The 1,153,433-nt window shown below is 41.4% G+C and overlaps 2 protein-coding genes, 1 long non-coding RNA gene and 3 other non-coding genes across 6 annotated transcripts; 3 read left to right on the top strand and 3 right to left on the bottom strand.

Moving 5' to 3' along the window:
• The first annotated feature begins 32,709 nt into the window (after positions 1 to 32,709).
• On the top strand, positions 32,710 to 32,784 carry Trnat-ugu (transfer RNA threonine (anticodon UGU)). The gene has a single exon. It is a non-coding gene; the product is annotated as a tRNA-Thr (tRNA).
• Positions 32,785 to 218,731: 185,947 nt separating this feature from the next.
• Positions 218,732 to 744,160, bottom strand: LOC126470462 (microtubule-associated protein futsch-like). The gene is made up of 47 exons (XM_050098320.1): positions 743,974 to 744,160; positions 692,428 to 692,631; positions 623,730 to 623,954; positions 598,909 to 598,986; positions 598,479 to 598,544; positions 589,189 to 589,278; positions 586,381 to 586,470; positions 585,674 to 585,763; positions 564,479 to 564,574; positions 559,965 to 560,060; positions 529,087 to 529,173; positions 519,535 to 519,627; positions 508,085 to 508,171; positions 506,880 to 506,972; positions 492,410 to 492,496; positions 474,425 to 474,505; positions 453,263 to 453,352; positions 444,949 to 445,035; positions 428,619 to 428,711; positions 416,309 to 416,401; positions 414,251 to 414,343; positions 409,661 to 409,753; positions 409,175 to 409,240; positions 399,727 to 399,813; positions 389,155 to 389,259; positions 385,858 to 385,932; positions 380,538 to 380,624; positions 366,326 to 366,388; positions 361,800 to 361,862; positions 356,523 to 356,585; positions 347,320 to 347,382; positions 345,564 to 345,626; positions 337,769 to 337,831; positions 333,068 to 333,130; positions 323,304 to 323,366; positions 321,549 to 321,611; positions 304,709 to 304,771; positions 296,869 to 296,931; positions 287,622 to 287,684; positions 281,734 to 281,793; positions 280,446 to 280,544; positions 278,781 to 278,849; positions 275,772 to 275,834; positions 274,598 to 274,657; positions 270,993 to 271,085; positions 257,606 to 257,643; positions 218,732 to 221,586 (listed from the first exon to the last, which is right to left on the bottom strand). The coding sequence occupies exons 1-47, from the start codon at positions 743,989 to 743,991 to the stop codon at positions 219,453 to 219,455; spliced, it is 5,922 nt and encodes a 1,973-aa protein (XP_049954277.1). The 5' UTR covers positions 743,992 to 744,160; the 3' UTR covers positions 218,732 to 219,452.
• Positions 744,161 to 897,766: 153,606 nt separating this feature from the next.
• Trnas-cga (transfer RNA serine (anticodon CGA)) lies at positions 897,767 to 897,841 on the bottom strand. Its single transcript has one exon. It is a non-coding gene; the product is annotated as a tRNA-Ser (tRNA).
• A 146-nt stretch (positions 897,842 to 897,987) lies between these two features.
• Trnas-cga (transfer RNA serine (anticodon CGA)) lies at positions 897,988 to 898,062 on the top strand. Its single transcript has one exon. It is a non-coding gene; the product is annotated as a tRNA-Ser (tRNA).
• Positions 898,063 to 903,878: 5,816 nt separating this feature from the next.
• Positions 903,879 to 1,004,630, top strand: LOC126471023 (speckle-type POZ protein-like). The gene is made up of 3 exons (XM_050099084.1): positions 903,879 to 903,940; positions 955,588 to 956,146; positions 1,004,138 to 1,004,630. The coding sequence occupies exons 2-3, from the start codon at positions 955,599 to 955,601 to the stop codon at positions 1,004,628 to 1,004,630; spliced, it is 1,041 nt and encodes a 346-aa protein (XP_049955041.1). The 5' UTR covers positions 903,879 to 903,940; positions 955,588 to 955,598.
• A 28,729-nt stretch (positions 1,004,631 to 1,033,359) lies between these two features.
• Positions 1,033,360 to 1,060,656, bottom strand: LOC126470463 (uncharacterized). The gene is made up of 3 exons (XR_007586212.1): positions 1,060,574 to 1,060,656; positions 1,033,559 to 1,033,789; positions 1,033,360 to 1,033,442 (listed from the first exon to the last, which is right to left on the bottom strand). It is a non-coding gene; the product is annotated as an uncharacterized LOC126470463 (long non-coding RNA).
• Positions 1,060,657 to 1,153,433: the final 92,777 nt, after the last annotated feature.

A 1,153,433-nucleotide genomic window follows, 5' to 3' on the forward strand; every position in this document is an offset into this window, starting at 1 on the left:
TATGCATTTCATGTGATGCACAGCAGTCTGAAGTGTTGGATGTGGTGGGGCAGCTATACCAGATGTTAGCCTGGGTGTGCAGCACAGGATTGCGCCCTTTGGCTGGACTACTTAAAATGGGTATTACACGACGATCCGCCGCGAACGGTACTGGTCTAGTGTGACAGCCATCTAGCGACAGAACTCGGGAAACTACGAAAATTAGCAGACACATTATCCGTGCGCCAGAATAGACGGCAACTCTAAACTGCCATCAATCCGCGCATGCGCACTAGGTAGCGATAACTCGCACATGGGCAGAGGGAGGTACCTAAGTGTTTTCTGCTGTTATTTACTTATTGTTTGGCGGCTAGTAGCTAATTTCAGTTTTCATGTTGGGGATTTTCCGCCTTTTTTTCAGTAAGTAGGTTTTCATAAATGCAGAAAAAAAACTTCCTTTTAGACTAGCTGTTTGCGATAGCATTTTTTCTTTTGATTACTTCGTATTACAGAAATTAAATGGAGCAAAGAGGCGTTAAGCGTCTTAATTCAGGCATACAGCGAGGAGATGTGTCTATTTGACCCGCTGCATCATAATACTGTACACTGGCAATCCTTTCTTTCTGAGTAATATGCGTATAACGTTACATGGTTATTTTCGATTTGTATCGTAATGCCTTAGCTTGCCAAAGTTCATATTTGATTTGATTGCATTTCTTGTTTTATTTAAACATGCCAGAAAAGAGATACTGACAGTGATGGCGAGAAAGTGCGTGCAGCAGTTTCACCCAGTGGAAGGACTGCAAAACCCTGAGTAGCACTTTGCACATTTCATTCCATTTTCCAAACTTGGAAAAATAACGCTAGTGCACCTTTAAGTATTTGTCCTTTAAAGTGTTGTAAATTTCAGTACATACACCCACAACAACTTTTGAAATGGTGGTCTGTACTATTCTGTGGCTAAAAGAATCCACAGTCGCCAGGAAACGTAGTCTTACAACCAGCGTGCAACATAATAGGACATGTACTGGTATTTTATCAATGATCTAGGTTGGTATGAATACAAAACATATAAATATATGATTTAATTCTTACTTTCGAGTAGGTGAGATAGCCTCCCTCGTGACTGTCACACTTGCTAATTCCATCATCTATCGCAGACAGCAGCCTCTCGAGAAACTCCACAACATCTAGCTATTCGTTTTCGTCGTTGTTTCGCCATAATCCGAAGATTAACTGGTACTGTCAGGGCAATAGCTCCAAAAACAAGTGGGTCCTCCAGGTGCAAAATGTAGATTTAGGTATACATGTACCTGTGTACCAAGTGGCTAATATAAAACTAACTGATGAGTCTGTAATTCAGAACAGTAGTAACCTACGTAATAGAATAACAGTTACTTAATAAACACTGATAAAAAACAATTTCTTATTAAACAGGAACCTTGATATCACATACATAATTTGAAAGAATAACGTTCCAATATGCCACATGGTCCGCCTTGTGTTTCGCGAGGTAGAACGAACGACTTTACAAGAGATCAGACGGTTCGGTTTCCGTTTCGCGCGTTGTTACCGACTACTGCGCATGTGCGGCAGATATATCCTGCGTGGACGGCATAGAGTAAATATCTCTGGAGTGAGCATTGCTTTCTGCGCATGTTCTCAACGTTAAACCAGGATTGCCATGGGTTTTCGGGACTTCGCTGTGCGTGTGTGTTTTCCTCAGAGTTTGAAGTTTATAATATCAAGAGTTTTTGTTGTGTTTTCACCGTTTGTTGATAGTGTAACAGAGATGGTGAATTACTGTTGTTGCTACGGATGCAAAGAAAAATATGTGAAAGGAAGGATAGTAACTTTTCATGGGTACTATGTTTAAACATTTCGAGACGCATTATAATTAAGGCTTGATTCTGTAGACCTATTTTTCTACGATTTTATGACTATATAAAAGATGTTACGGCTCATACAAAAGCTTACAAACAATCGCTTCCTCTTGTAAATTTGCTAATGGAACAGGAAAGAGAATGGTTAGTTGTTTCAGCAAATACTATCCTTCATTCATTTATCAGTTACTTGTCGATTATGTATATAGATTTGAAAGACGAGAGACAGATAAATTCAACAGAGTGGGAGTCTGTAATTGTCTTGGTATAATATGTGTGTCCAAACCTTTTTGTTTACTATAAAGTTACAGTAGGAGAACATGTTAAGTGTGTCTAGGACATGGAGGATGATTATGTGTGATTTATATTTTAGTATCCCGAAGGATGAACAACGAGTAAAGATGTGGCTCCAGAAAATAAGGAGCAATAATTTTGTCCCCACAAAATATTCCAAAGTATGTTCAAAACACTTTGAAAAGGAATGTTTAGAAAGAGAAAAATTTGGACGTGTGTGGCTGAAGGTAGATGCTATACCAACTATTTTTAATTTTCCACAGCACCTACTACCAATTTCTGCATTCAGCTTAAACACATTTTCTGCACAAATCAAATAAAAATAGTGTAGCTAATCAAAGTACAGATTCATCTTCTTTGGTGTATTTTGCCTTCAATTTATTTTCTTCACCATTTGATTAAGAAGCGTAAAATATTAGTAGCTAAACATGTCCCCAAACTCTTTCATTTGTGTCACTTTCCACTTCCCTTAATGGTGTTATATGGTTTGACTGTTACATGACCAACTGTGTTTGCTTTACAGTACATTTATTCTCCGATCGCCTTTTTTCCCCCTTCTTACTCAGTCTACTATTTATTTAATAAACTGGTAGCAAGTACGTAAAATGCGTTAAATAAACATTTCAAAGTGTCACCAGTAAGAAAAATTGTTCTGTAGGTCGCAAAAACGAGAAAATAAATAAGCAGAAATAGCAGAAAAAAGGACGAATTAGCAGGGATATAATCGCTAATGTGAGGCAAATTCGGTGTTTTTCGGACACTTGCGAAAGTACTAGCGTACTGTCAAGTCGTTTTGCAAGACTATCACTGCAAAAATGTACGTCAGACTCTGTAATACTATAAAGTGCCGTATCATACCGAAAACTACCAAAAATCGAGTGCATCTGAACTGTGACACCTATCGAAAAGAAGCAGAATGCAATATCACTTGCCCTTAAAAGTTACTTAGGTGGTTTATTCCCGGTATCAAATGGATACTGTTAAAATATCAACATATATAAATAATCCGCGACACGTACGAAAAGAATCCGTCTGTACTAGGGATGTAGTGACATTCAAAATATGCAGTGCTCTATACGGACAAATACACAACGTCCCGAGAACACGTGATCAGGCCGGCAATGTATGTTGACAAGACAAAATCTGTTCTGCGCATGTGAATGCTCACTCCAGAGATATTTACTATATGGTGGATGGTGTAACTGGTCTACATGAACCCGCTTGTAGTTACAGATATGCACTGTTGGGGCGCTGATGCATAGGTGTATGGTTTACTCGCATCGTGTTATAGGGGCTAACCACATAGTGGCTCTATGTGGCATGTCTGCAGGCGTACCACTCTCTGTAGCAATCTCACAAGCTACTGCAGATGTTCATGTAACTGAACTAAGACAATGAAGTAGATAAACTTCTATCCTAGAATAAAACACTGGCGTACATAACCATCCCACAATGTGGCAGTAACACAATAGTGAAGCGTTTAAATAGAAACAATGTGACTCAGATATTGATGAGTAGGTAATCATCTCACTGACCTTTAACAAAATCCCCTTATTTCCTTCTCTCTGACTAAATTACATGCTATAAAGCACTAAAGTGAGGTTAAGCACTTCTCATACCAAGAAGCAGTATTCCGTGCTGTGCTCTTCAATATGTCCACTGGGGTTATAAGAATACCTTAGTAAGTATATAGAAGCTAGAAAGCCGTTTCTCGATTTTTCAGTACGCTAGAATTACTATTGTTTAGGACCATTCATTCGATGAAGTGGTTTACTTGGATACTAACTATGTGTAAATTGATTACACAGACTCCAGCTCTATATACGATTAGTAGTAAGTGGAAATCTTGAATTCACTAGGCATATTTTTAATCCAGAACTTTTTTTACAAATTCTAAAAAGCTGTCCACACACACGCATATAAAATTCATGAAAAAGGTTGACATTAAAAACATGTATAGTGTTCTCACTGTACTTTCTTACTACAGTATATTGCATTGGAAATAATGGACACTTTGAGTGCACTAGAATTAAAAAATTAGAGAGGTTTTTTCATTCCTAATCACAATCTATACAGAATTAAATCAAATTTTAGTTAAAAATAATGGGGATTTTGAGCGCACTAGACATGATTTAAAGCAAAAAGTTTTGGTCATTAAATTCATTATCATTATTTTTAAGTTTCTTCATTTCTTTCTATCTTAGTTTAATATTCCCTCCTTCAAGAAATTGAAAATCCCAACCACTAATCAGTTTCAAATATCTGTCTAGCAAACTAATTTCAAATTCATTATTCAGTTCCAAAAATATGTTATCTCCATATCCAGTATTCAAATATTCACAACTGGCAATGTTGTATAAAAACTGCTTTTAGCTTGCTGATCTTTTTAAAAAAATTAGTATTGCTAGTGTTGCTGAGCTTCTTCAGTAAGTCCTCCATTTATAGAGAATAAATATGCATTAATAAAATTTAAAATCCATATGACACTGTATCACATTTTCTAAAATTATTCTTTTATCACACTAAAATGAGAGTTCTTTCTTAACTTGCTTGTTGATTAAGTCTTTAGTATTTATTTCGATAGTTAGTTGGTTGTATTTAGTTGTATCCTAATTATATCTTTTCTTTCACTTCATCCTCAATTAATGTTATCATAGATCCACCATTCAGCTTTTCAATATTCTTGCAGTTTAAAGTGAATTCCTTTCTTTTCAGCTCTGTATTTTTATCTTTTTCTCAAAATAATAATTTGTTGGTCCAGTCAAAGTCCAGTCTGTAATCCAGTTATTTTTTAATTCATCAGTCCATTCACCTAGCATACAGCCTATTTTCCACAGTTTTTTAACCATTATCAATATATACTATACTGTTTGTATCAAAATATGTAACAGCACTTTCTAGCTTATCTAACATATCACATAAATTGAGTCTTGCATTTGATGTAGTGAATGCTGCCATAAAAATATTTGAAGCTGTGCTTTTTTGCATATAATACTCTTTGAAACTGTAACTCATCTAAACCATATTGCCATTAATAAAATTTATATCTATATTATCTAACCAATCATCCAGTAGCATCTTATAAAATTTTTGTAAATCTGTAACATACTCAGCTTTATTCATACTTTGACATTGCCTAAATTTCCCCCATAATGAATTCATTTTCCTGAGTTTACTTTTATTCTCTTTAGATCTAAGTCAATACCTATTTTTTTTCTTTTACATATATTACATACATCTTTTCAGTTTCAGACTTATGAGGGCTAGTTTCTAATTTCATTTCCATAAAGTTCCTCATATAATTTTCAAAGAATATATTGCGTTTATTTCTAAAATTCCGCACTTCATACATATCTAAAATTTAACATCCTTTTTCTATAGCTTCATTTATTTTTTTTATTTCATCCGTTGTCCATGTTCCAACAAAACTTCTTTTGGTATCGTTATGATTATATTTCTTCACTCATTCTTCTGCATACCTCTAATCTTAAACCCTCCATTTTAGGAAACACACCAACATGTGACCACCTTACATTCGTTTTTACATTAAATGCATATATCCTGTATTCTCAATTCGTATAAAGAATGTATGCATATAAGATGTTTAAAGTAATTTATAAATGTCACTTGCATCTTAGCTATGACCCACTCAGTTTCGAATAGAAGTTTATAGTTTTCCTTAGTGGTAGCTATTTGCACCAGGTACCATTGTTCTATTTTTTTGGCCTCAATCCCTTTGATTTCCAGTTTTCTACACTAACTGCACTTAAAAGAGTGATTTCTTTAGTAGAGACCCACTTAACTCTATTCATTACATTGATTCTTTTTCTTAAGACCTGTGATATGGCATTATTAGTGGGAACAGTAACAGTTTTTTTAAGACCTATGGAATTGTGGAACAACAAGATGCACAATGCATCTGTTCATACAATATAACAAGTCTTTTCTAAACAGATACAAATATAAATGGAGGTTTACATATCTTTCATATGTCCCCCAATGTAGTAAACACCCTCAAATCCATCTTTTGTGCAAACACTCTGCTGTGTGGCCTTTTACAGTGACCATTTACATTAAAAGCAAATATCAAGTATTCCTCATTTGTATCCAGATGTTTTTCCATATGCTGTGTGTAAATGTATATGCAAAGTTTAATTAACTTTTGTCCAAGATTACTTGTTTTCTTATTCATTTGTTCCTACCAGGTGTGTGTTGGCTTCTATAGCATCTAACAGTGATTCAGATACCCCCAAGCATCCAGAGTATCAAACAGAGTGTCACTTCTTCATCTTCTTCCAAATGTCTACACACAGAAACTTCCGCCAACACTATGCTACATTAGAAAGGCACCCCTGATATGCATTAAGACAAATGGATTGAGGTGGACGTGGAATGGAGGTCGACTGTGCCTCATCGGGTGAACACCTTACTGCATTCATGTACAGCGTTATGCTATGCTGTGCAGAATGTACTGTACTACCCAGTCCAGGCACTGCATTCAGGTACAACAGTACTACATCATCCAGCTAATGTGGTGCACTGTAATGTCAGTGTAGCACATTGGGGTTTCAGTGAGATACTATACTGTTTGGCTAATGTACTTCACTACCCCTACGTAAGGATGCTACTCAGGAGGGTCAGTCTCCATCCCTGCCATGTTCATCTTGCGTGCTTCCTCTAAGACTATTTCCAGCTGTTCCATACATATTGGGTCTTTAGAGTATATAAGATTTGACAGCAGCAGTTGATGAGTATTCCGTGTTCTCAGTATACAAGAAAGTAAAAATAATGACATAATTCTTTAGTGGTCATGGAGCTAGATTTTGCACGAATTAATATGCATAAAGCTGCATTTAAGATAGCTAAAGTCAAAATTGTACCTCACTCTACCTCCATCATAATCCATGTATTTTAGCTCATATAAGGGGCGGTCTTGACAGCTACATTGCTTAAACAGGAGTTTCCCTGAGGGACATTCGGAAGGTGGAGGAAGAAGTGGTCTTGCAAACACTGGCTGTGTAGTGATGGCGATCTGAAAATTTAAATTGTGTCGCTGTACAAGATACTATGGAAAGTGCATAGAAATTGTAAATGCATAACTTTGTTAAAAAAGTAAGTGTCATTCTGTTTCTTTCAAAACTGAAGTCACTATTGTTTTTATAAGCAATGAAATCATAAGCATGATGGCAATGCATTGTAAACAATAAAGTGAGAGTAAATTATTCCCGATTCCTGTAAGACAGTCTTTGGTACAGGTTTCAAATGTATTGCATACCCTGTGAGACTCATCTCTGATCATAAAGTCCACACAGCACACCTTTTGTGATGACTGCATGATCTGGGACCGCTGCACCCAGTAGTTAATTGTTCTGTTTTGTAATAATTTATATTTAGACTTGAATTTTTTAAGTGTTAGCCATCTTTCTCGAAGTATCCACATTCGCTTATTCTCTTTTTATACTATCGTTAAGGCGATTACCTAATAATAAATAGTGTCGGAGTTTGCATTCAACTTAAAAATTTTAACACACGAATATAGTAATTCCAGAGTTTTTAGAAATTGACTAACTGCTTCCTAGCTTCTAGATGCATACCACAGTATTCTTAAAACTTCAGTGGACACATTGCAGAACACGGAACAGAATACTGCTTGTTAGTATGATAAATGCCTAGCCCCATTGTAGAAATATAGATTATAGCTTTATACCATGTTCTTTATCCAGGGAGACGCAAATTGGGGGATTTGTTATTTCATTAGTGAGATGGTTACCTAATCGTAAATGTACACTTCGCATTGTCTCTATATAAACATTTCGGTAGACTGTTACTACCACATTGTGTAGTAGGTTGGTAATATAGGCCAGTGTTTCATTCTAGGATTGGAATACTGGTTTATTTATTTCATTGTTTTATTTCAGTTACATGAACATCTATAGTAGCTTGTGAGACTGCTACATCGAGTGGTATGCCAGCAGACATGCCATGTGAGGTGCTATGTGTAGTCTATTCCTCTATCGACAGAAGTCACTAAGTAGTCAACCCAAAGAGTACAGTCCTGTGCTGGGCACATAGGCTAACATCAGGAGCAGCCGTTTGACCCCATCCAACATCTCTACCTGCTGCTTACCATAAACAAGTATGTTTATAGAGTTCTGATCACTTGCAAAAAAAATTCTTTTATATTTGTACCAGAGAAATCATTGTTATTTCCACTTCTAAATTTTCTATATTATTTGGTCAAAAATTGATCTTAGTCCTGCTGACACCTGAACCATCTTAGTATATTATTGTATGATTATAGTGACACCCATACTAAGGTCATGTCCAAAATCAACAGCTGGCCGACATTGCCTTTCTTTTTGCTTTGCACATTCTATAAAGTTGTCGAGTGGAATACAATGCTTGCTTGGGAGTGACATCTCACATTGAAAACTCGTTGTGCTGATACTATAATAAACATACACCTCTAAATTTCCTCCCCAATTAGGTGTGTAGAGTAACATTATGCATACAAAAAGATACATGCATGTTAATTGCCATAATACATGCATATGATTACAGATCCATGATGGCGGAATACAGTCATAGGTATATGACGATCAGTCAGCGAACTTGCTTACATTCAGGCAACTAAAAGAGTGTTGTATAGCTCTAGGATGCAGAATAGAATTAAATGCTTTCTGGAATAGCTGAGTGGGTTATCAAAGATGTGGAATGAGTTAGTAGAAAGTTTTCCAACTGAATAAGGAAAATTAATGCAAATATATAAAAGTCATGAGGAATGGAAAAGCAAATAAAGTTATTCTCCAGGAGGTGGGACGTATTGATTTAGATGCTTGTGTAAGAGGATTGTCACCTGATATATCACAGTGGGTACAGGCAAGAAACAGTGAAAGACCTGATTGCCGCCATCGTTTTAGCTATGGAGCTTGAGGTGACAGATGTAGTAACATGAGTTCAGGATAAAAGAGTTGTCTTTTCTGCTGATTCATGGTATTATAGGTTTGGACATTTGGGCCATACCCCAAGGCAGTCTCATAAATCACGATCTAAGAAGAGTGGTTTGCTAGCGTACCAGCAGCAGGATTGTGGGAATGTAAAACGAAATGAGCAGAGGTAGAATAACCAAGTTTTAAACACCGACAGAAATTTGAAATCCACCTGGGTCGATCCCTGTCGGTTCCAGTGATACAGAAACTTACTTAGATGCAGATTGTTACTTAGTAGGTGTTGTAAATGGTAATTAGATATAGGTACATATCTCAGAGGCATGTCTCGATCCCTTGTGTAAAAAGTAGTTGAACCTTCCACATTATAGGTTACATCGAGTAGGGAACAGTGATAAACCAACAGGTTCACCATTATTGAGTTCTCAGTTTGGGAGCAGAACGTTCCTGGACAATGTGTAAGTTGTGTCCTACATTGTAGAAGGGTATGGCGCAATCTTGCGTTTGGAGTTACCGTTTAATCATGATGATTAAATTGATCTTCTCTGGTGCACAGTACGACTCAGGTTGGTGGAACTTTCGTCAGTTACATACTATTGCAAAGATCACCTGTCATCAATTTAACTGCAAACTACACTCCTGGAAATGAAAAAAAAACACATTGACACCGGTGTGTCAGGCCCACCATACTTGCTCCGGACACTGCGAGAGGGCTGTACAAGCAATGATCACACGCACGGCACAGCGGACACACCAGGAACCGCGGTGTTGGCCGTCGAATGGCGCTAGCTGCGCAGCATTTGTGCACCGCCGCCGTCAGTGTCAGCCAGTTTGCCGTGGCATACGGAGCTCCATCGCAGTCTTTAACACTGGTAGCATGCCGCGACAGCGTGGACGTGAACCGTATGTGCAGTTGACAGACTTTGAGCGAGGGCGTATAGTGGGCATGCGGGAGGCCGGGTGGACGTACCGCCGAATTGCTCAACACGTGGGGCGTGAGGTCTCCACAGTACATCGATGTTGTCGCCAGTGGTCGGCGGAAGGTGCACGTGCCCGTCGACCTGGGACCGGACCGCAGCGACGCACGGATGCACGCCAAGACCATAGGATCCTACGCAGTGCCGTAGGGGACCGCACCGCCACTTCCCAGCAAATTAGGGACACTGTTCCTCCTGGGGTATCGGCGAGGACCATTCGCAACAGTCTCCATGAAGCTGGGCTACGGTCCCGCACACCGTTAGGCCGTCTTCCGCTCACGCCCCAACATCATGCAGCCCGCCTCCAGTGGTGTCGTGACAGGCGTGAATGGAGGGACGAATGGAGACGTGTCGTCTTCAGCGATGAGAGTCGCTTCTGCCTTGGTGCCAATGATGGTCGTATGCGTGTTTGGCGCCGTGCAGGTGAGCGCCACAATCAGGACTGCATACGACCGAGGCACACAGGGCCAACACCCGGCATCATGGTGTGGGGAGCGATCTCCTACACTGGCCGTACACCACTGGTGATCGTCGAGGGGACACTGAATAGTGCACGCTACATCCAAACCGTCATCGAACCCATCGTTCTACCATTCCTAGACCGGCAAGGGAACTTGCTGTTCCAACAGGACAATGCACGTCCGCATGTATCCCGTGCCACCCAACGTGCTCTAGAAGGTGTAAGTCAACTACCCTGGCCAGCAAGATCTCCGGATCTGTCCCCCATTGAGCATGTTTGGGACTGGATGAAGCGTCGTCTCACGCGGTCTGCACGTCCAGCACGAACGCTGGTCCAACTGAGGCGCCAGGTGGAAATGGCATGGCAAGCCGTTCCACAGGACTACATCCAGCATCTCTACGATCGTCTCCATGGGAGAATAGCAGCCTGCATTGCTGCGAAAGGTGGATATACACTGTACTAGTGCCGACATTGTGCATGCTCTGTTGCCTGTGTCTATGTGCCTGTGGTTCTGTCAGTGTGATCATGTGATGTATCTGACCCCAGGAATGTGTCAATAAAGTTTCCCCTTCCTGGGACAATGAATTCACGGTGTTCTTATTTCAATTTCCAGGAGTGTATATCACTAAGGCTTGAGTCACATGGTAAAGAGTCACAGTACACTGGTAAATTACTTTGTGCTAGCGAATGGACAGAACAATCTATTGCCATATTGTGTAGTAGTAATATTATAGAGGAACTGTTTATTGAATGGGTCATGACTTTTTAGTCATAGAAGTTGCGTACACTTTGGGGGTGTAGATAGTGGTTCCTGTTAGTGTGGATGGTATTGCCGCCGATGAAGTATGTCTGTTTAAGGACTTGTTACATGCTAATTTAGATGTGTTAGATGATTCTGATCTACACAGATCAAATATGCCCTATAGGGAGAGGCAAGCCGCCAGTACAGCAGCATTACATGCAAAAATCCAGCAAAGACGGTAGCAATGGAGAAGCTGTTGTTGTTGGAAATCGAGGACATGTTTAACGCTCATCTTCCGTAGGCAACGACATCCATAACACTACAAGGAATTCCAACTGGAGGAAAACCTCCCAGTATCGACAATCTTAGTGATCTTCAATCACTTACGACCGATTGTGGAAGAATTTATCAACCAGAAATCGAACCATAACATAATAAAGGAAGGTACTAATTCCTGGGGAACTGCTTTCGTCATTGTGCCAAAGACTTCATCAGGCAGAAAGAAGAAATATAGATTTTGTTGCGATTATTGCTTCTTAAATAGTAGAACAGTGACAGATGAATATCCCATGGCTAACATTAATGTAACTCTGTATAATTTAGAGCAGCGTAAGCACTTATCCACAATACACCTAAAGAGTGGTTACCTTCAGTCAGAAATAGTGTCGGCGAATCTAAATAATGTGCACGTTTGAGCCAACAGACACACACTAGCCGGCGTAAAGATTCATTAGATCCAATGCATCTGCATTGGATAACACACTAGGTCATTGGCTGGCTGGCCACTGTACTGTGCTGAGCGGGCTGCTTGGACGCCCCGCGACGCTGATTAAAGTGTCTCCGCGGACTGCTGGCGGTCTTGTTACATAAGCCAGCCGAGCGGTTCACGTGCCAGCAGTGTGTGCACTCGACGCTGGTGTAACTGCTATGGGCCCAGGTGGCACCTGGATGCATCTCGGCAGGGGCTGACCACCTCGGTGAGGTGCCCATCCTGCGATGGCGGACGATGGCTTGTGTCAAGGAGGAGCGACCTGCAGCCCCCTGGGCAGGAGTCATCTGAGCTGTTGGAGTTGACGTGGGATGGCCAGCTGCGTCATGGTACTAACAAGGGAACCTTCCCATCGCAACCCCCTCAGATTTAGTTATAAGTTGGAACAGTGGATAGGCCTAGAAAAATTGAACACAGATCAATCGAGAAAACAAGAAGAAGTTGTGTGGAACTAGGGAAAAACTAAGCAAAATACACAAACTGAGTAGTCCAGTGACTTCTACAGGCATCTCCATGTGGTGACCTCGTCTGGCACAGCCCCATCTTCCTGGTAGAATAGCGAGACTGAGAATAATTTCGTTACACAATGTCCAGTACTTGTAGTCAGCAGCGACGTGCACGTTATGCGTATGTGCCACTACCAGTCACGTATTCTAAAACTACACTTCCCTGTCAGTGTAGGAATATGCCTTGCCCTTGCTGCACAAATTTTTGCAGTACCACCAAGTTATCTACTTCAGGAGGCCTACCTGCCTCGCAATACTGCATCGGTCTCGTTGAATTATTACAATCACAACATTCCGCTCTCGCATACTGTCAGCCTACCGAGCTCAAAATCATTTCCATAGTACACTACATGTTCGTACAAAATATAACGAAACTGATAATCAAAACAACTGACAACCTGCCCCCAATCTTACTTTCTATGCTGCTTATTGCTACTTGCTTACGAGTCTGTTTGTTACACTTGTTTTAGCCTTCTGGCAATTCAACCTTCGCAGCCTTCTCTTAACCCGCAGTTGACACCTTCTCCCGCATTTACCTACAAGGTTACACTCTCCCTCTCTCATATAATCTAGGCATCTAGTCTACTATAATCTGGTCTAATGGTGGTTTATGGTAACAGTCAGTTCCTCGCCTCAGAAGAATAAAAGCTATGCACGGCAGAATTAGAGCCACTGTGGCAGTCGGTATTATGGCACTCAAAATCACTGTCACGTGTCGTTGTTCCTCTCTGAGCCACTCTACATGATGCATTAACTACTCGGCTGAAATGCGTCCTTCCTCTGGTAAGGAATCGACTCATTGAATGGATTAGCTCAGGTTCTGGAGTTTGATTTAGGAGTTTTATAGTCGGTGCTGGCAATAATTTTAAAGGTACAGCTAGCCAGTATAGCTATGGCTGTGAAACGCTCACTTGCTTGATTCCTGTAATCGTTGCTGGTAGATGGAAGCTTGGCCCTGTTATGTCGCATGTAGTCCCATTGACTAATAACCCACTGCCCTTAAGTTCAATCTGTCTGGCCTCAGTGAGATTCTCCTGCTCATACCAATTCGCCGATACTGCCATGTCATTATAAGTGAGGTAAATCATCCAGTGAAAAACTACATGCAGGAAATGTAGTCTGGGTTCAACTATATCCTTCGGATAACCTAGTCCCTCCTGTCTGGCTAAGATCAACTGTACTGCCCATATGCGCTGACTGGCTTGTATCACCCTGGTCGGACAACTTCACTGGGTGTGAGTGAATGGCGTAACACTTAAACTGCGAATGTCTTCCTGTTACCGGGAATAGAATTAGAATATACAATAATGCTTGGTCAGTTTTCACTTCTACTGGTGCTCTGTTGTACTAAGAGGAAAGGTTTTGTCTACTGAGTTCCATGATCAGGCGTAACTCAGGAGATAACTTTCTCTGTGCCTTTTGTAACCCAGACAAGTACTGTCCAGGCGACGGAACATTAACACTAACTTGTCAGAGCAACGCGTGATGTATGGCTTCTTGGAGGTTGCCTTCAGAACCGAAAGTACGTTGGGAAAAGGGGTCGTCATAACATCTCACAGAGAAAGAATAAATATTTAAACTGTGATGTTTATAAGATAACATGTGATGACTGACAAAAGAATTAAATTGGAGAAGCAGGCCGAACATTTAAAACTCGTTTTAATGAATATGTTTATATATTTGCGTATGTATAGGACTATAGTGAATAGGTTACTTCAGTGTGAAGATGTCTTTTATTGTTTTTATTGTATATGGGTGGGCCTGCTAGTGATGCTGCATTCTGAGGAGGGAGAAATTGTGATATTTGTCTCTGTCCTTAGGTTCTGATGCGTCAAGGGCAAGATTGGAAGGAACGCGAGACGTAGCAATATTGCATTTCGTCCCCTGGATTGAGAAAGAGGCTTTCCAGAACCAGAACCTGGAGGGAGGAGTACTGTTCTCGAGGGAAGAGGATGCGCTAGTTACCCGCGGTCAGTGGACGCTGAAGGTGGTTTTTAACGCATGGGAAATGCGGAATGAGATGAGAAGGTTGGAAGAAGTATTCGACTGACTTGGGCGAAGTGGCAAGGGAATGAGGGTACTGATGGAAGTATCAGAGGAATGTGATAAAGTACACAGATCCTAAGAGAACAAATGACACCGTGCAAGTATTAAAAATAATTGTCAGAGGGTAGTATGTTGGCAGAAGGGTGGCACGCTACACAGATAGCAAATTTGGTGAGCGAAGTGCTTAACAAAACGCGGATGATACGGACTGAGGGGTTGAGTATTATTCATTAAAATGAAGGCAAATTCGCAAAGTTTTAAATACGTTCGGTGATTCTGCACTGTCCTTTAAAATATATAAACAGAATAAATGTGTATGATACAAATGTGCTGTCAGTATGTTTGTAACATTTGCGTTTATCTTATTGTGTAACGCATCTTTACTATTGAAATTTTCTACATTAACGCAGTTATTGTTATGTCGTAACTAGACTCCTTTTCTACCCCCCCCCCCCTCCTTCTCCCCAACCACCCCCTTTCACACTACAGTAAGAGTCATCAGTGTATTTCCATCTTTTTGTTTTGTTTCCATTAAAATGAAGGCAAATTTCTTAAAGTCTCAGATTATGTTCAGCAATTTTGCACTGGCTTTTTAATTCTTTTGAAAAGTATACGTAAACAAGAACGAAAGTGTACGCTTAACAATGTACTCTAAGGATATCTATAAGACTTGTTTTTTATGTGTTGTTGTGGAGTGCGTCGTTTCTGTTGAAATGTACTGGACTAACGTGTCCTTTAATTGTGATTTTTATTATTTTTTATTTAATTACATAGGGGAAATAGTTTTACACTGTTTTAATGTACAAATCTATGAGTTATGCACACCAGTTCCTTGGTTTTTATGTAAGTTTCACAACGTTGACAAACTGCACTTTGCGCCGCAAGTTACATGTGATTTCATGATTTTTGTTGCCATTTCTACTATACATGAGACAAGTGTTCGTAACATCACACTTCATTAAAGCCATTATTGTTCTTGCCTTTTTGTTCCAACGTAGACCTGAAGATAAACTGCAGCTTAGATTGAAACTGGTTGTTAGCAAATAAAAAGTTGTGATGCAGATGGCATTTGTTTATTTACTGTAATAAATTGGTCACGGTTCCTAAGATATGACATCAATTATGAAATTTCTCAAAGTATTGGTTTTCATTTAGCCACATCACTGAACTCCACGATATGATACCCTCCTCGAGCTGATGACAACTCTGAAGCATGAAAATAAAGATACGTTTAATCAGTGAGATGAAACACAGCTTTTCTATCTGAGACTCCTGACCTCAGCAGTGGTATATGATTGTTGCAGACTATGTGATTATTGTAGAGGAGTTTCATCATTTTTAAACTTTGAGACCAAGGTGTGTGTCGAGTTGTATACAATAGAAACTTGATAGGAGCAATATGTAAGTCAGGTTAATGGAAAGATAATAATAACTTGTCATTCCTGTAAATATTGCAGCTTTAACACTAGAGTGTGTTTAACTGTGTGAGACTGGTGGCTACTCCCTACATATATCTTTCATTTAGCCAGTGCCCCTGGCAGACTTTGCGATGGCTCAGAGAAACACATCTTATCTGTTCCTGGGGTGCGAAGGGTGATTTAATTTGTCTATGCATGTGCACTGGTCACTCCTCCGCTGCCCACCCACATCTTCTCCCACTCCCCCAGCCTCGCAGTGCAGTTGGGAGGCGTGTGCGTCCTGTGGACTCCCGGAAGTTTGCTGCCTGGCATGTCCTGCATATCCTCGTAACATGAGGAAGACGGACGCAAGAGAGGTGGCAGCGCCAGCGTTAAATATTGCCTACATGGCCGGAGTCGCCACACTGTCAGCAGGCTTACTGTCGAATACACTACCACAGCTGGGTTCATACATTTTGTTTTGTTTAAATAAAGATGTCACATCGTCTCATTCCTTCTTCTTATACCTGGTGGAAGTGTATGACTGCGTAGATAAAATGTCTATGGTAATTCTTAAACACTGAGCCATGGGATATCAATTTAATTTAGCCATGCCTTTTTTTGACCTGCCATGTGTCTTTCATAACACAACACTGACATCAATTTTTTTTATTTCCCCCAGTTTTACATGTTTAGTCTAATTTCGGTGTCTCACTTACCTGGGCAGCCTGATAGTGACGTCATAGTGTGTTGGTGATATCAAGTGATAAATTGTAGCGATAAATACAGGATGACATAAATACAGAGACAGCTGTGTTTCGATAGTGGCACAAGTTTTTGGGCAAAAGTTATATTGTTTAAGATAAGGCTGCTATATTTCATTATAAATTACGGCAGTTACCAAATTGAGGTTATGAATTTTAATCATAAAGATAAGGGTGACTTGAATACAGCCGCAAATTGTAGTAGTAAACTACTTGGATCATAAATTCGATCCTAAATACACTCCTGGAAATTGAAATAAGAACACCGTGAACTCATTGTCCCAGGAAGGGGAAACTTTATTGACACATTCCTGGGGTCAGATACATCACATGATAACACTGACAGAACCACAGGCACATAGACACAGGCAACAGAGCATGCACAATGTCGGCACTAGTACAGTGTATATCCACCTTTCACAGCAATGCAGGCTGCTATTCTCCCATGGAGACGATCGTAGAGATGCTGGATGTAGTCCTGCGGAACGGCTTGCCATGCCATTTCCACCTGGCGCCTCAGTTGGAGCAGCGTTCGTGCTGGACGTGCAGACCGCGTGAGACGACGCTTCATCCAGTCCCAAACATGCTCAATGGGGGACAGATCCGGAGATCTTGCTGGCCAGGGTAGTTGACTTACACCTTCTAGAGCACGTTGGGTGGCACGGGATACATGCGGACGTGTATTGTCCTGTTGGAACAGCAAGTTCCCTTGCCGGTCTAGGAATGGTAGAGCGATGGGTTCGATGACGGTTTGGATGTACCCCTCGACGATCACCAGTGGTGTACGGCCAGTGTAGGAGATCGCTCCCCACACCATGATGCCGGGTGTTGGCCCTGTGTGCCTCGGTCGTATGCAGTCCTGATTGTGGCGCTCACCTGCACGGCGCCAAACACGCATACGACCATCATTGGCACCAAGGCAGAAGCGACTCTCATCGCTGAAGACGACACGTCTCCATTCGTCCCTCCATTCACGCCTGTCACGACACCACTGGAGGCGGGCTGCATGATGTTGGGGCGTGAGCGGAAGACGGCCTAACGGTGTGCGGGACCGTAGCCCAGCTTCATGGAGACTGTTGCGAATGGTCCTCGCCGATACCCCAGGAGGAACAGTGTCCCTAATTTGCTGGGAAGTGGCGGTGCGGTCCCCTACGGCACTGCGTAGGATCCTATGGTCTTGGCGTGCATCCGTGCGTCGCTGCGGTCCGGTCCCAGGTCGACGGGCACGTGCACCTTCCGCCGACCACTGGCGACAACATCGATGTACTGTGGAGACCTCACGCCCCACGTGTTGAGCAATTCGGCGGTACGTCCACCCGGCCTCCCGCATGCCCACTATACGCCCTGGCTCAAAGTCCGTCAACTGCACATACGGTTCACGTCCACGCTGTCGCGGCATGCTACCAGTGTTAAAGACTGCGATGGAGCTCCGTATGCCACGGCAAACTGGCTGACACTGACGGCGGCGGTGCACAAATGCTGCGCAGCTAGCGCCATTCGACGGCCAACACCGCGGTTCCTGGTGTGTCCGCTGTGCCGTGCGTGTGATCATTGTTTGTACAGCCCTCTCTCAGTGTCCGGAGCAAGTATGGTGGGTCTGACACACCGGTGTCAATGTGTTCTTTTTTCCAAATGGTTCAAATGGCTCTGAGCACTATGGGACTCAACTGCTGAGGTCATTAGTCCCCTAGAACTTAGAACTAGTTAAACCTAACTAACCTAAGGACATCACACACATCCATGCCCGAGGCAGGATTCGAACCTGCGACCGTAGCGGTCTCGCGGTTCCAGACTGCAGCGCCAGAACCGCGCGGCCACTTCGGCCGGCGTTCTTTTTTCCATTTCCAGGAGTGTATAAATTGTAAATCTGGCAAACATGCAGGCTGTGCTAGCTCTCTCAACTAACAGTACATTGCCCAATTCCCCACTTTTGAATTTCCTGCCACCTGTACCTTACTCGCTTGTCCTAGATACGGTGGGAGAGGGAGGGAGGGTTGGAGATCTGGCAACAATGCAGGCAGTACCAACTTGCCCCTTGTTCCCCTGCTTACGAGTACGCACAAAGAGAACCGTACATTTGCCAGAGAAGCACATTTTTTGTAAATCAGTGCTTGTGAAGTAGACTGGACATGTTAAGTTTTTTCTGCATACTCCAAATCAAGGGTCGGCTACAGCAGCTTAATCCCATTCATGATTTATGTTTTTTGACATTCGAAGGACACAGAGATGCCTCAGAAGAAGTAATTTTTCATGCTGCTTCGTAAAAAACCTTCATACGTTGTGTTATGGAGGTCTGTCAACCTGTTTTCAGACTCTGAAGTCAGATCCCTGTATTCATTGCGATGTCTGTCGTCAACTTGTGACGCGTTCTTTTTCCAGTCCATGATAAATGGACCTTCTGGCAGTCTCACGATTCATTCACTAACCAGCCTGCTGCCTTTTCCTTGTCTGACCTCGGCTTTCAAATATTACACTGACACCACCACTGTGAAATAATCACTTCAGATGCCGAGGGAAAGGACAGTAACACAATGCCAGCGTTGTGCAGCACTCTGTCTGTAGGAGGATTAAGGAGGAAGCGTGAGAGTAAGCTGCTTAGGGCGTCGTCTCAGTGCTGAGGACACCGGAGACGGAGATTGCCTACTGTCAGTGAGCGGAAATTGACATGTCGCGCTGACATAACATTAGCCGCCCATACCTGAACGTGGTGATGGTGATATGAAGCGATAAAACTCTCCCCCCTACTTACCCAAGTACAGAGCCTTCTGTGTATCATAGCAAGCCTAGATTTACTTCAGTTATTACAAAACAGTTTACTTTAATAAAACTATTTCACTTAACTTAGATACGTTCCATGTCCACTTGAACAACAATAAATATTTATTACTTTCGACGAGTACAATAATACTCTTTTTACTGACTAGTACTGAAGGACAGTCACACGTCAGTTTAATTTTATACTACTACAACCAATAGTTCTGACTAATAATACAAGTTCTGCCGGATCTGAGCTATGTTGACACTGCAGTCTTCATCGATGATCACTGAATGGGTAGAGTCGCGCTGTGCTCTGACTTAAGTATTCTTCCGGTAGTAGCGGTGTATGAAACCTCTAGAGGGCATATCTTCGCTGACGACTCTCGTTCGTACCTGCATCTGGCAGTGAGCGTCTTTAGTTTGTGGAGCCTCACCAACTATAACCTCAGACATTACTCTTTGAATGAAACCGCATCCCCCCCTCCCCGTCCGCAAACCTCATCATCATCACCGTGTAGTGCTGGTCACGTGATGATGCTGCGGGGAAGGCCTGAATGTGGACGTAGATGAAGAGACATGGACTGTAGCGACAGCCAGTGTCAGCTCCCTGTTCCCACGTTGCGAGTGACCGAGAACACCGGCTGAAATACGGGCTGCAGGGTGCACGTCCTCATCCAGGTACAAAGATGCTGTGGTCTACAGGACAGCAGGCGCAGTTCCAGGGGCGTCGTGACGGCTGTCCACTGGCAGCACCTCCATGTACATTGGCTCCAGTTGCAAGATCAGTGGGAGTAATGGTGTCTGTGATGGAACATCAATCTCCAGCGGCACCGCTCTAGACGACGCCGACGACGTCGGGCGGAGAGACGCAGATGACTGCTTTGCAGACCCCAGTGCCGTGTTTGTTCAAAATGTTCAAATGTGTGTGAAATCTTACGGAACTTAACTGCTAAGGTCATCAGTCCCTAAGCTTACACACCACTTAACCTAAATTATCCTAAGGACAAACACACACACCCATGCCCGAGGGAAGACTCGAACCTCCGCCGTGTTTGGTCTGTGGGCAAAAATTCTGCGGCAGAGTAGCTGACATAAGAGGGCCGCAGCTGGTTCTAGTCACGCCCGTGCAGCACATAGGGATCTTGAATAATGTAATACGAACAGCTTAATACTTTCATGATGACACCATGTTCCCAAATCTGTTTCTTTCCAAAAACTTTAAAGAAAACTTTATCCTATGGCTGAAACTTTGTCTGACCCTGGCGGAATTAACTTTTTCCATGACGGCCCCAGAAGATGCGACAGAGTATGATTATGTAACCATGTGATAACTGTGTCAATGACTTGCCACAGAGTAGCAAGAAGTGCTCGGAGGAATGAAAAATCTTCAAGGTTTGCTCCTATGTTTTGGAGGAACGGAATTCCTCCATGTGACAGTGGTACATTGGAACGAACTGTTCAGCTTCACTGTCAGGTTGGCGATGAAAAGGAGCAGCGTTACGTGGTATTACTGTTCTCGTCGCAAAACTGTTGAAAATCGGCTAACGTGAATTGTGGTCCTGAGACAAGGTTGTCAGGAAGACCTTCGAGACGAAAATTGGAGGACAAAACCGTCACAGTACTAGCAGAAGTGGTGGATGTCAAGGGGATTACAAAAGGAAATTCACGGTATGCGTCAACCACCAACAACCATGGAGTGTTCCAGAACAGACCCACGAAATCAAAGTGCATGTGTTGCCACGATCAGGACGGACGCGGCCACTGAAAAAGCATTGGGGCAGACAGGACTGATGCTCTGTACAGATATTACAATGAGAGGTCATTTGCAGAATCTGGCCGTCCACGTCCCGCTAAGTATAATGACACCAGGCTAGTTGTATTGCGTGAACGGTGCTCCTGCGACCTTGGATCAACAATGATAAAACTTCTCGCTGGATCGAATGAGGAATCACAAACCGTGAATCTTCACGGTCTATATACAGTAGCAGAACACCTGACTGCACCGATAGCGGGTTATGATGCGAAAATTCATCTTTCAAACTACATGGCCACCATAGCGCAAATACTAGAAAACTACCTGTAGAGCTTGGAAAGAAGCAGTTGTTCCAACAATATGCCGAAAATCGAGAGGAAAATTGTGAAGAATTTCAAAATCTTAAATATCGATTTGATAACACGATTCCTCAGACGAATCGAACTCTGGGTCGGTAGTGACCAGTAACTGAGACAACTAGTCAGCATTCGAATATTGTTCAGCGGGCCTGCACAAGAACCAGTATTAATAATTAGACAATAATAGAGCCCAGAGTTGCAATTTTTGTGCTGTCCGTGGTGATACAGTCGTGGAAGGATTGAACAAGGTCATTACAGGCCGGTTATCTGAAATCACACAGAACTTTCGACTGTGCCTGTTTTGCAAGTTGACTATAATTGCGCTTTTTTGAGAGTTTTGAGGCAAATTTGACTATCCGATGAGTCTGTTCCGTGGAAGAGCACACTCCAATCCCCTAAGAAGAACCGCGCGGGGTAGCCGCGCGGCCTGTGGGATCTTGCTTGTCAAGGTCCATGCGGCTCCCCCCGTCGGAGATTCGAGTCCTCCCTCGGGCATGAGTGTGTGTGTGTGTCGTCCTTAGCGTAAGTTAGTTTAAGTTAGATTAAATAGTGTGTAAGCTTAGGGACCGATGACCTCAGCAGTTTGGTCCCATAAGACCTTACCCCAAATTTCCAATTTTTTTTCCCTAAGAAGAGTCATCCACAGCTAACACCACAGGCTTAGTGGGATCAAAATGAATCAGATAACGACGACTTAACAATGTTTCCTTTAACTCCTGAAATGCGTCCTCACGTTCCTGGGACCACACAAATGAAACATCTTTCCAAAATGTTCAAATGGCTCTGAGCACTATGGGACTTAACATCTGAGGTCATCAGTCCCCTAGAATTTAGAACTTCTTAAACCTAACTAACCGAAGGACATCACGCACATCCATGCCCGAGGTAGGATTCGAACCTGCGACCGTAGCGGTCGCTCGATTCCAGACTGAAAACATCTTTCCAGCACAGCCAGTTTAGCAGAGCAGGAATTTACGCAACATTTGTAATTAACTTAACGCAATGTGTTGTCTACCCCATGTCACCCTGTAGCTCTTTAATGTTATGGGGCGTCAGCAAATCTTCAAATGCAGCCCATCAATAAGCAATATGAATACCCTGTGCGTTTATGACATGTCCCAAATGTCCAAGTTCTTCATGGAAGAAGGAGTACTTTTCATTGTTACGCTTTAAGCCCCCCTTGGCAAGTGTGTTAAACAAACATTCTGAATCTGCCAAATGTTCCGCAGGTGTATGAAGTGCGACAACAATATCATCCAGGCAGTCTGTATATGAAGGGACTTTTGCTGTTAACTTTTACAGGAAACGTTGAAAAATAGCAGGAGCTTCAGAACTTCCGAACGGTAGTCTTTGAAACTGGAACAGACCCAGGTGAGTATTGATCACAAAATATTACTTGGACTGCTCGTCCAGTGGTAATTGTTAGCATGTTTCACGTAAATCAGTCTTGGGAAAAAATCTGTACTGTCCCAGTTTGTCCAGTAATTCTCCGGTCATGGGAGATGAAATGAATCCGCAATTGTTTATAGGTTTACCATGGCCTAGAAACCAGAACACAGATGTAAACCTCCTGATGTCTTTTTAACTATGATTAATGGGGATCCCCACTAACTTATAGAAACCGTTTGTATTACCCCACCGTCTTTTCATCGTTACAGTTACTGAGGAATCCCCACACATATAGCATGGTGGACAGGGCTAGCACAATGTGATCATGGTTGCGAATTATCTTTAACAGTAATGTGCACCTCAAAATCTTGAGAACTTCCTAATCCTAGTTCAAAAATTTCACACTATTTATTGCCAAGTAAGAAGCTTTAGTGTGAGGCATTGAAACATGGTTTTGTAACTCTCTGTTCTGTATGCGCAGGTAGAACAAATCAAACAAGTCTAAGCCAAAAAAGTTTGCACTGTTTCTAGGACATAGAATATGAAATGGAACATACTTTGTAACGTCACGGAAAGTTGCTGGCCAGCTACACACGCAAAATAATGGTATTCAGTGTCCGTTATACGTAGATAAAGCAGAAGTAGCATGAGCAACCAATCATTTCAAAGGTGTCTTTATCGATTAGGGGAACATATGCACCTGTGTCTAACTGAAATTTAATTGCCTTTTGAACCACTCTTACTTCGACGAAAAGTTTGTATTCTGTCTGTGAACGACAGCAGAAGGTTTCGCGAAGCACAAAAGCGAACATTCATCGGTGCCGGCAGTGTTGGCAGTGCCGACACAACGTTTACTTTCCGAGAGCTGCGCTCGAGCCGTGCGGTTGACTGGCGCCTGCCCTGGCAGCATTGAAAACAGTTGTATGTATATTACCTTCTTTACCGCACCTGAAACACTTTGCATCACGACAAGAACAAGCTTTTCTGTCATGATTTGAAAAACACTGAGGATAAGACACCCTCTCCGTATTCTGAAGTACGTACATCTCGTGTAGCTTATGACTGAAAAGTTTTACCTTCAACTTTCCTTCCAGTCTCATCGCTGTTTTTATTCACATCGACATCAACTGTGTGCCTTGTGAATTATGAGAAAGTGAAATAGTCAGAGCCCTAAAATCACAGTACGTTGTGTCCCTAGAATTGGCTAAACTGTTTTCACATCCAGATCTGGCAATTTGGGGACAGCAGTGCATACAGTATGTGTGTGTCTAACATGTTTTGCTTCATCGCATCATGTAACACAAAATCATTATAACTTATTCCGAGAGAACACTTGTACTTGTAATGCGTTGTTAGCCCTTTGAGATCAGCAATCAATTGTTTTAACGACTGTTCAGGGTGCTTCTAAAGACGAAAATATTTAAATGTCATCGCAGCAACATGAATCTGTGCCTCGTAATTCTCGTCGATTTTTTGAACAAGTTCGTCATAATCAACATCTGCCGGACGAGAGTCGGGGAATAACTGTGAACACAGTCTGTAAATGTCGGCTCCGGCAGATGATTAAAAAAATGCTATGCGCGCCGTAAGTTTAAAATGCATAGTATGACGTTGGTTACCAGTTGAGCGTGGTGTTCAAGCCAATCCTCTTCTTTGCTATAGAACTGAAGAAACTTGGACGCGGCAACCGGATGTGGGCTGCTTGTTGCGGCAGTAAGGTCGTCATCTATTGTACAATGAGCAGCGGTCGTTCAATCTGCTGCGCCTGAAATTGAACAACTTCGTTTAGAGACAGTTCTCATTGTGGGTAAGACATGGTTATATACTTTGTGTTTAATAAAACACAATATTACGTTGGTCGCTGAGACTAGTCGAACACTTCGGACATCTACTAAGCAGGTGACGAAAGTCTACGCAACTGAACAATCGTGGGACCAGGATCATCATCGTTTTACATGGCGGAAAGGGAGTAACAATGCATGACAAAAACAGTCATCATCGCCGCCATTTCTGGGTATCGTAGGAAGCCTAGATTTACTAACAGGAGGAGGTCGAGCAGTTACTATTACACACACAAAATATTAGTTCATTTTGGCAAAACACTTAACCTCTAATATCATGTCTAATAGAATGTACATTATTACTGTCACCGAGTGTAACAATACTGTTTACACTGAATAGCACTGATGGACAGTCACGTATCAACTGAACTTTAAACATTGGTACACAGGTGCGATTAATAATACAAGCGCTGCCGGGTCTGACCAATGTTGACGTTGCAGTTCAAATGGCTCTAAGCACTATGGGACTCAACATCTGAGGTCATCAGTCCTCTAGAACTTAGAACTATTTAAACCTAACTAACCTAAGGACATCACACACATCCATGCCCGAGGCAGAATTCGAACCTGCGACCGTAGCGGTTGCGCGGTTCCAGACTGAAGCGCCTAGAACCGCTCGGCCACTACGGCCGGCCGACGTTGCAGTCTTCATCGACAGACACAGAGTGGAGGGAGCGGCGCTGCATCCTGACGTAAGTAGTCTTCCAGCAGTGGTGACGTATGGCACCTCTTGAGGGGGCGTGTTCACCGATGACTCTCATTCGTGGCTGCGTCTGGCAGCGACTGTCTTTAGCTTGTAGTGCTGTTGTGAGATACCAACTGTAAGCTGGGACCTCACTCTTGGATCGACACCACGCAGTCGTGTCTATGCCCATCCAAATCAATCCTGAGAATATACATGTATTGTTCATTTGTGATTGATACTACTAATAATAATAATGATAATGATAAATATAATAATAATAAATATAAATGATTCCATGTACACTTATGTTCAGAAAAAACAGAACACCTTGAACGACTAGAGATAGGACGTTCGTACACGCGGGACATGTACAAAAAATGGTTCAAATGGCTCTGAGCACTATGGGACTTCACATCTGAGGTCATCAGTCCCTTAGAGCTCAGAACTACTTAAACCTAACTAACCTAAGGACATCACACACATCCATGCCCGAGGCAGGATTCGAACCTGCGACCGTAGCGGTCGCGCGGTTCCAGACTGAAACGCCTTGAACCGCTCGGCCACAACGGCTGGCGGACATGTACACTACTATCTTCTGCAAAAATGATTAGCATTTCAGTCACCTCGGTTCAGCATGGACCTGTTGCCTATTACGCACTGCGTCCTCCATTGGCCTGATAACTTGTTCCATACGTCATGGCATCGAAGCGTACAAAACGCGAATGATGTCCTGTGGTATAGCCATCCATGCTGCATTCACCTGTTTCCAAAGTTCATCTTTGGTCGTTGGCATTGGATCACAGCGCTGCACCCGTCGCTTCAGCATATCTCACACATTTTTGATTGGCGATAAGTCTCGTGACCTGGCGGGCCAGTATAAAAGGCTAACATCCTGGTACATCAAGAAGGCGCGTGTTCGTGTAGCTACACGTTGTCGTGCATTGTCCTGCTGAAAACTAGCATCTGGGGTGTTGTGCAGAAAGCGTATGGCTAAGGGTCGCAGGATGTCATTCACGTAGGTCACACTGGTCACAGTGCTCTGGACACGCGCCAGCTGTGATTTGTGGTTCTATCCAACAGCACCCCCACCATAAGGTCTCGAGTTGGCACTGTGTGTCTTCTGCGAATGCAGTCACGAGAATACCACTCTCTCTGTCTGCGGCTAACCAAAATACGACAATCATTTTCAACCAAACATAACCTGGATTCGCCCGAAAACGTTATCGGATTCCGTTCCTGTTGCCAGTGACGTCGTTCCATACACCATTGCCCTCTACCATGTTTCTAATGTCAAGGGCAAGCTGAGAAGTGGACGACGCACACATAACCTATGCCGCAATAAACGGCGACGGACTGTCACCCTGATAGTGTACGATGTGTTCCTTTGTTCCACTGTTGCGCCAGAGCCGAGGAGAACTCAGATCTCTCCTGTGATGCTATTCAGATGAGGCGTCGATCTTCTGGGTGGTGCGACCTGACGCATCTCATCGTGTTCCACGGCCTTCCGCGAGCGATTCTGCACACACCCGTTGCATTGCCGGAAGACTTCGACCCACACGAGCAGCAATTTCCTGGGTGGATGCATCAATTCTCTCATGCCAATAATGTTCTTTGAATCTCACTGATTGGAACGGTTCACGCATACGTCTGCCAGGCATCCTGCACGCCTGCTCAAGTCACATTGATCCATTACCATTCTTATAGGGGCAACAAGAGTCCCAGGCACATTTTACCGGTAGGTGGTGTTGCGCCACAATATCAGTGTTGACCTTGAACCAGCGCGCCGATGTGGTTCAAATGCTAATCTTTTCTGCAGAAAATACTAATGCACATGTATTGTCAATATGAACATCCTATCTCTAGTCGCTCAAGGTGTTCTTTTTTTTCTGAATATGAGTCTATTCGTCACTTCTCAGTTCTGCTTACTAAATTTTTGGTACCCAGCGTGCAATGGCCGTTTGCGTATTAATCCCTCAATCGATTGAATTCAGTCACAACATGGCAAGGAGTTATGTTCTGAGGAAACTGGATAATTTTTATTTGGTCCGTCTCTGTCGCAATGACATAAAATTCAGCTGTAGTGGTTTCCAGTTTCGGGCCTACACGCCCATTCTCAAACCATAAACCTTGTTATTAACCGTAATTATTTAGTTATTCAGTTGCGGTTAATAGCAAAGTGTGTTGTATGAGAATGGACGTATCAGCCCGAAACCGATAACCACTACCACTGAATTTTATATCAATGCAACTGTGACGGACGAAATAAAAAAGTATCCAATTCCCGCAATAACGAACAGTTGCGGACCTACCATCCCGTGGCAGCATGTCTCCAATAAACAAGGAGCTATGTAATATGTCACCGTCGGCTGCTCCGGAGAAAAGGCCTCCAAATAAACCACATTCTGGACACCTGAGACTATCCAAAAACGTAGGCAGCTATAGTTTAAATGAAATGTTTTCTTTGCTCTGGACATTTTAAAAAATGACTTACAGCAGAGGGACATCATCGACTCCCAAACGCCTGGAGACACTTGAACAAAGCATAGCCATTCCCATTACACACATGCTGGTTTGTCGCTAGGCTGATAGCTTCTTGACATTTCAGAAATGAAGGCAAACACTTGAAGTAATTCCTAGATATGTTTAAGATAAAATTTGCGAAATAATCTGCTTCGGAGCCCCCAGCCAACCTGAGTTGTACCACAACAAGGAACCAGAATTGGGACAATGTGTGAATGTCCAATGGCACATGTCAGCTGCTCTCCTAGGTCGTTTCGACACACAAGATCAAGAATTATTGTCACCTTGTGTCTATCATTTATTGGGAGGGATTGCGCATTGGACCCACCAATGACAAAAACAATACATTAGGAAATTTAGTGTCCTGGAGGACAGAATGACTGAATTATGAAGAAACCTGCTGAACAGTGGCAACCACTAGACCAGTCAGACAGTCAGTAAGAATAGAGGGACAGTGATGGCTTGGACAGTCAGTGAGTAAAGATAATGATTTATAGATAAGAGAGAAGACTACTTTGAGATGCCTGAGAGGGAGTTGGGTTGGGTTGTTTCGGGAAGGAGACCAGACAGCCAGGTCGTCGGTCTCATCGGATTAAGGAAGGATGGGGAAGGAAGTCAGCCTTGCCCTTTCAAAGGAACCATCCCGGCATTTGCCTGGAGCGATTTAGGGAAATCACGGAAAACCTAAATCAGGATGGCCGGACGCGGGATTGAACCGTCGTCCTCCCGAATGCGAGTCCAGTGTCTAACCACTGCGCCACCTCGCTCGGTCTATCTTTGCCTTCTGGAGACATGTCACCCTTTCGTCGACTCAATTCTCAAGACTGCGTCAGATTTCTGCATTCTTTCCAGTGTTTATTATCGGTCACCTTGTGATAAACTAATTTTCTGTTCCATGCCAAATGGAGTTTCTAGGGAGTCGGTACTTCAATCCAGCTGCATTTACCTTGTCTGACCTTAGATTTCAAATATTACATTGCTAAGGCTTTTGAGAGATAATCACCGCAGACAACAGAAGCTGCGGGCGAGGGCAACAGCACTTTGTCGGCCGATGAATAGTACTCTAGCTGGAAAGGGGTTGGTTCGCTAAGGGCTGGGGCTGCCACAGCTGTAAACAAGGTGTCACGCATGCGACTAGAAGCGATCGACACCTCGTATCAACACTGCATAAGCTGCCCATGCCTGCAGGTGGTGAAATGAAGTGATTAACACCCCCAACTTGCTTACTACCTGAGTCGTGTCTATTGCCAGTCAAATAGACTATGAATTTATATTTGTATTGTTGATCTGTGAATACTAATCATAACAATAATAACAATCAACATGAATGGTTCCATATATTCATCAAATTTTAACTGACTACACCCATTTTTAGTTCATTAGCAGTTCAATTCCTGGATTTATTTACCACATTTTGGCTCCCACCATGAGGGCGACCTAACTAGATTCAATCACAATATTTTGGTGTCTAACACAGAGAAACACAATTAGCATAATCAACTCTATATCATGGCAATAGCGACATCAGCAATTCTCAATGCAGGTGATGACATGTGATTTGTGCTATGAAGCACTCTTAATCCTGTCATATGGAGCTTCTGATATAATTCTATAGAATTCTCTGCACTTTTTGTGAATCAAAGATCGACTGTGAGCACTTGATTTGTACGTACTGTAATTGTTTGCTTCAGCAGCGAGGCTGTTCTTTCATCGCAACATAAACTGTGGCGTAATAAAACTTGGCGGTGATGTAACATGACATACATTTTCTGCTACTGCATAAAATTGATTGAAATTATCTGTCTCTTTCCATATCCATTATTTTAGTTACATTTACTTTATCAGTTCCCTTATCTGTATTTATGTCCTTCTTATATGAGTGCACTGCTTATGAAAAGCTTCCAAAAGCAATCGAAGTATCACAGTCGATGTATAAGATTGAAATACCGCGATATAGGTAACCTGTGAAACAAATTTAACATTTTGATTTTTATGTCAACCTCATTTTGTTTTGTGTTCATTCTGACCTTTTAATAGCGATTTTCGTTTTCTTATGTTTTAGCCCTTCCGTTACCATGTCAACACGGTTCAACCTATAGATTATGAACGTTATTTTCATGCGAACAGAACTTACAATCTGTTGAGGTCTCCGAATTCTATTTCGATCCACTGAATCATATTGAAGATTAGTCTAGCGTGTCACTGGAATTGTACATAAGACACGTCGTAATTCTGATGGAGGGCGTGCTTAACCCCATTAGAATCACGTAGTAAACCACCATAATTACAAAAGCCACCACAGCTGAAGGTGGGTAGTTCTGTGCAGTTTTCAAGGAAATTAGGACAGTTACTACCAGAGTTGCGGGAGCCACAGTTTCAGAAGACACTCTGTGTTTTCACATCTAATAAACAGTATGATGGCAACTTTGGCGACGCTGTACTGAAGAGGAACAATGCGTTTTTATTTAATGGTGAATAATAATACGTAAACATCAGTCACAGCCTTCGTTTCATATTCAAATCTCCTCAAACAATGATGAAGTTGTGAACGTGCAACCTTGATCAAATCAACAACCAAGAGGTAAGTATATCCGCCGGTGTTATGAATTTGAGACTCTATTAACATAAATACGCCTTCCACGGCAAAATAGTAATATCAGGTGATGTGAAACTCACATCCTCTTGCATCGTCACCTGCCTAAGCTGTTGTTATTATTACGGATGTTGCTTAGATTATGGACTTTGTATCAGATTACCGCTACGTGACTGTATTACTTTTTGTATATCGTAACTGTAGAGTAAACGACTCAGCGTATAAAACATTGACGAAGAGATTCTTCAAACTCAACGTGACACTAATCTGGTTTTAGCAACGACCTTATTTAAGCAGTACTTGTGCTGCAACAAACCTTACAGCAAAAAAACGACGGCAACATTAGGTAGAGCTGCACCTTCAGCAGCAGCATCTCCTTCCCGACTGGTTCCTGCAGCAATCCATAAATTCGAGTGCGCTAAAAGAACAGGCGCTGTCTATGATTCCGCGTATTTTTTGATGAGGCCTAGAAAGGTTGACCGAGCGAGGTGGCACAATTGTTACCACACTGCACTCGCATTCTGGAGATCGCCCGTCCAAATGCTGGTCCGGCCATCACGGTTTAGGTTTCCCATGGTTTCCCGAAATCGCTTACGGTAATGCCGAGGTGGTTTCTTTGAAAGAGCACGGCCTATTTCCTTCCCCAGGCTTCCCTTAACCGATCTCGGTCTCTGTCTCTAATGACCTCGTTGTCGATAGGATATTTAATTCCAATATTCCTTCCTGTTTAGAAAGATTGGAACTAATATGTTCAGTGATTTCGGCGGTATTTTCAGTCTTTACACGTTTCAGATGCTAAACTTCAGAAGCTTCCTTCTTTTCGTAGTGAAATGAAACTAATGGTGCCTTGCTCGCTTGCTCAAACTAGTTCTTTTAGTGAATCCAGTAGACTTGACTTTTGAGGAAATGTGTCAGGTCTTGGACAGCTATTTCTGTAGCCTTACGTTTATCGTAATGTCCTGGCCAACAGTCCATAACAAATTCGCAAACGACAAGATCAGTTATATTTTCTGTAGGTTGTCAACCTCCACCGCTGTAGGCGCAAACTTGAATTCAGTTTGTTAAACGTGTCAAAACATTGTTCAGGATAGGTAACCTGCCATGTTGTCTCGCGTTGGACATGTAAAGCCCAAAATTGTCTGATCCAACCTTATAGGAAATGCTGCACTGTTGGCGTAATGTGGATCAGACACAAAGAGCGAGTGACTGCGTGTGAGATCGCTCTCTAAGTTTTCATATATTTTTTGGTTTCAGATACATATTTTAACGGTTTTTGTGATAATATTTACTATATAAGTGAAACGATAATTAAATGGACAGCCTAGCTGCAAACAGGCGTTGATGTTCTTCATTGGGGACATGTTGAAAATGTGTGCCCCGACCGGGACTCGAACCAGGGATCTCCTGCTTACATGGTAGACGCTCTATCCATCTGAGCCACCGTGGGCACAGAGGATAGGGCGACTGCAGGGACTTATCCCTTGCACGCTCCCCGTGAGGTCCACATTCCCAACATGTCCACACCACTACATTCGTACTACGCCAAATAGATGTTTGCCCATCATACTCATTACTCGTGGCAGATTAATCTACCAAGTGCCGTACGAGTTCGGGCATAGCGTGTGCGTTCGCACAAGAAGGTCAATGGCCGGGAAGCCATATTTAACTATATTTGACGGTAGTATCTGTTCCCGAAAGAACAGTTACCGTGGGTGACCATGCAGCTTTGCTAGAAATGAAATGATAATTAAATGGACAACCTAGTTGCAAAGCTGCGTGGTCACCCACGGTAACTGTTCTTTCGGAAACAGATACTACCGTCAAATATAGTTAAATATGGCTTCCCGGCCATTGACCTTCTTGTGCGAACGCACACGCTATGCCCGAACTCGTACGGGACTTGGTAGATTAATCTACCACGAGTAATGAGTATGATGGGCAAACAGCTATTTGGCATACTACGAATGTAGTGGTGTGGACATGTTGGGAATGTGGACCTCACGGGGAGCGTGCAAGGGATAAGTCCCTGCAGTCGCACTATCATCTGTGCCTACGGTGGCTCAGATGGATAGAGCATCTGCCATGTAAGCAGGAGATCCCGGGTTCGAGTCCCGGTCGGGGCACACATTTTCAACATGTCCCCAATGAAGAACATCAACGCCTGTTTGCAGCTAGGTTGTCCATTTAATTATCATTTCATTTCTAGCAAAGCTGCATGGTCACCCACGGTAACCGTTCTTTCTGGAACAGATACTACCGTCAAATATACTATATAAGTGACGTATTAGTGGTTTCTTCATTCACCTCTGCCTTTCTTGTGTTGTGACCTGATATTTGTGAGTGTTTCGTATCGAGCAACTTAACCTCTTGCCTGTGTTTGCATTCCGCGCTGACCAGTTGCAGCTGTAGCGGCGCATCGAAAGCTAAGTACTAATTAATTGTTTGTGTATAGTGGTTTATTTAGGAACTTTAGTAGTCTTCAACCGGTGTTCTTGGTGTTTTCTGGTGAAATAATTTCAGAAGAACCTTTTGGGAACTGTTTTCAGCTTCGTTACTGTGTCATTAGACGTTTGATTCTCTTTCTGTATTAGTCTTTTGTTATATTCACGTTTGTTGTTTATTAATACTGTTAATAATAGTAGTTACTTCCCTTGTAGAGTAAGTTTCTGATTATTGTAGTCTGGTTTTTAACATCTTCTTATTGTAGTAGCGGAACTTAGAAAAAGTAAAATTTTACCATGAGTGAGAAGTGTGGGCTTTGCCGTAGGTTCGTGAGTAGTGGATTGCGGTGTGAGACTTGTTCGAAGTATTTTCACTGGGGGGAATGCAGTGGGGAAGCCAGTGGGTATTCTGGTGAGATCGTCTCCTGGAACTGCAAGTTATGTAGCAAGAGTAAGTTGATAGAGGAGAGGAGCGTAACATATGTGCCCTTCAAGTGCAGTTGAAAAACGCACAGGAGGAGCTAGATAGGATGAGGAGGGAGAAAGGGGTTGGGGAATGGGAGCTGGCTGTTGGCAAGAGATCTGGTAGGAGAAGAAGATTTTCACATAGTTTTACTATTGGTGTTTACAATAGATATGACCAACTGTCAGAGTCTAGTGGAGAGGAATCTCTAGTAGCTGTAGATGTAGGAAGTATGCAGCAGACCTCAGTAGTTACTGTGCCTAGAACAGTTGCAAAATCGAAGAGGAAGAAGAAGGTTTTGCTGTTAGGTAGTTCTCATGGCAGAGGTGTAGGCCAGCAGTTGCAGGAAGTGCAGGGGAGTGAGTACCAGGTCACCAGCATTGTGAAGCCTAATGCAGGGTTGGCTCAGATGACTGTTAACATAGGGGGGTTATGTAGGGATTTTACTAAAGAGGATCAGGTAGTGATTGTGGGTGGGGCTGGTAATAGTATTGATAGGGATGGGGAGTATAACATAGATGGTGACCTGGAAAAGATAGCCACTCAGACTGGCAACACGAATGTGCATTTCGTGGAACTGTTTCAGCGCCACGATCGGCCTCATCTTAATACAGCCGTCAGGCGTAATAACATGAGACTTTGGGGTGCGCTGATGACAGAAAGCATGGGTCACATTTCAGTGGTGTCGGTGGAGTCTATCAGCAGGACGGGTTTCACTAGACATGGCCTGCACCTCAACAGGTATGGGAAGCGGAGGTTGGCAAAGCTTATAGGTGACAGCATAGCTGGGGTTGGTGGGATCACTCATGGGAAAATTCCTGCAGTAGTGGGTGTTAGAGCTGCACCTTTTTTAAATTGAAGTCAGCTGATAGGTATTTCTGCTTAAGGGAAGTCCCTCTAACAAGGGAATCACTTTTGACAAAGCTTAGGTATCCGAGTAATGAGGGAATTAGTATATTTCATCAAAATATACAAGGTATTAGAGATAAAGTTAGTGAACTGCTTATAGATGTTGACTCTGAAATTATTGGTATATCTGAACACTTCTTAACTAAGGAGATAATTCAGAGGCTTCCTTTACCAGGATACAGGTTGGCTGGCAGCTTTTCGAGGAGCTCTTTGCGGTGTGGGGGAGTAACCATGTATGTGAAAAACGGCATCCCATTTGAGTCAATTGATGTTTCAAAGTACTGCACTGAAAAGGTGTTTGAATGTTGTGCAGGTGTGGTTAAATTTAACGGAGCTAAACTTCTAACTGATGTTATTTATAGATCCCCAGACTCCGATTTCACAACATTTTTGCCAAAGCTAGAGGAGGTTCTTGGTTCACTTTATAGGAAATACAAAAAGTTAGTTATATGTGGTGACTTCAATATTAATTGTACAAGTGATTGTGCAAGGAAGAGGATGCTGGTAGACCTCTTTAATTCATATAATCTTATGCAAACCGTGTTCTTTCCAACGAGAGTGCAAGGGAACAGTAGAACAACCATAGACAACATTTTTGTTCATTCCTCATTACTAGAAGGGCATTCTGTTAGCAAAAAGGTGAATGGCCTTTCAGATCATGATGCACAAATTTTAACTTTAAAAGATTTTTGTGCTGCAGCATGTGTTAAATATGGTCATCAGCTCTTCAGGAAAGCTGATCCAGTTGCTGTAGAGACCTTTGTAAAGCTTATAAAGGAACAAGAGTGGCAAGATGTTTATAGCGCTGATACAGTAGACGATAAATATAATGCTTTTCTCAAGACTTTTCTCATGCTCTTTGAAAGTTGCTTTCCGTTAGAACGTTTAAAACAGGGTACTAGCACAAACAGGCAGCCTGAGTGGCTGACTAGAGGGATAAGAATATCTTGTAGAACAAAGTGGCAGTTATATCAAAACGTTAGAAACAGTCAAAATCTAAATGCAGCAGCCCATTACAAACAGTATTGTAAGGTGCTTGAAAATGTTATTAGGAAGGCAAAAAGTATGTGGTATGCAGATAGAATAGCTAAGTCTCAGGATAAAATTAAAACTATATGGTCAGTCGAAAAGGAAGTTGCTGGTCTGCAGAGACAGGTCGAGGATATAGAATCAGTGCGTAGTGGGAATGCCCGTGTTACTGATAAGTCGCATATATGTACAGTATTTAATAATCACTTTCTGAATATAGCAGGTGAACTAAATAGAAACCTAGTCCCAACAGGGAATCATATAGCGCTCTTAGAAAAAAGTGTTCCGAGACTGTTACCTGAAATGCTCCTCCATGATACTGACAAGAGGGAGATTGAGTTGATAATTAAATCACTAAAGACAAAGAACTCTCATGGATATGACGGGGTATCTAGCAGAATACTGAAGTATTGTTCTATGTATGTTAGCCCAGTTCTCAGCCATATCTCTAACTTTTCCTTTAGGAGTGGTCGGTTTCCTGACCGATTAAAGTACTCGATAGTGAAGCCACTTTATAAAAAGAGAGACATTGATAATGTTGACAATTTTAGACCTATTTCTATGCCATCGGTGTTTGCTAAAGTTATCGAGAAGGTTGTATATACAAGGTTACTGGAGCATTTAAATTCGCATAATTTGCTGTCAAATGTTCAGTTTGGTTTTAGAAATGGTTTCACAACTGAAAATGCTATATTCTGTTTTCTCTGTGAGGTTTTGGACGGATGAAATAAAAGGTTGCGAACGCTAGGTGTTTTCTTTGATTTAACGAAGGCTTTTGACTGTGTTGACCACAAAATATTACTGCAGAAGTTGGACCATTATGGAGTAAGGGGAGTAGCTTACAATTGTTTCGCCTCTTACTTTAAGAACAGAAAGCAGAGGGCAATTCTCCGCAATATTGAGAGTGGTAGTGATGTTCAGTCTCAATGGGGCACTGTTAAGTGGGCGTTCCCCCAGGGTCGGTGCTGGGGCCACTGCTGTTTCTTATTTATATAAATGATATGCCTTCTAGTATTACAGGTGATTCAAAAATATTTCTGTTTGCTGATGACACCTGCTTGATAGTGAAGGATCTTGTGTGTAATATTGAAACAATAACAAATAATGTAGTTCATGAAATAAGTTCGTGGCTTGTGGGAAATAATTTGATGCTAAATCACAGTAAGACTCAGTTTTTACAGTTTCTAACTCACAATTCAACAAGAACCGATATTTTGATCAGAGAGAATAGGCATATTATAAGCGAGACGGAACAGTTCAAGTTCCTAGGCGTTCGGATAGATAGTAAGCTGTTGTGGAAAGCCCATGTCCAGGATCTTGTTCAGAAGCTAAATGCTGCTTTATTTACCATTAGAACAGTATCTGAAATAAATGACACATCAACACGAAAAGTAGTCTACTTCGCATATTTTCATACGCTTATGTTGTATGGTATTATTTTTCGGGGTAATTCTTCTGATTCAAAAAGGGTATTTTTGGCTCAAAAACGGGCTGTTCGAGCTATATGTGGTGTAAGTTCGATAACCTCTTGTCGACCCCTATTCAAAAATCTGGGAATTCTGACATTGCCCTCACAGTATATATTTTCTTTAATGTCGTTTGTTGTTAGCAATATTAGCCTATTCCCAAGAGTTAGCAGCTTTCACTCAGTTAATACTAGGCACAAATCAAATCTGCATGTAGAATGCACTTCCTTGACTCTTGTGCAGAAAGGAGTGCAGTATTCTGCTGCATCCATTTTCAATAAGCTACCACAAGAACTCAAAAATCTTAGCAGTAGCCCAAACACTTTTAAGTCTAAACTGAAGAGTTTCCTCATGGCTCACTCCTTCTATTCTGTCGAGGAGCTCCTGGAAGAGCTAAAAAATTAAGTAAATTCCAGTGTTACGTTGTTGATTTTCTTCATTTAAACTTACGACTTGTCACCTGAATACGTTTTTTATATTTCATTTTATCTGTTTCTAATATCGTGTTATAATTTCATGTATTGACTCGTTCCATGACCATGGAGACTTCTCCTTAATTTGGTCCCACGGAACAATAAATAAATAAATAAAAGAATTGCAGGAGCAAGTGTCCGTATCACACGTACAAAACTTGTCCCAGAGATTGCCCTTTCCCTTTGGACGAATCCAAACAAACACTAAGTTAGCTACTTAGTATGATTTGTGTAGGGTAAAAAGGATAATCCACTCATTTGTTCTAGTTGTAAAATATGTTTTAGAAATGAGTAACGCGTGGTAGTTAAAGTGTCTCAGCAAGTTTTTTGCACATTGGCTTCAGCGTTGCAGTGAAAGTGGAAATACTTTTTTTTCATCCTAGGCACTCTAGCCTGGATCGTTAGATGTTTGTGAATATTTTAGAAACCCAAGCCACGTATCTGATGTTTGTTTAACCAAGCGACAGTGTGAAAGTTGAACTCCCGCAACCGAAGACAGTTTTAACACAATATGTTCCCGGCACAGAGTTGCTACGCAAAGTTTTCCTATCCGTTTGCGTCCAGGACAACGATATAAAATTTCGGATTGGTGTGTCTCCTTAGGCCCCTTAGATTAATTTATAGATATGCCAGCTAGTTTGAGCCACATCTTCATCATGCAAGGCACAATGACTTGTGTCTCTGAAGAAGTAAAAGCTTCGAGTGTAAGCGAAATTTACAGGGATATCTTAACAAGAAAGGTAGCAGACACGTCGGGCACTAGTCTGGTCTATTTAGTACAAGTGCAAAAAATCTTTGATTTAGATACTTGAATGGCGTTTGATTTCTCAATATAGAGTTCAGTAAATATAGTTTCTACCATTTCTTTCACGGAAATGAAGGATCTTTATCAAGAGTTTGCACAACTACTTGAACCCTTACTGGAATGCTCTGTTCTCAGATCAACAACAATCCTAAAGTTTTGTAAGGCTCGACTGGCTCCATTCATTTTCAAAGAATCACGTATTTTACAAATGGACATATTTCAAAGCACGGGAATTTTCGAAGCTGTTTCCAAATGCGAGTGAGCCACACCCATAACAGTCTCGAAGAAACCAAACTAATTGTTAAGAGTTTGAAAGGCATTAAGAATTATTATTATCGTAAAAGCAATTTTGCTCACGTACCCTACGCGTCGTCTGATTGTTTTTAAGCTAAATTAGCAGGTGGCAAATATGGATGACTACTTACTATGTTTCGTAGGTAAGACGTCGTTAAGAAGTGATGTAATTAATATGCCTTTCGGGTGCCGTCACTTTCGTTGGAATGTCAAGTGCTCCAGCAATGTTCTAAAATTTTTGAGAACACCTAACAACATATACCATACTATGCAAACTATCTCAGTGACGTTATACAGTATCACTAGAATAACTCCAGTATTTTATTTACTGTGCTTGATGAGACTTAACCCAAGAAAATGTAGTTAGAATATCTTATTTGTGTACTGAGGGCAACAGTTGTTTCACTACAGAGGTACATATGCTTTCAATTGAAGCGCTATCAGCTGCCAAAAGCTTAACGGATTTACAGGCCTTGTTACGCTGGGTAAATTACTATAATAAAGTCATTCCCAAGGCTGCACAAATTATGCATCCACCAAATAGCCTTCGCCGCAAAGAAGTGCACTTTCACTGGTCATCAGACTGTAAGCAGAATTCAGAACTCCTAAAATAATCCACGCCTCACACTACCTTCTGTGACGTTCACTCTAGATCAACTACGAGACACGTGAATGCGAATGATCTTTATAAATTCCAGTGGGCCGGAACTACAGTTTCAAGAGCAAGGAATTCTGCATTTCCAGCTTCATAATGTTCTCAATGCGGTAGTGGACTGCTTTCTTGTTATGGTTCTAATTTCGAAATTTACGAAACAGGACCTCATCTTAACGCGTCTAATTGCGTTACATTAAAAGCGAGTGGTCCAATTTTAGCACTAAGGAATCTGAATTACGGTCCCTTCTCCTCAGAAGCATTAATCGGCAGTTATACAAGGGGAACCAGAAACCACAACACCCCAGACCAACATCATTCCGTTGTTTCTCAAATCGTTCACCAAGATATTTTAGCACTCCTACATAGAAACCACTGAAAAGAATGCATATACACTCCTGGAAATGGAAAAAAGAACACATTGACACCGGTGTGTCAGACCCACCATACTTGCTCCGGACACTGCGAGAGGGCTGTACAAGCAATGATCACACGCACGGCACAGCGGACACACCAGGAACCGCGGTGTTGGCCGTCGAATGGCGCTAGCTGCGCAGCATTTGTGCACCGCCGCCCTCAGTGTCAGCCAGTTTGCCGTGGCATACGGAGCTCCAACGCAGTCTCTAACACTGGTAGCATGTCGCGACAGCGTGGACGTGAACCGTATGTGCAGTTGACGGACTTTGAGCGAGGGCGTATAGTGGGCATGCGGGAGGCCGGGTGGACGTACCGCCGAATTGCTCAACACGTGGGGCGTGAGGTCTCCACAGTACATCGATGTTGTCGCCAGTGGTCGGCGGAAGGTGCACGTGCCCGTCGACCTGGGACCGGACCGCAGCGACGCACGGATGCACGCCAAGACCGTAGGATCCTACGCAGTGCCGTAGGGGACCGCACCGCCACTTCCCAGCAAATTAGGGACACTGTTGCTCCTGGGGTATCGGCGAGGACCATTCGCAACCGTCTCCATGAAGCTGGGCTACGGTCCCGCACACCGTTAGGCCGTCTTCCGCTCACGCCCCAACATCGTGCAGCCCGCCTCCAGTGGTGTCGCGACAGGCGTGAATGGAGGGACGAATGGAGACGTGTCGTCTTCAGCGATGAGAGTCGCTTCTGCCTTGGTGCCAATGATGGTCGTATGCGTGTTTGGCGCCGTGCAGGTGAGCGCCACAATCAGGACTGCATACGGCCGAGGCACACAGGGCCAACACCCGGCATCATGGTGTGGGGAGCGATCTCCTACACTGGCCGTACACCACTGGTGATCGTCGAGGGGACACTGAATAGTGCACGGTACATCCAAACCGTCATCGAACCCATCGTTCTACCATTCCTAGAACGGCAAGGGAACTTGCTGTTCCAACAGGACAATGCACGTCCGCATGTATCCCGTGCCACCCAACGTGCTCTAGAAGGTGTAAGTCAACTACCCTGGCCAGCAAGATCTCCGGATCTGTCCCCCATTGAGCATGTTTGGGACTGGATGAAGTGTCGTCTCAAGCGGTCTGCACGTCCAGCACGAACGCTGGTCCAACTGAGGCGCCAGGTGGAAATGGCATGGCAAGCCGTTCCACAGGACTACATCCAGCATCTCTACGATCGTCTCCATGGGAGAATAGCAGCCTGCATTGCTGCGAAAGATGGATATACACTGTACTAGTGCCGACATTGTGCATGCTCTGTTGCCTGTGTCTATGTGCCTTTGGTTCTGTCAGTGTGATCATGTGATGTACCTGACCCCAGGAATGTGTCAATAAAGTTTCCCCTTCCTGGGACAATGAATTCACAGTGTTCTTATTTTAATTTCCAGGAGTGTATATCTACCTTATTGCTCCACAAGCTACTGTACAGTGCATGGTGGAGTGTACCGTATCATTTAGATAAAATAATCGTTCAAATTATATATGGAACACATAAGTAACTTACTAGCTACATCGTGCGGGTATTATCAGTGTTCTTTCGTATTCCATTCGTGTGGCGAGCAGGAGCACCCTGCCGTCGGATTGCCACAACGTGTACAGTGAATCGTCACTCACATAACTTTTTCCACAGTTCAGTTGTCCAATGATTACGCTCCTTACACCAAGCGAGGCGTCATTTGGCATTTACCGGCGTGATTGGCGGCTTATGAGCAGCCGCTCGACCATGAAATCCAAGTCTTCTCACCTCCCACCTAACTGTCATAGTAATTACAGTGGATCCTGATACAGTTTAGAATTCCTGTGTGATGGTCTGAATAGATGTCTGCGTATTGCACATTACGACACCTTCAACTGTCGGTGGACTCTTTCAGTCAACAGACGAGGTCGGCCTGTACGCTTTTGTGCTGTACGTGTACCTTCACGTTTCCACTTCACTATCACATCGGAAACAGTGGACCTAGGGATGTTTAGGAGTGTGGAAATCTCGGGTACAGAAGTATGACACAAATGACACCCATTACCTGACCACGTCCGAAGTCCATGAGTTCCGCGGAGCGCCCCATTCTGGTCTCTCACGATGTCTAATGACTACTGAGGTCGCTGATACGGAGTACCTGGCTGTAGGTGGCACCACAATGCACCTTATATGAAAAACGTATGTTTTTGGGGTTGCCCGGATACTTTTGATCACATAGTGTACCAAGAACCGACAGAACAGTCAGTCAGTATTCCCATTTACGTTCAGTATGGTCTATGCTGACCTTCTGCGATCCTACCAGGGCGTCTCTGAATTTGTTGTCATGCTCAGTTGATGAGAATTCCAAACTCTGTAATAAGATTATAGAATTAATCGCAGTAGCGCCTTATCCCTTAGAGATGCAGTGCTCTTTCCCAGAAGCATCCCATCACAAGTCTTCCATTCGCTTTTTCTTAACACTGGTTTCACGAGATAATCCTGTTTCATACAGCTTCAAAGTATTACCCCTAAATATTTATATTGTATGACGTACTCAACATGTTCACTATTAATCTCATAATCATATGCAATACTGTTCTTTCTCTTTGTCACAGCAGTGATCTTAAATTTATCCACATTTAAATAGAGCTACCACTCAATACACGAAGTGGAAGTTTTGTCCAAACCTTTCAAGAATTCCTTACCATCATCTAGCGACGATGCTTCCTGCACACTCCCGCATTGTCAGCGAACAATGTTAGAGTGCTGTTGATCCTATTTGATAAATCATTTATACACCGTAAACTGAAAACATTAGAGGTCCTGTTATTCTTACTTGGGGCACATCCGACGCTACTTTCGATTCTGTGGACTCGTCCATAAAATCGTACTGGATTCTATCAGTCAAAGATTCCTCCAACCAATCACATATTTTCGAAGGTACTTGTATTTCGGTTAGTAGCCGACGGCTTGGTAAAATGTCGGAAACCATACGGAAACCTAGGAAGACGCAATCTACCTGATCCTATAATGCACAGATTTTAGCGATATTACTCTACAATTCTGTGCATCCGACCTATCATCTGTTTTATAAGCAAGAGTGACTTGCGCTCTGTTTTAAACAGGCTGATTGTCCTTACTGCCGTTAAATTACGTGTTATTTCCCTAGTCGGTACCGGACAGGTTAAAGGTACCTTCTACTGATGCCGTATGCTCATGGTGTTTCCATGCTATTGACTTTTGACTATCTTTGAACGTCTGTAAGACCTATCTGGCTGCATGTTGTGGTCGGTGAAAACACCTAATTACTAATCTAACAAGGAAACCCTTGAGAGCGAGATCGCAAAGAGCCAATAACGTTTACGGCTTTCGACGCCCCACATATTGTGTATCACACAACCACGGTATTGGCTGCTAATAGCAACAGGGGACGGGACTAGAGGTATCCAATGGTGAGCCCAGCAGAGGCTACAATGCATATTTGAACTGTTTAGTCGACGAGTGACAACAGTGCCACAGCGCTAGTGGTGTTCATACAAAGTAGAGCAATGGCAAAGATAAACAAAACAGATTATATCTACAGTAACAGTTGACGAAATTGAACTTTCGTCAGAAAGGAACCCAAGGAAGTACACAGACTCAGAGAGAATGAAATATTAGCGTTTCTGCAAGGTGAGTCAGTGGAATGTGTGGTGTCATGTACGCTCGACTGTGCGGAAAATCTACATGAGGGGTACAATGACGACGACACGTGCTTAACAAATGAAAGCGATACTGAAATAGGTGTCGACCTATGTAATTCGTCATAATTGTCTGACAGAGAGCCACAAATTCCGTTTCCAGTCAAAGTTGATAAAGGAAAATCGTTGTCCAAGGAGCGGGTACTAAACTTAATTACGTGCACGGAAGATCATCCATAGCATAGTAAAAAACCATTTATGGACAGCTTCCGAATAGGCCCACAGCCATATGTCTGTGTAATTATATTCAATGGAGGATAAGGCGCACTTGTTACAAAATTGGTGTTTGCGCGTTTCAAGGATGCTCGATACAATTTACACGATGTGCATGATAGTGAACTATTACGTTATGCTCATCAAATTGTGCGGGACATGGAGTACAGCGACTTCAAGGGACGAAAGGGATGGTTGCATAAGATCAAACAGTGCTACAGAATTGGAAGGCGTAAGATGACGAAATTTCAAATAAAGTGTCAGCTTGACGATGCACAGCAAACTGCGGAATCGACCCGAAAATTTGTAGATGGTATAAAAAACTTATCCCATAGTTCAGTAAGGAATTTGTTTTCAACTCAGACCAGTCGAGATTTGAAGAGAAAATGTATATGAAAGGAACCCTGGAAATTAGAGTTACCAAGAGAACTGTATCAAGATCAACTAACATCGATGCCTTAACGCATTCGTATACAATTGTGCTGACTGTTAATCTGGGTGGCAGATTTTCTGGAAAGCTATTTATTGTGCTGCAAGAAGCGGAGCTGCTCTATCCCCTACGATTCTCTCTAATGTACATGATCTTGCAGGAGTAGTAGGAAATATTTACGTCACAGCAAGCAAGAGTGGGGAAAACGGGCGTAAGAGAAGTACAAGTATGGTATGAGCACTGCTTTTGGCCAATTGCTGATGAAAATAACTTGCTTTTGTTTGATTCCCGATCCGTCTATAAAAATCAGGCCCGTTTAGAGCAAACTATCTCTCTTGAAAAGTGTACAATATTGCAATTCGTCCCACCTGGAACCACTGGACAAATTCACCTTCTGGTTGTTTACTTTTTACGTGCCTATAAAACATATTATGGCACTATCTGCAGCAACACCTCAAAGTATAATAAGTTGCATGATAAGCTCCATGACACACCGTTTCGTACTCGATTACATGCCATCACACTCCATCAGTTCTCAACACCCCGTTGCACCAATGTGATTCTATATGCATTTTTTAAGAGTAGATACCTAGCTAAACACCCTGCACTGTTTGTAATTCCCAAGGAGTTCACCTTCAATCGTGACGGTACGAACCTTTCTGATTACTACGGTGCGCCATTTTTCACTTACTGTTCATGGTGCTAGTTAATGGTTTGTTTGAACATTTCTTGAATATGGACGATGTCCATTTTGTGAAGTCTAATACATACATCCCACTCAAGATTGATCTCTACACCTTCCAGACATTCATTTTCGGTCTCCCTCCTGTTGCGCACGGTGAGTCATTAGCAGGTAATATTTTTCCTCCCATATCTGTTGACACAATACTTTGCAGTTAGCCTTACTAAAGACTGATCTTGCGACATCGCACTCAGAGGGTTCCTTGTGAGACAGTTGTGCATGTCATACTTCGCTGACATCAGCATCAACATTTCCTTATATTCAAAATAATTCCAGGGATCATGACATCCTGCCACATTCTAAGGTGTGAGGTGTGGGAAGGAGGAGAGGAGAGAGGAGGGGAGGTGACGGGACGGCCCTGCCACCTTCCCAGCCACCCTGCACTTCTGCAAATTCTGCATGAAGCACCCCCCCCCCTCAATCCCAAGTGCCCCCAATATGTCCATTTAATCCTAGAGTGTGTGAAGAAAAAGTAAATGGATTGCAGCTATAGCTCCGATAATAAAAGTTACTACAAAATAGATTGTAAAAAATCGATTTAAAACTACAATATCTGTATCAAAACTTCCTCATACTCACTGAACTAAATCTATTCCTGGGTATGGAATTGCTAATAATAAATTTGTACAGTAAAACCCCAAGAGAAGTCACTCCCTTAAGCCGACCCCACTTTAAACCAACATATTTTTAAATAAACTTCCATAGGACCAATGCATCTTTATCCCCTTTAAGATGACCACCCCTTTTCCCAATCAACGGCCACCCTTTACTTATGCCCCGCCTTTAAGACGACCACAAACAACCGTAGAAGAGGAAATTAGAATACTGTATGACTGTAAGGTTTCTAGTCGACTATGTGACAGAATAAGCTCTAAAATTTCATTGTCATTTGTACTTCTAACAGAGAACAGTTCTGATTTTTCATCTCTAATGAACAGTCATGGCTACTTCAAATAAAAGAAAAACTTGTTGTTCTTCACAATTACAGCGAATTTCTGTTATTGGAGAGAGTGAAAAAGGAAAATCTCAGTGTCAGTCAGTGAGTGAGTTTAATGGTGGAAAAAGTCAAGTACAGTACGTAATTGCATACCGCGGCAGGTGTTAACGAATGGGAAGGAACGCCAACAAAAATTTAAAGAAAAGACGGTGACAACCATTTCAAGACGTTAATAATGCTGTTTTAGAGTGGTTTAATAGAGCACGTGTCAAAGGATTGACTATTAGTGGACTGATGCTACAAAAAAGCTCTTAAATTTGCTTCTAATCTTGTAATTCCTAATTTCAGGGCAAGCAACGGCTGGTTGAACCGATTTCGTGTTCATCGCCATATTGTTTCCCGAGCAGTCTGTGGGGAAAGCGCAGAAGTTAATCAAAATATGTGGCAGTCGAGACGTAGTGTAATTACAAGTTGCTAATGTGACAGTGACATTTACAGCATGGATGAAATTGGTCTATTTTTTATAGCTATTCCAGACAAAACACTAACTGTGAAAGATGAACAGCGCAAAGGCGGCATAATCACGAAACAAATATTAACGACCGGTCCTTGTGCTAACCTCTGTGGCGAAAAGGAAGAACCACTAGTGATACGTACAGAAATCATTCACTGTGCTTCAAAAATAATCACATTTTCTTGCTTAGAGTCTCCTGGCTTGCAAATAAAAATGCGTAACTAATATTTGGTATTTTTCGATGTTCGCCTGAGAACTTAGATTGAAAAATGCCACAAACGTAAAATGCTACTTTTCGTAGGTAATGGCCAATGTCATTGCAGCGAAAACTTATCAAATATGGAAGTAAAACTTTTTCGTGCCAGCACAATATCGTGTGTTCAGCCACTTGACCGAGGAATTAAATACCGAAAGAAACTTCTGTGTTCCATAGTTCGGAAAACTGACAACGTCACATCCGTGATTGGCCTAGCAAAGTTTGTGACAGTAGGTGATGCTGTCCACTGGATTAAAAGTGCGTCAAATGAGGTGAAAATTGAAACAATTAGAAAGTGCTTCATTCATTCTGGTTTTCAGTCTTCACGAAATGTGGGTTCTGGAGAAGAAGAAGGTGGTAATGAATCCATAAATATCCTGAATAATGTGTGTGATACTGCCAATACTGAATTGCACATTTCTGCAGTGATTAAGAAAACTGATTGCTTCAGTAGTGGTGATAATTGGGAAGATGTCGTTGCAGGAATGAACCCAGATCCTCAGCGTATTGACAATCAAAACAGTGATAGTTAAGATTAGTTAAGATGATGCTTTCCTTTAGACGCCGACACATTAGGCAATGCCTTACATAGTATTGCTAGACACAAGTCAGTTGCTTCTGAACTTTCCACCCAGAAATTACAGTGCTTACTATCCGAGATGGAAAAGGAATATGAGAATGAATTGTTAACAAATGTTTGAAGAAGTATGCACATATGTCAGTTTCCAGATATTTTAATATGTAAAAGTATTATTACAGTTATTAACACATCATAAAAGCTTGTTTTAGGTTGTAGCAGTTGTTGTGATGGTAAAACATATATATCTGATCCATAATAAATTCCCTATTTACATGTAAAGAAATATAAAAGAAAAATTTGGACGCTCCATTTGCATATATTATTTAAATAATTCAGCCAATATTTATGTTTCAACCAATTTGAGCTACTCTAGTAAATGCTGTTTTTATTTTGGGAGCAATGTATAGCTAAAACAATGTGGTTGTAATTTGAATTACTAAACACAGTCCTAATGATGATCGGAAATTTCAACAAAATATTCGTTGGTGCTGGTAAGTCAACTAGAGAGTAATGAATCATTGTAATTAAAAGGTGTCTTAATCATAAGGGCTTATTCATTGGTCCTAATTATCTTATTTATGGATATATCCTTGAGTAATGTTAGTAGTTATGACAACTGCTAGTAATGGTGGAAATGAAAATTATTATCATTACTTCAATAATGAATGTTGGATTGTTATGTAATTGTTCTTGTAGTATTGTTATTTCTTGATAGTTAATTGAATAATCAATATTTGTAGTTTTGGTAGTTTTCATGAATTCTGTAAGTATAATTATATCTAAGACAATTAATGTAGATATAATGGTAGTTCATATTGTGAAAGTAAAGTTTATAGTAATTGATTTTGATTTCATTTTACACAATTCTTTTAATATAAACAAATATAACTGAGATACTACCAAGAAATGCTGCAAGTAAAATGAATGATAATCAGTAACATACTATTATTTTTCCTGTTATTAAACCAATATGTGAGGTTTTCAGATTAATATAATTACTTAATTAAAAAGAATTAATATTTATTACATATGATAGTAACAAAATTATTATTATGTTCTTATTTTTAGATAATATTTATAAATGTAAATATATGATTTTTACAGTGGGAATGCAATGTTTTATTTAAGCTGTTTAAATGTTAGATAAATGTAAATATATGATTTTTACAGTGGGAATGCAATGTTTTATTTAAGCTGTTTAAATGTTAGAAATATTAACAGAATTTAACCACTAATGTAAAAAGTTCCTTAGTTGGAATGTAATAGTTCAGTAGTATTATGAACAGTAAGATGACTCCTTTTGCCTTCAGTTAATATACACTCATGTTCTTAAATTAAGGATAATTGCAGAATGTGGTGCCACACAATGTGCCACTACACAGATCTGTCGCTAATAGCATAGGCACATAGGGAACACACACGACACAGATCTATAAGTCCATGGTATTGGTGATAAATTGGGAAAACCGTCCCAAAAGACATGTGCTACAAAACGCCACTGTTTCCTGCACATGAACCCCGACATCAATATGGGATATGATCACCATGCACACATACATAGGCCTCACAATGGGCTGGCATACTCTGGATCAGGTGGTCGAGCAGCTGCTGGGGTATAGTCTCCCATTCTTGCGCCAGTGTCTGTCAGAGCTCCTGAAGTGTCCTAGGGGTTTGAAGATGTGCAATGACACATGGACCGAGAGCATCCCAGAAGTGCTCGAAGGCGTTTAGGTCTGGACAACAGGCAGGCCACTCCATTCGCCTGATATCTCCAGTTTCAGGGTACTTCTCCATGATGGCAGCTCGGTGGGGCCGTGCGTTACCATCCATCAGGAGGAAGGTGGGACCCACTGCACCCCTGAAAAGATGGTCATACTGGTGCAAAATTACGTCCTGATACACCTGACCAGTTACAGTTTCTCTGTCAAAGACATACAGGGGTGAACGTGCACCAATCATAATCTCACCCCACATCATCAAAGCACGACCTCCACACAGGTCCCTTTCAAGAACATTAAGGGGTTGGTATCTGGTTCCTGGTTCACACTAGATGAAAACCCAGCGAGAATCACTGTTCAGGCTAAACCTGGACTCGTCCATGAACATAACCTGGGACCACTGTTCCAATCACCATGGACTGTGTTTTTGACGCCAGGCTTTACGGGCTCTCCTGTAACCAGGGGTCGGTGGAATGCACCTTGCACGTCTCTGGGCGAATAAACCATCTCCGTTCACTCGTCTGTAGACTGTGTGTCTGTAGACAACTGTGCCAGTGGCTGCGATAAGGTCCCGAGCAAAGCTACCTGCAGTAATCCGTGCCGTCTGCGTGCACTGATGGTGAGATATCGGTCTTCTTGTGGTGTTGTACACTGTGGACGTCCCGTGCTGTAGAGCCTGGACACGTTTCCTGTCTGCTGGAATCGTTGCCACAATCTTGAGATCACACTTCGTGGCACACAGAGGGCCCGTGCTACTACCTGCTGTGTTTGACCAGACTCCAGTCGCCCTAGTATTCTACCCCTGATAACGTCATCAATATGTGCTCTCTAAGCCATTTTCAACACACAGTCACCATTAGCACTTCTGAAAACGTCTGCACACTTACTCGCTGCACCGTACTCTGACATGTACCAACGCGCCTCTGCGTATGTGGACTGCTGCCAGCACCACGGTGCGACGACCGCCGGTCAAATGCACCGCATGGGCATACCCCGAGGTCATTTAAACCCGCAAACTGCCCACCTGAGCGTTGTTTCACCATTTATCAGCATTATCCTTAATTTATGAGCAAGAGTGTAGATTAAAAGTATATTTGACCAAACTTCCAGTTCGAAACGGACTTCAATAATTCACTTCTTACCCTCTATAAAGTCAGCTGATTAATATCAATAACTTTCGAATGCAACTCAATTGTTATAGTGAACTACAACCCTTTATTCTGCTCATTGTAGGACTCCTTGATTTTATTCGTGATATTCCTCCTAGAAGTACTAAAATAGGGAATTCAGTTTACACTGTACAGATTATAAGATTTGATACTTTTATAATGATTACAGTTGGTAAAATTAATGAAATTTCTACATCAAAGATTAGGAAGATTAAGGCAATTAGTAAGAAATGAAGGGAAAAGGATGTTCATGGTGATATTTTTGGATTGCATCCACATTCGAATGTTGATCCATTTTCTTAATCATTAATTAAGTTTTTTAAGGAATTGTTGCAAGAATTATGACAATTATTGGAACAATAAGACTAATAAAAATTATTGTAGACAGAATGGGGATTGTTTCCATTAGTGATTCTATAACAATTCATTTTGGTAAAAATCCAAGGAAGGGTGGTAATCCAAAGGGATACAATTGATAAAAAAATTATGGATTTAATTCCTGTTATCATATTTCTTGCTGAGTAGATTTTCTTTATGAAATATAATTTATTTTCTTGTCCAATAGTACAATAATTATTACTAGTAATGAATACAGAACACAATAAAATTCTGATATTTTTTCTAACGATTAGTGATCTGATTATCACCCTAGGTTTCTAATAAATAAATATGCCAAAAGTTTTAGTCATGTTTGCTCTAAACCACTTATTGCTCCAATAATTCTTAGGGTAGTAATATTTAAAATAAATGTTCTTAATTGGATAAAATATGAAATGACTCGTGTTAGAGGAAATTTTGTCATCCTATTAGAGTTAAACCATGATTTCAACTTGATTCCCAAATAACTTCTGGAAAACAAAGTGAAATTGAGCTGCTCGCATCTTTAACAATCTTGATCTGACTTTTTTCAAACAACTTATTTGAATTCAGCCAGGTAATATTAACAGCGACCGCCGGCATTTCGGTGGGAGCGCACCCCGCCTTTTTCAAGGCAAACTGCAATGGACAGGCTATGTACAGGCAAATTTAAAACCTCGGTTCTTGGACTAATGCTGGAAAGATAACATACACACTGAACACTAGTGCCAACAAAGATGACCAAAGTCAGAGATCGATAGTGAGACTACGAACTAGCAGGTAAGGTAACACTGACTCTGTCCTTCTGGGTTTTGACAAGGGAGAGAGCAGCATTCCAAACAGAGTTTAAACAAAAACCTCCATTCCTGTTTACAAGTTGCGCGCTAATTTAATCTCGAGTGCATCCTTAATAACATTGTCCCGATAGCTGGACGTGCATGCCAATATCTCAGTGTTGTTGTATAACCTATGGTGACCAGTATCCAAGCAATGTTTGGCAATAGCAGATCAACTTGACTGCTGTAATCGTGTGTGCCGCTAATGCTCAGTACATCAGTTCTCCGCGGTCCTGATAGTTTGACCAATATATGCCATGCCACAGCTAAAGGAAATATACACCGTCCTTACGCAAACGAAGGTCATCCCTAACGGAACCCAAAAGCACTCTAATATTAGATGGAGGTCAGAAAACACATTTCACATCGTATTCCCGTAAAATACGACCGATCGTGTTGGAAGTGCTTCCTATGTAAGGCAAAAAGGCAGTAGACTTACGTGTCGACTCAGTATTATCATCAATTACCCGATGCACAGTTGGTCGATAACGCAACGCGCGTTCAATCTGTCTTTCACTATAACCATTTTGACGAAACTTAGCTTCAAGATAGGACAGCTCAGCCGGCAAAGTCTCAGTGTCGGAAATGACATGTACCCCGTGTACGAAGGTACAAAGTACGCCTTCACACTGAGGCGGATGGAGACAACTATTAGCCCGTAAATACAAGTCGGTGTGAGTACATTTCCTGTAAACATGTTCGTCCCAGTGATCCATCATCCTTCCCCGTAAGCAAAACGTCAAGAAAGGGAAGGCAACTATCCTCTTACACCTCCATCGTAAAATGAATGTACAGTTGATTGAGTTCAGATGTTCTATAAAGGCATTCAAATTCTCCCTACCACGAGGCCAAACAACAATGGTATCATCAACATATCTCAAGAAACAGGAGTGTTTCAAAGGCGACGACTCCAATGTACGTTCCTCAAAGTCTTCCATAAATAAATTTGCGATAGCAGGAGACAACGGACAACGCATCACAACTCCATCCGTCTGTTCGTAATACTAGTCACTGAATAAAAAGTAGATGGATGTCAACACATGCCAAACGACATTAGTTACTTCGGCACCAAACCTAACTTCAACTAACTGCAACGAATCAAATACAGAAACACGAGTGAAGAGAGAGAGCACATCAAAACTTACTGAAATATCAGTCATTCAACCGTAGTCGCTCCAAACGACGTAAGAAATCAGCTGAGTTCCTGATATGATGTTCACACCCACCAACCTGTGGACTCAACACAGAAGCAAGATGCTTGGCGACACGATATGTCGGCGCGCCGATATTACTCACTATAGTTAGGAAAGAAACCCCTTCCTTGTGTACCTACAGAAGGTCATATAACCTAGGGGAAACAGCACTATAGGTGTTAAGACTCTTGATAGTGTCCTGCGACAAACCACTTTTCTTCAGAAGAATGCTGGTCTTTCTCTCAACACTTTTTATGGAGTCAGCATCGATTCTGTGATACGCTGAGTCAGATAATAAACGTTGCAACTTTTGTACATAATCCTGTTTGTTTAAAACAACAGTGGCATTGCCCTTGTCCGCAGGTAAAATAACAATATCAGGATAACCTCTAAGAGGGACTGAGTCGATTGTACCTCACCTGCTAGTTCATAGTCTCACTATCGATATATCTGACATAGGTCATCTTTGGTGGCACTAGTGTTCAGTGTGTGTGTTATCTTTCTTGCATTAGGTCAAGAACTGAGGTTTTAAACTTGCCTGTAGATCGCCTGTCCGTTGCAGTTTGCCTTGAAAATGGCGGGGTGTGCTTCCACCAAAACCTTGGCGGTCGCTGTTAATATTACCTGGCTGAATTCCCGTAAGTTGTTAAAAAAATTGTATACGCCAAGAGAAACTCAGGTCTCACATTGATCTGTCAGTTACTGATGGAATGAATTCTCTTTGTTAATCTAATGGATCTCATATTTGAATCAATAGAATTAAAATTAATATTTTTATTTCTATCACTTCAACAATAAAAAATCTCATTTGTTATTATATTTTTATTTCTTGTTAATGGGAGAATTAATGACAGTAAGTTGGTCTCTAGCCCTATTACACTCCAAATCAGGAATTTGATGAGATGGACAGGATTATTGCTCTCATTGGGTTGACAGGGAAAGACGTTCTGCAGAGTTGCTAGTCATTAATAAGAAGAGAACTGACATCTCTATAAATGAGGTATGAACTCATCAGAATCGTTAGCTTACCTTTTTATATTACATTATGGCATATAGCACATGTTAGTTTTGATGCTAACAGTGGTAGTTTCATTCTATCTCATGTAACATTAATTAATTAATTTATTTATTTAACCTGATCAGGCCCTCTCTTACACTGGACCAGTGTTCCACACATGCAGCATTTCACACATCAGAGCTACATCATGACAATAGTTTAAATGAGAAAACTAGATTACTCTAGTGACAATATGAATAGAGAGTAATGACTAAGACCTAATAAAGTAAACGCTGGCAGTATTTTTGCAACAGGTGCTGTACATACAAATTATGATAAAAGCAATAAGAATAACAGTAAAAAAATCCAATAATAATGATAAAATGAGAAAAATTGGCAATATAAATGAAGATTTATGCAGATGTACATTAAGATCTTGATGTGTAAAGTAGATGTTTGCGAGTATAGCGAGTTTTGGGGAAGCGAGATTTAAGGAGGGGGAAAGAGGGAAGTAATGAGATGAAGTGCATTCATGTACAGAGGAAGGCATTACTGTTGCTTAAATAGATACGTCATTAACTGTTTTTCTGAAGCCAGACATGTTTTTAAGTTCTCTAACATAACGAGGGAGGTTATTCCTGCCGGCCGAAGTGGCCGTGCGGTTCTAGGCGCTGTAGCCTGGAGCCGCAGGACCGCTGCGGTCGCAGGTTCGAGTCCTGCCTCGGGCATGGATGTGTGTGATGTCCTTAGGTTAGTTAGGTTTAACTAGTTCTAAGTTCTAGGGGACTAATGACCTCAGCAGTTGAGTCCCATAGTGCTCAGAGCCATTTTGAGGTTATTCCAGAGTCGGGTTCCCGCTACTGTGAAGGACTTGGAGAAGGTGACCGAGCGATGCAGTGGAACAGAGAGGATTTTATTATGATGGGAACGTGTGTTTCTGTCATGTTGTTCCGACATAAACGTTAAGGACGAGGAGAGATATAAGGGACAGTGTACATTTATAAGGGAGTAGATGAGACAGAGTGTATGGAAATCTCTGCGTTTGTCTGCACGCAGCCAGGACAATTTTGCATATGCTGGTGAAATCTGATCAAAAAGTCGAACGTCACAGATATATCGGACGCAGGAATTCATGATAAGTTCGAGACGTCTCGAATTTTCCTGAGAGAGGCCTTGTAGGATAATATTGCTGTAGTCAATGATTGGGAGTATAAGCGTTTGTACTGATTTCTTTTTCAGATCGAAGGGGAAGAGTTTTTTATATTTTTGTAGGACAGGAAGGGATGCTGATGCTTTTTTGCACACTGCAGTTACGTGCTCTGTCCAATAGATTTTCATCTATTATTACTCCAAAACTCTTTGCTGAGGGAGAGAAGTTAATATTTGTTCCATTTAGGATAAGAGATGGTACGGATTCCCAATGTTTTGGACTAATGAGCTTAGAGTGACCAACAAGTACCGCTTGGGTTTTAGATGGGATTAGTTTTAATCCTATGTCCTGTGCCCATTTTAATCGTGCGTCGAGGTCAGTATTGAAATTTTCAATAGCTTTCTTAAGATTGCTTGGTTTCGCACTTAGACACAAGTGAAGGTCATCAGCATACATATCTTATTTTGCAATAGGTCAGAACCGATGACACATCATTGACATACAGAGAGAAGAGTATAGGTCCTAATACTGAGCCTTGGGGATCGCCTGACACTACCTGCCGCCATTGTGGTTTTATTTTCCCGGACAGGACGCGTTGCTGACGAGACGTCATATATGAGCGAAAACATTGCACTGCACTTGGTGAGAAATTTAGACCGCTAAATTTGGCTAGTAGGATGTCGAAGACGACAGTATCAAATGCTTTGCTGAAATCTAAGAAGCAAATGATAGTCGCTTCTTGCCTGTCCATGGCAAGTTTCAGGTCATCTGTCACCTTTATCAGTGCGGATGTTGTGCTTCGATGTTTACGGAAACCTGATTGGTATTCGTTGAAGGCAGATTGGGCGCTAGTCAGAGGGTGCTGTGGCGATGTCCTTTTTAGGCAGTGGCTTAATTTGTCCCAGTTTCCAGACCTCAGGGAAAACACTTGTGATTAATGAATCGTTGAAAATGTCTGTTATAGAGGGCAGTAGTTGATCAATAATAAGTTTTACCATGTGGATAGTGATGCCATCATGTCCAGTAGATGCTGATCTAATCCGCATTATGGCTTTCTTGACAGTATTGCAAGTGACGTGCTGTAGATAGAGTTTTTCTTTGCTACAGTCGTTCATCCCCATGAAGTAATCAATGATTTTCTCTTTTTTTGCGGTTCAATTATGGTTGTAGGTAATGTGAAGAATCGGTTTAGTTCTTCAGCTGGGACCATGGGATTTTCCGCAACTTTTATTTTGCCTAAACCGAGATTACAGAGATTTCTCCACGGGATAGCTTCTCTACATCTATTGTCAGCTAATGTACGGGCATGCCTGAGCTTAGCGTTTCTCACCGCAAGACTGAATAAGGTGCAAGTTTCGCAGGAGAACTTCTGTGAAGTTTGGACGGCAGGAGACGAGGTACTGGCGGAAGTAAAGTTGTGAGGACGGCTTGCGAGTCGTGCTTGGTTAGCTCATTCCCGCTTCGTGCGTCGGGCGACTAGGATGTGCTATTACTTCTGCGTCTACCGTAGCGCTGCGTGTTTTCCTCGTGTCCGTTTTAGTGTCGTGTTGGTTTCTGTGCGCGTCGCATCGCTGGTTGTCGGCTTGTGTTTGGTGTTCGTGCGGCCCTTCTGTCGCGGCGTCGTCTTGCGCCGTGATGTCCACCATGGTTCCCACGAAAATTCCGCGTACAGGTACTGTCAGCTTCACCTTCGACAAATCCACGCGTCACGTCCAGCCCGGTACTTTGGAGATACATGACTGGTTAGTCGATACAATTAAAGTCACTACTGATCAGGTGCATACTGCATATTTTGACAGCGAATTATACGTGTCTTTTGTTAAGTTTCTTGACCCGCTCCAGGTTGATAGGATACTTTCTCGTCACGGTTCTCAGGTACCCTTCACGCACAGTGATGGTTCCACTAGTATGGTTCTCTTGGCAAATACAGAAATGATACATACGAATGTCCGGGTGTTTAACCCTCCGCCTGAGGTAGACGACTGTTTTCTGAGGCCTGTTTTGCTTCCTTATGGGGAAATACGTCATATTCGAAAGGAACGCTGGTCTGCTCAGCACCGCTTACAGGTCTATAGTGGTATTCGGTCAGTGGAAATGATGGTCAAACACATCCATGCCTGAGGCAGGATTCGAACCTGCGACCGTAGCAGTCGCGCGGTTCCGGACTGAGCGCCTAGAACCGCTAGACCACCGCGGCCGGCCCCTTCGGACGTTTAATTACGAGCAGCAACCGGTAAAATTATTTCGTCCTCTCTGGATGCACAATATAGCCTATTTACAGGATACCTCTTTTGGTGTCGTCCTGGAGGACGTATGGGTTCGTTGTTCTCCTACTATGGACCGGTACATGTCTATTGTGGCATGGTGGACACTGCATGCTAAACCACAAATCCGTAGGGCTCTCATGCGTTTTGGAGCTGCGAAGATGGCAGACGATCGACGAACGCAAGAATTTTACTACTCACTCTTACGTCTACTGTACGATAGTGCTATGCATGCTCCCCTACGGGTTACTGATATACCACGCATCAAAGCCAAATTGCTGCAGCTCAAACGCATTCAAATGGAGGGACTGCGGACGAGGTCTCAACCACGTTCCGTTTCACAAGATGAATTGACGTCACTATACCATCTAGTCTGTTTACGGGCGCGCCGGACACGTGTGTGCCTTGCCTCCCTCACAACCGCTGACGGCCGCATGTTCACCTCTCACCGTGACATTGCCGACTTTATTTACACCTATTTTACTGATCTGTACGATACCCATGTCCCGGCTGAAAACTCTCTCGACAACTTTACATCCTTGCTGCACCACGTCGTCACTCCTCAATTAAATGACGCCTTTCTGCGTTCCTTTCACAAGGATGATATATATGATGTTGTTACATGATCTCAGTCCCACAGGTCGCCTGGATTAGACGGTATTCCTAAGGTGTTTTATGTTCAATTTTGGCCAGTCATTGGTGACACATTAACGTCAATGGTAAATGAAGTGATGCGGGGAGTCTCACTTCCTGCTCCTTTTCAGGAAGGTCAACTGGTCCTGCTCTCGAAATCCACAGGTCACCCCGCGATTGATTCCCTCCATCCTATTACTCTCCTTAACTTCAATTATAAAATTGTCACTCGAGCATTTAATATCCGTCTCCCTAAGCTCCTCGATACTATTATTGCCGAAAAAAAAGAAAAAAAACTGTGTGCCTGGACGCACGATACTGACTTCTGTTCTCGAATGTCGCGATATAATTTCGGTGGCGGCTGCCGCTAATATTCTAGGGGCTTTGCATTTTCTTGATTTCCAAAAAGCGTTTGATCGTGTCAGCCACGATTTTTTAACGAGAGTGCTCACCGCTGTCGGCTTTAATAATGATGCTCGACAGGTCTTAACTCACCTTTTTACCGGTATCAGTGTTTTGGTGATTGTGAACGCTCACCCTACCCCCCAGACATCGATCAGATAGGGTTTACCCCAGGGAAGCCCCTTATCCATGTCACTTTTTGTCTTGTTCTTAGAGCCCTTACTTCGCCTCCTCGCCATGCAGTTACTTGGCTGGACTATATTGGGGGAACTTTTTTCGGTCCGTGCATACGCCGATGACGCCATGGTTTTAGTACGACATGTCGAGGACATACCGAGGCTTTTCAGCTGATTTATTCAAAATATATATTCCTGAGACGAATTGTTTCAAAAGAATTAATTGTTTAAATTTTTATATTTTTTCTATTGGTTTATCACCTTATTCTTTTCGTTTGTTTTATTATTTAATATCTGGTGATATAACCTTTTATTCAGTGATAGCCTTTTATCTTGAGTGATTTTTCCAATTACTTGTATAACTGCTTTACTTGTTATTTCAAAATTCTAATTTGTTTCAGATTCTCATCTGGCTTACATTATTTCTGAGTTTCACTTTTTCTCACAATTTTTCTTTTGTGGTATTTGTTGTTCTGTATGATTTATACATTATCTTTCAACTGCATTTCTTAGACATTTGCCTTTAAAAATGGGTTGTTATTCATAAAAGTCGTTGGGGAGATTTATTAGGCTGTCTGTGTTTATACACTTTGTTTATTTATGTAACTGGTTATATCCAAAGATGATACGAGTCTGTTTTTAAGTTTTATATCTTAAATTTTATTTTTTGTTGTATTTATTTCAGTTGTATTATTTTTATGCTACTTAAATAGCCTTTAATTAGAGCATGACACTGTAATGTACTATGTAAACTGTATAAATGTGGGAATTGTTGATGAAATTTAACCACTAAAATAAAAAGTTAACAGCCTTTGTATCTCTTTGCATTTCCTTAACCTGAACGTAAGAGTTCAGTTATATTATTAACAGTAATACACCGATTTTTGGTTTCAGTTAATGTAGAATTAGGATTATATTAACCAAAGTGCCAAGTCGGAATGGACTTCAATAATTTTATTCCTATCCTATATTATGTTGATGGATTAATATCAATACTTTTTGAATGCAACTCAACTGTTATATTAAATTTCTTTCTTTCTTTCTTTCACTTTCGCCTTTTCTCGCAGTTTTTGGCAGGGTCGGCATGGTTATGATGGATTTTGCATGGTTAATGGAAAGGGGTGGCCAGATGCCCTTCCTGCCACCACCCCATACCCCCCAGGATGGAATCAGTATACCCCAGCTGTCTGTGTCTAGTATAAGTCAGGAAAGAGTGCGAACGTTTTCAAATATCTGTGAGTTGTGTAACTGATGCGGAACTTGGGGACCAGCCGTGTATTCACCAAGTGGGATGTGGAAAACCGCCTAAGAACCACATCCAGGCTGGCTGGCATACTGGACCTCGTCGTTAATCCGCCTGTCGGATTCGATCTGGAGCCGGCGCGCCTACCCGAGTCCAGGAAACAGCGCATTAGTGCTCTTGGCTACCCTGGTGCATCAACTGTTATATTAAATGACAACCCCTTATTCCGCTCATTGTCGGTATCCTTGACTTCATTCATGATATAGTCCTCCAGAAAGAGTAAAATGAGGAATATTGTTTGTACTGTTCACCTTATAATAACTGATTGTTTTATAAGGATTACAACCAGGAAAATCATTGAAATTTATACATAAAAGATTGAGAAGTTCATGGCAATCATTACAACCAGGAAAATTATTGAAATTTATACATAAAAGATTGAGAAGTTCATGGAAATCAGAAAGGCTTCAAGAGAAAAATGTATTTGTGGTGATCTTCTTCTTTTGAATCCACATTCAAATGGTAATATTTTTTCTGAGCCAGTAATTATTTTTTGAAAGGAATTTGTAACAATTATGATACTTATTGGAATAAAAAAGCTAATAAAATTATTGTAGACATGGCTACAACTGTTTTCCTTGATTGATAATCAAACTTTTTGATTGGAAATCAAGCTGTACTATTTATACTGAGAAAAGAATTATCTACTTCATCAATAACCTGAGATTAATAGGATCAATTAAGCTACATATACAAAATGTCAGTATCATACTGCAGCCTCAAATCTGAAGAGGTGTCTTTGTGTGAATTGATTCATTGCATTTTGAAGTAAAAATGCTGTCAAAAAAATTGTTTCAATAATGATGTGAAGTCCATGAAATGTTCTGGCAAACAAAAATGTTGATGTGATTGATGTGAATCGTTTGTCTACATCTTCTTCTTGAGTTATGTAAGTGTCAAATCCGACATCTAAAAAATCTGAGTGTTCATAGCTTCAACATCATTGTCATCCAATTGTTTCCTTGGTCACAGAGTAAATGTAGTTATCATAATGAAGGCCGTGCAATCAAATTATTTCAGTTGCTGGTTATGCTCTTCAAATGGTTTAAATTAAATATGCAGAAAGTATGTTTTGATTTGTATAAGCAATGAATAATACATAACTAAGCATAACCAGCAGTTACTGTAATTAATAATAATACAACTATATTATGGTTATGGAAGAATGATAATTGTTCAGTTAATGCTTAAGATCGGTTTTAAAGTAATACATTTGATCAAGCTGCCATTGACTATTTCTAACAAAAGATCAAATCCTTATTTGTAGAGCTTAAATCTATTCTAATAATATGCCATACTAGAATCTGGAAATTAATGATGCTTCAGAGTAACCATGGTCTACAGTTGGTTTATTTTGTAGTCAATCACTTTATTTACTTATGTTAGTGTCAAATATCATTCTTTATTTGTAATAATTCTTTTCCACATCATTACAACAAATTCAATAATACAAACAATTTAGATTGGTGCTCCAGTACTTGATTTATATGCATCTGGATAATCAGAATGTCAATGTGGTATCCCTGTTAATCCTAGAAAGTGTTGAGTGAAGAAAGCAAAGTTTACTCTCATAAATCTAATGGGGAACTTAATTTTTAATCATGTGTTATTTATAGGTAGTATTGTAAATGAAGTGTATCATTGGATAATACTTCCTATAATTTAAAATACTGCTTCCTGTAGATAATGCACTACGAAAGTGTGCTACAATACCACAACAAGTGCCATGTAGGAAAATATCAGGGCATGATATTGCTAATATTAATGTTATAAATTCACTACATTGTAAGTTTTAAAATGAATGCCAGACTTCATAACAACGATGGGTTAAACTTGAACTTCGTTCCATATGATGTTATCACTCATCTTAATAGCTTAATTCCTGTTGGTATTCCAGTACTTATTGTTTCTGGTGTGAAACATGATTGTGTATCAACATCCAGTCTAACTGCAAATATGTGATGTGCTCATACAATAAATTCTGTTAATATAATTCATAATATTGCATATATTTCATCTAGTCTACCAGTAATTCAATTTTTCCACTTGCTTGATATACAATGTGTCAAGTAATGCCTAATCTGTAAAACAGGATCACCACCGGCTGCAGGGCCAAAGACTGATGTATTTAAGTTGTGATCAGCTAATAAAATAGTAATAGCACATATTGGGACTAGACGTGTGAAAAGCAGAACAAGTGCTGTAGTAACAGCTGATCACACAAATAAAGGTGTCTAAGCTAAAGTCATTCTCTCTGATCGTATATTAATAGCTGTTGCAGTAGAATTTAGTACTCCTAGAATGGATCAAATAAGTACTAAGTGTAATGAGAAATTGGCCAGCTCTACTGAATCTCCAAACTGAGCAATAGGTCCTGCTAGTGGAGGGTTAACTGTTCAACTTGTACCAGCACCATTCTATAACACATTCTATGTAAGAAGGAGGGTCAATGATTGAGGTAATAATGAAAAATTTATATTGTTTATTCAGTGAAATTCTATATCTGGCTCTTTCATTATTAGTGGAAGAAGTCAGTTACAAAATAAATCAGTTATCACAGCTATTCTTCTTTCTTGGGTCCTTTGTCCCACTCCAATGAGAAGTCGGCCATGTTACTATTGATTTGGCAGTCGTAGTGGCTGAGGATGGCCAGATGTGCTTCCTGCCGCCAACCCAATCTCCCTGGGACGGAATGAGTGTACGGCAGCTGTCTGCATCTATTGAAGCCATGGAATAGTGCAAAGGTTTTCAAATGTTTGCAAGGCGTGTAACTGAGGTGCAACGTGGGGACCAGCCCAGTATTCACCTAGCAGGATGTGGAAAACCGCCTAAACACCACATCCACCGGGTGGATTCGACCCAGGGCCGGCGCGCCTTCCTGAGTCCAGGAAGCAGTGCATTAGCACTCTCAGATACCCTGGTGGGTAATTATCATAGCTATTGCTATCAAGGAAATCCTTATGAATATGTGAGCTGTCAATACAGATTTGATAATCTCCAATAATATAACTATAGTAGGTGTAAGATTAATTATACTCTTGTTAATTAATAATCTTCATCTACCTAAAAGGTCATAAAAATATTTGATAAATGAGAAGAACATGAACCATGGCCAACTACTAAGCAAAGTGAACCTATACATTCCATCCATCTGCCGTTATTAAACAACCAATAACTATTCTTGTGTGAGCAACAAAAAGAAAGCAACTGAATACTTCGACTAAACTTGATGAAAACAAATAAATCTAATGATAAACTGCATGATAAATGTAAAACTAAACAAAAATAATTGTAACTCAAATAAGTCATAACATGTATTACATAAAAAATACAATATCCACCTAACTTCATTAATAACAGCAAGAATTATTCTATCAGAAATAGGAGCATGTACAACAGCCTTTGGATGTCAAAGACGAATAAAAACTTTAGCATCTTCACCAAAAAAGCCATAGTTATAAAAAATATAAAAATAACATAGTAAGAACCAAAATCAAATATCAAAGTAAAAGAAAGTGTGTTAGCAAAATCATCAACCTTAAGAAAAACTAATCATAAAGGTAATCTAGTTATTATAATATAAAGGATAACTCCAACCCAAAATCAAACATAGGGTAGGAACCAATCTATCCTCAAAGAAAAAATAAAAACAAAGTAAACTTAGTCTAGCAAACAAGCAGTGGAGCAATATTATTAAAATTAAAACCACAAAAATAAAATAGAACGATAAGAAGATAAATCAACTGAATCTCTAGTAATAATTATTAAAAACAAGTTAAAAAACAATATGAAATGAAAAGAAAACTAATTAATAACAAAACAACAGCTTATTATATTTAAATCATTATAACAATCTATACAAACCATAAAATAAAACTCGACAGCAGTATCAAAGAATGAACCAAGTATTAACAATTAACTAGTAAATAAAGAGGGATAAAATAATTAAAATCAATACTTAGACTTAAAGAAAACCCAAGTGAATTAATGAAACAGTGTCCATGATAACGAATCAATGAAATTATAATAAATAGTTCTAAAGCCCCTTTGCAAAAAACAAAACTAACATGAAAAGAGTAATAATCATAGTAAAATTTAGTAAGAGAAATAATATTTAATAGAAAGCAAGAAAGAACAATGTATTCTAATATCAACAAAACCATTAATAAATGATTGTTATGAAGAAAAAAATAAACAATAGCAAAATTACAAATTAAGGAGTAAATCATTTATCCATTAGTTTTAGCAGTTTAAACAAATTGGCCTTATAAACCAGAAATAAATCTAGCTCCCACTTTTAAAACGCCCTAAAAGCAATGTTTTCATAAACTGATCATTGTAATATATGCATACAAGTACAATACTGTCATATGTAGTAAATATTAATTTTATTCAGTTAACTCATTAATACTATTTGGTATTCTGCAAAAGTGCATTAGTGGTTTATTGAAAGGAAATTTAATTGAAAGTTTTTGATTATGTTACTGTTCATTTTTATCATTTCTCTTTATTTATTTATCTTACAAGAATTTTATCAAATGAAATAGTTCAAAGAATATCAGTTGCTATAATCTTTACTTTATCAATATGAATTAAAATTATTCTTATATTTCCTTTTTATACATAATAAAATGTATAGCCTTCCATAAAAATTCAATATTCATTATTACAATAATGGTAACGATTTATTTATTTCTAACATTATCACCACTGGTCAAAATTATTTACATTATTCAAGTATCGATATCTAAAATAAGGTAACTGTACTAATGAATATCCTTTAAGAGTACGGAACCATGTCATTCATTTATTAGGAGTAGCTCATTAGTTGACTTATCAGCATCAACAAATATTTCATTTTGATAAAATTTAGGATCATTATTAGAATTATTTTTAGTAATTAAACTGTAACTACATTATTTTTAACTATACATTACACGTCAGATGCTGAAATGGGATTTAGAAGTGTAGTTTGTATTTGTCAATATGTAACTATTGGTTCAGTTATGTGCATATTATACGCAAATAGGGCAATTATATTTTTAATTTGCATTTACTTACGCATGGAATGGGGAATTTAGTGTGGATGTTATATGTATATACACACATGAATAACAGGAACCGTAATTCTACTTTTAGTCGCTGTAACTTCATTCACAGTATGCACTTTACCTTGAGATACAACATGTTCTTAAGAGAACAGTAATTACAAATTTATTTTCAGCAATTCCACATCTAGGAACAAATTTCGTTCAATGAATATAAAGAGATTTTGGTGTAGATGATGCAAATTCAAATCGATTTTTTACATTCCATTTCGTATTACCCTTTATTACTGCATCTGTAGGTGCAATCCATTAATGTTTTTGTGACCAGATAGGGTTTAATAGCACTCCAGGATTAAATGGTGAAATGAAAAGAATTCCATTCTACCTATCTCTTAAATTGATGGCCTCAGCTACATTCATATTAATTATATCATTATTAATTATGTTATGCTTAATTACTCTTTACCTACTTCTTAACTGACATCGACATAGGAAATGAATGAGTCAGATTAATTAAGGGATGCATATTAAGTAAGTTATTTACCTTAGGAAAAGCATATGTTTCGAAAACATACAGCTTCAAGTTTAACTCTTCCACTGACTTCTTATTGCTTAAAAAATGTCACTAAATAAGTGAAATGAATAAATTTTTAATACCAATAAATGAAATAAAAAATTAAAGATAAAGGTAAAAGAACTTTCAACCCAAATAAAGTAAGTTATCATAACGGAATTGTGGCAAAGTAAATCCCACACTAATAAATCCAAAATATGTAACAGCAAACCTAACAAAAAACACAAAAGAATAAAAATTACTGCCAAAACAGATTGAAGCTAATACTCTACTTTTAGATATATTTATAGTACACTCTGCCAAAAAAGTGAAAGAAAAATCACCAGCACCACACACAATATTAAATTCTGAAATTAATGCAGACTTTCCATCAGCAAAATCAAAAGGGGTACAGTGAGTGTCACTCACAAATGGAGCAAAGCAAGCTGAAGGTAAAGGAAAAGAAATAATAGTAAATCAGCAGGAAAGCTGATAATTAAAGAAATTAAATATATGAAAACTATCAGTTAAAGTAATTGAAGATAATAGAATCAACACTAATGTATAATCATGCAAAACAGTCTGAGCCACAGAAAGAAAGAAGTTTTATAAAGAATAATTTTTATTTGATGACCAACTAGCAACTATTATAATACACCTAATCTAGTACAACATAAAAAATTAAATACACTATAATAAACACAACACATATAACGTGAATAAGTAATTATTACCCAAGCAGCCAAAGAAATTATTAAATTCACAACTTGAGAAAAATAATAAGGCATATAGGTTTCATATCATAGGAATAAGTTGCTTCTTACAAGCTAATTTAATTGCCTCACTAAAAGATTTGACACTTTGAGTCAGTCCAAAAACCTTACTTTCTAATGAAATTAAAAATGGTACACTAATTAGAATGCAAATAATTAAATGCAATTATTCAAAACAAATATAATTGTAGAGTATATTTGTACAAAAAATATATATAAATAAATTCTAAATTCAACACATGAATCTCTGAATACACTAATATAATATTATTAATCAGTAATAAAAAGAATGTTTTATCCATATGCTCCTTTCATAGTTCAGGAACAGGATGCTTTCTGCTTGAAAAAAACGGAGTATAAGATTTTATTTCTTTTATCTTGTATGTTGAATCCATGTTTTTGGCTTCCAAATCCCTCGGGACAACTTTCTGTGGCAATATGTACTTTTGGCAATTTTTCAGGATTTCTCCTATTACTCGGAAACTTTTTATCCAATACTAAAATGTGAGAGCATTAAATTTTGCATCGAATGACCTACTTAAATTTCAAAATCGGTACAGCCGTTTGGCAGCAATCAGCTGTGAAATTTCGTTCATTTGTACTGAAGTGACTAAAAAGTCGGTTCCAGCGCCTGTAAGTCAAAATCAGCTACTGCAAATCAAAAATATCTAGTTATCAAAGTTGTAGATCATGATATTTTATTTTACAAAAGCATCTGGTTTTTCAATTTTAGGCACTATTAAGTTCTCATACACTAGAAAGGCAACATAATTCCATTTTTTTTTTTTTGTGAGTCAAATTTATTGAATGAAATGAAATTTACAGTGGAAAAATGGCTCTCTAATGAGCACATAAACTTTTTTCTATGTATACTTTTTTAATTTTCTTCATTCATATGAACTATTATTCATTTTTATCCATGCTTTAATTGGTAAGAGTGGCTTCCTAAAATGAAAACTGTGTACATAATAATGGGCAATATTTATTTTCATATGAATAATGTGAAAATTGGTACAAATAAACAAATAGAAGGGCATGGTAATACTAAGAAAATTTTAACCATCAGAGATTCATGTATTTTCAAATTTCATTTCCATCAAACTCGTTTGGGACACTATAACAGGTCCTGGTCCACTATTCGATCCTCAGAATTGATTGTGGCACCCTCACCAACTTCCTCATCCTCGTCGTGCTTAATTTCTGGGACGTTTTCACAAGATAAGCCATACCAGTGCTTGCACGTCAATTAATAGTTCAGATCTGTAACACTCACATACTGCTGTGCACCCTGTTTCGCATGTGCTGGATACCATCTACAGTGGCATGTGTAGTGCTGTATCTTTCGTCATCGTCACGGGAAACAAGCCTGATAAGTTTTTGTTCCAGCTCCACTGGCATTGATTAGTTTTCTTCCCCAGCCATGACTGCACTTGATGTTAGGATCGCAATGAGTACCACCTTGCTTCGTTCAGTGTTGACAGGCTGTACAAAAAGCTCGTACCTGAGCTCATCCAAAGTCACACAGTTGGAATTCCCATACAAGGCTAACATAGCTGTTCTGCTGCCTGTGGTATTACATCTTGGGAGGCGGAGGGTTTAACAAATTCAGAAGCTTGCACTTCAAGGTGTGGTTGTTGCTCCATAATGTTTGGTAACTTCTCTTCAGCCTGGCCAAAAGCAAGGGATGTGATATCACATTCTGTGACGGCATGGTTGAAAGGGCAAATACAGGATTACTGTTGTACTACACTGCTGCTGATTTCTCTCTTCCCGGTTTATGGAAGTAGAAGTTGTAGCTGTTTCCTCCACACGTTAGGAGAATATGCACATCAATGTCCATGCTCACGACTGTCACACTGCCACACTCGGGAAACACAATAGCACTTGAATATCTCCATCCTCAAATTTCCGCTTGAACATCAAAGTGAAACAGTTCTTGTTCGTCTCATTTGCAAAAAACGTCTCATGTATGACTGCAGAATTTGTATCTTTATCATACCTGATAAAGAACCGGGTGTCTTTAAACGCTGACGTCTTTCAGAGGAATTAGTTCCCCTTTGCAAAGCATCACTTGGGTAGCCATCGAATATATCTGTGATTTCGGATCTGTGTTGCTTTCTCAAATAGCTTTCATATTTCCCACAGATGCGTCTTTGATGTTCCAAACAACCTTATGGAGTGGATGATCACTGTACATAACAAAACTTTTTATTTTGGGTGTTTCATTCTGTTTGAGAGCTATGAATGCATCATAGAGATATGATTTTTTACGCTTTTTGAGACCATCTTCCATGAACTACGATATGAGGTATGGGGAACGTTCAGAGAAGAAATAGAAGTTCAAGTCTTTATCAGATTGCTTTATAACACACAGTCTGTGAAAAAATGTTAAGGGGTTTATGGTAGGAATCCTTTTCTTCCCTATCTTGAGAGCCATAGTTCAGGATGTGAGAGTGTTATAGCTTTGTGGTTCTGTTGAAATGAGACATTTTTAAACCTTTCCTTCAGTTCTGGTGCCCCCTTAATTCCTTTTACTAATGCCTCATGACAATTATTAATTCATCACCAATTACTCCACTGCTTACTGACATAAGCACATTACGTTTTGGAAAAAGTGAATGTTTCAACACCTAATCATTCAGTTTGTCAGTGGCTGCTGTACTTCTTTTCTTCGTGATGAGCTTAAATGCACATGTTGCTCACTTGTTTTTTATGATATATCACAGAATTTGAAAACTTTTTGGAAATTTGTGGTAAGTTCCTATGGAACTAAACTGCTGAGGTCATTGGTCCCTAGGCTTACACACTACTTAATCTAACTTAAACTAACTTACGCTAAGGACAACACACACACACATGCCAAGGGAGGACTCGAACCTCTGATGGGGACAGCTGCACAAACCGTGGCAAGACGCCTGCTCCGTGTGGCTCCACAGAATTCTTCACACTACTGCGCTCTCTGGCCGGCACACCGGACCTCAACACTAATCTGCTGAGCGGATTCGTGCCGAGGACCGGCACTTTATCCCACTGAGGAAGCAGCGCATTATACCGTGTGGCTAGCCGTGTGGGCTTAAATCAACCTAAATCGAAATAAATATATAAGTACTAAAATTTTGATAAATCCCGACACAAAAGGTACAACAAACTAAATTTACTTCAGTAAATTTCAATAAACATTTCATAAATCATATACATTACCAGGAAACTATAGTATAAAATAATCAGTTTTAGAAAATATACTAAGACAACATAATGCAATAAAATTATTTTATTTAATAATAAAATAGAAAAAAATTCCACATTCCACAATTAATAATGAAGACATCCTGATTTGCACAGAGAAATTTCAGTGTAAGTGAAATACGGTACTAATAAATTATATCTTGAGCCTCTTCCTAGATACACTTTCCTCTATGTATACTGTGTTACAGCTTACCTCATTTAAACTGAAGCTACCTTATCAAAAAAATTTATAGAATAATCAATAATGAGAGTGATGAGCAATGTGTACAGAGCCATATGATACATTTTGTAATTTTAAATGCGTTACGTAATTGAAAAAGAATGGTCATATAAGTCCATACAATTTCCTTAATATTATTCTATCTATGCCATAAGCATGGCACATAGAAAATCATTGTAGTGACACAAAAAATGGCAATGGAATTGTGTGCTACTTTTAATGCTACACTACTGGCCATTAAAATTGCTACACCAAGAAGAAATGCAAATGATAAACGGGTATTCATTGGACAAATATATTATACTAGAACTGACATATGATTACATTGTCACGCAATTTGGGTGCATAGATCCTGAGAAATCAGTATCCAGAACAACCACCTCTGGCCGTAATAACGGCCTTGATATGCTTTGGCATTGAGTCAAACAGAGCTTGGATGGCGTGAGCAGGTACAGCTGCCCATGCAGCTTCAACACGATACCACAGTTCATCAAGAGTAATGACTGGCGTATTGTGACGAGCCAGTTGCTCGGCCACCATTGACCAGACGTTTTCAATTGGTGAGAGGTATGGAGAATGTGCTGGCCAAGGCAGCTGTATCCAGAATGGCCCGTACAGGACCTGCAACATGCGGTCGTGCATTATCCTGCTGAAATGTAGGGTTTCGCAGGCATCGAATGAAGGGTAGAGCCACGGGTCCTAATACATCTGAAATGTAACGTCCACTGTTCAAAGTGCCGTCAGTGCGAACAAGAGGTGACCGAGAAGTGTAACCAATGGCACCCCATACCATCACGCCAGGTGATACGCCAGTATGGCGATGACGAATACACGCTTCCAATGTGCGTTCACCGCGATGTCGCCAAACACGGGTGCGACTATCATTATGCTGAAAACAGAATCTGGATTCAGCCGAAAAAATGACGTTTTGCCATTCGTGCACCCAGGTTCGTCGTTGAGTACACCATCGCAGACGCTCCTGTCTGTGATGCAGCGTCAAGGGTAACCGCAGCCGTAGTCTGCGAGCTGATAGTCCATGCTGCTGCAAACGTCGTCGAACTGTTCGTGCAGATGGTTGTTGTCTTGCAAAAGTCCCCATCTGTTGACTCAGGGATCGAGACGTGGCTGCACGATCCGTTACAAAAAAATGTTCAAATGTGTGTGAAATCTTATGGGATTTAGCTGCTACGGTCATCAGTCCCTAACCTTACACACTACTCAACCTAAATTATCCTAAGGATAATGACACACACCCATGCCCGAGGGAGGACTCGAACCTCCACCGGGACCAGCCGCACAGGCCGTCACTGCGCATAAGATGCTTGTCATCTCGACTGCTAGTGATACGAGGCCGTTGGGATCCATCACGGCATTCCGTATTACCCTCATGAACCCACCGGTTCCATATTCTACTAACAGTCATTCGATCTCGACCAACGCGAGCAGCAATGTTGCGATACGATAAACCGCAATCACAATAGGTCACAATCCGACCTCTGTCAAAGTCGGAAATGTGATGGTACGCATTTCTCCTCCTTACACGAGGCATGACAACAACGTTTCACCAGGCAACGCCGGTCAACTTCCGTTTGTGTATGACAAACCGGTTGGTAAGTTCCCTCATGTCAGCACGTTGTAGGTGTCGCCACCGGCGCCAACCTTGTGTGAATGCTCTGAAAAGCTAATCATTTGCATATCACAGCATCCTCTTCCCGTCGGTTAAATTTCGCGTCTGTAGTACGTCATCTTTGTGACGTAGCAAGTTTAATGGCCAGTAGTGTAATAACCAGCTGATACACTTGTGTACATAATTATGTATGGAAAAATAAAAACAATACGATGCACAATATAGAACACTTAGCGAAAAATGTTAAATCAAAACAAACAATGAAAGAAAAAATAGAAGTATTTTATCTTTCCCTTTTTTTTATTTTTAAAACTTTCAAATATTTTGGTTACTGTGTGAGAAACGTTAAGAAATAATATACAGGACAGTTACAACTATTTTGCGAAATATATGGAAAACTACACATTGGATTACAAAAAGGTAGGAATAATAGCTATTCATCTCGATGGGGGTCATTCAGTGATACGGAACTCGAACCTCTGCTCCACCTCCAGGGATTTGGAGGGGGATAGCTATGAAATATTCGATAGGAACCCTTAATTTTTATTGCGGATACGGCTTCTCCGGAAAAGATAAGTAATTTTTCAATGGAACAGTTTTTACCGTTGGGTGATAGATGGCGTCGTAATCGACACAAATCAAAACGGGTTACACTCATCTGTAACATGATGGTATCTCAGGAAATTACCTAAATGATCAGGATCACAGGAGGGTAGAAGGGTTGTATTCTTACATACCGTAATGCAAAACCAGTGTTTTGTTGCATCCTGACGTGATTGTCTACACCATAACACATTACGGTGTCCACATTGTTGGTGTAATTACCTTCACATATGGCGCCGAAATGGAAAGCGGTTGTAACAGGTCACTAGTCTGTTTATCAGTAGAGTAACAACTACATTTAGCGTTACCCATGAGCAACTATGTGGATGTAGTAGTAATAGTAGTATTCTGTTCCCTTGTACGTGGTTTTTTAATGTGAGTCCCCTTGCCTGCCACCATCGGGGTGCTTATTTTAGGTGAGTCTCCTTGCGTCTCACCATTGGGGTACTTGTCTTAGGTACATGTCCTTGCCTCACACACATCTTCATGTTTTATTGAAGCAAATTTCGAAATGGTGCCCGTTTACTGCAATACAAGCTGTAACCCTATTTCTGTAAGACAATCCTACGTCTCTAAGTTTGCACATGCATCGATCAGGATAATGTCGATTCATAACTTCACGAGATTCCACAAATAATGCGCTGGACAGCCATTGTGTTGAAACACATATCTACTCCTGTTTGAAGTGAGACGTCTTCCAGTAGTACTGACAAAGTATTATCTAAAATGTCGCCATACATTCGACCATTGACACTACCGTCTATAAAGTATGGGTCAAATATCCCGGCACCTAATACACTGCACCAGTAGCACTGAAGCTCGACTTCCCTTAACCAGTGGGTATTCTCCACTGCCCAGTGTGACTATGATTCCTAAACGCTGCTTCACCAGAGAAAAGTACCTGTGAATGAAAATCATCATTGCTTCAAGCGGCTTTGAAAGTCGCCCCTGTGTAGGGCTTGATGCAACGACATGTGATATGGGTTGTATTTGTGTTCACGAAGAGCACTTTGTCGTGAAATACCTGCACCTCGTGCGATTTACCGCGAACTAATGTGACGCAGCAGTTACAGCTAAAACATCCACTGCGGCGTTTTCGTTCGTCGCAGGCCGTGAGCAGATCCTTCGTGTGTGTTGAACACTTCCAATTGCAGTAAACGGTTGGATAATTCTGCGAAATGTCGTTACAGAAGGTGCATTCCTCTCAGAGAACAGGTTCCCATACCGTCGACGAGCGTCACCCACATGCCTATTTGAAGCAAAGTACGAATCATTGATATTTACCCTGACTGCAATGGTCAACATCGTTGCACACGTAGGAAGAGATGTTTGCTGCGCGAATGTCTGCAGTAAGGTGAACCGCGACCGCTTCGCCCCGCTGTTTCCTTGTCCGTTACTCGCGGTACGGCCACAGTCGTGCTCGACACAATGGAACTATATCCTTGCACCTAGACGTGTTGCACTTAACAGCGAGAGTTTGATCACGGACTGTGACGCATGTTCGTCGTCCGTGCATCACAGACGGTTATTTTAATGGTACAAAACGTATCTCAAACAATGATTAATATATCGAACATTCCCCTATCACTTTTCAACGGTATATAACCCTTTCTGATTTGTGTCGATTACAACGCCATCCTTCACGCAGCGATAAAACTGTTCCTTACCAAAGTTACTATTTTTTTCCCAGAGAATGCGAATCGGCAATAAGAAATGGGGTTTCCTTTTGAAGATTTCCAAGTTGTCTCCCTTCCTCCTCCTGGGAGTGGGGCAGGGGTGTCAAGTTTAGTGTCATTGGAAGTCCCCTTTCGAGACGAAAAACTTTTATTACAAGCTTTTTCTCATCCGGGTTGTAGAGCCCAGATATTTCCACAAACATATTAACCGCCCCACATTGTATAAAGGCAGGAATAATGTGCGTACGCAGTTGAATACATACTTGAATTTTGTTTGCATGCTTTTCAAGGTAGTGACTTATAAAAAACAATTGGAAGCACGTTACAATAGCACTGTCACGTAAATGCTCATGCAATGGTGTGTGATGTGTTTAACATTGTTTACTTGCTTAATGAAGTATTCGCCTTTATCCGATTAGTAAGACTTTATGGTTCACATTTCCGTTCAAGAACATAGGCGGGGATAGTTGTAGATGTCATGTGTATCTACATCATCCTCAGATCCATACAGCTCATTCCTGGAAAGCATGTTATTGGCACGGCCACTGCACTTGTTAGGACGAAAGGCACTAACGTCTGTGGCACTGACGACAATTTACATGCACTCATCGCCCGAATGTTGCCACTAGTTAGAACCTGAATTTCGTGATAAAGCTGCTACCCCTCGGGTTATCGTAGAACTTTCAGCTGACATGTTTTACATGTAATAACTCAGTTTCCTAACGAGGGTCACTTATCATTTTTAACAGCCGAGATCTTCATTCCATGTCTCATGTAAAGTAAAACATAGAATTTCATGAACACTACATTCACTTGCAATAGGCTCGTATTCAACTTTTCATAGCTCTCGTCTACCACTTTCACTGCAGGGAGAAAATGTCATTCTCTTGGCAGTGGGTACTCTGCACGTACAGTCTTAGACATAAAACCTGACCGCCAGCCGGCCGCCACAGAGACTAAGTCCCAGTCGTTCACTTAAGGTGGCCAATAAAACTGACCGACCCTGACAACTCTAAGTCCGGCCATCTGCAAAATCTGGCAACACTGTAAGATGGGGAAGTGTTAGGAGGAAGTGTTGTCTACTTCCGAGTAGATATGGATGGAGTGAGCACGCGGTCTTGCGGTAACCGTCGTGCATTCTAAACTTAGAGTCGCGTGTTCGCGTCCAACTGTTTTTTTTCTTTTTTTTTACCACATTTCGGTCTAAAGTTATGAGTCTGATTGAACATCGAAGACGATTCGCTTAACATTCTACCCACCCTCAATAACAAGTATTCCAGAAACAATTCCGCAGGACAGCTCGTGGCTGCGTCGCGATCATAACAGCTTACGCTCGAGCGTTTCCTCGCGCTGCAGCGGCTACCGGCCACCGGTCAGACGCCACCCGCCGCCTAAAATCCGGCGCCGCCCATGTGAAGGCGGCGCAACGCTGTCAGTGCATGTATCAATACCATTTTCGTATTTGAAGTTCTATTTATCATCTTGCAGTTAAGCATTGGATTTTGCATACTTGAAAATCGTGAACTACAATTAAGCATTGTAAAATTGAGTCGCAAGTGGAAAAAGGAGTAACATCTGCAACACAACATTTACTTTGCTATAACAGAGGGGTGAATGTAGAGGAGGCAACTAGAAAGATTTGAGTTGTGTGCGGAGTGAGTGCTTTTGGGAAAAATACGCCAGAAAAAGATATTCTTGTTTCAACGAGGGTCGTTCTGGCATGAATGATTTTCCACATTAAGAAAGTCTCGACTACTGATAAATGTGACAGATTACCATTTTACCATCATGCGACATTTGCATTCACCAGGCAAAGTTCAGAAGTCTGGTGTAGGAGTACTGCATGCTCTAATACGAAACAACAAAAATCAACGAAGTGACTATTACTGAACGTCATCAGGTCGCTCATTGAGCATTCCTATGCATTACTGTTACTGGTGACGTGTTATGATGCCTTTATCGTTAACTTCCTAAGAAGAAATGAAAGGCTGAGCCCCACCAAAAGACGTAGACTAGAGTAAAGTGTAGTGTGAACATAATATTTTACATTTGATAGCTCCATAGGTGTGTTTTGGACTACGAATTCTGCCCCAAGGGGTGTGTGAAACACAGCTGGAATTTGTTGTCAACAACTGAGACACCTTTCGGTCGCAGTGTAAGAAAGTCGAGCAACAAAACTACATCATCTGTGATACTGCATGATAGCTCACTCTGTTGATTTGAGAAACAAAACTATCCGGGAGATTGATAGGAAAATCGTCTATCAGACACTTGTATTGATAGGGAAGTCCTCTCTCAAGCACTTGTCCCTCTCGTCATATATTCGTAAAATTATACCTTTCCCGCTGTTGATCGATCAACCGTCAAGGCAATTATGTTCTAGACGAAAATACTTTTAAAACTACACTGGTTTAATGACACCGTTAGAACCAGTGAGTTTCTAAAGGCGTAGAATTTGAAAACAACTACTGCATAGTCAGATTGTTGTAGATATGGTGAAAGGAAATTCAGCTGATGATTAATTTCTCTTTGATGATTACTGTTCCGATTAGTAAATTAATGTAAAATGCAATTAAAATATTCGCTGTGCTAATACAAATTAAATTCAGCTTACTACAGAAACGTCACGATCGCAATCTATCTTATTAAAGCATTATGTGTCTGTAAGAGGATTGAGCCTATTTTAACACGAATTAGTAGAATATTACCGACTTTTAACTTCGAAAAGATCTGTATTTACTTCATTTCCTGTATCATTCGCAAGTATTATGAAAATGTGGCATTTCATAGATAAAACTATGTATTCACAACAACAAAAAATATGCCGGCAGAAAACAAAAGTGGTAAGTAGCAAGTCGAATTTTGATCGAGCGTTATCTTACGATTCCCATATTGAGTTTGTATCTGCCTGCTTGTAGCTCAGCTACAAAATAATTAAAAATCTAGCTTTTAGCGAGTCTAGAAAGGCGAACGAAAACAGTCGGCACCTGGTAGCCAAGCATGTTACCTGGGAACTGGTTTTTTCTAAAGTGGAAAGATATACTTTTGTAGTTGAATTGTTGGCAAATCTCAGTCAGACGTGTGCCGTTGACCTAAGCGTTTCAGTATGTTGAATTTGTACCAATGATTTTTCTACAGGTTTTTTCTGTTCCAAATAGAGAGCTGAAGTCTCCCATTAGTATTTTCACGTCATCTTGGTGAATTTTGCTAATAGTATTTTCTAGTGTGTTCCAGAATTTTTCGACAGTTTTGGTGTTTTTCTTATTTTCGATGTTGGTGGGGGCATGTGCATTGATGAGTGTATGTTTTTTACTGGGGCTCTGAATGAGCATAGTCATAAGTCGATTGTTGATGGGTGTGATTTCTTTGACAGAACCGATGATAGATCTGTTTTCGAGAAAAGCATTGCCGAAGATTGGTACGCCTTTCTCTACCTTTTGTTGTATTTTGCTCTTGAAGATGCAATGGTTTCCGTAATGCAAGGTTTCACTGTCAGTGAGTCGTGGTTCGTGAAGAGCAAGGATGAGAATTTTTTGTTGGTCGATTTCTTTTGTGAGATTATTTAGTTTTCGTGCTTGGATCAATGTACCGCTGTTTACTTCTCAAATGCATGTTTTTTGCTTGTAGGGAAATTTACCAGAGATCTTCGATATACTCTGCCGTGCTAACCTTGCCTCCCCAGAATCCGAAATTGCAACTGCCGCCTGTCGACAGTTTGCACAGTTCATGTTTGCTTGTGTTTCATTGGTTTGGCCTGGGTGATTCCACGACCGGACAGGACCAGAGGGTGTTGAAGCCTTTGGAAGCAAATATTTTCAGCCGAGCTCATTGAGCTAACAGACGGTGACCAGAGTAGCGGTGGTTTTCACTCAGACGTGCCTGGATTTTGAGTTCAACGAATTGAGTAGACCTTGAGGATTGTGTTAGTATTTAGTTCGCCCCAAGTATTTGATTTCCTCGGTACCACCCATATAGGGGAGGGTTTCCCCTATCGGCCCCACGGGATTATTATTATTGTCATTATGTCATCAGCAAATCCGATATGGTGCATCTTTCCACCACTGAAATAGATGTGCATTGTTCGACTCAGTATTTCCATCACATAAATATGGGTTATAATTACGTTACATTGCTGCTAGTAGACATATTCCTCACTTTTTCTTGGGCAGTTGCTACCTGTTACTCCATCATAGGAATTTATGTGCGCAGCATTGTTGCAATACAGACGTTCAAATTATCCAATTTCTGTAATTTCATTTCGATACCAAATCGTTCTAATCGGATTCAGCCAGTCAGGCTTAATGTGGATATCCGAATACGACTCTCATCATTTGATAGACTGGGTAAACCACGTTCTTAATCGGACGGTTGAATCTACATCACTTATTTATGACAGGGCCTGAATTCTTAAACACTGTCAAAAATAATAATACAATGTGCTTATTACTAATATTTTATTTAAATATAAATATATGAACGAACGAGATAACAGTTTATTTACAGGAGCACAGCCCCATCCATCATAGCAGAGTAGTGCGAGATTGGTTTCAGGGCCAAGAGAGGATAAAGCTGTTGCCGTTTGTTCCACGATCCCCGAAGATCAACCAGATAGAGGATATGTGGGCAGAGGTAACAAGGTCATTGCCATGTGGACCTACAAATGCAAGCGACCTTTGGACGAATATAGAAAACGTATGGTGGGAAGTAAACCATCACGCTACACTGTCGACGACTTAATGAAAACAATGCCCCTACGCCTTCGAGAAATCTTACGTAATGATCGTGGGTGGGTTGGTTACTAAAAGTATACTCGTCCACAGTACCCATGTAAAAATTATCTGATAGTCGGTCAAGCTTTGCTTTGTCGCAGCTCTTTAGATACAAGTTCATTTACTTTCAGTCTCCTCCTTACAATTCTTGCAATGCAAGGTAATTGAAAAATCTCATCCACTCGACGCCAACTGAGGAACTGACTCGTGCATGTGTTGTTCAACACACAGTAGTTGTCACCCTCACTGGAATCAATGACTGTTTGTGTGTGTGTTGAGTTTTCGTGTTCACGCACAATCTGAATCAATACTATTAACATTAGAGAGACAACCAACAATAAATATTGCATCAAATATGACTATAAAGTATTTTAATGCGATGGGAAGTTACAAACTGAATTTTTACCCAACCCACGACCTGCATATTTCGTTACGTTAAGTAAGATGTATTAACTCCATAGTATCGTTAGCAGAGACAGTGCTCTCTCTCTTGTTGTCGAGGCTCGCGACAAGTGCAGCGATTAGCAGTGCCCAATGCCGCCGCGATTTGTTTATGTTGGCTGAGCGTGGCCACTGCAGCAGACGCTTCGCCATAAACAGAAAGAAATCACCTTGGCTCTGACTGCAGTGAGCGGATATTACTGCCTGCGTGTTCTTATAGTAACCACTACTCACAGGTGCCATGGAGCAATTGCAACGGGTATCATGTCATTAGTCATCAGAATATTAACCAGTGATGAAATGTCCACTCTATTTGAATCCCAAGAAAATAGGAACCTTCTCACAAAGGAATGTGAAGTGATATCAAAATCTATCCAACATACAAAAATTAACTGCAGGGCTTTCATGTACGCAGTAGTAGCACACAAGGAAATATTATGTCTTGGAAGCGTATATTTCATTTCCTCTTCCCATATTAACGCCCTTGTTTTAATATGAAGTGAGAAAAAAACATGAAAAACTAAAGTTCCTGAGAAGTATATCAGTCATTTCCTCTTCTCAGATCATAACTTTTATTTTAGTATGAAGTAAAAAAACAAACAGTTTAAGTTTGTGAAGCATAATATGACACAAGATTCTTATCGCAGGCGCTATCGGAAACGCAAAAAGCAGGGAGCTGTCCATTCTTTTGTCCAACAGTCTGTCTCCTTTCATGCATTACTCCCGCTGGGAGATTCTTATTTAAGGACTAGTGGGCATCAAGTTCTTCATCAGAACAAGCCTTATGTTATTGTGCTAATTACGGTATGGAAAAAATGCAACAAAGACGATTTCCCCTAAAGCAGTGGGGATATTTGTAAAACTCTGTATTCAGCAATGAATGCCAGCGGCCATAACACTTGACAGAATCCATGCGATAGGCAACACAACTGTGCGTGCACTTCAGACTTCATTCAGTAAGACGTCAGGAGATGGATGGAAACGTCAAATTAACGTCGCTTTCCGAGTCGTAATCAATCCAGAATGAGGTGTTATTAAGGTAGTTGAGCGTTCTAGGAATTACACTTTTATAATTCCCATATGAGTATTCCGATAGCCAAAAGAACCCGTTAGTGTGAAACTATCGGGAACTGCATTAATATCAAACTGCAAGAACTTGAGACAATACGTGGACTCTTCTCTTCGCTGGGTGACCTATGACTGTTATTTAGGATTCTCTCCGTCCTAGGCGTAATGCAAATGGAAGTTCAGAGGCGCTTTCCGCTATTCTTGACAAACATCAGCAACTTGTAACAGTGAAAAGTGTGACGGAAAAATACATAACAAACATTCATTCAGAAATATAATCACAATTTAAGTTATTTTGCACTGGATGCATATGAGGTCTCTAAGGAAGCCTTATTTTTCCCACAAATGATAAAAATTTCGGAGCCGGAGGGGTTTTGCCAAATTAGAACAGTTCTGATTTTAGAACCAACGTAAAAGAATATTCCAGGAATAAAAAAAGTGAAAGAATAATATTCTGCTTCTAACCAAAAAAACTGTCCACCTCTCCGTAGCCCACATAAAGCAATAGATAAAAAAATTTGAAACCATTCCTTATATTTGTTATTCTTCTTTGGCGTAAAATGTTCTTCTGAAATATAAAACATGTACTCTTCTAAGTTCTGTTTGTTACGACGTAAAACACAAACTGTCCCAGAAGCCACGAATAACTGTTATTCTCTGCGGACGGGTAACATTTCCAGTCGGGTTGTAAAGCTTCAGTTATCGGTATATGACTTTCGGTGGTTCTGTTGATAGTGCTAATTTCTTCCTAGTCCGGCTCCAAATTCTGATTCTGTTTTCACATAAGAAGATTTGCTCTACGGTTTCTACAAGCCGACATTTGTCGCAGTATGGAGATGGTCTCAATTTGATTTTCCATAATCGTTCCGCTGAGTGTATGGTTTCGTTTACAACGTAGCACCATACGGCACTGACTCTAGTTGGTAGAATTTTATTGTTGATATTTTTCCAGACGTTCCTCCAGTTTTGTAGGTTAATTTACCGGTATTGGTTTGTGAAGACGATGTGTGGTAATATAATCATAGACGGTTCTTGTGTTGGTTTGTGCTGGTGAAAGTCTTATACAGCTCCAATCGCCATATTGCTTTGGGACGTAATCTAGGCTGGCATGCTACATTAACAGGAGCGTTCCTATCTCCAGGATCTATCAAGAGGAACAGAAGTTTCGTGATGCTTGTCTTAGTGGCATGTATTGGTTTAAAAGCACGTCTTTAATTACAAGTCCTCCATTTTGTCTCTGCAAAGTCGCCGTATGGAGGGATACTTTGAAGATATTTTGTTTCCACACATACCAAGAGGCTACAGCTAATATTTTATGCGCAGTGACCTGCAGTACCGGTAAGACTGCTGCGACATGATATATATTGCTAAGTATGTATGTATTTATAAAGTGAACTTTCTGCAGTCGGTCTAACAATCGCATGTCATGGTCCTTCAACAAGGTTCCGATGACATTAAATTTCCGCTCCCAATTGTTCGTGGCCATGCGCTTGGGATTCGCCTTTAACCTCAAGCCGAGTTGGAGTCTCTCCTGAGTTACATCTAACCAGTGCGCACCTGTTGCACTATTGTAAGAACCGAGATGCAGATTCATTTGGCTACAAGAATGCTTATGTTCCTCCAGCACGACGGGGCTCCTGCACATCCTAGTCGTCAGGTGACACATTATCCAAACCTAACATTTCCCGGAAGGTGGATCATTAGATATGACACTTTTCTTGGCCTTTAAGGTCCTCGGACCTTATCTCTTTGGATTTTTGCCTGCGTGGATGGTTAAAGGCGAAGTCTACAAATAAAAGGTAAACCCAAGAGCCGATTTGATCGTTCGGTTTATGAATAGTGCAGCCCTCATAAAAGAACGCAAAGACGACCTCAGTAAGGCTACACGTGATGTTATCAAGAGAAGTCAAATGTGCATTGAAGTTGGTTGGTGAATTTTTGAGAATCAACTTTGAATGTCCTCATTTGCCTTTGCTTTGAGTTTGTTAGCGTTACGTACTAACAGCTGTATCTCTGTACTCAATAAAAAGTGGACACATTTATACGGAATTTTTTGCGTCTGTACTACCACCTGCTAAAATATGTACTATTCCTCCTGAAACACCCTGTATATGGATATATGTGTGGTGTCTGTTCTTTCGGACATGTCCGAAAGAAAATGCTTCATGGAATTCTGCAACGACCTTCGATCTAGTTGCAGGGGCTGATACAGATTTCAGAGATGCTTGGCTGTCTGAATAAAAGTAGATGCTACGATTTTTGTAGGGTCTACTCTAATTTTCCTCCGTGCACATGCTGACAGAAAAAGAACGTGTAATACTGTGGCCATCATCCTTATAGAGATTCTAGGCAGTACACCAGACCTGGTACTTTCATCTGTTTTCGACCTGTCAGTAAACCACTATATTATGTCTCTTGCACGGTGTTGTGGTTCGTTTTTCCACTGCTCCCTGCTTCCAACTGTTACATGGCAAAGTTTATTGAAACAGCTAGAAGTTATTGTGTAGTTAGCTGGCATTTCCCCGGCCATCGCCTTACTGATTTTGGATTCCGTATATTCTAACTATATCCAGTATTTCCAGTTTTAGCCTTTATGTCCCTGCCACTGCCTCCATTTTAAGCCACAGGTGTAAGACGGGCATGTCTAGCATAATATCCATTGCAAGAGTGGATATCCTGCTAATTCCATCTGTTTGTGAAAGCAGGCCAGTCTCCGCACTTTGCCAGACTCCCTAGCAGCCACCTTCTGTTCGACTTTGTTCATATTATAGGCCAATAAATTATAATTGGTCTTTTTGCAGGGATGTATATCCAGTATCTACTGGGTTTAGACCCCAGTTTACCCTACAGCAGCTTCTAGTGCTTGTAAGATTATCTTTCGCAGTGGAAAATATTCTTTATGTGAGGTGTTCATAATAGTTTTCCATCCAGTGCTACATCTAGATACACTACAACCCTCTCTAAAGTTTCATCGAGAAACATAATTTTTCAGTATGTGTGCTGGACATGCTTCCCCATAAATAATACTACACCAGTTTTCGTGGGGCTCGTCTTTAAATACTTTTTCACAATGTCCAGTGCACATAGGTTTAACAGTACTAACAAATTTCCTAAGTCTTACTTTGAATAGATCGTCTACTTATTCTTTTCAAGAGTAGTCCCCGGCATTCAGCCCATCTATGTGTTCATTCACCACTAGGTTCTTCATCTCTAACCATTTACTCGAAGGTCGTATTACTCGACATGCAGGAAGAGACAGAGAGCATCCAGAAAGGGTAGTGCTTTTTCCACCTTCCCAACAAGTTGGTGAAGTGTTACTTCACATGATTTGCTTCGCAAGTATTATGAAAATGTGGCAGTTCATAGATAAAATTATGTATTCACAACAACAAAAAATATCTCGGCAGAAACAAAAACGTGGCATTATAAATTTAGCAGTACCTCAAGATTTTCGCTTTGTCACTAAGGGTTACTAAAAGAAACAAGACGAATTTTGCTAGAGCGTTGTCTTAAGATTCCCTCATTGAATTTGTATCTGCCTGCTTGTAGCTCTGCTACAAAAAATTAAAAATCTAGCTTTCGGCGATGCTCGAAAGGCGAACAGAGGCAGCATGCACCTGACAGGCAAGCACGTTACCTACGAGCTAGCGAATAGGCGCGGTGTCTTCTACTTACTTATTGACCCAGTAAGCGCTGTGGCAGATAAATCCCAACATAAGAGGAGACGGTAGTTGTATTTACCATGTGGAACGACTTTCGTGGACTCAGAAGGATTAACTGATATCCTTATGTCACGTCTCAAGCGAAAATCACTCACTATTAAATTGAAATGACACGATAACGTCAAGTGAATTTAGCAGGATAGTTCTGTGCCATCAAGGAAGTAGCTCGTCGGTCACAGAGTTGCCAAACATATTCTGCGCTGTTGTCAAGTTTCAGTTATACCGCCAGGAAGGATACCAGCTGAAGTGTTCTGTGAGTGACCTCAGAAGTGACTACAGCTTCGTTTCAAAGTTGCGGGTGGCAAGGGCCGCAAGATCCTCATCATATGTCAATGAGTCTTATTCGCATTTCGGTAACTAAGTTTAGGGGCTAGAGTAAAATTACTTGTAATACATCGATGCACTGAATGCAAACTAAATGTCATAAATTAATAACTGCGGCAATTATTTGTGTTTTACTGACTTAATCGGACAGAAACCTTGAAAGCGTATTCACCAGACGCGATTCACAGTTTTGGAACTTCTCCAGTGATTGAGTTGGCAATGTGTATTTGTTGTAGAATATTGTTATTGAGATCACTGTCATTGGCACATCCACCAAAAGACAGGCATGGCCTGGCTTATTGTTGTCAGCTTTCCTGACGGATATTCCGCCTTTGTTCGAAATGTGAAGACTTAGGGTGAATTCGAACATTCCATATGGCGAAAATTTGATGTTTCTATTCTTCCAGCTCTAACATTCAAATAACAGTTACAATAAGCGGCAGTAAAGCGCCTGTGAATCAACAGTTAATAATGCAATCATAATTAGTGGAATCTCACAAATTCCATCTGTCATCTGATAATTGTGAAAAACTACTTTTTTCATCTTCACAGCACCACAGTATGAATTGAACTCAAGGGTTTCATAGGCTACCTATACTTAATTTCGTTGTGATCGTTTTCAATGACAGCACGGGAGGAGCACTACCATCTGACTTGAAACATACTTTTCCAGCGGGATTTGAATCTTTAGCTACAGTTGCAGTAGCACGTCCAGTGAGGTATCAAGAATGTGAGCAATCACTCATTGCTATAGTATAGGCTAGGGCAGAGAGAAGCAGGTTTCCATCAAAGTAAACGACGAGAGACACTGTCGCTGTCACTTATTAAACAGGAATTGTTCAGAAAATTACAACTATATCTAGTGAAATGAGTAGGTTGATGCAGCTCCAGTCCGGCACTATCACTGAGTTGCCAAACATTTTCCGAATAGCATTTAAGATAAAAATTTGTATGTGTGTGTGTGTTCCGAAAGAACAGACACTACGAATCGAAATAGACAGCCTTGTTAATCAATTAAAGATTGAAGGATAGACGTCCAGGATTAAAACAGAACAACGGCGTCAGATGAAAATTTGTGCCTGATCAGGTTCGAACCCAGATTCGTAGTGTCTTTCCTTTCGGACATTCCCGAAAGAGCCACGCATGTTGTATGCGGCAAAGATGGGAATTCGCGTCTGACGAGGAGCGTGTGTAGATAGGTGCTGAAAAGAGGTTGGCTGCTGCGTCCCGACAGTGCCTACCGTCCGAGGTTCGAGTCCTCCCTCCGGCATGGGTGTGTGTGTTGTCCATAGCGGAAGTTAGTTTAAGTTAGATTAAGTAGTGTGTAAGCTTAGGGACCGATGACCTAAGCAGCTTGGTTTCAAAGTTCTTACAACGAATTTACAAAATTTTAAATCCAAAGTACTGCATCTCGGTTCTTACGATAGTGCAATAGGTGCGCACTGGTTAGCTGTAACTGAAGAGAGACTCCAACTCGGATTGTGGTTAAGAGCATAATAACTTAAATTGTGAATATATTTCTGAATGAATGTTTGTTATGTATTTTTCCGTCACCCTTTTCACTGTTATAAGTTATGTTCTAGAAGGAACGCACGCCATTGGAGGCGGCAATCTGTAATTTATTTTACCATAATTACTACTTCAATTTTTTCCACAATTTAAAGGTGTATATGGGTGCAAACATGGAATACATGGGAGTAATGCAGCTGCTCACTGACAGGTATCGGGGAGGCATTGACACCAGGCCTCGGATCTTCGACCCCTGCCCTCTTTGCCTCCGCCTACCTGGTGCTGAAAGTCTTCTCAAACTTTAAAAAAAATAATTGTGCAGTGATCAACATGTCTGTCTAGTAAGCAGGAGGTCCAGGGTCGATGCCCAGTCGGTCACAAATATTCATCTGCCGTCTTAGCTGTATTTCAACGCGCTGTAACAGTGTGGAAGTCGGTCCTTCGACATTTAAGATGCAATTGTTTCTAGAGGCAATAGAGGTGATTTGCGAACATTTGTCTTGCCATCAGAGTAACGGGACTTTAACGGCATCCAACCCTTAGTCATTGCTTTGTGCCGGCGCTAACCCATGTCACATATATGCGAATCGGATTAAAGTTCATATTTAGTCAAATAACGAATGGTGAGTAATAAGTATGCCGTCCGGTGTGACCTAGCTGTTCTAGGCGCTACAGACTGGAACCGCGCGTCCGGTACGGTCGCAGGTGCGAATCCTGTCTCGGGCATGGATGTGTCTGATGTCATTAGATTACTTCGGTTTAATTAGTTCTAAGTTCTAGTGGACTGATGACCTCAGAAGTTAAGTCCCATAGTGCTCAGAGCCATTTGAACCATTTATGAAGTATACGAGTATTTACGAATAGTAGAAGCAGGATTGCAGCGAACTGATCCCTTAACCAAGTGCAACATAGAGTCCTGTGTAATGAGTCATTCCAGCTGCATAGCTGAGGGTAATATTTGTTAAGCAGTTCATTGGAGAATTAATGTAATACCCGCACGATGATTTCTGTAGTCATACTGTATCATTAGCAGCCCGCGAATGGAGTACTATGTTCGTTAAATCGGATTACTCAAGGTGAGGCCAAATAAAGAGAAGCGACGACGCCACAACACTATCTTTACTTAAGTAGGTAGTCAGCGCTAAATTATGTGTGCCACCATTAATGTTACTGTAAGCAGTTTGACAGCATAACACCACCACAACTACTGACAACCTGAGCCATATCATCACGCAGTTGTAATTCGCAGTGATTACAAGTTGCTGATGTTTGTCAAGAATAGCGGAAAGCACCTCTGAAGTTCCATTTGCATTACGCCTAGGACGGAGAGAATCCTAAATAACAGTCATAGGTCACCCAGCGAAGAGTCCACGTATTGTCTCAAGTTCTTGTAGTTTGATATTAATGCAGTTCCCGATAGTTTCACACTAACGGGTTCTTTTGGCTATCGGAATACTCATATGGGAATTATAAAAGTGTAATTCCTAGAACGCTCAACTATCTTAATAACACCTCATTCTGGATTGATTACGACTCGGAAAGCGACGTTACTTTGACGTTTCCATCCATCTCCTGACGTCTTACTGAACGAATTCTGAAGTGCACGCACAGTTGTGTTGCCTATCGCATGGATTCTGTCAAGTGTTATGGCAGCTGGCAGTCATTGCTGAATACAGAGTTTTGCAAATATCCCCACTGCTTTAGGGGAAATCGTCTTTGTTGCATTTTTTCCATACCGTAATTAGCACAATAACATAAGGCTTGTTCTGATGAAGAACTTGATGCCCACAAGTCCTTAAATAAGAATCTCCCAGCGGGAGTAATGCATGAAAGGAGACAGACTGTTGGACAAAAGAATGGACAGCTCCCTGCTTTTTGCGTTTCCGATAGCGCCTACGATAAGAATCTTGTGTCATGTTATGCTTCACAAACTTAAACTGTTTGTTTTTTTACTTCATACTAAAATAAAAGTTATGATCTGAGAAGAGGAAATGACTGATATACTTCTCAGGAACTTTAGTTTTTCATGTTTTTTTCTCACTTCATACTAAAACAAGGGCGTTAATATGAGAAGAGGAAATGAAATATACGCTTCCAAGACGTAATATTTCCTTGTGTGCTACTACTGCATACATGAAAGCCCTGCAGTTAATTTTTGTATGTTGGATAAATTTTGATATCACCTCACATTCCTTTGTGAGAAGGTTCCTATTTTCTTGGGATTCAAATATAGTGGACATTTCATCACTGGTTAATACTCTGGTCACCGTCTGTTAGACGGTGACCAGAGTATTAACCAGTGATGATGCTCGGCTGAAAATATTTGCTTCCAAAGGCTTCAACATCCTCTGGTCCTGTCCGGTCCTGGAATCACCCAGGCCAAACCAATGAAACACAAGCAAACATGAACTGTGCAAACTGTCGACAGGCGGCAGTTGTAATTTCGGATTCTGGGGAGGCCAGGTTAACACGGCAGAGAATATCGAAGATCTCTGGTAAATTTCCCTACAAGCAAAAAACATGCATTTGAAAACTACACGCCGCGCGGGATTATCCGAGCGGTCGAGATCGCAGCAGTCATGAACAGTTCGGCTGGTCCCGGCGGAGGTTCGAGTCCTCTCTCGGGCATGGGTGTGTGTGTGTTTGTCCTTAGGATAATTTAAGTTAAGTAGTGTGTAAGCTTAGGGACTGATGACCTTTTTTTATAACAAAATATCAATACATTGATCCAAATAACGAAAACTAAATAATTTAAAATAATAAATCGACCGACAAAAAATTCTCACCATTGCTCTTCAAGAACCACGATTAACTGACAATGAAACCTTGCATTACGGAAACCATTGCATCTTCAAGAGCAAAATGCAACAAAAGGTAGCGAAAGGCGTACCAACCTTGGCCATGGCATTTCTCGAACACAGATCTATCATCAGGTCTGTCAAAAAAATCACAGCCATCAACAATCGACTTCTCATTCAGAGCCCCAGTAAAAAATATACACTCATCAATGCACATGCCCCCACCAACATCGAAAATAAGAAAAACACCAAAAATGTCGAAAAATTCTGGAACACACTCGAAAATACTATGAGCAAAAGTCACTAAGATGACGTGAAAATACTAAAGGGAGACTTCTACTCTCTATTTGGGACAGAAAAAACCTGTAGAAAAGTCATTGGTACAAATTCAACACACCGAAACGCTTAGACCAACGGCACACGTCTGACTGACTATTGCCAACAATTCAACCACAAAAGGATGTCTTCCCACTTTAGGAAAAAACCATTTCTCAGGTAACATGCTTGGCTACCAGGTGCAAGCTGCTGTCGTTCGCCTTTCTAGACCCGCTGAAAGTCAGACTTTTTATTCTTTTGCAGTAGAGCTACAAGCAGGCAGATACAAACTCAATAAGGGAATCGTAAGACAGCGCTCGAGCAAAATTCGTCTTGGTACTTTCAGTAACCCATACTGTCAGAGTGAAAACCTTACGGTACTGCCAAATTCATAATGCCACTTTTGTTTTCTGCCTACATATTTTTGTTATTGTGAACACATAATTTTATCTATGAAATGCCACATTTTCATAATACTTGCGAATGATACAGGAATGAAGTAAATACAGATCTTTTCGAAGTTAAAAGTCGGTAATATCCTAATAATTCGTGTTAAAATGGGGTCAATCGTCTTACAGACACTTAATGCTTCGCTACAGTATGGAACCGCGCGACCACTACGGATGCAGGTTCGAATCCTGCCTCGGGCATGTATGTGTGTGATGTCTTTAGTTAAGTCCCATAGTGCTCAGAGACCTTTGAACCATTTTTGAACTTAATGCTTTATTAAGATAGTCTGCCGTCGTGATGTTTCTGTAGTAAGCTGAATTTAATTTGTATTAGTAAAGTGAATATTTTATTTCCATTTTCCATTAGTTTACTAAACGCAACAGTAATCATCAAAGAGAAATTAATCAGCAGCTGAATTTTCTTTCACCATATCTACAACAATCTGACAATGCAATAGTTGTTTACAAATTCTACGCCCGTAGAAACCCACTTGTTTTAACGAAGCCATTAAACCATAGTAGCATTAAGAGTATTTTCGTCTAGAAATGAATTGCCTTGACGGTTGATCGACCAAGAGCGGGAAAGATAATATTTTGCGAATATATGACGAGAGGCACAAGTGCTTGAGAGAGGACTTCCCTATCAATACAAGTGTCTGAGAGACGATTTTCCTATCAATCTCCCGGATAGTTTTGTTTCTCAAATCAACAGAGTGAGTTATCATGCAGTAGCACAGGTGACGTAGTTTTGTTGCTCGATTTTCTTACACTGCGACCGAAAGGTGTCTCAGTTGTTGACAACAAATTCCAGCTGTAGTCCAAAACACACTTATGGAGCTATCAAATGTAAAATATTATGTTCACACTACACTTTACTCTAGTCTACGTCTTTTGGTTGGGCTCAGCCTTTAATTTCTTCTTAGGAAGTTAACGATAAAGGCATCATAACACGTCACCAGTAACAGTAATGCATAGGAATGCTCAATGAGCGACATGATGACGTTCAATAATAGTCACTCCGTTGATTTTTGTTGTTTCGAATTAGAGCATGCAGTACTCCTACACCAGACTTCTGAACTTTGCCTGGTGAATGCAAATGTCACATGATGGTAAAATGGTAATCTGTCACATTTATCAGTAGTCGAGACTTTCTTAATGTGGAAAATCTTTCATGCCAGAACGACCTTCGCTGAAACAAGAATATCTTTTTCTGGCGTATTTTTCCCAAAAGCACTCACTCCGCACACAACTCAAATCTTTCTAGCTGCCTCCTCTACATTCACCCCTCTGTTATAGCAAAGTAAATGTTGTGTTGCAGATGTTACTCCTTTTTCCACTTGCGACTCAGTTTTACATTGCTTAATTGTAGTTCACGATTTTCAAGTATGCAAAATCCAATGCTTAACTGCAAGATGATAAATAGAACTTCAAATACGAAAATGGTATTGATACATGCACTGACAGCGTGGCGCCGCCTTCACATGGGCGGCACCGCGAGGAAAGCGCGAGGAAACGCTCGAGCGTTAGCCGTGATGATCGCGATGCAGCCACGACCTGTCCTGCAGAGTTGTTTCTGGATTACTTGTTATCGTGGGTGGGTAGAATGTTAAGCGAATCGTCTTCGATGTTCAATCAGACTCATAACTTTAGACCGAAATGTGGTAAAAAAAAAGAAAAAAAAACAGTTGGACGCGAACACGCGACTCTAAGTTCAGAATCCACGACGGTTACCGCAAGACCACGGGCTCACTGCATCCATACCCACTCGGAAGTAGACAACACTTCCTCCTAACACTTCCCTATCTTACAGTGTTGCCAGATTGTGCAGATGGCCGGACTTATAGAGTTGTCAGGGGTGGTCAGTTTTATTGGCCACCTTAAGTGAACGACTCGACTTAGTCTCTGTGGCGGCCGGCCGGCGGTCAGTTTTTATGTCTAAGACTGTACATTGTTCTTTGGATCAGCTGATGGCGCATCAGTGATGCATGAACCTGAATCTTTATCTTCCCATCTACTGTTATCATCATTCTTTCGACAACTAGAATCAGCTGATGACACATCAATTATGCATGGACCTCAATCATTACCTTCCTATCTACTGTTATCACTGTTCTTTTACTACTACGGCAGTGATCACAGGTATTACTGAAGCTGCTTCTTCCTCTTCTGAAATTCCTGATTCCATTTTGATCAGGGAAATCCTCCCAATTTCTTTGACTGTCATAGCCATGTCTGCCTCTGTCCAAATCATGTTGCCCACGATCATAATTTCTGTTCCTCTGTGGTCTGGGTTCAGGATACGTTAATTGATTGTCTCCAGAATTAAGATTGTTCTTTTCATCACTGGCATACTATATGACTTGGAGTACACTGTGGATATCTTCAAGATCATCTTTGCAATGACGAGAAGGAATGATTTGTCATAAACGAGTGGCAAGTTTCATTATACAAATGCGAATTAACTCAGCAGGTCTGTATTGGGTGTTAAGAATTGATTTTTTAACAACACATTTTCAATGAAATGGGTATGATTTGTGAAATTCAACTGACTGAAATTTGTCATCAGAAGAATTCCATGTTTTACTCTATCTTGAACTGCTTCAGACCAGTGTGAAGACAAGAAAAAGTGACGACATTCGTTGTGCGACTCTTAATTATGAGCTAATGTAGGCATACACAGAATAGTTTCTCCTTCCAAGTAAACACACACAAATTCACTTTTGACAGACAGATCAAGTGGGAGGAAGTGAAAACTCAAACTGCTCTAACCAAGCATGAGGATGAATGCTGTCTGATGTGTTTCTAAACATTTGAAAATTACTCACTGATAAGAAAATATTCTAATCTAACCTAAGTATCCCTGTGAGGTTCAGGATCTGGCTCCTTTCCATGACCCAAGCGGACATCATCAGGCACATCACTGGCCATAGCAATGAAGTCCAGAAACTTTAACCTATCCTTGCTTCAATTTTAGACATCCGTTCTTGCAATTCTTGACCTAACGCTCTCCTTCTCCTACTAATTGCCACCTGACCTTTCTTAAATCTTAACAGTGGTGTCACTTCTTCCAAATCAGCAAAGTTTACTGGCACTGTCTCATTTGAAGTTTGTTTAGCGTTAACCACTAACTGGTCTATAGCACTATCTAGGTCATCATCGTTCTTAACAGCCTTTTTCATATCTTCCCAAATGTCTACAACATCTCTTTCTGACCTGATTTTTAATACTTCAGTACCTTTTTTAATACTTTGTAACACAGTAGAATGATTGAACACCTGTTCATGTATTTGATTAACGAACCTCTGAGTTGAGACAGCATCTAATCTCTCTGACATTTCTATCTTCTTTTTTACACACTCTCCCTTTAGAATATAGAAATCCCCTTGGAATGATTTATGTTTCTCATCCCTAAACTCTTTCAATTTAACCTGACTCCCCTCTAACAGTTTTGTTCTCCATAGAAGCGATCTTCTCATTCATTCAGTTAACCAATATGAAAATGGCAGGCAGTACAAACGGTAGAATTATCTGGTCAATATCAGAACTACTAATGGATTCTAGTAGTAACATCACCTCCAAATCACTAACATCCCCACTCATAGTAAAATTACTACTCTCCTCAGCCACAACAGCTGAATTAGAAGCCTCTGTACTCTCTACTTGACTATTTAGTATCACACTAATCACTAGGAAGCACCTTTTCATCACTATGAGTAGCAACAGCAGCCTACGCATCACTTGCGTCAAACTGCACTGCCAACTTATTACTTTTCACTTCTATCTAAACTCCTACCCAGCTTATTGTTCTACGTACCTCTCTGACTTGTAATAGACTTCTCCATTTTTAATGAATAGCAAAGGAACCATAAGAGTAATCCACTCACTCAGATTAACACACCAAGCCACAGAAATGCAATGGGCACAAGTCAAACAGCTGATAAAAAAATTATTCTTCACTGATCCATTAAATTCGGTATTTAGCATGTGCAGATAACCAACAGAAGACAATAATATTCAATCCTTCTCGTGAATAACCAACAGAATATTCAAAATTTAAAAAATGAACAAACACCACCATGCATGAAAAAATTTAAATTGTCGCTTCACAAAGGCTTAATATTCATGAAAACTGCGGTATCATCCAAAAATTGCGGTACCACACCGAAGTCAGCAATGCGCATCGACATCACAGACATTAGTGATGTCACTGCAATCTGCGGTTAGAAGTGGAAGGAGCCTCTGAAGACATGCCTTCTCTCTCAGCACTAGAGTGTCACAGCACAGAGGTCGATTTAGGTCCGAGCATGGACTTCCTCAGGACCAGTTCTCTACCTCTGATGAAGCAATCATCATTATCAAGTTAGAACACTAGTGCTATTCATGTCTCAGACGAAACTGTACTTTTATAAATGCTGTACTTCAAAAGAAAAGTTTCTAATTGTGTGCATCAAGTGATGTTTTACTGTTCAAACACAGTTGTAAATGTTCGACACACTCCTGTGGCAATGGACATTATAAAGTTAAGTACATATTTTTATAATTCTAATAAAGTGAACTAATGTTTCATATGTTGTAGTTCTGATCAGTCATCTCCCAGAGCAATCAAAGAACCCACAGTTCTGACCAGACAATTGTTGTTTCGTTATGTCATAACAAAAACCAATAGCCAGTTAGTGTTAGAAGCGTGAAATCTTTCAAACATGAAATCTTTCAAATCACAGCACACATTGTTCAATAGTGATTCAAGCCTGTTCAGATCACAAAAGTTTTCAAAGCTTAAAATCCGCTGTTTCTAAGTAAATGAATATTATAAAATCATTAAAATTGTTTATTGCAATTTATTTAGCGCCCTTAAGCAATATGACAGTGATTTTACACTCAACTATACACAAAGTCTCACTCAGCTTCACCATAGGGGGTGAAGGACTGAAATCTTTACTCTACAGCCTGTGTGCCAACCTCTCTCCAGAACTGATTTCCGCCACTGGACAGTTAAGCAAACTCGTTCCAAACTTTCCACTATAATGAGACTATTTGTTTCAGTAAGCCAAAAGAGCTCCAATAACGAATTCCCTTCGTTACTAATTGATAACGTGGCAAATCCAAATGTGTACTCTATTGTACAGACATAACTCCAATGAACCATTAATAACAACTCTGAATCCAAAATACCACAAAATAAAATACATTTAATGCCCATCAGAATTTCATACCTCAGGTAGAATAATGAAACTTGTACACACAATATTGGTACAGACAGTCAGTTCTGTACACTTCCTGGCGGGAAGTTCATATCTCCTGAACGCGGAATGAAAATCAAAGAGAATATCATTTTCACCGAATAATAAGCTATCATTGGTCCCATGTAATCTGAAAACATACCTCAGATATCTGCAGTAACATACAAAGAAAAAATTCTGAAGAAAAATCATTGTAGCTTGCCTGGTCTCGACCACACAGCAATACTACAATAAATTCTAAGAAAATACTCACCAAATCTTTGATTCAAAATATTTCGCTCCTCATAGTCATTCACAAATACTTTACAACTTTCTTGACCAATAGCAGACCACATAATAGCTATAAAAACTCCAATGCATATTCCAAACACAAATGTAACGATGAATTCACTTTACAGTATGACAAACAAAATTTCTAATTTCAATTTAAGCGCAAGAAAAGCAGAAAACGTTTCATTGCTCTCTCGTTAAGCACTTCCACACATCAGTAACAAATTTTCACCAGCATATGTTTAGAATATATTGAATAATAAGTGCATAAGTATTAAGCTCTGATCTCAATAAGCGTAGAAAGGCAGAGCAAAACACATAAATATAATTACTGTTTGCTCAAGCATGTTCTTGGAATTCAAAAGCATCTTCAACTGGCCCAGAGCCACTCATACAGAGTGATTTCAACATCAAAAATTTAAATACAGGCAAATCAAATGCAATATAGCACCCAGATCATTTTAAACGTCCAGACATTTAACTAAGGTTCTCTACTGTTATTTATAAATGATTTCACAGTATTCTTAACTCTGTCATCTGCAACATAAAGTAACAGGGCTTACAAACAGCTAAGTAGCGTACACAAGTAAGATACATCTCAGTGTGTAATAAGCAAATACAACACAATGAAATCAATGCTGTAAGAAATAATCACTCAGCTTCATGTAGAATGAAAACACATCAGACATTTTTTACGCAATCCTGACAGCATAGAATAATGTAGATTGTAGTTCACGCTGAGTACTGTTACCCACAGAAAAATGTACTGACAAGGAATGTATTTGGAAATGCTAGCCGTAATTCAATTATACGTATGTGATAAATATTAATTAATACCTTTCAGTCATATTAACTACACTCAGTACTTGAAATCAGTAGATAACGCAGTAGTAATATACACCATTACCGAACTCAAAGAACATAGGACAAAGGAGGAAATTTTATATCATTTCGATACCAAAGATAAGTCATTACTTGAACGCATGCACTCGAACTAGTGTCGACTCAGTCTCTACCGAGGTCGCCCCACCAAACCCCCACCTTCTCATAGAGCTGCAGTTCGTCCTGCATCTTGTAGACTTATTGACTTGTCTGATAAACTCCAGCTTACTGTCGCGATCTGTTGTTGCAAAACCAGAGGTCCGTCTGATGAGAGTAAACTTGCAACTTACTTGTCTGCCAGACCGCGTGAACATTAGCGTCGATGTTGTAAGAGATTTTAACAATAGACTAGGAACTTGTGCATGTACTAGCGGTTCCCACGCGTCAGTCTCTGGCCTTCTGCCTAAAGTGGTAAGTGGACCAGAGCGCTGGTAGTTGCAAGTGTGGTGTCCTCTATATATGATGGTTTGTGGTGTTTAAATAAAATTCTCTCTTCCTTACTCTTTTTCTCTATTTTGAAAGTCTTGTCACTCCTTTTAATCACCCTAAAGGGCCCTGTAAACAGTGGAGTGAGTGGAGGTGGCGTCATTCGTCAGCCACACACACTTAAATAAGTCCTTGAAAAAGAACATTTTCCTTTCTCCATGCTTCACAGGGTTTTACGGCATTGTAAGACGCATATGCGAACATAATTGGCGTCAGAATGCTGCCGAATCATCTTGCGGAAGCTGGGGAACAAGTGCGGCGGAAAAGAACTCTCCCGGTACTCGTAACCATTTACCATACCCGAGATGTGCGGCCAAACAAGCCAAATTCCTTTTATCGCTGTTGGCAATCCCCGTAGCACCAAAGGCAGTGCGTCTTATCGGACTTCAGCGCGACGTGTCAGTGACGCCCTTAAACAGCGATGCATATGTTCTACCATCCCCACTGCTTGCTGGATGATTGTACGTAGTGTGAAAATGTTTGCGTCAGATTCACTTCAAGAGCTCCTCAAACAGCTAACCCTCGCTCTGGCTGCCCCTGTCCATAGTAATTATCTGCAGAGTTCCCAACTTTGTGAACCAACAATTGGCTAGAGAACTGTATGTTAATGCAAAACAATGTCTGGGACAGATGGTGCTTCAGATCACCTGGTTAACCTATCAGTCATAGTAAGTAAGTATCGAAATCTGTGAGAGAATTGGATAGTATCCACAATGTCAATACTTATGTGCAGATACCTTCCTGAATGGGTAGGGAAGCAATCCACAGGCGTAAATACATGCCTGGAAACTTTTCAGCTTTGGCATCCCCTATAAGCATCATCTTACCCATGACCAGTTTTGCAGATGTTTTAATGCTGGGATGTGACAGAGTATGGTAAACGTTTAAAATCCAATGTGACCATTTTGTAGAAATGAACGAGCGTATTATGCTATCCAATGTGTCACACCAATACCCATTGATGTGTTCCCTGCTTCAGTAGGTGCACTAGCCACAACACAGTGGAATCTGAGTTAACTGTAACCTGTCAGAGGAAAGTATCTGTTTTTGTTCCGCCACCAAATCACCCAGTCAACTGCACTAAAGCTTGCACAGTTCCAACACAGAAAGTCTGTTACGACATTGTTTTCATCTACAACCCTGATGGATGTCAGTCGTAAACTGTGCAATGAACTCAGCGTGTTTGCACTGATGAGGCAAACTGAATTCTGTCACTTGTTGCAAGACCTGTAAAAACTTTGAAATGATGGCTTTCCAGTCAACACCTAAAATGTTTCACTGCCAAGTATTTCGCAAGTGATTTTAGGTTATACACTCCATTGTGGTATTCAGCCAAAAGATGTTTAGAAAAGAAGGCTAGTGGTTACAAGTTTGCAGAAACGAACTGTTGCAACACTATATCTTCAGCCGTCTCGCTCGCATCAAGCATGAATGCCAAAGCAGCACCAGCAACTGGGTGTGCTAGCATGGTAGCGTTCGCCAGTCCAATTTTTAGGTCACGAAATGCACCTTCAGCTTCTGTTGTCAAAGGAACCCTTCTGCTGCCAACCGTGTTTTTATCGATGAACAGTCTATTTTGAGGTTTCTGTACCTGTGTCGAATGTGGTAGATGTCTTATATATCAGTTCAACATTCCTAAAAATCTTTTAGGTCTTCTTACGTAGGGGGGGCAGGAGAACCTGCAGAATATTGCCCACATTTTCAGGAAGATGTGAGACACCTGCGTGAGATACTGTATGGTCTAAACACTACACTTCATCTTTGGCAAATACACACTTATCACAATTGATCACTATTCCAAAACTCTCTAGTCTTTCAAACAGCATCCACAAATACTTTATCTGCTGCTTCCCTGTCTCAGAAAATACCAATATATTACCCTGGTAGCAGAAAACGAAAGCAATCCCTTGCAGAACTTCGTGCATGAAGTGCTGTCATGTCTGAGCAATGTTCCTTTCGTCGAAAGGCATAGTATTATATTCAAATAGCCCGAATGGGTTTAGTGCTTATTTGTCTTTGCCATCGGTATTTGTGAGAATGTCTTTGTATAATCTATCATGTTAAAAATACATGCATCAGACACGGTATTCTTAAAATCAGCCACATTTGGAAGTGGATATCTTTCTGTAAAGGTATGTATGTTCAAGACTCTATAGTCCTCACACATTCTCCACAAGACATTATTTCTCCTAACAATTTGCAAATCTTGTGACTGTTCTCTCTGAATGCATTTTATTGAAATCTAACAATGTGGCGTGTAATTTATCCAATGGTAAACGCCAAGGTCTTACAGTGAGAGGTTGTCCAAGTATGGTCTGGATGTGATGTGTGGAATGATACCATTATCTCTCAGTCAGTACTGTGTCTGTGAGTACAGGAAAGTCTTGGAGCAGCTGTTGACAGAGGTCTTCGTCAGTATGCATCAACACATTGGTAGCTGGCACAGAGGTATCCATATAACTCAGATTGGGTAACTCAGCAGAGCAGTCCAAACACTGCAATAGTTTCATGACATTGTCCAACTCAGTCTGCATAGCAGCAGTTTTAGCTCTCTTTTGTAGCTCCCCTATAATCACATGAACCTTGACATGCTTCACTTCGATCTCACAGATGCCTTGTGCTGAATATCTCATAAGCTTCTCTCCACGTCGAAGTTTCGTTAACACTGAGCACAGTCTGTTTTGAGTTCATCCCGTGTTACATACGCATGTGTTTTTCTTCTTGTGATGAGTGTCGCAGCGAGTTATGTAAAACCAGCAGGGAAGTCGCCTTCCCGGAAATCTTCAAGCGATGCTTGTAGACAGCATCACACACTACACGACCCGATGCAGAAGAGAGGCATTTGATTAAACAGCAGTTGGTCAAGTCCGGCACTGTGGAAGAATGGTGAAGGACGTCTGCTTCACTAATTGTACCACTCACATCCACTATCAGAAATGTCCTCATGGGGCAGAAATCTCTATCCAGATCTGACAAAATCTTCTGTCCATATGTGGCAATTGCTAAATTATTCACTGCCATAAGTAAGGGAAGTGTTGAAGATGTACAGAATTCATATAGTCCCTTAGGATACACAATGGTTCCTGATCCTGTGTCTATAGGGTAATGGCCACTGTTCACACTGCCTTGTACAAAAAGCTGGCGAGAGCCGGTAGCCGCAGATACTATGATGTTTTTATAGCAAGTAAAGTGCTTCATCTCCCATTGATGAGCACGCATTCCCACTTCATACTCATAATTTTGATTTATCGCAGTAACGATAACGAATAACAAAAATAAACCTAGTCCATCATTGAGCGAAGATGTGAGACAATATGTTGCAAAAAGAAATATTTTTACAAGTAGATTTTTTGCACCGCAAAAAACTGATAGGGTACAGTGGAGTAAAATTAAGAACCCTGCCATGGCTAATGCAAGAAGTCGCATAAGCAGATAAGACCATCGCTGACCGAACATTATCAAATTGTGGGCTGCTTGCAGATACATCAGGAATCGACAATACCATTCTGGGCTATTATCACATCGCCGCCGGCCGCAGTGGCCGAGCGGTTCTAGGCGCTTCAGTCCGGAACCGCGCTGCTACTACGGTCGCAGGTTCGAATCCTGCCTCGGGCATGGATGTGTGTGATGTCCTTAGGTTAGGTAGATTTAAGTAGTTCTAAGTCTCGGGGACTGATGACCACAGATGTTAAGTCCCATAGTGCTTAGAGCCATTTCGAACCATATCGCCAGGCAGAGCCAAACGACCAGAGTTGAATTATCACCAACTCAGCATGAAGACAATGCAGGATTGATGGCCAACTCACATCACATCTGAGCCATGGATCTGTTGTGGCTTACATGATCAAAACCAATATTGTAGCAAAACAAGGGCACAACACCAGTCTTGAGGCAGGGACCTATGTTGGTCCACGAATCTATGAGTCCATGAATCTATAAGTCTACGACTCTGCTATGCTACGTGGCTCAACCAGTTACCCTCTTCGCACGCTGTCACTGTTGGTAGCTAGGGTTCTGCTGCTGGTGCCAAGTCAAGTGCTCTGGGCTTAGCGCGCTCCAGCCGGCATGCCACATATAGGCTTACTTAAGATGCTGCCTGCCTCCTACACTGAAGGTCTACAACTCAGCCTGGGACTGTGCAACTGTTCAATTTAGTTAGAGAGACAATCCTCTCTTACTAGTCGAACTGTGTGCGACGATATGGATTATGAATAGTGAATGGAGAACCTAGAACTTGTTGGTTCCTGAAAATAATTGTTCAATCAATAGCTCGTGAGCCCTAACGTGCAACTGCACAAAAAATTATAAATCAGAAAGTCACTGTTGATAAGGCCTCCGAACTATGTGGTTGGATTTTTAAATGTTGGCTATGCTGCAGTCTATTGACCAACCAACACATCTGTCACATTAGCCCTAAATAAATCCAGTCACAAATTTCAAATAAATGCAAGCAGAAATCTGTAGCGCAATTAACGTTCACTACTCGCTGTGTTTTAAATTTTAACAAAACTGTGTTTATTTCAATTTCAGCAACACTTAGCACAGTTAACAATCGTTCATCACTGAAATAATAATCGCCTGAGTGAGGGCTTAAATAAAACAGAATACTATATCATGTTCACACAAACTTCTGGGAAAATCACAGAAAATAATAACTGAAGTTCCTTTAGCATAAGTCTAAATTTAAAGTCCCACAACTACGAACAAACTAAATTCCGAGTGCAGATAACTCTCAAAAACAACCACAGTAAATTTTTAAAGTTCATACTAGATTACCTAACTCGAAATATCCAAAGTCCACACGTTAAAAATATTTTAGAGTATATGTTATCGATACATGCAAATATTACAAGACCAAAACTCAGTACTTAGAAATATTTTGACCTGCTCGATAGGCAGTCCACTACTGTACATACGTACAGTCTGTTCCAGATCTCATAACTATAAACTGAGTGTTAAATTACATAATAATAGATTCCATAATTTGGAATTTTTGGTGTGAATTTCTTATCTTACATAATTTACTTGAAGAGAAAAATATACATGGGATCTCAGGATGGGTGAGCATCCCCCTGGAACTACTAAACAAATAATTTAAAGAATAAAAAATATATTTCAAATCAATAAAATAAAATATAATATAAAAAGTGTATATAAAAAATTGGTCATTTCCTTTCTCATTTGCTTCATTATTTTTCTTAGGATCGAGTTGAATGCACTGAATGATTCAAAAGAAAGCAGAATCCTTTTGTAGGTTCTGTGTTTTTTTCTGTAGAAAGAATGACATAAATCGCGAAATTCTGAGGGAATCTGAGAGATTTTGTGATTTATGGAGATTTTTTTTTCGTGGAATGATCGTTGAATGATCTAGAACCTGCAAAAGGTTTCTACCTGCAATTCATCACACCAACTGGAAATTTTGTATAAGTCATCTTGATCCTCCTTATAGTCAGTCAACGGTGGCAGCTTCCCATGTACCTCAGTACCATAAGCAAATAACCGCAGATTGCTGCTCATTCTGTCCGACAGATCACTTGTGTATACAGAAAATAGCAGATGTTCTATCACACTTCCCTCGGGTACTCCTGACAATACCTTCGTCTTTGATGAACACTTCCAGCTGAGGATCACGTACTTGGTTCTCTTACCATCATCTCTTTAGATATTAAAAATTCTATGTAAATAAACCCCTTTCTGAAACCATTAACATTACTGAAGAGAATTTACTGTGGTCTAAAGTTATGAACACAGATTTTTAATAGAGGTGGAGCCCCTCCACGCCCACACCGGCATGATGGCCAACACAAAAGGTCTACTGCCATCTCTGCATTGGGGTTAGTATTCACTAAAGTGAGGTGTCGCAGGATGTGGGTACTGCGATGTTTGCGTACGTCTGGTTAGGATTAACCATTAATACGCGCTCATCTGGAGATAGATTGGTCGAAATCTGACGAAGGGTAGCGGTTTAAAGGGCAGAGGAAAAAAAGTGCCAAAGCAAGAGCCAAGGGAAAAAAACCTCTGCGAAAGTTAGGTCGGGCGGCTAGAGCAGTAGCGGTTGTCTTGCTGCCTGCGATAGGTTGTGCAAGGATAGGCTTTGTTAGTAGTGGGTATCATGCATGTCGATACCTTGACGTTGTGCGTTTGTGCTGCTCGGCGGCTGGCGCTGGGTGCTGGTACAGAGTCCTCGTTCAGCGTCCTGCCACCTGCAACAGTTAGGTTTGTTATCGGTCTTGTGTCCGATAGGTCATATACCGGAGGCACAGTGTGAGGGAGTGTTGGCAGATTGTTCGTGCGTCTGTGGGCGAGCTCGTCGGTGTTCCTGCTGTGGCCTGTTGGTCGGCTCTAATAGCAGCTGGTAGTTACCAGTCAGTGTTGCTGATATGCAGGGGCTTACCGGTGTTTGTCACTGTTTGCGTATGTTAGTTCACCATAGGTGGTTATGCCCTAGCTAGCAGTGTCTTTGGCCGCTTGTGTTTCCACCTGTGGTTGTCACAGATTAAAGAGATGAGCTTATATACTTGATGCAAAATAGCGTCAGTTTCAATTATTTTTCATTTAATGATGAAATATATTATCAAAGATGTGACTTATCAATGGTAAATTCTTTGACCAGTACTGTGACTGACATTTTTGTAAATTTTATTGAATCACAATTTTTTAAAATCAATCAGCAGATTGCAAATGAAATTCTCTACTGCAAAAGGTATGTGAATGGCTCAATAATTTCATATAATGGGCCCAAAGAAGAATTAGATGCTGAGACTAACATTTTCAGCAGTATTCATACAAAATTAGTCTTTATGGTTAAAGATGAGAATAATATAATTATAAATTTTCTCGATTTGACAGCCTCTGATTGCAGTGGTAAACAGTGTTTCAAAATTTAGAGAAAGCCAACTGCATCTGGTGTGATCATAAATGTATCATCCTACTAAGTTTAAAAAAGCATTTTTTCGACCAGCAATTCACAGAATGCTGAAATTGCCCTCGAGCCTATTTGTATCCAGAGACAGGTATTTTATAGCAAATTGGCACACTCAGTCATTTTGACGCTGATATAGTTGATACTTTATTTCATAAATTGCAACAGTCCAATAGCACACCTGTAGCTAGTAGCAGAAAAAGTTCTAAAATGATTTATACCGGAATTATTTATGACAGAATAAACAGATTACTTAAAAACATTGAAGTGGCCACTGCATTCTCTACTAACAGGCTACTACAAAGTAAAATGAGAAACATGACTGTCGAGACAATAATAGGTATGCTATTTAAATTTAAGTGCGTATAAAACATCGTGCCAGGGATGTGATAAGCAGTATATTCGCCAGAACGGAAGAAACTTTGCTTTGCGGTTTAAGTAATATGCAGTAGGTACCTCTTGCAACAACATCAGGTACCTCTTGCAACATATCACTGTTCAGTCAACATTTGATGCCGATTAAGCGTTCAGAAGGTTCCATTGACACTAACTTGATTATTCTTCATAACACTCTTATGGGATTACTACTTAATATCCTTAGGAGATGGAAATTTGTGCACATTTTAAAGGTGTTGAATGAACAGCTTGACTTTAGAGAAAGATATTTCTTTGACCTTTTTGACGATTTATTGTAAGAGAACTGCAGCCTTCTCTTCATGTATAATAAGAAATCAAGAGCTCCATTCAGTATCACTTACCATTCGTTCCAACAATCCTAGTTAAGAAGATTATGGTTGTATCTATTATGATACCATAGTTACATCCATTATATCCATGGATGACCACTCAGATTCTCTCTCCTTCAACCAAGCATTTTAGGATTTTAATGTAAATACTACATTATTTGACAAACTCTTTTCTACAGCAGTTATTCACTCTCTTACTCATGTAACTGACGCATATTTTACATATACCAAATACGCTATTTTATTTGCACGATTTTCTGTCGCCAGTTAGTGGGGTGAAGAATTTATTTTTTTTGGAGTACTTTACTCTCACCTTATTTAACACAGAATTTATTTATAAGGTTAATGCGCTATTGTATGTGGGAAATATTTCGTTAGTTTTGAATAGTAAATAGAGATTCTGAAACCAGTATTTGCCCGATTATATAGCTAGGTTCTTTGACAGTATTCTAGAAACGATGCTAGTGATCACATCAAAGGCTTGACTGACCACTGGAGGCCGAATTGTGGCAGTCAGTATCTTTGCTACTATCGTCTACCGAAGCTGAAACAGGACGATCGACTTCCAAGTCATCAGACAGCGGCTGTATCCTCAGCGTTCCGTCCTTCACCATGGTGTGTATTGTGAGCCTCGCTGGAATGTGACAATCGATACCGACAAGCTATTACTATACTAACCAAGTACAGCCAACTCTGCTACGCCTACTTTCGGCATGATCATCAAATGCCCATATACACACAAAAACGACCAAATCATGTCTATTATTTAGTTTCTTTACTTTAAATTAATTATGATAGGATTTGCTGTGAACATTTATTTATGTCGTACTTGTATATATTTATATATCTATTTTTCTTGTAAATTCGACAACACCATTCAGTATAGCATCCGTCATATAAGAAGTACATGATTGGTTTTCAATGATGTAATGCTGCATTCAGTGGGTGGATCTTACAGTATACATCCCTTTCACTGCTGTGGTCGTCTCTACACATCCTGCTACGCCGTTCCTCAGCTGTTGTGGACGTATGTACGCGCACCCCTTGGATTTTCCTACAGTGCTATATACGTCTGAATGTGTCCTGAGCCGCCGACCTCTAATTGCACCGGACGAGTTGCTTTCACATCTTGTCAAATAAAAAGGTTTCGACTATTTATCACAAAACGTATGTGCCTCACTGCGCCCTATCATTTGCAGAAAACCTCGTTTCAGATATCTTGAATCTTTTTGAGATATAACGATTTTTATGAGCGCGTGATTGGAGATGCGCAAGAACGTGAGCGGGTGCGTCGCGCGCGACCGTCCCACTGATATAAAACCCAATAACTCGAGAACGAAATGAGACAGCCTTCTGCTCGCAATTTTAAATAAAATTTCGATATCTTGTTTACATTTCATTCCTGCGATGTATGAGGTCAAATCAATCATACGCAAAGTTTACCCAGTCCGTTTTTATCTCTGCGAAGTCTTTAAAATTTCGTATCATGTTTTAGTTAATTTGATGCAACAAACGGATAACGAAATAGAATTCAATTCCTTATCAAGTGAATATATCGGACTGTAAGATGTGCGAAAATCAAATATTTTCACCTAATAGTCCTCGAAAAATCGAATGATAAGTATTTCATATCGGCCAAAACGCCGTCTCTCAGCAGTGGCACCCACATTTGCCTAGAAGTACAGTCATAACATAAGCACCCTAAGCACGGAAAGCAAAGAGCTCGTCTGTAGCAACGAAAGGGATATTCTCGAGTAACGCTGTCTTATTCAGCAGTTGACGTCATTGTTCTTTCGGATATTCATCTGTCCGCCGTCACCAGCCTCCATCACGGGTATAAAATCGTACATTGTTATCATTGTAGCTTTTATTTTAGATGCTTTTTAGCCATATTATCAGCTTTTTATGCAGAAATCCCTCTGAATACGTTCTATTGCAGTGCATAGGCCTGAAGATGGTCTAAGGTATAGAACGGAACTGGTTGCCAACCTAAATAAACTTCTGTTACGATCGAGACTGTTTTACTGAATTTTAACATTTTATACCATTCGATGTTTACGCTACATTGATAGAAAGCTTTCCAAAATTTTCTGTTACTTCAGATGTTTTCGATCCACCCGCATATTTGGGAACCTATTCTGTAGGCGAGTACCGTCGTTAACAGTCTGCGGTGGGGCACAGCGTCACACGCTTTTCGGAAATCAAGGAGTATGGAATCTGCCTGTTACCCTTCATCCATAGTTTGCAGTATCTCATTTGAGAAAAGGGGAAGCTGAGTATCGCATGAACGATGCTTTCCAAAACAGTGCTGGTTCATCGATAGAAACTTTTCCGTCTCAAGGGAATTATATGAGAACTGAGAATATGTTCATGAACTATACAGCAAACCGATGTCAAGGATATTGGTCCCTAATTTTGCGGATCTGTTCTTTTGCCCTCCTTATATACAGGAGTGACCAGCGCTTTCTTCGGTTCGCTTGGGACTTTGCGCTGGGAGAGAGATTCACGATAAATGCAACCTCAGTAAGGAACCAATGTCATAAAGTGCTCTTTGTGAAAGCGAGTTGAGATTCCACCCGGGCCTGGAGACTTATTTGTTTTCAACTCATTTAGTCGTTTACCCACGCCAGCGATGGCTATTACTATGTTCATACGGAAGTCTTTGCGACCGTCAAGCGACGGTATGCTTGTACGGTTCTCCTGCCTGAAAGATTTCTTAAAAGCGAAATTGAAACTTCGGCTTTCCTTCTACTATCTTCGACAGGGTGAAAAGTATTTAGACCGACAAACTCTGGGAGGTTGTAGGGGACATCAAAACAAATATTTTTTCCTAATGTCATTTTCTCCTATGAGGAGTATTTAAACCGGTAGAGGAAGATTTCTCTGGCGACAAATTAATTAAACCAACACACACGTTTCCATTTTTTATGACCAAGAGACAACACATTAACACAACCCAATTTCAATTACAGTAGGTTTTCAAAAATGCCTTCATTTTCACGTAAACAAAGGTTACACCGTCGGATCATGTTCTGCCTGACACTGGCAAAAACCCCAGGAGTATCCTGAATTGTTCCTACTGCTGCTGCTACTATCCGGACAACCAGATCCTCTTCTGATGCAACAGGAGTTGCGTAAACAAGGTTTCGCATCTCTCCCCACACAAGAAAAGTCCAGACGGAGATATCTGGGGATTGAGCAGGCCATGATACAGGATCACCTCTGCCAATCCACGTTTCCGGGAGCCGTCGGTCCAGGAATCGACGCACACGACGGCTGAAATGTGCCGGCGCCCCGTCATGTTGGCACCACATGCGTTGTCTTGTAGGGAACGGGACGTCTTCCAGCAGTTCTGGCAACGCTCTGGCGACAAAATTGTAATAGTGCCGCGCATTTAATGGCCTAGGTAGCAGTTACGGCCCAATTAAACAGACCGCAACAACACCGAACCACACATTAACGAAGAACCGCACTTGATGAGTGCTAGTAACTGTGGCATGTGGGTTATCCTCACTCCAAACATGCGAATTGTGCATGTTGAAGACTCCATCACGCCCGAACGTTGCTCCATCGGTAAACAACACAGAGGATGGAAATGTAGGATGAATTTCACACTGTTCCAGGTACCACTACGAAAACTGTGCTCTGGGTGGATAATCAACGGGTTCCAGGTTGTGGACACGCTGTAAGTGAAATGGACGTAACAATTGCTCTCGAAGTACTGTTCTTACATTCGTCTGATTCGTCCCCATGTTACGTACAATTGCGCCAGTGCTGATTGAAGGATCCCGCTCCATATGCTGCAAGACAGCTTCTTCAAATTGCAGCGTTCTTACCGTGCGACGGCGTCCCTGTCCAGGTAATCTGCTAAATGACCCGGTCTCACGCAGACGTTGGTACACATCAGCAAAGGTCGTATGATGCGGGATACGGTGATTAGGATATTATTGTTGATAAACTCACTGTGCAGCTCGTCCGTTGTGGTGCGCTACGTAGTACGCACCAACCATATCAGTGAACTCACTCCAGGTGTATCGCTCCATTAGTAAACAGGGACAATGCACTACTACAAATGAAGAGCGTAATACGGCGCCTAACAACTGAAGAGCGTAATACGGCCTCCACCGGTTTAAATAATCCTCATAGGAAAAAATGAAACTAGGGAAAAATGTTTGTTTTGATGGTCCCTACAACCTCCCAGAATTTGTCGGTTTAAATACTTTTCACCCTGTCTTACAACACTAGACAGGCCGACGAGTGACTGGATAGGAGCTATAGACCCGTTTAGTGATTTTATGTAGGACCTGAATTTTCTCCTGTCCTCTCCATGAACTTTTGCTAAGGTATGACGGTGGTAGCTGTTGTATACTAGGGGCATAGAATGTTTCACTGACGCACGATCTCTGCTAACCCTTTGCCTGTCTCGTTTGCGCGTTCTCTTTTTTTGAAGCGAAAGTGCAACTGCCTTAACTTTCTCACCGTTTTCCGAATTTCGTCTTTAAAGCACGGTCGGTCTTTCCGTTATTAATCCATCTAGAACTTTATCTATTCAAACGACATCCTAAAACCAGATCTCCTTCATTCATTGGTTTAGCTGTTATAGCCTCACAAGAGAGTCGAGTTACCACTGACCAAATGTTCCAATGAGTACGTCTGTATTGTGATGAGTTGCGCCACAACGTCAAGACTTAAGTACCTCGGTTTCTGGTCCTGTCGTGATTCTGAATTTGCTTTGTGTAATCTAGAGCTCCAGGGGCTAGACAAAAATGTGGAAGCACCGCGGGAAACGAGTTCTTGAACATAAATGCAGATGCTAACCAAGCCTGCACGTTGCGCTGTTATGTTAAACCATGAACAGCACCTGTGCAATCTCCCTAATACGTTGCAAGTGTCAGTCGTGGTCAGAACAGTATTCTGTGTAGTGCTTTAAGTTAGAGCTAAGAGAATTCGAACGTGGGCCAATTGTTGGTGCTCGTCTGGTGGGTGCTTTCATAACCAAGGGAGCTGCAGGTTTTGGTGTATCAAAACGTATCCTATCGAAGATTTATACCGCGTACAGGGGAAGTGGAAAAACATCATCGACTAAGTCACAACGCGGACGGAAGTGTGTTTTAAATGATCGTGACAGATTGTCATTGAAGAGGATTATGGTGAAAAATAAGAGGACGAGAGCTGCAAAAGTCACTGCAGAACTAAATGTCGCATTCGCGAACACTGCCAGCAAACATAAAAAATTTAGTTACAAATAAAGATCAGTTTAAAAGGTGCCTGAAAGACTTACTAGTGGCCAACTCCTTCTACATCTACATCTACATACATACTCCGCAATCCACCATACGGTGCGTGGCGGAGGGTACCTCGTACCACAACTAGCATCTTCTCTCCCTGTTCCACTCCCAAACAGAACGAGGGAAAAATGACTGCCTATATGCCTCTGTACGAGCCCTTATCTCCCTTATCTTATCTTTGTGGTCTTTCCGCGAAATATAAGTTGGCGGCAATAAAATTGTACTGCAGTCAGCCTGCCGGCCGATGTGGCCGTGCGGTTCTAGACGCTTCAGTCTGGAACCGCGTGACCGCTACGGTCGCAGGCTCGAATTCTGCTTCGGGCATGGATGTGTGTGATGTCCTTAGGTTAGTTAGGTTTAAGTAGTTCTAAGTTTTAGGGGACTGATGACCTCAGATGTTAAGTCCCATAGTGCTCAGAGCCATTTGCAGTCAGCCTCAAATGCTGGTTCTCTAAATTTCCTCAGTAGCGATTCACGAAAAGAACGCCTCCTTTCCTCTAGAGCCTCCTACCCCAGTTCCTGAAGCATTTCCGTAACACTCGCGTGATGGTCAAACCTACCAGTAACAAATCTAGCAGCCCGCCTATGAATTGCTTCTATGTCCTCCATCAATCCGACCTGATAGGGATCCCAAACGCTCGAGCAGTACTCAAGAATAGGTCGCATCAGCGTTCTATAAGCGCTCTCCTTTACAGATGAACCACATCTTCCCAAAATTCTACCAATGAACCGAAGACGAGCATCCGCCTTCCCCACAACTGCCATTACATGCTTGTCCCACTTCTTATCGTTCTGCAATGTTATGCCCAAATATTTAATCGACGTAACTGTGTCAAGCGCTACACTGTTAATGGAGTATTCAAACATTACAGGATTCTTTTTCCTATTCATCTGCATTAATTTACATTTATCTATATTTAGAGTTAGCTGCCATTCTTTACACCAATCACAAATCCTGTCCAAGTCATCTTGTATCCTCCCACAGTCACTCAATGACGACACCTTCCCGTACACCACAGCATCATCAGCAAACAGCCGCACATTGCTATCCACCCTATCCAAAAGATCATTTGTGTAGACAGAAAACAACAGCGGGCCTACCACACTTCCCTGGGGCACTCCAGATGATACCCTCACCTCCGATGAACACTCACCATCGAGGACAACGTACTGGGTTCTATTACTTAAGAAGTAATATTCCATTGACGAATTTTATAATAGAAACAAATGATGTATTGTATATATGCATACTATTAGTATTGTCATTTCAGCTTAAAAAAATTGACATGTTCCACATCTACGATGATCTCCTCACCACGGATCTATGGAACGAAAACTAATCTAATCTAATCTGTCTAATCTGTCAGCACCAGTGAGACCTCTCAGTCCCTGCAACTGTTTAGTGTAACTTATTTTCTAGTTCACGCATACACTGTCCTATCCCTCGTGCTTGCTATTGCTCCCAGAGTTAGGCTAAAAGAGGCAAAATAGGTTGGCAGGGTCCGGCCTGTCTCCGATGACGACTCACAAAATCTCCCTCACCTACACCTTTAGAATTCCTATACGTAAGACCCTCCATAATCTGTTTTAAAACAGAATTTAGCGTATTCTTTCTCCTTATTATTTCAGGACAAATGAACTCGGTTTTACCACAACTCACATATCTAAAGCTAAATTAACTCCTTTAATGTGATCGCGTGTATTGTTATGAGCTTCTTATTCATTAACTGGAATACTACGTTTGGTCCACGAGTCCTGACAAAATGAAAATGTCCTCTCTATGGGCTTGTTAACTTCTTTGACGGCCTCTTCTCACATTTTCATCGTGTAATAATACCTCGTCTCCTGCGATGAACTACGTGGAGTTTTGAGTACGACGGTTAATATGTTGGAAATGCAGGAGGACGGCGTAGGTTATCTTCAATCAGAAAGGTTCCCAAGAATTAGTAATAAAATGATATTTATCAAGCATGAAAAATACTCAACTTAAATGATTCTTCTTGTGGAATGAGCAGCAAAATTAAACGTTTGAAATTATTACAAGCCCTCTAAAATATTCACGTCCCGTCACTGTGCCTCTGAATGATGCCTACGTAGAGTCCACAGCTGGTCTACGATGCCTACGGAGCCTAGGTCTCAGAGACGACGGACAAACACTGCGCTTTGTAGACTCCGCGGTAATTGGAGACTGTACACGACTCGGCGCCCTGAAGAGAACTTTCCGCCGTAGCTCAGTGCTTCGGTATTTAACGAGGAGGCATCGACCGATCGCTACACACACACACGTGACGCTCATGGGTTGGCGGCTGCGTCCCTGGCAGACCTCGGGTGTTTCGAGCACGGCTTATCGATTGTGTTTCCGTACTCTCTGGAATCGTGAGTACCGTCAACACGTAATATTTCCTGTCTTCTCCTTACATCCATTATTAAAACACCTTGTCATTTAATGCATCTGGCGCATCCATTCCTTTAGTTCCGTTACGTAACTATCATAGTTGTATTTGGCTAGATCCCAGTGGGGCATCCCGGGAGTGTTGCATATTCTCCCGAAAAATACTCGAATGGTGTGAACGTAGTTGATGAATACGGTATGGCGTTATATATAAAAATGACAAAATGCATCCATTTACCTCAGTTTTCCTTCTTCTTTAACACATAATGACATAGCCATTCTGTTAGAGTTCGATGGGTTGTTTCGACTGCTCCATTCGTTTGCGAATGGTATGCACAAGACTGAATCTTCTCAGTCTTCAGTAAACGGCAAACCCTGTTTAGGATGTCACTTGGGAAGGTTGTTTCTTGGTCACTCACTAATATTGATGGCATTTCGCAATTGGAAATTATTCTCTATACTAAAATTAGCGCTATTGTGTCAGCAACCGGTTGTGCTATACGCTCTGCTACAACGAATTTCGTGAGGGCAAGCTGAAACGTTAGGATGTATCTGTTCCTTTTCTTTGTTATTTGGTGCAGTCTGACTACGTCGATGTCACAACGAGAGAATAACTGGTTACATATTTTGGTCAGCACTAACTTCACCTTCACCTTCTTCTGCGTAATCTTGTTCTTCCGACAACTCTACGAACTTCGAATGTACTCTTCTATGTCTTACTTCATACCTCTCCATGATCCATACCTTTTAAAACGGTCATATGTACGACTGATTCCTCGGTGTCCATCTGTTGGCGAATCATGAAACTGCTTCAGAACAGCTTCTTTCTCCATTTCATTAATGACTGGTTGCTGTTCGTCTTGTCCTTCCTCTTCGGTCTCTTCCGTATTCTTAATGGCATCAGATGGGTCCTCTGCTATGCGTGACAGTCCATGTTCTACTGTATTTTGTGGTCCCTTTTTGTGTATTATTAGGTTTGTGCATAAGTTCATACCGTTTTTGTTTTGAAAGTTGGTATTCCTTTGCTATTGGTTTATTTACAGATTTTCATTTTTTATTTGTAGTTGAGTGTTGCTATTTCCGTTTACATATTGTCATTTTGTCACTTACAGATATTGAGTTGAGATGTGGACGCTAGAAAATGGAGTGGTAAATGGAGAAATCGGAATGCTTATCACATATCCTTCTGTTTGAGTTCAGTACAGTGGTGCCAGCAGCGGAGGCAGCCAGAAACATTTGCCCCGTGTATGGGAATAATTCCACTGGACAGAGCACGGCAAGAAAATGTTTTGCTCGTTTGAAGGAGGATCATTTTGACATCAGTGACTCTCTACGTTCAGGAAGACATTCGCGGTTTGATGTAGATCGTTTAAACGCATTAATTCACAATGATCCAAGTCACTGTACTTGGTAACTGGCAGCTATGATGAACTGTGATCATTTTACCATCTTGCGACATTTGCATGCAATGGGGAAGGTTCAAAAATCGGGTGCTCGGCACCGCGTGCGCTACGCTAAACTCACAAAAATCAACCAGTGACCATATGTGCATCTCTACTTGCCTGTCATTAATTGGATCGTGAACAACACCGACCAGTCCTATCCTGCATCGTTACTACTGACGAGAAATGGTGTCTTTATGCTAACATAATGAAAAGAAAGGAATGGATGAGTCCAAACAAAGCAGCATCTCCCCGTACGAAAACCTGCTCGCATCCACAAAAGATAATGCTATACATCTAATGGAACAGCGACGGTTTGGTATGTTACGAATTGCTTCCTCGAGGTGTAACCATCACTTCCGACATTAATTGTCAGCAACTCAGACGTCTTGTAGACGCAGTCCAAGAACAATGACCAGGAAGACTGTGTGAAGTGATTCTACTCCACGACAACGCCCGCCGCGTTCTGCTAGACTGACAAAAAACAATATACAGGAGTTGGGTTTGGAAGTCATTCCGCACCCATCTCATTCACCTAATCTTGCGCCCTCAGATTTTCACCTTGTGTGCTCTTTATCAAACAGCCTTCAAGGAACTTCCTTTCCTGATGAAAATACACTCTGAGCCTGTCTCAACGAGTTCTTCGCCTCAAAACCAAATGATTTCTGAAGTCACGGAATCGGATATTAACCCCAGCGTTAGCCGACTGTTGTAAATAGTAATCGAGAATATATTATTGATGACCACTGTCTCTGTTGTGCGTATCTGTTGTGCTTAACGCTATGTACTTATGCACTAATCCAATACAATACAATAATTAGACATTTAAAATTCTGTAACCTACAAAATAAAACTCCGTTTATTTGGAAAGTAAAGCAAAATATTTTCTGAAGGTGGAAGAGATTTTGTTTTTCTTGTTGGTTGAAATTGACCACAGTTCCATTGATTGAGGATGTGATACACATTTAAAACCACAAGTAACTGGATAATACAGGGTGTCCGAAAAGTCTTTCCCTGATTACATAAATTGATAACTCAGGCTAGAAGTAAGATTCAAATATGAAACTAGTGTCTAATTGTTTACAAACTATCAAAGTTTTTTCCACACATCAGTAAACTTCCACATGAGCACCCTTGGTAGCACGTAGCACAGCTAGGCGATATTCAGTTTCCGTCCGCACATTATCCAACATCACTGGAGGGATCGATTCAACGACTGTGGTTATCAGTTGCCGCAGAGTTTCAAGATCTGGGACACGTGTTCGGTAGACCTCGTCCTTGACATAACCCCATAAAAAGAAGTGTAATGGAGTTATGTCAGGAGAGCGTGGAGGCCAAGCCGTTGGCCCATCACCACCAATCCATCGCCGAGGAAAGGCCATATCGAGACAGGCACGGACGTCCAAAACCCAATGCGGCTGTGCACCGTCTTGCTGAAACAAGACATCGGGGTGATACTGAAGCAGCTGAGGAACAGCATGCAGTTGCAACGTGTCCAGATACACTGCAGATGTGATGGTAGCCTCAGCGAAGAGGAATGGTCCGATAATTCGATCGTGCAATAGCGCGCACCAAACATTCACCTTTGGACTGCCTCTGGTGCACTCTTTGACCTCGCCAGGGAGTTGTCAACCGCAAATGCGCACATTATGACGATTCACCACTCCACTGACAAAAAAGGTCGCTTCGTTGGAAAAGGCAATCCGTCTGAGATAACCATCATCGTCCTCAATACGTGATAGCATTTCGACCGCAAAGTCATATCGACGTGTACTGTCATTGGGCAACAAGGCCTGAACGATTTGCACTTTGTATGCACGAAACAATAAATGTTTGTGTAAAATGTCATGGAGAGAGCTTTTTGGCATTTGTAATTTACGTGAGGCCCTGCGCACCGATTTCTTCGGACTTCGCAGAAAAGACTGCCTTACAGCTTCCACCCTGTCTGCTGAGGTTCTTGGTCGACCAGACCTCGGAACGTCAGCAACCGATCCTGTGTTCTTGAACTTCTCATACCAGGCTTTAATGCTCTTGACATCAGGTGGATTCCTTCCAAATGTTGCCTGGAAGTGTCTCTGCACTGTGGTTGGTGATCGTGTCTCATGGTACCACAGGACACACTGTGCCTTCTCCTGATTGGTTAACATGGCTTCTTGGGCACTGCACCTCATCCACTACTTACGTACTGCGAACCTAACACAGGAAGAAAACTCTGATAGTTGTAAACAATTCGACACAAGTTTCATATTTGTATCTTACTTCTAGCCTGAGTTATCAATTTATGTAATCAGGGAAAGTCTTTTCGGACACCTGTATTAGGTATGGTCTGTCTAGTCATTTTGGTAGAATCTAAGTTGGGCACATCTTAACCAATATGAAAGCAATATGGCTTCAAATTATACACTCCTGGAAATGGAAAAAAGAACACATTGACACCGGTGTGTCAGACCCACCATATTTGCTCCGGACACTGCGAGAGGGCTGTACAAGCAATGATCACACGCACGGCACAGCGGACACACCTGGAACCGCGGTGTTGGCCGTCGAATGGCGCTAGCTGCGCAGCATTTGTGCACCGCCGCCGTCAGTGTCAGCCAGTTTGCCGTGGCATACGGAGCTCCATCGCAGTCTTTAACACTGGTAGCATGCCGCGACAGCGTGGACGTGAACCGGATGTGCAGTTGACGGACTTTGAGCGAGGGCGTATAGTGGGCGTGCGGGAGGCCGGGTGGACGTACCGCCGAATTGCTCAACACGTGGGGCGTGAGGTCTCCACAGTACATCGATGTTGTCGCCAGTGGTCGGCGGAAGGTGCACGTGCCCGTCGACCTGGGACCGGACCGCAGCAACGCACGGATGCACGCCAAGACCGTAGGATCCTACGCAGTGCCGTAGGGGACCGCACCGCCACTTCCCAGCAAATTAGGGACACTGTTGCTCCTGGGGTATCGGCGAGGACCATTCGCAACCGTCTCCATGAAGCTGGGCTACGGTCCCACACACCGTTAGGCCGTCTTCCACCCACGCCCCAACATCGTGCAGCCCGCCTCCAGTGGTGTCGCGACAGGCGTGAATGGAGGGACGAATGGAGACGTGTCGTCTTCAGCGATGAGAGTCGCTTCTGCCTTGGTGCCAATGATGGTCGTACGCGTGTTTGGCGCCGTGCAGGTGAGCGCCACAATCAGGACTGCATACGACCGAGGCACACAGGGCCAACACCCGGCATCATGGTGTGGGGAGCGATCTCCTACACTGGCCGTACACCACTGGTGATCGTCGAGGGGACACTGATTAGTGCACGGTACATCCAAACTGTCATCGAACCCATCGTTCTACCATTCCTAGACCGGCAAGGGAACTTGCTGTTCCAACAGGACAATGCACGTCCGCATGTATCCCATGCCACCCAACGTGCTCTAGAAGGTGTAAGTCAACTACCCTGGCCAGCAAGATCTCCAGATCTGTCCCCCATTGAGCATGTTTGGGACTGGATGAAGCGTCGTCTCACGCGGTCTGCACATCCAGCACGAACGCTGGTCCAACTGAGGCGCCAGGTGGAAATGGCACGGCAAGCCGTTCCACAGGACTACATCCAGCATCTCTACGATCGTCTCCATGGGAGAATAGCAGCCTGCATTGCTGCGAAAGGTGGATATACACTGTACTAGTGCCGACATTGTGCATGCTCTGTTGCCTGTGTCTATGTGCCTGCGGTTCTGTCAGTGTGATCATGTGATATATCTGACCCCCGGAATGTGTCAATAAAGTTTCCCCTTCCTGGGACAATGAATTCACGGTGTTCTTATTTCAATTTCCAGGAGTGTATAAAATATTTCAAAACATCCAATAAGGAAGGTAGGTGTTTTTTGCGGATAATTAGTAGTTACTCAAGAGTTTTCCTCATTTCAACACATTTTTTAGAAGATAAATCCACTAGAATAGGAGAGTGTTGTACATTGGAGCACATTTCAGACATCCAAGTGTAGCTAGTCCTGTAATAAATGTTTAATATATTTCTATAAACTCTATGACAAAAAAAGATGCACCGTGAAGGAATTCTCCGAATGGGATGAAAATCGGTAGGTGATATGTACATGTACAGAAAAAAAGTTTATAATTTCGGAAAAATTAAATACTTTATTCATGAGCTATACATATTTAGCAAGTGAATAACGCATTGGTCCGCCTCTGCCCGTTATACAAGCTATTAATCGGTTTCGCATTGATTGAGAGAGTTGCTGGATGTCCTCCTGAGGGATATTGTGCCAAATAATGTCACATAGCCGCCTTAGATCGTAAAAATCCCGAGCTGATTGGAGGACGCTGCCCATAATGCACCGAAAGTTCTCAGCTGCAGAGAGATTTGGCGACCTAGCTGACCAAGGTAGGATTTGGCAAGCATGAAGACAAGAAATAGAAACTCTCGCCGTATGCGGAAGGGCATTACATTGCTTAATGGGAAGCCCAGGGTGGCTTTCCATGAAGGGCAACAAAACAGGGAGCAGAATATCGTCGATGAACCGCTGTGCTGTAAGGGTACACGGTTAATAACCAAAGGTGTCCTGATATGAAGCCTGATAGCACCCAAAACCACCATTCCTGGTTATCGAGCCGCATTGCGGGTGACACTCAGGCTGGTATACCACCACTATCCGGGGCATCTCCAGAAACGTCTTAGCAGGTCATTAGGGCTCAGTTCGAAGCAGGTCTCATCACTGAAGACAGTTCCTCTCCAGTCAATGAGATTCCAAGGCGAAGAGGTCGCTGGAAACGCCCGAGACAGCGGCGGGATACCAGCCTGACAACCAGGACTGATGATCTGAGGTGACATTTCGTTTCGTAGCAGGACCCCTTTCGTTGTCATCCGTGGTACCCTTACAGCACAGCGGTATGTCAACAATATCTTGTGCCCCATTTTGTTGCCCTTCAAGGCAAAACCATCCTGGGCTTACATTTCAGTAAGATAATGACCACCCACACAAGGCGAAATTTTCTACCGCTTGTCTTTGTGCTTGCCAAACCAAAACTTAAAAAGCAAGGTCGCCAGATCTCTGCCAAATTGAGAATGTTTGGAGCATTACGAGCAAGGACCTCCAAACAAATGGGGATTTTCACGATCTAAGTCTCCAGTTGGTCAGAATATGGCTAATATCCCTCAGGAGGACATCCAACAACGCTGTCAATCGATGCCATGCCGAATTATTGGTTGCATACGGCTCAGAGGTGGACCAGTGTGTTATTGACTTGCTCAATTTCCGAAGCTCTTTCTCTTCAATAAATCATCCATTTTTTTTAATTGTAATCATTTGTTTATGTATACGTGAACATCACATCTACCGATTTCCGGCCCATTCAGATAATTCCTTCGTGCTGTGTTGTTTTTTGTTTGTCTTACAAGGGTATTTTCTTAGTCCATTTTTAAAAGATGGTATTCACTTTTTATATGTTCGGTCTTTTCTGAAATTATGAAACTTACTACAAAAAGTAACATTTTTCCAAATGTTAGGAAGTGTTCCAACGTAGGACGTGGTCATATATCAAGGAACAAACATTCTGTTGAAATCGAAAAGCATTCCAACCGAAGAAAAGAATTTTAGAGTTTAACATCCTGTCAACAATAAGACTGGTAGAGACGGAGCACAAGCACGGGTTAGAGAAGGATGGGCAAGGAAATCGGCCCTGCCCTTTTGAATGTAACAATACCTGCATTTGTCTTCAGTGATTTCTGAACATCACAGAAAATTTAAATCTGGATGGTTGGACGAAACGTCATCGCTCCAACTGTGAGTCAAGTGTACTAACCACTGCGCTACCCGTCTCCATTCCAGTCGAGAAAATGTGTTCATCTCTGTATTTAACGTTATACCTGTTAATATTTTTACTTTACTACATACCAATAGCCACTAAGTGACATCAAATTCAAAATATAGCTGTTATAAAAATCCGGTTACAAGTTAAATCAGTTTTGAAAATACATAGGTGCTACTGAAAACTAACACAAATTTTACATCTACATCTACATTTATACTCCGCAAGCCAACCAACGGTGTGTGGCGGAGGGCACTTTACGTGCCACTGTCATTACCTCCCTTTCCTGTTCCAGTCGCGTATGGTTCGCGGGAAGAACGACTGTCTGAAAGCCTCCGTGCGCGCTCTAATCTCTCTAATTTTACATTCGTGATCTCCTCGGGAGGTATAAGTAGGGGGAAGCAATATATTCGATACCTCATCCAGAAACGCACCCTCTCGAAACCTGGCGAGCAATCTACACCGCGATGCAGAGCGCCTCTCTTGCAGAGTCTGCCACTTGAGTTTATTAAACGTCTCCGTAACGCTATCACGGTTACCAAATAACCCTGTGACGAAACGCGCCGCTCTTCTTTGGATCTTCTCTATCTCCTCCCTCAAACCGATCTGGTACGGATCCCACACTGATGAGCAATACTCAAGTATAGGTCAAATGAGTGTTTTGTAAGCCACCTCCTTTGTTGATGGACTACATTTTCTAAGCACTCTCCCAATGAATCTCAACCTGGTACCCGCCTTACCAACAATTAATTTTATATGATCATTCCACTTCAAATCATTCCGCACGCATACTTCCAGATATTTTACGGAAGTAACTGCTACCACTGTTTGTTCCGCTATCATATAATCATACAATAAAGGATCCTTCTTTCTATGTATTCGCAATACATTACATTTGTCTATGTTAAGGGACAGTTGCCACTCCCTGCACCAAGTGCCTATCCGCTGCAGATCTTCCTGCATTTCGCTACAATTTTCTAATGCTGCAACTTCTCTGTATACTACAGCATCATCCGCGAAAAGCCGCATGGAACTTCCGACACTATCTACTAGGTCATTTATATATATTGTGAAAAGCAATGGTCCCATAACACTCCCCTGTGGCACGCCAGAGGTTACTTTAACGTCTGTAGACGTCTCTCCATTGATAACAACATGCTGTGTTCTGTTTGCTAAAAGCTCTTCAATCCAGCCACACAGCTGGTCTGATATTCCGTAGGCTCTTACTTTGTTTATCAGGCGACAGTGCGGAACTGTATCGAACGCCTTCCGGAAGTCAAGAAAAATAGCATCTACCTGGGAGCCTGTATCTAATATTTTCTGGGTCTCATGAACAAATAAAGCGAGTTGGGTCTCACACGATCGCTGTTTCCGGAATCCATGTTGATTCCTACATAGTAGATTCTGGGTTTCCAGAAATGACATGATACGCGAGCAAAAAACATGGTCTAAAATTCTACAACAGATCGATGTCAGAGATATAGGTCTATAGTTTTGCGCATCTGCTCGACGACCCTTCTTGAAGACTGGGACTACCTGTGCTCTTTTCCAATCATTTGGAACCCTCCGTTCCTCTACAGACTTGCGGTACACGGCTGTTAGAAGGGGGGCAAGTTCTTTCGCGTACTCTGCGTACAATCGAATTGGTATCCCGTCAGGTCCGGTGGACTTTCCTCTATTGAGTGATTCCAGTTGCTTTTCTATTCCTTGGACACTTATTTCGATGTCAGCCATTTTTTCGTTTGTGCGAGGATTTAGAGAAGGAACTGCAGTGCGGTCTTCCTCTGTGAAACAGCTTTGGAAAAAGGTGTTTAATATTTCAGCTTTACGCGTGTCATCCTCTGTTTCAATGCCATCATCATCCCGGAGTGTCTGGATATGCTGTTTCGAGCCACTACCTGATTTAACGTAAGACCAGAACTTCCTAGGATTTTCTGTCAAGTCGGTACATAGAATTTTACTTTCGAATTCACTGAACGCTTCACGCATAGCCCTCCTTATGCTAACTTTGACATCGTTTAGCTTCTGTTTGTCTGAGAGGTTTTGGCTACGTTTAAACATAGAGTGAAGCTCTCTTTGCTTTCGCAGTAGTTTCCTAACTTTGTTGTTGTACCACGGTGGGTTTTTTCCGTCCCTCACAGTTTTACTCGGCACGTACCTGTCTAAAACGCATTTTACGATTGCCTTGAACTTTTTCCATAAACACTCAACATTGTCAGTGACGGAACAGAAATTTTCGTTTTGATCTGTTAGGTAGTCTGAAATCTGCCTTCTATTACTCTTGCTAAACAGATAAACCTTCCTCCCTTTTTTTATATTCCTATTAACTTCCATATTCAGGGATGCTGCAACGGCCTTATGATCACTGACTCCCTGTTCTGCACTTAAAGAGTCGAAAAGTTCGGGTCTGTTTGTTATCAGTAGGTCCAAGATGTTATCTCCACGAGTTGGTTCTCTGTTTAATTGCTCGAGGTAATTTTCGGATAGTGCACTCAGTATAATGTCACTCGATGCTCTGTCCCTACCACCCGTCCTAAACATCTGAGTGTCCCAGTCTATATCTGGTAAATTGAAATCTCCACCTAAGACTATAACATGCCGAGAAAATTTATGTGAAATGTATTCCAAATTTTCTCTCAGTTGTTCTGCCACTAATGCTGCTGAGTCGGGAGGTCGGTAAAAGGAGCCAATTATTAACCTAGCTCGGTTGTTGAGTGTAACCTCAACCTCCACCCATAATAATTCATAGGAACTATCCACTTCTACTTCACTACAGGATAAACTACTACTAACAGCGACAAACACTCCACCACCGGTTGCATGCAATCTATCCTTTCTAAACACCGTCTGTACCTTTGTAAAAATTTCGGCAGAATTTATCTCTGGGTTAAGCCAGCTTTCTGTACCTATAACGATTTCAGCTTCGGTGCTTTCTATCAGCGCTTGAAGTTCTGGTACTTTACCAACGCAGCTTCGACAGTTGACAATTACAATACCGATTGCTGCTTGGTCCCCGCATGTCCTGACTTTGCCCCGCACCCTTTGAGGCTGTTGCCCTTTCTGTACTTGCCCAAGGCCATCTAACCTAAAAAACCGCCCAGCCCACGCCACACAACCCCTGCTACCCGTGTAGCCGCTTGTTGCGTGTAGTGGACTCCTGACCTATCCAGCGGAACCCGAAACCCCACCACCCTATGGCGCAAGTCGAGGAATCTGCAGCCCACACGGTCGCAGAACCGCCTCAGCCTCTGATTCAGACCCTCCACTCGGCTCTGTACCAAAGGTCCGCAGTCAGTCCTATCGACGATGCTGCAGATGGTGAGCTCTGCTTTCATCCCGCTAGCGAGACTGGCAGTCTTCACCAAATCAGATAGCCGCCGGAAGCCAGAGAGGATTTCCTCCGATCCATAGCGACACACATCATTGGTGCCGACATGAGCGACCACCTGCAGATGGGTGCACCCTGTACCCTTCATGGCATCCGGAAGGACCCTTTCCACATCTGGAATGACTCCCCCCGGCATGCACACGGAGTGCACATTGGTTTTCTTCCCCTTTCTTGCTGCCATTTCCCTGAGGGGCCCCATTACGCGCCTGACGTTGGAGCTCCCAACTACCAGTAAGCCCACCCTCTGCGACCGCCCGGATCTTGCAGACTGAGGGGCAACCTCTGGAACAGGACAAGCAGCCATGTCAGGCCGAAGATCAGTATCAGCCTGAGACAGAGCCTGAAACCGGTTCGTCAGACAAACTGGAGAGGTCTTCCGTTCAGCCCTCCGGAATGTCTTTCGCCCTCTGCCACACCTTGAGACGACCTCCCACTCTACCACAGGTGAGGGATCAGCCTCAATGCGGGCAGTATCCCGGGCAACCACAGTCGTAGTCCAATCGGGGGATGCGTGGGACGAGCTGGCCGTCCCCGACAAACCCCCATCCGGACCCCCACAGTGATGCCTATTGGCAACAGCCTCAAGCTGTGTGACTGAAGCCAACACTGCCTGAAGCTGGGAGCGAAGGGATGCCAACTCAGCCTGCATCCGAACACAGCAGTTGCAGTCCCTATCCATGCTAAAAACTGTTTTGCAAAGAACGTCTGAACTAATCTACAGAGAGCGCAAACAAATCGACAAAATTTAAACGGTTATTAAAATACAAGATTGCCTAGTAAATGCAGTAATGCTGCTACTTGCGCACTGCTGACACTGCTCGACGGCGGAAGGAGACTACGCGAATTTACACTATTCAGGTACTAAAACGCGATGCTACAACTCTCAAATACTATAATACGCCCGAAATTTATGAATTAAACAATGCAAGTACCAAAAACACTATTCAGGTACTAAAACGCGATGCTACAACTCTCATTTATGAATTAAACAATGCAAGTACCAAAAACACGCAAAGAAATTAAGAATTAAACTATGTAACAAATGAGTGAGCTAGGAGTATACGACTTGCTGCTGCAGCTGCTTATCCAACGGCGGCAGGGAGCACACTCATTGGAGAGGCAGGTAAGGTTGATAAGACATTACGAAAATCATCTTTTTTACAAATATGACACACATATGACTCCATTCATTCTTGCTAATGCTAGCACAAAGTTCGTGACACCATTTGGGCACTTTAAGGAACGAATACACTGCTCTTCATTCTTTACTTCACAGCGTGACTGATTAAAAAAAGCACGCTATTCATTAGCACTGTCCTCATCATCATTTGAGACCACTGGCACAATTTAATCTTCAGAGGAATAAGGAAGCACGACTTGTCTTTAGGCTGATTTCTCAGATTTATTTGGAATGTTGAAGTCGTTCTTTCACGCTGCATTTTTGTTGAGATCCTCTTTGCCATCAGTGATTATGTATTTTGTTTTTGAGGACTATCAATGACAGTTCATGTTTTGTTAGCTTTTCATCCAAAGTTATTAGCTTTCCTAGCCATTGCTTTACGATAAGATTGAGTTTCCTCTGATGTTATGAGTTTATCTCCTGTTATGGGTTTCTGACTGCTTAACCTGGGTTTTTCAATTGAGTTGCCACCTCCCATCTCAGTAGGAGCAGGGACGAAGTGTTAAGGTGCGGGGCCGAAATTATATTACTAATTTTGCTTCAGATAATTAATTACTTAAATTCTACCTTCGCTTTTAAAATCCAAAAATCTTGTTTTAACTTTCACTGCGTGATAAATGCATGCTATGTAGTCCATATTGTTGTGATGACATCGTGCTACAAGAAATAACAGTTTAACAGTGAGATGATTATCCACATGAAGCCAAGTTCAAACCACAAATTTTACACACTAACTATAGCTCAAGAAAATATTTCAGAACTGACGTCAGTTTCATAGAGCTTATTACCTAAGCTATTTGTGTTAGTTTTCAATAGCACCTATGTATTTTCAAAACTGATTTAACTTGTAACTGGATTTTTATAACAGCTATATTTTGAATTTGATGTCACTTAGTGGCTATTGGTATGTAGTAAAGTAAAAATATTAACAGGTATAACGTTAAATACAGAAATGAACACATTTTCTCGACTGGAATGGAGACGGGTAGCGCAGTGGTTAGTACACTTGACTCACAGTTGGGGCGATGACGTTTCGTCCAACCATCCACATTTAAATTTTCTGTGATGTTCAGAAATCACTGAAGACAAATGCAGGTATGGTTACATTCAAAGGGCAGGGCCGATACCCTTGCCCATCCTTCTCTAATCCGTGCTTGTGCTCCATCTCTACCAGTCTTATTGTTGACAGGATGTTAAACTCTAAAATTCTTTTCTTCGGTTGGAATGCTTTTAAATTTCAACAGAATGTTTGTTCCTTGATATATGACCACGTCCTACGTTGGAGCATTTCCTAACATTTGGAAAAATGTTACTTTTTGTAGTAAGTTTCATAATTTCAGAAAAGACCGAACATATAAAAAGTGAATACCATCTTTTAAAAATGGACTAAGAAAATACCCTTGTAAGACAAACAAAAAACAACACAGCATGAAGGAATTATCTGAATGGGTCGGAAATCGGTAGATGTGATGTTCATGTATACATAAACAAATGATTACAATTTAAAACAAAATTGGATGATCTATTGAAGAGAAAGAGCTTCAGAAATTGAGCAAGTCAATAGCACACTGGTCCACCTCTGGGCCTTATGCAACCAATAACTCGGCTTGGCATCGATTGACAGCGTTGTTGGATGTCCTCCTTAGGGATATTAGCCATATTCTGACCAACCGGAGACTTAGATCGTGAAAATCCCCATTTGTTTGGAGGTCCATGCTCGTAATGCTCCAAACATTCTCAGTTTGGCAGAGCTCTGGCGACCTTGCTCTCCAAGGTTTGGTTTGACAAGCACAAAGACAAGCGGTAGAAAATCTCGCCTTGTGTGGGTGGTTATCATCTTACTGAAATGTAAGCCCAGGATGGTTTGCCATGAAGGGCAACAAAATGGGGCACAAGATATTATCGATATACCACAGTGCTGTAAGGGTACCACGGATGACAACGAAAGGGGTCCTGCTGCGAAACGAAATGTCAACTCAGATCATCGGTCCTGGTTGTCAGGCTGGTATCCCGCCGCTGTCTCGGACGTTTCCAGAGACCTCTTCGCCCTGGAATCTCATTGACTGGAGAGGAACTGTCTTCAGTGATGAGACCTGCTTCGAACCTTCAGAAAATATTTTGCTTTACTTTATAAATAAACGGAGTTTTATTTTGTAGGTTACAGAATTTTAAATGTCTAATGGTTGTAGTACTGCTATGTTGTCATGCGCTGAAAATATATTTCTTACATTGTAATATTGACAGCGTTGCATTCTGTGTGACTAATAGGTCAGAAACTGCAACGATCTAACATTATAGCCTGTTTTAAGTGCAATACTGTGTAGCCTTAGGAGTGTATGTGTTTATGTTCTCTCTTACCAATGTCTTTTGGCACTGATCCCAGACAGTAGAACAATACTTTAGAATTGATAGCGTAGTTTATTTACGTAAAATGCTTCGAACTCCGTCCATCTGAAGCTGGATTATGCCTAAAATCCACCCGTTTCTTGTTCTTCTTAACTGTCTGCTATTATATCACAATACTTTCATATCTCCTACTATGCACCGCTAAGGGCTGCTAACGTCCTCGACATGCACGCATCTGGAGAAATCCTTGTGCACCTGGATGGGTACGGAACAGCAGTTATGGACTCGGTACACTCCATTCATTCACTAGACGCGGAATGTAGCGGTCTACTTCTGGTCAGCTGCAGATTAAGTCGGTGACAGTGCTGTAGGGCGGGCTGGTCTACGACAGTGTGAGAAGATCTTTCAATCTCTAACATTTATCCTAAGGATTCGAGAATGCCCTGTGACTCCCATCTGCATACAGAAAGATCATAAATTACCTGCTATGCTCGAAGTGCTAGAAATATGTAGATTGCTGTCTGGTATACTTTGATGCATACGTTCGAGAATTAACAATGAATGGACGTACTGCACAGTCATCTATCAACATTCGCAATGGTAGTCCCAAAGAAGAGGAGGGGCGGTTTAGCGATGATACAGAATCTGGGAAGCATGCTGTCGCATCGCTGGTCGATGCTGAAATTACTCTAAAATTTCTTAAACTGTCTGCACTATCAACTGTGATGCTTATTATTGCAGCACATCGATGGTGTCTTTTCCATCCCATCCGTTCACTGGAACGTTGTTGATTACCACATAATGACTGTCTGAGATCGCTTGTTTGAGAGGGAGAAAGAGTCTTTCTGGAGGGGCAACATCTTCTGGGGATGGCTGGCATAGACACAGAGATTGCGTACATGACTACAACATGAGGAATCAGTCGAAATGGAACAGAGAGCCATCAGCTATTCCGTCACTGTGAAATATGAGTTTAAATGTAGAGGCTGTCAATCACCTTCGGACAGCAGTTTGGAAACGTTCCACAGTACCTCAAAAATCTTCCAGTTTTAGTATTTTGTGATTGTCTTTTATATAAAATCATCCAGTGTGTGTGTGTGTGTGTGTGTCTGTGTGTGTGAGAGAGGGAGAGAGAGAGAGAGAGAGAGAGAGAGAGAGAGAGAGAGAGAGAGAGAGTCTGCACGTGTGTTGTGGTAGCAGCAGTCAACAACATGATTTACACCATGCAACATCTAGTTTTCTGCGAGAGGAAATGGATCAGAACGTGTTAATGTCAGTTTAGAACCTGACACAAATCTCGAAGTCGTGGCGGAAAAAACAAAATATATGGCAGTATACAAAGCGGGTAACAGCAGAAATAAACAGTATTTCAAGCAAAGACACAGGGACCCTCTCTTGTAACTTATAGTCTGTGGGATACGGTCATCCTTCTACAGGCCTTGCAATATATCAATACCTGTGTGTTTGATAGGATCGCTGCATATTCTCGATGCCGGTAAGTATTCGGTATTTGCTTTGGAAATATCGAAAGAGAGAGGTGCGGTGAAAATCTTATTGGATTCTCTGTCGGATAAAGTTAGTGGAACTATTATAGTTCGTAATTTTTCTCTGCTGAATGGTACAGAATAGCGATGATAAAATATTGGGGTGATAAATGTGAATGGGCCCTGAGAGATGTGGATGTGCTTCGGACTGCAGTACCTATATGATGTTGAATCTTCCTAATTATCCTGATAAGAAATACTACCACAACTGTTGGTACTGTCTTTTATACTACCTCGTGTTCCAGGAACAGGCTTCGTTTGGCGCTAACCTTACACACTGTACATGGTTGGCGGAGCTACAATAGTGTGCTCCCTTTTCCAAAAAATAGTCAAAACACGGTCCTCTTACATTAACTCAGGTCACTCTGTTTTACACAGGTTGCAGAATGCGATAGATGTAGCTCTCTCTGACGTCTGCTCAGTTCCGACTTACATTGGAACGATGGCAAATCTGCAGAGATGGCAGGGCAGAGTCTGAGAAGCTGTTATAAGATGCATAGGGACTATTTAAAACCACACTGGAATTTTACTGTAACAGACAGGTTCGAAAAAGGTGAATCATTTAGAGATATGAGAGTGCCACGAATATAATTCACTTGGGGCTGTAATCATTAAATTCTCAATCAACCATCACCTATAACCCAGTGGATACATTGCAGAACCTCTGATCTGGCATTGAGACAAAATGCGCTACAAATACTGGAGAAATATCTAGCAGGCACGTGAGGGAGTTGCAAATACCGATTTCATGGAACGTTCCTTAGCCGAATCACTTCCTAAATTTGGTGTTTTTATGATGAGCTTACACCGTCGTCGTTTTTACATAAACATCTGCACAGACAAGATAAGTTCCTAGTTACTCAGTAGTTTACAGCACAATCCAGCTAGCTAAATTTTCGAGTTTCTAGAGATATAATTTCCAGTCTATATCTTTGGAATTATACTGTGCAAGTTTATAGCGGTATGCAAGCGATATTGCTATGTGTTTGATATCCTGAAGTATCGCGAAAATGGTATGATATTCTGGCAAACCATGTAAAAATATATATGTTCTTGTAATCCCAGAGTCTAGCGATGGGTGAAGAAAGCAAGCAAGCAAGTAGGTCGGTGCCAAGACAGTGAGCCTTCGTGCTGAGGGCAACCGACCAAGCCTTTGTGCAACCGTTCGGTGAGTGGCCTCTGTCTGCTGAGGGCGCACTGGTCATGCATCGAGCCAGTGTATATGTGAGGGCAGATGACTTGTGACCATTCGCTGCAGTGAATAACCTACTGGGCTGCAGGAGATGTCAAATGCTGCAAGGAGTATTTACAAAGTGGCTCTGAGCACTATGGGACTTAACTTCTGAGGTCATCAGCCCCCCAGAACTTAGAACTAGTTAAACCTAACTAACCTAAGGACATCACACACACCCATGCCCGAGGCAGGATTCGAACCTGCGACCGTAGCGGTCGCGCGGTTCCAGACTGTAGCGCCTAGAACCGATCGGCCACCTCGGCCGGCGGAGTATTTACAGTACATGTGCTTATGCTATCTGTCTTTGTGGTATATGTACTAGTGTCTGGCGGTCGATAGCTATATGCAGGATGCGGAAGTGACGATTTTGTATGGCGCAGGATACGAGTTGTGTGTTTACTACAGCTACATTGTTGTGATGACATAGCCGGATTGAAGGTTGGTTTCACGCTGAAATATTCAATCTTTCATCGTCAGTGGCAGAGCAGTGTAATTGAGGAAGTGTCTCACCGTATTTCATGATTTGTAGATCACTTTTGCAGGGTTTAACTGTCGGTGCGATAAGGCGATCTGTACAAAATAGTTTTCTTTCTGAAAGTCTCATCTGCAGAGAAAAACGGCGGACAGTGCTCCCTCACTGACAGCATCAGTGACTTGGTGGGTAAATTCAGTAAGAGCTAATCAGAGTGCCCCATTCAATCACAACACATCCATGTGATGGGGCATGGGAGCCTCTACAGACTGCTTCGAACAAGATGGGGGCAAGGTATCTACAGAAAGTTCTGGGAGTAACATGATGTCTTCTTTGTTCAAGTGTTCAAAGACAAGTTGAAGGAGACCAGCCATCTCTAGCAGGATGCTGTCTCTCATCATCCACTGTGGCATTCGGACACTCCAGATCAACAGCTGTAGGACACCGAAAATTCCAGCCATTTCTGTTTCCATAATTGGTCTTATTTTCCGATTTGTGCTTAGACGGTGATCCCTTTCCAAACAATAAAAATGTTTTTATGATTATCGGTGTTTTCGCAAACATGATGAAGGCTTTTAGCGGTGAGAATGTTTACCGCTTCTGAGACATATGTTGAAATCAGGACGTTACAACTTCTGGGAAGGGTAACACATGATGGATGGGGTGTCTCGTTAAGACCATCAGGAAGAATTCAGTCGGTGTTATTCTGGGCTATTTTCGTAAACAGGTCCTGTTAGAACAAGAATTTCCATACAGACAAGCTGAGAGATGACTAAAACTCCTACAAAAACAAAAGTGACGGTTAACTATTTCTGTGACACTTTAAGATTTGTGTGAGGGGCTGATATGTAATGGATAGGCTGTACCATTAGGATTGCTGGGAAGAATGCCTCCTTTGTTATTCTGGGATATTTTCATAAAAACTTTCTGAATGCAATCCAACAGATTTCTATAGCGCATCCAGAGGAAGACTGGCTGTTATTTACATAGACATGTGACGTCAGTATAACACTAACAATCTTTTAGCATTGCCTGCAAGGTTGAACCGCTGTGCAAACAACTCGTTGGACCCATATGTACAAAGACTATGCGTCAGCCACAGTGGCTAGCTAAACACGTGTTTTGACAGGAATTTCTGAGGTGTCAAGTATGAAAGGGATGCCGGCACCTCATGCTTGTGAGGCATGAATGGACATCTGCGTGTTCCTCAGCCGCAGACAGCCGCATTGTCACTCTGCGGGGCAGGCCACACCAGCGTGTGCATGCCGGCCAGCGTTCACGTGTTGGACCTCTGTAGGGAGCAGTTCACTGGTAAGTTGTGGTCGAATTTCTTAATGACAGTTCGGAAGCTTTTTATGTGCAATGATTGTTTGTGCACTGCATTATTTTCGGCTGTTTAAGCGTTGTGAGCGTGTTTGCAGAGCTTTATACATGCATTAACGGTATGATATTCTGGCAAACCATGTGAAAATACATATGTTCTTGTAATCCCAGATTCTAGCGATGGGTGAAAAAAGCAAGCAAGCAAGTAGGTCAGTGCCAAAAACAGTGAGCCTTTGTGCTGAGTTGTCTGCGTATCTGTACATCAGTGTACTGAATTATTTCGGTAATTTACGAGTAGTGTGCACGTAGTTCCAGTTTACCACAGGAAATAAGTAACGTACACACCTTCTTCTCCAGCAGCTGGACATAGACTGAGTCCTTTTCCCACCATTTCTCCCCAAACTGTCATCTTGGATTATGCCACAGGAGGGACGTCAGTGCCCTCTGATGGCAGTACTGTGTTCTAGGTCAGTTGGACTCAAGACCTCATGGTGAACACACTGGATGGAGCTACTGCCTATGACACCTCAAACTGTTTAAATGAACACTGCATGCAAAATAAAGACTTATGTCCATCCTGTCCAGCAGTCCAGTACAGGCTGAGTTCTTTTCCCACTAATTCCGTGGAAGAGGTGGTGGTCAGATGACTTATGTTAGTGGAGATAGCCCAAATGACCTTTTTCCCAACAAAATTTTCTCTTGATTTTCTTAGTTTTGTGGAGCTATTCCAAGTGACCTTTTTCCCACCAAAATTTGAACTTCCTGCCATGATGTCATAGCGATGTTGCCTCATCTATCGCCACTATCTTGAATAAATTTGAATAAATTTGGCAACAATGCAGAGTGGGGTGACACAGGCCTTGCCCTACTACTCTAGTCATATAACCCATGACAAGAAGCTTGCACTGGTGGGGTGGCATTAGCCCACGTGCTAACGGTTAGTACCGCTATATGATGCAGTTTTCCGCTGAGTGCAGATAGCCTCATCTCGTAATTTCCTTATGCACGCCGGCCGGTGTGGCCGTGCGGTTCTAGGCGCTTCAGTCTGGAACCACGTGGCCTTCTACGGTCGCAGGTTCGAATCCTGCCTCGGGCATGGATGTGTGTGATGTCCTTAGGTTAGTTAGGTTTAAGTAGTTCTAAGTCTAGGGGACTGATGACCTCAGATGTTAAGTCCCATAGTGCTCAGAGCCATTTGAACCATTTGAACCTTACGCACATGTTTTTCTGACCCACATGTCACCATACTGCGGCCACTAGCCTGTGGCTGCTAATGCGGTACTTCATGGCTGCTTTCTCACCACTTCCTATTACTTTTGCTTAAAGACTGGGTAGCAACACTACACTGCCCCCCTCCACAAAGAAGACCCTTCTTTTGGGTCTTGCTTTGGCCCAGTTCTCTATTTAAATTACCTACACCCTTAATTTGTGTAATACGTGTAGACTGTTGAAGTTAAAATCTTCAGGGTTGTTAGGCCGCAGCGTATTTCCTCTGAAATAATCGACATTTCGACCCCTCTGCTGGGATCTTTTTAAGGATCTTCTGGTGTCCAATACTGCTAGCAATATTGGAAATCCCAGAAGAAGAAGAGCCCAGCGGAGGGATCAAAATGTCGATTACATTGGAGGAAATATTATGTGGCCTAACAACCTAGAAGATTTTAACTTTAGTGACAACAGCCATGAAAGCCTGCAGACCTGCATATATACTCCTACATTGGCTATTGCTGAATACTATACAGGGTGACTTTTTCCAGCATGTACAAACTCTACGGGTTGATTGATGAGAGGATATGGAACAAAAACGTCTAATGAACTTACAAAAAAATGGTTCAAATGGCTCTGAGCTCTATGGGACTCAATATCTATGGTCATCAGTCCCCTAGAACTTAGAACTACTTAAACCTAACTAACCTAAGGACATGACACACGTCCATGCCAGAGGCAGGATTCGAACCTGCGACCGTAGTGGTCACGCGGTTCCAGACTGAAACGCCTAGAACCGCACGGCCACACCGGCCGGCTAATGAACTTACACATGGAAATACATGGTTTCCATGCTAGAGACCATTATTCGACCATATATTGTTACAGAGACTTCAGTCCAATACGCACTGTACCACGCAGCCCCAGTTACAGTATGTGTTGAAAAAGGTTTCCATGTGCCTCAACATATGCATGTACGGGCCGTAGCATGTTCAGTCTCGTCGTACACATCGGCTAGGCCGCATCCAAACAGTGGGAAAGGCAACAGCAGGCGCTGCTCCAGTGTCCCCACATCTGGAATTGTCTCTGCATACTCCCATAACCAGAAATCCCATGGGTTGAGATCCAGTGGTTGCCTGGCGAATAAACCGGTGACAAAACTATTCCTGATGTGGAAAGTCTGTCACTAGTAAGCCTTGCACACGCTATAAGCGATAAGGGTAGTAACAGTTGCGATGGGGAATGTTCCACATGGTCCTCTTGGCTTACCCTGTACTGGCAGGTCAACTGCCTGGTACTGACATGGCGATCGCTGTCAACAGTGTTAATCGCATTTTCCTCCAACACTGGTGTTCAAACATTTTGGATGCATCCTTCATGATTTCCTGCTTCCTGAAACGACCGTGTCGCCATGCATACTCTAACTGTGGTTGCATGTTACTAGGCATATTACATTGCAGTCTCTCTAACAAAGTACGATTGAATAAGTGGTCTCTAGCATGGAAAACAGGCGTTTCCAGATAGAAGTTCATCAGACTTTTTTGTTCCAAATCCTCTCATCGATCAACCCCAAGAGTTTGTACACTGTGGAAAAACTCACCATGTACAACTACTACTTCAATCCTCAACTTCATAAATCCATTTTTCGTCCCTCGCTAAGGAAATCCAGGCCACAGGTACGTGAATTACACCTGAATAAAATTTCTGCATGGCTCGTCATTTCAGGCACATAAAATCTAGACAGAGAAAAATCGTTCCTTATGACACTAGGGACTGTCACAGATCACGAGCATCTGTTGTCTACCACCCTGATACTGTTCCACATGCTGCTGCAACTGCTCCGCAGTGATCCGCCCCTCCTGGGCGACTACCATCTGGCTTAGTGAATGGTCCAGGTTTAGTTCACAGGTGTCGTTTAAAATGGTTAGGTTTTTTTGGATAGTATGTCTAGAGGTCTGTCTGCCCAGCGCAGCTGTGGCTGTGTTACATTCAACAGAGTATCCCCCATCATTGTTGCTCATAAATGAAACATAGGCCATGTAACATCACGCATAGTGCCATTGATCAACAGTCCACTGCCTAATAATTCCGTATGTCTTGCTCCCATGAGCTTGCCTTGCCCTTGGCAACTAGCTACCACTATTATGCCATCACATACTGACGGCGCCCAATGTAAACCTGTTCTCTGAAAATACGGCTTTGGTTACATCACCATTTTTGGCAAGGATAAACTGCTTTACCCCTGCATAATGCATGTGCTTCCACCCATCGTGTCCTGATGAGTTAGGAACATAGTGGCCATCCTTCTCAGACATTGCAGAAGCTCACCCTCAGTCAACATCACTTGCCAATTCCCATTTTATGCCGTTAGTAATACCCTCTCCTCTCTCATTTGCACATATCTCCCAATTGCCACAGGCTTCACTGGACAGGTGTACACCATGCAACATTTAAACAACGCATGCGTATTCGATACTGGGCTTCTCAATGATAGATACAACCATGCATTACCTATTATCAAACCCATAGTTGTTCCACAGTAGTAGAATGGCAAGTTCATGCTACTCAGCTCTGCTACCAACTGTAATTCCAGTGGCAATTCTCCCTGCATCTTTATCCATATACCAACCTGAGGACAGGGACCATTATCACCTCCCCTTACGTCAGAAGCCTGCTGTATCCCAATAGCACATGTTATTGCACTAAGGATAATTTCTACCTTAACGTAGCATATAACCTTATCCAAAATAACTTCTATAATCTATACGGTACATCAAAAGGAAAATACCCAATAACAAAAAAAAAAACAATGAATGTATACAGAGACTGAGGTATATGCACCACCTCTTCCCATTGCTTATCTTTCCGCTTCTTCTTTCTTGCCTCATTAATCGATTTCATTAATGCCTCACATGGAACTGCTTCTGTCATACCCTTGAAGGGTTGTTGATGCCGATATGCGCAGTCGTTGACCTCGTTGGTCACTGTAGCCTCATATTTGCTGATGATGTGGTTTCAATTACTTGGTATGGGCTTTGGTACCATGTTACAAACTTTATCCTTTCCCCCTTTGGAGTATATGGACTGCACAACATCATCCATTGGCGTATTTGCTGAGGTAACGTTGCCATTCGCTTTACTGTCTTTTCTTGCTTCTCTAATGCCCTAGTATTTTGCTTGCGGTACCTTCTTCCATGCTTCCCCCACTGCTCTCGCAAATTCTCAGACCAACTCTCCATTCCTGCATCTTCCCAACTGTCCAGTGAACTCATTCTGTCCTTCTGTTAGCCTAAGAATGAAATGGACTAGTTCTTAACCTCTTTATTTTTAACAGCCGGCACAAGTCCTTCATTAGGTCTGACATAAAGTTCGTCCCTTGGTCCTTAAGTATTGTCTCCGGCACCCCAAACATCAATACTTACCTATTAACTAGCGTTTACGTAACTGTACCTGTTGGTCCAGCTCTGGCACAACCTCGATGTAATGAGAAAAATGGTCTCTTATGGTCAGTACAAATCGATTACCTGCTGGTGTTTGGCTGAATGGTCCTAAAACATGCACACCAATGAAACTAAATAGATCCGTTGCTTTTTACAATCTCTGCAATAATACCTGCTTCCGATTCAAATCTGCATGCTGACCACATTCTACACAATTTTGGATGTGCTGATCGACATCATTCTTCCTTCCTTGTCAGTGCTCCTCACTGTCTGCCATTCAGCAAGCTCCTGACCCAGTGCTTGTACTACTGCTGTTTTCCTACTTAACCTGACTGCATTTCCGTGCTTCTTCCCTTGTTTGTGGAGTACTTCATAGTCATATTCACTGGGGTTTAATGCCCGTCTCATCAGTCGACTGGGTGAGTCCTTCAGACCTTGCAACCAGTTCAAAACAGCATGGCCCATCACATCCTTAAACTTATTTCTGCACTGGTAACACTGGAAGCATATTACTCCGTACACCAATCTAAGCACGTCTCTCTCTATTGTAAAACAATTATTCTTCACACCATTCAAATGTCTTGATGCAAAGGCAATAGGACGTTCTTGACCATCGACCTCGTGGCTCAAAATGCAGCCTAGAGCATGGTTCGATGCATCACACGACAATGTAAACTCCTTCCAAAGGTCCAGAAATATAAACACTGGACTCGATGTTAACACCGTCTTTAATTCAACAAATGATCCCTGACATTCCTCTGACCACACAAACTGAACACCCTTCTTCAACAACTGCATAGATAGTCATGCAATATCTGCAAACCTGTTCACGAACTTTCTACAGTAATTTGTGAGGTCCACAAAACACTGTAACTCCTAGGTTGTTCCTAGTACCAGAAATCTTTCAGTGCTTGGACTAATCCAGGATCAACTCATACGCCGTCCTTACTAATTACGTGGCCGAAGTAGTTGATTTCCTGTAGGGGAAAGTGTGATTTTTCAGTATTTAGTGTTAAATGAGCTGCCCATAACCTCTTGAACACATCTCTCAGTTGTTGTGTGTACTCCTGCGTATCTCTCGAAAAGACGATCATGTCACTGAGATACACGAGACACTGACATGGTTTCAATCCTTTTAGTATTCCATCTAATAAACGTTGAAATGTTGCTGGTGCTTGTTTTGAACCAAGCGGCATTCTTCTGTACTGACACTGTCCCCTAGGCGATGAAAACATGATTTTCACTCTATCCTCCAGAGCCACTTCTAACTGATGGTATCCCCTCTTCAAGTCCATTGTCGAGAAGTACCAGCATTGTCCAATATTATCAATTGTTTCTGTGATGTTCGAAACTTAGTAGGCATCTGTCATAGTTTTACTACTTACAACAAAGTTGATATTTCTTCGAACTGTTCATAGACTTGTTCGCTACAATTCCTGCCCTCCAGGGGCTACTTCTTTCTTCTATCATATCATCATCCCATGCTGATTAATAAATTCTTCGAAAATTTGTTGCAGAGATAATAGTATTCATTGTGGTAGTCTGTATGGTCTCTGATACACTAGTGCTTTATTCCCTGTCAGTATCCTGTGATGTGTTACTGGAGCATATGGTAACGGCCCTTGCGCGAAAACAGAAAAAAACAAAAAAAACAGATCTTCAAATTCTAGCAACTGTTCCTCTATGTGTGTCCTTTCTGACCCCTTCAAATGCCTTAATTTTTCACAAAATGCTGTCCTAGCGTTCACAAAATGCAGTCCTACCCGCACCCTGTGCCCTATTACAGCGTACACCACCTGTGCGGTAATCTTCCTCATACAGAATCTCCAATATACCCAATAATGTTGCCTTCAACAACTTAACCTCCTTGACTCCAAAATTATACACATTCATGGGTCCTACCTTGCTTCTTGCACGTGTGCCATACTACCTCTCACCAAACAAGATGCTGCATCCAATACCTCAGTATCCACTATATACAACATATTACTTGCTAATTTAGGCTCCACATTCACTCGTAACGACTTTTCAGTGCCACTCGAAACACAGTCATGAGAATTAAACCATAATGTACGGTGTCTGATACGCTAATGCTTCATTGTTCGCGGTTTAACTGGATTGTCCTGTACCCTAGATGCGCCACGTGAAACATCAAACGGTCGCAGGTTCGAGTCCTGCCTCCATCATGGATGTGTGTGATGTCCTTAGGTTGGTTAGGTTTAAGTAGTTCTAAGTCTAGGGGACTGATGACCTCAGATGTTAAGTCCCATAGTACTTAGAGCCATTTTTTTGAAACATCAACACTAACAACAGCTTTGTCAGCAGTGGCATGAAGTGAATGCAAGAAGTCTAACTCTAGGATAATGCTGTAGCCCATGCTTGCATGAGATGATCGGCCCTTATGGTCGTGTATCACTAACGCTACTCGACACAACATGTAATAAGGGGGGTTCCAACGTCTCCTACTTACTAACTCTATTAAGGCCCTTACACCTGTTGACACATAAATGTTATCATACTCCAATGCTAATCTAACAACTGCATGGAGCTAATCAGGGATCCCAGTGCGTACCTTCCTAGACTTCTGTGGTGCTAAACTTCTTAGGAAAGCATCAAGCACACACTGGTCAGCTTTCTGTAGCAACACTCTATTTACGTCCTCACTCTTTGTTAACTAATAAATATGTACATTAATCTATTCGCAAAGGCTCCTACTGCTTCATTATGCCGTTTGAAAAACACTCAACTGCTCACGGAAAAATCATGCACACTTCTGCTTCCTACGTCATTGTTCTAATCCTCGTCTGAGCTGATCAAAAGTCTCTGCCTGGCACAGTGCCTCTGTACACCATACAAAGGACTCAGCTTCTCCTGTTAACGTAATATTGCTATCTGTCATTGCTTAGCTAAGCAATTTTGATGCTCTAGTGATTGAGCTATTCGAGTTTTCTGATATTTCTTAACGCAGATGTTGTTGTGAGATGATCCTTGAAATCATTGGTTAGCGGGTATAGTTGGGCAGTAATGAAGAAGGTCTATGCAAGACCTATACATGCTCTCAGTGTTATTGTAAGTGATTATGTATGAACAATTCTGATAACCTGAAATAAAAGGAACATGGCCATTATTGAGGATTCCATACATTAGACGCCAGTGCAGCAAGCACTATAGTTGTTCGAGGTGTGAGAAAGAAAATTGTTGCCTCAAAGGATGAAGAAACCCAATATTTCATGAAGACTTTCATGAGATTTGGATTTTTTATGCACCTGTAAATAAAGTTATATTAATGAGATTTTATTTCCAGATGGATGCAACTTTGTAATGGATTTATTGAAGGACATGAGATGAAATGTGAAATATACCACCACCAGCTAAGTGAATTAACAATTATGGAGATGGAAATATGACAGATTAATATGGGCATCCAGTTACCATCCTGCCACAGAAAGATTCTATGTTAAGGAAACAAATTGAGGTTTGGAAAGTAAAGTGAGTGTAACCTAATTGATACCATTTCTGAGGACATGTTTTGTGGGTGATTATAGTTCACTATTTGGCTACTGTCAGTAATTCAGTGAATGAGGTAGGTTTATACGGTAATAGGAAATGAAGATAACCTTAAGTGATGTGTTTTGAATCTTTTTCAATGACAGAAGTAAGAGTTAAATTAGAAATTGGGGTGTCCAGTATGTACGACCATGCTGTGTGTGTGTGTGTGTGTGTGTGTGAAGATACTGTACAAAACAGTTTCTGTGGATGGAGTGAAATAGTAAAGGGACAGTGAGGAAAGACCATCCTTAGACATTAAATTTAAACATGTAAGTACAGCCTAAGTACATGTTAGAATGGTTAGTGAAATACGGTATATATTTTTATGTCTGTGACGATAAAGCCGATAACACACTTATTGATGTGCCAGTGATAGTGATGAACAACACTTTATTAAGTCAGTAAACATGGAATATGAGTAATAGGAAAATGAAGAGTTACTGCTTGATGACAAGAACGAGATAAAGAGGCACTTCTAGACAACGAGAAACAAGATTACTTTGCATCCACTAGTAAGAAGGTTTAGTTAGAATCTAGGTTTGATAACTGAAGTAGAACTGTCTCACAGTGCTCATCAGTGCGCGTCCAGAAGTCAGTGTTTGGTAGTGAGCACATGTGGACCTGGTGATGGCCAAATGGATTGAAGCATGTAGGGCAGGCAGTGCCTAGCAAGGCCACTGCTGGGGGTTGAGAGGTGGCTGTGTAGTAATGGCATAGCAACTCGTGGAGCGCACTGTAGCTGAAGTTTTTCCAAACTGCCAATGGCGGTGCTGCTGGTTTGGCTACTGATGGAGATGGCTGGTGCTGGAGCTTGCAGAAAGACTGGCTGGCTGTTGGCTGAGCAGCTGGTTAAGTACATGCCTAGTGAAACCATAGACAAACAGTTTCTGTGCAGTACATGGCCAGCATAGGAAACAGGCAAGTGATTGAGGCGCTGCCTGGAGTGATACTGGCTCTGCAGTGTTATGCAGTGCTTTCCATAAGTTTGTCAGTAAATATGGTTCAAATGGCTCTGAGCACTATGGGACTTAATTGCTGAGGTCATCAGTCCCCTAGAACTTAGAACTACTTAAAGCTAACTAACCTAAGGACATCACACACATCCATGCACGAGGCAGGATTCGAACCTGCGACCATAGCGGTCGCGCGGTTCCAGACTGTAGCGCCTAGAACCGCTAGGCCACTCCGGCTGGCCTCAGTATATATGCTTATGTTTACTACCCACAGATATGAAGTATCGCGTTTGTTTTCCCATGATAGAGTAATGGCAAGACAGTCACTGGAAGGCTGAATGTAGTGCAGTGCAACCAAATCATCCAGGGTACTGCATCAGAGGTACTGCACCCCTCCCCCATTCAATGACAGATGGTGAAGACATCTCGAGAGAGTGACGCTCTGAGGGTGAGGGCATGAACCAAAGAGGAGACACACGATGGTGCACTGTAAGGCAGAAGCCAATGCATCGGTGAGTCATATGAAGGGTCAATGTATAGTGAGGCCAAGGAGGTGTTGGTAGGTATCAGCATCCTGAAGGCCAATGATGGAAGTAAGGGTGCTAAAGGACTCACCAGTAAAATGTGGTGAGGGTGTGGCAGCACCAAGGTTGATGTTGTGGTGAGTGCAGCCATCAGGCAGCAGACAGGATGTGAAGCCGCTGTGTGTGTGGCCTTGAAGATAATGGCACCTCCACGTCATAGACCACTGATGGGAGCAACTGCCAGTGAGAGCTCCAAGAAAGGGGGATGGGAGAGTGACCAGTGTGTGCCTGGAATGTAAAGTAAAGAAGAGGGTTGGATTGTTTGGGGGAGGAGACCAGACAGTGAGGTCATCGGTCTCATCAGATCAGGGAAGGACGGGGAAGGAAGTCAGACGTGGACTTTCAAAGGAACCATTCCGGTTGTTGCCTGGGACGATTTAGGAACATCACGGAAAACCTAAATCAGGATGGCCCGACTAGGGATTGAACCGTCGTCCTCCCGAATGCAAGTCCAGTGTGATAGCCGCTGCGCCACCTCGCTCCGTAAGAAAAGATGAATGTGAGTGCATGCAGAAGGCTGAAGAACTGGGAAATAGTTCAGGAATGCCAGTGATCGAGGACAAACCAGAGAAACAGAGGGGGCATATGGTGGAGTGCATGCTTGATCCTACATATTGGCGTGTGGAGAGGTGCGGCGATGTACGTTGTAACGTGAAGAAGAGCGTTCATATGCATTGTGGTGTCTATAAGGGAGTTGGCATGCATTGTATCACACAGAAGGCTGATAGTGTATGTTGGAGCGCACACATTAAAAACAAGGGAAAGGAAAATAGCTGTTCAGTATTGTACAGGAAAAGAGCAAGGAGAGTCACAAAAGACGACAACCAGCAAAGGAGTGATGGTGGTCATGGGAGTTAACAATAGGACATCAATGCCAATGGGCTGTGGACCGTTGAACGATGAAGCCAGAGTCAGAAGGGTGAGCAGCGAGAACAGGAGGCGCCAGAGGAGCTGCCAGCGCGGAAACAGGTGGCGCCCAGTGAGCTGTAGGAGAGTCAGCAGCATTCGTGGTGCACGAGTTGGTGGGACCCACAGTGCATGAGCTTGTGGGGCCTGAGGCACAGGGAGGACAAGAGGCGTGCATGCGTGTGTGTACCTGTGTTTGTGCGTACATGAGTGAGTGTTTGTGTGTGTGTGTGTGTGTGTGTGTGTGTGTGTGTGTGTGTGTGTGTGTGTGTGCACCCAAAAGCGATGTTATTGGTGCCAATACAAATATTAAAAGTAACGAGAGAGTGAAAGGGAAGTACACTCCCACCTCACTTGGATTGACACATAAAATCACTTTAGCTCAACAATCATCACATCATAAGACAATCGAGAAAGGGTGAAAGGTGCTAAACTTGGGATTAAAAGATAACGAAAACGACAGAGGGGAACACCACAGGGAAATTTGACTGACTGACCACTTACAAAAAATGGGTGAACCAGTCTCCCTGTTAATACATTAGGAAATTAAAATTTTAGGCAACAAGCTGAACAATTCACAAAACGTTAAAACTCTAACCACATCCATTTGAATGCACTTAAAACAAAGGGCAGATTTGTTGACATATCTTTCACTGCCCTCTGGTCTGAAAATAAAATACAACCTAGTACACGACACATTAGAGGGTTCTCTCATCAGAGAAGGAAGCCATGTGTCATAGGGCCATGGCTTACGCAAAGATGAGTAAGGAGGACTCTTCATCCCGTCTGCATGAGTGGAAGGAAGTATGCCATGGTGTTGTGTATTTTACTAGAAGCAGCTTATCGTCTCTCACTTCCAACCACTCTTCTTCCCATCAATGTATGACTCTTTACCGCAACAGTGAGGCGATAGCATGCAGATCAGTGACACACTGAACAAACTGAGCATAACGACACACCTCCTTGGCTGCTCCATCCATCCTTTCATCCCCCACAATACCTGCGTGCCCTGTCACCCTGTAGAAATATACCTCCTTTCCCAGCCTTTGTAAGTGGAGAAGGTCATCCTGGATATCGTAGACTACTTTCTCGGCTGGATACGTGAGTTGCAGAGACTGAAGGGCACTCATGGAGTCAGAACATACAAGGAATTCAGCTGGCACAGCACATCTCATATACTCTAGCACCCTCAAGACCGCAGACAACTCAGCATCGAAGTCTGGAGGCAACCGAACCTTGAGGATACGATCAGGGAAAACAACAGAGCAGCAAATGGAATCCACCTGTTAAGACCCATCTGTGAATACAGCTAGATATTTATGGTGCTTATTTAAAATCTCAGAAAATATTGTACTAAAAACATATTTAGGAATGCAGTCTCTCCTCTGCTGCACTAACTCTATCATCATTCTGGACCTTTGCAGTAATTAGGGTGCCAGTCGGTTAAAACCCCGGATTTGAGTATCTATGTGTCCTACACCAACGGACTCCAGCACACAATTCACGCAGATCCCAAATGGCCTTGTTGACTAGCGGTTGGTAAAGAGGCACGCTGCAGCTGGAGAACCAGTGGTATGGTATGCTGACGAGGTGGGAATTGCGAGGAACTTACACTCCTGACACACGTTGAGGAGTTGGCATTGGATGGCAAGTGGTGAGTCACCAGCCTCAGCACAGAGACTGGGTATGGGGCTGCTCCTACAAGCGCCCATGGCCAGCCTAATCCCCTTACGGTGTATAACATCAATGATCCTTAGATAAGAAAGCCTCGCTGAGCCATACACTGTGCACCCATAGTCAAGCTGCCATCACACAAATGCCCTATAAAACTGGAGCAGATGTACCCTGTCTGTTTCCCAGGACCCGTGGCTAAGACGCTTCAAGACGTTCAGTGCCTTCAGGGCGCTTGTCTTCACGTCCTTTATGTGTGGTAACCACGACAGTCTGGAGTCAAAAATGGTGCCCAGAAATCTCATAAAGTCTTTAAAAGAGAGAATGGGGTCCCACATACGCAATTCAGGTAAACTGAAAAGACGATGACAATGATTAAAATGAACAAACACACACTTCTCTGCAGAAAATGTAAAACCAGTCTTCGCAGCCCACTCCTCCAACGTTTTCAATGTAAACTGCAACTGACGAGTCACTGCTTCAATATTGGAGGAAGAGCATGTAACCTCCCCCTCACTTATCGACCTTAATGACAGTGAAAAATGAAACCGCATGTACCTAATGGGAATTTTGGAAAAGCAATCGTCACCGAAGTTAACCTGTCGGTAAAGAGGGAGGAAAGGGTCACATCTAAATGAAAGGAAAAATGCAAGTGAAACTGGTGGAAATTAATTTTGAAATAGGGATAAAGTTAATAAAGAAAGTAAATGTGCGGCCGTTACGTTAACAATCAACTAGCGGTAATTAGATATTTGAGATTTGGGGGAAATTACGGTCGCCAGTCCTATGGACAATTACTATAATAACTGAAAAGGAAAGGTTATTACACATATAATTAGCACTAGAAGCGTGGCAACTGAAGGTTGACACGTGTAGTGTGAAAACTGAAAGTTTGTCAGAAGTAATAAATTTCGCTACACTTGATTTAGCAAAAGAATTAATGAAACCGGAAAATCGAAAGTTAATTTAGTGACTGAAGTTAATAGTGAGCTTTCTTTCTGAAGCACATCGAAATACAGTTAGTCTTGGACTACCTCAACAATCATTTCTAAAGCTACTTGAATCTACACAATTTAGAAAGAAGAGATTTAACTTTGAACTTGAATTAAACGATTCTGAACAATTAACAATAGTAAAATTTAGTACGTACCAAGCTGAGCTGCAGTCACAGGTAAGCTAAAATACGGTAATAAAACTCGCACTCTTAATTTGTGCTTGTGTAATCTAACTATTGTAGCCAGCTATGAATACTTAAATTGAACTTTGAAATTAAAGCAGTGAAATGGAATTATGCTCGCGTTTGAATTTCAACGACACTCGGGTTCATTTCGGAAAAGGAAGGGACCCTGCTTGGCAATGCAATTGGGACAATGAGCAACAAAGGTTCATGCTAAGTTGCTGTAATTTTGCGAGGCAAATGGAACAATTTGAAAAGCTGAGGTCTGCCATACAGTTCTGAAACTTTACGTGCTTTTAGTCTTCCTTGTTGGTTGATTGAAGGTTTGAAGCCGTCGATCGAGGAGGTGGCGACAGTCACTCATTGTCGGCCGTCACTGTTGCAGAAGCTGGATGTTGGCGCGCCTTCTTCTCGACACGGTCACCAGGCGAAACGGGCTCTTGGTGTGCGCCAGCTAATGCTTCCCGTCCGCGACACCATGTCAGAAACTATCATCGCGAGTCGAGCGCAATTACATGCTGCCAAACACCGAAAGCGCGGCAACTCGCGGGAGCGTCACACAACACACCTGCTCCACTCGCTACTCCAGCCAGACTTCTACTGCTCTGCCCGCGCTCCACGCGGCAGAGTTAACACTACCAAAGATCCTACACACTTTGATTCTTCACACGACCTATCGATGTAATCGTTCGATAGCAGTTTTCCCTAGGCAAGACCCAGCGTAAAAATACAAATAATATTTACGGAACAAACCAATTATACATCGACATAAAAGCATAAATATATATATACAAATAGTAAAACAATTACAATATGTAAAGACACAGAAATGTCATATATTCAGGTAACAAAAATAAGGAAAACAAATTATAGTACAATAGATGGAAATAGGAGGATATGCATTTCCGGCGTTACACGTGCCCCACATTGTCTGAGGATGTTCGTGTAACGTAAACAGACTCAGAAAATGTCCAAAAAAAAAAGAAACAGCGGAAATGCATATGCTCAAAACATCAACAAAATTATCATTTGCCTAATTAACCATAAACTAATTTTTTAGACGATAATAATTGAGTGGAGACACTCCTAATGTTATTCCACTCTGTCATCTTGATCAAAATAAAACAGGTTGACAACATATTAAAATTCATAGAAAATATAGAAAATGGTTTAGCTATTCTAAAAATCTAAATTCCTAGCAGTATCAAGAAATGGAATACTATTTACAAAATTAATCAGATTACATGGTCATAGAAAACAGGTATATCAAAATACGCAAATTAATAATTAATTACATAGAATACGTATTTTATATAAACTTTTCAAAATTAATATTCTCGTCATGAGTGTGCACTTAACGCTAAACAAGAAAATAATATACAGCAGATCGACAAAAACATAAATATTGACAACAGAATTCTTTCATATCAGCTGTCCGGGAAGAAAAACAACTCCGCCTTCCGTACTCGGAAGTACAAAGAATGCCGACAGCGGCACAAGAGCCGACAGCGGCACAAGAGCCGACAGCGGTTCCGCCCCGCCAGTATTGTTGCGCCCGCCTGTGCGGCACGCTTGATCTCTCTCGCCCTTGTAACGGCATTTCCAGAACGTCCGTTTCACTGAATTCTTTCGGTAAAACTCACTCCCGAGTAATCTCAAGGAGTCCATAAACACTATCACAGTGGATAACTCAACACTGTCCATCATCACACGCATGTACTAGCCTGAAACTTAAAACAGCGTCTAAGTACATCGGCAATGACTAGTAAATCACACATTTATGGAATCTTACAGCTATTTACAAAATCATATTTACATTCCTTAATCTACTGTGACTCAGCTGAAAACTTAAACTAGCAGCTTGGATTTTTCAGTTGATTAGATCATGATTAAATTGATTAAAATTAAATTGATTAATCAAAATTAATTACTTATTAATTACAACTTCTTTAATGACCTTGGTCAGTCAAAAGCATGGCAATCTAGCAAATCGTTAAATCTTACACTCTATTTTACATACTGTATAAATTACCCATTGTGTGGTATTAATCGATCCTAGGTTGGTACAATTTCAAGTCTACAATGTTCCGTATACCTAATAGTTTTCCAGGGCTTGGATACTCTAAGCAATAAGCATTTGTGTGAGATATACCAATGACTTTATATGGTCCATTATAAACAAACTTAAATTTAGAGATTTCATTGTCTATCTCGCTCGATTTCTCATGAGCTTTTACAAGTACTAAGTCTCCGATTGCAAACTTAGCAAAACGCGCTTTAGCGTCATGACGACGTGTACGAGCATCGGCTTTTAGCTTCATTACTTCTCGCAAACGATCTTTTTTCACACCAATACTAATGTTAATCCGTGGAGGGAATTTGATTATCTCTTCCACTAAACTTTTACTTCTGTCATCCAACAGGATTTCCTCTGGAGAAAATCCCGTCGATTCATGTCTCAAGGTGTTCATAATTCTCTTAAATTCTGCTTCATATTTGCCCCATGCCCTATGGTTGTGATGGCAATAGGTACGGGAAAGTCGGCCTCGTCTTTGTTCGTGTGTTACGTTTGACACACCGTCTACAATACTTTCCAATTCACTTTCTACATTATTGTCAATGCCGAGATTCCTCACATTACAGTAGTTCAAATTCATACCTACCTCAATACCATCCGGCCAGTTAACAATATGTATAGGCTGGTATTGCCTATGCACACCGTCTCCTACCTCGTCAAAACTAACTACCATTGTTTTATCTTATGACGTACATGTCAAAGTTTTGCTTTCGCAATTAATCACTGCAAGGTACTTTAATAGCCAATCTAACCCGATAATTACTTCCGTAGTTAAGTCTGGCACGACGACAAACTCTTGTTCGTATCGTGCCCCACATATCTCGAAGTTGACAAAAATCTGTTTTGTGACCGGTTTACTGGCCTTCCCAGTAGCACCGATAATTTTCACTCCTGTTACTGGCATAACTACGATGCCGGGTCTGTCTTTCAGTAACTCAAATATTTTCCCATATACAACACTCAATTCTGCACCGGTGTCAATCAACACGTTTAGTTGTAGGTCGTGCATATTAACAGACACTACTACCCGTCTACACTTGTCCTCGACTGTTTCTTTATTTTCCCACAGTAAATCCTCGTCTATATCCAGGTCATTCCAGAAAAAATCATCCGGCTTTGATCCCAAATCCGGCTTATCTGGCGGCTTTTTCAGCCTCTGTTCACATACAGTTTTAATTTCAACACGTTTGTCCTGAGGCTTTGTCTGTAGCTTCGCCTCCAATACCGAAACCTTTTCCTGTAACTCGTCAACTAGCGAGTGTTGCTTTGCTATCAATTCACTAATTGTCACCTTCGTTGATTCCTCTTTAGCCAGATTGATCTCATCTGCCAATCTACCTGGAGAAATGTGCCCAGTAGTATCTGCAATTACTTCCTCTAGATCTGCGCAAACCACACTGTTATCGTCTGACCGTATAACGTCAGCTCTAACCTAATACACACTGTAATCTACGTGGTTTTCTACCAATCGTGTCCGGCTATCACTAAAATTTTCGCAATCTTTCTCCTTAATACTTTCGCAATGTTTAAACTGGAGGTTTGCGTCGGATGGATCGGCTACTTCTACCACTGAAACTTTCGGTAAGGTCTGCCGGTTAGGGCCAGAACTTTCCGTTACTACTTCAACATCCAACTCTTGCGGGACGAAACACGATCAATCTTGCTCGTGCTCCCCATTAACATCAACTATTTCTAGTAAAGCCTGCCGGTTAGGGCCAGAACTTTCTATCATTTCACAAACACTATCTTCCTGCGGGACGAGACGCGGAAAATCCTGCACGCGCTCCCCATAAACACTTCTCCCATACAGGCCCCTATAATCTCTTAGTTCGTCGTATAAGCGACCGAACTGCCTTAACCAGACCTCATCCCTCTCTGCATCCCCTCGCTCGATGACGGACGTTTTATCCGACATCTGATCTTCTTTCAACACTTGCGAATCATTCTTAAACTCAATCTCCAGTTCCACTGTGGGTGTTACAGCTGCCACTTTATAATCGATTTCTGGAACACTGCTTAAATTGTTCTCACTGACAGTGAATGTATTTTCTACTGCCGTGTCTACAGCTGATCTACTACTTGTGGGCGCACTCCTTTCTCCTAACACTGGCACACTCTCCCGCCGTTGATTATTCCATACGGAATTTTCATAACGACGACACCTGGGTTTTCTCCTATTATTGGGCCGCCAAAATTTCTCCACGCCCGGTCGGCCCCTCACCGGCGCGGCTAAGGTTTCCCTGTCTCGTCCCAGCGGATACGGTCCCCGGATGCTGCTGAGGCGGCTGATCACACCCTCTGGCGTTATTACTATTCTGTGAAGCCCGTATCACGTTAGTATGATACTGGTTTCCGTCATTCCTGTTATTATTTGCATTGTAACGATTGTTATTACGATCCGAACCATTATTGTTATTGCTGCCATGGTTGCGGTATGCATTATTCCCATAGTTATCGTTGTTGTGGTAGCTGTGGTACCCGTTGTTGTTACCACGGCCTCTATCACTGTCGCGATTATTGCGCCAATTGTCCTCGTCCTCCACTCTTCCCAGGAAATCATTGATTGTCCTGTGATTGCTTCCTACATAGCGTTTTGTATCATCTGGAAGCTTCCTGTAGAGTTCCCAGACTATTTCGGATTCCGTGCGGCGATCACGCAAATATTCCAACTTGCGGATCCAGCCCTCACAAAACTCCTTCATCGAACCGCGCGAATTCGCATCGAAAGGCCTCGATACGACAAATTCGCGCCAGACACTTTGCTGTTTTTGCTCTGACCAGTATTCAGCCAGAAACAAACTTTTAAATTCGTCAAAAGTCAGGTCCGTAATGTTGAGGTTTAAGCCCCAACGCTTGGCATCACCAGCCAACACATCAATAATCGCATTAATTTTTCTATCATTAGTCCATGATCTGGGTAAAACTCTTTCACAATTCTTAATGAAATCCGTCGCGTGTATACCGCCTTTTTTCAAGGGGTCGAACCGCTCCTCTTTCGTCAACAATTCCGAACTATGTGCATAGATTGGCACATAGCTCTGTTTTTCGTCAAGTTTCTTTTCTAATTCCGACACTCTCGTAATTACTTGGCAAGTGGTTGTCGCAAGCGTTTCTACTTCCCTTTTTTTCTCTTCGCAGGTATTAGCCTGCTTCGTCACTTTGGTATCTACTTCGGATACTAAAGCCTTTAAAGTTTCCACCTTCTTTTGATCCTCTTTTTTCACTAATTGAATTTGTTCCGTCACCTTATTCTCGATGATCGGAGCAACTGATTTTCCTACACTTTTCTCGATTCTGCTAATTTCGGAATAAAAACGAGTATTTATGCTCGCAATTTCCGCCTGAACGCCTATCATTTCCTGTTTAAGATTACCGATTTCGCTATTAATCACAACAATATCTTCTTTGATTTTATCAACTTTTGTGTTAACAACTCCAACATTGTTGTTAACAACATTAATAGCTTTTTGTGACTGTCTAGCTTTCGTTCAATTTTTTTAGACTGAGCTTCTTGCTTGGCCGATTGACTCTTGATTTCGTTAATCAAAACATTCAATAAATCAGTTAAATTCCCGGAAACTACCGGTTTTACTTCCGTAGCGGCTTCCTCTTTAATTGTCCCCCCGTATTCGTCATCAAGGGATTCGCATTTGATTTTCACTTCCGACTCCGAAACATTTTCTAAAGTGTGGAATACCATTTCTGCTCTTTGTTGCGTTTCGGCGGTCGCGTCTTTCATGCTAGCCGCCTGTCCCTGAACAATGGGTACCGCGGTGCGCGTTCCCCACTGTTCGACCGATTGTTCCTTATCCAAGCCTACCAAATTTTGGTAATTGTTGCCTTCACTCATTTTAATAATTTTCAATATAAATGCCAAATCTCAAATCTAATTAGGATTCCTCACACTAATATTCTCGCTGACGTATCGACCATTTCGTAACCAGTAATTTGTTACGAGATTTGTACAATGCAAAATTCGTGTCCAGAACAACCTCAAATTTGAAGATTGTCCTGTCACCAGGTCGCCACGTGTAACCTCCCCCTCACTTATCGACCTTAATGACAGTGAAAAATGAAACCGCATGTACCTAATGGGAATTTTGGAAAAGCAATCGTCACCGAAGTTAACCTGTCGGTAAAGAGGGAGGAAAGGGTCACATCTAAATGAAAAGAAAAATGCAGGTGAAACTGGTGGAAATTAATTTTGAAATAGGGATAAAGTTAATAAAGAAAGTAAATGTGCGGCCGTTACGTTAACAATCAACTAGCGGTAATTAGATATTTGAGATTTGGGGGAAATTACGGTCGCCAGTCCTATGGACAATTACTATAATAACTGAAAAGGAAAGGTTATTACACATATAATTAGCACTAGAAGCGTGGCAACTGAAGGTTGACACGTGTAGTGTGAAAACTGAAAGTTTGTCAGAAGTAATAAATTTCGCTACACTTGATTTAGCAAAAGAATTAATGAAACCGGAAAATCGAAAGTTAATTTAGTGACTGAAGTTAATAGTGAGCTTTCTTTCTGAAGCACATCGAAATACAGTTAGTCTTGGACTACCTCAACAATCATTTCTAAAGCTACTTGAATCTACGCAATTTAGAAAGAAGAGATTTAACTTTGAACTTGAATTAAACGATTCTGAACAATTAACAATAGTAAAATTTAGTACGTACCGAGCTGAGCTGCAGTCACAGGTAAGCTAAAATACGGTAACAAAACTCGCACTCTTAATTTGTGCTTGTATAATCTAACTATTGTAGCCAGCTATGGATACTTAAATTGAACTTTGAAATTAAAGCAGTGAAATGGAATTATGCTCGCGTTTGAATTTCAACGACACTCGGGTTCATTTCGGAAAAGGAAGGGACCCTGCTTGGCAATGCAATTGGGACAATGAGCAACAAAGGTTCATGCTAAGTTGCTGTAATTTTGCGAGGCAAATGGAACAATTTGAAAAGCTGAGGTCTGCCATACAGTTCTGAAACTTTACGTGCTTTTAGTCTTCCTTGTTGGTTGATTGAAGGTTTGAAGCCGTCGATCGAGGAGGTGGCGACAGTCACTCATTGTCGGCCGTCACTGTTGCGGAAGCTGGATGTTGGCGCGCCTTCTTCTCGACATGGTCACCAGGCGAAACGGGCTCTTGGTGTGCGCCAGCTAATGCTTCCCGTCCGCGACACCATGTCAGAAACTATCATCGCGAGTCGAGCGCAATTACATGCTGCCAAACCCCGAAAGCGCGGCAACTCGCGGGAGCGTCACACAACACACCTGCTCCACTCGCTACTCCAGCCAGACTTCTACTGCTCTGCCCGCGCTCCACGCGGCAGAGTTAACACTACCAAAGATCCTACACACTTTGATTCTTCACACGACCTATCGATGTAATCGTTCGATAGCAGTTTTCCCTAGGCAAGACCCAGCGTAAAAATACAAATAATATTTACGAAACAAACCAATTATACATCGACATAAATGCATAAATATATATATATACAAATAGTAAAACAATTACAATATGTAAAGACACAGAAATGTCATATATTCAGGTAACAAAAATAAGGAAAACAAATTATAGTACAATAGATGGAAATAGGAGGATATGCATTTCCGGCGTTACAAGCAGAAGACCGTAAAAACACCCACAAATAAGGAGCATTGCACATGTCTCTGTACTGTAGACATTATACTTTTGACAGCTATGTCAAAGAGGATGACACTTTAAACACTGCCCTGGGGAACAGAATTCTTCTGCACAAAACTATCTGACAGCATGTCACCGGCTCTATGCATCAATGGCGTCTTGAGAGGAAGGACCAAACGAAGATGGAGAGGTGTCGATGAAAGCCACACTGGTATAGATGACGGAGAACATTGTCTCCACGTAGCGTCAAGCGCATTACTGGCCACAAGAGATCCCTCTAGACAATGCTTTTTATGCAGGAACGCCTGCTGGATTTTTGCCTCTAGCAGGGTCAGGCTATTGGCAGTTGACCGACACGTGAACCCATGCTGCGATCGGCTAAGGAGCTGCATGGTCTCTGATAGCCAGACGACATGAGGGTTGACTGTGTACTCTAGGGTCTTTCCACAACTCTCTATGGCGATCCTCTGATAGCTACTGGGACACATTCAGTCCTTACTGCTTTGAGGAGAGGTATCAAAACTTCCTCTCACATGTCGGGAAATCGACCTGTCAGCCATATCGAACTGAAGCATCGTAAGAGGATTTCCTTTGATACTGTTGGCAAGTGCTGCAGCATGCTATACCAGATTTGATCGTGACTGGGCGCCATATCACAAGCAGCAGACGACACTGATAGCTTCTCATACTATTGTGGAACGAGTGGAAAGGTCGACTGAGTCCAGGAACGCTTGCCATGACCTTTTTTTACTCTCCTCGATGATGTGGTGAGCTCTGGCCCTCGTTAGTCCAAAGGATGTGAGGTTTTCCGCCATTCAGCAGCACTTAAACTGTTGTGGGACCACACTGCTGACCTGGATTACTGAACGGCACTCTTCAGTCAACAAAGTGTAGGTTGCCTCCAACGATGACTGGAGAAGTTTAGGTTGGAGACGACAGCGGAACGGTGGGTCACTTGTGTGATGTGGTCTGCCCCTCTTGGATGCTGTTGCGGCGTTCAAACACAGCCAGCTGGCTGAACGTCGTCCAGTTGGCTCTGCTGATCATCATCATAACTGTGTGTTTTCTTGGGCAGTTGCTTCAAGTAGGTGACTCTGGAGTGGGACTTGGTAACTAGGACGAAGGTCGTCAGTGTCTTCCAACTGAACAGCATACACAAGGGCTGGAGAGTAAAAAGAGTGGTCGATGGATGAGGATGATCGCAGTAGCAGCACAGAAATGGGTGGGAGAACCTATGTTGGGGATGCACAGCTTATGAGACATCATGAGGTTCTCCAAAATCCTACCCCTAGCGAAAGTATAGGTCGAGCCCCACAAGACATGATGGGCATTGAAGTCCCCCAGTAGTAGAAATGGTCAAGGGAGTTGTTCTACAACATCTGTGAGAGCCTCAGGGTCTATCGCAACTTGTGGAGTAATTACAGCAAGCAAACAGCGATCTCCTGGCACACGTGAGTTTCAACTGCAACCACTGGTAGGTCTGTAGCCAGGGAGAGAGCAGAAGAGTGGGGAGTGTTATTGACAAACACAGGGACCCCTTCATTGACCCTCTCCTCAGTGGAGTCATCATGGTGATGGAAGGTACTGCCTCAGAGTAGAAGCACACGGGGCCTGCTTTTGTTCTTCCACATGTGTCCTAAACCCACTGATGTTCCACTGTAGTAAGAGCGCCATTAATCACTGGGGTTGTACTTTTACCCGTCTTTCCACCTGGAGCCCGCCTTGGATGGAGCTCAGTCTTATGGCGGAATGAGTGCCCCAGGTCGACATCAAGCTCCATCGGCTCTGAAGATGAATCGAGAGCGACGTCAGGCAGAGTGACATCGAGAGAGACATCATAGAGAGTGAGATCTACATCTTAAGACCGTGTTTTCCCCGTCTCTGTCAGTGGTTGACGTGTGACTTCAGAGCTATAATCACGGCAGTGGTAGTGACAGCACAGATTGAATCATTGGAGTGGTATCGAGCTCCAAAACGTCAGCAACCACGGCCTTTTACGATGTTCTAGGGGGAGGTATGGGCATCAAAACAATTGTAGCTGCACAAATGCATTGACAAACACTAATACAGACGGTAGCCACATCTGTTCGTATAGCAATATTGGCTTTCTGAACAGGCTTTTTAAGAACTGACGCAAAGGTGGTAGTGAACATGTAAGGCAACAGGGCCTTATACATCTTTTTAACTGCACTGTAATAAATGTTCTTCGTTGTTTTAAGCTCTTGTAACTTCCATTCATCAAGATATACACTGCAGTCCGTACTCCGGACAGGATGACACCCAGAGCAATTCAGATACACAAAACGAGATGAACAAATGGCTCTTGGTGGGTGACCTTACCACATTTACCATAAATAGCTTCTCCCTTACATCCTTAAGTGGTGTGCCCAGAACGCTGCCATTTAAAACAGCGCATTGATTTGGGGACATAAGGCTGCACTTTTAAATGAACGAAACTGACTTTAACAATCTCTGTGAGTTCTGTGCCATTTAATGTAAGGATAATGAAGATAGATTGTTGTATCCTACCTAGTTTCCAAAGATGGAGTGTCTGGGAAACCTGCTTCTCAGATCGCTAGACAACAATTCAAGCAAGTCATATTAATGAGTTTTATTAAAGAAAATAAATGACAATACTTAACTACATCTACATCTACATTTATATTCTGCAAGCCACCCAACGGTGTGTGGCGGATGGCACTTTACGTGCCACTGTCATTACCTCCCTTTCCTGTTCCAGTCACGTATGGTTCGCGGGAAGAACGACTGCCGGAAAGCCTCCATGCGCGCCCTAATCTCTCTAATTTTACACTCGTGATCTCCTCGGGAGGTATAAGTAGGGGGAAGCAATATATTCGGTACCTCATCCAGAAACGCACCCTCTCGAAACTTGGACAGCAAGCTACACCGCGGTGCAGAGCGCCTCTCTTGCAAAGTCTGCCACTTGAGTTTGCTAAACATCTCCGTAACTCTATCACGCTTACCAAATAACCCTGTGACGAAACGCGCCGGTCTTCTTTGGATCTTCTCTATCTCCTCTGTCAACACCGACCTGGTATGGATCCCACACTGATGACCAATACTGAAGTATAGGTCGAACGAGCGTTTTGTAAGCCACCTCCTTTGTTGATGGACTACATTTTCTAAGGACTCTCCCAATGAATCTCAACCTGGCACCCGCCTTACCAACAATTAATTTTATATGATCATTCCACTTCAAATCGTTCTGTACGCATACTCCCAGATATTTTACAGAAGTAACTGCTACCAGTGTTTGTTCCGCTATCATATAATCATACAATAAAGAATCCTTCTTTCTATGTATTCGCAATACATTGCATTTGTCTATGTTAAGGGTCGGTTGCCACTCCCTGCACCGAGTGCCTATCGGCTGCAGATCTTCCTGCATTTCGCTGGAATTTTCTAATGCTGCATCTTCTCTGTATGCTACAGCATCATCCGCGAAAAGCCGCACTGAACTTCCGACACTATCTACTAGGTCATTTATATATATTGTGAAAAGCAATGGTCCCGTAACACTCCCCTGTGGCACGACAGAGGTTGCTTTAACGTCTGTAGACGTCACTCCATTGAGAACAACAAGCTGTGTTCTGTTTGCTAAAAACTCTTCAATCCAGCCACACAGCTGGTCCGATATTCCATAGGCTCTTACTTTGTTTATCAGGCGACAGTGCAAAACTGTATCGAACGCCTTCCGAAAGTAAAGGAAAATGGCATCTACCTGGGAGCCTGTATCTAATATTTTCTGAGTTTCATGAGTCTCACACGATCGCTGTTTCCGGAATCCATGTTGATTCGTACCGCGTAGATTCTGGGTTTCCAGAAATGACCTGATACGCAAGCAAAAAATATGTTCTAAAATTCTACAACAGATCGATGTCAGAGATATAGGCCTATAGTTTTGCGCATCTGCTCGACGACCCTTCTTGAAAACTGGAACTACCTGTGCTCTTTTCCAATCATTTGGAACCTTCCGTTCCTCTAGAGACTTGCGGTACACGGCTGTTAGAAGGGGGGCAAGTTCTTTCGCGTACTCTGTGTAGAATCGAATTGATATCCCGTCAGGTCCAGTGGACTTTCCTCTATTGAGTGATTTCAGTTGCTTTTCTATTCCTTGGACACTTATTTCGATGTCAGCCATTTTTTTCGTTCGTGCGAGGATTTAGAGAAGGAACTGCAGTACGGTCTTCCTCTGTGAAACAGCTTTGGAAAAAGGTGTTTAGTATTTCAGCTTTACGCGTGTTATCCTCTGTTTCAATGCCATCATCATCCCGGAGTGTCTGGATATGCTGTTTCGAGCCACTTACTGATTTAACGTAAGACCAGAACTTCCTAGGATTTTCTGTCTAGTCGGTACACAGAATTTTACTTTCGAATTCACTGAACGCTTCACGCATAGCCCTCCTTACGCTAACTTTGACATCGCTTAGCTTCTGTTTGTCTCAGAGGTTTTGGCTGCGTTTAAATTTGCAGTGAAGCTCTCTTTGCTTTCGCAGTAGTTTCCTAACTTTGTTGTTGAACCACAGTGGGTTTTTCCCGTCCCTCACAGTTTTACTTGGCACGTACCTGTCTAAAACGCATTTTACGATTGCCTTGAACTTTTCCCATAAACGCTCAACATTGTCAGTGCCGGAACAGAAATTTTCGTTTTGATCTATTAGGTAATCTGAAATCTGCCTCCTATTACTCTTACAAAGCAGATAAAACTTCTCCCTTTTTTATATTCCTATTTACTTCCATATTCATGGATGCTGCAACGGACTTATGATCACTGATTCCCTGTTCTGCGCTTACAGCGTCGAAAAGTGCGGCTAAAAAATCGTGCGACTGACAAGGGATCGAACCCGAGACCTTTGTATTTGTAGTCTTCCACTTTAAAACTTTTTTTTAATCTCATTTTGTTCGTTTTCGTTCGTTTCATCTGCTCGTTGCGGACGTCGCAAGACACCCGTTTCAGTTCGTCGTTGATCTCTTAACTCAGTTTTTTTTTTTTTTTTTTTATTTCAGAGGGTAGCTAACCCTCTGACCGAACACGCTGAGTTACCATGCTGGCTGCCACTTTGCCACCATGTAGGCGGTAAATACATAAATGAATACATACATGTCTCGCAAGCAAAGGGCAACATGCAATATAATCAATGTCTTTCAGTATAACGATTCCAATACAAGTGAAGTAATACAATCGATGCTTCTATCCAGGTCACAGACCTCGATGCTTGTGTAGAACTGGGCTGTGGCCAGACAGCGCACTGCTTATGTCCTCTTTGTGTAGAGAGCGCTGTCATCGCATTGTCATCCTGGAGAGGGGTCAGTCAGTGTGCAATTGGCTGACATCTCTTCACCGCCCTCTCTTCTCTTTCATTCCCGTCTGCCATACTGTGGCTTGACTTTATGCTGGAATTTTTCTCACCCCAAAAGCGATGGAGTGCCATCATATATGGAACTCGATAATGGCGGGGGAAGCGGGATTGTGGATTCTCTGAGGAACTGGAAGCTATTGCTGTAGGGGACGTCAGGCTTCCAGTCTTACCCCGCCATCCGGCCTTCGCTCTGGCAGAAATGTCCCCTGGAAAACTACCAGAAGGGTACGCGTCCTCCTCCTGAGGCCCATAGCAAGATACAGAAGGCGTGGAGAGGCGAAGGCTCTGACTCCATGAGGTCGTCCCGCGGCAGCACCTGTGGCCACGCTGTCCTCAGGATAAGTGAATCTGGGGGAAGAGACACTAAGGATCGCTGTGCACGTGATAGTGGCGAATTTGATTGTGATGTCGGCGCTGCAATCTCTCGGGGCCTGAAATGAGATACATGCATGCACCAAGTCGACGAAGGATCTCGCCTCGCGCCTACCGTCTGCTGCTGCTAAAAACTCTGAAAAACGCAATATTATGCAATGCAAAGCGATACTTGCAGCCTTCCTTCAGCGCTGGATGTTGCGACAGGGCGGTAAATGATAAGAACTGCGGTTGAAGGAGTGTTCACATGAATGTGTATATACAAATGTTGATTAAAAATGTTATTGCAAATTTTGACTCTCACGTAAGTCTCAGGGGATGATTTCCACACTTGGTGCATTAGTACACTTCCACACCCGCGCATTGTTATAGTTTTTGAATTAATTATTCACTCAGACATAAGTACAGTTTATGCTAGGGAACAAGAATTAGGCGATTATTATACCAAAATCAGTTTTTTACGACACAGTTCAATCACTATTTATTGGCATTGTTCTTTTCTTTCACACAATGAAATTAGCACTGGTGAGACGGTTTACAGTTTTACTTTAATAATAGTTTGACTCCGAGCCCCCAATAGCAGTAATGTAGGCTGCTATAAACTAAAATTACTCAATCAATTCGAACAGAACCACAAGTCCCACTGTCCTTTTTGTTCTAACAGTTTTGGCGCGAAAACACAGTTCGCCTCATGTTCACTTACGACGATGTATACCTCGTAAATCGTACTCACACAAATAATCGTAGCACTTCCAGTTCACCAAATATATGCTTGCACACTTGCACTCTTAAACAATACTCTTTGTCGAAATAAATTGGCGCGAAAAAGAATTCTCAAACGACCACATGGGCCACCCTCAAGTGGGGCTTGCTCGCCACCCACCCTCCAAAACGACTGCCCAACAACTGACCTCTGACCAAGATGGCCGCTCGCTTATATAGGCTCGGACGTCAATCCCCTGGTTATGCAAGTACCAATCTCACCAGTTAAGGTTACAAATTTTGATACATACATCCCTCGACAGAAATAAGTTCACCATCGGAACCGCGCTCAGAAGTTCATCTTATTTACTATGTTACATAAATTTCTAGGATTATTCTATCGCCCGTAAATCAAGTTTTAGTTTTTGCAATATTTCGCCACTTAGCGCATATTTGTTTGTTGACATCTGTGCTGCAAAGTTTTAACATAGAACTGGATATAGCACCGTTTTTAGGCGTAATCTATAGTGATCTACACATTGCACTGCTCAAAATCTTCATATCTATATTAATTAATTAAGTATGAGCGATAAATGTTAATAATAATTTGCAAACAATGAAAATTATTGCAAGCTAAGTGTATAGTATAACTTAACTAGTTTAAAATACGTGTGATGCCACCCAAAATATTATATAGTGCCGTTCTTTTCGTCATGAATTTTCTATTGAATTTTATAAACAATTTCCCCTCAAACTTTGTTTATTGCTCTTTACAGGCTTCATTATTTATGAATCTTAACATATGACTACGGAACTCGATCCGCTATGACGAAACGTTTTTAATGAGTGCTCGCTCATCCCTGTAAGTTGTTATTTACTATTTTTATTAATCTTTCAGTATTCGTAATATTAACCGATTTTGAGGTTACTATAACTTTTGCGTCTCGTGACTTGAAATAAAGACCGATCTTTCAGAAGTGCATATTTTTGACGACAATCCACTGCCGCGCATCGCTCTTCAGCGTAAGTTACATAGTTTTCGCGTAATGCGCGAAAAACCTAACAATGCCCCAAGCTGCAGGCCATGTGGCCACCCGGTAGCGGAGACCGTTGCAAATCTCGCGCGGGCGCGCCACGCGCTTCCGCGGATCGCGCACCACGTCGCGCTCACTCTCCACAAAGTAATCCGTGCATACTAGAAAAATTCATCTAATAACGGGGGTTTGTACCGTCACAATGCTGAGGAAGTAGGAGCAGGTGGAACAGTGTACGAAGGCGGCGACCGTGAAGCAATTCCGCCAGCGATGGTCCATCTTGTGGATGCGAATGATAGGGGCGAGAACACACTTTTTGAGATGCTTCATCTAGTGCTATCTAGAGATATGCGTCGCTCAAGTCAATTTTTGAAAAGTAACGACCAGCGCCTAATTTGCCCATGAGATCCTCTGGGCATGGCAATGGATAAGTATCAATCATAATTCAGGCATAACTGTAGACTTAAAGTCAACACAGAGTGAAATGCGACAAGATAGTTTGGGGAGCAAAACCAGTATACTTGCCCATTGACTACCTTGTGTGATGTCCTTAGGTTAGTTAGGTTTAATTAGTTCTAAGTTCTAGGCGATTGATGCCCTCAGAAGTTAAGTCGCATAGTGCTCAGAGCCATTTTTGACTAGCTTGTATGGGCGCAATAGCTCCGCTATCTTGCAATTCTGAAAGTTCAGCAGCGACTTTGTCCCATAATGCAACGGGAACAGTTCTGACCCAGCAAAATTTCGTCTGAGCATTGTCTTTCACAATAATATGATATGTTTATCAGCCGACACAACACCTGAATCGTACTGATAGAGTATTTGCACTATATGCTGCAATGATGGATCGGACTGTTTCAAACTCTGTTCTCTTAGTCTGACATCATCTACATTGTACACGATCGCAACACACAACATACCATCTGAACATAAAGCACCACAAGCACATCTGAATTTGCATTTCCTCGTCATACCCAGCAAATCTGTTACCTACTTGTGATAAGTTTGTTCTGAGCTCTTCTAATAGTTAACGAATCTACAACCTGATCACAAGAAAGTTCATTCAGAGTGTCGTTAGGGAACAACTTCCGTATGAGGTGAAACATTGCTCTGCCTACAGTGCACAAAAAGAAATGGCCTTTCACAGTACGTGGTACATTGTGAGCAATTATGTGGGCTTCAAACAGTTGCAAACACTCAAGCCATTCCTCTCGTTTTTCCTTACTGAAACATCCGCATTACTTGAGTTGCATCTATTGCTTGCAGCTGTGGCGCCTGAGCAGGGGGTGGGAGATGTGGGTTGCTCATTGTGAGAGAAACAAGTGCAATAAAGGGACAAAGCAAGCAATAAAAATAAGTACACAAACTATGAAAATTTCTTCAACGCCCACCTGAAAACGCTGATTAGCAAAAAGTACTATAAGAAACACTATTAAAGCAAGCAAACACACACCTTCAACGAAAAAAAAAGACAAAGTATAATTAAGGCGCCAGCAAAACACAATGTCCAACGAAAAATCAAAAATTTGTAGCAGCCAGCTGCGTTATTCCTCTTTTAACTCATCGTCAATGTTGTATCCTGCCTAGTTTCCAAAGATGGGGTGTCTAGGAAACCTGCTTCTTGGATCGCTAGACAACAATTCAAGAAAATCGTGTTAATAAGTTTTACTACAGAAAATAAATGAGAATACTTAACTTTGAGAAATACAAAGATGTGTCGCAAGCAAAGGGCAATATGCAATATAATCAATGTCTTTCAATATAACGATTCCAATACAAGTGAAGTTATACAGTGGGTGCTTCTATCCAGGTCACGGGTTTTGATGCTTTTGTAGAACTGGGCTTCAGGCAGGCGGCGCGGCTCTTATGTCCTCTTCGTGTAGATGGTGCTGCCGTTGCATTGTCGTCCTGGAGAAGGATCGGTCAGCGTGCAATTGACTGACGTCTCTTTACAACCCTCTGTCCTCTTTCGTTCCTGCCTGGCGTGCCGGCACTTGACTTTACGCCGGAACACAGATTTTGCTAGATTCCTAGCCACCCTTTTCATGATATTCTGCACATCAGCAGTGCTTTCTTGAGCCCACTCAACTGTTAGTTCTTCTTTGGGAATGTCCAGCAGATCCCTGCACGTAACAACGCCTTTTATGTAGTTTAACGTCGTGTGTAGCTCATTTGCAATAGTATATTCAGCACGTCTTCTCATGTTCTACAGATTTGTCGCTTATTAGGAACTAGAGGTTTCGACCAACAGCATCCCAAGCCGCAACCGCTTGACAAGATTTTAATGTACTCACTATTCCTTCTCAACGCTTTTCAGTGTAAAAAGGTGGAACTTTCTCCATGCTTCCCTTCCTCTCCAGGTGGTAGTCTAATTAAAGAATTGCCATGTTGCTAATGGTTTCATATTAATTTGGAATAAGGCATCGAATCCGAAATGAAAGTGTTACCGAGAAGACGCCAGGTGCTGTCATACCTTAATCGTTATTGGGTGGTTTATTTCGTGCAGTAACGATCGGCAGAAATGAAAAATGGAAAAAATAATACGGAAAGTAGCTAGTGAAATTTTCGTCCGAAATGATGAATTAATTTTGGCGCTGTTTGGAAACTACTGTAAATGAACGGTCGCCAGCTCACTTAGTGTGAGCGAAATCAATTAAAACTCTTGACTTTGTGATTAAATTACGTTACTATTGTAACATGTTGGCAGGCGAGGACAGTAACACAGGCACTGACTTGCGCTCATAATCCAAACACAATGATCACCCAGAAAAATTTCAATCACGGACAAGAGCAAACTTGCAACTGCTTCATGAAATTAATTACTAGTTCTCCACACTACCAGTTACGTAACAACTGAACTGCGTTTCTCGCTGTAACGCTAACTCCTATTAAACTGTTTTGTAGAAGGTAAACTTTTCGAAAAGAATAATTTTAGTATTTAAATTGGCTGTTCTAAAATAATAACTGCTTTTTAAACTGATTACGGAGCTCGCTACTTTGACTGATTGTTACGTATGTTACTTCTCATACAAAAATGTCTGAACATGAATTGTTAAATATATTGCTTTGTCATATTACTTGTCAATAATCAGCACTTAATTAGCAACTCCAAAAAAAACAAACTTTTGTTACTTAAATTACTTCCCACAGAAAATTATCTGAACATGAAATATTGTTAACTATACTGCTTTGTCAAATTATTTGTGAATAATCAGCACTTAATTAGCAAGTCCAAAAAAACTAACTTTTTGGTTCAATTTCATTTAAACTATTAATCAGTTCGATAAAATTCACTCTTCTTATCACTTACTTTCACTTCATTAATGGTTAGTTATGGATACAGAAAGGATACTATCAAGTACCTGTTACTGAGGATTACACACCGTAACACACGTAAGTTGCTAAGGTATTTGTTATTCAACGATTTGCAAATAACACTGGCAAGTCTTTTACAATTCTAAATGATAAACTGGTCGGGTCTTACTTCATGGCGATGTGGTCGGTGCGGCGAGGTCCATTATACCACGACAATGTACAGCCACAGGCACTTCACCACAATTAACTCTGGGCCTCCAGCGCTCTTCTTAGACACTGGTTAATCTCGATGCCTTTGCGCTGTGTCCAATTACTTCTCCACATTATGCCTGACGATGCCGTTATTGGGATCTTGCAGTGAAACAAGTCTTGTGTCTTCTCGCAGCAGAATTCCTCCTTTTCGTCCGACCCGCTTACTCGTTGCTAACCGACTCTCGTTACCATCTGACAAACACTGCCCGACGGCGCCGCGCTCCTGCGCCCAGCCACAGTACGACAATAACAATAACCACTTTGGTTTAAAAACGGCTCTGAGCACTATGGGACTTAAATCTGAGGTCGTCAGTCCCCTAGACTTAGAACTACTTAAATCTAACTAACCTAAGGACATCACACACATCCATGCTGGAGGCAGGATTCGATAGAACATGTGCACATCACACTAATATACACAACATTTTCATATACTTCATTAAATGTACACTGTTAATAAAGCAGGAAAAAATTTGTATGTGGGCAATGTGTTGTTGTGTCACACCCTTTCCCGTTTTAACTATCAAAAACAAATTCTGGCTTGCAGTATGTATTCTGTTACTACGCAGGGTGCTGATTTTCACTGAAGGCATTGAAATATCTCGAAACCTACACATCTGATCAAAAAAAGTTATAAGTCCAGTTTGTCTGTCTCAGAGAGGGAAATCAACGATACCACACTCGACCTGCTACCCCACGTCCTGCGTAGATGGCAGGTGGCTACTTTGAAATCTTCAGTGGGAACCCTCGTTTTTTATTGCTGATCTACATACGTTTTGTCTGAAGCATTTTGTTAGTTTCGCTACAGATAGCGCTGTAATCGGAGCAATAGAAATGGGTACATGATCCTAATTTACGACATGCTGCTCAATGGTCCCTAAATATCCAAAGGCACATGAGAACCCACCTCCATGCTTCAAAGGTATGACAGGCCAGTGTTTCATAGCTTCTAATTGGAAGCCCCATTCGCAACATTGTATTCCTCTAACATATCGAACAGAGGACTACTCGACACTCCACTGTGTCCGTGTAGCGAACTCCGACGTATCATAACAAGCAGTACATGGTGTCCGGCACTCACGTCATGCAAACGTAAAACAGATAGTAGCTCTAAACGCTAGAGTACGAGTGCAATGTTTATTGCCTGCATTTGGAGAACAGACATGCAAGTGGACGATGAATGTTGTAACCACAGAAGAAAAAATTGAAATGATCCTAATTTATGGAGAATATAGGAGAAGTTTTGAGGCTACTGTTGCCACGTATGCCGAGCGTTTTCCAGAGAAAACTCATTCTCGTTCGTTCTTTTGCAAGTCTGTGAACGCCTTTATGTCTGATGGCAGCGTAGAGACCTGCAAAAGGAAACGAAGCAAACGTGTTACAGGACAATCTAATGAAATAGCTTTACTACCGGCAGTGCACCACAACTCACAAATAAGTGCCCAGGAATTACACAGCGTTTCTGGTATGTTTGTAGGTAGTATTGTCACAATGCTGCATCGTCATAAGTATCGTCCATACCACATGTAAATGAATCAAGAACTTCATGGAGCCGACTTCCATAACTGGGTAGAGTTTTGTGAATGGGCATTCCAACAAATAGAAACGACCCCCACCTTCTTTGACAAGGTACTATTTCCCGATGGGTCTACATTCTCAAACAATCGAAGCATTAACCGGCATAATATGCATTACTGGAGTGTAGACAATCCCCAGTGGTTATGGCAAGTTGACGGTCAGTGTCCTTCGTCGGTTAACGTGTGGTGCGGCACCATGGGGAACCAACTCACTGGTCCGTATTTAGTCGATGGCACGTTGAATGGACGCAAATATCGAATATTTTTGGAACAGGAACTACCAAAACTACTGCAGAATGTTGCCCTGGACGTTCGACAACGTATGTAATTTCAGCATGACGGCTTCCCAGCGCATTATGCAACTGAAGCACGGGAGGTATTAGACTATGTTTACACTGGTCGGTGGATCGGCAGAAGTGACTCTATTAATTGGTTTGCTAGGTCGCCGGACGTCTTTCTGTGGGGATATTTAAATGATAAGGTGTACCAGCAAGTGCCAACAAACCATGAAGAGGTGGTCGGCTGCATTAGAAACGCCTGTGCTGACATTCCCGCAGATATGCTTCTGTCCTGTGTACCGTCATTTGAAAAGCAGATTACTGAGTGCACTGAAGTTGTCAGTACTACGTTTGAATATTTACTCTAATTGGAAAAGCCACAGCCACAGTGGTGCGTTGAGGAGCCCGTGTTCGAAATGTCGAAGGAATACAACGTAGTGAATGGTGTTTCCAAATAGAAATTATGAAATACTGGCCTGTCCTACTCTCGCAGCATAGAGGTGGGGATCCCACGTGCCATTGGATATTCAAGGGCCATTGAGGAGCACGTCGTAAACTACGACTGTGTACCCATTTCTATTCCTCCGATTACAGCATCTTCTGCGGCGAAACGAAGAAAATGCAATCGACAAAATGTACACAAATTTTTCCGTAGAATCTTAATCCGCAACAAAAAATGGAGGTTTCCACTGAAGATTTCAAAGTTGTCACACCCCCCTCCCCCCCTAACCCATGCACAGGGCAGGGTGAGGGGTCGAGCGTGGTTTCATTGGATGTCTCCCTCCGAGACAAACAAATTGGAATTGTAACTTTTTTTGATATGATATGTAGTTTTCGAGATATTTCAATGCCTTCATTTACAATTAACACCCTGTATACTAAACTAATCTGAACAAATCTACAGTTGGGAGAACTCGCAGTGTGAGGCCGCTTGAGAGTTTGGGTGTGAGTTCGTATAAGCTGCCCATCCATTCCACTGGGAGGAGGAGAAGAAAATTTCGAAGGGTCCCATCTCGGTCCCACAAGCAGCTAGAGAAAATAGGGACCACTCAGACAGACGGCACTTACCTGAGTAAGCCTCATACAACCGAGGTGCGGGAGTTTCCCCAGAGGTCGTCCACTAACGATTGTTCTAACTCAAAAGCAATGAAGCTTATCAGCACACAGAATACCTTGATATCAAAGGATTTTTAAAGAGATTTTTACTGACCTCGTGACGTGAGCAGTTAAGCTAAGATCCTCATTCCCTGTGACACACAAGATTCCACCGCTGCACAACTCAGTAGTCACTCAGGCATGCCCAGAGATTATCGCGACAGAGGACTGGCGGCACTTACTCCACTCCAGCTCAGGAACTCCAGAGCCGCCAAGCCCATAACCAGCAAATGCTGATCCCCTGAGGAAACAGGAATAGGCGCATGGACTGGTGTTATGCAGGGTGGTAGCACGGAGGCTGGAGTGGACAGGCCAGTAACGTGCAGACTGGTGGCATGCACGCCAGCGGGATGTGGGCTAGTGGCATACCAGCAAACACTGGGCTTACCAGCAACGAGAGCACCAGTGGCGCGCAAGTCAGAGCCTGAGGTACTGCAGCAGGAGGCCGAACGGAACCAGGGCATGGGTGTGGAGCAGTCTGTCTGCATAATGTCTGCTGCACCTCCCGTTGAGAGACCCATAGTAGTTTTCAGCTGCAAAAGAACTGGGTCCATAATAGTCACGATAATGAAATAAACGTCTAGGAAAGAAGTGTTACACATGTTCACACATGTAAACCCATTCCTGGTTGCAGCTTTTATATCTCTCCCCACAAAGGAGATAACACATTTACTTATGTGCCACCGATAGTGATGAACAACACTTTATGAAGTCAGTAAACGAGGACCAAGAGTAATAAGAAAGTAAAGGGTTACTGCTAGATGACAAGATCGAAATATAGAGTCACATCTAGACAATGAGACAATGAGTTACTTTGTATCCACCAGTATGAAATTTCAGTCAGAGTGTAGGTTCAATCACTGAAGGAGAATTGACTCACAGCATTCATAATTGACAAGTCCATGAGATAGTGTATTTCTCACTGACCTCAATAGAAATAACAGTCCATTTTTGGAAAATCATAGCAAAAAACAGACAACAATACTTAAGATAATAATCAGATTATTTAGCTGCCTGCAGTAGTATTTGGCAGTCTATGTTTCCAAACACTTAGCCACATATTTACATAGAAAATACTCAAAAGAATTTCAATTTTTTGCACATTGCACATCAGTGATGTATGGTATTCCATGATAAACATACACTCTCTTGCCCCAGTTAGGCAAGTCCTTATTGCTGGCCGCATTGTTTTCAAGGCAGTCCTTTCTCATTTTCTTTGTCGTTGTTTGTCTGCCCCGTAACAGCTTCGGCAGTCCATATACTCATACTGCAATACTTCATTATCGCAGTCTTTCTACATCTCATAGTCAGGAACATATATACAGGTATATAGTACATTTCATTTTGTTATATTTAATCTGAAACTTACAGACAGGCATTAGAAATTTGGTAACAGAAAAAAAATTCTTTACAAAATGACAACACTTGGTAATAACTGTGAAAACAAAATCATATACACTCCTGGAAATGGAAAAAAGAACACATTGACACCGGTGTGTCAGACCCACCATACTTGCTCCGGACACTGCGAGAGGGCTGTACAAGCAATGATCACACGCACGGCACAGCGGACACACCAGGAACCGCGGTGTTGGCCGTCGAATGGCGCTAGCTGCGCAGCATTTGTGCACCGCCGCCGTCAGTGTCAGCCAGTTTGCCGTGGCATACGGAGCTCCATCGCAGTCTTTAACACTGGTAGCATGCCGCGACAGCGTGGACGTGAACCGTATGTGCAGTTGACGGACTTTGAGCGAGGGCGTATAGTGGGCATGCGGGAGGCCGGGCGGACGTACCGCCGAATTGCTCAACACGGGGGCGTGAGGTCTCCACAGTACATCGATGTTGTCGCCAGTGGTCGGCGGAAGGTGCACGTGCCCGTCGACCTGGGACCGGACCGCAGCGACGCACGGATGCACGCCAAGACCGTAGGATCCTACGCAGTGCCGTAGGGGACCGCACCGCCACTTCCTAGCAAATTAGGGACACTGTTGCTCCTGGGGTATCGGCGAGGACCATTCGCAACCGTCTCCATGAAGCTGGGCTACGGTCCCGCACACCTTTAGGCCATCTTCCGCTCACGCCCCAACATCGTGCAGCCCGCCTCCAGTGGTGTCGCGACAGGCGTGAATGGAGGGACGAATGGAGACGTGTCGTCTTCAGCGATGAGAGTGCCAATGATGGTCGTATGCGTGTTTGGCGCCGTGCAGGTGAGCGCCACAATCAGGACTGCATACGACCGAGGCACACAGAGCCAACACCCGGCATCATGGTGTGGGGAGCGATCTCCTACACTGGCCGTACACCACTGGTGATCGTCGAGGGGACACTGAATAGTGCACGGTACATCCAAACCGTCATCGAACCCATCGTTCTACCATTCCTAGACCGGCAAGGGAACTTGCTGTTCCAACAGGACAATGCACGTCCGCATGTATCCCGTGCCACCCAACGTGCTCTAGAAGGTGTAAGTCACCTACCCTGGCCAGCAAGATCTCCGGATCTGTCCCCCATCGAGCATGTTTGGGACTGGATGAAGCGTCGTCTCACGTGGTCTGCACGTCCAGCACGAACGCTGGTCCAACTGAGGCGCCAGGTGGAAATGGCATGGCAAGCCGTTCCACAGGACTACATCCAGCATCTCTACGATCGTCTCCATCGGAGAATAGCAGCCTGCATTGCTGCGAAAGGTGGATATACACTGTACTAGTGCCGACATTGTGCATGCTCTGTTGCCTGTGTCTATGTGCCTGTGGTTCTGTCAGTGTGATCATGTGATGTATCTGACCCCAGGAATGTGTCAATAAAGTTTCCCCTTCCTGGGACAATGAATTCACGGTGTTCTTATTTCAATTTCCGGGAGTGTACATTAAGGTGTATACATAGAGATCATTTTCACTGTCTCTTATTGTTCGTTTCTGTGGACATACAGCTTTAGATCTACAATATTGCGAACCCCTAGTAGATTTTTGGTTTTGGGGTACATGAGATAATATGCATTGGTGTGCAGAGTTCCTTGCACTTCAAAAATATATTTGAATTTAGAAAATTTCATGGTTTATTTTGCTGGATTTTTCATGAGTTTTTACTAAAATAAAATCACCAATTTTGAATTTAGCCATTTTGAGGCTCTTATCGTGCCTTTTAGCTCTGGCTTCCGCTTTTCCTTTGATTCTTCTCCTAGCCAAATCTTTTTTTTCTTTCAGATCAAGATCTATAATGGGTGGAAATTGCAAAGTTTCTTCAATTACACTTTTACTTTTACAGTTTAATAGGTTTTCTTCAGGTGTAAAACCTGTAGTTTCACGAAAAAGGGTATTCATTATGTTTTCAAAATATGTAACAAACCTGCCCCAAGCCTTGTGATTGTGGTGGCAGTAAATTGTTACTTACTGAACGATCACCTACATCTGGTGGCTTCTTTGGTCTCCTGGTTTCTACATCTTTCACTATCCCATTCAACTCTTCCAATTGTATTGTATCATCAGGTGGCTCTTTCAGTTTTGACAGTTCAAAGTCTTTAACTACTGTAATCAATTTCTGCACCAGCATCATGCATCATATTATCTGGAGGCTCTTTTTTTTCGGTTCAGTTTCTACTGCCGGGTTTTGTTTTGAAAGAAACTTCATTGGGTCTTTCATATTCATTTTCAGTAAAGTATTGTTCCTTTTCCTCTATTTCTATGTATTCTTCCTCAGAACTATCACTGGGTTCTTCCTCAGTATCTGAGTCAATCATGAATCCAACCTTGAGACAACGAGCTAAATCATCAGTTGACGTTTCATTATTTTCAGTTTTTCGATCATTTTCTTTAAATGCTTCACTTGATCTACTGTTTCAGGCACTTCTTCAACATCACTTTGAATTATTTCGGCTTTTATTTCGTACTTGTTGTGATCATTATGCACTTCAGTGATTCTCATGTTACAGTCGGACTCAACCTCATTTTCTCTACCACTGACAATTGTATGTGCAGGATTTTTGTTAGTCATAACCTTATTCATATGTTAGAGAATTTCATCCTCCACCCTATTTCAGTTTATAATGGCCATTTTATCATATTCTGCACTACTTTCCTTAATAACGGCAGCTCACGTACCTTGCGCGGCACCTTCATTTCTTCCTCTAACTTCTACCACATTCGCTGCACGCACACCCTGCATGGCAAATCCTATTTTCCTCTCTTTTCTATTTATTGATACTGTCTCTACTTCTACGCCTCCTCTCTTTATTACATCATCCTGCTCTTTTTCGCTCCTTGACAATTCCTTCCTGCACAACATTTCTCTCTTATTGCCTCCACTAGTTAATATGTCCAAACTACGATTTGCTTCGGAGACCTTTACTACTGAAATTTGTTCACTGAAGTCTTCGATTCCATCATCTCTTTTCACCACAGCTATCTTGTTCTCACAGTGGCCAGCAGAACGCTCCACAAGGTTCATCGCACGCTGTGGCTTATTTCGCAAGTGCCTGCCTGCCTTGGTGCCCGATTGTGACTCGCATGCAACACCTGTCGCCCCGCGTGCACCAACTAGTGACACAATCCTGCTATTAGCTCATTGTGTGCATTCATATTTATTATTTCCGTATGATTTCTCTCGTTTGGGCATGAAGTCATTGTCCGCGTGAATCTGGCCCATAATACATGCTGGCCCTAGTTTACTGCATCGTCCCTATTTTGAAAATTTTGCTGCGTAAATGCCCTACCGCGAACTGAACTGTTACCGCATTCTCCACCTCCGCTTCGCTGTATCATGTTTACGCGATATTGATCATTCTCTGTTTGTTCGTTTTGGTCATGGTTTTCCCTTAATCGGTTATTATTGATTGGACGATAGTCACGGTTTCCTCTCCAGTGATCTTTGTCCTCTACTCTCTCCAAGAATTATGAGAAGCTTATGTGGTTGCTTCCCACATATCTTTTCGTATCCTCTGGAAGCTTCTTCCATAATTCCCACACTATTTCGGATTCTGTTCACCTAGATCTTGAATGAGTCAATTTTCTGTACCATATTTCACTGAATTCTTTCATGGAATTCCTGCCCCTAGTATCGTACAGTCTGGCCATAATAAATTCTCTCCACAAATAGTCGTGCTTCTGCTCTGACCAGTATTCCTCAATAAATTTTTGCTTAAATTCCTCAAATGACATCTGGTCTGTTTCTAGATTTAATCCCCACCTTTTTGCGTCACCTGCTAAAGCACTGATCATCACATTAATTTTCTCCTGATCTGTCAAGTAATCAGGGAAATTTCTTTCGCAATTTTTCAGAAAGTCTAGAGGATGCCATCCATTATGTCTTTTTGCAGGGTCGAAACGTTCTTTGCCCTCTAATAATTTGCTATAAATCATCCTTTCGGTAATATGATTAGGTCTTTCTCTTATCTTTCTTTCAAGGTCACACATTTTGCCTTGAATCTCAGAAGTGTTTGTTCGCACTTCTGTCGCAGTTTGTTACTTGTTTACAGAACTCTCTTTCGGATTCTGTCACCGATTGTCTCATTTGAGCAATTTCGGTGTTGCATTTAGTTATTAGACTGAATACTTTTTCGTCAACTTTAGTTATTACTATAGCTTCTACCTTGTCTTGAATTTTCATCATCTTGGTGTCAAATCGATTAATAATTTCATCAATTTGCCATTGCATTGTGGCAACATTTCGATTGATAATATTTATCTCACTTTTTAAATCGCTAATGGCATTGCTCACTATCCCTAATCTTGAATATATTCATCATTTTGTTTCCTGATCTTGATCCTTTGTATTTCAATTTTCTGACCTTGTGTTTTTATTTGTTTGTTAATATCTCTACTCGGCACTCTCATTTGTTGACCCTGTGCTGCAATCTGTGCATTAATATTGCTACTGTGTACTGCAAGTTGTGCAGACAACATCTTTAATAAGTCATTCATGCTCATTGGTTTTTCGCTCTCCTGTCCTAATGCATTCTCATTCACTTTACTTTTGACTTTCGATTAATTCAACATATCCATCGATTTGTTGATATACCCATTGTCTTTGATTGCGTCCTCTTTCCTGTCTTGTTCCATTTGCGATAAGTTCATTATTTGATTCCGTTCATTTACGTTTGTATGATATTCCATGTAAGCCTGCTGCCATCTCATGGCGTCATCTGTGGTTGCACCTGTCGAACTACTGCCACCTAATGCATTCTGTACTTTCCCGTCCCGCTCGTCTTGTTCTACTTTTGCTTTTGTATCCATCTTTTATATTCTGTTACTGTTTTATTTCTTTATTTTTCAACTCTGGGAAACTCTCTACAAACTATTTCACCTTATATGTTACAAGCTCGTGCCGCTGGACGTTTACTACACGTTCTAGTGTTGTTTTTCGCTCAATATTTACGTTTTACACTATCTCTGAGAGCAAAACTGAATAACGTCCTGGACGCTGCGCCAAGTACAACGCTACCACGGAATTTTAAATGTGCCAAATATGACCTTAACATACAGCAAGCGTTACCCTCTGGGAGGAATTTTGAAAAGTTTGACCATGCATTAACCTAAGGGACAGAGGGAATTTAACGTGAATTTCCTAAGGGTGGCAATTAGTAGAAAGCAGGAAGACTATAATTTAGAAAATAATGAAAGTAGAGAAAATTTACCTAAATGAAACAGAAAAAACGATCGCCAGTCTAATTAGGCATAATAATGTGCAAACATTATTGTCAGTGGGTTTATATATACTCTTGCAAAAGGAGATTTCATTAATTCTTTCTTAGTAAAATGCAATGAACACCTATAACGACCACGCGAACTACACAGTGGGTAGCAGTAATTATCAACAGTACAGGTTAGCAATCACAGAAATGTAAAAGAGACTTTCTCCCTGTTAACTACAATCATCACCTCAACAATTAACTAATTCAGCACAGAAAATGTTCTCAAAAAACAACACGATACTAGGTGGCACCTGACAAGAGTTCAAGTTTAACTAACATACATATACACATCACAAATGCAATAATATGACACTGAAATAACACATTTCATATTCATACCACAGTGGGAATGTTTCAGATTCATTTGCAAAACCCAGATTCAAATTTACTTTCCCCTGCTAGTAAAGATTAAGTGGAGGCCCTTAAACTGTCCCTTTCTTTATAAGTAACTATGCTCACATTTCAGAGACACTTTGCATCGCATAAATGCTGAACTGCAACTCCACTTAAGATTATTTAGCTCTCAATGGTTTAAAACAATTTACGCTAGCAGTATTCTGATTAAGCTTTGGAAATAAATTGAAGTTCAAGTTAAGTTTCAAATAGGATCAAATTTAAGTGCGTCATAACACCTCTAGTGAAGCAAGTGATCAAACTAACCACATTTAAGTTCATTAGTAATAAAGTTTGACACTTTCAAATTAAAGCAATTCATAGCAAATTAAAACTTTTCATCAGTTAAATATCATGTCTATCTCTTTTTATCTGTGAAACAAATGATTACCTTGCAACTTATATATGCTTTAAAACTGAATTTACGCACATTTAAATGGAGACAAATTAGCATTTCTTCATAATTAGGATACTCGGTGTTTAGTACTAACAGGATAGGACTCTACTTGGTATCATGAAGAGGGAGCTTAAAAGTTTAAACACATGTTTTGCAACACTGATTATTATTGCAAAAGCACAGACAAGCACACTAGTTCACACTGACATATATACAGGTATCTGTTTTCCAAAGTAGTTGAAGCAGTTGCGCAATAGTGGTGGCAAGCACCTGGTGCCTATCAGGTCTTCTTTTGGCGGTTTTAAGCACTATTTAATTCTTCTTGGCGGCGATTTCATCATCTTTAGAGCTTTTCCAAATATGAGAGCACCCTTTTTACAGCTGGAACCACATCTGATGCCATTCCATTGTAGATTTGGTTACAGATCGCCTCACTTGTCACCTGCGGTGTTGACTATGCGACTGCTGGCTACTGGCTGCATAACGTGCTCTATCTCTTGCCGCTCAGAATGACCGCCATTTCCGCATTTTCTTGCGCACCAAGCCCCTTCCGTGGTGGAGGGGGTTCTCTACATCTTTTCTTTACATAAAAAACCACTCCCTAAGTATGAACCAGTTATTTACATTCAGTTTTGTTTTCATAAACAGACATATTAAATAAAGTTTCATTATTTAAGCACACTGGTAAGCTAAACAAAAATATATCACAAGTTTTCCTTTCCCTCCAACAATTCAAAGATCTTAACTCATACAGAATAAACACTTCATAATAAATTTACACTGTACAAATTACTCACAATCGATAGTGGTGTTACAGGTAGTGAGAGTGGTTGTACCTGACGACAACGGAGTGGATTGAAGGACGTAAGGTAGGTGGTATCCAGCAAGGCCGCATTCGGCCGGTGAGAGGTAGCTGTGTGTTGATGGTGTAGTGGCTCATGGAGAATACTGGAGGTGAAATCCTTCCAGGCTCCCAATGAACAGCTGCTGGTTTGGCTGCTCGTGGAGGCGGTAGGTGTTGGAGCTTGCAGAATGACTGGCAGGCTGTCAGCAAGGCAGCTGGTTGTGTACACGCCCAGAAAAAGCATAAACAAACAGTTTCCAGGTGGCATGTGGCCGCCTGGAGTGATACTGGTACTGTGGTGTTCAGCAATGCTTTCCGTAAGTTGGTTGGTAAATATGATTATGTTTTATACCCACAGATGTGAGGTCTCGTGTTTGTTTTCCGTGGCCAAGTTATGGCGAGAGAGTCACTCGAAGGCTGAATGTGGTGTGGTACAGCCCAGTTATACAGGTGTGCCCCAACAAGATACTGCATACATAAATTTTTATTATGTGTGCAGTGTTGGAAGATGAATCTGATGTGTGTCAGAAAAGTTACATGAGTAATAGGAAGTGATACCAGCCAATGACTTGATGTCAACTGATGACAAATTCCAACACATCCTCAGACGACCGACCAGAAAAGGGAGAAATGAGGTTAGCAACAGCCAGATCCACTTCTAGAGCCTGTGAGTTTAGCAGTCTTATCTACTCATTTTTCTCCACTAGTTTGTTATCTAAAAGTAATTTATTTGCGCTTAATTGAACTATCAGATGCACTAATGACGATCTAGCCTCCTCTCTTGTGACACTTTGTGTCTCTTATTTTGCCAGTGCCTCACCGTTACTCTCTGTCATGACTCAGAATTAATAATCTAAAAACAACACATGAATAATAATCCAATAACAACACAGCTAGAACACTCTGTGGCTACCTTTGCTACCAACCCACTTCTTTTGCTTAATCATGAGCTAGCTGGACTCTATATTGTCTAGCCATGTGCTCAGAATGATTACACATAGAACGAAGAATTGGTATAGACTCAGCACAAGGGACAGAGTGCCAAATCAAATAACTACTTGTGTGCAATGCACAGGTTCTAACCATTCACCTCTAGAATTACCCTTAAACTGTGAGCAGTCCACTGGTTTTTAACCCTACTATTATCATGCCCCCTAATCTCCAACCCCATGATTTTCACCACAAAAGAACAAAAATAGTCTCACTCACTACAAACGACGATATTGTAGGCTGTGGATCAGAAGTTGGACTGTTGACTGGGGTGACATTGGTTCCCCAGACACCACTCTGAAGGGTTCAGTTGCACTTGGTGTGGTGAGTGGTGTTGGTAAGGGGTCAGAATGCCTAGTGCAAACTCTGCTGACAGTAAAGAATGCTTTATTCAATGGGTACATGCTTTGTCATAGCTCAACAACGCAAAACACATCTCACTCTCAGGAACCTGGCTGGTGCTGATGTACAGGCAGAAGCTTACACCCTGGTGAGATGATGCTGTGGAGGCACCCTCCATTGCTAACAGAAGGCCCAAAAGTGGCTGACAGCATCTGTAGGCTACAGCCATTATACCAGCAACGCACTATTTCTTCACCAGTGATGGCATCTGGAGCAGCCCCTTGGCCCATCACACGTTTACCACAATGGCTCATGGAGACTGTCCACAAGAGTCTAGCTGCTGCCTTCTGACAGGAGTTGGAGGATGGCTGGTGCTGAGACACTAACTCTCATGGGGAATTCTGTGCTGGTGGCAGCAGCTGTGGATGGAAAGTTGGCAGTGCTGGTTGGTTGGTTGGTTTAAAAGAGGGGGGAGGGACCAAACTGCTAGTTCATTGGTCCCTTGTTCTGATTAAAACAATTCCGCAAGGATGGGAGTAAAGTAATCTAGAAATACAAAACACAGCTGGAAGAAAGGAGAAAACCACAAGAATGACAGAAGGGCAACAAACACTAAAATGGACAAAATCGGACAAGAACACCACAGAGAGACGCAAGAAACATGTAGAAGAGATCAAAACAAGAGAGCAGATTACCATGGCTGACTGACCATGAGAATAAAACGGAGAAGCCAGCCACTCTGCAACGCATTAAAACCTCCACCCTAAAAGCACTAAGGTGGAGGACACAGAGGGACAAAGGACATGCACTAAAACTTAGATCAAATGATAAAACCCACCCTCACGAATAAAACGAAAAAACTAAAGCTGCTGTTGAGGCATTGTCATCCAACACCGAAGGTAGGGTGCTGTGAAAGTTAAAAGTATGCAGCAGGGTGGCTAAAAGTGGGCAGTCCAGCAAGAGGTGGACTACTGTCATTTGTGAGCCACAGCGATACCGAGGTGGGTCCTTGTGACAGAGGAGGTAACCATGCATTAGCCAAATACGGCCTATTCAGAGCCGGCAGAGGACAACTGATTCGCTGTGAGAGGACTGCACAGAAGACTTCCACACAATCGTAGCCTCCTTAATGACATGCAGCTTGTTGTGCGTACTGTTATGCCATTCCATCTCCCAAAACTGAAAAACCCTATGGCATAAGACAGAACGCAGCTCAGTGTTGGAGATGCCCATCTCCAGAAGCAGTTTCCACGTAGCCTGTTTGGCCAGCCTCTCGGCAAGTTCGTTGCCTGGGATTCCAAAGCGTCCTGGGGTCCTCACGAACACCACTAAATGATGGGACCGTTCCAGGACATAGATGGACTCCTGAATGGACGCTACCAAAGGATGGTGAGGGTAGAACTGGTCGATATCTTGTAGTTAGAAGGAAGGTCAGCGTTCGCCGTAATTTTGATGGTTTATTGCTGTCAATAAACCATCAAAATTACGGCCTTCCTTCTAATTTCACATATATGGTCGTTGTGCACAAAGCATTCTATGGAGTCGCAAATCGATAGCTTGTAGGCTGCTCAAGGAGTCAGTACACAGGAGAAATGGCTCCCTGTAGGTGCCACTCAACAACACTACTGCTGGAGTAGCAGTACGAAATGAAGAAGTCATCTGCATGCAGAGAAGGTGAGACTGACGGTTCTAAAGCTGCTGCTAGACCATTAATGGCCACTAAAAATAGAGAGACACTCAATTCGGTGCCCTGCAGAACGCCATTCTCCTGAATATGGGGGGAACTATGGGAGGTACCGACTTGGACACGGAAAGTACTGTGCGGCAGCAAGTTTTCGATAAAAAATGGGAGCGGGCCCAGAGACCCCACTCATACAATGTGGTAAGGATATGATGTTGCCAGGTCGAGTCGTATGCTTTCCCTAAGTCAAAAAAGAAGGCAATCAGATGTTGGCATCTGGAAAAGGCTGTTCAGATGGCAGACTCGAGGGACACAATATTATCAGTGGTAGAGCGACCCTGGCGGAAGCCGCCCTTACATGGATCCAGTAGGCCATGTGACTCCAGGACCCAACCCAACTGCCGACACACTACATGTTCCAACAGCTTACAAAGAAAGTTAGTGAGGCTGATGGGATGGTAACTATCCACATCAAGCGGGTTTTGACTGGGTTTGAGCACTGGAATGATGGTGTTCTCACAGCATTGCGATAGAAAGTCGCCATCACACCAAATCTGGTTGAAGATGATGAGGAGATGTCTCTTGTAGTCAGATGAGAGATGTTTAATCATCTGACTGTGGATCCGATCCAGTCCAGGAGCTATGTCGGGGCAATGTGCAGGGGAGCTGAGGAGCTCCCACTCTGTAAATGGGGCGATATAGGGTTCACTATGGCGTGTAGTGAATGAGAGGACTTTCTCTTCCAGCCGCCGTTTGAGAGTGCGAAAGGCTGGGGGGTAATTCTCCGACACAGAGGCTCGAGCATAGTGTTCAGCAAAGTGCTCGGCTATGTTAATACTAGGAACACCTGCTGGAGTCTGGTACCCAAAAAGACGTCTAATCTTCGTCCAGAATTGGGAAGGCGACGTATGGTACCCAATGGTTGACACGTACCTCACCCAACACTCCTTGTTCCGTCGTTTTATAAGCTGGCGAACGCGGGCACAGAACCACTTAAAGGCTATTAGGTGCTCGAGGGAAGGGTGCCGCTTATGTCGCTGAAGAGATCTCTGACGCTCTTTAATTGCCCCACCGACTTCCGGCGACCACCAAGGTACTGTCTTTCGCCAGGGGCAACCTAAAGAACGAGGGATCGCTCTTTTCTGCTGCAGAAACGATCGTTGTAGTGACCTGCTCAACGACAAAATCGATGGAACCATGTGGGGGAGATTAAGCAGTGACAGCAGAGGTGAAGGGTTCCCAGCTGGCCTTGTTTAAAGCCCATCTGAGTAGGTGTCCATGGGCAAGACGCCGGGAGAGTGACTGGAAGATGGGAACTGGTCACTACCACACAGGTTGTCATGTGCTCTCCAATGGACAGGTGGGAGAAGGCCAGGACTGCAAATCGAGAGATCAATGGCCGAATATGTGCCATGTGCCACACTGAAATGTTTGAGGGCACCTCAGCCAGTAAGCATGGCGCCACCCCACAAGGAGCTATGCACATTTAAATCTCCAAAAAGTAGGAAAGGTGCAGCCAATATGTTCAGGAATACTACACCATCTGGAGGAAGATATACATTGCAAACAGCTATTTCCTGCATCGTCCTTATCCTGACAGCCACAGCTTCAAGAGGGGTTTGAAGGGGCAAATGTTCACTACATACTGAGTCCAGGACATAGATGCAAACTCCACCTGACACTCTATTATAGTCACTATGGTTCCTGTAACATCCCCTACAGCCACAGACGGCAGGGGTCTGCATTGCCAGGAACCAGGTTTCCTGGAGGGAAAAAGTGGTGGAAAAAATCACCACAATTCTGCTGGAGGATTACGTGATAGTGATACTGGGAAGGCATGAAACGCTCAATGACGCAGTCTACGCCTCAGTGTCACCTGCTGCCACCAGATGAGTACCCGTGCAATCGACATCCATTGTATCTGAATGCCAGCGAGATCTAGGTGATCAGTGGATGCCAGAATCTCCACCTCATCCTCAGACATAAAGCTTGTAGGTAGTGGTAGTGTGGGTGCGACTGCAGTGCCTTGGTTCTATGGGGTGTTTTTCTTTTTAGGTTTCTCTCACTGCACCTTAGGTTTGTCCAACTGGGAGGTCTTCACTGATTTAGTCTAAGGGACTGAGGAGGACTGTGAAGCCCTACCACCAGCTACCTGTGGTTGCTTCAGCCACTGGCAGGTGTCAGCCTTGCCACTGGTAGTAACCTGGGGAGGGAGGGAACCAAGGGATCCCTTCCTGGCGAGAGGATCTGAAGAAGACTTACGATACTCCATCTGAGAAGTGGGGACTTAAGTCCCCAATGGTTGGGGGGGGGGGGGTGGGGTGGGATGTTGCTCTTGAAGAAGGTGAAACGTCCCCTTAGAAAAATTATACATGACTGTGCTTACACTGACAAACAATATTTTTAGAGCATCTACATCTATGCCACAACTGTTTTACTGTACAACAATGAAAAACTACAACTACAAAGGAAATTCTCTCTATAATTAACAATAAACAATAGTTACACTAATTACACAAACTACAAGAGAAAATCAGAAGATTCCAGTGAGGTATCCTCCGCTAAGCGTCGATATATGAAACGTCCCCTTAGAAAAATTAATGAATGACTGTGCTGATAGACCTCTTACATTATTTGATTTTCAAACAGCTGAGTAGAACTGGACGTACTCAGACATTTCGCTCTTTACCTGTTCTGATCAACACTAAACTGACACACAATATTTTTAGCGCAACACAATCTGACTTTCAATAATCCCTACAAAAGAATGGCCCTGACTAACATTAAACTATACCTTTCACAAATCACTTACCTCACAAAAATCTTCGTTACTCGAACTACTGCAATACAGTGAGCGCCACTACTGCCAGCTAAATAAAAGATTCTAACTACTGAAGGCACTAACTACTGATAGGCATAGTTAGCAAACGAAAGATTTTGATAGAGAACAAACAATGTATTTACCTTAATAGTGTTCAAAAGTCATAATATCATGACATCCATTCTTACAAATGTACTGTTTCTAATGGACACACGTCCAGATCAGCCGCTCTCAAAATTCCGCCATTTCTCTCCTCACATCCACCACTGCTGGCGGCTCACCTCCAACTGCGCAATGCTATGCGCTATTAACAGCCAACTGTCCAACACTACAATAGCAAATTCCAACAATGCCACACAGCCACAGACTGCACACAGCACAGCCAGTGATTTTCATACAGAGCGCTAGGTGGCGGTGGCGTTACCAATATAAGAACCTAAACAGCCTACTTACATAGCCCCACAAAAAAATTTACAAACTGTTTTGGGCACTGGCCAATATATATTTGTTAAAATTTTTCATAATCATAATTACAATAACAAAGAAATCAAATGCACACACTTATTGATGCAATGTTGGTCAAAAGCTAAAATTTTCTCACAGTCCATAAAGACAGTCCTGATCGTTCATCACAGTAAAATAGCAGTGTTTTTCTCAAAGTCTGAGCAGTAAAAGAAAATGCACACGGAAGTAGTGGATTTCCATGCAGTATTGAAGAAGTAGTGTTGTCCTTCCAACAGAAAGACAGTGCTGACTCTTGACATGCAGACAGGTAATGGGCCACAACAGAGCAAACCAACAGCAGAGTCAGTCGAAGTTTTGAAGAATATTGGTAGGTAGGTCATCACAGAGCAGATCCACTGTAGTCCTGGTAGAGATTATGGTATTGGTGGGACACCAGAGGTGCAGACCCACTGCAGTCCTTGTAGAAATAATGGTATTGGTAGGCCATCAAAGATGCAGACCCACTGTAGTCCCTGTAGAGACGGCCAGCAGCCATCTGTTGCGACTGTGCAGGTGCACAATCACGGAGAATGTAGCAAGTCCATAAACCACCACTTGTGCACGCACAAAGTTTTTGGAATTGTCCTTAGAACCAGCAATGCTGTTAATCGGTCCCTTGCTGAATTATTAACAAACGTGCAAACACTAACAGTCCCTACTTCTCACATATTGTCCATATACTATGACCAACAGAAGCGTGTGCAATGAAATGTAACTTACAAGTTACTTAATTTGATGGACTGGTGTCAATTACAATTTTATAACATAAGAATACAATAACAAAGGTACAAAATACATCATTAAAGAACATAACAGTACAGATAACAATTGTAGTAACACAGGCTTTACAAAAGAATAGAAATAAACATATACATCAGTGTTACAAGAATTATGATATAAGTAAATACATAAAAGATCAGAATAGCTTTTGAAACATCAACTTCACACATGAGCATTAAAACAGAACAGAATAAATAATGTCTAAACATCTTTACAAAGTAAATAACATATTATTAGAAAAATTCTACAATATAACTCTTATCAGATAGACACATAAAAACAAGAAGAACACAAATACACAAGGGTACACAAAAGGAAAGGACAGGGTTTGCTTTACTGCAGTATTTTGCAAACAAAATTTTTTTTCTTGGAGATCTCCCTTCGTTCATCATTATTCCCAAAAAGTCCTATCTAAGCCTGCTTTCTGTATTCTATTCATCCTCTTTTAAAATAAATGTTTCTCATTGTACAATACTCATTTTTGCCAAAATCTTTTTCATATAACTTCTCAAGGCATTCTTTCCCTATTCTTCATACTTAGTTTCTTATATAGTCTACTCCCTCTTAAGCTAACTTAAATCTACTGAGCTCAGATATATACACTAAGGGACGAGGCAATGCAGCAGCACAAAACAATTAACACAAACAGCAATGACAAAAAATGCAAATTGGCAAAGCAAGCAGCAAATAATATAAATTAGCAAAGCAAATGCAACATTATCACTAATATGAGCCAACGTGCAACAAAGAGAAAAATAAATCAGTAATAAAACTGGCTTAATACAATGTAAAATTCAGTAGAACTGTACCTCACAAACAATAGCAGCAAATGCTATAACTTATACCTAAACATGACAAGCTCAAGCAGAAAAAATATTACAGTAAAAATGGCCATGTTTAATACCTGTGTCACATCTTAACACTAGAGTGATGCATCACAATAACTTACTCTAGCAAAAAAATTACCAAGTAGTTGAAAAGAAAATTATGTATGCAGTTACTGTTATTAATCCCTTCTTATTGTTCTTTCCATTCCAAGTGCTCCTTTTTCGAAGAATGTTGGTCATAAAATTATTATTTAATAGATCTGTTGGCAGAAAGTGATCACATTAGCAAATGCACTTAATTTTATTTTATAAAACCAATGCTGCAACACAGCTGGAAACCAGATATTAAACAAAATGAGCAATCTCTCAACTAGAAAGACAATAGATGTAAAATGTTTCTCATCATTTCATTAGGCATTTTAGTAAATATCATAAATTAAGAGCTCCACAGTATAATCATATGTTTTCAAGTTTGAGCGTGTCGTATTTGCAATGCTTTCTACAAAGAAATGTCAATAGCGAGGATAATGGCCTCCTTTTTTCTCCACCTGTGCCTCTGAAAGGCACACACTAATGGCTTTTTTCCAGGCGACTGTCATGCAGCTGGGTGCCCACGACGCATTATGTGAAGGTCACTTAACTTTCTTACCGAAATATTTATGACACCAGTTTGCACTACAGTGACAGTCTCATATAAAAAATTTCACAGGTCGAGAATTTGCGTTGCAAATGTGTAGAAACAAAATCCTATGAATATAACAGTGTTCAAAAAATTTTCGCCTGCGTTGTGATACATTCACGCATTTACACACATTTCATAACTCTTAAAGTACAATTCTTGGTTTCCAACATCCTTTTTCACAAACCAGAGTCCATAACCACTACTCATTATTCCTTACCTTATTACACATATACATATTCGTTGACACTTCTTCAATATTTCATTATAATAAATACATATCACAATAAACATTCCTCAACAGCATAATACACATCGTCGCCGTAATAATAACATCATAACACCTCAGTCAAATCTGAAAAATGTCGTAGCTTTCTGCAATAATTTCAAAACCTAAAAAAAATTCTCTGCTCATTTCAATAGTGTCATCTACATCAAACGTACTTTAGTAATCATGATCCCATACCAAATACATCATTCAAAGCTCTGATAGTATCACAATGGTTCCGAAAAATATATGAACAGTTCACAAAGTACAGGCAAAATACAATTTCGTAAGTGTGAAGTTATCCAACGGTGTAATTACATAAACATCTGTCACTGATGTTGTGAAAAAATTTTTTGTCTTTCTCAGTTAAATGATCAGACAGCTGTGTAATTTATATGTTAGAGAAATATGGTACCGATGTGTAAAATTGTATAAGCAAATACCATATTTGCTAGGGCTCCTTGTGCTTGCCAGACACATGGTACACAAAGTAGGTGGATACCCCCCTGAGGATTAATGTAATTATACCATCAAGTGTTACAAATTACAGCAATGGAATGAAATGTATCATGGAAAACCTTTGTATCTTTGTAATTCAAAAATCTTTAAAAACAAATGTTTTAAGTACAAAATTAATCACTCAAATTTGTGTAATGTAGTGCTAAACTGTGCATCTTGTTGTGAGATAATCTCTGTCATTACTTAACGGTAAAAAATGTGCCAAGTGTCGTTATTATCGTCGTCCGTAAGTAAAGTTCTGTGGAAGTCAATGTACTTACCTCGTAATAAACAGAAGCGAAATGCTATGGGTATAGATATCGTAGTTATTATGTACAGTACCATGATCAAGAAAGTACTACCCTGTAACGTATTGCTGTGTTACAAAAAAGGCTGTCTCATTGTAGCTATACCACCAAAGTTACTACTAAAACATGTTTTACTTTCCAGAAGAATTCATAAGAACTGTGCAGATATAAAACAGATACACCACAAAAGCAACAATGTAAATTGTGTCACACATTAGTAGCGTCGTGATATAATCGTGTAGCTATCAAAGAAACCAAATGCTAAGTCATCTTTAATCCCACAGAAAGTACTTCAAATAAAGAATGTCTTTTTAACTAAACCAAAATGTTGCATGAAAATCTCATTAGCAGTGCCGATATATGTTCTAAGTATGTAAGCCTTATAGTCGTTACGTAATCGTGCAACTAACAAGCAAGAATGTACACACACAGTAACACTGTGTCCTCTGTTCACTATAACAATGCATTTGTAATTACTTGTCTAAATAAGTTCCCTAGGTTCTTGACTGGATAGTTAACTTTAGAACATAGTTACATGTTAACAGTTTCTAAGTGTGACAAAGAGGACTAGTAACGCGAAGTGAAAAATTTTATAGCAAAGACTAAGTTAAAAAATCAGATTATCCTTCAATAAACGGTTTTACAAGTGAAATGTGGTGTAAACCTTTACTCTTCCTACTATGCAGAGCTCCAGCTTCAACGGAATTATCATGTGGTATATGGTACATCGGTAAAGAATGCTCAAATTTTTCTCAAGGTTAGCGTCTATGTTATTTTTCTCTGAGCCAGCCGGCGCACGTGGCTGCCTGCGGTGCGAGCCATTGTCTGTCTCTTTATTGGCATCGTTGTTGGGATTTGGAGATCTACAAATTCACCTTGCCGAGACGGCCCAGCCCTGTTTGAATCCCGCCAGTTCTGATGAAATTCAGGTCTGTCGTTATGATTATATCGTTTGTCGTCATGTCGGTAGATTCCACAGTTTTTTTCTTGTCGGTCATGAGGTGGAGAATTTCTCCCTGAATCGTAACTGCGCGCTGAAATGTTGCGTCTGAAGTTATTCTGTATCCCTTGATAATAACTGTTTTGGTTCCCATATTGTCTGTTTCCTTGGTAATCTCTGTCATATTCATTATAACGGAAATCCGATCTTTCTCTGTAACTATTATTCTGCCAACGGTTGTCATACAGGTGGTGTCTGTTTTGGTCACGACTTACGTTGTAAGAACAGCCTTGTCGTGTCCAGTTATTATTTCTTTCATCATGGAATTGTGACGGATGTGATCTGTAATTGTTGTGCTCCTGTTTTCGCGTTCCACGATTGTCAGTGTCAGTTTCCAATTCTTGTAATAGTCCCTGAAAAGCTTCAATGTCGTCTTTGCAACGTCCTGCCAAAATAATATGTCGTAAATGTTCAGGCAATTTGATTAAGCAAATGCGGATGAGTTCTGAGGGGCTGTAAGGGTTTGACAGGCACTGATTCTTGTGCAATATGTCCTCAAAATATTTCACAAGACTGGAAAATTCAGATTATTCGAAATGTTTCATCATTATGATGCTATGTTTTACTCGGTCTTGTGTGGCTTGAGACCAATATGCTGAGAGAAAGGCATGGTAAAATTCTCCTTCACTGTGGCAATCGTGAAATGACCGATCGCATTCTTACAGCTGGTTCATTCTCTAAATAGCCACACATAAATTCTAATCTGTGCTCTAATGACCAGCTGGGAGGAAAACAATGAGGGAACTGATGAAGCCACGCTTGTGGATGAATGTCGTTGCCAGAATTCTTGAATGTTTTGAATTTGCGTGTAGTAATGAACAGCTTACAGTCAAAATCATCGTGTCGGCTAGTCGCATGTCGGTCATTGTTACGTTGTGTCGGCGGTTCCATCACAAAATTCGGTGCACCTTGCCAATTTCTTTCATAATTTCCGAAATGCCCTGTGTTATTATTTTGCGGCTTTTCCGTATTTCTAAGTCCCTCTTCCCATGTCGGAGCGCGAGTGTCCTCTGAAATATGTAATTTTTGTATTACTTGTGCCAACTGATCTTGTACTTCCCGGATTTCTCTTTTGTGTTGCGTATTAATTTGATTCAGATTTTGTTTGAATTTCTTAATTTGTTCATACTCTTCTGTGTCAGTGATGGCTACAGGCCTTGTGTCATTCAGATCATCATCTACCTTTGTAGATAAGTTAGTGAACTGATCCGAAAGTTCGGCTACTTTTTCCGATAGTGTACTTATTTCCTCAGTGTGTTTTTCTGAACCTAGTTTCAGAGTGTCCATTTGTGTTGAAATCGTATCTACTGTGTCCTTTACGTTTTCCTGAGTTTTTGCAAGTTGCGTAACCGAATCGGTAGATGCAACTGAGTCAATTTTAGCTTGCAAGGTCTCATGATTTTCATGAACAATAGTTTGCAATTCTTTTATGGCTGCTTCGTGATTCTGTAATGTATTTTCATGCCGCGAAAAAATAGGTTGAAAATGCTCACAAATTTGTGTTTTTACGTCATTACAGACTTTTTGACATTTCGATTCGATTTTATGTAACTCAGTAGTTAAATTTTCACGTGTTTGTTCAAGTGTGGTGTCTAATTATTGAAGATTCTGTTCCTTTGCGCCTAACTGTTGCTGTGTTTGTCTCTGGTGTTGTTCCATTGTGTCTAACTTTTGAAGATTTTGTTCCATTGTGTCTAACTTTTGAAGATTTTGTTCCATTGTGTCTAACTTTCGCAGATTTTGTTCCATTGTGTCAAGCTGTTGCTGTGTTTGTCTCTGATTTCGTTTCATTTTTTGCATTAATTGTAATAATAATGTATTACTGTCCGGAATCTATTCCTCTATGCTTTTCGGCAGTGCATTTGAACCGGCAATATTTGCATTTTGAAAAGCAGAAAACGTGTCTTGACTTATTTGAGAAAATGGCGAGGACCCAAAACCTGAATCTACAGTATTTACGAGATTGTGTACTGTCATTTCGGATTCCTGAGGCGAGCTGTTGCTGACCGATCGATCGATAATGCTTCCCTGTTCACTAATTGTTTCACTGTCTACACCATTATTTGCAACCCCCCTCCATTCCGCTATGCACAATTACCAAATTACTACTTTGAACATTAGTTAATTCATTACACGGTGGCACTAACACACTGCTTTCCTCTTCACTGTCATTTCTCAGTTTACTTTGGAGCCTAGTATTACGTTTTTCACACGCCATTATTGTTACAAAATTTCACACGATAACACAGAAAAGCACAATTTGAAGAGCAAAATAAGAAAACACATTAACATAGCATTGAAAATCATATCTCGTTAATTGCAAGCGCAGCTGCGAAATACTTGGTGCAAATCTACATCTATGCCACAACTGTTTTACTGTACAACAATGAAAAACTACAACTACAAAGGAAATTCTCTCTATAATTAACAATAAACAATAGTTACACTAATTACACAAACTACAAGAGAAAATCAGAAGATTCCAGTGAGGTATCCTCCGCTAAGCGTCGATATATGAAACGTCCCCTTAGAAAAATTAATGAATGACTGTGCTGATAGACCTCTTACATTATTTGATTTTCAAACAGCTGAGTAGAACTGGACGTACTCAGACATTTCGCTCTTTACCTGTTCTGATCAACACTAAACTGACACACAATATTTTTAGCGCAACACAATCTGACTTTCAATAATCCCTACAAAAGAATGGCCCTGACTAACATTAAACTATACCTTTCACAAATCACTTACCTCACAAAAATCTTCGTTACTCGAACTACTGCAATACAGTGAGCGCCACTACTGCCAGCTAAATAAAAGATTCTAACTACTGAAGGCACTAACTACTGATAGGCATAGTTAGCAAACGAAAGATTTTGATAGAGAACAAACAATGTATTTACCTTAATAGTGTTCAAAAGTCATAATATCATGACATCCATTCTTACAAATGTACTGTTTCTAATGGACACACGTCCAGATCAGCCGCTCTCAAAATTCCGCCATTTCTCTCCTCACATCCACCACTGCTGGCGGCTCACCTCCAACTGCGCAATGCTATGCGCTGTTAACAGCCAACTGCCCAACACTACAATAGCAAATTCCAACAATGCCACACAGCCACAGACTGCACACAGCACAGCCAGTGATTTTCATACAGAGCGCTAGGTGGCGGTGGCGTTACCAATATCAGAACCTAAACAGCCTGCTTACAAAGGTTGTTCAGGAGCACCTGCCACCCACTATCAAGGAGGCAGGTGGAGTCTGTACGTGGAGGAATGGAAGATGGTAGAACTGTTGTCATAGCAGAGGCGTAGGTTGTCATCATATGCAGAGGATGCAGCTGTAATATTTTTTCTTAGCCTCAGGGTAGGTCAGTCGGTTCAGGGTCTTGTACTCCATTATTTTTCTTTCCTTCTGGAGAATCCTGCAGTCTGGCGAGCAAGGCATATGGTGCTCTCGGCAGTTGACACAGATGGGAGGCGGGCCACAGGGAGTATTGGGATGTGAAGGATGTAAGCAATCCCGACAGGTGAAGCTGGAAGTACAGTTGGAAGACATATGGCTGAACTTCCAGCACTTAAAGCACTGCATCGGGGAAGGGATGTAGGGCTTTACGTCACAGCGGTAGACCATCACCTTGACCTTCCTGGGTAATGTGTCACCATCAAAGGCCAAGATGAAGGCACCGGTGGCAGCCTGATTATCCCTCAGACCCCAGTGGACGCGCTCACGAAATGGACAACTCATTGGTCTAAATTGACGTGCAGCTCATAGTCAGACTGCAAAAGAAGGTCCCCGTGAAATATGATACCCTGGACCAGATTTAAGCTCTTATGGGGCGTAATGGAAACAGAAACATCCCCCAGCTTGTCACAGGCGAGTAGTGCCCGTGACTGGGCAGAGGACGTTGTTTTGATCAAATTCAACCCTGACTGTATTTTGGACAAGCCCTCCACCTCCCCAAACTTGTCCTTTAAATGCTCCACAAAAAAACTGAGGTTTCATTGACAAGAAAGATGCCGCATCAACTCTCATTCATACGAGGCACCGGGGTGAATAAGCTTCGTTCCCATCCTTAGCTTGGCGTTCTCCCATAGTGTGGCCAGGGGGAGGGGACGATTTGGGGTCGTATTTCTTAGCCCTGAAGTTAGACCTTGCCCGCTTAGAGACTGCTGGTGTTTGACCACCAGCAAGAGATGACGTACTACACTTAATGGCATGTCATCCACCCTGATGCCACCCACTCTGACCAGGGGCCCTCCCCACAGGTGCCACCCAGCTGCAGCAAAGGCCACCTAGCAGGATGGCCAGTGCCGGGAGTCCCGATGAGCCATGGTGATGGGCATCTACTCCTTGGCATACGTGGGGAGTTAACAGCGCAGGCATCAACAGAGCGATCCCTGTGTGGTCAGGGGGTTACAACCAATAGGGTTTATGGCAGCCCCACCACAACGGACTGGTTACCGTGCTGGTATCAGGTGCAAACGAACTAAGATACCCATTACCGTCGACAGCGCAGAAAGCGATACTGCACAGAGGATGGAGGAAAACGCACCCAGGAAGGTGACCTCGCCCAACAGCTGGAGAATCAGCGGAGGTGCATATCCACATCGATGAAAGATGCGAGAGGTCTCAGCACATGAAGGACACTATGCACCATATAAGGTGTCCTTCCCCAACTTGCTCACTCTTCGGGAAAATTTTGGGAAATGGAGGTCAAACCCTACAGGGGACCATCACATAAAAGCCAAAACGTGTGAGACTGCATTTAGTCGCCTCTTACAACAGGCAGGAATACCTTGGGCCTATTCTAACCCCTGGGCCCACAGGGGGGATTGGCAGTGCTGTAGCTTTTAACTCCCTTGAGGAACACAGTGCTGGGAGCGACAGGTGCAGTCTGCTGTTGAACCCATGGCTGCTGCTGGTGATGCCCAGTCTTACTGCTATCCAGTGCAGCCTTGGTCTCATGGTGGTGCTGTTGGACTCCTGCAAAATAAAGTGCATCTGCCTGAAGGAAGATTTACATATTTGAGGACTGTGTTTAAAGAAAATAGGTACTCTGTGGACCAGATTCGTCAGGTTATGGAGTTTGGACCATCCCTGGAGGTGCATGAAGAAGAGTATAGATCAGTGGCCTTTATTCCCTATGCTAGGGGCATATCCTTTAAGACTGGAAGGACTATAAGGAGTTTTAAGATTAGGTGTGTTCTGTCCACCTTCCAAGATTAAAGCACTACTCGGCTCTGTCAGTAATGATTTGGGACTTAGGAAGCCTGGAGTATACAAAATTCCATGTCAGTGTAGCGCAGCTCCCAGCAGTCTGAAAAACTGGCAGTAGAGGAACATTGTTTAAACGAAGGACATGGAATGAAATTTGGCGAGACTTTGATAGTTGGACTGTACATGAAAAGAATTGCTACACCATAGTACACAAAGTAACTGAATGAAATACGAAATGAGATGAACAGAAACGACACTTCTATTCAAAAAAATTATTACATCGATGTCACTGTCATTTATGATGGTTCCCTGGAGAATAAAAAAGGCAGGTCATGGTTTTTACGACGTTGACTGCCAAGAGACTGCTAGTGGCGCAGCAGAGCCGCCTGGTATGGCCGCCAGTGGCCACAAGGCAGTCAATGCGTTGTAGGGTGGGTGATCACCATGCTCTGCAACATGCTCCCATGATGACCATAAGTTTGGTAAGGAATTCTTTTGGTATGGTGTTCCAATCTTCCGCCAGCAGAATTGACAACTGTTGGATGGTCATTGGCGCATGTGAATGTGCTGCAGTACATCTTCTTAGCACATAGCATACATGCTCGACTGGATTTATGTCAGCAGAACAGGCAGGCTAGCCCATTCGTCAAATGTACAAGAGCTCCTCCACCTGAGCAGTTGGATACAGTCGAGCATTGTCATCCATACAAATGAAGTCAAGCCTCAATGCACTCCAGAAAAGATGCATAAGGGAAAGGAGTACAGTGTCACAATAACGCTGACCATGAGTGTACGATATTCTAAGATCTGGAGCTCAGCACGCATGTGGAACATTGTGCCTCTCCATACCATAACATGTGACCCATCAAAATGATTACATTCGACACTGTTCCTGGGTGCAGTGTGTGTTCCCACCTCGCGCCATATATGGGTACTAATACACCAAGGAATACTATTTAACATGACCGTTTTGGTGGTCCGGTATTAGACCATGGGGAGGCATAAAGTTGTATAGATGTACCGACCTCCAGGTATTTGAATATAGTATGCTCATCAGTCAACGTTATTGTGACACTGCAATCCTTTCCCAAGTCCATCTTTTCAGGGATGCATTCAGTCCTGACTTAATTTTTATGGATGGCAATGCATGACTTCATTGAACTGCACATGTGGAAGAGCTCATGTAATGAGACAATATTTGGCGAATGGAATGACCTGTCTGTTCTGCTGATCTAAATCCCATCGTTCTTTATCCATGTGTACCAAAGACCATCCAGCAGCAGTCAACCATTTTGTTGAAGGATTGGATTGCCCTAACACAAGAACTCCTTAATAACCTTGTCGTTCACATGGTAGCACATTACATAATTTGCATTGTGACCCAGGGTGATCACACATGCTATGTAAAACCATGTCCCGCCATTTGTAATATTAAGTGAACAATCATTAATTGCAGTGCCTTCAGGGTAATCATTGTCTTTGAATAAAAGTGTAATTTCAGTTTGTTTGACTGTGTATTTCTTTCAATTATTTTCCGTACTAAACTGTAGCAGTTCCTTCTATGTATGGTAGAAATTTCATTTATCTATGTTTCTTAGCACTGGCGCATCACAGGAAAGTTGCTTTTGTCCTGAAGTGTGGCACACCAATGTGTATATACAGAGCAAAGCAAAACTCCATCAACAAACTTCCGAAGGTTGTTCATGGATACCTTCAGAGTATTTTAATGTGAAAGACCCATGATCTCTGGTGGCTCGTTACATAGTTATTGCATTTCATTTGGTCGACAAGGGATGGTCACGGTGGTCCTGTTCCATGCCCAACTCAGCTCCCAGATATGAAATTTTTCCAGGCCATGTGAGTCTTGAGCGTGTAAGACAGTAGACGGTGCATTACTGCGCACACTACCACAACCATGGTGGTCGACATTTTCAACAATATCTGTAAGGTAAAAGTTCTGCATTTGTTACATGCTGTGTTGTACACTGATAGAACAGACTGAGCACACTGCAATGAAAGTACGTGTTTCGACTGAGCATTGTTGCAGTACTCTGTGTTGTAAGTTGTGCGTTTTTGTTGCTGCAAATTACGCGCTTCTTCACGGCTTTGAAGATATATTACCAGTCATAAGTTTCCGATCACCCACAGTAAAGGCTATATATACTTTATTTCAATGCACCAACACATCATACAAATTTAATAGACCAACAAAATAAAAATTCCTGTGTCTATCATTAAGTACAATGCAACATGTGTTAGATTTTATTCTCTTTGAAGTAGCCACCTTTTACCCAAAGAAGAGCTGCAAAAACTCTTGGCATTCTGGAGATAACATATGTAGGGTTTTTGGAGATATTGCATTCCAATATACAGTGGTGGCTGGTGTGCAAGAGCACAAGTGCACAAGGGCATTCTAACTTTGGGCATCTTGCAGATTTATTGGTTATGTTTCTTTGAATGGTATTAAACAGGTAACATAGACGCTGCAACCTGAAAAATATGGCACTTAACTCTACCTCGTAACTGCTCTTCTAGTCTCTGTGAAACTTGGCAACATGAGCGTACCTTCAGTTGCGCACATTTTAAGGAGCTTTTGCACATGCACAACTGGCGTGACGTAATTGCCTTATGGGCCAAATACACTCCTGAAAATTGAAATAAGAACACCGTGAATTCATTGTCCCAGGAAGGGGAAACTTTATTGACACATTCCTGGGGTCAGATACATCACATGATCACACTGACAGAACCACAGGCACATAGACACAGGCAACAGAGCATGCACAATGTCGGCACTAGTACAGTGTATATCCACCTTTCGCAGCAATGCAGGCTGCTATTCTCCGATGGACACGATCGTAGAGATGCTGGATGTAGTCCTGTGGAACGGCTTGCCATGCCATTTCCACCTGGCGCCTCAGTTGGACCAGCGTTCGTGCTGGACGTGCAGACCGCGTGAGACGACGCTTCATCCAGTCCGAAACATGCTCAATGGGGGACAGATCCGGAGATCTTGCTGGCCAGGGTAGTTGACTTACACCTTCTAGAGCACGTTGGGTGGCACGGGATACATGCGGGCGTGCATTGTCCTGTTGGAACAGCAAGTTCCCTTGCCGGTCTAGGAATGGTAGAACGATGGGTTCGATGACGGTTTGGATGTACCGTGCACTATTCAGTGTCCCCTCGACGATCACCAGTGGTGTACGGCCAGTGTAGGAGATCGCTCCCCACACCATGATGCCGGGTGTTGGCCCTGTGTGCCTCGGTCGTATGCAGTCCTGATTGTGGCGCTCACCTGCACGGCGCCAAACACGCATACGACCATCATTGGCACCAAGGCAGAAGCGACTCTCATCGCTGAAGGCGACACGTCTCCATTCGTCCCTCCATTCACGCCTGTCGCGACACCACTGGAGGCGGGCTACACGATGTTGGGGCGTGAGCGGAAGACGGCCTAACGGTGTGCGGGACCGTAGCCCAGCTTCATGGAGACGGTTGCGAATGGTCCTCGCCGATACCCCAGGAGCAACAGTGTCCCTAATTTGCTGGGAAGTGGCGGTGCGGTCCCCTACGGCACTGCGTAGGATCCTACGGTCTTGGCGTGCATCCGTGCGTCGCTGCGGTCCGGTCCCAGGTCGACGGGCACGTGCACCTTCCGCCGACCACTGGCGACAACATCGATGTACTGTGGAGACCTCACGTCCCACGTGTTGAGCAATTCGGCGGTACGTCCACCCGGCCTCCCGCATGCCCACTATACGCCCTCGCTCAAAGTCCGTCAACTGCACATACGGTTCACGTCCACGCTGTCGCGGCATGCTACCAGTGTTAAAGACTGCGATGGAGCTCCGTATGCCACGGCAAACTGGCTGACACTGACGGCGGCGGTGCACAAATGCTGCGCAGCTAGCGCCATTCGACGGCCAACACCGCGGTTCCTGGTGTGTCCGCTGTGCCGTGCGTGTGATCATTGCTTGTACAGCCCTCTCGCAGTGTCCGGAGCAAGTATGGTGGGTCTGACACACCGGTGTCAATGTGTTCTTTTTTCCATTTCCAGGAGTGTATATATGGATTTGATAAACAGCATGCGCGGTTCACACTGTGCACGGAAAGCCCTTGCCACTCAACTAGAAGTTTATGTCAGTGCCACCAGATGGTAGCACACCACGGCAGACTTTCATCCCTTTTCGCTCGGCATAAATCGTGCTAGATTATAGCGCACATCGTAGTTGTTCTAATTCACTCACTACGTACTATAGTCAAATTAAACCGGACGTCAGTATATCTTAAAGCTGTACTGGCAGTAAACCTATTTTGTGGGTTTTTCAATGAGTTAATAGCATATTCAGTTATGTATTTTACAGTTATCCATTTGAGGTGCAGCGAAACATAACGGCCTAAAGCACATCACCATCAATTGTGAGACTGTAGCATTTACTCATGCTTCTGAAATATGCTGATCTTATGGTGAGTCAGGCTTATTTGTGTTGTAGGCCCACTTTGTATATATGAAAATTCGCGAACAGCTGTATCACCGGTTTCTCTGATATTTACTTAAATGTGGGATCGACGACAGTGTGCTTTGGGCCCTTGTGGATCTCAGTGCCTATTCTAGTCAAGTCACCATGTTGGTAGACATTACTACTTGAGCTTAATCATTTCCACAAACTTCACTTTGTGTTTGGAGTTGGTTGTTTACTATGCGGGAATCGACTTTAGTGTGCAGTGTAAACGTGAACTGTGCTGAATCTGTTTTAAATACTAACCGAAAAGTAAAACTGTGAGGAGTGATCGTGAGTCGTGCTTGGGTAGCTCAGTTGTTAGAGCACTTGCCCGAAAAAGGCAAAGGTTCCGAGTTCGAGTCTCAGTCTGGCGTACAGCTTTAATCTGCCAGGAAGTTTCATATCAGAGCACACTCCACTGCAGAGTGCAAATCAAATTCTGGAATAAGAAAAGTAAATTACCACGAAAAGTTAGCCGCAAACGAACTAGGGCCTCCGAGAACAGATCCATTGGCTGAGATAGTGACGAAATCAAAAAGATTGACTACAAGCGAACATTTAAAAAGGAATGTTCAGTCAGCACAAGCTGTTGTGTGGGTGCAGCTTAAGAATATCTGATTTTTAGCCCAGTAGTAAATTCGTGAACTAATATATCTGTTAGGAATCTTGCACATTCGTCTGAAAAAATGGAAAACCATGAAAACTTCCACTTACACAAAAATGCGATATGGAGAGTTGCGAAAGCCTACACTTTTTTCGTTATTGTCCTAAACTGTATTAAATCATGTACAAAAAACAACAAAATTTTAAAAAAATATTTCTTTTGTCATATAAGTTACGCATCTTGTTACTATTATTATTGTTACTGTTCTTGTTATTATTATTGGCAGTGGCTATATTTGTATAAACTTCTTGATAAGCATAACTGTTATACAGCAGATGCTATTAATTTCACATACTCATATTTATCTGAATCTAAAAATTTGTGAACACCCAGAATGTATACTCACGAGCCGCCACTGCCAATAATCATTCCAGAGATCTTCAGCATTAGATAACCTCAGTTTTCTGGCCTCTCTGTAAAGTCCATCCCATAAGACTTCATTGCGATTTCAATGTGATGTCTGACTTGGCCAAATTATGCTCTTCAGCTCCCCACGTTTCTATTTCCTATTGACGTACCCTATGCACGATTTAGCAGCATGTCAGGGATCATTGCCCTGCTCCAGAACAAATTCATGACCAGTAAGTCTCTTGCCAGGTGGTACAGCATTGTTCTTAAGTATCCTCTGATACCCTTCCTTCCTTAATATTCCATTAACTCTCACTAGATAACCTACTTTATAGCTTGTAAAACATACCCACACCATGACTGACCCTCCACCATGCTTCACCATTGGTGTCACCCACTAACTCTTAATATGTTCTCCATGAAACCAACGAACAAACGTTCTCTGATAGCCTCCAAATACTTCAAACTTTCATTTGCCTGTGAACAATGCGTTGGACCATAGCTCCAGTTATGTTTCTGTACCCACTGTAATCTTTTCACTTATTTTGTTCATGACTAAAGGTTTTCTGGCTACTCTGCACAACTTTGACACCTTTTTCTCGAAGACGGCGATGCACTGTTGAGATGGATATTGGAACTGCAGGTGGAAAACGCCACAGAAAATCCTTTTGTTAACAGTTAATTGGGCTAAACTGTTTGGATCCTATTAGTGTTTAAATTTCCAACATAGGAGGTTTTGTGATGGACATAGTTCTTAAGCCAATTCGTAATTGCGTAAAATACCAGCTTTTCATGATCATTAAACAAATTTGGTATGAGGTGAAATTCTCAGAAATGGCTAATTCTGCACACAAACCATGTGAATTAGCTGACAACTGGTGATGGTTGGTAAAAGGCAGTTAAAGACACGCGCTTATGAAACATTCGCGCAATGTATGAGGTAAGGTCATTAGAGAAGGGCAAGAAAATAGTTTTCTCGTTTTAAGGAGGATCAGTTTGACATTGGTGACTCTCCACGTTCAGGAAGACCTTATGGGTCATTCCACCATTGTGTGACATTTGAGTTAATGGAGTAAGTTAAAAAAATCGGGTGTATGGGTATCGTATGCTCTAAGCCAAAATAACAAAAATCAACAGGTGGTCACATGTGCATCTCTGCTTGCTTGTCATCAGTTTGCTCATGAACAACACCAACCCTTCCTACACTGCACCATGAAATGAAATTGTTGGCATTTATTGGTCGGGATATCCCCTTCGGGGTTCGGCTGTCATATTGCAAGTCTTATTTTTAGTTGACGCCACTTCGGCGACTTGCATGTCGATGATGATGAAAATGATGATGAAGGACAAACAACACCCAGTTCCCTGCCTGGAATCGAACCCAGACCCCCTTGTGTGGTAGGCGGTAGCGCTACCCCTGTGCTACGGAGGCGGACGCTGTACCAGCGACAAGAAATGTTGTCTTCATGGAAACATAAGGAAAACAAAGGAATGTCTGAGCCCAAACAAAGCTGCAACTCCCTATACAAAGACCTGTGCACATCCAAAAAGATAATGTTAAGCATCTAGTGGAACAACAGCGACAGTGTGGTGGAATATGACTTGCTTCTCCAATGTATAACAATCACTGCTGACATTTACTGTGAACAACTGAGTCTTCTTGCATATGAAATCAAATAACACCGACCAGGACGACAGGGCGCAGTTGAAAACATTATACAGGAGTTTGGGTTGATCTTACATCCTCAGGTTTTCCACTTTTACTCTTTCTATCGAACAAAGGTGGGAATTTAAGGAGATTGTGGGAATTTAAGGAGATGGGACCTGGATAAACTGAAAGAATCAGAGGTTGTAGAGAGTTTCAGGGAGAGCATTAGGGAACGATTGACAAGAAATACAGTAGAAGAAGAATGGGTAGATTTGAGAGATGAAATAGTGAAGGCAATAGAGGATCAAGTAGATAAAAAGACGAGGGCTAGCAGAAATCCTTGGGTAACAGAAGAAATACTGGATTTAATTAATGAAAGGAGAAAATATAAAAATGTAGTAAATGAAGCAGGCAAAAAGGAATACAAACGTCTCAAAAATAAGATCGACAGGATGTGCATAATGGCTAAGCAGTGATGGCTAGAGGACAAATGTAAGGATGTAGAGGCATATATCACTAGGGGTAAGATAATACTGCCTCACAGCAAAATTAAAGACACCTTTGGAAAAAAGAGAGCCAGTTGTATGATGAATATCAAGAGCTCAGATGGAAACCCACTTGTAAGCAAAGAAGGGAAAGTAGAAAGTTGGAAGGAGTATACAGAGGGCCTACACAAGGACAACATTATGGAAATGGAAGAGGATGTAGATGTAGATGAAATGGGGATATGATACTGCGTGAAGGGTGTGACAAAGCACTGAAAGACTTAAGTCGAAACAAGGCCCCAGGAGTAGACAACATTCCATTAGAACTACTGATAGCCTTGGGAGAGTCAGCCCTGACAAAAATCTTCCATCTGTTGAGCAAGATGTATCAGACAGGCGAAATACCCTCAGACTTCAAGAAGAAAATCATAATTCCAATCCCAAAGAAAGCAGGTGATGACAGATGTGAAAATTATCGGATTATCAGTTTAATAAGTCACGGCTGCAAAATACTAACACGAATTCTTTACAGACGAATGGAAAAACTGGTAGAAGGTGACCTTGGGGAAGGTCAGTTTAGAGTGCATAGAAATATTGGAACACGTGAGGCTATACTGACCCTACGACTTATTTTAGAAGATAGATTAAGAAAAGGCAAACCTCAGTTTCTAGCATTTGTAGACTTAGAGCAAGCTTTTGACAATGTTAGCTGGAATATTCTCTTTCAAATTCTGAAGGTGGCAGGGAAGGACTATTTACAATTTGTACAGAAACCAGATGGCAGTTATAAGAGTTTAAGGGCATGAAAGGGAAGCAGTGGTTGGGAAGGGAGTGAGACAGGGTCGTGGCCTATCCCCCATGTTATTCAATCTCTAGGGGAGCCTGGCCTAAAATGAAATGCTAGGATAGAATGACACACCACTTGTTTCTCGAATACCATGATACTCAGCTTTAAATCTAGTGTAGTGCGCAAGTAATAAGTTGGTTGTAGTGGTACTGTGTTAATGGCGTGCGCCTCTTGCGTTTATTTTCCGTGCTAGAGCTCAAAGTCATAATCAACAGTTGCTGATCTAATATCGGTAAGCCACATAATGCTCTAAACATGTGCTTTATTATATTGTTGTCAAAAATGTAAATTAAGGTCACGGAACCGTGTTCTTTTGTTTTGTTTTTTTTTTTTTACTACAAAGTTTTGTTGATGGACATAAGCTGGTTATGCGTCTGTTGTTCCGAGTACAAAATGGCTGTCCAGGGTAAAACGTTACTCCAGTTACTTGGGTATAATGAAACAGTGGGTCATTTACCCTGGCAGATAAATCGTATATTTTGAATGTTTATTGGTGTGTTTACGTATTAAAATTAATTATAATACTAAAAACAACAAAACGGTGTTAATAAGATAATGAAATTATATATCATATGTATGTGCATATGTGTGTGAAATCTTATGGGACTTAATTGCTAATGTCATCAGTCCCTAAGCTTACACACTACTTAACCTAAATTATCCTAAGGACAGACACACACACCCATGTCTGAGGGAGGACTCGAACCTCCGCCGGGACCAGCCGCACAGTCCATGACTGCAGCGCCCTAGAGCGCTCGGCTAATACCGGGCGGCAAAATTATACTGTATATCGTAAATGTTTTATATACAGAAATATTTATGGGCGTAGGCTATAACTGCTGGTTGATAGTAATTGATGTAATATAATAATATCATATGCCTAACTTTTTAAGTATGCTGTCTATGTAGGATCATAAAATATCTTTCTTTAGTAACAAACATTGATGAAGAGCGCGAAGAGACTGGCAATGGAGAAGTTACAGTGGAGAATATAGTTGAGCCAACACATTCAGAAGAACATCGTATCCAGAATGACCCGACTTCAAAAGTGCGTAATACTCAGCTTCTTTTCAACCCAAATGGTTGGGAGATACATGAGAGAGACAGATCGTCAGTCATGGAACGAAGACTCAATGAAACAAGCTATTCAACCTATTGAAAGAGAAGATATCGGATGGCTAAAAGCTTCAAAGACATTTGGTCTTCCGAAAGCTACGTTACGTCGAAGAGTTATGGGAAAAAATAAACATATCACTGGAGCAGACAAAGGCTTGGGAAGATTCATCCCTACATTTTCTAAGAGACTTGGACCATTGCTAGTCGATCACATAAAAGATTTAGAATCCTGAATGTTTGGTTTTAGATGTAACGATATACGAAAATTAGCTTTCCAGTTAGCATAGCAAAGTAGAGTACCTCAGAGATTCATCAAAAAAAGATGAAATGGCAAGCTGGGATTGGCTTAGGGGATTTCGAAAGAGAAATCCAGACTGGGAATGGAGAAGTTACAGTGGAGAATATAGTTGAGCCAACACATTCAGAAGAACAACGTATCCAGAGTGACACGACTTCAAAAGAAGACGTTACACTTCCATACGGTTCTAATGAAAATGGTGAGAATAGTCCAGATCTAAGGGGAACATACTGTTCCGAGACCCAACATATCCGAGTTTACCACAGGATATACTACCAGTCCCATCAGCTTCTGGATCTTATGTTCGAAGCAAAAGAAAACGGGATGGTTCTCAAATTTTAACCAGTAGTCCATATCTATTGAACTTACAAGCAAAGGTTGCGGGAAAGTGTTGTGAACATAGTTCCGCGTAGTCAGCGCGTACACAACTTTCCCACTAGAGCGCGCCCCACTAAGCACAACAGCGCAGGCGCAGCGCTTGTCCGTCTCTCCACTACGAGATGGTGCTGCCATGGAGACGGACCAAATTCTGCTTCCGCCGATCCGTGTATTGATATGTAACACAGCCAGTGAGATTGCTGCTAACGTAGAACCTTTTCTCCTAGCAGATCACACTCGTGCAGTGATACATGAATGCGTGACATATTATAATGAGTGTACAGACCTCCAATTAGTCAGTCTGCATTTGTCTGCACCAGTCCGTACCAGTCTGCATTTGTCTGTACCAGTCTGTACGAGTTCTACATTTGTCTGTACCAGTCTATAGTCAAGTTTCAGTCTGCGCCTAATAAGATTACCATATTCCTGTACATAGCCATGAAGATAAATTTTACCCCCAGTAACTAGGGTAAAATGAAACACTGAAGTAATTTTGCAATCCTAATTTTCTGAAAAAAAATATTTTCTTTTTATAAAATATCTTGTGTACTAAAACATACGTTTGTTAGTTATCTTCATGTTTGCAACTTTGTACAAACAAATATCAATAAATATCGAGTATAGAGGCAGTTTTGCTTAGGGTGTGTTATTTTAGGCCAGGTTCCCCTATATTGAGCAAGCAGTAAAAGAAAGAAAAGAAAAACGCGGAGTATGAATTAAAATCCATGGAGAAGAAGTAAAAACTTTGAGGTTTGCCGATGACATTGTAGTTCAGTCAGAGACAGAAAAGGAGCTGGAAGAGCAGTTGAATGGAAAGGTCAGTGTCTTGAACACCAACAAAAGCAAAACGAGGATAATGGAATGTGGTCGAATTAAATTGGGTGATGCTGAAGGAATTAGATTAAGGAATGAGACACTTAAAGTAGAAAATGAGTTTTGCTATTTGGGGAGCAAAATAACAGATGACGGTCGAAGTAGAGAGGATATGAATTGTAGACTGGCAAAGCCAAGAAAAGCGCTTCTGAAGACGAGAAAAGTGTTTACATCAAGGAGGCCCTATAGATTTATGTGTTAGGAAGTCTTTTCTGAAAGTATTTCTACGGAGTATAGCCATGTATGGAAGTGAAACGTGAACGATAAATAGTTTACACAAGAAGAGAATAGAAGCATTTGGAATGTCGTGCTACAGAAGAATGTTGAATATTAGATGGCTAGATCACATAACTAATGAGGAGGTACTGAATATAATTGGGGAGAAGAGAAATGTGTGGTACAGCTTGACTAGAAGAAGGGATCGGTTGGTAGGACATGTTCTGAGGCATCAAGGGATCACCAATTTGGTATTGGGGGGCACCATGGAGGGTAGAAATTGTAGAGGGAGACCAAGAGATGAATACACTAAGCAGATGAAGAACCTTGCACAGGATAGAGTAGCATGGAGAGCTGCATCAAACCAGTCTCTGGACTGCGGACCACAACAACAACAACATCGAACAAATTTAAAGGGACTCCCTTTTTCGAATGAAAATGGACTCCAAACATGGCTCGGCGTGTTCTTCGCCTCAAAACCACGCCATTTCTGCTGTCGCCGAATCGAAAATGTTACCACAGCATCGGCAGACGGTTGTAAATAGTGAAGGAAAATACGTCATTGATGGCTAAAGTCTCTGTTATGTCTATTTGATGTGTTTATTATTATTTATTGTGGAAAAACACTACGAACTTACGCACCAGTCATGTATTGGTTCTAAGATGCTGTCTTGATGACCTTTTACGTTAATGCACTTGTGCTCTGATAAACGCTTCACAAAAATTTTTACTTTATTTGAAGCCTGTGATTTCTCTGCCCTCTGTACACTGTTTTTCAATCTGATTTGTTTTTGTTATGAGTATTAAGTATTGCTTAGTCATTTGCTAACTTTTTTGCAGCAAGCACCACTTCCTGTATTTGCATCTTTGACAGAAGTTTAACCCCAGCTTCTGTTTAACGATATGCTTGAAAAATCTCGAATTTTGAGCTTCAAAAGAGCTCTTCTATAAGCGCGTAGTCTGATTGACATATCCATTGCAGTTATGTCTTTTATTAATTGACAGTAATTACGAGAGGATCCAATATCTTTTACATGTACAACACCGTGTTCACTATCAATATTTATAACAATACGATCATTTATTGATACTGTGGTATTTGTTACACTTGTTGTATATGTGATTAAAGAGAGATCCTTATATTAGCACTGAGTGTTTTGTACACAGAAAGAATGATTTTTCTTAAATACCGATGATTCTATGTTTTTTTTTTTTTTTTTGTAAGGTGATGTCTGAGTTTCAATCCTGTTCGCTTACACTCACAGTGTAAACCAGAGCTGATTGATTGACTGATTTCTTTATTAGTCCATTAACAATTTACATTGTGTGGATTTCGTCTGCAAAATCATATACAATACAATATACCTACAATTTGTACACATAAAATTAATATTTACACACATTTTTAAAGTATCTTACATTAGCTTTATATCCTTGTGTACATGGAAGAACCCTGGAGATACTAAAAGGTATCAGATAGATTATATAATGGTAAGACACAGATTTAGGAACCAGGTTTTAAATTGTAAGACATTTCCAGGGGCAGATGTAGACTCTGACCACAATCTATTGGTTATGAACTGTAGATTAAAACTAAAGAAACTGCAATAAAGTGGGAATTTAAGGAGATGGAACCTGGATAAACTGAAAGAACCAGAGGTTGTACAGAGTTTCAGGGAGAGCATAAGGGAACGATTGACAAGAACAGGGGAAAGAAATACAGTAGAAGAAGAATGAGTAGCTTTGAGGCATGAAGTGGTGAAGGCAGCAGAGGATCAAATAGGTAAAAAGACCAGGGCTAGTAGAAACCCTTGGGTAACAGAAGAAATATTGAATTTAATTGATGAAAGGAGAAAATATAAAAATGCAGTAAATGAAGCAGGCAAAAAGGAATACAAACGTCTCAAAAATGATATCGATAGGAAGTGCAAAATGGCTAAGCAGGCATGGCTAGAGGACAAATGTAAGGATGTAGAGGCTTATCTCAATAGGGGTAAGATAGATACTGCCTACAGGAAAATTAAAGAGACCTTTGGAGAAAGAAGTACCACTTGCATGAATATAAAGAGCTTTGATGGAAACCCAGTTCTAAACAAAGAAGGGAAAGTAGGAAGGTGGAAGGAGTATATAGAGAGTCTTATACAAGGGCGATGAACATGAGGACAATATTATGGAAATGGAAGAGGATGTAGATGAAGATGAAATGGGAGATATGCTACTGCGTGAAGAGTTTGACAAAGCACTGAAAGACCTGAGTCGAAACAAGGCCCCAGGAGTAGACATCATTCCATTAGAACTACTGACAGCCTTGGGAGAGCCAGTCCTGACAAAACTCTACCATCTGGTGAGCAAGATGTATCAGACAGGCGAAATACCCTCAGACTTCAAGAAGAATATAATAATTCCAGTCCCAAAGAAATCAGGTATTTACAGATGTGAAAATTACCGAACTATCAGTTTAATAAGTCATAGCTGCAAAATACCAACGCGAATCCTTTACAGACGAATGGAAAAACTGATAGAAGCCGACCTCGGGGAAGATCAGTTTGGATTCCGTAGAAATGTTGGAACACGTGAGGCAATACTGACCCTATGACTTATCTTAGAAGAAAGATTAAGGAAAGACAAACCTACGTTTCTAGCTTTTGTAGACTTAGAGAAAGCTTTTGCAAATGTTGATTGGAATACTCTCTTTCAAATTCTGAAGGTGGCAGGGGTAAAATACAGGGAGCGAAAGGCTATTTACAATTTGTACAGAAAGCAGATGGAAGTCATACGAGTCGAGGGGTATGAAAGGGAAGCAGTGGTTGGGAAGGGAGTGAGACAGGGTTGTAGCCTATCCCCCATGTTATTCAATCTGTATATGGAGCAAGCAATAAAGGAAACAAAAGAAAACTTCAGAGTAGGTACTAAAATCCATGGAGAAGAAATAAAAACTTTGAGGTTCGCAGGTGACATTGTAATTCTGTCAGAGACAGCAAAGGACTTGGGAGAGCAGTTGAACGGAATGGACAGTGTCTTGAAGGAAGGGTATAAGATTAACATCAACAAAAGCAAAACGAGGATAATGGAATGTAGTCGAATTAATTCGGATGATGCTGAGGGAATTAGATTGGGAAATGAGACACTTAAAGCAGTAAAGGAGTTTTGCTATTTGGGGAGCAAAATAACGGATGATGGTCGAAGTAGAGAGGATATAAAATGTAGACTGGCAATGGCAAGGAAAGCATTTCTGAAGAAAAAAAATTTGTTAACATCGAGTATAGATTTAAATGTCAGGAAGTCGTTTCTGAAAGTATTTGCATTGAGTGTCGCCATATACGGAAGTGAAACGTGGACGATAAATAGTTTAGACAAGAAGAGAATAGAAGCTTTCGAAATGCGGTGCTACAGAAGAATGCTGAAGATTAGATGGATAGATCACATAACTAATCAGGAGGTATTGAATAGAATTGGGGAGAAGAGGAGCTTGTGGTACAACTTGACTACAAGAAGGGATCAGTTGGTAGACATGTTCTGAGGCATCAAGGGATCACCAATTTAGTATTAAAGGGCAGCGTGGAGGGTAAAAATCGTAGAGGGAGACCAAGAGATGAATACACTAAGCAGATTCAGAAGGATGTACGCTGCAGTAGGTACTGGGAGATGAAGAAGCTTGCACAGGATAGAGTAGCATGGAGAGCTGCATCAAACCAGTCTCGGGACTGAAGAACACAACAACAACAATTGTCTTATAGTACTGTACAATTCTGGATTTGATATTATAATTATTTCCTCATGTATTACAATGCAGGTTACTTTAATTACACTAAATGTTTTAATTCAGATAGTCTGTTACTCCGTAATAACTTTTATTTAATAAATTTTTTTAGTTTTGTTTTGAACTGTCCAATTGTGTCAATATCTTTTATATTTTTGGGTAATTTATTAAATAATTTAGTGGCATTGTACAATAATGTCTGCTGAGTTTTAACTTTATTTTTCCTCTTTACATGCAGATTGTACTGGTTTCTAGTTTCTTAGCTGTGTACTAAAGAATTTTTTACACAGCAGTCAATTTTTTTTTTACATACATAACACTTCAAAAAATGTATTTACAGGGGACAGTTAGGATATCCAACTTTTGGAAATGTTCAAGGTAGTGAGCCCCACTGCCGCTCTTGGTTATTATACGAATTGCTCTTTTCTGTAATTTGACAACTATTTGAATATTTTTACTGTTGGCTTCCGAAAATATTATTTCATAGGTAATAACAGAGTGGATATAAGAAAAATATACAGATCTGACACATGTAGTATCACACACTGCAGTCAGAATTCTAAGAGCATAGCATGCTGCAGCGATTCTGTTACTGAGTATTTTAATATGTTCTTCCCACTTTAACTGTCTGTCAACATGCAAAACAAGAAATTTTGTGTAGTCTACACATTCTATAGTTTCATCGTCTAACTTAAAGTTGTTATAGTGTTTTTTTTTTTTTTTGCAGACATAGAAGTTAACAGCATTTTTTAAATTTAGAGTTAGTTTATTATTGGATGCTCACTCATGTACACCATTTAGTGTTTGTTCAGCTTTTCCTTTCAGTGCATCTGGTGATTTGTCACTGATTAGAACATTTGAGTCATCTGCAAACAATATTGTTTGTCCATGCTTGATGCTCTGTGGGAAGTCATTTATGTAAATGAGGAATAGTATTGGGCCAGGGACACTGCCCTGCGGGACAACTATATTTACATAATTTGGATCTGAAGTATACTTTACAATATAGTTTGAGCAACTTGAAATACGTGAGATTTCAGTTATCTGTCTTCTATTTTTTGATATGACTGTAACCACTTTTTTCACAAGTCCCCTTATTCCCAGTTCATCTAACTTATTTAACAATATGTTGTGGTCAACTGTATCAAACGCTATAGTTAGATCAAGAAATACACCTGTTGTGTAGTTCCCTTTATCTAATGCTTCTAGAATGTGTTTTGTGAGGTGTACTGTTGCTGATTCTGTGCTTTTCCCTGATCGAAATCCAAACTGGTCAACAGACAGTAAGTTGTATTTATTTAAATAATTCATTAGCCTATCTTTCATAAAAGTTTCTAATATTTTTGCAAAGCATGAGAGTAGAGAAATTGGCCTATAATTTTCAATTTTTCCTGCATCACCTTTTTTGAAGAGAGCTAGTAATTTAGCACATTTTAAATAGTCTGGAAAGTAGCCCTGCTTGAAAGATTGATTTCTCTCAACCAAAGGTGGATGCCGGCTCTTGATACAGTCCTTAATTATAAAAATGGGGACTTCATTCAGATCAGCTGAGTTTTTGTTTTTCAGTTTGCTGACTGCTTTGTAGACTTCTTCCTGTGTTGTAGGGAATAACACCATTGAGTGTGATACACCATTATTTGGCTTTTCGATCTGAGGGGCTGTTAGACAATTTTCCTTTAGTTTTATTCCTATGCTACTAAAATAATCATTTATATAGTTTGCTAAATATATTGGGTCTTTTATTAGAGTCCCTTCCTCTTTGATTTTTGAGTCTGACAGATTCATTTTCCTGGTACCCGTTTCCTGCTTTACAATCATCCATACTGCCTTATTTTTGTTTTCAGCAGAGGGAACCAGTTTGCAGAGAACCAGTTTGGAGTTATGAGCTCTCTTTGCTGCAAGCAATATTTTCCTATATCTTTTATAAAGGAGTGAGACAGCAGGATTAGTTTGGCTGTGTTTAATGGAGCTCAGGTGCTTTACTGTTTCAGACGATTTTTTGTTGCCTTTTGTGACCCACTTGTTTTTTCCTGCTGTTGATAATGGACATAACACTTTAGGAAATGTTTGTTCAAAATTTAATTTAAACAATGTCATGAAATTTTTGAATTTTTCATTTGCATCTACCTCTATACTGAGTCCCATGTTTGTCCTGCTGTTTGGCAAACTCATATCTATTTTGTTTAGAAAAAATTCGTCTGTAACTATGTGTTTTCTTTGATTCCTCTGGAGCCACTTTTATATTAATGATTTGACGTGAGTGATCAGATAATCCTAGCTCTGCTACCACCACCTCACAGTTTTCTTTGCCTAAATCTGTTAATACCTGATCAACAGCTGTCTTTGAGTATTTTGTTATTCTTGTTGCACTGTTAACCATTGGAACTAGAATGAAACTTTGAGCAAGAGTTAGTAATGAGTCCCATGTAGTATCAGGATTCAGTTTATCTACATGTAGGTCTCCACATATGAGAATGTGGTTCTTTGGAGTGGATATCTTGTCAAGAACATGATTAAGTTTGGAGAAAAAGATGTCGAAGTCTCCACTAGGAGATCTGTATATATATAAGATAATCAAATTCCTACACCTGTATTGGTCCCTGATTTCAACTGTTGCCAGTTCAAAATGTTGCTTTTCACTGATTACACATAAATCGCTTCTGGTCTTACACTGATAATTTTGTTTTACATAAATACAACACCCTCCACACTTCATAGAAGTCCTACCGTATGCACACAGTAAATTATAAGACTGAAAGACTAATTGGTTAATTTCAGCCTCATTGCACCAACGCTCAGTGAGACAAACAACTGAGCACTCTGTAGACTCCAGCTCCACTTCTAGCTGTTGGGTCTTATTTGCTAGGGAACATATATTTTGGTTAACAGCTGTTAAGTAATTTTTGCTAACACTATTTGCGTTCCCACTTCTTTTCGTTTTAATGTCGTTCTGTGTTGGTTCAACTGCTTCCTTATTACGATTAGGGGAGAGTGGGGGAAATACACGCACCTAAGGAAACATCGATGTGAACCATTCGTTACGTCATTAAAACCTACGAAAATAAGTACATACCATACACTGGACATTTCTCCACTTATTCCAATCGTCTGTAAATTGTTATATACAGTACCTTAATTTTGAACATTAAAATAAAAAAAAGTGCAAATGCGTGGTATTCCCCACACCTGAGGGTAATGACACGCAAAGTACTGGTAATAACACGTAAAACAAACAGACCATAAAAATGTACAATAATTGCTATTTTTATTTGCTTATTAGTTACTACAAATAGTAAACAGTATATTTAAGAACGAAATAATGTAATTCTACAAACATCTCTTATAATTTTCGTTTTTTACATTTTTATTGATGTGAAGAAAGTTCATTTTCTCATACAGCAAAGATCGCACTTGTAAACTTTTGGAGTGTTCCAGCCACTACATTCTTCATGACTCCATCTGCTACAATAAATACATCGGTACCATAGTTCTCCATCTTTCCCAAACTCTCCACAAACTAAACAGACATCTTCTGAAACCGCCAATGGATCAATATCATCCATGTCATCATCATCACAAATGTTCTGCAAGTCAAGATTTAGGTCATCCTCGCTGCTACTTTCACTTTCTTGGTGGTGTTTCTTCTTATACAATGTCTGTTTCTTCTTTGAGACTTTTTTAAGTTGCAGATTTCTGCACTTATCTGCTTTATCCTTAAGATTTCTTTTTTTGTTTCCTTCAGCTTTCTTTTTCATGGCTTCTTTTCGTTTCTTTATTGATAACTCCGTTAGCAGTTTATTCTTCTCTGGAGTTGCTGTAAGGATAACTGACTTTCCCTTCGGCTTTCCCTTGGCTTGTTTCGTCTTAGGAAGAACTTGTTTTTGTTTTGGAACAGGAGATATGTCAAATACACTAACGTGCTTGACACATGCACTTTTAGTTGATGTTGTTGTGACCTCTTCTAGGCCTACTAGAAGTGGAACATCTTCTGCTGAAGATCCAGGAATCTGTTCTTGACTCCTTTTGGGGATATGCGGCTCGTTTGTAGATGCAATCACTTCATTTCCATTTGTTGCATTCAGAACATCTTCATCTTCAAGGACAATATCTCTGAAGATCTCACATTGTTGTAAGTCGTCATGCTGAAATTTGTTTGGATTGAAAAGGCAAATCCCACATGCCTTAAACCCTGACTGCCCTTTGTCCATGGTAGCGACCTTAATATATGCCTTATTAAAAAGTTCTGCTAACTCATATGGTGTAATTTTTTGATACACCTGTGACTTCATATACATGTCACATTCACGATTGAAGGCTGATTTCACAGAGGAAAAGAATGTTGCATCTAGTGGTTGAAGCTTGTGAGAAGTGTGTGGAGGTATGGTTACCATGACAATAGAATGTTTTTTACAAAATTCAAAAATATAAAGTGAAATGTGGCTGCTGTGATTATCTAAAATCAGCAGCACAAGGTCACCAATAGTTGATTTTACATTGTTCTGAAAATGTTGGATCCATTCGAAAAATAATGACTCATTGGACCAGCCATTGACGGAACAACCATATATTGCTCTAACTGGTCCACCTTTACTTAAGAGATTTGACATCCTCTTCCTGGGGAAGATAAACATAGGGGGGATGTAGGTACCAGCGGCACTGAAACAACATATCACAGTCACGTTTTTCCCCCTTTCCCAAGACGTGCCCCCACCTATTTGTTTAACACTATTAGGAGCCAAAATTCTGTCAGGCTTTTGTACAGTATTTATGCCCGTTTCATCGACGTTGAACACTCGCCCCTCTTTAAATTTACATTTTTCAAAGACACGTTCTAAATTTTTAAAATATGCATTAACCTCTTCTTCATTAAATGCCTGTATTCTGTTAATGCTAGTTGCTTCAGGTTTTCTCATGCTAATACTTGGGTTTCTTTTTAAAAATAGATCTAGCCAATCCTTTCCAGGTAACCTAGATGACTTATCAAAATTGTTCGCAATGTTGTTAGCCTCTGCATACTCAAATGCAATCTTTCGCAGCTGGATGCATGTAATGCCATAGAACAGCTTGGCCATTGTAATAATATGATCCCTAATCTCAATTTCCTGTTCTGTCGAAAATGTTGAGTTTCTTCCAAGTTTTGGACTCTCGGTATTTTTAACCTTCATTCTCGTTCGCAGTGTAGCTTGATGAATCCCGAAAGCTCTTGATACTTCTCTTATTTTTCTTCCAGATTTGATGGCGTCAAGAGTCTTACAAAGTTCCTCTTGCGTCCATTTTACTTTCTGGGTTTTTCTTTTATAATATCTACCCATCTGAAATTTAAAAAAAAACCTCGTTAGTATTGAAAATATAACCTGGAAGTGGGAATACCACGCACTTCAACAGCTGTGTGGCATTACCCCACCGTAAGTTCGATGACTAACCTAAGCATAACTCGGCACCTAATTCAAATAGCGGGACAAATATAAGATATAATTAAAGGTTTCATCTAGGGTTAGTAGTTGATACGCAAGAATTACATTAAAGCAACTTATAGTAGCACTTACCTTGCAAAATACAGCTGACCAAAATTACATCAGACACACCGAAAATAAACAATACTTCACTGCTCCAACAATGGCACTGGAAAATGGCTGGCGTAAGCTGCATAGTAGTTGTTACTCCAGCCGGCAGGGTGTAGCACCAACTGGGAACAGCTTGTGATATTCAAACTGCATAAATCAGCCTGCGTGGGAGTACCCACATGCGTGTAATTCCCCCACCTTCCCCTACACTCGCGTTTTCCGTTTGCATATGGTATTCTTGGCTAGTGACCCCCTTCAGACTGTATTAGTTTCCCTTATTTTTTATAATTTTACGTGAGTCCAGGAGCATTTTGCTGAAAGTCACTGCACCTAGTCTGTTTAGGTGCAGGCCATCCCTATCAAGACATTTGTCGTCGAGAAATTTATTTTGGTCAACAAATACAACACCAAGTTCGTCGCACTGTTCCCTGATGCCAGTGTATATTTTGTTTATATACGTGTTACTCACCGATCTTCTTTGTGGAATTCCGTTGATAACAATTCTGGAGCTTGTAAACAAACCTTTGGCTGACCGAATTACTTTACGAATATCATTTATGATTTCTTCTTGTCTGCTGCTTCTAATAGAGTTGGTCCCTACGTGAATTATCACGCCTTTAAAATTTGTGTTGAAATCATTGCTGTTTTGGTTGGATTCCTAATGTTGTTGAAATGTTTCACACTCTGCTGTGGTCGGATTCCAGGGCGAACATCGACTTTACAGTTCGGAACCACTAAATTTTTTTTTACATGGAATCTCCAATAACAAAGAAATCACTTTTGTCGATCTGTTTTGCTGAATTGCTTTCACATTTATCATTTTTCTTATACGTCACCGTTTTCCAGTTATATTTGATTACAGATTTACCGCATGATTCGTTTTCCGCCACTGTTTTCACTGGGATTTGCACATGCGAGTTTACACAGATTTGTTTACTTCTCAGTAACGGAATTTCCACGCGGGAGTTTACGGAATTACCACATGTTTCGCTTCCCGCCACTGTTTTTGCCGGAATATGCACATGTTAGTTTTCACGGTTTTGTTTTTTGCTCGGTAACGGAGTTTGCACACAAAGAGACCTCACATTTGTTTGTTTTGTTCTGTAATGGGTTTCCACATACGCAGCTTGCCGATTTTCTTTTTAGCTTTGCGTTTTCTTCTTTCAGAGACTGAATCTCTTTTTGAGGGTTCCGATATCACTTTATAGCACTTTAATTATTTCGTCTTTCGACTTTATGGTACTTAACAAGTTCTGATGTTTCCCACTACAAACGGTCAGTGCATGTCCACGGAACTCCGTCACTTATGAATTTTAGGTTCACTTTTGCGCACCTCTCATGGAGCCAAAAATTGCACTTTACGCACAAGACTCCTTTTATCACATGTTTTCTGCATTTCTTACGTGTAGAGACAGACGTGTCGTTACACTTTTCATTCGGCGCCATCTTGACTCCAGTGACAAACGTTCAGAGGTTGTTCAGTGATACTTTCTGAGTATCTTGATATAAGAGACAAATGGATTTGCTCGTTACAGAGAGATAATGTACTTATGATTTATTTGGTTTGTTGCCTGAATCATCCTTGTTTCTGTGAAAATACAGTCACGTCTAAAGTTTTTGATCAATTATGACAACTATGGAATTACAGTTAAAACAGAGATTTCATTTTGAATATTCTATCATATCCCTGTTCTGATGATTATATATATATATATATATACGTGTAAAGACTATGTGCTTTCTGTTGTGTATTTGACTGTTGTTCGCAAAGAAGGGTGCTGATGAGTATTCACAACACAGACCAGCTTTTACCTAAGACGGTTCCATTCAAACACGGCTCACTCATTCAGCTGTCTGTGAAGCAATCAGTTCACGTTAGTGTACAGTACACAGTGTGCATGTAGCAGTTTGTGTACCTGGTCAAGTTCATAGCATATTACCTCCTAATGAGACATAAGTGGGAGATTGGAATTAAAAAACATGTTCTAATTGTAGCTCGGTATCAGGAAGGCTATTCTAGCAGGAAGTCTATTCTAGTAAGATAATAGCAACAAAAGCTGGCATAGCCCAATCTTATTGCAGAGTTTCTTTCAACAACATGCTACATATGTTGTGAATTTGATTGTATTTTGGTTTGGATATGTGGAACACAAAGCATTTCCTTCAGTATATTTTCCAGTTCCCTAATTCTACCTATTTTCTTTTTCTCCAAATGTTTAGCTAATGTCTGCATATGGTTAACATATGATGCCCATGAGCATGCACACTTGAAGCCATAGTTTCTACCAGATAATAATGGCTGTTTTACAAGAATGTAAATACTACAAAATGTGCAAGTTGAAGTCTATTACAGATGGATGATCATTGCAAAAATGTCAAAATAACATTCAAGTGGACCTTGTCTAAATTGTGTTGTCGAGACATACAGTCTGAACTCTGTTTTCCGTAAGTACTCAGATATTGCTAATGTATATCCAATAGTTAATCTTTTGTAAATTTCAGAGATGTTTTTCCAGAACTAGTGGCAAGAATTTATGCTTGAAGCAATGCTTTTACCCAATGAGTGACTTAATTTTTAGAAGTATGGAAGCAATGCTTTTACCCAATGAGTGACTTAATTTTTAGAAGTATGCTGTCTAGAAGAAACATTACTTTTCAATTGGCACCTCAGTATGACTGTATCAACCATGATTTTCTGTTCCTTCCTGAATTTTGTATGATCTAGGAAACACCATAGATTTGTCTTCTCCTTTTCACGTGCAAACTGATGTCTTTGTGGACTTATTTTTGTAGTGGTTATTCTAAGTTTATTTCACAATCATAAAATTTTTAGTCACTAACACTTCACTATTATTTTTAATGAAACTGTTGTTGCAACTAGCATGAATTAGTTCCATGCGTTTTATTGGACAGAGGAAACTCTGCCAACATTGCAGTCATTTTATTTTCTATAAAACAGTTTTTCTATTGTTATTATTGGCTGTTTTCTTTTGTTTAATGTCTTCAATGGGTAAACTTGGACGAAAATGTGGAATGGTTCCAAACTTTTAAAGACCATCTTTCTCTTGGAAAATCAACTTGTTTATCACAGAGGATAAACAAGACTGCTTCTGTTATAAGCTACTCTGTGAAATGTGAACCGCTCTCAAAACTGTTAACCATCAGGTTTGTAACTTTCTCAGGAATTGCTCACACACATTTTTAAAAAATTCTGATTTAATTTTTGGAGGTTTAAGGAAATGTTTACTTTTACTTTCATTGCAGCCAGACCTGCTCAACTTTTTCATCATAGCCTTTAATTTCAGGGTTTACAAACAACACCATTTTTAAAAAATTACAAAATAAGCACAATCAATTTTAACAGTCACCATCCAATAAAGCAGTATCAGACCAACCTAAATCTCAGATGACCGTGCTGTTAGTTGTCTGCATAATGCAATCTGTCCTGTGCTGTTTGTGTTAACACATGAAAGAACATCCTCAATTCTACTATCTTTATGCTAGTCTCTCTGTGACCTAAAATTTATATCACCATTGTGAAAAAGTAAATACAATGTGCATAACAGAAGTTACATCATATATTTTAATTTGGAAAATCTGCAATTTACCTAGATGCTTCCTTGTCTATTGGTTTCTCATAATTAGTAAGGGGAGGTGGTCAAATCCAAAAAAATACGATTTTTTTGCTATCAAAGTGATGAGAAAATTCCTCTTTAATGCAAACTTTGAATTATTGTTCTATTCGCCCTAGAAGTGGAGTTATTACCATTTTCTCCCACGCCTGCGGAGGAAATTGGTGGGGCCACTGAATGCATCTGACACCCCCTCGTGATTTCTTGGCAAACTACTTGGCATTTTCTCGTCCTGAAGTTGTATATTTCCTTATGTTACCCAGACAGCGAGTCTGCAGAGGTTGGCTACATTGTTTTCTGTGACAAATGAAGCGCTAGGGGCATCGAACATCATCTCTTTGTTATTGATTGTTCTGAATTATTTCAATGTTGCGCTGGTTGTTAGTAATATTATCCTTCTTGTGTAAAGCGTTCTTCTGGTTGTGATGCCATTTTTGGTAATCGTGTATATAAGAAGAGGAAGAATGTAGTGAAAAGAAAATTAACACTAATACCCAGTTGTGATGATGTACTTATGGAAATAATGCGTTCTTCTGCTAATCAACACATGGATGGCCATAGGCCTGAGACATCTTCTAGCAAGAAGTTGACTGGTGGAAGTGACAGATTTTGTGAATATATGAGTGACATGATAATATTAATGAAGTACTGAATATCGGACTGTTATTTTCTGTGCTGAAAGAGTGTTCTGTGAAAAATCTGTTCAAGTGTAGGAGTACGACTAGAGATAACAAAGAACTTTGGTTTAGCTTGTGAGATGAAGATAATCTGTACATGTTGTAAGTATGAAGTGACTTTGTACAATGCCAGTCTCTTTGGAGAAAATGGGCAATCTAAGGGTTTGATGTGAATGTTTGACTTGTACATGGTCTTCGATCCATTGGAAAAGGATCTGCTGCTGGTAAACTTTTTTGTGGCATTATGAAGTTGCCATCGCCTCCAAGCAACTTTGGTTACTACTGTGAACTGGTAGGATCCTCTATTGAAGATGTGGCTTTAAAACCCATGAAGGAAGCAGTGAAGGAATCGATAGGGACTTTGTAGTCGCATCAGATGTTTGCTGGCAAAAGAGGGTTCTTAACTTCCTGAATGGGGTCATAACTGCTAGTTGTCGTGATAGTGCAAAAGTGATAAGAGCAATATTGTCAAAACATTGAAAGTTCATAAATAAAATCAAAGGAGAGCACAGTGGTACCTGTGAGGCAAATTTTAGTGGATCAAGTGGAGCTATGGAAGTGGAAGGAGTGAAACAAATTTCTGAACGTTCAGTTCCCAGATACAATGTTAGGAACAAATACTACCCTGGGGATGGTGACTCCAAAGGTTTCAATACTATACAGGAACTGAAACCATACGGAAATGAATTTGTAGTTCAGAAGTTGGAATGCACTGAGCATGTTCAAAACTTGATGGGTGCACAGCTTCAAAGGCTCAAGCAAACTTTGTGTTCAAGTAAGCTCAGTGACGGAAAGTCAATACAAGGGAGAGGCAGGTGTACTGATGAAATGATTGAACGTCTACAGAGATACTATGGGTATGCAGTAAGGTAAAATACTAGTAATGCTAGTGACATGCAAAAAGCGGTGTGGGCATTGTTCTTCGTAGTGCCTCTTACAATGAATGCCCTCAACACAGTCTGCATCCAAAAAATTCTTGGTGCAAATATATTGCCAAAAAGGACTTGGTTTTCCAGCAGATGTGATAAAGGCAATAAAACAAGTTTTTCATGACTTAACACAGCCGGAATTGTTACACAAATGTGTACACGGAAAAACGCAAAATCCTAATGAGAGTGATAACAATTTAATTTGGACAATGATTCCTAAAAGGTTGTTTGTAAGCATAAAAACATTGCACTTTGTAATTTATGATGCAATAGCAACCTACAATTGAGAGAACTGTGTGAAGTGTGAAGTACTGAAGGCATTAGGATTTCCAGCTGGGTTAAACACTGTATGAGCACTAAGAAATATTCACAGAGAGAGGATAAGAGGAGCAGAAAGAAGAGGAAGGGATATGAAATATAATGGAACAACAGGCCAGAAAAGAAGAGCAAAAAGGAAGCTTTTGGAGGATGAAGAAAAAGACCCTGATAATCCATCCTATAGTGCAGGAACGTATTAAGAAACTTTGACAGCCATTTCTTGTAAATTAGAATTTTCTCAAAATTCACTCAAACTAGAGAGATGAAATTTCTAGACAGCACTCCTTGTGGTCAAATTTATATTGTAACACAGCCATTTGGCAATATGTTGAGTAGTTTTGTTTCAATTTGATTAAATAAAGCAATTTTTTTGTAAAAAAAATGTTGGGTCAATAGTGAAAAAAATTACTGAAAGCAAACTAGAAAAGATACTCCACATCAGAACTGCAATACTAAGCCACTCTATGCATTGAAAAAAGTTCAAATTTTTCTATTTGGTAGATTATTCATAAATGTTCCTCAAACTTAGCAATTTTTACATGGGCAGCATAGGCACCTCTTAAAGTGTGCTTAAAGATCTACACTTGAGTCTGTCCTTTTTCATTACATCCAAGTACACAATGTGTAAAAATATACAAATAAAGATTTATCATTGGTCAGTCTTCAACTAGTAATTGTCTCGTGACTGTGTGCAAGAGAGTAACACCCAGCTTTCCCAAATTGGTTTTCAAATTGTTGTAAAACGCCAATGGTATTTACAAGGAGAAACTTATCAGTCTGACTGTCTTTTGCTCAAAATATGACCAGTATGAAAATTGTGCATCTTCTAATTGGATATTATAATTTAACCTGATTTTTATGAAACTGGCATTGTATCAACACAAATTTGCTATTGTGGTTGAATGCCCATATATAGGTAAAAGAAAATAGAGCCACTTTGTAATTTCATAAGTGAATGGTTATCTATGACCAAAAATTGTCTTCATACATAATAGGTGTTGTACAACGTTTTGCAATAATAAACAAAATAAAATTTTAAAATGTCTTGAACATTCATTGCCAGTAGAAAAACCAACCTGGCTCATCAATCTTATTATGTAGGTATAATGTATATACTTACTGAGGCAGTAAGCTTTCTAAAACTTTTAATCAAACAAATAAAATTATTAATTAAGAACCATAAAAAGTGATGATCATCAGGGTATTTTTCTAGACTGGAGCAAGGAAGATACAATAAAAACAGCCCACAAAAATCAGAAAACACTCTGAAAAGCTAAACGGAAACTGCCAAAAGAAGACAGTCATTTCTTTCAACTTCAAGTTATCTGAATTGTCCTGAAGAGATGAAAGGAATTACAGTGTGACAGCAAATTGTGTAATAAGCAATTTGAGATTCAGAGAAGGAAAATATATTGCAATATGTACTTGACAGTAACAAAAAATCTTAGATGATGACTTACCGTATACGCAAAGGATAATCTTTTGGGACTGCTAAAGCGCTGAAATGATGCCCGTTAACTAGATATAACTGTATATTTCATCACACAATAGTATCAACAGGCTGACAGCTTGCATTCATTATCTGCTAACATTCTGGCTATCTGGATTCATGGTCAGAAGATAGTGACAACCTACTCAAAATTTATTGTTGCATCAGTTTCGGTACAAGAATAATCCTAGTAACACTAAATCTTTTGTGGGAGTCATTCAGCTTTTGATAATTTTGTCAGGTTAAAAATCAGGAAACCCAGCACAGGTGTCAATCTGCTACAGACTTCAATTATAGTTCTATGTGCTGTACATGGAACACAGGGAGTCCAACAGGCTTTTCTATGGGATCTGCAGCTATACCTCAAATTAATGTATCCTCCATAAATTGGATTTACTCTGAGACGTTTCTAAGAAAACATAATTTGATGTTTAGATTCTAATCATGTCAATGTAGCTGAGAGTACTTGATGGAGGAAATATTTTTCATGTGTCTTGGCTCTGTAACAAGTGGTGTGTGTATGTTTTATATAACAGATTAACACTTTTCCCCCCTCTTATAGACAACAGTCATTTTATGAGTGAATCATACCAACAGTGTTGGCAGTAATTTTTCTATGAATTGTTGTCATACCATGCGCAACTGAGTACATGATACATATGCACATATATGCACTCACTACTGTCATGCATAAAATCTACATTTATCAGTGTTGCAAAATATTATGCTTACCAAGCTTTGGCCTTGTGTAGCACAATTTTCGAAAGGACACTATCTACCCCACATTTCTTTCTTGTTCTTGAAAGCATGTTCATAAATCGGCAACTAGTTTAATTGTGAAAAAGCATTAGGAATGCAAAGAAACCTACGACCAGTTGATGAATGAGAAAGGTGAAAGATTCATAACAGTCAAATGATCTGTTGCAGCGAAGTTTAAATATAAATAGCGGAAAGAAGGGAGCGAGCATGTATACAATGATACAATTCTGCTGTGTCTAGTTTCCTGAAGCAGTTAGTAACAACTAATAAAGTGTATTGTGGTAACATAAGAAATGAAAATACAATGAGGAGACAAAACTCATGGGATACCTTCTAATATAATGCTGGACCTCCTTTCGCCCAGCGTAGTGCAGAAACTCAACATGGTATGGACTCTGCAGCTCATTGGCAGTCCCATGCCGATATTTTAAGCCATGCTGACTTTAATAGCCATCCATAATTGCACAAGGGTTTGCCAGTGCAGCATTTTGTGCACTATCTGATCTTTTAATTATGTCTCATTAATATTTGATGGGATACATATCAGGCGATCCGAGTGGACAAATCATTTATTTAAACTGTCCATAATGTTCTTAACATCAATGATTAACAATTATGGCTCAGTGAAATGGTGCACTGTCATCTACAAAAATTCCATCATTGTTTGGGAACATGACACCCACAAATAAGTCACAAATTAAAGCACACTTGACAGCACTACTCAGTACCCCACAGTGACAGCCTAGATATCTTCAGAATGTACTCTGAACCTTACTTTCCTTCTAATCTCATACACATATTCTGACACAAACTATAAATCGATGTCAAACTTAATAATGTGACTATTTGTATGAGATAGTGCTATTTTCTAGACAAAAAATGTCACATATACTAATTAGTATTTCTGTGAATGGAAAATAATAGATAATAAACATACAGAATTTTGAATGTACCAAGATAACTGTAACACAGTGAAACAACATCTGATGTAAAAACAAACATATTATGTAGAGTGAAACATTTCAGGTGCAGCATTTCATTTTCTTACAATACAGAAAATAGTATGCAACAATAGTTACAGTGTTTGCTAAACTGATAAGAAAATGCTCCAAAGTGTCATAAAAGATAAAATATTTCCAACATAAAAAAACTGTTAGTAGACATAAAGACTCAAAGTGAGATGAAACTACTGCCATTATCCACCGTTTTTCCTCTGAAAAAGCAGTTACAAATATTTTTAGACTTATTAAATAACACTGAAAACACACATTCGCTCACATGGATATAGACCAGTAACCACCACAACACAGCGTGATACACAGCCCCCCAAATACCAAATCCATGGCAGAATGAAAATATCGCCAATAAATACTCTATTTTATAATCTGACTCATTAAACCTCAGTTCCCTGCATATAAAATACAAAAGATAAATTGAGACATAAAATTTATTTTCATACATTATACAAATTTTTGGATTTAAATACATAATTGTGACAAAATAGTTTGAGACATTACATTATCTTTACAAATATGTATTATCTTTTTAACATGCTGAAAAATATCACCATGTGGTACCTGTGATAAATATATAATATATTAGCACAACAGAAATACATCTCACAACATTAATCCAAATTTATGTATCACCAGAATAATGCCAATATCTTTTAAATATTGTAGCAATATCCAGCCAATATCTTTCAGATACTGTAATCCTATCATACATACTAGGTTATGCACATTCAAGAATAACTTTCAACAGCCTTATACAAAATTTGCATTTCTGAGGGCTGATGGATGCATCTTGTACTGAAAGCCAATGAGTCCGAATCTGCAGCACAGGTCATTTTATGCCATCTCATAATACTAAGTTTAAACATACATCATACACTTTACACAGTGAAGTTCTCCCCAGTACTGAAAGCCAATGAGTCCGAACCTGTAGCACGGGTCATTTTATGCCATCTCATAATACTAAGTTTAAACATACATCATACACTTTACACAGTGAAGTTCTCCCCAGTATGTACACTTAGATATGTTTTTATTATCTCTCTACAACCCGTAATTATGTGTGACAAAATTTGTATCATTGTATCTAAATGCATCTTATGCTAAACATACAGAAGACAGCACCATGTGCACACATTACATTGTATTATGTACTCTTAAATGTCGCCTCATACTGCTGGACTGGTTAAAAGTTTTTTCACATACTTCACATTTGTATGGTTTTTCTCCAGTATGTACATACATGTGTATCTTCAAATTACCTGATCCAATAAAAGATTTCCCACAAACATTACACTTGTAACGTCGTACTCCTGTATGGATAGCAAGGTGTTGTTTCAGAAGACAATATCGATAGAAGTATTTACAACAAAAGGTACATTTATATCGCCTGCCTTCACTTGGGGCAATGCATGAATGCTTTTTCAGCGTAGTGGACTTGCTAAAAGATTTAAAACAAATGTCACACCTGTAGCATCTTTCCTTTGCATGTGTATATGTATGCTGCTTCAAATTGCCAAGAAGACCAAAAGTTTTACCACAAATTTCACACTTGTGTGGCTTTTCTCCTGTATGTACAACTTTATGTTTTTGCAATGAGCCTGATTGCTTGAAACACTTTCCACAAATGCAGCACTTATGAGGTCTCTCTCCTGTATGGATACGCCCATGCCTCTTCAAATGTTCTTTCTGCTTAAACTGTCTATTGCAAACATTACACGTATACGGATATTCTCCTGAATGTGACATCAAATGTCTCTTCAAATTGCCCATCACACCAAATGATTTACCACAGATATTGCAGATGCAGTTTTTTTCTCCAGTATGCGTACGTCGGTGTGTTAAAAGGTTACTTGACTTCTTAAAGGGTTTATCACATAAATCACAAAGATACATTTTCACCTTCCGTCCACTCCTAACTGACCATTTGTATGTGACACGTATATTCTTAAATTTGGAATTTGATGACTGTGCAGCACTAATAGATACGGCCAACTCCTGTTGTGACACATTATGAATCTGAGGCAAAAACCTTTTCTTGTCAGAAAGGTCAAGGTCAACAACACCGTCTCTCTGTTCTACAGCTGTGCACTGTTCCTTTCTGCTCATGTGCATTTCCAAGTGAAATTCTGTATTGAAAACCTTGCCACACTGTTTACAGTTGTATGAAGGGGCATATGTAGTATCTATATGAGTAAATTCATGTTTCGTAAGACTATCTTTTGATAACAAGACTTTTGGACATGAACTACATTTGAATTCAGAATGAGTAGTTCCTCCTGTAGTTCTGTCAGACTTATCTGAGCAATCACTCGTTTTCTTTTCTTGTGTCCTCCTTTGTATTCCATTAAGGTACTGTATGGAATCATCTATTCTGCTACAAAGTTTCAAAAAATGTTTTTTCAGTCTTGATGCCGTACTAAACGTTCCACCACACACACTGCAGATGTATGAGTACATTTCTTCGCCATCAACATGATCATAGACATCTTTTGATAATAACTCTTTATTGTTGGTGTTGGGAGCATGTTTAACTTGTGCCACTTCTTCCTTGACCACTTCATTCTCCTGCAAGTTCCTGTGCTCATGATGTGTATCTTCTTGCAACTGATTATCGCTATTCCATGATTCTTCACGATATGACTTCTTACAACCATACTTATAGTGTCTTCTCAAGCTAAAAGCTGCACTTAAAATCTTGCCACACAATTTACAAATATGTGAAGGTGCCTGTACACCATCCATATGAGTAAATACATGTCTTATGAGACAATATTTTGATGGAAAAACTTTTTCACAAGAACTGCAAGTAAATTCACCATCTGCACTTTCATTTTTTGCCAAGAAACTATTAATATCAGTTTTACAGTTCCCTTCTTGAGTCTTATGACTAAAATGACAGGGCTCTTTGTGCAATATTCTAGAACAACTCTTTTCATTGTGTCTCTGCAATTCAACATCTGAATTAAAAACTATCCCACAAAATTTACAAATGTGTACAGGAGCATCCAAACCAGTATGGGTAAATACATGTTTGATAAGACTGTATTTTGATAAGAAAACACCTGAGCAGGAATTGCAATTATAATTACAAGCAGAATCTCCTACTTTTTCACAGTCGTCTTGGTTGGAATCTTCTGTGATATTTTCAAGGCTCCCTGACCTGTTACGGTGACCTTGATTTGCATTTCCTGGAATATGATATCTGTAGTCTTCTGACAGTGTCACAATACAGCTGTCAACCTGCAGTTGATCTTTTTTTGCCATATTCCTAGAGAAAAAAAAACCATAAAATAAAAATACAGACACTGCTATCTTAAACCTAAGAGAACACAGTATACAGGTTTATAAAATTTGTAAATCGCAAGCATATTTTCTGGAAGGCACAGGGATGCTAAACTACTGGTGTTCAATTTATATTGGAAAACCTGTGATTTATGACTCACACTTTTTAGCTCTGTTGGAAGTTTATTGACAAAATAACCTGGAAGAGTGCACATCATTCTGTATAATGGTAAGTAACTGTTATCAAAACGCCTGTTATTCTAAACACAAATGTCACCATGGAATATATGTACTGGGATGGCAAAGTTAGACTTCCAAGATACCTGTAGACTGAGCTGCACAAACTTCAAGTACAGAAAAAAACTTACATAAATCGGGAGCAAATCTGATAAAATTAAACAAATATATCATTTCCATTTATAATATGAATATAATAGAGGGAAACATTCCACGTGGGAAAAATATATATAAAAAACAAAGATGCTGTAACTTACCAAATGAGAAAGCGCTGGTATGTTGATAGACACAATAACAGTCGAGGCGGAAGTATAGAGGCAAAGATGTTTTTGAATGACAGGTGAGGTATGAGGGGCGGCAACTTGAAATTAGAGGAGGTTGAGGCCTGGTGGGTGACGGGAAGAGAGAATATATTGAAGGGCAAGTTCCCATCTCCGGAGTTCTGATAGGTTGGTGTCAGTGGGAAGTATCCAGATAACCCGGACGGTGTAACACTGTGCCCAGATGTGCTGGCCGTGTGCCAAGGCATGTTTAGCCACAGGGTGATCCTCATTACCAACAAACACTGTCTGCCCGTGTCCATTCATGAGAATGTACAGTTTGTTGCTGGTCATTCCCTCATAGAAGGCTTCACAGTGTAGGCATGTCAGTTGGTAAATCACGTGGGTGCTTTCACACGTGGCTCTGCCTTGATTGTATACACCTTCCAGGTTACAGGACTGGAGGAGTAGGTGGTCATGGGAGGGTGTATGGGACAGGTTTTACATCAGGAGCCAGAGGGTAGGGAAGGTGGTTTGGGGATTTCATAGAGATGAACGAAGAGGTTACGAAGGTTAGGTGGATGGCAGAAGGGCACTCTTGGTGGAGTGGGGAGGATTTCATGAAGGATGGATCTCATTTCAGAGCAAGATTTGAGGAAGTCGTATCCCTGCTGGAGAGCCACATTCAGAGTCTGATCCAGTCCCGGAAAGTATCCTGTCACAAGTGGGGCACTTTTGGGGTTCTTCTGTGGGAGGTTCTGGGTTTGAGGGAATGAGGAAGTGGCTCTAGCTATTTGCTTCTGTACCAGGTCAGGAGGGTAGTTGCGGGATGCGAAAGCTGTTTTCAGGTTATTGGTGTAATGGTTCAGGGATTCAGGATTGGAGCAGATTCGTTTGCTACAAAGACCTAAGCTGTAGGGAAGGGACCGTTCGATATGGAATGGGTGGCAGCTGTCATAATGGAGGTACTGTTGCTCGTTAGTGGGTGTTATGTGGACGGATGTGTGAAGCTGGCCACTGGACAGATGGAGGTCAATGTTGAGGAAAGTGGCATAGGATTTGGAGTAGGACCAGGTGAATGTGATGGAACCAAAGGAGTTGAGGTTGGAGAGGAAATTCTGGAGTTCTTCTTCACTGTGAGTCCAGATCATGAAGATGTCATCAATAAATCTGTACCAAACTTTGGGTTGGCAGACTTGGGTAACCAAGAAGGCTTCCTCTAAGCGACCCATAAATAGGTTGGCGTACAAGCTGACCATCCTGGTACCCATGGCTGTTCCCTTTAATTGTTGGTATGTCTGGCCTTCAAAAGTGAAGAAGTTGTGGGTTAGGATGAAGCTGGCTAAGGTAATGAGGAAAGAGGTTTTAGGCAGGGTAACAGGTGATCGGCGTGAAAGGAAGTGCTCCATCGCAGTGAGGCCCTAGATGTGCAGGATGTTTGTGTATAAGGAAGTGGCATCAACGGTTACAAGGATGGTTTCCGGGGGTAACAGACTGGGTAAGGATTCCAGGTGTTCGAGAAAGTGGTTGGTGTCTTTGATGAAGGATGTGTGTCTATCAACATACCAGCGCTTCCTTGTTTGGTAAGCTACAGCATGTTTGATTTCCATTTATCAGCTGTATTATCCCATTTGCCCACATTTCTTTCAATACAGTAAACTGTGCCTGATTATACCCAAAATCCTGGACTAGTGTGAGCATAATTCGCAATCTGATGGTTCCACACAAACTGAATTATGTATATAGATGATGATGCTGATGATAACAACAACAATAATAATCATAATTTAGTGTGGTTCAAGTGCAAGTCTTTCTAAGTGACGTCAGTACCCCTATCCTACCCCAATTATCCAACCAGGGATATGGGATCTACAGTTTAATGTGTAATATGAACCATGTTTTGTTTCTGGTGACTCATCACACTGTTGAGAGCTGAAGGTTAAGTTAAAACAAAGGCTGAAAAATCTGTGGTCCGACCAAGATTTGATCCTGCAACTTCTCAGTTTCGAGATAAACACTTTACCACAAGACCACCAGGCTTGGCAGATTAAAGTGTTTACACCACGAAGGGACCTTAAGCACTTTACCACTAGACCACCTGGCCTGGCAGGTTCAACTGCTTACTCCACCAAGGGACCTTCATTCCTGACATAAATATCAACTTGACAGCTATACTCCTTCCTGAGAAAAAGGGGTCTTAACAGATTCATGAGAAAAGTGGGTTTAACAGATGGACAGGCAGACAACACAGTGATCCTATAAGGGTTCCAGTTTTACTGGCTGAGTTATAGAACCCTAAAATGAATGAAAAATAATAATTATATTATGGTTTCTTAAACAATTTTTTTTTACACTATACTTCTCACATATGTAAGTTAAGTATGCTCACACATGCTGTATAAACATAAAATTTCCATTTTAAAGTATGACACATGAACAGGAGTGGCAGTTTATTATAGGAGTACAGTGAGTGCTTGATGAGCACTTGATGTGTTCCTTCCCTTCCAGTTTTTAATATTTTTATAACTGTTTATATTCATTAGCAATTTTACATTTTTGTTTTTTTTTTAGATTTAGTTCAGATGATGATTCATTGAAGTCAAAACCTGTTAACTGTAATACAACCATCAAATATAATAATGGCATTTGGGAATGAAGTGTCTTTCAAATACATTTGTGCTCCAGTTTGACAATTTCAAATTTAAACAAATTTTATTTTCCACACATTATCCTCTTCTTATGCCAGATTGGATACTGAGATGTGTTAATACTCTCAGCTGTACTCAAAACCACCAGTAGCATGGCAATTGTCTACATTATCTCTCTATCCCTTTTTATAGGGTCATTTTAATAATGAGCATTTCAGTCTATATGTAAACCACCCATAAGTCAAATATATGTAGCACAGGTCACAGTAGCCAACCAATGCATGATGAACTGATCTTAATTAAGTCTACTTGATACTACATCACATCCATGTAATGTATCCCTTTTCAGCGGTTTGATAATTGCTTCAGTTTTCTCCTTGCTTGTTTCCTGCAGCTGCATGTAGCATAATTGGCTTTGTGTACTAACTTTTAGAAGTTCTGCACACTTGCCTACATTCTGAACAACTCTTCTGGATCACTAATAGTATCCTTCCCCACAGAATAGATGTGATACCTTGAACATCCACATTTTGTCCTAATACTTCTTTAACTGACCATATTGCTTTAATTTTGTTTCAATAGCTGCTTATTCTCCTGATGTGATGCGTTGTTTCAGCCTATGTAATGACTTTCTTCAGCACTTTGCAGTATTACGTGTAGGGACATTCTGTAACTTGCCTATGAGTGACGACATTATTATACAACTTCAGTTTCCTCCTAATTCCATCAGTTACCCAAATGAATTGCTTTCGAGTATACTTTGAATCTGCATAAGAATATGTGCACTATTTCTTTCCTATATTTCATATTTCTGTCTGAAAGATAGTAACACCACTGCCATCCCAACAGCTACCAGAGCAGCTGATGGGAGCTTGTGGAACCATTTTGAGCTTTTGTAGTGGACAGCCTTACCATACCTACTGCAAGTTAGGTCTTTGCACTACACGATAGTGGTCCCAAGATCAACTGCTATATAGCCATGAAACAAGCACATGGAATTTGGAAAATATGAGCTACTTCTTGATACCATGAAACAAGCACATGGAATTTGGAAAATATGAGCTACTTCTTGATGGATCCACACTGCTGATGACTTTATACACACATGCAGCACTGGCAAATTAAATATAAACATAAAAACCCCTGTTCTCTAATGCACATCATTAACAGGACTTCTCTTACATATGCGTTACATACTTCAGTTAATGCTCTATACAAGAATTTAATGACAATCTATAATAAATACCTCCCCATTAGGTCATTAACACTTTAAAAAATAGTGTGTTTGCCTTTCAGTTTGTTGTGGCTTCAACTAAATTTGTCTTCCCAGCAGTCACTTTTTTCCACCCGAGTTCTGACTGTAAATCAGAAAAGGGTCTTTACTTAAGGTTGGTTAGTTGATTTGGGGAAAGGGACCAAACAGTGAGGTCATCCATCCCATTTGATTAGGGATGGATGGGGAAGGAAGTTGGTCATGTTGTTTCAAAGAAACCATCCTGGCATTTGCCTAATCGATTTAGGGAAATCACAGAAAATGTAAATCAGGATGGCTGGAAGTGTGTTTCAACTGTCATCCTTCTGAAAGCAAGTCCAGTGTCCTAATCAACGCACCACCTCGCTCAGTGGTCTGTACTTAGGACGATATCTGTGGATGACCACATACACAAGGTCAGCATAAAAGTCAGCAATTCTTTGATTATCATCGTCTATAAACTTGCTTTCAACAATCACTTGAATCAAATACTTTATTCTCTGCATCTTCTCTCCTGAAATCTACCTAGGAGATTTTAACAAGCAGCATGAACAAAAAATGTTGAATAGTGAACGAGGACAGGGATGGCCTAGTACACTGGGGTGAAGAAAGTAATCTTAATTTAGCTTTTGATGCAAATGATGGTAACATCTTTCAATTGAAATCTTGGAGAACTGAAAGCAAGCCTCATCTTTATTTTGTCACAACAAATGAAAACAACCTATCTTTGCAGCCTTCCCTTGAGCATTGCCTAATTTTCCTCATTCTCCACATTGGCAAGAAGTACTAGGAGAGGGAATTACTGTTCTTATAATAATATCATGCTTCACACCACACAGAATTTCTGAAAAGCTAACTAGCTTCTCTAGGTAGTTTGATTTGACAGGCAGCTTGATAGGATTCCTACAAATTAACAGAACAACAGTACAAACTGGGGTGATATGAGCACAATGAGGAACTCTTATAACCAATTCTTCAAAGGTTAAGGTATGGAGGTTGAAGATCAAATTCTATATATCCATGAAATAAGCAAATGGTTAGACATAATGTAACAACTGAACTTCTCCAGAACAAGTAGGAAAGCAAGATGTCTGCTATGCTGGCTGTGAGAAAGCAATCTGTTTACATGAAAAACTAACCACGTATCAGCAACCTGCAAAACAAAGCTGCAAATCACATCACAGAAACTTACATGGCTGTAGGAGTCTGAGTTCTTACCACCACATAAAATGATGATGTAAAAGGCTATGATCATTTGCTGATAACCTGCCTTGATGACAAACTTTTTGAAGTGATGAAATTACTGCCACCCTGAAAAAAATGAAAGGCTACTAGTTTCAATGGTACTCACTGAGTGTTCCTGTTTCACTGCTGTAAATATCCAATTAGGAGGCTCTCACGATTTATCACCAATTCAAGGGGGTGGGTTGTTTGGGGGGAAGAGACCAAACAGTGAGGTCACTGGTCTCATCAGATTAGGCAAGGACGGGGAAGAAAGTTGGCCATGCCCTTTCAGAGGAACCACCCCGGCATTTGCCTGGAGCGATTTAGGGAAATCACGGAAAACCTAAATCAGGATGGCCGGACGTGGGATTGAACCGTCATCCTCCCGAATGCGAGTCCAGTGTGCTAATCACTGTGTATCACCAACACAATGCAATCAGGTAATAAACTTTAATTTATCAGGAAAGCATCAATAGTCACCATGCTTACATCAGATAAATCAAATATGCCACAGTTGCCACACGAATACCCTCCTCTGTATATATACAAGTGTCTTGAGAGGGTAATTTTTAGTCATATGAGCTGTCTCATACTGTCACATAAAACTGAGGATCAAATACCAGTTATGGCAACAGAGTCAACAACAAGAACTCACACTTCCCTCTGAATCATGTTTATTAAGCACACACAATGTACCGATGGAGCTGAACTGCCCATCTCACCAAATTGTGCTCCTATTCATACATACTTATGAAGTTTCACAGCATTCTATATTCCATAAATAAGTCACAAAACTTCCCAAGTCTTAAATGATAAATTATTGCAGTAGACATGAGTAGAACTGGTTCCCCACATATTACAATCCTGTGACTTATAATTGTTACTCCATGATGGACTACATCTTCCTGGATCAATCTAGCCTGTCGGCTTTCATGTGGCAGGGATGATGGAACCCCAAATACTGGCTGTGTTTTAACATCCTCACGGCCAGTGTGATGTTCAAATGGAGTTACTTCCATCAAGCCATCATAATTTTTTGTCAAATATTCATGTTCTTGTATTGGAAACACCTATTATCAATATGTAGATCAAGACTATGAAAGGATTTCATGCAAAGGGCGTGATTGACAACTGCACTGTTGTCTCCTCGATGTAGGATAACTATCCGTGGCTTTCTGGTACTGTCTGATGAGTAACATAGCATTCAGTAGAATCCAAAGAAGCATTTTAATCATTTTTCTAGTACACCAACATTTCACACAGAAGTAACAGTCAATATTATTCCCCTGAGTTTAGCTTACAGGTCTGTGTTTGTACATAAAAGGTCTTTATGCATGCCACCTGTTTTGTTTCTTCACCTTAGGTGAAGAGCTGTTTGATGTAAACATCCTCAGCATCAACAGGTTGAAACAGAAACAATGTATCCACTGTTGTTTCACCTTCTGAAACATACAGTGTCATTCTTTGCTGTGTTGTATATTAATGGCATGACAGGCAGTAACATATTCCAGTCTCTTTGTTCAGTATCAACATACATTAAGAGGTTATCCGCTAATGTCTTACTAAAATGTTCTGTGAGGCCATTCATCTGTGGCTGGTAAGCAGTGCGTGAACAATGTTGCATAAGCATCTAGTTACTTCAAATAACAGTTTGATAGAAACTCTTTACGAACAATGTTGCATAAGCATCTAGTTACTTCAAATAACAGTTTGATAGAAACTCTTTACCACAATCAGAAATTATCACACATGATGTAGCATCTTAAAAAAAAAAAAATTATTTCTTCAGTATTTCCTGGTGCTTTGGCAGTCAGAATAGCAAGTAAAGTAGTATGTTTCATACTACCCTTAATTTATTCACATCTGTTGACTTGGGAAGCCTACGCAAGAGGTCAATTCTGATTCAGTGAAATGTAGGACCTGCAGGAGGAATTGATGCCTAATGAGCTTAGGGTAACTGAAGCACACCTCAGTTGTCAGAATTCCCTATGATGGCTTACATACTGCACGACAGATTATACCTGCTTCTGATCCTATAACAGTCTTCACAGATCCCCAATGGCATGATGTATGATGGTTCAGATGGCTCTGAGCACTATGCGACTTAACTTCTGAGGTCATCAGTCACCTAGAACTTAGAACTAATTACACCTAACTAACCTAAGGACATCACACACATCCATGCCCGAGGCAGGATTCGAACCTGCGACCGTAGTGGTCGCTCGGCTCCAGACTGTAGTGCCTAGAACCGCACGGCCACTCCGGCCGGCGCATGATGTCAGAAGATCATGAAAGTACTTCTGGGCTGTATGGCTGTGGTCCATGGAACTTTTCTATCTCTGACGTTTTGTCCAAAGCTACTTTTATTTTTTATTTTTATTTACACGTCAAGTTCCTTAGGACCAAATTGAGGAGCAAATCTCCAAGGTCATGGAACGTGTCAGTACATGAACTTACAACATAAAAGTAATAACACATAAAAATAAACGTTCATGAACCTGAAAAAAGTCTATCCATAAGTTTAAGTAAACGCTATCAGCATTACAAAAGAATCAGCTTAACTTTTCAAGGAACTCCCCGACAGAATAGAAGGAGTGACCCATGACGAAACTCTTCAGTTTCGATTTGAAAGCGCGTAGATTACTGCTAAGATTTTTGAATTCGAGTGGCAGCTTATTGAAAATGGATGCAGCAGTATACTGCACACCTTTTTGCACTGGAGTTAAGGGAGTCCGATCCAAATGGAGGTTTGATTTCTGCCAAGTATTAACCGAGTCAAAGCTGCTTATTCTTGGGAATAAACTAATATTGGTAACAAGAAACGACAATAAGGAATATACATATTGAGAGGCCAATGTCAAAATACCCAGACTAATGTACAAAGGTCGACAAGAGGTTCGTGAACTCACACCACTTATTGTCTGAACCGCCTGTTTCTGAGCCAAAAATGTCCTTTTAGAATGGGAAGAGTTACCCCAAAACATAATACCATACGACATAAGTGAATGAAAATAAACAAAGTAGACTAATTTGTGTGTCGAAGTATCACTCACTTTTGATACCGTTCGAATAATAAAAATGGCAGTATTAAGTCTTTGAACAAGATCCTGAATGTCGGCTTTCCATGACAGCTTACTATCTATCTGAACACCTAGAAATTTGAACTGTTCAGTTTCAGTAATCATATGCCCGTTCTGTGAGATTAAAACATCAGGTTTCGTTGAATTGTTTGTTAGAAACTGTAAAAACTGAGTCTTACTGTGATTTAACATTAGTTTATTTTCTACAAGCCATGAACTGAGGTCATGTACTGCACTACTTGAAACAGAGTCAATGTTGCACAAAACATCCTTTACTACCAAGCTAGTGGCATCAGCAAATATTTCACAGTTACCCATAATACTAGAGGGCATATCATTTATATAAATAAGGAACAGGAGCAGCCCCAACACTGATCCCTGGGGCACCCTCCACTTGACAGTCCCCCACTCAGATCCCACGTCACAGCCGTTATCAACATTGTGAATAATGACCTTTTTCTGCCTGTTGCTAAAGTAAGAGGTGAACCAATTGTGAGCTACTCCCCTTATTCCGTAATGGTCCAACTTCTGGAGCAACATTGTGAGATCAACACAGTCAAATGCCTTAGTTAAATCAAAGAATACGCCAAGTGTTCCAAACTTTTTGTTTAGCCCATCCAGTACCTCACAGAGAAAAGAGAATATAGCATTTTCAGTTGTTAAACGACTTCTAAAGCCGAACTGTACATTTGATAGCAAATCGTGTGATATAAAGTGATCAATTAACCTTACATACACAGCCTTTTTGATAACTTTTGCAAACACTGATGGCGTAGAAATAGGTCTAAAATTATCTACATTATCCCTTTCTCCCTTTTTATAAAGCGGCTTTACTGCTGGGTACTTTAATTGCTCAGGAAACTGACCATTCCTAAAGGAAAAATTACAAATATGGCTAAATACATGGCTAACATGTGCAGCACAGTACTTTAATATTCAGCTAGACACTCCATCATAACCATGAGAGTCCTTAGTCTTCAGTGGTTTAATTATTGACTCAATCTCCCTCTTGTCTGTATCACAGAGGAGTATTTCAGATATCAATCTTGGAAAGGCATTTGCTAAGAAATTTATATGATTTCCTGTAGAAACCAAAATTTTTATTTAATTCACCAGCAATGCTCAGAAAATTTTTGTTAAATACTGTACATATATCTGATTTATCAGTAACAGAAATATTATTACTGCAAACTGACTTTATATCATCAACCTTGTGCTGCTGACCAGACATTTCCTTCACAACTGACCACATGGCTTTAATTTTATCCTGTGATTTAGCTATTCTATTTGCATACCACAAACTCTTTGCCTTGCTAATAACATTTTTAAGCACTTTACAATATTGTTTGTAATGGGCTACTGTAGCTTGATTGTGACTACTTCTAACATTGTGATATAATTCCCACTTTGTTCTACAAGATATCCTTATCCCACTAGACAGCCAACCGGGCTGTCCATTACTGCTATTACCCCATTTAGAATGTTGTAATGGAAAGCAACTCTCAAAGAGCATGAGAAATGTGTTATGGAAAGCATTGTATTTATCATCTATATTATCGGCACTATAAACATCTTGCCACTCTTGTTCCTTGACAAGTTTAAAAAAACTCTCTATTGCTGTTGGATTAACTTTCCTACATAGTTCGTAATTAAATATGACATTGGTTTGAGTACAAAAGCCTTTTAGTGTTAAAATTTGTGCATCAAGGTCTGAAAGGCCATTCACCCTTTTACTAACAGAATGCCCATCTAGTAATGAAGAATGAATAAAAATATTGTCTACTGTTCCCCTGCACCCTTGTTGGAAAAAACACAGTATGCATCAGATCATATGAATTTAGGAGATCTACCAATATCCTTTTTCTTGCACAATCATATACAAAATTAATATTGAAGTCACCACATATAACTACTTTCTGGTACTTCCTACAAAGTGAATCAAGAATCCTCTCTAGCTTAAGCAAAAATGCTCTGAAGTCGGAGTTAGGGGACCTATAAACAACAACAATTACAAGTTTAGTTTCACTAAATTCAACTAATGCTGCACAACTTTCAAATATCTGTTCAGTGCAGTGTCGTGATACATCTATGGACTCAAATAAAATACTGTTTTCTACGTACAGAGCCACTCCCCCACCCCGCAAGGAATTCCTTAAGAAACAGCCAGCTAATCTGTAGCCTGGTAAAGGAAGCCTCTGAATTATCAAATTATTTAGGTGGTGCTGTGATATACCAATAATTTCAGAGTTAACATCTATTAGCATGTCATTAACTTTATCTCTAATACCTCTTATATTTTGACGAAATATGCTAGTTCCTTCTCTACTTGGAAACATTACATTTTCTGAAGCTGAGCCCTTAGTTAGAGGGACTTCCTTTAAGCAGGTATATCTATCAGCTGACTTCAATCTAAAAAAGGTGCAGCTCTAACACCAACTACTACAGCAATTTTTCCATGAGTGACACCACTGCCACCACCACCACCACCACCACCACCACCACCACCCACTACACTGTCACCTATAAGCTTAACCAGCCTCCCCTTCCCATACCTATTGAGGTGCAGGCCATGCCTAGTGAAACCCCATCTACTGATGGACCCAACTGGCACCACTGAGATGTGATCCATGCCCTCCGCCATCAGTGCCCTCCCCTACATTGGACATCTTCGGAGGTGCCCCTTTTGTGCTGAGTCTTGCCGACTGACGAGTCGGACGTTGAAGAACAGCCTAACCTAAATACCGTCGAAAGTGGGCATGGTCTGGATTTCACATGATAGCAGAAATAAACCTTGTCATGGATAAAATATAGCTATTGACCATAGTACGTCAAAAATAACAACTTCTCATCGATTCTGTAGCACCACTGTCCATATATTGCTGAGTTTCATAGCTTCTTCTTTCCTGTTAAAATTATCCCCATGTTTATATATTCCAATGGCTTCTCTATATAGCCATGGATAATAGTTTGACATAATACATAAAACTTCTGTTTCCGAAAATTTCACTATGTGATCACCTGATTGACGAGCATGTTACGCTACAATTCACTTGTCTGTTTTCCCTAATCAGTAAAGACTTTTATGTTCCTACAACCATATATTCACACTTCTCTTTGTAGTTCCAATGTAGACCCTACCACGTGTACACGGAATCTTGTATACGTCACTTGCAGACAGAGGGGGTCGTCTATCCTTAACAGAATGAAGTGCTTGGCCTATTTTCTTAGTTGGTCTGAAAATCTGTCGAACATTATGTTTCCTTAAAATCTTGCCGATTTGATCAGTTACTTTTTTGATGAAGGGTAGAGAAACTGTGTTCTTTCACCACTGTGTCCTATCGTTGTCCTTAGGCCTCCTGTTATTTGGTAACAAAACTCTATTTATTTCCTTACTAGAGTACCTATTCTTGTCAAAAGCCTGCTTTCGATGTTTTAACTCGACGTCCAGGTATTCCAGCGCACTAATCCTTTTCGCTCTGTCCACTAGACTTTTAATTACACCTCTTTTCTGTTGTGGATGATGATTGGAATCCTTATGAAGGTATCTGTTGGTATATATAACTTTCTGAAAGACTATGTTTCAAGCTGCCATCAGTTTGTCTTATAATGAAGACATCCAAGAAGGATACTGCATTGTCTTCCTCCATTCCCATGGTAAACTTCACTCCCCAACAAACCTTTCTTCTCCTCCTCAAGCTACACCTAAAAAAGTACCAGTTGAGGAGATAATTGTGAACGTAGAAGCAGGGATACGAACCCTCCCCAAGGAAACTGCAAATGCAATTCGAATTGAAACCACCAGGGTCTTAATGAGTGAAGCTATACGTCCCAGACTTTATGGCCTACCTAAAGTTCATAAGATTAACCTTCCTCTGAGACCAATTGTCAGTGCTATTAATTACCCAATGTCCCAAATAGCAAGATATCTGGCATCTTGTTTACAACCGCATATTCGCCGAACTGATTCTTATGTAAAAAGACTCATGTCATTTCATTGAGAAACTGAAGGTACTAACTTTGGCTCCTGAGGATATTCTTGTCAGTTTTGACACAGTGTCTTTATTTACGATGATTCTGCTTAACGAAGTTATGGTTTACATAGCAGATGCTTTCCCAGCAGATTTGACTGCTCTTTTCAGACACTGCTTCACCTCTAGTTAGTTCCAGTGCGAGGATGAGTTTTATGAAAAGGTTGATGGTGTGGCCATGGGTAACCCATTGGGTCCTAAGATCGCCAATTTTTACATGGAAAAATTTGAACAATTAGCTCTGCAAAAAGTAAAGAAGAAACCACGTCAATGGTATAGATACATTTGTAGTTTGGTCACATGGCACAAAAGCTTTAGAGGAATTCTTTTGTTATTTAAATAGTTTAAATCCTAAAATCTTGTTTACCATGGAAATGGAGAACGACAATGCAATATCCTTCTTGGATGTCTTCGTTATAAGACAGACTGATGGTAGCTTGAAACATAAAGTCTTTTGGTAGGTTACACATACCGATAGATACTTGCATAAGGATTCCAATCATTATCCACAAAAGAGAAGAGGTGTAATTAAAAGTCTAGGGGACAGAGCTAAAATGATTTGTGTGCCGGAATATCTAGATGTTGAGTTAAAACATCTAAAGCAGGCTTTTGACAAGAATGGGTGCTCTAGTAAGGAAATAAATAGAGTTTTGCAATCGAATAACAGGAAGCCTAAGGACAACGATAGGACACAGTGACGGAAGAACACAGTTTCTCTACCCTTCATCAAAAAAGTAACGTATCAAATCGGCAAGATTTTAAGGAAACACAACATTCAACTGATTTTCAGACCAACTAAGAAAATAGGCCAAGCACTTCATTCTGTTAAGGATAAATGTCCCCCTCTGTCTGCAAGTGGTGGATACAAGATTCCGTGTACATGTGGTAGGTCTACATTGGAACTACAAAGAGAAGTGTGAATACATGCTTGAAGGAACATAAAAGTCTTTGCTGACTAGGGAAAACAGACAAGTCAGTTGTGGCATAACATGCTCTTCAGTCAGGTGATCACGTAGTGAAATATTCGGAAACTGAAGTTTTATGTATTATGTCAAACTATTATCCACAGCTATATAGAGAAGCCGTTGGAATATATAAACATGGGGATAATTTTAACAGAAAAGAAGCAGCTATGAAACTCAGCAATATATCGACTGTGGCACTACAGAATCAATGAGAAGTTTTTACCTTTGACATACTATGGTCGATAGTTATATTTTATCCTTGAGAAGGTTTATCTCTGTTATCATGTGAAATCTAGACCACGCCCACTTTCCACAGTATTTAGGCTGTTCTTCGATGTCTGACTCATCAGTTGGCAAGACTAAGCACAACCAGGAGCACCTCCATAGATGTCCAACATAGCTTTGGACGAAACATCAGGGATAGAAGAGTTCCATGGCACGGCCATACAACCCGGAAGAGTTCTCGGCAGCTGAAACATCCGGTAGTGAAAGCCTTCATTGTATGATCATAAAAATACTTCTATACAGCTATTTGTAAATCAGCAGGGATGACAAGCAGCAATTTTGATCCCCTTGGGTCATACTTTCTTTTATACAAATTTCCGTATATTAGTCTGAATTATTCTTTGGCAGTTTCTGCCTTCTGTAAGGCCTCTATCATCGCCCAGTAATGCTGGATCTTCCTTTTGTTCAGCTGTGGCATATCACTAGCATTGCACTGCTCTTCCCATGGATTCCATGACAGGCAGTTGGCAACCATTTTTGTACACTGCCCAGAAAGTTCTGATACTGATTTTATTCCTGGCGTAAGGCAATGTCAGTGTAGTAACTACTATGGCAATCTGAAGTAACAACTGTAAACAACAGATGCGCATTTGATCAGTCAATTGTCAGCAGGCAGTGTTAAGCCAGTATTACATGTCACACCTAACGTGTACAAGTCAGATGCAGATGGCCTGCCACCTAACAGCAGAACTGGTGCAGCTATGATTTTAGCTGATGGTTTATCCATCAATGAGAAATGAGAACCTTTCTATTCTGCCATGGATCCGCACATATACAGTAGAGAAAGTGTAAACACGCATGTACAGAACACAGCATTTCAAGTGGGCTTTCTGCTTGTTACTGTTTCCACCTGTGGTCAGCAGATAAAATATACATGATCTCTTGAGGACTCTTTCTTGCAATTGCACAAGACACTTTACACGTTTTTCAATGAATAATTTTTTTTATAAATACAGTAATAAAATCAACAAAAATTCCCATTTTTTGTATTGCCACTGAGAAAAGTTGTAAATCTAATGACAGCTTCTTACTGTGATATGGAAAGGAACAAACAACATTTAAGCATGCTTACAGAGACACACAGCAATGAAAGGTGTCTATATGATCCTCTAGATACACTATACCACAATGAGGTGTGTCTACAAATGTTAAATTCTGAGTTTATACGTTTTACATAAATGAACACACAATTTTACTTTTTATATGAGCATGTAACACCTACATTAGTGAAAGTAACACATGTTTGATTTGACTGCAGCTTTTGCATTATTACAGCGAGCAAGGATGGATAGTGTTGGGAGAATAGTCACAAGAGTAAGAGCAGTTGTGACACCTATGACCAGTGAGGACAGCAAAAGCCGTTTTGCATCTTTGCGGATGTACTATTGAGCTGAAAAAAATAAGAGAGACTGAAACAAGTGGCACAGGCATCATAAAAATGCATAAAATGACAGTGAAGTGGTTCCCTTACATGGCTTTCTTAACACACCATGTCACTCCTAAAAAATCCCTCAAGAACATCCACCTCCCGTGGATCTTTCAGCCTCGGCTCCTTCATTAACAGAATGTATTTGTCCGTGCCTTCATCCCATCTTCCGAGTCAGCATCGAACTTAGTTGTTTCTTGGCATTACATCATCATTCTGTCCTGCTCTTAACAACTACAGTGGCTACTGTCACAACAAGTGCTGCAGAGGTAATCATTTGTTAGTATCAGCACGGCATGAAACTAACACTGTAGTCCATAATTCTGTATAATTATAACGTAATTTCATGACAGCTGCACAATTAATAAATACAAACCCAGACCTCTCAGAAATTTTAATATGAGTGAAAAGCAGCTTTACAAAAAGATCAGTTTTTCCACTTAATGTCATAAACAAGACTGCAGTTCAAAATATGTACCCTTGGGGCGCTTGTACAGACTTGTACAAGTTAGTAGTATTGTGTAATAGGGAAAATAAAAATTTGGCATTTCCAGGCTTGTACACTTGGGGTGCTGGTCAAGACATGTATATGACATGTGTACCATGTAATAGGGGCTTTATGTAGTGGACATGTGGCTGTAGTGTGTGAACACTGTTGTGTCACAAATTGCAATGGAGCAACATCTCTAAATCAAGTGTTCAAGACACACTGCAGAATGAATGGAAAATGAGAGAAGCATGTGCAGAATTTGCACTGCACACCTTGACTCCCAAACAAAAATGATGACGTGTGGATATCTGGTGTGACTTGATTGAAATGAAAATACAAACTGTGGTGTCACCGCCAGACACCACACTTGCTAGGTGGTAGCCTTTTAAATCGGCCGCGGTCCGCTAGTATACGACGGACCCGCGTGTCGCCACTGTCAGTGGTAGCAGACCAAGCGCCACCACACGGCAGGTCTAGAGAGACTTACTAGCACTTGCCCAGTTGTACAGCCGACTTTGCTAGGAAAGGTTCACTGAGAATTACGCTCTCATTTGCCGAGACGATAGTTAGCATAGCCTTCAGCTAAGTCAATTGCTACGACCTAGCAAGGCGCCAATTATCCTTTGCTATGTATCTAATGACGCATATACTGTATCAACAAGACCAATGTTCACCAATTGTGGATTAAAGTTAAGTATTCCAGCAGCTACGTACTTTTCTTTATAGCATTCATTACGTATCCTGTTTCAGACCTCAAGCCAGCCTGCGTGAGTTTAAGCGCGTGCCTTTCGGTTACCCGTCACTGTGGATTGGCTGTCTTGCCAGTCCACAACATTATTGGCGACGACGATTTAATGGTTGTATTGCTCTAATTTCCTTGTCATGGCTTCACCACAATCTCCAGATGTACTGTCCGAATTTTATCACTTGCAGAATCAGCAGACGCAGGCCTTATTGGATGCCCTTGGACAGCTCGTCCAGAGTCAACGTGCGATGCAAAACAATGCGGCAGCTGCCGCTCAACTGCTACCGCACCCACAACATGCAGTTGCACCACCGTTTCGACACTTCGATGCGGCGATGGAGACCTGGACAGAGTGGTCACGCCAATTTGGATTTCATCTCGCCGCCTACAGAATTCAAGGTGATGAGCGGCAGCCTCATTTATTGGCGTGTGTAGGGGTGCAAACGTACCATGTGATAGTGAAATTATTTCCCCGACGCGACGTAGCAACTCTGTCCTACGACGAAATTTTGTCTGCTTTAGATGCCTATTTCAAGGAATCAGTTAATGTAGTTGCAAAAAGGTATACGTTCTTTCGTACAAAATGTACAGCCGGTTAAACTAATCGGGAGTGGGTTGCAACTTTGCAAGGCCTTACCCTTATTCCGATACTATGGTGCATGATGCAATTGCATAGAACGTTTCTGATGTTCGTATACGGGAGCAAATTTTGAAACTAGTCAATCCCTCCATTCAACAAGTGATAGACATATTGGATAGGCAAGACACGCTTGACTTTGCTCAGGAATCATTTGAAACTTCGCCAGCTGTGTGTCACATTAACCGGCCCGCCGGGCGAGCTGCACGGAACTGTAAACAGCCCTCGCGCTCGTCCGCGCAGCTGCCACCAAGCTCTCAACCACGTGTCCCGCAGCAACAAGCAAATGTGGTGCTAAAATCATGCCCGCGGTGTGCTACTAGACATTCGCGTGAGAATTGCCCGTCACGCCAAGCTATTTGCTTTTTCTGCAATAAAAAAGGACATGTTCAGAGTGTTTGCCAGAAAAAGCTCAGATCGGACACTCACAACCATTCCAGGCCCTTTGCTTCACGCCAGAATCGGAATTGAACCAAGAATACTCAGGCTCGTGAACCTTCACCCATGGACATTCATGTGGTTAATTCCACTCCGCCCAGTGCCACTCTCTCTAAAAGTGACTGTGTTCGTCCCACAAAAAGTGTGCGTCGACGTCGCTGGAAATCACGTCACTTGGCAAGTGATTCTGTACCAGTGTCTGTTAAAATTGCACGAGACAGTCGCTGTTGTCGTCAGCAGGACAATAAACTTTTTGTAGATTTGGACTTTAATGGCAAGGTCATACCATTCCAGCTCGATACCGGAGCTGCGGTTTTTCCCTGATCAATAAAGACATGTACAAACAACTGGGCACACCTCCGTTGCGTGCCGCAAATGTTAAGCTAACTACATATTCAGGACAGCATATCCCTGTGTTAGGACAGTGCAGCCTTCTTGCAACATGCAAGGGACAAACAAAACTTGTGTCTTTTTACGTCCTTTGTTCTTCTTCTGCTGTGAACTTGTTTGGTTTAGATTTATTTCAGTTGTTTAACTTGTCTATAGTCATTCAGGTCCTATCAGTGAACCAGACTGTGCCTTCAGACAGTGTTTCTCGTCTGTGTGAAGAATTTGCAGACATTTTTGCACCGGGCCTTGGTTGCGCTAAGAACTATAAACCACATTTGGAACTGAAAGTAAACGCGCAACCAAAATTTTTCAGAGCGCGCAATGTTCCCCATGCATTGGGTGATGAGGTAGCAAGAACATTACACGATTTGGAATCACAAGGTGTGATAGAACGTGTGCAGGCTTCTCTCTGGGCATCACCCTTAGTAATTTTGCCAAAACCTTCCGGAAAATTGAGACTTTGTGTGGACTTCAAGGCAACAGTGAATCCACAACTAGTGATTGCAACTTATCCTTTACCCCGCCCTGAAGATCTTTTTGACAAACTGTGCCCGGGTAAATATTTTTCGAAGTTGGACCTGGCAGATGCGTACTTGCAAATACCAGTGGACGACGAATCTCAGCGCGTCTTGGTGGTTAACACGCATCTTGGTTTGTATCGATTCAAAAGACTGCCATTCGGGTGTACATCCGCCCCCGCATTGTTTCAGCAGTATCTACAAACTGTTTGTGCGTCGGTCCCTACTGCAGCAAACTATCTGGACGATATTGTGATCTGCGGAAAGACAGAAGAGGAATATTTAGCCAACCTCCGAACATTATTTCAGGTCTTGCGACAAAATGGTCTTCGCTTGCGGAAGGACAAATGTGTGTTTTTTGCTCGTGACTTACCATATTTGGGACATGTAATCAATGCACAAGGCATCCATCCTAGTCCAGAGCACCTCCGTGCCATACAAGACTTGCCTTCGCCGCAGAATTTGAAGCAGCTACAGAGTGTGCTGGGAAAAATTAATTATTATAATAAATATATCCCGCATGCCTCTTCCATTTCAGCTCCGCTTCATCGCTTATGCCGTAAAGGTGTTCCGTTCGTCTGGACGACGGAATGCGAACGCGCCTTTCGCCAGTTGAAATCGGCGTTGCTTTCTAATACTTGCCTTACGCCATTCGATCCCCAGAAACCCCTTTTGTTGATGGTAGATGCATCGGATTTTGGGATCGGAGCTGTGCTTGCGCACAAAGATGGCTCGCATGATCGCCCTATTGCCTTTGCGTCCAAATTGCACTCGTCAGCGCAAAGGAATTATTCACATATAGAGAAAGAAGCTTTGGCTCTCGTCTTTGGTGTTACTAAGTTTCATGATTTCTTGTATGGTCGTCACTTTACCATCATCACAGACCACAAACCTTTGACATCGCTTTTTCATCTAAACAAGCCTGTACCTCCACGTACAGTGCAGAAATTCATTCGCTGGTCTATTTTCCTCTCGCAGTACCGCTACGATATCTTGTATCGGTCCACTGCTAAGCACGGAAACGCCGATGCGTTGTCCCGTTTGCCTGTTGCTGAGGATAGAGCATTCGATTCTTCCGAACTTGCTTGCATGTTCATTGATGCGGAATTGATTTTCGTCGTGTAGCTACAGCCACAGCTGCTGACCCTGTCCTTGCTACCGTTTTGCATTTTGTTGCTCCGCAATGGCCCTTGTCAAAGTCATGGATCGAGGATCCGTTGCTTCGCCGATTTTTTGCTCACAAGGAGAGACTTTTTGTTCGACGTGGTGTTTTGTTGTTGCGTTCTGATAATGATCAGTCTCGGGTCGTGGTCCCACGTTCGTTGCGGTCCTCTGTTTTACAGCTTCTCCACCAAGGACATTGGGGTATAATGCGAACGAAACAACTTGCTCGTCAGCACTGTACTTGGTTCGGAATCGATGCTGCGATTACGAATATGTGCTCTTCTTGCATGGCGTGTGCCGAACAACAATCCGCACCGCCACGGAAATTCTTTGCATGGCCGAAAGCCACTTCCCCTTGGCAACGCTTGCACATCGATTTTGCTGGTCCATTCTGGAATGCTCGATGGTTGGTTGTGGTCGATTCTTTCAGTAATTTTCCTTTTGTTGTCCGGATGTCTGCCACGACGTCATCTGCCACCATCCAAGCGTTATCTGCTATCTTTTGTATTGCAGGTCTTCCACAGACTATTGTTTCCGACAATGGCCCACAATTCATGTCCCCAGACTTTCAGTCATTCTGCAAGGCCAATGGTATTCAACATCTGACATCCGTGCCGTTTTCGCCTCAGTCAAACGGTGCCGCCGAACGACTGGTCCGGACTTTCAAGTCACAGATGTTGAAGCTGAAAGAGTCGCATTCTCGGGAGGATGCGTTATTGCTCTTTTTTCCTTCGTATCGCTCTCAGCCCCAAGATGGTCGCTCGCTGGCTGAGTTGCTCCATGGTCGTCCTCATCGAACCTTGATGCATCAGGTTCCTGTGCAGCAGCAGACGCCTGCTTTTGCTCCAGGCGACGTTGTCTACTATCGCAACTATCGCGGTTCACAGCGTTGGCTCGCAGGGCGCATTCTTCGCTGCCTCGGCCGCGCTATGTACCTGGTTTTGGGGGCCTCTGGTGAGGTGCGTCGGTATCTCAATCAGCTGCGCCTCTGTCGTCGTACGGGTTCTGCCGCTCCCTGTCTGCTTTCAGCGACGGTGCCGTCCGGTCAGCACCCTGGGGACCCATCTACTGGCTTGCCTCATCCCCAGGTGTTACCGACGCTGCCTTCCATTTTGCCCCATGGCGACGCAACGCTGCTGCCTGTTATCCCGCCGGCGCCGCCCGCAGAGGACGCGTCGCTGCTGCCGCCGGGCGCCTGCCTGGGTCACGCGCCGCCGATCGCTTCCCGTGACCAGCTGTCCGCTGACATGGAACTCTTGCCCGCTCCGGACCAGATGTCGTCTTCACCAGTCGGGTGCTCCGACTCGATGGAGGTCGACCCGTCGGCCCCTCCTGACTATCTACGGGCGCATACACCGCATGTTGGCGTGCACCCTGGACTAGGTTTTCAGGCGTTTCCTAGCTCCCCTTGGACCGAATCACAGGGTGCGGGTGGCACAGCCTCGGCTGTTGTTAGGCTCCCCACCTCGTCACATACGCCAACATGGGGTCCTCTCCACGGCGGGCGGAAGCCTTATACCACAACCGTCCGCCGATTTGCGGGGGAGGAATGTGGTGTCACCGCCAGACACCACACTTGCTAGGTGGTAGCCTTTTAAATCAGCTGCGGTCCGCTAGTATACGACGGACCCGTGTGTCGCCACTGTCAGTGATAGCAGACCGAGCGCCACCACACGGCAGGTCTAGAGAGACTTACTAGCACTCACCCAGTTGTACAGCCGACTTTGCTAGGAAAGGTTCACTGAGAATTACGCTCTCATTCGCCGAGACGATAGTTAGCATAGCCTTCAGCTAAGTCAATTGCTACGACCTAGCAAGGCGCCAATTATCCTTTGCTATGTATCTAATGACGCATATACTGTATCAACAAGACCAATGTTCACCAATTGTGGATTAAAGTTAAGTATTCCAGCAGCTACGTACTTTTCTTTATAGCATTCATTACGTATCCTGTTTCAGACCTCACGCCAGCCTGCGTGAGTTTAAGCGCGTGCCTTTCGGTTACCCGTCACTGTGGATTGGCTGTCTTGCCAGTCCACAACACAAACAACTCATGTCTAGAAAAAATCATCACGAGTGAGAAGACTTGATGTTATCAAGATGAACCTACTACAAAATGACAGTCTGGAAATTCACATGAAGATTCACATGAAGGTTCAACAGTTTGATGACATAACCGATGTTCAAGCTAATGTGACACGAGTTGGACAAAATGTCAAAGAAGGACTTTTCTGACAGTTTCGTATGGTAGTGCTAATGTTCTGTGCATTGTTCTCAAGTGGGGGGAGGCTACATAGAATACTGTAAGTCTTAAAATTATCATCTTAACGTTTCTACATTTTTTATTAATCCTGACCTGAAACTTTTTGGTCTGGTGGGGTATACTACTGGGGCGACATACTACAGTAGCTTCAACGCCCATTTTGCAAATGTACCAGATAGATGCTTCATGCTTGTCAATCTGCATAAATAATGGCAGTCAGGCACAACAGGAAATGATCTATCATATCAACTTACTGATTGCCTAAGAAACTGCAAGACACACTTTCTTACTCATAAAGTGGTTCTCATAGTTAGGAACATACTGTGGAGATGCAAGGCATGACACTTTCTGCACCTTCCTGGTTTTTCATTAGACCTGGGCCTATCTTTTAATCACGAGCATCAGAGTGTAGTTACATCCCTGTATTCTTGTCAAAAAGTGCCATGAGTGGAAAAGATGTCAGTGTCTCCTTCAAGATATGGGAAGATCTTCTTGTTGGTCTTAGAAAATTTTGTGTCTTTGTAGTGGTCATGCCATCCAACTGAAATCCTTTGAGAAGCATCTGTAGCACAATACTTCCTAAGGAAACCTCGCACTTCATAAATTTGCAGAGTACTTAAAAATCTGTCATGCCTCTTACATTTTCTGGATCCAGACACACTCAATTCCAATCAACTATATTCCAGTTACAATTACTTTGTGGCTGATAGCCAGTCGAGCAGTAGAGGCCAGCCACCAGCCAATCACTGTTCTTTGTCAAATGACACTTTCTCCCTGGATTGCATGTGTTGCAGGTTACGTGCAGCACTTGTAAAGCAAGAATGGCTGCATACCAGCAATATTTTCTGCCCCGCCCCTCTCTCCCTGCCACTGCCAAATACCCATCACAAAGTAGTAATTTTAATCATTGTACAGGAACTCCAAGACTTTTACATGCTGGCCATTTGTCTCAAATTGCTCTATCACATATAAACTTCAGAACATTAGTCAAATGGCTTACATGTGGTTCAAATATCTTCCAAGAAAATGATAATGTCATCACGATGGGAAAGAAACATTGTATATTTATGAAGCCAAAGCAGGTTGTCTATCATATGCCCAAAGGTGGCTTTGTACATTGTACATTCAAAACAGTATAACACTGATCTCTCAGAGGCCATCCATTATTATGAAAGCACCCTTTTCCCAGTTAGTCTCACCATCCTCAATCTGTCAGTCTGCAGTGGAAAAATACTTCACTCCTTTCAAACAGTTCATGCCATCAGTTCAAAGCAATGGTAAAAAATCCTTTATGGTTATTTTGTTCAGCCACTTGCAATCAACACAAATGCCATACACCATCTTTCTTCTTCACGAGGACCCTAGCGGATGACCAAGGACTCTCGATGACTGACTGATGATGACCTGAAGCTTCTTCTCAATTTCCTTTTGAATATCCATTGCTCAGCTGCAAAAACCACATAAAAGCATTGACCAAGGGGGGGATGAGCCCTAGTGTTGGTATGGTTTTCACACTGGGTTGGCTAGTCTGCCTTGTCTCCTCTCCAGATTTGAATGCATTGAAAAATTTATGCAGAATGGCCAATATTCACTGAAGTCAACACAGGACTTATTGGAGGCTGGATGTAGATTCCTCTGATGGGTAGCCCATGATTTGTCAGTGTGATATGATTCTCCATTGATGGCAGTGACCTGACCTCCTGGGAATGGTTTGGCTTTACCTATCCACATACACGCAAGGATGAGTTGTGACTATTCATGGCAACTGGTGACCCACAGCTCTCCTTGTCTACTTGTGATGGTTATCATCATCTTTAGCACACAGATCTGTTTTGTGAGCATGAAGACCTTTTTTTTTCACTCCACTAAAAATCCACAGGTTAGCTGAGCTTCCATGTTGTTGATTAGAACTCACTGATGAAGATTTGATAAGTGTATCTTCGATAGTTGACAGTCATTGAGAGCAGACATTCTTGTGTGAACTTCTTTGACTAGCATCATCAATTCAGATCTCTGATCTTGCATTTCATGACTGCTTGTGATACCTGCAAGAAGTTCTATCCTAAGGTAATACTGTGGCTGCATTTTCATAAAACAACAAATTTGAAGAGTTGTTTTGTGTTACAGATACCCACTGTCACAACACAGGTTCTGCCAGCTGGACATATTTTCCATTTGCAACCATCTGCACAATGGCCTTTGAATATCCAGATATAATACACTGGCAGAAAAATAATTGCAACACCATGGATGAAAAAAAGTTGGTAGGTGTGTTTCTACATCTGAAAAATTATGTCCACTCCTATTTCAAGCCCATCACATTACAGTGGCACCAGTAGTGCCACTATGAGAATGCTAACCAGGTTTGCTTTAAATTCACGTTGTGACAGTCATCATGAGCATTACTTAACTTTGAGATTGGATGTGGTGAGTTGTTTGTCAAGAATGCCTTTAAGGTAATAAAGGCACCATTATCAGCACCTCACAAGATTGAATTAGACCATGTGGTAGAGCTCCGAGAAGCTGGATGTTCATTCTGTGATATTACAGAAAGTGTTGGCAGGAATGTAGCCACTGCACATGACTGCTGGCAGCAATCGCCACAAGACTGTACAGTTGCAAGATCAGTCTCTGGCTGGCCATGTGGCACTACTGACAGAAAAGATCATTGTGTTTGGCATATGGCTCTGGTGCATCATACAGCAATTGCAGCAGCAATCTGAGCACCAGTTGGCACCACAGTAACATAACAAACTGTTCCAAACTGGATACCTGAAGGACAGCTCCAGGCCTGATGCCGTGTAACGTGCATTCCACTGACTGCCATTTGCGATTTCAGCTGTATGAAGTGAGAGCTCATTGGAGAGTAGGGTGGAGGTCTGTTGTGTTTTCTGACGAAAGCTAGTGTTGCCTCAGTGCCACTGATGCCTTGTGTTGGTTAGGAGGAAGCCAGCAGAACACCTGCAACCAACCTGTCTGCGCGCTACACACACTGGACCTACAACTAGAGTTATGGTCTGAGGTGTCATTTCGTATCACAGCACGTGCACCCCTTTCATTAATGAACTGCATCCTAAAGAATGTTTTCCAACAGGATAATGCTCACCCACATACCACTCTTGTATCCCATACATAGTTTTGGCATGTTGTCTTGGCTTGCTTCATCACCAGACCTGTCTCCAGCTGAGCACATATGGGACACCATCAGACAACTCTTGCATCCTTTTTTTTTTATGAACTACATTTTAACCATCAGCTGTTTATTTGTCCCATTAGCCATCAACCAGTTTTAGTTATTAAGCATCATCCACGATATAGGGTACAACAGATTGGTTAAAAGCATTGCACATTTTTTTAAAGCTGAACAACATTGAAATTATCCAGTGAAAATGTACAAGCACCGCACATAATCTGTCTTAGAATACTGACAGTCATATCTCATGTCAAATAGACAGATATCTTATTTTCCTTGTGACATCTGTCTATTTGACATGAGATGTGACTGTCAGTATCCTAAGACAAATTATGTCAGGTGTTTGAACAATTTCATTGGATAATTTTGATATTGTTCAGCTTCAGAGGAATATGGGATGCTTTTAACTAAATCCTGGACATTGGTTAATAACCGGAACCAGTAGATGACTAATGGGACAAATAAACAACTGATGATTAAAATGCATTTTTAAAAATACTTTACAGCTGTTGAACCTCACCTTATGGAAACATTACAACTACAGCTTCATTCACAAACAGTATTAACTGTCTCTGTACAAACTGACCATCTGTAACAGGCAAGAACTCTATCCCACAAACTGATATCTGACACCTGCACAACATGATGCGTGCTTGTATTCAACATTCTGGCTGTGACACAGGTTACTAATGTACCAGCATTTCTCATTTGCACAGGCTTATCTCATTATTACATTAGCCTATGCTCTGGCAATGTTAGTCACGTAAATACTGGGCGGTTATAATTCATCTTTCTCTATTTAACATGTTATAACACAGAAAATATTACAGTACGAGTACAAAACTTGGTAGCATTAATGTCCAGAGTATGGGGCATACGACTTCCATGCATCACAGCGCCACTGTCCTGCTCCAACTATGACCACCAGGTGCCGTGATTCACAGTCTCATACACTTGACCAGTCATGGTGCACTTGTTGACGTGTCAACATGTGCTTGGACAAAAGCAGCAGGGCATTATTGGTGAAGCTCTATTATCAAAACAAAAGTAATGGCTGCAGCTGCACTTCAAGAATATCACCAACTGAAAGGATTATGGAAGGGTACTTTTTCTCTACCTGCTGTGGGGAGCATGATGATGAAATTCGAATAAACTGGAGAACTGAGCGTCATGCCAGGAAGAGGCCGATGACCGGTTGCACCACAGGTGGTTGATGAAATCACTGTTGCTATGGCAGACAATGCTGCACGCAATTCCTGATCATCAGGCAGTGTGCATGCTCTGTCATGACAGTTGAACAACCCACGGTCACTGTATGGAAGGTGCTTTGAACCATTCTCACATGGTAGCCATATCGTACAGCAGTTTGCACCACAGGATGCACAACGATTGCCAGGATTGAAATCGACAAGGGCTGGTTCTGGACAATCCTATGGGCAGACGAAGCTCATTTTTCTCTGCAGGTGAGGTGAACACACAGAATTGCTGAATGTGTAGATCTTCACTTCCAGTCATTGTACATGTAGTTCCTTTGTATGGTGAGTGTGTCACCGTGTCGTGTAGCTCCATGGCTACATTAATCATTCGTCCACTCTTTTTTGAATAGGTTAGTGCTCCAGGACCTGCTGTGTAGTGTGACTGGCCAGCATTACTGCGATATGCTTCGCCAGCATGTCATACCCGTCCTATAGGAGAGAGATGCATCGCACTTGACTGTTTTCATGAAAGATGAGGCATCACCGCACATTGCTCACGAAGTTCACGTGCTTCTCTGAAACACATCTGGTAAAACTTAATTATCAGCCGATCATTTCGAAATGCTTGGCCAGGACGAACACCTGATCTTACTCCCTGTAATTTCATGCTGATCTGAAGCGCAGCATATCAAGAGAGGTAGCCAGCATACCCATGTACATGCTTTGTTCTGCTATGCAGAATGCAATCCTGCACTTTTAGACTCTTCTGGACACTAATGGGTGCCATACTGAGCCCTTTTTGTAGCAGTAATGGTACCGGTATGTATCGTATGATGTACCATAGCAGCACACTGAAAGTGTTTCAATTGAACTTATTCTCCATTGTTTTTTTTCCTCACATCCTTGACATTAACGCTACCAAGTTTGGCACTGATATGGTAATTAGTTTCCGTGTTGTAATGTGTTAAATAGGGAAAGTTTAATTATAGCCACCTGGTATGTTACCTAGACAAACGGATTCCGAAATTTCATTGCTCTACATTTATTATATTCTGGTGTTGCGATTTTTTTTCTGTCAGTATATTGTAAAGGATGAGCCAGTCAGTAGAAAAATTTTAATTTATTTTATTAGTTCCCAGTAGTAACTTCATTTTTCCATTACAGCCAAGCCTTGGCCGGCAGCGTCGGCTGCCACGCTGCAGTGCGCGCCCTGTGCATGTTTACTGGCACAGCCACAGCCCGTGTGGAGCAAATGTGGTGGCCAGTGGGCACATTCCATGCGCAAAGTGCACGGCATCTTGCCGGAAAGAATTAAATGTAGCGACAAAGTTGCTACGGAAACGGATCCCACTTCTGCCACCAGTTGTACACGATGGGCAGATGGGAAGGCAGTGGGCGTGATTAATTCATCAGGATAACATTTAGACAAAGGTCATTTATTGGCAAAAGCATGATAAAAAGGGGTCACATAGCCAGGCCTAGGGAGGTGAGGGTGAGCCAGAAGGTAAAGTATGGCGAAGGTTGGTATCTGCGAAAACTAAGTCCACAGTCCCGCAGCACCGGGAGAAGCGGAAGATGTTCACTGCTACAGGGTGCGCGTCCGACTTACAGGAGAGCAAGAAAACAAGAGTGTGGGCCCAGCAATGAGCGGCCGGGTATATTCGATGCACCGTGCGGCTTCCTCCGCCCTGATTGGTTGGGATCGAGAAAACCGTGCGGACGGCATGGAACTTTCCAGAGCGCTGCCTGCTAAGCAATGCCTGGGGCAGCATTACCTCGTCAGCACACAAGGGAGGCATAGGATCAAGGTGCCCTTCCTTGTTGCTGACTTCCTGTTGCTAGACCGTGGGACGAAAGAATCTGCAGGCAGCCAATATTGCCAGCCATGACTTTGCCGTAATGGAAAAATGAAGTTACTTCTGGGAGCTAATGAAAGAAATTAAAATTTTACTACAAACTGGCTCATCCTTTACAATATTATTCAGCTGGTGACAAGAAGCATTATACGTCACAGAAAATAATGCCTCAGAACTGATTAAAACCTGAACATATTTGTCATCAAAACCACTGCTGTTCTGTACTATTCAAGTAAAAGTAGATGTTGGCACAAAAGTAGACATTTGTGACACACACAATTTCATTCACCTGTTGTCTTTATCAGTAAGTTCAAATTCCTTTAGCTATTTTGTTGGATCCTGGTTAGCTTCAGCTGAAAATACAGCATTAGCATCATTACACATTACACTCATTGAAACAAACAAATGTGGCTTAAAACCCAAAAATTGTTCCACACTCATGCACTTGAATTGACCACAACATCTCATATGTGTTAAAACAACAGAGAAAAAGTACAAGTAACTATACACGAGTTTAAAACACAATTAAAATGAGAAAGGAGCTAAAAGAAAGGTGCAGGCAAATGTCACTGGCTGACCACTTACAAAAAGCGTGGGTGAGCTAGTAATTCCGTTAACATATGAAAACCATCTCCCTAAAATCTTGGGAAAGATGTTGGAAACTTAACAAAACTTTAAAACTCAAACCACATTCGTTTGAACATTACTTAACATACTGGACCGATCCATCAGAAAATCTGTGATGGTGTACTGGTTGGGAAATGAAATACAGTCCAATAAAATGTGGTGCACAGTGATCTGTATGCCACAAACACCACAAAGTGGTGGGTCCTCCCGCCGTAGCAAGAGGCCAGGCATGATAGTGCTGTGCCCTATGTGAAGACGAGTAAGGAGGACCTTATCACATTGACATGCCTGGAAGGAGGTACTCCATGGCTGCATTGCGGCTTTTCTAGATGGAGCTTATTGTCTGCCACTCCCAGCCACTCGTCTTCCCACTGCCGCTTGACTTAGTACCTCAACAATGAGGTGATAGCCTGCAGTGGGATGGTACACTGAAATAACTGAGGATCACAACACAGTTTCCTGGCTGCTACATCCACCCTTTCATTCCCCACGATATCCATGTGCCCAGGTACACAGTAAAAAGACACCTCCTTTTCCACTCATTACAGTTGAAGGCAGGCATTCTGGATTACTTTATCTGCTGGGTACAAACATTGGAGACAGTGAAGGGCACTCAGAGAATCAGAACAGACAAGAAATTTAGCACTGGAAGAACATCTCATCTGCTCCAGTGCCATCACATATAATTCTGTGTCAAAGAGAATAAATGCTTGAAGCAGTTGGAGCTTGAGGACTTCATCTGGGAAAACGACAGAGCAACAAACAGAGTCCCCCTCTTTGGAAACATCCACGAAGACAGCTACATAGTTGGGATGCTCAGTTAAAATGTCAGAAAATATAGCATTAAAAACAGGAGGAGGAGTGCAATCTCTCCTATACTGCACTAAATCTAAAATCACCCAAGGCCTCTCCAGTAACCAGGGTGGCAGACTTTTAAAACCCTGGATTTGGGGTTTACTCACTCCACATCAAGTGACTCCAGCACATGCTGCGCGCAGATCCCAAACAGCATTGTGGCTCATGGACGGTTGGAGAAAAGGCATTCCACAAGTGGACGAACAACAGTATGGTATGCGGGTGACGCCGGAGGTGTGAGGAACTTACATGCCTTATGCACCATGACGAGCTGGTGGTTCGCACGCCTCACCACAGAGACTAGGTATGAGGCTGGTCCTATAAGCATGCATGGCAAGCCAAATCCCCTCATGGTGGACAGCATCAATGATATTCAAATAAGAAGGTCTTGCCGATCCATATACCGTGCATGTGACTGTAGGCTTTCCCGGTGTGAACTATTGATGAAGGTTTCTCGGGTATCCAGCTGGGTGGTAGCATTGATATATCGCGATGCAATGCTACCACCGGGCTGGAGACCTGAGAAACCTTCATCAACAGTTTATACTGGGAAAGCCCACAGTCACATATATGACACCTCTACGAGGAGGAAATAGTCTGCAGCTTCAAACGGCTGTAGAAAGAACGCTCCAGAAAAGCAAAACTTTTCAGTACACTGGCTTTCCTACAACACTGTCGTGACACTATGCCAGAAGATGGGTAGTATGACACTTCCCGAAACGTCACGATATATCAATGGCTGGAGACGCGAGAAACCTTCATCAACCATATATCATGCACCCGTAGTCTAGTCATGAAAGCATGAAAGTGCTATAAAATTGGAGAAGAAATGGCCTGTCCTCTCCCCAAGACCTGTGGCTTTGGCACTTTATGATGTTCATGTGCCTTGAGGGTTCTGGCTTTCAGGTCTCTCAGGTGTGTCAACAACAACAACAACAACAACAACCTGGAATAAAAAATAAGGCCCAGAAACCTCACTGAGTTTCTAAAATGTAGGACTGAGTTTCCTTATATGCAACTCAGGTAAATTAACAAGACAATGAGAACAATTAAAATGAACACACACACACACACACACACACACACACACACACACACACACACACACACACACACTTATCTGCAGAAAACTGAAAACCCATCTTTGCAGCCAACCCCTCTAACCTCCGCAATTTAAGTTGCACCTGACAGCTTGCTGTTGCAACATTGGTGAAGGAAGAGAAAACAGCAAAATCATCCACAAATAAGGAGCGCTGTACACCGATCATTGCTGTGAAAGTGATACTGTCAACGCCTATGGCAAAGAGGGTAACACTTAAAAACACTGTCCCGAGGAACACCATTCTCCTGCTCAAAATGATCTGACAGCGTGTCACCGACTAAGGTTCTAAAACACTGCTGAGACAAGAAAGACTGTATGAAGACGGGGAGGTAGCCACAAAAGCCCCACTGACAGAGTTGTGCGAGAACACGGTGTCTCCAAATAGTATTGTACACCTTACTGATATCGAAGAATACACCAATACAGTGATGTTTACATAGGAAAGCCTGCTGAAGAGCCACCTTGAGCAAGGTCAGATGGTCAACAGTCGACAAAAATCTCCAGAATCCACACTGAGAAGCGCTAAGGAGTTGTCTGGTCTCTAACAATGAGACCAGATGACAGTTAACCGTTCGCTCCAGGGTCTTTCCTAATCAGCTCGTAAAGGCAATACTCCGATAACTACTGAGACATGTGCAGTCCTTTCCTTGTTCGTGGAGAGGTACCAAATTTGCCTCTCTCCATGAGTTGGGTAATTGACCTGACTGCTGTATTAAATTAAAACATTTGAGGAGGATTTTGATTGATACTGCTGGCAAATGTCGAAGCATGAAGTACTGGATTTGATTGTGACCAGGTACGGTATCACGAGTCTCAGACAGTGACTACTCCAGCTCCCGCACGGAGAAAGGGCAGTTGTAAGACTCAGAATCAGGGGATCTGAAAACCAAATTGCCCCTCTCTACAGTCACATTGTACCGGTGAAATACTGGATCTCAGTTGGCCCTGGCAGTAGTTGTCGTCAATTGCTCCGCCAGTGTCTGAAAGATGGCTCCAGGTGTTGTTTGGAGACACCCCTTTTTCAGCACTGCTGCTGTCAGTAAATGACTGTGTTTATCAAAAATCCTCTGGATGGCTTCCCATACTTTTTTAGAACATGTGGAACGATTGAGAGTCCAGGAACGCTTGCCATGATCTTTTCTTGCTATCCTTAATTACATGTTGAGCCTTGGCTCTGGTGCCTCTAAAGGCTATGAGTGTGTCAGCTGTCAGACAGCATTTAGAATGTCTGAGCCACACGCCTGTCCTGGATTGTTGAATGGCACTCATCTGTCCACCAAGGTACAGGTCATCTCCTAAGACCAACTGAGGACTTTGGAATCAATAGGTCAGTGGCGAGATGGATCACTTGTGTGATGTGGTCCACCCATTCCCGGACACTGTTGCAGTGTTCAAACAAAGCCAGCTGGCTGAACAGCATCCAGTTAGCCTTACTGACCATCCATTTTTGTGGCTTCTCTTCAGGAAATGCTCCATCCAATATGTGAAAGCCGAGTGGGAGATGGGTCACTAGAATGGTCAGCAATGAGCACCCATTGAACAGAGTCTGCAAGAGCTTGAGAGCAGAAAGAGAAGTCGATGGCTAAGAATGACCCAGTAGCAGTACAGAAATGAGTGTGAGTATCCATGTTGAGAGTGCGCAGCTCATGAGATGTCATGAGGCTCTCCAAAACCTGACCCCAAGGGCAAGTATAGATTGAGTCCCACAAGACATGATGGGCACTGAAGTCTCCCAAGAGGAGAAATGGTCATGGGAGTTGTTCCACAAGACCTACGAGAATCTCCGAGTCTAATGGATCTTGTGGAGGGAGATACAGGGAGCACACAGTGATCCTCCAAGAGCAGACGAGTGATTCACATTATTGACAAACACAGGAACACCTCTCTTGGCTCTGTCCCCAGTTAGGTCATCCTTGCAGTGAAAGGTATAGCCTTGTAGCATAGGAGTGTCAGTGGCTTTAAAAATATGTTTCTTGTATACACAGTCACATGGGGCGTTACTGCACTAGCAGTTTCAGTTCTTCCACATGTGCCCTGAAGCGATTAATGTTCCATTGTAATGTTGGAGCCTCTATCATGTGAGCTGAGCTTTCACCCAGTCTTTTTGCTGAGCACACGAGCCTGTAATGGGCGTGGGGCGAAACGATTACCCCAGTCAGACAACATCCATTACTTCTACCAAAGAGTCAAGGGAGACATCAAACAGTATGAAATTGACATAATCAGACTGCTTACTTCCCAACTCCATCGGTAGCTCAGATGGTAGAGCACTTGCCCGCGAAAGGCAAAGGTCCCGAGTTCGAGTCTCAGTCGGGCACACAGTTTTAATCTGCCAGGAAGTTTCAGACAATCTACCTGGTTTAGCAAAAATGTGACTCACCCAAGGAGCCGACATATTTCCAGTGATCGACAGTTGAATCCCAATGGTTCTGGGCCCACTGCAATCATTATTGAAATGTTGCAGGGTCAACATGTGAACACGTGGGGATGGTCTGCTGCACAACTACATTTTCAACAATGTATGATGAACGGTGTGCTCTGAAAAACTTGGGCTTGCACCACCATTGTGCACTTTTGGCAGGGGTGCCACAGACCACAATCTATCCTACTTTACAGAGCATTAAGTTCCAAAGCCCATATTCTGTGAAGAGTTGTGGACGTCCAACCATTCAGCATCTAGTAGTAGTTTTACTGTCCTCCTACCTCTTTCCATAGATGCTCATAACAGTAGCACCTGAACATTCCACCAGCTTTGCCATTTTTGAGATACCGGTTCATAGACACTGTGTAATAATAATCTGCCCTTTGTCAAAGTTTCTTATCTCAATGGATTTCCTCATTTGCAGCCCATACCTTCACTAGGTGAACCCTCGTCTGTATCTGCTCTGCTTACATACTTTTCCTACTGCTTCAGGTACCGTGGCACAACTAGGAAGCATCCAACTTCACGATGGGCAGTGGTCATAATGTTTTGGCTTTATTAGTGTATATTTTACATAGTTTAGTAAAACATCAGCCATAAAATTGGCGTGATCATTCATTTTGCCACACACACAGCTAGTGCGATACTCTTCTTTCCATCCAATGTTAATATTATTTTATTGGCAATATTTGAAGAAATGGGATGTTTGCTATAAGAGTCAAGAAAAAGCAGTGAATCAGCTATTGATCTTAACAAAAACTTAAACAACAAGAGTTGGGGGCCATGAACTCTGCTACTACTAATCACAGGTCTACTATTTTATTACTACAGTAAGACAGCTGGTAAAATATAATTCATCATCTTGATGAATCAGGTTAAACTGCAGCTGAGAACCTTTTATATCAGTGTGTTTTAGGACACAAAAATATTTTGTACCTCTCCACACTTCTGCGTGTATACAAATCCATCATTTGAGAATATGGTTACAATCAAGCTGCCATCAAACAAAGCTTTGAAACTATTTAACAGCTTAAAATACGCACGTTAAAAACGTTTTGCATCATCCAGTCCCCAGAACTCCTGAAGATATAGGTTGACTATGGATATTGTATCATAGACACAGTCTCTTTGACTGTTCAGAGATGTCACTAAACCCACCCAAAGATGTGAACAACCATGCATGAGCAGTGCCTATTAGATGGTGGGGTCCAACAGCCGATCAGTTCCAGTCATTCCACCAGAAAGGAGGTACACGGCTCATGTCTGTAGTTCAATCATGCCTAGATGGTCAGTACCACGGTTTGATCATGTCCGCATTGTTACTTTGTGCCTGGAAGGGCTCTCAATGAGGGAAGTGTCCAGGTGTCTCGGAGTGAACCAAATTGATGTTGTTGAGACACAGAGAGAGAGAGAGAGAGAGAGAGAGAGAGAGAGAGAGAGAGAGAGAGAGGAACTGTCGATGACATGCCTTGCTCAGACAGACAGACAGACAGACAGACAGACAGCAACTGTCGATGACATGCCTCGCTCAGGCCGCCCAAGGGCTACTACTGCAATGGATGACTGCTACCTATGGATTATGGCTTGGAGGAACGCTGACAGCAACACCACCATGTTGAATAATGATTTTCGTGCAACCACAGGACATCATGTTATGACTCAAACTGTGCGCAATAGGCTGCATAATGTGCAACTTCACTCCTGACATCCATGGCAAGGTCCATTTTTGCAACCATGACACCATGCAGCACGGTACAGATGAGCCCAACAACATGCCAAATGGACCGCCCAGGATTGCCATCACGTTCTTTTCACTGATGAGCATTGTGTATGCCTTCAACCAGACAATCGTTGGAGACGTGTTTAGAGGCAACCCGGTCAGGCTGAGTGCCTTACACACACTGTCCAGCAAGTGCAGCAAAGGTGGAGGTTACCTGCTGTTTTGGGGTGGCATTATGTGCGACCGATATACACCACTGTTGGTCATTGAAGGGCCATAATGGCTGTACAATACATGAATGCCATCCTCCGACGAATAATGCAACCGTATTGGCAGCACATTTTCGAGGCATTCATCTTCATAGGTGACAATTCGCGTCCCCATTGTGCACATCTTGTGAACGACTTCCTTCAGGACAACGACATTGCTCGACTAGAGTGGCCAGCATGTTCTACAGACATGAACCCTATTGAACATGCCTGGGATAGATTGAAAAGGGCTGTTTATGGATGACAAGACCCACCAACCGCACAGGGATCTACGCCGAATCGCTGTTGAGGAGTAGGACAATCTGGACCAACAGTGCCTTGATGAACTTGTGGACAGTATACCACGACGAATACAGGCATGCATCAATGCAAGAGGACTTGCTACTGGGTATTAGAGGTAGTGGTGTGTACAGCAATCTGGACCACCACCTCTGAAGGTCTCGCTGTATGGTGGTACAACATGCATTGTGTGGTTTTCATGAGGAATAAAAAGGACAGAAATGATGTTTATACTCCAATTTTCTGTACAGATTCCCGAACCGAGGTGATGCAAAACTTTTTTTGATCTGTGTAGAAATATTATTTCACTTTCCAAGCACATTATTCCACACAAAGATAGATTATTGTCTATTGAGTATAAGTCGAATGCATTCTGTAGAAACCACCACTGGTCACATACACTGACTTCTTTGGAAAAAGGAATGAAAATCCTTACCTTATGTTACTTGACTTTCTGTCCCTCACGTGAGATTCCTGGAACAATATGTGAAAGTCTATTTTTTCAGCCTGTAGTAAATGTGCAACACACATCTAATATTATAGCACTACTAATTCAGTTTTACATCTTAAAATAATACGAATGAGATACTTATTTATAAAATATGGCTCACTTTAGAGCATTGGCTAACTCCTGCTGTTATTCATAGACACATGAAAATGTTGAATTTACTTTTGGTCAAATTAGAATATTATTTTTTCAAATGGTTAGCTGTCTAAAGTTAAAAAAAATTCATCCTTCCTGTTACTAGTGTATCTTACGTATTCTACCTGGTAACACTCAATAGGTTGGCATAGGATGATGCCATTTACTTACCCATTGCTGTACCATAGATTAGTTTGTAGGTAAGGAGAAGTAATTGTTGTTGAGGATGTAGTTTAACTTGGTGACCATCCATTTTAGTTTGTTTGTATTTTTTGTGATATGTCCATGTATTTTTACACTTTTTATTATTGACTATGGGCTGCTGTTATATTCATCTGTACCAATACAGAAATGTTTCCCTACCTCTAGTGAGAAAGCAATCCTACCTAATGTTCCTGCATTGTTACCTGGGTCATGAAATCCTCCCAAATGGCCTCACCATCAAATTATCCATCTCTGGCTGCAACGTGTCTTTCCACAATGAATTCTACCTGTTTAAATTCTGTCTGTCCATAGCCCTCATCAACTTAGCCTTACAAAACCATATACATCAGGTTCAAACCACCTTGATCTACAGTCTCTCCACCATATGAAACCCTTGGCTGCCAACAATTAGAGCAGCATGCACAATGCCACCTCAAAAAAAAAAAAAAAGAGTTCAATGTATTCACCTCACACTCCCACCTTTGACTACCACTATCCATCACCACCAGAGCCTGCCTCAAACTTCCTCTGAATCCCTACATATCCGCCAAACGCTGCCTTGAAGACATATGACATTTACCACAGCTGCAAAAATTCACTCGCTCCACCCTACAGATCCCAGAGTCTAAACAGACCTGCAACACAGTCATGAACTTGTTGTCCACAATCCTCAATCCCAAAGAAGTATCAATCAGTTCAAAGACCCCACATTTTGCCCCACTTCCAAATTAAATTACACTGGACTTGTTAAAGACCTCGTCCCCTTTACCCAGTCCCTATAGGCAAACATTTTTTTACCATTAATCCTACCAATCAGATCAAAACCAATTCTGAATCCCACCCTACTCAATTTACTCCTCCATCTGATTCTGATACCCCACCATCCCCAAATAATCCCCTGTTCACTTTCCAGAATTCCCTAACCTTGAACCTTGCATCACCATCATTCCCCACATCCATCAACATGAAAACCAATCTCACATCCACAGACAGAACTACAATCCACCACCTAAAAACTGATACTCACCTTACTACATTACCTGCCAAGCAAGGCCATTATGATTATGAATTGCAGGAACTACCTGGTGGAGGGAATCTGCCAGCTGTCAGGCACGTCCATCTACAAGCCCTGCCACAGTGAACCCATTCCAGAAATCCAGCAGGATCTACAGTTCTTCCTCAAATCTCTAGGTACATCACAGAACATCTCCCCTGAGTCTATCTACCAACTCACCCCTCCACTCGCCGCACTCCTACCTTCAACATGCTTCCTAAAGCACTTAAGTCCAACCACCCAGGACATCTCCTCGTGTCTGGTTAAACCCCCCCCCCAAAAAAAAAGAGAATCTTTGCCCTTGTGGACCAACACTTTTAGCATATTATCTGTAACTTTCTCGCATACATAAAAGAATCCCACCAGTACCTCTACTGACTCTCCACAGTTCTTGTTCCTTTACCTACCGGCACCCTGCTTGTCCCTGTCAGTGCCACTCCCCTCCATATTAATATGCCCAATGCCCATGGCCTTCTCGCTACTGAACGCTACCTTTCCCAATGCCTGACTGATCTCCTTCCTGGTCACCATGACCAACTATATCCTCACCCAAAATTACCTCTCCATAAAACATATCAACCATAAACAAATCCAAAATTCAGCACTGGGTGCCCACATTACACCATCCTATGCCAACCTGTTTATGGGCTATCTCGAAGAATCCTACCTAACCACCGTGAATCCAAAACCTTTAACACCTGGTTCAGATTCATTGATGACATCTTCATGATCAGAGTAGAGGGTGTATATTCCTCCAGATCCTCAAAACCTTCTCCCCCATTCACTTTACCGGGTCCTTCTCAGCCAAACAAGCCACCTTCCTCATTGTCAAACTCCACCTAATGGATGGCTCCGCCAGTACCCCCCCCCCACACACACACCAAACCTACCAACCACCAACATCTCCAATTTGAAAGCTGCCACCCATTTGACACAGAAAAGACCATTCCATATACAATAGCCACCCATGGTTATACCATCTGTAGTGATGAGCAGTCTAAATATTCTGAGGATCTCACTAAGGCCTTCAAAGACTGAAATTACTCTCCCCACCTTGTCTAGAAATAGATCCCCATGTCTTCTCCCTCCAGTTACCTACCATCCTGCACATACTCACTGCCCAGCCAAAACGGAGCATCCCTCCCATGACTCAGTACCACCCATGACTGGAGCAACTGAATCATCTTTTCTGCCAGAGTTTCAGCTACCTCTCATTGTGGTCTGATATGTCCTTGCCATCCATCCCACAGTGAAAGTCTGCCACACAACCAACCTACCCAATATCTACATCTACATCTCTACTCCGCAAGCCACCTGACGGTGTGTGGCGGAGGGTGCCTTGAGTACCTCTATCGGCTCTCCCTCCTATTCCAGTCTCGTATTGTTTGTAGAAAGAAAGATTGTCAGTATGTCTCTGTGTGGGCTCTAATCTCTCTGATTTTATCCTCATGGTCTCTTTACTATTCTGCCCCTGCTCCCAACCCCTTGCTCCATGATTCATATCCCTGCAATAGACCTACATGCAAGGCCCGACCTGTACACCTTCCCAGTACCACCGACTCCAATCCTGTCACAGAAATCTATTACCCCATCATAGGCACGGCTACCAGTGAAAGTAGACATGTGATCTACTAACTTAGCTGCAACCACCGTACTATATTCTATGAGGGCACTAATGAGCTGCCTGCATGAATGGCCACTGATAAACTGTGCCCAAGAGACAGCTGGACTACTCAGTTGTTGAGCATGCCACCCAACACGATGTGTCAGCTTTTCTGAACTGTGCAGGTGGGAACTCTCCATGCAACATATTCTTGGTTCCCATAGCCCCCTGGCTTCAATCTCTACCAGTGCTGGTCCTCCACTTGCCTATCTCCTTCCTTGCTCTCACTCCTACCCTACAAATACCTTCTCCCTTGCCAGCACACCTGCACAGTCCATTCTCTCCTCTACATCTCTCCACTCCGATTTGCCCTCCCCCTTACCAAGACAAACTCCGATGTTGTACCTAACAGCCCACTACGCTGTCCCCATCACAACCTTGCATGCTCCCACTGGAAGCACTAACACTGTCCCTCACCCCAACTCTGTTAGCCTTTCCCCTCCCATCACTACATCTCAATGGCCATGAACTATCCTCCCCTGCAAGTCTGTCACTTAGCATATGGAGTTACCACATCAGCTGTCACTCAATTAAAAGTCACACACAAACACAGTGAGACACTTCACAAGTGCTACAGTGCTACTCACGTAATGTGGATCAATGTTCAAAGCAGCTGCTGTCGGGTATGGTGGCAACATGAGAAACTCCTTCCACACACTGATTTTAAGTAACAAAACTGTGACTGATGACGTGTTTTGTAGTGCCGAATTTACACTCACGTCTCAACCTAACCATTGCCTCCTGATGTGCAATGTATTCCAGAAAACAGTGGTCAACAACCTGTTGGGAAACTATTATTGATGCTTATTTTGCTCATTGCAATTGTTTAAACCAGACTTCCATGAGCAAACAAGAGGCAGAAAAATTTCAGTTTCAGTACTAAAAGTGAACTGTAACTTCTCACTTTCATTTGTTACCTGAAACTATACAAGCTGACATGATACCAACCAATGAGCAATCCTGGTTGGCACTTGGTTACAGGGTATAGGCAGCACAAGCAGATTACAAACAAAACAGGAATGATAGGAAGAAAAATAAGCGCAAAGAAAAAATAAGAGCAAATAAAAAAGTCAATCCAATGATGAAATTGATGCAACAAAAGGTTAAAAATAAAAATAAAAGGATTATATCATCTAACGAGATACAAACCCACAACCTTCAGCATGCAGAGTTGCAACTTCACTATTGCACTATGGCACCACAGACCAATCTCTGTGATGATTATATGTGTGAAAGGATCCAGTAGTGTTTGACTAATGCTGTGTACGAAATGTGCATATTTAGTTACTATCATTTTGTGTGTGTTATTTTTGGGGTGGTTATCATGTCTGACACAATGTGAAATTAAGAGGCCAGACTCAGGACCCTGGATCCATATGTATCAAGAATCAAAGCCTGACAAGGAATTAGGAGTGAACTGATCATTTGTTGCGGCAATAGCGAACAGTTCAGGTGAGGTGATGAGTGTTCTGAATGGAGCAAGACAGCTCCAATACATGAAGCATGAACTATTAAGTATGTTTAATCAGACTATAGTCTGTAACTACTTTAGGAGTGAAGGAGGTCATCCAACGAAGAGCAAACACATTGAGACGTCAAGAGGAACACATGAAAAGAAGAAAGAAAACTTGCTAGCTTTCAGAGTAATCCTTACATGTGTGTGTGTGTGTGTGTGTGTGTGTGTGTGTGTGTGTGTGTGTGTGTGTGTGTGTGTGTGTGTCAGCTCAGCTAGACCCAAAATGCCAGTGCTGCAGTTCAGCAAGTGACTAGGGGTGGGCTGAGGGTTGTGTTGGGTGGAGTGGTAGAGGGAGAGAGAGAGACAGGGGACAGGAAGAGGGGTTGATGTGGGTTGCTAGACACTCAGCAGCAGGCAGCCAGTTTGCTGGCTAGAAATGTAGGATGGAGGGTTGGCAGGTGCATAGGCTAGGCATGAGATGCACCAATGTTGGAGCTGGTAGGGAGCAGCACATGCAGAAAGTGATTTGGGGGCATGAGTTTGGATATGCTGATGGATGAAGGGGAACAGATTGGGGCCAGGACAATGGAGGGAAAGGTGTGTTGCAAGGAAGCTCCCATCTGTGTTGTTTGGAGAATCTGATGCTGGAGGGAAGGATCCACATAGCTCTGGTTGTGAAGCAGCCATTGAAATTAAGCATGTTATGCTCAGCTGCATGTTGTGGCACCAGGTGCTCAGCTTTAATCTTGTCAACAGTTTGGTGCTTGTCATTCATCCTGCTTGACAGCTAATTGGTAGTTATGCCTACATAAAAAGCTGTGCAGAGCTGATGAGGTAGGATAAGCCTGTGACAATACTGGAGTGCTGGGTGGGTGGATTGGGCAGCTCTTGCATCTAGGTATTCAACAGGGATAGGAACCTTGTGGCAAGAGGTTGGACATTATTGTGGCATAGGTATGATGTTATGTAGGTTGGGTGGCTGATGGAACATCACTTTAGGAGCAGTGAGAAGGATCTTGGGTAGGATGTCCTTTATTTCAGGGCATGATAGAAAATCTAAGTCCTGTTCAAATAACTTACGAGTTTGCTGCCGGGTGACGTCGTCAAACACTGACGATATTTCGACAGGAGCACACCCTGCCATTCTCAAGGCACAAATGCAAGGAAGAAGAAATGTGCAAGCAAATTTAATACCTCAGTTCACAGAGGAGAAACAAGGAAGACAACACACACAGAACAAGTGTCAACACAAACAAAGATAACCGACATCAGAAATATCGATAGTTACTATTAATCAACAGGTGAGGTAGCACTAATTCTGTCCCTTTGTTTTTTGATGAGAGACAGAGCCGGATTCCAAGCAGCATTTAAACAAAATCCACTATCTCTGTTAATAAGGTTGCTTGATAATCTGATTTCAACAGCTTCCTTAATAACACTATCCCAACAGCTGGACGTGCAAGCCAGAATCTCCGTGTTGTTGTATTCCATAGCATGACCGGTGTCAAGGCAATGTTCTGCAATAGCGGATTTGCTCGGCTGTTGTAAGTGTGTGTGACGATTATGTTCAATACGTCAGTCTTCCACAGTCCTGATTGTCTGACCAATATATGACATGCCACAACTGCAAGGAATACGATAGACCCCAGCCTTACGCAAACCAAGATCATCTTTTACAGATGCCAACAGGGCCTTAATCTTAGAAGGTGGTCAAAAAACACATTTCACATCATATTTCTGCAAAATACGGCCAATCCTGTTGGAATTGCTTCCTGCGTATGGCAAAAAGGCCATAGACTTAGGTGCCACTTCGTTGCTATCGTCACTCACCCATTGCACAGAAGGCTGATGGCGCAATGCGCGTTTGATCTGCCTCTCACTATAACCGTTCTGATGAAAGGTGCCTTCGAGATGTGATAGCTCAGCTGCCAAACTTTCAGGGTCTGAGATAACATGGGCCCTGTGAACCAAGGTGTGAAGTACTCCTTGTGTGTGTGTGTGTGTGTGTGTGTGAGAGAGAGAGAGGACTGGCATAGTCTGATAGCTAATAATATCTAGCTGTCTTTTTTCATTGTGCCCCGCTGCCAATCAACATCTCCTCTACATGGTAAGTAGCACTCTATCCCTTTCATATTGTTGTTATTCAATCCCAGATGGTTACACTAAAAATGCTAGAATGCCATTAGATAATATGCAAGACAATGGGAATAATTTACTCAATATGTAATGCATCTCATGATGTCTTATGACTACTTAGGTCGCTGATATGGAGTACTTGGCAGTAGGTGGTAGCACAATGCACCTAACATGCAAAACGTGATGCCTGTCACATGGGTCTTGAGGCCATCTTCAGTTCGTGTGGGCAACTGGTGGTAGTGATGATGATTACTGGTCTTGCTTGCAGATGCAAGCAGAGCTTCCTATTTGCGGTATCATACCCCGAGTTGATTGGGGTGATTTTGTTTGGGGCCTTCTGAAGGATCTCATGAAGATCCTCCAGTGATTCTGTAATGGTTGTGGCTGTAGATTTCTGGATCTACATTTAGAGGTGGAGAACAGTATGATTCCCCCGATTAGGTCAGGAGTGCACTACACAGAGGAAGCAGCAACTTGGGGGGTTGCAGAGCACTTGTGGAGTGAGCACAAGGGTTTTTTAGATTAGTCAATAGTTTGAGGCCCTCTGATGAATGCATACCACATGATATGCAGATAGTGAAATCAGATCACGTACAAAGTAAAGACACTTCGTATGTCACAATTTTAAAAGCAATTGCTGATGCATCATAACAAAGGCCACGAATTCACCATCCTTCAGGACAACTGTCATGCTCAAATTATACTTGGGATAGAGAGATGGATGAAATGCAAAGTGGAATACTCCCACATATTTAATGAGGGCGGAACGTATATTGAAAGAATGGGTTATATGCCACAAGACAGGGAGTGTTCATTGTACTTCACAAAAATGTTGTCTATTGAGATCTAAATCGAGTCTGACTGCAAAGTTATGAAGATGCAAGTAACTAGCTTAGGTGAACTAAAATCTTTATATATTTTTCAGCCACCTAATTCAGCTGTAATAGTCGAAAAATGATTCAAAGGAAGCCTATGCTATGTCACCCGGAAGTACCCCAATCATCCAATATTAGCTGAATGTGGCTTTAACCTAACAAGTATAGATTGGGATGTCTATGGATTCAATGCAGGTGGTATGGACAGGCAGTCTTGTGACACAGTTCTGAAAACATTCTCCAAAACTGTCTCAAATAGCTAGTTCTAAAATCCAGACGAAAGGGAAATATTTTATACCTTGTAAATACAAACAGGCAGTGGTGTGCATTCAGGGAAGCAACTGAAGCACTGCTTCGGTAACAATAACTGTAACAATATATTATATTCTTATAATCATACATTTATTCCAATGTATCTACATAAAACCCTTACAGTTCCTTGAAACACATAGAACTAATACAATTGTTACACTACATTATTGACAGAGCATTGTGAGCTGAGACAAAGCAATGCCCATGTAGCTTAGATGTGCAGTGAGAGAGTTTCGTGTGCAGCTCTGTTGGTCGTGCATAGTGTGCACTTTTCTGTCACAACTGGAGCCAGTTTCAGGCTATGAGAGACTCATGGATGCACCTCTATTGGCTCATGGGCCATGTACATGTTTTTCAGCCACAAGCATGTTAGCTTGCATGGGCATATAATACAGGGTAATGGAGTGTATCAATAATAGTATAGTATTGCAATGCTCAGTTTATGAGTTTGCCGAATCTGTATGAAAGACTGTCAAGGTGTCTGGTAGTAACTAGTAATAATATAGAAATATGTCTGTGTGTACTACAAAAGAGCTCTTGTCTAAACCATTTTGTGCAAATTCTTTCTCAAAAAAGAAGGAGATAGTTAAAAATGGGCAGTCAACATCAGAACTACCGAACTTGGTTCAAAATACTAATAAATGAACTAGACATTTTCAATGTAATATTTATACCAAATGTTACTGGTTAACTAGTAGCAGTGATCCAAATGTCGTATTTAGCTGGTATTGTCCATTGTTTGGTCTGTTAAACATCTAGAATCATCTGTAGCTATTGCTGCTTTCAGGGAAAGAAGAACAGAAACTACATTTGCTGACCAGCTAAAAAATGAAATATCTCTACACAATTAAAAGCAAGGCAAACAGGGATATCCTTAAAAGGAAATTAATGCAGAGTTTTTCTGAGAAAAAAAGAGTTGGCCTTCTGACATGATGGAACAACAATTTCTATTAACCAGGGAAATTATGTGGAATTGCTGAAGTAAACTGCAGAGTACAATCCTCATTTGGAAGAGCATGTAGAAACCTCTGCTATGTTTAAAGGAATTTCTAATCAAATTTAAAACAATCCAATATAAGCTGTAGGTTAGATCGTTTTATCAGCTATAAAGTGGGAAATTGTGGATGTTCCTTTTGTTGCCATCACTGTTTACAAAACCTCAGATGTGTCTAATAAAGCACAGTTTTCTACTGTCATGTATTATCACATGAAGGAGAGATAAAGGAAAGATTCTTGGTGTTCTGTAATATACGTAATACTCATGTTCTAAACCTTGTTTTGTCTCAAAGCACCAGACAAATACTAAAGTCTTAAATATTTTTTTAATTTGCTTGATGTACTTGCAGTTTTTCCCCCAAGATCTTGTAAATGTATTAAATTTTTGGATGATTTTTCTGTGTTGTCTTCCACATGTCTGTCCACTGCAATGTAATTCCACATAAAGATTGATGAATGCTGAGTACAGAAGCAGAACTTTACATTGTAGTGGGTTTAGTGCCATGCTAGAACCTCAAGAAATTGATTCAGCTATTTTACCACCAATTAAGGTATTTTTGCCATTTTTAGACAATTTCAAATTTGTTTTTTTCTCTAGAATACATCCAACAGAATATTTATCTTCAATGGCATGCTTTATAATGTCCTGCAGAACCAGGCAAGTGATGTTTTGTACTGTGAAAATAAAATCCAAGAAACCCGCCACTCCATAGTCATTCTACTTGATGACTGTGAACAAGTTTTGCAAGGAACTATGTCTCAAGTAGAACATTCAAAAGGGAAAAATATCAACTATAAATGAATCTCTTACAAAGTGTTTGATAACACTAATACCCACTTTTGTTTAAGATTTGAAGGTTTTTAAATTTATTGTTGCTTTAAAACTGTGGACAATACTTTAACCAGTTCCCTGAAAGCAGCTTATAACGCCCTTAGGTGCATATGGAAAGTTCTTTGGGCCATTCAGTAGAAAAATAAGCTGACTGTAGAGTACAGTACTGAAGAGTTTAGAAATACAACCATGAGTGAACCTGCAAAACTACTGAGCACTAATTCAATGCCAAACAAAACTTTTCAGCAATTTAATATGTTACTTTAACTATGGTATACAATTCCAGTGAGTGTGTATTCAGTAAAAAAGTTGTTCTCAGCTGTGAAGAGGATCAATGGCTACTCTGTAACTTCAACTGGAGAAGAGAGACATTCCCAACTTTCAGTTGAAGCTCACCTACTACGAGAACTCAAAAAGAAGAAACATTTCTTTGAGGAAGTAGTTACCAAATTTGCTTCCTATGAGAGAAGAATGGACTTTCGATCCTAATGATCTTGCAGAGATGGTCTACCAAAGCATTAAGGTAGAGATTAAAGCCAGGAGCTAGTTATTTTCAACAAAAATTTTGCTTGTAGCAGTATAAATTGATACTGGATATAATTACTTCAATACCTATTCTATCAATTTAAACTCTTACCAATTACAATTTCAATCTTTAATATTTATTCATTAATTTAAAATATTACCAGTTGTGAGTGTTATCAAGATGAGCTGGCCACTTTATTTAGAATAGTTTACTTAAAATACCAAAATAAATAAATTATTAATAATATAAATATAATTCACATAATAATAATATAATTAAAAATATAATATTTTGTGCTTCAGCTATTTGAACGATCACCACATGCCACTGCAAACAAGCCTGACCTAATCAACTGTCAGTAAGGAGATAGAGATTAGTGATCACGATATCATACAGATGACTTACGAAACTTAATGCACTACGAAGGCCAGGAGACTTTTTATGTTTGAAACAGAAGCCATTCAGTTGTTAGCATGCTGCTTAGGCAATAAATGAACATTACTCAGTTCCAATATTATGATCAAAATTTAAACTGATTGTAAATTGCGTTCTGGGAACGTGTACTGAGTAAGTGGATTAAGGATGAAGAATACCCACCATGATTTAATAACAAAATTTGGAAAATCTGAGACAATAGAGACTGCTGCATTCATGGTTCAAGAAAGAATGCAGAACTATTGACAGGCAAATGTTAGTAGAGATTTTTCTGTGTCTTCAAAAAGATTCACACATGAAGCATACAACTTCCAACACCATACATTAGAGAAAGGCATGGCTAGGACTTTAGAAAATTCTGATCCTGCATAAGATTGATCAGCAAATTGATGGTTTGTTTCAGTCACTCCTTGACCACTCTGACATAGCAATAGAAGACAGCAAAAGGAGAGCTGAAGTTTTAAATCTTGTGTTTTCTTTAAAAAAAAAATTATCCACAGAGGGTGGTTCTACAGACATACCATCATTTGACTGTTACACAAACTCCTGTATGGAGGACATATAGTGTGTTTAAAATTGACTTTTGACGTTTGGCTCACTGGAGGGGACATGATGCCATCCCCCACTTAACACCAACAGCATCCCCCACATAACACCAACGGTGAGCTGGTTTTCCCTACTATGCTGCCAGCAGTTTCGTTACTAACATGCCCCTGTTGCCACGCTGTGGATAAACAGTACCCTGTGGTGTCATGTGTTAGATGCATCTACATATATTGGCTCTTTTTGTAAAATGGTATTTTCTGACACTGAAGTGCTCTGCAGTCATCAGGTATAGTGACCAAGTGTTTTGTGTTGGCCTGGCAATAAGAGTGCAACACATCTGAACATGAGCTTTACAATGAAAGTGGTAGACCAAGAACAAATTCACCACTGTGAAAATAATGTTCTGCTGCAAAATATTCTTCTGAATTCGATAATAGCAATTGACAACATGCCATACCACTGTGTTGTGTTCAGTAAAGCTACAACAATGCAGCGGAGGAAAGCGGATATTTTGCTCTAGGTGCAAAGAAATGTTCCACAGGATAAAGTTGAACCTAGCATGTATAAGGTGAAGTTAATGGACTTGTAGTGCTGTTAGAGCCAGAAACTTCATGCTATCAGGTCGACAAACTGACTGATACTAAGGGACATAGTTTTATCCGGCTTCCTCCGTATCATGCTCATTTAAATCCAAATGAGAATATATGGGCCTATGTGAGAAGTAATATGGCAAAAAACAACAAGAAGCTTATGCTCAATGAGACTGAAACAGCCAGTCACAGCACAGGACATAGAACGACATGCAAATGTCTTCCTAGTGGTAAAAGCCAAGAGTGAGAATGTTTATGTGAATATTACTGCACTGCACTGCATTAAAGATCACTAAGAAACACATCATTTTTGGTAACAATGGGACAGTGGGAAGGAGATGGCAGTATTGAAGGCAAAACTGTATGCAAGATATGCAGGATGAAAACGGAGGGAGTGACAGGGGCAAAACTGATTAGACAGCAAAGAGATGAAAAACTGAAGATTTACAAACTGGTTGGATGAGTGAAGAAGTTCAGAAAAGAACAACATGGGAGGAAGATGAAGATAGAGAAACAGCAAGGAGAAAGAGGAAGGAGGGGGTCGTGTGACCTTGGGATGGGGTTTCATATGCAGCATCCTGAGAATATCTTCATCTGTTTGATTACTGCATGCAAGAAAGTAAGCATATCTTCCAATCTCAACACTATCATGGAAAACCCAACACTTTTAATCTCACCCCTACAGTGTGTAAGAATGATGACAGTGTCCTTTGTCGCAGAAAAAAGCTTTCTCCACATAGGAGAAGGGGTGGAGATTCTGGAATCATTCAATAAATCTGCAGATACTGATGTTTGTTTCAAAATAAGGTGCAGAAAAAGTGTACAATGTTCCCATAATCAGTATACACAGAACTTATAGAATTAGTGCAGTAAATAACAACACTTGATACAATTTCTATCACAGGTATTTATGCAACCCAAAATAATGTTCATTGTGTCAGTGTGCAGTTTAAGCATGAAGACAAGAAAATATTAAAAGTACTTTTCTCTCATTTCATGCTAATGTACATCTATTTGCTACATAACAATCACCAACTGTGCCTATTTTTCGATCCCATTTTACAGAAATCTCATAACATGTACAATAAAGGATGAATAAGTCATGAAATTCAAATGTATACAGGTACCCTTGCATATACAAGCAACATGTCCTTAAACTGTCTGCACTACAAACTGTAGCCTACACTTGTCCACCTACAACTGCAGTTTCTTGTTTCCTCTGTATAGTAGCACACATTTATTTCAAAGTTCTCGATACACATTTATTTCACAGGTATATACTAATACAATTTACAGTTTAGTTAATAGAATTACTGTTTTAATAAAAGCACCTCAGTCACTTCATACATTTATTTTTAATCCAACAACCAGTTCCAGGATCTCGCCCGATTCTCAAGTGGTAGTCTGTCAAATGGCATCAGTTAAGCAAATATGATACCATATGACACACAACCACCTGAAACTTAGATCATCCTGAAATCAGTTCTGATGTTAATAGCATTATGTCAGATGCTGGATTACTTTGAAATTATTACAGTAGTTTTATGGTACTCACAATTCCTTTATAGTAATCACTCACTTCAGTTTTTCTCAGCTTTACTACAAGGATTCTATTTGGGTTCCAGCTTTCAGGAACACAGCAAGAGAGCTGAAATGAAGCAAGCTAACTAAGACATTCGTAAGAGTAAAACTGTAGTGTCTTATTCGTAATCATATTTTATGGCACAGAATGAAGAATTTGAATTCATATCACATAAAAGATGGTATTGCTATTTACCTCAAAGAATCTGGGTGAACTTTGCAACACACAATCAGGTTGACAACACAATCTGAACTGCAAACATTTTACCTAGGGACTTACAAGAGGATAATTTATAACAGTAATTCAGCTGAGGACCCATACCCTAGCACAAGTGCCATAGTGCTCATCATGGCTGCATATCTTGCCCACCACCAAAGAACACTGTCTGAGCATGATGAGGGGGAAGAGGGGAAAACCTGGAAATGCACTGTATTTAGATGGCACTGCAATAGCACTGCATATGACTTTGTTTCGTATTTCATATTTCTCAACAGCATAGATCACAAACAAAAACTTTTCAGTATTATTTAATTATTTTTGGTGTGCCGAAGACAATATAATTTTTATCTTGTATAAACTGTCAGACAGAAACAAAATTTCAGAGATTTTTGCAATCAGGTTGTCATATAATTGTCACTTATTTAGTTTCAAAATCAAAAAAGGTCTTTCACACACATATTGATTGAAACATTGTAGTACTCTTCTATCCTCATGATGGATACTTGGAAACCCTACCCAAGGAAAACAATGTATACATTGTGGGCAGTTTTAATGTAAAAGGATTTGGCTTTCAAACAAGAACTACATTGTAGATAAATCAGTTACATCAGCACCTGAACAGGGGCATTTTCAACTACAACAGCACACAGTCTTGAAAAACAGTTCAAAACCAGCTGTAAGCTTGGCAGTGTCCTTAAAACATTTAGACAACTATCTCTGCAATTCTTTCAAGGTCACTATGAATTCTTTGAATCTCATATTTCAAGTGAGCTTAAGGAACTGGAGTGTGTGTGTGTGTGTGTGTGTGTGTGTGTGTGTGTGTGTGTGTGTGTGTGTGTGTGTCAGAATTTCTTCATTCTACATTTTTTTTTAATTGCAACCCCATAAAATAAGAAATAAGTTATTTTTTACCTTGCAATGTCTGACTGTGGACAATGTGCAGTCAAGTTTACTTAAAATGTGAAATCTGAAATACATTCCAGATGTTCTAATTTTTCTTCCTGTTCTCTCTTTTCCTTCATAAATTCAACAAAAGCAGGTTTTAAATCAAAAAAATTGTTCCAGGCATGCCCCTTAACATAACCAACCTACTTTTCAGTAATACATTAAGTCTTTGGTCAGTTCCATCATAAACTGTTGCAACTGACAGTGGAATAATGTGTGCAACTTTGGAAAAGTTACTATTTGTAGTAACAATTTCTTCAGGTGTTCCATGCATATAATTTAGCACAACATGCCTATTGATATACAGAACACTGAATTCCATTTGTTGAATGCTGTAATTTTTTGCTCTTTGAATGACAATTAAATCTTTAAATTCTTCCTGCATGGCACTGTAATGTCATTTCATAGCAAGTCTGCAGTACCCAGCAATTATTTGCAAGCCAACCCTCTGCCTACATGTGATCTGCACATTTGGCTCACATGTAGTTTGGTACGCCACAGCCTGCCCTGTTGTAAGCAAACCCTAGCAAGCACTGCTTACATGAAAAAAATAGTTGAACAATAAATACATAGTACAGACCACTTGCATTGAAGGAAGAGGCTATTCACATCACAGAGTCAACTGATGTGGCTTTGTTAACACACAGTGGAGTAATACTGTTACAAGTTTACAATTTCCCTGATAACCCAAAAATTTAAAGAAAGGAATTCCGTGTTTCTCAAGTTACATAGTAAACACTTTCCAGGAATGGTCTTCATTCTATCTGCAACAAAACATCCCTAGTGCAGAGGTACTAACTTTTAGCTGTACCAAATGTTCAGATTAAACAATGGAATGTAACAATATTGTTAATGAATGTTCAAATTATTATTTTTAACACATTAAATATGACACATCAATTTCACAAGGTAGATAAATTTTCACAATTAAAAAACAGTCCTTGTTCAGTGGATCAACAGGAATATTTGGGGCTGTTATCACACTCATTGCACTTAATAATAATACTTTGTTTATATGACGTTGGCATATACAAACAAAAAGTGAGCTGTTACTACTCCATATTCCTCAGTAAAACAAGCTGTGAAACAATAATCCAGCAGTTAAATCTCAAAAGTCTATTTCAGACACTAGAAAGATAAAATATTTGTACACTAAATTGGCAAAACTTAGATACTGGCTACTACTTGCACATAGAACTGATAATTTAGCAAATCTTCATATCTGCTGGTAAATGCTTTGCTCTAAGGATCAGATTGAAATTGACATAATAACCTAAACTTTTATACAAAAATTTCCTACACAGTCTTTCTGTTAATGATATTTACAAGTCACTTATCACCCATAGTCATGTTGCTGTAGAGTCTAGCCACACTGGTAGATAAACTGTATCTTTCACTACAGTATATTTTGCTGAAGCTCTATGACAATAAACAATGAATTCAGTTATAAAAAAATTGAGTAAGCACATTACAACACAAAACAAACAATTTACAGTTCTATGCAACTGTATAACATTTACTCCTTTGGATTATAAGGATTTAATCAGTCACTCATGTGTAAGTACAAGCCACATTTTTAAAGTAAATGGCATTTTAAAATAAAATAAAAAACAAAAACAATATTATAACAACTATAACAACTTTATTTTCATAAGAAAACCCAGCCAATGATCAACTTTCTGTCATAAGTTCCTCTTATTTTAAGGTTCTTACAGTACCGTTACTTCTGAAACCAATCCTCATGGAAATCTGCCGCTTGTGTACACCTTCCGATACTGTAGACTTTTTTTTCACTATTTCATACAGAAAAGTTTTTGAAATCTGATGTAAGGTGTGAGAAATGATGAAATTCTATAGTGTCTGTATTCTCAAATTTGTTTATTGACATTCTGCACCAGGCCACCAGTTCTGAACAATGGTCGCCCATTTTGTTTCTCATTGTCTTTTTTCTAACCATTCCAGCACTAATAGCATTTTCTATATACATTTCATTAATCTGCCAATGAATTTCGGCAACTATCGTATCTCCTGCATTTAAGAAACAAATAACAGTGTGCACTTCACAATTGCAGACATTTTTAATCAGCTCAGCCATTTGAAACACTCATAAATAAATGATCATTGTGGCATTTGTGAATAGCCAACAGCTAAAGGTACTTTGCAAGGATGTGCTGTACGGCAACCACAGAGTGCAAGGGGCCATATTTGAAAATGGTACTTTAAAAATGCACTTCATATATTCTTTTCAAACTCACTGAAGATGTAATTCTGATTCACTCACTGTTCAGTTCAATATGAAATACAAGTTTCTCAGCAATAAGTACTGACATTTAATGAAGATTTTATGTCACAAAAATTACAACTACTAATCTATACCAGATCTAGAGAATCAGTATCATAATGAGGATACTTACAACACTACCTTGTCTTGAAACTACAGGTCCTTTCAGTTTTTGCATAGAAAGTCCAGATTCCTGTAATTAAACAAAAATCGGTTTTCAAATAAGAAATAGCAAATGTCCAAATATAAACTATGGTGTCTTGCATGTTAATGACAGTCTGCTATACAGAGTGGCAAGTAATTCAATGCAAAAATCGAGATGCTGAAAGTGATACAAAATATAATGTTTCCATCAACTGAAGTTGATGTACAGAATAATATCACTAATTCCACTTACAGGTTATACAATGTACTTCAACAATTATGCTACAAAAAGCTTCACTCATATAGATAAAAAAATTTAGCAGGGCTTAATCAGTTAACAACACAATTCTGCATAACTAAACAAAACTATTAGCATAATGCTCCTAGTAGTATTTAGATTGATCATTCAGAATTATGTAAACACATTATATGCAACTCACATTAGGTTATGGAAAAAATCCACACATTTCTCTTTTTAATTCTACATGAAATACGAAGGTTATGACATTTATTAAACATTTGTTGCCACTGAAATTGCACCAAGTCTTCAAATATATTATACATACAATGCAAATGGGACTTTTGCAGGAGATGTTGGAGCATAACCATGCAATCGCAAACTAATTCATGGGCTGCTGCACTGGGAGGGGGAAAAAAGCCCTGTCTTTTTCTCACATGGCAGGCAGCACACTGGAATAAAAATTGCATTCACAACGCTTACAACACTACGATGGTGTGCTGTATTGTTTAGTACTTAAGGCTGGCAATGGGCACAAACATTCCACACTGGCCCAAAGTCTTTCAACTTACACTGATCCCTTCATTTCTGGAAAAGGGTCAAATTATGCTGTGTATATAGTAAGCTGAAAGGATTACTTGTAGCACATTCAATCCATTTCAAACACCAGTCCCGCACAGTACTTGAGAAATTTTCTCTGTAAGGAGTTAATTATTTGTATACTCTCTCCCAAACTTTTCATGCTTTATTATTATTTTGTTTACAAATTTTCTGATCTGTAGTCTATAAACTATGTACTGACCCATTCCGTGACAATGTAGCTTTGGATCACATAGTCCCATGAAACCTGATAAATAAATGAAATAAAAATAAAATGCCAACTATTTTACATCAGAGCTCTTTAAGTAGTAATGGCAATACTTACAACATTGTTATCATCTTTTGTAACTACAGAGCTTCTCAGTTTTCCTGTTTGAAGACTCGATTCCTGTAATTAAGTAAATGAGGTGGTTTATTCAGATAAGAAATTACAAATTAATACAGATAAACTATGTTGAATTGCATGGCAGTGACAAAAATTGCTACATACAGTGGCAAATATTAAATCACGAAAGAGGAATACAGGAAATCTAGTAATACTGGCTGGTTGTAATTACACTTGCTCTATTTATCACATTATAACACAGAAATTAATTGCCGTAAGAGTACCAAACTTCGTAACATTAATGTCAAGGACATGAGGAAAGGAAATAATGCAGAATCAATTCAATTGAAACATTTTTAATGTGCCGCAATGGTACATCATACCATTACATACTGGTACCATTACTGATACAAAAAGGGCTCAATATGGCGCCCATCAGTGTCTAGAAGAGTCTGAAAGTGAGGATTGCATTCTGCACAGCAGAACAAAGCATGTACATGGGTATGAAGGCTACCTGTCTTGACATACTGCACTTCAGGTCAATGGATGTATGAATGTTGCCCTAGTAAACCCTGTCATTCAGGTAGCTACACAACCAGAAATAACCAGCAGTGGGACCAGATGATCGTGTAGGCCAAGCATTTAGAAACAATTGGCTGACAATTCAATCATTTTAAAATGTGTTTCAGAGAAGCAGGTGAACTTCACGAGCGTTGTGCAGTGGGGTCCCATTTTGCATGAAAACTGTCGAGTCCAATGTGTCTCTCTCCTATAGGGCGGGTATTACATGCTGGCGAAGAATATAGCAGTAATGCTAGCCAGTCACACTGTATGTCTTTGGACCATGAGCACCAACCTGTTCAAAAAAGAATGGGCCAATGATGAACGTAGCTGGGAAGCCACACCATAGGGTGACACGTTCACCATACAGAGGAACTTCATACAAAGTGATTGGAGGTGAAGATGCCCACACTCAGCAATTCTGTGAGCTCAACTCACCCATCAGGGAAATATGAGCTTTGTCTGTCCATAGGATTGACCAGGGCCACCTTCATTAACTTCAATCCTTGTGAGAAAGTGGAGGGCGATGTCAACACATTGTAGTGCGTCCTGTGGTGCAAGCTGCTGTACAATATGGATCTTGTACAGATACCATTTGAGAATGGCTCAAAGCACCTTCCATACAGTCGACTACATGATGTTCAACTGCCATGACACAGCATGCACACTGCCTGATGATCAGGAAATGCATGCAGTATTGTCTGCCATAGCAACAGCTATTACATCAACCAACTGTGGTGCAACTGGTCTTCGGCTTCTTCCGAGAGCGACGCCCAGTTCTCAAGTTGATTCAGATTTCTTCATCATGCTCCCCACAGAAGGTGGAGAAATAGGACCCTTCTGTAATTCTTTCAGCCACTGATATTCTCAAAGTGCAGCTGCAGGATTACTTTTCTTTTGATAATAGAGCTTCACCAATAATACCCTGCTCCTTTTGTCCCAGCTCAAGTTGACACGTCAACAAGTGCACTGCAACTGGTCAGGTGTGTGAGATTGTGAATCACGATGACTGCTCACGGCACCTGGTGGTCATAGTTGGAACTAGATGGTGGCACTGCGATGCAGGGAAATCATGCACTCCATACTCTGGACATTAATGCTACCAAGTCTGGTACTTGTACGGTAATGTGTTAGATAGGGAAAGTTTAATTATAACCACCTGGTACATTAGGTACCCATTAACTGAATATTACACACTACAATTGTAGTTCTTCCATACAAATAAAACTTTGCATTTCAATGTCTACACCAAAGAAAAATTCTCTCATACAGATAAGAAATTAATATGGAGTAATAATATGTTGCTATGAAGCTTCCTTAATGTACTAACTACTCGAAAGGATTTTTAGCATTCTGTCAGATGCTGTTGTTGAATCCACAGTATTTCAACAATGAAGGTGCTCATGATATTCAGATGCAACTGTGGGGAACTGTAATGATGAGTTAATTTTCATGCTAGCTAGCCAGAAAAGTGCACGGACCATGAGGTGGTAAGGGGCTTTAATGTCATCACAGGAGATGCTGACTTCCACAGGCCTTGCTGGAGAAATGAGCAACAAATACCACACTGTGTGATATGGGAATGCCACACTGCACAGTGCAGGAAGCCTGGCTGCTAATGTATGAACTTGGGCAACTTTAAGAACAGTCTGCCCAAGATGGCTTAGAGTCCTCATCAGTACATTCTTGCTGTATTCACTTCTCTAGCCCACACAATGTTGCACTTCTAAATACAGTTGTGATTAACATAAACACAATGCTAGGAGAGATCAGCCAAAGAATCTGTTGTTTCTGGCTGCTGTCTAGATAAGCTTCACGGAATTAACTATGGAGAGGCCAAGATTCTCACATCTGCCTCGACCTACTGGAACACTGTCATCATAAAATGGCCAAAATATGTGTTCCAAATAATGTAATGAAAAAAAAAAAAACAGAGGATTTCAGCTCATCAAAGTGTGGGAATCAACAGTGGCAACACTAAGACATTGTTGCCTGCATAGAAACAAATCTACAAAGAACACACGGATGAGACTCCAACCCACATCACCTAGGTCAAGCAGCAGCAACTTCCTTGAGCACATATACTGGGCTCCCTGGTCTGTTGCTAGGCTTCCTGCATTGCACTATTGTTAAAATAGCCTGAAAATTTCATTAATTTGTGACACTTAATTCCTGTACTGTGGCAATTTAAATAAAATGTTAAGTTCCTATACCAGTAAGCTGTTTAAACTACCACCAGTAGGATAAGTTCATTCACAGAGACTAACATATTAAAGGGTTAACTCATCACAAGTAAATTGATTTTTTTCAATTTTAAAATTCTACAAAATATGTACTACATGTTCTACATATAAAGAATTTAGTACAAAAGTGTATTATTTACCAGTGAAATTGTGAACAGTGTTCTGTACTGTATCAGACCATTAAATCTACAATGACAGTACTTACGACAACAACTGTGTTATCTTCCTTTGCAGCTGGAGGGCTGTCATCTATTCTTGACTGAAGACCACATTCCTGTAATTACAAAAAATTAATCCACACCAAAGAATGGAAATGATTACAGAGTATCTGTGGTTTACTGTTCTCCCAGAACGTCCGTAACATGTGGCAGGAAGTATTAGAATGTAAATGGAGATTGTGAAAGTGGTATTTTACATCAGCTGAATATCAATTTACATTTATGTACTGTATTATATTATTGATAGTTTCACAGACAGTTGTTCCAACTCTGCCTCATGGGGCATGGGTACCCCCAACTTGCCCAGTGGATAGGTGCATACTGTTGGCTGCCCACCACATGACCTTTGTGCTCCACATTTGCACCTTCTCTCACTGATACAGGTGTAATTAAATAATCTAAATATGACACTTCCAGTGAGGGATCTACAGATGAATTCATGCATGAGCTGTAACTTTTTTAAAGACAGCCTGGTAGAGTAAACTGGACTTTTGTCAAATGTCTGTCTTCACTACAGTTACCTCCAGATACATGTTTCCTGGTTTATTGAGAAAACATTGTGTAGCTTGGTCATAGTACTGAGACATGTATTCAGGACCTGTGTAGCCTAGAAAATAAATGAAAATCATTTACCATTCCATTTTTTATTTGAACCTTGCATTGCATACCTGGAAATGCAAGTGATTGATTTACAAAACTGCTCTCTGCTCAAGAACATGTACTACATTATGGAACCATGACACACATGTAGAAGTTACCTAAGCTACAAATAAATACAGATGACATCAAGTTTATGAACAATGTTTTCTTCATTAATAGCTTTTTCTGTCACGAAAGTGCCAAAAAAAGAGAAAGGTCCCAGATTCATAATCCACCATGGATTAGCATTTTGCAACTTATGGAAACGTTGGGTTTAGCAAAAGATTTTATCACTTTCATATAAAGAGGAACATAGTGTTCTACAAACAAAATAATATGTTAGTATTTTTTATTTAGGTTCAATTTTTCTATTGGCTTGATTCTCTTACTACCACATTTCCTTAGTTGTGGTTAATTCACTATTCTCCTATTAAAATTACTTTGTGATTTAGGTTTCAGCAAGACGGGTGGTAGTGGCCAGCCATCACATGTCCACTCTTCTACCTCTTTTGTACGTATGTGCAGTGTGAGCCATATGCTGGCAATGCTACTCCCTGCCCCCACTATAATCTGTACAGTAATTTTAATTGGAGTATACCCACTAATACTGGGCACAAAGTGTTGACTCCCTGACCAAAGGTTTCTCATTCCCAGACAGTCCCTGCATGAGAAGTTCCATGTGGAACAACTTGGATTTTACCATACACATCTTTGTTCAAGCTAGAAAAAACTTTTTTCACATAGATAAAAATCTCATACTAATTAAATACTTTAAAATATAACTCAGACAATGTAATTGTTCTACACAAATGCATTTAACAACTTACCAATATGTTACATTTGATATCTTCTCTGGTCACTTATATTTACAACAATACCATTTAGTCAGCTCAACAAATTTAGTCTAGACTGATTCACTTTTTAATTCTATACAACATGAAATGCAAGGCTTGGTGGTATCAAGTTTGGACAGTTAATTAACATCAGTTGACATCAAAACTATAACCGCTTACCTGTATATCTACTAAATCAATATTGACTGTACTTACAACATTGTTATCTTCAGCTGAAACTGGAGAACTTATCTGATTTCCTACGCAGATATCTGCATCCTGAAATTAAACAAGAAGAGGACACTGCTCACAACAAGGAATATAGTATAATGGTTGGTAGCGACAAAACGTCACAGCAGATCTGCAATATACAATAAAAGGATTTCAAAGTAAACTGAGGATGTGATATGTAATTACACACATATATTACAGACTACACTCCAGTGCTTGCTCCATCACTAACTTCTTATACAGAAAATTTTTTATATTGATTAAGCACCAGACAATATAATTCAGTGCTGTAGACTTAAAAAGTTCTAAAATGTTACTCCTAATGAAATCATTAACCAATCATATTTTCAAAAATACTCTTTATTTAACTCACTACAAATACTGTCCCTGTCCATATCTTTTACTTAATTTCACAGAATAAGGAGAACAACTTTCTGACACGAACTGCCACCAGAACTATTAAATCCAGAATGGAATCACTTACTACACTGTTATGTTACACTGAAACTGAACAACTTCTCAGTTTCCCCACTTTGAAGTTATGCTAAAGTAATTAAACAAAGAAACAATCTTCTAGACAACAAATTAAAACAGAACACAGCTACATTATGATGTATTATAATTATGTATGTATTATAATTATTAAAAATATTATTTGGTCTATGGAGTACCATGGCACATGTTACAATCACCTCAAACTGTAAGCACAGGGACCTTAATACACATGAATCAACACTTATAATAAATTAAAAGGGGAAGTTGATGCAGATGAATTTAGGTCCATTTAAAACAAAGCTATATGAGGCACAGAAACTGAAATGTTATTACTCAGTGGATGAATTTATGCCAGACAAACTGGAAATTTGAGCTGGATACAACACGGTACATAAACTAAAAAAATTTCATTTTAATGTTATTATTCTTTTTTGTATTATTATTGAGAAAATCATTGCCCATGCTGCAAATTTTTTACAAATGAACTGCAACATTATACTGTACTATCAGTAATCCAATATGAATTATACAAAAAACTTAAAATGTTCATGCCAGCAAAAATGCCTCTTCTAAAAGAAACCATAAAAGGATTAACTAACAATTTGCAGCAGTTACTATGTACAAAGCATGTACCACTTGTTTTACCAAACTAAGCTGCAGCAATCTAAGAAGACTTCCTGTCCCTGAAGAAACAGTCAGCCAACAGTTTCAGAGCTACTAAATCAGCTGTGACAATACTTACATTATTAGCTCTGTCTGGAGGTAAAGGGCTGCCCAATACTCTTGTCTGAGGAACTGACACCTATAATTAGAGAAGTAAAGAGGGTATTTAAACCAAGTAGTAAGGAAAGTAAATACTTCATTCAATAGTGCAGAAAAGGGAAATTCTGAGGTATTCAACTGCCAAAGTAATTGTATAAAACAAAAGAAAATGGATAAAATTACAGAGACATAAACAGATTGGCCAAATAGTTAAATACCTAAGGTATTATTTTCTAAAATAATTTTCTCTATCATCAGTAACAGGAATTACATCTCATGAAGGGATGTATCGGCAAACCTTAACTTATCTTTCTACCTACTGTACATAATCCACATGTGATGGTGAGATGTTCGCATCACTCTTTTACATACATTGCTTACATTGATGATAGAAAATACAAGGTAAAATTATTGTGCTAGCACAATAGCTTCAGAAACAAAATTTAACCCATTGAGATCCCAAAAGATCTCTCTTCTCTCATCTCAGTACATGATCATACCATGCAAATTTACAAGTACGAACTATAAACATGAGAACTATAAGGTGCTTGACAGGTCAATGCCTAGTATATTTAAAAATTAGCTAATTACATCTTCACTAGAAACATGACACAAACTTGCTTAGAAAAAGACAAAGACATAGGTAACTAAGATAACTCTGAAATTTGATTCTAGTACTTTCTACTTAATTACGTAAAATTCATTTTTAAGAGCATCTTTTTATTTGCTTTGCTGCATTTAATATTTTATGATTTAACTCTTACAACAAATTTATCTTACACATCTCTTGAATATCTTAATGAAACCATGGAGATTTGCTCTTAGCTGTATGAACACTTCCTGATCACAAGCCACATCATTTGAATTTTGTTGTTGAGCTCTCAATCTTTTAAATAAGGCATGTGCTTCAAGGCTTATCAGTAACTCAGCTCAGTGCCTTACATTAAGAAACTCAGGGGCTGCATGTGAACGGTTAATATTTTAACAGTTAAAAGGAGGTGCAGTTTGGTGTGTCCTGGAGAAGAATACAGCATTAACTTTTATTCTTTACACATATGTAAATGACCATCAAGGTCTAGCAGTGGTGACTATGATTATTACTCAAATCATTGTAGGTCTTGGTGCAACTGAGGCCACTGCTTAAGTCATGAATAAACAGCAGCAGTAATGGAAGCAGAAGAATTTAAGTTTCAGGATTCACCTCATTATATAAATGACCTTGTGTAGGAGGGTGGAAGAGTAGCTAGAGGTTCAGGGTACCCTCTTGACCTTCGAGTGGAAAGCTGCCCGTAAACAAGGAGGAATTGGCAAAACATCAATGGCATTAGGATGTAGGTGGCAATGGACAGCACTGCATTAGACACTGCATTATCCACAAGACATGTGGCCTGTAATCAAAAATCTGATGATGATCTCTCCACTGATAAAAAACACTGAATTAGTATCCAGTTACAAGGCTACTAAATGCATGGTTACTATAAATGATCCATTCCTTTTCAAAGTTACATTTTTTCGAAGCATTACATGTACAAATATGACTGACGTGATGCGTAAATAGAACTGTAAACTCACTGAGTTTGCATTGCACCCACCAGCTGGCATTAGGAATGCAGTGCCTTGACAAAATGGCATTAAAGCAAAAATAGAGTTTTGCCTTCAAGTTGAAGTTCAGTGGTGAAGCAACCTTCCATTTATCTGGTAAAATGATTGCTGATTACAAAAATTTCATCTCACAACAAGACAGAGCACCCTTTCATTAAAGCATTGATATTCATTGCTAGGTAAACAACAAACTTCCAGAGTGATGGACTTGGCAAAATGGTGAAGATGATGTGGCTCTGTTCCTCGCCTACCACCCTCCAGGTTGCTTGACCTAATGCCTTGTAAATTTTTCCTAAAGGGGCTCATTAAAGACTGTGTTTAGGTACTCACACTGCCAAGAACACTGGAACAGCTCAGAGAATCCATCACCACTGCTGTGATGGTCATTGTCACCACTGCTGTGATGATCACTGTCAAGGTACTGCTACATACCGGTAAACCTGACTATTGCTTGGACGTGTGTCATGTGACCAAACAGGTACTTCAAAATGCATCCTTGTGTTTGTATCTGTTTTTGTCAATCACTGTGATGCCATACTCCTGAAGCCTCGGCGTCCATCTAGCCAGACAACCCAACTGATTCATGATGATAGTCATCTAAATATGAGAATCTTGATTCATCACCAGCATGAGTAATTTGCAAATAAATAAAGCTGCACTAGATCATGGCCCAAAAAATTTCAGGGCATTTTTTCGGTTGGAGAGGAGATCATCTCAGACTTGGAGGAGAGTACTCTGGATGCATAAGCTATAACCTTTTCAGCAACTACCTGACGATGTAGTAGAGATTCACCTAACCCATAACTGTTGGTGTTGTTGTGACGTTCTGGATCAGCATTCTTGTCATAAAAATGACTGAAGATGACGTTCATGCATCCTTAAAGACAAGGAAAGATCTTCTTGCGACCCATTCTAGGAAAATTTAGGATCTCCCTGCAGCAGTTCATGCAATCGGCATGCATTGTTCCAGAAGTCCTTTCTGAATCACTGGTAGGATCAGCACATCCTGAAGGAACTTCTCACAGTACAGTCATGTTGAGAAGGTGGAAAATCTGTGCTTGCTTTTATTTTCTTTGGATCAGGATAGACTCCATTGCCATTAACTAAATGACTCAAGAATTTTTCACATTCAGGGGGAGGCGTTCAGTATGAACATTCTTCTGCATAGTTCTCAGGTGGCTCACATGTTCTTGAAATGTCTTCCAGCGAACAAAAACATGTTGTCCATATAAGGTGCCGAAGAAAGTTGTCCATCATATGTTCAAGTGGGGCTAAGGGATTACACAGACCTAAATGCATAACTTTGAACTCATACAGACCATCAGGAATTATGAGAGCAAACTTTCTTCAATCGGCCTTGTCAGCCTCACTTTTCCAACAGCCTGTCCATATGTCCTAGTAAAAAAAAAAAAAAGGAACCTTTGCTTCTTTTGAGCAATCTAGGCTGCTGTCAACAGCTGGAATGGATAGCTATTATTCTTCTTGGCACAGTTCAATGGTTACTACACAATGCAGGAACACCATGAGCTAGGTATATTTTTCACTATTCACATGGGAGAGAACCAAGGACTCTCTGAAGGTTTAGCGATAAAATGTTGCAGTACCTTCGCAATTCCAGCTGCATTATTCATCATTCAGGCAGCAACACACTATATGACTGCTGGCTAATTGAAGGATGAGTCTCAGTCTTAAAATGGTGTTTTACCATAATGTCTGTCTGTATACCACTCTGGATTTGAAAGCATTCGAAAACTAACACAAAATGATTATCCCTCTCTGACACTGTTCTTTCCTCAGGAGAGATCCCATAGGTAATTCGACGGTAGCTTCCTCCCCTGCATTGTCCAGAGTGGTAGAACAGTATGACTCTTTTTGTCAACAACACTCAGCTGTCCACCTGGGACACCTTCAGCTGCTCCTGTTAGGGATGAGTTGTGGCAGCTCATCACAGTTAGTGAGACTAAGTTCTCGTTGAACACCTGCAGTACTTATGATCGTCACCATCATGTAGATTCCTTTTTTGGACCTGAGTACCTTTTTGCAATTGGCTAAGGCTTCACAGTAAAAGTGAGTATCTAGCCTGGTGACTGGAACTCTTGTTGTTGATCATTGTGGGATAAAAATGCTTCAACAACACACACCCACATCAATGTTTATTATGTACTTGTTGGAATAGCTTCATGATGCCTGCAAGAAGTACCATCCAAGAATGATATTATGACTACATTCTGTTGACACAACAAATGTGAAGGACTGTGTTCCGTCAGTGATAGTTATTCTTGCAAAACATGTTTCTCTTAGCTGGGCATATTTCCCATTTACAAGTATCAACACAATTGCATTCATATCACAGAATACAACTTCTTCAGCTGGCAATGAGAAGCACTCAACATTACAGAGAAACAAACCTCTGAGTTGCCTAGCTCCTAGATAGGTTGGCCATCGATGATGACTTCCATCACATTTCCTGACATCTTAGTGACTGTTATCCATGGTGGGTTCCCTCTTATGGTGGATTCACCTCCACAGATGCTCGTTTCAATTAGTTTTCCTGATTTCAGTGACTAGGTGAGTGTCTGGTACCACTCTACCACAATGGGGAGTGGCTAAGGAATGTTGCGGAACCATCTCACCCAATATATTTGTCCCACTGTTCACTATCATCACCTACAGTTTAATTATGTGAATAGGTTGGGTTGTCATGTGATGGTTATGGCTTAAGTTTAAGTTGGCCAAGTGAATTCTTACTGACATGTTTGACTGGTGGCACAAATTGGTACTAGAAATTGATAAACGTCTGCTTTAAAATACTCTACATTGGCCTCACATGGGGTCAGGGTACATGGCTGCTACCTCTTTTGTACTTAGTTTCACAGTTCTGGTTGTCATAAAATGCTGAATCCACTCTCTCACTACCGAGTATACATGAGAGGCAAGATCGTGGGGGTCTTCCACAGCTGCAACAGTTACCACATTCGCGAGTCAAGACATAACTCATTCGTCTGACTTTTTTTCTCTGCATTCCCTCAATTCTCTAGCACCACTTCATGAATTATTCTGTTGTTATCACATACTTTATCACAAGAACAGCACACTTTCTGCAAAGTGTGAGGTTTTGTCAGCTTCTTTTATATTCAGATTTACAATGTGGCACAAGGCCATAATATTCTGTATGTAAGACTGTTGTTTCTGCACACCAGTGTCACCAGCTTTGCAATTGTTCTCCCACTAGGCAGAGGTGATGGTAATTGCCACCAACTGTTTTCTTCAGTTTGGCATGGCTTTTATCCCAACTATCATATTCCTCCTCATTCTTCTTGGGACACAGGTGGGCTGAGCCACCCAACTATAGTACACATTTGTCAAGCTCATCGTGTCATCCTACATGCTGTATTTGCAGACTTAGTGAGCCCCTTCAACCATTTAGACATGCCCTGACCAGAAATCCAGAAAACATTGTTGGATGCCTGACTTCCTGTTCTTTTGGAATCGATTGGTTTCCTGAATATATAGACCATGGGAATGATGTACTGCGACATCTCCGCCAAACAATGTCACACTGCCCAAATACAAAAGTTGCATCTTCAGTAAAATGTAACACCTAGCACTGGCAGCATTTTTATTGTATACTTCAATGTACAGAAAGAACAGAAGTGAACGTTTTCATAGAAACTTCAAATATTCCACAATATGCAAACATTACTAACTTAAGAAATTTCAAGAACCTTCCAGAAATGATAAATAATGAATGAGGATTAACTACTGGCGATCAGTTTGAATTGACAACTCAGAGCATGCAAACCAGTGCTCCTAACCTCTACACAACACCACATGCCGTATAACTTGAAGCACAATAAAGAGTTGATATTTTAAATGTTTGACGAAAGTGTCACAGCGACTGATACTGAATTAACTTCTATTCTTGATATTCATATAAATGAACACCATGGTCTAGGATTGACGTCTATGAATACTGCTGAAAATTTCCTGGGTCTTACGTTTGATACAAGTCACTGCTTAAATTATGTATCAAAAATCAGCAGCAAATGCTGCTGAAGAACTCCAGTGTAAGAGTCACCATTATTCTGTGAACAACCTTGTTTAGAAAGGACGGTACGGTGGATGTATGTTCAGGATACCCCTTTCCACTTTGTGTCGCAAAGTGCCACATCAGTGGCATGTGCAGAATGTATATGTAATGCAGATGTAGAAATAACAATTAGTTAACAGTTTCTGAACTACTGAATTGACAATTGCATTACTTACAGCACTACTGTCTTCATTTGAAAGTTGAGGGCTATCCGGTAGTCTTGTCACAAGAACTGACTCCTGTAATCAGAGTAGTAGAGGGGGTATTTCAGACAAGTAGTGAAGGAAGTACTCACAATACTGCATAAAAGTAACAATTTTGAGATAATAAATTACCTTTTCAGGTAAGAGTAATACATAATTAAAACAAAACAAAAAAGGTTAAAATTACAGAAAGATAAATAGATGGGCCAAAGATAAGACCCACGGCTGTTATTTTCTGCATCAACTTTCTCTGTCATCGGCAGCAACACTTGTCCCCCCCGAAGGGAAGTACTCGACAGCCTTAACAATCTTTCTAACTACTGAACATAATCCACATGTGATGGTGAGATGTTCACACCACTCATGCACATAAAATTGCTTATGTTCACGACAGAAATATGAAAGATAAAAACACTGTAATGGCACAATAACTTCAGAGACAAACTTCAAGCCACTAGGATCCCTAAAGGTTCTCTCTTCTTTCATCTCAATATATGAGTGTAATGTGTAAATTTACAAGCATAAACTATATTCACAGTACACTAAGGTGCCTGACATGTCATTGCCTAGTGTATTTAAAAACTGGCTACAGGCAATTGAAGGAAGGCAGGCCTGTATTTAACATCCTATCAATAACATTTTCATTAGAAACACAGCACAAACATGCTTACAAAAATACAAGGATGAAAATAACTAAGATATCTTTGAAATTTGCTTCTACCACTTTCAACTTAATTATGTAAAATTCATTTTTAAGAACTCTTTCTTTTATTTGCATTGCTGCATTAATAATTTATTATTTAACTCTAAACCTGGTAGCAGTAAATACACAAAAATTTTTTTATCTTACACATCATTTGAATTTTTTAAAATAAACTCTCAAGATTTCCTGCCTGAAGCATTCTCTCGGCTGTACAAACAAAGGCTGCTAATGATTACACTGCCACTTTCAAGCCAGAGGTGACATAACACTATTTACCTAACTTCATACAAATAATGTGCAGACTGCGTTCTGCAGGATTTGTTGGTTAGTAGTGTTGGTGTCATAGCTTGCTGTTAGGCACTGGCACTGGAATGTCAACAGGGTTGAAACATAATCATCAGTGTGCTTTACAGTTGCAGACAGTCAACATGGGTCTGCACAATGTCAACAGGTATTACTCAAAAGCCGTTCTACCGAAACAGTGGCGATACTGCTGCTGCTGTTTATGAGAATTGATCCAGTGAAGGAATACGGAGATGTTTGCTTTCCACAATGGGGTTCAAGAACACAATTCAAAAGCTCGAATTAACCGGTGATTTGGGAGTTACTACTGCGAGAAGCTGATGGACAATTGCATCACAAATTGTTCAAGAAGTTAGTGTTGAAATCACTGAGAATGCTGGATGAAATGTTCAATCTTCAAGCAGTGCACAATTAGTGTCATGACAGCTGCATATTCCATGGTCTACCATTTGAAAAGTGCTGCAGACAACTGTGAAATCAATTTATGTAGGTACCTGGCTACAGGAGCAAGATATTTATACAGAAGCATCATTGTTTGGAAAATATGCTGTATAATTTTATTTACTCCACCCATTTCAGTTCTTTCAATCATCATCAACTGGATGAAAAAATTATAACGTCTGTTGGTTTAGATATGTATATTTCTCATAGAACACACTTACATACACCGTATGTAGCATTGGTAAAACAGAAAATGCAACATAATCAGATTCTGACAAACTCTTAAAAACTTATAGAAACTACATATGTAATCCTGATAGTTAACAGTCAGGAATGCATGTGGAATTTATATAAGTGTAGTGTAAGTGTATAATTTATATAAGTGTAGGTCTTTTTGTGGCCTTATTTTCACTGTCAGCCCAGTGACCCATGAAGACTTCCCACCTCCTGCAGCTATGGGCCATATTCCTTTCACGTTTCACATACACGATCCAATTCTGGCCCACCTCCCAGCATGCCAACGCCAATGCCTTGTCTCTGCTCCCCTCTGGCCAGGATTCGGCATTCGATTCGTTGGACCTCCTAATTATTCAGGTTGACGACGATATACAGGATGTGTTAACTGCATTCCCAGTCACAGCCCAGTCACAGCTGATATGGTGGCCGCAGCGACGACCGCAGATCCGCTCCTCCAACTGGTGCACTGCTATGTTCACCGCGGCTGTCCGATGCTTACTCCGCCTCGTGCCCAGGCTGACCTCCGATTCTTCTTCTCCATCTGCCATGAACTTGTGGCCATCAACTGGGTGCTTCTCCATGTGGAAAATAACGCCACTCCATGAGTCATCGTACCAACTTCCCTGCGGTCCTGGACTACCCACGTCTTACATCAAGGTCACTGGGGTATTGCCCAGACAAAAACGCTCACATGTCGTCATGTCTTCTGAGCAGACATGACAGCAGACGTGGAGCACATGGTTCGGGGTTGTCAGCAGTGTACCCAGGCACATCCCACCCGCGCGGATCCCTCCAGTCCTGGCCGACTGCTTCCCTTGCATGGGAAAGCATCCATGTGGATTTTGCGGGACCCTTTCTTGGCGCTTAGTGGTTTCTCATCGCAGATGCCTACTCCAACTTCCCTTTCATTATCCGCCGCTCCACTAACACCACAGAGAATACTATCATGGCCCTGTCAAAAATATTTTCCACTGAAAGCCTTTCCGTCACCTTGGTATCAGACAACGGCCCGCAATTTCACAGTCACGAGTATGCCAAATTCTGTCACGATAATGGTATCCACCATGTCTTTACCCCTCCTTTCCATCCTCAATCCGATGGAGAGGCAGAGCGCCTTGTTCGCACTTTTAAAACTCAAATGAAGAAGTACCTACAGGGCGACGCCGGTGGGTGACAAGAGTCCAGCCGAACTGCTCCATGGTCGCCAGCCTGAGACCCGACTACATCTCCTCCTGCCACAGGTTGGACCTCGCACCCTGCCAGGTGCTTCACGGTATGCCTCCAGCTCCAAGGTGTGGGCTTGCGGTTTTGGACCCCGGACCAGCTGGCTTCTGGGGGTCATTATTTGGCCCCATGGTTGACAACTGTTCGGCATATGCCTAGCTGACAAGGTGGTCTTGCGGCACCGCAACCAAATGTGTCCTTGTTTCCTCAAGCAGCCGCATCCCCAAACACGGGCTCCTGTCTCTCTCCCATTGCCGGTCCCTTCCTTGGGGCCTATGTTGATGCCCTCTCCTCAGTTGGTGGATGATCGTCCCAGAGATAGCCAGCAGGCACCGGCTGCTAGCCCCGGGCCACCGCAGACTCTCCACCCGGGACAGCTCCAGGACCTTCCCCTGAACCTACTTCCTGGCACCTCTTCGGCGCCGCCTCGGTTTGACGACGCGGACGTCCCCATGCTGCTTGCCCAGCCCGTCGCCACCTCACAACCACCACCGCTGTGGCATTCCAGCCACCTCGCGTGGAAGGAGGCGCCCTTCTCTCCGGCAGCCAGGTTCCACCGCCTCCTTCAGGAGGGCTTAGCTGCAGATCAGCCTACGGCACAGGGATATACTGATACTCTTTCCCCTGCGGTCACCTGTGCCGCATCAGCTTTTCCAAGGGGGCAGGGGTGTTACAGCGGAGCAAAGGTAGCCCCTGAGGGCCGGCAACCCATATTACACCACAGAGGATGACATTGTCTATGTCCAAGGCATACCAAAAGCACCATGGTAAACACGGGCTATTTACATACAAGATAATGGAAACAGACATTACGAGCACTACTTCCTGCAGGGGGTGCTCGAGTTACCGCCTGCAGGAAGTATCACTACGCCAAAACCTGGAGACAGCTATTTAGGGGCTAGAACCAGCACCAAAGTTCAGTTCACTCCGGATGCCGACCTCGTGTACTTCAACTGTGGAATATTATGTCTTCGTCTCTGAATTGGACTATTACTAGAGTGTGTGTGTTTACCACAAACCTTTGTGGAAAACTAGAAGTGAACTTACGTTTGCCTCAATTAGGAGACTTTTACTGGCATCCTTATTGACACCTTTTGTTGGTTGTTCAGTTATCAACCTTGTGGACTTACATCAACAAAAGTTGTGTTTGTGAAAAATACCGAATTGCCAGTCACAACAAAAGGCACTCAGCATCCTTATGTTTGCATCTGATTCTGTACACCACTGGGACACCATATTCCTGAAGCCTCAGCATACATACAGCCAGTCAACATGGCTGATTCATCATGCTCGTCTTCTAGAAAAGAGAATCTTGGTTCATCACCGGCATGAGTAATTTGCAAATAAATAAAAATGCACTTGTTCACTGCCCCAACAATTTCAGGGCAATGTTTTGGTTTGAGAGTACTTCATCTGACACTTGGAGGAGAGTACTCTGGAAGCATAAGCTATCTCCATTTCAGCACCTACCTGTAGATGTAGTAGAAATTCACCTAACCCCTAACTGTTAGTGTGGGTATGAAGTTGTGGATCAGCATTCTTGTCAAAAAGTGCTATGACTGAAGATGACATTCATGCCTCCTTAGGGACAGGAAAGATCTCATTGTGCCTCATTCTAGGAAAATTTAGCATCTCCCAACAGCAGTTCATGCAATGGGCATACCTTGTTCCAGAAGTCCTTTCCAAATCACTGGTAGGATCACCACATTCTGAAGGAACTTCTCACACCACAGTCATGCTGAGAAGATGGAAAATCTGTGCTTGCTTTTATTTTCTTTGGAACAGGATGGGCTCCATTGCCATTAAATAAATGGCCCAATATTATTATTATTTTTTAGGTAACAAACAGGAAATCTTTCAGATTCATGGAGGACTTCAGTGTGAACACACTTAAGCACAGTTCTCTGGATGTTCTTCAAATGTCTTCCAAAAATGACAATATCATCCAGACAGCACAAATATGTTGTCCGTATAAGGTTTTGAAGAAGGTACTCCATTATATATTCAAACATGGCTGGTGCATTATATAGTGCAAACTGCATAACTTTGAACCCATTGAGACTGTCAGGAGTTTGATGGAAATCTTTCTCAAGTCAGCCTGACCAACCTCCATTTCCCAATAGCCTGACTATATGTCCTTAGTGAAGAAACAGTTTGCTCCTTACTAGAAAACTGGATTCCCATCAACAACTGGCAAATGGAGAAATACACTATGTGATCAAAAGTATCCGGACACCCCCAAAAACATATGTGTTCATATTACGTGCATTGTGCTGCCACCTACTGCCAGGTACTCCATATCAGTAACCTCAGTAGTCGTTAGACATCATGAGAGAGCAGAGTGGCGCACTCCGCAGAATTCATGGACTTCGAACATGGTAGGGTGATTGAGTGTCACTTGTGCGATACATCTGTACACGAGATTTCCACACTCCTAAACATCCCTAGGTCCACTGTTTCTGATGGGATAGTGAAGCGGAAACGTGAAGGGACATGTACAACACAAAAATGTACAAGCCAAACCTCACCATTGGGCTGACAGAGATCGCCGACAGTTGAAGAGGGTCGAGTACTATGACAGTTAGGCGGGAGGTGAGAAAACATGGATTTCATGGTAGAGCAGCTGCTCATAAGCCACACATGATGCCGGTAAATGCCAAACATTGCCTCGTTTGGTGTAAGGAGCGTAAACATTGGATGATTTAAGAGTGGAATAACATTGTGTGAAGTGACAAATTGCACAATGTGGTGATCCGATGGTAGCGTGTGGGTTTGGCGAATGCCCAGTGAACATCACCTGCCAATGTGTGTAGTGTCAACATTAAAATCGGAGGTGGTGGTGTTATGGTGTGGTCATGTTTCTTATGGAGGGGGCTTGCATCCCTTGTTGTTTCTCATGGCACTATCACAGCACAGGCCTACATTGGTCTTTTAAGTACCTTCTTGCTTCCCACTGTTGAAGAGCAATTCAGGGATGGCGATTGCAACTTTCAGCATGATCGATCACCAATTCATAATACACAACCTGTGGCAGAGTGGTTACACGACAATAACATGCCTGTAATGGATTGGCCTGCACACAGTCTGACCTGAATCCTATAAAACACCTTTGGGATGTTTTGGAATGCCAACTTCATGCCAGGCCTCACTGACCGACATCGATACCTCTCCTCAGTGCAGTACTCTGTGAAGAATGGGTTGCCATTCTCCAAGAAACCTTCCAGCACCTGACAGAACGTACGCCTCGAGTGGAAGCTGTAATCAAGGCTAAGGGTGGGCCAACACCTAATTGAATTCCACAATTACCAATGGAGGGCACCAGGAACTTGTAAGTCATTTTCAGCCAGGTGTTCAGATACTTTTGATCACATAGTGTGTATTTCTTGTTTATATAGTTCAGTTCTTAGTTGTCAATTCACAAATGTCATACACCATGTGTGTTTCTCACTATAACCATAGGAGAGAACCAAGGACACACTGAGTGTGTAATGATGACATCTTGCACCACTTTCTCCACTCCACCTGGGTTATTCATCATTCATCCGGCAACAATCTATATGAGTGCTGGCTAATTGAAGGATGATCCGCAGTGGATTCAACACTACACAGAAACACTCCTCTGAATTGGCTAGCTCATAGACAGGCTGGCCGTCGATGAAGATGGCAATGAGATTTTGTGATATCTTAGTGACTGTCATCTGTGGAGGATCTTTATCTGTGGCAGATTCACTTCCATAGATAGGCGATTCACATACTTTTTTTCAAATTCAGTGGCTAGGAGAGTGGCTGGTACCTCTGACGAAGACAGGACATGGCAACACCATTTTGGAGAACAACTTCACACAGGGTATGACAATGGCCTTCATCCCATAGTGGACTATAATCACCTACAACCTGCTGGCATGAAGAGAACTGTTGTAATGGTTGACATCTGATGGTGTAACAATTGCCAAACACTTGCCTTCTTCCCCTGCAACAGTATACACTGTGTCCAGGCAGACTACAGTGGATAAAAATGTCTTGTTTCCTCTGCTCTCCAAATGTCTGTTGCTCAGCGGTGCGTTATCCTTGGCAGAAGGAATGGTTGCACCTGCTTTGGTCAGGTGCTGGGTTGTCATGTGATGCCTCCAGTATTAGTTCAAGTTGACAAAATCAATTCATGCTGACACGTTTCACTGGTGCCAGAGACTGGTGCTGAAGACTGATAAACTACTTCTTTAACACACTGTGTGTGTGTGTGTGTGTGTGTGTGTGTGTGTGTGTGTGTGTGTGTGTGTGCGCGCGCGCGCATTTGAAGCGGTTCAACAATGCAGTCATCAGCACCCATATGCTGACTATGTGAGCCAATGGGGCTTCTCCCTTGTGCTCTTGTTCACATGAACACACACAATTTCTCTGAACGGGGCAATGGAGCAAGTGAGGCAAGGCAGACCATTACAAACAATGACATCTGATCTGGACAGCCACTAGATGAAAGTCCAGAAAAGAAGATTGGTGGGTCATAACAACAGTAACGGCAGGAGCCAGTCATTCTCAAACATAATGAAAGCGGTTACCTATGGGCTGAGGTAGAAGTGAAGACAAAACACAAAATCGTAATACACATGACACGTTCAACTCATTATCACCTAAATTTGAGGACAGGTATGTTACATTTTACATAATGTATCACTTGCTGGAATGCGGTCAGTGTACATGGCCACTGCCTCTTGTGTTCTTAGTCTGACATTCTGGCTGTCATGATATGTTTAATCTCTTCTTGGTCGACCTGTCATATAAGACAGGCAAGATCGTATTGGTCTTCCACAACCACAATGGGTACCACATTCAGGATTCACATCATGTCTCATTCCTCTGACTCTTTTCTATTGCCTTCCCTCAATTCTCTGGTGCCACTTAATGAATTATTCTGCTGTTGTGACATCATTTACCACAAGAGCTGAACACATTTCATAAAGTATGTATTTTGTAAGCTCTCTTGTATTCCGGTTTAAGAAGTGGCATTAGGGTCAAACCTCCACTAGGCAAATCTGCTAGTAATTTCGACCAAATGTTTTCTTCAATTCAGCATGGAATTTATCCCAGCTATGAAGCTTCTCTTTGTTGTTCTCAGAACACTGGTGGGCTGATCACTCAAGTAAAAGTACACATTTGCCCAACTTATTGTGTCATCCCACATGTAGTACTTGCTAACTTGGTGAGCCCCTTCAAACAATTTGTCAGGCACAGACCGAAAGTTGCAGGAAACATTGATGGATGCCCGACTTCCAGCTGTTTTGGAATCCATTGGTTTCCTGAATATACAGACCATGGGAATTATGTATTGCTTATATTCCAGTAATGTACATGTTTTGAAGTACTCAACATCTCCACCACACAGTGCCATATCATAACCACAATTAAGTCCAAATCAAAAAGTTTCATCGTCAGTGACATACGACACCTAACACTAAAATAATTTTAATTGTAGACAACAATGTACAGAGAGAACAGAACTGAACTCTTCGATAAAAAATTTCAAATATCCCACAACATGCAAAGATTACAAACTTAATAAATGTCAAGTACCTTCCAGATATGATAAATAATAAAATAAGCATTAACTATTGGTGGTCAGTCTGAACACAAAACCCAGAGTATGCAAGACAGTGCCACTAACCTCTGCACAACATTCCATGCTGTATAGCTTGAAGTAAAATAATGAGTTAATATTTTAAAAGTTAGAAGAAAGGGTCACACAGAAAAATACTGAATTAACTTCTATTCTTGATATTCAAATAAATGATCACCATGGACTAGGGGTGGCACCCATGACTACTGCTGAAATTGACCTGGGTCTTATGTTTAATCCAAGCCGCTGCTTAAATTATGAATTAAAATCTACAGCAATGGCACCTGAAGTGCTCCAGTGTAAGGGCCACCATCATTAGCATTATAAGGAAGGACAGATATCCATTTGCACTTTGTGTCAGAGAGTGCCGTATCATTGACATTTGAGTATGTACATACATAGATATGTATTCAAGCATGTTCAAATGGTTCAAATGGCTCTGAGCACTATGAGACTCAACTGCTGAGGTCATTAGTCCCCTAGAACTTAGAACTAGTTAAACCTAACTAACCTAAGGACATCACAAACATCCATGCCCGAGGCAGGATTCGAACCTGCGACCGTAGCGGTCTTGCGGTTCCAGACTGCAGCGCCTTAACCGCACGGCCACTTCGGCCGGCATTCAAGCATGTAATGCAGATGCAGAAATAACTATCAGTTAACAGTATCTGAACTACTGATTCGACAATTGCAATACTTACAGCACTACTGTCTTCCTTTGAAGGTTGAGGGCTATCCGGTACTCTTGTCTCAAGAACTGACTCCTGTAATCAGAGTAATTACCTTTTCTGGTAAGTGTTATACATAATTAAAACAAAACAAAAAATGTTAAAATTATAGACACATAAATAGCCTGGCCAAATAGTTAAAACCTACAGGTGTTATTCTCTGAAACAACTTTCTCTACCATCAGTAGCAAGAATTATGTCCCCTGAAGGGAAGTACTCGACAGCCTTAACAATCTTTCTAACTACTGAACATAATCCACATATGGTGGTGAGATGTTCACACCACTCATGCACATAAAATTGCTTATGTTCACGACAGAAATATGAAAGATAAAATCACTATAATGGCACAATTACTCCACAGACAAACTTTAAGCCACTCGGATACCTAAAGGTTCTCTCTTCTTTCATCTCAATATATGAGCGTAATGTGTAAATTTACAAGTATAAACTATATTCACAGTACACTAAGGTGCCTGACATGTCATTGCCTAGTGTATTTAAAAATTGGCTACAGACAATTGAAGGAAGGAAGGCCTGTATTTAATATCCTATCAATAACATCTTCATCAGAAACACAGGACTAACACGGTAACAAAAACACAAAGACCTAAATAACAAAATTTGTGTCTAGTACTTTCTACCCAATTATGTAAAATTCATTTTAAGAAATCTTTCTTTTAATTGCCTAGTTGCATTAATATTGTATTATTTAACTCTAAACTTGGTAGTAGTAAATTTTCACAAAAAAATTAATCTTACACATCACTTGAATTTTTTAAATAAACTCCCAAGATTTCCTGCCTGAAGCATTCTCTTGACTGTACAAACACAAGGTGCTAATAACTACACTTTAAATTTCAAACCAGTGTAGACATAACACTGTTTACCATATGGGTACCCAACTTTATAAGACTGATGTGCCGACTGTGTGCTGCAGGATTTGCATGGTTAGTAGTGTTGGTGTCATAACTTGCTGTTAGGCACTGGCACTGGAATGTCAACAGGGTTGGAACATAATCATCAGTGTGCTTTATAGTTGCAGTCAGTCAACATGGTTCTGAACAATGCCAGCAGGGCTTTCTCAGAAGCCATTCTACCAAAACAGTGGCTATACTGCTGCTGCTGTTCATGTGTATTGATCCAGTGAAGGAATACAGAGATGTTTGCTTTCCACACTGGAGTTCAAGAACATGAATCAAAAGCTAGAATTAATTGGTGATTTGGGAGTTACTCCTCAGAGAAGCTGATGGACAACTGCACCACAAATCGTTCAAGGAGTTAGTGTTGAAATCACTGAAAATGCTGGATGAATTGTGCAGTCTTCAAGCACTGCAGAAGCTGTGTCATGACAGCTGAAGATTCCATGGTCTACCATTTGAAAAGTGCTGCAGACAATTGGAAAATCAATTTATGTTGGTAACTGGCTATAGCAGGAAAATATTTCACAGAAGCATGTTTATCTGGAAAATATGCTGTATAATTTTATTTATTCCATCAATTTCAGTTGTGTCAAGCATCATCAACTGTATGAAAAAATTATATGATCTGTTGGTTTAGAAATGTATATTTCTCATAGAACACACTTACATATATCACATGTATCAAAGCAGAAAATGCTACACAATGAGATTGAGACAAAATCTTAAAAACTTATAGAAACTATATATGTAATCCTAATAGTTAATAGTCAGGAATGCATGTGTAATTTATATAAGCTTTTTACAAGTGTGTCAACATCTGATTATAATGCATTTTAAATTAGCCAATGCTACAGTTAGTATGTGAGTTAGTATGTGGGTATGAAAGTGTCTTCTATGAGAAATACACTTTTCTAAACCAACAGATATAATCATTTTCTCCTCCTGTTGATCTTGGGTGAACAACCATAAGTGGCTCAATAAATATAATTTATACACCTCAATGGCAAACAATACACTTTTCTATAAACTGTGAAACAGAATCTCTAGTAGAGTTCCAGGCTGTCTGTGGATGCAGATGGTTGTCATCAGTGAGCAGTGTTTCTAACGTGAAACGTTAATATGGAACGCAATTAATGAATGTTATTTTCTCATGTGGGAATTAAAATGTGTTTCAACGGTTTGCTCATTATTTGTTTCCTGCATGTCCTTAATTATAACCACCCTGAGAACATCCATCACGACAAACCATTTTCATTTGAACTTATTCTACTGACTTCCAATCTTTTAAATAAGACATGTTCTTCTAGGCTTTTCCTTTATTCCCCTCATTGCCATACATTAATAAATTCAGCAGTGGCACATTGTCAATTCGTAACCACAATTAAGTTGAAATATGATTGCAGCATTGTCAATGAAGAACATCACTTTGCACTGTAAGCAAGTTTATTACGGACACCCATGTACAGATAGGATAGAAATAAAATCATCAATCAGAAATGCTGCTATTTACAAAACTGTTGAATATTTCAGAATATGCAAACATAAGAAATGTTGGGAACTAGAATTAATAAATAGTAAATTCAAGTAATTGCTGGTGGTCAGGTTCAGCCTCGCAGTCAACCAGAGGCCAGCCAGTGATGTTAACTGCTACACCTTGTTGTATGCTGCAGAGCTGTAGAATCACTCAGGAATGAGAGAAACAGGAAGTGTCGGGAAGCAAACGCAAAATGGCTGAACAAAAAATATGAAGAAATCGATAAAAAAATGATCATCAGAAGGACTGTCTCAGCATATATAAAAGTCAAAACAAGCTCCACTGAAATTAAAAGGAAGGGTGGCAACATTAAGAGTGCAATGGGAATTCCACTGTTGAATACAGAGGGAAGAGGAGACAGGTCGGAAGAGTACACAGAATGCCTCTATGAGGGGGAGGAGTTGTCTGATGACATGAGAGAACAAGAAATTGAAGTCAATATGGAAGAGGCAAGGGATCCAGTATTAGTGTTAGAATTCTTAAGACCTTTGGAAGACTTGATATCAAATAAATCACAAGGGAAAGATAACATTCCATCAGAATCTGTAAAATCATTGGGGGAAATGGCAACAAAATTGCTATTCAACCTGCTGCGTCGAATCTACGATCCTGGTGACATACCATCAGTCTCATGGAAAAATTATCACCCACACGTTTCCATTTCAAGGGCAGATTCGTGTGATATCTGTTGGACAATCAGAGTAACAATTCATGCATGCAAGTTGCTGTCAAGAATAACATACAGAAGAATGGAAAAGAAAACTGAGGATCTATTACATGACAATTAATTTGTGGTATTAGGAAAGGCAAAGACAAACTGAGGGCAGTCCTGACTCACTTGATAATCAAAGCAAGATTCAACAAAAATCAAAGCGCATTCACTGGATTTGTCAACACAGAAAAAGTGTGCAGCAGAGTAAAATGATTTAAGATGTTTGAAATTCTGAGAAAAATAGGAGCAAGCTATAGGGAAAGAATGGTAATACACAGTATGTATGAGAACCAAGAGGGAAGAATAAGACTGGATACCAAGAGCAAACTGCTTGGATTAAAAAGAGAGTAAGGTTGAGATGTAACCTTTCATCTCTACCAATCAGTTCGTACACCAAGTAAGCAATGACAAATATACACAACTGGTACAAGATTGTGTATAAGATTCAGGGTGAAATGATATCAGCGATAAGATTTGCTGATGAATTACAGGATCTGTTGAATAGAATAAACATTCCAATACGTACTCAACATGGACTTAGAGTAAACCAAAGAGGAGCAAAAGTAGTGGGAAGTTGCAATATGAGAATAAAAAGCTTGTTAACATCAAAACTGGTGATCACTATGTTAAGGAATTCTCCTACCTCGGAAGGAAAATAACACGTCAGAAGAAGCAAGGAGGACCTAACAAGCGGACTAGCAGAGACAAAGAGGGTATTCCTGGTCAAAAGAAGTATACCTGTATCGCACATTGATCTTAATTTGAGGAAGAAATTTCTGAGAATGTATATTCGGAGCATATTTTTATATAGTAGTGAATTATAGACTGAGCGAAAGCTAGAACACAAGAGAATCAAAGTGTCTGGGATGTATTTTTACAGAACTTGAAAATTTGGTCGACTGATACGGTAAGGAATGAGAAGGTGCTCCACAGAATTGATCAAGAATGGAACATATCGAAAACACTAACAAGAAGAAGGGACAGGATGGTAGGACATGAGTTATCACATCGGCCAATAACTTTCATGGTACTAGAGGGAGCTGTAGAGGGTAAATACTGCACTGGAAGATGGAGATTGAGACACATTCAATGTAAGGTACAAGTGCTATTCTGAGATGAAGAAATAGCCACAGAAAAGGAATTCATAGCATGCTGCATCAAAACCAGATCACCACTTTAATAAAAATCCTTGAAATGCACTCAGCATCCTCATGTTTGTATCTGTATTTGTACACCACTGTGACGCCATACTCCTGAAGCCTCAGCATCCATCTAGCCAGTCAACCCTACTGATTCATCATGTTAGTCATCTAGAAAAGAGAATCTTGATTGATCACCAGCACAAGTAATTCGCAAATAAGTAAAGCTGCACTTATTCATAGCCCAAACAATTTCAGGTCACTCTTTTGGTTGAAGAGTGGTTCATCTCAGTCTTGTAGGAGCGAACTCTGGATGCATAAGCTATCACCTTTTCAGCACCTACCTGTAGATGTAGTAGAAATTCACCTAACCCATAATGTTAGTGTTGGTGTGAAGTTCTGGATCTGCATTCTTGTCAAAAAGCGCTATGACTGAAGATGACGTTCATGCCTCCTTAAGGATGGAATGGATAGCTGTATTTCTTCTTGATATAGTTCAATGGTTAGTACACAATGCAGGAACACCATGTGCCAGGTGTATTTTTCACTACTCACATGGGAGAGAACCAAGGACTCTCTGAAGGTTTAGTGATAAAATGTTGCAGTACCTTCTCCATTCCAGCTGCGTTATCTGTCATTCAACTGGCGACACACTATATGACTGCTGGATAAGTGAAGGACGAGTCCCAGTCTTAAAATGGTGTTTTACCATTAGCACATTATGCCTGTCTGTTTTCCACTCCGGAATTGAAAGCACTCGAAAACTAACACAAAACTATTATCACTCGCTGACACTGTTCTTTCCTCATGCCAGATCCCATAGGTAATTCGACGGTAGCTTCCTCCCCTGCATTGTCCAGAGTGGTAGAACAGCATGACTCTTTTTGTCAACAACACTCAGCTGTCCACCTGGGACACCTTCAGATGCTCCTGTTAGGGATGAGTTGTGGCAGCTCATCACAGTTAGTGAGACTAAGTTCTCGTTGAACACCTGCAGTACTTATGATCATCACCATCATGTAGATTCCTTTTTTGGACCTGAGTACCTTTTTGCAATTGGCTAAGGCTTCACAGTAAAAGTGAGTATCTAGTCTGGTGACTGGAACTCTTGTTGTTGATCATTGTGGGATAAAAATGCTTCAACAACACACACCCACATCAATGTTTATTATGTACTTGTTGGAATAGCTTCATGATGCCTGCAAGAAGTACCATCCAAGAATGATATTATGACTACATTCTGTTGACACAACAAACGTGAAGGACTGTGTTCCGTCAGTGATAGTTATTCTTGCAAAACATGTTTCTCTTAGCTGGGCATATTTCCCATTTACAAGTATCAACGCAATTGCATTCATATCACAGAATACAACTTCTTCAGCTGGCAATGAGAAGCATTCAACATTACAGAGAAACAAACCTCTGAGTTGCGTAGCTCCTAGATAGGTTGGTCATCGATGATGACTTCCATCACATTTCCTGACATCTTAGTGACTGTTATCCATAGAGGGTTCCCTCTTATGGTGGATTCACCTCCACAGATGCTCGTTTCAATTAGTTTTCCTGAATTCAGTGACTAGGTGAGTGGCTGGTACCACTCTACAACAACTGGGAGTGGCTATGGAATGTTGGGGAACAATCTCACCCAAGATATGATAATGGGCTTCGTCCCACTGTTCACTATAATCATCTACGGCTTAATGATGTGAATAGAACTGTTGTGATGGTTGATAGTTGGTGGTGTAATAGTTGTTGAATATGTATTTTTCTCTCTCAAGAAGCATACCACGTGTACAGTGCGGAAACAATGGAAACAAACTGTCTTGTATCGTCTGTTCTCCAAATGTCAGTTCTTTTGCAGGACATCATACTTAGCTAAGGAGATGATTGTACTTGCTATTGTCGGGTGCTGGGTTGTCATGTCATGACTATGACTTAAGTTTAAGTTGGCCGAGTCAATTCTTACTGACATGTTTGAGTGGTGGCACAGATTGGTACTAAAAATTGATAAACTTCTGTTTTAAAATACTCTACATCGGCCTCACATGGGGACAGGGTATATGGCTGCTACCTCTTGTGTACTTAGTTTCACAGTTCTGGCTGTCATAAAATGCTGAATCCACTCTCACTACCGAGTATATATGAGAGGCAAGATCGTGGGGGTCTTCCACAGCTGCAACAGTTACCACATTCGCGAGTCAAGACATAATTGATTTGTCTGACTCTTTTTCTCTGCATTCCCTCAATTCTCTAACACCACTTCATAAATTCTTCTGTTGGTATCACATCCTTTATCACAAGAACAGCACACCTTCTGCGAAGTGTGTGGTTTTGTCAGCTTCTTTTATATTCATATTTACAATGTAGCAAAGGGCCATAATTTTCTGTATGTAAGACTGTCGTTTTTGCATGCCAGTGCCACCTGCTTTGCAATTGTTCTCCCACTAGGTAGAGTTGCTGGTAATTGTCACCAACTGTTTTCTTCAGTTTGGCATGGCCTTTATCCCAACTACCACACTCCTCTTCATTCTTCTTGGGACTCTGAACTCAAGTAGAAGTACACATTTGCCAAGCTCATGGTGTCATCCCACTTGTTGTATTTGCAGATTTAGTGAGCCCCTTCAACTATTTAGTCATGACCTAACTAGAAATCCAGAAAACATTGTTGGATGCCTGACTTCCTGTTCTTTTGGAATCGATTGGTTTCCTGAATATATAGACCATGGGTATGATGTACTGCTTACATCCTGGTGATGTACATATTTTGAAGTAATCGACATCTCCACCAAACAATGTCACACTGCCCAAATTCAAAAGTTGCATCTTCAGTAAAATGTAACACCTAACACTGACAGCATTTATATTGTATACTCCAATGTGCAGAGAGAACAGAAGTGAACTCTTTCATAGAAACACCAAATATTCCACAATATGCAAACATTACAAACATAAGAAATTTCAAGAACCTTCCAGAAATGATAAATAATAAATGAGGATTAACTATCGGCGATCAATTTGAATTGACAACTCAGAGCATGCAAACCAGTGCTCCTAACCTCTACACAACACCACATGCCATATAGCTTGAAGCAAAATGAACAGTTAATCTTTTAAATGTTAGAAGAAAGTGTCACAGCGACTGATACTGAATTACCTTCTATTCTTGATATTCATATAAATGATCACCATGGCTAGGATTGACGTCTATGAATACTGCTGAAAATTTCCTGGGTCTTACGTTTGATACAAGCCACTGCTTAAATTATGTATCAAAAACCAGCAGCAAAAGCTGCTGAAGAACTCCAGTGTAAGGGTCACCATTATTCTGTGAACAACCTTGTCAGAAAGGACGGTACTGTAGGTGTATGTTCAGGATCCCCCTTGCCACTTTGTGTCACAAAGTGCCACATCAGTGGCGTCTGGAGAATGTATATGTAATGCAGATATAGAAATGACAATTAGTTAACAGTTTCTGAACTACTGAATTGGCAGTTGTATTACTTACAGCATTACTGTCTTCCTTTGAAGGTTGAGGGCTATCCGGTAGTCTTGTCACAGGAACTGACTCCTGTAATTGGAGAAGTAGATGGGATATTTCAGACAAGTAGTGAGGGAAGTACTCACAATACTGCATAAAAGCAACAATTTTGGGATAATCAATTACCTTTCCAGGTAAGAGTAATACATAATTAAAACAAAACAAACGAATGTTAAAATTAGAGAAAGAAAAATAGATGGGCCAAAGTTAAGACCCACAGCTGTTATTTTCTGCAACAACTTTCTCTATCATCAGTAGCAAGACTTGTCCCCCCGAAGGGAAGTACACGACAGCCTTAACAATCTTTCTAACTACTGAACATAATCCAAATGTGATGCTGAGTGTTCACACCACTCATTCACATTAAATTGCTTATGTTCATGACAGAAATATGAAAGACAAAATCATTGTAATGGCACAAAAACTTCAGAGACAAACTAAGATTCCTAAAGCCTCTCTGTACTCTCATCTCAATATATATGTGTAACATGCAAATCTACAAGTACAAGTTATATTCACAGTACACTAAGGTGCTTGACATGTAATTGCCCAGAATATTTAAAATTGGCTACTGGCAACTGAAGGAAGGAAGGTCTGTACTTAATATCCTATTAATAACATCTTCATCAGAGACAGAGGACAAACACGCTAACAAAAACACAAAGACCTAAATAACAAAATATCTTTTAAATTTGTGTCTAGTACTTTCTATCCAATTACGTAAAATTCATTTTAAGAACTCTTTCTTTTAATTTCCTAGTTGCATTAATATTTTATTATTTAACTCTAAACTTGGTAGCAGTAAATTCTCACAAAAAATTAATCTTACACATCACTTGAATTTTTTAAATAAACTCTCAAGATTTCCTGCCTGAAGCATTCTCATGACTGTACAAACACTGGGTGCTAATAATTACACTTTCACTTACAAGCCAGAGTAGACATAACACTATTTACCATATGGGTGCCCAACTTTATAAGAACGATGTGCCGACTGTGTGCTGCAGGATTTGCACGGTTAGTAGTGCAGGTGTCATAACTTGCTGTTAGGCACTGGCACTGGAATGTCAACAGGGTTGAAACATAATCATCAGTGTGCTTTATAGTTGCAGTCAGTCATCATGGGTCTGAACAATGTCAGGAAGGCTTTCTCAGAAGCGACTCTACGAAAACAGTGGCAATACTGCTGCTGCTGTTCATGAGTATTGATCCATTGAAGGAATACGGAGATATTTGCTTTTCATGAACATAATTCAAAAGCTCGAATTAATTGGTGATTTGGGAGTTACTCCTGGGAGAAGCTGATGGCCAATTACACCACAAATTGTTGAAGATGTTAGTGTTGAAATCACTGAGAATGCTGGATGAATTGTGGAGTCTCCAAGCAGTGCATAAGCTGTGTCATGACAACTGAAGATTCCATGGCCTACAATTTGAAAGGTGCTGTAGACAATTGTGAAATTAGTTTATGTAGGTAACTGGCTACAATAGCACAATATTTATACAGAAGCATGTTTATTTGGAAAAAAATGCTATATATATATATATATATATATATATATATATATATATATATATATATATATATATATATAAAAAACAAAGATGAGGTGACTTACCGAACAAAAGCGCTGGCAGGTCGATAGACACACAAACAAACAAACAAACACAAACATACACACAAAACTCAAGCTTTCGCAACAAACTGTTGCCTCATCAGAAAAGAGGGAAGGAGAGGGGAAGACGAAAGGAAGTGGGTTTTAAGGGAGAGGGTAAGGAGTCATTCCAATCCCGGGAGCGGAAAGACTTACCTTAGGGGGAAAAAAGGACAGGTACACACTCGCACACACGCACATATCCATCCACACATACAGACACAAGCAGACATATTTAAAGACAAAGAGTTTGGGCAGAGATGTCAGTCGAGGCAGAAGTGTAGAGGCAAAGAAGTTGTTGAAAGACAGGTGAGGTATGAGTGGCGGCAACTTGAAATTAGCGGAGATTGAGGCCTGGCAGATGACGAGAAGAGAGGATATACTGAAGGGCAAGTTCCCATCTCCGGAGTTCGGATAGGTTGGTGTTGGTGGGAAGTATCCAGATAACCCGGACAGTGTAACACTGTGCCAAGATGTGCTGGCTGTGCACCAAGGCATGTTTAGCCACAGGGTGATCCTCATTACCAACAAACACTGTCTGCCTGTGTCCATTCATGCGAATGGACAGTTTGTTGCTGGTCATTCCCACATAGAATGCATCACAGTGTAGGCAGGTCAGTTGGTAAATCACGTGGGTGCTTTCACACGTGGCTCTGCCTTTGATTGTGTACAGCTTCCGGGTTACAGGACTGGAGTAGGTGGTGGTGGGAGGGTGCATGGGACAGGTTTTCCATCGGGGGCGGTTACAAGGATAGGAGCCAGAGGGTAGGGAAGGTGGTTTGGGGATTTCATAGGGATGAACTAACAGGTTACGAAGGTTAGGTGGACGGCGGAAAGACACTCTTGGCGGAGTGGGGAGGATTTCATGAAGGATGGATCTCATTTCAGGGCAGGATTTGAGGAAGTCGTATCCCTGCTGGAGAGCCACATTCAGAGTCTGGTCCAGTCCCGGAAAGTATCCTGTCACAAGTGGGGCACTTTTGTGGTTCTTCTGTGGGGGATTCTGGGTTTGAGGGGACGAGGAAGTGGCTCTGGTTATTTGCTTCTGTACCAGGTCGGGAGGGTAGTTGCGGGATGCGAAAGCTGTTTTCAGGTTGTTGGTGTAATGATTCAGGGATTCCGGACTGGAGCAGATTCATTTGCCACGAAGACTTAGGCTGTAGGGAAGGGACCGTTTGATGTGGAATGGGTGGCAGCTGTCATAATGGAGGTACTGCTGCTTGTTGGTGGGTTTGATGTGGACGGACGTGTGAAGTTGGCCATTGGACAGGTGGAGGTCAACGTCAAGGAAAGTGGCATGGGATTTGGAGTAGGACCAGGTGAATCTGATGGAACCAAAGGAGTTGAGGTTGGAGAGGAAATTCTGGAGTTCTTCTTCACTGTGAGTCCAGATCATGAAGATGTCATCAATAAATCTGTACCAAACTTTGGGTTGGCAGACTTGGGTAACCAAGAAGGCTTCCTCTAAGCGACCCATGAATAGGTTGGCGTACGAGGGGGCCATCCTGGTACCCATGGCTGTTCCCTTTAATTGTTGGTATGTCTGGTCTTCAAAAGTGAAGAAGTTGTGGGTCAGGATGAAGCTGGCTAAGGTAATGAGGAAAGAGGTTTTAGGTAGGGTGGCAGGTGATCGGCGTGAAAGGAAATGCTCCATCGCAGCGAGGCCCTGGACGTGTGGAATATTTGTGTATAAGGATGTGGCATCAATGGTTACAAGGATGGTTTCCGGGGGTAACAGATTGGGTAAGGATTCCAGGCATTCAAGGAAGTGGTTGGTGTCCTTGATGAAGGATGGGAGACTGCATGTAATGGGTTGAAGGTGTTGATCTACGTAGGCAGAGATACGTTCTGTGGGGGCTTGGTAACCAGCTACAATGGGGTGGCCGGGATGATTGGGTTTGTGGATTTTAGGAAGAAGGTAGAAGGTAGGGGTGCGGGGTGTCGGTGGGGTCAGGAGGTTGATGGAGTCAGGTGAAAGGTTTTGCAGGGGGCCTAAGGTTCTGAGGATTCCTTGAAGCTCTGCCTGGACATCGGGAATGGGGTTACCTTGGCAAACTTTGTATGTGGTGTTGTCTGAAAGCTGACGCAGTCCCTCAGCCACATACTCCCGACGATCAAGTACCACGGTCGTGGAACCCTTGTCCACCGGAAGAATGACGATGGATCGGTCAGCCTTCAGATCACGGATAGCCTGGGCTTCAGCAGTGGTGATGTTGGGTGTAGGATTAAGGTTTTTTAAGAAGGATTGAGATGCAAGGCTGGAGGTCAGAAATTCCTGGAAGGTTTGGAGAGGGTGATTTTGAGGAAGAGCAGGTGGGTCCCGCTGTGACGGAGGACGGAACTGTTCCAGGCAGGGTTCAATTTGGATGGTGTCTTGAGGAGTCGGATCATTAGGAGTAGGATTAGGATCATTTTTCTTCGTGGCAAAGTGATACTTCCAGCAGAGAGTACGAGTGTAGGACAGTAAATCTTTGACGAGGGCTGTTTGGTTGAATCTGGGAGTGGGGCTGAAGGTGAGGCCTTTGGATAGGACAGAGGTTTCGGATTGGGAGAGAGGTTTGGAGGAAAGGTTAACTACCGAATTAGCGTGTTGTGGTTCCAGATTGTGTTGATCGGAATTTTGAGGTTTTGGAGGGAGTGGAGCTGGAAGTGGGAGATTGAGTAGATGGGAGAGACTGGGTTTGTGTGCAATGAGAGGAGGTTGAGGTTTGCTGGAAAGGTTGTGAAGGGTGAGTGAGTTGCCTTTCCGGAGGTGAGAAACCAGGAGATTGGATAGTTTTTTTAGGTGGAGGGTGACATGCTGTTCTAATTTACGGTTGGCCTGTAGGATAATGCTCTGAACAGCCGGTGTGGATGTGGGAGAGGAAAGATTAAGGACTTTTATTAAGGATAATCCACAAACCCAATCATCCCAGCCGCCCCATTGTAGCTGGTTACCAAGCCCCCACAGAACGTATAAAGAGAACAAGGTGACATAATGTCAGTGATAAGATTTGCTGATGAATTACAGGATCTGTTGAATAGACTAAACAGTCCAATGAGTACTGACTATGGAGTGAGAGTAAACCAAACAAAGACCAAAGTAATGAGAAGCTGCAGATAAGAGAATACAATGCAAAACTGATAATCACTATGTTAAGGAGTTCTCATACCTCAGAAGGAAAATGACACATGATGGGCAAAGCAAGGAGGACCTAACAAGCAGACCGGGACAGACAAAGAGGGTATTCCTGGCCAAAAGATGTATACTAGTATCACACACTGCCCTAAATTTGAGAAAGAAATTTCTGAGAATGCACATTCGGAGCACAGCTATGTACGATAGTGTCTCACGGACTGTGTAAAAGCCGGAACAGAAGATAATCGAAGTGTTTGAAATGTGGTTTTATAGAAGAATGTAAAAAACTTGGTTGGCTAATAAGGTAAAAAATCAGGAGGTTCTCCACAGAACAGTTGAAGAATGTAATGTATGGAGAACACTAACAAGAAGAATATGTAGGACAATAGGACATGAGTTACAAGATTAGGCAATAACTTTCATGGTACTAGAGGGAGCTGCAGAAGGAAAAACAGCAGCGGAAGATAGAGATTTAGAAACATTCAACAAATAACTGAGGGTATAAGGTGTAAGTGCTATTCTGAGGTGAAGAGATCACCACAGGAAAGGAATTCATATCATGCTCCATCAAAAAAGTCTGACGTCTGATCACCACTCAAAAAAGAAGTCCTTTAAAGGCACTCAGCATCCTTGTGTTTGTATGTGGTTTTGTACACCACTGTGACACCATACTCCTGAAGCGTCAGCATACATACAGCCAGTCAACCTGACTGATTCATCATGCTCGTCATCTAGAAAAGAGAATCTTGGTTCATCATCAGCATGAGTAATTTGTAAACAAATGAAGCTGCACTTGTTCATGGCCCCAACAATTTCAGGGCACTCTTTTGACTTAAGAGTAGTTCATCTCAGACTTGGAGGAGAAACCCTGGAAGTGTAAGCTATCACCTATTCGGCACCTCCCTGAACATGTACTAGAAATTTACCTAACCCATCAATGCTAGTGTTGGTGTGAAGTTCTGGATCAGTATTCCTGTCATAAAAAGCTATGGCTGAAGGTGACGTTCATGCCTCCTTAAGGAAAAGTCAAGATTTTCTTGCACCACATTCTAGGAAAATTTGGCATCTCCCTGCAGCAGTTCATGAATTGGACATGTGTGGGTAGGTTAAGCACATCCTAAAGGAACTTCTCACACCACAGTTGTGCCAAGAAGGTGGAAAAACTTGTGCCTGGTTTTATTTTCCATGGATCAGGTTGACTCCATTGCCATTAACTAAATGCTCCAACGTTTTTTTTTTTCTTTTCTTTTCTTCCTTTTGTTCATTTCTTATTTTTTTCTGACCATTAGGAAGTCTCAGAAAGAGGGAGGCCTTCAATGTGAATACACTTTAGCACAATTTTCAGGTGGCTCGGATGTTCTTCAAATGTCTTCCAAAAATGACTGTATCATTCAGACAGCACAAATATGTTGTCCATATAACTTGTTGAAGAAGGTTCTCCATAATACAGGGTGGTCCATTGATAGTGACCGGGCCAAATATCTCACGAAATAAGCATCAAATGAAAACACTACAAAGAACACAACTTGTCTAACTTGAAGGGGGAAACAAGATGGCGCTATGGTTGGCCCGCTAGATGGCGCTGCCATAGGTCATACGGATATCAGCTGCATTTCTTAAAATAGGAACCCCCCCCCCCTTTTTTTATTACATATTCATGTAGTATGTGAAGATAAATGAATGTTTTAGTTGGACTACTTTTTTTGCTTTGTGATAGATGGTGCTGTAATAGTCACAAAGATATGGCTCACAATTTTACACGAACAGTTGGTAACAGGTAGGTTTTTTTAATTAAAATACAGAATGTAGGTACGTTTCAACATTTTATTTAGGTTGTTTCAATGTGATACATGCACCTTTGTGAACTTATTATTTCTGAGAACGCATGTGGTCACAGCGTGATTACCTGTAAATACTACATTAATGCAATAAATGCTCAAATGATGTCCGTCAACCTCAATCCATTTGGCAACACGTGTAATGACATTCCTCTCAACAGCAAGTAGTTTGCCTTCTGTAGTGTTCGCAAATGCATTGACAATGCGCTGATGCATGTTGTCAGGCGTTGTTGGTGGATCACGACAGCAAATATCCTTCAACGTTCCCCACAGAAACAAATCCTGGGACGTCAGATCTGGTGAACATGCAGGTCATGGTATGGTGCTTCAACGACCAATCCACCTGTCTTGAAATATGCTATTCAATACTGCTTCAATGGCACGCGAGCTATGTGCTGGACATCCACCATGTTGGAAGTACATCGCCATTCTGTCGTGCAGTGAAACATCTTGTAGTAACATCGGTAGAACATTACATAGGAAATCAGCATACATTGCACCAATTAGATTGCCATCGATAAAATGGAGGCCAATTATCCTTCCTCCCATAATGCCGCACCATACATTGACTGGCCAAGGTCACTGATGTTCCACTTGTCGCGGCCATTGTGAATTTTCTGTTCCCCAATAGCGCACATTATGTCGGTTTACATTACCACTGTTGGTGAATGATGCTTCATCACTAAATAGAACACGTGCAAAAAATCTGTCTATGTCCCGCAATTTCTCTTGTGCCCAGTGGCAGAACTGTACACAATGTTCAGTCTTCGTCATGAAATTCCTGGTGCATAGAAATATGGTATGGGTGCAATCGATGTTGATGTAGCATTCTCAACGACGACATTTTTGAGATTCCCGATTCTCGCGCAATTTGTCTGCTACTGATGTGCGGATTAGCCGCGACAGCAGCTGAAACACCTACTTCAGCATCATCACTTGTTGCAGGTCATGGTTGATGTTTCACAAGTGCCTGAACACTTCCTGTTCCCTTAAATAACGTAACTATTCAGCAAACGGTCTGGACACTTGGATGATGTCATCCAGGATACCAAATAACGTACATAGCACATGCCTGTTGGCCATTTCGATCACAATAGCCATACATCAACACAATATCGAACTTTTCCACAATTGGTAAGCAGTCCATTTTAACACGGGTAATGTATCAAGAAGCAAATAGCGTCCGTACTGGCGGAATGTTACGTGATACCATGTACTTATACGTTTGTGACTATTACAGCGCCATCTATCACAAAGCAAAAAAAGTGGTCTAACTAAAACATTCACATTTCTTTATGCACTACACAAACATGTAATAAAAAATGGGGGTTCCTTTTTAGAAAAACGCAGTTGATATCCGTTTGACCTATGGCAGCCCCATCTAGCGGGCCAACCATAGCGCCATGTGGTTACCCCCTTCAAACTGGACAAGTTTCGGTCATTGTAGTTTTATCATTTGATGCTTATTTCGTGAGATATTTGGCATAGTCACTATCAATAGACCACCCTGTATATTCTAATTTGGCTGGTGCATTATATAGTCCAAAAGGCATAACTTTGAACTCATAGAAATTGTCAGGAGTTTTGATGGAAATCTTTCTCATGTCAGCCTGATCAAATTCAGTTTTCCAATAGCCTGTCTATATGTCATTAGTTCAGAAATACTTTGCTCCTTTCGAGCAATCTGGATTGTCATCAACAACTGACAATGGAGAAATACACTATGTGATCAAAAGCATCCAGCCACCACCAAAAGTACTTCCACGTACTCCATATCAGTACCCTCAGTAGTCATTAGACATTGTGGGAAAGCAGAATGGGGCGCTCCACAGAACTCATGGACTTTGAATGTGGTAGGGTGATTGGGTGTTACTTGTGTCATATGTCTGTACTCGAAATTTCCACACTCCTAAACATCCCTAGGCCCACTGTTTCCGATGAGATAGTGAAGTGGAAACGTGAAGGGACATGTACAGCACAAAAATGTAGAGGCGGACCTCATCTACTGACTGACAGGGACTGCAGACAGTTGGAGAGAGTCGAGTACTATAATAGTTAGGCAGATGAGAAAACTTGGATTTCGTGACCGAGCGGCTGCTCATAAGCCACACACGATGTCGGTAAATACCAGACAACTTCTTGCTTGGTGTAAGGAGCATAAACATTTGATGATTGAATAGTGAAATATTATTGAGTGGAGTGACAAATTACGGTACACAATGTGCAGGGGACTTGCATCCCTTGTTGTTTTTCATGGCACAGTCACAGCACAGGCCTACATTGATGTTTTAAAGCACCTTCTGCATTCCCTCTGTTGAAGAGCAATTCGGTGATGGAGATTGCATCTTTCAACACGACTAAGCGCCTACTCATAACGCACAACCTGTGGCACAGTGGTTACAAGACAATAACATACCTGTAATGTATTGGCCTGCACAGAGTCCTAACCTGAATCCTATAGAACACCTTTGGGATGTTTTGGAACACCGACTTTGTGCCAGGCTTCACCGAGCAACATTAATACCTCTCCTCAGTGCAGCACACTTTGAAGAATGGGTTGCGATTTCCCACGAAACCTTCCATCACATGTTTGAACGTATGCCTATGGTGGAAGCTGTCATCAAGGCTAGGGGTGGGCTAACACCATATTGAATTCCAGCATTATCGATGGAGTGTGCCAGAAACTTTTAACTCATTTTCAGCTAGGTGTTCAAATACTTCTGATCACATAGTGTGTATTTCTTGTTTATATAGTCCAGTTCTCAACAGTCAATGCACAAATATCATATGCCATGTGTGTTTCTCACTAGGACCATAGCAACCATAGCAGAGAACCAACGACACACTGAGCGTTTAATGATGACATCTTGCACCACTTTCTCCACTCCACCTGGGCTATTCATCATTCATCTGTTGTTTTGGGGAACGAGACCAGACAGCGAGGTCATCGGTCGCATCAGATTAGGGAAGGATGGGGAAGGAAGTTGGCCGTGCCCTTTCAAAGGAACCATCCCGGCTTTTGCCTGGAGCGATTTAGGGAAATCACGGAAAACCTAAATCAGGATGGCCGGACGCGGGATTGAACCGTCGTCCTCCTGAATGCGAGTCCAGTGTCTAACCACTGAGTCATTCATCTGTTAACCATCTATATGAGTGCTGGCTACCTGAAGAATGATCTCCAGTGCATTCAACATTACACAGAAACAAACCTCTGAATTGGCTAGCTCCTAGACAGGCTGGCCGTCGATGAAGATTTCAATGAGATTTTGTGATATATTAGTGACTGTCATCCATGGAGGATCTTTATCTGTGGTGGATTCACCTCCATAGATAGTCGATTCACATAGTTTTTTTCAAATTCAGTGGCTAGGAGAGTGGCTGGTACCTCTGACAAAGACAGGACATGGCAACACCATTTTGGAGAACAACTTCACACAGGGTATGACAATGGCCTTCATCCCATAGTGGACTATAACTATCTACAACCTGCTGGCATGAAAAGAACTGTTGTGATGGTTGACATCTGGTGGTGTAACAATTGCCAAACACTTGCCTTCTTCCCCTGCAACAGTATACACTGTGTCCAGGTGGACTACAGTGGATACAAAATGCCTACTTTCCCCTGCTCTCCAAATGTCTGTTGCTCAGCGGTGCATTCTCCTTGGCAGGAGGAATGGTTGAACCTGCTTTGGTGAGGTGCTGGGTTGTCATGTGATGGCTACAGTATTAGTTCAAGTTGACCAAATCAATTCATGCCGACAAGTTTCACTGGTGGCCGAGACTGGTGCTGAAGACTGATATACTACTTCTTTAACACACCGTGTGTGTGTGTGTGTGTGTGTGTGTGTGTGTGTGTGTGTGTGTGTGTGTGTGCTCGCACAAAAATGGTTCAAATGACTCTGAGCACTATGCGACTTAACTTCTGAGGTCATCAGTCACCTAGAACTTAGAACTAATTAAACCTAACTAACCTAAGGACATCACACACACCCATGCCCGAGGCAGGATTCGAACCTGCGACCGTAGCGGTCACGCGGTTCCAGACTGAAGCGCCTTCAACCGCACGGCCACACCGGCCGGCTGTGCTCGCACATTTGAAGTGGTTCAACAATGTAGTCATCAGCACCCATACGCTGACTATGTGAGAGCAATGGGGCTTCTCCCTTGTGCTCTTGTTTACATCAACACACACGACTCCTCTGTATGGGGCAATGGAGCAAGTGAGGCAAGGCACACCATTACTAACAATGACATCTGATATGGACAGCCACTAAGAGGCAAGTCCAGAAAAGAAGATCGGTGGATTATAAAAGCAGTAATGGGAGGAGCCACACATTCTCTAACAGGGTGTATACATGGACAAGGAAATAAATTCCCAGATTTTTCCCGGAATTCCTGATTAAAAATACACTTTCTCCCGGGTGACAGTATATTTTCCCTTATCAATCCTTTGAATGGTTATGGTTTTATACACGGGCGTACAGTTTCACAGCACTTTAGAAAACGAAACTCAGGGAAAAAGACATGTTTTAGAAATATTTTTGATGTGCAGCAACATGTTCGCTGTGTATTTTCGTATTACGAAAGTATACATTGGAATTCCATCAGACTCCGCATGTTACTTTCCGAATCATTGAGATCAAGATTTCGATGCGCTTTTGTAAGCCGTTCGTAGCTTACGTCACGTGATCTCGCCAGCCGATGACAGCAAATATTCAGAGCATAGGACACTTGATGTAGTCAGCCAACAGCAACATCACTATTAAGTAGCACAAACACACAAACAGGGAAAGTTAATAGTTTGAATTAATCTACATAGTGTTGCTACAAGAAAAGCAATGCTTTAACATATAATAATATTGGTCTGCAAGGTCAATACGCTGCAAGAGAAGCTAAGCTTTCGCATATACTGTTGATCTTTTTTGTGCATGTTACACTTTAAGATACATCACACAAATGTGCCAGTAAAATTTTTAATAATGACATAAATGTCTAAACTTCAGGGTTCGAAATTCTTCTAAATGGCTCATCATCAAAGAGTTGATTTTTAAATGAGAGTCAAATGCTCTGTGATTTAATAAATTCATGGCACATGCTTGCACATAGTTCAACTTACATAAAAGGATATTTACTTTGAAAGTAATGCTTTTCAAACCACTATTCACAATATTTTCCCGCGACCTGTTAGAAATAGGTTTGTTTCAGCAGTTGCCAGGGAGCGCAGATAACAGGCGACACCGCGCTTGGGTAGCTATCATGACGTAGGAAGCCCGTATGTACTTATGTGTAAAACATTGAAAGATCATACATTATGTCATAAAAGAAACAAGATATCAGAGAATACTGCAAGAGCATCCGAATTTCGTGCACATTTAAAGTGCATACTTAAAGTGCACATTCATATGCCCAAATTCCCAATGAAGTAGACCTCAACCTGATATTAAGCTTTTCAGTGTGGTTTTCGGGATGTAAATTTTCTTGGAGCACAAGTACTGTATTATATCATGTTTGGTTCTTCATTTTGGCATAATGCCATATGTGCTAGAAAATGAAAACGTGCACTTGAAATGCAGCGAACAATTGAAACTAGCCAGTACTGTGACATTAAACATTTTATTTCAAATACATTGACTGCCTCTGCAGAAAAGGTTAACAAAAGTCGAGTTTTTTTAGCAAACAGACAAAAATACCTTCATTGTTCCGCAAGGCGATTAGACTGTCAGAAAGGTGGAAATGAAATCAAATCTAAAACTAACGACATAAAATGGTTCAAATGGCTCTGAGCACTATTGGACTTAACATCTGTGGTCATCAGTCCCCTAGAACTTAGAACTACTTAAACCTAACTAACCTAAGGACATCACACACATCCATGCTCGAGGCAGGATTCGAACCTGCGACTGTAGCGGTCACGCGGTTCCAGACTGAAGCGCCTATAACCGCACGGCCACACTGGCCAGCAACTAATGACATATTTTAGCCTTCCGTAATTATGTGAATGTGTTTTAATTCACTTGATAGCTCCTGACCACATATATCTGTTTTGTTTTCATTTGACGTGAGAGTAAACGAAGGGGAAACAGCATAATCATTAAATGTAAACACGGGTTACGTGGAGTCTACCCATTATAACTCAGACTGCTCTGCGCATCAGCAACGGATCTACGATATTTGCGAACCGGGTTAACACTAAAAAAAATCGAATTTTCAAAATATATTCATTTTGAAGCGTACATCTTTCGGAAAAGTCTGAAACATAAAACATATGTATTCGAGGAAATGTAAGACATATTAGTTGGTCTTAAGTATGCCAAAGTGCAGTGCCACGCCTCTTCATAAAGCATTTTTCTACCGCACATCCAAACTATATTTAGGAGAGTGGAATTTGAAATGTCCTGTGGTGCCTCTCCTGCTCCCAGTCGGCCGGTTTGACAGCCAGCCCCTCTTTAAAAAAAAATCTCGAAACTGATAACGGATGGGATTATTTGTAATCGAGAGAACAAGAACTCTTCAGAAAACCTGAACTCTTTATTGCCTATTAGTTAATAACTTGCTGTTTTGTGTGACATAAAATTAAATATAGGATATATAAAACCAATACTGACAAGAGATAAGCAAGAAATTACACATTTCTTCAAACCTTTTTTTCCTCTCTAATCTTGCTGCAACTTTTCATGGCATGCTTTCCTTTCTGTGAAAGTATCTATTACGTCGTCGCCGGCTAATTTGGCCGAGCGGTTCTACGCACTTCAATCTGGAACTGCGCGACCGCTATGGTCGCAGGTTCGAATCCTGCCTCGGGCATGAATGTGTGTGATGTCCTTAGGTTAGTTAGGTTTAAGTAGCTCTAAGTTCGAGGGGACTGATGACCTCAGATGTTAAGTCCCATAGTGCTCAGAGTCATTTGAACCAATTTTTTATTATGTCATCAAAGTTCATCAAACGTTTTGCTACATGAAAAATCGAAGTGTCATTATCTAACACTGAAATAGCCTTAATACAAACAATACCCAAGACTGGTGTGGTTTCTCGATCTCATTACATCTATTTTGTCACTGTCTGTAGATAAAACAAAATAGGCCTTTTGTAACACACCAAATAAATGAGACTGTTTTGGCACAAATGGCCATTCACGAAGTATCAATATCAAATGCCTATTAGGCCTCCTACAAGCAAAAAGCTTTATGTTACGAAATAGTTTCACATTTCATTCATACGCACCAGCTTCTCAAGCATGAGATCGAAAAGTAGTGTTACGAAATTTTTATATAAATTTGGAATCGTCTTATTCTTCCATAATTTGTGTGATGTCCCCTTTTCTTCTCCGTCCTCATTCTAACAAACAATCTGTCATCACCAATTCTGTAGCTATTCCTGCCATTGTCAAAATTTGTTCTCCAATTAACTTAACTAACCCTGCCAGAATCACAGGTTTAGTTATCCCACGATTATTTTCCAGTTAGGCATTATTACGTGTTCGAACAACACGTTTTCCGCGTTACTTCCAGAATAGAACTTAAGCGGCTGCTAGCCAGGGACTGTACAACTGGTCCTTACTGGTGTAGCGATCTGGCCAAAACTTTTCTGTCAAAATTTCATTTTCTTGGATCCACCGAGAAGATAATATGTAATCTTTCTCACCTGTTATTCCTGTCAGTCGTTTATTTCCATTCTGGTAGTCTGAATCTATGGATTTCGCTAGTAATTATAAACAATGCTGATCATTCGCAAGCCCAATCAACCACATAATCAGACAGTGATTGGCATTCATCCGCTCGGCTTTCCTCCCTCACCTCGTATAGCCCCGTCCCCTTTTCTCTGCGGAAAGTTTTTTTCTATATGCGACAAGGATTCTCCTGACAGAGACATCACGTACACTATGCATGGATTCAAAAGTCAACTTATGATTCATTCAGAAATCAAAATGTGTTCAAAAATGTTCAAAAACCAACAGGGAAGCATTTCAAAATCTTATGAATAATCGATAGACAAACGTGCGCTGGATGCTAGGCGCTTTGTGAAACAAGGTTTCTTCCTCAAGAATATGAATTTGGCAATCGCTTTTCCCGGTAGCATCTAGCTGCTTGCTGCGACTGCTTGCACAGCCACATTCCTGTAGCCAGCAGCGGGAGAATCTACTACTTAAACGTGACTCAACTGCTCATGTCCATGAGCCCGCTCATAACTGCTAAAACAAATCAAAGGTAAACAGTCGCTCATTTTAAGCAACTTCTCATTACAAAGCACTGCATATCTTCCTGAAGTCTTTGACACATTTTCAATTGGCAGACGCTTGCATAAACACTGTGTGTCGTCGTTGTATATGTGCACATTTCCTTTGCAATTTAAGTTATTTTCGTTTTTTTCTCTCGTTTACATTTTGTTGTTGAAGTATTATTCTGCAGTAATGGGATACAGTAATATCCTTTGTTAGAGTATCGGTTCTTACCAGTCAAAATTACAAAAAATTAACTGAAAACTAAAACAATGAAAAATTCCCAGAATTCTGAAAATATCCCGGGATTTTTTCCGGTTTTCTCCCGGATGACAAAATTCCCGGGTTTTTCCCGGATCTCCCGGTTGTCCCGGGTCGTATACACCCTGTCTAACATACTGAAAATGATGACCTAAGAGCTGATGTAGATGTGAAGGCAAAACACAAAATCATAAAACACGTGACACATTCAACTCGTATCACCTAAATTTGAGGACAGGTCTGTCACATTTTACATAATCTACCACTTGCTGGCATGTGGTCAGTGTACATGGCCATTACCTCTTGTGTTCTTAGTCTGACATTCTGGCTATCATGATATGTTTAATCTCATATTGCACTACCTGTCATATAAGACAGGCAAGATCATAGTGGTCTTCCACAACTACAACGGGTACAACATTTGGGAGTCAAATCAGATCTCATTCCTCTGACTCTTTTCTCTTCTCTTCCCTCAATTCTCTGGCGCCACTTCATGAATTTTTCTGCTGTTGTGACATCCTTTACCACAAGAGCTGAACATATTTCATAAAGTATGGGTTTTATAAGTTCTCTTGTATTCCGCTTTAAGAAGTGGCATTAGGGTCAAACTTCCACTAGGCAAATCTGCTAGTGATTTTCACCACGTTTTCTTCAGTTCAGCATGAAATTTATCCCAGCTATCAAGCTTCTCTTCGTTTTTTCCCATGACACTGGTGGTCTGAGAACTCAAGTAAAAGTACACATTTGCCAAGCTCATCATGTCATCCCACATGTTGTATTTGCTAACTTGGTTAACCCCTTCAAACAATTTGTCAGGCACTGACCAGAAGTTCCAGGAAACATTGATGGATACCCGACTTCTAGCTCTTTTGGAATCCATTGGTTTCCTGAATATACAGACCATGGGAATTATGTACTGCTTATATTCCAGTAATGTACATGTTTTGAAGTACTCAATATCTCCACCAAACAATGCCATATCATAACCACAATCAAGTCCAAATCAAATAGTTTCATTGTCAGTGAAATACTACACCTAACACTAAAATAATTTTTATTGTAGACACCAATGTACAGAGAGAATAGAACTGAACTCTTCGATAGAAACATCAAATATTCCACAATACGCAAACACTACAAACTTAATAAATGTCAAGTACCTTCCAGAAATGATATATAATAAATAAGCATTATCTATTGGTGGTCAGTCTGAACACAAAACCTAGAGTATGTAAGGCAGTGCCACTAACCTCCGCACAACATTCCATGCTGTATAGCTTGAAGCAAAATAATGAGTTAATATTTTAAAAGTTAGAACCATGTGTCACAGTGACAAATACTGAATTAGCTTCTATTCTTGATATTCAAATAAATGATCACCATCGACTAGGGGTGGCACCCATGACTACTGCTGAAAATGTCCTGGGTCTTACGTTTGATTCAAGTCACTGCTTAAATTATGAATGAAAATCTACAGCAAAGGCACCTGAAGAGATCCAGTGTAAGGGTCACCATCATTCTGTCAAAATCCTCATAAGAAAGGATGGTACAGTGGATTGAGTTTCAAGATACCCATTTGCCACTTTGTGTCGGAAAGTGGCACATCAGTGATGTGTGGAGTATGTACATTCGTATATGTATGCAAGCACATAATGCAGATGTAGAAATAACTATCAGTCAACAGTTTCTGAAATACTGATTTGGCAATTGCAATACTTACAGCACTACTGTCTTCCTTTGAAGTTTGAGGGCTATCTGTTACTCTTGTCTCAAGAACTGACTCCTGTAATCAGAGCAATTACCTTTTCAGGTAAGTGTTATACATAATTAAAACAAAACAAAAAATGTTAAAATTATACAAAGACAAATAGCCTGGTCAAATACTTAAAACCTACGAGTGTTATTTTCTGCAACAACTTTCTCAACCATCGGTAGCACGAATTATGTACCCTGAAGGGAGGTACTCTACAGTCTTAACAATCTCTCTAACTACTGAACATAATCCACATATGATGGTGAGATGTTCACATCACTCTTTCACATAAATTGCTTATGTTCATGACAGAAAAATAAAAGATAAAATCACTGTAATGGCAAAATAACATCAGAGACAAACTTCAAGCCTCTAGGATACCTAAGTACACTAAGGTGTTTCACAATGTCATTGCCTAGTATACATAAACATTGGCTACAGGCAATTGAAGGAAGGAAGTCCTGTATTTAATATTCGATCAATAACATCATCAGAAACACAGCACAAACACACAGCACAGCACAAACACAAAGTTGAACACATTTCATAAAGTATGTGTTTCGTAAGCTGTCTTGTATTTCGATTTAAGAAGAGGCATTAGGGCAAACTTCCACTAGGCAAATCTGCAAGTCATTGTCACCAAAAGTTTTCTTCAGTTCAGCATGGAATTTATCCCAGCTATCAAGCTTCTCTTCGTTTTTCTCACAACACTGGTGGGCTGAGAACTCAAGTAAAAGTACACATTTGCCTAGCTTATCGTGTCATCCCACATGTTGTATTTGCTAACTTGGTGAGCTCCTTCAACCATTTTGTCAGGCACTGACCAGAACTCCCGGGAAACATTGACAGATTCCCAATTTCAAACTCTTTTCGAATCCATTGGTTTCCTGAATATACAGAATGTGGGAATTATGTACTGCTTGTATTCCAGTAATATACATGTTTTGAAGTCCTCAACATCTCCACCAAACAGTGCCACATCATAACCACAATCAAGTCCAAATCAAAATGTTTCATCGTCAGTGACATACAACATCTAGCACTCAAATAATTTTTATTGTAGACACCATTGTACAGAGAGAATAGAACTGAACTTTTCAATAGAAACTTCAAATACTCCACAATATGCAAACATTACAAACTTAAGAAATTTCAAGTACCTTCCAGAAATGATAAATAATAAAATAAGCATTAACTATTGGTGGTCAGTCTGAACATAAAACCCAGAGTACACAAGCCAGTGCCACTAACTTCTCCACAACATTCCATGCTGTATAGCTTGAAGCAAAATAATGAGTTAATATTTCAAAAGTTAGAAGAAAGTGTCACATAGACAAATACTGAATTAACTTCTACTCTTGATATTCAAATAAATGATCACCATCGGATAGGGGTGGCACCCATGAATAGTGCAGAAAATGACCTGGGTCTTACGTTTGATTCAAGCCACTGCTTAAATTATGAATTAAAATCTACAGCAATGGCACCTGAAGAGCTCCAGTGTAGGGGTCACCATCATTCTGTCAAAAGCGTTATAAGAAAGGACAGTACAGCGGATGGAGTTTCAAGATATCCATTTGCATTTTGCGTCGGAAAGTGCCACATCAGTGACATGTGGAATATGTACATACGTAGATGTGTATTCAAGCATGTAATGCAGATGGAGAAATAACTATCAGTTAACAGTATCTGAACTACTGATTCGACAATTGCAATACTTACAGCACTACTGTCTTCCTTTGAAGGTTGAGGGCTATCCGGTAATCTTGTCTCAAGAACTGGCTCCTGTAATCAGAGCAATAGCATTTTCAGGTAAGTGTTATACATAATTAAAACAAAACAAATAATGTTAAAAAATATAGAGAGATAAATAGCCTGGCCAAATAGTTAAAACCTACGAGTGTTACTTTCTGCAACAACTTTCTCTAGCATTGGTAGCAAGAATTATGTCCCCCGAAGAGAAGTACTTGACAGCCTTAACAATTTTTCTAACTACTGAAATAATCCACATATGGTGGTGAGATGTTCACACCAATCTTTCACATAAATTGCTTATGTTCATGACAGAAAAACAAAAGATAAAATCATTGTAATGGCACAATAACTTCAGAGAAAAACTTCAAAGCCACTCGGATACCTAAAGGTTCACCCTTCTTTCATCTCAATATATGAGCGTAATGTGCAAATTTACAAGTATAAACTATATTCACAGTACACTAAGGTGTTTCACAATGTCATTGCCTAGTATATTTAAAAATTGGCTACAGGCAATTGAAGGAAGGAAGGCCTGTATTTAATATCCTATCAATAACATCTTCATCAGAAACACAGCACAAACACACTTACACAAAGGCAAAGACATAAATAATGAAGATATCTCTGAAATTTGTTCTTAGTACTTTCTACCGAATTATGTAAAATTCATTTTTAAGAACTCTTTCTTTTATTTGCCATGCTGCCTTAATATTCTATTATTTAACTCTGAACATGGTAACAAAAAATTCTCACAACAATTTTTATCTTACACATCATTTTAATTCTTTAAATAATTCTCAAGATTTCCTTCCTGAAGCATTCTCTTGGCTGCACAAACAAAGGCTGCTAATAATTACACTTTAGATTTGAAGCCAATGTAGGCATAACACTGTTTACCGTATGGGTGACCAACTTTATGAGAATGATGTGCAGACTGTGTGCTGCAGGATTTGCACGGTTAGTAGTGTTGGTGTCATAACTTGCTGTTAGGCACTGGTACTGGAATGTCAATAGGGTTGAAACATCAGCATCAGTGTCCATTACAGTTGCAAAAGGTCAATATGGGTCTGCACAATGTCAGCAGGTCTTTCTCAAAAGCCATTCTACCAAAACACTGGCAATACTGCTGCTGCTGTTCATGAATATTGATCCATTGAAGGAATACGGAGATGTTCACTTTCCACACTGGGGTTCAAGAATATGAATCAAAAGCTAGAATTAACTGCTGATTTGGGAGTTACTCCTGGGAGAAGCTGATGGACAATTGCACCACAAATCGTGCAAAAAGTTAGTGTTGAAATCACTGAGAATGCTGGATGAATTGTGCAGTCTTCAAGCAGTGCACAACCTGTGTCATGACAGCTGAACATTCCATGGTCTACCATTTGAAAAGTGCTGTAGACAATTGGAAAATCAATTTATGTTGGTAACTGGCTAGAGCAGAAAGTTATTTTATAGAAGCATGTTTATTTGGAAAATATGCTGTATAATTTTATTTACTCCACCCATTTCAGTTCTTTCAACCATCATCAATTGGATGAAAAAATTATAACATCTGCTGGTTTAGAAACACAGATTTCTCATAGAAGACACTTTCACATACCATATGTAGCATTAGCAAAACAGAAAATGCAACACAATACAAGTCTGACAAACTCTTACAAAAAATTATAGGAAGTACATATGTCATCCTGATAGTAAATAGTCAGGAGTGCATGTTTAATTTATATAAGTTTTTTACAAGTGTGTCAAAATCTGATTATGATGCATTTTAAATTTGCCAATGCTACAGTTGGTGTTTGAAAGTGTCTTCTATGAGAAATACGCTTTTCTAAACCAACACATTTAATCATGTTCTCCTCCAGTTGATGATGGTTGAAACAACCAAATGTGGCTGAGGAAATATAATTCATACACCTCATTGGCAAACAATACACTTTTCTATAAGCTGTGGAACAGTATCTCTAGCGCAGTTCCAGGCTGTCTGTGGATGCAGATGGTTGTCCACAGTGAGCAGTGTTTCTAACCTGAAATGTAAATATGGTACGCAATTAATGAATGTTATTTTCTCATGTGGGAATTATAATTTGTTTCTTTCTGCAGTTTATTCATTACTTGTTTTCTATATGTCCTTAATTACAACCACCCAGAAATCCACCACAACAAACCAACATCATTTGAACTTTTTCTACTGACTTCCAGACTTTTAAATGAGGCATGTTCTTCTAGGCTTTTCCTTTATTCCCCTCATTGCCATACATTAATAAATTCAGCAGTGGCACATTGTCAATTCGTAACCACAATTAAGTTGAAATATGTTTGCAGCATTGTCAATGAAGAACATCACTTTGCACTGTAAGCAAGTTTATTACGGACACCCATGTACGGATAGGATAGAAATAAAAATCATTGATCAGAAATGCTGCTATTTACAAAACTGTTGAAAATTTCAGAATATGCAAACATAAGAAATTTTGGGAACTAGAATTAATAAATAGTAAATTCAAGTAATTGCTGGTGGTCAGGTTCAGCCTCGCAATCCACCAGATGCCAGCAAGTGATGTTAACTGCTTCACCACGTTGTATGCTGCAGAGCTCTGGAATCACTCAGGAATGAGAGAAATAGGAAGTGCCAGGAAGCAAACGCAAAATGGCTGCACAAAAAATATGGAGAAATCCATAAAGAAATGATCATCATAAGGACTGTCACAGCATATATAAAAGTCAAAACAAGCTCCACTGAAATTAAAAGGCAGGGTGGCAACATTAAGAGTGCATTGGGAATTCCACTGTTGAATACAGAGGAGAGAGGACATACGTGGAAAGAGAACACAGAATGCTCTATGAGGGGGAGGAGTTATGTGATGACATGACAGAACAAGAAATTGAAGTCAATATGGAAGAGATAAGGGATCCAGTATTAGTGTTAGAATTAGAAGACCTTAGGAAGACTTGAGATCAAATAAATCAGAAGGGAAAGATAACATTCCATCAGAATTTCTAAAATCATTGGGTGAAGTGGCAACAAAATTGCTTATCATCCTGGTGTGTAGAGTCTATGATCCTGGTTGCATACCATCAGCCTTTTGGGAAAATTATCACCTACACATATCCATTTCCCAAGACACCAAGGGCAGATTTGTGTGGGATCTATTGGACAATCAGAGTAACAAGAGTAATATACAGAAGAATGGAAAAGATAACTGAGGATCTATTACATGACAATCAGTTCAGCTTTAGGAAAGGGAAAGGTAAAATGGGGGCAGCCCTGACATGCTTGACAATCAAAGCAATATCAAAGAAAAATCAAAGCACATTCATTGGATCTGCCAACAAAGAAAAAGTGTTAAGACACTGTAAAATGGTGTAAGATGTTCCAAATTCTGAGAAAAATAGACAATTGTGAAATCAATTTATCCATCCACCACAACTAACCATTTTCATTTAAACTAGGAGCAAGTTATAGGAAAAGATGGGTAATACACAATCTGTGTAAGAACCAAGAGGGAACAATAAAACTGGAAACAAAGAAAGCAGTGCTCAGATTAAAACGAGTGTAAGATTGAGACATAATGTTTCACATCTACTGATCAGTATATACATCAAATAAACAGAGACAAGAAGGGTGGGGGGGTGGGGGGTGGGGGGTGGGGGGGGAGAGAACAAGGTGACATAATGTCAGTGATAAGATTTGCTGATGAATTACAGGATCTGTTGAATAGACTAAACAGTCCAATGAGTACTGACTATGGAGTGAGAGTAAACCAAACAAAGACCAAAGTAATGAGAAGCTGCAGATAAGAGAATACAATGCAAAACTGATAATCACTATGTTAAGGAGTTCTCATACCTCAGAAGGAAAATGACACATGATGGGCAAAGCAAGGAGGACCTAACAAGCAGACCGGGACAGACAAAGAGGGTATTCCTGGCCAAAAGATGTATACTAGTATCACACACTGCCCTAAATTTGAGAAAGAAATTTCTGAGAATGCACATTCGGAGCACAGCTATGTACGATAGTGTCTCACGGACTGTGTAAAAGCCAGAACAGAAGATAATCGGAGTGTCTGAAATGTGGTTTTACAGAAGAATGTAAAAAATTTGGTGGGCTAATAAGGTTAAAAATCAGGAGGTTCTCAACAGAACAGTTGAAGAATGTAATGTATGGAGAACACTAACAAGAAGAATATGTAGGACAATAGGACATGAGTTATGAGATTAAGCGATAACTTTCATGGTACTAGAGGGAGCTGCAGAAGGTAAAAGCAGCAGCGGAAGATAGAGATTGAGAAGCATTTAAAAAATAACTAAGGCTCTAAGGTGCAAGTGCTATTCTGAGATGAAGAGATCGCCACAGGAAACGAATTTATAGCATGCTCCATTAAACCAGTCTGACATCTGATCACCACTTTAAAAAAATCTTTGAAAGGCACACAGCATCCTTGTGTTTGTATGTGGTTTTGTACACCACTATGACACCATACTCCTGAAGCCTCAGCATACAAACAACCAGTCAATCTGACTGATTCATTATGCTCATCATCTAGAAAAGAGAATCTTGGTTCATTACTGGCATGACTAATTTGCAAATAAATAAAGATACTCTTGTTCATGACCCCCACAATTCCTGGGCACTCTTTTGGTTTGAGAGTAGTCATCTCAGACTTGGAGGAGAATTCTCTGGAAGCATAAGCTATCACCTATTCGGCACCTTCCTCAACATGTACTATAAAAGCTATGATGGTAGGTGAAGTTCATGCTTCCTTAAGGACAAGTCAAGATTTTCTTGCACCACACTCTAGAAAAATTTGTCATCTCCCTGCAGCAGTTCTTGCAATGGACATGGGTGGGTAGGGTAAGCACATCCTGAAGGAACTTCTCACATCACAGTTGTGCCAAGAAGGTGGAAAAACTTGTGCCTGCTTTTATTTTCTTTGGATCATGATGACTCCATTGCCATTAACTAAGTGGACAAATTTTTTTTTCTTTTCCTTTTTTTCAGGCGAACGATAGGAAGTCTTTCAGATTCGGGGAGGCTTTCAGTGTGTATACACTTTAGCACAGTTCTCAGGTGGCTCGGATGTTCTTCAAATGTCTTCCAAAAATGACAGTATCATCCAGACAGCACAAATATGTTGCCCAAATAAGGTGTTGAAGAATGATGTCCATTATATATTCAAATGTGGTTGGTGCATTATATTGTCCAAAAGGCATAATTTTGAACTGATAAAAACTGTCAGGAGTTTTGATGGAAATCTTTCTCATGTCAACCTGATCAACCTCAGTTTTCCAATAGCCTGTCTATATGTCGTTAACTCAGAAATACTTTGCTCCTTTTGAGCAATCTGGATGGTCATCAACAACTGGCAATGGAGAAATACACTATGTGATCAAAAGTATCTAGACACCACCAAAAACATACGTGTTTCATATTAAGTGCATTGTCCTGCCACCTACTGCCAGATATTCCATATCAGCAACCTCAGTAGTAATTAGACATTGTGACGGAGCAGAATGGGGCACTCCATGGAACTCACGGACTTCAAACGTGGTAGGGTGATTGGGTGTCACTTGTGTCATACGTCTGTACTCGAGATTTCCACACTCCTAAACATCCCTAGGTCCACTGTTTCCGATGTGATAGTGAAGTGGAAACATGTAGGAACATGTACAGCACAAAAATGTAGAGGCCGAACTCATCTGTTGACTGACAGGGATCGCAGACAGTTGAAGAGAGTCGAGTACTATGACACTTAGGCGGGAGGTGAGAAAACTTCGATTTTGTGGTTGTGCGCCTGGTCATAAGCCACACATAATATCCGTAAATGCCAGACAACTCCTCGCTTGGTGTAAGGAGCATAAACATTTGATGATTGAATAGTGAAATATTATTGAGTGGAGTGACAAATTACGGTACACAATGTGCAGGGGACTTGCATCCCTTGTTGTTTTTCATGGCACTATCACGGCACAGGCCTACATTGATGTTTTAAAGCACCTTCTGCATTCCCTCTGTTGAAGAGCAATTCGGTGATGGAGATTGCATCTTGCAACACGACTGAGTGCCTATTCATAATGCACAACCTGTGGCACAGTGGTTACAAGACAATAACATACCTGTAATGTACCGGCCTGCACAAAGTCCTGACCTGAATCCTATAGAACACCTTTGGGATGTTTCGGGACACCGACTTTGTGCCAGGACTCACCAAGCAACATTAATACCTGTCCTCAATGCAGCACACTTTGAAGAATTGGTTGCCATTTCCCACGAAACCTTCCGGCACATGACTGAACATATGCCTAGGGTGGAAGCTGTCATGAAGGCTAGGAGTGGACCAACACCATATTAAATTCCAGCATTATTGATGAAGTGTGCCAGAAACTTGTGACTCATTTTCAGCCAGGTGTTCAGATACTTCTGATCACACAGTGTGTATTTCTTGTTAATACAGTTCAGTTCTCAGTAGTCAATGCACAAATGTCATATGCCATGTGTGTTTCTCACTATGACCATAGCAACCATAGCAGAGAACCAAGGACACACTGAGCGTTTAATGATGACACTTTTGTACCACTTTCTCCATTCCACCTGTGTTATTCATCATTCATCTGGCAACAATTTATATGATTGCTGGCTAATTGAAGGATGATCCACAGTGCAATCAACAATACACAGAAACAAACCTCTGAATTGGCTAGCTCATAGAGAGGCTGGTCGTCGATGAAGATGTCAATGAGATTTTGTGATATCATACTGACTGTCATCCATGGAGGATCTTTATCTGTGGTGGATTCACCTCCATAGATGGTTGATTCACTTAGTTTTTCAAATTCAGTGGCTAGGAGACTGGCTGGTACCTCTGACAAAGATAGGACATGGCAACACCATTTTGGAGAACAACTTCACACAGGGTATGACAATGGCGTTCATTCCATAGTTGACTGTAATCATTTACAGCTTGCTGGCATGAAGAGAAATGTTGTGATGGTTGACATCTGGTGGTGTAACAATTGCCAAACACTTGCCTTCTTCCCCTGCAACAGTATACACTGTGTCCAGGTGGACTACAGTGGATACAAACTGCCTTGTTTCTCCTGCTCTCCAAATGTCTGTTTCTCAGCGGTGCATTATCCTTGGCAGGAGTAACGGTTGAACCTGCTTTGGTCAGGTGCTGGGTTGTCATGTGATGGCTATAGTATTAGTTCAAGTTGACCAAATCAATTCATGCTGACAAATTTCACTGGTGGCGAGACTGGTGCTGAAGACTGAGAAACTTATTCTTTAACACACTGTGTGTGTGTGTGTGTGTGTGTGTGTGTGTGTGTGTGTGTGTGTGTGTGTGTGTGCGCGTGCGTGCGTGGGTGAGTTTGTGTGTGTGTGTGTGTGTGTGTGTGTGTGTGTGTGTGTGTGTGTGGATTTGGAGCGGTTCAACGATGCTGTCATCAGCACCCATATGCTGACTATGTGAGACCAAAGGAGCTTCTCCCTTGTCCTCTTGTTTACATCAACACACAGGACTCCTCTGAATGGGGCAATGGAGCAAGTGAGGCAAGGCAGTCCATTACTAACAATGACATCTGATATGGGCAGCCACTAAGAGGCAAGTCGAGAAAAGAAGATCGGTGGATTATAAAACGAGTAATGGGAGGAGCCAGACAGTCTCTAACATACTGAAAGCGGTGACCTAAGAGCTGAGGTAGAGTGAAGACAAAACACAAAATCGTAAAACACATGCCTCATTCAACTCATTATCACCTAAATTTGAGGACAGGTCTGTCACATTTTACATCATCTACCACTTGCTGGCATGTGGTCAGTGTACATGGCCATTACCTCTTGTGTTCTTAGTCTGACATTCTGGCTATCATGATATGTTTAATCTCTTCTTGCACTACCTGTCATATAAGACAGGCAAGATCGTAGTGGTCTTCCACAACTACAACGGGTACCACATTCGGGAGTCAAATCATCTCTCATTCCTCTGACTCTTTTCTCTTCTCTTCCCTCAATTCTCTGGCGCCACTTCATGAATTTTTCTGCTGTTGTTACATCCTTTACCTCAAGAGCTGAACACATTTCATAAAGTATGTGTTTGGTAAGCTCTCTTGTATTCTGATTTAACAATTGGCATTACGGTCAAACTTCCACTAGGCAAATCTGCTAGTGATTTTCACCAAATGTTTTCTTCAATTCAGCATGGAACTTATCCCAGCTATCAAGCTTCTCTTCATTGTTCTTGATGTGTTGGCAAATGTGCCAACACCTTGTAGATAGAGGAGGCCGAAATCTAATGCAGACGGGCGTGAATTCTGGAACAGGATAAGTAGTGAATTCTCATAAGAAAAGTATGCAGCTCCTCGAATACTAATCTTTTATTCTTTGATGTGAATACAGCATTCATGATGAGACATTTCATACGATAACTATGCAACTATGTAAGGCTAACGGCGCCTTGCTAGGTCGTAGCCATGGACTTAGCTGAAGGCTATTCTAACAGTCTCTCAGCAAATGAGAGAAAGGCTTCGTCAGTGTAGTCGCTAGCAAAGTCATCGTACAACTGGGGCGAGTGCTATATCGTATCTCGAGACCTGCCTTGTGGTGGCGCTCGGTCTGTGATCACACAGTGGCGACACGCGGGTCCGACATGTACTAAATGGACCGCGGCCAATTTAAGCTACCACCTAGCAAGTGTGGTGTCTGGCGGTGACACCACAGTTCTCAGAAAACTGGTGGGCTGATCACTCAAGTAAAAGTACACATTTGTCCAACTTATTGTGTAATCCCACATGTAGTACTTCCTAACTTGGTGAGCCCCTTCAAACAATTTGTCAGGCACAGACCGAAAGTTCCAGGAAACATTGATGGATGCCCAACTTCCAGGTTTTTTGGAATCCATTGGTTTCCTGAATATACAGACGTGGGAATTATGTACTGCTTATATTCCAGTAATATACATGTTTTGAGGTACTCAACATCTCCACCAAACAATGCCACATCATAACCACAATCAAGTCCTTATCAAAAAATTTCATCGTCAGTGACAAACAACACGTAACACTAAAATAATTTTTATTGTGGACGCCAATGTACAGAGAGAACAGAACTGACCTCTCCGATAGAAACTTCAAATATTCCAATCATTACAAACTTAAGAAATGTCAAGTACCTTCCAGAAATGATAAATAATAAATAAGCATTACCTATTGGTGGTCAGTCTGAACACACAACCCAGAGTATGTAAGTCAGTGCCACTAACCTCCGCACAACATTCCATGCTGTTGCTTGAAGCAAAATAATGAGTTAATATTTTAAAAGTTAGAACCATGTGTCACAGTGACAAATAATGAATTAACTTCTATTCTTGATATTCAAATAATGATCACCATCGACTAGGGGTGGCACCCATGACTACTGCTGAAAATGACCTGGGTCTTACGTTTGATTCAAGCCACTGCTTAAATTATGAATTAAAATCTACAGCAATGGCACCTGAAGAGCTCCAGTGTAGGGGTCACCATCATTCTGTCAAAAGCGTTATAAGAAAGGACAGTACAGCGGATGGAGTTTCAAGATATCCATTTGCATTTTTTGTCGGAAAGTGCCACATCAGTGACATGTGGAGTATGTACATACATAGATATGTATTCAAGCATGTAATTCAGATGAAGAAATAACTATCAGTTAACAGTATCTGAACTACCGATTCGACAATTGCAATACTTACAGCACTACTGTCTTCCTTTGAAGGTTGAGGGCTATCCGGTAATCTTGTCTCAAGAACTGGCTCCTGTAATCAGAGCAATTGCCTTTTCAGGTAAGTGTTATACTTAATTAAAACAAAACAAATAATGTTAAAAAATATAGAGAGATAAATAGCCTGGCCAAATAGTTAAAACCTATGAGTGTTACTTTCTGCAACAACTTTCTCTAGCATCGGTAGCAAGAATTATGTCCCCCGAAGAGAAGTACTCAACAGCCTTAACAATTTTTCTAACTACTGAAATAATCCACATATGGTGGTGAGATGTTCACACCACTCTTTCACATAAATTGCTTAAGTTCATGACAGAAAAATAAAAGATAAAATCACTGTAATGGCACAATAACTTCAGAGAAAAACTTAAAGCCACTCGGATACCTAAAGGTTCGCCCTTCTTTCATCTCAATATATGAGCGTAATGTGCAAATTTACAAGTTCAAACTATATTCACAGTACACTAAGGTGTTTCACAATGTCATTGCCTAGTATATTTAAAAATTGGCTACAGGCAATTGAAGGAAAGAAGGCCTGTATTTAATATCCCATCAATAACATCTTCATCAGAAACACAGCACAAACACACTTACAAAAAGGCAAAGACATAAATAATGAAGATATCTCTGAAATTTGTTCTTAGTACTTTCTACCGAATTATGTAAAATTCATTTTTAAGAACTCTTTCTTTTATTTGCCATGCTGCCTTAATATTTTATTATTTAACTCTAAACTTGGTACCTGAAAATTCTCATATAACTTTTTATTTTACACATCACATCAATTTTCTAAATAAACTCTCAAGATTTCTGGCCTGAAGCATTCTCTTGGCTGTACAAACAAAGGCTGCTAATAATTACACTTCATATTTGAAGCCAGTGCAGACATAACACTCTTTACCATATGGGTAACCAAATTTATAAGAATGATGTGCAGACTGTGTGCTGCCGGATTTGGCTGGTTACTAAATAAAGATGCCCTTGTTCATGGCAGCAACAAATTCAGGGCAGTCCTTTGGTTTGAGATTAGTTCATCTCTGACTTGGAGGAGAATACTCTGGAAGCATAAGCTGTCACCCATTCGGCACCTTTCTAATCAGGTACTAGAAATTTACCTAACCCATCAATGCTAGTGTTGGTGTGAAGTTCTGGATATTCCTGTCAGAAAAAGCTATGACTGAAGGTGACGTTCATGCCTCCTTAAGGACACGAAAAGATCTTCTTGCACCTCATTCTAGGAAAATTCTGCATCTCCCTACAGCAGTTCACGCAATGGACATCCCTTGTTGCAGAAGTCCTTTCTGAATCACTGGTAGGGTCAGCACATCCTGAAGGAACTTCTCCCGCTACAGTCATGTCGAGAAGTTGGAAAATCTGTGCTTGCATTTATTTTCTGTGGATCAGGATGGACTTCAATGCCATTAACTAAATGCCTCAACATTTTAACAGATTCAGGGGAAGACGTTCAGTATGAACATACTTCACCACAGTTCTCAGGTGGCTCACATGTTCTTGAAATGTCTTCCAGAGAGCAAAATCATATTGTACATATAAGGTGTTGAAACAAGTTGTCCATCATATGTTCAATTGTGGCTAGAGGATTATACAGACCAAAATACACAACTCTGAACTCATACAGACCATCCGGAATTATGAGGGCAATCTTTCTCCAATCAGCCTTGACAGCCTCAGATTCCCAATAGCCTGTCTATATGTGATAGTTAAGAAAAACTTTGCTACTTTTCAGCAATCTAGGCTGTCATCAATGGCTGGAATGGACAGCTGTATTTCTTCTTGATATAGTTAAATGGTTAGTACACAATCCAGAAACACCACGTGCCATGTGTATTTTTCACTATTCACATGGGAGAGAACCAAGGACTCTCTGAAGGTTTAGTGATAAAAAGTTGCAGTAACTTCTCCACTCCAGCTGCGTTATCTGTCATTCAACTGGCGATACACTATATGACTGCTGGCTAAGTGAAGGACGAGTCCCAGTCTTAAAATGGTGTTTTACCATTAGCACATAATGTCTGTCTGTTTTCCACTCCGGAATTGAAAGCACTCGAAAACTAACACAAAACTATTATCACTTGCTGACACGGTTCTTTCCTCAGGCCAGATCCCATAGGTAATTCGACAGTAGCTTCCTCCCCTGCATTGTCCAGAGTCGTAGAACAGCATGACTCTTTTCATCAATGGCACTCGGCTACCCACCTGGGACAGCTTTGGCTGCTCTTGTTATGGATGAGTTGTGACAGCTTATCACAGTTAGTGAGACTAAGTTCTCATTGAACACCTGCAGTACTTATGATCATCACTATCATGTAGATTCCTTTTATGGGCCTGAGTACCTTTTTGCAATTGGCTAAAGCTTCACAGTAAAAGTGAGTATCTAGCCTGGTGACTGGAACTCTTGTTGTTGATCATTGTGGGATAAAAATGCTTCAACAACACACATCCACAGCAATGTTTATTATGTACTTGCTGGAATGGCTTCGTCATGCCTGCAAGAAGTACCATCCAAGAATGATATTATGACTACATTCTGTTGACACAACAAATGTGAAGGACTGTGTTCCGATAGTGATAGTTATTCTTGCAAATCATGTTTCTCTTGGCTGAGCATATTTCCCATTTACAAGTATAAACACAATTGTAATCATATCACAAAATACAACTTCTTTAGCTGGCAATGAGAAGCATTCAACATTACAGAGAAACAAACCTCTGAGTTGCCTAGCTCCTAGACAGGTTGGCTGTCAATGATGACTTCCATCACATTTCCTGACATCTTAATGACTGTCACACATGGAGGGTTCTCTCTTATGGTGGATTCCCCTCCACAGATGCTCGTTTCAATTAGTTTTCCTGAATTCAGGGACTAGGTGAGTGGGTGGTTCCACTCTACGACAATGGGGAGTGGCTATGGAATGTTGGGGAACAATCTCAGCCAAGATATGATAATGGGATTTGTCCCACTGTTCACTATAATCACCTACAGCTTAATGACATGAATAGAACTGTTGTGATGGTTGATAGCTGGTGGTGTAATAGATGTTGAATACATCTTTAGGAGATGGTTGTACTTGCTTTGGGCAGGTGTTGGGTTGTCATGTGATGGTTATGGCTTAAGTTTAAGTTGGCCAAGTGAATTTTTACTGACATGTTTGACTGGTGGCACAGATTGGTGCTAAAAATTGATAAACTTCTGCTTTAAAATACTCTACATCGGCCTCACATGGGGTCAGGGTACATGGCTGCTCCCTCTTGTGTACTTAGTTTCACAGTTCTGGCTGTCATAAAATGCTGAATCCACTCTCTCACTACCGAGTATATGTGAGAGGCAAGATCATGGGGTCTTCCACAGATGCAACAGTTACCACATTTGCGAGTCAAGACATAACTCATTCGTCTGACTCTTTTCTCTGCATTCCCTCATTTCTCTAACACCACTTCATAAACTCTTCTGTTGTTATCACATCCTTTACCGCACGAACAGCACACCTTCTGCAAAGTGTGAGGTTTTGTCAGCTTCTTTTATATTCAGATTTACAATGTGGCATAGGGCCATAATATTCTGTAACACTGTCCTTTCTGCATGCCAGTGCCACCTGCTTTGCAATTGTTCTCCCACTACGTAGAGTTGCTGGTAATTGTCACCAACTGTTTTCTTTGGTTTGGCACGGCCTTTATCCCAACTATCACACTCCTCTTCATTCTTCTTGGGACTCTGGTGGACTGAGAACTCAAATAAAAGTACACATTTGCCAAGCTCATCGTGTCATCCTACATGTTGTATTTGCAGACTTAGTCATGCCCTGACCAGAAATCCAGAAAACATTGTTGGCTGCCTGACTTCCTGTCCTTTTTGAATTAATTGGTTTCCTGAATATATAGACCATGGGAATAATGTACTGGTTACATTCTGGTGATGCACATATTTTGAAGTAATCAACATCTCCACCAAACAATTTCACACTGCCCAAATTCAAAAGTTGCATCTTCTTAGCACTGACAGCATTTTTATTGTATACTCCAATGTACAGAGAGAACAGAAGTGAACTCTTTCATAGAAACACCAAATATTCCACAACATGCAAACATTACAAACATAAGAAATTTCAAGAACCTTCCAGAAATGATAAATAATAAATGAGGATTAACTATCGGCGATCAATTTGAATTGACAACTCAGAGCATGCAAACCAGTGCTCCTAACCTCTACACAACACCACATGCCATAGAGCTTGAAGCAAAATAAACAGTTAACCTTTTAAATGTTAGAAGAAAGTGTCACAGCGACTGATACTGAATTAACTTCTATTCTTGATATTCATATAAATGATCACCATGGTCTAGGATTGACGTCTATGAATACCGCAGAAAATTTCCTGGGTCTTACGTCTGATACAAGCCACTGCTTAAATTATGTATCAAAAACCAGCAGCAAAAGCTGCTGAAGAAATCCAGTGTAAGGGTCACCATTATCCTGTGAACAACCTTGTCAGAAAGGACGGTATTGTGGATGTATGTTCAGGATACCCCTTTTCACTTTGTGTTGGAAAGTGCCACATCAGTGGCATGTGGAGATTGTATATGTAATGCAGATGTAGAAATAACAATTAGTTAACAGTTTCTGAACTACTGAATTGGCAATTGCATTACTTACAGCACTACTGTCTTCATTTGAAGGTTGAGGCCTATCCGGTAGTCTTGTTACAAGAACTGGCTCCTGTAATCAGAGTAGTAGAGGGGGTATTTCAGACAAGTAGTGAAGGAAGTACTCACAATACTGCATAAAAGCAACAATTTTGAGATAATAAATTACCTTTTCAGGTAAGAGTAATACATAATTAAAACAAAACAAACAAAGGTTAAAACTACAGAAAGATAAATAGATGGGCCAAAGTTAAGACCCACAGATCTTATTTTCTGCAACAACTTTCTCTATCATCGGTAGCAAAACTTGTCCCCCGAAGGGAAGTACTCAACAGTCTTAACAATCTTTCTAACTACTGAACATAATCCACATGTGATGCTGAGTGTTCACACCACTCACTCACATTAAATTATTTATGTTCACAAAATAAAAATGAAAGATAAAATCATTGTAATGGCACAAAAACTTCAGAGACTAGCTTCAAGCTACAAAGATTCGGACAGGCTCTCTGTTCTCTCATCTCAATATACACTTTACCACAGTTCTCAGGTGGCTTGGATGTTCTTCAATTGTCTTCCAAAAATGACAGTATCATCCAGACAGCACAAATATGTTGTCCATATAGGGTAATGAAGAAGGTTGTCCATTATATATTCAAATGTGGCTGCTGCATTATTAAGTCCAAAAGGAATAACTTTGAACTCATAGAAACTGTCAGGAGTTTTGATGGAAATCTTTCTCAAGACAGCCTGAACAACCTCAGTTTTCCAATAGCCTGTCTACATGTCCTTAGTTCAGAAATACTTTGCTCCTTTCGAGCAATCTGGATTGCCATCAACAACCAGCAATCGAAATTTACACTATGTGATCAAAAGTATCTAGACACCACCAAAAACATACGTGTTACATGTAAAGAGCATTGTGCTGCCGCCTACTGCCAGGTACTCCACATCAGTGACCTCAGTAGTCATTAAACATCATGAGAGAGCAGAGTGGGGCACTCCATGGAACTCATGGACTCCAAATATGGTAGGGTGATTGGGTGTCACTTGTGTCATATGTCTGTACTTGAGATTTCCACACTCCTAAATATCCCCAGGTCCACTGTTTCCGATGTGATAGTGAAGTGGAAACATGTAGGAACATGTACAGCACAAAAATGTAGAGGTTGAACTCATGTGTTGACTGACAGGGACCGCAGACAGCTGAAGAGGGTCGAGTACTATGACACTTAGGCGGGAGATGAGAAAACTTCGATTTTGTGGTTGAGCGCCTGCTCATAAGCCACACATAACGTCCGTAAATACCAGACAACTCCCCGCTTGGTGTAAGGAGCATAAACATTTGATGATTGAATAGTGAAATATTACAGAGTGGAGTGACAAATTACGATACACAATGTGGCTATCCGATGGTAGAGTGTGGGTATGGCGAATGCCACTGTGTGTGGCGCCAAGAGTAAAACTCTGAGGTGGTGGTATTATGGTGTGGATGTGTTTTTTATGGAGGGGGCTTGCATCCCTTGTTGTTTTTCATGGCACGGTCACAGCACAGGCCTACATTGATGTTTTGAAGCACCTTCTGCATTCCCTCTGTTGAAGGGCAATTCGGGGATGGAGATTGCATCTTTCAACACGACTAAGCGCCTACTCATAATGCACAACCTGTGGCACAGTGGTTACTGTTGTGGCGTAACAAGCTTGCTACGCCACACTGGGAAGGGAGCCGAAAGAAAGGCACGCGTACACACACGCCGACTGGCGTCAAGTCTGGAACAGGATAACTATTGAATGGTAGCAAGAAAAGTACGTAGCTGCTTTATACTTGACTTTTATTCTTTAACGAATACAGCATTCTTCGTGAGACATTTATACGATAACTCTCAAACTAGGTAAGGCTAATGGCGCCTTGCTAGGTCGTAGCCATGGACTTAGCAGAAGGCTATTCTAACTGTCTCTTGGCAAATGAGAGGAAGGCTTCATCCGTATTGTCGCTAGCAATGTTGTCGTACAACTGGGCGAGTGCTCTATCGTATATCGAGACCTGCCTTGTGGTGGCACTAGGTCTGCGATCACACAGTGGCGACACGCGGGTCCGACATGTACTAAATGGACCGCGGCCGATTTAAGCTACCACCTAGCAAGTGTGGTGTCTGGCGGTGACGCCACAGTTACAAGACAATAACATACCTGTAATGTATTGGCCTGCACAGAGTCCTAATCTGAATCCTATAGAACACCTTTGGGATGTTTTGGAACACCGACTTTGTGCCAGGCTTCACCGAGCAACATTAATACCTCTCCTCAGTGCAGCACACTTTGAAGAATGGGTTGCGATTTCCCATGAAACCTTCCATCACATGTTTGAACATATGCCTATGGTGGAAGCTGTCATCAAGGCTAGGGGTGGGCTAACACCATATTGAATTCCAGCATTATCGATGGAGTGTGCCAGAAACTTTTGACTCATTTTCAGCCAGGTGTTCAGATACTTCTGATCACATAGTGTGTATTTCTTGTTTATATAGTTCAGTTCTCAACAGTCAATGCACAAATATCATATGCCATGTGTGTTTCTCACTAGGACCATAGCAACCATAGCAGAGAACCAAGGACACACTGAGCGTTTAATGATGACATCTTGCACCACTTTCTCCACTCCACTTGGGTTATTCATCATTCATCCGTTGTTTTGGGGAACGAGACCAGACAGCGAGGTCATCGGTCTCATCAGATTAGGGAAGGATGGGAAGGAAGTCGGCCGTGCCCTTTCAAAGGAACCATCCCGGCTTTTGCCTGGAGCGATTTAGGGAAATCACGGAAAACCTAAATCAGGATGGCCGGACGCGGGATTGAACCGTCGTCCTCCCGAATGCGAGTCCAGTGTCTGACCACTGAGCCATTCATCTGTTAACCATCTATAGGAGTGCTGGCTAATTGAAGGATGATCTCCAGTGCATTCAACATTACACAGAAACAAACCTCTGAATTGGCTAGCTCCTAGACAGGCTGGCCGTCGATGAAGATTTCAATGAGATTTTGTGATATATTAGTGACTGTCATCCATGGAGGATCTTTATCTGTGGTGGATTCACCTCCATAGATAGTCGTTTCACATAGTTTTTTTCAAATTCAGTGGCTAGGAGAGTGGCTGGTACCTCTGACAAAGACAGGACATGGCAACACCATTTTGGAGAACAACTTCACACAGGGTATGACAATGGCCTTCATCCCATAGTGGACTATAACTATCTACAACCTGCTGGCATGAAAAGAACTGTTGTGATGGTTGACATCTGGTGGTGTAACAATTGCCAAACACTTGCCTTCTTCCCCTGCAACAGTATACACTGTGTCCAGGTGGACTACAGTGGATACAAAATGCCTACTTTCCCCTGCTCTCCAAACGTCTGTTGCTCAGCGGTGCATTATCCTTGGCAGGAGGAATGGTTGAACCTGCTTTGGTGAGGTGCTGGGTTGTCATGTGATGGCTACAGTATTAGTTCAAGTTGACCAAATCAATTCATGCCGACAAGTTTCACTGGTGGCCGAGACTGGTGCTGAAGACTGATATACTACTTCTTTAACACACCGTGTGCGTGTGTGTGTGTGTGTGTGTGTGTGTGTGTGTGTGTGTGTGTGTGTGTGTGTGTGTGTGTGTGCGCTCGCACAAAAATGGTTCAAATGACTCTGAGCACTATGCGACTTAACTTCTGAGGTCATTAGTCGCCTAGAACTTAGAACTAATTAAACCTAACTAACCTAAGGACATCACACACACCCATGCCCGAGGCAGGATTCGAACCTGCGACCGTAGCGGTCACGCGGTTCCAGACTGAAGCGCCTTCAACCGCACGGCCACACCGGCCGGCTGTGCTCGCACATTTGAAGTGGTTCAACAATGTAGTCATCAGCACCCATACGCTGACTATGTGAGAGCAATGGGGCTTCTCCCTTATGCTCTTGTTTACATCAACACACACGACTCCTCTGTATGGGGCAATGGAGCAAGTGAGGCAAGGCACACCATTACTAACAATGACATCTGATATGGACAGCCACTAAGAGGCAAGTCCAGAAAAGAAGATCGGTGGATTATAAAAGCAGTAATGGGAGGAGCCACACATTCTCTAACAGGGTGTATACATGGACAAGGGAAAAAAAAAAAAAAATTCCCAGATTTTCCCCGGAATTCCTGGTTAAAAATACACTTTCTCCCGGGAGACAGTATATTTTCCCTTATCAATCCTTTGAATGGCTATGGTTTTATACACGGGCGTACAATTTCACAGCACTTTAGAAAACGAAACTCAGGGAAAAAGACACGTTTTAGAAATATTTTTGATGTGCAGCAACATATACGCTGCGTATTTTCCTATTACGAAAGTATACATTGGAATTCCATCAGACTCCGCATGTTGCTTTCCAAATCATTGAGATCAAGATTTCGATGCACTTTTGTAAGCCGTTCGTAGCTTATGTCACATGATCTCGCCAGCCGATGACAGCAGATATTCAGAGCATAGGACACTTGATGTAGTCAGCCAACAGCAACATCACTATTAAGTAGCACAAACACACGAACAGGGAAAGTTAATAGTTTGAATTAATCTACATAGTGTTGCTACAAGAAAAGCAATGATTTAACATATAATAATATTGGTCTGTAAGGTCAATAAGCTGCAAGAGAGCTAAGCTTTCGCATATACTGTTGATCTTTTTTGCGCATGTTACACTTTAAGATACATCACACAAATGTGCCAGTAAAATTTTTAATAATGACATAAATGTCTAAACTTCAGGGTTCGAAATTCTTCTAAATGGCTCATCATCAAAGAGTTGATTTTGAAATGAGAGTCAAATGGTCTGTGATTTAATAAATTCATGGCACATCCTTGCACATAGTTCAACTTACATAAAAGGATATTTACTTTGATAGTAACATTCTAACAAACAATCTGTCATCACCAATTCTGTAGCTATTCCTGCCATTGTCAAAATTTGTTCTCCAATTAACTTAACTAACCCTGCCAGAATCACAGGTTTAGTTATCCCACGATTATTTTCCAGTTAGGCATTATTACGTGTTCGAACAACATGTTTTCCGCGTTACTTCCAGAGTAGAACTTAAGCGGCTGCTAACCAGAGACTGTACAACTGGTCCTTACTAGTGTAGCGATCTGGCCAAAACTTTTCTGTCAAAATTTCATTTTCTTGGATACACCGAGAAGATAATATGTAATTTTTCTCACCTGTTATTCCTGTCAGTCGTTTATTTCCATTCTGGTAGTCTGAATCTATGGATTTCGCTAGTAATTATAAACAATGCTGATCATTCGCAAGCCCAATCAACCACATAATCAGACAGTGATTGGCATTCATCCGTTCGGCTTTACTCCCTCAGCTCGTATAGCCCCGTCCCCTTTTCTCTGCGGAAAGTTAATTTCTATATGCGACAAGGATTCTCCTGACAGAGACATCATGTACACTATGAATGGATTCAAAAGTCAACTTATGATTCATTCAGAAATCAAAATGTGTTCAAAAATGTTCAAAAACCAACAGGGAAGCGTTTCAAAATCATATGAATAATCGATAGACAAACGTGCGCTGGATGCTAGGCACTTTGTAAAACAAGGTTTTTTCCCCAAGAATATGAATTTGGCAATCGCTTTTCCCGGTAGCATCTAGCTGCTTGCTGCGACTGCTTGCACAGCCACATTCCTGTAGCCAGCAGCGGGAGAATCTACTACTTAAACGTGACTCAACTGCTCATGTCCATGAGCCCGCTCATAACTGCTAAAACAAATCAAAGGTAAACAGTTGCTCATTTTAAGCAACTTCTCGTTACAAAGCACTGCATATCTTCCTGAAGCCTTTGACACATTTTCAATTGGCAGACGATTGCATAAACACTGTGTGTCGTCGTTGTATATGTGCACATTTCCTTTGCAATTTAAGTTATTTTCGTTTTTTTCTCTCGTTTACATTTTGTTGTTGAAGTATTATTCTGCAGTAATGGGATACAGTAATATCCTTTGTTAGAGTATCGGTTCTTACCAGTCAAAATTACAAAAAATTAACTGAAAACTAAAACAATGAAAAATTCCCAGAATTCTGAAAATATCCCGGGATTTTTTCCGGTTTTCTCCCGGATGACAAAATTCCCGGGTTTTTCCCGGATCTCCCGGTTGTCCCGGGTCGTATACACCCTGTCTAACATACTGAAAATGATGACCTAAGAGCTGATGTAGATGTGAAGGCAAAACACAAAATCATAAAACACGTGACACATTCAACTCTTATCACCTAAACTTGAGGACAGGTCTGTCACATTTTACATAATCTACCACTTGCTGGCATGTGGTCAGTGTACATGGCCATTACCTCTTGTGTTCTTAGTCTGACATTCTGGCTATCATGATATGTTTAATCTCATATTGCACTACCTGTCATATAAGACAGGCAAGATCATAGTGGTCTTCCACAACTACAACGGGTACAACATTTGGGAGTCAAATCAGATCTCATTCCTCCGACTCTTTTCTCTTCTCTTCCCTCAATTCTCTGGCGCCACTTCATGAATTTTTCTGCTGTTGTGACATCCCTTACCACAAGAGCTGAACATACTTCATAAAGTATGGGTTTTATAAGTTCTCTTGTATTCTGCTTTAAGAAGTGGCATTAGGGTCAAACTTCCACTAGGCAAATCTGCTAGTGATTTTCACCACGTTTTCTTCAGTTCAGCATGAAATTTATCCCAGCTATCAAGCTTCTCTTCGTTTTTTCCCATGACACTGGTGGTCTGAGAACTCAAGTAAAAGTACACATTTGCCAACCTCATCATGTCATCCCACATGTTGTATTGTAACTTGGTTAACCCCTTCAAACAATTTGTCAGGCACTGACCAGAAGTTCCAGGAAACATTGATGGATACCCGACTTCCAGCTCTTTTGGAATCCATTGGTTTCCTGAATATACAGACCATGGGAATTATGTACTGCTTATATTCCAGTAATGTACATGTTTTGAAGTACTCAACATCTTCACCAAACAATGACATATCACAACCACAATCAAGTCCAAATCGAAAAGTTTCATTGTCAGTGAAATACTACACCTAACACTAAAATAATTTTTATTGTAGACACCAATGTACAGAGAGAATAGAACTGAACTCTTCGATAGAAACATCAAATATTCCACAATACGCAAACACTACAAACTTAATAAATGTCAAGTACCTTCCAGAAATGATATATAATAAATAAGCATTATCTATTGGTGGTCAGTCTGAACACAAAACCTAGAGTATGTAAGGCAGTGCCACTAACCTCCGCACAACATTCCATGCTGTATAGCTTGAAGCAAAATAATGAGTTAATATTTTAAAAGTTAGAACCATGTGTCACAGTGACAAATACTGAATTAACTTCCATTCTTGATATTCAAATAAATGATCACCATCGACTAGGGGTGGCACCCATGACTACTGCTGAAAATGTCCTGGGTCTTACGTTTGATTCAAGTCACTGGTTAAATTATGAATTAAAATCTACAGCAATGGTAACTGAAGAGCTCCAGTGTAAGGGTCACCATCATTCTGACAAAAGCCTCATAAGAAGGGACAGTACAGTGGATGGAGTTTCAAGATACCCATTTGCCACTTTGTGTCGGAAAGTGGCACATCAGTGATATGTGGAGTACGTACATACGTATATGTATGCAAGCACGTAATGCAGATGTAGAAATAACTATCAGTCAACAGTTTCTGAAATACTGATTTGGCAATTGCAATACTTACAGAACTACTGTCTGCCTTTGAAGTTTGAGGGCTATCCGGTACTCTTGTCTCAAGAACTGACTCCTGTAATCAGAGCAATTACCTTTTCAGGTAAGTGTTATACATAATTAAAACAAAACAAAAAATGTTAAAATTATACAAAGACAAATAGCCTGGTCAAATACTTAAAACCTACGAGTGTTATTTTCTGCAACAACTTTCTCAACCATCGGTAGCACGAAATTATGTACCCTGAAGGGAGGTACTCTACAGTCTTAACAATCTCTCTAACTACTGAACATAATCCACATATGATGGTGAGATGTTCACATCACTCTTTCACATAAATTGCTTATGTTCATGACAGAAAAATAAAAGATAAAATCACTGTAATGGCAAAATAACATCAGAGACAAACTTCAAGCCTCTAGGATACCTAAGTACACTAAGGTGTTTCACAATGTCATTGCCTAGTATACATAAACATTGGCTACAGGCAATTGAAGGAAGGAAGTCCTGTATTTAACATCCGATCAATAACATCATCAGAAACACAGCACAAACACACAGCACAGCACAAACACAAAGTTGAACACATTTCATAAAGTATGTGTTTCGTAAGCTGTCTTGTATTTCGATTTAAGAAGAGGCATTAGGGCAAACTTCCACTAGGCAAATCTGCAAGTCATTGTCACCAAAAGTTTTCTTCAGTTCAGCATGGAATTTATCCCAGCTATCAAGCTTCTCTTCGTTTTTCTCACAACACTGGTGGGCTGAGAACTCAAGTAAAAGTACACATTTGCCTAGCTTATCGTGTCATCCCACATGTTGTATTTGCTAACTTGGTGAGCTCCTTCAACCATTTTGTCAGGCACTGACCAGAACTCCCGGGAAACATTGACAGATTCCCAATTTCAAACTCTTTTCGAATCCATTGGTTTCCTGAATATACAGAATGTGGGAATTATGTACTGCTTGTATTCCAGTAATATACATGTTTTGAAGTCCTCAACATCTCCACCAAACAGTGCCACATCATAACCACAATCAAGTCCAAATCAAAAAGTTTCATCGTCAGTGACATACAACATCTAGCACTCAAATAATTTTTATTGTAGACACCATTGTACAGAGAGAATAGAACTGAACTTTTCAATAGAAACTTCAAATACTCCACAATATGCAAACATTACAAACTTAAGAAATTTTAAGTACCTTCCAGAAATGATAAATAATAAAATAAGCATTAACTATTGGTGGTCAGTCTGAACACAAAACCCAGAGTACACAAGCCAGTGCCACTAACTTCTCCACAACATTCCATGTTGTATAGCTTGAAGCAAAATAATGAGTTAATATTTCAAAAGTTAGAAGAAAGTGTCACAGTGACAAATACTGAATTAACTTCTACTCTTGATATTCAAATAAATGATCACCATCGACTAGGGTTGGCACCCATGAATAGTGCTGAAAATGACCTGGGTCTTACGCTTGATTCAAGCCACTGCTTAAATTATGAATTAAAATCTACAGCAATGGCACCTGAAGAGCTCCAGTGTAGGGGTCACCATCATTCTGTCAAAAGCGTTATAAGAAAGGACAGTACAGCGGATGGAGTTTCAAGATATCCATTTGCATTTTGTTGCGGAAAGTGCCACATCAGTGACATGTGGAATATGTACATATGTAGATGTGTATTCAAGCATGTAATGCAGATGGAGAAATAACTATCAGTTAACAGTATCTGAACTACTGATTCGACAATTGCAATACTTACAGCACTACTGTCTTCCTTTGAAGGTTGAGCGCTATCCGGTAATCTTGTCTCAAGAACTGGCTCCTGTAATCAGAGCAATAGCATTTTCAGGTAAGTGTTATACATAATTAAAACAAAACAAATAATGTTAAAAAATATAGAGAGATAAATAGCCTGGCCAAATAGTTAAAACCTACGAGTGTTACTTTCTGCAACAACTTTCTCTAGCATCGGTAGCAAGAATTATGTCCCCCGAAGAGAAGTACTTGACAGCCTTAACAATTTTTCTAACTACTGAAATAATCCACATATGGTGGTGAGATGTTCACACCAATCTTTCACATAAATTGCTTATGTTCATGACAGAAAAACAAAAGATAAAATCATTGTAATGGCACAATAACTTCAGAGAAAAACTTCAAAGCCACTCGGATACCTAAAGGTTCGCCCTTCTTTCATCTCAATATATGAGCATAATGTGCAAATTTACAAGTTCAAACTATATTCACAGTACACTAAGGTGTTTCACAATGTCATTGCCTAGTATATTTAAAAACTGGCTACAGGCAATTGAAGGAAGGAAGACCTGTATTTAATATCCTATCAATAACATCTTCATCAGAAACACAGCACAAACACACTTACACAAAGGCAAAGACATAAATAATGAAGATATCTCTGAAATTTGTTCTTAGTACTTTCTACCGAATTATGTAAAATTCATTTTTAAGAACTCTTTCTTTTATTTGCCATGCTGCCTTAATATTCTATTATTTAACTCTGAACATGGTAACAAAAAATTCTCACAACAATTTTTATCTTACACATCATTTTAATTCTTTAAATAATTCTCAAGATTTCCTTCCTGAAGCATTCTCTTGGCTGCACAAACAAAGGCTGCTAATAATTACACTTTAGATTTGAAGCCAATGTAGGCATAACACTGTTTACCGTATGGGTGACCAACTTTATGCGAATGATGTGCAGACTGTGTGCTGCAGGATTTGCACGGTTAGTAGTGTTGGTGTCATAACTTGCTGTTAGGCACTGGTACTGGAATGTCAATAGGGTTGAAACATCAGCATCAGTGTCCATTACAGTTGCAAAAGGTCAATATGGGTCTGCACAATGTCAGCAGGTCTTTCTCAAAAGCCATTCTACCAAAACACTGGCAATACTGCTGCTGCTGTTCATGAATATTGATCCATTGAAGGAATACGGAGATGTTCACTTTCCACACTGGGGTTCAAGAATATGAATCAAAAGCTAGAATTAACTGCTGATTTGGGAGTTACTCCTGGGAGAAGCTGATGGACAATTGCACCACAAATCGTGCAAAAAGTTAGTGTTGAAATCACTGAGAATGCTGGATGAATTGTGCAGTCTTCAAGCAGTGCACAACCTGTGTCATGACAGCTGAACATTCCATGGTCTACCATTTGAAAAGTGCTGTAGACAATTGGAAAATCAATTTATGTTGGTAACTGGCTAGAGCAGAAAGTTATTTTATAGAAGCATGTTTATTTGGAAAATATGCTGTATAATTTTATTTACTCCACCCATTTCAGTTCTTTCAACCATCATCAATTGGATGAAAAAATTATAACATCTGCTGGTTTAGAAACACAGATTTCTCATAGAAGACACTTTCACATACCATATGTAGCATTAGCAAAACAGAAAATGCAACACAATACAAGTCTGACAAACTCTTACAAAAAATTATAGGAAGTACATATGTCATCCTGATAGTAAATAGTCAGGAGTGCATGTTTAATTTATATAAGTTTTTTACAAGTGTGTCAAAATCTGATTATGATGCATTTTAAATTTGCCAATGCTACAGTTGGTGTTTGAAAGTGTCTTCTATGAGAAATACGCTTTTCTAAACCAACACATTTAATCATGTTCTCCTCCAGTTGATGATGGTTGAAACAACCAAATGTGGCTGAGGAAATATAATTCATACACCTCATTGGCAAACAATACACTTTTCTATAAGCTGTGGAACAGTATCTCTAGCGCAGTTCCAGGCTGTCTGTGGATGCAGATGGTTGTCCACAGTGAGCAGTGTTTCTAACCTGAAATGTAAATATGGTACGCAATTAATGAATGTTATTTTCTCATGTGGGAATTATAATTTGTTTCTTTCTGCAGTTTATTCATTACTTGTTTTCTGTATGTCCTTAATTACAACCACCCAGAAATCCACCACAACAAACCAACATCATTTGAACTTTTTCTACTGACTTCCAGACTTTTAAATGAGGCATGTTCTTCTAGGCTTTTCCTTTATTCCCCTCATTGCCATACATTAATAAATTCAGCAGTGGCACATTGTCAATTCGTAACCACAATTAAGTTGAAATATGTTTGCAGCATTGTCAATGAAGAACATCACTTTGCACTGTAAGCAAGTTTATTACGGACACCCATGTACGGATAGGATAGAAATAAAAATCATTGATCAGAAATGCTGCTATTTACAAAACTGTTGAAAATTTCAGAATATGCAAACATAAGAAATTTTGGGAACTAGAATTAATAAATAGTAAATTCAAGTAATTGCTGGTGGTCAGGTTCAGCCTCGCAATCCACCAGATGCCAGCAAGTGATGTTAACTGCTTCACCACGTTGTATGCTGCAGAGCTCTGGAATCACTCAGGAATGAGAGAAATAGGAAGTGCCAGGAAGCAAACGCAAAATGGCTGCACAAAAAATATGGAGAAATCCATAAAGAAATGATCATCATAAGGACTGTCACAGCATATATAAAAGTCAAAACAAGCTCCACTGAAATTAAAAGGCAGGGTGGCAACATTAAGAGTGCATTGGGAATTCCACTGTTGAATACAGAGGAGAGTGGACATACGTGGAAAGAGAACACAGAATGCTCTATGAGGGGGAGGAGTTATGTGATGACATGACAGAACAAGAAATTGAAGTCAATATGGAAGAGATAAGGGATCCAGTATTAGTGTTAGAATTAGAAGACCTTAGGAAGACTTGAGATCAAATAAATCAGAAGGGAAAGATAACATTCCATCAGAATTTCTAAAATCATTGGGTGAAGTGGCAACAAAATTGCTTATCATCCTGGTGTGTAGAGTCTATGATCCTGGTTGCATACCATCAGCCTTTTGGGAAAATTATCACCTACACATATCCATTTCCCAAGACACCAAGGGCAGATTTGTGTGGGATCTATTGGACAATCAGAGTAACAAGAGTAATATACAGAAGAATGGAAAAGATAACTGAGGATCTATTACATGACAATCAGTTCAGCTTTAGGAAAGGGAAAGGTAAAATGGGGGCAGCCCTGACATGCTTGACAATCAAAGCAATATCAAAGAAAAATCAAAGCACATTCATTGGATCTGCCAACAAAGAAAAAGTGTTAAGACACTGTAAAATGGTGTAAGATGTTCCAAATTCTGAGAAAAATAGACAATTGTGAAATCAATTTATCCATCCACCACGACTAACCATTTTCATTTAAACTACAAGTAAGTTATAGGAAAAGATGGGTAATACACAATTTGTGTAAGAACCAAGAGGGAACAATAAAACTGGAAACAAAGAAAGCAGTGCTCAGATTAAAATGAGTGTAAGATTGAGACATAATGTTTCACATCTACTGATCAGTATATACATCAAATAAACAGAGACAAGAAGGGTGGAGGGGTGGAGGGGGGGGGGGGAGGGGGAAGAGAACAAGGTGACATAATATCAGTGATAAGATTTGCTGATGAATTACAGGATCTGTTGAATAGACTAAACAGTCCAATGAGTACTGACTATGGAGTGAGAGTAAACCAAACAAAGACCAAAGTAATGAGAAGCTGCAGATAAGAGAATACAATGCAAAACTGATAATCACTATGTTAAGGAGTTCTCATACCTCAGAAGGAAAATGACACATGATGGGCAAAGCAAGGAGGACCTAACAAGCAGACCGGGACAGACAAAGAGGGTATTCCTGGCCAAAAGATGTATACTAGTATCACACACTGCCCTAAATTTGAGAAAGAAATTTCTGAGAATGCACATTCGGAGCACAGCTATGTACGATAGTGTCTCACGGACTGTGTAAAAGCCAGAACAGAAGATAATCGGAGTGTCTGAAATGTGGTTTTACAGAAGAATGTAAAAAATTTGGTGGGCTAATAAGGTTAAAAATCAGGAGGTTCTCAACAGAACAGTTGAAGAATGTAATGTATGGAGAACACTAACAAGAAGAATATGTAGGACAATAGGACATGAGTTATGAGATTAAGCGATAACTTTCATGGTACTAGAGGGAGCTGCAGAAGGTAAAAGCAGCAGCGGAAGATAGAGATTGAGAAACATTTAAAAAATAACTAAGGCTCTAAGGTGCAAGTGCTATTCTGAGATGAAGAGATCGCCACAGGAAACGAATTTATAGCATGCTCCATTAAACCAGTCTGACACCTGATCACCACTTTAAAAAAATCTTTGAAAGGCACACAGCATCCTTGTGTTTGTATGTGGTTTTGTACACCACTGTGACACCATACTCCTGAAGCCTCAGCATACAAACAACCAGTCAATCTGACTGATTCATTATGCTCATCATCTAGGAAAGAGAATCTTGGTTCATTACTGGCATGACTAATTTGCAAATAAATAAAGATACTCTTGTTCATGACCCCCACAATTCCTGGGCACTCTTTTGGTTTGAGAGTAGTCATCTCAGACTTGGAGGAGAATTCTCTGGAAGCATAAGCTATCACCTATTCGGCACCTTCCTCAACGTGTACTATAAAAGCTATGATGGTAGGTGAAGTTCATGCTTCCTTAAGGACAAGTCAAGATTTTCTTGCACCACACTCTAGAAAAATTTGTCATCTCCCTGCAGCAGTTCTTGCAATGGACATGGGTGGGTAGGGTAAGCACATCCTGAAGGAACTTCTCACATCACAGTTGCGCCAAGAAGGTGGAAAAACTTGTGCCTGCTTTTATTTTCTTTGGATCATGATGACTCCATTGCCATTAACTAACTGGACAATTTTTTTTTCTTTTCCTTTTTTTCAGGCGAACGATAGGAAGTCTTTCAGATTCGGGGAGGCTTTCAGTGTGTATACACTTTAGCACAGTTCTCAGGTGGCTCGGATGTTCTTCAAATGTCTTCCAAAAATGACAGTATCATCCAGACAGCACAAATATGTTGCCCATATAAGGTGTTGAAGAATCATGTCCATTATATATTCAAATGTGGTTGGTGCATTATATTGTCCAAAAGGCATAATTTTGAACTGATAAAAACTGTCAGGAGTTTTGATGGAAATCTTTCTCATGTCAACCTGATCAACCTCAGTTTTCCAATAGCCTGTCTATATGTCGTTAACTCAGAAATACTTTGCTCCTTTTGAGCAATCTGGATGGTCATCAACAACTGGCAATGGAGAAATACACTATGTGATCAAAAGTATCTAGACACCACCAAAAACATACGTGTTTCATATTAAGTGCATTGTCCTGCCACCTACTGCCAGATATTCCATATCAGCAACCTCAGTAGTAATTAGACATTGTGACGGAGCAGAATGGGGCACTCCATGGAACTCACGGACTTCAAACGTGGTAGGGTGATTGGGTGTCACTTGTGTCATACGTCTGTACTCGAGATTTCCACACTCCTAAACATCCCTAGGTCCACTGTTTCCGATGTGATAGTGAAGTGGAAACATGTAGGAACATGTACAGCACAAAAATGTAGAGGCCGAACTCATCTGTTGACTGACAGGGATCGCAGACAGTTGAAGAGAGTCGAGTACTATGACACTTAGGCGGGAGGGGAGAAAACTTCGATTTTGTTGTTGAGCGCCTGCTCATAAGCCACACGTAATATCCGTAAATGCCAGACAACTCCTCGCTTGGTGTAAGGAGCGTAAACATTTGATGACTGAATAGTGAAATATTACTGAGTGGAGTGACAAATTACGGTACACAATGTGGAGGGGACTTGCATCCCTTGATGTTTTAAAGCACCTTCTGGATTCCCACTGTTGAAGAGCAATTCGGGGATGGAGTTTGCATCTTTCAACACGATTGAGCACCTATTCATAATGCACAACCTGTGGCACAGTGGTTACAAGACAATACCATACCTGTAATGTACTGGCCTGCACAAAGTCCTGACCTGAATCCTATAGAACACCTTTGGGATGTTTCGGGACACCGACTTTGTGCCAGGACTCACCGAGCAACATTAATACCAGTCCTCAATGCAGCACACTTTGAAGAATTGGTTGCCATTTCCCACGAAACCTTCCGGCACATGACTGAACATATGCCTAGGATGGAAGCTGTCATGAAGGCTAGGAGTGGACCAACACCATATTAAATTACAGCATTATCGATGAAGTGTGCCAGAAACTTGTGACTCATTTTCAGCCAGGTGTTCAGATACTTCTATCACATAGTGTGTATTTCTTGTTAATATAGTTCAGTTCCCAGTAGTCAATGCACAAATGTCATATGCCATGTGTATTTCTCACTATGACCATAGCAACCATAGCAGAGAACCAAGGACACACTGAGCGTTTAATGATGACATTTTGCACCACTTTCTCCATTCCACCTGTGTTATTCATCATTCATCTGGCAACAATTTATATGATTGCTGGCTAATTGAAGGATGATCCACAGTGCAATCAACAATACACAGAAACAAACCTCTGAATTGGCTAACTCATAGAGAGGCTGGTCGTCGATGAAGATGTCAATGAGATTTTGTGATATCATACTGACTGTCATCCATGGAGGATCTTTATCTGTGGTGGATTCACCTCCATAGATGGTCGATTCACTTAGTTTTTCAAATTCAGTGGCTAGGAGAGTGGCTGGTACCTCTGACAAAGACAGGACAAGGCAACACCATTTTGGAGAACAACTACACAACGGTATGACAATGGCGTTCATTCCATAGTTGACTATAATCATTTACAGCTTGCTGGTATGAAGAGAAATGTTGTGATGGTTGACATCTGGTGGTGTAACAATTGCCAAACACTTGCCTTCTTCCCCTGCAATCCACTGTGTCCAGGTGGACTACAGTGGATACAAACTGCCTTGTTTCTCCTGCTCTCCAAATGTCTGTTTCTCAGCGGTGCATTATCCTTGGCAGGAGTAACGGTTGAACCTGCTTTGGTCAGGTGCTGGGTTGTCATGTGATGGCTATAGTATTAGTTCAAGTTGACCAAATCAATTCATGCTGACAAATTTCACTGGTGGCGAGACTGGTGCTGAAGACTGATATACTACTTCTTTAACACACTGTGTGTGTGTGTGTGTGTGTGTGTGTGTGTGTGTGTGTGTGTGTGTGCGTGTGTGTGTGCGCGCGCGCGTGCGTACGTGCGCATTTGAAGTGGTTCAACGATGTAGTCATCAGCACCCATACGCTGACTATGTGAGACCAATGGGGCTTCACCTTGTGCTCTTGTTTACAAAACACACATGACTCCTCTGAATGGTACAATGGAGCAAGTGAGGCAAGGTAGATCATTACAAACAATGACATCTGATCTGGACAGCCACTAAGAGGCAAGTCCCGAAAAGAAGATCGGCGGATCATAAAAAGAGTAACGGGCGGAGACAGTCGATCGCTAACATACTAAGTGCGGTGACCTAAGACCTGAGGTAGAAGTGGAGACAAAACACAAAATCCTAAAACACGTGACACATTCAACTCATTATCACCTAAATTTGTGCACAGGTCTGTCACATTTTACACAATCTATCACTTGCTGGCATGTGGTCAGTGTACATGGCCATTACCTCTTGTGTTCTTAGTCTGACATTCTGGCTATCATAATATGTTTAATCTCATATTGCACTACCTGTCATATAAGACAGGCAAGATTGTGGTGGTCTTCCACAACTACAACTGGTACCACATTTGGGAGTCAAATCATATCTCATTACTCTGACTCTATTCTCTACTCCTCCCTCAATTCTCTGGAGCCACATCATGAATTTTTCTGCTGTTGTGACATCCTTTACCTCAAGAGCTGAACATGTTTCATAAAGTATGTGTTTTGTAAGCTGTCTTGTATTTCGATTTAAGAAGTGGCATTAGGGTCAAACTTCCACTAGGCAAATCTGAAGTCATTGTCACCAAAAGTTTTCTTCACTTCAGCATGGAATTTATCCCAGCTATCCATCTTCTCTTCATTTTTCTCACAACACTGGTGGGCTGAGAACTCAAGTAAAAGTACACATCTGCCTAGCTTATCGTGTCATCCCACATGTTGTATTTGCTAACTTGGTGAGTTCCTTCAACCATTTTGTCAGGCACTGCCCAGAACTCCCAGGAAACATTGACGGATGTCCGACTTCCAGCTCTTTTGGAATCCATTGGTTTCCTGAATATACAGAATGTGGGAATTATGTACTGCTTATACTCCAGTAATATACATGTTTTGAATTACTCAACATCTCCACCAAACAGTGCCATATCATAACCACAATCAAGTCCAAATCAAAAAGTTTCCTCGTCAGTGACATAAAACATCTAGCACTAAAATAATTTTCATTGTAGACACCATTGTACAGAGAGAACAGAACTGAACTCTTCGATAGAAACTTCAAATATTCCATAATATGCAAACATTACAAACTTAAGAAGTGTCAAGTACCTTCCAGAAATGATAAATAATAAAATAAGCATTAACTATTGGTGGTCAGTCTGAACACAAAACCCAGAGTATGCAAGCCAGTGCCACTAACCTCTGCACAACATTCCATGCTGTATAGTTTGAAGCAAAATAATGAGTTAATATTTTAAAAGTTAGAACCATGTGTCACAGTGACAAATACTGAATTAACTTCTATTCTTGATATTCAAATAAATGATCACCATCGACTAGGGGTGGCACCCATGACTACCGCTGAAAATGTCCTGGGTCTTACGTTTGATTCAAGTCACTGCTTAAATTATGAATTAAAATCTACAGCAATGGCACCTGAAGAGCTCCAGTGCAAGGGTCACCATCATTCTGTCAAAAGCCTCATAAGAAGGGACGGTACAGTGGATGGAGTTTCAAGACATCCATTTGCGACTTTGTGTCGGAAAGTGGCACATCAGTGATATGTGGAGTACGTACATACGTATATGTATTCAAGCATGTAATTCAGATGCAGAAAAAACTATCAGTTAAAAGTTTCTGAAGTACTGATTTAGGAATGGCAATACTTACAGAACTACTGTCTTCCTTTGAAGGTTGAGAGCTATCCGGTACTCTTGTCTCAAGAACTGGCTCCTGTAATCAGAGCAATTACCTTTTCAGGTAAGTGTTATACATAATTAAAACAAAACAAAAAATGTTACAATTATAGAGAGATAAATAGCCAGGTCAAATACTTAAAACCTACGAGTGTTATTTTCTGCAACAACTTTCTCTACCATCGGTAGCAGGAATTGGGTACCCTGAAGGGAGGTAGTCAACAGCCTTAACAATCTTTCCAACTACTGAACTTAATCCACATATGATGGTGAGACGTTCGCACCACCCTTTCACATAAATTGCTTATGTTCATGACAGAAAAATAAAATATGAAATCACTGTAATGGCACAATAACTTTAGAGACAAACTTAAAGCCACTAGGATACCTAAAGGTTCTCCCTTCTTTCATCTCAATATATGAGAATAATGTGCAAATTTACAAGTATAAACTATATTCACAGTACACTAAGGTGCTTGACATGTCATTGCCTAGTGTATTTAAAAATTGGCTACAGGCAATTGAAGGAAGGAAGGCCTGTATTTAATATCCTACCAATAACATCTTCATTAGAAACACAGCACAAACTAACTAAAAAAACAAGAGATAAATAACGAACATATCTCTGATATTTGTTCCTAGTACTTTCTAACAAATTATGTAACATTCATTTTTAAGAACTCTTTCTTTTATTTGCCATGCTGCATTAATATTTTATTATTTAACTCTAACCTTGGTAGCAGAAAATTCTCACAATTTTTTTTTTATTTTTACACATCACTTGAATTTTCTAAATAAACTCTCAAGATTTCTGGCCTGAAGCACTCTCTTGGCTGTACAAACAAAGGCTGCTAATAATTACAATTTATATTTGAAGCATTGTAGACATAACACTGTTTACAATATGGGTGACCAACTTTATGAGAATGATGTGCAGATTGTGTGCTGCAGGATTTGTGTGGTTAGTAGTGTTGGTGTCATAACTTGCTGTCATCAGTGTCCATTACAGTTGCAGACAGTCAACATGGGTCTACACAATGTCAGCAGGGATTTCTCAAAAGCCATTCTACCAAAACAGTGGCAATACTGCTGATGCTCTTCATGAGTATTGATCCATTGAAGGAATACAGAGATGTTTGCTTTCCACACTGGGGTATAAGAACATAAATCAAAAGCTCAAATTAACTGGTGATTTGGGAGTTACTCCTGGGAGAAGCTGATGGACAATTGCACCACAAATCGTGCAAAAAGTTAGTGTTGAAATCACTGAGAATGCTGGATGAATTGTGCAGTCTTCAAGCAGTGCACAACCTGTGTCATGACAGCTGAACATTCCATGGTCTACCATTTGAAAAGTGCTGTAGACAATTGGAAAATCAATTTATGTTGGTAACTGGCTAGAGCAGAAAGTTATTTTATAGAAGCATGTTTATTTGGAAAATATGCTGTATAATTTTATTTACTCCATCAATTTCAGTTGTGTCAACCATCATCAACTGGATGAAAAAATTATATCATCTGTTGGTTTAGAAATTTATATTTCTCATAGAACACACTTAGATATATCACATGTAGCTTCGGCAAAACAGAAAATGCTACACAATGAGATTGTGACAAACTCTTAAAAACTTATAGAAACTACATATGTAATTCTGATAGTTAATAGTCAGGAATCATGTGTAATTGTATAAGCTTTTTACAAGTGTGTCAAAATCTGGTTATGATGCATTTTAAATTAGCCAATGCTACAGTTAGTATGTGAGTAGTATGTGTATGTGAGTATGAAAGTGTCTTCTATGAGAAATACACTTTTCTAAACCAACAGATATAATCATTTTCTCCCCCAGTTGATGATTGGTGAACAACGATAAGTGGCTGAATAAATATAATTTATACACCTCAATGGCAAACAATACACTTTTCTATAAACTGTGAAACAGAATCTCTAGTAGAGTTCCAGGCTGTCTGTGGATGCAGATGGTTGTCCACAGTGAGCAGTGTTTCTAAAGTGAAATGTAAATACGGAATGCAATTAATGAATGTTATTTTCTCATGTGGGAATTAAAATGTGTTTCAACGGTTTGCTCATTATTTGTCTTCTGCATGTCCTTAATTATAACCACCCTGAGAACATCCATCATGACAAACCATTTTCATTTGAACTTATTCTACTGACTTTCAATCTTTTAAATGAGGCATGTTGTTCTAGGTTTTTCTTTAACTTCTCTCATTGCCACACATTAATAAATTCAGCAGTGGCATATTGTCACATTGTAACGACAATCAAGTTGAAATGTGATTGCAGCATTGTCAATGAAGAACAGCATTTTGCACTGTATACCAGTTTATTACAGACACCCATGTACAGATAGGATGGAACTAAAATTATTGATTAGAAATGCTGCTATTTACAAAAATGTTGAATATTTCAGAATATGCAAACATAAGAAATTTGAAGAACTATAAGTAAGAAATACTAAATTCAAGTAATTGCTGGTGGTCAGGTTCTGCCTGGCAATGCACCGGATGCCAACCAGTAATGTTAACTGCTACACCATGTTGTATGCTACAGAGCTCTGTAATCACTCAGGAATGAGAGAAACAGGAAGTTCCAGGAAGCAAATGCAAAATGACTGCACAAAAAATATGAAGAAATCCATAAAGAAATGATCATCATAAGGACTGTCTCAGCATATATAAAAGTCAAAACAAGCTCCACTGAAATTAAAAGGAAGATGGCAACATTAAGAGTGCAATGGAATTCCACTGTTGAATACAGACGAGAGTGGACATACGTGGAAAGAGTACACAGAATGGCTCTATGAAGGGGAGGAATTGTCTCATGAGATGAGAGAACAAGAAATTGAAGTCAATATAAAGGACATAAGGGATCCAGTATTAGTGTTAGAATTTGAAAGACTTGAAATCAAATAAATCACAAGAGAAAGATAACATTCCCCCAATGAATTCTAAAATCATTGGGGGAAATCGGAACAATACTGCTATTCAACCTGTTGTGTAGAATCAATGATCCTGGTGACATACCATCAGCCTTTTGGAAAAAAATGTCATGTACACATTTCAAAAGTTACCAAGGGCTAATATGTGTGAGATGTACTGGACAATCAGATTAACAATTCAATCATGCAAGTTGCTGTTACGGATTACATACAGAAGAATGGAAAAGAAAACTGAGGATCTATTACATGACAATCAATTTGTGGCATTAGGAAAGGGAAAGGCAAACCGAGGGCAGTCCTGACACACTTGATTATCAAAGCAAGATCAAATAAAAACCAAAGCACATTCACTGGAATTGTCAACACTAAAAAACTGTTCAACAACGTAAAATGATGTAAGATCTTCCAATTTCTGATAAAAATAGGAGCAAGCTATAGGCAAACAAGGGTAATACACAGTATGCACAAGAATCAAGAGAAAAAAGTAAGACTAGAAACCAAGAGCAAAGTGCTCAGGTTAAAAAGAGTGTAAAGTTGAGACGTAATCTTTCATCTCGGCTGATCAGTTCATACACCAAATAAACGACGACAGATATAAAAAAATGGTACAAGAGTGCATTTAAGATTCAGGGTGAAATGATATCAGCGATAAGATTTGCTGATGAATTACAGGATCAGTTGAAAAGAACAAACAGTCCAATGAGTACTGAATATGGACTGAGAGTACACCAAAGCAGGACAAAAGTAATGAGAAGTTGCAGATATGAGAATACAAAGCAGGTTAACATCAAAAATGGTGATCCTTATGTTAAGGAATTCTCCTACCTTGGAAGGACATGACCGATGGACCAAAGAGGACCTAACAAGCTGACTAGCACAGACAAAGAGGGTATTCTTGGTCACAAGAAGTATACCAGCATCACACATGGATCTTAATTTGAGGAGGAAATTTCTGAGAATGTATGTTCGCAGTACAGCTTTGTATAGTAGTGAATTATAGACTGTGCAAAAGATGGAACAGAAGGGAATCAAAGTGTTTCAGATGTGGTTTTACAGAAGAGTGTTGAAAATTTGGTCAGTTGATAAAGTACAGAATGAGGAGGTGCTCCACAGAATCGTTGAAGAATGGAAGGCATGGAAAACACTAACAAGAAGAAGGAACAGAATGGTAGGACATTAGTTATCACATCTGCCAATAACTTTCATGGTACTAGAGGGAGCTGTAGAGTGTAAAAACTGCAGCAGAAGATGGAGATTGAGACACATTCAATGTAAGGTGCAAGTGCTATTCTGAGATGAAGAGATAGCCACAGAAAAGGAATTCATAGCATGCTGCATTAAACCAGTCTGATATCTGATCACCACTTTAAAAAAATCCTTGACATGAACTCAGCATCCTTGTGTTTGTATCTGGTTTTTGTACACCATTGTGACGCCATACCACTGAAGCCTCAGGATTGATCTAGCCAGTCAACCTGACTGAATCATCATGCTAGTCATCTAGAAAACAGAATCTTGATTCATCACCAGCATGAGTAACTTGCAAATAAATAAAGCTGCACTAGTTTATGACCCAAATAATTTCAGGGCACTCTTCTGGTTGGAGGGTAGTTCATCTCAGACTTGGCGTATAGTACTCTGGACGCATACGCTATCGCCTTCTCAGCACCTAACTGTAGATGTAGAGCAAATTCACCTAACCCATAACTGTTTGTGTTGGTGTTAAGTTCTGGATCAGCATTCTTGTCATAAAACGCTATGACTGAAGATGATGTTCATGCCTCCTTAAGGACAAGGAAAGAACTTTTGCGCCTCATTCTAGGAAAATTTAGCATCTTCCTGCAGCAATTCATGCAATGGACATACCTTGTTCCAGAAGTCCTTTCTGAATCTCTGGTAGGATCAGCACATCCTGAAAGAACTTCTCACACCACAGTCTTGCTGAGAAGGTGGAAAATCTGTGCTTGCTTTTATTTTCTTTGGAACAGGATGGACTCCATTGCCATTAACCATATGTCTCAAGATTTTTTTCAGATTCATAGGGAGACCTAAGTATGAACACACTTTAGCGCAGTTCTCAGGTGGCTTACATGTTCTTCAAATGTCTCAAAGAGCAAAAACATGTTGTCAATGTAAGGTGTCGAAGGATGGAGGTTCAGGATACCCCTTTCCACTTTGTGTTGGAAAGTGCCACATCAGTGGCATGTGGAGTATCTACAAGTAATGCAGATGTAGAAATAACTATCAGTTAACAGTTTCTGAACTACTGAATTGGCAATTGCATTACTTACACCACTACCATCTTCCTTTGAAGGTTGAGGGCTATCCGGTAGTCTTGTCACAAGAACTGACTCCTGTAATCAGAGAAGTAGAGGGGGTATTTCAGGCAAGTAGTGAGGGAAGTACACACAATAATTCATAAAAGCGACAATTTTGAGATATTCAATTACCTTTTCAAGTAAGTGTTACACGTAACTATAATGAAACAAAAATGTTAAAAATACAGAGAGATAAATAGCCTGGCCAAATAGTTAAAACCTAGAGGTGTTATTTTCTGCAACAACTTTCTCTATCATCAGTAGCAAGAATTATGTCCCCTGAAAAGAAGTACTCCACAGCCTTAACAATCTTTCTAACTACTGAACATATTCCACATGTGATGGTGAGATGTACACAACACTCTTTTCCATAAATTGCTTATGTTCATGACAGAAAAATCAAAGATAAAATGATTGTAATGGCACAATAACTTCAGAGACAAACTTCAAGCCACTAGGATACTTAAAGGCTCTCTCTTCTCTCTTGATATATAAGCCTAACATGCAAATTTACAAGTACACACTATATTCACAGTACACTAAGGTGCTTGACATGTCATTGCCTAGTAGATTCAAAAATTTGCTACTGGCAATTGAAAGAAGGAAGGTCTGTATTTAATATCCTATCAATAACATTTTCATCAGAAACACAGCACAAACACGCTTACAAAAAGACAAAGACATAAATAACTAAGATATCTCTGAAGTTTGCTTCTACCATTTTCTACCCAACTACGTAAAACTCATTTTTAAAAACTCTTTCCTTTATTTGCCATGCTGCATTAATATTTCATTATTTAACTCTAAACTTGGTAGCAGTAAATTATCTTACACATCTCATGGATGACTGAAGATGAGTAGGATAAGCACATCCTGAAGAAACTTCTCACACCACAGTTGTGCGAAAAAGGTGGAAAAACTTGTGCCTGCCTTTATTTTCTTTGGATCAGGATTACTCCTTGCCATTAAGTAAATGGCCCAATATCTTTTTATTTTTTTCTAGGCGACCAATAGAAAGTCTTTCAGATTCAGGGAGGCCTAGGCCTTCATTGTGAACACACTTTAGCACACTTCTCAGGTGGCTTGGATGTTCTTCAAATGTCTTTCAAAACTGACAATATCATCCAGAGAGCAAAAATATTATGTCCATATAGGGTGTTGAAGAAGGTTGTCCATTATATATTCAAATGTGGCTGGTGCATTACGTGGTGGAAATTGCATAACTTTGAACTCATAGAGACAGTTGGGGGTTTTGATGGAAACCTTACTCATGTCAGCCTGAACAACCTCAGTTCTCCAATAGCCTGTCTATGTGTCCTTAGTTGAGAAATAAATTGCTCCTTTCAAGCCATCTGGATTGTCATCAACAACTGGCAATGGAGAAATACACTATGTCATCAGAAGTATCCGGACACCCCCAAAAACATACGTGTTTCATATTAGATATGTTGTGGTGCCACCCACTGCCAGGTACTCTGCCAGGTACTCCACATCAGTAGTCATTAGACATCGTGAGAGAGCAGAATGGGGCACTCCACAGAACTCACGGACTTTGAACATGGTAGGGTGATTGGGTGTCACTTGTGTCATACGTCTGCACATGAGACGTCCATACTCCTAAACATCCTGTTGCCAATGTGATAGTGAAATGGAAACGTGGAGGGGCATGTATAGCACAAAAAAGTAGAGGCTGACCTCATCTGTTGACTGACAGGAACCGCAGACACTTGAAGAATGTTGAGTACTATGTCAGTTAGGTGGGAGGTGAGAAGACGTGGATTTCGTCGTCAAGTGGCTGCTCGTAAGGCACATATGATGACGCTAAATGCCAAACAACTTCTCGCTTGGTGTAAGGAGCATAAACATTGGATGATTGAACAGTGGAATAACATTGAGTGGAGTGGTAAATCATGGTACACAATGTGGTGATCCACTGGTAGCGTGTGGGTATGACGAATGCTAGGTGAATATGACCTGCCAGTGTGTGTAGTGCCAACAGTAATATTCAGAGGTGGTGGTGTTACAGTGTGGTCTTGTTTTTTATGGAGCGGACTTGCTTTCCTTGTTGATTTGTGTGGCACTATCACAGCACAGGCCTACATTGATGTTTTAAGCATCTTCTTGCTTTCCACTGTTGAAAATCAATTTGGGAATGGTGATTGCATCTTTCAGCACAATCGAGCACCTGTCCATAATGCACAACCTGTGGCATAGTGGTTACAAGACAATAACATCCCTGTAATGGATTGGTCTGCACAGAGTTCGACCTGAATCCTATACAACACCTTTGGGATCTTTTGGAACACCGACTTCGTGCCAGGCCACACCGACCAACATTGATACCTCTCCTCAGTACAGCACTCCATAAAGAATGGGTTTCCATTTCCCACGAAACCTTCCAGCATCTGACTGAACATACGTCTAGGGTGGAAGCTGTCATCTATCCTAGGGGTGGGCGAACACCAAATTGAATTCCAGCATTATCGATGGAGTGCACCAGAAACTTGTAAGTCATTTACAGCCAGGTGTTCAGATACTTCTGTACACACTGTGTCCAGGTGGACTACAGTGGATACAGAATGCCTTGTTTCCCCTGCTCTTCAAATGTCTGTTGTTCTGTGGTGCGTTATCCGTGGCAGAAGGAATGATTGCACCTGCTTTGGTCAAGTGTTCGGTTGTCGTGATGGCTACAGTATTAGTTCATGTTGACCAAATCAATTCATGCTGACATGTTTCACTGATGGCAGAGACTGGTGCTGAAGACTGATAACCTACTTCTTTAACACACTGTGTGTGTGTGTGTGTGTGTGTGTGTGTGTGTGTGTGTGTGTGTGTGTATTTGAAGTGGTTCAACGATGCAGTCATCAGCACCATACGCTGACTGTGAAGCCAATGGGGTTTCTCCCTTGAGCTCTTGTTTACATGAATACACACGACTCCTCTGAATGGGACAATTTAGCAAGTGAGCCAAGGCAGACCATTACAAACAATGACATCTGATCTGGACAGCCATTAAGAGGCAAGTCCAGAAAAGAAGATCGGCGTATCATAAAAACAGCAGCAGGAGGAGCCAGTCATTCTGTAACATACTAAAAGTGGTGACCTATGAGCTGAAGTACAAGTGAAGACAAAACACAAAAACGTAAAACACGTGCCACATTCAACTCATTATCACCTAAATTTGAGGACAGGTATGTCACATATTACATAATCTATCACTTGCTGGAATGCAGTAAGTGTACATGGCCATTGCCTCTTATGTTCTTAGTCTGACATTCTGGCTGTCATGATATGTTGTGACATCCTTTACCACAAGAGCTGAACAAATTTCATAAAGTATGTGTTTTATCAGTTCTCTTGTATTCAGATTTAAGAAGTGGCATAAGGGTCAAACTTCCACTAGGTAAATCTGCTATTGATTTTCACCAAATGTTTTCTTCAGTTCAGCATGGAATTTATCCCAGCTATCAAGCTTCTCTTCATTGTTCTCAGAACACTGGTGGGCTGAGTGCTCAAATAAAAGTACACATTTGCCAAACTTATTGTGTCATCCCACATGTTATATTTGCTAACTTGGTGAGCCCCTTCAACCATTCTGTCAGGCACTGATCAGAACTTCCAGGAAACATTGATGGATGCCCGACTTCCAGCTCTTTTGGAATCCATTGGTTTCCTGAATAGACAGACTATGGGAATTATGTAATGCTTATATTCCAGTGATGTTCATGTTTTATAGTACTCAACATCTCCACCAAACAATGTCACATCATAACCACAATCAAGTACAAATCAAAAAATTTCATTGTCAGTGACATACAACACCTAACACTAAAATAATTTTTATTGTAGACACCACTGTACACGGAAAATAGAACTGAACTCGTCGATACAAACTTCAAATTTTCCACAGTGTGCAAACGTTATCAACTTAAGAAATGTCAAGTACCTTCCAGAAATGATAATTAATAAATAAGGATTAACTACTGGTGGTCAGTCTGAACAGACAACCCAGAGCATGCAAACCAGTGCTACTAACCCATACACAACACTGCATGCCGTACAGCTTGCAGGACAATAAAGAGTTAATATTCTAAGTGTTAGAAGAAAGTGTCACAGTGACTGATACTGAATTAACTTCTGTTCTTGATATGCATATAAATGATAACCATGGTGTAGGATTGATGTCCATGACTACTGCTGAAAATTTCCTGGGTCTTACATTTGATTCAAGCCACTGCTTAAATTATGAATTAAAATCTACAGCAATGGCACCTGAAGAGCTCCAGTGTAAGGGTCATCATCATCCTGTCAAAAGCCTCATCACATAGGACGGTGCAGTGGATGGAGGTTCAGGATACCCATTTGCACTTTGTGTCAGGAAGTGCCACATTAGTGACATGTGGAGTATGTACATATGTACATAAGCATGTAACGCAGATGTAGGAATAACTATCAGTTAACAGTTTCTGAACTACTGACTCGGCAACTGCAATACTTACAGCACTATAGTCTTCCTTTGAAGGTTGAGGACTATCCAGTACTCTTGTCTGTAGAACTGAATCCTGTAATTAGAGAAGTACAGAGAGTATTTCAGGCACGTAGTGAGGGAAGTATACACAACAATGCACAAAAGTGAAATTCTGAGATTTTCAATTATCTTTCCATCATTGTAATGGCACCAGTGCTAGCACAATAACTTCAGAAACAAACTTCAAGTCACTGGGTTTCCGAAAGGATCTCTCTTCTCTCATCTCAATATATGTGTGTTATGTGCAAGTTTACAAAGTACAAACTATATTCACAGAACTGTAAGGTGCTCAAAATGTCATTGCCTAATATATTTAAAAATTGACTGCTGACAACTGAACGAAGGAAGGTCTGTATTTAATATCCTATCAATAACATCTTCATTACAAACTCAGCATAAACTTGCTAACAAAAAGACACAGACAGATAACTAGGATATCTCTGAAATGAGCTTCTAGTAATTTCTACCCAATTATGTAAAATTCATTTTTAAGAACTCTTTCTTTTATTTGCCTTAATGCATTAATATTTTGTTATTTAACTCTGAACTTGCTGTTAGTAAATTTTCACAAAAAAATTTATATTACACATCACTTGAATTTTTTAAATGAACTCTTAAGATTTCCTGCCTGATACATTCTCTGACCTGCACAAATGAAGGGTTTTTATAATTATACTTTCACTTTTGAGCCAATGTAGACAGTCACGAATGTGTGTGTAATTTATCTAAGTTTTTTAAGAGTTAGTAAGAATCTGATTATGCTGCATTTTACATTTTCCAATGCTACATGTGGTATATGAAAGCATCTTCTATGAGAAATATGTTTTCTTCCTCCAGTTGATGATGGTTGAAACAACCAAAAGTGGCTGAATAAATATAATTTATACACCTGACTGGGAAATGAAAATGCTTTTCTATAAATTGTGAAATAGTACCTCTAGTGCAGTTCCAGACTGTTGAAGCAGATGATTGTAAATATGGTATGCAATTAATGAATGGTATCCTCTCATGTGAGAATTAAAATGTGTGTTCCTTTCAATGATCTATTCATTATTTGTCTTCTGCAGGTCCTTAATTACAACCAGCCTTTACTTCCATCACAACAAACCATTATCATTTGAATTTTTTCTACTGGCTTCCGATCCTTTAAATAAGGTACGTTCTTCAAGGGTCTTCAATCATTCTGCTCAGTGCCTTACATTAAGAAACTCGGTGGTGACATTATTGGTGCATCGAAACCACAATCAAGTCAAAATGCAAAAGCAATGTAGTCAGTGATGAACAACACTCTGCACTGAAAGCATGTTTATTATGTACACCAATGTAGAGATGGAATGGAGCTAAGTCTTTGACAGAAAGTGTTGCTATATACAAAAACATTGCATATTTCAGAATATGCAAACATAAGAAATTCTGAAAACTAGAAATGATAAATACTAAATTCAAATAATGGCTGGTGGTCAGGTTTGGTCTGCCAACTCACACCATACCAGCCAGTGATGCTAACTGCTACACAATGTTGTATGTTACAGAGCTCTGTCATTGCTCCCTCTCCTGGAGAAACGGTGACCCTTTGTTTCAGAAGTTCTCACTGGAGATGGCTACATCACACAGTATCTAGATCTTGCCACTGGGCCTCTGTGTGGCAGCATTGGTGGACCCTCTCTCTGTCTCGTTGTGTTGTTACTTCCTCTTCACTACGATAAACATAGGCAGTTGCTACTACCATCAAAGCCTCATGATCATCAAGTGGACCTGAAGTTTTCTTGAGTAAGAAGCCTCCAACCATCAAACTGTGCCTCAAGGTTATAGTCGGGCCTCATACAAAGGTCATAAACAAAGTCTCTGTGTGTTTGTCTGCATGATAAAGGGTATTAACCCTCGCCTTCATCTGTTATGTCTGACAAACTGTACCTTACTTGCCTGTCCTTGGCATTACAGCAATGTTAGTCCTTTTCCTCACCTTCCAGGGCCTGTATGCAAGGTAAGTACCTATCTTGCTTCTTTGCTGCAGTTGATGAGGCACATCATGTAGTTATCCTGAGGACTGTCGAGCTGAAATGAGGACAGTGTATCCTTCACCAATTGTCATTTCAGCCTGACGATTGTGGAGCAAAAGAATTGTGGAAAGCACGTAGTTACTTGCTTCTCTAGGTTACATGTCAATGTCATGATGGACAGTACTGTATCCAACCTCTCTATTCAGTATCAATGCACATCAAGAACATATTTACCAACATCTTATTACGGCATTCTCTGTGGCCACTTGTGGGTGATAGACAGTTGTCACTGTGTGGAAGACACCACAATACGAAATTATCTCTGAGACTAGTCACAATTGGAAAACTTTTCCACGATCAGAAAGCATAACATGGGATGCTCTGCTCTTCAAAATGATGTCTTTTATGACAAACCTTTCAGTTTCTGGAAATTTGGTAGTTGGCAGAGCTTTGGTTGCTGCATAGTGAGTGAGGTATTCACTGCAGATTATTATCCACCAATTCCCATTTTCTACTTTGGGAACTACTGCAAGGAGCTGAGTTCAGTTTGGTGGAATGACACTGTTGCAAGTGGAGTTGGTACCAGATGACCCAAAAGTAACTGCAAAATGTGCTTCCCAAATCGTCATTTGTTACAGTGGCTCACATTGTGTCTAACAGAATAATAGGAACCTGGCCAGTGACACATCTGATTCTTTCTACAGTCATGACAAATCCAGAGTTACCAGATGTTGGAGTTCCTCTTGCACTATGAAGCATTTATTAACTGCAATTCTCCTTTGATCACTTCCTTCTACTTCAAGGCTTCTATGGTTTTCTTGATTATCCCTCTGTTCACAAGCAATGTCATTTACTGCAAGCAATGACTGAGACTTCACCCACACTGCTGTGTTACAACAAAAAGTATTCCTTCTATTGATAGATGTATGGTCTCGTGGTAGCATCTCTGACTAGTAATCAGAACATCAATGGCCCAGGTTCGAAGCTAGCCAATACTTAAATGTTGAATAAAAATTATCTGAAATGACGTTTGAAGACTTCCAGCATAAGAAATCTCCCTCATTCTGTTAATGGTTTTGTCAAATAGGGCAGAGGGGCAGAGAAGTCCTGGGCACCCTCTTGCTCTTGGAGTGGGAAACTGTTCTTAAAAGGTAGAGGAATCAGAATTGATCAATGGTGCAAGGGTGCATAAGGCAACAGAAACCACTGCATTAAAGACACATAAGGTGTATCCACAGGACATGAAACCTCTAATACAAAAGTGTCTTGATTATCTCTCCAATGGAAAAAGATTCTCGAATTAGTTCCCCATTCAGATCTCTGTGAAAGGACTGCCAAAATGGAGGTGGCCATTAGAAGAAGCAGAATAACGAATTAAAGGGGAACATTCTATAATTTGGAGCATGGGATGTCAAGAAGTCTCAGTGTGATAAAAGGGAAACATGTAGTCTCAATCTATATATAGTGTGGTTTTGTGAAGCAACATGTAAAGAAGATAATGATTTCTGGTCAGACAAACACAGGGTCACATCAACAGTAGGAAAAAATGGTATAATGCGAATAGGATTTGTTATGAGCACGAAAATAGGGCAGACAATGAATTACTGGGAACATTCAGTGATAGGGTACTTATCATCATAACTAATACCAAACCAACACCAACAACAATAGTCAAGACATACACGCCGACATCACAAGCAGAAGATGAAGAGAAGTATTCAAGATACTGAACAGGTAATTCAGTATGTAAACGGAGATGAAAATCTAATAACCATAAGGGAGTGGAGTGCTATTCTGGGGGAAAGAGTAGAAGAAAGAGTTATGGCAGAATATGGGCTCGGTAGTGAGAATGAGGGAGACTATTGAGTTTTGCAATAAAAGTTAACTAGTAATTGTGAATACTCTGCTCAAAAATCACAAGGGAGGTTGTATACTTGGGAAACACCAAGAGAGACAGGAAGATTAAAGCTGGGTTACATCATGTTCAGAAGAGATCCTGAAATTAGATACTGAATTATACAGCATATCCAGGAGCAGATATAGATTTAGATTATAATTTAGTACGGGACTGATTTAACTTCTGTTCTCAATATTCATGTAAATGATCGCCATGGTCTAGGGGTGGTGTCACTGACCACTGCTCACAATTTCCTGGGTCTTGCATTTGATTACAGACCACTGCTTAAATTATGCATTAAAAATCTGCAGCAATGGCAGCAGATGAACTCCAGTGCAAGGGTCACCATCATTCTGTCAACAGCCTTGTCAGAAAGGATGGTACAGTGGTTGGAGGTTCAGGAGACTCTTTTGCACTTAAGTGTAGGAAAGTTCCACAAAAGGAGGAGTTATCAGCAAAACATCGATGGTATTAGGGTACAGGTGGCAATGGAAACCATTACATACAAGATATAAAATGTGTGTCCACAGGATGTGTGGCCTGTAATTAAAAGTGTCTTGATGATCTCTCCACAGGTAAAAGATATTCAATTAGTTCCCCATTCAGAACTACAGTAGGATACTACCAAGGGGGAGATAAGCACGAGAGTAAGATTGAATACACAATGGAATGGCAACATTCTACAAGTTAGAGCACTGTATGCCAAGAGATCTCAATGTGATAGGGAAGCTACAAAATCTGAGAAGGAAACACTATGGTTAACTCTATATATAATGGGGATCAGTGAAATGGAAAAAAGATAAGATGTATGGTCAGCCTAAAACAGGGTAACATCACCAGCAACAGAAAATGGTAGAACAAAGAATAGGATTTGTTACTAATGGGGCAGTTGGACAGGCAGTGATTTACTGTGAATAGTTCAAAAACAGTGTTTCTCTCAACCAAATCAACAGTAAACCTACACCAACAGTATACAGAGTCAGCAATATGAGAGAAGACAAAAACCTATAGAGTTCTGCAATACCTTTCAGCTAGTAATAGTGGATATACTGATAAAAAATCACATGAGGAGGAGGTATACTTGGGAAAAGCCTCAAGTTACAAAAAGATACCAGCTTGATTAAATCATGGTAAGAGAGAGATTTCATAATCAGATATTGGCCTGTAAGGCATGGCCAGAAGCACATATAGACACACACCACAATTTAGTGTTGACGGAGGGTAGGTTGAAATTTAAGGGACTCATCAGGAAGAAACAATGTGTAAAGAAGTGGCCTGTATCAGTGCTGGAATGATTCCCCATTATCTCTGCTCTGCTTATACTGGGATAGGCAAGAACCTGTGCAGAGCTCTCGCTCATGTGTAGATCTCTCTTGCCTGACTGCACACTTCCCCCACCACCACACCATGCTGTGTGAGTGGGAAGAGGGGGAAATTGTTAATGAAATGAAAGTGCAGTGGTGCAAGGAACATTGAATTGCTTATATGCAGTTTCGTTGCACATTTAATATTTCACAACAACACAGATCACAAACAATACCAGTTTTCACTACTACTTGCTGCAGACATAATAAAATTAATATCTATAAAAAAACTATCAGTACACAGACAGACAGATACAGACAATTTTGCAGATTTTCATCAAACAGATTGCCACATATTTGCTACTTAATTAGGTTCATCATTGAAATAAAATTGATATCACATTTGCAATCTCATTATGGAAATTTGGAAACACCTTCCAATTTGAAATTTTATCACGATATGACTGAATATTTGTGTAGATTATTTCAGACAGTACTTCACTATAGATAGAAAAGTCTGAGGTTACTATTAATATTGCCCAGAAGATCACTAATACACAACATGAACAGCAATGGTCTCAACACATTTCCTTGAGGCAAACCCTAAGTTAGCTCTACGCCGATGACTCTCCATCCAAGATAACTTGCTGCATCCTCTCTACTAAAAATTTCTCAATCAAGTCACAAATTTTACATGATACCCCATCTGATTGAACTTTCAATTATAAGTGTAGATGTGGGACTGAGCCAAATGCTTTCTGAAAAATCCAAAAATACTGCATCTATTTGACTACCTCGATCCAAAACGTTCGGTATGTCACGTGTAATACAAGTAGTTACTCTTTTCTTTACTGCCGAAGGACAAATACTGATGTCATAATGCAGAAGTCATGTCAACTAAAGTGGGAGACACTCAAGCATATGCCCCATATGATTAACATAACTTCTGTCCCTTAAAAAAGGCCTCAAAGGATCAATGTTTCCTGTCAGATGAGGATGTGCAGCATGCAGTTATGGAATTCTTCACGCAGCAGGACACGGTGTTTTACCAAGCAGATATCTTCAAACTGATCTCTTGGTGGCATATGCCTCAATGCTCACGGCTATTTTGCCGGATTGGCGTACCAATTCTGGACTGTACAGCCTTCCAACGGAAACGTGTTGATCAACTCTTATATTTGCATGATGACGGGGGTTCCGAATTATCTGCCTGATGTCTTGTCATGCCCACCACTAACAAAACTAATTTTTCCATTTGTTTGTTGCATGACAAAAGTCTCCACTGATCAGTACTCTATGATTGGGGAACTTATGCACAAGTGAATTGAGGTTCTCTCTAAAGTTTTCAGTTACATCAAGAGTTGAGTCTGGTGGTTGATAGGAGCTCTTGACACAGAACAGAGTAGGTTTTTCCAAGACAGGTGACGCGAGTCCCAATAGTTCAGTTTCAGTGAAAGACAGCAGCTCGAACTTGCTAGTTAGGGGGATCAGTATCACACTACAAGTCCTCCCTGGTCTCAGTCTACTTGTAGAGGATGCCTAGAAGTAAAACAAACACATTACTCCCAGTCATCAGGTGGATGAGCCATGTCAAATCCCACACTTTCTGCAGAAAAGACAGGAGTCACAGGTAAGTACAGTACTTGAGGTACCACAGGTAACTCTGGTACATGACTCTGGGGAGCTCTCCCAGCACAAAAATTCAACAAACCATAAATAAGTTGGTTCTCACCTTGCATGGTCTTACTAAGGGCATTCAACTGTGCAGTCAATTCCACCAAAAATGTGAAGTCTGCAATCAATTCTGGATTTTCTAATTTAGGTTCCTGCTTTCACTTTTCCTTCAGAAATTCAACAATAGCATGCCTTTAATAGAAAAATTGAAGACATTGGTACAACAAACAGATATGTCCACTTTTGGCCAAAATGAAATTTTACTAACATTGCATAGTTTGAAAATTGCTCTATTGAATGGTGCATGAATGAGACCTGTTCATGGGACCATTTCAGAAGAACATAAGGTATGGACTTGTCGATGGTTGGTGTTTGGGATAAGAACGAGACATGTCCAGGGCTTGCTTTGTCATTGCAGCAAACAGTAGTCACATATTGGTATGTGAAATACATCCAAGAAATTCACTGTGATAGATGTTACATAAGATCAATTTTTAGACTTATTGTTCCACCCAAGAAATCTGTTTGCAGCTAACATTATGAGTGCTGATAATGAGAAGTTTACTGTTTTAAAGTACAGGTTCTTTGAGTACTTCACTGCATACAACCATGTAGTTTATTGTCATGCACCATTATCACAACTTATTTATCATGACTTCATCACTCAAAAAGCCTCAACTTCAGTCAGATTTCCCAGTAAAAAACTTTATTAAGTGCCTCTGCCAATTAAATATGAGAAATATAAGGATTACATTTTGAGGTCTCATGTATTCTGCTGGATATCAGTGTCGTTCTTGCACAATACTTCAACAACCTGACACGAAATCTTCATCACCTGCTAGCTGAGATTGTTCACTGAGTGGAACAGGTCCAATACTTGCATCTATGCTCTTGCCCCTCCATCAAAGGTTCCAGGCTTTCTGTCCTGCTAGCAGTATTCTTAGGAATTTCCTCTTTGGTCTGGAACACCTGTCTGTGGGCTGGAATTCCGTTTTTGATCCACTGCAGTTTCAGGTTTTCTCTCTGCTGTGTGCTCCTGCTATAAACTTTCTTAGGTGTTTCCTCTTCGGTTCAGTATGCCAGGGCAAGCACTGGTGTTTTGCCTTCAGTCCCATGCACCTGTCTGTGCATTGGCATTCCATTTTCAGTCCGGTGCAGTTCTAGGTGTTCCCTTCATGGTTTCCTCCCATTAGGAGCACCCTGTGACATTCCATCTATGGTTCAGTGCACCTGATGCTCTATGTGGGGTTCGTTTCCCATGTCCACACCCTCAGTTCTGCTTTTTGTAGAGTTCTACTGCTGCTCCCATCGTGTTTTCAGCAACTCCAGTGCAGGATCCCAGGCTCTGCTGAGTCGGTACCCAGTGTCCCGATTCATGTGGTTGTCCATCACCATCACTCTCTTATAACCTTGCCCCACCATCTGGGGGTCTGTGTCAGAACCCTTGTTTCAGTATAGTTCATATTAGGATTGAGTTCCAGGCAGTGCCTGGCAATGGCTGATTTAGGTGCCTATCTTAGTCGAATGTGTCACTGATGTTCTTTGTATATAATGTCCATGGTCTTAGTTGTTTAGCCAATGTATGACATACCACATTTGCATGGTGCATTATAAATTTTTGGTTTTTGTAGTCCCAGGTCATCTTGCACATTTCCAAGTAGCCCTCTTATTGTGGTAGCTGGACAGAACACACATGGTATTGTGCTTGCTGAGAATCCTGCTGGGGCACAAATAGATCCCGCATAGGACAGGTGGGCCAGCCTTTGTCTCATCTTGCTCTTCTTCTAGATTGTGTGGCAGAGTGGCTGGTTGAAGGGCCTTCCGAATATGTTTGGTCATGTCTCCATTCTTGCGTAACACTGATCATAGATGCTCTATTTCTACTTGAAAACTATCTGGGCCTGACAAGGTGTATGCCCTGTGGACCAATGTCTTCAGAATCTCGTTTTTCTGCACTGGGTCATGAGTGCTGCTGGCTCACAGGTATAAATAACTGTGCGTTGGTTTTCAATACACAATGCGGCCAAATGAGCGACACTCTCTCCTTTTGACATGTGCATCCAGGAACAGCAACTTGCCACCCTTTTCCAGTTCTATGATGAACTTAAGTTTGTATCTAGCCATCTCTAATGCCTCCTCTTCAAATCTCTCCCTAAACATATTGGCAACCACTGTAGACAGAGTGCTGTCCACAGCTACACCCTCTGTTTGTTCGTAATATTGGCTCCCATACAGAAAATAAATTGAGGTCAGTATATGCCTGAAAAGGTAAAACAGAGGTCCAAAGATGTCATGAAGCTCACTAAAAAGTATGTGGCAGCCTCAGACATGGATTTTTATAATAAGGTGGTCTGTGACAGAATTGTTACAGATGCTACACACACCACAATGAACTTATTAACCCCCCACACCTTTGACATTTATCAGAGTACCCTTTTTTTATTCTCAGCTTTCTCTTCTCATTCAGTAAACTGTAAATTGCTTACAGTTGTCTCTTTAGTTACATTTTTTTGACATATTCAAAAAAATTAAGTTGTTTGATACATGAGTGAGACATGCCCATCTTTTTAATTTGATAAATGTCATAAAAATGTTGTTGCACCAATGCTTTCAATTGTTCCGGGCATGCTCTTCGACTTAACCAACATAATAATACGAAGGCTGCCCAGAAAGTAACAGACATTTTCAAACATAAAGTTAACAGTATGAAATAAACAAATTTTATTATATAAATTTTAAAGGTAAACTTTTACACTGTTTTTCTGCATGATTGCCATTCAAATTGAGGCACTTGTCATACCACAGCACATATTTTTCAATAACATCTCTGTAGAAATCTGCTGCCTGCAATTGCAACCTCTCATTCATACTGGCTTGCAGTTCGGAGTCAGTATCAAAGCTTCGTGTAGCGAGCCATGTCTTCACTGCTGAGAAGAGGTGATACTCGCTCGGCACCAAATCCAGGCTGTATGGTGGATGATCACAAATCTCCTGTCCAAAACTCTGTAGGACCTCTCAGGTACAATTGGACTGGCCCTATGTGGATGTGCATTGTCAAGAGAAAATAAAACTTTTGTGCTAAGTTTTCCCTGAAATGTGTTTTGTATTGCCCGCATTAACTCTGTCAGTCTTAGACAATACCTCTATGAGTTAACTGTTGTGCCAAATTCAAGGAAATCAACAAGAATCACTCCCTTTGAGTCCCAAAACAGAGTATCCATGAGCTGTCTTGCTGACAGTATTTGCAAATACTTCCTTGGTTTCTCGGAAAAATTTGTGGGTCCCCATTCCACTGACTGTCTTTTTGTTTCACAAATGGCATGCTTCACCCAAGTCTCAACCCAATTACCATACAATCGATAACTTTGTTAGAACTTTTCTCGTAATCTGCACAGGAAATCTGTGATGTAGCCAGTCTCTGTATTTTTGTCATCTTTCGTTGGGATAATGAGAACCCACCTAGCACAAAATTTGTGGTTATCAAGCTTCTTCATCACAGTTTCATGCATCAAACTCCATGAAATTGGGGGAAAATATTGTGGAAGTTCCATAATCATGAAACGACAATTTTCACAAATTTTATCATTGCTTTTCATCAGCAGTTTGTCAGTCACAAAGCTAGGCCTACCACTGCGGTCCTGATCGTGAAAATTGGTACAGCAATTTTTAAAATCAGTGCACCATTGCCTCACTAGGCTTTCACTCATTATTCCTTTCCCATGCACATCATAGAAATCATGATAAATTTCAGTTGGTTTGCAGTTTTTTGCCAACAAAATCCTAATCACATAACACACCTCACAAATGGTGAGATTTTCTATTGCAATGCACATTTTAACAAGCCACAGAAAACAAAGTGGCAGAGTAACAGGCAACATGCTACCACTGCTGCAATAGACTAAAAGTCTGTTACTTTCCAGATAGCCCTCATACACAATGCCTCAGTGCTTTTTGCTCAGTTCGATCAAACACTATTGGAACTGATGATGTAATAATGCACATGACACAAGAAAATCTACTACCGTACCACCAATATCAACATGAGCTCCATGCTTTCTAATTTATCACAAAGTGTTCATTGTAATTTTTTGCTCTTCCATCATCAACTAATCCTTTGTGCACGCTGCTGCAATACCATTCCATAGTATATTTCCAGTACTGTAGATTATGTGAGTTCCTAATAGAGATTGAGAATTCTGAATCTTCTTTTCGAAGACTCTGATTCCCATTTATTTTTAAAAACTTGTGGCAGCAGATCACTAGACAGCCTCTTTTTTTAGCAACAGCCACTGGATCTTTGATCTCCCTAAACACCATGAGAAAATAGCTAGGGATAAACCGTGATACCACTATGAGTCTGCCAAAATGAAGAAAGTGGTGTTAAATTAAAAATGCTGCACTAAATGCCAGAAGAAGCAGTGTCATATCGCACAGCTAAATTATTTGTCATGCTGTACCAAGTAGTTCCAAGAAAGGCAGAGCATAGCCAAGATGAACCTAATGAAGCGGAGGAATACTGAGTAGTGGCAGACAAACTGAGCCCCAGACCACACATGCGATGTTCTGCATGCCGTGGTGAACTCTGACTCATATACTTACCTTACCCCATATGTGCCCACAATACCACCAGGAGGTATTCCGTCTCATGGTGTGCAGTCATCATAATGCTTGGATCATCATTGTGTCACTCAGGAATGTAATCAATATAAGGTGCACGAACAATTTGAAGAATTCTAACAAGTGGTAGTCCATGAATAAATGCAGAGGAGAGAATGGACAGGTGAAAAGAGAACACTGAAGTTCTCTGCAAGAGGGAGGAACTATAGGCTAATGTGATCGAAGAAGAAATGGGAGTTGACTTGGAAAGCCAGTATTGGAGCCACAGTTGGACAGAGCTTTGGAAAACTTGAGATCAAAAAGGTAGAATGTATAGATAACATCCTTTCACTGATTTTAAAATCACTACGGGAAATGATAACCAAACAACTATTAAGGTTAGTGTGTGGTATATATGAGAATTGAGACCTTCACAAAAATACCATACACACAAATGTGAAGACAGTGAGGGTGGAACTGTGTGAGAACTATTCCACAATCAGCTTAGCAAATTGTTCACTCAGGATGCTGAAAAGAATAATACACAGAAGAATGGAAGTTCCCCATTGTGAAACACAAAAACACCAGTGAGGCTGTTCTTATATTGTGCTTGATAATGGAAGCAGGACATAAGAAAACCAAGTTACTTTCATAGGATATGTTTAGCTAGAAAAAGTGTTTGTCAATGTAAAATGGTGCACAGGATTTGAAATTATCAGAAAAACAGGTGTAAGTTGTAGATAAAGACAAGTAGTATACAATATGTACAGGAGCCAAGACGGAACAGTATGGATGAAAGGTCGAGAATAAAGTGCAGATTAAAAAGCATGTAACACAGGGATGCAGTCGGTCACTCCCACTGCGTTCTCAGAGTCTTTGGACATTGAGCAGAAGCAAAGATGTAGGACTGACGCCTGTAGGGATGTGGGAGCAGCTGTTTCAAATGTGGCCCCAGCCGCTTGCACCATGTGAAGTTACTTGGTCCCATGTGCCTTCTGTGTGTGCGCCACTTTGGCACTATGGAAGGTTCAGATGCTCCATTAAATCTATATAAAGCAGAACACCATGCCAGTACCGGCAGTCTGTGATTTCAACTCCTGATGATGGAGTAGACAGATGTCAAAAGCTTGATTGTTTTATTCAAAATGACACAGCTTCTAAACCCAGAAGGTTTTATTGTTCATCCCGACTGTTCAATCTATACATTTAAAAAATAATAATGGAAATAAAAGAAAGGTCTAACTGTGAGACTAAAATTCAGGGTGAAAGGATGTCAATGACAAATTTCCTGATGAAATTGCTATTGTCAGTGAAACTAGGGAAGACTTACAGGGCCTGCTGAATAGAATAAGTGCTCATAAGGCTCTTCGCATTATGAGCACTTATTATTTATTGAGACTAAAGTGAAGAAATATGAAATTAATGAGGAGCAGCAGAATCAAGATTGAGATAAACTGAACATTAAAACTGAGGTCCACAAAGCAAAAAAATATAAATAAATAAATAAATAAATAAAGGAATTCTGCTACCTTCGAGGCAAAATAGCATATGAGGTATGAATGCAGAATATACGAAGCAGACCAACACACTCAAGAAGGCCTTCATTGAAGCAAAAATTGGCCACAGACAGAACACTTGATGCCACCATCATCACAATAAAAATAGCATCATTAGAAAGTGTTAGTGTGAGAGACTTCCATTTTCCTGGATAGGTAAGGAAACATGTACAGTACTGGGTGCAATACAGATCCGAAAATTCAACAATATATATAAATAATTCATGTATGTCAGTGATGTCTCCTCTCTTACATATTAATGGATAGTACATGAAATGGGTGTGCTTTCAGATCTATATATCACATCTATCTATTCACTATTATATAAAGACAAGTCGCATTTTAAAGTTGTTACCAAACATCTCAAAAAGTTTTTGACCAATTTACTTTAAATTTTTTCATTATACTCTAATAACTGTTTGGACGGATACAAGCTACACAATTTACAATATGTATGGTATATAAGTATGTGTATACTATATAAATGGGAAAGGTTGTCCACAGCTCATGATCTAGTGGCTAGCGCTGATGCCTCTGGATCATGGGGTCCCAGGTTCGATTCCCGGCCGGGTTGGGGATTTTTCTGCACTCGGGGACCTAGTGTTTGTGTTGTCCTCATAATTTCATCAACATTCGTGAAAGTGGCAAGACTGAAATGTGTACAGATTGGGAATTTGTATGGGTGCTCATCACCATCATCATCATCATCATCTGGGAAAAGTTCTTAGCAAATACCTTGAAAAATACTTCACCGATTTACTTCAAATTGTACTGGGAAGTAGTTTAGGATGTATATTGATTTACCATACATATTTATCAATTACGAAGCATGGCCGGGTTTGCTCGTGATGTAATAAAATTCAACTGTTTATTAACAAACCAGAGCAAGTCATTAAATGATTAAGTGCATGAATTTCTGTATTTCAGGGACTTCTGTGTGCTTGGTGTGGATGGGAAAGACAACAGTCTGAAGGTAATATAAACAGCGATACTAATGATTGTGTATGAGTCTTTAACATAAATCTTACATTTAAATGTTTTTTACTTAAATGAGATAGGCTAATGAATCTAGTATAAGCTATCCAAGTTAAGACGCAAATAGTCAAATGCGAGCCCTTTCTATATAAAACAGCATTTAAGTTATAACAATACTCACAATGTATTCATCTGAAATTACAGTTTCTTGGAGATCTCTCTCAATGTTAGCATCTGGGTTCCGTATTTCTGGTGGACAATCAGTTTCCTGGAACAAAGTAACACAAACTTGCATCTGAGAAATATATATGAATATAAAATGTGTGTAAATTTACAGAGTTGTCTACAACATTCTCGCCAACAGAGTATCCACAACAAAGAGGTACATATGCCAAGTATTGACATCATCAATGCAACAGGGTGTTTCTGTCACAAGGCTAATATGCAATTTAACATGCAAGTATTGAAAATATATGACAAACATCTGGTCAGTACCATCTCAATATCGACCCATACTCTTGAAAAAACATTCCCATCAAGTGTAGTAGATGTACATTACAAATTCATATTTTGATTTTAAATAACATAAGTTTCTCTTTTAAAGATGTTACGTTTCTGATGTGACAGTTTAAAAATTTATATCACATAAAACTTCAATACACAGACTAGATGCCAATGTAAGTGGACACAGATTAAAAACAAATTTGGTATGTTTATCACTGCATTACGACAGTATTATTGGAAAGACAGACTGCTACTCACCATATAGAGGAGGTGTTGACTTGCAGACAGGCACAACAAGAAGACAGCTATACACATAAACTTTCAGCCAAAAGGCCTCCTCCTGAAGTGTAATACACACACATTCACATGAGCACAACTCACACACACATAAAGCTGGAGACAGTGATCATGTGTGTCTGAGAAGTCTTTCTGTTGTGCCTGTCTGCGACTCAGTGTCTACCCTTTTAATAATACTGTCATTATTCCATCCTGGACTTTTTATTGTTTGATTATTACTGTATTATTCCTGAGGGCCTGTGCCAGTGGTTGATCCTCAGATTTTCTGTTGCACGTAACATGACTTCTGGCTCTTGGAACACTTAGTAAGTGCAAAAAATTACAAATCACACTGCACTTTAGTTTCTACATTAAATCATTGGTGGGTCCATCCCATATGGAAGACGCAGTTTACAAGGTGGAAAAAAAAATGTTTATGATGACATTTTCTTCTCAAGCCAGTTTACCTCATTTATGAATAACTAAAAATAACTGATGTTTCAGTTTTCAAAAGTCTGAAACTAAAGTTTTAGTACAGGAGACAGCACAATAAATGTGTAATAACAAAGATGGGGTGGTTTTTATTAATCATTAACAGTATCAACAGTGCCACACTGGAAGAAACTGGGTTTCTAAAATTCCAGGATAAGAGAAAAGTCATTATACAAGATCTGCAACTTCATTTTAGCACAATGTAGTCTGCCTATCAGGCACTCTCTCTTTTTCCTGCCCTGGAAATAAGGTGAATTACACTATCTACTACACCTTAGTGTACAACATTCTGTCTCCTACATATGTGGTTATTACATGTTGCTCTGTTAGATTACTTTCCATTATATTGTATTTCACAAGTTATATTTACTCTTAGTTCGGTGCAGTCTACACAAAAACATTTGTTAAAAGTATGTGAATTTTCTGTAGCTAAACAAAAGTATAACTAACAGGAAAGTTGCACACCCACTTGTTAAGTACACTGTACTTTACCATAGCTCTGATTTTTACAGTTGCCTCAATCCATCTGAATTTGATCTACAACACCAGATCATCTAAATCACGAATTGGTATCGCCCTTTTCCCATAATCAACTTTATGTGTATCTTCACTGACTATTGTTCTCTGCATATTCTTATGTCTCTCTTCAGCTCTTAAGTTTTACTATTTTTTCATTCTGTCATCATTTTATTTTCCCATTTTAGCAGTGCCATTTTTATCTATTAGTCCACTTAATTTTAACTATAATATAAATGGATCAGAAAAAGTTTTGCACCGCTTGCAAATCTGCAACTACACGTTGCTTGGAGCTAAAAGAATAAGTTTTATAACATAAACATCGTTACTGTAAAATAAAAACGAAACAATAACGAAATCAAAGACAGTTTGCACAGAAGTGTACATTTTTGCACATATGTGATGTCAAAATCCACTGCTGGGTAACATTCAACAGAGTACTGTGTCAACCCTTGCACTGTAACGTGCTTGGATCTTCCTTAGCATGTGACACACAAGGTGGTCAAGACAACGCCACACAAGCAATGTTGCACTTTTCAACAGTAAGCTTTCTTAGGTCGTCCAGTGTGTGAGGGGAGTTTCTGCAATGTCATACTTCAAGTTTCCAACAGGTCCTTAGTATGCTCAGTATGGACCACGACATCAGATACCATAGGCAATGCCATTTAGTTCATTGTCTCCTGAAGAATAGTGTTGACGATGTGTGCACATTGCACTTGTGCATTACTGACTTGAAAGATGAACCCATCACAAAAATTGTGATTGTACAGCCCAAATTACCCTCAACAGTAATAATAGGCTTGTAACATTTCTACATGACATTTGCTTAAAACACAGCAGACCCACCTCCTTTTTGAACATATGGGCCTCCATGCTTGAGATATGTATTGGTATTTATACTCCAATAAAAAATTACTTTGTGACTGACAGATTGCAATGGTGGGGGCACCCAGACACACTTCATAAGGTGTTGCACATATCTACAAAACAGACAACACAGAGAGAGTGTAGCACTCAAGAAAGAACTACGACTGGACGGTGGCTGACCGCTACCACTCAACTCACTGATATCTCAATCACAAAGTAATTTTAATCAGAGTGTAGACATCTCTATGAATGTATAGGATGATCTTGAGCCATCAGATCAACTCAACTTGTCCATAGCAAGAACCCAGCACCATTGATTCAGCTTCCATTGCAGGTGTTCCCTTGCCCAATTTCTTCACACACCAAGCTGCTGGAGGTTTTGTACTGTTGTTCATAATCAGTGCATACACGCAAAATTTATTAAGTGGAGGCGGTTGCATACTGTCTAGGTAGAAATACCCCTCTCTGATCCCTGCAAGAAGGCAGCACACAGTTTGTACCATCATCCTCAAGATATTTATGACCCATAATTTGCAGGGAGTGACCATTAATTTGTGTCACTGAACATGGGCAACCACTACAAGGCAGTGTTAATGTTCTGTGTCTCACAATAGCAGCTGAACATTCAAAATGCCAATTTGGTGAGCAACTTCCCTTGCTGGCAATCCTAGACTAAGCTTGAAATTGCCCTTCAAGAACTTTCAGTGTACCATTCTAAAACTCCGAAGTGGAGAGACAGTGTGCTTGACCAAACAGCAATGAGAAAGCAGGTTTACTTCTATCTGCAACACACAGGTGGCTGTATGCAGCAATTTTCGAATATAAACTACGAGGGTCCTATTAAAATTTTAGAAGTTTACTTTTCCACTTCATTTTTTATGTTTTTAGCTTCATGTGTCCTCCGTGCACTATCCTAGTGTCATACTAAACTTCCAAGTTAACAGCACTCTTGTATATTCTTGCTATTCCTTTCTACCTCTTTCTCAGTTTTCTGCTGTGCTTGCCACTTCCACTTCCTTCCTTCTGCAAACATTTCTTCACTTAGTCTTTTCTGTTCTGCTGCTCCATTGGTACACTCATCCCAGTTGTTATCTGATGGAAATTCTTCCTATTGAAAAGTTAGACTGAATACACTTATGGTGAGGGATTATTGGCAACAGAAACAGACTGAATCTTCAGGATATCTTACCACACTTTGCTGTAACAGGATATGTATTATGGAGTGGGTTAATGTACCTTCACAGAACTATGATGGTTATTCAAGTCCAGTGCACTCTTACAACCCTTAGTGTGTAAAAAGAGAACTACAGCTTCTGTCTACAAGTGCATTCAGATGCTGTCTTCTGATCTAAAGAACAGAGAATCTGAGTTCTTAATACGATGCTAACTAAATTGATTCACCTACAATCTGTATTTTAAAAAGAAAGGTTATTCTGAAAGTATGATTTGGTTATCTCATGTTGAAATATACCCAAAATAACTTACCAACGTGGAGGATAACAACTTCAAAATAGTATCACATTCCCCTCGTGAGCTCCCTTTCTTTCAAAAGGGAGATAATTTAATTTGAAGAGTATAGTAAAACAAATTTACATTATAAATATCTCCTGTCACAGACAGTTAGTCAAAAATCTACTGAAGCGACAGTTCCGCTCTACATAGCTACATAGTGGCAGTCATTCATTTCTGCCATTACAAAAGGTAGTAAATCTCCTCTTGTTATCTCAAAGGCACACTCACATTTCACACACCAGTGTATAGTGCAAGTTTCCAAGTTGTATCACTGGATATAAGAATTGAATATCATAAAAAATCTCACTATCAGTTAATTTTTTGACGTATAAAACAGCAACTACAGTTGACTTTGAAATTGGAACAAGTCAGTTCTTCATATCTTGAAGAGTAATGGTTAGAAGTGAAAAAAATGCCTTGTCTTTTGTGTATCCTTACAAATAAAAATAATTTGAAAAGTCACAAATTAATGAACATAGTATTTCATCCATCTATAGTAATTCATTATCCAGGAATATTGTTAACAAATTAATATTGGGCATCCAAGTTGGAAAAATAAGCAGTTTTGATATGATTGTTACAGAAATGAATATTCAGCCAAAGCATTTTCTGCAAGCCTTTTCTTGCTTACTGTCCAGTTGAAGACCAACTCCCAACAATTTTAACATCGTGGAGACCAATGAAATAAAGTGTTGAATCACTGGTTTTTTAATCAACTATCTTTCTTCACAATGCTAAATCCAGAATTCTAATCCTTTTCTAGGTTGTCTGAATGCAATGTTTTAATGCCTGAAACCTGAACAGTTCAAATGTGGACAAATTTTTAAAAACATCTGCTAAGGGAAAGGTCACTGCTTGCCATAGAGTGATATTTTTTATGTGAAATAATGTACTGTATATTCAGCATTTTCAGTTGATTTCTGGTGTGTGATGATGTACACTCATTTCCCACATGTGTATACAATTATTACCCTCAACTTTCTTTATGCCTGACACACAGCAACTATTTGTTGACCCAACAATGGACATCACACTGCACATGAACAATATATCTATAATTCCAAAGTAAGAAAAATGCCTAAACATGCTGAATGATTAAAATAAGTATGGTTGTATGCCGATTACCATAATTTTTAGGCATGCATTTTTAACTTTTAACCTACTTTAAAGTAATGAAGTGTATGAACCCTTTCTCTGTTTAGAAGAGTGTTAAAAAATAAAAAATAAGTTTTAAGATCAGTTATTTCTTTGGTTTCCATTCATTGGCCCATCGTCTTTGAAACTAAAAAATAAGTAAAACACACTAAATTGAGATTTATGCTAAAGACACATACCCAGTCATCGGTAACCTCATTAATATCTGCTTCAGACTCTTGTCTTTCCCATCCAAACCAAGAATATGAATGTCCCTGAAAGACAGAATGTCATGCAATTAATCATTTAATAACCTGGTGTGGTATGCACTCAAAACAGTCAAATTTTATTGGCTACTTGACTACATTGTTAATTTCTATAGACTGTGGTGTGATCTTGTACATAGCAAGAAGATACTATATTCTCTTGGTCTAACATAACATGAAGGCTGTAGGAGGCATCAATTGTATGACTTGGAGATCATTTGTGGATCTGAAGCAAATGAGAATAATTGTTCTTTTTAAGCAAATTGTCACACATTGTGAATTTGTTTATGAAAAAAACTGGAAACAGGTCAAATAAAACATCTGAGTAATACAGTAGATTTCCCACTAAAAATTGGCAGCATAAATCATGGCGATAAAATGATGCTTAGATAAATTTGCGTGCATAGGAATTATGGAATAAAAAGAAAACTTTGCAAAGAAGAAGCAGGATATGGTAAACCAATTAGTTAACACCACAATTAGCAAGGAAAAGTTATTTTCTCTATTTATTTGCATCCGTATTATCATACAAGTGATTAAGTAATTGGATACAGATGCAGTGCCACAAGTTATGACTAGGATAACATGGAAGTAAAGCTTTGTTTCCTCATAGCATGGTGCCATTGTCTGTTGGCCAATACAGATGATTTACTCAACATGTTAATATTGTACATGCAGAAAGTAACAGAGGAAAACTTGAACGCCAATAAAGGCTCACAGCAAATTGTGGCTGAAATTCTGAGACAAGACAAATATCTTGCGTTGAGAGGAATGAGGTGGTGTTATACTAATGGCTGAGGATACTTGAATGAGAGTGAGCAGTCAGCATGACCTGGCATCTGACATACCATTGTGGATACATTTATGGAAGAGGATTTAAATTTTTTATCTGTGATCATTTCTCTGGGAGTTCGCATTTCATGGGTATAATGGAAGATTTTATGTGACTAAAATGCTGGAAGATATGCAAAAGGGTGATTATAATTGACAGGTTATTATAATTATAAGGTCAATAGAATCACATCATCACTACTACATTTACAAGATTACTCTGACAGTGAAAAGTTTTTCGATGATAGAGTCTGAACTGAGAGTCTTGAATTTCACACCAGAATTCAAACAGAAGAGCATGGTGTGTGAACATCTTAAGTCACCTGTAAAGAGATTCCACCATATGCCATCCATTAGGATGCTGTTTTTACAGTATTTTGGGACTTATGAGGACCTTCCTCACTCAATTACACACCAAAACCTGTTACCACCAATGCTTCACACTCACATTTCTGTAACTTCTCACTAAGAAACAGTTAAGCATAATTCTCAAAGTAGTTGCAGTTTTTCGTTTTGACACTGTCTAGTCTCACTTGGCAAATAGAACTGTAGTCATTTGGGAAGGATCCAGAGGAAATACCACATAATTCAGATCTTGACACTTCTGATTACGTGTTCAGTCCACTGAAATTCATGGGTGGCCAGACATTCTCCTCTGAAATCAGGTATGTGGTAGTTGTTCTATGACCAAACCACCAGATTCAATACTGGAATCTCTAAACTGCTGATGCAATGCAATAAAGGCTTCAACTGCTGTGCAACTGAGTGGAAAAACTAAAAGTTGTTCTTGGATGGCCTGGAGGCTATACACAAAGTTATAGTTAATACTATCATTTTTCTATAGCTAGTGTGGAGGCTGATACTTCTAGCATTGGTCACTGTAGAGTTACACAGTTTCGTGAACACTTCAAAAAATTTGTATCAATTCAGACATAATATGCAAACTCTTTGCAGGCATTGATTGACATGTATTGACATGTATTTTTAGGTTTGCAGATACCAATTTCAATTTGGCCAATACTTTTGGAGAGTAAGGGTATTGTCATTTTATGCAGCATGAAAAAGAGTAGATATAAATTGAATCCATGATAAGTTCAATCAGATCTCTTCATAAGTGGACTCTGCTTTTGCAGTGATTCCTAACATGCACCAGCTTTGAGAACACAAATGATAATCAACAATTCTTCCCCTATCACTGCACAGAAAATGCTCTAATTTCCATTTCTTTCTTCTTATGTTGAGCAGTATATTATAAGAATACATTACAAAAACATACTTTCAGTATATAATCTCATCAGACAGCAGAACACTGAGTTGTTGACAGCCCAATAGACAAGACTGAAAACTGTGCATCATACAACTTTTACTCCTAAATTGTTTACATTCTACTATACCTTTCCATTACCATATTTTCAGTAAATGACTTTTATAATATACCAAAACTAAAATTTTATTGCACCTGTGAAAAGACAAGCTGACCCACTTTCAATCTTGCTAAAAATCTCATTCTGTGTTACATCTTGCCCAATACATACTTTCATAGTGTAAATCCCAGGGAGTTCCATTGTTTACTGAAACACAATGCTATGATGATTATATAATTGTGGGTGTCACAGTACAGAATGCAAATACGTGAACTACAGGTAATGCCCATATGATCTGTTGTACCATAAAGAGTTACTGTTGAAAAATAAGTGGAATCTTGTAAAGTTAACAATTAGAATGTGAATAGTACTGCTTCGAAATGCACTTGTGGTCAGTTCAAATCCTTCATGTCGGACAGCATAGACAGATATCCAAATGAATGACACACCAAATGATACACTGGCGAAACACACTGAATGTCTATTTTTCTCCTAGCACCTCGGTTGCGGCACTGGTCATCACACCTGTGGACCAAAGGTTCTAAATACAATCCTCCATTTGATGATCTCAAACACTGCTAAACTATGGCTACCTAAATACAATCTTCAGTAATGGAAGTAAAGATGTTAAAAACTTCCAATGTGCATGACTTAGCTCACCTTAACCTTTCTCTTCACACACAACAATCAACAACCACACTCCAGAAGCTAGTATCTCCCCCTAGCCATCTCTCCCATATCCCCCCCCCCCTCCTGCCCCCCCCCCTTCTCTCTCTCTCTCTCTCTCTCTCTCTCTCTCTCTCTCTCTCTCTCTCTCTCTCTCTCACACACACACACACACACACACACACACACACACACACACTATTTTTACAGTTTCTGGCTCTACTATCTGAATTGCAGGATAACAGTTACTAAAGAGCTTATTGAAAAAATGGGTTTTATTCTATAAGGAAGATTCCATGGTTATTAACTGGTGAAACATATAATAAGGTAATTTGTGCTACCTTAATTAATAAACAGTGGAAATACTTACAAGGTTGTCTTCAGCTTCATGAGACAAGTGAGACAAGGAAGCTTCTTCAGGGCTTGTGTTAATATCTCTTTTAAAACTGGAAATTTCTGTTGTGTAATCAGAAGTCTGAAATAAAGACATAACACAGTTCTCTATGTACACAGCTATATACTGTAGTCTTCCAAAATTACACTGAAGAGCCAAAGAAACTGATACACCTGCCTAATATAGTGTAGGGCTCCTGCAAGCATGCAGAAGAGCCGCAACATGACGGGGCATGGACTCAACTAATGTCTGATGTAGTGCTGGAGGAAATTGACACCATGAATCCTGCAGGGCTGTCCATAAACCTGTAAGAGTACAAGCGGGTGGAGGTCTCTTCTGAACAGTATGTTGCAAGGCATCCCAGATATGCTCAATAATGTCTATGTCTGGGGAGTTTGATGGCCAGCGGAAGTGTTCAAATTCAGAAGAATGTTCTTGGAGCCACTCTTTAGCGATTCTGGACATGTGGGATGTCACACTGTCCTGCTGGAATTGCTCAAGTCCATGAGAACGCACAATGGACACGAATGGATGCAGGTGATCAGGCAGTTTGCTTACGTACATTTCACCTGTCTGAGTCATATCTACTCTTATCAGGGGTCCCATATCACTCCAACTGCACACACCCCACACCATTATAGAGCCTCCTTCATCTTGAACAGTCCCCTGCTGACATGCAGGGTCCATGGATTCATGAGGTTGTCTCCATACCTTTACACGTCCATCTGCTCAATACAATTTGAAACATGACTTGTCCGACCAGGCAACATGTTTCTAGTCATCACCAGTCCAACGTCTGTGTAGACTAGCCCAGGCAAGGTATTAAGCTTTGTGTCATGCTGTCATCAAGGGTACACGAATGGGCTTCGGCTCCAAAAGCCCATATCAATGACGTTTTGTTGAATAGTTCACAAATGTTGATGGCCCAGCACTGACAGCTGCAGCAATTTTCAGAAGGGCTGCACTTCTATCACACTGAATGATTCTCTTCAGTTGTCATTGGTTCCAGTCTTTCAGGATCTTTTTCCAGCTGCAGCAATGTGAGAGATTTGATGATTTACCGGATTCCTGACATTCACACAGTACACTCGTGAAATGGTCTTACTGGAAATCCGTTACCTTGGAGATGCTGTGTCCCATTGCATGTGCACCGGCTATAACACCAGGTTTAAACTCACTTAAATGTTGATAACCTGCCATTGTAGCAGCAGTAACCAATCTAACAGCTGCGCCAGACACTTGTTGTCTTATATAGGCATTACTGACTGTAACGCCACATTCTGCCTGTTCACATATCTCTGTATTTGAATGCGCATGTCTATACCAGTTTCTCTTGCACTTCAGTGTATATGCATCACACTCAATACACAAGGATTAGTATTACAACATGAGACATAACTCATACTATCTTCAGTTTGATTTCCAGATTCCTTTTGTTGGACAATTAGAAACTCAGTGGCCCACTTGAACACTGAAATACTGAGTTTCACATTACTTAGGATGAAATTCTGAACAGGAAGTGTACTACATCCATATCCACACCTGCATCTGCACCTAAATTTATATACATTCTCCACAAGCCACACACAGTGCATGGCAGGATGTACCTGCTACCAACATACCTTTCCCCTTCCTTTCCTGTTCCACTCTCAAATGAAATGGAGGAAAAAATGACTGTTTATATGCCTCCATATGAGCCCTAATGTTACTTATCTTGTCTTCACGGTTCTTAGAAAAGTACCCTACCAGTGGACATTGTGATGGAGGCAGAAGACCTGGTGTGGGCAGCACAGCAGAACTGTGCAAATATCTACCATATAGGTTGCACGCGACACATAGTATGGGCGTATCCATTGACAGAAGTGTTTACCAGTGAGTGGCAGTAAGCCGGGTGGGAAAGTGCTTACACTGATTTCAACCACCACACATCTCGCCTTGCACTTCATGTCGAGGATTGTTGTAGACTGTTCAGTCATCACTCGCATGCTGAGTTTATAACTGTACATGCGTACACATGGTTTTGGCCAGTCTGCTTCCCATAGATTGACTCACATGGAGAGTTTTCATTTTCTCTTACAGGGTTCTGTTCCCCAGTTATAATTGAGCCACCATCAGCCCATGAAGTACCTGTGTCATCAGTCTAGTGTAGCAGCATTGTCACACACATGCAGAAACTAAACACACAATGTATATTGATAGCTACAGATATGATCTGCAGTCAGCTGCAAATGTCTGTTACCTAAATTTTCTCAATAGTGTTTTGCAAAAACAACATCATCTTCCCTCAAGGAATTCCCATTTGAGTACACAAAACATCTCAGTAATACTTGTATGTTGATCAAATCTACCAGTAACAAATCTAGTAGCAACCTCTGAATTGCTTCAATTTCTTCCTTTAAACTGAACTGGAGGGGATTTCAAACACTCAAGCAGTACTGAATAATGGGTCACATTAATGTTCCATATGCTGTCTTCTTTGTAGATGGGCTACACATTCCTAATATTCTCTCAATAAACCAAAGCCAACCATTTGCCTTCCCTATAACTGACCTCACATGCTAGCTCCATCTTGTATTGCTTCGCAACATTACACCTAGACGTAACTGTCAAGCAGCACACTACTGACGTTCTATCTGAAAATTACAAGTTTATTCTTCCTACTCACCTGCATAAACATACTTTTTTCTACAATTAGAATATGGTGGCATTCATTAGATCAAATAGAAATTATATCTAAGTCATCCCATAGCCTCCTACAGTCACTCAACAACGGTACACTACGGCATCTTCAGCAAACAGATTACAGATTGCTGTTCACGCAATTTATGTACACAGAGAACATGAGTAGTCCAGTCGTACTGCCCTAGGACACCCCTAACAATGTCTTTGTCTCTGATGAACACTCGTCACCCAGGACAACTTACTTGATTTTATTATTTGAAGGGACTTCAAGCTACTCACATATTTGGGAACCTATTCCAGATGCTCAGACATTAATTAAAGTCTGCTGTGAGGCACTATGACAAACGATTTCTGGAACTCCAGAAATATGGAATGTACCCGTTACCCTTCATCCATGGTTTGCAGTGTGTTATGTGATAAAGTGTCAATTTGAAATTTGCAAGAGCGATGGTCTCTCAATCGCTGCTGATCTGTGGACATAAGTTTTTCTGCCGCATGGAAATTTATTATATTCAGACTTAGAAAAAGATCAAGAATTCTGGAGTAAACTGATGTTAAGGATATTGGTATGTAATTTTATAAGATCATTCTTTTGACCTTATATACAGGAGTCACCCCCACTTTTTCCAGTTGCTTGGGACTTTGTGCTAGACAAGAGATTTGCAATATATCCAAGCTAGGTAAGGAGCTAACTCTTTAGAGCACACACTGTAAAAATGCACTGGAATTCCATCTGGACCTGTCGACCTACTTGTTTTCAAATCTTTCAGTTGGTTCTCACTGCTGGGGATGACTATTACTATGGTCTCCGTACCGAGGTCTGTGTGATGGTCAAATGATGATATGACTGTACATCCTTCTGCATGAATTTCTACTAATTTTTGCCTGTTGGCATTTCTGTGGTTTTTCTTGAACCAAAAGTACCAAAATTTCTGCTTCCTTGATTTTTCCAAATTTTGTTATTAAACTATGGTGGGTCTTTTCAGTCCTTAATCCACATACTCAGCACATACTTCTCCAGAGCATGATCTGCAATGAGTAAAAACATTGGCCCTAATTTGTCTACATCCATCATACTGGAACTAAATTGTGTCCATGCATTGTCTATGTATGATCCTAACAACTGCTTATCTGCTCTTTCTAGCATAAATACTCTCCTAGCCTTCTTGATGCAGTTATTAAGTTTAGCAGCCATAGTCACAATGATGACATCAAGTTAACTAATCCCTGTCTCTATACTGACAATGTTGATAAGATCAGACCTGTTCATAGTTATAAGGGATAAAATATTTCCATTGCATGTGAGTTGTCACATTAGCTGTTGCAGACAATTTTTGGAAAAGCTGTGTTCAGAACTGTGTAGCCATTTCCTGCATGTAGTGGACTCCTGACCTGTTTAACGGAACCTTGAAATCCAGAACCCTATGGCACAAGTCGAAGAATCTGCAACTTATACAGTTGCAGAACCGTCTGAGCCTTTGATTAAGATCCTCCCCTCAGCTCTGTACTGAAGGACCACAGTTGATTCTACAGTTTATTCTGTCAACAATAATACAGACTGTCTCAAGGAAGGAAGTTTTAAGTGAATTTTCATCTGCTTTTTTAAATAGATATATTTTGCATTTATTTTTGGTAGGTTTGACCGTTCAGTTTAGCTACAACTACCTTGCAGTCACTAATCCCTGTATCTGTCAAGATGCTCCTTATTTGGTTGGGATTATTTGTTGCAAAGAGGTCAAGTATGTTTTTGCAACCATTTATGCTTTGAGCTGAGTTACTAAACATGGTTTTCCAAAATTCCTTCACAAGATGAAGTAAATATCTCAGAATTTGAACCAAGAACAACTGCCAACATTAATAACTTAAAAGTATATATCCTTGGTGTAGTGAACCAGGTTAAAACACTTGAGAAAGGCAAGGCTTCATGTCCAGATTGTACAACACTCTGATTTCTTTCAGAGTATGCTGATACAACAGCTCTGTACTTAGCAATCATATACAACCACTCACTCATAGACAGATCTGTACTCCACCACTGGAAAGTTGCACAAGTGAAACTAACACCAAGAAAGGAAAAAGGAGTAATCCGTTGAATTACAGATCCATATCACTAATGTGGATTAGCAGTAGGATTTTTGAATACATACTGTGCTCGAGCATTATGAGTCACCTCAAAGAAAACGACTTATTGACAAATAGCCAACAAGGCTTCAGAAAATATCAATCTTGTGAAAGACAACTAGCTCTTTATTCTCACAAAGTAATGTGTGCTATTGACAGCGGATGTCAAATTGATTCCACATTTTCAGATTTCCAGAAAGTTTTTGACACCCTTCCTCACAAGCAACTTGTAATTAAATTGTGTGTCTATGAAGTATAATCTCAGTTGTGTGACTGGACTTGGGATTTCCTGTCAGAAAGGCCGAAGTTCATAATAACTGACAGAGAGTCATCAAGTAAAACAGTAGTAATATCTGGTATTCCCCAAGGAAACGTTATAGGCTCTCTATTGTTCCTGATCTACATAAAGGATTTAGAATACGATTCGAGAAGATGTCTTAATTTGTTTGCAGATGATGCTGTCATTTACCGCCAAGTAATGTCGTCAGATGATCAAAACAAATTGCAAAATGATTTAGAGTCTACTGGTATGGTGCAAAAATTGGAAATTGATTCTAAATCATGAAATATGTGAAGTCATCCACATGAGAACTAAAAAGAATCTGTTAAACTTCTGTTACATGATAAATCCCACAAATCTAGACAGTAAAACCTCAACTAAATACTTACGGATTACTATTACAAATAATTTAAACTGGAATGATCAGACAGATGCTGTTGTGGGGGAAAGCAAACCAAAGACTGATTTATTGGATGAACACCTACTTCTGGAGAATTGCTGTGCAGTGTGGGATCCACATCAGATGGGATTGATTGAGGACATCAAAAAAATTCAAAGAATGCAGCTCATTTTTTACCATCACAAAACAGGGGAAAGAAAGACATGGCTAAGACACACAAATTGGGGTGGCTGTCATTAAAACAAAGACGCTTTTCGCTGTGGCAGTACCTTCTTGCGAAAGTTCAAACACCAACTTTCTCGTCAGAGGGTGAAAATATTTTGTTGGCACCAACCTACATAGTGAGAAATGGTCGTCACAATAAAATAAGAGAAACTGGAGGTCACAGAGAAATATTTAAATGTTCGTTTTTTCAGCATACTGTTTGAGGGTGGAACAGCAGAGAAGTTTCTTACAGATGGTTCAATGAACACTCTGTCACACAATTGTGAATTGCAGGGTAATCATGTAGATGTAGATGTTTTATGAGTTTTTAATATGATATAATATGACCTTTTGTTTCCTCTTTAAGCAATTTCATCTTTTCAGTCACTTGAGAGCCACCTCTTCTCCCTTTCGTCTCTGCATCTTCTTCCATAATCATCTTAGCATCATACTCAACTTTGGACCTTACTACGCTTAAAATTCCAAGAAATGTTTTTTATACACCCTCAAAGGTCCCTATTGTATCTGAACAGTGTAGATGGTGCTCTATAAACAGTTTCTTTTTCAATTTTCTGAAGAATGTGTGTGGATCGTGGCTACTTGAATAGTCTGTTGAATGCATTGTCTTGCAAAGTCCAAACCTTATAGTGAAACACTCCAATGTCATTCCTAGCAATTTCCTTAGTTTTACACAAGTGGGTAGTTTTATGATTACAATATACTTTCCACCCTTTGTTTCTTTTAGTCAGTTTTTCTATTTTCCATTTGGTTTTTATTTCATCCTTATTTGTTGATACCTCTTTTTTGACTCTTCTCCTTTTCTATTTCTTCTACAATATCAGCAAAATCTTCACTTTCAAACATATTTCAACAAACTCATAATTACCATAAGCTGAATGCTCTTTATAACAAGATGTTCGTACTAGAAGAGAAATAACAGCATTATTACAGTGCTGACAATGTGACAGGTGTCCAACAATAAACACAAGTTTGCCAACCACAACTGAATATATCACAAAGCTATCCATTTTTGGGAATTTTCTGAGAATTTTCTTCAGAACTTAAATCGCAGGTTTTCTAATTAATGCTGTGTTGCCCTACATTTAGTATAGCAAAACAGCTGATTTTTGGCACAGAAAATAAATAGCCATGAGATGGAAACAAAATTTCATTTCAGATCATTAAAAGTAGCAGGTTTTGGAAAAAAACCTTGAACTTTTGAGAGTAGTTTAAATAACCATATAGTAAGAACTGATGACAAATGTTCTCACCATTGAATTCACAAGGTGAAAATGCACAGAGTAACATTTATAACCAAGAAATGACCATTCCCAAAAGCAGCAGATTTTGGAAGCAAACTACTTTAACAATGTTAATGGTAGCATGTTTTTCTGTTGAAACATATTTCGTGGATCTGCAGCTTCACATGAGACAACACTGCTATAAGTTGAAAGTTAATTTTTTATTCAAGAAAATTGTACATTCCAAGTCCTACATAATTACCAACAAAGAGTTCATGAAGTATGTTAAAGAACCAGTAAGTGATGATACACATTACCATTAACATAGGGCCTTGAGGCATGAAATTTTTTTAGAACTGTCATTCCTGTAAAAAAGAATTAATCATCCACAGAGGGTTTCAAGAGCCCAGCAATGATATTTTGCTCATCCACGCCTTTCCTATGCTTTCTACAACACAAGGCCTATGTAGATGTGCCAAACAGCATAATACTATCACCACCGTCCTATGTATGTTCAATGGTACATTTGTCAAGACACTCTCCCAGAAGACAATATAGTGTGAAAGTATAATTCACATGCAGTATTGGGTGATTTAGGAGACTAGGCAACTTGTTCCAATTATTTCATGATGCAGTTGCTATGTTTCTGTGGCTACTGCAATTGTACATGATAATCTTGTGCAACAAACGTGGTCAATATACAGTTTTTCTGTTGTGATGCCTTATTTATATTAATGAAAAATTAAAACAGCATGTAAAAATAACTGTTACTCCACAGTTGTACTACACAGTCATTTTTTACTTTAGACATTTATTCAGTCCACTTCACGGCACAGACAAGTCTCTAACACAGACATTCTTGGAATATTCACAGATCTTTCAGTATCCCATCATTTACGTGTATTTGTCCATTTCTAACAGCACTGTACATGCTGGGCTGACACCTTACGGTCACCATTCTTACAGATGTGTACCATGGGTAGATGCAGCCCTGGCCTGCTAGTAACATTACCCCATGGGATCGCGCGTAAACAGCAGACATCAACACAACTCATTGAGCTGTTTTCAAGTAAGCCTCACACAGTCTCCATGGCATTGGGTGGCACAACCCTCACCGATATGTGGTGCACAGATCAGAGTACGCAGCACTGCAGTTGTGGGCACCACTTTCCTAAATGAAATCACCTGCTGACTAAACGCCACTGAAGTATCCATCTGCTGGTGGCTGCTTGGGCCAGTACATGCTCCATGTTCTATACTGGCCGTATCTACAGCCCATCCAGTGAAGTCACCTTTGCCATTGCCATGAGCACCTGCTGTCTGACACTCGCTGCACTTCCATCAGTTGACGAAGTGCAACACATCACAGGACTTCCATTGGCAGCCCTCGAGTGCAACGTGTCACTGGACTTCCATCAGGCACTTTCAGGTGCCACGCTGCACTGGACTTGGGTCTCAGCTGCCCTCAAGCTCAAGGCTGTGGGGCCTTTTGTCTCCATTTCCATGAGCCCCCTATCTGCTTGTCAGCGACTACGCTTTCACGGGTCACGCCATTGAGAGTTTGGATTGACTTTTCAGTTTGTAATCAAGTAGTGTGGACACCACATCCCTTGAAACTGTGCACTGAGTTCTGTTTCACAGTTAATAAACAAACTGTTGTGACAGCTATCTGTATATTTCAGAAGTGTCACCTGTAGCAATGCTCAATTTCAGACACTAAAAATGGATGCTAATGACAAAAGCACTGGAACATCAGAAGTGAGGTGATTTTTTCTTCATACTCATTCTCAGTCACCAGGCCATGATGACAGATTTCTTTGCATTTTTAGCACCTGTAATGCATCTTTGTCTGCCTCCATAGTTTACTGGTCAGCTTAGATGGTTGCCATGCAGAGGGCCTGGGTTCGATTCCCAGTACTGCTACAGTTTTTTCCTTGGTGAGAGGACTGGTAAGTGGGACACTCAGCCTTGTGATATCAAGTGAGGACTTACTTGACTAATTAGTAGTGGTTACACAATATGGAAAGTCTGAAAAATAGCCGGGAGAGTAGTGTGCTAACCACATCCCCATCTAAACTGCATCCGCATGATGCCACAAGGCAGAGGATGACACGGCAGCTGATAGACATCCCTGGAACTCATGACCTGAATGAGGATTGGCTCCGAGCACTACGGGACTTAACTTCTGAGGTCATCAGTCCCCTAGAACTTAGAACTACTTAACCTAACTAACCTAAGGACATCACACACATCCACGCCCAAGGCAGGATTCGAACCTGCGACCGTAGCGGTCGCGCAGCTCCAGACTGTAGCTCCTAGAACTGCTCGGCCATCCCGGCCGGCCCTGAATGAGGAGCTTGTAATGTATCTTTGATACCACATCATGTAACCTTCATGTATCCTGTAAGTACTTAATTCTATGGAACAGAGATGGTGACAGTATTCCACTTTATCAGTGCACATATGGGTAGGGTGAGGAAACCTGTGACATAGTAGGTAGATCTGTCTTATTTAATGTATGGAACCAACTGAAATTCTACACCTGGATGGACAAATATGGGTTTGAACCTCACTGCTCCCCAATGTGTTAATTACTTAACCAATGATTATTACAAAAGTTTGCAATTATAAAAAAGAAAACTTGTTTCAGCCTCAAGATGGTTGTACTGTCATACAACCCTTGATCTTGAATCACTTCATTTGAGAAACAGGATCAAAACACAGATTTAATAATTCTGCTTCTGCTATGGCATTCAGTAGCAGTTAATTTGGTACTGGAAGGAACAGTGGAGATAAAAAATTGTAAATGAAGACAAAAACCTAAAAATAAAAAAAGAGATTGTATGGGACATTGGGAGTAATAGTTGCATATAGGTGAAAGATATAATGAGATGGGGTACAACAGAATCAGAAACAGAAGACGCTTCCCTAGATTCTAGTCTTGTGTGTGGTGTTATGCTGACTGCACTTATTTCATCTTTTATATCTATTTCACTTGAATTCATATCGATTTTTTTAGAGCCTCTGATACTTTGATGTCTTCTCCTTTGCTCTACTCCTTCCTTTATATAACAAATAACATTGTGAAACAAATTTCTATTAGCATGTGCTCTTCTCACAGATTCTGAATATTTCCACCCATTGATGTACAGCATTTTTCAGAGTAAACTAGTAATATACTTGGTTAGATGTCCTATTTAAGACATAATCAAAGAAACTGAATATAACTTATAAATCTCGCTGAACATGCATTACAGTGTAACACAGTGATAGTGATTACTTGAAAGTAAGCTACGAACTGGTATTTAAATATTTTTACACAGGAAAGAAATAATATGCAACATATAGCAGCTAAGTTTAAATACATAGTTCAATGGACTAACACATTACTGGCTCATCTTTAAGATTTAGCTAATTTCTGAGTGATGGATAGTTCAACAACAACAATGCTACATAAAGGGGTCACAGCTCCTATTAAACAAAACCATTCCTGTTATTAGGATTGTTACTTGAAACAACAAAGAAATTGAAAATCAAAGTAAACACAACTTTCAGCAATGCAGCCATGTAACTAACCTCAAAATAAATACATCAATAAATATTATACTAAAAATACTAACCAAGTCATGTTCCTCAGTATCAATACTATCTTCTTCCTTCTCTTCGACTGCAGATATTTCACAATGCTGTACAGGAGATGCATGCCCCTGAAATGCGGAACTTCCTGCAATATCTGACAATGCATTGTTAACTTCTACGCACAGTGCCACTTTTCCTGGCTGTAGAAATACCACATCCCGCACAATAAGAAATTGTTTTAGTTCAAATGGCTCTGAGCACTATGGGACTTAACATCTGTGGTCATCAGTCCCCTAGAACTTAGAACTACTTAAACCCATTGAAACTAAGGACACCACACACATCCATGCCCGAGGCAGGATTCGAACCTGCAACCGTAGCGGTCACGCGGTTCCAGACTGAAGCGCCTAGAACCGCACGGCCACACCGGCTGGCTTTGTTTTAGTAACTGAAATATGTGCTAGTGTACATAGCACCCACAAACAATAAAGTGGAAGGTTTACAAGTTTAAAGATTATTAGAGTGTGCACTATATTAAAAAAAAACACGAAAATTATTTTTTGAGTGGAGAGTTTCATACATTGGAAGTAGCCTTCATCATGAAACAATATTATTTGCGGATGATGCTATTCTACATATTTGTGAACACTATAATAACATTCTTCAGAAGTTCAGGTACAATAATTTTGCTGCCATAACAACCCAAATCAGTTCCTCATACCATAATTATTGATTCCATATCCACTGATAAACTTTTTAAAAATCAGAGAAAGCAGATGGAAATAAGTTATTATTGTTATAGTCGTATTTCCTCCAAAAAACACATGAAGTCAGTCTGCCATTTATCAATGCAATAAGTTCAGATTAAAACCTAGTGCAGAATATTTGCAGTGCACTTTTTATATACCATTGACCTGCAATGGAGCCTCAATACAGCCAATACATGACAAGGAGATATGCACAGAAATCTGTAGCATATTTTTACACACAATGATGAAATAATAATCAAGAAACTTTTCTTCACACAGTTTTAAGTACGGAACTACAGTTGAGACGGCATAAGAAGATCCCCGACAGCTAGCAGTGCTGTTGTCAGCTTCCAACTGTGACTCGCAAACAGCTGGAGTTAGCCTCCTATAGAGCTGCAACAACACTGAGGCATTACCAAAGAGATGTTTACATAATTGAATTATGTGATTGGTTGAGGTGGGAAACCACCACACCCAGGCCTTTCCAACTGTCACGGATCTTCTTAATCTGCCTTGACTACAGCTAACTTCATCAAATTTCACTGCTGCTGAACAAATTATATGAAAACATAAGGGTGAAACCTATTTATGAGAACAGCCCGAATATTAGTTTGAAGACCTCAGTACTTTATTAGGCATAGTCCCCTCAAATTCTTTCAACCTTTGAACAGAATTATCCAGACAGTGTTGAGGGGCATACAGTTTAACATCTGACAATTTACATTTTTCACATATGATACTCACTGACAGAGGTGACAGGAGCAATAACTGAGAGAAAAAAGTTCTTGGACCAACTATGGACCTTTGTATGTGTCTGACACTTACCCACTGATACACACTGTCGTATGTCATACGCAATATTAACTCAGAAACAGCAGTACAGCACTATTTAATAAGCTGGAAATTTATATAGTGAGACAGTGTAGTGAACCTAATATTTCATGTCTTTTGTTGTTAACAAAATACACTTGTTTGCAAGGAACAGCTGTTTACATAAAGACAAAGCTCAGTAGCTGCGGAGTATATTAAAGTGTTTCATTCAGAAAAGTAGACATTATTCTTAAGCATACATTTTCAGTTTCCAGGAGAACTGAAAACAGTCAGTAGTAATCGACATATTTTGAAGTTTAGTTTCACAGCTTTTTCCTTAACAAACTCCTACTCTGCAAAGATATCCAAGATTCATAAAACTGTAATTAGGATCACCATGGCTCAGTGATTAAATGGTTTAGGTGTCAGGCTACAAATATAAAGTTCTGAGGTTCAAACTCCAGTGAATCTCACAATGTTTTTATGTCATTTTTCAGTTATTTCACCTCTGGAAATGATTTGTATACACAGAATAGTAAAGAGCTTCACAGTTCAAACCCCACATTAAACTGCAGCTCCCCATATCATTGATTGGGTAAGGAAGAATGCAAGGATATACCACCTCCAATACAAACATGCCTAGTAAATTACTGTGCAGTTTAAACCAAGCATCGGGTTGATGACACATTTAACTTTCTTTAATAGGCTTAGTCACTTGGGGTTTAGGTAAAACTATTCTTAAAATGATGTCTCATGACAGGGAGGCCAATCCATCGTGATGTGAAAGAGGGAAGGAAATTTAGGATTTAACATCCTATTGAAAAATGAGGTCATTAGATAACGAGTATGAGCTCCAGTTGGGGAAAATTGGGTTGGAAATCGGCCGTGCCATTTTCGAAGGAACCATCCCTGCCTTAAGTGATTTAGGGAATCTACGAAACACCTCAATCTGAATGTGTACAGATACACTGTTCTCATTTTTAAATTTATTTAATCATTATTAAATTTATTTATTCTTCACTTAGTTTAATGATGTGTTTTATGACTGAGTGTGTATGATGCACTGGTATCCCAAAATAACATACAAAATAAAACGAAAGGACTGTCAATGCCACATATCAGATAAAAACTAGATTTTAGTGCAATGTGTAATTTATAAACTATATCTAACTTTCACATTCAACAGTTATTAATTAGTGGAAATAGGTGGTCATCTGTATAAATTTTCTCTGTTGAATAACCAGGTTCGATTCCGGCCGAGTTGGGGGTTTTCTCTGCCCGGGGACTGGGCGTTTGTGTTGTCCTCATCATTTCATCATCATCCTCATCATTCATGACAGTGACTACATTGGACTGTGAAAAAAAATTGGACTATGAAAAAATTGGGACTTTGTACAGGCACTGATGAGCGCGCAATTACGTGCCCCACAAACCTAACATCATCATCATCTGTTGAATAATATTCTACATTAATCAATTACCAGCAGCTGCATGGCAAAATATCCAGTAAATCTAAAACTGAAATTTTATTTCCTACTGAAGACACATTTTTGATATATATGGATCCTTGTCTATACTGACAAAATCCAGCAATAGGATGACTGCTACAACAGCTGGCTACTGCTCTTAATTTCATGAGGATAACATCAGGCAAGAACAGATATCTCTCCCACATAGATAGCTGGCTTGGTGTTGTATTGGATTAGAATTATGTATAGGATGCTTTTTAAAGTTTGTAAATTATCACTGCACAGAGTTTGGGCATCTCTACCTCTATGACTGGGCTCACTAACCAACTGGAAACCGCACAGATTGAACAAAATACTATGAACAACCACTTAACATGGTACAGGTCACTTATGATATCAAAAATAGGCTGAATGCTCAGCGATACAGCTAAGTATACATGCTAAATGATGGTTGTACAATTCCTCACAAAGAAACACTTTAATATCCTTGAGATGCTGCATGATAGTACTGATCCCTTAATGGTTTTTCCAGCGCAGATCACTTGCTGGGAAACTGCCTGGGCCACTGAATGAAAACAAACAGTTTCACAGGTACTTTTCCTTTCAATGCGGCCATAGGAACCACAGTAAGCACTGCACAACACACTTTTTGCCCTCTGCATGAAGATAGGTGATTATTGACAACTGTCATATGCTGAATTCATATTTCATTTTCAGTTTTTCTCCATCATGTACAGTTTCCTCTGGATATTGATTTCTTTTCTCTGTTATAGAAATATTCTTTAATTTAATTGGAATAAGTTTCAATTCACATGCAACTCAGTACCTTTCTTCTCTATTTTATTCTTATCTCTGTGTCTGTCCATCTTGTGTTAGCTATCATAAAAGGAGTCACAATTTTGCCTTGTGCTACCACACGGTGAGTTTTCATGCAGTTTTGACAAAAGAGTATTGGTGCTGTATTGTAATGGCAGTCACTATTGTATCGCATTTTGTGCATATGTCAAGAGTAAGATATATGAGTATATTCTGTCAGAAACTTCTGGACAAAATATCTAGATATGTGTAAATAACCTCAATATGTTTGTTACACATGTGGGGAATATAGAGTGAAGAGCCAAAGGTATAACTTACTCATGCAGTTAAGAAGGTGTACTACAGTAAAAACTCATTTTTATGTTGCCGCATTTTACATTTTCCTCTTTTTTTATATTAATTTTTGTCGGTGCCAACAGAAGTCCTATTCTCTCAATAAAATGCTTTCCCATCATTAATGATTCCATGTTACATTTCCCACATTTTAAGTTTCCTTTGACATCTCTCTGTTCCACTCGCAGATCACGCGAGGGAAAAATGACTGTCTGAATACCTCAGTACAATCACTAATTTCCCTATTTCCCTTATCTTTGAATGGTGATCATTGCACAATTTGAAAGTTGGTGGTAATAATATATGCTTTACATCCTCAGTGAAAATCGGATTTTGGAATTTAGTGAGCAGCCCCTTACGTTTAGCATGTTGTATGTGTCCCACTTCAAACTTTCTATGAGATTTGTAATGTTCTCGAGATGGCTAAATGTACCAGTCACAAATCTTGCTGCTCTTCTTTGGACCTTCTCAATCTCTTGAATCAGACCCAACTGGTAAGGGTCCCATACAGACGAGCAATACTGCTTGGAGCAAAGCAGAAAATGCAGACTATACACAAAGTTATTGATCATGTAATGTAGTGTGGTAAAAAAGATTTTCATTGTCAGCGTGTTGAGTCAAGGCTGCCAGTGTCACAGGTTAGCAATGTTTGGAAGGGTGGGAAAGTGTGCTAAGTCACTGCCTTAATGACACTCACGACTTGATGATAGTGACTCTAGTAGGAACTTTTCTTCTGCTCCATGTGTTGCATTACAAGAGCTTCAATTTAATTTCACAATCCTTTACACACATAAACACTGCTTTTGAAGATGGCTGTCTCTATAATAGGCTTTCACAAACTGTCGTTACCTCTGCATGAAATATGCTAATCTGTACTATGCTGGCAGTCTTAGGTTGGTATGACTTGATGTCAGACGTACACATTCCTCCTCAAGATACCCCATAACATGACGACAGTGTCTGTCCATTTTCTCACCCACGACATACCCGAGCCAAGTGACCTCCTTGTTGGCAATAAGCTGTAGATTTCCTGCCAACTGTTCTCCATTTATGAAAACTGCCAACTTTAGTGTTTTACACAATACTGTGTTTCAAGTTTTATTTACTTCATTTTACAATGATTATCAACAATACGTCTCACATTAGAACACGAATATCATTTTAATTTACACCATTGGACACAATTGGAATGAAGAGGGAAACCCAAAACCCACGTACGTGTGTGTGTGTGTGTGTGTGTGTGTGTGTGTGTGTGTGTGTGTGTGTGTGTGTCAGCACTTGACCACTGCTTTTGTGACTGATGCTTTGTATAGTGTGGAGAGACAAGCAGAGCTAACTGCTGTTATAAGGAAACAAAAACAACTTCTTCAGATATTTTAAATAGACAAAATTTAAATTGTTTTAATTTAATATTTTGAATGACATAAAGAGAATGACAGTACGAGCAATTTACTCATTTTCATTTGTTGTATTTCCATGCTTCCCTGTACTTTATACTTTCCTACATTTTACTGTTTTTTGGGTCAGTCCACCAAAAAGTGTTAAAATAGGGTTTTGGCTGCACAGTTGGGGACCAAGGTAAGGCCTCTCCTCCTTATCTTTGTTGTGGCACATGTGCAAGCAACTTGTGTTAGTCGTTGCAGGGTTCTTGAACATCAGTGTCATTTATGGTAACAAAACATGCTGCAAACAGAAGACAATGACTGCTACTTTTGCTTGACCAAGGTGAAAGTGTAAACTGCAAAATCAAAACTATATACAAACCTGCCCTCAGCCATGAAGACAGTTCCTCATGATGCTTCTCCATCTCCTATGCCACCAAGTGATTGGACCATTGATGAACAAAGTATAGAGATGTTATCCGATAGCAGTGGGAACAAAACAGCAGCAGCAACCAGTGTAACACATGTTGTTCCAGATCAAGAGTATTTGCCACCACAATCAACATCACCACATCACATTATACCGGGAGAACTTAATGAACTCTGTTGGGACTTGACTCTGTCATAGGCACAACCTGAGTTACTGACTTCGTGACTACAAGGATGGAATTTGCTCATTCAGAGAGTTAAAGTGACTTCATATAGTAGGTGTCAGAATGTGTTTGAAACAACCTTTTCCTTTTCCTCCAATGGGTTTTTGTACAGCAGTGACATCAGCCATTTGTTTGGAACACTGTGTCACATTCACAACCCTAAAGAATGGAGACACTTTACTGATTCCTCAAGATCAAATTTAAAGGCAGTCCTCCTCCATAATAGTAAGAAATATCTCTCAGTTCCAGTCCGATACTCGATTAACATGAAAGAGACTTATGAAACTTTGCGAGTTTTACTCAGTTACTTATACTATGATATGTATAACTGGAAATTGTGTGCAGATCTGAAAGTAACAGGATTATCAACTGGTATGCAACCAGGTTATATGAAGTACTGTTGCTTTCTGTGCGAGTGGAGCAGCCACAGCAACAAAGAACATTACTTATGTAAAGAGCAGGCTAAGTGAAACGTCTACATTCCGGGTAAAAGGAGTATGTCATATAAATCGTTAGTAAACTCTGAAGATGTATATCTCCTACATCTGTATATTAAAATGTGGTTAACACAGACATTTGCGATGACGCTGGACAGAGAAGGGGAAGCTTTTGCAAATATGGGAAGAAAGATTCCCCACTAAAAGCAATGAAAAGATTAAAGAGGGAGTATTTTTTAGCCACCAAGTACGACAGCTTATGCGAGATACAGATTTTGCCAACTCATTAAGTGAGACTGAAAAAGGTACACGGAATGCCTTCAAGTCAGTGCGTATGCAATTTATTGGAAACCACAAATCTGATGACTATAAAGAGATTGTGAATAACATGATCACCTGTTTCCAACATATGAAGTGCCATACGGCACCAAAATTACATTTGCTTGATTTTCATCTGGACTTTGTCCACCTCAAACTTTGGGGGATATAAGCGATGAACATGGGGAATGCCTTCAACAAGACATTGCAGTAATGGAAAAGTGGTTTGTACGGTGGTGGAACTGCAGCATGTTAGCAGATTATTGTCATTCCTTATTTGCCATAACCACAAAAAGAGAAAAACCATAATTTTATTCAAAGGGAAGACCACAAGTTAAAATGACTTTAACAGTGAAACCACAATATGACCACTGTACAGTATCCATTATTCACCAGAGTGGGTTGAAGATATTTTCCCTTGCATTTTCATTACATCAAGATTCTACGATAAGAAACAGCGTAAAAGTAGACTTCGGACAACAAATTATAGTTTTTTTTTTCTTTAAATAGCACTTCTGCAATGAAAGTTTTATTTATACAGGGTTTGTTACACTGCTTTCATATACGCAGTATTCTTTTAACTTACATCAGGGTCAGGAGAAAGTTTCTCAGAAAGTATCTTGTTATAGCTTATAGGTAACAATTTTCTGTAACTAGAGAAATGACTATCTCAAGTAAACAATGCAAAAGTAGTGTTTTCAGTAATTTAATGTGAAAGCATCATTTTTTTGTAAAATGTAAACAGATTTGTCAGTTTTACCATTCCCATGTAAACATGTCATAAATATGTGGGCATAAGTTTAATAATCTTGATAACTGAAAGGTATTTTAATAGTCTGATTGGATCCTGATTTTGTCTTCAATGTTGATTTTCTAGTACAACCTAAAAATGACTTAACTTCCCACACAAATAAATGATGGCTTACATGTGACATCAGTCAAAATTAACCCATTTCCAATTAACTCCACTACAGTAACAGTTTTAAATGCTATGTCACATTTTCTGCCGCTTTTGCATGAACCAGAAATAATGTATTTTCAAGAGATCTCTAGTGTGCTGTATCAATTAAAATGTATTTTTTCGTAATACGCAAGAAAAACCACATTGGCATTTGAACCTATTTCTACACTGTAGAAAATTCAAGCCTCTAACAACAAATGTTTCTATCTGTTAGCACAGCATGGCTCATAATGCAAAAGGCATATGGAACATATTAAGTAATGACTAATGACGTAATAAAACTAAAAATCAGTGTATATATACCATATGTGATCAAAGTATCTGGACACCACCACAAACATACATTTTTCATATTAGGTGCATTGTGTTGCCACCTACTGCCAAGTAGTCCATATCAGCGACCTCAGTAGTCATTAGATATTGTGAGAAAGCAGAATGGGGCACTCCGTGGAACTCATGGACTTCGAATGTGGTCAGGTGATTGGGTGTCACTTTTGTCATAAATCTTTGTGAAAGATTTCCACACTCCTGAACAACCCTAGGTCCACTGTTTCCAATGTGATAGTGAAGTGTAAACATGAAGGGACATGTACAGCAAAAAAACATATAGGCCGACCTCGTCTGTTGACTGACAGAAACCGCTGACCGTTGAAGAGATTCGTAATGTGTAACAGGCAGGCATTTATCCAGACCATCACACAGGAATTCCAAACTGCATCAAGATCCACTGCAAGTACTATGACAGTTAGGTGGGAAGTGAGAAAACTTGGATTTCATGGTCGAGCGGCTGCTCATAAGCCACAGATCACACTGGTAAATTCCAAATGACGGCTTGCATGGTGTGAGGAGCGTAAACCTTGGACAATTGAACTGTGGAAAAATGTTGCGTGGAGTGATGAATCATGGTACACAACGTGGCAATCTGATGGCAGGGTGTGGGTATGGCGAATGCTCTGCGAACATAATCTGCCAGTGTGTGTAGTGCCAACAGTAAAATTCAGAGGTGGTAGGGTTATGGTGATGTCGTGTCGTGGGATTGCACCCCTTGTTTTTTTGCATGCCACTATCACAGCACAGGCCTACATTGATGTTTTAAGCATGTTCTTGTTTCCCACTGTTGAAGAGCAATTCGAGGATGGCGATTGCATCTTTCAACATGATCGAGCAACTGTTCATGATGCACAGCCTGTGGCACAGTGGTTACACAACATAAAGTCCGTGTAATGGGCTGGCATGCACAGAGTCATTACCTGATTCCTATAGAACACCTCTGGGATGTTTTGGAACAACGACTTCGTGCCAAGCCTCACTGACTGACATTTATACCTCTCCTCAGTGCAGCACTCCATGGAGAATGGGTTGCCATTCCCCATGAAACTTTCCAGCACCTGATTGAACATATGTCTGTGAGAGTGGAAGCTGTCATCAAGGCTGAGGGTGGGCCAACAGCATACTGCATTCCAGCATTACCAATGGAGGGTGCCAGGGACTTGTAAGTCATTTTCAGCCAGGTGTTCGGATACTTTTGATCACATAGTGTATATATATCTTGAATTCTTACCGAGTCATCTGGATCTACTGTGTAGTCTACTATTGTTTCTTCTTTCACAAAGGAAGTCTCAGATTCCTGAAATGGGGTATATCAATTAGTCTTCAACATTGTTTTATGTTTAGTGGTGTTAACCTTAGAATAAAGGATCATTGTTCAGATTACAGATTTGTTATGATTTTGAACTACTATGATGTCTATTAGAGCTACCTATAACCTGTAAACAGAGCACTGTTTCAAAACCATTCTTCACAGCAAAATATGAATTAAACTCCCCTCCCCTTTTTCAAAAGGTTTACAGGTGTTAAGTAAAGTAACTACTACACCACTAAGCTTCAAATGATTGTATAATGATTGAACATTTCATTGTTTCAGCTTATTTCCATAAAAACCTTAGTATAATATGTTATTTTAACAACAGATCTCACACCTCCACATTTTTGCACAATGTAAGAGAACAGCAACTGCTTTCACAATCCAAACATAAAATATACTTACATCGTCCTTCACACTGTCTAGAGCAGCAGTTACCCCTTGGTTTCCTTCAGTATCAGTATCCGAAGCACTAACTACAGCTGGACAATCACTGTTCTGAAACCAAGAAATACTTATTTTCATGAAATATACTAAAAGCATAATAGCAATTTGTGGGGTACTGTAAAGCCTCATTTAGCACACTTCCACATGTAATGACAAGGATTAAAATCTTACTGATTTGCTAGCACTTCACTTTATACTACAACAGAGCATGTTCCACATGTATCAACATTCTTAGTGTAATATGACCACTCCACACTTTTCTTTGGATTTTAAGTGACATATTACTTGAATCGATTTTCATAATAAAGTTGAACAACTACTTTTTCTTCTACTTCCTCATCTCTTCTTTACTTTCCATTTTACGCTGTGTATTACAAGCTACGATTCCCATATTTTCCTCAGTCTTCCCGGATCTCATTTTCCTTTTGGTTCCTATTTCTTTATTTTTACAGGCAATTTTTCATTATCCATTGTTTGTAGATGTTCCATTCAACTTCTATTTTCTTCTGACTCTTCTTCTACAGTGCATACATTTAGTTCATTTCTGATTATATCATCATTCTTTTTGGGGTTCTATACTTAAATCTGGAAAAGCAGAATCCTTATAGGATCACTTTGTGCAGATGACACTACCTTTACAATACCAAGAAGGACTTAGACAAATTAAAATCACAAAGTGAAGAACAATTACGAGCATTTAATGACTGGTTTGAAATCAATGAGTGAAGAATCAAACCTGACAAAACAATAAGTATTCTATTCAGTCTATGTAATATAGAAAGAGATACTAAATCAGCAGAGCTCCTTGGTATTCACCTTGGTTCAAGATTAACTTGGGAGACACATTCAAATTTTATATACACAAAAACAGCAAGGGTCATTTTTGTATTGGGTAAACTTAAAACTTATGTTAGTGATAATATTACACTTACTTCATATCGTGCATTCTTCCACTGTTTATTATACATGAAAGAAAAAGGTACCCTCAGAAAATAAATTCACCTACATGAGGTATGACAAAGAAAACATACACCTGCAACTAGACATCACATGGGATGTGTATGCGAACAAGGAACAAAAAAATTTCCCGGATTTCTCAGTTAAAAATACTCTTTTTCCCAGGTGAAAACACACATTTTCCCCAGGTGAAAACACACATTTTCCCCAGGTGAAAATACACTTTCTTTGTGTTAAGTGACAGCATACTTTCCCTCAGACATGTGAAACTTATATATCCTTTAAAAGGTAAAGGTTTTATACACAAGTGTAGAACTTTCCACATTTTAGGAACTGAAACCCAGTAAAAAAAAAAAAAAAAATAATGCATTTTGGCGAGATCTTTGATGTGCAGCAACATGTACACTGCATATTTTCACATTACAAAAGTATAAATACAAATTTCATCAAACTCAGTGGGCTAGTTTTCGAAACACTGAAATTGAGATTGTGATGCACTTCTGTCAGCCAATCATAGCTTATGTCACCTTATCCCACCAGCAAATGACAGCAGATATTCAGAGCATATGGCACATTATGTTGTCAGCTAATACCAACATCACTATTAAGTAGTGTGAACACACAAATAGGAAAAGTTCATGGCTTAAATCAATATACATACAGTACAGGGAAAAAAGCTAAGCTTTCACATATAATACTGTTTTTTTTCATGTCTTATCCTTTACCTTTACAATGTATTAAACACAAATGTGCCAGTAAAATTTTAAATGATGACATAAATGTCTGGTCTTTTAGGCTGAAATATTTTTTAAGTGACTGGTCCTCAAAGTGTCAAGTTTTGAATGAAAGTCAAATGCTCTGTCATTTAAGAAATTCATCGCACAATCTTACATGTAACATAATTCATCTTGGCTAAAAGAAAATTTGTTTTGAAAGTAACACTTCTCAGATCACCACTCACAATATTTTCCCCACAACCTGTTAGAAATAGGTTGGTTTGAGCAGTTGCCAAAGAGCACCAGATGACAGGCATTGCTGCATATGCACAGCTAAAATTACGCAGGCAGCCTGTGTTTTGTGCTTGTTCTGCTCATACACCTTTCGCCGATTTCTGTTTGGAATTCCATGTCTATCACATCACCACGTGCAGCAGTGGGGCATGATGTTCGAAGAGGAAATACAGAATATTGCACTAAGGACAATTGTTTTATCACATCCTATCCAAATAAGGAATGCAAAATTACAAAGCAGTTCTTGGAACTAGACTCAACAATTCAAAGTACCCTAATATTTTGCTATATGGTAACTTTAACATAGTTTTTTATCCATAGTGTTTTTAATCAAATTTATGTGCACACATACTTGCAAAATGCTAGAAAGAAGGAATGCAAATTTCTTGCAAAAATAAAATACATAAATAACAACAGTTGTTTCTATACACTGGAACTAAGAACAACGAGCTTTTCATGACCTTTTCAAACTGTATAAAAATTAACTAGGTTACCTGTAAAGCCAAGAAACTATAAATTGGCAGAACTAGGTTACTTGTGAAGCCAAGAAACTGTACAATTGGCAGTTTATACTCTACTCCAGGAGTAAATATAAAGCCTTGTGAGGAGTTATGATGATACAACATGGTGTGCTCCCAGTCTATAATTTATTGAAGAATGGCAAGCATTCTGTAAATTTAAGATGTAAACAACACAAATTAAGAAATAACGAGCCTAGAGGAGGTACCAAGCAAGTTTTGAAACATGTCTTGTGATCAAAAACCATTGTGTTTCACGGAAGGCAGATATGTCAAATACTACTAAGGTTTTTTTCAGTGTGGTTTTCCAGTAGCCAATTTTCTTGGCATACCAGTAATCTAGTGTCTCATTTTGGTACTTTATTATGGCATAATGCTTTACAAGCAAGAAGATGAAAATACGTACTTGAAATTCAGCGAACAGTTGAAGTTAGCTAATAGTGTGGAATGAAACACTTCACTTCAAACAAATTTACTGCCTCCGTGGAAAAGATTAATAAAAGCCAAATTTCTCTAGCAAACTGACAAAAATAACTTCATTGCTCTGCAAGCAATTAATGTTTGATTGCCAGAAATGTGGAAATAAGATGAAACCATAAAACTGGAACTAATACCATATTTTAGCCTTCTGTAATTATGTGAATGTATTTTAATTCATTTGATAGCTCCCATCCACAGAAATCCATTTACTTTCATCTGGCATGAGAGTTGTAAACAAAGAGAGAACAGCAAAATCATAAAATCTAAACACAGGTTACGTGAAGACGACTCCCCACTGCAACTGATTGCTCCATGAATGCGAGAATCTGGAAGTTCGGGTGCACCAGAAAAAATTTTCCGGGTAGCATCCGGCTGCTTGCAGCTACTGCTTACGCATTTAACAGCCACACTTCAAGTAGCAAGAAGCAGGAGGCAGCCCTACTCATACACAACTTCAACTCAGCGCGGGAGCATGAACCCGATGGCAACTGCTCAAATAAACCTAATTCAAACAGTTGTGACGCCACGTTCATTGAAAGCAGTTTGTTGTTACAAAGTATTGCATAGTCTTCGTCCCAAAGCTTTTGACACATTTTGCTGTCAGCAGATGCTTGTGTGTGCACTGTTTTGTTGTTGTAAATGGCACATTTTCTTTGCAATTTAAGTTTTATATTGATGTTTTCTCCTGTTTATGTTTTTTTGCTGCAGTATTATTCTGCAGTAGCACACTAAATTAAAATTCTTTGTTACAGTATCAATTCTTATCAGTCAAAATTACAAAAAAATGTAACTCAAAACTAAAACAATGAAAAATTCCTGGAATTCTAAAAAATTGCTGGATTTTTTCCCTATTTTCTTCTGGATGAAAAACTTCCCGGGTCTTTCCTGGATTTCCCAATTGTCCTGGAGTGTATACACCCTGACCGGAAGAGAATTAACATCTACCAGTATTTGGCAGTTAAGTTTTTTGATTCATTAACTTTACAGGCATATGATGTGTTACACTGTCTGCTTTTAAAAATATTACAAAGAAATGGCTAAAAGAAAGCTTTTTATACTCTTGAAGATTTTATACCTGCTGTAAAGATCATCTTATCTACTGACACTTGTTTGTGAGAATCTGACAATCCTGTAGACCTGAATTGCAAATATTTTAACCAAACATGGTGCAGGTCACATTCTTTGTATAAAGTCTCCATGTATTTCCTACATATTTGTTTTTATGTACTGTAACTAATGTATTTCTGTATGTCAAAATCAAGAACATTGTAAAATGTTTAAAGATGTAATAAAACGATTTTATTTTATTTGATTGGACTCGATTTGTTATCCGTCTGTCTGTCTGTCTGTCCATCCAACTGTTAAGACCTCTTTTCCTCAGGAACAGGTAAAGGTATCAAGTTCAAATTTATGAAACATACCAAGGGCTATAGTCTCCTGGTAGTGTGAAAACTTTAAACTTCTGAGTCAAAGCAATCAACAGATACAGCCATTTATGTCAACATACATCTCATACCTGTATTTTTTGTATACTGTAGTAGAAAAGAAACTGCTTTACCAATCCAGACATGAAATATACTTACTTCATCCTTCACAATGTCTACATCATCAGATATCTCTTGGTTTCCTTCAGTAACATTATTTGAAGCACTAACTGTGGTTGGACAACCAGATATCTGAAACAAAAAAATAATGATTTGCATGAAATGCACTGAAAAAAAAAGACAATTTGTGATGTAATGTTCAGTTACATTTAATGCACTTCTATGTACAATGACACAGATTAAAATCTTAATACACATAAATCACTGCTAGCATTCTCTTAATAATACAATGGAGCACGTACATGTTTCAACATTCTTAGTGGTATATGACCACTGCATACTTTTCTTTGGACTTAATGTGACACACACTTCTTGAATGTCTATTTATTATAAAATTGAACTACTACAACATTTTCTTCTACTTCCTCTTCTCTTCTTCACTTCCCATTTTAGGTTATCACAAATAGGTATGGTTCTCATCTTTTCCTCAGTTTCCCAGGGTCTTGTTTTCATTCTGGTTCATATTTCTTTATTTTTACTGGTAATGCTTCATTATTCATTCTTTGTAGATGTTCCATTCACCTTCACCTATTTTCTTCTAACTCCTCTTTTAAATTCCATATGTTTAGTTAATTTCTGATAAAACCATATCTTTTTTTTTTTCCTGTGCCATAGGCGGTAAAAGTGGAACCCTTGTGAGAGCACATCACTTTGTTTTCTCTCACTGTCCATACAACTGTTTAAGACCCCTTATTCACACAAACAGGTAAAAGTCTCAATTTCAAATTATGTCACGTACAAAAATGTATGGTCCATTGGTGCTGTGACAATTTTAAGTTTCTAAGTCAATGTAATCAAAAGAAATAGCCATATATGTCAAGATACGAGGTCTGTTCAAAAAATTCCAGAACTTAATCCACAAAATTTTTCTTCACTTACTTTGTATTTATTGTGCATGGTCTGCTTTGAAATACTCTCCTCCACAATTGATACACCACTTCCACCTCCAGAAGCAGTCTTGGTACACCTCTTGCTGGTTTGGGTGAAGTGCAGTCTGCAAATTTTCCTTTATCTTGTCTGTAGTTGCAAATCTTTGTCCTTTAAATAGGGTTTTCAAATTTGGAAATGTAAAAGTCCACAGGGGCAAGGTATGGAGAGTACGGAGGATGAGGCAGCACAATGATTTCATTTTTTGTGCAATAGTCACTCATGACTCATGAGCTGTGGGATGTACTTTGCGCCAACACAATGCATTCCAAGATGCTGTGTCAGGATTTCATGACATGTTCCAACCGAAATGTTACATTCTGCAATCTCTCGGACAGTCAATCTTCAATTGGCTTTGTCCGCAGCTCGTGGTCATGCGGTAGCGTTCTCGCTTCCCGCGCCTGGGTTCCAGGGTTCGATTCCCGGCGGGGTCAGGGATTTTCTCTGCCTCGTGATGACTGGGTGGTGTGTGATGTCCTTAGGTTAGTTAGGTTTAAGTAGTTCTAAGTTCTAGGGGACTGATGACCATAGATGTTAAGTCCCATAGTGCTCAGAGCCATTTGAATCAATTTTTTTTTTTTTTTTTTCAATTGGCTTGCACAAATTTGTTGACATTCCTGACATGAGCATCATCTGTAGACATTGAAGAGTGTCCTGAATAAGAGTCTTTTTAACTTCCATCCAGCAAATTGTAAACCATGTGAACCTTTCATAATACCGAATATGACTTGAGCACTCATCTCTTTAGGCTTCCTGCATCATCTGGTGTGTCTCTGTAAAGGTTTTCTAGAGTTTCAAGCAAAAGTTAATGCACTTCTGTACCTCAGTTAGTAAAAACAGAACCCTTATAGAATCACTTCATTGTCTGTCTACCCATCTGCCCATCCGTCTGCTACCACCCATTCTTCTCAGGAACAGGTAAAGGTATCAAGTTCAAATTTATGTCAAACACGTGAATAATCCCTTGGTGGTGTGAAAAATATAAGCTTGTAACTCATTACAATCAAACGATATGGCCATTTACGTCAACATATATCTGACACATGTATGTTCTTGCATATTGTAATATAAAAACAACCGCTTTTCCAATTTAACATAAAATATACTTACTTGCTCCTGCACACTGTCGATAGCAGCATTCACCCGCTGGTTTCCTTCAGTATCATTGTTTGAAACAATAACAGCAGTTGGACAACCAGAGCTCTGAAACAAAAGAGCACCGATTTTCCTGAAATCCACCGAGAAACTGAAGACGATTTGTGAAGTATTACATAGCCACATCTAACACATGTCTACATATATTACAAGGATTAGAATTATAATTCATACTAATCACTGTGAGCCATCCTCTTTATAATACAATAGAGTATGTTCCACTTGTATCAATACTCTTATTGTTGTACAATCACTCCACGCTTTCCTTGGACCTTATGTGACACATGCTTCTTGAATTTATTTTTATTATAAACTTCGGTCCATATCAAGTATTTGTCCAGCCCACCCTTCTCAACTGCATATTATAATAAAATGCATTTAGCATGCAGCAACCGAATCCAAACACCTCAACGTACATTAAGAGGTTCTTAATATTGTAGTTACCCTGCTAAGTAACAAACTAAAATACTTAGAGAGACAGTAATATTTTTACATTTCAATTGAGGTTGGTGAATATGGTCATGAGTAAAGTGAAGTTTGCCACTTACCTCAGGGACAGAATAGTAAGTAGAGTGTCCATTGTGAGTTAGAAGTCGTAAGAAGGGGAATTAGCTATTATTTGTCTTCTGGTGCTGACAACTCATGTGCCTGTGTGCCTCGTACCGATCAGCTGCTATGGTATAAATTTCAAACAGGAGCAACATGGATTTGTGAAGGTTCATTGTAGTGACGGTCATCTTCAAATTAAGTACATATTTGTAGCAATGAATATGAAATTAATTTAAGACTGTTAAAGCACAATGCAATGCATAGAAGAAAAATGATATTCTAAACATCTAGTAAACATCTGTGATTGTGTTCCATAGTGCATAATGCATTTAAATCGTCTATGGGTTGCATCTTTGATTAGTAATCGAATCGACCTCGGTCCCAGGTTCCAAAACTGCCACAGCTTAACTTTTGATTATTAATCAGCGCTGGCCGCTGAAGACTTCTGGCAAAAGAACTCACCCTTATTCTGCCAACAGCTTTGTAAAAAAGGACAGATGAGTGGACAGAGGGTCAGGGCCTCTCTTGTCCCTGGGGTGGGAAACTGCCCCTAAAGGTAGAAGAATCACTAATGATCAACGACATGAGGATACTGAAGGCAATGTAAACCACTGCATTAAATCCACATAACATGTATCCACAGGGCTTTTAGCCTGTAGATGAAAAAGTCTCATGATGATATCGCCATTGGCAAAAGATTCCACAATTATCCCCCATTCAGATCTTGAAGTGGAGACCGCCAAAGGGGGAGGTGATCACGAGAAAAAGACTGAATGAGCAATGAAATGATAACATTGTGCAAGTCAGGGCATGGAATGTCAGAAGCTTGACTGTGGCAGGGAAGTTAGAAAATCTGAAAAGGGAAATGCAAAGGCTCAATCTAGATATACACTTATGCTCATAAATTAAGAATAATTGCAGAATGTGGTGCCACACAACGTGTCACTACACAAAACTGGCGCTAATAGCATAGGCACATAGGGAACACACACGACACAGATATGTAAGTCCATGGTATTGGTGATAAGATGAGAAAATCATCCCAAAACACACGTGCTACAAAACGCCACTGTGTCCTGCGCACGTACCCCGACATCAATAGGGGATATGATCACCGTGCACATGTACACAGGCCGCACAATGGGTTGGCATACTCTGGATCATATGGTCGAGCAGCTGCTGGGGTATAACCTCGCATTCTTGCACCAGTACTTGTCAGAGCTCCTGAAGTGTCGTAGGGGTTTGAAGATGTGCAGCGATAAGTTGACTGAGAGCATCCCAGACGTGCTTGATGGGGGTCTGGAGAACAGGCAGGCCACTCCATTCGCCTGATATCTTATGTCTCAAGGTACTCCACGATGGCAGCTCAGTGGGGCCGTGCGTTATCATCTATCAGGAAGAAGGTGGGACCCACTGCACCCCTGAAAAGGCAGACATACTGGTGCAAAATGACGTCCCGATACACCTGACCTGTTACACTTCCTCTGTCAAAGACATGCAAGGATGTACGTGCACCAATCATAATCCCACCCCACACCATCAAACCACGACCTCCATACAGGTGCCTTTCAAGGACATTAAGGGGTTGGTATCTGGTTCCTGGTTCACGCCAGATGAAAACTTGGCGAGGATAACTGTTCAGACTACACCTGGACTCGTCTGTGAACATAACCTGGGAGCACTATTCCAATGACCATGTACTGCGTTCTTGACACCATGCTTTACGGTCTCTCCTGTGACCAGGGGTCAGTGGAATACCCTGCAGGTCTCTGGGCGAATAAACCATGTCTGTTCAGTAGTCTGTAGACTGTTTCTGGAGAGAACTGTTCCAGTGGCTGCGGTAAGGTCCCGAGCAAGGCTACTTGCAGCACTCCGTGGCCATCTGCGGGTACTGATGATGAAATTTCGGTCTTCTTGTGGTGTTGTACACTGTGGACGTCCCGTACTGTAGTGCCTGCACACGTTTCCTGTCTGCTGGAATGGTTGCCATAATCTTGAGATCACACTTTGCGACACACAGAGGGCCCTTGCTATGACCTGCTGTGTTTGACCAGCCTCCAGTCGCCCTAGTATTCTACCCCTCATAATGTCATCAATATGTGTTCTTTGAACCATTTTCAATACACAGTCACCATTAGCACGTCTGAAAATGTCTGCGCACTTACTCGCTGCACTGTACTCTGACATGCACCAACACACCTCTGTGTATGTGGACTGCTGCCAGAGCCACCGTGCGACGACCGCAGGTCAAATGCACTGCATAGTCATACCCCAAGGTGATTTAAACCCGCAAACCACCCACCAGAGTATTGTTTCACCATGTACCAGCATTATCCTTAATTTATGAGCGTGAGTGTAGTAGGGATGACTAAAGTGAAATGGGAGAAAGACAACGATTTCTTGTCCGATGAGTAAAGGTAACATCAACTGCAGCAGAAATTGGTATAATGGTAGTAGTATTCATTATGAATAGGGAAGTAGGGCAGAGAGTGTGTTACTGTGAACAGTTCAGTGATAGGGCTGTTCTTATCAGAATTGACAGCAAACCAACACTGACAATGATAGTTCCAGCATACATGCTGACATCGCAAGCTGAAGATGAAGAGATAAAGTATATGAGGATATTGAATGGGTAACATAGTATGTAAGGGGAGATGAAAATCTAATAGTCTGGAGGACCGGAATGCAGTTGTGGGGGAAGGAGAAGGGGAAAAGATTACAGGAGAATATAGGCTTGGGACAAAGAATGAGACAGGAGAAAGACTAATTGAGTCGTGTAGTAAATTTCAGGTACTAACAGCGAATACTCTGTTCCAGAATAACAAGAGGAGTAGGTATACTCGGAAAAGGTAGGGTGATACGGGAAGATTTCAAGTAGATTACATCATAGTCATACAGAGATTCCAAAATCAGAAACTAGATTGTAAGGTGTGCCTCGGAGCAGATACAGACTCAGATCACAATGTAGTAGTGATTAGGGTGAAGTTTAAGACCTTGGTCAGGAAGAATCAATAAGCAAAGAAGTGGGATGGAGAAGTACTAAGGAATGACAAGATATGCTTGAAGTTCTATGAGGCAATAAGCAATAAGGAATAGCGTAGTAGGCAGTACAGTTGAAGAGGAATGGACATCTCCAAAAAGGGCAGTCACAGAAGTTGGAAAGAAAAACATATGCACAAAGAAGGTAACTGTGAAGAAACAATGGGTAACAGAAGAAATACTGTAGTTGATCGATGAAAGGAGGAAGTACAAATATGTACAGGGAAATTCTGGGATACGGAAACACAGCTCACTGAGGAATGAAATAAATAGGAAGTGCAGGGAAGCTAACATGAAATGGCAGCATGAAAAATGTTAAGAAATAGAAAAAGATGTGATTGTCGGAAGGAATGACTCAGTATATAGGAAAGTCAAAACAACCTTTGGCAAAATTAAAAGAAAGGGTGGTAAAATTAGGAGTGCAATGGGAATCTCACTCTTAAATGGTTGGTTGGTTTAAAAGAGGGGGAGGGACCACACTGTTAGGTCATCCATCCCTCGTTCTGATTAGACTCGCCAGAGCAAGAGCTGATGGGCTCCAGAGCACGAGAAATGGCTGCCAGTTCAGTAGTGAAAACACTGCAGCCATCTGGCAAAGAGTGCTGTTCAATATGTCCTCCACGAACATAAGCGAAGCCAATGTGACCATCAGCCCTCTTGCCATTGGTGCAAAGCACTTCACTCCATGGTCTTGGCACATGTTAAGAATCAAGAGGAGAGCCACAGGGTTAACCGAGTCCTTAGGACCATGGGGAAAGGTCCAAGCAAAGCTTCAGCCTAGGTATACATCATGGAGTTGTACGTGAATGGACCTCGAGTATAGGTGGACAGAAGAGATCGGACGTGAACCTCTATCATATGCCCTGAACTGGGCCTCCGTTGCGCGAGATGAACCGTCGTGGGTGGGAAAAGGAGACGGTAATTCGGATGCTCAGGAGAACTACAAATATGTGCAACGTAACTGGTGAGAGCAGTTGTGCAAGCCTCACCTTCAATCGAGGGACTCCGGCCTCCACCAGCACACTGGTCACTGGAGATATGCTAAAAGCTCCCATTGCCAGTCAAATGCCACAGTGGTGCACAGGGGAGACTAAATTCAATGCTGAGGGTGCTGCCGAAACATAAACTAGACTTCCATAGTCAAGGCAGGATTGAACAAGGGCTCTGTAGAACTGTAGCAGCGTAGAGCAATCTGCACCCCAGTTGGTGTTGCTCAGGCAGCGGAGGGCATTAAGGTGCTGCCAGCACTTCTCCTTCAGCTGAATAAGATGAGGAAGCAACATCAATCGGGCTTCGAAAACCAGTCCTAAGAATTGATATGTCTCCACTACAGTGAGTGGATCATCATTAAGGTAAAGTTCTGGTTCCAGATGAATGGTGCAATGCCAAGAGAAGAGCATGAAACACGACTTCGTGCCCGGAAACTGGAAGACGTGGGCTACAGCCCATGACTGTGCCTTGTGGATGGCTCCCTGTAGGCACCGCTCAGCAACACCAGTACTGGTGTAGCAGTACGAAATGCAGAAGTCGCCTGCATACAGAGAAGGTGAGACGGACGCCCCAACAGCTGCTGCTAGACCATTAATGACCACTAAAAATAGAGATACACTCAATACAGAGCCCTGCGGGACCCCATCATTCTCCTGTATATGGGGGAACTATGGGAGGCACCAACTTGGACACAGAAAGTACAGAGCGATAGGAAATTTTGGATAAAAATTGGGAATGGGCCCCAGATATCCCACTCATATAATGTAGAAAGGATATGATGTCAACAGCTCGTGTCGTAAGCTTTTCATAAATCAAAAAAGACGGCAACCAGATGTTGGCATTTGCAAAAGACTGTCCGGATGGCAGACTCGAGGGACAGAAGATCATCAGTGGTAGAGCAACCCTGGCGGAGGCCACCCTGACATGGAGGCAGTAGACCATGTGACTACAGGACCCAACCCAACCGCTGACACACCATATGTTTCAGTAGCTTACAAAGAAAGTTGGTGAGACTGATGGGCCGGTAGCTATCCACATCAAGCAGGTTTTTACCGGGTTTGAGCACCAGAATGATGATGCTCTCTCACCATTGCAATGGAAGACGCCATCACACCAGATCTGGTTGAAGATAACAAGGAGATGTCGCTTGTATTCAGACGAGAGATGTTTGATCATCTGACTGTGGATTCAACCTGGCCCAGGAGCTGTGTCAAGGCACTGTGCAAGGACGCTGAGGAGCTCCCACTCTGTAAATGGAGCATTACAGCATTCACTGTGACATTCAGTGAACAAGAGAGCTTTCCTTTCCATCTGCTGTTTGAGGGTGCAAAATGCTGGGGGTAATTCTCTGACGCAGAGGCTTGAGCATAGTGATCAGCAAAGTGCTCGGCAATTGCGTTTGTGTTGGTAGATAACACACCGCTGATGTTAGTGCCCGTGACACCTTTCAGGGTCTGATACCCACAAACATATCTTATCTTTGTCCAGACTTGGGAAGGAGACATATGGCACCCAATTGTCGAGACGGACCTCTCCCAACATTCCTGTTTCTGTCTTTTTAGAAGCTGGCAGATGCGGGCACAGAGCTGTCAAAAAGCTATTAGGTACTCTACGGAAGGGTGCCGCATATGTTGCTGTAGAGCACGCTGATGCTCTTTAATGACCTCAGCAATTTCCAGCTACTACCAAGGAACTGGATTTTGCCGGGGCACCCTAAAAAACAAAGGATCATATTTTCCGCCACAGAAATGATCGTTCTAGTGACCCACTCAACTACCACATCGATGGTACCATGTGGGGGGAGATTCAAACGGTGACAGCAGAGGTGAAAGCTTCCCAGTCTGCCTTGCTTAAAGCCCATCTTGGTAGACATCCAGGAGAATGGCGCTGGGGGAGTGGCAGGAAGATGGGGAAGTGGTCACTACCAAACAAGTCATCATGGGCTCTCCAGTGGATAGATGGGAGAAGACCTGGGCTGCCAATTGATAAATCAATGGCCGAGTAAGTACCACGACCACGAGCAACACTGAAATGTGTGTTTGTGTGTGTGTGTGTGTGTGTGGGGGGGGGGGGGGGGGGGGGTATTTAAGAGGCAGAGGTCGAGTTTAGACGGGAAAGTTTTGACATCTCTACCTCGGCCAATAAGCACGGTGGCACCCCACAAGGGGTTATGGGCATTAAAATCTCTCAAAAGTAGGAAAGGTTTAGGGAGTTGATGAATCAGTGCAGTCAACATGTTCAGGGGTACTGCACCATCTGGAGGAAGGTATACGTTGCAGACAGTTATTTCCTGCATCGTCCTTATCCTAACAGCCACAGCTTCAAGAGGGGTTTGAAGGGGCACAAGTTCACTGCATACTGAGTTCAGGACATTGACACAAACTCCATCTGACACACTATTATAGTCGTTACGGTTCTATTAATGTCCCCAATAGCCACGGAGGGCAAAGGTCCGCATTGCCAGGAACCAGGTTTCCTGAAGAGCAATGCAGAAAGCAGGTGTAAATCTTAACAGCTGCCATAGCTCAGCCAGGTTGTGGAAAAAACCGAAGCAGTTCCACTGGAGGATGACATTATCGTGAGGCTGGGAAGGCACAAAGCAGGCAGGAGGCAGGTTATGTCTCAGAGCCACCTGCTGTCACCATCTGAGTATTTGTATCCATTCCTATTGTGGATGAGGCATCACTGAGATGCAGGTCCTCAGGGGACACTAATATCTCCACCTCATCCTCAGGTGCAAAAGTGGTAGGGAGTGGTGGTGTTGGGGCCACTGGAGGGTCCTTTTTCTTAGCTGACTTCTTTGTTTGCTTGCTCACTCGCTTCTCTTTAGGGGTTTGCTGGGAGGACTTCTCCGAAGTAGCTTCAGGCATGGAGGAAGACAATGAAGCTCCTTGTCCAGCAGCATTTGACTCCTTTAGTCACTAGCGAGCGTCCGCTGTGGCATTAACAGAGAGCTTCGGAGGGTGGGTCTCAAAGGACCCCTTCCACACGAGAGGAGCCGGAGGAGGCTGTTGCTTCTTTGGCTGATGGGAGGGGACCGATGTCCCCTGTGTTTTGTGGAGGGGAGAGGGGGGCTTGCTCAAGAAGGAGCAATGGAAGGAGATTTTCCCCATACACCAAGTGGGCGGATGTATTATGGAGGTCTGGAGGGCCCACTGTTCGGGGCACAGAGTGTGGCACAACTGGTACTTGTGACAGCGATGGTACTGTAGCTGCAGCATATGTGGACATCAACCAAATGGGGTGTTATCTTTCAAATTTATGTTTAGCCTCTTGGTAAGTCAACCAGTCCAGGGTCTTGTACTCCATGATGTTCCGTTCCTTTTGCAATACTGTGCAGTCTGATGAGCAGGGGGAGTGCTGCTCTCCACAGTTGATACAAGGGGGAGGAGGTGCACATTGAGTATTTGGATGAAGTGGACGCCTGCAGTCTCGACATGGGGTGCTGGAAGTGCAGTGGAAAGACATGTGCCTGAATTCCCAGCACTTAAAGCACCGCATAGGGGGAGGGAAGTATGGTTTAACATCACAGCGATAAACCACCACCTTCACCTTTTCAGGCATTGATCACCCTCACAGGCAAAGATGAAGGCACCAGTAGCAACCCTGTTGTCTTTGGGTCCCCTGTAAATGCACTGGATGAAATGAACACCCTGCCATTCTAGATTGGCGTGGAGCTCATCGTCAGACTGCAAGAGGAAGATGCGATGGAAAATAATCCCCTGGACCATGTTCAGGCTTTTATGGGGACTGATGGAAACAGGAATATCACCCAGCCAGTCACAAGCAAGTAATGCCTGGGATTGGGCCGGGGATGCTGTCTGAATCAAGACTGCACTGCTTCTCATCTTGAATAGCACTGTCACTTCCCCAAACTTATCCTCAAGATGTTCAACAAATAACTGAGGATTCGTAGGTAGAAAGGAGAAGCAGAAGGGATAGATAACATTCCATCAGAATTTCTAAAATCATTGGAGGAAGCGACAACAAAACATCTATTCATGTTTGTGTGTAGAATATATGGGTCTGGCGACATACCCTATGACTTTCAGAAAAATATCATCCACACAATTCCAAAGACTGCAAGAGTTGGCAAGTGTGAGAATTATCACACAATCAGCTTAACAGCTCATGCATCCTAGGTGCTGACAAGGATAATATACAGAAGAATGGTGCATTACATGACCATCAGTTTGGCTATAGGAAAGGTAAAGGCACCAGAGAGGCAATTCTGGCGTTGTGGCTGATAATGGAAGCACAACTTAAGAAAAATGAAGACACATTCACAGGATCTGTCGACCTGAAAAACGTGTTCGACAACGTAAAATGGTGCAATATGTTGGAAATTCTGAGAAAAATAGGGATAAGCTATAGGGGAGATGGGTAATATACAATATGTATAAGAGCCATGGGGGAATAACAAGAAAGGACAACCAAGAACTAAGTGCTAGGATTAAAAAGGGTGTAAGACAGGGACGTAGTTTTTCACCAATCTACACATCAAAGAAGCAATGATGGAAATAAAAGAAAGGTTGAGGACTAGGATTGAAATTCTAGGTGAAAGGATATCAATGATATGATTTGCTGAAGACATTGCTATCCTGAGTGAAAGTGAAAAGGAATTACATGATCTGCTGAATGGAATGAACAATCTACTAAGAAGTAGCAGAAATGAGAACAGCGAGAAACTTAACATTAGGATTGATGGTCATGAAGTTGATGAAGTTAAGGAATTCTGCAACCTAGGCAGCAAAATAACCAGTCACAGATGAAGCAAGGAGGACATCAAAAGCAGACTAGTACTGGCACAAAGGATATTCCTGGCCAAGAAAAGTCTACTACTATCAAACACAGGCCATAATTTGAGGAAGAAATTTCTGAGCACTGCATTGTACAGTTGTGAAACATGGACCATGGGAAAACCAGAACAGAAGAGAATTGAAATATTTGAGATGTAGTGCTACAGACGAATGTTGAAAATTAGATGGATTGATAAGGTAAAAAATGAGAAGGTTCTTTGCAGTATCGGAGAGGAAAGAAGCATGTGGAAAACACTGACAAGAAGAAGCAACAGGATGATAGGATATCTGTTAACACATCAGAGAATGACTTCCATGGTACTAAAGGAAGCTGTAGAGGAAGACAGAGAGTCAAATACATCCAGCAAATAATTGAGGACATAGGTTGCAAGTGCTACTCTGAGATGAAGAGGTTGGCACGGAGAGGAATTCATGGCATGCCGCATCAAACCAGTCAGAAAACTGATGACTCAAAAATGTTGAATTACTACTTCTTTGTCTTCTACTTCCACATCTCTTCTCTACTTTCCATTTTAGGCTATGTACTACAAGCTATGGTTCCCATTTCTTCCTCAGTCTTCCAGGGTCTCATTTTCCTTCTTGATCACATTTCTTTATTTTTACTGGTAATTTTTCATTAGCCATTGTTTGTTGATGTTCCAGTCAACTTCTTCTATTTTCTTCTGACTTCTTTTACAGTGCATATGTTTAGTTCATAACCCTTTTTAGGGTTCAGTTCCTCAATCAGCAAAAGCAAATTTCATACAGGGTGCGTACGCGGACGAGGAATGAACTTTTCTGGATTTTCCCAGATTTTCCAGTTAAAAATACACTTTTCCCCAGGTGAAAATACAAATTTTCACTGGTAAAAATACATTTCTTCATGTTACGTGACAGTATACTTTCCCTCAGAACTGTAAAACTTTTCAATCCTGTGAATCGTAAAGATATTATACGCCAGTATAGAACATCCTGGCACTCTAGGACAAGAAACCCAGCAAAAAAAATAATGCATTTTGGAAAGATATTTGATGCATAGCAACATGTATGTTGCGTATTTTTGTATTACGAAAGTATACATACGAATTTCACCAAACACAGCATATTAGTTTGCGAAGCACTGAAATCGAGATTGCGATACAGTTCTGTCAGACATGTTATCTCACCAGCAAATGACAGAGCATAGCAAATGTGATTTAGTAATAGTCAATACCAACATCATTGTTCAGTAGTGTGAACATAGACAGGAAAAGTTCATGATGGTTTTTAAATTTTTTTTTTTTTTTGCTTGTGTTATCCTTGTGGTGAGTTATTATGGTAAAACATGGTGTGCTACTAGTCTATGATTTATTCAAAAATGGTGTTCTGCAGATTTAAGATGCAAACAACACAAATTAAGAAATAACATCAAGCCCAGGCGAGGTACCAGAGAAGTCTTGAAACATGTCTTCTGATTTAAAAACAGTGTTTCACGGAAAGAAGATATGTAAAATTCTGCAAAGCTTTTCAGTGTGGTTTTTGGGAAGCCAGTTTTCTTGGGGAGTGCCACTACTGTATAATCTAATACTTGGTTCTTTATTATGGCATAATGCCACACGTGCCTGAAGATGAAAATGTGCACTTAAAATTCAGTGAACAGTTGAAATTAGGTAATAGTGTATAATGGAACACTTCATTTCCAATAAACTGATTGCCTTTGTGAAAAATATTAATAAAAGCCAAATTTCTTTAGTAAACTTACAAAAATAACTTCACTGTTCTGCAAAGCAATTAATGCTTGATTACCAAAAAAATGGAAATAAAAAAAGAATCACAAAACTGAAACTAATAACATATTTAAGTCTTCTGTAATTATGTGAATGTATTTTAATTCATTTGGTAGCTCCCAGCCACAGATATCCATTTTATTTTCATTTGATGTGAGAGCTGAACATGAAGAGAGAACAGCAAACCCACAAAACACAAACTACGGCCACATGGAGACTACTCCACACCGTAATGACTGCTCTGTGCATGAGTGAACCTGGCGGCTTGAGCACATCAGTAAATTTTTTCTGAGCAGCATCTGGCTACCTGCTGTTACTGCTCATACAGCTAATAGCCACACTCCAAGTAACAAGAATTGGAAGAAGGTGCAGCTCATATGCAACTACAGCTCAGCAGATGCATATGAGGCAGTGGGCAACTGCTCAAGTGAACCTAATTTAAACAGTTGTCACACCATGCTCAGTGAAAGCAGTTTGCTGTTATGAAGTATTGCATAGTCTTTACCCTAAAGTCTTTGACACATTTTGCTGTTGGTGGATGCTTGTTTGCACACTGTGTTTTGTTGTTGTAAAAGGCACATTTTCTTTGCAAAAGTTTTATATTGGTGTTTTTCTCTCCTTTATGTTTTAATCCCGCATGATTATTCTGCAGTAGTGGGCTAAATTAAAATTCTTTGTTACAGTATCAGTTGTTACCTCTCAAAATTACAAAAATTTAACTCAAAACTAAAACAATGAAAAATTGTCAGAATTCTAAAAAATTCATGGGTTTCCCCGCTTTTCTCCTAGATGAAACAATTCCAGGTTTTTTCCCAGATTTCCCACTTGTTTTGGGGCGTATACACCCTGTTATAGGTCCACTTTGATGTATGTCTTCCTATCTGTGTGTCCGCCAGACTGTTAGGACCCCTTCTTCTCAGGAACAGGTAAAGGTATCAAGTTTAAATTTACATCACACACTAAGGTGAATAATCCCTTAGTTGTGTGAAAAATTTACACTTTCAAGACAATGCAATCAAACGATATGGCCATTTACGTCAACCTACTGTCGTACCTGTATGTTTTTGCATATTGTAATATAACAGCAACTGCTTTTCCAATCCAAACATAAAATATATTTACCTGCCCCTGCACATTGTCGAGAGCAGCAGTTACCCACTGATCTCCTTCAGTAACACTGCTTGAAGCACTAACTACAGCTGGACAACCAGATTTCTGAAACAAAGCAATACTGAGTTTTATGAAATTCATCAAGCACCTGAAGATAATTTGTGAAGAATTGTATAGTCATATTTATCATGTATCCACACATAATGACAAGGATTTAAATCTTAATGCACATCAACCACTGCTGCCACTTCAGTTTATACACTGATAAGCCAAAACATTATGACCACTGGAACTTCCTGGCAGATTAAAACTTGTGCCAGGCTGAGACTCAAACTCAGGACCTTTGCCTTTTGCGGGCAAGTGCTCTACCAACTGAGCTACCCAAGCACAATTCACGACCCACCTTCACAGCTCCAGCTCCGCCAGTACCTTGTCTCCTACCTTCCAAACTTCAGAGAAGCACTCCTGTGAAACTTGAGTGAATCATGCTTGGTTAGCTCAGATGGTAGAGTACTTGCTCACAAAAGGCAAAGATCTCGAGTTCGAGTCTCTGTCCAGCACACAGTTTTAATCTGTCAGGAAGTTTCATATCAGCGCACACTCCAATGCAGAGTGAAAATTTTACTCTCTAAACATCCCCCAGGCTGTGGCAAAGCTGTATCTCCACAATATCCTTTATTCCAGGAGTGCTTGTCCTACAAGTTTTGCAAGAGAGGTTCTGTGAAGTTTGGAAGGTAGAAGATGAAGTACTGGTGGAATTGGAGCTGTGAGGATGGGCTGTCAGTCATTCTTGGGTAGCTCAGTTGGTAAAGCACTTGCCTGTGAAAGGCAAAGGTCCTGAGTTCGAGTCTCAGTCCAGAACACAGTTTAAACCTGCCAGAAAGTTTCATATCAGTGCACACTACGCAGCAGAGTGAAAATTTCATTCTGAATTATGACCAATGTCCACAGCAATGTTGGATGCCACCTGGTGGTGTCATTGGCACGCAATGCAGTAGCAAAATATTGGGGGGGGGGGGGGGGGGGGAGGTTGGGAGAAGAGACCAAACAGCGAGGTCACTGGTCTCTGGTCTCATCAGATTACGGAAGGACAGGGAAGGAAGTCGGCCGCACCCTTTGAAAGGAACCATCCCGGAATTTGCCTGGTGCGATTTATGGAAATCACAGAAAACCTAAATAGATGGGGTATCACGTCAGCGAAGATATGGGCTCCAAATAGGAAAATCCATTGAGAGAAGCAGCTTTGACAAAGAGTAGATAATTATTACACAGAGCCTGTGAGTGAGTATCTCAAATTTTCATGTGCAAATGTCGTGACCATCTATGGCAAGAGGTAGAATGACACAAACTACCACTAGGCACTATACGGTTCAACATCCGTGACTCTTCACAGAACATAGAGTCTGGAGGCTTCCCTGCTCTGTAAAGTAGGATATATGGTGACCTGTGACATCTCTGCCAAAAGAGCACAATGCTATTGCACACACAAGTGTTTCAGAGCAAACCATTCATCATACATTGTTCAACATGGAGCTCTGCAACAGACCACACCTATGTGTTCACATGCTGAACAAAAGACATCGTCAATTATGATTGCAGTTGGCACGGGACCATTGGGAATACCCTGTCAATCAATGAAAATGTGTTGGCTTTTACAGTGACTCACATTTTTGCTACTCCAGGTCCATGGCCATCTCCACAAAGACCATCACCAAGATGAACAGCAGCTCAAAAAGTGCAGCATGACACAGACACAGGCTGGTGGGAGCAGTATTATGCTGTGGGAGACATTCTCTTATGCCAGTATGGGACGGTGGGAGCAGTATTATGCTGTGGGAGACATTCTCTTATGCCAGTATGGGACCTGTGTTAGTAATCAAAGCCATGCTGTCAGCTGCAACTACCTGCAGACCTTCATGCTTGATGTCTTCCCCCACAGTGATGTCATCTTTCAGCAGTATAACTGTCCATCTCTGGGAGCCATAATTCTACTACAGTGGTTTGAGGAGCATTAAAGTGAACTCATGTTGATGTCTTGGGGACCAAATTTGCCTGATGGAAATCTTATGGAACTGATCTGGGTCGTTATCAGGCTGCACCAATGCGTACACAAATCAGTGGCCTCTTACATATGCGAATTACATGACCTTTGCCTACACATCTGGTGCAACATACCTCCATGAACCTACCAACAAACTGTCAGATCCCTTATATGCAGAATCAGTGACATATTTCATTCCAAAGAAGAACAAAGAAGCTACTGAGTACATGGTTGTAATCTTTTGGATCATCACTGTAATAGAATAGAGCATGTTCCACATGTATCAAGGAGACACACCCTGTCCACTGCCCAAGACCTGTGGCTAAGGCACTTGATGATGTTCAGTACCTTCAGGATTCTGGCTTTCCAGTCTCACAGGTGTTGTAACCACGATAACCGGGAGTAAAAAATTAAGCACAGAAACCGCACTGTGTCTCTAAAATGTAGGATAGTCTCCCTCATATTCAAGGCAGGCAAATTAAAAAGACAACAAGAACAATTAAAATGAACTCACACACATTTATCAGCAAAAAACTGGATACCCATCTTTGCAGACCACTCCTCTAGCCTCCGCACTCTCAGTGGAGGAGGAACAGAAAACAGCAAAATTGTCTACAAATAAAGGGCACTGTACAGGACTCCTCACCATAGATGTGATGCTGTTGATGGCTATGGCAAAGAGGGTAACACTTAAAACACTGCCGTGAGGAACACCATTCTCCTGCTCAAATTGATCAGACAGCGTGTCACCAACTCGTGTCCTAAAAAAACGCTGAGACAGGAAAGACCATTTGAAGATGTGGATGTGACCACGAAAGCCCCATTGATGAAGTTGTGGGAGAATACAGTGTCTCCAAGTAGTATCGCATGCCTTACTGATATCGAAGAATATGCCGACACAGTAATGCTTACGGAGGAAAGCATGCTGAATAGCCGCCTCTAGGAGGGTCAGATTGTCGATAGTGGACTGAAATCTTTGGAATCCACACTGAGAGAGGCTAAGGAGTTGCCTGGTCTCTAACAACCCGACCAGACAATGGTTAACCATTTGCTCCAGGCTCTTCCCTACGCAGCTCGTTAAGGCGATACTCTGGTAACTACTGGGTCACGTGCAGTCCTCTTCTGGTTTGAGGAGATGGATCAAAATTGCCTCCCTCCATGAGTTGGGGAAGGTTGATTGGTTTAAAAGAGGGGGTGGGGCGAGCGTGGGGGGGTGGGGGGGAGGAGGGGGACGACGGGACCAAATTGCGAGGTTATTTGTCCCTTGTTCCCAGTAAAATAAATACACAAGGGAAAGAAGAAAATAAATGAGATGTAAAGCGCCATAACATGAGAAAGGAAGAGCCAGAAGAATGACAAAGGACAACCAACACTACTATGGACAAAACTGGAAAAGAAAACCACAGAGAGAAGCAAGAAACAGAAGAAACAGGTAGAAGAGATAAGAACAAGAGAGCAGATAACCGTGGCTGGCCAACTACGAGAATAAAAAGGAAAAGCCAGCCACTCTGTGACACACTGAAACATCTAGCCTAAGAGCATTAGAGGCGAGAACACAAAGGGAAAAAGGACATGCACTAAACTTATATAGAATGATAAAACCCACCGTCATGTATAAAATTTAAAACTAAAGTAGCCGATGACGCATCGTCAGCTAAAATTAATATCAAAGAGTCCGGTAAATGAAGAGTCTGTCGCAGGGCAACCAAAGAAGGACAGCTCACCAAGATATGGGCCACTGTCAGCCAGGTGTCACACCAACAATGAGGTGCATTATCACGGCACAGGAGGTAGCCATGTGTCCCCCCAAGTGTGGCCAATGCGGAGCTGACAGAGAACCACAGAGTCCCTAGGAGAAGCCCATGTGGAGGTCTTCCACACATTTGTAGTCTCCTTAATGGCACACAGTTTGCTTGCAAACTGCGGTTATGCCATTCTATCTCCCGAAGACGCAAAACCCTGCGACATAGTACTGAACGCAGGTCAGTTGCAGAGAAACCAATCTCCCTAAGCGGTTTCCGCATAGCCTGTTTGATCAGCCTGTCGGCAAGTTCATTGCCTGGGATTCCAACATTACCTGGGGTCCAGACGAACACCACTGAATGACGTTCCAGGGCAGAGACGGACTCTAGGATCGCCACTACAAAAGGATGACTCCTGTCGCTAGGCGAACGCCAGAGTGGTGCACTGGGTTGAGTAAACATAACGCTGAGGGCACTGCCGGACATAAACCAGACTCCCATAGTTAAGGCGGGATTGAACAAGGGCTCTGTAGAGCAGCAGCAGCGTAGAGCGATCTGCACCCCAGTTGGTGTTGCTCAGGCAGTGGAGGGCACTGAGGTGCTGCCAGCACTTTCGCTTAAGCTGACAAAGGTGAGGAAGCCAAGTCAATCGGGAATCGAAAACCAGACCTAAGAATCGATATGTCTCCACTGCAGTGAGTGCAACATCATTAGGTTAAAATTCTGGTTCTGGATGAACGGTACAACGCCGACAGAAGTGCACAACACTCGACTTTGCAGCCAAAAATTGGAAAACGTGGGCTAGGGCCCATGACTGCGCCTTATGGATGGCTCCCTGTAGGTGCCACTCAGCAACACCAGTACTGGTGTAGCAGTACAAAATGCAGAAGTCATCTGCATACAGAGAAGGTGAGACAGGCGGCCCGACAGCTGCTGCTAGACTGTTAATGGCCACTAAAAATAGAAATACACTCAATACAGAACCCTGCGGGACCCAATTGTCCTGGATATGGGGGGAACTAAGGGAGGCACCAACTTGGACACAGAAAGTATGGAGCAACAGGAAATTTGGCAAGGATATGATGTCTTCATGTCGTGTCATACGCTTTCCATAAATCAAAAAAGACTGCAACGAGGTGTGGCGTCTGGAAAAGACTGTCCAGATGGCAGACTCAAGGGACAGAAGATCATCAGTGGTAGAGCAACCCTGGCGGAAGCCACCCTGACATGGAGCCAGTAGACCATGTGACTACAGGACCCAACCCAACCGCCAACACACCATATGTTCCAGTAGCTTACAAAGAAAGTTGGTGAAACTGATGGGCCGGTAGCTATCCGCATCAAGCAGGTTTTTACCGGGTTTGAGCACCGGAATGATGGTGCTCTCTCACCATTGCAATGGAAGACGCCATCGCACCAGATCTGGTTGAAGATAACAAGGAGATGTCGCTTGCAGTCAGATGAGAGATGTTTAATCATCTGACTGTGGATTCGATCAGGCCCAGGAGCTGTGTCACGGCAATGTGAAAGGAGGGCACTGAGGAGCTCCCACTCTGTAAATGGGGCATTATAGGATTCACTGTGGCGTGTAGTGAATGAGAGGACTTTCCCCTTCAGCCGCCATTTGAGAATGTGAAAGGCTGGGGGGGGTAATTCTCCGATGCAGAGGCTTGAGCGTAGTGCTCAGCAAAAAGTGCTCAGCAAAGTGCTCGGTAATTGCATTTGCATCAGTAGATAACGCACAATTTATGCTAACATCGATAACACCTGTTGGGGTCTGGTACCTGAAAACATGTTTGATCTTTGCCTAGGCTTGGGAAAGTGACATATGGCACCAAATGGTCGAGACGTCTCTCTCCCAACACTACTGCTTCCATCATTTGATAAGTTGGCGAATGCGGGCACTGAGCTGTTTAAAGGATATCAAGTGCTCCAGGGAAGGGTGCTGCTTATGCCACTGTAGAGCTGGTCGACACTCCTTAAATGCTTCAACAACTTACGGCAACCACCATGGGACTGCCTTTCGCCAGGGGCACCCTAAAGAGCAAGGGATCACATTTTCTGCTGCAGAAATGATTTTTGTAGTCACGTGCTCAACCATAACATCAATGTTACCGTGTGGGGGAGATTGAATGGTGACAGCAGAGGTGAAAGTTTCCCAGTCTGCCTTGCTTACAGCCCATCTTGGTAGACGTCCGGGGGAATGGCGCCGGGACAGTGAGAGGAAGATGGGGAAGTGGTCACTACCACACAGGTTATCATGTACTCTCCAGTGTGGGCGCTAAAGACTACACTGTTGAGCGCCCATAACACTATATCCATCCATCCATCCTACTCTCCACTGGATAGATGGGAAAGTCCTGGGCTGCAAATTGATAAATCAATGGTCGAGTAACTACCATGAGCCACACTGAAATGTGTGGCAGCCCCAGTATTTAAGAGGCAGAGGTCAAACTGAGGCAGGAAAGTTTCGACATCTCTGCCTCGGCCAGTAAGCACGCTAACACCCCACAAGGGGTTACAGGCATTAAAATCTCCCAAAAGTAGGAAAGGTTTAGGGAGTTGATCAATCAGTGCAGCGAATACATTCAGGGGTACTGCACCACCTGGAGGAAGATATACATTGCAGACAGGAAGCATCATCCTTATTCTGACAGCCACAGATTCACTAAAGACTGAGTTTGGACACAAACGCAAACTCCACCTCATACTCGATTATAGTCGCTACGGTTCCTGTAATATCCCTTAAAGCCGTGGAGGGCAGGGGTCCACATTGCCCGGAACCAGGTTTCCTGGAGGTAAATGCAGAATGCAGGTGTATAGCTTAACAGTTGGCGTAGCTCAGACAGGTGGTGGAAAAAACCACCGCAATTCCACTGGAGGACAACGTCATCATGAGACTGGGAAGGCATGAACATTCAATGAGGCACTTTACACCTCAGGGTCACCTGCTACCACCGACTTATTGCCTGAGCAGTCTATATCCATTGTGGGTGAGTGTCTGGCGAGATCTATGACCTCAGCGGATGCCAGAACCTCCACCTCATCCTCAGATGCAGAGCTTGTAGGTAGCGGTGATGTAGGTGCCACCACAATTCCCTTGGGCTTGGGAATCTTTTTGGATCTCTCTCGCTGTTCCTTGGATTTCCCTGGCTGGGAGGACTTCACTCTCTGGGACTGAAGATGAGCATGAAGCCCTAGGGCCAGCTGCTTTTGGGCTCTTCAACCACTGGTGGGTGTCATCTTTCCCACTAGCAGAAACATGGGAAGGGAGTGACCATAGGGACCCCATCCTAGAGAGATGAGCAGAAGAAGTTGTACGCTTCTCCGGCTTAGAAGTGGGGATGGATGTCACCAATGGTGATTGGGGGGGTGGGGGGGTGGGGGTGGGGGGGAGTGTTGCTCCTGAAGTAGGTGGTGCAGGAGCAACAGGGAGGCAAGTGCCCCCACCATCAAGGGGGCAGGTGCAGTCTTCTGGCTCTGAGAGGTGACTGGGGCTGGCGGAGCTGATGGGACTAGAACTGTTGTAGCGGTGGTGTCTTGTACTCCATAATTTTCCTTTCTTTCTGGAGAAAACTGCAGTCTGGCGAGCAAGGTGAATGGTGCTCTCCGCAGTTGACACAGGTGGGAGGCGGGGCACATGGAATATTGGGATATGATGAGCGTCCACAATCTCGACATGTGATGCTGAGGGTACAGTGGGAAGACATATGGCCGAACTTCCAGCATTTGAAGCACCGTATTGGGGGAGGGATATAGGGCTTTACATCACAGCGCTAGGCCATCACCTCGACCTTCTTGGGTAATGTATCACCCTTGAAGGCCAAGATGAAGGCACCGGTGGCAACCTGATTATTCCTCGGACCCTGGCGGACATGCTGAATGAAATGAACACCTCGCCGCTCTAAATTGGCACGCAGCTCATTGTCAGATTGCAAGAGAAGGTCCCTGTGAAATATGATACACTGGACCATATTTAAGCTCTTATGGGGCATGATGGTTACAAAAACATCCCGCAGCTTGTCACAAGCGATTAACGCCCGTGACTGGGCAGAGGATGCTGTTTTGATCAAGACTGAGCCAGATCTCAATTTGGAGAATCCCTCCACCTCCCCAAACTTGCCCTGTAAGTGCTCAACAAAAAACTGAGGCTTCATCATCATGAAAGATTCCCCATCACCTCCCAAACATACAAGCTACTGGGACGAACAAGAGCTGCTGCCATCCTTAGCCTGATATTCCTCCCATGGTGTGGCCAGGGAGGGGCACGATTTGGGGTTGTACTTCTGTGTGTTGAATTGAGCCTGTGAATGCTTAGAAACTGCTGGTGTTTGACCACCAGCAAGAGATGATGTACTACACTTCATCGTATGTCATCCATCCTGATGCCACCCACTCCAACCAGGGGCTCTCTCCACGGGCACCACCCAGCCACAGCAAAGGCCACCAGGCAGGATGGCCATTGCCGGGAGTCCTGATTGCCCCATGGGGATGGGCATCTACCGCTTGGTATATGTGGGGAGTTAAAGGCACAGGCATCAGTAGAGCAATCCCTGTGTGGTCAGGAGGCTACAACAAACAGGTTACATGGCAGCCCCACCACAATGGACTGGTTACTTTGCTGGATATCAGGTGCAAACAAGTCCATTACCACCGTCAGTGCAAAAAACAATACTGCACAGTGGATGGAGGGTGACCAAGCCTGACAGCTGGAAAATGAGCAGAAGTGCAGATCCACATCGATGTAGGATGTGAAAGGCCACAGCGCACGATGGACACAATGCACCTTGTAAGGTGGCCTTCCCCTATTGGCTCGCTCTCCGGGAAAATTTTGAAATATGGACGTCAAACCCCACAGGGGACCATAACATGAAGTCCAAAACATGAGGCACTCCTTTTAGTCCCCTCTTACGACAGGCAGTAATACCTTGGGCCTATTCTAACGCCAGAACCCGCAGGGGGGAGTTGGGGAAGTTGCCTGCCTGCCTGCCATATTAGATTCAAACATTTGAGGAGAGTTTCCTTTGATGCCACTGGCAAATGTCGAAGCATGTAGTACCCAATTTGGTCATGACCGGGTACAGTGTCATGAATCTCAGTCAGTGGCGATTCGACTCTCAGATGGAGAAATGGGAGCTGTAGGCCTCAGAACTGTTGTACCTGGTCCAACTTTTCACTCTCTACAGTGACAAAATACCTGATCCTGGCTTGCATTGGCAGTAGTTCGTGCAAAATGTTTGGCCAATGTCTGGGTGTTGTTTGGAGGCACTCATGTTTCAGCACTGCTAATATTGGTAAACAACTGCATTTACCGGAAATCCTCCGATGGCTTCCCATACTTCTATAGATGAAGTGGAATGATTGATAGAGTCCAGGAACGCTTCCCATGACCTTTTTTTACTCTCCCTAATGATGTGTTGAGCCTTGGCCCTCGTGACTCGAAAGGTCCTAAGGTTTCTGCTTTCGGTCGGCATTTAAAATGTCGAAGAGCTGCATGCCTTTCCCAGATCACAGAATGGCACTCATCTGTCCACCAAGCTACTGATTGCCTTTTCCGGATCATGGAATGGCACTCATCTGTCCACCAAGTTACCGGTTTCCTCTTAAGATTACCTGAGGACTGTGGGATGGAGAGCCAGCGGCACGATGGATCACTTGTGTCATGCGATCCATCCATCCTTGGGTGCTGTTGCAGTGTTCGAACACAGAGGGAAGTGGTCACTAGAAGGAAGGTCATCAATGTCCTCCCACTGAACAGTCAGGAAGCACGGGAGAACAGAAAGAGAGGTCAATGACTGAGAATGACCCAGTAGCACTAGAGAAATGTGTGTGTGTGTACATATGTTGAGGATGCATAGCTTGTGAGACATGATGAGGCCCTCCAAAAACGCAACCCCAAGGGCAAACATTGGTCCAGCCTCACAGGACATGATGGGCATTGAAGTCTCCCAGGGAGGAGGAGTGGTCGCAGGAGTTGTGCGATAAGATCCGTGAGAGCCTCAGAGTCTAGTGCATCTTGTGGAGGTAAATACAGTGAGCAAACGGTGATCCTTTGACACATGAATTCGAACTGCACCTGCTTGTAGGTCAGTAGCCAAGGGGAGAGCAGAGGAGTGGTGCGCATTAGTGACAAACACTGCAACATCTCCCTTGGCCGTTTCCCCCTATATGTCATCACTGCGGTACAGCATATATCCCTGTAGCACAGGGACATCTATATCTTTAAAATGAGTACGTACCTGTGTTACAAGTTTCAGTTCCTCCACACGAATCCTGAACCCATTCATGTTCCACTGTAGTGTGGAAGCCATGTCATTAATGCAGTTTTAATTTACCCCTATCTTTGCACCAGGGACGTGAAGCACTTTAAGAGAGAGGGGGAGTGGAGGGGCTGACTGGATCCAAGGCATCCAACTCCATGATATCCTTCTAATCAGTCAGATGGGAAAGGATGATGTCTGACAGCACTTGGGACAGTTTTTGACTCAAAAATCGTGAGCCTTTCCCTGCACCCTGTCCCTTCGAGAGCACTGAGAGGCACACTGTTTTCTTGTGTCTTCTGGGTGCTTGATGTGGAACTGTTGTTGGTCTTTCCTGGTGCAGCTACCTGGATTTCTTTGTCCTTACTCTTTTTCCCTTGACATGTACATGTGCAAGTACTGGTGCCTGTGGTGGATACAGGCACACTACGCGTCATCTGTGTCAAAGTGTGCGCCTTGGGAATAGGTTTCTGCATCATTGTAGAATATGAAGTGACAAAGATAGGGGGTTTTGTCGCTTTATATTGTTTTTTGGCTTCAGCATAGGGGATCCACTTGGTCACTTCTATCTCGTGTATTTTGCATTCTTCAGCAAAAACAGGGCAGTCTCAGCTCAAGACTGGGTGGTTCCCAGAGCAGTTGATGCAGATCGCCCGAGATACGCAGTCAGTCAGTCCCAGCATCATGAGTGACTTTTCCGCAGTTCCCGCATATCGTTTCACCTCCACAACTCATGGCTGTATGGCTGAAATGCTGGCATTAATAGCACTGCATACGGTTTGGAATGTAAGGCTAAACATTAAGTTGAAGGAACACTGCCACAAGATGTTCAGGCAGCGTTGGAGAATTGAATGTGATAACAAAAGTGGCAGTCTTTTCAGTAGCTGTATTATCCCTGCGTATTTTATTGCCCCACATCGACCACTCCCTGGGATGCCCATTCTTGCTTCAGTTCTGCTATGTCCATGTCCATGATATCTCAAGCATGCAAAAACGCCCTTACTGGAGTTGATAGATGTATGCATCTCAACAGTGAAATCATAGTCACCCAGTTTCTGCGATTTCTTAAGAAGGTCTACCTGCTTTGACCTGTTAGTTTTGACCAACAATGAGCCATTATGCAATTGTTTTATAGATTTTAATGTTCCTGCAAGGCCTTCCAAACCTTTATGGATATAAAAGGGGGCAGTTTCTAAAATGTTCCCCGCTTCCTCTTTATCACCAAAAACACATTATTATTCATGACTCCTTGAGTCCTGTTACTGCAGTCCAAAGTATTCTTATTATCAGGAGAACTAACCACTCTCATTCTTTTGGATGAAGGGTGTGAATACTCCCAGGCAGTACACCCTACCTGCTGGGAGGAGAAGAAGATGATTTTGAGGGTTCCATCTCTCTGTAGTAATAGTAGTAGTAGTAGTAGTAGTAGTAGTAGTACTGACAAGTATTAGTTAATTATTAGATATAATATCTAAAGCGTCATTTTTAAAATAATGCAAATTATTTGGCTCTTTTTCTGATTCACTAAGTAGTGAAAATTATTGCCGTTATATTAAATTAAAACTGGGATAGAAATTAAGCTAATATATAACCAGTAGCAGCATTTTGGTGACTATACCAGATATTCTGATTGATACAGACCCGCCCCGGACATCCACTTTTTTTATCCACTCAGCAAGTAAACACGTAGTATCACTTAACTTCTAATGCTCGTTTTTAGGTGATGGCAATAAATACACCGAGGAGTCAAGGTAATATGACCACCCACTTAATAGCGCATTGATCAACCTCTGAATGCAATTCAGCAGTGATTCTGCATGCCTTAGATTCAACAAGTACTTGATAGGTTTCCAGAGGTTTATGGCACCAGATGCCTACACACAGGTCACACACATCCAATGATTTATGGGTGCTTGATTTGTGGGTGTGGAGCTGGTGCCTGATAGCATCCCAGCTGGGTTTCATCGGCTTCAGATATGCCGAATTTGACGGCCAAGACATCAATGTGAGGTCACTATCATGCTCCTCAAACCATTGCAGCACGGTTTTGGCCTTTTGACATGAACAGTTATCCTGCTGGAAGATGCCATAACTGTTGAGGAAGATGTCAAGCATAAAGAGTTCCAGGTGGTCCTTAATAATGTTCATGTAGTCCACAACTGTCATGGTGCCTTTGATTACTACCACAAGCCCCATGGGAGCCCAGGTGAATGTCCCTCATAACATAACATTGCTCCCATCGGCCCTCGTCCATGGCGAGCTGTGTGTTTCGAGCAGCCATTCGCCAGGATGACAGCATATCTGGCCATGACCATCAATCTGGTTCAACAATAAATGGTATTCATCTGACCAGGCAACATAATTTCATTGATCCATGGTCCAATTTCAATGATCCAGTGCCCATTGTAATCATACCTGACAATGTTGTTGGGTCAACAGGGTTGGCTGGTTGGGGCAGGGGCCAAACTGCTGGGTCAGCAGTCCCAGCCAACATGGGAACATCTAGGGGTCCTCTGCTGCAGAACACCATCTTCCACACTTTTTGCTCAACTGTGTGCTCCAAAACACTTGTCCCTGTGACAGCAATGTACTCTGCCATCAGATCTGCCACAGATCACCCCCTACCCTGCTTCAAAAAGAGGGCAAGCTCCCAATCCCTACATTGATGAGGTATAGATGTCCAACTTCATGTCATCTGTCATGGTTTCAGCATTCTTCAACCACTTTCCATAGATGCTCAGGACAGTAGCATACAAACAGCCATCCAGCTTTGGCATTTCCAAGATCCTCAATCCCAGGCACTAGGCCACAACAACCTGGCTATTTCCAAAGTCACTTAAGTCAGCGAATTTCCGTATTTGTGTCACTATTGTCACTAGAATGATTCCCCATTCATATTAGCTCCACTCACATACTTCTCTTATCACATCACATGCCCTCAGCACCACCAGGCAGCATACAACCTAGCGGTTGGCAGTGGTCATAATGTTTTGGCTCATCAGTATATTTAGCTTATATTCTTCATCAAATGATTTACTGTATGTATGTCACTGATGCCCAATTTGTTTCTATTTTAATCTGAGATAACATTTCATCAGTTAAATGAAATAAAATGAGAGGCTCATTCAGTCTTTTTTTATATATGATAGAAAAAGGTCAGAGTAATAATACTCCACAACCAGACAGGTAGAATATTTTTTTCCCCCCTCATTACACAGATGACTTTCTAGCTGTGCGGCTGTTGTCATTGTGGTTAGTGTTTTTTTCAAGTATGTTGACACTGTTACAAGATGATTAAATTCAAAAGAGTAACAGTGAAATTTAACTATACCTATACACAATTTATCTCATCTGTACACTTACATTCATGATCATATCATGTTATGCATGTTCCGACTGTATAACCAAAATTGATATTTGACACACAGTACATACATCACGAAGACTATTTGATTTCCATTATCCTTACTAGTGCAAATATATAATTAAATGATTACAAACACCCTAGCTAGATTCAGATCTAATTTTTTATACTGAAGCATAAAAGCACATAAATAGCCTCAAATCACCTGAGGATGTGTTCCATTAGAACACTGTATTATTCTGTGATACCTCAGAGTGAGCCTAGTTCAGTTCTCGAGTAGAAGAAACAGTTCTCAAACACAAAGCACAAAACAGCAGCTTGAAAAAATGTCATGTAGAAGATGAGAGGTAGCGTTTAAGCAGCACTGCTAAAAACTCTTCAGATATCTTCAGTAGCACTATGATATTCTGTTATTGAATATGCATATCTGGTGTGATACAGATCCACTTACAAGTGAATGCTGCTGTTAAAGAAACCTGCCGCATCATCATAGGCTGCTTATGACTAACTTAAACACAGAAACTGTACAGCCTTGCCAGCATTTGACAAGGAATAGCTGCAATGCTTAACATAAAGATCCCACCCTCTGTTAAGTACCAGCCATCATGCTCATGACCAAAATCAACAAAAAGTTCCCTCAGAAAAGCAAAGACCCAGCAAAACAAAATGGATCACACCAAGCGAATAACTTCCCTCTTTTTTGCATACAACAGAGGGTAACCTGTAAGATTCCTAAAAAAAAACTGCAATCAGTAGTTGTGAGCTGCCCAAATTATCTGCAGAAGCAAGACTTTCTGGTGGAGTCTGTTGTGTCTAGACAAGACAGCCTAGACACAATGAGAGGAAGCCGAAAGGCACGCGCTAAGCTAAAGCAGGATGGCGTGAGGTCTGAAACAGGATACGTAATGAATGCTATAAAGAAAAGTACGTAGCTTCTGGAATACTTAACTTTAATCCATCCTTTTGGTACATCTGGAGATTCTGGCGATACAAGTGAGACTCTTTAGATACATGCAATGTTACTAATGGCGCCTTGCAAGGTCGTAGCCATTGACTTAGCTGAAGGCTATTCTAACTATCTGCTCTGCAAATGAGCGAGGCTTCGTCATTGTGCATCGCTAGCTACGTCGTCCGTACAACTGGAGCGAGTGCTAGTCCGTATCTCGAGACCTGCCTTGTGGTGGCGCTCGGTCTGCGATCACACAGTGGCGACACGCGGGTCCGACATGTACTAATGGACCGCGGCCAATTTAAAACTACCACCTAGCAAGTGTGGTGTCTGGCGGTGACACCACAGAGTCAATGATGCATGTATTAAAATAATAATAAACAACACTAATCTAGTCCTACGTAGTCATCGAAGCCAGATTCAAGAAATTAGCAGAACACCCAAAGTGCATACTCTATAAAGCAGCTGACGAAACAACTGAGCATATCTTGAGCTGCTGCAAACTAATCCCTCAGAATGATTACCAGCAGACACACACTGCTGGGGCACAAATGATTCACTGGAACTTATAGCAGAGTTATCATCTGCTGGTGGCAAGAAACTTACGGTACCCTACGCCGAAAAAAGTTGTCAAAAATAAACATACCAGATTACCTCTGAACTTGTCACTTCAGACAGATTGAATGCTGGAACACAATACACCAGACATCACAACTGGATAGAAAAACAAAGTTTGGATCATTGACATTGACATCCTAAATGACAGCATAATCAATCAGAAACAACTTGAAAAACTGCCAGATATGAGGATTTGAAAATTGAGCTTCAGTGATTCTGGCATAAACCCATGAAAGTGGTCCCAGTGGTTGTTGGCACACTGGTAATAGTCCCAAATGATCTAATTAGTATCAATAAAATATCCACCTAAAAACTACAAAATACCACTTTACAGAGATTTCCACAAATTATTTGGAGATTCATCATGTACTGCTAGATGTTTGGAAAGAGTCCCACTAGTGGTCAAATATGATGTCTAGCACAGTGATCTCATTTTTCGTGTTTACAGCTGTAAAAATAGCAGCAGTAGCAGTAGCAGTAGCAGTAGTAGTAGGTAGTACTAGTTCTCGTAGTAGCAGCAGCAGGAGCAGGAGCAGTATATAGGAATCTCACTGCATAGATGATAAGCTACATTCCCTACAATTTTGGAGGGTTATTACCAGATTGACAATACAATATATGAAAAATTAATAATGACGCTATATTTTCCACTATCAAGTGGATGTTTGCATAGTCTACATCATCACACAATATGTATATGGCTTTGTTAATATTTTCAGTCATTATTCCTCAGTCACTGTATCAGTTATGTTTATCATGTAGATAATAACATAACCCGCTCTTGCAAATGAATGTTTATTTTGTTCTTAACCAAACATATTTCACCTATTCCTACTCAGCATCATCCAGTAGCTTACATTTTTCTGTACTTTCTGGTGTACACTGATTCTTCTGCAGGTAGTAAATGCACAAAGCACATACAGAAGGAACAACGAATACATAAAAGGAGCAGAAAAATGAAAACTACTGATGACACCTCGTATGAACAGGTGAAACATGTTTGCCCCAAAACAAAACAAACATTTATTTGCAGAAGGATGGACTTTTCCTTGTCTACATGAACAATATAATGTTTATAGCTTGTTGTTCATATGTTTCTCTTTTGTTTTGTGGTTTTTGGGACTTGCCTTGCATATTTCATGCTGATGTATTTCAGTATAATCATACTACATAATGAAATAATTTGGAAGATAAAGAAATTTTTGGTATAACTAATGAAAAAAAATCGTACATGTTCACTTTATTGCTTCACTCTTAAAAATTGTTGTTAAGTGCAAATGATACTGCACATTATACACATAACTGAATAACACAGAACATCAAGTAAGCCGACATTCAAGATGTAAACATCAAACCTTATATACCTACCGAATTGTCTGTAATTGCTTTCAAATAGCCTGCATTCTTTTGCTTATCATCAGTGGTGTGGGATGCAGCCAAGACACACATAGGACACTGAAACATAGAATTTCAAATAATGGTTCAGAAATTTATCCCATCAATTTATAAGTACCAAGCTAACTTTCTGAAATCTTTGCTGAATTGTCACTTACATCAATTAACTTTTAATTTAAACCATTATCTATAACAGTGTATCAAACACAATGCATAGCAAATCTGGTTATAGCCAAACTTGAAGCACCATACTAATACTAAACATTTTTGTATCAAACAAATATTAACACAAAAATTAGATCTAAGAAAAGTAAATCATCTCAGACAAGTACGAGGTAGCAGCAGGAGAGTAGTTTGCTAAGCAAAGTAATGAAATAAAGTACACACAAATCATTCCATGTGTGTCTGACTTTTTATTGTAGAAGTGGAAGACTGATCATGATTGATCAAGTGATGTAAAAAAAAGGAAGGTAAAGAATAATAGTAACTAAGAAGACATGGTTGCAGGATACAGACCTACAATTTACAATGTGTGAAGCGAAGAAGAAGAAGAAGAAGAAGAAGAAGAAGAAGAAAATGTGAGCCTCTTCAGTATAACACATAAGAATGTGGGGTCAACGGAGGCATTCGATCCCAACCGTCAGCTTTGACCCGTGATGTAAGGGTGTTGTGTTGCGTTGTGTGACGTCATGATGGCGTAGAGTTTAGTTTATGAGTGTGTTGTGTTTGTAGATGTCGTCTTGTTGCGGTTGGTGGTGTCCTCTGGTGGTTATTGGGTTCATTTGAGTGTCGGTGTTTGAAGTGCGCATTTATCGGTCACGACTGTTATAGGAGAGTAGAAATTAGATTCAATGAGTTAGGAATTAAGTTTTTGTTGTGTTTATGTTATTGCGGTGTCACCTGATGTTATTGGTTTGCTGTTTGTCGCGCAGTAAGTCGTTTAATTCAATTTGTTGCCTCTTTTGTTAGGTATGGATATGACTTCTAAGTTTAATAGTGTGTGTCTGCGGGGTGAAATGGGGGACGACATGTTGTCTGTCATTAAGTTTCCGCAAATTTTTGGGCTTGTGATGGAGATAGTGAAATGCAGTGTATACAAGCAGAATATGCAAGCTGGGGGTTAGTGTGTAGCACCAGAACTTTTTAATCCGAAGTAGTATTTCTTTTTTCTGTTTTCCCCCATATGTTATGATGTTCGGTAGGGTTTTTATGTGTTGTTGGGTCAGTGTTATTTACTGCACGTGTTGGTGGCTGATTTATGTATCTTTTTTTTTTTTGGTATCGTCAGTTGTATTTCAGCTGCATAGGTCATAGGAAGTGACCAATTGCAATTTGTCGTCGTAGCTATGTGTGTTTTGGTATCGTGAGTTGCCGTTGACCTATATAAGTCAAGGGAAGTGTCCGATTCCAATGTCTTGTCGTAACTGTGTTTGTTTTGGTATCATGAGTTGCTGTTGACCTATTTAGGTCAAGGGAAGTGCCCGATTACAATGTGTCGTTGTAGCTATGTGTGTTTTGGTATCGTGAGCTGCTGTTGATCTATATGGGTCAAGGCAAGTGTCCGATTCCAATTTTTGTTGTTTTAGGTGTTGGTTTTGTGGTATCGATAGTTACGGAGTGATTATAATTGTTTTAGTAGTTGGTTTTTATTTTGTGGTATCGACAATTGCGGTTGAGCTATGTAGGTGAAGGGAAGTGACCGATTCCTGTCGATATTGCTAGTGTAGCAGAACTTGGGAATTTTGTGGTGTTTTTAAGTTGTCGTTTTCTGTGGTTTGGGATTGTGCTGTGTGTGTGTGTGTGTATGTGTTTACATTTAGTTTGTCCCCACCCAAAAACCTCCAATTTCCTGAGCTGGTCCCATTAGTTTGATTATATTTTTGGAGAGAGATATGTATGTGTGTTGGTTTTACATGTATTTTCGTGTTTGTTGTCATTTATGTAATGAAACCATATTGGAAATTTTGAGAATGGTCGTTTACGCCATAATGGTGACGTCATGGGTCAAAGCAGAAAGGGTAGAATCGGATGATTCTGTATTCCCAGAAAGTGAATGCGCAAGATCAATGTCTAAAATTGGAATCTATATGAGGACACATTTCTGTCCACTGAATGTAAGAGGCAACAGCAGCAACAGGTGGGGAGATATGCAGGTCTATGCACATTCTTTTTGTGTGTGTGTTTGTGTGTGTGTGTGTCGGGCGAGAGGGGGGGGAGGGGGGGGAGGTGTGTGTTATTAGCTCTCTGCAGCAGCTAGCAACTTTCTTTTTCTATATGCCTCTATTATGGGAGTTGTAATCTATCTTCGCCTGATATTTATAATCCACTGTGAATTTTCCACTGAATTACTGAGTAAAAATTAATATTTGTCTCGATTATTACAGTAATTCAACTGAATGAAAGGATTCATACATACTACAGAATTTGGACAGCTATCAAACTTCAAATCTGAAACATGTTGAAGTAAGACAGAACCATCTGTAAGGTACAAAAATATGAAACTGTTATACTCCTACATAAAACACTCTGTAATCATTTCTATTTACTATATTTTTTAAACAAACTTTGAAGAAAATTCTGAAAGTAATGATAATTGACATAATAACCGACAATTCCAATAATTACAAAACATGACAACAGGAATAACGTATAGACCACCACAGAAAAAAATACTTCTGTAATGAAGATATGTGCTCAGAATTGTATAGAAAGTGTTTTTTATATGAGGAATTTAGCAATTACAGGACACAGGTTTGTATTATATCTTGCACAAATGACTGTCACTGATAAAATAAACACCAATTTTAACTTCTAGCATATTTCAGAAAACTGATATTAAAGTTTTCTCTGTTGCACACGCCCTAATTACTATAGCCAGTTTGGTGAGCTTGTCCAATGGACACATCACACTCAGAAAATATAAATTCACATTCAAGTCTATTTTTGATTTTGGAAAACTTTATTACCAATGTAAAATAAATATATATTTTACAAATAGCCAACATTTCCATAATATAAATGGCTTTATTCATTTGATGTGGAAGTACTGGCTATGCAGCTTGCATCATTCATTAGATGATGACAATAATAATAATAATAATAATAATAATAATAATAATAATGACAGATATGAAGAAAGTAAATTGGAAAAAGAAAACACTACATGGCAAGCACCCGTATCATCTAACACAGCCACACATCGATCAAGACACATCCAACACATGGCTAAGAAAAGGCAATATATACAGTGAGACGGAAGGATTCATGATTGCAATACAGGATCAAACAATAAACACCAGATATTACAGTAAGCATAATATTAAAGATCCCAATTCCACAACAGATAAATGCAGACTTTGCAAACAACAAATAGAAACAGTAGATCACATCACAAGCGGGTGTACAATACTAGCAAATACAGAATACTCCAGAAGACATGACAATGTAGCAAAATTAATACATCAACAGCTTGCCTTACAACATAAACTTATAAAACAACACTGTATTTGCTAGTATTGTACACCCGCTTGTGATGTGCTTGCCATGTAGTGTTTTCTTTTTCCAATTTACTTTCTTCGTATCTGTCATTATTATTTCTCAGACGTTAAGTCTGGTTATTAAAGATCCCAATACCACAACACATAAATGCAGACTTTGCAAACAACAAATAGAAACAGTAGATCACATCACAAGCGGATGTACAATACTAGCAAATACAGAATACCCCAGAAGACATGACAATGTAGCAAAAATAATACATCAACAGCTTGCCTTACAACATAAACTTATAAAACAACACGTTCCCACATACAAGTATGCACCACAAAATGTACTGGAGAATGATGAATACAAATTATACTGGAACAGAACCATTATAACAGATAAAACAACACCACATAACAAACCTGACATCATACTCACCAATAAAAAGAAGAAATTAACACAACTAATCGAAATATCCATACCCAATACAAAAAACAGGAGAAAAAATTGAAAAATACATCCAACTGGCTGAGGAAGTAAAGGACATGTGGCATCAGGATAAAGTTGACATTATACCAATTATACTATCAACTACAGGAGTCATACCACACAATATCCACCAGTACATCAATGCAATACAGCTACATCCAAACTTATATATACAACTACAGAAATCCATAATTATTAATACATGTTCAATTACCCAAAAGTTCCTAAATGCAATATAATATAATGACAATAATAATAATAATAATAATAATAATAATCGACAGAAGAATGAAAGGAACAAGAATAAAGCAGTACTGGGAAGGCAAAAAATGAAAAGAATACGATCTTACAAATCAGCTACATTGTCCCAATCTGGCCAAATTCTTACAACAAGAACAACAACAACAACAATAATAATAATACTGACAACAATAATTTCATGCAGTTCAATGTCCTAGTGCAAATCTTTCAACTTGATGCCCCTTCAGCGACTCACATGTCCGTAACCTAACATAGTAATTCCCTGGGGAATGTGGAATTTGAAGCGTGTTGCTCCTGGTGAATCTTCTTGAAGGATAAGCTAAAGGCGGACTGAAATATTTCCATGGTCCCATTACCTCCCAGTTTTTAGTTGCGCTTTACAACTAGACCAATTAGCCTGACAATTATTTGCTGCACTGAGCAGATTTTCAGGCAAAATTAAGGGGTATACCTGAATCTGTAAATTAATCACAACATCTCCCACCACTCAGCCACCTCGCTAACTCATCAATCGGATCTGGGCAATACAGACAACAGCTGTGTCGTGTTTCTGTAAAACTACTGACTTCTGAGATGAAATCTATGTTCTCAGTGCATTTGAGTACAACTCCATGCAAGCTCGTGACCTGGAACTGCTGTCTCCTCTTATTTGACAGTGTAACAGTACCATTAGTAAGGTATAAAATAGATCCATGTAAAAACAAAAAGCAAATCTTGACTTAAAAGTAAGAGAGGAGAAATGAGTCAAGAGAGTGATGTATTTTACTAGTAAAAACAGTACCAAGCAAATAATACATGTGGTAAATGAAAGACTTGGGCTTGAATGTTCTCACACTCAACTATTATTTCAGTGTTAAAATAACTGCATCTCCAGAACTCTTATACAAATGATTTTCTTTATTTCCAGGAACTAATAACTGTGCAGATTATAAAAGCATAAATGTGGTATAGCACAAAAGATTACAAAACAACTGAAAGGGCATCATTCTCCTCATAATGCAACTTCCAAAGCATATACAAGATGTGGACGGGTAACTGTCACTGAAAATAGATGCAGTCTATCTGTCGCTACTCCAGTGCCATCTGGTGGTTGATCACAACATCTCTACTGTTTACATCATCAGACTCTCAGTCTTCATCCAGCTACTATATAAACATGAGAATGTATAGTTGGTCCAACATGCATGTCATTTTATGTAACGTTTTCTTTATACCTGACATGCCAATATACCATGGTTTCCATGTTTTTGAAATGTCTTTTTATGATGCGATGTAGTATAATGTGCACATGGTCGAGATTCATTGAAATGTATGGCATAAGGTATGTTATATTATACATCCTTGTTACGTAAGAATGTATCACACCCCATTATATATGAACCTATTGTCCTTACAATTTTGAGCTATGCTTTACATGTCCAAGCCAATGGCCTTGCTTCAGTGGTAACACTAGTTCCTGTCAGATAACCGAAGTTAAAAACTGTTGGGCTAGGCTATCACTTGGATGGGTGAACATCTGGTCTGCAGAGTGCTGTTGGCAAGTGGAGTACTGCAGCCCTTGTCAGGCAAACTGAGGAGCTACTTGATTGAGAAGTAGTAACTTCAGTCTCGTAAACTGACATACGGCTGGGAGAGCGGTGTGCTGACCACATGCCTCTCCATATCCTCATCCAGTGATGCCTGTGGGCTGAGGATGTCATGCCAGCTGATCAGTACCACTGGGCCTTCATAACTTGTTTGGGTGGAGTTTAGGTGGTGTTTTCCCCCTCCCACACCTACAGATGGAAACTTAGTTTGTTGAAACCTGCACTCTAAATAAATGCTGTAAAATACTGACCTTGGCTGTGTGGAGGTCTTTACTTCTATTTTCATATTAAGCTAGATCACCCCCATAATTGAAGAATAAAATACTTGTCATTTACTAAAAGACAAATAATCTCAGTTAAGGTATTAAAAAGGAACCTCTATATTACCAAAAGCATTTCCGGTTATTTTTACTCTTCTATTTCCTTTGCTCTCCATTTAGCTTCTGTCTTTAATTGCCATAAATACAATGACCACCTTGATATATGACTTCACTGCTCATTTGTACAAGTTTATTTCTGATACATTAATTAAACATTATTTTCAAATCTGCTCTTTTAAGTTATCCCATTTGCTGTTGAAGTAGCCCACACTATAAGCAATGAGTATATCACCAAGTAAACAAACGTGGTTGAGGTGTCTACCATTAAACTGTTTTCTTTCTCCATTTTCATAATTTAGGAATCTGAAGACTACTTCTAGGGGTGTTATGAATAGTTTTGGTGATATTGAATCTCCATGACTGACTCCAATTACAATTCTGAATTTCCCTCTACTGTAATGAAACTTTCACATATATATCCTCAAGTATACTAACACTGTTTGCATTAGTACCTTCTTGTTCATCCAGGTACATTAGTAGAGATTAGTACAGAATTTAAGTCAAAAATTTTCTCAGAATCTATTAATCCCATGCAAAGTGCTAATTAATACTGATTACATCTATAGCTCCATCCCTGACTTGCTAACCAACCACTGTGCTACATCCACATTTTAAACTGGCTTGTTCTTTTGCCTGATTGAAGTATAGTGTTTTTTATATGTGGCTGGATATATACTTGGTGAATACCATGTACATTATGGAAAGGAAATTGATAGGACTTTTATGTATTTTCTGTCTTCTTTCTTGTGAGGCTGAACAATTACAGAATTTTTCAGGTTTTATGGAAATCCGGCTTTTCCAGGCACTCAGTAAATTGTTTTGTAGGTTTCTTTTGTATTCTTTTCCTTGGGAATTATTTATTTCTACCAAACCACCACCATTTGTTGGTTCCTTTCTTCATACCTCAAATGGCTTTATACATATCATCTGGAATCACTTTCAGAATAGTGCTGTTTCAATTATTAACTACTTGTGTTTGGGGCTCATCTCTTGAACTATACAAACATTTTAAGAAGTCCTGGACTGCTTATACAAACGGTTTTCTGTTGTTAGTTTCTGTGCCATCATAACTGATGGACTGTGGTGTCTAGCAAACACAAGATTCTGTTTTACCTTCTTCATACTCATGGTTTTCAATTATTTCTCTCATTACATTTTCTGTGTGTAGATGCGTTGTTCTATCTGATAATTTCTTTTTTTTTTCTTTTTTAGGTCTATCTGACCTACATCATTTGCTGTTTCCTTAAGTACCTTTGTTTATTTAGTATACAGCCCTTTTGTCTATGTCTGTAAAATTTTCTTTTTGGAACATACTGAACCAGTTACTTAATGTAATATGATATGCCTCACTATTCTTAAATGATATCACATATTTTACACTTATGAATTTATGGCTCATGGGTTTCTTTCTTTCCAGCTTTTTTTCAAGTTTTACTCTTGGTCTTATCAGTCTATGATCATCTTAAAATTTTAGAGAGATTTAAAGCATTCATATCCTGTAAAATTTACTCACTGTTTGATCAGATTTAGTCACTTTCATTTTTTAATTTTATTTAGTCTACGCCAAGACCATTTGCTATTGCTTTACAAAAGACAATTTTAAGAACAATCATGTTGTTTCAACAAATGTCTCTCTCTCTCTCTCTCTCTCTCTCTCTCTCTCTCTCTCTCACACTATAAAAAAAATAAAAAATAAAATAAAATAAAAACACCACCTCATACAGGCCTTCAGTTTCTGCATCAGAATGTGAGAACATTGGTGCAAGCTTGAATGATAAAATGAAATACCTTTTGTTTATTTTCAAAACAAGTTTTGTCATTATGTGCATGATTTCTCCAATACTGTTAATTTTTTTAAGCACTAAGTTTCCTACCAGCTCTGTCCCTCTGTAATGGAAATATGTCCTGATTTTAATTCTATTTGGTCTTCATTTGTTTTAGCCACAATTACAACAGGCTACACAAGATCTCATCAACCCTGAATTCATTACACAATAAACGTTTCACAATGTAAGAAAACTTCACTTTCAATAAAACACTAGATGCAGTACTGCTTCATTTCTGCATGTCACTACCAATAATACTTACAACATATTCAATGTTTGCTCCATCAGATTTTTCAGTGTCTACAATATTGTTGTGTTTAGCAGCATTCGTGCCAGGTGGAATATTGGAGACCTGAAACAAACACAACATTGATAATCATATTACTACTTCTCAACAAATGTTATTATGATCACTCTTCTCCATGGAAATTGTTGATAAATTGCATCTCAATTTTCTAAATTCTTCAGAATTGTATGCCGTGGCTGTGTGTGTGTGTTATGTTTATGTCAAGTCTTATCTCTCTCTCTCTCTCTCTCTCTCTCTCTCTCTTTCCCCTCCAGTGTCACAATGGGCACTACTGCACTTGACTTTCACCCTCTGTACAGTCTGAATTGGCAAGAACCTGCACTTTTATTTGCTGAGGCTCCATGTTGTTCCCTAAATGACATTATTCTTATGCATTTTCCCTCTTCTATGACATTGAAGACAGCATAGTGAATGGCCTCTCAGGCATATGGCACTATTCTATGCCAAATTATTTATGGGCCATCTAGAGGAATCCTTCCTAGCCACCTAGAATGCCAAACCCCCAACTGGTTCAGGTTCATTGATGACAGTCCGAGGTGGAGATTTCAATTTACCAGATATAGACTGGGACACTCAGATATTTAGGACAGGCGGTAGGGGCAGAGCATCGAGTGACATTATACTGAGTGCACTATCCGAAAATTACCTCGAGCAATTAAACAGAGAACTGACTCGTGGAGATAACATCTTGGACCTACTGATAACAAACAGACCCGAACTTCTCAACTCTGTAAGCACAGAACAGGGAATCAGTGATCATAAGGTTGTTGCAGCATCCCTGAATATGGAAGTAAATAGGAATATAAAAAAAGGGAGGAAGGTTTATCTGTTTAGCAGGAGTAATAGGAGGCAGATTTCAGACTACCTAACAGATCAAAACGAAATTTTCTGTTCCGACAATGTTGAGTGTTTATGGAAAAAATTCAAGGCAATCATAAAATTCTTTTTAGACAGGTACGTGCCGGTAAAACTGTGAGAGACGGGAAAAACCCACCGTGGTTCAACAACAAAGTTAGGAAACTACTGCGAAAGCAAAGAGAGCTCCACTGCAAATTTAAACACTGCCAAAACGTCTCAGACAAACAGAAGCTAAACAATGTCAAAATTAGCGCAAGGAGGGCTATGCATGAAGCGTTCAGTGATTTCAAAAGTAAAATTCTATGTACTGACTTGACAGCAAATCCTAGGAAGTTCTGGTCTTATGTTAAATCAGTAAGACACTCTGGGATGATAATGGCATTGAACCAGAGGATGACACATGTAAAGCTGAAATACTAAACACCTTTTTCCAAAGCTGTTTCACAGAGTAAGACCCCACTGCAGTTCCTTCTCCAAATCGTCGCACGAACAAAAAAATGGCTGACATCGAAATAAGTGTCCAAGGAATAGAAAAGCAACTGGAATCACTCAACAGAGGAAAGTCCACTGGACCTGATGGGATACCAATTCGATTCTACACAGAATACGCGAAAGAACTTGCCCCCCTTCTAACAGCCGTGTACTGCAAGTCTCTAAAGGAACGGAAGGTTCCAAATGATTGGAAAAGAGCACAGGTAGTCCCTGTTTTCAAAAAGGGTCGTCGAGCAGATGCACAAAACTATAGGCCTATATCTCTGACATCGATCTGTTGTAGAATTTTAGAACATGTTTTTTGCTTGCTTATCACTTCATTTCTGGAAACCCAGAATCTACACTGTAGGAATCAACGTGGATTCCGGAAACAGCGATCGTGTGAGACCCAGCTCGCTTTATTTGTTCATGAGACGCAGAAAATATTAGATACAGGCTCCCAGGTAGATGCCATTTTCCTTGACTTCTGGAAGGCGTTCACAGGTCCACACTGTCGCCTGATAAACAAAGTAAGGACCTACAGAATATCAGACCAGCTGTGTGGCTGGATTGAAGAGTTTTTAGCAAACAGAACACAGCATGTTGTTCTCAATGGAGAGACGTCTACAGACGTTAAAGTAACCTCTGGCGTGCCACAGGGGAGTGTTGTGGGACCACTGCTTTTCACAATATATATAAATGACCCAGCAGATAGTGTCGGAAGTTCCATGTGGCTTTTCGCGGATAATGCTGTAGTATACATAGAAGTTGCAGCATTAGAAAACTGCAGTGAAATGCAGGAAGATCTGCAGCAGATAGGCAATTAGTGCAGGGAGTGGCAACTGACCCTTAACATAGACAAATGTAATGTATTGAGAATACATAGAAAGAAGGATCCTTTATTGTATGATTATACGATAGCAGAACAAACACTGGTAGCAGTTACTTCTGTAAAATATCTGGGAGTATGCGTACAGAATGATTTGAAATGGAATGATCATATAAAATTAACTGTTGGTAAGGTGGGTGCCAGGTTGAGATTCATTGGGAGAGTCCTTAGAAAATGTAGTCCATCAACAAATGAGGTGGCTTACAAAACACTCGTTCGACCTATACTTGAGTATTGCTCATCAGTGTGGGATTTGTACCAGGTCAGGTTGACAGAGGAGATAGAGAAGATCCAAACAAGAGTGGTGCGTTTCATCACAGGGTTATTTGGTAAGCTGGATAGCGTTACAGAGATGTTTAACAAACTCAAGTGGCAGACTCTGCAAGAGAGGCGCTCTGCATTGCGGTGTAGCTTGCTGTCCAGGTATCGAGAGGGTGCGTTTCTGGATGAGGTATCGAATATATTGCTTCCCCCTACTTATACCTCCCGAGGAGATCACGAATGTAAAATTAGAGAGATTCGAGCATGCACGGAGGCTTTCCGGCAGTCATTCTTCCCGCAAACCATACGCGATTGGAACAGGAAAGGGAGGTAATGACAGTGGCACGTAAAGTGCCCTCCGCCACACACTGTTGGGTGGCTTGCGGGAGTATAAATTAGATGTAGATCTGCAATGAGGGTGAGGACATCCTATCTACATTCCTCCTAAACCTCAGCACCTTCCCCCATTTGCTTAATCTGGTCCTCCTGAACCCAATGAGTGTACTATTGACAGGAAAAGCTAGTGTGAATGCTTTTTTCTATTGTGAGATCAGCTAACTTTCATTGGTGCCCTAAAATGAAAAATATCCTTCTCACTATTCTCATCATCCTCCCACAGTGGTATTTTGCCACCCACCCAACCTACGCAATCTCCTTACCTTGTCCGTCCTGCTCTCAAACACTTGCCATGTGACTCATATCCTTGTAACAGATCTAGATGCAAGACCTGTTCCAAAGATTTCCTCCCATTAGCACATACTCTAGACCTGTCAGAGGTATCTGCTAGCTCATCAAAGGCGGGGCCACATATGAAAGTAGCCGTGTGATATACTAACTTGCCTACTACCACTGTACGGCATTCTATGTGAGCACACCCATTAACAAGCTGTCTGTTCATACAAATAGTCACTATGAAACTGTGGCCAACTGACAGCTGAACCACCTAGTTGTTGAGCTCGCCACCCAATACACAATGTGCTGGAGTTGAACTATTGCTACACAGCCTGTGCCATGTGGATTCTTTCCACCAATACCAGCTTTTCTGAAATGCACAAGTAGGAAGTCTCCCTGCAACATACCATTCGTTCCTGTTAACCCCCATGGCCTCAACTTGCACTAATGCCTGTCTGTCAACTGCCTCTAGTTCCCTCCCTGCTTCTACCCAAGCCTTAAACATGCCTTACATTCCATTAGCACAACTGCAAAATTCTTTCCCCTTCTCTACTACTCTCCTCTCCTCTTTGACACCCCCCCTCTCCAGCGCCCAGCACAAATACTGCACCTATCTAGTGATGATGATGATTATTTTGGCTGAGGAGCACTCAACATCATGGTCATCAGTGCCCTGACGAAAAGTCAGCATGCTAATCTCATGGGTATGGACAAAGGCTGTCTCCACATGTGGTGCAGTTTATAATGTATTAAAATCTGCCACCTTTCCCCACCAATTCAGGGATGAGCCCTGACAGTTCACAAAATTTCACCACCCTTGTAACACTAGAATCGGTATCTGCAAGAATGGTGGACAGGTCTACATCGAAACTGAGGGCTGCCCTAATATCAGTATATAGGACACACGTAGCGACAATATGCTGAACTGAAAACAGCACGCCACAAACTTCACAGAGTGGTAAATCCTCCTGCTGCAGGACGAAGCTTTGCGTTAAAGGTCTATGCCCGATGCACAGTCTGGTAAGTAGAACCTGCTTCCAATGGCGAGGCTGACAGGAAGTCGGCCAAGCCTTTGTGATCGATTTGAGCAACCATTCAGTCTCCCATTGACACATGATGCATCTGTCAGAAAATGAGATGACGGCATGCAACAGGAAGGGGCATCGCTGGACAGCATCATCCCAACGTGCTTCCTTGGTGACTTTGTTGGCCATGTCGTTGTCCTGTATCCCAAGAGTCGCTGTAAGGAGTCATGGATGAGCTGAATCAGTGGGTATACTGGATACTTTTGGTGAAATGCTTGCAATGTACTAAGAGAGTTGGAACAGATAAGAAACCTTGTATGGTGATTTCTGTGAACCCTCTCCAGTGCCATCAGAATGCCATATAATTTCACATTACAATTTGTAAATTGTTCCGAAAGATAGCATTTTTAAAATGTATCAGGGAAAACAGCAGAATGACAGAGCATTCTCTTACTGGGATCCATCTGCATACACAATGATAAAACTGTGGTACGTACTTAAAATGGATGAAAACAAAGTTCCAAAAATGTGATCGGGAGTACAAGTTTTCTCGTACTGTGCCACACTTAAAATCACTTTGGGCCTCTGATGACACCAAAGAGGCAATGTGTACCATTCCTGGCTGTGTATTTTGATGCCTGAGAGATCCAGATATTTGAGACAGTCTGTATCATGTATCCCAAATGGCTTGGTCGCTTGGGGCAAATCCTGAACAGCCGTTCAGAGGTGGGTTGAAACACTGAACTAAAAGTCAATGACTGTGGCGACGCTGAGAATTTCAGCACCTGTCAAGCCAAAAGCATATGTCACCGAATCCAGAGTGGTGGTTCACCAGCCTCTGCACACAGACTCAAAACTGGGCTGGTCCGAAAGGTTCCAGTCGATATCCGAATGCCCTCATGGTGGACAGCACCCAACACCTTGAGATAGGAAGGATGGGCCGATCTGTAGACCACGCTGCCATAATCTAAATGTGACCGAACAAATGCCTTATTAAACTGCAGGAGGTGGGACCTGTCAGCTCCCTATGTTCTTCTGCTAAGGCATTTCAAAATATTCGATGACTGGAAGCCCACTGTTCACAGGTCTTTCAGATGTGGGAGCCAAGTTAATTTCGAGTCAAATAATTAACCCAAAAAGTGCACAGCGTCTTGAAAATGTAAAATATTGTGCCCCACTGTGAGAACTGGTTGGTTAAAAATTCGCCGAGTACGATTAAAATTGACACATGTGGTCTTCTTGGGTGAGAATCGAAAACCATTTCCTGGCCCAGTTTCCAGTCTCCTAATGGTCAGCTGTAGCTGCCCCGTTGTCGTTACATGATCAGAGGAAGAGTAGAAGGTTGCAAAGCTGTCCCCAAACAAAGAACATTTGACAGGGCTCCTGACTGCGGAGGAAATGCCATTGATGGTGATGGCAAACAATGTGAGACTGAGGACACGGCTCTGGGGGACACCATTCTCCTTAACATTGTAGTGAGACAAGGCATCGCCAATGCGATATCGAAAACACTCTGTCCTTGAGAAAGGATTGGATAAGAAGCAACAGGTGTCCACATAGTCCCCGTTAATGAATTTGGCGAAGGATGTTGTACCGCCAAGTAGTGTCATACGCTTCATTTGAGGTCAAAAACCACACAAACCAAATGGTTTCAGCATAAGGAGAACTCCTGTATTGTCGCCTCCAGTTGAAGTTATCAAGGATGGAACGGTAGTGCCTGAAACTGTACTGAGAACGGCTCAGGTGACCTAAGGATTCGAGCAGCCAGACGAGGCAGTAATTGACCATGCATTCAAGAGTCTTACCCATACAACTAGTAAGGACTACACCCTGGTGACTTTTAGGGGTGCTACAGTCCCTGCCTAGTTTCCAGAACGGAATTAATATTGCCTCCTTCCAAGTTGTAGGGTACTGTTAATCAAACCAGATTGGATTGAAACAAAAGAGGAGCTATCCTTTCACTTCAGGGCACAGATGACTAAGCATGGCACAATGGATCTCATCAGGCCCTGGAGTAGTGTCCCTGGCTGTGCAGACAAAGCTGATTCCAGTTTCCACATGGAGAATGGAAGGTTGTAGACGTCCTCATTATGCAAGAAGAAATTGAGCTTCCTCATCTCTGCAGTCCTGCAGAACACCTGAAAAGCAGAAGCTTGTCTGGATGACATAGTAACAGTAAAGAAGTGTTCATTTAAAACCTGAGCTATGTCTTTTGGTATGTCCACCAAGACCCCATTACTTGACAAGGCCCTAATTGGACATGTACTACCCTTGCCTTAAATCCATCTAATTGATTCCCATACTTGTGCAGTGGAAGTGGACCAATTAATGGAAGTTGAAAATTCTCTCCAGGAAGCCCTCTTACAGTCTTTTATCACTCATCTCACATGTGCTCTCGCAGATCTGAAGGCATAAAGATTTTCTGTAGTTAGACAGTGTTTGGAATTCTGCAGAGCTGTTCATCTGGCCCTGACTGCAAATCGACAGCCATCATTCCACCAATATACAGGCCATTGTCTGTGGTGGTTACTAGACTGGGGGATGGACTCTGTGGCAGCCTGTTGGATCCCACAAGTGATACGGGCCACTGTATCCTGTGCACAATTCTTTTGTTCCCAAATAGCCTGTTGACTGTACTGCAACCAATTTGCCCATTGTATCTTCCATCTGTGTGGCCTCCTGTCAGCCACTGTCCTAATTGGCAGACGGATCCACTCTGGGAAGTGGTCACTAGAATGTAGATCTTGAGCCATTTCCAACTGAACTGAGTCTGTAATAGCTGGGGAACAAAAACAAAGGCCAATGGCTGAAAAAGGCCCTGTAGCTGTGGAAACATATCTGACCCATGTTCAGCAGGCAGATATTCTCAGAATGGCTTAGTCACTCGATCAGACATCCCCTGAGCCCCACAGCACAATGTGTGGGCTGAAGTCCCCCACAAGGAGGAATGGGCATGGGAGTGCCCGGAAGAGTTCTGCCAGTACATCTGCATCCAAAACATCATTAGGTGGAAGGTACAAAGAACACACTGTGATATTAAAGGGTGCAAGAACTTTCACGACAATTGCTTGCAATGTTGTGGTAAGAGGGACAGGACAGGAGTAGCATCTGTCATCAATGAAAACAGCCACTCCACCTGTAGCCCTGTCTCCAGGAGTATTGTCCTTTCTGTATGCATGGTAGCCCCGTAATGCAGATGTGTCACCAACTTTAAGATGTGTTTCTTGTAAGCAGATGCAGAATGGTTTCTCCTGGACCAAGAGCTGCGGTTCTTCCAAATGTGAGCAATATCTGTTCAAATTCCACTGCAACACAGAAGTCCCTGTGAAAGCCATTGTTTGGCAATGGTTGTTATTTTCTTGCTCCCTTGGAGGCAGTGATGTACCACGGAGGTCAGGAGGAATGTTAGTTGGTTCCTTAATCTCTGGTGCCTCTGATTGGAAGTCCATATCCTCAAGAGCATAGTCCCCATCACAAAGGGAAAGAGCTCACTGATCTGAAGGCTTAACTACCGCTTTCCATTGGTAAAATTTCCCATTTAATGTGAAGTAATTATGTACCAATATTAGTTGCAGTGGCCTCTGATGTTTCTGAAACTGATAAATTTTTATGCTTTACTTAGTTGTTAAAGATTATTTCTATTGCTTCTTCAATTCGTATATTTGTAAATAGGTTAGTTACATTAAAAGAAGCAAAAAGATTAAAATTGTTCTTCCTTGTTTGTCCAACTAGTTTTTCATAGGCTTTTTTTTTTTTCCTCCCCACATGCTTCTGCACTCAATTCACGAAATATGAAACCTAACATCTAACTTTCTTATAATAGGAAAATGCATTTCACCTCACTGAAGAGCAAATGTAAATTATGTATTAGACGATTTACATCTGAAGATAAACCCACATTGTCAGAAATGCATCATGTAATTTAATAAAACATTAACAAGTTGTGACTGAAGGTATTTGTATTCAAACTTCCTGTGTAAAATGTATTCAGTTCTGCACATATACAGTACATATACAGTATAACACACGGCGTGGAAATAATAACTACGGTGGAAATGTCAAAATTGTAAGTGTCTATGTAGATGAGAATTTAAACTGGAAAAAACACATTTTGGAACTCCTGAAACAAATTAGTATGGCTATATCTGCATTTAGAATCATTGTAAATCTAGGGACGAGACAAATTAGTAAGCTGACATATTTTACATATTGTCAGTAAATAATGTCAAACAGGATAATGTTCAGGTACCTCAACTTTAAGCAAGAAAGTATTCATTGCCCAAAAATGTGCTGTAAGAATATATGTGGTGCTCAATCACAGTCATAGTACCTCAACTTTAAGCAAGAAAGTATTCATTGCCCAAAAATGTGCTGTAAGAATATATGTGGTGCTCAATCACAGTCATAATGTAGACATATTTTTAAGGAGTTACGCATTTTGACTACTGTGTCACAGTATATTCATCCCCTTGTGATGTTTTTAGTAAATAATCCACTGCAGTTCAAAAGAAACAATGATGTACATAATTATAATATAAGAACAATATGACATTAATTATGCCATATTACAGTTGTCTTTATCACAAAAAGAGTGTGCACAATGCTTCCACCAAACGTTTTGATTACTTACTCACTAACATAAAATGTCTGACAGACAGAAAAGTAAAATATGGGACAAACTGAAGAGGTTTCTCCTTGACAACTCCTTTTATTCCATAGAAGAATTTATAGTTACACACACACACACACACACACACACACACACACACACACACTCCTCACATGAAACTGACACAGCAAAATGTAAATTATTACTCAATAATAAACAATCAATCACTAAAAAAGTGTAAAAGGTGATGTGTACAAATTATTAACTCTCAACAGTGCAACAAAAGAGAAAAATCGGCATGTACCTTATTTACATGTGAATGTGTAATGTGAATCTAAAAGTCCGATTCCAAAACATTATTATTAATTGTACAAATTATTTATGAAACATGAAACTAACTAACTGTGTGCTTATTAATAAAACCTGACATTTCTCATAGGCCTATCTATCATGTTAGTCAGAAATTTTTGGGAAAATATTTGTCAAGTATGATTAAAAATTTTTGTAACAAGTGCTTACATGGCCTGGATATGTCTCCATAAAGTTCTCCTAGAATAAATGGAACATAGTGGAGTTGTGTACGAGTATATCACTTCGGAATAAGATTAACTGTTGCACTTATTACGTTCCAGCTTCAAGATGTTTGGGGACCTCATAGCAGCTGCCCACCTGAGATACAGTTTTGCACAACCTAATGATCAGAGCAACAAAATTTTGCATGTTGCAAAGTTACCTATACATGACAGCTATCCATGTATATATCAATGGTTCTGTTAAGTAGTAGTTCACCACAAAGAAAACCTTAAGGTTCTTCTAAAACTGTATTAGTAGCTAAAACTTTTTTATGATTGCTGGAAAGCTATTGAAAATGTCTCTCTTGAACAGACAATTTTTAGACCAAAGTATATGACTTTAATTCTTTATGAAGATTGTTCTTATTTCTGGTATTATTCTGAGAACTAAGCTGGTGTTTCAAAAAGGGATATAATCCTTACAACAAATCTCATTAAGGAACAAATGTGTTAAGAATCAGTAGTTAGTATTTACAATTCTTTGAACACATTTTTTTCAAAACTTTCTTGAATTTACACCACAGTTAATTCATATTATACTCTTTAGAGTGGAAAAACATTAGTTTGGCATCACAAATTATGCCATTTTTATGTCAAATATGTCTGACAAGACTCACATTTCAAAGAAGTATTTATTTAGGTGTTTCAGTAGCTCTTAAGTAGGCTCCTATTAAAAAAAAAAAATTCTATCAAGGTTTCGCTTGTTTAGCCCCAACAATTTTGGGCTGTTAGATCCTAATTTTATTTGCGTATGTTAAGTTGAAACAATTTGGAAGCTCTGAATTGCATTTAGTGAATTAGATTGCTGTGAATTAGCTATGAACCTTTGTTAATGAGCATGTAAATTTCAGTAACTGATCTTTCTAAAACTAAATTTAATTTATTACTTGGATGAACACTGATGAAGAAATGATTCTTTCCAATTGACACAATTTGTTCACTGTTTTCTCATCACTTTGGAGAATTTGCTGTCACACTACACTATTCTAATTCACTTGAGAGGAATTTGTGATTCAACAACATAAATGTCTTTTGACAGATTACATATTATAGCTGCAACCAGTAACTTATTGTAAAATTAGTTAATTACAATGTCACTGGACATGTAAATAGCCTTCTGAGTATCCAAATACTCCAGAAATCTAAAGTGTGACTTCAACAATATATTATTTGTAGACAGATAGTATAGAAACAGCTTTTCAAAATTTATTGAGAATGTTGGCAAAAGTTATAGTGGACATCAGTTTGATCCCTTTCTTAACTAGTGGCTTAAGTTCAGCATGTGTTAGCTAATCAGAAAACTTTCACTGTTAAACCATAAAGTAAATAAAGAATTTAAGATTTTATGAAACTCTTAACAACGCTCCTTTGTTAATTTTGGTGCATACAAATATAAAAAATGCAGCCAAATTTTTGGTTACTGGTATTGCACATCATCTGGAGAACCCCAGTTTGGAAAGATAATGTGTGTAAGAAAGTGTTTGCACAATAAAAAGGTGCATAAATGCAATGGTGCGCCAGCAAACTTGATTCTCCAATTGTGAGTGGCAGAATGGTCTGTATAGGATACATCACATGTAATGCAGTGTTGTACTCAGCCATTGGACCTAATATCTTAGAACAAAGAAAGGCACAAATCTGTCTGCTAGCTTAAGTTCAAAAGTTGATATAATTCAAAAACTTTTAAAGTGGCAGTTGTAGGTAGTGGATGCTTTCAGCTGTGATTGCATGAAATATCACTAGAGATCAGGCCTGAACTACCTCGTTTACAATATTCTGCAAACCTCAGCAGCAATAGCCCAGTAGCCACTCTCTTAATCATTCTTTTATTTTCTTACTTTGCAGTGAATGAAAAGACTAATCCTGGTCTATTACGGATTGATTATGACTCTCACAACACCAGAAGGGATTTGTGATTCCTGTGAACATGAGTCAGTCTTGCTTTCGCAGAAACATAGAACACAGATGCAGGGTTCTTTCCTGTGAAACGAAGGCAGGGCTTGTTTCCCTGCACTGCCCCTCTCCCCTCTGGTGGTGAAAATTCTCAATTGTTTACACTTGCGGTCATCAGCAAATATTTAGTGTCAAAGCTCTGCACTACAGAGACTGCAAAACAAAACAGTGTATTTCAACCATACCAAAATTCTTCCCCTAACATGTGAGTAAACAAGTAAGTTATTTTCGGTGTACTTCTATGCTAAGTGCCTTCTCAGTTCTACCTACAGCATTGTCAAGTATACATATCACAGCCTTGAAACCCTACAAAAGCTCAGAGTTAATATTCTGCAGATTTTATAATTATCTCACTTGACAGAAAAAGAAAAAGTAGTATTGCGGAGATACATTCAGTTCACTGGTGGGGAAAATGCTACTGCTTCTCAACAGAACGAGCACTTGTTGAAAGCTTGAATACAACAAAAGAAGAAAAACAAATGCCACTACAGAAAAAAAACTGCAGAAGTTTTTGCAAAAAGCAAATGCTCCAGTCGAAAAGTTCCCCGAATGCCATCCTCCGCCCCACCCCCCTCTTACCCCCCATCAGTTTTGAAGCACTAAGTCTTTGTCTTCACGCACATAGCTTGACAATCTTTTAAATCTGTTTATATAATCATTCACAAACAAACAAAATTAGATGTGAATTTTTCCAAAAATAGATGCAAATTTCACCAAAAACAGATGCTATATTTTCTCATCTCTACCCATGGTGCACTACACAAACATGTTATAACTTACTAAGTGGCATATCCCTCTATACTGGCATGACTGTTACTATGATACTATAACATAACTACTACATATGATTTATGTTGTGCTTGCACATACTGATGATGACACTATAAAATGGTCCTGTAAACTGAAAATAACTGGATATGTTTGAAAAGAGAAATAAAGAAGTGTTTTAGTATCAAATGTGATTTGCTTTAGCAGCAGCAGTAGCAGCAGCAGCAGCAGCAGCAGCATACTCCTATTAAAATTACTTTGTGATTGACAGATGGCAGCGGTGATGAGCAGAGTTGCCTGCTCATACACAACATGCCACATGCTGATTTGATTGATAGTTGTGCATGCATCAAAAAAGAAACAAGTCGCATACTAACTTACTGACAGTTGCTAACATCATTGTAGGTAGTGGGGAAGTTAGTGGTGGGGCACTGCTTCTGTAGGTACAGCAATGTATTAACTTGCCATTAAAGACAAATAACAGCAATAAGATAAGTATTCAGTCACACACATCACAAATTAAGAAATTATCTAACTAAGCGAAGAACAATGTGAGGGGTGAACACAAATGAATTTTCGTTTACACACTATTCCACTAACAGATGCATGCCAGTTACGACTGAATAACTAACACCTTCTGTTAGTTGCCAGAACTGCAGTCAGAATTTGACGAAATAATAAGTTGGCCTATGTTACTTTCACTACACATTCATTTTCCCATGCATGCACTAAAAAAGGAACAACTCGCATACTAACTTACAGACAGTTGCGACCATCATTGAAGGCAGTGGGGAAGTTAGTGGTGGGGCACTTCCTTCGTGTGTGTTACAACATTATGATAATATGATGGTGATCGGTTTATAGTAACCTTTGTCAATGGTTCCACTTCTGTCTGTGTACATTTTTTTGTTGTTCTTTGCCATGTAGCCCTTGAGTCCATATGAATATAATGTAATTAAAGTGGCAGTGATTGATGGCAGTATGAGGACCGTAGAGCCATATGTTTTGCCAATTCATCTATAGCGTATTGATGTAAGGGGCTTTATTATGAGCCACAAGATCCAGTTCTTCAGTCTTGGTATAGTCATCTGCTATGGGAATGTTTTGTCGTTATACCCAATTGACAATGTCTTGTTTTCTGGAAGTTACTGTAGGTGCCTTATCAATAACATTACAATGATAACTAATCCTGAAGGTTTGCTCAAGTTCTTGATGGTTCTTTGATATCAACAACACCTACAGAACAATTCAATTCACAGATTTGAGTTATGTATGCCTGTGCAGGGATAAAGGTTCATTGCAATCTAATACATCGATCAACAACCAAACTCAAAGGATACTGATTTCAAACTCAAAGGATACTGATTTATATAAATTCTCAGCTTTTTACATGTATGGATGTAGAAATAAAATAACAAAACAGTTTATTACACTAACTAAAATGAGAGCTATTAATTTTATCAATGCATTACTATGGGAACAGATTTTTTTTAAAGACAAGTAAAGCAAGCTTAAAGAAAGATTGAATGTGTCCTTGGTATTATCAAAATTTCCATTTACAGACCAGCACTTTGCTTTTACACTAATGAGCCAAACATACAATTTTGTTTCATTTAATCTTGTTGCAGTACAGTATAACTGTAATGCCAACTTAGATCGTAGGTGTGACTGATGTGATAAATTGCACATTAAACAGTAACACGAAATGAAACACGAGATTGGCATAGTGTATGGGAACAACTGTGACTGTGGCAAATGGTGGTGAACTGTGAGTATATAAATTATATTTACTCCACAATGTAGTGAGATATGGCTGTCCTCCCACCCTTAAAACAATTTTGGTATGATGGCAGCATTTCATGTTTAGTATCATATGGCAAAGTTCACTGAACATAAATCAGTCAGATTTTTCACTGCAAGTTCTTCAAATTAAGCACTGTATGTTTCTTAATTTCAAACCATCATAATAACTTTGACCACTAAAGGCAAGCTATGATGTTACATCATAAAATGTGACAGAAAGAAAGAACTCTTTTAACCAAACAGTTAATTTATTATCATGTAATAAAAATTGACCATCTGAAATTATTCTTTCCTTATTTTTGTACACTAACTAAAATATTTACCAAAGACTAACTTTAGTAGCAAATATAGTTTTGCCTTATTTGCACAAAAATATTTTTACAGTGGTGTAATGTGAAAATCAGTACATATACGGAGCTCCTTCCCCTTCCCTCCTGCCTCTGTGGCTGGCCATTGCTGCTCCCTCCCATACCCTGTAGACACATCCACATCACCTTGAAAGACTTGTAACAACAGAGCAGGCAACACAGTGAGCACATAGAGCCCGAGAAACAGCTACAATTGGTTGATGACTGGTCCCTACAACTCAACTCACTAAAACGTCAACCACAAAGTAATTTTAATTGAACTATAGTAGTAGTAGTAGTAGTAGTAGTAGTAGTATTCGTCCATAGATCACTTTTACAAAGATATTGAAATGTCACGGTATTACAATTTAATCCTTAGCTACTATGGATGTTAACAGGAACACACTTACTATGGAGGGGTCTCTCAGGCTGTCTTTTTATTTTCGGGACTTCCTGTTGTTTGTTATACTTCTTGGAGACAGACTTAACGGGAATTTCAATTTTTTAAACAATACAGAATTTCAAAAACTTTGAAAACTACAACAGAGCTATGTTTGCAGATGATTTATATTTTATATATTACTAAACTAATTGTTGTGACTCGCCGATCTTTCAAAGTGCTCTTACATGGCTGACAGCCCCGCACGCTACTTCATCTTCTGCGGCCTTCCACCTCACGGCCGCGGGTGCCTTCGCTTGGCCGGTTCACCGCCGATGACCTTGTATGGGTACGGGGATATGGCAGGCGGCCAAAATGAAGTCCTGGTCACATCTTACGACACCGTGGCCGACACCTGTACGAAATCCCTACAGACACGGGTGTTGCAGGGCGTCATTCGGACCAGCTTCGGCCTCGGTGCTGGCAATGCCTGTTCCGAATGCCGCTACACCACCTTCAGCTCTACCTGACACTCGGGATCTTGGCATCTCTCATTACTCACAACACAGCGCTCTCACCATCATCTCAGTGCCAGCACAAGAACGGATGCCACCAGGAGATGTGCCCATGCAGGAACCAGATGACCATCATCTGTCGGAGCAACTCTACTCGCCTCCTTCTCCTACGGACGCCGACACATCACCCATGTCTCCTGTTATAGCAACCGGACTTGCCACAATGGGCAGATTGGTGCATGGGGCCCCAGCAGATTTGACCTCTACGTCTCCTGTCATCTCGACCCGTTATCATCAGGGACACCTCCGTCCATACGGGAAGCCGCCTCCTCGCGACTTTACAGCCAGTCAAACAACACCTATGGACGTTAGCCATCTACAGGCCACCTCCATCAAGACCAGTGCAAAAAATTCAAATGGGGGAAAAGTGTTGTGACTCGCCGATCTTTCAAAGTGCCGCCACGCAGTTACGCGCTTCCTCTACATGCGGCGCTGGCTGCCAGCCATGCAGCAGCCGCGCCACCTAAGTGGCCAGCCAGCCAGCGGCCGGCCGGCCAGCCAGCCAACCAGCCAGCCAGCCAGCCAGCGGCCAGCCGGCCGGCCAGCCAGCCAGCCAGCCAGCGGCCAGCCGGCCGGCCAGCCAGCCAGCCAGCCAGCCAGCCAGCCAGCCGGCCAGCCAGCCAGCCAGCCAGCCAGCAGCCAGCCAGCCAGCCAGCCAGCAGCCAGCCAGCCAGCCAGCCAGCCAGCCAGCGGCCAGCCAGCGGCCAGCCAGCCAGCCAGCGGCCAGCCAGCCAGCCAGCCAGCCAGCCAGCCAGCCAGCCAGCGGCCAGCCAGCCAGCGGCCAGCCAGCCAGCCAGCCAGGCAGCCAGCAGCCGCTACACTTGGACTCAGTGCTGATTTGACTGTTACCGTGTACACATTTTCGGGACTTCATGTTGTTTGTTATACTTCTTGGAGACAGACTTAAAGGAAATTTCAATTTTTTAAACAATACAGAATTTCAAAAACTTTGAAAACTACAACAGAGCTAAGTTTGCAGATTATTTATATTTTATATATTACTCAACTAATTGTTGTGACTCACTGATCTTTCAAAGTGCTGCCGCGCAGTTACGCGAGTCTTCTACATGCGGAGCTGTCTGCCAGCCATGCAGCAGCCGTGCCACCTAAGCGGCTGGCCAGCCAGCGGCCGCTAGACTTGGACTCAGTGCTGATTTGACTGTTACCGTGTACACGTCTTACTTTGTCTACTTGCTCTGTGACTTACATGTGTTGTGTTGTTTTTGAAATATGTGTGTTCAATTTGACGTTATAACACTAATGGCACTTAGTTAAATCTCTACTCACTCACAGATTATCGTCAGGGAGATAGAGCATTACATATTCACAACATAACTGTATGGAAAAACATATATCACTAATGACAAATTTTATTTGGAATCAGCTTTGTGTTTACTTCTCCTCACTTCAGCCTTAGAGCAATTATCCACCCCATAATTCTATCGAAGGCGAAATTTTGCCAAATTTTTATTTTAAAAATCAAGAAGGTAGTATTACTTATTGTATTCTTCTGAAGCCCTGAATAAAATTTTAATTGTATTCAGTGTGCATGTATTTCATGCAGACCCTCCAACAATTCTTCAACAAAATCAAACCACTACACTGTCAACATGGGTATCTTGTTTTCCACTTCAAACAAGGACAACAAATGGCTGATGCTTTTTGTTTTTGAAAAAAACTGTTTCTGTGTTTGAGGCTCATATCCCAAAACAGCAAGTTTTCTCCAAGACTTTTTGGAATCTGTTGCAGACCAGGCAGCTGCAAGACAATATTGAATCACCTTGTTCTTACATTAGGTAGCAGCTTCCATTTTATCCATCAAAAACATCTTTCTATTCTTACCAAAGAAGTATTCTTCTCCATCATCATCACCTGTGCTGTGACATATTTATTACTTCCAGTTTCCTCTTCCAAATTAGTATTGTGATCAAGAAACATTCAAAATCAGGGTCATTGTCACTGTCATCAAAGTCTTCATCTGAGAACTCACTGAGGCTTTCTTGAACACTTACATCAGTCTCACATAGTAAACGTAGCATAGAAGGCCTAGCTTTCCTTACCATGGAGAAACAGTAACATTCAACAAAAACATTATACACAAACACTATGGTACATCTGTGAGACTTCTCAAGGCCCAAAAAATAACAAACAAATTGCAACAACAATGGCAGATTTCTGGCTCACGTAACTTGCCATCCAATAGCAAGGTACACAGAAGAATCTACTTCATTTCACAGGGGTGTATGAAATATCACAAGACAAAAAGCTGTAGTGGTCTGAGAAACCATCCATAGTAGTTAAAGATTAAACATAACAAAAACTACAACATTCATATACACAGGCATTTACATGCTTACAGGTCTTGTAGACAGGAACGGGACAGATAGTCAGCTATGGCCTTATGGCAGCAACGATCATGGCATTTGCCTAAAGTAATGTAGGGAAACCATGGAAAATCTAAATCAGAAAGACCAGATGAAGACTCGACACACTATCCTGTCAAACACATGGCTAATCTGTTTAGAACAGTGTTACCTCATTCAGTTTGTCCCTAGTGTACAATACTGTTTTGCGAAGAAGTTATTAAACAATTTCATTTTATTTATTCTGTAAGAAAAAGAGGGTTTCTTCAAAGTGTAATCTTATTTACACACAGATTATATCCAATTCCATTAAGTGTTTAATATTTCTGTTCACATAAAAAACATTATCACAATTTTTATCATTTTGCAATATAATTCCTAGATCATTTGTAACACAGGTAACTTCTTCACTCACTGAAAAGTTCTTCCCAACAGGCCAATTCTTGAGGTAAGAAAACAGACACAACTCGTGCGGTGAAACCAGTCCAATGTACCTTCATAGACTGCACTTCAACTATGGAAATAGACACTAAATCCAAGTAACTAATCGCGATGATATAACCTAAACCACAAAAAGCAGCCACCATTACTTTCTCCATACAAAACACAACAGCTTTTGCTTTTATTCAGTGCAGTTTCATCTTTGCTGATACACTGTTTTGTCTACAATTTTATGTTTCTGGAGTAATGGTTGATGCATGTTTTATCTACTGCCAGAGTCCTTCAGATTATGTTTCAACTTCTGTAAACATCATTTAGAAACATTTTTCCTCCAACTGCTTTTGTCTGAAGTCAATGTACACTCAGTTTCTTCATATGCAAAACTTAATTCAGAATACTACGTAACAATTCGTACAAGGCTCCTACCATCTTAACAGCCTCACGAACATTAATTGTTGAGATCTCCTTTCATGATAAAATCACTTTTTTCCAAAATATTTTGTCATTAGAAACCTCAATTGGGCATTTGAAATATGTGATATCATCATTGTTCCTATGACTGCATTTTAATCTGTTTATACAGTAATGTTTCAACTTACATAGTGGTGGTGCAGAGTTCACTCAACTGACATCCAAACCACATTACACTTTTTTTATATACAGAAAATTGTTTCATAAATGAGAGATACCCATTTTTCTTCAATTCTAACAATAAAAGTTTGAGACTAATCACCAAAGATATGCACTAACAAACAATTGTGCATTGTATCTGGTTCAAACCTTGAACAAAATCTTTAAAAGCATATTGTAGTACAACAGTAAAGGTAATGAACAAAATTTCCCATTTTTATGCAGAAATTTATGACTTGTGCAGTTAACCTTACAGTGGAAACCATTAGTTCTGAGGAAAACATATACACTCCTGGAAATGGAAAAAAGAACACATTGACACCGGTGTGTCAGACCCACCATACTTGCTCCGGACACTGCGAGAGGGCTGTACAAGCAATGATCACACGCACGGCACAGCGGACACACCAGGAACCGCGGTGTTGGCCGTCGAATGGCGCTAGCTGCGCAGCATTTGTGCACCGCCGCCGTCAGTGTCAGCCAGTTTGCCGTGGCATACGGAGCTCCATCGCAGTCTTTAACACTGGTAGCATGCCGCGACAGCGTGGACGTGAACCGTATGTGCAGTTGACGGACTTTGAGCGAGGGCGTATAGTGGGCATGCGGGAGGCCGGGTGGACGTACCGCCGAATTGCTCAACACGTGGGGCGTGAGGTCTCCACAGTACATCGATGTTGTCGCCAGTGGTCGGCGGAAGGTGCACGTGCCCGTCGACCTGGGACCGGACCGCAGCGACGCACGGATGCACGCCAAGACCGTAGGATCCTACGCAGTGCCGTAGGGGACCACACCGCCACTTCCCAGCAAATTAGGGACACTGTTGCTCCTAGGGTATCGGCGAGGACCATTCGCAACCGTCTCCATGAAGCTGGGCTACGGTCCCGCACACCGTTAGGCCGTCTTCCGCTCACGCCCCAACATCGTGCAGCCCGCCTCCAGTGGTGTCGCGACAGGCGTGAATGGAGGAACGAATGGAGACGTGTCGTCTTCAGCGATGAGAGTCGCTTCTGCCTTGGTGCCAATGATGGTCGTATGCGTGTTTGGCGCCGTGCAGGTGAGCGCCACAATCAGGACTGCATACGACCGAGGCACACAGGGCCAACACCCGGCATCATGGTGTGGGGAGCGATCTCCTACACTGGCCGTACACCACTGGTGATCGTCGAGGGGACACTGAATAGTGCACGGTACATCCAAACCGTCGTCGAACCCATCGTTCTACCATTCCTAGACCGGCAAGGGAACTTGCTGTTCCAACAGGACAATGCACGTCCGCATGTATCCCGTGCCACCCAACGTGCTCTAGAAGGTGTAAGTCAACTACACTGGCCAGCAAGATCTCCGGCTCTGTCCCCCATTGAGCATGTTTGGGACTGGATGAAGCGTCGTCTCACGCGGTCTGCACGTCCAGCACGAACGCTGGTCCAACTGAGGCACCAGGTGGAAATGGCATGGCAAGCCATTCCACAGGACTACATCCAGCATCTCTACGATCGTCTCCATGGGAGAATAGCCTCCTGCATTGCTGCGAAAGGTGGATATACACTGTACTAGTGCCGACATTGTGCATGCTCTGTTGCCTGTGTCTATGTGCCTGTGGTTCTGTCAGTGTGATCATGTGATGTATCTGACCTCAGGAATGTGTCAATAAAGTTTCCCCTTCCTGGGACAATGAATTCACGGTGTTCTTATTTCAATTTCCAGGAGTGTACTTCAGCTTAAATAGTTGCAATGCCATCAAATTTCGCATTATCACACAACACTACATGAAAATTCATAGAATATTTGCATAGAAATTATGGTACACCACTTTCTGGGTAGCAACAACATGGTGAATCTTTCACATCTAGAACTGTAGGTGATTTCACTATCAATCTCTTCAACTTTATATGCTTACTCCAGTCATAAGTCTGGGTTCTGTTTGTCTTTCACATCTCACAGCTGTTCCTGTTCTCACATCAGGAGATATTTAACCTCCCTGCTGAAATTTCCACCTCCTTTCAATGCTAATGCCTATTTACCAACTTCCACTTCCACTTTTATCTTGTCACCAATTATTCAATTATCTTTCAGTGTTTCACAATTTTTTATTTATTTATTTATTTTTTTTATTCTAGAATATCATTTCTAGTTAGACTTCGCCAACTGCTGTTACTTTTAACTAAACCACAACCACCATTAAGGCCATGACATATATTACTGAACAGGCATTACAACCTATGCAATAATCATAAACAAGTAACAAAAAAAAAAGGTTCAAATGGCTCTGAGCACAATGGGACTTAACTTCTAAGGTCATCAGTCCCCTAGAACTTAGAACTACTTAAACCTAACTAACCTAAGGACATCACACAAATCCATGCCCGAGGCAGGATTCGAACCTGCGACTGTAGTGGTCGCGCGGTTCCAGACTGAAGCGCCTTTAACCGCTTGGCCACCCCGGCCGGCAAACAAGTAACATGTGATGCAAAATCAGTGATTATCAAGCTTCAAATACTTACCGAGACACCTGTATCCACATTAAAGCTCCTTTCTTCCTCTTGTTGACCAGGTTCCCCACACTGTAATGCATTCATCGATTCCTATAATATGAAATACCACGTAGTTCATTACATTTTTATTAAATTTAACAGAACAGTCATTGAGCAACAACATTTCAAGAAAACTACAGTTAAGAGTTATTTTCATTACAGCCAACATATTTGTCACGAGATAACAGCAACTGCATTGACATTTTAAAAAGTTCTCATTTATTCCTCAGTCTCAGTTGCACATTTTATCTATCTGGATCACCTTTATATCTAAAACAAACTAAAACTAAATATGAACCTATTACTTTACAATATGTCGAAAAGAATACATAAATGTATAATTTACCTATTTAGTAACATAAGGAAGCTGTCACGTCTAAGCCAGAAACTCATACCACAGTACTGTTTTTTTAACTGCAGTCAGGAGTTTTAAATTGGTATGTGGTGGATGTAGGGGTGAGGGGAGGGTGAAATGGGAAAAATGGAGTGAGGGTGAACGAGAGAAGGTGAAGGAAGCAGAGAGGGGGAGTGGTAGAAACATCATGAGTTTAGCAAGAGAGGATCTTAACTTATAATTACAAAAAGTTTAATCATGCAAAAAAACTCATTAAAATACTTAAAGTGTAGAACAATGTATGTGTGAACTGTAAAAGGCATAAAATAGTAAAATTATGAAATGCAGTGATGGGGACATAAGGCAGGGAGGGGGAAGAGAGTGCTAGACATGATATCAGTTTAACAAAAGAGTGTCTTACACTAAAATTGTAAAACGTAAATAATGTACAAAAATTTCCATTACAGTATCAAAAGTGTAGACCAATGGATGCAAAAAACTGTAAAGGGCATACAATAGTAAATTATAAAAGAGGAAATAATGTTACTAAAACTGAATTAGTGTCTTTTACAATATTAAAAGCATGAAACACTGGTATAAAACCATGAGGGTCTTATATTAAAAGTATAGAACAATGAAAGAACAAACAGTATAATTATAAAAGCAGAATTATGTAAAGTACCCCTCCCCTCCCCCATCTTCTCTCACCTCTCTCAATTCCCCTCACTACATTTTATAGTTTCACAATTTTACGCATTTTACAGTTTACACAACAACTGTTCTACACTTTACTTATTTCACTGAGAATTTTTATACAGTTATAATTTTTGTAATCTCAGCATAAGACCCTCTCTTGTTCAACTTGTGACACCTCTACCATTCCCCCTCTCTGCTTCCTTCCCCTCTCCCAATCACCCTCACTCCATTTTTCCCCTCCCCCTTCTATTCCCCCTTTCCTCGCTCTCCTCTCCCCCACCTCCAGCAGGTACAAAGTTAAAACATTGAGAGCAGCAGCAAAATAAAGTATTGTGATTTGAGATTCTGACACAGACATGACAGCTTGCATATGCAACTAGACAGGTAAGTTCTACATTTATGTACTATTCTTTTCAACTCATTGTAAAATAATAGACAGTTCATATTTTGTTTTACTTTGAATTAGATCTTAAGAAGATCCAGATACGTTGAAATGCGTCATGCATTTAAAAATGTGTGACTGAGAATGAAGAATAAATGAGAATTATTTTGAACAGTTAAGAGTGCTTGAAAAAATAGTAGCAATCAGAATAAGCTTATAGTATGATCTGTTAGAACTGCTTGACCATGAAACTCTCACAAACATCCTGTAATTCAAAGACGGCCTATGTATACTGGACAGCACAAAGAAGGGTGGTGGGAATTCGTAGTCAGCGTCAAAGTTCAGGCAAGCACTGATGCAAATCACATCTGTACTCTTGACCTATTTCAGAAGGCACAAAAGTTTTCTGCAAATAAAATGTACTGTTGGTGGGAACAGATGCATTACATAAATCCTTAACATGGAATTTCCTGCTGGCCTCATTGTAGCTGAAGGGTCAACTTGTGGGCTTTCTATGGAAGGATACAGAGGTTCTTATAAAGCTTCCAAGACTAGCAGTTTTTTTCTTGTTCTGAGAGACATACTATTTGGAAAACATCCCTTTATTACAATAATGTGTAGTTAATTTTCCACAACAGATGTAAAAGTTTCTGCGTTGTAAATCAGTGTGGATCACTTGTTGTGGCAAGTGCAATCAAATTGGAAGAAACATTTGCTGTTAGCCCACCAATACGGGATATCTTTGACATAAAGAATAATAATAATGATAATATTAATGATAATATTAATAATAATAATAAATTAATTTCATCACAGACTAGCAGTAGGCTGAAATTATCAAAAGCTGGTTATTCAGTCTAGACAACACCACCAGCACAAATACTGAGGTTTCTGCATGATTATATCACCGAATTCTGTTAAAGGGAGGCTTCACATGATGATCCACTGATTTCAATGATGATAACTTTCTTCTGAACTGTAGAAGTTAAATGACATACCCAGTCCCATACTGCACAGCCACATGACTATTGCTAGACGACATTTGGATATATCGGTATTTGGGGTCGAAAAGGACACCAATTGGCCTATATACTTGTACTGAACTTTCATTTACAGTGGTAAACACTGATTCATCTGAAAATATTAAATTACACCACTTACAATACAGTACAGTAGAGTTGTTGATCATCATCATGGAGACCACTCAAAAGTAACCCTTGCAGAAGTGTGCAGGTCACTAGGACTCAGTTTTAAAAGAAATAGGTAACCATAAATTCGAAATTTCCTGGCAGATTAAAACTGTGTGCTGGACCAAGACCCAAATTTGGGATCTTTGCCTTTCACAGGCAAATGCTCATCGACTGAGATACCCAAGTACAACTCACAATCCATTCCCACAGTTTAACTTCCACCAGTACCTCATCTTCTACCATCCAGCTTCACAGAAGCTCTCCTGCAAAACATCATTTCATTCTGGAATTGTCCCCCAGGCTGTGGCTAAGCATGTCTCTGCAATATCCTTTTTTCCAGATGTGTTAGTCTTGCTAGTTTTGCAGGGCAACTTCTGTGAAGCTTGGAAGCTAGGAGACAATGTGCTGGTGGAACTAAAGCCATGAGAATGGCTAGTGATTCATGCTTGGATAGCTCAGTTGGCTGGACACTTGCCCACGAAAGGCAAAGGTCCTGAGTTCTAGTCTCAGACTAGCACACAGTTTTAATTTGCCAGGAAGTTTCACATCAGTACACACTCTGCTGCAGAATGAAAATTTCATTCTGGAATCATAAGTTTTGTGAGAAATGTGTTTATGTCAAACCATTTAATCCTTTTTGCAAAGCACAGTGTTACTTTTGAAGGTTTGTGAATGTATCATTTGTCAGTGTAAGATAACTAAAGCAACTGTTTTAATAATGCACCTGTAGTTTTGAATTGCAATTTTTTTCCAAATACAATGGCTGCACCTGCACAGTGACAGTTCAGTTACTGAGGACAGTACAGTCAGTTCCTGGTTGTTGAAGTGTTAATAAGGCAGTACTTGTAGCAAGGTTTGTAATTATCAATACCTGAAATTGAAATAATTTGAAAAATGGAAGTGAAGTTTGTTTAAATTTGTGGATGCGTCCACTTCACCTGAAGAAAATAAATGTAAAGTTATATACAAAAGCTCTCAGGCTATTAATTTACATTGAAGAATCCAGGACCTCTTTATTTAACATCAAAATTAAGTATTCACATTGTCTTATAATTACTAGTGTCTTATCAAATACTGATCTCAGTGGTACATACTGGGTTCATATTTTAAAGTAAGTAAATTGAAAAGTGAAAAATGTTCTTGCGACAAATAAAAACTTTCTACTTAGAGAATTGGGTAGTAATGTTAGAACACAATGTGACCATTTCAAACCAATTAAGAATTTAAGTAACCACACACTCATAAAATGCAGGGTAAAGATAAGTACAAATCTGAAAAAGAAACAGACTCCTCATGCAAGAAGTCAGATATGCAAATTGTGGGAATTTATCTAAGACTATGCACGTATACCAGATAAAATTTAGCAACAAGTTCAATAGCTTTTTTAACAAATGAGGACATTTTTGAACACAGGCACTCACAGAAATAACAAAAGATGGTACACATTAAAAAGAAAGCAAAGAATATAAAACGCTCAAATGGAATGCCACAGCAACTGAAAACGTGAGAAAATGATAACAGGAATATGATGGAATATGCTGAATTAAACCAAACTATTTGGAAATGCCTTCACAAGGATATGAATAGAAACAATGAAAATTTGCTATGAGTAACAACTGGAAGGTACGGAAGTAAGGAGGAAACAAAACAGAAACTTAATTTGGTGCATTCAACAATTGAAAAAAAGTATCAGATAAGGAGATATCCTATCACTGTAACTATTCTGAGGAGTCCCAGAAAAAACTCTCAGGTTGTTAAAATGAGAAAAAGATGAAGTAACAAATCATACTGGAACATACATGAAACATACCCATTTTTCAGGTCAAATTGCACTGTTAGATAAGGTACGACCAAGATGACACCCTGATGAAAGATGAGTAGATGGCATTAAGCATGTGTGGGAATTACATGGATACGCATAGCTGGCATCCCTAATGAATGAGTCGGTCCAGAGGAACCAAAGAGATAAGAGTGGCAGAAGTAATGGTTTTTATATACCTGTAGGAACTGAATCAGTTGACACTGTAATTATAAAACACTGTCATTTATGGCAACTGCCTATTAGGCATTCACAGGCACATTCCCACTGCTGCATCCTCCCACCACACTGGTAATCTTTGATTACAAATTGCCACGTTCTCCAGTATATCTCATGAAAAACATCGAAGTACCAGCAGATCTGGCCTTCACTTAGTAACAAATGAGCCCAATGAGAGGACCTTCTAGAACATACTAACCCTTTGCAAATGATTGATTGATGGACCACTTCAGTTGTTTATCTGCAGTATCTACATGAATTCATGCCCATGTCCTGCGGGGACATCTATGCACGTGCACTTTAAGTTCAGCAAAGATAATGTACTATTTACTCAACTATGTTGTACATTACAGAATTTCTTCAAAATAGTTAACACCACTTTCAATACAGGTGTAACATCTTTGCAGAAAATACTGGTGCACTCTACAAAGTGCACCAGGCATTGCACAAATCCCACCACACAATACAAGTATCTTAGCGAGAAGTGTTTCTTTGTCAAGAACTGGTGTTACATGCACAAGGCTCTGATATGCTCTTAACAAGAAAAAAGCTAGCAGTGTCACATCGGTGGAGTGATGTGCCCATGCAATTTATTGTCCTCATTGTTTCTGACATTCCAGAGCTTTCGCTGATCCTAGATTACTTCCAAGATAATAAGTTCCTATTCCAAAGTTGTTCTATTTAGACTTCTCTATCAGTTGCTTTATTTATGCACAATCTTTGAAATATACCAACAGACTTGCAGTGATGGGTTCCATCCTAGTTTAATGATAGTATATTTGCAGAGAGCCAATTGGTAATTCTCTACACAATCTTAGTTACATTCTAAAGGGCTGACATTTCTCTTACATTTGATTATAAAAGTTGCATTGTCATCAAAGAGAACTAATTCAACTTCTAGGATATTTTGTGGCAGATTGTTTATACATAACATGAAAAAGATGCTGTTTCATTACATACACTCCCGCCCCCTTTCTAAATGTGGCCGTCAGCATTCTTTTAGTTAGACAGAACTAAAACCAGTTGCCTACAAGATGTCTGCTGCCACAATATTTGGGATTATTTAGGAAATACTGTGAACTGTACAAGAAAATGCTTTTCACAGATCACAGAAATTATCCGCTGGCATGATTTCATCACTTAAACTTTGTAGTATAAGTTGATTTTTGAATCGAAAAATGGAATTTTTGTAGAGTGATCCTTTTAAACCCCAAATTGATACTAAGTTTCATTTTATGATTGGTGTTTTATTGCTCTTGCATACATAACACAGAGGATTGAGTAACTGAGACTTATCTGCATATGTATGGTACTGCTTTCGCACATATTCTATTGACGTATCCCTTGAATTATCCACATAAATCTTATGAGCTACATTCGGAAAATATTTATCAAATATGTTGGTAACCTGACTGCTAACACTTATTATTTCATCATTCTCTTTAATAACCCAGTCCTTACTTTCCTTAACTGATTTTCAGGTTTCTCTATTATCTTTTGTCTACACATTGTTAATTTTATTGGCTGATTTGTTAATTTTAGACATTACAGTTTCTTATTGTTTAATCACTTTGCTTTAGTCAGGACAGTATTTGTTGTAATATGAAAAAGGGTCATACTTCAGCACTTAAGGTGCAGTGAAATGGCGTGATTTTGGACAGTTTTTAGGTTATTCTCACGATAACATGCATAGGTTATGTTAGATTCCATTTTATGTTAGAGAAGTTGTGAGGTGTATGTATAATCAATACAATATCCTACAAACAGAAAGTCTATGTGTAGCTATATTTGCCTGAGATAGACGAGGTGTCACCCCATGGATTGGGATGATACTGGGCCCAAGTTTTTTAAACATATATCCATAGTTACAAAGTATTTGGAGAGGGGATTTGGACATAAATTGATTATTTTATTAAATTAAATTCTACATTCTTCCTACTTGATTTTAGTTACTTTTCACACATTTTAAGGATGTCCATCATTACAAACAAGTAATAAAGACTGAGATGATATATTAAAGATCAGTTCTAAGTTTCTAACAAATTAAAGTGCATATTTTTACAGTTCTAACTTTAAATAATAAAAACAAATACAATATAAAGAAATTCTAGTAAAAAATCCAAATCAATTTTCTTACTCAACATTCAAAGTTAAGTGGCAAACACTTCAAACATTGACTATAACATTACAATGGCCTACGAGTCTAAAGCACAACTGCTCTAAAAATAAACATCCCTCTCTTCTGAACTGGTATAGGAAGTACTCACGAAACTTGTTCTTTTTGTATTGCGTCTTTAGTAGGGACTTTAGGAAACATAAATAAGTGTCTAGTGTTGTTGTGTGGGTACAAGAATTTCACACATACTTCCCTTGCACCAATATTTGTGGCTACACTTTTCTATATGATAATTTGCCACACTGAATATAATGAACAGCTTTATCTAAAAGTTGCAGGTCATAATTACACTGTACTTTAGCACCTTTCTTGTTGTTATACATTCTCAGCATTGTCCGAAATCACCCACACACAGTACTCAGTTTTGTAAAATCTGTCATTATTTTATAACTTTACATGAATATCTTGACAAACTTGTACAGCAGTTGTCTCAATGCCATAGGCTACTGACTTCATTGATAACTGTAGTTATAATACTTTTCCACTGGTCGCAACAATAAAAAGTTTCTACTTGATAATACTGTGTGAACTTTCAACAGTGAGCATGTTTTCATCAGATATTTACCCAGGTAAACATTCAACCCAAAATAAAAGTCACAGAATCTGGGAAGTACAATCTTGCATTTAAAATAATAGGTATGTAGCATTAAAACTGGCAGAACTTCATTGCTGAGTGGCAGGAAAGAACAAATAAACCATACTGTCCAAAATCACCCCGCTTGTTGGTACATGATTTCATGTAATTTCCTTTTCCTTCTGCAATATATTGTTAACTTTTGAAACCTATGATTTTTTTTTATGTTTCACTAGGGCCGCACTTTATTTGTTTCTTGAGAGAGCAGCTGTTAAAACACACACACACACACACACACACACACACACACACACACACAAAATTTCTAACACACATCTATCACACTACTATAAACAACACTCCTGTCAGCTCTGCGTAACAGTGTGTTGAAATGTTTTGGTGTCTTTGTTGATCACTCTGTTTTCAATGATACCTTTCTATTATATCAGCACTCTCTATCACTGATTGAGTGTTCAGCTACAAATCTGCTGTCTATCAGTGTTCAAATTTCCTGTGCAATTTTGGTGGGAAAATCAACCGCAGAACTCCTATCATCTGTGTCAAATAATCTTCCAAATTATTTCCTTCATCCGGAACTTTCAGAAAATTAATATTAAAATCTGCACAGATTAATATTTACTTTCTTTTGTATACTAGGTATACAAAACAACAACAAACTAGGTAATATAATAGTGACTCCATTTTTTCTAGAAATATCCAAGAAGTTACCAATGGAGATATAAGCACTGTAATAACTATAAACAAGTTTTCCAACAGCACCAAACAGCACAAGGACATAGAAGTATAACACATAGATTTTAATTAAAGGGGCTTTACTCCAAAACCCTCAAGAGATCTTAGGAGAATAATTAACTTCTACAAAAACTGAATCTCTAACACAGCTTATTTAAGTCAGTGCATGTGTTCTTTCTCCAAAGTGAGAGAGAACAAGCTAATTTATTTCTGTCCTATCAAAATTATCATTCAGTGACTAATGGTGTTGTTATACACTGTGATGGCATGGTGCAACACTCTTGCGTATCACAACACATACTGAACTTAGAACAATGGTACACCCAAAAGCTGTCATCTTGAATAAGGTTTGCCACCAGCAGCAAGCCACCCAGAAGTACACATCTGAGCACTGTATTGTTCAACACCTTTCTGCACATTACAAAGAACTGATCCATTTTTTCATCAGTAAATCTTTCATCAGTCCTCCTGTTTGCCTTGCAGCTAAAGAGAGATAAATCCTCTGCATCTGCTCATGTCCCACAATATAGGTTTCTTCAAGCTGGGAGTGTCAATGCATATATACAGTCTGACTGCAAACCAAAAGTCATAAGTACACTGGAACCTAATGAAGAAAGACAGGCACAATTTATGTGCATCAGAATAAGTTATCTGGGCCACAAAAGCTTAAATTGTATAGCTTACAAGACACCAAACATTAGCACACCAACATCCTTCCAGTCAGAATCACATTCAATTTAGTGCCAAGATGACCATATCATTGGAATAGGAGACATGAGTATATACTTGTTGAGACACACTTCACTATAAACCTAAGACGAATATTTTTGCAACAACATGAGCTCCCTTCTAATAAAATCTATTCACTACACCGCAAACAGTGACATTCTTATATATGTTACCAGACAGACAAACCTTGACTAATCAAGAGAGATCAGTCAGATCTCAGCTCCATGAATCTCATAAAGGAAGGCCCCATACACAGTCAAACAATTTAGCTCATATTTGGCAGGTCAGTGGTGTACAATCTAAAATTAAATACTCTTAAGATATTTTGGCTCAATACTTATCCATTTTTGAGAAAATTACCCCAATAGTTCATGACATGCAATCAACTGGAAAGCAACGGGATCATTAGATAATCGAAAAATTTGATCATTTTTACTCTCACATATGGGTGCTCACAAAAACATATTTTCCTATAAACCGAAGAATGAAACTTATTCCACTGCATCTATGCAACCATAAGGTAAATTCTATCCAATGAAAGCACCGCTGGCACTGTGATCAAGGCGTTTAGCTGGAAAGCAAACAACCTCTGTTCAATTCCTAGATGCATTCTGCATTTTCTGCATCAAAATTGGTATGAATAGCAGGGTTAAGAAGGTAAGTAACCCAATACAAAATAATAACAAGATACACACAAAAATTTCTGAAAAGATTTCAATTAGCAAAGAATTAAAATTTTAAGCCTCACTGTATGAAGTACATTCCAAGTAGGACTGCAACGAAGATGAGCATTCAGTGCACGTTATTGTGTAAGGTAGGAAAATAAATCCTTGTCGCAGCTGGTAGTATAAATACACAGAGGTAACAAAAGTCATGAAACAGCAATATGCATAAATACAGAGGGTAGTAGTATTGCTTACACAATGTATAAAAGGGCAGTGCATTGGCGGAGCTGTCATTTTTACTCAGGTGATTCATGTGAAAAGTTTTCCGATGTGATTATGGCTGCAAAACAGGACTTAACAGGCTTTGAATGTGGAATGGTAGTTTGAGTGAAGACGCATGTGAAATTCCACTTCAGAAATCATTAAAAAGAGTACGCTGAGAATACCAAATTTCAGGCATTACCTCTCCCCACGGACAATGCAGTGATCGACAACCTTCACTTAACAACTGAGAACAGTGACATTTGTGAAGAGTTGTCAGTGCTAACAAACAACCAACACTGCATGAAATAACCACAGAAATCAATGTGGGACATACAACGAACATATCCGTTAGGACAATGTGGCAAAATTTGGCGTTAATGGGCTATGGCAGCAAATGATCAATGCAAGAGCCTTTGCCAACAGGCCAACATCAACCGCAGAACCTCTCCTGGGCTTGTGACCTTAAAGATTGGACCCCAGATGAATGGAAAACTGTGGCCTCGTCAATTAAGTAGGGTTCAAGAAAGGCACAGACCCCACAAAGTCATGAACACAAGTTGTCAACAAGGCACTGTGCCAGCTGGTGGTGGCTACGTAATGGTGTGGGCTGTTTTTACATGGAATGGACTGGGTACTCTGGTCTACCTGAACCAATCACTAACTGAAAATGGTTATGTTTGGCTACTTGGAGACCATTTGCAGCTATTCATGGGCTTCATGTTACCAAAAAGCAATGGAATTTTTATGGATGACAGTGTGCCATGTCACCGGGTCACAACTGTTCACGACTGGTTTGAAGACCATTCTGAACAATTCAAGAGAATGATTTGGCCACCCAGATCACAAGATATGAACCCCATCAAACATTTATGGGACACAATCAAGAGATCAGCTCATGCACAAGATTCAGCACTGGCAACACTTTCTGAATTATGGATGGTTATAGAGGCAGCATGGCTCAATATTTGTGCAAGGGACTTCCAACAACGTGTTGAGATCATTCCACATCGAGTTGCTCCACTACACCAGGCAAAAGGAGGTCCAACATGTTATTAGGAGATATCCCATGACTTTTGTCACCTCACTGTAGAATATCACAGCAAAATACTCCATTACAGTATCTTGAATAATGTTACCTAATATTTTCCTGTGCTTAGACCCATATTACGCTGTCTAAATCATTTGATCAATGATTTTTGTAAGCAATTTTGTCAAATTGCTTTGATCCAACGACTTAACTGGAGCGTTATTTAACGTAATATTGGCAGCAAGTGCTTTGCTTACAAAGAAAGAGAAGGATAAACAACTGTGAGTGAAACCATGGATAGTGAGAGGAGAAGCTTGAAGTGTTCACCAGAATTTGCTTCTTGAGCTACAGTGCAATGACATAAAGAGCTACGAAAATTATTTAAGAACAGATGAACAAATATTTCAATTTGTCCTTATGAAAGTAGCCCCTCATATTTGCAAACAAGATACTCATTTAAGAAACGCAATATCTACTAAAGATCGTCTCACGGTTATTTTAGAATTTGTAGCAAGATCCTCCATCGAAACAGGCCTTGAAGGCCCAATGGTAGTGACTGACTGCATGTTATCCTCATTCCATAGTTGTCATTGGATGCGGATATGGAGGGGCATGTAATCAGCACACTGCCTCCCAGCTGTTGTTAATTTTCATGACTGGAGCCACTACTTCTCAGTCAAGTAGCTCCTCAATCAGTCTCACAAGGGCTGAGAGCACCCCGCTTGCAAATAGCGCTTGGCAGCCCTGGACAGTCACCCATCCAACTACTAGCTGAGCCCAACAACACTTAACTTTGATGATCTGATGGAAACTGATGTTACCACTCCGGCAAAGCTGTTGGCAGTTTATAGCAAGAGGTGAAAGCTATTCTAGCTTGCAATACGGTACTATAGCAAAGCCACAGACAATTTATAGTGAGAGGTGAAAGCTATTCTAGCTTGTAATAATATAGTACTCACATCCCACAGTGTACCATTTCAATTATTATTCCAGAAACACGTGAACCAACAAATAAATCAACTGAGGAGGAATTTATGAAGATTAGGTTATGTTATTTAGAATATCAAATTAATACATGTATTCCACTTATGTACAGTTTATTGACAACACTTTCATTTCCATTTCACCATAGACATCTTAAGTCTATTTTTTTTCTTCATTACATTGTCCAAAGTGTAGCCACTTCGATTACTGGTGATCACTGCAGCTATTTCTTTACGACTGTCTAACCATTTATTGAAATTTTCATAGACAATGTGTCTGGTGTTATGAAGAATGTTACATTCTTATACCTGGAAATTATGAATGTGGTGAAAATGAAATGATCATATGGCATTTATTGGCCAGGATATCCCCTTCGGGGTGCAGCCGCAAAACATGGTAAAACAATATATTCACAATGCCAAAATCAGGTACACTCATTCCATTGTAAGTAGTGATACAAATTCTGTGATTCTGTAGTAGAATATCATTAGCTTGGATGTTGAAAAGACAAAATCAGAAACTATTTTTCTTATCTAAGCTGATGAACAGAATGAATTTTTTCAGTACCAGCCAGCCCCCAAGCTCCCAAGAACTATCGTCTGTTAGACACCCTCCCTGGCCCCCTTTCAGACACTGAATAACCTAAAACACATAACAATAAACACAAGAATAAAATAATGAGAAATAATTAGAATCTCTTCTAAAGTGAAAGGCAATGATTGTATCACCACTACCATGATTATAGATAACTTAGTAGCAGTCTTGGCAGAAATACAGGGTTTCCACTCCAACCCCCCTGATTTCAAAGACCCAGGAAAAAACCACAGTAGATACAAAAATGAAAAATGCACCACATTGTAGAGTATCTCAAAGAACTTATTTATTTATCATCAATACACCTCTACATGTGAACCATTTATAGCATTAAGAACATTGAGTCTATTTTAAATTTCTTGCCAAGTTGTTTGTAGCATTTCCTCTGTTATTGTTGCAATCGCATTAGTGATACAATGTCGCAACGTAAGAATATGGTCCACTTTGGTGGCATACACGTGGTCCTTCACGAATCCCCACATGAAGAAATCAAGTGGCATAATGTCAGGTGAATGTGGTGGCCAGGCAATGGGTCCTTCACGTCCGATCCAACGATTTGGAATTTCCTATCCGAGAAGTTGCATACAGCCATTGACCAATGTGGTGGAGTTCCATCTTGTTGAAAAATGATGTTGGGTTGCAAGTCTTGTATCTGAGGGTACACAAACTGCTCCAACATGTCCAGATACACTGACCCATTCACCGTTTGTTCTGCAACGAAGAACAGTCCAACAATCCTGTCATGTATTAGCCCGCACCAGACATGTAATCTAGGGCTATCACAAACACGTTCAATGACAATGTGCGGATTTTGCGAACCCCAAATCCAAACATTATACCTATTAACCCTTCCAGATAGATGAAAGATTGCCTCATCTGAGAATAAACATCTTTCCATATCAATACACTGCAGCATATCTGCAGCAAATTGTTGTCAACGTGGTTTGTTGTACGGCATCAGATGTTGCAGAATTAGCAATTTGTAAGCACACGTATGAAGATGCTGGTGAACTATGTGATGCAATGTTGATCAATGCATATCCAGTTGCCTAGGTGCTTGACGAACTGACTTACATGAGCTTCTTAGAAACGTCTGTCTGATGTCCTCCACTGTTTCTTCAGAAACGCTGTAATGTGCACCACCAGAATGTTTCAGAACACTTCCTGTTGCCAGAAACTTCCTTTACCATTCCTTAATTGTTTTCACATCAGATGAATCACATTCATACACACAACAATAATTTCTTTGCATATTAATCGGTGATTTTGTTTCTGAAAACCACACTACTGTTTGCGCGTGCTGCTGTGGAGTCACCATTTTCACTTCATGCGACCATGCTGCACTCTGGCAACGGTACTTGGCACTTCTGATGCGGGAATATAAATTATTCGAGATGCTGTAAAATGTGGTGCATATTTCGTTGTCGTATCTACTGTGGTTTTTCTCTCCTGGGTCCTTGAAATCAGGGAGGTTTGAGTGGGACACCCTGTATTTACCTTTTTTTTTTCCTCATGAATGGGATGTATTCCAATCAACAGATAAGAAGTAGAATCTGAAATGATCCTTTAGAATTTCCACTAGTGGCCATCACAACGGAGGCAGCCAGGCTGGGATGGATAGCACAGTGGGAGAGTGCAAAAACATACCATAGAGGGTGCAAGCAACATGTAGTATAGGCAGACCCACTGGTGGAGGTGTTCATCTGCGGGTGGCAGTAGCTGCCGTGGAGTCGATATTTTTCTCACATTGACTTGCATGATGCCTACCTGCAGTGTCATTGGACACTGTTTCTCAGACTTTCCTGGTCCTCAACACCCTCCTTCAGGCCTTACCATTTAATCATTTGCCTTTTGGAATCTTGATTGTGCCTGGAATTTATCAACGGTATTTGGAGCAATTGATTCAGGACATTCCACGTAGCATCAGTTACCTTCATAAATCTGGGTACTGGATCCTACACAAGAGGAGCACTTAAGAAACCTGCAGTTGGTTTTCCAGTGCCTCCTGGAGAATGGTTTTCATTGCAAACTGGGAAATTGCAGTGTTTTCTCACCAAGGCTTCATTTTTTTTTGGGACATGTGCTTAGCAAAGATAGTCTTGTTGCTACAGACAACTAAATCAAAGCCACTGTCAACCTGCCAGCATTGTCTACTTTCCCCTACATAGCCGAGCTGTCCAAGTCGTCAACAGCCACTGTTTGCACGTTGTCAGTTATTTTTGCCACTGAAGAATCTCCAGGGACCCTTATGTCTGATAACAGTAGGCAATTTGTATCACAGGAATTAGTCGACTTTTGTATTTGCAAAGGTATCCGGCATCTGACTACTGCCCTATATCACCTAGCTTCTAACTCGGAGGCGGAGCACTTCGTGCATACATTTAAGACCCAAATGAAGTAGTCTGTGACTGCCTCTTCCTGTGACAATGCGGTGTCAAGTTGTCTGGCTACATACCTGGCAACACCGGTCAACGAGTGCAGTCTGGCAGAACGTTTCCGGAGGTGCCAGCCGCAGGGTCTCCTGGATTTGCTGCACCCAGAGTCGCATGCCATGGACCACCATGGACCACTGCATTTTCCTTCCAGGGTTGCTGTTTAGGCCCAGTCCTCCAGCCAGCGGCAGGAGCGGCTGTCGGGTGGTGTTGCGGGCCACAAAGGTCAGCAGTGGTTTGTGGTGGATGTCAGCAGGGAGCAGCTGACCTGGCCAGCTAATCAGCTGCACCCGCACCCTGTTGGGACATCACCACCGTGGTCTTCTGGTCAGGCAGCTGGCAGGGTTGGTCACGACGTGGTTCCGGGTGAGGGCTCCCACTTGCAGTGGCGTGCTTCCCCGTTGCCTTCCCCTCCATGCCCTCCGCTGTCCTCCCGTCACCTGCAACCACGGCCCCCAGTGAATCTCACACCTACGCCTGCCAATGTGGAGCCCATGGATTTTGATCAGCCTTACTCCTCGCCCCTCACCTCACCCCCCCAACCCCCCCCCCTCTGCCCCCCACCCACCGATGGAAGCTAGGCCGCCTCCACTGCTGCTGCTGGTCAACCACTACTGCCTCAGTCTCTGGGCCCTTCTGCCCTTCCAGTGGAGCCAGTTGCGATACCATTGTCTATTTCAGAGGTCGGTCAGCTGGCGAGTTCTCCAGGGGCCTCTCTGGTTCTTCGCCGGAGTTGGGGCCCAAGTCTGGTCATTTTCAGCCCTACATGGTCTTTTCAGGATGGAGGGAGTTAGTATTCCCACCAGTAGACACCATGAATGACATAAATGAGCTGACATGGATAGCACAGTAGGATAATGCAAAATCCTGCCACAGAAAGTAGTAGGGGCAGACCTGTTGGTGAGGTGTTTACCAGCAGGCAGCAGTAGCCCAGGCGGGCCACTGCCTATCTGGAGTTCAACCACCACAGACATCATCTAGCACTTTGTGCCGTGTAATTTTGCTGAGTGCTTAGCTTAGCTATTAGCCGTCCACACCAGCTGCATGTTGAGTCATTCCTGTGTCCATCTCTACATGGGTTCAGACTCTCTGCTTCCTGTAGACTGACTCAATAGCATGTTCATTTTTCTCTCACAGGGTTTTGTTCCCCAGGTATTATCAAGCCACTGTTAGTCTGTGAAATATCTGTGCTGATCATGAAGCGTAGCGACATTGTCACACCTGTGCAGATAGTTAAGTTCCTAAGAACAAAACCTCGCAATCATTTTCCATTAAGAACCAATTACTACCTTACCTACTGTTTCCAAAGCCCTGAACCATACTGTCCACAATAAATCAACTGAATATTTACACAAATTCACTTATATGGCATACCTGGCCTGTTTACTTAGACACCACAGCACAAACCCTGCCCTAATTAAGATAACTGATCACCTGTAATATACAATGACAACCATGAGGCCACAATATTGGCACTACTAGACTTCAGCAAAACTAAGGTCTCATATTAAATGTGACAAAGTCACAAGTAATTTTAGTATCCCCATCAGAAATTAAGAAGTTCTTGATTTTGCAAAATATTGTCTCCTATTCTTCTCAATGGTATCCCAATACCAAATCAGAAAATGGTGAAAAACTTTGGTGTAACTTTTGATGAGCACTTCAACTAGCAGAGGATACTGTCACCACATGCAAAAAGACTCCCACATGCTCTATACCCTCCACAAGTTTTCGCACATATTCCCACAGGATGTGAAACAAACACATGCAACCACTTGTTCTGCAGAACCTCTATATTGTGATTTAATCCAACATTGTACTACTAGTTGAAACTACAGTAGATTACTGCTAACAATGAGTGCCTTTGTGCATTAAATGTGCAATATCTGTCAATTTACCATGTCAGTGCCTCATACATCCACTTAGGATGGTTGCCATCAGACAAGTTACGTGATTACCATATGCTATATCCCATTCATCATCTTCCTGCTGCACATGCACCTCAGTATCTCATATCAGAGGTCAAGTATCTCACAATAATCACAACAGGTGTCACATATCAAGTATCCAAGCTGTGTGCAACCATAAAATACAAACATTACCTGACTCCTTTCTGTAGCTGTTGTTCACTTCTGGAATAAGCTACTCTGCACTGTGTTAAATGCCCACAGCCATTTCCTCTCTGTCAAACTGTAGTGCAAAAGCTTCTATCTTCCCCCACTTACAAGTCTTTGTCTTTCCTCTTCTCAATCAGTCATGCCACTTTCTTCCATCCTCTCTTCATTTCAAGTGTTCTACCATGTTTCAGTTTCTCCCTCTCCCACCCCTTTCCTTATGCTCATTGCTCAGAGTGAAATCAGTTCAAATCTGCCTGCTTGTAATTTGTCTTTGCTGTTACACTTTTCATGAATGAAATGTTTCTGCTACTTAAATAGTAGTTATTTTTAATTGTCAGGTTTTCTATTAAATGTAAAGATTCTTATATGACCCAGCATTTTATTTCTGTGGAGTTTACCAAACTGTACGCATAAGATTTTTCTTTTAAAGGACAAACATGTTAGCAGAAAAATGAATTTCTCACTTCAGTAATCTTTCACAAGAACCTAACAACAATGATCAAAAAAGAATGACAGTATGTGAGTCTAAAATTGTTACTTTTTGCTCAAAATATTGTCAAGCACATCAGATATTCCATTTTCAGGTATTAATTACTTCCTTGAAGTCCAGAGAAAAATGGAAGTAATGTCAAATTAACTAAAATTTTAGTGGGTGTTCTTTTGTATCATAATATCTGATTATTTTGGTGTTTGAACTATTCAATATTATGACACGGCAGCTAATACAGAATGAGTTTAATACAACTGACAAAGAAAAGTGTTATGAATCTGATAACTTTGTAATAAGGACCTTCCATAAACTTTTGCTAATAGTAACATAGGGTCTATATTTTATTCATGTGAATAAATGTTCAGCTACCTGGGAAAAATAATTTTGTCTGATGTGAAAATTAGCCCTCCCTCCCTTGAAAGTTAACAGAAAGATAAATAAATCTAGATGTCAATAATTGCAATTAGCATATTATTCACATTGTAACATGTTCATTTGACATATACTTACCGCAACTTTTACGCCCACACTAAAATGACCTGCCTCCTCTTGCAGAACTGCACTTTTTTGATATTTTACTACAGGAGAGGTGGACACCTGAAACAATTCGTAATTACACTTTATTACAGGTGAAAGCAAAACACTAGAAGCTACTTTCCATAACTGGTAATGGAAGACTTTCTTGGTTTTTCAGGCCTAAGAAACTGGGCGTATCCTGTTATTAACACATACACTTCTTTACTAAAAATATTGTTTCCTATAATGAAGTTGTCCTCAAGCATCTCATATTGTATGTTTTTAGGTCAAAATAAGTATATGCTGTGGTAATGTTAGTAAAAATTTCCTTTACTTTACGTCTATGGTCACAAAATTTTTTGTCAACAGATTACCAGTTTCAGTCTATAATGACCATCTTCAAATCTGGAGCAAAATATGGGAAACATAAATACATATGCATCTGTGCACGTTAAGTATGAAGAGGCATACCTGTTTTATGAAAACAATGTCCTAATGTCCTGCAGCCATAGTGGCATCGTCAAATGTTAAATGCAACATCAGCACCAGCATCATCAAATATATATAAATAACAGCACATGCATGAGTCATGTTGTCAGCAGCACTACTGTTCAAAACAAACTGTCATACAGTAGCCACAAGATATTTGTGTTGTAAGTTCACCAGATGTAACTACTGTAGGCATACACAAGTCTTCAATGATTAATTGAACAGCGTAAGATAATACAGGGGGTATATAATCGATAAAATCTGTAATGGGCTTGTAAGGTATAAGAGGCATTACAGTAATAAAAAGCGATGAAATAGAATACGACGAAAGTTAGATTGTTAAATTGAGGGAAAGTTAAGAGACAGTAATTGACATATGCTCAAGTGCCAATATTCTCGATAATGACACAAGTAATAAACAGCTTTCATAGCGCACAGAGTAATATACAGGGTGTTTCAAAAATGACCGGTATATTTGAAACGGCAATAAAAACTAAACGAGCAGCGATAGAAATACACCGTTTGTTGCAATATGCTTGGGACAACAGTACATTTTCAGGCGGACAAACTTTCGAAATTACAGTAGTTACAATTTTCAACAACAGATGGCGCTGCAAGTGATGTGAAAGATATAGAAGACAACGCAGTCTGTGGGTGCGCCATTCTGTACGTCGTCTTTCTGCTGTAAGCGTGTGCTGTTCACAACGTGCAAGTGTGCTGTAGACAACATGGTTTATTCCTTAGAACAGAGGATTTTTCTGGTGTTGGAATTCCACCGCCTAGAACACAGTGTTGTTGCAACAAGACGAAGTTTTCAACGGAGGTGTAATGTAATCAAAGGACCGAAAAGCGATACAATAAAGGATCTGTTTGAAAAATTTCAACGGACTGGGAACGTGACGGATGAATGTGCTGGAAAGGTAGGGCGACCGCGTACGGCAACCACAGAGGGCAACGCGCAGCTAGTGCAGCAGGTGATCCAACAGCGGCCTCGGGTTTCCGTTTGCCGTGTTGCAGCTGCGGTCCAAATGACGCCAATGTCCATGTATCGTCTCATGCGCCAGAGTTTACACCTCTATCCATACAAAATTCAAATGCAGCAACCCCTCAGCGCCGCTACCATTGCTGCACGAGAGACATTAGCTAACGATATAGTGCACAGGATTGATGACGGCAATATGCATGTGGGCAGCATTTGGTTTACTGATGAAGCTTATTTTTACCTGGACGGCTTCGTCAGTAAACAGAACTGGCGCATATGGGGAACCGAAAAGCCCCATGTTGCAGTCCCATCGTCCCTGCATCCTCAAAAAGCCATTTCTTCCAAAGGAATCATTGGCCCATTTTTCAGATCCGAAACGATTACTGCATCACGCTATCTGGACATTCTTCGTGAATTTGTGGCGGTACAAACTGCCTTAGACGACACTGCGAACACCTCGTGGTTTATGCAAGATGGTGCCCAGCCACATCACATGGCCGACGTCTTTAATTTCCTGAATGAATATTTCGATGATTGTGTGATTGCTTTGGGCTATCCGAAACATACAGGAGGCGGTGTGGATTGGCCTCCCTATTCGTCAGACATGAACCCCTGTGACTTCTTTCTGTGGGGACACTTGAAAGACCAGGTGTACCGCCAGAATCCAGAAACAATTGAACAGCTGAAGCAGTGCATCTCATCTGCATGTGAAGCCATTCCGCCAGACACGTTGTCAAAGGTTTCGGGTAATTTCATTCAGAGACTATGCCATATTATTGCTACGCATGGTGGATATGTGGAAAATATCGTACTATAGAGTTTCCCAGACCGCAGCGCCATCTGTTGTTGAAAATTGTAACTACTGTAATTTCGAAAGTTTGTCTGCCTGAAAATGTACTGTTGTCCCAAGCATATTGCAACAAACGGTGTATTTCTATTACTGCTCGTTTAGTTTTTATTGCCGTTTCAAATATACCGGTCATTTTTGAAACACCCTGTAAGAATTATAAAACAAATAGCTAAAGAAAGCCACAATTAAAGAAAACATACTGCTGCGCAGAATTACGCATAAGAGAGAAGTGGTTAGAAGAACGTGACCGTCAGAGGACCCCTCCTACCCTGTGGCACGCTGTTGCAAGAAAAGAATGATAAAACTGCATACCAGTGCTAGAGTTATGCATACAATGTACGAAAATGAAGTAAATATGTAAGGCACTCTATACAATTTGACAGTTTCGCCCAGTAAATATGTAAGGCACTCTATACAATTTGATAGTTTCACCCAGTATAGAGTGCCTTACATATTTACTTCGTTTTTGTATGTTGTACCCATAACTCTAGTATTTTCTTGTTCCCGCTCTGTTCATTTAATATACTGCATTAACTAGATAATGTTGTTCATGCACTGGTATGGAATTTTATCATTCTTTCCTTGCAGTGGCATGCCGCAGGGTACAAGGGGCCTTCTGGCACTCACGTTCCTCTAAACACTTCTTGTCTATGTGTAATTCTAGCGTTAGCACTAACAGAGGGCGCCGATTATGTCAACAGTATGTTTTCTTTCATTGTGACCGAGCAAGGTGGCGCAGTGGTTATCACACTGGACTCGCATTCGGGAGGACGACGGTTCAATCCCGTGTCCAGCCATCCTGATTTAGGTTTTCCGTGATTTCCCTAAATCGCTCCAGGCAAATGCCTGGATGGTTCCTGTGAAAGGGCACGGCCGACTTCCTTTCCCGTCCTTCCCTAACCCGATGAGACCGATGACCTCGCAGTTTCATCTCTTCCCCCAAAACAACCCAACCCAACCCTTTCATTGTGGCTTCTTTAGCTATTTGTTTTATAGTTTTTATATTACTCTGTGCACTATGAAAGCTGTTTATTACTTATGTCATTATCTAGAATATTGGCACTTGAGCATATGTCGATTACTGTCTCTTAACTTTTCCTCAATTTAACAATCTAACTTTCATTGTGTTCTATTTCATCGCTTTTTATTACTGTAATGCCTCTTATACCTTACAAGCCCATATACAAAGAACTTTCATGAACTATTTTCAAATCCAAATTGACAGGATATTTGTAAAAAACAAGCAAACAATTCGTGCCATGCAGATGTTCATGTGGTTTCAAGATCTTTCCCTCTCTACTGGTCTACAACCGCCAACATCAAATTTCTTAACTCTCTCTGTTTCGCCAAGAAACATTTAAGTGCTCTTTTGTTATTCTTTCCTTATACTTGAAGTGTAGGTTGCAAAGGGGGTTATCAGTGTTATCACAGTAACTTAAAACATGTAACAATGGTAAATTTAGGATAAATATAATACGTGTAAGAGGACAGATCACTATAAACCAAAGAGAGGAAGCTGTGTGTAGCCAAGAGGCATCTAAAAAAAAGCAGGAAATGATTAGTTTTTAGACAAAGTTCATCATAACATATAACAATAGTATATTACCACTGCACAAATAAACTGAGGAAAGTTGAATGGCTCCAAAGGAGAGTTATTCCTGAGGTAACAGCATAAGTAACATGACTATTTCCTTGTATACAGATCAATAAACATATTCACAAATTTTATGTAGGTAATGTCATGGGTGTCCGCAGCTCGTGCTCTCATGGTAGTGTTCTCGCTTCCCAAGCACAGGGTCCTGTGTTCAATTCCCGGCGGGTCAGGGATTTTGACCTGCCCCGAGATGACTGGGTGTTGTTGTGTCGTCTTCCTCATCATCACTCATCCCCATTATGGTTGGAGGAACGCAACGGCAAACCACTTCCATTAGGACCTTGGCTAGTACAGCGGTGCAGGTCTCCCGCATCGTTCCCCTACGCTTTGTCAAGAAGGATGGACTTCATCATCAATGTCATGGGTACAGAGAAAGGATTCCATTTTTAACTGTACAATTATGACCTGGACAACCTATTTGTATTGCTCAGAGATTGCCAAGAACTGTGCTCAAGTGTGGTGCTCATGCACGCGTGTGAATCTCTCTCAGACAAGTCTATAAGTCCCCCCTCTCTACCACACAACACTGTCTGGATGAGATTGGACGCTGGGGAGGGGAGGTGTAAACTGCAAAAGTGCAGCATTTGGCTTTGTTTCATATATCATAATTCTCAACAATGAAGATCACAAACAAAATGCATTTTTTGTGTTATTTAACTATTTTTGGCACACTGAAGTCATAACAAAATTTATATCTGGCCCAAACGTAATCGGGGCTTATGTAGTTTCATAACTGGAGAAAGCTTTTCCAGCACATATTTAATCATCACTTTTACAACCTTATTATGAAGATGTGGAAACTCTTCCTGAGGAAAACAACATACAATTCCTGGACAGTTTTAAAATAAAAGAATCTGCCTTTCAAACATGAATTACATTACATATCGACCAGGTCCATTTTGCAGATGCAACACGGGTGCTTTTTACTGAAATGGCAAATGGCCTTGAACACAGCTCAAAACCACATTTAAGATTGGCAGTGTCCTCGAATGTTTAGAAAGCTATTCCTGAAAGTCTTTCAACACCACAATGGACTGTCCAAATTTCGTGTTTCCTTTAATGCCAGTGAGCTTAGGGACATCGTGGTGTTCCTTATCAGAAGTTGTCCCTTGCGCAATGCAATATTCTTTTTAAATGCACCCATTTTTGCCATAAAATCAGAAATAACTTGCTTCTCACCCTGTAATGTCTTACTGAGGACAGTTTTATCTAAAATGCAAGTTCTGCAATCCATTCCACATCTTCTAATTTTCATTCTTGCTTTCATTTTTCCTTCATAAATTCAACAATAGTGGCTGTTAAGTCAAAAACTCATTCCACACATGTCCTTTGACTTAACCAACATACTTTGCTGTAATATATAACATCTCCATACTTTCGTTCAGTTCTGTCAAAGACTGTTGCGACTGACAAAGCAATAATGCATATGCCTTCAGAAAATTTACAATTCACACCATCAATTCTATCATGTGTTCCATGCCTGCATCTTTAACACAAAAAGAACAATGAACACTGTACAAATCTTCAGTTGATCATAAAAAATTTAAGTCTTTCATCGTCAACTACATCTTTAAATTATCTTTGCATGGTGTTGTAATGCCCCTTCATAGCAATTCTGCACTACCCACTGATTACAAGGCTACATAATAGATACTGAGAGATGATATCATCCTCCTCTGAGATTCCCATTCATTTTTGTAGGATTGTGATAGTGCCTCTTTTTGCGCAGTCATTGGACCTGTGACCTTCCTCTATACTGCAAACAAATACTGAAGGATAAACAGCACATATACTATGATTCTGTTTAACTGAAGAAATTCATGCTGACCAAAACAAGCCGCAAATGCTGGAAGAAAGTGTCTCATCCCATTGATAAATTAAATGTCACGGTATACCAAGAACGATGGTGCAAAGTAGACATACCAAGTAGTGCCGAGACCACATGTGGGCAGCACATTGTGCATATGTGAAGTTTTTAAGTTTTGCACTCCATGGCCAACCCTGGTCTACCTTAAGGTGCAGCACACTAGCTTGAAAGATGGGGATGTGACCCAGGCCCAGACCGAATCTACGTGTGAGATTAAGGACCACTGGTCTGGTACACTAGCTAGCCTGAGTACGGTTTTAGGCATTTTCCACACTTATTTAGGGAAATGCTGGAGTTGTCCACAACATCTGCCTAAAAAAGGACATCTAAATAGCTACAATGCAATGATACAGTGAACAAAATTTATATGATTCAAAGGCAGATGACGCACAGGCCTTCCTTCCTTGGATTAACTGATGACTGATATAACAGGATGAGGATCCGGCCACAAATTTATAGAAACTCTATGGCAATTCATTTCAGGCTATTATTAGGCATGTAAAATATAGTACTTTGAGAGAAGAACTGGAGCTATTACAAATTATTTAAAAATGCAGTCAATGAAATTTTATTAACTACATTAAATTGGTGCAGTTAATTTGTCATTTTTGTTTTCTTGTTTACACATCACCACAACAGCATGGCAAAATCTATCGTTTCTCAATTCAACATCCCTTTTTCTCAACACATACTAATCAAACTGGGATGAATATGGTATTGTTAGAAAGGTTTTTGAACCAACTTCTGACACTTCATATTAATTTTTAACTAAAACTTACCGTTTCATGACTATTTTAAGATAAAAGGGACTTTTAACTATCATACGCAAAAGGGGCATCATGGCTGACCAGCTGAATACCTGTATTATACGAAGTTAATTTATTAGTGATGAATAAGAGACTCCCTTTCTATATAATCTTATTACAAGTACCATTTTATTTGTTTTAAAGTACTTATTAACTGGATAATATGTTACAGCATTGGCATAGGTAATAACCATGACCACTTGTGGTAGTTCATTATCTCTGCCTGTCATACAAGTTGACTTTTCCGAACAAATGTACTTTCTGAAACAATAAACATATCTGTCATTGTTGACTTGAATAATGATTTACGTATTGTTACTATGGCCTAACGTGCTTACACAAAGTAAGAAGTGCATTAAAATCTTAAAGTACAGTTATATGTTATTGTGGCATTAGTGATATACCATGTAAGAAGTCAATAGTACATTCTAACCTATACATTCTACATTTATTTACTTCTGACAATTTTATATTAGTATTTGTCATTAAACTTCTCTTCAATAACGAGTAAACATTAATATTATGATCAAAATTTACAAATTACAAGCAGTAATTCATGGAACTGTGTGTACAATGACGTATCATAAATTCGTGGTTATTATTTCACATCATTTGATTCATTGTTAAATATGTTTTCTCTTCAGTCCCACAACTACCCTTATGCCAACAAATGCACTTATTCCAAATACTATCATTATTTAAAACAATCAAAGTGTGAAAATTTCACATGTTCTCTTGGTTTTTCCTATTGAGAAGTGACATGTAGAAGGTGATTCAGCAATGCTGTTCATTTGAAATATTTAGGGTATGACTTAAGGTATCACAATTATGTTACAACTCTGATGAATTTCAGGAACTCCTCGTTAAATGACATACAGTCTCTTGATGTTGCCCTATATGAGAAACGTATTAGTATCTATGTTGTTTGTACAAATGGAACTATAGTAAACATTTGTTGCTAGTATCACAGACCTCAAAATGGCAAATTCATCCAAGTTTCATTCCGTGGAACCTTTAACTCGTTTAAGATTTCTCTGTACTGAATATCAGACTGATTGCTATCTTATGCTAAAGTTCATGATTCCATGTCCAAATAAGGAAATACGATACTATGCATACTGAGGAAGGGAGAGTGTTGCACCATTATGAAACAGGTATAAAAGGGTACCAAGAAGATGTGGCTTTTTATTCTGCCTGTTTATTTCACATTATCAAACACTGGTTACATTCTGCATGGCAGACTCTTTTTTACACACTTAGATAATTAAATATCTCTGGCGACTTTAATTATATTGGCATTGGACCATTATCTATGGCATGTTCCTGAGTGTAAAGTTTGATCTCCTAAAGCTAATGACATCTTCAGAAGCTATAAAGATATGGCTATTGATTTTTTAAACTCAAACATGTTGAACAAGCTGAAATCTTTAAACATAGCCTGCAATGGTATGGTCATGGATTCACTCAACCACTGCTACAGATCACGGACTTGCATTAGCGCGTTTTATAGAGCTTGTACTGTGGAAGAAATGGTGCTGTTTGCTTTATTTAGCACTAAGGTCTACAATTACTTTTCTGTTTAAGCTGTTTTTCTGTTTTGAGTTTCTATTGTGTCTCTTTAGATCCTAGCACAGTAATGACTGGAACTCGAGAGACCTACAGTACCAGGAATTGAATTTGGTGATTTCCTAATCTCAGTGCATAGTCTGCTGCTGGTGATTTAACAGTGTTACCAAGACAATAAATCCTCTTATGTTCTTTAAGCTAGGCATTGGTGCTTATGTTCACATGTGCAACTGACGAATGTGCAAGAACTTTTGCACACTTCTGCCGTGACACGCAGTGATCATGGGTTCTTCATAGTATTCAAATATCCATGTCCTTTACTTGTCAGTTTAATCACAGTGTCAATACCATGTCTTCGTAGCAGTGTGCTGATGTAATCTGTGCTCTCTCTCTCTTTCTTTCTTTTAATGACAGAATCTCCAAACCTTTTAGTGTGTGTTATCCTATTTATCTCTTGTAATCAAAGCATTCATTTCTTCTGAAAGTATTTCTTAAATGACTGAACTCCTTCTCCAAGTATCGAGGTCACAGATTTATTTAGCCCATTCCACCTATGTCTTTCTTACTCCATTTCTCCTTTGAGATGGTGATTGGAATTTTTTTGACGGTATTTCCACATGAGTGGACTTCCTAAAGATCGTTTGCCCCTAAGTTCCGTAAGATTTTCTAAGTACTTGCATATATAACAATGAAATTTGATGTTCTTATTCTATTTCTAATGGCTCTGAGCACTATGGGACTCAACTGCTGTCGTCATCAGTCCCCTAGAACTTAGAACTACTTAAACCTAACTAACCTAAGGACAACACACACATCCATGCCCGAGGCAGGATTCGAACCTACGACCGTAGCAGTCGCACGGTTCCGGACTGCGCGCCTAGAACCGCGAGACCACCGCGGCCGGCCTTATTCTATTTCTATTGTGAACTTTACATCAGAATTATTATTACTCAGGAAATTCAGAAATTTCAAGAGTTTGTTTGCTCTGCAATAACATATATTGAAGATGTCACCAACATACTAAAACCAAGAAGTAGATTTCTTCTTGTCCATCTGAAGGGTTGCTTCTTCTAATTTTTCGATACACTACAAATGCACTGAATGGGACCACATGACCACAATATCAGTTTGCTCCTATAATTTGTTGTCACACTGAAAGTAAGCTGATGCAAGACAATGTTTAAAGGGATTTGTCATATTCTTCATAAAAATATGTTCCATCTGCAACTTCACCTCAATCAACTATACAACATCAAAACTGGCCAAGCTACCTCTTGGACTCACTGAGAGAAATTTTATTTTTTTCAATAAAGCAATCAGAATATTTAATATACGACACTTTTTCATATAAATGGCTGTAGGTGAGTTGCCACGTGTTTTGCAATTCCACTGGGTGGGCAATCAATACTGCTAACAATCATAATGGAGTGCCTGGTTTTTCCAATTTTGGTAAACCACTGTCAAGGTGGCAACATTTCTAATGTGATGAGACACTTCTTGTCAATGGGAGAAATTGGAGATCCTTTAATTTATTTGTCCACTACCCTTAGTACAAAACTGGTGGTATCTCAACTAAGCTTTCTAAATCTCCTTGGTTCTAATATGTTCCACATTTTGCTTCTGAAGTCTTCTTCCCTCAATATTATAGTAGCATTGCCCTGATGAGCTGGATGAATAAGCATGACTTTATCAGACTTCAAATCTCAGAGATTATTCTCACCTTTTATTAAGTCACATTTACAAGGTTTGCCCCTAAACAACATACTGTCTGATTCCCAGTACATTTCATCTTCAGTTGGTTTAGGTAAATGACTGATTCCAGCTTGAGTGTTAGGAAGAATATCGTCTGCTCGTATTCTGGACAGAGCAACCACATAGGGTGAGTATGGCTATTTCATTCTTAGAAATTCATGGACAGATACCTTCACAATAAATACCATGAGCATCCCAAGCAGGAAAGGGGCTCGCTACTCACAGGTACCTAGGAAGCTGTTGCCCAACTCTTTCTATGGGTGCTGAATATAATGTGAAGACATTGCCAGTTGGTGTATACATCCACCCAATTTGACTCCAATGGACTTTTTTCTCTCGGATATGACCACAGTTGAAAATCAGTACACAAGTTGCAAAGACCTAAGAGCATCTATAACATGGCACTGTTTCAGAATACACAATGACATTTAAGGAATGTCTTCAGCCTGTGCAAATGTCCCTACATTAGAGTCTGTAAATATGTATTGGAGTTGGTGGTGGGCACTGCAAACACTTGATGACATGAATGGAAATGTTTCTTACCACTTTCTCAGTTAAATCCTTTTTATTGTTAGTGACGTAATTTTACATTGTAACTGTGTAGAGCAAAAAGATCACTTAACGATCTTTATAGCTCAATTTCCTGTTTCTCAAATCTATTCTGCTTGTGAGATTCACCATTCTTCCAAGGCTTTGGTAGGAACAATACCAGAACTGATACCATACTTCACTGGTGAACTGTGTTGTGGCTTGGCAAGACAGCCAACCCACTACGCGGAAGCCGAAAGGCACGCGTTTAAGCTCACGCAGGCTGGCGTGAGGTCTGGAGCAGGACAAGGTAATTAATATAGCCAATAACGTACGTAGCTGCTGGAATACTTAACTTTAATCCATAATTGGTGAACATCGCTCTTGACGGTACATGTTTTACAGCATCAATAGTAACTGCTAATGGCGCCTTGCTAGGTCATAGCAAATGATGTAGCTGAAGGCTATCGTCTCGGCAAATGAGAGCGTAATTTGTCAGTGAACCATCGCTAGCAAAGTCGGCTGTACAACTGGGGCGAGTGCTAGGAAGTGTCTCTAGACCTGCCGTGTGGCGGCGCTCGGTCTGCAATCACTGATAGTGGCGACACGTGGGTCCGATGTATACTAACGGACCGCGGCCGATTTATAGGCTACCACCTAGCAAGTGTGGTGTCTGGCAGTGACACCACAAACTGTCCCAACAGGCTACATCCTTTGTATTCCACAGTTTTAATTTAAATTCTTATCAACTATTTCAAATCAATAACTAGACCTCCAGTTGCATGAAAATGAACCGTCCCACTAGCCAAATGTGGCTGTTTAGAAACATAATACAAACTTCCACTATAGACAGCAATTGGCTTGATATGTATGTTTTTGGATAGGGTCTGCCTTTAGCAAAACACATTTTTGTTTTTTAACCCAAACATGTTTCACTGCAGCTGCAGCATCTTCAGTGGGCTTTCATTTTCCATCTGTTAAAGATAAAGAGTGTTCTTTGCTGTTTGTATACATGTAGCTATTAGTTTTTAGATCGTAATTACAGATAACTGAAAAAACACACAAATTATGAATTCATACCTTTTTACCACATGGTGTGGTTTTTCTAATGTGTTGTGTTTCTACAGTGACCATTTCTTTGCACAGTTTGTCATCTGAAACCACTTATACCTTAAAGTAGACAAACTGTTTAAGCCAAAATTACGATTTGAAAACTTGTTATTTATATGTCTGAAATTAATTAATTCTATGTGAAACAGTTACAGTGACAGTGACAGGGACAGTGACAACTCAATATATAGTGTTCAACAGTGATGAAGATGATTAAAAGGAAAATGTAAGTAAAACATTATGTAAATAGACACACACATAGAATGAAATAAACACAACACATTAGAAAAACCACATCATGTGGTAAAAAGGTATGAATTCGTAATTTATGTGGTTTTTTTTTCTTTCAAATATCTGTAATTACTATCTAAAAACTAATAGCTACATGTAGACAAACAGCAAAGAACACTCTTTATCTTTAACAGATGGAAAATGAAAGCCCACTGCAACTACAGTGAAATATGTTTGGGTTAAAAAACAAAAATGTGTTTTGCTAAAGGTGAACCCTATCCAAAATGTACATATTGCTAAAGCAAACACGGAAAAAAGAGCTTCAACCCCAAGATGATTCATTGGCTTGATGTTGGAAAATACATACATCTTGAGTTCTAAATGTTACAATTTCTCCACAATTACTGATCAGATTTCTTAGAGCAAAATATGGTTGAATTCGTCTCTTTGAATTCTACAACACAAGCTGCAGAAATTACTACAGTTCCATTTAGATAAGTGAAATTGGCACCAATGTCTTAAAACAATTCTGACAGACAGAACTAGGTAGACAGCATCACCCTGTATATTGTAAAAAGTATACATCTTTACTGACCACTTGAAACCATGAAGTCATTTCAGTTTAGTTGAATTATTTATGTGTTCACTCACAGTGCCAGCCAGTATTACATTGATAGTGCTCCAAAAAGCTAAACACAGATGCCATTGCTTAGGTTTCCAGCATTGCATGATGGAGGTGGACATTGCTTACCCCTTCCCCTGTCCTTGTGGTAATCTGAGTGCAGGGCAGAGCTAATTTCTCCACTCCCCATATCAAACACAATATCACAATTCACAGTTGCTGCAAAATCCACCAGCCAAATTAAGTCTCCATATGTTTCTTTGGGTAAAATACTGTTTCAGTACACCTGTATTCATAACTTACAATGTTTATAACTGACCAAACAATAAGGTTCCTAGAGATACAATCACACTCATTTATTTATTCAACTATCACTCAACATGTAGCTATGGTACAACATTTTTTTACCCACAAGTTAAATGACACTCCATGCCTGCGTGTCTTCGAATCCTATGCCTTAAGGTAATAACATGTAAAATATCAATGTAACTTCTTCTTTATTTCAAAATATACATAATGTATCATTCTTGAAAGCTATGGAATCCACGCAGATCATAAAAATGGATGTACATGTATGTATGTATATGTATGTATGTTCCACATTTCCTCCTAAACCACAGGATCGATTTCCACCATAGTACACATATCATTTACCATCTGGAAAGAGTCACTGTGAGTCTAAGAACCATGTACTTATCAAAAGGGTGGGGGTGAAAAAGCAGCTTAGCTCATGATGTGAGAATACCCTACATTTATTTATCCAGTATTTGAGAATGAGAGCACTCAGAAACTTGCAACAGACGTTACACGTAATTTCAGACCTTTACAAAACTTTTTCTCACTGCCCCATGTAGAATCATAAAAGGAGAAAAGTTAGTAACTTACTACATTTTCACTGTTCATGCAGTAAAAAAAGTGCCACATGAAGCACGACATTTTAATTTATTACTCCTTTACTACTAACTGTATTTGTGACACATTGTGCAGACAGTATTCACAAATATCACTGAATGTACAAGAAAAATTACATCATTCTGAGACACTTAGTTAAGGATATCGATGTCATAAACACTGAATGTGTGAAAAACAACTGCATCATGCAAGACATTTAAATTTATTGCTTCATTGCTACTAACTCTACTCACAACACTTTTTGTAGATGGTATTCAAATCTGTTACTGAATGTAACTACAAAAATATATCACTGTACAACACACAGTTCAGGAGATAACGTGTTAAAACACTGATACCAAAGAAAAAACTGCCTTATCATGTCTGATGGTCTAATTTAGTACTTCTTTACTGTTAACTCAATTCTTGAAGCATTTCACAGATAGTATCCACATACGTCAGTGAATGTACCTAGGCAAATACGTCATTTTACAATGAACAGTTCAGCAGTTACGACATCAGAAACACTGAGATGCATGAGAAACTGCCGCATCATGCATGTTTTTTAATTTATTACTTCCATTCACAACACATTTTGCAGACAGTAGGCACATATATAACTGGATGTACTTGCAAAATTATATGACTATACAACACATGGTTCAGGAGATATGAGTCATAAACATTACGGTGCGTGGAAATAAAACTGCAAGGTGAAATTTGTTACACATACAGATGAAATACATGTACAAACATGCATTAAATATGGGTAAATATACTGGATGTGTGTATGCAATCAAAGCCATGGACAAAAAGCTCATCCAAAACCCATGGATGATTTCAATCAAATTTGGTACACATATTAGTTACCATCTGGAAAGAAATACTGTACAGGTAAGAGCCACCATCCCCCTATTGGGTTGAGTGTGATAATGTAGAGAGAGAAGGGAGGATGAGAAGATGGACAGACAGTGGAGGGGAAAGAGGGGAGAGGCACAGATAAGAGGAGATGGACGGACACAGGAGGGAGGACGAAATGACCTAATAGATGACTGGAATAAATAAATACATGGGAAAATTTAATGTTTCTTGTGCATGAAAAATGTGAATACTTACATGTTTTTTCCTTTCGTATATAACTTGCACCTCGTCCAAATCTCCTTCAGTAGCACTATTGCGAATATCATCAGGTGTTGGGTTACGGGGGTGCTGAAAGAATAAAACAAAGTTATGCACAAAACATTTAAAAAGCATGATGAACTGCAGGCTGATTCCTCAAAAGTGCTTTGTTGGTCATATGGAATGTAAGTGAGTGCACAGAGGAGAGGGAGAAGGCGTTACGCACATGATTGAATGGGCAAGAGTGTCTATAGTACAAGTATTTAATGCAGTGTTGAATTCCTGATCAACTATTACTGTTCAGAAAGAGGAAGTAAAATACAGAACCAAAAGAGTCTGCCAAAAGTCTAATTACTGTCATGACATCTACTTCAGGATTATAAATGTGCAGATTAACCAATAAATATTTTATATCAACTGAAGCACCAAGTTGTTGGGTTATGTGGTAGTACTTGAATACAAACTAAATTAATATATGCTCAGTCACTAGACTTTTTACTCTTTTAAGATAGTTGCAACTCTTTTTGCAGCTAAGGATCATGTTTGTTCCAACATTAATAATTTGAATAATGATCAAAATTAATAATTTTCTCATTCTTCTGTGACACCTAACGTGCTTACATGAGGTAAGAAGTAATCGACAGCAGCAAATACAGAATGACCTCAATCTCAAAAGTCTATATGGTTTTAACGTCAAACTGATTGAACGCTTTTGATTCTTTACCCTACAACAATGTAATAATTATGTTTTTACATGCTCATAATGTAACTCTGTTGTGTTTAGGAAGCTACTAACTTTTACTCAGCACAGAATATCGTGAAGTTGGAAGCTCTGTGATAACTATTACACAATGGTGTTGGACTAGGAGTCTGCCAGTACATTTTTTCTACAGAAAGGCTGGTGACATAATACTAAGTGAGGAAACGTGTCAGGAATCTGATAACTATGTAATAAAGACCCTTCATAAACTTTTACTAGTAGTACCACAGTGTCTACATTTTATTCACATGAATAAATATTCAGCTACCCAGGAAAAATAATTTTTTATCTGACGTGAAAATTACTTTGTTATTTTTATTTTGAGTGATGACAGAAATACATATAAATCTAAATGTCAACAATTGTAGAATGAGAGTGAAACATCTGATAAGCAATCAGCATCTTATTCACATTGTAATACGTTCATCTGACACATACTTACCGCAACTTTTATGTCCACACTAAAATGACTTGCCTCCTCTGGCTGAACTGCACTTTTTTGATATTTTACAACAGGAGATGTGGACATCTGAAACGAAACCCATGTAGTTTTTTCATAATTACACCATATGACAGGTGAAAGCAATACTTTCCATAATTGTTAAGGGAGAATTTTCTTGGTTTTTGAGGCATAGGAAATGGAGTGCATCCTGCTATTCATACATACTTCTACACAAAAAATATTGTTTCCTATAATGAGGTTGTCCTCAAGCATCTCATACTGTATGTTTTTAGGTCAAAACAAGTATAGGCTGTGGTAATGTTAGTTTTCTCTAGTCCTTACACTATTTACACTTTGTTTTGGAGACTGTTATGTAATTTACATTACTGTAAACCAGTGAGCATGCACCAATATCACAAACCAAACTGCTGATTACCTATTATTTTGTATCACATTCACCATGTTATACAATGCTGTAATTGCCAACCCAGAAATTAGGATAGATCATTGTCTTATTCAACAGTATACTATGAAATATTGCCTTGAATTGTAGTGCAATAATCTGTAATGCTTCCATAAGTTGTGTAAGACATGATACCCATACCTAACACCACAAAATTATGCAGAAAGACCTCAGATGTGACTATAAGAAGTACTTAGAAACACAATTAAAAAAAAACTTACACATAATGACAATACAATACTTGATACAGAACGTTATCACTTTGTCTGATACCAGCTCTTCTTCAAAACATCAAAGCAAAAATCTAGTGCTTAGACAACAAATGTTTATAGTGTTCCAGAAAATGTTGAGCATATGTTTCCTACATGCATTTTTCATTTTGTAGCAGAGTGTAAACTGTTACAAAGTGTCTTGATGAAGGTAATAGAAGAATGACTTTTGGGTCTGGCTGGGTCAGAAAAAGGCATATGGTTTCAAGTGCTGGTAAAGCTTATGTTTTTAATCTGTCAATACATTTCATGAGTCCATACTCATGCACACAAACAAAAACAAAAAAAATAGATTGAGTGCTAAAAAATACTGTGATCATATCTATAAAATGGGCACCAATCAAATACTTCTAGATCATGAAGCAGAAGTGGATAATACGAGTACTTAGAAACTTGGAATTTGACACAACAGAGAAACAAATCATAAAATAATTGCTGTACAGCATATGTTAGGTTCCTGTTATCCACCTGTTTTAAATATATGCTATTATTTCTGGTGGTTACCTTCACCAGTCCTCCTCCAATTTCTATTGTAACATTACCACTCTTTGAGAAACATTTCACTAAATCTTTCCCTTTTGTACCCTCCTTTTACATTCCGTGGCTGTTCTACTGTTTTATTTTCTTTGGCTTATTCTCCAATATGGTTATCCTTTCCTTTTACTTAAAAACTGTCCACTTTTGTCCATTCACAATTACAGATTCTGATTATCTTTCCCCTACCTTGAACTTACGCATTCTGCCCTTTTCCAGTTCTTACCATTCATGTTTTCCAACCTCATTTGTTGCTACCATTTCATCAAAGTTTCCTTCTTGTCTTGTTTCATGAGTTCTCTCAGATCTAAAATTCCTGATGCAGTTCATATCTAATTATTAAATAATTTCAGTTTCATCAAACCTCTTCACTCTTCTGAGAAACAAAGGAGGTTCTCAATATTACATCCATACAGAACAGCATTTTGAGGGCTGTGCCACCATGCATTTTGATGGTTCACACTATCAACTTCAGGTGGAGAACTGTTTAGTTACGTTGCTGGTGTTAGTGGAAAGACATCCGTGCTCTTCACTAACACCAGCTATGTAACTTTACAACTGTCCACCTAAAAATGGTGGTGGTGGTGGTGGTGGTAGCCATCAAAATGAAAAAAGAATATTTTATAACCGATATGATTAATATATTCTTTATTCTTTTTCGTACTGGCAATTATTCTTCAAACCAACACAATAATCTCTTTTCAAAGAAACACGATAGTTTAATAAGTAATTACAGCTCTGAATGTTACCCTGCATAAACAATTACAAGGGGCACAACACTTTGTTGTTTTACAAAATTTGTACAAAGTTAGTAATGTTTAATCATATGCACATTGCAACACTCCACCATCTCCATTTGCACATTTGTCAATTCATCTGCTAAGGACTGAATTTCTACTTTGGCTGTGATACTATCAGTGATGAAGTCACTTCACCAAACAAATCCAGGTGATTTAAATCTAGAGGCCTTCAATACCAGAGAAATTTCACTTAACCACCTCATCCATTGATAAAACAACACACCTGATGCAGGTAGTTTTAGGTCCTTAAGCTGGTGACGATGTACTGTCATGTTGTAACCCCATGAAAGATCTGACAGTATACAAAAATTTAAAACATGGCCCTTAGTCTGTCATTATCTAGAATGGTAATTTACTACTTAAACCAAAAGCTGTTCTCCTGCCAGGACACATAATACACCAGTAAAAATACGTTTTACTGAAATCAGTAGGTCACTACCATCACACCCAAGTGGTCCTAGCACTGAAGCAAGAGTCTTGTCAGTTAATGAAGTAGGCTAATATGTAGATGGGTAATAACAATATCATTACAGCCCCAAAAGTCAATCTAATGCTCTCATGACCGATTTAAGCTAGAAATTTCAGTTATGGAAACTGTAGTTCTATGGATGCTGCAGTCACAGTCTACATCTACATCTACATTTATACTCCGCAAGCCACCCAACGGTGTGTGGCAGAGGGCACTTTACGTGCCACTGTCATTACCTCCCTTTCCTGTTCCAGTCGCGTATGGTTCGCGGGAAGAACGACTGTCTGAAAGCCTCCATGCGCGCTCTAATCTCTCTAATTTTACATTTGTGATCTCCTCAGGAGGTATAAGTAGGGGGAAGTAATATATTCAATACCTCATCCAGAAACGCACCCTCTCGAAACCTGGCGAGCAATCTACACCGCGATGCAGAGCACCTCTCTTGCAGAGTCTGCCACTTGAGTTTATTAAACATCTCTGTAACGCTATCACGGTTACCAAATAACCCTGTGATGAAACGCGCCGCTGTTCTTTGGATCTTCTCTATCTCCTCCGTCAAACCGATCTGGTACGGATCCCACACTGATGAGCAATACTCAAGTATAGGTCGAACGAGTGTTTTGTAAGCCACCTCCTTTGTTGATGGACTACATTTTCTAAGCACTCTCCCAATGAATCTCAACCTGGTACCCGCCTTACCAACAATTAATTTTATATGATCATTCCACTTCAAATCGTTCCGCACGCATACTCCCAGATATTTTACAGAAGTAACAGCTACCAGTGTTTGTTCCGCTATCATATAATCATACAATAAAGGATCCTTCTTTCTATGTATTCGCAATACATTACATTTGTCTATGTTAAGGGACAGTTGCCACTCCCTGCACCAAGTGCCTATCCGCTGCAGATCTTCCTGCATTTCGCTACAATTTTCTAATGCTGCAACTTCTCTGTATACTACAGCATCATCCGCGAAAAGCCGCATGGAACTTCCGACACTATCTACTAGGTCATTTATATATATTGTGAAAAGCAATGGTCCCATAACACTCCCCTGTGGCACGCCAGAGGTTACTTTAACGTCTGTAGACGTCTCTCCATTGATAACAACATGCTGTGTTCTGTTTGCTAAAAACTCTTCAATCCAGCCACACAGCTGGTCTGATATTCCATAGGCTCTTACTTTGTTTATCAGGCGACAGTGCGGAACTGTATCGAACGCCTTCCGGAAGTCAAGAAAAATATCATCTACCTGGGAGCCTGTATCTAATATTTTCTGGGTCTCATGAACAAATAAAGCGAGTTGGGTCTCACACGATCGCTGTTTCCGGAATCCATGTTGATTCCTACATAGTAGATTCTGGGTTTCCAAAAACGACATGATACTTGAGCAAAAAACATGTTCTAAAATTCTACAACAGATCGACGTCAGAGATATAGGTCTATAGTTTTGCGCATCTGCTCGACGACCCTTCTTGAAGACTGGGACTACCTGTGCTCTTTTCCAATCATTTGGAACCCTCCGTTCCTCTACAGACTTGCGGTACATGGCTGTTAGAAGGGGGGCAAGTTCTTTCGTGTACTCTGTGTAGAATCGAATTGGTATCCTGTCAGGTCCAGTGGACTTTCCTCTATTGAGTGATTCCAGTTGCTTTTCTATTCCTTGGACACTTATTTCAATGTCAGCCATTTTTTCGTTTGTGCGAGGATTTAGAGAAGGAACTGCAGTGCGGTCTTCCTCTGTGAAACAGCTTTGGAAAGAGGTATTTAGTATTTCAGCTTTATGCGTGTCATCCTCTGTTTCAATGCCATCATCATCCCGGAGTGTCTGGATATGCTGTTTCGAGCCACTTACTGATTTAACGTACGACCAGAACTTCCTAGGATTTTCTGTCAAGTCGGTACATAGAATTTTACTTTCGAATTCACTGAACGCTTCACGCATAGCCCTCCTTACGCTAACTTTGACATCGTTTAGCTTCTGATTGTCTGAGAGGTTTTGGCTGCGTTTAAACTTGGAGTGAAGCTCTCTTTGCTTTCGCAGTAGTTTCCTAACTTTGTTGTTGTACCATGGTGGGTTTTTCCCGTCCCTCACAGTTTTACTCGGCACGTACCTGTCTAAAACACATTTTACGATTGCCTTGAACTTTTTCCATAAACACTCAACATTGTCAGTGTCGGAACAGAAATTTTTGTTTTGATCTGTTAGGTAGTCTGAAATCTGCCTTCTATTACTCTTGCTAAATAGATAAACCTTCCTCCCTTTTTTTATATTCCTATTAACTTCCATATTCAGGGATGCTGCAACGGCCTTATGATCACTGATTCCCTGTTCTGCACATACAGAGTCGAAAAGTTCGGGTCTCTTTGTTATCAGTAGGTCCAAGATGTTATCTCCACGAGTCGGTTCTCTGTTTAATTGCTCGAGGTAATTTTCGGATAGTGCACTCAGTATAATGTCACTCGATGCTCTGTCCCTACCACCCGTCCTAAACATCTGAGTGTCCCAGTCTATATCTGGTAAATTGAAATCTCCACCTAAGACTATGTGGGACCAAATACAACTTATGTAAAATTATAGGAACTATGTTCAGCTTATCATTCCCAAGAAAATCAAAAACGAAGATAGTGGTTTAATGCCATGTAGACGATGAGGCCATTGGACAGAGCGTAAGCCAGGACTGGAAATGAAATTGGCTGTGTCCCCTTCAAAGGAATAATCACCCTAGCCTTAGCCTTCAGCAATTTAGAAATATCACAAGAAACCTAAATCTGGATAACTGGATGGGGATTTCAACTGCCATCTTCCAGAATATGAGTACAGTGTCTTACTACTGTACCATCTCAGTCACATACACTCTGAAGTTTTGCCATTTAAAAATTTCAATGGTTCAAGTTCTTTCACAGGTCTAGCTTTGGGGTATTTCATATTTGTCAGTCAAGTCAGTCTCTCGTTAACCACACAACCTGTGAATCATATTCATAAACGCTAACATTAAAAAGATCTAAATCATGTACAATAAAAACACAACAGGTATGATTAAAATTTATGCTCAGTGTTTTATCACTGCAAACTTTAAAATAAGTATTCGCTGCCCATTTCTCCAAGTTCTTGATAGCCAGCCAAGGCTGATGAGATGTGGCTGCAAAACTGGATTAAAGGTAAAAATAGAGAATTCATCCACAAACAAAGAAAACTCAACAGGGCCCTTTACTGTGGGTGAGATAGAATTAGTAGGAACAACACAAAAATAAACACTTTCCTTAAAGGCACCATTCTTCTGACTATGTATTTAAAACAGCATCAATCAATTTCAAAAGAACCACAGTAAAAAGAACACACACTCACAGAATCCACAGCTTAGTGAGCTAATACATGATACAGCAAATGCAATACCATTTGCCTTCTCTAGATTAGAGAATACATCTACACGGTGTAACGTATGTAGAAAATAAGTGTAGAAACATTTCCAGTTGTCTACGGTGGTTTTGTGTAGAATACATCTACACGGTGTAGCATACCTGTTCAGAATTTATACAGGCTGAGTGTTGAACATCCACTAAACATCCTTTCCTACACAACAGCTAACAGAAGTACTGTAACATCAACTCTGAGAGCTTCAGGAGTCTTCCCCGATTCAGAAGTCAATCAGGATAGCTTTCTCAATGAGTCAGAATACTGTCCTGTTGCTTGAAAGGTTCCAGAGGATTCAGTTGCAACAGCATGTGACAGTGAACATTGTTAAAACCAGGAACTGCATTCTCCACTACATACATTATTACGAAGTATAACGGCTTTCTCTTTTGCACAGTTTCCTGGCAGCATTGAAATTTTGGTCTTGTCTAATACTAGATGTCATAATGTCAAAATACTCTGCCACTGTCTGGCTCAAACAGATGCTTACAACTCATTTTTTCTGTGCACCATTTAAATATGCAACAGGAAAGAGGGAAATGTTAGTGGTACATGAACAACACTTCATCACACACTGTAAAGTGGCCTGTGGATTAGTTGTAGATATTGATGTTAATGTAGTGGACTGGTGATACAGAACAGCACCCACCTCCGAAAGTAAGACCTAGTAAACTACGATGCACATGTTTCACTTCCACGCAAAAAGGTCATATATATACTATACTGCGTTGCAAAAGAAGGAATGTGCTAACAAACTGAACAGGACAGGGGAAGCAGCACAGCACAACATTGTGGAGCCTTCAAAACTTGGAATGGCCAGTGGTATCATGCAGATGTTGGAGTGGTACTGAAAAGTTTCCCCCTCTCCTGGTCTACAAATACCTAAAAATCAGACTTTTTTCTCTCTCTACTTCACCAAGGAAACATTTAATCATTCTTATGTTACCCTTAGCATTTAAATAAAGTGTAAGGTGGCAAAGGGTGTTATCACAATAACTAAAAACAATATGTAACAATTGTAAGTCTAGAATAAATACAATATGTGTAAGAGGATAGATTATTGTTGACCACAGGAGGCCGCATGCAGCCAACAGACATTTAAAATGTGGCAGAAAATGATAAGCTTCACTTTCAGACGAAGTTCATCTTAACATACAACAAAAGCATATTTCCTCGGAGGCTATAAAGACCTCATTAGTCACTTTTCAAACTAAAACAAGCTGATCAGGCTGTAATATTTAAATAGGACATGGAATGATATGGCTGTGATGTCATTCAACCAATGCCACAGATCATGGAGCTGCAGTAGTGTGTGTATGGATCTTGTACTGTAGAAGAGTTGGTGCTGTTTACTTTAGTTTGGAGTATATCTACATCTACATCTATGTAGGTACTCTGCAAGCCACTGTACAGTGCATGGCAGAGGGTACCCTGTACCACTATGAATCATTTCCTTTCCGGTTCCACTCACAAACAGAGCACGGGAGAAGCGAGTGTCTATATGCCTCCATATGAGTTCTAATTTCTCGTACCTTATCTTTGTTGTCCATATGCACAATGTATCGGCCACAGTAGAATCGTTCTGCAGTCGGCTTCAAATGCTGGATCTCTAAATTTTCTCAGTAGTGTTTCTCAACAAGAAGGTTACCTTCCCTCTAGGGATTCTTATTTGAGTTTCTGAAGCATCTCTGTAACACTTGTGTGTTGTTCGATCCTACCGGTAACAAATCTAGCAGCCCGCCTCTGAACTGCTTCGATGTCTTCCTTCAATCCAACACGGTACGGACGCCAAATACCCAAGTAGTACTCAAGAATAGGTCACACCAGAGGCCTATATGCGGTCTCCTTTACAGATGAATCACCCTTTCCTAAAATTCTCCCAACAAACCAAAGTCGGCCATTCATCTTCGCTACCACAGTTGTCACATGCTCGTTACATCTCATATCGCTTTGTAACATTATGCCCAGATATTTAAATGACTTGAATGTGTCAAGAGGGACACTAGAAATAATGTATCTGAACATAACAGGTTTGATCTTCCTATTCATCTGCATTAACTTACATTTTTCCACATTTAGGGATACCTGCCATTCATCACAGCAACTGGAAATTTTGTCTAAGTCTTCTCGTATCTTCCAACAGTCACTCAACTTTGACACCTTACTGTACACCATGGCATCATCAGCAGAAAACCACAGATTGCTGCCCACCAGGTCTGCCACATCATTTATGTATATACATATGTAAATGGATAACAACAGCAGTTCTATCACACTTCCTTGGGGCACTCCTGATGAATACCCTTGTATCTGACGAACACTCGCCATTGAGGAAAACATAATGGGTTCTATTATTTAAGAAGTCTTCGAGCCACTCACATATCTGTGAACTTATTCCATATGCTCATACCTTCGTTAACAGCCTGCAAAGGGACACCACATCAAATGTTTTCAACAAATCTAGAAATATGGAATCTACCTATTGCCCTTCATCCATTGTTCATAGTATATCATGTGAGAAAAGGGCAAGCTGAGTTTTGCAAGAGCGATGTTTTCTGAAACCATGCCGATTTGTGGACATAAGCTTCTCAGTCTCAAAAAAATTTATTATATTCAAATTGAGAATATGTTCTAGGATTGTGCGAGGTCTGCAGCTTGTCTAATTTTAGTACTAGTACTTTTCTGTTAAAGATGTTTTTGTGTTTGAATTTCTATTGCCTCTCTTTACATTCTAGCATAGTAATGACTGGAACTTGAGAGACCTACAGTACGAGGAATAGAATTTGGTGATTCAGGAATAGAATTTCGTGATTCTCTAGTCTCAGTGTGTGATCTGCTACTGCTAATTTAACAGTGTTGCCAAGACAACAATTTCTCACATTTCTTAAGCCAGGCATTGATGAAAAAATTTCTCACATTTCTTAAGCCAGGCATTGATGCTTCTTTTAAATGTTCCCATGTGTGCTTAACCACATGTACAAGAAATTTTGTACACTCCTGCAGTGGCAAGTGGTGTTCAAATATCCATGCACTTTTCATGTCGGTCTAATCACAATGTCAATATAGCACTATACTGACGTGATCTGTGCTGTATTTATGAATGGGAGTGCAACTTCTCCTTGCTCTCTCTCTCTCTCTCTCTCTCTCTCTCTCTCTCTCTCTCACTCACTCACTCACTCACTCGCTCGCTCGCTCACTCACTCCACCACCTTTTCTTTTTTACAATAGAATCTCCAAAACTTTTAGCATGTGGTACTGACTGTTGTTAATGTGTTTCTTAAATGATTGATCTCGTCCTGCTCCAAGTATTGACACGTACAGATTTATTTAGCCCATACCACCTATGTCTTAATTACTTCATTTTTCTTTTGGGATGGTGATTGGAATTTCTATGAAGTGGACTTTTAGATTGTCTGCCCTTAAGCTCCAAAAGTTTTTCAAAGTACCTGAACACCCAAAAATGAAATCTGACATTCTTATTCTCTTTCTATTGTGAACTTTACATTAGACTTAATACTATTCAGAAAATATAGAAATTCCAAGAGTTGTTTCCTCCACAAGACCATATAATGAAAGTGTCATCAACATACCAAAACCAACAACTGGGTTTCTTCTTGGCTATCCAAAGAGGGCTAATTCTTCCAATTTTACCATACAGAAATTTGCAACAAATGCACTGAGTGGATCCTCATGGCCATAATATCAATTTTCTTCTATAATTTGTCCTCACACTGAAAGTAAGTTGATGTGAGACAATATGTAAGGTGATTTGTCATATTCTTCATGAAAATACATTCCGTGTGTGACTTTACTTCATTCAGAACTACCACGGTAAACAGTGATACAACATCAAAAGTGGCCAAACTACCACTTGGACTCAATGTGAAGAATTTTAATTTTCTGATAAAGCAATTATAATCCTTAATATTAGAGACGGTTTTTGTATAAATTGCTGTAGGTGAGTTGTCAAATGTTTGGCAATTCCACAGGTTGAGTAATCAGTTGTACGAACAACAGGTCTTCATGAAATGCCCCAGTTGTGAAATTTTGGCAAATCACACAGTCTCAGTGGCAATGTTTTTCATTTGATGATGCACAGATTTAAAACACTACATTAATGTAACACATGCAAGATATCAAAGGAATTCCTTCAGCCTGACCAGATGCCCCTGCATCAGTGACTGTACATATGTAATTGAGTTGATGGTGGACACTGCAGACACTTGATGATACGAATGGAATTTTATGGAAATGTTTCTTATCACTTTCCCAGTAAATTACTTTTTGCTGTTGATGATGTAAATTTACACTGTAACTGCACAAATCCATTCAACTTGAGAATTTCACCATCCTTTCAAGACTTTGGCAATAACAGTACTTGAACTGATACCATACTTCACTGGTGAAAGCTACGCCCTCTGTCTTCCATCTGGTGCGTCAGCCCATTCACATGTAGCAAAAAATGATTTGTATCAGTTTTAATTTAAACTCTTCTCAACTATTCCAGATTCATAATCTGACTTCCAGTTGCATCAAACTGAACTGTTCCACAAGTCAGATGTGGCAGTTTAGGATGATATTACAAACTTCCGATTTCGACAGCAACTGGTTTGATACTGGAAATCTTACACTTTGAGTTCTAAATATTATAATTTGTCTGCAATTACTTATTGGATTTCTTAGAGTTAAACATTGTAGAATTCATCTCTAAGAGATCTATGACATAAGGTGTAAAAATTATTGTAGAACCATTTGGACAAGTGAAATTGGCACCAATGTCTTAAAGAAGTTCTGACAGACTCTGCTGAGTCTAGATAGATAGTATCACCCTGTATATTGTAGAAAAGTATATACCTTTACTGACCATCTGAAAACCATGAAGTCATTTCTGTTTACTTGAATTATTTGTGTGTTCATTCACTCTGCAGGCCAGTATTACATTGACAGTGCTCAAAAAAGCCAAACACAGATACCACTGCTGAGGTTTCCAATGTTGCATGAAGGAAGGGACCATTGCTTAGCTCCTCCCCTGTCCATCCTCTGGTGACCCGAGCGCAGGGCAGAGCTAATTTCTCCACTCCCCATATCAAGCACAATATTGTAATCCTCAGTCACAGCAAAATCCACTACCTAACTGGATGAGCAATGTTCCTCTAGTGACTGACTAGAGCTCCATATTATCTTTCTTGACACTATTACTTCAGTCCAACTGTATTCGTGACCTAAAGTGTTCGTAACTAACCAAATCACGAAGTCCCCAGAGATAAATTCACACACATTTATCATTTCCACCCCCAAAAAATTACACTCTATGCCTGTCTTTCATGTCTGTGTGTCTTAAAATTCTATGCCTTAAGGTAATAATATTGTAAGAAATCAGTGAAACCTGTTCTTTATTCCAAAATCTACATAAGTTATCAGTCTTGAAAACTATGAAATTTGTACTAAAATTGTTGCAATTTCATGTTACTTATACATTAAAAATGTGAATACTTACATGCTTTTTTCTTTCATATATAACTTCAAGCTCATCTGAATCTTCTTCAGTGCCACCATTGCGGATATCATCAGGTGTTGGGTTACTGGGGTGCTGAAAGAATAAAACATTACATTATACACAAAAAATTAACAAAGTATGGCGAGTTGTGGGCTGATTCTTCACAAGTGTTTACTCAGTCATATGGAACTTAAGAGCGTGCACACAGGAGAGGGAGATGGTGTTACAGTCATGTTTGAATAGGCAAGAGTGCCTAAAATACTAGGACATAATGAATTGTGGAATTCATGACCAATAATTACAGTTCAGAAACAGGAAGCAAAATACAGAATCAAGAGAGTCTATCAAAAGCCCAGTTACTGCTGTGACATCAACTTCAGGATTATAAATATGCAGGTTAATAAATAAATAGTTTACATCAATTGAAGTATCAAGTTGTTGGGTTATTTGGTAGTACTTGAATACAAAATGAATTAATATATGCTGAGTAATCGGACTTTCTACTCTTTTAAGACAGTTACAACTTCTATTGCACTAAAGGATCACGTCTGTTCCTGTATATAATAAATGGTTCAAATGCCTCTGAACACTATGGGACTTAACATCTGAGGTCATCAGTCCCCTAGATTTAGAACTACTTAAACCTAACTAACCTAAGGACATCACACACACACATGTCCGAAGCAGGATTCAAACCTGCGACCGTAGCAGTAGCGCGGTTCCGGACTAAAGCGCCTAGAACTGCTTGGCCACAATGGCCAGCTCCTGTATATAATAACCAACATTAACAATGTGAAAGATGATCGATATTAATAATATTGTTAATTTTTGCTGGATTTTTTGTTGTACTAGTCATTTCGCATTCAGAAGCATAACTGCATATATTTATGGGAAGTCTGGTTAGCCAATATTTTCTAAAAATTCGCAATGGGTCTAGTTTTGTAGTAAACAAATTTTGCCATTTTTCTAAGTACACAAAACAAATGTAAGTTAAAGCCTGTAAACCAAATATACATAGGGGTGAGGAAAATAATGTTAAAATCATGCTATCAGAAAATTTGGTTTTCCTGACTAGTCACTGCAGAAGTCTATTGTGTGTGTCAACTGTTTGTAGTCATTACATTTTTGCACATAATTTAGTATTGTACACTATATTTTAGTCTCTCAAGTGCAAACAGCCCTAACATCAACAAAATGGAGTAGTCAACAGTGGCTGATACACAGCCTATTTCTAGTGTATTCTTCTGCTGCATTTCTTAGAAAACACTGTCACATTAACAAACCAATGGGAAAATTACCAAGGGTTATTATGACAATCAAATTTCAAGGTCAGGCAGAATCAGTTACGAGAAATTGATTTCCTATGAAATCAGTGACAGCAAAGGACTTGGAAGAGCAGTTGAATGGAATGGACAGTGTCTTGAAAGGAGGATATAAGATGAACATCAACAAAAGCAAAACAAGGATAATGGAATGTAGTCTAATTAAGTCGGGTGATGCTGAGGGAATTAGATTAGGAAATGAGGCACTTAAAGTAGTAAAGGAGTTTTGCTATTTGGGGAGCAAAATAACTGATGATGGTCGAAGTAGAGAGGATATAAAATGTAGGCTGGCAATGGCAAGGAAAGCGTTTCTGAAGAAGAGAAATTTGTTAACATCCAGTATTGATTTAAGTGTCAGGAAGTCATTTCTGAAAGTATTCGTATGGAGTGTAGCCATGTATGGAAGTGAAACATGGACGATAAATAGTTTGGACAAGAAGAGAATAGAAGCTTTCGAAATGTGGTGCTACAGAAGAATGCTGAAGATTAGATGGGTAGATCACATAACTAATGAGGAAGTATTGAATAGGATTGGGGAGAAGAGAAGTTTGTGGCACAACTTGACCAGAAGAAGGGATCGGTTGGTAGGACATGTTCTGAGGCATCAAGGGATCACCAATTTAGTATTGGAGGGCAGCGTGGAGGGTAAAAATCGTAGAGGGAGACCAAGAGATGAATACACTAAGCAGATTCAGAAGGATGTAGGTTGCAGTAGGTACTGGGAGATAAAAAAGCTTGCACAGGATAGAGTAGCATGGAGAGCTGCATCAAACCAGTCTCAGGACTGAAGACCACAACAACAACAACAACATGAAATGTAACATGAACCAACAAGATAAAATACATGTGAGAGCTATTTCCAAAAGCTCCTTTCCATCTTTCTTACAAAATCTACACACTCTAATGCCGAGCTTTATGGCGTACATGCCTCATAAACGGGAAGTATGCTCTACAGTAAAACGAAAGGTAAATAGTAAATGTTTCAACACATTGTATATATCAGCTCTTGAACAAACAATACTACGTTCCTACCAATTCAAGGGAGTATCCAGCGCAAGTTAGGGGATTGCAGCTGCACCCTCCGTGGATTTTCTTTTTATCTTTCACAAGGGTACCTTTTGTTGCTTCCATCTGGAAATCATCCCTTACTATCACTTTACCACTTGCAAAAGTTAACCAGCATCATCCTTCTTAGTTTCAATGCTTAAAAGTTTAAGTAGTAATCTGAATTTCAATTATTTGTGACATTCTTGTATTATTTTTTCCAACATACAGTTTAACAATAATGGTGAGAGTTGGCAGCCCTATGTCAGGCAAGACGTGTGAGTTTTTGCAATATCATAAAGATAAGTTATTTGGGTTTCAATAAAAGTTAGTTTAGTACATATTACTCATTAAATACACTACAGCTCATTAATCTCAATACACCCAACAAATGACATCTAGATCCCTGTAGATAAGGTCTAAGGAAGAAAAGCAATAGTAAAACAGTTGTACACATGTCACGATTTTTGTTCGTGGCCATTGAGATACGACAGATACAATAGTATCCAATAAACAATGTAGTGTACATAAGTGTTATGTACCTATCTGATATGTTTGTTTACCTACTTGCCAACAGACGTCGCATTTGGTGCACCTGTGTTGTTCCCTGCAGTGATGTGATGTCCGCAGTGAACAGCAAGCACTGCTACGATACATAACATGTGGTTCCTCCACGTCAGTTCCTTCCCAACATTGACGTGTGCACATCGCTAGTATGGCTCCACAAGTGGAGATATCCACAGAAAAACATGCTGCAATTGTAGCACTTAGCCAAGCAGGTTTATCTATTCGCCAAATTGTGAAACATTGTAGTGTGTCTATAAGGGGAGGGTAATACGCCCTTCACCGCCAAAAGACAACAGATAGCAATAAGGACATAACACAACCAGAACGACCTCATAAAGCAACTAAGTGTGATGATAAATATATCAGAATTACCAGTAAGAGCAACAGATTCAAAACAGTGCCACAAATTTGTGCATAATTGGTAGAAATGAACATGGCAACAATATCTGTTGCAACAGTAAAAAGGAGATTGATGGAAGCCAGCTTGAAAAGATGTGTCACAGCAAGTAAAACCCTTCTAAGGCCCATAAATAAACAGAAGAGACTTGAAAGGGCTAGACAACATCGTAATTGGACACCGGAAGAGTGGACAAAGGTGTTATTCACCAATGAATCAAAGTTTGAGAGTTTTGGAACCAGAAGGAGAATATTTGTTCGCCAACTTGTATCAAAAAGGGTAGCCAGCAGTGTATTCCACCTACAGTTAAACACGGTGGAGGTTCTAGTGTGGTTTGCGGATGTTTTGCCAGAGATAGAGTTGGTGATAGTGTGAAAATAGAAGGCTGTATGGATCAGATGCAGTACCACTGCATACTTCAGTATCATGCAATACGAAGTGGACTGCACGTAATAGGGAAAGGGTTCACCTTACAACAGGATGATGACCCAAAACATTGGTCGGCATACTGTACGAAATACAAAGCATTAAAGGAAAAACAGAAAGTACTGAATGATATGGTAGGGCTGTCCTAAAGCCCCGATTGTAATCCCATTGAAATGGTCTTGGATGAAGTGGACAGACATATCAGGAAAGTTAATATATCCAGCAATGAACATCTCTGGAATATTGTTAAGGATGTGTGGAATCATATAGATTCACAATACCTACAAAAACTGATTGACCGCATGCTCTGAGTTTGTGAGGCAGTCATTAAATCCAAAGAATGATACTTTGATGAAAGTAAAATATAATGACTGAGATTGTGTTATATATGTGGAAGTTAATATAATTATATTTTGCGAGAAAAAACGTTCGATTTGAGTTGTAAATCTGAAATACCAGGGTGTATTGAAATTAATGAGCGGTATTGTATGTATATTAGTGTGGGTTTTTAGCTTCCTATTAAAAGCATCAATTTTCTCTCTGTTTTATTCCAGAAAATGTGAAAATATCTTTAGGTTGGAGTCATATTTTTGTTTATGTTTTGGTGCAATTAACTTAGAGAATCTCATTTCATTGTTCTTTTTTTCTTTCCAGCAATTTGAGTAGAGCATAACAATCCATTACTAAGTTCATATCTCCAGAAATTTGTGTAAATGTTAAGTTGTTTGATTTAGAAACATATGCACTAGTAGAATGAGATTTCCACTCTGCAGCAGAATGTGCGCTGATATGAAACTTCCTGGCAGATTAAAACTGTGTGCTGGACCGAGACTCGAACTAGGGACCTTTGCCTTTCACGGGCCAGTGCTCTACCAACTGAGCTACCCAAGCATGACTCACGCCCCGTCCTCACAGCTTTACTTCTGCCAGTATCTCATCTCCTACCTAGTCTCCTGCACTAGTAGTTTGTTTACATAACACTCTACTGTGATGAAGTTAATTAACAGATACTGAAGTTAAGTACTGAGTTCTTGTTGTAGGCAGAAATAATTAACTTTTTATGTTATATCATACATCTGAAGTACAAAACTGTGGGCCTAATATTTGCGGCTCGCAAATAATGAAACTTATTGTAGCTTAAAGTGTGTTCAGTGAATTAATTATACTTTTAAGTATGTAATCTGTGCTGCAATATGTGATAAATGTGTATGTTGCCTGAGGATAGTCATCATCACACAAAGCATGAATCTTGCGGTTACATGTGTCAGGCAGGTACCTTTTTTAGGTTAAAATCAGGATTCAGGCATCCTGTTTTGAAAGAAGTCAGAACAACAGAAGAGCTCCGCAAATGCTTATTAATACACAGAAAAGTAAAGTTAGCCCATTTCATCAAAATGTTACAGGGCTGAGAAGTAAGATAGAAGAGCTTCTTGTCTGTTTGGAAAACTGAGAGAGCTCTGACAAGATAGATATCCTGTGCTTATGTGAGCACCACATAATAACAGGATGAGATAAGTTACACAGAAAAGATTACAACTAGCAGCTTACTCAGGCAGAATTAATATGGGAAAATGAAGATTTATTGCATAAATTAAGACAGAACACAAGTTCAAAAACTTTAAGAACCATAGATTTTATACCCATCAGCACTCAGATGTATGTACTTGGGAATTAATACTGAAAAATAGTTAACTTTTAATTTTAGCTGTATATTATTCCCCAACAATGAGATTTTGAACTGTTTATAAGGAATTTGGTTTCCTTACTAGGCTATCTGTAAGACACCAACAAGCGGTTAATAGTCTGTGGTGGCTTCAATGTAGATTTCCTAAGTATTTTGATAGAAAAAATTATCTGGAAACTTTATTTTGATCTCAGTAATTAACTTTGCAACAAGGATGGATAAAGACGGTAGGGCATTAGCTAATAATGTTTTCTTTAGTGAAGCTCAAAGCAAAACAATACCTATTTACCCAGTAACAACAGCTCTTTATGATCACTATGCACAGCTACTTAGGATAAATAACTTAGTGTCTTACAGTATGGATACTCCTTAGTGAAAATCAGTTTGAATAATTGGACACCAGGACAAATGTTTTTCAAATTAATTTACAAGAGATGACTTGGGATGATATTTATAGTGAAATGAATGCAAACACTTTAAATTTAATCTATTGCATGAGACATTCATATCATTATTTGAAACCAACTTTCTGCATAAACTAATAGAAAGGAAATTAAACAGCCATGTAAATAACCAGGGATCATTAGAGGGATTAAAGTATTTTGTGAAAGGGAAAGGGAAATGTATCTAGTGGCAAGAACAAGCAGAGACCCTGCAGTAGTTGCACACTACAAAAAATTACTTGGAATTACTAAGAAAGGTTATCAGAAGGTCAAGTAACATGCACATTATGTCAGTAATCATCAATTTCAACAACAGATTTAAGGCTATAGTGGATGTAGTGAAATGAGGGATGGGACAACTTGCCACAGGACAAGATAACATCACTATTGAACTGAATGGAAGGGCTATAAATGGTAAGTCACAAACAGCAAATATCTTTAATAATTATTTCCTAAATACAGTAGAAAGTAGAGGACCAAACAGTTCAAAGAAAAAAATCACAGCAGTATGTTAAAAAAGCAACTGTCATTAAATTCAATCATATGAATATATCACCAACTTTTCCTTTTGAAATTAGGAAAATTACATATTCTCTCAAAAATAAAAGCTAACTGGTTTTGATTGTGCTTCCAATAGAGTACTGAAGCTTTGTTCTCATACAGTAAGCCCACTCTGATCTGAAATATGTAATGTATCACCAACTCAAGGAATTTTTCCAGAGTTACTGAAATATGCCATTGTGAGGTGTAGGAGAGAGATGTCAATAACTACTGACCCATTTCACTGCTGACATCATTTTCCAAATTTTCTGAGAAGACTATGTATTCTAGAATAGTATCTCACCTTAGCAGCAAATAATATCATCACCATATTAGAGTTTGGATTTCAAAGAGCTCTACTGGGAATACCACTTACATGTTCACTCACCTAATTTTACAGTTATTAAATAGTAAAATAGTGCCAGTTGTTATTTTCTATGGCCTTTCCGAGGCACTTGCTGTGTGAATCGAAGTATTCCCATAGAGAAATTTAAGTTTCATGAGCTTGATGGTATAGCCAACCAATAGAAAATATCACATCCAACCAAAAGAATGCAGAAAACTGTACCTAGTAATACAACCAATGTAGTCTGTGGACATTATTCTGACTGGGGATAGATGACATATGGGGTTCACCAAGGCTCAATCTTAGATCCACTATTGTCCCTCATCTATGTAAACAAACTTCCACCTACCACACAACGAGCAGAATTAGTTCTCTTTGAAGATGACACTAGTACTGCAATCTATCAAAGCATACATACAGAAACAGAAGAAATGGCAAATAATGTTCTAAAAATATCATTGACTGGTTTTCTGCAAATAGTCTCACTCTCAATTTTATAAAGACACAACATACTCAGTATAACACATGATGAGAAAATAATACATAAGGTGGAAACTTCAAACTGGAAAAAAGTACATTTTGGAACTCCTAAAACAACTCAGTTCACCCGCATTGGCACTGCAAATCCTGACAAATCGGTACACTGACATATTTTGCAAATTTTCATTCAGTAATGTCACATGGACTACTGTTTTAGAGTATCTCATCTTTAGAAAAGGAAGTCTTCACAGGTCATAAATGTGCTGCAAGAATAATGTGTGATGCTCACCCATGAGCATCTTGCAAACATCTGTTTAAGGAGTTGGGCATCCTGACAATAGTGTACATAACGGCAACACCAGAAGGAAAATTGACATTGATTATTCCACATTAAGGTTGTCTTTAGAAAGAAAAAAAAAAGAGTGCACACTGCTGCAACTAAAATTTTTGATCACTTAGCCAGTGATATAAAATGAAACTACTAGCAAAAACTCTAAGAGATTACAACCAACCATGACTGCTTGTGTATGTTACATCTGCAATATCTGTCAATTTACCACGTCAGTGATTCATACACCCACTTAGGATTGTTGCCACTAGACAAGTTACATGGTTACCACATGCTATGTCTAGTTCTTCACCTCGCTGTACACGCACCTCAGTATCTCACATCAGAGATCAGGTATTTCATGACAACCACAACATAAGGCCTCACGTGCCATATTTATCCAATTATAAAATGAAGTTTTTTCCTAAATTTGTCATTGAAAAAATACAGGATCATCTTATATTTGGAGAAGAAACTATTTATGGTGATGCTAATACTTTTATGTTATTTGATGGAGTATCAAGGAATTGTCTTACAGTCACGTGCAGATATATTTTGAAGAATTCAGAAGGGCAAGTGAGACTCACATTCGAGAAAACTCAAGTTTTCCCAATACACTGGAACACTCTATACAGCACCAACATTGCTTGAATGATGTGTGACATACGAGAGAAACTACCAATTGGTCTGTTTAAAATTTGACGGTTTTGTGAAACACATTGTCAGAAACAGCACTAAATTGTATCATCTTAAAAATCTTGTTGTATTTGAACAGCTCTGCAATGAAACTGCTCACCCTTGTATGGATACTGTTTACAAACATTAATGCTGCTTTGTAAATGAAGGTAACATTCAAAAGCGGAAGTGATGTTCTTTTAAAAAAAATGTTAGTTGATTCTGAACCCAGATCAATATTTTAGTTGATTATGAGAGACTGTAATGATTTACTAAATGGGTTACAAATGAGAAATTCAGTCACTGTTCACGTATTACAATACTGGGTACAAACATTACCAGATTTTAGTCAGCTTTAGAACATGATAATGACATTCCGATGAAACAAAAAGGAAAATTAATCCCGAATGAAGTCTTTAATAAACAAAATAAATCATATTAAACTGACTGTAACTGTTATTGCAAAAATAAATTACAGCGGCAAGGTCCGTTGCAGAGACAGTACCAAAAGACATCAGCAGATCACAAGAAGAGTAAAAGTTTGAGACTTGGACTGAATTGTGATTGTGATCTTTTATTTATGTATTAGTTCCTGTTGTTACATATGATTTGCACCCTATATAATATTGCTGTTTGTGTTTCACAGTTGCTCAAGCACAGCACCATGGAAGGCTTGGATGGATAACAGTGGTATCAGCTTGGCTGAGAACTAGATGAATATGGGGAGGGGGGTAGTAAGCAGGCAGAAAATTATGTCATGTTGCCAACCAAAGGAATCTGTACCACATACTTTGGCTTTTTAGGAAAGTCTGCCATGTTTAAACTGCAGTTTCCCTGAAGTGACCATCCATACAACACCTATTGCAGTCAGACAAAGCATAGGTTGACAGAACTCTTCTGTGATGCATCCAAATATCTTTTTCGTATTTCAGTTGACTCACCACCACTTGATTTCCACCAATTAGGGTCACTTCAGGAATTGATCAAAGAATAGTGACTCCAAGACAATTATTGTGTGGCACAGCGTGTGTGTAACTAGCTGCATACATCTTTTTTTATAATTTTTACAAAAGAGAATACAAGACACTTTCCATTTGATTGCACAAATGCCTAAAAAAATGGAGCTATTATTTTCCAAAATATTATTTTCTTTTGTTTCATTCTTTAATCTTACATCTTAATAAACAAAATCCAATGAAGATCCATCTACATTTGAAATACCTTGCACACAGCAATTAATGAGCTGGTATGCTAATTAACATTATATATCACATGGAAATTTGACACATCAAGCACTTACCCTTTCCTCTACATCCCCATTAAAACCATCTTTTTTCTCTTGCTTCATAGTACACTTTTCATGTCCAACGGAAATGCTGACAGAGACCTGAAACATAAAAATTATAAATTGAATTTTATCAACAGCTGCTATCCTGAAAGCAAACCTACACTTCTGAGATCACTGACAAAGCTTGCACAATTACTCAAGTTGTATTGGAAATATACCTAATAAAATATAATTAACAGAAGAGTCACTTCAGAGGTCACAGAAGCTATCAGGACACAACTCAGAACAATTCTGAAATAGCTGCCTATGTGAACCAACATAGTAGCTGATGATGATGATGATGATGATGATGATGATGATGATGATGATGTCTGTCTCTGTAACTATTTAAGACTTCACTAGCATTTAAAAAGGGAATTTAAGTAAAAGGACATGTATAAATTAATATCAGTACCAGCATGACACTAAATGGAAGTAATAAAATAAATTTATGTCTAATATTCTCTAGATTATATATATTTAACTGATTGTACTGTACTGTGTCTTTTAATTAGGTATTGATATTTAGATTATCTTAGTGTGATTCTGATAATGGTGTTTATTTTGTAAGTAGAATAGAAGTATGGTACTTCAGTGATAATAACTGTCAATTTACAATGCAAACAATTATTCCAAATGTACACTGACTCACGTTGTTACTTAACAACATTTTATACATTTCACGAACAATCTGATAATTTTGCAAAAATTTTAACATTTAAATCAGGATTGGTTGAGATATGACTTAGTTTTGATGAAGATGCTTTGGGACATTTTTATTTTGATTTTGCATTGAGAAGTATAATTTTGTGTATTATAATAGTTTTGTTTGATTGAAAGTCGAGGAAATGATCTTTTTTACCCATTGTTGTGCTACATGGTTTCATCAGATTCAGTATAATTCACAGACAAAAAAAAGGGTGGGAGTGGAGCAGGGTGATGAAAATTCTGCCAGTCCCCACTCCCTCTCACACACACGTACACATGCACACACAAATGAATATGAATTTATTTATAATTTTCATACTGCATAACTGTTTAGTTAAGAATTATTACCATATTGGCTGTTCTCTGGTGAAACTAATTTTACATATATGGTATATAATTCCCAAATGAAATTCCTCTGAAAAGAAATGTGATACTGGAAACATGAACCAAGTTGACATTCAACCTATTTTATTTCATGATGCTGATGTGATTTTATTTTAAAAGATTTGCTGATATATTTTACTGTACTGTGTATGCAGATATGGTGACAAGATCCAGATACACAAGTTGCACTTTTATCCATTCTACAGAGAGAACTCTGCATCTGTAATTGTTATGCCCATACCTACTATGGTGGTGTTGCATTCTTATTAGGAGCAGAGCTACATGCCATCCTTTTGACACTTCTATGTGTATCATAACATGCCTTAAGCATACAATGTAATTCCAGAATGAGATTTTCACTCTGCAGCGGAGTGGGCGCTGATATGAAACTTCCTGGCAGATTAAAACTGTGTGCCTGACCGAGACTCGAACTCGGGACCTTTGCCTTTCGCGGGCAAGTGCTCTACCATCTGAGCTACCGAAGCACGACTCACGCCCGGTACTCACAGCTTTACTTCTGCCCGCGAAAGGCAAAGGTCCCGAGTTCGAGTCTCGGTCGGGTACACAGTTTTAATCTGCCAGGAAGTTTCATACAATGTAATTTTTTGTGATGTCTTTTAATAATGCCAAAATGGACAAAATTACAGTATAATCCCCCCACCCCCTTTTAAATCCCCAGAATGAATATTTTTAGATTGTTAAGATATTTCTTATCAGCTCCTTCCCATTTTCTGCTTACAGTGTTAATTTGCAACTGCTTTCGTGTTATCTTAATTACTCGCCATTCACATCTGATGATACAATGATAATGGGGGGGGGGGGGGGGGGGGGGGGGAAACAACGAAGTATTTGAAACTTCCTGGCACATTAAAACTGTGTGCTAGACTGAGACTCGAACAAAGAACCTTTGCCTTTTGTAGGCAAATGCTCTACTGACTACTACCCAAGCATGACCAACATCCCGTTCTCAGAGCTATACTTCTGGCAGTACCTCACCTCCTACCTCCTCACTGTTGGAAGTAAAGCTGTGAGGATAGGTCATGACTCATGCTTGGGTAGCTCAGTCAGTAGAGCTCTTGCCTGCGGAAGGCAGAGGTCCCGAGTTCAAGTCTCAGTCTGGCAAACAGTTTCAATCTGCCAGGAAGTTTCATATTGGCGCACACAACACTGCAGAGTGAAAATTTAATTCTTGAAACATCCTCCAGGCTGTGACTAAGCCATGCCTCCACAATATCCTTTCTTCCAGGAGTGATGGTCCTGAAAAATTTCACAGGAGAGCTTCTGTTTAAGTTTGGAAGGGAGGAGACGAGGTATTGTCCGAAGTAAAACTGCAAGGACAGGTCATGAATTGTGATTGGGTAGCTCAGTCAGTGAAGCACTCACTAGCAAAAGGCAAAAGTGCCCGAGTTCGAGTCTCAGTCTGGCATGCATTCTTAACTTGCCAGGAAGTTTCATATCAGCACACACACACACACCACTGCAGAGTGAAAATTTCATTCTAGAATGATGTACTTGTAACTGTCATAAAATGATGGTAGCAAGGCACTGGCTACCAAGTAGTGTTTACAAGAATTACACAGTTAACTTTCTTGAGCTCTGGACTCAGTAGTTCTGAAGCAGCAGAGGCCATTAAAAGTCAGAACAATTCATGCCACTAGTGCTTTGTCTCCTAATACTGCTAACCCAACAATAGCTATATTGTGTGTAGTGTTCTTCATAGTTACATCATTGAATGAATTTGGACTGAACATCAGCGTTAGTTCAAATGAATGCAAACTGTCACAGATGTGGTATCTATTATGAAAAATGTAAGCACTATATGGGAATTGCTGGTATAATGTTCTGCAGAAAAATCCAATAACTTTGATTTGTAGTTGCAGGGAGACATTATCAAGTGGTGTATGATGTATTTTTCTTTTCCAGAAAATGTAGTGATTTCTGAGATTGTGATTAGGTTGAGACCTAACAGCACAGCTTAAATAGCTGAGACAAACACACAGCACAAATATTTAAATATCATCATAACTGTCATACACTTTTGGCATTTTTATCAGAATATAACCCGATTTACATGCGCTGGCTGTGTTGGGACCTGATAGCATAGCTAAAATTTAACTGCACATTCCACTCTGAATCATAGCCTACAGAGATACTCATGAGCTTCGAAAAGTAATTACACATTTCGTCCCACATTAAGGCCTTTATGCAATGAGTGTGGCACATTGTCAGAAGATAGTACACTTTTCAGTGTCCTGCTGTCACAACTCTGCCATGATACGGATAACAGGTGCAGCACAGTGTATGAGTGACATGATGTGGAAACTGGAAAAGTACTCCAGGGCTGAAGTACATAGGACAGTGTATTTCATGTGGGGGGGGGGGGGGGGGGGAATCAAAATTCGCAATGAAATTCTGGCAGTATGCGGATCAAATACAATGTCATGTCCAATCATAGTGAAATGGCACCAACAATTTGACTGAGGCCATACAGATGTGGGTGATGCCAATTCACCAGTCCACATCTTGCAACATTTGTTTTCCATCTTTCTGGCAAGCTAAAAGAACATTTGGGGAAAGAGATTTTTCAATGATAAGGATATTCACACATCAGTTCTTGAATGGTTTCATGACTAAGGAGCAGATTTCTATCATTAAAGTACTGAACTACCGATAGAAAGTTTCGTCTGTTGTTCACAGAGACTTGGTGACTATGTCGAAAAACAGAGTTGTGTATCCGTGTCGCTTTGAAGCGCTGAAGTTACTTGGCCTGGCGTGCTAATTTTTCATTTACTTTGGAGTCCCTTCATATATTTCATTACTCCACCACATATCAACAAACGTTGTGATGACATTAACGGAATGCAATAGGTCTGCCAGTTTGTGTAATCACTAAATATCACCTGTTGACACCTGCTATAATGTATCTGGCATACTTTCTTTAAAAAATCATTTTTGGTGTTTGATGTAGCAAGTATTGTATTTTTAAGTTAGATACATTTGTCTACTTGTCTACAGTTTGGTGTCATCTGTATAATATATTTTTATGAACAAATAAACCAGACAGAAAAAAATCCCCTTAAGCAATTGAAACAAACTATAATTCTAAATTTTTCATAACTTAGTATGAACTACCGATGTGTTCACGCAATGTAAAACTTATCTAAGACCAAATGTTCCAAATTAACTTGCTATGAGTCAAGTTCGAGGTTGTTAACTGTGGAGTGCATGAGGCGAGTGATGTCAGCAGCAAAGGTAGCCTCGTGTTCTATCTGGCAAAGTACACACTTGTCATTTTGGAGCATGTGGCTTGATGATGTTGAGTGTGCAATTGTCACAGAGGTTTCTGACATTTTTGACATGTTCATTATTGTATGATCTGCAAGTAAATGTGATTAGCATGTCTCTAGAAAGGTAATGCTTCACCCTGGCACCATAAAGTGATGTTTCTGTTAATTCTGCCCTCGCTTAACTGGAGTGAGTGGACTGTATTAGTTCACTCTAATGTACTGTAACTTATTGTTTGATGAACTGGCCATTAATAATGAGGTTATGCCACAGTGAATGAAGTTTTCATTGTATGTGAATGGGTACAATCAAGCAGAATCAGTTATTGTTCAAACTGACATTCTTAATATGCTTTTGTGTCTTGTGTCTAATACTGAAGTTTCAGATAAACCTTTGAGTAGTGGTTAATTTTAATGTTAACGATATATTTACATCATTTTGATGTAAACTATATATTTATATTATGATTTTACAGCTAAAATTATGTTGCAACCAGTCTGCATGACCAGTGGAACCTGGTGGATGTTTAACAGCAGCCAGATTTGAGCAACATCGTCTGCGATTCAAACTTGGAATCATCAAAGTTCTTCATCCAAACAAAAGCTACCTTTCTTAAATGTTTGAGTTTTAAAAGATTGTGTTATGTAACGGTCAGCACCATAATTCATTGGTTGCTACCAGTAAGCTATATTTTAAAAATGCTCTGATTTTTAAGCTCTGTTTCTTAAAGTTTGTGAAACTACTTTTAAATTCCTAAGTGCTTTGTTAGAACTATTTTGGATTTGTTAATGCCTTTAATCTTGTCTCTCTTTACTAGAAATTTTGTAACATCACTCAAGCTAAATTTCGAGAACAAAATGTGTTTTGCAGATAAGCTCAAAAAGCAATAGTCAAGTTGTAATAATCTGTTAGACATTACAAAGGTGGTTGTTTAAATAAATGTAACAATTATTGCAATTTGTAACTCAATCAATCACTCCCAGCCTTCCATCCAACTGTCCAGTACCACTACACTACACATATAGAGATCAAAATGTGCAGTTTAATTGTTTGTGAGCGTAAATTCCATTGAGTAAGTGTCACAACTTCGTATCACGTCTACAACGAGATGGATCGAGTACACGTAAACAGATGTGTATCAGTCTTCTTTATGTTTACAAGTTCAAGAATTAAAAAACAATTATTTTCTTCCAAATGATAATAAACTGTTTCTTGTTATTCACATTACTCACAACAATTCTGGCTTAAGGAGATAGGTAACAATGAGATCACTGTACGTTCTCTGAAAATCTTTAGAGATCCTGTTCTGGCACTTCTCAAACCCCGATGAATCTTCTTTTGTTAAGAGATGCGGGGACGGAGGCAACGTTCACCTACAGCAGCCTGAAGGTGACTTGCACCTTTCACAGAAAAAATAAATGACCTTAACACTCCTGAATTTGGTAAAGCTTGTTTGAGGAACATTCCATAGATACAAATGTGGTGCATTAATGAGAGCCATTTTGCCAATTTTTGGAGTTTCCACACCTGTGCTGTTTTCTTCTTCTTCTTCTTCTTCTTCTTCTTCTTCCTCCTCCTCCTCCTCCCTCCTGCTGCTGCTCCTACTATCATACTAATATGTCTCTCTTCATCTCTTACTCCCATCAACACCTGTATATTTTATTCTTGTCATATCATATTCACCAACATTTTCTGTCAAATAACACAATAATGAAACATCCTGGATGGAATACGAACAATGGAATGAGTAAATGCAAGCATTTACCGTAAGACTAAGGTATTGAGCAATAGACATGCACAGCAACCAGAAGTTTACAGTTGTAGCTTTTCACATTTGAGACACGCAGTGAGTATGTCCATGTGCTCTGAAGGGGTCCATAAGCTGAAAATGCTACAACAATCAACTTTTTGTTGACATGACAATCCACTAGTCAGCACTTCAACAACATGGGGAATGATTCTCTTCACTCATTCCATTCTGACTTCTATAATCAGGTAAGCTGAGTCAATCATGTGGCAGGCAAAGGAAGCACCACAAATGGAGGTTCCTCTTCCTTCACTAATAGTTAAACTGTTAGTTCAACATGTAACTGAGATCCAGTCAATGCCTGCACAGCCACAAAGATGACTAAAGATCATGACCACACTATTAGGCATCAAAACATTGTCATTTACATTGCAACATCATATGAAATAAATTGGAATCAGGACATTCGACAGCAGTTCTGTTAGTAATAAAAAGTAAAATGTGTTTGTTATAAATACATGCTGCCTATGCATAGAGTCTAGTAGTTTCACCCTCAATATTCCTTTTATAATTATTACTTGATATTTTGCTAGAAACACATCACAAGTAATTATAAAAGGAAATGACTTAACATATTAATCTTCACTAAATTCAAAAACTGCTGAGACACATGAAAGTAGTTAGTGAGACAGGCTATTGCTTGTGTATTATAGTGGTATACACAATTTCCAGAGGGGCATTATTTTTATTCAAGTCTCAGTAATACTCACAATGAAAATATCAATATTATGAAAGGTACAAAAGGAGAAATCTTTCAGAAAGTTATTAATGCAAGTACCTTCAGCACCTTACTGACAAGCTTATCTAGACACATGGACCAGTGGATTCCCAATTCAGAGCTGCAGTTTCAGGGGCTTAATGATGTAAAAAATGAGAAACAAAGGCAGAAAAAGAGGAGGAGTAAAGTATGTGTAAATAAATAAATTAAAGCGAAGGGTTGTGTGATTTTACTTAGTGTGGGGTTACACAGAAGCTTACAGACCATTGCCATAATTATTAGGATATAATCTTACTTCATCTGCTGTGCCAAGTGTGTTTGGCCTTTATGACAACCACTATTTAATCTGAAATCTAATATTTGTACATATATCTTTCCAAAATTCAATTGTTATTATGTGTCGGGACACTGTTTAATATTTAAATGTGGCTAATATGAGTTTTATAATGCAACAATGAATAGCCTAAATGCTAGCAATATAATTTTGGTCAAAAATGGTTTTATAACAGTTGTTAATCACAACGGGGAAATGGATAATTATTGTTTTATGTTATGCCCTAGAAAACAGTAAACATAAAAATAACAATATTTCTGGAAATTACAGACTATTATTTCTTTTTCAGTCTTTGGTAAAGGAGGAAATATTAAGGTATAATGTGTGGAGCTGTAACATTTTCAGGGCAAAACTTTGGGTGGTCAAAGGGAGATTAATGTCATTTCTTTTAAAATTATAGATATATTTCATTTAAGACTTTAGTGTATACTGACAAAACTTCCACTTGTTATGCTGCACAGATTGCTTTAAAGAATATCATCAGACTGACAAAACAGATCTCTCTTACATACAATGTCCTCACACGTGGGAATGCATCTTTCACTCAGCTGTTTCCTTTTTCACAACTTTCCACAGAAATAGAATGTATTTCCCATGTTGGTCAATTAAATACACATATCACTCACAAAAAGATGTATACCAAGAAGTCTCCAAATTGAGGGTTTTGCTAGCTCATACTTGCTTCAGTGTGCCAAGCACAGGAATGATATGCCCAAGTTCAAATGCTCACAGCAAGCCTGCTGCGACCAAATGGGACACTGCGGGGTGGGATGAGGCAGCCTGGTCTGGTACCCTAGTTACTAAGTGCTTTAACTGTAGTAGCTCTATGTCTGTAACCCAGTGTCACTTCTGATATTCCTAGCACCTGGCGGAGCTATTACTCGGATCAATTTATTTATACCGTACATATACATCCCCACATGGTAGTGTCTAAAGGTGACATAATTGTGTTCTATAAGAGGAAACAAGGTGGTTGTGGACAACAGAATTTTGGAAGCAGTTACAAGTTTCACAGAAAAATGAAGCAACTATCAGCTTTTGGAATGATGGTTGAACTTGAGCTGAAACATCCCCTTCCTGCTGTTTACAATGTGCTTTGTTTTATTAATTCAAATTTACATGCTACATTCTGTCAGTACTGGTATTAATGTTACCACTTGAGAAATTAAAAATACATCTCAAGAAAAGTATTTTAAAAACTCCTCAATTAAACATCATTTCAGCAACGTGATTGTTAATAAACTTTCCATGTTTTTTTTTTGTTCTCGGTCTACATATCTGCCATACACGAGAAGGAATTCACATTTATGACCTCAGAACTACTGGACATCACATTTGGCCACATTTCAGTGTCGCGTGGCCCTATTGTAGGATGATGCAAAATGTTGGGGGCATCCAAACTGTGAACTGACACCTACAAACTGCTGACATCAAACATGATATCCTACACCTGATACTAATGTAAGTGGGCATAGCTCTCTGGCACACACTGCTATACCATTTTCAGTGACAGCATCTTTCAATGAAGTTGGTATTGCTTCAAAATTACATGATGGTGGGTTCTGTAGACATGTGCCTTCAGATGAGTCATAATGGAACTGAAAGAGATGACAGTACATGTTGTGACAGTGCCACGACATTTAACAGTGCCGCCACGACAGTATGCGCAAACGGCGATAGAGGCGCTCCGCAACTCGGCTGAGCGCGGGAGTGCCACCTAGCTACGAACGGTGCCGGCCGCATTTTACAGCATGGCAGTCGAATGAGAGATACTGAGTTGTTACCATGTAACCAGCTACTGTTTCTAAGTGAGTGTGTTTGAATATCCACGCAATTATTGGTGATTAAAGGTTATAACACTTTTTGGCGACAAGGATGGGATATTTTCACTGCGTTGTGGATTTGTGTGTTCGTGATGGGGCAGACACGGAACAGCTTATGCAAGCGCTCATTGAACAACAAACACAGCTGACGGCTGCTATTCAGGCGTTGTTGACGTCGCTTACTCATCGTCTGTCTTCCTCTTCTCCGCCTCCATTCCCTCCTTACGATGAGGCCGCTGAAGACTGGGAGGATTATGAGAAGCGTTTGCGGCAACACTTCTTGGCTTTCGGCGTTGTCAACGCTCCTATGTGTAAGTCGTTATTTCTATCTTGGATTTCCCCACGGATCTATCAGCTGCTATCTCAGTTAGCCCCTCTGCAGGAACCTGCATCCCTATCCTTCCACGAAATGTGTGACTTATTGTCTAACTATTACTGCAAAAACACCCACGTCGTTGCCGCACGCGTGGCGTTCTACCGGTGTTGTAAAAGCCCCATCAATCTTACCGGACCTGGGCGGCGGAACTACACGGTCTGAGTAGGAAATGTCAGTTTGTCACGGACACTCATCATGAGTCTTATGCTGATTCAATGGTTAGGGATGCTATTCTACGGCTTGCTCCTGATAAAGAAGTTAGGCAACGTGCCCTACAACTGCCAAACCCGTCATTCTTGGAAGTTCTAAGCATCGCTCAATCCTTTGAGGTGTCTCACGCTGCTGGTGCACAAATAGACGCGTGGTGTGATGTAGGCGCTGTACAGTCAACTTTCGACACGGACAATTTGCCTGTTTCACAGGAGAACGAAGATGTGGCGGCGGTTCACTCGCGTAAACAACGTCGTGTTGAGCCGCAACGCTCGCAGCAAAAACAGCAACCACAGAAGCAGGTTCGTTCCACACTTCCTTCTTGTCCACGTTGTTTCGTACAGCATGACAGGGCCGCATGTCCAAAACGTTGGGCCACGTGTAATTCATGTAGGAAAAAAGGCCACATTGCTTGTGTGTGTCAGTCCCCTAAAGTTCTTGTCGACGAGGGCGAGGCATTGGTAATGGATGTTAACTGTGTGCTTTCTCAAACAAATAAGTTGTTTGTTACTGTTCGTGTTCTGGATAAAGACATTCGCATGCAAGTGGACACTGGCTCTGCAGTAACTCACATTAATTCTCGCACGTATTTGGAGTTGGGCTCCCCTCCCTTGTCTCCAGTTACGCGAAATCTGAGAACTTATAATAAACAGAAAATTCCTATCATTGGCCAGTTTGATGCTTCCACTGCCTACAAGTCTGTTGCTAGGCCCCTCACGTTTTATGTGGTGGATCATGCGGGCACTGAAAACCTGTTCGGTTATGATGCTTTCCAATTGTTCGGGTTCTCCATTGATGATGATGTGCACCTCATATCTGAGGATATTCCATATCAACAGCTGGATGGATTGTGTTCTGAATTTTCGTCCGTGTTCTCTGCTGGTCTGGGTCGTGCCAAGGATTTTGAAGCTTAAACCTACAGCTCGCCCTAAGTTTTTCCGGGCACGCCCTATTCCAGTGGCGTTACGTGCACCTGTCAAGGCTGAGATAGACAGGTTAACAGCTTCAGGGATTCTCCTTCCTGTTACCTCCAGCGAATGGGCATCGCCAATCGTGGTGGTTTCTAAACCAAACGGGAGTCTGTGATTGTGTGGTGATTTTAAAGCCACCGTCAACGCTCAGAGCCTCATTGACACTTATCCTCTTCCCCGTCCTGCGGAGTTATTTACCAAGCTCACTGGGGGCCAGTTCTTTTCCAAACTTGACTTATCGGAGGCGTACCATCAGTTGCCGTTGGATGCTTCTTCCAAGGAATTTCTCATCATCAACACTCCTTTTGTATCAGTACCAGCGGTTACCATTTGGCATCGCTAGCGCGCCGGCCATTTTTCAGCGGTTTTTGGAACAGCTCACGGCTTCCGTTCCCGGCTGCATAAACTATCTGAATGACATTGTTGTCACGGGGGCCTCCACTGAGGAGCACCTTCGCAATTTGCGTTCACTGTTTCGGGTTTTGCATTCGGCTGGGTTGAAGTGCAGTCTGGACAAGTCACAGTTCTTCCAACCCTCCATTGTGTATCTTGGTTTCCACTTGTCCCGTGAGGGTATACATCCTCTACGTCAGCACGTTGTGGCCATTAATGCTCTACCCCAGCCGTCTACAGTCAAAGAACTTCAGGCGTTTCTAGGCAAGATTGCTTATTATCACAAATTCATTCCATCCGTGGCGGCGGTAGCTCATCCTCTGCATCAGCTGTTACGCAAAAATGTCCCTTTCTGTTGGTCCGACGAGTGTGAGCAGGCTTTTGTCTGCCTGAAGGCTCATTTGCAGTCGGCGCCTTGTCTTGCCACATTCCGTCCGGGTCAGCACTTGGTTCTGGCGACTGGCGCGTCACAGTATGGCCTAGGGGCTGTTCTCACCCATCGGTATGAGGATGGGTCGGAACGACCCATCGCCTATGCTTCCAAGACCCTCAACGATGCGCAACGGCGATACTCTCGAATTGAAAAGGAGGCGCTCGCTATCATTTATGCTCTAAAAAAGTTCAGCTTTTTTTTGTATGGTTCTAAGTTTCACCTCATCACCGACCACAATCCGCTGGTCTCTCTGTTCAGCCCATCAGCGTCGCTTCCGGATAAGGCAGCTCACCGCCTGCAACATTGGGCCTTATACTTGTCTCGTTTTCACTATGAGATTCACTATCGCCCCACGGCCCAGCACGCCAACGCTGACGCATTGTCGCGATTGCCGATGGGCCCCGACCCAGTTTTCGATCCCGATGAACTACTCTGTTTCCACATTGATGAGGAAGAACGTCATGCGGTCGAGGTTTTTCCACTTACAGGTTCACAGGTCGCGTCGGCTACTGCGCGAGACCCGGTCCTGCGTCAGGTGATCGGTTTTGTTCGACGGGGTTGGCCGGACAGGACCAAGGGCCGGGCATCGGATCCCTTTCGCAACTACCATGCCTTGCGCCTTCGTCTGTCTGTTCGTGATGGTGTTGTTCTTCTGGCCACGGATGGCGCATCTCCACAGGTCGTGGTGCCAGCCTCGCTCCGCGAAGATGTTCTCAAACTGTTGCATGAAGGCCATTGGGGGATTTCTCGGACTAAGTCCCTGGCCCGCAGGCACGTTTATTGGCCTGGTATTGATTTGGACATTGCCCACATGGTTGCTGCGTGTGGTCAGTGTGCTCAACAACTGGCTGCACCTCGTTCAATGCCCTCTCCGTGATCTGATCCGGCGCAGCCATGGGAATGGGTGCACGCTGACTTTGCCGGCCCCTTCCTCGGTACTTATTGGCTACTGTTGATTGACGCCTTCTCGAAGTTTCCATTTGTTGTTCGATGTCCGTCGCCCACCACTGCGGCGACGACGCTGGCTTTGTCCAAAATCTTTGCGCTAGAAGGTCTTCCATCCATGATCGTCACGGACAATGGCCCTCAGTTCTCTTCGCAGGCCTTCCGTGATTTTTGTACTGGACAAGGGATTCATCATGTTACAGCACCGCCCTTCCATCTGCAATCGAATGGGGAGGTCGAGCACCTTGTCCGCACTTTCAAAAGCCAGATGAAAAAATTCCTTAGTGATTTTTCCACAGATGACGCTCTGCTGCAATTTCTGAGTTCTTATGGCTTCACGCCTCTGGGTGATCACAGCCCTGCTGAACTCTTGCATGGCCGCCAACCGCGCACCCTACTGCACCTGCTTCACCCTGTGAGGCCTTGTGCTGTGTCCCCTAGTGCGGGAAAATACTCGGTGGGTGCCGACGTGTGGGCACGAGGGTATGGATCTCGCCCTAAATGGATTCCAGGGGTGGTCAAGGCTCTTTGCGGCCGCCGGCTTTGTGAAATACGTACGGACAATGGCATGGTTGTTCGCCATTACGACCAGATGCGCCCACGAGTGGTGGCCACGCTGGTGCCACCGCCCCTTCCTTCGCCTCCACCAGGCCGAGAATCCAGTCCTGTCGCTGCTGCCGATCTACCGTACGTGTTGATGCAGCCGACGTTGCTACCGCTTCCGAGTACGCCGGAACCGGCCCCAGTCGCGACGCCACCTTCTCCGGGACCCATCTCGCTGGAGCACACCCCCAGGTCCACGACACCTATGGATGCTGCTCTGGAGTTTTCACCCATCATCTCGTCCAGGAGGCACGTTCCATGCACGAGCTTCCGTCCTGGACATTTTCAACCATACTCTCGTGTCTCTCCGCGGGATCTTCTTGGGGCCTCACAAGAGGCCATGGATGTCTCCGCACTGTCCATGTCTCCAAGGAAGTGAGTGTTTTTTTTTTTTTTTTTTTTTTTTCAAGGTGGGAAAAGTGTTGTGACAGTGCCACGACATTTAACAGTGCCGCCACGACAGTACGCGCAAACAGCGATAGAGGCGCTCCGCAACTCGGCTGAGCGCGGGAGCGCCACCTAGCTACGAACGGCGCTGGCCGCATGTCACGGCACAGCAGTCGAATGAGAGATACTGAGTTGTTATCATGTAACCAGCTATTGTTTCTAAGTGAGTGTGTTTGAATATCCACGCAAGTATTGGTGATTAAAGGTTATAACAGTACAACACCTGTGCTGCTAAAGTGCACATAGCCAAGCTAACTTCCATCCTGTGTAACAGGAAACACTGCTATGACCATCATATTTTGTACTCAAGACATATTCTTTGGAATCTAGCTTCACTCTCACATATAAGCTCAAATTAATGCACCATGATTCCGTAGCAAGTGGCCGAGCAGCAATCAGATAGGTAGAATACTGAGTCCTTCACGCATGGGCCACCTCAGTTGTTGCTTGTTCCCCCATGGGCTCTGCTGCTGAGGCACCTCCTAGTGTATCCAACACAATGGATCCACCCTCACAGCAAGGTGAGTGGTGGGTGGTAATGCATTACCATCACTTGAGGCACAGGACCAATGTGGGAACTGGCCATCTGGCCTCGTCCATTCACCCTGTGAGTGGACATGTGGCCATTGCTTCAGCAGACTCTGAGCAGGCAAACATGGGTAGCAGTTTACTAGTTGTCAGGTGCTCCAACATTAGGTGCATTATGGAACCCTTCAGACCAACGCATTCAGGGATGGACTGTCTGCCAGAGAGCCTCATCATATAAGATGTGGAGGTGGCCCTGCAAGTTGTGGCTCATATCAGCACCAAAAACGTCTGTCACATGGATTCTGATGCCATCCTCATTTCATTCAGGCAGCTGACTGAGATGGTGAAGGCTGCTGGCATCGCACATGGAGTGCAAGCAGATGTCACAGTTTGCTGCACTGTTCTCAGAGTTGATTGGGGACCTTTGGTTTGTTTAGAGTCAAGTGGGGGGTCTCAACCAAAGATTTGATCAACTCTGTGATGGTCTCGGTTGCAGATTTTTAGACCTGTGTTATTGGGTGGGGACTTGTGGGGATTCCCATGATAGGTCTGGGATTCATTGCACAATGGAAGCAGCTACTTGGATAGTAGAGCACTTGTGGAATGCACATGATGTTTTTAAGCTAGGCTCATGCTCCAAATAGGAAGTATTAAGTATCAATGTCCTTATGGTTTGTTGAGAATAATTATTTTTGCAGAAAGATGGCTGAAGTTATAGGTGATGAACACTCGCCAGTCAATATGCAAGAGGGAAGTCAGACTGTACTCAAAGTAAAAACACTTTGACTGTCAAAATTTTAGCAGTAAACTGTTGAAGTATTTGTAACAAAGACCCAAAGTGTACTGCCCTCCAGGAAAGTTCTTGCACTCAATTTATTCTTGGGAGCAAGAGCTAGCTGATACCCAAAGTGGAAAGCCCTGAGATGTTTAACAAGTCATGAAATGTACATCATAAAGACAGATTAAACACCTTATGGGAGGAGTTTTTTTTTTTTTTTTTTTTTTTTTTTAGGGCGCAAAACTGCTATGGCCATTAGCGCCCGGTCTGTGACTCAGGAAATGGTAAAAAACGAAAATGGAAAGCAGCAGCAATGGGAACGAAACTCAAAAAATTGGAGAAACTAAAAGGAGAAGAAAAGCTTAAAAATCCACTACAGAAAGGGGTTGGTTGTCCCCAAAAAGAGCTTCAAATGACTGACGTCATTTCACTGGCACTAATAAACTCAAGAACGCGATCGGCCAAGCGCGTGTCATCTGCTAAAATGGAAGATATATCAGGCGACAGCTGTAGACGGGCGCGTAATGGAGTAAAAGTGGGGCCCTCAATTAAAAGGGGTCGTACCGTCCACAGCTGAGAGCAGTGGGGACAGAGTGGGGGAGGATCGCCGCTTAAAAGATGTCGATGGCTAAAAAGACAGTGCCCTATCCGGAGACTAGTTAAAATTACCTCCTCCCGATGACGCGTTTGGGCGGAAGAGGTCCAAGCACAGGGAAGAGCTTTCACATCCCGCAATTTATTATGGAGAAGTGTCGACCAATGTGCGTACCATAAAAGAACAACACGACGACATAAAACGCTCCATAGATCGGCGAAGGGAATCGATCGAATAGCTGGCCGAAGATGAGAGACTGCAGCCTTGGCCGCTATATCGGCCGCCTCATTGCCACAGATACCAACGTGTCCTGGGAGCCGTAGGAACGCCACAGAGATGCCCCCCAAATGGAGCAAGTGCAGGCAGTCCTGAATCTGGTGGACCAGAGGGTGGACAGGGTAGAGAGCTTGGAGACTGAGGAGAGAGCTGAGAGAATCTGAACAGATAACATACTGTATCCGCTGATGGCGGCGGATGCATTGGACAGCCTGGAGAACAGCATAAAGCTCTGCAGTATAAACCAAACACTGGTCGGGAAGCCGAAATCGATTGGGGGTGTCGCCAACAATATAGGCAATCCCTACACCTAACGATGTTTTCGAGCCATCAGTGTAAATAAATGTGGCTTCCTTCATTTGTGCACATAGAGCAGCAAATGCCCGACGATAAACAAGTGAAGGGGTACCATCCTTGGGAAATTGACAAAGGTCACAGAGCAGGCAGATCCGAGGACAGAGCCAAGGCAGTGCTGTACCCCAAGTTGTCAAGAAGGTTTTAGGAAAGCGGAAGGAAAGAGAATGGAGCAGTTGACGGAAGTGGACTCCCGGTGGTAGTAGGGAGGAAGGGCGGCCTGCATACCCTACATCCAAGGAGGCGTCGAAAAAAATGTCATGGGCCGGATTAGCAGGCATGGAAGACAGATGGCTAGCATAACGACTCAGAAGGAAAGCTCACCGACTGGACAGCGGAGGTTCAGCAGTCTCAGCATAAAGGCTTTCCACAGGGCTGGTGTAAAAAGCTCCAGACACTAAACGTAATCCACGGTGGTGGATAGAGTCAAGACGCCGAAGAATAGACGGCCGAGCAGAGGAGTAAACTATGCTTCCATAGTCCAATTTCGAGCGCACTAAGGTGCGATAGAGGCGGAGAAGGACCACTCAGTCCGCTCCCCAGGAGGTACCATTCAGGACACTGAGGGTGTTGAGGGATCGCAGACAGCGAGCTGAAAGATAGGAAACATGGGAGGACCAGCAAAGTTTTCTGTCAAACATAAGACCCAAGAATTTAGCGACGTCCGAAAACGGAAGGTTGACAGGTCCTAGATGTAAGGAGGGTGGAAGAAACTCCTTACGTCGCCAAAAATTAACACAAACGGTCTTACTGGGAGAAAAACAGAAGCCGGTTTCGATGCTCCAAGAGTGGAGGCGATCAAGACATCCTTGAAGACGTCGTTCAAGAAGGCTAGTCTGTTGAGAGCTGTAGTAGATCGCAAAATCGTCCACAAAGAGGGAGCCCGAGACATCAGGAAGGAGACAATCCATAATCGGATTTATGGCAATGGCAAACAATACAACACTCAGCACGGAGCCCTAGAGTACCCCGTTTTCTTGGGAGAAAGTACGGGAGAGAGTGGTGTTCACCCGCACTCTAAATGTGCGCTCTGCCATAAATTCGTGAAGAAAAAGGGGCAGCTGACCGCGAAAGCCCCAAGAGAACAGTGTGCGGAGGATGCCTGTCCTCCAACAGGTATCATATGCTCTCTCCAGATCAAAAAATATTGCTACTGTTTGGCGTTTCCAGAGAAAATTGTTCATGATATAAGTGGAGAGAGCAACAAGATGGTCAACTGCAGAACGATGCTTTCGGAAACCACATTGGGCAGGTGTTAAAAGACTGCGGGACTCCAGCCACCAAGCTAAACGGCAATTCACCATATGCTCCAAAGCCTTACATACACTACTTATGAGAGAAATGGGGCGATAGCTAGAGGGGAGATGTTTGTCCTTTCCAGGTTTCGGAACAGGAACGACGATAGCTTCCCGCCATCGTCTGGGAAAAGTATTGTCGGTCCAAATTCGATTATAAAGGCGAAGGAGGTAAAGCAGACTAAGGTATGATAAATGCAGCAACATTTGGATGTGGATCCCATCTGGTCCTGGGGCGGAGGAGCGAGAAGAAGAGAGTGCATGTTGGAGTTCCCGCATGGAGAAAACAGTATTGTAGCTTTCACGATTTTGAGAGGAGAAAGCAAGAGGTCGCATTTCCGCTGCAGGTTTCTTCAGGAGAAACGCTGGCAGGTAATTTGAAGAGCTCAAAATCTCAGCAAAGTGTTGACCCAATGAGTTAGAAATTGTGACGGGGCCCACTAATGTATCACGCGCGACAGTGAGCCCAGCGACCGGGGAGAAACTAGGCGCGCCTCAGAACCGGCGAATCCGACTCCAAACTTCCGAGGAGGGAGTGAAGATGTTAAATGAGCTAGTAAAGAATTTCCAGCTTTCCTTCTTGCTATCGCAGATGATGCAACGGCATCGCACTCGGAACTGCTTATAGCGGATACAGTTGTCCAAAGTAGGATGGTGGCGGAAAACGCGAAGAGCATGTCGCCGCTCACGTATTGCGTCACGGCATGCCGCGTTCTACCAAGGAACTGGAGGGCGCCGGGGCAATGCGGAAGTGTGTGGTATTGAACGTTCCGCAGCTGTAAGAATAACGTCTGTAATATGTGTGACCTCATCGTCGACGCTAGGAAAGTGACGGTCATCGAATGTCGCTAGAGACGAAAAAAGTGTCCAATCGGCGTGGCCAAACTTCCAGCGTCGTGGGCACATATATGGCTGTTGAGGCTGCAGTCTAAGGACACATGGAAAGTGGTCACTCAAGTGTGTATCATCAAGGGCCAACCATTCGAAGCGCCGAGCTAGCGGAACAGTACCGACCGAAAGGTCCAAATAAGAGAAATTTGTTGTGGAGGCAGACAAAAATGTAGTGTCCCCGGTGTTGAGGCAAACTAGATCCGCTTGGTGGAAGACGTCTAGCAATAGTGAGCCATGCGGACAAGGATGTGGAGATCCCCAAAGTGGGTGGTGGGCATTGAAGTCCCCAACCAGCAAGACAAGCTGACCAAGAAGATGAAGGAGATCAGCTCGTGCCATTGGTGTGGACAATGGAATGTATACAGTACAAAGAGAAAAGGTATATCCAGAAAGGGAAAGACGGACAGCGACAGCTTGGAAGGAAGTGTTTAAGGGGATTGGGTGATAATGGAGAGTATCATGCAGAAGAATCATGAGTCCTCCATGTGCTGGAGTGCCTTCAACAGAGGGGAGATCAAATCGGACAGACTGAAAATGGGGGAGAACAAAGCGGTCAAGGGGACCCAGCTTTGTTTCCCGAAGACAGAAGATGACCGGCGAGTAGGATAGTAAGAGGATCGACAATTCATCCTGATTGGCTCGAAGGCCGCGGATATTCCAGTGGATAATGGACATAGGGTGAACAGAAAATGGAGGAATGTGACCAAGGTTGCCGTCAACTCAGCGACTGCTCAGAGCTTGCGACCGACAGCATGGAATGGCATTCAGCCGAAGGCAGAAGATCCTGATCCATAGGTTGTTCAGGAGCAGCTCCTGCCACCAGCGATCGGCCGGTTGATCGGCTGCCAGCAGTGCGCCTCGGCAACACAGAAGACGGCCGAGGGCGATTACCGCCAGGTGGTGCTGTAGATGAGACACGCCTTGGCGGAGAAGGAGAGGAACTGGGTTTCTTACTAGCCTTCTTGGAAACATGATGTTTAGATGAAGGAGGAACCGATGGTTGGGAAGTTGGGGTACATAAAAAATCTTCACGAGTATGCTCTTTTTTTCGAAGTCTTGGTGTCTGACTTTTGGGCTCGAGATTTAGCAGAACCCGATGAAGGGTGAGCCATAGAGTGGGCAGGCGAAAGTGGGGAGGTTGAACGGGCGATCTTTGCGCTGGCCGATCTGACGACCGTGGCACTAAAGGTAAGGTCACAAGTCTGTGTGGCAGCCTCCTTTGTTGGCCGAGGAGAGGCAAGGACAGTGCTGTATTTTCCTGTCTGAGGCACAGTGGGCTGTCGACTGGTGATTAATTTTCGAGCAGCAAAGGTCGACACCTTTTCCTTCATTCTGATTTCCTGAATGAGCTTTTCGTCTTAAAAAATGGGGCAATCTCGAGAGGAAGCAACGTGGTCACCCATACAGTTGATGCAACGAGGGGATGGAGGTGGACAAGCACCTTCATGGGCATCCTTGCCACACATAACACATTTGGCCGGATTGGAACAGGACTGGCTGGTGTGATTGAACCGCTGACACCGATAGCAACGCAAAGGGTTTGGGATGTAAGGGCGAATGGAAATTATCTCATAGCCTGCTTTGATTTTCGATGGGAGTTGAACTTTGTCAAATGTCAAGAAGACAGTACGGGTTGGAATGATGTTCGTGTCAACCCTTTTCATGACTATGAACTGCCGTTACGCCCTGGTCAGACAGGTAGTGTTGAATTTCCTCGTCGGACAATCTGTTGAGAGAGCATGTATAAACGACCCCACGTGACGAATTTAAAGCACGGTGTGGTTCCACCCGGACAGGGAAGGTGTGTAGCAGTGAAGTACGCAGCAATTTTTGTGCCTGGAGGGCACTGACTGTTTCTAACAACAAGGTGCCATTTCGTAATCTGGAACAAGACTTTACAGGACCTGCAATTGCGTCAACACCTTTCTGAATAATGAAAGGGTTGACCGTGGAGAAGTCGTGACCTTCGTCAGACCGAGAAACAACAAGGAACTGTGGCAACAATGGAAGGACTGTCTGTGGCTGAGACTCATTGAACTTACGCTTGTGAGCTGACATAGTAGAAGATGAGGAAACCATTGCGAAAGTATCCCCCATGATTACCGGCGTCTCCGATGGCATGTTCCTTCCTTGTGGGGGCCCTCTCTGAGGGCACTCCCGCCTTAGGTGATTGTTCACACCTCAGGTCACACCTCCCGACAAACGGATGGAGGGACCAATCAGCACTTTCGGAAGGTATCAGTTCAGGTAATCACCCCTCCCTGGGCCTGGCCGTTACCAGGGGGTACGTACGTGTCCTACCTGTCTACCCGGGGCAGGGAATTACGTGTCACCCCGTCACCAGCTACGCATGGAAATGCGTGGGTCAGCCTTCAGACACGCACAGGGAGGAAAAAAGAGAAAGGGAAAGGAAAGAAGAGATCTCTCAAACGCCTCAGTGGAGAAAAGGGCAAAGAGAAGAGGTAAGGAAAGGAGAAGGACAAAGGAAGGACGAATACTTGCAAGCGGAGAAAGCAAAGAATTTGTTACAGTTTCGAGCGTCCGTCTCCGGACGTAGGCACAAAACATACTCCCAGAGGGGGAGAAAGGGAAGGAAAGAGGCGGAGATGTGGGGAGGGGGGCGAAGAGGGGGGATGGGGAAGGATGCGGAAAGGGAAGGTATGCAGCCCGGAAAGGAAGGAAGGCCACATTAGCTCGGGGTCCCGTGCTCGCTACGCACATATCCACAAAAGAGTTGTGGACCCCCTGGGGGGCAGGGGAGGAGTGTTTGTTGGATTTGAAAAAGCTATTTTCTCTATTGAGGTTGAATTGGAATGTGACTGTGGAGTTATTTGGTTATGTATACTAGATGTAGATGAAATCAAGTTAATTACTGGGTGTTTTTACTGGCCACTCAATTCTTACCCAGATCATGCAATGCTATCTGACAGACTGTTGTGCAAAGTACTTTTGAACACATCTTCTGAAAACTGTCTTGAGCAGCTAGTTCAGCAGCCCACACGCAATGGGAATATCTTAGATCCTGTAGCTACAAATATGCCTGACCTTATTGACACCACTGTGAAAATGGGTTAGAGATCATGATGTCATTATAGCAACTATGGTTATGAAAGTTAATACATCAGTCAAGAAGGCTAGGAGAGTGTTTCTGCTAGAAAGGGTAGATAAGCAGCCTTACCATGCCACTTAGGCAGTCAATTGACATCAGTTAGTTCCAGTATGCTAGATGTAGAGGAATTATGGTCAAAGTTTAAGCAGACTGTACATCATGGTCTGGAGAGTTGTGTGTCTATAGTAGGGTGCAGGTAAGACAGCGGCTGAATGAAGTGTTCTGCACAGAGACAGAGATAGAGATAGAGAGAGCGAGAGAGAGCGAGAGAGAGAGAGAATGCTTGCAACATTGCCAGTTTACACTGCCAGCGCTGCACTGTCCGACATTAGCTGAGTGGTAAGCAGTCACATGTCTAGCAATGTTGTTATTCATAAGAATCTCACCATTCCAATGGATATGTTATGTACCTATACTTTAAGTTCACATTTCAGTCATACTTTCTGAGCAGATTTGCTTGCTGTTTTCATAGATTCCAATCTCTTTTTCATCTACTCAATGTATTTTTGTTCTTATACATGATTCTTCTTATTGAGACAAAATAATGACAGTGGTGACGCTTCCTAAGTGAAGAAGCACTCTCTTCAACATGCAGCCGAGACAATTAGAAATGTTTTACAAGGTATCTTCAAATGTTTCATTTATACTGCCATGAACATGCAGTTCCTGCACACATTAACATATATAGCAAGCAACATCGTAGCCACGTAAATGAACAGTATACTACTGATTTTGTAGAAAATGCAATTGTCAGCCACTATTTCGGAACGACCGCAAACGGCAAGAAAACAGCCATGTACTGGAATTATTTTAACTGTGGGAGTGAAAATAGTGTGATCAAGTGAAAACAACAGCAATGAGAATGAATTTCAATAGCAGCTTGATGCTATATAAATTAAAAATTTTAGCAAAGTATACCTGGACCAGCCAAGACAGGCAGTCCTGTAACTACATATGTGGATGCAAGAAAAGCCCCATTGATCAGTGTGTAATAAGGCTAAAATATTGCTGAGTGAAAATATAAACAACGTACTGTGTGTTACTCAACAGTGACATAAATGTAGCACATTTTGAAATAATGCAAACTGTTGATCATAAACTTGTGATTTATATATTCAGGTCAACCTAATGAACTACTCATCTAACTAATCTTGTACTTTCACAGTTTGTCAAATCGTTTCAAGATAAAAAAAAAAAGAAGACTGATTTTTTTTTTGAAATGTCAGAAATTATTTTCAGGTACTTAGAATACCTACTAACAATCACTATTTCCCTCTACACAAATAAAATATAAAACTGCGTAATCATTGTTTCAAAGATGCATTCTCAGCTACTAATAACTAATAACAGAGATCCAACTGCCACACAGAAAAGGTGGTGATGAGTTAAGTACTTACCAACTACAAGCCAATTAATCAACATCACCTTCTTCGCAGTCAGACTGCGATGAATCTGACTCATGGAGGTTTATTATGAAAGGCTCAATAATGCAGTCCCCACTGATTTCTTGTTGATAGTCCTCAGCCTGTAATTTTTCTGCATGCTTTACACAGTCCAACCATGCAGAAATCATGATGTTCTCAATTATTGCATACATAGGACTCTCAATATCTGCAGTTTTAAAGGTACTGTTCCTTTCTGTGATGTAAGCTTTCAACTGCACCCACACCATCTCGATGGGATTGTAATGGTAGTGGTACAGTGGTACTCTAATTACTTGGTGCCCATATTGTTTAGCAATCTTGTCTATCTCATAGGTATGGTAAGCTTGCTTATTTGCATTGAAAAGCAGCATCAGTTCTGCTCTGGTTCGTGATATATCATGAGGGATGTTATTACCTGATAACCAAATGACAACATCTGACTTCATGGTATTGGTACTAGGGACTTTGTCGAGTTGTGTTGAGTGGACACTGGCATTGTCCGTCACAATAACTGAATTTGGACAGAGATATGGCCATAATTGTTTTGTAAACCATTGTCTGAATACACTGTACATCATATTGCTTACTTTCAGGAATAAATCATGTGTCCACTGACCCTGCATGTACACTAATAAGCTGACTACTCTTACCTATTTGAACTTTAAGACCACCAAACCCATTGCTCATTTTCCAGCACATTGATCTTGTGTGGTTTTGGTTCACATACATTTTGTCTATATAACAAATGCGAGATGTCCCACTGTCTCGAATCTCCTGCATTCTTCTTAAAAATACAGTCCTTGCAGCTACAATATCATTCTTCTCCATAGAGAATTTTCTCCCATTGTTCACCTTATGATATTCAAAGCCTATTTCCTTTAATATCCGTGGCATTGTCCATCAACTGTCATTAAAATCCAATTTGTCTTTCATTCAGGAAACTAAATTGTCTGCAGTCAGGTATTCGCCTTTTGAATACATATCAAATATTGTCCGAAGTAAAATATTACTAGAAGAACTGTCCACATCACCTACTTCCCTGGCGATTTAAAAGATGCTGACTCATTGGCTTTGATAGATGCATTCATTTCACTGGAGATACAATGCACAGTTCACAGTCCCACACAGCATGCCTCAGCTGTTTTCACCCGGCTGCCGGCAACACTAGAGTGACAACCCTGTGGTGATGAGTTGTCTGCTTTGGCTTCACTTTCGAAGAAGTTGTACAATCAGAATACTATAGCTCTTACTTGCTTGTGTAGTGCTTGCCTCTTTCCTGATCCATCAGCCATAATTAACACTTTGCAGACAATATAATCATCCACACATGTACACTGGAGAAGAAATCACCACTACACATTTAAAGCACACACAACAACGCATAAAACAGACTGAAGAGGGGGAATGACGCTACTGTTTGGGGTGTCACATAGTACACTGACCCTTGCTACTGCGCATCACACCATCACCTGCTGTCTTAGCTCCACACAGCTATAGTAGGTGGATTAAGGATGGAAAAGACCCACCATGGTTTAGTAACGAAATTCAGAAAATGCTGAGGAAGCAGAGGCTGTTGCACTCTCAGTTCAAAAGAGAATGCACAAATGCCAATGAGCAAAGGTTAGTAGAGATTTGTGTGTCTGTGAAAAGATCTATGCACAAAGTATACAACAACTACCACCATCACATCTTAGCAGAAGATCTGGCAGACAACTATTATGTAAAATCACTAAGCAGATCTAAGGCTTCCATCCAGTCCCTTGTTGGCTAGTCTGGTATGGCAGGTGAAGATAACAACATAAAAGCCGAAGTTTTAAATTTCACGTTCAAAAAATTGTTCACACAGGAGAATCACATGAACATACCATCATTTGACTATCGAACAGACTCCTATATGGACGACGTAGTACTAAGCATCCCTGGCATAGAGAAGCAACTGAAAGATTTGAATGCAAATAGTCACCACATCCAGATGGAACACCAATTCAGTTTTACAAAGAGTGCTCTACAGCACAGGCCCCTTACCTAGCTTGCATTTACGGTAAATCTTTCACCCGGTGCAAAGTCCCAAGCGACTGAAAAAGTGTAAGTAACACATGTATATAAGGAGGGTGAAAGAACAGACCCACAAAATTACAGACCAATACCACTAACATTGGGTAGCTGTAGAATCCTTGAACACATTCTCAGTTTGACTATAATAAATTTTCTTGAGACCAAGAATCTTACACACACGAATCAGCACGCTATTAGAAAGCATCATTCATGCAAAACTCAACTTCCCCTTTTCTCACATGATTCTACTGCAAACTATGGATGAAGAGCAACAGGCAGATTCCATATTTCTAGATTTCCGGCAATCATTTGACAAAGGTAATAGCATATGGAATAGCATTAGAGACAAGGATATCATCAGGAAAAAGGATATCATCAGGAAAACCACAGGAAAATGTGATAGGACTGCTGTAGTTCTCTATGTACATAAACAATTTCGTGGACAAGGTGGGGGGCATTCTGCATTTGTTTGTTGATGATGGTATGGTGTATGGTAACATGTTGAAGTTGAGTGACTGTAGGATGATACAGAGTGACTTAAGACAAAATTTCTAGTTGGTGTCATGAATGGTAACTAGCTCTAAATGTAGCATTAGCAGTGTCCTGCTTGACACAGTCACGTCATTTAAATATCTGGGCGTAACATTGCACAGTGATATGAAATGGAACAAGCACGTGAGGACAGCGCTAGGGAAGGCAAATGGTCAACTTCAGTTTACTGGAAGAATTTTAGGAAAGTGTGGTTCATCTGTAAAGAAGATCACATACAGGCTGCTGGTGCGACCTATTCTTGAGTACTGCTCAAGTGTTCAGGACCTGTACCAGGTTGGATTAGAGAAAAACATCAAAGCAACTCAGAGGCACACTGCTAGATTTGTTATCGGTAGGGAATTCCTGGAGGGAAGGAGATGTTCTTTTCAAGAAACACTACTGAGAAAATTTAGAGAACCAGCATTTGAATCTGACTGCTGAACAATCTTACTGGCACCAACATAAATTGCACATTAGAACCACGAAGATAAGATATGAGAAATCAGGTCTTATATGAAGGCATATAGGCAGTCGTTTCTCCCTTGCAGAACAGAAAAGGTAATGACTAGTAGCGGTACAGGGTACCCTCAGCCATGTGCTGTACGGTGGCTTGTGGAGTATCTATGTGCATGTAGATGTGGATGCCTGAACAACCACGAGTGAAGGCAAATGCAGTTGTAGTTGTTCCCTACACACAAAACGCCAGCTGCAGATCTCTAATGTATACACCACTTCTGTAAAGTGATAGAGAAATGAGTCTTACAGTTCTCATCTGTCTGACTTAGAAAGTTTACAGCAGTTCTCTAGTGTCACCAAAGTTTGTCAATGAAAAATCGAAATTTCGTTATCTAATACTAAAAAAGCTGTTAATACAAATAATACCCAAAACTGGTGTGGTTTCTCGATCTGATTATGTCTATTTTGTCATTGTATGCTAGATAAAACAAAATAGGCCTTCCTAATATTGCAGCAATTCTGTAACACACACCAAATAAGTGAGACTGTTTTGGCACAAATGATCATTTTTATAACACGACAGAATATAATTCACAAAGTACCAATATCAAATGCCTATTATGCATACTAGAAGCAAAAAGCTTTATGTTAGGAAACATTTTCACATTTCATTCATACACACCAGTTTCTCAAGCATGAGATCACAAAGTAGTATTACGTAATTTTTATATAAATTTGGAATCGTCTTATTCTTCCATAATTTGTGTGATGTCCCTGTTTCTTCTGCTTCCTCATTCTAACAATCTTGTCATCACCAATTCTGTAGCTATTCCTGCCATTGTCAAAATTTGTTCACCGATTAACTTCACTGACCCGGCCAGAATCACAGGTTTAGTTACCCCGCGATTAATATGCAGTTAGGCTTTGTTACATATTCGTACAAAACTTTTCTGCGTTACTTCCAAAATAGAACTTAAGTGGCTGCTAACCGGGGACTGTACAACTAGTCCTTAGTAGTGTCGCGATCTGGCCAAAAATTTTCTGTCCAAATTTAATTTTCTTGGATACGACAAGAAGATAATACGTAATATTTCTCACTTGTTATTCCTATAGTCGTTTATTTCCATTCTGGTAGACTCAATCTATGGATTTCGCTAGTAATTATAACAATGCTGATCATTTGGAAACCCAATCAACCACATAATACAACAGCGATTGGCATTCATCCGTTCAGCTTTACTCCGCTCAGCTCGAATAGCCCCATCCCCTTTTATCTGTGGAAAGTTTATTTCTAGATGTGACGAGGATTCTCCTGACAGAGACAACACGTACGCTATGCACGCATTCAAAAATCAACTTATGATTCATTCAGAAACGAACTTAAAACGAGTTCAAAAATGTTCAAAAACCAACAAGGATGCATTTCAAGATCATATAAATGATCGATAGATCAATATGCGCTGGATGCTAGGCACTTTGAGAAACAAGTTTTTTTTCCTCGAGAATTTGAATTTGGTGCCCCCCTTTTCCCGGTAGCATCTAGCTGCTTGCTGCAACTGCTTGCATAGCCAACAGCCACATTCCTGTAGCCAGAAGGGGGAGAATCTACTACTCAAATGCAACTCAACAGCGCATGTGCATGAACCCGCTCGTAACTGCTAACACAAATCAAATGTAAACAGTCGTGACTTCGTGCTCATCGGAGGGAATTTGTTGTTATGAAGTATTGCATAGTCTTCCTAAAGCCTTTGAAACATTTGCTGTTGGCAGACGCTTGCATGAGGACTACGTGTCGTCGTCGTATATAGCGCACTTCCTTTACAATTTAAGTTATTTTCCTTTTTTTCCTCTCATTTATGTTTTACTGTTGAAGTATTATTCTGCAGTAGCAGGATACAGTAATATCCTTTGTTAGAGTAATGGTTCTTACCAGGCAAAATTACAAAAATTTAACTGAAAACTAAAACAATGAAAAATTCCCGGAATTCTAAAAAATTCCCGGGTTTTTCCCGGTTTTTACCCAGATGAAAAAATTCCCAGGTTTTTCCCGGATCTCCCGGTTGTCCCGGGTCATATACACCCTGTATGTGGCAACATAAATACTTCCATAACAAGACTGTGGCAACATAGTGTACATTTACAGTTAAATGCAAGGGCTTTCATTTGAGAATACCACTGATGGCTTCCTGAATGAGAATGCATGAAAAGTGTCTAGTTGAAGGTCTACAAAATGTCTATCTCATCTCAGAATTAGAGAGGTGTCAACATTGTGAATTATTCCACACATTCTGTTTACTGACAAATCAATATTTATTCACAACGAAACCAACACGTCACATCCCTCAAACACGACAAGTGACTGTAAGACTAGTTGTTTCATTTTTAATGTATGGTGAAATATTACTGACAATCAGTTCACAAGTCCAGTGGTTGTCAACAATCATCATAAGGGAGTGAGATCTCAGCAATTCCTTCAGAAATTAAACTTTGGGACATTCCAATGGAATTTGCTATCTCAGTCTGTGAATTGTTAGCTCATTTCCCGTGAATGATTTAACTAGTCACAGATGCATCATACTGTTGAGACAACAACTTTAATCATTGAAATTACCACAAGTACTACATAATTGATGCTCCTGTGATTAGAAATATAATCATGATTCTAATCAATAGCTATACAGCAAACCCACACTAGGAAGCAGCTAAACTGGCAGCCGGGAGGGGAATATCAGTTCTCCCACCTTTAGTCCAACTTGGTCAGTTGCACTCAAGTGCACACTGTCGCCAAAATGTCACTTCTGCCATAGCTGTGACCCAGGTAATACATAAGAAGCAACAGTTATCAGAGAGACACCTATTGTTGACAGGGTTTATGTGGCAACACACAACTTCATTCACATTGCAGCAGGCACAGCTTTACAACTTTGTTGCTAACCACAATCTGCTTGTGTGTTCACTGTGTAAACATGATGTACATCTGCAAAGAGAGCTGTGACTTTCATCACGTGCTGCTGCTGTTCTTCTTTGCAAATTAAGATAACTCAATTACAAGACATATTGGGTCAAACAGAAGTAAGCATATAAAATGTATAAAAATTTATTTGCAACCTTAAAGATAATCCTAGAGGAAATGAAGTCTTACTGGACTACAGACTGCAACTGCCATGTTGTTATTTCTCTTCCCTGAAGTTATACACTGTTTCCTCTCTGCTCCCTTTCCCATCATCTCCCACTTTTGTTGTCCCTCCTTAAACTTTATCAATATGAGGCAGAACACTTGCCGGACAAACAGTATTCTACTTGTCCTGTCTCATATGCCAATGTTACTTGTAAGAAGCAAGACTCCAATTTTTTTTCCCACAAAGATTAAAACCAACATACAGAGATAATGAATGCTTAAATGGTCATGTAGTTAAAACAGAAATAGTTACATAATTTAGATGAGTAGTTACAGTTCATTCTGCTACAATATACCTTATTACCCGTACAAGAATATATTACTAAACAGGAATATAGCTGTAGTTGCTATTTCAATATAGTACTTCAAACATTTGCTTGGTGCATAGTTTCACTGCCATTATACAATGTTTAAAAGAAGTCACTGTCTATTTCTGGCCACATACAGGGTGACAATTATTGAACTATATGACAAAAAGCTAAGTTACTTGCAAACTATGGCATGCACACACTTTTTTCAACATGTAAATATCATTACAGATACTTGGATTTAGATTATGACATGTTCAACGTGCCTGCCATCATTGGCAATGATGTGGTGCTGACGAATAGCGAAACTCTGCATGATCCACTGTAGTGCCGGAACATCGATGCTGTCGATGACTTCCTGAATTGTTATTTTCAGCTGCAATGGTTTTGGAATTATTGCTGTGCACCTTGTCCTCAATATAGCCACACAAAAAGGAGTCACATGTGTTCAGATCCAGAGAATATGGCGTCCAATCGAGGCCTATGCCAGTGGCCTCTGGTACCCCAGAGCCAGAATGCAGTTCCCAAAGTGATCCTCCAGGACATCAAAAACTCTCCTGCTTCGATGGGGTTGAGCTCTGTGTTACATGAACCACAACTTGTTGAAATCAGGGTCACTTTGGATAATGGGGAATAAATCATCTTCCAAAACCTTCACAAACCGTTCAGCAGTCACCGTGCCATCAAGGACTATCGCACACTGCTAACTACACAGTCACCCGTTGAAGGGGATTCTCAGTCCCCCAAATGTGCCAATTTTGCTTATTGATGAATCCATTCAAATGCAAATGGAAATGGCTGACTCCAAGAAGGCGCAAGCGCATGTGCCCCATGCCCAACAAAGCAGTTGGGACATCCTAACACAAACTGTTCAGAAGTTATGATCATTTTATTTCATATAGCTCAATAATTGTCACCCTGTAAGTCTTTATTGCAATATGCTTTATGCTATCCATTGATTTCTGTAATTGTGTCATTTTCAAATGAGTGCCTTGTAATTCGTTGTGGTTACATGTCAGACAGCATTGTTCAGCAGATAGTTTTCTGGTTTGGCTAGACAAGCATGGGCATTTGGGACAAAGGCTTCTGACATCTAATGACTGTGGTGTATGGTGAGAACACAAGAGGGAGAATCATATGGAAAATGTGGAAAGGGTACGGTCTATACTCACATGTCCCTGCATTAGTTTCAGGTTTCTATAGCATAATTTGTATGTACAATTGAGCCGAACTGCCTTTTCCTCTTTCTGTGTGTGTAAATGCCAGTATCTTTTGCCCAGAGCCTCAATTATTTTAAACAGTATATAATTATCTAGAAAGCAATGTATGATACTTGTCTGACAAATTTAATAAAATACTTCCTAGTACACACACACACACACACACACACACACACACACACACACACACACACACACAAATTCCTACACAGATGCAATACAAAAACTATAATGATTTAGGTACAGAAATTAGGACATATATACATCAGTAATTTGCTTTTTTTGTGCAGAATTACTGAATGGAACAAGACAGGGAACAAGTATTCTTATCAAGTTCCCTCCACCACACACTCCATGGCAGCTTTCTTAGTACATAAGGAATCAGCCAAGTATACATAAACAATTAGAGTACTCACCTCAACATTAACTTTATCAGTGGCCATAACTGCTTTAATATTTCCTTTTGTATCAATGTCAGCAGCAGCATCAATGTTTACTGGGCAATCAGAGTCCTAAAATAATACAGAGTGTCTTATAAACAACATACCAAAATGTAAATACTGCAATGGAAAGTCCTTAATGGAATATAAATATGAAAGGAATCAAGGTAACAGCTCACCATATAGTTGAGGCACTGAGTGGTCAATGGAGGCATAAACACAATTGAGACATCTTTCCCAGTCTCCCTCTTCCTCCATTCCATCTCCTCCCCTCAATCTAATCGTACACATCAATGCACACTGAGCCCAATTCCCTCTGCCTGTGGCCAGAAGGAGCTCATTGGTACTATATTCTAATCACTTGTGCCTGCTACCTCTGCTTCCCAGCCAGCATAAACCCTTCCCCCAACCCTCCCTCTCATCTCCTCCATCTCCTCATTGCCCATACTATCCAACACAACCCCACATCTCAGTCGAGATATAGACCAGTCACAATGTAGTCAGTCAAGTCAATGTAGCCATGCAGAGGTGTATGAATAGGACGACAACTCATTCAAAAGCTAGAAATATTCCCAGTCTCGCTTAAGTGCCTATCAATGATTCAATGCCTCAATTATATGGTGAGTTGTTTTACGTATAGCTTACATGATTTATATCAAAATGGAAAACGTACTATTACAATAAATGTAGCCATCTTAAATCATCTTCACATGGACAACTGAAAGCAATTAAGGAAAAAGAAACAACCAAATGTACAAATCAGGTACATCAACAAAACAGAATAGATTTACATTACAATTATTAAAAGTTTTCTTCACATTCACATACAAATTGCAACAAAAATTTGGGGCCACATTTACTGAAAAGCTTGAAGCATGTTGTCATATTCTGAGGGGGCAACACAGTAAAAGTGTAATTACTGCTGATGTCCCTGTAGGCTGGAAACTTGTGTACTCACAAGTGCTAACAGTATGATTTTCATATGAAGCCACTGTGGGCTATAACTACTATCTGCTTCTGTTGTTCGTTTCTATAATCTCATCTGTGTCCTTTCATCTCTATATGATAATGTTGTCAAAGAAAATAGATACACCAAACATAAAATTAAAAGCAAACAGGTAACTGATTTTAATTATAAATAGGTGGAATTTCTCAAGGTGAGCTGTACTTGTAACTTCATTAGTACTGGCACTGTAGTTCTGAGAATAAAAGTATTAAACTGCAGCATTAAACAGGTAAGCAGAGGCAACTGAGCAGATGGATTGCAAGAATGGCTGGGGATGGGGAATGGAGGTTTGGACAGCACAGAACACATATTCAAAACAGGACCCAAAGAAAAATGCCAATATGTTCTTAACTATAATGCCCTGCATCTTTTAAAATATGCAGCAGTAAGAACATATACCAATTTATCATGATTATTTATCCATTCAACAAGCACAAGCAGAGTGGAATCAGAAGCTGAGAATGAAGTACTAAGTTAGTTCATTGCCTCACTACTTAGTGAAGCAATTTGCATGTGATAAATCTAAATTTATCTCGCTCACCACTTCTAAAAAAAAAATCATGATATACAGGCCTATGTAAGATGAACAAGTGGTACAAAACATGCAAACCACCTGTACATTGGAAAGCTGTGTAGGACTAGTTAGAAAACAGTTTTTCCATTTTCTCTGTCACTGAAATGAACCTACTTGTCTCGTAAACAGCTGATGAGATTTGTCTGACATTTTCTTTCCTGCCAATAATAAGAAAAGTTTTTCAATGAAGTCAATGTCCACAAGAGCCAAACAGCATTCTCCTAGGCTCTGTAACTTTACACACAAAATATAGATGTAACTCACATCTATTTATGTTTTATTTATCAGACAGATATTTAACTAATATGCAGCAGAAATTACCAATAAAACTGTGGACAATTTGCAACTAACAGTAATTGAATGAACCATATAATAATGACTCAAAAATAACCAGATGAGGAAACCGTGTTTATGAATACAATACTTCAAAATTACCTTCAGGGAAACACAAATTATGAACTGCATACACTAGGGGTGTCTGTCCCTCACCAACTATTTTACACACAGCAAAGACACTAGGTGTATATGAGCTCAATGAATGTTCATGATATCAGTTACTTTGGTAGCACATTTCTTTGTTCACTGAAAAACAGAAGTTCTCCTCTTTTGCAAATGGTATTGCTTTGTGTTGATGATTTGTAAATATTCACTCAAAATAGGTTTCAGTGACACACTGCAATAAAATGCCACTGGAATGCAAAACATAACTCTACAAACAGAATAGGAGCAGGACTGAACCAATGGCCACCCACTACCAGCAGTATGCCATCATTTGGAACTTATGGAGTCTTTTGACAGAATACTCTCTTCAATTCTTCCTTAATAAAGAGTGTTCTCAAATTGAGATCTAAAATATCCATTAGAAAACTGGAGCAATGATCTATCAGCTCTTCAAGCACATCTGCTGGGGCACTTCACTATTTTCAGTGATTTATTACCCTTAGTTTTATTTTACTCAAGTGCAAGAAGCACAATATCTTACTTTCAAAACCAATAGTAACTGTGGAAATAATAATTTGATAAAATTTAGAATAGCATCCCCCATACACAGTTTCAATAGGTAAAAAATGAGGAACTGTTTATAAAAATGATTAAAAATAATTTTCTTTGTAGATAACTTACTGCCATTTTTTCTACCCTTTCTTTAGGGCTTTGCACAGCCATGAAGATGACTACACACCATGACCACACTATTAGACAGCAAAGCACTGTCATTTACATTGTGAGATATTATGAAATAAATTGGAATCAGGACATTGCCAGCAATTCTGTTAACAATAAACAGGAACACACCACTTATGTGTACACACTAGCAGTTTCACCACCAATATTACTTTCACATTTAATATGTGACATTCTGCTGGAGATACATGAAAAGTCATTATACAAAGGAACAACTTTGTGCTGTAACAACTTATCAAATTAGTCTTCACTAAATTCATAAACAAGCTGCTCAGATGTAGGAAAGAAAATAGTGAGACAGACTGACTTGTGTATTATAGTTGTGTTCTCAGAGGGGCAGCATTTTCATTCAGGTCTCAGTAATAAAATGAAAATGTCAGTATTACAAAAGGTACAAAAGAAAAAAATCTATCAGTGAGTTATTAACCCCAGGAATACCAACGAATTTCTCGTAATGCGCATTACCAAGTGCGGGTACTTCATGCCCATCCTTAAAATAAAAACAAAAATAAACGTTATTTGTTCCTGACTTGCATCAACATCATACTTTTTAACACACAATGATATGTAAGTGAGAGTAAAGCAGCTGGATATATCTTTTAGCCCACTCTTAGAAATAACAACATGCTTTCACTAATGTGTACTACCAACGGGAGGGTACTTTTTCATTCCCATTTGTGAAAAAAATTTCTGAAATGCAAATTTTGTTAACTGTTGTTGACTTTTACTCTCAACATACTATTTAAATAGATACTGATGTGTCAGTAAGGCCCAGAGCCTGAAAGTACTGAATGTGACATTCATTGGGTAAGTGACATCTGCTCCTGCAACTTAAATTTTCGGGTTCAGTTTAACAGAAAAATTTGAAACATTTGTGGAATCTAGAAGAACAAATCATTAAAAACAATAATATTTTTTTAAAAATTTTAAAATATGAAGTAACTGACTAGACTGCAATGTTTTCAAAAGCTGAGCACCAATTGACTAGCAAGTCGCAATGTACTCAAAGAACACACAAGCACACACTGTAAGCAAACATAACAACATCGTACCTAGCCTCTAAGTAGGCTGAATGGCACGAATAAGTGTCAGTGTCAAAACTTTTCAACATACAGTATCTTGTTAATGATGCACGCTAGAATACTGCAACAAACACCACTGACATTTTAATTTACCCTATTTTTGATCTGTTACTGTTAATAGGCATTTTTACATTTAAAAAACTGTATGTATGCAAAAGAAATACACTTTCTAAACATTATCTGTTTATTGGCTAACAAAGAAGTAACTGACTACCAATCCAGTATGTGAAAACCACACATCAATGGCATTTTCCATTTCCACAACGTTTACAGTGCAAGTTTTAGGTGACTCACCATGTATAATTATCTAGTAGGCAATGTATAATACAGAGAGACAGACAGACAGACAGACAGGTACGACTGCATGTGAAGTGAACAGAGATCTTTACTGGGGTGATGTGCACAAGTGAGTGCGCTCTTGCTCTGCTTCCCCCCCCCCCCCCCCTCCCCTCCACACACACACACACACACACACACACACACACCAGTAACTAACTTTCTTTTTTGTCTTGTGCAGAATTGCTAAATGGAACAACATGGGGAACACGTTTTCTTCGTCTCAAGTTACCTCCTGAACACATTCCATGTCAGCTTTATTAGTACATAGAAAATCTGCAGAGGATACATCAACAATTAGAACACTTACCCCATCATTAACTTGATCAGTGGCCACAACTGCATCAATATTTTCTTTTATATCAATGTCAGCAGCAGGATCAGTGTTTTCTGGGCAACCAGCATCCTAAAAGGACACACGGTATTTTACAAACAACACATGAAAAGACAAATATAGTAATGGAAAGTCCTTGGTGGAACATAGATAATGAAAGAAATGAATGTAACAGCTCACCATGTAGCTGAAACACTGAGTAGTCAATGAGGGTACAAACAAGATTGAGACCTTCTCCCCAAAGTCTTCCTCCCGACTCACACTTGCACATTAATGTACACTGAAGTACAATTCAACCCTGCCTGTGGTGAGAAGAAGGTCACTGGTGCTATGTTCCAATTCCCTGTGCCTGCCACGTCTGCCGTCCAGCTGTCTGCAACCCTTCCTCCAGCCCTCCCTCCCATTCATCACCTCCTTTACCCACTCACCCATTCTATCAAACACAAGCCATTGTCTTAGTCGAGCTACAGTGTAGTCACAATGTAGTTAGGTATACCATTGTAGTCGTGCAGGTGTATGTGCATAAGTAAATGTGTATGTGTATGTGTGTGTGTGTGTGTGTGTGTGTGTGTGTGTGTGTGTGTGTGTGTGTGTGTGTGTGTGTGTAGCTTGGAAAAATGACTACTCCCAATATGCTCAGTCTCATTTATGTGCTTATCAAGGTGAACTGTTATATTTATTCCTTACATAATTTATAGCAAAATAGAAAATGTACTAATACAATAACTGCAGCCATTTTAAATCATCCTCGCATTGACAACTGTACAAATTAGATTCGTCGCCAAAAGACAATTCAACATTTACATTACAAACAATTATTAAAAAAATTTCTTCACATTTATTGATCTCATTCATTAAGCCTAAAAAAATCATAAGAACAAGTTGATACAAAACATGTGAACCACATTGTACACTGGAAAGCTATACAGAATTAGTTAGAAAACAGTTTTTCCATATTCTCTGTCCCTGAAATGAACATACATGTCTTGTGAACAGTATTTCAGTCCTGATGCATTCAATACACTTTAATATGGTAATTTTTTGCATAAAGCAGAATGTGCCTAACACAGAAATGGAATAAAGTTTAAAGATTTAATTAATAATTCATTGTATAATGTGCAAAAGAGCTTACACATTAATACTGCATTACAGTATACATTAGTTATTCATGACTCTTCAAATACACTACTTTTAACACAGAGACTATACAGCCCTAAAATGTTTTTAAGTGGCACAAAAACAAGAAAAGAGGTTTGGCATAGAGTGGCACTAAAGGTGTGGACATCAAACTGCCCCACTCCGTGTAACAACGAACAACTTATGCATGGTGTCGGTACATCAAATGAAGTGGTTTGTTTGTGAGCATTCTGTTTGTGGGCATTTCTCATTTTCCATTATTACTGATGTGCAACAATGGACACTAGAGCGTTGTTCTGCACCTACAAACAACCTGTCGCAATCTGCACGGTGAATAGTTTTTTTCCTTTTTTTCCGTTAAACAATAGTTTTACCCTGCAAGGTCAAGCATTCCAAAGAAATACACTAACTTCATTATTTTCTGCCAGTTTCAGTTGACTAATAGCACTTCAAGTGATAAAATGTTGTCGAGCAAAAAGTATGTGTTGCTAACACACATCACGAAAAGGTTCAGGTAATCGAGGTGAGTGAAAATGACAAACTCCCTGCATGTGAAATAATGTTGTGTTTCAAATGAGGTAAAACACAAATTTATGATGCTTTAAGAAACAAGGATAAGATACAGGATGAATGGATGAAAGGGAATGGACAAATGAAAAAAGGTGAAGAAGACAGGAAATGAAGAAAATTCATAAGTGCTCAAGCAAAAAACTTACCTCTGTGTGGACCCATGTTGCAGACTGAGGCTCTGAAAGTCACTAGATGACTGGACAGATTCAAAGCTAGGCATAACATACGGAATGAAGTGTGTGATGAAGCTAAGAATCTGTAGGAAAGTGTAGCAACAGAATGGAAAACAATAATGTACAACCTAATGGCAAATTATGACCCAAAAGACCTTTTCAATGCCAATGAAACGGTACTGTTATTGTGTACTGCCTTCAAAATCTCTAGCAATTCAAGGTGAGAAGTGCACCAGTGGAAAAATTTCTAAGGAAAGACTCACTGTACTGCTGTGTGGAACATGTTAGGTAATATGGACAAGCCACTGCTGACTGGAAAAGTAGCAAAACCACATTGTTTCAAAAAATAGACATCAGTAAGTTTCCAGTCACATGGTGAAGCAATAAAAAGGTGTGGATGGTGAGTGGTTATGGAAGAATTGCTGGGCTCTCAAAATGCCAAAACAAAAAAAGGAAATTGCGAAGTTCTCCTATTCCTAGACAATGCAACTTGCCACCTAAAAGTCAAATTATCAAACATGAAAGTGGCTTGGTTCCCACAAGTTGCAACCAGCCTCATGCAATCCATCGACCAGGGAGTTATTTAGACATTCAAGTCGCATGATAGGCAATTACTGAAGCAGTCTCTTATTCTTGGTGTCGAAGAAGCAGAAAGTGCATTTTCTCTTGCCTCGTCAGTTTTTGTCCTGGATTGGCTTGGCAGTAAGGGAAATAAAGCCTGAAACTGTTACCAAGTGAGTCAACAAAGCGGGTTTTGGAGGTCAAGAACAAGACACTTCTGTGGCCATTCAAGCTCAAGAAAATGCAACACAGCAACTGCTGAATTAAAATACAAAACATTTCATATAGTGCAGATGACTACATTCAAAGTTACTACTTTTTGTGAACTCATTCCATTTTTACTTCAGCAACAAATTTAACAGAAATCCACAATACAGAAGATGACCAGAAAGGAACAAAGGAGGAAGAGGAGAAGAAAAATGATGGCCCTAGAAAAATTAATAAGTATGAAGGAGCATAGACAATGTTCTGCCATTAGCAGCACACACAAATTCTCCCAAGTTGTTAGAACTATCGTATAGTGCAAAATATTGCATAGAAAAAAAAAAAAGTTTTTTTCAGGAAATTCAAGCAGGTTTCCCACCTTGATATGTGATGAAAAAAGTGGAATGAAAAGCAAATAAACACAGGAATAATACGTGAACACATACAACAATAAATGAAATTAAAGTTAGAGTAAAAACACAAATATACTGTGTTATTTACCAATTAGTGTAATCGTGTAGTATTCTATTGTACAATATACAGTAAATAAACACCTACTATGCAGTAGTGAAGGTACATAAATTTGTGCACAATTATAAATTTGTATTTTTATGTATGATATCTGATAAATTTTATGTAACCTAGTGAGTTCTGTGTAATTTGGAAACTTTTCCAACTTGGAAAATTATTTTAGTCCCATGTGATTTCATTTTGATCAAGTTTTACTGTACAGTGGTAATTCACCACCTTATCTGCTCAATAGCTGATGACAGCAACATAAAAAACATCTTATATTCTTCCTTGTTTCCAGGAGGGAATGACTACTGCCTTTTTCCTAAAATAAAAATACTGTTCATCAGAATAATATTCATTAAAAAATAAGGCTTAAAAACTGAGGTGGCATACCATTGTGTACTCTATCTGACCAATGACCATACTATCTTCCATATGATATACTTTATGTAATCAAGCTCCTAACATGTAAAAGGGGAGATACTTCTTGGTCGAGTCAATGTTTAGACTTTATGAAAGATGTGAATGCTAGACTCTAGATGAGGTACTGTTCTCAAAACAGTGTTCCATTCCATCCTTTGCCCTGTTCCACAGCGCCAATTCTCAATAAGATAGTTCAATCCTTTTGATTCATCCACACACTTATGTAGCTGGTACGGAATTGTTTAATGAAATAAGGAAGTCTCTCCAAGCCATCACTCACCTTTCGTGTCGATAGAAGAGGAACGTACATAATTAAATACAGATCTGAGATGTAAGTACATACAACTTTTCTACCGCAATGAGTTCTGTCAAATTTGACAGATAACAGATAAAACCGCTATCAGTCATATGGGTGCTTAGTGGTGTTATATGGGAAGTACTGGTTCACAGATAATATTGTCCTGAATTAAATCTCAAATTCAAGCAATGGAAAAACCTGGAATGAAATAAAAACAATATAAAACGGATGGATTGCTATTTACCACATACAGCAGGCACTGAGTCGCAAACATGCACAACAAAAAAGACTGCTAGTTGTTATTCGCCTACCGAACTGAGAATCCTTCACCAAACTAACTAAAGCATAACTCACACAGACACAGACACTCCAGGTGCTAATGCCCAACTGCACCTGAGATGAACAGGCACTGGGGTGCCTAGTGGGGATACAGAGGAATTGTGGGGTAGGTTGCTAGGTAATGGGAAAAGGGAGAGTGGGCACAGGGGAGAGAAGTAGAGAAGGGGAAGGGGGACTCTGCAAGCACACTGGGAATATATAGAATGAAGAAAAATTCATGCATTCTGACTTCACAGTGCGAGTCTTCACATACTAGCCATACAAAAGTGCTGGTCTCAAAATTTCATAGTGTGCATATTTCCGGCAGAAAATGAACATTAAAGACTAGCAGTTTGGCAACACAGTGATCACACATATGGTAACTACTTCTGTCCGCATGCAGGAGCAGCGATGTGCAGTTGGTATAGTGGATAGTGTTTATGGCTAGCATGCAGAAGGTCGAGGGTTCAATTCTTGGTCAAAGCTTATTTGTTTTTATTTGATAAATGTAGTGGTGGTGGTGGTGGTGGTGGTGGTTAGTGTTTAACGTCCCGTCGACAACGAGGTCATTAGAGACGGAGCGCAAGCTCGGGGTAGGGAAGGATTGGGAAGGAAATCGGCCGTGCCCTTTCAAAGGAACCATCCCAGCATTTGCCTGAAACGATTTAGGGAAATCACGGAAAACCTAAATCAGGATGGCCGGAGACGGGATTGAACCGTCGTCCTCCCGAATGCGAGTCCAGTGTGCTACCACTGCGCCACCTCGCTCGGTCGATAAATGTAGTCTATATGTCTTAATCACCAAACAGTGATTACAGTGGGTCACCTATGAAACATTTACACTTACTTACTACAAACACAGAAATGGAAGTACAATTGTTTTGTTGGTCAGTTTTTGAATAAGCCTATTGCAGGTCAATGATGTGAACTTTTTCACACCACTACATCTACTAGATTCCAAACCTATTTTCTGTTTACCCTTCCCCAATGGTCCCATCAATTAGAACCACTATTATTCTTGCCACATTCAGGTCCATAACATTTCATTAGGGCGTTATGTCACCAGTAGAGCTAGCAATGTGCTATGAATATAATTTCCAAACTCTGTTACTATTTGTATGAATTATCATCATGGAACCTTAAGCATTGAGTCTGATAGGCACATCCTGTTTAGTAAGTATCTCCACATACTACTACTACTACTACTACTACTACTACTACTATTATTGTTATTAAACATCACATTCATTACCAGTAGGGAAACAGTATAATTCTAAAATGAACATTTCACATTTAGCAGTGTCAGGATCAATCATGCAGAACAAAAGCTGTAAGAGAGGTGATGTGCATTAGATGGAACAGCCTGCTGCAACCAATGAAGTGTTAATACTGTGTGTGTTGTTCACCAGGCAGGGACTAGCTGCTAGAATAGTGATGTGCCCATAACAGACCCTTGTATATTTGTAATCATATCATATTTTCTTCTTGTATTATTCTAAAACAGTGCGTCAGACATACACAAATGATGAATACATGGGTAGCTTCTGGTCCTTGGTGCAGCTGATAAATGGGCTCGTGTTTTCACTCGTGAATATGCTGCAAGATATCCTGGTTGATATCATCCAGATAAAAATGTGTTACAATGTCTGCAGCTATGACTTCAAGAGGCATGTTCCCATCTGCCACCATCGTGGGACAGAGGTCATCCATCGACTCACTATACTCCAGCTACTGAAGAACCTATTCTGGAGGTCATAAACAAAAAACACCAGCGAAGTACAGGTAATGTAGCAAGGCAGCTACGTGTCTTGCAATGCATGGTTGTTAACGTGTTGCACGAGCAAGGGCAACACCCCTATCATTATTCTATAACGCAACATGATCATTCTACAGACGGCGGTCTGCAGATGCAATTCTGTGAATGGTTCCAACAATGACAGGAAGCCAATAACGTATTCATACACACCGTAACTTGGTTGGATGAAGCAGCGTTCATTTGTGAAGTTGTCCTCAATATGCACAATGCCCACCATTGGTGTGATGTTAACCCGCACATCTCCCACAACCATGGATATCAAGTTCACTTTGGCACCAACGTCTGAGCCAGAATACTAGGAGACAGGAGTTTGGGTCCCTACTCGTTGCCTGACCAGTTGACTGCACAAACGTATTATGAATTCCTCTCAAACTATTTGTCTGATGCACTGGGAGATGTTTCACTTCATGTTCGGCAGAGGTTATGGTTTCAATATGATGGTGCACAACACACTTTGGAATTAATGCGCAACAGTATTTAGCCAGAACTTTTCCAGGGAAACGTCTCAGACAGGGAGGTCCAGTTTTATGGCCTCTACATTCACCTGACCTAAATCTCCTGGATTTCTTCCAATGGGGAAATAGGAAGGAGCACACGTATTCTACTCTGCCGACAAGTGTGGATGGTTGGTTGGTTTTTTTGGGGAAGAGACCAAACAGCAAGGTCATCGGTCTCATCGGATTAGGGAAGGACAGGGAAGGAAGTTGGCCGTGCCCTTTCAGAGGAACCATCCCGGCATTTGCCTGGAGCGATTTAGGGAAATCACGGAAAACCTAAATCAGGATGGCCGGACGTGGGATTGAACCGTCGTCCTCCCAAATCCGAGTCCAGTGTGCTAACCACTGCGCCACCTTGCTCAGTGACAAGTGTGGAAGAACAGATAGTGTGTATTCACATTGTATCTATGGGATGTAGCAAAAATGGTTCAATTGGCTCTTGAGCACTATGGGACTCAACTTTTGAGGTCATTAGTCCCCTAGAACTTAGAACTAGTTAAACCTAACTAACCTAAGGACATCACACACATCCATGCCTGAGGCAGGATTCGAACCTGCGACCGTAGCGGTCTCGCGGTTCCAGACTGCAGCGCCTAGAACCGCACGACCACTTCGGCCAGCTGGGATGTAGCCATATTGCTCAGAGTCCATAGCTGCATGATCCAGTGGGTTGTGCAATGTTTGGACACGCAGAGGGGTAGTTTTGAGCAAATGTTCTGGAGTAATTCATTTTTAAGAAACAGAGTTCATTGTGCAAAAACTTGCTGTAAGACTATTATGTTGTGCTCACCCACGATCAACTTGTAGACGTGTTTAAGGCGTTGGGCATCCTGAGGTCAAAATATTATTTTGTAAATATCTTGCATTCATTAATACGAAAATTATCATTGTTATTGGTTGCTAATGTGTTGCATCTGAGTGGACGTACTGCATGTACTATAAATGACTAGTAGATGTTGAGTTATTTAACTGTGCAATCATCTTAGCATCTCACAACTGATACTATTTTTGAAGTTATTCTGTCATATTTCTGACTTGTCTGACCACATTTTTGTTTTGTTCACTGTCACAGAAAACTGTATTAGGTAAATGTCGGATACACATGGGTTTAGGAAACAACGTATGCTACAATATTATATGATACAATCAAACTGGAATAAAAATTTGTTTTTACACCTGCATTCACTTTGAACCCACAACCTCAAGCACGCTAATGCAACATGCTATCCACTGCAACAACTGCACAGCTCCTATATCCTGATACAGGCAGTTACCATATGAGATTACAGCATTGCCAGATTGCCTATCTTTAAGGTCCATTTATTGCCAGAAATATGCACAAGTTGAAATTTTGTGACAGACATTTTTGGTTTGCTAGTATGTGAGGAACCACACTGCGAAGTCCAAGTGCGCGAATTTTTCTTCATCCTGTAGATGGCATGTGTAGGGCTGGACTGGGAGCAAGGAAAGGGATAGGCAGGTGGATGGCTGCAACTAGTAAAGGTTACACTAAAGAAGATTATGTGAATGAAGTATACATTGCAGGGAGAGTTCTCACTTGTGCAGTTCAGAAAATCTGGCATCCCTACACTTTCCCATCCCCCACCACCTCTGTATCCCAACTACCCAACCCAGCACAGATCGCCTCAGACCAAGTTGCAGTTGGTCCTTAGCACTCAGAGATGACAATGGCCATGAGCGTACTAGTTGTGCTTGTGTGAACATGTGTGAGTTCTGTTTTGTCTACGATTGACAAATGACGTAATAAAATAGCTGAAGATTATCTGGTCATCTTTCGAGAACTGTGCCTATCTGCCATTCAATGCCTCCTCCATGTGCAGTACATACAGATACTCGTGTAGATGCAGTGTTCCTCAACTTCTAGAAGGTGTTCAACACAGTTATGCACTGCCACCTAATGAACAAAATAGAAGCATATAGAATATCAAACCAACTGTGTGATTTAACTGAAGAGTTTCTAGCAAACAAAAACACAGCATGTCATTCTACATAGAAGGAAGTCTTCAATCATGAAAGTAATTTGGAGCATGCCCCACAGGAGTGTTACAGGACCATTATTTTTCACTATAAATGAACCAGTAGATAACATTGGAAGTTCCATGAGGGTTTACGCGGATGGTGTTTTGATAGAGACAACTTGAAAGGCCAGAAAACTATAGCAAAATGCAGGAAGTTAGTTAGTTAGTTCACTAGTTTCATGGTTCATAAACCATTTTAGACAATTAATTGTAGTGAAGTGGAGCAATCATTTTACATTCACATCATGAATTAATTTGTCAATATGGTTGAATATAGAGATGTGAGTTAGTAATTCCTACCCACCACCTTTTATACATTACAGCAATAGAAATTCTTCTATGGAATAGAAGGAGTTGTCAAGAAGAAACTTTCTCAGTTTGTTATCAAATTTTACATTTTATGTCACTGGATAAGTATTCAAAAATTTTTGTTGCAGTATTGTGTACCCCTCCTTGTAGTAAAGACAACCTTAATGGAGAGTAATGTATGTCGTTTTTCTTTCTGGTATTGTAATTATGTATCTCGTTGCTCTTTTTGAGCTGTAGTGGATTATTTACAGCAAACTTCATGAGGGAATAAATATACTGTGAAGCAGTAGTCAAAATGCCCAATGCCTTAAACACATGTCTACAAGTTGATCGTGGGTGAGCACTACATAATAGTCTTACAGCAAGTTTTTGCACAATGAAGTCTGTTTCTTAAAAATGAATTACTCTATAACATTATTCCATACGACACTCCTGAATGAAAATAAGCAAAATACGTCAACTTACTGATTTGTCTCTTCTATATTATGAAAAGGATGGATTGCTACTCAACATATAATGGAAATGTTGATTCACAGACGGGCACAACAGAAAGACTGCTAAACAAGTAATTTATCAGCCAAAAAGTCTCCTGAATTAAACACACACACACACACACACACACACACACACACACACACACACACACACAGAGAGAGAGAGAGAGAGAGAGAGAGAGAGAGATTCATGCGAATGCAACTTGTGCACACATGACCACTGTCCCTGGCTGCTGTGGCCAGATGGTGAGCAACAGCACATGACGGGTGAAGCAAACTGAGTGGTGGGGGTAAGGTGGTGGTTTCAAAGGGGAGGGATAGCAGGGCAGGGCTGGAGGACAGTAATGTGCTGCTTGTGAGAGCATACAGGGACAAGGTGGAGAGAGGGTACGGCAGGTAGTCGCAGTCAGGATGCTACAATGGAGGGTGGGGGTGGGGGTGGGGGTGGAGGAGGGGGGGGGGGTGGGGGATGGTGGTAGGAGCAGAAAAGAAGAGAAGCAGAAAGACTGTGGCGTGTTGGTGGAATACAAGGCTGTGCAGCTCTGTAATACTGGAATCGGGACAGGGAAGGGGATAGGTACGTAAAGGTCAATGACTACCGAAGGTTGAGGCCAGGAGGTTATGGGAACAAGGGTATACTGCAGGAAGAGTTCCCACCTGCACTATTCAGAAAAGTTGGTGTTGGTAGGAAGGATTAAGATGGCACAGGCTGTGAAGCAGGAACTGAAATGAAGAACATCATGTTGGGCAGCATGCTCAGCAACTGGATGGTCTAACTGTTTCTTGGCCACAGTTTGTTGGTGGCCATTCATGCCAACAGACAGCTTGTTGGTTGTCATGCTCATGTAGAAAGCAGCACAGTGTTCACAGTTTAGCTTGTAGATCACATGACTGATTTCACAGGTTGTCCTGACTCTGATGGGATAGGTGATGCTTGTGACCAGAATGGAGTAGGTGGTGGTGGGAGGATGTATGAGACATGTCTTGCATCTGCAATGCTTAATTTTTCTTAATATTTGAAGGAGAAGTTGGTGTTACATTCATATGATTGAATTTTATGACTGATTCTTTTTCAACATACTGCAGTGTTTTCTCTTTAGAACTGTTTGTCCCTATACTTTCTACCATATTTAAGAAATAATTATTAAGTATATTTGCTATCTGTGACTCGTCATTTATAGCCCTTCCATTCATTTCAATAGTGTTGTTACCCTGTTCTGTGGCAGGCTGTCCTGTCTCTCATTTCACTACTCTCCACATAGCCTTAATTCTGTTGCCTGAATTACTGATTTCTGTCATAATGTGTATGTTAATTTCTTTTTTAATAACCTTTCTTAGTAAATTTGAGTAGTTTTAGTAGTGTGCAACTACTGCAGGATCTGTACTTGGTCATGCCAACAGATAAATTTCCTTTTTCCTTTCACAAGATACTTTAATCCCTCTACTGATCCATGGTTTTTATATGGCTGTTTAATTTCCTTTCAAATAATGATATGAATTTATCATGGAAAAGATTGCATTTAATGTTAGCATTTGGTTCATTACAAATTCAATCCCAGGTTATCTCTTATAAAGTATGCTTAAAAACCTATGTCCTGGAGTCATTAATTATTCTAACTGATTTCCACTTAAAAGTTTCCATACTGTAGGGCACTATTTTATTTATCCTAACTAACTGTGCATCATGTTCAAAGAGAGCATTTTTTACTGGGTAAACAGTTATTTTCTTGCCTTGAGCTTCATCAAAGAAAATAATATCAATTAGGATCCAAATTTCTTTATCCACCCACGTTGGAAACTTAATCACTGAGCTCAAATTGTAGGATTCCAAATCATTTTTTCTATCAGAATCCTTTATAAAATCTACATTGGAGTCACCACAGACTATTAACTGTTGCTGCTGTCTGACAGATAGCCTAGTACGGAATCCAGATGCCTCATAAACATTTCAAAATTTCCAAGTGGAGACCTATACACAATTACAATTAAAAGTGATATTTTTTAGTATTAATTCCCAACCACATACACCTGTGTACTGATCAGTAGAAAATTTAAGTTTCACAATGTTTTTGAACTTGTGTTCCATCTTGATTTATGTCATAAATCTTCGTTTTCCCATATTAGTTCTGCATGAGTAAGCTGCTAGTTGTAGTCTTTCCTACGCAACTTATCTAATCCTGTCGTTATGTAGTGCTCAGATAGGCACAGGATATCTATAATTTCAGAGCTCTCTCAATTTTCCAAACAGACAAGAAGCTCTTTTACCTTATTACTCAGTTCCCTCTAAAATATGGATGAAATAAGCTAACCTTACTTTTCTGTGCATTCTTAAGCATTTTGTGAGGCTCTTCTGTTATTCTGACTTCTTTCAAAATAGGGTGCCTGAATCCTGATCCTAATATAAAAAGGTTACCCCTCTGACACCAGTAATCACAAAGACCTTACTTTGTGTGGCCTCCCATATATTATCTGCCTCTTGTACATTACCTGCAAGAAGCTCAACCAAACTATCTTTCCCTCTTCTATTGAGGTGTAGGTCATGTCTAGTGTATCTCCATCTCTCAGCTGTAGCAACAGGCACTGAACTCATATGAGATTTCATTTTAGTCAGCATCTGCCTGGCTGACTCAGTGTTCTCACAGTCCTCAGCAGTATTAACCCAGGACTGGTCATGGTGCTGCAGGACCACCACAAAACACATTTGTGTGTGCAGTTGCTATTCCTTTTTCACCCAGGCCACCCCTAGTCCTGTAATTACTGTCCTTAGGCAGGCTTACCCTGCTCCACCTGCACAGGATCGACATTTGGTGTAGGGAGTGGCAACTGACTCTCAACACAAACAAATATAACATATTACAAATACTCAGACAGAGACCCTTTTACTGTATGATGCAGAACAATCGCTATAAGGAGTTACTTCCATAAAATATTTAGAAGTACGTGTATGGAGTGATTTGAAGTGAAACACCTACATAGAATTAACTGCGGGTACGGCAAATGCCAAAAAGATTCATTAGAAGAATCCTCAGAAAATGTAGTCCATCAGCAATGGAAGTAGCTTACAAAACATTTGTTCAATTAATATTTGAATACTGCTTGTCAGTCTGGGATCCACACTAGATACGATTGACAGAGGCAATAGACAAGGTCCAAAGAAGAGCTGCATATTTCATTACAGGTCTATTTTGTAATCACAAAAGCATCACAGATATGCTCAGTCAACTCCAGTGGCAGATGCTGCATGAGAGGCATTCTGCATCACTGTTTGGTCTACTGTTAAAATTCTAAGAATGTACGTTCCTAGAAGAGTCAACCAATATATTGCTTCCTCCTTTTTTTATCTCTCGTAAGAAGCCTGTGAAGATAAAATTAAAGATTCAAGTCCATGCAGAGGCTTATCAGAACCTGTTCTTCTTGTTAACCACACGCAATTGGAACAGGAAAATGGGGAAGTGACAATGGCACACCAAGTGCTGAAGCAATGAATTAGGTTCCCTTCTACGCTCCTGAGGGGCATACATGCTAATTAAAAAAGATAACAATAAATAATGGGGTGTCCTGGAAGAGGCACAGCAGCTGGTTCAGGGATGTTACTCCAAAAAGCAAACAGCTAGGGTAAAATTTAATGAGGTGCTACTTATGAATCAAGGGAGGTCCTCGCTCATGGTGGAATCTTTGAACAGGGTGGCTACGAATGGTTTCCAGTACTTTGTACTGCGCCACTGGGCAGTGCGGGAACACCCACTTCAGTGGCACACTTAGCAGTAAAGGGACGCCAAAACGGCTGGGGTTGGAATGGTAATAAACCCAAATGGTACTCCTGGTGCACTCTACACTTCACCACACTGCACATGGTATTCCAGGTGCGAATAATGGAGAGGGGGGGGGGGGGGGGGTCACCAGTCACCAGACGCCTGGCATCAGGCTATCAGGCTATGTACAGTCAAGGGTATCCCCTCAAGGAGGGAAAGCAGCTCAGGAAGGTGGAGCTGAAGACATGGTAGCAGTCCTCTTGTTAATCAAACCACAACAAAATAATGGCACTGGATGCAATTGTAAAATCCTGCAGTCCACACATACTCCAGAGAAGTGTGGCAGGCAACAATGAGAGCCACTTGACGTTGCGCAGGACGGGCTGCCAGGAGCACAGCCGGGAGGTGTTGCTTCATCGAAGCAGAAGAAGAGACTTCTCAGGCAATGGTTCAGCATGCAAGGTGTCTGGAAAGTGTGGTAAACTAAGATCTACCTCCAGCGGAAGTGACCAGCAAGGGTTCTGGGGAGATGCGGTGGTATTTCATCCAGCACAAACTACGCTGATCACTAGTTTTCAGTCAACACAACCCGTCGGCTGCTGCTAAAGTTGGAGGCGAATAGAAGGAGTCACCACAGCACCTTCCACCACATCATAAGGTAGTTTGCAGAGCATGGATGTAGAGGTGGGAAAGTGTAGACATTCAGCTCTAAATTGGTTAGTATTTTCCAATAACAAATTTTTGTTCCTGAAGCAATGACAAAATTTGGAAATATCAGATACATTGATGTGTGACCTGAGGTTTTCCCGGTGAACAAAAATCTTGAAAATTTCTCAGGTATTCAGCCGGGTAGCATCGTCCAAAAGGCGCAATATTTCGGCAAGCCGACTTCTTGCCATCTACAGGAATTCTTGGTGTCTGATTGATCTCTGATGGATGTCGATTTAATATAATCTCCACCCCTCCCCCGCAGCATCCGTCTTGGCACTTCCAAGTGGTCCGCGGCCGGTGGTGGGGGAAGAATGGCGGTGGGTGGTGGGGGAAGCATGGCGCCCCACGACACATCATCGGCCGCAGTCCTTCCACGGCTACGGCCGCTTGCGGAATTCTGCCATCCTGGTGACAATGCTTCTTCTTCTTCTTCTTCCTCTTCTTCTTCTGGTGTCCTGACAGGAGCGGATTTCTGTGTAGACTGTGGTCGTGTTTTAATCATACTCAAAGCTGGATCTCAGGCTTTGCTTAAATGGAAACCACTGTCTTTATTTTTATTAGTTTGTCATGCAGCTGGATCTCCACTGCCTCTTTGAGGAGACAATCCCAGAAGGTGTTCGATTGCTGTAACACCCATCGTAGTTCATGTCATGTCCATGTGAGATGCAGTGCTCTCCGACGGCGGACTTGCGTCAGCTGTGCATTGTCTGTGTGGTGTTTATGTTCACTACATCTTTCCTGTATCGTCCGTATGGTCTGGCCTATATACATTTTCCCGCGCTGGCAAGGGATGCTGTAAACTCCCAGTTTCCGGAGTCCTAAGTCGTCCTTGACTGATAATAATAAGGTTTTCATTTTGGATGGAGGGCGAAACATGCATTTGACATTATATTTTCTGAGTATTCTGCTGATCTTTGCCGATGTGTTCCCCACATATGGTACGATTGCTGTTGCAACCGGCTTGTCTTTGTCCTCAGAAGGCTGCGGTCTCTGCTTCTTCGGTCTTAAGGGGCATTTTATCTGCTGGTTGTTGTAACTGTTCATGCATAACACCGCCTGCAATTGCTGCAATTCAGCTGCTAGGCTGTCACAGTCCGAGATTTAGCGTGCTCTGTGCACCAGTGTGCTTAGAACACCCTCTCGTTGTGAAGGAGCATGACAACTGGAGGCATGCAGGTACAAATCTGTATGTGTCGGCTTACGATAGACGCTGTCGTCCTAGTATGCCATCTGGTCTTCGCTTGACGAGCATATCCAGAAATGAAAGCTGGTTGTTTTCTTCTATCTCCATTGTGAACTTGATATTCTGGTGCAGTGAGTTCAGATGCTGCAAAAAGTCTTGGAGGCATTGTCCGTGCAGCCAGATTGTGAATGTATCATCTACATATCAAAAAAAGTACAAGGGTACCTCTAAGAGACTACCTAAGAATCGTAGGAGAAAAATTCGGCCCATCAGTAACGAAATTTTTCAAATTCGTACTTATGTCAACATACTTTCTGTATGATGGGAACTACTACGAACAAACAGATGAAGTAGCGATGGGCTGTCCGCTATCAACAGTAGTGGCCAATATGTTTATGGAGGCTTTTGAAGATGAAGCTCTTGAGTCAGCAGCCTACAAGCCCTCTTACTTTTTTTTTATATGTAGACAATACATTCGTAGTCTGGCCGCACGGACAACAATGCCTCCAAGACTTTCTGCAGCATCTGAACTCACTGCACCAGAATATCAAGTTCACAATGGAGGTAGAAGAAAACAACCAGCTTTCATTTCTGGATGATTAAAACACGACAGTCTACATGGAAATCCGCTCCTGTCATGACACCTGAAGAAGAAAATGGAGGAGAAGAACAAGAAGTAGTAGAAGAAGAAGAAGAAGAAGAAGAAGAAGAAGAAGAAGCATTGTCACCAGGATGGTAGAGTTCCGCAAGCGGCCATAGCCGCGGAAGGACTGCGGCCCATGAATTGTTGTGGGGCGCCGCGCTTCCCCCAACACCCAGGACCGCCCTTCCCCCACCACTGGCCATGGACTGCTTTGAGGTGCCCAGACGGAGGCTGCGGGAGAGGGGTGGCGATTATATAAAGTCGGCATCCATCAGAGATCAATCAGACACCAAGAACGCCTGAAGATGGAAAGAAGTCGGCTTGCCGAAATATCGCGCCTTTTGGATGACGCTACCCAGCTGAATACCCGAGAAATTTTCAAGATCAGGTACATTGCCCACTATGAACAAAAGTGTCTGTATCATTGGTTCTAAAATGTTAGTATAAAAGAATGTGACAATATTATGACGTGGATAGTTGCTGCTCACCATATAGCAGAGATGTTGAGTCGCAGAGAGGCACAACAAAAGGACTGTCAGAAAGTGAGCTTTCAGCCACAAGGCCATCATCAGAAATAGAAAACACACACACACACACACACACACACACACACACACACACACACACACACACACACACACACACAAAAACCAAAGTCTCTAGCTGCTGAGGCCTGGCCTCCAGCAGCCAGAAACTGTCGTCGTGTCTGTGTCTCTGTGTGTGTGTGTGTGTGTGTGTGTGTGTGTGTGTTTCCATCAAAGACCTTGTTGGTCGAAAGCTCACTTATGATATATGGTAAGTAGCATCTATCCTTTTCACAATATTGTCACATTCTATCCTGGATTTTACATTGTTAGGATAAAAGAAATAATTAAATATTTCCCTGAGACATTTAAGTCTCTTCATTATCTACGATAATGATTGAAGCAGAAGAAATGAATTAAGTTCGAGTCCCGGGCATAGCACAAATTTTAATTCATTTCTTCTGCTTCAGTTATTATAAAAGAAATGTTATATTCACAGAACACCTACATTCAGGTGCACACTGGATAGTAGTCTCCTTCAAGTGGTGTAATTCTCAATACTGTTGAGGTGAAAACATAAAAATAAGCAACAGTATTCCTTGATTTCCGAACCCAAAGTTTCTTCAGGGAAAGAGCTTTTTTTTCAAATGAATGTGACATAATTATGATGTGTCCATGCTAAATTGAAAATGATGAAAGTCATGTATCGACTTTCGTGAACATATGATATGCAAAATTGTGGTAGTCATTCTAGCAGATGAATTAAAGGAGCAGCTCATTATACCTTCAATTGGTGTGTTCATTGCAATTTGTTTCTTTGCAAGTGAGAACCTGTCAGCTTTATGAAAAGAATCTGACATTATGATTTGTGAATGGTAAATTAGTGTTTACAGTTCCTAAGTCCTTGTTGTTCAGTTGGTTAAGTGCTGTCACACTGTGGCGTGCAGAGTTCATGTTCAACTGAATTAGTTAGTTCTAAGATCATAAGAAGAGGAGAAGATACTGTAATCCCTCAAAGCAGTAATATACAATATTGGATTTTGTACATATATGTGAGAAGTGCTGAAAGAGTTTTGCAAGTTTTCCAACATGTGCACACTGAAGCACCACTTTTTTTCAATCATTGTGTGGCCAGTACCTGTAAAGGAATTAAATTGTGCCAAAATTGTGTGTACAAATTTCATAACAAACACATTGCAGGACATTTCCAGTAAAACTCAATTACTGTGTAATAGAGCTTCAGATTAGAGTGTTTAACCTTAAAAAAAATTGAAAACTCAAATCAAAATGGAAATTAATTCTACATTTGAAAAGCAGAGTGCTCCAAAAATATCAATGAAAATGTCTACAAAAGAGAATTATTGCCAAACACTCTAGTGTCAAATTTTAGAATAGTGTTAAAATGTATGGGAGCCTTACCAAATATTACAGAACATATACAAAGAAGAATGGCACAAATGATCACAGGTCTGTTGGAGTTGTGGAAGAATGTCGCCAAAATAGTGAAACATGTGGATTGGTGGAGTGGTAGACACTTGAAGCCTATTCATTAAGTTTCAAGAATCAATATTAAGTGAAGAATATAGAGATATTCTTCAGTCCTCTATGTATAACTTTGCAGATACCACAAAAACAAGATTGGACTAATTACAGCGTGCACAAAGGTGTTTAAACAATCATTTACCCGCACTCTATATGTGACTGAAATGGGAAGAAACATTATTTCATGGTAAATCTGCCATGCATTTCACAATGATTTGCAGAATAACAATGTACATGTAAAGAACATTGTGTTAAATGGAAACTGCTGTCACTGGAGTGGTGCTGTTACCTCCAGAATGTCCTTGCCTTCCTGATCCAGTCTTTAAATTAATTTATTGAGTTTAATGTGAACTTCTTACCACAGTGCAACTTGGCAACATTTTTCTCTTAAAGGAGAAAAAACTCACGACTCACACTAGGTTCAAGCATAGAATCTCTCCCACCATATAAAAGCACTTAACCGACTAAGCCACAATGACATATAACAACTGTTAACACTAATTTACAATTCAAAAAACTGTACTGTTAGGTCCTTATTGCTATGAACGTACTAACTGGAGATATAGTGAGCTAACTTTTGAAAGTATTTTTATGGAGGTAAAACAGTGATCTCAACAAAACGTTTTAAAATTAAAATAGTCATGACTGCAACAAAACATTTATTAAAAATGGCAACTGCATGCCTCCATGATACATGCTCTGTTCACCACCAACAGCTGCCATCATTGTGTATATGGCCTGAAGACGGTCACTACTTGACCAAAACAGGTCGGCATTTTTAATACATGTACTCCCATGATCAAGTCAATTTTAATTTTAAAATATAATGAGTTGTTCATTTAATTCATCTATTAGAATGGCTATTGCAGTTCAGTGTCTTGAATAATCACAAAAGTTGACAGATGGCTTATGTCGTCATGTCATCGTGTTAGCCTGAATCAATGTGAGGTGAGGGTTACTCATGTTAGACAGGAGAGTGGGGTTTTGATGAACTACCAGTCCCCCTTCCTTAATCTAACCCCTATAAATCAATTCTTCTTCCCTCACAGAATGAGGAACCTGTGATTCTGCATACTGTTCCATATTCTGATGTTTCTACATACGGTACTGAGAACAGCATCTCACGAAACTATACTTTTAGAATGGGAAGAGTTACCCCAAAATATAATATACGACATAAGCAAATGAAAATAAGCAAAGTAGACAGGTCAAACCATCACTCACTTCAGATACCATTCGAATAGTAAAAATTGCAGCGATTAAGTCTCTGAACAAGACTCTGAACGTGGGCTTTCCACGACAGTTTACTACCTATCTGAACACCTAGAAATTTGAACTGTTCGGTTTCATTAATTATAGGCCCATTCTGTGAAATTAAAACATCACGTTTTGTTGAATTGTGTGTTCGACACTGTAAAAACTGAGTCTTATTGAGATTTAGCGTTAGTTAATTTTCTACAAGCCATGAACTTAGGTCATGAACTGCACTATTTGAAACTGAGCCAATGTCAATGCTTTTCATAAATGCCAAATTATCTTACTGCTCAATGTTTTCATATAGACATGGAAGAAAAGAGATTAGTGTTTAATGCATCTATGACTTCAAGGTCATTTAACATCAGAGTTTATCACATCTGGCCAAAGCTGCATAAAATGAACTGATATCTGGCTGCTAATGGGAAGACTCTGGCATTCACCTAAGATGATTTCGAGCAATGAAAGCTGGGTAAGTATGACTGTAAATAGTTCAAATATTGCTAGTCCCAAATAAGAATCTAATGCCTTAACCAGTGTGTCATTTGGCTTAAAATATATGAGAGATTTATTTAAGTGGTAAGAACCACCAAGCTTCCCCCTGGAGTGAGGGTGATATAGGAGGTGAATACAGAGAGAAAGGGAGAGGAGAAGCTGGACAGCTAGAGGGGAAGGAGGAGAAGGCCAGAGGGAGGGGGAGCAGAGAGGGGGAGGAAGGAGATGGACAGAGAGGGGGGAAGGAGATGGACAGAGAGGGGGGAAGGAGATGGACAGAGAGGGGGGAAGGAGATGGATGGGGGGGGGGGGGAGAGGCAGACAGAGAGAGTGATTGGGGGGGGGGGGAGAGTGATAACGTGGACAGAGAGAGGGGAGGAGCAGATGGACAGAGAGAGGGGAGGAGCAGATGGACAGAGAGAGGGGGAAGAGGAGATGGAGACAGAGAGGTGGAGGAAGAAGAAGAGGAGGAGGAGGAGGAGGAGGAGATGGACATGGAGAGGTGGGACAAGAAGATGTATGCAATATATGTGACATATGCACGCATGAGCAAAGCCACAGGTATGAAATTAGTAATTCATAATTATCAACTCAGTTGTTGGATACACGATGATATGGAATGCCAGGATCATGCAAAAACCTTGTCAAACTGGTGCTTTCTCAGTTGGCTTCACACAATCTGTGAATCTGAGATTTGATGGTGTTTAGTCGTCTGAGGATGTTGACATTAAAATCCTCAACACACAGCAACAGTGTAAGTTACTTCCAAAAATGGGACATAAAAACCTCAGCAAACTTTGTCAACTCAAGCAGTGGCCTCGGTATGAACCAAAAATAGTTTAAGAAAGACTGTGATAGACTAATTAACAGTGACATAATTTTTCTGAACAAAAATTTAAAATCAGTGCTAGCTGCTCATTCCATCAATCACTGTACCATCAGTCACAACTGAGAAGTAGCTTTTTGAAAGCTAATCACAAACAATGAAAACCGAAGGGAGAATTTTACTGTCGATGAACTATAATCACACTAGAAACAGAGGGCCAAGGGTTAGCTTTTTACTGTTCAGTGTGTGTATTCTTGTCTTGATAACTGAAAAATCATTATGAAAGTTTGGATCTTATGAAGATGCAAACATGTCACTGCAAGCTAGATTTGTGGAGCTACCAAAGCATATCAATCTTCCAAGTACATTCATAGCTCTCCTCAACATTGTAAAATATATTTAAAAGTTACCCATGCAGAAATGTCTGTCATATTGTTACCTCAAGCAGTCACAATTATAATAGTAGATCAATACCTCTTACAGGTCAGTAGTATCCTGGAATCTAGGACTGAAATGTCCAACATCAAATGTATGTTTGTGCATCACCATGTACATGTCATGTACAGTATTGATTCAGAGGACAATAAATAAAAAAAATTTTTTTTAATCACAAACCAGTTGGCCACACTTTTCTGATGCAGCTTCTAAGTGCAACACCATGATGTGCTGAGTAAAAGATTATTTCCACAACATTATTTCTGTTCTGAAACACACGGTAGTGCATTTGGATATTTAGCACAATTTCACTCACTAACAATAAGCAGAGTTCAGCTCCCACATGGAAAAAGGGCAGTTGAACTCTTCAGTAAGGTTGGAATTAAAGCCTCAAGGATCTCTCTTCAAGTGTGATCTGCTTAAAGAATGTAAGATCGATAAATTCAATACTCACATCATCTCTGACGTCATCTGACGTTATAGCTTCTTCTAGGTTGTCTTCGATATTACCACTAGTGACATCAGTGATTACTGGACCATTGCCCTGAAACAACAAAATGCTAGCTTTCAGACAATACAAAACATTTTTTGTCAGCTAGTAATACTGTATTGTAGAATCTTGCCAAATCACTAACTCCACATACCAGGGCCTGACAGAACCTTTCCTTTAATAATATATTTTCAAACACACACACACACACACACACACACACACACACACACACATTAAGCACACTCTCTTCCAATATGAAAAGAAGGAATGAATATTAATGTTCAGTAGTCAAAGCCAAATGTATTAGACACTGGCTTCAAATAAGACAGATTAATGTGAGGTTTAAAGTTTCCACAGTTTATAGATTATTCTGTGAAATTTCAGGCTAATACTAGACATGTAGCAGTTCCCCTAAAATTTCACAGGACAAGAAAGACTGCATTAATAAAAGCAATAAGGATTTTTTCCCATGACTTTCAACATCCTGCAAAATGCTGTAATACATTCGGCTTTTAGAACAATTTTTGCAGGTCTATACATTGCAGACTCTACTTCTCACAGAAAGAAAAATCAGTTTCACTCTTCATCAGGACTGAAATGAGACACTCAAGTACCTCTCTTGAAGCATGAACTGTTTAAAGGATAGTAGATTCAGATTTGAAACTTACATCATCTTCAAGGTGATTTGGGATGAGAGTTTCCTCCAGGTTGTTTTCAATAATAGCACTAGCAGCATCAAGTGCTACTGGAACAGTGGCCTGAAACATTCAAAATGCCAACTTTCCAACAAACTGCTATATTTTGGAAACAGGCTATAAGTACTGTAATGGATTCAAATTCTATGGTTGACCGAAACTTTCTTTCAATATTTACTTTAATACATCAACAAGAATCACAGTAAATTCAGTTACTACAAAAACAAACACACAAAATTAAATTCACTCTCTTCCAATAAGGAAAGAAGGAAGGAATTTTAACATTAGACATTCAGATGTCAAAGCCAAATTCATTACACACTGGCTACAAATAAGACAGATCGATGCAAGATTTTAAAATATTGACAGCTTATACATTATTCCACGAAATTTCATTAATTGAAAATAACTTTCCAGATAAGTTAATCAGAAAGGGTACTAAACAGCCATATAAAAAACAATGGATCACTAGAGGGATTAAAGTGTGTTGTGAAATGTACCTTTTGGCAAGAACAAGTAGGGATCCTGCAGCAGTTGTACTCTATGAAAACTACTCAAAATTACTAAGAAAGATAATTAAATAATCAAAAAACTTGCACATAATGTCAGAAATCAGTTCTTCGGACAACAGACTTAAGCCTATATTGAATGTAGTGAAATGAGAGACAGGACAACCAGCCACAGAACATGACATCACTACTGAACTGAATAGAAGGGCTATAAATGATGAGTCATGGGTAGCAAATGCATTTAATAATCATTTCTTAAATATAGTAGAAAATATAAGAACAAAAAGTTCAAAAGCAATATCCCAGCAGTATGTTGAAAAAGCAACTTCCATAAAATTCGATCATAAACTTTTAGTTTTGAAACTAAGAAAATTATACATTCTCTCAAAAATAAAAGTTCATCTGCTTTTGATGATGTTTCCAATAGAGCACTAAAAATTTGTTCCATGTAATAAGCCCAGTCTTGTCTGAAATATGTAACGCATCACTAACTCAGGACATTTTTACAGAGAGACTGAAATATGTGTAGTTAAATCCGTCTTCAAGAAAAGTGATAAGAGATATGTCAGTAACTACAAACCCGTTTCACTGTTGACAACATTCCAAATTTTTGAGAAGATGAAGCATTCTAGAATAGTATCTCACCTTAGCAACAATAGTATGCTTCAGAAGGGTTGCTCTACTGAGAATGCCATTTATACATTCACTCACCAAATTTTACACACATGAAATAATAAAATACCACTGATTGGTAATTTCTGCAACCTCTCTAAGGCATTTGGTTGCAGGAGTCAGAGAATTCTCCCAGATAAATTGACTTTTATGGGACTGAGGTTATACCCAATCAATGGATAATGTCATATCTTACCAAAAGAATGTAGAACGTTGTACTTAGTTAGTCGAGCAATATATTCCAGGGACTTAATTCTGACTGGGAAGAAATCACGTATGGGGCTCCCCAAAGTACTGTTCCTCATATGTGTACATGATCTTCCATTCAGTATACAACAAGCAGAATTAGTTCTTTTTGCGGATGACACTAGTATTGTAATCAATCCAAGCATACATATGGAAACAGAAGAAACGGTGAACAAAGTTTTTAGAACTGTCATTGACGGCCTCAACCCCAATTTTAGAAAGACAAAACACATTCACTTCTGCACATCTAGAGGTACTATACCAATGATAAGTGTAACACATGGTGAAGAAATAATAAACTGGGTAAACAACTCCTAAAACAATTTAGTTCAGCCACACTTGCACATACAATCATTGCAAATCTTGGGGATAGACAAATCAGTAAGATGACATATTTTGCTCATTTTCATTCAGTAATGTCATATGGAATAATGTTGTGGGATAACTCATCTTCAAGAAACAGTCTTCATTGTGCAAAACCTTGCTGTAAGAATATTATCTGGTATTCACCCATGATCATCTTGTCGGCACCTGTTTAAGGAGTTGGGCATTCTGACTACTGCTTCACAGTATATTTATTCCATCAAGAAGTTTGTTGTAAATAATCCACTACAGTTCAAAAGGAATAATGAGGTCCATAATTAAAATACCAGAAAGAAAAACGACATTCATTACTCCATCTTAAGGTGGTCTTTAGCACAAAAAGGGATGCACAATGTTGCAACAAAATGTTTTCATCACTTACCCAGTGATATAAAATATTTGACAGACAGCAAAATAAAATTTTGTAACAAACTGAATAAGTTTCTCCTTGACAACTTCTATTCCATAGAAGAATTTCTATTACTGTAATGTGAAAAAGGTGGTGGGTAGGAATTATTAACTGATATCTGAATAGCTTTTTTCCACTAGAAATAGAGAGAGAGAGAGAGAGAGAGAGAGAGAGAGAGAGAATGGAAAAAACCTTAGAAATGTTCAAAATTTAACCATACGTACAAATTAATTTGCGATGTAAATATCAATAGACTCATTCCACATCATTGACAATCTAGTGTGCAAAATGATCCACTGAAAATCTGACTAACTAACTCAGGCTAATACTGACACCTGGCAGTTCCCCCGAAATTTCACAGAACAAGAAAAACGGAATTAAGGGAAGCAATAAGGATGTCTACCACCTCATCTCTACGTACTGCATTGGGGTTTTAGAAGCAGTTCTGTAAGCCTACCCATTGAAGAGTAGTTCTCATAGAGAGTCAGTTCCACTCTTTATCATGATTGAAATCAGACACTCAAGTACCTTTCATGAAATATTAACTGTTTAAATGATAATAGACGTAAATATGAAACTTACATCATCTTCAGGGTGATTTGGGGTGAGAGTTTTATCCTGGTTAATTTCAGTAATAGCATTAATGACATCAACAGCAACTGGAACAGTGCCCTGAAACAATCAACATGGCAGCTTTGCAGCAAACCACAATATTTTGGAAACAAACTATAAACACTATAACGTAGATTCAATTTCCATGACTGATAGAAACTTCGTTTCAATACTTACTTTAATACATCAACAAGATTCACATTAAATTCAACTGCACACACACACACATACACACACACACACACACACACACACACACACACACACACACACACACACACACACAAATAGATATAAGAATTTATTTCACATTATTGTCTAAACTCTGCACTGTACTTGAATTTTTAGGAGCGGTTAAATGACACCAGAAGTGCAGAATTCAGTTCCCAGATGGAGACAGGGTTCAAAATGGCTCTAAGCACTCTGGGACTTATCATATGAGGTCATCAGTCCCCTAGACTTGGAACTACTTAAACCTAACTAACCTAAGGACATCACACACATCCATGCCCGAGGCAGGATTTGAACCTGAGACCGTAGCAGCAGTGCGGTTCTGGACTGAAGTGCCTAGAACTGCTTGGCCACAGCGGCCGGCTTGGAGACAGGGAAGTTGCACTTTCGAATTGAAATCTCTCTCTTCACCAACTGCCTTGCTTCATAAATGCTCTGTGGAATCTGATATTTTCTAATCCTTTTCACAGCATTACTTGATTTGAAACCTATGGAAATATGTGTTTCACAGGATACATCTGTAGTTGGTACACCTTAAGAGTAGCTTATATAATTGCAGAAATATGTACTGATTATTGGATGATAGATTCATAAACATAGTATTCCCATCATCCCCAAGTTGATTTGGGATAACAGTTGCTTCCCAGTTCCCTGCAGTTTTGTCTTTAGTTACATCAGCTATCTCAAGCCCACAGCCCTGAAACAGCCAAATACTAGCTTTTTGACATATCATAATATTTAAGAAAAACAAAAAACTGTCATCGATGGCTGGGTTTACCAACACTAAACCCACACCACAGTCGGATGAGTTTGCTATAGTGTTATACTTTTTGTAATTTCTTGTTACTTGGCAGAAAAGCAATATCCAACCTTGAGAACGTTTTAAGGAGTAGACAACAATAATCCATATAGTAATGGCTATTGTCTCTCCAGTGTGATGTATGGATGTAAGAACTGGACCATAAGAAAGACTGAATGGTGTGTAATAGACTTCTTTTGATTGTAGTGTTGGAGGAAACTCTTCAGAGTTCCATGGACCACAAAGAAAACGAATAGGTCAGTACTGCAACAAATAAAACCAGACTGTTCCTCGAAAGGTCTGATACTGAAATTAAAACTGACATATTACAGGTATATCATGATAAGGCATGATTCACTGGAAAACACCTGAGTGCTAGGGAAGATTGAAGGAACAACAAGAAAATGGTAGCAAAGAATGAGATGGATTGATGGAATCACAGAAGTAATGGGTTCCAACCTGGAAAGTCTGCAGAAAGTAGTGCATGATAGAAGAAATTGGCATGCTTTAGTTCATATGTTCACAGAGAGGCTATCACCTAAACAACTAGTGTGTGTGTGTGTGTGTGTGTGTGTGTGTGTGTGTGTGTGTGAGTGTGTGTGACAGAGAGAGAGAGAGATACTAGATGGCACACACAGTTCAGTAGCGGAATGTTACAGGTTTAACACACTGTTGGAAACACACTTTAAGAAGGCACCAATAGTAACTGAGACATAGGAGAATTTCCTATATGTCCAAAATCGAGACTCTTCATTGTCCACCTAGCAGTCTTGATCTGATGCCTTCTTATAAAAGGGCAGTCAAATGAAATTGAGACAAGGGGGAAAAAAGTACGTGGATGTGTAACGGCTTTCCAATGAAACTATTGCAGCATAGTCGAAACAACATTGACAACATGTGGGCAGGGATTACTCTGCAACAGAGTGTTGCTGTCCATCAATATTCTTGGGCCCTTGAACTTGGTGCACTACATTCCTGCAAAGTGTCCATGAACTGCTGTGCATTCAATGAAGGATGCCATCAAGTCCAAATGTCCAGGAATGTTGATGGACGCCATCATTCTGTTGCAAGACAATGTCTGCCCCATGTTGCTAAGGTTGTTTTGACTACACTGCAGCAGTTTGACTGGGAAATCTTTGAAGGCCTGAAGAAAGACATTTGTGGCCGCCTATTGGCTTCAGATGAAGAGGTGCACACCTGGGTACAATCACGGTTTCATAGGCAACAGTTACCATTTTTCCAGAAAGGCACTGATTGCCTTATGTCACAATGGGATAAATGCATTAACAGTTATGGTGATTACTGTCTGACAAAAATTTGAAGCACCCAGAAGACCCAGATGTCAACATAACTTCGTACACATACACAACCAGCAGGTATGAAAATGATTCTAGTTGTAATTCTCTGTGACAGGTAGAACAATCACTGGAGCACATAAAGAATGTTAATGTATCATTTAAACAATGCAAACTCCAGGCTGGAATAACAACAATACAAGGAATAGGATAGATTACTACTCACAGTAAAGATGACCCGTTGAGTTGCAGACAGGCACTATGAAAAAACATACCTATGCAGCTATCGGCCAAAGCCTTCCTCAGCAAAAAAAAAAAACAAAAAACATACACACAATCAAGCACACCTGATGCACATTTGGCCACCACCATTGACAGCTCTGATCAGAATTCCAGTAAGAGTTGCCAGTGGTGGTGGCCGAGTGTGTGTGAGGTGTGTGTGCTTGCGTAAATGTGTGTATGTTTTCTTTGCTGAGTAAGGTTTTGGCTGATAGCTACATGTGTAGCAGTCTTTTCATTGTGCCTGTCCACAACTTAACAGGTCATCTTTACGGTAAGTAGCACTCTATCCTACTCCTTATATTCATGCTTAGTTTATTTACTAAAACTTACTAGTCTTATAGTATACAACAGCAAAAACAGCATCAGATGTCGAATGACCAGTGAGGAGATGGAGATGCCATGTACTCAAGTGAGACAGTTTAGCAGCACCTGACAATCTGAAAGAGGCTTCGTGGTGCGTGCGCGTGCGTGCATGTGTGTGTGGGGGGGCGGGGGGGGGGGGGGGGGGGCGCACTCAATGTCGAGGTTATCAGCACCCTAACACACATTAAAAGAAACGAATGTGGACAAAATTTGTAAAATGGTAGTATATAAGTAAAGAAAGCTGGAAACGACGAAAAATGCTGCATAAGAAAATAAAACATAAGTAAAATGAGAAAGGAGTGTCAAGGACGCCACAGAAAATTGTCACTGGCTGGCCACCTATGTAAAATACGGGTGAGCCAGTCACCCTGTGAACAAATTAAGACCCTCTCCCTAAGATCTTGGTAAAAACATTGGACAAGTCACAGAACTTTAAAACTTTAACCACATTTGTTTGATTATTTCCTAAAAGAGATGGCAGATCCACAGGCAAGTCAGCCATGGGACGCTGGTCAGAAAATAAAACACAACCCAATAAAACATGATCTGGATGCCACAAGCACCACACATTGGAGGGTCCTCTCCACAGAGCAAAGAACCATGTGTGAAAGGCCTATGAACTATATTAAGACGAGTGAGGAGAATCTCATCCCGTCTACGTGACTGGAAGTAGTACACCACACACACGTTGTGGGCTCAACTAAACAGGGCTTATTGCCAGTAATTTCCAGCCACTCATCCTCCCAGATGTAAGACTCTTGAGCTCAACAGTGAGGTGAGTGCGTGCAGGGGGATGGCACACTGAAATAGTTGTGAATCAAGACACGCCTCCTTGGCTGCGAGATCTTTCTTTTTGTTCCCAGCAATGCCCATGTACCCTAGAACCCAGTAGAAAGCCACCTCCTTCCCCAGTTGTTGTAGTTGAAGGAGGGCATCCTGGATCATGTGGAGTATATTAGTTGCTGGGTACAAATGTTGCAACGAGTGAAAGCACTTAGTGAATCTGAACAGGCAAGAAATTTAGGACGGGAAGAGGGTCTCATCTGCTCCAGTGCCCGCAAGATCGCAGAAATTGTTGCATCAAAGGCAGTAAACGTCTGAGGCAGTCGGACATTGAGGACACAATCCAAAAAAACAACAAAGCAACCAATAGAATACCCCTGTTTCGACCCACCCATAGGAACAGCTACATAGTCGTGCTGCTCAGATAAAATGGTAGAAAATGTTGCATTAAAAATGGAAGCAGGGGTCCAATCTCTCTTGTACCCCACCAAATCTAAAAATCACTCTGGGCCTCTCCAGTAACCAGGGTGGCAGGTGGTTAAAACCCTGGATTTGGACCATACAGGGATTCCAGCACACATTGCACATGAATCCCAAATGGCATCATGGCTCAGGGACGGTGGGAAAAAAGACGGTCCAAAGGTGGATGACCAACAATAACAGTGAACGGGTGAAGTTGGAGCTGCAAGAAACTTCCACACCTGGTGCACCAGGAGGAGCTGCCGCCAGATGGTAAGTGGTAGTTCCCTGGCCTCAACACAGAGGCTGGGTATGGGACTGGTCCAATAAGCATCCGTGGCCAGTCAAATCCCCACATGGTGGACAGCATCAACAATCTGCAAATACGAGGGCCTCACTGACCCATACACCGTGCACCTGTAGTCCAGCCATGAAGGCACAATATTCCGATAAAACTGGAGGAGACATGCCCTGTCGCCTCCCCCAAGACCTGCAGCTAAGGCACTTGAGAATGTTCAGTGCCTTCAGGGTTCTGGCTTTCAAGTCTCGCAGATGTGGGCAACCATGACAATCTGGAGTCAAAAATGCAGCCCATAAATCACACTGTGTCTCTAAAATGTAGGATAGTGTCCCCCCTATTCAAGGCAGGCACATTAAAAAGATGATGAGAATGATTAAAATGAACACACACACACACACACACACACATATACACACACACACACACACACACACACACACACACACACACACACACACACACTTACCAGCAGAAAACTGAAAACCTGTCTTTGCAGCACACTGCAAGTTGCAGCCGATGGCTCGCTGTTGCAACACTGGAGGAGGAACAGAAAACAGCAAAATTGTCCACATATAAGGAGCACTGTACAAGACTCCTTACTGTAGATGTGATACAGTTGATGGCTATAGAAAAGAGGGTAACACTTAAAAAACACTGCCCTGAGGGACACCATTCTCCTGCTCAAATCGATCAGACGGCGTGTCACCAACTCAGGTCCTAAAAAACTGCTGAAACAGGAAAGACAAAATTAAAATGGAGAGGTGGCAACCAAAGGTCCATTGATGCAGTTGTATGGGAATACAGTGTCTCCAAGTAGTATCGCATGGCATGCCTTACTGACATCAAAGAATATGCCAATACAGTGATGCTGACCGAGGAAAGCCTGCTGAATAGCCACCTCTAAGAGGGTCTGGTTGTCGACGGTGGACTGAAATTTTTGGAATCCACACCAAGAGCAGCTAAGGAGTTACCTGGTCTCTAACGGCCAGACCACATGACAGTTAACCATCTTTCCCAGGGTCTTTCCTACACAGCTCATTGAGGCGATACTCCGGTAACTACTGGGTCATGTGCAGTCCTTTTCTGGTTTGAGGAGAGGGATTAGAATTGCCTCCCTCCACGAGTTGTGGAATACGACTGTCTGCCATATTAGATTGAAACATTCAAGGACGACTTCCTTTGATGCCGCCGGCGAATGTCGAAGCATGCAGTACCAGATGTGGTCATGACTGGGTGCAGTGTTGGAAGTCGGAAGTCAGTGCCGATTCAAGCTCCCATGAGGGGAGTTGTAGACCTCAGAACTGTTGGATCTGAAGTTCAACTTTTCCCTCTCGACAGTCGCACAGTAGTGATGAAACGCTGGATCCTGGCTTGCACTGGCAGTAGTTTGTGCAAAATGCTCGGCCAGCGTCTGAGCAATGTCTCTAGGTGTTGTTTGGAGGCAATCTTAGTGCAGCACTGCAGCTATCAGTAAATGGCTGTGTTTACCAGAAATCATCTGGATGGCTTCCCATACTTTGGAGGAACAACTGGAATGATTTATGGAGTTCAGGAACTCATGCCATGACCACTTTTTGCTCTCTCTAATGACGCGGCGAGCCCTGGCTCTCGCGAGTCGAAATGGTGTGAGATTGTCTGCTGTCAGGCGGCATTTAAACTGTCGAAGCACCACACGCCTGTCCCGGATGGCTAAATGGCACTCTTCTGTCCACCAAGGGACAGGTCGCATCTGAAGGGGGCCGAAAAACTTTGGTATGGATACATCAGCAACATGATGGAACACGTGTGATGTGATCCACCCATTCCTGGATGCTGTCATGGTGTTCAAACACAGCCAACTGGCCAAACGGTGTCCAGTTAGCCCTGCCAATTATCCATATTGGTGGCTTCTGTTCCTACAACACACCTTCAAGTAGCTGAAGGCAGATTAGGAAGTGGTCGCTGGAATGAAGGTTGTCAATGACCTCCCAGTGAACAGAGTCGGCGAAGGCTGGAGGGAAGAGAGGTAGAAAATGGTTCTAAGCACTATTGGACTTAACACCTGAGATCATCAGTGCCCTAGAACTTAGAACTACTTAAACCTAACTAACCTAAGGATCTCTCACACATCCATGCCCGAGGCAGGATTTGAACCTGCGACCGTAGCAGTCGCGCAGTTCTGGACTGAAGCGCCTAGAAATACTTGGCCACCGCGGCTGGCAGAAGAGAGGTAGGTCAATGGCTGAGAATGACCCAGAAGCAGCACAAAAATGAGTTGGAGTACTAGTATTTAGGATGCACAGCTCTCGAGATGTCAGGAGGCTTTCCAAAACTCGACCCCGACAGCAAGTAGATGTTGAGCCCCACAGGGCATGATGGGCATTGAAGTCTCCCAGGAAGAGAAATGGTCGGGAGAGCTCAGTGATAAGATCCGCAAGAGCCTCAGAGTCTACTGCATCCTGTGGAGGTAAATAAGGAGAACAAACTTTAAGCCTCTAACGTGCAGAAATTTCAGCTGCAACTGCTTGCAGGTTGGTATACAGAGGAAGGGCAGAGGAGTGGTGCCCATTATTGACAAAATTGACAAACACGGTAACCCCTCCTTTGCCTCTGCCCCCGTCAGGACATCCTTGTGATATAGCGATAGCCCCATAGTGCAGGGGCATCAGATGCTTTGAAATGTGTTTCCTGTAAACACAAGCACAGAGGGCATTGCTGCATTAGGAGTTTCAGTTCCTCAATGAGCATCCTGAATCCTTTCATGTTTGTATAATAGGAGCCATCTATTTGGGCGGGGGTGGGGGGTGGGGGTGCCTGGGGTAGTACTTTCATCCTGACTTTCTGATGGGGAGGTGAGCCCACAATGGGTGGAAGCTCAGTTTTGGAGCAAGATGGTTGCCCCTATCCGACATCAAGCTCCATAGCCTCTAAAGAAGACTCAAGAGAGACGTCAGAGAGGTCATTCTCAAGAACGTCAGGCTGTTTTCTGCCCAGTTCAACCGGTGTTGGACTTTTTGCCTTGGATTTTTTTCCCCTGCCTGGACTTTGCAGCCACTACTGCAGTTGTGGGTGTGGCAGCATTGTACAGCATATCAGATGGAACCTTTGGATGGGTAGGGAGCGCCACAATGTCAGCAACCACAGCTTTTTCTGAAGTTCTTTGGGGAGGGACAGGCTTAGAAACGACCGCAGTAGCAGAAGTGCATGGACACACACAGGTACTAGTGCTGACATTAGCAGCCTCCGTTTTTGTAGCAGCACTAGCTTTCCGGCATTGGCTGTTTAACAACTGAAGTGAAGGAGGTAGCAAAACACGGGTGCAGCATGGCTTTCCATAAGTTTTTTGCCTCCCATAGGGGATGAGCTTCATAGTTTTAAGCTCCTGTATCTTCCATTCTTCCAGATACACACTGCACTCCTGACACCAGACAGGGTGAGGTCCAGAGCAATTCACAAACTTCAATGGAGACTAACAATGGACACCTTCCTGACCGCACTTGCCACAAGTAACTTCTCCATGACACCCAAGAGTATTATGCCCAAAGCACTGTCATTTGAATCACTGCATTGGGTTATGTACATAAGGCCGCACACTTAAGCGAAGGAAACCTGCCTTAATATGCTCAGCGAGTTTCATGCTACTGAACGTCAGGATAAAGGAGTCAGACTTAACAAGAACCCCATCCACCCTCTTCATGATATTTTGCATGTCAACTATTACTTCTGGAGCCCACTCATCTTTCAGTTCCTCTTTGGGAATATCCCTGCATGTCACAACACCTTTGCTATCACTCAAGGTGGTGTGCAGCTCAGTTTCGATGGCATATTCCCCAACGGATTGCACATTCTGCAGATTCTTAGCTTAATAGGAAACCAGCAGTTTCCACCTGCAGCGTCCCATTACGCAATCGCTTAGCAGATTTTCAACTTTCAGCAAAGCCCTCTAGCCCTTTTTGAATATAGGAAGGTGAAACTTTCTCAAAGCTGCCCTCTTTCCTTTTAACAATTAAAAACAAATTCTGACTGCCAGCATGTGTTCTGTTACTAGACATGATACCCTTAGATTTCGCTCCTGAGTCAGGACGACTGGCTACACGAGCCCTCTTGTCAGACTGGGTGTTGGTAGCTACCAGTGGCCCACCCTATATATGATAATCATTTCAAGGCACCATAAGCATCTACATCTCCCTGTAGACTTTTAAACAACCAGCTCAAGTAAGAATTTATTAAAGTATTTCACTGTGTCGTTTTAGAGAATGCCCAAGAGCACACAACTAGAAAGGAAGTACATTTATGACATGTAACAATAAGTTTTTGTAAAGTATCTATTTCTGACACTTTTTCAAAATATTCAGAGTAGCCCTTCATATATACTTTCCTTGTAAATGTAGTTTTAACAAAGACTACTATGGTATCAGCATCTGTCATGACTCATGAACATAATCTTCCAATAATCAGATGTGCATCACCTTATATTGCTAAATAGATTAATCATTAGTAGTGTGCAAAACAATATAGATGAAAAATACTGTTTACAACAAAGTATCATACATTCCAAAACTGAACTTACACCTTTATTTTATTTCATGTCCTTTCAAAGATATTGACTTACATCTTGACGCTGATGTGAAGAGTTATCTACAATGTCTAAGTAATTTGAGATGAAGGACCGGTTTAAACTGTATTAAATTCAGAGGAGAAATAAGACCGTTGTACATGCTAGCTGTGTGTTTAAAGTTCAGTGTTGTATGACTAGAACAATACTCACATTATGTTCAGTTTGTTCATGGTTTATAGCATTTTCCCCCATAACTTCAACATTGACACCAGATCTCTGAAATAAAGAAATATTCACAAATGAACACAAAGTAACAGCACTGTAGATATCCATTAACCTAAGAGTGCTCTGGACACAGGTACAATCATTACAAAAAGAGGATGGGGGAAGGAAAATGCCATAACCTTGTCAAAGGTACACCCTGTTAGCATCAGTGTGATTTGTAAGTAGTCAGGAAGCACTGTTAATGTTCACTGCAATATTACAGAGCATTTTCATAAGTAAAGGTCTAACTATAATAAAAATTATGACTGTGTAACATATGGTTCATCAGGTATTAAATTCAAAGGAGAAACAAGATTATTGTACAATTTAGCTGTTTGTTTAAAGTTTAATGCTGTGTGGCTAGATCAGTACTCACATTATCTTCTGTTTGTGTGTCGTTTGTAACATTTCTTTTGGTTTCTTCATCATTAGTACCAAAAGTACAACCAGATCTCTGAAATAAATAAATAAATATTCACAAATTAACACAAAGTAGCAGCACTGTAAATATCCACTCACCTAAAAGTACTCTGGATAGGTACAATTGTTAGAACAAGAACTCTCACAACTGCAAAAGAGCATTTGCACAGAAGAGAAAACCTCAATGGAATTGTGCAGACACCCAAGCTGTCACATGACACCCATGTCACTGGCTCTTTCACCACAAACATATTACTACACTTCAACTAAAATTACTTTGTGACTGACAGACTGCAGTCATGGGTCTGCGTTGCCTGCTTACAGCCAGCCATCCCTGGTGAAGCTCTGCACATGCCAATAAAATCAGCAACACAGCAAACATGCTGCACTCGAGAAGGAATTACGATGGGCTTGTCACTGCACTATACCACTCAACTCACTGAAACGTCAATCAGAAAGTTATTTTAATCAAAGTATATACCATATAATGGAAAATAATAAAGAACCTGTTCTGCTCTTACAAAATACAGACCTCTTAGTGGACCAAAAGGTCACTATGTAGTGAAGAGTGGTGCATAATGACATCATTTAGCACAGAGAGATCATGGAACATGATAAAATAACAGGGAACGTTAAGCTTTCAAGCATGTGTAATAGCATGTGCTGTCCTTTGCCTGACTGTGCCTTCTGCATGAAGTATGACAATGCCATCACCATTTTTAGAGTAAAGCTTTTGTCTCTACTGATCAATTTCATGGGGCAAAAAATAGACTGTAGTGTGGTAAATTTTGTCAGCAATAACTTGAAGAAACTGTCATTTTTGTATTGTACAGTCGAAGTTCTTATGAACATTTCCTTCATATTTTTTTGCAAATGAAATTGTGGGAGATGACACACAAGGACTGGGTTCACTGACTAGGTTCTGTGGCAATAAATGCAAACTATAAATCAAGAAACATGCATCTTTATTTTGACCCTATGTGTATTAATCTGATAAAATTAATTTGACATCATGCTGTATACAATATAAACTGAAACAGCATGCCTCAGTTAATTTAAGCCCATTAACTTAGCTGATGAGTCATAACTTGATTTCTTGACAAGGAAATAATATTCTTTGAAGAGATTTTGGGATTGCAGTCAGTCAGCGTAAACTTTATTCCACAATACTGGTTATCATCACACAAACAAAACTATATTTGCTTTCGACCTGTCATAAGGACTAGCCTAGGTAATAGATCATGCTGTCACCACAGACTTCATTGATAAATAGAACAAAATAACATTGAACAAACACTGAAATGAATATTCCCAGTGTTATGTTCTACCACCAGAAACACATCTGCGTGACATCATGTGTCCTGAGCTGTGACTGGCTGACAAGTAAACCAAGTGGGTATGGTGTGATTTGTGTGTTTGTGGGGCCATAGTATACTTTTGAACTACAAAAACATGCAGTATAACTGATGCACAACATTAAAGATCTCCCAAACTGTATTGTTCTTGGTATGATTTGTTTCACAAAAATATTGGGAAATGTGATGTTGACTGTTAAAACATTTACTGTATTGGAACAAATACTTCAGAAAGAGATGGAGGGAATGCTGAAATGCATTGGGTTGCACCTGCAAATTACACTAACAACTCTTATGGAAACAGATTCATGTATTAAGTCTGTGTTCACAGTTCTAGGTTCTTGCTTCAACAAAGGGCTCTTCAACAATGAGCTCTATTAATGCTGCTATGTCAAACAGATATGCATACCTAGAAAGGTAGGGCTCAGCCATGTAAAGACATTCTGGTGGATACACATCCCTTATAATTTAGTGGAAAAGCAAATTTCCATGCCAGCAGGATATGTGGATATTGTCCAATGTCAGTACTGTGCTGAAGGCAGTTTGTCTCTGAAGTTCAAATTTTTACTTTGGACAGCTGCTTTCACACTATAGTGAAGTATTGACAGTTTAAAGGCACAAAGTCTCGAAAGAGAACTTTGAAGTTATGACAGTGCTTTGTTTCGAAAACTTTCAACAGTGTATGATTACCAACATTTTTAACTGATTAGATTTAGTGATTTTAATACAAATTGCTTCATTTTTAATAACATAAATAAACGTGATGTGATGTCAATAAATATAATGTAACTGGTAGGTTTGTTTTAATTTTCAATGTAACATTGAAAAGAAATAAGGCAAAAATAGGAACATACAGTACTTCCAAAATTAGCCATCACAAACTTATACCAAAATTGGCAACATAAAGCAAGAATAGGCAGAAAATAACACAAAAATTGACCAAAAATAACTCTGAAATAGGCAAAAAATAAAAGCAAACTGGAGGGATATAACACATAAACTGGAAATAAAATATTTTTTTTCTGTTCCTATTAATGTCTCATCACTAAGAAGCTCAGTAGTAAAAGCTTCTAGTAGACAATGACAGGGAAGAAAATTAGGCACAATCATTTGCTAGAAACCATACAACATATACTTGAAAAATTAAGAGAAAGGCACTATAGAACGTACATCTGAATAGCTGGAGGAAAATAAGAACCCCATCAAATGTGAGTCAGCTGCCTTAAACAATGTGGCAAATTGCTTGACATGAGTATTAAAGATTAGTAGCAGCTACCTCCCAGCGAATTTTAAGATACTGGTAACTCTGAATATAATTCAACCAAAGAATCTACAGCTTAATTAGTAGGGCACTGCATCTGCGTGGCAAAACTGCATGAGCAACACTCACTGCCCATCATTCACTTCATACATGTAAGCTCATACTCAGTAGTATCCTCAGTTGGTATCATACAGCTTCATTTGGTATCATGCAGCACTCACTCACTGAATGTGGAGTCAACAGGTGCATAGCCTTGAAAGCTGCTGAGGAAACATAGACACTATACAGCTTTGTCACAATGTAGTGACACTAACTGGCCTGGCAAGCATGCTTTATGCCTGAGATTCATCAGTTATTATCACAGCAAATGAGTATGATTGCGTATAATGAAACATAAAGTGAGAATTCAATATTGAATGTTTAGGAAGGTCATCAATTTAGCTGTGTAACTACAAATTTTCATGAATGAAAGCTGATGAAATAACGCTCACACTCAGTCTCCAGCCATAATCGCTCTACTGTTGAGAAATATTTTGAAGAGAACAAACTGAAAGATTTACATTGACAAGCATGACAAATAATTGTAATTGTCTGGTTTGTTCAAAATTAGCAAAAAATAATTTCAATCCAGCTACACTGGAGGCTCTCATGAGTAAATCAAGCACATTAATTAATAAGACTAATTACAGTTGATAGCATTAACTGCAATGACCAGAGAGAGGAAGGATGCACAAGGTGTAGTGATAAGCAGAGATGATCCTTATTCGAATATATTTCTAACTAGGTCATTATTCAAATATGTAGATAATTCAAACAAATTTATTTATGAATAAATTATTTGTAATTTAAATAATTAATAATGTAAGCCACTGTATTTTCTTTGTTTACTTTGGGTACTGAATTCTAGGACTAGTGTTTGTTCCCTTGGCTCACTGCAGCTTCTATTTGATAAATAGCTTATTAATGGTTTGTACAGAAATGTACCTCTGTGGCTCAGTGGGTGAAATTCAAGGTTTTGTGTTTGATCCTCTATAGGTTGCCCTAATTTCTCCATTACTTATCACTTCTTTCACCTTAAACAATGACAAAAATGTCAAGCCAAGTTGCATGCACCACGTTTTGGAGTAGATGCTGAAATGTAGGTCTCTCTCTCTCTAACTAGCTGTATAAGTCAGTTCAGAGGTGTGAGGAAATCAAGGGCACACCATCATGCCCAGTGTACCACTGCAGTGTTCAATCCAACCTTTGGGTTGAGCATGGCTCTACGTGATTTACAACACAGCAAATGAAACTTAATATTACTTATAGGCGGACAGTTTCAGCAGTTACACTACCGACATAGACGCATTCGATTGTGTCTCTATCTTCCAGTTCCCCCCTCCCCCTGTTAACATGCACAAGTACTCTACATAAGTAGCTAAAGAATGCAATCAACAAAATCTCTTAACTTCGAATACTTTACTTAGAGTGCTAACACATCTAATATGGGTGCATCCTTGATATACAAGGGCATGTTGAAAAGTAATTCCTCCAAATTTTTTTGTGAAAACTCTTAAAGCTTTTTAAATAAAACATATGTTATTAACTTTCTATATCTTTATTCTTCATGTCTACATATTCACAGCCCTCTGCTGCTAGAAGGCACTAAACTTTAGGATGTAACAAGGTGGTGTGTAACAGAACTATGTTGATGTGCAAGAAACAGTGTGCTATAATTGAGTTTCGATTTCAAAGACTTCGTCAACACACAGAGCACCCTCTCCTTCAGCATCACAATGCCACGCCACACATGAGCTCTGTGACATCTGCAACTCCAACACCTTGAGTTCACTGCCATCCACCTTCCCAATTTAGTCCCACCCAATTTTCATCTGTTTCCAAAACTTAAAGAACACCTTCAAGAGCTTCACTTTGATCATGATGAAGTGGTGCAAGCAGAGGTGAGGTTATGGCTCTGACAACAATTTCAAATATTCAACACTGACCATATCAACAAATTAAGAAGAGGGGAGGTCATGAACCCGTTAACAAAATCAGACATTCCACAGTGACGGTATCAACAACCTGGTCTTTCCTTCAGAGAAATGTGTTTGTCATCAAACTAACTAAAGGAAGAAATATGTAGACATGAAGTATAAAGTTGCAGAATGTTAATAAAGTGTGTTTTATTTTAAAAACTTAAGGAGTTTTTACACAAAAAATGTGAAAGCATTCCATTTCAGCACGTCCTCATAATTATGCAATCTGTTGATGTTTGTAGTGCTAAAAAATGAGTGAACCCTGCAAGAACTCGCTGGCTGCTAACGACTAATATCAATAGACTTATAATCTAAACTCTACTAAAATGTTCATGGAATGCTGATGAACATCCAAAGTCATTTGAAAAAGTTTTGGGATTAACTTTAAGTATGCTTTCCAGTAGATGATGGAATAGTTTTTCAATGCAACGTGCATCTATGCAGATTCATAATATTGCAGCACACTTGCACCTTTTTCTTTTTAAGTGTCAAGAGACAATTGGAAGACTTTTTCCATATATCTATACCAACTGTAAATATTGCAGCAATGTCTTACCCACACTATATATGCAAATAGAGCACCAGCATTGCTGTCCAAGACCTAGGGAGGCTCCCAACAAAATACAGACACACAATAGCCAAAGAAATGGTGAAGAAACTGGGTCACGGGTTTCAAATGATGTTCTGTCATAAAATGATGATTTTATTTTGAACGTGACTTGAGAGGTGAAGGTAACGTCGAATCAGAATGAATAATTTGCAGAAAACTGCAGCAGAGTTGATGATTTCTCAAGTTTTGTTGAAGACAACTGTGATTTGAAAGTCTTGTATCATTACCCATGATTTCAGGATTTATAATGCACCGATATTCTCTTTACATGTACAGAACATATTTTGTTTAGTGTGTCACAGAGGCAACTATTTGAAAATCAAAAAAGATTTCTGATGAGATGTTTGTAAAAATGAGGTTTTTTGAAAACTAAATTTAAAAGCGATAAAAAATAAAAGTGTATGATAAATGACAAAGAATTGGAGTAATAAATGTAATTGGATTTCAAGAATATCTATTACTCATAACATTTTTTTTTATTCACAGATAAGTAATAAATACTTTTATCAGTGTAAATTAATAATATTTCAAATAAATATCTTTATTTGTTAGTCACAAATAATAAATAAATGTGCCCAACTCTGGATGGAAGCAAAGTGCATCACACATGAGCACACTACAAATTCACACCCTATGTGCAAGTGAATGTGAGAGCATGATATCCGCATAGCTGTGCACAAGCACATGACATACACCCTGCCACAACCAAGTGCTCATTCACTTATGTTATAAGGTGAGGAAACATTGGTCTTCTTCAGCAACTTCTGCCAATGTTAGAAAAATGTATTTGTGCTCTTTTCCTTGCACACCGAATCCATATACTGATCACCCAGATGGCCACGTTTGCAGGCCTCTATTAATTAGTGTATGAAATTATCACAAAGTCATTATTAATTACTTTAAATTTGAATTGCCATGTGGAACCATCCAAGCCAAGGCAATTTGGTCATGGTACCAGTCACACACACAAATTATTTAATTTCTGGCACAAAAAAGAAATTAATTTATAAAATAAATGAAAAGAATGTTTCTTTTGTATGCTGTTCTGCAGCCACAAGAAATTGTATGAAATGCATACAAACGTAGTACTAATCCACCAGAGGCCCTTTTATGCATTATATTTACTGTTACTAGTTTTCAGCGATGGCAAATTCTCAAGCAGTGTGTGCGCACCCCCCCCCCCCCCCCACACACACACACACACACACACACACACACACACACACACACACACACACTCTCTCTCTCTCTCTCTCTCTCTCTCTCTCTCTCTCTCTCTCTGGAAAGCCACAGATACTGGTGCGCCTGCCTAATATTGTGTGGGGCCCTGCAAGGACACAGAAATGCCGCAACATGATGCAGCATGGACTCGACTAATGTCTGAAGTAGCACTGAAGGGAATTGACACCATGAATCCTGCAGGGCTGTCCGTAAATCTGCAAAGAGTATGAGGGGCTGGAGGTCTCTTATGAACAATATGTTGCAAGGCATCCCAGATATGGTCAATAAAGTTCAAGTATGGGGACTTTGTTGGCCAGCGGAAAAGCTTAAACTCAAGAGAGTGTTCCTGGAGCCACTCTGTAGCAATTCTGGATGTGTGGGGCGTCACACTGTCCTGCGCAATACACAATGGACATGAATGGATGCAGGTGATCAGACAGGATGCTTAAGTACATGTCACCTGTCAGGATCCTATCTAGACATATCAGAATCCTATCTAGACGTATCAGGGGTCCCATATCACTCGAACTGCTCACGCCCCACACTATTACAGAGCCTCCACCAACTTGAACAGTCCCCTGATTGGCATGCAGGATCCATGGATTCCTGAGGTTGTCTCCATACCTGTACACGCCCATCCACTAAATACAATTTGGAACGAGACTTGACCGAACAGGCAACATGTTTCCTGCCATCAACAGTCCAATGTCGGTGTTGATGGGCCCAGGTGATGCATAAAGCTTTGTGTCGTGCAGTCATCATGGGTACAGAAGTGGACATCTGGCTCTGAAAGCCCATATCGACGATGTTTCGTTGAATGGTTCGCACGCTGACACCTGTTGATGGCCTAGCAGTGAAATCTGCAGCAATTTGTGGAAGGGTTGCACTTCTGTCCCATTGAATGATTCTCTTCAGTTGTAGCTGGTCCTGTTCTTGCAGGATATTTTTCCGGGTGTAGCAATGTCGGAGATTTAACATTTTACCAGATTCCTGGTATTCACGGTAAACTCGTGAAATGGCCTTATGGGAAATTCCACACTTTGTCGCTATCTCAGAGATGCTGTGCCCCACCGCTTGTGTGCTGACTAAAGTATCACGTTCAAACTCACTTAAATCTTGATAACCTGCCATTGTAGCAGCAGTAACAGATATAATTACTGCATCAGACACTTGTCTTATATAGGCGTTGCTGACAGCAGCACCATATTCTACCTATTTACATACCCCTGTATTTGAACATGCACGCCTATACCAATTTCTTTGGCACATAAGCGTATATATAGTTTTTTTTAACTTGTAACATCTCAAATGTAATTTTTCAAATATGATGCACTTTTGTTTTGTCATATTTCATGCATTGTTTTTAAATCATTGATTTATGTGTATGAAATATGGTTTGCTATTACATTTACATTTTTGATTAAAACTAATTTATATCATATTCGAAATTTAGGATTGTCTTTTGTTCTGACTTATGTGACACCCATAAGTACTTTGTTGAAGTTCTCAATAAATTTCTTATTTCTGAGATCTGTTTGTTCATTTAAGACATTATTTGAATTTTTTGGCAAATGTGCAAAGCTTTCTATTTCGTGATAGATGCTCACATAGCTCCCTTTTTCAGCTACATGAAGAATGAGAGGATTAGTAATTGTGTCTATTTCTGTGTGTGTCCATCTTCTAGAAGATGCATACTACATGTGGAAACATTGATTTTGCTTTTGTTTATATGCTCTTTGTACCTTGTAGTCAATTCTAGACCTATTTCTCTGACACAGAACATGTCACAGTCAATGCATTTCATTTTTTATATGCTGAATGATCGTTTTTTTTAACTTTGTCTGTTCAGTGTATTACTTCCATTCTTAGTTTACTCTCCATGCAGAAATTAATTTTAACATTATTATTATGAAATGTGTTACTAATTTTTGATAAATGTTCCCCATATATGGTAGTGTAATGAATTTTATTTTCTTCTTTCTACTTTCAAAAATGTTACTTCCTGATATTAATTTCACATTTGGCCCTAATTTTCTTTCCATATACACTCCTGGAAATTGAAATAAGAACACCGTGAATTCATTGTCCCAGGAAGGGGAAACTTTATTGACACATTCCTGGGGTCAGATACATCACATGATCACACTGACAGAATCACAGGCACATAGACACAGGCAACAGAGCATGCACAATGTCGGCACTAGTACAGTGTATATCCACCTTTCACAGCAATGCAGGCTGCTATTCTCCCATGGAGACGATCGTAGAGATGCTGGATGTAGTCCTGTGGAACGGCTTGCCATGCCATTTCCACCTGGCGCCTCAGTTGGACCAGCGTTCGTGCTGGACGTGCAGACCGCGTGAGACGACGCTTCATCCAGTCCCAAACATGCTCAATGGGGGACAGATCCGGAGATCTTGCTGGCCAGGGTAGTTGACTTACACCTTCTAGAGCATGTTGAGTGGCACGGGATACATGCGGACGTGCATTGTCCTGTTGGAACAGCAAGTTCCCTTGGCGGTCTAGGAATGGTAGAACGATGGGTTCGATGACGGTTTGGATGTACCGTGCACTATTCAGTGTCCCCTCAACGATCACCAGTGGTGTACGGCCAGTGTAGGAGATCGCTCCCCACACCATGATGCCGGGTGTTGGCCCTGTGTGCCTCGGTCGTATGCAGTCCTGATTGTGGCGCTCACCTGCACGGCGCCAAACACGCATACGACCATCATTGGCACCAAGGCAGAAGCGACTCTCATCGCTGAAGACGACACGTCTCCATTCGTCCCTCCATTCACGCCTTTCGCGACACCACTGGAGGCGGGCTGCACGATGTTGGGGCGTGAGCGGAAGACGGCCTAACGGTGTGCGGGACCGTAGCCCAGCTTCATGGAGACGGTTGCGAATGGTCCTCACCGATACCCCAGGAGCAACAGTGTCCCTAATTTGCTGGGAAGTGGCGGTGCGGTCCCCTACGGCACTGCGTAGGATCCTAGGGTCTTGGCGTGCATCCGTGCGTCGCTGCGGTCCGGTCCCAGGTCGACGGGCACGTGCACCTTCCGCCGACCACTGGCGACAACATCGATGTACTGTGGAGACCTCACGTCCCACGTGTTGAGCAATTCGGCGGTACGTCCACCCGGCCTCCCGCATGCCCACTATACGCCCTCGCTCAAAGTCCGTCAACTGCACATACGGTTCACGTCCACGCTGTCGCGGCATGCTACCAGTGTTAAAGACTGCGATGGAGCTCCGTATGCCACGGCAAACTGGCTGACACTGACGGCGGCGGTGCACAAATGCTGCGCAGCTAGCGCCATTCGACGGCCAACACCACGGTTCCTGGTGTGTCCGCTGTGCCGTGCGTGTGATCATTGCTTGTACAGCCCTCTCGCAGTGTCCGGAGCAAGTATGGTGGGTCTGACACACCGGTGTCAATGTGTTCTTTTTTCCATTTCCAGGAGTGTATTTTATCAACTGTAGTCACATTGTAGCCATTATTTGCAATACAGTTTTAATTGTATTTAATTCTGTCTTCAAATTTTCTCTAATCAAGCAATCTATCATAGTGTGAAAATCTGCTGTTTTACATTTTAGTGGGTGAACTGATGAGTTACATATTATACAGTCACCTGAGGTTGGGTTCTGAAATATGCCAAACTTATGGACACTATTTATTATCAGCTATTTTTATACATACGAATTTTTTTATCTGGTGGTAAATTTGAGGCTGCTGTGCATTTTGCTCATTTTTTTTATGAAATTCATTTTTGTCACTATTTCAATTAAACAGAAAAAGTGTAACAAGAACATAATGTCAGTAATAAGTGACTTGATCTCCCCACTGAATTTTTTTCTCAAAAAATTTTATTTTATAAGTGATCTAAGAAAATATTTGCCAGTGTCACTGCAATATTATATTACAGCAACTACTACCATGGCAAAATGTGTTTAAAAAAAGTTAATAATAGCAGCTGAGGAAAAAAAGTAGTGAAAAATACAAATATAAAGACTTTTTGAGCAAATTGCTTTACTTAGCATATATGAAATTAGGAAAAATTTACTTCATACTCATTTTGATTTAATAGTGAATACACTGTCCAAATATGCATATAGAGAAACTGATGTGGTCAGGCAAAAACACGTCAGGAAGCTTACTGCTCTGACTGACAAAATAAATAAATCCAAGAGAAAGACAAACCAAGTCAAATGTTAAGTTTTATGAAAGACTGGCCAATAATATTCACAAAAATTTTGACAGTAATGATTTAGAATAAGTGCATAAAGGACTAAGCTGCAATATAATTCCTACATATAATGATAATATTAAACCCATAATTGCCCATTGCAAAGTCAGATTAGATACAGCAAAATTTCCACTAATGAAACAGAACCACATAATCACGAAATATGCAGGTTGAATTAATAAGCAAGTACAGAAAAATAAAACTTTTAAAATAATAATAACAATAATAATAATAATAATAATAATAAGGAAAACAAAGACAGAGGATGAGACGGTCAGATCAAGTTAATCAACACCTCATGTTCTGTTATTACCAAGCAACAAACCTAGGAACCAACACAACTGGATTCCGATCACAAGTATACACAACATTTATTACCAGATACCCAGAATTAAAATTTTTAACAGAACAACGACTAGCTGATCAGATCCGTGTAATAATCAAAAATAACAGGATACCCCAGTCAGAATTAGAAAACATCAAACAACAAGTACAACAGATACTGGAACAAAATAATGTGCAATCAGAAGAAGAAGAAGAAGAAGAAGAAGAAAATACAGTAATGGACTCAAACATCCCAGAGCAAACAAACAAAGAACATCACGCATCAATTAAACAATCAGAGGAAAACGAAATCTTAAGACAGCCACCAGAACAAGCACAAATAGAACACGAAGTGACACACATGTTAGATATAGAAGAAAAATTTCAGCTGACATATATAGAATACAAAGACACAAATACAGACATTAGACCATTCTTGCATAGACTGCCAAATAACCCACAAGTCGAAACAACAAAAAAACTATCAACACAATCATACACAACAAAATAAATGAAAACACAACTATGGAAGAGTTACAACTACTGGTTTATATAGGAGCACTCACTACACTAAATATACACACTAGGCAGAGGTCAGAACCAACCAAGACACAGAAGAACCCCACAAAACCAGCATGGCAACACAGACTACAGATCAGAATAGAAAAACTGAGAAAAGACATCAGACAGCAAACACAATTTATAAGAAATGAAATGTCAGAAGAAAAAGGAAAAGGTTAGGTAATATCTCACAACAAGAAGCGATAGAGCAATTAGATGAAAAGAAGCAGAAATTACAAGCATTGCCCAAAAGACTTAGAAGATAAAAAAAAGTGAAAATAGAAGGAAACAAAACCAAACATTCAACACAAACCAAAAGAGATTTTACCAGACAATAGATAACACACACTAAAATAGACAATCCACCAAACATAACAAACATGGAACACTTCTGGAGCAACATATGGTCAAACCCGGTACAACATAACAGGCATGCACGGTGGATACAAGCAGAAAGCAACACATACAAGATGATACCACAAATGCCTGAAGTGATAATTTTGCAACATGAAGTCACCCAAGCAATTAATTCTACTCACAATTGTAAAGCCCCTGGAAAAGATAAAATAGCAAATTTCTGGGTAAAGAAGTTCACCTCAACTCATTCACATCTAACTAAATTATTTAACAGTTACATTGCAGACCCATACACATTCCCTGATACACTTACACATGGAATAACTTATCTGAAACCTAAAGATCGAGCAGACACAGCAAACCCAGCAAAATATCGCCCCATAACATGCCTACCAACAATATACAAAATATTAATTTCAGTCATCACACAGAAATTAATGACACATACAACACAGAACAAAATTATAAATGAAGAACAAAAAGGCTGTTGCAAAGGAGCACGAAGGTGTAAAGAGCAACTGATAACACTGGTCAACACTCATTTTCTTGCCAAGGATATTTGAGTGGCTTTAGGATGGGTTAGTGGTGCTGAGGACGAATATAGCAACCATTTATGCAGTTTGGCTCTAGTTTTTGAGATAATGCATGATTTATTCAAAAAATTTGAAAAAATTGCTAATACTGAACTCGAGCGCTACAAACTACAATGAAGAAAGAAAATAATCTTTATAAATAGCTTCTATGAAAACCTGATAGGCATTTGTCCACGTATAAAACATAATTGAAAAGTTTCTCTATAAGTATATCATTTTCCGTCCATGACGAACCGCTTCCTGCACGCTTTCCTTTTATAGGTCTCTTCAGAACAGTCACGTTGCAGATTCCAGCAATAATCTGCCATCATATGCCTGTCCCATCTTCCTTTATATCTTTCCTCTATTCCTTTCATATCTTGATGGAACCGCTCTCCTTGTTCCTCACTGAAATCACCTAGATTACGAGGAAATCGATCCAAGTGGCTGTGAAGGAAGTGCAATTTTATGCTCATGTTAGCTCCTAAGTTTTGAAAGTTAGTGAGCATGTTTTTGACCAGTTCCTCGTAATTGGGAGCTTTATGATTGCCCAAAAAACATTTTACAACAGCGACAAAACTGTTCCAGGCCGATGCTTCAGTGACAGTCATGACACTTGTAAAATTGGTATCGTTGATGAGCCTGCGAATTTGAGGACCATCAAATATTCCTGCCTTAAGTTTTTCACTACTGAGTCCAGGGAACGTATTGCAGATGTATGTGAAGCAATTACCATTTCTGTCTAAAGCTTTGGTGAATTGCTTCATTAGTCCTAAGTTAATATGTAATGGTGGAAGAACAATCTTGTCCCTACTAACCAGAGGTTCATTAATGATGTTTGCTTCACCAACAGCCATATGTTCCCTTGGAGGCCATGTTTTCTGCTTCCAATGTTCGTGCTTTGCCCTACTATCCCACATGCAGATAAAACATGGGTGCTTTGTGTATCCACTTTGTTGTCCAAGCAAGAAGTTCACCATTTTCAAATCAACACAAATCAACCACTGGTGCTGCATATACTGAATTTTCTGCAGAACCATCTTGATGTTAGCATATGCTTCACAAAGTTTTGTTGAGTGGGCAATTGGAATAGATGCGTAACGATTGCCATTGTGTAGGAGAACACATTTTAAACTTCTAGTGGAACTGTCTATGAAGAGACGCCAGTCCTCTGGTCTATATTCCGGCAGCCCCAATTCAAGTAAAAGTCCAGGTATATTGCTGCAATACACTATAACCTCTTCTTGGTTGAAGTATGGAAGAAGGTTTTCTTCTCTCATCCGGTAAGCTGTTATTTTAACACTTGGATGAAGACAGTTCTTTTCCTTAAGCCTGGATGCTAAGAGTTCTGATGCTTGCTTTGAAAGATTGAGTTCTCGTATCAAGTCACTGAGCTCCTTCTGGTCGAACTGCTGCGGTTGTGTCTCACGTCCTTCGTATTCCGAACCACTACTTGTACATTCCTCGCCGTGCACATCGTCATCTGATGATGTTAGCGTGGGTAATGTTGTGAAGGTTGGTACAGGAAAATCGTTGCTGTGCACCACCGGTCTTCTTGCTGACTCCAAATTGGGATATTCCCACTTTCGTTTTTTGAACCTATTAAAACCTTTCACATTAACAATGCAAAAATAGCAATCATCTGTATGATTCTTCTGCTCTCGCCATACCATAGGCACTCCGAAGTTTAAGCTTTTCCTTTTTCGTTTTGTCCACTGCCGTAAGCACTCCACACAGCATTTACAAACTTTATGGGGTGCCCACACCTTGTCTTGATCTCCAAATTTAATTCCGAAATATGCCAAATACGCTTCCTTCCTGTTCTTTTGAAGAACGTATTCACCACAAATGTAGCAGAACTCATCTGGATGGTTCACGCAAAGATGGCGTGAAGAACTCATGTTTTCCTAAAACAAAATTGCACAAATACTACATATTATGCAGAACTTTCTTGTATTTGCATGTCAATCACATCCAACAAACATCATTAATTGTTTTGTGTGAAATGAATACTCACCTCTTATTTGCTACGTCACGATGAAAAGGTTCTATCTCCTTGAAGCTGCACTGCACATGTGTGTGACTTTCGACCATCGCCATTTTTCTTGTTTACACTGAACGCTACCTATCGGCTGTTGCGGGGATTACCTCGGCCAACAAATGAATGTCGAGTACCGCCGAATTCAAATCTGCACAACCCTCAATATCTTCAAGACACGCACCGCACAACAGGACTGAACACATGCTGACAGTGTGATGTTTGCATGATGTAATCCTCAACCACACAGATGCACTCCCTGAGCACAATTGTTTAATAAAGATAGTAGAATATCACTAATTAAAAAACAGGTAGCAAATACATTACACCATATATGGACCCTGCAGTCGATATTATCCACATGAAACTCTCATTTCCACAAATAACCTATATCTCAAAAACCAGAGCCAATTTGGAAAAAGTACAAATATACTCAGAATGAGTATCATAACAATATCCCATTTTCGTTCAAACTTCCCTGGCAACGAAAAAAAAATTTTATTTTGTAGAGCTGTGTAATAGATGCAGAGGTGACATATCAAACTAAAACTAAACAAAGGTTGCTACACTACGCATACATTGTTTACCAAAAAGCTTTTGATAGTGTACCCCACTCATGGTTACTACAAATATTGGAAATATACAAAGTAGATCCTAAATTGATACACTTCCTAAACATAGTAATGAAAAATTGGAAAACCACACTTAATATCCAAACAAATTCAATTAATATCACATCACAGCCAATACAGATTAAGCGTGGAATACACCAAGGAGACTCACTAAGCCCTTTCTGGTTCTGTCTTGCTCTGAACCCACTATCCAACATGCTAAATAATACAAATTATGGATACAATATTACTGGAACATACCCACACAAAATCACACATTTGCTATACATGGATGATCTAAAACTACTGGCAGCAACAAATCAACAACTCAACCAATTACTAAAGATAACAGAAGTATTCAGCAATGATATAAATATGGCTTTTGGAACAGACAAATGTAAGAAAAATAGCATAGTCAAGGGAAAACACACTAAACAAGAAGATTACATATTGGATAACCACAGCGACTGCATAGAAGCGATGGAAAAAACAGATGCCTATAAATATCTAGGATACAGACAAAAAATAGGAATAGATAACACAAATATTAAAGAAGAACTAAAAGAAAAATATAGACAAAGACTAACAAAAATACTGAAAACAGAATTGACAGCAAGAAACAAGACAAAAGCTATAAATACTTATGCTATACCAATATTGACCTACTCATTTGGAGTAGTGAAATGGAGTAACACAGACCTAGAAGCACTCAATTACACTTACACGATCACAATGCCACAAATATAGAATACATCACATACATTCAGCAACAGAAAGATTCACATTAAGCAGAAAGGAAGGAGGAAGGGGATTTATCAACATAAAAAACCTACAATATGGACAGGTAGACAATTTAAGAAAATTCTTTCTAGAACGAGCAGAAACTAGCAAAATACACAAAGCAATCACTCATATAAATACATCGGCTACACCACTGCAACTTCATAACCACTTCTGCAACCCTTTAGATCACATAACATCAACAGATACGAAGAAAGTAAATTGGAAAAAGAAAATACTACATGGCAAGTACCCGTATCATCTAACACAGCCACACATCGATCAAGACACATCCAACACATGACTAAGAAAAGGCAATATATACAGTGAGACAGAAGGAGTCATGTTTGCAATACAGGATCAAACAATAAACACCAGATATTACAGCAAGCATATTATTAAAGATCCCAATACCACAACAGATAAATGCGTACTTTGCAAACAACAAATAGAAACAGTAGATCACATCACAAGCGGATGTACAATATTAGCAAATACAGAATACCCCAGAAGACATGACAATGTAGCAAAAATAATACATCAACAGCTTGCCTTACAACATAAACTTATAAAACAACACGTTCCCACATACAAGTATGCACCACAAAATGTACTGGAGAATGATGAATACAAATTATACTGGAACAGAACCATTATAACAGATAAAACAACACCACATAACAAACCTGACATCATACTCACCAATAAAAAGAAGAAATTAACACAACTAATTGAAATATCCATACCCAATACAACAAATATACAAAAGAAAACAGGAGAAAAAATTGAAAAATACATCCAACTGGCTGAGGCATCAGGATAAAGTTGACATTATACCAATTATACTACCAACTACAGGAGTCATACCACACAATATCCACCAGTACATCAATGCAATACAGCTACATCCAAACTTATATATACAACTACAGAAATCCGTAATTATTGATACATGTTCAATAACCCGAAAGTTCCTAAATGCAATATAACATATACCGTACAGTTAAAAGGAAGTGACGTTTGATCAAGGTCCGCGTCACTTTCCATTTTTAACCAGACTTAACATCTGAGTTAGTAAAGAAATGATAATAATAATAATAATGAAATGAAATTACTAACTTAGAAATGCACAATCAATAAATTACAATAACATAATGCAGTAGCAACAAAAGCAATACAACTGTAGTTATGTATAAAGATGACTCCATTTTTTTTAAGAAGAAAAGAATTTTTCAGAGTAAATGACACTGTGAGATTGCACAAAAAACCGACAAACAAATTTCAGAGAATTATTAAACAAGCAGTTAGAAAATGTGATTTTTTTTACTTCCTAGTAAGGAAATGAGCAGTTTCGTAGTTATGAACCCAGAAGTACCGAAACTGAGAGCACAATTGAAAATACATCAAAATGGTATTCCTATTATACCTTAGTAAATTACATAAATAGCCCAGCATTCTTAGTTACTAAAAGAAGAACTAAATGAATTGCTTAAACAATACTATACACATACCAAAAAATATACAATTAAAATTATATTGGATGTAACCAATCAGATTACAGACACAAAAATACCAGTAGTAACTCATACCGTCACCCACTAGCATATAAAACAGTGTATTTTCACGATATGATAGATCACACGATTAGAGGTCCCCTTGCTGAAGAATATATGAAGACAGAATTAGATCGAATTAAAGCTGAAGTAGCAAATGATGGCTACAATCTGACTATAATTGATAAAACACAGAAAGAAAATTATGGCCAAATGTAGAAAGAAACATTAGCAAACAACATTCACATTAGTAGAAAGAAAGAAGACATAAAAATTCATTTCACTACGATACATGGGAAATATTTCTCAAAAATAAGTAACACATCTTGAAATACTAAAGTAAAAATCAGCTTCTGGAGAGAACATAAACTAGAAATGAAGATACAAGGTACAAAGAACATATAAACAAAAGCCAAAACAATCACTACACATTTAATTTTCATCTTTGAGAAAACAGACACACCACAGTACCCACACATAAGCTCAAATCTTTTCATTTCTCATACAGCAGAAAAAGGAAGCTACATGAGCATCTTAGAGGATGTAGAAATCTATACACATGTGGCAAAAATCTGAATAACATCTTAAATGAACAAACAGAACCCAGATATTAAAAAAGAAAGAAAGAAAGGTATTGAGAGCTTCGACAAAATTCTTATCAGTGACAGATAGTTCAGTACAAAAGAACAATTCTAAATTTTACATATGATATAAATCAATTTTCATCAGTGACATAAATTTAATAACAAACTATATCTGAACACATAAATAAAAAATACATCCATGTACAAATATGACAAAATAACAATATATTTGAAAAAAATTAAGATCTTATGGAGGAAAAGGTGTGTGTGTGTGTGCGTGCATGCGCGGGCGCGCGCCCACACACACACACACACACACACACACACAGAACCAATCTTCTCTCTCTCTCTCTCTCTCTCTCTCTCTCTCTCTCTCTCTCTCCAATTTAATGTCAGATACTGTCCTCACACCTCATAACAGTTGTGCTTTGCAGCCTGAGTACCTATCGAACAAAAGTAAGGTTCTTGACAAAATATGTAAAACATGTTTGCTTTGCATACCTCATTAGTTCTCAGCTTAGATTTTATGAACAGGAAGTGTATATTTGTGGTCAAGCATTGTTCCAGGGCAAGTTACAATGAAAATAATATTTAAAAAATTGGCATGAGTCACCAAGATTTTAAGACATGTTCAGACCAAATACTAATTACATTATAAAATAATTGAAATATGTTTGATATTCCGAATTCTCAATGCTGAACACCTAACAATTACACTGTAGTCACATTAATGTGACCACCTGTCAGGAGCCCGAATAACCACCTTTTGCAGCATGGACCACAATGAGACATGCAAGAAGTGAGAGAACGAGACTCTGGAAGGTACTGACAGGGGCATGGAGCCATGCCAACTCCAGTGACATGGCCAGCTATGCTAGGCTTCTCAGCTGAGGATCCATGGCACATATAGCCCAAGCAAGGTGGTCCCACATATTCTCAATTGGGTTTAAACCTAGGGTGTTTGGTGACCTCTAAAGTATGGCAAACTCATCCTGATGATCTTCAAATCAAGCATGTACACTGTGAGGTAGGTGACATGTTGAATTGCCCTGCTGCTAGATGCCATCATGCCGAGGAAAAACAAACTGCATGCTGGGTGGACACGGGCCCTAAGAATAGATGCATACTTGTACTGAGCCACTGTCCCTCCATAATGACAAAATCACTCAGGGAATGCCACGAAAACATTCTCCGGAATGTGATGCCCCCTCCTCTGACCTGGATCCCTCTGACAACTGTTGCATGGTGTTTGCTTTGAGATGTTTCATGCCATACATGCCAACAGCCATCTGTCCAATGGAGCATAAATGTGATTTATCTGAAAAGGTCACCTGTTGCCACTCAGTGGACATCCAATTGCTGTACTGGTGTGCAAATTGCAGCCTTAGTTGGCAATGAACAGTAGTCATCAAGAGTGCATGAACCAGGCGCCTGCTGTGGAGTTCCAAACACAGTAGCGTTCATTGAATGGTCATTAGAAGAGACACTGTTGGTAGCCGTTTGGTTCATCTGAGCAGTTAGCTGCTCATCAGTTGCACATCTATTCACACATACACATCTCCATTGTTGCTGTTCACCCCTGTCCTCTACGGCCCGTGATGCACCACAGTTGGCTTGGTGGCAGTTTTGCACAGTACCATTTTGCTATGCACAGCATACTTTAACCATGTCAGCAAACAAACAGTTTACGAACTTAAGCATTTCAAAAAGCTTCCACCCATGGCTCGAAAGCCGAAAATCATGCCCTTTTGGAATTCAGATAAATCACTCCATGTATGCATTACAGCAGTGTCTGTATTGTTTCCCACATCCCTCGACTTCTAGTGTTGCCACCTGTCGTGAGTGAGTTGTTATTGCACATTGACGGCAGACATAGATGGTGGTCACATTAAAGTGGCAGGACTGTGTACGCAAATAACGCCACTTATCGAAAAAAAATATATTGCTGTATTGTTGTGATGAAACAAATTTATTGAATATATTATGGTCTATTGCATATTATGGTACATTCTAAACACATTCAAGTCCAATATGTCTGAAAACAAACACATTTTAACTTTATTTCTGGAAGACATGTTGACACTACAATAATGAGGTGGGAGAGGGGAAGGTACAAGAAAGGTACAGGTGACTGAAGGTTTGAGATGAGTCATGATGCAAACTAAGGTGGAAACTAACTAAAGTCTAGCTTGAATATTGGCTGAACAGACAACTTTTACTCTATCAATAGCATTTTTGCACTTTTAGTTTCAACTGAAGTGCTTCTGTATCTTAAGAGCTCATCTTGTAACCTCTAGCTTGCAATGGTTTGCTTACAAGATTTGTCTGAAAATTCCCCTACTCCTTTTCCAGATTAACATCATTCTGCACTAACTTTATAGATATTTACACCTATTTTTCTAGGATTCATTTGTAACAACATATGAGCAACATAAATTCTCAAGAGTTCACTGTTCACACCAGTTTACTACTCTTTATTTTAATTCTGGCAAACTGGAATCTAACTGAACTACAGTATGTTGCAGTTTCCTCATTTATTACAATATGTGTTCCATGTGGAAGTCTACCAGTATTTCTATCTTAGATTAGAATAACAAAGTGATGGATGGCTAGCTGTTTACAAAAGGGCAAACCATAGCAACCTTCAACCACAGAACAAAATTGGTCGCACCTACTCTTTCGTTCACCATTAGCATATCGCTCTGCTTGTGACAAAGTCTCTAATGTAACTGTTGCAATTCATTTAGTCATATGGTTTGTTTTTTTGAGTTGATTTCTTTATAATATGCAAAATAAAGCCTGCAGCTAAAAGTGAATGTGAACAGAAAAAAGGTTAAGGTTCTTGTGATCCTGCAATGGTAATAGCAAATATACAAAGGAATTCAGTGCTGAACTACACAGCTGTTGCTGCTGTGCCCACATCACACATGTGAACTGAACTAACAAATCTAACTGACAGTCACTTTGTTATTCTGGTCAAGTTAGAACTTGCTTTTCCTTGCTTCAGTGGTTCACAGGCATCTTGTTAGATAATGTGAGAGCTCAACAATATTTTAATGAGACAGCTGCTCATCATATGAGCTAAGCTGGAGGAGGAAATCTCACATCTTTTCAAGTATATGCTTACCTCGATTTTGTTGCTATGGGTATCCCCCTGTGTCTCCCATAGTAGCTAAACTTTTTATGGAAGACTGAGAACAAAGCACTAAGTCAGTAGTTTTGAAAACCTAAACATTTCTGGAGGTATGTGGATGACACCTTTGTGGTATGGCCACACGGGACAGCAACATTCCCTTCATTTCCTTAACACCTGAACTCCTTCCAGCTGAGCATTTGCTTCACAATGGTAGAGGAGAAAAATTGAGAGTTCTCATTTTTAGATGTCTTGGCCAACAGAAAAAAGGTGATTCCTTGGGCCACTATGTGTTCTGTAAACCAAATCACACTGACCTATAACTACAAGTTGCCACCACCCATCACAACATAGTAGTGTATTACGGACACTAGTTCACAGGGATCTCTGATCCAGAGAGCCAATCAGCAGAGTTTAGCCATCTTCACTCTGTTTGTGCACAATGGATACTTTGATAAGCAGATCTGAAATGTGTGTCAACCAGAATACACTAAGCTTCAAGAACAGCCAGAAGAAACAGAACTGCACAAGCACAGTTTCTCTACTTTATGTTGGTGCCATGTGCTTTAAAACTGTCAAGCTATTCAAGAAACATCAAACTAAGTGTGTCTTCTGCCTTCCAAAGCAAGTGCAAATGATGTTGGGTTCTGCTACAGACAACCTATGTCTAAGGCGACCAGAAACACATAAAATATGCAAGTGTGCGATACCGTATAATTGCCAGGCGTGTTGCACTGTTAAAGATAGATGTGATGAACAAAAATGTTACACCAGATTAGGTCAACCATAAGAGCTTACTGTTGCTGAACACTGCCTGGACACAGGACATAGCAAGAACTACAGAAATACAGAGATCCTTTCATCCATCTCCATCTATTGGAACTCCATCATCCAAGAAACAGTGGAGATACATACAGTTAACAACCTGATCAACAGAGGCACATGATTAAAAGTTAGCAAGGCATGCAAACTAGCACCGGCAGTACTAAGGCATTGTCACCCACAGTCGAACAAATTCAATGTGTCAACACTTACTGGGAAATCAAAGTCAGGAAACTTAAACTGGGGGCCAACACTCTGCCTGTGCACATGCTGAGCTGCATTCTGCAGCTGCGCTTTGCCCGCGTCATACGTGCAATGATAGTGGCGTGTTTCTCTAGCGGGGGCTCCTGATGTTGACGTTCTTTATGATTCGTCTACAATGACATTATAGCCCCACCCTTTGGTGACTGTGCTTTTCTGGCAACCCAGCATAAAAGTAAGTGCCTGAGGATGATGGGCAGCTGCCTTGTTAAAATATTATGCAGTTTTCACAACATTATCTGATGTGACACTTGTGAACCCCTGAAGCAGTTATTGTCGGGAAAGTGTCAAAAAGCATGGTCACTCGCCTCCTTGACAGCACTCACACCGTGATCTATTTTGTACTTTCACATAAGACACTGAAATAGGACATTTCCCAACCATTACTTAAATCTGTCACCACAAACACTGCTGAAACCCAAAACAGTTTGATACATCCACCAAATAGTTCACAGGGTAACAATCGAAGTGTTTGTCTATTGAGAAACTGAATTTAAACTCTCTCCATACTGAACTTCAATTAGATTAGTTAATAATCATCTACTGTGTTAGAGTAGCATTGATGCAGGACTTTACATCAGTGCCACACCTTCTCTGGATACCAAACCTAAGTATATTTTGATTTCATTTCAACAAATGACATTATATATATACTAAGATGGTATCTGTTCTTTCGGACATGTCTGAAAGAACAGATACCATCTTCGTATATATATAGTTAAGGCTCACTGGCCACTTGACCATTTTCTTCTTCCGTGCCCGAACTCTTACGGGAATCAGCAATGCACCGTGAGTAATGAGTATAATGGGTGGGGGCACTATGAATGTAGTTGAGAATTTGGGTTTCGCGGGAGGCGTGCCAGAGATAAATCCCTGCAGTCACACTATCCTCTGTGTCCTCGGTGGCTCAGATGGATAGAGCGTCTGCCATGTAAGCAGGAGATCCCGGGTTCGAGTCCTAGTCGGGGCACACATTTTCACCTACCCCGTTGGCATATGTCAACGCCTGTAAGCAGCTAAGGGTGTTCATTTCATTGTAAATGACATTATTATTTCTCATGTGTTGCTTAAGGAGTTTGTTTTAGAGATACTGCCCTGTGAAGAGATTGTAGGTAATGTGCAGGAAGCCCACTTCCATTTAGCTACAGATGTGTGTGGCAGTGGAGATTCCTTCCTGCTACATTTGTTGGGCACCCACCTTTGGTGAACACAATCATGGCTATTATAAAAGCAATAATTTACTCATCTACTTTCATCTGCATATTCTATTAAAAGTACTTCTCCAATTGTGTTCACAAACTACATGTTGAACACAGCTTATTTTGAGTCTTTCCTTTGACGCCAGTTTCATCAATTACATTCTTAAGTCTTTCACTAATGAATTTCAAATCTGTGACATTCTCCTACAGCTGATTCAGTTTTAATCTACTTCTTACTTGTATGTCTGAAAGAAGAGAAATTACTATTGACAGTTCTACAAAACTATTTCGAAATAAATTACTTCAGTGGGAATATCATGGCATCAGTAGTATTAGGTATCGATATACAACCTATTAGGGACATAAAAATTTGTGCAGACTGGGACTCAAATCTAGATTTCCCACTTACCACGAATGGTTGCCTTAACCATTTTGGCTATCCACACATGCCTCTCGGACCGATCCAAACTTCCACATATCACTACATCCTTGCACAGCAGTCCCCTACATTTATTACTTAATGCTTGCAGCATTACACTGGATTCCCACACTAGTGAGAATGAGAATCTGAGAAATCATGACCAAATGATGTTATCTTTTCGCCCAACTTGGTGTGTAATACTTACTTGTATGATGGAAAGAGACTGACATTACTAGCGATAAACGACTGTATCAAATTAGTTCGAAATAAATTCGCTGAGTGTGAATGCCTTGGCTCAGCCTTATTAGGTATAGATGTACTACCAACTAGTGACACATGAAAATTTCTCGAACCCAAATTTCCCATTTATCACAAGCAGCTGCATTAACCACTTTGGCTATCCATGCACACCTCCTGGACTCATTCTTACTGGTGCAGGAATAAAGAGTAATGCTGTGAGCATCAAATTACGAATGTAGGGGACTAGAATACAATGATATAGGAATATGGAAGTTTGAGCTGGTCCAGGAGGCACGTACGGATAGTCAAAGTGGTTAATGTGACTGATTGTGAAGAGAGAAATCTGAGTTCAAGTCCGGATCAGGCACAAATTTTCACATGTCACTAATAGATAGTATGTCTATATGTAATAACAGCCAATACCAAATTATTCACATTCAGTGTACTTATTTTGGTTTAATCTACATGTTTTTCAAGCCAGTTGGTATTCCTATGAAGAAAACTGAGTTGTCACGTAAGTTACAGGCAAAACAGCAGAATCACAACTACAAACTGAGTTTGTGTTATTTGGTAATTACATTCAAAACATTTAAGCTGCAGTACAGTACCTTCATTTGCATTTCTGCCAATATTTGGACTATCTCTTGTTCCACACTTAAGAGAGAATGTAGTGTTCGTCTCTTCGGAGGACACTCTTCGGGCTCCTCTATTGTGTCCGAAAGCACTGGTGCAGGTGTTGAACAGGCAGTTTCTGACTGTCCAGCTGGCAAATCACCCTTAACAAGGTTGCATTCTGGTTCTTTCTGCAGACGGGAGGAAGGTGCCACAGACCGCTGCACACACAAAAACATGTTTGTGTATTTCCTCTCCACTGATAATACCATAGAAGAAATTCATTCAGGATTTTTTAGTAAAATGGGTGGAAATTGACACCTAATCAGCAAATTTCAACAATTATTACAATATTGGGATCAACATGTACAGATATAGGAAGTAACACTTTTCTTACACCAAATTTCAATCAGGATACATTAAAAAAATTATGAATGTCAAAAACACCAGTACAGACTAATCCATAGAAACATAGGGTCAGAGACATGCATGCACACAAGCAAGTGCTACAAGAAAGTGCCAACAGGGATAGACTTACAACTTTATTTCACAGGTCTAATTATCAAAGTGAAACTGATTTTATTGACATTAATTATGCAAAACAATATGATTTTAAGTCTATTATGTAACCCCAAAAGCAATTTTTTTTCAATTTGGTTTAAATAATATGTTCACTACAACATAAAGAGAGCTGAATGGGTATTTCAATTATAAAAAGAGTTGAAGGAAGCAACATGGACTTTGTGAAGTGTGATTATGTAAACCATAAACAATCTAAATCATAAACTTGAATGTGAGGCCTGACAACACAACATACCAATAATGTCATACTACAGATAACATCAGAAAAACTGAAACACACAAAACTTAAGCTTCTCCCGGGGTCTCAAATGTTCAAATAAATTATGACATCCTCAACAACCACCGATGTTCAACAGGTGACAGATGTGCACTGTGTTGCATATGCGCTACAACTTTCCCTCAAAAAGAAACCTTCTGATTGCCGCTTATAATATCCCCACCAGGAAAGAATGTGGAGAGTGGATCTGAGGCACTATAAGTTAGCATCTGTCCAATGCCACCTGAGGCACAATCACAGGGTCACATGGTCCGAGCTGATAGCAGCATGGAGCTAAGCAAACGACTGTGGGCCCGTCTACTGTAGTATGCTGCAGTGAGCTCAGTTAAATCTCACCAAGCTGATATTCAGATTTCAACCCTCCTTTGAACACAGAGTTTTTAGCTTACATTCGAAGTTTTCATACAGTGCTCCGCTCAAGACAACCTTGGGTTTGTTCATGCATTACACAATGGTGAAAGGAATGCACACTTTAGTGGCAACAAATTCTTACCCTATCTTGTTTACGGCAACGTTCATGGAACTTTGGCAGTAACAGATGTCACTGCAGCAGCTACAAGAGCAACAGTTTGCAGCTCAGGTGCAACAGGCTGCTCTTCTCCTGCTCGTGTCTCAGCAGCAACAAATACATCAGTCAGTGGTCGTGGCTATGCTCCTATAGCCATTCACTGCATTTGACCAGTTGTCAAAGAGCTGAGAAGTCTACCATCATCATTTTGAACTTAACTGCTTTGCTTATAACATTTCTGGTGGGGAGCATAGTTCTTTGCCTTTGTCTTCTAATAGTTGTTTATAAGAAGAGGTGCAAAAAATTAAACCTCTCTCAGATGCCAGTGAATTGTCTTTCAGTGATCTCTGTGCCCTGTTAACTGAATACTACAGTCAGCTGATACACCTTGCTCCAGCAAGGCTCCAGCTTAATCAGCATCATAAACAACACGGGCAGGCATGTACAGCATCAGCTGCTGGCTTGCAGGGACTCACAAGGAAGTGCAGTTTCATGTGCCACAACTGTAAGGTTTTCTTTGTGGAATCATTGATTCCATGTGTGACTGTGCACCTTACTCCTGACAGGCAGGTCACTACAAAAGCTTTAGCTAAACATGATCCTAGTTTTGGTGACGTACTTCAAATTGCAAAATCTTTCAAGGTTGCTTTGAAAGCTCAGCAGGTTCTTACAAATGATACTCAAGTTACTTAGGTTGTTAGTCACTGCTGCAAGCACTGGTCACTCAGCAGGTCAGAAACACCCTCCCTCCTTGGGGTTGTGAGATGTCACGCACATCAAAGAATCTGCAGTCCTGTCTGGAATGTGGCAGCAAGCACAACAGAATCCGATGCCTGCATCATGTAGAAAACTGCTGGGCCTGCGGCAAATGGGTCACCTGGCCATTATCTGTCAATGAGTGGCATACAGCCACATGCTCAAGAGCAACATGAGGACTACGCTGCAATACACAGTCATGGATGGAGAACTATAGGATTTCCTTGCTGCCATGAAAACTCATTTTGGCTTTGATGTCATTCAGCCAGTCCATAGAGTTCCAGCTACACATCTTGTTGAACAAGAACACACGCCGCCAGCTTCACCTTGGTGCAACATACACAATATCATGTCCTGTCTTACTGCCACAGGTGCATTCCTCTCCTTCCGGAACTGTCACTGGCAGCTAAGTATAAAAATGTTGAATGCATACAAACCTTCCTAGTCATATGCTCCCGTACTGATATTAACATTAATGGCTTAGACAGTTTTAGCAGTTTTGGGTCCACAATAGAAGTCCAAGTCAATTTAGTGACAACCACAGCTCCTTTCTCTGATCCTGATGCCCTGTGCACGTCATATACGGAGCTTTATGAACCAATGTTTGGTATGTATGTGTAACTTCAAGAGTCACATTTATTTGATGCCTCTGGAAGTACCTAAATTTTGTCGAGCTCACCTGCTTCCACTTGCAGCTCATGAGACTGTTCAGGCAGAACTCGTGTGGCTTCAGGACCACGATATTATGTCCTCAGTTTTCACAAGTCAATGGACAATGCCTATGGTGATCATTAAACATTGAATGGGTTGTTAAGTACTAGTGGTTGTTTGAAGTCCACAGTTTACTTACAGTCTAACATTGATCTATACCTACTGCCTTATCCTGAGGATTAGTTATCTAAACTAGCTGTGGGCCACTAGTTTACAAAAATTCATTTTTTAGGATATACTCCTCCAACTGCCACTTGATGAGAATTCAGAGCAATTACTAGTATTAAATATACTGTTCAGCTCATGCAGGTATAATTGCTAGGCACTTGAGATTTCAAGTGCACTTACCATTTTCCAAAAGTAGTTTCAACAGAGGATTCAACTTTTAAAGTATCCAATAAAGTGCATGGGTGGCATCCAAACTGGGGTGGCCTTAGAGGGACCCTTTGCCCTTCTATTCATGCATGTGTCAATGTCATACCCCCATGCCCATGAATATGCATCAGGAGGGCATGAAACAGGAGGACTGAAAATGCATGAACACCATTTGCTACCTCATATCACATACCAGTTTTGTCAAATGGTTTTGAACGATCCCTAGTGGTTCTGCCCTGTAGGCCAGAACACAAACAAGCTGCACTACACTCCAAAGGGATGTAATCATGTTCAGTGTGGTTGCATGCCCATTATGTCCTTACAGAAGGGTAGATTCGTCCAGAGGGGTGTCAGCAGTGTCAAAGATTAAGAACATCATCCTGTAGGAAATCACACAGTAAATGTTCCGGCTTAATGTCAAGAACGTTAGAGCAGAGAGGGCAGTGAGACAACTTCAGCCAATAGTACGCTTAGTATGCTGACCGACCCCTCGCTAAGATGACGACGAGACAGTAGCGCCATCTACACGGAGGGGACATAAGCGCCTCACTGCCTGGCCACAGCCCAGTGGAACACTAGCCGTTCTACGAGATCTACGGCAGCGACTTATGTTACGAGTTGCGTATACTGAAGAGATTTCTAATTTGTCTGTTGCCCATTGAGTGCAACACTTCTCAATTTCAAAAAGTTAAGTACTGCAATCATTTCCTTTTGTAATAAATTTTGTTAATACGATTTGCTTGAACTGTCTATCGATCCGAGAAAGCAGGTTTCCCAGGCACCCTAAATTAGACGTGTGGACAGGACACAACAGTGAACTGTTGTTTTCGAACATGGAATGTGTGGGAATCAACACTCCAAAAGGAATGGTGGTTTCATTGACATACTTCATGGCACTGCCTGAGGCCTTTTCATGTTGATTCCGAGTAGTGATATACCTCAGATGTTATCCACAGACACCCATAAGAAAACCACGTGATTTTAAATCTGGGCATCGCAGTTCTGACCTCCATTGCAAAGGAAGGGGTGACGTGTACATAAGAAGGGGTATAACTACCTTCCCATCATGTACGATGTTGACAGTGATATTGGGCAGAATTGTAGCAAAATTTGGTGCCAATGTGATATCGTTAACACACATTACACATCACATGAACTTCTGAGCTCTTACCCTTTTTGCATATGTCAACACCTTGCTGTTTGAAGCATCACTGAGCCTGAGGGTGAAGTTGCAGGTGCCACGCTTTTTCACTATCAAAGAGAAAGGTTGTAGACACCTTCAGGCCAAATTTCAAACTTCTGCATTGTAATGGGACAGTAAGACGGAGTTTCGAAAATGTGACCCTTTAATTGGGTAGCGAAGTATATTTCGATGACATTATCGCTATAGGGGCAATGAGTGCAGAGCTTCGCAAGTATCTTGCCAGCCTGTTTTGAAAAGCACCTGGAAAATGGACTCTGCTGCCAACTGGAAAAGAGCTGTTTCTTTGTCCTCAGCATGAATTACCTGAGGCACATTCTTTGTCATAGAGATGTCACAGTAATGTGTGACCACGTCAGATTGTTCAGAGTGCCCACTTGCCTTCACCTCCAAAATGTTAAACACTGTACAGCTCAATTATCCCCAGACTGAGGAGGAGGCTTCAGTGATCATTTATGGTGTCAAGAAGTTTCATGTGTATTTGTAAGCCTGCAAACTTCACTTGCTGACTGATCGCATACCCTCCATTTCCTTGTTCAGGAATCAGTCTAAGTTCCCAAATAAGATGGCACAGAGTCTGCTGCAGGGCTTTGTTTTTAAGCAGTTAACTTTACGAAATCCATTTTCGTCCTGCCACCCAACATACAAATGCAGATGCCCTGTCCTGCCTCCCTCTTTGCCCCAACACAGAACTGATTTGCCAGAATACTGTTTATTTTGCACTGGTACAACAGCTGCAAACAAAATTGGATGAATTGCCACTGATGGCGTGTAATATCGCCTTGGCAGCATTCCGCAATCCAGTCCCATGCGAGGTTTTGTTGGCGATCCAGAAGGGGTGGTGGAGCATATTTACCACCAGACTGACTCAGTTTTTTGGAATTATTTCACATTGCATTTCGAGTTCAATAGCACACATGGCGTTTTAACACTGGCCATGGAGGACTTACACTTCAGAGTCATAATTCTACTCTTGCCCCAGCCCTGCATCCTCAAGCCCTTTCATGCATTACACTGGGGATGAGGCGCATGAAGGCACTGACCAGGTAGCAAGTTTATTGGCCCAGCATCAATGCCAACACTGAATGTGCATGCTGGTTCTGCTGTGCCTGCTCTCTCAATCAAGCATCCCCAGCTCAGTATTTTTCACCATGGCCCCACCCTGCCCACCCTTGGGTCAGGATTGACATCAAGGGGCCATTCCTGGGCACTATCTACATGCTGGTGGTGGATGCCTTCATCAACTTTCTGTTTGTCACAGGCATGCCGTTGTTAACTACACCTTTTACCATGCTTGCCCTTGGAGGGCTTTTGCCACTGAGGGGTACCCTGCAGCCTGGTATCAGACAATGCGTCCCAATTTACATCCACTCAGTTCGTGATGACATTTTGCCCCAACAGCACTGAACATCTGACCACCACCCATTTCCACAGTGCCTTCAGCCCAGAGGCTGATGTATGGTCCACACCCTCACAATGCATAGGGTGTTACAAAAGGGTACAGCCAAACTTTCAGGAAACATTCCTCATACACAAATGAAGAAAACATGTTCTACATCTACATCTACATTTATACTCTGCAAGCCACCCAACAGGGTGTGGCGGAGGGCACTTTACGTGCCACTGTCATTACCTCCCTTTCCTGTTCCAGTCGCGTATGGTTCGCAGGAAGAACGACTGTCTGAAAGCCTCCGTGAGCGCTCTAATCTCTCTAATTTTACATTCGTGATCTCCTCGGGACGTATAAGTAGGGGGAAGCAATATATTCGATACCTCATCCAGAAACGCACCCTCTCGAAACCTGGCGAGCAATCTACACCGCAATGCAGAGCGCCTCTCTTGCACAGTCTGCCACTTGAGTTTATTAAACATCTCCGTAATGCTATCACGGTTACCAAATAACCCTGTGACGAAACGCGCCACTCTTCTTTGGATCTTCTCTTTCCCCTCCGTCAAACCGATCTGGTACGGATCCCACACTGATGAGCAATACTCAAGTATAGGTCGAACGAGTGTTTTGTAAGCCATCTCCTTTGTTGATGGACTACATTTTCTAAGCACTCTCCCAATGAATCTCAACCTGGTACCCGCCTTACCAAAAATTAATTTTATATGGTCATTCCACTTCCAATCGTTCCGCACGCATACTCCCAGATATTTTACAGAAGTAACTGCTACCAGTGTTTGTTCCGCTATCATATAATCATACAATAAAGGATCCTTCTTTCTATGTATTCGCAATACATTACATTTGTCTATGTTAAGGGTCAGTTGCCACTCCCTGCACCAAGTGCCTATCCGCTGCAGATCTTCCTGCATTTCGCTACAATTTTCTAATGCTGCAACTTCTCTGTATAATACAGCATCATCCGCGAAAAGCCGCATGGAACTTCTGACACTATCTACTAGGTCATTTATATATATTGTGAAAAGCAATGGTCCCATAACACTCCCCTGTGGCATGCCAGAGGTTACTTTAACGTCTGTAGACGTCTCTCCATTGATAACAACATGCTGTGTTCTGTTTGCTAAAAACTCTTCAATCCAGCCACACAGCTGGTCTGATATTCCGTAGGCTCTTACTTTGTTTATCAGGCGACAGTGCGGAACTGTATCGAACGCCTTCCGGAAGTCAAGAAAAATAGCATCTACCTGGGAGCCTGAATCTAAAATTTTCTGGGTCTCATGAACAAATAAAGCGCGTTGGGTCTCACACGATCGCTGTTTCCGGAATCCATGTTGATTCCTACAGAGTAGATTCTGGGTTTCCAAAAACGACATGATACTCAAGCAAAAAACATGTTCTAAAATTCTACAACAGATCGACGTCAGAGATATAGGTCTATAGTTTTGCGCATCCGCTCGACGACCCCTCTTGAGGACTGGGACCACCTGTGCTCTTTTCCAATCATTTGGAACCCTCTGTTCCTCTAGAGACTTGCGGTACACGGCTGTTAGAAGGGGGGCAAGTACTTTCGCGTACTCTGTGTAGAATTGAATTGGTATCCCGTCAGGTCCAGTGGACTTTCCTCTATTGAGTGATTCCAGTTGCTTTTCTATTCCTTGGACACTTATTTCGATGTCAGCCATTTTTTCGTTTGTGCGAGGATTTAGGGAAGGAACTGCAGTGTGGTCTTCCTCTGTGAAACAGCTTTGGCAAAAGGTGTTTAGTATTTCAGCTTTACGCGTGTCATCATCTGTTTCAATGCCATCATCATCCCGGAGTGTCTGGATATGCTGTTTCGAGCCACTTACTGATTTAACGTAAGACAAGAACTTCCTAGGATTTTCTGTGAAGTCGGTACATAGAATTTTACTTTCGAATTCAATGAACGCTTCACGCATAGCCCTCCTTACGCTAACTTTGACATCGTTTAGCTTCTGTTTGTCTGAGAGATTTTGGCTGCATTTAAACTTGGAGTGAAGCTCTCTTTGTTTTCGCAGTAGTTTCCTAAGTTTGTTGTTGTACCACGGTGGGTTTTTCCCGTCCCTCACAGTTTTACTCGGCACGTACCTGTCTAAAACACATTTTACGATTGCCTTGAACTTTTTCCATAAACACTCAACATTGTCAGTGTTGGAACAGAAATTTTCGTTTTGATCTGTTACGTAGTCTGAAATCTGCCTTCTATTACTCTTGCTAAACAGATAAACCTTCCTCCCTTTTTTTATATTCCTATTAACTTCCATATTCAGGGATGCTGCAACGGCCTTATGATCACTGATTCCCTGTTCTGCACTTAAAGAGTCGAAAAGTTCGGGTCTGTTTGTTATCAGTAGATTCAAGATGTTATCTCCACGAGTCGGTTCTCTGTTTAATTGCTCGAGGTAATTTTCGGATAGTGCACTCAGTATAATGTCACTCGATGCTCTGTCCCTACCACCCGTCCTAAACATCTGAGTGTCCCAGTCTATATCTGGTAAATTGAAATCTCCACCTAAGACTATAACATGCTGAGAAAATTTATGTGAAATGTACTCCAAATTTTCTCTCAGTTGTTCTGCCACTAATGCTGCCGAGTCGGGAGGTCGGTAAAAGGAGCCAATTATTAACCTAGCTCAGTTGTTGAGTGTAACCTCCACCCATAATAATTCACAGGAACTATCCACTTCTACTTCACTACAGGATAAACTACTACTAACAGCGACAAACACTCCACCACCGGTTGCATGCAATCTATCCTTTCTAAACACCGTCTGTACCCTTGTAAAAATTTCGGCAGAATTTATCTGTGGCTTAAGCCAGCTTTCTGTACCTATAACGATTTCAGCTTCGGTGCTTTCTATCAGCGCTTGAAGTTCTGGTACTTTACCAACGCAGCTTCGACAGTTGACAATTACAATACCGATTGCTGCTTGGTCCCCGCGTGTCCTGACTTTGCCCCGCACCCGTTGAGGCTGTTGCCCTTTCTGTACTTGCCCAAGGCCATCTAACCTAAAAAACTGCCCAGCCCAAGCCACACAACCCCTGCTACCCGTGTAGCCGCTTGTTGCGTGTAGTGGACTCCTGACCTATCCAGCGGAACCCGAAACCCCACCACCCTATGGCGCAAGTCGAGGAATCTGCAGCCCACACGGTCGCAGAACCGTCTCAGCCTCTGATTCAGACCCTCCACTCGACTCTGTACCAAAGGTCCGCAGTCAGTCCTGTCAACGATGCTGCAGATGGTGAGCTCTGCTTTCATCCCGCTAGCGAGACTGGCAGTCTTCACCAAATCAGATAGCCGCCGGAAGCCAGAGAGGATTTCCTCCGATCCATAGCGACACACATCATTGGTGCCGACATGAGCGACCACCTGCAGATGGGTGCACCCTGTACCCTTCATGGCATCCGGAAGGACCCTTTCCACATCTGGAATGACTCCCACCGGTATGCACACGGAGTGCACATTGGTTTTCTTCCCCTCTCTTGCTGCCATTTCCCTAAGGGGCCCCATTACGCACCTGACGTTGGAGCTCCCAACTACCAGTAAGCCCACCCTCTGCGACCGCCCGGTAGAAACGCTTAATTTCCATGTTAGAGCTCATTTTAGTTTCGTCAGTATGTACTGTACTTCCTCGATTCACCGCCAGTTGGCCCAATTGAGGGAAGGTAATGTTGACTTCGGTGCTTGTGTTGACATGTGACTCATTGCTCTACAGTACTAGCATCAAGCACATCAGTATGTAGCCTCAACAGGTTAGTGTTCATCACGAACGTGGTTTTGCAGTCAGTGCAATGTTTACAAATGCGGAGTTGGCAGATGCCCATTTGATGTATGGATTACCACGGGGCAATAGCCGTGGCGCGGTACGTTTGTATCGAGACAGATTTCCAGAACGAAGGTGTCCCTGACAGGAAGACGTTCGAAGCAATTGATCGGCATCTTAGGGAGCACGGAACATTTCAGACCATGACTCGCTACTGGGGAAGACCTAGAATGACGAGGGCACCTGCAATGGACGAGGCAATTCTTCGTGCAGTTGACGATAACCCTAATGTCAGCGTCAGAGAAGTTGCTGCTGTACAAGGTAACGTTGACCACGTCACTGTATGGAGAGTGCTACGGAAGAACCAGTTGTTTCCGTACCATGTACAGCGTGTGCAGGCACTATCAGCAGCTGATTGGCCTCCACGGGTACACTTCTGCAAATGGTTCATCCAACAATGTGTCAATCCTCATTTCAGCGCAAATGTTCTCTTTACGGATGAAGCTTCATTCCAACGTGATCAAATTGTAAATTTTCACAATCAACATTTGTGGGCTGACGAGAATCCGCACGCAATTGTGCAATCATGTCATCAACACAGATTTTCTGTGAACGTTTGGGCAGGCATTGTTGGTGATGTCTTAACTGGGCCCCATATTCTTCCACCTACGCTCAATGGAGCACGTTATCATGATTTCATACGGGATACTCTACCTGTGCTGCTAGAACATGTGCCTTTACAAGTACGACACAACATGTGGTTCATGCACGATGGAGCTCCTGCACATTTCAGTCGAAGTGTTTGTACACTTCTCAACAACAGATTTGGTGACCGATGGATTGGTAGAGGCGGACCAATTCCCTGGCCTCCACACTCTCCTGACCTCAACCCTCTTGACTTTCATTTATGGGGGCCTTTTGAAAGCTCTCGTCTACGTCACCCCGGTACCAAATGTAGAGACTCTTCGTGCTCGTATTGTGGACGGCTGTGATAAAATACGTCATTCTCCAGTGCTGCATCAGCGCATCAGGGATTCCATGCAATGGAGGGTGGATGCATGTATCCTCGCTAACGGAGGAAATTTTGAACATTTCCTATAACAAAGTGTTTGAAGTCATGCTGCTTCGGATCACATTCCAGTTTCATTAAATGCTTTTGAACAGTCCTAATGGTTCCGTCCTGTACACCAAAGCAAAAATTGTGGTCTCGCTACACTCCAAAAGAGGTATGCACAGTCGACCGGTGTTCAGGGTCAACTGAAGGAGTCATCATGGCCCAAATGGCTAGTCAGTTGTTTGACATAGTTGTCAGCCACATTTGCCTGACCCGTCACTGCAAAAAGCTCCAGTGACGACTGCAGTCACTACTGGTGCCTCTCGTTGTCTTTGCCTGTGACCCACAGATCACACACCGGGGTCGCCTCCAGCCAGGTCTTTCTCCCTCTTGTGACTTCTGCCCCCATGCCACCATGGTGAGGGGTGATTGTTTGGGAATCTATGGAGCCAGAACTATTCTCTCTATCCCAACTGTCCCTCACCCAGGTGGCCCTAGGGCAGCGCCCTTCCATACGCTCGACCCACCTCCACTACCCCCAGTCCTTAGCCAGGCTTCCTGATGGGGTTGACCCTGAGTTGATGGTCCTCCTCCTGATGGCAGGAAGTTCTGCTGCTCTACCCACTGACACTGGCCAACCTGATAGTAGCACAGAGCTAAGTGAGCAGCTGCAGGTTCGTCTAGTATAGTAGGCTTCATGAGCTCAGTTAAATCTCATCTAGCTGCTATTTAGATTTCAACCCTGCTTTGGACAATGACTTTCTCACACGAGTTATTGATGTTGATACAATGCTCCACTCACGACACCTTGGCTTCATTCATGGATTCCACATTTAAGCCAGGTGCAGACACTTTAGAAATATTGTGTTCTATTGATGCTGCAGCCCTAAAAATGAACTAGGTCTCTAAAACCGTATCAATTCAAATGTCTAGGAGAGGAAGTGATCCAAATTCCTGAAACATATCTAAGAAATCAAAATTCTGAAAATGGACAAAATTATATGAGAATTAAAGCTCTATTTACAGTGTCAGAAAAAAAGCCAAAATCAATTATCAGTTATGAGTGCAAGATTGTCAATAACCTATAACGCTTCAGACTGAAAGCATGTTTATTGATCAAATGGTTTAAATGGCTCTGAGCTAACATCTGAGGTCATCAGTCCCCTAGAACTTAGAACTACTTAAACCTAACTAACCTAAGGACATCACACACATCCATGCCCAAGGCAGGATTCAAATCTGCGACCGTAGCAGTCGCGCAGTTCCAGACTGAAGCGCCTAGAACCGCTCGGCCACACGGGACGGCCTATTGATCAAATACATAAGTACATATAGAGCTGAGTTTCCTACCTCAGCAGAGCATGCTCCCACTCACACGTACGTACAATGCTCACACAAATTCCAATATTGCATTAATAAGTCCCAGAACCCCCTACAAATCTTTGATGATGAATGACAAAAAATTTCAGAAGGCAGAACTGAAACAGTGACCCTCATGTCACCAGCTACCATAAACAACTGCCGAAGGTGGACTGTATCTTCCTGAATCTGGGTCCTAAGGGCTTTCATATGGCAGCAGTGGTGGATTCCTACATTCTGGTTGTGTTGTCACATCATCATGGTCACTGTGACATGTGAACAGAATTACTTCTGCCAAGGCATCGCAATCGTCATGCAGATCTTAATGTTCCTTGTATTGGAAACTCCCATCATTGACCTGCTGTTGCAGGGCAGGACAGATCTTCATGGGAAAGACCATGATAACATCTCTAGTAATTTTGCCTTCTCAAAGTTCGATCAACATTCTCAACTTTGTAGGTGATGAGTGACAAATGACACAGCATTTGGTAAGGACCAAAGTAGCATTATTAATTTTTCTGATTCTGATATTTCACACTGCTATAAACTTTCATATTAAGTCACCTGGGTTGTTGCTTACAGGTCGGTGTTCGGAATTACAATGTTAATGGTCAAGATCCAAATGCATCCCAGTTGTTTCAAATTTATTGGGATACTTGACGTTTGGCTGACTGGAGGGGGACGTGACGCCGTCACACAGGTAATATCAATGCTGAGCTGGCATTCCCTGCCCCGCTGCCTGCGGTTCGGCTGATAAAGTGCCTCTGTGTGGCTCACCATGAAACCACGTGGTGTCACACATTACATGAAGCAACATTCGTCAGCACTCAGAGTCGTATTTTCTAGGGTTTAAGTGTTCCATAGTTGGTAGGTATTGTGAACAAGCATTTTATGTTGGTGTTGCATTAATAACAACAGTGCAATACATCTGAATACGAGATTTGCAATAAAAGTGCTGTCCAAGAACGCTTCTACTGGCTGGTGAGATAACGTTCTGCTGCAAAAAAAAACCTTGGAAGTCGACAATAGTAATGGGCAAAACGCCTTACCACTGTGTTGTGATGCATAAAGCTTCAACAGTGTAGTGGAGGAAAATGGATAATTTGCTCTGGGTACAAAGAAATGTTCCATGAGATAAAGCTGAACCTACCATGTACAAAGCTGTGTTAATGGAACTTTTAGTGCTGTACAAACCACAACTTCACGCTTCCAGGTCGACGAACTGGGTACTGGTAAAGGGCATAGCTCAATCGTGCTTCCTCCGTATCATGCTCGTTTGAATGTGACTGAGAACATGTGGACCTAGGTGAAAAGTAATGATGCAATAAACAGCAGCAAGTTAACGCTCAGTGATTTTGAAATATTGAGAAAAGAAGCCACTGCGAACGCTATACGACAGGACTGGTCTTGAGTTGTCAGCCATACTGAGAAGGTAGCTGAGGAGACATTTGTTCATGAAGGACTGTGACGAGTTTTGAGGGATGCGTAACTTCTCTTGTTGCCATGTTAGCAGAGTTTAGAAATATTCATCTCACTAACATTATAATGGATATGAAATTGCAACAGAATGCTGAAATAGTGTATTATTAAACTAGCAAGTCAGGACAATACTTTATGAAACAACCCATTCTCGGTAGGAAAATAAATGCGTAACTTCACTTATATTGTTACAAAACCCACAGCAGTTCTCGTTTCATTAGCTATCGATGGACATAAATAATTACATTACTTCATTGAAAAAAATCTGTAGTCGCTTGAATCTCGCGGTAGATATGGAAGTTTCGCAAAGTAATCATATGGCAAAACACTCTAGTCTTTGCGCGCTACCTTTTGCCAAAATCTTTTTTCGATATCTCAAACCAGGTGTGAGATACGAGAAGTTTATGAATATTTCACTCTAGTTTTTTCACTGACGCACGAGTTAGTGACTGAAGGCTTTACACACATTCCATTATTTCGAGATTAGGAACAGACGAAGTTCAAGGAATAATTCAATATATTATCTACATTTAATACGCGGCAGCATGTAGCATAACACGCACCAAACACAAATTCACAGCGACCCGTATTTTTCACTGCAAACTAAGAATTTCTTGCAGTAGTTTACCTACTATTGAAATATCACAATAACAATGACCATTAATGAAATGATAAGCGGCTCATCATGAAGCTGACTAATTAAACTATAAGCTGCGCTAGAATGAGAGTTTATTACCGATTAGTTTCTTTAAAATCGTTTGAGAAAGATAGCAGATCGGCCGTTTTGCTGATCACGCAGTCAAGCGAGCCTGTCCGGTCCACTTGCTGACGCGCCCAGCCACTACGCATCCCTCCCCTCGCTCCGTACTGAACTGTCAAAAGTCGGAACTTATTTTAAACACACTATAGTGATCAGCCTGTTTGAGGTAACCATACTGAGCACTGTCAGGTTCAAATGGACACACACTATCCATTGTTATACAGTCCCTCAATCATGGGTCAGGAAAAACTGTGAAATCTGTAGCGTCTTAATTTGCTTTGTTGTGCCCAAATTCCACAACAGGCAATTTTGTATTGTGTATCTGCTCTACATAAATGGTTTATCTGAGGACATTTTAATAAATGAAGGAAGGAAGATTGGTCTTAATGTGCCATCGACACAGAGATCGTTGGAGATGGAGCAAAAGCTCGGACTGTGTCAAGGATGAGGAAGAAAACTGGCTGCGCTCCTTCATAGCAACAATTCCAGCATTTGCCTGAAGCAATTTAGGAAAATCATGGAACACCTATATCTGGGTGGCCGGACGCAGATTTGAACTGTCATCATTCCAATTTTGAGTCCAGCGTGCATTTTAATAAATGATGTGGCAGGTCATTTGTTTTTGGTAGTAGGCAGTTGTCATCCTTGCACAATGTTGCATCACGAAATTACTTCTGACATCTGTCTTGATTAAAATACCTTTCCATGATAAGAGGCCATTCAATATGGTGTTTCATGCTTCAAAATTTTGTATTTGACAAAAAATCTGATGACTTCTAGAGCTTCAGCAGTTGGTACAGCTTTAATGATAGTGTAGTGGGTGTCAGAGCATACTGGTTGTAGAACTGAGTCTGAAGACTGGTTTGATGCAGCTTTCCATGCTAGTCTGTCTTATTCAAGCCCCCTTCATCTCTGCATAACTATGACAACCTATACCCATTTGAACCTGCTTACTGTAGTCATCCTTTGGCCTCCCTCTACAATTTTTACCCCTGCACTTCACTCCATTAGCAAACTGACAATTCCTTGATGTCTCAGGATGTGTCCATCAGACAATCCCTTCTCTTAGTCAAGTTGTCCCATACATTCTGTTTTTCCTCAGTTTGATTCCATACCTCCTCATTAGTTAATCTGTCCACCTCAACTTCAGTATTGTCATGTAGCACCATATCTCAAAAGTCTCTATTCTCTTCTTCTTTCCACTGTTTATGATCCACATTTCACTTCCCCACAAGGCTACTCTCCATACTGACATCTTTAAAAAAGACTTCCTAACTTTTAAATCTATACTTGATGTTAACAAATTTCTCTTTTTCAGAAATGTTTCCTTGCTACTGCCAGTCTGCATTTTATTTCCTGTCTATTTTATTGATCAAATAGCAAACCTAATCTACTACTATTAGTTTTTTTACTTCCTAATCTAATTCCCTCAGCACTGCCCGATTTAATTTGATACATTGCATTACCCTTGCTATACTTTTGTTGATGTTCATCCTAAACCTATTTTAATGACACTATCAATTACACTCAGCTGTTGTTCCAAGTCCTTTGCTGTCTCTGAGAGAGATACAGCCTCATAAGAAAACCTTCAAAGTTTTACTACTTCTACTTGAACTTTAACTCCTTTTCCAAATTTCTTCTTGGTTTCCTTCACTCTTTGCTCAATGTAAAACTCGAATACCAACAGGGATAGGCTACAACCTTGTCTCACAATCCCACTGCTTCACTTTCATTTACTTCAACTCTTACAACTGCAATCTGATTTCTGTATGAGTTGTAATTAATTTTTCATTCACTGTACCCTCAGAGTTTCAAAGAGAGTATCCCAGTCAAAACTTTCTCAATATCTGTAAATGATATAAATGTAGGTTTGCCTTTCTTTAACCTATCTTCTGAGACTGGTCGTGGGGTTAAATGGTTCAAATGGCTCTGAGCACTATGGGACTCAACTGCTGGGTCATTAGTCCCCTAGAACTTAGAACCAGTTAAACCTAACTAACCTAAGGACATCACACACACCCATGCCAGAGGCAGGATTCGAACCTGTGACCGTAGCGGTCTCGCGGTTCCAGACTGCAGCGCCAGAACCGCGCGGCCACTTCGGCCGGCGGTCGTGGGGTTAGTATTGCCTCATGTGTTCCTACATTTCTCTGAAGGCCAAACTGATGTTCCCCATGGTCGGCTTCTACCAGTTTTCCCTTCTCCTATGAATAATTCGTGTCAGTGTTTTGCAACCATGGCTAACTAAACAGATAATTCAGTAATATTCTCACCTTCGAGCGCCAGAGTTCTTCGGAAATTGAATGATTGCATTCTTCTTTAAGTCTGAGGGTACTTCCCCCGTCATATATAGCTTGCAAACCAGATGGAATAGCTCTGTCATGGCTGGGTCTCCCAAGAATCTTTATAATTCTGAGGGAATGTCGCCTACTGCATTGGCCTTGTTTCGAGCTAGATTTTTGGTGCTTTGGTACATTCTTCTTGTAATATCCTATCTCCCATCTCATCTTCATCTACAGGGTGACAGAAAAATGGGAACATTTCCACAATACAATAAAACTAAAACTGATGAAGGATAGAAACTGCATTCATAGTAACTGAGACATTAACGGCATTTATCACTTTTTACAAATTACGTCCTTTAGATGGCGTCCTCCTGTGCCAATACATTCGTGAAATCTGCTGTTGAGATTCCTCACTGATCGCTTAAACATCTCAGCTGGGATACTGTGAATTGCATCCCAAATTCTCTGTTTTAACTCATCCAGTGTTCTTGGTCAAGTCGTGTAGACTTTGTGAGGTAGCCCCATAAGAAAAAATCACAAAACGAATAAATCTGGCCATCTAGGGGGCCATGGAACGTTACCGAATCGTGAGAACACACGATGGTCAAACAATTCTCGCATATATGCCATTGATTGCCGTGCAGTGTGTGATGTCGCTCCATCCTGTTGAAACCAGGCATCTTGAATGTTTAGAAAGAGGTTCAATGCAGGTGTAATGAAAGTTCGTAACATCTCCACGTAATGATCAACATTGATAGTTATTGTGTTTCCCTGTTCATTTGCGAAAAAATACACTCCGATAATCCCATGTGATGAAACACCACACCATACTGTCACTTTACTAGCATGTAAAGGGCGTTCATGAACGTCATTAGGATTTGTGTTTGCCCAGTAATGGTAGTTCTGTTTATTCACATAACATGTGAGATGAAAATGTGCCTCATCTGACATCCACAACTTGTTTAGAAATTCATCGTCATTGTTTATTTTTGTTATCATTTGTTGAGAGAATCCTAATCGTAACCGGTAATCGTTGTCCTTCAATTGTTGTACCATCTGTAGTCTGTGCGGATGAAATTTTAAATCAAGATGAAGAATCCTGCGAACACTCTCCCAGGACATTCCCACCACTGCTCCTCGCTTACGAATTGAATGCCGCGTGCTCCGTAAAACAGGCTTGCGTGCAACATCAGTGTTCGCTTGATCGTCCTGTTGGTTTCTTCTTGAGGGCAGATCCAGTCTCTTCAAAGTTATTAATCCAACATTGCATTGCGTGTTTCCACGGAATGGCATCATGAAGTTCAAATGGTTCAAATGGCTCTGAGCACTATGGGACTCAACATCTGAGGTCATCAGTTCCCTAGAACTTAGAACTAATTAAACCTAACTAACCTAAGGACATCACACACATCCATGCCCAAGGCAGAATTCGAACCTGTGACCGTAGAGGTCGCGCGGTTCCACAATGAAGCGTCTAGAACCGCTCGGCTACCCTAGCCGGCAGTATCATGAAATCCTAAATTATAAAAACGCCGAAACTCCCTCTGCGCCACTACCAAACTGTCATTGTTTTATAAAAACATTTTTATGGCTAACGCATGCTGTTGTCCATTCCACTGATCCATGATTACTGAAATGGCGGACTCTTTACTCGCTAACTGTCACTGTCACTGTCACGAACCCGCAGTGCTGCCACCTGCCAATGGCTGCCACTACTCATTTCAAACTCAAACATTCCCATTATTCTGTCACCCTGTACTTCCTCTTGCTTTCTATAATAGTGTACTGCCAGCCATTTATTCCTATTTGTCGACTTGGAAAACCTCCCCAAGAGGTCAATGATAGGTAATGGAGCAACTGCATGAGGAACTGGTACCAGATGTCCTAGGAATAATTGATGCACGTGCTTCCATCACTGGTATTACCTATTGTGGCTTACATAATCTACGAAAGATGGGCAAAAACTTGGCCAGTGATACCTGCATCAGATCCTATCAAGGGTCTTCTCTAATCCCAGATGACCTGATGTTAGTGCTCTGTGAAAATCATTCAATACAGTGAGCCACATATGGACTTGAATGATGAGAAGCCATTTTCTTCCTCTTAGGTTGTAATTACTTTTATACGATGTTTCATACATTAGTCTGAATTCTTCGTAACAGCTTCTTCAGCCGCGTGGGATTAGCCGAGTGGTCTAAGGCGGCTGGTCCCGGCGGTGGTTCGAGTCCTCCCTCGGGCATGGGTGGGTGTGTTTGTCCTCAGGATAATTTAGGTTAAGTAGGGACTGATGACCTTAGCAGTTAAGTCTCGTAAGATTTCACACACATTTGAACATTTGATTTGAACAGCTTCTTCCTTCTCCAAGGCGTCTACTTCTACTGGTCTTCAGTAATGCTGGATTTCCTGTTTCTTTGGCGGAAATTTTCGTTAGTGCAGGGATGACATGTATTACAAGTACTGCAATATTCCTTCAATGGATTAGGTGAAAGGCAGTCAATATCTCTCTGCTTACATCAAGTTTTGTACACTAATGTGACAATCCTGAAGCTTCAGTGTCAATCGCTCTGAAGGATCTGTAAGGCTTCTCAGCCACTGTAAAGAACGGTAGTCACGAAAGTTAAATTGGTTGGTCGATTTGGGGGAGGGGACAAAACAACGAGGTAATCAGTTAGGGAAGGATGGGTAAGGAAGAAGTTGGCCGTGCCCTTTTAAAGGCAACTTCCCAGCATTTGCCTGAAGTGATTTAGGGAAATAACAGAAAGCCTAAGTCACAATTGCCAGATGCTAGTTTGAACCATTGTCCTCCCAAATGCGAGTCCAGCGTGCTAACCAGTGCGCGACCTCGCTCAGTCGAAAGTTAAGTCTGCTGTACAATTAGGATTAGGACTTACTGACTGTTCAAATAACTGCAGCACACTTTTTCTCAGTCACAGAGTAACTATTCTTGGACTTGGAGAGTACTCTGGAGGTGTAAGCTATCACTCTTTCGCCAACTTCCTAGATTTGCAGTAGAATTCCATCCATCCGATCAATCAGTGCATAGTTCTATCTCAGCAGTCTTGTTACAAAGTGCCATAACTGAAGGTGATGTCTCGCTCCAAAAAAAATTGGCATTTCTCTGCAACCATTTACATTACGAACATGCTGAATAGTTGGAACATCTGTTGCACCCTTAATTTTCTTGAATCAAAAGAGACTTCATTTTTGTTTACTATGTGCCCAGTATTTCTTTACTGATGAAGAGTCACTTTCTTCGACACAGATGAAGATCTGTATCTTGGACACACTTCAGAACAATTGTAAAGTGGTTTAAATGGTCCTCAAATGCCTTCACGAAAACAAGACGTTAACCTGATAACAAAAATGGATGGTCCATTTAATATATTAAAACAGACTACCCACGATATATTCATAGGTGGCTGAAGCATTGCACGGTCCAAATAGCATAATTTAGAACTCTGAGTCTATTAGGTGTTAAGATAGCAGTCGTTTCCTGGTCAGCCTTAATGACTTTGGCCTGCCAATAGAAAGTTTGCACAGCCCTAGTGGAGGAATATTTCATTCCCTGCAGAAAGCCCAAGCTTTCATAAATTTGTGGGGATACTTATTTTCTGGTGATTTTATTCAACCACTTAAAATGCACACTCATGGTGGCAAAGGGGAGGTCCAAGGACTTTAGTTAGTTAGTTAGTTACATACATCACTTGAACGATTCTTCTCATACAACTACACTTAACAATTAGATATTTTTAGCTACCAGTTTTTAAACATAAATGCATCCAAGGAATAGGAGTTGTCCACGAGGAATGATTTACATTAGATTTAAAATCTGCTTTGCTAACTGTCAGACATTTTATGTTATTTGCTACATAATCAAAGATTTTTGTTGCTGCAAATTGAAGTCCTTCCTGAGCCAGTAATGGCTTTAATGCTGCTAACAAATTAAATAATGCCCAGTCAATCCAGGAATTGTTGGCATCTGGATAGTAAATTTCCCTGGTGTATACTTGTTACTGGTAGTGCTGCGTGACTCTCCATCTATGGCACCGAGCTGACCTTCTTGAACTGGTTCAGCTTTCTCTACATCTCTTTGGGATGAGCTGCAGCAGTTCATGGCAACTGGAACCCAGAGCTCACTTTTGTCTACTTGTAATGTTTATGATCATTGCTGACATATACAGTTCTGAGCCTCAGTACCTTTTTGCATTCAACACAAGATTCACAGTTTAAATGACAATCCAGAAAGTTGACTAGAACTCGTCTCCTTGATGATAGTGGGATACATATGAGGAGCACTCACTAAGGAATGCAATACATTTTTTCCTGAAAGCAGGTTGGTTTTATTCAGGATTCCAACACCACCATATTATTCCCCACTATTTTGGCAACAAAAACCTACTTTTAGCACAATCTCTGTTTGGTGCGATTGCCTTACGCCACTTTAGTGCGAGGGCCTCTATACCCGCATGTTACCACTCTACGGGTTAATGTCAGAGCCAATGTCAGAGCCAATGTCTTGCTGTATCAACAAACTCCCCAGCATCTACGTACTGCTTCCTGTAAAGTGCATCCTTCACTAGGCCAAAGAGATGGAAGTCAGTAGGCGTAAGATTCGTGCTGCAGCGTGGATGAGGAAGAACAGTCTAATGAAGTTCTGCGAGCTCTTCTCAGTTGCGTAGTCTTGTGTGACACTTTGTGTTGTCATGGAGAAGGAAAAGTTCATCCACATTTTTGTGGTGATTGACATGCTGAAGTCATTTCTTCAATTTCCTGACACGAGCACACTACACTTCAAAGCTGATCGTTGCATCATGAGGGAGGACATCTAACATGGTAACCCCTTCAGAGTCTCAGACAGCCATTGCCATGACTTTACTGCCTGAGTGTGAGGCTTTGAACATTTTCTTCAGATGAGAGGTGGTGTGGCGCCACTCCATGGCTTGCCGTTTTGTTTTCAGTTCGAAGTGATGAACCCATATTTCATCGCCTGTGACAATGTTTGACAAAAAATTTTCGCGATTAGCTTTGTAATATGCAAGCAAGTCTGCACAGATTGTGCAGATTTGTCTCTATGATCCTCTGTTAGGCCGTGAGAAACCCAGTGGGCACACAACGTTGAGTGCCCATACTGGTAGACGAGTGTGCCAGCAGTATCAACAGGGGTATCCAGTTGAGAAGCAAGGTATTTTACTACGATCCATCAATGACATCAAGTAATAGTGTCCACATGTTCCAACACTGCAGGTGTCACAACTGTGGGCATGCGGGAGATTGGACAGGACTGTATAACCTGTTTGCGATGACTGCATACGTCTACCCTAATGACTCGCCATGCTTTTATTCACTGTCAGCTCTTTGTAGACATTCTGCAAGCACCTATGAATGTCTGTAATGCTCTGGTTATCTGCCATGAGAAACTCAATGACAGCTCTCTACTTGGAAAACACCTGCATTACTGGTGGCACTTTGAAGACTGTGTATAATGCCGCCACCAATCAGAACTTCATGAAACTATAGGGGCTGATGCGCCAATATTTCATGATGTCCTGCAACAAATTTTGATTTTTCAACCGAAATTGGCCGAGAAAAAAATGTGTTGTATTAATTCTTGAATGCCCCTAATATATCTTCAATGTAGGCAACTGCAGAAAGCAATGGTTGTTGTGTGAACTTGTCGGAATAATTTTGTGTGTCAGAAGGTCCCACCTTCCATATGACTGCTTCTGATGCCTGCAAGAAATATTATCCGAAGATAACACTATGGCTGCATTCTGGTAAAATGACAAATTCTAATGGCTGTGTTATGTCATTGACACTTAAGATCACAAAACAGGCTCCTATTACGTGGGATTATTTTCAATTTGGAACCTTCTGCATGATGACCTTTGAATCTCAGAAGATAGTATTCTTCAGCTGGAAAAATACAAACATCAGACATTACAAGAAATGACATCTCAGAGTGAACTAGTGCATGGACAGTTAGTTGTAATCTCAGTGCGATATCCCAACATCCTGGCTACTGTCACCCATGGAGGATTTTCACGTGGCAACCTGACTCGCATAGACAGTTTTCCTGATTTCTGCAAGCGGGTGGGTTGTGAAACAACTGCAACACATTTAAAAACTATGTCAACCACATAATGGTGGTGTGCTTTGTCCTGTAGGTTTGCTACAGTCGCCTGCAATTGCCTAGTGAGCGTAGAATTAACCTATTGCTTGGTGTCATGCTCCATATTTGTCACGCAACACTATTCTTTCTTTACAGTAGCAAAAATTTTCCCAGGGCACCCACAATGGAAACATATCTGCACGATAGTATACTCCATTCTCTTAAACTTCTGTCTTCCTGTGCAGCAGTTAAATTGGTAAGGAAACTGTTGGCATTTATCTAATCAAGAACCCAGCATGAATTCTGACAGCTGTGGCATAAGTCCACATTTCTGATCCATTCCTCAATGTTGGTCTTCCCTGTAGATATTGGTGCCAATTGCCAATGAGCCCCTTCTTGAATTAATGATTCTCCCTGTTCCCAGCTGCATTCCACATCCAACACTGCTGCTTCTGGTCATCAGGGTTCAATATTAACAAATATCATAAAACACTGTATTTTCTCTTTATTTCCCTTATTAGCAATTTGCGGCTTTCATACGCCTTCCATGGCTGGCGTCAGAATAACATTCAGAAGTCTATTAAACATTCTGCAGTGTAATCCATTCTGGTGTACTGTCTCAATGTGATGCCACCATTTAATGAAGTCCTCTGTTGTGTTGACACCCTTCAAAAGAAGTGACCAATACTCACCCTCTGCCACCTTCTTTGTTGGGTGTGAGACTTTTTCAGGTTCAAGCATATTCGGGTCCACTGACACAGCACCTAAACATTTTGTGTACATGACTGTTTCATTTCCCCTAGTATTAGGCCCTGTTATTCAGTTGTTATTCAGCTATACAGAAATGCCACTTGTTGTCACAAAACTTTTTTTTAATTTCCACCTGACTTTTGTCCAATTTCTGGAGTTTTCTTTGTTATTCTCAAATGATTGGTGGTCTGTGCTGTTCATGTATAAGCAGGTATTGAACAGACTCATCCTGTCATTTCAACTGCTGTACTTAGTGATATGGTTGAATCCTTTACGCATTTTGATGTATACTGACCAACATCTCCCAAGAATGCTGCTAGATCCCTGATGTCCATCTGACTCACTGATGCTTTCATATCCACTGGTAGCAGATCATACCCTGGAGCTATGCTTATCTCTATGACCACCACACCATGTCACAAAGAATCCAGCATCTACTACCAGATAACAGAGCAGAATTGCCCATATGAATTAGAACCTCATAGTAAAAGCACACTTACTGAGCATACATGAAAGTACATGCAAAGCTGAGCCCCTGCTTCAATGGAGAGTGGGACGGAAAGATAGGAGGAAGGAAGATTAGTCTTTACAGTCATGTAAGTTATTAGAGATGGAGTACAAATTTGGACTGCGAAAGGATGGGGAAGGATATCACGCATGTCCATCCAAATGAGTTATCCCAGCACATCTATATCAATTTAGAGATATCACAAAAAACCTTAATCTGAATGGTCAAGTGTGGATTTCAATCAGGATCCTACCAAGCATGAATATGATACCCTACAACTCCCCCTTACCCAATGCAGCAGAGAGTGCTCCAACTTATATGTACATAGACTGCTCTATCAATTTCTAATATCTCATAAACAAGCAAGTGCCAGAACTTTCCAAAAATTAAAGATGATGAATGATAAATAACTTCAAAAGGCAGGAATCAAATAATCAAATTAGAGACCTGCACATTGACAGCCAACAACTATAACAAACAGATTACAGTGGGTGACTCCACACATCCACATCAGGGGGGTAACAAATTGTTTTACAGCCTCCAATGTGCAGGCTGCCCTGCATGACGCATTTTCTGTAGGAGCAGTATTGGCCTGCTTTATCAACCTACTGTACAAGAGCTATATACATGCAGATAACCATAGCTAAGTAGAGTTGGGGGCAGGGGGGAGGGGGAGATGGACAGCGAGAGAGAGATAGAGAGAGAGAGAGAGAGAGAGAGAGAGCAAGGGGAGCGAGGTGAGTGGGGAGCAAGGGGGAGTGAAGGAGGAGGTATGGGAGGGGGGAGAGAGGCGGGCCAGAGGGGGGAGAGAGGCGGACGACCAGAGCAGGGGAGAGGCGGGCCAGAGGGGCGAGAGAGGCGGACCACAGGGGGGAGAGAGGCGGACCAGAGGGGGGAGAGAGGCGGACCACAGGGGGGAGAGAGGCGGACCAGAGGGGGGAGAGAGGCGGACCAGAGGGGGGAGAGAGGCGGACCAGAGGGGGGAGAGAGGCGGACCAGAGGGGGGAGAGGGAGGACAGAGGGGGAACACAGGGGAAGAGGGAGGAGAGGCGGACCAGAGGGGGGAGAGGGAGGACAGAGTAGGAACACAGGGGAAGAGGGAGGAGAGGTGGACCAGAGGGGGAGGCAGGGGGAGGGGGTAGAGGGGGACCAGAGGAGGAGAGGTGGACCAGAGGGGGAGGCAGGGGGAGGGGGTAGAGGGGGACCAGAGGAGGGAGAGGGGCACCAGAGGAGGGAGAGGGGGACCAGAGGAGGGAGAGGGGGACCAGAGGAGGGAGAGGGGGACCAGAGGAGGGAGAGGGGGACCAGAGGAGGGAGAGGGGGACCAGAGGAGGGAGAGGGGGACCAGAGGAGGGAGAGGGGGACCAGAGGAGGGAGAGGGGGACCAGAGGAGGGAGAGGGGGACCAGAGGAGGGAGAGGGGGACCAGAGGAGGGAGAGGGGGACCAGAGGAGGGAGAGGGGGACCAGAGGAGGGAGAGGGTGACCAGAGGAGGGAGAGGGTGACCAGAGGAGGGAGAGGGTGACCAGAGGAGGCAGAGAGGGAGGGAGGACCAGGGGGAAGGAGGAGAGGGGGCCAGAGGTGGGAGAGGGGGAGAGGAGACCCACGGAGAGGGGGAGGGAGGAGAGGGGGACCAGAGGTGGGAGAGGTGGAGAGGAGAACATGGAGGAGAGGAGGAAGGAGAGGGGGACCAGAGGTGGGAGAGGGGGAGGGGGACCAGGGGGAGGGGGAGGGAGGAGAGGGGGACCAGAGGTGGGTGAGGTGGAGAGGGGATCAGGGGGGAGAGGAGGAAGGAGAGGGGGACCAGGAGGGAGAGAAGAGATGGGGACCAGATGGGGGAGAGAGGAGGACCAGAGGGGGGAGAGAGGAGGACCAGAGGGGGGAGAGAGGAGGACCAGAGGGGGGGGAGAGGAGGACCAGAGGGGGGGGAGAGGGGGGGGAGAGGGGGGAGAGAGGGGGACCAGAGGGGGGAGAGAGGGGGGAGAGAGGGGGGAGAGAGGGGGACCAGAGGGGGGAGAGAGGGGGGAGAGAGGGGGACCAGAGGGGGGAGAGAGGGGGGAGAGAGGGGGACCAGAGGGGGGGAGAGGGGGGAGAGAGGGGGACCAGAGGGGGGAGAGAGGGGGACCAGAGGGGGGAGAGAGGGGGACCAGAGGGGGGAGAGAGGGGGACCAGAGGGGGGAGAGAGGGGGACCAGAGGGGGGAGAGAGGGGGACCAGAGGGGGGAGAGAGGGGGACCAGAGGGGGGAGAGAAGGGGGACCAGAAGGGGACCAGAAGGGGACCAGAGGGGGACCAGAGGGGGACCAGAGGGGGGAGAGAGGGGGACCAGGGGGGACCAGAGGGGTAGAGGGGGCCAGAATGGGACCAGACGGGTGGCCAAAATAGGACCAGAGGGGGGAGAGGGTGGCCAAAATAGGACCAGAGGGGGGAGAGGGGGGCCAAAATAGGACCAGAGGGGGGAGAGGGGGGCCAAAATAGGTCCAGAGGGGGGAGAGGGGGCCAAAATAGGATCAGAGGGGGGAGAGGGGGGAAAGGGGGGCCAGAATGGGACCAGAGGTGGGAGAGGGGGGCCAGAATGGGACCAGAGGTGGGAGAGTGGGGGACCAGAATGGGACCAGAGGTGGGAGAGGGGGGCCAGAATGGGACCAGAGGTGGGAGAGGGGGGCCAGAATGGGACCAGAGGTGGGAGAGGGGGGCCAGAATGGGACCAGAGGTGGGAGAGGGGGGCCAGAATGTGACCAGAGGTGGGAGAGGGGGGCCAGAATGGGACCAGAGGGGAGAGGGGGCAGATTGGGCCAGAGGGGGTAGAGGGGGCCTGAGTTGGAAGAGAGGCAGGGAGAGCAGGAGGGAGGGAGTTTCAGGGATTGGGGAGGGGCAAGAGCGTGAGAGAGGGGAGGGAAGGGAGTTGAGGGAAGGGAGGGAGGGGAGGGAAGGGAGTTGAGGGAAGGGAGGGAGGGGAGAGAAGGGAGAGAGGGGAGGCAGGAGAGAGGGGAGGGGAGGAAGGGGAAGGAGGAGAGAGATGGGAGTGGAGGGAGGGGACTGTGGGAGGGCAGTGGAGGGGAGGGAGTGGAGGGATAGGCGGAGAGGGGAGGGAGGGGAGAGAGGGGGAGGGAGGGGAGAGAGGGGGATGGAGGGGAGAGGGGGGATAGAGGAGAGCGGGTAGGGGGAAGGGGGAGAGGGGGACAGAGGGAGAGCGGGTAGGCGGAAGGGGGAGAGGGGGACAGAGGGAGAGTTGGTTGGGGGAAGGGGTTGAGGGGGACAGAGGGAGAGTGGGTAGGGGGAAGGGGGAGAGGGGAACAGAGGGAGAGTAGGTAGGGGGAGAGGGGGACAGGGGAGGGGCAAGAGTGGGAGAGAGGGAGGGAGGGGAGAGAGGGGAGGCAGGGGCGAGAGAGGGAGGTACGGGAGAGAGAGGGAGGCAGGGGAGAGAGAGGGAGTCAGGGGAGAGAGGGGAGGAAAGGGAGAGGGGAGGGATGGGAGGGTGGGGAGGGAGGGGAGAGGTGTGAGTGGGGATGGAAGGCAGAGGGGAGATAGGGGAGAGGGGAGGGAGGGGAGGGAGGGGAGGGAGGGTAGAGTGGGGATGGAAGGGAGAGTGGGGAGGAATGGGAGAGAGGGGAGGGAGGGCAGGGAGGGGAGAGAGGGGAGGGATGCGAGAGGTGAGGGCAGGGAGTGATGGGAGAGAGGCGAGGGCATGGAGAGAGGGGAGGGAGGGGAGAGACGAGGGAAGGGGGAGGGGGTGAGTGTGATGGAGAGGGAGGGAGGGAGGGGGGAGAGGGAGGGAGGGGGAGAAGGGGGGAGGGAAGAGAGTGTGAGGGAGGTGGAGTGAGGGGAGATGGGGAGGGGGACAGAGGGGGAGGGAGGGGAGAGGAGCGGGGGAGGGAGGGGTTTGGGGGGGTTTGGGGGAAGGGGTTCAGAGAGGGGAATTGGGGGGAAGCACATGCAGGGGATGGGTTAGGGGGAGGGGATGAGAGGGAGAAGACGGGGAAGAGAGGGGGAGGGGAAGAGGGGGAGGGGAAGAGGGGGAGGGAAAGATAGGGGGTGGGAAAGAGAGGGGGTGGGAAAGAGAGGGGAGAGGGAAGGGAAGGGCGGAGGGGAAGGAGAGGGCGGAGGGGAAGGAGAGGGCGGAGGGAAAGAGAGGGGGAGGGGACGAGAGGGGGAGGGGACGAGAGGGCGGAGGGGACGAGAGGGCGGAGGGGACGAGAGGTCGGAGGGGACGAGAGGTCGGAGGGGACGAGAGGGCGGAGGGGACGAGAGGGCGGAGGGGACGAGAGGGCGGAGGGGACGAGAGGGCGGAGGGGACGAGAGGGCGGAGGGGACGAGAGGGCGGAGGGGACGAGAGGGCGGAGGGGACGAGAGGGCGGAGGGGACGAGTGGGCGGAGGGGACGAGTGGGCGGAGGGGACGAGTGGGCGGAGGGGACGAGTGGGCGGAGGGGACGAGTGGGCGGAGGGGACGAGTGGGCGGAGGGGACGAGTGGGCGGAGGGAAAGAGAGGGGGAGGGAAAGAGAGGGGGAGGGAAAGAGAGGGGGAGGGAAAGAGAGGGGGAGGGAAAGAGAGGGCGGAGGGGACGAGAGGGCGGAGGGGACGAGAGGGCGGAGGGGACGAGAGGGCGGAGGGGACGAGAGGGCGGAGGGGACGAGAGGGCGGAGGGGACGAGAGGGCGGAGGGGACGAGAGGGCGGAGGGGACGAGAGGGCGGAGGGGACGAGAGGGCGGAGGGGACGAGAGGGCGGAGGGGACGAGAGGGCGGAGGGGACGAGAGGGCGGAGGGGACGAGAGGGCGGAGGGGACGAGAGGGCGGAGGGGACGAGAGGGCGGAGGGGACGAGAGGGCGGAGGGGACGAGAGGGCGGAGGGGACGAGAGGGCGGAGGGGACGAGAGGGCGGAGGGGACGAGAGGGCGGAGGGGACGAGAGGGCGGAGGGGACGAGAGGGCGGAGGGGACGAGAGGGCGGAGGGGACGAGAGGGCGGAGGGGACGAGAGGGCGGAGGGGACGAGAGGGCGGAGGGGACGAGAGGGCGGAGGGGACGAGAGGGCGGAGGGGACGAGAGGGCGGAGGGGACGAGAGGGCGGAGGGGACGAGAGGGCGGAGGGGACGAGAGGGCGGAGGGGACGAGAGGGCGGAGGGGACGAGAGGGCGGAGGGGACGAGAGGGCGGAGGGGACGAGAGGGCGGAGGGGACGAGAGGGCGGAGGGGACGAGAGGGCGGAGGGGACGAGAGGGCGGAGGGGACGAGAGGGGGAGGGAAAGAGAGGGGGAGGGAAAGAGAGGGGGAGGGAAAGAGAGGGGGAGGGAAAGAGAGGGGGAGGGAAAGAGAGGGGGAGGGAAAGAGAGGGGGAGGGAAAGAGAGGGGGAGGGAAAGAGAGGGGGAGGGAAAGAGAGGGGGAGGGAAAGAGAGGGGGAGGGAAAGAGAGGGGGAGGGAAAGAGAGGGGGAGGGAAAGAGAGGGGGAGGGAAAGAGAGGGGGAGGGAAAGAGAGGGGGAGGGAAAGAGAGGGGGAGGGAAAGAGAGGGGGAGGGAAAGAGAGGGGGAGGGAAAGAGAGGGGGAGGGAAAGAGAGGGGGAGGGAAAGAGAGGGGGAGGGAAAGAGAGGGGGAGGGAAAGAGAGGGGGAGGGAAAGAGAGGGGGAGGGAAAGAGAGGGGGAGGGAAAGAGAGGGGGAGGGAAAGAGAGGGGGAGGGAAAGAGAGGGGGAGGGAAAGAGAGGGGGAGGGAAAGAGAGGGGGAGGGAAAGAGAGGGGGAGGGAAAGAGAGGGGGAGGGAAAGAGAGGGGGAGGGAAAGAGAGGGGGAGGGAAAGAGAGGGGGAGGGAAAGAGAGGGGGAGGGAAAGAGAGGGGGAGGGAAAGAGGGTGAGAGTAGAGTTGGGTTGATGAAGTGGGGGAAGGGAGGGAGCATGACGTGGAGAGAGGAAAGAGGGAGGAGATAAACAGAGGTAAGAAAGGGTGATAGGTAGAGGTAAAAAAAAGACAGGAAATGAACAGCGAGGGGGGAAGGAGGAATGTCGTGCGGGTAGCACTGGCATACCTCACAGGGGTTACACCTAGGGACAGGTACGGCTGAGCAGAGAGAGGGATGTGGGGACAACATAAGGAGGGGAAGGAAAAGATATACACCGAGGGGGGTGATGCAGAAGGAAGGTAGAAAGGATACAGGGGAAGTGGGCAGGTGGAAAAGCAGGAGGCGATGAGGATATGGGCAGAGGGAGGGGTAGCAGGATATGGATAGAACAAGGGGGGAACAAGCTATGGTCAGAGAGGTGCAGAGGACATGGACAAAGGGAGGGCGAGGGCGAGGGCGAGGGGGAGAGGAGGAGAGAAGGGGGGGAATAGGAGATGGACCAAGACATGTGTGCATTATAGGTGGCAAACACATATGTAGATAAAGAACTTCTCCCAATCCCTGGGCCAAAGTGGGCTAAATCTGACAAAGTACTTGCCTCTAACATTTACAGCATTTTTAAGCCCTGTTATATACACTGCCCTGCAAGACAGGTGTGCTGTGTGAAAATAGTATTGATCTGTGTTACTGAACTGCTCTGCAGTGTAGCCTACACATCAGACCACTTACAGGCACCTGAACATGCAACATTCCATATGCACATCCCCCCCCTTCCCCCCCAGCATACACCCATCCATTTCCATCCTTCCACTGACAACAGAGTGTCGTTTCCATAGAGATGGCCATTAGTACATCACAGTAAGTGCACTGCATATGTAGCAATAAAACTTCCAAAGTGTGCTCCATGTCGTGAGGTCACTCAGCTCTTAACGCAAGTATGTACCACTGCGTTTATCCAATGTGAAATGCCTACATGTTTCCATCTCCATTACCACATTCATTCATAACGTATCCAGTAAGGATGACATCGTACACTGTGTGACGTGGCTGAACAGCATTGACACTTCCTGGCACTGGACCTGAACACACTTCACAACTCCTCTACTAGAATTTACATGACATAAAATGGTGCAACATGGCAAGACAACAGCACACCCCAAAGCTTAAGTGTGCCCCAGTGCCAGAGGCCAAAAAAAGTTGCGTGTGCAGGATCGTCCTGAAGACATGATATGCAATGTACAGATGTGACTTACTACAGCAACATGTAGAGCATTTGAGTATGCCAATGACTGTGCTATGAGGTTTGAATGGCTAATACAGTATGACTCCCACTCATGAGGACATGGGACTCCACTACAGCATGAGACATGCCTTGAAAACACACGACATTATCAGGCAGAGGCACATTCACTTCTCTGCATACTGGCCTATCATTAGACACCTCAGGAGACACACACAGAGATACAAATTGTTTGTGTGGTTTCCCGGTTAAACAACCGCACCTCCGTCCACCACCAGACGAATCAGATACACTGACACAAAGTGACATGGTGCAGTCAAGACTTTTCTTAAACCACATTTGAAAATATAATGCAGTGTTCCAGATGACATCATTTGATACACCACCACCATTTATGCACACTGTCATGTGCACCAGGTTGAAGATCCTGGGGCAGGTATATCACAAGGTGGGGTCCATATTGCCCCCTGAACATAATGCACACAAATACATACAACCATATTTCCTAGGTAATGTCCTCAAGACAGGCAGACAATGCGAATGCAACCCCAGCACACATCATATTATCCTGATTGCATTACAAACAATGTATGCTGAAGGATGAGTAGAAATTAGTTGTACAGTCTCACAGATGACCACCAGTAGAGCATGAATGCCATCCAGCCCAGTTGTCTGAGGTTTCAGTGGTCAGAGATGGAGGACAGAAGGGGGAAGAGAAGATCAACAGAAAGAGGAGGGGGGGGGGGGGGAGAGGAGACGGGTTGGGAAGTAGAATGATATGGATAGACAGGGAGGCAACAAGGTGATGGGCAGAGAGATGGGTGGAGAAGAGGGACCAAGAAGTAGAATGATATGGATAGACAGGGAGGCAACAAGGTGATGGGCAGAGAGATGGGTGGAGAAGAGGGACCAAGAGATATCTATTTTATACATTCAGGTGACAAAAGTCACAGACTACCTAATATCATTTCAGACATCTTTTTGCATGGTGTAGTGCAGCAATTCGATATGGCATAGACTCACCAAGTCATTGGAAGACCCCTGCAGAAATATTGAACCATTCTACTCTACAGCTGTCCATTGAAAAGGTGTTGATTCTACAGGATGTTGTGCACGAACCAATCTCTCAATAATGTCCCATGAAAGTTCGATGGGCATCATCATTTAAGGTGATGTCGGTGGCCAAATGATTCGCATGAATTAACCAGAATGATCAAACCAATTGTGAGCAGTTCTGGCACAGTGACATGGAGCATTGTCATTTATTCAAATTGTATCACCAAATTTCATCCACTGTCCTAACAAATAAGTTCGTAGTACGTCATACATTGATTTCTGCAGTTATTTCATGCAGTATTCTTGTCTGTTTGCACTGATCACTCTACACAAACAATGCTGCTCCTGGTCATTAAGTGAAGGCCATCAGCCAATGTGTTGTCTGTGGTGAGATGTGATACCTGAAATTTGGTGTTCTCAGCACACTCTTGACATTGTGAATCTAGGGATATTGAATTCCCTAATGATTTCTGAAATGGAGTGTCTATTGGATCCAACTCCAACTTCCATTCGGTGTTAAAAGTCTGTTAATTCCCATAGTACATATACACTCCTCCCAGGCCCCTGGACCAAATTGGGCACAGAAACTCCTGGCCCCAAGAGGACCAAGGCAGGAAGGTTTATAATGCTCCAGCTCTAATATGTATGGAGATACAGACATGTGACTTCTTTAAGCCCCTACCATATAGACTGCTCTGCACAATGTGTGTGTTGTGTGGGAACAGTATTGACCTGCATTATGAAACTGCTCTGAAGGGCAGCCTACACATCATCAGGCCCCTTATGGGTAATCAGTTAGGCAATCCACCACATGTGGATGAATTGCCTGCCTCCCCCCCCCCCCCCCCCCCCCCCCCACATACGTCCATCTTAATATGTATACAATGTATATATAAGAACTGCTCCCTGGGCCCTGGACCGATATGCTCCAAATTTAGAACACAAACTGCTTGACCTGAGAGGACCAACATACAGGGCGTTACAATGCTCTACCTCTGATAGTTACGGAGATACATGTTACATGATGATTCAAGGCCCTGTCATACAGGGTACTGCTACATGACTTGCCTTATTGACATACTTTGCAGGACAGCATACAGATCATGGGCAAGAAATGGTTTTCCAGCCCTTGATGTGTAGGCTGCAAAACACAACAGGCATGTTGTGTTGGAGCAGTAGAGGCCTTCTTTGCATGGCAGGCAACATGTCATGGGTTTCCAAGCCTTTGGTGTATATGCTTTGCTGCTCAAGACATGTGGGAGCAGTACTGGCCAGCTTTATCAACCTCTTCTGCAGGGACTCCAGGTGCATATGGACAGGGGAGGGAGGAGGGAGGGGAGGTGGAAGGGGAGGGGGACAGGGGAGAGGGAGGGGGAGTGAGGGGGAGGGAGGGAGAGGAGAGGAGCAGGTGGACAAAGAGATGTGCACATTACATGCAGGAACCGGCCGAAGTGGCCGTGCAGTTAAAGGCGCTGCAGTCTGGAACCGCAAGACCGCTACGGTCGCAGGTCCGAATCCTGCCTCGGGCATGGATGTTTGTGATGTCCTTAGGTTAGTTAGGTTTAACTAGTTCTAAGTTCTAGGGGACTAATGACCTCAGCAGGTGAGTCCCATAGTGCTCAGAGCCATTTGAGCCATTACATGCAGGGAAAAGGATAAGTTCGGAAATCCCCATTACAAACTTTTATGACTTGTAGAGGCGAACAGGATCTCAAATCAGGAAATGTTCCACTTCCAGCTACAATGATTTCAATTCAGATGTTTAATACATCCACGTTTGCTGAGCGAAAGAAAAAAAGTCTCAGAGCTGCTTGTCCTGGTATGCAATAGGATAGACATGATGACATGTACTCCATCAAATGGTCACCTGATGCCCTTAACATCTGTTGTAATGCATCAGTACTGTGCTATAAGTGCAGCAGCAGCACCACCACCACTCCGTGTTCAGTCCACAAGTGGCTCATCGGGACCATCCGCAGCTAAGGATGCGGATATGAGGAGCATGTGGTCAGCACCCCGCTCTCCTGGTCATTACGATGGGTTTCTTTGACTGGAGCCGCTACTATTCAGTCAAGTAGCTCCTCAACTGGCATCATGAGGCTGACTGCACCCCAAAAAATTGCAACAGCACATGGTGGCCCAGATGGTCACCCACCCAAGTGCCGACCATGCCCGACAGTGCTTAAATGGACCAGAGCCTGCCTATCTAACCCATGTAGTTTAGGCAAGTGTTTGACCCGTGTCTGAAAAAAACTATTTGATGCAGGACCTTAATATTTTTTACTGTATGTCACATGATGCTTACAGAGTCAACTACACTAAAATCTACTTCATCCATTTTATACTTTTTTAAAATTTATTAACAAAAAATATTACGTTTTTCCTGCAGAAAATATTTTTTGTGAACTTCCTAATGGGGGAATATTAATAAATGTAGTACCAGAGACGGCTTTTTATGTTATGCAGAGTCTCTGAAAATTTCATTCATTTATCTATGAGAGTTTCTGATATAATCGGGCGTATGTACTGAAAATTTTAGTTTGCAGGATATTGACTTAGAGAAAAAACTTTTGAAATTTGTTACTTAAGAGTTAATTAAAACTGTCCTGCTGAATATGATGGCCGTTCTTGGGCCTCTAGCAGGTCTTCCAGCTTCTTTTTCACCTTCCTAGATGTTTGTCTTGCTTTCTTGGCCATATTAGATGCAGACCTGTCTGATATGGCTATACTCATTTTATCACAATGTTGCAGCCCAGTGATCATATTTTCACCAGGATTAATTCCCAGTTTTTTCATTACACAACACTTTGCAATATTACCACAATTGAATGCAATAACAGCATCGTGAATTCCTAGTTTCATTGTAAGCATGCCTACAAATACAGTTTTAGGAAGGTGGTTCCAAATTATGCTGTTGAAACATTCATTTGGGTTCTGTGTCTGCCCATGCAGACATTTCCTTAGAAGGTCAGGATGAGCCAAGTCTCTGAAAATAGGTTTAATTGCTGTAATAACAGCAGCAGGAAGAGACTGCTGGTGAGAATAAGATTTTCCTGTTGCCTGAGCCCTATTGTATTTGCATCACGAATTTTCTCCTGATGAACACAATCCATGACATGGCTTATCATCAGTAGAGGACTTACGGATGAATATGGTCCGAACATCTCTCTTAATTGCCTCCAGATTTTCTTTATTTCTCCTAAATGCCTGCCTATAGTATACCTGCAAGTTTTCTATTTCAGTTTTAGTTAACTGACCCTGTCCGGTCAACAATTTTCCATTTTCTAAATTTATTCCTCTCATATCAACAGTGTTTTCTCAGTCTTGTTCCCAAACGTTTTTGAACATGGCCTTCACATTCTATTATACTAATAATGGCATCTCCATATTGCTTAGAGTTTACCACATTGTTGCATACCTTACTGTCACCATCGCCCAAAGATTTGGTGTACCATACATCTCTTGTTTCTACGGATCAATGAAATATTTGTTGTACTCCATGAACTTCCATGCCACCACTTGTTCCTCTAAAATTAGCCACACAGTTGTGTTCTTCATATTCATTGACTTTACAACATTTGCAATATTTAGACATTATCTCCACATCTAACACTTTACCGGTGTCTACACTTGTAGCAGTCACTTCTCCATTCAGAGAAGTATATCCTCATTTCTGCCAACTTCCATCAAGTGTAACTGCAATATCCCAACATCCATCATTTTCTTCCACTGCTTCCCTAGCAGCCAGTTTCATGCTTTCCTCATTGACCTCATACAGCTTTCTCTAATATTGCAGTCAGTTTTTCAAATTTATACGGTGGTTGATGTAAGTTCATCACTGAACAAAATGTTCTCCCTGCAACCGTGCTCTAGCCAATGGATCATAAGGCATAAACTAATCTAGTATTGATTTCATACGGGTAACGTGCATCTGGTTTTGAATAACTCATAAATGAAATCACAGCTTAGCATTTAGTGCAAATTAAATCCAAAGCAATTGCTAGGCCTTTTCTCCCACTGGCACTCTCACAAATTTTCACTCTCTGTGACTCACCACACTGTCTACATTGTACAAATTTAGAAATTACATCTGATAATATTCTTTAATTTATAATAATGTTACTGTACCCCTTGTCACTTACAGAAAATTCATTGTAAACCTCTTGAAATGGTGAGAGCACTTGTTAAAGAATTACAATCAGAAACATCGTTTCCAGGCGACATAACCTCTTGCACAGAAATCTATCTAAACTTGTTTCCTCTAAACTGTCGTTTCTTGAAAATGCCTTTACATTTCATCATCTTCAATAAACAAAACAAAACACACGTAAACAAGCACTGAAAACTTAAGTATAAAAACTACTCGCATGTTGTTTACAAACAGCAGAAACAAAAGAATACCGACAGTTGCATTCCAAGGATAGCCAACACACTTGGGAGTAAAAAAAATACCTGCCGTGCAATGTAGGAGATATAAAGATCTAAAATATATTCAGAAAAGTGGGTGACAGAAAAGTGGGCGTGGCACATAAACACACGTGGTAGGAAATCACTCTTTAAATGATCAAAAAAATTTTTTTTCAGCAAAATCCTTTTCAGAGTACTTAAATAAAACCTTTATCGAAATATGATGAAAACCGAAAACCGATTTTTTTTTACCTGAACCAGGATGTGGTTGCCTTAACTTCGGTGATGTGACGGAAACTGGTGTATCCACTGTGGAAAGGCTTTTGTCTGTGCTATAAGTACAGTATGCTCGATTTCTTTTGTTTTGGAATAAGGTACAAACACAATGTGCGTAAGTGAGAAATGTAAGTTTCATCACATTTCCTTTTGAACCGTTGCCTAAAAATTGTAGAGTGTCATGCCTAATTCAATTCCAGAAGCAGAAATGGATGAGTTGCACATCTGAATTGAAACCATCATAGAACAGAAACAGTATGTTTTGGAACTTGGGTTCCTATTTAAAATATTGTGTACTCACTCCCTTCTACAAGTTTGTAACGGAAATTTACAAACACACTGCATAAAGCTGAGCATCTGTATGTATGTATGTTAATATGTATAAGAACTCCTCCCAGGCTCCTGGACTGAAGTGGACCAAATTTGGTACATGAAATCCTTGCCCTGAGAGGACCAACATAAAGGATTTGTAATGTTATAGCTCTAAAACTCACAGAGATAAAAATTTGTGTTTTTTTAAGACCCTGCCAAATAGGCTGCCTGCACGACAGGTATCTTGTGTGGGAACAGTACCGATCTGCTTTGTTGGGCAGCCTACACGTCAGGGGTAAGACAGTTTTTCCACTCCAAACGTGTAGGTTGCCCAGCACAACACGCTTTAACAGCCTGCTTTGCATGGCAGCTTACACATCATGGGAAAAAATAGGTTTTCCAGCCCTTCGCATATAGGTTGTACTGCACAAGAGGCGTGTTGTGTGAATAGTACCAGGCTGATTCATCAACAACCTCTGCAGGGGCTACACGTGTGGATGAGCATGCCAGGGGAAGGCTGAGATGGACACAGGAGGGAATGAATGCAGAGAAGGGAAAGGAGGAGATATAAAGACAGAGAGGAGATGGAGTAGAGAGGGAGACAGGATAGAGGTCAAGATGGACAGAAAGAGGGTAGGGATACAATGAACAGACAGAGAGAGAGAGAGAGAGAGAGAGAGAGAGAGAGAGAGAGAGAGAGAGAGGGAGGGAGGGAGGGAGGGAGGGAGGGAGGAGGGGGAGGGGGAGGGGGAAGAGAGGGAGAGAGAGGGGGGAGGCGGGAGAGAGAGGGAGAGAGAGGGGGGAGGCGGGAGAGAGAGGGAGAGAGAGGGGGAGGCGGGAGAGAGAGGGAGAGAGAGGGGGAGGCGGGAGAGAGAGGGGGGAGGCGGGAGAGAGAGGGGGGAGGGGGGAGAGAGAGAGAGCAGACGCACCAAGAGATGTGTGGTGAAGCAGTGAGGAAACAAATATTGAGTGTATGTCTGAGATCTCCCAAACCCCTGCAGCAATTTCAACCAAATTTCACACAGAATGAGCAGCCCTCATGAGTATCAGCACTGTTGGGTTTATAGCCTCCTAGCTCCAATAGGAGATGATATGATGATAATAACACATTTTTTCCCAGCTCCAGTTGTACACTCTACCTGGCATGACAAGCATGTTGGTTGGAAACAGTATCAGCCTGCTTTCTTGACCTGTTTTGCATGGTGGCCTGTACATCAACAGCAAATGATTTTCAAAGCTTTCTTGCACGACAGGCCAGTTGTGGGAGTACTATCGGCCCACTTTATTCAACTGTATTGCAGGGGCTACATGGGCTGGTGAGGATGGCTAGGGTCAGGTTGAAATGAACAAATGAGTGGATGGAGAGTGTGGAGGAGGACGAAATCAACAGAGAGAGGGAAGGAAGGGTAGATGCATTAGGCAGATGTAAGGTGTAAGTGGATACAGGACAAGTGGAAAAGGATTGTGGCACCAAACATAATTGTCTCAACCCAGTAACATTACTAAACCTATCAGTTCTTACAACTTGGGTCTGGTTACAGCTGAAGCTTTTGTCACATACTGTTTGAAGAATCTACATCTACTACATCTACATCTATACTCCGCGAGCCACCTTACGGTGTGTGGCGGAGGGTACTTATTGTACCACTATCTGATCCCCCCTTCCCTGTTCCATTCACGAATTGTGCGTGGGAAGAACGACTGCTTGTAAGTCTCCGTATTTGCTCTAATTTCTCGGATCTTTTCGTTGCGATCATTACGCGAGATATATGTGGGCGGTAGTAATATGTTGCCCATCTCTTCCCGGAATGTGCTCTCTCGTAATTTCGATAATAAACCTCTCCGTATTGCGTAACGCCTTTCTTGAAGTGTCCGCCACTGGAGCTTGTTCAGCATCTCCGTAACGCTCTCGCGCTGACTAAATGTCCCCATGACGAATCGCGCTGCTTTTCGCTGGATCATGTCTATCTCTTCTATTAATCCAACCTGGTAAGGGTCCCATACTGATGAGCAATACTCAAGAATCGGACGAACAAGCGTTTTGTAAGCTACTTCTTTCGTCGATGAGTCACATTTTCTTAGAATTCTTCCTATGAATCTCAACCTGGCGCCTGCTTTTCCCACTATTTGTTTTATGTGATCATTCCACTTCAGATCGCTCCGGATAGTAACTCCTAAGTATTTTACGGTCGTTAGCGCTTCCAATGATTTACCACCTATGGCATAATCGTACTGGAATGGATTTCTGCCCCTATGTATGCGCATTATATTACATTTATCTACGTTTAGGGAAAGCTGCCAGCTGTCGCACCATGCATTAATCCTCTGCAGGTCCTCCTGGAGTACGTACGAGTCTTCTGATGTTGCTACTTTCTTGTAGACAACCGTGTCATCTGCAAATAGCCTCACGGAGCTACCGATGTTGTCAACTAAGTCATTTATGTATATTGTAAACAATAAAGGTCCTATCACGCTTCCCTGCGGTACTCCCGAAATTACCTCTACATCTGCAGATTTTGAACCGTTAAGAATGACATGTTGTGTTCTTTCTTCTAGGAAATCCTGAATCCAATCACAAACCTAGTCCGATATTCTGTAAGCTCGTATTTTTTTCACTAAACGTAAGTGCGGAACCGTATCAAATGCCTTCCTGAAGTCCAGGAATACGGCATCAATCTGCTCGCCAGTGTCTACGGCACTGTGAATTTCTTGGGCAAATAGGGCGAGCTGAGTTTCACATGATCTCTGTTTGCGGAATCCATGTTGGTTATGATGAAGGAGATTTGTATTATCTAAGAACGTCATAATACGAGAACACAAAACATGTTCCATTATTCTACAACAGATTGACGTAAGCGAAATAGGCCTATAATTATTCGCATCTGATTTATGACCCTTCTTGAAAATGGGAACGACCTGCGCTTTCTTCCAGTCGCTAGGTGCTTTACGTTCTTCCAGCGATCTACGATAAATTGCTGATAGAAAGGGGGCAAGTTCTTTAGCATAATCACTGTAGAATCTTAAGGGTATCTCGTCTGGTCCGGATGCTTTTCCGCTACTAAGTGATAGCAGTTGTTTTTCAATTCCGGTATCGTTTATTTCAATATTTTCCATTTTGGCGTCCGTGCGACGGCTGAAGTCAGGGACCGTGTTACGATTTTCCGCAGTGAAACAGTTTCGGAACACTGAATTCAGTATTTCTGCCTTTCTTCGGTCGTCCTCTGTTTCGGTGCCATCGTGGTCAACGAGTGACTGAATAGGGGATTTAGATCCGCTTACCGATTTTACATATGACCAAAACTTTTTAGGGTTCTTGTTTAGATTGTTTGCCAATGTTTTATGTTCGAATTCGTTGAATGCTTCTCTCATTGCTCTCTTTACACTCTTTTTCGCTTCGTTCAGCTTTTCCTTATCAGCTATGATTCAACTACTCTTAAACCTATGATGAAGCTTTCTTTGTTTCCGTAGTACCTTTCGTACATGATTGTTATACCACGGTGGATCTTTCCCCTCGCTTTGGACCTTAGTCGGTACGAACTTATCTAAGGCGTACTGGACGATGTTTCTGAATTTTTTCCATTTTTGTTCCACATCCTCTTCCTCAGAAATGAACGTTTGATGGTGGTCACTCAGATATTCTGCGATTTGTGCCCTATCACTCTTGTTAAGCAAATATATTTTCCTTCCTTTCTTGGCATTTCTTATTACACTTGTAGTCATTGATGCAACCACTGACTTATGATCACTGATACCCTCTTCTACATTCACGGAGTCGAAAAGTTCGGGTCTATTTGTTGCTATGAGGTCTAAAACGTTAGCTTCACGAGTTGGTTCTCTAACTATCTGCTCGAAGTAATTCTCGGACAAGGCAGTCAGGATAATGTCACAAGAGTCTCTGTCCCTGGCTCCAGTTCTGATTGTGTGACTATCCCATTCTATACCTGGTAGATTGAAGTCTCCCCCTATTACAATAGTATGATCACGAAACTTCTTCACGACGTTCTGCAGGTTCTCTCTGAGGCGCTCAACTACTACGGTTGCTGATGCAGGTGGTCTATAGAAGCATCCGACTATCATATCTGAACCACCTTTGATACTTAACTTAACCCAGATTATTTCACATTCGCATTCGCTAATAACTTCACTGGATATTATTGAATTCTTTACTGCTATAAATACTCCTCCACCATTGGCGTTTATCCTATCCTTGCGGTATATATTCCATTCTGTGTCTAGGATTTTGTTACTGTTCACTTCCGGTTTTAACCAACTTTCCGTTCCTAATACTATATGCGCACTATTTCCTTCAATAAGAGATACTAATTCAGGAACCTTGCCCTGGATACTCCTGCAGTTTACCAATATTACGTTAACTTTTCCTGTTTTTGGTCTCTGAGGACGGACGTTCTTTATCAACGATGATAATGTCCTCTCTGGTAAGCCGTCAGGTATTTTATCGTTTCGCCCAAGGGGGGGTCCCTCTAACCTAAAAAACCCCCGTGTGCACGCCACACGTACTCTGCTACCCTAGTAGCTGCTTCCAGTGTGTAGTGCACGCCTGACCTGTCTAGGGGGGCCCTACAGTTCTCCACCCAATAACGGAGGTCGATGAATTTGCAACCATTATAGTCGCAGAGTCGTCTGAGCCTCTGGTTTAGACCCTCCACACGGCTCCAAACCAGAGGACCGCGATCGACTCTGGGCACTATGCTGCAGATATTAAGCTCAGCTTGCACTCCGCGTGCGATGCTGGTTGTCTTCACCAAATCAGCCAGCCGCCGGAAGGAACCAAGGATGGCCTCAGAACCCAAGTGGCAGGCGTCATTCGTTCCGACGTGCTACTATCTGCAGCCGGTCACACCCAGTGCGTTCAATAGCTGCCGGAAGGGCCTCCTCCACATTACGGACGAGACCCCCCGGCAAGCACACCAAGTGCACACTGGCATTCTTCCCCGACCTACCCGCTATTTTCCTGAGGGGCTCCATAACCCGCCTAACGTTGGAGCTCATAACTAATAGGCCCGCCCTCTGTGACTGTCGGGACCTTGCCGGAGAATCGGCCACTGGCCCAACAGGCGAGGCATCCTGTGGTGGCTCGGAAACGATGTCATCACCACTAGGAAGCACCCCGTACCTGTTGGAAAGGGGTAAGGCAGCTGCCACGCGGCCAGATCCCACCTTCGCCTTTCGGCCAGGCAGGCGTGAGCCCACCACTGTCCGCCATTCACCCTGGAGTGATGGCTGACCGGTAAGATGCTCACTGCCGGAAGACGCAGCGACATCAGGGGTTCCATGTGATTCCAAGGCCACCGAAGTAGGCATAGGTCTCACCACAGTTGCCCCAACGCCACTACGAGCCGACGCCTGCGCCTCGAGCTCGATGAGCCTAACAGACAAAGCCTCCACCTGCCCCCGAAGAGTGGCCAATTCTCCTTGCGGCCGCTCACAACAACCACAGTCCCTACACATGACTATGTTTACCCTACTCTATACGGTGACAAATTCCCAAGATAATCTTCTGATGAGCTACTCTGATAATCAAGAAACACTCACTGAAATACGAGACGCGAAAACTACGCTAGGTTTTCCCAGAAAAACTATTTAAAAGCTAAGCGCAGCAAATAAGTACAAAAACGCTTTATACAAACAGTACTCGCTGCTGCTGGTGCTCTCGCTCTGGCTGTCACAAGACAACTGCTGATTCAAGTGACTAGTGGCTAACGGCCGCGAAACAAACAAAAGATGGTTTTAGGGCGCTTTCTGTTCTAAACGATCAAGAAAACACTAAGAAATCTAACACGAAAACTACGTAAAGTTTTATCAAGAACTGTTAGTTACTATGCAGAGCAGATAAACACAAATAGAATCCCTTCCTTAGTGGAAGGTCGTAAACAAAATGCAAAATAAACGCTTTATACAAACAGTACTCACTGCTGCTGGTGCTCTCGCTCTGGCTGTCACAACTCCCTTTCTCTCTGAGGTTTCTCCTTTGTCTCCTTTTGTGAACACTACTGTAAGTATTCACTAAGTCAGGAAATGTCCTCACCAGATACTTCCCATATCCCCAATTCCTTTCCATCGACTGTCGTATACTACAGATTGGGTCCTCTATTTATCTATCATGTCAAATGCCATACTGCTCCTCTGCTAACTGACCTTCCTCTTTTTCCCCTCAATCTTCTTTCCAGTATCCACTCCATAATTTTTGCTACTTGTGATATGATTGTGACCCCTTGACAGCCGGTTGGTGTGGCAGAGCGGTTCTAGGCACTTCAGTCTGGAACCGCGCGGATGCTGCGGTTGCAGGTTCGAATCCTGCCTTGGGCATGGATGTGTGTGATGTCCTTAGGTTAGTTAGGTTTAAGTAGTTCTAAGTTCTAGGGGACTGATGACCTCAGATGTTAAGTCCCAGAGTGCTAAGAGCCATTTGACCCCTTGACAGTTTTCACACACTTTTCTGTCTCCCTTCTCAAACATTGGAATTATTACCTTTCCCCATTTTCATGCATGCATTTTGGAGTAGATCTGCTTCTTAGCAATCTATATAACAATTGTGGCCCAGTAGGTCCCATTGCTTTTATCATCTTTGCACCTGCTTTATCTATCTCAAGTGCCTTTCCTGTTTTCATTCTTCTAAGTGCTACTTCTACTTCTAACACAAAACATTTTTCTGTTCTTCCAGGTCAGTGTCCCCATGCTGTATCTCTATTCCATTTTCAATGCTGTTCCTCGTATTTAGTAGTTTGTCAAAGTACTCTTTCCATTTTTACCTTATCTCGTATCGTTATGAAAAGTATACAAAGTTAATGAATATTTATGAAACTAGTTCAGCTCAGTTTCAATTCCAGAATGAATTGGTAGCATGTATGAAAGTTTTATTATTATTACTATTATTCAAAGGAAGACTTCAGTGGAAACAGTATATACCAAAAAAATGATCTTCCTCTGATATAAAATCAACTGTTCTGTGCAAATCATAATCAGGTTACATGTGGAACTTTTTATTTTACGTTGGCAAAAGTATGGCATACTTGGATAAGTATAAGGAATACCGTATGTCTACCAAAAATGTTTAACATCTAATCAATTCTCTATCATCATCAGACAGATGTTATTGTGTAATAAATGACAATTTTTACACATCACATGAACTAGCTGATTATTGGGTACAATGCAGAATAGGCATCTGTGCAATTCTTTGAACAAACGGAAAGGATCTACTGACCGTGTTTGCAGATACAAAATCTAAAAAGGTAAAAACCAGTGCTTTACAAAGAGGAAAATCATGGTTGTAACATGACAAGACAAAAAAATGCACTTTCAGCCCCATACACTCACCACCATTGCATATAACCAAATAAAAAAAAGTGACAAAATTAATAATTTAACCTCAGTTGAAATATGACTATATCGATACAATGGGTAGCATATTATGAAATTTTTTATTATGAAATCATAAGGAAACATCAAAAGAAGTATCACACCAAAGTATTTCTGCATCTTATTGATCATTCTCTACTCAATGCATTTATTTTACTCCAAAAAATCCAAATAACAAAGAAAACCTTTTTGGAATTTAGAATGGATGCAATGAAGTGATTTTCAAAAAACATGCATGAGCATTACTTAGACATGTACAAGGAGATACAAATACAACAAGACTGACAAAATGGTTCAAATGGCTCTGAGCACTATGGGACTTAACAGCTGAGGTCATCAGTCCCCTAGAACTTAGAACTACTTAAACCTAACTAACCTAAGGACATCACACACATCCATGCCCGAGGCACAAGACTGACAGAAAGGCACTGTGCATCCCATATACATCTGAATGCAGCAAATAACAAATCTTGTAGGTGTGCTGTATGCTATTTCAGAAGAAATGCTGATGAAAAAAATGCAGAAAGAAACAAGAACTTGGAATGAAGATTGCAATGTGGCCTTATGTATGCAACATTTCTTCATGATACACACCACTCAGAAAATGTATCAATAACACTCTCCTGTGTTTATAACATTTGAATGTGATTTGTGAGCTTCGCACATTATGTACATTGAATGTCAATTACAACTCACTTTCAAATTCAGTTTTTGGTATTCTTGTTACATTCATTTACGTTCATTTAAGACAATCTTTATAACTCTTCTCATTATTGAATAAAACTGGTCCACAGTTTTATATGAAAAAGAATTGAAAAATCACCTGTAGTTGGAAGGTTAAATTTGCACTTTGCATACTTTCAATGAGGTTGATAAGATGTATTTATGCACACCATGTGTATGTTGGTAACCACGTATGTGGAAACATGTGGCATACAGATATTTACATCAGCAAAGTTCGAGACAACACTCCCAGGTGTATTTGTTCAAGAAATGGCAGCATGAGAAGAATAGTGGAAGAGAACTGTATGCTAATTTCAGAAAGGAAGAGGAAAAAGTGACTAGAAAGGGAGGAGGAAGTACTTTTACATGTACTGTTGGGAGATAACATGTGACTTGCAAAACTACATGTTGTGGAGAAATACATTGTGTGTATTACCATAAGTAATAATATATAACAGAATGGTTGCAAATCTTCCCACTGATAATGTGTGACAGATTGCTTCAGAACCCTCCACTGATCATTTCTACAAGAATTGTGTCTTTGTGCTGTGCAGGTGTCACCTTCACCAACATTCTCAGATCCTGCCACATAGAAATATTTCAGGTCCACAAAACTTGTAATTTATGGCATCATTTAAAGTGTAACTGGCACATTTGTTTGATGTATCTTAAAGGGTAATACACATTTAAAAAAAATACCAAGCTTCAAGGTTAAATTATAATATTTATTGTAGTTTTGTGATGGATTACAAATCTTTGGCTTTTGTACAAAAAAATAGAAGCATTCTGGTGCAAAAGAGGTATGTTGCAATCAGGGCAATACCAGCTTGCTTCTTTCCTACTTATTTTGCCAGTTAATTGTCTCATCTTCTTGAAACCAATCTTGGAAACCCATGTTGGCTACTGCTTTGCCAGGAGATAAATCTGTAAAAAAACAATGTTAAGATAAACAAGACAGAATTAAATTGTATTTACAGAAGAAGTATCTGTAGCAACAATATTAGCGATGAAAAATTGAAGCAGATTCCAGCTTACCTGAATACGAACCTTCTTCAGACAATTCCTAGTCAGAAATTCTCCGTCCTCATCCGGAATCACCAAATTCTTCCTCTACAGCAGGCTGTTCCAATGCTGGTTCACTGAGCATGGGCACCCATGTGTGCCTCTCAATTTGCCCTCAGGCAGGCACAAGTTTGGTACGCAACCCATCAGGCAGTCCTTTGACACCACACAATCACATTGTGTGCTCCACTGGGTGCACACCTGACTAATGGCATCACAGGATTTATTAATACTTCACACTTAGTGGTGAACATAGCTATAGTGATGATGTCTCTAAACATCCTGTTGCCCTTCTCCCTTAGTTGGGAAGAACAGTTCTTATTTATTGTAAAGGATGGGTTGCCTCAGTGTGCCATTAGATGCTTAGTACAATATGCTGCATCACTACATGTCCCTTCACGCCGGGCAGTTTGTCAAGGTTGACAGAGCTGCAAGAAAGCAACCTGTTGCCACACTGAAAGGGCAAAGTACAACAGGTAATTTTGAGTCAGCAAAACATCATAACATAGACTTTCTGCATGTTCTTCACGTGTGTCAGTTTCAATTTTTACATACATTTTATGCAATTGATTTTAGACAGCTGATGAGGAGCAGCATTCTGATAATGCACCTATGTTGCATTAAGAGCAAGGTACAAAGTTGCACACATTTTTGCAAGGAGTGGCATATTTTCAATGGAGCCTCTGTTCAAATCCTGTTTGTTAGCTGTCACAGAGTGCTTAACACCAGGAGAGGTAAGAAAATTTGAAGGAGTTTGCCTCTCCAAACAAACAGTTTCTTGTTGGATTCGAGATATGGATGTAGAGGATTGAAGGAGAAAGGTCAGACTTTCATTGCTTATTCATTAGCACTCAATGAAACCACCAACTAACAGACTATGCACAGCCTGCAACATTTTTGCAGGGTGCTGACTATGAAGTACAGGTTTTGAGAAACTATTAGATGTTATGCCTACAGATTACACAACCATAGATCATGAAATATTCAATGTAGTGTGTGAATTCACTTAAAACACATTTGCTGTGGGACAGGCTCTGTTCTGTGGCAACAGATGGAGCTCCGCACATGGTTGCAAGTCAGAATGGATTTGTCTCGTATGGAAAAAAAAAAAAAAGAAAAAAAAAAAGAAAGACCAAATTTGGGAAAGACTTATCAAGTACACACTGTTTTATCCACTAGGAAGCCCTATGCACAGAAAGTGTGCAATATAGCGAAGTCATGAAGGTCATTATACAATGTGTGAATTTTGTAAGGCACCATGGTATCAGTCACTACCAGCTCCAAGAAGTTTTAAAAGACTCCGCAGCAGCATAATGATGATAGGCAATGAAAACCTCGTAACTCCATTTTGTTAAATTTTACAGGAGAAGCAAAAATAGCTTCTTAAAAAATACATAAAGTAATACAGATAGTGTTGTTACATTTGTAATTATATAATACAAGCCTAGTTATTGACAGTTTGGAGAAATCCATGCACTTCCAAATCTGTCTTTGATAATGCAGTCACTGGCTATTGGAATTATGAAGTTTTCATTGCCTACCATTGATATGGTGATGTACTCTATCATTGTGTAGTACAATGGCTTAGAGGAAGCAAGGTTTTTTTTTTGTTTTTTTGCTTTTTGGGAGGAAATCACCATATTTATGGAAATGAAAGGAGAAAGACAGCCAGCACTCGGTAATGACAAATGGGTTGCAGACAGTCTTTCTTACTGATATCACAGGACACTTAATTCACTTAAATTGTCATTTCAAGGAAATTATATGCTTATTCCTAGCCTGTATGACAAAATTCGTGCATTCATGGACAAACTATGTCTGTCTGAAAGGCAGCTCATGAAAGCCTTATGTTTTGCATCACTACCATTACCTCCAGACTCATGTTTTGCAGTTTATCAACAAAATATTGTGCTACTCTGACAATCATACTAAACCAGGTTTAGAGACCTATGTAACCTGAAAAATGAATTCAAAGTGATCAGCAAGCCATTTTCTGCTGCACCTGACACTGTGCCTTCAGAGATGCAGTTATAACTCATTAATTTGCAAAACTGCACTGTCCTCAAGAAGAGATATTACAGTACAACCAATTTGTTAAGATGGTACCCTAATGCTCATGCAGAAGAGTTTCCACAGCTACACACAAATGCAGCTAACATTATTTCTATGTTTGGCTCTATGTATTGTTGTGAACAGCTGTTTTCCGTTATGAAGAGAATAAAAACTGCAGAAAGGTCCCAGCTCCATAAACCAACACTGAAAAGCAGTCTGCGTCTTGCCACAGCAAGGGACCTCACTCCAATTTTTTCGATTCTTGTAATAAAAAAGAAATGTCTTGTTTCACAAATGTAATAGAATTTTACTATTTTTCACTCGGGCTGAATTTCTCTGTTTACAGATCCTGTTACAATGCATTACTTAGTCATACTCTCCAAATAACCAGTTCTATTATGTACCCATTTTCCCATCCCTGTAAGTGTGCAGCAGACTTCCTTGCTGCACGCATGTGCAGTTTCTGCATCAGGCACGTGCACTGGAGCAACCTGCTCCAGAGCTTTCAAAGTTTCTTGCCCACTCAAGAAATGTGAACATTCGTAGCAGAATTACAACACCTAGCAATGCTTAATGACTATACAAGGGAATCTCACAATTCATGCACACAACAGCTCAGTCAGTTGTGACAGCAGCTCCTACATTCACTACGATTCTTTTGAAATACATTTAGAAACCGACAACAGAAGGTAGCACCTGGCAATGGACAGGTAGTGAAATGTCTGTACATTGTTCTCATATGGCACCAGTTTTCAAGCAACAGATTGATTGTGCAGTGCGAACATCATAGCCCAATATATACTTGGGCAAGGTATTTTGAATACTGTGTTGTGGCTCAAGTTGTGCTCAGGCTTGGTCATGAAAGTGTTAGGCAGGTGAAATGGAATCTCGACTCTGGTGGTGTTTTTCGAATTATATTTAATCACTGATAATATTGTTTTATTTCACTCTATTTTGTGTGTGACTAATGTAAGTGTCTGATAATGAGAGTCTATGAGTAGTGGAGGTATTCTCTCTGTGTGATATTGTTGTGTCAGTTCATGAAGTACTGGAATGGTGGCATCACCAACATCACTGCTAAGTCATCAAGTGCAAGTAAATGGTTCACTGGAATAACAAGATGGCAGCTCATGTGACATCATGAGTTAACAAGTGCTCCACAACATGGCCCTGCAGTGCTACCAGTTCTTGATAGACTGTGATATGAACTGACAACTCAGCAGTGTGCAAAAGGCACTGCTGAACTACTCACACATGATGCTCTGCAATATGAGCTGCCAATCCAAGTGAGTGTGGAATGTTCTGGTCCGGTCCGTTTGTGATACAACACAACAGAGTGCCACTACATGTGGCCCTGGAGTCTGTGTGCTTGTAACCACAACCACATGGACTAAACACCACTATGGCACCTCATTTATGAAGCAAGTGCCAGTTAGTATCTTAACAAAGCAGAACATCCATGAGTAAAGGGAAAGATTAAAATAAAATAGTGTGATGTAAACTGTGTTCACATACAGTTCCTATTTTTTTTTTATTTATATAGAAACTTTTTTTAACACATGCGAACTGTGTGCCACAAACTTATCTTTGCCCATTCTGCATTTTCTCATTTCTCATACTAATAATCTTAACATTTACTTGAATGGGTTTAAAAATTATTGCACCTTATGTGTACACTCAATACATTTGATAATTTCCCCAAGTGCCTGACATTCTGATAATGTTATGGACTTGCATCACATTAGTCTTGCCACGTGGCTATATAATTATTTGATCTGTTGCTCATAATGGCAATATTTAATGATTAGTGTCAGTAGACACACTTCATATCATGATGAGTTTCTTTAGGAATACAGACCACACTTGAGAAGCATTTTCTTCTCTTTTACGAAAAGTCATTTGAAAAATTGGTTGACAAAACAATTTTGATGTCACATTAGTAGATATTCCTGAACCACATCAAACGAGTAACAATATTTCTTGAGATTATAAGTACGTAATTATATTTGCTGTTGTAGACATAAGTTTAGTTCTTCTTAGGAACCTGTGTAATGTGACTGACAGATGTTTACATCCATTTTGTTTCCTGTATTTTCTATGTGGTAACCAAGTTCTAAAAATTTTGTTTGTTTTCTTCACTTGCATTTCTTCCCTTAAACATCACATTCTGTCACTTGTATTACTTTTGCATTTGTTTCCTGAAGCTGTATTCTTATGTACTTTTGAACATAGACATAATGAGTGTTATTTTTATAGCTCATAATCTGGATACACCCAAAAAATGTCTGCAAGACTGTAACCGAGCAATGTGGATGAAGGAATGAAGGAAGTGTGGATGACATTAATCCCGAAAATTTAAACTGATTTTCACATATCCAATCGAGAGCTCGTTTGTGAAAAGCTTCTGGAATTCTGCAGAAAGTTTTGTAACTTTTTTAGACACTGTTGTAATGGGAGATGAGCCACAGGTTTTCAAATACGGTCCTGAGAAAAATAGAAAGCTGAATGGCATATCTCACTGCCACCATACCATAAAAAGGCATTCCTGAGCAGATCAAATGTGAAGGAAATGCTCATTGTCTTTCTCAGTGCTAATAGTATCATCATTCACCACGAGTTTCAACCTGCTGAACAAACCGTCAATGCTGCGTTTTATGTGGAACTGCTCAAAGATAAAAAACTGACCACGTATCACTCATTCTTGGAAACACCACCAAGACAATGCATACAGCCACACCACCTTCTTAGCAAAATATTATCTGGTCACAAACTGTGATGTTACATGACTCCTAATACAGCCCCCACCTTGCTCCAGTGAACATTTGTGTTTCCCCTGCTCAAGACACTCTTGAAAATACACCATTTTGAGACAGTGAACAACGTGAAATCTGATGTTATGTGCACACTACAGTATTATGTGCACGCTACAAGGCATTCCATCCCATGATTTCAAGGATGCCTACAAAGCATGGAGACTGTATTGACACAGGAGGCTCCTATTTTAAAAAATTCTGGTTCATTTTACAGTTATGATTCGTAACATGCAGATGTGATTAGATACCTAAGTTTTGATGTAACTGGGATGAAACTGCACCCACTTTGACATTATTTTCCATTTAATTACTCATTCCATGTTAGTTTTATATACCTAAAATTTCTATATGAAGAAATTCAGTGTTGTGGCACATAGGACTTTTCATCTATGTGTAGCACAAGCTGGTTTTTGTACACGAGCAAGTGGAATAATAAACAATAGTTTTTGTGATTCATCATTACTTGATGTCAATTATACAATGTCCATATTATAATATGCTACTGAAGGAATACATATGAGCTACTGAAGGAATACATATGATTGGCTGATTGGGAAAACAGATTTGGCGAGGAGTAATATAGCACTGTCGCTAAAACCTTTGTGGCAGTGTTACAAAGTCTTGTAGATCTCCATCAATAAAGGTACATATTCATTCATGGACAGTTATAAATCTTTCAAATTTTTTTTTTATTTCGCACCTCTCAGCTTCATTTGGTGCATGATTTTTTCCATGTAATTCTTTGTTTCATTTGTACAATTTAGACTCAAATTTTACAAAACTTAACAGACTTTGCACTTGCCCACATCTGAGCTTCTTCCCATCCTTCATTTAACTAAAAATTCACAGACTTTTCTTTATGACAGAAAACTACTGCAGTTCATGATTTTTGTATCAGGCTGTTTCATAGCACAATTATCATGCTTCAACAGAATTTTTCTGAATAATCAGCATTATTTCTAACATTTCCACAATTTCTAGTGAAATGTCAAGAACATTCACATGCTTGAAATGTTCTCAGTCACAGCACTGGATCATTTAGTCTAATTTCCACAAGGCAGTTGCTCATCGTCTTCAGGTGTCACTGTGGCAAGCTGTTGTGGCACAACTATTTATTCAGTGGTCCACTAGGAAAGTGCAGGCATCCACGAGGCAGGGCTATATCATCATTACAGAGGACACTGTCATCCAGAAGTCATGCAATTCATGTAAATAACAGGCCGCTGATTTGTGTATGGGTTATGGTGCCCGATAGTGCCCCAGTTGGTTCCATAGGATTTATATCAGGGGAATTTGGTTGCTGAGACATCAACATGAGTCCACCATAAAGCTCCCCAAACCACTGTAGCATGCTTCTGGCTAGAAGACATGGACGATTATACTGTTGAATGATGACATCACTGTCGGGAAATACATCAAGCGTGGAGGGATGCAGGTGGTTTGCAGCTATCAGCATGTCTTCAATTACTACCATGCGAGAATTTTCCCATAGTATAACACCGCTCCCACCAGCCAGCGTCCATGGTGCTGCAAGTTTCAGGCTGCCATTCACTTGGACGATGGTGTTTTTGGAGATGACAATTGACCTACTATAGCAAAACTCTGATTCACCCAAAGAGCTGACACGTCTCCATTGATCAACAGTCAAATCCCGATGGTCCCATGCCTGCTGCAATCATAATTGATGACGTCGTTGGGTCATCATGTGAGCACATAGTAGTGGTCTGCTGTTGAGCTCCATGTCCAACAAAGTGTGATGAACGGTGTGGTCCAAACCACTTGTGCGTGCACCAGCATTGTGCTCTTTTGGCACAGGTGTCACAGATAATCATATTCTGTGAAGTGTCATGGACGTCCAACCAGTGATAGTTTCATTGTCCTCCTACCTCTTTCCATAGGTGCTCACAACAGTAGTATGTGAACATTTTACCAACTTCACTGTTTGTGGGATACTTGCTCAGTCTGTGTAGAAATAACCTTCTATTTGTCAAAGTCAGTCATCTCAATAGATTTCCCCATTTGCAGCCCACACCTTCACTACAGTGATCTCCTGTCCATGTCTGCTTCGCTTACGTAGTTCTCTTAGCATGTCACATGTCCACAATGCCACTAGGTGGCTTCCAACATCGAGGTGGGCAGAGGTCATAATGTTTTAGCTTATCAGTCTATCTCCTACACTGTATAGTTCCAAAGCACTTGTCCCTGATAGCATCCTGGTTGAAGTCAGTCTCAGGACAATGCCTAACATTTAAACTTCTCTGTGTGCAATATATAACTGGTGCTTGTGGGTTGGTAAATTTTTCCGTGAGAAAGTGGCAGAAGTTGTGAACATTTAGAAACACTCTAGCAAGGGCACTGTGAATCCAAAATCTTATCATCCAATATGATTCCTGGACGTTGGCCCTGTATTTTCGGATGTCAATATGAAACCATTGCTCACCATCCAGCAGCCCACTGCTGCCATGCAGGGATCAGTAGTCTATGTAGATCCAGCAGGCTTGATGCAGAAGAAAGAGGTAAATATGCAATTCATAATTTAACATACTGGAGTGCCAAAACAATATTTCAAATCACCCCTTTGAAGTTCAAATATCTTCTACTAAAATACAACAGGGTGTATACGTGGACAAGAAAAAAAAAATCCTGGATTTCACTGGATTTCCCAATTACAATTGCCTGGTGAAACGTCATCGTGGTGCCTGGTGTAAGGAGGAGAAATGCGTACCATCACGTTTCCGACTTTGATAAAAGTCGGATTGTAGCCAATCACAATTGCGGTTTATCATATCGCAACATTACTGCTTGCATTGGTCGAGATCCAATGACTGTTAGCAGAATATGGAATCAGTGGCTTCAGGAGGGTAATACGGAACACTGTGCTGGATCCCACCAGCCTCGTATCACGAGCAGTCGAGATGACAGGCATCTTATCCGCATGGTCGTAATGGATCGTGTAGCCACGTCCCAATCCCTGAGTCAACAGGTGGGGACGTTTGCAAGACAGCAACCATCTGCACAAACAGTTCGATGATGTTTGCAGCATCATGGACTATCAGCTCTGAGACCATGGCTGCTGTTACCCTTGACGCTGCATCACAGACAGGAGCACCTGCGATGGTGTACTCGACAAACCTGGATGCACAATGGCAAAACGTCATTTTTTCGGATGAATCCAGGTTCTGTTTACAGCATCATGATGGTCACATCCGTGTTTGGTGACATCGCGGTGAACGCACATTGGAAGTGTGTACTCGTCATCGCCATACTGTCGTATCACCCGGCGTGATGGTATGGGGTGCCATTCGTTACACGTCTCTGTCACCCGTTGTTCACATTGATGGCACTTTGAACAGTGGATGTTGCATTTCAGATGTGTTACACCCCTTGGCTCTACCCTTCATTCGATCCCTGCGAAACCCTACATTTCAGCAGGATAATGCACGACAACATGTTGCAGGTCCTGAGTGGTACTTTCTGGATACAGAAAATGTTCGACTGCTGCCCTGGCCAGCACATTCGCCAGATTTCTCACCAATTGAAAACGTCTGGTCAATGGCGGCCGAGCAACTGGCTCGTCACAATATGCCAGTCACTACTCTTGATGAACTGTGGTATCATGTTGAAGCTGCATGGGCAGCTGTACCTGTACACACCATCCAAGCTCTGTTTGACTCAACGCCCAGGCGTATGAAGGCCGTTATTACAGCCAGAGGTGGTTGTTCTGGGTACTGATTTCTCAGGATCTATGCACCCAAATTGCGCAAAAATGTAATCACATGTCAGTTCTAGTATAATATATTTGTCCAATGAATATCCGTTTATCATCTGCATTTCTTCTTGGTGTAGCAATTTTAATGGCCAGTAGTGTACTATTTCTTTGAACACTGACTGTCAATATCTCAAAGTTTCAGTGAAACACTTTGTTTTCGAATAATTTCCTTTGACAGTAATGAAGTCTCACTACCATTTGTAAATATAGATATCTCTAGAAATTTTGTAATATGAAGGATTAGCAAGGCACCAAGTAATTGATACTGGCTGCCTTAATTCTTGTCTTGACAGCCTGAGACTGGCTCTTATGCTTTACAGGAGGCTACTGAAACTGGAATTTGTTCAACTTTTTCTGGCATTCTGTCCATAATGTGTTTATTTTTACATTAACTAGTGAATGAACACAGTTATTTGTACATAGGTACATAGAACTTCAGTTTAAGAGAAGCCTAAAGGATTTATTAGTGGTCAAATCCTTCCACTCTATTGATGAATTTCTCAGTAGAACCAACTCGTGTGTGTGTGTGTGTGTGTGTGTGTGTGTGTGTGTGTGTGTGTGTGTGTGTGTGTGAGTAGTAGTAGTAGTAGTAACAATAATAATAATAATAATAATAATAATAATAAAAAGGATGATCATTCCACTTGGGACCTGTTTAAGGTGCATTACCTATTTTGTTTTAGTTGTAAATATTTGTCATGTACTATGGCTTTGTTGCTCTTGAACAGTCTCTCTCACAACAGCATACTGACTAAAAATTCACAGCTCCATTCCTTATACATCTGACAAATTACATTCTCACTCACGACTACTTCCCCTGTAATGGGAGGATATATAAACAAAACCTAGTAATGATTATACGTATCCACACGGCACCCTCCTATGCCAACCAGTTTATAGGCCTATAAAGGTGTTCCAAGTCATGCCAACATTACAACCCTATGGCTGGTTCTGGTTCACTGATGGTATCACCATGATCTGGACCCAGAGCTAAGAAACACTATCCTCATTAACAGACAGCCTAGGTCAATATGCAGCATTCATGGACATTAAACTAGTTGGTTGGTTTGTGTGGGTGGAAGGGACCAGACTACAAAGGCCATTGGTCCCTTATTCCACGACCATGAAACGCCCACAAAGAAGAAAAACAAGCAACAGAGACAACAAGGGATGACACAGAACAAGAAAGACCTACACAAAGACCAGAAAAGAGGAATCAAAAAAACACGCGGAGTGTAACAGTGGTTGGCCGACAGTGGAAACAAAAAAGGAAAAGCCAACCACCAAGAGACACACTAAAAACCCCGACCTAAAACCGTAGACCAAAGGCCAGACTCAACACAAAAAGAGAGAGAAACCCTCAAATTGAGTGATACATGCTCCCTGCGCGAATAAAACCCAAAACAAAGCCTGCCATTGCAGTGTCAGCCCTTAAAAGTGCAGGGAGCATAACAGGAAGCGCAAACATCTGCCTGAGTGCAGTTAAAAGCGGACAGTCCAAAAAAATGTGGACCACTATCAACACTGAACCACAGCAACAGAGAGATGGGTCCTCGCAGCGCAATAAATAACCATGCGTCAGCCAGGTGTGGTCAATGCGATGCCGGCAGAGAACAGCAGAATCCTTGCAAAAGGCCTGCAAGGAGGAGCACCACACACCGGTAGTCCCCTTGATGACCCGAAGTTTGTTGGGTAAGGCATGGTGTGCCATTCATCACTCCTGGTACCAAGGACCTTTTGCCAATCTCCAGGGCTGGTGCATCACAGCCCGTTTGGCCAGTGTATCAACTCATTCATTACTCGGGATGCAGACATGACCTGGGGTCCACACAAAGACCGCGGAGCGGCTGCAGCGTGCAAGAGTATGGACGGACTCCTGGATAGCCATCACCAGACGAGAATGAGGAAAACACTGGTCGATAGCTGTTCAGGGGGGGGGGGGGGGGGGGGGGGGGGGGCACTTCAGATGACAAAGGACTCACCTGAGCAGGAGCAGATATTCTCTATGGCGCGAGAGATGGCTACCTGCTCTGCAGTGAATAGACTGCAACCAGCCAGCAATTAGCATTGTTCAGAATTATCCCCAAGAGCAATAGCATAACCAACTTGACCAGCAACTATCGAACCTTTGGTGTAGACCACGTCAGAGCCGTGAAACGTGGTAAGGATGGAAAGAAAGTGGCGGTGGAAGGTCTCAGGAGGGACTGAGTCCTTCGGGCCCTGTGCCAAATCCAGCCGAAGGTATGGGCGGGGCACACAGCATGGGGGTATACTTATATTGGCCCAGAAAAGAGGTGGAAGAGGGAAAAACTCAAGCCCCGAGAGAACAGCCCGGACACGAACTGCGACTGTAGAGCCTGACCGGGGCCGCCTTCTGGAAGATGGACGACCAAGTTGGGGATTAGGAGACTATAATTTGGATGCCCGGGCAAGCTACAAACATATGCACCATAAGCAGCCAGTAGTCATTGGCAAAGGATCCACAATGGAGGGACATCAGCCTCCACAAGTATGCTGTTTACAGGGCTTATGCGGGAAGCTCCAGTTGCGAGTCGGATCCCGCAGTGAAGTACGGGGTCAAGCAGCCGCAAAACGGAAAGCAACGCCAAACCGTAAGGCAGGCTCCCATAATCGAGATGGGACTGAATCAACACCTGATACAGTTGTAGAGGGGTAGACCAATCGGCACCCCAGCTGGTGTGACTCAAGCAATGAAGAGTGTTAAGATGGCACCAGTACATGCTTTTAAGGTGCCGAATATGAGGAAACCAAGTCAACCGGCTATCAAAAATCAGTCCCAAAAACCAATGTGTCTCCACCACAGCAAGAGATTCGCTGTCAAAATAAAGCCATGGCTCAGGGTGAACAGTGTGATGCCAGCAGAAATGCACGACGCAAGTCTTGGTGGCCAAAAACTGGAAGCTGAATGATACGGTCGAAGACTGCGCCTCGCGGATAGCGCTCTGCAGCTGCCGTTCAGCAACCGCAGCACCAATGGAGCTATAGTACAGGCAAAAGTCATCAGCATACAAAGAAGCCAATACGGACATTCCCACAGCTGCAGCGAACCCATTGAGAGCAACTAAAAAGAGGCACACACTTAAGACAGACCCTTGCGGGACCCCATTCTCCTGAACTCGGGAGTAACTATGGAAGAGACAAACGTGCACGTGGAAGGAACAAAGTGACAAAAAATTTTGAATAAAAATTGGGAGCGGGTCCCTAAGACCCCATGCATGAAGCGTGGTGAGGATGTGATGTCACCATGTTGTATCATATGCCTTCCGCACGTCAAAAAAGATGGCAACCAGATGCAGTCGGCAGGCAAATGCTGAACGGATGGCAAACACCAGGCAGACCAGATTATCTATGGCAGAGTGGCCCTTACGGAACCCACCCTGGGACGGAGCCAGAAGGCGCTGAGGCTCAAGTAGCCAACTCAATCTCCGGCTCATCATTCGTTCGAGCAACTTGCACGGAACGTTATTGAGGCTAATGGGGCAGTAGCTGTCCACCTCCAGTGGGCTCTTGCCAGGTTTCAACACAGGGATGACAATGCTTTCCTGCCATTGTGATGGGAACTCACCATCAACCCAGATACAGTTGAAAAGTTCTAGGAGGCACTGCTGGCAGTTCACCGAGAGGTGTTTGAGCATCTGATAGTGGATGCGATCTGGCCTGGGAGCCGTATCAGGGCAAGCGGCTAGGGCACTTTGGAATTCCCACTCACTGAATGGAGCATTGTACGATTCAGGATGGCGGGTATGGAATGAAAGGCTCAACGTTCCAACCACTCTTTCAGGGAGTGAAAGGCCAGCGGGTAATTCGTAGAAGTGGAATTCTGAGCATAATACTCCACTAAGAGTTCCCAATTATGTCAGAGCCAGTACAGACTGCTCCATACATGGGAAGCCCAGGGATGTTGACGGGGGTCTGAAATCCATAGAGCCACCTAATCTTGTTCCAAAAGAGCAATGGAGACGTACAGAGGCCAATGGTGGAGACATACCTTTACCAGCACTCCTGCTTACATCAGCTAGTAAGGCATGGGGCTTGGGCACGGAGCCACTTAAATTCAGTTAGGTGGTCCAGTGATGGGCACTGCTTATGACGTTGGAGGGCCTGCCTGCAATCGCAAATCACCTCAGTGATCTCTGGTGACCACCAAGGCACAGTCCTCCACCGAGGGGGCCCAGAAAAACAGGGAATTGCAGATTCCGCTGCAGACACAATTCTGGTGGTGACCGTGTGAACCACCACATCAATGGCATCATGAGAAAGAGGCTCAATAGTTGCAATGGAGGCGAACGGGTCCCAGTCAACCTTATTCAAAGCCCATGTCAGGAGGCGCCCAGGTGAGTGAAGCTAGGGCAGTGACAGAAAGATTGGAAAGTGGTCACTACGGGATAAGTAGTCATGCACACTCCATTGGACAAACGGTAGAAGGCCAGGCTTGCAGATCTAAAGGTCAATGGCTGAGTATGTGCCATGCATCACACTGAAATGTGCAGAGGCACCATCATTTAAAAGAGAAAGGTCGAGCTGTGCCAACAGTTGCTCAGTGACAATGCCTCGGCCTGTTGCCACCAATCCACCCCACAAATGGTTATGGGCATTGAAGTCGCCCAGCAACAGAAAAGGTGGCAGCAGTTGGGCTATCAGCGTGGGCCAATACATGGTGTGGGACATCACTGTCTGGTGGAAGACTGATAGTGCAGATGGTAACAGCCTGTGACATCCACACCCTAACAGCGACAGCCCCTAAAGGCATGTGGAGAGGTACACGCTCGCTGTAAAGAGAGTTAAGGATGTAGACGCAGACTCCACCACTCTCATAAGCTGCCCGATTCTCAAAATAATCCCGATAGCCATGGAGGGCGGGGGTTTGTAACGACAGAAACCAAGTTTCCTGGAGAGCAATGCAAATGAAAGGGTGAAGGCTGATAAGTTGTCGGAGCTCAGCAAGGTGGTGGCAAAAATTGCTGCAATTCAACTGGAGAATGACATTGTTCACAGCCAAAAAAGGCGTGAAGGGACCGAGGAGACAGATTATGCCACAGACGTAGAGCTTGTAGGTAGCAGTGGTGTTGGCGCCACCGCAATTTCCTTGTTCTTAGAGGTCTTCAGTTTCGATTTCTCGTGCTGTTCCTTGGGTTGCTCTAGTGGGGAGGGCTTCTTTGATTCAGTCTCCTGGACTGAAGAGGAGCGTGAAGTCCTACGACCAGCTACCTGAGGCTTCTTCAGCCACTGGTGTGTCTGCTTTGCCGCTGATAGGAACCTGGGAAGGGAGTGACCCAAAGGACGCCTAACTAGCATGAGAAGCCAAAGAAGACTTACACTTCTCCGGCTTGGAAGTGGGGACTGATGTCCTCGATGGTTGACGGGTGCTGCTCTCGAGGTAGGTGGTGCGGGAGCAACACGGAGGGAAGTGCCCCCCACCATCAAGGGGGCAGGTGTGGTCTTACGACTCTGAAAGATGACTATGATCGGTGCAACAGATGGGGCTGTAACAGTAGTGATAGCAGCGGCATACGATGATGTCATGCCCATGGGACGGAGCCTTCCAAATTTCCTTTTAGCCTCAGTGTAGGTCAGTCGGTCCAGGGTCTTGTATTCCATTATTTTCCTTTCCTTCTGTAGAATGCTACAGTCCAGCAAGCAAGGGGAATGGTGCTCTCCACAGTTGACACAGATGGGAGGCGGGGAACATGGAGTATTGGGATGGGATGGACGACCACAATCTTGACATATGAGGCTGGAAGCACAGCGGGAAGACATATGGCCAAACTTCCAACACTTAAAGCACCGCATCGGGAGAGGGATTTATGGCTTGACATCACAGCAGTAGAGCATCACCTTCACCTTCTCGTGTAATGTGTCACCCTCAAAGGCCAAGATGAAGGCACCGGTGGCAAACTGATTATCCCTCGGACCCTGGTGGACCCGCCGGACAAAATGGACACCTCGTCGCTCTAAGTTGGCGCGCACCTCGTCATCGGACTGTAAAAGAAGATCCCTGTGGAAGATAGTCCCCTGGACCATATTTAAGCTTTTATGGGGTGTGATAGTAACAGAAGCATTCCCCAGCTTGTTACAAGCGAGTAATGCCCATGACTGGGCAGAGGATTCTGTTTTTATCAAGACTGACCCGGACCACATTTTAGACAAGCCCTCCACCTCCCCAAACTTGTCCTCTAAATGCTCTACAAAGATCTGAGGCTTCATGGACACAAAGTAATCTCCATCAGCTCTCATACATGCTAGGTATTGGGACGAATAAGCTTCGCTGCCATTCTTAGCCTTTAGTTCCTCCCAAGGGGTGGCCAGGGATGGAAACGATTTGGGTTCATATGTGTTTGCATTAAATTGAGCCCTGGAATGCTTAGAGACTGCTGGCGGCTGGCCACCAGCAAGAGATGTGCCACGCTTCATTGCTTGTCATCTGCCCTGATGCCACCCACTCCGACCAAGAGCCCTCCCCACAGGCGCCACCCTGCCGCAGCAAGGGCCACCTGGCAGGATGACCATTGCTGGGAGTCCCAATGCCCCAGGGAGATAGGCAACTACTCCTTGGCATACGTGGGGAGTTAATGGTGCAGGCATCAGCAGAGCAATCCCTGTGTTGTCAGAGGGCTACAATCAACGGGGTACATGGGGGGCCCACAACGAACTGGCTACTGTGCTGGGTATCAGGTGCAAAGAAGTCCATGGTCGGCGGCAGTGCAGAAAGCGACACAGCATAGTGGATGGTGGAAACTGGGCCCAGTAATGTATCCTAGCCCAAGAGATGGAGAGTGAGCGGGACTGCAATGTGACAATGAGAGAGCAGGCGAAAGATCTCAATGCACGATGGACACGATGCACCATGTAATGCGCCCTTCCCCAATTGTCTAGCTCTTCGGAAAAAACTTGGAAGTATGGAGGTCGAACCCTACAGGGGACCATCACATAAAGGCCGAAATGTGTGAAACTTCTTTTAGTCGCCACTTACGACACGCAGGAATACCAGACATTAAAAGTCCTCCACTCCAATGCCTCCATGAAGGTCAATATAAATGAAGCCCACTAAACATCAACAGTACTTTCACTCTGATAGCTGCCATCCACTGTACACTACAAATTCTTTGCAATGCAGTCTAGGCACCACTCAACAGCCTATCTGTAGCGACACACAATGCCTGGCCAGTATGCTGGTCTTTCTGAGGCCTTCACAGACAACTCTCCCAAAACATATTAACACATGCAACCAATCCTATGACCACCCTGGTAAACTAGTTGCAAAGGAGCACTTCCTCTCCCCCTCCACATTACCCAGCATCAGCATCAAATGGAACAATTTAACGAAACTGTTCACCAGGGCTTCATGTCAGGAAATGAGGAATATCTTACCCACAACCATTCCCACCCCTAAAAATGGCATTCTTCTGCCTATTAAATCTATGAAATACTCTGGTAGATCTTAATGCCACTGCCATTCTCAAAACCTCGCCAAATGGGTCATACATCTGTGAAAGAATCATGTGCAAGACCTGCTCTGTCCACCCAGCACATACCATGCCATTCCTGCCACAGACATACACTACGCTATCAGAGGAAGAGTGATATGAAAAGCAGTCATGTCATATGCCATCTCCACAGTGACCTTTGCACAGCCTTTTACATGAGCATGGTCACCAACCAGCTGTTTCACAAAAAGTTCCATCTGGGTATGCCCTCTCCTCCCTCCTGTCCCTCCCCCCCCCCCCCCCCTTCCTCATATCAGTTTTCTGAGCTACACAGATGGGAACTGTCCTTGAAACACATCCTCAAATAGTCATTCCTCCTGGCCTCAATCTCTGCTAGCCCCCGCACATGCACGCACCTCCACCCTCACCCCCATTAACCTCACTTCACTCATATTGATATATGCTACCCAATAGAGTGAACTTTCATTTATTTATTGCCAGAATAGTATCAAGTGCACGTATTCATCTTCAACAGTATCTGCCTTACGAAAGACAATAGCTTTCGAAACACATTTATCTACAGTGTTTCAAATGAATCATGTGACTGCTATTTTTTCATATAATTTAACTTCTGATACATAAACTCATTTATTAACATGTGCCAAAGATGTTTGTCAATAACACACATAGTCAGCATATAAATTTGGAGTTTGTTTATTTGTCAGTGGCAACATGCTTTCCATCCAGAAATCATTCACTTCGTTAACTAACAGATTATGCAATTTAACTAAATTACATTATCTGTGTTAATGGAATGTCTAAGCAAAAGAATGTCTCCACATTGAAGGTTTGAAGAACAATGCTGAAGTTTTTTGGAAGCTTTTTTTCCCCAAGGTTCATCTATTCAATCAAAATAATGTCTGTATGTCTCATCGTACGTGTGACGATTTCTATTTCTTCTTTCTTAGCAGATTGTAGTATTGACAGGCATTTTCTTATGCCACTGGCTGTGTATTTTTGTTCTCTTAGGTGTGAGCTAAATGCAGATAGCTAGTTGAACAAGAGTATCTGGACAAATAGAAGGAAGATTGGGTTTAATGTCCCATTGACATCGAGGTCATTAGAGACAGAACACAAACTCTGATTATGTCAAGGATGGGGAATGAAATCAGCCATACCCTTTCAAAGGAACCGTCCCAGTATTTGCCTGGAACAATTTACAGAAATAATGGAAAACTTACATTGGGAGGGCTGGATAGGATTTAAACCATCATACAAATACGAGTCCAGGGTGCTAACTGCTGTGCCACCTTGCTCTGTTAAGAGAGGTGGACCAATCAGTATGAATGATGGTGGGGAATATTGTGTTGTCTGTGGAGAAGTAGAAACAGTAGAACATATCGGCCAGCACGCCTAAGTGACTTCCAACATGGACTAGTCATTGGATGTCACCTGTGTTTAAAAAAAAAAAAAAATCCATCAGTAACATTTCAACCATTCTAAAGCTGCACAAGTTGACTGTTGGTGATACGATTGTGAAGTGAGAATGTTGAGGATCAACTACAACTAAACCAAGACCAGACCAATCTCATGTACTGGTAGATAGAAACCATTCAGCTTTGCACGGAGTGGCTGTAAACAATCACATGAAATCAGTAGACGGACTCACTCATGACTAACGAAGTGCTAGCAGCAGTCCAGCCAGCACAATGACTGTGTGTAGGGAGTTAAAGAGGATGGCACACGATAGTCGAGGAGAGTGATTTCAAATAATGAATCACATTACACCTAATGGTAGTCCGATGAAAGGGTTTGGGTTTGGTGAATGCCTGGAAAACATTACCTGCCACCACATGTAGTGCTAACAGTGAAGTACGGAGGAGGAGGAGGAGGAGGAGGAGATGATTGGTGTGGATGCACAACTGCAACATCTTTAGCATTCATATTAAATACAATGTGGATAAGGGACACAAAATTATTTACGCTTTGTGCTCCAGCTACTCATAAAAATTGTGAGTACTGATGATCAGACCATTATGTCATTTTTTAAAATGCTACAGGCATAGTTGTGTTTAACACATCTGACAGGGTAATACACACTAAAAGATGCCAAATTTAAATGTTTATTTTTCTTATTAGTTTAGCTCTTTGACATAATAAAAATTTAACAATAATTGTGACAGAAAGTACAATCATCCTTCCAAAAAGCAGTGAGAGGTTAGTTCTTTATTTTGCACACAACTGGATTTTGCCTGAAGTAGTCTGAAGCATTCTGCCATACACAGAGGTACATTACAATCACGGCAATACGAGCTTGTTTTTTTTCCTGTTTATTTTGCCATAAAACTGTCTCATCTTCTCCAAAAAATCTTGGAAACCCATGCTGGATGCTGCTTTGTCTTGAAAATCCTCCGTAAAAAAAAAGAAAAAAGAAAAAGATTAAGACAAATAAAATACAATTGAAATCCATTTACGGCAGCAGTATATGTAGCAACAATATTAGTGATGAAAAATTGTAGCAAACTGCAGCTTACATGAATATGAATCTTCTTCAGGCTGATCCCATCTTGATGTTTCTCCCTCTGATGCAAAATCATTGAATTCTTCCTCTTGAGCTTCCAAAACTTCTTGCTCACTCAAATGTGACATATTTGTAGACAAACTATAGCAAACTGCAAAAACTAATAAGTAAATACATGAAATTCACAATGATGCGGGCACGCAATGGCTATCAGTTGTGATAGCAGCTCTTAGAATCACTACTTCCTCTTTCAAATAAATTACAGAAATTGACAACAGAAGGCAGCACCTGTCACAGGACAAATAGCAACACATCTGTAGATTACTCAGATATGAAAGCAGTCCAGGTTTCAAATGATAGGTGGCTCCTGCATCATGAAAACTGGAGCACGAGATATGTGTGGTGTCACCGCCAGACACCACACTTGCTAGGTGGTAGCTTAAATCGGCCGCGGTCCATTTAGTACATGTCGGACCCGCGTGTCGCCACTGTGTGATCGCAGACCGAGCGCCACCACAAGGCAGGTCTCGAGATACGGACGAGCACTCGCCCCAGTTGTACAGACGACATTGCTAGCGACTACACGGACGAAGCATCGCTCATTAGCCGAGCAGATAGTTAGCATGCATTGCTCATTAGCCGAGCAGACAGTTAGAATAGCCTTCAGCTAAGTCCATGGCTACGACCTAGCAAGGCGCCATTTGTAACATTGCATGTACCTCAAGATAGAGTCTCACTTGTATCACCAAGAACGTTGTAAACCAAAGGACTATATAAAAAGTTAAGTGTTCTAGTAGCTACATACTTTTCTTTATAACATTAATAAGTATCCTGTTTCAGACCTCTATCAAGCCTACTTATGTTTACGCGTGCCTTTCGGCTACTTCAGTGTGGCGTAGCTGTCTTGTTACGCCACAACAATATGCTCCTTTGTTGTGGCTCAAGTTACGCTTGGGCTTGGTCACCGAAGTGTTATACACCAGAAATATCTAGAAACAGGTGCTCAAAGAGATTAGAGAGGATGTCGCTGACACAACAGCAAAATTAGCATGGTGAGAGGAAGGAACCTTCAAAAACCCCATTCATATAAATTCCTGAGGATGAAATTTAAAACTTCTATTACAGGCCTTCTCTGCATCAAAAAATATACCCAGGAGGTGATAACAGCACCAGAGAGCCTGTTGCATGGGTGCCTCCAGGAGAGCAATGTTATCAAAGGTAGAGTGATACTTCCTCAACCCACAAAGAGAGTGACTCAGGACCTGCCTGGATTCTAAGATCATCAACTTCAAGGCCTTGTACACCCAGCTAATGAGGGCAACACTACAATAACTAACAAGGTATGTGTGATTCTTCGCGGGTTTTAAAAGTTGTATTCAAACTGCTTCTCGCCACAAGTTGGGAAAATGAACTGACGCCCAACTGACGTTAAAAAGGAGGATTTCTAGGTTTTGCCCTGTTTGCTGCTCTGACATACTTTGGACCAAGAATTGCAGGATGAGCTGGGATTCCAAAACCACTCACCAGTGATGCAAATGCCTGTAACAGGAAAATGGGATGCCAAAGTCATGAAGCCTGGACTATGGAACAATGGAAGAATGTCATTTGATTGGATGAGTCTTCTTTTATACTGTTTCCAACTCCTGGATGAGTTTAGGTGCCAAGAGTGAAACACTGAGGATTTGGTGATTATTTGGGCAGCCATATAATGGTATTCCATGGGCTCCATGGTTACTCTGCAAGGTCACATTACAGCCAAGAATTAAGTGACCATCCTGGCTGATATCATCTGTCCCACGGTACAGTGATTGTTACCCAATGGTAACGCTGTGTTCCTAGACAACAGGGACTATGTTCACATTACCCGCATTGTCCGGAACTGGTTTTGTAAGCACTAGGATGAATCGTCCCAGCCACCAGTACCAGATTTTAATATTATTGAGGATTTGTGGTCTACTTTGGAAAAAAGGAGAAGGGTGCATGATCGCTAGACAACTGTACCATCATTACCTGAAACATACACTATTTTGCAGAAAGAATGGTATAAGGTACATCATACAGGAGTTGAATTTATCAATTCAGAGACAACGGAATGCTCTTTTGCATGCTAACAGTTTTCCTACACCTTATTAGGTACAGTAATGTATTGCATTTGTGGTGTTCACATTTTTTTTCATCACCCCTGTATGTACAAGTGAAAATATCAAGGCACTGGAAGTACTATTTGTGCAAAACATCAGAAATAACTGCCTCAGAGATAGAAGCATATGAGTGCACACATCTGCAGGCCAGAGAGCAGATGAAGACACACCACCATCCTACTACGTACATTTTCAGCAAGAGGTGCCTCCTCCACGCACAAGTAACTCCTCACCTGTCTCATGCTTTGAGAGGACAGTAATGGAATGAATAATTTCTTATAGCTAAGTAGAAATGAAATCCTGTAACAGTAATGTGGGATTATCCTAGTTGTTCTTATACCACTCCTAATGTCAGTAATACTTTCTTTCTCTGGTTTTGTTAGTAGTATGTATGTGATAGTTCATGAAATGACTAACTTCATACTGATTGCTGATGGCAATAGTATATCTGATTCTTACAGAAACATTTTATCTGTAAATATGTTCATGACCTATACATCTGTACATCACGTACACATCCGATTTCAGTACAGTTTGTTACAAGATTGATATCACTCATTTAAATCTATCATTCTTCACTTTTCAATAAACATTTTACTTTTCACCAAAAACTTAATACTCTGAAACCTATTTGTATATAAAATTTGTGTGTTCCAGAAAGTTTCAATATTAAGACATCATTCTTTCCGAAACTCAGTGCCTCAGTTTAGTGGCCCTGATTTTTCTCTTTCAAAAAATGTATAATTTCACTAAAATAACCTGTTAGTTTATTAAATATTTCACTTTCTACAGACTTTTTGGCAAACTTTGGGAATCCACATGCACATTAAAACTGCTCTCCCATAAGACTGTACCGATGATTTTGCTATTTGCTGGTTATACATGTCTTAATTAAATGAACATACTTCTCTACCACATCTTTGTCCCTTTTAACCGACCAGTCTTTTATGTTAATATCTAAAATGGAATAATTCAGAATTTTACCAATTTGTAATTGCTATAATATGCATGTCTATAAGTAGGTGTACCACGCAAAGCCTCAGTCAGTCTGCGGCTGGTGTTCATTAATATAATCACTAAATCAGTCCATCAGTATTTGGTAGCTATGTGTGTATTTTAGAAACTGCAAGTTAACTTTGCTGCATTGAATTTTACACACTGAAAAACTCAAGACAGCAAAGTTAACATGTATCTTGTAAAATATATTCACCCTGTCAATTGTTGTCTTAAAAAAGTTCAAAATGTACAATTACTATGTGACAGTCCCGTAAAGTTCCTATTGAGTCTCCAACATGCACAGATATTTTGTTCCTTATTGCTGTATGTGAAAAGAATGAGTTTGTTTAACTTAATGAGTATGCAAAAATATAATTTACAAAGCTGATCACTGAATTACACTGTGTGTTAATAAATGTGAAGAGAAATAAAAACCAAACTCCACATTATTGTGTATATCTTTTAATAACAGTTTATCATAGTCATCAACAACAGGATGATGATTAAAGCATAAATTCCAAGAGATTTATGAAACAGAGGCATAGGGGGCAGGACAGCGAGTTACAATCCATAAGAGTAAAAGTGAAATGGCTAAAAACATAATGTACACCAATAAGATTGACAATAATAAAACAAGGTGAGGGTATCAAGCCAGTTAGTGGGTGGGTGCACTTGAGTGAAAGCATTTGATTTTCTACATTCAGGATGAGCAGACAGCAGTAAATATGTACAAGCCTTCTATTCATTAGATTATTAATCCAAAAAATGTACCTTTCTTTTTCTTGTCCTGTTTGCCACAGATGACCCTTTAACTGTTGGAGAAGATGGGGAGGATTTCACTTTCTTCTGACGAGAGCTAGACTCCTTCAATGTATCCTGAGATGGTGAAACCTCTTTCTCCTTGACAGGCAGGTCAAATCTAACTCTGCGAGGCCTTAAGGTTTTCCGCGGCAGTGTTTTAGGTGTCACCGATTCCTGCATAGGTAAGTATATGAACAGATCAGATACATGTTAAGCTTGAAAACAAGCTCACATTCAAGAACATCATAACAAAAAGCAAAAGAACTTTAACACCCATGTTATAATGAAAAATACACGCATGCATTAGCTGAATCAGACGCAACATGTTGCCCACTCAATCCACCTACTATGGGATGAATCCCTATAAATTCTATGGCAAATTTGTCCAAAACTGTAGGTACAGGCACTCAACAATGGGACTATCAGCATCTGTAGCAAAATAATTGAAGATAAATGTGGTTTAAATGTCTAAAATACTAAAACAGGAGTACACAAAAAGTCTGCAACACTGACAGAGAGGTGTGTGACTGCCTAATTAATAACAAAAAAAGGATAAGCCATCCCTGTAATGACATTAAAAATGGACAAAATAGTTCATGGATGAACAGACAAGCATCAGTGTCCAATGAACACCGCATTTCAGCAAAGCATACTGATGAACTGGATGCCAAGGAGCTGGCGCTGACCTTGTAACTCCTATGCCTCCTGCTCCTCCCTCCTACCTGGTGTTCTGTACGAGGTCCACACCCAAGTGAGGGCATGCATCCAGTATCTCTTTCACACTCTTCCTGCCACCAAGTCGTTCTGTCTAAGATCTGCACACAGAGACGCACGCAGGTGGCATCCCTGCTGTTGCTCTGCCCAGCTCCGAAATCATTTCATCATAGGATATCTCCTCCGTCTTCTTAATCAAACTCAGTGTGGGTTTCCAGGTCTTATTAAGGATCACGACTGATCAGCGGCTCACTTTCTCAAATCTCAATTGATTTTTAACTACACAGTCCCAGAAGACATCTGTTTCAGAACGTTAGTACAGTCATAATACATTTCATGTAATTCTGATAGGCAATGTTCCGTGACTGTCAAATTTATAGGCTGCTGAAGTCTGGTGTGTCATTGGTTTTCTTGACAATGATCTATGACAGTATGCACCATTTGGCTTATATAAGTTATGGCACATTGAAAGGGAGGTTTGATAAACAATAGATTTCTGTAGTTAGAGGTCGTCCTTTATGCTAACAAGCAAAGTCTGTATTTTAATGAGAGGTGGAAGACAGTTTCCACTTTATATTTCCAAATAATTTGTCCAATCTTCCCTACTACTGCACCACAAAATTGATTAATTGCAATATGCGAATCCTCCTAAGGTTCCTTTTATGTTTCCACTTGTTTTGAAATTAGTGCAGGATGCAGAGCTCTCTCAATTTGTCACTCTGTTTATCTCTTTTTCTGCAATACCATCCTCAGAAGTTTTTGGTTCAGACTCCCATTGTCAGGGAACATGAAAGTCACATGTACCTATGTTTTGAGCATACCACTCCTCCGTGCCTCGTAGTGGCAGCTGTGCAAATATAAATTTAGGTCACTGTTCATCTTCTTATGGTACACGCTGTAGCTCACATACTATGGTTCTGACACCAACTAACTTCTGGTGCTGTCTAATTACAGTATCTATTGATATTCAAGTAAGGGAGTCACTGATCAATCATGATAGTGATACCATCCTTAGTAAGGCCAAGGAACCTGTAAAGAGTCTGATTGAGAAGAGGAAAGAGAACTCACATAACAAACTGAATTCAGGAGCAGGCAAAGCAGCAGCAGCAGAGATGCCACCAGCATGTGTCCCAGTTTGCGAATCTTGGATGGTACGGCCTGGCTCTGGGAGGAGTGTGAGGACAAGATGCTCGAGGCACACCCGCACTTGGATGTGGGCCTCATACAGAATGCCAGGCAGGAGGGAGAAGAGGAGATATAAGACTGGTGCTAATTCCAAAGGCTTTCAATTCATCAGCACACCTGATGATGGCAAAGTGGTCATTTGTTGAAATATTGTACCCACTGGACACTGACATCCCACTGTTCAATATGAAGCACTTTGCCATGAATTACACGGGACAAAGTTGAAGAGACACACATTAAAAACCCTCAAATATTTTAGAAAACAAGTCAGACATGGCACAGAATCTTAAAAATTGTACCTCATTCATCTCATTATCAGCTATAGAGGGTACACTGGGTAACTAAGCTTCTGTCCTCTTGTCAGAATACAAAATATTGTCAGAATGCAAAATGTAGTCACAATAAATGTGACTTGATCTGAACACTGATCAGCCAGAACATTAAGACTACCTACCTAAAAGACGGTATGCCCACCTTTGGCACGAATAATAGCGGCGACACATCATGACATGTAAGCAGTGAGACCTTGGTAGGTCACAGGAGGGAGCTGGCCCTACATCTGCACACCCAACTCACCTAATTCCCATAAATTCCGGGGAGGGGAACAGTGAGCTCTGATGTCATGTTCAATCACATCCCCGATGTGTTTATCAGGTTCAGATCTGGACAGTTGGGGGCCCCGCACATCAATTGGAACTCGTCATTGTGTTCCTCAAATCACTCCATCACACTCCAGGCCTTCTGACAAGGAGCATTATCTCACTGAAAAATGCCACTTAAATCGGGAAACACGATCATCGTGAAAAGGTGTACAAGGTCTGCAGTGTATGATACTCCTTAGCCATCATGGTGCCTTGCACCAGCCCTACTGGACCCATAGGTGCCCACCTGAATGTTCCCCAGAGCAGAATGGAGCCGCTGCCAGCTTGTCTCTGTCCCACAGTACAGGTGTCAAGGAGCTGTTCCCCTTATGAGTGACAGATTCATGCCCTTCCACCAGCATGAGGAAGAAAGTATCAGGACTCGTCATACCATGCAACGCTCTGCCACTACGTCAATGTCCAGTGCCAATGGTCACAGGCCCATTTCTGTCTTAGTTGTCCACGTCATAGTGTTAATATTGGCACATGCATGTGTCATCGGCTACGGAGGCCCATTGTTAGGAGTGTTCAAAGAACTGAGTGTTCAGACACCTTTGTACTCTGCCCAGCATTAAAGTCTGATGTTAGTTCCACCAGTTCACTGCCTCTGTGCCATCACAATCTGCACTTGGTCAAATTCTGATAGATCATGCACCTCCCCCATTCTACACATGGAAAGTACACTCACTAATACTACATGCACCATGCGTGTGTCTGACTAGCAGTCATTCCTCACCATGTGATGATGTTATTGTCTGGATGGGTTTATATTGATAGCAGGTTAGTGGTCATAATGTTCTGGCTGATCAGCATATGCCACAAACACCACACATTGGATAGTCTTCTCACTGTGCCATACAACTGTGTCTAACTTGTAGGGGGCCATGCTGAAAAGTTATGTCTCTGATTTTTTCTGTGAAAACTCTTAAACCTTTTTAAATAAAACAAACTTTATTAACATTCTACATCTTTATTCTTTACGTCTACATATTTATTTCTCAACATAGGCACTATGGTGATGAACGCATTTCTCTGAATGAGTGAGAAGTTTGTTGATACAATCATTGTTGACTTTGACAGAGCCACAACCTCACTTCTGCTTGCATCACTCCATCACTATCAAAGTGAATGCCTCGAACATGTTCTTTAAGTTTTGCAAGCAGACTAAAATCGGATGGGTCCAAAGTGGGACTTTATGGAGGATGACTGATTACAGTGAATCCAAGAAGTCTGACTATCATGGTGCTCACATGTGGTCTAGCATTGTCATGCTGAAGGAGAGGTTGCTCCATGTGTGGAAGAACTCTTGGAATTCAAAACTCAATTACAGCACACCATTTCTCATGCACCGACATAGTTACATGATGCACCAAGAGTTTTCACATAAAAAATTCGGAGCAATTATGTTCTGCATGCTATTATGGAGGAGTGAGAAGAGCACCACCTCATTTGTATTGTTAGAAGGAGGTATACCACAGCAGAGTAGTTGATTTAGCAACAGCAACTTATTGCCCATCACCTGTAGCCACTTTTCTTTACACTGAGTCATGACCTTACAGCTCAAGAGCTAAAATGTAGCATATAAGGAGATAGCATATTGATCCACACGATTTAAGGTACTCGCCTACTTGGTTGTCACGTCCTCCTTGCATTAAATTCCCATGGGCACTGGTACCCAGCAGAATGAGACATACTTCTCCATCCTTTGTAGGTGGAGGGGTGGGGGGGAGGGGATCCTGGGTACTTTATCTATTAGGAACAGGCTAGGTAGAGGTTGAAGTGCAGTTGCAGTCAGAGTACAAATGGCAATTAGCAGTCTAAATACGTATCTGCACCAGTGCCCTCAAAATCATGTGCATCATACACAGTTAATTCCTTAAACATGCAGGCATTGAGGACGAGATCAGGAAAATCCACAGAGGAACCAACAGAGGCCCATCTGTAATTGCAGCTAAGTGGTAGTTGTGCTCATTTAAATTTTCACAAAACACTGTATTAAAAATACATGCAGGAGTGCATTCCCTCCTTCACCTCACAACATCTGAAATTATTCTACAGCCAGGGTGGAAGTTGGCTCCAACCCTTGGTTTGGGTTGGTACTTACTTGCTCAACAACTGGTATCTCTAGCTCATATTTTACAAAGTGATGCAAATAACCTCATTGCTTATGGACAATTTCATTCAGGATATTTATTCCACAGTACAATAACCAACAGATCGGTATGGGGCGAATTTGGTTTAACATGGATCAGTCCTAGCAGGTGGTTATAACTAAAGTGCAGCTACTCACAGAAGTCGCATGTGGGGGCTGCAATTATCGTATGGCAGTTAAAACTAGGTACATATTCTAATTTGTTAATGTGGCATTGATTTATGCTGAAAAAAAAAACCTTACAATTTTGGCCACCAGCTGCAAATTCAGTGCTGTGGATGCAAGAAAGACATATAGAAATGTTTCCATTCATACAGATTATGAACAGGAAGTAGGTAAAAAGATAAAACAAGTGAAAAAGCATAATGTTGGATTTATTATTAACCACTGTTTACAAAATTTGTTCGATATGAGGACTGAAGATGTTGACAAGATGCTGCACCCATAAATTGATGTGAGCAACAGTTTCTGTTCCAATGGAATCTGAGCACTGTGTCCCTGTATACTGGCCTTCAGATCAGATGGAGACTAAAGGAGTCCCTGGTAAACACATTCTTTTAGATATCTCCAGAGCCAAAAGTCACATGGATTCAGGTCAGGCAATCTTATACACTACGCATCCGGAAAACCTCTCGAGATAATATGTACGTGGTAGGTTGTATTAAGCAGATCTTCCATTGGACAAGCGATACAAGATGTTGCCCCATCTTGGATGAAAACAGTGGTTTCCACACAGCTGCACTCTTCCACACGAGGAATCACATACTGTACAAGGTAGTCTCAATAATGTGCAGATGTCACAGTACATTTGACAGACTCTCTGTGTAAGTTCTCTTCAAAGGACACATTGAGAATAAAGGTGCCTATGAATCAACTCTACACAGTTTCACATGGTGAGTGCAATGCCTCTCTGTGCACAACAATTTAAGGGGACATTGTATGACCTATGCAGCCAATGTTATATTATCAAACATTGTGACCCATTATCTTAAATTTTTTTTCAGATGCCAGCTTTCCATAATTACTGAAAGCACTTTTGTAGATGAACAGAACTAGACTTATTGCAAAAATCATGTGGTGACATGTGTTAGGATTTTTCTCTCAAACATGCAACTTTTTGGCAGAATTCTGTAAATAAATGAATATAAAAATTAAACACCATGGTATACTTTTTGTGTTGAATCTCATACTCGGCATACTGTGGAAACCTCATGTGTCTACGATCAGTACTTTTCCAGAAAATGGTCATTTATGGCAAAAAATGTAGTTCTGAGATAGTGAGGTTTGAAGTTCTTTTTATTACAAATTCTCATATAGACTTACATTTCTAAGGCTTTTAAGCACTAGAATTGTCCTGGCTCATTTTCTGAGGCCTCTTCAGTGTCACAATTGCCCGGTTTTGCCTTCTTTTCTTTCTTGCTTCTTTCGTCATTTGCTAAGTAGCACACACTGCTTCACATACACAAAGCTCACCCAGTTCCCTTGGTCCCTTAGCTATGTTCTGTCCAAACCTCATCCCTAACTTCTCCAGAACCTTCAGTCTTACATAGTTCCCATCTTTCCTAGTTCCCACAGTTAAAAGTTATTACAGCATCAGACACTGCTAACTTTTAGAGTCATGAGGCCAACAACAACCTTTTCAGGCACACAGCATCACACATTATTGAAGGACTCATTCACATTCTGGGTCTTCCCATACAAACATTTCTTTCGTAGCTCTAGATTTGTCAAATACTTGAAAATAGGTTTAAATGCCTCCATACAGGCGAAGGAAGAGGCCTTTGTTTATACCCAGTGTTTGGTGGAGGTGGACACAACACATGACATGGCTTTTCATCAGTTAATATACAATGAAAGACAGTGCTTTACACAGCTCTTTTCATGTTCTCTAAATTATCACAGTTTTCTCTAATGGCCTTCCCATAATATTCCTGTGATTCATCAATTACCTTTTCCATTAGTTTTCCACCACATTTTACTGTCTTCCGATCGTACAGTTTTGTGTCACCCAGTTTGGTTTCTAGGTGACACAGGCATGTTTCCATTTTCTTCTTGATATGTCCAGCACATTCATGTTTTTGTAGAACAGCATCATACAGCTTACTGTTCTGTACTGTAATGAATGTCTTGCTGTCTCAATGACCTAAGTAACTCACATATACAACACTTCTCACCTTCTGCAAATATTGGAAAATGTTGACTGCCCCTCTTACCTCCATTCCTCCACTTCTGCCATCATAATTGTTTTATACATTGCTAGGGTCGACTGAAGCGTCCGATCCCACCCGTCGGCTTTGACCCGTGACGTAAGGCTGCTGTGGTGTGTGACGTCACGATGGCGCGGAATTTAGTTTGTGAGAGTGGCATGTTTGTAGGTATCGTTTTGATGTGATCGGTGGTGCTCTCTGGTGGTGTGTTAGGTGATGTTTTTGGTTTAGTTTGCGAGTGTGGCGTCGTGTGTGAATTTTGGTAAATTGTTTTTTTTTATGTCTTTTGTAGGTATGGATATGACTGACAGGGTCAACAGTTTTCGGTTGTCGGCTGTGATGGCGACAGTGCATTGTCTCTAGTAAAATTTCTTCAACTATTCGGATTTTTGGATGAAGTCGTGAAGTGTTCAGTATGTCGTGAAGAAATGAGGCTTACTTAAAGCTCCAGCGTCTCGGACCAGGGACGGCTGTATGTGGAGATGTCGTAAGGATAACAGGACAAGGGAAGTGTTCGATCCCAATGTGTGGCTGTGAATGTTGGTATTGGTATCGAGAGATGTTTTTACGCTATATAGGTCAAGGGAAGTGTTAGGTCCTAATTTATGGGATCAGGAGCTGCTGTTGAGCTATATAGGTCAAGGGAAGTGTCCGATTCCAGATGATATTGTGTTTAGTGGTGGGGAGTTTTGTGACGTCGGTTCTTTTCGTCGTTTTGTGTGGTTTTGTATGGGGGTGGGTTTCTAAATTTGTTTATATTTAGTTTGTCCCCACCCAAAAATTCCCTATTTCCCGCGCTTGTCCCGTTAGTGTCATTAGGCTTTTTCTGGAACGTGTGTGTGTTTGTTTTTCGATGTATTTTCATCCTCATAATGTGTACATAACGACTTTATATGCGCCATATTGGAATTGTGGTTTCGGTCGTTTCCGCCATATTTGTGACGCCATGGGTCAAAGCAGACGGGCGGGATCAGACGCTTCCGTATTTCCCATTGCTACATATGAAAGGTTCTGTTTTTATAGTTCACTGTACAACCTTGGAAGTTCTTACTGAGAACTTCAAAATCCAAAACTCTGCCAGTGTCAATACTGATTATAGTTGTAATACCATTTTTAGAACTAAACCCATGCTTCTGTCAGGATCCATCTAAAGCAATGTTGATGTCTGAGTCACCTTCATTCTGTTCCACAGCTTCTGATGTAGCAGCAACAACTGACTCTTCAGCCACAAAATTTACACAGGTCCTGGTAGCTTTACATATTTACTATATCTAGGAGGAGGTTTCAGCAAATTCAACAAAGGGCAGAGAACATTACCAGCCTTTGCACCTTTGGCAACACATCTAAGGCCCTAGAACAGTCTCACATTAGTCTCATACAATCCATTGCCTGAAATGCTTTTCCAGCTTTGCACTTTTGACATTTAATAATTAATTTACACACACCATCCACCCTGGCTTCAATATCTTCATAAAGTTTATCTTCACCATGAAAGAAAACAAGAAATCAAAGAAATCAAGTTATGAGAAAGAACTTGAGCAAGGATCTGCAATTCAATAATGATGTTGTCCATAAAATAATCACTTTTACCATTGTCAAGCATTTCTAATGTTACTTTTCTTTTGGGTGCATTAGGTGGTGTGATCAATTCAAAAACTTCTTCTTCACTGTTAGCACATGTGTTTTCTAATACTTCAGATCTCACATATCTGTTACCCACAAATTTGCATTTCTTAAACATACTTTTACACGGTCATTTTATTTAGATATGAAAGAGCAATATAAGCAAGTGTACTACAGATACTGCTGGCTATCACACTACTTTCAGTCAAAAACTTGTGCCAGAAACAAAGGACTGGTTTGTTTATTCTTAATGCCAATGTAATAGTAGACACGAAACAAGCCAATTCACAGGCTTCTAGATTGTGCAGTTCCCAAGATATGACTGTTCAATGGTGGCAGTGTATGCAAAGTCGTGAAAATTGTAAGTCACATGTCAACTTTCAAAATACTATTCAAATACTTTAAAATTGTATGTTTTTTATGAATGATATATCAAAATGTTCAGAAAGCCCAAAGTACATCATGGAATAGAAAACAGAGCATGTCAAATTTCACTGAATTTGACATACAGTGTCCCCTTAAAGTACCCCAAATTCAGCAGTTCTGTGTACTCACTGATCCCTGTAATGAAAAATGTGCCTTGGTCTTCTACAGAATATTGCCCAGCCACATGTCATGATCTTCAGTATGTGCCAGAAACCAAAGTGCAAATTCAGAACATTGCTGCAGATCATGAGGTTTCAATTGCTGCATCATCTGAATCTTGTACAGGTACCAGTGTAACACAGACCACAAAACGTTATTGTGTTGACCACAGGATTCTCATGATGCTGCATGAACATCAGCAGTACCCAGGTCACATGCTGCATGGTCAGTTACAGCAACAACAACTTCAATAACTTCCAGTGGGATAGGATGCCTTATTCTTCCAGGTGCCGCACCAAGTTCACCTGTGTTTTAGCGTTTCTTCATCACCTTCTTTAAACCATTTGGTGGCAACAGACCTCTCCTCAAACCTTTCAATCTGCGATGCTCTGTCAATGCAGGACTGCAATGGCTGCCGTTCACATAAAACAGTTTCACTGAGAGTGCACTGTCTCATATCTTAATAGTCATACTGTTCACTCATGTTATGGCTTATCAAATGAGAGTGTGGGTGTCATACCTTAATACAAACACTGTACAATGCCTGATTTGCACCTGGTGGCCAAAATTCGACCTAATTTTTTTCTAGTGTAAATCGGTTCCAAATTAACACATTAGCATATCCACCAGGTTTCACTAATATAGTTAATACCTGCACTTGTTCCAAATTTTGCAGTCCATACTGGACCTCCATCAGTAGCTGCACTTTAATAACGAGTATAACCACCCAGCATGTGCCTCACACATCATGAGAAGTTGCCACCAGATGGAAAGTAGCAGCTCCCAACACTCAGCAGAGAGATTGGATAACAGCCTTATAAAGCCTTCAATCTGTGGTTATCACACTGTAAGATGTTCACTGTCCTCATGTCCTTAATGTGGGACATTATAGCAATTTTGAATCAAATATGAGTACAAGAGCCATGCCGAATCCTGAAAGATAGAGCGATATCCCTCATTTGTAGGTCACATCAAATTGCAAATATGATGAAAAAGGATAAAAATTAACACACACAGTTATCTGTAGAAAATTAAAGACCTGTCTCCACACCTGCTACTCCAATCTCTTGACAATGAATTGCCATTGAGGGGTTGGAAGAAGTAAAAAACTACAAGAATGTTCACAGGTAAATAACATGGTAAATACAGAACAACTTTACACACTTCCTTGAGGTACACAATTCTACTGCTGAAAATTGAAAGAAAAATTTCACCAACTTGGTGTCTAAAAAGTCATTGCGATAATGAAGGACCGAATACATACAGACAGATGCGTACTAAAGCTCCATTGCTGAGTCTGCCCTAGAATGCTGTCTTTCCATGTAGGGTTGTTCATCTTAACTACGTTAAAAAAAATTTCTACAATTCTATCTGTGTTTGAAAGCCTATCATACAGCCATCTCCAGCTAGGTCTGGTTGTTGACTGCCAATCAAAACCTTCCGAGCATCAACAGAGTGGCTACAGAGCTGCCTATCCTCTAGTGACCAACCTACGTGACAGGTGACCATTTGTTCCATGGTCGTTCCTACATAGCTCAACAATGTGACACATTTGTAATCACTGAGACACAGTTAACCCTTTATAGATTTGAGGAGAGCTACCAGAATTGTCTCTCTTTATGAGCAGGGAAATATCCTGCCTGGAATACTGAATTGGGATTCTATTTATGCCATACAATTTTGAATGCCACTGACTAAGCTACCTAAGTACAACTCACGACTCACCCTCACTGTCTCCACAGTATCCTTTCTTCCAAGAGTGCTAATGCCACAAAGTATGCAAGAGAACTTCTACATCTACATCTACATTTACATTCATACTCCGCAAGCCACCCAATGGTGTGTGGCGGGGGAGCAATTTACATGCCACTGCCATTACCTCCCTTTTCTGTTCCAGTCGCGTATGGTTCGCGGGAAGAACGGCAGTTGGAAAGCCTCTGTGTGCGCTCGAATCTCTCTAATTTTACACTCGTGATCTCCTTGGGAGGTATAAGTAGGGGGAAGCAATATATTCGATACCTCATCCAGAAAAGCACCCTCTCGAAACCTGGACAGAAAGCTACACCGCGATGCAGAGCGCCTCTCTTGCAGAGTCTGCCACTTGAGTTTGCCAAACATCTCCGTAACGCTATCACGCTTACCAAATAACCCTGTGATAAACGCGGCGCTCTTCTTTGGATCTCCTCTATCTCCTCCGTCAACCTGCTCTGGTACGGATCCCACACTGATGAGCAATACTCAAGTATAGGTCGAATGAGTGTTTTGTAAGCCACCTCTTTTGTTGATGGGCTACATTTTCTAAGGACTCTCCCAATGAATCTCAACCTGGTACCCGCCTTACCAACAATTAATTTTATATGATCATTCCACATCAAATCGTTCTGCACACATACTCCCAGATATTTTACAGAAGTAACTGCTACCAGTGTTTGTTCCACTATCATATAATCATACAATAAAGGATCCTTCTTTCTATGTATTCGCAATACATTACATTTGTCTATGTTAAGGTTCAGTTGCCACTCCCTGCACCAAGTGCCTATCCGCTGCAGATCTTCCTGCATTTCGCTACAATTTTCTAATGCCGCAACTTCTCTGTATACTACAGCATCATCCGCGAAAAGCCGCATGGAACTTCCAACACTATTTACTAGGTCATTTATATATATTGTGAAAAGCAATGGTCCCATAACACTCCCCTGTGGCACGCCAGAGGTTACTTTAATGTCTGTAGACGTCTCTCCATTGAGAACAAAATGCTGTGTTCTGTTTGTTAAAAACTCTTCAATCCAGCCACACAGCTGGTCTGATATTTCATAGGCTCTTACTTTGTTTATCAGGCGACAGTGCGGAACTGTATCGAACGCTTTCCGGAAGTCAAGGAAAATAGCATCTACCTGGGAGCCTGTATCTAATATTTTCTGGGTCTCATGAACAAATAAAGCGAGTTGGGTCTCACACGATCGCTGTTTCCAGAATCCATGTTGATTCCTACAGAGTAGATTCTGGGTTTCCAGAAATGACGTGATATGCGAGCAAAAAACATGTTCTAAAATTCTACAACAGATCGACGTCAGAGATATAGGTCTATAGTTTTTGCGCATCTGCTCGACAACCCTTCTTGAAGACTGGGACTACCTGTGCTCTTTTCCAATCATTTGGAACCTTCCGTACCTCTAGAGACTTGCGGTACACGGCTGTTAGAATGGGGCAAGTTCTTTCGCGTACTCTGTGTAGAATCGAATTGGTATCCCGTCGGGTCCAGTGGACTTTCCTCTGTTGAGTGATTCCAGTTGCTTTTCTATTCCTTGGACACTCATTTCGATGTCAGCCACTTTTTCTTTTGTGCGAGGATTTAGAGAAGGAACTGCAGTGCGGTCTTCCTCTGTGAAACAACTTTGAAAAAAGGTGTTTAGTATTTCAGCTTTACGTGTGTCATCCTCTGTTTCAATGCCATCATCATACCAGAGTGTCTGGACATGCTGTTTCGAGCCACTTACTGATTTAACATAAGACCAGAACTTCCTAGGATTTTCTGTCAAATCGGTACATAGACTTTCGAATTCACTGAACGCTTCACGCATAGCCCTCCTTACGCTAACTTTGACATCGTTTAGCTCCTGTTTGTCTGAGAGGTTTTGGCTGTATTTAAACTTGCAGTGAAGCTCTCTTTGCTTTCGCAGTAGTTTCCAAACTTTGTTGTTGAACCACAGTGGGTTTTTCCCATCCCTCACAGTTTTACTCGGCATGTACCTGTCTAAAACGCATTTTACGACTGCCTTGAACTTTTTCCATAAATACTGAAAATTGTCAGTGTCGGAACAGAAATTTTCATTTTGATCTGTTAGGTAGTCTGAAATCTGCCTTTTGTTACTCTTGCTAAACAGATAAACCTTCCTCCCTTTTTTTCATATTCCTATTAACTTCCATATGCAGGGATGCTGCAACGGCCTTATGATCACCGATTCCCTGCTCTGTGCTTACAGAGTGGAAAAGTTTGGGTCTGTTTGTTATCAGTAGGTCCAAGATGTTATCTCCACGAGTCGGTTCTCTGTTTAATTGCTCGAGGTAATTTTCGGATAGTGCACTCAGTATAATGTCACTCGATGCCCTGTCCCTACCAGCCGTCCTAAACATCTGAGTGCCCCAGTCTATATCTGGTAAATTGAAATCTCCACCACATGCTGAGAAAATTTATGTGAAATGTATTCCAAATTTTCTCTCAGTTGTTCTGCCACTAATGCTGCTGAGTCGGGAGGTCGGTAAAAGGAGCCAATTATTAACCTAGCTCGGTTGTTGAGTGTAACCTCCAACCATAATAATTCACAGGAACTATCCACTTCTACTTCACTACAGGATAAACTACTACTAACAGCGACAAACACGCCACCACTGGTTGCATGCAATCTATCCTTTCTAAACACCGTACCTACAATGATTTCAGCTTCGGTGCTTTTTATCAGCGCTTGATGTTTCGGTACTTTACCAATGCAGCTTTGACAGTTTACAATTACAATACCGATTGCTGCTTGGTCCCCGCATGTCCTTACTTTGCCCCGCACCCGTTGAGGCTGTTGCCCTTTCTGTACTTGCCCGAGGCCATCTAACCTAAAAAACCGCCCAGTCCACACAACCCCTGCACAACTTCTGTGAAGTTTGGAAGGAACAAGATGAGGCATGATGGAATTAGAGCTGTGAAGGTGGGCCATGAGTCGTGCTTGGCCAGCTCAGTTGGTAAATAAGTTGTCTGTATAACAAAACTGTGATCTAGTATTCTGATCCTTCATCACTGTGCAAAAGTTGGTCTACATCTCTAGCACAATAACTACCAGACAACAAAAATTTCTCTCTCTTTACTCACTTCCTTAGCTTCTTACTTTTCAATTCCTTGCTGAAAGTTGGTTGAGTTAGCCATGGCCCGCCTACATCTAAATCTACTTGAGGCTCATCTATTTCTAACTGAAGTAACACATCAAACTTATTTTTCACGTTCCTTACAAAGCAGGCAGATGAAGTTCTACACCTGTTCTTTCTATTATCTGTTGTCACTTTCCACATTCTTAACCTGTCTACATATTTTGTAGTCTTACATAATTCAGCCTAAAGGGCAGCAATTTTCCCCTTCTGTTCTCCAATCTTCCCATCTCTTTTTTGGTCAAACCTTTACTGCAATTTTTATTTATGTGAAATTCAATTTATGTACATACTTTCAGACGGAGATGTACACCATGTAACTGTAGTGTAGATTCTAAACACGCGCATCTAGCAATGATTAAGTTTGTCATTAACATACATAATTTGCAGGCACTGAAAAATTCATAAATAATAGTACAAGAACAAAACATGGAAATCACTATTCAGACCTTAACATTAATCTTGTAAGAAATGAAGGAATTATGCAGCAAGAATCAACGATTGATTCCCCGGTGAATTAATAGATTCTAAGAGATAATGAAAATAATTTAAAAATGATATGCAACTATTCCTCCTGGCTAACTTTTCATATTCTACTGAGAAATTATGCTCAATATTGCTAAGAAACAGAAAGACAAATATAAATAGCTAGAATGAAAAAGTATTAGTTCAACTGATGTGTCCCGCAGTATAATGAGCTATTGTGTAAATTACCACATGAGGGAAGAAAACATACAACATGAATGGACAAAGATTTGTAGCCTACTAGTTCCTCGTAAGAGTACATTGTCTGAGCCACTGTGTACTTAGCAAACTGATAAACCAAACTAGATGCAGAGAGTCATCTAGGCCAGTAATTAATAATCTAAAAGGACTGTATCTGCCTTGTTTGTAGGTACCTAGTATAGCTATGGAATACAAGTCTCTAAATGATGCAAGAGCTGAAAAGACTAAAGAATCTACAGCCAAAACATTAATATTCTGTGTCATGAAACTGTACAGAAGCTTAGTTTATAAGCACACAGAAAAACAAGAGTACCAGTGTATCACATAGCAGTTATCCTACAGAACATTAGTCATATTTTAAATGTATATATTCAAACTGAATGACTTGAAAATGACACTGAAACAGCTCTTAAATGACTGGAATTAGTTAAAGCAATACTCAAAATGATAAGCTGGTGAGGTCATTGACATAGCTGAAATGTTAGCACTGAGGAACAACCAGTCACCCTACCTATAAGAAAACATTAGCAAATTAAAATTCAACCAACACACAGGACCTTCTTGAAAATAGTTATAGTGGTCAAATATTTTTACAAGCTTACTTTACATTTAATTCAACATCCTAATAAGTATACTGAATGACTAGTTATTGTTTTTGTGATTAAGGGCACCTGATTTAGTTACCAACTGAATGCAGATGGCACAAAAGCTTTAGAGAATAATATACATATAAATAATAACTTTCTTCCTCATTTTAACTTGTTATAAGACAACTACACTTAATCTCACTTAATGTTTGAGTTGCCAAAATGATTATTATATACAATTTCCCACAATATTTGTAACAAAAATACATATAATGTTATAATAATATTCCCCATTGTGATTTGCCTCTAGGCTTTCTGACTAAATGAGTTTGAATGTGTTGTGATATATGCTGATGAGATGAAAGATCACATAATTCCATGTGGGCATTGAGCTGAAGTCCAACAGCATCACAGATGTGTTCAATCAGGCTCAGCTAAGGCGAATTTCGCAGCCAAGACATCAACATTAATTTCCTACCATGCCCCTCAAACCACTGTAGCATGAATTTGGGTTTGTGACACAAACAGTTAGCCTGCTGGAAGATACTATCACCATTGGGAAAGATATCACATATGAAGGGATTACTCCACAAAGTATTTGTCCAACCGTGGCGCACAGACTAAATACGCACAGTCATACAAATATAGCTGTGAAATGAATAAAACTATATCCTTACATTGGTTGATTTCTACACTTGGAAATAAAACGCTCTTTATGGTTCATATGTTGCTTAATTTGTGACCAAATACACGCTATGTAAAATCACACCGCAATGGGTGCCAAACAAGTATTCATCTAGTAAGTAATATCTGTGGTATTGGGCCACACTGACACACTCCCCTCTCGCATTCGTTATGCAGTTGTGTTCCACCCAGCACAGTTAATAGTTGTCTCTCCGGTCTGAAAGCCGTTGAGTAATATTTATGTAATATGGGTCGAAAACATTGTGAAACTACAAAGGAAGAGAGAGAAATTTGAGTCAGGTTCTTTCGACAAGGAAAATTTTCAAGAAATCAGAGAGACCGTCAGTAGACCTACCAGTACAGTGAAGAGTATTATATACATGTTTAATCAGAGCAGAAAGTACGAAAACAAATCACGACGTGGTTATCCTGCAGTTCTATCCTAGACGGAGAAATGACAGCTACTTCGAGAAGTCATCAAAAATCCGAAACTGAGCACTCCACACCTTGCTACTACTTTTCATTTGTGTACAGGAAAGTCCGTTTCAGCACAGACTGTCAGAAATATGCTTCATGAAGCTGAGTATGGAGGCTGAACAGCCTATAGAAAACCGTACGTCAGTAAAATCAACAGAAGAAAGTGACGCATTTGCAAGGGAACATAAATCAGATGGGTTTGATTTCTGGAAGAAAGTTTTATTTACTAACAAGAGTCAACTTGAGCTGTTTAAGTCTAAAAAGCGCAAATGGTGTGGAGAAAAAAGAATTGTGAACTTTAAGAGAAATATAACATTCTCAGGAGGTTCAGCACTTGTGTGAGGGTGAATGAGTGCAAATGGTGTGGGGGATTTGTGTTTTACTGATGGCATTATGGACCACAAGGTCTACATAAATATCCTAAAAACGCATCTATCCTGTAGTGTGAATCATATAGATCTCAGTTGGGATTATATTTTCACACAAGATAATGATCCAAAACATACTGTTCTAGATACAAAGCCGTGGTTGTTGTATAACACACCTCACTGGGTGCAGACACCACCACAATCCCCTGACATTAAGCCTTTCGGGAATTTGTGGCATTTACTCAACGAAGACATCAGGAATCGTCACATGTCCAGTAGAAATTATGTACAGACCATTCTACAAGAGGAATGGCATAAAATTACAGTGCAAACAACAGAATCTCTGGTGAAATACATGCCAAGAAGAATGCAAGTGTTTATAACGAGGAAAGGAGGCCCTACTAAATATTAACAACAACATTCTATGTTTAAAGTGTGATTTTCGGTACTGTAGACGAATACTTGTTTTGCGTCTTACATTGGCTATCTGTACTTCTGAATGCTTAACCATGTTCATTTACATAGCAAACTGTATTTCTTTATTGTATTCTCATTTTCACTCATCAATAAAGACATCCTTGTCCCTGCTTTATTTCAATCCGCCAGTTTTCCACCCTTAAACATACAATCATGTATTAAACTAATACTTTGTGGAGTAACTGTAGTCCTCCACTGGCACAGTGTCTTTGATTACTAGCACAGGTCCTACAGAAGCCTAGGCGAATATTCCCCATAGCATACTACAGTCCCTATCGACTTGAAAATGTGGTGCGATGAATGATTCACCTGGATGATGGTGTATCGAGGCAAAGCCATTGCCCTGGCATAACAAGAAAGAAGATTCTGCTGACATGTTTCTATTGATTCAGATTACAATGATCCCATGCTGAATGCAATCATAATTAAGGATATCATTAGGTCAACACAGAAACATATAGGGGTCTGCTGCAGCAGAGCCCCATGATCAACAATGCACGTTGAATGTTCTGCTCTGAAACCATTTTATCTGTACCTACATTGCATGCTGTTATCACATCTGCCACAGATTGCTACATATACTGCTGGATAGAGTGGGTAAGCTTCCGATATCCACATTCTGCAATTAGGTGTGGATGCACAGCACCTTGTCACCTACTTGTGGTTTCACTGTCATTCAGCAACTTTCCATAAATTTTCAAAATGGCAGACCAGCACCACTATGTCTGAGAGACTCACTGCCTAGTTGTTTACATTAGTGGATTTCGCCCACTTGGGGGCTCATATTGTCACTAGAATGGTTCCCATTCTTATCTGTTTTGCTTATACACTGATGAGTAGACCTCGGATTTTTGGTAAAAACCTATTTTGTTTCTCATTAAAATAAAGGCAATAAAAGTTGTATATACATGAATTACGCAAATTTATGACCGAAAACACTAGTTTTATAGCACCTAAAAATACCTAATTGCAGATTACTACCTGATTGTACCTCAATTTTAAAAATCCAATTGATACAATTTTTTATGACTAACATTCTCTCATGGTCTTCCCAGCTAAGAATTACGCAAATATTTTATCGAAAATTGTAATTTTATCATATCTAAAATACCTAATTTCATGTTAGAACCTGACTATATCTAATTTTTAAAAATCCAGCCAAATTAAATTTGCATGACTAAAACTATGTTTCAGGTCTTCCCAACTACTTAAAAATCAGTAACTGAATGATAACTGGTTTGTTTGCATATCTGAACACCAATCGTGAGTCAGACGATGACAGCTTAAGCCAGGCTGTTCCAGCCCGCCCTGCTCAGTAGAGCGTTGTCACTCGCTGTGAACCGTCAAATGGGCCAGCAGGGCACTGAGGAGCCTTTTGATCTGTCTCCGGCATCTTCCTTCCTTGTCAGAACAACCAGTTTAAAACACCAGCACTGTCTTCATTTGGTCGAATGTGGTGAAATATTGTCGCAGAAGCAGCTAAGTAGCACAGTCATCGTGGTGTAGTGATTATGATACTAGACTGTTGCATGGAGGGTCACGAGTTCAAAACTCACCTGAACTGTAAAATTTTAATTTCTAATTCGGTTTGAGTACATTCTAGATGTATCCACAAATGTCAAGAATCATTGCACTGGAATGTTCTGTAACAGAATATATAACGTATGTGTTCTGGCCAGAGGCAGCTCAGTCCGAGCTCTTGTATGTGCAAGTGCTGAATAAACCTTCATTAAGTGAAGTTAGTGTTCATCATTCATCTAATTACACCTTCTTCTACATGACATTATTCTGGTGAAGGCGCTGGGTATTGGAACTTGTGATAGCACACATTATTGACGACACAGTGGCTTCCATCAGGCCACGACAGATCCGCCGTTTACGTGGCGAGAAACCAGAGTTCGAGCCATTTTCAAAAGATCACAATCTGTCAGAGACAGAAGAAGAAGAGGACGTTATGATGACAGTAACTGTGTGCCACCACATGAGACATCTTTCTGGGTTCTCTGGTGACAATGGCCAAGATCCAAATATATGGGCATATAGCCAAATTTAACAAATGGGATGACACCGTGTGTTTCACCAATGTACTCGTATTTTTCTACTTGGAGGGCACTGCCAAGCAATGGTATGAGAACAATGAGGAGATCACAAGCTGGGAAGTATTCCAGGTGGAACTGTGCAAGTATTTCGGTGAGACACAATGACAGAAGTGCAAGGCTGAAGACAAATTAAAGTACAAGGCACAGTGTCCAGGATAAACTTACATTCAAGACATCTTGGAGCTGTGTAAAATAGTGGATCCTAGACTGAAGGAGGAAGATAAGGTTGCACATCTCATGAGGGGTGTTGCTGAGGACATGTATCAAGCCCTACTCCTGAAGGAGGTTTCGACAGCAGACAACTTCATAAAATGGTGCCAGTATATCGAGACAATGCATCAAAAAAGAATTACACGCAAGAAGTTTCAACGGCTTCCAAACATCATATGTCTGTGATGGAGGAAGCAACTGATTTCACAAGTGTTCTTCATCAGATAGTGAGAGAGGAAGTTCAGAAGGCACTTGGATTGCACGGTGAGCAAAAAACAGAGATTCTTCAAGAGGTCATAAGGGAGGAAGTGGAACAGATATTGAACCCAATCTTTCGTCCTTCATTTCTCTTCAAAACGGTGAAAAAGTCGAAACCCAGGTGAAGTTAAATTCCTACAATGCCACATCAGGAACCTGTTTGGGCACCAAGGAAGACTGACATCTGGAGGACCCAGGATAATCAACTAGGATGTTTCCACTGCGGACGACCGGGACATGTGGTGCACTATTGTCGAGAAAGGCGGTGGACATTTGATGACGCCCACACCAGAAGACCAATCTTAGCTGATGCCACCTCCAGGACGACGAAAATGAACAAGAAAATGCGGGTGCAAAACGACGTAGGTCACCATCGCCGCAAGCTAGCCGCTGGCGAAGATTCTCCCCAACATGCCAATCAAGGTTTCCATCGCCGTTTGAAAGATCCAGCCAATCATCACCTAGCCACCGCAACCTGGAAAACTAAAGGGTGCGACCTTCCTTACAGGTGAGGCCGCCGAAGAGAAAAATCCTCCGCTGTCAATCACTACCAAAATGATAGGAAACTACATCGATATCCTCATGGATGGCCGACCAGCCCAAGCTCTTGTGGACTCTGGAGCATCATATTCAGTCATTTCGGAGACGTACCGTTGCCAATTGCAGAAAACTGTATTTGTCGCCAACAAAACATCTCTGCTGAAGGTGGCTAATGGGAAATATGTAAAACCTACAGCAAGATATGTCATTCATGCGGGTATAAGTGGCCATACACAGCCCTTAGAATTCATCATCTTACAAGAGTGTAGTCATGACGTCATTCTTGGATGGGATTTTTTGAAAGCTTCTCAAGCAATTACAGATTGTGGTCACTCGAAGATTATGGTAGACGAGATGAGATACTGTGGACAGGAAGATGCGCATCCGAGTGTGTGAAGATTGTGTGTGTTGGATGAAGTGATCATTCCTGCAGTCAGCGCTAGAAAGGTAATTGTCATGTGTCATGCCATGCATCAACCCATGGATCTTGTAATGGGATGCAGAGAAGCATACCACTGAAGAATAACTTGGTCATTAGGTGAATTGTGGATAGTTAACTGTCACGAAGAACCGCAGATCCTTCCAAGATGCATGTGCATAGCAAACACTGAGCCGTTAATTGCAGAACATCTGAACGTCACAGGAACTTCCCATGCCGAGTCTGTGGGCGAAATTGGTGCTACCACTATGAGACAAGATCTTCTAGCTTGACTATCACCAGATCTCACTAAGGAACAACAGAAGAAGCTACCTGCCATTCTTCAAGAGTTCTCTGAATGCTTCAATCCACAGGTGAAGAGCGTATTAGACAAATCAATGGTGAAGCAAGGGATTAGCACTGGAGACTATCAACCAATAAGCCAGAGAGCATACCGTGTGTCAGCAACGGAGCGTCGAATAATTCACGATGAGGTAGAGTAAATGATGAAGAATGACATCATTCAACCTTCACAGAGCTCATGGTCATCACCAGTGGTCATTGTCAGGACGAAGGATGGCAGTTGGTGCTTTTGTGTTGATTACAGGAAGCTTAATAAGATAACTAAAAAGGAAGGTTACCCCCTGCCACGAATTGACAATACACTAGATTGTCTGAGCGGGGCTAAGTTTTTCTCAACCAGGGACATGTACTCGGCACACTGGCAAATCAAAGTAGATGATGCTGATCGTGAGAAAACTGCATTCATCACCCCTGAGGGTCTGTATGAGTTTAAGGTAATGCCGTTTGGTTTGTGTAATTTACCAGCAACTTTTGAACGGATGATAGATAATCTTCTAAGTCACTTGAAGTGGATGATGTGTCTTTGTTATTTAGATGACATTATAGTGTTCTCAGAGACATTTGATGAACATATAAAAAGACTGAGGGCCATTCTCAAGTGTCTCCAACAAGGCAGACTGAAACTTCATCCATGAAAGTCTCTCTTTGGAGCAAAAGAAATCAAAATACTTGGACACCTTGTGTCACACGAAGGTGTGTGGCCAGACGCAGAAAAGGTGAGATCTATAGCGGAATTTCCTATTCCTAAAAGTAGAGATGTGAGAAGCTTCCTCGGATTATGTTCTTATTACCGTCGTTTTACCAAAGACTTTTCTATCAAAGTAAAAGCCAATGCTAAATTTATCTGGTGTGGTGCTCAACAAGATTCTTTCAATGTGCTGTGAAAAGCTGTGATGACTGACCCTGTACTTGGTCTGTATGATGAGAGAGCACCTACAGAACTACACACAGATGCCAGTGGGTACGGGATCAGTGCTGTTCTGGTGCAAATTTCAGATGGAAAAGAGAAGGTTATAGCCTATGCTTCTAAGACACTTACAAAAGTTGAGAGAAACTACTCAACTACACAAAGAGAAGGTCTTGCTGTGATCAGGGTCATTTACAAATTTCGACAGTATCTCTATGGAAGGCCATTCACAGTTGTTACAGACCATCATTCACTTTGTTGGTTGACAGGTCTTAAGGATCCAACAGCACAACTCACCAGGTGGGCACTATGTCTTCAAGAGTATGACATTACCATAGTGTACGAAAGTGGAAGAAAACACCAAGATGCCGACTGTCACTCAAGAAACCCTGTGCAAGACCATCAAGACTTTGATGAAGATAGTGACTGGATGGCTGCACTCCAGGATCTCTCTGCCGAGCAGAAGAAGGATGCCAAGATATCTCACATTATGCTTGCCTTAAATCAGAGGCTGTGAAAGGACAATTTAAGGTAGTTAATGGATTACTTTGCAAGAAAAACTCTAACCCATTTGGAAAGAGGTGGCTACCAGTGATTCCTAAACACATGTGCTTAGATGTTCTACAGAAATTCCATGACACACATGAGGCTTGACATTTAGGATTTCATAAGACATACGATAGAATCTGAAAGAGATTTTTTTGGCCAGGTTTATTTAGGGGTATCCGTCACTATGTGCCGCACTGACGAGAGTGCCAGAAGAGAGAGGCAGTTCCTCAGAAACCACCTGGCCGACTAATACCAATCCCACCAGCCGAAACACCTTTCCAGCATCTTGGGATTGACCTCCTCGGACGAGTTCCAATGTCTGCTAGTGGCAATAGATGGATTATTGTTTCCACTTATTATCTGACACGCTATGCCATGAAAACAGCCGAAGCATTCGAGGTAGCCAAATTCATCATGTAAGAAATTGTATTAAAACACGGTGCCCCACGGTTGTTAATTACAGATTGAGGGACAGATTTTCAATCGAATCTTGTGACAGAGATAAACTGCTGGTGCAACATTACTCATCACATGATGACTGCCTACCATCCGTAAACTAATGCACTTACTGAACGCCTTAGTAACACCTTGGTCGACATGCTATCAATGTTCGTCCATGTTGAGCAGAACAACTGGGATGAAGTGCTACCTTTCACGACATTTCCCTACAACACCACCAAACAAGACACCACAGGATTTACGCAATTTCTCCTGGTGCATGGGTGTGAGGCGATTACGACGATGAACACTGTGTTTCCATTACATCCTGATAACGTGGACGATGACTAAATCAGCCAGGAAGCTCAGCAGTTAGCTTGAATAAGCATGCTGCAGGCTCAAGAAAACGATCGCTGAAGGTATGACATGAGCCACTGCCCTGTCCTCTACCAGCCTGGTGACCTGATCTGGATCTTCACTCCTGTTCGGAAGGTTGGTCTCTCTGAGAAGCTCCTCAGGCGCTACTTTGGACCTTATAAGGTTCTAAAACAGTTGACTGATGTTACTTTTTAAGTTGAAGATTTCGACCCTGACACGAGATGAGGAAAGATCAGAGATACGGTCCACGTCCTTCGAATGAAGCCCTATAAGGATCCTGCAACCCAAGGCAAATTCAAAGCTCCAGCGAAAGGCAACAAGCGGAAAGGTGATGAAGAGCGTGGCAGCAAAGGAGGTTCTAAGAAGATCCCTGCCAGGGCGAACATTAGTCACCAGGTGTGGGAGTATGCAGGACCAATGAATCATTCCTGGACTAGGAGGACATAACACAGAGATGCTGTTCTCTTAAGGAGGGAGCAATGTCACAGAAGAAGATGAGTAGCACAGTCACCGTAGTTTAGTGGTTATGACACTAGAGTGTTGCATGGAGGGTCATGAGTCCAAAACTCACCTGAACTGTAAAATTTTAATTTCTATATTCGGTTCGAGTACCTTCTAGAAGTATCCACAAATGTAAAGAATCATTGTACTGGAATGTTCTGTAACTGTATATATTCCGTATGTGTTCTGGCCTCAGGCAGTTCGCTCCACACTCTTGTATGTGTAAGTGCTGAATAAACCTTCATTAGGTGAAGTTGGTGTTCGTCATTCATCTAATTACACCTTCTTCTACATGACATTATTTCACAGCACCAGTATATTTGTAGAAAGTCAAGCACGTCGACAGTAACCAGCTTCAAATCACCTATGATTCATCAGTGGTTACAAGAATTTACCGATTTCTCTACAGACAAAAGAGAGTTCTTCGCTGCAATGTGTGCAACAAAGATATAAATAAAATGTTAACCTTTTATCTGCTACACCCACTCAGGGAACAGTGATGCCACTGTTTTTCCTGAGTTAACTTAGACCAGACACATGCAAATGCAAAAATATTGTTTCTAAACCCTTAATGTGGTTTAATTTTGCTAAGGAGATCTCTTACGTAAATTCTTCCAGAAAGTATTTCTCATTTGTTTTTGTTTTTAGGCACGTTCTGAACCGAGGTCGCATTTAATCAGCATGCTGCAGAGATTAAACACCAGGCAAAATTAAAAAATAAATCAAATTTGAAACAAACATTTGTAGCTAAACCAAACGTAACAAACAAAAACTAATTTCACTGTGACCTGTGTCGAGCCATTGTTGCAGCAAACGTACCATTCAATGCAGTTGAAAATAGCCAATTCAAAAGTCTTCTAGAGAAATACTGTCACCACAGCATTCCATCAGAATCCACACTGAGAAAGAACTATTTAAATACTTTATACGAAAATACATTGAGCAGGATAAGGGAATACATAGGTGATCCATACATTTGGATCTCTGCCGATGGGACAACTAACAGACGAGGTTGATATGTGGCTAATCTGATTGTTGGAAAGTTGGACCCTGACACTCGCTCTGAACCTCATCTGATACGCAGCAAGGAGCTAAAAATACTAACCAGGAAACAATTGCTCACTTTGTTAATAAAGCCCTCAAATTACTTTTCCCCAATGGTATAGATGAAAATAAAGTAATTGTAATCTACACTGATGCAGCCATATACATGATTCCTGCTGTTAAATTGTTGAAAGTATTTTACCCAGCCTCGCTCCATATCACATGTCTTGTCCATGCCACGAATCGTGTAGCTGAGATGATAGTCTCAAATTTCCACATGTAAATAAGCTAGTTTCAACCATCAAAAAGGTTTTTATTAAAGCACCTACAAAAATCCAGTTTTTTCGAGAGGAACTTCCCACTCCACCAGAACCCATACTTACTCTCTGCAGAACATGGTTAGAGGCCCTGAAATATTACAGAGAGCATTTAGATGACAATAAGAATGTTGTTCCTAAATTACATGAGGAGACAGTGAGCATTACTTCATCTAAAGATCTTCAAAAGGACCCAACAATTTCCAAAGACATTGCATACATAAAATCTCATTATGTATTTTTGGTCCCTATTATTAAAGCTCTAGAGTGTTCAGGGAAACTAATCTACATGCAACTGCCACTGATAGAAGAGGTGACAGAAAAAGTCAACTTGGTCCCAGGTTCTATTGGTATGAAAGTTAGTGAGAAACTAAAGAGTGCTTAAAAAAAAACACCCAGGACTGAACCCCCTCTGTATAGTGGCTTAGATCGTATCAGGTAAATCGACAGAACACAAGTGTACGGTCCCATTGCGCCTAATACCATCATTTAAATATGCTCCGGTGACAACTGTTGGCATGGAAAGCTCATTCTCAGCATATAAGATGCTATTAACAGACAACAGATGCAGTTTCTCAACGGAAAATCTGGAGAAAGTGTTAGTTATTTAGTGTGACTGTAATTATGGGCATGGACGATAATATCATGTGGGTTTTGTCAATCTATTTATCTTTCTGGACAATAAAATGTCAGATTTTGGTCACCTATTTTTGTAAGTGATAGAACCTATTTTAGTTACCTAATTTAAGATTTTTAGAACTTAAAAGTCCAACGTCAACCAATAAGCCAAAACATTACGAGCACTGCCCACCATTGGTTGGTTATTTGGTTGGTTTAAAAGAGGGGTGGAGGGACCAAACTGCTAGGTCATCGGTCCCTTGTTCCAATTAAAATAATTTCACAAGGGTGGGAGTAAAATAACAGACATACACAACACAGCTGGAAGAAAGGAGAAAACCACAAGAATGAGATAAGGGCAACAAACACTAAAATGGACAAAATCAGACAAGAAAACCACAGAGAGACATAAGAAACATGTAGAAGAGATCAAAACAAGAGAGCAGATTACCATGGCTGGGTGACCATGAGAATAAAAAGGAGAGGCCAGCCACTCTGCAACACATTAAAACCTCCACCCTAAAAGCACTAGGATGGAGGACACAGAGGGACAAAGGACGTGCGCTAAAACTTAGGTCAAATGATAAAACCCACCCTCACAAATAATAGGTAAAACTAAAGCTGCTGTTGAGGCAATGTCACCCGACACCAAAGGTAGGGTGCTGGGAAAGTTACAAGTCTGCCACAGAGCGGTTAACAGTGGACAATTCAACAAGAGGTGGACAACCGTCATTTGTGAGCCACAGCGACACCGAGGTGAGTCCTCGCAACAGAGGAAGTAACCATGCATTAGCCACGTGACTGAATGCAGGTCAATTTTGGAGATGCCTGTCTACAGAAGCAGTTTCCGTGTTGTCTGTTTGGCCAGCCTGTCAGCAAGTTCGTTGCCTGGGATTCCGACGTGTCCTGGGGTCTACACAAACACCACTGAACGACGGGACCACTCCAGGGCACAGATGGACTCCTGAATGTATGCTACCAAAGGATGGCGAGGGTAGCACTGGTCGATAGCTTGTCGGCTGCTCAAGGAGTCAATACACAGGAGAAATGACTCGCCAGGGCATGAGCAGATGTGCTCAAGAGCATGAGATATGGCCGCCAGCTCTGCAGTGAGAACACTGCAGCCATCTGCAAAGGAGTGCGGTTCAATATGTCCTCCACAAACATACACAAAGCCTACATGACTATCAGCCATCAAGCCGTAGGTGTAAACCACTTCATGGCCCAGGTACATGTCAAGAATCGAGAGGAAGTGATAGTATAGAGTCGCAGGGTTAATAGAGTTCTTAGGGCCATGCAAGATCCAGAAGAATCTGCGGCCTACATGTATACCATGGGGGGGGGAGTACGTGGATGGACCTTGAGGAGAGGTCTTAACGGGAAGTACTCTAGTTCAGACAGAAGGGGCCGGACATGAACCGCAAATGTAAGCCCTGACCTTGGCCGTGGATGCGCGAGATGAACCGCTGTGGTTGGGAAATGGAACGGTAATTCGGATGCGCAGGAGAACTACAAACGTGTAAAACGTAAACTGGTGAGCAGTTGTATAACACCTAACCTTCAATGGAGGGACTCCGGCCTCCACCAGGACACTGGTCACTGGACTCGTTCTAAAAGCTCCTGTCGCTAGGCGAACGCCACAGTGGTGCACTGGGTCGAGTAAACACAATGCCGAGGGCGCTGCCGAACCGTAAACCAGGCTGCCATAGTCTAGGCAGGATTGAACAAGGGCTCTGTAGAGCTGGGGCAGCGTAGAGTGATCTCCACCACAGTTGGTGTTGCTCAGGCAGCGGAGGGTATTGAGGTGCTGCCAGCACTTCCGCTTAAGCTGACGAAAGTGACATAGCCAATTCAATCGGGCATTGAAAACCAGTCCTAAGAATCCATATGTCTCCACTACAGTGAGTGGATCATCATTAAAGTAAAGTTCTGGTTCTGGATGAATGGTGCGGTGCTGATAGAAATGCATGACACATGACTTCGCGGCTGAAAATTGGAAGGCATGGGCTAGAGCCGATGACTCCACCTTGTGAACAGCTCCCTGTAGGCACCGCTCAGTAACACCAGTACTGGAGGAACAGTACGAAATGCAGATGTCATCCACATACAGAGAAGGTGAGACCAACAGCCCTACACCTGCTGCTAGACTGTTAATAGCCACTAAAGATAGAGAGCCACTCAATACAGAGCCCTGCAGAACACCATTCTCCTGAATACAGGGGGAACTATGGGAGGCACCGACTTGGACACCGAAAGTACAGAGTGACAGGAAGTTTTGGGTAAGAAATGGGAGCGGGCCTCGGAGACCCCACCCACACAATGTGGCAAGGATATGATGTCGCCAGGTCATGTCGTATGCTTTACCTGAGTCAAAAAAGATGGCAACCAGATGTTGGCGTCTGAAAAGGCCGTTCAGATGGCAGACTCGAGGGATACAAGATTATCTGTGGTAGAGCGATCCTGGCAGAAGCCACCCTGACATGGAGCCAGTAGGCCACGTGAGTCCAGCACCCAAACAACCGTTGACACGCCATACATTCCAGCAGCTTACAAAGAAAGTTGGTGAGGCTGATGAGATGATAGCTATCCACATCAAGCGGGTTTTGACCAGGTTTGGGCACCGAAATGATGGTGCTCTCCCGCCACTGTGATGGAAAGACACCATCGCACCAGATCTGAATGAAGATGATGAGGAGACGTCGCTTGTAGTCAGACAAGAGATGTTTAATCATCTGACTGTGAATCTGATCCGGCCCAGGAGCTGTGTCAGGGCAATTTGCAAGGGCGCTGAGGAGCTCCCACTCTGTAAATGGGGCATTATAGGGTTCACTGTGGCATGTAGTGAATGAGAGGACTTTCCTTTCCATCCACCGTTCGAGGGTGCGAAAGGGTGGGGGCAGTTCTCTGATGCAGAGGCTCAAGCATAGTGCTCATCAAAGTGCTCGGCAATCGCATTCGCGTCCGCATATAACATGTAATTGGTGTTAATGGCAGGAACACCTGTTGGGGTCTGGTACCCAAAAAGACGTCTGATCTTCATCCAGACTTGGGAAGGTGACGTATGGCACCCGATGGTCGACACTTACCTTTCCCGACACTCCTGTTTAAATCGTTTTATAAGCTGGCCAATGCAGGCATGGAGCTGCTTAAAGGTTATTAGGTGCTCTGGGGAATGGTGCCACTTATGTCGCTGTAGAGCCTCCAACGCTCTTTAATTGCCTCAGCCACTTCCGGCAACCACCAAGGGACTGTCTTTCACTGGGGACACCCTAAAGAACGAGGGATCGTGGTTTCTGCCGCTGAAATGATCATTGTAGTGACCTGCTCAACGACAACATCTATGGCACCATGTGGGGGAGATTCAGCAGTGACAGCAGAGGTGAAGGCTTCCCTTTCCGCCTTGTTTATAGCACATCTGGGTAGGTGCCTTTGGGCTTGATGCTGGGGAGTGACAGGAAGATGGGGAAGTAGTCACTACCACACAGGTCATCACGTGCTCTCCAGTGAATAGATGGGATAAGGCCAAGGCTGCAAGCCGAGAGATCAACGGCCGAATATGTGTTATGTGCTACAGTGAAATGTGTGGGAGCATCTGTATTTAACGGCCAGAGGTCGAGTTGTGATAGTAAATTTTAAACCACCCTACCTCGGCCAATAAGCATCGCACCACCCCACAAGGTGTTTTGCACGTTAAAATCTCCCAAAAGTAGGAAAGATTTGAGGAGTTGATCACTCAGTGCAGCCAATATGTTCAGGGGTACTGAACAATCTAGAGGAAGATATACACTGCACACAGTTATTTCCTGTATTGTCCTTATCCTGACAGCCACAGCTTCAAGAGGGGTTTGAAGGGGCATAGGTTCACTACATACTGAGTTCAGGACATAGACACAAACCCCACCTGACACACTATTATAGTCACTATGGTTCCTGTAACATACCTTATAGCTGCACAGGGCAGGAGTCCACATTGCCGGGAACCAGGTTTCCTGGAGGGCAATGCAGAAAGCAGGTGTAACGCTTAACAGTTGTCATAGCTCAGCCAGGTGGTGGAAGAAACTGCCGCAATTCCACTGGAGGATTACGTGACTGTGAGGCTGGGAAGGCATGAAACACTCAATGAGGCAGACTACGACTCAGGGCCACCTGCTGCCACCAGATGAGTACCTGTGCGATCGACATCCATTGTGTCGGAGGTCCTAGCGAGATCTAGGTCCTCAGCAGATCTCAGAATCTCCACCTCATCCTCAGACACAGAGTTTGTAGGTAGTGGTGGTGTGGGTGCCACCACAGTGCCTTGGGTGGAGGTCTTTTTCTTTTTAGGTTTCTCTCGGTGCTCCTTACGTGTGTCCAGCTTGGAGGGCTTCACTGATTCAGTCTCAGCAACTGAGGAGGACTGTGAAGCCCTACGACCAGCTACCTGTGGTTGCTTCAGCCACTGGCGGGTGTCAGCTTTGCCACTGGTAGGAACCTGGGAAGGGAGTGACCCAAGGGATCCCTTCCTGGCGAGAGAAGCCAAAGACGACTTACGCTTCACTACCTGAGAAGTGGGGATTGTTGACGTCCCCAATGGCTGGGGGGGGGGGGGGGGGGGGGGGTGTTGCTCCTGAAGTAGATTGTGCAGGAGCAACAGGGAGGGAAGTGCCCCCCACCATCAAGGGGAGCAGACGTAGTCTACGGCTCTGAGAGCCAACTGTATATGGCGGAACAGAAGATGGTAGAACTGTTGTCATAGCGGCAGTGTAGGTTGACTTCATATGCACAGTACGTAGCCTCTCGTATTTTCTCTTAGCCCCAGTGTAGGTCAGTTGGTCCAGGGTCTTGTCTTCCATTATTTTTCTTTCTTTCTGGAGAATCCAGCAGTCTGGCGAGCAAGGCGAATGATGCTCTCTGCAGTTGACACAGATGGGAGGCGGGGCACAGGAAGTTTGGAATGCGAAGGATGTTCACAATCTTGACAGGTGACCCTGGAAGTAAGGTAGGAAGACATATGGCCAAACTTCCAGCACTTAAAGCACTGCATCGGGGTGTAACACCAGAGCTCTATGGCTCTATTAATTTACTTGGCCTTTTTGTGTTTTATTTAACATTCTGTAGGTAAACTGTTGTAAATACTGTTTGTTATATTGATAACACAAAAGTGTTCACTTTTTCCTTTGTAAAAACTTCGATATGGTTCGATTCTATGCAATGTAATGTACCTATCATTTAAATTCTTTGTCTGGAGACAAAACTTGTCGTATATAACTGGAATTCCTGTAAATAATTTTTTGTAGAATTGTCAATATGTGCAAACAACATGTTTTGTTCAAAAAATCTTGTAGCTATGCTGTATTTGCTGATCCTCACTTAGGGTTCTTAGTTCTTTATATGTATAAAAGGTGTTGTGATTCCCCATGGGAACGGAATCGTGCAGCACGCGAAAAATGTGGTTGGCGTTAATGAAAAGGTGAACCAAGAGTTAGTCGGGGACAAGCTACCAAACTGCCAACAGCTTATGTAAAAGTCATGTATTGCGCTGGTGCTGAGAGAGACTTTTCGTGCCATTTTCCAATGTGCCAAAGCCTCAAATGGATGGATAAAGAGCTGGCTTTATTCTAGAAATGATACTAATCTGAGGATCGTCGCTACCAAGAAATGATAGAGCTCAACATTACCTACTGCAAATCCATCTGCCAAGACGTACTCACCACCACATTGCGCAATCACTGTAACGTAATGGAGGAATTGTAGATATGCAAAGTGAAGGATCAGCTCATTGGATGTTTTAGTGTGCTCAAATATAAGGTAACTAATACCTGAATTTATGTACCTACCTTGATTTTTTCATTATCACAACAACGCTTAGGTTCCTCTCCACTTTAACTATGATTATCGAGTGTCCATGTAGTGAAAAATGAAAGTCATAAAGTAAAACAGTTAGTAAATTAATTTTATTTGAAATTTGGTAAAAAGGAATATTTAAATTTGCTGTGGAATTTGGTAAAGTTGAGGGAGGCAGTAAGTGTAGTTTTGTGAGAGCTTCCCAGTATTTAAGATAAATCAATTTAAAGTTTTGTGGACTTTTAAAATCACTTGCTTAATGATTGATTTTAAAGTTAAAGACTGTGATGATAATGAAAAGGCAATAGGCCATTTTGAGGTAAGTTGCAAATTAAATGTAATCAAAGATTGGTTTGAAATGCTTTCCCTAGTAAATAAATTTGTTGTGCAGCTTGTTGAAACAGAACCAAAGGTGAGTCAATGTTCATAAAAATGTACCAGTTTGCTTTACTTCAGTAGTCAAGATTAAGGGCCACCCCTCACTGAAAGTTGCTCAAATGCACACAGTTACTTGATTATAGAAAGTTCTAACTACTCTTGATATTTACGTTGAGTTCTGTACTCCTTGTGTTCTAAAAAGTGTAATATCAGTTTACAAGCACCCACTTTGTTTTATCCTCACTAAAGGTAAAGTTGCCAGGAATGTCATTGTCCATGAGAACAGTTACTTCTTTGCCTTTGAAGAATAGTGTGAATCTTATTGCATGTGAATATTATTTAAATTTGTACTGTGCAGAAAATATCTGATGAAGGAAGACTAGGCCCATGCCCAATTTCCAGTTTAACAATGATTTGCATGTGTAGTGTTGATGGAGTTTTTCAGTTTGGCAAAGCATTTAATATTGATGAAAATAACAGTGTCTTTTGTGATTGTGAAAACGTGAACATCTTGCTGCTACTACCTTTACCCACTGAAACGTTTGTTGTGGCTTGTGACTGGGCCCATTGCACTTTCGTAAGAGAAAAGTATAGGCCGTGTCTTTATACTAAAACTGCTTACTTTTTCTTGAATAGAAACATTATTCATTCTTATGCCTAATTAGGCTGGCGCCCCTTCCCCCCCCCCCCCCCCCCCCCCTCCATTCAAGTATTTGGACAGTTAGGATAGATAAAATATTGTTTGTTACTTGTTAAACCTTTATGTAAGTCAGACTTTCACGTCCGATAAGCCACCTCGTTTAGGTACAATAAGGTCAAAACAACAAAATTCCTTTCAGAGAGTAACACTGCTCTGCTTCTTCATACTGTAATTGCTTTAATAAAAATAATTTCACTATACGAACTGCCTCCAGCTTTGAGGTTATAGTATAACAGTAGTGGGCGGTAGTGTTATAGAGGGAGGGATACATGGCTTTACGTCACAGTTGTAGACCATCATCTTGACCTTCTCGGGTAATGTGTCACTCTCGAAGGCTGAGGTGAAGGCAATGGTGGAGGTGGCAACCTGATTATCCCTTGGGCCCCGGTGGACGCACCAGATGAAATGGACACCTTGCCGCTCTAAATCGGCGCGCAGCTCATTGTCAGACTGCAAAAGAAGGTCCCTGTGAAATATGATATCCTGGACCATATTTAAGCTCTCATGGGGCATGAAGGAAACAGAAACATCCCCAGATTGTCATAGGCGAGTAGTGCCCATAACTGGGCAAAGAATGCTGTTTTGATTAAGACTGACCCTGACCACATTTTGGACAAGCCCTCCACCTACACAAACTTGTCCTATAAATGCTCCACAAAAAACTGATGTTTCATTGACTAGAAAGATTCCCCATCAACACTCGTACATGCGAGGTACCAGCAAGACATGATGCACTACCCTTTATGGTGTGTCATTTACCCTGATGCCACCCACTCTGACCAGGGGCCATCCCCACGGGCACCACCCAGCCGCAGCGAAGGCCACCTGGCAGGATGGCCATTGCCAGGAGTCCCGAAGCCAGGGTGACGGGCATCTACTCCTTGGCATTGTGGGGAGTTAACGGCGCAGGCATCAGCAGAGCAATCCCAGTGTGGTCAAGGGCTACAGCCAACAGGGTATGTGGCCCAAATGAGCTAGTGCAGAAAGCGGTGCTGCACAGAGGATGGAGGAAAACGCACCCAGGAGGGTGACCTCACCCAACAGCTGGAGAATGAGCGGAAGTGCAGATCCACGTCAACGAAGGTTGCGAGAGGTCTCAGCACATGATAGACACTATGCACCATGTAAGGCACCCTTCCCCAATTGGCTTGCTCTTCAGGAAAATTTTGAGAAATGGTGGTCAAACCCTGCAGGGAACCATCACATGAAGGCCAAAACATGTGAGACTCCTTTTAGTCACCTCTTACAACAGGCAGGAATACCTCGGACCTATGCTAACAATCGGACCCGCAGAGGGATGCTGCCCACCGTGACGTTGAATGCTGCCTGGTGGCTGGTTTGGAGTGAAAGAGACTAAAATCCTTCCGTTAAGGGGCAAACCAGGAGTGATCGTTGAAGAAGGGAAATGAAAGGCAAATCCTGGAAAGCCTAAGTGTAACTAACACAATAAAAACAGATAAAAAAGCACATAAAAAAAGACACCACAGACAAGTTGTTAAAAGATCACCCAAGACAAGGTTTAAAACCAATAAATGAAAAAGAATAAAGAAAAAAAGGTGGAAAGGATGGAGGCCAGGCTGGGCAGCACAGTAAGGGCCGACAAGAGACAACTGGGGGTGGGTGGAGGGGGGGGAGGAAAGAGCAGGAGAAGGGTGCCCCACCAACCCTTCAGGCAATCAATGAGGCCAAATGGCCGTACCTTACAGAGATAAATATAAACCACCTTTGTGGACAAAACATAACACGAGATAAACTTGTTCTGATATCGTCTTTTAACACAAGATGTAGCTTGGCAGGAAGATTAGGATGCCGCCTCAAAGCAGTCCAGTTAGGGCAGCCTCTGAGAAAGTGGGCCACCATCAGGTGGGCTCCACATCGACAGTGAGGATTCTCGCTTCAGAGAATGTGGCCATGGGCCAGCCAACTGTGGCCAATACGGACTCAACAGAGGACAGTGGATTTCCTGTGAGATGCACGCAAGAAAGACTGCCACAGGGTCGTGGTCTCCTTAATTGTCCTCAGTTTGTTTGGCAAGGTCAGGGTAGACCATTCTAACTTCCAGAAATTCATGGTGTATAAATGACCAAAGGTCCAGTTCTGGGACCCCCATTTCCAGAATCGGCATCCTGGTGGCCAGCTTGACTAACATGTTCATTTCCTGAAATCCCACTCTGACCGCCGGGGGTACAAACGAAAACGACTGGCCATTCAGCTTGATGGATGTCAAGATCCTGGATAGCTGTAACCAGTGGGTGAGGAGAGAAACACTTGTCTAAAGTCTGAAGTCTGCTAAGGGAATGACTACAGATTAGGATACTCTTGCCAATGCAAGAACGAACATAACTAAGGGCTAGTTTAATGGCCATCAATTCAGCAGTGAAGACACTTAAGCCATTTGACAGAGAGTGGGGTTCACTGCACTGTGCACATGTGTATGCAAAGTCTGTTCGTCCATCAACTGTTGAGCCATCTGAATACCACTTCCAAATATTGTGGGGTCTATGGAATCTTTCGGACCAAAGGATACTTCGAGACATATCTCAGGTTGAGCCACAAACCATGGGGGCACAGGGCAATGTCTCACAGCCCAAAGGTGACAGCAGAGGAAGTTGCAGTTCCGAACAGAGACACTGGAGGCAGTCATGAATTCCAAACTCAGTTCTGCGATGTGCAGTACCCTTCCAGGGAAAAGGACATGGTAGCTGGGATGTTCTGGGAAGCTACAAAAGCATATAGTGTAATTCAGTAGCTGTTGTTGGTGCCTGATAGGTAATAGAGGAACTCCAGCCTCGACAGTAAGCTATTCACAGTGCTAGTTCAGAAGGCTCCTGTCGCAAGTCAGACCCCACAATGATGAATGGAGTCCAGTATCCGCAATACTGAGGGTGAGGCTGAACCATATGTGAGACTCCCGTAATCTAGATGGAATAGAAATGGGGCTTTGTAGAACTGCAAAACAATAAAGCAATCTGCATACATGATAGTGTTGCCGAGGCAGCAAAGTGTATTGAGGTGTCATCCGCACTTTCACTTAAGTTGGCCAAGGTGGGGAAGCCACGTTAGCTGGGAATGGTAGACTAGTCCCAAAAAGTGGTGCGTCTCAACTACAAGAACTAACTGAGTATATAGGTAAAGCTCAGGGTGTGGGTTGGCAGTATAACAGCGACAGAAGTGCATGACAAAAGCCTTTGCACCTGAAACGGAAAGCCATGGGCGAGAGACCGTGACTGCACCTTCCGTATGGCACCCTGTAGGTGATGCAAGCAACACCCATGCCACTGGAGCAATAATAAAAGAAACATTGTCACCATATAATGAGGGCAATACCGAAGACCTCACAGCCACTGCTAGACCATTGGTGGCAACCAGAAAGAGGGGAATGCTCAGTACTGAGCCCTGCAGGACCCCATGCTCTTGGATTTTGGGGGGGAGAGGGGGGGGGGGGGGGGTTACTGAGTAAAGCACCTACTTAAACTTGAAACGTATGGTGCAACAGGAAGTTCTTGACAAAAACTGGGAGCGGACCCCACCCCCCGAGACTCCACTCATATAACATAGGATTTGACACCATGGCATGTCATAAGCAGGTCAAATAAGATGGCGATGATGTCCTGACAAAATGCAAAGGCCATCTGAATTGTGGACTCCACGTGAACCACATAATCAGCAGTGGAGCAGCCTTCGCAAAAACCATCTTGAGATGCAGCCAAAAGGCCCCGAGACAACAGGAGCCAACACAGTATCTCACTCACCATGCATTTGAGCAACTTACAGAGAATGACAGTAAGGCTGATTGGGTGATAACTGTCCATCTCTGGGTGTTCTTACCCACTTTCAGAACTGGAGTACGCACACTTTCTCACCACTGAGTTGGGAACTCACTCTCATTCCAGACTGGATTAAAGAGGGCAAGGATGAAATGCTGACAATCCACTGACAGATGATTCAGCACTTGGCTGTGGATGTGGTCTGGACCTAGGACTACATCGCGGCAATGGACTAGGACAATGGAGAGTTCCCATTCACTGACTGGACTATTATACGGCTCCAGGTGGTGGGTAGTAAAAGATAAGTGCATTTCCTTCACCCACTGTTTAATGAGCCAAAAGGTGGGCTGGTAGTTCTCAGATGCAGATGTACAAGCATAATGCTGAGTAAAATGTTCAGCAACAGTGCCGGGATCAGTATAAATGATACAATCTAGAGAAATGCTTGGCACACCTGCAGGCATCTGATCCTTCCCCATATCTGTGATGGAGAGGTACATGATCAAATGATTGAAACATACGATTCCCAGGATTTTTGCTTTCATCGTTTCATGGGAAGCTGACTCTGGCACACAGCCATTTACAGCCAATGAGATGCTCCAGTGAAGTATGCCAATTATGGCACTGGAGAGCCCACCTACAATCTCTAATGGTCGCAGTGATCTCAGGGGCCACCAGGGTACAGTCTTCTGGTGACTGAATCCAGAGGAAGAGGGGATGGTTTGGTTGATTGCCAAAAAAATGGCTGCTGTGGTATTCTGAACAGCTGCATCAATACTGCCCTGTGGTTGGGAGCTAAAGACAACAGCAGAGGTGAACCCATCTGGGTGGGTGTCCAGGGGAGCAATGCTGAGGGAGGTACAGGAAGGTCAGGAAGTGGTTAGTATCACACAGGTCATTATGGACCCTCCAGTGGATAGATGGTAGAAGGCCAGAGCTGCAAAAAGAGAGATCAATGACCAAATAAGTTCCGTGTGCTAAACTGAAGGGTGTGGTGGCACCAGAGTTCAAGAGGCAAAGATTGAGCCGTGCCAGTAAAGACTCAATGTCTTTACCACAGGCAGTGATCACTGTACCACTCCACAAAGGGTTAGGGATGTTGAAGTCACCCAAGATTAGGAAAGGGGTGGGAGCTGACAGAGTAATGCAGATGGTAAAACCCTGATGTGCCCTTACTTACCTGAACAGAGACAGCCTCGAAAGGTGTATGAAGAGGCACAAGGTGACTGTATACCGAATCCACCACACACGTACAACCACCACCTGATACCCTCTCATAGTCAGTACAATTCTTAAACTAACCTCAGTATCCACGAAAGATGGGATCCGAGTTGCTGGAAACCACATTTCCTAGATGGCAACAGAGAACGCAGGTAAGTGCTTAAAAGTTGCCGTAGCTCAACCAGGTGGGCAGGTTATGACCTAGGGTCACGTGCTGCCACTGACTGAGACATTAGGTGATCCATTAACACAGGTTATGCAACACACTGCCTGGGGAAATCCATTGCCTCAGGGGCCACTGGGATCTCCACCATGGGCACAGGAGGACATGCAGAGCCCATTGGTGTGGGGGCCACTAGAGTTTCCTTCATCTTAAGGACTTCTTTTTGTCCTTCTGATTAGAAGATGAGAACTGAGAAGGTTCCCCTGAACTTGTTTCAGGGTCAGAGGAAGAACGAGAAGTTTGACGGCCAGCAGCCTGTGGTTGGGACCTCTTCTTAGCTAGAGAAACCAGAGGATAGGGCTCCTCCCACTGGGGGATGGAGACTGGTGTCCCCGGCGGGTGGGGAGTCAGTGCTGCTGAAGTGGGTGCAGTGGACGCACCAGAAGGGGCCCCAACCGGCTGGGGAACAAGAGTTAGCAGGTGGGTCTGAGGGCTCACTGTAAGATGCACAGTAGGGGAAAGCACAATCGACAGAAGGCAAAGACATTGCGGCTGTAGCATAAGATTGAGTCACTTGTATGTATTCAAGATGCTGATACTTTTTCTGGCCTCTTGATATGTGAGCTTATCTAGAGTTTTACACTCCTGGATTTTCTTTTCATGATTCAGAATGAAGCAATCTGGAGAACAGGGAGAGTGGAGCTCGCTGCAGTTTACACAAATGGGGGGAGGGGCACAAGCAATGTTCACGTGCAGAGGATGTCCGCAATACATGCAGATGGTGGTGACGGTGCAATGGGAAGACACAAGTCCAAATTTCATATTCCTCAAGCATCCCATATGAGATGGAACATAGGGTTTCACGTTACACTGGTACACCATCACCTTGACATTCTCAGTGAACATATCATCCTCGAAAGCCAAGATGAGGGCTCCGGTAGCAACTCTGTTTTCCCTTGGTCCCCTATGGACACGATGGATGAAGTACACACTCTGTCACTCCAAGTTGACCCACAGTTCATCGTCAGATTGTAAAAGAAGATCACAGTAAGAGATGACACTGCAGACCATACTGAGATTCTTTTGGGGAATGACTGTCATGAGAACGTCACCCAATTTTTGACGAGAGAGTCAGCCTGTTACTGGGCACGAGATGACATTTTAATCAAAATTAAGGCTTTGTGGCCAAACAGGTGTCCCTGTCAGTCCTGGTACAGACCAGATACTGGAAGGAGGATTTTGCTCCTTGTTGTCTAGTCTTGCATTCCTCCCACAGCACGGCCAGGGAAGGGAACTTGTTGGAATCATAAGAGGCCTTTCCATGCGAAGAGACTGCTGGGGCTGTGGGGCCACCAGTGTGAGAAAGCTTAAGTTACTTCTTGTGCAAAACATCCACCACAGTGTCATCCTCTCCAGACAGGGGCTCTCCCCATGGGCATCATCCAGCCACAGCTACCTGGCCAGTAATCCACTGTTGGGGGTCCCCGTGCCCCTGTCATGATGGGCACATGCTCCATGGCATACATGTGGAGTGTGCAGCACAGCCACAAAGAGTGTGATCCCTGTATGGTCAGGGGTTACCACCGTGCAGGTACATGATGAACACCCCCCCCCCCCCCCACCCCCAAGCCCTCAACGGGATTGCTACCACGCTGGTGTTTGATTGTATGACAACAAGAAGGGAGGGTGCCAGGCCAGAAAGGTACAGAGGCAGAGCATACACCACAGCAGGCGACCTTTGCTGCACGACATACACTTCTGTAAAATCTGGAAAAGATAGCAGATCGAACCCAATAATGGGGACCATATAATCCTTAATGGAAGGTGAAGGCAGCGCTAAGAATGAAACCAGAAATCAATGCCAAAATCTTGAACCACACCCAGGCAGGGTCTGTACCAAAAGGACCATCTGACAGAAAGTCAGAGGAGGTAACAGATAGTTGCAGCATAGGTTTGTGGCACAGAAAGAGGAAGTAGTGCCGCAAAGGCTGGGGCACCGTGGTAGCCAAGCACATACTCACCGAAGAGCAGTCAGAGCCCCTGGGAGGGGAGGGGGCGGGAAACGCTTGGTGGTGCCGCCGACACGTGGTGCAGTAACAAAAGTATGTAAGCTGAGTTGATACAAACAGACAAACAGAGCATCACCTTAGCAAAAATAAGGGCAACAAATGGGCATATTCATTAAGATACACAACTCTGACAAAGGGAAGATTATTATTACACATAGCAGTTGAACGAGTATCTTGAAAACGGTAAAGGTGTTTGCATATTGACATGCTGCTGTCATGAGCAGCTACAGAAGGAGGTAGGAGGTCAGTGAAACCACCACTAGGAGCTAAATGGTTGGACTTCCACAACTCTTCATATAATGTGGAGTTAGAACATTTGCCTGCTCTATAAAGTAGGATAGATGGTGAACTGTGACATTTCTGCCAAAAGAGCACAATGCTGGTGCACATACAAGTGTTTTAGAGCACACTGCTCACAGTACATTTTTGAACATGGAGCTCCACAGCAGACCACCCCTACATGTTCACAAGTTGACCCAATGACATATCAATTATGCTTGCAGCAGGGATGGGACAATCAGTATTCAATCATCAAACAATGGAAACATGTCGGCTCTTCGGGTGAATTACATTTTTGCTACTCTAGGTCACTGGCAGCCTCCACAAATGCCATCATCGATTGGCAGCTCGAACAGTGCAGTGCATCAAGAATGCAGACTTGGTGGGAGCAGTATTACGCTATGGGAGAAATTCTCCTGTGCTTGCATGGGAACTGTGGTAGAAATCAAAGACACACTGATAGCTGCAAACCACCTGCATCCCTTCATGCTAGATGTCTTCCCCAACAGCAATGTTATCTTTCAGCAGTATAATTGTCCATGTCTCTGAGCCAGAACCACACTACAGTGAACTCATGTTGATATCTTGGCGACCAAATTTGCCTGATGATGTTCCTATGGAACCTATCTGAGTCGCTATTGAGCACCATTACTGCATACACAAATCAGTGGCCCATTATTTAAGCAAATTACATGACCTGTGCACAGACATCTAATGCCCCATACCTCCTAAAATCTAACAACAAACAGTCAGATACCTGACATCCAGAATCAGTTATGTATTTCACTCCAAATATGGACACACAAGCTATTAAGCAGATGGTCATAATGTTTTGGCTCATCAGTTTATACCGTCCTTACCACGCCACATTCCTACAATGGCACTAGGTGGCATTCAGTCTCAAGGTAGGCAGTAGTTCCAAGTAGAAGTTTAAGAGATGTCTGACTACCCTTTGCTAAATGGATTGTCAGACCACAATGAACAGATAGTCACATTATGGAACTTAGCTCCATGTACAATTCAAAAAGACTCTAAGAAAACTATGAGGGTGATTAATGTAAAAACTACTGAAAATTGTAAAGAAAGTTAAGAAATAGTGGCAGAGACGGAGTTTACAATGAGCCTAATTCCAGCTCTAAATTCAAGATATTTCTTAATGAGTTTGCATCCGTTTCTGAAAGTAGTTTTTCCAGAAAGATAATTAAATGTAATAATAGTAGGAAGTCATTACATAAATGTTGGATCACAACAGATAAGTGTCTCTTCACAATGATAAAAGAGCTTGTACAAAATATAAAGAACAAGTAACCATGCAGCAATATTTTCATATCATGAACAGTACTGTGATATACTGATGAAAGTTGAAAAAGACCTTGAGTATGCATATCTTATAAGAAACTGACACAATGGAAGCACCGTTAAAGATAGTTCATGTGTAGCAGATATTTTTAGTAACCAATTTTAAAAAATAAGTGAGAAAAGTGATGCAAATAGTTCAGAAGATAAAACAAAACAGTACAATGAAAGATCAATGCAGAGGAGGTTTAGTGAAATAAAAATTAAATGCACATCTGAAATATGGAAGATGCTCCCTGCCGCCGTTGGATAAGCAGCTGCAGCAGCAAGTCGTATACTCCTAGCCTACTCATTTGTTACATAGTTTAATTCTTAATTTCTTTGCGTGTTTTTGGTACTTGCATTGTTTAATTCATAAATTTCGGGCGTATTATAGTATTTGAGAGTTGTAGCATCGCGTTTTAGTACCTGAATAGTGTAAATTCGCGTAGTTGTTTGTCTACTGTTTTGTTTTGAACGGCCAGTGTCGGTTGGTCGCAGTCAGTGTGCTCCCTGCCGCCGTTGGATAAGCAGCTGCAGCAGCAAGTCGTATACTCCTAGCTCACTCATTTGTTACATAGTTTAATTCTCAATTTCTTTGCGTGTTTTTGGTACTTGCATTGTTTAATTCATAAATTTCGGGCGTATTATAGTATTAGAGAGTGTAGCATCGTGTTTTAGTACCTGAATAGTGTAATTTCGCTTAGTCTCCTTCTGCCGCCGAGCAGTGTTGGTTGGTTGGTTGGTTTGGGGAAGGAGACCAGACAGCGAGGTCATCGGTCTCATCGGATTAGGGAAGGACGGGGAAGGAAGTCGGCCGTGCCCTTTGAAAGGAACCATCCCGGCATTTGCCTGGAGCGATTTAGGGAAATCACGGAAAACCTAAATCAGGATGGCCGGACGCGGGATTGAACCGTCGTCCTCCCGAATGCGAGTCCAGTGTCTAACCACTGCGCCACCTCGCTCGGTGCCGAGCAGTGTCAGCAGTGCGCAAGTAGCAGCATTACTGCATTTACTAGGCAATCTTGTATTTTAATAACCGTTTAAATTTTGTCGATTTGTTTGCGCTCTCTGTAGATCAGTTCAGACGTTCTTTGCAAAACAGTTTTTAGCATGGATAGGGACTGCAACTGCTGTGTTCGGATGCAGGCTGAGTTGGCATCCCTTCGCTCCCAGCTTCAGGCAGTGTTGGATTCGGTCACGCAGCTTGAGGCTGTTGCCAATGGGCATCACTGTGGGGGTCCGGATGGGGGTTTGTCGGGGACGGCCAGCTCGTCCCACGCATCCCCTGATCGGACTAAGACTGTGGTTGCCCGGGATACTGCCCGCATTGAGGCTGATCCCTCACCTGTGGTAGAGTGGGAGGTCGTTTCAAGGTGTGGCAGGGGGCGAAAGACATTCCGGAGGGCTGAACGGAAAGCCTCGCCAGTTTGTCTGACGAACCGGTTTCAGGCTCTGTCTCACGCTGATACTGATCTTCGGCCTGACATGGCTGCTTGTCCTGTTTCAGAGGTTGCCCCTCAGTCTGCAAGATCCGGGCAGTCGCAGAGGGTGGGCTTACTGGTAGTTGGGAGCTCCAACGTCAGGCGCGTAATGGGGCCCCTTAGGGAAATGGCAGCAAGAGAGGGGAAGAAAACCAATGTGCACTCCGTGTGCATACTGGGGGGAGTCATTCCAGATGTGGAAAGGGTCCTTCCGGATGCCATGAATGGTACAGGGTGCACCCATCTGCAGGTGGTCGCTCATGTCGGCACCAATGATGTGTGTCGCTATGGATCGGAGGAAATCCTCTCTGGCTTCCGGCGGCTATCTGATTTGGTGAAGACTGCCAGTCTCGCTAGCGGGATGAAAGCAGAGCTCACCATCTGCAGCATCGTCGACAGGACTGACTGCGGACCTTTGGTACAGAGCCGAGTGGAGGGTCTGAATCAGAGGCTGAGACGGTTCTGCGACCGTGTGGGCTGCAGATTCCTCGACTTGCGCCATAGGGTGGTGGGGTTTCGGGTTCCGCTGGATAGGTCAGGAGTCCACTACACGCAACAAGCGGCTACACGGGTAGCAGGGGTTGTGTGGCTTGGGCTGGGCGGTTTTTTAGGTTAGATGGCCTTGGGCAAGTACAGAAAGGGCAACAGCTTCAACGGGTGCGGGGCAAAGTCAGGACATGCGGGGACCAAGCAGCAATCGGTATTGTAATTGTCAACTGTCAAAGCTGCGTTGGTAAAGTACCGGAACTTCAAGCGCTGATAGAAAGCACCGAAGCTGAAATCGTTATAGGTACAGAAAGCTGGCTTAAGCCAGAGATAAATTCTGCCGAAATTTTTACAAAGGTACAGACGGTGTTTAGAAAGGATAGATTGCATGCAACCGGTGGTGGAGTGTTCATCGCTGTTAGTAGTAGTTTATCCTGTAGTGAAGTAGAAGTGGATAGTTCCTGTGAATTATTATGGGTGGAGGTTACACTAAACAACCGAACTAGGTTAATAATTGGCTCCTTTTACCGACCTCCCGACTCAGCAGCATTAGTGGCAGAACAACTGAGAGAAAATTTGGAATACATTGCACATAAATTTTCTCAGCATGTTATAGTCTTAGGTGGAGATTTCAATTTACCAGATATAGACTGGGACACTCAGATGTTTAGGACAGGTGGTAGGAACAGAGCATCGAGTGACATTATACTGAGTGCACTATCCGAAAATTACCTCGAGCAATTAAACAGAGAACCGACTCATGGAGATAACATCTTGGACCTACTGATAACAAACAGACCCGAACTTTTCGACTCTGTATGTACAGAACAGGGAATCAGTGATCATAAGGCCATTGCAGCATCCCTGAATATGGAAGTTAATAGGAATATAAAAAAAGGGAGGAAGGTTTATCTGTTTAGCAAGAGTAATAGAAGGCAGATTTCAGACTACCTAACAGATCAAAACGAAAATTTCTGTTCCGACACTGACAATGTTGAGTGTTTATGGAAAAAGTTCAAGGCAATCGTAAAATGCGTTTTAGACAGGTACATGCCAAGTAAAACTGTGAGGGACGGGAAAAACCCACCGTGATACAACAACAAAGTTAGGAAACTACTGCAAAAGCAAAGAGAGCTCCACTCCAAGTTTAAACGCAGCCAAAACCTCTCAGACAAACAGAAGCTAAACGATGTCAAAGTTAGCGTAAGGAGGGCTATGCGTGAAGCGTTCATTGAATTCGAAAGTAAAATTCTATATACCGACTTGACAGAAAATCCTAGGAAGTTCTGGTCTTACGTTAAATCAGTAAGTGGCTCGAAACAGCATATCCAGACACTACGGGATGATGATGGCATTGAAACAGAGGATGACACGCGTAAAGCTGAAATACTAAACACCTTTTTCCAAAGCTGTTTCACAGAGGAAGACCGCACTGCAGTTCCTTCTCTAAATCCTCGCACAAACGAAAAAATGGCTGACATCGAAATAAGTGTCCAAGGAATAGAAAAGCAACTGGAATCACTCAATAGAGGAAAGTCCACTGGACCTGACCGGATACCAATTCGATTCTACACAGAGTATGCGAAAGAACTTGCCCCCCTTCTAACAGCCGTGTACCGCAAGTCTCTAGAGGAACGGAGGGTTCCAAATGATTGGAAAAGAGCACAGATAGTCCCAGTCTTCAAGAAGGGTCGTCGAGCAGATGCGCAAAACTATAGACCTATATCTCTTACGTCGATCTCTTGTAGAATTTTAGAACATGTTTTTTGCTCGCGTATCATGTCATTTCTGGAAACCCAGAATCTACTATGTAGGAATCAACATGGATTCCGGAAACAGCGATCGTGTGAGACCCAACTCGCCTTATTTGTTCATGAGACCCAGAAAATATTAGATACAGGCTCCCAGGTAGATGCTATTTTTCTTGACTTCCGGAAGGCGTTCGATACAGTTCCGCACTGTCGCCTGATAAACAAAGTAAGAGCCTACGGAATATCAGACCAGCTGTGTGGCTGGATTGAAGAGTTTTTAGCAAACAGAACACAGCATGTTGTTATCAACGGAGAGACGTCTACAGACGTTAAAGTAACCTCTGGCGTGCCACAGGGGAGTGTTATGGGACCATTGCTTTTCACAATATATATAAATGACTTAGTAGATAGTGTCGGAAGTTCCATGCGGCTTTTCGCGGATGATGCTGTAGTATACAGAGAAGTTGCTGCATTAGAAAATTGTAGCGAAATACAGGAAGATCTGCAGCGGATAGGCACTTGGTGCAGGGAGTGGCAACTGACCCTTAACATAGACAAATGTAATGTATTGCGAATACATAGAAAGAAGGATCCTTTATTGTATGATTATATGATAGCGGAACAAACACTGGTAGCAGTTACTTCTGTAAAATATCTGGGAGTATGCGTACGGAACGATTTGAAGTGGAATGATCATATAAAATTAATTGTTGGTAAGGCGGGTACCAGGTTGAGATTCATTGGGAGAGTGCTTAGAAAATGTAGTCCATCAACAAAGGAGGTGGCTTACAAAACACTCGTTCGACCTATACTTGAGTATTGCTCATCAGTGTGGGATCCGTACCAGGTTGGGTTGACGGAGGAGATAGAGAAGATCCAAAGAAGAGCGGCGCGTTTCGTCACCGGGTTATTTGGTAACCGTGATAGCGTTACGGAGATGTTTAATAAACTCAAGTGGCAGACTCTGCAAGAGAGGCGCTCTGCATCGCGGTGTAGCTTGCTCGCCAGGTTTCGAGAGGGTGCGTTTCTGGATGAGGTATCGAATATATTGCTTCCCCCTACTTATACTTCCCGAGGAGATCACGAATGTAAAATTAGAGAGATTAGAGCGCGCACGGAGGCTTTCAGGCAGTCGTTCTTCCCGCGAACCATACGCGACTGGAACAGGAAAGGGAGGTAATGACAGTGGCACGTAAAGTGCCCTCCGCCACACACCGTTGGGTGGCTTGCGGAGTATCGATGTAGATGTAGATCATAACAAAAGTAAAAGTTTGTATGGAGGGAATAATACCTCCATCAAGATACTAAAAAGTTGTGGCCTTATAAAATGTAATGTTCACAGTCACTTGTGTATCATTAATTTGAGGTGTTTTCCCAAACTTATTACAATGTGCCATTCCATATGAAGAATGACTCCGCAGATGTCAACAACTACTGCCCGGCATCACTCCTTACATCATTCTCTAAAATCTTTAAGGAGGTAATGTGGTTCAGCATTTCCACCTACCTGCGTGGTAATGGGATGTTTAGCTAGCCAGGATTTCAAAAGGGCCACTCTACTGAGTGAACTACCTATACATTTGCAAAGCACATAATAAAACCTTTCAGTCAACAGAAGTGTTCAGTTTCAGGCCTCTGCTTTGATCCTCGATGCAAGTGACTTGTCATTGTGTGACATCATCGGGGTATGGCATGTTTGAAATAGACTGTGTTTGCTAAGGAAATGTTAAAGTAAGCAGCTCACTCCAGTTTGAAATGTTTATGTTCCTGAGTTGTTTGTGAGTGATGTTAGTTCAGCACTGGACTTAATAATTTGTGTTACTTGAAGTTTTGGGGCTTCATTTTTGTGACCTTGCAGTGTGTTATTTTCATTTCAGCTGTTGGCCACTGATTTGTTTTGAATTTGTTATTTCATCGTGTTGTTAATGGCCTGAAACCTTTTTTTTTTTTTTTTTTGTACACTAAGTGTGGGTATGTTATAACGAAATTTACTAACAGTTCATTGGTTGCTGCAATGGACAACAATATAATGTCTACAATTAAATTTCTTTAGTTATGTGGCCTCTTGGCATAATGTACTAAGTGTCAGCAGTGCTTGGGGTGGTAAGTAAGTATGTTTTATTGTACTTTTGGTCTTTATTGTTAGAATAGTATTGTGTTTCTTTACATTCATAATTTACTTTGATATACATGCATTGAAATTTATGTTGCACTAGTTTTTTATGATGTGGTTTGTGTTGGTAATTGTAGTTCATATTTGGTAACTTATAGCTGTAGGTATCGTGGAGTGTGTTGCAGTTATTTTGATATCATTATGTTTCAATAATAGTTCTGCTATGTTATTAACAGACATTAAGTCATAGACTGTTCATGACTATAACTTCTACATTAGGGATTATTAGTTAATAACATTCAATCATTAATCACCAAATTTCATTACTTAATTGCTGTCCCACATGATTTGGAGCTAATTAACAATAAACATCAAAGCAGCAATATGTTTTACAAATGTTTGCAGAATGAATACCACAAAACATATGGGCCTCTTAAAAAGTCAAAACCAAAGTCTGTTTATCATGTAACAGAATGACAACTGTTAAATTTGAAAAGACAAATTATAGCTCAACTGGGAATAATGATAAAATACTAGAGAAATTTGACACATAAAGTCTTGTAACATATTACTTGCATTTCAGCGTGTAACTTTCACCTTCTGCATTGGCGAAAGGCTTCCACATTTGCACATACATTCTGAAACTACTTAACATGTTTATGATAGTATTACATGACTCAAATGCTGCATATATAACCGATGTTCTAGTGATACGATGGAGTATTGGATTTACTATTATGCAAATGGGAATAATAATAAATCCAATCTAGCATTTTCTCATTAATGCCAACTGAGGTAGAGTTGATCCCATTACATAAAACAACTGTGTCATCCTGTTACTATTAGGTGAAAAACTGAAGCAGCTGTAACATCCACTGTCACCATACAGTCTTTGAAAATGGAGTTGTACCTCCAAAATGTGTTAAACGGCAATTAAAAAATAAAAATACGTGACTGATGACGGAATACTATTAATTAATAATTCCTAACTTACAGTTGCGTGTTCTTGGTACCATGGGTTTTGTATGAGCTATATAGGTCATGTGAACTTTCTAATACTGGTTTTTGTAGTTGTGTTGGTTTTTTTTAGCTGTCTTGGTTTGAACCATAATTCAAGAGAAATTTGCAATACTAGTTTTGTGTGTGTGTTTTCATCTGAGCTCTACAGGGCAAATATTCAAGTAACTGTGTTTTTTCCGGGTTATTCTCAAGTATTCTGTGTGTATTGTTTTTCAGTTTTGCTTGTTTTGGAACACGGATGTTATTCTTACTATTGTATATTTGACTTGTTCCAACCCTAAATCCCCCACTTCCCACATTAGTTGTATTAGTTTCATTTTATTGTTGGTGTGAAATGTTTTGTGTCATTTATATCACTGTTCATGGGTGTATTTGGTATGTTGTGTTTGCCATATAGTATATATGCTGGAAACAGGGGTGTCTGCCACCTTAATGACATATGGATCAAAGCAGACAGGCAGAATTAGACACTTCCACATTGATAAAATATCACCAGTTGGGATCATCTGTGATTTATCAAAGGCATCTGATTGTGACTGAAGCATACTATTCTATTCAGAAAGTGGTAGTTTTTTTTTTTCTTTTTTTGGAAAACATAGTTCAGCTCTCATTTACAAAACAGAATGGAGAACGTTACTGTAGGCAGACCAGGGGTAACAAAGAGGGATGCATCACCATCTGCATGGGGAGAAATTACAATGGGAGTCTCTCAAAGTCTGATCATTGGTCCACTACTGTTCTTGCTTCATGTTAATGATCTACCACTTCATTTGAATCATGGTGCAAAATTACTCATGACTGCAGATGATACAAGCATTCTTTTGAGGCTAAGTGAAACAGGCATTAACAGGAAAAATAGTAAATAGTGTTTTCGTGAAAGTTACTAACTGATTTTGCACAGATAGGCTAGGCTTAAACGTTGAAAAAATGCTGTAAATCTTGTATTGTGTAGTAAAAACCAGTCTATTCCCAATTAAACTATCATACCAACAATAAATTGTAACAAACACAGAAAATTCTAAGTTCTGAGGTGTGCATCTTTATGAAAACTGAAAAGTGGAAAATCCTTATAGAAAACTTGCTACAATATTTATTATCGGTTACTTCTACCATAGCAATAACTGCTAACTTTGTGAATATAGAAGCCAGTAACTTAACATATTTTCATCCACTAATGCGTCATGCATTTATACTATGGGGTAACTTCTGACACACACAAAAGTATTCATAGGACAAAACAAAGTAGGCCTAATTAGATTTTGGGTGGTGTTCACACATGCACACCTTGCAGTCACACCTTTAAGCAGCTGTGAATAGTAATCACTGCCTCACAGTACACTTCTTCAATCATGAAATGTGGTATCAACAGTCGAACTGAATTTGAGAGTACCAACAGTACTCACAAGTCCAACAAAAGTAGGTAAAATCACAAGTGTTAACCATTAATAAAACTATGGTGCAGAAAGGAGTGAAACATACAAGTAAAAAACATTCTGACAATGTATATGTGGATATAAAATGTATAACAAACAGCTGAAATGTTTTCACAGTTTCTCCTCAATAGCTTCTCCTACACCATAAACAAATTTTGAATAGAAATAGTCTCTCTTTCTCTCTCACACACACACACAGACAAACACAGGTGCGCGCGTGTGTGTGTGTGTGTGTGTGTGTGTGTGTGTGTGTGTGTGTGTGTGTGTGAGAGAGAGAGAGAGAGAGAGAGAGAGAGAGAGAGAGAGAGAGAGAGAGATTGGAAGGAGAGTGCCATTAGAGCCCTATCATCAGTATGTAAAAGACTGTACTTTGTGATGACATACTATTGCTTTGTACATACAGTTCTTAGACACAGGATTCTATCCTAGAGATCAAATACATTAAACATGGACCCTGTTTCCAAGCTGCAGATAAGAGTTGTAATAAAAATATTTGTCAGGCTCACTGAATGAAAATATTTAACAAATCCTTAGGGTACTGTGCCACATATGGTCATATACAGTACCAACAATTTGTGCACATTATGAAACACATTATTAAGTATTCCACGAATAGTTTTACACATTATTATGGAACAAGAGCCAGTTTGTGCTTACACTTAACAAGTGAAAACACTTTTCTAACAGGGACTAAAACTGTATATTAATCTGTCCAAAGAGAGAAGAGATATTGGTAAAAAATACATTTATTTACATAAGCAATCAAAGTACACCTCTTAAATATTGCATACTCTACAATAATAGATTACTTGCAGAACTCTGAAACTGATAACAGAAGAAAGGTGATGCTAGGGCACAATACTGCGTGTTTTCCCGCCATGCCGTCTGCATTTGTAAATAACGTGCAAAATATGTCTACATGACACAAAATTCTCTGATATTTCATTACCCATTTGAAGAAGCTGCAACGAACAAAAGATCTAGATGTAGCCCACGTGTTTCATGTTCTGACCACAATGACGGCGCATTTGTTCAGACATTGTAAATATTTTGACATGATTACGGAATGAATATTAATGTTCTGCAGGGCGTCTTTCAACTAAAAAGAAACATTATCTCTCAAGCGCATGACTTTATTTGCATAGTATATCATACCCCCAGTGTGCACTATCAATCTGTCCGTCTCGCTTGTGTACGCATTATCTACTTGATATCAAAACAGGCACGGCATGGAACGATTATTCTTAACCTAGAATTAAATAAAATTGAGTTTCAGGTGCATCACATATGGGCTATCGCCGCAAATCGAATAAAAACCGCAGCATAAAAACCTGATATTCACACGCGAATGTACATACAGTGTGAAACACGGTCGAGGTCTTGAGACCAGAAGTATGGCACTATACATTATAATTTGGCAGTTCAAAAAAGAAATAGTTACAAATGCACATGGTAAAATAGATAATATATGTGTCCGTGTATAACATGGTGCATAACAACGTTTTATTAAATACCTTATGAGATTTCGTCATGTCTAGCTTCGTGGAATACCGCAATCCTCTTGATATCTGATGGAAACATAAAAAATGTCCACAAACAGATAAAACACAGTAACTTCCACAACACCAACACGCCTAAACACACGGATTTTGTAACACTAACCACCACTACACAAACAAACCGTTGAACTACAGTCGCTATCTCGCTAAGGAACATTCGACCTCTACATTCGATACGACTCTTATCGAGGATAATATCTATACGATAGAATCGAAACAACTGATTCGATAGAAACAAAATCTGTAACATCTATTGTTTCTACAGCTACAGCTGTACGTATCAAAGTGCTGTGAAGTGTATGGTGGGACGTACTTTCCATTACGACACGTAATGTACTCACGTGCGCTTATTTCCTCGACCTAAAATACATTCCATTCCAAAGTCAAATCTTGCAGTCAACCAATGAACACGAAGTTACTGACAGCCAATGAAAACGTTCGGCGCGAATCGACTGGAAATTAACTTCCGACGTTGTAATTGTGTAGTAAATGATTGAAGAAACAAAAGAAATATTCGTGCCAGTTTAGAAAACCGTGTAACTTTCTGTGTTGTCTCCTTTATTTTTTTTCCACAAAGCCATGATTCACTCTGACATTTAATATTTCATGTTCGTTATCGTTTTAATGTGGAATTCAATGAAACTGTGAGTGAAGTGTGTGGCAGTGTAGTCATTGTGCACCAGTATTCATATCCCCACAGGCCCAAAATTCGCAAAGTCTAATTTTGTGTATGTAGGCTAAATTTGATTTTGTACTACGGAAATTAAAACCTTGGAAAAATCGTCGATGGATACTTGGTTAATTACAACAGATGGTAAAATGTGTGTTGCTCTTAATGCTATAAATTTCCACGTATTTACATAAATACCAAAGTATTACATACTATTTCAACCACAGCACAACCATGATGACAAGATGCAGACAGAAGAAAAAAAGAAAAAGAAACAGAGAGCAAAACACATATTAAAAAAATAGAAAAAAGTTAAAGCAAAATAATTACGTTACCACTACTTGAACATGCGTGACATCTATTCATTCCTGAAAGGAAGTTTGCAAATCTCTGAAACATGTAAATGATCAGCTAAGATTTGCATAGTAGAAAGGTGCATTGTTCATTGGAGGCTTGACATTTACAACACTTGAATATTCTATGTACTTCTCATTGGATTGCCATATTCTGAAACCGCAAAATGAGGACTCCCGCAACAGGATTAATCACCATGCTTTCAAGACCGGTCCAGTATCGACCTCACTGAGAGTGTAGAACAAGGCAAAGATTGTTGATTTCTTATCATATATAGCTGACCAAGATTTTTTAATAAAGAGGTATGACTGCACTACCTCTTACCTGTACCATAGCCCAGGTAATCGGTACTAGGTTGGGATTTTTTTAAAATAAGAAAATACAATTGTTGCGAAACAGTGACTATGATGTTCCAATCGAGATCCAGATCAAACCATTTAGGACTGCCAAATGAAACATTGTTAGTTCAGTTTCATGTTGATGTCATATTGCTATATTAGATATGAAACAAAAAAAATAAAAATATTATAGACGACACATCACAATACCTAACTTGCTTTACATCCCATGTCTCTTGTGTATTTTTCACTAGCCCGAATTTTCTTTAGAAGTTCCTTTTGTTTGGCATAACTAAAATTTTACATAAATTAAATTTTCCATTTTACACATTCAGTTGCCAGCTTGTTTCTCTCCTGTCTCCACTGCGACTGTATTAAGGAGAACAACCTCTCAATACAAGTGTTATGGCCTGGCACTTCAAGGACAAAATTCCCTATTTCAATTAATTCACTAAACTGTTTTTCACTGCTACACTACCCAACATACTTGCACCATTTCTTCTGGTTTGGTTCAGAGTTTCCATCATAAGGGTCCACGATTTCCTTTTTAAATTTGCAAACTGATCGATACTCTTTTCGCCATCAGTTTCAAAGATTTATCCACATAATTCCATGATGATGTAGGTCAATAACTGAAGTATAAATTATTGATGAGATGTGACGAAACCAAATTCCCAAAACTAAAGAAAATGACATTAGCAGAATATGTAAAACTGTATGTGGACACGTCCATATAAATGCAAACGAATGCTGACTTTGGATGTAGCAATACGTTTATAGAGATTTGCTTTAGCACTTTGGGTAAAAATCGAGTTACTTATGTAGTTTTGTGTTTCCGTGCCAAGGTTGTGCGACCATTCCGTAACTGTGGCTGTCATTGGTACATCCAGTTGTCGCATTTCACTCTTTTGTATTGCTCTCGCTGTTTTATAACTGTGATCAGTAACAGAATCTCTAGCCTTGGCTATAGTGTGCAAAACAGGAAGTCTCTTTAAAGGATAATGGTTGAGGAATATAAGAGTTTAGGTTAGTGAGTTGTGCTGCTTTAGGCCTAACTCCTCCACTCCTGCAGTTGTAACTAAGTGAAGGTAGCAGTCACTAGCAGTGTCTGTATTAATTATGTGTCACAAAGTATGACCAGTAGGCCTATAATTACTGTTCCACAGTCTATACCATTCTGCTTCAAATAACTTTATATCTGCTGTGTCACGTTATCTTCTTTAGCACATTGAATTTTTTGAAACGTCTAAATTACGCTCTTTTGTGGATTACACCCTCAATCACCTATTTTCCAGTTTAATACAAGGATAAAAAGAATTAATTTTACAATACTTCAGGCACAGACGACTTCATTCAGTGCTTCTCTGCTGCCTTCTTGCAGCATCTGAGCCTGTTCCTGCTTTGGCAAATAGCTTCACGTTCCAGTCTAGGTGTGCATGTCTAAATCTCGTCTAGGACCTACATGCTACAAAAATATCTATAGCTCAAAAAGTTGAGACATCAGATCTTTTGTATGTGTACCTGTGCACCACAAATCAGTTATCTACGAATGAGTAATTGCCTGTCTAACGTTTTTGTTTTTTCTGTCACGCTCTTCTAATTTGTAATTCCTTGCACATTTAGCTATCAGACTAAAAACCAACAACCATCGTACATGGGTGGAAGAATAAGAATGTATTGGCAGTAGGTGCATGTAGAGGAGACACAGAGATGATGATTGCTTTCAAATACTTGAGGTCACAGTGTGGCACCACTTGATAGCAGATTCATATGTAGGACAAAATTCCCCATGGAATCAAATCTGATGAAGGCGCATATGTGTCAAAAGGTGTACGTAGCTGCCAGATCTTATGCAATCACAGGCCATCATTACTTTGCCGCTATGTTTGATTGATCCCATGTGACTCCACTGGAAAGATCATGTAATGTATAGTTGTTTCGTCAGTTGAAATTGAAAGCTTGCTAATCATAGGCCGGAAATTGATGACACACAGTTTTACAGTCACTGAGAATCCTGCAATTTAAACACAACTTTAGAAGCAACGATGAATCTCTACCAGATGCCATAAATCTAATGGATGTTGTTTTAGGCCATAGAGAACGAACTCATGCAGTATTTGATGTTTGCCGGCCAGAGTGGCCGAGCGGTTCTAGGCGCTACATTCTGGAACCGCGCGACCGCTACAGTCGCAGGTTCGAATCCTGCCTCGGGCATGGATGTGTGTGATGCCCTTAGGTTAGTTAGGTTTAAGTAGTTCTAAGTTCTAGGGGACTCATGACCTCAGAAGTTAAGTCCCATAGTGCTCAGAGCCATTTGAGCCGCTTGATGTTTAGTGTAGTCATTATTGCTCTGAAAGTGCCCTGCTACTTAAATGAAAGTTTTTATAGATTGCAGTCTAGTATTTCCCTTTTTGTTCATATATTGCAATATGTCTATGTTGTGGGAAAATTAACTGGTAGCAATTTATGCAGGCACCATGTGTCCTCAATGTAGCTCTAAATGAAAAAGAAATATTGTAATGCTCTGCACTTAAACCTAATGTCATGATTTGCTCTAAACTTTGTTGGCAGATAACTCGATCTTGAGATTCTCAGACATTCTCTTCCATAGGAAAAAGCACATAGGTTATAAATTTTTGGCTAGAAAATAATGTATCCTTCACCTTACGAATGTCTGAGTTTTTTTCCTTTCACAAGAAAACAATTATAGATAAGTAAATTGTTCAAATTTTGTAGCAGTGAAGGCTAAGTAAAATTCCCTTTGATCCAAGTGACGGACTGATGAGTAATGCTGGTTCTTTACATGAAAAATGCTAGCAGTGAATAGTCTGAATGGACAGATGCGTCAGAATAATGTCCACTATCGGAAAATTATCTTGCCATAAAAATCCTGAAAATGTAGCTTTTACATTTTATGCTTGTTAGTCTAGTCTACAATCAGACAAGTCATTATGTGCTTCTGCCCACAAAATAAATCTGAAATTGTGTGGGGTGGAAACCGCAAAGTAAGTAGAACTATCCATGGTAATTGTATAGATGTTCTCACTGCATGTTGAGCTCATCCATGCAAACATGTCTAAAAAGGCCTTCACATGAGAATGCAGACTGTGCGTCCAGAGGTTCAAAGAATGAAAATAGTAAGTATTTTGTTCTCAGGAGCGAGCCTGTTACATGGAAGCTTCAGAAGTGTAATAGGTGAACAAAGAGGCACAATTCAGTTATAATGCAGCCCACTAAAGAAAATATTTATTAAACTTTTGTTGTGAAACCACGAGATTGCTAACAGTCAGGAAGATGACTGATTCTGTGTAGAGGACTGAGCAATGGCATGTTGATATACTACTTTGTGCCACTGTATGCACAACTGGGATAAAACAAAACTTACCAAAACAGTGTGTTGTGGATATTTTTCATCTTTTTAGCCTTTCACTTATCCAAATACCACGAGAGTGAGTGAGAGAGAGAGAGAGAGAGAGAGAGAGAGTTTTCCAGGAGAGTAAGGCATGGGAAACATAAGGCACGAGAAAATGTCTTGCATATCCAGTTTCTTCTTCAAGATTGTACATTGTTGTATTCATTGTATCCCAATAGAAGTTCTCCAGAAAATGGATTAAACTGTGATGTTGCCAACTTATATTATCTGTTAATCCCCAGATAGTGTTGCCAGATTTCAGATTTCAGTGAGGGAAAGTAGAAACACATTTACTCACATATTTACTCACATTTTGTTCATAATACATTCAAAACAATGGAGAGTAGTACTTTTTTGTTGAGTGTGCAGTTGTCAACTTTTTTCATTAGACAATACTGTCTTATAAAAATCGTTGCAACTTTCATCATAATTGAAATAAGTGCACAATTCATTTTTTTATTAGATCAACTGAACATCTGTTTCACTCATTACTCCATTTAATGTTCATAATGAAGAAAACTCGCTCTCTGTGAATGCATTTGAAAGAAATATACTAAAAACAATTGCAAATAAAATTAAAACACTGCACAATTTTGATGCACCAATCATTTATATAATGTAGACTCATCTCTGTGGTATTGTCATAGTAGCTAATTTTTCTTCCAAATGCTCATTCCATCCCCCCCCCCCCCCCCCCTGCAATGAATCAGAAACCACAGTGACCTCTGAATACGTATTATCTACGTTAAGGAAAGCAGCAAGGCAAAGTGATTCAGCTAATTTCAAAATTTTTTGAAACTCATTTTTTTTTCACGTGATATGCAATCCATTAAGGACAAAATGTTACTCTCATCAAAATGAAAGCATTTATTTAAACATTTCAACAAACTCCAAATATATGTTTGCATTCTTCCAGTTGGGTTTGTTTTTCACCTGGGATCAGGTTCTCCAATTTATCTAGCAATTGTTGCAACTTATAAAAAAAACAGATCATCTATCTTTTGTTATAACTCCATTTATACTTCCTCCATCACACAGTAGACTTTACAAATTGTTAGTTCATTTTTTTCTAAGTTGAGAACACCCTTCGAAAAAATGTCACTTAAGTGCAAGGAAAATTGTAGGTATAATTCCACTAAAATAAGTTCTTTTCCTGAACCAGACACACTTATCAGGTTGTTTTTAATGAAGCTTGGGCAATCATCTGCATTATAAAAGTATGATATAACTGCAGGAAGATTTTTCAACAATCTTTTTATGTCAGGCTTTAGTCTTAACCACCTTATAGGTACATGTCTAACAAAACATTGTATTCTATATCAACAAATTGAAAGAAATCTGTCAGCTGAGATACCCTTTTAGCTGAATTTGAGAAATAGTTGAAAGTCTTAATTACTAATATTTCAATATCTATTGACATAGCATCCATACCAGATTTACAGCAGTTATGGACTATATATGTGGAGCAGTTTGATTTCACTACACCATGATCTTCCTTTTTTAAGTGAACGTAAACAGTAATTTTCTTCGCATAGTTTGAATTTGTATTACCTGTAGTAAAACTTAAAGTCTGGGACGAATTCAATTCGTGTTTTCAAAAAATGTTCAAATGTGTGTGAAATCTTATGGGACTTAACTGCTAAGGGCATAAGTCCCTAAGCTTACACACTACTTAACCTAAATTATGCTAAGATAAAACACACACATCCATGCCCTAGGGAGGACTCGAACCTCAGCCGGGACCAGCCCCACAGTGCATGACTGCAACGCCTTAGACCGTTCAGCTAATCCCGCGAGGCAATTCGTGTTTTGGAATCGTTTTCAAGATCTGCTCAGACAATGCAGATGCAGATTCACTAGAGTCCTCATACATCTCTAGAATATTGTGGGGCATACCTGCTTGCAGATCAAAGTACCTTACACAAATAGGATAACATTTTTGATTACCTTTGTCGGAAGCATCAAACCCCACACCTAAAAACTTGTTATCCTTAGTTAATTATTGGTGCTATTTGGTCCCAAAACACCAGTAATTAATGCCTCACATTATGTTTTACCACACGTGATTTTATCTGCAATTGTCTAATCTGGGAATAACTGAGAAAATATATTTTACATTGCAGTCAGTGCTGGCATAGATAAGATGATGTTCAACTGAGTGAAACGTGAATGTACGCTCAAATGCTGTTATGTGCAAACGAAAAAAGAAGCAGTAATAATAAATATATTTGCTTAAACAGTTCTATTTTTATCTTGAAAAGTAGAAATGTTTAAATTAGCATGCACCTACTACATACCTTGTCTGCTTCAACAGAGTCTGTCTTGTAGAGACTTTTCATCAGTGTGGTATGTACTTACATTAAGAGTCTGCGTTTGAGGTTGACACTTAAAATGATACCTAACGTCGGTTATGCCTACGTGTGAAATCGAAAATCCCTCTCCAGCTTTTCCAACATATAAGATACACGTTGCTTTATATACATTTCCTGGAACTGGCCGCGATTCTGGACATTCTTTTACCTAACTGAACGATACAATTGCAGTCTCCTATTCCAGCATGTGCTGGTTTGAATATGTAATTTTCTTTTCGTGGGATTTGTCACAATCCCATCCATTTTGAACATCCTACTTCCACAAAGAAATAAGTTCTAAAACGTAAAATATGCGATTGCTTACCATAAGGTATTGAACCTGCTCCCAAAATGAGCGAATTAATGTGGCTTGTTGCATGGAGTGGAAGTACAGCTTGTAGCTTGTTCTCAAATAGAAGAATAATTCGGGGGGGGGGGGTGTAGTGTTGTGTGAACAAGCCGCACTTCCGTCACGCAGTGCTATAGCTCGCATCATGTTGGAAGGTGGCCCTATTTTCATTAGTTCTGTGCATCCCCCACCATTAACTGTTGTAGCCAATAGGATTCATTCTCCTTCCGAGCGGCTAGCCGCCAAGTTGTAAACTGGACTGCGAGAATCCCTCTCCCACAAGCTGCACTGTTGCCATATTTTGTAACAACGCAGTTTCATTCGCAGAACGACCGATTTATTCACTCAGATGTTGATGTTACTTTCTTGTAGCAGTACTGCTCTGAATGTGTATCTGCAAACGTTTTATTGTGATTTCCAAATGAAAATGTCATGTGACAGCAATAAACATGAAATTCCTCACAAGCGACTTTAATTAAATTGCGTGCCTACGGAATATCATCTTAGTTGTGGGACTGGTTTCATGATTTCCTGCCAGAAAGATCACTTTATGTAGTAATCGACCGAAAATCATCGAGTAAAACAGAAGTGATATCTGGCATTGGCAAGGAAGTGTTATAGGCGCTCCTCTGTTCCTGATCTAATAAACGATTTAGGAGACAATCTGAGCAGCCCTCTTAGGCTGTTTGCGGCTGATGCTGTGATTTATCGTCTTATGAAGTCAGTAGAGATTAAAATAAATTAAAAAACGACTTAGACAAGATATCTGTATTGTGAGAAAAGTGGCAATTGACTCTAAATAATGGAAAGTCTGAAGTCATCCACATTTGTACTAAATGGAATCCGCTAATTTCGGTTGACAGGATAAAACACAAGATTCTAAAGGCTGTGAATTCAACTAAATGCTTATGGATTGAAATTACGAATAACTTAAAATGCAACTATCACATGGATAACGTTGTGTGGGAAGCAAACCAAAGACTGCGATTTATTGGTAGAACACTTAGAAAGTGCAACAGGTCTACTAAAGATACTACTTACACTATGCTTTTCCGTGCCCTCTTCTGGAATATTGCTGTCAGATGGTGGATCCACTGCAGATAGAATTGATCGAAAAAGTTCAAAGAAAGGCAGCTCGTTTTGTATTTTCGCGAAATAGGGGAGAGACCCACGGATATGATACGCGAATTGGGGTGGCAACCATCAAAACAAAGGCGTTTTCCGTTGTGGCAGCATTTTTTCATGAAGTTTTAGTCGTCAACTTTCTCCCCAGAGCGTGAAAATACTTTGTTGGCGCCCACCTACATGGGTAGGAGCGTTCAACATAATAAAAACAAGATAAATTAGAGCTGTAAAGGAAGGATGAAAGCGTTCGTGTTTCCTGCACGCAGTTCGATAGGGGAACAGTAAAGAAAAACGTAGCTTGAAGGTGATTCTATGAACGCTCTACTAGACACTTAATTATGAATTGCAGAGTAATCATGTAGACGTAGACTATATGCTTCACAATCAGTCGAGGAGCTTTATATCCCGCATTTGTAACTTCTTCAAATGTGAATCTGAAAGCGATACTTCTATTTTTGACATTTTGAAGACTCAAGAAAGAACTGCAGAAGCACGTGTCGGCAAGAGAACTGTACGGAAAATAGTAAACAAAAGTGTCGGGGCTGTAGAAACCTAAGGAAAATTTGTTTTCGTGTCGCTTGAAAATCGTCGAAAAAGCAAGAAAGCTCTAACACAAATAGACGGTTTTGACAACGATTTTTTAAAGCGCTCCGTGTTCGAAATGTATATAAGAACGGAATACCCAACACCACAAAAACTTGTTACGATTATGCTTGTGCAAATTGGCTTCAAAGGTAGCGCTTCGTCAATGTAAAGAATTTTAAAATACATTGGTTTTAAACATGTTAAGAAGAGAGTTTTTAATTGATACAAGTGACACAGAAGCAGCACGAAGCATGTTCGTTGTAAATATATACGATTCAAGAGGAGGATGTAGTTCTACAGTGTATTACGTTGATCATTCCATCAATACCTGCTGGAAAGTGAGTGATGGAACTGGTGGTGTTGAAGTTCCCTTAGGAAATGGTTTTCGGATACTTATTCTGCATGCTGGTTCTTCTGATTTGGTTCCTGATAGTAAAGTCGTATTTAGGTATAAGAAAAACAGTAGCAACTACCATTCGGAAATGAATGCTGTCACTTTTAAGACGTGATTCAGTGAATAACTCTTGCCATACCTAGCTTCGCAGTCGGTCATTGTAATTACCGTGCCAGTTATCATTCAGCTGTTACAGAGAAATGAGCAAGTAAGAGCACCAGGAAAGGGGATATTTTGCACTGGCTGAAAAATAAAAATATTGCAGCTAATATAAGGAAAATTTGTGGTGAACCCCTGCAGCTCGTTAATTTATAAAAGTCATAAGACAGAATGCACAAATTTGACTTTCTTGGATGTGAATGATGTCACACAGTTTCGTGTTTACCCACATATTATTATCAGTATAACCCGACAGAATTAATTTGCGCACAGTTTGCAAGCTATATGAGGAAAAAAGAAAACATTCAAGATAACAGACACTGAAAATCTTGTGGACGAAGCAACAGACAGCGTGGGCACACTATGTGAGTAACGCTGAAAAGTTTCAAAAATAAGACTTTCACAGGGAGGTGAAGATGGATAAAAACCTTTTCCCTGCCTGTTGTCTTACATGCGAGAACGCACCTGGATAAATTCTTCAAAAATCCCAGTATTTCGTAACGTAAAGCCTCGACATTTTCATGGCAAGAATTGGAAAATGCCTTAAAATGAAAGAGAGGCTTACGTGTCGAGATATCGGAGGTTTTCGACGTTATCGGGCAGCATACCGTCGAGTTATTCACAGAAGATGGTTAATTGTTAGCTTGTTCAATGGATCATAAATGCGTTCTCCCACTATAATGTTGAACGAGTTAGTTTAAACTCATAATGCCTGTTGACATCGAAAAATATGATACCACCCTGACAATTTTTACGATAGTCTTTTGCACTAGTGTTTGTTACCAGCAATTCTTTTTTACGCATAATGATTTACGCTGAACAGCAATGAAACATACCCACATACGCGCATTATACACATTTAAAAATTATATGGGTTAGGAGCTGTTATCAAATGAAGATAATGATTTCGGTTCGAGTTTGAAATTTGAAAATTTGTGTAAGTTCCTATGGGACGTTTATTTTGTTATGCATTACATATTTACTTATAATACAGTCCAAATCGAAATAAATGGCAATTATTTCAACTATTTTCGATGATCTTGTGCGTTAGACAGTCGTAGTTTTGAGAAACATTGTTCTTGACTTCTTCACAAAGTTTTATTAGTTGTTGTTACTTTCCAGTGTCACACAGACAATTGCCGTGGAGCAGCGGATACAACCTCAAGATTCACAAGTAAGATTTCTCTCACGTAGAAGAATGATCGAAATCGGTTTTAAAATGTGTTATTCCCTCATAGATTTGAATGTATAATACAACGTATCGAAGGAAAACGAACAGGATTGTTGTCCGCAGCAACACAGTTCGGCAACACGGACTTTGCCCGCTGTCTGCCTACACGCATGCGAAAACCCCATCACAACAATCACTTCGCAATGGGTAAACTGCAACGTTCTGTGTTGAATCGCTGACGTTGACAGCGATTGACACAAAACATGAGGAGGCCAATGCTGACCGACTTCTGGCGAGCCAGAACTAGGCAGGCGTAGTTGGTCTCTTTCTTAGTAGACTGAACACAACGCAGTTTTGCGTTTGACGTCACATCTGTCTCACTCTCAGTCTGAACTGCCATCACAAGCGCGCCCTAGCATGAAAAACGTAATCTGCATCGTAAAATTTGGTACTGAAAGATTAAAAAGTATAAGTCATTATGCCTTATGTTTAAAATCAGAAGATTTGGCGTATGGTTAAAGGTTTGCACCGTACCCGGCACAAAATGCGAAAATTCCGTATAGCTGGCTAAAACTGTTCGTTTGGCAAGCCTACCCCGGACCCTTGATGATCAAAGCCTTGGAGAACAGTGGTAAACAGATTTGTAGGAATTGTGCAAATGATGTACACTACACAATTTCCAACATGGCTCTTTTCTATTTTATTTCCATCAAAAAAACACTGATGATCAAATCTGATTGCATATCGAAATGTTTCTATGCAAGCAGACAGCCTCACTCTCCTATGACACAATACCACAGTGGCATATACAAGCACAGTCTGAAGTTACAGTCCTTTTTAGACACATTATCAGTACACAGTTTGTCAAATAGTAACACACCTTTATGTAGCAAACACACACTGCTGTTTAAATGAGTCAGTAATTCCGAAATAATCTTTATTTGTAACGATATTTATTCATACTTTTATTAAATAGTTCATGTTTTTCCCATCCTAAATGACTATGTAACTCTAGTTGTAGATATTTCATGCAAGATATTTGTTCAGTCACAACCCCAAATTCAAGTATTGTATTACTTTCAGTTGGTGAGTAAATAGATGTCAAGTTCCTCACATGCATTTCCCTGACTTCACCTCTAACTTTTTACTGTGGGAATGTGTAAAGCATATTACATCAATAAGATGAGTAGTTGGGTTTTTCAATTGTATATGTGCATTTTTCATAAACTTGGTCCACACTGACATATAATACTTTAAACAACAGTCTTAAGGCATCCATAATGCTATATTACGACTTTATGGCATTATTAGGTTTATATTTCAATACAATGCAAGTATATGAAGACTGATAAGCATCATTCGCTATTACAAACTGATCGTTCATTGTTGCAAAATGTTTTCACTGTATATATGTTATCAACAGAACATTATTCCCCATGTTTAATGCAACATTCAATTCAACTCTCAGCAAGTCAGCACTTTTGATTTTTAACTGTAGGATGATTATTCCTGTATATCTGAACCAAGTAAGGAGATGCATAATGTTTGTTTAGCACAAATATAATAGTTGATGAACAGCTTTAAAACTTCTTTATCAAAAAAATTAATTTCCACACTCTTTACAAGACTTATCACATTTGTTGTACCAATATTTGTATGTACAATATACGATTTTAACAAGAAAACTGATGAATTGTAGATTCTGTTCAAAGGTATCAACACTTTTTCATTTCAGTTTTACAGAAATACAGTTATTACATTATTTCTACGAAGAAACTGCCTTGCTTCTGTCAACTGCATTGTTAAAATATGTTAGTTTAAACATTAAACATGTTGCTAACAAGTCTAATCACCGATTGTTTGCTGCAAGGAACAATTCCAATATAAAGTAATCTCCAATTTTTTTTTAAATCACATTAATATTTCATAATGTTAATTAAGTGTTCATACTGGAGTGACTTGGTAAATGTGTTTCAAATAGCATCTGAGCAACACTGATTAGGGTTATACAATACATATAGTTTTACTGCAAACTGAATCAATAAAAATTTCAATATGAGCTATTTTTCTTGGAGAAGGCCAGAAATGTCTTTTTAGTTGGCTTTTGTTGGAGTGAGTGGCACAAACCTTTACATTGCTTCATCCTGGCATTTGGCCAAATGTTTCCTTGAAAAAGTCCCCTTTAAAAATTGACGACAGTTCGACTTCTGGCAGCTCTCAAGAACCTGATTTACAATGAAATACAATATGTTGAGGGCATCTACAGGTTGGAGACTACAGGAAGTCGACAGTTACAGCTGGTTGATAGCAGTGGGTCAGTAACAGGAACAAGTTGTTGACTGCCTGGAGATGAGTGTATGCTCTTCAGGATCTCATGATGGTGGTCATGTTGTACATGCAACAGATTGTACAAAATATATTAGTTCCATGCACAGTAAACAACAACAAGGTCCCTCAAGAATTCACAGGCCCATACATTCAGACTACACTGGTGAGAAAACAATGACAAAAGTAACTTTCGCATAATGTACCACTGTCAAGTAACACAGCCTGATGAAACCATGGAGAGAAATAACTACTTGACTAAAGTGCAGCAGGTAACTGAAAGAAATACAGTTTATCATAAACAGAAATAATGCTTTCATTCAAAGACAATACTTACCTCAAAGTCACCAGGAACTATAATCGTCCTCTGGACGTTACACAAGCCTGGACATGGTTCTTAATAGGGTGTGTAATAACCACAGATGGCAAAATATGCTCTGCAACATGCTCACACATTAGTTACAAGAATGGTAAGGAGTTGTAATAGTAGGGTGTTCCATTCCTCCACCAGTGTGGTTCGCAACAGCTGGATGGTAGTTGGCGTATGTGGCCATGCTGCAACACATCTCCCCAACATGCCCAATGGAATTTAAGTCAGGGGAACAGCCAAGCCAGTCCATTTGTCGAATATCCTCATATTCCAAGAGCTCCTCCACCTACACTGTTCGATTAGGTCAAGCATTGTCATCAATAAAAATGAATTCAGGGCCAAATGCGCTACTGAAAAACAAACATCAGGAAGGAACAGATTATCATAACGACACTGACTGGTGAGTATTGTGTTCAAAGATTTGAAGACAATACGCCAATGCAACATTGTGCCTCCCCACACCATAACAACTGAACCACAAAAACTATTGTTTGGCAACATTGTTGGGGTGCATTACATGCTCACACCATGAGGCCACATGGTCATTTTGGTGGTCTAGATGTTACGATATGGGGAGCCATGATGTTACATGGGCATACTGCCTCAAAATCTTTGAACACAATACACTTACAGATCGACAACACTGTGACACTACTTCTTCCAGATGCGTCTTTTCAGGAGTGCATTCAGCCACAATTTAATTTCTATGGATGACAACGCATGGCTGCATTGACCAGTGCAGGTGCTAGATATTTGGCAAGTGGGCTGCCTGCCCAATACCCTGCCTTAATTCATACCTACCATGTGTGGGTGTGTTGAGGAGATACTCTGCAGCACATCCATAAGCACGAACAGCCATCCTGCAGTTGTCAATTGTGCTGGTGGAGGAATGGAAAGCCCTACCACAAGAACTACATACCAAACTTGCGACCAGCATGGCAGCATGTTGCAGAGCATGCACTGCTATCTGTGTTTATCACAAGAGACATGTCATGCCTTTTGTAATGTCCAGTGTTCTGCTTGCAACCATAAATACACAAGTATCAATTGTGATAAATTATTTGTCACTTAAAAATTTTGTAAAATTGTTTTTCTCAAGGAAACACACTAAATACTGAAGTGAAATGAACCTAATAGCACCTTATAACTGAGCAAAGTCTATATACAATAATGAATACATAGGTTTGAGGCTTCAGCCTAACATCTATTCCTGAATCAAGATTCCTTGGGGTGGGGGGGGGGGTGGGTTGGGAGGTACCCTGTCCATATCACTCTGACTCACGAAAGGGAAAAAGATAAACATTTCGAACAACAAAAACTGTTAGCAATCAAATAAGCCACATGCAAGGAGACAAGCAGTTAATTACTGGTAGCTACAATTATTGTTCTTCCTTTGTTTTGTTCTATAAAATATGGCTTGAGTGCTATAGTTCTCTCACACGAAATATTGACCCAGGCGACAGACTGATCTGTGTCATACCCTGAGATATAGGTTAGGTTGACAAGTGGCAGTTTGGTCATGGGTCAGTGAAAGCGATATAAGTGAAGGACTGATTTATAGCATAGCCCATTGTCACATCTTCCTAATGTAATGGTACAAACAAACACAAATACAACAAAATTCGCTGAAAATGTGTTTCCTTACCTGGCACAGACAAACTCCAGTTTTATCACCCTTTCTTTCACGTGAAAATTTTCCAGCTGCATGACAGATTAACAAAGGAACAGGATACATGGTAAGGATGTTCACAACACTACAGTACATCGTATTATATTGAATACTCTCCTTGTCTGTCCTATTGTAGGCCTGCATGTTTTCATGTATCTTTTGAGATCCGTTGCAAATGTGACACTGTTTTTTTCTCTGCCTTGCTGTAATTGTGTCAAACGCACATACGTTTCTATAAGTTATAGCTGTGGACAAAATTTTCCCACAAACATTGCAGAACACTGCACATTTCATCCGTATTCAAACCACGTGAACCAGGAACGTGTAGACAATATGTCACTTGTATCAGAATGTTTTCATTGGCTGATTTTAACCTGTGTCGTCATTGGCTGACTGTGAATGGAGCAAATATATTTGGAATTGAGTGCATTTTAGGTCGGCCAAATAAGCATTTGTATTGTACTTAATAGTTCAATCAGAGTAAGCAGGTGAGAAATCACTTGTGTGGTACAATATGGCTCAATCTTAGGTCCACTACCGTTTCCCATATACGTAAAGGACCTTCTGTAGTAGTAGTAGTTTTATTCACCTGTAGATTTCTTTTGCAAGGATGTTGGACGTGTCTTGGCATTTCAATTTAAAAACAACCAAAGTAAAGTAATTCACAAATACAGACATCTACAAACTTTAAGGTCTAGTATGAAGAGAATGGGACAGGTAGTCAATTGTGGCCTTATAGTAGAAACCATCCCATCATTCGCCTAAAATAAATTAGGATAACCACGAGATACTACGATCAGGATGGTTGATGAAGATTGAAACCTCCAGCCTCCCAAACACAAGGTTTCCGCGATTAAAACAGTGTTACTCCATTTGGTTTACCCCTACTGTACAGTACTGTGTAACAGATAAGTTATTTAATACATAAAGAGGCTAATGCTACACTGTTCATACATTTCTCACTCCCAGTTACTACACACAGAACACACGTTCTACACACATTGTTTTATAACGCTACACATACTATCAGCTGATGTCAGGTCCATTTTGTGCACCACAACTTTCCACTTGCTAGGATGATAAGCTGAGTCAGCATCCCTGCAAAACGAGTTGGACACTTAGCTCAGGAAGAGGATAAGGTGTCAGTATTACACACAGCATAACTTCATGAACAAGTTTCTCCAGAAAAGGAAACAAAAATATAAATTTGTTTTAGGGTGGGAGTCCACCTTACACCAAACAGAACGTTTTCTTTTTCTTCTTTACCGAAACACGTTTTGATGAAGTTCCAGCATCATCAGTGGGCTCTTATTTTCTTTCTCTTAAGCAGGAAAAAATGCTCTTTGCAACATGTACGCATATAATTTTGAGTTTTTAAGTAAATGCTTACAGATTTGGAAAACGGGAAATTTTTTTGCATTTATAACTTTGTCTGTTTTTCAAATTTCATCCCCAGAAATTTTGTACTTTTTACACCATCTACGCAGGTGCCGTCTACATTTAATTTAAAAGTGTCACTTTCTCACTTCAAACTGAAATTTATGACATTTGTTTTCTTTATGTTCAGTGTCATTTATACTGCTTATTCACCAACAGTAAACTTCCTTGAGGATTTCAAGTCCAAGGGGTTCTCTTGTTTCCTCAGTGATTATAATACTGCTGTCATCAGCAAAGAGAATTTTTTACCCATGACTAATACTGCTGGGGAAGTCACTGATGTGTAACAGGGATAGTCTTGGTCCTAAAACGCTACTTTGAGGAACTCTTAAATTAATGCATTTTGGCTCTGATAACCCTTTTACCAAAAGTGTATACTTATTTGGGGTATGTTTTAGCCCTGCTCTTTGTACCCTGTCTGCTAGGTATAATCAGGGCCAGTCGTTCACCATCTCTTATTTCGATGCTTCTAGCTTATTTAGTAGAATCTTACAGTCAACAGTATCAAAAGCCTGAGAAAGATATAAAAATATGCCTGTGAAACACTCATCTTTGCCAAGAGCATGAAGAGCTACTTTTGTGAATTCTACTATCACTGATTCTGTACTTCTACCCTTTCAGGGTATTTATTCAAAGCAGAGAAATGGGTTGGCAGTTTTCTATGACTTCTGTATTATCATTGTTTAGTAGGGGTGTAACTTTGCCTCTTTTAAATACTCTGGAAATTTCCCTGTTATGAAGGACCTTTTTTTTTTTGCTGTCCAATTGACCAACTAGGATCATGTTAACAACTTCAGTTCCTCTTCTTCCTTTGTCGTTGTTTCCTATTTTTCCAGTGTTACCTCATTTTCTCCCCATGAAGTCTCTTTCTTTCTTCTGTCCATGTTCACGATTTTTTTATTTCTTTTGCTTTCAAAGCCTTCCAAATTTAGTATTTTATTTTTGAAACGGTTTCTTTATGCTATTTCTGACTCTTTGATGTTGTTTCTTTCTAGATCTGTCCTTAGTTCTGTTACCCATGCTATTGTCCATTCCTCCTTCCAGAAATATAGGAATATTTGTTTTGTTAGTCTATTTCCATCCATTTGGTAGAGGTGTCCGAAAACCGTTAATCTTTGTTTGGCCATTACTTCAGATATTTTCTCTATATTTTTGTAGATCTTCTTATTACTTCTTACTTTCCAACCAACTGCAGTTTTTATTGCACCCATTATTTTTCGAATAATCCTTCTTTCCAGCACCTCTAGTTTGTCCTTCGTTTAGGCATTCAGATCCATATAAACAAACTGGCCATACCACTGTGGTGTAGTGTTTCAGTTTTGTTTTCTTAGATATACATTTCTTATTGTAAATATTTTTGGTCAAACCATAAGCTCTTTCCATTTTGTTCATTCTTACATCTATTGCAAATTTTTCTAGTCCATTCTGTTGTATAGTTTCTCCAAGATATTTAAATCTACCTGCTTGCTCTATTTTACCTATTTGTGTTTCTATGAATTTTGGCGCATTTTTTATATTTGTCACGAATTTTGTTTTTTCAGCTGAAATTATGAGACCAGTTCTGTTTCCAGAAGGTTTATCTGAGTAACTGCTTCTGTCAGGTTTTTTGAAAGTAGTGCAAAACCATCCGCAAAAGCCAAGCAATATACCTTAATTCCGTTTGTTTTCCTTCCCAGAGCTATTGGTTCAAATTTGTGATTTTTAGCTCCAAATTCCAGATCCTTACAATTTTTTTCTAGAACACAATTAAACAGAAAAGGTGATAAACCATCACCTTTACTAACAACAGTTTTTATTTCAAATGGCTGAGATACTTTCCCACAAATTTGACTTTAGATATTGTACCTGTTAGTGTTTCACAAATTATATTTGCTAATTTTGACTTAACTCCAAATTCTCTAATGACCTTGTCTATTGTTTCTCTGTCTATAGAATCAATTGCTTTCTTGAAATCAGTAAATTACACTATTATTGGTTTGGTGGTTAACATTCTATGGCGAATTATTGACTTTAAGTCAAAAGTTTGTTCTGTACAAGATCTTCCCATTCGAAAACCACACTGATATTCTTCCAGTTGTCTATTTAAAGCATCTACCATTCTGTTCAGGAGACGTTTTGCTAATATTTTGCATACCACTTTCAGAAGTGACACTCCTCTGTAATTATTGACATTTTGTTTGTCTCCCTTTTTATGTAGTGGGTGGATTAATGCTGTTTCCATTCAACTGGAATCTTTTCAGTTTTCCAAATGTCCTCAAGAAAAGCAGATGAAGATCATTTATGATATTTGGTTCTGACAACTTCAATAATTCTCCTCTTATGGAGTCTTCACTACTTGCTTTATTGTTTTTGTGTGTTTTGATGGCTTCATGAATTTCTAACTCTGTTGGTGGGAAAACTTCTTCTAGACTTCGAGATGTCACTGGAAATTCTAATTTATCTTTTGGAACTGGACAGTTTAACAGCTTTTAAAAAAATTTTGATAAAATTTCACAATTCCCTTTACTTGTCTCAGTTTCTTCTCCAAATTGTTCTATATTTTCTTTTGTAATATTAAGTGTAGTGGTGTTGCATATAATCACTTTCTTTGTCGCCTTTTTTGTTTTAGATGGGAGAAATTTTATTTTAATCTTAGAGGGATAATGATCTGAATCAAATTCCGCATTTCTATTTTAACATTCATAATTTCTGAGGTATACCTTTTAGATATGACTATGTGATCCAGTTGAAATTCTCCTTGATCAGTATTTCACAATTTTTGTTTGTTCTTGAGTATGCTGGATATTCACCTACAATAGTCCTAAACTTCTTTTCCCTCCCAATTTGCACACGTAGTCATCAAGAAGTATTTTTACGTTCTTATTAGGTATGATAGAAATTTCAGATTCTAAAAGGTTCCACAATTGAATTAGTTTCTCCAGATTTCTTCTGTTTTCAGCATCTGTAGGTGCATGACAGTTTATGAGGGTGTAACCTTTATTCTTGCACTTTATTGTTAACATGGATATTCTTTCTGAATTCAATCTAGATTGTGTTACACTGTCTACGATTTTTCTGTTTACATAAAGTGCTGTTACAAACATCAGCATGTTTTCCATTATTATCACTGTTGGTAAACTGTTGTGTTTCCTGGACTGCTATAATTTGTACATCGTTCTTCTTCAGAAGTAATTCTAATTCCTTTTGTTTGCCAATTTTCAGAAGAGAATTTATATTTGATGTTTCAAAGTAGAACTTCTTCCTGAACTGAAACTTGGAAGGCTTTTCAATATACTCCATCTCTTCTTTACTGTAAATGTTGGGACTCCCCAGAATCCTAGGTCGCATTGCGTTATATGATGTAATCGTGGATTCGTCATCAGAGTTACCACCTGGAGTAGAGCATCCATTGTGTGAACTTTTCATTTTGCGATTTGAAGCTGTAAATTGTAAAGAGTAGGGAATCCAAAGTCATCCCTGAATTCCCAAAGTAAGACCAGGTTGTTAGCCTGGAATATTACTTATTCAGCTGCCACTAACATGTGGAACAGATGCTGTTGGGGTGCCGCCACTAACATGTGGAACTGTCATACCCTCTCTCCATTTTGGCCTTGGACAAGAGGTTGCCTCTTCCACCAGCTCTGCCGTATTGAATTCAATCTTCTCCACTTTTGCTGCCATTGAGGTCTTCACCGTATCCCTGGCAAGAGGCCCTCACAAGGTACTATCACACGGACCAGGTGAAACAAGGTTTTTTAATGAGGTGTTACTCCTCCCCCTCCTCCTCTCTCAACCGGTCTTGGGACCGGCTACGGTGAAGTTGAAGGATTATTTTATTATTTTCGTTAAATGAGCTTTTATTCTCTCTATATAAAACCAAAATTAGTTCTTTTTGCAGATGGCATTAGTATTGTATCCAGTCCAAACATACATGTAACAACATAGGAAATGATAAATAATATTCTTGAAAATATTATTGATTGGTTTTTTCGAATGGTCTCACCCTCAATTTCAAACAAATACGACAAACTCAGTTGCCATCAAGTGGTAATATACCAATGATAAGTGTAACACATGGTGAGGACACAATATAGTGGAGACTAAAAAAAATTTTCGGTGTCCATATTGGTAAGAATTTAAACTGGAGGAAACACATTTTGGAACTCCTAAAAAACTTTGTTCAGTCAAATCAGACAAATCAGTAAGTTAACATATTTTGCATATTTTCATTCAATACTGTCGTATGGAATAACGTTCAGGGTTGTTGTTGTTGTTGTGGTCTTCAGTCCTGAGACTGGTTTGATGCAGCTCTCCATGCTACTCTATCCTGTGCAAGCTTCTTCATCTCCCAGTACTTACTGCAACCTACATCCTTCTGAATCTGCTTAGTGTATTGATCTCTTGGTCTCCCTCTACCATTTTTACCCTCCACGCTGCCCTCCAATGCTAAATTTGTGATCCCTTGATGCCTCAAAACATGTCCTACCAACCGATCCCTTCTTCTAGTCAAGTTGTGCCACAAACTTCTCTTCTCACCAATCCTATTCAATACCCCCTCATTAGTTACGTGATCTACCCACCTTATCTTCAGCATTCTTCTGTAGCACCACATTTCGAAAGCTTCTATTCTCTTCTTGTCCAAACTGGTTATCGTCCATGTTTCACTTCCATACATGGCTACACTCCATACAAATACTTTCAGAAACGACTTCCTGACACTTAAATCTATACTCGATGTTAACAAATTTCTCTTCTTCAGAATCGATTTCCTTGCCATTGCCAGTCTACATTTTATATCCTCTCTACTTCGACCATCATCAGTTATTTTACTCCCTAAATAGCAAAACTCCTTTACTACTTTAAGTGTCTCATTTCCTAATCTAATCCCCTCAGCATCACCCGATTTAATTTGACTACATTCCATTATCCTCGTTTTGGTTTTGTTGATGTTCATCTTATATCCTCTTTTCAAGACACTGTCCAATCCGTTCAACTGCTCTTCCAAGTCCTTTGCTGTCTCTGACAGAATTACAATGTCATCGGCAAACTTCAAAGTTTTTACTTCTTCTCCATGAATTTTAATACCTACTCCGAATTTTTCTTTTGTTTCCTTTACTGCTTGCTCAATATACAGATTGAATAACATCTCCTTTCCCGACCACTGCTTCCCTTTCATGCCCCTCGACTCTTATAACTGCCATCTGGTTTCTGTACAAATTGTGAATAGCCTTTCGCTCCCTGTATTTTACCCCTGCCACCTTCAGAATTTGAAAGAGAGTATTCCAGTTAACGTTGTCAAAAGCTTTCTCTAAGTCTACAAATGCTAGAAACGTAGGTTTGCCTTTTCTTAATCTTTCTTCTAAGATAAGTCGTAAGGTTAGTATTGCCTCACGTGTTCCAACATTTCTACGGAATCCAAACTGATCCTCCCCGAGGTCCGCTTCTACCAGTTTTTCCATTCGTCTGCAAAGAATTCGTGTTAGTATTTTGCAGCTGTGACTTATTAAACTGATAGTTCTGTAATTTTCACATCTGTCAACACCTGCTTTCTTTGGGTTTGGAATTATTATATTCTTCTTGAAGTCTGTGGGTATTTCGCCTGTCTCATACATCTTGCTCACCAGATGGTAGAGGTTTGTCATGACTGGTTCTCCCAAGGCCATCAGGGTTAATTCATCTTTTAGAGATGAACATGCTGAAACATACTCAAAAACAGGTGGTGCTCACCTATGATCATCTTGCAGACATCTGTCAAAGGAGTTAGACATTTTGGCTTCTGCTTCACAGTATGCTCATTCCCTCGTGAAGTTTGCTGTAGATAATTGTCTGCAGTTCAGAAGGAATAGGACAGTGCATAATTATAATAACACAACAAAAACTGACATTAATTATTCAACATTGACTTTAGCACAAAAGGGTACACAGTAATTTAACCGAAATTTATCATCACTTACAGTGAGATATAAAATATCTGACAACCAGCAAAGGTAAATTTGAAAAGAAACTGAAAAAGTTTCTCCTTACAACTCTTTCTATTCTGAAGAAGTATTTCTATTTTTTAACCTGCAGAATGTGGCGAGAAAGAGAAACTTCTACATAGTCAATAGGTAGCCATATTTATAAATGAATTCTTAATGAGCCATTTCACATTATTATGATTAATCATTCCAAAGATCAATGGAACATGAAACTACCTTGTGGTTTCTTCCTATTGGCCTATGGAATGTTGAAATAATAATTGCTTAAATGAATCTGTACTCATTATAATTTGACTAATCTTGTCTTTGCATTCTGTATAGTGGTAATAATTGGGAAGCTGTAGTATGTTCCAAGATTGCTCTCTTAATAACTGGTTTTTGACTGACTGTAAACATACTTTCACAGAACATTTGCAATCTATCTTCTATGTCTGCAAATTTGAATATGTTATCATTTATGAGACTAACTCATGGGCCAAACTAATATATGCACTGTCTGATGCTGTCTTTCTTTATATATACAATATCGCAGGTTATTTCTATTTTGTATAGGTCACACTGAATTTTGTCAGTATCTTACAAAAGAGCAAAATTTAAAACACATTTCTCATCACACCAACCTAAATAGTATGACTTATGTTACATCTCAGCAACAGAAACTAGCTGCAGTTATCTTTAGGGTGTATACACTGATGAAAAATTGCAGCATACAAACCACATTAATTTAGTATGTCAAAAAGTCAGCAGTGGCTTATACATTTTTAACCAGCTCGTGAATGTAGTTCCTTTTCAAACATTAAAAATTTTGTACTATGGAATAACTTACCCTGTTATTAACTACACAACTGAATTCAGTTGTGTAGTTAATAACAGGGTAAGTTATTGCATAGTACAAAATTTTTAATGTTTGAACAGGAACTATATTCATGAGCTGGGAGCAGTGCACTGATGTCTACTTAAAAAGAAAGTTGGTATTATACTTATACATTTGATAGGCCACAGGGCATCATGCAGAGATGTGTTTGTGAAATACAAATAATTAACACAATATTCTTTAGCCACATACAAATTACTAACATTTTCATGAGCCAGCTAAGTGTAGTTATCAACTGTATTGATGTACATGATCACTCCACCACTACAAAATGTAACTACTTCCAATAAAACAAAAGGTAAAAATTAGTTGGTGAAGCCCAAAAACCAATGATTTTATTTGGTCTAGGAAACTACCAAACTTCCTGAACACATGTAGGGCAACGATTTTAACAAAAAATTAAAATCTTTCCTGAGAGGGAAATGTTTTTATTTAGTCAATGAATTTTAAGACATTACTTTTGATATAAAGCAGTAACATGTCAACCATAAAATAAAAAAAAATATAGAAAATAGGTATATGATGCTACAATTGTACTATATAATACACTTTTAGTGTAATTATTGTAGTACTATTTTTCCAATGTTTGTAAAAGTCATCATTGGAAGGGACTCCATGCAAAAAAATTAATATATGAAAAAGTAAGTCTGTCAGCTGCTTTACCTACAGCTGTACCTACACGATCATTGCATCCCATATAAACATATATCATCACACTCAGGTATTTGTACGATTTAAGGGAATCCAAAAATGATTCTCTGGTACTTTAGTGATAGGATGCTACGTTTTTGAAATTGGATTTTTATTTTCCCCATAAATTACTTTATATGCAGCCATGTAGTTATAGCAAATGGCACATCATTACGCTTACAACCTAGACAAAATAATTATACATATAATAGCTTACACAGAATTGATTTACAATACACATTGTTTTACAGTAAATACTGTTACCTGATATCAATATTATGGTTTAAAAGACATGTTTGTTAGATCACTGTTAACACCCATCAAGAATTTCATGAAATGCATATTTGACCATCTGCTGTTTTATTGAAAAACTTAACCATCAACCAGTTTCGATCTCAGACTGTCGTTAATGTATATCTATCCATTTTAAAATGTAATGAATTCTAGAATAAAATGTGCTTGTAGCAAGTGTTAATATTCATTATGTCAGAACAAACTGAACAATTTAACCATCTCTGTGTGCCAAGACAGACTAGGTGTTTTGTGCATTGATAAATAGTGTCTAGCTGAGCAGGAAAGGGATTATTGTAGACACATGGAATATCTTGAAACGATAAGTGCATGGTATCATAAAACAGCTACTCATGGTGGGGTATCTGTTTATGCAGACAACATTTTTAGAACCTGGGAAGTTGACCTTAAACATTTTTATGCTGACCTGAATTTATAGTTGGCTACGTTACAACTTTGTGTTGTAAATATTGTTATTGTGTCTGTTACCATGCACTTGTTGGAGACTTTGATAATTTTATCACCACAATGGAGAACTGTTTGTGCTACCTAATGGGTATGAAGTCAGAAATTGTGTTCTGTGGTGACTTCAACATTCATTTTAGAGAATTCAATGCTAAGGAGAAAACATTTACATGCTTGATGAGTAGCTATGGTTTGTATGAGGCTAACCATATACCAACAATGGAAGAGACTTGCCTCAACACTGTCATCACCAACCTAAACACCTGGGACTACAAAATATGTGTGATGCAGCCTCTGACAGAAGATTTTGATGCATTAGTTGTCCACCTAAATAGTCAAAGAAACCTTCTTCGAAAAGGCAATGTGTAGTATTCTGACTATACATTCACTAAAGGAGTTATAACAGAGCAAGGAATAAATATCTTTAAAAATGTGCTTGCCAGGATTGACTGTCAGTCTGAAGTTTGTAGGCCTGGGACCAAGTGACACTTTTAAGCGTATTTTCTAGCTCCTCAGAATAAATTTTGACACCTGTTTCCAGCAATAACCATGAAGAATCGCTTAGATAAACTACAAAATAGAAGAAAAATAAACAGAGACAAACCATGTTACACTCCTAAGCTGGAAAATATAAAGTGCGTTGTTTTTCTGCTACAAGACCAAGTTATAACAGCAACAGATGCCAGAGCCTTAGATATGCTTCATTGTTATTACCTGAAAACTAAAACAGGAAGGCAGCAGAAGCAGCCAAGGATGAATATAACATTAGGTTCATTTCTGAAGCCCACAAGCCACGCAAAGCATCCTGGAAGCACAGAAATAGATGCACTGCCACAATAAAGGTTTGCAACCATGAGAATTATAGGAAATATTTTATTGATGTTGTTGGGAATAATGTAGCTGAAGTACCATATTTAATTATTGATATTACTAGCAATATGGGTGTTAGCAATAGTTGAACTTTGACCCGGTGGAAGAAAATGCTTCCAGAGGACATATTTAAAACTGTGGATGATTTTAAACACTTTGTTGGCATATATATATGTGGCATGTCATGTGTTATTCTGTCATGTGCTATATCTCATATTGCTGGACTTTTGGCTGCTGTCATTAATCAATGCCTTGAGGTTGGTACTTTTCCAGAGATCTTAAAACAGAAAAAGACAGTACCAATGTATAAGAAAAGGTTATCCTGACATCACATCCAGCTACTGACCAATTTATGTAATACCTATAGTAGAAAAAGTAATTGAAAGTATAATGAAGAAACAGCTATTATGTCATTTAGAAGACAACAGCCTCTTCCTGCGCAATCAGCATGGATTTAGAAGACTACATTTACTGCAGTGCTTGATATAACAACAAAAATAATGGAAGCATTTGAAGAAAAGAACTGTGTGGCATCAATTTTTTGCGATCCAAGCGAGGTATTCCGTTACATCTCTTATGATACACTGTTGGAAAAATTAAAATCTTATGTTATAAAGGGTGTCGTTTCTGATACTCTGTCATCTTACCTAACAGACAGGTGGCAGGGAGTTTATATTCAGGAAGTAGTGTCTCGTGAAATAGCATTTGAGCACTTATCTTCTAGATAAGCTTAAGTATTGTGGTATGAGTGGGACAGTGCACAAATGGTATAATTCATACTTAACTGGAAGAATGCAGAAGGTTGAAATTAACAGTACAGGTAGTCTGCAAAAACCAGCAGAGTCCTCTAACTGGGGAGGTATCAAGAATAGTGTCCCACAGGGTTCAGTCTTGGGTCCCTTATTGTTCATAATATATATTAACGACTTGCCACTCTGTATTCATAAAGATGCAAAGCTAGTTCTTTTTGCTGATGATGTAAGTATAGTAATAACACCCAACAAGCAAGAATCAGCCGAGGAAATTGCAAATAATGTATTTCAGAAAATTATTAAGTGGTTCTCTGCAAATGTACTGTCACTAAATTTTGAGAAAACACAGTTTATACAATTCTGTACAGTAAATGGCATAAAACCATTGATAAATATAGACTAGGACGGAAGTCTGTTGCTAAGGCAGAATACTCAAAATTTCTGGGTATGTGCATTGGTGAGAAATTGAATTGGAAGAAACACCTCGATGATCTGCTGAAACAGTTAGGTTCAGCTGCTTATGCTATTAGGGTTATTGCAAATTTTGGTGATAAACATATCAGTAAATTAGACTACTGTGCCTACTTCCATTCACTGCTTTCATATGGCATCATATTTTGTGGCAATTTGTCATTAAGAGAGAAAGAATTCATTGTACAAAAGCATGTAATCAGAATAATAGCTGCCCACCCAAGACATTTATTTAAGGAACTTGGGATATTCACAGTACATTCGCAATACATATATTCACTTATGAAATTTGTCATTAATAACCCATCCCAATTCAAAAATAACAGCAAAGTGCAGAGCTACAACACTCGAAGAATGGATGATATTCACTTTGGCACAGAAAGGAGTGAATTATGCTCCCACAAAAATCTTTGGTCATTTGACAAATAGTATTAAAAGTCTGACAGATAGCCAACCAACATTTAAAAGCAAATTAAAAGAATTTCTGAATGACAACTCCTTCTACTCAATAGATGAATTCTTAGATATGAATAATAACTATTAAAAAAATTAATTAATTAAATATTTTGTGTAAAGAAAACTTTTGTTAAAGTGACATGTTCCACATCATTAGGAAATGTATTCATGATCTATGGAACAAGGATCAATGTATGTATGTCCCACAGAGCTCAGTACTTGGCACTCTGTTCTTTTTAATATTTGTCAGTCTCTTAAGTTGTCGTGGTCATATCCTTGCTCTTTGCAGATGATAGAACATTAATGGCAAAGGGGATAAATTTAGTTGAGGCACTAAAAGTTGTTGATAGTTTGTTTGAAGTAGCCAAAAAGTATCTCATAGCGAGTGAAACGAAATGGAATTAAAATAAGACCCAGAAAATATAATGGAGCCTTGGTGACTCTGGATCTATAGCAAATGTTGATAATGTCAAAGTCTTGGTAATCACAATAGGCAATAAGCTGATATGGACACAATACACTGTACATGCATGTTATAAGCTGTCAAGAGTAAATATCTCCTCAGTAAGCTCAAATGTGTGATAACAGATCATCACTGAATCACATAATATTATCCACAGCTACATGACATATGAACTGCTTCTTTGGGGACACACTACTGGAAGCAAAATCATATTACTACTACAAAAGGAGGTTGTAAGAATAATATCTTCCAGTAAGATATTTGAGCATTGTAGACACATTTTCAAGCAGTAGCCAGTATGTTTTCCATTCTTTTCTCTATATAAAAGAAAATCAAGAGTCCTTCTGTATGAGACAAGACATTCAGAACTACAACACACGAAATAAGGGCGACATTGATATTCGAAGCTGTCGCGTAATTAAAACATTGGTAAATTTACACACAGCAGTCCTGAAGATGTTCAACCACCTACCACTGGACTTTCAAACATTGCCACTGAGGATGTTCAGAGCTAGACAGATGCATATGCTCAATCAACAACCACTATATTTTGTAAATTAATTTTTCTCTACAAGCGGAACTGTAGCCTGGTCATGATGATGCCATTACTGGGCACTTCATCACACAGAAGGATCATGTCGGCGTATTCTGCAAATGTGTACTCAAGCACGTTGCTCTAAGACTCACAGTCATGTGAATGAGGCTTGAATCAGGTGAGAGAGGATAGACTTCAAATGATATCAGCCAATCAAACTTAAGTAGCCCCCACCATGACTACCCTGTTGCAAATCTGCCTAGCAAGCATGTTTTAAAATGTCTGTATTGCGAACATGAGCTCCTATTCAAAGTTTTATCTGTTCACTCTCCTCTACAAGCCCTTGAAATTTGTAACAGAAATTTTCGAACACCCTGTATACAGCAATGAGAACGCTAGAGATGTAGATACTATCATGGTACAAACACTGAAAAGCTGGATGAAGACCTTCATTAAACCTTTTCAGCATATGATATAAAGTATGTTAGATTATTTCGGTGAACTTCTTTAGCAGTTTATCATGTAGGCATAAAGTGGAAAACGACGTTGCCATTAGAAATATAGAAAGCCATCTATCCTACAGTAAGAAGGTAAAACTTCTGCAATATCCAAATCCTTAACACTAGCACAATTATTTCATAATAATCCATCAAGTGTGTAAAAACAAACATGAATCACGATGTAAACGTAATTTAAATGGTGTTCATAACATAAAATAGGTTAAAAACAGTATTTTGTGATGTATTATTATTTTTGATTGTCTATGTGATATGGTACATAAAATTCGTTGCTCACGGGGTAAACAAGTAATGTTAGCTCACTTTCTGTTCGCATATCCTGCCGCACTAAAGAATTCTTTTCCATCAGAAAATTTTCTAGGATTATAGGGAAAGTCTTTTCAGGTCTGAGGCTTTATAGTTCTGTTGGAAATGTTTGTAATAATTTTTATTGAAGCATTGAGGTTCTTTCTTAAAAATCTGTAGTCAATACGAAAGACACCACAATCATTTTCTGTTTCTTGTCTTATGGGGATAAAAAATCTCGTTGGTCTCCAGTTTTGTGGGATACTGTAACACAGCCGCAACAGTCTTGAATACAGACACTGATGGAAATGTTAAAATCTTAAGATCCTTAAAACAATTCCTACACTAATGTATTTTTTTTTAATTGTGTTAATGGCTTTTTTCTGTGGAGTGAATATTGTTTTTATTCCTGTGATCCTAGAGTTCCCCCATATTGTGAATCCATTTTGCACATACAGCTCAAAAAAACCATTATAGACAGTGAACAAGAGCAGTTGGTATACACTTATTTCAATTACAAATGTCACTGAATTAAATTTATTGGAAACTGTGTTTACCTGCAGTCTTCAGTTTAGCTCACTGTTTGTCATTAGACCTTAAAGCTAAACTAAATCTACTTCTTCCAGTCTTTATACATCAAAAAATCAATCCATGTGTTTTCCTTTTTATTTAATGTGAACAACTGCGCTCACAGATTTTTTTCAGATTAATTATTAGCTCAGTTTTCATGATCCATTGTTCTGTATTACTGCTAGATATGAAACTGTTTTTCTCAAACACTTCAACATTATTGGTCACATTCAGAACAGTCATATCATCTGCATGCAGTATCTATTTTTTTTATTTGTTAACATGATCTGATTAGGGTCATCAGGTCCTCTCTCACAAAAGACCAGGATTTCACATGTACAGCATCTATTACATCATAGTTACCCAAGAAATAAGAATTTTAATACAACAAAGAGTATTAAAATGATTTTAATATTCAAAATGGCAGTGTTGGTAAATTATAATGACTATGAACCAACAAAGTTGATACTGGCATTTCTTGTACTACTGCAGCTGCTGCCACTAATTGTGACAATAATAATAATAATAAAATCATCAACAAAAGCAAAACGAGGATAATGGAATGTAGTCGAATTAAGTCGGGTGATGCTGAGGGAATTAGATTTGGAAATGAGACACTTAAAGTAGTAAAGGAGTTTTGCTATTTGGGGAGCAAAATAACTGATGATGGTCGAAGTAGAGAGGATATAAAATGTAGACTGGCAATGGCAAGGAAAGCGCTTCTGAAGAAGAGAAATTTGTTAACATCGAATATAGATTTAAGTGTTAGGAAGTCATTTCTGAAAGTATTTGTATGGAGTGTAGCCATGCATGGAAGTGAAACATGGACGATAAATAGTTTGGACAAGAAGAGAATAGAAGCTTTCGAAATGCGGTGCTACAGAAGAATGCTGAAGATTAGATGGGTAGATCACATAACTAATGAGGAGGTATTGAATTGGATTGGCAAGAAGAGAAGTTTGTGGCACAACTTGACTAGAAGAAGGGATAGGTTGGTAGGACATGTTCTGAGGCATCAAGAGATCACCAATTTAGTATTGGAGGGCAGTGTGCAGGGTAAAAATTGTAGAGGGAGACCAAGAGATGAATACACTAAGCAGATTCAAAAGGATGTAGGTTGCAGTAGAAGAGAGATGAAGAAGCTTGCACAGGATAGAGTAGCATGGAGAGCTGCATCAAACCAGTCTCAGGACTGAAGACCACAACAACAACAATAATAAAATGACAGTAATTGTGACGTTAAGAACAATAAGCAGGTATAAGAAGAGTTTATAGGTGGAGAAACATGTTGTCTGATACAGAGAGTTCTGGGAGAAGGAAATGTGAGGATACTACATTGGCTAAGAATACAGGAAAAAGAGGAATACCAGGTTGTAAAGAGGGGTGTACAAGGGTAATGAGTGCAGGGACAGTGATAATTCTTATTGGTGCTTTAGTAGATATGTCATTATCTATCTTCTGAAGCTCGAAGTGTTATTTAACTCTCTAATATAATTTGGCAGTTTGTTCCAGAGTTGGGTTCTGCTACTGAGAAGGACTTTGAGAAGGTTCCTGAACGATGATGTGGGTGTACTGTGTTGCTCAGACAAGGAGAGATATGAGGAACAGTGTTCAATGATGAGACAGTAGAGAAGACAGAAGGTACAGAAATATATGTCTGCATGCAGCCAGGATAGGTGTGCATATGACGGCGAAATGAAATCAAAGAGTCGAGCATCACAGATTTAGTGAAGACGGGCATTCATAACCAGTTCCCAAGCACTTTGAGCTTTCCTGATAAAGGCCTTGCGAGATAAGATCGCTGTAATCAATAATTGGATGTATAAATATTTGTACAAGTTTTTTTTCAGGTTAAGAGGAAAGAACTTTTTATATTTTTGTAGGGCACAGAGAGATACTGATGATTTCTTGCACATTGCGGTTATGTGGTCAGTCCAACTTAGATTTTCATCTGTTATTACTCATAGACTCTTTGCTGAAGCAGAAGGGTTAAAGATAGCAGGGATTCGTGATATTTCGGACTAATGAGCCTAGAAAGACCAATCAGTACATCTTGGGTTTTGGGTAGATTGTACTTTAATCCTATGTCCTGTACCCATTATGATAGTGAACAAAAGTCGACACTGAGATTCTCGATAGCTGTCTTCAAGTTTGTTGGTTTTGCACATAGATACAACTCGAAGTCATCAGTCTATAAGTGGTATCTGTAATAGGGCAAAACTGATGACACATCATTTCTGTACAATGAAAAGCATATAAGACATAATACCAAACCCGGGGGGACGCCTGATACTACTGACTGCATTGTGACTTCATTGTGCCAGACATGACATATTGCTGATGAGATGTCAGATATGGGTGAAACCATTGGACTACTCTTGGTGTGAAATTTAGCCTGCTAAGTTTGGCAATTAAAATGTCATAGTCGACGGTCTCGAGGGCTTTGTTGACATCTACGAAGTACATGATGGTTCCCTGTAGTGCGTCCATAGCCAGCTTCATGTCATCTGTTACCTTTATTATGACAGAAGTTGTGTTGAAATGTTTATAGAAACCTATTGGTATTCGTCTAGCAGGCTGTTTGTAGCTAGGTAGTTTGTTAGCTGGTCATGCACTTATATTCCTTCATATTTCTATTTCATATATTTGTACATTGTTAACAAATAAATTGAACATGATAGGTTCTATTAATTTCCTTCCGAAACACTGCACTTAATGCTTCTAACTTCTGATCTGTGTAAGCTGTCAGTTGTTACGTATTGTCTCCTGTTACTGATATATGATATTCTACAGCCTGCTGCATTCTCTGTCACCTAACAAGATTCTGCCTTGTGGCAGGTGATTTAGCTGGCAGGACAACCCAAAACTCTCACCATATTTCATTAATGACTCAGATGTCATTAGAACAATAATAAAATATCCTTAATATGCATGCTGAATATGTTCATTCTATGTGTCACAGATAAATTCCCTTGTCTCAAAGTCACTAATTCTAATTTACCTATAAGTATTAGTCCAATTTCCACCATTATATAACTCAAAAAGTATTACCTACTATTTTCTTATTATAGATTACTTGAAATTTGTAGCCATCAGAATTACAATCAAAAACTTTTAACAATATTATTTTTCTGACCAGTTTACAAAATCTCCCACTGTTGTCATTATTTTCTTTCCATCGAACATTTTTGTTACTTAATAAGTGTTTAAATACTTGCCCACAAGAATTATAATACTAATTCATTCAAACAGTAACACAACTTTTGCAAAAGTAATGTCTCTTTAGGAAAAGTACATGACTTAAGTGATGTTGTCAACACACTACTTTATGCATGTTTATTGTTGATCTGCATCATCAATTTTGCAGTTTGCTGAGTAATGAGTATAAATGAAAGAAAAATTAAAGAGAAAAAAATTAAAGAAGAAAAAAAAATCAATCAGAAGTGAAAGACAAAATAGGGATCAAAAGAAAATAATGAATATGAAACATTCCTGTGCATTGTGTTCTCCATTTATCACTTGTATTATACAATACCACACAACATTGGCATTCACATTATAATTTCTGTTATTTCTTTAGCAAAACTGTGTAATTAATTGTGTCAAATGCCTTAGATAAGTTAAGGAAAACTTACGAAACTACTGTTTCGTCTAAATCTTACATAATGATCTCTGCTAATCATTGAATTTCTGTTTCATTAATTTCCATATCTGCTACCCATGTTGTGTTAGAGTTATTATATTATGATTTTCCAGGAAAGCAGTAAGTCTATTGAGTGTGAGCATTGATGCTAGTTGTGACAAGGTTGATACTAAAGATATTGGTCAGCAATTTTTAGGATCATAGTTGTTTGCGTTTTTACTTTAACTAATTTAAATTGATCATGAAACAGTCCTTCTTTGAAGGAGCAGTTGGCGATATCCAATAGTGTTGTAGTTCTTTCTACAGCATCTCCTTGGTTAGATAGTTAGATATTTCCTCATTTCCAGCAGACTTTTTTACCTTTAGCTTTTTTAAACCATTTGCCAGCTCCTCTTCAGGTACCAGTTACAAGAACATTGAGTGGTTTGGATTGTTTGTAACTATGGTCTGGTGACTTACTTGGCTATTTATTCCATTCTGTATGTTTTCTACTGTATTGATATAGTTATTATTAATGATTTTGGCAATTTCTGTTTTAACCAGGACGATTTTGTCACTCACTTTCACACTTGACATTTAATTTGTTCTCTCTGTGTGTTTTTGTAACCTCTCTCATTATTCGTTATATCCTTCGCTCATTTCATTTTATTTGTTGATTCTGAAACAATTTCATTTGCTGATTTGGCTCTTGTTTGTCTTATCAACTGCTTTTGGTTCTCTTTGAAGGCTTCAATATTTTTCACTTGCCTGACATACCTTTCTATATATTTTCCTCTCCTGTTTGTGAGTTCCTACCACCATATACTTTACATTGCTGTCAAAATGATCAGAAAGTCCTTTTCATAGATCCATGCATTAGCGGTTTTGTTTTGAGAGGTTCACAGTTTTACATTTCTCAACATTTAAGACAAGTTGACAATATCTGAACCATACTGAAAATTTACCAGGATCTAACAAGAAATTGTGCTAATTTTTGCTGATAGTAGTTTATTATAGAACAGATCTCAGCAAGTTTGGTGTTTCCAAATAATTACCTTTATCTCTATATCTGGACGAAGGTTTATAATACCAGTGAACAATGTCAGCATACATTGACTTGAGGATTTGGAGACTTGCTACTTTCTTGACTACCTGCAAACACAGTAACTATAGATTGGAGCATATATATGCATCTTGAACAATGCCAATCCAGCACTTACTGTTGTCATTACACCCAAGCGTTGACCTGATACTCAGCTGTGTTACATCCTGTAACTACTCAGTACCGTATGGTACCTTACGAAAAAAGTGTGTAAGGAAGCACATAAAAAAGTTGCTCTCAGGCATTCGCCTTATGATGCGAGGCTTAATGAGATCGCTTTCGTGATGCTTACAATCAAAGGTCGTGAGAGTAATATTCACTAAGTAACATTGGCCAGAATGTGATCGAAACTAAAATCTAACAGAATTTGTGAATTTCACTTGTATTCAAGATAGTAAAAGTGACAAACAGTAGAAACTGAAACTGCTCTGCCATGTGTGCCTCTACATCATCCTTCAGAGACAGAAAGTAAAAGTGTGCTTCGAAACGCAATGCTTCCACACCTGCATATGCCGAACTTAACATTGAAACGAGAGTTAAAACTTCGTCATACGGCCAGTGGGCCACAACATGTACACAGCAAACACAGCAAACACAGAAAATCACGCAAATGAAAACTTAATTCCAGAATCACTTACCTGTCTTGATGTAGCAGCATCATGTCTAAAGAAGTTGGAACTACCGTAATTCTAAATAGCTTCACATGTACAAATTGTACTTTTTCATATGACTAAGTCACTGCCTGGTCGACACATAATGTATGTATATTTGAGGGGAATTAAAACTTGCTGCCACTCAGAGTTCGTTTAGACAGCAACATAGTACACAATCCGGGTTCGAAATTTACTCTGAGCAACATATACTTGACTATTGTGGATATAATGAGCAAATTGTGTTTGTATCCAGTGCGATACAAAAGTTAGTAAACGTAAAAGTACTTTATTAGCACCAAGGCTAGTATTTTCATGGAGCGTTGTGTATATGATCGTCTGCTATGGAAGTCGAATATCGAATCTCGGTGGACTGCACATCAAGGCATCAGTAGACACTTCTTTCCACTTTATGTATGCTTTCAAAAGTTAAATTAGTATGTAAATCTCTGTTTATGAAGTAATGAATTGATATTCATTATTGAAGTGGAATTTACCTGAGTAGGCCATCTTCTACACTTTCTGCTTGAATTTGTCATTAACAAAATGCTATATAACCCGAAAGGTTAATAAACTGATAGTACAACTTCGTGATGTCAGTGTATTGCTCAGCAGACCACCTCCTGCCATTCGCCTATGGAAGAGTCGTTCCATGCATTTCTCCTGCTACAGAAGCTCTACATCCACCAAGAACTTCTTTAACAGTTGAGAAAGAAACTGTTTTCCCATGCGCCATTTCTGACCATATACACCTGAAACAGCACTGTCACCCTGAAGCAGCTCACTGCCTCGTCTACATAATGTTCTACTTAAGCTTACATCACACCAGTTCCTGTACTCTTTGTACCTTACCCATATTGAAATTTAATAAGGAAGCAGGTTTCACAAATAAACAGTTATGTCACGTCACCTTATAGGAGACATGATTCTTTTACATTAAATTTAGGTGGAGGCTTTAGGTATCATTAGTACTGATAATCTCCCTCATCATGAGCTGGGGACCTTGCCAAGGAGGGGTGTGTTGCATGCCCTACCACGTCAATGATAAAGGTAGCTGTAGTGTAGTGCAACCACAACAGAGAGGTATCTATGGAGAGGACAGGCTAACCTGTGCCTCCTGAAGATGGTAAAAGCTTTATCAGTAGTTGCAGGGGCAACAGTCTAAATAACTGAATGATCTGGCCTTGTAGCATGAGCCAAGTTGAACTTGTACTGGAACTGCAAATGACTGAAAGCGAGGTAAAGCTTATCTGATATTTTTTTCCCGAGGACATGCAGCTCCTCTGTATTGTTCAGTGATGATGGAATTCTCTTACACATGATTAACGACAGGTAAAATAGTACCTCATTTGAATCTTCAGCTGGGTCTAGTCATGAGGATGTCATCATCAGAAAACACAAAACTGGCATTTTATGAGTTGGAATCTGAAGTGTTAAACTATTTAGGTGGGTAGATAGGTTGGAGAATTTAAAAATGGAAATGAGTAAGTTGACATTAGATAGAGTTGGAACTACTGAAGTGTGGTGTCAGGAAGAACAATAGTTCTGGTAAGATGAATATAGGGCTTTCTACACAAATTCAAATAGTGGTAACGCAGGAGAAGCCCTAAGACAATCCTCACATGGTACAAGGCAACTGTTATTGACGTGGATGCATATGGGAAATCCAACTGCATGATACACAACATCCATGTCGCATGGGATGTGCTGTTTAACACGATTTGCTACTGCAGTGCACTCCATGGCAGATGTCAGCTGTCTCAGACTCGCAAACCACACAATTTGTTAATGAAAATGGACATGCAAAAATTTCCCTAAGCTCTATTAAAGCGCCCATTTCCGCCCTTGCTCCTGTATTACCCATGTTGGTCAGTCTGTAACATACATAAATAAAAAATTCGATATCCATGAACATGTTATAAAACAAAAAGGAAAGTTTCATATCCAGTCAGTAACTGTATCAGCTTATAAAAGTCCCATTACAAAACAGTATGACATAAATCTACAACAGTCTTCCACATAAGATAAAATTATTTCACCATTCTCACTTTTTAGTAAAATCCTAAGGCCATTCTTACTTGATCATCGTTTCTATTCAATAGCAGGCTTCTTAAAACATGTAAAATACAAAACTTGACACATGAAATTGCAAAATATCATACTGTAAATACTGCACACACTCTTGTAGATAAAGCAACAAAATCATTTATTTCCTGCAATATTAATGTACGATACTGTTACATTTTCTGAATTTTACTAAGTGTGTGTGTGTGTGTGTGTGTGTGTGTGTGTGTGTGTGTGTGTGTGTGAGTGTGTGTGTGTGTGTGTGTGAGAGAGAGAGAGAGAGAGAGAGAGAGAGAGAGAGAGATGGTGTTACACAGCCATAAACAATATTCATAACAGAATTATGCATCCCAAAATCTAGATCTTTTTTTGGCTAAAGAAGAAAATAATGAATTGTGATCGAATCAGACAGTAACTAAAAAGAAATGAGTCATCTGAGAGCCACCTTCATTCTGTCAGTTGCAGAGGTAGTGCACTTGACTGTCTGGTGCAAATTGTTGACAATGCTGCAGGAATGTAATACAAAAATAATGACATTTCATAGCTGACACAGCCTGCATGGTTGCTGTGACATCATACTATATGACAGTTGTCAGATTTGAACCATCTGACTTACTTTCCTAGGTCACTTGTGCTAAGCATAAATATGGCTTATTTCAACTGAACAACACTGTTAATGATGCCAAAATGTGTCACTTCTCATAGGAAAACGCGTGCAATGCAGGTGTAACTGCACACTGTATGGTCTCAAAATCCCTATTCAATTGTTGTATACAATTATTTGGCATACCCACTTGGGACGGAAGCATGAGGACTGTGTGCCAAGGGATGGCCTGAGGATGTTATGTGTACCAAAACTGGTAGCCAGTAGACAAAATAAATAAATTGTGACTGTAGATATAAACATAGAAAGAAAAACTATGGGGCATGCGTGCACTGCTGTTCATGCAGCGCAGCCATCTGTCCCCACAGTGGACTGCCTGCGCTGCATGCCTGAGCCATCTAGTGGTTGCCGAGTAAACTCAGGCCTGTGCTTTGGCAGTTGCGACCTTGGAAGACCTGCAGGGTGGTGGGTGGCCTATTGTCCCTTAGGCTGCCCCACCAGCTTACTGAGTGCCGTAAAAAACCAATGGGTCTTGCTCTGTATCCATAGGTAGTCTCCAGAATTGGGTTTTCCCCAGATCTTTCTTTGTTGGCAGCTTGCTTTCACGACTAGCTGCTCATAATGCCCTCTTGAAGTTCTGCCTGAAACACCAACAAAGAGTGAAAGGATTCCTGGAATACCTGCACACTTGAAAGACACTGACAAAGAACTAAGAATTTCCTGGAACAGCTACACACTTAAGTCTAGTTTACACCACGACATTGGGTTGCACCACTCATTGCGTGGAATGATTTGCACGCAGATGGTTTCATATTTGGCTGTAGACACAGCGAAACCAGTATACACTTCAGTTTCGTCGTTTTGTGGGTTCCTGAGTCATGTCTGAAATGAAAGTTTTGGCAGCTGCACGTCGCATGAGTTGTGATAGAGTTAAAGCTTGTTGCATGGAATCGCTGCATACGAAAAAAATAAGAAACGTGTTTCGATTAGTGACTGGATGAAGAAAAGACGTCAGCTGGGTTGCTCAGCAACCTGAAATTTTATCTTATAATGTCACCAGAACTGTTAACGTTTCTTCTAAATAGAGTTAATTATGCGACAAGGAATAAAGATATTACAATACATGAAGCGCTGTCGCCAGAACTGAAATTACATATCACATTTCATGCATTACAATCCAGAACACTCGGAATGCTATGAGATGCGGTTTTAGTTGGTGATGACGCTTTTTCATTAACACCGATAATTATTAACAGTAATAATTATTAACTTTAACACCAGGTCGCATTAAGAAGAGAATGGTTTGCAAACTACTCTCTTGAAGACAGATCTGTACAGTGGCAATATTTCAAAATTCAGACATAAGTTAATGAGGAGCACTGTGTGACGTTTTAAATAGAGGAATATTGAATAAAGAATGTAGCTTATTTATTTGTGTAGCCTTCCCTCCTACTAACAACTAACAATATTCCTTAAAAAAAAGAGTCGGCCAACTCGAACGATGGGATTTTAGTCTTGTAGACAAGAACATTTCTATAGCTAGAATTACATTTGCTTGTATTTTTCTTAATCCAGTTGTATATGTGGTCCTAATTCAATAAATTTTGCCCTGCAGCTCACATATTGTCAAACTATCTACGTTCTGATCGCACGTGACGGTCTCAGGAGCAGCAATATGTTGCTTATTTTTGTAATCAGCATCACTGAAATCCCACAAACACCTATGCAAAGCATAGATATCCAAAAAGCGAACATTATTCTCCGTTCCCCACTTCATATTTCAGTTTGCCTACACTCTATGAACACACATAATTTCAAAACTCATGCAACTAGTGTGGCTAAAGTTGGAACACGCCGAAACTGTTTAGTTTCACCGACGAGTTGCGCAAACGCGTGGCGCGCATGCACAGTAGCTGGTAGCACAGTTGCCTGCAACCTAGTGTCGTCATGTAAACTAGGCTTTAAGCTGTGACCGACCTCCAGAACTGATAGGAAACACCATCATGCTTCCTGTCTGAGGACCTGAAAACCATTAACGGCTTGTTTTGTGTTGGCGCTGCCCTAATAGCTTGCTTTGTGTAAGCCCCCACAGTACTTGTTATTCCTGGAACACCTGCACACTAAAAGGCGTGACAAAGAGCAAAGGGATTCGTATCTTCAAACACGAGAGGGTGCTTTGAAGGTGGTTCAGAGATATTCCGCAACTTGTCCAGACTCGCAAAAGCCATCCTATTCTTCTCAGAAGGAGTGATGGACACGTGGGCACTTAAACGTCACCAACCTCCAGAACTGGGGAAATACCAGAACGTTTCACCAACAGCAAACAATATGCTTCCCATCTTCCCACCTGAAAATCGTTAAGTGCAGTTGGAATGCCCTATCCTGACAATGTTAAATTTAGTGACTTGGCTGCACTGTATTTTAAGAACCACTGTAACCATTGACATGAAAGTAATACAGGATAATAAACTGTATGTTCTGACCCTACTGAACTACAATAATTGCATTTTCGCCACTGCTTTCGGTAATACAATTTTTAATTACATAGTTAAAATTTTGTGTACAATTTTGTATGTTATCCTAAATAATTTAAATTATACATAACATTATGTTGTTCTTTCAGTTCAGTAGACTCATGATATGTATGTTATTCCTGCCTGAACATTTAAATACTCTACTAGAAGTGATTTCTGAGATTTTGGGGAAAAATGCAACAGAAAATGTAAATTTTCAGGAACGGCTTCTAAAAGTTTCAAAAGACTGTAACACACTTAATATATGCTTAATTTTTTATTTTTAGTCACTCAGAAGTACCCTGCGCCATACTGTATATCATCCTCTTGATCTTTTCCAAGTATTTTCTTCTTTCTGGACTCCTTAGTGGCCAACTGTGCTGCATACTCTTCTTTATCAATGTGAACCTTGTCCACCCGTTCAAGTTCTCTGACGCAGTTTGCTCCAGGATTATATCCCATATGCTGTAGCACTTTCACCCTACCAATGTTGCCATTCAATAACAGTATCACTGACCCCCACTTCAATCTCTTCATTCCAAAAAAAACATTTTTTGGTACGTGAGTCCATATAAGATTATTGAATGACTCATTGCGATTTTGAGTCTGACCATAGAGAAACTTCTTCAGTAATTCAGGATTTGCCAGATCTCTGTAAATAGGTTTTATGATAACCATGACTGCTGCTGGGATGGAATGTTTATGGATGTATGAAGTGTTTGACTACTGGGCATTGCAGTAATTGCACCATGTATCAGGTCCAGGAATGCAAAGGTAATGTACTGATTTTTCATCAATTGACAGTCTGTGGAATAAGGTAGTCCATACTGCCTGCTTCATTTTCAACAAATCCTCAGTATTATTTCTGATCGTCATCGCATAATATTGTTGTAGTTCATCAATAATTTTGTCTGTCAGCCTGCCTCTTATTGTTTTACCACCAGAAAGTTTCTTTTCTCTCAAACTTTGTTTCAACTTCATCAACCTGGTGCCCATCCTCTTCTGGACATGACCTTTATAACACAGCAATCCACAGCCTTCTATATAAAAAAATTACCGATTTTATTAGATCTTGAAGCAATGAAAGTAAAAATTTTAACATTTTCAACCGGTGTAGATTATATTTAAAGTACTTCCCATGTGTACTTTTAATAATTTCCGGGTATGCTGCCGGATCCCGTCGAAATTCTGCCACGATATTTCGGCCTGGAGACGTCCGTACACAACTACTCAAGGTTATTTAAAAGGGACGTTGGGCCCGAAGCTAAATCGGCTGTGATTGGCTGGCGCAGTGACGTCACTGTAGGAGCAATGCGAGGCAGCAGGTAGAGCAACAAGCGACTCTTACTAAGGATAAGCAACTCCTTTAACAGCAATAAGTTCTCAGGAAATTATTTAAAACAGTTGATTTACCTGTTTAGATGTTTGGAGTGGTAGAAGAGTGCCACTGTCTTGATTTCCGTTTCTGTGCTGCAGCTGCTTTCTGCATTTTATGCTTCGTATTGAGGAACCGCTTACGAATGAAAAGTCGCGTTCAGACATACAGTTTTATAACTTGTGAAGAACATTCCGAGTATTTAGTTTGGCCAGCAGTGCATATTGTTTTCACTATATTTTTTTTCCTTGTAAATATTACCCAATCCATTAAATTCATTAAAAATTAGTTCAAACTGAGACACCTTATGTAGCCACTCACCTGTTGGAACTGTAAGATAGGGCTTCAATCCAACCATAATTTTCATTTGTTGGAGGACTTAAAATATCAGGAGACAGCGTTCCCAGTGTCTTGTCACAGTTCTTTGCATGATATGCAATGTAGCCAGCCAGGTAACGGAATCCTTCTGCAAAGCAGTCACATCCCTCTTTGACAGCAGATTCTTCTGGTGCAGGTTGAAGAGGAAAGTTAATATTTCGTAGCTGTTTTTCACCATCTACCATCTGCAGTGCTTCGCTCATGTCAGGCAAAATTCCTGTGAACGGGTATGACGTCAAAAATCCGTCACACTCATCTGCCTCTACTGATGTGTCACTTGACAGAGGAATGTCATGAGCACTGTGTCCTAGCAGTAACAGCCGTAATCGATATTTTACTTCCGTTGGAGAAGGGTTCAAATGGAAATGACCAATTCCTCTGATTTGTGAGAAAAAATTTTCCAGTGCATCCTGGTTCAATCTTGCAGTTAAAATATATGTCATTTGTAGTGGCTGAAGGTCTTAAACAGTCCAAATAATGACCGAACAATTGTCATAATGTCTTTCTGGAATGGGAGCAAGTGATTTGCATTGCCTACGCGCATTTTTTCGGCACACTTACACAGTTCTCTCAATTTTCTTTCTTGAACATCCTCATGTATCCCATAACCACATGATAACGCATTCTTATTGTACCTTCGAGCATTCAGAATATCAAATGCGTCGTTTGCTAACTGAACAAAAATTTGCTGCTTCCTATTCTTCAGGCGTTAGATACTTTATAGCTTCAGCTGTGGTACTCGAAAAAAGTTACATTGCCAAATAAACCTTTTGACGCTCTCTCCCCTTGAGACTGAGTTTCGGACACAACTTCATTTCACTCCTAGCTAATGCGAGCAGTCTTTCTACAATAGATTTATTAACAATTTTCCCACTTGGAAGCTTTAGTACGTCATCCAGAAAGTGGTTCCTCATTAATTTAAACAAATGCGGAACATCTGAAAACACCCAGATTCGTTTCTTTTCATACTGCGGATTGGAAAAGCAGGAATTTGTTTCTGTTACATTAAAATCTTTCCACACAGATCGATTTTTTGTTCCAAGGTCACACACTACCGCAACAACATCGTAACCAACATCTCGTACAGAGACACGATCTTCAACAGGATCATAAGTAATATTGCTATCTACATTCATTTCGTCGAATGATAGCACACACACACGTTCAGTTTTTGTCAATACAGATGAGTGGGCTTTCATTAGTTGCAAAACATCTGTCAGCACACCAGGAAAGCATCTGAAAGAGCGTGACGTCCATCTCTTAAGTGTTGACAGTCCTGGAAGTGGGAAACCGACCTGATTTCTTAGAAACAAATAACACTTCCTAGACATAGCATGAAGTGTAACCGCTTTACAAATATCTTCACTTTGCCATTTTGCTCATTTCTTTCTACTCAACAAGCAGTTTATCTGTGTTTTTCAAACAATTTGCCTAATATTTGAGTCACTTTCTCCTGCACTTGCTTCTTTTGTCACTTTTGTTGATATTTTATTTTCTCACCACAAGCTTTCAATTTGAGTTTCAAACACTTCTCACTACACCTGAGGATATTTCGGCCCAGAGACGTCCGGCTTTCATCAGGTGAGTACACAACTACCGAAGAGCCCAGGTGTGGTCGCGGTATTTGAGCCAAATATCGCGCATGCGAAGTGTACTGGCATCCTATTGCGCATGCATCAGGTGTTGACATGAGCGGCATAGCCGAGTTGCACGTGCTGCCCTCAGTGGTGAAAGTAAAAGTTCATCTAGTCATTGAGTATCGAATGACGCCGTCGATTCCGCTGTGATTGTATAATTTTAATAACAGGATTCCACCAAATATGTAATTCTGAGGATTTTATCAGTCGCTTGAAGAAAGTTAAGCTTAGCAGCTCGGATTTATTAGTCAGCTTTGATGTGGTCTCACTTTTTACCAAAGTGCCTTTAATGGATTCGTTACATCTTATTGGTAACTTATTCAGTGCAGAACTGACGGCCTTGTTTGAACATATACTCCCCTCGACGTACTTTTTATTCAATGACGAATTCTTTGCACAAACAGACGGCGTCACCACAAGGAGCCCTTTGTCTCCTGTGCTAGCTAATCTTTTTATGGAGGATTTTGAGGAGAAAGCACTTGAGTCTGCTGTTTTAAAGCCTTCCGTTTTCTGGCGGTGCGTAGATGATACTTTTGTTGTATGGCCTCATGGCAGACAGGAACCGGAGAAATTCCTTCATCACTTAAACTCATTATATGAGAACATCAAATTCACGATGGAGATTGAAAAAGATGGCACTTTACCATTTCTAGACGCGCTAGTACGCCGTAAAAATGATGGGTCATTAGCACATTCTGTGTCCAGGAACCCGACTCACACAGATCTGTACCTCCAGGCGTCAAGCAGCCATCACCCAGCACAAACAGTCAGTGTTTCTCAGTACCTTAATACATCGAGCGCATGTAATATCCCATGCTGAAAGCCCCCACGCAGAATTAGAACATTTGGAGAAGGTTTTTAAAGAGAATGGCTACACTTCACGCCAAATAAGGAAGGCCATGCGCAACTGTCATAACAAGAAGCAACGCACTGAGGACGCTGATGACGACTATAAATCAACTGCGTTCCTTCCATACGCCGGGATTGTGTCGTCGAAAATAGGCAGATTACTGAAGAAAAATAAAATCAAGGTTATCTTCCGTCCACCAGCAAAGAACCGGGCCCTGGCTGGATCCCGGCCGGCGTGGCCGTGCGGTTCTAGTCGCTACAGTCTGGAACTGGGCGACCGCTACGGTCGCAGGTTCGAATCCTGCCTCGGGGATGGATGCGTGTGATGTCCTTAGGTTAGTTAGGTTTAATTAGTTCTAAGTTCTAGGCGAATGATGACCTCAGAAGTTAAGCCGCAGAGTGCTCAGAGCCATTTTGATCCTGGTTGGATCCGTTAAAGACGATTTACAACTGAAGAAAGCAGGCGTCTACAAAATTCCCTGTGAATGAGGCTCTGCATATATTAGCCAGACGACAAGAACTGTCCATGAACGATGTACAGAACATGAAAGATACACCCGTCTGCTGCAACCATCAAAATCGGCAGTAGCAGAGCACTGTATTTCTTTGGGACATTCACTGGAATACAATGGAACAAAAATTCTAGCTCCGGTTTCCGGATTTTGGGATTCTGTAATCAAAGAATCAGTGGAAATACGTCTTGCCGATGATCTTATAAATCGTGACAACGGCTTTCAGTTGTATATAAATTGGAACCCTGTTATTAAAATTATACAATCACAGCGGAATCGACGGCGTCATTCGATACCCAATGACTAGATGACCTTTTACTTTCACCACCGAGGGCAGCACATGCAACTCGGCTATACCCTTCGACCATAGATACTAGTAGACTGGCCTTGCTGTGCAGAAGCTATAGGGCTGGTGTGGCTCCAACATAAACCACGTGACTGTTGGCAAAACGTGGCGGGATTTCAAATCAGCGGTCTGCCATCCTATGTTTGTATCGTATTTTACCCACATTTCTCAGTTCACTGCCAAACGCTTCCAACAAAAATTACTTTTTTATTTGCGAAAAATTACGTCAGAACTACATTTAACCTAGATTCCATTTGTAAAATCTAACAAATTCATCGAACGCCCCTGTGGTGGGCAGAGGGACGAAATTACTATAAACTATCAATTAAAGTAAAATGTCGTTAAAATTCTATTAAACAGTAAGAGTGGGCTCGTGTCAAAACTTTAAATATTGGATTCGCCGCGTTTTGAGCTATAGTCACTTATTAGAAAATGGGATATGGGAATTATGTCAACTATAGGTGCCAAAATTGTCGACTTTACGAGCAGGTCCATTTTAGGGTATCAATTTTAGGTGCACTTCAAAGGTTCAGTTCCTACTATTTTTACAAAAGTTTAAACTAACAGTTTAAAAAAATGATATTTTAGATGAAAGGTGAGACTTTGAAGTTTCAGAAAATAATTTTGGAGCCTACATTTATTTAATAGTATTAGAAGGTAGAAAAAATTCTCTTCATGTGTCGACTATAGGTGCTCTTACCTTATTATAATCTCACTTGTATATACAAAAAGGCGCGTATGTGCAGAGGGCTTAAAGTTTTCCCGTTTCAGGGCCTGTATCCAATGCTGCCTTCAGTATTCATCCTTAGTGAACCTATGCGTAGGAACGAGAAACGGTTATACTTACTTCTGTAACCGAATTATCACAGATACTTTCCAAAATGTAATATGAGTCTGACTTTACAGGCATCACTTTCAACACTTTAATTTACGTGATACTCTATTTCAAGTGTGAAAAACATATAAAAGTCACTTCAGCAGATTTCATTAAGCGCATCTGCACTATCACAGAAACACACGTGAAAGGTAATGCCATTTCCCCCGACAAAACGCTGAGTACAGCCACAAGCGCAAGACGAAACAACCATGTTTTGCCAACATTCACGTGACTTTAGCCCAGAGTTGTTGGAGCCACGAAAATGACGTCAGGGCCAGTCTGTTATATTTATGGTCGAAGGCTATACCGCGCAAGTGAACAGTTGACGCATGCGCTGTAGGATGCCAGTACATTTCGCATACGCGAGATTCGGCATAAATACCGCGACTGCACCTGGACTCTTCAGTAGTTGTGTACTCACCTGATGATGGCCGGACTTCTCTGAGCCGAAATATCGTGGCAGAATGTCGACGGGATCCGGCTGCATACCCGGAAATTATTAGAAGAAGAAATACGCCGGGAAAATTGTCACTTCCCATGTGAATTTATAAGTGATATGTATATCATTTTATTCGTAAAATTGCAAATTTTATAATGAGATAAAAATCCAATAATGTGAGTTTTTCCGTTGTAACTCCCCTTAAGCGTATTTCCACGGACGACACGTTCTGTGTGTGGTCCTAAAGATGTGTTTTCAAGACATTTCTTTCAGTCTACCTATTAAGATGTCAGTTTATTCATTTATAGGCAAACAAAACTCACACAAGCATGCTGCCTCTCATTTATCAGGAAAACAAAAGACGGAACTTGTGTTACTTTGTATTATCCCCTAATTTTGTCATAGCAGTCACTTCGCAAGAGGTATGTGGGAGGGAGTAATACGGTTCCTCACAACATTTAGATGAAGCTCACCTCTCGACTCCCCCTTTGTCGGTGCATCACGTACCCTCCCACAGTCTTATGAATTTTCCAGTATTCGAAATTTGGCAGTTGCATCACATATATTTCACGAGTAAGGATGTCTCAGACAAATCACAGACCCCTGCTAATTCTGTCGAAATCCCATCATATCCTGATAGCATTGTTCCAATAGTTAGAAGGCTGTCGAGCCCTCTACCCATCACTGGTTAGATAGAGAGCTACCACAATAAGAAAATTAGCAGAGTAACGTACAGGAAGGATTTCACAAGAATGCAGATGCTTACATCCAGATATTTTTTCTGACTGGTGTTGCTTCTAGTGATTTCTTGTCAATGGTGTAATGTAGCAACAGCAGAAGGTCTCTCCCTGCAATTCATCCCAATACAGAATCTAGTCCCTACTATCTTATTGGGGTGCACATGTCGCAAAGCACTTGTTACTGAATCATATGGAACTTTCTAGCACAGATCTTAACAATAGTACTCTGCTGGGGGAGGAAGTGATGTTTTCTGAACCCATGGAAGTCTGCACACATTGACAAAATGGTAGTATTGTACGTCAGTTCCACGCCTCGACAGTAAAAAATCACAATTCTTCAATACAGGCCAAGAGCTGTTAAGATCACAATGTAATCATATTTATCATATTAAGGGAAAACCAAAGTGTGATTGATGTAGGAAAAAAAAAGGACAAGAACCCATTTTAACTATAATACTTTATCGTTCACAGTATGTGTTAATGAAGTATAAAAATACATTGTAAAATATATTATTTCTTAAAAAATTGTTTCCATCGTCAAAGATGCTTTTGCTGTAGCTAAAACAGGGCTCTGACACACAGCACACGAGGAAAGGGGAGGTTCACATTTAACACAAGCAGCAGTATTTCTGTAGGAAAAGAACAGTACTCCCACTTCTTCGTGGAAGCCGATTTTACACAGCTAATCATTGTCAGAAGCTCTCACAGCCACATGGTGTTCTGATGCTGTTTTCAGAAGATCTGATGGAGTTCTAATATTAGCTGCAGCCTGCAGTAATTTTTGTATCTCTCTTCTGACAAATATTATCCACGAAATCCTTATCCCTCACAAGAAGCAAAAGTGTACAGGCATCTATTGGTGGACTTATCCTGTTAACAGAATGACTGTGGTTGTGCTCTGGACAGGTGCATAAGTACCTTCAGATGACAGATTGCTAAAGACGATGGGAGAGGCGAAGGGATCTAAATCTGCCAAATGTTTCATCGTAATTCAATTCTTAAAATGGCCCTGACAGCCAAGGAGAGTAAAAGTTCTGAATGCTGGGAAAAAACTTCCCTGGATAACAATGCAGAAACTAGGGGAAACATGTAAGAGGTATTGTACCTCAACCAGGTGTCACTGGAAGATCATGCTATCAATGTCCTGTGGGGGCGTGAAGGGACCAAAGAGGCAGGTCATACCCTTTGGTGTCCTTCTGCCATCATTTATGGGGATACAGCATCAATACACATTGGTTCTGAATGAGGTCATGTGGGGGTATCCTGTACTACAGGGACCACTGGGAGTTCCACCTCATGCAATGAAAGAGAACATGTGACGTCCGGAGGTATGGGGACCACTGCAGCCTCCTTCATCTTGGAGGTCTTCTTTTTGTTCCTCTTTTCATTGGATGATTTTGATGTTCATGAGGGCTTGTGTGTCCTAGTTTCAGGGGTGGAGGAGGAACACAAAGCTGCGTGACCAGCAACCTGTGGCTCCTTCAAGCACTGGCTAGTGTCTGGTTACAGATCAGCAGAATCCTGGGAGGGGAGCATCCTGAGGGCCATGTCCTGGTGATATACCGTATGAAGGTGTTGCTTCTCCAGCTGGGTGTTGGGGATTGATAGTCCCATTGGGTAGGGAGTCAATACTCGCAAAGTCTGTGTGAGGGAAACAGTAGGAGGGGGTCCCCAAGTACCAGAGGTATGGGTGCAGCTGAGCAGTCCCAAGGGCCTGACATAGAAGGTACAAAGGCAAGGATACCAGTGATAGAGAGGCTGATGTCATAGGCATAGCATACATCATCGTCATCATCATCATCATACATACATACATACATAGATACATACATACGAAATGCAGACAATCATATTTCTTCTTGGCCTCCTGATACTTGAGTCAGTCAGGAGTTTTGTATTGTTACATTTGTTTCTCTCTTTGAATGACTGTGCAGTCTGGTGAAGAGTGGGAATGGTGCTTCCTGCAGCTGACGAAGATGAGGAATGGGGCACAAGCAGTGTCCATGTACGACTGAAGTCCACGATCCCTACAGACTGGTATTATACTACAAAGACATATACACGAATCTCATGCATCTCAAGCACTATAATGGAGGAAGAACATATGGTTTCAGATCACACTGGCACACTAGCAGCTTGATCTTTTTAGGCAATGAATCGCCTCCAAACGCCAAGGTAAATGCCCCAGTATGAACTCTATTACCCTTTGGTTCCCACGGGACACAGACGAAATGCACACCCCATCATTCCAAATTGGTACTTAACTCGTCATCGGTCAGTAAAAGGAGGTCACAGTGAAAGATGATACCTTGTACCGTATTGAAACTGTTATGGGAGTTGTAGTTACAGAATTTCACCCAGCTTTTCACTGGTGAACAGCACGTGTGATTGAGTGGAGGATGCCATTTAGTCACAATTGAACCACTTTTCATTTTAGAAATTGCTGCTGCGTCCCCAAACCTGTCCAACAAAGGATAATGGTTTTGTGGTCAAAAAGGAATCTCCTTTTGCCCTAGACCAAACTAAATATTGTGGGGAGTATTTCTTCCCTTTCCTCATAGCCCTACGCTCCTCCCATGGTGTAGTCAGGGAAGGGAACATGGTGGGGTCATATCAGTCTGCATTGTAGTAGTCCTTCACTTCAGAAGAGATTGCTATGGTATGTGGCCACCAGCAGAATAAAGAATGATCAGCTTCATTTCCGGGTCATTCGTTTTGGTGTCACACACTTCGAACTGGTGCTAACTCCATGGGGGCCACTCAGCCACAGCCATCGGCAACCTGGTCAGTAAACCATTGCCTGGAGTCCTTGTGCCCCAACCATCATGGGTACATACTCCTTGGTACTTGGGGCGTTTCCAGTTTAGGCACCAATAGGATGAACTCTACGTGGTTAAGGGGCGACCACCATGCAGATGCTAGACGACACCCGACACCCGACACCCGACATACTCCCCCCCCCCCCCCCTCCCCTCCAATGAGATGGCTACTGTGTTGGGTTTTGGGTGCAGTATTTTTACTGGAAAGGGAAGTTGCAAAGATAGAAAGGCACAAAAGGTGGAATGAATACCATGCTGAGTGCCCTTCGCTGCTCACTCCGCACATCTGTAGTATTTGGAAGAGGAATGGTAAATCAGACTAAATGATTAATGGGGACCATATATTAAAGGACGCAAAGTTATAGAAAGTGTCAGAAGAGAGAAAAACGAATGTCGAAAATCGTAAACTAAATCCAAGCATGGTCGGTATCAAGAAAACCGTCCACTGGAAAGGCAAAGGCGAAAAGAGAGAATAGTAGCACTCGTAGCACGGAAAGGGAAGTAGCGCTGCAAACGATGGGGCACTGTGGAGGCCAAGCACGTATTCACAAAAGAGACGAGAGCCACCTTGAGAGAACTGATACTATTCATTCCTGATAGTCATACATATTATCACAAAGCATGACCTTTTTTTTCTTCTTCACTATATATCGTTTTGTTATCTTCATTTGGAGCGCAGGCAGCATGTGATGTGCCGCATTTTCTTCCTGCTTTCATGTTTCATAGCTGGTTGTTGGTTGATGGTTGATTTTAGAGAAGGGACCACACAGCGAGGTCATCGGTCCCACCGGCTTAGGGAAGGATGGGAAAGTCGGTCGTGGTCTTTCAAAGGAACCATCCCGGCATTTGCCTGAAGCAATGTAGGGAAATCACCGAAAACCTAAATCAGGATGGCCACACCCGGGTTTGAACAGTCATCTTCCCAGATGCGAGTCCAGTGTGCTAACCACTGCGCCACCTCGCTCAGTTGCTTGTTGTAGAGAATACGTAGATATACAATGTAAGTTTACGATGTTTCACTTTACTTTCTTCTCGACTGTTCTTTTATAGCTTCTGGTGATATGCCGAAACTGCTTTATAATTCTGCTAATAATTCCATAATTATTCTTCCTTCCCTTAAAATACGTAATATAATTTATTTCATTGCAAATCTCAGCTCTAAATGTGAAGGTTCTTAATATTCTTATTTTTAGATCGGAATTTCATTGCCTCTGTTAGTGCTCAGAATTCCATACGCAACTACGGTTACCTACGAGAAAAACTCCTGTACTTTATTCCTCAATGTTGCCGCCCATAAAAAATATTTGATATGAATCTTCCCCCCCCCATGAACCATGGACCTTGCCGTTGGTGGGGAGGCTTGCGTGCCTCAGCGATACAGATAGCCGTACCGTAGGTGCAACCACAACGGAGGGGTATCTGTTGAGAGGCCAGACAAACGTGTGGTTCCTGAAGAGGGGCAGCAGCCTTTTCAGTAGTTGCAAGGGCAACAGTCTGGATGATTGACTGATCTGGCCTTGGAACAATAACCAAAACAGCCTTGCTGTGCTGGTACTGCGAACGGCTGAAAGCAAGGGGAAACTACAGCCGTAATTTTTCCCGAGGGCATGCAGCTTTACTGTATGATTACATGATGATGGCGTCCTCTTGGGTAAAATATTCCGGAGGTAAAATAGTCCCCCATTCGGATCTCCGGGCGGGGACTACTCATGAGGATGTCGTTATCAGGAGAAAGAAAACTGGCGTTCTACGGATCGGAGCGTGGAATGTCAGATCCCTTAATCGGGCAGGTAGGTTAGAAAATTTAAAAAGGGAAATGGATAGGTTGAAGTTAGATATAGTGGGAATTAGTGAAGTTCGGTGGCAGGAGGAACAAGACTTCTGGTCAGGTGACTACAGGGTTATAAACACAAAATCAAATAGGGGTAATGCAGGAGTAGGTTTAATAATGAATAGGAAAATAGGAATGCGGGTAAGCTACTACAAACAGCATAGTGAACGCATTATTGTGGCCAAGATAGATACGAAGCCCACGCCTACTACAGTAGTACAAGTTTATATGCCAACTAGCTCTGCAGATGACGAAGAAATTGAAGAAATGTATGATGAAATAAAAGAAATTATTCAGATTGTGAAGGGAGACGAAAATTTAATAGTCATGGGTGACTGGAATTCGAGTGTAGGAAAAGGGAGAGAAGGAAACGTAGTAGGTGAATATGGATTGGGGGACAGAAATGAAAGAGGAAGCCGCCTGGTCGAATTCTGCACAGAGCACAACATAATCATAACTAACACTTGGTTTAAGAATCATGAAAGAAGGTTGTATACATGGAAGAACCCTGGAGATACTAAAAGGTATCAGATAGATTATATAATGGTAAGACAGAGATTTAGGAACCAGGTTTTAAATTGTAAGACATTTCCAGGGGCAGATGTGGACTCTGACCACAATCTATTGGTTATGACCTGTAGATTAAAACTGAAGAAACTGCAAAAAGGTGGGAATTTAAGGAGATGGGACCTGGATAAACTAAAAGAACCAGAGGTTGTACAGAGATTCAGGGAGAGCATAAGGGAGCAATTGACAGGAATGGGGGAAATAAATACAGTAGAAGAAGAATGGGTAGCTTTGAGGGATGAAGTAGTGAAGGCAGCAGAGGATCAAGTAGGTAAAAAGACGAGGGCTAGTAGAAATCCTTGGGTAACAGAAGAAATATTGAATTTAATTGATGAAAGGAGAAAATATAAAAATGCAGTAAGTGAAACAGGCAAAAAGGAATACAAACGTCTCAAAAATGAGATCGACAGGAAGTGCAAAATGGCTAAGCAGGGATGGCTAGAGGACAAATGTAAGGATGTAGAGGCCTATCTCACTAGGGGTAAGATAGATACTGCTTACAGGAAGATTAAAGAGACCTTTGGAGATAAGAGAACGACTTGTATGAATATCAAGAGCTCAGATGGAAACCCAGTTCTAAGCAAAGAAGGGAAAGCAGAAAGGTGGAAGGAGTATATAGAGGGTCTATACAAGGGCGATGTACTTGAGGACAATATTATGGAAATGGAAGAGGATGTAGATGAAGATGAAATGGGAGATATGATACTGCGTGAAGAGTTTGACAGAGCACTGAAAGACCTGAGTCGAAACAAGGCCCCCGGAGTAGACAATATTCCATTGGAACTACTGACGGCCGTGGGAGAGCCAGTCCTGACAAAACTCTACCATCTGGTGAGAAAGATGTATGAAACAGGCGAAATACCCTCAGACTTCAAGAAGAATATAATAATTCCAATCCCAAAGAAAGCAGGTGTTGACAGATGTGAAAATTACCGAACTATCAGCTTAATAAGTCACAGCTGCAAAATACTAACACGAATTCTTTACAGACGAATGGAAAAACTAGTAGAAGCCAACCTCGGGGAAGATCAGTTTGGATTCCGTAGAAACACTGGAACACGTGAGGCAATACTGACCTTACGACTTATCTTAGAAGAAAGATTAAGGAAAGGCAAACCTACGTTTCTAGCATTTGTAGACTTAGAGAAAGCTTTTGACAATGTTGACTGGAATACTCTCTTTCAGATTCTAAAGGTGGCAGGGGTAAAATACAGGGAGCGAAAGGCTATTTACAATTTGTACAGAAACCAGATGGCAGTTATAAGAGTCGAGGGACATGAAAGGGAAGCAGTGGTTGGGAAGGGAGTAAGACAGGGTTGTAGCCTCTCCCCGATGTTGTTCAATCTGTATATTGAGCAAGCAGTAAAGGAAACAAAAGAAAAATTCGGAGTAGGTATTAAAATTCATGGAGAAGAAATAAAAACTTTGAGGTTCGCCGATGACATTGTAATTCTGTCAGAGACAGCAAAGGACTTGGAAGAGCAGTTGAATGGAATGGACAGTGTCTTGAAAGAAGGATATAAGATGAACATCAACAAAAGCAAAACAAGGATAATGGAATGTAGTCTAATTAAGTCGGGTGATGCTGAGGGAATTAGATTAGGAAATGAGGCACTTAAAGTAGTAAAGGAGTTTTGCTATTTGGGGAGCAAAATAACTGATGATGGTCGAAGTAGAGAGGATATAAAATGTAGGCTGGCAATGGCAAGGAAAGCGTTTCTGAAGAAGAGAAATTTGTTAACATCCAGTATTGATTTAAGTGTCAGGAAGTCATTTCTGAAAGTATTCGTATGGAGTGTAGCCATGTATGGAAGTGAAACATGGTCGATAAATAGTTTGGACAAGAAGAGAATAGAAGCTTTCGAAATGTGGTGCTACAGAAGAATGCTGAAGATTAGATGGGTAGATCACATAACTAATGAGGAAGTATTGAATAGGATTGGGGAGAAGAGAAGTTTGTGGCACAACTTGACCAGAAGAAGGGATCGGTTGGTAGGACATGTTCTGAGGCATCAAGGGATCACCAATTTAGTATTGGAGGGCAGCGTGGAGGGTAAAAATCGTAGAGGGAGACCAAGAGATGAATACACTAAGCAGATTCAGAAGGATGTAGGTTGCAGTAGGTACTGGGAGATGAAAAAGCTTGCACAGGATAGAGTAGCATGGAGAGCTGCATCAAACCAGTCTCATGACTGAAGACCACAACAACAACATGAATCTTCCCATGTTACATAAATTCACCTCATTTCAACTTCAAGCTTGCTGATGATACAAGTATAGTAATAACATCCAAAAACCAAGAACTAAGTGATGTAATAGTAAATGATGTTTTCCACAAAATTATTAAGTGGTTCTCAACAAACGGACTCTCTTTAAATTTTGATAAAACACAGTATATACAGTTCCGTACAGTAAATGGCACAACTCCAGTAATAAATATAGATTTTGAACAGAAGTCTGTAGCTAAGGTAGAATTTTCAAAATTTTTAGGTGTGTCCATTGATGAGAGGTTAAACTGGAAGCAACACATTGATGGTCTGCTGAAACATCTGAGTTCAGCTACGTATGCTATTAGGATTATTGCAAATTTTGGTGACAAGAATCTCAGTAAATTAGCTTACTATGCCTACATTCATTCACTGCTTTCGTATGTCATCATATTCTGGGGTAATTCATCGTTGAGTAGAAAAGTATTCATTGCTCAAACATGTGTAATAACAATAATTGCTGGAGCTCACCCACGGTCATCCTGCAGACACCTATTTAAGGATCTAGGGATCCTCACAGTAATCTCACAGTATATATATTCACTTATGAAATTTGTTGTTAATAATCCAACCCAGTTCAAAAGAAATAGCAGTGTGCATAGCTATAACACCAGGAGAAAGGATGATCTTCACTATGCAGGGTTAAATCTGACTTTGGCACAGAAAGGGGTAAATTATGCTGCCACAAAAGTCTTTGGTCACCTACCAAACAGCATCAAAAGGCTGACAGATAGCCAACTAACATTTAAAAATAAATTAAAAGAATTTCTAGATGACAACCCCTTCCACTCATTGGCTGAATTTTTAGATATAAATTAAGGGAAAAAACAACAACAACTTAAACATTAGTGTCATGCAATATTTTGTGTAATGTAATATCTTGTACAGACATCTTTTATTAACTTGACACGTTCCACATCATTACGAAGTGTCGTATTCATGATCTATTGAACAAGTATTAGTCTAATCTAATCTAATCTCACTTCCTCTCTTTTCTTTGTAAAATTTCTTTGTAACATTGCGTCAATACAGCCATCATTTCTGCCTGTAAATACGGCACAACGATATGTCCAGGCAGTATATTTTTCCCTAACATTTGAACTTCCCCCTTTTAACTCCAGCAACTCAAGGCAGTCTATAGGATTGTACTATTTGTCCACAGTGCCTTTTTCCCTTAAGTCCACTAACCTGAAAGATTTGTAATACTATTTTTCCTTCAGTACTTTTGTGTAGACATTACACACTATGGCATATCTCCAGAGTCTATTATTAATTTTATTGTTTGTCCATATAATTTGATTTTTATTGTATAATTACTAACTAAACTAAACTCCATCAGAACAGGTCTCGGAAGACCCTAACGATGCTACCTTCTTTAAATAAATTTAATTCCCCTAATTATCATTCTTGTTTTCCATATCAGACTTTGCAATACTTTTGCACCTCTAGCTGCTTGTGAGCCAATACATTTTGTGTATTCACACTAAAGCAGGAGATTTCCTGTGCTGTGATTGGCTGGCTGCTGCACGCCCATTCTCCTCGTTCACTTTGCTTTGCGTTTTCCTTCGCTCAGACCACGCCGTTCTCCCCTGCCTACTACTTCATGGTTGCATCCACAATGATACCCATCGTATCTGCTTTTTCATTCTGCTTCATGGCGGATTCTTGTCTTCTGTCCACAGCGTGGAAGAACTAGTTTTGCGTGTCCGACAGTCTCTTTATGGGCCGTTGCTGCGTGCATACTGTTCTTCCTCGTGTCACCATACGTACGTCCTAGCCTATGAGGAGGCTGCATACCTCGTTCTCGATCAGCGCGCATATTACTCTTTCTTGTTCTGTTGTCATTTTTACTGCTATTGCTATTGTTCCTATTCGAAAGCTGCAAGTTTTGCATGGAAGTTCTTGCAGTTTCCACGTACTACATTTTGGTCATCATCTTGTGTGTCTCGATCTTTATTTCCTTCGATTTCTCTTTCCGCAAAAGGCTTTTTTTTTGCACGAAACTTTTATTGTGCGTCTTTACACTGTACTACCGGTAGATCGTTTGTAGAATTTATTGCTGCCTTTTCAGTAGAAAAAGATGTGGTTTGTCGTTTGATACTTGCTCTAAACATACTTCCCTGATTTTGGATGCTCTGTACCACTTGGCAAACACTGGCTACGTGTCTGACTATGTGTAAAGTAGTGTCATATTACTTCTGCGCATTCATATTTGTTAGAACTACGACTGTGTCTACTCTTACTGTCCCATGTTGTTTCTGCTGTTCTCGTATTTCGTTAGTTTTTTTCCTGTCTTCCTACATGTGACTAATTTTTCGCTCGTTTTGCGTAGTTCTTCCCATACTGATTTTGTTTTCTCATCTACCTCTTTCTTTCATGCTTCGAAAATTTCCTTGAATCAAGATTTGCCTTTCCTGAATTTGCTTAATTGCCTGAATTTCTAATTTTACTTCTCTGTCCGGTTATTCATCAAATGACGGTCTTTATGCTTTCATTCACTTATCTGCTTTTTTCAGTCATTTTTATCCATACTAATGATTTCAGTCCTTTCTAATTATTTGAATTATTATCTACTGAGGACTTAATTTCCTCCGGTTATGGTCCTACTAATGACTGAACTTATTTCATTAGATTGTTTTCGTGTTTCTGTACACGCTCCATAGCAAGCCACTATCTGTGCTTGCCACTACGACTTCACGCTGCACCGTTTTAGGTGTAGTTATGCTTCCCACACTTATTGTCTGGTGTGTGGCCGTATTTTCCATACTATTTTTTCCCAGTGCTATTGGCAGAGGAGAATTTCGTCGAGTTATCGATCTGATATCTTCGGACCCGTTCTCCATTTTAATTTCTCTTCGTGATAACAATTGTTCTTTTTCCTACATTTACTTGACAAGTGTCCTCATCTAACACGCTCTCCCGTTTGGCCTTATCTACCGATAATATTGACTTCATTTGCTATATATTAAGCTTACTATTTTTCCTGAATATTACACAACTGTATCAATACCTGAAATTTGCGAATACTACTTTTTTATCAAAAATAACTTTGAGTATACTGTTTAGTCGACTACAGCAGCTATCCTTATCGCATATTGCGGCACTGTTTGATTACTTTCTACAGCAGTGATTTTAGTTAATGGCCGAGAGCAACTTGCTACACATTCGCTGTTTTCTGCTACTGATGGCTGCTGTGCATTGTGATGTGACATCTGCTTCATCCACAGGCTCGTCACGTGGTCCAGCTTGTCTCTTCTTCATAGTATCATAGTATCAGTTGCCTCGGCGCATGCGAATGCTTGGAACCTACCCCTACTCCTTTTACACTATCACCTCTGAAAACTTAACTGTTCGGTCATGTCACTGGTTGACATATGTAAGCCACTCATTTTTAATTGAAAGTACTTGCAGTAATTTGGCTGTCTGAAATTCATAGGCATCAAACTTGTTGGGTTTGACAGCATACGAGGGCGAACTTACAATCAAGGTAGACGTGCCAAATCGTGCTTGTTCTTGACCAGGAGGCTAATGACATGTGTTTTTTCTATTTCTTCTGTAACTGTTCACAACCCACACCAAAATACTAGCATTAAAATGATACGGCAAATGATATTAACATTGATGTAATGAACAGTCGATTTATTGCAGTTTAGTTGCAAGTAGTAGATTAGATTAGATTACATTAGATTTAATTTCATTCCAATGATCCGTAGTGAGGAGGTCCTCCAGGATGCGGAACATGTCAGAAAAACAACTATACATGACAAATATTTACAACTAAAACATATAAGCTAATGTACCATTCCACAGGACCCAAGTGGAATGATCGTCATTTTTTAATGAACACTATGTGAAAGAATCATTTTACAAATACTAATGCACTGAATTTAAAATAAAAAAGTTATTTATTTATAAGGTAATAAAGATTAATACAACTACTATAATACTTATTTACAATGAACACATTACTGCACTGAAATTGTGCAGAAGTTATATTGTACTTATATATATATATATATATATATATATATATATATATATATATATATATATACACACAAATCAGTGGGTATATCTTTACGTTTCAATTCTCAGTCGTTCTACAGCCACAGTCATTAACTAAACACCACTTCGTTTGAGTTAGTCGTCGCTGTCCGATACTTTACGGTTGACGTTGACTTAAATGTCTTTCTCTGATTGACGAAATACGATCAGCTCTGCAAATTATGAAAATTTTCTGAGCCATAAACAACCACATCATATACGTAATCCACATCACATGGTTCCTCAATTTGAACTCTAAGTATTGCAAAATGTCTCAATTAATACGGAAATGTCACCAATATTAATCCTTTCACTGAGCTACACTGACGGAAAAAAGTCGCAACATCAAGGAGGAGTTGATAGGTGTGTTTCTACGTCTGAAAGATTATGTACATTCAAATTTCGCGCCAGTAGCATAGAAGTGGCGCTAGTAGCACCAGAATGAGGATTCAAATCAGATTTGCTATAAATACACGCTGTAACGGTTGTGAATGTTAGTTACTTGTGACACTGAACGTGGTGAGTTGATGTTAGTCAAGAATGCCTTTTTTTTTAACCTGTGTGGTGTCTCCGAAATGCTACCACCTTTGGCGGCTGGACTTCCAAGGTTGAAAGGTGGATTTTGTACATCTTTATTGTAATCGTTTATAGGACTTTGGGCTCACTGGGGTCCTTTGTGCCCTACATACCGTAGCTTCACTTTTTACTGAGTTGTGAGCAAGAATGTCTTAAGGCGGCAAAGACGCCATTACCAGCACCTCACTGAGTTAGAAAGAGATCGTGTGTTAGGGCTACGAGAAGCTGAATGTTCCTTCTGTGATATTGCAGGACGACTATGCAGAAATGTAGCCACAGACGTGATTACTGGCAGCAGTGGTCAAGAGAATGTACGGTCACAAGAAGATCGGGTTCTGGACGGCCACGTGGCACTACGGAGAGGGAAGACTGTCGTTTTCGACGTGTGGCTCACGGGCATCGTACTGCGTCTGCAGCAGCAATTTGAGCAGCAGTTGACACAACAGTGACACAACGAACTGTTACAAATCGGCTACGTCAAGGACTACTCTGAGCCGTGCCAGACGCACTGTACCGTGCATTCCAATGACGCCAAACCACTGTCATTTGCGACTTCAGTGGTGTTAATAGGGAGTTCATTGGAGGTCCGTTGTTTTTTCTGGTGAAAGCTGGTTCTGCCTTGGTAACAGTGACGGTCGTGTGTTGGTTAGGAGGGGAAAGTTGAGGGCCTGCAGCGAACCTATCTTGCATGGTAGTCACACTAGATATACACCTGGAGTTACGGTCTGAGGTGCAATCTCGATTGGCAGCAGAAGCACTCTCACGGTTATCCCACGCAAACTGACTTCAAATTTGTACTTCAATCTGGTGATTTGACCTGATGTACTGCCATTCATGAACGGCATTCCAGGGGATAACACTCGCCCACATACCGCTGTTGTATCGTAACATGCTCTATTTAGTGTCGACATGCTACCTTGGCCTGCACGGTCACCAGATCTGTTTCGAATGTAGCACATATGGGACATCAGACGACAACTCCAGCGTCATCCGCAACCATCATCAACTGTCCCTGTACTGACCGACCAACTGCAACAGGCATGGAACTCATCCCATAAACTGACATCCGCCACGAGTACGACACAATGCAAGCACGTCTGTATGCTTGCATTCAACATTCTGGCGGTTACACCAGTTATTGATGTACCAGCAGTTCATATCTGCAACAGCTTACCTCGAGCTTGCATTAACCTGTGATCTTGCAATGTTAATCACTTAAATATGTTACCTAGACAAATGTACGCCAGAAATTTGATTACGCTACATTAACTATTTTTTGGTGCTTCAAGTTTCTTTCCTTCAGTTTTTTTCACTTTTATTTATAATCATGTGAAGCGCAATCACCCAGCACCTCCCCTGCCAGGTAGCTCAGGCTCGACTGAACTAAGGATCTACAGCCCCCAAAACTGTACCCTTTGGAGCATCCCCATCAGCAACACTACATTGCTCGAGCAAAAATGTGTAAGGATAGATATGATCCATCAGAGACAAGATCGATATCTGTGCCCTTACCAAGTGGAAATACAAAAGTCAATCATTGGAAGTACATATGACAGCAAAGGTTGCTCGCTAGTAGATATGTAACAAACATAATGTGTTGAAGCTGGCGAATATGAGCGACAGCTTTCATCACACTTGCCTGGAATTGAAGGGCATATTAGAGTGTTTTTGTAGAGTAACCAACAGAACAGATTCTAAGCTGACAGTCTAATCCATCCTAACAAACATAAAAGTGGTCGTCATTCACCATAGTAGGACAATAATCAATATAGTTCAAAATGTGTCAAACACTGAAACAAACTAAGACACATAGTCCTCATTAACCCTAGAGTGGTATAACAAAATTCTTCTAAATATTTGTAAAAGAGCAGTCACATTTCATAATTCAAATATTGACACACTAATACAAAAATTATACAGAAATTTTCAAATTAAACAAAATATGGAAGGTGTTTTAAATACACAATAAGTTGTGTCATCTGTGCTAATGACACCATGGCATGGTCTGAATATTGACATAATAACGCACAAGCTATACAAAAATCATTAAAATGAAAATGTAACAACTTTTTTAAATATTCATAGAGGCGCATTACTTCTGCTGTAAATAGTACAGTAGTGTGGTCTAAATTTGTTATATGTTATACAAAAGTAAAAAAAAATTAAGTAGAGAAGTGCCAGTTACAAAAGGCATATGTAAGTTATCAAGGTGGTAGGTGTAGAAAATAGATTTAAAGTCATAGCCTCATTTTGGCCGTGATGTCACACATAGAAGCTGGTATGAACATCCTCAATATGGCCTTGCTGTAGACTTTATATGCACAAAAAAGGTATGAACATCTTTTAATAATGTAAAAAATGCTCTGAAACAACAGAAGTTAAACATGTGGCTACTACTGAGCCTATATACCCATAACTTTAAAAGTACTGCCTGAAATATTACATGGACATGATCCTTTTACCTAAGCGTTGCCTCTCTGGACCTAAATATGGTCATTGTGGCATATGATAGACGGAATCAATTGTATCACTGTATATAACTCATAAGATCGTCACATCTGTGGCCTTACCACATTACTTCAGCAAAGTGAATAGCCTCCGATTTAACACAAATACAAATGATTATCTGAGAAATCTTGTTGAAGTCTGATTATGTTTGAAAACTTACGGTTATCATTAAATAATATATATAAAAAGTTGTTGGATAAATGAAAAAAATTAACACCACACGTTATTAATTGGATTTGACTGTTCAAAGCAGCAAAAATTAGTTCACTCTCTCACTCACTGATGGTAGGTAACGGTACTATTGTCATTTTATGGAAGTGTTCATCATAGTTTTGTAGCACATGTTGGGCTGGAGAGTGAGCTAATATCAACATTGGTTCTGATCACCTAAAAACAAACTTTCTCAAACTTTGGCTGGAGGACACAGAAGCTTCATACATGTGGCACAACTCATCTTGACAGTACTGGCTGTTGAAGGTCGCACAGCTGGAACCTGTTTGTCCCTACTATCTCAGGTGAGCTTCCTTCACAAGGCCCATTCTCTGGCTTGGACTTCTCATGTGCTGCTGGTAGTCTCAGTCTCTTACCTTCTCCCTCAAGTAGTCATATTTCTTCTTACATGAAACATATTAAATGAAGTATAATTAAACTGGTTATCACCACTTCTCAATCAAAATAATACATTATCTCTAGTAATCAGGTATATTAACAAAATTACACATGGAATTATTGGTTAACTTACACATTTATATGTATGGCATTAGTGCACATATTTCCTAAGCATGATTTACATTTCTTAATAAATTGTATTGCATTTTCTTTTAATGTAGTTATGGTTTGCTTGCAGAGTGAACTTCTTCTGCAAAGTTCACTAATACTGCAAACACCTCTTTGTAAGCTGGTCTAATGTGTTCTTTACTAATTGCAATAATTTACACCCCACTATATTAGCTATCACAACGCACTTGACCAACAAACTACATATTCTATGTTACTTTCTGATAGTAAATACGTGTCAGCTATGTATACTAGATCAATAAACATTCAATTCAATGTCAAATTATAAGGTAACATATTTTCCTCCTGTGGAGAAAACATTAGTAACAATAAATGGAAACAGGCAATGAACAGTATTCAGTAAACATGACAAAGTAATTCTTAAAGATAAATAATAAACAAAAGTAAATGATTCCCTTGCCTAAAAACTTTACACAGGGATTCCTGGGAACCTATAACCACAAAGATAAGAACATGACCATTTGTGTTACCATTGCTCTAATCATAACCAAATAGGGAGCTTCATTTTCAAGAACCATTACAGTTCATCCTCTATCTGTCTTCCAATCACGAATTTCAAACCGAGTGAGGTGATGCAGTGGTTACCACACTGGACTTGCATTCAGGAGGATGAGGGTTTAAACTCGCATCCAGCTATCCTGGTTTAGGTTTTCCATGATTTTCCAAAATTGCTTAAGCCACATACCGGGATGATTCATTTGAAATGGCTCCGCCGATTCCCTTCCCCATCCTCCCTAAACTGAGATTGCGCTCTGCCTCTAATGACCTCATGGTCAACGAGATATTAAACACTGGTACCCTCCTCCGCGAACTTCAAGTGCATTTTCGTTCTCTCTCTTACAAATACATGTATCATCGTCTCTCAATATCGATCTACCAGTTTTATTAATGCAGGCTTAATTATTTGAATGTATTTGTAGCCACGCTTTGAATTTAATGGTTTGTGAGAGAGGTAGGTTTGGCTGCAGGCATTGCTAGCCTCTAGAATTCTGAAGATCTCGTGCCATGCAACTCGTTTTAGGAGGTCTAATTTTAAACAATAGACTGCATAATCCTCCTGTACCCATGAAGGTTCCATCGTGAATTACTAAATTAACGACATCGACATCTAACGGTGAATCAGTAATCATTCACACTCAGTATAATGCATTCTGTCTACTGGTTTACTAAAATATTATGTTACCAGTCTACACCATGCCTCTGGCATAATTTTCTCTCATGGCTCTACTTGATCTCCATCGCCATCATCTTCGTCTTCTGCTTTCCTAAGTACTCTAGATACCCCTCCCTTGTCTGCGAAAGTCTTATTCTTCCGCCAGAATAGTTCTACCAAACTCTCTTGTGGTTGACAAATGGGTCTAAATGCTCTTCCCAATACAGAGTCAGCAGCTTGAGCTTGCCTTTCATGAAGCAATGCCAGTTTCTTGCGGATATTTCAACATCTGTCTGTCTGTCAAGACTACTCTTCCATCCAATCGATCTGAGACATGTTGACTACTGCATTGCTCGGTCACGACAAGCAAATGTCTCAGTTTATACCACTCCTCACAACATTAGACGTTAGAGGTCACTGTGTCTTAAATAGTATACTAACACCAGGGGGATGTCAGCTGCTGCACAGGAGAAAACTGTACTCCCTCTGTAATATAATTCTGTTATGTGTTAGCCATTAAGCATTAGGGGTTACTGGGTCTTACATAGCATTCTAATGGCAGATGGATGAGGGAAGGGAAGGTGGAAAACTGTGTATTATAACGCTGCTGCCTGGAGGCATTATGCACTAGCCGTTAGGCTATAATTAATACAGTAGGCAGATGAAGAATAGTTTACCTAACCTTTCTGTGGCTATGATTTGAAGGTATACTTTTACACAAGCCAACTTTTACATGTTCTTGTTACTGCAGAATGACGGTAGCATCACATTTTGTTAGTGATTAATGATCAGCAGTCAGTGATTGTCAGTGTCCAGTGATACTGAGTGATCAATGATAATCAGTGACCAGTGATGTGAAGTGATTAATGATGGTCAGTCATCAATCAAGACCACTGATGCTCATTGATCACTGATGTTTAGTCATCAATGATGGTTGGTGATCACTGATGATCAGTGATCACTGATGGTCAGTGATTAACGATATTCAGTGATCAATAATGATGAATGGTCAACAGGGCTGGTCCAAGAACATTTTTTCACATAAGCGACTTATTGTTTGGCGCCCTTCTCTTCTTCCCTTCTACACTTTCGCCTGTTTCAGTTGTTGTACTAACTGTGATATGCACTGTTTACACATCTTACACATGGGAACCCGTCTCACATTGGTGCCCCAGGCGGCCACTACCAATTGTGATACGTCATGTATAGAAATATTACAGTCTTACAATCTGTCGATTCACTCAGCTTGGTGTTGCAAGCGGTGGCTTGTGTTATTTGGGCGTTAAACTGGCGCTGGTTGCCAGTGATCAGTGATGGTCAGTGATCAATGATGGTCAGTGGTCAATGATGGTCAGTAATGTAATTTTTACTGTATGTTTGGAGCATCGTTTTAATACTATGTGCTGATTGGGATAGGGTACAAAAGAACATAATTGGCCTGTACATAAATAATGAAAATTGACACAATTTTTAATGCCAGAAATAATGAATCTCTTTAATTTTCATGGAGATAATGAGACTTTCAGGTGCATCAGATATAATTTTTTTCTGCTGCATATCTGGAGCAATTTCTAATACAATGCTCTGATTGGCCCCAGACTAGGATGTTTAATACTGCAGTGGAGATTAGGAACGGAGGATTAGAGGGGTAATATAGGTATGTACTGCCTGGGACACTTTGTTTACATAGGAAATTATGGTGTTGCTTACATCAAATGGCTGAGGTCATCGGCCTAGTGTTGTCATCATTATTTTCAGTGATGTCATACATGATGATATCGATGACTTTGAACTAATGATGTCATCAGTGATGTAATATTTTTGTATTATGAGGTCATGCTCTTCCTTATCTCCAGGCAATCATAATGCAGTATTAAAAAATCCAAGACAGCAGAAATAGCCTAACTGCATTAATGGAAAATTAGAAAACCCCTTCCCTCTCCCTATCACCAACAAATCACACAGTTTGTTTTCATCCAGTCATATTGTGGTATTAAAAATCCAAAATGATGGACATAGCACAATTGTGTTAACTGAATCTTGAAAACCCCCTCAACACCTTGCATGGAGACATACCCATTATTTGTTTCATGTGCCCTTCTCCTCTTCTTTCAAACCAGTAAGAATATGGTATTAAAATGATGTCAAATAACATTATTTTTTATGTACACATCAAGTCACCCCCTTTCCCTCCTTATTTCCAGCAAATCATAGGACAGTGCTAAATATCCAAGAGGGCAGAAACAGGACAGCTGTGTTAATGGAGCACCCCCACCTACATATATGGAAACAAACCGGTTGTGTTCTTTGTACCCCATCTCCTCCCCTTTCTACCCTTGAGGACGTAGCATTTAAAAGATGTGTGACAATGGTGCCACTCGAAAGTCACATTATTCCCTTGAAAGTCAACGATATTCATTATTTTCTAACAAAAATGGTGTCAAGCTATATTGTTTGTGTACAGACCAACGACATACATTACAATCCCCCCTCCCCATCTCCTTCCATCGTGATGTTAAAATTCCAAGTTTATGGAAATAGACGAGCCGTGTGTTTTACACCCCATGCCCTCTCTAGGATATGCTAAACGCATAACAGTAAACAGTAAATGCTAAATAGTATACGGAAAATACTAAACAGTAAATGGTAAATGCTTAACCATAAATGATAAGCAGCAAAGATAAATGCTAAATGGTAAACATTTAATGGTAAAGGCTAAACCATAAACGCTAAATGCTTAATAGTGAAGGCTAAATAGTAAATGGTAAATACTAGATAGTAGACGCTAATAGCTAAACACCAAACGCTAAAGAGTAAATGCAAAACCATAAACAGCAAATGCTAAACACTAAACAGTAAACACTAAATGGTAAATGGTAAGCAGTAAATGCTAAATGATTAAAAGTAAACACTATAAATTCTTAATGGTAAATGGTAAATGCTAAATGTTAAATGGTAAATGCTAAATGCAAAATTGTAGATGCTTAATAGTAAATGGTAAACACTACATTCTAAACTGTAAATGATACGCCCGGGTTCCCGGGTTCGATTCCCGGCGGGGCCAGGGATTTTCTCTGCCTCGTGATGGCTGGGTGTTGTGTGATGTCCTTAGGTTAGTTAGGTTTAAGTAGTTCTAAGTTCTAGGGGACTGATGACCATTGATGTTAAGTCCCATAGTGCTCAGAGCCATTTGAACCATTTGTAAATGATAAATGGTAAAATTTAAACACTTAATGGTAAATGCTAAACACTAAATACTACACAGGAAATGCTAAATGCTCATAGTAAATGCTAAATACTAAATGGTAATTAGTGAAAAGGAAATAGTAAACATCAAATGCTAAACACTAAATGGTAATTGTTAAACAGTAGACACTAAACACTATCTCAAAATGCAAGTATTATTACAGATTTCTACAAAAATTTATGATGTATGAAAAGTGGTATCAATGTAATTTGTTTCTGTGAAAGTCAAAGATGTTTGTGTACATAAATATACCTTTGGCATAACATTAGAAAATGAACCCAAGGTCAAAAAGTTCTGCATCATTTATATACACATTTATTTCTATATTTTATATCGTGAAAATTCTGTACACCCCTTTTCTTTTCTAGTAATCGTTTCTTGCATCACACACACACACACACACACACACACACACACAAATGTATCAGAATTAATATAATTTTAATACATTACTGAGGAATAAAAGGAAAAACAAACAATATATAAAAACTGTATTATATAAAAATGTTTACAGTTAGCTGTTACATTTTATATTGTGAAAAAGTACAAACTTAATGCACTTTCTACATAATCCTACACACTTTTTACAGCACTGTCTCTTGCAAACTGTAGTGTCTTGCAATCTGAGCAGATATTTAAAACAATGGCATCAGACAACCGATATTTCACTACTGTATCTGCATTAATGAAATTCAAACGGCGTTGAGCAGCATTTTGTGAGGAAATTGTGTACATTATAAATATATATCCTTAGTGTAGCAATCGACCAGCTTCTTACACTGGAACTGAAGCAGTTATGTGTAATAAACATACTTGTACCTATGGTTCAAAATGGCTGTGAGCACTATACGACTTAACTTCTGAGGTCATCAGTCGCATAGAACTTAGAACTAATTAAACCTAACTAACCTAAGGACATCACACACATCCATGCCCGAAGCAGGATTCGAACCTGCGACCGTAGCGGTCGCTCGGCTCCAGACTGTAGCGCCTAGAACCGCACGGCCACTCCGGCCAGCATGTACCTATGATTTACACAAAATACAACATAGTTTAATGTGTCGTTGGATTTTTTAATTTTGAATGCGGCAAACGATAACGTTCTGACGGTCATCTCAAGTGCAGGGTGGTAAACAGACATTCCACATAGCTATTCATTCTGTCCCTATCTCAAAGTAATCAAAAATGCTACTGTGACATTCAAAGAATACAAAAATTGATATTAATGACAAGTTTGGGATTTAACCTAAATGATAACACAATCTCTCCCTTTTCCATATTACATTTAATTTACCAAAGCTCTCAAGAGTCCTTCTTCTCTCAATAAATCAAGTAATATTTAAAGATTGAATATGCAGTTAATCAAACTATATCTCTATATGTGAAAATGTTATCAATTGAAACGGGTATATCTTCAGCAGTGAAAATTACACCTGCGCCATAGCTGTACAATGAACTAAGTTGGGGCAGGATGACTTTATCTAATCTATTCACGTGTACTCATTGGAGGGTAGGTTAGTAATTAGCTCTTGAATTTCTCTATTCAAAGTGTACGCATGTTAACGTATGCAACTCTCACAAAATTGGACTCAACATTAAATTTCGCCAAAAGCGCTTCGTACATTACCAAACGGCAACTGCGGCGGCGTTGTCTCGATGCTGGATCTGAAGTCGCTAATTCCCTACTCTGGCCTTGACTGAAAGTAATCAGTCTCAAACGCTATGCGTTTTGTGGGATGTTCAATCTTACCTAATCGAAATGGCAGTTGCACACTCGCTCTGGATTGAAGCGACATGCACAAAATTCAGCCAGAAAAGATACCCGCAGGAATATTTAACTGTCGCTTTAAGTTTGTCGCCACGATACGTGAAGTGTATCGCCCTCACTTCGCAATTGTAAAGTAGAGTCAGAGTCGAGCCTTTACCACACGCAGGTGTGTAGCTCGCCGCTAGACGTGCGTGCCTGCTATCTCTGTCTTTGTGTCATAACTGAGTTCTCAAAGTGCTTTTATATGACGTTATCATCCCCACCTTTATTTTACTACGTCACACGTCTGGCTTCAACCGACTGCTCCCACGTTAAAGGTAAACTCTTATTTTTCTTGCCTGGGTCTCCACTTGCCACGCGGGATTAGCCGAGCGGTCTAAGGCACTGCAGTCGTGGACTGTGCGGCTGGTTCCCCCGGAGGTTCGAGTCCTCCCTCGGGCATGGGTGTGTGTGTTTGTCCTTAGGATAATTTAGGTTAAGTAGTGTGTAAGCTTAGGGACTGATGACCTTAGCAGTTCAGTCCCATAAGATTTCACTCAAATTTGAACATTTTTTGGTCTCCACTCATTAATGTACTCTGACCACTTACTTGCGTCTCGGCCGTGTTTATTCTGATACGTATTACATTGATTTTGCCTTAATTCTTTCTGCAGTGCACCTGGGCTTTCTTTTGTTAAAGCTATTTGAGTCGTTCCAATATCATTAGCCACCTGCCCTGTCCATCTCCAAGCGGCGATCACTTTGTTATATTACTCATGCCCCTGTCGTTAAAAGGGTAAATCGTTTAATATTCCATACATGAGACGGCTCTAATTACTTCTTGTTGTCAATAATATCGTTATTTGCTGGTGGTTTTATTCGGTATCGTCGTTATGCAGTTTATGTAAGGCCCGGAAATGTGGACACCTTACTATAGTGTTTGGAATCAGTAAAGCACTCTCATTGAAGCGATTATATTGTTCAGCCATTGACTTTTGTAAAAGACATATGATACTGCAGTGCCTGTGTTATTCAGAAGTATGAGGCAATGTTCCTTTGGGCATGCATACATGTCTGAAGGAACAAGTGCTGTGGTGACTATAGCCATTATGAAATGCATCAGATGTATTTGCAGCTGCCAGTATGGACAACCACCTGCTGTATAGTGGAATGACGACAATGAACGTTTGTGCCAGACTGGGACTCGAACCTAGATTTCCCACTCATTGCGAGTGTTCGCCTTACCATTAGGTTATCCAAGCACAACTCATCGCCACACCCAATCGTGCATCTCTGAAGGAATATTGCATCATACTTCTGAATAACAGAGGCACTGCAATGTCGCATTTATCCACCTACACCAAGCAAGGGACTTTTGAGTAAAATGTCTAACTTGTACGGGAATATACATAATGAATGTAAGAGTGCAGGTTGTAGACGCATGGTTGACGAAATGTGGATGTTTAATTCAGGCCGTGAGTCGCGCTCAGATAGCCTAATGGTAAGGTGACTGCTCGTGCCATGTGGGAAATCCTGGTTTGAGTCCTGGTCCAGCACAAATTTTCATTGTCTTCATTCTTTAGTACAGCTGATGGTTTTCCATATTCGCAACTGCGAATATATTTCATGGGTTCTCTAAAAACCTTTGAATTACAAATACGTGGGAGTTCAACACTTCGAAATAAAACGACAGTCTTGTTGTAGAGCTGTAATATTACTATCTCTTATTCTTCTACAGTGTGATACTTTGTAAATAGAAACAGACATTTTCTTATACACAAACAACTACATGCCATTAATTTCTAAATTTTCAGTGTCTGTGCTATCCTCTCTTCTACACTATATTATGCACACTTTACTGATGTTGAGGAAGTCAAGTTTGGCAGGACGGAGGGTCAGGAATCTTAATGGTAGATATACCTTGCATTCCATTCGATGAACCAGTACCATTGCTCCAAATCTGGTGATGATGCGTTTTGCGATCAGTATCAGGTGGTGGTGCTCCTTTTTCAGTGTTGACAGTCTTGCAATGCATACTGTGCTCTACAGAGCTGTTCAAGTACAGCAACATCTTACATGTATTACAGAAAGTAATTGATAGTAAAAATATATAAGCAGGGATTCTTATTATGTTCTTCTTGTACATACATTTTTTCATGACTCTCCAAAGGTTCAACAAATAGCTTCTAAGTGAGATTTTACCAGCTTTTATGCCACCCTGATGAAGCAGCAGGAATTTCTTATCTCATGTGCTGAATCAGGGATTGTGCAGCAAACATTCTCGGAAACACCTGTTTCCCACAAAGCAGATAAACCTAAGCTAGGTAAGAGATTTGTTTTTTTTCTGATAGAGACATGAAAATGCAATGTGAAATTTGGAAAGGCTTATCACACTCAATTTCTTGTTCTCCCGACTGCTAGGCTCTAGAGAACCATAGGAGACACCCTGCATTAAGAAAGTGACATAAATTACATCAATTTTTATTTGTATTATCTAGAGAGAAAATCCCCCCCCCCCTACATATAATGTTTTAATACATAAGCACTTGTCTCAACAGTGGCAATAAGCATGGCACCATTCTTGAAAGAGAGAGATCAGATTACGCGTATCTGTTATCTTGCAGAATGTTGTCTTGAGTGCACCTATTTCTTTGCCTCACTCCACGTACCCAGTATTATTTACCCTAATATTTACATATTTCCCACATGAAGTCAGGGCAGGACCAGCAGCTTGCATAGCAAATTCTTTATTGCAATTCCATCACAGTTGAGTTTTATTCAGCTGGCGTCTAGTTTCGAACTACCAAGTTCATTTTCAAGACAGGCCTAATAAAGCTGCATTCACAGTGTTTGATTTTGTGATACCAATTCACACATACGTAATATGCACATGATACATACTCACATGGAATGTCAGACGAATTTCACAATGTAGATGTACCCTCATTCATAAAGTTTACTGCAGTCTAACTCACCCACACTTTATGAATACACCTACATTGTGAAATCGGTTTGATATTCCATATGACTACACATAATGTATTTATTACCTGTGTGTGAATTGACTGTTGCCTATCCAGGCATTATAAGTGCAGCTTTAATAGGCCTGGCTTGAAAATGAACTTGGCAGCTTGAATCTAGATGCCAGCTTAATGAAACGCTGCTGTGGTGAATATGCAAAAAAGAAATACTCTAATATTTTTTAAATTTTTCTGCAGAGGTCCATATTCCAGTGCATGCAGTTCAATCTTAAAATCGATAGTTATGTGGACTGTTTCCGAATCTAGTTTTTCACTACATTGTTTCATCATATATCATAAACTTTTAGACAATAATAAATGCTTCCCAAAGCTCTTCTTCAGTAGATATTATTTCATTATTGTGTAACCTAATGCCCACTGCTTTCGAATCCAGCAAGGAAACTAACTGCTCCACCTTTTTACTTGCGTCGAAATGTGCTGGTGATCTGTTCGAGACCATCTTGCAATCATGAATGTCATCATCCTCAACTTCTGTCTCGTAAGCTCCATCTTCCTGACCACAATACTCTTCTTCTTCTCCACCTTCTGCTTTCATAATACATTGTTTTTAATGTCTTCATCAGTCTCCGTTCAGCACAGCTGCCCCAATCTCTGAGAAGTGGGTTGAAGTGCAAGTTTATTAAATTTCATATTCTTCTTGTCCTCTGACAATAACTTGCGAGATTTTTTAAGTACAGCTGGAATTGCGTTCTCTCCCATGCTGATATGTGTGTCATCATCTCCCAAAAATGATCCACCAGTTTCATCTGATGCAGCGTCAACTATTTGTAACCTCTGTTGAAGTTTACTTGTCCGTAGGCGAAATAGCTTTGTTTATGAGGACTGTTGGCCTTGTCAATTTTACCATGATTTCGAAGATCTTTGTTGCCTAACTTTTTTCACGAGGTTTAATTTTAAACAATAGATTATATAATCGTATTGTTCTCAGGTAGTTTACATTGCGAATAATTAGATCATTCCCACTGACATCTACCAGTGAATCACCAGTTATCCACACCCTTGATGTTGCTTTACACCTTTAGCTGTATACAGTCTCACACATTTTGTCTGTTTGTTCAACGATGATGACAGCAGTTCATACTCTGCCTCTTCTTCACCACTGTATTTATCTTCTTCTACTACTTTCACAAATACAATTTTTAACATCTTTATCTGTCTTCTTTCAGAATAGTTGTCTCAGTCTCTAAGAAGCACGTGTAATAGGAAGTTGAAATGCACACTTGATCTTGAACCATATCTTCCTCTCCTCTCCCAAAAGCTGACAAGTTGCTTTTAGGAACAACAGGATTATGGTCTGAAACGAAAAATAATATCTCATTAATATCGCTGTTAAGTAATGATAAGGGATTATTCAATTATAGTTAGTTTACATTTTTATGCACCGAGTCTGATGGAAAGTTGAAGTGCCCAGCATCCTCTTCTATGAAAAAACTTGGTGAGAGTTTTTTTTTTTTTTTTTGCATCCAACTTTAGGCAAAGTTGGATTAGGATCTGATACTCGGAGCAATAACTCATTAATATCTCTTACAAGTAATGCTAAAGGGATACATAAATATTCTTATTTAATATTTTTAATCACTCAATCTAGTGGGAAGTTGAATTCCTTGCACCCTCTTCTCCTCCTCTGTAAAAATGTAGCGAAATTTTTTGCATCCAGCGTTAGGTACATCTTCTTTGTCTAGTTTCTCATGCCACCTTCACAATAAATCACAACAAAATTAAACAAATTGCCCATACATTGCCTTTTTATACTTGACTGAAGAGTGCATCAATGAGCATGTTCAGATGTTGTCATGGTGTTGACTAAGCAAGATGAGATTTGTTCCTGCAAGGCACAACAAGAGCAAACAAGTTGAGACTTAATAACTCAAGAGACTGTAGTTTGTTATCTCATTAAAATAATCATTACAAAGAGGGAGAAGAAATTTACTGCAGTGTATAAATGAGAGAGATGAGTCTGAGCCAGATGTGTAAATAAAGCAGGTAATTTATTGACATCAAATGCAGTAGCAAATTGCATCAAATTACCTTATCTGTATAACCCCCCTCAAACAGTGTCAAATTACCTCAAAAATCTATCAAGTTGTATCAAAAGTCTATGAAACTAAACCTCACACTGTATTAAGTTGCCCCAAAAATGCGTCAACTTGCCCCCCAAAAATGTATGAAATTACTGCTGAGTCTGTATCAACTTGCCCCAAAAGTGTTTCAAATGGTACCTAAAACTATATCAGTTTCCCAGAAAACTGTATCAAATCAACCCTCAAACTTTATCAACTTGCCAAAAAAGTGTATCTATTTGCCCCTCAGTCCTAATGGACTTGCCCAAAATATGTATAAACTTGCCCCAAAAGTGCACTAAATTTCCTATTAAACTGCTGCAACTAGCCTCAAATGCTTATTAGTTAGGTATTAAATTACCCTTCAAACTGTATCAATTTGCTTCAAATGTGTATCAACTCGCCCCAAAAGTGGATCAACTTGCCCTTCTAACTGTATCAACTAGTCCCAAAAGTGTATCAGTGAGACCCAAAAGTGTATCAGTGAGACGCAAAAGTGTATCAGATTGGCCCCTCAAACTGTACCAAACTGCCCCAAAATTTCTGTCACGTCTTTGCGTTTGCTCATATTATGATCAAACCAAGTTATGGAATGTTGTGCAACCAAGTTCCACACCTCCCTGCCTCACAAGAATCTTAGGAGATACCAGGAATCCAATCCATATTCTTTAACACAAAAGTAGTGACACCAAGCATGATGAGAGGAACATGTAACTCTCACCATAAAATGGTTAAGGCTTCTTTGGACAACATTTGCCTGTGTAAAATTTGCTTTCAAGATGAAAAGGGCGTGCCATTATTTCTATGCAGACACATCGCTGTTTCTATTCACTTTTTACTTTCCCTTTCTTAAACTACTGAGTGTATCAGAATCATATTTTAGCTACAGTAATAGCATACCTGTCGTAATAAAGTCACTATCAACGAAGAGTTTTGACATATGAAATGGAAAGCTAACATAAACATTTTTGTTCATCGTTAACTGTGAAAAATAAATCACTATTTTAGAAAGAATGTAATTACTTTTCTTTTTCATAGTGGAATATTTAGGGGTAGTACACATGTGTAGCTCTTAACAATACTGCTGAACCTAAAGTTGTTGCCTATAGTGCCAATAAGCAAGCCTATTTTAATGAGTAATACAGACATTAATGTACAGAAATATTTAACTTGAAACTTACAAAAGTGTGTGACATCTCACATAAAACACAACATTATTTTAGCTCGGATTTTCATAGTGGTCTTTCTTGCGTTTTATGATAAGCATGCAAGCTGTGTGTATTTTAATAAGTAATACAGACAATTTAGATGCTGAAATATTTAATTTGAAGCTTCATTGTGCTTGTAAAGTGTGAGAAGTCTCACAATAAATGGTAAATAATTCTATTTACTTTCGAGATTCTTTGGAAATGTCATATCTTTCACTGTTACCATCTTTCGTCATCTCTCATGAGTGTGTTTATAAACAGTCAATGTCATTTTTATTAGATGTTTGTGTAGTATTTCTTTAGGCTTTCCTTGTGATATGTTGACATGTTGAATAATCAGGACATCTGACATTTCTTTGCATCATTCTCGCAACATTCTCAGGGAGGACCTGAATAAGACAGTGAACCACTGTGTCGAAATACTGAGCAAGAATTTTGCAAACAACTGGCAGAGGTCTCAATCATTCGAGATGTTTCTGTAGTTGATTACATTTTTGTTTCCATGAACAATAGTTTCCTGAATGATTTAGCAGAAGTTTGTTTCTAACACTTCTCATAGATTGTATTTTTTTCTTGTAAAGCCTTATCTTCGTTTCCTCTCCTAAACTGATGATGAAAAAAAAAGCGTTAGGTAATGAGAGAAGAAAAATAATCAGAGTGAGTACACATCACATATTTAGACAGTGTTGCAACATAAACATTACATTTTCTGATGCATTTTACAATATTGTAGCATTTTTTACAAGTATTATACATGATGTAAAATAATTTACTTGAGCCTTACATAATTTGCCTTGTACTTAAACCGTGCGAGGTGGCGCAGTGGTTAGCACACTGGACTCGCATTTGAGAGGACGACGGTTCAATCCCGTCTCCGGCCATCCTGATTTAGGTTTTCCGTGATTTCCCTAAATCGTTTCAGGCAAATGCCGGGATGGTTCCTTTGAAAGGGCACGGCCGATTTCCTTCCCAATCCTTCCCTAACCCGAGCTTGCGCTCCGTCTCTAATGACCTAGTTGTCGGCGGGACGTTAAACACTACCCACCACCACCACCACCACCACCACCACCACCACAACCACCACCTTGTACTTAACCTGAACTATGTCCCAATCATTTTTCCAATAATTGTTATTGATTATATTTTTCCAGTGTTACATTATATTGACTTTCCCCTCTCCTGACACATACTTTAGAGTTTGCAATCAAGGCAACAATGTGTGGAAATTAACTTGATGTAAACACATTTGATAATCCATATAAAGATAGATGTTGTTCTTGTTGTCTTTAGTCCTGACACTGGTTTGATGCAGCTCTCCATGCTACTCTATCCTGTGCAAGCTTCTTCATCTCCCAGTACTTACTGCAACCTACATCCTTCTGAATCTGCTTAGTGTATACATCTCTTGGTCTCCCTCTACGATTTTTACCCTCCACCCTGCCCTCCAATACTAAATTGGTGATCCCTTGATGCCTCAAAACATGTCCTACCAACCGATCCCTTCTTCTAGTCAAGTTGTGCCACAAACTTCTCTTCTTCCCAATCCTATTCAATACCTCCTCATTAGTTATGTGATCTACCCATCTAATCTTCAGCATTCTTCTGTAGCACCACATTTCAAAAGCTTCTTTTCTCTTCTTGTCCAAACTATTTATCGTCCATGTTTCATTTCCATACATGGCTACACTCCATACAAATACTTTCAGAAATGACTTTCTGACACTTAAATCTATACTCGATATTAACAAATTTCTCTTCTTCAGAAACGCTTTCCTTGCCATTGCCAGTCTACATTTTATATCCTCTCTACTTCGACCATCATCAGTTATTTTGCTCCCCAAATAGCAAAACTCCTTTACTACTTTAAGTGTCTCATTTCCTAATCTAATTCCCTCAGCATCACCCGACTTAATTCGACTACATTCCATTGTCCTCGTTTTGCTTTTGTTGATGTTCATTTTATATCCTCTTTTCGAGACACTATCCATTCCGTTCAACTGCTCTTCCAAGTCCTTGGCCGTTTCTGACGGAATTACAATGTCATCGGCGAACCTCAAAGTTTTTATTTCTTCTCCATGGATTTTAATACCTACTCCGAATTTTTCTTTTGTTTCCTTCACTGCTTGTTCAATATACAGATTGAATGACATCGGGGATAGGCTACAGCCCTGTCTCACTCTCTTCCCAACCACTGCTTCCCTTTCATGCCTCTCGATTCTTATAACTGCCATCTGGTTTCTGTACAAATTGTAAATAGCCTTTCGCTCCCTATATTTTTTCCCTGCCACCTTCAGAATTTGAAAGAGAGTATTCCAGTCAACATTGTCAAAAGCTTTCTCTAAGTCTACAAATGCTAGAAACGTAGGTTTGCCTTTCCTTAATCTAGCTTCTAAGATGAGTCGTAGGGCCAGTATGGCCTCACGTGTTCCAACATTTCTACGGAATCCAAACTGATCTTCCCAGAGGTCGGCTTCTACCAGTTTTTCCATTCGTCTGTAAATAATTCGTGTTAGTATTTTGCAGCTGTGACTTATTAAACTGATAGTTCGGTAATTTTCACATCTGTCAACACCTGTTTTCTGTGGGATTGGAATTATTATATTCTTCTTGAAGTCTGAGGGTATTTCGCCTGTTTCATACATCTTGCTCACGAGATGGTAGAGTTTTGTGAGGGCTGGCTCTCCCAAGACCGTCAGTAGTTCCAATGGAATGTTGTCTACTCCGGGGGCCTTGTTTCGACTCACGTCTTTCAGTGCTCTGTCAAACTCTTCACGCAGTATCGTATCTCCCATTTCATCTTCATCTACATCCTCTTCCATTTCCATAATATTGTCCTCAAGTACATCGCCCTTGTATAGACCTTCTATTTACTCCTTCCACCTTTCTGCTTTCCCTTCTTTGCTTAGAACTGGGTTTCCATCTGAGCTCTTGATGTTCATGCAAGTGGTTCTCTTATCTCCAAAGGTCTCTTTAATTTTCCTGTAGGCAGTATCTATCTTACCCTTAGTGAGATTAGCCTCTCCATCCTTACATATGTCCTCTAGCCATCCCTGCTTAGCCATTTTGCACTTCCTGTCGATCTCATTTTTGAGACGCTTGTATTCCTTTTTGCCTGCTTCATTTACTGCATTTTCATATTTCCTCCTTTCATCAATTAAATTCAATATATCTTCTGTTACCCTAGGATTTCTACTAGCCCTCGTCTTTTTACCTACTTGATCCTCTGCTGCCTTCACCATTTCATCCCTCAAAGCTACCCATTCTTCTTGTACTGTATTTCTTTCCCCCATTCCTGTCAATTGTTCCCTTATGCTCTACCTGAAACTCTGTACAACCTCTGGTTCTTTCAGTTTATCCAGGTCCCATCTCCTTAAATTTCCACATTTTTGCAGTTTATTCAGTTTTAATCTACAGGTCATAACCAATAGATTGTGGTCAGAGTCCACATCTGCCCCTGGAAACGTCTTACAATTTAAAACCTGGTTCCTAAATCTCTGTCTTACCATTAGATAATCTATCTGAAACCTGTCAGTATCTCCAGGCTTCTTCCATGTATACAGCCTTCTTTTATGATTCTTGAACCAAGTGTCAGGCACGATTAAGTTGTGCTCTGTGCAAAATTCTACGAGGCGGCTTCCTCTTTCATTTCTTAGCCCCAATCCATATTCACCTACTACGTTTCCTTCTCTCCCTCTTCGTACTACCGAATTCCAGTTACCCATGACTAGTAAATTTTCGTTAGCCTTCACTATCTGAATAATTTCTTTTATTTCATCATACTTTTCTTCAATTTCTTCATCATCTGCAGAGCTAGTTGGCATATAAACTTGTACTACTGTAGTAGGCGTGGGCTTCGTATCTATCTTGACCACAATAATGCGTTCACTATGCTATTTGTAGTAGCTTACCCGCATTCCTATTTTCCTATTCATTATTAAACCTACTCCTGCATTACCCCTATTTGATTTTGTGTTTATATCCCTGTAGTCACCTGACCAGAAGTCTTGTTCCTCCTGCCACCGAACTTCACTAATTCCCACTATATCTAACTTTAACCTATCCATTTCCCTTTTTAAATTTTCTAACCTACCTGTCCGATTAAGGGATCTGACATTCCTCACTCCGATCCGTAGAACGCCAGTTTTCTTTCTCCTGATAACGACATCCTCTTGAGTAGTCCCCGCCCGGAGATCTGAATGGGGGACTATTTTACCTCCGGAATATTTTACCCAAGAGGACGCCATCATCATTTAACCATACAGTAAAGCTGCATGCCCTCGGGAAAAATTACAGCTGTAGTTTCCCTTGCTTTCAGCCATTCACAGTACCAGCACAGCAAGGCCGTTTTGGTTAGTGTTACAAGGCCAGATTAGTCAGTCATCCAGACTGTTGCCCCTGCAACTACAGAAAAGGCTGCTTCCCCTCTTCAGGAACCACATGTTTGTCTGGCCTCTCAACAGATACCCCTCCATTGTGGTTGCACCTACGGTACAGCTATCTGTATGGCTGAGGCGCGCAAGCCTCCCCACCAACGGCAAGGTCCATGGTTCATGGCGGGGGGGGAAGGTAAATATGTGTGGAAAATAATTTGATGTAAATAAACATCACACTTCCAGAATGAGATTTTCACTCTGCAGCGGTTAAACATCACACTTATTGCACAGACTATAAACTTTACATACTTATATAATGTTGCAATGTAAACATTATATTTTCTGATAGATTTTAGAATACTGTGATATTTCTGATAAGCATCATAGCTGAGATAAAATAATTAATTTGTCTCTTACAACATTTTTCTTGTGTATAACGTCAAGTAGGTGCACAATCACTTGTAAAAATTGTTATCTATTATATTTCTCTAGTGATACATTATCTTCACTCTTTCATACACCCTAACACATAATTTAGGGTTCTAAGTTATGTTTTGTAGATGGAACGTAACTTGACAAAAAATAACTCTGTGATAATCGATGGAATCATCGCCATTCTTGCGTTGCCGTCATATTTTGCAAACATTTTGAAACATTATGATACCATAGACGTGGAAAATAATTTATTTAAGGCTTTGTTGTGTCTTAATCGAAGTATGGTACATACATCGAATTTTGATTTTTTTTATGAGTACAGACACTTGTTGATTACAGTGACAAAAATTCGTGCTAGAGATAGAACTTTTGTCGATTCTTAACACTTTCACTACCACAGGTGTGTTTTCAGCATTCTCTGCTGAGTGCAGCTATGTTGTCACTGTACTGCTTGATAATGCTGCTACCTGTGCTGAGAGATGGCCCTCTAGCCACTGTGAAATACTTATCATACTGTTTTATGAAAAATATTTTCTGAAAAATTGATGTTTCCACATCTCACAATTAGATATCTTCAGTCGCTAAAGGCCTTCATTTCTTTTCGTTATTCATCATTGTTACTGTGCTGCATCAAATTAAGTAAAGCATTGCACGAAAGAGTTTTCAAAGGTAAAAACGCACTGCATAAACATTGCATACAGTAGACTGTAGCTCATACTTTTCTTTGTATGAACTGCAGATGAGATATAGAAATTTTATTTAAAACTGAGAGAAGAATGATACTTCATTTTGGTCTCGGCGTATTGGTATTTATATCGAGCAGATGAATATGTGCATTACATACAATTCCATCCCTGCACATCGGGAATGGTGTGGTCATAACAATCGTCATATTTCATAAAAGGTTTAAGATGTAAGATTTTATAAGTAAATATTGGTATTTAATTATTTATTGAGAATATGTTATATACTCATTCCAATATCCCATAGCAAATAATATATAGCTTTGAATGAAATTTACTGATGTGATTGGTACGCTAGATAACAAACTATTTTTTGGAAGTCAGTAATGCAAACATAGTTGAGAACATTTTCGATATTTTAGGCAATTCAGATAACTTGACAAATTTTTTCGTAGAAAAAATGTTTGTGATACCTTTCAGCACAGCCCAGATGGGGTGACGTTGCAATAGTAATACTAGGCTCTGATTGGATGTTAGGGGAGGAAGAGAGTGAGTGAGAGAGAGAGAGAGAGAGAGAGAGAGAGAGAGAGAGAGAGAGAGAGAGAGAGAGAGAGAGAGAGAGAGAGAATCATAGCCCAGATTGGGTTACACTGTAATCAGATCTTGCATATTAATACTAGGCATCAGAGAGAAAGATGGAATGGAACTCCATGCAGTGTGTGTGTGTGTGCGGGGGGGGGGGGGTATTTCACATATATGGTGTATATCTTTGACCATACAGTCATTTTAGTATCATCTCAGAGGTATATGTGTGTATGAAATTATAAAATTTGACATTATTTCGTCAGAGGTCAATGTCTTTTGAGAATAATGAGTATCATTGACTGTAATCTGAGGGTTACACGATTTTTACTGCATATTTAGCACTATTTTGAGTACTGCAGTGACTGGTTAGGGATAGAGAAGTGTATGTCAGAAATTATGTAAGTATGGGGACAAGGCCTGCATCAGCTGGTTTTATTAGTGTGGGTTACCTACGTAAGGCACAAACACACGTTCAGTGGCAAACCTATTGTTCACTTCTGATTGTTCTGCTAAGAGGATTAAGACCCCCTAGTGATAATCCACCCTTTTGATTGACAGGTCCTTAACCGATTGTTGCCCCACCTGTCCACCTCCCCCAACCTCTCAGGAAACTTCCAACCCTCCCCCCTCCCCCTCGCTGATACAGGTACACCTTCAGGCCCAAGGTGTTTGAATAGCCGCCAATCACTCCCTCAATTTCATTGGCTACTTAATTAAATGGATCAGTTATTATTTAACCACTCCCCCTCTGGTAAACTCCCGAACATTCCCATCCCCTCCCCCATCCCCTACCTGAAATTGGCTGGTCTGTGATGGAGTGGAAGGATCTTATGACAGGACATTCAATTACAAAGCAGTGGGTATATTGTTGATTTATAAGAAATTCATTTTATTGTCATCCCCACATCGAAGAGATGTAATTAAATCGATCGTTTTTTATCCTGATTATGTAAGGCAACGTGTAATTACGCTGTTAAAAATCTTTCAGTTGTGAAGCGCATACAGTCCACCATCTCCTGTCCACTGGCCCACACCCAATGCTAGCTTGCATCACCGCATATGCAACTTGCTTGGGTTCTGAAAAGCACAGCCCTGCCACATGCCTATCCAAGAGTGTCTGGTAGGGTCCCATGACTGACAGACCAGATGTCATGTTAATCTCAAACACATGCACCCAAGACACGTGCCCCTGTGGAATGCTGACACATGTGAGAACTCTTTCCAAGGCAAATTCCTGCTTGAGAATGGATTCCACCATGGACTATAAGCTGCCATCTGTGATGGAGTGGAATGATCTCACGAACAGAAATTCAATTACATTGCATAGTTTATTTATAAAATTTAATTTGCAGGGGCTGGATCGCACTTTTATTTGTGTGCAAAAAGTTCACAACCACCACCTACATGTCCTAATTATGTAATTACACTGTTGCAGGTTGAAGCTGTCATCTTATTGGAAAACATTCTTCTCTGTACTCACCTTGACATGCGGGGCTCGACTGAGCTGGTGCACAGTGCCACCACCAGATGATGTCCCAATCCCCTAACTCTCACCCCCCCCCCTCTCCACATCTTCTAGAAAAAATTAATAGGAAAAATACTCACTCTGTGCAGGAGAAGATGGATCTCATGACATGAAATTCAAATGAAAGCCACAATATACTGATACATATCCTTTATTTAATCAGTTTGTGGGATATGGGATTCCCCCACTTCGGTAGACATGATGACTGCACCCCACACCCTAGCTCTCCATGATACAATAACTGTAATCACAAGGGAATGGAATGAAGTGCAGTGTAGTAGCCACCGTTTTGGTTCTCCTGTTTGTGTGTCTACCGTCATGGCACCACCATGAAGGTCAAAACAGTAAAATGTCCTAATTACAGATCATGTCACTAAATACCACTTCCATGGGCCAGATATTAGCGTCCTTTAATCTCGCAGCTCCAAACAAAGCATCAAGTGACAATATTATATTGATTGGCAAATTCCATACTCGCTTACTGTCTCTGTCACTCTCAAGAAGCCACTCTCTGCTTGACCGTGTGAACCAACGTCTGCAAACACAAAGATGAATGTCTTCCTCTCTCCTCATAATACTGTATTCCTATTGGCTAATGGGGTTGACAAATGGATAGCTGTCGCAATTTCGATATAAAAATTAGAGTGAGATAATCTATATGCATCGCTTAAAATTACTCAATTCCACCTTACAACGATCCTTCTTCATAATAACACATATTTTCAACTTTTGGTATCTCACACAAACATTACGCATATCAAGTAATGAAATTTACGTCACAAATAGGTCGTATACTACATAAAACTGAGGTCTTACATGTGTCCTTCTCCACCACAGTGCTCCCATTAAACGTATCAGATGGAAAAAAAGTCCTACCAATCAAACAAAATAGCAGTTGCAAGGCATGTGCTGTTTGCCATATACAGCACAGCCCTCAGCCGCACCGGCTGGGAGTGAGACCCACACCCGCGTGCACGCAATAAAACAAGCGGAAACAATAAATTGATCAATCGAGAATTTGACGTCTCGATTGGGTTTTTAAAAGTACTATAGGCTTCCTAAATGAATTCTCTACATTACATTCAGAAGGTTCTGCCGCATGATAAGTTCTACTGCATGATAGACTAGAGACAACAGCATATAACACTGCAAGATGCAGTCCACTGCGATGTACAGAGTAGGCCTAGAAATGACACACTTAAATCATGATCCAGTCCGTAGCAATAAGCTGTCATGGCTAGATGTCGAAGATAGCTGAAAACACTCGCACACTCCTGTTACAGTGTACAAACACAGTGCTCCTGCCACATGTACAGTCTTAGACATAAAAACTGACCGCCGGCCGGCCGCCACAGAGGCTAAGTCCGAGTCGTTCACTTAAGGTGGCCAATAAAACTGACTGCCCCTGACAACTCTAAGTCCGGCGAGCTGCACAATCTGGCAACACTGTAAGACGTGGAAGTGTTAGGAGGAAGTGTTGTCTACTTCCGATATGTTCTCGGGTTGTATGAGCCCGTGGTCTAGTGGTAACGGTCGTGCATCCTAATCTTACAGTCGCCTGTTCGCGCCCAACTGTAATTTTTTTTTATCCCATTTCGGTCTAAAGTTATGAGTCTGATTGAACATCGAAGATAATTCGCTTAACATTCTGCCCACCAGCAATAACAAGTATTCCAGAAACAATTCCGCATGACAGCTCGTGGCTGCGTAGCGATCGTAACAGCTTACACTCGAGCGCTTCCTCGCGCTGCAGCGGCTCCCGGCCACCGGCCAGACGCCACCCGCCGCCTGAAATCCGGCGCCGCCCGCGTGAAAGCAGCGCGACGCTGTCAGTTTATGTATCAACTGTCATTTTCGAATTTGAAGTTCTAGTTATCATCTTGCAGTTCAGCATTGGATTTCGCATACTTGAAAATCATGAACTACCGTTATGCATTGTAAAATTGAGGCGCAAGTGGGAAAAGGTGTAACATCTGCAACACAACGTTTACTTTTGGTATAACAGAGGGGTGAATGCAGAGGAGGCAGCTAGAAAGATTTGAACTGTGTGTGGAGTGAGTGCTTTTGTGAAAAATACGCCAGAAAAAGATATTCTTGTTTCAACAAAGATCGTTCTGGCATGAATGATTTTCCACGTTAATGAAGTCTCGACTACTGATATATGTGATAGATTACCATTTTACCATCATGCGACATTTGCATTCAACAGGCAAAGTTCAGAAGTCTGGTGTAGGAGTACTGCATGCTCTAATTCGAAATAGCAGAAATCAACGGAGTGACTATACTTGAACGTCATCAGGTCGCTCATTGAGCATTCCTATGCAGTACTGTTACCGCTGACGTGTTATGATGCCTTTATCGTTAACTTCCTAGGAAGAAATGAAAGGCTGAGCCCCACCGAAAGACGTAAACTCGAGCAAAGAGTAGTGTGAACATAATATTTTACATCTGATAGCTCCAAAAGTGTGTTTTGGGCTACGAATTCTGCCCCAAGGGGTGTGTACAACACAGCTGGAATTTGTTGCCAACAACTGAGACACCTTTCGGTCGCAGTGTAAGAAAATCGAGCGACAAAACTACATCACCTGTGCTACTGCATGATAACACACTCTGTTGATTTGAGAAACAAAACTATCCAGGAGATGGATAGGAAAGTCGTCTCTGAGGCACTTGTATTGGTAGGGAAGTCCTCTCTCAAGCACTTGCCCCTCTCGTCATATATTCGTAAAATTTTACCTTTCCCGCTCTTGATCGATCAACCGTCAAGGCAATTCATTTATACGACGAAAATGCTTTTAAAACTACACTGGTTTAATGACACCAGTAGAACCAGTAGGTTTCTACTGGCGTAGAATTTGTAAACAACTTTGGCATTGTCAGATAGTTTTAGATATCGTGAAAGAAAATTCTGCTGTTGATTAATTTCTCGTTGATGATTACTGTTGCGTTTAGTAAACTAATAGAAAATGCAATTAAAATATTCACTGTACCAATGCAAATTAAATTCAGCTTACTACAGAAACATCACGACGGCAGTGTATCTTAATAAAGCGTTAAGTGTCTCTAAGACGATTGAGCCTATTTAAACACGAATTAGTAGTATGTTACCGACTTTTGACTTCGAAAAGATCTGTATTTACTTCATTTCGTGTATCATTCGCAAGTATTATGAAAATGTGGCATCTCATAGATAAAATTATGTATTCACAACAACAAAAAATATGTCGGCAGAAAACAAAAGTGGCATTATGAATTTGACAGTACCGTAAGGTTTTCGCTCTGACACTAAGGGTTACTGAAAATAGCAAGACGAATTTTGCTCGAGCGTTGTCTTAGGATTCCCTTATTGAGTTTGTAGCTGCCTGCTTGTAGCTCTGCTACAAAATAATTAAAAATCTGGCTTTCAGTGAGTCTCGAAAGGCGAACGAAAGCAGCTTGAACATGGTAGCCAAGCATGTTACCTGGGAACTGGTTTTTTCCTAAAGTGGGAAGACATCCTTTTGTGGTTGAATTGTTGGCAAATGTCAGTCAGACGTGTGCCGTTGGTCTAAGCGTTTCGGTGTGTTGAATTTGTACCAATAATTTTTCTACAGGTTTTTCTGTCCCAAATAGAGTGTTGAAGTCTCCCATTAGTATTTTCACGTCATCTTAGTGAATTTTGCTCATAGTATTTTCGAATGTCTTCCAGAACGTTTCGACAATTTCTGTGTTTTTCTTATTTTCGAGGTTGGTGGGGGCACGTGCATTGATAAGTGTATATTTTTTACTGGGGCTCTGAATGAGCATAGTCATAAGTCGATTGTTGATGGGTGTGATTTCTTTGTCAGAGTTGATGATAGATCTGTGTTCGAGAAATGCAATGCCGAAGATTGGTACGCCTTTCGCTACCTTTTGTTGTATTTTGCTCTTGAAGATGCAATGGTTTCCGTAATGCAAGGTTTCATAGTCAATTAGTCGTGGTTCTTGAAGAGCAAGGATGAGAAATTTTTGTCGGTCGATTTCTTTTGTGAGATTATTTAGTTTTCGTGTTTGGATCAATGTATCGATGTTTAGTTTCCAAATGCATGTTTTCTGCTCGTAGGGAAATTTACCAGAGATCTTCGGTATTCTCTACCGTGATAACTTGGACTCCCCAGAATCCGAAAATCCAACTGCCGCCTGTCGACAGCAGGGTTGTGTACCACCTGGGGTAAAGCTGACTTTGCTTGCACAGTTCATGTTTGCTTGTGTTTCTTTGGTTTGGCTTGGGTGATACCAGTACCGGACAGGACCAGAGAGTGTTGAAGCGTTTGGAAGCAAATATTTTCAGCCAAGCTCATTGAGCTAACAGACGGTGACCAGAGTAGCGATGATTTTCACTCCGAGACGTGTCTGTATTATGGGTTCAACGGATTGAGTAACCGTTCAGGATTGAGTTAGTATTTTGTTCACCCCAAGTATTTGATTTCCTCGGTACCACCCATATGGGGGAGGGTTTTCCCTATCCGCCACACGGGATTATTATTACTATTATTATTATTATTGTGATTATGTCATCAGCAAATCCGACATGGTTTATCTTCCCACCACTGAAATAGATGTTTATTGTTCGATTCAGTATTTCCATCACATTAATATGGGTTATAATTACGTTACATTGCTGCTAGTAGACATACGAGGGATGTTTTTTAAGTAGGGCCGTTCGCGCGTGTAGTCCCGTAGTTCGCGCGGACGCCGCAACAAGCCACCGCGCCACTTGCCGGATACTTCCCGTTCACACTGTTGCAAGTTGCAGCTGTGTAGCTGACGTGTACGCATCGCTGTGCTACTTTATAATGTTTACGATTATTGAATCGCCCGCCGCGTGTGAGATACGGTCAGTGATACGTTTTTTGACCGCGAAAAGCTTATCAGCTGCAGAAATTCATCGTCAGTTAACAGAAGTTTATGGCTTGAATGCAATGAGTGAAGGTAAAGTGCGTCAATGGGTTAGAGAGTTTAAAAATGGCCGTCAAAACGTCCATGACGAAGAACGCTCAGGCCGGCCCTCTGTGATCACTGATGATTTGGTGGCTGCAGTCGAAACAAAGATTCGTGAGGACAGAAGATTCACAATTTCCACTCTTTCTTTGGAATTTACACAAGTTTCAAGATCGGTTTTGTACAAAATTGTGTCTGAAAACCTAAACTTTAAGAAACTGTGTTCTCGGTGGGTACCCAGACTCCTCAGAGAGGACCACAAAGGGAAGAGATTTGCCACTTCATTGGACTTTTTGATTCGTTACGAGGAAGAAGGGGATGACATGTTGAGTCAAATTGTCACTGGAGATGAAACATGGGTATCCCATATCACTCCCGAAAGCAAGCGACAATCGATGGAATGGCGACACACAACCTCACCCGTCAAAGTCAAAGCCAAACAGACGCTGTCAAAGCGCAAGATTATGGCAACTGTGTTCCGGGACCGGCGCGGTGTTTTGCTAGTGGACTTTATGCCACGAGGAACGGCAATCAACTCAGATGCCTACTGTGCAACTCTAAAGAAGCTCCGCAGAGCAATTCAAAACAAAAGGCGCGGCATGCTGACAAAAGGAGTTTTGCTCCTGCACGATAACACTAGGCCTCACACCTCTCAAAAGACTCGGGATTTGATTGATTCTTTTGGCTGGGAAGGTTTGGACCATGCACCATACAGCCCCGACCTTGCTCCTAGCGATTTTCACCTTTTCTGGTACCTGAAACACCATCTTGGGGGGCAGCACTTCAATGACGACGATGAAGTGAAAGCGGCCGTGAACTCTTGGCTGTCGGAGCAGGCGGCCGAATTCTTTGAAGAGGGAATTAAAAAGTTAGTTGTACGGTATGACAAGTGCTTAAATATACAAGGCAACTATGTAGAAAAATAGGTAAAAGTGTGTAGAATCAGAAAATAAAAGTTTTTTTACAAAAGTATTTGTATCTTTTTTTTAAAATAAAAACGGCCCTTACTTAAAGAACAACTCTCGTATTTCTCACTTTTTCTTAGACAGTTGCTACCTATTACTCCATCATAGGAATTCAGGTGCGCAGCATTATTGCAATACAGACGTTCAAATTATCCGATTTCTGTAATTTCATTTCGATACCAGATCGTTCTACTCGGATTGAGCCAGTCAGTCTTAATGTGGATATCCGACTACGACTCTTATCATATGGTAGACTGGCTAAACCACAATCTTAATCGGACTGTTGAATCTAGATCTCTTATCTATGACAGGGCCTGAATTCTTAAACACTGCGGAAAATAATAATGCAATGTGCTTATTACAAACACGTTATTTAAATATAAACACGTTTGATTGCAGGAGCAGAGCCCCATCCATCATAGCAGAGCAGTGCGAGATTGGTTTCAGGGCCAAGAGAGGATAAAGCTGTTGCCGTTTGTTCCACGATCACCGAACATCAACCAGATAGAGAACATGTGGGCAGAGGTAACAAGGTCATTGCCATGTGGACCTACAAATGCAAGCTACCTGTGGACGAATATAAGAAACGTATGGTGGGAAGTAAACCATCACGCTACACTGTTGACGACTTAATGAAATCAATTCCCCTACGCCTTCGAGAAAAATGGTTCAAATGGCTCTGAGCACTGTGCGACTCAACTTCTGAGGTCATCAGTCGCCTAAAACTTAGAACGAATTAAACCTAACTAACCTAAGGACATCACACACATCCATGCCCGATGCAGAATTCGAACCTGCGACCGTAGAGGTCTCTCGGTTCCAGACTGTAGTGCCCAGAACCGCACGGCCACTCCGGCCGGCGGTTCGAGAAATCTCACGTAATGATCGTGGGTAGGTTGGTTACAAAAAGTATACTCGTCCACAAAACCCATGTGGACAATTACCTAATAATCGGTCAAGCTTTGCTTTGTCGCAGCTCTTTAGCACACAAGTCCATTTACTTTCAGTCTCCTCCTTACAATTCTGGCAGTGCAAGGTAATTTAGTTGTCACCCTCACTAAAATCAATGACTGTGTGTGTGTGTGTGTGTGTGTGTGTGTGTGTGTGTGTGTGTGTGTGTGTGTGTGTGTGTTTTCGTGTTCACACACAATCTGAATCAATACTATTAACATTAGAGAGACAACCAACAATAAATATTTCATCAAATATGACTAAAGTATTTTAAGTGATGCGAAGTTACAAACTGAATTTTTACCCAACCCACGTCCTGCATACTACGTTAAGTAAGATGTATTAACTCCATAGTATCGTTAGCAGAGACAGTGCGCTCTTGTTGTCGAGGCTCGCGACAAGTGCAGTGATTAGCAGTGCCCAATGCCGCCGCGATTTGTTTATGTTGGCTGAGCGCGGACACTGCAGCAGACGCTTCGCCATAAACAGAAGGAAATCACCTTGGCCCTGACTGCAGTGAGCGGATATCACTGCCTGCGTGTTCTTATAGTAACCAACGTGAGACTCTACTCCCAGGTGCCATGGAGCAGTTGCAACGGGTATCATGTCATTAGTCTTCAAAATATTAACCAATGATGAAATGTCCACTCTATTTGAATCCCAAGAAAATAGGAACCTTCTGACAAAGGAATGTGAGGTGATATCAAAACTTATCCGACATACAAAAATTAACTGCAGGGCTTTCATGTATGCAGTAGTAGCACACAAGGAAATATTATGTCTTGGAAGCGTATATTTCACTTCCTCTTCTCATATTAACGCCCTTGTTTTAGTATGAAGTGAGAAAATAAGCACGAAAAACTAAAGTTCCTAAGAAGCATACAAGACATTTCCTCTTCTCATATCATAACTTTTATTTTAGTATGAAGTAAAATAATAAACAGTTTAGGGTTCTGAAGCATAATATGATACCAGATTCTTATCGTAGGCGCTATCGGAAACGCAAAAAACAGGGAGCTATCAATTCTTTTGTCCAGCAGTCTGTTTCCTTTCATGCATTACTCCCGCTAGGAGATTCTTATTTAAGGACTTGTGGGCATCAAGTTCTTCAGCAGAATAAGCCTTGTGTTATTGTGCTAATTACGGTATGGAAAAAATGCAACAAACACGAGTTCCCCTAGTGCAGTGAGGATATTTACGCATGTCTGAATTCAGCAATGACTGTCAGCTGCCACAACACATCACATAATCCCTGGGGCAGGCAACACAACTGTGCGTGCACTTCAGACTTCATTCAATAAGACGTCAGGAGATCGATGGAAACGTCAAATTAACGTCACTTTCAGAGTAGTATTCAATCCACAATGAGGTGTTATTAAGATAGTTGAGCGTTCTAGCAATTACACTTTTGTAATTCCCATATGAGTATTCCGACAGCCAAAAGAACCCGTTAGTGTGAAACCATGGGGAACTGCATTAATATCAAACTGCAAGAACTTGAGACAATACGTGGACTCTTCTCTTCGCTGGGTGACCTACTACTGTTATTTCGGATTCTCTCCGTCCTAGGGGTAATGCTAATAGAACTTCAGAGGCGCTTTCCGCTAATCTTCACAAACATCAGCAATTTGTAATCACTGCGAGTTACAAATGCGTGATGATAGTGGTTCAGGTTGGCAGTAGTTGTGGTGGTGTTATGCTGTCGAACTGCTTACAGCAACGTTAATGGTGGCGCCATAATTTAGCGCTGACTACCTTCTTAAGTAAGGATAGTGTTGTGGCATCGTCGCTTGTCTTTATTTGGGCTCAGTTTGAGTAATCCGATTTAACGAACATAGTACTCCATTCGCGGGCTGCTAATGATACAGTATGACTACAGAGATCATCGTGCGGGTATTACATTAATTCTGCAATGAATTGTTGAACAAATATTACCCTCAGCTGTGCAGCTGGAATGACTCATTACAAAGGTAATCTATGTTGCACTTGGTTAAGTGATCAGTTCGCTGCGATCTTGCTTCTACTGTTTGTAAATACTTGTATACTCCAAAAATTGTTCAAATGGCTCCTAGCACTATGGGACTTAACTTCTGAGGTCAGCAGTCCGCTAGAACTTAGAACTACTTAAACCTAACTAACCTAAGGACTTCGGACACGTCCATGCCCGAGACAGGATTCGAACCTGCGACCGTAGCGGTAGCGCCGTTACAGACTGTAGCGCCTAGAACCGCTCGGCCACCCTGGCCGGCATACTTGTAAACTGACCATTCATTATTTGACTAAATACGAACTACAATCTGATTGGCGTATATATGACACGGATTAGCGCCGGCACAAAGCAATGACTGTGGGTTGGATGCCGTTGAAGTCCCATTACATTGATGGCAAGAGAAATTTTCGCAAATCACCTCTATTGCCTCAAAAACAATTGCATCTTAAATATCGAAGGACCGACGTCCACACTGTCACAGCGCGTTGAAATACAGCAAGGACGGCAGATGAAAATTTGTGACCGACTGGGCTTCGAACCTAGACCTCCTGCTTACTTGACAGACGTACTGATCAGTGCAATTTTTTTTTTTTTTTTAAGTTTGAGAAGACTTTCAGCACCGGGTAGGCGGAGGCAAAAAGGGCAGGGGTCGACGATCTGAGGCCTGGCCACAATGCCTCCCCCATACCTGTCACTGAGCAGTTGTATTGTTCCCATGTATTCCAGGTTTGCACCCAAATATTCCTTTAAAATGTAGAACAAAACTGACGTAGTAATTAAAGTAAAATAAATTACAGATTGCCGCCTCCATGGCGTGCGTTCCTTGTGGAATAAAACTTATAACAGTGGAAAGGGGGGCTGAAAAATACATAACAAACATTCATTCAGAAATATATTCAGAATTTAAGTTAGTATGCACTGTATGCATATGAGGTCTGTAAGGAAGCCATATATTTTTCAACAAGTGAAAGAAATTTTGGAGCCGGAGGGGTTCTGCCAAATTAAAACAGTTCTAATTTTAGAACCAACGTAAAAGAATATTACAGGAATAAAAACAGTGAAAGGATAGTATTCTGCTTCTAATCAATAAAACTGCCCACCTCTTTGTAGCCCACATAAAGCAATAGATAAAAAATTTTAAACCATTCCTTATATTTGTTATTCTTCTTCAGCTTAAAATGTTCTTCTGCAATATAAAACATGTACTCTTTTAAGTTTTGTTTTTTACCACTTAAAGCACAAACTGTCCCAGGAGCCACGAATAACTGTTATTCTTTGCGGACGGATAACATTTCCAGTCAGGTTGTAAAGCTTCAGTTATCGGTATATAACTTTCTGAGGCTCTGTTGATAGTGCTAATTTCATCTTAGTCCAGTTCAAAAATCTGATTCTATTTTCACATAAGATGTGCGCTACAGTTTCTACAAGCTGACATTTGTGGCAGTATGGAAATGGTCTCCATTTGATTTTCCACAATCGTTCCGCGGTGGGTATGTTTTCGTTTGCAACGTCGTAACATACGGCACTGACTCTAGTTGGTGTAATTTTACTGTTGATATTTTTCCAGACGTTCCTCCAGGTTTTTGTAGGTTAATTTACCGGAATTGGTTTGTGAAGACGATGTCTGGTAATATAATCATAAACGGTTCTAGTGATGGTTTGTGCTGGTGGAAGTCTTATACAGCTCCAATCGCCATAGTACTTTCTGATATAATCTAGGCTGGCGTGCTACATTAACACGAGCGTTCCTATCCCCAGGATCTAACGAGACGAACAGAAGTTTCGTGATGCCTGTCTTAGTGGCATGTATTAGTTCAAAAGTACGTCGTTAATTCCAAGTCCTCCGTTTTGCCTCTGCAAAGTCGCCGCGTGGAAGGATACTTTGAAGATATTTTGTTTCCACACATACCAAGAGGCTACAGTTAATATTTTATGTGCAGTGACCTGCTGTATCGGTAAGACTGTTGCGACATGATAAATTTTGCTAAGTATGTGTGTATGGCTAGATTACAAATGTAAGCTGTTTGAACCATTTTTAAAGTATACAAGTATTTACAAACAGTAGAAGCAGGATTGCAGCGAACTGATCACTTAACCAAGTGCAATATAGAGTACCTGTGTAATGAGTCATTCCAGCTACATAGCTGAGGGTAATATTTGTTCAAAAATTCATTGCAGAATTAATGTAATACCCGCAAGATGATCTCTGTAGTCATACTGTATCATTAGCAGCACGCAAATGGAGTACTATGTTCGTTAAATCGGATTACTCAAGCTGAGGCCAGATAAAGACAATCGACGACGCCACAACACTGTCTTTACTTAAGTACGTAGTCAGCGCTAAATTATGTGCGCCACCATTAACGTTACTGTAGGCAGTTTGACAGCACAACACCACCACAAGTACTGCCAACCTGAACCACTATCATCACGCATTTGTAACTCGCAGTGATTACAAATTGCTGATGTTTGTCAAGAATAGCGGAAAGGGCCTCTGAAGTTTTATTTGCATTACACCTGGGACGGAGAGAATCCTAAATAACAGTAATAGGTAACCCAGCGAAGAGAAGAGTCCACGTATTGTCTCAAGTTCTTGCAGTTTGATATTAATGTAGTTCCCCATGGTTTCACACTAACGGGTTCTTTTGGCTATCGGAATACTCATATGGGAATTATAAAACTGTAATTGCTAGAACCCTCTATGAACCATGGACCTTGCCGTTGGTGGGGAGGCTTGCGTGCCTCAACGATACAGATAGCCGTACCGTAGGTGCAGCCACAACGGAGGAGTATCTGTTGAGAGGCTAGACAAACGTGTGGTTGCTGAAGAGGGGCAGCAGCCTTTTCAGTAGTTGCAGGGGCAACAGTCTAGATGATTGACTGATCTGGCCTTGTAACACTAACCAAAACGGCCTTGCTGTGCTGGTACTGCGAACGGCTGACGTCGTTATCAGGAGAAAGAAAACTGGCGTTCTACGGATCGGATCGTGGAATGTCAGATCCCTTAAGCGGGCAGGCACGTTAGAAAATTTAAAAAGGGAAATGGATAGGTTAAAGTTAGATATAGTGGGAATTAGTGAAGTTCGGTGGCAGGAGGAACAAGACTTTTGGTCAGGTGAATACAGGGTTATAAATACAAAATCAAATAGGAGTAATGCAGAAGTGGGTTTAATAATGAATAATAAAATATGAATGTTGGTAAGCTAATACAAACAGCATAGTGAACGCATTATCGTGGCCAAGATAAATACGAAGCCCACACCTAACACAGTAGTACAAGTGTATATGCCAGCTAGCTCCGCAGATGAGGAGGAGATTGAGGAAATGTATGATGAGATAAAAGAAATTATTCAGATAATGAAGGGAGATGAAAATTTAATAGTCATGGGTGACAGGAATTCAAGAGTAGGAAAAGGGAGAGAAGGAAACATAGTAGGTGAGTATGGATTGAGGCTAAGAAATGAAAGAGGAAGCCGCCTGGTAGAATTTTGTGCAGAGCATAACTTAATCATAGCTAACACTTGGTTCAAGAATCATGAAAGAAGGTTGTATACATGGAAGAACCCTGGAGATATTAAAAGGTATCAGATAGATTAAATAATGGTAAGAGAGAGATTTAGGAACCAGGTTTTAAATTATAAGACATTTCCAGGGGCAGATGTGGACTCTGACCACAATATATTGGTTATGAACTGTAGATTAAAACTGAAGAAACTGCAAAACGGTGGGAATTTAAGGAGATGGGACCTGGATAAACTGAAAGAACCAGAGGTTGTACAGAGTTTCTGAGAGGGCATAAGAGAACAATTGACAGGAATGGGGGAAAGAAATACAGTAGAGGAAGAATGGGTAGCTTTGAGGGATGAAATAGTGAGGGCAGTATAAGATCAAATAGGTAAAAAGACGAGGTCTAGTAGAAACCCTTGGGTAACAGAAGAAACATTTAATATAAATGACGAAAGGAGAAGATATAAAAATGCAGTAAATGATGCAGGCAAAAAGGAATACAAACGTCTCAAAAATAAGATCGACAGGAGGTGCAAAATGGCTAAGCAGGGATGGCGAGAGGACAAATGTAAGGATGAAGAGGCTTATCTCACTAGGGCCAAGATAGATACTGCCTACAGGAAAATTAAAGAGACTTTGGAGAATAGAGAGCCACTTGTATGAATATCAAGAGCTCAGATGGAAACCCAGTTCTAAGCAAAGAAGGGAAAGCAGAAAGGTGGAAGGAGTATATAGAGGGTGTATACAAGGGCGATGTACTTGAGGACAATATTATAGAAGTGGAAGAGGATGTAGATGAAGATGAAGTGGGAGATACGATACTGCGTGAAGAGTTTGACAGAGCACTGAAAGACCTGAGGCGAAACAAGGCCCCGGGAGTAGACAACATTCCATTAGAACTACTGACGGCCTTGGGAGAGCCAGTCCTGACAAAACTCTACCATCTGGAGAGCAAGATGTATGAGACAGGCGAAATACCCACAGATTTCAAGAAGAATATAATAATTCCAATCCCAAAGAAAGCAGGTGTTGACAGATGTGAAAATTACCGAACTAACAGTTTCATAAATCACGGCTGCAAAATACTAATGCGAATTCTTTACAGACGAATGGAAAAAGTGGTAAAAGCCGACCTCGGGGAAGATCAGTTTGGATTCCGTAGAAATGTTGGAACACGTGAGCCAATACTGACCTTACGACTTATCTTAGAAGAAAGATTAAGGAAAGGCGAACCTACGTTTCTATCATTTGTAGACTTAGAGAAAGCTTTCGACAATGTTGACTGGAATACTCTCTTTCAAATTCTAAAGGTGACAGGGGTAAAATACAGGGAGCGGAGGGCTATTTACAATTTGTACAGAAACCAGATGGCAGTTATATGAGTCGAGGAGCATGAAAGGGAAGCAATGGTTGGGAAGGGAGTGAGACATGGTTGCAGCCTATCTCCGATGTTATTCAATCTGTATATTTAGCAAGAAATAAAGGAAACAAAGGAGAAGTTCGGAGTAGGTATTAAAATCCATGGAGAAGAAATAAGAACTTTGAGGTTCGCCGATGACAGTGTAATTCTTTCAGACACAGCAAAGGACTTGGAAGAGCAGTTGAACGGATTGGACAGTGTCTTGAAAAGAGGATATAAGATGAACATCAACAAAAGCAAAACGAGGATAATGGAATGTAGTCCAATTTAGTCGGGTGATGCTGAGGGAATTAGACTAGGAAATGAGACACTTGAAGTAGTAAAGGAGTTTTGCTATTTGGAGAGCAAAATAACTGATGATGGTCGAAGTAGAGAGGATATAAAATGTAGACTGGCAATGGCAAGGTAAGCGTTTCTGAAGAAGAGAAATTTGTTAACATCGAGTATAGATTTAAGTGTCAGGAAGTCGTTTCTCAAAATATTTGCATGGAATGTAGCCATATGTGGAAGTGAAACATGGACGATAAATAATTTGGACAAGAAGAGAATAGAAGCTTTCGAAATGTGGTGCTACAGAAGAACGCTGAAGATTAGATGGGTAGATCCCATAACTATTGCGGAGGTATTGGAGAGAAGAGGAGTTTTTGGCACAACTTGACAAGAGGAAGGGACCGGCTGGTAGGACATGTTCTGAGGCATCAAGGGATCACAAATTTAGCATTGGAGGGGAGCGTGGATGGTAAAAATCGTAGAGGAAGACCAAGAGAGGAATACACTAAGCAGACTCAGAAGGATGTAGGCTACAGTAGGTACTGGGAGATGAAAAAGCTTGCACAGGATATAGTAGCATGGAGAGCTGCATCAAACCAGTCTCAGGACTGAAGACCACAACAACAGCAACAACAACAATATTTGCTAGGACGCTCAAGTACCTTAATAACACCTCATTCTGGATTGAATACGACTCGGAAAGTGACGTTAATTTGAGATTGCCATCGATCTCCTGACGTCTTACTGAATGAAGTCTGAAGTGTACGTACAGTTGTGTTGCCTGCCGCAGGGATTCTGTGATGTGTTGTGGCAGCTGCCAGTCATTGCTGAATGCTCTAGGGGAACTCGTGTTTGTTGCATTTTTTCCATACCGTAATTAGCACAATAACACAAGGCTTATTCTGCTGAAGAACTTGATGCCCACAAGTCCTTAAATAAGAATCTCCTAACGGGAGTAATGCATGAAAGGAAACAGACTGCTGGACAAAAGAATGGATAGCTCCCTGCGTTTTGCGTTTCCGATAGCGCCTACGATAAGAATCTGGTATCATATTATGCTTCAGAACCCTAAACTTTACAGAACCAGGAGAGCTTCTGTAAAGTTTGGAAGGTAGGAGACCAGGTACTGGCAGAAGTAAAGCTGTGAGTAGCGAGCGTGAGTCGTGCTTCGGTAGCTCAGATGGTAGAGCACTTGCCCGCGAAAGGCAAAGGTCCCGAGTTCGAGTCTCGGTCGGGCACACAGTTTTAATATGCCAGGAAGTTTCAGTGTAGCGTGATGGTTTACTTCCCACTATACGTTTCCTATATTCGTCCACAGGTAGCTTGCATTTGTAGGTCCACATGGCAATGACCTTGTTACCTCTGCCCACATGTTCTCTATCTGGTTGATGTTCGGTGATCGTGGAACAAACGGCAACAGCTTTATCCTCTCTTGGCCCTGAAACCAATCTCGCATTGCTCTGCTATGATGGATGGGGCTCTGCTCCTGTAAATAAACGTGTTTATATTTAAATAACGTGTTTGTAATAATCACATTGCATTATTATTTTCCGCAGTGTTTAAGAATTCAGGCCCTGTCATAGATAAGAGATCTAGATTCAACAGTCCGATTAAGATTGTAGTTTAGCCAGTCTAGCTTATGATAAGAGTCGTAGTCGGATATCCACATTATGACTGACTGGCTGAATCCGAGTAGAACGATCTGGTATCGAAATGAAATTACAGAAATCGGATAATTTGAACGTCTGTATTGCAACAATGCTGCGCACATAAATTCCTAGGATGGAGTAACAGGTAGCAACTGTCTAAGAAAAAGTGAGAAATATGTCTACTAGCAGCAATGTTACGTAATTATAACCCATTTTTATGTGATGGAAATGCTGGACCGAAGAATACACATCTATTTCAGTGGTGGGAAGATAAACCATGTCGGATTTGCTGATGACATAATGACAATAATAATAATAATAATAATAATAATAATAATAATAATTCCCGTGGAGGCCCGGGAAAAGAATAGGCCTCCGGTATGTTCTGCCAGTCGTAAAAGGAGACGAAAAGAACGAACCACTAATAGGGCTAACCCCCCTTTTAGTGTGATTACTTGGTTCAGGACAGAACTAAAGCAGCCTCGGACAAGCGCCTTCATGGTCGGGGACGACGCTTGAACCCTATGCCCGCCCACAATGGTAACGACACTGCTAGCCAACTGGAAAATGATTCAAATCCAAATAGAGGTGTTTTGCAGGATATGCTTCCTGCAACCACCCTAGAAGGAAAACAAAGACAGAGGATGAGATTGTCAGATGAAGTTAATCGACACCTCATGTTCTGTTATTACCAAGCAACAAACCTAGGAACCAACACAACTGGATTCCGATCACAAGTATACACAACATTTATTACCAGATACCCAGAATTAAAATTTTTAATAGAACAACGACTAGCTGATCAGATCCGTGTAATAATCAAAAATAACAGGATACTCCAGTCAGAATCAGAAAACATCAAACAACAAGTATAACAAATACTGGAACAAAATAATGTGCAATCAGAAGAAGAAGAAAATACAGTAATGGACTCAAATATCCAGGAGCAAACAAACAAAGAACAACACGCATCAATTAAACAATCAGAGGAAAACGAAATCTTAAGACAGCCACCAGAACAAGCACAAATAGAACAGGAAGTGACACACATGTTAGATATAGAAGAAAAATTTCAGCTGACATATATAGAATACAAAGACACAAATACAGACATTAGACCATTCTTTCATAGACCGCCAAATAACCCACAAGTCGAAACAACAAAAGAAAAAGGTTAGGTAAAATCTCGCAACAAGAAGTGATTGTGCAATTATATGAAAAGAAGCAGAAATTACAAGCATTGGCCAAACGACTTAGAAGATACAAAAAAGTGAAAATAGAACGAAACAAAACCAAACATTCAACACAAACCAAAAGAAATTTTACCAGACAATAGATAACACACACATTAAAATAGACAATCCACCAAATATAACACACATGGAACACTTCTGGAGCAACAGATGGTCAATCCCGGTACAACATAACAGGAACGCACGGTGGATACAAGCAGAAACAGACACATACAAGATGATACCACAAATGCCTGAAGTGATAATTTTGCAACATGAAGTCACCCAAGCAATTAATTCTACTCACAATTGTAACGCCCCTGGAAAAGATAAAATAGCAAATTTCTGGCTAAAGAAGTTCACCTCAACACATTCACATCTAACTAAATTATTTAACAGTTACATTGCAGACCCATACACATTCCCTGATACACTTATTATCTGAAACCTAAAGATCAAGCAGACACAGCAAACCCAGCTAAATATCGCCCCATAACATGCCTACCAACAATATACAAAATATTAACTTCAGTCATTACACAGAAATTAATGACACATACAACACAGAACAAAATTATAAATGAAGAACAAAAAGGCTGTTGCAAAGGAGCACGAGGATGTAAAGAGCAACTGATAATAGATGCAGAGGTGACATATCAAGCTAAAACTAAACAAAGGTCTCTACACTATGCGTACATTGATTACCAAAAAACTTTTGATAGTGTACCCCACTCATGGTTACTACAAATATTGGAAATATACAAAGTAGATCCTATATTGATACAGTTCCTAAACATAGTAATGAAAAATTGGAAAACCACACTTAATATCCAAACAAATTCAAATAATATCACATCACAGCCAATAAAGATAAAGCGTGGAATATACCAAGGAGACTCATTAAGTCCTTTCTGGTTCTGCCTTGCTCTGAACCCACTATCCAACATGCTAAATAATACAAATTATGGATACAATATTACTGGAACATACCCACACAAAATCACACATCTGCTATACATGGATGATCTAAAACTACTGGCAGCAACAAACCAACAACTCAACCAATTACTAAAGATAACACAAGTATTCAGCAATGATATAAATATGGCTTTTGGAACAGACAAATGTAAGAAAAATAGCATAGTCAAGGGAAAACACACTAAACAAGAAGATTGCATATTGGATAACCACAGCGACTGCATAGAAGCGATGGAAAAAACAGATGCCTATAAATATCTAGGATACAGACAAAAAATAGAAATAGATAATACAAATATTAAAGAAGAACTAAAAGAAAAATATAGACAAAGACTAACAAAAATACTGAAAACAGAATTGACAGCAAGAAACAAGACAAAAGCTATAAATACACTCCTGGAAATTGAAATAAGAACACCGTGAATTCATTGTCCCAGGAAGGGGAAACTTTATTGACACATTCCTGGGGTCAGATACATCACATGATCACACTGACAGAACCACAGGCACATAGACACAGGCAACAGAGCATGCACAATGTCGGCACTAGTACAGTGTATATCCACCTTTCGCAGCAATGCAGGCTGCTATTCTCCCATGGAGACGATCGTAGAGATGCTGGATGTAGTCCTGTGGAACGGCTTGCCATGCCATTTCCACCTGGCGCCTCAGTTGGACCAGCGTTCGTGCTGGACGTGCAGACCGCGTGAGACGACGCTTCATCCAGTCCCAAACATGCTCAATGGGGGACAGATCCGGAGATCTTGCTGGCCAGGGTAGTTGACTTACACCTTCTAGAGCACGTTGGGTGGCACGGGATACATGTGGACGTGCATTGTCCTGTTGGAACAGCAAGTTCCCTTGGCGGTCTAGGAATGGTAGAACGATGGGTTCGATGACGGTTTGGATGTACCGTGCACTATTCAGTGTCCCCTCGACGATCACCAGTGGTGTACGGCCAGTGTAGGAGATCGCTCCCCACACCATGATGCCGGGTGTTGGCCCTGTGTGCCTCGGTCGTATGCAGTCCTGATTGTGGCGCTCACCTGCACGGCGCCAAACACGCATACGACCATCATTGGCACCAAGGCAGAAGCGACTCTCATCGCTGAAGACGACACGTCTCCATTCGTCCCTCCATTCGCGCCTGTCGCGACACCACTGGAGGCGGGCTGCACGATGTTGGGGCGTGAGCGGAAGACGGCCTAACGGTGTGCGGGACCGTAGCCCAGCTTCATGGAGACGGTTGCGAATGGTCCTCGCCGATACCCCAGGAGCAACAGTGTCCCTAATTTGCTGGGAAGTGGCGGTGCGGTCCCCTACGGCACTGCGTAGGATCCTACGGTCTTGGCGTGCATCCGTGCGTCGCTGCGGACCCGGTCCCAGGTCGACGGGCACGTGCACCTTCCGCCGACCACTGGCGACAACATCGATGTACTGTGGAGACCTCACGCCCCACGTGTTGAGCAATTCGGCGGTACGTCCACCCGGCCTCCCGCATGCCCACTATACGCCCTCGCTCAAAGTCCGTCAACTGCACATACGGTTCACGTCCACGCTGTCGCGGCATGCTACCAGTGTTAAAGACTGCGATGGAGCTCCGTATGCCACGGCAAACTGGCTGACATTGACGGCGGCGGTGCACAAATGCTGCGCAGCTAGCGCCATTCGACGGCCAACACCGCGGTTCCTGGTGTGTCCGCTGTGCCGTGCGTGTGATCGTTGCTTGTACAGCCCTCTCGCAGTGTCCGGAGCAAGTATGGTGGGTCTGACACACCGGAGTCAATGTGTTCTTTTTTCCATTTCCAGGAGTGTACTTACGGTATACCAATATTGATCTACTCATTTGGAGTAGTGAAATGGAGTAACACAGACCTAGAAGCACTCAACTACACTTACACGATCACAATGCCACAAATATAGAATACATCACATACATTCAGCAACAGAAAGATTCACATTAAGCAGAAAGGAAGGAGGAAGGGGATTCATCGATATAAAAAACCTACATTATGGACAGGTAGACAATTTAAGAAAATTCTTTCTAGAACGAGCAGAAACTAGCAAATACACAAAGCAATCACTCATATAAATATATCGGCTACACCACTGCAATTTCATAACCACTTCTACAACAAAGAGGTGGGCTTTAGTAATAGATTGGCTCTTTATATACTTAATTGCAGATCCCGATGGTTTGCAATGCTGCCACCAGAACCAAATTTGTGAGTGTATTTGCTGCAGGACTCTGCTGCTTTTCTCCCCCAGATTCACGGCCTCATGGAATCGTGGAGCCTTCATAGCCACCTGCTGATGCCACCATGTCACGCCAGGAGGAGCAGATAGATGATGTGCCGTCGCCGTCGCCGCCGCCGCCCAAGGACACGCCCTCAGGACTTGACTTGTACCATGGAAGCAGTTTTCCAGAGGATATTCCTGTTACATCGCATGCCAGATGGTGGAATACAGTTGGGAGTACACCGTCCTCCACTGTCACTGCTCCCAGCTCATCTCTACATCCACCATCCTGCTTCCCTCCCAGTTGTGGTTCGCATTTTCCCTACACGACAATGGTGCGCTATTTTGGGTGGTGGGGTAGGGTTGGGGGGGGGGGGAGAAATGTTCTGGCATAAGCTGTCGCCAATGCCCTCTCAACCGCAAGTATTTAGATCACCGCTGCTCACCAGAGGGTTGCAGACAGTCACAGCCCCACTCACTACTGCAGTCGCTCAGTCACTAGCTCAGTCACTGACGCACCAATTCGCACACCAGTTTGGCGGCTGTCATTCATCATACAGCGGAACTCGTAATGCACCAGCAGTCAGGCTAATGTGAACTAATATTGAACAGCTTGTACCACAACACATAGACTCTCTTACAGATAAGTAGCTTCCTGTTCATTTAAATATGGAACCATGTTAATAGACGTGTGCAATAGGGTTGTAGAAAGAGGATACCGGCCACCAAATAACATCCTCTCCCTTGATTCCTATGTTACAAGATTCGACAGTGGCGACGAGGACACAACACATAAAGTGGTCAAAGCACGGCCCTGTTGCATTCACTCAGCTTACCCTGTTTCTACACGGGTTGCAGAAGGTGGTGGACAAAGCGCTCTCCGACTTCTACTCAGTTCCGACTAAAATTGGAACGATCACATGCGCAAAGCTGCAGTGGTGGCGGTGACAGGCTGAGGAGCAGTTACAAGATGCGTAGGGGCTACCTAAGCCACGTTGGAGTTTTGCTGTAGCAGATAGGTTCGAAAAAAGTGACTCGTTTCGATATATGAGAGTGGCACGAATATTATTCACCTGCGGCTGTAATCATTAAAAGTTGTCTCCATAGGATGCAACCTAAGTATGTGGCTGAATTAAGAGACTTGATTCCAAGTCGCTGACAACATTTCTACCAGAAAGCGTTATACTGTCAGTGACTCTTGTGTGTGCATGTACAACCAAGACTGCTTTTTATGTAGGGTGATAGTAACATAGTTGCTGTGATCGTGTTTTTAATAGAGCGGTCCTTACGCATGATATACACTCCTGGAAATGGAAAAAAGAACACATTGACACCGGTGTGTCAGACCCACCATACTTGCTCCGGACACTACGCACTACGAGAGGGCTGTACAAGCAATGATCACACGCACGGCACAGCGGACACACCAGGAACCGCGGTGTTGGCCGTCGAATGGCGCTAGCTGCTCAGCATTTGTGCACCGCCGCCGTCAATGTCAGCCAGTTTGCCGTGGCATACGGAGCTCCATCGCAGTCTTTAACACTGGTAGCATGCCGCGACAGCGTGGACGTGAACCGTATGTGCAGTTGACGGACTTTGAGCGAGGGCGTATAGTGGGCATGCGGGAGGCCGGGTGGACGTACCGCCGAATTGCTCAACACGTGGGGCGTGAGGTCTCCACAGTACATCGATGTTGTCGCCAGTGGTCGGCGGAAGGTGCACGTGCCCGTCGACCTGGGACCGGACCGCAGCGACGCACGGATGCGCGCCAAGACCGTAGGATCCTACGCAGTGCCGTAGGGGACCGCACCGCCACTTCCCAGCAAATTAGGGACACTGTTGCTCCTGGGGTATCGGCGAGGACCATTCGCAACCGTCTCCATGAAGCTGGGCTACGGTCCCGCACACCGTTAGGCCGTCTCCACTCACGCCCCAACATCGTGCAGCCCGCCTCCAGTGGTGTCGCGACAGGCGTGAATGGAGGGACGAATGGAGACGTGTCGTCTTCAGCGATGAGAGTCGCTTCTGCCTTGGTGCCAATGATGGTCGTATGCGTGTTTGGCGCCGTGCAGGTGAGCGCCACAATCAGGACTGCATACGACCGAGGCACACAGGGCCAACACCCGGCATCATGGTGTGGGGAGCGATCTCCTACACTGGCCGTACACCACTGGTGATCGTCGAGGGGACACTGAATAGTGCACAGTACATCCAAACCGTCATCGAACCCATCGTTCTACCATTCCTAGACCGCCAAGGGAACTTGCTGTTCCAACAGGACAATGCAAGTCCGCATGTATCCTGTGCCACCCAACGTGCTCTAGAAGGTGTAAGTCAACTACCCTGGCCAGCAAGATCTCCGGATCTGTCCCCCATTGAGCATGTTTGGGACTGGATGAAGCGTCGTCTCACGCGGTCTGCACGTCCAGCACGAACGCTGGTCCAACTGAGGCGCCAGGTGGAAATGGCATGGCAAGCCGTTCCACAGGACTACATCCAGCATCTCTACGATCGTCTCCATGGGAGAATAGCAGCCTGCATTGCTGCGAAAGGTGGATATACACTGTACTAGTGCCGACATTGTGCATGCTCTGTTGCCTGTGTCTATGTGCCTGTGGTTCTGTCAGTGTGATCATGTGATGTATCTGACCCCAGGAATGTGTCAATAAAGTTTCCCCTTCCTGGGACAATGAATTCACGGTGTTCTTATTTCAATTTCCAGGAGTGTGTGTTGCCAGCGGCAGAATCCTTCTGTGGTCAGCTGCAAATGTCAGTTCTCAATAGTGTTCCCCGAAAAGGACATCATCTTCCCTCCAGGGATTTCAAGTTGAAATACCTGATGAGTGTAATCAACTACTGACAAAAAATTACTCACCACGCAAAGTGACTCATTATCAGTTTAATTAATTAGCCTATTAATTTGACATCAGTGACATGCCCACTGTTGGGTGTAGCCGAGGGCTAGTGCATCATGAATATGATCTTTCACTTGGTGTTTTTTCGTTGCGGTGATATCTTTTAACGATATTTCAATCGTCCACCTGTACAAGGAGAGACAACCATCGTAATAAAATCATATTTGTTACCAAGTTCATAAAGTGGTATGTAACATAAAACTTATATTTACAACTTGTGTTACCTTAAGAGAACCTTGTATGTGACGAGACAGTTGGTTTCCTTAAGAGAGAGTTCGAAAGTGAGGAGGCGTCCGGTGACATTGGTACATCTTAGCACTCCGTCATGTACCAAAATTGAATTTAATATTCCAGTTCTGTGATGCATCATGTGACAGATAGAAGATATTTTTCTACGTGCTGAAAGAATACTTGGAGGGTATATAACCTACGCCATAGTCCTGTACAGGATTTTCACAGTAAGTAACGATAATTTATCGACGTGAAAACGTGTATATTGCCTTGTTTCTTCTATCTTCGAAAATAACTCGTATAAACGGGAGGAACCTACATTTCCTGTGAGAAATTCGAAGTACATAGTCAACAACATCGTTTCCTTGATTTGGGTAAAGTAGATTTCTGAAACTGGTGGACCTATGTAGGGATGAAATTGTTTAGAACTATTGTATACACCCAAGCTGCAGCTGCTTGTTTCGCATTGCACCGCGGCTGCCTTACAAGGGCGGCCATGAGAAGTCGGCAACCAGAAGTAACGTATTAGCATAGCCTTTGATGTATACAAAGAATGCACCTACTTGTTTCATCTTGCCCGCGGCAGCTAGGGGCGGCGAAGTGACCACTGTGCTGGGCGAGCGTGACACAAGCGGAAGCGTATTTGTTGCGCAAGAGAAGATTGGAAATAGTGGACGTTTGCGCTGGACGTATTGATAATATCCGAATTCCTACTACTTCAATCATCGTCAGATTCTCTCCATGGCAGGGGGTGGTGCACTCTGGCATACTGTACATGCGCCTCCATGACTGCGACTGCGGCAGCGGCGGAAATTTTCTTTGACCTATTTACGCGGCGCTGACTATGTACATGGGGGAAGGCGCTGTGTGTGGATCTTGGGACAGTAGTTTGCAGAGCGTGCAATGGTTTTAGCTATCTCCGACACCAATCCATGACAGATAATTGATATCGATTGGATGGCGGTTTTAGTGTGTCGTGTTTAGTGCTTCTCAACACATCGCAGTGGACACACTCTTGCAGTGTTATTTGCTGTTGTTTCTATTCTATCACGTAGTAGAACCTTCCTCCCTCCTTCCGAAGGGAGCACAGAGAACAAATTTAAGAAGTTCATGCTACTTTTAAAAATCCAAATGCGGTGTGAAGTTTTGAGTGATCAATTTATTGTTTCAGATAGTTTTACTGCACGCATGCATGGGTTCAGGTGTGGATATCTCTTCCGGCTGGTGCAGATGGGAGTATTGGTACTAGGCCAGTTCTGCCCTAAGGTACCATTATCCAAGATGGCGGCTTTTGGAGATTAAGTGTCACACCCCCATCCGCTCCCCTCACCCAGAAAAATGTCAGGAAGTTCAAATTCCAACAGGATAATGCATCACACTAAGGTTATCTCTTCTAACCTAACAAAATCGCGGGAAGATAAGTCACTTTGGCTACCTCCACTAACCTAACTCATCCGAATGCCACCTCTTCCTAGGAACTGGCGCCGAGTCTGAATTTTGATGGTAAAGATAGGTCAGTTCGCATATCTCTACTAAGCTAAGAAAATGGCGCGAAAAAAAGGACACTTGGACTAACCTCAGTCACCCGACCACCACCTCCTCCTAGGGTTTCATGGGAAAAGGACTGGACCAGTGCTGGATATAAGTCTTTATTATTTTGCATACACTAATTTATTTAAACAATTAGAGGCACTACCATGATCCAGTGTAGTTACCAAGGGGTCTGGACTCCAACTGACATAGTACACACTACCACCACCAGAGGCCGCTCTCATCTGTGATGTAATCCAAGATGGCGGGGGAAAATGGCGACAGGCAGTATCTCCACCAAGAAATCTAGAGTCCAACTGACCTAGTACACAGTACTGCCACCAGAAGTTGCTGTCATCCCTCTTGTGATGTAATCCAAGATTGTGGTCTGGAGGGGTAAAATGGCACGAAAATGACTCAGCCTGCTCTGGGCTGCTGGAGAGAGTAAGGAAGGAGCGTACTTTATTTATTTTGGACCAGTTTATTTATGAATGGAGTATGTTTATCACACTGATATGAAACACATGCTTCAGTTCACAATACACAGTCTGCAGACCTGTAAACTACGCCTAAATAACGCTCGGCAGCCACACAAACAACTCCTAACTTACCAAAATAACTTCAGTACAGATCTGCAAGCTGCTCCTAAACAATGCAGCACAGTGATGTGTCAACGCACTCAGTACTCATGAACTGTCCAAATAGTGCATAGCACAGTGTACAGACCCACTCGCAAAATAATGCAACAGACATGCACAGAGACTGCCTACCATCTCCTGTCCATTGGATCACACACACTCCCAGAAATCAGGATGCATCAACAGCGCCGTGAAGTGACACGGAAATCAGCTGTCAAACCACACACAGGTGCCAGTCCGTGCGTGCGTGTTCACTGCTGCTGGCCTGAACCCCCTCTCTACCTACGGTCCGGTGAAGAGCTTATTGCTGAGCGACACTGCAGAAATACGTTCCAGGATAGCACAAGTGGCTTCCTCCCTAGCAGTTGCAAAGGACCATGCATGACGTGTGGCTGATGCATCGCTGCACATAGCTACATACCTTCGCAAGCGCATCTAGCAAGTTATACTGAAGCCAAATGGCTATCTAAAATAATAACCATTAACTCTAGTAAATTGCATAGTGTCCCATAAACACTTAAACTGCGCTTTTGTAGGAGTTTTCGTGATGTCTCACCTTGTATGCACGGAAATTCTTTCCCAAACAGAACCTGTTTATCAAAATAGCACAGAATAACATCGAATGCACTCTTCCCAGCGGTCTTAACATAATACCCTTCCTGCTCTCAATATACGCAGACATTCACACTGCTATGTAGAGACGCCTATATCCCAGCACAAAGGATGTCTTGTGAATGAATCAAGCATTATGATTGGCTCTCATCGAATTTACCCACCAAATTACTGATGCCATCGGTATCGAAGAACCATCCACCTTTCGTTTCTTTCTGGAGATGGGACTTTCAGTGGTAAAATTATTTTGTAGAGATCGCTTAATTTCATTGACAGTTAAACCCGCAAATTTGTTTATAGATCATCAAAATGGTTCAAATGGCTCTGAGCACTATGGGACTCAACTGCTGTGGTCATAAGTCCCCTAGAACTTAGAACTACTTAAACCTAACTAACCTAAGGACATCACACACATCCATGCCCAAGGCAGGATTCGAACCTGCGACCGTAGCGGTCGTGCGGTTCCAGACTGTAGCGCCTTTAACCACTTGGCCACTTCGGTCGGCATAGATCATCAAATAATTACGAGACACACAAGAATATTGGAAGCCAGGAACACTACAATTGAATATTATGATTGCTGCTACAGTGTCACACCAATCGATGTGCAGGTAATGTCTCCTCTTGATGGCTGTGCTTCTGGAGTGAATCTCAGTATCTATAGCGCACATAATTTTCCACGTAAAAAATCTCTCCCATACCCTTGCAGCTATCAATGTGTTGAATCTGTACGTCCCTCACGACAGGACACACAGTCATCTTCTCTAGTCATGCCACAACACAAACCACAGTAACTTTACAATGCAATACATACACATTTTACACTATATAAGCCACAGTAACTTTACAATGTAATATATACACATTTTGCACAAACAGTGCAGTTACCTTTTACATCTGTGCAACACCCGAAAAAAATTGATCGCCATATTGCACCGAAAACTAAACCTTGCAAAGTGCCATACGTATTATCAAATACAGAAAGGCTCTTACTCAATTATACTGCTCTCCCACTGAGGACAGGAGCTTGAATATAAGAGCAAGAAATCGATATCCAACCCAACAATATATCACCGTGTACCGTGTTGATGTAGTAAACATACAATTCATATCCTCCACCATACAAAATCATCCCTTTTATATCAGAAAGCCATCAGTGGATCGAAGTCACTCTCAGAACTGTTCTACAAATTCGGCCTCATTTCCCCCCCTCGGCACAAACGCATTACTGTTCCTGGTCTGGACGTGCTTGCTTGCTCACTTTTCTACACCCATCTTCAGACTCTGGGATTACAAGAACATATCTAATCTCGCATGGTTTGCTAAATATCATACCACTTTCGCAGTACTTCTCAATATCAAGCACATATCAATATCGCTTGCACAGCAGTACCACTCGTGTGGTATAATTCCAAAGATATAGACCGGAAATTATTTCTCTAGAAACCTGAAACTAGGTGGGTCGTGATGTAAATCACTGACTAACGAGAAACCTGTCACGTCTGCGAAGACATTTACTCAGAAACTACAAACAAATAGAAGAAACTGGTATTTCCACTGTTGAATACCGATGTTGGTGATATAGTAGATTCCAAATCATCCCTATAATTTACAAAGTCAACTAAAGTGTTTCTCATATCTAGAGAACCAGCAAACGTTTCTTACACACGCTAGATGCACACACCACAATCGATCTTCCCTCAACTAAATAAAGGCGCGAAATGTGCAGAAGCAGTCAACCGAACAATTTACATGGGAGGGAATAACGATCCAGAGCAAAGGCACCTCCATATTCAATCTTCTCAAATTTCCATGCAATCACGAATGCTATCCAACACATACTAAGTATTACTTCGCTACTCGATCGTCTAGAGGTCAACACAGTTAATTCATCTACATTCCTACACTCCAACAGGACTCTCCATTCTGACAGCTCCTCTCATTAACGGGAAACATGAATCACCCCTGCACAGGTCACCGGCGCTGCAAGCCGAGCACGCACAGGTAGAATCAATTATCCTAAGAAATCACTCACACATATATTTTATCCATGTACTTACAACTAAATGTTACGTTCACGGTCTCAGTTGAACGATATTCGACAATGAGCGAAGTGTCGGAAATACACCCTGTTGACAGCTGTGGCTTTGGAAATAGAAATACCAGTACCATTCTTATGACTTGACATACTCTTCCCATTCTATCACAGTACTCCATGTCAAATCCATACATTCCTTACGACTGGACATAGTTATTTCCTTTGCATATGTCGGAACACAAACACATACTTTATAAGCCTGATGCTCAACGCAAACACGTCTCACAGACTCTATTACTAAGTATAATACTTCGTCAATAACTGATCGCTGGCAATACGAAATAATACTGAGACAAAGATGTCTCAAGTCTTTTTTCCGTGTGCTACCACTGTGTCTTAGAGAGACGTAATAAGCCAGATGTTAAAAAAACTCGATCCCAACAACTACTTTATGTTACTGTTACAAGCGGTCATGCTTCTACAGGTGCACACAAATATCCATGTTAAAAGCTATACTGGCTTTATAAATCGAGGTACGACATTTCCTCTGAATGAGGTGGTTTTTCTATCCGTACAAATACAGAGACAGTGATCACTGGAGTGTATATTATCAGACCAGCCTTACACGTAGCCCACGACGCAACCTCGTGATAAAATCTCTGTACAATGGTACAAATGGCTCTGAGCACTATGGGACTTAACTTCTAAGGTCATCAGTCCCCTAGAACTTAGAACTACTTAAACCTAACTAACCTAAGGACATCACACACATCCATGCCCGAGGCAGGATTCGAACCTGCGACCGTAGCGGTCACGCGGTTCCAGACTGTAGCGCCTTTAACCGCTTGGCCACTCCGGCCGGCAAAATCTCTGTATTTTGAAAGTTATTTGGCTAAGGAATGTGGTATGAAATAGGTATTTGCGACGCCCTCACACCGCTAGATATTTGTCCAGTAGATGTAATGTATTCTGTCTCGATACCATGTCAGAGGTTTTGCTATATATTCACTGAGTTATAGGCGATGACTGACTGAGAAGAATCACAAACAGTAGTAAATCATATGCTTGCTGAGGTCGTAAGAAATGTACACTAGCTTCTCAGATCTCTAGTGTTACGCTATCCGCTACAAATAGCGTCCATGATTTGGAATCAGGTCTTTCCATTCAAACGCATACCTGCGTTGGATCCTATTGACAATTCCTTTAATGATTACAACCACTACTCAACTATATTTCTGCCACTCCCACTTCTCGAAACGAGTCACATTTCCCGCACCTAGCTGCTACAGTAAAATTCCAACGTGGTTTTAGTCAATCTCTACGCATCTTGCAACTGCTCCCATTTCTACAGCTTTCCGCATGTGGTCGTTCCAATTTAGGCTGGAACTGAGCAGAAGTCGGAGAAAGACATATCCACGACCATCTGCAACCCGTGTAGAAACAGAATGACCCGAGTTAGTGCAACAGAACCGTGTTTTGACTATTCGGTGGAAATGCGCTCAATGTGGTACGTCTCCAAACTAGATACAGATACTACAGTCCAAAGCAGATCCGTATCCATTCAAATCAATCAGCCCTACATGCTATCATCGCCCTATATAAAATGATCGTTAGTAACGGCGAATACCTCTTACAAGGGCCGGCCGTGGTGGCCGTGCGGTTCTAGGCGCTGCAGTCCGGAACCGCGTGACTGCTACGGTCGCAGGTTCGAATCCTGCCTCGGGCATGGATGTGTGTAATGTCCTTAGGTTAGGTTTAAGTAGTTCTAAGTTCTAGGAGACTGATGGCCTAAGATGTTAAGTCCCATAGTGCTCAGGGCCATTTGAACCATTTTTGAACCTCTTACAAGGAAACAGATAAACGCATAGCAGCAGCGTCCGACATGCTAGAATTACAGGTCATTTCGTCACTAACTCTGTAAACAGCACACCTGTCAGGCAAATGTGGACACAGGGATTGCACTGCCTCACAAGCACCTATCGTTAACTTAGTTATGACGCTGAAGTCTTGATTTTACACCCAAGATGCGACAGGGGGGATGGAGTACATTGCATAAATCAAAGTTTGTTTAGAGGAATGTGCCACGTTTCATCACACATGGGATGGAAGTCCTCTGATGACCGACAGGTTTACCGTTAACGATAGCAAGTAGACAGTGCTTTAAACCACGTACAGGACACGTGGCTGTATATGAGTAGAACGCAGCCTGTGTCACGTGACTGATGCATCCTGACAGAACACTGGAAAAATTGACCTCCAGCAACTTCTCCTTCTCTAGAACGCATCATCAGTCAAGCATTAAATCTTACCTCGTTACAGCTGCATCTCAATCTATAACCCCCTCCACTATCTGTTATCCTTTAACGCAGATGCAAGTAAGTTTAGAGGCGGATGGTTCGAAGTCTTCCTCAAAAGCATCAAATACAGTAGTCAACTCGCATGTATCACTGGTACCTCAATAGACATACAGTATAATGCTATCTCGACGGAGAAAAATTGACTGCCTCCCTGATTCCCTTCGATTCGATGTCAATGTTTTCCCAGATTTAGACAGACAACTTTGTGGGTTTAACTGTCAGTACAATTTAGCAATCTGTGCAAAATAATTTTACTGCTGAAGTCCCGTCTGCAGAAAGAAAGAAAAGGTGGATGGTGTTTCGGTACCGATGGCATCAGTTATTCGGCAGGTAAATTCGATAAGAGCCAATCATAATGCTCCATTCATTCACAAGACATCCTTTGTGCTGGGAAACAGCAGTCTCTACATAACAGTGAGAACACATGCGTATGTTGAGAGCAGGAAGTTTATCACGTTAAGACCGCTGGGAAGAGTGCATTCGATGTTATTCTGCGCTATTTTAATAAACAGGTTCTGTTTGGGAAAGAATTTCCGTGCATACGACGTGAGACATCATGAAAACTCCTACAAAAGCGCACGTTAAGTGTTTCTGGGACACTATGCAATTTACTGGAGTTCGACGTGGTTATTATTTGATATAGCCATTTGGCTTCAGTATAACATTGACAGTGTTGCTAGACGCCCCTGTGGAGGTATGTAGCTATGCGCAGCGATGCATCAGCCCAAACGTCATGCATGGTCTATTACAATCGCTAGGGAGAAAGCCACTTGTGCTATTCTGGAACGGATTTCTACAGGGTCGCTCAGCAATAAGCTCTTCAGCGGACCGCAGGTAGAGAGAGAATTCAGGTCAGCCGAGTGGCTTCAGTATAACATTGACAGTGTTGCTAGACGCGCCTGTTGGGGGGGGGGGGGGTATGTAGCTATGCGCAGCGATGCATCAGCCCAAACGTCATGCATGGTCTATTACAATCGCTAGGGAGAAAGCCACTTGTGATATTCTGGAACGGATTTCTACAGGGTCGCTCAGCAATAAGCTCTTCACCGGACCACAGGTGGAGAGAGAATGACATCCGTGTCACCTGGTTGGGGCTGTCTATGCGACCCGACTTCTGGGAGCATGTGCAGGCCAACGGACAGGAGGTGGTGGGCAGTGTCTGTGCGTGTCTGTTGCATTATTTTGCGAGTGGGTCTGTAGGTTGTGCTATGCACTATTTGGACAGTTTATGAGTAGTGAGCGTGTCTACACATCACTGTACTGCATTATTTAGGAGCAGCTTGCAGGTCTGTACTGAAATTATTTTGGTAAGTTAGGAGTTGTTTGTATGGCTGCTGAGAGTTATTTAGGAGTAGTTTACAGGTCTGCAGACTGTGTATTGTGACCCCAAGCGTGTGTTTCGTATCAGTGTGATAAATATACTCCATCCTCATATAAATTGTTCCAAAATAAGTAAAGTACACTCCTTCCTTACTCTCCCCAGCAGCCCAGCGCAGGCTGAGTCCTTTTTGTGCCATTTTATCCCTCCAGACCACCCTCTTGGATTATGTCACAAGACGGATGGCAGCACCCTCTGGTGGCAGTACTGTTAACTAGGTCAGTTGGACTCTAGATTTCTTGGTGGAGATACTGTCTGCCGCCATTCTCCCCCGCCATCTTGGATTATGTTACAGATGAGAAATCTGGTGGTGGTGAAAGGGTACAGTACCGCCCGACAGTGAAAATAGGTACAACATACTTCATTATTTTTGTCAGAACAACATATTTTTTCTAATAATAACTCAATTTCAATTAATACAGTGAAGCCGGATTCCAGTGTGGGAAAGAATGACAATTTATTTATTTAATTGATCACATGTGCACTCCCACAAAATAAATCCCTACATCCAGTTTGGTGAGATCTGTGAAATGAATGAATGTATGGTCGTCTGCTAACCGCAGATAGTGAATGTGAATATATGATCATCTTTGAGACGATCCTTTGGCCACCTTTGGTGGAACCAAAGAGATGAAACTTATCGGAGCTTTGAGCGCCTGAAATGTGTCTGACCAATACGGTAGCATGGTCCTCCACCACCTCGACAGAGGTGCGAGATGACCTAAAGAACGGCCACGTTTCAGCACTCTGCCGCTGGACCTTGTGCTGTTAAGACCTGTCTTAGCTGTGCTCCGTAGAGACAAAAGAGTGGAGGCATGGTATGCATGTGGAATATTTAAGAGTAGTTTGAAATAATAATTTCTCTCTTTCAGGAACTTTTGTGGGGAGAATTAAATGTCAGGCAGGTAATATTAATGGGATTGTAGTAATCTTCGGAAGTGACCAACGGTCACAATGAAACCACGTGTAGCAATAAGTTGAAATACTTCCGTGTGCTTAAGTTAAGCTGAATTACTAGCGTGTGTAAAATAAGTTGAAATATTTAAGAAATGGCGTGTGCAGGACTTGAAATTAGAGACGATTACTTCCACGTGGTGAGTACTGTGTGAGACTCAAACTGTGTATGAGACATAAGATAAAGAGAAGTACTCGTCCATGGCATCAGTTGAGGACTCGCGTGTGTGATGAATACATTCTTAATATTACTTTGTGTGATATGATTCCGTGTGACGCTAGATTCAAACTCAGAGAGAAGCAAGGTGAGTCGGCCGTGTATCCAGCAACGCCACTTGGCTTGCATTGCACAGGAAGACGTGCATATATCTCCAGAGTTCATAGTAGAAAAGTAGAATTACGAAGTGGGGCAGTGTCGTGTGAAACTGGGATAAATATTAATTGAATTGGGAAAGCTGAAAGTGATAATGTTGTGACTATTCCCTGTGTAGTATTTCATATTGTAGTGTGGTGTATGTCATGTAATTTGGGTATGTGTGGTTTACGTGGGAGAGTAGCGAGGTAGTTTCAAAAGATTAGTAGGTTATGCTTGTTCCTTCTGTACCGCTCGGTCTGGAGGAAAGTTTCGTGATGATGATTGTTAGAGTCGAAGTGTGAGATATAATAAAAGATCCACCATCCTATCCAGAAAGTGCACTGTAGCGTTAAATAATTACGAGACCATAAGGTAGAGAATCACCAATAATAAGCCATGCCCACTGGGCGGAATTTCTCATGTGTTATTGTTGTAGGTTATAGAATTTGTGTGTTTAGGTTATAGAATTTATCGGAATAAATAAGTTGGTGAAAAGAAAGAGATTGGTGGACTTTTCCTTCGAATTGTATGTTGTCATGATGTCCTGAATTTATAATGTGTGCGCCATTCATATTCAGTGCGGTGGCCACGTGTTGATAAAAGCCGTTAAATAAAAGAAAAAAGAAAATGTGGTATTGCCAGTGCGTAGTGAACAGTCATAGTTCTGCAAATTACTGATAGTCAGATGTGCGTTTCTGTTGCGTATTGTTCATACAGGAGGTTGATTAGTGACTTAATTGTGAGTACGAGAGTTCATGTTACTCGATAAATAAAAATGAATCCACTCGCTTGGCAGACCACTCATCTTGCAGGCCGGACTGCTTGATGCCACAGTATGAGCAAGGTACGTGGGTGCCTCTCATAATTTCGACCCTGCCAGGATATTTTGCCAGGATATTTTGCTGTTAGGGTTTGCTGTTAAGATTTTCTTTATTTTGGTGGAATATATTGTGATAGCGCTAAGAAGTAAAATTTTTTTTGTATGCAATTTGTTTCTGGATTGGTGAGGATCTTTTATTTTTTTTATGTAATTAATTGCTATATCGTCCAAGGCTGGAAGATCGTTGTACAATTTTTTTTGCGTAATGTCCGTAGTGACTAGGTCACAGTCGAAAAGTGTAGTCACCATGGAGAATAGCGATTCTGGGGTGAACGTAGCAGTGCAGCAGGAAGTAGGTGTCGACCATGGGCTAATGAGCGGGAACGGCAAACACTCTGAAGGGACTGAATTGTTCAGTGGACCGCTGCTAGGTGATCCTTTGAGCGGCGGGCTTTGTCCGCAACCGGGGGCTTTTCCCGACGACGCGGGCGAGCCGGGACTAGGTCAGGTATGCAGTGAAAGTGCAGCTAACCTTAGCGAAGCTACAGTTTCTCAGGCAAACAAGGTGAGCGCACCGAAAGTAGCAAATGACAATGTGCTACTGCTGTTTTACAGAGGATGGATAGAGATAATAAGGAAAGATAGGAAGCGATGGATAGAGATAATAAGGAAAGATTGGAAGCGATGAATAGAGATATTAAGGAGAGAGATAGGGAGAATAAGGAAAGATTGGAAGCAAATAAGGAAAGATTGGATGCGATGGATAGACATAATAAGGAGAGAGATAGGGAGACTAAGGAAAGATTGGAAGCAAATAAGGAAAGATTGGAGGCAATGGATAAGGGAAATAAAGAGGCAATGAGGAAGCTACACACAGTTATCGATGAGCGTCTGTCCGCAGTTAATGATCGGTTAGATGAGGGGGAGAAGAATCTGGATGCGTTGAAGCAAGTATGTGATGCCGTGAAAGAAAAAGCCAATAATTTGGAGGTACGAATAAGTGCAATAGAGAGCGATATTACAGAACGTAGGGACGTGTTGCCGGATGAGTGAATCAAAGAGATAGTGGAGGACTTACTTGCAGATAAACAAGGGGCATTAGGCAGCGTGGAAGCTCAAGCCACCCGGCAGGAAGTGGCGCTAAATAAACACAGGGATGAAGTTGCGGAGGTAGTGGTCAGAATGAATACGATTAGCGCAGATGTAGAAAAGATTAGTATGAGAGGCGAAACAGGCTCTGACAGTACATAACGGGAGGTTTATGCCGACCAGGAGGAGATACAATCACTATTACAGTTTAAAGAGGCACAATTAGAAACAAATAGGAAACATAGGGAAGAACTAGCACAGTTGCAATTAGCGTGCAGAAGCGAAGGTGAAACACCACCAGGTAGACTGGAGAGGGAGAGTGAGATAAATTAAAAAAAACGAAAATAGGCAGAAAGAGGAAGACGAACTCAGAGAGTTAGAAGAACGGTTGTGTCGGATAAAACAGGTGGCAAACCCAACTGGGTATAGTCCAAGGTCGGAAAACGTAAATGCGGAAGAAGAATGTAGGAGGCACTTTGTGTCGATACAAACGTACACTTGTTTTCGGATTCTGATAATTACCAACATCCATACCTGTGGCAGTCTCAATTTCAAGATTCATTACCTTCATCGTGGGGACCGCTCCTTAAAATGAAGTTTGTGTGTAACCATTTGAGGGACGAGGCTAGAGCGAAAATGCAGGAAGTTATTAAAGACTGTAGTAGCTACAAGATATTTTGTGACAAGTTTTTAAATGAATTCTGGTCGAAAAGTAAGCAGGACCAGGTTAAGCAAAGCATATTGATGATGCCAAATTGTAACGAAGGTGGTATAAGAGATCCAGTGTCGTGCTATCAGGAAAGGCTGACACGAAATAGGTATTTGGATGTGCCATACGAAACTGGGGAGCTCATTAGAATCTGTATAACGAAGTTGCCAGTGAGATTGCGCAGAGATATAGTGATAGCAGGCAGAGGCTTAGACGATTCTGCGTCATTTCAGCACTTGTTACAGAATGTTACTATCAGAATGACAGGAGAGCATGGAATCAGAGGAATGACGGAAATGGAAGATGGCGAGGAAATAGGGGGCAGAATTCATGGGGATATCGACCGGCAAACCGGGAAAATAGAAGATGGGACAGAGATGGAAGAAGAAGGGAAAATGAAAATGATGGGCGAAGAGAGGATAGGCAGTCATCGGGTTCACGACAGGACAATCACTGTCACAATGACGGAGGGACAAGAAGGTGACTACATGATAGACGGGTACAAACCAGGACTATTAATGATGTAAATATTAGGTATATCGATTACGGAAAACTAAGGGAGAATCTGTTAGAGGAGGTAGGATATGTGGGGAGTGAAGTCCACCCAATAATTAGCGTAGAAATAAATAATATAATCGCACCTTGTGTCATCGACACAGGCAGTGTAATGAGTGTTTTGAGGGAAGATGTGTTTAAGTGTTGTAGTCTTACAAAACCATGGCCAACGTTGCCATTGCAAAGGACAACAGTGAGAGGGGCAGTCACAGGAAAGGGAATTGAGCTGAAGTTACAAGCGCAGGTAGACTTTGTGTGCCAGGCGAAGAGGTTTAGTACAGTGTTCATGATTGTGTCACCTCTAACTGTTGAAGGGATATTAGGCGTTAATTTTTTGAACCAATATAAAGCAGTCGTTAACATGAGAAATGGTTCGATGGAGTTGAAACGAGATTCGGAGGAAATTACATTAAGATTCGACGATTGCTTATATGCTAAAGATAACGCACACTTAGCATTATGTCTGGCGGTAAAGTCCGGTAGACAGGCACAGAATACGGGGTTTGAACAAGAGAAGAAGGAAATTCATAAATGTTTGGAGGAGGAGATCAGGGAGAAAATCTGGCATTTACGAGGGACCACGGTCTACGGGGAATTGCAGAAAAATTTATACGAGAATAGAAAAGTATTTAAATATGCTGCGGGTACAATAAGAAATTTTGTGTATAGATTCAAGGTCAAGCCTCATAAACAGTTTAGGGCCCAAGTGTACCCGATACCTGTTGTGTACAAAGAAAGAGTGGAAGCTGAGATCGAAAGCATGCTACAACAAGGGATTATCGAACCAGCATTCAGTCCGTACAACAGCCCTTTAGTTTGTGTTAAAAAAAGGATGGGTCAATTAGATTAGTTTTGGATGCAAGAAGGATTAATAAGATAATAGAGCCAGAGACAGATCGGCCGCTGACACTGGACGAATTGCTACAAGAGTTCCACGGGATCAGAGTTCTCAGCTCAGTTGATTTGAGAATGAGTTTCTGGCAGGTGGAGTTAGATAGGGGGTGTAGAAAATACACTGCTTTCTTGTGCTACGGGAAATCGTATCAATTCCGGAAACTACCATTTGGGTTAAATGTATCATCCGCGGCATTTATCAGAGCCCTAAATACTGTCATTCCTAATGAAATAAAAGATAAGGTAACACAGTACGTGGATGATGTCCTGATAGCCGAAAGAAACTGGGAAGACCACAATAGAACGTTAAGCATATTGCTCGGTGCACTGGAGAGACATGGGGTAACCGTGAATTTGGGAAAGTCAGAATTTGGACGAAAAGAAATCGAGTTTCTAGGTCACATTGTGACACCAGAGGGAATAAGACCAAATCCAGACAAACTCGAAGCAATCAGAGATTTTCCGGTGTCAAGAACAAAACGTCAGCTACGGGGTTATTTAGGGTTAATCAATTTTTACAGGAGGTTCATTAAGATTGGGGGTGCAGCGACACCCAGACTATGTCAGCTGACTGGAAAGAAAACGGTATGGAATTGGGACCCTGTCGCGCAGGAAAAATATGAGGCATTAAAGAAGGCACTGCTATCGGCACCTCTTCTCGGGCATCCAGACCTAGGGAAAGAGTTTTGTATGGCCACGGACAGTTCCCGTAGTGGACTTGGGGTAACATTGTTCCAAGAGCAAGAAGGAGAAGTAATACAACAACCTATTGCATTTGCGGGCCGAGTGCTTAGCAAAGCTGAGAGAAATTACACGGTAACTGAGCTTGAAGCTTTGGCAATAGTATGGGGTTTTAGTAAGTTTAGATACTATTTGTATGGGAGGCACACTAAAATCTATACTGACCACAAGTCACTACAGTGCTAGGTGGGCACTCTATTTACAGGAGTTTCAGTTTTCGGTCATGTATATTAATGGGCCACAGAATATAGTGGCAGATGCGTTGTCAAGGAACCCAGTAGGTCATGGTGAATGCTTTGATGAGGAGGTAAATGAGAACAGATATGACATATTGTATATGCAGGGCGTGCCGTTCGAGAAATACATAGGGGCGGTACTCACAAATATCGCGAAAGAGCAGGATAAAGACGTGTCATAGAGAATGGTGAAGGACAGAGTTAGAGCGAACTTAGATGCCAATATAGCGCGCTTTTATACAATTCAGAACGGGGTCCTTTTCTACCGTAGAAATCTGAACACACAGGACTGGGTGTTGTGTATACCAAATGAAATAGTCAAGAAGTTGATCTGGTACACACACCTAAGTTACGGGCATTACGGGGCAAGGAAATGCTGTAAGAAGTTACGGGAATCAGTTTATTTCATTAGTATGGAGAGGAGGATCAAGAACGTGCTGGGTAGTTGCAAATTGTGCCAGAAGGCAAAATCGTTAACTATCTCATGCAAAGCACCGCTTTTTCCGATAGTGCCAGGTAGATTGAGGGAATTCGGAGCAACAGATTTGTTTGGCCTGCTACCTAAGTCAGTGCAAGGATATAGATATGTTTTAGTAGCAGTGGAATTGGTGTCAAAGTATGTGACTTTTACCGCATTGAAACGTGCAACAGGTGGCAGGTCAGGATCTGACATGTGGATGGTACATACATGTCCTAGAAATGTAGTTATATATAATAAAATGTAAAATATATAAAGAGATACTAATTTCAGTCTGTCACAAGCACAAAGGTGCATTGTACGTTGTAGATTTAGAGTCACCAGTTTCTAAAATGTTTATTGTGTTAGGATGTTAAAATAGTTTACTATTTAATAACATGTAGTAGGTAATTGTGAGCTTAGTAGATTATTTCTTATTTTTTGTTAGAACACTTTCAAGGGGTATTAATTTCAGTCTGTCACAAGCACAAAGGTGCGTTGTATATTGTAGTTTTAGGATCAACAGTTTCTAATATTTTCACTGTGATAGGATGTTAAAGTAGTCTACTATTTGATACTGTAATTATGAGCTGTATAGATTGTTTCTTATTCCTTTTTTTTTAACACTTTCATGTTTTGTATGAGGACGACAGGTACAATCATTAGCACAAGTATGGGCTGTATATAGAAAAGGGATCAATGTTGATGTATGTGTAGAAAACTAGGGTGTATAATTTTATTTTTTTTAGAACAAAGATTCTTTTATTACCAATGTATCTAATAGATCATACATGTAATCAATGAGTATTTAAATAATGTAAGAATATCCTTTTGTCTGTAATGTTGCGAGATGCATGGAAGGGTCTGACTGGTTGGGTGTCATAGCGCTGAGGGGCTACACAGAACACGCTCGTACCACATAAGCCAAGCAGACGTCGGCAAGAGAACCGCGGCACTCCCCACTCCACTGCCGGTCGGGGTACACCCCACGCGCCCGCTACAGCAAGTCAACGGCTTGGGGCGACACGCACGTACCACTGGCCATTCATAAGTTCCGCCACCTTTACGACTGGGGAAAGTATCCCGCGGAGGCAACAGCGGGTGGTTTCTTCTGCTCAACGGCGCGCGCGGCGGCACCACGGCAGAATGAACGACGCGCCGCAGAGTCCGGCGGGCATTTTGTAACAGCAACTATTAACTAGTAGTGGACTGTGGAGCCGTGAAACAAGATGACTGCTCGTATGTCTCCATAAGGTGGAAAGTGAAGGACTGGTGTTTCCGCGTTGTGAGTGGTGAAAAAGATTTTGTCTTTAGCAGACAGGACGATTGTTTTGTTTTGTCTTGACCACTGAACGGTGGGATCCATAAACTTTTGGCAGTGACTTGTTAAGTGTGCTTTGTGAATTGCATGTGGGACGCTTGGTATTCTTGAAGAGGACAGTTGTCGTTTGGTGACTAATTATTGGATGAACACAAGAAACTAAAGTGGGACATTGACATTTGCATTTGTAGTAGGAAACATTTCTTTAATTGGTGCGGGAATAAGTGCTGTTTGTTGGAACTTACGACTTTTAATTACACCATGAACTGAAAGGACAGAACCATGGGTAATAGTAGTTGTAGGGCCATTTCTGGACAACCAGATTCGTGTGGATGGTACGCTGAGAGTGACAATGACATTTGTGTTTAATGTGAGATACAGTTTACTGTTCAGTTTGTGTTCAAAATGCCGATTTGAGTGACAAAGACTTTAGTCCGGGTAACCATGGGAGAGCTTTGACACTGAGACAGTGTTTCTAGGGAACCTGTCAGCAACTTTTTTGACCCCACGAAAATCACAGAATGAAATGATTCCGTGTAACTCGCAAGATAGGGAATAATGTATTTGTACTTGTAATTGTGTAAATTTTTTTTATATGTTTCATTCCTGAAGGGACAGCAAGTGTAATTGTATTTCATTAACATTTGTGCTTAGAATAGTTAGTTTTTTTTGTTTGTTCTGGGCTACCGGTTCACGTAGCATGTTTATTAGAAAATTTGGTACAATGATGCTTTAATTTTTAGCCAGCGGCGTAATACTAACGTAGCGGCTCTTGTTGCATAGGTCAGTAAGGTTGTCACAGGGGACAAGAGTTTGCATTCCATAACAAATATCGGAATTAATTGATGCATTTTGATGTCGTGGACAGTAATGATCTTTTTGGTGTGTTGACTGAAGCCACTTATTTTCATTATCACAGTGGTGATATTTCACATTAAAGTGTAACGAAGGCTAGTCGAAATGCAAGTCCTTGTCGTCCAAATGTGTAACAACAGAGAAATGAGCAGTAGAGTAAGATACGAGAGCTACTGGTGGATTCAAGCACTTATTGCTAAACTAATAAACTGTGTGTATTGATCAAAGTTGATGGACTGACTGGCTCAGCAGCAGGCATTTGTATTGGTGGACAAGGATAAGGTTAAACGCACAGTCGAGTAGTGGTCGCAATTGCTTAAGTGATGATAGTTAACGAGGTGTGACATGATGTCTTAGGTTGACTATATTACGTAACCAGTATGTAACTTGTGGTATATTTCATTGTTTTTCTTCTCAGTTTTATTTCTCTGTAGGTTTGATGTATATTTTAGAGTACTGATATGGAGCCTGACTTCTACGTGTAACTAGTGTACGCAATTTTTTTCTTTTGTTGATTTTGTTTTGTATTTAGACTTTGCTGTGTAAAGGTTTTTACCCAGCAATTTATGAATGTCAGATTACTTGCTCTGTGTTTGGACGGTGAGCTATTTCAAATTTCATGAGTACAATTGGTATTTTTTTATTTGTTTTAGAATTATTGAAGTTTGGATTACTCCTAAAAACAACGGAGATCCCGGTAACTAAGCCAATTTTTATCTCACCATTATTTTTTATTTGTATGATGTGATGTTTTATTTGTCATTTGGATTGTTGTAAATTTGTATGTGTACGTTACTCCAGATTGTGGAGAGTACAATAATGCAACAACTGTGTCAATAATTTGGTAAATTAACAGCATTTGGTCGTCTATTTGAGGTCACCAGGGGCTAAGGTCTCCTCCTGGTTATTTTGATGACTTGCTATGTTTGTTCTAATACAGCTTTCTAAAAAAAATGTTCGGAACTACCCTCGCATTGCAAGGATAGTACCGTGCCATTTTTTTCTGCATGGGTAACCGGTGGTGAAAGGGTACAGTACCGCCCGACAGTGAAAATAGGTACAACATACTTCATTATTTTTGTCAGAACAACATTTTTTCTAATAATAGCTCAATTTCAATTAATACAGTGAAGCCGGATACCAGTGTGGGAAAGAATGACTTTATTTAATTGATCACATGTGCACTCCCACAAAATAAATCGCTACATCCAGTTTGGTGAGATCTGTGAAATGAATGAATGTATGTTGGTCTGCTAACCGCAGATAGTGAATGTGAATATATTATCATCTTTGAGACGATCCTTTGGTGGAATCAAAGAGATGAAACTTACCGGAGCTTTGAGCGCCTGAAATGTGGCTGACCAATACGGTAGGCCGGCCGAAGTGGCCGAGCGGTTAAAGGCGCTGCAGTCTGGAACCGCACGACCGCTACGGTCGCAGGTTCGAATCCTGCCTCGGGCATGGATGTGTGTGATGTCCTTAGGTTAGTTAGGTTTAAGTAGTTCCAAGTTCTAGGGGACTTATGACCACAGCAGTTGAGTCCCATAGTGCTCAGAGCCATTTCAACCAACCAATACGGTAGCATGGTCTTCCCCTACCTCGACAGAGATGTGGGAAGACTTAAAGAAGGGCCATGTTTCAGCACTCTGCCGCTGGACCTTGTGCTGTTAAGACCTGTCTTAGTTGTGCTCCATAGAGACGAGAGAGTGGAGACATGGTATGCATGTGGAATATTTAAGAGTAGTTTGAAATAATAATTTCCTCTATTTCAGGAACTTTTGTGGGGAGAATTAAATGTCAGGCAGGTAATATTAATGGGATTGTAGTAATCTTCGGAAGTGACCAACGGTCACAATGAAACCACGTGTAGCAATAAGTTGAAATACTTCCGTGTGCTTAAGTTAAGCTGAATTACTAGCGTGTGTACAATAAGTTGAAATATTTAAGAAATAGCGTGTGTACCATAAGTTGAAATATTTAAGAAATGGCGTGTGCAGGACTTGAAATTAGAGACGAGTACTTCCACGTGGTGAGTACTGTGTGAGACTCAAACTGTGTATGAGACAAAAGATAAAGAGAAGTACTCGTCCATGGCATCAGTTGAGGACTCGCGTGTGTGATGAATACATTCTTAATATTACTTTGTGTGATATGATTCCGTGTGACGCTAGATTCAAACTCAGAGAGAAGCAAGGTGAGTCGGCCGTGTATCCAGCAACGCCACTTGGCTTGCATTGCACAGGAAGACGTGCATATATCTCCAGAGTTCATAGTAGGAAAGTAGAATTACGAAGTGGGGCAGTGTCGTGTGAAACTGGGATAAATATTAATTGAATTGGGAAAGCTGAAAGTGATAATGTTGTGACTATTCCCTGTGTAGTATTTCATATTGTAGTGTGGTGTATGTCATGTAATTTGGGTATGTGTGGTTTACGTGGGAGAGTAGCGAGGTAGTTTCAAAAGATTAGTGGGTTATGCTTGTTCCTTCTGTACCGCTCGGTCTGGAGGAAAGTTTCGTGATGATGATTGTGAGAGTCGAAGTGTGAGATATAATAAAAGATCCACCATCCTATCCAGAAAGTGCACTGTAGCGTTAAATAATTACGAGACCATAAGGTAGAGAATCACCAATAATAAGCCATGCCCACTGGGCGGAATTTCTCATGTGTTATTGTTGTAGGTTATAGAATTTGTGTGTTTAGGTTATAGAATTTATCGGAATAAACAAGTTAGTGAAAAGAAAAAGATTGTTGGACTTTTCCTTCGAATTGTATGTTGTCATGATGTCCCGAATTTATAATGTGTGCGCCATTCATATTCAGTGCGGTGGCCACATGTTGATAAAAGCCGTTAAATAAAAGAAAAAAGAAAATGTGGTATTGCCAGTGCGTAGTGAACAGTCATAGTTCTGCAAATTACTGATAGTCAGATGTGCGTTTCCGTTGCGTATTATTCATACAGGAGGTTGATTAGTGACTTAATTGTGAGTACGAGAGTTCATGTTACTCGATAAATAAGAATGAATCCACTCGCTTGGCAGACCACTCATCTTGCAGGCCGGACTGCTTGATGCCACAGTATGAGCAAGGTATGTGGGTGCCTCTCAGTGGTACTGTGTACTAGGTCAGTTGGAGTTCAGAACTCTTGGCGACCACACTGGATATTGGTAGTGCCTCTAATTGTTTAAATAAAATAGTGTATGTAAAATTATAAAGACTTATGTCCAGCACTGGTCAAGTCCTTTACCCACGAATCCCTACGAGGAGGTGGCAGTCGGGTGACCGAGGTTACTCCAAGTGTCCTTTTTTTCGCGCCATTTACTTAGCTTAGTAGTGATACGCGAAATGACCTATCTTTACCGCCAAAATTCAAACTTCGCGCCAGTTCCTAGGAAGAGATGATGGTTAGATGACATTGGTTAGTGGAGGTATCCCAAATGACCGATCTTCCCGCGATTTTCTTAGGTTAGTAGAGAGAGCCTTGGTGTGATGCATTATCCTGTTGGAATTTGAACTTATCGCCATTTTTCTAGGCTAGGGGAGAGAAGGGGGTGCCGCAATTACCCGCCAAAAGCCGCCATCTTGGATAACGTGTTTTGTGTGATCAGTTGACGGTATGGTCGGCATCTTGGATGACGTCATCGGCGCCATAACGGTAGTTTGGGGCAGAACCGGCCTAGTACCAACACTGATGGGAGCTACACTATAGATGGCTAACAGCGCGTGCCTCGCAGTCGTTAGTTTGTGAGATTGACAGGATTTTTTTTTTCCTCTGATATGTTTAGTGGATACGTTGTCGTGCAGGACGACACATACAGGACCTCAGATATGTTTAGTGATACAATCTACTTGTGATGGAAGTTTCATTACTTGATTTGCATAATGTTTGCGGCAATACTCAAACGTTGAAAATATATTTTATTATGAAGATAGATCATTGTCAGGTGGAAGTGAGTGTTTTAACTCATCTATTTGATTCCTGTAAATTTTTAAACAATTAATTTGACAGGATAGTGCAAATGGATTATTTCACTCTATTTTTGATCTTGAAATTACGTTAGCTTTCCCTTTGTCTGCAGCATTAGCCAATTGGAATACAGTATTCTGATGAGAGATGAAAACCTCCACCTTCATGTTTGGAAAAAATTTGCAAATTTGTGGTAAGTTCCTATGTGCCGAAACTGCTTAGGTCATCGATCCCTAGGCTTACAGACTACTTAATCTAACTTAATCTAACTTAATCTAACTTACGCTAAGGATAACACACACACCCTTGCCCGAGGGAGGACTCGAAACTCCAACGGTGTTGTATTTCGAGATAGACAAGCAAGGAGTGGCTTTTTGAGAGCGACAGATCCAGGAAGCGAGTTTGGAATTTGCCAATCAACATAACGCTGTCACTTGATGCTTTGTTTGGGGGCCGTGACATCGAAGGAGGCCGATATTGCGTCTGTCGTCGGTGGTATTTGGTAAGGTGAACTGTAAATAGGACATTGAACTGTTTTGACCTTCATGACGGCGCCCTGACGGTAGACGCACGCTTGGGAAACCTCAAATGGTTGCTATTATATCGCACTTCATTCCATTCCCTTGTGATTACAGTTATTATGCCATGGAGAGCAAGGGTACGGGGTGCAGTCGAGATGTCTGACCAAGTGGTGGAACCCCGTCTCCCACAAACTAATTAAATAAAGAATATGTATCAATATATTATTAACTTCGATTTGAATTTCATGTAGTGAGATCTTTCTTCTCGAGCACAGATTGAGTATTTTTCCTACCAATTTTTTCTGGGAGTGGTGGGGAGAGAGGCGCGAGCGGTAGGGGATTGGGACGTCGTCTGGTGGTGGCACTGTGCACTAGCTCAGTCAACCCCTGCATGTCAAGGTGAGCACAAACAAGAAAATTTCATATTAGACGACAACTTCAATATACAGCAGTGTAATTACATAATCAGGACATGTAGTTGCTGGATGTGAAAAATGAGATCCAGCCCCTGCAAATTAAATTTTATAAGTAAACTGTGCTATATAATTGAATTTCTGTTCGTGAGATCCTTTCTTTCCAGCACAGACGACAGCTTAGAGCCCATGGCGGAATCCATTCTCAGTCAGGAATTTGCCTTGGAAAGAGTTCTTGCATGCGTCGGTATTCCACAGGGGCACTGTTTAGATGGGAATTTCTCTTGTCCTTTTGTTCAGCGATTGGCATTGTAACGGGACGTCCTCCTCTAGAATTACTTTTCCTTAACAGTAGTTGTCTGCAACAGTATTATTTTTCGAATTTTAGACAGGTCAATATTACCTCTATTGCTTTTTTGAAAGCTTTCATATAATTTTATAAAAATTATCTTATATTTAAAGCTAAAATTTATGAAAAGGAATTTCTTTATAAAATATTTTAGTTTCGATGTTATAATCGATAAGTACTAGTTCTGACTGTACAGTTAAAATTACTTTTTTTTAGAAACATTTGAAATTACAAATTATTTGCACACTTAAAAGTTCTATTATTAATTACGCAATCTTGTGCTGTTGTCTATGTTTATTTCTGGATTCATTTATGAAATAAAAATCGAAATTAATAACGTAACGAAAACTAGTAGGAATTCATTTGTTAAGAAAAACTTTAAACCCTTTGGAATATTGTTACTTCCACAGAGTGTGAGAGTCGTAAGCTTGCCCCTGATGTGATCAGACGTATTTTTGTATAATGGGTGCGAACAATGAAATTTCGGCTTTGTTAATGTGAAAAATCAAAATACTATAATGATATACTAAAATGTGAGAAATCAGTGGAAAATACAGTATTTATGAAAAAAGTTCAGCAGGAACAACCTTCCAATTTATTTAGTTCAAACCAACCATGAGGACTTCATGTTAGATTTTCAGCTTCAAGAATCAGGTCCCTAGACAAGAAGAACTGGAGCCATCTCAACGTGATAAGCTAAATAAACTCGAAAGTTTATTTTAATCTTCGCTCCTCTCAGATCTTCATAAAGGACTTTGCTTTATTAATTACTTGGACTGGGCATTGTTTAATGTGGACAATAGATGACAGAAGGAAGGAGGGGGAGATTACATCGTGGCATCCGGCCTGTCAGTCGCGGAGCCTGCGTGACACTCTTGTGGATAGGCGCTCGGCGCGGTCGCGCTTTGCAGAATCCCGAGCGAGTTGTGTATGCATTGGTGCGAGCCGGCACTGGGTGCGGGCCAGAGGACCGGAGACGCCGAAAGCACGTGCTTCGCTATCGAAAGATTTTTAACAGCGTAATTATGTGTTTCCTTACGCGGTCGGGATAAAAAAAACGATCAATTTAATTACTTCTTTTCGATGTATTTTACAAGACCTGCATCATTCCCAAACAGCAGAGAATGATGAGCTGGAGAGATACAACCCATGCAAAACGAATTTTTTATAAATAACCAGTCAATCAAATTGATGGAGTGATAGGGGGCTATTCGAATAACTCTGGCCTGAAAGTGTACTTGTATCAGTGAGGGTGATGGGGAGGGTTCGGGGGGGGGGGGGGGGAGGGAACAATAGGTTAAGTACCTGTCAATCAAAAGAGAACAATAGGTTTGACCTTATTGTACGTTTGCCCCTGATGTAAGCAACCTGCACTAACAAAACGCGCTGATGCTGGCCTTGTCACCCTATTAATGTTATTTGACACAATTTTTACACATCACTTAATACAATGGTCTGACTGATTGGAAATCAGAGGGGGGTGGGGGTCCATTTCTATCAATTTATAGTTTTAATACTGCACTATGATGGACTGGAGATATTTGGGGTGATGGAACTTTTAATTTCCCAATAACACAATTTAGCTGTTTCCACAATCTTCGATTTTTACTCACTATAACTGGCTGGAGATAGGAGGTACTGCACTGTGGGACTGATTGTGATTTGGGGGAGGGGAAGAGTTTTTAAATTTTCCACTAACTGAGTTAGTGTATCACCACAATCCTGGATTTTTTAAATATTGCATTACGATTTTCTGGAGATGAGGAGGGAGGAAGGTAGGGGGCGGAGGAAGGGGTGTGGCTTCACACTGATAAGAATAATGATGTCACATATTAGTATGATAACGTTATGAGTTCATGGTCATTGATGATATCATGCATGACTTTCAAAGAAGGTCAATGATTGTGTTCAAGATCAGCTAGTGGAACCGTAAAAATTCAAGGTGGGCTAGGTAGTACATACCTATAGTAATGAGGATGTCCATTATTTCTTATTCTGAAATTCAATCATGACGTCTTTTATTGTCTAATAAGGAAAGTTGGTAAACACACTGCAAGATCCTCATGCTCTGGAACAGCGTTTTGAACCACATAATAAGTAGCTGCTGCTGCTGTCTTGAATTCGATATACGTTCACAGCCATACAGCATGACACTGTTAGAAATCTGTGGACCCTGTTTATATATCAGTTGATCTATAACCATTGGATACAATCTTCCAATGCTTGTTTCTTTATGCACACTTCCAATGAGTGCAAGTAATGTCCAACGTCACACTGTTCATTAAAATTTTTAGCAGTGTGTTCTACCTTTTTCTGGTGATTTGATTCGCAGTGATGAATGTAACTGTTGCTGTGCTCGTTGCTTGTTGTGAAGCTACCCCCAGGACCTTCTGTCACATCGGTAGTTTATTGGCCTTGATGAGCAGTTGTGGATTCTCTCCACATTGCCATTTCACAGGTGGATTGGAGACAAGCTTCTATTGGTTATCAGAGAAGCTGAGATCACTGGCTGATTCGTCCATATGGTCTCTGTCAGTGTTCAGGAGCTGAAGAGCACTGTAAATAGCGTTCAGAACCCTGTGTGGTGCTACTGACGAACGATTACAAGTGGCCAGCAGTTCCCTACCTTCACCACTTTGACCACCGACCTTTCAACATGCATGACAGAATGCACACGTTACAAACAGTTAACACACAGTTGCCCGCATCTCGTGGTCGTGCGGTAGCGTTCTCGCTTCCCACGCCCGGGTTCCCGGGTTTGATTCCCGACGGGGTCAGGGATTTTCTCTGCCTCGTGATGGCTGGGTGTTGTGTGCTGTCCTTAGGTTAGTTAGGTTTAAGTAGTTCTAAGTTCTAGGGGACTTATGACCACAGCAGTTGAGTCCCATAGTGCTCAGAGCCATTTGAACCATTTTGAGCCAACACACAGTTAAGGTATCACCTGGAACCCGAAACTGTGGTATCGTCCAAATACCAAGGTGCCACACCAAAGTCGGCAACGTGCATCGATACCATAGTCATTAGCGATGTCTCGCTGCAGTCCGCAACAACGAACGAGAAGCGCTCCTGAAGACATTCCTCTTTCTTAGCATCACAGCGCTATCGCACAGAAGTCGATAGACATCCGAGTATGGGCTCACTCTGCCCCAGTTCGTATCCTCCGATGAAACAGTCAACATCATGTAGTTAGGATACCCATATTATTCAAGTATCAGATGGAACTGTGCTCTTGTAAATGTTGAACTAGTACTTCAAGAGAGCAGTTTGTAATTGTGTGCATCAAGTGAAGCTTTAATGTTCAAAGACAGTTGTAAATATTCGATTCATTCCTGTGCCAATGAACAGTATAAAGTGAAGTATAGCATTTTATCATTTTTGTAATAAAGTGGGCTAGTGTTTCGTATGTTGTAGTTCCGACCACCCATCTCCCAGAGCGATAAAAGTACCCACGGTTATGACCGGAAGGTTGTAGTATTGTCAGATCGTAACAGAAATAATATCTGAAACTAATACCTGAAGGGCAAATTTCGAGCGCGACCTCCGTGGAGTGGTAATTGCTAGGCAACCCAATTTTGGGTTTTGAACTTCTGTAGCTTTCATATTTTCTTCAGAAGCCATTTTTTTCACTTTGACAGGGCACAATGGTCTAGTTATCTATTTTGATTTCACCTGAGATCTTCTCTTATTATCCTTATTCCTTATCTTGTCGTTTTTTGTTTTTTTTAAATCTTGTTCTTTTTCTTTGCAATATTTTTCTGTCACATCTGTTTACGTTGGCCCGTTCTATTATCTCCTCCTTCCACCTATGTGAAAGGATTTTCTCTGTGTACCATTCGATTTCCTTCTTTGTACTGTTCACCCAAAGTATCTGCCACCGGTTAATCGTACCCTTGGGCTTAGTTATTGTGGTAGCCGCACACCATTCTTCCTCATAAACTGTCCCCTTTTGTGGCTTTGCTTGCCGTTGTGTCTTGTTTCGAAACTGAAAACTTGCACACTGTTCCATATTCTTATTTCCTGTGTCCTGCAGTACCTACGCTCTTTGCTATATCCTTGGAACGTGGTTAGAATATCTCTTCTTCTCATCTAATGATGACTGTACTCTCTTTGTCGTTCTGTCTACTTGCCCCTGATGAAATTAAATTTGATTATGGCATTTGTGGCCGGGATCCCTCTTCTGGGGAATTCGGCCACCTACTGCCAGCCTCTTTAGTTCACGCCACACGCAACGTTACGCTATGTAGACCAGCGATTTGGCCGCCTGGAGGTGGTGCGAGGGGAGGTGAAATTGTTGTACAACTTAACACTAGCGGGCAGAGGGTTCACGACGCGCCGCGGAAGGTCCGGTTAAGTGACTAGTACGAGTGAGTCCAGGTACAAAGATAAGTAGCTTCGCCGGAAATTGGTAAATACCAAAGATGGGAATATGCACCGCTGTTGCTCGCATGGCCTTTGTGCAGGAGATGCACCAAATATGACGGATTGTCAGACAAGCTGAAAGATGGCCCTTCTTACAGCTCTGAGAATCTACAATAACTCGCAGTCATCTAATAATACAAATCTGAATACATCAGCAACCTCTAATAAATGAGGCGCAACCAACGCCACAACGGTATTTTCAATATCTTTAAAACTACAGAAGTTGATATTTCACAACGAATAAACATTTTTATAAGGGACCTCTGAACTAAGAATTTTTAAACGATTTATGCAATAGCAACAAACGATATCTCAGATGATAGCATTGCATGATAACTACCATCACTGAAAGCCACCTATCTGTATCTGTTTTATTTATTGACTTGTGAAGTCCTTATGTATTTTTTATTACGCAAATGTTTATCAGAAGATCATATGCTCCACAGTTACCTAGCAAATAAATGCAGTATGAATACCTCATATTTTGCCGTACGTAAGTATTTATTTTATGAATAATTTATTATTTGGCCAGTAACTTTATGTAAATATTAATTGCACCTGATAATGCAGAATCATGGTAATGTAAGACGTGGTCAATCGTATATGTTAGCTCATAGCACGTCTGTAAAAGAGTGTCAAAAGACGTTTCTGACAAGTAGGCTTAAATAATTGTTAAAACAATATTAAGCAACAATTTGCTTTCATTTATCGTGAGCACACTTACGCAAGAATGCTGGCTTATTTAATGATGAATAATACATTATTTACATTCTCTGTGCATGGTGCCCAAATTTTTATAATACATCATTTATTTAAATACTGTTGCAATATGCTAGTTTAGTGCGAGAAAGTGGTCAAGTTGAATAAAATCATGTATGTAGATATTAGGAACAACGCGTTTTTGGTAGGGATGGCCTCCATTCAATGGTAAAGCAGACAGTATCGGAACATTACTGGACTCAAGTGGAGACTGGGACTTTTTCGAGTGAAGAGCTCAAGGGAGTGATTCTGGATACTTCTACATTTGTGTTTCAAGGAGACAGACCTCACGAGTTGTATTCGCTCGTATAGGTGATTGATTCTGAGCGGTGGACGGCCGCTACCACACTTTTACTTCTTAAGGGACTTAATATATTTCGAGCCGTCTGAATGTGCTCCAGTATTGGACCCTAACATTTTACACTTGTATAACGGAACTGAGGATAGAGTATGAGTTACTATTCTTTGTATCGTGTGTGATAATTCGTAAATCATCATGCTAAACTCTCAACTGTTTTGAGCTGGTGAATATTTCGTGTATGCGATTACGAAATAACTTCGTTTTTGGGAACTTTGATTCCAGCTTAGTTTGATGATTTTGCTAACATTCCCATAACGGTCTCAACGTAACATTACTACATTTGATGATGGTATTTTCTGCCTGTGTTTTAACTGAGTATCGTAGGACAACTTCCCTTTTTTTGAGATCTCCTTTCTAGAATAAACATTATTCAACATAATTCTCTGTTGTCTGCATCAATTACAGACGTTAGAATAGAACCCTCGTTATTACATTACTCATTTAAGTTTTATTTTTTTTTATTTCTGTGTGTTTTATTAATTTGCTGTTATAGCCGATGCACAGACACTTTGAATGCAGGATCGCAGCTGCAGATTATTACTTGCAGCGAAATGGCTGTTGTGGGCGAAAGTAGACGTGCGCGGCTCGACCCTGTGACTACATCGAGCTTCCCTTTTTAAACAGAGTCGTGCAGAGTAGCTAAAGTACGAGTAACCACAGGTAAAGACGCAACTGGTTTGCTCATATGTGATGCTGTTTAGAAGAGCAACTCACCTGCAGTAGCCCATTAGATACCGTCGCACACTTCGGCGACTTGCACATCTTCAGTCCCGAGTGGAGAAAATCCCCGACCCAACCGGAAATCTTACTCAGAGCCCCATAACTAGGGTCAGCAACGCTAACCACAAGATCACCAACTGCTAACTTGTCGTCCCTGACTTATGTAATGATGCTAGTGTACATGACTGGGATTCATGTATTCTCGTTTACTTTACTGGAAAATGGTCTACACCCGTCAAAAGTTTCTCCTAAACTAAAATTAGCATAAGAAGAACCACGCATAAAGTATTCAACGAATTCAAAAGCAGTAATTCGTTTATTGGTATGACAAAATCCTGAGAAGTTTGAGTCTTATGATAAATCAGTAAACAGATCGAAGCCATCAGTCCAGAAATTCTGTGACCACTATAGCATCGAAACACAGATTGTCAGAGACAACGCTGAAATAGCAAATTCGGTTTTTCGAAAACTGTTTCACTGACGAGGATCGTACTGCGGTTCCTCCGTTGAATCGTCATACGAATATCAAATTGACACATATAGAAATAAGTGATGAGAGGACGTAAGATCAGCTGAAATCGCACAGAAGAGGAAAGACGACTGCCGGCCGGGGTGGCTGAGCGGTTCTAGGCGCTACAGCCTGGAACCGTGCGACTGCTACTGTCGCAGGTTCGAATCCTGCCTCGGGCATGGATGTGTGTGATGTCCTTAGGTTAGTTACGTTTAAGTAGTTCTAAGTTCTACGGTCTGAGGTCATCAGTCCCCTAGAACTTAGAAGTACTTAAACCTACCTAACCTAAGGACATCACACACATCCATGCCCGAGGCAGGATTCGAACCTGCGACAGTAGCGGTCGCGCGGTTCCAGACTGTAGCGCCTAGAACCGCTCGGCCACTCCGGCCGACTATACTATACTATACTATACTATACTATACTATACTATACTATGTAGAGCATGCAGTAGAACTAGCTCCTCTTCTAACAGCAGTCTACTTTAGGGTGCTGCAGGAGCGAATTGGTAACAGTAACTGGAAAAACAGTGCAGGTCACTCATGTTTGCAAATAGCCGAGGTGAGAGGACGTGCAGCAGCGCCGCCAGCAGCAGCAGCAGCAGTTTTCTCATAAACAGTAAATTAATTTAGTCTCTTTTCACGCAATACATGTGTATTTTACTGTGTAGACTGGTGGTTAGAAAATTAATTGTAGTTTTTGTTTTTGTGTAAGTCTTGTGAATATCCTTGCGTAGGGTGGCTTCCTAGTGTAAATTTTCCCGTCTCCAGTAGCTCCGCCGTGTCCCTAAGTTCTAATCCGCAAACATACTCGTAAATTACCGAAATAGTGCAGTACACAGCATACTGACCTGTAAGCTATGCGTAAATCACCGAAATAGTGTAGTACACTAATGTGCAGACACGAAAACAACCCGTAAATTACCGAAATAATACAGTACACAGCACACAGACCTGCAAGCTACTCGTAAATCAGCGAAATAATGCAGCGCACTGATGTGCAGACACGAAAACAACTCGTAAATTACTGGAATAATGCAGGACACAGCATACACTCCTGCCAACTACTCGTAAATCACCGAAACAGTGCAGTGCACTGATGTGAAGACACGAAAACAACTCTTAAATTATCAAAATAACGGATGCAAAAGGCTCTGAAAACACGCTCACTAATTGTAAACTATCGAAATAATGCAGTACACTGACGAACAACACGCAAACAACTCATAAACTGTCAAAAAATAGTGCACGTAAAAGGCTCTGCAAACATGCTCACAATGCTTAAACAGCCGAAAATAATGCTATGCACAAGCAGTGCACGTAAAATACGCTTTCGAACTATCGTCAACCGCAATGTATCAGAAGCTCCAACATGCGCGCGCGCGCGCACACACACACACACACACACACACACACACACACACACGCCACTGACACCGCACAGGCGCTTTGCAGGGGCAGCCGGATGCAGGGGGCACGAGCCATTGCTCTCAGGCTGCTGCCACGTACAACAAGCAGGTGCAAGTCGTGTCTGTTTTCGAGTATACAGTTAGAATTCTTGGAGTGCTATACTGATGTCACAAGTCAATGTCTCTGGACGCGCACGTGGTCACCTAACCACCGTGGCTGGCGCGATGACGGTTCCCAATGTTATACTGGCGTCACAAGTCGCGCTATAGAAATATGCTCCAATGCTTCTAAGAGTAGCACAGGGTGCATTGTTCCTAGCGATACTAACAGAACATGTGAGCTGCGTCTAGTCTGTTTTAAGTGCAGACTCGTGTAGCCTTAGGAGTGCATGTGTTTATGTTCTCACCAGTACCCTCCTGGTACTGATCCCACACACTAGAACAGTACTTTAAAATTGATAGCGTAGTTGATTTACGTAAAATACTTAGATATCCATCCGTCTGGAGATCCATCATGCATAAAAATCAGCTGTTTCTTGGTCTTCTTAATCGTCTACTTTTATAACACTTTCAAATGTGTTACTATACACTGATAAGGGGTGCTAACCTCCTCGACATGGGAGCATCTGGAGAAATCTTGTGCACTTGGATGGGCGAGGGCTTGGTGATGTCTATTCATTCACAAGACACAGAATGTAGCGGTGTACTTCTGATCAAAAATCAAATGGCTCTGAGCACTATGGGACTTAATTTCTGAGGTCATCAGTCCCCTAGAACTTAGAACTAAAACCTAACTAACCTAAGGACATGACACACCCATGCCCGAGGCTGGATTCGAACGTGCGACCGTAGCGGTCGCGCGGTTCCAAACTGTAGCGCCTAGAACCGCTCTGCCACCCCGGCCGGCTACTAGTTCTGGTCAGCTGCAGATTAAATCGGTAACGGTGATGCAGGGAGGGTTGGTCAAAGAAAGTGCGAGGGAGTCTTTTAGTCTCTAATTTTATCCTAAGACTGCATGAGTGCTCTGTGACTCCCATCCACATAGAGATATATTGTAAACTATGCACTATGCTCGAGGTGCTGGAAATATGTAGAGTGCTGTCTGGTATACTCTGATGATGCATATGTTCGAGTATTAACAATGAATGGTTGTACTGCACAGTCATCTATCTACATTCGCAATGATACTCGCAGAGTAGAGAAGGGGCGATTTAGCTATGATACTGAAATTGGGAAACCTGCTGTCGTATCACTGGTTGGTGCTGAAATTACTGTAAAATTGCTAAAGTTGTTCGCACTATCAACTGTGATGCTTATTATTACAGTACATCAAAGTTGTCTTTTCCATTCCATCTGTCCACTGTTACGCTGCTGGTTATCACTTAATGATTGACTGACGTTTGTTTCAGATGGAGAGAGAGTTTTGGTGGAAGTGCACCTTCTGGGGGGTGGCTAACACCGAAATAGTGATTGCATACATGACTGCAATGTGAGGAATCAGTCGAAAGGAAATGCAGAGCCATCAGCTATTCCATCACTGTGGCAGATGAATTTAAATGTAGATGTGTTTAATCATCTCCGGTCTGCAGTTAGGAAACGTTCCACAACGCCGCCAAACTCTCCCAGTTTCCTTATGTTGCAACTATCTTTTATTTAAAATCATCCAGTGCAAGTGTGGTTTGTTATCGTAGCAGCAGTTATAACGTGATGTACGCCGTGCGACGTCTAGTTTTCTGTGAGCGGCAATGGATCAGAATGTGGATCAGTTTAGTGCCTGACACAGACCTCAAAGTTGTGGCGGAAAAATAAAATTTATGGCAGTGTCCAAAGCGTGTTACAGTAGAAAAAAAAAGCCATGTTTCAAACAACGACACAGGGTCACAGGGAGCATCTCTTGCGACTTACAGTATAGTCTGCAGGGTATGGTCATCCTCCTACACTACAGGCGATGGATCTTTAAACTGGTCTGTGCAGTGGATCAATGCAAGTATATTTAACAGGATCGCCACATGTGCGTGCTCAGTGCCAGCACGCACACGGTATTTGTTTTCGACATATGGGAGGTGAGAGATGCCGTCAAAATCTTATCGAGTGCTCTATCAGATGAAGTTAGTGGAGCTTTCATAGTTCGTAATTTTCTCTGTTGGATGCTACAGGATAATGATGATAGAATATTGGGGTGATAGACGTGAATGGGCCCTGAGGGACGCGAATCTGCTTTGGACTGCAGTATCTGTAAGTAGTTTGGAAAAGCACTACAGTGCAGTAGCAAAACCCTCGTCCTTCTCCCAGTTCCTGTACTGTCTTTTATACTACCTGGTATTGCAGGAGCAGGCTTCGTTTGGTGCTGACCTTACACATCGTGCACTGTTGGCAGAGCTATGACAACATCTATCCATTTCCACCAAATGGTCAAAACACAGTCCTGTCGCACTAACTCAGCTTAGCCTGTTTGTACACAGGTGTAGAAGGTGGTAGATTTCTCCCACTTCTACTCAGTTCCGACATAAATTGTAACAATCACATGCACAAAGCTGCAGAAATGGCAGCAGTTGCAAGAGGCATAGGGACTATCTAAAATTTTACTGAAGCAGATATATGAAAGTGCCAGGAATATGATTCACTAATGGCTGTAATCATTAAAGGGCTTCATCAGATACAACGCAGGTATGTTGTTGAATTTAAAGACTTGATTCCAAATCATAGACATCATTTCTACCGAAAGTGTGGCATTAGAGATCTGAAAAGCAAGTGTACATTTTTTTACGACCTCAATCAGCACACCATCTACTGTTTGTGATCCTTCTCAATTAACCATCACCTATAAACCAGTCGTTATATCACCGAGCCTCTGACGTGGCATCAGGATGGAATGCATTACAAATACTGGAGAAATATCTAGCAGTGGCGTGAGGGAGTTGCAAATACCGGTTTCATACTATGTTCCTTGGCCGAATCACTTTCTGAATTTGGTGCACCGTCAGCGACGTGTAACCACACTACTAATCTGATAATACACACTCTGGCGATCACCGTCTACATTCAGCGTCGCAGTATTTGTCTGGGAAAACCACTTCATTTAGTGGTTATGCCATACCTTCATTTATGAAGCCAGTATAGCTTTTAACATAGATACTTGTGTGCACCTGTAGAATCAAAATCGCTTGTGATAGCAATATGGTTGTGTTTTTTAACATCTGGCTGTTTGTAAGACGATTACATCTCTCCTTCTAAGACACAGTGGTACCACTCGCAAGAAAAACTTATGAGACATGTCCACCCATCGCTGATTTTCGTTCACTATTATTTCATATCGCCAGCAATCTGTTATTGGCGGAGTATAATACTTTGTAGTAGGGGATGCATGATAGGTTCACCTTGAGCATGAGGCTTATAAAGTATGTGTGTGTGTTCCGACATATGCAAAGGAAATGACTATATCCAGTCATAAGGAAGGTATGCATTTGACGTGGAATACTGCGACAGCAAAGGGGAAAGTATGTCACGTCATAAGAATGGTACTGATATTTCCATTTCCAGAGCCACAGCCGTCAGCAGGGTGTATTTCCGATACTTCGCTCAATGTCGAATGTCGTCCAATTGAGACCACGATCGCAACATTTAATTGTAAGTACACTGATAAAATATATCTGTGACCAGTTTCCTAGGATGATTTTGTCTGCGCCGGTTGCCTATGGCGGGAATGATTCACGTTTCCGGCTAACGGTTGGAGCTCCCCGAATGGAGAAGCCTGTTGGGATGCAGAAACGTATCTGACCTAACCGTGTCGTCCTCCAGACGGTCGAATAGCGAACTGACACTTAGTATGTGTTGGACAGTTTTCGTAATCGCGTGGAAATTTGAGGAGATTCAATATGGACGTGTGCTTGCATTGGACCATTATGCCCTCCCATGTAAATTGTCTGGTTGACTGCTTCTACACATTATGTGCCTTTATTTAGTTGAGAGAACATCGATTGTGGTGTGTGCATCTAGCAGGTGAAAGACGGGTGGAAGAAATGTTTACTGGTTCTCTTAGACATGAGAAACACCTCAGTTGACTCTGTAAATTATCTGGGAGATTTGGAATCTGTTACATCACCGACATCGATATTCGCGAGTGGAAATATCAGTTTCCTTTATTTTTTTCGAGTTTCCACATAAAGGTCTTCGCAGACGTGACATATTTCTAGTTAGTCAGTGGTTTACATCACACTCCACCTCGCTAAAGTTTCGGGTTTCTAGAGAAAGAATTTCCAGTCTATATCTTCGGAATTACGTTGTGTGAGCGATCGGCAGCATACTGCTATGTGCTTGATATCGAGAAGTATCGCGTAAATGGTATAATATGCTGGCAAACCATGTGAAAATGCATGTGTTCTTGTAATCCCATAGTCTGGAGATGTGTGTAGAAAGCAAGCAAGCAAATAGGTCAGGGCCAGAAACAGTGATGCCTGAGGGGAACCGACCCAGCCTTTGTACAGCAGTCTTTGCGGTATATGTGTGAATGTCTGATGGTTGCTACTGCGTGTTCTATCTTGAGGGAGGATTAGATTCAGCGCATCTATAGTCATAAGGAGAATGAAAGACTTTTTTTCGTGGAAAATTATGTGCGCTATAAACACCAACTAGAACCACAGTCGGAAAGAGGAGACATATCCAGTACATTGCTTGGTGTCAGACTGTGGCTACAATCCTAATATTTAATTTTAGCTACACTGATAAATATGTGTCTGGTTCCCAATATTCTTGTGAGTCTGGAGGTGGCCATAGAAAGTGTAGCAGCAAGCAAGCAGGTCGGGGCCGGAAACAGCATCTCAGCAGATGCCTTTGTTCCAAGATGGGGCTTGCCCATCCATTGTACACCAGTTCGGAGAATCCGAGAATGCTTCCAGCTTATGACGATTTGGCTCGTGGCTCCACCTGGGCAGGCGAATAGTGGCTGGCTCTGAGCACTATAGGACTTAACATCTGTGGTCATCAGTCCCCTAGAACTTAGAACTACTTAAACCTAACTAACCTAAGGACATCACGCACATCCATGCCCGAGGCAGGATTCGAACCTGCGACCGTAGTAATCGCGCGGTTCCGGACTGAGCGCCTGAACCGCTAGACCACCGCGGCCGGCGGCGAATAGTGAACTAATACTATGTTGCCCTCAGGACCACATATGCCGCATGTATACTCTGCAGAAATTTGAGAAGATCCAATACGACGAGTGTGTGCACTGGAAGTACTAATAGCAGTCGAACTGCTACCACTCAAATCCTCCTGGGGTGTGGGGGTCGTCCACGGCCAGCTGACCTCTCTCTGGCATACATGTGCTTCCGCAACTGCGGTCATGGGCCACCTTTACAGCGGCAGTTTCCTCCGTCAGCACTGCACAGTGGCATGGTGAGTATGTGGGATGTGTTTGACGAGCTGTAGACTATTTTGTGAGGTTTAGCTGTCAGTGCAATATGGCGATCTGTACAAAATAATTTTGCCACCGAAAGTCTCGTCTGCAGAAAGAAAAAGGCGGTCAGTGCTTCCACACCGACAGCATCAGTAATTTAGAGGGTAACTTCAGTAAGAGCCAATCACAGTGCTGGATTGATTCACAAGACATCTTTTGTGCTGGGACATAGTAGCCTCTACATAGCAGTGAGAACGTTTGTGTTTTGGAGATGTTTGTTGAAAGCAGGAGTTAAAGATTTCCAGGAAGGGTAACATGTGATGGACGGGGTGCCACATTGGGACCATCAGGAAGAATGCATTCAGCGTTATTCTGGGCTATTTTCGTAAACAGCTTCTGTTAGGACAAGAATTTCCATACAGAAAAGTTGAGATATCATGAAAGCGACTTAACTATTTCTGCGACACTTTACAATTTCCAAGAGGTAGACTTGCCTCTTATTTACATAGCCATGTGATGTCAGTATAACACTGAAGACCTTTTAGATATGCCTGCGATGGTGAATCGCTATGCAAACATTTTGCAGTGATGTGTCAGCCATACAGTGCAGGTGAACATGTGCATGGTTAGATGCAGCATGCATGTCCTGTTAGGATCACTTGGAACAATGCATCCTGTGCTATTCTGGGAAGCATTGGAACAGATTCCTATAGCGCACCTTGAGACGTCAGTACAACATTAAGAACCTTTTAGCTGCATCTGCGAGGGTGAGCCACCATGTAAACATCTCTCTTGACACTGGACTCGCAGCTATAAGTCATCGTACCAGCCACGGTGATTAGGTGACCACATGCGTGGCCAAACAGAGAGACATGTGACATCAGTATAACACTCAAAGAATTCTAACTGCATACTCGAAAACAGACACGACTTTCACCTGCTTGCTGTAGATGGCAGCAGCCTGTGAGCGATGGCTCATGACCCTGCATCTGGCTGCCCCTGCAAAGCACCTGTGCAGTGTCGGTGACGTTGGTGTGTGCACCGGTTGTTACCTCTGATACATTGTGGTTGACAATAGTGTGAAAGTTTTTTTTATGGGTACTGAGTGTTTGTTCATAGCATTATTTTCGGCTGTTTAAGCATTGTGAGCATGTTTGCAGAGCCTTTTACATGCACTATTTTTTGACAATTTACGAGTTGCTTGTGTGTATAATCAGTGTACTGCATTATTTCGATAATTTATGAGTAGTTTGCAGATCTGTAGACTGTACAACGTGATCTCAAGCACCTCAGGGCGAGTGTTTTGTATCAGTGTAATAAATGAACTACATGAAATCCATCCCTAAATAAATGGCTCCATAGTAAATAAAGTACACTCCTTCCTCTCTCCAGTAGCCCAGCACAGGCTGAGTCCCTTTCCTGCCATTACCCCCTCCCCCTCCCCAAAGACCGCCATCTTGGATTATATCACAGAAGGGACATCAGCGCCCTCTGGTGGCAGTACTGTGTACTACTTCAGTTGGACTCCATACCTCATGGTGAACACACTTAATGGAGCTACCGACTCAAATTGCTTAGATAAACACTGCATGCAAAGTAAAGACTTATGTCCATCCTATCCATCAGCCCAGCACAGGCTGAGTCCTTTCCTGGCAATTCCTAGGAAGAGTTGGTGGTCAGATGAATTAGATTACTGGAGGTAGCCCAAGTGACTTTTTTTCCCTGCCAAAATTTGAACTTCCTGCCATTTTCTGTGATGGAGTGGGGGGAGGGGGGTAGGGTGAGGGGTGAGGTGAGGGGATTAGGTTAGTGGGGGTAGCCCAATTGACCTATTTTCCCGCCAAGATTTGAACTTCCCGCCATGACGTCATTTCGATGTTGCCATATCTATCGCTGCCGTCTTGGATCCGTCATCTTGAATAAATGTAGAAACAATGGAGAGTGGGGCGACGGTCTCTTTGTCTCACTACTTCCGTCCTCGGTCCAGAGTGTGTGGCAGACGGTGGTGGGTTCGCGTGTCACTGAGCAGAAGGCGAAAGAGGGAGCAGGCCGTATGGCTGGCTCCTTACGTCTTAGCAACAGGCACGAGGTGCTACCCAATGTTGGTAATAACTCTGAGCCAGCACTGGATGCCCTTCCAGCGGTCGATTTTCATGCCCAGTCCGTACAAGTACTGAGGGTAGGTATGCTTGTCATTGGGAGCTCCAATGTTAGGTGGGTGATGGAGCCCTCAGAGAGATAACAGGCAAATCGGGAAAGAATTCCAGTGTGCATTCGGTATGTTTGCCGGCAGGTCTCATCTGCGATGTGGAGGAGGCCCTGCCAGCGGCTATCGAGCGCACTGGGTGCAACCGGCTGCACGTAGTGGCACATGTCGGCACGAATAACGCCTGCCGCTTGGGTTCTGAGGCCATCCTCGGCTTCTTTCGACGGCTGGCAGATTTGGTAAAGGCAACTAGCAACGCATGCGGTGTGCATACTAAGCCGTCTATTTGTAGCATTGTACCCAGGGTCGATCGTGGTCCTCTGGTTTGGTGCAGAGTGGAAGGTCTAAACCAGAGGCTAAGACAGACGACTCTGCGACGGTCTAGGATGCATATTTCTCGACCTCCGTCATGAGGCGCAGAATTGTAGGGTTCCCCTTAATAGGTCAGGCGTGCACTACACACAGGAAGCGGCTACTAGGATATCGGAGTAGGTGTGGCGTGAACATGGGGCTTTTTTAGGTAAGAGAAACCTTCCCTTGGGATCAAAGACGATTTGCCTGTTTAATCAGCCACAGTGACTTCAGAGAAGCTTAGTCCTGGCGGATCAGAGGTGGAAAAGATTAACATGATTTTAGTAAACTGCAGGAGCATCCGAGGAAAGGTCCCAGAATTAGTATCGCTAGATGAAAGTTATAATGCAAAAATAGCATTGGGAACATAAAGCTGGTTGAACTCAGACGTCAATGACAACGAAAACCTAAGTCCAGATTGGAATTTTTGTCGTAAAGATAGGTTAGTCGACAAAGGTGGTGTCGTGTTTATTGCAGTAAAAAATTCGATAACATCTAGAGAGATTATCACGGTTTCCGAATGTGAATTAATCTGGGCAAAATTGAGTATCAAAGAACGGTCAAAAATGTTGATCGGATGCTTTTATAGACCACCTGGGTCAGAATCTGTAGCTGTAGAGCGCTTCATACAGAACTTGCAGAACTTCATTGGTAATTTTCCTGATTATGCCGTTTTAAAGGGGATGACTTCAACTTGCCGGGCATAGACTGGGAGTGTTATACCATCAAAACTGGTGACAGAGACAGGGATTCGTGTAGCGCTGTTCTGGATGTCTTGTCTGCTCCGGAATTGAAAAGCAGCTACAGTAGCTTAGTAACGGAAAGGCGTCAGGACCAGATGTTATACCTCAAAAATGGCTCTGAGCACTATGGGACTTAACAGCTGAGGTCATCAGTCCCCTAGAACTTAGAACTACTTAAACCTAACTAACCTAAGAACATCACACACATCCATCCCCGAGGCAGGATTCGAACCTGCGACCGTAGCAGTCGCGCGGTTCCAGACTGAAGCGCCTAGAACCGCTCGGCCACTCCAGCCGGCAATGTTATACCTATAAGATTCTATAAAGATTATGCGATAGAACTTCCTCCCCTTTTAGCAGTAATTTATCGTAGATCGCTTGAGCAACGAAAGGTACCTAACGACTGGAAAAACGCGCATGTCATTCCCGTTTTTAAGAAAGGCCGTAGGACAGATCGTTGAATCAATCTGTTGTAGAATTATGGAACATGTTTTATGCTCAAAAAGTATGACGTTTTTGGAAAATGATCATCTCCTCTACAAAAATCAATATGGACTTCACAAATAGAGATCCTGCCCAACTCTGCTTGCTCTGTTCCTCCATAAGATCCACAGTGCAGTGGCCAACGGCGCTCAGGTTGATGCACTGTTCCTTGATTTCAGTAAGGCATTTGACACCGTCCTTCTCTGCCGTTCAATGAAAAAAATACGAGTTTACGGAGTATCGGAGCAGACTTGAAAATTGGATCCAAGACTTTCTTGCAGACAGCAGATCTCAACACGTCGCTCTTAACAGAACTGAATCGACAGATGTGAAGGTGATATCCGGAGTACCACAGGGAAGTGTGATAGGAGCGTTTCTGTTTACAATATATATAAATGATCTGGTAGAAAGCGTCGAATTCCTTGAAGGCTATTTGCAGACGATGCAGTTGTTTATACCAAAGTGGCAACGCCGGAAGATAGTAAGACTTGCAGAACGACCTGCAGAGAGTTGATGAATGGTGCAGGCTCTGGCAGTTGATCCTAAATGTAAATAAATGTAACATATTGCGCATACACAGGAAAAGAAATCCACTACTGTACAGCTACACTATTGAAGACAAACAGCTAGAGACAGCGTCTGCCGTAAAATATCCAGGCGTAATATCCAGAGCGACCTTACTTGGAATGGCCACATAAAACAGATTGTATGAAACGCAGATACCAGACTCGGATTCATCGGAAGTTTCTTAAGGAAATCTAACTAATCCATGAAAGAAGTGGCTTATAAGGCGCTTGTTCGCCCGATTCTTCAGTATTGTTCATCTCTCTGGGATCCCTATCATGTTGGACTGACAAAGGAAATAGTGAAGGTCCAACGAATAGCGGCGCGTTTCGTCGCGGGGTCGTTTAGCTGGTGAGAGAGCGTTACGGAGATGCTAAACAAACTCCACTGGCAGACGTTGCAAGAGAGGCGTTGTGCATCACGGAGACATTTGCTATTGAAACTTTGCGACAGCGCTTTTGAAGGGGAGTAGAACGACAAAGCAAAAATATCCGTTAATTGTCTGGGAGTAAGCGTACGGATTAATTTAAAGCGAAATGATCACGTAAAACTAATAGCAGGCAACACAGATGCCAGACAGATTCGCTGGAAGGATAATCAGGAAGCGCCGACCTCCCAGAGAAGGAGGTAGTTTCAAAACCCTCTTTCGGCCGACACTTCAATATTGCTCGTCAATCTGCGATTCGTACCAGAGTGGATTGATAGAGTAAACAGAGAAAATACAAAGAAGGGCAAAGCGTTTTGTCACGCGAAAGCGTCACGGAAACGCTCATCCAGCTCCAGTGGCAGACGGTGAAAAACAGCCGTTTCTCATCATGCTGTTGTTTAATGTTAACATTTCTAGAGAGTACGTTCCTAGAAAAGACAATCAATACAAGAGTTACTTCAACGTCTGTCTCAGGAAAAGGCCACGACCGTAAAATCAGGGCCGTTCGAGCTTACAGGAAGGCTTCGTTCTTCCCACGGAACATTCGCGACTGGAATAGTAAAGACGGAAAGTAGCAGTGGCACATAAGTAATATCCGTCACACACCATAAGGTAGCATGCATGATACAGATGTCGTTGCATGTCCATGACTGGTGAACGACACCATAAAATCGTACACCGTTATACAGCATGGAATGTGTTGCTTCATAACCAATTTTTATGTATTTAATACCATTATCAACGTTGAAATGCCTATTGCTTGCCCATTCGAGGTTCTACGGGGTAGTGAAACATGACAGCTTCTGTTCACGTCGTATATGAACGACAAAGAGTATACAGGGTGTCCCAGCTATCTTGTCCACCCAAGATATCTCTGGAACAATAAAAGCTATTGGAAAACGACTTTCACCGGTATCAATGTTGGGCTGGGGCCCATGAATGTACATATTTGGAAACATTCTAAAATGAAAGCATATGTGTTTTTTAACACAAACTTGTGTTTTTTGAAATGGACCTATATTTTTTCTTCAGCAATCCATAGCATGACAAAGCACATACACAATGGCGTTGATTGCATCGCAATATTCCCATTACATCCCGAGATATTGAGACGCGAAGTTGACGCTTGAAAAACCCGACATGCGCTGCTAGCGCACGTCCTGAGGCTCAGGGGTGAACCCCATGCTGCCCGTAATCGCGATGTGATTGACATGTGTAATCACACCTCCATACGTATCAAGAGGACCGAAACGAATAATACGGTCTGCTGCCATCAACTCTCATAAGCACATAATGGTTTCCCTCTTGCACGTTTTACATATCTACGTACACAATATGAACCAGTACCGATCGGTGTACACCCGTCAGGTTGTCTCTTATTCTGCACACCCAAAATAAGGTTCATCCAATGCGTTATATGACCCAGTGTGCCTGTCGCGCAAGGCCTGGCTCTACCTAGTCATGTGTCCAACGTAGTTTCCACTACTGCCACAGTTACCACTTTGTCTTGTTTATGATTTGCGACCCATGCAAACTCCTGTACTCCACCACCTTCCGAGCAGCCCATTTGATGTTCCTTTGGCGTGCAGTACACCGCTTGCCACTGTAGTCGTGCATCAGAGTAATCTAGTGACGGCGCGGAGGTAGTACACATTGTGAATAAACGTTGTGTTGTGGAACTTATACTGTACAGTATAATGTACACACATGAAGATATGGTAGAAATGCTGCTGATCTATGGAGAATGTACGTTGACGGGAAATACGTTATGAGATTGCTTGTTTGTTGATAGTACTGTTAGCGAACATTATGATTATTAAGTTAATATGTCTGTTTTCTACCCTACTCTACATACCTGTACTGTACCCCGTTGTAAGTGGACGAAATGCTGTTCAGGCAGAACGACTGTACAGAAGACGATTCCCTGACAAGACATCGCCTTCGCGCCGGATGTTTGGTCGTCTCATCTCGTCTACGTGAAACGGGAAGCTTAAATCCAAGACCTCGACAGATGAACGTGCTGAAGTTGCTGTGCTCGCTACCATAGCTGTGAATCCTCAAATCAGCACACGTCAAATTGAACGTGAAGTTGGTGTGTCGAAATCAAGTGCACAGCGTATTCTTAAACGTCAAATTTCATCCCTACCATGTTCATTTACACCAGGATCTTCATGGAAATGACTTCCGCAATAGGGTAACATTTTGTCGGTGGGCTCAGCAAAAACTTCTGACTAATCCAAATTTTTTTGCAGATGTTCTCTTTACCGACGAGGCATCATTCTCCAACAAAGGAATTGTCAATATGAGGAATATGCATTATTGGTCCGCTGGCAATCCAAAATGGCTCCGTCAGGTAGAGCATCAACGTCCGTGGAAAGTTAATGTTTGGTGTGGGATTATTGGAGATACCATTATCGGACCTTTCTTTATAAATGGCATCCAAAATGGGAGACAATACTCCAGGTTTATACGACACAATCTTCGTGTTCTCTTGGACACCGTACCTCTGAACCGGAGAATGGTCATGTGATATCGGCATGACGGATGCCCTGCACATAACGCCTTACGAGCACGACGACTTCTGAACCGTAAGTTCCCTGGTAGGTGGATTGGACGAGGTGGCCCAGTTAGGTGGCCTGCCCGATCTCCAGACCTTACACCGCTGGATTATTTTCTTTGGGGAGCAGTGAAGGATGCTGTTTACCAACATGAACCAACAACACCAGAGGACATGAAGCAACGCATTATTGATGCTTGTACAGCCATCAAAGAGGAAACAGTAGCACGAAGTAGGGCATCCTTCATCCGCAGAGTGACCCTATGTATGCAAGCCAATGGGCATCACTTTGAGCATGAGATGTGAACGCTATGTTTAGTATGTAGTGCTGGTATTACAGGGGGAGTTTCTACAAAGGGCCATTTTATCCAGTGATGTTAAGAAACATTTATTTGCAACAATTTGTCGTTTAACGCATTAGATAAACATTACATTGATAATTATATGATAAAACTAATTGGTTAAACATGTTTACATTCATCTTCTATGTCTTACCTGAACTTCCCAAATCAAAACATTTTTACCTAAACAACGGTAAAACTTTTAGTCCACTTGCTCGTTTCACTAAAACCATCAACATGAATTTTACTATTACGAGTGAATGATTAACTGTCACTTGCGCTAGATCTACAGTAAAGTTTTAACGTTGAACCTCATTACCTTTTTAGTAACGCATTAACGATAAGTGAAGTTAACTTTGTGACTAACATTGCGGTACACAGATATGTTACAGAACCGCATCACCCCTAGCCTATGGGATAAATACCTGCAGGAATATACGACGTTAATGCAGGATGGCAGCAGACCGTATTATTCATTTCGGACCTCTTGATAAGTATGGAAGTGTAATTACGCATGTCAATCACATCGCGATTACGGGCAGCATGGGGTTCACGCCTGAGCCTCAGGACGTGCGCTAGCAGCGCATGTCGGGTGTTTCAAGCGTCAACTTCGCGTCTCAATATCTCGAAATGTAATGGGAATATTGCGATGCAATCAACGCCATTGTGTACGTGCTTTGTCATGCTATGGATTGCTGAAGAAAAAATATAGAAGGTCCACTTAAAAAAACATAAGTGTGTTAAAAAACACATGCTTTCGTTTTAGAATGTTTCCAAATATGTACATTCATGGGCCCCAGCCCTACATTGATACCGGTGAAAGTCGTTTTCCAATAGCTGTTATTGTTCCAGAGATATTTTGGGTGGACAAGATAGTTGGGACACCCTGTAGTAACGTCGTTGTCTTTGGATTTTTGTAGTTGATTCACTAATCAATGAGGAAAATTATCCGGTGAAAACTGTCAAGATCTAATTGCACTTTACAGCAAAGTATCAGCCCAGCAGATTGCTCTCAAAGCAGAGTGTTGCAGAGTTACCCACTTCGCCACATGTAAAGCGTGATATCCGTTTACTACCGGATTAATGAGTTAAAAGTAGTTGGTAAGGTCATCCAAATATTTATGTGAAACAATATACAGAAGTATGAAGTGGAACAACAACGCAGACGCAGCAGATGAGAGGTTACGATGCACTAGGAGGATATGGAGAAACGCAAGTTCGTCTCCAAAAGAGATTTCATACAAAAAATTGCACGGCCAATACTTTAGTACCGCTCAAGAATCTAGGACCAATATTAAGTTGGGCTAACGGGGGAAGCCTATAAAAAGAAGGTTACTGCGAATGGTGTAAGACTTATTTCACTGGCCTGAAAATGTGAGAAATGTTGAAAAAGTATTAACTGGCAATCACTCGAAGAAAGACGCCATACATATCGATGTAACTTCCATAGAAAACTTCCAAAACCGTATTTTAGAGCAGAAACTGCGAATATTCTCCAGCCTCCTACACATCTATCTCGCAGAAATGATGCAGATTAAATCAGATGACAGTCCACAAAGAGATGTACAAGCAGTCGCTTTCTCACGCTACATACATCACTGGAATGAAAGATAAAACTGATATATCTCGTAAAATGGCGAGAATGTAAATAATGGGGTGAATAGAAAAGAAACTTCTATAAAAATTCTACGCTATCGTTTCGGACGACGAATGAGAGGATTATTCAAAGATTTGTTTGTCCGGGTTAGTAGAGAACCGATCTAACAGAGAAAGTATGAATTTCAACATTGGTGACTATCAGTTAATGTTTTGTTTACTGTATGACAAACATTGGATGTGGAGTTGAATTTGTTTACTTCGAACTGCAGCTGTGAGTACCAATCAAACTGCGTTTTTTAATTGAAGTACCGGTACCTAGCAAGCAAATTTGCAATACCTTTCGTTCGAACTTTCTACATCATTTCATTAACCACAAGTTCCGTTGTAAAGTATGCTCTAACATGACTTGTGTTTCAGCTAACTGATAAAAGACGAGTTATGTTTTCGGAATTTGTGGGGTGAATAGAAACTGTAGCCGTCAGTGTTTCTTCAGAAGAAGACCAAAAATTTGACAGAAATGACGAATCACCTGTCATTGTTCTCAGCTCAAGAGATCATGCTGTGGTTTAAGTATATGGAAGAGTAAGCAGTCATATGTAAATGAAATGATCGTACGGCATTGTTGGTCGGAAGGCCCCAGTCGGGTTCGGCCGCCAAGCTCAAGTCTTACTTCAGGCGGTGCCACATTGGGCAACTTGCGGCCGCTGACGAGGATGAAATGATGATGAGGACAACACAACACCCAGTCCACGAGCGGAGAAAATCTCCATCTCGGCCGGGAACCGAACCCCGAACCAGCGTATGGGTGGTAAGCACGTTACCACTCAGCTAAGCAGGCGGACAGCAGTCATATAGATTGTATGTATGTAAATTCTGTTGTTTAGAAAGCAGAGGTTGTGATAGCGTTTTTTTTTTTGAAAAATCAAGAGCGATTAAATAAGTTTATTTTAACAGATCAGGAGTCACGTTGTTCGAAGGCTCTGCTTTGCTTATGGGGCTGCCTACAACTTTTAGATTCAAAAATGTCAGCTGCTTAATATATTAACAGGCAAATCAAGTTCATCAGTTTAATGTAACAATAACGTAATTAGAAATAACAGTTATAATTAGACGGTACAAAAGTAAAAATAACCAACATACCATAATATTACAGGCAACGCACTGTTTATTTGGAAAACAGAATTAAAAATCACAATGCATGCAAATATTATTAATTTTGTACTGAACAAAATTTTTTGAACCACATAAATTTTGTTCCTTATTCTTCTAGAAACAAAATAGTTTTTGACATGTCCCTATGCGCCCGAAGGACCAATAAACAGAAACACTAAGAAGATGAACATCGCTGTTTCCATTCACCCCTCTCTTCGAGGTGAATATAGAAACGAATTTTTATTTTTTTATGTTATAAAATCTTGAGCTAGGTCCAAAAACTTATAAGTTAGACGTTAGACACAAAAACCATAATCCCTTTTAATTTTGATGTTCATTTTTCTTTTTAAAACTACCAATTTGTTCTTTTAAAGTTGAAAACTGCTTCTATTCACCCATTTTACGATAATACAAGAAAAAGTTTTTTCACGGTGATTCGCAAATACAGAGGTAATTGTGAACGTGGCTAGGTGGCTGAGTACTGAGGTAGTCTACAGATTCGAAAGTTTCCAGAATGAGATTTTCACTCTGCAGCGGAGTGTGGGCTGATATGAAACTTCCTGGCAGATTAAAACTGTGTGCCGGACCGAGACTCGAACTCGGGACCTTTGCCTTTCGCGGGCAAATGCTCTACCAACTGAGCTACCCAAGCACGACTCACGCCCCTTCCTCACAGCTTTACTTCTGCCAGTACCGCGTCTCCTACCTTCCAAACTTAACAGAAGCTCTCCTGTTAAGTTTGGAAGGTAGGAGACGCGGTACTGGCAGAAGTAAAGCTGTGAGGAAGGGGCGTGAGTCGTGCTTGGGTAGCTCAGTTGGTAGAGCATTTGCCCGCGAAAGGCAAAGGTCCCGAGTTCGAGTCTCGGTCCGGCACACAGTTTTAATCTGCCAGGAAGTTTCAGATTCGAAAGTGTTGGATTCGATCATTGATCAGAACTAGGACTTTTATGTCTGGCTTCTTACATCTCTGGCAACGTCTGTTAATGTGAAAAAATCCGAGTAGCACCGTAGTTTGGAATCCACATTAAACCGTAGGGCCTTCTGTAACTGCCTGAGTTCAAAGGTCGGAGGAAAGCAACAGTTTACCGACCTCCGTTGGGACCACACCTAGTAAAGCAACCTTCAGGCTGATTATAGTCTTAGATGTAGATACACTATCTGATCAAAAGTATCCTGACACTCCAATGACATGCAGAACTGACCAGTAGATGTCACGAAGAGCAGACCTGCCAGTATAAAACGAGGCGGGGAATGCTGTGTTGTCATTAGCGAAACAGTCACGGCAGAATGGGCCGGCCAGAAGATCTCAGTGATTTTGAAGAGAGAGTAGTCACTGGATATCACCTGAGCAACAGATCCATCAGAGAATTTTCAACTGTTCTACTGCTACCCATGTCGACCGTTGGTGACGTGTTTGTGAAGTAGAAACGCGAGCGAACAACCACAACTCAACCAAGACCAAGCAGACCTCATGTACTGGTGGACAAGGATCGTTGAGCATTGCGGAGGGTGATTGAAAAAAAAACCAAATGAAATCAGAGGAATGAATCATTCGTGAGATTCAAAGTGCTACCAGCATTCCAACTAGCACAGTAACTACGCAGGAAGTAAAAAGTAATAGGGTACAATGGTTGACCAGTTCCTCGTAGTCACTTTTAACCGACGCTGGAGGGGGTGTAAAGACCGGCGCCACTGGACAGTGGATGACTGGAAACAAGTGATTCGGAGTGATTAATCGCACCATATGCTGCGATAATCCGAAAGAAGGGTTTGGGTTTAGTGAATGGCGGAAAATGTTACCAGCCGCCATGTGTAGTATCAACAGTGAAATACAGAGGACGTGTGTTACGGTATGGGGGAGTTTTTCGTGGTTAGGGTGTGATCCCCTTATTGCACCTAAGAAAACGCTAAATACGGAAGTATATGAACACATCTTACGGCATTGTGTATTACGTACAGTAGGTCAACAGTCTGGAGATGCTGATTATTTCTGTCAGCATGACACTGCACCCTTTCAGAAAGCAGCTGCTGTGAGGGAATGGTTTGTGAACAACAACATTCCTGAAATGGAGTGGCCTGCCCGGAATTCCTAACTTAACCCAGAAGTAGACGTTTGGGATGAGTCAGAACGTCCATTTCGCTCCAGACCTCAGTGTCCAACATCAATAACTCTACTAATAAAGAACGAATTTCTGGCAAAAGTGAGCAGTAAGTACCACAGAAAAGAGCATGACACAGACAGAAGTAGAGCATCATGCACCTACGAAAAAGCAGGAAAGAAATTTTTCACGAAAATTCGGATCTATGTGGTATAACAGAGAAGCGACATCAGAGGCGGATGTAGGAGTGATACATGATACAGGCGATAAGGATTTGGTAACATGACACAAACTTGGCAGTTGTTCGTAGAATGCGACAACACACATCCTGAGGAATACACTGCATTGCCAGCAGAAGTAAAAGAAGATTCGTCAATGCAGGACGTGAATCTGCAACAAAAGCAGTACAATACTCAGAGTCAGTTCGTACAGGAAACAAACACCTACTACAAAGAAGTAAACAATAAAACACGGACGCAGCGGCGCGCCATGCGGAATGCTGGAAGGCTGAGAGTGGAATGACATCGAATGGCCACATCATCCACTATACCATCACAGGAAGGGAAATCCAAGACCCCACAGGCCCAAATACAAGATCAGTGACCTTAATTGGGAAGAACTAAGAAGGGTGTTTCAGCGTCTGGGGAGTCCATCGCTGTGTGATAATATAGGTGTTAAATGGCAAGAACTGACTGTGGCTATACATAGAGGCGTCAATACCTGCCAGCAGGGGTCATTCTAACGGAGTACCTTGCATCTCGACCGAGGCGCTGCAGAAATTAAGATGTGAAGCAATAAGAGCCAGGAAGCTATACCAGAGCAGAATGACCCAAGAACAAAGAGGTCGAAGGTTGCATAAATACAGGTATCTTAAACAAATGTTTCAAGGAAGAGTTATGGAAACCAAAAATGGAACGATGGAAGGAATTCGTAGACGCTAACTTAGAAACCGATCCCTGCCAGAAACTACGATCACCAATAGTCCCATCCAAGTTCAATGGGACGGTAACAGAAAGTTGGGAACAGTCAGTTACCCTGCTAATGGGCAAACACTACTTCCTGACGATGGAGACGAAGGCGAGACAGGTGATCAGTGTAGGTTACGGAAAATGTTGTGGGAAGACCATAGAAACAACAAACCTGTGTACCATTTGGCACAAGAAGAAATTAGGTAAATAATTTTAGGACTGAAAAAGGAAAAAAATCTCCAGGACCGGACGGGATACCAGCCGAAGTAATACTCGCACTATGTATCCAATTAGATAGTTACTTGCGCGAACTGTACAACGACTGTCTCTTTCAAGAAAGGGTTCCCTGCACAGTGGAAAAACTCTGATGTTGTAATAATTAGTAAAGGGCAAGATAAGGATCCAATGATTCCCAAATACTACAGACCAATTGGTCTTTTGAATGTTCTCAGCAAGCTATTTGAAAAACTACTATGCAAAAGATCACAAGATCACAGACTGCTGCCGGCCGGAGTGGCCGAGCGGTTAAAGGCGCTACATTCTGGAACCGCACGACCGCTACGGTCGCAGGTTCGAATCCTGCCTCGGGCATGGATGTGTGTGATGTCCTTAGGTTAGTTAGGTTTAAGTAGTTCTAAGTTCTAGGGGACTTATGACCGCAGCAGTTGAGTCCCATAGTGCTCAGAGCCATTTGAACCATTTGAACAGACTGCTACACGGGATGAGCCCTCACCTGTACGGGCATAGAAGAGGCAAGTCAACTGAAGACCCAATTAATACGACGATTTCGCTAGCGACAGACACTCATTCTACGTACGTTATAGCGACGATGATCTATATTGCTGGCGCTTTTGATAACCCATGGTGGCCGTCTTTCTTTTGTCGGCTTAGGGATTTGTAGTGTCCAGAAGCGCTGTACAACTGCCCGAGACATTATTTCCACTGGTGACACTCGTCTTCAACATGTCTAGGAAAGAAAATAACGAAGACAATAACAAAAGGCAGTCCGTAGGTATCAGTGCGTGGTCCAGAGTTTTGGGATGTAGCACTGGAGCCCATACTACAGAAGTTACATGACAACGGTAATACAAGCGGTCTGGCAGCATTTGTAGATGACGTGCTGTTCGTTGTAAGTGGTGACTCCAGAAGAATTATAGAAGACAAATGTAATACGGCACTCCACGAACTTGAGAGATGATTCAAATGGTTCAAATGGCTCTGAGCACTATGGGACTTAGCATCTGAGGTCATCAGTCCCCTAGAACTTAGAACTACTTACACCTAACTAGTCTAAGGACATCACATACATCCATGCCCGAGGCAGGATTCGAACATGCGACCGTAGCGGTCGCGCGGTTCCAGACTGAAGCGCCTAGAATCGCTCGGCCACATCGGCCGGCTGAGAGATGATGTTGAAGTGTTAAACTGTCACCAGCGCTTCACAAAACAACGTACCTCCCACTGAAAGTGAAGCTAGTAAGAAACCCTTAAATAAAATAAAATCATACAACGATTAGAAGATGCGCAGTAACGAGATATCTATGGGTATTTCTGGACGAACGTCTTAACTTTGCACAACATATAGAGGAAGCAAGCAAAAGGTACAAATTTGATGACTAAAATTATAACCATTGCAGTTAGGCAATTTCGGCTTCCCTTGAAACCAATCAGAGTATACCACCAATCTATATTAGCATCAGTCGTAGGATGTAGTGCGAGCGTTTGGGCTCGTAGATAGCAGCTGCTGGTTCGTTGATTTGGGAGAGGGGACCGAACAGCTTGTCATCGGTCCCATCGGATTAGGGAAGGATGGAGGAGGAAATCGGCCCTGGCCTTCCAAAGGAACCATCTCGGCATTTGCCTCGAGCGATTTAGGGAAATCACGGACAACCTAAATCAGGATGGCCGGTCGCGGGTTTGAAGCGTCGTCCTCCCGAATGCAAGTGCAGTGTGCTAACCGCTGCGCCAACTCGCTCGGATACTGAAGCCAGCATAATTAGTGAGAAGAGTTCAACGAGTAGTAATACGATTAACAGACACCTACTATACCCTTTTACTGGTTAAAGAAAGGCAATCAAATGGAAGTACGAAGAGTGCTTGGAACCGAGGCCAGCGCGAGAAAAGTGATAAAGGATCGCGTATTACAACTGTGGCAAAATTAAAGGAACACTTCAGGCACAAGCATGAGAATATACGGATTTCTCCCTAGCATCACGGAGAGATTAAAAATGAGATTTCTTACTCCGTCGAGTGGACTGAAACATTACCTGACTGGCCATGGCCCGTATCCTACGCATCTATACAGATGAACGATAGATGCGCCTGCGGCAGTGTGGGCACACCAGAACACACCTTGGGTGACTGCGTGCTCTGTGAAGATGCAGCGGGTAATGGACGTCAGGTATTAAGGATGTTTGATCCCAATGCAGCACTAAGGAGCGAGTCGACCCGGCGCACCTTGGATGACACTACAGCCGCAGTATCCAGAAAGACCAAGGAAGACTTCATGAGGCATTCAACCATAAGTCAGCATGCTGCCATCCAGGCTAAAAAACATTCTGCATATAGAGAGAAGATAGCTGAGGTCGGCGACCACAGAATGAAATAGTTTCCCAAGAATCTACAATGCGTTGGTACAAGTGATTATGGACTTTAAGGTGTAATAGTGATGGGTGGAATTGCCTTCTCAAGTAGAAACTCTGCTGACGTGCTGCCCGACGCCTAAGGAATCCAGCAGACAATGGCTGTTGACCGGGGTTGTACGTATGAGGGCTGATCCTGTAGCAGAAACAACCATCCACAAATTAAATTCACCAAAATAAACGAATGAGCAGAGAACACATTCTGTAAGACTTATAGAAATGCTGTTGTTGTTGTGGTCTTCAGTCCTGAGACTGGTTTGATGCAGCTCTCCATGCTACTCTATCCTGTGCAAGCTTTTTCATCTCCCAGTACCTACTGCAACCTACATCCTTCTGAATCTAGTAGTAGGGTAACTCGTTAAGGGTTTTATTGTAGTTTTGTAGTACTATAAGTACATGTAGTATTTAAAGATATGAAATACAGGAATAAATGGTTTATATAAATTTAATACTATCGAAGAAAATGTTTCTGTATGGCTTTTCTTGCTTTTCAGATAATATGCTGTAATTAAGAAGAACAAGTAAAATAAATCAATAATTTCTCTGGTTTCGGCTCTTGACAAAGAATGGGCTGCCATTCCTCCACAGACATCTACACACCTCACTGAAACTGTACCCAGCAGAGTTCAAACCGCCATAAACGCGAAGAGTAGACACTTCCCATATTAATGTCTACTATTAGGTGTCCGTACACTTTTGATCAGATAGTGCAGATGTTTGCTTCGTACCTAAAACTTTCCTGGAAACCGTGACTACAATCCGATCGACCAATTCCGAAAGTCCCTCCCTCGCGCCATATACAAGAAACGGGATTCTGGCCCGGTTTTTCGTTTTGAAAACTGCGCTAGTAAAATCTAGGAGGACGCCGATGTGATCGGGGAAGGCGGCTTGGCAACGCGGCCGTTTTTTATCGCAGAGGCAGCGCCAGCATCGCCGCGTCGGGACGCTACAGGGACCTCGAACGGCAGTGTGTGACCTAATCCCAAACAGCTGTGATCACGCCTGCAGACGCAGTCCACTCATCGAAGAAGTCGGCCCTTACTGTGAGTAGCACAAAAGGAAAAGCGTTTGCAATGTGATAACCGAGCCACGTTGAGCGAGAACACATCGTCTTGGACGTCAAGGAGAAATTCATTCACTACAAGAGCGAAAATAAACACATTGGTTAGTTACAGAAATAATTTGATGCATTTTAACATAATTGTACTGTCCTAGCCGTTGGAAACATAAAATAGACTCCAAATGAACCACCTCAGATGCAGCTCTGTAGAACGCTTTATCATAAAAATTGGTTTAGGCTGTCTTCCGCTGCAGGCTTATTCGTCTCCTATATGAGGACCAGTGAATTGCTATTGATCAGCTGTTATACGATAAGATAACTGCATACTTCGTTTGGCCTACTGTTAACATATTACAGCAGCAGGTATAAACTAAAAAAAAATATCGTGACACAGAGGTTAGTGCTACAAATTACTCAGAAACTTTCAGATATTTGTCAAAGCACTTGTGGAAACAACAGTGACGATGAACATGCTGTTTAGAATGAGTCAGTTATACTGAAATGAGGTAACGTAATGTTATATTTTTATGCAGCGAGAAATATTAATTTACCATGGGTTTTGCGTGTTAGTAATGAGAATGTGTTTCATTCGTATGCAGCTCGTGGATAAGCTTAAGTAGTTTTTCCTATTTCATAATATATATCTTTCCGTAAGTATCTCATAGGACACGGAAACACGTTCTTCTTTATTCTTTTCTCTTGCAGTTTCCCGTAATTCCATACGCAGTGTTCAGATTTTCGCGCACTTCGAAGTTGTTTGTTAAAATCCCAGTTGCAATAGTATTTGCCTCGTGATGACTAGATGTTGTGTGATGTCCTTAGATTCGTTAGGTTTAAGTAGTTCTAAGTTCTAGGGGACTGATGACCATAGATGTTAAGTCCCATTGTGCTCAGAGCCATTTGAACAAATAATGTTTCTATAGTTTTGTTTACCTTACGTTTTTATTCAATAACAGAACGTTTTGCATATGAACTGGCGTATGTCCTTTTTCCCTTTCACTAGAAGATTTATTTATGTGTTGTGTGAGTCTTGTTGCATCGTGTTACTTCGAGTACGCCAATCACAATTTAGGTACCTGAAGTCTGCGGCGTTTGTTACGGTTTGCCGATAACAGAAATGTGAAGTAATCTCATGCTCGACAGGTGCGTGGTACGCTTTGACATTTCCACCAATAAAAATTCAAGGCTGATCCTGGACAGTTCACATCCACAATGAAATTATCACTGTACTTCTGATAAGTGCTCAAGCAGCTGGATGTCTCCAGTCTGGAAATGCCTTGGCAATGATTATTTGAACCAGATGTGAAAGAGTTTCTCATCTATAAAAATGCATATGTTGCATCATTCGTGACAGCCAACACTCCTAACATCGTATCTTGATATAATGAAACCGGAAACATTGACAGCTTTGGAAAAGTTCGATCGTGATTACTGCTCATGAAAAAGCTGGAAAAATGGCAGCATTAAACTTTGTAAGAAGCTCTTTATAGCTGTCCGGGGTGGCCGAGCGGTTCTAGACGCTACAGTCCAGATCCGCGCGACCGCTACGGTCGCAGGTTCGAATCCTGCATCGGACATGGATGTGTGTGATGTCCTTAGGATAGTTAGGTTTAAGTAGGGGACTGATGACCTCAGAAGTTGAGTCCCATAGTGCTAAGAGCCATTTGAGCCAGGCTCTTTATATAGTATCAGGAAGAAGTTAACCGTGAAATGGTGTTGGTACGGAGCAGTATCTGCATATTTAATGATGCTGGAACATAACGTTGTTTAAGAGGTTCCTTTAATTAACGAGGCTTGGGCCATCGTCTTTACTTTGGTTCGACTCCCGGCTGATTGATAACATACTTCATACTTGAGTATGCAGACATTTGCATGGATCAAACACCTGCACAGACACTTCGTAGATCACATTTTTTAAAACCTTAAGTTGAGAATTTTACCAGGGTTTTTCTGACACGAAGCTAGTGGCACGCCTCGGGCAACGCGCTACCCTCATATGTAACACAAGTACGGCGCAGGAAACGGAACTCACAATCTCACTATCAGTTCGACTTCTTCCGGCCAACGTCGGTCCCTCCCCCCACCCCTCCCCATAGACCACTTCCTGAATTCGGTTCACTGCAAAACATTTACGTCATTCCTGGCTTAGTAAGGTCGATTTTTGTCCCATTGTTACCTACAAACCTGGCAAATGATTCCTGCTCAGCATTTTTCGTTATAGTATAACATCTAATAATAGCTTCCTGCAGGTGACCCCAAAATCCCCTCGATCAGTCCTGATCGTAGGGCAGCAAACTCCTGAGCGCAGAGAATGAAACACCTTGGATGTTGACCTCCGCAATAAGTTCTATGCCACTGACAGGGCACCCAACAGCGCCATTCCCACTGTCAAGGGTAGCATGCACCCAAATGGGTCACGGATTTTGCTGGTGGCGCGATTGTAGTAGATGTAATAAAGGCTGTCAACTACGATATGTCTCACAATGTTTTTAGAGAAATGGGGGTTCGTGATTTTATTTTATGAGACTGTTGAATACCATACGAGAGTGCCAGCCATGGAGCAGCAGCGTCAGGGCAACCGGCTGAAGTATGATTCACACATAACGGGACGAAACGGAACGTCAAAACGTTCCACAAAGTATTTCCAATTCACACAGGCTTTCTCGAGAGAAAAGACAGACGTTGGTGGGAGAGAGGATAGTGTCGCCGTCTGCTAACGCCGGAAGTTAACCTATTTTCGTTGCGCTCGCTCATTTTATAGTAGCGCCTATACTTTATTTTATCTATGTTCTTTGTTTTCTTGACATAGTGGAATGACGACTTCGATATTTTTTCCATTGAGTGTCCTTCCACAAAAAAAAAAATTTCTGTAAATGAAAAATGCATTAGGTTTTATATCACCTGATCAAAAAGAGCCTACACTGTGTATAAATAAGAAAGTAAATTGATGCAGCAGTTTTCGTTTAATAGACTTTTTTAACAGTGAAAACGGCAGCTCTATTGCTGGGGAGAAGTGCAGTCGCTTTTGACGTTATTTGGTACTTAGAAGAAGAAGAAGAAGAAGAAGAAGAAAAAAAAGAAAAAAACACCATGAATAAGGTAAACAGGCTCTTTGTATGGTCTTATCAATGCCGTTTGATGTGGTCCATGCATATATTTTCTCTAGTAAATAAATATCAATGTTTGGACAACACTTTTCCTGTTCTTCCACTTCTCAGCAATTTATTGTACAAACTTTATCGAGAATTTACTTCCGCCATTAACCCTTTCAACACGAGGCCTAGTCTCACTCGGGTATGTGCGTTTGACGTGGTTTGCATCAAAAATTATTTCTTAACGACCATTCTTTATTGAATTTTAATGAAGCGTTCATTCCACTAAATTTATTAAAAATCAAAAGTGTGCGTCAGTAAGTGCCATTCACAAAATGTACTTGGTGCAAGCCTACGCTATGCTTTTCATTCTTTTATGATAGATACTACTAAAAATGCCCTCGTGTCATCAATGACGACGATAAACTAAGAATGTAATGACTTGACTGCGACGACATTTTAATAGTCACACGAAATCAGCAGTAGTTAAAAGCTCATTTTATAACGATTCATTACAATACCTACAGTAGATCATATCTCGCAACGAAAGCACCACTGTAATTATTATTCATTTCATTTATTAAATGGAAGAGAAGCATATTTTATGTTAAAGAGGTGAGAGGAGATATATAAATGCAGCACTCAAATGCAGTCTAGCGTTCACATGGCACGACTACTGACAGTAAGGATCTGAAAACTGACGAATATCACGAATCGTGGTTAAAAATTTTGTGAGCCACACGAAAGCGCCAGCCGTCGAGCAATGGCATTATCGTAACGGGCTAAGGTGGCAGACTAGAGGTCTGCACGTATTGCATTCATGTTAAGTTTTTTTCTGATCTTCCACCACCAACTTGTAACGCTACAACGAGTCATATTTCATAGGAAAGAAACAGTAATAATAATAATAATAATAATAATAATAATAATAATAATAATAATAATTCCCGTGGAGGCCCGGGAAAAGAATAGGCCTCCGGTATGTTCTGCCAGTCGTAAAAGGCGACGAAAAGAACAAACCACTAATAGGGCTAACCCCCCTTTTAGTGTGATTACTTGGTTCAGGACAGAACTAAAGAAGCCTCGGACAAGCGCCGTCATGGTTGGGGACGACGCTTGAACCCTATGCCCGCCCACAATGGTAACGACACTGCTAGCCAATTGGAAAATGATTTAATTCCAAATAGAGGTGTTTTGCAGGATATGCTTCCTGCAACCACCCTAGAAGGAAAACAAAGACAGAGGATGAGATTGTCAGATGAAGTTAATCGACACCTCATGTTCTGTTATTACCAAGCAACAAACCTAGGAACCAACACAACTGGATACAGATCACAAGTATACACAACATTTATTACCAGATACCCAGAATTAAAATTTTTAACAGAACAACGACTAGCTGATCAGTTCCGTGTAATAATAAAAAATAACAGGATACCCCAGTCAGAATTAGAAAAAATCAAACAACAAGTACAACAAATACTGGAAAAAATAATGTGCAATCAGAAGTAGAAAATACAGTAATGGACTCAAACATCCCAGAGCAAACAAACAAAGAACAACACACACCAATTAAACAATCAGAGGAAAACGAAATCTTAAGACAGCCACCAGAACAAGCACAAAAAGAACACGAAGTGACACAGATGTTAGATATAGAAGAAAAATTTCAGCTAACATATATAGAATACAGAGACACAAATACAGACAGACCATTCTTTCATAGACCACCAAATAACCCACAAGTCGAAACAACAATAAAAACTATCAACACAATCATACACGACAAAATAAATGAAAACACAACTATGGAAGAGTTACAACTACTGGTTTATATAAGAGCGCTCACTACACTAAATACACACACTAGGCAGAGATCAGAACCAACCAACATACAGAAGAAACCCACAAAACCAGCATGGCAACACAGGCTACAGATCAAAATAGAAAAACTGAGAAAAGACATCGGACAGCTTACACAATTTATAAGAAATGAAATCTCGGAAAAAAAAAAACGAAAAAGGTTAGGTAAAATCTCACAACAAGAAGCGACAGAGCAATTAGACGAAAAGAAGCAGAAATTACAAGCATTAACGAAACGACTCAGAAGATACAAAAAAAGTGAAAATAGAAGGAAACAAAACCAAACATTCAACACAAACCAAAAGAAATTTTACCAGACAATAGATAACACACACATTAAAATAGACAATCCACCAAACATAACAAACATGGAACACTTCTGGAGCAACATATGGTCAAACCCGGTACAACATAACAGGCATGCACGATGGATACAAGCAGAAACAGACACATACAAGATGATACCACAAATGCCTGAAGTGATAATTTTGCAACATGAAGTCACCCAAGCAATTAATTCTACTCACAATTGGAAAGCCCCTGGAAATGATAAAATAGCAAATTTCTGGTTAAAGAAGTTCACCTCAACACATTCACATCTAACTAAATTATTTAACAGTTACACTGCAGACCCATACACATTCCCTGATACACTTACATTTGGAATAACATATCTGAAACCTAAAGATCAAGCAGACACAGCGAACCCAGCTAAATATCGCCCCATAACATGCCTACCAACAATATACAAAATATTAACTTCAGTCATTAAACAGAAATTAATGGCACATACAACACAGAACAAAATTATAAATGAAGAACAAAAAGGCTGTTGCAAAGGAGCACGAGGATGTAAAGAGCAACTGATAATAGATGCAGAGGTGACATGTCAAGCTAAAACTAAACAAAGGTCGCTACACTACGCATACATTGATGACCAAAAAGCTTTTGATAGTGTACCCCACTCATGGTTACTACAAATATTGGAAATATACAAAGTAGATCCTAAATTGATACACTTCCTAAACATAGTAATGAAAAATTGGAAAACCACACTTAATATCCAAACAAATTCAAATAATATCACATCACAGCCAATACAGATTAAGCGTGGAATATACCAAGGAGACTCATTAAGTCCTATGTGGTTCTGCCTTGCCCTGAATCCACTATCCAACATACTAAATAATACAAATTATGGATACAATATTACTGGAACATACCCACACAAAATCACACATTTGCTATACATGGATGATCTAAAACTACTGGCCGCAACAAATCAACAACTCAACCAATTACTAAAGATAACAGAAGAATTCAGCAATGATATAAGTATGGCTTTTGGAACAGACAAATGCAAGAAAAATAGCATAGTCAAGGGAAAACACACTAAACAAGAAGATTACATATTGGATAACCACAGCGACTGCATAGAAGCGATGGAAAAAACGGATGCCTATAAATATCTAGGATACAGACAAAAAATAGGAATAGATAACACAAATATTAAAGAAGAACTAAAAGAAAAATATAGACAAAGACTAACAAAAATGCTGAAAACAGAATTGACAGCAAGAAACAAGACAAAAGCTATAAATACTTATGCTATACCAATATTGACCTACTCATTTGGAGTAGTGAAATGGAGAAACGCAGACCTAGAAGCACTCAATACACTTACACGATCACAATGCCACAAATATAGAATACATCACATACATTCAGCAACAGAAAGATTCACATTAAGCAGAAAGGAAGGAGGAAGGGGATTTATCGACATAAAAAACCTACATTATGGACAGGTAGACAATTTAAGAAAATTCTTTCTAGAACGAGCAGAAACAAGCAAAATACACAAGGCAATCACTCATATAAATACATCGGCTACACCACTGCAATTTCATAACCACTTCTACAACCCTTTAGATCACATAACATCAACAGATATGAAGAAAGTAAATTGGAAAAAGAAAACACTTCATGGCAAGCACCCGTATCATCTAACACAGCCACACATCGATCAAGACGCATCCAACACATGGCTAAGAAAAGGCAATATATACAGTGAGACTGAAGGATTCATGATTGCAATACAGGATCAAACAATAAACACCAGGTATTACAGCAAGCATATTATTGAAGATCCCACCACAACGGATAAATGCAGACTTTGTAAACAGCAAATAGAAACAGTAGATCACATCACAAGCGGATGTACAATACTAGCAAATACAGAATACCCCAGAAGACATGACAATGTCGCAAAAATAGTACATCAACAGCTTGCCTTACAACATAAACTTTTAAAACAACACGTTCCTACATACAAGTATACACCACAAAATGTACTGGAGAATGATGAATACAAATTATACTGTAACAGAACCATTATAACAGATAAAACAACGCCACATAACAAACCTGACATCATACTCACCAATAAAAAGAAGAAATTAACACAACTAATCGAAATATCCATACCCAATACAACAAATATACAAAAGAAAACAGGAGAAAAAATTGAAAAATACATCCAACTGGCTGAGGAAGTCAAAGACATGTGGCATCAGGATAAAGTTGACATCATACCAATTATACTATCAACTACAGGAGTCATACCACACAATATCCACCAGTACATCAATGCAATACAGCTACATCCAAACATATATATACAACTACAGAAATCCGTAATTATTGATACATGTTTCATTACCCGAAAGTTCCTAAGTGAATCTTTCTGTTGCTGAATGTATGTGATGTATTCTATATTTGTGGCATTGTGATCGTGTAAGTGTATTGAGTGCTTCTAGGTCTGTGTTACTCCATTTCACTACTCCAAATGAGTAGGTCAATATTGGTATTGCATAAGTATTTACAGCTTTTGTCTTGTTTCTTGCTGTCAATTCTGTTTTCAGTATTTTTGTTAGTCTTTGTCTATATTTTTCTTTTAGTTCTTTAATATTTGTATTATCTATTCCTATTTTTTGTCTGTATCCTAGATATTTATAGGCATCTGTTTTTTCCATCGCTTCTATGCAGTCGCTGTGGTTATCCAATATGTAATCTTCTTGTTTAGTGTGTTTTCCCTTGACTATGCTATTTTTATTACATTTGTCTGTTCCAAAAGCCATATTTATATCATTGCTGAATACTTCTGTTATCTTTAGTAATTAGTTGAGTTGTTGATTTGTTGCGGCCAGTAGTTTTAGATCATCCATGTATAGCAGATGTGTGATTTCGTGTGGGTATGTTCCAGTAATGTTGTATCCATAATTTGTATTATTTAGCATGTTGGATAGTGGGTTCAGGGCAAGGCAGAACCACATAGGACTTAATGAGTCTCCTTGGTATATTCCACGCTTAATCTGTATTGGCTGTGTTGCGATATTATTTGAATTTGTTTGGATATTAAGTGTGGTTTTCCAATTTTTCATTACTATGTTTAGGAACTGCATCAATTTAGGATCTACTTTGTATATTTCCAATATCTGTAGTAGCCTTGAGTGGGGTACACTATCAAAAGCTTTTTGGTAATCAACGTATGCGTAGTGTAGTGACCTTTGTTTAGTTTTAGCTTGATATGTCACCTCTGTATCTATTATCAGTTGCTCTTTACATCCTCATGCTCCTTTGCAACAGCCTTTTTGTTCTTCATTGATAATTTTGTTCTGTGTTGTATGTGTCATTAATTTCTGTGTAATGACTGAAGTTAATATTTTGTATATTGTTGGTAGGCATGTTATGGGGCGATATTTTGCTGGGTTTGCTGTGTCTGCTTGATCTTTAGGTTTCAGATATGTTATTCCAAATGTAAGTGTATCAGGGAATGTGTATGGGTCTGCAATGTAACTGTTAAATAATTTAGTTAGATGTGAATGTGTTGAGGTGAACTTCTTTAGCCAGAAATTTGCTATTTTATCTTTTCCAGGGGCTTTCCAATTGTGAGTAGAATTAATTGCTTGGGTGACTTCATGTTGCAAAATTATCACTTCAGGCATTTGTGGTATCATCTTGTGTCTGTTTCTGGTTGTATCGACCGTGCATGCCTGTTATGTTGTACCAGGTTTGACCATATGCTGCTCCAGAAGTGTTCCATGTCTGTTATGTTTGGTGGATTGTCTATTTTTATGTGTGTGTTATCTATTGTTTGGTAAAATTTCTTTTGGTTGGTGTTGAATGTTTGGTTTTGTTTCCTTCTATTTTCACTTTTTTGTATCTTCTAAGTCGTTTGGCCAAAGCTTGTAATTTCTGCTTCTTTTCGTCTAACTGCTCTATTGCTTCTTGTTGTGAGATTTTACCTAACCTTTTTCGTTTTTTGTCTGATATTTCATTTCTTATAAATTGTGTTAGCTGTCCGATGTCTTTTCTCAGTTTTTCTATTCTGATCTGTAGCCTGTGTTGCCATGCTGGTTTTGTGGGTTTCTTCTGTGTGTTGGTTGGTTCTGATCTCTGCCTAGTGTGTATATTTAGTGTAGTGAGTGCTCCTACATAAACCAGTAATTGTAACTCTTCCATAGTTGTGTATTCATTTATTTTGTTGTGTATGATTGTATTGATAGTTTTTATTGTTGTTTCGACTTGTGGGCTATTTGGTGGTCTATGCAAGAATGGTCTAATGTCTGTATTAGTGTCTTTGTATTCTATATATGTCAACTGAAATTTTTCTTCTATATCTAACATGTGTGTCACTTCATGTTCTATTTGTGCTTGTGTTGGTGACTGTCTTAAGATTTCGTTTTCCTCTGATTGTTTAATTGATGCGTGTTGTTCTTTGTTTGTTTGCTCTGGGATGTTTGAGTCAATTACTGTATTTTCTTCTTCTTCTTCTAATTGCACATTATTTTGTTCCAGTATTTGTTGTACTTTTTTTTTGATGTTTTCTAATTCTGACTGGGGTATCCTGTTATTTTTTATTATTACACGAATCTGATCAGCTAGACGTTGTTCTGTTAAAAATTTTAATTCTGGGTATCTGGTAATAAATGTTGTGTATACTTGTGATCTGTATCCAGTTGTGTTGGTTCCTAGGTTTGTTGCTTGGTAATAACAGAACATGAGGTGTCGATTGACTTCATCTGACCATCTCATCCTCTGTCTGTTTTCCTTCTAGGGTGGTTGCAGGAAGCATATCCTGCAAAACACCTCTATTTGGATTTAAATCATTTTCCAGTTGGCTAGCAGTGTCATTACCATTGTGGGCGGGCATAGGGTTCAACCGTCGTCCCCAACCATGACTGCGCTTGTCCGAGGCTTCTTTAGTTCTGTCCTGAACCAAGTAATCACACTAAAAGGGGGGTTAGCCCTATTAGTGGTTTGTTCTTTTCGTCGCCTTTTACGACTGGCAGAACATACTGCAGGCCTATCCTTTTCCTGGGCCTCCATGGGGTTATTATTATTACTATTATTATTATTATTATTAGTAATATTATTATTTACCATGGAGACCCAGGAAAAGAATAGGCCTCCGGTATGTTCTGCCAGTCGTAAAAGGCGACGAAAAGAACAAACCACTAATAGGGCTAACCCCCCTTTTAGTGTGATTAGTTGGTTCAGGACAGAACTAAAGAAGCCTCAGACAAGGGCCGTCATGGTCGGGGACGACGCTTGAACCCTATGTCAAGGACATGTGGCATCAGGATAAAGTTGACATTATACCAATTATACTATCAACTACAGGAGTCATACCACACAATATCCACCAGTACATCAACGCAATACAGCTACATCCAAACATATATATACAACTACAGAAATCCGTAATTATTGATACATGTTCAATTACCCGAAAGTTCCTAAATGCAATATATCATATACCATACAGTTAAAAGGAAGTCACGCTTGATCAAGGTCCGCGTCACTTTCCATTTTTGACCAAACATAAGGTCTGAGAAAAGAAAGTAATAATAATAACTAATACTAATTCTAATATTATTATTATTATTATTATTATTATTACTGTTTCTTTCCTAAGAAATATGACTCGTTGTAGCGGTACAAGTTGGTGGTGGAAGATCAGAAAAAAACTTAACATGAATGCAATACGTGCAGACCTCTAGTCTGCCACCTTAGCCCGTTACGATAACGCCCTTGCTCGACGGCTGGCGCTTTCGTGTGGCTCGCAAAATTTTTAACCACGATTCGCGAAATTCGTCAGTTTTCAGCTCCTTACACTGACATGGATCACGTTGCGACAGTGCATGCGTTTGTTACACGTGGTGACCCCTCTTACACACCCCACTGACGTTCGACAATGGAGTTCTTGCTGCTGCTTTGGTACGGCTGCGCTTCCCAAATTGTGTTCCGCAGAACACTGGTGTTCCACCGGAAGTAAATAAGGCTCCGTGAAAAACAATAACATGGCGATTTTTTGACGTAGTGACAATACTAAACGCATTTTTAATTTTCTTATGATTTCTGTGTTATTAGCAATGATTTGAAATTGAAGTAATCACCGAATAAAACAAGTTTTCCTCATTTATTTTTTTCTTAATTTTCAAAATAAACGTGTTTCTCCATTATTTACATCTACATCTACATGGCTACTCTGCAAATCACGCTTAAGTGCCTGGCAGAGGGGTCATCGAACCACCGTCACAACAATTCTGTTATTCCACCCTCGAACAGCGCGCTGAAAAAGCGGAAACCTATATCTTTCCGTGCGAACTCCAATTTTCCTTATTTTATTATGATCGTTTCTACCTATGTATGAGGCTTCAATAAAATATTTTCGCATTGGGAGCAGAAAGCTCGTGATTGAAATTCCGTGAAGATCCCGCTGCAACGAGAAACGACTGTTTTAAAACGGGCTGTCCAGTTAAGATCGCTAGGAACAATGCATCCTGTGCTATTCTGGGAAGCATTGGAACATCTCTCTCAGCGCTGGACTCACACCATAGCTAATCATCATCGTGGCGTCAACTGTGCCTAGGTGAGCACGTATTTCGACAGGAATTTCTCAGGTGTCAAATATGAAAGAGATGCCGCCGCCTCATCCTTGCGAGACGCAAACTGACACCTAAGAGTCGCCTGGCAGCTGATGACCACGTCGTCACTTCACAGGGATTGCTGGTGCATCCCGACTCCTGGGGGACGTGTGCAGAGTCGGCAGCATTGGCTTCGGGCGTCGAGTGGTGGGATGTGTTTTTTATTAGCCATCGTTTGTTTAAACTATATTCCATCGATTTCACCCATCAATAGGACGCTGAGAATTAAAACTACCCCATACATGTGAAGAATATCGTTTTAACTAATTTGCATAATTTTTTTATACCAAGGTGCTGTTAGCGTTAGTTAAGGGGAGGGTATGCGTAAGTGGATGACATGGAGCAGAACAGCAGATGAAGTGCAGAACAGTAGGTTAATCTGCATAATTTTTATGTAAAATGCTGTACAATAGTGTAAGGAGGTGGGTGACAAAGAAGAATGCACCAGAAATGGCGTTCAAAAGCATGTGATGTTCGAAAAGTGGTGGGAGGACATTACTAATTACTTAATTTGTATCAAAGGTGGTATAATAGTTTAAGGAAATTGGGGTGACATGGGAAACCACTTAACAAAACAATAGATTAAGTGCTGATAAAGGGCCAAACATTAGGTTAAGACACCCAGAGTACAGTGCCAAACATTAGTTTATGCAACCTGTTTGCCCATATAATTACTTCTTACAAGACTTACATGTTTACAAACAGCAGAGAATGATGAACAAGAGAAATCCAACCTCCACAAACTGAATTTTTTATAAATAAAAAATATACTCTTGAATTTCCTGTTATGAGATCCTTCCTCTCCACCACCAGACCGCCATCTTGGATTATGTCACAGAAGGGACAACAGCGCCCTCTGGTGGCAGTACTGTGTACTAGGTTAGTTGGACTCTGGACCCCATGGCGAACACACTGGATGTAGGTATTGGCTCTAACTGTTTAAATAACATTTTCTAGGAAGAGGTGTCGGTCAGATGACTTAGGTCATTGGAGGTAGCCAAAGTGACCTATTTTCCCGCCATTTTCTTAGGTTAGTAGAAGTAGCGATGGTGTGTTGCATTGTCCTGATGGAATTTGTACTTCCCACCATTTTCTGGGGGAGGGGTGGGGAGTGGGGTTAGGTTAGCGGAGGAAGCCCAGTTGACCTATCTTTCACCCAAAATTCAAACTTCCCGCCAAAATCCGCCATCTTGGATGATGTCATCAGATAACGTCACGGCCGTCATGTTAGATGACGTCATCACCACCATGTTGGATAACGTTACTTGGGGTGACGGCAGCCTAGTCCCCCTACTAACCTCATTCCTTACCTTATCAGTCCACCTAATTTTCAACATTTGTCTGTAGCAGACATCTCAAATGCTTCTGTTCTCTTCCATTGCGGTTTCCCCACAGTCCATGTTTCCATTGGCAAAAGATTCCGGAATAGTCCCCCATTTAGATCTTCGGGAGGGGACTGTCAAGGTGGAGGTGACCATGAGAAAAAAGCTGTTATATTAAGAGTCGAAAAATCAGAAGTGGAAGTGTTTGACAGTGAGTGTACGTGTAGTGAATGATACGGAAAACTTATGGAAAGCTAGAAAGAGAGGAAACTAGTACCAGCAATATACACCTCTGTCAGAAACAGTAGTAGGAAAGAGTATGATACTTTAAATGTGATGATCCGTTGAAACCAGTAAAGTTCGTATCGGGTGGTATCATGAATGGTACAGTTTAAACAGACACCAAAAGGATGACAACTAAAACTGAACTCGAGGCAACAGCGCAAAGACACGGCAACGAAGCATTGGTGGTGTGCCATTTTTTATCTTAGAGTGTACATAGGTAAACTGGGCAAAGTTATGCAAAATTATAGAAGACTTTCCACTTAAAGTAGCCACTTATAGCATAGATTATAAAATGCATACGCTGACTGAACTTGCAAATTAAACACAGAGAGAAGCCATCTTGCATTTGAAACAAAAACTCACATCAGAATCTCATTTGAGTTAGAAATTTAAAAAAGTTACGAAAAGGAACACGGAAAAGTAGGAAACGTTACCAGTGAGTGATTACAGCTACGGAAAGAGAATTCAGATTACTAATATGTAAGGATAAAAAGACTGCATATAAGATACATATTTATAAGACCAGGAAGAGACATTAGAAAAAATCTATACAGACAACTATGAGACAGACAGACCTTTGGCTGAGGAAGTGAACTTTGTGCTTCCCTGAGTTTTTTGCGTGTGAACACTGAGAAACACTGACGTCGACATGACAAGGATGGGGAAATTTCGCGAAATTTCTGCTGTACAACTTCTTGCCGGACGACGGTTCACTAATAGTATACACACACAGATATTAATTACACGAATGACGTCGATACCTTGAGGACGTGACAGATTAGGCCCTTCGAGTAGCAGATAGCACACGTCGGAAATAAGCTGTTGCAATATTAACAGACATCACAGGCACATTCGACAACCTTAGGTGGCCTTCCCTGTTTGCGCGGTCTAGAGAACAGCAGATACGTCTCCTGCACTCTACAGCGTTATTCATTATTTTTGAAACAGAATAGCAGAGTCGACTGCGGGTAGCCGGAAGGTGATCAAAGGAATCTTAAGGGATGTCCACAGTGCAAAAAAAAAAAAAGAAAAAAACTTTCACAGACTTGTCGAATACATTAGGCAGAATATAGGCTGCCTTTATATTGTATGAGAAAACACAATTTCTCACTTTTTGAGTCCATTGTTTGATTTTTCGACAAACGCATGGGGCTTACTGATGAAGTCTGTCAACCAATAACAATGCAGTCACGAGAAGAAAAAGAGGGGTTCTTAGGAGACTCTCAGGAACTTTCAGAACGACGTCAGTGGACTAACTTTATGTGCTGTTGGGATTATAGCCTGTAGATGTCACCGTTAAATACAGGGCTGCAGCCTACTGGCTGAAGATGGGAAAATGGACAAGGTGTTGGCCATAACAGGAATATACAGCACAAACGTCAGTCGACTAGATAGCAGGTGGATACCTGGCAGAGCGAATGGAGAAACGGCGATGAGGGCTGCAGAATAGACATTCTTCCCCGATATGAGGCAGTGGCTAGAAATGGCACATGTGAAATCCAGCTGTGGCATGGTTCCATTTCTTGACCAGACGTGATTTTTATTTAACACACAAAGCGGGCAAATCACAGACCAGGGCTAGAACGCAGTTGCAGAGAAATAGAACTCACAGGAATACACTGCAGATTATTTTGAAACGTCAGATATTCTTCACAAACGCAAGAAAACTTACACAAAGCAGTACGGGACCCATACAGTAGATACAGTTAAATGATATAACAAATGCAGTCTCAGTCATTCTGAATAACGAGTGTAGGGAGGCTGTCATACAGACAACGAAACAAAGGCGTGAATCAGTCAGACGCACCAACTGATGAAACCACAGTCGCGAACATGTATGTGGATAACATTGGCAATGTAAACTCAGTTTGGGTAGTCAAGATCGTGATGGGATTTTAATCAACACAAGTCACACAAAACCCGCATTAACAATAAAAAAAGATTTACAACTGATGCCGTTTAGATAAATGTATTACGTTATTAGCGTTAGACAAAATGCATTAGACTATCGGCATAAGGCCTACATATACGTTAGTAAACAAAAGCAGCAGTTGGGCTTCAAGTTTGCTGATCGTTTGTGATAGTCCGAAGTGGCTGGTTCAAATGGCTCTAAGCACTATGGGACTTCTGAGGTCATCAGTCCCCTAGAACTTACAACTACTTAAACCTAACTAACCTAAGGACACCACACACATCCATGCCTGAGGCAGGATTCGAACCTGCAACCATAGTGGTCGCGCGGTTCCAGACTGTAGCACCTAGAACCTCTCGGCCACTCCGGCCGGCATAATCCGAAGTGGGGGAGAGCTGACTGCACACCAGTCTTCTCATACATGATGTCCCAGTGGACAGCCAACGGCTCGATTGGCTTGTCGTGGTTTCACTGAAACTCAATAGATTATCATTTCTCTGGTTCTAGCAACACCAACAGAATGGCAGCATAACTGAATATGTCCTTGAGCCTGCACATATGACGTGGTGGCTCTGTGTATGAACGCATTTGCCCCCGTTTATCGGTTCCGTCAGTACTCTGTCTCACGGTGGTAATTCGATAATAAGGGTGATTCAAAAAGAATACCACAACTTTAAAAATGTGTATTTAATGAAAGAAACATAATATAACCTTCTGTTATACATCTTTACAAAGAGTATTTAAAAAGGTTTTTTTCACTCAAAAACAAGTTCAGAGATGTTCAATATGGCCCCCTCCAGACACTCGAGCAATATCAACCCGATACGCCAACTCGTTCCACACTCTCTGTAGCATATCAGGCGTAACAGTTGATAGCTGCTGTTATTTCTCGTTTCAAATCATCAATGGTGGCTGGGAGAGGTGGCCGAAACACCATATCCTTAACATACCCCCATAAGAAAAAATCGCAGGGGGTAAGATCAGGGCTTCTTGGAGGCCAGTGATGAAGTGCTCTGTCACAGGCTGCCTGGCGGCCGATCCATCGCCTCGGCTAGTTTACGTTCAGGTTTCATAACTAACCTTTTTCGTAGGAGTCTCCATACAGTTGATTGTGGAATTTGCAGCTCTCTGCTAGCTCTGCGAGTCGATTTTCCTGGGCTGCGAACAAATGCTTGCTGGATGCGTGCTACATTTTCATCACTCGTTCTCGGCCGTCCAGAACTTTTCCCTTTGCACAAACACCCATTCTCTGTAAACTGTTTATTACAACGTTTAATACACCACCTATCAGGAGGTTTAACACCATACTTCGTTCGAAATGCACGCTGAACAACTGTCGTAGATTCACTTCTGCCGTACTCAATAACACAAAAAGCTTTCTGTTGAGCGGTCGCCATCTTAGCATCAACTGACGCTGACGCCTAGTCAACAGCGCCTCCAGCGAACAAATGTACAACTAAATGAAACTTTCTAGCTCCCTTAATTCGCCGACAGATAGTGCTTAGCTCTGCCTTTTGTCGTTGCAGAGTTTTAAATTCCTAAAGTTGTGGTATTCTTTTTGAATCACCCTGTGTTATTCTGGTTGCCGATCTCAGATCTTTCTGCTTGCTTTTGATTTTTAAGTGACCCACTGGCGCTGAAATTACGAAGTATTACTTTACACTTCCTTGTTATGTAGCACTGCCACATTTGCGTTTCTGCCTCCTCACTCCGAGTTTGTGTGACAATGCTCGCTTCATGCCCTGGCGTTGGTGACAGCGGTACATCTGCTGACATTCCGATCGGTACAACGGCCGACAGCTAGCCTTCTCTGTTCTGAGCTCCACTGCGCAACATTACCTTTGGTGAGAGACTTGGAGGACTACAAGATTCGATCGTGTTTGCGATGCACTTTTCACCTTCTGTATCACGAAATCATCATTAGTGACAGCAGGCCTACGAGCGCACTTTCGTCGTTCTATATAACGACATCAACATTAGTCACATTAGTAACAACAGGTTTTCAAACACACTTTTGTATTTCTATATGACAACATCATTTGTGACAGACTTTCGAACGCACTTTCGTTCTTCTATATGACATCATTAGTGTCATTACTGAGAACGGGATCTCGAGTGCACTTTTGTCCTATATGACATCATTATCGGTGACAGCAGATTTTCGAGGGTTTAAATGAGGCACCCGTAACGGAAAGAGCATTCTCTTAATTTACTACAGTCAAAGGCATGCTAAATCCCAACAGCTCGTGTACGGATTCGATTTGACACAGCTACCACACTGATAAGGGAAATATCCCAGCTGCAGTGGTTAAAATCGTATAAAAGATTTTTAAAAATGGATATGTGTCAATACTACCCACCCATTCGCCCCATCGACGTCACTTTTCTGTAAAACTCTGCATTCGTGTAAAATCGATGTTCAAAGGTTAACGAATGTAAAAATCACTGCAGCACAAGGCGCAGAAGAAGAATCCTGTGTTACCACAGTTATGACTATCAGATTCACAAGAGTAATAAATGAACTATATATCTGGCAAAGAGATATCCTACTCATACAACTACGCTTACTAACGTTTTTTTTTCTACTGGCTACCAGTTTTTAAGTAGAAATTCGTCAGTGGAATAGAAGTAGTTGTCCAGGAGAAATGATTTTAAATTAGATTTAAGACTTGATGCGCTACCTGTCAGGCATTTTATGTTATTTTGCAAGTGATCAAAAATTTTTGTTGCCGCGTATTGAACTCTCCATTTTTCCTTCCCGTGTTGTAGGTATTACATCACTGTTCTTATCAATAGTCATCCTAATAAAATAAGAAAAATCAGAGCTCTTACAAAAAGATTTAAGGGCTAGTTTTTCCCATGCGCCGTTTGAGAGTGGAACGGCAGAGAAATAGCTTGAAGTTGGTTCGATGAACTCCGCCAGACAATTGTGAACTGCAGAGTAATCGTGTAGTTGTAGATGTGTCGTGAGCAGTCGCCTTAATCGTTAGGCTATCTGGGTATACCTACCATGCCTGACTCGAACTTTCGCTCTCAGTGATATCTGTGATTTCCGAATTTACCATCAGAGATTCATTCATAGAGTACGCAAAGGAGCACGACTTGGGAAATAGATTTGGAGATAGATCATGGCTATCCCTACCACAAGGGATACTGAAATGAATAGATTTTTGTGGATGGAACTATGATACAATGATGGCATGGCCGGGAGAGACAGAGTGAGCAGTCTTCACTACGCAGGTTGAAGCTTATAAAATTGCTATGATTAACATCAGTGTAGTAGTTTTAGAGGTTAAGTTTAAAGATCTATGCGTATATTTGTGTGCAACCGATACAGAAAACGCCATGGCTCAAGAAGTGGCCACAGTGAAAGTAGCTGACGTACATGGGTACTATGAAGTAATGTACGGGGTGAAGAGAAAACACCGCACTTCGCGGTCGGCGTGCAATTCCTCATCCCAGTTCAAGAGAAAAGTGTATCTAACAAAACCTAGTAGCGCCAGTAGGTTTAATAGAAACACGATTTAAAAAACGTGGCTCTGACAACGTCATGACTGCGTGCAGCGTGACTAACAAGGGAACCTCCCCATCACACCCCCCTCAGATTTAGTTATACGTTGGCACAGTGGATAGGCGTTGAAACACTGAACACAGATCACTCGAGAAAACAGGAAGAAGTTGTATGGAACTATGAAAAAAATAAGCAAAATATACAAACTGACTAGTCCATCTGCAAGATAGGCAACATAATGGATAGTGTAAGTTCAGCTTCGTCGTGGTTCCGTGGTTAGCGTGTGCACCTGCAGAACAAAAGGTTCTTGGTTCAAGTCTTCCCTCGAGCGAAAATTTTACTTTATTTTCGCAAAGTTATGGTCTGTCCGTTCGTTCATTGACGTCTCTGTCCACTATAATAAGTTTAGTGTGTGTTTTGCGACCGCACCGCAAAACTGTGCGATCAGTAGACGAAAGGACGTGACCCTCCGATGGGAACCGAAAACATTTGATCGCAAGGTCATAGGTCAACCGATTCCTCCACAGGAAAACACGTCTGATATATTCTATACGACACTGATGACGGCATGTGCGTCACATGACAGGAATAGGTTGTCGACCCACCTAACTTGTACACTTGGCGAATGGGTAAAAAGATTCTTCTACCTTGCCCGATTTAGGTGTTCTTGTGGTTGTGATAATCAGTCCCAAAAAAAGTGATGAAAACATAAGAGTTTGTCACAAACTGCAACAAATGAATGCAACAGTTTCACAGTCGCTCAGTTTTCCCTGTGTTCTGTCAAAACATGTTTTTAATGTTTTCAAATTTTTCCGTGTGTAGACCGTCAAATCCTGCATATGTTCAAGCAAATCTGAACATGTCCTGGAATTTTGGGGATCGAAGTTGATTTTGTGTGAGTGCCTGAACTTTGATAATTGTCTGAAAATAAAAAATTAAAATTTCCACTATAGGCAAGACTTGAACCAAGGTCCTCTCGTTCCACAGCTGCTCACGCTAACCACGAGACCACGGCGCTCCTGAGCACACAGTCTCCTTAATGCTGCATATCTTACACATGGACTACTCAGTTTGTATATTATGCCTATTTTTTTCCTAGTTCCACAAAACTTCTTCCTGTTTTCTCCATTGATCTGTGTTCAGTTTTTCAAGGCCTATCCACTGTGCCAACTTATAACTAGATCTGAGGGGGGTGCGATGGGGAGGTTCCCTTGTAAGAACGGGTACAATGAACTCGGCGCTGTGCCGGAGCTGTCCCGTTAGCAGTCTGGCTGCGTTAGCGGTGCTGTGCGGACGTGTGGTGGCTTTCGAGCTCCGTGGTCCGCTGTGCTGCGGTGTCGTAAGTAGCAGTGCTTATTGCAGCGATGCAGAAACTTCTCCGTTTATTGAAATTTTTATATATGATATCTTGATGGCCCACTTCAACAGAAAAAGTACTTTGAAATTATTATTGGATTGCAATTACGCCCGACCCAAGCTACATGAAATCGAAGGCCGGTTAGAACAAGAAGTAAAACTTTATTTCGTGGACGTTATTGGAATACATCTTTCGACAGTGAGCAGTGTTGTTTCTGTCAAACTAAAGGATGCTAACTTGTGCGAGAGGGTACTTGGGTCTGTCGGGAGAATGATGAAGTTTAAACAATGTGACAGGAAGACAGGCGAAGTTACCGTTGCTCATGCAGGGTGTGTAATACGGACGATCAGGATATTCGAACTGCCGTTCGAAGTACCAGCAGAATAGATAAATTTAGTGACAGCGCTGTACGGCAAAGCCTTCAGTTATGTTGCCGAACGGTTGTCCAATGCACGCAAATTCCAAGTGCTCAGCGGAGTGAGACAGTTAAAGGTGGATTTGCACAAGCCATCGTACATCAGCGTCTGTGATTACCAAGGTATAGTTATACAGAGTGGCTCACATAAAACCGGCCCTTGCGCTGAAAGTAATATGAATGAAGAAAATCAACGTACATCATTGCTTTCTTACATTTTTATTGTACAGTTTCATTATTAACCATGTAATTAAAAGTTTAAGTAACAGATTTACTTTTATTAGTTTAATGAGCATATTTTAGAAAGTAATTTAAAGCCTGTGTTCAAAATGTTCTCCGCCATCCAAGCAAAGTTTTGCACGTAGAAGCATGTTAAGGAAAACACTTTTCAGTACTCTTTGAAGAATTGTCTCGAATGAAAAACAGCCCACAGTTGCACTAAATTATGTTTATTTTAAATCTTGACCATGGTTTCTGCTATAATAATATATCCTTCAGAAGTCATACACACTAATAAATAAAAAATGCCTTAGTGTTTATGACTTCTGAAGAAGGCTATATTATTATAGCAGAAACCATGGTCAAGGTTTAAAATAAACATAATTTAGAGCAACTGTGGGCTGTTTTTCATTCGAGACAATTTCGTAACGGTTGCTGTTGTCGCTACCATAATGAAAATAATGTCTTTGAGGAGTGTTCGAAATTTCTTCACATATGTTTTTTAATGTGTCAAGTGTTTTGGGATTGTTGCGGTAGACTCTAGAAGAACCAGAGTTAAAAGTCACATGGTGACAAGTGGGGAGAGCGAGGTGGCCACAAGCCCTTACTAATGGTCCTCTTTTCTGTAAAATCAGCATGTATACGAGCTAAGGACAAATCCGACGTATGAGAAGTTGCCCCATCTTGCTGGAAATATGCACAACATTTTTCGTTTGGAGTTAACAGAGACGAAAATTCGTTGTAGATTTGCAAGTAAACATGTTCGTTGAAGAACAATGGCCTGATAATTCTGTTACCAGATACAGCACACCATACACCAATTTTTAAATCGTGTAACGGCTTTTGCAGTATGCCGTGGGGATTCTCTGTAGCCCAGTGTCTTGTGTTTTGTGAATTAAGTTAACAAGACATGAAATCAAGCTTCATCCATCGAAAAAAGGAGGAACGGATCAAGATATCCCCCAGCGACATTTTCCAGCAACCAATTACAGTAATGTGTACGCTTACCCTTGTCCGCTTCTTTTATTTGCTGAACAAGACTCACACGGTAAGGTTTCATTTTTAAGCCACGAAGGATGCATTGACATGACATGCAAGATATTCCACATTGCTGTGATAATCGTCGTTTTGACTTGTAGGGACTTCTTTCAATGTGTGCCGTCACGTTTGCCACAACTTCACGTGTACGTACAGTCGGTGCCTTATTTCTCTTTGAATTAACAACACTGCCTGTCGAACGCCACTTTCTCACTAGATCCTGAATCGTTGATTTTGCAGGAATATTACTTTCTGGAAACTTTTCATGAAAAGTGTCACGAACAGCTTTATTGGATTTAGACCGCACATATTCTTCAACAATAAACACACGTTCTTCAATGGAGTAAGGCATCACAATGAAGCACACGGTTTATAATGACTACTTCCCGTATGAACTACTCACACGCCACTGCTGTTGGAAGGTGGCAAAGAAACTGACAAGCTAGTAATGCTACCCACGAGCGTTCGCATTCCGGTTGGGGCCGGTTTTATGTGCGCCACTGTGTATGACGTCCGGCCAAGGACGTGCTCGGCGTGCAACTCTCCCAGCCCCGCCCGCGCTGAGTGTTTACAGCAGCGAGTGGCGCATCTGCTGGCTGGCGCGGGGCCGTCACCGCCGGCTAAGACTGCGCTGCCAGCGACTTACTGGACTGCCCACGGACAAGTTCTGACTCAAAGCCCTAACATGAATAGGGACAACCATACAACCCAATAAGCAGCCCAGAGTGCCATCACTGACACAACAGGACCAAGACTAACCGAGCCGAAGGAAATCGTGACGTCTATAACGGATTCAGCACAACGGACCCCGGAAGGTAAAGGGGAACAGATTCACTCTTCCACTGTTAAGACTAACGTTATGCAAGAACTAAATCTGAATGAGCACCCTCAAAGCGAACCAATTATTCTCATCGAATGGACCTCCAATAAAAGCAAAACACCACCCTATTAGGAGAGTTGAATAATACCGAGAAAAATAACTTCAGACAGCAGCCGGCGAAACTCAAACGGCAACCATGTAAACAGAGCCTTGAAGAGATTCAAGAGCTAGAGCAAAAACTCCCACGTACCGAGAAAATTCTCAAAACAGACCCAAGCGAGAAGCATGACGTGGTTGACGTCGGAAACACAAACATTACAAACACGAATGAGGCTGTACACATGAACCAAGTCTCCCCAACTGAAGAACAGATGGATACAGGACACCCTGTGGACCTGATAAGGGTGTTGCGCGGTCTGATGACAGTGTGATTAGTAGTACTACTGAATGACGCAGGCGCGTAAGATTTCCACGCTCAGTGTAAACAGCATTATTTTCAACGTGAAGTTACAATATCTAAAGGGCTACTTACACGTTGCCGACATTGACAGTGATAATACAAAAGGTTATTAAGACGAAAATAGCGGACGTATTCGGATATGAGACAATCAAACATATGGAGTGAGTGCGAAACGGCAATTTTGCTAAAAAAAAAAAAAGGCGTACAGCACAAGCTGTACTTTAATCTGGACAAGGAATAACTGCAACAATGTATGAGCTACATCTTGTAAATTTATATGCTCCCTGCGGATCCAGCGGGAAACGTGCGAGGAGCAACCTGTTTCGAAATGAAATCGTCCCATTAATAACAGATGCTCGTTTGAACATAATTTTGGGTGGTAATTTTAATTACGTATTGCATCAAGAAGATCAGGTTCAGAATTTCAACTTTTGCCAGGACCTTTTGTTGTTAACTAATTGACTAGATTTAAGAGATACTTGGTGGTATCTCCGTTCGTAAGCACGAGTATACACGTACGTATCTATTAGTTCGACAAGCAGACTAGAAATGGACTATGTAAAGAAAGGTTTTATCCATAATGTAACTGACTAAAATTTTATTCATTAACTTTTCGGATCACCGCGCATTTTATATAACCACGCAGCATACTAAACAAAAAATACTCCTGGGGAGGGGCGCGTGACAACTCAACGTGCCACTTTTGAAGGACGCACAATTGGAACAGGAGGGCAACGATACATGGCAACGATGCCTTCGTGTGCAATCCGGATATCCAACACGCATCTATACACACATGGCTACTCTGCAAATCACGCTTAAGTGCCTCGTAAAGGACTCATTGAAGCACCTTCACACTTATTCTCTATTATTCTACAGCACGAAGAAAAAAACGAACACCTATATCATTCCGAGCGAACTCTGATTTCTCTTATTTTATTATGATGATCGTTTCTCCCTATGTAGGTCGGCATCAACGAAATATTTTCGCATTTGCAGGAAAAGTTGATTGAAATTTCGTGAGGAGATCCCGTCGGAAAGGGAAACGCCTTTGTTTTAATGATGTCCACCCCAAATCATGCACCATGTCCGTGACAATCTCTCCCCTATTTCTCGATAATACAAAACGTACTGCTCTTCTTTGAGCTTTGTCGATGTACTCCGTAAATCCTATCTGGTAAGGATCCTACACCGCACGGCAGTACTCCAAAAGAGGTCTGACAAGCGTAGTGTAGGCAGCCTCTTTAGTAGATCTGTTGCATCTTCTGAGTGTTTACTAATAAAACGCAGTCTTTGGTTCACCTTCCCACAACATTTCCTATGCATTAAATGTATTCGCATTTGCGAATAAGGACAGCCATCAACTGTAGAATGGACTGACGACAAAGAAAATTTGTGCCAGATCGGGACTCGAATCCGGATTTCCCGCTTATCGCGAGCAGTAGCCTCACTATTTAGCTCAAATGTTCAGATGTGTGTGAAATCTTATGAGACTTAACTGCTAAGGTCATCAGTCCCTAAGCTTATACACTACTTAACCTAAATTATCCTAAGGACAAAAACAGACCCATGCCCGAGGGAGGACTCTAATCTCCGCAGGGACCAGCTGCACAGTCCATGACTGCAGCGCCTGAGACCGCTCGGCTAATCCCGCGCGGCCTTACTATTTAGCTATTCGTGCAGTTGTTGGATCAGTTACTGCTGCTACAATGGCAGGTTATCAAGATTTGAGTTTGAACGTGGTGCTATAGTCGGCGCACGAGCGATGGGACACCATCTCCGAGGTAGCGATGAAGTGGGGACTTTCCCGTGCGACCATTTCACGAGTGTACCGTGAATATCAGGAATCCAGTATAATATCAGATCTCCGACATCGCTGTGACCGGAAAAAGATCCTGCAAGAAACGAACCAACGACGACTGAAAATCGTTCAACGTGACAGAAGTGCAACCCTTCCATAAATTGCTGCAGATTTGAATGCTGGGCCATCAACAAGTGTCAGTGTGTGAGCGAGTCAACGAAGCATTATCGATATGGCCTTCTGGACGTCTCGTTTGAAATTGTATCGAGCGAATGGACGTGTACGGGTATGGAGACAACCTCATGAATCCTTGGACCCTGCATGTCAGTAGGGAACTGTTCAAGACGGCAGAGGCTCTGTAATGGTGTGGGGCGTGTGCAGTTGGAGTGTTGGGACCCCTGATACGTCTAGATACGACTCTGACAACTGACATGTACGTGAGCATCCTGTATTATCACCTGCATCCATTCACGTCTGTTGTGCACTGCGATGGGCTTGGCAATTTCAACAGGACAATGCGACACCCCACACGTCCACAATTGCTACAGACTGGCTCCAGGAACACTTTTCTGAGTTTAAACACTTCCGGTGGTCACCAAACTCCCGAGACATGAACGTTATTGAGCATATCTGAAATGGCTCTGAGCACTATGGGACTTCTGTGGTCATCAGTCCCCTAGAACTTAGAACTACTTAACCTAACTAATCTAAGGACATCACACACATCCATTCCAGAGGCAGGATTCGAACCTGCGACCGTAGCGCCTAGAACCGCTCGGCCACTTCGGCCGGCCTCCCATCTGGGATGCCTTGTAAAGTGATGTTCAGTATAGATCTCCACCCCCTCGTACTCTAATGGATTTATGGGCAGCCCTGCAGAATTCATGGCGTCAATTCCCTCCAGCACTACTTCAGACATTAGATTAGTCCATGCCACGTCGTGTTGCGCCACTTCTCCGTGCTCGCGGGAGCCCTACACGATATTAGACATATGTACCAGTTTATTTGGCGCTTCATTGTATAAAATGTTCGTTATCTTCTACTACGTGCAAAGGCCATTCACAAAACTGTACTCTTCGAATGCGGTATTCTGGCCGCTGGTGTCGAGTTAACGTGTAATGATACAGATGATGTTCTTCAAATATCTGGAACAGCACTGCAATATCAAGGATATTTCGCCGAAGTGATTGGTGAACGGTTTGAAGAATCGCATCCTCTGGAGTACGTCTAGTCCTTGGACGACCTCTGTCCACTACTTGCGGACGAATGTTACAGGTTTCTTGAAGGCGTTGATCCAGGCGACGAAAAAGTTCTTATTGGGATCGCACCTTTGAGGTTACCGTGCAGCTTACGCACGAGCAGCGGCAGCAGCAGCTTGGTTATCGGATGCACCAAAAGCTTATCGAAGTTGTCATCGTGTGTGCACTATCTGGAAGCCGCCCTACATGAACTGGACAGAACCAGCTATGGTTGTGCACTGTGTGGTTTAGTAGGCACGTGCATGCAGTTTAATGGATCTCGCTGTCACGTGATAGGCTACTGTGATGAGATAAAATGATGTCCTGCTTATAAACGACGAGAACTAGGGAACGGACATCTAAAAAAGTAAAAAAACAAAAAGGAGCCTGACGAGGAATCTAATGACAGCTTCATGATGTGCCAGCAATTTACTCAGTTTTTCATTTTATTTTCTTAGCGGCAGGAAAGGACGGACACAGTCAGCTTCCAGGCTGGGAGTAGGCAAGGTGGTCAGGGGTACAAACGAAACACGATGCCTACCCCCGTCTGTCTCTATGGTAGCCCTACTCATCGTATTGGACTTTTTAAATTTTTTATCTTCATTATTTTTTGTTGAAACCTTACAACTTGCTACTCAAAAGGAAAAGGAACAAAATCGGACTTAATTCTGCATGGTTTCTCCCACTTTAAAAAGAAAAAAATAAATTTTCATTCATGGCCTGCAAAAATTTGTTTAGTTTTTTATTAATTAAACAAAAACAAGAGAAACAGGGTCACAAAAATCAAATAACACAAAAGTGCCGAGAGGACTAGTTAACTCAACACCTTTTTTCCTTTTCTTGTTTTTTCAAGTTATCAAATGCAAGGCAACAAGAACGAAACATTCGGACAGAAAAGGTGTTCTATATTTCATCTAACTCCTTGACGATTAAATACCGGGTACAGCATATTCGCAAAAAGCTCACGATAGAGTGGCATCATTTGCCATGTCCAGTGGGCAGTAACCATATGTTTGGAAAAGGCACAAGGGTCCGGGTCATACCCGCTCCCCATCATGTAATTAATATCATGCAAAACAAGCCACATAACCGTATTGTTGTTTCTGGAAAAGGTGGAATCGGGACGCAGGATAATTGTGTCCTCAGAGGGAGTGAGACCGACACTCGCTGCACGAGACAGAAGAACTTACCTCAGTCGGCGATTCTGATGAGGCACTGCTCGTGGGCCGCCTACTGTAGCCCCGACCTCAGCTGAAAAGTTGAGTGTTGACTAGTGTAGAGTGTGGAACTTGATAGGAATCTGGTCGGTTAGAGGATGCAAGTCATCTACTCAGACAAGTTACTTTCCCTAGAAGTACCCCGTGGCACATTCCCTAACTATATAGACGTTACTACGTACGAGTATCATAAGTATGAAACTTCAACAGCCCAACTGCTGCGCAGAGTTTTACTAAGTACTTTCTGCTACGGATTATGACAAGTCCGGCTCCTGATCCTGACCGACACAGAGGTAGCGTCCCTGACGTCTACCCACCTGAGCTCTCCCACCAGTCGGCGGGTCGCCTATTTATAACGGGTGGTTGCACCCGACACCACCCTTCTGGAACGCACCATGAAGACTGTTTAATCTGTGACCGTCTTGAGGCTAACGTGACACTTCTTGCTGCTAGCACGTGATATTGCTCAACGTCTTCTGCAAGTGCTCCCCTTGTGCTGGTGCCTGTGCCGTCCAAGGGTCAGATGGTTGTGCTTGCTAGAAACCTCGTGATGCTCCAGAGTCCATTTCTTGTTAGGAGAACATGCTTTGCAAGCGGCTTCCGGCGTGTCAGACAAGTATTTCACAGGCCACTCGCTCAGCAGCGGTTTCTAAACTGTCTTTCTGACAAAATCTGAATACTTCCCACTTGGTCATTTTACTATTCTTAGGACTGAATATTTTACTATCTACAACAAAATCTTACTGGAGACTGCCACTACCGTCGTCCTGGCAAGAAAGGACAATTGTCTGCGGAGCCATCACCAGTGTGTGTCTGCAAGGGACCAACTGATATAATGTATCCGTTTACGACAACGATTGCATCGGTCTGTTTCACTAAGGCTAATGCGAAAAAGTCGAACGTTAGTGGGGAGAAGGTTATGAACGACTTGGTACGATGAGCACGCTACTTCCATCGGTAAATTAGGTAGGCTGACATTGGAGCAATCAACGTTCCACTCTGTCTCTGGCGATAGGGACTCCACAGAGGAAGTGTGATTTGGAAACGTCCAGCGACATAACAGCATTCTGACAGATGCGGCTGAGAAAGAATATCAACACTCAAATAACTGACATCAAGAAAAAATTCACGAATATGCCTTAGTTTATTACTTATCCTACGAACATCTATAGGAGGGTATAAGCTTGCAGGTCGGGGACAGGCAAAAAGGCGAGCTGCAAGTGATTAGGGGACGCGAAGACACGTGAAAACAGTGCGTCGAAGAAATAAAATAGAAGCCTTGGCCCGAACATCATGGAGGCCCAAACCTCGCATTGGCTGAGGTGTCGACATAACCTCACAGTGCATTAGAGTTTTACCAGATAAACTTGCCTGATAATAGTTGTAACTTTCGGGACATCATCTCAGGAAGTGGAAAAATTTGGGCAACAAAATAAGCTTTGCTCAACACACAGGTTTCCAAGGTACGAACCTTTTGAAGTAATGAGAGAGAGCGACGCTCGTATTCAAGGATCGCTCATTCAATCCTTTCAGTGACGCCCTTCCAATTTAACGCATCCACCTTAATCGTACAACTGCCAATTATAACACCCAGCGACTGATGGCGTGCGACCGCCACAGCCCATGGATCCGCGTCAAATTCCCGCAAACTGAGTAACCGACAGTTCCTGTCGTTAATCTGTGGTCCCGTAAGACGACTGAACGCATCCAACGCATCCTTGAGCATCGGTATGTCGTCACGAGTACTAAGAGATACCACAACGTCGCCGGAATATGCGTGGAAGATGAACCTTTTCCGCCAATAACGATCAGCCACCCAGTCTAGCAGCTATGGGTCGCAGTAAGGGTTCCAGAAATGGTACGAATAACGACATAGGAAGGGTACTTCCCTCCAGACACCTCTACACACTTCTATGAGGGAGTAAGACTACCATCCTCGTCAAAAGTCGCTTGAATACCAGAAATTAGAGAGGTGAATATCCGTCGTGCGGCATCATTCAAACCAACAGCCGTCAACACTCACAACAGAAAATCACGACTAACTCGGTCAAACGCATGATTAAAATCAATGAAAAGTAAAGCTCCCGATACAGGAACAGTGGAAGCAATAGAGATGAGATCACGACATTCAGGAACGGAAGTTAGAAGAGTACGACCTAGGGAACAACTTTGATAACGCGCGACAATGTCAGCAAGCAGAACCGCCAAACGGCTATTTATCGCCCGCTCTACGATTTTATAATCAAAATTGAGTAGAGTTATCGGTCGGACCTGATCCACGACAGAGTCTTTTTGGCAATTAAAATAATTTTTCCGATCTTCAAGGATGGTGGGATATGCACCCCTTTCACCACTTCATTACCGTATCTTCTATCTGTGGGCAATGAAGTTGGCAGGAATTACATCAGTTGACAAAAGTTAGCTTCATAAGGAAGCAGACAAATAAAAAGGGTCCCGTCAACCACTAGAAGTAGTTGTAAAATACGTAAAACGCACTAATGTGGGATCTCTGAGGATCCAAGCACCCTGCGGACTCAACGATGCCAATAGTTATAGCTGGGAGTCTGATCCATAGGACGTAAGACGTATTTGAAATCTCCCCCTTTTCAAAATGTATCGCGGATTTTGACGAAGTAGTTAAATGCATCTTCCGTACAAGAGCGCGGGCGGTCATATGTACGACCAGATCCAGATGGAGCATAAAAAAACATTAAGGCGTGCTCATAGAACGACACCGTATAACCTGACCGTCGTCCAGCGTTTCCAAGTCTGTCAACGGAATACCGTCCTTATAAAGTACGGCCATGCGAGCAAAACTTTCTGGCGCAGCATTAAAAAACATACAATATCCAGTGAGACAAAACACATAAAAAACACTTCTTGCAAACACACAACAGCTTGTGAATCCTAAATAAACTGTCGTAACGTAGCAAGCCGTAATGAAGATCTTATCCTGTTAACATAAAGGGTCAGAAATGTATACGCCTGCATTAGTCAACACAAACAAGGAACGAAAGTAGTGTTAGAAAAAAATGTACTCATGTCCCGCTCTCCACAGCACGGGCAGACAGCGGAGACGAAACTTCAGGATTTGAATCTTCTCCACCGGAAGGTGCAGATTCCATGCACTGTTTCGTTGCGACGTTGCACACCCAGGTTAAAAACGTTGTTTTACACCACTCTGTGCCAACGTAACTTCTTGACGCGGAAGGGCAGGGGGCTCATCAAGGTGTGCTGTGGAGATGGAGGCGACCCCACTCCACTCAACAGAATGAGAGAAATACAACAGGCAGCGATGAACATCAGATAAACAACAGACAGGCAATGGAGCGTCTGAAGCTGTTTCCATAATCCGACTATGCGGAAGACAATCGGCAGTAACCAGTTGCTCCATCGTATCAGACGGAGTAAGGGATGGAATTGCACTAGAACACTGTAAAGGCAGAACAGCAGACGATGTCTCCGTTAAATCATCGGAACCCACCGGAACAGACGTTCCTACGGGGGGAGGAGAGGACATGCAACATTCAACATCAAGAGAACTAGCCTCGTCATCCCTGACGAAACAGGAACTGTTATCGTCAGTATTCAAAGCGTCACTGCTAGAAGAAGCACCCTCCATCACCACCTCCTGGGAGAGACGAGGTTGGGGAGGGGTGGCTTCAAAGTCTTCCCCATCATGAGTCCGATGGCGTTTAAATTATGCCACCGGTGCCGGTGCCTTAAAGGCAACAGAGGTCGCATATGAACGTGCCGGTAACGGCGGGAAGTCGCTCGGAGTGGGGAAATGTCTCACCAACGCCTCTAAAGCTGGATAAGTACTAACAGCAGACTGCGAAGATAATTTAGCTAATGTCAGCGGACGACGTTTTTCATAGGACAACTTCAAAACCATAACACCTCGCGGACAATTGGATCTGATGTGGCCACTTTCATTACAAAAGAAGCATGTCCTTGCCCTGCATACGTGTCATGAATTCGGTTACCTCAAACATTCCGGTGTGAAGGAATATTCTTTTGAACACACATTTCTGCGGTTCGGATACCACTGTAACATTGCAAACGATGTTGAGCAGACCAGCGTTCCCGCCAGATACGCCGAACGACTCTATAAGGAAGCAACTCCGCCTTAAGAAATGGATCGTCCTCTCCGGGTGGAAGATTGTAAACTCCACCCAGAATATTCTAGAGCCCCGCATTTGCAAGAAGGACTGGACTAACGGAACCGTTATGATGTGTAAACATCACCTGAGAACCAACCCCAGAGAGAAGCCAGTCTACTTGTAATGGACCTCGAAACTTCAGAAAAAATGCATACAAATCAGAATCAAAGTAAGCATTCTACCTGATCAGATTTGACTAATCTTATCAACGAACCAATCATGAATTAGAAAATATAAATAGAAGCCGGCCGGTGTATCTGAGCGGTTCTAGGCTCTTCAGTCTGGAACCGCGCGACCGCTACGGTCGCAGGTTCGAATCCTGCCTCGGGCATGGATGTGTGTGATGTCCTTAGGTTAGTTATGTTTAAGTAGTTCTAAGTTCTAGGGGACTGATGACCTCAGATGTTAAGTCCCATAGTGCTCAGCGCCATTTGAATCATTTTATAAATAGAAAATAAAAATGTTTACGCATAGGGACTCGACCCCACGACACTGACATTACCGTTGCCTTCTCTTTCCGCTGCTCCAGCCGCTGCTCGGAAACTGCGCTAATATAAATGGCTTATGTCTCTCGATCTGCATCAAAAATGCAATTTTTACTATACGCTTGGCTATCTGGAGCTCCCACCTATCTCACTTTCGTTTCTGCCAAAGCACTCCATATACCATAAATTGGTCGAAACCTGTGACGAGTAGGAGCGGTCGCCTTGTAAGCTCACCAGCCAGGTACAATATACACTTGTCTCATACGGGCCAGTGTGTACGACACAGGATGGGTAGACAAACCTGGACCATGCGGAAAAATCAGTCCCGTGTCAGTGATCAGATTTGTTGTGTATATGCAGGTTGAAGTGACGAATAAAGATTTGTACTAAGGCCGGGATTCGAACCCAAGTCTCCTGATCACTAGGCAGACATGCTAGGCACTATGACACTCTGGCATAATGGCTTTGCAGACCTGCGTGTGTTACCCTAGCATGTGTCCCCCTCGAGCTAAATTCCCATTCATGTCATAGCCCACTTGGTATTTCCCATAAACTGGAACATCCCCACAGAGGCTCTCCGACTATTTGAATAGTACCTCAGCATCGAATGAATAGGAATTTGGATCGAGGAGGGGGGCATGGTAGGGTAGTCTGTGCAGTTGTGCAAAGCCAGTATGCCAGGGTGATGTAGTCGTTAGTGTATCTGCCTAATGAGCAGGCGACCTTGGTTCGAATCCTGGCCTTGGTACAAATTTTCATTCGTTGCTTCAGTCTGCATGCATACACCATAGATGTTTGAGGCTTTAAAGGGTCTCTGGAACCATATAGTTTCATTTGATCATATATAGTTTCATTTGATCATATATACCCTCCAGGGGAGCGCTAATGAGCTGCTTCCTGGTCTTTAGTAGGCGCGCTGGACCTGGATCGAATCTGCCTGGCGGATTACCGACAAGGGCCGGTTTTTCGACCAGCCTGGATGTGGTTTTTAGGCTGTTTTCCACATCACACTAGGTGAATACCAGGCTGGTTCCCACGTTCCGCCTCAGTTACTCGACTTGCAGACATCTGAAAACTTTTGCACGAATACATGGCTTACACTAGACGCAGGCAGTACATTACTTCCATCCCAGGGGATTCGGTGTGATGGCAGGAAGGGTATCTGGCCACCCTCTGCAACTAACACTGCCAAGTCAATAGTAACACTCCCGACCCCACGTTGGAGTGGGACAAAGGCCCCAAGAAAGAAATATATATACAGGGTTAACATTAAAAAACCGACGAACTGGATGGATGGATTCATGACTGCAAATTGAGGAAAAAGGTCCTATGAACATGTTTCTGGAAATGGACACTGTGCATGTGACAACAAATGGTCCAAGAACACACTAAAGTGCTGCATTGCATCCACATTATAGCAGATGTTCAAAATGGCCTCCATGGGATTGCAGATTACAGGGATACTAGTGGTTGTCATGCAGGATATGCATAATCATACTTTGGCTTACACCATATTGGCAGGCCTCTTGCCTGTAGCTTGTACTATGGTTTGTCTCAATATCCTGTAGAACCTGGTCCTCCACATCTGGTGTTTGCACAGTCCACCGCTTTCCTGCACATTTTTCTGTTTGAAAGAACCCATGATCATGCCAACATCCATAAAAAGCGTGAAATGTGTGGCATGATTGACATCTTGTAAGGTGGTGGTATAATTTTGCCTCTTAACATACTGTTTTAAATATAGAAATGTAATCTACTCATCAAGCTGAGCAGTTTGATACCACACATGCCCTACTTCAAGTAAAGTGATACTAATTTGCAAAGTATCGAGAGTAATGATTCATGCTGCGCGGGATTAGCCGAGCAGTCTAAGGCGCTGCAGTCATGGACTGTGCGGCTGGTGCCGGCGGAGGTTTGAGTCCTCCCTCAGGCATGGGTGTGTGTGTGTGTGTGTGTGTGTGTGTGTGTGTGTGTGTGTGTGTGTGTGTGTGTGTTTTTGTCCTTGGGATAATTTAGGTTAAGTAGTGAGTAAGCTTAGGGACTGATGACCGTGGTAGTTAAGTCCCATAAGATTTCACACACATTTGAACATAATCCATTCATACGCAGGCAGCTTGAACTCGATACTAACAAGCAACCCTACTTTACATATTAATACCCACATAGTATCGCAATCACTTTGAACTGATGTAGACCCAGGGAGTTCCCAGCCTTCGAGAGGAGAACGTGGAATGCATTTCAAGGCAGGCCATAAAAGGCTGACCCTTCACAGTGGGGAGGCAGGCACCATTAGCTAGAATAAGCCATTAAGCGAGCTTATCTGACATACCTGTGTTGAATGGAAGGAAACATCTTAACATAACAGTGGTCAATGTGGCCACTTTTAGAGGACTAATACACGGAATTCGCATTTACAAAAAATGGTGAGTCGCACAAAATAAAGTAATCAGCAGGGGCGAGACGACAGGACAGAACACATGTAGGAAGACCACACCTGATGCCTGGGGAAGCTTTTAGGAAAGGAATGCCTTTAGAATCACATTGGGAGGTCTTTGAAATGTACAAAAACCATTGTCGCTGTGTTTATTTTTTACAGAACAGGAAACAGGTCACAATGGAAAGCACCACTATTTTTTAACAAATACTTGCACATCACATGATGGAGTGGAGAACATGAGGGTGCTCGTGGACAGTTCATGTATCAGCGGAGTCAGAGTATAGGAGCGAAACTTCAATGCTATAAGCATGCAGGTCAAATGCACCACCTAGTCATACCCCGAGGTGATTTAAACCCACAAACCGCCCACCAGAGTGTTGTTTTACCATGTATCAGCATTGTCCTTAATTTATGAGCATGAGTGTAGTTTTGGATTTAACAGTTAGGAGACGGTAACTCCAATGCCACACTTTCTCATATCACTCACTCTGTGCTGACTCCCAATTTCTTCATCTACATGGCACCACACCTCAGCCAAGGAAGACTGCAATATCAACATGAAAAACAGTTACATACAAACTTTGTACAAAATATTTTCATGGTTTTTTTTTTGTGGTTTTAGGGCGCACAACCTCAATGGTCATTAGCGCCGAGACTACGTGAGGAATGCACCGCGAGTCACAAGTTTAAAACAGCAACGAAACGGAAAACACGATAAAAGAGACTGACAGGCATAGGATTAAAAAAGGAAAACAGCAGAATCAAATGTCCTTTGAGAGGGTTGTCAAATTGATAAAATGAAGAACGCGAGCAGCTGCTCGTGGGTCATCCGCTAAAATGGCTTCTACAGTACATGGCAGACCAAGATCAAGACGCAGGGTGTTAAAATCTGGACAGACCGTTAAAATATGGCAGACCGTCAGCAATTGCCCACAGGGGCAGAACGGCGCCGGCGCATCCGTCAGCAGATGGCGATGGCTGAACCGGCAGTGGCCAATTCGTAACCGGGCCAAAACGACCTGCTCCCGCCGAGAAGGGCGTGAGGAGGACGTCCAAGCCACGGGAAGAGGTTTCAGGGCCCGAAGTTTGTTGTCTGTAAGTGCAGCCCAATCGGCATGCCACTGCAATAAAATGCGCCGACAAATTACCCTGCTACAATCTGACGAAGGGACACAACAAGATGCTGTCCGAGGCTGGAGGACCGCAGCCTTGGCCGCGGCATCTGCAGCTTCGTTCCCAGGGAGACCGACATGGCCAGGAACCCACATAAAGCTAACCGGAGAACCGACGTCCACCAGCTGCTGAAGAGAGCGTTGGATCCGGTGCACGAAAGGGTGAACCGGGTACGGATCACTGAGGCTCTGGATAGCGCTCAGGGAATCGGATCAGATGACATATGCAGAATGTCGGTGGCGGCAGATGTAAAGGACAGCCTGGTAGAGGGCAAAGAGCTCAGCTGTGAAGACCGAACAAAGGCCATGGAGCCGGTATTTGAAACTTTGTGCCCCGACAATAAAGGAACACCCAACCCCGTCATTGGTCTTAGAGCCATCTGTATAAATGAAGGTCATATTAATGAACTTCGAACGAAGTTCGATAAAACTGGAGTGGTAGACTGAACCGGGGGTAACCTCCTTCGGGAGCGAGCAGAGGTCAAGGTGGACGCGAACCTGAGCCTGGAGCCAAGGTGGCGTGTGGCTCTCGCCCACTCGAAAGGTTGCAGGGAGTGAAAAATTAAGGTGTTGAAGGAGGCGACGAAAGCGAACTCCAGGGGGTAGCAGGGCAGAGACATACAACCCGTATTAACTGTCGAGAGAGTCATCAAAAAAGGAACGATAAGACGGGTGGTCGGGCATTGCCAGTAGCCGACAGGCATACCGACAAAGCAGTATATCGCGCCGGTAGGTCAGTGGCAACTCACCAGCGTCAGCATGAAGACTCTCGACGGGACTAGTATAAAACGCTCCGATCGCAAGTCGTAAACCCCGATGTTGTATGGAGTTGAGGCGGCGTAAGATGGATGGCCGTGCAGAGGAGTATACGAAGCTCCCATAATCCAGCTTGGAGCGGACGATCGACCGATATAGACGAAGCAGGACGGTTCGATCCGCTCCCCACGACATACCACTGAGAACACAGAGGACATTTAGAGAACGGGTACAACGGGCAGCCAAATATGACATGTGGAGACCAACTAAGTTTCCTGTCAAATGTGAGACATAAAAATTTTGTTGTCTCCACGAATGGGAGAGCAACGGGACCGAGTCGTAAGGACGGTGGGAGAAACTCTTTGTAGCGCCAGAAGTTAATACAGACCGTCTTCTCGGCAGAAAAACGGAAGCCATTGGCGACACTCCAGGAGTAAAGACGGTCAAGAGAACGCTGAAGACAGCGCTCCAGGAAACACGTACGCTGCGTGCTGCAATAGATGGTAAAATCGTCTACGAAAAGGGAGCCTGATACATCAGCTGGGAGGCAATCCATTATTGGATTGATCGCTATGGCGAAGAGAGCGACGCTCAAAACTGAGCCCTGTGGCACCCCATTCTCCTAGTGAAAGGTGTCTGACAGGACAGAACCCACACGTACCCTGAACTGTCGATCCATTAAAAAGGAACGAATAAAAAGAGGGAGGCGACCGCGAAGGCCCCATGTATGCATGGTGCGGAGAATGCCCGCCCTCCAACAGGTGTCGTAAGCCTTCTCCAAATCAAAGAACACAGCCGTGGTCGGGCGCTTCCGCAAGAAGTTATTCATAATGAAGGTCGACAAGGTAACCAGATGGTCGACAGCAGAGCGGCGCCTACGAAATCCACATTGTACATTGGTAAGTAGGCGTCGAGGCTCGAGCAGCCAAACCAATCGAGAGTTAACCATTCGCTCCATCACTTTACAGACACAGCTGGTAAGCGAGATGGGTCGATAACTGGAAGGCAAGTGCTTGTCCTTCCCCGGCTTAGGAATCGGGACAATAGACTCGCGCCAGCATGCGGGAACATGTCCCTCAATTCAGATGCGATTGTAAGTACGAAGAAGAAAACCTTTACCCGCAGGAGAAAGGTTCTTCAGCATCTGAATATGAATAGAATCAGGCCCTGGAGCGGAGGACCGTGATCGGCCAAGTGCGTTTTCGAGTTCCCGCATGGTGAATGGGGCATTATAACGTTCACGATTCGAGGAGCGGAAGTTAGGTGGCCTAGCCTCCTCTGCCTGTTTGCGGGGGAGGAAGGCAGGGTGGTAATGAGCGGAGCTCGAAACCTCGGCGAAAAAGCGGCCGAAGGCATTGGAGACATCCGCAGGGGCCACAAGGACGTCATTCGCGACCGTCAAGCCAGAAACTGGTGAGTGGACCTTAGTGCCAGATAGCCGGCGCAGGCTACCCCAGACAACAGAAGAAGGAGTAAAACTGTTGAAGGTGCTTGTGAAAGCAGCCCAGCTGGCTTTCTTGCTTTCTTTAATAACACGACGACACTGAGCACGTAATCGTTTATAATTGATACAATTCGCCACTGTAGGGTGGCGTTTAAAGGTGCGTAAAGCACGTCGACGAGCACGTAAAGCGTCTCTACATGCTGCAGTCCACCAGGGGACCGGTACGCGACGTGGAGAAGAAGTAGGGTGAGGGATAGAATATTCAGCAGCAGCGAGAATGACGTCCGTGAGGTGTGCGACCTGATGATCGCAGCTTGTGAAGTTTTTACCCTGAAAGGTCGCCCTGGAAGAGAAGAGCCCCCAGTCTGCCTTGGAGATGGTCCAACTAGAGGAGCACGGAGAGGGGGTATGCTGCAGGAGATGGATAACACACGGGAAGTGGTCGCTCGAATATGTATCAGAAAGTGCATACCACTCAAACCGGCGTGCAAGTTGGGGAGTACATATAGAGAGGTCTAAATGGGAATAGGTGTGAGATGTGTCCGAAAGAAAAGTAGGGGCGCCAGTATTGAGGCAGACAAGATTGAGCTGGTTGAAAAGGTCTGCTAACAGGGAGCCCCTCGGGCAGGATGCTGGAGAGCCCCAAAGGGGATGGTGGGCATTGAAGTCTCCAGTTAACAAAAATGGTGCAGGTAGCTGAGCAATAAGTTGCATCATGTCTGCCCTGGTAACGGCAGATGACGATGGAGTGTAAACGGTACAAATGGAAAATGTAAAAGTGGGGAGAGTAATGCGGATGGCTACTGCCTGCAGGCCGGTGTGCAACGTGATGGGATCGTAGTAAATATCATCCCGGACCAGCAACATAACCCCTCCATGGGCCGGGATACCTACCACAGGGGGTAGGTCAAAACGCACAGAGGTGTAGTGTGCCAAGGCAATTGGATCGCATGGGCGTAGCTTCGTTTCCTGGAGGGCTACGACGAGCGGACGGTGCAAGCGGAGCAGCAACTTCAAGTCCTCTCGGTTGGAGCGGGTGCTGCGAATATTCCAGTGAATAAGTGCCATCGTAAGAAGAAAAGGAAGACGAAAGAAGGGGTCACCTCGAAGGCCGCTGAGGGCCTGGCTTCGAGCGAGCACTGCCGCCGCTATCAGTAGGCGGACAGTCATCGTCCATGGGGTCTATAGGTTCATCGGCCATCTTGGGAAGATGGCCGGGAGGGGGAGCTTCCTCCGCCAGTGAACGGCCAGATGTACGGCTACCAGCGGTGCGGCCAGGCGAAACGGATGACGGCCTGGGGCGGCAACCGCTGGGTGGCGCAGGAGAAGAAATGCGCCATGGTGGAGAAGGAGAACTGTGCTTCCTATGGGCCTTCTTGGAAGGACGTTTAGTGGAAGTACCGGTCGAAGGCTGGGAGGTCGAGGTACGTAAGAAGTCTGCACGGGACGGTTCCTTCTTGAAGGCCCGTGCATCTGACTTCTGGGTCTTCGTCTTGGCAGAAGCTGATGAAGGTGCTGGTGTCTGTGGGGTGACGGGAGGAAGAGGAGAGGTCTACCGGGCGATCTTAGCACTGGCCGAACGGACGACCGTGGTGCTGAAGGTCAGATCGCATGTCTGGGTTGCCACCTCCCTGGTACTCCGAGGAGAGGCGAGGACAGTACTGTATTTCCCCGCTGGGAGCAGCGTGGGCTTCCTACTAGCCAATAGCTTGCGAGCAGCCGAGGTGGACACTTTCTCTTTGACCCGAATTTCTTGGATACAGCGTTCTTCCTTATAGACAGGACAGTCGCGGGAGGATGCGGCATGGTCACCCTGACAGTTCACACAATGAGGAGACGGAGGTGGACAGTCACCCTCATGGGCATCCCTGCCACAAGTGACATTTAGCTGCATTGGAACAAGACTGTCGAGTGTGATTGAAACGCTGACACTGGTAACAGCGCGTAGGTGTCGGGACAGGGGCGAACAGAAATAACCTCGTAGCCCGACTTGATGCGCGATGGCAGCTTAACACTATCAAAGGTCAAGAAAAGTGTCCGGGTCGGTACAAGGTCATTGTTGACCTTTTTCATGACCCTATGGACAGCAGTCACGCCCTGCTCAGCGAGGAATGATTGAATCTCCTCGTCAGTCAATCCGTCGAGGGAGCTAGTATAGACCACACCACGAGACGAATTCAAAGTTCGGTGAGCCTCCACCCGCACAGGGAACGTGTACAGGAGTGTGGCCCGAAGCAGTTTCTGTGCCTGAAAGGCGCTCTCAGTTTCTAGTAATAAGGTACCGTTACGCAACCTGGTACAAGATTTGACAGATCCGGCTATGGCATCTACACCCTTCTGGATAACGAAAGGGTTGACAGAGGAAAAATCCTTTCCGTCCTCAGATCGAGAAACGACGAGGAACTGTGGGACAGGCGGTAGTACTTTTGTCACTGGTGGCTGGTCACGTTTCCGTTTTTGGGCATAAGTCGAGACAGATGGAGTGAAATCCATTGCGGAGGAATCCCCCATGATTGCCAGCGTCTCCGATGGCGCGCTCCTTCCTTGTGGGGACCCTCTCAGAGGGCACTCCCGCCTTAGGTGAATGTTTACACCTCAGGTCACACCTCCCGAGAAACAGACGGAGGGACCAATCGGCATGGTCAGAAGGTATCAGCTCAGGCAATCACCCCTCCCCGGGCCTGGCCTTTACCAGGGGGTACGCGCGTGCCTTACATGTCTACCCAGGGCGGGGAATTACGCGTTACCCCGTCACCGGCTACGCGTGCGAACGCGTGGGTCGGCCTTCAGGCGCGCACAGGGAGGAAGGAAGAAGAGGAAAAAGGAGAGAGAGGGGGGGGAGAGAGAGAGAGAGAGAGAGAGAGAGAGAGAGAGAGAGAGAGAGAGAGAGAGAGAGAGAGAGAGAGAGAGAGAGAGAGAGAGAGGACAGACTGTCTCAAACGCCAAGGCAGAGACCAGAGAAGGCAAGGAGAAGAAGGCAATGAGAAGGCAAGGAGAAGAAGGCAAGGAGAAGGCAAGGAGAAGAAGGCAAGGAGAAGAAGCAATGAGAAGGCAAGGAGAAGAAGCAATGAGAAGGCAAGGAGAAGAAGCAATGAGAAGGCAAGGAGAAGAAGCAATGAGAAGGCAAGGAGAAGCAATGAGAAGGCAAGGAGAAGAAGGCAATGAGAAGGCAAGGAGAAGAAGGCAATGAGAAGGCAAGGAGAGGAAGGCAATGAGAAGGCAAGGAGAGGAAGGCAATGAGAAGGCAAGGAGAGGAAGGCAATGAGAAGGCAAGGAGAAAAAGGCAATGAGAAGGCAAGGAGAAGAAGACAATAAGAAGGCAAGGAGATTTTGCAGGGGAAAGAGTAAGGAAGACAGTGAGGTGGAGAAGAGCAAAGAAAGGAACCAAACAAAGGTAGGAAGAAACGAGAAGTGAAAAAGTAAGATGACCACAAATAGAGGTCGTGGAACCGTCCATCTCCGGACGCAGGCGCTAACTACCCCCGTGAGGGGGAGGGACTCCTTTTAGTCGCCTCTTACGACAGGCAGGAATACCTCGGGTCTATTCTAATCCCCGGACCCACAGGGGGGTATTTTCATGTGTCGTTAACAAAGAAAAATCTAAAGGATATATTCAGTAATTTATTGTCAAATGAATGATATGATGAAAACTAGTGCATTTATGAGGGATAAGAATAAAGGTGGGTGTCCCTCTTGTGAACAGATTGAATGTTTTGAATTGATGTATATGATTGTAGATTATATTGTTCTACTTATATGTGTGTATTACTATTTTACATTTTTGTTAAAGCCATATTCCTTTTTACATTTTTGTTAAAACCACATTCTCACAGGTATATATGTATGTACTAACGTTTTTGCATTGTTAGAGAGTTACAAATACTGTGTTAAAGCTATTTTGTTACAGATTAAGTGGCATAGTGCCTGTTCATGTGCTTCTATTGGAGATACAACATCCATATTCAGGATATTAATTGATTATAAGCTTTAAGATACAAGAATTTTGACATACTTCCAGATAGCATCCAAATGATAATATTAAACTATTAGAGGACTGATGATAATTTAAATTATACAGACTGGTTGAGAAATTGTGGTTCAAGTAATTATACAAAGGAAATTTCCTCATCTTCAACCATTTTCATCATCACACTTAGCGTGTATCATTGATAAGGGAAAGTATTAGATGTAACTCAAACCATACATAATTATTGGTATTTATCAGTATTAATTTTCAGAATGATAGAGACCATCAATAGATAATTGTTGAATTAATGAATACTAATTTTCAGTATGGAATAATAGAATATGTGCCATCTATAAACAAAATTTTAGAATTGAAACATTTACAGCATATGTATCCATATTTAGGGTGTCGTGAGGGTTTCCCCCAGTTTCTGGAGGGTACTCCTTAGGTTATTTGGAACAAAAATGTAAATATAGTAATGGGATCAGATCCATAATTAAGAAGCTACAGCAATTTAAAAACTCAGGAAAGTGGCACAAAAACTTTTATTGTAGGATTTCACTATAAAAAATGCAAATAATAATTAAACAATTTTGTAGCAGTCTCTTGCATCCAGAGTGGATCTGAAGCAAATGTTCAAAATTTCCTCCCTGCATTTGAAGGCAAAGATTCACACGGGAGAGAACTGCACAAGTGGCATTTCCTAACTTCACGTGCCCATTCGCTATTTATGTTGCGGCATCGAAAATAAGTTGTGTCAATTCTTCTCATGTTTCCACCTTAACTTCGTACACAATGTCTTTCATCCATCCCCAGATGCAGTAATCTAGGGGTGTTAAATTTGGGGATCTGGCAGGCCAGATGATAGCCGCCTCCCCCCCCCCCACCTATACATCGATTTGGGAATTGCTGATTAAGATAAGTTGTTACCACATGGTGGAAGTGTGCATGTGTCCCATCATGTTCGACATGTGGCATCTTGTTTCCAGAGGAACATCTTCAAGAAGCTGTGGTAACTCTTCTTGTTAAAAGTTACTGTACATCTAAAAAATGGTTCATATGGTTCTGAGCACTATGCGACTTCTCAGGACATCAGTCGCCTAGAACTTAGAACTAATTAAACCCAACTAACCTAAGGACATCACACACATCCATGCCCCAGGCAGGATTCGAACCTGCAACCGAAGCAGTCACTCAGTTCCACACTGTAGAGCCTAGAACCGCTCGACCACTCTGGCCGGCACCGTACATCTGATCATTTAAATTTCCTGGGAGAATAAATGGACCCAGTAACTGGTCACACACAACACTACACCAGACATTGACAATCTGTACTGAAATTGATATACTACCATGGCATGGGGATATTCGTCTGCCCAGACATGCATGTTATGTATGTTCTTGGTGCCATCTCTTGTAAAGGTTGCCTCATCACTGAACATTATGAAGCGATAGAGCTTCCAATTTCCATTTAACCAGTTACGAAAGTTCAGATGGTTGGCACAATCATGTGGCTCCAAATGGTGAACTTCCTGCACATGAAAAGGATACAGTCCATTCTCATGAAGAATCCTACACATCTTAGAATGTGAACATTCAGTCTGGTAGCAAGGAATCTTGAACTTTAATGAGGACTGTGCTCTGAAGAATTAAGAATGTTTTCCTCTTCTTGAAGGGCACGATGTCTTCTGGAGTGAATATGAATACTGGGAAGAGTACCAGTTTTTATCAATGTTCGATATGTTCCACTAAATGTTTTGGCACTTGGAATGCTATAATTAGGATACCGACGGTGATATTCGGCCACAGCCGCTTTCACATTACCGCCACAAAAGCCCAAAATGTACACCATCTCTCCATACTCCTGCAATGAAAGTTTGTATGGCATCGCAAGGTGTACAGTACACAGGAGACAATATCAGTAAAAGGTAATTGCTGTATCAGCAAGATGATTGTTGTGTAAACGTACCATTCACTGCACTTGTCTACCTAAGACTGATTGTGTGTCCTGTGAACACAATGTGAACATACACCATGGCATGTTTCGGAATTCTGTTGTATCTCCTTAATTATGGATGCGATCACATACTATTTTAAATACAGAAACATAATCTATTCATCTAGCTGAGGAGTTTGATACCACGAATGCCCTACTTCAAGTAAAGTGATAATCTGTGTAGAACAGAGTAATCATTCATACGTGGCCAGCTTGAACTCGATACTAACAAGCATTCCCTCCTTTGCGTGTTAATACTCCCGTAGTATTGCTATCACTTTGAATTTTAGTGCACACAGGGAGTTTCCCGCCGTCGAGAGAAGAACATGGAATGCATTTTGAGGGAGGCAATTAGGGGCCGACTCTTCTCAGTGGGGAGGCAGGCACCATTAGCTAACAATAAGCCATTAAGCGATCTTTTCTGACACCTGCGTAGAATAGAAAGAAACATCTTAACATAACAGGAGTCTGTGTGGCCGCTCTTAGAAGAATAATACACGGAATTCGCATTTATGAAAAATGTTAAGTCGCACAAAATAAAGTTAACAGTGGGCAGAGATGACGGGACAGAACACATGTAGAAAGACTACACCTGATGCCTGGGAAAGCTTCTATGAAAGGAATGCTTTCACAATCAACTCGGGAGTCTTTGAAAAGCACGAAAAAATTGTCACTATTTTTTACAAAACAGAAAATAGGCCACAGTGGAAACCACTGCTATTTTTTAACAAATACTTGCCTATCACGTGGCGATGGCATGGAGAACGTGAGGGTGCACGTGGACAGCTCACGAATCGGCGGAGTCTGAGGGTATAGGAGCGATACATGAGTGCTATAGGCCAGAAGGAAAATACTTTACACCCCAATACACTACTCAAGCTTCATTGGGCCAAAAAACGACGCAAGTCGTACCACAATCAGCATTGGCCCCTACGAATTGTCGTAAGGGATGAACACAAGGCACCGTGGAGGGAACAAAAAAGATATACGAGGTGCATTCAAGTTCTAAGGCCTCCGATTGTTTTTCACCGGACTGGAAAGAGATAGAAACATGTGCATTGTTTTAAAATGAGTCCGCGTTCATTGTCAAAACGTCGCAGAGATGGCAGCACCGTACAGCAGATGGAATTTTACCGCCAGCGGCGAGAATGAGATTTGTTTCACATACTTAAAATTGCGACGTTTCCTTACTTGAACAGCGTGCACTCATTCGTTTTCTGAATTTGCGTGGTGTGAAACCAATTGAAATTCATCGACAGTTGAAGGAGACATGTGGTGATGGAGTTATGGATGTGTCGAAAGTGCGTTCGTGGGTGCGACAGTTTAATGAAGGCAGAACATCGTGTGACAACAAACCGAAACAACCTCGGACTCGCACAAGCCGGTCTGACGACATGATCGAGAAAGTCGAGAGAATTGTTTTGGGGGATCGCCGAATGACTGTTGAACAGATCGCCTCCAGAGTTGGCATTTCTGTGGGTTCTGTGCACACAATCCTGCATGACGACCTGAAAATGCGAAAAGTGTCATCCAGGTGGGTGCCACGAATGCTGACGGACGACCACATGGCTGCTCATGTGGCATGTTGCCAAGCAATGTTGACGCGCAACGACAGCATGAATGGGACTTTCTTTTCGTCGGTTGTGACAATGGATGAGACGTGGATGCCATTTTTCAATCCAGAAACAAAGCGCCAGTCAGCTCAATGGAAGAACACTGATTCACCGCCACCAAAAAAATTTCGGGTAACCGCCAGTGCTGAAAAAATGGTGTCCATGTTCTGGGACAGCGAGGGCGTAATCCTTACCCATTGCGTTCCAAAGGGCACTACGGTAACAGGTGCATCCTACGAAAATGTTTTGAAGAACAAATTCCTTCCTGCACTGCAACAAAAACGTCCGGGAAGGGCTGCGCGTGTGCTGTTTCACCAAGACAAGGCACCCGCACATCGAGCTACCGTTATGCAACAGTTTCTTCGTGATAACTTTGAAGTGATTCCTCATGCTCCCTACTCACCTGACCTGGCTCCTAGTGACTTTTGGCTTTTTCCAACAATGAAAGACACTCTGTGGCCGCACACTGACCAGCCGTGCTGCTATTGCCTCAGCGATTTTCCAGTGGTCAAAACAGACTCAAAGAAGCCTTCGCCGCTGCTATGGAATCATGGCGTCAGCGTTGTGAAAAATGTGTACGTCTGCAGGGCGATTACGTCGAGAAGTAACGCCAGTTTCATCGATTTCGGGTGAGTAGTTAATTAGAAAAAAAATCGGAGGCCTTAGAACTTGAATGCACCTCGTAGAGACCGGACCTATGGGTGGAAGAAGGGAGATCTCTTCAGACCAGGGCTGTGTGTAGATGGAACACTTACTGTTCTTTAGGCCTAGAAGAGCTTTTTAGTGTACACTTACGTTCAGTGATCGAAAATCGCGTAACCTCCCTGGGGTGGAGATCACGGATTTCGACCCCAATTAGTTGTTTCTGCGGAACAATTACAAAGGGCAGAGGCGTACATTTTGCTAAGCCAGAGCGAGTGGATGGTTCAAATGGCTCTAAGCACTATGGGACTTAACATCTGAGGTCATCAGACCCCTAGACTTAGAACTACTTAAACCTAACTAACCTAAGGACATCACACACATCCATGCCCGAGGGAGGATTCGAACCTGTGACCGTAGCAGCAGCGCGGTTCCAGACTGAAGCGCCTAGAACCGCTCAGCCACATTCGCCGGCGAAAGCGAGTGGACATTGCCAATAGTTTATCTAGGGGGAAACAGTTTTTCGTCTCACGAAAACTCAGGACAGTTTCCGACTGCTGATACAATCAAGACCAGAATAGTATTGATGTTTACAGGTCCGCACAGCATCGACTCGCCGTCGTCGTCATACGCCACTGCCGACCACAGCAGCCGCCGACAAAGCACGATAAGTATCGCGTTTCTCAGGCGCTCAGTAAGGGAGTCACTAACGTGTGTGTGCACTTCTTGACACACAGTGGTTACGGTTACTACAAGCCACACCACAACTTGGGAAACGGGGCCAAATTTCTAGTAGTTTACTGTCCAGTTCAGATTTTCACAAACGTTTTATTCGTATCTTACAGAAACTAGCTGTACGGCAATAAACAGCCTTTTAAACACGCCGCTAACGGCAATCAAGTAATTTATAGCAATACAACAATTTAAAACTGAAAAAAAAACAGAAGCTAGCAATACGGCAATAAACTACCTTTTAAGACACGCCGCTAACACCAATCAAAGTAATTTATAGCAAAACAATAATTTAAAAAATTTAAAGAACATTAGTAAACAGGCTACTAAAGTAAATACAGAACTTTGTTAATAAGGCACGGTGAGGTAGTGAAGCTACTAACACGGCCATTAAAAAAATTAAACAGGTCTCAGCAAGCACACGATTAATGGCAATAAAATGAATTTACAAACTTGGAGGAATTTAAAAAAATTTAAACAGAAGTGTCCTGGAATATCATTAGAACATAATATATATGACGGACCCGTGTAAGGCGGCCACAAATCACCCACTCAGGGATGCTCAGCCTAGACAGAATACTGACCAATTAAAATACGCCCGTAAACACAATTGCGACTCAGGCTGGTCACTGCACCGACTTTTAGCCAGCGAAAACTTGTTGTAAGATTGCTTAACTTGCTGACAGAATTAGAGCTAACCTCGTGCAAGGAAACATTACCACACACCGTCCTGAATGAGCGACCACATGATCAACCAACAAGCATGAGTTTATTCATAACCTACGACAGAATAGCGAAACAAACTGCCAAAACTACACCTCCCATCGGATACTAACGAGAGGAGGAGGAAAGTTCACCGTCTTAAATTACACCTGTGGCAGGGACAGGAAACCCGGTCGCCGGAGGCCACAAGGAAGAAGAGACGCTGGTTACACAAAATTATTACTTAATAATTAAACCTTCCACGAACTTAACTTGCAATTATGCTCGAACAGGCAGTACACGACCTCCGATGGCAAGGATCCACACATCCGACCGCGCACGCGTCGCCAGCGTACCCAACACGCCACTGTCACGCGACAACACGCTCTGTCACCGGAGTTCACGTTTTCTCTGCAACGTTGACGGGTAGTGACCGCTCCTTCATGTTAAGTGTCTCCTTTTAAACTCCAGTGTTGAAACGGAGGATTTAAAGAAGCTTGTTAACGTCCCACCAAGGCGAAATGAATACCAACTACTTGTGGGGCGATTCTGTAGACAACCAACACGCGGGGAGCTCTTCCGTCAACTCGACCCGCTCGTTACACACAACCGACATACATCACGTGGCGACTCGGTACAACCGACCACGCCTGCTTCGCGCTGGAGAGCCACACTGCCCTCCCGTGTCCACCACACACTCTGCGCGCAACGCCCCTACTTCCGCGCCACCACACGAGGTTACAACCGGTCAAAGATCTCACTTCCTCCATAGCAGTTTCCCGGAAGCAAAAACGCAGATATCGATAGCAGAGGGAAAAGACAACGAAGCAGCCACTTAATGACAGGCAACATATCAAACAAAGATGTCAGGGGAAGAAAAGGAAAACCAATGCAATCTAAACAAGGCGCAGCACGAGTCGATACACGGCTCACTTCTATTGGAGATTGGAGTTTTATGCATTTTCTTCTCATTTCCTCGTGTCCATGCTAGCCACGTATCGCGTGTGTGTTAATAGGGCTTAAAAGTCGAGAAAGGTATCGGTAAATATACGTTATATTCCAGCTAAAATAGCATGGACAATAGGGCATATTGAAGTGAGGTGAGTAATATTTTGGAGGTTAAATTGTTTTGTGATTATTGTATTGTAAGTTATGCTAGGGGTTCTTTTCTCCTGTAGGAACGCTTTTGACAGGTTATGTATTAACGTTTATCACGATTAATTTCATTTAGTTTGTGAATGCCTTGTCAGGATCTTCCCAGTTGTGGAGGATTTTCCAATGTCATCAACTACACACATGAACCCTATGTGTATGGTGATTCTGTAATAAAAAGATTTAGTACAGGTAACAGTTGGAGGAGGAGGAGTTTAGTGTTTAACATCCCGTCGACAACGAGGTCATTAGAGACGGAGCGCAAGCTCGGGTGAGGGAAGGATGGGGAAGGAAATCGGCCGTGCCCTTTCAAAGGAACCATCCCGGCATTTGCCTGAAGCGATTTAGGGAAATCACGGAAAACCTAAATCAGGATGGCCGGAGACGGGGTAACAGTTGTTCGTGTGTTCTACAGTAGAGGCTACTTCTTCCTCAAAGAAATATTTTAGAGCATGTATGACGGCTGTTATTTTGATGTCTAATCGTGCCTTCATCCGGGATCTTACCTTGCAGGGCCTGGGTTCACAGGTACTTTAGTTCTGTCAGATGTAACCGTGTGTGGCAAGTAGTAAGGACGGGTCAACGACCGGGGGAGTACGTTGGAAGTCCGTGAGGTTACTTGTTTAGGCATAGCCGTGCTGCCTCTCTACCATTTCCATTTGCTTGGCCGTTCAGACACCATGTCGGCTTGTTCCCGACATGAATAACGGGTCACTCTGCTGCCTACAGTCGCTTTGTCACTCGCACAGCCTGCAAAACACAAGGAACACATGGGTCATATGTATATATTAACTAGGGAACCAGAACTCCACTGACAAACTTTCAAAGGCGGTAGTACGGACCAACACATTAAAAATGTCTAGTAAACAACTGGTCTAAATTGCACAGTTTAAGGGCTATGAGCAATTGCTCATCTTCGACACTGTGAAACACGTTTCTTCTACTGCACACTCTTTGTTTACCACATTTTGGGAGGTTTTTGTGTTAGAAGAGCCAACACCGTGTTACGAGTGGAGGCGGAAATGCACGCGTTTTAGCTCACGCAGGCTGGCTTGCAGAGGGAAGAACTATACTGACGTGAGGTCTGGAACATGACAAGGAATGAGAATTCAGAAAGCGGACGTAATTGGTTTGATACTTAACTTTAATCCATTAATGATGAACGTCGCTCTTGACGGTATATGATTCACAATATTATCTGTTCAGAATAGTCTTGAAGTAATTATAGTAACTGAATATGGCGCCTTGCTAGGTCGTAGTAAATGACGTAGCTGAAGGTTCAAAAATGGTTCAAATGGCTCTGAGCACTATGGGACTCAACTGCCGTGGTCATTAGTCCCCTAGAACTTAGAACTAGTTAAACCTAACTAACCTAAGGACATCACAAACATCCATGCCCGAGGCAGGATTCGAACCTGCGACCGTAACGGTCTTGCGGTTCCAGACTGCAGCGCCTTTAACCGCACGGCCACTTCGGCCGGCCGTAGCTGAAGGCTATGCTAAACTGTCGTCTCTGCAAATGAGAGCGTAGATAGACAGTGAACCATCGCTAGCAAAGTCGGCTGTACGACTGGGGCGAGTGCTACGGAGTCTCTAGACTAGACCTGCCGTGTGGCGGCGCTCGGTCTGCAATCACTGATAGTGGCGACACGCGGGTCCGACGTATACTAACGGACCGCGGCCGATTTAAAGGCTACCACCTAGCAAGTGTGGTGTCTGGTGGTGACACCACAGAGGTAGTATAGACCAAACGAAGAAAAAAAAGGTCCAGTAAACATGGGCTTTAAAATCCATACCTTAAGAGCTATGAGCACTTGTTTAGTAGACGTGATGTATTTCACAGTAATGAAAATGAACAAGTGCTCATAGCTGCTAAAGGCCCGCATCTCGTGGTCGTGCGATAGCGTTCTCGCTTCCCACGCCCGGGTTCCCGGGTTCGATTCCCGGCGGGGTCAGGGATTTTCTCTGCCTCGTGATGGCTGGGTGTTGTGTGCTGTCCTTAGGTTGGTTAGGTTTAAGTAGTTCTAAGTTCTAGGGGACTGATGACCACAGCAGTTGAGTCCCATAGTGCTCAGAGCCATTTGAACCATTTGAATAGCTGCTAAGGTATGCGTTTTAGAGCCAATATTTACTGAGTTTTTTATTGTTTTATTTCACATTAACGAAGATGAACAAGCGCTCATAGCTCTTAAGTTATACGTTTTAGAGCCAATATTTACTAGAGTTTTCTATTGTTTTGGTCCGTACTACCAACTCGCAAAATGTGGAAAGCGAAGGTCATTGAGTAGAAGAGGTGTGTCTCGCAGTTGTGAAGACCGACAGGTGCTCATACCTCTTAGGATAAGCATTTTAGAGCCCATGTTTACTAGACTTTTTTCTTGTTTCCGTGCGCACTGCCACCTCTTGGTAGGTGGAGTTCTGTATTGAAGACATTCACAGCACTTACTAAACACTGTAGACCCTTTATGCACAGTCACAACCGGAGGTATGACCACACTTGGGGTGCTACCTGGTGTCCTTAGTATTGCGTAAATTCGCTCTAGGAATTATGAAAAACATCCATTGCAACCTCATTCTGTGTAACATTTCATTTTTACTTCCTTTCTTCGTGCAATAATTGCTCTTCATCTTTTAATTTTGAAAGGTTCAGGAATAGTATCTGCTGTATCCGTATCGTGGGCTCGCAGGGAATAGCTAACAAACAAATAAAACCAAAAAATCTTTTAGTGGTTTTTTCCTTTAGTTGTGCAATTTCCTCGCAACAAAGATTAAAACTCTCTACTCGAATACGAGCAATATTTACCCTGTTATGTCGGTTTGCCTGGTACAGTGGCGGCAGCGATGTCGCGGAACCTGCCCAGCGACCTGGAGGGGCTGCTGGTGAGCGGGGAGGGCGCCGACGTGACGCTGGTGGCCGGCGCCTCGCAGCTGCCCGCGCACCGCACCGTGCTGACGGCTCGCAGCTCCGTCTTCGCCGCCATGTTGCGTCACCCTACACTCGAGGCGAGCAGCGGCCGTGTCCACATCCCTGACGTATCCGAGCCTGTGCTGGGCCAGCTGCTCGCCTTCGTCTACACGGACGAGGCGCCCGCGATGGCGACCATGGCGCACGACCTTCTCGCGGCGGCTGACAAGTACGACGTGGCGCTGCTCAAGAAGAGGTGCGAGCTGCAGCTGGCGAGTGACTTGTGCGTAGAGAGTGCGGCAAAAACCGCCGTGCTCGCCGTGCTGCACTCGTGTCCTCTGCTACGCGAGACGGCCGCCGCCTTCATTAGGAGCCACCCCGTGCAGGTCATGGGCACCTGCGGCTGGGAGGAGGCGCTGCGGAACCACCCGCAAATACTCATCGAAGTCTGTCGACACGTCGCATCGACGACGTCAGCCAACAGGTTCGCATTACTGCACACTTTAAATTCCCACACCCAGTGAAGTAGCGCAATGCTTGAGACGACGTGTTCGTATTCGAAGACTAATGGGGTTCAAATACCTGTCTGACTGGTAGTGGTAAGTTCCTATGGGACCAAACTCCAGAGGCCATCGATTCCTAGGCTTACACAATACTTAATCTAACTTGTGCTAACTTACGCTAAGGAAAACACACACACCCATGCCCGAGGGAGGACTCGAACCTCCGATGGGGGGGAAGCCGCGCGAACTGTGTCAAGGCGCCTAAGACCGCACGGCTACCCGGCGTGGCACCTGTCTGACCATCCGTAATCAGGTTGACCGAGTTTCCATAAATCACATGGCTAATGCCGGGATAGTTCCTTAAAATAAGCTGAAAGCACATTTCCCACCCCCCTTGTCCAATATAAGCTTTTGCTCTGTCTCTGATTGCATCGACGTCAACAAGAGGTTACAGCTTAACTTTCCGTCCTTTTTGTATTCCTCTGTGTCTGTGTAAAAGACTGAAGGAAGATTAGTGTCTTACGTTCCGTCAAAGAGGTCGTTAAAAATCGACCAGTGGCTTGTCTTAGGGATCAAACTCCGTCGTGCTCTTCCAAAGGACCCATCACAGAATTTGTCTTAAGGGGGTAGGATAGAATTTTATGCGCCTAATTTTTATTGGCTTAAAATGTTCCTTAGAGAGTCTGTTTTTAACAAAAATCATTCATATAAAGTGAACGATAAATGTTAAAATATGTTAAAACCGCGATTTGCAGCCGGGGGTCTGGCGCATCTGAGTGGTCGAATATAACCGATGTAATATTGTAACAGTTACCAACTGAATAGAGGTCCTTTTAGTTTCCGAGAGTACCAACTACAATATGATTCTCAACAAGATTTCTCTTCGTAACATGATTCGTTTATGGTAAACAGGCTGAAAGCAAGTGCTTGTGTCGTGTCTGCATAACTTGTTTCGCTTGTTTATCATACGAAGTACAAGGTAGAGCTTGAAAATGACAATAAAATGTATTTATACGAATAGGAAAGGTTCGAAAAGTAATCCCAGACGTGGAAAAAGCGCTTCGATTCGCAAGCGGAAATGAGTTAATTGATATCATTTCGTCAAAATGCGAGTGTTTCGACATCAGCGAAAAAACGGCCAACCGTACGGTGCTGGCATTGCCGGCTAAAGGTTTGTTCAGTTTGAGTATTAAAAAACACAAGTTAAAACGTTAAACGCTGTTTTCTCAAAACAACAGTTTTCAAGTTGGTAGGCGCTGCAACTCATGATTCAGTCTGGAACCGCGCGACAGCTACGGTCGCAGGTTCGAATCCTGCCTTGGGCATGAATGTGTGTGATGTCCTTAGGTTAGATAGGTTTAAGTAGTTCTACGTTCTAGGGTACTGATGACCTTAGATGTTAAGTCCCATAGTGCTGAGAGCCATTTGAACCCATTTGAACAACTCATGAAATGTAAATGCACTTAAATTATACCTTTTCGTAATTTGTGAGTCGGCCGTTTTTCTACTGTAGTACGTAAGATTTTTGTAATATATTTTAATTTAGATTCTGGTGCACGTTTTTAAAACTACTTTTTTGCGAAGAAATCGATTTTTACTTCACAGTCCACCATTTTGTTAAAATCAACTTCTTTTAAAATAGCCATATGTACTACGCTAGACAATATCAATAGTTTCAAAGCAGTTTTTCAAATTTTGTTCTAAGTAAAAAGTTGTGGCGTTCAGAACTCCCACCAGCCACCTTTGCATTCCACGAAAGCCTATCGTCGATGTCGTGTAGTGTCCTCTGGGAGTAAGCTTTTTACTTTAAAAAAAAACGTGATACAATTTTAAGGGTGTACAATAAAGGTCCAAAGTCAGTTCTGTAATTTCTTTTATTATGTTACTGAAAAAAAACTCATTAACATTAGTTTCAAACTCGAGCGTTACCCTGGTCTATCCCCTTGAGCGGTTTAGGGAAACCACACGAAACTTACATCTGGAGGACCGGAAGCGGATTTGACCCGAAGGAAAGATGATAATGGTTTAACGTCCGTTTCACATCGAGGTCATTACAGACAGAACACTAGCTCGGAATGTTTCAAGAGTAGGGAAAGAAATGGGCGGTACCCTTTTAAGGTAAGATCCCGACATTTGCCTGGAGTGATTAGGGAAATCACGGAAAACTTGATTCTGTATGGGGATTTGAACCATCGCCCTCCCTAATGAGAGTCCAGTGTACCAAACACTGCGCTACGTAGTTGGGTCTCTTCATCTCTGCCGTAATACACATGAATATATGGTCCACCACTGAATTTCATACAAGAAATGATATTTCATGAGATACAACAATAAACCCATGAGGGAAGAAGGTGCCGTCTTTGAAGAAACACGACCTAGACAGGTCATTGTTGCAAACCACATAGTATGTGGAAACTGGAAGCGAGATAACATGTATACTCTGTTAGCAATTAAAAGTGCAATACTATGAAGGCAGTTGCAACTAGCATTAGATTGGCATGAAGGGGACTAAATTCTTGGTTATGCAACCATACGTAATAGGGAGGACTAGCACCATTTACGTGGGGCATTCAGTAAGTAATGTAACACTTTTCGACGAATTTCGGTTAAAAGTTTGCGGAATTTGTTGGGAGACCTCGTGGAATATTCCCGCTTCAGCCCCTACAGTTTCATGAAGTTCCGACAGTTGGCGGCGCTGTGAGTAGCCTTCAGAATGATGTCTGTAACGAAGCTGCGTTCCAAGCAGAGAGCTGTCATATAGTTTCTTTTGGTGTAAAACCAGTTGGGCGAGACATCTGTCATAATCTCAGCAAGGTCGCGCAAAGCTGTCCGATCTCCAGCTTGCCGGCGGCCGCACACATCTGTGACTCATGGAGCGTTACATGTGGACACTCTCATTCGAGCTGATCGTCGTATGCATACGAACATCTCCTTCTCCATGACAACGCAACGCCTCACTCAAGTCTGCGCACCCGAGAGGACCTCACAAATCTTCATTGGGATGTTCTTCCTTCCCCACCCTAAAGCCAAAATCTTGCACCTTCCGACTTCCATCCGTTTGGTCCAATGAAGGATGCACTCCGCAGTGAGCAGTACGTGGATGATGGGGAGGTTATTGAATGATGTAGTAACACATTTGCTACGATGCCACCACTAGATTGGTACCATGCGACCATACAGGGACATCCAGTAGGGTGATGTACGGCTGTCGCATTGAACGGAGGTTATGTTGAAAACCAGGATTTTGTAACAGAAAGAGTGGGAAATAATATGGTGTATTGGAATCCTGCATAACATCAACCTCCTTTTAGAAAAAAAAATGTGTTGCATTACTAATTGAACGTGTCTCTTACATTCTGTAAATAAGGAAATATTACGCAGATGCTTTATCTTTCAGAAGTCTCATTCGAATGTTGGTTTCTCGAGAAGATCGTATCATCTACCGAGTAAGAAGGAGAAATTTCTACCAGCATTATCGAAATTTGACAGCAGGAAGATCGAGGCTTATCAAGACTGTGGTTAATTCTTCCGTGTTATGGATGATAGTGTTGATTAGAATTCCACAGTTGCCATTCACACGTGGAACCAATTTGTGCAGGAGGGCCATACGCAACGCTATGCAGAATGTCAGTGGTACCGCACGACTAGCGCCCGAGAGGACAAACATATTCTTCAGTTGGCCATGCAGTATTGCACAGCCAAGTCACGTGCCTTGAGTCAGAAGATGAGTAAGACAAATGTCCACACAGACAGTATGACGATGTCTGGAGCGGTGCAGATTGGCAGGAAGGCGACCACTGTTGCCGCCTCCCTTGACGCGGCAGCAGAGAGCCAACAGTGGTGTGACCAGCGACAACATTGGATACAGAATTGGCATCACGTCTCTTTTCAGACTAGTGCCGATTCTATGTTCAGCATCATGATGAACCTATACATGTATGGACGCTCTGAGGAGAACGAACCTTGACAGATTGCATTCGTCATTTACAAGCAGGCCCAACATCTGGTCTTATGGTATTGTATGCCATCCAGTACACAACACAATGACCTAGGATTCGCCTACCCAGTAACCGTTATATTTCTGTTATGTTAAGACCGGTGTCTGTGACGCATCTTGGAGGTTTCCATTGCGTTTCCTTTCAACAATATAACACGTAGACCACATGTTCCCTGTATTGTCCTGACCTACCCTAATACAGACGGTGTTTGACTGTTACACTGACCAGAACGTTGTCCAGGTATCTTAACCACCGAAAGCAGCTTGTCATGGGCTGCTGAGGGAATGGCATGCCACCAGTCACTAGCCACTACGACTGATGAACACTGGTGTCGAGTTGACGTTGTATGCTATGGTGTATCCGTATCTTTCATTCACGCACAGTTCAATTCCATGTCCAGCCGAATTAAAACCATTGTTACTGACAGAGGCGCCAGTTCCGTGTACTAAATTTCGCACTCTGTATACCCCCAAGTCGTCTACAAATTTAATTACGTACTAATCCTACAATACTGCACATACACCAAAAGTAAAAGTTCGTTATTTCCTATCCTTCCTATTGCCACTGTTTTGAGGATCAGCACTGTACTCGGAGAGGACAAAAGTCATGGGATACCTCCTAATATCACGTCGGACCTCCTTTTGCCCGTCATAATGCAGGAACTTGACATAGCATGGACTCAACAAGTCACTGCAAGTCCCCTGTAGAAATATTGAGCCATGTTGTCTCCATAACCATGCACAATTGGGAAAGTGTTTGCCGGTGCAGGATTTTGTGCATGAACTGACCTCTTGATTACGTCCTATAAATGTTCGATGGGGTTCATACCGGGCGATCTGGCTGGTCAGATCATTCGCTTGAATTGTGCAGAATGTTCTTCAAACCAACCGAAACATTGAAGTCCATGAATGGCTGAAAATGGTCTCCAAATAACCGAATATTATCATTTCCAGTCAATAATCGGTTCAGTTAGACCAGAGAACCCAATCCATTCGATGTAAGCACAGCCACATCATTATGGAGCCACCACCAGCTTGCACAATGCCTTATTGACAACTTCGGTCCATGCCATCGTGGGGTATGCGCCATACCCGAATCCTACCATCACCTCTTACCAACTGAAATGGGACTCATCTGTTCACGCCACGGTTTTCCAGTCGCCTGGGGTCCAACCGATATGGTCACGAGCCCAGGAGAGGCGCTGTGGGCGATGTCATGCTTTTAGCAAACGCACTCGCGTCGATCGCCTGCTGCCATCGTCCATTAACGCCAAATTTCGCTGCACTGTCCTAACGGATACGTTCGTCGTACGCACCACAATGGTTTCTGCGGTTATTTCACGTAGTGTTGTTTGTCTGTTAGCACAGAAAACTTTAGGCAAACGCCGCTGCTCTCGATCGTTAAGTGAAGGCAGTCGGTCAATGCATTGTCCGTGGTGAGAGGTAATGACTGAAATACGGTATTCTCGGCACGCTCTTGACCCTGTGGATCACGGAATATTGAATTCCATAACGATTTCCGAAATAGAATGTCCCGGTCGTCTAGCTCCAACTACACTATGTGATCAAGAGTATCCGGACACCCACAAAAACGTACGTTTTTCATATTAGGTGCATGGTGCTGATACCTACTGCCAGGTACTCCATATAAGCGACCTCAGTAGTCATTAGACATCGTGAGACAGCAGAATGGGGCACTCCGCGGAACTCACGGACTTCGGAGGTGGTCGGGTGATTGGGTGTCACTTGTGTCATACGTCTGTACGCGAAATTTTCACACACCTAAGCATCCCTAGGTCCACTGTTTCTGATGTGATAGTGAAGTGGAAATGTGAAGGGACATGTACACCACAAAAGCGTACAGGCCGACCTTGTCTGCAGACTGACAAGAGACTGCCGACATTTGAAGAGGGTCGTAAGGTGTAATAGGCAGACATCTATCCAGATCAGCACACAGGAATTCCAAACTGCGTCAGGATCCACTGCAAGTACTATGACTGTTAGGCGGGAGGTGAGAAAACTTGAATTTCATGTTCGAGCGGCTGCTCATAAGCCACACATCATGCCAGTAAATGCCAAACGACGCCTCGCTTGGTGTTGTTGTCGTTGTGTCTTCAGTCCAGAGACTGGTTTGATGCTACTCTAACCTGTGCGAGCTTCTTCATCTCCAAGTAACTACTGCAACCTACATCCTTCTGAATCTGCTTAGTGTATTCATCTCTTGGCCTTCCTCTACGATTTTTGCGCTCCACGCGGCCCCCCAATGCTAAATAGGTGACCCCTTGATGCCTCAGAACATGTCCTACCAACCGATCCCTTTTTCTAGTCAAGTTGTGCCACAAATTCCTCTTCTCCCCAATTCTGTTCAGTACCTCCTCATTAGTTACGTGATCTATCCATGTAATCTTCAGCATTCTTCTGTAGCACCACATTTCAAAAGCTTCTATTCCCTTCTTGTCTAAACTGTTTATCTTCCATGTTTCACTTCCATACGTGCTTACACTCCATACAAATACTTTCAGAAAGTACTTCAAATGGTTCAAATGGCTCTGAGCACTATGGGACTTAACATCTGAGGTCATCAGTCACCTAGTACTTAGAACTACTTAAACCTAACTAACCTAAGGACATCACACACATCCATGCCCGAGGCAGGATTCGAACCTGCGACCGTAGCGGTCGCGCGGTTCCAGATTGAAGCGCCTAGAACCGCTCGGCCACACCGGCCGGCAGAAAATACTTCCTGACGCTCAAATCTATTGCATGGTGGCTTAATTATTTAAAATGAGAATATTTTTAGTAGCTGTAAGTCCGATTACGCTGTTTCGTAAACGGTTGGCCCTGACTAGTATTATTACGCTATCTGACTGCAAAGAACAACAACAAAGAATGAAATGAAAATTTTCGTTAACACAATTAATTAATTAAGTCCCCAGCAACTATGAAACCTACGAAACCAAAGCACAAGTATAACTGTTCTGTATGTGGAAGTATGACTCAACGCACATCTGGCACGGTTCTTCTTCAACAAGACAAGAATTTTTAAATACCAATTATACTGACGTGATAAAAGAAAATTAGAAATACTATAATTGCGCAAGAAAACCAGAATTACACTCTAATACAAGAACACACGCCAGATGCTTTGTTGACTGAACCTGTAATGACGCATTATTTAGGACACTGAAATAATGAGAAAAAAAAGAAAAGTAGTTTGTTACCTTAATTTATATTGATGAAAAGCACTCTAATCATTACAATCTCTCCACACCGACTCGTTACTATCACATCTCAACCAGAACTCTCCAATATCACATCTCAGCAAGCACTGCCTACAAACACTCTCTGCTACGAGTTCTTAACAAGTGCTGACTGCTACGAGTTCTTAACAGGCACTGACTACTACGAGTCCTAGACAGGCACTGTGTAGGCGGCTTAATAATACTCTTTGGCGCAATCTCTGGCGCAGTGGCTCAGTGTAGCCACCTTTCATATGCCCCTCCTCCACGGGCCAGAATTTGATGGTATTTTTGCCAGCATTGGTGGTGAAAATACCACCAAATTCGTCCACAAAAATAAAAGATAATATTAATACCTAAATATCACATAATTAGTTAAAATTTTGGCTTTGCACTGACCTTTCAATAACCTAATATATAAAATACAGTAAGCGATACAAATTCTTTCATACATGTGACTTTACATAATAGTTTACACAATACACAAAAGATCAGTTTATACAAATGTTCACAAAAAATGCTTTCAATGATTAGTTCCAGTAGTAGCACCCAGCGATGGTCAACAGGTGCAAACACCAACAAGTGACATCATTTTAGTAAAAGCAGTTTCATCAGTGGCACCCAGCAATGTTGAACAGGTGCAGACACCAACAAGTGACTTCATTTCAGTAGAAGCAGTTCCATCTGTGGCACCCAGCAATGTTGAACAGGTGCAAACACCAACAAGTGACATCATTTCAGTAGAAGCAGTTCATCAGTGGCACCCAGTAATGTTGAACAGGTGCAGACACCAACAAGTGACATTATTTTAGTAGAAGCAGTTCCATCTGTGGCACCCATTATGTTGAGCAGGTGCAGACAGCAACAAGTCACATTATTTCAGTAAAAAAACAGTCCATCAGTGGCACCCAGTAATGTTGAGCAGGTGCAGACAGCAACAAGTCACATTATTTCAGTAAAAGCAGTTCATTAGTGGCACCCAGCAATGTTGAGTAGGTGCAGACACCGACAAGTGACATCATTTCCATAGAAGTAGCTCCATCTGTGCACCCAGTAATGTTGAGTAGGTGCAGACACCAACAAGTGACATCATTTTCATATAAGTAGCTCCATCTGTGCACCCAGTAATGTTGAGTAGGTGCAGACACCAACAAGTGACATTATTTCAGTAGAAGCAGTTCCATCTGTGGCACCCATTATGTTGAGCAGGTGCAGACACCAACAAGTGACATTATTTCAGTAGAATCAGTCTATTAGTGACACCTAGCAATGATGAGCAGGTCCAGAGAGCAGTCCATAATATTCACTATCACTAATCACACTGTTCATCAGCAGAAATTAAACATTTCTAAGTGGCACCCATTATGTTGAAAAAGTGCAGGTAACAGTCCATAATATTCACCATCACTAATCAGACAGTTGAGGCATGAACAATAGTTTGAATGCACATACAAATGCTTTTACACTAAACATACAAATTCTAATAAACACACAAATGGTATCAGATAATTGTCATATTAACTATTACAAATACACAAATACCAGTACACCTATAATATTTATGGGTGTCAGTGCAAGCCACTACAAACAAATAAAATAATATTTAGGAGATAGGTGGGTAGGATTAGGAAAGGAAAACACACAAAACACACTCACTCATCTTTCATCCACATTAAGTACTACTGTGTAATTGAATAGTGTTAACTGTGTAAATGCAATTCTGTCAAAATTTGATGTTCATCTTGTGTATCAAGTAGTAGTGGCAGCAATGTATAACAGTCAATAATAGTTAAGTCAACGTCATAGTCATCATGTCAAGACCAACGTTTGCAAAAGCCAGATCAAATGTACTGTTGCTGAACAACTGTCAGTGAGCCAAGATATGCAAATACTTCCTCTCTCCAAAAAAAAAAAAAAAAAAAAAACAAAAAAAAAAAAAAAAAAAAAATGTACTGCTTATTGATTTAACAAAGTGTGTGTTTAGACTATCTTCCTTCTACTTGAGTGTTCTAGTCTGCTATCTTCATCCTCCTTGTTCCATATAGACCAAAAAAAAAAAAAATATGCACCTCACTTACTTTACCTTTTATACACCAAAACTCCAATAATCATCAGCATCACATAATCTCAATACTTCAATAATACCTCTTACGTCGATACACATAAATCTTATCATCAATATCATTTACCTTACCTCTAGTCCACAAAAACTCCAATAATCATCAACTTCACACAATCTCAATAATACCTCTTCAATACGTCGATACATATAAACCTTATTGCCAATATCATTTCACTTCCATAACAACTCTTTCCTCTAGTCAGTCTCCTCGAACAAGTACAGATAAAATCCTAATGCAAACCTCATCATCCCATACAATCCGAAGACACACTGTCAACACACAACCTCTGTGTAATCCATCTGACCCAAATCTTCTACTCATTATGAATTATAAACAAAAGAAATGCATACATAACCTCTAACAGACTTAATTCTAATAACTCTCAGTAATTAAGTACGATTACGGAGTGTGAATGATCATAATATTTCGCAGTGTGTACACCACTTCAAGAATTATGGCAAACAGAAGCAAACATGTGGAGTATTTCTTGTGTCAAGTGTCACTTCCTATTTCAATTGCTCACGAAAAATGCAGTGTAATAACTGTCAATGGTCTAAACCTAGTTTTGGTATGTCATGTCGTTAGCTTCCTTCCTATTAGCATAAATTTATACAGCTTCCATAAAACCTCAGCTCATGTGACTTCTATGAAGTTTCTTGTACTAATGTCGTTCGTCGAATTATAGCAGTTCATTTTCTTATCTTAAAATATAAGGCACTGAGCGTAAGCAAAACAAGCAATAGCGAGTAAATATACCAGTAGAGAACAGAATGTCAACAAGTGGATGCAGCACAATCCTTACAACGAGGCTCTGCCAAGCGAACAATCTATAATTAATCCAATAGTGTGACCTAAACTCTCTGTTTGTATACAGTATATCAGCATTTCTATACACCAAATTAAAGAGTAGTTATGACAACAACAGATATGTATAAATATGCAATCCATACGCATAGCAGCAAACAGGTCATTAGCATCATATCAGCATAAGCAAATAAGTGTTCATATGTAATCTTAATAAGTAAACATGAAGGCGCAAGCAGATAAATCACAAAGTATGACTTACATACCTAACCACATCAGCACAATAAATCAGGTGACAATTATAATTTAAATAAATAAGCACAGCAGGCACATAATTAAAAAAAAATATGACTTCAGTGAAAAAGCAGTGCAGCCAAGCGATGCATAATATACACAAGTTACAACCCAGTTCATTAATAATCATTGTCAAAATCAGTTAACGTACGCAAGCACGTCGCTTCACAAGTAAATTCATAGAACATGAAATTAGCACAAAGTATGAATCACGTAATCGCGAGCAGCAAATTACGTCTAAAGTACGTACCTAAGTGGAAATATGTTACCTGAAAAATAAACTCAATTAATAGTTACCTTTTTAGTTCATTAGTTTCTTCTTGGAAATTACATTCTTTCTGAAATTTTCTCGATAGCAAGTCCTCTTGACGTCGGAGACACACAGAATTTACCTGAAGTTTTTAAATATTTTATACAACCGTATCCTGAAAAATACTGAATGTTAATAACATAATTCATCAAGTCACTATAGCTTTATACTGAATTTAGTCGGAGAAATTAGACTGTGTATTTGTTTACGGCTGTCAGTGCATTCGCGCTGAGCGCTCGATCAGCTGTAGGCGCGTGACGTAGGAAGCAATTGTTTGCTGTCAACGACTGCCTTGTGCGGCGCGCAGACTTGACTGTTGCCTTGAGTATGTGTCGCCGCCAAAACACAGCGCGGTATCCTTGTACTCTCTGCGTGTTTACATGTAGCTGTTAGTTTCTCACAAGTATGTCATTCCACAAAAATTTTTCAAAAGTATATCATTACACAAAAATTTTAACGTTTGATATATGATGTATTCCCTTAGAGCGTCGTGATTTAAGAGTTTCTACTTCAACAGTGTTATCATGAATAATTTTGCGAATTCTATATGGACCGTTATAAAGCAGAAAAAATTTGCGACACAAGCCTTTTCCTTTGTGAGACAAACGATGAGACTTAATTAATACCTTTTGGCCAACTGACAAGATTTTTGAACGACCAGGACGCTTAGCTGATTTCTCTCTTCTAGCAGCCGCAGATGCAATATTTTGTAGAGCCAGGTTGACAACTTCAGAATGCCGCAGTTTCCGTGTAGGCGGAAAAGGAACGATTTCAGATATGCGATTTGTCGGTACTTTGTTTTTTAATATCAGGATAGGCGGTAAAGAAGTTGAATCATTAGGGAGCTCATTCAGAATGTTTTGAAAAATATGAAGATACTGATCCCAAGTTCTGTGATTCTGGTGACAATAAAGACGACACAATTTATTGATTTCCTTCATCCATCTCTCTGAAGCGTTAGATTGAGGGTGAAAAAGTGAAATGAAAATTGGTTTAATTTTACGACGCTGTAGAGTACGAAGCCAAATTTTAGAACGAAACTGTGATCCATTATTTGATATAACCTTATCAACATGACCAACTTCTTTAAGAAATTGTTTGATGAAAGCATTAGATACTGAACGAGCTGTTGCTTTGTGTAACGGTGTAAAACACACATATTTTGATGTCAGTTCCACTGCTACGAAAATGTACGCAAAACCATTTGTAGAACGAACCACTGGACCGAACAAATCGACTGCAGCCATGTCCTTTAATTTGGCTGGAATGATAGGAAACAACGGTGCTCTGTGAGAAATTGTTGGCGGCTTAGCCTTTTGACATAATTTGCATTTGGCCAGAACAGATCGAATACGTTTTTCCATATTACTGAAGTAGCAATTTTCCCGTAATTTATGAAAGCATTTTCTGGGACCAAAGTGTGCATAACTGAAATGCGTATACCAAATCAGCTTATTAACCCACTCATCAGGAATACAAACTAACCAAACAGAGTTGTCGAGCGATTTTCGTTTAAAAAGAACTTTCCAGATAGATCGCAAAAACGAGGTGTGGCCAAATCGTCCAATCTAACAAAGCGTCTAAGAAAATTACAGACACCAAGGAAACTACGAACATCACGTTTTGTGGTAGGAACAGCATAGTTACGAATAGCGTCTAATTTCTCTGGATCAGGAAGAATACCTTCTGTAGAAATAATGTGACCGAGAAATTTCACCTGAGAACGACCAAATTCAGATTTTTCTAAGTTCACTGTAATGCCAACTCTTGCAAAAATACGTAATAATGAATCCAAAATTTTGTTATGCTCACTCCAAGAATGTTTAGCAATAAGAATATCGTCAACATATGAAGTAATATTGTCACGAAGATAAACAGGTAAAATTTCATTTAAGCTACGAATGAATGCTGCTGAAGATACAGTAAGTCCAAACAGTAATTTCCGAAATCACATTTAGGTAAAATAGTCATATCAGGTTATTGTTTACTTACTCACTAGATAGATTGATAGTCGAAGAGTTGTTTTGACAGATGCAAAGAATAGTAAAAGAGTAGGCAGCGGTGCAGAAAACTAAAAGGGAAATAGCACCACTACAGCTCGGGGCCCTATGCTCGCTACGGCACATATTCACTTAGAGTAGTGAATCCCCTGAGGACATTAATAGCCGCACATAATTTCAAGTTTGTGACTTAGTGGCAAATTTGGCGGAAGTGCGTACATAAATTGATCTAACCATGCACATGGATGTATGTCATTCTTAGAATTGCGAAATATCTTAATCTTCCGAACAGTTAAGAAGTGTTTATAGTCAATGTTTTCGCCTCGTGGCGACAAAGACCTACCGCGTCTGTCCCAATCCGAATGTCCATTATTGTCAAGTTCACGCGCCTGGCGCTCTCTTGTTGCATCCCGTAAATGAAACAAATTATTTTCTTCAAACCCCTCTGGCATCTGTGATTCTAAATTTCTTTTGCCGTCTTTTCCTACAATTTCGCCTTCGATCTGTTTGACTTGCTTTCGTAATGCCTCAACTTCCCTTTTAACGCGTTTATTAAATTTTCCCTGATTTTCAACATGCTTATTTATGTTCTGGTACTCTTCGGTTTCTGCAAATGGCAATAGTGCTGTATCATCTGAATCTCTGTCCCCATTTAAACTAAGACTTGTCAATTTATCTGAAATCTCCTCAACTCTTTCCGATAAATCACCTATTTGTTCTTTCTGTTTATTTACGTCTTCCATAAGTGTCGCGACTCGGGTTTCAGTATTAACACATTTAGTAGTTAACTGTTCATACTGTTGTGTTAGGTTATTTAATCTGTCATTTGGTACGGATTCCTCGATTCTCTCAAATATTTCTTCCTTATCTTTTGCACGTTGTAAATTTAACTCTGAAAATTTCTGTACTATCACGCGATCTCTTTCTTCCTGTTCTCTACCCTGTTCCCTTTGTCTAATCTCTACTGCAACTAATCTATTATTGTGAGCATTCAAAATCGGTTGTACTTCTTCTCTGATTTCTTTCTTTAATTCATCTTTCATATTTTTGAAACATGTCCCTATTCGTGAATCTATCCGTGTTTCCAAAGTTCCCATCTCTGTTTTAATTGTTCCTATCTCTGTTTTTAATTCAGATCCTAATTGTGATCCAAGTGAGTCTAACCGTGTTTCCATTGTTCCCATTTGTGATCCCAGTGAGTCTAACCGTTTTTCCACTGTTCCCCTATCTGTTTTTAATTCAGATCGTAACTGTGATCCCAAATTTAATATTGCACTCATCAACTGCTCCATATCAGCCGGTTCGAAATTCTTTTCGCCCCTAACATTTCCCACAAAACTAACTTCCTTCTGCATAGCCATAAAGCTATCTGTGTTCGATACTATTTCAGAATCTTCTATCGTTAATCTCGTATTCTGTGAATTTTCTGATTGAGAAAAATTTTGAAATGGTTCCGGACTGTCTTCTCGACTTATTAAATTGTTTTCAACTCCATTATTCATCATACTGTTGTCCTGTGTTGGCGAGTTCGCCATGTCAACAATTTCGTCATTCTCACTATTCAACATTTTCGCCTTTTTCATCGACCGCGTAATCATTTACAAAACATAAAAAATTCGTCACTGTACGAAAATTACACATAATGACTCTTTATCTCCAACAGTACCATTTACATGAAAAGTTTCCCTCAAACACGATTAATCGAACAATTGAAATAATTGCACTAAATTGTCAAACCCGTAGACAAGACAACAAAAAAAAAATTTTTTTGAAAAATACCATTAGAAGAATGCCAATTACCAAATCTACACATGCAATATAGACTACAATTACTAAACTACAAATTACTACAACAATACTACTGTCTACTATTTTTACAATCAGAAGATTCCAAGGGACGATCCTGACAGGGTCGCCACGTGCATGGTGGCTTAATTATTTAAAATGAGAATATTTTTAGTAGCTGTAAGTCCGATTACGCTGTTTCGTAAACGGTTGGCCCTGACTAGTATTATTACGCTATCTGACTGCAAAGAACAACAACAAAGAATGAAATGAAAATTTTCGTTAACACAATTAATTAATTAAGTCCCCAGCAACTATGAAACCTACAAAACCAAAGCACAAGTATAACTGTTCTGTATGTGGAAGTATGACTCAACGCACATCTGGCACGGTTCTTCTTCAACAAGACAAGAATTTTTAAATACCAATTATACTGACGTGATAAAAGAAAATTAGAAATACTATAATTGCGCAAGAAAACCAGAATTACACTCTAATACAAGAACACACGCCAGATGCTTTGTTGACTGAACCCGTAATGACGCATTATTTAGGACACTGAAATAATGAGAAAAAAAAGAAAAGTAGTTTGTTACCTTAATTTATATTGATGAAAAGCACTCTAATCATTACAATCTCTCCACACCGACTCGTTACTATCACATCTCAACCAGAACTCTCCAATATCACATCTCAGCAAGCACTGCCTACAAACACTCTCTGCTACGAGTTCTTAACAAGTGCTGACTGCTACGAGTTCTTAACAGGCACTGACTACTACGAGTCCTAGACAGGCACTGTGTAGGCGGCTTAATAATACTCTTTGGCGCAATCTCTGGCGCAGTGGCTCAGTGTAGCCACCTTTCACTATACTCGATGATAACAAATTTCTCTTCTTCAGAAACGTTTTATTTGCCAGTGCCGCTCTACATTTTATATCCTCTCTACTTTGACCATCATCAGTTATTTTGCTTCCCAAATAGCAAAACTCATTTGCTACCTTCAGTGTCTCATTTCCTAATCTAATTCCCTCAGCATTACCTGATTTACGAGGGCAGTTCAATAAGTAATGCAACACATTTTTTTTCTCGGCCAATTTTGGTTGAAAAAACCGGAAATTTCTTGTGTAATATTTTCAAACATTCCCGCTTCGTCTCGTATAGTTTCATTGACTTCCGACAGGTGGCAGCGCTGTACGGAGCTGTTAAAATGGCGTCTGTAACGGATGTGCGTTGCAAACAACGGGCAGTGATCGAGTTTCTTTTGGCGGAAAACCAGGGCATCTCAGATATTCATAGGCGCTTGCAAAATGTCTACGGTGATCTGGCAGTGGACAAAAGCACGGTGAGTCGTTGGGCAAAGCGTGCGTCATCATCGCCGCAAGGTCAAGCAAGACTGTCTGATCTCCCGCGTGCGGGCCGGCCGTGCACAGCTGGCGGAGTGTGCGAACACACTCGTTCGAGATGATCGACGGATCACCATCATACAACTCAGTGCTCAACTTGACATCTCTGTTGGTAGTGCTGTCACAATTGTTCACCAGTTGGGATATTCAAAGGTTTGTTCCCGCTGGGTCCCTCGTTGTCTAACCGAACACCATAAAGAGCAAAGGAGAACCATCTGTGCGGAATTGCTTGCTCGTCATGTGGCTGAGGGTGACAATTTCTTGTCAAAGATTGTTACAGGCGATGAAACATGGCTTCATCACTTCGAACCTGAAACAAAACGGCAATCAATGGAGTGGCGCCACACCCACTCCCCTACCAAGAAAAAGTTTAAAGCCATACCCTCAGCCGGTAAAGTCATGGTTACAGTCTTCTGGGACGCTGAAGGGGTTATTCTGTTCGATGTCCTTCCCCATGATCAAACGATCAACTCTGAAGTGTATTGTGCTACTCTTCAGAAATTGAAGAAACGACTGCAGCGTGTTCGTAGGGACAAAAATCTGAACGAACTTCTCCTTCCTCATGACAACGCAAGACCTCACACAAGTCTTCGCACCTGAGAGGAGCTCACAAAACTTCAGTGGACTGTTCTTCCTCATGCACCCTACAGCCCCGATCTCGCACCGTCGGATTTCCATATGTTTGGCCCAATGAAGGACGCAATCCGTGGGAGGCACTACGCGGATGATGAAGAAGTTATTGATGCAGTACGACGTTGACTCCGACATCGACCAGTGGAATGGTACCGTGCAGGCATACAGGCCCTCATTTCAAGGTGGCGTAAGGCCGTAGCATTGAATGGAGATTACGTTGAAAAATAGTGTTGTGTAGCTAAAAGATTGGGGAATAACCTGGTGTATTTCAATGCTGAATAAAACAACCCCTGTTTCAGAAAAAAAAAATGTGTTGCATTACTTATTGAACTGTCCTCGTAATTTGACTGCATTCCATTATCCTCGTTTTGCTTTTGCTGATGTTAATCTTATATCCTTCTTTCAAGAGAACTGCTCTTCCAGGTCCTTTGCTGCGTCTTACAGAATTACTGTGTCGTTGGAAAACCTCAAAGTTTTTATTTCTTCTCCATGAATTTTAATTCCTACTCCGAGTTTTTCTTTTGTTTCCTTTACTGCTTGCTCAATATACAATTGAATAACATCAGGGATAGGCTACAACCCTGTCTCACTCCCTTCCCAACACCTGTTTCCCTTTCATGCCCCTCGGCTCTTATAACTGCTATCTGGCTCGTGTACAAATTGTAAATAGCCTTTCGCTCCCCATATTTTACCCCTGCCACCTTCAGAATTTGAAAGAGAGTATTCCAGTAAACATTGTAAAAAGCTTTCTCTAAGTCTACAAATGCTAGAAACGTAGGTTTGCCTTTCCTTAATCTATCCTCTAAGATAATTCGTAGGGTCAGTATTACCTCACGAATTCCAACATTTCTACGGAATCCAAACTGATCTTCCCCGAGGTCGGCTTCTACCAGTGTTTCATTTCGTCTGTAATTCTTGTTAGTATTTTGCAGCCGTGACTTATTAAACTGATAGTTCGGTAATTTTTACACTTGTGAACACCTGCTTTCTTTGGGACTGGAATTATTATATTATTCTTGAAGTCTGAGGGTATTTCATCTGTCTCATACATCTTGCTCACCAGATGGTAGAGTTTTGTCAGGGCTGGCTCTCCCAAGGCTATCAGTAGATCTAACAGAATGTTGTCTACTCCCAGGGCCTAGTTTCAACTTAGGTCTTTGTGCTCTGTCAAATTCTTCACGCAGTATCATATCTCCCATTTCATCTTCATCTACGTCCTCTTCCATTTCCATAATATTGCCCTATATATTGCCTTATATAGACCCTCTATATACTCCTTCCACCTTTCTGCTTTCCCTTCTTTGCTTGGAACTGCTTTTCCATCTAAGCTCTTGATATTCATACAAGTGGTTCTCTTTTCTCCAAAGATCTCATTAATTTTCCTGTAGGTAGTATCTACATTACCCCTAGTGATATATGCCTCTACATCCTTACATTTGTCCTCTAGCCATCTCTGCTTAGCCATTTTGCACTTCCTATCGATCTCATTTTTGAGACGTCTGTATTCCTTTTTTGCCTACTTCATTTACTGCATTTTTACATTTCTCCTTTCATCAATTAAATTCAGTATCTATTCTGTTACGCAAGGATTTCTACTAGCCCTCTTCTTTTTACCTACTTGATCCTCTGCTGCCTTCACTGTTTCATCTCTCAAAACTAGCCATTCTTCTTCTACTGTTTTCTTTTACCCGTTCTTGTCAATCGTTCCCTAATGCTCTCTCTGAAACTCTCTTCAACCTCTGGTTCTTTTAGTTTAACCAGGTACCATCTCCTTAAATTCCCACCTTTTTGCAGTTTCTTCAGTTTTAATCTACAGTTTATAACCAATAGATTATGGTCAGAGTCCACATTTGTCCCTGGAAACGTCTTAACATTTAAAACCTGGTTCCTAAAACTGTGTCTTACCATTATATAATATATCTGATATCTTCCAGTGTTTCCAGGCCTCTTACACGTATACAACCTTCTTTCATGATTCTTAAACCAAGTGTCAACTATGATTAGGTTGCGCTCTGTGCAGTCAATCATCCAGACTGTTGCCCCAGCAACTACTGAAAAGGCTGCTACCCCTCTTCAGGAACCATATGTTTGTCTGGCCTCTCAACATATACCCCTCCGTTGTGGTTGCACCTACGGTATGGCTATCTGTATCGCTGAGGCACGCAAGGAGCGTAAACATTGGATGATGTAACAGAGGAAAAACGTTTTGTGGAGTGACGAATCACGGTACATAATGTGGGGATCCGATGGCAGGGTGTGGGCATGGCGAATGCCCGGTGAGCGTCATCTGCCAGCGTGTGTAGTGCCAGCAGTAAAATTCGGAGGCGGTGGTGTTATGGTGTGGTCGCGTGTTTCATGGAGGGGGCTTGCACCCATTCTTGTTTTGCGTGCCACTATCATAGCACAGACCTACATTGATATTTTAAGCACCTTCTTGCTTCCAACTGTTGAAGAGCAATTCGGGGATGGCGATTGCGTCTTTCAATACGATCGAGCACCTGTTCATAATGCACGGCCTGTGGCAGAGTTGTTACACGACAACAACATCCCTGTAATGGACTGGCCTGCACAGAGTCCAGACCTGAGTCCTACAGAACACCTTTGTGATGTTTTGGAAAGCTCACTTCGTGCCAGGCCTTACCGACCGACATCGATACCTCTCCACATTGCAGCACCCCGTGAAGAATGGGCTGCCATTCCCCAATAAATCTTCCAGCACTTGATTGACGTACGCCTTTTGAGAGTGGAAGCTGTCATTAAGGCTTAGGGTAGGCCAACACCATACTGAATTCCAGCATTACCGATGGAGAGCGGCACGAACTTGTAAGTCATTTTCAGCCAAGTGTCTGGATACTTTTGATCACATAGTATACCATTCGGTGTTCAAACTCTGTTAATTCCCGTCGTGCGGCTGTAATCACGTCGTAAACTTTTTCACATAGATCTCCTGAATACAAATGACAGCTCCGCCAATGCACGCTGTTTTATACCTTGTGTACGCGATACTACCGCCATCTGTATATGTACGTATCACTATTCCATGACTTTCGTCACCTCAATGTAATTCAGGGGATAAGACGTCGTAAACATTGAGCTGCGTGAAAACGAAACTACAAGTCATCTACAATTCATGCTGCTACAGCAGGGATGTAGCTGAGTAGTCAGTGGATACAAGGAGGTGGAAGACAGTGGCGAACAGGCGACTATAAAATGTGGCGGAGACAGCGATCGCCACACATTTGCCGCGCGGCTGTAATCACGTCGTAAACTTCTTCACGTAGATCTCCTGGCCGCGCTGTTGGAGGCGCCATGTCACTAATCGTGCGGCCTCTCCCGCCGGAGGTTCGAGTCCTCCCTCGGGCATGGGTGTGAGTGTTGTCGTTAGCGTTAAGTTAGTTTAAGTAGTGTGCAAGTCTAGGGACCGATGACCTCACCAGTTTGGTCCCTTAGGCATTCACACACATTTGAACATTTGCCACGCATTTCCCGCGTAGCTGCAGTGGACTTCGTCCACTGTCCACAGTCCACGGTATTGAGACCTGTTTATACAGTGAGCTGGAGTGATTGTTCCCAGTTCACTGTAGACGGGAACTTAACATCTGAGGTCATCAGTCCCCTAGGTCTTAGAACTACTTATACCGAACCTACATTGATGGCTGGTTACTTGTTGTCAACTACTGCAGTAATGGACCCGCAACTTTCATCGACATAGTGTACAATCACTAAGTGAGATGTTTTTAAGCAACCATTTGATATCGTAAACGATCACAATTTCCACTTACTGAGGACAATGGCCATATCATGGAGGGTTTTACATCTCGACGTATTGACCTCTTCTCAAGACTAATGTCATGTGTGTTTTCATAAGCCCATAAGTGACAGGTTATACATCAGATTGGATACAAAAATTTCGATTCTGCACTTTGTTACTTTTAAAATCTTTACTTTGTATATTGGAAGTTCATTTTTGCTAATATGTTTTCTGTTTCTTTTAAATGCTATAGCACGTCAAGTGCTACGGCCAGATATCTACTTTTGGACGCTTTTAGAAAGGTATAATGTTAGGTACGACATTATTTGGGTAACCATACTAAACGTAGCCAAAAGCGTGCTTAAGTCTGACTCCTACCAGGAACAACGACAGTGAAGTTAGTGTGTGGATTATTTTGGAGTGGCACTGCGAACATCTGCCATCCACAAGACTTTGGGAAACTTTGATTACAGCTGATCTCATCATTTTCCAATACAGTCAACTTTTTAGTGAAAGTAAATTACAAAATGTTTTCAATTTACTAGAACATAAAACCAGCTGACGTCACGCTATTAAAGCTGAATTACGACTGCTCGAGACGAGCACTCGCAAATCTCTCTCCATTCCAGAATTCTGATTGGCCAGTCGGTTTGAAGATTGTCTCTGACAGCATGGTAATATCCGTTCGTGACCAACCCTCTTATCAAAATTTACTTAAATGATTTTCCAGACTTAGTATTTCCCGAAAATCAAATAAACTGAAAATGATTCCTTATTACTGGTCGTAAAGACAAAAGTAAAGAGTTTTGCTTCTAGAATCCTTAAATTGACTATTTTACACTAAGCATGTTAAAACTTGATGGTGACTCTGCTCTAATACACAATGTAATTCACACGCTCATCATTAATTGTTAAGAAAATTCCAGATTCATGTACCACATACATGCCGAATTCATCCGCTCTCATAGCGAGAGCTAAAAAATTGAAAATAATAATGTCGAAAACTTAATATAGTAGCCGGCCGCGGTGGCCGAGCGGTTCTAGGTGCTTCAGTCCGGAACCGCGCGACTGCTACGGTCGCAGGTTCGAATCCTGCCTCGGGCAAGGATGTGTATGTTGTCCTTAGGTTAGGTTAGGTTTAAGTAGTTCTAAGTTCTAGGGGACTGATGACCTCAGATGTTAAGTCCCATAGTGCTCAGAGCCATTTGAACCATTTTTAGTATAGTAATCACTGTTTGAAAACTGAAACATTTTGCAGCAATTAACTATTGTTACGATGTAAGACTAGAAATTTTATCGCGATAATGTACCGTAAATGACTTTATTAATTCACCGGTTGGTGTGCGATATGAACAATCTGCAGAGCGTATATGCACTTCAACTTGTGAGCACAGAAACGAGAGACAGCAACTTCCCAGAGTGGGAATGCGTTCTGTAGCGCTTGAGGTTACTAAGGTGAATTTTACACCTTCTTAATTATTAATGCATGTCACTACGCCACATCGCGAGTATGATCGTCTGAACATGCAAAAAAATTAAGCTGAACTAAATTAACCTGTAATGCGCTTACAGGCCACAAAAAAAATCTGAAGTGGACATCCAACAGCCAGCTTATCAATTCCGAGGTAAAAGAAATTAAGGAGATTAGAATTTGTTGAAAAGACGTTTGGGTTATATGTTTGCCTCTTAAGTAGATCGATGAGGAAACATGCCGTGAACTATACTATCTGATCAAAAGTATCCGGATACCTGTATGTAATGCCGAATTGAGCACTAGACGTCATGACAAGCGGACACGCGAGTATAAAAGTAGGGAAGGTAGTAACAGCAGAATGGGTCGGTCAAGAGGTCAAGAGAGCTCAGTCACTTCGAATGTCGCTGGATGTAACCTGAGTAACAAATCCACCAGGGACATTTCAGCATTGCTAAAGCTGCTCAAGTCTACTGCTAGTGAAGTGACTGTGAAGTGTAAACGTGAAGGAACAACCGCAGCTAAACCAATACCTGGTAGATCGCATGTACTGCAAGGGGACAGTTGAGAATTACAGATGGTGGTTGTAAAGCATAGCATGAAATAAGTGGAATGAATCACTCGTGAATTCCAAAGTGCTACGTAGCCAAGCTAACACACAGTGACAACATGGGAAGTGAAAAATAATGGGGTACAATGGTCGAGTAGCTCTTTGTAAACTACACGTGTCTGTAGTCAGCGCTAAGTAACGCTTGAGACGATGTAAAGAGCAACGACACTGGACAGTCGTTGAGTGAAACGAGTGATTTTGAGTGATGAATCACGCTATACCCTCTGGCAACCTGATGGAAGGCTCTGGGTTTGGCGAATGCCTGAAGAACGTTACCTGCCGTCATGTGTAGTGCCAACAGTGAAGTGCAGTGGAGGGACTGTTGCGGTAAGGAAGTACTATTCGTGGTTTGGGTGTGGTTTTCTTGTTGCACTTAAGAAATGCTGAGTGCGGAAGGATATCAACTCCTTTTACAGCATTGTGAGCTGTGTACAGTACAGGAATAGATCGAAGACGATGATTGTTTGTACCAACATGACGGTACACCCTGTCATAAAGCAGCTTTTCTGTGGCAATCGTTTGTGAATAATATTATTTCCGGAAAGTTCTAATATGCCCATGGTTCCGATCTGAACCCAGTGGAACACATTTGGGGTAAGTTAGAACGTCGACTTTTCACTAGACACAAGCATTCAACATCACTACCTACCCTGGTTTCGGCTGTTGGGGAATAATGGGCTGCCAATCTTTCACAGGCATTCATTGAAAGCGCCTCCAGTTGAGTTCAAACCGTCATGAAGGCAAAGGGCAGATACATCCCCATATTAATATCCACTAATAGATGTTATGATATCAATTGTCAGATAGTTTTTGTTATGCATGAAGAGAGCCGTTTCAGAGGGCCTCTAGATTCTAAAGGCTGGATAGCAGTAAAGCCACGCATAGAGTCTTGACAGAAGACCAATTCACCCGAACCTACTGTGAAAACATTTAGTTGGCTGTGCTCAAAACGCCAACGAGTCTTCCAAAGTGTAATATAAAAAACGACATCAAAATCCTTTGCACAGGCGCACGTGATGCACGTATGACTCTTGAGTAAAATTGTTTGAAAATATCTCCAATACATCAGCTTTAGGCATATCTTTAAAAAATGAAGCAGATCAAGAAAAATCACAAATACTACATAACAAACGAAATTGGGAGGAAGATCGCAGCAAAGGCGAAAAAGTGAAAAAGAGCAACCGTGGCTATGCACCCGGCCAGGATCAGCGGCAGGTTTCCTAGCAAAGTCTGCAGAAAGACCTTTTCGGATATAAAAGTTCCATTTTGACACAGACTGTTCGACATAAACCAATGAAACGTTCACCACATTATATTACACTTCTTACAACTATTCATTTTCGTAGTTTCCTGTAAAACTGTTGATGTTAGTATCAATCAACTGTAAAAACTTGTTGTAAAATTGATTTTTTTAAATGTTAAAAAATACTGCTTTTAATTCAGGTGTTATTGCTGTGGTCTTCTGTCCGAAGACAGGTCTGTTGTGGCTCTCCATGCTATTCTATCCAGTGCAGGTCTCTTCGTCTCACCACGCTAGTCTACCCGTCCAAGTCTCTACATCTCTGCATAACTAAGCCACCCTCCGTCCGTTTGAACTTGCTAACTATAAATTAGCCATAGTCTCATTCTACAATTTTTACTTCTCTTTATTACCACATTAGCTGTTCTCTGATGCCACAGGATGTGTCCTATCAAGAGATCCTTTCTTTTAATAGCCGGCCGTGGTGGCCGAGTGGTTCTAGGCGCTACAGTCTGGAACCGCACGAGCGCTACGGCCGCAGGTTCGAATCCTGCCTCGGGCATGGATGTGTGTGATGTCCTTAGGTTAGTTAGGTTTAAGTAGTTCTAAGTTCTAGGGGACTGATGACCTCAGAAGTTAAGTCCCATAGTGCTCAGAGCCATTTGAACCATTTTTTCTTTTAATAAAGGTGCGCAGTAAATTTCATTTCTCCCCAATTCGATTCAATTCTGGTTTTGTCTCTGGAATTGAGTGGTCTGTTCACATCCTTACTCGTACTTCACTGTAAGCGATCTTCTCTTACAGCACACTGAATAAACACATAAATAGTAGAATGAATGAAACAAATAATTGAATAACGATTTTTCTCCTTAGTTCCTTTTCCTCCTTTTCTTAATACACTGTAATACATTTTTAAATACGTTTCACCTTAGTCCTTCCTATTTCAACGTTGTATTCAAACCAACTAAAATTATCTCTTTCTAGGTCTATAATTTAAAGATTCAAGGTACGATTTCCATGAGAGTTTTTTTTTTTCAAGGTTCAGTTCATTTATTTCAGGCCCCAACTCTTCAGCTCGTCTTACTAACCAAATCCCGGCGGAGGTTCGAGTCCTCCCTCGGGCATGGGTGTGTGTGTTTGTCCTTAGGATAATTTAGGTTAAGTCGTGTGTAAGCTTAGGGACTGATGACCTTAGCAGTTAAGTCCCATAAGATTTCACACACATTTGAACATTTGAACTAACCAAATTTTGTTTTTGTGAATAGTATATGTAACCAGTGTTTCAAAATGTATTACCGAATTACGGCTTCAGTCTTAATCACATTTATATTGACATTAACTATATTAATTACTTCCCCCATGAGCTCTATATTGTCTGTTCCCTTCCTAGATCTCGGTTCATTATTTAACGTATGGTTTTCTCACCTTTTTGTATAGAGATTTTGCTAGAGCCTACGACTCTCAAACAGGAGAAATATTTCGGTTCGTCACCATCGCTGGCATTCATTGCCCCTCGGTCCTTTGTACCTATGTTTCGATGTCGTTTTTTGTGTTTCTCTCTCCCTTTGTCTTCTCTCAAACTATGGGTGTTTTCTCTTTCCACCCCTATATACCCTATTTATTACATCTTCACAAAGAAATCTGGAATTTCTGTGATTTTTTAAATTTCTTACTGATACTTTGCTTCGTGTCTTGTATTGTGTCCACAATCTCAGCGGTCGTTGTTCGCATTTTCAGTTCATTGTTTTCTAGTGCTTCGTTGTTTATTTCTTCCGTTGTGTTCAATACAGGTTGGAAGTTCTTCAAGGAGTTCACTAGTTAACTTTTATGCGACAGTCCCGATGTCACCACGGTCTTTATTCACATCTACGTCGTGTTTGTTTGTGCCTGCGACACTGCGTCACCGGCGCAGTGCGTCAACCGTCTTGTGATACTTAATTATGAGGAAACTGTTTTTTTTTTTGTTTCAATTTATTGACTTTCGGTTCGTGCCCATTCAACAATTTTAGTAATGGATAGACGATACGGCAGTGCAACGAAGACGACTTTCTTGTTAGTTCGACGATACAAACGTAAGAGCAACGCAACATCCAGTCCCCGAGCGGAGAAAACCTCCGACCCGGCTGGGCATCGAACACGGGCCTCTTCGGTAAGCAATCTGCCACGCTGAGGAAACTGTTTCGGAGCCACCTCTAACGTTACTTTATTTTTGTCTTCGAGAGCTACTTTCATTTACCATAAGTGTAAGTCTATTTGTACGTTGTAAATTCACATTCAATACAGGAAAGAAGCTTGGGCAGCTTTCTCTGAACTGACCTTTCTCAATGCATTTGTATTTCCCAGCTATGAGAGACATGAACACTTTGTTACAGCTATGATGGAATCGGATGTTGTAACGAGGCCATATTGAGGATCTAAGGACCTGTATGCTGAACTCATGGTGTGGCCGCTACCAAGAAAAATTTTGTGATAAGTAACACGTAAATGCAGCATTTCAGAGCTGCTTTTGAGTAGTAAGCCTACAAGGCAGCATTTAAGGTTATTATTTAATTGTAAACAATTACACTGTACAATTAATGATTTAATGTGTTGCTGAAATTTAAAAAATAAAGTGAACGGAGATAATTAAGGCATCCAACACAGTTTGTAACATCTTAGTGAGTAACTAAACGCTTTTTAAAAGGAGGAATAATCACTTCAAGTCAAAAACATCAGTATCAGAATTTTAAAAATCAATGTATTGCGCTACAAGGCTTGTTAAACAAATACAAGATAACGAAGGGAATGCAACAATCAAGCAAATTTTACCTATATTTAATTAAGATGCAACAGTTGCTTGACCATGCCATGACACCATGTGTCTGAAGACATATTCTATGTATCCCGCAGTATCTGCAAAGAGAATAAAATTAGCTAAAATCGATCAAGCTCCAAGAGCCAAAAAATATGCATCTGGCGACAGGTAGTATAAAAAAAAAAAAAAAAAAAAAAGGTAGGCCCTGGTTTGGATGACATGAGGTTTGCAAGAAATCGACGTACCGCGAAATGGAATTCACTTTCAACTGCCAAAACTCCGTTAACCATTCTTTCCAAAGTCTTAGCGATTATCTCAACTAAAGAGCCGCTCGTTTGACTGGACGCCACGGGGAATTTGACACGAGGGAGTCCAGGATTTGAGAGATGAATGCTTCCGTAATTCCTGTCAGCTGTTCTTGAAAAATTCAACCGAATCAACCCACATAAAATTATTATTCCCACCTCTGATACTACTGTAAGAGAGCCCGAACCAGTGTTAAGCAAGGACTAACATATTTTAATTTTTTTGTTATGTATGTATCGGTGTAGTGCGGACCCATATGCAGCAGCCTAGAAAGCCTGTGAAAATGTGCGGGCCTTGCTGTAAGACTATGATTACAATAACACAGATACTGGTAGGTTCCGACGTCGACTGACACTGGCCGAAGACAGCCGAGCTTTTCAAATCAATACGCCGCTACATGCGAAATCATACCGCACCACAGTGTTAAGCAAGGATTTATATATTTTAATTTTTTTGTTATGCAGATATCGTCGTAGTGCGGACCCATAGGCTGCAGCCTAGAAAGCCTGTGCAAATGTGCGGGCCTTGCTGTAAGACTACGATTACAGTAACACAGATATTGGCAGATTCCGACGTCGACCGACACCGGCCGAAGACAGCCGAGCTTTTCAAATCAATGCGCCGCTACATGCGAAGTCATACCGCAGAACAGAAGCATACAGAAAGGAAAGCAGAGAGCGGCTCCATTGACGTGTATGAAGTGAAGCGTTGCGCTCGACGCCATATTGAAACGCTGTAGACGCAAAACGGTAGCTGCTTACCTGTACTACTACGGCTCGAATTGACATTCTTACGAAAGAGAATTAATGAACCGTAATAAATGAAAAGTTTTGCGAAAGATAACGCTAATGAAACAAGTTGTGATAAATCGGTAGTGAAAAACTTATCATATAAACTTCAAAATTCACTACTGTGCTGTTAACATGTGCAGGCTGAGAACTGCCACTGCATTTAGCTTCAGATAACAATGAAGCTGCCGGCCGGTGTGGCCGAGCGGTTCTAGGCGCTTCACTCTGGAACCGCGCGACCGCTACGGTTGCAGGTTCGAATCCTGCCTCAGGCATGGATGTGTGTGATGTCCCTAGGTTAGTTAGGTTTAAGTAGTTCTAAGTTCTAGGGGACTGATGACCTCAGATGTTGAGTCCCATAGTGCTCAGAACCATTTGAACCATTTTTGAACTATGAAGCTACTTCGCCTTTTGCAAATATCGGTTTTTCCTTGCAGCGATTTTATTTCTTAATTTTTCCTTTTTTTCCTTGCAACAATTTTACTTTACTTCTTAATTTTTCTTTTATGGGGCTTTCAGCTGATAAATCAACTCCACTTCCAACAGAAACAGCTGGTATGGGACACACTGCAGGAGTTTCTGTGTAATTTTCATTCATGTTTACAACCTAAAAGTAAACATAGGTATCATTTAATTGCATGTCTGGATGAACAGTCGTTAATAACGATTGACAGCCATCTGAAATTAATTCTAATGTAATTGGTGTCCACGGGCAGCCGAAGTGGTTCGAGTCCCAGTCCAGCATAAATTTTTACATATCGCTACAGTGAGGTGAGAGTCATGAGACGGTGATAGTAGGGGGTCTACAGGGGCATCAGCGCATTCCGTTAGTGCGGGTTGCCTACATCAGGGGCAGGTATGCACTCAGGGGCAAAACTATTGTTCTCCTTTGATTGACAGGTGCTTAACCTATTGTTCTCCTTTGATTGACAGGTACTTAACCTATTGTTCTGCTAAAAGGATCCTTCCTTTTCATTGACAGGCACATAACCTATTGTGCCCCCACCCCCTCCCACAACCCTCCCCCTCAGGAAACCTCCAACCCACCCCCTCCCCCTTGCTGTTACAGGTACACTTTCAGGTCTGAGTTATTGGAATAGCCCCTCTCACTCTCATCAGTTTGATTGGTTACTTAATTAAATTGAACTATTAATTAACCTCTCACCCTCTGGTAAACCCCTTCCTCTTCGCTTCTCCAGAAAATGGTGGGAAGTCCAAATTCCACCAGTACAATGCAGCACACCATGGCTATCCCCATTAACCTAAGATAATGGCAGGAAAAAGGGCACTTGGCTACCTCCACTAACCTAAGTCATCTGACCACCACCTCTTCCTAGGAACTGGCGGGAAAAAGACTCAGTTGATCGGTTACTTGGAGGGAATTCGATTGTAGTGTATGAAATATTGTTTAAACAATTTAGACATTGTGTGGAATATTGTTTGTTTAAACAGTTTAGGGGATTCAAGACATATGGAAACTGGTGGAGAGGAAGGATCTCATAACAGGAAATCCAAAGGTATATTGTTTATTTATAAAAAATTCAGTTTGTGGGGTTGGATTTCTCTTGCTCATCATCCTCTGCTGTTTGGAAACATATAGGTCTTGTAAGAAGCAGTTACATGGGGCAAACATGTTGCATAACTTAATGTTTGGCACTGTACTCTGTGTGTCTCAACCTAATGTTTGGGCTTTTGTTGGCACTTAACCTATTGTTCTGTTAAGTGGTTTCCATGTCACCCCCATTTGCTTAAACTGTTGTACTGCCTTTGATACCAAATTAAGAAATTAGTTATGTCCTCCTACCATCTTCTGGTACACTTTTCAATTATCACATGCTTTGAACGACATTTCTGGCGCATTCTTCTTTGTCACTCACACCCTTAAATTATTGTACTGCATTTTACATAAAAAACTATTCAAAATAACCTAGTGTTCTGCACTGAACTTGCTGTTCTGCTCCATGTCACCCACTGACACACACCTGCCCCTTAACTATTGTACCGCTAATACCCTGTTGATATAAAAAATTTATGCAAATTAATTAAATCGGTATTCTTCACATGTATGGGGTAGTTTTTCTTGATTCACAGCATGCTATTGGTCAGTAAAATCGATGGAATATAGTTTAAACAAAAGATCGCTAGTAAAAAGCAAATCCAGTGAACTGATGCCCGATGTCGACACTGGAGTCCGGGTGCATCGGCGGTTCCCGCGAATTGGTGGTGCAGCCATCAACTGCCAAGCGATGCACAGGTATCTGTTTGGATCCCACAAGCATGAGGCAGCGGCATCCCTTTCATACTTGACACCTGAGAAATTCCTCTTGAAATACGTGATCACCTAGGCACTATTGCTGACGTGACCAGACCTATTTGCAGTGCACAGACGCTCCAAGTGAAAACGCACGTCGACGTCGATGCGAACCACCACCTGATACAAGCCAGCACAAGCCATCGCTCTCACACTGCTGCTGCCTACAGTTAGCAGGTGAAAGTTGGGTCTATTTTCGGGTATACACTTAGAGTTCTTCGAGTGTTATACTGACGTCATAGAACTTAAAGGCGCGCTCACGCCAGTCCCAATACGCGAGACGCTTCTGGCAGCATGTGCGTTTACCATTGCTGACGCGATACCTGTGGATACTGACATCACAGAATAGCACAGGGTGCATTGTTTCTAGGAATTCTAATGGGACATGAGAGCTGCATCTAGCCACGTACGCGTACCCAGCGTGGCTGACGCATCGCACGAAATGTTTGTCCTGCTATCAATTTACATCTCAGAAACGTTAAACGTTCTCACCGCTAAAAGCCTGTGCACGTTCGTGAAAACACCATTAATCATAAAAGCATTCTTGTTGTTTGGAAAGAGAGCACTCTCTAAGCAGAGACAGGGGGAAATCAGAACAATTATTCAATGAAGTACTGTCTTACAGAAGAGAAAAAAATGGCCAGAACTTTCTGTATCCAATAGCTACAGGTCTGGAGATGTCCTAATGCTACAGTTGCAGATGAGTGATGGCAGAGATGGATGGTCTGCTTCAATTCCTCTTTGAACACTTGCTTTCTCAGAATTTTCCCTACATACCTTGCCTCCATCTTGTTCGAATCAGTTTGTAGACACTCCTACGTCCTGGCACAAAGGATGTTTTGTGAATGAATAGAGCATTATGACTGTATTTTGTACAGATCCCCACATTGCACTGACAATTAAACCGTGCAAAGTGGCCTATAGATCGTCAAATACGGAAAGACTCTAACTCAATTACTCTCTCTCCACTGAGGACAGGAGCTTGAATATCAGAGTGTGAAAGAGATCTCCAACCCAGCAATATATCACTGTGTATCGTGTCGATGTAGTAAACATACAATTCGTATCCTGCACCACACAAAATCAGCCCTTTTGCATCATTCGTACATATACAGCAAAGACAGACAGCACCGTATACACTCCTTGCATACACTCCCTGCGAAGTCGGCGGTCATCCACCCCAGAAGGGTGACCAGAGCGCCCTCAGTGGACCGGAGTCACTCTCAGAACTGTTGTGCAAATTCGGATTCGTTCCTCCTCGGCACAAACACGTTACTGTTTCTGGTCCAGACCTACCTGCTTGCTTGCTTTTCTACACCCATGTCCAGACTCTGGGATTACAAGAACACATGTATTTTCGCATGGTATGCCATAATATTATACCATTTTCGCGGTACTTCTCGATATCAAGCACACAGCAGTACCCTACATCTCGCTCGTTTAACATAATTCCGAAGATATAGACTGGAAATTATTTCTCTAAAAACTCGAAAGTTTAGCTAGGTGGAGCGTGCTGTAAACCACTGACCAACTAGAAACTTGTCACGTCTGTGAAGACATTTACACAGAAACTCGAAAAAATAGAGAATGTCCGAAAAGACAGATATCACCTTCATATACATATAGTTAAGGCTCACCAGCCATTTGACCATCTTCTTCTGTGTGGATGCACAAACAGTGCCCGAACCCTTGCGGGAATCAGCAGTAAAGCCGCGAGTAATGAGTATGATGGGCAGGGGCACTATGATTATAGTGCGGGACAATAAGTCGCGAATGTGGGTCTCACTGGAGGCGTGCCAGAGATAAGTCCATGCAGTCTGTGTCCTCGGTGGCTTAGATGGATAGAGCGTCTGCCATGTAAGCAGGAGATCCCGGGTTCGAGTCTCGGTCATGGGCCACAATTTCAACTGTCCCCATTGACTTATATCAACGCCTGTATGCAGCTAAGGGTATTCATTTCATTGTAATTTCATTCTAAGGAGCTGCACCATCACCGATGGTATCTGTTCTTTAGGACATGTCCAAAAGAACAGATACCATCTTCATATATGCTTACTTCATAAGCCTGATGCTCAAGGCAAACCCATCACGCACCCCCTACTACTAACTGATCGCTGACGATACGAAATAATACTGACCGAAAATCAACGATGGGTCGACATGTCTGATAAGTTTTTCTTGCGAGTGCTACCACCGTGTCTTAGAAAGAGAGGTATAATAGTCTTACAGACCGCCAGATGTTAAAAAACCATATCGCAACAACTACTGTATGTTACTGTCACAGATGGTCTTGGTTCTACATATGCACACAAGTATCCATGTTAAAAGCTACACCAGCTTTATAAACCCACACATGGCATTACCTACGAATCACGTGGTTTTTCCAGACAAATACCGAGACGGTGATCGTAGGAGTTTATACTATCAGATCAGCAGTCTGGTTACACGTAGACCATGATGCAACCTCGTCATAAAATCGCTGAATTTTGAAAGTGATTCGGCTAAGGAATGTGGTATGAAACCACTATTTGCAACCCCCCCCCCCCCCCCACTCCGCCGTCACTAGATATTTCTCCAGTATTTGTATTGTATTCTGTCTCGATACCACGTTAGAGGTTCTGCAATATATCCACTGAGTTATAGGCGATGACTAATTGAGAAGGATCACAAACAGAAGTAGATGGTGTGCTGATTGAGATAGTAAGAAATATACACTAGCTTTTCATATCTCTAGTGTTACGCTATCTGCTAGAAATGAGGTCTATGATTTGGAATCAAGTCTTTCCATTCAACCACATACCTGCATTGGATCCTATGGAGAAGTCCTCTAATCATTACAGTCACAAGTGAATCATGTTTCTGGCAGTCTCATATCTCGAAACGAGTCACCTTACAACCACAAGTGAATCATAGTAGTATATGGTGTGCTGATTGAGATAGTAAGAAATATACACTAGCTTTTCATATCTCTAGTGTTACGCTAACTGCTAGAAATGATGTCTATGATTTGGAATCAAGTCTTTCCATTCAACTATATACCTGCATTGGATCCTATGGAGAAGTCCTCTAATGATTACAGCCACAAGTGAATCATGTTTCTGGCACTCTCATATCTCGAACCGAGTCACCTTACAACACAAGTGAATCATATTTCTGCCACTCTTGTATCTTGAAACGAATCACCTTTCTCGAACTTGTCTGCTACAGTAAAATTCCAATGTGGTTTTAGTCAGTACCTACGCATCTTGTGACTGCTGCCATTTCCGCAGTTTTGCGCATATGATCGTTCCAATTTAAGTTGGAACTGGGTAGAAGTTTGCGAAAGTCATATCCACCACCTTCCACAACCCGTGTAGAAACAGAGCAACCTAAGTGCGACAGGTCCGTGTTTTGATCATTCAGAGGAAATGGGCTCATCGTGGTGCGTAGCCAAACGACATAGAGATACTACAGTCCAAAGCAGATCCACATCACTCAGGTCCCATTCATGTCTATCAGGGACAAAATGCTATCATCATTATTCTGTATCATCTATCAGAGAAAAATTACGAAATATAAAAGCTCCACTAACTTCATCCAATATAGAATTTGATAAGATTTTTACCTGCTCTAGTACGCTTTGTACACTGCCATACGTTTTGTTTTTCCGCCACAACTTCGAGGTCTGTGTCAGGTTCTAAGCTGACATTAACACGTTCTGATCGACAGCCTCTTGCAGAAAACTAGACCTCACACTGTGACGCGATTGACGATATTCACGAGGGCTACTGTGAGGTCAGCTGATGAAGCGAGTACCATTACCCAAGATGGCGGGAAAGAGCCCCCCCCCCCCCCCCCACCTGACAAGACCCCGTGGTGGAAAGTTTGAATTTTGGAGGGAAGATAGGTCAACTGGGCTACTTCTACATTTAAACTCATCTGTCACAGTGACGGAAGAGCTGATGGCTCTGCGTTCCGTTTCGGCTGATTCCTCATATTACACTTATATACGCTATTACTATTTTTACTGTTTTGGTGCTAGCCATACCCAGAAGGTGTCACCCATCCACAAAACTCTTTCTCCAACTCAAGCAAGCATTGTCAGTCAATCATTATGTGGTAACCAACAGCGTGTCAGTGGACAGATGGGATGGAAAAAGAGAGCGCCGATATACTGAAATAATAAGCATAACAGTTGACAGTGTGAACAATTTTAGAAAATTTACTGTAATTTCAACACCAACCAATGATGTGACAGCATGTTTCCCACTTTCAGTATCATAGCTAAACCACCCCTTCTCCACTTTGCGAGTAGCATTGCGAATGTAGATAGAGGACAGTGCAGTACGTCCATTAATTGTTAATTGTCAAACACATACAACATCAAATATACCAGACAGCGCTCTTAAAATTTCTAGCACTTTGAGCATAGTGCATAATTTACGATCTATCTCTATGCGGATGGGAGCCACAGAGCATTCTTGCCGTCTTAGGCTAAAATTAGTGACTAAAAAGTCTCCCCACACTGCCTTTGACCAGCCCGCCCTGCAACACCATTACCGATTTAATCTGCAGCTGATCGGAAGTAGACCGCTACATTCCGCGTCTCGTGAATGAATGGAGCTACCCGAGTCCTCGCCCATCCAAGTACACAGGATTTCGCCATATGCTACCATGTCGAGGATGTTAGCACCCCTTATCGGTGTATAGTAACAAATTTGAAAGTGTTGTGATGTAATAGCAGGTGGTTAAGAATAACAAGAAACGAGTGATTTTTGTGCACGATGGAGCTCCAGATAGATGGAGTTCGAAGCATTTTACGTGAATCAACTACGCTATCAACTTTAAAGTATGGTTCTAGAGTCTAAGATCAGTACCTGGAAGGTATTGGTAATAGAGGACATAAACGCATGCATTCCTAAGGCTACAACGTTCCGCACTTAAAACAGGCTATAACGTTAGATCGCTTGAGTTTCTGACCTTATCAGTCATGTGGAATGCAGCGTTGTTAATATTCCAATGTAAGAAATATATTTCTGGCGCATGACATACATCCTTCTTGTAGGTTTCTCTACGATAAACTATGGTATCGAACCGTAAAACGAGAAAACTACTTGCTTCAAACAGTGTCTCTGTGTGATATGTCGCCTCCCAGCACAGTTTTGTTGTACAATAGGAACGTTGACGACAATCTGAGGGTTGTTGGGCTGTCCACCTTTGTTATCGGAGATGAGAGGGAGAAAGTTCTCCGAGGTAGAACTGGGTGGTTATTGGTTGCAGTGGTGATCTTTTAGGATTAATGGCATGATGGGTATGCTGAAGAGTTAAGTATTTATTTAAGTAATTCATTTGTTATCCCTTTGATAACTTATAAAAGAGAAGCCAGTTCCTAACCTCTTCTTTAATAAATGTCAGACTCAGTTTATTCTTATCAACAGGCCACTCGCCTAAGCTTGCAAGAGACAATTACTATTCCATAAATTGTTCTTGTTAATTACGAAACTACCAGTGCTATCTACTCCTTGAGACAAAGACAGATTGCCAATGTTCAAAGCTATTCCCCAGAATAGGTAATGATTATATATCTCGGAGTTGATGTGCGTGTCACCAGATCTGATCACCGACTTCTCGCTGAGAATATTACATCTGCATACTTGTGCTACTGCTGCATAGCGTAACTACACGGTGGCTCCTCAAAGCGGCCACTCGCTAGTCGATCGTACTACTGCTCCCCCCGAATCCTCTCTCAGAATCTCTTTCTTGCTTATATACCGTTCTAAGTCGCGGCTGACTTTCTATAAGATCCGTTCGGGATAGTTCCATTTGCTGGCTCCTTCAACACGTAAACACTTTAATGTTCGATATCTCTTATAGGTTTCCACTCGAAGTTACCACTTACGTATGCTGGAAAGCTTCCTTTAGCGTCAGGGCTCGTGCCTCTTGGCGCAGTCTCTAATAAATCTATCACGTGTTTAATTCATGATCCGACTTGCTACTTGATGTCCCTACTTTACGTAACGTATGGTAAACTTCTGTTGACGTCCAACTGCGGTTTAAATAGTGTCTTAATGCCCGTGTATTGATATTACGCATCTTATCTCTCTTCCCTTCATAACTGTCCTCCACCATGGTTTCCCAATTCTTGAACTCTGATACTTCTAATTTCATGAAGTTAAAATTGTTCTCCTTTAATTTGACCTTACAAGATTGCTTATTAATTTTTTTTTCTTGGGGTTGGACCCCTCCCCTCCAAGTTACATTAATGTGCACTATTCAGAGTGCCTTTAATACATATAAACATTTATCCATTTGCAAGAAAATTTGTCAAGTAATTCCAAATGTGTTACGTTTACAGAGTGTTACAAAAAGGTACGGCAAAACTTTCAGGAAACATTCCTCACACACAAATAAAGAAAAGATGTTATGTGGACATGTGTCCGGAAACGCTTAATTTCCATGTTAGAGCTGATTTTAGTTTCGTCAGTATGTACTGTAGTTCCTCGATTCACCACCAGTTGACCCAATTGAAGGAAGGTAATGTTGACTTCGGTGCTTGTGTTGACATGCGACTCATTGCTCTACAGTACTAGCATCAAGCACATCAGTACGTAGCATCAACAGGTTAGTGTTCATCACGAACGTGGTGTTGCAGTCAGTGCAATGTTTACAAATGCGGAGTTGGCAGATGCCCATTTGATGTATGGATTAGCACGATGCAATAGCCGTGGCGCGGTACGTTTGTATCGAGACAGATTTCCAGAACGAAGGTGTCCCGACAGGAAGACGTTCGAAGCAATTGGTCGGCGTCTTAGGGAGCACGGAACATTCCAGCCTATGACTCGCGACTGGGGAAGACCTAGAACCACGAGGACACCTGCAATGGACGAGGCAATTCTTCGTGCAGTTGACGATAACCCTAATGTCAGCGTCAGAGAAGTTGCTGCTGTACAAGGTAACGTTGACCACGTCACTCTATGGAGAGTGCTACGGGAGAACCAGTTGTTTCCGTACCATGTACAGCGTGTGCAGGAACTATCAGCAGCTGATTGGCCTCCACGGGTACACTTCTGCGAATGGTTCATCCAACAATGCGTCAATCCTCATTTCAGTGCAAATGTTCTCTTTAAGGATGAGGCTTGATTCCAACGTGATCAAATTGTAAATTTTCACAATCAAAATGTGTGGGCTGACGAGGATCCGCACGCAATTGTGCAATCACGTCATCAACACAGATTTTCTGTGAACGTTTGGGCAGGCATTGTTGGTGATGTCTTGATTGGGCCCCATGTACTTCCACCTACGCTCAATGGAGCACGTTATCATGATTTCATACGGGATACTCTACCTGTGCTGCTAGAACATGGCCTTTACAAGTACGACGCAACATGTGGTTCGTGCACAATGGAGCTCCTGCACATTTCAGTCGAAGTGTTCGTACGCTTCTCAACAACAGATTCGGTGACCGATGGATTGGTAGAGGCGGACCAATTCCATGGCCTCCACGCTCTCTTGACTTCAACCCTCTTGACTTTCATTTATGGGAGCATTTGAAAGCTCTTGTCTACGCAACCCCGTTACCAAATGTAGAGACTCTTCGTGCTCGTATTGTGGACGGCTGTGATACAATACGCCATTCTCCAGGGCTGCATCAGGGATTCCATGCGACGGAGGGTGGATGCATGTATCCTCGCTAACGGAGGATATTTTGAACATTTCCTGTAACAAAGTGTTTGAAGTCACGCTGGTACGTTCTGTTGCTGTGTGTTTCCATTCCATGATTAATGTGATTTGAAGAGAAGTAATAAAATGAGCTCTAACATGGAAAGTAAGCGTTTCCGGACACATGTCCTCATAACATATTTTTTTTCTTTGTGGTGAGGAATGTTTCCTGTAAGTTTGGCCGTACCTTTTTGTAACGCCCTGTATACATTTGAAATCATTATATTAGCAGTTTTACATTTAGTTTTACTTGAGGGTTTCACATTTCCCTTTGGCATGGTTCTTATTTTATACCGGAAAGAAATCATCTTATCGTCTGTTGGTAATTATTAGTCGGACATCGGTGTTTCTGGGATTTCTTTCATATATTACTACATCTTCTTCACTTTCGGCTAATATTAAAGGAATTCAATTTACTTCAGGAGTTTGAACGGCTGTCGTCTTGATACAAATAGGTCGACAGCAATTTCCATCTTTTGGATCATCAGAAAACTTTTTGTATAAATACATGCAACATTTACATTTTGCACAGCATACAAACGTTATAGCACCTATGATTAAACATATGTTTTAGTAAGTGACAATGGAATAATTGTGTACTTTCTTTTCTCACTCTAGTTCCAGTTGTTCTTTATCTATGAATTTATCAATTTCTTCCAATTTCTTGCCCACTACTCTTAAATCGTCTAAATTGGAAGTGAGATGTTTTAGTGGTAAGTCAGATTGTATTCTTGATTCAATAATTTTTGTTTCCATTTCCATACAACAATCTAGATTCAAATTCAAATTTGGGATTACGTCCCTTTCCTGTATATTTTGTCTGTATTACTTTGTCTGCTTGGATATACACATGTGATCCATAACCTTTACAATTTTTCTTAAACGCTAATATACCTATTCCAGTTAATTTAATAACGTTTGCTGGAAATGGGCTACACAGAACTGTCATGGCTTCCTCCTTAACGATTACATGTAACCACTCTTTAGTACTTCAACTAGACTTTAAACTTCTTACTAATGAAATCATTTTCTTGGCACAATTAGTTGGTATATGACTGACTTGTAACAATTTTACCCCACAATCTTCTTGATTGTACATGGAAATTAATCCAAACGTTTGCTCACTTATCTTTCTTTGTGCATCTAAATCTTTACAATTTAGCTCATCCCATGATAACTTAGCATATAGTTTCTTAGAGCTATCTCCTAGTAAGTATTCCCTTTCAGGTTGATCTGCACCTGAAGTTAATTTAATTGGTACTTGCAACATTTTGTACGGACTAAAAAACTTTGTTTTCAATAAGTGGTATACTAATAACATATCACAATATTTCATTAGTTACGAATACATCGAGAGCCATAATTTTCGTTAACATATATCCACATTCTTCCATTAAGGGGCTCGGGAATTTGACTTCTCTTAAGTCAAGTTGGATTTCTCTCAGATACGTGACAATTTGTACTGGATTCACAATATGAGGTGCAAGAATACCCTTTTGCGCATAAATTATTGCACTTACAAATCCTTCATATTCCCTACATATTTCAACACATACCATTTGTAATTGTAAGAGTTATTCATTGAGTGTCATGAATCCAGCCATTTTCTTGAGGCCATATTCTGTGGTCCACAGAGAATATTTAATAAAATTTTCTAACTTATTTATTCCTTTTTTGAGCAATTTCTCATTGGTCGCCATTGTATCTACTGTTTTATTCAAGCCAGACAATGTGTCTCTGACTACTGCTACTTGTTCTTTAGATAATTTTAACAATTGTTCAGATCTCGATTCCATATTATCGATGTGCGTTTTATAGTATGCAGCATCTACCTCATCTAAGGTTCGAAATAAAATTTTACTTATTTCCCCTACAAAATTTATAACTCCTCTCTTTTGCCTTCTCACTGGTCTGGTTAACTGATTTATGAGGGACTTAGTTTCTTTCAATTGCTCTATATGGTGCGTAAACCCGTTAGTCAACATATTACACTTTACTTGACTAATGTTTAACTATTCCAGTCTCTCTTTGCACTGCTGTATCATTTTTAATCCTACTCTTTGTACAGCGTGAAATTTGTCATTTAACAATATACCCATCAATCCTAATGACGTGGATTCTAATTATCATCAATGGATGGTTGGTTTACAGTTGCCACGGGCAAGGAAATATGGATGGACTTGTGAAGATTAATCAGATAAGAGTATCACCAGGAATATATTACCATCACAGAGGCGACCTTGAAATTACGAGTACAACATGGAAATTGGTAACATATGCAAATCTGAAAACGTTAGATGACAAATTTCACGCTGTACAAAGAGTAGGATTAAAAATGATACATCAGTGCAAAGAGAGACTGGAACAGTTAAACATTAGTCAAGTAAAGTGTAATATGTTGACTAACGGGTTTACGCACCATATAGAGCAATTGAAAGAAATCAAGTCCCTCATAAATCAATTAACCAGACCAGTGAGAAGGCAAAAGAGATGAGTTATAAATTTTGTAGGGGAAATAAGTAAAATTTTATTTCGAACCTTAGATGAGGTAGATGCTGCATACTATAAAACGCACATCGATAATATGGAATAGAGATCTGAACAATTGTTAAAATTATCTAAAGAGCGAGTAGCAGTAGTCAGAGACACATTGTCTGGCTTGAATAAAACAGTAGATACAATGGCGACCAATGAGCAATTGCTCAAAAAAGGAATAAATAAGTTAGAAAATTTTATTAAATATTCTCTGTGGGCCACAGATTATGGCCTCAAGAAAATGGCTGGATTCATGACACTCAATGAATAACTCTTACAATTACAAATGTTATGTGTTGAAATATGTAGGGAATATGAAGGATTTGTAAGTGCAATAATTTATGCGCAAAAGGGTATTCTTGCACCTCATATTGTTAATCCAGTACAAATTGTCACGTATCTGAGAGAAATCCAACTTGACTTAAGAGAAGTCAAATTCCCGAGCCCCTTAATTGAAGAATGTGGATATATGTTATCGAAAATTATGGCTCTCGATGTATTCGTAACTAATGAAATATTGTGATATGTTATTAGTATACCACTTACTGAAAACAAAGTTTTTTAGTCCGTACAAAATGTTGCCAGTACCAATTAAATTAACTTCAGGTGCAGATCAACCTGAAAAGGAATACTTACTAGGAGATAGCTCTAAGAAACTATATGCTAAGTTATCATGGGATGAGCTAAATTGTAAAGATTTAGATGCACAAAGAAAGATAAGTGAGCAAACGTTTGGATTAATTTCCATGTACAATCAAGACGATTGTGGGGTAAAATTGTTACAAGTCAGTCATATACCAACTAATTGTGCCAAGAAAATGATTTCATTAGAAAGAAGTTTAAAGACTAGTTGAAGTACTAAAGAGTGGTTACATGTAATCGTTAAGGAGGAAGCCATGACAGTTCTGTGTAGCCCATATCCAGCAAACGTTATTAAATTAACTGGAATAGGTATATTAGCGTTTAAGAAAAATTGTAAAGGTTATGGATCACATGTGTATATCCAAGCAGACAAAGTAATACAGACAAAATATACAGGAAAGGGACGTAATCCCAAATTTGAATTTGAATCTAGATTGTTGTATGGAAATGGAAACAAAAATTAATGAATCAAAAATACAATCTCACTTACCACTAAAACACCTCACTTCCAATTTAGACGATTTAAGAGTAGTGGGCAAGAAATTGGAAGATATTGATAAATTCATAGATAAAGAACAACTGGAACTAGAGTGAGAATGTGTTACCAATTTGCATGTTGTACTCGTAATTTCAAGGTCGCCTCTGTGATGGTAATATATTCCTGGTGATACTCTTATCTGATTAATCTTCACAAGTCCATCCATATTTCCTTGCCCGTGGCAACTGTAAACCAACCATCCATTGATGATAATTAGAATCCACGTCATTAGGATTGATGCCATCCTGATGGGTCTGTAACAGAAATCTTGATGTTACCTGTCTAGCTTCTTCAGTAATATGGTTTTAATCTATTTGCATGCACATTCAATTCCTGTCGCCTTTTCGTCTTTATGATTATATTGGGCAGTTCCACTTTCACTATCTCATATGGGCCTCTGAACTGAGAATCTAACTTTTTTGATCTCCCACGTCGTATTATTTCGTCATGCAATAACACTCTGTCGCCTATTTGAAAAGCTCTCTGATGCTCTGTTTTGTCATAATGCACCTTGCCTATTTCTTTGGCCTCGCTTATTTTTTCTCTCACTACTCGTCGCGCTTCTTGCATCCTAGCTTTGACTTTGTATACATAATCGTCGTAATCATATCCTATTGTGTCTGTTTCCTTTTGCACATTCCTTGTACGTTCACTGTTCTTCCGAACATTAATTCAAACAGGGCATACCCTGTGTACTGCTGTGTGGTGTCGTATTAAATACAAAACAACTATACGATATCCACTTGTCCCAATCACTATGATCTTCCTTGATGATGTGCCTTAGATACTCCACTAAGCTCCTGTGTGTTCGTTCCAATGTTCCATTTGTCTGCAGATGAAATGCGGTCGTTTGTATCTTCTTTATCCTTAATAATTTGCATATTCTCTTGAACACTTGACTTAGAAAATTTGATCCTTGACCTGTCAATAATAGTGAAGGAATACTAAACTTCAAAATAACTTCTTCTATGAACTTCTCGGCTATTGTAACCGCATCTTGTCTCTCTGTTGGAATTGATTCTGTAAACTTGCTTAAATCGTCCTAAAACGTCAAAATATATCTGTTCCCTTCCATGGTTTTGTCTAATGGACCAATTACATCCATATAACGTTTATCAAACACTGTTTCTACCAAGTCCGTAATAACTAATGGCAGTTTTGTTTTTCCCTGCGTACATTTATTCCGTTAGCACTTATCACATGTTCTAATATTCTTTTCAATATCTTTTTTTCATTCCTTTCCATGTACCATATCTTTTTAAACGATCCAGTGTCCTATGTATTCCTTGATATCCACGTAATGGATTGTCATGTACTTCCTTCATAATGTCGGCCTTTTGTTCCTCGCTTAGCTCTGTGGTGTCTTCATTTAATTCCGTGTCCTCATTTATTCTTCTAACTGGCTCTTGTTTTTCGATTACCTGTGCATCTTCATCGCTGTACCTTATTCCGCTTAAGGCATCTGCATTGGCATTTAATCTTCCTGGCTTATATACAATCTCGTATGTATATTCTTCTAATTTTAATCTCAATTTTAAGAACCTGGATGATGGATCATTCACACTAAAAATCCATGTTAAAGGCTTGTGATCTGTTACTATTTCAAATTCTCTTCCATACACATATGGTCGAAATTGTTTCGTTGCCCATGCTAATGCTTAACATTTCAGCTCAGTGGCTGAATAATTTCCTTCTGCTTTATTTAATGTTCTGGAGGCGTACGGTAGGTCGCTTACAATGTTCCCTTGTGACAGTATTGCACCAAGTGCTATTCCACTTGCGTCTGTCGTAATAATAAAAGGTTTGTCGAAATCAGGATACTCCAGAATGGGAGGATTGATTAATCTTTCTTTAATTCTTCAAATGCTTCTTGCTGTGCCCTTCCCCATTCATGTTGTTCGTCATCCTTTAATAATTTATGTAAAGGTGCTGCAATTTCACTGAAATACTTTAGAAATTTGCGATAGTATGCAACGAGACCTAGATATCCTTTCAATTCCTTCTTTGTCTTTGGTACTGGGAATTTCTTTACTTTTTCTACATTCCGCTCATCTGGCTGTACTCCTTCATCTGTTATCTTATGCCCCAAAAATATGACTTCGGTTCTTAAAAATTCACATTTTTCTGGCTGTAACTTCAGCCTGTGTTCTCGTAATCTATCAAAAATCTCTCTTAATTTTTCATTATGTGCCGGCCGGAGTGGCCGAGCCGTTCTAGGCGCTACAGTCTGGAACCGCGCGACCGCTACGGTCGCAGGTTCGAATCCTGCCACGGGCATGGATGTGTGTGATGTCCTTAGGTTAGTTAGGTTTAAGTAGTTCTAGGGGACTGATGACCTCAGAAGTTAACTCCCATAGTGCTCAGAGCCATTTGAACCATTTTTTTCATTATGTTCTTTTAGCGAACTTCCATAACATGTTACGTTGTCTAAATACACTAAACTCTTGGTTCCTTGTAATCCTGATAACACTACGTTCATTAATCTCTGAAACGTACTAGGCGCTCCTTTTAAACCCATAGGCATTCTCTTATAGTGTTCATAATTAGCGCTGAACGCTGTTTTCTCCATGTCTTTGGGCTCCATTATTATCTCGTGATATCCGCTGGCTAAATCCAATGTCGAAAAGTACTTGGTTTTCCTAGCTGTTCTAATATTTCCGATGTATTCGGGATCGGGAATGCTTCCCCTACTGAAATCTCGTTTACTTTACGATAATCCGTCACGGTACCTACTTTCTTAGGGATTAATAGAATCGGCGCATTCCATTGACTTTGGCTTTCTACAATAATAACGTCTGCTAACATTTCTTCTATGTACTCTCGTAATGCTTCTTTCTGGGATTCTGGTATTCTATATGGTCTGACATTGATTACTTTTCCTGAATGCTCTGGCAGTATCGGAAGACTGTGTTCTCCGATCTCTGTAAATGATAACCTATCTCCTTTTAAATGGAAGACATCACAGTACTCACTAGACAGTTTTTTCGCTTCATATTTCTCTTCCTCATTTAAATGATCCACTCGTAATGGGTCTCTAACCTGTGCAGTACGATTCTTGTAATCCATTACCTATTCTGGCGTTTCGTTTACCCTCCTTACTGTTGCTTCCACATATAATGGTTCTGTGCTTAAGCATACAGAACTCACATCACATTTTACTTCATTGGTATTTAACATATTAATAATACATTTCCCTTGAATGTTTTTCACTATTGCTTCTGGAATGTACACACCTTTAAGTACTTCTTGTTTCGGTATTATTACATCTCCTCCCTCGGGAGGTTTTTTTTGTGTTCAGCTAATCTAATTATCATTACTCTTTCTTCCCTAGGTCCGATTATTTCCGTAAGTTTGCGTTGCGGGAGCTCCAGATCTGGTGTCCTTCTATGCTGTGACCTTAACGTGCCGTACTGTTTACCTCTTATCTGTCCGTCCACAGCTGATGCTCCCTTGAACTTACGTAATTCTGTTGTCAGCTCCATATCGTCCTGGTAACGTGCCCTTGGCCCTGCCTTGCTGTCCTTCTGCTTCTGTTACTAACGGAATGTCATGCCCATTCACTCTGTGTTGTCTCCTGTGGTAATCGATTATAGCTCTCTGCCGTTGTAGAAAATCTCTTCCTAATAGTCCATCATATGGAACATCTGTTCCCTTGCGTAATACATGGAAAGTCTGCTTACCCAACACTTTTCTGTTTAGTCTTAAATTCAATCCGCTATGCCCATTGTGTTCATTGTACCTTCTGTAACCCCTTTCAGTCTTTTTATTTCTCTATAATTCACAGGTATTTCCACGATTATTGCTTCTTCCTTGAACAGACTTATATGAGCATCTGTGTCGATTAAAAACTTTAACCTCGTACCGAATTCTTTGCAGTATATCGTAATTATTTCATTTTCTGCCTTGCAGTCTACTACCCACACTTTGGGCCATTTAACGGTGGTTACGTGCGACTGCTTCGGGTGCCACCTGCTTCATTTCCCGGCCATTCCCCTGGTTGTCTTCCACGGTTTTCTCCACCTTTAAACATTGTATGCCCATATTTATTACTGGGACTTCAACAGTCTTTTACCCTGTGTCTTCTCCTTCTACATTTTTAGTATATAATTATCTTCTCACATGGTGCATCCGTATGCCCAGGTTTATCACAGCAGTAACAATAATTTTGAAATTTACGCGTTTCTTGCACTTTGTTGGGTGGTGGTACCCACCTGACTTGCGTATTACTACGACAATGTTTGGATACATGTCCTATCTTTCCACACTGGTAACATTTCCTTAGTCTTGGTGTCTCGTGAATGAATGGAGCTAGCCGAGTCCTCGCCCATCCAAGTACACAGGATTTCGCCATATGCTACCATGTCGAGGATGTTAGCACCCCTTATCGGTGTATAGTAACAGATTTGAAAGTGTTGTGATGTAATAGCAGATGGTTAAGAATAACAAGAAACGGGTGATTTTTATGTATGATGGAGCTCCAGATAGACGGAGTTCGAAGCATTTTACGTGAATCAACTACGCTATCAACTTTAAAGTATGGTTCTAGAGTCTAGGATCAGTACCTGGAAGGTATTGGTAATAGAGAAGATAAACACATGCACTCCTAAGGCTACAACGTTCCGCACTTAAAACAGGCTATAACGTTAGATCGCTTGAGTTTCTTGCCTTATCAGTCATGTACAATGCAGCGCTGTTAATATTCCAATGTAAGAAATATATTTCCAGCGCATGACATACATCCTTCTTGTAGGTTTCTCTACGATAAACTATGGTATCGGACCGTAAAACGAGAAAACTACTTGCTTAAAACAGTGTCTCTGTGTGATATGTCGCGTCCCAGCACAGTTTTGTAGTGCAATAGGAACGTTGACGACAATCTGAGGGTTGTTCGGCTGTCCACCTTTGTTATCGGAGATGAGAGGGAGAAAGTTCTCCGAGGTAGAACTGGGTGGTTATTGGTTGCAGTGGTGATCTTTTAGGATTAATGGCAGGATGAGTATGCTGAAGAGTGAAGTATTTATTTAAGTAATTCATTTGTTATCTCTTTGATAACTTATAAAAGAGAAGCCAGTTCCTAACCTCTTCTTTAATAAATGTCAGACTCAGTTTATTCTTATCAACAGGCCACTCGCCTAAGCTTGCAAGACACAATTTCTATTTTGTAAATTATTCTTGTTAATTGCGAAACTACCAATGTTATCTACTCCTTGAGACAAAGACAGATTGCCAATGTTCAAAGCTATTCCCCCAGAATAGATAATGATTACATATCTCGCAGTTGATGTGCGTGTCACCAGATCTGATCACCGACTTCTCGCTGAGAATATTACTTCTGCATACTTGTGCTACTACTGCCTGGCGTAACTACACGGTGGCTCCTCAAAGCGGCCACTCGCTAGTCGATCGTACTACTGATCCCCCCGAATCCTCTCTCAGAATCTCTTGCTTATATACCGTTCTAAGTCGCGGCTGACCTATAAGATCCGTTCGGGATAGTTCCATTTGCTGGCTCCTTCAACACGTAAACACTTTAATGTTCGATTTCTCATATAGGTTTCCACTCGAAGTTACCACTTACGTATGCTGGAAAGCTTCCTTTAGCATCAGGGCTTGTGCCTCTTGGCGCAGTCTCAAATAGATCCATCACATGTTTAATCCGTGATCCGACTTGCTACTTGATGTCCCTACTTTACGTAACGTATGGTAAACTTCTGTTGACGTCCAACTGCGGTTCAAATAGTGTCTTAATGAGAGTGTATCGATCTTATGCATCTTACTTCTCTTCCCTTCACAAATATCCTCCACTATAGATTCCCAATTCTTAAACTCTGATACTTCTAATTTCATGAAGTTACAATTGTTCTCCTTTCATTTGATCTGGCAAGTATCGCTCGGTAATTTTTTTTGTCTTAGAAGTGGACAGATACACGCACAATATAGCTTTCCAGAGATGTATAGCGTCCACTGTCCACATCCGATCACAGTTCAGAAATTATACTATGCCCACATCGGTCCTATATAAAATGATTTTTAGTAACGAGAATACCTCTTACAAGGTAACATAAGCAATTTATGGGATACGACATATGTTGCGAATAGCTGTCCGATTTGCGCACGCGGGAAAGAGTGAGTGCGCCACATACGTTCAGTTTTCTGGAGCAGACACATAAATATGATCTCCTCCCAAGTTTAAGGAAAAATATAATATGTTATTTACATTTCATGAGCAGGAATGTGTGACTTAACACGAACCAAACCTAAAGTCATAGAGACTCCTCTTTTTCCATTGCAAACTATTCGAATTTCGTGTGGCAGGTTAATTAGTTTTGAAATATTGCAATCACTACGATGATTAACGAAAACGATAGGAAGGCGACGAACGGACTGTAAGATGCGAAAAAAATAATTTTTCATGGAATACTTTCTTTAAAATCGATTGAGATACACCACACACCAACCGGTGTGCATGCGCTGCCGTTACCGCAGTGTAGTGAGCCGGCCAGCAACACGTCAATATTCTTCACTCTGTTTCCAGCTGTCTCACGCTGTCATCCAGTGTCCGGGTAACCTGCTTCCACTACCGTGCGCACTCTAGTAAACTCGTCGTAGGCGGGACATTAAGCCCCCGTTCTTCTTCCTGTCTCCCTTCTGGCTGTAGTAGTTACTGCAAACGTTAGAGCAGATCGGTGTTCCCACAGGTCGGCGCGTGAAGCGCAGGAGTCGTCGGACAGGATGCCGCAGCTGCACGAGGCGGCGATCCGAGGCAGCGCGGAAGACGTGCGGAGACTGCTGGCAGCGGGCGCGCCGGTGGACGCGCGGAACGCGGCGGGCTGGACGGCGCTGCACTGCGCGGCGGCGCTGGGCCACGACCTGGTCGTGGCGGGTCTGCTGCGCGCCGGGGCCGACGTGGACGCGCGGGACCGCTGCGGGGACACGCCGCTGCACAAGGCGGCCTGGATGCGGCGCGTCTCGCCCGCCTGCTTGCTGGCGGCCGCACACGCACACCTCGACGCACCGGGAGCGTCCGGCGGCACACCGCTGCACTGCGCCGCGCAGCTGGGCCACGCGGAAGTGGTGCGCGCACTGCTGCAGCTCGGTGCCGACCCCACCGCCACCGACCACTCCGGCAAGACGCCGTTCGACCTGGCCAAACGCTACGGCAGAAGCGAAGTCGTCAACATCCTCACATAGTCACCGCGTTTCGCGTATTATACTGTGTTGAGTGGAGCTTTACACTGAGGCGACGAAAGTCAAGGGATACCTCCTAATTTCTCTTTTTCTTTTTTTTATTGTCAGTAGTGGACCACAGGCTGGAGTTTATTCTCGGTGTGTGATAGGTACTCACATGTTTATATCTCTTTATCTAACAATTTACTATACACTTTGTGAGGTAGCTGGACCCTCATCGGATCCTTTGGTCCTCTAATTAGGGACGTTCTTTCATTACAATATGAGTATTTGGTATTGTAGGGACCTTTTCTTAATTCGTTTAATGACTGCTACACAAACTTATGGCGGGTGTCAGTGGACCGAGGCCTGTGGCTCTTTGTACTTATGCAAGCGCTGGAGTTGAACAGTGCCTATTAGCCGGAGCTGCAGTATTTCGTCTCTTCAGTGGTTCACTTTGTTAAAGAGCTTTGTGGCATAGTCTGTTATTTTTTCGTGCAGGTATATCTCCTTTAGAACTTTGTTGTGTACATAGTTCCGCGTAGTCAGCGCGTACACAACTTTCCCACTAGAGCGCACCCCGCTAAGCACAACAGCGCAGGCGCAGCGCTCGTCCGCCTCCGCACTACGAGTTGGCGCTGCCTTAGAGACGGACCAAATTCTGCTTCCACCGATCCGCGTATTAATATGTAATGCAGCCAATGAGATTGCTGCTAACGTAGAACCTTTTCTCCTCGCGGATCACACTCGCGTAGTGATACCTGAACGTGTGAGGTATTATAACGAGTGTACAGACCCCCCGATTAGTCAGTCTGCATTTGTCTGCACTAGTCTGTACCAGTCTGCATTAGTCTGTACCAGTCTATAGTCAAGTTTCAGTCTGCACCTAATAAGATTATCATATTCCTGTACATAGCCATGAAGATAAATGTATAGACACTTCGTCAAGTATCAGATATATGTGAGAATAAGATTAATGTACCAAGACCAAAGGAACTTCAGATTGTCAATTGTAAATAGCATCCAGAATCAAGTTATGTAATGTCTATGCTTTTTATTAGTTTAATAAATGTGTGTGAAAATTAATCAAGTTCTGTTTAAAGTTGGTCACTGTCAGTCTGCTACTCTAAGCGTGCAAGTGGCATTTCTATCGTCTGACCTAACAGCAGAAGATAAACACGCCACGATAAGACCAAGAGACATATTGCTGACACTCGCCTACTTCGTTAGAGCGACAAGTCAAATAATCTGATAGTGTGTGTACCGAAGGTCTTACAGTACGCACACCACACAAGGCCTGTGGCTCTTTGTACTTATGCAAGCGCTGGAGTTGAATGGTGCCTATTAGCCGGAGCTGCAGTATTTCGTCTCTTCAGTGGTTCACTTTGTTAAAGAGCTTTGTGGCATAGTCTGTTATTTTTTCATGCGGGTATATCTCCTTTAGAACTTCGTGTAGCTCCCCGATTCTCGTCCATTGAGGAGTACCCAGCGAACACTTAGGCACAGGTTCTGTACTGGTTAGAGTGAACGTATTTGTTATCGCATGTGACTCGCCACGTTGCACAACGGTAGACGAGTTTTGACTGGACTGTCGATCTGCAGAGTTGGTACTTCTTCTTGGCGTTGAGATGAGTGCTGGTGAGGAATGGTATCGGCGTGTGTACCATCTTCATGGTGTCCTTCTTCGTTACTGTGTACGTGTGGTGAAGGTCAGGGACTTACCCTGAATGATCCACAGATACTTCGTCGAGTGTGACCAAGGGATAGTCTCTTCTTAGTAAAGAGCACTGCAGCAGTCTTCGTGGGGTTGATTGTTATCTTGTTGAACTGCACTCACTCTTCCATGATATCTGTTTGGCGTTGTGCTCTGTTTATTAGCTGGTCCTGTTTGCGGCCCGACATGACAAATGCAGTACCGTCGGCAGATAAACTGCAGGTCACCAGAGGATCGTTTGTAGGTCATTTATATGTACGCTGATCAGCAGTGGTGAGATAACAGATCCCTGTCGGATACCTGCTTCTGGTGTTTCCCTCGATGAACGTTTGCTGTCCACTGTAACGTAGTTTTTTCCTTGCAGAAAACTATCTTAACAGCTACACGTGACAGTCCGGTAAGGGTGTTTGACAATATAGTTTCGATATGAGATTGTCATGCCATACTGCGTCGTCCACCTTTACGATGTCAAAAAAGTTTTTGGTGACACTTAAATGGTATTGCACTGCTCATGACGCAACATTCTGAACATTTTTTGCTTTTTGTTAATCGGCTGTGATTCACAGTCACATAAAACCAATATATTTATTTGTCACTGTCGACGACGCAGTCTGTAGAACGTGACGAGTGATGACGTTTGGTTGAAGGATTCAGGGATTGGGACGGCTTAGGGGGTGTACTCGGAGAATGTCACGTTCGACCTCCATAGAAAGTGCCATGAGAGATGAGCTTCATTAGCAGACTGATTCAGCAGAGCATCGGTACGCCTCTTATATGGGTCATAGATATCAGCTTGTGTCGCCCCGTAGCAGTTGTATCAATTCAACATTGGAGTCGATTACTTCGGACATTGCTGTGTAGATTTCCAGGGAAAAAATGTGCTGTCAGTATGGATACGACATGCAGTTAAATTGTTCCAATGCAGATCAGTGATCGTTGTCTCATACTCATGACTAAAATTCTGGGGTGGGATTTGGGAAGGTTAATTCTTCATGCTTCTAGCCCATCTTCTTTCTTCTCCTTTTCTTGACGGTCTTCTCTTCTGCTCTTGCCGCATCTTCCCCTCTTCTCTCTTGTATTTTTTTCTTCTCTGGCCTGGTATATGTCAAAATGTATTAAAATACAAAATTTGTAGATTCGGTTTACCAGGATATTTGTTATATCAGGATATGATGTGTGGTCTGGTAATTATAGGATTTGCTGTGGCACAACTGCCAAAACACACCCTTTCAGCAGTTCGTTTCACGCATCCAATATCAAGTATACGCTTCCTGCCGAACAGCTCTTCCAAATTCTTGCTGCCCCTGTGTATGCCTGACGCCTGGTTCCGTTTTCACATTCCACTGACTCTGCTATCTACCTTTCTTAAAATTGTCTGCTACTGCAACAATATGAGTGGTAATTACACTCGCATCTCCGTTAACTCTTTCCGTCTTTTTCTGTCGCTTTTCCGCTGCCATATCTTCCGATGCTGGAAGTTCATACTACCTCTGGATCGTTGATCAGTTGTGGCGTTGTTTTGTGGTGAGTGTCAACCTCTCATGCTTACAATGTTAGTCTTTGTTAAACTCTACTCTGTAATAACGTAATCCTACATTTACATGTCGCCCTGCAATGGCCTTTACAATAGGCGTATAAACTCAACATAAATTTAAATTAGAACAAAAGGAATTAATATTAAACCGTAAAAAAACATGTTTCGGGTGTTGCATCCAAGTGGCAACATCAATTTCTTTATCCAAATCTTATAAGTTTCCTCAGTTTCATAGAGAAAGTACAGGTATGGAATAATGGTGATGCGTGATGTGGGAGATTAGTCATATCATGCGGTTGGTTACCCATCATTTTTTTCTTCACCTTATAATCTAAATCTACGAAAAGGTTAGTATGATGATGTTTAGTAATATAACTTTTTTTACGGGTTGACCTTTGCCTCTATAACGGCATTATAGTTTCCCATCAGTACTCTGTCTTTCCTGTTGGTCCCTGAAACCTTCGAAGCATAGGCGTTTTATGCTATCGACTAGATTCTTTCTTTTACTCGATAGGCATCTCAAAATTATTATCCGAATTATCATTCGAATACCTGTGATTGATTTACTGTACCATTATAAACTCTTCCTTACCTCTTTATCTTTTCTATAGCTATTTTTTTCCGGATGATATATGTGTCAATGTCCAGATAGCTACTCCATTTCTCCTTAATTATGTGTACAACTGTAATGGCCATGATGAACAAAGACGTATTAACGCCATACGAAAGTTAAAACATCACTGGCTTACTCCTCCTTACTCAACATCTCTCCCTCATATAACGAGTTATCTTTCTTCGAATCGCCCAACTTTTGTTCCTAGATGCTAATCCAAAAATACCGCTTACAGCCCTTCCTGTCACCTATTAACCATTGTCAAAGGATCCCATACCTTCGCCGAGTCCTATAAAAATGTCGGTATCTCATGCCCTTTACTATGAGCCCAAATATCTTTAATGGTTTGGTTGCATTCTGCTTACGGAACCTCGACCTACACCTTGCTCCATTTAAACTTTGTGGCTCTTTAAGTCCACCAGCAATGATGACAACATGCCCCGCCCTTCGATAGGAGAGTTTTCAACTTCAGCTTCGTAGACTACCTTTAGTGACGCGTTTACTACAGCTTTTAATCAATTCGTAATGGGGTCGTATAGCAACATGTTATTTCTGCAGTTCAGTATAACCCTTAACTTAAACAACCATGGATGTACACACTTTCTTCACTGTTCTTTGCGTTGTCTGCTTCATACTTTATGTCTCATATAGAGAGGATGAAATAGTTGTTCAGTACCATCATTTTTAATGGTACGTCTAAAGCTAACCGTCCCGTTTGTTTTCAAATTTTTAATGAACTCTTCATGATCAGAGACGTCACTTATTTGCTGTAATTTTTTGTTTCATCTATAAGTTCCTCGTCTTTGGGAACTGGTTAGTCTGTCCATGCATATCTTGGGTGTTTTTTTCCCTGTCCCTCCAGCCTCGATTTGTGTCCTCAACTGAATCAGAGATAAGTCGGTTAACTTGTTTAGCTCCGGAAACCAAGCTTCGCAGCAGACATATATCGACAACTTCGTCTCCTCTAACGTCAACTGCATGTCTAGCCTTTACGGGTGAAATTTGTTCATAATCAAGAGTGCACGTTAGCACTATGGCGTCATAATCCACTGAGTGGTATACATTTGTTTTTGTTTTCGATTGCACATGGGCTTATGTTTCAGTTGGGCGCGCATTATCTTCCTGAGCTTTGCTTTCATCAGCATCTGTGTCGAACATTTGCAACAAACAATGTAACAGATGAGCATCTTCAGGTCTTGTTACATTTATTGGTTGAATCCCAATCAATAGTATCCCAACATGTTAATTGTGACTTTCGACTTATCTGTTCCATCGTTGGTACTGTTTGCTTGTTTCCTCTACGATAATTGAGTCTATTTTATCTGTTTACCGCCAAATTCGCAATTTTCATTGGGTTGTGCATTCTCCTCCGGTTTCCCGCTTCCACAGCTGGTCAATTTTGACGTTTTCCTGAGTTAAGCGGTCTAATCTCGACCTCAGGTGTGGTTCGTTTCGCCTTTGATCACCTCGCGTGTTCAGATTCTGTTGCTCTTGCAACACCCGTAAGGATACTCGTGTTCAAATTGTTCAGATTACGGTGCTGGAAACCACTTGATCTGTTGTCACTCTACCGTTACCTTTCCTGTTATTATTACTTCTCTGGAACCTATTGTTATACCCACTGTCATTTCGTGGTAGGTTACAATTTGCTCCATTTCGACAGTAATTCCGCCATGGAGTCTGTCTTCCATTACTACCATTGTTCCTGTTTCTACACGTTTCCATTTCTCGACCTATCACTGTTACTTTCTCGTTGATTTCTACGTTTACAGGTATCATGCTCACGGTAAATGAAATCTAATTCACGGAGGATTCCTTTGAAAGCTTGCACTTTATCTCCTCCTTTTCCTACCAATGATTGTTGATACTGTAATGGGAGCACCGTAGTACAGAGATGTATGAATTCTCCACCGCTATACAGATTATCTAAGCACTGATTCTTCTTCACCATGTTCTCAAAGAATTTTTCTGGGTTTTCCTCTCCCGAATTTTCATATAATGCCATCTGAAGTTGCTCATATTTCATTCTGTTCTGTGCTCCAGTTGTGCACTAACCATATAGTGTTTGTTGTAATATACTACTGTTCCTTCCTGTCGTGCGTACATTACTCTATTCTCTATGTTGTACTGCCATCGTGTACTTCCGCTGTCAACCAGACGTGTGTTACATCGTCGCAACTATACACAGTTATGTGCTTCAAACTGCACCGTAAGTACTGGACTGTCTATCATGGGTAATGCTTCGTAACCTTGGTACATGCTGTTAATTTCAAAGTCTGTGTCCTGTCTCGCCAGTGGCACTGGACTATTGTACGGTATGTACTGTCCTATTCAGTGACCTTGTGCTACCTGATTGGACTACAATAGAGCTGCGTATTAATTTGTTGACACCTGTAAGTGTAAGTTACATTTTATGCCTGATGTATCGGACTCTGGTGTTCTCCACGGAGTTCTGTTCCTATCTGAGGTATCATTTGCCCCTGCGAAAGTCATGATTTCATGTGCTGCTTGTCAGTACTCATTATGTGCATCGAAGTACTTGATTTTTCGCACGTTTCTTCACTTTGCAAACCGCGCACCCACATTCGCATCTGTTAACTGCTTCGCGATCTCTTTCCGGGTTATTACCACATGCGGGTGATTTCTTTCTGTTCTTACCAGCTCTGTTGTGCGGACCTACGGTTGACTGTGGCGTCACGCTTGACCCTGAACACAAGCTATCATTGTCACTCTGACATTCAATACTCTGCGACAATTCTGATCTGAGCCGTTGGATTTGTTCTTTGTTCCCGATTCTACTGTAGGCGCCCCAATGGTCCTGGTCGCCTACTGTGGACTGGAAACCGAGCGGTGACCTCTCCAGTTGACAGGATGCTAGGAAATGACTGTGGACGCGTCAGAAACGCCAAAGAAACATTATTAATTCATGACGCCTTTATTCCTGCCGAGTACAATGTGGCCCACGTAACACAGGCTGGCTGAGCTTGGTGATATCAAAGACCTTCCCCGAGTCCTCGCTGACTCGGAGCAATGACACCAGCTCCGGGCCGCACCAGTCTTGCTATCGCAGCGCCGCGTGCTGTGATGTGGCGGTGGAATGCCCTTACTTCGGCCGCGCGTGGCTGGCGGCGGCCGGCTCGGCAGCGAACAGCAGGCCGGTGTACGTAGGAGGCTCCGAGTTGGAGTCCCGGCGCTGTCGGCACGAGAGGCGTTCTCGTAGTGTGGAGTGTACTCTATCCCACCCCGGCTTCTTCCCTGCTCCTCCTGGTGGCTCGTCTGCGGTGTACGTAAGGAACGTTCCTCTGCTGTTCTTTTAGCTTCGGTACCCGCACACCCTTTGTTACTGCTGGAGGAATGCGATAACGCATCCACTGCGCCCTTAAACGGCTTAATCCTACTCACATGAACTACTGACGACTTGGTTGGTAAGTGCAACTTTACGTTCACTGTAGACACTATTTCATTTACCTGATATGGTCCAGAATATTTCGTCAAAAACTTCTTCGTTTTACCCTTCGGAACTTAAGGATTAGCCAACAATACCCACTGATCAATTCTGTATTGCGGCAGTTTACCTGTTCTTTGCTCAGTACTCTCTTGTTTCCCCAAAGCTTTAGTATTAGCACGCCGTACCCTTTGCCAAATCTCTCTCAATTTCTTGGCGAAATACTTCACTGACTCATCCTGTGAACCTACCTGAGGTTTGAGCACATCAAATGGTGATGGCATTTTCCGACCATAAATTACCTCATACAGAGAGAGCCCCGTTCCTGTATGAACTTTCGCGTTGTATGCGCCTGTCAACAGTTTTAAATACACGTCCCAATCCGTGTGTTCTGAATTTACGTAATGACTAATCATCTTAACTAACGTCCTATGAACCCATTCTGTTTGTCCATTCGACTGAGGATGAAATGGGCTTGACAGCAATTTCTTAACTTTCAATAAACGGCATAACTGCTTCATCAGCTCCGACATAAAGTTACTACCCTGATCTGTAATTATAGTATCAGGCACACCATACATCAGCAACCACTTATTTACTAAGGCTTCCGCAACAGTGCTTGTCTTCTGATCTGGAATAGCTACCATTACCAGGTATCGTTAAAAATGATCTAATATTGTTAACACGTATCGATTACCCGCTTGGGTCTTGTTAAATGCTCCGATTACGTCTAATCCGATGAATGCGAACGGACGATCCGCTTCAGGTAGTCTCTGTAATTGAATTTTCTGATGACTTAAATCTGCTCTCTGTGCACACGGTATACAATTTTGCACATACTGCTCTACATCATTGGACGTGTCTTCCACCAAAACCTTTCAGCTATCCGTCTTTCAGTCGTTCTTTTACCACCATGACCCGACAATACATGGTCGTGCGCTTGTTTCAACACTTCTTCCCTCAGCGACTCCGGTAATACGACGCATAGTCCGCACTTCATCTTCCTGCAAAGCAACCCATCCTGCATTTCAAACTGCGGTTGCGTTTGGAACAATTGACACTCTCTGTCAGTGGCTTGCGCCTTTATCCACTCCTTCTCACTTATGCCCACAACTTGTACAGCTGCTATTTTTCTACTAAGAGCGTCTGCATTCGTATGTTTTACCCCTGGTTTGTGAATTACCTCTTAGTCAAATTCATTTAGTTTCAGTGTCCACCTCGTTAAACGACTCGAAGGATCTTTCAACCCCAACAACCACTTCAATGCTGCGTGATCTGTAATCACCTTGAACTTACGCCCATATAAATAACAGCGAAAATACGAGATACCGTAAATCACTGCTAACATTTCTTTCTCTGTAGTTGAATAATTCTTCTCTGCCTTATTCAGTTGCCTGGAAGCATAAGCCACTGTATGTTCCTGTCCATTAACCCTCTGAGAAAGAATACAACCTACAGCAATATTACTAGCATCACAAGATGGTATGAACTCTTGTTCGAAATCAGGAAGTATCAACACTGGGTCTGATGTTAGTATCTGTTTGAGCTTCTCGAATGCCTCCTGACCCTGTGCTGTCCATTCAAACCTAACACCTTTCTTTAGCAATCTCGTTAATGGATGTGCAATTTCCGCGAACCCCTTTACATATCGTCTGTAGTAATTACATAAACCGACATATTGCTGAACTTGTTTAGTGGTCTGTGGTACTGGAAAACTATGCACAGCCGACATTAGACGAGGATCCGTTCTTACCCCATCTTGACTGATAGATATGCCCAAGATAAGCCACTTGCGTCTGAGCAAACTGACATTTCTCGACATTAAGCTTAAGATTTGCCGCTCTTAGCCTACTAAATACTTCGTTCAGTCGTTCCACGTGCTCTTCTATATTACGCGAAAAAGTAACAATATCATCGAGGTATACCATAGCAATCTTCGGTTTCAGTCCCCGAAGCACACCATCTAACAGACGCAGGACCGTTTTTCAATCAAATGGCATTCTGCGATACTGAAAGTGACCAAGGCTTGTTGTAAATGCCGTCTTCGGTCTATCCCCGGGACTTACTTCTATCTGATGGTACCCACTCCTTAGATCTAGTGTCGAAAAATATTTACACCGACCTAGGTTGTCAATGTTTCCGTGATGTTTGGTATTGGATACGCATCTGTTACAGTTCGTGCGTTCAAAAAACGATAATCACAACAAAACCTATACTTTTTAGTACCGTTCAATGCCTTCTTAGGAACTACAACTATGTTGGCAGACCATGGGCTTTCACTGTTCTCTATAATACCGTCCCTTAGCTGTTGATTAATAAATTCTTCCACTAGTGGTTGTAGGTGTTTCGCTATCCTGTATGGTTTTCTATAGACTGGCGGACTATCGCCAGTCGGTATATGGTACTGTGTAATAGGAGTTGCTGGTAATGGGCCTTCTGAATTAAACAAATCTAAATACTCTAATAACAAAGCTTCCATAGCTTTCCGATCACCATTCTCCAAATGTCGAATCTTATCACGTAGTAGAGATGCCTTGACGGTTTGCTTGACGTTATAATCACCTTGGGATTCAGCTATATCCTCATCCTTGAGTATTTTCAAACTTGCTACCACTAAACCCTTTGGGAGATCCACTTCATCTGCCCCAAAATTATCTACACTGACCGGAATCATCAGTTCCCCATTTATATCCGTTACGCGCGCAACGCTCCTCTTAATAAAACAATGCATTTCGTCCAATGCTTCCGAAGGCACTTTGACATGCGTAATCATCTTTAATGCCCTTGTACGCGGTTCAATTGGTGATATCTTAGCAACGGATGCACCTCGCGACGTAGAAACATTTATAGCTGTTGTACCCATTGAAAACAAGTTTCCACTAAATTCAGCTGTACGCTGTGAAGAACTAATTTTGGCATGGTGTTTATCGAGGAAGTCCAGTCCCACAGTTGGCAACACTTCCATTTGCTCTCCGAACTCTACAGTTCCACTCTTAAAAACGAGCTGTGTTGTACTCAATGATTGCAACTCATTATTCTCTACTCCACGTAATCTATACCTAGGAGTACCTAGTCTTCTCCTACCCACGAGGTGTAGACTAGCAACAGATACATGTGCCTCTGTATCAATCATAAACTTACATCTGTTATTGCTTACAACACCCATCAAGCAAATATCCGTCTCTGTACTAGTTTTCACCGTACTTCTGCTTACCGGGAATGTCTTCCGACGGACGAAACACTCCCGTTCCCGTTTAACGCTTTTTCCTGTTTATTCCCGTTACCATTCTGCTTACTACGACACTCATTCGCCTTGTGACCGTAGCGTTTACAAACATAGCACTGCGGCTGTCTGCATTGAGCCTTCACATGACCTTTCCTCCCACAACAGTAACAATTCCTCTCCGACGCAAAGATGCATTTATCATTGCGAATCCTTGTTGCAATGTTTATATCCTGCATATGCGTTGCAATACGCAGTGCTGCAGCTAAATCCCCAGGATTCTCCATCCTAACCCTACGAGAAAATTCTGCAGGAATTCCCCTGAGGAATACATCGAGGGCTCTGTTTTCTGTCTCTCGTAGTAATACACGATCCGCATCAGGATTACCCGATAATTCATAGGTCTGCGAATTAATTTTCCGTATGCTATTTGAAAAAGACTCCACTGTCTCATTGACCTTCTGTGTCAAATTACCTAACTCCTCCCTACAAAATCTTGCAATATTCTGCTTACGATATCTTTGTTGTGAGGTGATCAGGTTAGCTACTGAAGGATATATTGTAAGGTTGGACATTGCTACTGACTTGCACTCACTTGAACCCGTTTGCAACTCTTGCGCTGAACGCAAGATCTCCATTTGCGTCATTAATTCTACATGACGTAACTTATGCTGCGCATTCTCTTCTAACAATTTTGAGACTTGCTCCGTCAGAGCAGCTATACTCACTTCAGTACTAACGGATCTTGTTTCCGGCATGATTTGTGCAAATTACCAACAACTTACTCCTCAGAACAATAACTACACTAGCTACTCAACTCCTTTGTCACAGCTGAGCACTACACACAAGAAGACAAACAAGACTCACAATGCACAACTAAACAAAATTAATCCTTCCACCTTGTTATTGCCCAGCGACACTCTCTACAATTGTGCGCTACGTGACCAAACCGTCTACAAATTGAACATTCTACTGGTACAAACTTCGTGCATGGCTCCCCATGCCCCGTTAAATTACACACAGTACATCTGACTGGTACCAAGTACGTTTCCCAACTGTTTCCCTTAAACTCAGATAAATCTGCTGTTTCAGCAGGTCTCACAACGTGCACTCCCAACAAAGAATGTGCATCCACAGTTATTAACAAAAATCGCCTCATGCACTTACTACAAGGCTGCGTAGAGTCGACAGTTCTGACCGCAACTCTGTGGTGTCAGTCCTGCAGTGGCGTTGTAGACGACTCCAGATACCAGATCTGCAGGCCAGTGCTGTAGTGGGCGGTTCGAACACATCTGATACCATATCTGTAGGCGGTGGCCGCGAGGACTTCTAACACCAAATCTGTAGGCGCCCCGGTGGTTCCGTTCGCCTACTGTGGACTGGAAGCCGAGTTGTGGCCTCTCCAGTTGACAAGATGCTAGGAAATGACTGTGGACGCGTCAGAAACGCCAAAGAAACATTATTAATTCATGACACCTTTATTCCTGCCGAGTACAATGTGGCCCGCGTAACACAGGCTGGCTGAGTTTGGTGATATCAACGACCTTCCCTGAGTCCTTGTTGACTCAGAGTGATGACACCAGCTCCGGGCTGCACCAGTCTTGCTAGCGCAACGCCGCGTACTGTGACGTAGCGGTGGAATGCCCTTACTTTGGTCACGTGTGGCTGGCGGTGCCCGGCTAGCCGGCCAGCTTGGCGGCGGACAGCAGGCCACTGTGCGTAGGAGGCTCCGGGTTGTAGTCCCGGCGCTGTCGGCACATGAAGTGTTCTCGTAGTGTGGAGTGTATTCTATCCCACCCCGTCTTCTTCCCTGCTCCTCCTGGTGGCTCGTCTGCGGTGAACGGGCGGAACGGGCTGCAGTCCCCCAGCGTCGTCGGCTCACCCGGTTGTGACGGCGGATGCACAGGGCCTAGGCCCCGCACGATCTCGACGACGGCTCACTGATGTGGTCAGCATTGGCGGCGAGCGAGTCTGCCACGATGTCTGCTAATCCTGGGTTGATGATTGACAGCGGTAGCAGAGAGGACCAGAGCTGGTATTGTCCCCTCACGTCTGCTGCTGGATGGGCCGCCCTTACTGCAACATCTCCTTAATAAAGATTAACATGTCGATCACCAAGCTGAACGCTACGCAGCGTCCCAGTACACATCTAACTGCAAGTCTAACTGCGAGTGCCTTGTTGCTATCAAAGCTGGCGTATTTAAAGGAAGCACGAGCGACGTCCTGACGTCATACTCGTTTGTAATGAACGCATTCGTTCCACTTATACTGCTGATTTATCTGTTGTACTCGCCCCTTAGGTGTTCTTGTGACAGAGTTACGTGTTGTTACGGCAGACTTACGCGAAGTTATGAAATGCAGTACAGCTGACGCTATACCTCTGTCTTACACTCTACGAAAGTCTCCATCTAACACAAACCCACGTGCTAAGCAATTCTCTCTCGCCTGTTGTTTGTAACCAGGCCACTGCCCCTGCATGACGACACATTCCGATACATGTGACCTCTTGGCTAACCTACTGCCTCTTTACTATTCTGTGACACTACACTACTCTTAGAATTCGGCTACGAAATCGCTTTAAAGCTGTTTTTGTGACACTTCTCCTTATTGTTCTTTCCTCTATTACATGTTGCGCTTGAAAGTTGCGCTCCTTACAAAATACTCTGAACCACTGGTTAACTTTTTCGACGCTCTGTTGAGTATCGCCACGCAACGTGTTTCTGTCCTTTTGTATCTTATGTATGTCTTTCCGCATTTGTTTGTGACCAGCCGTGCACGTTTCAATCACGTCTCGTGATTCTTTCGTATCCTTTCGAATATGATATAATTGTTTATTTAGATCTGTTAGCGTGTGCTGGATTTTGTGACTGATATCCTCTCGCATTTTTTCTGTTCCGTTTCAAGATTTAGTATCCCTGTATTCGTTTGTTTCAGGGTTTGCTGCAACCCCTTTTGCATGGTTTGCATGACCTGAGTCAAGTACTGTAACAATGCAAACGCATTATCTGGTACGTTCGTGCCTCCCCCTGTAACCATTCTCATGCAGTCTTTCCCTATTCTGTGTTTCCAGTGGCGATTCCTTGAGTTCAGAGCAGAGTGCTGGTGCATTCATTACCACTCGTTCTTTCGGCCCTATATTGTGCCGGTTGGTTCAGTACGATTTCGTTCTTTTCTACATACTCTAACTAAACTCATCTGAATCCACGTCTACCTCGCTCAAAGCCTCATCCCCATGTTCATCATGTGCAACCAGCTGCAATTGTTGTGTAACTATGCCTGCCTTATCATTTAACATTCCCTGCTCTAAATCGTGCTGTTTACGCAAATAATCTTCCCACATCTCGATCTCGATCCTATCCAGGTCGTCAACAACCTGTCTTTGTCCTGATCTATGTCTTTCCGCCTCCGGATCTCTCTAACCTTCAAGACGTTCGCGCGCTTGAATTTGCGTTAACATTCGATCATATGACTTAACTCTTTTCCCAAGCAACATAGGTACATAGTCCCCACGTAAATTTCCTACGCTTTTAAATCGAAATTTCAGTGCAAAGCTGTACTTTCAAACTCAATATTGTTGTAATGGAATCCACCGCAACTCAGCAACGACGAGACAGTCACCTGCGCACCTGCAATGAAAGAACAGAAATTTCTCTAACTACTGACTCCAACATTTAAATAAAGTATATATACATATCATACAAACGAAAACTTAAATTGTTTAGGCAGTTATAGCACACACTTTCTTTTAAGTTATACTCTCAGATCTGGCGTCAGTGTGGAGTAACAATTTTTTTTTTTCTAACAGGATAATGCACCTTATGACTGCTACTAACTCACAGAATATAAGATAAATGACAATCCTGGCAGATGACGCTATTATGCCTAGTAACTAACAAAATAAATGTGTGGCTCTCACAAATACGAGGGAACTCTAGCTATTACTCCAAGCTTACACAGTTCTGAAGTGTAAGCACGCTAGTGACTCCAACATTTAGAGCCTCAGCAATGTATGATTTATGTTTCGAAATGTGCAGCAACAATGGCGGCGGTGGCCGGCTGCTTCATGCGACGTGTCTTTTACCTGCAAACCTAATAACACTATGCTTCCCTAAGTTTCCGTGAAGCGGAAGACCGCATGTGTCCCTAGGCTAAAACAGAATTGCTATGTATGCTGGCCAAAGCTGGGCGAAGTGCACAATATTGCCCTCAGAGTTCTCGCAAGAACGTTATCTAAAGCGACTCATTTCGTTTTCTCCACTATGGAGATCTACGAGGGATGAAACAGAGCCTAGCGAGCCAAAAATGTTCACAGAAAAACCTCTGTCTGAGTCACCACAGGTTGTTAAGCGCCCCGTGCAACACTCGATACCTCTCGAGAGAAGAGAGCCCTAATTATCCATCAGCAGTTGACTATATCGTCATGAACTTCTCCCATTGTACTGCGACCTTGCCTCGGATCAACACTGGTATCAGACAATGGAGTGCTCTGTACATTCCGTACTTGCTTGTTCAATCCAATCAGAATTCTCCTGGTAAGCTTCTCCATCGCAATAACGTCGCCTTCTCCCTCCTTGTCTTCCTTTCGTTCAGTCATCGTCTGAGTTTTTATTATTGCGTTTAAGTTTCGCCAGGGTAGATGTTCTTACATGTGAAGCCCACGAGCTATTCACGACAGATCACGTGATTCGAGTGGTTACTAAAACTCCAAAGCAGAGGGTTTTTTCCACCTGCCATAGAAATGCCCAGAGGCAATGACCCAGACCCTTGTGGTGCTAAATTGGTTCCCTGTGGTGGGGGGAAATTTTTTGTGCTTCACTAATGTTTCCTAAATGGGATTTCAATGTCACGCTTCTGCGTTCTAACTTGAGTGACTGGTCCCTTTCACTTCAATTGCACGTTGCTATAAAAATTTATGCATTTATCTGCATGCAAATTAGAGAGGACATGAAAGCCACATTTGTGCCGATTGCTCATTGCACTTCTCATTATGCAAATTAAGCTAATTACGTCCAAAGTATGGCATGTGCCATATCAATCGAATCGCCATGTCGTGAAGAATCAGATATGAGGTGATAAAATACCCTGCCTCGTTACAGTGTTTATTGAGTCATACCAGTTGTAATTCTGCTGCCGAACAGCTCCAGCCTGATAATTTCGTGTTCCTGGAAACAGTTTGTCATCCTAGCCAATAGCACACGTTCCAGGATTCTTCCCAGCGTGGATAGTAATTTTATGGGCCGATGGTTCATGGGTACCGCCAGATCTTTTCCCCGTTTTGGTATTAGTACTATCTTCCCCATTTCCCACGCCACTGTAACGTATGTGGTCATCAAGCAGTTGTTTATGATCCTCGTGAAGAGGACGACGGCTTTTTATGGTAGGTGCTGAAGTTCAGTATTGGTTATACGGTCAATTCCAAAGTACCAAGTTGTTTGCCCTCCTGATGATTTGCACTACCGCTCATGGAGTGATAAGACTAGGTTGAACACTAAGCGGTTCCGTTCGGAATTGTGCAACGAAAGTCTGTATTTCTTCTTCATCGTCCCTTTGTCGTCCTCAGGGGCCTTGTCTAAATTTTGGAGACGTCATTTGCTGGATATACGTGTCTACAAACAGTTCGACCTGTTGTGTAGCATTGTATACCAATTCATTCCGTCCCGCAAAGGTTCGCTTAGCTTATGTTTGGTTGCCGTGTCGTTTCACCAGCTTCCACTCGTTCCTTGGTTGTAAAACAAATTGGGGAACGGTGTTTGTTGACTCCACTCTACTGCTCATTTTGGCAGTTCTCTCGACAGACGTGTCGTTCTCCGTCTGTCAGCTGGATCTCTAAATCTCACCAACGGTTTATCACTCTGTTGTGCAGCGTCTTCATCTTTTGCAGATGGCGTGGGAAGACAGTTAATTGTGGGTCTGATATGTGACGTTTGCCGTCCTACGATATACCTGTTGGACCTTCGTTGTTGAAGTTTCTAATGCCGCATCAATATCAACAGTCGTATGTAGAAATATTGTCGGCCTGACGTTATTAGTGAGGAACCTCTTGAACTGATCCCAGTTGACTTCCGTTTGGTTAATGGGTGGTCTCACCTATCTGCAGCCGCTGATGATTTCTACGACTGACAGGTGATCCGATTATAGGTCATTTATGTCGCGTACCTGTACGTTTGAATCAATGCCTTTTGTTAACGCAATGTCGAGGAAATCATCTGATTGACCCTGGAAGTGACTGATCCTAGTAGGATGCAGTGATCCGTGCACGACACAGTTTAGGTCCCATAGAAGCTCTAAAAGTGTGTAACCCTTCTGGTTGTTTTTCTGGAGTTCCAAGTGGAGTGTTTGGCATTTAAATCGCCCGCTAGGAGAAGTTTTGGGTACCCGTCGAAGATTGTGAGTAATCTTCTCGAATGAGCCAGCAGTTTGGGCTGATATATCCTGTCACCAACGTAATGTTTCCAACTGCTGTGTGAACAGCTGTGTCCTCCAACGTCTGCAACGGTGTTAGTGTCTCCATATGATGTCATATCAAATTTCGTGGGAAAATCGCTGTGGCACCTCAGCTCCGATCCATCCTAACCGTCCTGTACATTTGCATATTACGGACACGAGAGAAGACTGAGTCTGTAAGCTTGGTTTTCATCACCATCGCAACTTCGACACGGTGACGTGTAATAAAGTCGGTTAGTTCCGCTTTTTTATTGTGAACGCCGTTCGCACTCCGATTAATACTCCAATGGTCACGTCACTAGCTGGCACATTGGTGGTTGCGTTGTATCTGCGAGATACTGCATGAACGTTGTCCCATTAACTTCGGTTAACCGCAGATGTTGTAGAGAATAAGAAAACATAGCGCGGAACAAAACATGTATGTATTAAAATAATAGCAACTGAACATTTATTGTGTGAGAATGAGCACTAGAACGTTTATTTATTACCATGTAGAAACTTTACTCAGAATACAGTAATGTATCTAGAATCTAACAATGAAACAAGTACGGAAGCAGTAAAAAATAACGTCCTTTCTAAGGAAGTAAAATAAAAACGGAAGACGTATCATCACCCACTGTCTTCGATGTCTTCATCAACGTCACAGCTATCGGGACAAAACATTGCACATAAATATTGACCGTGGGTAGAGTCTTGTAGTCTTGTTCTCCCAACATATTTGGCAGTGCTTTCGCGTTTTGGTGCCCTCGGTTGTTGTGTTACCGGGAGTCGCAGGTGTTTCAAATTGGGGAAGAAGTTCCCGAAGACGGAATTAAATAATTCGAGGCAATTGGGGCAGCAGCGAACGCTTTTTCATCTGGCTTCTTTTAGTTCTTTTACCAGATTACGGAGGAGGATTCGGCGGGCCGGCACTTCGATTCTGTTTGCTAAAGATATGATCTGGTTGTTTATGCCAGCAACATTCAACATCGCGTAAAAAATAACGACTGGCCACCGTTTTGCGCCTCTTTGAACATTGTACCCAGAACACATTTTATCGACCACGTCCACACCTACAGGTAATCATATTCGATTTCTTTTTGTCCCCACTTTCAGCAGTTAAGTCCCATAGTGTTCAGAGCAATTTTGTCCCCACTTTCTTCGTCAATCGCTCCATCCATATGCATGCTGGAATTCGCAATGACGTTTTTCCTGTTATTTTATTACGGGCACATACGACACCATAGTGCCCTCTTTGCGGAATGCAAACATAGTAGAAAACGGCTCCTTTCCTTTTTATCTCTTTCAATTCATTGGGGATTTGCCATTTGTTCTTTCTGAGTGTTCCCACGTAGGAAAGTCTGTATTAGTCTCGCAACTAGCTAGAGGAATAGAAGAGGTGGGAGCTATTACGAGAATAGATAGCTTTTTTTATCTGAGAGGTCCCAGGCGGCCATTAACGTCTTAAGTAAGCGGAGGTATTTCGTTGCCGTTCGTAGGTCCATTTAAGGAGACACGAACGCTTTGATTGTTCCTTCCACCAAGCTGAGTAAGGATGTGGTTTTCTGCTAGAACGCTGAGAGAAACAATGCGATGTCCATCAAAGCTTGCGAAAATGGCTTCGTAATACTCTGCGATGTCAGGTGGCTTGCGGCAAAGGGTGTTGGTTCCTGCGTACCCGGACAATTGTGAAATGCATCAGAGGAGGTTCTTGCTGTCCGCCTGACTCCTGCAGGTATATCAGTTGTGTGGGAAGTTGAGGGTTGTGTTGTGGTCGGTGGTGGGGCCTGCGTCTGCTGGGGTGGTGCCTCTTGCTGTGCAAACACCAGCTTCGGTTGCGTCGTCTGTACTTGTTTGACGTCTTGGTCTTGGTCTTACGACGTAATTCTTGTTTTTGTTTCACAGCCTTTCTAAGAAGCCAGGTGGTCCTTTTCACAGCTTGCGTATTTTGCCTTTGCTGTGCGCGGCACTGTACAGCCTTTCGATGCATGGAAACCTACACAGCGGACACAACGTGCTAGCAACGAGCAATACAGGTAATTAGCTGTGTGCTCAAATCCCTGGCCCTTCTTACACTGTTTTGGTCCATCTTTCTTGCATTATGATCAGTTTACACCCTTGTATACAGTATATATTGTATGTTGTAGATCTTGTCGTTTTCCTTTGATTTGGGAAAGTTCATGACTAAGATTGGCATTGGTACCAAGTCGCTGTTTGCTTCTTTCCTCGTCATATTGATGTACCCTTGCGGCCGGGAAGCCTTTTACCTGTAGTGCCCTGGCCGCTTCCGCCACTGAAACCGGTGCAAGTAGACGTATAATTACCACTTTCAGTTCCTTTGCCTCAGAGGGCTGGTGGGTGAAAAATGGAAGTTGGTATTGTTTGAAGAAGTTCATTGCCCTTTGATGATCTTCATAGGATTCCAAATGGTACTTTGTCCTGTTTCCCTGATAAATTGCTTTGAGTGAACCCTGTAGCTGTTGTTTGAGGGTTGTATTCTACTGTACATAATTTTTCGTATAATATATGGTTATTGGCGGTATTCTGCAGTGTGTTGGTGTCGCTTCTGCAGGTCCTGCGTTGTCTGCAGGGGCGTTGCTCGTGTCTGCTGGTGCTTCTCCTTGTGCAGAAGGGGAGGTGTCAATCTGAGTAAATCGACTGGCCGTTTCCACCTTCGCTTTTCGTTAACGCGGATTTTCCTCCGCTGTTTTTTGCCGGTGGTGACGGCGTCTATATTACACCGTCTCAAACTCATTCACCTGTGGATTTTACGTTTCGTTTTGCTGTTCCGTTTCTTCCTCGCTTTGTGACGATGAAGAAACTTCGTGTGGCAGAGGTTCTTCCATTTCGTTGTGCGCAATGGAGACGTTTTCTACTGGTGTGTTGTGTGCCGGTGGAAGTTGTTCCAGGTGTTGTACAGCGCTGTTTATGCAAAGCTGTAGTTATTCTTCGTTGGTACGGGCGCCAGTGGCGGCGGCGTGGTGAGATGTTAGCCTCTCGGTGTTCCTATGCCCCGCTTGCGTTGTAAGCGGAGCGGCCGGCGGGGCCAGCGGCTGGACATGCCCAAACGGACGGCGGCAGACAGTCTCCCGGGCGGCCGAGGTGGCTGCCTCGCCCGTTGGTGATCTTCGTGGCATTCCAAATGGTACTTTGTCCTATTACCGTAAAAAATTGCTTTGAGTGCAAACACCAGCTTGTCATCCAAAACATTCCATCATTGTTTGGGAATATGAAGTGCATGAATGGCTGCAAATGGTCTCCAAATAGGCCGAGCGGTTCTAGGCGCTACAGTCTGGAAGCGAGCGACCGCTTCGGTCGTAGGTTCGAATGCTGTCTCGGGCATGGATGTGTGTGATGTCCTTAGGTTAGTTAGGTTTAAGTAGTTCTAAGTTCTAGGGGAATGATGACCTCAGAAGTTAAGTCCCATAGTGCTCAGAGCCATTTGAACCATTTTTGAACTTATGGACAACTTGGGTCCATTGCTTCGTGGGGTCTGCGCCACCTTCGAATCCTACCATCAGCTCTTACGAACTGAAATCGGGACTCATCTGACCAGACCACGGATTTCCAGTTTTCTAGGGTCCAACCGACACGGTCACGAGGCCAGGATAGGTGCTGCAGGCGATGTCGTGCTCTTAGTGTAAGCACTCACGGGGGTCGTCTGCTGCCACAACCTATTAATGCCAAATTTCGCAACACTACCCTAACGAATACGTTAGTCGTACGTTACACATTGATTTCTGCGGTTATTTCACGCTGTGGTGCTTGTATGTTAGTACTGACAATTCTATGGAAACATCGCTGTTGTCGGTCGTTAAGTGAAGGTCGTCGGCCACTACATTGTCCCTGATGAGAGGTAATGCCTGAAATTTGGTATTCTCGGCATACTGTTGACACTGAGGATCTCGGAATATTGAATTCCCTAACGATTTTAGAAATTCAGTATCCCATGTGTCTAGCTCCAAGTACCATTTCGCGTTCTAAGTTTCTTGATTCCCATTGGGCGGCCATAATCACGTCGGAAACCGTTTCACATGAACCACCTGAGTACAAATGACACCTTCGTCAACGTACTGCCCTTTTATGCCTTCTCTACGCGACTCTACCGCCATCTGCTTAAGTGCATACCGCTATCCCATGACTTTTGTACCTCAGAGTAAACCTGAACGTGTTACCATCAGAACAATCAATATCCGAAGACAATCACGTTTTAGGGCTAAATTAGCAAAAACAAAATAATGCGCTACTCGTGCCTGTTTATCTGAACACTTATTTACTCTCAAGTGGGCCCACACGACCGTAAAGAATACGTTACTATCGTGGTCTATATCCTGTTTTGTGACCACTCATGTACCTTATGACTTGTACAAAATTAGTACTCGCATGATGTTTGGACTAACGGCTGTACTTATGACCGGGTGCCAATTAATATTTTAGACTTCTCCATGAAGATGAAGAGTGATACTCGAAATTCCAATCATGATGAATAAAACATAAAATAATATTGACAGACATAATAAGAAATGACCATGTTTACTAAATCCAGTGTACTCTGCAGACGTTGCCTGTATTTCCTTAACCTCTATGTTCGTCAGCACTCTGTGTCAAATTATCACTTGTGTATAACGTACCTTTGTTAGACTGTGTGTGATTCTCACACCTCTTAAGAAGAATGAGCGTTTGGTTCTCCATCTTCAGCCTGGGACGGCAACACATAAACGTTTAACAGAAGAAAACACGCGATATATGTTTTACGAAACACAACTGTATTTGTTTCCACTACCTTTGGGGTGGTATGGCCAGAAAGGATGTATGATAATTAATAACGACAAATGACTGCTAGGAAATATAAGGTGTTTCACAATTCATGTTACACACTTCGTGAGGTTGTTGAGGGTCTTAGTAGATCAAATTTTACATAGGAACCCATGTCTGGAAATGTCATCCAACGACGCTACAGAGTGTCAAAGTATCGATCTATATATACACAGTTTGATTCCGTGATGATGTTACAAACTTTTAAGGATTATGGAGAAGGATAAACGATCAATTTGAGGTAAGGATCCTTGTACCGGAAACGAACGAGTCGAAAGTTATGATCTCTCTGACAGTGGAATACATAGGACCGTTGGATAGGTAATTTTCAGAGGTGGTAGTATAGGCCAAAACAAGAAAAAAGTCTGGTAAATATGGCCTCTAAAATGCATACCTTAAGAGCTATGTCCGCAGCTCGTGGTCTCGCGGTAGCGTTCTCGCTTCCCGAGCACGGGTTCCCGGGTTCGATTCCCGGCGGGGTCATGGATTTTCTCTGCCTCGTGATGACTGGGTGTTGTGTGACGTCCTTAGGTTAATTAGGTTTGAGTAGTTCTAAGTTCTAGGGGACTGATGACCATAGATGTTAAGTCCCATAGTGCTCAGAGCCATTTGAACCCTTTTTTTAAAGAGCTATGAGCACTTGTCATTAGAGGATATGTGTTTCACAGCAGTGAATATGAACAAGTGCACATAGCTCCCCAGACATGCATTATAGAGCCCATGTTTACCAGACATTTTTCTTGTCTTGGTCCATACTACCACCTCCGAAAGTTGCATACCCTACATTCTCAGCAACAACATGAATTCCACTGTCAGAGGTATCATAACTTCCGACTCGTTCATTTCAGAACCAGAGACCTTTACCCCAAATTGATAAACTTATCAGTCTCCATCATCCTTGAAAGTCTGTAACGTCATCGCAGAAGCACCCTCTATATACACAAATTTACAGGCTCTGGCGTCTACAACTTTAATGCTCTGTAGCGTCGTTGGAAAACGTTTCCGGACATGGGGTCCTATGTAAAATTTTATCCACTAAGTCCCCTCTACAACCTCTAGAAGAGTGTAAGATGAATTGTGAAACACATTGTAGATGATAATGTGAGCAAAAAGGAACCAGGAAATAAGGCTCTAGAAACGAGCCGTTTTTCGAGATAATTACGAATGTGTGGTTACGAACTACCACTGATTTCCGATTAAGCTCTCTTCTAATTGGGCTCAAATTTCACTCATGACCTACCTTATCAGTAAATGATTGTTGCTCGACAGTGAGCTACAAATCCTTCCAACATACCAGATCATGTCCTAAGTTTCGAAAATTGTGTGCAGTTCACTACTTCAGTTCTTCAACCGTATTAACAGGAGTGCTGTAGACTTCACTTTTGTCACAACCTGTGGCAAAAAAACTCCATATGATTGAGGACAGGTGACCTTGGAGTCCAGGATACAGACTCTGCGCGACCTATCCATCTTGGCCATATTGTCACGTCTCAGACATGAGTATTGTCTAAGACTGAGCGTCGTGGTTCCTAATAAAGAGAGTCTGCTTGTTGACCATTGTGAGAGGGGGTCGTGACATGGCTATGATGTTATAATCCCTTGTGTGCAAGGGAAGGAATGGTGTATAAGTTGGAAAATAAACCCGGTTGGAAGCGGTTAACAACTTCGAAGTTTATCCATATCTATAACAATGCCAAGGTAATTGCCCTGGCTGAGGCGTGCCCACGAAGTGGCCAAGTCGTAACACAGAGACGATAACTGCCTATCACCGTTCCGTCTGCTCTAAAGTGAACCTGTCAGCGGCACCTACGAGAGAACACAGAGTCTCACAGCGAACTGCCTAAAAACCCATCAGCTCCGGCTACTACCGAGCGAGGTGGCGCAGTGGTTAGACACTGGACTCGCATTCGGGAGGACGACGGTTCAATCCCGCGTCCGGCCATCCTGATTTAGGTTTTCCGTGATTTCCCTAAATCACTCCAGGCAAATGCCAGGATGGTTCCTCTGAAAGGGCACGGCCGACATCCTTCCCTAATCCGATGAGACCGATGACCACGCTGTCTGGTCTCCTTCCCCAAACAACCAACCAACCAACCAACCGGCTGCTACCTCTGCAGTAACGTCTGACAAGCTCCTCCAGCTGCCTACCTCAAACTTCTCACTTTAGACTACGACTACGTACTTCCTTATGACGCCCTCGAAGTGTTCTGCTCCCGAGTTTTGTTTATTTTTTCCTTTCGACTCCGCCTGTCCCCGACATGATATAATGTCGAAGAATCCTTGCCACCTCATTGGCTCTTTTTTACGCATTGTTCTTCAGCAGTTGTTCAAGGGGCTGTGTGGAGGGATATCGGCGCCTCTCTCTATATGGTCACACACTGCATCCTAAGCCTTTCATTGGCTCTTCATGGCATAGAGTCGTCCCCACCAAAAGGACCTCTCTCTTTCTCCCTCTCATCCCACACTATCTCTAACCAGAGATGCCGGTCTCGCTATTATTCGATTGTGATGAGTGATGATAAAGTAAGTAAACTTGATGCGTCGCCTATCAGTGGCTCACTATCCAGTAACGAAACGGGCCACTCAATGTGCGTGTATCATTGCCACGCACAGCTACCTGGCAGACTAGCCTTTTGCCCTAATACCTGACTTTATTTCCGGCTTGTTAATAATTGTAACGTAAGACTTAGCTATTCCTCTGGACACGACAATATTGATTCATTAGATGTCGCCTCACACCAGTAGCAAAATGTGTCGGTGCCTGGTCTTGGATCTATGAGGGTATGCCGAATGGTAATGCCTTCGAATTTTTGTGTTAAAACTCTTAAAGCCTTTTCAATAAAACAAACGTTATTAACATTCTACATCTTTATTTTCTATATCTACTTTTTTATTTCTCAACGTAGTCACACTGACGACGAACACATTATTCCCAAGGAGAGACTAGTTTGTTGATAGCATCACTGTAGAACGTTTAACTTTGTTGACGGAGCCACAACCTCACCTGTGCTTCCAATGCTTCATCACTATCAAAGTGAAACCCTCTAAGATGTTCTTTAAGTTTTGGAAACAAATGAAAATCATATGCGGCAAGTTGGGACTGTGCGGCGGATCTCGATGAGAGTGATGTTGCCGATATCGCAGCGCCGCGCGGGGTAGCCGCGCGGTCTTGGACGCCTTGCCACGGCTCGTGCGGCTCCCCCCGTCGGAGGTTCGAGTCCTCCCTCGGGCATGGGCATGTGTGTGTTGTCTGTAGTGTAAGTTAGATCAAGTAGTGTGTAAGCCTAGGGACCGATGACCTCAGCAGTTTGGTCCCATAGGAACTTACCACAAATTTCCGAATTTCCGATATCGCAGCGCTCGAGTGTGGTCTGGCATTGTCATGCTGAAGGAGAGGGTGCTCAATGTGTGGACGAACTCTTCGACTTGGAAACTGAATTACAGCACGCTTTTTCCCATGCACCTACATAGTTGCGTTACACACCTCCATGTTATAAGCTATAATTTGGAGCCCTCTAGCGGAAGAGGGCTGTAAATGTGTACACATAAAAAATAAAGATGTAAAATGTTAACAACGTTTCTTTTATTTAAATAGTCTTACGAGTTTTCGCATAAAAAATTCCAAGTCATTACTTTTCAGCGCGTGCTCGTACCACATTTCCCAACCATGCTCCGTGAGTGAAGTTAGAGCCCAATTAGATTGGGACTTTTCATCAAAAAGCTCACATGTTAAATACATTTTTACGACACTAAGGTGACAAAAGTCATGGGATACCGACATGCAAATTTACGGTGGTGGTATTATCGCGTACACAGGGTATAAAAGGGCTGTGCGTTAGCGGAGCTGTCAGTTATACTCATGTGAAACGGTTTCCGACGTGATAATGGCTGCAGGACGGGAGTTAACATACTCTGAACGCGAAACAATAGTTGGAACTAGAAGCATGGGACATACCATTTCGAAAATCGTTAGGGAATTCAGTTTTCCGAGATATGTAGCGTCAAGAGTGTCCCAAGACCACCACACTTCAGGCATTACAACTCACCACGGACAACGTACTGGCTGACGGCCTTCACATAACGACCGAGAGCAGCGGCATTTGCGTAGAGTTGTCAATGTTGTCATTGCTAACAGACAAACAACACAGCGCCAGATACCCGCAGAAATCAATGTGGGACGTACGACTAACGTATCCGTTAGGACAGTTCGGCGAAATTTGGCGTTAATAGGCTACGAGTCCCTACAGCAGTTGGTAAGAGCTGATAATACGGCTCCAGTGTGGCGCAGGACCCACGACGCCATGGACCCTAATTGTCAACACTGCACTCTGGAAGCTGGTGGTTGCTCCATAATGGTGTGGGCTGTGTTTTCATGGAATGAACTGGGTCCTCTAGTCCAACTGAACCAATCGTTGACTGAAAAGGTTCTGTTTGGCTACTGTGAGACCATTTGCAACCATTCATGGACTTCATGTTCCCAAACAAAGATGGCATTTTTATGGATGACAATGCACCATGTTACCATGAGCCGGCTGAAGTGACCGAGCGGTTCTAGGCGCTTCAGTTTGGAGCAGCGCGACCGCTACAGTCTCAGGTTCGAATCCTGCCTTGGGCATGGATGCGTGTGATGTCCTTAGGGTAGTTAGGTTTAAGTAGTTCTAAGTTCTAGGGGACTGATGACCTCCGATGTTAAGTCCCGTAGTGCTCAGAGCCATTTGTTACCATGGCACAATTGTTCGCGATTGGTTTGAAGAACACACTGAACAATTCGAGAGAATCACGTAGCCATCCAGATCGCCCGGCATGAATCCCATCGAAGATTTATAGGGCATAACGAGAGGTCAATTCGTGTACAATATCCTGCACCGATAGCACTTTCGCAATTATGGATGGCTGTAGGGGCAATATGGCTCAATATTTCATCGGTGACCTTACAACGACTTGTTGAGTCCATGCCACGACGAGCTCCTGCACTACGCCGGGCAAAAGGAAGTATCCCATGAGTTTTATCACTTCAGCGTAATTCATACTAACGTCAGTGACTACTTGGAACCATGTAGTTATCGGAAACGGCTCGTTTTCAGAACCATGTTTACTGCTATAATCGCTTACACTCACTCGTGTCAGTTTCCGCTCTTAATTAAGAAAAATTCTCCATAGCCATTTTCGAGTGGACAAGTCTGTGAATACATGAAATATTATATCCAGTTTGACCGTTGCTGGTTTAAATAAACATAAACGTACAGTCTTGAGGAAATAATGTTGCCTCGCGAAATATTCCAAAAGACGGAACCATAGCTGAAAAAACTAATACTTTTTGAATATATCGTCGAAATGCACAGCGATTGCTGCAGTGTCAATCTCTTTATTGTGGTATCAGTTTAGATGTACATGATAATCATCAGACCATGATACATAATCCTACCTATCATACTTCCGATAACTACCATTCTATCTCAAAGTTATAAAAAATAACGTTAAATCTCACTCAAAATTTGCGTTCGCAAGCGTGATAGATTACGCATACATATTCTAAGGTGATGTTCGTGGCTTTATGACGATCTATAGGGTAAAAGCGGTAGCTCTATGAAGAGACTTAGCCAACGAGATGTTTATAAAATACATTACAGCTCCGGAAAACTGCCTATCGAAAATATTACTGAAACATATTATACACAAGGCAAGTACATTTCTCCCCTTAAATGTAGATGATGCCGACAGAAAGGCAGCCGAGCTGAGAAAAATTTCACGTACCGATGAATCGTCAGTTCCGGGCCGTTAATGCCGGACAACGCTAGACATGCAATACAAGTAAAGGTTTTCTCAATTCGTGGACTTGTCGGCGCGTATCGCTGCCTTCATCTTTCCTTATCTTTCACAAGTCTCGTCGACACCACCGTATTTACAGCCCCTACTATGAAAGGATAGCATCTACGAGGGTTGGAACTTTAATAGTGGCAACTATTTATTTACAGCTCATACAAAATAGATACGTGTTTCAAAGTTTTACTGACCTTCAGAGTAAGCAGCAGCATTGTGTATAACCCGCTGCCAACGATGTGGAAGTCAGAGGATACTCTTAGCAGTGCCAGTTGCGTCGACAGTTCGAGCGGCGCTGTCTATAGTCCAACGACTTTGTAGCAGTTGTGAAGTGAATGCCGTGAAGTATTTCCTTCAATTTAGAAATCGAGTTGAACTTACGAGGGCTTACGTCAGGGGAGTGCAGTAGGTGGTATAGTACTTAGCAACCCTATCAGTCAAACAAATCAGTAACAGCTCGGACAGTACGTGCTTGAGCATTGTCCTGTAAAATGATGGTCAGGTACTGCAGAAAGTGGCATCACTTCTGTCTCTAAGCTGATCGTAAATTGTGTTCCAAAAATGAACAGCAGACTGTGGCATAAACACCATACCATCCCTATTTAGATTTTTCATCGTTACCTAATAGCTTAAGATAAAATGCCGGTATGATTTCCTTCAAAAGGATAAGTCCGATTTCCGTCTCCATCCTTCCACATTTTCTTCAGCTAATGAGCTTGTTATCGAGAGGGCGGTAAACCACAGACTTCCATCGTTCTTTTTGTGCGTGTACATGAGATCCTTACGACTTTTCCACAATATAATGCAGTTTGAAAGAACCTAAATACTGTATAACTTGGGTAAGAAAGTGTTCAAGGTATAAGGAAATTTTTCTCAACTATTGAGGATTGCTACTTACTCGGTTTCTAACAGGTGAGCTTCAGAAGTGGCTCTTCTCACTTAAAGAGGTTTTCCTCAATTCACGTCAAGCAGCCACATCTTTCGCTTAACAAGGTTAAGAATAGAGGGACAAGAGGATAATGAATGAATACGAAATTAAGAACTACTGTAGTAACCAATTATCTAAATAAGTTGTTTGCAATGACACATATATTTAAACAAATCTGTCAGTTTCACTTACTGAAAGCACTTTAATTTTTCAGTTAAACATCTTGGCAACATAACGCATCTTTCTTAGTGGTCAACACCTGTCAACCAACTACGTCTTTATTTCCCAAGGGATTGTCGCTGTGACACTTATTTGACTGACCTGCAAAACACACACAAACATTATATTTCTCACAATTTTAATAAATAATCAAACATTCAATTTATCTACTGTACTGTATATGGTCAGGGAAGGGGGTAGAAGGTTGTTACATATACCTTGTAAAGCTGCTGAGGGGTATCTTGTGTCACGTAGGAACAGCGTAAGTTGCTCTACGAGTAAACTTGTAAAGATTTGACTGGGCCTTTGAAACAAATTTTTTTAACCAATTCCGTAAAATATTCCTTGACTTGCTGCCACCATGTACACTACACACTTTCTTAGTAAGGTACGGGGGCTTCTCGTTCATGATTTGTAAGCTTAGTATCGTACCATCCTTAGTAACGTCCCTGTAACATTACATACCTCTCAGGCATCTGGCACTGTTGCTGCTACAGTGGCTGTCATGCGTGCACACACACACACACACACACACACACACACACACACACACACGCACACACACACACACCCACACACCCACACACACACCCACTCACCCACACACACACCCACAAACCCACCCACCCGCCCACCCACACACACACACACACACACACACACACACACACACACTCACATACACGAGCACACTCTGTACATTATAAGATGTGATTGTTTGCTGCAGCCCAGCTCCACAATTGTATTTTCATAGGTTGTTCTACGCCCCCCGGAGCTGCTAGTGACCCATGCTTTGCCATCTTCCTCTAGCAGTGCATTCTATGTAGCCAAGAGTCGCCATTTACTGTGAAAGTTCTATCTATGGCCCTTCCTCTGCTATCTCGTTGTCATAGTAACCCAGAGACGCCATCTTGCTCTGGTAGTTCCTTACAGATATCCCAGAGTCCCGTTTACTGAGAAAGTTCGATGTCTGTTCCCCGTTCCACCATCTTCCTCTCATAGTTCGTTCTACATACCCAATGAATTTACATTGTATAAACTGGTGAGTGGCCCTCTTCTAGTTTGCAAGACACATGCAAGTTACCATCCCTACGCTACTGTGCTGACTTCGTCTTTTGCTGATAACGCCAATTTATTTTGCTTTATGGTGAAAACTGTATGCAGCTGGGATCGACTTATGTACTTAAGAGACGATTTATCAACTTGATTTAATATACATTCTCAGTAATCATCAATGTGTAATTCCTTTGATGATGGATATTTCACACTCTCTGTTTTATGCATTGTGCATCGTGTTTCAGTTTCAAGACCATACATATTTGTATTCAGTCTTGTGAATTCTGTAATAATGCCCTTTGGTAACATCTTTCATTAAACACACTTCCATTTATTGACACATAAGGTGCAATAAATGTTGTTATCGGTGTTACCAGAAGTGTGAAACCACCTACGCACATCACCTTTCAAATCAACTGTAAAGGGCTGGAACAGTGGCCTCTACAGTCATCAGCACGGCATCATGAAGAATGCAGTGGTGAGGATCTGTCAGACGCCCGAAAGTGTTAGTGAAACTTTGCTGTCAGTTTACACACTTATTGTCCGCAGCTCGTGGTCGTGCGGTAGCGTTCTCGTTTCCCACGCCCGGGATCCCGGGTTCGATTCCCGGCGGGGTCAGGGATTTTCTCTGCCTCGTGATGGCTGGGTGTTGTGTTAGTTAGGTTTAAGTAGTTCTAAGTTCTAGGGGACTTATGACCACAGCAGTTGAGTTCCATAGTGCTCAGAGCCATTTGAACCATTTGAACACCAACAGAGCGAATGGTCGATGACCCAGTCGCAGCTCAAACACAGCCAGTGCTGGCTGGTGGCCTGCTGCAGCTCTGCTATCTAATTTCTAGGGCGTCTCCTGGACGTCGAAGAGAAGTCCAGGAAAGGTGCCCACCAGCTCTGCATGAAGTGGCCGTAGTCATGAACAGTTATGTCACAGCCTCTTCGCGACGTCAGTGTCCGCCCATAGCTGCGAGTTGGGGGGGATGGGAGGCGGGAGTAATTACTGTGCTCCCACGGAACGACGGTCGTTGATCAGCTCACTACCTAGGACCTAGGGACCTTCAGTGACCTGCAGCGTCCTGATGTTGGAAGGCACTAAAGTCTTCCCATCAGCGTAGGCAAGGATGGGGCAGCACCCGTTGTTGGCAGCAGAGTCAACCAGATCTAATTAAAAGTGGCACCGTAGATTATAGTCATCTCAGGAGAGTGGATGGAGCAATCGGAACTTGTTAGCTGCAACACTGAGAAACTAGTTCTACAAGTCAGGGTACTTTTACTTGTCTCTATGCTGTTCATTTTCGGAACACAACCTACGACCTGCTTAGAGACAGAAGTGATGACACTTTCTGCAGGACCTGACCATAATGTTGCAGGTCATTGCTCAAGCACGTACAGTCCAAGCTGTTACTGATTTGTTTGACTGCTGGGGCTTCTAAGTGCTATACCACCTACTGCACTCCCCTGACTTAAGCCCTCGCGAGTTCAACTCGATTTCTAATCTGGAGGAAACACTTCACGGCATTCACTTCAGAACTGCTACAAATTCGTCGGGCAATAGACCGCACCGCTCGAACTGTCAACACAACTGGCACTGCTAAGAGTATCCTACGACTTGCACATCGTTGGCAACGAGTTTTACACAATGCTGGTGACTACTTTGAAGGTCAGTAAAACTTTGAAAAACGTATCTATTTTGTACGAGCAGTAAATAAACAGTTGCCACTATTAAAGTTCCAAACCCCGTACATCGTGTACCTGTTGATTTTCTATTAAATGGATCTGAAATATCCAGTCCTAGCATTTTGAATTATTTCGACGCTTTTGGTAGCCTTCGTAACGTAATTGGTCAGTGACTAAAGTCATCCCATTACCCAAAAAGTATGCAATTCCTAACATATTGCTCGACATCCTGTTCCCTTGTCCTCCACCAAAACTTTTCAGCCACTTGCCAGTTACCTCCTTTACGACATCCATGACCCACCGCATCATGAACTGTGGCTGTCACTTGAATGCTTGGTGGTCGACAACTGCTGCCTGTACTTTTTGCCACTTGGCAACACTCCTGCCTAGTTCTAGTAGAACTGCAGTTTTCTTTCTTAAATTATTGGTGTTACTTTGCTTTTTCCCTGGTGTATGGTCCACCTCATAATCGAATTCGTTTAACTTCAGTGCTCACCTTGTTAACCTACTGGAAGGGTCTTTAACCACATTAACGCGACATCATCTCTCACTGCCTTAAACATTTGACCACACAAATAACAATGGAAGTAGGAAAACTTGGCCGGCCGGGCTGGACGAGCGGTTCTAGGCGCTACAGTCTGGAACCGCTACGGTCGCAGGTTCGAATCCTGCCTCGGGCATGGATGTGTGTGATGTCCTTAGGTTAGTTAGGTTTAAGTAGTTCTAAGTTCTAGAGGACTGATGACCTCCGAAGTTAAGTCCCATAGTGCTCAGAGCCATTTGAACCAGTTTTTAGGAAAACTTGTAGATAAGTGCTAACATTTACTTCTATATAGTGGAATAATTTCGCTCTGCTTTGTTCAATTCTTTGGATGCGTATCTACTAGACGTTCCTTGTTATCTATTCTGTGACTGAGAATGCTCCACGCTTGCATTACAGAACGAAATGAAATCCTTTACGAAGCTTGGAAATACTAATTCTGGGCCCGACGTCAGTGTGTTTCAAGATTTCAAATGCTGACTGCCAGTTGGTGTACCATTCAAATTTTGCTCATTTCTTTAATAATCAGTTCAGAGGCTCGGAAATTACGGCAAAATTCTTTACAAATTTCCTATAATAATTACAGAGGACTAAAAAATGACTGCAACTGTTTCACTGTGGGAAGAAATGCTGTTCACAGCCTTGTAAACATTTCATGCTACATTCCTCCATGTTCTGTGGTTTAATCCAAATAGACCAAGCTTTCGCCTCAAGGTAACCCACCCAACAGTCGTTGAAAATTAGCTGGGACATTCTTGAGCCCAAACAGCATTCGCTGGTATTGAAAATGGCCCCATGGGACAGTAAAAGCTGTCTTCGGATTGTACTCCGGTGCTACTTCCAGTTGGTGATATCCACTCTTCAAATTCATTGTTGAAAACTATTAGCACTAACCAAAGTTGTCCAGAGTCTCCATTACGATCGGTATTGGTTATGCATCGGTGATAGTTTTTCCACTGGGGATTCGATAGTCACAGCAAAAGCTATATTTATTACTGCCATCCTATGACTTTTTTGGAACCAAGGCGACCAATGCTGCCCATGGCCTGTCACTATTATTAATATCCCATCTGCTAGCTGTTGGTCAATAAATCCTTCCTTCAATAGTTGCATACATCTCTCGACCCTGTACTGGTTTACTATATACTGGAGCGTTGTTTCAGTTTGGTATCCTGTGTTACGTGCCTGGCGTTGCTGTTAATGGACCGCTTGGATCAAATAACTCTTTAAACTGCAGTAATGAGGTTTCCATTGCTTTCGTACCGCTTCCTTGTAAGTACTTTACTTTCTCACATGATGCAGACGCATCGACGGTTTGCTTGCGGCAAACGTCCTCACTTGGCCTATGCATAACGTCCTCACTTGGCCTATCCATATCATTCTCGTCTAGAATATCTAAATTAGCAATCAGTAAAATCTTTAGCAAGTTGACTTTGTGCATGTCAAAATTATCAAGACTAACCAGAACCATTAAACATCTGTCCATGTTATTGATGCATACTACGCTTCTGCTTTCCAATGGCTCTGCAGCACATGACACTTCCTTCTGTAAATCAGTATCTTCACTAACCCAGACCAACTTCCCTGTGCCTCTCGGTATGCTGTCATGATAACTGATCTGCAGCGTATGTCACCACAGTTTATTTGGTAACACCTAGATGATCACTTAACCTTGTGACACTTTTTGTCGTTGGCGTTAGGTGAAACATTGTCCCATTGTCCTGCTGAGTGCACCTGTATACTGCGAAAGATCAATTTTTACATGATGTTTGTCTAGAAAGTCAAGTCCGAAGATAGCACAGTACACCCCACCAACATATAGAAAAACTTCCATATGCTCCTGAAAACTCTTAGTTCCATTAGAGCAGAGCAGCGTTGTCCCAAGTGACGACATGTCACTGTCATTACCCCACATAAGCTATATTGTGGAGACTTTACTTACTTTCTGCCCAAGAGATCCAGACTGATGATCGACACGTGAGCACCTGTAACCACCAAAAAAAGATGTTCCTTGCCGTTTAATGTGCCTAGCAAGCAACATTCCATCTCTGCATACGTTTCTGCAGTACTCCGTTCCACTGGGAATGCTTCCGACAATGAGGCACCTCCATTCATGTGTATCAAATGGCCACTTGAATGTTGTTTATCTCATCTTTTGCTCTGGAAATCACGCGCCTTATGTCTGACCTCTCCATATACATAACATTCCAGCTGGCGACATTGGTTTCTGGTGTGGCCTGTATACCCATGCCTACAACACTTTACCTCGGAGTAGGAAACATTATGCTCATTCTGTCTCCCATTACCAATGTCGGTTTCTTTCAGCTGTTCGGAGATCCTAATAGCAGCAGCAAATCATTTGGGTTCTCCATCCTGAATCTTCTTGACATCTCCGCAGAAATACCGCCCACAAATACAGCTAAATCCTTGTTCTCCACCTCAAGTACGATGACCCTGTCAATATTGCATTCTGTTTAACTCATAAGTTGTGTGGTCATTTCGCGTGCATGCGTGTTCGACAGTTTTCGTTGTTATCCACATTCATTTATTTTAATCATTGTTAGGGCGCTGATAACCTCGCCGTTGGGCACCCATAAATTCCCAAACCACACACACACAAGTTTGTGCTTATATCTTCCTGATTCTGTCAGAGAAGAGGTCCGCGGATTCACTGTGTTTCTGCAACAACCCACTGAGCTTCTCCCTGAAAATCTTCGCTGTGTTTTATTTACGATAGTGCTGGACGAGTCCATAACACAGTTTATTATAAGTTACCGCCTTACTTAGTGTCTCCTAGTACTTGTGTCACTCGATGACCGTAAACCGTTTTATCTGGCCAGTTTCCTAAATAGGCGGAAGCCATCACATCACTAATAAATATAGATATCCCTTGTAGAGTTATCTGTTAGCTGCTACGGGATCAATGGAACGGACGGCTATATTAAATAAGGTTTCAGGTTCTCGTGCGTCAGATGCTACTTGCGCGCCAGCCTTAAAATTTTAGATCCGTCCACGGTTTCTTATATGAGGCTGTCGTATGCCCCTCTTTACATTTATTTACGAGTATTTTACACGTCTAGTTCGGTAGGGCCAAACTGAGAAGCAAATCTCAAAGGTCATGGAACGTGGCAGTACATAAAATTACAACATGAAAGCAATGACTGATAAAATAAAATGTTTATGAATCCAAAAACACAAGCTATAAGTTTATATAAAAGCAATCAACAATATAACACAGGAATCAGCTTAATTTTTCAAGGACTCCTCGACAGAATAGGAGGGACCCACGAGGAAACTCTTCAGTTTCGATTTGAAAGCGCGTGGATTACTGCTAAGATTTTTGAATTCTTGTGGTAGCTTACTGAAAATGGATGCAGCAGTATACGCACACCTTTCTGCACAAGAATCAAGGAAGTGCGACCAAATGCAGATTGGATTTCTGCCTAGCATTAACTGAGAGAAAGCTGCTAATTCTTGGGAATAAGCTGATACTTTTAACAAGAAATGACAGTAAAGAATATACGAGGGCAGTTCAATAAGTAATGCAACACATTTTTTTTCTCGGCCAATTTTGGTTGAAAAAACCGGAAATTTCTTGCGGAACATTTTCAAACATTCCCACTTCGTCTCGTATAGTTTCATTGACTTCCGACAGGTGGCAGCGCTGTACGGAGCTGTTAAAATGGCATCTGTAACGGATGTGCGTTGCAAACAACGGGCAGTGATCGAGTTTCTTTTGGCGGAAAACCAGGGCATCTCAGATATTCATAGGCGCTTGCAGAATGTCTACGGTGATCTGGCAGTGGACAAAAGCACGGTGAGTCGTTGGGCAAAGCGTGTGTCATCATCGCAGCAAGGTCAAGCAAGACTGTCTGATCTCCCGCGTGCGGGCCGGCCGTGCACAGCTGTGACTCCTGCAATGGCGGAGCGTGCGAACACACTCGTTCGAGATGATCGACGGATCACCATCAAACAACTCAGTGCTCAACTTGACATCTCTGTTGGTAGTGCTGTCACAATTGTTCACCAGTTGGGATATTCAAAGGTTTGTTCCCGCTGGGTCCCTCGTTGTCTACCCGAACACCATAAAGAGCAAAGGAGAACCATCTGTGCGGAATTGCTTGCTCGTCATGTGGCTGAGGGTGACAATTTCTTGTCAAAGATTGTTACAGGCGATGAAACATGGGTTCATCACTTCGAACCTGAAACAAAACGGCAATCAATGGAGTGGCGCCACACCCACTCCCCTACCAAGAAAAAGTTTAAAGCCATACCCTCAGCCGGTAAAGTCATGGTTACAGTCTTCTGGGACGCTGAAGGGGTTATTCTGTTCGATGTCCTTCCCCATGGTCAAACGATCAACTCTGAAGTGTATTGTGCTACTCTTCAGAAATTGAAGAAACGACTTCAGCGTGTTCGTAGGCAAAAAAATCAGAACGAACTTCTCCTTCTTCGCCCGCATCTCGTGGTCGTGCGGTAGCGTTCTCGCTTCCCACGCCCGGGTTCCCGGGTTCGATTCCCGGCGGGGTCAGGGATTTTCTCTGCCTCGTGATGGCTGGGTGTTGTGTGATGTCCTTAGGTTAGTTAGGTTTAAGTAGTTCTAAGTTCTAGGGGACTGATGACCATAGATGTTAAGTCCCATAGTGCTCAGAGCCATTTTTTTCTCCTTCTTCATGACAACGCAAGACCTCACACAAGTCTTCGCACCCGAGAGGAGCTCACGAAACTTCAGTGGACTGTTCTTCCTCATGCACCCTACAGCCCCGATCTCGCACCGTCGGATTTCCACATGTTTGGCCCAATGAAGGACGCAATCCGTGGGACGCACTACGCGGATGATGAAGAAGTTATTGATGCAGTACGACGTTGGCTCCGACATCGACCAGTGGAATGGTACCGTGCAGGCATACAGGCCCAATTTCAAGGTGGCGTAAGGCCGTAGCATTGAATGGAGATTACGTTGAAAAATAGTGTTGTGTAGCTAAAGGATTGGGGAATAATCTGGTGTATTTCAATGCTGAATAAAACAACCCCTGTTTCAGAAAAAAATGTGTTGCATTATTTATTGAACTGCCCTCGTATATATCGAGAGGCCAATGTCAGAATACCCAGACTGAACAGGTGTCGACAAGAGGTTCGCGAATTTACACCACTTATTGCCCGAACCGCGCGTTTCTGAACCAAAAATATCCTTTGAGAATGGGAAGAGCTACCCCAAAATATAATACCATACGTCATAAGCGAATGGAAATAAGCAAAGTAGACTAATTTTTGTGTCGAACTGTCACTTACTTCAGATACCCTTCGAATAGTAAAAATAGCAGCATTAAGTCTTTCAACAAGATCCTGAACGTGGACTTTCCACGACAGTTCACTATCTATCTGAACACACAGAAATTTGAACCGCACAGTTCACTAATCATATGCCCATTCTGAGAAATTAAAATGTCGGGTTTTGTTGAACTGTGGGTTGGAAACTGTAAAAAATGAGTCTTACTGTGATTTAGCGTTAGTTTATTTTCTACAAGCCATGAACTTATGCCATGACCTGCAGTATTTGAAACAGTGCCATTGTTGCACACAACATCCTTTACTACCAAACTAGGGTCATCAGCAAACAAAACTATTTTAGAATGACCTGTAATACTAGAGGGCATATCATTTACATAAATAAGGAACAGGAGTGGCCTAAGCGCTGATTCCTGAGGCTCCCCCCATTTGACGGTGCCCCACTCAGACCCCAGATCATAGACATTCTCTACACTGTGGATAATGACCTTTTGCTGTCTGTTGTTAAAGTAAGAGGTGAACCAGTTGTGAGCTACTCCCTGTATTCCATAATGGTCCAACTTCTGGAGCAATATTTTGTGATCAGCACAATCAAAGGCCTTAGCTAAATCAAAAAAGATGCCTAGCGTTCAAAACTTTTAGTTTAATCCATCCAATGCCTCACAAAGAAAAGAGAATATTGCATTTTTAGTTGTTAAACCATAGCAAATTATGTGAAATAAAATGACAAATTATCCTTGCATACACAGCCTTTTCAATAACGTTAGATGGCAAAGAAATAGGTCTAAAATTTTCTAAAATATCCCTTTTTCCCTTTTTATAAAGCGTCTTTACTACGGAGTACTATAATCGTTCAGGATATTGACCATTCTTAAAGGAAAAATTACAAATATGGCTACGTACAGGGCTAACATGTGTAGCACAGAACTTAAATATTGTGCTAGGTACTCCATCATATTCATGAGAGTCGTTAGTCTTCAGTGATTTAATTATTGACTCAGTCTCTCCCGTGTCAATGTCACAGAGGAGTATTTCAGACATCAGTCTCGGAAAGACATTATCGAAGAGAGTTATATGTTTCCCTGTAGAAACTAAGTTTTTATTTAATTCGCAGCAATGCTCAGAAAGTGATTGTTAAATACTGTACATATATCTGACTTCTCAATAACAGAAATATTTTTAGTACGAACCGACTTTATATTGTCAACCTTGTGCTGCTAATCAGACACTCCCTTCACAATTGACCATATTGTTTTAATTTTATTCTGTGAATCAGCTATTCTGGCTGCGTACGACATACTATTTGCCTCCCTAATAACATTTTAAGCACCTTACAATATTGTTTGTAATGAGCTACTGTAGCTCGTTTGTAACTATTTCTGACATTTTGGTATAATTCCCAGTTTGTTCTACATGATATCCTTATCCCACTGGTCGGCCACCCACTGCTAGTATCCTGTTTAGAACGTTCTAAGCAACTTTCAAAGAGCATGAGAAATTTGTTAAGGAAAGCATTATGTTTGTCATCTAAGTTATCGACACCATAAACATCCTGCCACTCTTGTTCCTTAATGAGGTTTAAAAAACTCTCTATTGCCGTTGGATTAGCTTTTCTACATAGTTCGTAATTCTACATAACATTTGTTTGAGTACAAAAACCTTTTAGTGTTAAAATTTGTGCACCATGGTCTGAAAGGCCACTCACCCTTTTACTAACAGAATGCCCGCCTAGTAATGAAGAATGAATAAAAATGTTGTCTATGGCTGTGCTACTGTTCCCCTGCACCCTCGTTGGAAAAAACACAGTCTGCTTCAGATCATATGAATTTAGGAGATCTGTTTTACTTTCTAAGTGTTCTGCCAATAAACTGCATACTTTGGTTTGCTTTCCCCACAACATCATCTATGTGATCGTTCCAGGTTAAGTTATTCGTAATTGTAATACCTAAGTATTTAGCTGAATTTACAACCTGTAGATTTGTGTGGTTTATCGTGTCACCTAAATTAGGCTGATTTATTTTAGTACTAATGTGTACGGTTCCTCACTTTTCGTCAAAGTCAAATGCCACTTCTCGCATCATACAGATATCTTGTATAAATAATTTCGTAATTGGTTTTGCTCATCTGATGACTTTACAACGCGATAAATGACAGTGTGATCTGCGAGCAGTCTATAAGGGCTGCTCAGATTGTCTCATATGTCGTTTATGCAGGTCAGGAACAGCAGAGGGCCTATAATAGCTCCTTGGGCAACGCCATCTATTACTTCTGCTTTGCCGGCGGGGTGGCCGAGCGGTTCTAGGCGCTACAGTCCGGAACCGCGCGACCGCTACGGTCGCAGGTTCGAATCCTGCCTCGGGCATGGATGTGTGTGACGTCCTTAGGTTAGTTAGGTTTAAGTAGTTCTAAGTTCTAGGGGACTGATGACCACAGCAGTTAAGTCCTATAGTGCTCAGAGCCATACTTGTGCTTTACTCGATGACTTTCCGTCAGTCAATACGAATTGTGACCTTTCTGACAGGAATTCACTAGTCTAGTCCCACAACTAAGGTGATACTCTATGGGAACGCACTTTGACTAGAAGTTGGTTGTGAGGAACGGCGTCAAAAGCCTTCTGAAAATCTAAAAATATGGAATCAATTTTGATATCCTCTGTCGATAGTACTCATTAATTCGTGAGAATAAAGAGCTAGTTGTGTTTCACAAGAACAGTATTTTCTGAATCCGTGTTGGTTATTCGTCAATAAACCGTTTTCTTCGAGGTGATTCATAATGTTCGAGCACAGTATACGTTATAAAACCCTATTGCAAATCGACGTTAATGATATGGGTTTGTAATTTATCGGATTATTTCTATTTATTTTCTTGAGTATTGACTTGTGCAACTTTGCAGTCTTTGGGTACGGATCTTTCTACGAACTATCGGTTGTATATCATTCCTAAGTATGAAGCTATTTTATCAGCATATCTGAAAGGGACGTGATTGGTATACAATCTGGACCGGAAGCCTTGACTTTCTTAAGTGTTTTAAGCTGCTTCGCTATACCGACGATATCTACTTCTAAGTTATTCATGTTGGCAGTTGTTCTTGATTCCAATCCTAAAATATTTAATTCGTCTGTTTATGTGAAGGAATTTCGGAAAAATGCTTTTCGTAAGTCTGCTTTAGTGTCACTGTCATCAATAACTATTGATTACCGCGCAGTGAAGGGACTGAATGCGCCTTGCCACTGGCGTACTTCACTTACGACCAGAATCTCTTTGTGTTTTCTGCCAGGTTTCGTGAAAGAGTTTGATTGTGGAATCTATTAAAAGCATCTCACACTGAAGTTCGCGCTAAATTTCGGGCTTCTGTAAAACTTTGCCAGTCTTGGGAAATTTGCGTTCTTTTAAATTTGGCAGCAACAGACAAGGAACGGGTCCGTATCCTGCTCTGCATCCACGTCCGCCTAATCAATATCTGTAACCACCGCGCATGAGCAGGACGAGCAGTCAGCCACCACATTGCCTTACCCCGAGATACGGCGAATATCGGTGGAAAAGTGTGCAATGATTTCGGCGTGGTGCAGCTGCCGTGGGGAGTTAAGCTCTCTAACTCATTTGAAGAAAGATGTCAGCGGTTTATTATTGGTGAAAGTAGAAAAAAACCTGACCTTCCAACCACGGGCGAAAATTATAAAGCAGGCCCGCAATAGCTGCAATGTAATTATCAGTCTTTATTTCACGACAGATCTGTTTTGGCTTTCATTGCCATTTTCAAGTAACCTGCGAATACATTGTTGGTGAGATAATTTGCGTATATATAATACATCTCGCACATTTGACTGATTACATATTGCTACTTAGATGTAGGTGACCTTGATATCCATATTACATCCATAGTAAACTGTCACGCAATTGTCAGTGCTCACTTGCTGGTAAAATAACGTAATTGTAATATTTTTTGGGGTTGAATACGTTTTGACAATATTTTGACAGCTCTCTTACTATGATATTATATGTGTACAAAGTATATGTAAATAGATAGCGATGATGTAATTTCTCACTGGTTGGATTTCAGCGTAGGCTATCTATGGTTACTGTGTGTTATTATTTTTATTTTATACCTCTTCGTGTTCTTTGTTTGTATATACATTTCTAATTGTTCAAGAATGTTCATAAGGGGACCTTTGGCTATCCTATAAAGTATTTGCAACGCATTTTCAATGTTAACAACTTTGTGGTGTTGATTTTTCAGATGGAGAAAGAAGTTGGGTTGATTACTGTCGCTGTTTCTGATGTTGTCTCTGAATCTACCTAAAGAACTATTGAAAAGCTGGAGCACGAAAAAGAATAAAATTAAAAACAAATACCACACAGTAACCAAAGATAGTCTATGTCGAAATCCAACCAGTGGGAAATAACATCATCTCTGTCTATTCGCATATACTTTGTAAACACAGAACTTCGTAGTAACAGAAATGTCAAATTACTGTCAAAACACATTCAATATATAACAGGTATTGGTTACGTAGTTTTACCAATAGCTGAGCACTGGCAGTTACGTAACAGTTTGCTATCGATGTAATATGCACATTAAGTTCACCTACACATAAGTACTAATATGTAATCAATCAAATGTGCAAGGTGTATTATGTACATAAATGATCTCACCTACACTGTATTCGCAGACTACTTGGAAATGACAACGAAAGCCGAAACAGAGCTGTCGTAAAATAAAGACAGATAATTACATTGCAGCTATTCTGGACCTTCTTCATAACAATGTCATTTTCTAAATATCTTTATGATGCAGGCCCAAATGAGCAATAAAAAAATGGACGAAAATGTTTCGCCGCTAAATAAATAGCTAGAAGCTCTCGGACAAGGGGCTCCATAATTGTTGCTGGACTGAGACGTTATTGTAGAAGAAAGCCAATGGCTGCCACTGTCTAGATATTGACTGCTGTAAGACCGCTCCTATTGCTGTTTGGTTAGCATCCACCATTAGGGCGATGGGAGCATTGGCAATTGGATGTGCCGATAATGAAGCCTGAGCGGGTGCACTTCTTAAATCCTCGTAAGCTGTCTATACCACTGCAGACCAAGAAATCTTCTTCTTGCCTGACTTGTTTCCGTCCTTCAGGAGGTTGTTGAGAAACTCTTGAATTTAAGTCGACATTGTTATGTGTCTACGATAGTAGTTCTGCATACCTACAAACCGCCGAAGCCCTTTTAAAGTATCAGGAAGGGGCATCTGCACGATATCGGATACTTTCTCAGGTGTAGGTGACATGACGTTGCATGATACCACGTATCGCAGGAAAAGAATTTCCTCCTCCATAAAAAACATATTTATTGACATTAATCATAATCCCATAGTTTTCCAATCTATGAAACACCGCACGCACATGATCCACATGTTCTTCTTGTGTTGAGGAAAAATTTGAATGTCATAAACGTAACAGAAAACAGAAGAGAGACCGTGGAGTATCTTGTGCCACGTCTGAGCAGCGTTTCATGGACCAAACGGCATCACGTTTTGCTCAGATAATCCGAATCGAGATGTTATAGCAGTTTTCTACTTGTCTTTAGAGGCCATTGGATTCTGTGCAAAAGCTTCTGTACAATCGAGCATAATAAGGAGACGCGCATCCGCCAAGCTCCTAGTAAAATGTGTTGCATTTAGTACTGGGTACCTCTTAGGTATCGTGCGAGAGTGGGTAAAATATTCCGGAGGTACAATAGTCCCCCATTCGGATCTCCGGGCGGGGACTACTCAAGAGGACGTCGTTATCAAGGAAAAGAAAACTGGCGTTCTACGGATCGGAGCGTGGAATGTCAGATCCCTTAACCGGGAAGGTAGATTAGAAAATTTGAAAAGGGAAATGGATAGGTTAAAGTTAGATATAGTGGGAATTAGTGAAGTTCGGTGGCAGGACGAACAAGACTTTTGGTCATGTGAATACAGGGTTATAAACACAAAATCAAATAGGGGTAATGCAGGAGTAGGTTTAGTAATGTATAAAAAAAATAGGAGTGCGGGTAAGCTACTACAAACAGCATAGTGAACGCATTATTGTGGCCAAGATAGACACGAAGCCCACGCCTACTACAGTAGTACAAGTTTATATCCCAACTAGCTCTGCAGATGATGAAGAAATTGAAGAAATGTATGATGAGATAAAAGAAAATATTCAGGTACTGAAGGGAGACGAAAATTTAATAGTCACGGGTGACTGGAATTCGAGAGTAGGAAAAGGGAGAGAAGGAAACATATTAGGTGAATATGGATTGGGGTTAAGAAATGAAAGAGGAAGCCGCCTGGTAGAGTTTTGCACAGAGCATAACTTAATCATAGCTAATACTTGGTTCAAGAATCATGAAAGAAGGTTGTATACATGGAAGAATCCTGGAGATACTAAAAGGTATCAGATAGATTATATAATGGTAAGACAGAGACTTAGGAACCAGGTTTTAAATTGTAAGACATTTCCAGAGGCAGATGTGGACTCTGACCACAACCTATTGGTTATGAATTGTAGATTAAAACTGAAGAAACTGCAAAAAGGTAGGAATTTAAGCAGATGGGACCTGGATAAACTGAAAGAACCAGAGGTTGTACAGAGTTTCAGGGAGAGCATAACGGAACAATTGACAGGAATGGGGGAACGAAGTACAGTAGAAGAAGAATGGGTAGCTCTGAGTGATGAAGTAGTAAAGGCGGCAGAGGATCAAGTAGGTAAAAAGATGAGGGCTAGTAGAACTCCTTGGGTAACAGAAGAAATATTGAACTTAATTTATGAAAGGAGAAAATATAAAAATGCAGTAAATGAAGCAGGCGAAAAGGAATACAGACGTCTCAAAAATGAGATCGACAGGAAGTGCAAAATGGCTAAGCAGGGATGGATGGCTAGAGGACAAATGTAAGGATGTAGAGGCTTATCTCACTAGGGGTAAGATAGATACTGCCTACAGGAAAATTAAAGAGACCTTTGGAGAATAGAGAGCCACTTGTATGAACATCAAGAGCTCAGATGGAAACCCAGTTCTAAGCAAAGAAGGGAAAGCAGAGAGGTGGAAGGAGTATATAGAGGGTCTATACAAGGGCGATGTACTTGAGGACAATATTATGGAAATGGAAGAGGATGTAAATGAAGATGAAATCGGAGATACGATACTGCGTGAAGAGTTTGACAGAGCACTGAAAGACCTGAGTCGAAACAAGGCCCCGGGAGTAGACAACATTCCATTGGAACTACTGACGGCCTTGGGAGAGCCAGTCCTGACAAAACTCTACCATCTGCCGAGGAAGATGTATGAGACAGGCGAAATACCCTCAGACTTCAAGAAGAATATAATAATTCCAATCCCAAAGAAAGCAGGTGTTGACAGATGTGAAAATTACCGAACTATTAGTTTAATAAGTCACAGCTGCAAAATACTAACGCGAATTTTTTACAGACGAATGGAAAAACTGGTAGAAGCCGACCTCAGGGAAGATCAGTTTGGATTCCGCAGAAACACTGGAACACGTGAGGCAATACTGACCTTACGACTTATCTTAGAAGAAAGATTAAGGAAAGGCAAACCTACGTTTATAGCATTTGTAGACTTAGAGAAAGCTTTTAACAATGTTGACTGGAATACTCTCTTTCAAATTCTAAAGGTAGCAGGGGTAAAATACAGGGAGCGAAAGGCTATTTACAATTTGTACAGAAACCAGATGGCAGTTATAAGAGTCGAGGGGCATGAAAGGGAAGCAGTGGTTGGGAAGGGAGTGAGACAGGGTTGTAGCCTCTCCCCGATGTTATTCAATCTGTATATTGAGCAAGCAGTGGAGGAAACAAAAGAAAAATTCGGAGCAGGTATTAAAATCCATGGAGAAGAAATAAAAACTTTGAGGTTCGCCGATGACATTGTAATTCTATCAGAGACAGCAAAGGACTTGGAAGAGCAGTTGAACGGAATGGACAGTGTCTTGAAAGAAGGATATAAGATGAACATCAACAAAAGCAAAACGAGGATAATGGAATGTGGTCGAATTAAGTCGGGTGATGCTGAGGGAATTAGATTAGGAAATGAGACACTTAAAGTAGGAAAGGAGTTTTGCTATTTGGGGAGCAAAATAACTGATGATGGTCGAAGTAGAGAGGATATAAAATGTAGACTGGCAATGGCAAGGAAAGCGTTTCTAAAGAAGAGACATTTGTTAACACCGAGTATAGGTTTAAGTGTCAGGAAGTCGTTTCTGGAAGTATTTGTATGGAGTGCAGCCATATATGGAAGTGAAACATGGACGATAAGTAGTTTGGACAAGACGAGAATAGAAGCTTTCGAAATGTGGTGCTACAGAAGAATGCTGAAGATTAGATGAGTAGATCACATAACTAATGAGGAAGTATTGAATAGAATTGGGGAGAAGAGGAGTATGTGGCACAACTTGACAAAAAGGAGGAACCGGTTGGTAGCACATGTTCTGAGGCATCAAGGGATCACAAATTTAGCATTGGAGGGCAGCGTGGAGGGTAAAAATCGTAGAGGGAGACCAAGAGAGGAATACACTAAGCAGATTCAGAAGGATGTGGGTTGCAGTAAGTACTGGGAGATGAAGAAGCTTGCACAGGATAGGGTAGCATGGAGAGCTGCATCAACCAGTCTCAGGACTGAAGACCACAACAACAACAACAACAACAATGGAGATGAGCAACATTGTGAGAACGAGATACAGATCCGTCAGCAATCATCTTGGCAAATTCTTTCTTGGCTGTCCACAGCTTATCTGCAGGTAGACGTCAAGGTCGACTAACCACAGGTTTTCCTTGAATTATCCATTACCGGAACAGAAGCAGAACCATCTTTCAGCAGAAAACATAACAGACCTCCACCCGTCCTACAATGAGCACTCGCTTGACAACAAGGCAGTCGCAAATGGCAGTGGCTTGGGGTCAGTGGAATGCACGTTACAGGTCGTCTGGCTCGGAGCTGTCCTTGTAACCGACTTTCAACAGTTCGTTGTGTCAATGTGGTGCCAACTGCTGCTCAAATTGCTGCTGCAGATGCAGTACGATGCGCCAGAGCCATACGCCGAACACGATGATCTTCCCTTCCGGTAGTGCCAAGTGGTAGTCTGGAGGCCGGCCTTCTAGCAACAGTATATTCCCGTAACCATCGCTCCCAGCAACCATGTACAGTAGCTACACTCCTGCCAAGCCTTTCTGCAATATCGCAAAAGGAACTTCCAGCTTCTCGTAGCCCTGTTATATGGCCGTGTTCAAACTCAGTGAGGTGTTAATAATGGCGTCTTTTTCGTCTTGAAGGCATTCTTGACTAACATCAACTCACCACGTCCAATCTCAAAGGTAACTAGAGCTCACGACCGTTACATCGTGTATTTAAAGCAAATCTGATTTGTATTCTCACAGTGGTGTCAATAGCGGTACTCTTGTGCGACTGACGCGAAATTTGAGTAGACATCATCTTTCCGATGTAGAAACACGCTTACCAACTTTCGTTTATGTCGGGTAACTCCTTCTTGGTGATGGCGAGTTTTTTTTCTTTTTTTTCACTTAAGTCTTTCGTGGCCACTTGTTACGTGATGCCTGCTGGTTTTTATGCCAGAATCTTCGGTCAACGTTTGTTTAACGATTTTTTGACCTTTCGGCAGCACAAGTGCATGGCATTTTCAAAGGTTCACCATCCATTGCTGGTGGTCACCAGAAAGGAGTGGAATAATTATGCGGCTGAAGACCTTCAGCAATTGACGGTGCACCATTGACAATGCTAGCGAAACACCAGAAACATCGTTAAACAAATATCGGCCAAAGAGTCCGAGACAGAAACAAATTTGCTACGAATCTTTGGTAATACCTAAGTAAGCCCCAGAAGTCATTTAGTTCTTTCGTCATTCTCGGATGAAGCAAGAACATCACATTTTCCACCTTCGTCGTGTCTGGAGAGATTCCTTTGTCCATAATGCAATAGTCCCTAACTATCAGCTTTATGTACATAGGCTCTGCCTCCCAAGAAAGACGTCTGTTCTAATCGAGGGCTGGATCACAAGAGAGAGAAACGACTGTATTTTGTTCTGCAGAACCCTCCAGCGTCCACACATGTGACCTGTTTCCCACGCTCGTTATTGGCTGAACCCACAGAATGAATTCACTAGGAATCTCAGCAGAGGGCTGAAGGCATCTCTCGTCAGCAGCTTTAACTAGACAGAACTGCCTCTGTTCTGAAATGCGGGTAGCTTGGGTCACTTAGGCACAGCCAAAATTACTCGAGGAGAAAACTTGTACACATTTGACTAGGATCTTTTAAATAAATTTCCTAAAAATATTCCTCGACTGTCTGCACCTTTCACATTCCTCCCCCTTCAAGAAGAGTGGGGACTAACATCGTTTACAACAAAAAGACCGTTTGCCCTAGCAGGGGCCTTAATGCTATGGGAGGAATCCACTGAAATATTTCATTTACTGTAAGTGGGAGGAGACGTAGATGTAGTCAAGTTTATCAAATTTCATAATGTAAGTAAATAGTAAAATGTAAAATTTTCAATTTTTGTGTAAGGATGTAATATTCTTAGTAAATTAAATGTATTTGGGTGACAATCATAATAAATCAACATGATGCAAACATTAACGCCCAACTTGAGTAAGAACTGAATTAAGTACATTTGTGAACAACAATAACAAAGGTATAATCTTGCTGCATCCTCTGACTATTTTTGATAGTTACGAATTGCACAAAGTTCCACAGACTACAATTATTTAAGGCTATTTCAGTATAATACAGATTTCATTTAGCAAATGCAAGAGATGGTGTACCATAAAACACACAAAAATCGTATTTATGTTAACCTACACTAAAATACAGAAGTACAAAATATTTTCTTATATTACTCAGCACATACTCATTCCGAATAACGGAAAAATTTCTGATTGCTGAATATAAACAGGTGATTGATTTCCTTAGAATCCGAGGAATTTGTGCTCTACCATTATAGCGGTGACATACAGTAATGATACAATAACAGCTCATGAAATATAAGTAGATTGTTCCATTTGAAGAGGTAGTTTTGGTTCTAAGATTAAAAAGAGGTTTCAAAATAGATCCTAAGGTAAATAATTCAAAATCGTAAGTTTAGCTGCTTAAGGCAGTTGAGTAAAAGTAAAATACAGTTCATAAAAGCAATGACTGAAGTATTTAATTTCTAAGTTGATTCCATTGTCATGGATCTAAGAATTTTAGTGATTCAGTTCTACTCTGCAGCAAAAATACAATCTTGTTCTTTTAGAAATAACTAAATTAGTGCCTGTGTATCTGCGGATAAGAATGTTATAGAAACACGATAGTCATTACTTTGTGAACCGCTTGAGACTACTCATTAGGGTTAAAATAGATAAAAAATATATGTAATCTATCTTTAACACATTAATAGATAATTATAGTGGAGAAGTTCGCCACTTCACTCTAAATGGGGATAGGAACAGAAATATGGTACAGTATTTCCTGCGAATTATTTTCATATTTTTCAGATGAAAAACAGGGAGAAAATCCTTTGGTAAGTTTCGGTTCGTTGCAGGATTCCGCCAAAACTGCAATACAATTGATAATTTATCTTTGTCTGAATTGTTAGCCATTTCTCATCTGAAGAAGCTTCATAAATTATGAAGAATGATTAAATTTCTCTTTTTGACGGGTTTAATTCCGCTCTTCTTGCCAAAACACAGTATAAATTGCACAAGCTCACCTAGTAATACCTATTGTGGCAGAATCTTGAAACAGAGTGTCTTATTAAACAAGCGATAGGTGATCAGGGTGTCCATACCTTACAGAAAAACTCATTATCTCGGTTTCCCGTATCATAAGATAAGAAATTTCATGTTTATTTCCATACTAGCAAATCCTCTATTCAATTGTTGCCGAAGAGGCTAAAAAATTGCAGTAATGTATCGAAAAAATAACATAAAAACCATAGCTTCTGCTCTATCGCCATAGATGAAAAAGGTCCATATGTTACCCATATGGCAAAATACTCTCCTCTTTGCATGGTATAACTTACCAAAATCTCGTATCGATATCTCGATTGATTTACGAGACATGAGGTACGTCATGAATATTTCATTCTCGAGCGCGTGTAGCCAGAAGTGTATGTGCTACATAAATTCTATTTTCTCGGGGATTTAAGGCAGATAGAGACCTCCTCCTAAGTCTAAAGAAAAATTCAGTATCTTAGCTAAATTTCATTCGCAGCAATATATGGTGTAATATGCACCAAACGCAAAAGCACAGCGACCCATGTTTTTCATTGCAAATTTATTTTGAATTTCGCGAAGCATCTTACATCAATGAGAATATTACAATCAGTACGACCATCATCGAAATTTTGAGCACGTCACCATGAACATGGCATATGAAGCTATAAGTAACATGAAAATAATTTTTTATTTCAAAGCGTGCGCCTCGATTCTGTTAGCGCAGGGCGTCGCCAACGGGCGCGCCAAAAGGGGGCAAGGTATGTCTCGTTCATTTCAGCTCGCCGGCATGCGCGGGCCCGTGCTGATCGATACCGCCACACGGCTCCCATTGTGAGCTGCCTTGCCTCATTAGGTCACAAGAAGATTTTTTCCGCGCTGGGTCCGTGCGCACCATAACATCTAGTCCCAAACGTGCGGGTTCGCTCGAATAGCCGAGCAATCCAACGCGAGGCTGTGCGATGTGGTTACTCTGCGCCACATGCGCAGACCAGCCTCACGGCTAATGACAGTACATAAGAAAAATGAGTTTACGATTTCCTTGCTGTAAAAAACACTGTCTGTTGATGAAGTAGAGCTACATCATCTCCTGGAGTTAGTTGTTCGGTAGAGATTCTCCTTTTCTTTTAAAAAATTAAAAACCACTTATTTCGGCTTTGAGCGATTTCTTCACCATATAATACATTTCATTCCACTCTGAGGAGGCTAAATGGCACACAAAATTGTGGTTTTTCCTAGCTTGCAGTTTTACGTCCAGATTGATGATGAGGTGTCTATTTTTTCGATATTGGTCACAGTTATTGTCATACTTCATTTCTAAGTAGGCAGTCGCAATAATTTGAAGGATTTATGGTGAAGAATGTGGTCACTGGCTACTTCACGTTTTGTTTGTTTTAGATGATACATTGTTGCGTATTAAATGCAGCCAACATATCGAAATCGTTTTTAAAGCTGAAGTGAAAGCCATATGTAACTACCGTATGGAGAAAATGTAAGTTAAAATATTTTATTTCAGCACACTGGCGCGGAGCACATTGCCTGAACAGCTCATTGTCAGCCGTGAAGAGTTCGTGGAAGCAAAATGGCCATTCCACCGCCAGTATATTCGACCATTCGACACGGAACGTTCATTATGGGCAGACGAGAGGCATCTTTAATGGAAAACTCGTACCCTAAATATCAAATACTGAAGACCCGTTGTCTACGATAAAGGAGTGAAACTAATGTTGTACAGCGGTATTTGGAAAGGCATATTCATGGAAAATTTCATCATATGTATAAAGACCTAGTAAATCTCGTTGCATGTATTATTGCTAAAAATCTTTTCTATTGAATTATAAGCTGTCATTGATGCAAATTACTGCTTTGTAATGGTGAATTTAGGCTCCTACGGCAAAGTGAATGACGGAGATGTTTTTGATGACTGTTCCTTCGGAAATGTCACAGAAATGGGAAGCCTAAAAATACGAAATTTTTTTGCCAGGATCCACTGTCAAGTGTCCAGATGTTTTCCAAGGGATGCAGTATTCCCTCTAAAGGAAAATCTAATGAGGCCTTTTCCTCCAACGACGAAGACTGCAGATGCCGCCAAAGACAGATATAGCTATGGGTCATCTTGGGAAAAATGATGGTAGATTGAACTTTTGATTCTACAGGGTGATGATGTTCCAAATTTTAAGGGGCGATGGAGAAGGGCAAATGTATCAATTCGAGGTAAAGGACCCTGGTCTGGAAACAACCGAATCAAAAGTTATAAGCGAAAATCGTTCTGATGGCTCTGTTAGTGGACCTCTTCTACTGCAAACTCTTTGTTTTCCATATATCTGGAGGTTGTGTGGATCAAAGCAAAAAGAAATTGTCCAAGTAAACAAAGGCTCTAAAATGCATAGCTTAAGAGCTATGAGCACTTGTTCAGTAAAAGTGAGATATTTCGCAAAGGTGAACAAATGTCCATTGCTCTTAAGGCATGCAGTTTAGAACTCATGTTTACTGGTCAGTTTTTTTTCTTGTTTTGGTACATATTACCTCCTCCCAAAACAAGGTAAGTAAAGAGCTTTCAGTAGAAGAGGTCCACTGTCAGGCGTTGCAGAGTGAATTTCGCTTATAACTTTTGACTCGGCCGTTTTCAGAACAAGATCCGTTACCTCAACCTGATATATTTATCCTTAACCATCATCCACGAAAGTTTGTAATATTATCACGGAATCACACTGCATAACATCTAAATTTACATACATCAAAAAAAGTTTTCCATCACCCCAGTTCCCAGAACGCCAGAAGATAGACGTTGACTGTGGATATTGTATCACAGGCACAGTCACCCTGACTGTTCAGAGATGCCACTAAACCCGCCCAAAGATGTAAACAGCCATGCATGAGCAGCGCCTATTAGACGGAGGGGGTCGGACAGCCGACCAGTTCCATTTATTCCACCACGAAGGAGGTACACGGCTTGTGTTGTCTGTAGTTCAACTATGCCTAGGCGGTCAATATCTTGGCTCGATTGCGTCCACATTGTTACTTTGTGCCAGGAAGGTCTCTCAACAAGGGAAGTGTCCAGGCGTCTCGGAGTAAACCAAAGAGATGTTGTTCGGACATGGAGGAGATACAGAGAGACAGGAACTGTCGATGACATGCCTCGCACAGGGCGCCCAAGGGCTACTACTGCAGTGGATGACCGCTACCTACGGATTATGGCTCGGAGGAAACCTGACAGCAACGCCACCATGTTCAATAATGCTTTTTGTGCAGCCACAGGACGTCGTGTTACGACTCGAACTGTGCGTAATAGGCTGCATGAAGCGCAACTTCACTCCCGACGTCCGTGGCGAGGTCGATCTGTGCAACCACGGCACCATGTAGCGCGGTACAGATGGGCCCAACAACAAGCCGAATGGACCGCTCAGGATTGGCATCACGTACCCTTCACCGATGAGTGTCGCATATGCCTTGAACCACACAATCGTCGGAGACGTGTTTGGAGGCAACCCGGTCAAGCTGAACGCCTTAAACACACTATCCAGCGAGTGCAGCGATGTGGAGGTTCCCTGCTGTTGTGGGGAGGCATTAATTATGTGAGGCCGACATGTGGTGGTCATGGAAGGCGCCGTAACGGCTGTACGATACGTGAATGCCATCCTCGGACCGAAAGTACAACCATATCGGCAGCACACTGGCGAAGCATTCGTCTTCATGGACGACAATTCACGCCCCCGTAGTGCGCATCTTGTGAATGACTTCCTTCAGGACAACGACATCGCTCGACTAGAGTGGCCAGCGTGTTCTCCAGACGTGAACCCTATCCAACATGCCTGGGATAGATTGGAAAGGGCTGTTTATGGACGACGTGACCCAGCAACCACTCTGAGGGATATACGCCGAATTGCTGTGGAGGAGTGGGACAATCTGGATCAACAGTGCCTTGATGAACTTGTGGATAGTATGCCACGACGGATACAGGCATGCATCAGTGCAAGAGGACGTGCTGCTGGGTATTAGAAGTACCGGTGTGTACAGCAATCTGGATCACCACCTCTGAAGGTCTCGCTGTATGGTGGTACAACATGGAATGTGTGGTTTTCATGAGCAATAAAAAGGGCGGAAATGATGTTTATGTTTATCTCTATTCCAATTTTCTGTACAGGTTCCGGAACTCTTGGAACCGAGGCGATGCAAAACATTTTTTGATGTGTGTATAATTTTACACAAACCTCTCTAAACCATTGTATGAAAATACAATACAGACTGTGAAAGCTATAACTTTATTTACTCAATATTATCCGTGATCTCTAATCAATAAATGAGGCTGAACTTGCATTTTTCTAGGATATGTACCGAAATATACCAAAAACAGCACAAGGCAAGAGACATAATGCCTCATCACGAGCAACCGTGCAAGTGAGGAAAAATTTTAAATTGTATTTCGAACAAAATTTTATACAAAGAAGGGAAAATACGACGATTATTATCATTTCTGTTTCTATTGTCTTCACTTGATAGATAAATGCATCCATCTACGAGGTAGGAAACCATTCAGAACTGGCACGTAATTGTAGAAAGTCTTGGTCGTAATTTAATTTATTAACCCATTTCGATACATCATCATCATCGCGTTAAACAGAAAAGGAAGAATTACAATATGATATGCCATAGAACAATTATATGCACAATGGTCAGCCGACATCATCAGATGTCGTTGGTAACTAATACATTGCACAAACGACTTTCGAAAAATGTAACTTACAGATCACGCACTGGATATCGATTACGTGCTACATACTTTGGAAACCACGGCGGAATCATACGGGCATAGTATTTTTAAAAAATTATGTCCTGCACAGAATAAAAATAAATTATACTCGTACAACAAAATGTACAGTTTTCATGTAAAATGTTGGATGCTATAATTACTAACATAAAGAAGGTATCAGTAAGGTGATTCACATGAAGCTATGTCACATTTCACGCTCACATTGAAATCGTTTATGAACTAAAGTCATTATTACTGTATTTTATATCTTGCATGTTGTTATAGTTTACGGCTTATTGGTATCTGCTCTCCATTTAGTGATTGTAGAAGCTAACATTCCACATTATCTATATGTTTTGTTATATTATTTACTGTTTTCTGTGCAGCACATAATTTAAAAAAAATACTATGACTGCATGGCTGCTCCATGGTTTTCAAATTGTGTAGTATGTATTCGATATTCAGTGTATGATCTTCATTCTTCATCAGTCATTAATGCGCTGTATTGTGCTGACCAATGCCATCTGGTGATGGCAGTTGTTTTCCTCACCGTTACTGGTCTCTACGTACGTTCAGTTTGGCACTAGGCTACATAAATGTATGAGCTGTTTTCAATACCTGTTGTGTCCACAGCTGCGTGGCTATGTGGCTCGATCTTGTATTTCTTTGGACGTACTGATGGAACGTCGACCTTCTGCATATAATTATTCTGCGACATTTCATATCGTAATTTTTCCTTTCCTTTTTAAGACGGCTATGTTGACACAAGTGACACCCAATCACCTGACCACATTCGAAGTCCGTGAGTTCCGCGGAGCGCCCCATTCTGCTCTCTCAAGGATGTCTAATGACTCTGAGGTCGCTGATATGGAGTACCTGGCTTTAGGTGGCAGCACAATGCACTTAACATGAAAAATGTATGTTTTTGGGTGTGTCTGGATACTTTTGATCACACAGTGTACTTCAAAGCCAACCTACTGTATGTTATAAAGCAGGCATATATGTACACAAATTTATATATACAGATATTTGGTTATCATTACAGTTATCACTACTGCAGAGTGAAAATCTCATTCTGGACTACAGTTCATACCTCAGTTGCAAGAAATACAAAATTAAAAAGCTGTAGGGTGGATGAGAGCAACACATTTGTATATACTTACAGACTGTTATCTTAAACTGCAGTGTATAACTTCTAGGGGTGGAGTTCGTTTTTTTATTTTTGTGAGCAGTCCAAGGATATTATTTAGAAAATGTTTATTGGCTAGCTCCAGTTGTTCTTTTAGAATATATTGAAGTGAGCTGAGGGTGTGAACACGTATTTCTAGTTCCTCTAAGAGGTCAATTTTCTTCCCTTTGTTAGTGATATGTAATACGTGCAAGTTGTCCTTAATGTCAGAAACAGAGTGTCCATATTGGTTAATGTGAGAGGCTATTGCGCATTTATTTAAATTTTTTAGTCTAAAGGCATCCATGTGTTCTCGATATATTATACTGAAGCTTCTGCCGGTCTGTCCAAGATAAAAGCTGGCGCAATTGTCACAGATAATCTTGTAAACTTCTAAGTTTTCTTGCACTGTAATGAATAACATCCCGTTTATAACACATCGCGATGCTAAACACGCATTTTAAGAATATTATGAAGTGTGCCACCGTAACTTAAGTACAATATGTGTATTGTGGTGGACTTCGGGAACATATACAGCGAGCTAGAGAACCAAACGAACCACAACGAAACAAATCGCCATTTACTGTAAAATATGCAAGTGAAAGCAACTATTTTGTATATAAAATGCATGCACTTTAGCGTATTTTTATTAAGGAAACAACTGATAAAGTGACTCTAAATACCCAAAATATTCTTGTGCACTTTGGAACAGACATGTTGTTGATCGTAACATCCATGTAACGAAAAATATTAGCCATCTGAAGATGGGTATGGTAGCTCGAAACCGGTTATGGCACTAAAATAAAATATTTAGAAAGTATTTATGGCTGGTTGCGTCATTTACCAACTGTCCCCTATTTCTTTCCCAGTTCCCTGAACAGAAAAATATTTGGAACAAGCAATGGAATTTTCAACCAAATCACAGTTTTCCAGCTGTGACGATGCTAGACAAGACGTCTTTATACTTATGATGCTTTAATTTTCAACACACTGATGCTAAGATACTAATTCATAGAGTATTACTTTCTGTGAATGTCTCATTACAGTTTTCTTTGGGTAAACATCACGCGACAACACTATATGAACACACCCTAGACGCACGGATCCCATCGCAGCACTGATCACTGATATAGTGCTGCGGCGGAGTCCGCACCAGCAGCGCGTCGCAGCACAAACTCAAACTGCGCATGCGCGAGCAGGCAGCTACGAGCTACGATTATGGGTGGGGGAAGGATGGGTGGGGGGGTGTAGGGGAGGGAGGAGGAGGCTGTTGCTGCAGAAAGCCGCTGTAACACCTTGAGCAATGCACGATTGTGGGTGGGGGGAGGGGGTGTAGGGGAGGGAGGAGGAGGCTGTTGCTGCAGCAGGCCGCTGTAGCACCTTGAGCAATGCACCTTGACGGGCAAGGCAGCCACACTGCATTCAGCGGCGGGCGACGCCAGTAGGCGACGCAGGTGGGCGACATGCAGTTAGTGGGCGGCGCCTTTGGGCGGCGTTAGCTGAGAGGCAGCCGCTCTGGCGGTAGGTAGCGCTCCCTTGGGCATGGTGTGGCCCCAGGAGCGGTAAGGAAACATTGCGCGCTTTATCAAGTCCCGGCGCCCGGCTCAGGGTAGGCTGCGTCCTGCGTAAGCGACAGAAACGATCGACAGGGCGCAACATCTGGATACCCGATCTTCCAGCTATACTCTGTTCATCGTAAGAATGACCTGATGTAAACAAACACAAAAGCGATGACTGGTCAGATGCTGTGGTACACGTACACTGGTGTTGTTACACTCTTGGAAGTAGGTCCTACTCATGAGTTAGATATCTTGTTACTTGTATGTTGTATGTTAACCAGGACCTAGAAACGACGGTGAGGCTCAGCCCCCGCCGCAGCCGCAGTGGTCCACAACCCCAGGACGACTGCCGCAGTCCACTTCACCCCTCCGCCGCGCCACACCGAACCCAGGGCTATTGTGCGGTTCGGCCCCCGGTGGACCCCCCCGGGAACGTCTCGCACCAGACGAGTGTAACCACTATGTTTGCGTGGTAGAGTAATGGTGGTGTACGCGTACGTGGAGAACTTGTTTGCGCAGCAAACGCCGACATAGTGTAGCTGAGACGGAATAAGGGGAACCAGCCCGAATTCGCCGAGGCAGATGGAAAACCGCCTAAAAACAAAAATGGTTCAAATGACTCTGAGCACAATCGGACTTAACTTCTGAGGTCATCAGTCCCCTAGAACTTGGAACTACTTAAACCTAACTAACCTAAGGACATCACTCACATCCATGCCAGGCAGGATTCGTACCTGCGACTGTAGCGGTCGCGCGGTTCCAGACTGTAGCGCCTAGAACCGCTCGGCCACTACAGTCGGCGCCTAAAAACCATCCACAGACTGGCCAGCTCACCGGACCCTCGACACAAGTCCGTCGGGCGGATTAGTGCCGGGAACCAGGCGCTCCTTACCGCTCCGGAAAGCCATGCGTTAGACCGCTCGTCTAACCGGGCGGGCATCTTGTTACTTACTTACATTAAATGGGACTTTAAGATATTCTAATGTATTAATACCCATTATCTTTTTCTTAATCACTCTTTAGCTATGTAGCTTTTATTTTAAAAAATCGTGTACAGTCACAGTATTTGTAACGTTGAGCTCTGACTGTCGCGTTGATAATACGCAGTGTGAAAATGGCTGAGGCTACTTCCTGGTCCGTAGTGGAATACGCCCGTGGAGCACAGTTAAAAAATCACGAGAAATAGGTTGTTCTGAAGGTTTTTCGTAAATTTACAGAAAAAAATCGGCTTTGTAATTTTCGGAGGGACTGTATTTAATATAGTTGAGATGCAAACACGCACTGGTTATAAGCGGAATCTGTAGCGCAGTAAACTGGTGCAGTTCATAGATCGCTGATTCAAGTCTGGCCTTGGTCATCCTGTTTTCGTTCGATTTGAAATACCAGCATTTCGTACCTGTAAAATTCATCATCATTTTTTATGAATAAAGTACGTCTTCTTGTATCTAATTACATATTGCAGGCGAAATTCCTGTTTTCATTTCAAATATGAATTCTTAATTATCGACATTTTATGAAAAATTGTTAATAAAAGAAAACATAACAGTTTAATTTTTAGGACAAACATGAAAAACCGAATACTTTTGTTTGGACTATGTCCATTGTTTTATACCGCAGATGAGTCTCACACGAGCCAGACTGGTAAGTGTCGTAGTAACATGAAAAACAATCATTTTCACAGGATCGAGCACACCACACAAACGCTGCATTTTTTCATTTGCCATTACGATATGAATCCAACAGAACTGATCTGGAGCCAAGTTAAGGGATTTGTCTCTAAAAATAACAAGACTGTTTAGCTGCAGGAGGTACTGGAATTAACGCACGCAGCTTTTTCACAGGTCTCTGACAAACGCTGGCAGTGTATAGAACAGCGCGTCATAAAAGATGAGAAAATGCGGTGGCTTGGTGGCTTCCTGGATTCTGATGTTGATCAACTCGTTATCAAAGTTCCAGAACTGAAATGTATTTCTCGGATTCGGATAAGGAAGGAGCTAAGAGATTACTAGACGACTTACTGTAGTTAATAGCCACAGTGGCTGCACTATTCAACAATATGGTGAAATTCCTGCAGTATACTTTTGCATCACATATAGCTCGTTCAGAAAAATTACCCTGTGTTTAAATTATACTTTCCATCTGGTCCCCTATGAAGCGTGCGGTATTGCTGGAGTTTTGTCGAATATTATTTCATTCTCTTTAAAAAAATAAATGACATTCGAAGCTATATTGTTTCTCTCCTCTTCTCTTTTTTACGTCTGAACTGCAACTGCTCACACCATTGCAGGTTAGTTGGACCAGCTGGCTGGCCAGTGCTATCCAATGCGCCGCTAATGCTGTTGTCCCGCATTATCGCTCAGTCTATGTGCGTGTAATGCACAGCATAAAACGTATCCTTATGATCGTACTTGACTGTACTGGACACGTATTGGTCTCCGCTCCACGTGAAACGAAATCCAATGAGATTCAAGCAGACGCGGAAGAAGAAATTGTGTACTGTTTACATCAGGTTTAGTCTTATGATGAACAGAGTATAAAAGCAGCAACGTGTCCTGCGTTCGAGCGACAAACTCATGCTACAAGACGGTTAACAGAGCCGACCAGCTTTTCCTGTAAAACGAATCGTGGAATGTTGTAATTCGAGAGTAAGGCAACAAAATTATCTTCTAAGGCGATGAAGGATCGCTGTGTATGAAATTTACAAACAGAGGAATCTTCATGGATTATTTCATAATTTGTACAGTCAGCTACAAAGACCACCAAACAAATTCTGGGAACTGCGTGGATGAGCACAGATACGTTCTACTGTCTTATCAATGAATTACCGACGAGTGTTTCTTACGTGATCGAGCAATTTCACCAGCCGATAAGTGCAGAAGAATGACTGACTAATGTAAATACTAAGTACTGAGAAGTGTTTGATACGAGCTGTTCGTGGTCTTCACCTGTTCTGAGTACCAAGTTTTATCTATACTCTTTACACTGCATTTCAAAGGATATTTGTCAGGTCTTGCCAAAGTGCTTCATCTTTAAATAAACACGCATCTATCCCATTATATCACAGACATTAAATTCCTAATAAATCACATTGAACAACCATGAAATTTTACTCATATTTGATTGTTGGGAACTACGTCATCATCAGTCAGTGCCGCCCGCGGTGGCCGAGCGGTTCTAGGCGCTTCAGTCCGGAACCGCGCCACTGCTACGGTCGCAGGTTTGATTACTGCCTCGGGCATGGATGTGTGTGATGTCCTTAGGTTAGTTAGTCTAGGGGACTGATGACCTCAGATGTTAAGTCCCATAGTGCTCAGAGCCATTTGAACCATCATTCAGTGTTAATGCCAAGTGTTTCAATTAATTTAAATAGTCTGCATAAAAACACACACAAAATTTTTGAAAACAAAGGTAAAATGTTTTGGGAAATGATTTCTCTAAAAGTATGAAACAAAACAGAATAGAGAAACATTTGGTGCACCTCATTTGCAGCGCATTATTTCGAGCATCATTCGACAGCACGTCTAATGCGTATGTAAATTATTTTATTTCTTTTTTACAAATCATTTCACAAAATATTTGACCGATTTCTTTTATCATTTTACTTACAAATTTCAGTCAGAAATTCTGTACTTACTGACACCTCATTTGCCTTCCTAGCATCTTTTCTTCACGAAATGTACAAAATTTAGAGATTGATTCGAAGGAAGTCTTTTTGACAGTTGAATATCACAGCAATGTATGTTTTTATGCGCAAAGTAACTAGGCCTTGAAGATATGAACTTTTTGAAACTTCATTTTCATAGCTAGTAGCTAACATTTGAACAAGAAGTTTTGAGTGTTAATCATACGACAAAATACATCCTCATTGCATGCTGTCATTTGCAAAAAACTTCGTTTCCATATTTTCAACAGTTAGTTATATCGTGAACAGTTTATGAAATATGACGATTTTTACGATCGCATGATTCGTGTCGCACAGGGATGGATATGAGCGCGACGCGCGCGACCCATCCGTCACAATCACGTATCCAAAATCTTGAGAAGTAAGAGAGATATTGTTCTGTTCTCAACTTTAAATACAATTTCGATAACTTCACTGCATTTCTTACGTTGATATCTATGACCGATAATGAACTACAGGCAAAGTCTACACAATCCTTTTTTACCTCTGCAAACTCCCAAAATTTTCGTGCAGTCGTTTACATTGATTTGTGCAGCACAGTTACTCTGACGAATAACGAAAAGAAATTCAGTCGTTTATCGAGCGAAGATATTAGTTCGTGAGATGAGAAACAATCAATTTCTTTTCACCAAATACGGGGTGTTCCAAAAGTCTCTCAGCAGTGCCATATGATTGTTAGCCGCGCGTGCCGTGTGCCGCAGTGAATGTACCGAAATGAAACTCAGCGAAATACAAGTTATTAATTTATTGAATATTCAGTTTTACTTACAAAGTTTCACATTAAATGTTGAAACTGTCCCCCCTGTTATTGAATACACAATTCAATTCGTCTAATCATGTTTCCAAACACAAGCTGTAACATTTCGTCTGCAACAGAAGCAGTGAAAATGGATATTACAGTCTTCAATTCATCGATGGATTTTGGACGGTTTTTATAGACAGTTGCTTTCGCTGCACCCCAGAAGAAAAAGTCAGGTGGGGCTAGGTCAGGCGATCGTGGGGGCCAAAGTCCCTGTGAAATTATGCGATCACCAAAAACATCAGCAAGCAGTGACATTGAAACGCGAGCTTTATGCGCGGTTGCACCATCTGGTTGAAAATAACCGTTCAGTATTTCACTTAACACAAGTTCTCCTATGAATGGGTACAGAATATCAGTGCAGTATCGTTGTGCGTTTATTGTTTCGTTGAAAAATATGGGACCCACAATCCGATGTCTATAAATTGCAATCCAAACCCCTATTTCCACAGAATGAAGTGGTTCCTCATGAATACACAATGGATTTGCGGTACTCCACATACGGGAATTTTGTGAGTTCATGTACCCGGATAAATGAAACCACGCCTCGTCAGTGAAAAACGTTTCATTAAGAATATCCCTTCCATTCTGTTGAACGAAATTTTTGAACCATTGACATTAATGCAGTCTCTTGCCATGCTCAGTATTTTTCAGTTCTTGCACGACTGTCACTTTGCATGGGAAAAGTTCTATTTTTTCCTTACAGCTGTGTGGACTGTTCCGACACTGACATGGATTTCCTGGGCGAGTTTTCTTACTGACTTGTTCGGACTCATGGACATTTTATCGGAAATATCGAGTAGTTTATCCTCAGACAAAACGCTAGTACGACCACTTCTCGGTGCATCTGTCACTGAATTCGTACTTCGAAATTTCTTAATCAAATCTCGCACAGTATCGCGATGTGGGAGTGTTGTCTCCGGGAAAAATGAATTAAATGTTTGAGGAACTGAAACTCTGTATTTACCGCCAGCTTTGAACACTTGCTCGACTAACAACACACGCTCTTCGATGGTTAGCATTTTAACAGTGACAGAAACGAAACAAACGAGCAAAGGAACAAAACTTAAACGTACAAGTCAACACGTAACGACACACACCAACGATACTACTGACGCTGGCTGAGATAAACGAACAAGTGGAATGTTGGGAGAGTCCACTTGAAGGGAAGTAACCCAGGCAGGCGAACAATCATACAGCACGCGCGGCTAACAATCATACTGCACTGCGGAGAGACTTTTTGAACACCCCGCAGATAGGATGATAAATAATTCATAGCAGCCTGGTGTCTGCTCCAGTGCTTTACCGAGAAGACTCGTAGCTGTCGCTCTCACTATCGCGCGCGATGCAGCGATAAGATTCAAACACGTTTGAATTCAAACGTCGCAAGCTGTAGCACAGGACAGGCAGGTCACCAAGGAGACTTCCGTTACTATACCTGGGCTTCTGTTTGTTGCCTGAAGCTGTCGCACACTTTCGCTCGATACCGCAGCTTAAAGTAGGACGCGGACGCGGTGACTGAAGCTAACGCCTGCTGCGACAGTCAAATGGTACAGTAGCGCATGCAGCACTCTGATGCGCTGCAGCGCGCTGCTCGTTGCACTTAGTGCGCACGTGTTGGTGGGACGCGGAGTTCTGCTGCGTAGTAGACTTTGCCCCGGGCCCTGGTATGTGTAGCAGCAGCGTCTGGCGCGGCAACACAACCGGAGCGCTGCAGCACCCAGATTCGGCTCGCAGCGGAGTAACAGCGGCGAATACTCCACACATCAAATATGAACCGAAAGTAAACAGTCGCCCCATAGACCGAAACGTAGGAACCGATCCTGATTCTGATAGGTCGAGCGGTCAGGACTGAGGAGTGGCCGTTCGGAACTGGTGTTAAAAAGTGGTAGAATAGGAAATTGGGTCAAATAAAGACAATATAATTCAGTGTAGGGATACACGGGGCAGCCTAAGATAGGAAATTACTAGGCGTAGGCCAGTCTAGGAGGACGAACAAACTAAAGAAGTGGGCAACGAGGAGAGGTGGCGCTACATGTTAAGCTCTGTTGGTGGACGGTCCTGAGGCGCAGAGCCAGAGGCATTGCCTCCCAAGAAAGATGTGTTTTCTACTCGAGGGCTGGATCACAAGAGAGGAAAGTGTCTATTCTGCTCTGCAGAAACAAAAAAATGGTTCAGATGGCTCTGAGCACTATGGGACTTAACTTCTGAATTCATCAGTCCCCTAGAACTTAGAACTACTTAAACCTGATTATCCTAAGGCCGGAGTGGCCGAGCGGTTCTAGGCGCTACAGTCTGGAACCGCGTGACTGCTACGGTCGCAGGTTCGAATCCTGCCTCGGGTATGGATGTGTGTGATGTCCTTAGGTTAGTTAGGTTTAAGTAGTTCTAAGTTCTAGGGGACTGATGACCTCAGAAGTTAAGTCACATAGTGCTCAGAGCCATTTGAACCATTTTTTTTGACATCACACACATCCATGCCCGAGGCAGGATTCGAACCTGCGACCGTAGCGGTCGCGCGATTTCAGACTGTAGCGCCTAGAACCGGTCGGCCACCCCGGCCGGCTTTTGCAGAAACCTCCAGTGTCCACACACGTGACCTGTCTCCCATGCATGTTATTCGCTGAACGGATCATGCAATTCACTAGCAGCTTCAGCAGAGGGCTTAAGGCGTCTCTCGTCGGCGGCTTCAACCGAACAGAACTGCCTCGATTCTGAAAGGCAGGCAGCTTGTGTTACATATGCACAGCCAAAGTTATTCTGGGAGTAACTTGTAAAGATTTGACTGGAGATGCTAAATAACATTTTTTTTAAAAACAAATTCCCTAATATATTCCTTCACTGATTGTCACTTTGTGCGTTTAAACTATTCTCTCGCCATACTGTGTATCAATAATTTCGAGGATGTGCTCATCACTCTCCTGCCGGTTTCTTCCATAGCACACTGTATTGGCCAGATAGTGTCTAGATAGACAACACATTTTATGACTTGCAGGCCTGCCAAGACCGTGTGCATGAGCCGATGAAAACATTCTGGTGTTCGTTTCACTCACATTGGCATCCGCTTATACTCGTAGTGCTCCTAATTCCAACTGAACGCATTGTTCTTTCTGTCTTTCTCGCCCGTCAGTATCTGATAGTATCCTCTTGCAGTCCGCTCGGCTAGCCGCGCAGTTTAACGCGCTGCTTCCCGAGAGGGAAGGCGTGCCGGTCCCCAGCACGAATCCGCCCGGCGGATTAGTGTCGAGGTCCGGCGTGCCGGCCAGCCTGTGGATGGTTTTTAAGGCGATTTTCCATCTGCCTCGGCGAATGCAGCTTGGTTATCCTTATTCCGCCTCAGTTACACTATGTCGGCGATTGCTGTGCAAACACTGTCTCCACGTACACGTACACCATAATTACCACGCAAACATTTGGGGCCATACTAATCTAGTATGACACGTTTCCGAGGGAGGTTGGGGACGTCCACTGGGGGCCGAACCGCACAATAACACTGTGTTCGGTGTGGGGCGGCGGTGGGGTTGGTGGACTGCTGTGGCCTGTATCCTGTAGCGAACCACTGAGGGCTACGGCGGGACGAAGCCTCTCCATATTTTCTAGGTCCCCAGTTCAATACACAATACACACACACAATCCTCTCACAGGACGAAGCATTGATAAATGCACTACCTGCCCAAGTTTGTCCTTTATATCGAAGATATTCAGAAGTGAAAATGCATTGACTATACTGATATCGTTTAATTATCTGCAGTCCGTCGTGAGTCTCCTCTTTTGTTTACCACTGGCGTCTGTCTTTCGTGGAACCAATAGTAACGGGGATTTCCATTTGCTCTCGCTTTCAACAATTATACCACATTTCAACATTTGCTCATTATGCTCTCTTAAGATCATTTTCTGTCCTTCCGGAAGCCTATAGGATCTGGCATCCACTAACTTCCCTGCATGTTCCTGTGCTATTGGAATGTTGCGCTTAACTGTAGACATACACGACAATTTATCAACCGGTAGATGGAATGCATCTCCATACTCTAGGTAAACCTCAACTGTTGCACCTTTCTACATTTATATACGATACGATATTGGCCTGCCTGAGTTATTCCGAATTACGATGCAAAACTTTCAGGCACTGCAGCGACTACAGCCCTTATGAAATACATGAAATGTATTCGCAGTTGCGAATATGGAAAACCATCAGCTGTACAATGGAATGACGACAGTGGAAATGTGTGCCAGACCAGGACTCGAACCCGGAATTCCCGTTTATTACCACTTTTTTAAATCTCTTTTTGTTCGTTATTGTTCGTTGCATTTGCTCGGGGCGGACATCCCATGACATCCGTTTAAGTTCATTGTTGTTCCATCTACTCAGTTTTTTGCCATAGAGGGCAGCTAACCCTCTGACCCAACACGCTGAGCTACCGTGCCTTCTACCATTTGGCTATCCGAGCACGACTCACGGCCACACCCAAACTTCCATATGTCGTCAACAATGTGTCTACAACCTGTACTCGTACGTCCATCATGTATATTCCTGTACAGGGAAGACATTATACTTGAACGTCGCTTGCCTAGTGTCGGTGGATAAATACGATATTGCATATACCACCTGTGGGATGGTAGATGTACTGATAATAGTTTCAAGATCGAAAAGAAAAAGTTTTTAATGAGGTTTTCAATAAGCAAGGTATATCAGAAAGGCTAGCATTATCACTAGGAATTACAAGAAATTGTTCTTTTTTTTTTTAAAAAAAAAAAAGCGAAACAATGAATACTCAGTAGATGAAGTAGCTAAGAATGCAGGGAAAACTGTTCTTCGAATTCCTCCGTACCACTGCAAATTAAACGCCATCGAGTTAGTTTGGGCCAGAATCAAAGGTTATGTCGCACCAAAAAACAGAAATTAAAAATATGTTAGAACAAGCGGTGAGAACAGTGACTGCAGGAGAGTGGAACAATTGTGCCCTTCATGTGGTGGGAATACTTGAAACACAAATGTGGAAATTAGATTGCATTACAGAGGAGAAAGAAGTGCGTTTTGTTGTAAACCTAAATGAAAAAGATCAGGTTGGACAGAATCAAAATATGTTATCGTTCAAATGGTTCAAATGGCTCTGAGCACTATGGGACAACTTCTGAGGTCATCAGTCCCCTAGAACTTAGAACTACTTAAACCTAACTAACCTAAGGACATCACCCACACCCATGCCCGAGGCATGACTCGAACCTGCGACCGTAGCGGTAGCGCGGTTCCAGACTGTAGCGCCTAGAACCGCTCGGTCACCCCGGCAGGCTGTTATCGTTCTTTTAACGTTATTGCAACTGGCATTGTTACTAAATTGGGTTGTGTTTGAATCTGCTACGCCGCCTGTCGTTTTTTTACGCTTTCTTTCGTTACACTGTAGCCCAAGCTCATAATGAGATTCTCGCGAGCGACACGCGCTTCCGAGGCACACGAGAAAGACAGGCTGCGGCGCGTACAATACGTCACAGCACGTAACACTACAGGTCTTAAGAGTGCCAGCAACCGTTTCCAGAGGGAAGCAAGTAACTTTTCTAGACAAGTTTAATAATTTTTGACTGTGTGTTTAAATGCATGCAAGTTCTCGGTAGCACACGGCAAAATTAAGACTTTTTTTATTGGGTACCTTTTCAAACAAACATGATTTCCCGTGGGCCCTGCACAGAGACGAACGTTCGCGAAATGTGGTGGACAAGACGAGTAGCGTGACATCACAAGTTCGTTGCCGAGGCCCACGAGAAAGGCGGGCCGCGACGCGTGCGTCGCGAGGGTAGGCATGAGCTAGCTCGCTCGCTCAGCTCAGCAAACGAAATGCGTTTCTAATCGTGGTAACTCGTAGCTGGGTGTTTGCATACTAACGAGAATTGCATATTCTACTGAAATCTGCTTTTATAGGGTCTTACTCATTACTAGTGCTATAACAAAATACGCAACTTTGCACTAGCTGTAATTTAAGATCTATGCTCTGCATAAATGGTGTAACAGCTCGTTTATAGCATTTAGTCTCTACTGCTTAACAGTCATCATTTTATACAAGATGTAGTGCCTCATCCAACCGATAAAATTTTATTATATGCAGTACAGTGTAACAAATTATTAGTAGCACTCCATCTTTCAGGCCACGAGTGGCCTACCGGGACCATCTGACCGCCGTGTCATCCTCAGTGGAGAATGCGGATAGCAGAGGTGTGGGGTCAGCACAGCGCTCTCCCGGTCGTTACGATGGTATTCTTGACCGAAGCCGCTACTATTCGGTCGAGTAGCTCCTCAATTGGCATCACGAGGCTGAGTACACCCCGAAAAATGGCAACAGCGCATGGCGGCATGGATGGTCACCCATCCAAGTGACGACCACGCCCGACAGCGCTTAACTTCGGCGATCGCACGGGAACGGGTGTATCCACTGCGTCAAAGCCGTTGCCAAATTATTAGTGGGCATATGAACTTTCGATCGTTGTAGGACCAATAAACAATAAGACTCCATAATAGCGGATTCAGAGTAGAAGATGCAACTCTCATTTGCACGTAAACACGCAATTTCGAGTTAACAGGTGCAGAAGCATAGTTTTTCTGCTGATGTGAGCGAGCGAGTCAGGCCTGCCTTCGTGACGCGACCTGTCTTTCTTGTGGGCCTCGTTCGTTGCAGGGCCCGTACATACAGTTAAGCCCGCACGTTGCACTGTGAAATCAGATCGGCAGCCAATTGCACAGCGTGCACGAAGTGTTTTCGACACCCTTGCTTGCACTGGAACAGGTTGTCTTCTGTCACGTGAAGCTTTCTGTTTCGTCCCACATCTCAGTGAATACACTACAGTAGTGTCTGTGGTGGTGCTGACCTTAAGAGTCATTATGCGGAATATCGATGACACCAGAGGTATTGTCTTAGACTGGGCAACACGATTCGTAATAGGGGAATTAGCCGTTTGACCGTTATAAAGAGGAGACTTGATCTGGCTGTGATGTTAGAATTACTTGTGTGAAAGGTAACTTAGAAAATAAACCCCGTTAGAAACGATTAACAACTTCTAAGTTTATCAGAACTACTACAATGACCAAGCTAACTGCCCTGGCTCAGGTGTACCCACGAAGTGCCCAGTCTTAAAACAAATATGGTTACTGCCTGTTACTGTTCCATCTGCTCTAAAGTGCATCTGTCAGTGGCACCCAGGACAAAACACAGAGCCCCACAGCTAACTGCCTAAAAACACCGTCAGCCCTGACTGCTACCCCTACAACGACCAATGACGAGGTCTAATAGCTGCTTGCCTGCAGCTTCTCACTTCTGAAATGACCCCTACTTTCCTCACCACTAGCTGGGCGGTCAGCGTGTCTGACTGCTATGCGGCGGGCCTGTGTTCGTTTCCCGGCAAGATCGGAGATTTTCTCTGCTCAAGGACTGGGTGTTGTATTGTCCTCGTTATCATTTCATCATCATCGACTCGCAAGTCGCCCAATGTGGCGTCAAACGACGTAATTTCGAAGGTGTCTCGCCACCTCATGGCCCATTTTTGTATTTTGTTCTTCATCACTTCGTCAGAGGCTAGATAGATATACTTCTCTCTGTATGGTCACACACTGCGTCCTAAGCCCTTCATTGGCTTCTCATGACGTACAGTCTTCCCTACCAAACGGACCTCTCTCTTTCACCCCCTCGTCCCATGCTCTCTGCCGGCCTCACTATTATTACATTGTGACGTGTGATGATAATGTGAGTAAACTTGATGTATCGCCTATCAAGGGCTCACTGTCCAGTAACGCACAGGGTTTTTGTATATCTTTATCATGATAATGTTTACATAATTATACTTTTTATAATTTTAGCAATACTCCTCTTTCGGATTCGGGAGGACAACGGTTCAAACCTGCGTCTGGCCATCCTTATTTAGGTTTTCCATGATTTCCCTAAATTCCTAAATCGCTTCAGGCAAATGCCCGAATGGTTCCTTCGAAAGGGCATGGCCGCCTTCCTTCCCCATCCTTCCCTAATCCGATGGGACCGATGACCTCATTATTTGGTCCCCTCCCCAAATCAACCAACCAGCCAACCAATACCCCTCTTGTTAATCCATGACATTCCTATCACTACCCCTCCCTGTTTCGTTTCACTCACCCGGTTACCTTCTCTCCATGTTCCCCTTCTCCCTCTTTCCCCCTCCTCTCTCCTCTACTTCCACTAGATATGTATTTAAAACATTGACTGTAATTCCAAAACATGGTACTCTGATCTGAGATTCTTAACAGACGAGCCAGGGCGCGGACGTAACCATTTACGTAAATTCTACATTTCTGTACAGGGTGTCCGGGCAAGGAGTGTACAAAAATATTTTTTTATATTTCAGTATCTATTAAGGTTTATAGTTTCATTTTCCCAACATTGTACACAGGGACTCAAACATTTTATGCATGTTGACACAGTTCACTTGGGCACCGCTTTTAGCTCGTCAGATATCTAAACCATGCACCACTTCTAGCCACATATTCATATGCGTGACAGGTGTCATGGCCTCTACTACGTCGTAGATTCGATGTCTCAAATCGATCAGATCTCAAACTCTTGATCCGTAAACAATGTCCTTAATAAATCCCCATACACTGAAATCCAGCCGGCCGGGGTGGCCGAGCGGTTCTAGGCGCTTCAGTCTGAAACCGCGCGACCGCTACGGTCGCAGGTTCGAATCCTGCCTCGGGCATGGATGGGTGTGATGTTCTTAGGTTAGTTGGGTTAAAGTAGTTCTAAGTTCTAGGGGACTGATGACCTCAGAAGTTAAGTCCCATAGTGCTCAGAGCCATTTTTGAAATCCAGCGCAATCAGGTCCGGAAACTGGGGGCCAAGGCAGTGGGCTCCTTCTTCTCATCCCACTCTCAGGGTAGTGGGGTGGGGTGTCATCCTGCTGGAAAATTACGTCAGGAGGCATCTGTGGAACTGCAATGCTCGGCAACATGTCAAGGTAGGTGTGCCCTGTCACTGGCGCACATGCGCCATGCGACTCTGCGCTGTTGATGAAATGATGAGGATCGTATCTTGGAGAGTGTCGATTGCGTATTTACCCAACAATATAAAATATCGTGTACTTACGTTATAAGGTTTTGTTTTTTTATACCTATAGTCTGTACACCTTGTACAATTCGTTTCTACACTCCTGGAAATGGAAAAAAGAACACATTGACACCGGTGTGTCAGACCCACCATACTTGCTCCGGACACTGCGAGAGGGCTGTACAAGCAATGATCACACGCACGGCACAGCGGACACACCAGGAACCGCGGTGTTGGCCGTCGAATGGCGCTAGCTGCGCAGCATTTGTGCACCGCCGCCGTCAGTGTCAGCCAGTTTGCCGTGGCCTACGGAGCTCCATCGCAGTCTTTAACACTGGTAGCATGCCGCGACAGCGTGGACGTGAACCGTATGTGCAGTTGATGGACTTTGAGCGAGGGCGTATAGTGGGCATGCGGGAGGCCGGGTGGACGTACCGCCGAATTGCTCAACACGTGGGGCGTGAGGTCTCCACAGTACATCGATGTTGTCGCCAGTGGTCGGCGGAAGGTGCACGTGCCCGTCGACCTGGGACCGGACCGCAGCGACGCACGGATGCACGCCAAGACCGTAGGATCCTACGCAGTGCCGTAGGGGACCGCACCGCCACTTCCCAGCAAATTAGGGACACTGTTGCTCCTGGGGTATCGGCGAGGACCAATCGCAACCGTCTCCATGAAGCTGGGCTACGGTCCCGCACACCGTTAGGCCGTCTTCCGCTCACGCCCCAACATCGTGCAGCCCGCCTCCAGTGGTGTCGCGACAGGCGTGAATGCAGGGACGAATGGAGACGTGTCGTCTTCAGCGATGAGAGTCGCTTCTGCCTTGGTGCCAATGATGGTCGTATGCGTGTTTGGCGCCGTGCAGGTGAGCGCCACAATCAGGACTGCATACGACCGAGGCACACAGGGCCAACACCCGGCATCATGGTGTGGGGAGCGATCTCCTACACTGGCCGTACACCACTGGTGATCGTCGAGGGGACACTGAATAGTGCACGGTACATCCAAACCGTCATCGAACCCATCGTTCTACCATTCCTACAACGGCAAGGGAACTTGCTGTTCCAACAGGACAATGCACGTCCGCATGTATCCCGTGCCACCCAACGTGCTCTAGAAGGTGTAAGTCAACTACCCTGGCCAGCAAGATCTCCGGATCTGTCCCCCATTGAGCATGTTTGGGACTGGATGAAGCGTCGTCTCACGCGGTCTGCACGTCCAGCACGAACGCTGGTCCAACTGAGGCGCCAGGTGGAAATGGCATGGCAAGCCGTTCCACAGGACTACATCCAGCATCTCTACGATCGTCTCCATGGGAGAATAGCAGCCTGCATTGCTGCGAAAGGTGGATATACACTGTACTAGTGCCGACATTGTGCATGCTCTGTTGCCTGTGTCTATGTGCCTGTGGTTCTGTCAGTGTGATCATGTGATGTATCTGACCCCAGGAATGTGTCAATAAAGTTTCCCCTTCCTGGGACAATGAATTCACGGTGTTCTTATTTCAATTTCCAGGAGTGTACTAATTGTAAAATAATAAACGGTACTTGTGCAGTTTTATTTTGTTTTAGATCCAGAGTGATCTAAACATCTAATTAAAAATGTGCAACTGAGACCGAAAAATAAATGATAATTGTTTTAAACATCAACGCGGTTGCTGGTTCTCTCGGGACTGTAGTGACTATTCTCCCAAGTTACGATTTCTTTTATTTTATTTCGTTGCCTTGTTGCGCTGCGATGCGTCGACCTGCGCAGCTGTGCTGTGGCTGCGGTCGGTGATACACCGATACTCTGATTGCGGCCGACAGGTAACAGGCCGCGTCCTGCGGCAGAAGCGAACGACAGCGGGCTACAGCTCCAGACGATAAAACACAACAGCAGGTATGGTTGCGGAAGTGTCCTCGGTGTGCGACGTCCGTGGCGCTGCCTGTCCTCAGCTACAACTTGCGACGTTTGGATCTTGCCGCTGCAGAACTTGTGATGGTGAGAGTGACAGCTACGAATCTTCTCGGCAAAGCGCTGGATCGGACGCGCCGGCTGCTATAAAACACTTATCATCCCGTTTTAAGAAAACTATTCAGTGAAAAAATATCATTCTTTCGCATCTTACAGCTTGATATATTCGCTCAATGAAGGAGTGAATTTATTTTCGTTATTCGTCATAGCTACTGTGCTGCACGAAAGTAAGCAAGTGAGTGCACGAAATGTTTTAAGACTTTGGAGAAATAAAACCACATTTCGTAGACTTTGCGTATAGTTAATTTAAGGTAATATATTATTGCGTATCAAATGTAACCACCATATCGAAATTGTAATTAAGGTTAAGAGCGGAAAGATATCTGTTTTAACTGTCGAGATAGTGGCTGTTATATCTGCGAACGGGTCGTTCGCCGCGCTCCCGAATCGTTTCCTGCGCATCGAGAATCAAGTGATCGTAAAATTCGCCGAACTTCATAAACGGTTCAAGATATCGAAACGAGGTTTTTGAAGTAAATGCACGCAAAAGGACGTATTTTGTTGTATATTTACACTAATAATGTTTTGGTCAAATGTTTCAGCGGAGCGAAAACAAGACTCCCTATAAATTACACAAAAATGGTTCAAATGGCTCTGAGCACTATGGGACTTAACATCTGAGGTCATCAGTCCCCTAGAACTTAGAACTACTTAAACCTAACTAACCTAAGGACATCACACACATCCATGCCCGAGGCAGGATTCGAACCTGCGACCGTAGCGGTCGCGCGGTTCCAGACAAGCGCCTAGAACCGCTCGGCCACTCCGGCCGGCATAAATTACACAGTGAGTACTTGTTCGAATTTTCATGGCTAAAGCATGAGAAATGGGCAAAAGGGTATCACAGTGACCAGTATGAGATATCTAGTATCACAAGAAAATATTTAATTGCATGAAAGTAATCAGTGTAATTAAGGATAACTTAATTACCAATTTGAGGAAATACTGAAATATTTCACGAACAGCTGCTGCTAGGTAGGTAAACGAAGTGTAAAAAAGTCCATCTCTTCAAGGCCTAGCTATCTTACGCGCATAGAAAGATACATTTGTGTGATATTTAACTGTCAGAAAGGCTTCCTTAGAATTAAGTTGTGAACTTACGAGTTTCGAGAAGGCAAATGAGGTGCCAACAAGATCATGCTTTCTGAGTAAAGCTTACGCATACTATTTAGACTAATGGAAATGCTTGGCCGTAACATTAATTGCTGATGAACTACGTTCCCGACAATCAAATAGCAGGAAAATTTTATGGTTGTTCAATGTGTTTCATTCGGAATTAAATCTGTGTGATGTTCTGGGATAGGTGTGCATACACTTAAAGTTCAAGTACTTTGACGAAACCTTAAAAATATGCTTTGAGATCTACAGTGTAGATAAAAGCTAGTACACAGCATTGGTGACATGATTGCAACCAAGTCAGTGAAAAGAGAAGATATAGTCACGATCGAACCCGGGATCCATCAACATTGCTGTTCATGAGCTTACGATGTTACCATAACAGCACCAACACCTTATGCAGAGCGTCATTCATTCTTGTGTATTTCTTGTAGTCAGTCACTCTTCCGCACCTGCCGGCTGTCAGAAGTTCTTGGCAATGTAAGAAACATTCGTTTTTAATTTCTTGATGAGACATTCGAGCGTCTCTCTGTTTATCCGCGTATATTCTTTATCTCGTGATCCTCGTAGCTGATGATATAAATTATGAAAATCTCCATAAAGTTCGTATAATTCATGTACGGTGCTCCTTTACAGCCTAATTTTCCGAAGCTAATTTTGTTCCCTTATACTCGAGCTACAATATTCTACGGTTTAGGGGCACCGTTTTACAGAATCAGCTGTTCGGCTATAGTAACCATCTTGTAGCGGGAGATCGTCGCTCACACGCAGGACACCCCAGCGTATAGCCCAACGCTGGCGCTTGTTGCTGGAGTTTCACGCATCCAGACGTCGCTCGCTGCCAGCCTAAGTTTACGTGCCTCGTATCGCGCAGTTGCTCGTCATCGCCGCGGCGCTACTCCACATCGTGGGCTGCTGCCCGGCGATGAATACTGCTTGTCGCTCTGTACTCGGTGCCTGTTCGCACCTACTCTGTTGCTTCTGGACCTGCAGTCTTTCCTACCTCAGGAAAGTTGAGCGTAGCCACATCTGCCTGCTCGTGCCATAATGTATAGCACACCAACTGTCCGATTAAAATTACTTGATAGGCCGACCTCCGTCACTTGCCGCTACAGTGTTGCCACATCCACTGGCTGCTACCGCTCGGTTGTCGGCGACACACACGAACGCGGCGAGTCACTTCATAAACGCCGTTAATGTTTCGCGTGAAACAATGTTGGAAGCGGCCACCACGGGATATGAGGGAAATGGGAAATGTTATGTCTACAGCTGAGGCCACTACGAGGTATAACGGATCTGGGAAATGCTATGTCGACAGGTGATTTTAAGTGACCAATGACTAAAATGCTATAGACGAAACGTTTTGTAACCCTGTACTTAAACTCATGTCGTAACCTAACTACAACCTCATGTATCCGAGAAAAGGGCGATCAACAATCTGCGGCAGAACTAAAATCTAAGGCTAACCTCTCAGAGCAAACTCGAGACAGAAAAGTTTGAGTTGTAATTTCTCGCTGTCATTGGTTACCTGAATCTATACTCACATTGACTAAACGGGCTGCTGCATTACCAATCGATGAGCAATCCTGATTGGCACTTGGTTGCAGATTATAGGTGTCGCAAGCAGATTCCAAACGAAAAATAGAATGATATGAATGAAAAAAGAGCAAATAAAGTCAATATGATGATGAAAATGACGTGGCAAAGTATTAGAAATAAAAAGTTATATTTAAACCAATTAACTGAATAAAAGTAATAACGAAAGTCTTTTGATTGGATTTAGAAAAATAAAAACTTTCGGTGCATATGATGAGATTCGATCCTACAACCTCCCACATGTCAGGTTTATATTGCACGATGCTATCACACTGCGTAAGGTTACTCTGGTGACCCAGTCACAACGATTAATTGCAGCCTTCAAAAATTCGGCTTTATGCAATGTCGTGCGAAGTTTATCTAATGTGAATCGATCTCTGTGATTATACTAACTGTGTTATGACGCTGAATTGCACCTTGTGCGGAAGGATCCAGTAGCGATTGGTTACAGCTATTCATGAAGTGTGTGTATTTCGTTAGCATTGTTGTATGAATGTGACTCTGTGTGTGTTTTTGGTGTGGCTGTCATTTGTGATGAAATATGAAATAAAAGTGACATATCCAGCATTCGGGATCCAAAACATCAAGAAAGAAAGCCGGACAACGAATTGGAAGAGAAGTGACTAATTGTTGTAGCAGTTTGGCAACGGCGAACGGTTCTGGCGTGACCGTGAGCGCACTGATAGGAGGAAACCAGTTACAACGTCTGAAATGTCAAGTATCAAGTAATTTTAATCGGACTATAGTAATTTTCATGCGGAACCTTGTCGCGTCCCGAGCGTAGTTTTGCAGGGTATTCAGCGACAGGTGTTCGTAAAAAGGAAATTCATCCGGTTGGCCAAAGTGAGACGGATTATTTTGCTCGACTGAACTTATTTACGTTCGAAATTTAACTGTGACGAAGGACAAGGACGGGAGGTGACTCGGCTGAATGACAACTTCAGAGGTGCAAATGGTTCAAATGGCTCTGAGCACTACGGGACTTAACATCTGTGGTCATCAGTCCCCTAGAACTTAGAACTACTTAAACCTAAATAACCTAAGGACATTTCACACATCCATGCCCGAGGCAGGATTCGAACCTGCCACCGTAGCAGTCGCGCGGTTCCTGACTGAAGCGGCTAGAACCGCTCGACCACCACGGTCGGCAACTTCAGGTGGTAAAACATTGTTTGTATGTTTATTTCAAGAAACCATTCACACAAGAGGAATACCTGACAAGACGGAATGTTGCTTCGACAACACTGCTAAGCCCTAACAGAGAGACAGTGACAACCTCTCACCATTTCATCTGCCTACCAGAATGAAGTAGTCGAGCCGCCAGCCTAATTGTGAATTCAACAGCAAGACTGTTACTGTACCTTCCCCAGCCTACCGAATATCGACCGCGATACATTTACTTCATGGGTAGGCGTTGACTAACAGTGGTCTATGCTTTAAAACTGCTGTTGAGGACGGTCAGGTGAGGACAGGTGATGTTGGGTCGTCCCTTTGTTTTGAAGCAAAATTTCAAGTTAAACCATAAAGAAAATTTATTCTGATTCGGTATCCGGTGTCACCAGGAGGATGCCACCAGTTCAGAGGTGTTAAAACAGTGGGGCTGAGAGGAACCCAAAATTGAGATAAGAGTAGGTGCATATGTTCGGTTCGGTAGCCACCACAGAAGAAAGCGTCGCCTTCGTCGCTACGTCTGTTTGGTGATCGCCGCAGCACCTCACGCCAAACATCCCTCGCACGCTACTGGCTCTCTAAGAGGACTGCGGAAGTAGAGGCGCCATGCACTATGCAGTTTTACCCATGGACAGCTGAGTGGTATTCACGTGAACAACTCGTGGCGTAACCTTGGTGCGTAGCCATGCTAAGCCAGCTTCGAGCAGTACTTCTACGTTAACTGCAGTTGAAAGGAAGATAATAAAATTTTTGTTATCTGCCTACCGTAATTCCTTCTGAACTAGCGGCTCTGCACACTCCTCCCCCTTCTTCAAGAGCAGCAGCTAAAATTTACAATTATTTAAAGAAGTGTGAAGTTGCTCCTTCAGACAGGGCGGTGTTGGGCATAGGGGCCTTACAGATTAAAAGGAGGGAAAGGCTGATATGCACATTGTGCTCATTACATGATCATGCGAAAAAATCGCCACTTCATCGCTACCTCGGAGATGCTGTGTCCCATCGCTCGTGCGCCGAATATAACACCACGTTCAAACTCACTTAAATCTTGATAACCTGCCATTGTAGCAGCAGTAACCGATCTAACAACTGCGCCAGACACTTGTCTTATATAGGAGTTGCCGACGGCTGCGTCGTATTCAGCCTGTTTACGTATCTCTGTATTTGAATACGCATGCCTATACCAGTTTCTTTGGCGCTTCAGTGCATATGTAAATTAAAGGGGGAGAGGGGAAGAAAGGAAAGGAAAGGGAGGGAATATATGTAGGTGCAGCTGTTAAGTTTGTGCGCTTGTAACTAAAAAGGGCTAGCTGGCCAAGCCACGCAACAGGATAAAGTTGGTAAAATCCAGGTTGATATTGGGCAATAATAGGTAACTGTGTGTACATATTTTTAACATCAACGGCTCGTGATAAGTCGCCATGTGTTTACTTAGTCACGGAAATAATGCAATGCAAAGCCCTATGGGGCCTAATACTGACAGGCACAGTGCTGAAGTTCATTATGGGGCCCAGATCTCAAGGTATCGCTTCCAAGTATTGATAATGGATGCTCGGCATTTTAATTTGGTTACAGAGAGGTTGACAGAAGACAAATGGTTGAAATGGCTCTGAGCACTATGGGACTTAACTTCTGAGGTCATCAGTCCCCTAGACCTTAGAACTACTTAAACCTAACTAACCTAAGAACATCACACACATCCATGCCCGAGGCAGGATTTGAACCTGCGACCGTAACGGTCGCGCGGCTCCAGACTGTAGCGCCTAGAACCACTCGGCCACTCCGGCCGGCCTGACAGAAGACATTCAGTACTCTTTCCTTAACTTACAACCGGAAAAATTTAGTATGACAGGCACAAGGGACAAAGTTTACACGAAACATTCAACTGTCTGCCTCGGTGCTACACGTTGCGTCGAAGGCGAAATACACAATGTTACATCACGTAATGTGGAAAAGGAAACAATTTTCCAGTAATCATGAAGTTCTTCAAATGGTTCAAATGGCTCTAAGCACTATGGGATTTAACACCTGAAGTCATCAGTCCCCTAGACTTAGAACTACTTAAACCCATCTAACCTACGGACATCACACACATCCATGCCCGAAGCAGGATTTGAACCTGCGACCGTAGCAGCCACGTGGTTCCGGACTGAAGCGCCTAGAACCGCTCGGCCACAGCGACAGGTATGAAGTTCTTCAACAGTAGCGAATGCAGTTATAAAGGCACCAACACTTGCTGCAGGATAGGTCCGTGAATTGTTAGCACATGGTTCAATAAAAACGGCTTCTCCTATGTGCTGGGATAGACAGAACTAGGAATACATAAAAATACTCTCGCTTCGACGAAGGATGGCAATAGACATAATCGAACATGCAGGTTAGCGAGTCTTGGGTGCTTTAGGAAAGGGTTTTTTAGACAGATTGGCAGCAAGTAATGTCATCTCCAGTCGACGATTTCCAGTGTACACTGGAGGTTGTCTGTTCGCTCCGAAGTTACATGATGAAAACTACGGCGGTTGCAATATTAGTAGACTTTAACGAATTCTTTGGACACAGGAAGGGGCTAATGGGGCGGATATGAACTGGTAGGCCGGTAAACTGGGTAGTGAAATCAGAATTTACGGAGTTCGATGTTCTCATTCTATTCTATTCTTCAACGAAGGGTCACTGAATTTGGTACGATCAACATTAAATTTCTATAAACCAGTAGGGTGCTCGGTGGAGGCCAAGTCACAGGTATATGGATTAGACATCTAGGGCTATATAACATGTATGTGTTAAGAGGCTTAGACATTGTAGCAAATGTAATCAGAGTAATGGTTGACAATATTCATCTCGACACAAAAATCATTCATAACTCATGTGACGTCAGCTGTAGGATGCGAGTTACATTCTGACTTAAACACTTTCCAACTCTCCTCCCTACTATCCGATTATGTATGGGCACCAAAGTGTGGTGGTCAGTGATGACAGTGGGCCTGACAGTGTCAAAGTAATTACATGAACTACATACACATAAAATATTTGAAACTATTCACGGCATCACCAATACATAAAGTACATGTGCAATAACATCATATGGACAAAAACACATAATGAGCATCTAAGGAAGCAATATAACTAACATAAATACAGCGGAACAGAGGCAGTGAGTAAACGAGACAGAAGTCTTACCCCTACGTGATTAATTAGGGCGCAAACGTCTCTTAAAAATGTTCAAATGTGTGTGAATTCGTATGGGACCAAACTGCTGAGGTCATCTGTCCCTAGATTTACACGCTACTTAAACTAACTTATGCTAAGAACAACACACACACCCATGCCCGAGGGAGGACTCGAACCTCCGGCGGGAGAGGCCGCGAAATTCGTGACATGGCGCCTCAAATCGCGCGACAAACGTCTGCTTGTGGCGAAGATAATTGGTGTTGACAGGCTCGCTTAAGTTCTCGCTGAACGGTCTGTAATGTTGGTGAGGACGGTAAAAGCATTACTGCTCGCTGGTGCGGGAGGTTATAATGAATTTTAGAGTTAAATATAATCTATCCGTTCTGCAAGTGTGTCTATTAGTAACTTTTTTCTCTGTAAAGTTAGGTGCATGCATCTGATTTACGAATAGTGTTGTAGTAATGGAAAAATCGCAATGAACGTGAACTACATGACAAAGGAATTCTCAACTACGTGGATAGCAAGCAGGTTGTGGATTAAATGTTTATGAACGTACTCCATATCAGTAGAAGGGTGAAGATGATTCTTTGGGGTAATGTAATGAACGAATGAGAAGTTCTCGTTGCTGTTTTAAAGCAGCTTAGCTCAGCTTCTGAGCGTACCTGCAGGCAGCGGCGTTGCTGACGGTGAGGACGCCAGTGCAAGCCAAACGCGTTATGATTCCAGCTTCCTGTCGTCAGACAGCGGCGAGGTGGTAGCGCGAGTATAATAAAAGTGTCAAAAACTCTGGAACGTGTCCTTAGTTGTATCTTGACTCATTTGTTCCTCTAAACTCGACAACGCAACGTGTGATGGATGAAGTAACCCGTACTGTGTAAAGGTAATTATGATTTCCCTAAGGAGGTCTGTGTAGACATGTGGGACTGCAAACGTGTAAAAGCATAAACGTTGTTTCCTAACTTCTTGGTCTAGCAGGTAATAAACTTTGAATACTATCTTCTCAACGGCTGTATCCTTGTTACTAGCAAAACCGTTGTATGCCTCGATGTAATGGTGACAGTTGGTGATGACGATGGTCTCTGAGGCAGGTCGTTGACACGCAGCAGCGGTGTTGATTCCTTGCCGAACTGAGCTATATCTTAGGTTGTAACCTGGAAATGGTGCGAAACGGGAATACTAGACATTATGGTGTATGAATTTTGAAGAATTACCATCATATTGGATCGGCTGTAATGCTGGATGCTGTTATAGAAAGTCGAGGCTGTTTGTTACGTAAGTAACGGCTCATTGTTTGTGTGCGTGTCTTGTGGCTACCTGATTAAACATAGTACGAATCGGAGAAACATCATTCCTCTGATGCTAATGAGGTATTATACATTCAGGGTGACTCAAAACATAAGGTGAATGAATGTTTACTATGAGCGCAGGATGGGGTTACACTGAGAAAACACCGGAACGGTGCGTAAGGCATCTATTTCGACTGAGGGTTACCATTCATGGTAGAAAGCTTGCTAACAGCTGTAAGTGGTGTGTCCGTCCATACACATGTATATAAGTGTGGCTCTGAGCACTATGGGACTTAACTTCTTTAGTCATCAGTCCCCTAGAACTTAGAACCACTTAAACCTAACTAACCTAAGGACATCACACACATCCATGCCCGAGGCAGGATTCGAACCTGCGACCGTAGCGGTCGCGCGGTACCAGACTGTAGCGCCTAGAACCGCATATATGAGTGTGGTTTGGATAACATTTCCGTTGGTAGTAGGAGGGGGGGGGGGGGGGTGGAGTTCTGAATACATGGTGTTTTGCAATGAACGTGGCATATCCACCATACGTCACATTGCGTCGATGTGCGCACGTGTTACGTAACGTGACGGTGCGTATAGCACAACGCGTGGCGCGGCCATCGAACGCAAGGTATCAACGGAGAAGAATAGCGATGGCTTCGTAGAGAGGAAAAACGGAAGGAAAGGTTACTCGAGGTAGTGACTGTAACGTCAAAACAACCCGAAACTCACTCGTGTGGCACGGTTGTACATAATTTAGTAGCCATAGTCGGAAATCTGTCGGTTATCACCTGTTTGCTGCGTAGATCAGTCAGGGCGTGATGGCTAGCGCACCAATCCATTGATCAACCACTCTACCTCTCTTAGTAGCAGCTCTAGGCTTCAACGAACTCCAGTGCGAACACAACTTTACGGAGCCCACATATGTTCATATCGAGGGGTCTGACGTCGCAGTAGCACCACAGCTGGGTCTGGCGGCTAGTAAGTGTGTTACCTTGGAGGAGAGAGACGGGAAAAGAGGGAGGCAATGGCGGGAGGTAGAGAGTGGAAAAGAGGGAGGCGCAGGAGGGAGGGGAGAGAGGGGAAAAGAGGGAGGCGCAGGAGGGAGGGGGGAGAGGGGAAAAGAGGGAGGCGCAGGCGGGAGTGAAGAGAGGGGAAAAGAGGGTGGCGCAGGAGGGAGGGGAGAGGGGAAAAGAGTGTAGCGCCGGATGGAGGGCAGAGAGCGGGAAAGGAGGCGCAGGCGGGAGACACGGACCACGTGGTCATAAGCTAGGCGCTCGAGGAAAGAGGTGGAGAACGAGGATAGCAGGTAGACTGCGCCTTCGCAGTACAGCAGCGCAGCACGTGTCCGCCTGGAGATTCAAACATTTGACGGCTGTCACTCTGACGTCTCACTCGCCAATCTAGCAATAGTTGTACTGTTAATTAATTTTACGGGCGGAACAACATCACAGGCTTCTCTAATCATCCTCGCAGCACGGGTCTCTCCTTTATCTGACAGCCTACCGGTAAACAAACATGTCAGTAGTAGTTGGATGGAACGAATAACAAAATATGTTTCTCACTACAAAGCTACAAAGATAGTTTTAGGAATGGCATTATGTGCAAGCAACTGGCAGAAGAATATCAGGTTGTATTTAGATCGTCCGTAGTCAACATATTAGAATTCTTTGCTAGTACGCCACTTACCTTGGTTTCTTTGTTTTGGTACTCTGGTTGAAATAAATTCAGTGGCAGTATTATTCAGGACTTTGCTCGTAATTGTTTATAAAGCGACGTAACGAGGTGTAACCATCTGGCTACAGTAGTAAGTCTACAGCACTTGCAACATGGGTGTGGGAATAAAGTTGACATGTCTGTTGGTCTCTTCAAATGGTTGGTTCAAATGGCTCTGAGCACTATGGGTCTTAACATCTATGGTCATCAGTCCCCTAGAACTTAGAACTACTTAAACCTAACTAACCTAATGACATCACACAACACCCAGCCATCACGAGGCAGAGAAAATCCCTGACCCCGCCGGAAATCGAACCCGGAAACCCGGGCGCGGGAAACGAGAATGCTACCGCACGACCACGAGCTGCGGACTGTTGGTCTCTGCTCACGGTTAAATATGGAATGCCTGAATTTCATGGAACACGATATGACCTACACGACAGTCTCAGATCTAATTCTTGTGTGTTCCTAAACAATGTGATTGTGTGCACGAACGCTCTCCTGGTACTAGTGTTGACAGTAGACCACAAGGAAAACTGGGATAAGACACACTATTCACTTGTTTCACCGTACCTCTGTAATAAGGCAAATCTTAAACTAAAATAGGATAGAAATGACATACACATAACAGAACATCGAAACACTACGAGATGCAGTAATTTGACTCTAAGCTCCATGCAGCAAAGTACGGCGCGCAACTAAACACATCGGCAGTAGCCAAACAATTTCCATTCTACAACGCATGAGCAGAAACGGGCTAAATTAGCTTTGACTTCATACCGTGTGTACTGTTCATTCGTTCCTAACACTTGCAGTCAGTCTTGATTAAACATTTCCTCATTGATACTTACAATCTCGTCTTCCCCTTTGATTTGCCTTAGTGTTCGCTTGGGAGGCGGGCAGTAACGGGATGAGCTGCCTGTTCTACCACATCTGTGCTCAGCTGGCCACGGGTTATTGGCTTTGGGATTGTCTTCGTTGCTACACTTCCTGCTTCTTTTAGTATTAGAACCCTGGTGTGGTTTCTCCGGAGGTTGAGCGGTGGTGACTGCGTTTATCTCACTACTGTTTTTCTGATATGGCTGGTTTGCGGGTACAGTGCAGCGACAGAAACTTCGTCGGTACTGTACCTATGTACAGTGCCTCCTCATATGGACGAATTGACGGTACGTCGAACGGTAAGGATTGGGACAGTGCTCAGCGACGTGACCGGTCTGGCCACATCGGCGGCAATTTGCCACTTCCGCAAACACATGGCGAAGTTCACTTCTCCGTGGAGGCGGGGCCACGAATCTATAAGCCTCGTCCCATAGGAACGCAACTCTGACGGCTTCATCCAAGGAAAGGGTCGTGTGGGCGGGGGGTCGGGTGAGGGGCGGGGGGGGGGGGGGCGGGGGTAGGGAGCAACCTTAACCTGAACACCTATGTGAGGGTGTAGCACTCTGACATTGACATCTATTGCTCGATACTCTGCTTCCTTTCTGAGCGCTTCATTTCGTGCAACCTTTGACCGTAATACATGTGTGCAGCACGAAACAGCCAGAATTATGTCAGCAAAAGTCTCAAACTCTTTATTCAACTTGTGCCGCAAGGTAGACAACTGATCTCGGTAGTAACTGACTCCTCTCTTGTCAGAGTAGCGCTCTAATAACCAACGCGCCAGGGCATCAAACTTTCTAATACTTATATGTACTCCGTATAAATCCTAGCATCGTCCGCAAACCTGAAGCGACTGATCTTAAGCATAAACTCGTCGGGCCACGCACATATTTTAACAGTGTCCGGGACGTTTTGAATAAATGTGTAGACGTTTTCATTTGATTTTCCAGAAAAGAGGATATGAAATTCACAGCTGGAAGGGCGAGGTTGTAAGGCGCCGGTATTTTGGTCACCTTACATGTTAAAATTATCAATTAAAAGTAATCAGTTATGTTAATTAATACATACATTTTATATCAAAAAAGATCGATGGTTTGGAGAGCTGTCACTTCATAAGTGGATTGGTTTGATACAAGCTAGCTTCTCCCGGGAAAAATATTTTTCGCTGGCCGTAACAATGAAGAAGATTTGCTTGAATTTTTCGAGAAACATCTCGAAGGTTCTGGAAGCGCCTTGTAGGCTGCGGTTTCACATCCTACACGGATGGGAGGAAATCGCTTCGAATGGATAGCTGTGTCCAAAACGGACACTGGAGTAACGGAGGCTTAGAAGCGAGCGTGCAGGAGTCTAGCGAGAGGAGGCGAGCAGGACAGTCACAGAGCAACGTTGTTCTGAGAAGTTGCTGGCAACGTGTACGGCGACTAGCCTCTGTCTTACTCAGTACACTGTTGATTGCGCTACTTGAAGTGCGAGAACTGGTTGGTACTTCATTGTGGCGCTGCTAATTTTGAGACGTGCTCATTTACGCTTGTGCACTAGACACAATTTCGCTCCTGGCCAGTGTAGACAAGTAGACTGCAGAGCTCGAAAACGACTGCGATTGCTGAATATCTTCAACCATAGGAGCAATAATACGTCCATCGCGTAGCTGTATTTATTTTCTGGACGCCATGCTGCATCTCCATGCCGCCAGCAGTTTTCTACTACGCGCAAGATCCACACTTTGCTGATCACTTGAGTGATAGTTGCGCATCGAGCTAAGATAGATAACTGTGAAGTTAAATACGAACTGTTCCACTAGTTTGTCTCGCTGTGTTTTTCGTTGTTCAAATGGCTCCAAGCACTATGGGACTTAACATCGGAGGTCATCAGTCCCCTAGACTTAGAACCACTTAAACCTAACTAACCTAAGGACATCACACACATCCATGACAGAGGCAGGATTCGAACCTGCGACCGTAGCAGCAGCGCGGTTCCGGACTGAAGCGCTTAGAACCACTCGGCCACAGCGGCCGGCGTTTTTCGTTGTCTATGCCTGCCTAGGTGGTGGTCAGAACAAACAAAAAGATTAACAGTATCAACCTTTGCAGTGTTCTTAACAAACGTAACAGGAGACGCATATAGACAGTTAAGTGTTGTGCCAGTGTTGGATACGGTAAATAGTAGGATTTATAATGGTATATGTCTTAGCATCCCATGTTCTGTTCTTACACTTTCCTTTTTATTTTTAATTAAACATGTATTAATTGAATCCTCCTTTTCTTATTTAAGATTAGATAAGGAATAGATATATAGGGAAGGATCAAATGTTTCAAATGGCTCTGAGCACTACTATGGGACTTAACACCTGAGGTCATCAGTCCCCTAGAACTTAGAACTACTTAAACCTAATGACATCACACACATACACGCCTGAGGCAGGATTCGAACCTGCGACCATAGCAGTCGCGCGGTTCCGGACTGAAGCGCCTACAACCACTTGGCCACCGTGGCCGGCAGGGAAGCATCAATAAAATTAATTTTTCATGACAAGTACACGTCAGTGTTGTCGCGAAAATAAGAGCCAGAGTCAGATACCGATAAATACACTGCTAATATCACAGATGGCATCTTGCATAGAATTGGCTACTCCGCGCCGCAGGCTCGTGCATAAATAAATATCAATTCTGATAGTGTATGTTGTTTTTGTATTAACAAGAAGACTAAAAGACTAAGTTAAATAGGCAAGAAAGAGCTCTGAAAATTTAACAGTAAATGTGTGGAAAAAGTAATACTTCAGATAGTTTCTTTTTACTATAATTAAATTAGAGTCACGCTTTAGCATAACATTCGTAATATTAGTGGTAGATTCTGCTGCACTTTACTCAATCAATTTATCTCTTTATTGTTGTTGTGTGAGTTCTGTTCTCACAATATTTTCGCCGTTGTTTCTGTCGTTATACTGATGTTTTTATGATATTATGTGTGCTAAGATAGGATATTATGTACGTTAGTGTAGAATCTGAACTGTGTTAGGTCATGTACGTGCGATTATTACCGTATTAATCATCACGAATAGTAGTGCTCGACAAGAAAGAGAACAAAGCCGCACAGTACACTGCGACATAATGGCAGAAGCAGAACGGGGAAATATTGTTGATAGTGATTTGTACTATCGGGAAAACGCAGATAGGGAACAGATAATTGAGTACCCATCCGACGCTGAGCAGGACTCACACAGGCACGTCGAACCAGCAATTACGATACTACACTATTCGGATAGTGATTCCGATTGTCCAGCCATGACAAGGAATTGTTACAGCGAACCACCGTCTTGTGCGTCTGAGCGAGGTAGTCCTAACGCCACATACGGTGAACGTACAGTTCAAACAGAAAGACCGAGTTCTCGAGGTGTTAGAAAAATGGTTCAAATGGCTCTGAGCACTATGGGACTCAACTGCTGTGGTCATAAGTCCCCTAGAACTTAGAACTACTTAAACCTAACTAACCTAAGGACAGCACACAACACCCAGCCATCACGAGGCAGAGAAAATCCCTGACCCCGCCGGGATTCGAACCCGGGAACCCGGGCGTGGGAAGCGAGAACGCTACCGCACGACCACGAGATGCGTGCCCGGAGGTGTTAGACCATCGCGAGTAAGCTTAGATGGAGAGAGTGACACGATGTACGCAAACGTGAAAAACGAAATATCCTGCATACTCGATTAGTTAAAAGCGTTGAAGGAGGACGGAATAGAGATACGGAAGGAGATTGAGAACTTCCGTACACAATTACAGGCAGAAATTATCAAATATCGAACAGATTTACAGAAACAGGCCAAGCAAGTAAATGACGAAACTGAAAAAAAATAATAGTAGAGCAGCTGGAAAATCAGATGGTGGTTTTCCGAGCTGAAATGAAACGAGACGTTTCACAATGTCAAAAAGAGGTGAAAGAGGCGCGCATGCTCGCAAGAGAAGCAAAGCGCATAGCACAAGAGCTTAGAACCGAAATAAGGCGACAGCAAAAACGGGTAACAGTGTTCTCAGTAAAATGCAGAGTCGCATCAAGAAACTGGAACAAGAAAGGGAGCAGGCTTTAGAACAATTGTCGGCCGAAAACCAGCTGAATGGTCAGCGCGACAGAATGTCAATCCTAAGGGTTAGGGTTCGATTCCCGGCTTGGTCGGAGATTTTCTCCGCTCAGAAATTCTAGAAGAGAGGCTTCGGCAACCCTTGGAACGAAAAGGATCGTCATTATGTTCAGTCGTGGACACGGAAACATCGGACACTTGCGGACGCGGTGTCACGTGCAACGTTAGTAGCGTCTCCTCATGAGTGAGTGAAAGCAGACAGAACGACGTGTGAGTCGCACGGGAAAGTCATAATATGCGGACAACAGCAATACCGCACTTGGCGGAATCGTAGACATGAGGCGATGTTCCGTTGTAATGTGTCACTAAGACACGGAACCGGTATGTGTGAGTACTGGCAACTAGGAAGAGCAGCCAGTAACAAACTGCATTCCGCTACACACAAATCAAAAATGTATGTCACCACGTCCAGCAGAATCGGCACTACCTGACGACAGATGTGAGCGAGAGACGTGATGACCGAAAGAAACAGGCGACAATATGACAATAGTCGATCACGAGAAATATTTAACGGTCAGACGGTTTCAACATTGCAAGGAAGATGGAAACAGTCTCCGTCCGAGAACGTTCATAGAACAGTTTACCGAGGCAATCCAACGTATTGGCCCGAGCATAAAAAGAGGGACTGCGTCCGTGCTCACCTAGAAGAAGTCGTGGCAGAGACAATGCGGGAAGCCATACGTGTATATAACACGTACGAGGACTTTAAAAATGCGTTTCTCAGGCAATACTGGTCGAAAACAACACAGTAACTGATAAAACACGAGTTATTGATGAGTCGCCATATGGAAGGATCAGAATAAAAAAACTGCAGTGAAACTTTTGGATCACATGTCCAAAAGGAATCAATTTCTGGACACTACATGTAGCGATAACGAGACAATACAGCTATGTTTTACCCGGCTCCCACTTACGTACCGTCCGCCCCCGGTAGCTGAATGGTCAGCGCGACAGAATGTCAATCCTAAGGGTTAGGGTTCGATTCCATCGATGCGCAAGTCGCCGATGTGGCGTCAAATCGAAAGACTTGCACCCGGCGAACGGTCTACCCGACGGGAGGCCGTAGTCACACGACACGACTTACGTACCAATAAATGCTTCTTATTGGAAAGTACGGAGATGACGTAGATGCGTTCAGAGGAATTTTACTATGCTCGGCTAGGCGGCGCGCCGCTTATATTCTCTTCGTGTAGAGGCCGCTCCTGTCTTGGTGTCATCCTAGAGAGGGGTTTGTCAGCATACTATTGGCTGACGTCGTCTCACAGCCCTATCTGTTTTTCCGTTCTTGATCGTCGTGTCAGAACTCACACTGAATGAAGAACAAAAAAGGAAAAACGGAAATAACAGGAGTCTACATATGATCAGCCGAGCAAGAACAACCACAACAACCACTGTAATAATAGTCAGAATAATCAAAATCAAGGATATAACAACCAAAATCAAGGTTATAACAACAAGAAACGAAGCAACGGGAACCGTAACGGATGCCGATTACAATACAACAGTCAGCAGTTCCGTGGCCATAACAGTCAGAATTACGGTCAGAACACCAATTGGCGAAATAGTTGGAATGATAATGGAAACCAGTACAAAAGTCAGGGACATGAAGCGAGCGATGCTCAGCAACAACCAAATAATAACGAGATTGAACTTCGTCCGCCGAACCGGAGTCGGGCAAGGCAAGATGACGCTCCGCAAACCTGACTAGATTCCACTGCGGGAAAGACTGCAAGGGATCCCGCAGAAAGGATGGGAAGCAGTCACTTCAAATTATTAGACTACGACGATTCAGTGGAATTATTAGCTGACTAACCGGATGTAAACATCGGCATGATCTATACCCAATTTTGGAAATCTTAATTGGCGAAGTAAGGGTAGAAGCTATCTTAGAAGAAGCCAACTCTCTACAGTCTCTGAACAGTTGTACAAGACATGTGCGTTGTGTGCAAACGCACCAATGGTAAAGGTGCAAAAGACGAAGATACGAGGGGCAATCTTAGACAAGAGCACTGAGATCAGCAGACAAATCAGACTAGAGATCTTGTGTCAGGGACACAAATTATCCGTTAATCTTTTCGTGGTGACGAATCTGGCAACAGGAATCATCCTGAGAATGTATTTCTTGTCAGAGCGAAAGGCAATCACGGACATTGGGAGAGGCGTGGCAACATTGGAAGAAAATGGCCAAGTCGACATTAGGTTTGACGAGGAAGCCGTAAAGGCACAAATACCTTCCAGCTACCTCAGATTGCAAATGGAAGACGCATGTGACGATTCTTTAGAACGACACCCGTGACTCAGCAGAGAGGAAACCTAAAAAATAAGAAATCCTTCCGAGCCAGTACGAGAAGTAGTGGACTTCCCGCCGAGGTCACGACTTCGTCACACTGATATTGGGAGACAGACGCTCCACAATATAATGATAACTGGACAGAAGTGCAAGGAACGGGCAGATACACTGCAGCGCCAAAGTTACTGGTATAGGCTTGCGTATCCAAATACAGACATATGTAAACAGGCAGAATACGGCGCTGCTGTCAGCAACGCCTATATAAGACAACAAGTGTCTGGCGCAGTTGTTAGATGGGCTACTGCTGCTAAAATAGCAGGTTATCAAGACTTAAGTGAGTCTGAGTGTGGTGTTAAAGTCCGCACACGAGCGATGGGACACAGCACCTTCGAGGTAGTGATGAAGTGGGGAATTTCCTGTACGACCTTTTCAAGTGTTATGGCGTAAAGTCAAGCTCAAACTTTGACTTGTTCAATTCAAGAGATTTCTTATTTTGTCAGTCGCACTTTGTTTGCGACACATCTGTTAAACATAAAGTTAAGTACTGTAATCATTTACTTTTGTAATAAAATTCATTAATACGATTTGTTTGAATGTTGTCTAGCGATCCCAGAAAGTAGGTTTCCTAGACACCCCGTATTCTTTGACTAGGCAGTTTTAACATTTGGGGACGAGTAAGAAGAACCCCGCGCCTGGTTGGCACAAATTTTTGATTTTTCGTGAGCATTTTTGTTTTGCTGGCGCCTTAATTCTACTTTGACTTTTTCGTTGCAGGGGTGTGTTTACTTGCTTTAATAGTGTCTCTTTTAGTGTTTTTGTTAGTCAGTGTTTTCAGGTGGACATTGCGGAAATTTTCTTTGCTTGTGTGCTTATTTTCATTGCTTGCCTTGTCTGTTATTGCATTTGTGTATTCCAAAATGACCAACCCACCTCTCCCACACCTTACTCAGGCGCCTCAGATGCAAGCGATAGATGTAACGCAGCTAACACAGATGTTTCAGTTTTAGAACCTGCAAATTGGCTCGCTGCTAACCACGGTGCAGCAGCTCCTGATGAAACAAACCACTAATGCAGTGCAAACTACAACTGTAGCTCCGAGTGCCATTTCCCCTTCTCGCCAGTTTAATGAAAACTAAGAGGACTTGCTCGAGCAGTTACAATAGTTTGAAGCCCACGTAATTGCTCACGCCATACTAGGTACTGTGAAACTTAATTACTTTTTGTTAACGGTAGGAAGTGCAGTGTTTCGCCTCATTCAGAAATTGTTCCCTAACGCCACTCTAAGTGAACTTTCCTATGACCAGGTTGTAGATTCGCTGACGAACTATTATGCCCAACAAGTGAATGTGGTAGCAGCCAGGTACCAATTCTTCAATTCCAATAAAAAGTCTGAACAAACTTATCACAAGTGGGTAACAGGTTTGCAGGTTATGATGAGAAAATGAAAATTGAAATGTGCTTGCGGTGCTTGATATTGCCGGCCGGTGTGGCCGAGCGGTTCTAGGCGCTTCAGTCTGGAACTGCGCGACCGCTACGGTCGCAGGTTCGAATCCTACCTCGGGCATGGATGTGTGTGATGTCCTTAGGTTAGTTAGGTTTAAGTAGTTCTAAGTTCTAGGGGACTGGTGACATCAGATGTTAAGTCCCATAGTGCTCAGAGCCATTTTTGCTTGATACTAAGTTGTTATGTTGTAAGATGCGATCATGTACAATGTAACTGATGTCAAACTTAGAGAACAGATTTTGAAACAGTCCGATTCATCATTTCAGTACGACCAAGGTGCCATTTCGGCCAATAAATCTGAACAGCCTCCAATTTGTCGGGTTGAGTCGTCCCTTGCTTACGACCGGCCCAGAAGGCAGCGACAACATGCGTGCGCCACACCACATAAATAGTTCTCCATGCTGCATAAAAAGTTCTCTAAACAGGTAACAGAATTAAGTCATACCCTCGGTGTGGTGTTATTCACACCACAAACACCAAGACTGCCTGTCCTGACAAGCACAGTGTTACACTTGTGGCAAGAAAGGTCACATACAGTCCGTATGTTTGCAACGGAACAAACAAAAGAATTCTGCCCACTCACAAAAATCTATTCCCAAGGCTCGTGTAATCAATGCAGTGTATTCAAAATCTGCTGCAGGCATTAGCAAAACTCACAAGCAAACGGTTTCTCCAGTCCAACGCCAGTCCAACAAACTTTTGGTTCAATTGCATACTAGAGGAAAACAGGGGAAATTTTGCCGGGTCAGAACAGTTCCAATTGCATTACAGGGCAAAGTCGCTGATGAACTTAATGAATTGTAAGATAGCGGAGCTATTGTGCCCATACAAGCTAGTCAATCGGCAAGTCCCCTGGTTTTTCTCCCCAAACCTCCTGGTCGCATTCGCCCCTGTGTTGACTTTAAGTCCACAGTCAACCCACAAACTGTAATAGATACTTATCTATTGCGATACCCAGAGAATATCATGGAAAAATAAGGCGCTGGTCGTTACTTTTCAAAAATTGATTTGTGCGACGCATATCTTCAAATTCCTCTAGATGAAGAATCTCAAAAACTGTGTGTTGTGAACACTCATTTGGGCTTGTTTAAATATTTACGTTTGCCTTTTGGCAGTGCTTCCGCACCCGCCATTTGGAACAGCTGACTACTCAAGTACCAAACTGTTCACACTATTTGGACGATATTGGGGTAGCAGGTCGTACACCTGAAGAACACATTGCAAATTTGCGTGCTTTGTTTTGTGTATTATCTGATGCAGGTCTAAATTGTAGACCGGACAAGTGTGATTTTTTTTTAAACCTGAGTTGCAGTATCCTGGTCATATCATAAACAGTTAAGGTGTACATCCTCTTCAGTGACATTTGTTAGCCATACGTGATTTGCCAGTTTCTCGCGATGTCACAGAATTGCAATCAGTATTAGGGAAAATGAACTATTATATTCGGTTCATAAAGGATGCTGCACAAATCGCAGCCCCATTGCTTCGCTTGTGCTGCAAGAACGTTCCCTTTGTTTGGACAGATGAGTGTCAAAAGCTTAAGTTTCAAATCTTAAAGATGCATTGCTCAGTGATCGATACTTGGTTTGAGAGGTGGCATGAGCTCCCTCTCATATTTCTATCTTACGATTTTCCTCTCTAATTGCATACAGTGAAAAGTTGCTATTCCTTCACACGCGGACTTCCCACGCAGCGTCTCTCGTCACCCGGGTGGTCCGGTGACAGGCGGGCACCGCTGATCTTGAAAGGGTAAGCCGACGGGTGTGAGGGAGTCGAGTGAATGCTTTCCAGACGCCGACATTGTAGAATAGCGGCGGAGACATGCTCGCAGGAGCCTGACGTAGTGGCTGGGCTAGAGGTTTCGTTGCTTCGTAGAAACTTAGCGAAAACACTTTCTGGCGGGCTACCAGTGAGGCGTGGGAATGACTTGTGTACCCAGGCAGTTGTGGCGGGCAAATCCCCCCCTTTCTGCAAAATCGTAACTGTGATTCGCTTGCACAGGGCATAGCTCCGTGACGTAGCAAAATCGGCGCAGAAATTGGTGCGAAGAATCTCCATTCATGGAATGGTAGTGCTCCGGCAATAGAGTGGAATTTCCCGCCAGTTTTCGAGTTGCTGATTGGAACGATTAACCACGGCCACTGTCGTGGGGGCGGGAATGTTCTGTGTTCGGTTTGTACGGGTGCTCTTGTGGGGAGTCGGCTCTCGCCTTTCGGTCGGAGTAGGTTACAAGACTGAGCTCCCGCTGCTCTGGACAGCCTGCCTTCCGTTGGCTGTCTAATATACTTTTATTTGATTGTAACTGTTTAACGAAGTTGCTGAAGTTTCGACTTCAACGTAACTTTCCGAGTACAGTTGGCAATTGAGCGTTCTGCAAACACGCGGCCTATGTTGTCTGTCGTGGGCAGTTTTGGCTAAAGTTGACTGTATCAGAGTTACTGTGTGACTTCGCTTGTGAAAATCAATCACTGTACCGTCAGTGATTGTGTGGCGAGCTTTCTTCGTCTCCCTCAGAGGCGCATTTGTATTGCTAGGAAGTCTTTAATCTGGAACAACCAGACCAGGATAATTTGTTTCGGGCTTTACTCGCGACATTATCATCACCACGACGGGACATCGAAGCAACCAGCCATCGCCTTCGGTATGCCAGATCGTGTCTGTGCAGTTAAGAAGACAGCTTGGTAATGTACGTCCGCAGCACCAGCAAAGCAGGCAATTTTGCTAGGTGATAATCCGAGCTCAGCAGAGCGCGCCTGTTTGTCTTTTCTAAGTTTGATCTGTCTTGGGTGTTCATTGTCTGAGTTCTCACTAATGTAGCAGCAATTAATGCTGGGTTGGCTGTGTGTCTCTCTTAAGACTTGAGTTGCAAGGAATTGGCTCCACATACCACTTCGACATAAATGTCACAATCTAGTTTAGGGACAACTTCACCTTCACAGCATTTATTTGAGTATCCAATTTGAGCCAATTTGATGTATTGTAAATGTTTCATGTGTTTTTGTTTATTATTTTGAGTTATAACAAATCATATTGTTATTTTGGACAGAACTTTCATTCTGTTAACCGGTAGAGCAACCCTATCATTTCTCACTACGTTAATGAAACTTTCTTTTATTTAACTTATTTATCAAATGAAATTATTGCAGGTGCCAAACTCTTTTCTACTCCACTTGCAGGGTCGATTACAGTCAGTTCGCGTTTCTTTTTAATCCATGTGCAACAGCAAAAGTCGGAGTTAGAATAGGGGGGGCTTAGAGCATCATTTACATATGTAGATTCTAGAAGAATTTAGTGTTAAATACACTGCTAGCCCCGGCACCTCGCAGGTTCACTTTGATCCTGCAACCAGTTGTGTTGCAAGTTGACGCTTCCTCTTTCGCACAGATTTAGTGATAAAGACAGGCCTATTGCTTTCACATCAAAAGTGTTGTCCAACGCCCAGTGCAACTATTCACAAATAGAGAAAGAGGCGTTGGCTATTGTGTATGGTGTCACCAAATTCCACCATTTTTTGTATGGCAGAAAATTCTACTTAGTAACGTATCACAAGCCGCTGTAGTCCTGTTTCACCCGATGAAGCCGGTTCGTGTAAGAACTGCCCACAAATTGCAAATATGGGCTTTGTTGTTGTCTCAATACCAGTACGAGATTGTGTATCGTCCGACGGCTCAACATGGTAACGCGGAGTCACTTTCATGTCTTCCCATTGGCCCTGACATAGATTTTGACGCTTCTGCTGCATCTTGTTGTCACATCGATGCTACGGATTCTGAATTGCTTCAATCAAGGACAATTTCACAGGCCACGGAAGCTGATTAACATCTGACCATTTTGCTAAAGCACATCAGTGGGCAGCCACGTGTGTTGATCCCAAAAGCTTTGCAAAAAGAAGTGTTGCAGTTACATCACCAAGGACATATGTTCGTACGAAAAGTTAGCGCATAGACACTGTACTTGGCAGGGTATGGACAACCAAATAGAACAGATGACGTCACAGTGTCAAGCATGTGCGGAAAATCAGTTCGCTCCACCATAAAAATTCTCTGCTTGGCCTATGTCGCAATCATCATGGCAACGTGTGCACACAGACTTTGTGGAACATTTCTGGAACACACGTTGGTTGATTGTGGTAGATTCTTACGGCAAGTTTCCTTTTGCTGTACCAATGAACTTGACAACGTCACGTAGCTCATTCAGGTATTGTCCTCTATTTTTTGCCTCGACGGTTTGCCTGAAGTCACAGTATCTAACAACAGCCTTCAGTTCACGTCAAATGAATTTGAAACGTTCTGTGAACGCAATGACATACAGCATTTAACTAATGGAACGTGAAACATCCCCTTAGAAAAATTTATGAATAACTGTGCTGATAAACCTATTACGTTATTTGATTTTCAAACAGCTGAGCAGAACTGAACGTACTCAGACATTTCTCTCTTTACTTATTCTGATCAACACTAAACTGACACACAACATTTTTAGCGCAACGCAATCTGACTTTCAATAATCCGTACAAAAGAATGGCCCTGACTGACAATAACCTATACCTTTCATGAATCACTTACCTCACAAAAATCTTCGTTACTCGAACTACTGCAATACAGCGAGCGCCACTACTGCCAACTAAATAAAAGATTCTAACTACTGAACGCACTAACTACTGATAGGCATAGTTAGCAAATGAAAGATTTTGATAGAGAACAAACAATGTATTTACCTTAATAGTGTTCAAAGTCATCGTATATATATATATATATATATATATATATATATATATATATATATATATATATATATCAGTTTATGATATCCAGTCTTTCAAATTTACTCTTTCTGGCGGACACACGTCCAGATCATCCGCTCTCAAAACTCCGCCATCTCTCTCCCCACATCCACCACTGCTGGCGGCTCACCTCCAACTGCGCAACGCTACGCGCTGTTAACAGCCAACTGCCCAACACTACAATGGCGAATATTCCAATAATGCCAACCAGCCACAGACTGCACACAGCACAGCCAGTGATTTTCATACAGAGCGCTAGGTGACGTTACCAATATAAAAACCAAAACAGCCTACTTACAAACGTTCCATCCATAGTCAAACGGCGAAGCGGAACGTTCTGACAGAACCTCCAAGCAGCAGATGGCAAAACTTCGCACCGCACACACCAGGGATCAAGCATTGCAACTATTTCTCTCCTCCTATCCTTCGCATCCACGAGATGGATCATCGCCAGCGGAATTGCTTCACGATCTCCGCCATCGAACACTGCTCCATTTGCTCCACCCTCCTCAGCATCCAGCGCCGAAGAAAGAGCGAAAGTATCGCTTCGCGCTGCATGATATTGTGTTTTACAGGGATTTTAGCGGCAGCAGAGGGTGGGCACGAGGCGAGATCCTTCGTCGACTTGACACATGCATGTATCTCATTTCAGGCCCAGACGGAGTGCAGCGCCGACATCACAATCGAAGTCTCCACTGTCATGTGCACGGTGATCCCTCTGTAGCTCTTCCACCAGATTCACGCATCCCGAGAACAGCGCGGCCACAGCAGCCGCCAGAGGGAGTCATCACGACACCGTGGGACGACTCCATGGAAGAGGAGCCTTCGCCTCCTCTCGCCCTACCGATGGAGCTGGACCCGCCCACGCCGCAGCAGCCGACGCCTTCAACACCTGGGTGCGGGCCTCAGGAGGTGTCGCGTACCCTTCAGGTCGTTTTCCGGGGGACGTTTCTGCCAGAGCGAAGGCCGGATGGCGGGGTACGACTGGAGGTCTGCCGTCCCCTGCAGCCACAGCTTCCAGTCCATCGCAGCATCCGCGCTCCTGCCTCTCCCGCCGTTGTCGTGCTCCCTATGCGACGATGGTTCGTCGCTTTGAGGTGGGGAGGGGGGGGGGGAGGGAGGGAGGAATGTTACGGCGTAAAGTCAAGCGCCGGCGCGCCAGTCGGAACGAGACAGCAGAGAGGGCTGTGAAGAAGATGTGAGCCAATTGCACACTGACCGGCCCTTCTCCATCACAACAACACGACAGCAGCGGCCACTATGTGGACAGAACATACGCGCCGCGGCCGACCGGTCGCGGCCATTTCTACATCAGCGTCAAGACTAGCAAATAGGACAGAAGCGTCAACACTCATTACTTTGCTCGTACATTCTGTGTAGCTCAAACTTGGAATTGTTACACTTATGAAACGTCCCCTTTGAACAATTCTACAAGACTGTGCTTAAACTGACACACAATATTTTTAGCGCAACGCAATCTGACTTTCAAAATTTCCTACTAAAGAATGGCCCTGACAAACATTAAACTATACCTTTCACAAATCACTTACCTCACAAAAATCTTCGCTGCTCAAGCTACTGCAATACAGCGAGCGCCACTACTGCCAGCTAAATAAAAGATTCAAACTACTGAAGGCACTAACTACTGATAGGGATAGTTAGCAAATGAAAGATATTAATAGAGAGCAAACAATGTATTTACCTTGATATCATCATATATAAATATATCAGTTCATGAAAAATTACAAAACTCCGCCATCTCTCTCCCCACATCCACCACTGCTGGCGGCTCACCTCCAACTGTGCAACGCTACGCGCTGTTAACAGCCCAGCTGCCGCTGCCCAACACTACAATGGCAGACAACAATGCAAACTAGCGACAGACCGCACACAGCACAGCCAGTGATTTCATTTTGAGCGCTACGTAACGTTGCCAAAACGAAAACATAAACAGCCTACTTACATAGCCCCCATGCTCCCCACAAAAATTTTTTACAAATGGTGTTGGGCACTGGCCAATACAGATTTGACAAAAATTTTTCACAATTACAGTAACAAAGATATAAAATGCACACACTTATTAATATTATGTTGGTCAAAAGATCAAAATTTCTCACAGTCCATAAAGACAGTCCACATTGTTCATCACAGTAAAAATGCAGAGCTTTTCTCAAAGTCCAAGCAGTAAAAGAAAATGCACATAGAAGTAGTGGATTTCCATGCGGTCTTGAAGAAGTAGTGTTGACCTTCCAACGGAAAGACAGTGCTGACTCTCGACATGCAGACAGGTAATGGGCCACAACAGAGCAAACCCACAGCAGAGTCATTCGAAGTTTGGAAGAATATTGGTAGGTAGGTTATCACAGAACAGACCCACTGTAGTCCCGGTAGAGAGTATGGTATTGGTGGGCCACCAGAGGTGCAGACCCACTGTAGTCCTTGTAGAGATAATGGCAATGGTGGGCCATCAAAGATGCAGACCCACTGTAGTCCTTGTAGAGATAATGGTATTGGTGGGCCACCAGAGGTGCAGACCCTGTAGTCCTTGTAGAGATGACCAGCAGCCATCTGTTGCGATTGTGCAGGTGCACATTCACCATCGAAGAGTCTTGCGGAGAATATAGCAAGTCCATAAACCATCACTTGTGCACTCACAAAGTTTTTGGAATTGTCCTTAGAACCAGCAATGCTGTTATCCAGTCCCTTGCAGAATTATTAACAAACGTGCAAACACTAACAGTCCCTACTTCTCACATATTGTCCATGTACTATGACCAACAGAAACGTGTGCAGTGAAATGTAACTTACAAGTTAATAATATCATGAACTGGTGACAATTACAATTTTATAACAGAAGAATACAATAACAAAGGTACAAAATACATCATTAAAGAACATAACAATATTGATAACAATTGTATTACAGGCTTTACAAAAGAATCGATATAACATATACATCAGTGTTCCAGGAATTATGACATTAGTAAATACATAAAAGATCAGAATAACTTTCGAAACATCAACTTCACACATGAGCATTAAACAGAACGGAATTAATGTCTAACATCTTTACAAAGTAAATAACATATTATTAATGCCAATTATATTCGAGGATAACAGTATTCCTCATCATAGTGAATGTAGCTTAATATTAAAAGAAGAAAAAATTCTATGAAACTACACAGAGACAGGAAGAAAACAAATACACAAGGGTACACACACACATAGTGGGATAACACCAATAGGAAAGGACAGGGTTCGTTTTCAGTGTAACATTTGGTACTGCAGTCCAACCCAAAACTTCATATATCTTTCCTCTTATTTCATCCTTTGTTTCCACCCAAAAAATTCTATCTAAGCATGCTTTCTGTATTTATATGTTCACACATTTCTTACCTCAACATTTATTTCCAAGAAAATCCTACCTAAACCTGTTTTCTCAATGCATTTCTTCCAATTCATCGCAACTCATTCTCTTAGAGGCTACCCCCTCTTAAGCTAACTTAAATCTACTGAGCTCAGATGCTAAACTAAGGGACGAGGCAATGCAGCATCACATAACAAATCAACACCAACAGCAATGCAAAAAATGCAAATTGGCAAAGCTAGCAGCATAAATGAGCAAAAGTCAAATTCAATAACACTATGCCTGGCAAACAGCAGCAACTTATACCTAAACATGACATAGCGCAAGCAGAAAAAATATTACACTAAACAACAATGCAGATAAGGGAAATGTATATTCACATCTTAATGTCTATGTAATTAAAGTGGTGCACCACAACAACTTATTGTAAAAGAAATATTACCATGTACTTGAAAAGAAAATTATGTGTTACTGTTACTAGTTTCTTCTTATTGTTCTTTCCTTTCCAAGTGCTCCTTTTTTAAAGAATGTGGATCATAAAATAATTATTTAATAGATCTTAATATCATCACATGTCATAATATATATATCAGTTCATGACAAATTACAAAACTCCGCCATCTCTCTCCCCACATCCACCACTGCTGGCGGCTCACCTCCAACTGTGCAACGCTACGCGCTGTTAACAGCCCAGCTGCCGCTGCCCAACACTACAATGGCAGACAACAATGCAAACTAGCGACAGACCGCACACAGCACAGCCAGTGATTTCATTTTGAGCGCTACGTAACGTTGCCAAAACGAAAACATAAACAGCCTACTTACACACTGAAGAGATTTCTTATTTTGTCTGTCGGACTTTGCTTGCGACACATCTGTTTAACACAAAGTTAAATATTTTAATCATTTCCGTTTGTAATAAAATTCATTAATACGATTTGTTTGAATGTTGTCTAGCGATCTGACAAATCGGGTTTTCTAGACACTCCATATTCGACGACTAGGCTGGATTCAACGTAACGAGTGTACCGTGAATGTCAGGAATCTGGTAAAATATCAAATCCCCAACATCGCTGCGGCCAGAAAAATATCCTGCAAGAATGGGACCAACGACGACTGAAGAGAATCGCTTAAAGTGACAGAAGTGCAATCATTCCACAAATTGCTGCAGATTTCAATGATGGGCGATCAACAAGCGCCAGCATGCGAACTATTCAACGAAACATCATCGATAAAGGATTTCAGAGTCGAAGGCCCGCTCGCGTTCCCTTGTTGACTGCATGGCACAAAACTTTACGCCTCACATGGATCCGTCAACACTGACAAAGGACACATGGTGACTAGAAACATGTTGCCAGGACAGACGAGTCTTGTTTCAAATTGTATCGAGGGGATGATCGTGTACGGGTATGGAGACAACCTCGTGCATCCATGGACCCTGCATTTCAGCAGCGGATTGTTCAAGCTGGTGAAGGCTCTGTAATGGTGTGGGGCGTGTGCAATTGGAGTGATATGGGCCCACTGATACGTCTAGATACGCCTCTGACAGGTGATACGTACGTAAGCATCCTGTCTGATCGTCTGCATCCATTCATGTCCATTGTGCATTCCGATGGACTTGGGCAATTCCAGCAGGACAACGCGACACCCCACACGTCCATGCTACAGAGTGGCTCCAGGAACACATTTCTGAGTTTAAACACTTCCACTGGCAACCAAACTCCCCAGACGTGCATTGCAACATGTTGTTCAGAAGAGATCTCCACCCCCTCTTATTCTTACGGATTTATGGACAGCCTTGCAGGATTCATAGTGTCGATTCCCTCCAGCAGTACTTCAGACCGTAATCGAGTTCATGCCACGTCTTGTTGCAGCACTTCTGCTTGCTGACGGGGTACCTATACGGTATTAGGTAGTTGTACCAGTTTCTTTCGCTCTTCAGTGTAAAATGGCAACGGTAAGAGAATTAAACGATGGGGACAAAAACCTGGTGAAGTCTCACTGTTTGACCGACAGAAGAGAGTCTGCCACAAGTTCTTTGTAACTTATTATGCCCTTGTGCGTGTGCGCAGGATAACACACGTAAATTCAGTGGAATTAGAGACTCTCAAGTCAAAAAAGTCTTTGGAGGCGCATCATATAAGCCAAGTAAAGGAATTCTTTGACTAAGACTGTTTCTTTTGTCAATAAATATAAAACAAAAAGTAGTATTTGTAAGGTTGGAATAGTAGTGTGTACGTAGCGTATAGATTAGAGGAGAAGTTTTTTTTTGGGTCAACCGTTTTACTACTCATGCAGTAAAACCGCTGAAAGGACAGCATGTTCGTTTACAGTAACAAAATCTTAGAAAGCGCGATGTACACTCACCGCAAATTGAGAGGTACATTTCCACTGACATGCAACGTAACCAACAGTGAAAGCGTTGGTTCACTAAGAAATACGACTGTATGAACAGCTAGAGAGTGGTAGGGTGGTGCAACAAACAGAAAATCATAAAAGAGCGTCGATTAAGTCTCTAAAAAAGGAGGTGCAGGACGCATTGTGCGGATGAACATTTTCCCGTTTTGCGACTGAAAAAGATATTTGTCCTACTCAGCAGTCGATAACTCATACGTTTGTTGTTCCTTGGACAAGTCATTGAGAATTGCGTGTTTCATTTTATGGTACGATCTCACTGCCAGACCCGGCAAAGATGACCAATTTATATGGATGGAGGTGAGCTTTACGCAGGTGCGGAAGCGAGTTTTTATGTAGCAAAGGAGCATGAAGCACTGCGCACGAGCGACGGATAAACAAGGACGCGGTACGTTCGTTGAATGAAGCGGAAAAGTTTTAATTGGTTGCGAACTTAGAAACTGTACTGTGCGTGCAAATTTCACGACAAAATGACTTTGTCGCAGTGATGTTCTCATCGTTCGGCAGACAAATCCAAAATATAATAAATTTCAGCACCAAATGAAATGGAAATGATGACAGCGAACTGAAAATAAGTACGTCATGTGCTCGAGATAAACACCATCATCAAGAAGAAGGGGGTTACTTACAAAAAATATATTCCTTTACTAACGCATAGTGGTATCGGTAGTTGATTAGTTTGCTAAGGAATAGTTGTGTTCGTAGTAGAAGACTTACTCTTGCCTGCATTCTAACAAAATAAATCACGCTGACCCACTAATCCGCGAAGCATGAATGGACGAGTATTTGTTATATTTTACTTATTTGTTGTTTTGCTTTTGTTAATTAAATATGTGTAAATTTACTTTTCACTTTAACAATTTTAATTTACGTTTTTATAATGGCTAGCTCTGCAGGTAGCTTTATATGCAATTAAAATTCATAGATAATTGCATTATTTACCTTTTAAAAAAATTACTTTATCGCTGACTTTGCCTTGATGTAACCAATTTCAAGTTACCTTTTTGTAATAACTAGCCTTATCGCTAGCTTTAACTTGAAAGTTAACTTTCATTGGTGTCAATTACATTTCAACTTGCAGTTTGCCTACGTGAAATTTGTAATTCTTTGATGGATAGGTAATGAATTGTGTAGCCGTGAGTACTTATACGCAATGTACAGTTTGTGCAGAGATCAGAGGAGATTATAAGGCGAGCCAAGGAAGCACTGAGGAGTAATCGTCACACAGCGATCTTTGTCGACACAACCGAACACTATACCGAAAGCAGGCGGCAGGCTGCCCGCCAGAAGAAGGGAAATTTACGAGTCGCCGTCCCTGTGAGCCGAGATAACAGGACCAGCGCATCACTGCAAGCGGCACGTGCTTTTGTGGCCTAGCGGTGATAATACGGTGCCAGCCCACGCACGCGCCCCGTCTCACAATGGCACGCTGCAGACCTGGAACACAACAGGGCGCGGACGTCAATCTCCAGGCCGTTACAAGGGCTTAAGTGGTTCCTCAGCGACGTAAGTCTCTGTAATCCTCCCGACAAAGTACCGGAGTCGACAGCTCACTTGACCGTCGCAACCACAGGCAAATAATGCTTCGAACGCGGTGTACTCTCACGGACTAGTACACAGCTCCTATTGTGGGTGTGATACCGCCACCCGCTAACGTCACCGCACATGGTAGTATTTTCAGCTCCTAGGTAGAGTAGAGCGGATGCACAATCTATAGCTGCAGAACTACGGCAGTGAAGTGAGTTTCAACAAACACAATCGCTCCAAAGTAAAGTTCTGCCAAAAACATTTTTTTAAATTCAGTGCTCCTCGTCCAAAAACTTTTTCCACAGACAAAAACAGGTTTTGCACTCGTCACAAACTTTTTCTCCTTGATGAAAACAATTTTTGGGAAGTTCGGTCCCTTTTTTCTTCAAAAACATTCTGCACAGGCTTTTTACAACTTGCTCTATAATTCTAAATATGTACTTGTTCTTTCTAAATATCCATGTTTTGTTAAGGCATGTCATCATGGAATGACTTGTGTACTTGTCCATTTATGTAACTATGTTTTGTAAAGCCATGCCATCTTGCAGTGACTTGTGTATACTACAATAATATATTTATGTTTGTCTTTTTCATTTGTATTTCTTTGTATTTACGTTTGGCCATTCATTCAGCCCTCAATTTAACATTAAATGCATACTAACGGTAGTTAAAATTAGGAACATTTCTCTGTGATATGTTGTGGTGATTCTGCTGCATTTGACGAAAGTAAATTTAAATGCAGATCAGCATAGCTTGTGTTTTTTTTTCTATTTACTTTGAGTGATACTGCTTGCATGTTTATAATCAAGTTACATTAAAGTAACGTATATTTAAGTGCAGTTCGCTATGTTTAATATCATGTGATACTGATTGTCGTTTAGTCGGTTTTTCTTGATCTTGAAATTATATAAAAAGTAAACGCAGATCACAGTAACTTTAGTTAGTAATATTCAGGTGACGGTCATACCTGCTTTGCGTAATGAATAACACAGTATTTGCATTTCTTCCTTAAGGGTGGATGGCCGTAGACAATAAGTTCATTTGTAGAATAATTTTTGCATTGCTTAGAGAATGGCTGATGAGAAATGGGTGTGTTGCTTGAAGATGAGAGGCTGAGGTAGTTGATGGCAATTTGGGTTGTGTAAGAGCACTCAAGTAGATTGGAGATTGCCCTTCCTTTTCCAATGTAGATAACAAACAATTGTCTTTGATGATCTAAAGTCGAGTTTTTCTTTTTTGCATCTGGGTCATTGTGCCGTTATAATTGTAACAATGTCACAGAACCCAGTGTTCTCCCTCAAGAGGTGACGGATTAGGGAAGTAAATAATGACAAAAGAAATGTTCAAATGTGTGTGAAATCTTATGGAACTTAACTGCTAAGGTCATCAGTCCCTAATCTTACACATTACTTAACCTAAATTATCCTAAGGACAAACACACACACCCATGCCCGAGGGAGGACTCGAACCTCCGCCGAGACCAGCCGCACAGTCCATGACTGCAGCGCCCTAGACCGCTCGGCTAATCCCACGCGGCTAAATAATGACCACAGGTTAACTTTCTTAATGGAGTCTCCAAGTACATCTGTATGTGTGTGGATAGATTGGCACTACAGAGACTTAGCTCTGGGGCTTACGAAAGCACATGATACTCGGTACTGCGAATTTTATGCATAATCATGTAGCACTTCAACTTTCACACGATCCTAGCAGATCAGTCGTTTTAGGGGAATGTTATGTAAGGCGCCGGTATTTTGGACACTTTACATGTTAGGATTATCAATTAAAAGTCATCAGTTATGTTAATTTATACAAATATTTTACATCAAGAGAGATCGATCGTTAGGAGAATTGTCACTTTATTAACGGAAATGATTGTTACTGGCTAGCTTCTCGTAACACAGTAAAACAGCATGCGCTGGGAAAACTAAATTTCTCGCTGGCCGTAGCAACGAAGAGGCATGGAGCGTTCCTAACGGCTGAAGAGTCTCGTTAAGAACCTCGATGAGTTTTCGGATACAATAATATGTCAATGGTGTAGCCATATTTATTTTCTGGACGCTACGCTGCATCTCCACGCGGCCGCCAGTCTTCTACGACGCATAAGATCCACATTTTTCTGATCACTTGGGTACTGTTTGCGCATCGAGATAATATAGGGAACTGTGAAGTTAATTACATACAGTTCCACCAGTTCGTCTCGATGAGTTTTTCGTTGTCTACGCTAGCTTAGGTGGTGGTTTGAACTAACAAAAGGACTGTTGTTGTGGTCTTCAGTCCTGAGACTGGTTTGATAAACTCCGGAATATTTTACCCAAGAGGACGCCATCATCATTTATCCATACAGTAAAGCTGCATGCCCTCGGGAAAAATTACGGCCGTAGTTTCCCCTTGCTTTCAGCCGTTCGCAGTACCAGCACAGTAAGACCGTTTTGGTTAATGTTGCAAGGCCAGGTCAGTCAATCATCCAGACTGTTGCCCCTACAACTACTGAAAAGGCTGCTGCCCCTCTTCAGGAACCACACGTTTGTCTGGCCTCTCTACAGGTACCCCTCCGTTGTGGTTGCACCTACGGTACGGCCATCTGTATCGCTGAGGCACGCAAGCCTCCCCACCAACGGCAAGGTCCATGGTTCATGGGGAAGACAAAAGGATTAACAGTATCAATCTCTGCAGTGTTCTTAACAAACATGACAGGAGACGCATTTAGACAGCTAGGCGTTCTGCCAGTCTTGGACATAGTAAATAGTAACATTTGTTATTGTATATTTCTTAACATTCATTGTTGTGCTTTTTGCACTTTCGTTTTTATTTTACAATTGAACGTTTGTTAATTGAATCCTCCTTATCTTATTTAGCCAGGATTAGTCCCTATACTCATCTTGAATACATTATAAAAGGAATGTATATATAGGGAAGGATCAATTAAAATAATTTTTCATGCCAAGGATACCTCGTGTTGACGCGAAAAACAGACCCAGAGTCAGATAGCGATAAATCCACTACTAATATCACTGATGGCATCTCGCAAGGTAAACATGAGGATGTAGTTATGGCTGTGGTGGTTGATCTTGCTGCGATGTGTTGGCCCCTCGAGCCGTTAGCTGTTTTGGCACGTACACCAGACTTGCTCCTCGAAATTTTGAGTCGAACGTTCCGGATTGGCGCATTTGCTTAAAGCGTTGGTAGGAAGGATGCCTTCTGGAAAAGTCGACGCCGACCAGAGTGGCCGTGCGGTTCTAGGCGCTAAAGTCTGGAACCGAGCGACCGCTACGGTCGCAGGTTCGAATCCTGCCTCGGGCATGGATGTGTGTGATGTCCTTAGGTTAGTTAGGTTTAATTAGTTCTAAATTCTAGGCGACAGATGACCTCAGAAGTTAAGTCGCATAGTGCTCAGAGCCATTTGAACCATTTTGAAAAGGCGACGAAAATTTGAGTGTGATTGGCTGGGGCCGTTTAGTATGAGGAAAGAGGGAGCATGCACTGTGGTTTCTAAGCGATGATTCGCTCGCCCGTACCAACGTGGGAGGTAAAAAGAGGCTACGGCATTCCTGTTTGAATTCTGGAAGGAGCAGGAGACTCTGTCTCAACTCTTGAAAGAGCAGGAACACTTTCTTGTCTTTGCTCCCAAGCGCACGGAAGAATTCTGTTTTAGCCTCAGTGCGACGCAGAACTTCCGTCTTAGAGATCAGTTACGGCACTGTATTTTGCTGTACGTTTGGAAACGATACTGTACTCCGTCTGGTGGTGGAAGTTCCCGTCTTGCCTCTGGAATACAATTCTTGTGAGTGCTTTGCTGTTATTCGCTTGCGCTTAAGACGTTGCTGAATTCCGCCTTGTGCTGGGAGTTCGCGTCTTACGTTTGCTGCTTTGCTTTAGCAGTTATAGATAGCAGTCTGCTGTCTAAGGTGACAGGTTTCAGCTCTCACCACATCTGCAGGTCTGTAGCTTTGTCACCAGCAGCAGTTACATCGAGTATAATCATTGTGTCAACCAGCACGCTTTTGCTATGGTGATATAGCCAACGGAACCGGATTGTTAGGGCAGATAGAGATAAAATTGTTGGGATCACGGATAAAGGTTACTTGGCAGAGGTTATACGCCAATCAATCGATTCCAGTAGCATCTTCTAGTTTTTGGTACGACAGACGAACGCAGTCGTATCGTGCAGTTTTTCTCAGATCGCATTATCCATTTTGGGGAGAGGTAGCCTGAAGCTTCCCAAAATTACTTAAGTTCATTTACTTCGCAATTTATTTCATAGTTTTATTTAAAATTAACTGTATAGTGAACACTAGCATTCGTCCTTCTAGGAGCATTATAGTTTATCCTTGATCCTTCTTTTACTGATATGATTAGTGTTTTAATTTGTGCTCTAACATTAGCCACTGGGGGTATTTACAAGTGACATGGCCAGATTTCAAGATTCCGTTAATTTAAAGTTTCTGTTGCGCACATTAAAACTGATAGGTCTCCCTAAGCCAAATTCCTCGAAACTTCACAATTGAGAGGTAGGAGGTACTCGCAAAAATCACCCTTGTACCAACCATACACAATAAACGAGAGGGGGCGCGTTAGAAACTTGCTAGACCAAATGGCTGCCTTCAGTTTAGGATTTAGTCAGCCCTCAACAGTTATAGAACTGTTCGCTCTGGCAGAATAAAATGCCGCCAGCAGCGCAGGCTAAACTCGTCTCACACGGAGTAAGATTCAGCGCTATCTTACTTGCCACCTCGTGCGGCGGCTCCCTTGAGGGCTCTGTCGTCCGCTCGCCGGCTGCACTGCAGGAAGCTGCGCATGTTTTCCTTGATAGGTCCAGTGCTACTTTTCTTCTGAGGCCTTCTCTGGCTGGCCAATCAGGAGACGTGTTTGGCGACTGACGTTAGAGCCTACAGGGCGGAAACCGAGACAACGCCAAATAACCCTCAAGACCAAACACAACGTTACGCGCCCACCGGCGAACTAGCGATCTTTCTCGAGCGATTGTAAAGAAACCATTCGGTATAAAAATTGATTCTCGCACATCTGATAGCTTCATGCGTCAGCTACTTGATAAACTGCCTCTTATTTCATTAATGGCAGTATTTACTGTGATATTTGGTAAACTACTGCAAGAATTTCGGAAAGCTTGGAGTGGAAAATAGGGGTCGCTATGAATTTGCGTTTGACGCATGTTAAGTCATTTGTTGCTGCATATGAAATGTAACTAATACACTGAATTTTTCTTTAAACTTTGAAGGATATTGCAACCTATCACCAGTCTTGAGAAAATGGATCATACGTAAAGCGCTTCGTTCCGAGCTCGGGCGCCAGCGAAAAGGCCAGAATGAAATATTCATAAAATTCCTCGTATCTCAAAAACGGTTTTAAATATCGAAACAATATTTTAGCAAATGACAGTATGCAAAGAGGAGAGTATTTCGCTACATGATTAATATGTGAAATATCCATAGCCCGCATCTCGTGGTCGTGCGGTAGCGTTCTCGCTTCCCACGCCCGGGTTCCCGGGTTCGATTCCCGGCGGGGTCAGGGATTTTCTCTACCTCGTGATGGCTGGGTGTTGTGTGCTGTCCTTAGGTTAGTTAGGTTTAAGTAGTTCTAAGTTCTAGGGGACTTATGACCACAGCAGTTGAGTCCCATAGTGCTCAGAGCCATTTGAACCATTTGAAATATCCATATCTACCGTGATATTCGAGCGACTTCAGATTTTTCAATGAAATATATAAGTGCCGTCGAAAGCTGGTAAAACGAGAATTACTATGGGGTCGGAACAACATACACTATATGATCAAAAGTATCCGGACACCCTCCAAATACGTTATTCATATTAGGTGCATTGTGCTGCCATCTACTACCAGGTACTCCATATCAGCGACCTCAGTACTCATTAGACATCGTGAGAGAGCAGAATGGGGCGCTCCGCGGAACTCACGGACTTCGAACGTGGGCACTTGTGTCATACGTCTGTACGCGAGATTTCCACAATTTCCCTACGTCTACTGTTTCCGATGTGATAGTGAAGTGGAAACGTGAAGGGACACGTACAGCACAAAAGCGTACCGGCTGACTTCGTCTGTTGACTGACAGAGACCGCCGACACTTGAAGACGGTCGTAATGTGTAATAGGCAGACATCTATCCAGACAGTCACACAGGAATTCCAAACTGCGTCAGGGTCCACTGCAAGTGCTATGACAGTTAGGCGGCTGCTCATAAGCCACACATCACTCAGGTAAATGCCAAACGACGCCTCGCTTGGTGTAAGGACCGTAAACATCGGACGATTGAACAGTGTAAAAACGTTGTGTGGAGTGACGAATCACGGTACACAATGTGGCGATCCTTTGGCAGGGCGTGGGTATGGCGAATGCCCGGTGAACGTCATCTGCCAGCGTGTGTAGTGCCAACAGTAAATTTTGGAGGCGGTGGTGTTATGGTGCGGTCGTGTTTTTCACGGAGAGGGCTTGCACCCCTTGTTGTTTTGCGTAGCATTATCACAGCACAGGCCTAAATTGATGTTTTAAGCACCTTCTTGCTTCCCGCTGTTGAAGAGCAATTTGGGGAGGGGGATTGCGTCTTTCAACACGATCGAGCACCTGTTCATAATGCACGGCCTGTGGCGGAGTGGTTACACGACAATAACATCCCTGTAATGGATTGTGCTGTACAGAGTTCTGAACTGAATCCTATAGAACGCCATTGGGATGTTTTGAAACGCTGACTTCGTGCCAGGCCTCGTCGACCGACATCGATACCTCTCCTCAGTGCAACAGTCCGTGAAGAATGGGCTGCCATTTCCCAAGAAACCTTCCAGTACCTGATTGAGCGTACGCCTGCGAGAGTGGAAGCTGTCATCTAGGCTAAGGGTGGGCCAACACCATATTGAATTCCAGCATTACCGAGTTTTAGCCAGGTGTCCGGATACTTTTGATCTCATAGTGCATGTGAAGAACTTACAGTTTATTTTTATACTGAGAATGGGCATTTTCATAAACTACTGACATGTTCTTACATCAATTGTTGTGTTATGAGTCTGTCGCAATTTCAGCTGCATTAGAATTGCTGCGCCACGAATAAATTCAGGCGTGGATTTAGGGAATTCTTGTAAATTTTGCGCAGCTATGGCTGGAAGACAGTAATTAAGGGACCGATTGGCACATCAGTTGGCAGGCGCGGGCGATGTTGATATTTCGCAAACGATTCTACGAGGCAGGTTTACGACACCGTTAGAAGGCATGACCAGGTACGGACTGTATACAAATGTGAAATGATCAGGGCAGCACAGGACACTGACGTGCTGTAAAGAGCCCATACATTTCAGTTACAACAACGCCTAACGACCTGCGTGTAGGGGCCCATGTGGGCTGAGTAAAGCTGACGTTGGAATTATCAAAGAGCACTCTATTTGTCCCCTCCAGAGAAACTACGTCAGAGGTTTATGGAAAAGACGTATAAATAAGCGAGCCCGGAGGCTCAAAGCAGGCAGTCGTGTCGCCACTTTATATGCGTCTAGAACGGGAGACAACGAGGATCGTTTAAGTTGCAGGCCAACCTTTACGACCTTCTGGTGATAGCTATCGGTGGCCCGCTGAAGCTACAGTACCTGCAACGTATGTTGCACAGACGCGTCATTGCTGTGGGGGGCGCATCGCACCTTAGAGAAACACGAGCGCGAGGAGCGAGAGAGCTGCTAGCCTCCGCGCTCTGGGTGGGATTGTCCGGCGAACTGCAAGCTGCCTTCCGCACGGGCGGGGCAGGGTCGCGAACGCGTGCACTCCAGGGTGCAGAGCTCTCTGTGGGCACTGATCGAGCTGTCCTGTGTGGACGGCCGGAACTGTTACGGCTCACTACGACGGCGGTTGTCTGTTTTCCCTCGGCGCTCTTCATGGGGTCTATGAGTCGCACTTGAGGGATCAGTCAGCTGCATGCGGCGGCCACTTATCGGTCGTTCTGACATATTACAACTCCTGAGCTGGGGGGGGGGGGGGGGGGGGGGGAAGGGGGAGGGAGGTTGAAACAGAATGTTAGTGACATGAAATAATTACAAACTCTGATGTGTTTTGGCGAAAGAAGTAGAAGCCAAAATCTTGTTTAGATATCTGAATCTGAAACCGTTTACGAGATACGAGGAATTAGGAATTTTGCGAATCTTTCATTCGGACTTTTTCGGTGGTGCGCGAGTTCGCGACGAAGCACTTCATAACAATACATTTTCTCGAGACTGGTGATAGATAGCAATATCCTTAAAAGTTTAAAGAAAAATACAATTTGTTAGCTACATTTCGTACGCAGCAACATATGACCTAAAATGCACCAAACGCAAACTCATAGCAGCCTCCATTTTTCACTGCAAACTTTCGGAAATTCTTGCAGTAGTTTACTTAAGTCTAAAATATCACAACAAATATGACCACTAACGAAATGATAGGCAGTTCGAATGAATTTTTGTCACCGACAAGTTTCTTTGCAATCGTTTGAGAAAGACCAGTTTACCCGGCTCGCGCGACATGTCCGTCACGAAGTGAAGCCAGCCAGCTAGCTTCTACGCGGAATTATGCACTGTGTGAGAGGTTCGGCATGCGAGGTAGCCGTCTCCCCCGCCCCCCTCCCCTCCCTGCCAGTCGGCAACCATGCGCGCCATCTAGCTTACTCCGTGTGACAGGCAAGGCCTCTTTCACACGAACCAACGAGAATAGCTTTATCTGCAGCGCCGAGCCTTTCCAGAACGCTGCGTGGCGGGGCTCTACTGGAAAGAGAAGCAACTCCTGTGTCGCCGCTTTGTTCTGCCGCTGCTGCCGCGTCACCGTGTTTCGGTTCCGTCATGGAGTCTGATGAGCAGTGTGCCTCTCTCTTACTTCTCTTACGGAGTAACAAAATGAAAAGGAGGTAATTTAAAAGTGGATCATTGGTGCCACCATTTCTCGAAGCAGAAGCTTTAAAATGTTTATTAAAAAGGCAGCCAATTTACCCAGCTGTATGGCGGATACAAATGGTGAACAGATACAAGACATCAAGGTAGCTCACTGTGGGTAGCTGTATTACAACAACAAAAATATTTTCTCGATAATGTCGTTGTTCATGTGTGATGACCACCACAGACCCATATTTATTGACGCTGGAGCAAATACGGGATCGCCAGATTGGTCTGTGATCAAGAATTGATAATGAAACAAAATTTCCTCAGAGCAGGCAGTTGTGTGAAGGCTGTTATTACTTTCCTCTTGTAACCATTGGTTATTAAGGTTTCGGTACATCAACTTTCTTACTGCGTAAATATAGCGACAATTTCAAAGAGTTTTCAAATACAGCCCCTGTAGGCTAAAATATATGTTGAATGTATTTTTGGAATTCTTGTTAAAGAGAGCGACGTTTTTTGGTCGGCCTTCGAATGTATCTCCAGAATTCGTTGAAAATATGACAAACACTTGGTGTGTGTTGTACAGTTTCGTTCGTGATCGAGACAGATGGAGACTGGAAGACACTTTTGAGTACTTGTGTGTTGCATGACATATCAATAGACCCCACACAAGCGGGAAGAAATATGAGTGACGCTCGCCAATCGTCGTCTTCTCTGAAGAACGTTTGTCTCTGTTGACTACAACTTCGGAATATTCCTCATATTCTATGCTGCATGTCGATGGATATTTTTCAGATTCACAGATGATATCTTCTGTACCGACTTCCATCTTTGGCCAACAGTATGACCTACACGACCATACTACCAAATAACAGTGAACAGCATGGGCCGTGCCGTTACACTCTGCTTGACCGGTCGACAGTGCCAACCGAGCGTCGTGTGAAGGCCGCTATTCAAAGCAATGTTCTGCCAGTGGTGGCGGAAAGCCACAGCAGCCTGGTGGCGCTGCTCGTCTGTAGGCACCCATTTAAACCAATGCTTTGCCAGCGGAAGCGCCACTGAGAAGCACTTTGGGAGGTGCCGGGGCTAGCAGTGTATTTAACACTAAATTCTTCTAGAATCTTCATATGGAAATGATGCTCTAAGCCCCCCTTTTTCTAACTCCGACTTTTGATATTGCACACGGATTAAGAAGAAACGCGAACTGACTCTAATCGACTCTGCAAGTAGAGTAGAAAAAAGTTTGGCACCTGCAATAATTTAATTTGATAGAAATTAATTTGATAAATAAGTTTCATTAACGTGGTGAGAAATGAAAGGGTTGCTCTACAAATCTACAGAATGAAAGTTCGTGTCCAAAATAACAATTTGATTTATAATTACTAAACTCTAAATAATAAACAGAACACATGAAACATTTACAATACGTCCAATTGGATGTGGAGCCAATTCCTTGCAACTTAAATCTTAAGAGAAACACCCAGCCAACCCAACATTAATTGCTGTTGCAGTAGTGAGAACTCAGACAATGAATACGCAAGACAGAACCACGTAAGAGAATACGGGAACAGGCGCGCTCTGCTGAGCTCTGGTTGTCACAGAGCAAAATTCCCTAATCTGCCGGTGCTGCGGACATAAATTACCAAGCTGTCTTCTTAACTGCAAGGACACGATCTGGCGTACCGGAAGTGATGGCTGGTTGCTTCGACATCCAGTCGTGGTGATGATAATGTCACGGGTATACCCCGAAACAAATTATCCTGTCTGGTTGTTCCAGACTAAAGACTTCCCATCAATACAAATGCGCCACTGAGGGAGATGAAGAAAGCTCGGCACACAATCACTGACGGTACAGTGACTGATTTTAACAAGGGAAGTCGCACAGTAACTCAGATACAGTCAACTTTAGCCAAAACTGCTCAAGGCAGACAACATAGACCGCTTGTACGCAGAACGCTCAGTTGCCAACTGTACTCGGAAAGTTACATTGAAGTCGAAACTTCAGCAACTTCGTCAAACAGTTACAATTAAATGAAAGTATATTAGACAGCCAACAGAAGGCAGGCTGGCCAGAGCAGCGAGAGCTCAGTTTTGTAACCTACTCCGACCGAAAGGCGAGAGCTGACTCCCTCAAGAGCACCTGTACAATCCGAACACAGTACATTCCCGCCCCCACGACAGTGGCCGTGGTTAAACGTTCTAATCAGCAACTCGAAAACCGGCGAAAAATTCCACTCTATTGCCGACGCACTACTATTCCACCAATAGTGGACTTGGCGCCAATTTCTGCGCCGATTTTTCTACGTCACGGAGCTATCCCGTGAGCAAGCCAATTATAGTTATGATTTTGCAGAAAACGCTAGAATTTGCCCACCAAGACTGCCTGGGAACACAAATCATTCCCACGCCTCGCTGGTAGCCCACCAGAAAGTTTTTTCACTAAGTTTCTGCGAAGGAACGGAATCTCTTGCGCAGCCGCTCCGTCAGGCCCCTGTGGGCGTGTCGCTCCTGCTCTTATGACAACGTCGGCATCTGGAAAGCATCCACTCGACTCCCTCACACCCTTTGGCTTAACCCTTTCAAGATCAGCCGAACCTGCCTGTCACCGGACCACCTGGGTGACGAGAGACGCTGCGTGGGAAGTCCGAGTGTGAATGAATAGCAACTTTTCACCGCATGCAATTAGAGAGGAAAATCGAATTACTCAGAGTAAGATAGAAATATGAGAGGGGGCTCATGCCACCTCTCAACATCTCAGTGGCTCCGTGTGAAGGCGGCCTAAGCTTTCTGTTCAATTCACCTCCCGCTCCTGGATTCATTACAGGTGACAGCGGATTTATCAGTTAACTGAACAAGATTCTACCACACTGCGGGAACGGTGCAACAGTGTTTCCAAGAGATAGGGAAATTTATCAGAAAATCGTATACCATTCATACTTATCAGAAGATCTGGAGAATGGTGCTGAAAAACAGTTTTCAGGGCATAAGTATCCTATATAAATGTTTTAGTTGAGCTGGGAAATAATTATTTGATGAAGAAACCCCTTTACCCCTAGGTATATCACACAAGAATTAAGGCTTGTTTAAAGATGTGTGGAGTTATTTATGTGTTATTATACGGTGCTGTTAAGTATTGTATGTACAGTGTAATATCATTGTTTATTTCAGTTGTTCTGGTGCAAATTTAAACCTAGTAAGATGTTATTAGATAACGCAGAATTCCGTGGGACTGACTTGAAATTCAGTGAGTAGTTCGTCCCAAGCCAGTGGTGATGTTACAAGACCAAATTGTTTTCGTTGATTCCAGTCATGTAAGGGCTAATGTCCCGCTCCAGTAGTTTTTATTTATGAGTGTTAGTAGGCAGAGCACCGAAAATCTCTCGCAAGGTTGACCGTTCAGATCTCTTGCTCGTGTATTACTGTCCAGATTCCGACGCAGCTCCCCGACAAAATTACTTCACTGAAGGTAGTTAGTCTTCTTCAGAGTTGATTACGCCAGTTCGGGTAGGATTTGATTGTTGTGTTCGACTGCTGTAGCAGACCAATCTACGCTCGTGAAGTAACTGACACGTGCTGCGAAAAGCGCGCGAGTGGCCGCGCAAGGTGGGAAACAAAGGAGGAGTCAAGGAGTCAAAAAGAACTAATGAATATGAAATTAGGTGACATATTTGGGACGGTTTGATGAGGAACAAACAGCTGCTCCATCTATAATTTGCATATGTTTTATTTCGAAGTATCTAAAGATTCAACCACAAATTGAAGCACCTAAATAATTACGGAAACAAAACAAGCCTTGTAATAATAAATCACTACATACAGAGGAAGCGATGTGTGTAAACAGATTTCGGCAGCAGTAATTTTGCGAGGAATTAATAAACTGTTCCATATGGTTGCGGCAGTTAAAAAGATTCAAGTTTCAACGGAGCGTCTTCTTGATCTTGAGGCGCGCACAAACATACTGATCAAGGAAGTTTGGACACACACACGCAAACATTTACTAGTGTCGAAAGAAGGCTTGCTGAACTAACAGTTTCCGAAAACTAATGGGGAAGAGACAAAAATCTTATTGCCCCTAATAATCCAATTACTGCCACTCCCCAATAATATATAGGACCTGCACGAACTCCAGTGCTTTGTGTATTAGGCTGCACGCCTACAGATCGAGTTGGTATGAACATTTATTTGTGTTCCTCGCAATACTTGTTAGATAAAAATCGCCTTAGTATTCGCAAAGACGAAAGTGCATATGTCAATTTCTGGTAATTTCTAAGTAATGTGGTAATGTCCTGCGATGTGTTTTCTCCAGGCAGCTGATAGGATGTACATTGGTTTAGAAACTTATAACTTCACCTTAATTTAGAGACGTTACTTCGAGCACTAAGAGAAAAAGAGAGAAGCAGTAAACCTTTCCAAGTTCCTGGAAGACTAGAGCCTAACACTACTTTAAAATTTAAAGTGTTTGATTACGTTTCTTCCCCATTTGACCATAACATTGTGTGACTGGAAATGCAAGAGACATGAATTCCTTAGGAACCAGAGTGTAGTGTGTATTAGAGAAACAAGTATAATTATATTGATTCGTGAAACTAAGAGGAGGTATCTGTATATAAGTTATGAACTGTAAGTTACCCTCTACTAGGAGCGGAGCCAACGCATCAGCGTTGTCTCTGAGGAGTTGAGCTTCCAGTGCTCTTGCAAACAAGTCTGAATGAAAAGGACCAAAATTAATGTTGAAAGAGTTCTTATTTCGAATGTGTTTGTCTTAGTTCTCGTGCTACATAATTATATTTGTCCCATATTTTTCGTTTGTATTGGTTCAATAATAGTGTTAATTCCTTCTATTGACTCATTCATGTGTTAGGCTACTTATTTTTACGAAGGGTAATCCAATTTTGGTAGCGGAAGGGATGACTGAACCGTAGTTAATTGACCTGTCTTAGAGTTCTTGAGGGGAGGGGGGGGGGGGGGAAGTTATAACATATCGTGTTACGAGCCCTTCCAAGAACGCCACGTGCTGCGAAAAGCGCGCGAGTGGCCGCGCAAGGTGGGAAACAAAGGAGGAGTCAAGGAGTCAAAAAGAACTAATGAATATGAAATCAGGGGACATATTTGGGACGGTTTGATGAGAAACAAACAGCTGCTCCATCTATAATTTGCATATGTTTTATTTCGAGGTATCTAAAGATTCAACCACAAATTGAAGCACCTAAATAATTACGGAAACAAAACAAGCCTTGTAATAATAAATCACTACATACAGAGGAAGCGATGTGTGTAAACAGATTTCGGCAGCAGTAATTTTGCGAGGAATTAATAAACTGTTCCATATGGTTGCGGCAGTTAAAAAGATTCAAGTTTCAACGGAGCGTCTTCTTGATCTTGAGGCGCGCACAAACATAGAAAACCCCGCTGTCCGAACGACCGAGTCTGCGCCAGCTTAGGAAACCTTGGGGGTTCTCTCTCTGAAACGTTCTCAGTTAAACTAGGATATTTTACCTCATCACCACTAACATACCTGTGCGTTGCTGTTCTTTTCATAATTCAACACTGCCTTTCGTCAAGCAGACATGTCACTTAACAGATTAAATGTCTACATTTCCTAACTGCACGTTGTCGTCCTTTAAATTTATAAACTAGAAAAATTTGCATCATCTGGATGTCTTTGCACACTTACGATAACTTACAAGTCGGCGCATTGCCGTCATTTACATAATTCAACAATCCCTTACGTCAAGCAGCCATTTCATTTAACAGAGTAACCACCCACTATTCCTATCGACGCATTGCCATCCTTTAAATTTATAAACAAGAAACGTTTGCATCATTTGGATGTCTTTGCACACTTCAATATCGGCGCATTACTGTCTTGTACACAGTTCAACGCTTCCTTATGTTAAGCAGACGTTTCACTTTACAGGGTAAAAGCAAAAAACCTTTATGCACATTTCATATGGACGTGGAGACGATGGATCAAATTTGCAAAAAAAAAAAAAAAAAAAAAAAAAAAAAAAAAAAAAAAAAAAAAAAAAAAAAAAAAGAAAAAATGGTTCAAATGGCTCTGAGCTCTATGGGATTTAACATATGGGGTCATCAGTCCCCTAGAGCTTAGAACTACTTAAACCTAACTAACATAAGGACATTACACACATCCATGCCCGAGGCAGGATTCGAACCCGCGACTGTAGCGGTCATGCGGTTCCCGACTGAAGCGCCTAGAACTGCACGGCCACACCGGCCGGCTCAAATTTGCACCCACAGATGCGATAAACAAGTGCAGAAAACACACAACAGCAACACGCTGACATGATTCCATTGACTGAGGTATGGTTTCACATTGCGTGACTTCAGATTTGCCCAACTAGTCCTCCCGTTTCCAACGTCAGACAGCATACAGGACCCATACCATTCTACGTAACAATACAAAATAACTTAAATTAGTGAAACAAACACATGATTATTATATATGAATATAAATTAATACGTATTATTATTGTTTTTTCTTTAAGCGTGGCTGTGTGACATTCAAACGGCACGTTTACTGCTGGGGCATTGCTCGTAACACTCTCCCAGCGTCTTTATACGCTAGCAAATCATCTGTCGCAAATATATCCATGACTCACAGTGATATTCAGCGTACTCTCTGTCGTGATATAAAAACAGCATTACTCGTCTGCTTTGTTCGTAATTTCAAAAGCATCTTTACGTACTTATGTCCCTTCTAAGTCTTATTTCATAATTACGTCACATTTTGGATTACATTTCAACTATTATTTATTTACCTATTAGTCTTGAGCAATTTGTGTTTTCTAAGATACACAATTGCGGTTCAAAGATACACTGAGAGAATGCTGCTAATACTTTGCTTCGCCGGCCGAAGTGACCGTGCGGTTAAAGGCGCTGCAGTCTGGAACCGCAAGACCGCTACGGTCGCAGGTTCGAATCCTGCCTCGGGCATGGATGTTTGTGATGTCCTTAGATTAGTTAGGTTTAACTAGTTCTAGGGGACTAATGACCTAAGCAGTTGAGTCCCATAGTGCTCAGAGCCATTTGAGCCAATACTTTGCTTCGTTGAATCCAAGTTTGTACTCAGTGCTTCATTCGACAGTATGAGTTTCTTACTCCTTGTGTACTTGCATGTTATGTTGTCGTTATCAACATCGCCAGTGGAACTAATTTTAGGTGTGCATTGTATACCTACCTACTAACGTTTAATATTATAATGTATTCTGGGGCTGTTTATGATTCTTACAGTTAGGCCTTTGTTTTTTTTCCTATTATTTTGGTCAAGCGCATGACGTTACGTTGTCTACTTCATTTCATGTGACCTCATACCCAAATCTTATGTGTACCATTTGGCATCCTTTGTTACATCCTTATAACTTCTTCTTGTGCCTCACGAATGTCGATAATACGTTGAAAGGTCTCTGTTGGATTCCTCTCATGTTAATTTCTTAAATCTGTTGTCATTTACGGCATAAATTACTCTTCTAAATTTACTTTGGTGTTTCTGACTATCTGGGAGGAGACTGAGCAGTGAAACGTGTTACTTTTACACATAAACAAGAATGATCTGTCACACTACTACACTTTAAAACACAGTTTATATGTAATTCATGTCACACAGTCTCATACGGAACCTACATCCGCTTTCTTTTATATACTGTATATGATAAAATACTGTCATCCCCCTTCCCTTCTGTGTGAGAGGATGAATGAGCAAATGTATTTCTAGTTGCATGCTGGATGGTAGCAGACAAGCCTGTCTGCTAGAGAACAGCAGGACCAACGTCGGAACAGGTAGCTACGCTTTCTAAAAGCAAAGAGTTTTCTATCCTTAGTATGGTCCTGTCCGTCCCTTGTCATGTTGGTATAGGAAGCTGCCTCTCTGGCCACTTCCGTTTGTATTTGTGAGCCACCCTCAGGAAGGGACCAGTGCAGTCTGTCTGCGGCGAGCGTCTGAAGTGGTAAGATCTCCGGCTAAGCGCGTGTCTGCTAAGTCCGTAGGACAATGGATTTCTTAAATTCAGCCTAACTGAAAATTTAATCACCTTTATTTCAGGTTTAGCTCTAAAATATCTAATGTTATCTTAAATTACAGCGCAGTGTAATTCGAGTGTGAAGTTCAGAATATATTCCGGTAGTTGCTTTGTCACTACTTTGTGAGTAAAGTGGAACCACGTGTTGATCAGTAACTCTAACTAAGATCATCAATCTTAAATGCGAATGTGCGTGAGATTATAACGTCTCGTCTTGACAATATTTTCAATATAGCAACTTTTCTTTATGTTCAACCCACGTGGGGTGTACTTTGGGAGACCAGTACCACACGCTCATACAATAGTTTGACCCATCAGGTTAATAGTAAGACGATAGTAACCAGTTTGAGGTTTTTTTCTTTTGTAAATTGCTTTTCGATCTAATTTATTTTAATTATCAAAATTATTGTGGAGTTACACTCTTTGTGTAAACCAAGTTGACCTCGTGAAGCATGTGGTGTAATCATCAAAGTAGCCCTCAGCTACTCTTTTCGGGAAGATTTCACAGGGAATTAGTATGAATTTAGTATACCAGTGTGTGGTAATTACATGACGGACAGGATTATGCTACGAACGTAACTTCTTTGGGTGAAAATTGAATCGGTTGGTTGTGGTTAATTTCCTCTTCCATATGTTTCAACGTTCTTCGTGTGCTATTTTATGAATGCAGTGTTGTATGCAGTCTCCCAATCTTGGCTCCATATTTGATGTGTTCCGTAAGATTACAATCTCACATTTTCACAATCCTAAATAAGGCACCAGTTTAGTTATGAATCAAGTTTAATATGCTGAAATTTCAATGATCAATGTTAAAATAAATTTCCAAATATAAACTGATTTATTTCTTTTTATTTAAACTCTCTTTTATATATATATATATATATATATATATATATATATATATATATATATATATCACGGGTTGTCGTATGACTATTAAAGGATTATAATTAATGTTAGTCGGGTTGGGAATTTGGTAAGCTAGACTGGATACCTGGTGAAACAGTTGCGCAGTAATGCAAGGTTAACTTCCCCAGACAGCTCACAGGTTTTAACCCACTTTTATGGTCTTGAATGCCCAGCAGAACAAAATAAAGTAACAACATTACAACGTGTCTACTTCATCATATTTCTTAAACAATTGGCGGAAACCACTTCGCCTATTACATCACTTTTTCTTTCCATAAATAATTGGTCGACTTACCTGTCAGCTTATACACTTCAATACGGTAAACCATTGGCTGACTCACACGTCGCCTTCTTCATCCCAAACACTATAACGTATTAGCCGACTTACCGGTCGTCTATCAATTATCCTCATTTCATAATAAACCTTATTGACAGAAGAATCCCTTGCCTATCATCGTATAATCATTTATTTGAGCGGAAACCTCTGCCACTTATTAATTACTCCCTCAACGTATAACATTTATCTATTTAGTTTGACACAGCCTTTGTTTATTTCTTATCTCGAGACGATGTACAAGCTGTTGCTTTGTTTCGCCACTTAATTCTCCATTCCCTCTTAATACGTCACATGCACGTACCTGGTTCAGTGCAGTCCTTTGCTTCTGCTGCTTATTCATATTATTATGCATGTTAATCTTTTTGTTCCTCTATTCCATCATAATAGCCCTAGCAGTTCAAAAAACATCTTTCCGTTGTACCAGTTGTCATCGATGTCTGTTATTAACTTATATATATATTTCGTAATACAACGTTATTTTATATTCTCATGCCTGCGAATCTATGATCCTTGTCAAATATCCTTTACATATTTATTTTCACCTGCACTTTGCAGATGTTTGTTTTGCTGGGTTACTTGTGATTATTTAATTGTTACCTACGTGTTTATTGTCATATCCAGTGTATTGTGTTTTCGTTCTAGCTTTTAGCTTTTTTGATATAGAAGAAGACAGACAGATTTAGTTCAGAATGATCGAAGTGGAAGAAGTAACAGCATGAAGAAAAATAAAATAATTCCGGCTCTTAACTCAGGCACCTGGTTATCGTAAATTACCTGGCAGTGCGAAGAGTGCTATTGCCCCCTGAGATAGTGCTCGTCTTACCTCTGGATAGTGAAGAAAAGTAAAGATGACAGATTTAGTTCAGAATGATCTAAGATGAAGAAGTAACGACATGAGGGAAGATGAAGTAACACTGTCACTTATCTCGTGCACCTAGTAATCGTCAATTACCTGGTAATGCAAAGAATGCAATCGTCTGCTCAGGTAGTTCATTCATAATAAAAACTGGTTGTTTTGAAAATCAGCCTTATGCAAACACAATTAGTTTATTTTTATATTTATCATCACATGTGTCATCTTCTGTGGGTCAAATTTTTATTTCTGTAAAGTGCAATATCACATTTGTAATAATTTAACTGTTGTAGGCCTAAGAAGTACAATATTTGCAATTTGCTTCGTTTTGTTTTGACACTCACCTTAAAATTAGATAGCTAACTGAACTGTATTGTTATACATCGATTTCAGTGCTCGTTTTCGTCGTTTTTTGGCAGCATGTCATCCGCAAACTAGCAATGAAGAAAATTATTGCGTATTTGAGGAAAGCTATTTCGAGGGTAAAGGTTATGTACGTTTCTGTACTTACATTATCCGTCCTGTTTCGTGTGCCTGGTTGGTGTCTCAATCAGTTGCTATTTAGTGCATTGCTTTCACTCAGTTTTTCACAAATTTCCGCTCACTACTTCACCTCGCATGCACTTACTCAAAAATGGCGAAATGTGATCTGAGCAGACGCTTCTGACAACACACTCAGTGAGAGGTGTCATGTTGTTGTCGTTGCTCACTTGTTCATCGTTGGTCTTGTGTTTGTTTCATGTTCTATCAATGAACGTAAACCCTGGATACCCACTCACAAGTCCTGACCGCTCGTCCTCCTGTACATTGTCGTCACAAGCCAGATCCTATAAATCCTTATCTCCCCACTATTGCACGTTGTTCTCAGAAGCGGAATGCAACAACGCGTTTCTCTCCTCGTTCACGTACATTGGTGTCAGGAGTGGGATTCGTTTCTACCGTTCAGTCTATAGGGCGGCCGTTTACTTTTGGTTCATGTTCGATGTGTGCCCGTTCAGTACTCGCCGCTGTCAGTCCGGCGCGAGCCGAGCCAGCACCCCCTATAGAGGGGGTGCCAGCCGAGCCTGTCTGTCGTAGCGCGCTGGCCTGCTACCGCGCTAGACGCTGCCTTCGCATACTCCGGCGCCCGGGGCAAAATCTACTGCATCGCTTCGCTGCCTGTCGCAGGCAGTGGCCGCAGCGCGAGCTGTCTCACAACAGCGCGTCGCACCAACACGCGCGCCCGAGTAACCGAGCCGAGCAGTGCAGCCAGAGAGCACAGACGTAAATAGTGGCCTTCAGGCCGCGCGAGATATGTCAAGCTTCCCCCTCCATCTGTGTACCCACTACCGCTGAGCTGCTAGTCGATCCAAGCAGGACGTACCGCTCGATACACGGGGAGTGATATCGTGACATCAGATTTGCCTCAACAAAATTGTTTTACGTAGGTGAATCAACGCTATATCCGTCTCTGTATTTAGTTTCTCAGTAAAACTTTTAGTTATCGCGTAAAAAAAAGGAGCACTGTTTTGGGATTCGTGCGTGTTCTCTGCTGTGCAATCTTTCTTATTCGTTTCTGAGGATACTATTCAGTAAGAAAATAATATTTTTCCGCATCTTGTAGCCACACATTGCAGCTTGATAACGAACGTGTTTTCCTTTCATTATGGCCCATAGTCATTGTGATACTTCGAAGTACAACACCGTGCATATCTTGAAAAGTTTGCAGTGAAAAATGTAGCGCTGGCCAGTTTACATTTGATGGGTTTTAGAGCATAGGTCCACGCGTATGAAAAGTGGAAAACATATCGAAATTGTTTTTAAGAGTGGAGGGAGAATCATACCTCTTTCCACTGTCGAGAAAATACGTGAGATATATTGGAGACTGTCCGCAACGAGGTTGGAAGTTACGCGTCACGTGCGGCTATTGGCGCCTCCTATGCGGCATGCGGAGCTGCTTCATTTTCGTATCTGGTGTCACGAAACGAAGCTAGAAATGAAAGAAAAACTTAATGAAATGAAAAGACACCGGGAGTCATCAGCTCATGACGCTACTGTTTTTTTTTTTTCAGTCTATGCTGCTTGGTTTCAGGGAACAATGTTACCTGTATTATTTTGTTCACAACGTTAGTACGTTAGTAACATATTACTAACTTATTTCTATATAACCTGTGCACTTTAGCACTTCCGTTTTAGCTCAAAGCGCCGCGCGGGATTAGCCGAGCGGTCTTGGGCGCTGCAGTCATGGACTGTGCAGCTGGTCCCGGCGGAGGTTCGAGTCCTCCCTCGGGCATGGGTGTGTGTGTTCGTCCTTAGGATAATTTAGGTTAAGTAGTGTGTGAGCTTAGGGACTGATGACCTTAGCAGTTAAGTCCCATAAGATTTCACACCTTTTTTTTTTTTTTTTTCTTTTAGCTGAAAGCGCTGAGAGCTGCTGACATGTTCTGCTGTTGGTTGTTTCGTATGACGCACGAGCGATATAACTGCGCTCAGTCAAAATGTTATCACGGTTCCTGACGTGTACTTGGTATAAGTGCAACAAGTAGAACAAACATATTCTGTTAACACACGTCTACGCAAAAACAATGGAAATTAACAATAGGAAAATGAAACTTGTTTTACAGTCAAACACTCCAGCTATGCGTGTAGGAGCGAACGGTATGGTTCAAATGGCTCTGAGCGCTATGGGACTTAACATCTAAGGTCATCAGTCCCTTAGAACTACTTAAACCTAACTAACGTAAGGACATCACACACATCCATGCCCGAGGCAGGATTCGAACCTGCGACCGTGGCAGTCGCGTGGTTCTGGACTGAAGCGCCTAGAACCGTTCGGCCACCGCCGACGAGACAACGGTACTCTCACTTTTAATATATTCTACAGAAAAGCGTAGGAAATGAAAATAAATAAATAAAATAAAACTTGTGTTACTGTCTAACAGCAGTGAACGCCTAATACAACTGCTATTCTTATACAGTGAAGCGTACGAAATTAAAATAAAATTGTGATTTTTCAGTTTCTCTTGGCGTATTTGTTGACAGAAGAGTTCACCGGTGTACCGCTGGTTACAGTATCAAACGGACACGCAATTTTGGCGGTCAGAAATGTCACCATCGTCAGGTGCGCTGACGAACTGTCGTCGGCTGTTCAGTCAAAACAAAACTGTTGTTTTACGAGCTAATAACTGGAGTTGGAGTTTAGATCGCAGGTGCAGGTTTCTTGGCATCTTTCCCATTTTCTTTCATTGCTCTAAGAATGTGTGGACGCCATGCTACAATGTCCTCTCACACAAACAGAAATATCCTGTTTTTACATTTCTTAAACCGAAGCAAACCTCTCCGTTTTTCTTCTCGACAGAATTTAACTACATTATTTATCAACACATTTCCATCTGAGCATACTCTGCGATCAGGGAATATTTGCGCAGTGACGTTCCATTTCAGCAGACGATAACAATACGCAGAAGTAGTAACACACTATGACTATAACATGACTGCACAATACCGAGGTATGTGCGTCAATCGTTTACTGTCGAGTATCATCGAATGCCTTTCGTCCCGTCTGCAAGTAAATAAAGTTGAGTTTCGCGTTTTTCCGTCGGCAATTGTAAAATGAACAAGTTATAATTAACTTGAAAAACTAACAAATCTAAAGGAAACCATACAGAAAGGCGAAATGAGATGGTGAGTAAACAAGAAGACACGGCGAAAACAGAGCGCGGCTGATGCTGCGCTAGGTTTGGTAGGTGCAGGTCCTTAGCCAAGGGATAAGCCCCTCTGCTTAGTTCTGTGCTCTGAGTGGAGCGCAGGGCACGTGCATGCAGCGTGCGCGTCGGCCACATAGTCTGTCGCAGCGGCCTTTGCTACTCTGTCGCCTCGCGCAAACCTTGAGCAGGAAGCTGAGACATAAAAAAAAGCGCGTTGCGTCAGTGCCGCTCCCGTGGCTCAGTAATCGCCCGGGGCGCCCCACCCACGGTCGTCGTGGCTTCACTGCGGCTGCTGCCACCCACCAGCTGCTTGTCGCCCACCTGCGTCGCCCACTGACGCTGCCGCCGCCCACCAGCTGCTTGTCGCCCACCTGCGTCCCCCACTGACGCCACCACTCCGCTGAGTGCAATGTGTCAGGCCACGCAGCCTTGCCGCCACGCTGCTAACAGGCGCAGATCTTGTCGCGGGCTCTGCTGTTGCTGCGGCTTATAACATGACCTTTACCCCACACCGCAACACTTCCTGCTTGCAGTGGGCTTCAGCTGTAGCCAGCTTGCTGTCCTGTGTAATCGTTGCGCCCTGTGACTTTCTGTGCGTTCGTTTTTACGGTTGTAGGAGTTAATCTTTTATTTGTTGTTTCCGTTATTCGTTGTAGTACTGAACGATGTCAGCGTTAAATTCGTTGCAAGTTATAAAAGGAAAAGTTCGAGGCCGTTCTCTTGTCCAGGGAATTGCCCTACGAGGACAGTTGCGAGCCAAATTTGAGAATTAAAAACTTAATGGCGGTGCTCTCCATTACCAAAGTTATCGACAGAACTGTTACAGCTTTGAATATAAACAAAAACACTGTTGTGAAGATTGGGAAGGAAATGTTCGAGAAAGAAACGGAAGCTTAACATCCCAGGCAAAAACCGTCGTATGGATAAGCGGATTAACAATATCGATTGCTCTGCAGAGGATGCGATTCGTCGTCATGTTATGATTATTATCGCAGGAAGAAACGTCCAATGCTCAGCAATTTATTGGTCACACTTAAAGAATGAGGACTTTTTCAAGGTAGTCGCACATCCTTGTCCACAGTTTTACACAACCTTGGCTTTCGCTATGGCCGTTTCTGTGGCCGTAAGCTGTTGATGGAAACGGAGGATATACCCACATGGCGGTGCCGATTTTTAAGGGACATCCGTAGCGTAAATATCGACGTAGTGGCGTGGCTTGAAGAAACGTAGGTCAAATTCCGTCACGTTGTCAAGCAGAGCTGGACAGACGACACAGCTATGGGAACTATGGCAAAGTCTTCCGGCAAGGGGGGCAGTCTTCTTCTTCTTCTTGCAGGCACCTCGCAAGGTTTTCTCCCAAACAGTCTCTTGCTTTTTAAACTAAAGAAAACAGGAGATTATCACGAAGAAAAGAAGCATGTTACACTTAAAAAGTGCTTCGAAGGTTCACCAATACCAAAAACTGGAAAACGGTCAATAATTGTTCTAGATAATGCTACTTACCATTCAGTTGTTTTTGACAAGGTACCTATCATGCCAAACCGAAAGGAGGAAATGACTGTTTGGCTCCAGCGTCATAACGTCGATGTAAGTGATGACCTTAAAAAGGTGGAGAGTATGTAAAAAAAAGTTCCCCATAAGCTACAGTTCTCCCTATATGAAATCGACTAACTGGCAAGAAGAACATGACCATACAGTAAGGCTACCACCGCACGAATGCCGTTTCCACCCAATAGAGTTAATAGGGTTCAAATCAAAAGTTACATTGCTAGGACTAATTATAAATTTACCCTCTCTGCAGTCGAAGCACTCACAAGAGAAACTGTCAGGAACGTCATTGCTGAAGATTGAAGAAAGCCGTCGAACATACGCGGAGCATCATGGTAAGAGCATGGCAGAATAAAGCTCTTTTGTAAAATTGAGTGGAGGAGATGACAATTTCATTTAAATGACGACAGTGACAGTGAGAGTAACGATACAAGAATCCGTCATCGCGAAATTAGTGATATCAGCAGAGTTTTTCTGTTATCCCCATATAAAGGGAGCACAGGCACATACAGCTATGTGTTTGGCGTGCGCAGTTTACATCTGTAAGTATGTATATAACAAAATGATATCGTCATAATTCGTGAAATTTTAATAAGAATGCCTTAATAGCAACTAATTCCAAAGGAAGTTCATGTGAGGAATTCAGTATGTATCACACAAAATAAATATTACTATAAATTATTGTAAATATAACTGCTGAAATACAGAGGTCCTTTTATTTACATCGCTTTTGTTCTTTCTAAGCAATTGAGGTCGGCCTATTTAAGATATGTTTTCCCATTGTGATAAATACGCTTAATCTTATTTGTTGTTGTGTTAATAACAGTTTCATTACAAACCTATAGTGATCTGTTTCTCGTGTCGAAATTGGACAGGCGCCCGATTAGTAGTTGACGCGTCATATTTAGCTCAAATTATCTCGCATTAGAGATCTCCGAAAGAGTTCTGGTTAACATATGAAAATGTGACGTAGTCGTAGATTTCATTCGCATACTGTATTCACTTAACTTCAATAACAACATAAGTTTCCCGCATGTCCAAAATTCGGTAACGTCGTGAGAAAATGCACTTCCGTCAACTGTCATATCGTCTTAATAATTTGTTGCCGCAGATAAAACAAAAATCAAAACGTAGTGTAACTCTTCCAGAACACATTGATGCAATTTACGTATTTATAAAGTGAATAGTTTGCCTGTCTGCACGAGTTGAATGAAATGTTCCGTGCGGGGCGTGGCAACACTTTTCCGCGGTTCCACGCGCTCCTGCAAACTGTCAATTCCGAAGTAATTTTGGACAGACAGGCGACTTAGGCCCCAAGCACGTACACAGCCATAATTACAAAATTAGCACTTGTGCTGCCGAAACCAATGGGACACTGTGTGATATGCCAGATTGTGGAACGAAAGGATTGAATTTTCTCCGTCATCTTCTTCTCTTCTTTCTACCAGTCTACTTTTTCTCTCCCCATCTTCAAGTTTTATTTTGCCCATATTTTATGTTTTTTCGTAAGTGATACTTGCTTGTAACTGGTTACGCAGTGCACAGAGCTACCATATATTAAGTGATGTACTGTACTAAGAGATATAATGAATGACGAAGTAAGTTGTCAAGTGTTGTTACCTGAGTATATGATGACTTTCGGCTGTTATCCTCCAGAACATACCGAAGGTTTGTTGATATGAAGATATGTGTGTGGTTCTTTTACTGATGTTATTTGTGTGCAGACAAGAGTTCCTGTGTCAACTGTTTTAAGTGACGTTGTTTTTGTTGTGGGAGTAATGTTTAGTGGTGGAAGCTATGGAGGATACAATGCATGCAAACGAGCTAATTCTATTGTTAGTTTAGAAGCATTTACTTCCGTATTTTGTTTCATGGCGTCATTCATAACGATTAAAAATAATTGGGCGTTTTTTATTCTTATGTCCGCTGAACTGACAGTTTCTCTTTAATCTCTCTTTGTAAAATTTTCCTGACCTGTGTCCAGCGAAATTAATATGCACTTTTGTTTTACCGTTATATGAAGTCCAAACTGCAGCACTGTATCACACTCACACCCTTACGTATCGGTATTTTCGTCGTCTTGAGGTGATTGTTGTGGTTTCTATGCGGACAACAAATTCCTAAAGCGACTGGCCAGTGTTTTCAGAGACACATTGTCATCCTGTTTCTGTTTCAAAATTAGAAGTACTGTACTAACGATCTGAACCAAAGCTCACATAAAAGATAACCTTCAAAATCATATTATGAATTTTTACCGTCACAAGTCATAGAAAAACTTTAAAAACGCAGAACAGGCATAACAAAAAATACAATAAAGTTACACCCTCTGATGTAAAGTACAAGATAAAATTTTATAGGAGTATACCTAATGTAAAAGCACATAGTAATTTCTTAAAAATAAACACAGAAAACTTAACATCAGAAACAGCCTTTTTACATTTCCAAAATCATCGATTAAATGTAGAAACATTAACCCTTTAAAATTGGACATTACGCCCTCTCTATCATACTCGAAGACTGGACCAACCTATTGATTGACATTATCAGCGTAAATTCTTAACAGACATTTACAAAGAATAATACAAAGACAGTAACAAATCTACAATAATCTCCCATATGATGTACCAGAGCCGTAATACTGCTATTTTCGAAGTGACCAATGACATTAAATTTCAATAACGATCAAGTGCATGACTGGTTACTTCAATGGATAAACAGGCATATGCCAAATATAAACAGCAAATAGCGCTCAAAAATAAAACTAAATTCACCATTTGCTGTTAGGAAACCTGTTAAATCCCTCATAGCAAAAAATTGCTGAAGAGGAGGCTTGCCTAAATGCGCACCAAGTTTATGCTCATCTCATGAATCAGCGTGTTGCGCTGTATAAGAGCGTCATACCGGATAATGTTCTCCCTCCCTTCCATCCTGTTTTTTCCCCACCTACCCTCTCTCTGCCTCACTTCACTCCCCGCCCCCCCACCCAGTCCTTTTTGCTCTCCCCTCCCCACCCCTCCCCTCCCCTCCCCTCCCCTCACCTCCCCTCACCACCCAATCTGCCGCCGTGTCACCTGTATAGTGCTGTTGTAAGTGAGTGATCAGTGTTGTGGGTCCCGTGTCAGTGTTGCGAACAGCCACCATACTGTCGCTAGTTGTGTTTTTTATCTCGTGCGAACGAAAACGAGACTGTCGCCGTGTTTTTTAATTATGTCTGTCTCCTTCTTGTGTATCTTCATCCGCATCGTCACCGCAGTGTTTTTATGTTTTAAATTCCACAACTTTCCGCCATTTTACAGTTTTTTACAATATCACCGTTTTATCGCCTGTTTTTCTTGTTTGTTTATATTCTCATTATGTTTTTAACTTTTCTGTACGCTGTAGAGCAGCATTTTACGCTGTTGCCAGTCCGCTCCCCCCCCCCCCTTCCCCCACTGGGGGGGGGGGGGGGGGGGATTGAAATCCAATAAAGGAAAAAAAAAGTTAATGTTCCTCCTCGTTGGCGTTGCGGCCGGCTTTTTCCATGCGCTAGGCAGTTCTCAAATTGCTGCCAAGAAATAGGCACTTTCCATAACTGTCTTCTAGTTAAACAACGTGCAATTACGATATCCAAATTGCAGAAAATCTCCATCTGCTCAAGGAGATCGAGATATTTGCCTTTTTCTCCTCTATGCAGCAATTTAAGCTGCAATGTCAAGTCAGGAGAGAGATGGCCTGCATCAATCAAATGTGCCGCAAATTTGGATCTATCGGCAATATCCTTCCCATCCAGGGAAACATGCTCACAATATCTAACTTTGAGTTTTCACCCCATCTGGCCCACATATTATATTGAAAAATTATTGTATGCAGTAAAACTGAAGGTATCTGTTGGAATTAATCATCACAGTACATTTTTCGCCTCACAGAAAATGTTCAGCTGTTTGATATGGGCCTACAAGGTTTGAATAATTTGGTATGAACGAGAATCTGTATATTTGTGTACATTTTCCTGTTTCTGTATTTTTTGATGGTGGTTATTAATAGGGTCACATTTGTGTTAAGACTCGTGGAGTGGCCGAGCTTTTTGAGGCGCCATGTCACGGATTGCGCGGCCCCTTCCGACGGAGGTTCGAGTCCTCCCTCGGGCATAGATGAGTGTGTTGTTCTTAGCATAAGTTAGTTTAAGTTGTGTGTAAGTCTAGGGACCGAAGACATCAGCAGGTTGGTCCCTTAGGAATTCACACACACACATCTGTGTTAAGATCCTCATGTCTGATGGCTCTTATGAATGTTTAATACTGAAGATGGTCACACAATGAACGAAATCGATCTTTAAGATAAAGGGTCTCAATATTTGCGATCGATGCTGCCATTTATCCGAAATAAGCTGAAGAGCCAAAGACACTGGTACACCTCTCTGATATCGTGCAGGGCCCCCGCTAGCACGCAGAAGTGCCCCATCACGACGTGGCATGGACTCGACTAATGTCTGAAGTAGTGCTGGAGGGAACTGACACCATGCATCCTTCAGGGCTGTCCATAAATCCGTAATAGTACGAGGGGTGAAGATCTCTTCTGAACAACACGTTGCAAGGCATCCCAGTGTCTGGGGACCTTGGTGGCCAAGAAGAGTGTTCCTAGAGCCACTCTGTAGCAATTCTGGACGTGTGGCGTGTCGCATTGTACTGCTGGAATTGGCCAAGTCCGTCGGAATGCACAATGGACATGAATGGATGCAGGTGATCAGACAGGATGCTTACGTACGTGTCACCCGACAGAGTCGTATCCAGACGTATCAGGGGTCTCATATCACTCCAACTGCACACGCCCCACACCATTACAGAGCTTCTACTAGCTTGAACAGTCCCCTGCTGACGTGCATCAGTTCGATGCAATTCGAAACGAGACTCTTCCGACCAGGCAACATGTTTCCAGTCATCAACAATCCAATGTCGGTTTAAAGCTATGTGTCGTGCAGTCATCAGGGGTAGGTGAGTGGGGCTTCAGCTCCGAAAGCCCATACCGACGATGTTTCGTTGAGTGGTTCGCACGCTGATTTCTTTTGATGGCCCAGCATTGAAATCTGTAGCAATTTGCGGAAGGGTTGCATTTCTATCACGCTGAACGATTATCGTCAGTCGTCGTTGGTCCCGTTATTGCAGGATCTTCTTCCGGCCGCAGCGATGTTGGAAATTTGATGATTTACCAGATTCCTGATATTCACGGTGCACTCTTGAAATGGTTGTACGGGAAAATCCCCACTTCATCGCTACCTTGGAGATGCAGTGTCCCATCGCTTGTGTGGCGACTATAACACCACGTTCAAACTCACTTAAATCTTGTTAACCTGCCATTGTAGCAGCAGTAACCGATCTAACAACTGCGCCAGACACTTATTACCTTATGTAGGCGTTGCCGACCGCAGTGCCGTATTCTGCCTGTTTACATATCTATGTATTTGAATACGCATGCCTATACCAGTTTCTTTGGCGCTTCAGTGTATAGTCATGTTAAAATTACTACATACACCGATTAATTTAATGTGGGTCACCAATAATGGGAAACACATCGCTTTGAATACGGACATCGAACACTCATTTAACCAGATTTGTTTTCTTTCATCCCTCCTGAGCTATCATTCATTGAAAATGACTATATATTGTTGAATAAGTCGACTATGTTATTCTACAAAATTGCAACTTCAACCGTAATAAAATTTTGTACTTACATCTATTTAGGTCATTTGCGAGATATGTTAGCATTCTACCAAACCGCATTCTATGCAAGATTATAAAATTTGCCAATCTCAATTAAACAGCATTCAATCGAGTCTCAAAATTCAGGCTTTGCAAGATTATGTTTTTGCTGCAGACAATGATATTATTTAGCTCCAAGAAGCACGAACTGTAAAATAAACCAAGTAAGTAACTTTGAGGCAATTATTAATTTTGACGGTTCCTGTGGCACTGCAATTTTATTGAAAGAAGTTATTCAGTTGACGACAACGGCGGTCCTGGACAATGCAAGGGGCGTAGCTGTCCAGCTGCAGGATACGTTGCATATCAGTGTGTGTGCGCCACGGGGAACAAACAACGCGCAGAAACCATTTTTTACAGACAACGTATTAATTAATTCTTTTAGCAAGCCCGTACCGCTCAGTGCTACTTGGTGGGGACTTCAACAGTGTATTACGAAATCAGGACCAAATCCCAAACTTCAATGTCTGTGAAGAACTGCAGACTTTAACAAGTGGACTGGAGTTGTGTAATATTTCTGGCTTCACAGCCATCGTAGAGCAGTTGAGAAGTCAGTAGTGTAAAGATGATGTAATGTGATGTGAGGTACTGGTGACAGATGGGTTATTCGGTACGGGCTCGTGAAAACACCACATAAATTGTGGTCATTCTCCGTGATTGGTTGCTGTGTTCGGAAATAGCGCGCCACAAATATAAATTTCTGTTATTAATATTAGAAAATCTAACCAGTGTATTTACTTGAATTTCATGAAGAAGCACCTCTCTTTAGCAGGCTATCATTTCATTATTTCAGAAATGTTAACTGCCAGCAGAATAGTAAACAACTGCTACACGAAAAGGCAGACGAAGCACGCCGGTGATCTGCGAATCGCGCCAACGTGGGTGGCGGGCGAAGTGGTTCGGCTGTAAGATCAGTGCTGGTTCTGCAGTCTCGGAAGACAGACATGTTGTCTGCCTTGGTCGGTATCGGTTAAGAACATAATTAGCAATCTCTGGTTATTTGGATACGTAATTGAGAACAATTTTATAATAATTACGCAAATCCGCAGTTCCTTGTTCTGTTTATTTTCTATGAAAGTGTGAAGAACGGAAATTATGTGTGATTCAAAAAGTGGAACATAATTGTACAGCTTCTCGTATTCTGCTAACAAGAAAACGAGTGGCATCCCGTATAAACAAACTAACAGAAAATATAATTATGTATATAATATCAGTTCCTCGTTAAGAGTGTATTGTAACCTTAAGATAACGGATTCATGATCTACAAGCTGTTTTCTGCGCCGAGTTCAACAACTATAGAAGACTGCAGGTTGGTGAACATTAATTACAACTTATGCATTCCACTCAGGGCGGTAGAAGCAATAGACACCTCGCGTGTACTGCAATCTTAGTACAAATAATATCAGTAACATGTCGAATGTGGTAACACAGAGGAGGTATGAAGGAAACAGATTTTCGAGGGAAGGGGTTTATCAAACGCACGGAGATCCATCTCACTAACGGCATCTCTGTCTCTCTCTCCTTCCACTTGCCGTTCTTGGTAGACACGTGCACATTACGGTCAAATGTTACGACGTACACATTTGCAACGAATAACAGCGCGAATAGATTAGACAGGAATATGTGTATCAAAACCTATGATGTCCAGTGGCACTGGCACGGAAATATGGTCGGTAAGATTCTTCGATGACTGTGCGTACCATATGTGGGTCAAATTTTCTCGCCAATCTCTCGAGGCAGTGATAATTGGAATCTGAACATCTCCCATTTGTATGAGCCAGCGCTGAAACAGATTATTTTAGAAGTTTGTAATCTACATCTACGACTACATCATACTACGCAAGCCACCTAATGGTGCGTGGCGGAGGGTGCTTACGGTACCACTAGCTGATTCCTCCAAACCTGTTCCACTCGCGTATAGTGTGTTGAAAGAATGATTGTCGGTAAGCCTCTGTATTGGCTCTAATTTCTCGAATTTTCTCCTCGTGGTCAATACGCGAGATGTATGTGGGGGGAAGTAATATGTTGTCTGACTCCTCCTGAAAAGTGCTGTCCCGAAATTTCAATAGTAAATCTCTCCGTGATGCACAGCGTCTCTCTTGTAACGTCTGCCAGTGGAGTTTGTGTAGCATCTCCGTAACGCTCTCTCGCCAGCTAAACGATCCTGTGACGAAACTCGCCGCTCTTCATTGGATCTTCTATATCTCCTCTATCACTCCTACCTGATAGGGATCCCAGATGGATGAACAATACTCAAGAATCCGGTGAACAAGCGCCTTATAAGCCACTTCTTTCGTGGATGAGTTACATTTCCTTTAGATTCTTCCGATGAATATGAGTTTTGTGTCTGCTTTTGCCACTATCTGTTTTATATGGTCATTCCACTTAAGGACACTCTGGATTGTTACGCCTAGTTATTTTACGGCAGACGCTGTCTCCAACTGTTTGTCATCAATAGTGTAGCTGTACAGTAGTGGATTTCTTTTCCCATGTATGCGCAATATATTACATTTATTTACGTTCAGGATCAACTGCTAGAGTCTGCACCAATCATCAATTCTCTGCAGATCGTTCTGCAAATTCTTACTATCTTCTGGCGTTGCTACTTTGGTATAAACAACTGCATCATCTGCGAATAGCCTTAAAGAGCACCCGACGCTTTCTACTAGATCATTTATATATATTGTGAACAGCAACGGTTCTATCACACTTCCCTATGGTATTCCGGATATTACCTTTACATCTGTTGATTTAGTTACGTTAAGAGCGACGTGTTGAGTTTTATCTGCAAGAAAGTCTTTAATCCGTTCATAAGTCTGTTCCGATGCTCCTTAAGCTAGCATTTTTTCATTAAATGACAATGCGGGACGGTGTCAAATGCCTTACTAAAATCAAGGAACATGGCATCAGCCTGAGCGCCGTTGTTCACTGCACTGTGGATCTCATGGAGGAACAGAGTGAGCTGAGTTGCGCAGGATCTCTATCTGCGAAGTCCATATTGATTTTTATAGAGGAGATGATCATTTTCCAAAAGCGTCATAGTTCTTGAGCGTAAAACATGTTACATAATTCTACAACAGATTGACCTCAACGATATAGGTCTATAATTGTGTGGCTCTGTCTTATGGCCTTTCCTGAAAACGGTAATGACCTGCGCTTTTTTCCAGTCGTTAGGTACCTTTCGTTGCTCAAGCGATCTACGATAAATTACTGCTAGAAGGGGAGCAAGTTCTTTCGCATAATCTTTATAGAATCTTATAGGTATCTCATTTGGTCCTGAAGCCTTTCCACTACTAAGCGATTATAGCTGCTTTTCAGTTCCGCGATCGGTTATCTCAATATCTGCCGTTTCGACGTTCGCACGACGATTGAAAGAAAGGACAGTGTGACGATCTTCCGCGGTGAAAGAGCTTCGGTATACCGATTTCAGTATTTCGGCCTTCTCTCTGTTATCTTCCGTTTCGGTGCAGGTGTGGTCGCTGAGAGAATGAATAGATAATTTTTACCCACTTACTGATTTTACATGCGACCAAAATCTCTTAGGGTTTTTACTCAGGTCAGTTAACAACGTCTTACTTTCGAAATCATTGAACGCTTCTCTCACTGCTCTCCTTGCGCCCATTTTCTCTTCGTTCAGCTTTTGTTTGTCAGCTAGGTTCTTACTTCTCTTGAATCTGAGATGAAGTGCTCTTTGTTTACGTAGCGCTTTTCTAACACGGTTATTAAACCATGATGGATCTTTCCCATCCTTTAAAACCTTACTCGGAGCATACTTGTCTAGGGCATATTGAACGATACCTTTGAATTTTTCCATTTCTTCTCCACATCTTCGTCCTCATCACCGAATATTTGATGCTGACTACTGAGATATTCTGAAATTTGTATCCTGTCACCTTTGGCTGAGAAAATATATCTTCCTACCTTTCTTAACATTCCTTGTAGGACTCATCGTCATAGATGCTGTAACAGCCTTATGATCATTAATACCTTACTCTGCGTTAACTGATTCGATAAGTTCAGGTCTGTTTGTTGCCAGGAGGTCTAAGACGCTACCCTCACGAGTTGGTTCTCTGTCTGCTCAAGGTAATTTTCGGACAAGACATCCAGGACAGTGCCAGATGATTCCCCGTCTCTGGCAACAGTTTTGACGGGATAACACTGCCTGGCAAGTTGAAGTCACCCCCTATATCAACGCCATGATCAGGAAAATTATTAATCATATTCTGTAAGCTCTGTCTGAAGCGCTCTGCAACTACAGATCCTGACCCAGGTGGTCTATAAGAGCATCCGATCAACATTTTTGACCGTTCTTTGATACTCAGTTTCACCCAGATTAATTCATATTCGGAATCCGTGATTACCTCGCTAGATTTTGTCGAATTTTTTACTGCAATAAACACGCCGCCACCATTGGCGACTAACCTATCCTGTGTTGCTAGTTGCCTTCACCAAAACAGCCAGCCGCCGAAAGGAGCAGAGGATGGTCTCAGAACCCAAGTGGCACGCGTCATTCGTGCCGACATGTGCCACTACATGCAGCCGGTTGCACCCAGCGCAGTCGATAGCCGCCGGCAGGGCCTCCTCCCGGCAAATGTACCGAATGCACACAGGAATTCTTTCTCGTCTTGCCTGCTATCTCCCTGAGGGGCTCCATCACCCGCTCCCAATGACTAGCATACCCACCCTCTGTACTTGTCCGGACTGGGCAGGAAAATTTACCGCTGGCCCAACAGGAAGGGCATCCCGTGCTGGCCCAGAGTTATCATCAACACTGGGAAGCACCTCGTACCTGTTGCTAAGACGTAGGGAGCCAGCCGCACGGCCTGCTCCCTCTTTCGCCTTCCGCCCAGTGACACGCGAACCCACCACTTTCTGCCACCCACTCTGGAGTGAGGACGGACCGGCCAGAAGTTGCGTATCGGAAACCTCAGTGACGTCCGGGCCACCAGTGGTTTCCAGTGACACCAAAGGTGTCGCAGGTCTCGTCACTGCCGCCCCGACGTCACCGCAGCTTCGAGCATTAGCTAGAAGCTTGTTGACGGTAGCCAACGCAGCTTCCAGCTGTTTACGGACAGCAGCCAATTCTCCTTCTGTCCGCTCACAACAAGCACAGTCCCTAGCCAAATCGCACTGTGTATAAAATAGATATAAGGTGTCAAATGGCGCTACTAAGTTTGAAAATATACCAAAGGAGAAGAAAGTAACAATAAAAGTTGGTGTGAAGATTTGTCACTGAACTCTGAGACCGCAAGCTATTTAACAGAAATAAATTTCTCTGTACGGAAAATTTACACCAGGAAGCCGCCCTTCACAAGACTTACGCAAAAACAAAAACTACGATTAATTTTCTAACCTCTAGGCTACACAGTAAAATAAACACGTACTGTTCACTAATTTACAGTTTATCACACAAGTGCTGCTGCTGCTCTGCTGTGCGTCCTCTCGGCTCGGCAGCTGTCGCTACACTGTCTCTCAAAGCAAACACAACATCGGAATCGTGCATATTAGTGGTTGGAATACGTCAAACCCCAAATAAAGTGAACTACTATGCAGTACACCAAGGAAAAAGCGAAATGAACTAAATCAGCTATAGAATGTTACTTTATGTGTCTCAGAGATTTCTGCGCGGAGTACAACGAAGTGAAACAAAAGTTTGTTAAAATGAAGCAGACAAAAGCGAAAATTCTTTCCTTAAGTCGACAATCCTAGCATGTCAGATGCATCCTTGCCCGAAACGATTGTGATGTTCATTCGGAACGCACCTCTGTTTTCCGCGTAATCCGAGAAGAAAGAAGAGTGAAACAGAAGTCAAATAATCGTATAACTGATGCACGAGGTGTACTTTGCGATACTTAAACGACCATAAATCAACATGTAGCAGACTATATTACTAAGCTTTACGCGCCGACGACGACATGTTCTGATCAAGGTCTAACATTCTGTGTGGTGTCTGTTTGTTCTATATCGTGTCTCCCTACCACTTTCGCGCAACGACGCTCTGAGCGTGTGTTTTAGGGAATTGACTAGTTTGAACCTGGGACCTGTTGCTGGTAAGGAGACGCCAGACCACACATCACATGTAGAGTTCAGAAGAGTTCAGTGAGACTAGCGATGATATAACCAAATACTTAATGATTTTTTCTCTGCCTCGTGATGGCTGGGTGTTTTGTGCTGTCCTTAGGTTAGTTAGGTTTAAGTAGTTCTAAGTTCTAGGGGACTTATGACCACAGCAGTTGAGTCCCATAGTGCTCAGAGCCATTTGAACCACTTAATGATTTCAGCGTCAGCTCCACTGCACTCCCTGTAAAAGAATCTTAATACTAACTAAATTTAGTGGAAGGGGTTCAAGGCTTTCCTATTTTTAGTTAGTTGGTAAAATTACGTCGAAAAAGCAGTTAAGTTTACCAATGGAAATTTTATTCTACTCACAAAACATTGTTTATAAATTGCACTATTGATAAAAGGAAATGTTTTAATACAGGATGATAAAAACCAACTGCGTTCAACAAAAATGTGAACGAATATTCCCTGAGTGGGTTTTCAAGTTCTACAATGGATCGAAGGATGACCTATGCCATATCACATCTATTATCTAGGTTTAAATTAAGTTTCACAACAGAGAAAACTATCAAAATGGTCTACAGTGACCCTCAATTATCTTTAATCACTAATCTAACGTGTCGTAAATTACAGTGGCTGATGTGGCTTCTCAATAACTATACAACAGAAAAATCATCGCGTTTCAGATTTTTACTTCAAGTGGCAAATGTGAACACAATGAGCTTTAATTGACGATCGACACTAGTTACGCAAAAAGGGGGTGTAACAGATGAGACTTCTGCAGTTCTGAGCGAAGGTTTATGCACTGTTATGTGGCATCGCATGCGTTCATTACCTTGTCGGTGTTCGTCAGGGGGCGGCAGGCAGCACAGCTCCGCTCACCTCGCCATCTCGGAAGCAACTCTCCTCTAACTTCTCCTTACTACAAATTACCAAAGTTGGTTTAAAAAAACTATCTGGCTGTGTTTTTCATCTGACCAATCAGGGTCTCAATGTTTACCTTAAGTTCTGCCTACAAAAATTCTGTCTATCCAATGAGAAACGTTATACTTTTCGTGGTGGGGCAATGCTTTTAAAGTTTGCAACGTAACAGAGACGCGAAAAAGTCTCATGCTAAAACTTGCAGCTGGTGTGGTCCTTTTAGTGTTATCGTAAGATCTATACTGTTCTTCTGGAGGGCTCTATCTTCTAACATGGGCTGGGGGGTGGTCCTGACGTTACAGAGACGCGAAAAAGTCTCACGCTAAAACTTGTGGCTGGGGTGGCTCTTTTTGTGTTATCGTAAGATCTATACTGTTCTTCTGGAGGGCTCTAGCTTTTAACATGGGCTGGGGGTGGTCCTAGCAGTTAGCTGGCGACGTGGGTGTCCGTCCCTTATCGTAGGGCCTTTCAGCTTAACACGGTTCTGCTCTCGGATTCTGTTCCCGTTTCTCCCCTCGGAACTGCATCTGTCTCATGGTGGGTAGGTATGACATGCATTTAGGCATTCTTGTGTTAGTCTGTGGTATTCCATTTGCTCACTCGTTACTCGTATTACTTTGGTTAATTTAATGTCACGATTTATTCGGAGCTATGTGACATACTACTGGATTTGCTTATCATGTCAGGGTTTTCATGGAAGGTGTTGGATTTGCCTGACACCTTACATATCACCACCCTTCGAACTTAATTTTTGCACTGAAGTTAGGCAATGATTGAATCGTTGTCTAAGTCAGTCAAATTTTATTCCGTTATCTAAATTTTGTTGCCTACTGTTCAGCCATGTTATTCTGTTCTATGCTAGTTTGTATTACTAATTTATATTTTTATATTCTTCCACATTATTATCAAAAATATATTTATATATGCAAGGGAAGAATATTTTTATTCTATTATAATTATTATTTTTTAATTATCTTCTTTCTTTATTTAATTGTGAAGTTTGTTTTTTAAGAAGTTTGTTATCGAAAGTGAGGAGTCTTTCACATCGATTTTCTTAGAAATATTGTTTTTATAAATGTAGTAATTAAGTAAAATCTATTCCTAACACATTTTCTAAATATCATGTACAAGTAAAATGTTTTTGTTTCTAGACACTCATTTCAACATTGTTACACTAACAAATAAGAATTATTTCCAAGAATTGCTTTGACAAAGAAATATACATACACAAGTATTGCGATATTATCCTAACAAATGGTACAAATGTTAAAAAAACGGGAAAACATCCAACAAGATAATTTTTTATTCTTTGTTTTTATAAGGAGAAAATAAGTAAAATATATTTATTCTTTTATTTTTATGAGGAGAAAATAAGTGGCATATAGTTTTAGTGTTTATTATGACCTACTTTTGTTCTTTATATACTGTCCATTTCAGAACTAATGACTTATTTTTATCGATAGTCTATTTTTTACTTAAGTCCATAGTCAATGACTGTTATTTTGTAGTTTATTAGCTGTCTGGTGTGCCTAACTTATTTAGTTTTTCACACATTTCTTTTGCACAATTCCTACATCACATAATTTGATTTCACACATTCATACAATCCTATGAATGTTTAAGCATGAGGTTGGCGAATGTTTTTTGCACGAAGGTGATGGACTTGAGCGAGATGGATGTGGGCAAGTATTTGATGTACAGCTTCGTTCGTCGTTCCTTGTTGGCTTTGCAAGTGTGTGTTGCTGTTGTGGAGGTCCCATAATGGAATGGAGCTGGGAGTGCAGAATCTCGTGGTTTATTGGCTTTGTATGCGTGACAGTCATCGGTATGTGTCGCTGAAAGCGGTCGTTTTTCGTTGTAATACTTCGCAGACGACTATTCTACAATAGGATAGGGATTTGGGAAGGTATGTCATCTATTCTTCACCCATCTTCTTTCTTGGTCTCAGCCGGCTACAGTCTGGAACCGCGTGACTGCTACGGTCACAGGTTCGAATCCTGCCTCGGGCCTGGATGTGTGTGATGTCCTTAGGTTAGTTACGTTTAAGTAGTTCTAAGTTCTAGGGGACTGATGACCACAGTAGTTAAGTCCCATAGTGCTCAGAGCTATTTATTTCTTGGTCTCAGTCTTGTGAATCTTCAACTTCTGTTCTTCCTGCTTTTTCTCTGCTTCTTACTTGCTTCTTGGTTCTTCTCTGGGCAGGATATGGAAATATTTATTGGTAACTAGTCGCTTTGAAGTTCTTGTCTTAGTAACAGTTTGATAAATTGTTTGGGCATGTCATTTTTACTTTGTGGAAGTTTTCTTCAGTTTCGTGCATCAGCGTGCTGTTTAATAGCAGTAGTGTGACTTTTACACATATCTTTTTGCCAGTGGTGGCTTGCCCAAGCAGTCTTCTCACCAGGCCGGTTTTTGCTCACTCAGCCGAGTCAGGGCGCTCGGAGACCCTTCTGGCGTTCGGCGTCCTGTCGTGTCTCTGCAGGGCTCTGCCACTGTGTGGTTCCGTGCTCCGTCCCAGCAGGGTTCCGCCACCCTGTGGTTGAGCCTGGCAGCAGATTTATTTACTGCCCACTCTGGCTACAAGGGCTTTCTGTTGGTCTTGCTGTCCTTTCTCTTATCTTGACGCTTCTGCCTTGTAGGAATCGTCTCTTGCTAATTACGTCCTTTCCTTTCTTGATACTTTTCGCGTTGCAACTTGTGGGTCATTGCATCTCGTCCTCGCTGGAGTTTTTACAATGGTTCCTACAAAAAGTTTTACTTATAATCATCTAACATATGTCTAGTACCTACATTGTTTTACGCCTTCTTAAAAGCTTTACAAATTTCGGCGCCCTTTCCGTGTTACAATTCTATGATATTTTGAGTCTTAACGTCTACAAGATGTAGAATCCTCAAATTCGTTTTTTATTTTTGTGTAGTGTCGTGGTGTATAGCATTTTAGTATTTCATGGTGTTAGACTATCTACGCTTTATCCCTTCACCTTACTCTATGGTACTATTGGTGTTATTTTTGTTTTTATTGAAACTACTTTGTTTTTCCCACCTTCCTCTCTCTTCATTCTTCTTTCTCCTGACGATCTTATCTGCAACATAATCTTGAAATATTGTGCTGATTATTTACCAGTAATAAAATTAATCTTCAAACTTTTTGATATGGCTCACATGGTGAAGTCCTAAGGTTCTGCCTGTTTTTGGGTTCATTAGTTCCACAGCATTATCATGAGCAATTCGGCTAATTATGACAGGTCCTTTGTATGCAGCGTAAAACTTATGTATTTTGTGTTTCTGTTTGCTGGAGAGATGGTGTGTTTTTACAAATACTTTCTGGCCAACTGAGAATGTTCTTTTAATTGCTGTTCTATCTCCTCTTTCTTTTCTTTTAATGGCTGCCTTTCTGATGTTGGAGAGTGCTGTTGCTATGACTTGTTTGTGCTGTCTACGTGGTACAATAGGAAATCTAACATTTTTCTCTATTTATGTTTGGGGGTTCAATATTTTTAAGTACAGTAACTGGACATAATAGTGTAGTGCTATGTGGCTTTTCATTTATTACTTCTTGAAAATCTTTAAGGTATATATCCCAAGTGTTGTGTCTCTTGCCTGCATATAATCGGCATAAAGTGCCTATGTCCTTCATAGAGCGTCCTGCTGGATTTACGCTAGGTTTGTACTTAGATATGTGGATGGGTTTTATTTTGTGTTATTTTAACGTGTTCTGCCATTGCACTGATTTGTATTATGGGCCATATCCGAAATTATTCGTTCCACTAGACCTACTTGTCTGAGAAAATCTTGTCTAAATGCTTTACTTATAGTAAGACCTGTTGCCCGTTTTAATGGTGTCAAGGTAACATATTTAGAAGTAAGTTCCAAAACGACAAATATGAAAATATATCCATTTTTTGTGCATGGGAGGGGCCATATCAAATCTGTTGCAGCGATTTGTTTTAACCTTTTAGGGATTATTGGAAACATAGGTGGCTTGGTTTGGAAAGTGACGTGTTTAGCCCTCATACATTTTTTGCATTTGACTAATGCTGTTCTAATTCGTCTTTCCATATTAGGAAAATGGCTTGTTTGTTTTATTTTTAAAAATCATTTCTTTGGTCCAAAGTGGCCATTACTTAAATGTGTGTACCATATGTACTTATTAATTAGTTCATCTGGGATATAAATTAACCATTCATTCGTTGCAACATTTCGTCTAAAAAATAAAACATTGTTTTTTACAAGATAGTGCTGTCGAATGTCTGGAAAATCCTTACCTCTCCACTTGTGTTTGATTCCTAGTATTTCGGGATCATTGTCCTGTTCTTTGCCTATGTTTTTCAATGCTGTCGTAATGCAGTTTTCGGAAGATACTTGTTTCATATAGTACATTGTAAACTGGTCTTCTGCTGCTTCCAAACCTATGTTATTGGATGCACCCTGTGGACATCGTGATAAAGCATCTGCTAATACATTCGCTGGTCCTGGTATGTGTGTAATAGTGAAGTCAAATTCTTGTAGTATTAACATCCATCTGGCTAACCTCCCATGAGTTAGTTTGGTGGATAACAGAGATTCTAATGCTTTGTGGTCAGTGTATACTTTTGTTTTTCTTCCGAATAGGAAGTATCGAAAACGTTGGAAGCCCCATACAACGACCAATGCTTCCAGCTCCGTGACTGAATAGTTTTTTTCGCTTTTTGTGAGAACCCGAGTGGCAAATGTAATTGTTCTATATGATCTTAGCCCTGCCTATTCGTATTCTTGGAATAAAACAACTCCTAAACCTGTTTTCGCGCTATCAGTGGCCATACAAAAATTTTGTGTTAGATCAGGATGTGCTAAAATCGGTGCTGTTGTTAGTGCGTTTTTCACTTTTAAAAATTCTTCATTGGTTTGTTGATCCCATACCCATGGCGTGTTTTTTCCAGTCAATGCACATAGGCGTGGTGTTGTGAGAGAGTCGATCCAAATAAATTTTTTACAGAATCCGGTGAGACCTAGAAATCCTCTGAGAGTTTTCTTATTATATGGAGTACAGAATTCTTTGATTGCCGTTAGTTTTCTGGGTTGGGCGTTACCCCTTTCTCGGAAACTATGCGTCCTAGAAATTTGACCTTTCGCCTTCCAAATTTGGATTTTGTTATATTTACTGTGATCCCATGCTCTTTCATGATCTGTAAAAACTGATTTAATGTGTCGTTGTGATGTTCCCAAGAGGGTTCTGCTATAATCACATCATCAACATAACAAGTAATTTTTTGTAAAATTTCAGGACTGAGTATAGTATTAAATCCCCTAATAAACGCTGATGATGATATGTTTAAACCAAATGGCAGTCGTTTAAACTGGTAACATCTACCGAATACGATAAATGCTGTAAATTTTCTACATTCTGGGGCCAATTCTATTTGCCAGAAACTACTCCGTAAATCAATTGATGAAAATATCTTAGCACCGTGGAAGCTTTGTGTCAATTCCTCTAATTTTTCTGGGCGATCTGTCTCAGTGATTATGATTGTGTTGATCTGTCTGGAATCAAGCACTAACCTGATGCTCCCATCTCGTTTTTGTACAATGTGGAGCGGGCTGTTATATGTGGAGGTAGCTGGTTCAATAATATCGTCATCTATCATTTTAGATATCTCCTGGAATACTTTATTCCTGTAGCTTAATGGGATTGTATAGGGTGGCACTCTAAATGGTTTGTGCTGTTTTACTTCAAACTTGTACTGAAAGTGTTTAATACTGCCAGTCTTAGGTAAAAATACCTCTGCTTTATCTCGTAAAATACCCTCTAATTCTCTTTTACTGTGTTCCGAAATACCTTGAACTTCTTGCAATTTTTCGTCGATTTCTTAATGGACTTCTAACATGAGTTGAAGCGATTTCCCCTTTTGTGCATACCATGCTAATTCTTCATCCTCTTTATCACGCGTCATTCTTAATTGTTTGTTTATAACTGGTATTTCTTCTAATTTTAGCTTTTGCTCAAAGAGAAGTGTGACATTCCCGAATGTTACGCTACCTTTCCCCATATCTATTATCGCTCGTCTCTCATTTAAAAAATCTGCACCTATAATCAAATCTACAGTTAGTTTAGGTATAACCACGAAGTTGGCTTCGATCTTTTGACCTTTTAACGAAAGAGTTAACCTTGTTTGTATCGTAACTTCCGCAGCATTGTTTCTAATAGGACCTCTTACTTTAATCTTACGTGTTTTCAGAACTGGCAATTCCTCATTGGCATTACACTGCATGAATAAATTTTCTGAGATCGCAGTCAGTTCACTTCCCCTATCAATTACAATATTGACTGGGATATGCTTTACCATGGCCTTCACAATTGGTTGAATTTGAAAGGGTTGGTACTGTTTTTCTTCTTCTTGCATCAACGAATCCTCCACTGAATCATACATGAGTCTTTTTAGGAATTTCCCTTGTGAATTCGAACTTTCTGTAGGATAAGCTTCGACTGCTACTTCTCTCCCTTTTATTTCCTCTTCTCTATTTCTTCCTTCATTTACGCTTTCTTCAACATCCTCTACTTTTTCCTCATCCTCGTCTATCTTCTCCTTATTCGTCGCTACTTCCACATAATCGCATCTAAATGCTCTAATTATCGCTTCATAACTTCCTTCATTATATACGTTGGGTTGTGTGCCAACTCGTAACTTATTTTCAACTTCTGTCGACTGCGCATTATCCTCATTGAATTCACTTTCCCTGGTTTCCATCTCAAATAGCTCTGCAATACTAATTACTTCGTCCTTTCCTGCTACATTAATTGTGCATGCCTCTGGTAATTCATCTTCCTCGTCAGTATTCTCCCAATTAATTTCGTCCCAACACGCTATTGTTATTTTCTTGTCTTCGTTTTCATGTGGTCCCTGCGGATTTGTTTCTTCCTTCTTCTCTTCTCGTGATAAGATTTTTACTTCTCTGCTCAAGGTGCTGCAATTGTCCTGGGTCGGTGCGTCATTCTCTTTGGCATGGGCGCTTAGCTGTCAATTCGAACGTTTATCGGGGTTTGGTGGTCTTACCTCCACCTCTTCTATCTGTATTCTCTTTTCTTGTTCAGCTTGTTGACAGCGGTTTCTTTGTTGATAATTTGTCGGTCTATTGGTTCTCCAGTACCCGTTCCGGTTGTCGTTATTCCCTCTGTAATAGTTGTTGCCGTTCCTGGGTAAATTATAGTTATTGCCATATTCTCTTCTAAATCCATAACCGGTTCTTTGTTGAAATCTATTGTCGTTTCTTGGTGCGAAGTTATCACATGGTTCGTAATTATTGTTTCTTCGTACTGTGTCTTGTGGATTCCACTGCTTTTTGCTTTCGTTTTCACGTGCGCTTCGTCTTTTTCTTGCGTCATCTTCCGAAAATATGAACTCTAGTTCCCTTAGAATACCTTTAAATGCTTCGACGTCATTGCCTCCGCGACCTACTAATAATTGCTGGTATTTCAATGGTAACTTCATCGCGCATAATTTAATCAACTCTCCGTCACTGTATGGTATATCTAAGCATTGATTTTTCTTTGCATTAATTCGAAAAATTTCACGGGACTCTTCTCTCCTGAATTTTCAAAATATGGGTTCTGTGATAATTCGTACTTCACTCTGTTCTGTGCTTCGCTGGACCAATATCGTGAGAGAAACTTCTCTCTGAAATCTTCGTACGATCGGCATGTCACTGCAACATTCTGCATGGTTTCTGCGACTGTTCCTGACATATTTGCACATATAAAGTCTAATTTGTGTGCTAGCGTCCAGTGTTCTGGTTATCCTACTCGGAATTGATCAATAAAAGTTCGTGGATTAATGAGTTTCCTTCTCGAAAGTGTTGAAATTTTCTGACTGAGGAAATGATCGTTGTCGTACTTCGTCATAGTTCCATATGAAATTCGCGATTCTTCGCCACTTTTGTTTCTGATCATTTCTCCCGTCGTTCTTTCCGGTTGTGGTAGATCCATTGGATATTGTCCACTGTAACTTTCGCCTACCCTTGCGTAGTATCGTTGGAGTGGTACGCAATAATTTTCTTCCATCGGTTGTGAACGTGTATCTGAATGCATTGCACTATACTCTTCACGACCTGACTTTCTATTGTCAGGTATTGGTTCGGTATCTTGTCTGGCTAACCTTGGTGTTTCATTGCACGATCCAAACCGTCTTGAAACATACACTTGTGGTTCCGCATGTGTTTGTGATGACGTTTGTTCATCAAGAATTTCGAAACGTGTTTGTTGCTGTGCAGGCTGTCTGATTTCACGTATGTTACTTTCCGCCTGTGATTGGAATCGCAAATGCGTAATATCTTCGTTAATTGCTTGTTTTTCCGGTGCTGTTACAGATACGGATGTGGTTGCAGACTCTGTGCTTGTTCGATCCTGTTCATTACGCTCTTCAATGGTTTGCAACAACTCTGTTCGCAATTTCTGAAATTGTCGCTTCGTTTGCGCTTCTATTTTGACTATGCGGTTATCATATCTTTTCAGCGCTGCTTTTGTGATACGTTTGTGTAACACACTGTTTTCAACAACTTCACGCGCTGTACCTGCTGCTTGTCTAGTAAGTTCGTTTATCTGTTTCTCTAGTTTCTTGACTTCTCCCTGGGTGTTGTTACGTAATGTTTTGATCTCGCCCTGAATGTCATTACGCAATGTTTGTACGTCCGCTTGTACCTTGTCAATGTCTGTTCTCAATTGATTGTGACCTATTATTAAGTTTCCTATCACTTCTCGAGATTCTTTTGCCTCGTCTTCAATATGATTTAGGTGTAACTGAATTTTTTTGTTTTGTTCTTTAATCGCACGCATTTGTCTCGTGGTTTCTGCATTCTGAATTTGAATTTGGTTCGCTGAGCCTTTATCTTGCCTTGACATGGTTTAAGTAA

The sequence above is a fragment of the Schistocerca serialis genome, chromosome 3 (genome assembly GCF_023864345.2).
Source record: "Schistocerca serialis cubense isolate TAMUIC-IGC-003099 chromosome 3, iqSchSeri2.2, whole genome shotgun sequence".
Lineage (NCBI taxonomy): Eukaryota > Metazoa > Arthropoda > Insecta > Orthoptera > Acrididae > Schistocerca > Schistocerca serialis.

What these genes read in the sequence shown, in the direction of transcription:
- LOC126470462 (XM_050098320.1), bottom strand. An exon ending in ATGGGGATGTAGAGGAAAGG is followed by an intron (nt 519,628 to 529,086) that starts GTAAGTGCTTGA and finishes TTATTCTTTCAG; the next exon opens with CACCCCAGTAACCCAACACC. An exon ending in TCGACAATGTGCAGGGGCAG is followed by an intron (nt 416,402 to 428,618) that starts GTAAATATATTT and finishes CTTTTGTTTCAG; the next exon opens with AGCTCTGGTTGTCCAACTGC.
- LOC126471023 (XM_050099084.1), top strand. Translation starts at nt 955,599, where the DNA reads ATGTCGCGGAACCTGCCCAGCGACCTGGAGGGGCTGCTGGTGAGCGGG. An exon ending in TCGACGACGTCAGCCAACAG is followed by an intron (nt 956,147 to 1,004,137) that starts GTTCGCATTACT and finishes GTGTTCCCACAG; the next exon opens with GTCGGCGCGTGAAGCGCAGG.